This window comes from Bubalus kerabau, chromosome 3 (genome assembly GCF_029407905.1).
Source record: "Bubalus kerabau isolate K-KA32 ecotype Philippines breed swamp buffalo chromosome 3, PCC_UOA_SB_1v2, whole genome shotgun sequence".
Taxonomy (NCBI): Eukaryota; Metazoa; Chordata; class Mammalia; order Artiodactyla; family Bovidae; genus Bubalus; species Bubalus kerabau.
Genome location: NC_073626.1, coordinates 95,304,418 through 96,457,850, shown reverse-complemented (window position 1 = coordinate 96,457,850; position 1,153,433 = coordinate 95,304,418). Strand labels below are relative to the sequence as shown.

At 37.3% G+C, this 1,153,433-nt stretch overlaps 2 protein-coding genes, 1 long non-coding RNA gene and 1 pseudogene across 17 annotated transcripts; 2 read left to right on the top strand and 2 right to left on the bottom strand.

Annotated features, from left to right (window-relative positions):
• Positions 1–145,999: 145,999 nt before the first annotated feature.
• On the bottom strand, positions 146,000–147,202 carry RPRM (reprimo, TP53 dependent G2 arrest mediator homolog). The gene has a single exon (XM_055574747.1). It carries the CDS (start codon positions 146,911–146,913, stop codon positions 146,584–146,586), a length of 330 nt encoding a protein of 109 aa, XP_055430722.1. The 5' UTR covers positions 146,914–147,202; the 3' UTR covers positions 146,000–146,583.
• A 37,830-nt stretch (positions 147,203–185,032) lies between these two features.
• Positions 185,033–1,137,875, top strand: GALNT13 (polypeptide N-acetylgalactosaminyltransferase 13). 13 transcript variants are annotated; one of them, XM_055572531.1, is made up of 17 exons: positions 185,036–185,438; positions 296,748–296,811; positions 367,584–367,708; positions 422,455–422,520; positions 506,225–506,295; positions 547,047–547,292; positions 757,344–757,512; positions 890,112–890,278; positions 890,913–891,120; positions 894,193–894,363; positions 912,620–912,737; positions 938,547–938,727; positions 1,071,663–1,071,802; positions 1,086,931–1,087,029; positions 1,123,365–1,123,499; positions 1,132,870–1,133,066; positions 1,137,232–1,137,350. In XM_055572531.1, exons 6-16 carry the CDS (start codon positions 547,151–547,153, stop codon positions 1,133,056–1,133,058), a joined length of 1,719 nt encoding a protein of 572 aa, XP_055428506.1. In that variant the 5' UTR covers positions 185,036–185,438; positions 296,748–296,811; positions 367,584–367,708; positions 422,455–422,520; positions 506,225–506,295; positions 547,047–547,150; the 3' UTR covers positions 1,133,059–1,133,066; positions 1,137,232–1,137,350. The 13 variants fall into 13 exon arrangements, with proteins under 13 accessions (XP_055428507.1, XP_055428506.1, XP_055428505.1 ...); XM_055572530.1 differs by lacking the exon at positions 367,584–367,708 and having other exon boundaries at positions 185,060–185,438; XM_055572532.1 differs by lacking the exons at positions 296,748–296,811; positions 367,584–367,708 and having other exon boundaries at positions 185,033–185,438.
• LOC129646419 (uncharacterized) lies at positions 377,273–433,576 on the bottom strand. Of its 3 annotated transcripts, none has more exons than XR_008711911.1 (4): positions 433,486–433,576; positions 417,986–418,126; positions 397,763–397,956; positions 377,273–377,321 (listed from the first exon to the last, which is right to left on the bottom strand). It is a non-coding gene; the product is annotated as an uncharacterized LOC129646419 (long non-coding RNA). The 3 variants fall into 3 exon arrangements; XR_008711910.1 differs by lacking the exon at positions 433,486–433,576 and adding an exon at positions 427,651–428,000; XR_008711912.1 differs by lacking the exons at positions 377,273–377,321; positions 397,763–397,956; positions 433,486–433,576 and adding exons at positions 410,590–410,813; positions 427,651–428,000.
• On the top strand, positions 780,715–792,652 carry LOC129647991 (syndecan-3-like; annotated as a pseudogene).
• Positions 1,137,876–1,153,433: the final 15,558 nt, after the last annotated feature.

Below are 1,153,433 nucleotides of genomic sequence, written 5' to 3'. Positions count from 1 at the left end.
TCACCCCGCTTATTTAACTTACATGCAGAGTACATCATGAGAAATGCTGGACTGGAGGAAGCCCAAGCTGGAATCAAGATTGACGGGAGAAATATCAATAACCTCAGATATGCAGATGACACCACCCTTATGGCACAAGAAGAACTAAGGAGCCTCTTGATGAAAATGAAAGAGGAGAGTGAAAAAGTTGGCTTAAAGCTCAACATTCAGAAAACTCAGATAATGGCATCTGGTCCCATCATTTCATGGCAAATAGATGGGGAAACAGTGAAAACAATGACAGACTTTATTTTCTTGGGCTCCAAAATCACTGCAGATGGTGAATGCAGCCAAGAAATTAAAAGACACTTGCTCCTTGGCAGAAAAGTTATGACCAACCTAGCTAGACAGCATATTAAAAAGCAGAGACATTACTTAGCCAAAAAAAGTCCATGTAGTCAAAGCTATGGTTTTTCAGTAGCCATGTATGGATGTGAGAGTTGGACTATAAAGAAAGGTGAGCACGAAAGAACTGATGCTTTTGAACTGTGGTGTTGGAGAAGACTCTTGAGAGTCCCTTGGACAGCAAGGGTTCCAACCAGTCCATCCTAAAGGAAATCAGTCCTGAATATTCAGTGGAAGGACTGATGCTGAAGCTGAAGCTCCAATACTTTGGCCACCCGATGTGAGGAACTGACCCATTTGAAAAGACACTGATGCTGGGAAAGCTTGAGGCAGGAGGAGAAGGGGACGACAGAGGATGAGATGGTTGGATGGCATCACGGACTCAATGGACATGAGTTTGAATAAACTCTGGGAGCTGGCAATGGACAGTGAGGCCTGGCATGCTGCAGTCCATAGGGTCGCAAAGAGTCCAACATGAGTGAGCAACTGAACTGAACTGAACTGATTGAACATCTATACATCTTCTTGGAGAAATGTCCATTTATGTCTTTAACCCATTTTTGAATAGCATTGTTTGTTTTTGTGTTGTTGAATTGTATGTGCTGCTAGTATATTTTTGAAATTGAGCTCTTGTCTGTTGTATCATCTGGAGAAGGCAATGGCACCCCACTCCAGTACTCTTGCCTGGAAAATCCCATGGATGGAAGAGCCTGGGAGGCTGCAGTCCATGGGGTCACTAAGAGTCGGGCATGACTGAAGCGACTTAGCAGCAGCAGCAGCTGTTGTATCATCTGCAAATATTTTCTCCCATTCTATAGGTTGTATTTTTGTTTTGTTGATAGTTTCCTTTGCTTTGCAAAAAGCTTGTAATCTCGATTAGGTACTATTTGCTTTTTAGAATTTCTATTGCCTTGGGACTGTGAAAGTCATTGTTTATATAGTTGTTAAATTTTTGACAAAATCTGCTATACCCACCTTTTATTTTTGACCCTCTGACTGAAGATTCTCACTCTGTTTACTTGAAATAAAGTGTGTAGGATCATAACTAATTTAAAAAATATATTAGCTTTTATAGTCCCAGTTTCTCAACCAAATCCTCAGGAATGAGGCAAAGTGAGAAGAGAATGTAAATTAGTACTTGCATATGAAAATAAGGGGCTTTTTAGAGAAAGCGATGAAGTGTAAAAGATGGAGAAGTACAAAGGAGTTCTGTGATCCAAAGCATAGGCTAGCTACTGTCCTCAACTCTGGCTACACAATAGAATTATTGATGGATATTTTTTAAAATAATCATACTTGGAACTCACTCTGGATCAATGAAATTAGGTTTCATGATTGAAGCAACAGACATTTGACTTTAAAGCTCCACAGATGACTCCATTGTACAGGCAGGCTGCAAGGCCATTGGGATAAAAGAAAAAGTGGTGCTATTCATTCAATTTATATGATTGTAGTTATTTTTATGTTTCAATTTTAATCCACCTATTAATTCATCAGCTCACTAATTCCCGCATCCATCCATCCATCCATTCATTCATTTGTCCTTTCGTTTCTTTAGTTACTCATCTATGCACTCATTTGATCAGCTACCCATTTATTTGTTCTTTCATCTACTGGCTTAGAGTCAGTCAAGCATGTACTCAGTCCACTAATATTTATCAAGCTCCTAAACTCCGCTTCCAGAGATAAGTGAATACAATAAAATCAGTCAATGCCTTTCAAAACTGCCAGTTAGTTGTGGCAGTGCTCCTCACAGTGTGTGCTGAGAGGTTATTTCTCTGCCTTATTAAGAGGGATTATGAGAAACACTGGTTGAAGTTATGAAAACTCTTCTTTTAATGTCATTTACATGGATTGGTAATATCTCTGAATCTCTGACACACTTAAGGATACTGGAAGTTCTAATTTTAAATTTACTAAAGTGAAATGATGACTGAGGAAAATAAATAAATAATGTGCAATTGCCACTTCCCTCCCACCTCACACCAAAGAAAGTTTTGGTGTATTATCTTCAGCTGAAAAAAATGCAGATAATCACTATAATTAACTTTGGTTCAGTTCTTAGTCCATTTTCTATTTCCAAATATTTCTAATTCCTATAAAAGGCTCATTTATATATCTTTTAAACCATTCAATTAAAACTTCTCCAACCTCCCTCCTTATTGAATTGAGCCAAGTTTTGGGTTGATATGCTTTGTTTTAGTTGCTGCTTATTTATTTATACTTATTCACTCAACCTTAATATAGATCATGTTACAGAGTCTACGGTTACTGTTTATTTTTGAGTGAGAACAGGATGTAAGTACTACATGTTCTTGAACATCAATACCAATTTTATCTTTCTCACTTGCTAAATCCAAGTATTCTTAAAGAACTTGTACTCCTATGAGTATAATGTACATTTTACAGTCATTTTTGTATTTAACGAGAGAGAAGGATTTGTCAGACTCCTTCAAAAATCCATTGCTTCATACTACTGGTTTTATACATTCCTGAGTTTTTATAGCTCCCAGTTTTCATGTGCACTTTCTTTTAACAGGGCTTCTGAAATGAGTTGATAAAAATGCCTATTAGAAGTGCCTTGGCCTTAGTTCTTTAGAATTCTTTTGTTTACTTTGTTTAAAAAAAATCATTTTTTAAAATATAAGTATTTCCTAAATTATTTTTAGTGTGAGCATAATACAAACATGTCAATTTTCCCCAAAGATGCAAACTGTATGAAAAAGTGAAAATAAATCACCTTTGTTTTCTCGCTACCAATCCTACTCCATAGAAGTTAACCAGTCCTAATTATTTCTTAAGTACCTCTTCCTGAAATTTTATATATCGATAACATTGTAGCCTTGGTTCCCCCAAAGGGAGAAGGAAAAAATTTGCCTAACAGCCTCTATTTCCATTTTGTGAAAATTTGGCCCGATTGGCCCGACAACTGTCACTCTCTGAAACTTCCATGTTGAGCATGCTACATGCAGGGCAGTGCCTCCTGGGAAGGGCTCAGGGCAGGATGCAAGGGATGCTTTGTGTGAATAGGAGGTAAAATACTGTCAAATTAAGTCTCCTCCTTCATGAAAACTGGGTTTTTCCTCCTGACCAGCCATCACTGGAAAAAGAGACAGTGGAAGCTGAGAGAGTCTGAACTGGTGCATGAGAGTTGCTTAATATTCTTTGTATATTTTAGTGTGTGTGCATGTGTTCTTGATTTTATGTACTGAAAAATTATCAATATTTTAATTCATGGCTTATGAAGTGTTAAATGAAATGAAGATGTCATAACTGTTGGCAAATCAATATTTTTCACTTCACAAAAACTCCCAACTATCATCTGCATTAGTTGCCAGGAAAATTAAAATCAAGCTTAAGAAATTTACATGTGGCCAAATAATTTCAAAAGCAAAATTATAAAATTCTTTGAAATATATTTACCAAAAAAATCATATTTATTGTGACAAGTGAATATATTTTAATGTTTGTTCTACTTTGTGTGGTACCTCTGAAAGTAAGAAACTTGGGGTTAGTGAGGATCTTAAAGTGGCCTTGTGCTCAAAGGGTCATTTTCTAAATCCTAGAATCGATACAGGTTTTCTCTGACTCTTATCTATGTTTGAAAATTCTCCTTTTAGAGGACTTAGATATACTCTTAGAAGAAGAGACCTCTTGGCTAGAAGCAACCTCTTGGCTAGCACACGAGTGCGTGAGTTCTTTGTCATTTCAGTGTTATCTGACTTTGTGACCCTATGGACCGTAGCTTGCAGGCTTCTCTGTTCTTGGGATTCTCCAGGCAAGAATACTGGAGTGGGTTGCCATGCCTTCCTCCAGCAGATCTTTCCTGACTCAGGGATTGAAACTGCGTCTCTTAACCTCTCCTGCACTGACAGGTGAGGTCTTTACCACTAGCGCCACTTTGGAAACCTCTGGCTGGAAGTCAAGGGTATAGCTAATATGCATACACATGTACACACATACAAGCTTAGAGAATATGGCAGAAATTTGGAAGACCTGGTACACTCAAAACCTCAATGAAAGAAGAAATGAGAAAAATAGATTTTGGTGAAGCCAGGTAAACATACATGACTTGTGCAGTTAATAATCTTCATTGGATTGAATTGAAAGATGCATTGCGGGAAACATGGAGATGTCTGCAGTCTCAAATTAGAAAAGCCATATTTGATTGGTGTAGGTCATTATGTCAAAGATGAAGAGAACATTGTTCATCTAATGAGAATTTCTTTATTAGATGGATAATAAAAGTTGTGCTCCTAGTATAGACTTATATATACTACATCAAGATTCACTGTACTTGAACCAGTAGAGGTAGTTCCACAGAAACCTTCATAAATTCTCTCTGAAACTGATCGAAGTTAATTAAAGACTTTTACTTATCAATTAATTGATTTTACTCCAGCATTCTCCTTAACAGACAAAATTTCAGCTAAATTTTTTTTTTGGCAAAACAAGAGTGTCTGAACTGAAATGAAAATCTTAGATAAAGGCCAAAACTTTTGGTGTTTTATGACTTTATTTGCCTTCAAAATGAGAATCCTTTCTTTATGTCCCAGTGCTTTGAACTACAGATGAAATAACTTGACATGTTATAAAAATGTAATAGTCTATCTGAAATATTTTGATTAAATAGTTATCGGAAGGCTTCTTCTGTTTCTTTTTTCTTTAAATACAGAGTTCATTTTTCATGGCCTCCTACGCTTGAGGACTATTCTCTGAGTGATTAAGTTTGCTCTGTGCATGGCAAGTATAAGAAATATATGGATAGGACTACAAATCTGTGATTAACACAAGGTAGGTTTGTGTGAGATATAATTTGCCAACAGCCTGAGAAACAGAATTTCTTTAGGTTTACAGTTCACTTACAATCAGTGGGACTGTTAACCTCCACCACCTTCACCAGTGCTCACTGTACTCACTCTTTTCAAGCTGCCTATTTTGCTATACTTTAAAAAAATTTGCTTTGGGAAAATTGAGGATCTTTTTCTTTTACTAATGACTATAATCAATGTTTATTTCAAAGCAGAATAATCAGAAACAGGAAAATCAAGGGGAAAAGGTACAATCCACAGCACTCAGAAATTGTTAAATTCAGGATATTCAAGAGTTGACAACAATCCTCTTTTCACTCTCTTATTTTTAAGCACTTCTAGTGAATGTCAGCATTGTTTCTCAAATTTAGGGAGGGCAGTAAGATTTGAAAATATTTATTTGACTCTGATTATAATTAAGACATATTGTGTGCTCAGTTATGTCCGAATCTTTGTGACTCCATGGACTGTAGCTCACCATGCTCCTGTGTCCATGGGACTCTCCAGGCAAGAATACTGGAGTGGGTTGCCATTTCCTTCTCCAGGGGATCTTCCTGACCTAGGGATCAAACCTGCGTCTCCTGCATTGGCAGGTAGATTCTTTCAGCACCAAAATTTTTTACTTTTTAAAATTAAGGGTGGTGAATAACTGATTGCATTAATTGTTTGCTATCTTAGTATGTCTTCCCTCCCTGGTGGCTCATGGTCAAGAATCCACCTACCAATGCAGGAGCTGCAGGAGATACAGCTTCCATCCCTGGGTCGGAAAGATCCCCTAGAGGAGGTAATGGCAACCCACTCCAGTATTCTTGCCTGGAGAATTCCATGGGCAGAGGAGCCAGTGGGCTACAGTCTGTGGGGTCACAAAGAGTCAGACACTTCACTCACTTCACTGACACAGATTATCCAATACTGTAAAAACATCAATGTGCTCAATGAAGTCATTTTACCAATAATTACACAACAAATAAATAGTGAAGCTGAGGTTAAAATCTAAGTGTATAAAAATTCAAGGTCTATAGTTTACTTGCCATTTTGAAAATTTTAAGTCTGTAGAAATGTTGAGAGCAGAGTATAGTGAATTCACTGTCAATCAAATTTACTAATTGTTAAATTTTTGCAATATTTGTTCTCTTTCTCTCTTATTCTCTCTCTCTCTCACTCTCTCTCTATACATGCTATGCTATGCTATGTTAAGTCGCTTCAGTCATGCCCCACTCTGTGCGACCCCATAGTCGGCAGCCCACCGGGATCCCCCGTCCCTGGGATTCTCCAAGCAAGAACACTGGAGTGGGTTGCCATTTCCTTCTCCAGTGCATGAAAGTGAAGTCGCTCAGTCGTGTCCGACTCCTAGCAACCCCATGGACTGCAGCCCACCAGGCTCCTCCGTCCATGGGATTCTCCAGGCAAAAGTACTGGAGTGGGGTGCCATTGCTTTCTCTGCTCTCTCTATATATATCACCCCAAATATTTCTTTCAGCATGTATCACAAAGAATAAGAACATTCTTCTGCTTAAACACTTGCCATCATGCAGCTGGGCTTCCCAGGAGGCTCAGTGGTAAAGAATCCACCTGCCAAAGCAGGAGATGCAGGAGATGTGGGTTCGCTCTCTAAGTTGGGAAGATCCCCTGGAGTAGGAAATGGCAACCAACTCCAATATTCTTGCCCGGAAAATTCCATGACAGTAGAGCCTGGTGGGCTATGGCTCCATGAGGTTGCAAAGAATGAGTGACTGAGCACACAAACATCTTTGCAGGTACAACATTTAACATTAATTCAGAAATATCATCTAACATACCTTCTATGTTAATGGGCTTCCCTGGTGGCTCAGATGGTAAAGAATCCACCTGCAATGCAGGAGACCTGGGTTTGATCCCTGGGTTGGGAAGATCCTCTGGAGGAGGGCATGGCAAACCACTCCAGTATTCTTGCCAGGAGAATCCCCATGGACAGAGAAGCCCAGTGAGCTACAGTCCATGGGATCGCAGAGTTGGACATGACTGAGGGGCTTTCACTTCACTATTGTTAATAGTGCCTGCTTCCCCATTTTTTTAATGAAAAGATTCATACTTTCAATTTCTCTGCTATACTGATTTCTTTGCTTAACATTGTGCTTTTTACAATAGCAAACAAAGGGGGGATGATTAATAATATAAAAAGTTTAAAGAAATGATAGTGTAACCATATGATGCGATGTTATACCTCAAAAAATGAATTTTTTTTCCTTTTGCCAAGTCTTTCCCTTGGCATATGTGTATGTTAATTTGCATAGTTGTTAAAACACATAGTACAATTGACTCATGTTTAAAATATTTATAGTCTACGATATGGAATGGTGATGTGCAAGTTTGAGATGATGGAGTAACCTGGGGTGATTGTGGAATCAAAAATCCAAAGGCAAATTTAGCCCTTGAGCATAAGCCAGGGTCAACACAAAGATGAGGCATCTGTATTGCTGTCAACTTAGCAAATAAATCAGCTGATGCAGGGAGAAGGAGAAAGAAAATGAGAAACTTTAATTGATTTCCTCTTCAGTCACTTCTTTAACACCTGCAATGAGCCTGTTTCCTCCCCTGTATCATTGTAATTGTTTATTTGGTAAAGTCAAATGGCTCCTTTAAAGATAATTTAATTCCTTTTAATTAAGGAAGCCTATTTTAATAGCTAGCATTTTGATACATGTGGTGCTTATGGCTCCCAACATTTTGAACACCCTGCTCATTAGGAAAGTCTTTAAAAAGTCATTCAGTGCAGACAGTATCTTCCGCTTAGCAAATGTAAAACTATAATTTAAGTTCAACATAATTGCAATATTATTCACAAACTCAAAGATAAATATTATAAACATCCCAAAAGTAGAACTTATGTGTATAAAATTACTGGACACATGGGCCAGAATATAGCTTTTAAATGGTAATAGGTAATACTTGTGGTTTGAATCTTTCTTGCTTTTATTAGGAATGAATGTACTAGCAAAAACCTAGCATTATGGTAGAAACTAATAAGATGATGTTTCATTGCTTTTGCCCCTGCAAATGCCTTTAAATTTAAACATTTATTTTATTGAGGCAAACAAAAGTCTCAACTTGAGAAGTCTAAATTGAGTTGAATGACGTATTCTCTTTGCTGAGCCTTTGTCTTATCCAGACAGGCTAAAGTGCAAGGGGAATGATTTGATCTCATTACCTTGCTGCTGGTGGTGGTTATCACAGATGGTGAGGGTTTTCATCACAGAGCTGTGCAACCGGAGACACAGAACAAAGGGGCCGCCCAGCCTCCAGGTGGTCATTTCTGGTAATTAATGCCTTGGGGAAAGTTCAGCTCGGTAACAGTATAATAGCCTGGTGAGCCTGCCAAGGAAGTGGCCCTTTTCAAAACAATTCTTTTTTTTTTTTAACCTTTTCTCCTGTCAGTCAACTGACATATAGCTGTGCACAAGAGATTTATTTTCTAACAGAGGAGCCAATTAGAAGGGGAGGATTTAGTGTAATTTTTCCTGTTGCTCTTGCTGACAAAACCCAGGTATTCCTCATCCAGCGCATTCAGTTTTCCTTCTTGCTTACCACTGTCTGGATTTCTCTGGAAATGGGTTATCCACTTTCAGTGCCTAATGTGTGCCTTATACAAAGTCTAGGGCTTATCTCTGATACCCTGTGAAAAGGAGTATTTGGTTAGTACTTAAACAGACTAACAGTTTCTTTAGTTGCGAAAAGCTAATTGTATCAGGAACACTTTTTCCAAATATGAAAGATGATTCTGATCCTCAACTCAGAATGATATATTAGCTACTGAAAAGTCATAGAAGATATGAAGAAGTGGATTAGGTGTTTGTGAAGGGCTGTAAACTAGACCTTTCAGAATGAATCATCTTTTGGCAATGACTAACATTTATTGTAGCTCAGATGGTAAAGTGTCTGTCTGCAATGCAGGAGACCTGGGTTCGATCCCTGGGTCAGGAAGATGCCTTGGAGAAGGAAATGGCAACCAACTCCAGTATTCTTGCCTAGAGAATCCCATGGACAGAGGAGCCTGATGGGCTACAGTCCATGGGGTCACAAAGAGTCGGACACGACTGAGTGACTAAAACACACACACACACACCATTTATTGAGTGCTTATTATGTGTCAGGTTCCTAACATATATTATCATATATAGTCTTTATGGAAAGCCCATGGAAGAGAAATTATTATCCTTAATTTTGCAGAGAAGGAAATGGATACTTAAAGAGGCACAATAATTTGTACAAATTTATAAAACCAGGTATGGAGTGTGACTAAAACTCAAGTCACTTCACCATAATTTCTTATTCTACATGAGTCGTCCTTAAACTTTTGTGTTCATGAGGATTAAATGGAGGGCTTGTTAAGACAAAGATTTCTAAACCTAAATCCATAGCCAGTGGTCCAGTAGGTCTGGGCTGGGATGCAGGAATTTCCATTCCTAACTTGTCATACTTGGTTGATGCTCATGCTTGCTCATCTGAGGACCACACTTTGAGACTCAATGTTCTATACCATGCTGTCTCTTCTAAAAAGTAAATTGAATTCAGGAAAATGGGCTAATGGATATTAAAGTTTGAATAAAATTAAACTGCAAGAAAACTCTAATTATAATAAATAACAATATGGGAGCTATTTTTAATATTGTTAATAATGAAAGGTTTTTGCTTAGGAAATATTAGTTCAAGTATTCGAGCATTAATCTAAACTGTTCATGTATCAAATATCAAACTACAAGCAGATATGGGAGATACAATGATCAGTTAGAAATGATATTTGTCTTTCAAGAGCTTAAAAATCTCAAGAAAAGACATATGTATATAAGTTAGTAGGCAGAACAAAAAAGTATAACAGAGGTTAAAAATAGGATGTTTGAAAACACTGAACTGGGAGACATTAAATTCCAACAGGATATTAATTTTACCTTGGGGAAATGATTTCTGAATATTAGAGTCATGCTTCTGTTTTTCATATGTGTTTTATGGCATGCCTTTTCTGTTATATTTTTCTTGCTTTTATCACATTGTAGGTGAACAACAATCTTTTTTTATGAGTTTTATGTAGAAAGTGGGCATTATTTAACAGGTGATTTCATCTTCTGGCTATTATAGTCTAGCAATAGTAACCATAAATCTAAAAAGGGGTCATAGATTTCCTTCTCATGGGTTTGGTCACTGTAGCTGCCTATAGAGTGTCCTTAAAGGATCATTAGCCAGGAGGCAAGGAGGGCCCAGAGCTCCATGAACCAGAAAGTTGCCATGATTCTATTGCCGGATGATGCCCTGCCTAAGGGTCTGGTTCATACTGAATGGCTCTGAGGAGTTTAATGCGTTTCATGGAGAGGCAAGGGTTTTTTTGTTTGTTTGTTTGTGTTTTTCTTGATAAGAAATGACTCTCAGGATAAAATAGGGTACAAAGTGACTTCTGGAATTTTGTAGGGGGTATAGCCAGATAATCATGATGGTGTGATCACTGACCTAGAGCCAGACATCCTGGAATGTGAAGTCAAGTGGGCCTTAGAAAGCATCACTACGAAAAAAGCTAGTGGAGGTGATGGAATTCCAGTTGAGCTATTCCAAATCCTGAAAGATGATGCTGTGAAAGTGCTGCACTCAATATGCCAGCAAATTTGGAAAACTCAGCAGTGGCCACAGGACTGGAAAAGGTCAGTTTTCATTCCAATCCCAAAGAAAGGCAATGCCAAAGAATGCTCAAACTACTGCACAATTGCACTCATCTCATACGCTAATAAAGTAATGCTCAAAATTCTCCAAGCCAGGCTTCAGCAATATGTGAACCATGAACTTCCAGATGTTCAAGCTGGTTTTAGAAAATGTAGAGGAATCAGAGATCAAATTGCCAACATCCGCTGGATCATGGAAAAAGCAAGAGAGTTCCAGAAAAACATCTATTTCTGCTTTATTGACTATGCCAAAGCCTTTGACTGTGTGGATCACAATAAACTGTGGGAAATTCTGAAAGAGATGGGAATACCAGACCACCTGATCTGCCTCTTGAGAAATTTGTATGCAGGTCAGGAAGCAACAGTTAGAACTGGACATGGAACAACAGACTGGTTCCAAATAGGAAAAGGAGTTCGTCAAGGCTGTATATCGTCACCCTGCTTATTTAACGTCTATGCAGAGTACATCATGAGAAACGCTGGACTGGAAGAAACACAAGCTGGAATCAAGATTGCCGGGAGATATATCAATAACCTCAGATATGCAGATGACACCACCCTTATGGCAGAAAGTGAAGAGGAACTCAAAAGCCTCTTGATGAAAGTGAAAGAGGAGAGTGAAAAAGTTGGCTTAAAGCTCAACATTCAGAAAACGAAGATCATGGCATCCAGTCCCATCACTTCATGGGAAATAGATGGGGAAACAGTGGAAACAGACTCTATTTTTTGGGGCTCCAAAGTCACTGCAGATGGTGACTGCAGCCATGAAATTAAAAGACGCTTACTCCTTGGAAGGAGTTATGTTATGTTAGTTAAGTTATGACCAACCTAGATAGCATATTCAAAAGCAGAGACATTACTTTGCCAACAAAGGTCCACTAGTCAAGGGTATGGTTTTTCCTGTGGTCATGTATGGATGTGAGAGTTGGACTGTGAAGAAGGCTGAGCACTGAAGAATTGATGCTTTTGAACTGTGGTGTTGGAGAAGACTCTTGAGAGTCCCTTGGACTGCAAGGAGAGCCAACCAGTCCATTCTGAAGGAGACCAGCCCTGGGATTTCTTTGGAAGGAATGATGCTAAAGCTGAAACTCCAGTTCTTTGGCCACCTCATGCGAAGAGTTGACTCATTGGAAAAGACTCTGATGCTGGGAGGTATTGGGGGCAGGAGGAGAAGGGGACGACAGAAGATGAGATGGCTGGATGGCATCACTGACTCGATGGACATGAGTCTCAGTGAACTCCGGGAGTTGGTGATGGACAGGCAGGCCTGGCGTGCTGCGATTCATGGGGTCTCAAAGAGTCGGACACAACTGAGCGACTGATCTGATCTGATACTCACATGTAACACATTAAAAGTTTGCCCCCAACTTTATACAAAATGGACACTTTGCTTTCCAACATAGGAAATTCGCAAATTATTCTTATTCATTTTCTTAACTCTTTTCCTCACTGTCCGTTTCCTCTATGCAAATTGTTTTTAGAGATTAGGATGGAACGTTTTCCTTAAGAGTACTCTAAAAGTGGAAAATGAGGTGCTCATTGCCATTGAGGGCTGCACTGGCCATCCTTTGAGGCTAGAAACCCTAATTCTCAGGGTTTGTATCATACGTTCTTTCCATGTGGTCCCAGCCACAGTAGAGTGATGTTCTAGTAATTGTTTCTTAATAGGTTCATTTTCCTAATATTTCTAATTTATAAATTGATTTATTTTTTTAAATGAAAGAGGTATTGTTCTTTCAATTCCAAGCTATTCAGCAAGCCTGAAAAAAAATCCATTTTTATTTGATATGTTTGAACTTTAAGAAATTGTGTACCAAAACATTTTTAACATAGACTCTGTATTTTCTGAGATATCCTGAATTACAAGTTTGTCTTGTACTTACTATATTGTCCAAAAAATTATGTGAACTCAAAGCAAGTTTTTGTTTGTTTTGTAACTTTTGAAACTAATACCTAATGTTATTAATCCCCTAACAGTGCACCAGTTTCTATGTCAAGCCTTTTATATAAATTTAAAATATATTCAATCCTATTACATCTCTGTATTATAGGTGATGTTGTCATTACATTTTACTGATGGGGAAACAGGTTTATAAATATTACATGCTTTGCATATGATCATTCTAATAGGATGGCTAGCCATATAATTTCTGGGCCAAGTGAAAAATGAAAATGTAGGCCCCTTTTTCAAAAAGTAGGAAAAAATCTTTTCCTGTTCTTTTATATTCTCTGTCTCAAGTTGTCTCTGTTTTTTATTCTCTGTTGAATGTATCCTTGCTTGGGTATGAGGATACTCATGTGATACATATGAACTCTTTAACAGGTGCCTGGAGCCCCTCCCTGTAACTTGCTGCCCTGAGCTTGCATGCCTATCCTCACCCTCCCCTGCCCAGGCCCTGCCAGGGGCACAATACAGCATCATCGTGGCAGAGATGGGAGGGTAAGTCTGGAGTATGGCTTGGGTACCAGGAGAGAGGCAGCAGGTAGCTTAGAGCCCGTCCCAGGAAGGCAGAACATTGAGAGAGGCAGGGTGCTATTGTCCACCCTGACTTTGCTTGACAAATCACAAATTCAGAATAAATTTATGAAGAACTTCAAGACAACCACGGCGAAACATTAAAACCCGAACATGGGAGCCTCTTCTAACCCTTGCCTCCAGAGGAAGCATTCATAAAAAGAAGATTTAAGTTCGTAAAACTTTATAACCTTACCCTCCCATGAAGCTGGCATGGTTAGTACTAAGTTAGGAATCTAACCCAGTTATGTAGGATTCCAAACCTTCATGTCCTGGAAATCACGTCGTTCCATAGAGGCAACAGGAGTTCACAAAAACCACCCATTAAAGGCTTTTACTAAGATAAGAGGAATTGTCGTAGAAGTCTGATGTTGGGGAGGAATAACCCTCACCTTTTAGGCAATTATGTCATTGAAGGCTCTGACTCTTGATTGTCATCATGCTTTCAATCAAATGATTTGACCTGCATATCTCTATGAAAGCATACAATATGAGTCGTGTTCATGCATCACTTCCGTTGCTTAGAAACAGTTTTGCTATTATAGTGACCTGAACATTTTCCTCCTTAATCTGTTAATTCTCTCTTTTTGGAAGCAATGCTTCATGTTGGCCATGTGCTTCTCAGCCTCAGACAGTAGCCATCCTTGGATGTGATGGACAAAGTCCTCAAGAAGTTAGGCTGGAGTCCTCTGTTTGGAGATGAGGCTGACACCCAGCCCCAGCCCACGCTGCTGTTAGAATTTAATGACAAACTTCCCTTTTAAGTCTGTGTTCAAATTTCATCTCAGGAAAGAAAAGCAAATTCACTACCAGAGCCGCACGTTTCCCGTTACCCTTAATAAAATATATTCCATAGTGAGGAGTGACATTTTGAAAGAATAGACCTTTCAGCAGACTGTCTCTATGCCATTGTGCGTAACAGAAGCCTGGCAGGTCACAAAGGGAGATGCTGGGGAAGTGGATTAATATGTAAACCAACCTGGGCGACTTATAACGATGAATTCTAGGGCATACTTTGTGAAATTTCCTTCATTTTGTGAGCAATTGTGCTCAGAAATGAATTTGTATTCATTAGGCTCCCCGTTTTTCTCTTTTGAAAATGATAGGCTTTGTTTTTCTTGAAAAGTTTGTTTTTAACAATGTGACAAATTAATTCTGTGGAATAAATGTTTGTAACTAAAGCATGATGTAGAAAATTATGGATAGAAAATAAAACATACTTTCCAAAAGCATAGGGTAGCCCAGTTCTCCTGTGGTGCCTGACTTGAGAAAGCAATGGATACAGTCTGTTGTGTATTTTTGGGTTTTTAAGAAACATATTAAAATTCATATATGTAGGCTTATTTTAATATCATAGACATTAAAGCACCCTTAATTTCTAAATGAATTACTGCAGTTAAAAGCATTGGGATTTAATTGTGACCCTGTTCTGAGCACACAGCAGTCTTCTCCATCAGATAGGAGTCAGAAGAGCAGAGCTTAAGGGATTTGAGCTGGCCTCCTGAGAAGGCAATGGCACCCCACTCCAGTACTCTTGCCTGGAAAATCCCATGGGTGGAAGAGCCTGGTAGGCTCCAGTCCATGGGGTCGCTAGAGTCAGACAAGACTGAGCGACTTCACTTTCACTTTTCACTTTCATGCATTGGAGAAGGAAATGGCAACCCACTCCAGTGTTCTTGCCTGGAGAATCCCAGGGATGGGGGACCCTGGTGGGCTGCTGTCTATGGGGTCACACAGAGTCGGACACGACTGAAGTGACTTAGCCGTTAGCCTGAGATCAAGGATCTTCTGTATCTTGACATCCTCCTCTAAGTGTCTATTGTGTATCACTACTATCAACACAGTTTCTTTCCAGAGAGTGACAAAACATCTTAAAGCTATAAATACTCAGGCCACACTTCCCAACAATGAAATAATTATAATTAAGTATATCTCCAACTCCTAGGCCTTAGATTGCACCTAATGGACTGTCAGAAAGAAATATGGAGCTTGATGGGTCATGCATTTATCAGCTGGCACTCTGTTACAGCATCTTCAGAATATTGGTTTCAGAGAGGAGAGTTCATAAGAAAGACAAGCTCCATGAACCATGCATTTTTTTTTTTTAATGAATAATTATGCCTCTGACTCATCAGGGAGTGTAAAGGATGCATTGGATTATGTGATGGGCATACAAGCTTTGTTGGTGCAATGACTCAACTTTATGATTTCTCTATTTGATAGTCCCCAGTATTATTAAGACAATATTTCTACATACTTCAAAAGGATCCACAGACTACAAAAATTTGCATTGCTATGGTTTCAACAAAGAAAGCATTCAAAACAGTGCTTGGAATTGCTGCCATTTATCCTGCCTACACATAAGAGGAAGAGTAGCCAGAGGAAGGAAAGTCCTCAAGTGACAATTCTTAAAGAGTGCAGCAGAGTCCCAGGTATGATGTGAAGAGTTGAGGTGCATTTCTGAAAAGTGCTCAGAGCTCATTGTTCTTATGTACTGACAACGTAGAACCACTCCTAAATTTGCCGTAATCCATCTACTAGCTGAAGGAGATTTACCTGCCCCCATGCTCCTCACAATATATAAGCCAAATCACAGAAATATGCTGTGGATGCAGAATATGCTTCTCTTTGCCAACTTCTCTGGCTTGAATTCCACACAGGTCATCTCCCTTCAGCACTGGAAGGGAGTGATCATAGAGTTCAGTTAAACATAAAGAATTTTAAAACTCATGTGTATCTTTCCAAATAATAGGTGATTTGGACACAAGGTTTAACTGAAACTTAATGGTCTTCTCAAAAGTCTCAAAGCACCGATTATTTCACAGTGAAAAGTCACTTCACATACCTGCACCTCCCTTCCGCACGACTTGTACTGACTTTCTCTTCCCCATCTTGAATAGTGTACAGACGCTTCCCTAGGCATGGACCTTCTCCCTTCTCTGGTTTTTACCACATGCAGCCTGGGAGTGGCTGAATTATATGCAATTGGATTCTAACCTTTACCCACTTCTGTGCTGTCTAACTTTCATGTTATAGCCATACATTTTTTCATAGTCAGAAAAGTGTATTTTAAAATGAAATAATAAGCAAATTTAAGGGCTATATAAAGAAAACAGTTTCTGGACGCTTTCTTTGCTTAGACCAGAACTGCCAACCTCACATGTCTTTTCAGTAACAGTTTACTAAATAATTTTTGTAGCCTACATGTATTGCAGGATAATCAGTTGTTCATTTAAACATAATAGGGTTTTAATCTATATTGTCTCAATTATCACTAAGCTAGTTGAAGGGAGGAAGCATATGTAACTTGGAGGGTACAGCCGTCTTTTCCCCCAGAGAAATATTTGTCTCTTTCAAAAACTGAGGTATAGTTGATTTATAGTATATTAGTACAACATAGTGATCAAAATTTTTACAGATTACCCTCCATTTATAGTTGTTATAAAATACTGGCTATATCCCTGTGTTGTAGAATATACTTTTGTATCCTATTTATTTTATACACAGTAATTTTACCTCTTAATCCCCTATCTATTTTTTCCCTCTCCAGTTCCTTCTCCCCACTGATAACCACTAGTTTACTTTCTATATCTGTTTCTTATCTCTCTGAGTCTGTTTCTTTTTTGTAATATTCATTCAGATCAGATCAGATCAGTCGCTCAGTCATGTCCGACTCTTTGCGACCCCATGAATCACAGCACGCCAGGCCTGCCTGTCCATCACCAACTCCCGGAGTTCACTGAGACTCATGTCCATCGAGTCAGTGATGCCATCCAGCCATCTCATCCTCTGTCGTCCCCTTCTCCTCTTGCCCCCAATCCCTCCCAGCATCAGAGTCTTTTCCAATGAGTCAACTCTTCGCATGAGGTGGCCAAAGTACCAGAGTTTCAGCTTTAGCATCATTCCTTCCAAAGAAATCCCAGGGCTGGTCTCCTTCAGAATGGACTGGTTGGATCTCCTTGCAGTCTAAGGCACTCTCAAGAGTCTTTTCCAACACCACAGTTCAAAAGCATCAATTCTTCAGTGCTCAGCCTTCTTCACAGTCCAACTCTCACATCCATACATGACCACAGGAAAAACCATAGCCTTGACTAGATGAACCTTTGTTGGCAAAGTAATGTCTCTGCTTTTGAATATGCTATCTAGGTTGGTCATAACTTTCCTTCCAAGGAGTAAGCGTCTTTTAATTTCATGGCTTCAGTCACCATCTGCAGTGATTTTGCAGCCCAGAAAAATAAAGTCTGACACTGTTTCCACTGTTTCCCCATCTATTTCCCATGAAGTGGTGGGACCGGATGCCATGATCTTCGTTTTCTGAATGTTGAGCTTTAAGCCAACTTTTTCACTCTCCTCTTTCACTTTCATCAAGAGGCTTCTGAGTTCCTCTCCACTTTTTGCCATAAGGGTGGTGTCATCTGCATATCTGAGGTTATTGATATTTCTCCCGGCAATCTTGATTCCAGCTTGTGTTTCTTCCAGTCCAGCGTTTCTCATGATGTACTCTGCATAGAAGTTAAATAAGCAGGGTGACGATATACAGCCTTGACGAACTCCTTTTCCTATTTGGAACCAGTCTGTTGTTCCATGTCCAGTTCTAACTGTTGCTTCCTGACCTACATACAAATTTCTCTAGAGGCAGATCAGGTGTTCTGGTATTCCAATCTCTTTCAGACTTTTCCACAGTTTATTGTGATCCACACAGTCAAAGGCTTTGGCATAGTCAATAAAGCAGAAATAGGTTTTTCTGGAACTCTCTTGTTTTTTCCATGATCCAGCGGATGTTGGCAATTTGATCTCTGATTCCTCTGCCTTTTCTAAAACCAGCTTGAACATCTGGAAGTTCATGGTTCACATATTGCTGAAGCCTGGCTTGGAGAATTTTGAGCATTACTTTACTAGCATGTGAGATGAGTGCAATTGTGCGGTAGTTTGAGCATTCTTTGGCATTGCCTTTCTTTGGGATTGCAATGAAAACTGACCTTTTCCAGTCCTGTGGCCACTGCTGAGTTTTCCAAATTTGCTGGCATGTTGAGTGCAGCACTTTCACAGCATCATCTTTCAGGATTTGGAATAGCTCAACTGGAATTCCATCACCTCGACTAGCTTTGTTCATAGTGATGCTTTCTAAGGCCCACTTAACTTCACATTCCAGGATGTCTGGCTCTAGGTGAGTGATCACACCATCATGATTATCTGGGTCGTGAAGATCTTTTTTGTACAGTACTTCTGTGTATTCTTGCCATCTCTTCTTAATATCTTCTGCTTCTGTTAGGTCCATACCATTTCTGTTCTTTATCAAGCCCATCCTTGGTATCTCTGATTTTCTTGAAGAGATCCCTAGTCTTTCCCATTCTGTTGTTTTCCTCTATTTCTTTGCACTGATCGCTGAAGAAGGCTTTCTTATCTCTTCTTGCTATTCTTTGGAACTCTGCATTCAGATGTTATATCTTTCCTTTTCTCCTTTGCTTTTTGCTTCTCTTCTTTTCACAGCTATTTGTAAGGCCTCCCCAGACAGCCATTTTGCTTTTTTGCATTTCTTTTCCATGGGGATGGTCTTGATCCCTGTCTCCTGTACAATGTCATGAACCTCATTCATAGTTCATCAGGCACTCTATCTATCAGATCTAGGCCCTTAAATCTATTTCTCACTTCCACTGTATAATTATAAGGGATTTGATTTAGGTCATACCTGAATGGTCTAGTGGTTTTCCCTACTTTCTTCAATTTCAGTCTGAATTTGGCAATAAGGAGTTCATGATCTGAGCCACAGTCAGCTCCCAGTCTTGTTTTTGCTGACTGTATAGAGCTTCTCCATCTTTGGCTGCAAAGAATGTAATCAATCTTATTTTGGTGTTGACCATCTGGTGATGTCCATGTGTAGAGTCTTCTCTTGTGTTGTTGGAAGAAGTTGTTTGTTATGACCAGTGCATTTTCTTGGCAAAACTCTATTAGTCTTTGCCCTGCTTCATTCTGTACTCCAAGGCCAAATTTGCCTGTTACTCCATGTGTTTCTTGACTTCCTACTTTTGCATTCCAGTCCCCTATAATGAAAAAGACATCTTTTGGGGTGTTAGTTCTAAAAGGTCTTGTAGGTCTTCATAGAACTGTTCAACTTCAGCTTCTTCAGCGTTACTGGTTGGGGCATAGACTTGGATTACTGTGAAGGAAGAGGAAAGACTTAGCTTCTTTCCTGGCAACAGTTCAGCCAATAAAAAGCCAGGGACTCTGTTTGCTGTCGTCCTCCCAACTGCTTTTCCTCTCCATAAAAACATTCTCCTTCCCTTCCCACGGGACTTGTACATGGCTCACTATGGTTGCAGGCTTCCTCAGGTGGTGCTAGTGGTAAAGAACCCTCCTGCCAATGCAGGACACATAAGAGACTTGGGTTTGATCCCTGGGTCCAGAAGATCCCCTGGAGGAAGGCGTGACAGCCCACTCCAGTATTCTTGCCTGGAGAATCCCATGGACAGAAGAGCCTGGTGGACTGCAGTCCATGGGTATCAAACAGTCAGACATGACTGAAGCGACTTAGCATATACTGTGGTTGCAGACTCCAAATAGCAATTCTCTGCTGGGCCTGAATAACTTGTCTTTGCTGGAGAAATATCTGGCAGTCTACTTATCAAGTCAACAGTAATAATAAAGTTGCATAGATGCACACTGTGTTGCTAAGAGAAATAATTAAAACATACTTTGTTGCATGTCAAAGATATTCTCTCCCCTTGTTCAGGTGATTTTGTCTTTCTGGAAAGTCTTTGAATGGAATAGAAAGTTCACTTTTGTGGCAATGTTGTATTTAGAGCAGAGAGGCTGTCTGACAACTTTTTTTTATCTTCCTGTTTCCCTCAGTGAGAGATACATAACAGGAAATCAACACAGAACTGTTCACCGATAATTGATTAATTTCTGATTTATTACCCTGAGTTGCTGAAGTGAGACACTGCCCAATGATATGCCCAACCTTATAATGTTTAAAGTTCAGTGTAGTTTTCCTATCATAAAATACTTTAAAAATTAAAGTTTGAATCAATTTCCTAAATATAAATAGATTGCTTGCAAGCATGTTTTGGGAGTGCTTTATCACTCTGCAGGTTGGAAAGATGGAGGACAGAAAAGCTAGGTCTGTAGAAAATAGAGAGAAAACAGAGATCTGGTAATTTTCCAATTAATTTTATGATTCTAGATAATGGATATTTATCTCATTTTTCTTTGTAGGCATATTCCTGCTGTGCTGGAATGTAATGCATATAATAGGTGATAGTTTAATTGAGTACTTTCCATCTTACAAATACATCATCTTGATTCAGAATTGGGAATATATTTAACGGAAAAAATCATTCTGATTTAAGCACTATATACCTCAGCAAGCAATTTGTGTGAAACCTGATTACTGAAGGTGTTTATTTCAACTTGATAATTCTTTATTACATTGCATTACCAATTTATACAGATTAAAATGCTAATGTCCTATGCTATTAAGGGATTATAATTAAATTTTTTAATTTTCCCACATTAGTAAGAATGAAACATTTATGAGAAATTCATCTTGCCTGTGTACTAAATAATGGAATAAGAGATTGCAAAATAAGAAGAGCAGAAGCAATTTGGGGACATAAGCTGTTCTGATCATTTTTGTTTTCTTTGAGATATTTATAAAGTTTGCTTGCCTAAGAACTAATACGATATCACTTCTATAAATATTGAAATTTGAAAATGGAAGCAGAAACCTGAACTAGCTCAAGCCACTCCAAGCCTAATTCTCTATATTCACTTGCTTTGAGTCTGTTACATTAGCCCTTACTTGTGATAATAGTATCAAAATACTTTGTATATTTGTAAACCTATTTGCCAAATTGATGCATTTGAAAGTAGCATAAATTGGTTCTAATTATCTTACTATTATTTGTAGTGATTTTAATGAGAGTTAAGTCTTAGCTACAACACTAAATTTGTGTCATTTTTATACTGTCATGATAAATTCCTGTAATATGAAATCAATACATATCCTATCAAGACACATTTAGACTTACAGCCTATTTAAGACTGAATTGAATATCTGTGTATGCACATAAAGCTAGAGATGTTTAAGGGTTTAAACAAAACAAGAAATAAGGTTTACAGATGCACAAGGAATGTATACAGCTGCTTGTTGTTCTGTAGGCTACTGAAAAATGCTATGCAAGAGGCCTTCAAAAATAATTGTAGGCCCTGGTTCACCTTTACATTTTTATCTTACCCTGAAATGTACTGCTGTCTAAGCCTAGTGTTAGGTACATGCACTATGATGAGGTGTTTGAAGAAGAAGATAATTTAAATATGAATCTGATACAGATGTCTTTATCACTCTAAATCTCTCTGAATTGACCAGAGTGTAATAAAAACACAGCAGTTAAAATGCCTAAGTGCACCACTAGTAGAAAGTAATGTGGAACCAGAACCGTTACCCCACCACGTACAGAACCATTTCAGCCATTCACCGTGAACACATGGCAGTGAACTTCATAACATCCAAGGACTGTCGTCACCTCCTAGTTAAATCTGTACCTGGCGAGAAGTGAAGTGAAAGTCGCTCATTCATGTACAACTCTTTGCGACTCCATGGACTATGCAGTCCATGGAATTCTCCAGGCTAGAATACTGGAGTGGGTAGCTATTCCCTTCTCCAGGGGGTCTTCCCAACCTAGGGATCGAACCCAGGTCTCCCGCACTGCAGGCAAATTCTTTACCAGCTGAGCCACAAGGGAAGCCTGAGAATACTGAAGTGGGTAGCCTATCCCTTCTCCAGGGGATCTTCCCAACCCAGGAATCCAGCCGGGCTCTCCTGCATTGCAACTGGATTCTTACCAACTGAGCTATCAGGGAAGCACCTGGTGAGAGGTACACGCATTAATGATGATTTTTTTATACTAGTGAGATTAAAAATTTTTCTCTTTTAAGTCATAAACTGTTTGAAAAACAGTTGATATAAGCAGCTCTTATCTATGGTAGGTCCAAGCAATTAGAAATAAATTATCTCTTATTAGACTGGAATAATTCACATGGGAGCAATATAAATTGAATTTCTTTAGAAAAGTTTAATTATGAAATATTTCAAAAGTGCAGAAAAAGTATAGATGATGTCCACATGTTCATAACCCATATTTACCAGATGTTACCTGGTATCTGCTATGATGTGAATGTTTGTGTTGCCTCCAAATTCATATGTTGATGTCCTAAACCCCAAAGATGATGGCTTTAGAAGATGGTGGAACCCTAATGAATGGGATTAATGTTCTTAAGAAGGAGACTCTATAGAGTCCCTTTCCCTTTCTAACATGTAAGGATGCAGTGAAAAGGTAGTGGCTCTGGACCAGGAAGTTTGTCTCGGCCAGTACACAACCATGTTGGAGGTTTGACTTTGGACTTCCAGCCTCCCCAGCTGTAAGACATAAGTTTCTATTGCTTATAAGCTATACGGTTGTGGTATTTTGCAATGGACTAAGACAATATCCATTTACAAAAAAAAAAAAAAAAAAAAACACAGATGCATCTAAATCATCTCTCCTGTATTTCTCTTTCTTCATATTTTCCCACCAGAGATTATCTTTATATTGTGGCTACTGTGACTCACACTCAAACATGCCTTTATTATTTTAAAACACAGTTGTAGGGGACTTCCCTGGTGGTCCAGTGGCTAAGACTCTGAGCTCCCTATGGAGGGGACCCAGGTTCAAGCCCTGGTCGGGGAACTAGATCCCACATGCCACAACTAAGACATGGTGCAGCCAAATAAATTTTAAAAAACACAGTTGTAAAACTGTAAATGATGAAAGGAATTGTTTAGACATTTTCCCATTTTATATTAATAGTATACTATACATACTTTCCTTTGTTATCTGCTAATTTAACTGAACTTTATTTTTGAGATTTATCTGTTTTAGTGCATGTGGATTAGTTCATTCATTTTGATATGTAGAGTATTCTGTTGTATGAAAAACACACTTGATATCTCATTTGTTTTTTTTTAGTTTCTTACTGAAGGACATTATTAATGATTTCCATTTCATAAAATGCTGTGTTCTGTGCACACATATAAGTAATACTCTAGTATATTTATCCTAAGTTAGATGGCTGGATCAAAAGGTTTACAGTTTGCAATTTTAATAAATACTGCCAGCTGCCCTCCAGAGTGATTTTCCATACCATACTCTGATTTGCAGTGAAAAAAAATTCCTGCTGCTTCACAGAAAGCAGGTAGAGGCTTAATACTTATTAAGTATTTAATAAACAATACTTTTAAAACTTTTGTCAGTGTTATGAATATGAAATAATTGTTTTATACTTCATGAAAAAGTTTGTTAAATTAAAATGGTATCAATATATAATTGAAGAGAGTCAAACAATATGTCCAGTTCTGTCTCAGGATATAGAAAGCAGGAAGAAGCAATAATCTCACCACTTCAAGGAAAAAGATCCAGATTAATTTTAGTATTACAACTTAAAAAAAATTCATTGAATTCATGGCAAACAACTAGCCCAAGATATAAAGAGAGATAGTACCTATAGAGAAAGGGGAGATATGAGCACTCACTCACCTGGCTGGACATTCAAATTTTAACCAAAAATTATGAGACATATAAGAAGGTAGGAAGAACACAAAAAGGACAAAGCAATAATTAGGTCAAACTCATATGTGACACAGGTGCTGGAACTCACTGACAAAGAATTTTACATAACTATGATTAATATATTTAAAATGCTAATGGAAAACATGCAAAGTTAAATGGATAATTTCAGTGTGGAGACAAAATTATAAAATAAAAGCAAATTGAAATACAAGAAATGATAAACAGTAATAGAAGAATAAAAGATTCATGGGTAAATTTGGCACAGAGAAAGGATCAGTGAACTTGAAGATAGAGCAATAGAAATGATCCAAGCTGAAACACAAAGAGAAAAAACGAGAGAGAAAGAAACAGAACCAGAAATTTCAAAAGCTGTGGGATGATATTAAATATTCTAAAACTAGTATAATTGGGATCCCGAAATCCCAGAAGAATGAAAATGTGCAGAAGTATTTGAAGAAGTAACAAGCAAAAATTTCAAAAATTAATGACAGACACTAAATCATAGATCCAGAAATTCAGAGACCATCACAGTGTCATTTTTCACTACTCCAATGCAATGAGCTGAAAAGAAAAGAAATTAAAAACATAGAGATTAGAAAAGAAGAAATAAAACTATTTTCAGTAACATGATTGTTTAGCAAATATCAGAGAATCTACAAAAAACTCTCAGATTTAATAAATGAGCTATCCAGTTTACTAATGGAGCTTATCTAGGTTGCAGGATGCAAAGTGAACACACAAAAATCAATGGTGTTTCTATACCTTAAGTAAACAGTTATGATATGCAACTATAAAAACTGTATTGTGTCTGGTAGCACCAACCAATTTAACAGGTGGGTATAACTCGAAAGGAGAAATATTGTATCTATAAGGTGAAAACTATGAAGTATTACCAAAATATAGTAATTATATGATTAAAAACATATAAATGGAAAAATATTCATGTCTATGGATTAGAAGACTCATTATTGTTAAGATATCAGTTCTCCCTAACTTGATTGCTGAATCCAACTAAATCCCAGTCAAAATCCCAGCAGACTTTTCATAGATATTGACAAGCTGATTCTGAAATTTATCCTTTCTCCAAACATCTGATGATTTTCAGATAAATTTTAAAATGTGAGGACTAAACTCTAAAAGAGTCTCTGAAACCTCTGTGTGTTTGGGTGAGGCTTGTCCATTAGTGGCTTCACCTCTGGATGACAGCACAGTGGCTCTGCATTTTGTTGGGGACCTAAATGCTGGTATTTGCTGGATTTTTCTCTGGGATGTTCAATTTTTCTTGTAAAAAAAAAAAATCTGTTCCTGATTTAGTATTTGCTGATAAATGCCATGCTGGGCTGTCAAAAGTCTTTTTTTTTTTTTTTTTTTTTCGTTAAAAATCCTTCAGTAGCTCCCATTCTTTTTTTTTTTTTTAATTTTATTTTATTTTTAAACTTTACAAAATTGTATTAGTTTTGCCAAATATCAAAATGAATCCGCCACAGGTATACATGTGTTCCCCATCCTGAACCCTCCTCCCTCCTCCCTCCCCATACCATCCCTCTGGGTCATCCCAGTGCACTAGCCCCAAGCATCCAAAATTCTATTCTGCTGGAAAATAAGATTGGTTGGCATGGGGAATGTTACTTTTTAATGGGTAAAATTTATTTAATCTCTTATTTTTATTCCATTGCCTCACTGCCATTTTCAACTGACTATTTTCTCTGAACTTGTTGTTTCTATACTTTAATTTTTCCAGGACAATCTTCTGGTTTGTTCATAGAGAGGAAAATACACATGGTTGTAGGGAAACAGAGGAGAACTTGGTTTTATCTCCATTTTATGCTTTTCATTTGTCCCTGTGCTTTTATCCCCTCTTTCATATCCTTCAGAAATAAGTACTGCTTCTACCCTGAGCCTCATAATGGTTTTACTTGGTGAATTACTGTGTTCTGTATAGGCATCTCTATGACTATGCCAAAGCCTTTGGCTGTGTGGATCACAATAAACTATGGAAAATTCTTCAAGAGATGGGAATACCAGACCACCTGACCTGCCTCTTGAGAAACCTATATGCAGGTCAGGAAGCAACAGTTAGAACTGGACATGGAACAACAGACTGGTTCCAAATAGGAAAAGGAGTATGTCAAGGCTGTATATTGTCGCCCTGCTTATTTAACTTCTATGCAGAGTACATCATGAGAAATGCTGGGCTGGAAGAAGCACAAGCTAGAATCAGGATTGCCGGGAGAAATATCAATAACCTCAGATATGTAGATGACACCACCCCTATGGCAGAAAGGGAAGAGGAACTAAAAAGCCTCTTGATGAAAGTGAAAGAGGAGAGTGAAAATGTTGGCTTAAAGCTCAACATTCAGAAAACGAAGATCATGGCATCTGGTCCCATCACTTCATGGGAAATAGATGGGGAAACAGTGGAAACAGTATAGGACTTTATTTTGGGGGGCTCCAAAATCACTGCAGATGGTGACTGCAGCCATGAAATTAAAAGACACTCCTTGGAAGGAAAGTTATGACCAACCTAGATAGCATATTCAAAAGCAGAGACATTACTTTGCCAACAAAGGTCCGTCTAGTCAAGGCTATGGTTTTTCCTGTGGTCATGTATGGATGTGAGAATTGGACTGTGAAGAAAGCTGAGTGCCGAAGAATTGATGCTTTTGAACCGTGGCGTTGGAGAAGACTCTTGAGAGTCCCTTGGACTGCAAGGAGATCCAACCAGTCCATTCTAAAGGAGATCAGTCCTGGGTGTTCATTGGAAGGACTGATGCTAAAGCTGAAACTCCAAAACTTTGGCCACCTCATGTGACTAGTTGACTCATTGGAAAAGACTCTGATGCTGGGAGGGATTGGGGGCAGGAGGAGAAGGGGACGACAGAGGATGAGATGGCAGGATGGCATCACCGACTCGATGGACATGAGTTTCAGTAAACTCCGGGAGTTGGTAATGGACAGGGAAGTCTGGCGTGCTGTGATTCATCGGGTCACAAAGAGTCGGGCACGACTGAGCAACTGAACTGAACTGATACTAGTATTTAGACTTAAACTCTCTTTATTCAAGTTAATAACCATGGCTTTGTCCACTTTCTATCTTGTAATTATTTATATACATCTCTTATTGATAGGCTATTAATTTCTTTTCTGTTTATATCTGCATGGTGTCATTTTAGTAGAATTGCATAGGACAGCAGAGATAAATGAACATTTTAACTCAAGCCATTTAATTTTATATCAGGTTGATATGATTTTCTTATGATTATTTGTTTTTCTCTTGTGAACTGTCAGCTTTTGCCCATTTTTCATTAAGTTGTGTGAGCGTGTGCATATGTGTATATATTATCATTTGTAGATAGTCTTTACTTCCTGGGAGATACAAATAATTGGAACAAGAAAGAAAGTTGGGTCAACAATACAGACAAACATGAGGTCCCTTTCACTAAGAAAATAAAAATATCAATATACTAACCACAAAACTTTTTAATCATAAAAAGAGGGAATTCCCTGGTAGTGCAGTGGTTAGGACTTGGTGTTTTCATTGCGATGAGCCCAGGTTCAATTCCTGGTCTGAGAACTAAGATTCTGTAAACCACTCAGTATTTAAAAAAAAAAAAATAAAAAGATGTATAAAGCTTCTACTATATATTATACACTCTCTCAGGTGGAAATTGAAATACTGAGTTTTGTTTTTTTTTTTTCCCTCAAAGTACAAGGTTTAATTTCTGTACTCCCTTAGGTGCACTCAGCCTCATCTGCCCATATGACCTCAGTTTTTTGACTGCTTCTAACTTGAGCATCACTATATATGTATATGATTGGGATTGCATTGACTCTATAGACCAATTTGTGGGAATTTACTTCTTTACAAAACTGTATTTTTCATAACATTGAATATTTGCCCTTATAACCACTTTTAAGTGTACAGTTTAGTGGCATTAAATACATTCACATTTTCATGCAAGCATTCCTATCATCCATCTCCAGAACTCTTCATCTTCCCAATGGAAACTTTTATCTATTAAATACTAATTCTTCATTTCCCCCTGGCCCCTGCCCCTGGCAGTCATAATTCAATTTTCTGTCTCTATGAATGTGATTATATGTATTTTGTATAAGTGAAATCCTACAATACTAGCCCCTTTGTGACTGGCTTATTCCACTTAGGATAATGTCTTCAAGGTTAATATATTTGTGGCATAGATTATGTCAGAATTTCCTTCCTTTTTAAGTCTGAATAATATTAGGTTGTCTGTATTATTGTATACCATATTTTGTTTTTTCATTCGTCTGTCAGTGGCTGCTTGGGTTACTTTCTCCCTTTAGTTATTGTGAATAATGTTGCTATGAATATGAGTATAGAAATGTCTGTTTGAAGTTTTGCTTTCAATTGTTTTGGAAGTGGAATTGCTAGATCATATGGTAATTCTATTTTTAATTTTTTGAAAAACTACCATACTATTTTCCACAGCAGATGCATCATTTTAAATTCCCACTAGCAGTGCCCAGGGGCTCCAATATCTCCACATCTTATCTAACACTTGTTATTTTCTTTGTTTTTTATAATAGCCATCCTAACTATGAAATGTTATTTCATTGTGGTTTATTAATGGCATATTCCTAACGATTAGCAATGTGGGGCGGCTTTTCATGTGTTTTGTAACTATTTGTAGATCTTTGGAGAAACATCTGTTCAAGTCTTTTGCCCATTTTTAAATTGAGTCATGAGGTATTTTTTTTAATTGTTTTTGCTTTTGTTGAATTGTAGTACTTTATTCTGGATAATAACCCCTTATCACATATATGATTTTCAAGTCTTTACTCTCATTTTTTGAGTTAGCTTTGCATTCCCTTGATAGTGTCTTTTGATGTATAAAAGGTTTAAAATTCAATGTATTCCAATTTATCTATTTTTCTTTTTGTTCCTTATGATTTTCATATTATAGCCAGGAAATCATTATCAAATCTAATATTTTTCCCCTATGTTTGTAATGCTTTTCCCCATGTTTGCTTATAAGGATTTTATAGTTTTGGCTCTTACAGTTAGGTCTCTGATCCATTTTGAGTTAATTTTTGCCTATGATGCAAAGTTAGAGTTCACTGTCATTCTTTTGCATGAGAATATCATTTCCCTAATACCACTTGTTAAAACTTTCATCAATTTTTGAAAATTTGTTCAAATATTGTTTGAGCATATATTCAAATATTGCTTTTGTTACATACCTTCTTGGCCTATTTTTCTTTTAGAACATTTAACAGTATACACTACATCTCTTACTCTTTTATGATTTTCATTCCCGTTTTCTCTCCATGATTTAATCTGGTATTTTACACTGATTTAGGGTCTAGTTCCTAATTATCTGTGCTGTGTCCAGTCTAACAAACCCAGCTGTTAAACTCTTAATTTTTCTTACTGTATCTTTTAGTTTCAATGCCTTAAGAAAATGAACATTATGGCCCGATGGATGGATATCAGTTAAGTTTCATCAATCAGTGGTACTTAAACAAGAGATTAAAGAAAGAGGAAAGTGAAGACAGGTTATTTTTCACCTTGGTCGCCTCCTTCCATCCCTGAGGGTTATTTGCTTTCCTGCAGGATCAGGTTCTACCAGAAAGCGCTGTAACATGGATTTCTCTAACTTCAAAACTGTTATTCCTTCTTTTCTTCAGCCTTAAAGGAGACAATGTGCCCTGCTAGTACCAGTTCTGAGACAGTGCTCTAACTCTCGTGCTTTCCTGATATTCTACACTTAGCTTTGCAAATAGTGCTCTCATTCAACACTTCTCAAATCATTCAGTTGGGTGCATCATCTTTTTCTTGCTGGGACATTGACTATGGTGGATTTTACATATAGAATGTCTTGGTTTATCAATGTTTTGTTGACAGGTTTCTGGATTTTGTCATACTTCAAAGGTCATTTTCATACAAATATTGTCTAAATAAAGTATCCCATGGTTTGCTTTCATGGCTTCAAATTTTATATTCTAATCTATGATAAATTTTTGGTGTTTTATTGTAATACTAAAAATGAGATGACTCATTTTTTCCTACAATTTTTATGACTATTCTTGTTTATTTTATGTTTGACATTTAAAATCTGCTTATTAAATAAAAAATATGTTTCTGGTATTTCTATTAAACAAGTATAAAATTTATAGATTAATTTAGGGATAAATAAATCTTTAAGGGTCCAATTAATCATGAGTGTGGATACCACTATTCTATTTGTTCAAGTCTTCATTTGTATTTTCACTGGTTTCAGAGTTTTCTTTGCAAAGATTGTTTACAATTCTCGTTACTCTAGCTGTTTTATCAAAGTTGTTATTGTAAACGTTGTCTTCTTTCATTATAACTTGTTGTAGGTTTTTGTTTGTGCATATAAAGCCTAGTGATTCTTAGTGTGACTATTTTGGTTTTGAACCCAGCCACTTTACTGAGTTATCTTCATGGACCTAATAGTTATATGTTTTCTGTGTTTTTCTTTAACCAGTCTTGGATAATAGAAATATAGAAGTACTCAGCTTTTGTGTGTTGTACAAAGGTTTCCAGCAGGAGGTAGCCCTGCTTAGCTGAGTCCCCAGGTTCAAGTGGGATTTTTATAGCTGTGAGTGAAAGAGTCATTTCCTAGGCAGGTTGATAGGAAATCTAGGGGTCCCCAAGGAGAGAGGGGTCTGGAATTCTCAAGGAGGAAGAAAGGACAAACTTTTCAGTCTTTGTAGACCAGGACCTGGGGACTGGAGTCGATGAAAATGAGGGGATAACAGTCAGGAAGTCCAGGGTTCTCCAAATGGAGGAAATAGCCTGCAAGTGTCAGACATTTTTATCTCTCTTAAGCGGCAGGAGGAAACAAACTAGCAATATTTTTTTCCTTCTCTATACAAATTTAAAGGGAGGTTTCTCTCAAAATACTGTGTTGCCATAATGACACCTTGTTTCGCCTGAAGTTAGCTATTCTTGAGCCTAGAGATAACCAATGCCTTTTTCTTATGGAAATGTTTGTCTTAAGCTATGCTAATGTACTATGCCTTTACCCCAAACTCTGTCTCCAAGTCGGTTCTGCCTCTTGGCCCAGAACCTACTTGACAAACCAGTATGTTATACTCAGATATTGTTCCCCTAATCTATGTAAATGAAACTATTTGTATGGTGGTCTGCCCTTCTTCAAGATTCAAGTTAATCATTTTATGGCCCAGGATAAACCATTTGGTGCCAAGATTATCCCAAAATGCATCTTATGGGTGAGGGGCCTGGTGCCATTCTAAATTTTAAGACATTCCTTTCTTTCATTAACAGACTGCTAGTGACTATATAACATCCAGCTGAAGACTAGCAGGGGGGTACTCTTTTTGCCCCCTTCTGATGCCTATGTCAGAAGCTTTCTCTATCTCCTTTATACTTTAATAAAACTTTATTACACAAAAGCTCTGAGCGATCAAGCCTCGTCCCTGGCCCCGGATTGAATTCTTCTCCTCCGGGGGCCAAGAATCCCAGTGTATTTGCGTGATTCAACAACAACCTTTCATGAGTAAAGGTGAGAGGAATATATGAGGATGTTTATAGATTAAGGAAGGACCATACAATAACAGAAGAGACAAAGCATATCATTGACTTGAGGGCACTGTTCAGTTTCATGGAGCAATGGGCTATGAAGTAAAGAGTTGTGGACATGAGGAGGATAAGAAGAGATGAGTTCATTTAGGACCTTACAAGCATGGAGGCCAGGATTTATGCTGAGAACAAGAAACTGAAGGATTTTTAACATAAATGGAACTAGGAAGACACTGCCAATGTAGAGAATGGTTGGTTGTTTTTGGCTTAAGATGGCTGGTACAAGTGTGTTGCAATACAATTAGAGGTAAATTTTATGATATGAATAAAGAGGAATGTGTGAGTCAAAGTCATATTAATGAGATAAAATCTCCAAGAGTTGATGACTGACTGGCAGGGAGAGGAAAGGAAAGAGAAAGTTTAATGATGCTCTCTGGAGCGGTGATTGGAGAGGAAAGGATTGTGAGAGGAAGGGGACGAGTGTGATTTTGGTGAGGGTGCATTTGAGGAGCCTGTGGAACATTTACATATTCATTTACTAAATACATCTATGTGTTGCATGTGCAAGCTCAGTCATGTCCGACTCTTTGCGACCCCATGGACTGTAGCCTGCCAGGCTCCTCTATCCATGAGTTGGTCCAGGCAAGAATACTGCTGCTCCCTGCTCTGTTGTAACAACTAATTGAGAATAAGAAGTATGAAAATGTAATTTTATATCCAAACATTCTGTGTCTAAAAAGAAAGAAAAGTGGCTATCGTGGCTGAATTATACCCCCCACCAAATTCATATGTTGAAGTCCTCATCCCCAGTACCTCAGAATATAAGGATATATGAAGACCTTTTGAAATGTGATTAAGTTAAAATGAGGCTATTAGGGTAGATCTAATTGAGCATATCTAGGTTTCTTGTAACAAGAGGAAGAGTCATCAGGAATGCTCATGAACAGAGGGCCAGCTATGTGGTGAGGCAATGAAAGGGCAGCCATCTGGAAGCCAAGGAGAGAGGCCTCAGTAGAATCCAACCCTGCTGGCACATTGAGCTTGAATTCCATGCTCCTGTATGTGGGAGAAAGTAAATTTCTGTTATTTATGCCCTTCCATCTGTGTTATTTGGAAGAAGGCAATGGCACCCCACTCCACTACTCTTGCTAGGGAAATCCCATTGACGGAGAAGCCTGGTGGACTACAGTCCATGGGGTCGCTAATAGTTGAACATGACTGAGTGACTTCACTTTCACTTTTCACTTTCATGCATTGGAGAAGGAAATGGCAACCCACTCCAGTGTTCTTGCCTGGAGAATCCCAGGGACAGAGGAGCCTGGTGGGCTTCCGTCTATGGGGTCGCAGAGAGTTGGACATGACTGACGTGACTTAGCAGCAGCAGCAGCATCTGTGTTATTTTGTTATGGTAGCCCTAGCAAAGAAATAATGACTGATGATTACAACATATATTCACGTGCACACAAAGCAAATAAATTAATAAAACAGAGATCAAGAACCAGATAAAGAAGATGAATGTGGATTCTTTTCTCTAACTTTATTTTTAACTATATATATATATATATATATATATATATTTGAAATGTGCAACATGATGATTGACATACATATACATTTTGGAATGATTTTCAAAGTCAAGACAATTAGCACATCCATCACCTCACATACTTAACTTCTATATGTGTGTGTGGTAATAATACTTAAAATCTACTCTCAGGGCCTTTCAAGAATGCTATATTTGAAATAATGCAATACTATTTGAAATAATGCAAACTATAGTGATTTATTTTTCTTAAATACTTTCAGAGTAACTCAGTATTTAATATTTTTTCAGCAAAGATTATAATTTATTAATAGAACTTGGAAATGTTTGAATCACTTTTTTTAATTATCTTTGCCATTTTCTTTGGTGACAAATAAAGTTCATATTATTGTTTAGAAATTCAGAATAATTCAATCCAAGGATAAAGTATGCAAATAAAATGCTTCTTATTCTGTGACATGGTTATTAGATGTTATGCTTCAGTATGCTGATCTTTCATTTATAAGATAATTTTTGAAGCATGACTCTTAGTGTATTATACAGAAGTAATGTTTCCAGAAAGGTAAATAAAATAACTTGCTGTAGTTTTATTTTCTAGTAAATGCTAATTCTTCAGCCTTTAACAAATTATTAGTGGGAAATAAACTCATACTTAATTGTTCCTGGAAAACAGTTTGTGATATCAATATGAAAACAATAGCTGTGAAAAGAAAATGCATCTTTTGTGAGCATAATTTTCTCAGATTCTTTGGACTGAGAAAGCTGAATCAGTAGTAGTCAGCCAAGAGAAGTTTTTGTAGGCCACTTAAATTCAAGATACTTTATTTCCAATCATTGCCTCTCTGCTGGAGTGTACACAAGTTTGTCAACAGTGTCCACCTTTAAATGTTTCCAGATACCAAGATTTAAGCTATGTTTTTCACCACTCATGAATTTACTTTTTTAAGAAGTATCACTTAAATTATGTTTTAAAAGCATATGATTTCCCCTTTATAGTGCTTGAAAAATATGTAATTGAGATTACAGAGATGAACAGGTTTCTGTGACCCTGGGCCTCTGATTCAGGTAATTCATTAATTTGGAAGCCAAATCAGACTGGCTTAAACAATAGAATTTGCCAGTGCCCATACTGAAAAGTCCAGAGTATTGGCAGACTACAGGTACAGATTAATCAAGCTTCCATTCCATTTTTCCAGAACTCTTTTGGCAATCCTTTCTTGGCTTGTTTGGCCATATTCTCTCAGGGTCTCAGAAGAGTTACAGCACTCTTGACGTCACTACATGAATTGTGGCTATATAGGACTCAACCCAGAGCCTGGAGTGGTGATAATTCCTAGTAGTAGCCCAAAGAAAGGAGATACTAAAAAAGCCCCTCTATCTTTACATGCAATCATGCACCCACCTTTTTTTTGAAAAAAATCTAGAAATTTATTTTATACTTTTTAATTTAGTTTTTAATTGGAATATAATTGCTTTACAATGTTGTGTTAGTTGCTGCTGTACAACGGGTTTCAGCTATATGTATTCATATATCCCCTTCTTCCCGCTCCCCTCATCCCACTCCTCTAGGTCTTCACAGAGAGCCCAGTTAAGCTCCCTGTGCTATACAGCAGCTTCCCACTAGCTATCTATTTTACACACAGTACTGTATACACATCAATGCTACTTTCTTAATTCGTCCCACCATCTCCTTTCCCCACTGTGTCCACATGTCCATTCTCTATGTCTATATTCCTGCCTTTCGAATAAGTTCATCAGTACTATTTTTCTAGATTCCATATATATGAATTAAAATATGATATTTGTAAGATCCTTTTAAAGTAAAAATTAGCAGAATTTATTTCGAATGAGTCATTAGTCCATGAATTTGAACTCATCGACAGTAAAAAGTCTGCCTGAAATGCAGGAGACTCAGGTTCGATCCCTGGGTTGGGAAGATCCTCTGCAGAAGGAAATGGCAACCTACTCTAGTATTCCTGCCTGGAAAATCCCACGGACAGAAGAGCCTAGCAGGCTACAGCCCATGAGGTCGCAGAGTCAGGCACAACTGAGAGAGAGACTTCACAAGTTTGCTTTTAGATTAATACAAGTATAGTATATATCTGTCTACAATAAGCAACCAAATCTATGACATAAATAGTATTTTCATTTCTTGACAGCGCTACTACTATGCTTATTTTGAAAAGGGTAGGAGGCCATCTAAATGAGCCTAGGTTTTCTAAGTAGGAGCTGCTGGTTGATTTAATGTAGAGATGAGGAATTAAAAATCAGTACTTACAAGGCTCCTTTAGGGAAATACTTTTTATTAGGTGTTAATCTAGCTGATTAGGAAGCAATCAGGCTTCTTTGTATTCTAAATAAAGCAGTTAAGAAGACAATATTGTTTCATTTACTCTGATTAGGACTCTCAATTAGGGCATGAAAGGTATTTAAGATAAATGATGACAGGTGTAGAAAGAAGTTGGGCACATGATTTAGAGCTGATGTTTCCACATAAGAGCTAAAAGAGACATCATGTATATTCATGTCTTAATCTTTATCGTGTGCATGCGTACTAAGTCGCTTCAGTCACGTCTGACTCCTTGCGACCCTATGGACCGTAGCCGGCTAGATTCCTCTGTCCATGGGATTCTCCAGGGAAGAACACAGGAGTGGGTTCCATGTCTTCCTCCAGGGAATCTTCCCCTACCCAGGGATCAAACTTCCATCTCCTGCACTGGTAAGCATGTTCTTTATCACTTGCGCCACCTGGGAAGTCCAATATTTATCACATGAATACAATATTGTCTCTGTGGCACAGAGTTTCATAAAAATACTCATTGAAAATCACTTCCTGAATGTCTATTATGTGTATGGAACTTAAAGGTACAAAATTAAGAAAGATATTCCTTACAATCAAAGATCTTATGATTTGATGAAGGAGATAAATACATACAAAATGTAAGTCTAAGTACTGAAAAGAAATATAAATAAAATTCTGATAGAAGAAGGAAGAGAGAACAGTGTGAATACTCTGGGGGTGTATGAAATGTGTTCCCAAAGGAAGTGATTTTTCAGTTGGTGATTGAAAGATGAGGGCAACAGTGATAAGCAATGGTGAGATAGGACTCTGTTTACCCCAGGAAGTAGAAAGAGCGATGCTATAAAGGAGGAATATATGTGAATGTACATCACATGGTGGGAAATGATTATATAAATGTATATTACAACCACATTTACAATGAAGGATGCTGAGTCTCAAGTTAAAAAATTTAAACTCCATTTTATTGTTAATGCAGAGATCATTGAAGAATGTATAATGACAGAGTTAAGGATTAATAAAATAGTGATTATACAGAATAAGAACTCTTAAAGTTGCCTGAAGTATTATTCATTGAGAAGTTTTAAATTTCAAAGGAAAGTAGGAAGAAGATGGAGGAAAAGCAATCATCAAATGATTGTAATAGTCCAAGTGAAAACCATTTCTAGAATACCATTTGGGTGAATAACATAAATCAGAATTGAGGGGCCTTTAGAAAGAAATTGTATGATGTGAGGAATGAGGTAAATGTTAAAGTCAAGCATAACTGTGGCTGAGACTCATGATTACCTTTTGGTATTAATTCTCTCCTTTGTATTTAATAACATTGCCCAGAATTTTAGCTGAGCACATGGCCATTCAGCTAAAAGATTATACTTTAGGGATTTCATAGCTGAATGTGGCTGTGGGATTAAACTCGAACCTGAGGCATAAATGCAATTTATAGAAATTCTCATTAAAAGAGAAACGTTTCCTTCTCCCATTTCCTTTTTCCAAGTGCTGAGACGTGGATGGGATTGTTATAGCACCACCAACCATCACGTGTCCTGATGTGGAAGCTATGTGCTGCAGAGGATGCCCCTGCTGAGGAACAGCCAGAAAGCAGGAGCCCAAGTCACTGCTGATTGCTGGATAGCTCAAGGACGCTTGCTTGTGGACACTTTTCAACTGTCACAGAAACAAAGGTAATAGTATTCTGTCATTCGCATTTTAGTTTTTTGTGTATATACACCTATATTTATTCCTGATTAATGCAGTGACATGAGATTTCATATGTGAGAAGTTCTATAGCAGTCAGTGGACTAGTTACATTTTAATAACACTCCTCAAATTTCAATGGCTCAGAGAAACAAAGGGTTTTCTCTTACTATGTCACATGATCATGCCTAACTTTAAAAGACTGTAGAAGTGTCATCCTCTTGTATGCCGAGAAAAGTAAAGAAACAGAAATATTGGTAAATGTCATTAATAGTTACTGCAGAAATTTTCGAAAATGATGACATTTATCAGAAAGAGAAAGCAAGAAAGAAGGTGGTAGAGAAAATGAGTATCATGATAGATATCTTGTCTGTGGAATTCAGGTTTCTCTGTATGCAATATAAAACTTAAAATCTAAACCTGGACTTGATCTTAGCCAAAAGGCCGAGAAGCTACCCCATAGACTGCAGCATGCCAGGCTCCCTGTCCATCACCAACTCCCAGAGTTGCTCAAATTCATGGCCATTGAGTCAGTGATACCATCCAACCATCTCATCCTCTGTCATCCCCTTCTCCTGCCTTCAATCTTTCCCGGCATCAGGGTCTTTTCCAGTGAGTCGGTTCTTCTCATCAGGTGACCAAAGTATTAGAGTTTCAGCTTCAGCATCAGTCCTTCCAATGAATATTCAGGACTGATTTCCATTAGGATAGACTGATTGGATCTCCTTGCAGTCTAAGGAACTCTCAAGAGTCTTCTCCAACACCACAGTTCAAAAGCATCAACTCTTCAGTGCTCAGCCTTTTTTATAGTGCAACTCTCACATCCATACATGACCACTGGAAAAACCATAGCTTTGACTAGATGGACCTTTGTCTGTAAAGTGATGTCTCTGCTTTTTAATATGCTGTCTAGGTTCATCATAGCTTTTCTTCCAAGGAGCAAGCATGGAGCGTGTCATGTGGTAGGAGCCAATCTAGGGATGACAAGGTTCCCCAGGGCACCCACTCTGCTGAAGCTAAACCCAGCTACTGCTGACAGCACTGGGATGTTCACATGGGTGCATCCCCGTGGGCCAGGGCTCTCACTCCATCCTCCATCCTTGGTCTAAGAAAGTCAGAGAAGCTGGTCCTCCCTGCAGCCCTCAGCCTCCAGAACTGACCACCGGGCTCCCAGCACAGAAACCTTTTTCTGTTGTGAGCATAAGCCTGTTTGTCCATGAAAACACAGTTGCTTTCCTCAGTTTACCTGCTACTTGGCCAGGCTGAACCATGAGACCTGCCCACAAGGTTGCTACCAATGCCTCATCCATTACTGAGGTCCTCTGTGGGCCACCCAAGTGTGGACCATGAGAGCTCTCCCAGAAACCCAGAGAGATACAGTTGAGCTCTGGAGGCTCCAAGCCTAGCACAGAGGACCAAATTGTACATTTCTAGGTGAAAACCGAAGAACATCTAGACGTTCAGTGTTTCTCAACCAGTAGTTTCTGATTTCTTTTAAATTTGGGAACTTGTTTTTCCGGGTGTACATGTGACACACTCTCTTCTCCAGGGTTTTTGAGGTGGTAGAAATGTTGAGATTTAGTCATCGCTGCCTGCAATTTGCAAAGGTGCCTGACCTCTGTGCTGCAGCCAAAAACACAATAAATAAACAATTCACAGCCCCAGATGTGTGGAAACCAGGCTGGGAGGAACCAGGATGAGAACTCACAGCCGCCAGGTAACAATCCTATCTCATGCTTTTACCAAAGGGTGTTCTCCTTTGCAACCAGGATGCTTTACATTAGAAAACTGACTTTGCCAAAGCCTCGCAGATCTAATTATCCAATACTGGACATGCTATGGGGTGGGGCTGTCTAGGAACGAGACAAGGCAGAGGGTGATTATTTTAGAGTTCCACACAGGATTTCTGTAAGGGCTTCTGCCTATGGAGATACCTTCACAATTATTTCTTTCACCTGAGTGGATCAGAACTGAGTATTTTATTCATGATGGAATAAGTTATAAGTCAACAACAACAAAAAAATAAAATAAAATCTAAACCTGGGATTTGAATAACACTAGATGTAAGGCTGAAATTCATCCATATACATATAGAATTTGAGTCAGTGGGGAACAGTGAAACCACTGTGGGCCAAGAGAAGATATGTAGCAAAATCTTGAATTGCTACATTTAAGTGTGCCAACTGAGGAAAAGGACCTAGTGAGAGACTGTGAAGACTGGTCAGAGATGGAGCTGGAAAGCCAGGGCACAGTAGGGTCACAGAACCCAAAAAGGATTTTGCAGAGAATTCATGTCAAATTTTTTTAAAAAGTGATATGAAGTTGAGTAAGCAAGTTTCAGAGCACTGGTACCTGGGGAGGAAGCTTGCAATGAGTTATGATGCAATGGGGTGAGATAGAACATATGATCTGAAAGTAGCAGTGAGGTGTTTAGAGAATGATGGGAAGAAATTGATTAACTAGGACATAAAGGAGCTCCATAAGCCTTAAAAATGTCTAGGCAGATGATAATTTTAGGAATTAACATTTTATTGAACCACCATCTAAATTTTACAAGCACCCACTGGAAACCAATATTGAATATTGATCCAGCCAATCATCTTGTATTTACACTGTTATCTGTGAGAATTCTTTCCTGACAGAAACAACTGGTTCAAAAAGGACTTTCTACTATGGAGAAAAGTGTGGAAATTCCTTAAAAAACGAAATAGAACTGCCATCAGTTCAGTTCAGTTGCTCAGTTGTGTCCGACTCTATGCGACCCCATGAATTGCAGCTCACCAGGCCTCCCTGTCCATTACCAACTCCTGGAGTTTACTCAGACTCATGTCCATCCAGTCGGTGATGATATCCAGCCATCTCATCCTCTGTCATCCCCTTCTCCTCCTACCCCCAATCCCTCCCAGCATCAGTCTTTCCAATGAGTCAACTCTTCACATGAGGTGGCCAAAGTACCGGGTTTCAGCTTTAGCATCATTCCTTCCAAAGAAATCCCAGGGCTGATCTCCTTCAGAATGGACTGGTTGGATCTCCTTGCAGTCCAAGGGACTCTCAAAAGTCTTCTCCAATACCACAGCTCAAAAGCATCAATTCTTCGGCGCTCAGCTTTCTTCAGAGTCCAACTCTCACCTCCATACATGACCACTGGAAAAACCATAACCTTGACTAGACAGACCTTTGTTGGCAAAGTAATGTCTCTGCTTTTGAATATGCTATCTAGGTTGGTCATAACTTTCCTTCCAAGGAGTAAGCATCTTTTGATTTCATGGCTGCAGTCACCATCTGCAGTGATTTTGGAGCCCCCAAAATAAAATCTGACACTGTTTTAACTGTTTCCCCATCTATTTCCCATGAAGTGATGGGACCAGATGCCATGATCTTAGTTTTCTGAATGTTGAGCTTAGTTTTCTGAATGTTGAGCTGAATGAGAGAACTTTTACACTCTCTTCTTTCACTTTCATCAAGAGGCTTTTGAGTTCCTCTTCACTTTCTGCCATAAGGGTGGTGTCATCTGCATATCTGAGGTTATTGATATTTCTCCTGGCAATCTTGATTTCAGCTCGTGCTTCTTCCAGCCCAGCGTTTCTCATGATGTACTCTGCATAGAAGTTAAATAAGCAGGGTGACAATATACAGCCCTGACCTACTCCTTTTCCTATTTGGAACTGGTCTGTTGTTCCATGTCCAGTTCTAACTGTTGCTTCCTGACCTGCATATAGGTTTCTCAAGAGGCAGATCAGGTGGTCTGGTATTTCCATCTCTTTCAGAATTTTCCACAGTTTATTGTGATCCACACAGTCAAAGGCTTTGGCATAGTCAATAAAGCAGAAATAGATGTTTTTCTGGAACTCTCTTGCTCTTTTGATGATCCCGCGGATGTTGGCAATTTGATCTCTGGTTTCTCTGCCTTTTCTAAAACCAGCTTGAACATCAGGAAGTTCATGGTTCACATATTGCTGAAGGCTGGCTTGGAGAATTTTGAGCATTACTTTATTAGCGTGTGAGATGAGTGCAATTGTGCAGTAGTTTGAGCATTTTTTGGCATTACCTTTCTTTGGGATTGGAATGAAAACTGACCTTTTCTAGTCCTGTGGCCACTGCTGAGTTTTCGAAATTTGCTGGCATATTGAGTGCAGCACTTTCACAGCATCATTCTTCAGGATTTGAAATAGCTCAACTGGAATTCCATCACCTTCACTAGCTTTGTTCATAGTGATGCTTTCTAAGGCCCACTTAACTTCACATTCCAGGATATCTGGCTCTAGGTGAGTGATCACACCATCGTGATTATCTTGATCATGAAGATCTTTTTTTTTACAGTTCTTCTGTGTATTCTTGCCACCTCTTCTTAATATCTTCTGCTTCTGTTAGGTCCATACCATTTCTGTCCTTTATCGAGCCCATCTTTGCATGAATGTTCCCTTGGTGTCTCTAATTTTCTTGAAGAGATCTCTAGTCTTTCCCATTCTGTTGTTTTCCTCTATTTCTTTGCATTGATCACTGCGGAAGGCTTTCTTATCTCTCCTTGCTATTCTTTGGATCTCTTCATTCAGATGCTTATATCTTTCCTTTTCTCCTTTGCTTTTCACTTCTCTTCTTTTTACAGCTATTTGTAAGGCCTCCTCAGACAGCCATTTTGCTTTTTTGCATTTCTTTTCCATGGGGATGGTCTTGATCCCTGTCTCCTGTACAATGTCACAAACTTCCATTGAGAGTTCATCAGGCACTCTATTAGATCTAGCCTCTTAAATCTATTTCTCACTTCCACTGTATAATCATAAGGGATTTGATTTAGGTCATACCTGAATGGTCTAGTGGTTTTCCCTACTTTCTTCAGTTTCAGTCTGAATTTGGCAATAAGGAGTTCATGATCTGAGCCACAGTCAGCTCCCGGTCTTGTTTTTGCTTACTGTATAGACCTTCTCCATCTTTGGCTGCAAAGAATATAATCAATCTGATTTTGGTGTTGACCATCTATCTGGTGATGTCCATGTGTAGCATCTTCTCTTGTGTTGTTGGAACAGGGTGTTTGTTATGACCAGTATGTTCTCTTGGAAAAACTCCATTAGCCTTTGCTCTGCTTCATTCCGTATTCCAAGGCCAAATTTGCCTGTTACTCCAAGTGTTTCTTGATTTCCTACTTTTGCATTCCACTCCCCTATAATGAAAAGGACATCTTTTTTGGATGTTCTAAAAGGTCTTGTAGGTCTTCATAGAACCATTCAACTTCAGTTTCTTCAGCTTTACTGGTTGGGGCATAAACTTGGATTACTATGATATTGAATGGTTTGCCTTGGAAACGAACAGAGATCATTCTGTCATTTTTGAGTTTGCATCCAAGTACTGCATTTCAGACTCTTTTGTTGACTATGATGGCTACTCCATTTCTTCTAAGGGATTCCTGCCCGCAGTAGTAGATATAATGGTGATCTGAGTTAAATTCACCCATTCCATATGCCATATGACCCAGCAATCCCACTGTTGGGCATACACACTGAGGAAACCAGAATTGAAAGAGACATGTGTACCCCAATGTTCATCGCAGCACTGTTTATAATAGCCAGGACATGGAAGCAACCTAGATGTCCATCAGCAGATGAATGGATAAGAAAGCTGTGGTACATATACAAAATGGAATATTACTCAGCCATTAAAAAGAATACATTTAAATCAGTTTTAATGAGGTGGATGGAACTGGAGTCTATTATACAGAGTGAAGTAAGCCAGAAAGAAAAACACCAATACAGAATACTAACACATATATATGGAATTTAGAAAGATGGTGACAATAAACCTGTATGCAAGACAGAAAAGAGACACAGATGTATAGAACAGTCTTTTGGACTCTGTGGGAGAGGGAAAGGGTGGGATGATATGGGAGAATGTCATTGAAACATGTAAATTATCACATGTGAAATGAATTGCCAGTCCTTTTGATGCATGATACAGGGTGCCCGGGGCTGGTGCACTGGGATGACCCAGAACGATGGGATGGGGCGGGAGGTGGGGGGGGGTTTCAGGATGGGGAACACATGTACACCCATGGTGGATTCATGTCAATGTATGGCAAAACCAATACAATATTGTAAAGTAAAAAAAAAAAAAAAGGACTTTATAATCACTTTATCCCAGTGAAATTGTGGTCTGCAGGAAAATAATGCATAAACCCAATGACACAAAAGTAAAAACTCAATGTAATGCAGCAAGTATCTATGCCAATAGCCAAGACTATGCTTCTTCTAACAAATTGGAGTGATTCTCAGCCTGTCTAATAAAGAACTCAATCTGCTAGTGATGGTCTATTGATAGAATGAATTTTCTCCCTGGTCCTACCCTATTTTACCTACTTAAACACCTACTTCAGGACCAAACCATTTTTACCTAGCAACAGAATAAATATTCTTACTTCAGTATTTTTCAACTTTTTATTTTTTACTGGTGTGTAACTGAAGTGCAACATTGAGGTCTGAATAATAAATGCATAAATCAAGGACAAATCTGAAATAATAGACAATAAGTAAACTTTTATGTACGTTAAATGAAACTTTAATTTTACTGACTATATGATAAAATTGTGCATAATATGTATGTGGCAGAATGAAAAATTAACCAATGGGCAGTAAGTTAAAAATTGGAAGTGAAATGGATTATTAATAAAAAGCAATAGTTAAGATCTCAAGGTGAATAAGGGTGAATAGTCTATTTGAAATTATGAAAATTCTTGTTGAAAACACAAAAGTTGTCATAATACACATATGGTAATTATGCTGTTGTTGTTCAGCTGCTCAGTCTTGTCCAACTCATGACCCCATGGACTGCAGCATGCCAGGCTCCACTGTCCTCCATTATCTCCCAGAGTTTGGTCGAATTCATGTCCATTGAGTCAGTGATGCTATCTAGCCATTTCATCCTCTGTTGCCCTTTCTCCTTTTGCCTTCAATCTTTCCCAGCATCAGGGTCTTTTCCAATGAGTCAGCTTTCACATCAGGTAGCCAAAGTATTAGAGCTTCAGCTTCAGTCCTTCCAATGAATATTCAGGATTGATTTCTTTAGGATTGACTAGTTTGATCTCCTGGCTGTCCAAGGGACTCTTAAGAGTCTTCTCCAGCACCACAATTTGAAAGCATCAGTTTTTCGGTACTCAGCCTTCTTTATGGTCCAACTCTCACATCCGTACATGACTACTAGAAAAACCATAGATTTGAATATATGGACCTTGTTGGCAAAGCGATGTCTCTGCTTTTTTAATATGCTGCTGAGGCTTGTCAAAGCTTTCCTTCCAAAGAGCAAGTATCTTTTGATTTCATGGCTGCAACCACAGTCCATAGAGATTTTGGAGGACAAGAAAATAAAATTATCACTGCTTTTACTTTTTCCCCTTTTGTTTGACATAAAGTGATACTACCAGATGCCATGATCTTAGTTCTTTGAATGCTGAGTTTTAGCCAACTTTTTCATTCTCCTCTTCCACCATCATCAATAGGCTCTTTAATTCCTCTTCACTTTCTGCCATTAGAGTGGTATCATATGCATATCTGAGGTTATTGGTATTTCTCCTGGCAATCTTGATTCCAGCTTGTGATCCATCCAGCTCAATATTTTGCATGATGTACTCTGCATAGATGCTAAGTAAGCAGGGTGACAATATATAGCATTGTTGTACTCCTTTTCCCAATTTTGAACCAATCCATTGTTCCATGTCTGGTTCTAACTGTTGACCTGTATACAGGTTTCTCCAGAGATAGGTAAGGTGGTCTGGAATTTCTATCTCTTTAAAAATTTTCCAGTTTGCTGTGATCCACATAGTCAAAGGCATTAGTGTAGTCACTGAAGCAGAGGTAGATGTTTTTATGGAACTCTCTTGCTTTCTCCATGATCCAACAAATGCTGGCAATTTGTTCTCTGGTTCCTCTGCCTTTTCTAAATCCAGCTTGTACACCTGGAAGTTCTTGGTTCATGTGCTGCTGAAGCCTAGCTTGAACAATTTTTAGCATAACCTTGCTAGCATGAGAAATGAGCACAATTATGCAGTAGTTTGAACATTCTTTGGCATTGTCCTTCTTTGGGATTGGAATGAAAACTGACCTTTTCCAGTCCTGTAGCCACTGCTAAGTTTTCCAAATTTACTGATATATTGAGTACAGCACTTTAACAGCATCATCTTTTAGGATTTGAAATAGCTTACCTTCTTTAACTTTGTTCATAGTAATGCTTCCTAATGCCCACTTGAGTTCATACTCCTGAGAGAGTCATTTCCTAGGCAGGTTGATAGGGAGTCTAGGGGTCCCCAAGGAGAGAGGGGTCTGGAATTCTCAAGGAGGAAGAAAGGACAAACTTTTTTTCTTTCTCCACATTCCTTAGGATTATATAACAATAATGTATCCTGCCTAAGGATAGTCTTTGGATTCAACCTTCTGTTGTCTTAAAATTATGGGAGTAGACCTGGTCTTTACAAGGATGTATCTTGCCTGAGGACAGTGTTATCTTAAAATGTAAATTATGGGAGGAGGTCTGATGAGGTCTTTACACCCTCCAGACATTCTTTGGATTATATAACCTTATTGTTAACACTAGCAAGCGGGTACTCTTTTTGCCCCCTTCTGATGCCTATGTCAGAAGCTTTCTCTATCTCCTTTATACTTTAATAAAACTTTATTACACAAAAGCTCTGAGCGATCAAGCCTCGTCTCTGGCCCCGGATTGAATTCTTCTCCTCCGGGGGCCAAGAATCCCGGTGTATTCACATGATTCAACAACAACCTTTCACTCCAAGATGTCTATTGTGGTTATCAGGTCATTAAGACCTTTTTTTGTATATGTCTTCTGTGTATTCTTGCTACCTCTTCTTCAATCTCTTCTGCTTTTGTTAGGTCCTTATGTTTCTATCCTTTATCGTGCCCATCCTCGCATGAAATATTTCCTTGATATCTCCAATTTTCTTGACAAGATCTCTAGTATTTCCCATTCTATTCTTTTCCTCTCTTTCTTTGCATTGTTCCCTTAAGAAGGCTTTCTTATCTCTCATTGCTATTCTTTGGAACTTTACATTCAGTTCAGTATATATTTCCCTTTCTCTATTGCCTTTTGCTTCTCTTCTTTCCTTAGTTACTTGTAAAGCTTCCTCAGACAACCACTTTGCCCTTTTGCATTTATTTTTCTGTGGGATGGTTTTGGTCATGGCTTTCTGTACAATGTTATGAACCTTCATCCATAGTTCTACAAGCACTCTGTTTACCAGATCTAATCCTTTGAATCTATTTGTCACCTCCACTGTATATGTATAACGGATTTGATTTAAGTCATACCTGAATGGCCCAGTGGTTTTCCCTACTTCCTTCCATTTAAGCCTTAATTTTGCAATAAGGAGCTCATGATCTGAGCCACAGTCAGCTCCAGGTCTTTTTTTTTTTTTTTTTTTTTTTGCTGACTGTATAGAGCTCCTCCATCTTTGGCTGCAAACAACATAGTCAATCTGATTTTGTTTTTGACCATTTTGTGACGTCCATGTGTAGAGTAATCTGTTTGAAAAGGGTATTTGCTATGACCAGCATGTTCTCTTCAAAAAATTTTGTTAGCCTTTGCCCAAACTTGCCTATTATTCCAGGTATTTCCTGACTTCCTATTTTTGCATTATAATCCCCTATGATTAAAAGGACATCTTTTTTGGTGTTAATTGTAGAAGGTGTTGTAGGTCTTCATAGAAGCATTCAATTTCAGCTTCTTTAGAATTAGTGATTGGGGCATAAACTTTGATTAGTGTGATACTGAATGGTTTGTTTTGGAAATGAACCAAGATCATTGTCATTTTTGAGGCTGCACCAAAATACTGCATTTCAGACTCTTGTTGACTGTGAGGTCTACTCCATTTCTTTAAAGGGATTCTTGCCCACAGCAATAGGTATGATCATTTGAGTCTGCTATTTCCATCCAATTAGTTCACTGATTCCTAAGATGTGGATCTTCACTCTTGCCATCTCCTGTTTGACCACATTCAATTTGCCTTGATTCATGAACCTAACATTCCATAACATGCAATATTATCTTTAACTTATTCTTAACTTATTCCTAACATGCAATATTATTCTTTCCTGCAACAGACTTTACTTTCACCACCAGACACATTCACAACTGAATGTCATTTCTGCTTTGGCCCAGCTGCTTCATTCTATCTGGAGCTGTTCTTAATTGCTCTTTCCTTTTCCCAATTAGCATATTGGACACTTTCTTACCTGGGTTGGGGGGGCCTCATTTTCATATTTATTTTCCTTTTTATACTGTTCATGGGGTTCTCATGGCAAGAATACTGAAGTGGGTTATGATTTCCTACTCCAGTGGACCACATTTTGTCAGAACTCTTCACTGTGACCCATCCATCTTGGGTGTCCCTGCACAGCATGGCTCATAGCTTCATTGAGTTACTCATGCCCTTTCACCACAACCAAGGCTGTGATCCATGAAGGTAATGGAACTAATTTTGAAATTGACTTCTATAGCTATATTTTAATATATTTAATAAACTTGTTCAAATATCCATTTCTTTCAGTAGAAAATTCATAAATGAGACACTGCTCCTTACTTTGAAACAAATTTGAATTAATAAGGTCTCTGGGAAAAAATGTATAGTATGTAGTACAAAAAGGTAGAAGGAAATCCCACTGTCTTCCAAGTACTTAGTGACCACTGCCTAGGAAACCAGTTTCCCAGTATCCACATAGCATGGAGTTCACAATTCAGAGGACTTATCTGCTGAACTTATGTAATATGTAATGATCTCTCTCACACACACATATCCCTAAGAAGGTTATATAGAATCATATAAAATATTTCCATTTTGAAATATCCATACTTAATATTTAGTTGAATTCATTTCCTAAATGAACATTTTAATTTCATTGGTTTTGAGAGTATTTAAAAAATTTAGTCACAGATAATTATAGAAGCATAAGCTTGAATTAGAATGGGGGTTGTTTTATGCCACGAGTTAAATTGTGACCTGAAAACAACTTAACAGTATATTGGTAGGAAAGCAGTTTATTCTGGGGTTGAAGGAGGAAAAATATGGTGTGTTTCCAAGTTTCTCTTTGGCTTTCTGCATTGCCATCTTAAAGTTACTTAATTGATCTGTTTTAATTAATTCATATAAAGTATCATGATAACATATATACCTAAGAATAAATTTGCTCCCTGATTGATTTTTCAGTAAAGTCTCCAGTTTACAATTAAGATGCACTACAGTATCAATGGGAAGAAGGCATTACCAAATTACCATGTCCAGAGCTAATTTGAACCACTGATAAGTGGCAGATTGGAGAAGGCAATGGCACCCCACTCCAGTACTCTTGCCTGGAAAATCCCATGGACAGAGGAACCTGGTAGGCTGCAGTCCATGGGGTCACTAAGAGTCAGGCACGACTGAGCAACTTCACTTTGACTTTTCACTTTCATACATTGGAGAAGGAAATGGCAACCCACTCCAGTATTCTTGCCTGGAGAATCCCAGGGACGGGGGAGCCTGGTGGTTTGCCGTCTATGGGGTCGCACAGAGTCAGACACGACTGAAGTGACTTAGCAGCAGCAGCAGCAAGTGGCAGATAAATCAAATGAATTGTAATGCTTCATAAGACAGAAGAATATTCAGTCTCACTGAGAAGATACAGAATATATTTTGATGAGCTTTGGTATTTGAAGTAGTATGATGAATAAAGGGAGTGGAAATGGGTGAATATTAAAAAAAAAATACCAATAGGATAAGATATGGAACTGGGGACAGAAGTTTTGAATTCTCACCAGTAGAAATTTGAAGAGAAGTTCATTATGGGAAAATTTAAATAACAAACACCTGTTTCCTATTCCTTCATTTGTAAAAATACCAGGAACATTTTTGTGGATAAAAATATTTCAAATGTATGAGTTCTTTTCTTTTTTTCCTCCTCCCCACCCCAAAATAATGTTGATTTCCTGTGGTAATTCCCTATTTACAAGATCTTTGTTAGTTGTAGAAATGATTCTGTCTAGAAGAGGTAAATGATTAATTACTGTGACCAAATGAAATTTTAAGACATCCTATTTCTCTGCAAAGCTTCATCCTTACAGGCCCATTTTGAAGAAATATTGAAAGCAGTAGAGTTATTCTTGAAAGCAGGGATTCTTAATCAGACAGGTAACATAAATGAGTGAATCAGGCTGGTTAGAAGACAAGTAGGGAGTATGGAGGCAGTGAATTAAAGAGAACATCCTATTTAAAACAGACATTTACCACTCACTGCAGCTCATTGTTGCCATATTGATGTCCTATCTTGCCAGATCTTCCAGTTTTTAAAAGCAAGACAAAAATTTGAACCTTTATGTAAACATCTTTTGATTTTTAAAAGACACTCTTGCAAAAATCTAAAGAATAATATCTCAACCAAATAAAACACATCTGTGTACCTTGTCCAGTTATCTGACTTACTACCTTTTGTTTCAAAAAACACCCAAAAAACTCTTTATTCTAAAATCAATCCAGAAACTAGTTATTAGTGTGTCAGGGGCGTGTAATCTGCTCGGTTCTGTCTCGTCACAACAAAAATTTGAAGCGATGGACATGAAAGCCCTCGGCGAGTCACAGCTCTCAGATAGACCAGACAGTGTTATAGCTCTCAGACAGATCAGTGTTACAGCTCCATGTTACAGCTCAGTTTTATTTAGAAAATAAAAGGAAAATACATCCTCGAGGTGAGAGGGCATGCCGACCCAAAAGACAAGAAAAGAGAGAGCCCCAATCCTTTGGCTCCTCTTTTTATGTTTTTTTCCTCCCCCTGGGCCTGCCCTAAATAAATTGGGCTAGCCAGGAGTGCTCTTTGTTCTACATGAGGTCCTCACTCCGGTCCTCGTACCTTCCTTGGTTCTATTTTCACGGGCTTTTCCCTTCCTTGTCTTTTAGCCGCCACCATTCTGGACTCCTGTTTCCTATTCTAACTACCTAACAAGTGTAAATTTAAGCATGGCAATGTCCCAGGTATTGTGAGGGACACACACAAAAAATGAGTATGAGAGGACCACAGACTGAAAAACTTGAGAAAAGTAAGAATACATCAAACTAGAAGCATAAAATGGATCACCAGTGTTTATGTTGACCACTTTTCTATACACACACACACACACACACACACTTCAGTGGCAAATTAATCTATTTAAAATCTATTCTTGGTGGGGAAAAATAAAGACAGTAGTAACTTGTATTTTTTCATATAAAAACAAGTAGTGGCTTTCATACCATGATAAAATTTCTTGTTTCTGGGAATTTTTGCTTTCTAAAGAATCAATGTCAAACTCAAAATACCATCTGACCCCTTAAAGGGAAATTTTTATTTATTTATTTTTTTTGTACAGCGCTCTAAATTCAGTACTCAGTGGTCCACATATGTTAGATTTTTAGGAGATCTGAATAACTTCTAAGCATGAAGAGAAATTCTGTGTTGAACTGATGTGACAGCAAAGCAGTGAACCCTTATCTTAAATAAGCAGAAGAAAATTAATCTGAAAGTAGTTGGCTTGAACTAAGAGCAATTTTAATTGGGTGATTCATTTGTAAGTCTTTCTCTTTATAGTTGAGCAGAAAACTGCATTAAATGGAATGAAAAATTTTTAGGGGACCTGAAAAGCATTGATATTTTATTTAATAGCTTTGAAATGAACATTTCTCCAATCTACTGAAAGAGGCAGCATTTTCCTCCCCCCAAGTTCTCTAGTAGATTTATTTTTTCTTTCTCCAACAAGGGTAACCTTTCCATCTTCTGTTCCAAGAGTGAACAAGGATGATCAGAGCTCAGAGTGCCTTATAACTTGAGTATGTAACACACTCTCTCCCAATACAGCTAAGTATTTTTGCTCTCTCTTCTCTTTCCCTCTTGCCCACCAGCTAGGGAGGATTAACCTCCTGGAGCTCTGAACTAAGGAGCCTGTCAACTCTGGGTGTGTACCCCAGTCCTGCTTTGTGTGCTATGTCACTTCTGTCATGTCTGACTCTTTGTGACCCTCTGGACTGTAGCCCACCAGGCTCCTCTGTCAATGGGATTCTCCAGGCAAGAATACTGGAGTGAGTTGCCATGCCCTCCTCCAGGGTATCTTCCCGATGTAGGGATCAAACATTTGATTTAAAACTCTCTGAAACTCTACCTGTGAAGTAGAGATAAGAAATATATACATTGTAAGATTTTTTGTTAAGTGAAAGTGAAGTTGCTCAGTCGTGTCTGACTCTTTGCAATCCCATGGTCTATAACCTACCAGATTCCTCCATCCATGGGATTTTTCCAGGCAAGCATACTAGAGTGGGTTGCCATTTCCTTCCTCAGGGGATCTTCCCAACCCAGGGATTGAACCCGGGTCTCCTGCACTGTAGGCAGATGCTTTACTGTCTGAGCCACCAGGGAAGATTTTTTGTTAGAATGAAATTAAATAATGCCTAGTAGTTTGTGGGACTTGACTTTCTTCCCTTCTGTTCAACCCTACTGCTAACTTCAATTTTTCTTTTCTGTCTTGCTGTTTGGTTTCTCGGGAGTGCTCAGAGACATCTGGAGGCAAAGCTTTATCCCCAGTGGTGGTATAAAGTGTTGAAGAAGTTTTATGGTGTAAGACCCAGAAAGCCATCTATAATCATTCATACCTCAGAATATAAAATTTGAAGCATACTTAAGTTTTACTCCATCATTGTGATCTTTCTTAAAAAATCTATCAGATAGAAAGTTATAATTAATTGTTGAGTATTTAGTATGTGCTGAGTGTTGCTCAGAGTCTAGTTAAAGTATGATCTTTACTAGAATCACCTACCCAGAGAAGCAAAATGAGCTTTAAGAAAAAAAAAAGAGAGAGAGAGAGGGTGGGATGAATTGAGAAAGTAGCATTGACATTCATAGACTACCATGTGTAAAATATATAGCTAGTATAAGCTTATATGTAACATAGGGAGCCCAACCTGGCACACTGTAATGCCCTTGAGGAGTTGGGTGGGGGTGAGGGAGGCTCAAGAGGGAGGGGATATAAACATAGTTATGACTGATTCACGTTGTTGTACAGCAGAAACTAACACAATATTGTAAAGTAATTATCCTTTAGTTAAAAAATTAGAATAAAAAAGGAAAGACAAAGCAACAGAGAGAAATAAAAGAAAAATATAAGTTGGTAAAGTGCTAATGCACTCTTCTGGACTCTGTGAGCTCTAGAAATGAAGTATGAGTGGAACTGGACTAGACAAAGTTGGCTGGTGGTGATGTGGGACCTGATGTCTTTGAAGGAAGAAAAAGGGGAGAATATTCCAGGCAGTGAAAGCAACCAAAGGGGAAGTAGGAAAGAGTATTCCTTAGCCCATGTGTTCAAGCTTCCACTCGCAGCTTAGAAACTGTTAGATTCATCAGTGCTAACAAGGCCCAGGGCCTAGGTCCACATGCCCCTCCACATGTATTTAGTATAATTGATCTTCTCGTTGGACACAACACTTTATCTCCACATGTAATAGTGGCCAGGTCTCCAGAGATTATATTTAGATCCAGGCCTCCTAACACTTGTGCATTTGCTTATCCCCTGCATGTGCTCCAGGCCACAGTCTCCACCTGGGCCTGGAATGTGGTAGGTAAAAATAAAAATAATAATTTCAGCAAAGATCTCAGGTTTATAATGCGGAGCAAACTTAAAAAAATAAATAAATTTCTGTCCTTCTCTCTCCAGACATCTTATTGTTGACAATCCAGTCTCAGAAATTCTGATTTGGAGAATGAAAAAGAAAAATGATTGTATTCATCATTACCCATAGTATTTGGCCCTGGCACTTTATTCCAGAGACTAAAAAGTAAAGACATGCATTTGAAAGAGAAGGGATGAATGATATTCCCTGAAAGGAAGCCATTTTCCTTCTGAGACAAAGAGAAGGCAGAATGAAGTGTGATTCTATAAAAATCTCCAGTTACTTATTTTGGTTTCTGAGCAGATTTAAATGATGATATGTTTAAAAAATAAGAATAGGATTTTGCAGCACATATAATGCACATAAACACACACACATGTAACTAGATTGTGCAGGTATGCTTTTTAAAATTTGCTACCATCAGGTACTTTCATTTAAAATCTGCCCCCATATCGCACTCAGTGTCCTAGAAGTTGGACTTCTAATTATTGCTTTTCTGTTAGCTGCTTTGTTTGGATTTCATTGACTAAATTTGTTGTAAAGGAGTTTCATTTTCAGTGTTTAAGCTATTAGTGAATTTCCCTTCTCTTTAGAAGACTGGACATCAAACATTATGGGAAATTTATGCATTATTAGCAACCTATTGGATTTATTTGCTGTCTCTGAGATGTTCATAGCTGTTTAAGATGCAGGAAAAAATGTTTATTTTTACTTATTATTAAATCTGTGTAAAGATCAAGAAGCAACAGTTAGAACTGGACATGAAACAACAGATTGGTTCCAAATCAGGAAAGGAGTACGTCAAGGCTGTGTATTGTCATCCTGCTTATTTAACTTATATGCAGAGCTCATCATGAGAAATGCTGGACTGGATGAAGTACAACCTGGAATCAAGATTGCTGGGAGAAATATCAGTAACCTTAGATATTCAGATGACACCACCTTTATGGCAGAAAGCAAAGAAGAACTAAAGACCCTCTTGATGAAAGTGAAAGAGGAGAATGAAAAAGCTGGCTTAAAACTCAACATTCAGAAAACTCAGATCATGGCTTCTGGTCCCATCATTTTCATGGCAAATAGATAGGGAAACTGGAAACAGTGACATATTTTATTTTGGGGGGCTCCAAAATCACTGCAGATGGTGACTGCAGCCATGAAAATAAAAGACGCTTGCTCTTTGGAAGGAAAGTTATGACAAACCTAGATAGCATATTAAAAAGCAGACACATTACTTTGCCAACAAAGGTCCTGCTAGTCAAAGCTATGGTTTTTCCAGTAGCTATGTATGGACGTGAGAGTTGGACTGAGTGCCGAAGAACTGATGCTTTTGAACTGTGGTATTGAAGATGACTCTTGAGAGTTCCTTGGACAGCAAGGAGATACAACAATCCATCCTAAAGGAAATAAGTCCTGAATATTCATTGGAAGGAATGATGCTGAAGCTGAAACTGCAATACCTTGGCCACCTGATATGAAGAACTGACTCATTGGAAAAGACCCTGATACTGGGAAAGATCGAAGGTGGGAGGAGAAGGGGACAACAGAGGATGAGATGGTTGGATCGCATCACCAGCTCAATGGACATGAGTTTGAGTAAACTCCGGGAGTTGGCGATGGACAGGGAGGCTTGGAATACTGCATTCCATGGGGTCGCAAAGAGTTGGACACGACTGAGAGACTGAACTGATAAATAAAAATCACTTAGCATGACTTTTAAATAGTAGCTAAAACTAGTTTTTATACCTTCAAAGCTATAGATTTCAATTATTCCCATTATCCATGTGTACAAAGAGGTGAATTTTTGAAAGTGAGATGGTGTAATTAAAATTAGCTAAGGTAAAAATGCTTCATATTCTTCTGGTTTAAATATTGAGGACTTGATTGTAGTATCTAAATTAGTAAAGAAAACAAGGGTATGTTATAGTAGAATTCAAAGAGTCCTCAGGTAGCCTCTTGGAGGAAAGGAGTATTTATAGCACATAAAAATTCTTTCTAATCTACACGTAATATCATACAGTTACTTTGGGAACTATGGAATGAATGAAAAGAAGGGAAGTAGAAGGAAGAAAAGAGGGAAGGAGAGAGAAAGGAAGGAAAGGAAATATGGGTCATATTCTTTGCTTTGTTACTTTTTAGTTTTTTAAACTTCTTCCCTTGATGCCATTTTCCACATCTGTAAAATTAGGGCTGAAAAGTGACATGAACAGAGCAGCCAGCAGACTAAGTCCATAGGATCACAAAGACTGGACATGACTGAAGCGATTTAGCACGCACACAAGGGTACCTTAACTCCACATTCTATGATTGAGTCATTCATCTAAATAAATAACAGTAATATTTTTGCATGTGATTCTTCAAAGCTCTAGAGGTCTCAAAAGCCTGTTGTTTATAAGAGGCTTTGTGGTATGGGGCTTCCCTCAGTAGCTCAGATTGTAAAGGATCTGCCTGCAATGCAAGAGACCTGGGTTTGATCCCTGAGTTGGGAAGATCCCCTGGAGAAGAGAATGGCAACCCACTCCATTATTCTTGCCTGGAAAATTCCATGGATAGACCATGGGGTCGCAAAGATTTGGACATGACTGAGTAACTAACAATTTCACTTTCTTGTGGTGTGGAAGGAATAAGGACAGACACCTGCCCCAGAGTCAGACATCCCTTATGCAGATTTCTCCTGGGCCTGAACTTCCTCAGCAATATAGCACAGGTGTGCTGGCCTCACTGGCTTGAGGTGAGGACTGACAGCAAAGTATTTAGCTTGATGTCATGCATTTGGCTCGGTGTCATGCATTTGGCTCATGGGCAGGATTTCAGGCATATGGCACATTCTTGATACAGAGGAAATCTTCATTAGAACTTTTAGGCATCTATCAAGGAAGGATTAACTATTAATTCATTAGCCAGAGCATAGAGTAATTAGATTTTGAATTTTGAAGGGGTCTTGCTATCTTTCAGTCCAACACTCTCATCATTACTAATTAAGGAACAGAAATTCTAAGATTTGCTGACTTGCTAAGGTCATTCAGTGGTCTTGTTGCAAAGCCAGGAGTAAAATTCTGGCCTCCTATCTCCCAGTCCAGGGTATATTTCTTGAAATAACACAAGCCTAGAAATGCCAAAGGACTGAGTGTCATAATACAGGTTTCTCTGCTTTGATATCCAGACACCTTTCCACTACTATTCCTTGGGGGGTTTTCTTTTGAACAACTGAGGTCTACTTGGAGAGAATAAAAGTAGCCCCTCACATAGTGCTTCTGGGTATTTCCCCAGGGACCACAATGAAAAATCTTGACCATAAGAAGGTGCATGAGGTCTTCAATAGAATTAGACCCTTAGTAACATGACCTCACGTCAATAGAGTTCATCATATGCTCTGAGGGGGTGCTGCTCTACTCACTGCCTACATGTATGGAGTGGATAGTTTGCTAATACCTGCCTTAGAGTATTCATATAACACTAATCCAGACTACGTCATTTCTGTTACGAATATGTACAGTGTTTATTTGCAGCATAGCCAGCTTGACAGCCACAGTCCTTTGCAAATACTCTTCATTAGTGATAGTTTGTTCCAGTTTATCGTTCTTCTGTTGTTGTTTAGTTGCTATGTCCTGTTTGACTCTTTTGCGACCCCCGTGGACTGTAGCCCACCAGACTCCTCTGTCCATGGGATTTCCCAGGGAAGAATACTGGAGTGGTTACCATTCCCTTCTCCAGGATATCTTCCCGACCCACAGATTGAACTCATGTCTCCTGCATTAACAGGCAGATTTTTTACCACTGAGCCACCTGGGAAGACCTGTCTTTCTTTACCCAGGTGGAGATTTACGTACATGTAGCACAGGTACCAACAAAAGTCTGTCTAGTCAAGGCTATGGTTTTTCCAGTGGTCATGTATGGATGTGAGAGTTGGACTATAAAGAAAGCTGAGCACTGAAGAATTAATGCTTTTGGACTGTGGTGTTGGAGAAGACTCTTGAGGGTCCCTTGGACTGCAAGGAAATCCAACCAGTCCATTTTAAAGGAGATCAGTCCTGGGTGTTCATTAGAAGGATTGATGCTAAAGTTGAAACTCCAGTACTTTGGCCACCTCATGCAAGGAGTTGACTCACTGGAAAAGACTCTGATGCTGGGAGGGATTGGGGGCAGGAGGATAAGGGGACGCCAGAGGATGAGATGGCTGGATGGCATCACCAACTTGATGGACATGAGTTTGAGTGAACTCCTGGAGCTGGTGATGGACAGGGAGGCCTGGCGTGCTGCAATTCATGGGGTCGCAAAGAGTCAGACACGACTGAGCGACTGAACTGAACTGAACTGAACTGAGCACAGGTACCAGCAAGGAGATATAGCTGGGGAATAAATTGTCTGAACCAAAAAGTTATAAGAGGAAAGACTCACCTTGGCAGCCCCTAAGCCTACACTCACATCAACTAACTCCAGACTAGGGGTTCAGCTCCAAAGAGTCATAGGGTCTAAAGCCAATTACATTATTTACCAATCATGCTAAACCACCATTACACACATTTTCTATTGTGATGTCAACAGAATGAACTAAAACAATAGCATCAGGAAGTCTTAAAAGATGAAAGAAGGCCCTGAAGTTTCATTTGTAGATTTTAAAATACAGATGTGAAAGAGTTCTACAAAAATTGCCTTGAAGGTGGTGAAATAATTGTGAACCAACTCACATAAATAGGATTTTCCATGATACCTCTTGGGAGAGAGTCTGTTTGGAGAGGCCTCCAGACTGGGAGCAAAATACTGGGGTTTGTTTATCTTAGGTGACTTTCTTTAAAAAGCTCAGTTTCTGAGATGCAGCTTCTAATCCATTAAATGAAATAATAATTGTTACTTATTTCGCAAGTTAGAATAACAGTGTGTATAAAACACTTTAGAGATGATAAAGATCCAAACAAATATACTCTACCTCATAATAATATCAGTCATAGAAGACTTTTCACATTTCATATATAGGCACTGGTTCCACTACAATACAGATCAGAAAGCAGTGATTAATATTAGTATTATATTTCATGTATTAATATTCATGTTATATTAATATTTCTCCCTACCATAACTTCATGAAGCTCTGCCCATTCACTAGTTAATGCAGTCACATTTTTCATCCAAAGCATATTTTCAAGTTTCTGTTCTGTACCAGGTACTATTCTTGGCTGCTATAATAATTCAGAGGACAAACTGCCTTCATTGTGTTTACATTCTAGCAGAGAGCTGAAGATAGAGGGAAGATGATAAACATAATAAATAAGAAAATTGGGCTTCCCTTGTGGGTAGCTGGTAAATAATCCATTTGCAATGCAGGAGACCTGGGTTTGATCCCTAGGTTGGGAAGATCCCCCCCCAGGAGAAGAGAAAGGCTACCCTCTCCAGTATTCTGGCCTGGAGAATTCCACAGACTGAAGGTAGAGGGAAGATGATAAACTTAATAAAGAAGAAAATTATAAAGCATAATAAAAAAGAAAACTATGAAACATAATAAAGAAGAAAATTATAAAACATACTGCATGGTGATTAGTATTATATGTAAAAAAATTAATACACAGAAATCTCAGTTCAGTTCAGTTGCTCAGTCATGTCCAACTCTCTGTGACTCCATGGACTGCAGCATGACAGGCCTTCCTATCCATCACCAACTCCTGGAGCTTGCTCAAACTCATGTCCATTAAGTAGGTGATGCCATCCAACCATCTCATTCTCTGTCTTCCCCTTTTCCTCCTGCCTTCAATCTTTCTCAGTATCAGGGTCTTTTCAAATGAGTCAATTCTTCACATCAAGTCACCAAAGTAGTGGAGTTTCAGCTTCAGAGTCAGTCCTTCCAATGAAGAAGCAGGACTGATTTCCTTTAGGATTGACTGATTTTATCTTCTTGTAGTCCAAGGGACTCTCAAGAGTCTTCTCTAACTCCAGAGTTCAAAAGCATCAATTCTTTGGCTCTCAGCTTTCTTTATAGTCCAGCTGTGGCATCCATACATGACTACTGGAAAAACCATATCTTTGACTAGATGGACCTTTGTTGGCAAAGTAATGTCTCTGCTTTTAAATATGCTTTCTAGGTTGGTCATAGCTTTTCTTCCAAGGAGCAAGCGTCTTAATTTCATGCTGCAGTCACCATCTGCAGTGATTTTAGAACCCCCAAAAATAAAGTCTGTCACTGTTTCCATTGTTTCCCCATCTATTTTCATGAGGTGACAGGACTGGATGCCATGATCTTTGTTTTTTGAATATTGAATTTTAAGCTGGCTTTTTAACTCTCCTCTTTCACCTTCATCAAGTGGTTCTTTAGTTCTTCTTCACTTTCTGCCAAAAGGGTGGTGTCATCTGCATATCTGAGATTATTGATATTTCTCCTAGCAATCTTAATTCTAGCTTATGCTTCATCCAGCCCAGCATTTCGCATGATGGACTTTGTATATAAGTTAAATAAGCAGGGTGACCATATATAGTCTTGATGTACTCCGTTTCCGATTTTGAACCAGTCTGTTGTTCCACGTCCAGTTCTAACTGTTGATTCTTGTCCTGCAAACAGGTTTCTCAGGAGGCTGGTAAAGTGGTCTGGTATTCCCTTCTCGGGTTTTCCACAGCTTGTTGTGATCTACACAGTCAAAGGCTTTGGCATAGTCAATAAAGCAGAAGTAGATGTTTTTCTGGAACTCTCTTGCTTTCTTGCTTTTTCAATGGTCCAATGGATGTTGGCAATTTGATCTCTGGTTCCTCTGCCTTTTCTAAATCCAGCTTGAACACCTAAAAGTTCACAGTTCATGTACTGTTGAAGCCTGGCTTTGAGAATTTTGAGCATTACTTTGCTGGCGTGTGAGGTGAGTGCAGTTGTACAGTAGTTTGAACATTCATTGGTATTGCCTTTCTTTGGGATTGAAATGAAAACTATAGAATTGAGAGATCAGAAAGAAGAGCTCTCTTGCAGTGTGATGATAGCAGAGCCAAGAAGAAGAAAAACAACTCTTCTTTCTTGGGAATAACTAAGGTAATGAAAGTCATAGACTCTTTGATTACTCTCAACTTGTTTTCCTCTCTATAAAAACTTTCTCTCTCTCTTGCTGTGGGGGGACTTGCAGGTGACTCATCATGCTTGCAGACCTTAAATTGCAATTTTCAGCTGATCTTGACTGTCACTCTATCTTTCTCACCAACTCTAGAGTTTGAAGGTACCTCTTTCTCCTGGATCAGGGCTCATGCCACCTTTGCATTTGAAGCTCTCCAGACTTTTTTGGGGAATCTATTTAAATGTTTTATCGTTCTGGTTCAGGTTTTGTTCTATATTCAAGTACTTGCTTGGTATTTCTCAAGATCAGACTGTTTGGACCCAAGCTAGTGGCTGAAAATGCCTTTGACCCAGATCCATCAGGAAGGGGTGGCTTCTTTTAATCTGTGCTGGTTATTCAGCCTTTGTCACACTGCTTGGAAAGACTGTCCTCTGGAGTATGATTGAAAAAAATCTTTGGCCTGCCCCACTGGGACCAATCCGTCTTATAAGGATGGCTAGGATTAGTTTACAAGCTATTTGAATTAAGCCATTCATTTTGTAAGCTGTTTAAGCTATTTGAGTGATCCTTTACTCCAGGAGAAAAAAAAAATCTGAGAAATGAGATCCAAGTTATCTAAATATTTTGAGGGCATCTCCACCACAGAGACTTTAGCCAATTTTATGTCTAAAAACTGTAGTTCTTCCTCGTGTGCATTTCTAATTAAATGGACCAACCTGACTAAAGGTAATTTAGAATACCAATGGCCACTACTGGGAACTTTTGAAATCCTCAAACATAATTTCCTTAAGACCAAATTGGACTACATCATTAAAAAATTTCCAGAACTGTATGGAATGGTTAAGCTTACTTAATGGGTAAGTAAGCTTATTTACTTACTTCAATGGGTGTGTAATTCAGTGGGTAAGTAAGTAAGATTACTTACTTACTTCAGTGGGTATTTTGAGGCTTTCCAAAGTTATTGGGAGTCAAAAATTGCCTGTGTGCAAAATACATTTTTAAGATTAATTGAGGCAAATGAACAATTTTAAAAAGATAAAAGGGTCCCCAAAGCCTCAGATTTCTCTTGACTTCTTTATCTCGGGCTTTGCCTCTGGAGAAGGAAATGGCAACCCACTCCAGTATTCTTGCTTGGAGAATCCCATGGATGGAGGAGCCTGATGGGCTACAGTCTACGGGGTCGCAAAGAGTCGGACACAATTGAGCGACTTCACTTTGCCTCTGGAGTTATCTTCCTCATTCCTTTCTACATCACTTACTCCTCCTCTACACCCTCAATTCCCCTATACTAATTACCTCACCAGATTTTCCATTTCCTCTGAACTCTTTCCTCTCCCTTTTCTTCTGAACTTGTCAGAACCTCTCCCTCTAAGCCTTCTGAGGATCCAGAGGCTAAACCCTTAATTTCTTAAACTCGCAGGACTAAAGCTGAACTTTGAGTCACAAATATTTTCCCAAAGTAACTGAAGCTCTCCACAGATTTGCTAATAAATTTAATATAGCCAATCAAACCTATCACCTGGTTTGTCTGACTTATATCAGCTAGTCTCTATGCTTGTCAGCAAAGGCCAGGCACAGCATTGTATGAAAACCACCAATTGGAAAAATCCTGAAAAGTCTCTAGAATTATAACTGAGAGACTAGCTTGCTAACTTATTATACTATCAGGCATCAGTAGTTGATAGGTGACTTTATTGAGCAATTCTTGGAGCTTTTCAGTAGTCTGTTGATTAGAACAAAATACAAGTTTGTACACAGACATATGTTGAAACTGTTCATTATTTTTATAATTGATTTCAGATTGTTTCTAAAGAAAATTCTGGTCTTCCTTCAGATGTTGATTCCAACTGATAGCTTTTAATTCTACATTTATTAATGGACTGACCTGGGACCTTTCCCTTCTAGTAAAAAGGACCAGAATGGAATGAGAAACAATGTCCACTCCAGATTTAGTTAACCTGGCAAAGCAGCTCTCTGTTCCTCCAGATGTGTGTATGTGTGTGTGTCCAGCTCTTTGTGACCCCATGGACTACAGCCCAAACAGGTTCCTCTGTCCATCAGGATTCTCCAGGCAAGATTACTGGGATAGGTAGCCATGCCCTCCTCCAGGGTATCTTCCCAACCCAGGAATCCAACCGGGGTCTTCTGCATTGCAGGCAGATTCTCTACCATCTGAGCCACCAGGGAAGCCTTTTTTCCTCTAGATGAGTCACCTCCAAAGAAGACCATCAAAGTTCTTCATCTTCACCTCTAACAAATGAAGGCTCTGCTGGTAAAGAATCTGCCTGCCATGTGGGAGGCCTGAGTTCAATTCCTGGGTTGGGAAGATCCCCTGGAGAAGGGAAAGGCTACCCACTCCAGGATTCTGGCCTGGAGAATTACATGGACTGTATAGTCCATGGGGTTGCAAAGAGTCAGACACGACTGAATGACATTCACGTCAAACAAAATCAAAACCCTCTTGCAAAGACCCAGAACACTGGAAAAGAGATTGTTGCAAAGTACTCTGGGTGCCTTTCCTATGTCTTCCTAATTCTCTTTGAAAGGACTTTAAGGAACTACAGGATTTTTTCCAGTCCTCCTTCTTAATTGACTTAGTGAAGCATTTCTTCAGTTCTGAGGTGAATCTCCGCCAGTCTAATTAACATTGGAGCTACATCCTAAGTGCTCAATCACAGGACTGTAAAGCAGCTCTTCCACAGAGTACTAAAATATTTCAAATACTAGGAAATCTCTTATCAACCTCAAGAAGTTTGTCTCTGAACTTATAATTTCCTTCTATTTAGTCTCTTTAAAAGGTGCCCACTCTTTTTTCCTTAGCTCCTCCACCCCTTTCCATTCATTAGGCTGCTACTTCTTAGTATTATGCTGGAATTTCTTTCTCCCAGAAGGGAGAAATAATTCTAGAAATTGACAATAGTCATCAAAGCAACCCATCAGGTGAATTACATGACCTCTGATGTCTTTTATTTATTCCTTCTCTAACAGTACTAGAGCAGATTCTGGAAACACAGATCATTTGTCCCTGCTGAATCAGCTACCACCTTCCTATGGGCAAAATCTCCAACTGAAGTTGGCAAAATTCACAGCACACCGTCCATCAAAATTCAAATAGACCCTTCAAAACTTCTTTCCAGAATTAATCCATACCCTGTAGGAAAGAAGTCTTTCAAGGCATAAAGCCCATAACAGAAGATTACAAATTTCATTATCCTTTGTGCCAACTTTTTAACACTCCATAGAGGTTTCTCCATGACCTCTAAACAAAAAACAACATTATTATTCCTCAACACCCTGTTTTTACTAGGCCTTATATGTTATGAACATCCATTGCCAGCATAAGTAAATTCTTTATTGTAATTGATTTCACAGCACATTCTTTTTTTATTTATTTTTAATTGTAGGATAATTACAGTAATTATGTTGGTTTCTGACACACACCACTATAAATAAGTCATTGGTATACACATGTCCCCTCTATCTTGAACCTCTCTCCCACTTCCCACCCCATCCCACCCCATCCCACCTCTCTAAGTTGTCACAGAGCCCTGGTTTGAGTTCCCTGAATCATGCCACGAATTTTCATTGGCTATCTATTTTACATATGGTAGCGTATCTGTTTCCATGCTAATTTGCCATTCATTCCACCCTCTCCACCCCCTTCTATCTCCATTGCTGCCCTGCAAAATAGGTTCAACAGTACCATTTTTCTAGATTCATATATATGCATTAACATACAACATTTATTTTTCTCTTTTTGGCTTACTTCACTCCATATAATATGCTCTAGGATCATCCACCTCATTAGCACTGACTCAAATGTGTTCCTTTCTATGGCTGAGTAATATTCCATTGTGTGTTTGTACCTCATTGTATGGACCACCACAGCTTCTTTATCCATTCGTCTGTTGATGGACATCTAGGTTGTTTCCATGTCCTCACTAGTGTAAACAGTGCTGCAGTGAACACTGGGGTATATGTGTCTTTTTCAATTACAGTTTTCCCAGGGTTTATGCCTATTAGGGGGAAGGTTGGGTCATATGGTAGTGTTATTCGTAGTTTTTTAAGTACTCTCCATACTGTCTTCCGTAATGGCTGTATCAGTTTACATTCAAACCAGCAAGAAGGTTCCCTTTTCTCCACACCCTTTCCAGTATTTATTGTTTTTAGATATTTTGATGATGGCCATTTTGACCAGGGTGAGGTGATATCTCATTGTAAGTTTGATTTGCATTTCTCTGATGATGAGCAATATTAAGCATCTTTTTACATGTTTATTAGCCATCTGTACGTCTTCTTTGGAGAAATGTCTGTTTAGGTCTTCTGCCCACTTTTTGATTGGGTTGTTTGTTTTTCTGATATTGAGTTACATGAACTGCTTGTATATTTTGGAAATTAATCCTTTGTCAGCTGTTTCATTTGCTGTTATTTTCTCCCATTCTGAGAGTTGTCTTTTCACTTCATTTATAGTTTCCTTTTCTGTGCAAAATCTTTTAAATTTAATTAGGTCCTATTTGTTTATTTTTTGTTTTTATTTCCATTATTCTAGGACATGGGTCATAGGAGATCTTGCTGTGATTTATGTTATAGAGTTTTCTGCCTATGTTTTCCTTTAAGAGTTTCATAGTTTCTGGTCTTATATTTAGGTCTTTAATCCATTTTCAGTTTATCTTTGTGTATGGTGTTAGGAAATGTTCTAATTTCATTCTTTTACACCTAGCTATCCAGTTTTCCCAGTGCCATTTATTGAAAAGGCTGTCTTTTCCCCATTGTATATTCTTGCCCCCTTTGTTAAAGTTAAGGTGCCCATATGTGGGTGGATTTATCTCTGGGCTTTCTATCTTGTTCCATTGGTCATATTTCTGTTTTTGTGCCAGTACCATACTGTCTTGATGACTGTAGCTTTGTAGGATAGTCTGAGCAGACCACCTCCTAACTGCTTATAATGATCTAAAGGAAATCCACTGGGTACCCTTAACTTCTCATGGTTCACTGATGGTTCTTATTAAAAAGGTAACAATGGCAAATATGTGCTGGATATGCTATTATAACTCCTATTGAGGCTATTGAGGCAGCACCTTTACCTATGATTACTTTGGCCCAATAGGCTCTTATATAGGCTGGTACTTAAGCCAAGGACAAAACTGGCAAAATTTATCCTAATAGTGGATATACTTTTGGAGTAGGTCATAATTTTGGAAGGTTATGGAAGCAATGTGGCTTCCTTACTTCCAAAAGAAATAAAATTAGAAGTGGCTTATATGTTCAGGAATATTGAATACAAAAATTTACCCCTGCCTTAGCTATTATTAAGCCAATACATTCTAAACTTGACTCTCTAGAACCTAAGAGAAATCACTTTGATGATATTCCTTCAATGAATGCTGTCCTTAAAGGGACCAAGTACAGCCAAAGGACTCTGTCATGGACTCTGTCATGTCCAAAGGGACATTTCCCCAAACAATAATTTAGAAAAGGATTTTTTGTCTTTAGAGAAAAACACCCAATTCCTGGGTTTATTCTCTCTTTAGAGAGAAAGAATTGGCCTCAGAAAAAGAAAAACCAAACTATAAATTCAGCAATTGTTGGTTTGATAAAGAGAAAGATTTGCTTTGGAGCAAATGAGACTCTAAAATATTCACTCTTCATCACTGTATGTGCATTAAACCATTTGTTTACTGACAAAATGATAGCTGTCATGAATCAATATTGAAGGGGAAATATTAACAAGGCACAAAAAGTGCCTACTTCACTTTCCCACTCATCCAAAGCATAGCCTAGAAAACTCTGCTCCACCTGCTCTTAGACATTTTGAACTGTCTAATGGGCAGTTCTAGCAAATGAATTTCCCCAACTTCTTCCATCTAATGGATATACGTATGTTTTAGTCATGGTTTGTATGTTTTCAACACTTGACTGAAACCTTCCCTTGTAGAGCAGTTACTGCTGCTGTGGCTAAAGTCCTTTTGGAAAATGGAAAAGATTATCCTTACTTGGAAGAACTCTTGAACTCAATAGTGATCCCATTCTAATGGTGAGATGCTTCCACAACTATGCTGTTTGATCTATTTTACAACAATTACACTCTGCTTGCTACTCTCAATCTTCTGGTTTAGATGAATATTCTATCAACATTAAGACTCAGTTGGCAAGCTCTCCTACCATCTTGGCCAAAAGCATTGTTGTTGGTTTTTCTAAATCAGATTTATCCTTTTTTGAAACTCAAAAGCTCTTACTCTTTGATGTAGTGACAGGCGATCCAATGTACTTGGCTCCTTCTTTTTTTACCCACAACTGATAAAAAAAAAAATACTACAGTATTGCAAAGCTTTCCTTGCTTTTTATTTAAAAAATAACCATGACTTTGTATAGCAATCTTGATTGCACTCCCAGGAGATCAAGACCCTAAGCATCACACTTTGCAACCTGGAGATTTTGTCTATTAGAAAAGATGCTTCTGAATGAACTCTTTCAACTTTGCTGGAGAATCCCCTATTAGGTACTACTAATGAATTCTTCTGCCACTAACTCCAAGGAAGAGACTCTTGTATTCAAATAAAACACCTAAAGAAAATGTCAAACCCTGACTTGAACTAGACATCGTCTGGTGACCTGAAAGTGAAGATATCCCAGAACTGAAGCAGAGAACATCTAATGAGACAGCTTTCCCAAGGTAATACAAACCATGCCTGTTGGAAGATTTTGCCAAATGTTTGATGATGACATAATGCTTTAAATGATCTCACATGTGGTCTTGATAACATATGCATTTTAGATAAAAGTTCTTGAGAGTCCTCTCTCCTTCTTGTCATTATATGAATGTGACCTTGTTGTTCAGTTGCCAAGTCATGTCTGACTCTGTAGTGTTCTAGTCTGTGCACTTTTTCTCCAAAGTAAGACAATATACCCAGAAAATGTCATTCCTGACATTGACAGAAAAAAGTAGATGAAGCTATAAAAACTGACTCTTGATCAGTGATGTCTTCAGAGAAAGATTTTGATCAAAAGGGGAAAATGTAAAAAAAAAAAAAAAAAATTCCCTAGACGCCTCAATTAAATAGAGTTGCAAGACCAGAAGGGGAAATTCACACACTGCACCAATAGTAGAACCCAAGAGGGAAAAAAAAGACTCCTCTGCTTTCCTGGTCACAACTCAGTCAATGAAAGGTCATTGACCCTTTGTTTACTGTAGTCCTTCCAACTTCCTTTCCCCTCTATAAAATCCTTCTCTGTCTCTTGCCATGAGGGAATTTGTATATGGCTCTTCATGGTTGCAGACCCAGAATTGCAATTCTCTGCTGATCTTAAGAAAAAAACCCAGCTTTGCTAGAAATGTATCTGGCAGTCTACTTGTTTCATACCAATGCATAGAGAAAAGAAAAAATGGAACATGGTAAGGAAAAATCAAAATGTCATAATTAGGGGAAATTTTAAATAGGGTAATCAGAGTTGGCTTTATTGAGAAGATGCAAAGAACTCAAGTTGGTGAAGGAATTTGCCATTCCTATAACTGGGGAAGAGCATTCCAGGAGGAATGATTACTGAAGTTTTACAGTGTGAGATCATGAAAGGTCTTATATGTGGTTGCAACAACGTGACATTTTATTCTGAGGGAAATAAAGTCTTTGGGAAGGTGTGAACACAGGAGTGACATGGTCTACCTTATGTTTTGACATTATCACTCTGACTGCTCTCTTGAGAATTGGCTTCAGTGAGACAGAGGTGGCAGCAGTTATAGAAGTTAAGAGGTAACTGTAGGAGTCCAGGAGCAAAATGATGGTAGTTCATTCCACATCATAGAGGTGGATACACTCAAAGTAGAACTACGTTATAGCTTAGCTGACATACTGTTATTTTGGTAACAAGTGTATCATCTATTTAGGGTTCACTTATACTTAAAACTAGAAGCTGGGGAAGGGATTTTTAGGGTATATCCTGAAATAAGAGAGACTGTAGGACATTTCTACTGGCAATATTATGGGCATGTCTTTTATTAAGAATAGGAAGAATATATCTCTAATTTATCGTTTTAGACTTGAAACAAAAGATTTGTCATACGGGTCTTGAAATCAAGTCATTTTTACCACCCCCCTGATCTCCTCCATGAAAAGAATGAATTCTTTAAATTTATGGTAGAGTATGAGCCCACCAATAAGAAATTTGCAAGATTTTTTTTTCAGAGCTAAGATTTGCTTTTGTGCCTTTTCACTTGCATATTTTGTTACCTGAGTGTGCTAAGTCACGACCCTAAGATAATAGCCCAGCAGGCTCCCCTGTCTATGGGCTTTTCCAGGCAAGAAAGCTAGAGTGGGTTGCTATGTTCTCCTCCAAGGGATGGACCCAACCCAGGGATAGAACCCACATCTTTTACGTCTCCTGCATTGGCAGGTGGGTTCTTTACCACTTTGCTAAGGATATTTTTATTGGTTTTAGTACATCTGTATTGGTAATAATATAGATATTTACCTTAAAACAACTTTTCAATGGGAAGTCATCATTTCTAACCCCTATGTCTTCCAACTAAATGATTCTGAACCTAACTTTACCCTTTGGGATATATATATATTATATACACATATGAATAATATTTAATAACATTAGATAAGCAATATGTTTAATGTATATGTATAATATATAAATTATATTAAATATGTACCATATTTTATGTTTTAACATGAAATAAACATTACAGTACTTTTGTAAATTCCACAAATAACCTAATTTGTAAGCATTATACACATTTTTCTTTAAGCGTTTTAAGAACCATAAGATTTTTGAAGTGCTTTAATTTATTATCTTCAAAATTTTCACTATAAAAAAGAAATCAAACTATTAAAAAAAACTTTGCTAGTAAGAGGTCATTTGTTTGCATCTCAAAGCAGATTAACCTCCTTAGTTGAGGATCTTACATAGTTTCTTAGGGAAAGATGTTGGCAGTCACTGAATTTGTTGACAAGGTTTTACCAATTAGACTAGAGCTATTTAGGTTGTCAGATCCTTTGAATCTCTGAGTGTTAGTATTCCATAATCATGTGAATCCCAATTCGCTTAGCCTTACTCTCCCCAATTCAATTATCTTCTTGAGATCTTCAAACCTTGTCCCACTTAATCATTAAGTTCAGAGCCACAGCTGTCCTTGTGGTTTGCTATATAACTGTAAGCCAGAAACCTTTTCCAGCTTCTCATTAGACATTAAATCTTAATTTACTTTGTCATCTCAATAACCAGCTCAATAGTTGTTAATATTTTGTACTTCTTGGGGAAATAGATACATGGCAGACAGATCTCTCCAATTTCTTTGGCTGATTGCAGTTTGTTTTCATGGTGTTCACCAATGTTTTCAGCTCTCTGCCAACCAAACCTATGGTAGTATTGCACTTCCTTAGAATTTATGTCGGAGAAGGCAATGGCACCCCACTCCAGTACTTTTGCCTAGAAAATCCCATGGACGGAGGAGCTTGATAGGCTGCAATCCATGGGGTCGCTAGAGTCGGACACAACTGAGCGACTTCACTTTCACTTTTCACTTTCATGCATTGGAGAAGGAAATGGCAACCCACTCCAGTGTTCTTGCCTGGAGAATCCCAGGGATGGGGAAGCCTGGTGGGCTACCGTCTATGGGGTCGCACAGAGTCGGACATGACTGAAGCGACTTAGCAGCAGAATTTAGGTATGAACACACAAGGAATAATTTTATGTGTCAATTTGTTGGCCACAGTAGCCAAATATTTGGCCAGACACTATTTTTCTAGTTGTTTCTGTGAAAGCATGTTTCAGATGAGATTAACATTTAAATTAGCAGATAATGAACAGGGTAGATAACCCTCCATAATATGGTGCGTGTGTTAGTTGCCCAGTCATGTCTGACTCTTTGAGACCCCACGGATTGGGGCCTGCCAGACTCCTCCATCCATGGGATTTTCCATGCAAGAATACTAGAGTGAGTTGCCATTTCCTTCTCCAAGGGATCTTCTCAACCCAGTTTCCAGGTATCTCAGAGGTAATGAATCTGCTTGCCAATGCAGGAGGTGTAAAAGATGTGGGTTTGATCCCTGGATTGGGAAGATCTCCTGGAGTAGGAAATGGCAATCCACTCCAGTATTCTATCAGGAAAATTCCACGGACAGAGGAGCCTGGCAGGCTACAGTCATTGGGGTCATAAAAAGTCAAAACAACTGAGCATGCATGCCCTTTGGGGCTCAAGTTGCAATAATAGCTCTTACCTGGGTCTCCAGCCTAGCAGCCTGCTTTACTGATTGCGACCTTGCAAGCCTCTAGCATCATGTGAGCCAAGTTCTTAAAATAAAGACACACACACATTCTACTGGTTCTATTCTGTGGAGAACCCTGACTAATATAGGCCAACAAGACTTTTTTAGACAATGAAATGTGAAAAGAAATAATGCGTGTCTGTTTCAAGCATAAGATTTAAGATTCCATGCATGATTTGCCATATTCACATTTTCCTGCCTCAGAAAATGTGAAAGCAGAGAAATGGCACCATTAGAGCAAACCATGATGAACTTAAAGCTTGTACAAGAATTAAACTTTCATTTTTGCAAGCCTCTATGATTTGGAGACTGTTACCATGACATCACCTATATTTTCATAAGATACAAAAATCTCTAAATTTACACTTCAGGGTCAGAACTTTCTTCTCCTTCTAGATTTTACTATTTCACACAATTCTCTTTTTAGCTTTGGGACTTCAAGAATTTAAGTTGAGTTCATGCAGATATCTGAACCACTAGTCCAGTTGACTCTGAAGAAAATGTCTCCTCAGGAGTATGGAACCAACCAATCCAGGCTATGCAAATGATAATTTATCCTCCCTTCCCAGACTTATAAAACTATCTGACTACTCTGCACCTGCAGAGCCTGATCATGGACTTCTCTCTTAGTATATCCTAATCACAAGCTTCTGATACTTGACAACCTAGGGGCTGTATAGAAATGTTACAATTACAGTGATCAAAATATATGTATTGTCATTTCAAATCAATGTCTTTGTAACCCTAAGGAAAAATTTAAGTAATCCTCTTTTTGTTTCCAGTCACAGGGTATCTTAGTTTTCTATTGTTGTATAACTAATTACCACAGACTTAGAGGCTTAGGACAACATAAATTTCTGATCTTACAGAGAGCTGTGGTATTCCAGGCCATGCTAGGTGCTGTCCCATCTGGCAATACAGTGGCACAAATCTGCTTCTCAAAGTCACAGGCTCATGACAGAAGAAGCAGACGTCACAGTGGGGCTGATGATATTCCTGGAAAAGGCTGGTGAGCATGGTGTGGAGGGGTCAACCTCTTCTCCCACCTCAGTGACACTGGGTTTAGGCCTGGCCATGATGGCACACCCCCCCCAACTCTGGTTGCCATTGTCCTGATCCTCCCAGGGTCAGGATACTGACATATTTTGGCTGTATCTTCGTTTGAGGCTCTCACAAGGCTAAACTGAACTTGCTGGCCATCTATGTCCTTACCTGGAGGCTCTAGGGAAAGATAGACTGCCAAGCTCCTTCAGTTTGTTGGCAGAATAAATTTGCCTGAAGTTGCACTATTGGGGTTCACATTGTCAAATCTTAGAAGCCACTCCCAGGTCCTTGCCAAGAACCCTATCATACTTGCATCCCTCTGCAGTCTGTTATGAAGGATTCTTAAGGAGTTAAAAGTAATCACAAAAAGACTATCCCATCATCATTTGCCATATAGCATAATTTAGTCAAGAGACTATTATCCCATTATGTTCACAAGTTCCATCCACACTCAAGGGCTGGAAATTATACAAGACATGGACACAAGGTAATAATTATTTTGGTCATCTTAGAGACACAGGGTCACAGTTATACAGAATAGATAGGAGAAGTCGGGGTAACAGATCAGGTGACATTCCTAATTGAACAATTATGAGCCCTTTCACCACATGAATGCATAAGACCATGATGCAGAGACCTTCATAGATATTGAGGGATATTCCTTTTGGATACCCTTCCCACTGTTTCTTGTTTCTTATTTTCAGAAACTCTCTTGCAGCCTTTTCCTTTTTTAAATCCTTTCATTGTGCTAGGAGTAACAGCTCAAGTCTTTCTATTTAGAAAAATTGTATAATTACAAGATGGGTGGAGATGTATGTTTATGGCATGTATGAGAGTAGGCTTAGAGTTTCATTGTGAAAGGTTTTCTTTTTTGTTTTTCCATGAAGATTGAGAAAATGCCACATATTCACAGAAGAAGGGAGTCAGTTGATAACTATCTCAGGGAAGAAGGTAGGAAATTGACAAGATCATATTTGTATATAAGAATGATTTCTTTGGGACCCGTGAAGAGGGGCCTGGGGTGGGAGCGTATGTGTAGGAAGGGATGGAGTGGGTAGAAGATGACTATTATAGACTACTGCAACTAGCTAGGGGTTGTCAAACATTTTCTATAAAAAGCTAGATAGTAAATTTTTCAGGTTTTGTGGTCCAGACAGGATCTTTGCCAGAGTGATTCAAGTCTGCTGTTGTAGTGTGAAAGCAGCCATAAATCTTATGTGAACAGATGGGTGTGGCTCTGTTTCAACACAACTCTATTTACAAAACCAGGCAGCAGGCTGGATTTGGATCGCTGGTTGTGGTTTGCTGACACATAGAATAGACTATTACTGCTCTAATCAGTGACAGTAGAGGTGGACAAGAGATGGAATTGATTGACTTAGTTTTTTATGTGTGGAGCACTTATTTTGGGCTGGGTGTCCTTCTAGACGGCTTCCCTGATAGCTCAGCTGGTAAAGAATCCACCTATAATGCAGGAGATCCCAGTTCAATTCCTGAGTCAGGAAGATCTGCTGGAGAAGAAATAGGTTACCCACTCCAGTATTCTTGGGCTTCCCTGGTGGCTCAGCTGGTAACGAATTCACCTGCTGTGTGAGAGACCTAGGATTGATCCCTAGGTTGGGAAGATTCCCTGGAGAATGGAAAGGCTACCCACTCCAGTATTCTGGCCTGGAGAATTCCATGGACTGTATAGTCCATGGGGTTGCAAAGAGTCGGACACAAATGAGAGATTTTCATTTTCACAAGGAGATATGCAGTGAACCAACCAGACAAAAATGCCTTCTTAAATAGTTTTCATTCTGGGAAATCTTTAAATACAAACGTTCTATCTTGTAGATTACCTATTAGTAAAGAAATGAAGATACATAAGTTGGGGCATGTGGAAAATATCTACTTCATTTCACAAAAATCCACTGTGGCTGGTCTGGTATGGTGCAAAAGAACATGGTTTTAATTAAAGAAAACTTCCTCAGTTACACACTATCTCATTTTTCAAAATCCATAAACATATATTACAATATGTTTTCTGTTCAATGTAATGTGTAAAACATAATCAGCATACATAAGAAAATATTTCCATGTGAATGAAATGGAGCCTCGGCTAGAAAATTAAATTTGCACAAGGATGAATAATGTGACCAAACAATGAACTGTACAAGAACCACACAGCAAAGAGTAATAAAACAGATGCTCCTATGTACAACACTAAGCATGCAGCCATTCCTAGGAAATCAATCAGCAAATTTCATAGAAAGGCTGAATGATCTATTCCTCTTTTAAGGAAAATATGAATAGAACTTTGGTTTATTAGGAACATTGGATTCCCTGTTTTTTGTTGACCTTTGCCAACCCTTTGTGTTGTCTAGCTGCCCAGGTGAAAAAAGCTCCTCGTAGCTAAAAATGCAAGAAAAATTTGTTTCTCGCTATGGCGTATGTGTTGGGACTTCCCCTGTGGCTCAGTAGTAAAGAATCCACCTGCAGTGCAGGAGTTGCAGGTGACACAGATTCGGTCCCTGGGTCAGGAAGCTCCCCTGGAGGACAGCATGGCAACCCACTTCAGTATTCTTGCCTGGAGAATGCTGTGGACAGAGGAGCCTGGTGGGCTACAGTCCATAGGGTTGCAAAGAATTGGACTTGACTGAAGCAATTTAGCACGCACATACACGCTCATGACATATGTTGAGTGTGAATATGGCAAAGAATAATGATGCAAAATAATGAGAAACTATTATGGCATGGATAACAGGAGAGTAACTTGAGGTTAGTTTTGTCATATGCTTTCACCCTCTGAGTCATATTTAGAAAGTAACCACAGGCTTAATAATCGATTCTTCTCTAAGCTTATAGTTGGTTATATATAAAACTTCCAACCAGTGGCTCTATAATCAGCATCTGCTCTAATAAAAATGCCCTTAAAATTGTTAGTGTCAGAGAGTAAAAGGATGCTGTTCATTTCTATTGTGGGATCTTTATTTTTCCTGTGTCTCCTGGATGAATCTTCAAATCAATGCATTTTACATGAGATATATGCTCAAACTCGGGAGACTTTATATATTTTATCAATATTTTATTAACAACAAGGTGCAGGACTCTATGAGTTAATGCAGAGCATGGGAAGAATCAATACAAATCTGTAAAAACCTCTCCATTACAGGGTTGTATGTCACCAGGAGAACTGTCCTTCTGTACAAGCCAAATAGGTCAGAACTTATGTGCTGATATTTTTAGGGTGTAGAGAAGCCCAGAAAAAAAAAAAAAAAACAACCTCACCCAGTGATAACCCATGGCTGCAATATTTTCAATAGATGGTCCCAGCCTGGCACCCAGAATTGGAATTAGGTATATCTAATTCCATACCCTACAGTGGCATGGGAAGGAGGGCCTGTGGAAGCAGAGTGGGAAAGGCATCTCCAAGGGGGAGAAATTGACTACAGTACTACGAAGATGAAATCTGCTCATCTGTTTGTTACTTGTGATCGGTCTCCAGCATCTATTCTGTTTTCCTCCATCTTAAAAGAACTCCAGTCTATTACAGAATCTATATGTCCCCTATATGACTCAGAGAGCTGACTCTGTCTAATTCTAGTCATGGATTCTAATCCATCTGCATGATGATACATTTCCCTGATAATAAGACTCACATGAGATCTTTATTACGTATATTGATTACCAGATTCTTCCATTTAAATTCCACTCTGTAGGTCTTACCTGGGCTTCCCTGGTGGCTCAGTGGTAAAGAATCCACCTGCCAATACAGGAGATACGGGTTCAATCCCTGAGTTGGAAAGATCCCCTGGATAAGGAATTGGCAATTCCAGTATTCTTAACCTGGGAAATCCCATAGACAGAGGAGGCTGGTGGGCTATAGTCCATGGGATTACAAGAGTCAGACATGACTTAGCAACTAAGCAACAATAAGTCTCAGTTGGGGGGAGGGTGGGTCTCAGAAATCTGTTTTTTCTGAACATTGCAAGTATCTCCTGCCTTTAGGGAAGTTGTAATAAATGCTGATATAGGCCTATTGGTGCAAAACCCAGTGCAAAAACTGGCTGGAGATTCAAAGTGGTCCAACTTGACTGATAGGAAGGTTGTTAGTTTCAATGTTTTTGAGAGAATATTTTTTTCTGCTGTTTTATCCTGAACAAAGAGACGTGTTGCCCCAGTTGCTGCTGACAGCCATCTCACAAAAGTGAGGGTAATTAGCCATAGGATGAAACCAGTGTGTATTTGTTAGAGCAGAAGAAGAAAATGAACCAGAGATCTTAACAACAAAATGAGCCATCAATCAACTAATCCAGAAGGCCGCCCTGCCTCTGGACTTTTTGTTATGTGACAATCAGTATCCTTATTTTTTAAGTAAGTTGTATTTTCTGATCCTTGGAGGTAAAAGCTTTTAAATTGATACACCTAACTGTGATTCTATTCAGTTATATGTTCTTGCCATTAGAAAAAGGAGAATCTGGGAGTAGTGTTTCTCATTTTACTGCTATTACCATGTAAAACAATAATAAACTATTAGTTCTTATCATCTCTTTCTGATAATAAGTTTAGGACCTAGGGAAGAATGATACATTTTTTTTTTTTTACAATTATGCAATGAACACCACTTCAGGATCAATTTCTACAATTTCTGTGTATTTGGTATTAGTGACTATGAAAAAATAACTTACTATTTAATAAATACATGAACATGTATTTGAAAATAAATTAAGGAAACAAAACTGGTTAAATGCTAAAGTAGCAAACATTTCTAGTCCAGTTTTTAAGATGAAATTTAATTTTCCCATGAAACAGTGAAATGCAAAGTTTTACACAAATATTCACATGTGTGTGAAATGCTCATTTTAGCTGTGAGATAGGCTTTGGGTACGATCCCTGGGTTGGGAAAATCCTTCAGAGAAGGGAAAGGCTGCCCATTCCAGTATTCTTGCCTGAAGAATTCCATGGATTGTAGAGTCCATGGCATTGCAAAGAGTCCGACACGACTGAGTGACTTTCACTTTCAGGGTTCCAGGGCACAGCCTCTGTTTGTTGGCTCTGGATAAGGCAGGTGTCCCATTTCCTACAAGCATTTGCATTTGGTGATTGCATACTATAAGTGGACAGAGTTTGTGGTGTCCTTCCCCTCAAAAGCCTTTTATATCCAATAAGTTACACATGAGACTGATAAGTTTCCTTGCACGCACAAAAGGATTGGATCTCTGACCTCAGTCTCCTAAATTTTATATATTAATATAAAAATTCATCTGCTGGGTGGGTATACAGATTGCAAGAAGGACAACGGGATTTCTACGTAGGAATAAGAGGTCGGTGCCTGTGCGAAGGTTGAGAGACAGAGCTTAAGGATGGTAAGGGACTCATGCTTCACAACTCCACAGAAAGCTGAGACCGGGATCCACTTCAGTCAGTCTGACTTCACGGAGAGGGGCCCAAGGGCAGGGTGGGTGTGCGCATGTACACCTGTGTGAGTGCCTGTGCTGTTGTTGGTATACAGGACTGTGTACCTTGGCTAAAGGACCCTCCTTGTCTGACCACAGCACAGGGGAAGGAAGCATTCTTCCTCACTTTGACAGGGACTGCAGAGCTGTTCTCAGCAGTTAGCTGCTGTTGATCAGGTTCCCATGTAATTGTCACTGAGGATACTGGAGCTCAACTTTAAAGGATACCTACATTTCTGTTCTCCCACGGAGCACTGAGAGTAATTTGGAATGATTGATGACTATGAATTCTCAGAAATAGTTGAAAGTGGAAATGTTAAGAAAATATTGGAATTTTGGCAATCAAGCAGAGGATGGGGGAAACACAGGATTTTGAAAGACTAATATAAATATGATCTTATTGGTATTAAGCTGATGGAACCTGAGGAATACTAATTATGATTGCAGCACAGGATGGAGGTATGTAATATTAACTACCCTGCATAGGCCTTCCTTTGACATTTCAACTTTCAACTTTATTACACCTCAGACCTTATGATGCCCTGGGATCAAGTGCAAGGAAGCTAAGACTGACAGGTAACCTAAAATAGCAGAACTAGTATTCCCTCTCTGATCCTTGAACTAGAGAGGGGGGAAGTGCTAAAACAAAAATGTTAGAAGCAGCTATGAACAGGCATTCTAACATACCTCCTTCCCCAATCTCATAGTGTTGGAATAAAGGGGAGCATGAAACAATTCCCCATGCAGTTTGGGGGGTTTCAATGTATTTTTAACATTTTTGTTGGTTGCTTTTGTGTGCACAAACAAAATTATCCAGAGATGACTTCTTTTTTTTCAATTATTACTTGTGTCATTGAAATTTCAGATTAAATTCTAGCTCTTCCTTATACTTTGAAGTCCAAATTAAAAATCTTATAATTTTATTAATTCATATGCTTATTACTGCAACAAAATTTAACATCACTTTTAAGGGAGATTTTACAACCTAATTAAATTCTCTTAAGTACTTTAAGTTTACAAATTTAATATATTCAAATTTCTTTTTAAGTGCTTTGTGTAACAAGCAATCCTTCCTAAATACCAAAGCATATCTTGCAAATCTAATGAATGAAACATATATATATAGCTTAGTACTTATAACAAATAAAAAATCTCTTAAATATTCCAACACTGTTTTTATGCTTGGCCAAACACTATTTCACTTACAACCTAAAACTTAAATCACTAACTCAATTATGTACTTAAATTGGAAGCATAAGGGTGGTTTTAGGTTTTCTAATATTCTAAATTCTCTTAAAGATTAAAACAACTAAAACAATAAATGTACAGTGGCTACTCCCAAATCTAGCACAAAATATTGTTATAATTTTTATGACCATTTCCAGTTTTAGTTCTCAAATGCGGTCCCAATAAAAGAAGCATCAGCATCGTGTAGAAACTTGTTGTTTAGTCTCTGAGTTGTGTCTGACTCTTTTGCAACACCCATGGACTATAGCCCGCCAGACTGCTCTGTTTTTGGGATTTTCTAGGCAAGAATATTGGAGTGGGTTGCCCTTTCCTTCTCCAGGGGATCTTTCTGACTCATGGATCAAACCCATGTCTCCTGCCTGTCATGTGAATTCTTTACCCCTGAACCCCCTGGGAAGCCCAGGAGCTTGTTAGAAATCCAAATTCTCAGCCTCTACTCTAGACCTCAGAGAAGGCAATGGCACCCCACTCCAGTACTTCTGCCTGGAAAATCCCATGGACGGGGGAGCCTGGTAGGCCGCAGTCCATGGGGTGGCTAAGAGTCGGACATGACTGAGCAACTTCACTTTCACTTTTCACTTTTGTGCATTGGAGAAGGAAATGGCAACCCACTCCAGGGTTCTTGCCTTGAGAATCCCAGGGACAGGGGAGCCTGGTGGGCTGCCGTCTATGGGGTTGCATAGAGTCGGACACGACTGAAGCGACTTAGCAGCAGCAGCAGTAGCACTCTAGACCTGGGTTTCCCAGGTGGCTGAGACTTAAAGAATCCGCCTGCAATGAAAGAGACCAGGGTTCAATCCCTAGGTCAGGAAGAACCCCTGGAGAAAGAAATGGCAACCCACTCCAGTATTCTTGCCTGGAAAATCCCATGGGCAGAGGAGCCTGGTAGGCTACAGTCCAGGGGTTGCAAAAGAGTTGGACTTGACTTAGTGACTAAACAACAACTCCAGCCTTCCTGAATCTGAAACTGAGTCATGAGGTCCAACAATTTGTGTTTTAATTCTAAAGTCTGCACACTAAACCTGACAACTGCTATTTTTAATTTGAAAGCTCCTCAAGGGTAAGGCATTCACCATAAAAATAATTAAACTATCCTAAACATTTGGAGTTACCTTCTCAGATAAATCTGGGGTTAAATTAGCTGGTGGAAGCTACATTTTAATGAGAGAATTTTGAGGGGCCAGACAGGAAGTTTATCACCGGTGAGTTTTCTAATGACAATGGGTTACACGTTGGAGCTTCATGTAAACTAGGCCAGTATCCTCATAGTTACTGCATAGTCCCCACCTGTTGTACTCAAATCATGCACTAATTGGCTATCATATCTGAGTTAAGGCTGCAGCTCCTATCTTTCTGCCACTTTATTAGATTCAAATAATTTTTATCTTGCTTAGTCCTCTGGATTCTTTTCATGTATACTCTTCACTGGTAGGACTACAAGAGGTAGTCCTGTTAGGTAGTCCCTATAGGTATCTGAGTGATATCCACTTCTATTTTTAAGTGCTATCCACTTTGATTCTGCCTAACTCTAAAGTTTTTGTGTCTCTAGACTCAGCATTAAAATCTTGCTAGTAACAGAAAGTTTCAAGAAGAAGGAGGTGATTTAGTGTTGCTTTCATCTGAAATTTTGTAAAGAGGGCTCTGTAGAGGTACCCCAAACCAAAAGCATGGAAGGAGAAGTGGAACTGGTGTCATGTTTTCCAAAGGCCTTATTTATAGTAAAATAATAACTGAACTGAAAATAATAATAATATGGATATGGGAATTCCCTGGTTGGCCAGTAGTTTAGGATTCAGTGCTTTCACTGCTGGGGACCAAGTAAGATTCTTAAGCTCCTGAAACCTGTGTAGCATGGCTAAGAAAAAACTGTCAATGTTACCCTTCAGAACTGTGCAACAAAGCAGCCCTGTGTCTGAACAGGAGTGGGGAGGAGACCCTAAATTTCCCCTGGCTTCTCCTGTATCTCCAGTGGATGATATGATTAGCTAAGAGTACCCACAGGCCTGTCAGGAAAAGCATCACCAGGACAGTTGACCACGTTACAGAGGTGGAGGGCTAGACTATGCACTGTTTTGTTAGGAAGAGAATGTGGCTCATTTCAGAAGGAATTCCAGTCCAGGGAACTGATATCTGGTTGTTATTATCAGGAGGGGTGGTGTGGCAGGCACTGAATGACACCTGTACAAAAGAGCTAATAAGATGAGATACATCTAGAAAGAAAAATGATGAGCATATGATCAAGCTAGAACAATACAATAATAAAAGGAGGTAGAACAATAGAACAAGATAAAATATGCAAAAACCATGAAGAAATGAGGAAGGCAGGAAGAAAGGAATGATGAAGGGAAGGAAGAAGGCAGGAAAGAAGGAAAAAAATAAAGTGGTTAGGCCTTTAACCCTCCAACTTCAGTAAACTTTCCTTATTTGACAATCAAAAGGTTCCCGGTTCACTTGCTTGTTTCTACCATGTATTGTAAAGAGAGTCCATCTAACTGTGCTATCAGTTCAGTTCAGTTCAGTCACTCAGTCGTGTCTGACTTTTTGTGACCCCATGGACCTCACCATACCAGGCTTCCCTGTCCATCACCAATTCCCGGAGCTTGCTCAAATTCATGCCCATCAAGTCGGTGATGCAATCCAGTCATCTCAACCTCTGTTGTCGCCTTCTCCTCCTGCCCTCAACCTTTCCCAGCATCAGGGTCTTTTCCAATGTGTCAGTTCGTCACATCAGGTGGCCAAAGTATTGGAGCTTCAGCTTCAGAATCAGTCCTTCCAATGAATATTCAGGGTTGATTTCCTTTAGGATTGACTGGTTTGATCTCCTTGCTATCCAAGGGACTCTCAAGAGTCTTCACCAACATCACAGTTCAAAAGCATCAGTTCTTCGACACTCAACCTTTTTTATGGTCCAACTCTCACATCCATACATGACTACTGGAAAATCCATAGCTTTGACTAGAAGGACCTTTGTCGGCAAAGTAATGTCTATGCTTTTTAATATGCTGTCTAGGTTTGTCATAGCTTTTCTTTCAAGGAGCAATCGTCTTTTAATTTCATGGCTGCAGTCACCATCTGTAGTGATTTTGGAGCCCAAGAAAATAAAGTCTGTCACAGTTCCCATTGTTTCCACATCTATTTGCCATGAAGTGATGGGACTGGATGCCATGATCTTAGTTTTCTGAATGTTGAGCTTTAAGCCAACTTTTTCATTCTCCTCTTTCATTTTCATCAAGAGGCTCTTTAGTTCCTCTTCACTTTCTGCCGTAAGTATGGTGTCATCTGCATATATGAGGTTATTGATATTTCTCCCGGCAATTTTGATTCCAGCTTGTGCTTCATCCAGTCCAGCATTTCTCATAATGTACTCTGCATAGAAGTTAAATAAGCACGATGACAATATGCCCACTGTATTTACCCATACAGTCCAGAGCCTACCATTGGCCCTCTCAAGCTGGGGGCAGGCTTTTTGTGAAAATGTTATAGACAAATGGTGAGGAAACACATGCTACTGAGTTAAACCAGTCAGTTATTAATTGAGGCAGAAATACTAATCAGCAACTACGGATTTTAAAATATTTAGAAAAAACTAATATTCCAGAAGAGAATAAAACATAATAAACAAGTCATATAGCCACAATAAAAGCAAGGATACTCAAAAATAAAAGATAATTCTCAAAAATTAGTCAGTTAGAAGAAATTTAGGAGGATATTTTATTCATAAACACAAGAACTGACTACCATGAAGAACAAGTCACCAGAAACTACTAAGAAAGAATACAAAATAATAAAACACATATTAATTGCTAAAATAAATAAACACAATTACTAAAATAAAACAGAAGAAATGCAAAACAATGTAATGGACAGAGCTAAAGATTACCAGAGATGAGAAAGAAAAAGTTAAGGAAATTTCCCAGAGTATAGAATTAAAAAGAGCATTAAAAATGATTAAGAACAAAAAAAGAAGGAAATATATAATAAAACAAAAAATTTCTTAACTGAAAACACCCACACACACACACACACACCCCTTCAGACGTGAGCTCATGCAGTGTCTCAAGCATGCATAAAGTAAAATGTTCCAAACCTGGACACAATTTAGTAAAAGTTGTGAACTTCAAGGGGAAAGAAAAACAAATTCCTAAAAATATCTAGAGAGAAGTAATGGATTACTTACAAGAATGAGTATCAGAGTGGTTTTAGTCTCCTACGCAACTCGGGATACTGGGAGACAACACAGGGCAAAGTCTTCAAAGTTCTGAATGGATGCTTTCAAACCTAGAATTTGCTATCACACAAATAGTATTCAAAAGTGAGAGTACAGCAGAGACCTTTATACAAACAGGAAGAGCATTTTAGAAAAGTTCGTTTTATATGATGATGTCAACCGATTGATCAAAAAACTCATTCAGAAAAAGGGAAAGAAGATACAGAAGACAGAAAGCAGTGATGATATAACCTATAAAACTTATCAAGTTCAACACCTAGATTAAATACTATTTTGTGGGATGGTACTTTTGTTAAGAAAGTATTTCCAAAAATGTGCCAACACAGCATAAAACCATTAATAATACAATTGATCCTTGAATAACACAGGACTGAACTGCACGTGTCCACTTAAAGGTGGATTTTTTCCCAATAAACAGTCAGCCCTCCATTTCCTTGGGATCTGCATCTGTGGATTCAGAGGACTGACTATGAGACTTGAGCCTCTGTGGCAAGTCTTGAAACCAATCTCCTTTGGATGCTGAGGGACAATTGTAATCTCAATTAAAATTCCAGATAGTTTGAATAAAACATGGTTAAGAGATGGAGAAAAAGACATGCTAAAAATCTTGTATTGATTACATAGTTTTAGCACTAAGATATTTTAAATTCTAGAATTTGATTAAAAATATTTAAATGCATATATATTTAAGTGGAAGGGTAATACATTCAGGGATTAATGGGATTAATACAGTAAATTCATTCATTCATTCAATAAAGATTAGTTGAATACTTGTCCCTGCAAAGGCCTGGGTTCAGTACAGGGGATACAACAGGGACCTGTGGCCTTTCCCACAGGAGCCTGGGATATATTTCAGTGAATGAGAGATCTGACCTGAAATCTCATGATGCTCCAAGAGCACACAGTGGGGTACCTGACCCAGTCTTGGTGAGGGGTGGGAAGGGCAACTGATTTCTTGATGAAATGAATCCAATATGAGATTAGAAAAAGTTATCCAGGAAAGAAAGAAATGTACGTCTGAGGGTGTGACAATGAGAAAGTTTTTGGTGCTTTTAAAGAACTAGAACATTTTCAGGTTGGCTGGAATATAGATTTCAGTGGGATGAAGATGCATGAGATGAAGCTGGAAAGGCAATGGGCTGGATCATGTCAGTCTTTTAATAACAGCTATTGAAACATTTTAAGCAGAGGAGAGATTGACATGATAGATTTGCATATCAGTGAGTTAACTCAACTTCTGGTTAAACATAATACAAATATATTCTTTTGTGCCTCTAAATCCAATACAATTTTGTTGTAAATAACTTATTTAATGTACCTTGAGTTTGTAATTTGGGGTACAATTCTTAGCTCTGTCACTTACTAGCCATGTGATCTCAAATGTGTTATTTAACTTCTTTGAACCTCAATTTTTATCTTATGAAAGAAAATACTTATATCTTACTTGCAGGGCATTTTTTAAATCAAGAGCTGCAAATGAGAATTTAATATGAAAGCATTAAGCACAGTGCTGGCTGTATGCGGGATCTTTTGTTCCAAGAAACAGAAGCCCAATCTTAACTAGATGAAGTCAAAGGGAGGAAATTGTGAGAGCGCCTTGGCGAGTCTCCCAGAAGCCAAGGGTGAGAATGAGCTCACCTTTCCTGAAAACAAAAGATCCAGCACTTGTCGTCTACAGTTGCCTTTTGTTCTCATTCCCTAGGATCTGACATCTAATTGTACCCACCAAAAACTTGGGGTTGATGTTTCTCCTGTACAAGAGTAACAGTTTTACTTGCAATTTATTAATAATTTCATTTCCAACTTTCTTGGATGAAATTCTTCTTTGCTCATCTTTTTAAAATTCATTTTTATTGGAATATAGTTGCTTTACAATGTTGTGTTAGTTTCTGTTGTATAGTAAAGTGAATTAGCTATCTCTTTGCATATATCCCCTCTTTTTTGAATTTCCTTCCCAAAAAAGGAAGATCACCACAGAGCACTGAGTAGAGTTCCCTGTACTACATAGGGAACTATAGAGTAGGTTCCCATTGGTTATCTGTTTTATACATAATTGTGTATATATATCAATCCCCATCTCCCGATTCATCCTGCTAGCCCTCTTTCCCTCTTGGTATCCATACGTTTATTCTCTATGCATGTGTCCCTGTTTCTGCTTTGCAAATAAGAACAACTATGCCACTTTTTTTTTGGTTTTACATCTATCTGCTGAAATATAATATCTTTTTCTCTTTCTAACTTACTTTACTCTGAATGGCAGTCTCTGGATCCATCCACATCTCTGCAAATTACACAATTTCTTTCCTTTTTATGGCTAACTAATATTCCATTGTATATATGTTATTTGCTCATCATGGTCTTGTGTGTGTACCCAACAGACAGTGGCAGTGAGTGAGTTCATGTACTAATATGAGTGTGCAGATGGGGCTATCTCCCAGAAGAGGGGTAATTTTTTAAAAGGATATGTAACAGTCAGAATCTCATAAATTAGGATAATTCAGAAAATATTTCTAAAAAAAATGATTTCAGTTAACCCTTGAAAAATGCAGATTTGAACTGGACAGATCCAGTTATATGCAAGAGTATCTACAGATATAAAGGGCTTACTAGACTTACAGCTTCAGTTCAGTCGTTCTGTCATTTCTGACTCCTTGCAACCCCATGGACTCCAGCACACCAGGCTTCCCTGTTCATCACCAACTCCCAGAGCTTGCTCAAACTCATGTCCATCGAGTAGGTGATGTCATCCAACCATCTCATCCACTGTTGTCCACTTCTCCTCCTGTCCTCAACCTTTCCCAGCATCAGGGTATTTTCCAATGACTCAGTTATTTGCAGCAGGTGGCCAAAGTACTGGAGTTTCAGCTCCAGCATCAGTCCTTCCTATGAATATTCAGGGTTGATTTCATTTAGGATTTACTGGTTGGATCTCCTTGCAGTCCAAGGTACTCTCAAGAGTCTTCTCCAACACCACAGTTCAAAAATATCAGTTCTTCAGAACTCAGTCTTCTTTAGGGTCCAATTCTCACATACATGCATGACTATTGGAAAGTCCATATCTTCGACTAGACGGATCTTTGTCGGCAAAGTAATGTCTCTGCTTTTTAGATGCTGTCCAGGTTGGTCATAGCTTTTCTTTCAAGGAACAAGTGTCTTTTAATTTCATTGCTTCAGCCACCATCTGCAGTGATTTTGGAACCCAAGATAATAAAGTTTGTCAGAGTTTCCTTTTCCTCCTTGTCTATTTGCCATGAAGTGATGGGACCAGATGCCATGATCTTAGTTTTCTGAATGTTGAATTTTAAACCAGCTTTTTCATTCTCCTCTTTCACTTCATCAAGATGCTCTTCTTTCTCTTTGCTTTCTGCCGTAAGTGTGGTATCATCTGCATGTCTGAGGTTGTTGATATTTCTCCATGCAATCTTGATTCAAGCTTGTGCTTCATCCAGCCCAGCATTTCACATGATGAAATCTGCATATAAGTTAAATAAGCAGGGCAACAATATATAGCCTTGATGTACTCCTTTCCTTATTTGGAACCAATCCATTATTCCATGACCAGTTTTAACTATTGCTTCTTGACATACATACAGATTTCTCAGGAGGCAGGTCAGGTGATCTGATATTCCCATCTCTTAAAGAATTTTCCACAGTTTGTTGTGATCCACACAGTCAAAGGCTTTGATGTAGTCAACAAAGCAGAAGTAGATTTTTTTTGGAACTCTCTTCCTTTTTCTATGATCCAACAGATGTCAGCAATTTGATCTCTGGTTCCTCTGCCTTTTCTAAAACCAGTTTGAGCATCTGAAATTTCTTGGTTCACATACCGTTGAAGTCTAGCTTGAAGAATTTTGAGCATTACTTTGCTAGGATGTGAGATAAGTGCAACTGTGTGATACTTTGAACATTCTTTGGCATTGCCTTTTTTTGGGATTGGAATGAAAACTGACCTTTTCTAGTACTGTGGCCACTGATGAGTTTTCCAAATATTCTGGCATATTAAGTGTAGCACTTTAACAGGATCATCTTTTATGATTTTAAATAATTCTGCTGAAATTCCATCACCTCCACTAGCTTTGTTCATAGAGATACTTACTAAGGCCCACTTGACACACTCAAGGATGTCATGGTTATCTAGGTCTTTTATATCTTTTTTTAATAGTTCTTCTGTGTATTGTTGCCATCTCTTATTAATATCTTCTGCTTCTGTTAGGTCCATACTGTTTCTGTCCTCTATTGTGCCCATCTTTGCATGAAATGTTCCCTTTGTATCTCCAGTTTTCTTGAAGAGATCTCTAGTCTTTCCCATTCTATTGTTTTCCTCTATTTCTTTGCATTGATCAATTAGGAAGGCTTTCTTTTATCTCCTTTCTATTCTTTGGAAATCTTCATTCAAATAGGTATATCTTTACTTTTGTCCTTTGACTTTCATGTCTTTTCTTTTTTCAGCTATTGGAAGGCCTCCTCAGACAACCAGCTTGTCTTTTTACATTTCTTTTTCTTGGGGATGGTCTTGATCACTGCCTCCTGTACAATGTCTCGAACCTCCATCCATAGTTCTTCAGGCACTCTGTCTCTCAGATCTAATCCCTAATGGCTCTATTGTAGGGTTTATGGCAAACTCCTTCCAGTGCCCCTTTCTCTGTGGGGAGCCCCTGCTGACCCACGCCTCCAACACTAGCAGGTAATTTTGGTTCAGTCTCCTGTGGGGTCACTGCCCTCTGGGTCTTCTTCCTGTAAAATTTTGTGTGTGCCCTCCAAGACTGAAGTCTAAGTCTATTTCCCCCAGTCCTCTGGAAGTCCTGTAATCAAACCCCCCTGGCCCTTAAGGCCGGATTCCCTGGGGATTCCCAGTCCTCTTGTTGGATCCTCAGGCTGGGAAGCCTGACTTGGGGTTTAGAGCCTGCACAACAGTCAAGGACTTTGGTATTACTGTTCTCCAGGCTGTGGGTCACCCACCTGGTGGGTATGGGATTTGATTTTTTCACGATTGCTTCCCCTCTTACTGTCTCGCTGTGGCTTCTTCTTTGTTTTTGGACATGGGGTATCTTTTTTTGTTGGGTTCCAGTGTCCTCCTGTCTATGGTTGTTCAAAAGTTAATTGCAATTTTGGAGCTCTTGGAGGAGGTGATGAGCACATGTCCTTCTATTGTGCCGTCTTGAACCAAGCCCTTTTTAATGGATAAAAATAATAGGCATCTAAGTTAAGAATGCTAACAGGGTAGAAAGATTTTCTTTAAATGATCTTTACATCGGCCACAAAAATAAAAGGTGAAGTCATGACAAGAACCACTAAGTGAAATACATCCAAGTAATTCAGAAAGAAAAATCTTATCACTCTAATGACCCTTGGTTGGATTTGTATATAAACAAATGGAATTAGACATGCAACAATACTGGAATGAGACTTTAAGATTATGAAGCAAAAGATTCAGATTTAGCAATCTATTTATTCACTAGCTTTTACAGCTTAAAAAATACTCTCTTTTCCCCTACTCTACTCTGGGGGTCCTTCTTAACTCTAAAAATAAATTCCCACCTTCAACGTTTAAAGTTTATAAACTTTGAAAGGTTAAAATGTATGGGATTTTCCTCAGACCAACTGTTGATCTTTACAAATCAAACTATGTTTTAAAATATTTTAGGCCAACCAGGTTGCAGAGCCCTGGTAAGGAGAGGGCAGTGTTTTCCTTGGGAAGAAGGAGAGTGTTTTAAAGACATGGCCAATTATAATTGCTTTACTGCCCCAAGTAGTAGGCATTCCAGACTTTTCTGGAAAGCACTGACATAATATTATTTATGGTTTTGGTTTCTTAATATGTAAATTTGACCATTCTATAAAATTCAGTTTGGTTCAGTCGCTCAGTCGTGTCCAACTCTTTGCCACCCCATGAATTGCAGCACGCCAGGCCTCCCTGTCTATCACCAACTCCCGGAGCTCACTCAAACTCACATCCATCGAGTCAGTGATGCCATCCAGCTATCTCATCCTCTGGCATCCCCTTCTCCTCCTGCCACCAATCCCTCCCAGCATCAGAATCTTTTCCAATGAGTCAACTCTTCGCATGAGGTGGCCAAAGTACTGGAGTTTCAGCTTTAGCATCATTCCTTCCAAAGAACACCCAGGGCTGATCTCCTTTAGAATGAACTAGTTGATATAAGTGACTTACTAATTAAAAAAAAAAAAAAAAAAAAAACTTTAAAAAACAGAAAACATTGGAAAGGATATTGGCTTTTTATTATCTTCCAAGTGTTAGAAAATTCACACATAATCTTGCCCGTTCAGAAGAACCATCCAAAGCCACTGCCAAAATTGTGTGATTCCATCATTAAAAGGATGCCAATTAGTTGAGTTACAATATCTCACTGTTGGTGAGGCCAACTGATTCACAACCTTTGATAAGTAGTTGGTCAAGTCTGAATTGGAATTACCAAAGAGAGCAATGGGCTCATGTACTTTATGCAACCTGACTCTTTGTATTAAAGGCAAAACAATTTCATGAAAATGGCCCTTAGCTCTGGTTTCATTTAAGTGAAACTTTGATTCTAATTACTTACAGACTATTATGTTAAACGTTAATCAGTTCTATTTTGGTTTGCATAAAAATAGGGGTACATGACCAGTTTTATCATATTAATAAAATACAATGCATCTATAAAGTTAAAACAATGAGTTTTAAAATTTTGAACAACATATGATATGAGAAAATGTTCACAATACGAAATTGAATCACAAAATTGAGAAGCAAAATAATATTTAGAGTCAGATCCTAGCTTTGTTAAAATATAGTTTAAAATTTATTGTAAACTAAATTTACAAAAATAGAAACTGTTTATGTGGGTGAGAGTAGGAAAAACTTTCCTCTTCATATATGTATCTATACATTGTAATTTTCTTTACAATGAAGTAATAGAAATTATTTTAATAATCAGGAAAGAATTAACTAAATGTCTACAAAGCAAAAAGAAAAGAAAAAAGTTCTGCAATAGCGATACATGCAGCCCATTTAAAAATGTTTAATCATTCTAGGTAATTGTTAAAAGAACATTTGCTATAAATAAACAAGCCTAGCAACAATTCCACTGGAATTTGGGGCCTCTATTAGAAAACATATATTAATGTTGCTTATAACTAAAGACAGCAGTACAAAAGCAGCTCCCTGGTTTTGTGGCTTGTGATTCATAACCAATCATTTTCTTATTCAACATTAAAATTACTCCTAAAATTACTATTGTATTAAGAATAAGAAAATGTACTTGTGTGCTCTTTGAAAAAATGCAAAGACCACAGTAATGTGACTGCTTCTGTTTTGTGAGAGCAGTCCACAGTATCTTGGTTTGCTGCAGACATCCTGGAATATAGCCAACATAAGAATATTGATGAAGAATAAGTACTGAGCAAAATAATTTAATTATTACTTGTTGGTTTCTATCAAAATTACATGAATCCTTATTTCAAGGTCATAAAGGCATCATTTCATTAAAGCTGGCAAATAATTGCTTACATATTTTCCCATACTTAGATTTTGCCTTGTATATTGCATGAGTTTTTTTATTATTATTATTATTCGCTTGTTTTTTGTTTGCTTTTTTTAAATTTATTTTTATTGTGTATATGTTTTGTTTTTTATCTTAACTTTTATCTTTTATCTATCTAGTCATGGCAAATATTTTCCTATACTGCTGACTGCTATTTCATTCTGCTTTAACAATTTCTTTTAAAAAATATAGAGTTGTATCTGTTGGTTATATCCACAAATTTCTTTGTGATTCCTACTGATTTTAATAGCTGGTTCAAGAAATATCTATCATATACTGTAGGCCAGGTACTCCTCTATGTGCTATGGATGCAGCAGAATCCAAAATAACAAAAATCCCTGGCTTTATGGAACTCACACTCATAGAGGGAGACAGACAATAAACAAGTAAGGCAGATCCAAGCTTTGCAACACCTGAAGTTTATGTAATTTGGAAGCTGCCTTTAAGAGGAAGAATATGAAACAAGATACCAGGCCTTGGAAGGAACCCATGCAAATGAAGAGCACTAGAATGAGTTCTGTGGAGATGAATAAACTGGGGAGAAGGCTAGGAAGTACTCAGGCAGATGGGGAGATCCGAGTTTCCCATTGAATGGTCAGAGAAGGCCTCATTGAGAAGACCATTAAACAAAGACACCAAGGGAAGGGAGGGAGCATACCAAGATGTGTCTGGGAGACAGCATATCAGGAGAATAGAGAAGTACAGAATCCCCACAGGAAGAGTGTACCTATGGTGTTTAAGAAATGGAGAGAGGTTTGGTGGGGCAGAAACAGAGAGAGCCAAGGAGAAAGGAACAGAAGAGGAGTCACAGAGGAACAAAAGACAGGCTGTGGGAGAGGGTAGCAGATGATATAGGGCCTTGCAGGCCTCCATAAGCTTTCTTGACTTTTTTTCTCTGACTGAGGAGAAGTTACTAGAGGTGAAATGATTAGATGTATGATTTCACTCTCATTGCTGACTTAAGAATAAATTGAGGGAGAAAGGAGAGAAAAAGGGAGATGGATATAGAGACTATTACAGCAATCCTGCAAGAGGTCCTGGTGGCTTGGACTAGCTGCTAGTGGAGGTGAAGACATGTCATTTTTTTGTTTCAGAATGTGTCTTGAAGGTAGAACTAACTAGATTTTCTGGAATATTGTCTGTAAGTTGTGGAAAAAGGCAGACATCAGAAGAAGAACTACAGGTTTTATCCTAAATAAGCAAATATGAAATTTTAAATTAATAATGTGAAGAACTCTTTCAGAGAATATGCTTTTGGGTACAAGATAAATGAGAAATTCCATGTGAGGTAGGTATATTGAGTTTGCGATGCCCTTTGGAAATACAAGTGAAAATTGTCAAATATGCACTTGGAATTCAATAAGAAGTTCAGACTTATGATGTACGTTTGAACACCATCAGCATATATTTGGAATTTGTAAACCATATGATTATGAACTATATGAGCTACTAAATTTATAAACCATATGATATGTGAAGTAGATGAGCTACTATATCACTTAACCTAAGAAATAAGAATAGACACAACAGAAAAAAAGATCTGAGGATTGAGCCCTTGGAGCATGCCAAGTTTAGGCTGCTGCTGCTAAGTCGCTTCAGTCGTGTCCGACTCTGTGCGACCCCATAGACAGCAGCCCACCAGGCTTCCCCATCCCTGGGATTCTCCAGGCAAGAACACTGGAGTGGGTTAAACAGATGTAAAACAATTAGCAAGGAAAATATTGTGGGCAGAATAATGGCCTACCAAAGATACCTTGGTAGAGCACATGGTTAGTGTGCACAAGGTTGAGGGTTCAATTCCCAGCACTTCCAGGGCTTTAATCTCAGCCATAAAGTAAGACTCACAGCTTACTGCTGCCAAGTGACTTAGCAGGCTAAGTCAAAGATTTCATTTTGCTTCCCTGGTGGCTCATATGGTAAAGAATCTGCCTGCAATGCAGGAGACCTGGGTTCAATCCCTGGGTTGGGAAGATCCCCTGGAGAAGAGAACGGCAACCCACTCCAGTAATCTTGCCTGGAAAATTCCATGGACAGAGGACCCTGGCAGGCTACAGTCCATGGGATCACAAAGAGTCAGACATTACTAAGAGACTATCACTTTTCAATGATATTGGTCCTAATCCCCCCCAAATTGTGACTGTTTCCTTACAGGACAGAAGGGATTTTTCAAATATAAACTAACAATCTTGAGATGGGGAGACTTTTCCTGGATTGTCCAGATGAGACCAAAGTAATCACAAGAGTCCTTATAAGAGGGAGGCAGGAAGGTTATGATGAGAAAAAGAGGAGTGATGAAAGAAGCAGAGGTCTGAGTGTTATGATTGCTAGAAGGGGCCATGAGCAAAGGATTGAAAAACATCTTTAAAAGTAGGAAGGAAACAAGTTTTTCCCTAGAGCCTCCAGAAGGCTTTGGACCTTGATATTAGGTCCGTGACATCCATTTTGGACTTTTTGTCCTCAGGAGCTCCCGGATAGTAAATATGTGTTGCCTTAGACCACTATGTGCATGCTCAGACCACTAAGTTTGTGGTAATTTGTTTTAGTAACAATTGGAAACAAATACAGAGACTGAGAAAAGAGCAGTTAGTGAAATAAGTAGAGAAATGAGAGACTGTCATGTCTTGGAGCCAAATGAGAAAAGTGTTTTAAGAAGGAAGGAATGATCAAGTATGTTTAATGCTGCTCATAAGTTGGGTAAGATAAAACCCTAAAAATGATCATTTAGCAACATGGAGGTCATTGATAACCTTAACAATGGGAGATTTTGTAGAGATACTATAAGGAAAGACAGAAATGGCTTCAAGAAAGAATGGAGGGAAAGAATTGAGGACAACTGCTAGGAAATGATTACTGCTATGTGCATACTGGTGTTTTTTTTTTTTTTTTTTTTTTTTTCTCTTTTCGAATGAGAGGATCTGTGGTCCTTGTGCCATGGAACAAAAAGGAACTATTGGTACATGTAACAACTTGTATGGTTCTTAAGACAAGGATTATGTTGAGTGAAAAATTTGTCAATTGCAAAATTCTGTGTACTCTATGATTCCATTTATATACATTCTTGAGATAGCAAAATGATAGAGATGGAGAACAGATGAATGGTTTGCAGGAATTGGGAGAGAAGGGGGATAGAAGAAGAGGAATATGGGTGACAAGAGGAATCTGCAATGGGACTGTTCTCTGTTTGACTATGGTGGTAGTTACACAAATCAGCACATGTAATAAAACTACATAAACCTAAACACACACACATTTATATACTGGTAAAAATTGAATAAGGTTAATGGTTTGTATCATTGTCAGTTTCCTGGCTGTGATACTGTATTATAGCTATGTTAGATATTATCACTGGAAGAAACTGAGTGAAAGGTATATCTTATAACTTCACATCAATCTATGATGATCTCAAAATAAAGGTTAATGAATGCCTAAAAAGGTTAAAAACATTTTTTTGAAGTTAAAGAAACGATACAAATAAATCCAAAGTAATTTGACTAAAATTTCAAGTTAAATGACAAGAATTCTGATACTAAATCAAGAAATAATCCATCTTTCTGGCTTACTTCACTCTGTATAATAGGCTCCAGTTTCATCCACCTCATTAGAACAGATTCAAATGTATTCTTTTTAATGGCTGAGTAATACTCCATTGTGTATATGTACCACAGTTTTCTTATCCATTCATCTGCTGATGGGCATCTAGGTTGCTTCCATATCCTGGCTATTATAAACAGTGCGCCAGTCCAGGTTCGATGCACGATACAGGATGCTTGGGGCTAGTGCACTGGGACGACCCAGAGGGATGGTATGGGGAGGGAGGAGGGAGGAGGGTTCAGGGTGGGGAACACATGTATACCTGTGGCAGATTCATTTTGATATTTGGCAAAAGTAATACAATTATGTAAAGTTTAAAAATAAAATAAAATTTAAAAAAAATTTTAAAATTTAAAAAAATTAAAAAAAAAAGAAATAATCCATCTGCCTGTTTCATTTATAACAGATCTGCTTAAAATATAAAGACACAAAAATGTGAATGTAAAGGAATAGAAAATTATATTTGTGATAAATACTAAACAAAGTTGATGTCACTAATAACATCAAACAAAGTAAACTTTACAGCCAAAAGCAATTTTAAGGAAAAAGAAGATTGTAGCAAAATAGTAAGAGGAACAATTCATAATACATACTCAACGGTGTTGCCCCAAACACATAAAACAAAAATGGACTGATTTACAAAAAATAAAAATCTAATCGACAACCATCATAGTAGATTTCAACATACGTTTTTTTTGTGTAATGTTCAGATCTATTATACACATTACTTTGCCAACAAAGGTCCGTCTAGTCAAGGCTATGGTTTTTCCAGTGGTTGTGTATGGATGTGAGAGTTGGACAGAAAGCTGAGAGCCAAAGAATTGATGCTTTTTGCACTGTGATGTTAAAGAAGACTCTTTTGAGAGTCCCTTGGACTGCAAGGAGATCCAACTAGTCCATCCTAAAGATGATCAGTCTTGGGTGTTCATTAGAAGGACTGATGTTGAAGCTGAAACTCCAATACGTTGTCCACCTGATGAGAAGAGCTGACTCATTGGAAAAGACCCTGATGCTGGGAAAGATTGAGAGCAGGAGGAGAAGGGGATAACAGAAGATGAGGTGGTTGGATGGCATCACCGACTCAATGGACATGGGTTTGGGTGGACTCTGGGAGTTGGTGATGGACAGGGAAGCCTGGTGTGCTGCGGTACATGGGGTCGCAAACAGTCGGACACGACTGAGCGACTGAACTGAACTGACATATGTATATGCATATTACATATATGCATAATTATGCACATGTTATGGACTTCCGGTGGTGCTAGTGGTAAAGCACCTGCCTGCCAATGCACAAGATATAAAACACACGGGTTCAATCCCTGAGTCAGGAAGATCCCCTGGAGGAGGGCATGGCAACCCACTCCAGTATTCTTGCTTGGAGAATCCTATGGACAGAGGAACCTAGAGGGCTACAGTCCATAGAGTAGCAGAGTTGGACACAACTGAAGCAACTAAACATGCAGGCACATACTATATATGTATATTAGGTATATAGAAGAGGTGGGAAAAAGATACAAGGTTGACATTAACAGAAGCCAGTACCCAAGAATTAAAGTGTAAATTTCTTCAAATATATATGAAACCATTAACAAATGACAAAATATTTAGACATAAAGAATACAGTTTATGCATGTGCCTATAAAAAAACAGAAAAGTAGCAAGAAATCCCCATATATTTGAGGATCTAAAATATGTATAACTCCAGACTTTTAATAATTCATGGAACACTTTAAGAAGAAATAGTGATAAAAATTAGAAAATACTTAGACCTGTATGATAATTCAACACCATAAATCAAAATATGCAAGAAATAGCTGAAACCACAAATAGAAAGCAGAACCTTAACTGCACATATTAGAAAAGAAAAAAGACTAGAAATAAATCAACACAACTTTCAATTTAAACAGAAAAACAATAATGATATCATTCAAAGAAAGTAAAAGGAAGGGGAAAAGTAAGTAAACGAATAGAAATTTGAAAATAGAAAATAAAGAAGCAACAGAGAGGCAAAGGATACCCAAAGTTGCTTTCTTTAGAGAAACTAAACTAATGCTAATCTTTGTCAGAGTTAGCAAGAGAAAGAGAGAAACTATAATGAAAATTAGACCACAGTTACAAAAGAAGTTTGCCAATAATCTTGACAATGTAAATTACTTAGAAATATAAAGTTCACAGAATAGATTCAAGAAGAAATATAAAATTTGTTAAATCCTATTAAAATAAATTAATTTGAATCAGCAGTCAACAATTTAACCACTGGGAGAAGCAGCAACAACAAAAACCGTGATAACAAAATGAAAACAAGTCACCAAACAAACAAAGCAATATGATCCTATAATATATTTACAGGATTATTTTGAAGGAGGAAAGAGACAGAACAGGCTCCATCTTGAAAGCAGGACTCCATCTTCGGCCGGACTGTGGACTTTGAGCTATTTTTCCAGTATTTATGGAAACAACATACCAACTGGAAAACCAGGCCCCCAGAAAGAGGAGCCCCAGGGCTCGTACCTAGACTCCCCATCGCCTAAAATAATACCCTAATTATCTGTGTAACCCAATAGAATTATATATTCTGTTTATTGGGGTACGACCACAGGCCTATTTATAATTGTCTACTGTTAACTACCTAGGCCTAAGGCATATGAATCAGGGGTTAACTTTGATTGTATCTTTCTTTTCCTTTGTTCAGACTAGTTTCAGGGAATTTGGGGAGGTGAGTTTGGGCACGTACACTTAGGGTATACAGTTCAGTTCAGTTCAGTTCAGTTGCTCAGTCGGGTCTGACTCTTTGCGATCCCATGAATTGCAGCACGCCAGGCCTCCCTGCGGAGAAGGCACTGGCGACCCACTCCAGTACTCTTGCCTGGAGAATCCCATGGATGGAGGAGCCTGGTGGGCTGCAGTCCATGGGGTCGCAAAGAGTCGGACATGACTGAGCGACTTCACTTTCACTTTTCACTTTCACACATTGGAGAAGGAAAGGGCAACCCACTCCAGTGTTCTTGCCTGGAGAATCCCAGGGACAGGGGAGCCTGGTGGGCTGCCGTCTATGAGGTTGCACAGAGTCAGACAGGACTGAAGCGACTAAGCAGCAGCAGCAGCAGGCCTCCCTGTCCATCACCAACTCCTGGAGTTCACTCAGACTCACGTCCATCGACTCGGTGATGCCATCCAGCCATCTCATCCTCTATCGTTCCCTTCTCCTCCTGCCCCAAATCCCTCCCAGCATCAGAGTCTTTTCCAATGAGTCAACTCTTTGCATGAGGTGGCCAAAGTACTGGAGTTTCAGCTTTAGCATCATTCCTTCCAAAGAACACCCAGGGCTGATCTCCTTTAGAATGGACTGATTGGATCTCCTTGCAGTCCAAGGGACCTCAAGAGTCTTCTCCAACACCACAGTTCAAAAGCATCAAGTCTTCAGTGCTCAGCTTTCTTTATAGCCCAACTCTCACATCCATACATGACCACTGGAAAAACCATAGCCTTGACTAGATGGAACTTTGTTGGCAAAGTAATGTCTCTGCTTTTCAATATGCTATCTAGGTTGGTCATAACTTTTCTTACAAGGGAGTAAGCGTCTTTTAATCTCATGGCTGCAATCACCATCTGCAGTGATTTTGGAGCCCAAAAAAATAAAGTCTGACACTGTTTCCACTGTTTCCCCATCTATTTCCCATGAAGTGATGGGACTAAATGCCATGATCTTTGTTTTCTGAACATTGACCTTTCAGCCAACTTTTTCACTCTCCTCTTTCACTTTCATCAAGAGGCTTTTTAGTTCCTCTTCACTTTCTGCCATAAGGGTGGTGTCATCTGCATATCTGAGGTTATTGATATTTCTCCCAGAAATCTTGATTCCAGCTTGTGCTTCTTCAAGGTCTTCACAAAAACTTGTTGGGGTCCTTGGCTAAGAGGAGACTCTGACTTGGGCCTGCCGGGTGTAATAAACCGCACTCCACTATCTACATTGTCCTTCTGCGTGAGTTTGTTTCCCAGCACATGTGGCTACAACAATTTCACCAAAAATCAGAGGTTAGATAATCTGTATTTTATTCATACGGCTCAGAAGAAGAGAAAAAAATAATTTCCTCAACAATTTTGTTTTTATAAAGCAAATGGAACATTTTCTATAACCTTAATATAATTTGATAAGGATAATTACTAAAGTAGAATTTCAGACTTTATAACACAGGTGTAAAAATCCTAATTAAAATATTACTAAAACAAAGAAATATTAATATATGTATATATAAATTATGACAAAGGAAAATTTTTTCTAAAGGATATTGGTAAAACAATATTAAAACATTTATTAGTATGATTTATCACAATAATAGATTAAAAGTTTTTAAAACATATGATTATCCCAACAATTGAAGGAAAATCACTGGATAAAGTCAGGGCCCATTTGTGACAAAAACACTTGAAAAATAGAAATAGAGACCCTAATTTACTGTGTTTAAAATTTAGCCAGCAAACATTACCTACATGAAATAAGAACTTGATGATAAAATATTAAAACAATGTCTTTAAAGTCAGGAACAAGATTTAAGGCCTTGTATTATACATCATTGTAGTGGAGTCTCTGCTAAATCAATGAGGTATGCAGAATAAATAAATTCATAAGGACTAGAAAGAAAGAAGGCTGTTATCATTTGTAGATATTATGATTATGCAAATGAAAGTTCATGGAAGCTACAAAGAATGGTCAATATTTTTAAAAACTCAAAGAAATTATTGTATAAAACCTATAAACATTTTTAAAAAGTAATTTGAAAGTACATCAATCACCACAATTTAAAAGAAGAATATATAAACCACTGTGGCTTAAACATTCTGGTTCTATAGAATCACTGAGAACTGCATGTGAAAATCATACTTTGGGTTTCAGTGAATGTGGGCACCATTTTGATTTGGTGCCCATTGCTACATGAACTCAGGAAGGAATAAATACAATGGGCAGGAAATTGCTAAAGGTGGGCTTCCCTGGTGGCTCAGCTGGTAAAGAATCTGTCTGCAATGTGGGAGGCCTGTGTGTGATCCCCAGGTTGGAAAGATCCCCTGGAGAAGGGAAAGGCTACCCACTCCAGTATTCTGGCCTGGAGAATTCCATGGACTGTATAGTCCATCGGGTCACAAACAGTTGGATACGACTGAGCGACTTTCACTTCACTTATGATTCTCTTAGAAATAAATGGTAAAATCTTGGCTTGTGAAGTCTTCTTTTCCATTCGCTTACCTGCCACACCAAAGGAGAAACATTGATCTGAGATCACATATTAATGGGAAAATGAAACAGAGTACACATATGGCACTTTAATGGAAGTTTTCACAGTGCTACATGTGTATAGAGTGACATTATAGCTATACCTGAAAATAAGGACAGTTTATTTAGCCTAACAAACAGTGCCCTAAGCCATGGTCTAAAAATTTGTCATTTAAAATGTTAAAAGCATGGTGAGTAATTATAATCAATACTTATCCCATTACCTTCTATTTGAGTTTAGTAATACAAGATTGGCTTTTTCCTCTTCTGAGTCATTTTACTTTACTACCTCATCTTCCCTCAGAAGTAATTATTCTAATCAGTTATGGTATTGAAAACAAACAAAAAGCCCTCTGAGCTCATCTTGATGCCTTATATTTCCTTAGATGTTACCAATTTTGTTTATTAGGTAATATAAGGTCGAATTCTAAGTTAGTCGAATTTATGTTTGAATATTAATAGCAAGAGTAAAAATAAAATATGAATAATGACTTGACCATTACATTTTGCCTTTAAAATTGAAAGCTCTATAAACACAGCCATCTCACATTAGCTCCATCTAGGCTATCTTTGTTGCCATTAATCAGCACAGGAGATTTAGGGTTTTTAGATCATTGTTTTTTAAATTGATACTTGCTCAGTTTCATAGCCTCCATTGTCTTAAAAACACATAAAGATGAAATATTTAAAGTGTAAGACAACAGGGCACTGCATTTCTATCAAGCACAGAGTACTGATTTCCATATGTTTTAATTTTGCTACCAATGATTACTATGAACATAGACTCAGATTTTGTGCTCTTAACATGGGATTCTTCACTAATGACTCTCCCTGATCCTAGACCTATTTGTGTAAGAAATAGTGCTACAGATTAAAGCTAACATTGTAAGTCCTGGTTCTTCTTTACAGTCCTAAGAAGAGAACTATTAATAAAAGCATCCTAAGTGGAAATCATTTTATTTACACCATGTTCACACATTCACGTAGATTTCATCTATACTGCAATCTTCAAAGTTATGTTCATTACTAGACTTCTTGTAAACCCAATTCTAGTGTCAATTTATCTTTCCATCTTGCATGTTTAAACCTGCTTTGTTAACACACACACCTTGAGGTAAGTCTATGTCATCTTGAAAGTGAAAGTCACTCAGTCATGTCTGACATTTGTGACCCCATGGACTGTGGCCTGCCAGGCTCCTCTGTTCATAGGATTCTCCAGGCAGGACTATTGGAGTGGGTTGACATTCCTTTCTCCAGGGGATTTTCCAACCCAGGGACTGAACACTGGTCTCCCGCATTGCAGGCAGATTCTTTACCATCCGAGCCAACAGGGAAGCCATGTCATTTTAAGATATAGCTCTGTGTAAAGTTGGATGGTTTAGAACAATTATTCCTCCTGTTGTCTGACTGAGTCAACTCAGAATGTTTAAGTATATTAATAGTATCCTACATTGTGAAGGTATTTTTCTGTTTTAAGATAGTAAAAGTTAGCTAAGAAGACAAGATCAAGGAAAGATGAAGGAGAAAGGAAATTAACAGGTAGCAGATAAAGTTAGAGGTTATCCTTGGGGAAAGAATGAGTTCTCTATTCAGAGCAAGGAGAGAAGGAGAAGAAGATGGGCAAATGTTTGGGATATTTGGAACTTAGAAAATTATTTCATCCTTTATATTGATTGAAACATATAAAATTGCAGATATTAAACTATTTTTTCACTTAGAAAACATCAAATACATATGGCTCAACCTATTCTTATTTTTTCTCCACAGTTTTCATCACCAACTTAAATATTATATACTTGTTTATTGCCTCTCCCAGCTAGAAAATAATTTTACCAAAACAGGGATCTTTTCTAATTTGTTATTAATTGAAAAAATACTTGCACATAAAACAATGACTGGCACTTAAAGGACAATAAATATTTATAGAATAAATGACCCCAGAAGACTTTTTTCTCTTTCTTTCTCTTTTTTGTTTGTCTCATTCTTGTTTTCTAACTAAAGAGGGATTTGAAATTATATATATAAAAAAATGCGCATTCATTGCAGAATCAAAGATGATCAAAAGGATTATTTCCTCCAAAGAAACTCAGCAGTGAACAAGATCTCTGTATTTCTTGGATAATCTAAAGAAACATTTTATTATTAAATACTTTTATAAAATTCCAATGGTGGGCAAAAATTGAATTAGAGATGATAAATATGAAAAGGAATTGAGTAGTGTAGGGAATGGGCAAAGAGCACATAAACTTTTCTAATAGAGCAGAAGGTTATGAAAATGGTAGTATGGGTAATCCATTGACAATTGAACCTAATTAAAAAAAAAAAAAAACTGGTTCATCATTGGTAAAAGAGTATGACAAGGCTGTATATTGTCACCCTGCTTATTTAACTTATATGCAGAGTACATCATATGAAATGCCAGGCTGGATGAATCACAAGCTGATATCAAGATTGCAGGCAGAAATATAAACAACTTCAGATATGCAGATGCTGCTGCTGCTGCTAAGTCCAGTCAGTTGTGTCTGACTCTGTGCAATCCCATAGATGGCAGCCCACCAGGTTCCCCCGTCCCTGGGATTCTCCAGGGAAGAACACTGGAGTGGGTTGCCATTTCCTTCTCCAATGCATGAAAATGAAAAGTGAAAGAAGTCGATGCCGCTTCTAATAGCAGAAAGTGAAGAGAATTTAAAGAGCCTCTTGATGAGGATGAAAGAGGAGTGTGAAAAAAACTGGCTTAAAACTCAACATTCAGAAAACTAAGACCATGGCATCTAGCCCCACCACTTCATGCAAATAGAAGGGGAAAAAGTGGAAATAGTGACAGATTTTTATTTTGTTGGGCTCCAAAATCACTGCAGATGATGACTGTGGCCATTAAATTAAATGACACATGCTCCTTGGAGGAAAAGCTATGACCAACTTAGACAGCACACTAAAAAGCAAAGGCATCACTTTGTTAACAAAGATCCATCTATTCAAAGCTATAGTTTTTCCAGGAGTCATGTACAGTTGTGAGAGTTGGGCCATAAAAAAGGCTGAGCACCAAAGAATTGATGCTTTCAAATTGTGGTGCTGGAGAAGACTATTAAGAGCTCCCTTGGACAGCAAGGAGATCAAACCAGTCAATCCTAAAGGAAATCAACCCCAAATATTCACTGATAGGACAGATGCTAATGCTGAGGCTCCAATACTTTGGCCACCTGATGCGAAGAGTCAACTCATTGGAAAACACCCAGATGCTGGGACAGAGTGAAGGCAAAAGCAGAAGAGGGAGGCAGAGGATGAGAGGATTAGATAGCATCATTGATTCAGTGGACATGAGTTTGAGCAAACTCTGGGAGATAGCGAAGGAAAGAGAAGCTAGGTGTGTTGCGGTTCATGGAGTCACAAAGAGACAGTTAGGAAATAGTGACTGAACAACAACAACAAAAATAAAATAAAAAAGAAGCTTCAGTGGGTCTGGGGAAGTTGAAAATCATGTTTCAGAAAGGAAGAACTAAGTTTGATGAGGCATGGATGGTGATTGAGTTTGTAAGTTGACTCTAAAACAAGAAATGTAACAGGCATCTCCTTTACTGTGAGAGAACATTGCCTGTATTTTAAGAAGCTAAGCTCCATGGAAGTAGGTGATATTCTTTACCAGTCATCAAACATTTTCTTCTTCCTTTCTTTTCCCTATAGCTACTGTGGTTTAGGTATCTTCTTTTTTAGATTTAATAATCCTTTTCCTGCTGCACAACAGTGCCCAGATACATTATCTCATATGGTCAATAGAATAATAATGTTAAAAAAAACCCACAAACACACAGTGGTCATCAAATACTTTCTGGAGTCCACTCATCACGATTTAAAAGAGTAAATGAGTAAGTTTTTTTTGTTTTTGTTTTTTTAGTATTGCAAGGACTTAAGCCTGAAAAATGTTTAATTCATTACTATATTTTTTGTGTGTGAAAACATCAAACATATGCAAACAAAATTTTGTTGGCATAAAGTTCATTTTAGGAGGTCAGAGATGTCTATTTCTTTTGAATGTCCTGATTCTCCCAGCTTATTTGTTGGTATGTTACTTCCCTGGTGGCTCAGATGGTAAGGAATCTGCCTGCAGTGCAGGAGACCCAGGTTCAGTCCCTGGGTCGGGAAGATCATCTGGAGTAGGAAATGCAACCCACTCCAGTATTCTTGCCTGGAGAATCTTATGGACAGAGAAGCCTGGCAGGCTACAGTTCATGGGGTCACAAAGAGTAGCACACGACTGCACAACTAACACTTTCACTTTCACACTTTCATAACAGACATAACAAACGTATGTGGACCACTAGTGAATTGGAAAGCTTTTAATGTGATTGATCTTTTACAAAGACAAATATAATTAACTTTATAGAACTTTTATTTAACATAGGCTTTGAGTTAATTTGACAAAAATGATACGCATATATAAATATGTTGCTGCTACTGCTAAGTCGCTTCAGTTGTGTCCGACTCTATGCGACCCCATAGACGGCAGCCCACCAGGCTCCCCCGTCCCTGGGATTCTCCAGGCAAGAACACTGGAGTGGGTTGCCATTTCCTTCTCCAATATATAAAGTACCAGTAGCAAGTAAACAAAGAAAACTAATTTTTTTTCCATATTTGACGACCGAGATTAATCTTGCTCTAAGATTTTAACTCCATGCTGCTGCCTCTGTTTTGATAAGGTAGGTGATATTGTAAAATGGTATTGCCAAGATGATATAACTACCATCTACTAAATTAGGATAAAATTCACCATGTTCTCTTTTAAAGTTACATTTCTGATTATTTAACATATAAATCTTGGCAATACCACTTTACAATATCACCTACCTTATCAAAACAGAGGCAGCAGCATGGAGTTAAAATCTTAGAGCAAGATTAATCTCAGTCGTCAAATATGGAAAAAAAATTAGTTTTCTTTATTTACTTGCTATTGGTACTTTACTAAAGAAAATTAGAATTTTTTATGCCCCCTATTTCATGGAGTAACTTCATTTAATGTGCTACCTATTTCTCTCTGAAATTCAGCAATCTTATAACATCATAAAATATTTAATAAACTGAAGTTTAAAATTTCTCTATCTCATGTTATTGCTAATATATCTTGCATTTATAAAATACACTTGCCTTCTTCATCCAAATGCTTTGATGTGTATTACCTCACTTTGCCTTCACAATTATATATTTTTTCAAAAGGTTTTACCCATATTTCAGTATAAAAAGATAGCAATCACTAAAATCATCACAGCAAATGTAAACTGTGTCCTCAGGAAGAGAGTGAGATAGTAATAGGTACAGGAATGTATTCTGTGTACAAGGAATTTTATAGGAGTTTCTTTGCATGCATTCATATTGCAAGCGGGAACTAGAGTCACTGGAATTGTGTGAGTCATTACATTTTCACAGTATGGGAAGCCTTGTCTCTTCCTTGAGTGACAAGTTTTGGATTGGACCCATCAACGTATAATTTCTATAGACAGCCAGCAGTATAGATTATTGAAGTTTAAGAAAAAAATTATATACTTTAAATCCCAGAGCACATGACTTATAAGAAATAACTGGAGGCATGATTTTCAAAATGAGTAGCCAGTTTTAATCTGAATTTCTCTGTAGAGGAAAGTGATGTTTAAATATTATATTGAAAGCTTGCTAAACACTTATAGCTATTGCTTTAAGGAAAGAGTCTTTTAGTGATAGTGTTTATGATACTGTCTGCTGTTATAACATCATGATTAGACATTGAAATAAATAGCATTAATAACCAACTCTGTGATTCACAAGATGTTGCGGTAATTGTATTCTCTTGAGTTTCTCATGTGGAGAAGGAAATGGCAACCCACTCCGGTATTCTTGCCTGGAGAATCCTCATGAAAACTAGGGTCCTTTTCCCTCTAATAAATAGATGAAAGGTGGGTAGTTTGGTAGGTAGATATCTAGATACGTAGATAGATACTATATCTAGTTTATATTTCCAGGGAGTCATAGACCACTTGAGTCTTTAAGTTTCCACTGATCACATGTGACTTTGGCTTCATTATTATAACATGTCAATTAATTGCTTAGACCCTGGGTATAGAGAATTCATCTGAAGATAGTTATATTATCTTGATATGAAATCTCTGATTGATTTACTCACCACTTACTATTTCACAAATAAAATACATTTATTTGAATCTAAATTCTTACCAGTTACTCATATTTTTATACAGAAAAACCATTTAGAATTATGAAGAGGAACAATATTTAAAAGTCTTAATATACTTCAGAGCATTCTATTTTACTAGGACAGTTTTAAACTGATGTTATTAAACTAGGCAAACCTAGGATTTCCTAGTTTAAATGAATAACCTCCTTTCACCCTTTCTTGTCTTAGAGCTTAGACATTATTCCAGATCTTCTCTGTTGAGTTCCCTGTTATTTGGGTTTGAGATTTAACATGTCACAGACAAACATGAGGGATGTTGTATGTCAAAATCTTTCAAGTAATAAGTGGCAATCCTCAAACTGAGCCTGTAAATGGTGGTTATTCAGATAAGGGCACTGATTCAAATCACAACTGCACAGAAAGGTAAAGGAGATAGCAGTTGTTTTGTCCCTTGTTTCTTGAGGTATGTTTGATCCCATTAAAGAAGACTCTATGTGTGAGTCGTCTTCCCTTCTCTCTTGAGGCTTCTAGCCCCTCAGATCTTTGTTTCAGGTAGAGCTCTGCTGAACAGACAAGTAGCCATGGGACTAAAGCAGGTTGTTCTTGAGCTTTCTGCTTCTGCCAAAGTCATGGGAAAGAGTTACTTTTTAGTTCTTTTTTAAACGAGATATTTTAAGAGTCACCCACTTCTTTTAAACATCTAGTATATTCTACATGCAAGGGCTATGGAAAACTAACCAGTTATATGGGCATAAAACTATTGCTTTCTCAACAATTGCTGAAGACAGTTGGAAAATCAGCCAAAAGACAATCACATTATATTGAACAGCACTTGCATACTTCATTTATTTCCCCCTCAAGCACTGCAGCTGGAATAGCTGCTAGGAAGCAGAACATTTTAAACCTCCAGGAACACTCAGACTTCAAACTGCTTTTTCTTCTTGTATAACATCTTTAAATAATTAAGTATTTCTTTTGTTTCTTTTTTAGTCTTCTGGCTTGGGAAATATTAAGGTAACTGGAAATGAAAGAAAAAAATCACAGAGGAACTTATTCGTGATTTTTCAATTTCCATAAAATCAACAACCTTGCTCTTGAGACTGCTGGAGTGGATTCAGACCAAGGTCAAGAGTACACTTCTGTGTCAGTGACATTTGTTAGCACTCCTGTCTAAAAGCCGCAGGGCAGCATTCTGCAACCCATATGGGCAACGCCACAAGGGCTCCCCAGGATTCTCAGCTTCTGTTATCACCAGCGGTTGTTTTTTTTCAGAAGCATTTTTGAGAAATGGTTGTAAGCTAGCATCAAATGGTTTGGAACGAATCTGTTTTGTTGGAAGAAGGGGTTTAATTAACTTTTGAGCCACACAGATTCATCTGGACCTGAGTGAGGGCTGAAAACTGATTAAACTGTGAGCTCCTATTCAGAAAGTATTTGACCAGGAAATAAATTCATTTATTCAAGGTCAATGACCCTACAAGTTGATGGGTAGCTGAGATTAATGCGCCCTGGGTTTCCAGTTTCAACCATTGCTTGCTGGAGCTCTCCCCTCCCCCACACTGCTTGTCATCTACCTGGTCTTCTGTCACTTTTATTCTCTGGACCAACATTTTCTCACAGAAACTCTTAGCAGCATTTTGCCTTGTCTTATGAGTGGGGAGAGGGCTTGTTCATTAGGCATTGCAGTCAGTGCCTTCTAAAGTTTCATTTTATCCAAAGGTGTATCATAATATGCAATGATTAAAAATAAGATAAAGAATGGTCTTACCCAGATTAATTTTTTCTTCTGAAAAATATTAAATGGACAGCAAACAGAATGTGTTTATCAGTTTCATAAAATCTCACTTGATTAAATGGTCTGCCTATTTTTCAGCAGTAACTTTAATTTTTTTTCTTGAGTCTAAACATACACAACACACACATACACACACATACACACACACACATACACACACACAAGCATTTAGAAACTATCCTCTGTATATTATCTTGTAAGGCAAGCTGGGGAGTCAGGTGTTAACTGTAAGAGAATATTGAGATAATTAGGGAAATTTTTTTTAAGGAATGAGTTAAAAGATTCTCTGTTTATTCTAAGAGGAAAGGAAATAGCAAAAAAAAGTCTCATTGAGTTAAGAAGAGAATTTGAAACACAGTTCAACCTTGCTACCCTCTTTTGAAAAATAATAAATTGTGATCTTACAAAGTTCTCATCTACTACATTCTTGCATAGTTTACATGAAGTGACAATGGGGAGATTTAAGGTGTTTCTGCTTCCATTTGATTTAAAGTCTAGTATAATTTAGTGGACAGTTATGTACAATACATTTGATAATTAATTTTCCACACCAAATTAGGTTTGGCAACTCTTACCATTGTATAATTTTTCTTGTAGAATAATCTAAACTTTCTTTTTTTTCCACTTTCTATATAAATGTTTTAATTATTTTGAAATAAATATTAACTTTTCCACATAATTTGTAAGCAAAATCTTCATATTTAAATAATAAATTTGTTTATCATAGAGTGAAACATATTCTTTGTAAAAATGCTTAGCAATACCTTAGAATTCAGTCAAAATTTAGGAAAACAGAGCTTTTCTTTTGTAAATTAGACAGGTTAAATGGAAAAATTCCATGCCCTTTAACAACTTTTTGCTCTAAGGGAGAAGAGTTTTAATATTTGAAAAAAGCAGGAATATAGTCTTATCAGATTTTTATATTTATGATTTTTAAATAATTGGAAACATGCCTCTAAATAAATGAAAAAAATATAACTGTTTTTCAGAATAACTTCTGCTGTCAATAGTATCTCCAATACATGGCCCAAAGTGTGTCAAATTAAATGTTATTTTACTCCCTAATTTTTATTCCAAGTATATGACTTTTGTCCCCAATCAAATTGTAAGTTTAAATCACAGACATGGCATACTTCTTTGAATTTCCTATTGCATTAATATGATGCTCAGTGGATAACAGATTCTAAATACATGAATTTATTTGAAGATGCTGGAATAGCACTGAGAAGCAGTGAGCAGCTGGCCACACGTGTTGCTAAGCACTCATAGCTCTGACCTTCAAATCTACTGTGTCAAGTTAAGGAGACTGGAGAGATACCAAAGAAGATGAAAGGTGTGGGGTACTGGCAATGATCAATTTTTATCACCTTCTTTCCTGCTGAGAGTATTAAATGATCAATGTGAAAAATATATACCACAGATAAAAGCAGAAAAGGGGGGAAAGAATCCATAATCCCCAAACTCAAAGAAAACCACAATTAACATTTGTAACATTATAACCTTAATATTAACACTTGCTGTATTCCACCCTGTTTTTTCATATAACATTGCTCTAGTAGTGCTTGTGCAGCGGTATGTTATAAATTCCCCTTATAATTACTGTTTTTATCAATTATGTAACCATCCATTATTTCTCTGTATCATGGCTTCTTTCAACATTGTCTTACTGTCAAAAATGTTAGACTATTTCTAGTTTGCAATATTATGAATAATGACTTAATGAATACTTTTATGTGTAAAGCTTTTTCAGACTTTTTATGAAAGTCAGTGTAATAACTGGAAGTTAGGTTTATGCATTTGGATTTGGATTTTCTGTGACTTATCAGATTTAGGGTACTGATTTGGATAAAAGACCCCTTGTACAAACAATTATAATGGATTTTCTTGCTTATTGATCCTATTTAAGTGAGAAATAAATACTTTATTTTGGGGACTTCAAAAATCACTGCAGATGGTGACTGCAGCCATGAAATTAAAAGACGCTTACTCCTTGGAAGGAAAGTTATGACCAACCTAGACAGCATATTAAAAAGCATACACATTACTTTGCCAACAAAGGTTCATCTAGTCAAAGCTATGGTTTTTCCAGTAGTCATGTATGGATGTGAAAGTTGTACTATATAGAAAGCTGAGCACAGAAGAACTGATGCTTTTGAACTGTGGTGTTGGAGAAGACTCTTGAGAGTCCCTTGGACTGCAAGGAGATCCAACAATCCATCCTAAAGGAAATCAGTCCTGAATATTCATTGAAAGGACTGATGCTGAAACTGAGACTCCAATACTTTGGCCACCTGATGCAAAGAGCTGACTCATTTGAAAAGACCCTGATGCTGGGAAAGATTGAAGGCGGGAGGAGAAGGGAACAACAGAGGATAAGATGGTTGGATGGCATCACCAACTCAATGGACATGATTTTGAGTAAACTCCAGGAGTTGGTGATGGACAGGGAGGCCTGGCATGCTGCAGTCCATGGGGTCACAAAGAGTTGGATACAACTGAGTGACTGAACTGAAGTGAGAAATACTGCTTTTCTATATTTGTCAACAGCATCTCCAACCATATGAGTGGGTGGAGTGGGGAGATTAATAAGGAAATCTTGAAATTTATTCTTATGTGTTTTCTAGCTTTTTAGAGTAGAAGCTTATTTTTATTTTGTTCCTGTAATAGTTTATCTTTTTCATCAGACAGGCAAATCATCTTTGTTGTCTAGAAACAAAATTTCTACAATGCTTCAGTAATCATTAAGTTTCAAGTTTAGGGGAAATTATTTTTAGTGATAAATTAGCCATTTTCTATAGCCAAGATTTTGATTACAACTGTCAAATTTATGAGTATATACTGATCTTCCATTTATAGTAATTAAGGAACACATATTTCACCAAATTATATTACATCCATTCAATGTTATTATTTTTCTCCAGGTTCCATTAAAAATAAGATTAAAATAATTCTGATGGCAATTTTACAGGTTAACATCCTCAGGTCTATTCTGCCTCTCCCCTATTTCTATATCTCACAACATTTCCTGGGGTCCTTTGCCCTTTGACATTTCAGCCAGAAGCAGCATTATGGACTGTCTCCCCCAAATTCATATTCTGAAGCCCTGACCTCTAATAAGTTAACCATGGGCTTCCCTGGTGGCTCAGTGGTAAAGAATACGCCTGCAAATGAAGGAGACATAGGTTTGATCCCTGGGTTGGGAAGATCCCCCGGAGAAGGAAATGGCAACCCACTCTAGTATTCTTGCCTGAGAAATCCCATGTGGGCTACTGTCCATGGCGGGCAACAGTCTGTGGGGTCACAAAAGAGTTGGACATGATTTAGTGACTAAACACCAACAGCTGTATGTGGAGATGGAGTGTCTAAGAAAGTAACTGAGATTGTGAGGTCATAAGGGTGGGGCCCTGGTCTGATAGAATTAGTGTCCTTATAGTCAGACAGCATACAGAATGCTTCTCTTTCTGTCTCCTTGCCTATGCCTGAAGAAAGGCCATGCGGGGACACAGCAAGAAGGCAGTCTAATAAGCCAGGAAAAGCAATCTCACACAGAAATCTTGATCTTGTACTTCTAGCCTTCAGAACTGTGAGAAAATAAGTTTGTTTTTTTAAGCCACCCAGTCTATGGTATTTTATTAAGTCAGCCCAAGCCCACTTATACAGGAAGGCATTGGCTCAATATTAGAGGGCCTAAGGAGGAGAAAAGCCTAGCTGTTTCTGCCCCCATTCCTTCTGCTCCTGTGGTGTCTCTATGAGTTACTGCTTCTCCATAACTCCAATTCCCCTCCAGGAAGCCCTTCACTTTGAGGCTACAGTTACAGCCAAGACATTTCCATTCTGACTCTGGTTCCCAGGTGGGTTACACTGCCTGCCATGGTTCCTCCTGCTCTTGAGGTAGTAATGTCTTCCTGAGGTTGCCTTACTTGCTTCTGTTTGCTCCTCAACAATTCTATCATCTGTGAAGCAATTTTCTATATAAATATTTCTGGATTAAAGACCTAGGGTGGCTTCTACTTTCTTGGATAGAGTTTGACTAATATAAGGGCATTTTACTTAACAAGATTATTTTTTCAGGGGTTAGAATGAGGCTTCTAGGTAATGCATCTCTCAGGCAATAATTGTTGGAAGTTCCTCACAATCCACTTTGACTGGATGAGTTGGTAATGTGAAATCTGTTTCTCATTTTCTGCTTAAGTCTCTCTTTCTCATAAATCATATGCATTAAAAGAGCAAAACAGCAGCTTAAAAGCTTCCTCTGGCATATCATAAATTATGGTGTTCACTTTTTATTTTCTTTCATGCTCTTTCTCCTTCTTGCTTACTTATTTTTTGTTATAAATCTGTCAGTCTGAATTAAAAAATGATAGAACCAAAATGATCCATGATAAAATTTACTGCTAAGAGACTCAGAGAAATCATGAACTCAGACATACTCAGACATTGATTTTGTCATTGTGATTGCTTCTCTAAGCAGTGGTCCTTAAGCTGTTGTAGTAGGAGATGAGTTCTGATTCACATAGATAGTTTACTTATTTTTTTTTTTTTTTGTCTACACTTTACATTGTGCCTAGAAAATTCTCTGGATGGAATTTGTCTATAGATGCCTATTATATTCTGATGAACATATATCTGCTGAGTCATCCAAAGCATCTTCTATTAGAGTGAAGATAACTTTGTAATATAGCAGCACAAAGGCCATTGAAATGTCTCTCTTAGGTCATAGTAAACAGTTGCAATTGACTAGGAGAAACTTTGATGCAGCTCCACTGGAAATTTGTCTGAATATGTTTTTCACTTTGATTTCTTTCCTTAGGGCCTTGATTTTCTTTAGCATATTTCAAGTGAGGACTGCAAGAAAATGAGATACAAGATTTTAATTAAGACTTAACTGTCCAGCATCCCACAGGAAAGGATTTTCTATAGATTTTGATCATGAATACAAAGTGTTTATTGTACACAATTCATTATAATATTTCAATATTTTTTAATGCCCCCAGGAGATGTGATATGCTTTCTTCTCAATTGCTGTAATGTTTTGCTTCATTCAACTAAAAAAAGTATTGTTTAATTATATAAATGTTAATATACCAATATTTTAATTGAAATTATGACAGTAATCTAAGTTATAACCTCAAAAACATATTTTAATCTATAATTATCTGTATTTATAACAAATTCTATGCCCCTTTGTTCATCCAAACTTTCAACTAAGCAAATAGGACAGTTTTCTCAACTAGTATTGGGAATGTCATTAGCTTGCCCTCAAAAATCTCTTCCAACCCATGTGTAACTCCAATCATTGTCACAAAGACTCACTTAGCTAAATTACCAGAATTTTAAATTTACAGAACCCTTTTCTTCTCAAGCTTGGGAAGAGGGTACCGATTTCTCAGTATCTTCATCACCATTACCATTATCAAATAATACTTACTGGTCTCCCCCAGGTTCATGATGCTGGGCTGAAAACAACTAATTATGTTAACTGCCTCTGTCCCTTTTTTTGTAAGAGAAATCTGCCCGAGAGTTATGCAGTATAAAAAGAGAAAGTGAGAATTAACTATCAGATCCAGATCATGTGCTCCACTGCACAACCAGTATTTTACAGTAATTGAAGTATACTGTATGTTTTCTTCTGAGCTAAAACTGAGCTTGGGAGAAAATTTCACTTTCTACACTGTGAATTTGCTGTGCAAGAAATGGGAAGAAATGTCCCCAGTAGTGTCAAAATGACTGCTGCTTTCTCCTCTCTTGGCAATTAGAGAGTTGTGGCCCCAGGTGACGGGGTAGGTACAGACACAGGGCGTTCATTCTTGATTGACAGGCTCATGAAGCCTGCTGGGGGATTCCTAGGAGTAAGTGGAGAATTCCTTTGCCTTCAGGGCTGGTTTGGAATAAGCCCTAGATTCCTGACTAAACAAATACTTGGATTCTCCTTCAGATCAGTCAGAATTAGAGTTAAGAGTTGGAAAGCTTATAAGGGACAACCTCTTAAAAAGCATCTCTCATAAATCTTCTACAGTAGATACTGGTCCTGTCTCTGACTGACATGGTTCTATGAGAATTTTAACACTTTGGGTTTACAGTTTCAGTACTTGATTCTTTCTGCCTGCTCAGAGTTTCCCTCCAACTGGCACAGTGGACCAAACAACAAAACATATGGCAAAAGAATACGCTAATTTTCCTGAAATTAACATGTGGGCTTGTGACCAAATTGAAGAATTTAATTATACTCTTTCCATAATTTAAATATAAAAGAATATAACTATCAAATGATATGAATTTAGCCTTAATAAATGAAATGCATGCTTACAATATAGCAGTATGTCTTTTCAAGTTGAAAGTAGTCTTTTTTTGTCTTATAGGCATTACTATTCAAGTCATAATAGAATCACTTTCTTTCTTTCAGACTCATCTAGAGTCCCACTTGAATTCCTACATCAGGCTACTAATTTCTATCACTGTCCATTTTTAGTCTGCTACAGAAGAAACTTGGCAGCCACGACCTGTTTCTTGAATTTCAGGCAACTATATCTAATTACTTATTGGAAAGCTCAACTTGGATGCCCCATAGACTAACTGAAACTTAACCTGTAAAAAATTGAAGCCATGATTTCCGCCTATGAAAAACCTTTCTATGCTGGCATTCCTTAGTTCTGTGAGTGTCATCCCATATAATTATTTATCCAAGAAAGAAATCTGGAAATTGCCACTTCATATACTATCTTGCCATCTCCACTTCTCAGCAACTAAATTCAGGTCTCCAGCATGTCTTGAATGAAAAATATACCAATATGCATGAATATATATACACACACACACACACAGTAACATAATTTTAAAGTCCAACAACAGAGGATTTGTTACACAAATCATCTATACATATTTCATTCAATAGAATACAGTGCAGCCATTAAAATACTGATATGTATATATTTATATTTAAAGTTTTAAAGTATGGTATAATTCCATCTGTAATTTAAAAAAAATGCACACATCAGTTCAGTTCAGTTCAGTTCAGTTGCTCAGTCGTGTCTGACTCTTTGCGACTCCATGAATCACAGCATGCCAGGCCTCCCTGTCCATCACCAACTCCTGGAGTTCACTCAAACTCACGTCCATTGAGTCAGTGATGCCATCCAGCCATCTCATCCTCTGTCATCCCCTTCTCCTCCTGCCCCCAAGCCCTCCCAGCATCAGAGTCTTTTCCAATGAGTCAACTCTTCGCATGAGGTGGCCAAAGTACTGGAGTTTCAGCCCCAGCATCATTCCTTCCAAAGAAATCCCAGGGCTGATCTCCTTCAGAATGGACTGGTTGGATCTCCTTGCAGTCCAAGGGACTCTCAAGAGTCTTCTCCAATACCACAGTTCAAAAGCATCAATTCTTCGGCACTCAGCCTTCTTCACAGTCCAACTCTCAGATCCATACATGACCACTGGAAAAACCATAGCCTTGACTAGACAGACCTTTGTTGGCAAAGTAATGTCTCTGTTTTTCAATATGCTATCTATGTTGGTCATAACTTTTCTTCCAAGGAGTAAGCATCTTTTAATTTCATGGCTGCAGTCACCATCTGCAGTGATTTTGAGCAAACTTGATTTTTTTCTTTTTGTAAGAACATAACTTAAAACTGACAAAGTGGTTATGTTGAAGAAAGGAATAAAGGATTGGGTAAGGTAGGAAGATTTTCCATTTCTTTTCTTTGTTTTAGGTGGTGTTTAAATGTTTAAATACAGTTCTTCCATAAAGAATAATTTTAAAACTTCCAATGAACTCATGCATATGATGATAATTTATAAGGATTAGAAACGAAGGAACAAAGTTCAGTCTCAAGGAACCTAACTATAGGAGTAAAACACATTACAAGAGATGAATGCGTTAGGTGCATAGCTGGTAAGTATCAACATCTTCACAGAAACACTGAAATTGAATCAAAGTGCTGACCCCTTTTTCTAGAGTCACTAAAATGGGCCCTGTCTGGGCTTTCAAGGAGCCCAGATTTGGCTCATCCTCTGGAAGAAAAAACAGAAAGCATGAATTGCAAGTGCTGAAATCTAGATGTGCTGATAAGGTATAGATGAGTATTGGTAAACCATGGTTCAGAGAAGCTCCAGAATGTGAATGGTGTTAATTGGAGTGGCCTCCTGAGAACAGGTTGACCTCAAAAACATCCATTTGTACGTGCTTTCAGAACAGCTAAGAAAAACATCACTTACTTCCTCAGTACACAGCCATGAGCACTAATCTGTTGTCATGTACTGTTCTATAGTTGTTTTTAATCCACATGACAACTTTTAAATTAAGTATTAGTGTCCTTATGTTAGTTGCTCAGTTATGTCTGACTCTCTGTGACCCCATGGACTGTAACCCACCAGGCTCTTCTGTCCATGCAATTCTCCAGACAATAATACTGGAGTGGGTTGCCATTCCCTTCTCCAGGGGATCTTCCTGATGCAGGGATCAAACCCTGGTCTCCTGCACTGCAGGCAGATTCTTTACCGTCTGAGCCATCAGGGAAGCCCATGGTAGAGATGAAAAAGACACAGTTTAGAGAGGTTAAATAAAATTGCCTAAGGTCAGATAATAAGCACCAGAGTCAGAATTTAAACCAGTTATTAGGAAAAGAAAGTTTCGGTGATGCAGGTGGATAAATGCAGAGTCCTAGGCAGATAGTACAAGTGAACATGAAGAATCAGATGTAAGATATCAAACAGGAAGTGGTAGAAACAATGTGAACTAGACAGCCAAAAGCAGAAGCTGATTTTTTATACAAAGCCAGAACTCAGAATCGTTTCTTTAGAGTCAGTAGGTTCAAGCCTTAATTGCCTTATTTTGGATTAGTGCTTCCTTTCTTGGGTATTTTGACAGAGGATAACTAGGCAACTGGCTGTTTCTTCAGCATAAACCAATTTGCCACAGCCTGAAAATTTTCATGCCTCCTGAGTGCCTTATATTTGGGTATATCATCAAAATGACAACTGTGTTTTGTGTGGAGACAATTTGGGAAAGTTTCATTAAAAAGGGTCAATAATTTTTCAATCTCAGTCTCAAAATTTATGTTACTACAGCATGTGCTCAGAAAATGCCTGCTTGCCTGCTGGTCTAATACTCAGAGAACAGACTTAACAAATAAAAGTCTTTTGACTGGAGACAAATCATCTAATCTCCTTTCTTTTCCAAACATCTGAAATAGAGACAGTGATAAACAATGTATAAGGTTGGAGTTCAAATTGAAAATGGGACCTCATTTCTCTCTCCCTGTACTCTTAAAAAGAAGTTATTAAGCACTATTGAACTAGATGCTTCACCCATATTATTCTATTTAATTCTCACAAAGACCCTGTGAAAGCATAGAATTTTATACTGTTAATATGATAAAACCATGACTCTGAGAAGTAATTGTGTCAAAAAAGTCACCAACTAAGTGCTCATACACAATGTGGTTGTACATATTATTTCAGTTGCTTTTTTATACCTCCCTCCAACCCACTGAATTTTCATTTTTAATTTGGCCAACCTCCATTAGGTGTTGTCAGCGGCTGGCACACTGTATCGTTGTCATCACCTGCATCTTCACTCCTTTCTCAATAACCATGATCATGTCCTCAACAAACCTCATGATCTCTTCATGCTCCTACCCTCCCCATCCTGTTGAAGAGAACAGAAACCCTGGACTTCTTCCTTGATTCATCCATCTTTTCTCACTCCACATCCAATTCCATTTTAAAAACCCTCCTAATTGTCCCCCTACAAATTATTCATGAACTCCTTATTGCCAAATTCAGACTCAAATTGAAGAAAATAGGAAAAACCACTAGACCATTCAGGTATGACCTAAATCAAATCCCTTATGATTATACAGTGAAAATAACAAATAGATTCAAGGGATTAGATCTGATAGACAGAGTGCCTGAAGAACTATGGATGAAGGTTCAAGACATTGTACAGGAGGCAGTGATTAAGACCATCCCCAAGAAAAAGAAATACTAAAGGGCAAAATGGTTGTCTGAGGAGGCCTTACAAATAGCTATGAAAATAAGAGAAATGAAAGGCAAAGGAGAAAAGGAAAGATATACCAATTTGAAGGTAGAGTTCCAAAGAATAGCAAGGAGAGACAAGAAAGCCTTCTTCAGTGATCAATACAAAGAAATAGAGGAAAACAATAGAATGGGAAAGACTCTTCAAGAATATTAGAGATGACAAAGGAACTTTCATGCAAAGATGGGCACAATAAAAGACAGAAATTGTATGGACCTAACAGAACCATCACGACCTAACACCATCACGATGGTGTGATCACTCACCTAGAGCCAGACATCCTGGAATGCAAAGTCAAGTTGGCCTTAGGAAGCATCACTACGAACAAAGCTAGTGGAGGTGATGGAATTCCAGTTGAGCTATTTCAAATCCTAAAAGAGGATGCTTTGAAAGTGCTGCACTCAATATGCCAGCAAATTTGGAAAACTCAGCAGTGGCCACAGGACTGGAAAAGAACAGTTTTCATTCCAATCCCAAAGAAAGGCAATGCCAAACAGTGTTCAAACTACTAGACAATTGCACTCACCTCACACGCTAGCAAAGTAATGCTCAAAATTCTTCAAGCTAGGCTTCAACAGTACGTTAACCATGAAATTCCAGATGTTCAAACTGGATTTAGAAAAGGCAGAGGAATAAGAGATCAAATTGTCAACATCCATTGGATCACTGAAAAAGCAAAAGAGCTCAAGAAAAACATCTACTTCTGCTTTATTGACTATGCCAAAGCCTTTGACTGTGTAGATCACAACAAACTGTCAAAAATTCTTAAAGATATGGGAATACCAAACCACCTGACCTGCTTCCTGGGAAATCTGTATGTGAATCAAGAAGTAAGTTAGAACTGGACATGGAACAACAGATTGGTTCCAAACTGGGAAAGGAATACATCAAGGCTGTGTATTGTCACCCTGCTTATTTAACTTATATGCAGAGTGCATCATGAGAAATCCTGGACTGGATGAAACACAAGCTGAAATCAAGATTGCCAGGAGAAATATCAATAACCTCAGATATGCAGATGACATCACACTTATGGCAGAAAGTGAAGAACTAAAGATCCTCTTGATGAAAATGAAAAAGAAGAGTAAAAAAGTTGACTTAAAACTCAATATTCAGAAAACTAAGATCATGACATCCGGTCCCATCACTTCATGGCAAATAGATGGGGAAACAGTGGAAACAGTGTCAGACTTTATTTGTGGGGGCTCTGAAATCACTGCAGATGTTGACTGCAGCCATGAAATTAAAAGATGCTTGCTCCTTTGATGAAAAGTTATGAACAACATGGACAGCATATTAAAAAGCATAGACATTACTTTGCCAACAAAGGTCCATCTAGTCAAGGCTATGGTTTTTCCTGTGGTCATGTATGGATGTGAGAGTTGGACTATAAAGAAAACTGAGCGCTCAAGAACCGATGCTTTTGAACTGTAGTGTTGGAGAAGACTCTTGAGAGTCCCTTGAACAGCATGGAGATCCAACCAGTCCATCCTAAAGGAAATCAATCCTGAATATCCACTGGAGGGACTGATGTTGAAGCTGAAACTCCAATACTTTGGCCACCTGATGCAAAGAACTGACTCATTTGATAAGACCCTGATGGTGGGAAAGATTGAAGGTGGGAGGAGAAGGGGACGATAAAGGATGAGACGGTTTCATGGGATCACTGACTCAACAGACATGAGTTTGAGTAAACTCTGGGAGTTGGTGATGGACAGGGAGGCCTGGAGTGCTGCAATCCATGGGGTCACAAAGAGTTCGACATGACTGAGCAACTGAACTGAACTGAACAAATTATTCTTTCCATTTCAATGCTAGCATGCTAGACAAAACTACTGTGAGCTCTCAGTGGCACTTTTGCAGCAGCCCCTTCCCCTAAGACTTCTCTCTATGCCTCAAATCCATTCTCCATAGAGGAAGAGCCTGGAAGATCCATCCATCCAGCTACAGAGATCCTATTATGCAAATATTGATCAAGTCAATCATCCTTATTCTACCCTCAAATCCTTATTCTATTTAAATATTTCAGTGGTTTGCTGACCTAAAGATCAAAATCTTTAACCTGACCTAAAATGCCTATCTTATTGGCTCTAGTGTACTTCTCACTGCTTCCCAAGGCATCCAATTCCTTTCTCTTTTCATTCAAGCTTCAGGAGAGGTAGAAACTGCCAGATGCCACCTGCCTTGGAGTCTGAGACTACAATATTCCTCTGCTTCATAAATTCCCTCCCACCACTCTTTCTTTTGACCTCAGTTTAATATTTGTACTTTGGGAAAGCCTTTCCCAGCCTTCCTAACTAGATTTTCCCCCCTACCGATGATCCAGCACTTTGCTTCTTGGGTGAGTGAGTGATTGACAGTTGCTCAGTCGTGTCTGACTCTTTGCAACCCCATGGACTGGAGCCCACCAGGCTCCTCTGTCCATGGAATTCTCCAGGCAAGAATGCTGGAGAGGGTTGCCATTTCCTTCTCCAGCTTCTTGGTACAGAACTTAATTTTATAACTACTCAGATGATATAATCTCCTGATAGACTCTAAGCTTCATTTTATGGAGCCATTGTGGTACACTATTGAATTCCCAAGACCTATCTCAATTTTTGGAAAAAGTGGCTTCAGTCAGTGTCTGCTGAATGCAAATTTTTGTTTATGCTGTTCCTCTATAAAAAACCAAATTGGCCTTATTTCCATTCACTAATTTTAAAAGGTCCATGATGTTTGTTTTGACTGTTCCAATAAGCATTATCTTCTTTGAATATCACACAAATTATAAATTTCATACTATTGGCATTTACTTGTTTTTTATGTTTCTCTAGGTGATATGCCCCTTAAAACAAAGGGTCATCCTATACACTTTTGTTGATTACCTGCTCCACTGCATCCCTCCATATTATATTACACCTTTTCCCACAAACACTACTACTTTAGATTTGGTATTAAATAAATAATAATAGATGTGAGGTTTCATAAAACTCTTTAGGAAATGGAGGGAGGGAGTGTGAGAGAAACAACTCTGGCAAATTAACATGACTCTGTTTTTGAAATTCAGTGTGTACCTGACTTTGGAAGTTTAAAAAATAGTATTACAACATACAAAGATGTAATGAGAAGAGAAAAATGAAAACCAAATAACAGACAATTGTCAACAAACAAACTAAGAATAGAAATATGAAAGCTATACAGAATGAAACTTAAGGGGAAATTTATTTTTTAAATGAAAATAGTTTATATTGATTAAGAGCCAATCCATTAAGTACCTCTTGCATATAAACTCATATGCACTGAATATAAGATCATAAATGTAGGACAACTGACAAAAATACAAGGATAAACTGAAATAACAATTATTCTAGAAAGCTTTAACTTATCCTAGAAATGGTCATGTACACACACAGATATGAACACACATACATACACATGTGAACACACACATACTTACATATGACATTGAACCCAGTAAGTAGGGACCTCACATCATTTGCTAATGCCTTCATGGCACTTAAGGAAGTTTTTCATATGCAAGGGTCAAAGAAAATTCCCATAAATTGCTAAACCTAGATACTATTAAAGCTATGTTGTATAGAGATAGTGTAAATAACTGAATAGTATAGTGAAAAGTTATCTAATTACTTGGAAAAAGCACAGATTAATTTTTTAAATCTTAAAGATGAAATCACAAAGCTGAATGAGTGGACTATATAAGCAAATTATACTGAATACAAAAATGTGGTATTTAGAAGAAAATTTATTGTAGCACAAGGAGACTTTAAAATTAAAATAAATATATTTAAATGCATAAGATAAAATACACAGGTGGACTAATGTTGATACTTTATGACATTTTAGATATTTTTATTATAAATAAACAACTTCATATAAGGTTGATTGTTTCCCCAGTTTCCTCCAAGATCCATCACTGTCTATCACAAATTTGATGTACTAAAAAAACTTATTTATTATACTCTTAATATTTATTTACAGGATTAAAAAAACATAGTATTATTTTGCTTTTAATTACATATATGGTAGGTAACAAAATTCAACTTGTTTTTATGCTTAACATGTCTTTAGGATCAACACACATTGATAAATGAATATAGAGATCATATTCACTCATCCTATCTGTTTTTCAATATACCATTTAGTTTATTTAATCCATTTTTCTACTCTTAGTCTTATAGGTAGTTTTTAAATTTTTTGATTACAGACAACAGAGAAAATGATCATTGTACTGATTTCTTTGTTTATTTGTGAGATAATTTCACTATACCTAAAAGTAGATTTATACCTAAGAACTGGCATTAATTAGGTATACATTAAACTTAAAAAGTGATTTACATCCTGTAGTTACAGATGGTGGGTACACCTTCTTCCACTTTGCTAGATATTGTGAAATTGTTCCCTAAAATAGTTGCAATATTTATACTACAGTGTTCAGTTCCCATTTCATCAAATTCTTAAGTCAGTGTTTTTAATACATTTTTATTTTTGCCAATTTGATAGGTACATAGCTATTTCCTTGTCTTAATTTGCATTTTCCCTGTTTATTATGTTGAACTGATTTTCTTGTGCATTTGGTTCTTCAGGTTACTTCATATACATTCATCATTTTAAATCATGTGCTTTGCTTCATTGCTCAGCTGTGTCTGACTGTTTGCAACCCCATGGACTATTGCCTGCCAGGCTCCTCTGTCCATGGGGATTCTCCAAGTGAGAATACTGGAGTGGATTGCCATGCCCTCCTCCAGGGGATCTTCCCAACCCAGGGACTGAACCCAGGTCTCTTGCATTGTAGGCAGATTCTTTACCATCTGAGTCATCAGGGAAGCCCTTTTAAGTCATATAATTATTCATATTCTCATGAGATCATTAGCTACTATGGACTCTCATTTTTTGTTGTTGTGGAGACTGAAAACATTTTCTCCTAGTTGGCCATTTCTCTTTCACTTTGTATATTTTATTAAATATAAATCTCCATTTTAGTATAATAAATATGTTTACTACAAAATAAAAAGCCTGAAAATGCTAAGTGTTCAATTAGAGAAACTATTTTTTTAAGTTAAAAGGAAACGATAAGAATGATGATAAGAACAAAATCAGATGAGTTAATCAGAAATTACAGGCTTCCCTGGTGGCTCAGTGGTAAAGAATCCACCTGCAAATGCAGGAGACGTGGGTTCAATAGCTGGGTCAGGAAGATCCCCTGAAGAATGAAATGGCAACCCACTCTATTATTGTTTCCTGGAGAATCCCATGGACAGAGGAGCCTGGCAGGCTACAGTCTATGGGGTCACAAAGAGTCGACACAACTTAATGACTAAACAATGATAAAATTATACAGAGGACAAGAGCTGCCGCTTTGAGCCGCCAGAGAAATTGACAAACTTCTTGTCTTAGCAATGAAGAAGAGGGCAAATGCAAATGATGATAGAAGAAATTAAGATAATCATAAAAATAGAATTAACTGATAATGAAAGGAAAGCATATGCAATCTTTTACTAATGTTTTTAAACCTATGAACTAAAGGGACAGAATTTTTTTAAAAATATAAAGGATAAATTCAACTTAGAAGAGTGAGAAGATTCAAACTGATGAATAACCATAGAGGATATAGAAAAAAACAAAACGTAGCTATCCCTCCATCTCCAAAGGCACCTGACACCACCACTTGTATGCTGATATATCCCAGTCTTATGTATATATATATATCCCAGTTAATTATGTTATTTATGCTTCTCTCATTCCCAAAATTTATTCTATGACTTTAACCTGAAAAATTAATTCTACAGTTCAAATCTAAGAGGAAATACAGTTGACCCTTGAAAATGTTTTGAGTTAGAGGCACCCACCCCGGACATAGTCAAAAATCCATCTAATGTTTTATCTGACTTAGAAACAAAGGAACCAAAAAACCTAAGGGGAAGAAGCTGAAGCAGTTGAATTAGGACTCAAAACTTTGTTCTTTTGATTCCACATATTTTGATCTCTAATCAAAGAAAAACTTTTCCCTACACTTAATAATTTAAAATATGTAAAATAAAAACTCAAGTACTGTATTCATTGAAAAAAAAATTTACATATAAAAAGAGGACCTGTGAAGTTTAAATCTTTGTTGTTCAAGCGTCAACTGTACTCCAGAATTGCCAAGTATATTTGGAAAAAGTAATGAATTTTGACTTGGGTGGCACTTTTAGTAAAGAAACCCCCTGCCAATGCTGGAGACATAAGAGATGTGGATTCCATCCCTGGGTAGGGAAGATCCCCTGGAGTAGGAAATGGCAACCCACTCCAGTATCCTTACCTGGGAATTCCTTGAACAGAGGAGCCTGACAGGCTATAGTCCATAGGGTTGCAAGGAGTCAGACACAACTGAAACGACTTAGCACACACGTATGCAATGAATTCTGACTTGCCCCAGCACATAATCAAAGTATAAGAAATAGTTACAATAACTTAAGCAGTTTAGTATTTTTCTTAGACAAATATATTAACTTGGAAGAATATGCTAATTATTCAGTTCAGTTGTGAAAATAGTATAAGATTTGAAAAGCTATTGGGATAATTGGTGGAAAACATGTTAGCATTTATTTTACATCAAGTTAAATCATCTGCAAAAATTAAAAATCTAATTCAAGAACCAAATATTATAAATAATTTTAAAATGAAAGAATTTTAACACAGGAAATTTAACAGTTAAATAGGAAAAGATAAATAGATATGACCTAAGTTTTATATGAGGAAAACATGTAATTGATAGATGCAGAGACAATATTCCCACATATATAGGATTCCAAAAATCTCATATCACTAACAGAGAGCATCTATAAGTCAATAACAAAAGCCAAACAAATAGAATATAGAGGTAAATTTCAGAAAAAGTGTACCAGTGCTCAGAAAACACAGGCCCTGTCATACTTGAAATATGAGTAATAAAAATTAAAATAATAGCTAATATTCTTTACCTAAGAATTGGTGTACATTTTAAAAATTATAATATTTAGTGCTATCAAGGGTGTGGACAATGGAGTATACCCATTCTTTTGGTGTGTGAGAAACTGATTAAAAAGGTGGATGATTTTAAATGTGCATACACCTCAGTCCAATTATTCTACTTTCACATATAGTAGAGAAATACAATGGAACAGGAAAGGTTAGAGATTACCTCAAGAAATTGGAGATATCAGGGAATATTTCATGCAAGGATGGGTATGATGAAAGACAGAAATAGTAAGAACCTAACAGAAGCAGAAGATATTAAGAAGAGGTGGCAAGAATACACAGGAGAACTTTGCAAAAAAGATGTTTACAACCCATATAATCATGATGGTATGATCACTCACCTAGAGCCAGACATCCTGGAATGCAAAGTCAAGTTGGTCTTAGGAAGCATCACTACAAACAAAGCTAGTGGAGGTGATGGAATTCCAGTTGAGTTATTTCAAATCCTAAAAGAGGATGCTTTGAAAGTGCTGCACTCAATATGCCAGCAAATTTGGAAAACTCAGCAGTGGCCACAGGACTGGAAAAGAACAGTTTTCATTCCAATCCCAAAGAAAGGCAATGCCAAAGAATTCTCAAACTATCTACAATTATGTTCATTTCACACGCTAGCAAAATTATGCCAAAATCCTTCAAGTCAGACTTCAGCAGTATGGGAACGGAGAACTTCTAAGATTACAAGCTGGTTTTAGAGAAGGGAGAGGAACCAGAAATCAAATTGTAAAAATCTGTTGGATCATAAAGAAAGCAAGGGAATACCAGAAGAACATCTACTTTTGCTTCATTGACTATGCTAAAGCTTTTGACTGTGTGGATCACAACAAACCATGGAAAATTCTTAAAGAGATGGGAATACCCGATCACTTTACCTGCCTCTTGAGAAACCTGTATGCAGATCAAGAAGCAACGGTTAGAACTGAACATAGAACAACAGACTGGTTCCAAGCTGGGAAAGGAGTACAAGGCTGTATATTGTCACCCTGTTTATTCAACTTAAATGCAGAGTACATCATGTGACATGCCAGGCTGGATGAATCACAAGCTGGAATTAAGATTGTCAGGAGAAATACAAAAACCTCAGAAATACAGATTATATTACTTTTATGGCAGAAAGTGAAAAGGAACTAAAGAGCCTCTTGATGAAAGTGAAAGAGGAGAGTGAAAAAGTTGGCTTAAAACTCAACATTCAGATCACTAAGATCATGGGATTCAGTCCCATCACGTCATGGCAAACAGAAGGGGAAAAAGTGGAAGCAGTGACAGATTTTATTTTCCTTTGCTGCAAAGTTACTATGGACTGTAACTGCAGCCATGAAATTAAAAGACGCTTACTCCTTGGAAGGAAAGCTATGACAAACCTAGGCAGTATATTAAAAAGCAGAGACACCACTTTGCCGAAAATGGTCCATGTAGTCAAAGCTGTGGTTTTTCCAATAGTCATGAATGGATGTCAGAGCTGGACCATCAGGAAGGCCGATTGCCGCAGTATTGATGTTTTTGAATTGTGGTGCTGGACTAGACTGTTGAGAGTCCCCTGGACTGCAAAGAGATCAAACTAATCAATCCCAAAGGAAATCAACCCTGAATATTCAATGGAAGGGCTGATGCTGAAGCTCCAGTATTTAGGCCACCTGATGCAAAGAGCTGACTCACTGGAAAAGACTGCTGCTGAGAAAGATTGAAGAGAAAAGGAGACGGGAGGAGCAGAGGGTGAGATGGTTAGATAGTATTATCAACTCAACGGACATGAGTTTGAGCAAACTCCGGGAAATAGTGAAGGTTGAGAGAGCCTGGCTTCTCAGTCCATAGGGTAGCAAATAGTTGGACAGGACTTAACAACTAAAGAACAACAACAGAGAAATACTATGTTTATAGTGGAGAAATACTATGAAGATGCATGTTCCCAGCAGTATCGTTTAATAGCAAAAACCCAGGTGGTCCTAGTGGTAAAGAATCCACCTGCCACTGCAGAATAAGCAAGAGATGCTGGTTCCATCCCTGAGTTGGGAAGATCCTTTGGAGAAGGAAATGGCAACTCCTTCCAGAATTCTTGCCTGGGAAATTCCATGGACAGAGGAGCCTGGCAGGCTACAGTCCATGGAGCCACAGAGAGTCGACATGACTGAGCGACTAAGCACACAGAAACAACCTATCTCTATGGTTGAGTTAAGGTACTTCCATGGGTGATAGAAGAGCAAACAGTAATTGAAATAAACAACAGTGTAACACTAGTGTTAAATAAATACAATGATTAATCAGAGTAGACATGGACTCTGAATAATTGGCGCAAGAATACAACTGTTTACTCACTTGTTTTCAGTCACAGATGCATCATTTTAGATAGTTGCTTTAAAATTTAGGTCTGATTTGTGTGAATTACACTTGAAGATGTCCATAATATTAATATGCTATTTAAGGGAAATAGAGTAATTTGCATGCAGACTTCTATCTATACACTTTCAATGATTTCATTTTTTAGTGATAAATAAAAGAAACAAAAAAACTATTCTTTCATTTCTATGGCAGAGTGTGGTACACATATTTTGCAAAACATTTTGAAATATGTAATAATATTAATTAATAATTCATATTAATACTTTTATTTAAATCTCATCATATTTTCTTATATGTCTTAACACTTCCTCTAATCAGCTGGTCTCTTTTCCTTCCTGCCTCACAGAAGAAATGACCCAGCAGAGAGAAGGGAAAGTACTGAATTTTGAATTTTACAAGTTTAACATTCAGGAAGAAATGGAAATATTTCATAACTCAGGACATGGTGAAGAGATTTGGAAAAGACATGGTGAAGTCAGAAGGTACTACTCAGCTGACTTCTGTCATCAAAGAGGAAAGAGAAGAGTTAGAAGGTAAACAGTAAGATCTTGATCGAATTAGGTTTATGAGACAGAAACTCAGAATCCCATTCTTCAGCCATCCTCAAGCAAAGGCAGACCAGGGTGGGGCAACGACAGTCTGCAAACCCCTTCCAGAAAAGTGGCTGTGTAGAGTGTCTGGGCACATAGATCTGAGTCAATTTCGCAGTGTCAGGATACCCAGGATGGTGCAAGAGTGGGGGAAGTTCCTGTACTCCTGAGAGAAGATCACAGGGCTTCTTACCAGTCCAAGGAGAGCAGGAACTTAAAACTAGTATCCGCCTGACCTTTAGAGGCTCTGCAGGGAGGGACCTATATGAATCCACCACCCACCACCATACTAGACAAGAATCATCTCAATAGCGGAGAAGGCAATGGCACCCCACTCTGGTACTCTTGCCTGGAAAATCCCATGGACAGAGGAACCTGATAGGCTGTAGTCCATGGGGTCGCTGGGAGTAGGACACAACTGAGCGACTTCCCTTTCACTTTCACGCATTGGAGAAGGAAATGGCAACCCACTCCAGTGTTCTTGCGTGGGGAATCCCAGGGATGGGGGAGCCTGGTGGGCTTCTGGGTTTTGTAAGTCCACAACTGTGGGCCCAACTCTGAGGAAAAAGGTGGGGTGTGATTGAGGGGAAGAAATTATTCAGTAGTACAGAAGCTCCTACTCTAAGTGGTTGTAGAAAAAGAACATTACCATTTTCATATCATGGAGTTTGTAGAGTGAGACCTGTATCTGCCATCATCATGAATCTCTCTTTCTTCAAATGGCAATCTCTCACTGTAGTCGTATTCCCCCTGCCCCACCAAAATATTTTAGGGAGCAGATGGAGATTTTCACTTTTTACTTTATAAACTTGTTTCATGTTGAAATTCTTTCAGCAGTACACACTTCTCCTGTAATTAAAAATAATAAAGAAAACAATAACTGACATTCTCCCACTGCCATCCAAGTAAAACAGCAGGGTAAAATAAATCTCAAATGACTTGAAGGTTATATGTTTCCAAAATAAGCATCCCTTTAATTATTAGCTGCAGTAATCATTTGTATTTTCTGCATTTAAGTTTAAATTAATTAGCCAAACAAAATATATGAAGCTTTAAAAAAAAGAATACTGTGAAATGCTTTTGTTGGACCTGCTTCTTTTCATAGCCACAATTTTCACAGCAATTGAGGCCACGTTTAACTCTGTTTATGTCTGTTAATGACAGAATACAGTCTTTCAGAATTTTCTAAGACAGCAGGGCAGAATTAATGGCAGTTTCAGCTCTCTTAAAGATTGATGCAGCACTGCAGTGCTTAGCAAAACCATGTGATCTTTTAATCAATCACTGAAATAAATCTATGCAACTGGTGTCAGGAATAAAAGTCATTCTACACTCACCTTCCTGATTCCCTAAAGACAAAGGAAATGTAATCCAAATGAGACTCACCGAGCCACACTACTGAGCCTCCACTCCCAAAGGGATTTCAGATTTGTCACCATTCAAAAGACTCGTCTTGCCATGAAAAAAATGGAATTTGGCATATTTCTCTATAAATATGAAAGTGATGGAGCATTGCTTATGGTCCTGGCACATGAATAGGCTAAGTCAGAATATTACTGCATGAATCTCTAATTCCTAATGGCTGACATGTAAACTGTAGATGTATCTTTTCATAGGTTCCTAGAAACATTTTGCAGAAATCTTATGATTCATTCTTCTCACATAAGAGTTAATGAAATTTTTTCTACACAGATTATTTTATATCTGGAGGAAAGAAGTTCCTCTAAAGATATAATTTATAGCCTCACTCTGCTTCCTTCTAGGAATTTCTTCCCCATAAAATCAACTCTTGACTTAACCCAGTTAATGGAAAAAATGAGTGAACCAGTGAGTACAGAATGATAAATAATTCAAAAAGTAATTTAACCTTGCCCTGCAGTACAGTGGGACCATTACATAATGAAGAACAAAGTAATGGTATCTTAGTAATATTTTTAAGAGCTTTTATTATTACACAAAATTCAGGTGTGTATTAAAGGAGTGGCCATATTTAATGCTCATCAAATTCAGGATCAAAATAGCATCTTAAATTATCTTTTTGGCCTCTGTGAGCACATTGCTTTTCTCTGAACACTTTGTCACTTGCCTTGGATCTCACTGAATATGGAGGTAGAGAAAACAGTGTAAATGTACAGTTGATATGAGGAGATGTAGCTCTCAGCCTTATACCTCTCCTTTTTCTTTTGATTTATATCAGTCAGCATGCCATAGCATATGGACCCCAGGATGAAAAGCACACCAGGGTCTTTGCAGCAGATCAGGGGAATGGGAAAGGAATAGGGAATGAGTGAGCAAAGCTGGGAAGCTAACTCAACTGAAATGTTGGCGCCAGATGGAGCATTCAGCAGGTGTCCAAGTCCCCGTGTCCATAGAAATATGGTTAACTTGAGTTGATCCTGACAGTCATAAGTACCCCAGAGCATGTGCTGACACTGTGGAGACATAATAGACATAGTTTCAAAGGGACGTTATGCTCTATGTAAAGAGCATCACAATGCTAGATTGCCACAGCAACAGCTAGGATTACATCCAAGTTCCAGTTTCCTGAGAGAGAAAAATTCTGGCTGAATGTCAGGGCCACTGAAATTCTGCAGCAGAAGCCAGGACACTGGGAAAAAACCAGGTACATAGACCAGACAAACAAGTGGTCTTCAGGGAAAGAGCTGTGTTTCTCTGGACTAAAGATTGTCCAGGCATTACTTTGAGCACACCAGCTATTACAAGGTCCCATCACCTAGTTCCCTGGAAGCTACTATAATGTTCTCTAATTGGTCCAGAAACTGAGCAGAAATAAGTGTTTGGTGGAGGGCCTCTGGGCTGAGAAAGTTAAGAGCATCACTTATTAAAATGTTTCTATTAGCCAGATATTTGATATCCTCTCCCACCCAAACACTGTGCTTCCAGGTGCCTGAGAGATCTAGGATGTGGATAAACCACAAGATTCCTTCTAGGAAGCATTTCTCACCCCAGCAGAGCTTAACATCAAATCATCCCATATTTTTAAGTCTTGGTTTGAAGATGATTTATTGTCATTTCAAAGCATATGCAACTTTGTGGTTTATAAATGGAAACTGGGTGAGATATATCCTTTGAAAGACATTCTTTAAGGCTATGTTTAATTAAACTCTAGCAGTCAGAATGATGGTGTTCTTGGCAGAATTTCAAAATAAAGCCCACTCCGAGGACAGGACATGAAATTATATCACAGCAAGGGGCATTTAAGCAAGATCCTAAGATGGTAATGCTAATTACAGTGACTTTGGAATACAGGACAGAGAGTGCACACGAGGCTGTAAAATTAGGTCAGGACATTTTCAATAACAAGGTATGTTTAAGAGCAACGTCACCTAGAAACAGACAATTCAGGTCTTAGGATTCAATGATCTTTCTCACTTTACCATAAAATGTAAAACATAACATCGTTAAGAAGACATTTAACCAACGTTAAATGTATAACATTTTCTTCATTGAAATAAATGATAAAAAGCAGATGACATATGGAGACTATTATAAATTTTGCCAAAACTAGATATTTGCATACTGGAAAACTCATAACTAAGGCTTTTATGCCAGGAATCAGACAAGCAGCACAGTGACACAATTTCAACACGATTGATTTTGATTCAGGATGAATGAGTAGTCTCCTGCTCAGTGAAACTTATTACCTCCTCTCTAACACAATGAACAGAATCAATCTGTATTCAGAAAGGTGGTCTTCATGTCTCTACTGTGTCTGTGTCAACTAAGAATGTCTCTGTGATCCGGAAAGAGCTCTATCCTAAAACATTACTCTTGTTGGAAAAGTGTCTTTTAAAAAAATTTTAGGAGGCATGACAAACTATAGTATTGTGGAAAGGTGTTTTGGAATTTGATAGCACACTGGCAAAAACCACATACACATCCTTCAGAGGAGTAACTGTATTCTAAACACAGTGTTATAATTACAGGTTTGATTCTGTGCATGTTCTCAAGCCTTGAGACATAAAAATATTAAATTTTCTTCCCTAGAAACAATAAAGGGTTTCTTATATCTGATTATTTAGAGTGGCAGAGACCACATTTTGTGCTGAATTAGAAAGAATGATTTATCCATTAACACCTTTCACCCATATAATAAGGAAACGAAATCCTGTTAAATTCATGAGACTCTGTACCTCAGGTGTCCTTTTGTTTGGGATAAATAGGTGTCCCTAAGCCAGCTTAGTTTATCTTTAGAGGCAGGGAGCTTAATGTAAGAACTAGCCTTTGAACTTGAAGAAAGCTGAGAGGTATGTCAGCACCAGCCTCAGTAAAATGATATCAAAGCCATTTTGAGTGTAACTTCTAGATGAACCAATTAGGAGTGATCCTTTTAGAGCTGGGACCAGAAACTTATTTATATATGTGTGTGTGTGTGTGTGTGTGGCCAAGACATAATGAAAGATGGTTTTAGCACAACGGGGGAGTTATGAGAAAACGCAGTCAAGTGAGTGAGAAAGGAGGATTCAGCCTTTTTATTTGTACCTTAGGTCTGGCTACTTCTGATAAAATCCTGTAACACTGGCAGGCTTTCTCCAAAGTTCCTAAGGCTGCTGCTTGTTCAAACCAGTCAGCAGAGTCACCTTCCAGGTGCCCCCGTCCCCCAAGAAGAGTTGAGAATAATGAAGTCATAAGGTTGGAAGGTGTCACACGGTTCTAGTCCAAGGAACTCATTCTGGAGTATCCAGACATACGGAAACAAGACATTTATTCTTCCAAAGGCAGTTCACTTCATATTTGTGCAGCTCCAGCTATTAGAGAAATCTTGCTTGTTAAGAGTTGAATTCTCTTCGTCTGTAGCTTCCTCCTCCTCACTGTTGCCAGTATTACTACTTGAATTTATACTAAACAAAAGTAATGTCTGTGGCAGTTTCTCAAATGTTGAAGCCCAGCTATCTTGTTATCCCTGAAGCTTTATTTATTTATTTTTCTTCAGTGGAAAACACTGTTGTCTCTTTTGACCATTTTTCAAATCTAACATGATTTCAGAACCATTACCAGCATAATAGTTTTCTTTTAAATACACTGAATCCATTTATAACTTTAAAAAAATGGCATTAAGACCAGAATCATTCTAAAGCAGGAAAAATCTAGAAACAGGAAAGTTGGCCTCTTGCCTCCCCTTGCTTCCATTAATGCAGACTAAGTTCACACTATTCTTTTTTTAATTTGGCAATGTCAATATTTCATTGTCTAGAAATTCTTCTTGAACAAAACGCTATTAATACATTTTCTATATTTATGTTCTGATGGTAAATCAAATTTTACTCATTCTATACTTGCACAGTTGTTTTAGGCCCAAGCACGGGACTGTGTGTTTTTCTAGATTAAATTGTATCTTGCTAAAATCAGACTAGGTTGGTCATACCTTTCCTTCCAAGGAGTAAGCGTCTTAATTTCATGGCTGCAGTCACTATCTGTAGTGATTTTGGAGCCCAGAAAAATAAAGTCTGATACTGTTTCCACTGTTTCCCCATCTATTTCCCATGAAGTGGTGGGACCGGATGCCATGATCTTCGTTTTCTGATGTTGAGCTTTAAGCCAACTTTTTCACTCTCCACTTTCACTTTCATCAAGAGGCTTTTGAGTTCCTCTTCACTTTCTGCCATAAGGGTAGTGTCATCTGCATATCTGAGGTTATTGAAATTTCTCCCGGCAATCTTGATTCCAGCTTGTGTTTCTTCCAGTCCAGCGTTTCTCATGATGTACTCTGCATATAAGTTAAATAAACAGGGTGACAATATACAGCCTTGACGAACTCCTTTTCCTATTTGGAACCAGTCTGTTGTTCCATGTCCAGTTCTAACTGTTGCTTCCTGACCTGCATACAAATTTCTCAAGAGGCAGATCAGGTGGGCTGGTATTTCCATCTCTTGAAGAATTTTCCACAGTTTATTGTGATCCACACAGTCAAAGGCTTTGGCATAGTCAATAAAGCAGAAATAGATGTTTTTCTGGAACTCTCTTGCTTTTTCCATGATCCAGAGCATGTTGGCAATTTGATCTCTGGTACCTCTGCCTTTTCTAAAACCAGCTTGAACATCAGGAAGTTCACCATTCACATATTGCTGAAGCCTGGATTGGAGAATTTTGAGCATTACTTTACTAGTGTGTGAGATGAGTGCAATTGTGCGGTAGTTGGAGCATTCTTTGGCATTGCCTTTCTTTGGGATTGGAATGAAAACTGACCTTTTCCAGTCCTGTGGCTACTGCTGAGTTTTCCAAATTTGCTGACATATTGAGTGCAGCACTTTCACAGCATCATCTTTCAGGATTTGGAATAGCTCAACTGGAATTCCATCACCTCCACTAGCTTTGTTCGTAGTGATGCTTTCTAAGGCCCACTTGACTTCACATTCCAGGATGTCTGGCTCTAGGTCAGTGATCACACCATCATGATTATCTGGGTCATGAAGATCTTTTTTGTACAGTTCTTCTGTGTATTCTTGCCATCTTTTCTTAATATCTTCTGCTTCTGTTAGGTCAATACCATTTCTGTCCTTTATCGAGCTCATCTTTGCCATGAAATTAAAAGACGCTTACTCCTTGGAAGGAAAGTTATGACCAACCTAGATAGCATATTCAAAAGCAGAGACATTACTTTGCCAACAAAGGTCCGTCTAGTCAAGGCTATGGTTTTTCCTGTGGTCATGTATGGATGTGAGAGTTGGACTGTGAAGAAGGCTGAGCACTGAAGAATTGATGCTTTTGAACTGTGGTGTTGGAGAAGACTCTCGAGAGTCCCTTGGACTGCAAAGAGATCCAACCAGTCCATTCTAAAGGAGATCAGCCCTGGGTGTTCTTTGGAAGGAATGATGCTAAAGCTGAAACTCCAGGACTTTGGCCACCTCATGCGAAGAGTTGACTCATTGGAAAAGACTCTGATGCTGGGAGGGATTGGGGGCAGGAGGAGAAGGGGACGACAGAGGATGAGATGGCTGGATGGCATCACTGACTCGATGGACGTGAGTCTGAGTGAACTCCGGGAGTTGGTGATGGACAGGGAGGCCTGGCGTGCTGCGATTCATGGGGTTGCAATGAGTCGGACACGACTGAGCGACTGATCTGATCTGAAAATCAGACTATTACTGAAGTTTCTCAGAATCTTTTGGTACCTAGATTTAGTCAATCAATATATTCTCCTTCTACTCCTCAGTTTCCTCATAAATAAAGACAAACTGCTTCATGAAATGATTGTGAGGACTGTGATCCAACACAAGAAGAGTGCTTAGCATGGAGACAAATACTTAGTAAGTGCTCAATAAATTGTATTACTATCATTTTGTAAGCAAGCCTAGTCTAAAAAGAGTCTTTTAACCTTAAATTTGTTGACATCATATATATAAATCCCAACATTTTAGAATAAAGTATTTCAGTCAAAACTATATTGTCACCAGAGCTTGAGTAAAAAATTACTGGAGCAACATGAAATAAGTGAATCCTAGAGGCCTTTATAATTACAGAATTCAAAGAGAAAACAAATTAAATCTCTATGCATTTCCAAGTCAGAAGTCTACCTAATTGGACAAGCTGAGACTCATTTTGAATTGCCTCCTAGAGTCATCTGCTACTAGCAAACTCTAAATCTACCAAAATGATAAACTGCTTTGCATTTCCTCTATGTGAAATCATTACTCAAAGCTGTAGGGGTGAGTTGTTAATGACAAATCACCACGTGTGTGAGAAAGTTGACATTTTCCTTACTGTCAATTCATTACCAGAAGAATTAGCAGGATGACATATTGAAAATGCTCTTGGCTTGTGACAGTTTGAGATCTGGGTTCACATCATAGCACAAGATCATTTTAACTATGTGACCTCAGGAAAGTTATTAATCCTCAGTCTCCCCATTTCTCACTTATGGGAGTAGGGTAACAGTACCTTCTAGATTTGCAAAGAATTTGAAGTAACATGTGCAAAGTAGCAACTATGATTAATACTAGAGGTTATTATCAATCACTCATATGAATGGATGATGATGACAGTAATCAAGAATTTATGTGATGCCTTCCTAGTTTCCATGAGCAGAATTTGAAGCCATGCTAATAATACAGTCCAATGGAAAACCACAGTAAGAGAATATAGAAAATAGGGATATATTGTATTGTGTTCTCTGATAGCTCAGTTGGTAAAGAATCCGCCTGCAATGCAAGAAACCCTGGTTCAATTCCTGGGTTGAGATGATCTACTGGAGAAGGGATAGGCTACCCACTCCAGTATTCTGGCCTGGAGAATTCCTTGGACTATATAGTCCATGGGTCAGACATGACTAAGCAACTTTCTTTTTCTTTAACTGTTTTGGAATCAGTGTGAAAGTGAGATTCCCAAAGAATAACTTTTCTTAAATGAAAACATAGGATAGAAGAAAATCAGATGAGCTTATATAGAATGACCTAATATTCTGGTATGTAATTTCATTAAAACATGAAACTACTTTGGGTTGGCCAAAAAGTTTAATCAGGGTTTTCTGTAAGATCTTATAGAAAAACCCAAAAGAATGTTTTGGCCAACCCAATAAAATCTTGTGACTTCACTCAACCTTTCTTAGGTGACTGTTACATGCCAGGTAACCCACATTCTAAGAAGAAAATGCCCTTGGTGATCATAAAACCTTTCTCATAGCACTCATCCAAAGTCTAAAGCACTCTTTAAGAATCCATAGAATCGTAAATTGAAAATATTTTTATCTCAAAAATCACTGAATCATGGAACACTGTTAGCATTTTCTTTCTTTCAATACGTAGAACATTAAATGTGAATTGAAATTCAGTACCAATAGCAAAGGTTCATTCTTTGAATAGCTTTTCTTTATCTTAATAGTCAGTGAAGTCTTTGTTTACTTTGTAGAATGGAAATATGATACTGGGAAATTAGAATACATTTAACAAATGCAAAGAATTCAATAAAATTTTATTCAATCTCATACAAAAGGTGAATATGGATTTACTGCAATTTTTAAGTAGATGTTTGTCCAAAAGCTAAAGGAATATTTCAACAAATCCTTCTTTAAAATAGAAAAATTTCTGTTCAAGTCCTCTGCCCATTTTTTAATTGAGTTTTTTGTTTTTTTCACATTGAGTTGCATGTTTTTTGTGTGTGTAATTTGGATATTAATCCCCTTTAAGATATCATTTTCAAATAAATTCTCCCATTCAGTAAGCTGTCTTTTCATTTTGTTGATAGTTTCCTTAAGACATTTTCCCAAAGAAGACAAATATATGGTTAATAGTCACATGAAAAGATACTCAACATCAGCAATCATCAGAAATATACAAAGCCGCAAAGAAATACCACCTCACACCTGTCAGATCTGCTATCATAAAAAGAGAACAAATAACAAATATTGACAAAAATGTGGTCAAAAGAAAGCTCTTGTGCACTGTTGGTGGGATTGTAAATTGGTGCAGCCACTATGGAAAAAAGTATGGTGGTTCTTCAGAAAATTAAAAAAGAACTACCCATATAATCCAGAAATTTCACTCTAGGTCTTTATAAGAAGAAATAAAAGCACTAGTTTGAAAAGATATATGCACTCCAATGTTCACTGCAGCATTATTTACAACAGCCAAGATATGAAAGCAACCTAGGCGTCCACTGGTAGACAAATAGATAAGAAGATGTGATATATACATACACACACAAACACATACACACACATACATATATATACATACACACTTTGGAATGGAATATTCCACACACACTATGGAATATTATTGAACCATAAGAAATAGAATCTTGCATTTGTGACAACATGACAGATCTAGAGTATTATGCTAAGTGAAATAAGCCAGAGAAAGACAAATACCATATAATCACACTTCCATGTGGAATATAAAAAACAAACCAATCAAAATGAAAACAGACTCATGAATATTGAGAATAGTGGGATGTTACCAGAGTGGAATATTGGTTGGGCAAAACAGGTGAAGGGGATTCAGAGGTTCAAACCTCCAGTTATAAAATAGATAAGCAATTGGGATGTAACATGCATCAAAAGGAATATGGTTAATTATATGGTAATGACTTTGGGGACAGATGGTTACTAGACTCATCAAGTGACCATTTCATAGTGTATGCAAATGTCAAATCACTATGTAATACAAATGAAGTAAGAATAATATTATATATTAATTATATATCATTTAAAGAAACATTTATTATTTATTGAGAAAATATACAAACTTAGATGTTTAATTTTTTAAGAGAAATTCAAATAGACCTAGATCCAGATCTTTCTTCAAATAAACCAGGATAGTATATTATTTCCTATGTCCTAGTAAGAACAAGATTTTGTGAATCACTGTGATCCTCTGGAGGAGGAAATGGCAACCCACTGCAATACTCTTGCCTGAAAAATCCCATGGACAGAGGAGCCTGCAGGGCTACAGTCCCTGGGGTCTCAGAGTTGGACACGACTGAGTGCCAGAGCACACACACACACACACACGTGTAATGTATTGTGCTAAATTGGTACAAAAAGACTAGACACCAAAAAGCAACTTAGGAAATTAGAAATAAAAAATGGTTTAGAAAAACTACCACTGAGCAAAAACTGGGTAATCAAGCTATTGTATACATAGCAATCAATCAAAGTTTAACCTCAAACTGAATCATATTTGTAGCATAGTGACTTATATTATTAATTATTGAAATTTGCTTTTATTTTTAAAGTTACCATTTCCTGAAAAAAAGTCAAAAGGTAGGAAGGCCATCATGCCAAGGAAAAGGGTATACATTGCCAAAAGCAAGGAGTGCTCTTATATTTGAACAAATGTGCTTTTGAGGCCATTATGTATGTTGCAAATGCAGAGACCCTCTACTGTGAACATTGTGTTTCTCTGTGTTCAGATTCAGGCTTTCACAGTTGGAAGTCTGAAGATAAGATGAGCTTACCTGTTGTGATGAGCCATATGAGAAAACACTCCTAAACACCAGTCTGTATGGTTGATAGATTTCCTTTCTGAGCCACACCATCATCTCCTCTTTCCACAAGTGAATAAGAATGAAAAGGCCCACTTCTACAAGTCTCATGGCGGGGGGAAGATACTTGCAAAGCAGCTAGTTACAGTTAGCAAGGTAATTTCTCCAAGTTAGAAGTATGGATCAGGCAAAGCAGCTCAAACCACGGCCCCTGCCACCTTACCCCCACCCCCATCCCACTCCCACCCTACTCCCCCCCACCACCAAATGAACACTGATGGTTCAATGTCTATACAGACAAAAAAGTTAAGCCAACTCTCTGGATTAGGATGAATTTAGATGAGGGATAGTTTAGGTATAGAATAAGGATGGATTCAAAGAATGGTGATAAAATCATCACATGTTTCTATAGGGTGTCCCCAATTCCAAGGAAGATGGATCACAAGAGAAGTTCCAGGAAAGTGAGTTTGTTAGATCAATATGAAAGTGAAAGTGAAACTTGCTCAGTTGTGTCCAACTCTTTGCTACCCCATGGGCTATACAGTCCATGTAATTCTCCAGGCCAGAACACTGGAGTAGGTAGCTGTTCCCTTCTCCAGGGGATCTTCCCAACCCAGGGATCGAACCCAGGTCTCCCCACATTACAGGCAGATTCTTTACCAGCTGAGCCACAAGGGAAGCCAAGATCAATGTGGGAAATGCTAAATATTTTGTTTATCCCATGGAGAGTCATGGAGTCGAGAAGAGCTATCCTATAGCAAATGAATCTTCTTAATTTTGTCTAGTACTTTATTATATTAAAGCTTTTTTAACATAAAATTTACCATCTCATCTTGAAGATGTTTTTTGCCTTGCCAGGTCCAGGGAGGACAGATGATTTTATTCTCATAAACAGGATGTCAAACGATTGGTAGAAATTCATATCACCAGGTACAAGGTGGTAGCAATGCCTGGCCCCAAAATCCAGGCTGTTGTCCAGGCTCTTGGAATTACATCAGTTCAGACACAGAGACTCTTTAAAAAAAAAAAAAAAAAAACTTTTTATTTTATATGGGGGTATAGCTGATTAACAATGTGATAGTTTCAGGTGAACAGTGAAGGGACTCAGCCATACACGTACATGTATCCATTCTCACCCAAACTCTCCTCCGATCCAGTCTGCCACACAACATTGAGCTGAGTTCCACGTGCTATACAGACACAGAGACTTTTGAAAGAAATTATAAAAGGCTTCTGAGCCTTGCTGAAAAATAGTTGATAGAATTAACAGAGTAAATAATTCTAAAAAGAATGTAAGAGTCAGGAGATGCAGATCCCATTACTGACTTCACAACTAGCTAACTGTAGAACCCTGGGGAAAAGACTTACCTTCTCCAGTCTTTGGTTTCCTTAAACAAAATGGCAATCATTTTAGGCAGTCCAGCAGCATCCCTACTGCTTCTTCTAATAATAGAGTCGCTTTCTCTTGTAAGGACTCCTGGCCTTGGGGTTTGACTCCATGCGGAAGCTGAACTGACTCTACTTCCCCTTGCTTTTCCCCTATCAGCACACAGGTGATATTCACTGAGCCACCCTTCTTCTGGCACCTGCCTCAGTCACAGAGTTTTGTTCCGGGATGGATACATGACCCAAACAGACCAGAGTTTACCCAGGAAAAGACAATTTCTTTCTGCTGTGGTTGTTAAGCTGGTAAGATGTGAGTGTGAGCCTAAGAGAATCGCTTTTTTTCTTTTTCCTGACATGTTTGGAAACAGCTTTACTGAAAGATGGAGAGAGTGGAAGAATCTGATAATATCATATATCAGCTTTTCAGACAGCTCAAGCAACCTGTATCCTTGGATGTGGGAGTCACACAGGTCAGTAAATTTAGTTTGTTTGTTTTTAATTCGTTTGAATTGCATTCATGTTTGTTGTCACCCAAAGAGTCTTGATTAATCCAGCTCATTCTTGCTTGAACATTTCATGAATTTAGAGGATATTTAAGTTGCTTAAAACAAGGAGAAAACATTTTCTTAGAAAGTTCACCTATGGAAGTTGGGGAGGGAAATTCACACTTGATCCTTTTGTTTATCACTCATTGAACATTCGTGGTAGGGGCAGGAAATAAAACACTCATTCCTGACCTGAATTTGTAGAAAAATACAAGTAGACTCCAGAAATTCATTTGGAGTGTTTTCTTCAGTCCTTCCACATTCATGCTCATCTCGAGCTTGAGTATATAATGTACAGTGAACCCTGTGTGTGCTGCCTTAAAGAAAGGGAAAAGTCAAATTGAGTAGGTCACATCCTCCAAATCAATATAGAGAAGAATGGAGGGTACCTCATCCGTAAGAGGAAAAGTCACAAGTGTGCGTGGTTCACACAGCTGGGTCTCCAAGGATATATGAGCACAAATCAAGCAGAAGACAGGATGGAAACATATGAGAAGGCCCCTTTAAATCCCATGATACTTTGTACTCAGCTTTCAAGATCTAAGTTAGTACCTAGTGCAAAGTCAAGCCATAATGGATACTAAATAATACATATTTATTGATGATGAAGATAAGAAGATCTGGCAAGGCCTCTTTGACCTCTGGGTATAAGAAAATTGAGCTGGCTAACAGGATGCTTGCAATTAGTCCAAGACTTAGCAGAGAGAAATGGAGAAGGAATTAGCGTCTTCCACATTTTTGTTGCATTGCTGAGCTCAATAGTCTTTGATCCTTTTATTAAGTCCTCTAAATGTAAAATTTTCTAATCACTGTTTTGAGAATTCACACTCTTCTTGTCAATTTCTAGAGACTTGATAGGTTCTTTTCATTTTCATTGATCTTCTTCAAATTTAGGGTCTCATCTCATTTCTCTTAGCTTAGCTTTTAAAGATTTTCAAGCCTTCACAATACATAATCTTTGACTTTTCTGTCTCTTGAGGATTTAGCCTCTTTTTCTTTCCATTTCTTAGATGAAGATTGAACCATACATCTCAAGATATAGATGTATGGTAAGACTCCAGGCACCTCCTATAAATCTTTATTTACTGGACATTTTGGATGTATTTCTCTGCAACTTTTTCTGTGCATTGGTTTATAAATAGTGTTAAACAAAGAAGTGGAGAATATGTGATATTTCAATTTAGTCTGTAGTGAAATGGATGTGTTTTCATTGGTATACAATACAAGAAACACAGAGTATGTAAGTGTGCGCATGCATGCCTGCCTAATCAATACTATTTAGAATATGAACTACTTGATCCTGCTCAATTTATAGGAAAATAAAGCCAAAGAGACATTCTGGATCCCAGAGGGATTCTTTTCCAAAGCAATCAGACATCTGGAGTCTTGGGCTGATAAAAATCAATGACTTTCAAGGCAGTATATCTTTAGATGTGGGGGAGGGAAGAAGTACATAATGAGAGAGGAATTTGTGACAGTAGGAGGCAAACAAAAAAAACATGGGTAAGAAAAACTGTAACTCTGTCTCCCTGTAATTAACCATATCAGGGCACAGGCTATAGCATAATTAGGTATGTATATTTATATCACTATGACCTCAGAAATAGTAAACAGAAACAGTTTCTTTATTGTTTGACTCTTTGGGCAGATCATATGCCTTCCTTTATGTGTATTTATCTGTGCCTGTGCTTCATGGGTCAAATAAGCAGAAAACAGTTCATTTTTTTAGTAAGAAGTTGTAACGTACCACATACACATGGGTGCTTGACAAATGCTAATTGTTTGAATTATAAGCTCAGAAAATATTACTTTGTGATGGAAATCAGTTTTAAAATGGGGGCAGGGCAGAGTTTCGTTGCAACATTATCACAGATGGTTTGACCTTCTATATATTGATCACTCTGTGCCTGCATCTACCCACTCAGAAATATTTCAGCAACTGAGCACTTACATGTATTTAGAAAAGGAAACTATTTACTCATAACCCCTTCAAATTATATATAGTCAAATAAATGAAAATGTAACTTATTTACTCTCATTTACTATGTGTTGTTATTTGAGTTGGAAGTAAGCCACTTGTCTGCAATCTGAGGTGTATTTTTAAATGCATTTACTTACCCTTACAATAATAGTCCTTGTAGAAACTCTCCTCTGATATATTCTGAATTTCTCAAATACAAGTAATAATTTTAGACTATTCTGTTGTGATCACCAGATATGTTACATGACTTGCTGATAATATTACATACTTTGACTTTTTCCTGAATTTTCAAAATCTAAGCTAATGCTATAAAATTAATCCTGGACTCTTAAACAGTTTAAGCATTTAAAAAATACAAAAATATCTGGAAAGAAGGACAGAGTGATGTTGGCCAAGGAAGCAGTTAACATTGAGCCTTTAAGTTCAGACATTAGGAAACTACTACTGTTTGAGTGGACTTGAAAACATCCTATTTGAGCTATTGTGCACATATCTAAATGGGATGTGGCAGGTGGGTGAAAGATTTAAGGATTCCTGTTTGGGGTATTACTGTAGACTTACTGCTTCAGTGGGCTTTCAAAAGAGGTTTGAGTCTTCCAGAACAAACTGAACCCTGGAATCCTTTCCTGGCATTGTAACCCCCAAAGTGACAAGTCTAATAAGCCAGGGCTAAGGAAGGCTTTAAACTACATGCGGAACAGCTGTTGTGTGCTCTTGCAGAAGCTCACAGGGAAAAATGCTTTGAGGAGAAAAAGTGGCTGTTAATTAGTCTTTGAACACACGAAAGTTTCTGCAAACAAAAATGCACATTAGTCTAAGTGTATACAGAGTTAAAGGAACCACTTGCTAATCACATGCTCCCCAATTCACTGGACTTTCCTTTCATTGCTTTCTCCAGTGAGAACACAGAGATCTGGGATATTTAAGGCACTAGTTAGATTATGTGTAACCTGTCAGCATAGAAACTGCTCTCTACCTAGGCCTGGCTAGGTGTCTGAAATTTTGCTTTGGCTGTTGTAAATAACATCCCGTGTTGAGGAGCACTGGACTTTAGGGGGAGGGTGTCTCCTACCTAAAAGAACAAGATTGGAAACACAAAATAGATTTCTAAAATACCTATTGAAGTGAGCTGAGAAACACATTAAGAGACACGGGAATAGTAAGCAAATTAATTCAATAGAATCATAGAATAGGAATGTCCTTTTAGAACACATTTTCCTCATTTTAGGGCTGATGGCTCTCAGTTACTTAGAGACCAAAAGCAAAATTTCTTATATCATCGTCCAGTGTGCCTTTTCCTCCCTCACTCAGAATTAGTGTAAGAAGACATAACAGGACTGACTGAGGATCCCTTGAGAAGCCAGGGTGGCTTGAAAATCAGAAAACAGGCACAGGGATCATCCATCACCAACCACCATGTCTCAGACTTAACACAATAATGTGATGTTATGCTTAGACTTCCCTCAAGCAGGCCTAAAGTGGTTCAACACTCAAGTCCTTATACATTTTCAGAGAAAGTGGGAAGAGTCATAACAACAATCTTAAGAAAAATAACATTTATTAACAATTGGCTAAGCTACTTAGGTCGGAGAAGGCAATGGCACCCCACTCCAGTACTCTTGCCTGGAAAATCCCATGGACGGAGGAGCCTGGTGGGCTGCAGTCCATGGGGTCGCTAAGAGTCGGACACGACTGAGCGACTTCTCTTTCACTTTCCACTTTCATGCATTGGAGAAGGAAATGGCAACCCACTCCAGTGTTCTTGCCTGGAGAATCCCAGGGACGGGGGAGCCTGGTGGGCTGCCGTCTATGGGGTCGCACAGAGTCAGACACGACTGAAGCGACAGCAACAGCAGCAGCGAGCTACTTAAGTAGTGGCCACCCAGTTAGGCTCGGAGGCATCTGCAGCTGTCTGCACAGCCTGAGAGGGGTTACAACCCTGTTAATCCACTTGCTGTGTCTCACAAAATCCTCTCCCTCTTTCTGCTGTATTTCCAGAAGGGTTTCAGAAAGTATCAGATGCCTCCCCATGGACCATCTGCCAGAGCCAGCGAGTTTTTACAGGAAGCCATCTTTCTGCCTCTCTCTCTGGACTTCCCACTAATTATGACCACATGGTGGACCTAAGTGTGTGGGATGATAAAATCTGCCTGTGTGCATCTATCCCTCCCAATTCCCAGTCTCTTAAGTCCGACATTGTTTTCTTCTATGAAACTCAGAAAGTGACTTTTAAAACTTACTTTCCTTGCAGCACACCTGTAAGAAAGGATCAATGCCCCATAAACTCTAGGCAGGATTTAAAAGTTTCATTTAATGCATTTGTTAGGATCAAGATAAAAGACAATCAAAGGCAGAGTAAGACAGTGGTGTGGGGCCTGAGAAAGTGGTTGCCGTGTGGCCATCGGGGAATAGGGAGTGTAAAGAGCTTCTTGCACACATTGCCTCATCTATAAAAACCAGAATTACTTGGCATCTAAGTAACAAATGGATCTAAAGGCTGTAGAGAGGAGCTGTTGGCAGGAAATGGTCCCCAGGGCTATGATATTTTCAGATCATGTGCATTTACCTATAATGCATAGATCATGGATTACAGAACTCTGTTCACATAACTTTTCTATTAAAGGGCTAAATTTTGCAGGTTCTGATTTGTCGACTATCACAGTTTCTGGTGGTTAAGAGAATAAATCTGGATAGTAAAGGAAAAATGATAAATTTTGCCTTTGAGATGCAAGGAAGAGGAAAGTGCTGTGAAGAAGTATTAAGAGGAAAAAGGATGGAGAAGGATCATAATGATAGCAGAGATTTAAGAGCATTAGTAGAGGAGAGAATAGTAGGGGGCAGGGCAGCTTCCTCCCCTCCGACAATTTTCAGGAATTTGACTTTAAATAGAAAGAGCTCTTCAATACAAATGCAAATTGACCTGCAGGTTGAGACCTTTCTGTACCTGAAACTCACTATTAGCAAATAACTTGTACACAGCAGAGTACAGTGGAAGATTCCTACACACTTTCGATAGGAATCTTGGTAGGTTGGTTTTTGATCCCAAATCAGTTTCCACACTGAGTTTGATTTTAAATGTCTGGTTTGTCCCTAAGTGAACTGGTTGTTCTGCTTTCTTTGAAACATGGAGACAGCAGATTAACTTGGTGCCACAGAAACTAGCTACAGAATAGAAAGTCTCCATTTCCTATCTTACTCATTAACAAAGTAAAGTGCCCTCCATGACTCACTCTTGACTACATGTTGCCCTTGCTCCCCTGCCCAGACAGAAGAAAACAAGCAAATGCTTACCTGCCAAACATACAGGAACAATAGGTAAAACTTCAAAATCCTTTCTTTTTCAAGCCTAATATCTATTAGCATTCAAAAAAAAAAAACAAACAAAAAACAACATTCTATGTCATATCCTGACATAGACAAAGACTTACTTTGGGAGTGAAACAGATACCTGAGTGGACAGGATGTTAAGGGACACAAACATTTGATCCCAACTGTTCAGACACTTACACTGTTTGTACCAGTTGTGCCTCTTCTCAATTAAATTGGACACTTCATTTTTTTTTTTTAAATTTTAGTCCACCTTGTATCTGCTACAGTGAAGCCTTTAATTGCTATATCATAGTAGAGGATTCTTTATATTTTTGAAAATATTTAGGATCCTACCCCAGGTGTAAAAACAAACTGCTCAAAACCTGTTGTCAAGTTTCAGCTCGAAGCTATTGTATCCTTTGGGTTATTTTCACATTCACAGTTTTCCCGGGTTTTCTTTTCAAATCCCCTTCAATTTCTGAGCCCAAAGACCATCTGTAGCTCCTCTCTGGCCAACTTCCAAGTTTGGGTTACACACATCTCTGACGTTCAGAACCTCGGTTAACTCCTCTGAACCTTTTGGCTGGACCTGGGACTGATTACCTAGGTCGCGTTTATCTTTTACTTTCGCCCTTCAGATATAAAATGTAATATGACAAAGACAATACACGTCTTGTTTTTAGTAACAATGGTGTACCCCGGGGAGAATCAGCGTCACTCTGTCACTCTGTACTTTAGGAACTACATTTCCTCGTCTTTTTTTTTTTTTTTTTGATCAGGATCCTGACGCCTGCTTGCTGACGTTGGTCAGGAGAAGATGCCCTGCCTGAAGCCTAGCCAAGCCGTCTCTTCCTTTCATTAGCGGTGTAACCCTGTGTTCCCACCGGAGCCCTGCACCGAAGTGTAATCTTCCCGCGGGGGCCTCCCGTTTTCTCGCCTGGCTCGGAGCGCTGAGCCTAAATGAAATATAAAATACTAACTGAAAGGGAAAACAAAGGATGCTGCCTCCAGGACGGCTCCAGGGCCAGAGGCTTGGCCAGGGCACTCGTCCCTGGGCCTCTCTGTCTCGCTCCCCGCCTCGTGCCTGCGTAGGATCCACGAGTTGAATCGCAGCTCGCCAAAGCGAATTCCACCTCGGAATGGTAACCAGACCCCTCAGCGTCGCCCGTTCCCTTCTGCCCGGAGCGTAGAATGATCACCAGGAGGCCAGGAAAAAAAAACACTTAAACGTTGCATTTATTAAGGAAATTTTAAATAAGGAGAAAAAAAAGTCAAAACGGTGTCACCAATGTCAAGAGCACTTTTGTGGTGTAAACCGTGCAGTCACGAGCTAGGAGTTCTATCCCGGATCTTTGCCCCGGGGCCAGCTGGAGTGCCAGTCCCCACCCCCTTCCCACTCCCCCTCCCAAAGACCCAGTTGGAAATGCAATAAAAGAAACAACTCACCCCATTCACATTCGCAGGCTCCCCTTCCCCCCACCCCTTCCCCTAACACAAACTCTAACCCCCAGGCAGGGAAACAGGCCACTAGGGCGAAAAAAGACTTATCAAATACTTGTATTCAAGCAAACAAACACAAAATCCCTTAAAACGGCACGTTACAATCAATCAAAGGTATTTATCGCCTGTCCTGCCAGGGCTGCAAGGAGCGGGAGGGAATGGGCGCGAACCCGGACACGGTTTGCGTGTCTCCGTTAGTTCGGTTAAGTAGAATATATGCGGGTCACTTTTCCGGTCACCAGGCAATAGGTGCCGTTGGTCTCCGCCTGCCCGCCCTCTCCACCTGCCCCCCCGAGCTTGGTCACCTGCGGGTGGAAAGGGGCCTTGGCCTGGGTCGGTGTCCCCGCATTCTGCGCTAGCGGCAGCTTCCCAAGTTCTGCGCCCTAATCGCCTTCTCTTGCCACTTGCTGCTGAGTCCAGAGTCAGGGCTCTCTTCTACTGCCAGGCCTGGGGACTTTCAGAGGGCGAGCGATAAACGGGTTCGCTTCATCCCGAAAGGCAGAAGTCGAGAGAAAAAAACTGACTCCGACAGGTTTGCTTCGCCCAGTCTCGCATGGTGAGGGGGCGCGGCCGGGCTGGCGAAGTGGGGAGGCGAAGGGCGGCTGCCGCGGGGGCCGGGGGCCGGTCAGTAGGGCCCCACGACCACCGCCTCCACCTCCTTAGACGGTCTCCGGTCCTTCACCAGGAAATTGATCATGCCCTCGGACTTGATGAGAAGGTTGCAGCCCAGGAAGAAGATGCCGAAGACCACGGTGAGCGAGAGCACGCACATGACGGCGATCTGAACCACGCGCATGATATACAGGCTGCGCTCGTCTGGGCCGCCCTCCGCGAAGCCGTCGTCGGTCACCACGGACGCCTGGGTGCAGCAGCGCATGGCGCGCTCCAGCGCCTCGCTGCTGTTGGCCAGAAACAGGCCGGCCACGTCGGTCTGGTTGCCCAGTGCCGGATTCATCGCGGGAGCGGGCCGGCAACCCGGGAGGCGAGGGTCCGAGGGGTGGGAAGGCGGTGGCGCGGCAGAAACAGGTGAGCTAAGAGCTCACTTGTGGACTCGCGCGCGCGGGGACCGCTCGCTCGCTTGTTTCCAAAGTCCCTGGCTGGTGAGAGTTTCGCCGGAACCTTCCCGCCGCGCGCCTCAGTCTGGCTGGTCTGCGCCGTGTGCTTCTGCCCGGGCGGTGCTCGTTCCCGGCGCTCGCTCGACTAGGGGCTGTTGGAACTTGGCGGGGCTGGGCCAGCCCGGCCGTGGGAGGTGCGGACCGCGGTGGTAGGGCCGCTGCTATGAGCGCAGAGCGGCCCCTTCTGGCCGCACCGCTGCTCTGCGCCCGCCGCTGCTGGGTGGTGGGGGAAAGGAATAGGGCGAACCTCTTGTTTTTTCTTGCTTCGCCTCTTTTCCAACTCCAAGGATAGGCAGAGATCACTTTTCTGGCTTTTCTGGCTTGATGGATGATTGAAGAGTTTCGGGTGGGGGAAGGGTTGCGACCAACAAAGTTTCCTAAAAACTGGGTCACACAAGCTCTGCGTGTCCTTGGCCTCCCGCCCCTCTCACCTCCGGGAGGTGGAAAGTGGCGATGAATCGCAGGTGGCAGATGGTGTCAGCGAATACATGGGCCCGCCGCCTGTGCCTGACTTTGTCTCGCTTGCGACAAGCCGGGAGGGAAGGAAGGAGAGAAAGAAAACGAGGGAGAGAGAAAACGATTGGAAAACAGAGTAAGGCAGATTTTATAGAGACTCTTGGGCAAAAGAAAAGGGTTTAGGGAAGGAAGGGTTCTTCTGTGGCCTTTGTGGTTGCCAAGAACAGGGTCACCTCCTTGGTAAGGGAGGAGAAGGTGGACAGAATGGCTACCCTTGTAATCTCAATTGCTAATGAGTTTTTGGATGCGCTTCCAGTGTTTTTCTCTGCTGGCAGTAAATCAGTTGTTTAAGGGAATTGCTCATCAGCACCCATCACCTAGAACACTGGCCAACTCCTGGAAGATCTGCCCATTTTCCGTAAGCTGATGTATTTCACCCTAGTCATTTTAAACGAAGCTACAGATGTTTTAAGGGCCTGATAGAGACTTCAGTCCATTATGATTCTGCTTCTGGTTTCAGTGAAATGTTACAAACTTGTCAGATTGTTTCTTGAGCTCTAGAAGAATACTTCAGGTTTTTTTTTTTGTTTTTTTTTTTTAATCTTTTCTACTCTTTTTCTTCCTCTTCACTTCTTCCTCTCTCCCGTCCTTTTTCTTTCAACGGTAACAGCTGGAAACCAGTAACTTGAAGCCCAGTTCAAGCTTTTCATAGAATACATTTATTAAATTTCTATTAAAACAAAGTAGCTGTCCTGCCATTTTCAGCTCTATTCTCAATTCCATTATATTTGCTTGTTAAACCCTCTGATTTTTGGCTCCCCAAACATTATTTACTCCATGTTCAAAGCTTTCCTTAAATGTTTAGTGCTACTTTGTGACCACAATAGAATAGAGTGAACTGTATTTTAGTGAAGAGTTTTCAACTCTGGGATGTTGATTGTATACCAGCTTCAATAAGTTTAGATGCTTCTAAGTGGCTAATTTTATTTTGGAGGGATGTTTCACAGCTGAAGCCTTCTGGGCCTCATCCATAATTCATCTGGTTTATTGCTCTAATTTCCCATGGTTATAATTGCCCTGAAGAATGCTCCAGTCCCAATTATTTCTTCTTTGGACAAATTTATTATTTATTGATTGGAAAAAATTATTTAAATCTCACTATACATTCAGCCTGTCTTAGTTAATATGGGTGATACTTAAGAGTAAAACGTAATTCATATGTGAAAAATTATAGAAGAATTTAAGATAATATAAAGCAAATACTACAATGAATGATGGAGGCAAGTAGTTAGAATTTAGAAAAGCAAAAGGTGGAGAATAGAGGTCATTTACAGGGATATTGGGACTTCCCAGGTAGCACTAGTGGTAAAGAACCTGCCAGCCAATGCAGGAGCCATCGAGATGTGGATTTGATCCCTGGGTCGGGAAGATCCCCTGGAGGAGGGCATGGCAGCTCACTCCAGTATTCTTGCCTGGAGAATCCCATGGACAGAGGAGCCTGGCAGGCTACTGTCCAGTGGGTTGCAAAGAGTCAGACACAACTGAAGCAACTTCATACACACACACCCACAGAAGGATATTAACTTGCATAGGATTGTGTGTTTAGTAGAAGCTGGGTACAACTGATTATAGACCTTAGCCATCTCTTTATGTAACAAAAACAAAGAGATGATACATTTGTAAGGTCTGGTTACAAAAAGTTCCTAAAAGTGTTAATTGAATCATTTCAGAATTTGAGTATATTTGTTGATATTAACAATATTACTACTTTAGTCAGAAGTTATTATAAAAAATAATCAAATTTTGCCATCCAGTAGAGGTTTTGTATCATTAAACTTCTAGATTTGAGGGTTTCCCTAATGGCTCAGATGGTAAAGAATCTGTCTGCAAAATGCAGACCGGGATTTGCTCCCTGGGTCAGGGAGTATCCCCTGGAACAGGGAATGCCTACCCACTCCAGTATTCTTGCCTGGAGAATTCCATGGACAGAGAAGCCTGGTGGACTATAGTCCATGGGGTTGCAAAGAGTTGGACATTATGGAGTGACTAACACTTATTTCATTTTTCAAAGGTTTAAACTTGTAGATTTAAGGAGTACATTTTTAAAAGAAATAATGGAACACTCTGACATTATTTCCTTTCAGTTTTAATTACTTACAGCCACAAACTTGTGGATAAAATAATTGCTATTCCCATCAGCTAGTTCAGAACTCTGGGAATGTAGTTTTGTTTCCTTTATATCCCACCTGGCACTGCCACCAGTCTGATTTTGTTGGATAAAATTCATCAAAGTATTTACAGGGAAATTAGCTATAAACCAAGTAGTACAAAACTAACATTTATCACACACTTATTACTGGACTTAAAGGGATATGAATAGCTAGACGTTTTCTATAGAAATTGTTTATCTTTCCCTTTGGTATTTTGAGTGAAAAATGTTCTTTCAGCTTTACTCTTGTTTTTCACCTATTTCCTAGAAAAATCTTAAAGATGTGAAAAAATTCTTTAAGAAATGTTTATATAGAGAAACTTTGATTTCTGGAAAAGCAGATATTGATGTGAAATGGGGTAATGTGTTGGTACTGGTAATTCACTTCAAATAAAAGGATTTTGATACATACGACTCACTGTTATATTTATTTAACCAGTGACTTCTCCTACTTTATCGGACAGGATATTTGATTTCAAAAAGTTAAATGCTCATTATTTCACAATATACATATTATACAAGGAAAGAAACATGTATCTATTCTTTCCTGAAACTGTATCTATAGCATATTAAAAAATTCTATAAAGATATTCCAGGCTGATGTTGATGGACGTCTATGATCAGTGGTCATTAGATCTATAGTTTGAATAGTTTTGATGTAGGACAAGACAGTTACAATATCAAAAATCTTTTCCTTGAGCCTCTCTCTGTGTATATCATGAAAATAGTAAGTAGAGATTTTTAAAAAGAGAATATCAATGGCACCCCACTCCAGTACTGTTGCCCAGAAAATCCCATGGATGGAGGAGCCTGGTGGGCTGCAGTCCATGGGGTCGCTAAGAGTCGGACACGACTGAGCGACTTCACTTTCACTTTCCACTTTCATGCATTGGAGAAGGAAATGGCAACCCACGCCAGTGTTCTTGCCTGGAGAATCCAATGGATGGAGTAGCCTGGTGGGCTGCAGTCCATGGGGTCGCACAGAGTCGGACACGACTGAAGTGACTTGGCAGCATAGCAAAGGATATTTATTACTTTGGGGCAAACTTCAAAAAAATAATTTATACCAGATTACACAATTTAAGGGAAAAGGCAGTGGCACCCCACTCCAGTACTCTTGGCTGGAAAATCCCATGGATGGAGGAGCCTGGTGGGCTACCGTCTATGGGGTCGCACAGAGTCAGACACGACTGAAGTGACTTAGCAGCAGCAGCAGCAGTACATAATTTAAGTAGGAGTAAGAGCAGGCACTCATATTCATTCATAAAGCACCTGGAACACAAGAGGAAAGCCAGAAATAAGCCAAACAGACCATCAATCTACCAAAATAGTTATCATGAAAGACAAATACCTAAACTCATTCCTTTTTCTCCTGAGGTTGATCCCTCAAATTCTCTCAAATCTGTGCATTTTGACGTCTCATACAGTTTTAGCTCTCTCTTCTATCTCTTTTTTCTTGATTACAGATATCAGTATCAACACATGGGTTGCAGAGGAGAAAATGGCTGAAGGTAGTTGCTTTTACAACTATAAGGAATAACAGTAACAAGCAGAAGGAAAAACAGAATAAAACGTTAAACAACATGCACAAATTTTCGAAGAGTGTACAGTATTGATTTGGGGACATTAAATACAGAGACAAACATTCTTAGATGGTTAGGAGTCTAGCAAAATGTGTAAAGACATGGACTTTGAATCCTGATGTCCTCAATTACTAGCTGTGTGATCTTGAAAAATTCCTTTACTTCTTTTTTTTTAATTTAATTTAATTTTTTAACTTTACAATATTGTATTGGTTTTGCCATATATCAAAATGAATCAGCCACAGGTATACATGTGTTCCCCATCCTGAACCCTCCTCCCTCCTCCCTCCCCATACCATCCCTCTGGGTTGTCGCAGTGCACCAGCCCCAAGCATCCAGTATTGTGCATCGAACCTGGACTGGCAACTAGTTTCATATATGATATTCTACATGTTTCAATGCCATTCTCCCAAATCATCCCACCCTCTCCCTCTCCCACAGAGTCCAAAAGACTGTTCTATACATCAGTGTCTCTTTTGCTGTCTCGTATACAGGGTTATTGTTACCATCTTTCTAAATTCCATATATATGCATTAGTATACTGTATTGGTGTTTTTCTTTCTGGCTTACTTCACTCTGTATAATAGGCTCCAGTTTCATCCACCTCATTAGAACTGATTCAAATGTGTTCTTTTTAATGGCTGAGTAATATTCTATTGTGTATATGTACCACAGCTTTCTTATCCATTCCTCTGCTGATGGACATCTAGGTTGCTTCCATGTCCTGGCTATTATAAACAGTGCTGCGACGAACATTGGGGTACACGTGTCTCTTTTACTTCTTCATACCTTATTTACTTTTCTGTGAAATGGAGATGATATTTCACAGGAGGTTGAAAGGATTGATCTAATCCATGGAAATAGCTGAGAATAATTATTAAACAAAATAGTTATCAAACAAAATAGTTACTAGATAAAAATATATTGCAGTAGCTCCTGAGGAGGCATCAATTGTATAGTTCATTTAAAAAAAGGCTAAATTTTGTTCAGTATATTTTTTTTTTCAAGAAAGCTAGAAAGTGAGTGATACATTTTAGAAAAATTGCCATATGAAGCAGTTAACCTTGTTAAGGAAAAAATTGAAAGGATGTGGAGAAATTAGAACCCTTTTGAGTTGCTGATGGGAGTGTAAAATGGTAGAGCCTCTGTGGAAAAGAGTATGGTGGTTCCTCAAAAAATTAAACATAGAATTGCCATATGGTCCAGAAATTTGAATTTTAGGTATATTCCCCCAAAAGTTGAAAGCAAGTGCTGAAATAGAAATTTGTACATATTCATAGCAGCATTATTCACGGTAGCCAAAAAGTATAAACAATTCAAATGTCCATTAGCGAATGAGAGGATAAAGATGTGGTATATACATAAAATGGACTATTATGCAGCCTTAAGAAGCAATACAATTTGATACATGCCATAACATGGATAATTCTTGAAGGCATTGTGCTAAGTGAAATAAGCCAGACACAAAAGGACAAATACTGTATGATTCTATTTATATCAAGATAGTTAAATTCATAGAGACAGAAAGTAGAATAGTGGTTATCAGAGGCTAGAGTGAGGAGGTAATGGTAAAAAATTGCTTAACTGAGAAGAATGAAGTTTCATTTGGAGAAGATGAAGAAGTTCTGTAGATAAATGATAGTGATGCTTGCACAATATAAATGTACATAATGGCACTCAGTTGTACACTTGAAAATTGCTAAAATGGTAAATTTTATGTCATTTTAATTAGATCTAGCATAGATACTATACAAATTTCTGCAATTCATAGAAGTTGGAAAATAACCCCAAGACCTCACTATTCATCTCCCCATGGCTCAAAGATTAGTGCCCTCAGAAATGTAGAGTATTTTTCTTCCTGTCCTTTTGCCATGTTTTTTAACTTAGTCTTGATGTACTGTAAATACAATTTATATCTTGCTTTTTTCTTTAACCCTGTATTTTCTCATAACATTAAAAATTATTATATGCACATTATTAATGAGTGTGTAGTACTTCATTGTTGAAGATACTATTGTTTATAAATCATTACTCTTCATTTATGTTCCTCTCATATATTGTTATTGAATCAATTACAGAGAATATTTTTGCTCATTAATGTTTATAAACCATTACTCTGCAGTTATGATCCTTTCATATATTGTTATTGAATCAATTACAGAATATTTTTGCCCATTAATATTTGACAGGATAAATTTGCACAATTGCAATTTTCAGTGATAACAGTATTTTTTAAGAAAAAGCAGCACGTAGCCAAATTGTTTAAAAAAAGGTATCACCAATCTTCACTACCATTTGAAAAACATACAAATTTTAGATTTTTGTCATGTCCTCTAGAGTAGGTATTCTCAACTTCAACTACTGTTAGAAATACCTAAAGAGCTTTTAAAGTTTTTGATATCCAAATCTAACCCACAAGGATTAAATCAAAATTTCTGAGTGTAGGGCCTAAGTGTCTGTATTTCTTAAAATTTCCCAGGTGATTCAATACATGAGCTATGACTGACAACCACTGGTCAGAGCAGAGTTCTCAAACTTGTCCTGCCTTAAGATTGCCTAGTCTGGGCTGGGAAATGACTGATTCCCAGGTACTATTGCAAGCCAATTGAATTAGAATTTCCCTGACTTGCTTTCTGGGTTCATCCATTGGGATTCTGCTTTGATGGGCCTGGGATGGATCCCTTAGGAAATGCTGTTCTTGAACACCACATATGATTTTAAAAATTATTACTGCATGTTTGATAGGGGAAAAAAAAAACGGTACCTTGTTGAAGTTGTGTATTATCAATTGTAGCAGCCAATGTTTTTACATATGTATTTTAGAGCTGTATATCCTACTTTGTAATCTTTATATTAAGATTCAGATCCTTTGTCTATTTCTCATTTGATATTTTATTATTCATACTGGTTTATTGAGTTGTCATTGGAAAAGACCCTGATGCTGGGAGGGATTGGGGGCAGGAGGAGAAGGGGACGACAGAGGATGAGATGGCTGGATGGCATCACTGACTCGATGGACGTGAGTCTCAGTGAACTCCAGGAGTTGGTGTTGGACAGGGAGGCCTGGAGTGCTGCGATTCATGGGGTTGCAAAGAGTCGGACACGACTGAGCGACTGATCTGATCTGATCTGAACAAACCTATAGGGTTTCCCAGGTAGCTCAGTGGTATAGCAGCCACCTGCCAATGCAGGAGACATGGGTTCAACTCCTGGGTCAGGAAGATCCCATGGAGAAGGAAATGACTACCCACTCCAGTATTCTTGCCTGGAAAATTCCATGAACAGAGGAGCCTGGTGGGCTACAGTCCATGGGGTCACAAAGAGTCAGACACAACTGAATGAATGAGCACACATGTACACAACAAGCCTATCAAATATATTAACCTTAAGCATGATGAATTTATAATTTTTTTTCAGTTCCCTTTCCTTTTAAATTAGGCTATATACTTTTTGGGTACATGGAACTTTCTTATATATGTAAATACATTGACATTTCCATTTGTGATTTCTTTCATTGCCATTTCTTTCATTTTCTGTTAAAAGGGAAAGCACATATTCAAGTTTTTCCATGTAAGACCCATCTTTGGGACACAAGTTCAGACAAGTCTCTACCACATAAGCTTTTCTCAGCTGGCTCACTGGGGACATACACTTTGACCTGACTCACCTTTAATGGCCTTGCAGAATGCTCTAACATCTGCTAAGACATCAAGCCAGGATGTGAAAGTGTTGCAAAGTCATGTGTGGGTTTTCATCTTAAGAACAGTCTAGCATTGCTACCATAAAATTAACAGTTTCCCTAGTAGACATATCTGCGTTTTATATACAATGTCAGCCCATGCATAGCCAGCACTTTGAGTTTGCGTCCTCACTAGGTACAAGAAAGCTATTCTGAATCTTAGATTATATAAATTATCCACAGCCATCCACCAGAAGACATTTAGCAATAAGACACCCCAGGAGACCTTTCACATCCATCTTGTAAATTGCTTGGGTAATCTAGGAGAAGAATGGTGAGCAGTGAATGGTATAGGCAGATGGTCCATTCATACCAGCAAACACATCTATGCTCTTGTTCTCTTGGTTAGCCATAAAACTTTAGCATGGAGATGAAAATAAAATGATGTACAAAGTTAAGCTAACCCTAGTAATACATAAAGCTCACCTCAACAAAGGGAAATAAGCCCATCACAGAAAAAGAAATACTTTATGATTCCATTTACATGGAGTGTCTACAATAATAAAACTCATAGAAGCAGAGAAAACAGTAGTTGCCAGACACTGAGGAGTTAGTCAATGAGTATGAAGTTTTAGTTATGCCAAATGAGTAAGTCATACATATCTACTCTACAGCTATAGCCTATTGTCAGCAATAAGGTAATATGCACATCAAAATTCATTGAGAGTAGACTTACTTTAAGGGTCCTCACTACAAAACAAACAAAACACAAAACTAAGGGATACATAAAAACTCTGAGACGTGTTAGATATGTCTATTACCCTAACTGTGATAATGGTGTTATGGGTCTTTGCATATGTCCAAACTCATCAAATTGTACATATCAAATATATGCAGTTCTTTATATATGTTATACTATTCTTCTTTTTTTTTTAAGAATGAATTAGTTGTCTATGAAATAGAAGTGTTTCCCAGAATTCACTGAAAACAGACTGAGATAGGCACCTGAACCCATGCAAAAAAATTGTCTGGTGAATTGCTACCATAGTCAAAGCTAGTATGTGTTGTGTGTTCTGGTAGTTATGGGCTGATGGGGGATGTTTTTTATTGTTTCTAAACTTTAAAAGTTTACCCTCACTCATAATTTATTATTTATGTATTATTATTTTTATTTTGGGGGCTTCCCTGGTGGCTCAGACAGTAAAGAATCTGCCTGCAATGCAGGAGACCCAGGTTTGATCTCTGGGTTGGGAAGATCTCCTGGAGAAGGGAATACTGAATACACTTCAATATTCTTGCCTGGAGAATTTCATGGACAGAGAGGAGCCTGGTAGGCTATAGTCCATAGGTCTGGAAAGAGTCGGACACAACTGAGCAATTAACACTTACTTACTTATTTTTATTTTTAAAACAGGTTTTTTTTTTGAATTTGTATTGCTTATATTTAACAGAATGATCTATCTGGAAGTTGTTTTGGTATCAGTTTGCTCTTACCCTAAATGGGCCATAAAAGGTAAATAAAAATTTTAAAGTTTAGAATTTAAGGGATTTCAGGTATCAATTGCTTTACAATAAAATGTGTAAACTTTCATTTTTAATGAAAATTACAAACTTATACTTCTAAAGTATAGAGACTGCATTTGTCTGATTTATCTTTTGATTTTTTCATCTACTTTGTTAAAGTTAATTCCAAGGAAAATCTGTCAGCAAGTGAGGGAAACAATAAGTGTCTTTCCCTTCCTCTTGTGTTTAAATATACTCTCTGGACCTCTGACCTGAGGTCATCTGGTGACGATTGATTTCCTTCTCCGGGAGGAGTGAAGATTGTCCTTGGGCTCCACAGGTGACCTCTTTGAGTCAGAGTGTTCTTTCAGGGCTTGGGCACATGGAGTAATAAGGTAAGTAGCAGCCACAATGTTCTCATCAGTTAATACCTTTTTACTGCTGTTGAAATAAAGGGCCAAGAAAAGCATGCAATAACTCATGCCCAAGCTTGATTAAAAATCCCTGACCACTGAACATGCGGAGAAGTTCTCGGAATGATACATTGTAGCCTGCAGCATCCTATTTTTAGATTTGCAGAATAGGCAGTTTTTGCCTCCACAGATTTTTTTTTGTCATTATTTCATCCTGATAGTCTGACCAATGTTTAAAACCTGCATGATTTTAGACTTTCAAGTGAAAAAGCTGCTCAGAGCCTTGAGTGTCACTGGGTGCATCCCCTTCCCACATTAGAGAAATAGGGCCTGTACCAGATTCCAAATAGGGAGAAGCAGGTGGCTGCAAAGAGGCATGAAAGATGCAATCTGTCCAATTTCTCAGCTCCAACTCAATTAATATGAGGCAGGATTATATCTTTCATTCCCATAGGACAAGTGTGTACTGTTTTCCTTGAACATATAAAAATATGAAGGAGAAATCAGAATGGAAGCGAAGGAAAACAAAATCTTTCCCATAGCATGTTAAATTTAGACTTTTGCATTTGAACTTAGAAGATTTATGTCTTCTGCAAACGTGTACACACAGTGGAAGGAGACAATGAAAGTCACCTATTTCAGATAACAAGCAGGAGTGGTGTTGTTTCTGTATTCACACACTGATAATAGTGGCAAGAGGAGTCGTCCAACCTTACTGAACACACATCTGTGATTCTGCAGTAGAAAAACATATATCTTTAAAGACATTTTTAAAAGTCAGTGTCATAGATGTCACTGAGCAAGAAACTTACCAATATCACTGCTCAATTTCCTTATCTGGAATCCATTTTTCTTTACCCTCCCAAGATTTTTATGACAAATAATTAGTATATTGCTATGGACTATTTGCAATGGCACCCCACTCCAGTACTCTTGCCTGGAAAATCCCATGGACGGAGGAGCCTGGAAGGCTGCAGTCCATGGGGTTGCTGAGGGTTGGACAAGACTGAGCGACTTCACTTTCACTTTTCACTTTCATGCATTGGAGAAGGAAATGGAAACCGGCTCCATGTTCTTGCCTGGAGAATCCCAGGGACAGGGGAGCCTGGTGGGCTGCCGTCTATGGGGTCGCACTGAGTCAAACACGACTGAAGTGACTTAGCAGCATGGACTATTTAGGGGTAACAGAGAAGCCTGGTGGGCTGCAGTCCATGGGGTTGCTAAGAGTCAGACACAACTGAAGTGACTTAGCAGCAGCAGCAGCTACTATGGACTGAATGTGTCCCCCCAAAATTTATATGTTGAAATCCATCTTATGATGGATTTGGGGGTGATTAGGTCATGAGGGATCTGTCCTCATGAATAAGGTTCAGTTCAGTTCAGTTGCTTAGTCGTGTCCGACTCTTTGCGACCCCATGAATCGCAGCATGCCAGGCCTCCCTGTCCATCATCAACTCCTGGAGTTTACTCAAACTCATGTCCATCGAGTTGGTGATGCCATCCAGCCATCTCATCCTCTGTCGTCCCCTTCTCCTCCTGCCCCAAATCCCTCCCAGCATCACTTTTCCAATGAGTCAACTCTGCATGAGGTAGCCAAAGTATTGGAGTTTCAGCTTTAGCATCAGTCCTTCCAATGAACACCCAGACTTATCTCCTTTAGAATGGACTGATTGGATCTCCTTGCAGTCCAGGGGACTCTCGAGAGTCTTCTCCAACACCACAGTTTAAGAGCATCAATTCTTCGGCGCTCAGCCTTTTTCACAGTCCAACATTTCTCCAAAGAAGACATAGAGATGGCTAACAAACACATGAAAAGATGCTCAACATCACTCATTATCAGAGAAATGCAAATCAAAACCACTATGAGGTACCATTTCACACCAGTCAGAATGGCTGCGATCCAAAAGTCTACAAGTAATAAATGCTGGAGAGGGTGTGGAGAAAAGGGAACCCTCTTACACTGTTGGTGGGAATGCAAACTAGTACAGCCACTATGGAGAACAGTGTGGAGATTCCTTAAAAAACTGGAAATAGAACTGCCTTATGATCCAGCAATTCCACTGCTGGGCATACACACTGAGGAAACCAGAAGGGAAAGAGACACGTGTACCCCAATGTTCATCGCAGCACTGTTTATAATAGCCAGGACATGGAAGCAACCTAGATGTCCATCAGCAGATGAATGGATAAGAAAGCTGTGGTACATATACACAATGGAATATTACTCAGCCATTAAAAAGAATACATTTGAATCAGATCGAATGAGGTGGATGAAACTGGAGCCGATTATACAGAGTGAAGTAAGCCAGAAAGAAAAACACCAATACAGTATACTAACGCATATATATGGAATTTAGAAAGATGGTAACAATAACCCTGTGTACGAGACAGCAAAAGAGACACTGATATATAGAACAGTCTTATGGACTCTGTGGGAGAGGGAGAGGGTGGGAAGATTTAGGAGAATGGCATTGAAACATGTAGAATATCATATATGAAACGAGTTGCCAGTCCAGGTTCGATGCACAATACTGGATGCTTGGGGCTGGTGCACTGGGACGACCCAGAGGGATGGTATGGGGAGGGAGGAGGGAGGAGGGTTCAGGATGGGGAACACATGTATACCTGTGGCAGATTCATTTTGATATTTGGCAAAACTAATACAATTATGTAAAGTTTAAAAATAAAAAAAAAAAAAAAAAAAAGACTGTTGTTTAGTCGCTGAGTTTGTTTTTCTGGTTCCCTGTGGAGTGGCTACTTTGACCCACTCCTTCTATGTCAGAAAAGGCCCTTGCTTATATCAGTAAAAGTATGGGTGCTATCCATTACTTGTAGCTGAATATAATCCCTCTTTGTTTTCCATTTTGTTTGATTGTACAGAATTAAAAGTAAGTGCATTTTTCTGTGGAAAAAAGACCCCTTTCCACCATGTGAGGTTGTGTGGAGAATACACCCATCTCTGACCCAGGCAGAGGGCTTTTATTAGACACTAAACCTGTCATTAATTTGGTCTTGGACTCTCCAGCCTCCAGAACCATGAGAAATATATGTTTGCTGTTTTAAGTCACAGAGTCCATGATACTGTTGTTATAACATCCTGAAAGGACTCAGACAAGAACTAAGAGATGCAGTCTCTGAACCTCCAGTAATTGGGAAGGAAGACCAGTTCAGTTCTATTCAGTCTCTCAGTCGTGTCTGACTCTTTGTGACCCCATGGACTGCAGCATGCCAAGCCTCCCTGTCCATCACCAACTCCCAGAGTTCACTCAAACTCATGTCCAAACTCATGGCATCAGTGATGCCATCCAACCATCTCATGCTCTGTTGTCCCTTTCTCCTCCTGCCTTTTATCTTTCCCAGTATCAGGTTCTTTTCCAATGAGTCAGTTCTTTGCATCAGGTGGCCAAAATATTGGAGTTTCAGCTTCAACATCATTCCTTCCAATGAACATTCAAGACTGATTTTCTTTAGGATGAACTGGTTGGATCTCCTTGCAGTCCAAGAGTCTTTTCCAACACCACAGTTCAAAAGCATCAATTATTTGGCACTCAGCTTTCTTTATAGTCCAACTCTCTCATCCATAAATGACTACTGGAAAAAACCATAGCTTTGACTAGACGGACCTTTGTCAGCCAAGTGATGTCTCTGCTTTTTAACATGCTGTCTAGGTTGGTCATAACTTTCCTTCCAAGGAGTAAGTGTCTCTTAATTTTCATGGCTGTAGTCACAATCTGCAGTGATTTTGGAGCCCAAGAAAACAAAGTCTGACAACTTTTTCACTGTTTCTCCATTTGCCATGAAGTGATGGGATCAGATGCCATGATGTTAGTTTTCTGAATGTTGAGCTTTAAGCCAAATTTTATTCTCCTCTTTCACTTTCATTAAGAGGCTCTAGTTCTTCTTCACTTTCTGCCATAAGGGTGGTGTCATCTGCATATCTGAGGTTATTGATACTTCTCCCGGCAATCTTGATTCCAGCTTGTGCTTCTGCCAGCCCAGTGTTTCTCATGATGTACTCTGAATATAAGTTAAATAAGCAGGGTGACAATATGCAGCCTTGACATACTCCTTTTCCCATTTGGAACCTGTCTGTTGTTCCATGTCCAGTTCTAACTGGTGCTTCCTGACCTGCATACAGGTTTCTCAAGAGGCAGGTCAGGTGGTCTAGTATTCCCATCTCTTTCAGAATTTTCCACAGTTGATTGTGCTCCACACAGTCAAAGGCTTTGGCATAGTCAATAAAGCAGAAATAGATGTTTTTCTGGAACTCTCTTGCTTTTTCCATGATCCAGCGGATGTTGGCAATTTGATCTCTGGTTCCTCTGCCTTTTTCAAAAGCAGCTTGAACATCTGGAAGTTCACGCTTCACGTATTGTTGAAGCCTGGCTTGGAGAATTTTGAGCATTACTTTACTAGCGTGTGAGATGAGTGCAATTGTGCGGTAGTTTGAGCATTCTTTGGCATTGTCTTTCTTAGGGATTTGAATCAAAGCTGACCTTTTCCAGTCCTGTGGCCACTGCTGAGTTTTCCAAATTTGCTGACCAACATAGACAAATACTTTAGACCATAGTTATCCTGGAATGTGAAGTCAAGTGGGCCTTAGAAAGCATCACTACGAACAAAGCTAGTGGAGGTGATGGAATTCCAGTTGAGCTATTCCAAATCCTGAAAGATGATGCTGTGAAAGTGCTACACTAAATATGCCAGCAAATTTGGAAAACTCAGCAGTGGCCACAGGACTGGAAAAGGTCAGTTTTCATTCCAATCCCAAAGAAAGGCAATGCCAAAGAATGCTCAAACTACCGCACAATTGCACTCATCTCACACGCTAGTAAAGTAATGCTCAAAATTCTCCAAGCCAGACTTCAGCAATATGTGAACCGTGAACTTCCTGATGTTCAAGCTGGTTTTGGAAAACGCAGAGGAACCAGAGATCAAATTGCCAACATCCGCTGGATCATGGAAAAAGCAAGAGAGTTCTAGAAAAACATCTATTTCTGCTTTATTGACTATGCCAAAGCCTTTGTGCGGATCACAATAAACTGTGGAAAATTCTTCAAGAGATGGAAATACCAGCCCACCTGATCTGCCTCTTGAGAAATTTGTATGCAGGTCAGGAAGCAACAGTTAGAACTGGACATGGAACAACAGACTGGTTCCAAATAGGAAAAGGAGATCGTCAAGGCTGTTTATTGTCACCCTGTTTATTTAACTTATATGCAGAGCACATCATGAGAAACGCTGGACTGGAAGAAACACAAGCTGGAATCAAGATTGCCAGGAGAAATCTCAATAACCTCAGATATGCAGATGACACCACCCTTATGGCAGAAAGTGAAGAGGAACTCAAAAGCCTCTTGATGAAAGTGAAAGTGGAGAGTGAAAAAGTTGGCTTAAAGCTCAACATTCAGAAAACAAAGATCATGGCATCCGGTCCCACCACTTCATGGGAAATAGATGGGGAAACGGTGGAAACAGTGTCAGACTGTATTTTTTTGGGCTCCAAAATCACTGCAGATGGTGACTGCAGCCATGAAATTAGAAGACTCTTACTCCTTGGAAGGAAAGTTATGACCAACCTAGATAGCATATTCAAAAGCAGAGACATTACTTTGCCAACAAAGGTTCATCTAGTCAAGGCTATGGTTTTTCCTGTGGTCATGTATGGATGTGAGAGTTGGACTGTGAAGAAGGCTGAGCACCGAAGAATTGATACTTTTGAACTGTGGTGTTGGAGAAGACTCTTGAGAGTCCCTGGGACTGCAAGGAGATCCAACCAGTCCATTCTGAAGGAGATCGGCCCTGGGATTTCTTTGGAAGGAATGATGCTAAAGCTGAAACTCCAGTGCTTTGGCCACCTCATGCGAAGAGTTGACTCATTGGAAAAGACTCTGATGCTGGGAGGGATTGGGGGCAGGAGGAGAAGGGGACGACAGAGGATGAGATGGCTGGATGGCATCACTGACTCGATGGACGTGAGTCTGAGTGAACTCCGGGAGTTGGTGATGGACAGGGAGGCCTGGCGTGCTGCAGTTCATGGGGTCGCAGAGTCAGACATGACTGAGTGACTGATCTGATCTGATCTGATCTGTAGGAGAGATAGGAAGAACATCTAATTCTTACTGGACATTGGAAGAGTGGTGGAGAAGGATCAGTATCAGAGGGGTTAGCCAGGTGAAGAGTGCTGAACCCATCAAGGTGTGAGGAGGTGCATTATACTGTTGTGTATCTGCAGACAATTCTGTATTTTGGGGATGCTGACAACTACAAGATGTAGAATGATTAAAGAGTGCAGGAAGCCAGATCATAGAGGGCTTTCATGATGTATTATGGAATTTGGATTCCCACTTGTAAGCCAGAGGGGTACACTAAAGGGTTTTAAGTAGCAGAGAGAAAAAGTCATAATTTATAAAGAATCTCTTCAGGCAATTCTAAGGATTATTAAGGTATATGAGCCTCCATGAAGAGTATACAGTCCTGTGATATTAAATAAACCCCACCAGAGATGCCTTGTAGCCCAGTGACAGAGGTGGCTGCTCATTTCCAGAACTTCATTATGTAACTCACAGAAGACAGCATCCAGAAGATAAACATGCGCTTTTGGTTTTAGTTTCTTCCATGGTGCTGGACGCTTTTGTGAAAGAGGATTTGTCTCTAGAGTGAAGCTGACTGAAATGGCCAGAGAAGGCATTTACACGCTTTAAACATCAGCTCTTCCTGTCGTGACTGCTGCTCTAGCAGTCTGTCTGCATTCAGCACGTCACGCACGTTCACAGCGCGCAGTAACTCTGAGTCCTGCCTGCTGGGGTGTTCTTTTAGGCACTACGTGTCTCTCAGCAACCCAGAGCCGTAATACTCTGCTTCAAGTGGAGCATTTGCGATGCTTTCCAAATATCTCTCTCTCTCTCTCTCTTTTTTTTTTTTTTTGCAGGCTGCTGTATGACCCACTTTCACTTTGATAGTTATCAACCAGTTCCTTGTCCTTCTCAGCTAATGATGTCCTTGGTGGTTCATGAATCCATCTAGTAGTCTGACTGCATTCTGCAAAGCCTTTGCTGGAGGGCCTACCTTGTGTTTAACCCCTATGGTGCTCATGGAGTGGCATTACTGAACTTCATCCAAATTCTGGATGATATATCCATGATATATCCAAAGCTATTTTCAATATTGGAAGAGTTAGACAATTGAGAATCCCAAGGGAAAAAAAAAAATAACAGAGCCTCATCCCATCCCTCTTTCAAAATTGTTAATTCCTAAACGTTAAATCGGAGAAGGCAATGGCACCCCACTCCAGTACTCTTGCCTGGAAAATCACATGGATGGAGGAGCCTGGTGGACTACACTCCATGGGGTCGCTAAGAGTCAGACAGGACTGAGCAACTTCACTTTCACTTTTCACTTTCATGCATTGGAGAGGGAAATGGAAACCCACTTCAGTGTTCTTGCCTGGAGAATCCCAGAGCCGGCGGAGCCTGGTGGGCTGCCGTCTATGGGGTCGCACAGAGTTGGACACGACTGAATCGACTTAGCAGTAGCAGTAAATGTTAAATATCTCTTCTTGCCCCATATTATTATGTTCAAGGATTTTTTTTTTATAGCACTTAGGCATTTAGAGAAAAATTGGTGGTGTATGCTTGCTTTTTCTTAATCTTAGCTTATATTTTATTGTTTCAGGGTAGACTGTCAATAGTAATTACCACATACAAGTGAAATTGCCTCCAAACATATTTTTCCCCAGCTTTGTTGAAGTATAAATGACAAATAAAAATGGTATTATTTTTAAAGTTTACAACTGACCTGATGTTTGGATATATGTATACCTTGTGTAATGATTATCACAAGCTAATCAATAGGTCCAACTCCTCATATCATTACTGTGTTTTGGGGGAGGGTTGTGAGAATACTTGTGATCTACTCTTTTAGTAAATTTCAAGTATTCAATATATTATTATTATTAGCTGGTGGAGGCTGAGATGAGCTACCCTGCGCCCGAGGTCAGGGGTGGCAGCCAAGAGGAGCAACCCCACGTCCAAGAAGCAGCGGCTGCATGGGTGCAGGAGGGCTGAGAGGAGCTACTCCATGTTCAAGGTCAGGATGGGCAGCCGTGAGGAGATACCCCTCATCCAAGGTAAGGAGCAGCAGCTGTGCTTTGCTGGAGCAGCCATGAAGAGATATCCCATGCCTAAGGTAAGAGAAACCCAACTAAGATGGTAGGTGTTGCGAGAGGGCATCAGAGGGCAGACACACTGAAACCATAATCACAGAAAACTAGCCAATCTGATCACATGGACCACAACCTTGTCTACCTCAATGAAACTAAGCCATGCCGTGTGAGGCCACCCAAGATGGATGGGTCATGGTGGAGAGGTCTGACAGAATGTGGTCCACTGGAGAAGGGAATGGCAAACCACTTCAGTATTCTTGCCTTGAGAACCCCATGAACAGTATGAAAAGGCAAAATGATAGGATACTGAAAGAAGAACTCCCCAGGTCGGTAGGTGCACAATATGCTACTGGAGATCAGTGGAGAAATAACTCCAGAAAGAATGAAAGGATGGAGCCAAAGCAAAAACAATACCCAGCTGTGGATGTGACTGGTGATAGAAGCAAGGTTCGATGCTGTAAAGAGCAATATTGCATAGGAACCTGGAATGTTAGGTCCATGAATCAAGGCAAATTGGAAGTGGTCAAACAGGAGATGGCAAGAATAAATGTCAACATTCTGGGAATCAGTGAACTAAAATGGACTGGAATGGGTAAATTTAACTCAGATGACCATTATATCTACTACTGTGGGCAGGAATCCCTTAGAAGAAATGGAGTAGCCATCAGGTTCAACAAAAGAGTCCGAAATGCAGTACTTGGATGCAATCTCAAAAATGACAGAATGCTTTCTGTTCATTTCCAAGGCAAACCATTCAATATCACAGTAATCCAAGCCTATGCCCCAATCAGTAACGCTGAAGAAGCTGAAATTGAACGGTTCTATGAAGACCTACAAGACCTTTTAGAACTAACACCCAAAAAAGATGTCCTTTACATTATAGGGGACTGGAATGCAAAAGTAGGAAGTCAAGAAGCACCTGGAGTAACAGGCAAATTTGGCCTTGGAGTACGGAATGAAGCAAGGCAAAGGCAAATAGAGTTTTGCCAAGAGAACGGACTGGTCATAGCAAACACCCTCTTCCAACAACACAAGAGAAGACTCTACACATGGACATCACCAGATGGTCAACACCGAAATCAGATTGATTATATTATTTGCAGCCAGAGATGGAAAAGCTCTATACAGTCAGCAAAAACAAGACCGGGAACTAACTGTGGCTCATGAACTCCTTATTGCCAAATTCAGACTGAAATTGAAGAAAGTAGGGGAAACCACTAGACCATTCAGGTATGGCCTAAATCAAATCCCATATGATTATACAGTGGATGTGAGAAATAGATTTAAGGGACTAGATCTGATAGACAGAGTGCCTGATGAAGTATCAGTGGAAGTTTGTGACATTGTACAGGAGACAGGGATCAAGATCATCTCCATGGAAAAGAAATGCAAAAAAGCAAAATGGCTGTCTGAGGAGGCCTTACAAATAGCTGTGAAAAGAAGAGAAGTGAAAAGCAAAGGAAAAAAGGAAAGATATAAGCATCTGAATGCACAGTTCCAAAGAATAGCAAGGAAAGATAAGGAAAGCCTTCCTCAGCGATCATGCAAAGAAATAGAGGAAAACAACAGAATAGGAAAGACTAGAGATCTCTTCATGAAAATTAGAGATATCAAGGGAATATTTCATGTAAAGATGGGCTCAATAAAAGACAAACCGTATGAACCTAACAGAAGCAGAAGATATTAAGAAGAGGTGGCAAGAATACACAGAAGAACTGTACAATAAAGATCTTCACGACCCAGATAATCATGATGGTGTGATCACTCACCTAAAGCCAGACATCCTTGAATGTGAGGTCAAGTGGGTCTTAGAAAGCATCACTGCTAACAAAGCTAGTGGAGGTGATGGAATTCCAGTTGAGCTATTCCAAATCCTGAAAGATGATGCTGCGAAAGTGCTGCACTCAATATGCCAGCAAATTTGGAAAACTCAGCAGTGGTCACAGGACTGGAAAAGGTCAGTTTTCATTCCAATCCCAAAGAAAGGCAATGCCAAAGCATGCTCAAACTACCATACAATTGCACTCATCTCACATGCTAGTAAAGTAATGCTCAAAATTCTCCAAGCCAGACTTCAGCAATACGTGAACTGTGAACTTCCAGATGTTCAAGCTGAACTTAGAAAAGGCACAGGAACCATAGATCAAATTGCCAACATCCTCTGCATCATTGAAAGAGCAAGAGAGTTCCAGAAAAGCATCTATTTCTGCTTTATTGACTATGCCAAAGCCTTTGACTGTGTGGATCACAATAAACTGTGGGAAATTCTGAAAGAGATGGGATTACCAGACCACCTGACCTGCCTCTTGAGAAATTTGTATGCAGGTCAGGAAGCAACAGTTAGAACTGGACATGGAACAACAGACTGGTTCCAAATAGGAAAAGGAGTACGTCAAGGCTGTATATTGTCACCCTGCTTATTTAACTTATATTCAGAGTACATCATGAGAAACGCTGGGCTGGAAGAAGCACAAGCTGGAATCAAGATTGCCGGGAGAAATATCAATAACCTCAGATATGCAGATGACACCACCCTTATGGCAGAAAGTAAAGAGGAACTCAAAAGCCTCTTGATGAAAGTGAAAGAGGAGAGTGAAAATGTTGGCTTAAAACTCAACATTCAGAAAACTAAGATCATGGCATCTGGCCCCATCACTTCATGGGAAATAGATGGGGAAATAGTGCAAACAGTGTCAGACTTTATTTTCTTGGGCTCCAAAATCACTGCAGATGGTGACTGCAGCCATGAAATTAAAAGGCTCTTACTCCTTGGAAGGAAAGTTATGACCAACCTAGATGGCTTATTAAAAACCAGAGACATTACTTTGCCAACAAAGGTCCATCTAGTCAAGGCTATGGTTTTTCCAGTGGTCATGTATGGATGTGAGAGTTGGACTGTGAAGAAGGCTGAGCACCGAAGAATTGATGGTTCTGAACTGTGGTTTTGGAGAAGACTCTTGAGAGTCCCTGGGACTGCAAGGATATCCAACCAGTCCATTCTAAAAAAGATCAGTCCTGGGTGTTCATTGGAAGGACTGATACTAAAGCTGAAACTCCAGTACTTTGGCCACCCCATGCGAAGAACTGACTCATTGGAAAAGACCTTGATGCTGGGAGGGATTGGGGTAGGAGGAGAAGGGTATGACAGAGGATGAGATGGCTGGATGGCATCACTAACTCGATGGACATGAGTTTGAGTGAACTCCAGGAGTTGGTGATGGACAGGGAGACCTGGCGTGCTGCAATTCATGGGGTCACAAAGAGTTGGACACGACTGAGTGAGTGAACTGAACTGAACTGAATAGTCATCATGTTATACATTAGGTGTGTAGAATTTAATAATATGTATTTCATAACTGAGAAGGAAATGGCAACCCACTCTAGTATTCTTGCCTAGAGAATCCTGTGGCCAGAGGAGCCTGGTGGGCTGCCATATATGGGGTCGCACAGAGTTGGACACGACTGAAGCGACTTAGCAGCAGCAACAGCATCTTATAACTCAAAGTTTGTACCCTGGATGGGTTTTTCCTCATTTTTCCTAACCCACCAGCCCATAATGACCACTATTGTAATCTGTGTCACTGTGCTTTTTACCTTAAGATTGCATTATAAATGAGATCATGTAGTATTTATATTTTTCTGCCTGGCTTATTTTTGTTAACATAATATCCTCCAGGGTCATTCATTTTGCCGCAGATGGCAGGATTTGCTTCTTTTCTTAGGATTAATAATATTCAAATGTATGTATGTATATATTTGTGTTTATTTAAAAATTTATTTATTTATCCATGGATGGGCACTTTGGTTGTTTCCGTATCTTGGCTGTAGTGAATAATGCTGCAATTTACATGAAAATGCAGATATCTCTTCAAGAAAGTGATTTTATTTCCTTTCCTTTGTATATATATCCAGAAATAGGATTGCTGAATCCCACTTTTTTTGAGGAACTTTCTTTTTTTGAGGAACTTTCATACTGCTTTCCACAGTAGCTGTGCCAACTTATATTTCCACTAACAGCGCACAAGGGTTCCCTTTATGTTCTTGTCAATACTTGTTATCTTTTAGCTTTCTGCTAATAATCATCATAACAGGTGTGAGGTGCTAGCCCACTCTTGTTCTGATTTGCATGTCCCTGATGGTTAGTGATGTTCAGCATCTTTTCACATATCTGTCATCCATTCATATGTTTTTTGACAGTGTCTATTCAGGTCCTTTGCCCATTTTCTAAAAGATTATTTATTTATTTGCTACTGAGTTGTATGTGTTGTGCTAAGTCACTTCAATCATGTCCGAGTCTTTGTAACCCTATGGACTGTAGCCTGCCAGGTTTAGCAGTCCATGGAATTATCCAAGCAAGAATATTGCAATGGGTTGCCAGGATCCCTCCAGGGGATCATCCCGACCCAGTGTTTGAACCCACATCCCTTAGGTCTCCTGCATTGGCAGGCAGGTTCTTTACTACTAGTACCACCTGGGAAGCCCATTGAGTTATATGAGTTCCTTGTATATTTGAACATTAAAACCTAATCAGATACATGATTTGCAAACATTTTCTGCCATTCCACAAATTGCCTTTTCATTTTGTTGCATTTATTGTGCAGAAACTTTTTAGTTTGATGTAGTTCCACTTGTTTTTCATTTTGTTGCCTTTGCTTTTGGTATCAAATACAAGAAAAATCATTATCCAGACTAATGTCAAGGAGCTTAATACTTAAGTTTTCCTCTAGGAATTTAACAGTTTCAGGTCTTTGTTGAAGTCTTTAATACATTTTGAGTTGATTTTTGTGTACAGTGTAAGGACATTCTCATTCAGTATAGACCATATGTCTTCTGGTGTGCTTAACAATTTAAGTTAGAAAATAGAACTATTACAAATAAATCGGAGAGAAGGTGAGTTATAGAATAAATGGTGCTGTAATTTGTCTGGATTAAATTAAACCCAATTAGATTCCTATCCTATGTCATATATCAAAATAAAACCCATTCCATAAATGAATCATAATATCTAGACTCAAATACATACTTAAATCCCCTACATTCAAATGAGTTCTGTTCTGAGGACATATTCATAAGTCCAGCTTGTTTGTAAGTCCAGCAAAGTTAGCCTTGGTACCCAACTAACACAATCAGCTATATGGTACTGTATTATAATAGGTTTACAATACTTTTCACACAAATAACACATAAAAAACAAACAAAAATAAAGAAAACAATTTTAATGTTGTAGTGCTTGTAGTACTTGAAAATTATAGTAGTACAGTACAAGAGCTGGCATACAGGGGCTGACATCAAATGAATAGGCAAGAGTTACTGACTGGAGGAAGAAGAGGAGATGGGCGATTGTAGAGCTGAGGATCATCAGCAAGAGGAAAGGGAGGGCAAGCTGCATTTTCACTCTTCCCTGACAGAGATGGAATGTACGTTCATATCTCTGGAAGTTCACAACTTGAAGGTTTGTCTGTAAGGGACTTACTGTAAAGGGATTTCTAATAATAAAAGTAACAGAAAGTGAACAAATAGCATTTGACTACACTGAAACTACATACAAACAAATCCTCAGCACATTTTTTGACTACATTCAATGTAATTATTCTAAAAGTTAATTTAAAAGAATAATTTTACAATCACAGTGTGGAAATTGTAATGCCTCTCTAAATTAATCTGTGTCCTCATCCCTAGAACCTTTGAACATGTTACTTTACATGGCAAAGGGGATGGTTGCAGATGCAAGTAAGGTTTCTAGCCAGTTGACCATAAAATAGAGAGATTATTCTGGATTATCTGGGTAGGATTAATGCAATCACAATGGTCCTTAAATGGGGAAGAGAGAGGCAGAATAGGTCAGAGTGATATGAAATGAGAACTTTTATCACTATTGCTGGTTTTGAAGACGGAGAAAGAGGGCTATGAGCCTTTAGAAGCTGAAAAGGACAAGGGAATGGACTCTCCCCTTCAGCTTCTAGAAAGTAAAACAAGCCTGCCAACACCTTGATCTTAGGCCTGTGAAACCCATTTTGGACACCAAGGCCACATGATAACAAATTTATATTGTTTTAAACCATTAAGTTTGTTATTATTTGTTGCTTTGGTCATAGAAAATTATGATCTAGAGGTAATTTTCAAATTTATAAGAATATTGTCTACAGCTCTATGCAAATACAATTTAAAGGGTTGTTGATTTGTTATACAAATGTAAATTATCAAAATTGGCCCAAGAATTAAAAAAAAACTCGCAGGTTTAAACTCAGGTACTATACTTGAAAGGTAATCAAAATTTTGCATTCAGAAAAAATATATGATCATTTTTATACACTAACAATGGAAGAGCAGAAAGACAAAGTAAAGAAACAATCCCTTTTACCATCGCATCAAAAAGAATACAATACTTTAGGAATAAACCTACTTTAGGAGGCCAAAGGTCTATACTCTGAAAACTATAAGATGCTGATGAAGGAAACTGAAGATGATACAAACAGTGTGGTACTGACACAAAAACAGACAATATATCAATGGGACAGTATAGAAAGCCCAGAAATAAATCCACACATCCATGATCAATTAATCTATAACACAGAAGGCAAGGGTATACAATGGAGAAAAGGCAGTCTCTTCAATAAGTGATGCTGGAAAAACTAGACAGCTCCATTAAAAAAAAATTAAATTAGAATATGCTCTAACACCATATTCAAAAATAAACTCAAAATGTATTAAAGACCTAAATGAAACAGCAGATACTATAAAACTAGAGATAAATATAGGTATGACACTGTTTGACATAAATTGCAGCAGTATCTTTTTTGATTCATCTCCTAGAGTGGTGGAACAAAACCCAAAAATCAAACACTAGGATGTAATTAAAGTTAAAAGCCTTTGCACAGAAAAGGAAGCCATAAAAAAAGACAATCTACAGAATCGGATAAAATATTTACAAATGATATGACTGTTAAGGGATTGGTTTCCAAAATATACAAACAACTCATACAGCTCAATATTTAAAAAACAAACAAACAAACAGCCTAATTAAAAAGTGGCAGAAAATTGAAACAGATGCTTACCAAAGAAGACATCCAGATGGCCAACAGGTATATGAAAATATGCTCAACATTGCTTATTATTAAAGAATGCAAATCAAAACTACGATGAATACAACTTCACGTCAGTCAGGATGGCCATCATCAAAAAGGCTATAAATAATAGATGCTGGAAAAGGTGTGGAGAAATAGGTTCTTCCTACAGTGCTGGTGGGAATGTAAATTGGTGCAACCACTATGGAGACCAGTAAGAAACAAAGTGTGATCCAGTGATTCTACTCCTGGCCTATATCCAGGAAATACTATAGATCAAAAAGATACATGCACCCCAATGTTCATGGCCGTACTATTTAGAATAGCTAAGACATGGAAGCAAACCAAGTGTCCACTGACAGATGAATGGGCAAAAATGATGTGGTAGATATACACAATGAAATATTACTCAGCCATAAAAAAGAAGGAAATAATGCCATTTGCAGCAATGTGAATGGACCTACAGATTGTCATACTGAGTGAAGTAAGTCAGACAAAGACAAATATCAAATGATATTGATTATATGTGAAATCTAAAAATCTAAGCTAATGGTTACCAAAAGGGAAAGAGGGGATACATTAGGATTTTGGAATTAAAATATGCACACCACTATGTATGAAATAGATAAGCAACAAGGACCTACTGTATAGACACCTACTGTATAGACACATATCTTGTAATAACCTTTAATGGAAAAGAATCTGAAAAAATATATGTAACTGAATCATTTTCCTATATACATGAAACTATACATCATAAATCAACTGAATTTCAATAAAAATTTAAAAGCAACAGCAACAAATTTGAGGAATACTTGGAAGATGGCAAGAAAAGAAAGATACTGGCCCTCAACCATCTTACTCATGAATTAAATCAGGCTTCCAAGAAGCAAATCCTCTCGTGCTCTATAAACTGTACAGTTTCCTTATAGATTTTATAACTATGGCTTCACCATGATACTCTAAGCTTGGAAGAATAATATACCAAAAGTAAACCACATACTAACCTTACTTAAGAATAAATACAAAATTATAAAGAAAATATCTGTTAATTCAATTGTATAGTATAATTCTATTCTCCAACAAATTATTATATTAGAAATAAGTGAATTAATACTATAAAACATATTAATATATTATATATTAATTTGTTATATAATATATGAATATGATTTTTCTTGTTAGGGGGTTACATGAAAAATGTCAAATGATCAATATGCAATAATTTTCCTTTAACTCAGTGATAACTTATTATAATACATGGGAAATGAATCACTTCATGACAGCAACGAAACATACCATGCATAAAATAAACTTAAATGTGAAACTTTACAAAGAAGAACTTTAAAACTTTACTGGAAAACTTAAAAGAAAATTTGCATAAACAAATAATGTACCACATTCCTAGATCAGGTAGTTAATACGGTTAAAGACCTTGATTCTATCTAAATTCTTGTATAAGGTACAGGGTTATTTCAGTCAAATCCCAAAGGGACTTACTTTAATACTTATGAAAATATTTGAAATCATTCTGATAGTTATACTAATGAGCATAGACTTTCCCTGTAAGAACTGAACCAGTACGGTAGTAATTAAAAAAGGCCAGAAGAGCATATTAAGAAACTCAGAAACAGATCCAAAGCATACTATGTTTATTTCTATATTAATTAAGAATTTCACATAAAAATGTATTTTATTATATATGGACCCAGGGAAACTGATTGTTTGGGGAAACATAAAATTCCTATTCTGATTTAAAAATAAATTATAAAAAGTAACTAAAATGATAAATTACACATAAAGGGAGAAATATAAGTAATATGTTCAGAGGATTCTGGGAGGATGATGCTGATGTTAGTATAGTTTATGTATCTTTGCAAACCCCTCAATTAAAAGACACAGAACAACTTAGTGTATGAAAATCAAACCCTAGAGCTGTATTTACAACAAAATGAGGTGACAAAAATATCTCCATTAACCCTAAAATATAAGGCAAATCGCCGACAGCTATAAGATGCTATACATTATCAGCATCTGTGTAGGAAGAAATTGAGAAAAGCAACAGAATATCTGAAGGACATGAGAACACCAAATTAGCTCACAGGTACTCATCCAAAAGATCAGTGAAGCTGAGTGAAGCTAGTGCTTTAAGTGGTTGGCTTGCAAAATCCAATAATGAGTGAGTACAAGTGGTCCACAGAAAACATTTAAGGAGCTAACAGGAGAGTCAGAGATCATGACCTCTCAGATGAATCAGCCAAATCTCCCATCCATGTCAAAGCCCTATCCTATAGGGAATAGAAAACAAATTGAGCAGAACAGGAGCAGCAAAGAAAAATGGAAACAATGTTCATGTAAAAATGGAGATAGTTATAGAGCTCAATTCAGTTCAGTTCAGTTCAGTCGCTCAGTCATGTCTGACTCTTTGCAACCCCATGAATCGCAGCATGCCAGGCCTCCCTGTCCATCACCAACTCCCAGAGTTTACTCAAACTCATGTCCATCGAGTCGGTGATGCCATCCAGCCATCTCATCACCTGTTGTCCTCTTCTCCTCCTGCCCCAATCCCTCCCAGCATCAGGATCTTTTCCAATGAGTCAACTCTTTGCACGAGGTGGCCAAAATATTGGAGTTTCAGCCTCAGCATCAGTCCTTCCAATGAACACCCAGGACTGGTCTCCTTTAGGATGAACTGCTTGGATCTCCTTGCAGTCCAAGGGACTCGCAAGAGTCTTCTCCAGTACCATAGTTCAAAAGCATCAATTCTTCGGTACTCAGCTAGGAGAACTCAAAAAAATAAGCTGGAACTATTTTGACCAAACTGATGTTTATAGTGGCTCAGATGGTAAAGAGTCTTCCTGCAATGAGCTAGACCCACGTTTGATCCCTGAGTTGTGAAGATTCCCTGGAGCAGGGCATGGCAACCCATACCAGTATTCTTGCCTGGAGAATTCCATGAACAGAGAAGCCTGGAGGGTTACAGTCCATGGACTTATAGAGTTGGACATGACTGAGAGACTAGCACTTTCACTTCACTTCACTTCCCTTAATAACTATAGAATAGACTTTTCTTTAGGAGAAGGCAATGGCACCCCACTCTAGTACTCCTGCCTGGAAAATCCCATGGACGGAGGAGCCTGAAAAGCTGCAGTCCATGGGGTCGCTGAGGGTCGGACACGACTGAGCGACTTCACTTTCATGCACTGGAGAAGGAGATGGCAACCCACTCCAGTGTCCTTGCCTGGAGAATCCCAGGGACGGGGGAGCCTGGTGGGCTGCTGTCTACGGGGTCGCACGGAGTCGGACACGACTGAAGTGACTTAGCAGCAGACTTTTCTTTAGTATATGTGATACATTCACCAACCTAGACCATATGTTAGGCCTTAAACTAATCTCACTAAATTTAAATATATTAAAATATTATAGACCATAGTTTCTGATGGTAAAACAAATTAGAATTTAGTAATAATGAAACATGTGTGAAAACCCCAAATATTTGGAAAATTCAGCAACCCACTTTTAAACAATCCATGAATAAAAGGAAAAATACAAAGAAGGTAAAAATTTCAAACTTAATGATAACAAGAAAGCAATATATCAAAATATGTGAGATATAGCAAAAGCAGCATTTAGGGGGACACATAACTTTAAATATTGTTAGATAAGAAGGGCCCCAAATGAATAACCTGAAGTTCTACCAGAAGAAGCTAGAAAAATAAGAGCAAAATAATCCCCAAATAACTAGAAGGCAGAAAGTAATAAAGCTAAGAAAAGAAATCAATGAAATAGAAAAGCAAGTGAACAGTAGGGAAAATTAACACAGAAACCTGGTTCTTTGAGGATGTGAACAAAACTGATAAACTTCAAGCAAAAATGATCATTATTTTAGTTAGAGAGAAATAAAATCATAATATTAGAAATGAAGTATCCTAAAAATAATAAGCGGAAAATGAGAAAATGTTGTCAACAACTTTATTCCAAAAAATTTACAATTTAAATGAAATGGACAAACTCATTGACAAATACAACTTATTAAAATTGACATAATATGAAATGGAAAATCCTCCTAGGTCTGTAATTATTAAAGTGAATTTTTAAAATCAAAAGACCTTCTTATTTCAGGCAATTTCACTGTGGAATTTTGTCACAATTTAAAGAGGGGAGGAAAAAACAGTCCTAAAGAAAATCTTTCAGAAAATACAAAAGTAAAGAAAGAACACTTCCCAAGTCTTTTTATAAGGCCAGCATGATCCTAATACCAAAAGCTGACAAGACATTACAAAAATAAAAACATTACAGACTAATACTCCTTATGAACATAGATTCAAAAATCCTTAATAAAATATTAATAATTCGAAGCTAACAATATATGAACAGGAAAATATATTGGGTCAAGTAGAGTTTACTCACAGGAATGTAAGCTTGGTTTTGATATATTAAAAACATTAATCAATGTAGTTCACCATGTTAATAGAATAAGACAAAACAACATATTTTTGAGAGATGTGTATAAAGTATTTGATATCATAGTGTTCAATTACCAATTTCTAATAAAAACTCTCAGAAACTAGGAATAAGAAGATACTTTCTCAATCTAATACAAAGTATTTACAAAAAACTCACAAATACCATTCTGAACATTTTCTCTTTTATTGGGAACAAGAGGAGCATGTGCTCTTATTAATTTCTGTTCAAGATTTCACTGGCATTTTAACTCTCTGAAAGTTAACTTTAGCAAAACAGAGGTAAGCAACATAGTGGGAGAAAATATGCATACCCAAAATATATACCGGAGAAGGCGATGGCACCCCACTCCAGTACTCTTGCCTGGAAAATCCCATGGGCAGAGGAGCCTGGTAAGCTGCAGCCCATGGAGTCGCAAAGAGTTGGACACAACTGAGCGACTTCACTTTCACTTTTCACTTTCATGCATTGGAGAAGCAAATGGAAACCCACTCCAGTGTTCTTGCTTGGAGAATCCCAGGGACGGGAGCCTTGTGGGCTGCCGTCTATGGGGTCGCAGGGAGTCGGACACAACTGAAGCGACTTAGCAGCAGCAGCAAATATATACAGTACTCTTACAAGTCAACAGTGAGACTGGAAACCTAATATAGATGGACAGAAGATTTAAATAGACACTTCTCAAGAAAATGTATCAGCGACAAATAAGTACAATGGAAGAAGACATAAGTACAATGGAAGATTCTCAATATTTCAGCTGGGAAAATGCAATTAAAACCATAATGAGATGTAACTATACAGTCTAATCAACCAGGTGAAAAAATAGACACAACTTTACTTCATTTTCTTGATTATTTGGCTTTTCTTCTTCTTTTATTGTTATGGTTTAAATTTAAAAGGTGAAAATGCTAAATATTGGTGAAGATATGAATGCTCGTATATCATAAGAAGGACTGTACAATGGTACAGTTACTTTATAAATCTATAAAATGTTAGATATTCACCTACCATAGTATTAATCCAGTCAGTTCCTTGGAATTTACCCAAGAGAATACAATATTTGTCCGTGAAAAGACTTATCCAAGGGTAATGCTGCTGCTAAGTCACTTCAGTCGTATCTGACTCTATGTGACCCCATGGACTGCAGCCTACCAGGCTCCTCCATCCATGGGATTTTCCAGGCAAGAGTACTGGAGTGGGGTGCCATTGCCTTCTCTGATCCAAGGGTAATAATAGTAGCTTAAGTCATGGTAGCCCAAACCTGGAAACAACCCTACTTTCCATCAAGATATAAAATGGGTAAATAATTCTTTTCTATATATACAGCAGAATGTCTCAGAAAAACAAATAGCACAAAGAAACCTATTGATGCAAACAGAAAATTGGACAAATCTCAAAATGCTAAGTGAAAAAAACAATATATTTACAAAAGAATGCACAATGTTTGGTGTTGTTTATTTAACATTCTGGAGAATGCAAACTAATTCATAGTATCAAAAAACAGAACAGTGATTTCCTGCGGCCAGGAAGGAGTGATGGAAAGCAAAGAGGGCATCAGGAATTTTTTGTCTTGATTTTGTTTATGATGGCGGTTTTCTGTGTTTATATGTGTGTCCAAACTCACTGAAGGCTGACTTGATAGGAAGAATAACTTTCCACTGCGTGAAAAGTTTGCCTGAAGCAACCTTGCACAGAAGGAGCCAGGAGAATAAATATCCTGACCTCACTCGTCTTCTTCCTTTTGTCTCTTGCCAGACAAGGCTCCCATTGACTAATAGCTGACAGGAAACCGGAGGTTGTGGCAGCCCTGTTGATGTTGTCCATACAGATCTGTCTTCAGCAGCAGAAAGCAAGGTGGTGAAGGGAGGGGAGTAGAAATGAATGAGGCAAATGGAAACACCCAGCACTGATGTTTACCAATGTTCAGACAGGATTTTAGGGTTTGACTCTTCCCAAGCCTCATTAACAGACTGTTACAATCTATTTTTCATAACACTTCCCCAATCTCTGTAGCTCAGCAACTCCAGGTAAGCCATAGTTTCTCCTAAGACAATACTTTTAGATACTTTTCTTTTCAAGGAGCCCTAATGGCAAAAGAGAATCAATACTTACCTCTGGGAAATCTGTGCATATAGCTTAAAGAGTACAGTGCACATAGCTTAAAGAGTACAGTGCACATGAAACGTCTTCTGTTTCTTTTTGTTTCTTTCAGCTAAATAATTTATGTGGATTTTGAATCGTACTGCATAAAACATGCATTTGTTTTTACATCAAAACTGCTTACAAAAAGGAAAAAAATCAAAATTAAACATACCATAGATTTCTTATATAGTCTTTTCAGATCTGTTAATTTCTGATATTAAAAATTAAGATCATGTTTTTTCATAAATCTATAAAATATTAAAAGCTGTAAATATTAAACCTTCATATTCCAAGCATCCACTGCCATTTCTTCTACTGCTTTTCAATAGAACTCTGTTCAGTGCAAGACTGGTGCCCCTTAAGAGGGTATCATTTGTTAAATAAGACATAAGAAGCATTGCACTCCCATTTTAGAGATTTACAGCCCAAAATCACACGTTAAAAACTGAGAAATTCTAAAACTATGCTTCAACAAAAGCAACTTTTTAAATACTCAAAAATTTATCAATCTTATTCAACTATGTGATTCTTTTCTGCTGAACACCTATTAACATCTCATAGAGCACTAACAGTGCTTGATAAATTTTGCTATAAGCTAAGGAAGGACATAGATAGGGAAACAGTGTCAGACTTTATTTTTTGGGCTCCAAAATCACTGCAGATGGTGACTGCAGCCATGAAATTAAAAGACGCTTACTCCTTGGAAGGAAAGTTATGACCAACCTAGATAACATACTGAAAAGCAGAGACATTACTTTGCCAACAAAGGTCCGTCTAGTCAAGGCTATGGTTTTTCCAGTAGTCATGTATGGATGTGAGAGTTGGACTATGAAGAAAGCTGAGTGCTGAAGAATTGATGATTTTGAACTGTGGTGTTGGACAAGACTATTGAGAGCCCCTTGGACTGCAAGGAGATCCAACCAGTCCATTCTGAAGGAGATCAGCCCTGGGATTTCTTTGGAAGGAATGATGCTAAAGGTGAAACTCAAGTACTTTGGCCACCTCATGCGAAGAGTTGACTCATTGGAAAAGACTCTGATGCTGGGAGGAATTGGGGGCAGGAGGAGAAGGGGATGATATAGGATGAGATGGCTGGATGGCATCACCAATTCGATGGACGTGAGTCTGAGTGAACTCCAGGAGTTGGTGATGGACAGGGAGGCCTGGTGTGCTGCAATTCATGGGGTCTCAAAGAGTCAGACACAACTGAGTGGCTGAACTGAACTGAACTGAAGGAAGGACAAGTGATAAACCACCTCAAACATAGAAGGAACATATCTCAACATAATAAAAGCCATATATGATAAACCCACAGCAAACACTATCCTCAATGGTGAAAAATTGAAAGCATTTCCCCTGAAGTCAGGAACAAGACAAGGGTGCCCACTCTCACCACTACTATTCAACATAGTTTTGGAAGTTTTAGCCACAGCAATCAAAGAAGAAAAAGGAATAAAAGGTATCAAGATTGGAAAAGAAGAAGTAAAACTTTCACTGTTTGCAGATGACATGATCCTCTACATAGAAAACCCTAAACAGCACCAGAAAATTACTAGAACTAATCAATGGATATAGTAAAGTTGCAGGATATAAAATTAACACATGGAAATCCCTTTCATTCCTATACAGTAACAATGAGAAAACAGAAAGAGAAATTAAGGAAACAATTCCATTCACCATTGCAACAAAAAGAATAAAGTACTTAGGAATAAATCTACCTAAAGAAACTAAAGACCTATATATATAAAACTATAAAACACTGATGAAAGAAATCAAAGGGGACATAAATAGATGGAGAAATATACCATGTTCATGGATCGGAAGAATCAATAGAGTGGCAATCTATAGATTCAATGCAATCCCCATCAAGCTACCAATGTTATTTTTCACAGAACTAGAACATATAATTTTACAATTTATATGGAAATAGAAAAAATCTCAAATAGCCAAAGCAACCTTGAGAAAGAAGAATGAAACTGGAGGAATCAACCTGCCTGACTTCAGGCTATACTACAAAGCTACAGTCATCAAGACAGTATGGTATTGGCACAAAGACAGAAACAGATCAATGGAGCAAAATAGAAAGCCCAGAAATAAATCCATGCACCTATGGATACCTTACCTTTGACAAAGGAGGCAAAAATATACAATGGAGAAAAGACAATATCTTTAACAAGTGGTGCTGGGAAAACTGGTCAACCACTTGTAAAAGAATGAAACTAGAACACTTTCTAACACCATACTAAAAATAAACTCAAAATGGATTAAACATCTAAATGTAAGACCAGAAACTATAAAACTCCTAGAGGAAAACATAGGCAAAACACTCTCTGACATAAATCACAGCAGGATCCTGTATGACCCACCTCCCAGAGTAATGGAAATAAAAGCAAAAATAAACAAATGGGACCTAATTAAACTTAAAAGCTTTTGCACAAGGAAGGAAACTATAAGCAAGGTGAGAAGACAGCCTTCAGAATGGGAGAAAATAATAGCAAACGAAGCAACTGACAAAGAATCTCAAAAATATACAAAGAGTTCATGCAGCTCAATACCAGAAAAATAAACGGCCCAATCAAAACATGGGTCAAAGAACTAAATAGACATTTCTCCAAAGAAGACATACAGATGGCTAACAAACACATGAAAAGATGCTCAACATCATTCATTATCAGAGACATGCAAATCAAAACCACAATGAGGTACCATATCACGTGAGTCAGAATGGTTGCTATCAAAAAGTCTACAAACAATAAATGCTGGAGAGGATGTGGAGAAAAGGGAACCCTCTTACACTGTTGGTGGGAATGCAAACTAGTACAGCCACTATGGAGAACAGTGTGGAGACTCCTTACAAAACTGGAAATAGAACTGCCTTATGACCCAGCAATCCCACTGCTGGGCATACACACTGAGGAAACCAGAAGGGAAAGAGACACATGTACCCCAATGTTCATCGCAGCACTGTTTATAATAGCCAGGACATGGAAGCAACCTAGATGTCCATCAGCAGATGAATGGATAAGAAAGCTTTGGTACATATACACAATGGAGTATTACTCAGCCATTAAAAAGAATACATTTGAATCAGTTCTAATGAGGTGGATGAAACTGGAGCCTATTATACAGAGTGAAGTAAGTCAGAAAGAAAAACACCGATACAGTGTATTAACACATATATATGGAGTTTAGAAAGATGGTAACGATGACCCTATATGCGAGACAGCAAAAGAGACACAGATGTAAACAACAGACTTTTAGACTCTACGGGAGAAGGTGAGGGTGGGATGATGTGAGAGGATAGCACTGAAACATGTATTATTATTATATGTGAAATAGATCGCCAGTCCAGGTTCGATGCATGAGACAGGGCACTCAAAGCTGGTGCACTGGGATAACCCTGAGGGATGAGATGGGGAGAGAGGTGGGAGGTGGGTTCAGGATGGGGAACACATGTACACCCACGGCTGATTCATTTCAATGTACGGCAAAAGCCACTACAATATTGTAAAGTAATTAGCCTCCAATTAAAATAAATAAATTAAGTTACAAAAAAAAAAGATGAGTTTTTTAATGAAGATGAGCTATATTTCTTTGGTGCCTGATGTCCATGGTTTAAATCCCTTCTGAGCCTCTTCCTCTATGCTCCCACAGGTTTTGTGTATAACTCCATGTTTCAATCTCTTGCTGTCTATGATGTTTCACATATAGAAGGCACTCAATAACTATACGTTAAGTTAGCTAATTTTTAATTTCTTTAACTCTCTTCCACTCCCAGCATTTTGTAGAACTGGGACCATGTTTAGTCATCAAATCCAAACATTTCCATTCAATGTTAGAATTTGGGAAGGAGGGAGCTAATGATGAAAAGAAAAACTATAATGTTTTGTAGTTTAATGTATAAAATTGCTGAGGAAGTTGAAAAACTATTTTTATGGATGCAGCTGAACAAAATACCAGCGACAATGTCTGCTGTTTGGGAGAAACATCTTGAGATTATTTCATACCTGTGCTAATATTGCCTGTAACAGTGGAAAAAAAAAAAATCAAATTACAGCCAATATTTCAGGTCGTACAGTGACACCTAGTGTGTGTATGAGATAATATGCTAGATTCACATATCCACCTGACTCCCAAAAAGATAGAACTTTTTATTTTTTAACCTTAAAAGATTTTGTCCTAAAGTTATAAAGGTAATGATAAGTTCTGTTAATAATCTAGAGCTTGAAACTTTCTGTGTAATTAGAAAAATTTAATGTACAGGCAGTAATTAAAAAGCCTGGATAAAATATTTAAAGTTTAGCAAATAAGTTGAGTAGACGGAATTCATTAAAAGTATAGTTATAGATGGTCATTTAGTTGCCACCACTTAAATAGGAGGTGTCAAATTTCAGTATTCAACATTTAACCCTGTGTGTGTGTGTGTGATCTTAGTGTAGCCAAGGGAGAAGCTGACTCTAACGGTTACTAATTACAACTAGTTCCTTCCTTTCTCGGGGTTATTATATGCAAAGCTTTGGCCCCTAAGAGGCACACAGAATTGACTCGGGCAAAAGGCCTTTTCTTTTTTGGCTCACAGGATTATAAAGTTTTTCAGGAAGAAGTCCAACTTCATTTCATTAATTGCAGGGGATAGGGGAGCTGGAGTTCTTCTTGTAATTTAAATTTTTTAGTGCAGATAGAGGACTGAATTTGGGTTATCCAATATAATTTCATTTTTATCTTGTACTATGTTATTTGATTTTACTTATATGATGACTGTTTTGGTATCAGTATCAAGACTTATCTCTTAGAAGCTATGGTTCTTTAGGGTTTTAAAGAATTTAAAGAAAAAGAGAGGACTTAAATGCAAGCAGAAAATGTTCCAGCTCAAGCGTGACTCAGAGAATACAAATCTCACAGTGATTTATTTTAAGCCACAGTAATATTTTTTTTTAGTCTTGTCCCAGTTTCCCCACCCAAATCAAGGGAATAATCCTATTGAAAGGGGCAAGGGCAAAGATTTCTGAGGTATATTGTTTCCAAAAGTCATGTGTGGTCTTCTGGTGTTCCATGACCTACAATAGCACCATATAGATTATGGCTAGAATCCTTAGCTTGCCAGCTGGACTCATTTGTTCAAAGAGTGATCACTGAGGGTCTACGATATGCCAAGAATCATTCCAGGCTTAGATAAAATATCCTGCCCTTGAGGAGCTTGTATTTTATTTGGAAAGAGTGAAACACACATACAATACAAAGATGGATAATTGGAAGTGTAGTTTGAAGGGATTCTTTGTCATGGCTCACTGGTTAAAGAATCTGGCTTCAAGGCAGGAGACACAGCAGAAGTTGGTTTGATCCCTGGGTCAGAAAGATCCTCTGGAGAAAGAAATGGCAACCCACTCCAATAATCTTGCCTGGATAATCCCATGGACAGAGGAGCCCTGTGGGCTACAGTCTGTGTGGTTGCAATGAGACATGACTGAGTGATTAAGCAACAACAAGGGAAAACCTTGGTGATAAAATAGCATTCGAGTAAGTTGGGGAGATATTTGAGAGAAGGAGGTTCCAAGGGAGGTGGACGACCAAGGACAAAAGTAGTGGTGTACTGCCATGCTTTAGGAATATTACAATATTTAATGTGTTTGGAGTGGAAAGTATAAGAGTGTAAGGAGATGAGTTTGGAGTAGAAGCAGGGGCACACATTATAAAGGAGTTTAGGTGGTTGATGCCATTAGCCTTCCTAAGGGATGGCAGGACATGATCTAAATAACATTATAAAAAGACATAACCGTTGTCTTCGTGCAAGGGTAGAATCAAGAAGACCAGCTATAACTTATGACAACAGTGCAGTAAAGGAAGATAAGGCTAACATCAGAGTTTAACATGGAGACTGGTGGGAAAAGTAACCATATCTAGATTTATTTTGAAACAGAATTGGCTGACAATTTGGAGATAGAAGAGAGAGAGGCATAAATGATGACTCCAAGATAATAACATTTACCTCCGTGTGGGTCCAGGTAACTGGACAGATGGAATTGCTAGTTACTTAGACAGGGATGAGTGCAGGACACGTCACTTTGGGAAAAATATTTTACATCCACATGTAGATGGCAACAGGGAGTCATATACAGAATTCCAAGTTAGAGGAAAGGTTTGAGCTGCAGATATAAATTTAGAAGCCACCAGGCACTGATGGTATTTGAAGTCAGAAGGTTGGATGAGATCACCTAGGGAAGTATAGATGGAAAACAGTCAAGGTCTGAGATGGAGCCCTGGGGCACACCAGTATTTACAGCTGTAGTTCTCAGCCTGGCTACACATTGGAATCACCTGGGAAACCTTTAACAAAATTGCCTAAGCCGGTTACCTTGCCCTTTGAGATTCTGATTTAATTAGTCGTGATGAAGCCTGGGCATCAGCGTATTTTAAAAACTTACCAGGTGATTCTTATGTGCATTGAGAATAGAGAGGCACTGGTTTAGAAGCAAAAGAAGGTAGAGTGTATCAGCAAAGGAAACAAAGATAATGTGGTCAGTGAAGTAGCAAATGGGAGAGAGAGCTGCATTACAGGTTTTAGCCGAAGAAAATGTTTCAAGAAAGAGAGTATCTAGTTACTAGTCAGATACTGCCCAGAACAGAGCCTTGGCTGGTGTACGTTATATAGCAACGAGGAGGTCACTGCTGGACACACAGACTTGTTGGAAAGGTAAGAACGAAAAATCTCTCTCCTTTTCCCCTTCCTTGCTTTCTCTCTCTTTTGATAGGAGATATTAAAGTATGTTTGTATGTTCGTGGGAATGATCCCACAGAAAGGAAGAAACTACTGAGACAGAACAAAGGAGAAATTTCAAAAAGAACGTCTTTGCATATGGAAGAGGCGCTGGGATTTGGTACAAAAATAAAGGGAGTGACTGTAGCTTGGCGCCAAAGCAGGTCATCCATAGATCCTAGGAGAGAAGACAGAATGTATGAGTACAGATTCAGGGGGCTTTCGAGAAACAGTGGAACTTCTCTTCAGGTTATTTTTGTTTTGTCTTAATGAAATATTAATAGAAAGCCAGGGAGTGGAATGTGTCAGATGTCTGAGGCAAAAGAATAACATAACTCTAGGAGACAGGGAGTGAGAATGGACCAGGACTAGATGATATTAATGGCTATGAATTAAGTTTATGCTAGCTCGTATGGTTGTATATTTTTCACTAGTCACTGTCGTCTATATCAGTACAGGTGCAGAGTACATGAAGTAAGTGAATTTGTAAATGAAGTAAGTTGATTTTTACCAGGGTTGAGGGCTTGCCAAACACATAACAACAAAACAAGGTGGGAGCCCGAGTTTCCCGGGTGAATACAAAGCATTAATAATGATGAAGCATTTAATCTTACATTGGTAAGAGAGAAGCTAAAACAGGAAGGAGATGTAGGAGCAAGAATAGGCAGTCAGTCAAATAAATCAGGTCCCAGTGAAGATGAAGAGTAATTGGACTCTGGGTACTAAAATTAGTGTGTTGGAAAGCTAAGAGGCTGTGGTCAGAGAGCAGGTTGCTTGAATAGGAGATAATGGAGGAGGTACAGTTATGGTTAATTTATGCACGACCTACTGCATGAGCTAGGGTGAGAGGGGCTGAGGTATTGTGGGGACTGGGTGGTTGGAGGAATCAGGGCTAGCTGAACTGAGAGGCCAGGGAATTGGAGGGTTATCTGTGCAGACACTGAGAATGCTAAAACCCATCACCAGGGTAGTAGTCGTGAGAATGGCGTGACCCAGGTGCTCAGTGTTCAAGGAAGGGAGGAGGACCGAGTATGGGGTTGATTGCCACAAAGCAAAGTAGTTTATGGTAAAGACTGATGTTTTGAACTTAAAAGTGGGTTTTTCAGGAAGAAGGAGTGTCAGTTGTTTGGAAGCAACAATGAGGGGTATGAAGAATACCTGCACCTCTTTGAGGCATAATGAGCTAAGTCGGTGGAAGGATAAACAGTCGCCATTTGAGAGGGCTACAGATGAGAATAGAGCAACCTTTGTGAATTCATTGACAGCAGGGATGTGCATGAGCTCTGGAGACTAATTGTTTATATTCCAGTCACAGCTGCTTTACTTATTAGCTTTGTGATATTAATGCCTTAGTGCCTTGACTCCTTCATCTATAAAACTGGGAGAATAACAGTATCTGTCTCACAGGGTTACTGTGCAGAGTAAATGAGTTAATACACATTAGCAGACTTAGGCTAACACCTGGACCATGTTAAGAGCATGTGGTCGATAAACAGACGTGATGATTACTCATTTTTAATTTGCCTTTGAGGAGCAAAAGAGATTATTATTGCTATTATTATTATTACTCATTCTTAATTTGCCTTTGGGGAGAGAAAAACAGATGCCGAGCAAAGGAGAAGTGAAATAGTTTTCTGCCCAGCTGAGTTTACTCCAGTGTTGTTTGAACATTTGGTCTCCATATGATATATATTAGGCATCTGTAGCATCAGGCTCTGTAATATTAATTAATAAATCTCAACATATGTTATTTGTTAATTTAAAAAAAAAATCTAAAATCTTCCAAGGAAAGAAATCCCAAAGAAGTAGGCGATCTATTGGAAACTTGAACTTCAGACATAGTATTGAATTTTTTAAATAGCCACTGAATGCATACTGATAAAGATAAACAATTGAACATATATCCTACTCCCCCTTTTCTATTTTCAGTCTCTGTATTCTTTTGGGTTTAATATATTTGCTAAAGACAGTGCACTACTGTGGTCCTTTCCTCCTAATTTGAGAATTTCTAATCTCATTTAGTTACTTGTATAGATTTATATTTATTGAAATTCCTGCTTTCCTAAAACTTAGCTTTTCCATCCTATTGAGCGGATTTTATTTCCAATACTTTCTTTCTTTGAACAAATCAGATTCCTTTGCTTCTTACTAAATTTTTGGTCTAAGTTACTCAGATCAAAATTTTTGCTTGTTTTCCTTATTAATCTCTAAAGCTTATCAATATCTATGCCTAGTGAATAAGAAAGTAATCTGAACAAATTTTCACTTCCCTCAGAAAATTTCTACCCTTTAAAAAAAAACACTTTATTGAGGTATAACCAACACATTAAAATGCTGTTCATATTTAGTGTATATAATTCAATGAGTTTGGGAATAAGTATACACCTGTGAAACACCCTCACCACCAAGACCATAAATACATCACCACCCAATGTTTCCTCTTTCATTAACTGCACACTTCTTTTGTCAGTTGGGTACCTGAGTTTTGGATGTGTTTATTTTTCCTTTGACCATCACTCATCTAGAATATAAAACTTTTATTAATTCAGTTACTCCTGTACTTTCCAATGGAGAAGGAAATGGCAACCCACTGCAGTATTTGTTGCCTGGAGAATTCCATGGACAGAGGAGCCTGGCAGGCTACAGTCCATAGGGTTGCAAAGAGTCGGACACAACTGAGCGACTATCGCTTTTTACTTTCCAGATCTGTTTCTTCCTCCTGGACAACCCTTTATTTGTGCTAGAGAGCAACCTCTAAATGTGTTTTTGTTTCTCAGAAAGGAGTTACTTTGTAAATTGCCCAAAACCTAATATACCAGAGAATATCTTTGTTTTACTTATGAGTGAAATGTTAACTCTAAGATGTGAATTCAAAGTCTTCTTCCTTCCAAGATATGAAAAGAATACGTCATTAGCCTCTTTAATCTAGTTTTGTTAATGATAAATTTAGTGTCACTTTCCTTCTTAAGGGCTTCCCTGATAGTTCAGTTGGTAAAGAATCCACCTGCAATGCAGGAGACCCTGGTTTGATTCCTGGGTCAGGAAGATCCGCTGGAGAAGGGATAGGCTACCCACTCCAGTATTCTTGGGCTTCCCTTGTGGCTTAGCTGGTAAAGAATCCACCTGAAATGTGGTAGACCTGGGTTTGATCCCTGGGTTGGGAAGATCTCCTGGAGAAGGGAAACGCTTACCCACTCCAGTATTCTGGCCTGGAGAATTCCATGGCTGTATCGTCCATGGGGTCACAAAGAGTCGGACATAACTGAGAAATTTTCACTTTTTTCCTTCTTAAGTGAGCTTTATCTCTAAAAGCTTTTAGATTTGTCTTTGTGTGTGTGTGTGTGTGTGTATGTGTTTATGTTTGAATTTTATTTATTTATTTTCTTAAATTTAAATTTATTTATTTTAATTGGAGGCTAATTACTTTACAATATTGTATTGGTTTTGCCATACATCAACATGAATCCACCACGGGTGTACATGTGTTCCCCATCCTGAAGCCCCCTCCCACCTCCCTCCCCATACCATCCCTCTGGGTCATCCCAGTGCACCAGCCCCAAGCATCCTCTATCCTGTATCGAACGTAGACTGGCGATTCATTTCTTATATGATATTATACATGTTTCAATGCCATTCTCCCAAATCATCCCACCCTCTCCCTCTCCCACAGAGTCCAAAAGACTGTTCTATACATCTGTGTCTCTTTTGTTCTCTCCCATACAGGGTTATCATTACCGTCTTTCTAAATTCCATACATATGCGTTAGTATACTGTATTGGTGTTTTTCTTTCTGGCTTACTTCACTCTGTATAATAGTTTAGACTTTATAGTTGGAGCAATTTTAGATTCACAGCAAAATTTAGTGGAAGGTACAGAAAGTTCCCATATATTCTCTGACCACACACATGCATAGCCTCCCCCATTGTCACCATTCTCCATCAGAGTGATATGTTGGTTACAGCTGATTAAGCTACATTAAGAAAGAAAATGCAGTCGTTTAGTTGTGACTCTTTGTGACCCCATGGACTGTAGCCTACCAGCCTCCTCTGTCCGTGGGATTTTCCAGGCAGGAGTACTGGAGTGGATCCCCTTCTCCAGGGGATCTTTCCGACCCAGGGATTGAACCCGAGTCACCCTAAGTCCATGGCACCCCACTCCAGTACTCTTGCCTGGAAAATCCCATGGACGGAGGAGCCTGGTAGGCTGCAGTCCATGGGGTCGCTAGGAGTCGGACACGACTGAGCGACTTCTCTTTCACTTTCCACTTTCATGCATTGGAGAAGGAAATGGCAACCCACTCCAGTGTTCTTGCCTGGAGAATCCTAGGGACGGGGGAGCCTGGTGGGCTGCCGTCTATGGGGTCGCACAGAGTCGGACACACTGAAGCGACTTAGCAGCAGCAGCAGCACCACCCTAAGTCCATAGTTTACATTAGGGCTCACTCTTAGTGCTATGCATATAATTGAAATCATACAACAGTAGCCATTTTAGATTGGCTTTCACTTAGTAAGATGCATTTAACTATCCTCCATTTCTTTTCATGGCTTGAAAACTCACTTCTTTTTGCACTGAATAATTTTTCATTGTCTGGAAGGACCACAGTTTACTTATTCACTCACCTACTGAAGAACATCTTGATTGTTCACAAGTTCTGGCAATTATTATGGATAAAGCTGCTATATACATCTGTGTGGAGGCTTTTATGTATACATAAGTTTTCAGCTTCTTTGGGTAAACACCAAAGAATGCATTTTTGGCTGTTTCAAAAATAACTGTACTATTTTATTTGTTGGTGTTAATGCAGCAGAGAGTATGTCTTCTATCCATTTCTACCGGATCCAGTTTATGGATCTTCCCACAATTGCTTGGCCCCTCCTGTTCAGTTTTTGGCTACTTACCTAAGGAACATCCTGGACTCCACTAAGCATGATGGCTGTCTCAACCTTCCTGAACAAAGTCCAGAACTTCCATACAGCCTTGATTATGCCCACTGCTGTGGCTTTCTTGATCAGGGTTGACCTGATGGGACTCAGGGAGGCTATGAGCTTTCCCACTACTTATAATCTCAGAGGAAGTACAGAAGTGTAGGCAGCCTGGTTGGAGGGTAGGAGGGGTACATAACACAAGTCAGAAGTTCAGGGAAGTTTATGCCTTGTGAGGCAATGAAGTCAGAAAGCTGGAGGAGTTGGCAGATAAATCCTGTTCTCTGAGATGCTCACTTGTCTGGAATACAATATATATAACCGAGCACCAAGCTGTGATTTATTTTTGCAAAGCTGTGGTGAACTTGGAAAAACACCACCTTGTATCTGCTTTCCCTCCTTCTTCACTTCCATTTTTCACTCATTCTTGCCACCCTTGAATTGCAGTTTCCAAAAACTCTTTAGCCTGTGAGTGTTGCTTTAAGTTCTGTTTTCTAGAGGATATTTATAACCTTGCATTATTTTCAATCTAAGTTTTTTTTTATTTTTCTCTACTTTTAGGGAATTTTTTTTTCATTATCTTCAAATAATTCTGTTTATTCTTTCTCTGGAATTCTTTTAATATTGACATTTTTCACTTAATCCTCATCCATTTTATCGCCATACTTCCTCCCTCTATCTTTTGCTCATTTCATTTTCAAGAGTTCCTTGTCCTAATCTTCCATCTTAGGAAATCATCTTTAGGTCTATTAAATTACTAAATCTTTTTAAACACATCCATTGATTTCCTTACTTCAGTGACTGTATTTCCCAAGCTCACCATCACCAATTGTTTGTTTTCTTGCTTCATGTTCCTTCTTTATCCTGCCCATATCTTTCCCAGCTCTCTGAAAACAAATGGTTTTCCTATATGTTTACTTTTCTCTGTTTCATAGTTCTGCTACCTCTGTTTCAGACTTTTGTAATGACTGGACATCTTTTCAGCTACTTCTTGCTAATAAAGGTAACTTCAGGGGAAGAAAGTAAAAGCCTGGGCTTGGACTCTTTTCCTCCAGAAGAGTTGCAGGTTTGGGGGATGAGGGCCTTATAATGGATGAGCATTTCTAGAATTAGAATCTCATTTCAAACCATCCCATCTCTTCTCCTGATTCCTCACCTCCACTCACTCCCAGGGAACTTCTGCTCCAGTCCTTGCTGTGTTATCCAGGGACTATCACATCTGTGTAGTTTTCCATGATTTGTAAAAAGTCAGGGTCCAGGATGGTCAGATGCTTCTTTGTGCTGTTGACGTCTTTGTTCATCCTGTTAGAAGACTCTGATTCTGCTGCCTCTAGCAGGTGCTATGCTCAGAATGTTAATTTCCTACCCAGTAATTCTGGTCAATAATCAGTCTAGGGCAATGTTGGAAAAGAAATGTTCAGTTGACCCTTCATCAGTTTTGGAGTTAGCTGACCCTCCCCTCAGTGAAAAATCCATTGTATCTGCAGTTCTTCCAAATCCTCTGTTCCTCTGCATCAGCAGATGCTATCCACCATGGATCATGAAGTACTGTAGCGTCTACTATGGAACAAGACGCACGTATATGTGGACCTGCCCAGGTCAAACGTGTTGTTCAGGGGTCAATTATACATATACAATGTTTTTCCCATGGCTATCCACTCCTTGACCCACATCTTCCTAGTCTCATGTCTTTTGGCCTTCTCTTCAAAGTACAGATCTTTTATTACCCCACCCCAAGACCTAGGGGTTTCTAAATGTTATGGTTAAATGCCAGGTATCACCCTAAGATACACTGAGCTTTCAATCTTTCTGGTCCATTTCCAGGTTGGATTTTGAGAAAGGGATTGTAGCCCCAGCTTGTACACTATCTTTTCTTCATAAACAAAATCAGAGGGGTTTAAACCCTTCATGACTTTCCATAAGATTCACTCTAAAGTGTAAGCTGCTCAATAGATCTTTTTTTTCCTGGTCTATCTTCTTTACAGCTTAATGCCCCTACTTCTCTGGTCCAGCCCCCTCTGCTCCATTAGCAGGGAATCCTTTGTAGTTCCTTGAACATGACTTGCTATTTCAGGGTTTGGTGCTTTATACTTGCTAGCCCCTTATCTCTGTAAGTCTTCCTCCTTTATCCACATAATTCTTAGAAAATATTTACCCAACCATTCATAGCCAGCATAAAATGAACAACCCTGATCATCCATTCAGCTAGCAATATGTACCAAAAACTAAGATATAAGAAAACAATGGTGAGAAAGATGTTTCTTAGAATCTCATTGGATGAAAAAAGGTGGCTTTTCATCAATATAAAGTAACGAATATAAAGTTGTAATACCATGTGATGAATGTTAGGATCAATATGTGATTCTATGGGATCACTTAGTGCTGGTGCCCAGTGTAGTATAACTACAATGAGTTAAGGAACCTTTGCTGCTCCAAGTAACCTAAATATCAATTAGGAGTTAGCTGGACAAAAGGGATCCAGAGACAAAAAGAATATTAATTATGTTCAGGGATTCAATGGTAAGAGGAAAAATAAGTGTCTGAGAAATTAAAAGAGCTCATTTTTTGGTGAGAATGTATGCTGGAAGAGTGGAAAGAGATTAAATAGATATTCAAGTGCCAAGCCACTGTGAACCCTGGTAGGCACATTAAGGATCTCTGCCTGCATCTACAAAAGGCCCATGACAATTGCATGACTAAGTTTATTTCTGAGGAATCAGTCTGGTTACTACATACAGAAAGAACTGTGGTGTTGGGACGCCTAGAAGAAAAAGACTAATCATGAATCCATTGCATTCTAGTCCAAATAAATGATATGACTTGAATTAGGGTAGGAAGGGCAATATTCTCATTCCTTGATAATGCTTCTGACTAGAAATGTCCCATTATTATCATATTTAGAGCTTGGTGTCTTAAGTATCTGTTTACATATATGTCTTCAAAATTTATACTTGACCTGTTTAATGTAGCTATTATGCTTTTCTGGACCATGACTTCTCAGTACTTAAAATATAATAAATCCTCAGGAACTATCTTTAGAATGAGAGTGAATTACTTTACTGGATAATTAATTTGGTTGAATGAATTAGGGGGTGAAGGGTCTGAAGGCAGAGACCTTATCAATCAGGAGACAGAGAATTTACAGTAGTTGGGAGATGGAAAAGGATGAGTGTTAGCTTTTCATAGAAATAGAGATGCTTTACTCATAGTAATAAGGTGAAAAGAGAAGTATGAATATAGCTTTGGGTAGATTGCAAGTTAGGTGGTGGGCAGAGGAGGGATTTCCTGTCTAGTTGCTTCTGTTTTCTCAATGGAATATAAACAGGGAGCATCAGATGAATATGGGTGGACATATGATATTTGGGATAAGAGGAGAGATGTGAAATAGCCATTTTGGGAAGTGAGAACATACTAGAAAAATATGATAGAATTGCTATTCATTAAGTCCTTTTTATGTTTGAGAAATTGTTAAATAATCTAAATATTTAGACATGAATTCCATTCTTTATTCATATCCAGAGAAGAACATTAAAAGGGTCAACTTCAGGGCCCACAAAAATACTAATGGATTCCCTTGACTCTTCCAGTTCTTTTGTGCAAAGTATTTAGGGGGGGATCTTTTATTTTCTTCCCACAAATAAACAATTTGTCTTCTTATAAGGTTTAATTGTATCTTTTACCATTTTATTAATTCTTTATTTTTTAAAAATTTAGTAATTATTCTCCTAGATTCTTGGCATTTTTCTCTACAACTAGTCTTCTCTGCCAAGGTTTTAATTCTAGGTCAAAGGAGGGTGATAGCTGATCTGGATAAGAGACTGGGAGAGTCTAGGAAATGAGATTACTGGTTTGTTTTAGAGGATTGTCTAGAAGTAGACTAGTGGTAGTAGATGGATGTCTATAAAGATTTTCACCTTCATTTTTATCATGTTATAAAAATTGCAGACATTTCCCATGCCATTCAGGATCATGACTCTCAACCAGGAAAATGCACATGCTTACCTATGTAGCTGTTTAAAAATTCAGGTATCTAGGCTGCATCTTCCAGAGAAGGCAATGGCACTCCACTCCAGTACTCTTGCCTGGAAAATCCCATGGATGGAGGAGCCTGGTGGGCTGCAGTCCATGGGGTCTCTTAAGAGTCAGACACGATTGAGTGACTTCACTTTCACTTTTCACTTTCATGCATTGGAGAAGGAAATGGCAACCCACTCCAGTGTTCTTGCCTGGAGAATCCCAGGGACGGGGGATCCTGGTGGGCTGCCGTCTATGGGGTCGCACAGAGTCAGACATGACTGAAGCGACACAGCAGCAGCAGCAGCAGTAGCAGGCTGCATCTTCAGAAATTCAGATTCAATAGACCTTCTGTGGTTTCAAAGGCCCACAGGTGAATCTAATATGCACTGTGAGTTACGTATTACTTATATTGTCCAATAAAAGGAACCAAAGATTCTAAGCAAAGTGGTTGGTTTTAGGTCTAGAACAGTAAAAATATAAGCCTTGAAACCTTTGTGGATCCAGATAACAAGGAAATGCTCAAAAAGATAGAGATTTGTCAAAACAACACAAGGAGGCAAAACTGGGAGGTCTAGTGGCCAAAGAGGGAACAGTTTGATCAATAAAAAGCTGATGGCAGTATTGAATTTTAACTCCTAAAATAAATTTCCATGAATCCTTATTAATATAGATGATTGAGTAAGTGGGAGTTAAGAGCATTTCCTCGGAATAGAATTTCAATTAGTGAATGTAGGAAAAAAGAAAAATAGAAAATAACCATTAGGCAAGTACCACAGTAATAGATACTGCAGACAAGATCTGCCAATGGATGTTGAAATTAGTGGGCAAAGGTTGAAGACAAACGGGATTTGTATCATCTCCAAGTATCTCCATCAAGATAACTATCAACTACAGAAGGAAAGTAGTAAATGTGCATAGAAGTCAGCCCGCACACAGCAACTTAAGGATGTGATCAAGGTACACATCACTAGTAATGAAACAGATAGATAATCTGAAACATTTGATATGATATACTGAAAAGGATACAGCATTTTTTAGTAATTTTTGAAGAAAATGAGAATCTACAGTCATGAGAAAACATAATTCTGCAGTCATATATTTTTTGTTGTTGTTGAATGGATTTTCTCTGTTTCCAGATACCTTCCCAACACACATACTTTGTACTCTTGCTAAGATTGGTTCTCATTTTTCATTTCTGTTCTTCCACAATTTAGACATGTTCTTTGACTAACCAATATAAATATTTCCCTATTTTTTTTTTTTTATCGTAGTTCTTTCCTTGTAGTTCTTACGAGACTCACACTGTTTGTTTACTTAGTGTCTGCACTCTGTGCTCCTTGATGGAAAGGACCCCTTTTGTTTTGTTCATCAAGGTATCTAGAATATATTTTTCTGTGAAAAACGCCTTTGGAATTTTTAGAGAGATTGTTGTTCAGTCACTAAGTTGTGTCTTACTCCTTGTGACTCCACAGACTGCAACACACCAGGCTCCACTGCCCTCCACTATCTTCCGGAGTTTGCTCAAATTCATATCCACTGAGTCAGTGATGCTATCTAACCATCTCATTCCCTGCTGCCCTTTCTCCTTTTGCCTTCAATCTTTCCTGGCATCAGGGTTGTTTCCAGTGAGTTGGCTCTTCACATCAGGTGCCCTAATTACTGAAGTTTCAGTTTCAGTATCAGTCCTTCCAATGAATATTGAGGGTTGATTTCCTTTAGGATTAACTGGCTAGATCTCCTTGCAATCCAAGGGGCTCTCAAAAGTCTTCTCCAGCACCACAATTTGAGAGCATCAATTCTTTGGTGCTCAGCCTTCTTTATCATCCAGCTCTTCTATCCATACATGACCACTGGAAAAACCATAGTTTTGACTATATGGACCTTTGTTGGCAAAGTGGTGTCTCTGCTTTTTAATATGCTGTCTAGGTTTGCCATAGCTTTTCTTCCAAGGAGCAAGTATCTTTTAATTTCAAGGCTGCAGTCACTCACTGTCTGCAGTGATCTTGAAGCCCAAGAAAATAAAATTTGTCATTGCTTCCACTCTTTCCTTCTGTTTGCCTCAAAGTGATGGGACTACATGCCATGATCTTAGTATTTTAGTGTTGAGTTTCAAATCAGATTTTTCACTCTTATTTCACCCTCATCAAGATACTCTTTAGTTCATCTTCACTCTTTGTCATTAAAGTTGTATCATCTGTAGTTGTTGATATTTCTCCTGAAGCCTACAAGAGACTAACTTCAGCTTTTAAGGACACATGTGTACTTAAAGTGAAGTGATGGAAAAAGATATTCCATGCAAGTAGAAACCAAAAGAGAGCTGGAATAACTATACTTATATCAGACAAAATAGACTTTAAGTCAAAAACAAAAACAAAAGACCAAGTCAATATATAATGATAAAGTGGTCTATTCATTAAGCAGATATAATAATGAAAATATATATGCATCCAACACTGGAGCACCTGAATATATTAAGCAAATGCTAACATCTCTGAGGGGAGGAATACACAATATAATAAAAGTAATGAACTTCAGTCTCCTACTTTCATCAGTGGACAGATCATCCAGTCAGAAAACCAACAACAAAATATTAGAATTGAACTATATTTTAGACCAATAAACCTAATAGACATATACAGAACATTTTATCCAATAGCTGTACCTACATAGAGTAAATGCCTTATATGACAGGGTGAAAGTAGCTCAGAGTGTCCAACTCTTTGTGAATCCATGGACTACACAGTTTACGGAATTCTCCAGCCCAGAAAACTGGAGTGGGTAGCCATTCCCTTCTCCAGGGGATCTTCCCAAAACAGGGATCAAACCCAGATTCCCTGCATTGCAGGCATATTCTTTACCAACTGAGCTATCAGGGAAGCCCCTGATATATGACAGACCCTCAGCTAAGATCATAACTAATGGTGAAAAGGCTGAAAGCTTACCCTCTACGATAAGAGAGACAAATAAGAGTACTATCACTTCTTCTATACAACATAGTCATGGCAGTGCAAGTCAAGGCAGTTAGGAAGAAAAAGAAATAAAAGGCATTCAAATTGGAAAGAAAGACTTAAAGTTGCTTTGGTTTGCAAATGATATGATCTTGCATCAAGAAAATCCTAAAAACTCCACAATAGCTGTTAGAACTAATAAATTCAGTGAAGTTGCAAACATACAGAAATCAATTATGTTTCAATACACTAACAATGAAACATCTGAAAAATAAAATAATTCCATTCATAGTAGCATCAAAAATAACAAAAAATACTTAGGACTAACTTTAATCAAGGAGGTTAAAGATCTACACACTGAAAATTACCAGACTTTGATACCCGTGGCGGATTCATTTTGATATTTGGCAAAACTAATACAATTATGTAAAGTTTAAAAATAAAATTAAATTAAAAAAATTAAGAAGACATTTAAATGGAAAGGTTATTCCATATTCATGAACTGGAAGAACTAACATTATTAAAATGTGCTACATACAGTCCATTTGATTGCAAAGAATCAGACATGACTTAGTAACTGAACAACAACAATAAAAGGGTACATATAGTTGGGGCATGTTTTTTAATCCACTTGTCAACTATCTATGCCTTTTGATTGAAGAATTCAATCCATTTACATTTTCAGTAATTATTGATAGTTAGTGACTTACATGGGGCTTCCTGGTGGCACAGTGGTAAAGAATCTGCCTGCCAATGCAGGAGATGCAGGAGATGTGAGTTCAATCCCTGGGTCAAGAAGATCTTAGAGTAGGAAATGGCAACCCACTCCAGTATTCTTGCCTTAAAAATCTGTGGACAGAGGAGCCTGGTGGGCTAGAGTCCATGGGGTCACAGAGTTGGGCACTACTGAGTGACTGGGCATGAGGGACTTAAGCAATCTTTTATATTGTTTTCTAGCTCTTTTATAGTTTTCTTTTTATAGTTTCTTCCTCTGGGCCATTCCTTTGTGAATTTATATATTTTCATCGTGGTACACTTTGATTCCCTTCTTTCAATCTTTTTAAAAAATACTGTTTGTCTTTGATTTGTGGTTATAATGGACTTACATGAAACGTCTTAGAGATAGGAGAGTCTATTTTACACTAACAGTTTAACTTCAGTGTAATATAAAAATCTATCCTTATATTCCCTCCTTTTATGTTTTTGATATCACAATTTATATCTTTTCTTTTTTGTAGTCACAAATTATTGTAGCTATAGCTATTTTAATACCTTTGTCCTTTAACCTATAGATTTAGGTGATTAACACACCACCATATTACAGTGTTAGACTTCTGAATCTGACTCTGTTCTTACCTTTACCAGTCTGTTGTATATTTTCATGTTTTCAAGTTAGCATCCTTTTGTTTTTGCTTGAAGAACTTCTTTTAGGGTTTCTTATAAGTCAGTTCTAGTGGTGATAAACCCCTTCAGCTTTTGTTTATTTGGAAATGTCTTTATCTCACTTTCATTTCTGAAGGACAACTTTCCTGGGTAAAGTATGCTTGGTTGGCAGTTTCTTTTAGCGCCTTGAATATATCATCCTACTCTCTCCTGGCCTGCCAAGTTCTCTGCTGAGAAATCTGCTGATTGCTTTATGAGGGCTCTCTTGTATTAAAAAAAATTTTTTTTTTCTCTTGCTGCATTTAAAATTCTCTCTTTGTTTTTGATTTTAGACTGTTTTATAATAATGTCTCAGAGAAGGCCATTTTGAATTGAAATTTTGGGATAACCTGTTGACTTTGTGTACTTGGATGTCCAAGTCTTTTTTTAGGTTTGGTAAGCCGTCAGCCATTATTTGGCAACGCTCTCTAGTGTTCTTGCCTGGAGAATCCCAGGGACAGGGGAGCCTGGTGGGCTGCTGTCTATGGTGTTGTACAGAGTCAGACACAACTGAAGCGACTTAGCAGCAGCAGCCATTATTTCTTCAAATATGTGTTCTCTTCTTTTCTTCTGAGGCTAGAGACAATGGTGTGCACGTACTGAGCTGTGGGGTCCTGTGGCAGGTACTTGTGTATGTGAAGGACAGACATACATGTAGTGGTGGATGCCAGGGCAGATAGCATGGGCCAGGGCCAACCATGGACTCACTAGCACCTGCACAGGCCCTGGCTGTTGGCTTGCAGTCATGTGGCTTCTAGGATTCATTGAGGATGCATAGTATTGGAGGCTGGTGATTGGATTCAGGCTGAAGGTGTGCAGATACATAACTGGAGGGTTACTTGCAGGTGAACACAGTGATGCAAGCCAGTGACAGAAGACAGAGACTGATCTGGGCCCACGTGCAGCTGCACGGGTTCTGGCTGTTGGTGTGATCTCCCACGGCTGCCCGGTCTCTCCTTGGGCAATTGCATGCAGTGGAGGCCAGTGATAGGTGTCAGGACTGACGCATACAAGTTCATTCAAGGGCTAGCCACAAGTACACACACGGTGATAGGGGCAGCTGGAGAGGTCTAGGCTGGCATCTTGCAATCACATAGCCACAGAAGTCTGGACTAGCTGTCAGTTCAGCTCCTGGGCTCCAGAGGTAGTGGTGGGGGTGGGGAGGGACTCAGGTGGCTGTACTTAGTTAATGTGAATACCTGTGGGTCAAAGCTAGTGCAATCTGCAAGGGGTCCATGCAGGCTGCTGGTCATTGGTTTCTTCAGTGTTGAAAGCTGCTGGGTTTATCTGTAGAGCAGGTCACTGTGGACCAGGATTGTTTCTGCTGTGTGGCTGCTACTGGTAGCCCCTGCTTCTCTTCCTTGTTCATGTTTGTCTCTTTATGTCTTAGCTTTGCCAGTCCAGGTGGAAGCAGGATGTTTTGGGCAGCGCCCTAAAAGGCTATGGAAGCTCGTGACTCCTTTTGCTCTTCTTTTTCTGGTGAGAGGAACACTTCCTAGGTGGGAAGTTCGCTGATTGCACTGAGCAGTGCCAGATTAGATGATGCAGGCAAAATTAAGCTGATTTTCTTCTCTACCTGTGTGGTTATTCTCTGGCTTTTTCTTCCACCATGTTGCTAAAGTCTCTTACCTGGACTCCAGAGCTCTCCCAGAGCTGTTTTTGTTCTTGGCTAGCTGTTTCATTATTGATATTTGTCAGGAGATGAAGGTTTCTTACACTGCCATTTTGGTGATAGCACTCTGGGGCTTGTTTTTCATATCATTTCTAGAGATGACAAATTGATTTCGTCTGAAGGAAAAGCTGTATTGAAAAAAAACAAAAAAGGTTTGATTTGACTCAGAACAATTCAGTACTATAATTGGTTAGTGATTTCTGCCTTAGACACATAAGTGTGTATAATACTCATATGTTAACCAGATCATTTAGAGCCTTGGACTAAATGACTTATTTTGTTCCTTAATTTTATTAATTTTGTCATTCTATACATGTTAACAGAGAAGGAACTTGCATCCCACTCCAGTATTCTTGCCTGGCGAATCCCATGGACAGAGGAGCCTGGAGGGCTAGAGTCCATGGGGTCCCAGAGTCGGACACGACTGAGTGACTGGCATACACACACATACATGTTAAATTACTTATGTCTATAAGTGTCCCTTCGACATATACTTAGGAGTTAATAAGTGAGTCTATTGTGTCCAAGGCTCCTGTGATTTTTCTCTACCCATTTAGCTTAACGTTACATTAAAGTGCTGCCAGTTCATGCATTTTAACATCTAAATAGGACTCTTTTTATAAACTGTAAAATTGATATTTTCTAAGGTTTAAATGGCTTTGCCTAATAATCCACAGGACTGATAATATGTTTATTATAAAATATTGAGAGTTGATATTTTTAGCAGAGTTAATCGATCAGTTCCGGAGGTTTTACAGTTTCCTTTGAGTCCTTTGCTTATTAGGGAAAAAAACTGGGTACAGCATGACATAATGAACCACGATAAAAAGAGGAAAATTTCAAATAGAAAATTAGAGGTAAAGAGGTAAGTAAACTAGACAGCAAAAGTAGTTCATAAATTTCCAATGACTAACATTGGTGGATTCCAGCGCCACCTGCTGGTCAGAAGAAATGTCTCAGTACTGTTTCGTGAGTTTGTTGCCCCTTGGGTTGTTCCATGTACCATATCTAGGCGTGTAGAATTTATTCTCATAAAATTTATTTTTCAATTACTTGAAAAACCAAGCTGTTCCAGTGCCAGCTCATTCTTGTTATAAATTATACAGCAATAGGCTTGAATGGAAAATATTTCTGTAACAAAAATTCTAAAACACAATTTCCCCCCATGTTATATCACAAATAGAATGCTACACTCAGAAGCTAAAGTTGTGGGAGTTAGAAAATGAAATGACAAGGCACTGGCAGGATATATTACATCTGACTGCTCTGAGTTTGGTTGAGCACTTTTGTATTATTTCTTGGATAAATCTAGAATACCTAGAGTGTTCGGAATCTTTCATAAATGATGCTTAGCCTCCCAGCATCACGTAACATGCCTGAAGATCTTTGCTTTTTAGAGGATGTCTGCTTTCATGGCTATTAATGACGGCAGATGTCCATCTTTAACCTTTTTCCATGTTGGGATGGCTGCAGATGCCAAATTAAGTAAGTAAACATTGGATGATGTAAATATGAGCTGGACACCTACTTGTATTTCCATAAAAAAGAAAACCCATTTAAAAAATGATATGTAACTATGTATTTGAGCTATTATTTAGATTAATTATTTTTATAGGTATAGTGACTTTAGATTTCAGGCAGGAAGACAACTAACAACTGGATAATTATAGCATCTTTATCTCCAGAGATCATGAATAAGATGCACACTAAGACTGTGTCGATCATAACAAACTGGAAAATTCTTAAAGAGATGGACTATCAGACCACCTGACCTGCCTCCTGAGAAACCTATATGCAGGTTAAGAAGCAACAGTTAGAACTGGACCTGGAACAACAGACTGGTTCCAAATAGGAAAAGGAGTACATCAAGGCTATATATTGTCACCCTGCTTATTTAACTTATATATGCAGAGTATATCATGCAATATGCCAGGCTGGATGAAGCATAAGGTGGAATCAAGATTGCCGGGAGAAATATCAATAACCTCAGATATGCAGAGGACACCACCCTTATGGCAGGAAGTGAAGAAGAACTAAAGAGCCTCTTGATGAAAGTGAAATAGGAGAATGAAAAAGTTGGCTTAAAACTCAACATTCAGAAAACTAACATCATGGTATCCAGTCCCATCACTTCATGGCAAATAGATGGTGAAGCAATGGAAACAGTGAGAGACTTTATTTTGGGGGATTCCCAAATCACTGTAAATGGCGACTGCAGCCATGAAATTAAAAGGCGTTTGCTACTTGGAAGAAAAGCTATGACCAACCTAGACAGCATATTAAAAAGCAGAGACATTACCTTGTCAACAAAGGTCCATCTAGTCAAGGCTATGGTTTTTCTAGTAGTCATGTAAGGATGTGAGAGTTGGACTATAAACAAAGATGAGCACTGAAAAATTGATACTTTTGAACTGTGGTGTTGGAGAAGACTTGAGAGTCCCTTGGACTACAAGGAGATCCAACCAGTTCATCCTAAAGGAAATGAGTCCTGAATATTCATTGGAAGGACTGATGCTGATGCTGAAGCTCCACCTTTGCGAAAGGTGGCCAGTTAATGCAAAAAACGGACTCATTTGAAAAGATCCTGATGATGGGAAAGATTGAAGGCAGGAGGAGAAGGGGAGGACAGAGGATGAGATGGTTGGATGGCATCACTGGCTCAATGGACATGAGTTTGAGTAAACTCTGGGAGTTGGTGACAGACAGGGAAGTCTGGAGTGCTGCAGTCCATGAGGTCTCAAAGAGTCGGACACAACTTCATGACTGAGCTGAACTGAAGCAATTCAGGCAGGTTGAGTTGCTGATTTCTTAGGAGGATTAGTGGCTAAATTTAGTGACCTCAGGAGAGTCATTTGAAGTTCATAATTTTCCAAAATTTTCTGGTGACTTAAGAGTTAAGATCTTTTTTTCAAGCTTAATTTGGGTTCTCAAAAGCTTAGGGATTGTTAGCTTCATTGAGGATCTAAGGATTTATACAAAAATGCAATCAAAAGGAATCTGAACTCAGTCTGTCCTCAGTAATGCTTCTTTTTTTTTTTTCTTCTCTAAGAGGAGAACTCATTAGTTGTTCCAGGGATGGGTTTCATCCTGATGCTTGAGAAGAAACTTGTAAAATATCATGTATGAAACGAGTTGCCAGTCCAGGTTCGATGCACGATACTGGATGCTTGGGGCTGGTGCACTGGGACGACCCAGAGGGATGGAATGGGGAGGGAGGAGGGAGGAGGGTTCAGGATGGGGAACACATGTATACCTGTGGCAGATTCATTTTGATATTTGGCAAAACTAATACAATTATGTAAAGTTTAAAAATAAAATAAAATTAAAAAAATAAAAAAATAAAAAAAATTGTTTATACAAAAAAAAAAAATAAATACTGAAGGGCTGGCATAGTGGCTCTTCCCATTTCTTGATACTGCTACCCTACTGCTTTTCACTTTTCTTATTAAAAACTCATTTTAAAGACATTTTCTCTTCTATTTTGATAGTTTCCAAAACCAGTTTAAGAACCCTTTTAGTGGCACATTATTAGCATGATCGGAATCATTAGAATGTATTATCAGAGTAATTCCCTGGCCATTGACAAAAGTATATGGATAGAAGACACCATGAGATGTTAGTAAATCACAAATAGGTTATTTTATTGATAAATATGAGGTCATTGAGATAATTGAATAGAAATTGCTTCTAAACTGCACATTTTTATCAGTGGATTTTTATGTCATCCATTATAGCTTCAAAAATTTCCTTTTGATGCACAACAATTTAATTATAATCCCATTTTATACTCTTAAATGTGCTTATTTTCTCTTAAAGGAAGACATATACATTTAGAAAGTATATCTATTAATGAAAACCACCATACAGAGGATATTTATAAAGATTATTTGGTATAGATAGGTATCTCAGTGTATAGTGCTTCTTCTGATAGAACTCCAAGCATTTTTAAAAAGTCTAATTAATTTATGCAGGAACACTATGCAAAGCGGATGCTAAATGCTAGTAGATCATTTTTCTAATAGAAAAGTTACAACATAAAACTTAAGTTCTCTGCCTAAGTTTATATAGTCCAAGGGCATAAAGTATATCAGTTTTTAAGTTAAACCACATATTTGCTTCTTATTTTTGTTTTTCATGATGATAATCCTTCCCACTTTAGTTTGTCATTTATTTATTCAATTATACACTGAGCATCTAATCATATAGAACACTTCATTATGAAACAAGTGATAATTTCTACTGTTAAAGTATTTACATTTTGGTGGGAAGACAGACATTTTAACATAAACATTTTAACAGTGAGATAAAGGTTTCAGTCCAAAGATAATTAATTATAAAATTGTGAAAGTAAGACAATTATAAAAAATATAAAGTAAAAAAATAAAAGATAATTAATATAATCACCTATGAATAAATGCATACTTATGAAATGGTGTAATTAAGACTCTGACAGTATTTTGCCTCCAGTGCTATGTTCATTTAGTTGAAAACTAACTGCATGTGACTGGGGAATCACTACACAAACTTTTTTTCCAGCTTTGAGAGATAATTGGTAGAACATCGGAGGTGCATAGTGAGCTGCATTTTGAAGGAGAGTGGGATTTAGTGGGCACAGTAGGGGAAGAGCCAATCCAGTAAGAGAAACCTGTGTGTGTGAATGCCCAGAGGCGTGTGCTGTCTCCTGTGTTCAAGGAAGCACATCTATTTCTCTCTGGGTACATGAGAGGAAGACAGGAGCTGCAGGGGCTGAAAGGACATGAAGATGAACACTAAACTTGATTTGGGGGGAATCAGTGAAATATTTTTAGATCGTTCATGGCTGGGTTTTCCAAAGAGCACTCTGGACCCTGTTAAACACTGTCCCAACTGCAAGGTATAATAAGACTGTCAGAATGGGCAGCTGGCAGATCTGTTCACAGAACAAAAGCATTCACCTCTGCTTGTAGGATAGATTCTTTGGTAAGTGGGTGAATGTGGAGGAGGAGGGCATCCTTCATCTTGAGTGGCTGTTGAGTACCAGTGTCATCTGCCAAGTTGGGGAAGAGACTAAAAGGAATAGATTTGATGAGAAAGGTTATGATTTGTACCCACTGTTTGTTTGGAGAGGCAGCCAATATATTTTTTATTTTGCATATTTTTCACCTCACCAATAAAAATACATATCTAATACAATCCTGAGCTTGCATCCAACTTTATATATATTTATAATGATTTAAATACCTATAAATTTTGTGTGTAATGTGCATTTCATATAGAAATTGTAAAAGACTGAGGTTGAAAAATACCATAGATAGAAATTCTGATATTTTTTTCCAACATTCCACTGATGGCCTTGCAGTTTACAATTTGGAAACTGCTGCTTTAAAACAAGTCTGTAGATGAGGCCCCCCAAATAATTATTGAATGAAAAGGGTAGGGAGGGGAAGGTGGATGCTCAACAGTGCCCACACCTAAGAATTTAGTTAAGCATTGAACAGAAGGAAAGGAGACTGACTACAAAGGAGACTGAGATGGTGTGGTCAGAGGCTAAGCACAGTCTCACAGAAGCTGAAGAAAGACAATGATTACTGTTTATTGCACCAATCCACACTTTATTAATGAGTGCGAGTTCTGTGGCAGAAACATTCAGAGGGTGAAGGGCTGGAGACTCAGTGTAAAATGAGAAATTGTGCTTGCCTGAGAGTGGCAAGAAGTAAATCAATGATAATATTACAGGGTAATAAGTACTTTAATAAAAAACACATATTCTGCATTCTTAAAATGTATGTTAGGGAGGTGAGATGCTTGAGAGTTTCTTAGAAAAGGTAGTAGCCCAGGGGAGTTTTGTTGTTGTTGATGTTGCAGTTGTTGGGCAGGAGTTTGGCAGAGAAAGCTCCAAACATCTGTGACTTTGATCTCGGAGAACACAATTTTCAGTGCCATACAAGGAGCCATCTTCCTTGCTGTCTGTCATCATGAATACATGCAAGTCCTGGCTCATTTCTATTCCTAAAGAGTATTACATTCTTGCAAATTGTTACAGATAACAGTACTCACATTTAAATGAGAAGTTTTAAATACCTTTCTCTATTTATAGCAGAAGGGAAAGAAGTTTCCCCCTGTTCTGCTCCCTGGAGGCGTTCATTAGGGGAAGTTTAATGAAGCAGGCAAACAGGTGCTTTTTATGTGCTTCTTATAAAGGGTTGCAACAGTGTCTTTCCCATCCCTTCAGCTTCCAACTGGGAGCACACGTCATCCGCTGAGCTAATAGCTCACAGCAGGGCTCTTTCCTGTGTTCCACATAAATATTCAGAGTTTTATCAGCCTCTGCCTGGTGAGTGATCATAAGCACAGTAGAGAAAAATGAAAAAAACAAAACAAAAACAAAAAACAGAAATGTATGATTTCTGTGTCTTAAATCTAAAGAAGTTAGTTTTAGCACAGTATGATTTAAGAAATAGACATTGAATTTGGGGTTCATGCTTGAGTTAATAAAAATGCTGCTGATTAATATTAGAGTTTCCTAAATCCCCAATATCCAGGGAGAAATAATTTGTTTGTGGCCCTCTCTCTCTTCCATTGCTTTTAGATCTCTTCCTCTCACTAACAATTCATAAGTCTGTGGGCACTTACAACATTTACAACCATTCTTAACAGATCGGACATTATATTAACATTGCATAAACTCTATTGGTTTCACTTAAATCAGGAAATTAACACCTTAATCACTGGGATGGTTGAATATGTGTGGAAGGACTGCTTCTTTCTAACATCCAGGGTGGAGCATCACTTTAATTTGTTTCCCAGGTTCACTGAAGAAATAACTAGAATGAGGGAAATTAACAAAAATTATTGTCCAATTTAGACAGCAACCTATGATTCAAGTGAGATATTTTTTATTTACTTGTAATTGACTTGGAAAAATTTCCTGAACAAATTCTACTGGATTACAAAAATGAAGTGGTGTGTAGCTGAGAATGCAGTTTCTCAATAATAGGGGAGCCTGGGATATAGAGTTATTTCAGATGTCAGCTATTGCTGCCTCATTTCTGGAAAGGAATCGAATCTTAGTAAGAGCAATTACAATTCTGTTGAGTTCTGTAAGGGAAGATAAAGCTATGTTGTTCTTGTTGTTTAGTTGCTAAGTTGTGTCCAACTCTTTGCTACACTATGGACTAAAGGCCACCAGGCTCCTCTTTCCATGGATTTCTCCAGGCAAGAATACTGGAGGGGGTTTCCATTTCCTCCTCCAGGGGATCTTCTGGAGCCAAGCACCAAATCTGCATCTCCTGCATTGCAGGTGGATTCTTTACCACTGAGCCACCAGGGAAGCCCAAGATAAAGCAACGACAAAGTGCAAACACTGAAGAATATCCTTCTCAAATAGTTTAAAGGCAAACGTTGTTGAGGCAGGGATACTGAAGGAAGATAATGGATGTTCATCTTCCCAACAAGGGTCAGTGGTGAGCACACAGCATAAATATTAGGCTGTACTTTTTATGCTGTGCTTAGGAATACAGTTTGGCTGTGAAAAAGAGATCCAGAAAAGAAAGGATTAAGTGTTTAAGTTGGACATCTGTTTCTCTGTTTCCTTAAAATGAGGTAGGCAGTCTACTGGTGAGGTTACTCTGTGACATGAAATCCTAAGAAACTCCATTCCTTTGAGCTTCCTGTTCAGTCATCCCTGAAGTATGGCCCTTGCTCTTGAGGTTCAGAATGACATCTGCAGATGCAGATATCTGATCCGTTTTCCACATAGAAAAGACGAAGGATAGACACACACACTGATTCCATTCACACATCATTAGCCGTGACTTGGTCTCACTGTGTAATTAGTTGCAAGGCTGACTGAAAAATGCCTGATACATCCCAGGTGTCATTCTGTCCAGCTGAAAGTCCAGGGTTCTGTTCCTGTAGGAGAAGAGGAAAATGGCCACTGGAAGACAAACAGCAGTCCCTAGGCAGCTGCCTGTATGGAGAGGATGTGTTAGTAAGCAGAGCTGTGTCATGCTGTGGACCAGTGCAGTGCATAAGCCCTCAGGAATGGGTGCTAGGTTACTACTTCTCCACCCTCTGGAACCCGGCTCATCCAGCCTCCTCCTCTTTACCACCCCCCCCAGCCACTGCTGCCAGAGAGAGGGCCTGAGTGTGCGTGTGGGTGTGGCAAGGGTTGGGGTAATAACCTTGCATCACGGGAGCAGCCATCCCCTCCCTGGTGTGGCAGCATCGCAGCCACCTCTCACCACACGATCCAGGACTCAGGTACTCAACACTGACGTTGTGATGGGCTTGGCTGTGTTGGGTTGGACTGGCAGAGGCATATCTGGGGGAGAGTATGTGCCTGGTTCAACTTGCCCGCCCGGCCAAGGAGGAGCCTTTCAGTCTGGTCGCTGGCAGGAAGCAGACACCGGTTGTGGTCAGGTTCTAATATGTTAGCCCTGGGGTGTGAACTGAGGCTCTGGCAGCGGTGAGGGTCTGCACTTGTCCTCTGAGTGTTCACATTGACCTTGGGGAACACTATTTTCCTGACTCTGTCTTGAGTTTTTCTCTTCTAGTCAGTTCCAGACACTCTCAAGGGATAAGCCACAAAATTAATTTCAGTATTCCTAATATGATTTAAGTGCTCTGTTAATGGCATTTAAAACTGGCATTTCATCAAACTATTACATTTGGAATGGATAAACAACAATAGCACAGGGAACTATATCATCTCCTGGGATAAATCATAACAGAAAAAATATTTTTAAAATGTATATATGTGTATGGGCTTCCCAGGTGGCGCTACTGGTAAAGAACCCACCTGCCAAAGCAGGAGATATAAGAGATGTGGGTTCCATCCCTGGGTCAGGAAGATCCCCTGGAGAAGGGCATATCAATCCACTCCAATATTCTTGCCTGGAGAATCCCATAGACAGAGAAGCCTGGTGGGCTACAGTCCATAGAGTCTCAGAGTCAGACACTACTGAAGCAATTTAACACACACACGTATATAACTGAGTCACTTTGCTGTACAGCAGAAATTAGCACAGCACTATAAGTCAAATATACTTCAACAAAAAATAATATAAAATAAAAATCTTTCACACAAAAATGAAAAAATGTTAATATTGTTTACTTAGAATGAAATTAAGTAGAAAGTACAACATCATGACAAATTGGAAGAGGGACTGAAGGATAAGAAAAAAGACTTACATTTTAATGCCTTTACTGGAATTCTGTCCCCTACCTTGACCTCTGCTTTTTTGAATAGTAAACTCCTCATTTTAAATTTTCACTTGGCCCCACTCATGTGGTGAGTTTCCCTACTGAAATATAAGAAAATTTTGCTTTTGGAGTTTTGAAGGCAAGTTTGTAAAATTTCATGAAGAGATTAATTAGAACAGCTACCCTTTGGCTGTGCAGCTGTGCCCTTCTTAACAGGTGTCAAACAAGATTATATGCTCACCTTCATTTCATTACCTATTTAGCCATTCACCATCCATAGCCAGTTGAGATAGTCTCATTAATGCCAATAAGACTTATGTGCAGATCAATGTGATATTAGTGTTAGATGCAAAATAGCTTTGTCAATAAATCAGTGTATACTGCCTCAATAACCACAATGAAATTTTCAGTATGTCTGATATAGATTTATCTCTTTTTATTATATTAAAGAAATATTGAAGATCTTCTGTGTTTTCCTAAGTGGTTTTGAGTAATTGTACCATTTCCTACCTCTTTCTAATTCTGACAGTTCCCATACATATAAAAGGAAAAGACAATTTCTGCTCTAAAAGATGAGATTATATAAATGAATTTATTCTCTGGTTTTCCTTGGGCTATGGCCCACCTACTCAGTGTTCTATTTATAAAGCTAGCTTTGCATGTAATTTGGTTGCCTAATGAAATGGCAGTGAGTAACAAGTGATCCCACTGTAGAATAATCATGTGTAAGATGGATGAAATAGAATGTTTGGTTACAAGACTCCCTGCCCTATTGTCCCCTGGGTAATACATCTTAACTTCTCCTGAAGCATACTGTACCGCTGGCATGCTGCACATTTTTAGTTCCCGCAAAATACACCCACGTGCCAGTCCTAGGCTGGTGTTTACACATCGATGTTTCCTAAGGAAAGAACAACTGACAAGATACATTTTTAGCCACAATATAGCTCCTTGAAGGTTGCAATGTGTCAAAACGCCTTGTGATAAGATGGCATGGTGAGGCCACTGCCGATGTTTGACACTGTATTACTTCTATTTTCACTGAGGAGAAATGCCTCGGTGCCATAACAAACCAGCCATCCACATTCACACCACAGATAAAGTCAAAGGCTGAGCAGTTGGAAGAGATAAGTAAAGATTAAGTTTTGCTCACTTTAATAAGCTAGAGGTAAAGTTTTGGTGCACAAATTAGTTTCCTTATTCAGGAAGTCTGGCAAGGGCTTAATACATGTTAGGTTCTATTCTAAAGACTGGCAGTGACAAGGATAAAAATCCTACCCTCATGGAGCTTTAGTTCTCATGAATAGGTAAAAGCATATGTAACTAGTTAAGGAAGTTTAGAAATTGTACAGAATAGAACTTATTTCTTTTTCTTCCTTTTTTATGAATCAGACTCTGGGACTACTCTTTGCATAAATTACTAGGAAAGGTAGAGTAATGGCAAAGAATGTGAGCTCTAGGACAAAATGAGCTGAAGTTTGACTCCTGGCTTTTTCTCTTAAAAGCTGTGGTTTCTGGTAAGGAGCTTGAAGCCTCTGGGCCTTGATTCAGATATCTGTAGGACAGGGCAAAAGTAGTTGACTGCAATAGGATGGAATAACAAAAGGCCTGGAAAGCATGTGGCTAGTGCTTGAAGCACAGTTGATACCCAGTCATTATATATGTATATTATTTAATGTCTGTAATCTCCCTGATGCCGGGAAAGATTGAGGGCAGGAAGAGAAGGAGGCGACAGAAGATGAGATGACTGGATGGTATCATTGACACAATGGACATGAGTTTGAGCAAACTCTGGGAGATAGTGAAGGACAGAGAAGCCTGGCATGCTTCAGTTTATGGGGTGGCAAAGAATCAGACATGACTGAGCTATTGAACAACCAATTCACAAAAGACTTTGATCAGGAAGCTAGGCCTCTAGCTTTGTTCTGTAGGAGGTCAGTGAATTAAGATTGCTATATGGCATTGCTTCTCATACTTTAATACACGTGAAATTTCATGGGGATATTGTTCTGATGCAGGTTCCTATAAAGTAGATCTAGAGAGCCTGGCGTTTCTAAGAAGCTCAGAGGTAATACATGTGCTGTGGTTACTGCTCTGTGGATCATTCTTAGGTAGCAACATTATAAAGCACCTTAATTTGACAATGATAAGAGAAATAATAAGACCTGGCACTATGGGTTGATGTGAAGCACAGTGCATGCCTCCAAACAACAGGGGATGTCAGTGACCTCAGTTGTGAGGTATTAATAACACCAAAGGACAGTAAGAGAGACACCTTGTTTATTGTAATAAGTGTGTCCATGTGGGTGGTGGAGTATGTAGAGGATTCACAGTCACGGGAACAGATATCACTGTCCTCCGGCTTCTGCCTCTGGAGGATTGTCCTGAGCTTGGAGCACAGTAGTGAATTTGAACTTGCTGGGATAAGGGCTTTCAAGCTTTTCCATTTGGCTTGCCCTACTAGAAACAAATATAAAACTGAAATTTTATTATCATCTCAATATCTATAAGATATAGAAATGGAATTTTATTCTCATCTCAGTGTCTATAAGAATGTATAAAACACATCGGTATGTCTCAGTCAAGCATCCATATAGTAAAAAATACTGAATATAAATGCATATCAAGACCCAACAATCCCAATTCCCATGTATACCCCAGAGAATTCAAAACATACGTTCATACAAAAATTTGCAGACAAATGTCCATAACAGCATAATCATATTAGTCCCAGAGTGGAAGCAAGTCAAATGTCCATCAACTGGTGAAGGGATAAACAAAACCTGGTATATTCATACAATAGAATATTATTCAGCCAAATAAAGGAATTAAATACTGTATACCCTTACAATATGGATGAACTCTGAAAACACTGTGGTAATCTAGACACCAAAGGCCATGTATTATGTGATTTAATTTATATAAAATCTGAAAAAGACAAATCCATAGAGACAGAAAAAAGATTAATGGTTGGGAGGGGCTGTGAGAAGGGAGAATGTAGAATGACTGCTAATAGGCATGAGTTTCTCTTTTGAGGTGATAAAAATCTGGAATTAGATCATGATGATGGTTATGGAACTCTGTGAATATACTAATAATCACTGAATTTCACACCTTAAATGGTGAATTTTATGAAATGTTAATTATATATCAATAAAAAATGCCCAAAGTAAAAGAATATCAAATGCCAAATGCCTCAACAACTGGAGACCCACAAATAAAATACTTGGGACTTTACTCATATTCTCTAATTCTGATTTAAAGGACCCAGTTTCATTATATAGGTTAATGGTAGGTTGAAAACACAAACAAATACATTGTGATTCCTCAACTCAAGCAGTGTGAGGTCTGTTTCCCCACTTCTTGATGCTGGAAAGGTCTCTTGGCTTGGCATGCCGTGTCCAATAGAATGTGGCAGAGATTGATATGTAAGAGTTCCAAGCCAGGGCCTCAGGAGAAACTGTGCTTCCACTATTGTTTTCTTGGATAGCTACTGGCATGTGACCAAGCATGAGAAAGAGCGATAGGAGAAGAGTCTTAGTTTTCCCAACCATCCCAGCTGTCTTACCAAAATGGGATTGGCAGAGACAGACTTTCCATGCAAAACCCAGTTCAAACTGCCTGTCCATGGAATCTTGAGCAAATAAATGGTTGCTATGGTTGCTGTTTGAAAACGCTCAGTTCTGGGTCATTAGTAACAAAGCAAATTCCTATTTGATAGGATGACTATCATTTCTTAATAGGAGTTTGCTGTTGACCATACTGAAAAATAAGACAGACTAAAATGTCTGGTAGCATCTGATCAGACTTTTCTTTATATCTTCTTTATAGCCTCCTTTTTCTCTCCAACCTTGGTTTTGTAAGAGGTTTCTAGCTCCATCTTCTTCTGATTGAATAAAGGCCTGACCTCTAAAAAAGCACAGTGTTTTTAAGAGATTTCATGGGATAGGTCCAAATGGGCACTTGGCCTAATGCCAGAGAGAAGGATCTTGACTGAAAGACCTGGATGTCATTCCTTTTCTGCTCCCTGTTTACTAGAATTTCATTTGAGAGCCTGGCTCTATAAGATGCCAGCTAGCTAGTAACAAAGTGATTTATAAGTTTATTTTAGGCAGTTATTTCCATACATACTAATATTTGCAGGTTGACAATGTATAAAAGTAGTCTCGGTAACTTATTGGTCTCAACTTTTGATTTAGCCATTAAGGTCTGCAGAGCAGTATTCCCTGGTTCTTGGAGCATTCAGTAGGTACTACTATAATGCCCATCACTGTTGCCATTGCTAAAAGCAGGTATTTTCTGAGTGCTTGGTACTATAATGAACCTTATCTACATCCAACCTAGTCTGTAAATACATCTATCATTGGTAATGTTCAACTTCATGCAATGTATATAATTCCTTATCTTCAATGACAAATATATGAAATAATGATTCATATATAATTATATGTTATATAATTAATCTGAAAAATATTTATTGATTGACTACCAAGTTTGTCAATTTTCTAAATTTTCTAGACACAGTGGATACAGCAATGAATAAAAAGTTACTGCTTTTCTGAGGAATATACTCTAGTTGTGAGTGGAAGGGGATTACATATTAAATCTGTAGATTAGAAGATATGCCAGATAATAAATATTATGGAGAAAAATAAAACTGAGGTCTAGAGAGGGCTGTTGGTGTGGTACTATAGTTTTAAATGAAGAAAAAAAATTATGATGCAGGCTCACAAAAACCTTGACCAACCTAGTTGGAGTCTCTGGAGCAAATATAGTCCATCAGAGTTGTCCCACTTCAGGCCAAAGTGACCCTGCTTTGCTTAGTCATTGAATGCAGGTGAAGTTGAAGCAGATCCTGAGGCAGTGACAACTTGAAGCTGCCCACTGACCACACTATCTACATTTGGACCACACTTTCCTCATTAAATGGGACCCTGATAGTACATCTTCATGTTTATCCCACGAATCAGTAGTACATTTGGGCAAAAAGTAATGAAACATGACTGGTATCATAAAACAACACAATGGCTTTAGTGCTGTGAATAGACTGTAAGAAGGAGGCAAAGAAGCTGAGAGAAGGAGACAGGGTAGAACTATTTCATACAGGCAAGATGTGATTATGGTTTGTATCAGGGGAGTAGCAATGGTGGTGGTACAAGGTGTAAAGTTATCAGTTCAGTTCAGTTCAGTTGCTCAGTCATGTCTGACTCTTTGTGACCCCATGAACCACAGCACGCCAGGCCTCCCTGTCCATCACCAACTCCTGGAGTCCACCCAAACCCATGTCCATTGAGTCAGTGATGCCATCCAACCTTCTGTCATCTCCTTCTCCTCCCGCCCTCAATATGTCCCAGCATCAGGGTCTTTTCAAATGAGTCAGCTCTTTGCATCAGGTGGCCAAAGTATTGGAGTTTCAGCTTCAATATCAGTCCTTCCAATGAACACCCAGGACTGATCTCCTTTAGGATGGACTAATTGGATCTCCTTGCAGTCCAAGGGACTCTCAAGAATCTTATCCAGCACCACAGTTCAAAAGCATCAATTCTTTGGCATTCAGCTTTCTTTATAGTCCAACTGTCACATCTATACATGACATTGAAAAAACCGTAGCCTTGACTAGACAGACCTTTGTTGATAGAGTAATGTCTCGCTTTTTAATATGCTGTCTAGGTTGGTCATAATTTTCCTTCCAAGGAGTAAGTGTCTTTTAATTTCATGGCTGCAATCACCATCTGCAGTGATTTTGGAGCCCCCAAAATTAAAGTCAGCCACTGTTTCCCCATCTATTTGCCATGAAGTGATGGGACCAGATGCCATGATGTTAGTTTTATGAATGTTGAGCCTTAAACCAACTTTTTCACTCTCCTCTTTCACTTTCATCAGGAGGCTTTTTAGTTCCTCTTTACTTTCTGCCATAAGGGTGGTGTCATCTGCATATCTGAGGTTATTGATATTTCTCCCAACAATCTTGATTCCAGCTTGTGCTTCCTCCAGCCCAGTGTTTCTCATGATGTACTCTGCATATAAGTTAAATAAGCAGGGTGGCAATATACAGACTTGATGTACTCCTTTTCCTATTTGGAACCAGTCTACTGTTCCATGTCCAGTTCTAACTGTTGCTTCCTGACCTGCATACAGATTTCTCAAGAGGCAGGTCAGGTGGTCTGGTATTCCCATCTCTTTCAGAATTTTCCACAGTTTATTGTGATCCACACAGTCAAAGGCTTTGGCATAGTCAATAAAGCAGAAATAGATGTTTTTCTGGAAGTCTCTTGCTTTTTCAATGATCCAGTGGATGTAATGGATGCTAAATCTTGTGCTGACAGCATTCACTGACAAATGTCAGATATGAGAAAAGAAAGCAAACAAAAATAACTTAAACTTTGGAGTGCTGAACAAGTGAAAAATGCAGTTTCCTTTACTGAGATTAGCAAGTTTATGAGAGGGATATTGGAAATTCAGTTTGGGACACATTAAATTTGTGACTTCCACGCTATGTCACAGTACAAACCTTAAGTAAGTAGTTGGATATACAAATCTGCAGATCAGGGCATAACTGTATGCCGCAGATGTCAGTTTTGGAGTCGTTAGCATATAGATGATAATTAAAGGATGATTGACTGAATCAAGTTAGTGCAGATAGAAAAGAGAATACGAGGCTGGAGTCTGGGGTGAAGCACTACATAATGGTTTATGGAGATGAGGAAGAATTAGCAATGGAGCCTCAAAAGGAGGGTCCACGTTAGTAGTAAAATATCTAGGTCAGAGGAAGATCCTGAGAATCAAACAAAATGGTGTTTCAAAGAGAAATGGTCAGCTTTGTCAAATGTTACTTGTAGGTCAAATTCCAAAGTCATTTTCTATGTAAATAAAACAGTACTAAAATCTGTATGAAAGAACAAAACTGGAGACTTTTTATTTCCTGATTACAAAACTATAGTAATCAAAACAGCATTGTACTTGCATTAAAACAGACACACAGGATAATAGAACAGAATTGAGAGCCCAGAAATAAACCCATGCACAAATTGTTAACTAATATTTGACAAGAGAGCCAAGTACACTCAATGAAGAAAAGATGATCTCTTCATTAAATGGTACTGGGAAAACTGGGTATTTACATGCAAAAGAATTAAACTGGCTCCCTGTATTACAGCACTCACAAAAATAACTCAAAATGGATGAAAGGCATAAATGTAAAACCTGAAACTATAAAACTTCTAGAAGAAATCATAGGGGAAATCCCCTTGAAATTAGTCTAGTGACCTACTGCTTTTGGAGTATGACAAATACAAAAATAGACAAAAACAAACACCAAAATAAACATATAGGACTCCATCAAGCTAAGGGCTTCTGCATAGCAAAATAAACAATCAAAAAAATGAATAGGCACCCTTCCGAATGGGAGAAACATCTGCAAATCATGTATCTGATAAGGGGTTAATATTCAAAATATATGAGGAACACATAAACTCAATAGAAAAAAACAAATATCCTGATTAAAAAATGGGCAGAGAAATGGAACACATATTACAAATGGCCAACAGTTACATGACAAGGTGTTTAAGAATTGATGCTTTTGAACTGTGGTGTTGGAGAAGACTCTTGAGAGTCCCTTGGACTGCAAAGAGATCCAACCAGTCCATTCTAAAGGAGATCAGTCCTGGGTGTTCTTTGGAAGGACTGATGCTAAAGCTGAAACTCCAATACTTTGGCCACCTCATGTGAAGTGTTGACTCATTGGAAAAGACCCTGATGCTGGGAGGGATTGGGGGCAGGAGGAGAAGGGGATGACAGACGATGAGATGGCTGGATGGTATCACTGAGTCGATGGACGTGAGTCTGAGTGAACTCCAGGAGTTGGTGATGGACAGGGAGGCCTGGTGTGCTGCGATTCATGGGGTCGCAAAGAGTCGGACACGACTGAGCGACTGAAGTGAACTGAACTGAATCCTTGGGGAAATACAAATCAAGACCACAAGGAGATATCACTTCATGTATAGTAGGATGGCTGTTGTCAAAAAGGTAAGAGACAAGTAATGGGGGGTATAAGAGAAATAGGAATTCTTAGAGGCTATTAGTGGGAATGTAAATTGGTACAACCTCTATGAAAAACTATAAGGGTCTTCAAAAAATTAAAAATAGAACTACTATATGATCCAGCAATCTAGGTATATATCCAAAAGAAACAAAATCCCTACCTTGAAGAGATTTATGCACCCCTGTGTTTATTGCAACGTATTTACCATAGCCAAGATATGGAAACAACCTAAGTCTCTATGAATGAATAGATAAAGAAAGTTTGGTATATATATATAATGGAATATAGTCTGTCTCTGTTAGTTACTCAGTTGTGCCCGACTCTTTGCAACCCCATGGACTCCTCAGCCCACCGGGCTCCTCAGCCCATGGGATTTTCCAGGCAAGGATACTGGAGTGGTTTGCCATTTCCTTCTCCATAATGGAATATAATCCTGCCATGAAAAAGGAAATCCTGCCATTTGCAACAACATGGATAAACTTTGAGAGAACAATGCTAAGTGAAATAAATCAGAAAAAGACATAATGCATGATCTCCTAGAGATGAATTCTTAAAGAATGAACTAAAAAAAAAAACAAAAAAACAGATTGGTGAGTGCCAGAGGTGAGGATAGGGTGGTAAGGGAAATGGGTGAAGGTTGTTAAAGGGTACAAACTTCCAGTTATAAGGTGAATGAATTCTGGGGATCTACTCTATAACATGGTAACTATACAGCAGTTAAAAATACTGCATTGTTTATTTGAGAGTTGCTAAGAGGGATGGCAGAGTGGTGAAGAATCTGCCTGCTAAGCAAGAGACTCGGGTTGGATCCCTGGTTCAGGAAGAAATCCTGGAGAAATAAATGGCAATCCACTCTGATATTCTTGCCTGGGAAATCCCACGAATAGAGGAGCCTGGTGGCCTACCATCCATGGGGTTGCAAAGAGTTGACATGACTTGACAACTAAACAACAAGAGGGCTTAAAAGTTCTCAGCACACAAAAGGAGTAAGTATGTGAGGTTATGAGTTAATGGATATGGTAATTAATTTTGTAATCATTTTGCAATATATACGTAAATCAAATCCTCATGTGGTACACTGAGAATTTACAAAATGCAGTGTGTCAATTATATCTCAAAAAAGCTGGAAAAAGTGTTTCTTGCTAGGTCAGATGTAATGATCAAAAAATTTACCACTGGATTTAACAACATGGGTATTATTTGGAGACTCTGAAAAAGGTTTCAGTGGAGTGGTGGGACATAAACATCTGTTTAAATGGGTTCAAGAAAGAATGTAAGCAGAAGGCATTAACAGTATAACAGACTTCTCTGGGGGAAATTTATAAAGGATAGAAGAAAAAGAAGGCAACAGGTAAGGAAAATGTGGGTCAGAAACCATTTTTTTTTTTTTTTTTTTTTGCAGTGAGAGATATTTCAACACGTTTATATGTCATGGAATGACCAGGTAGAGAGGAACAAATTGAAGATGCAGAGGGACAAAGAACAATTCCAAAAGTGGTGTAGTTGAGCTGGGGGGTAGGGGTAGAGCTAGGACTGAACACACAGGGGAATAATCCTGATACAGAAACAGTGAGCACTACCAGTTCCCCTGTAATGTCAAGAAGGTGCTCAAGGTTTATAAACACAGATGCATACTGGTGAGCAGTGGTGCTAATGGGACTTTGTGAAGGTTTGCTAATTTATTGCCCTCATTTTCCTCCATGAAATTGGGTACTGTGTCACCAGTGAGGATGAGGATTATGGGAAGGAGATTTGGGAAGTTGAGAGAAGGAATGGTATAAAATTGTTTTCTAGGAAGTAAAGGAACTGTGGTTAAATAATTGTTGAATTAGGTGTTTTATAATGACTGACTAGAAAAACAAGGATATAGTGGCCAGTGAGTAAGAGGATGGAAACTAAGAAATAGAGGTTATGTTTACTGGTAATAACAAAATTTAGATTGCATCAAGTGTGTGAAACTGGATGTAAAGTCCATTGGAAGGGCACAAGTCAATTTATGACTAGGTCGTTTGCAGGATATTAAAATAACATCAAGAAATATGAGAATATTCTTGCATGTATGTGCATGCTCAGTCATGTCTGACTCTTTGCAACCCTATGGACTATAGCCCACCAGGCTCCTCGGTCCATGGATTCTCCGGCAAGAGTACTGGAGTGGGATGCCATTTTCTCTTCCTGGGGATCTCCCCAAACCCAGGAATCAAACCATGTCTCCTGCATTGGCAGTCAGGTTCTTTATTGCTTAGCCACCAGGAAAACACAAGAATATTTTTGGAAGGTATGAATGTGATTGTGGAGCTTGTCAAGGAATAAGGACAGGTCACCTTAATGGTAGAGTTTGAAAGGATAAAATTAAAACCATGGATTTTAGGGAAGAGAAAGTGCAAAGGTTTGAAAATGGATACAAGGAAATCGGGATGACAACTACCCAGTTCCTGGGGTGTGAAAGGAAGAAGCTTCATTTGAGAGGGCTCAGGTGAAGCAATGTCTTTAGGGGAGAGTCAGGTTTCAGACAAGGCAAGCAGGTAAGGGTTTTCCAAAGATGCTGCAGGTACAGGAGGCTTTGTCAAGAATGGACCTAATCTACTGAAGTTTCCCAAGTTGGGGAGTAGATGGTAGTCCTGGGAATGAGGGATGTCCTGAGCATTGCGGGTTTCTTTAGAAGTTTGGCATAAACAGAGGTACAGGGAATAATGAGGGTGAGCTGCTGGGTCTTCTGAGAACAAGCTTGAATATCAAAGTTTTCTGATACCCTCAAATTAAGAGGAAACAAAACTTGGTCTGCTGCCTCTAATGTGGAACTTTGTGCTACACAAATGAGAGAGCCAATCGTGACAGAATCCATTTAATGTATGTTATTCTCTCCTCAACTCGGTGTGTTTTTTGTAAATTTTCTGAGTTTTTCCAAAATATATTTGAAAGAAATGCTTGTAGAACTTAAACTAGTCCTTACATTATAAATCAAGCACTGGGTTAAACCAAATATCATTAATGTCTAATAAAAAGGGCTTTTACCAAAACCAGAGGCCTCGGGTGCTGTGTGCATGTACACATACCCTTGTTTGTCTTCACACACACACGGTGTAAACTATGGACTGTATTTTTGCCTAACTTATTCAGAATTGAAGTGATATTTTCATCCTGTGTTAATGCCTAACAGGAATCATGTCCTCCTAGTATATTCACATGATGCCCTATGTTTTCCTTTAATAATTTTCTTTCAAAATGTGAAATTATTGTTTGTGTGTGAATCTGAGAGAAAGAGACTCTGTGTGGGGCGTGAGGCAGGTAGAGGCGGGGTGTATTTAATGTCTGTCTCATCAGAATATGAACTGTGCTAGGGCAAGTAGAGATTGATCAGTATCCTTAGGCATAGCATATTGCCTAGCACATAGTAGATATCCAACAATATTTGGTTGACTAAGTGAAAAATGTTATTAAAATCTGCTGTGCCTTTCACAAAATGTCATTTTAGAGTGTTTCTGTAGCTTATATGGGTGGAATGAATGACATTGTTCTCCTGTCTTGATCTTTTGGAGTTACTATAACAAAATATCACAAAATAGGCAGCTTATAAGCAACAGAAATGAATTTCTCACAGTCTGGAAGCTGGGAAGTCCTCCAAGATAAGGCTCAGGGAGATTCAGTGCCAGATGAGGACCTGCTTTCTGCTGCATTTCTGCTGTGTCCTCATTTGGTGAAAGAGGAAAGGAGTTATCTCCAGTCCTTTTGTAAAGACCCTAATGCAGTTTATGAACTTGATCCTCATGACCCAATCACCTCCCAAAGATGCCACCTCAGAGAATCATCAATCAGAAATTAGATTTTCAACAAGTGAGTTTTCAGAGGTCATAAACATTCAATCAATAGCATCGCTCAGGTATATTTTGGTATGATCTTGCTTGTAATTTAATTAATGGGAAACAGAAGCTTTGACTTTAAATAACAAGAGAGGTAATCATAAAAGATAACAGGTGTTAATTATACCTAGATGTTATTCTGAGCATTTGTAGTGATTAACTTGATTCTTTGACAACCCCAAGAGGTAGTTACTGTTATTATCCCATTTTACATATGAGAAAACTGACACCTAAATATTAATATTTAAGCAGCTGGAAAATGACTGGACACTGGAACCCAGGCGGGTCTGGACCTTTATTGTGCCTGCTCTTAACTGCTTTGTTACAGTGCTTCTGAATGATAATTTTTAACATACTTAATTTTCTTCTGATTTATAATTCAAGCACTATTAAAAATAATGGAGAAAGATGACTATTACATAAGAAGATTATTATTAGCAGATAACTAATTTGAATACTCATTAATTCATTGCATTAAACATAGCATAATGCCTTTGCCTAAAGCTAAGGAAAATAAATTTGTTGTGAAAGGACAAATGCCACTGTAAATTATTACAAAGTTTGCAGATGGATGATGATTCTTTGTCATTCTAATAACTCTTTCTGTAATCACAGTAAAATAACTTTTTTCAGACAAGTGCTTCCACACATTTTTCAATATTTTTCATCTCGTATCTTTTCATAGATGGTGATGCTTGAAATTCTATAATGACTTTCTACTTTTTCATAATTAGACCATGAAGAAATGAAGAATTATATATGATATCCTAATGAAACAATTTCTATTATATTTAAAGTTTAGATTATTCTAATTAGAGAAAATGACAGTAAGATGCAGTTTAAATTAAAAAACTATATACATCATTTAAACATCTGCTCCCCCATTAGCCTATATATTTTGTATTCTTTGTTACATCAGAAAAAAATCATATATATTTATAATACATAAATGATAATTCAGATACTATCATATACATCTTTGAGTAAAAATATCATTTTCATAGTATAATTTTATAAATTTTTTCATGAAGATATTAATACTTCTAAAAAAAGGTTTCTTGGCTAACCCGTCCTACTTCAGCCATTTTCTCATTCTCCTTTGCAGGCTTCATATGTCTCTACTCAAATGTCCTATATAAATGAAATTCCTGAAGACTATCCTACATCCTCTTCTTTATCAAGCCATATTGTGAAAACTCAAATGCCTTCAAAATCAGCAGATATTGCAAATGTGTTAAAATGGCTGAAGTGAGGGAAAATTGTTGAATTGGAAAATTCATGCAATATCTAAATATTGATACTTTTAAATTCAGAAAAATTTAAAACATTTGGCTGGTAAAAATTGAACAATTTTTAAAAAAGGAATCCTCACCATTGGCTTGATTCAGCTCACTGAGGGCCCTGTTCTCGACTCCCTCCCCTTAGTACATCTCATTTATGCCTCAGTCTTATTTACCATCTGGCTAATGACTCTCAGATTTCTACACATTTTTCTATATTTTAATATCCACTTGCCTGTTTGACATTTCAAAGAAGGTATCCTGTATTTAACATATCTCAGACCTATTTGCAAATATAGTTTTCTCCACATGTTCCACAAATTGGCTCCCATTTATTAAGTTGCACAAACAAGACGTCATTAAAAAGTCTGCGAATAACAAATGTTGGTGAGGATGTGGCAGTTTCTCAAAAAAATAAAAACAGAGTTGCCATATGACCCTGAAATTCAACTCCTGGGTGTATATCCAGACAAACCTATAATCTAAAAATATATATGCACCCCTATGTTCATAGCAGCACTATTTACAATAACCAAGATGTGGAAAAAAACCTAAATGTCCATTGAGAGACAAATGGATAAAGAAGATGTGGTACATATATACAATGGAATGTTGGCCATAAAAAAGAATGAAATAATGCCATTTGCAGCAACATGGGTGGACCTAGAGAGTATCATATTAAGTCAAGTAAATCAGACAGAGTAAAATAAATACCATAGAACATCACTTATATGTGGACTCTAAAAAAAAAAAAAATGATACAAATGAACTTGTCTACAAGACAGAAACTGACTCATAGGCAGAGAGAACAGACTTGTGGTTGCCAAGGGTGGAAAGGGGTTGGGGAGGAATACATTGGGAGTTTGAGTTTAGTAAATGCAAACTATTATATGTAGAATGGATAAACAACAAATTCCTATTTTATAGCACAGGAAATATATTCAATATCCTGTGATAAACCATAATGGAAAAGAAAAAAGAAATCTAGGGGCTTCCCGATGACTCCCTCTGCCTTACTTCCCTTTGCTTCTTTCACCTTCCCCAATCTAATCTCTTACCGAGACCTGTCAGTTACACCTTCTTAACATGTCTTTTCAGCCTTCTCTTCACCCCCACTGCCACCAACTTTGCTTCATTTTCTATAATCTCTTGCTTGGACATTGGCAACACCCATTTACAACCTTTTCATCTTCAAGTTTTTCTACAATTCATTCTCCACACTGAAACTAATCTTTTTAAAATATAAATCTGATCTTATCACCCCACTGCTTAATATCATGAGATGACTTTCCATTGCTCTTAGAATTCAAACTCCTTAAGGTGGCTACAGTGTTCTGTAGAGTCAGCTTACCTCGTTCTCAAACTTCATCATTCTCCTCTTAGTTCTTTGCACCCTAGCCCATCTGGCCTCCTGGTGGCAGCAACTTGACTCCATCAGTCCTTTCTGCCTGAAAAGTTTCTGCTATGCTAACCCTGCCCAGAGCACACTTTTCTTTCAAGCCTCTGTTAAGTGTCATTCCCTAGGAAAACCTTTCTTGAAACCGTCCAGCTAGAAAAGGATTCCCTTGATTCATTCTCATGAAGAAATGTCTTTCCTTATAACAGTTTGTGACTATGTGCTCATCAGTGTGATAATTTGGTGAAAGCATGTCTCTCTCACTTAGCTGGAAGCTCCAGAGAGCAGAATTTTGCTTTTGCTCAGAGATTACATGCATCATAAGTATTTTGAGTGAACAGATGTTTAAATAAAGTGTAACCGCTCAGTGCAACCAGTACTTAGAAAGACTTTCAACCTAGAAAAACTGTAGGAACACCTATAAGCTGGCAAGCTCCTCAGGCACTTACTGTTTGGGGATGTGTTAGGGGATTCTGTTATTTTCCACTGCTCTGCTTGAGCCTAAGGCAATTGCATCTATCCTCTGTGGGTAGAGTTTGCAGTTAGACCTAACGGGCTCTCTGAGAACAGAGCCAGCAGTGGCAAAGGAAGAGTTGTTCTGTTATTTGCAATAGCTCCTCCAGCTATTGCAGCCCACTTAGAGATAGCATTGTAACCATCCACTGCTGACCTCTTTACTGTGATTTCCAACAATGGTTTGTACCTTAAGCAGCAAGTTGAGCTTTACTGTATTCCCCTTCCCAAGTTCTATTGTAGCTTGACATTTATAAGTCCTCACCCACTTCTATTGTTTTTAAAGAATAATCCTAAAACAGGTGTAGGAGAAATCAACTGCCTTCAGGCAATGGTCTCCTCCAAATGGGAAATAATTCTACAGAATTCCTGTATATGGATACCTTCTGTTAAATATATTTTAGTCATATATTTCTCAAAATATTGTGTTCTAGCCCCACTGAAAAATTGTAAACTCTTATAGGTCAACTGGTCATCAATTTCACTTTCATTTCTTTTCCAATAGACAAATGCAGTGTTTTAAACACAAACATATGCAATGTTTTGAACACAGTGGAAATTTCATAAATATAGATAACTGGAACATCAGGAACACTGGCCAATTATAGCAATAAGATATGATAGTCTGCCTGGGAAGCTGGCACATATTGTGGCATATAGGAATTTCATATAAACATTTTGATGGTGATAAAAATTAATATTAGCAACTCTGAAAACAAGGATGACTGTGTTTTCAGGTCTATATTAGGGCAAATCCCAAACATTATATTAATTCACCCTTTAATATATGAGTATCCATCTCTAGTGAGAAAAAGGCACTTATTTTTGTAATATAACCAGCATTATTACAGCTAACAAAATTAACAATAATTTCCTAATGCTATTTAGTACCAAATTTTTGTTGAAGTTTTCCTAATTGTCTTTAAAATGTCTTTTTTACAGTTGGTTCGAATATGGATCCAAGCAAGATACCATATTGCTTTTGATTTTTTATAACTCTTAAGTGTTTTCTGCTCTAGGAACCTTTTTTTCCTCCATGCCACAGTTTAGTTGGAGAAATTGAGTCTTTTATCTTGTACAATGTCCTACACCCTGACTTTGGCTGATTGTTTCCTTGAGATATCATTTACCTTGTCCTGGCATCCCCTGTATTTCTTATAAAATTGTAGTAATATATGGAGAAATAACTGAATTCAGATTCAGTTATGACATGATGTAGGTTGTGTTCTGTACTTCTTAATTCATCACCTTAGGAGGCTTCACTTTTAGTGATTTTTACAGTTAAGTAGTAAAAGCCTGATTCCTCTGATAAAGCATTCACACCAACTTTTTTCCTAGTAATTAAAATCCTCAATTATTACTCATATCCATTATTTAATTAGTTTGCAAAATGGTGATTTTTCTAACTTTATCATTTATCTGCATTTATTAACTATAGCTCTTCTCTAAAGAACTCATTTTATTTGGCTAGTATATTTTTAAATTTTTCTCTTAAAAGGTCAATTTTCAAGCTAATATCAATAAGTTGTATTATAGCAAGTTTTATTATATTTAATCAGTTAACATATTATTTCTGACTCAGAGGTTTTACTCTATCAAGTGTTTCAATACTTTGCAGTTTTTACATGTCTGATGTTCAATCTCAGGTGACTTAGATCAGTGCAATACCTCCAGGTTCACTCCTGTAACCTTTAGATCTGGTGCCCTGGGATCATTTTCTGTATTTCCCACCTGAGACCTGTCATCAGCCATTTCTCCTAAGAACACTCTTTCCTTTTAGTGAGAAACAATATTTAGAGACTACAGTCTGGGCCCTGAAGGTATCCTTTGCTCGTGAGTTGATATTGCTTTCAGGCTTTCTCAGTGGACAGAGCTAAACAATGTAAATATATTATGGGATTTTTTTTTTTTTTGAGTGCATGTGAGGTTTTAGCATCAGGTATAAAATTCTCTCACTGAGTACTTTTTCATGATTTTCTTTGCTGACTTTGGTCATTTATTCTTTTTATGAGCTTTATAATCAACTTGCCTTTTTCCCAAAGAACAATATCATGGTATTTGATGGGGCTTTGATTGTATTTACAAAACTATAATTGACACCTTTATAAAGTTGAAATTTCATATTTACAAATATGGTATACATTTCCATTTGGCCATATATCTTTCATTTCTTTGATGAGCATTTATTTTTTCTTCATGTCTTTTAATGCACTTTTGAAAGTTTATGCTTAAATACATCATCATCATCATTTTAATGTAAATAGAGCCTTCCTTTAAATTATGTATTGACAGTGGTTATTGCTAGAGTTTGGGAATGTTAATTTTATATTTTGACACTTTATAAACTCTCTTATGGTTTGTAATAGATTTTAATTGATTCTTGGGGTTTTAGTTGTAATATGATAACTTCTGCATGTAGTCCTCCAAATTCTTATGAGATAAACATACACATCCCAGGTGGGTTAAATAATATCTTCAATTTAATGTGAAACACAACTGAAGATGCTGGGTATTGCAGCATAGCTTTATTGTTGCAGACTTCATTGGTAATACTGCTAGAGTATTCCCATTAATTGTTAACTTCTGAATTGGAATAATAGAGATTTTATTATATTTAGGAAATTTCTTTTTAATTATGAATTTAATGAATAATGTTTTTCTTAGGTATACTTATATGTGTTATGTTAAATTTTCAAATTTTGATTCAAACATACATAATAATAATATTTTGGTTATTCATATTTATTGACATGGGTTTTCTGTTCTTTAGAGGGATGTTCCTGTGATGATGTGTGGATCAGGGTAACTTTATTTCTTGATAGCCCTCTTCCATCATAAAGCATTAAAAATATATCTTCCTTGTGTGACCATATCCACAGTTTTAAGAACTCCTTCCTGGGGTTCTTCTCCCATCTGCTACTCAGAATCTGAAAATTCATGCTCCTTTATTCCTAAGATTTTTTCCTCAGTCAGTTTTCCATCTATTCACAGAATTTTTGTTTGTTTTTTACCCCTTTAGATCTCTGGTCTTCCATAAGAGAGAGTTTTGTTCAATAATTCCAAACTCCTTCATAGGCAAACTTACCTAGTGCCTCCTGATATTTTCCTTTTTTTGGAACTAGTCTCAAATTGGAGCCAGTATATCTTTATCCAACTTTCAGGAGTATCCCTAATTTTGGATGGCTAAAGATTCCAGAAACAGAGTTCTTTGTTTTTGCATGTAATTTTTTTTGAGGGGTAACTTATTGTTTCTGAGCTCTTACTACCACTGGAGTCCCTTTCTCTATACTATTAAATATCTTCGTCCTGCACAGATCATGCTACCAGTGATGGTTTGACACCACTAACTTGTATTCTCAGAAGTTGAATACAAGGAATAGGAATATTTTGTCACTAGATTCTTTTCAGATGTTTATGGATTTTTTTTTCTTTTCCCTATTCTGGTTATTTGTTTTATGGAAAGATTGGGGAAATTTGAAAAATATACTAATAAATGTCATTTTTACACTCTGCACTCTCAATTCTTTATCCTGTCCACTTTCACAAATTTCTGCAAATATTAATGCTGTACTAAAATAACATTCATCTTGGCTTTTAAAAGAAATGGAAAAGTAGAAGTATATCTTCATTGTCATTACAGAGAATTACTTTTTGGTATAATTTTTAAGCAAAATGTGATATTCTCATGAGATCCATGCTGGTTTTTGACAGCATAAATATTTTATAAAGTGCTTGTCAATCAAACTCGTGAAAACAGTAGATGTAAATATTTAAATGACCCTGTGGAGATAAAGTTCAAGTGGGGTCAACATATTAGCATTAGTTTCTTTTTTGAAGTTAAAAACATTGCTTATGATTTAAATAAAAATCTCAGTGGACTCTGTTTTATGGCTGAAGGTCAGCAATGTAGGTTACTAGTGATCTTTGGAAAAGAGTTCTTAGCAAATTACTATCATACAGTGTAGCAGACACACCCTAAGTTGGTTCCCAATGAATCAAATCCTTGTGCCAAAGGTCGTTCCCTTCATTAGATTATATTATATTGCCAGGTATGGAAATGTTCCTCCTATGGTTTTGTTTATGTTGTGTAAGATGTTGTGTTAGCAGAGTGGACCCAGAGATTCTTCTGCTGGATTTGAAGAAATAAACAGATAAATTGTGAACTGTCTATGGAGAGGGCCACACAGCTAGGAGCTGTGGGAACCACTGGGCATGAGGGTGTCTCCCAACAGGCACAGTGAAATGCATTCTTCTAAGAGCTAATGGCTAGATGCACATTCTTACCTAGTTGAGCTCTCAGATGAGGACCTGTGGAAGGCTGAGCAGAACTCTCTTATGGAAGAACAGAGATCTTCCCAAAGTTGTTGTGCCTTGAATTCTGACCTATGGAAGTGGTGAGATAAAAGATGTGTGTTGTTTTAAAATACTAAGGTTTTGGTTGCTTCTTGTCCATCAGTAGAAAAGAAATATATACAGCATTACAAAGAGAAAAAGTGAAGGGAGGGGAAGAAGGAAGAGTGAGAGAATAAAGAAAATATACATTGATATGAGTGCTTTGAATATGTGATCTCAGTAAGTGCTGGAACCTCTGTAATCCAATGGCTATTCTCCAAATACAGTAGAAAGTGATAGTGAACTTTCAGAATTAAAATTAATATGAAGTAGATATATTTTCTTAGTGGTTTTGTGCAATATCTCTTTCCTTACAGATTATTTTTTGGAAAGTCTTAGAGCCAATGACTGAGCGACCTCACTTTCACTTTTCACTTTCATGCATTGAAGAAGGAAATGGCAACCCACTCCAGTGTTCTTGGCTGGAGAATCTCAGGGACGGGGGAGCCTTGTGGGCTGCCTTCTATGGGGTCGCACAGAGTCGGACATGACTGAAGCAACTTAGCACCAGCAGCAGAGCCTAAAAATTGTGTGTTTGTGTGTGTGTGTGTGTGTGTGTGTGTGTATAGATAAGAGCACCTATTTATATCTCAATTGTTGTTGTTGTTTAATCACTAAGTTGTGTCTGACTCTTTGTGACCCCATGAACTATAGCATGTCAGGCTTTCATGTCCTTCACGATCTCCCAGAGTTTGCTCAAACTCGTGTCCTTTGAGTCAGTGATGCCATCCAATCATCTCATCCTCTGTCACCCTCTTCTCCTCTTGCCCTCAATCTTTCCTACCATCAGGGGCTTTTCCAATGAGTTGGTTCTTCATATCAGGTGGCCAAAGTATTGGAGCTTCAGCTTCAGTTCTTTCAATGAATTTTCAGAGTTGATTTCCTTAAGGATTGACCCCTTTGATCTCTTTGCTGTCCAAGGGACTCTCAAGAGTCTTCTCCAACACCACAGTTGGAAGGCACCAGTTCTTTGATGCTCAGCCTTAAGGTCCAACTCTCACATCCATATATGAGTACTGAAAAAAAAAACACAGCATAGATTTGACCATGTGGGCCATATGGACCTTTGTTGGCAAAGTGATGTGTGTTCTTTTTAATATGCTGTCTAGATTTTTCATAGTTTTTCTTTCAAGGAGCAAGAGTCTTGTAATTTTGTGACTGCAGTCACCATCCATGATGATTTTGGAGCCCAAGAAAATAAAATCTGACATTGTGTTGACTTTTCTCCCATCTATTTGCCATGAAGTGATGGGACCAGATGCTATGATCTTCATTTTTTGAATGTTGAGTTTTAAGCCAGCTTTTTCACTTTCCTCTTTTACCCTCATCAAAAGTCACTTTGGTCCCTCTTCCTTTTCTGTCATTAAAGTGATATCATCTGCATATCTGAGGTTGTTGATGTTTCTCACAACAATCTTGATTCCAGCTTGTGAGCCATCCAGCTCAGCATTTCATATGATGTACTCTGCATATAAATTAAATAAGCAAGATTACAATATACAGCCTTGACATACTCCTTTCCCAATTTTGAGCCAGTCTTGTCTGGTTCTAACTGTTGCTTCTTATTCTGCATATAGGCTTCTCAGGAAACAAGTAAGATGGTCTGGTATTCTCATCTCTTTAAGGATTTTCCAGTTTGTTGTGATCCACAGAGTCAAAGGCTTTAGCATAGTCAATGGAACAGAAATAGATATTTTTCTAGAATTCCCTTGCTTTTTCTATGATCCAGTGGATGTTGGCAAGTTTATCTCATTTTCCTCTGCCTTTTCTAAATTCTGCTTATACATCTGGAAGTTCTCATTTCACGTACTATTGAAGCCTAGCTTGAAGAATGTTGAGCATAATCTTGCTAGCATGTGAAATAACCACAGTTGTGCTGTAGTTTGAACACTCTTTGGCATTGCCCTTCTTTGGGATTGGAGTGAAAACTGACCTTTTCCTGCCCTGTGGCCACTGCTGAGTTCTCTAAATTTGCTGGCATATTGAGTGCAACAAAACATCATTTTTTAGGATTTGAACTAGCTTAGCTCAAATTCCATCACCTCCACTAGCTTTGTTTGTAGGGATGCTTCCAGAGGCCCACTTGACTTCACACTCCAGGATGTCTGGCTCTAGGTGAGTGACCACACTATTGAAGTTATTCCAGTCATTAAGACCTTTTTTGTATAGTTCTTCTGTGTGTTCTTGCTACCTCTTCCTAATCTCTTCTGTTTCTATTTGGTCCTTGCCATCTTTGTCCTTTATTGTGTCCATCTTTGCATGAAATGTTCCCTTGGTATCTCTAATTTTCTTGAAGAGATCTCTGGCCATTCTCATTCTATTGTTTTCCTCTATTTCTTTGCATTGTTCACGTAGGAAGGCTTTCTTATCTCTCCTTGCTCTTCTCTGGAACTCTACATTCAGTTAGGAATATCTTTCCTTATCTCTATAAAAGATAATATATCTCTAATATATCTTGTGCACACCCAAGCGTGTACATACACATACATACATAATGAAAATTCTGTTCTACATGGTTTATTAATTATTTCATGCAAAAATAAATGAGAAGAAAGTACAAATTCAAAATAAAGATGGGAAGGTAATAAATGTATTGTGAAATACATGCAACTTTATTGTACTGATGCTTTTAGTATAGTTTTATCTGCCTTTTTATACTTTTTTATTTTATGGTTTCAAAGTTTATTCAGTACACATTTAATAATAAAATACTTCTTTTGCTATTTTAAACAAAATTATTTAGTAATTTTGACAGAAAGAAATGAATGATAATTATAAACTTTAAAATAGCATGCTAAATAACATTTTTAAACAGAATTCTTTATTTGTAAAATATGTTTATGATAACATAGGATCCTGGAGCTCTTATGACAAGTCTTGGTGCTGAACTACTTATGGTAAGTAGGATTCAGCCACTACTGAGCCCCACAAGTATTTAAAGACTTTTCCCAAAATAATAGGTAAGGTAAGTGTAGTATCTAGAATTGGAAGATACCTTAGACATTTTTATTTTAATCACATTTCCTAGAAAAGAAAGTGTCAGGTTAAGTCACTTATCCAAGGTACCACAGTAACAAGAAGCCAAAGTAGGATCTGAAACTGTGTCTTGATTTACTTTTGTGTCACTGTTCTTTCCATTATTCTGGGACTTTTCTAGTTAGACCAGAAGACCCCAAAGTAAATATGTGTGGTGGTAAATATTTATTGTGGGCCTTTTATGTTCTGAGTAATATCCTAATGGCTGCTACTGCTGCTAAGTCACTTCAGTCGTGTCCGACTCTGTGTGACCCCACAGACAGCAGCCCACCAGGCTCCCCCGTCCCTGGGACTCTCCAGGCAAGAACACTGGAGTGGGTTGCCATTTCCTTCTCCAATGCATGAAAGTGAAAAGTGAAAATGAAGCCGCTCAGTTGTGTCCGACTCTTCATAACCCCATGGACTGCAGCCTACCAGGCTCCTCTGTCCATAGGATTTTCCAGGCAAGAGTACTGGAGTGGGGTGCCATCGCCTTCTCCGGAGTCAACCCTAATATTATCTGCATTTCATAGGTGAGGAAACTGAGGCTGCTTGAATCTGTGTCTGATATCACATGATGAGTAAATGGGAAAGTAAGATTTCCAATATCTATCCAACTCTGGAATCCAGAGTCTTCACCATGGTTCTAGCAGCCAATTGTTTGTCCCTCATTTCCTTCTGACTAAGTCATGGACATACCCTAATTATTCTCCTGAACCTTATGACTTTAGTAAATAAATGAAATTTTACTCCCCTAAGTATAGAGAACTCCTGATCTAATTCAAGTAAACCAACTTAAAATAAGGAAACCAACATGGTTTAGTGATAATCTCCAAAGTCACATGGTAAGGTTTGAGAATAAGTCAATGTCTAGGACAGCGGTTACTCCTTGGAAGGAAAGTTATGACCAACCTAGATAGCATATTCAAAAGCAGAGACGTTACTTTGCCAACAAAGATCCATCTAGTCAAGGCTATGGTTTTTCCAGTGGTCATGTATGGATGTGAGAGTTAGACTGTGAAGAAAGCTGAGCGCCAAAGAATTGATGCTTTTGAACTGTGGTGCTGGAGAAGACTCTTGAGAGTCTCTTGGACTGCAAGGAGATCCAGCCAGTCCATTGTAAAGGAGATCGGTCCTGGGTGTTTGGAAGGACTGATGCTAAAGCTGAAACTCCAATACTTTAGCCACCTTATGTGAAGAGTTGACTCATTGGAAAAGACTCTGATGCTGGGAGGGATTGGGGGCAGGAGGAGAAGGGGATGACAGAGGATGAGCTGACTGGATGGCATCACCAACTCGATGAACATGAGTCTGAGTGAACTCCCGGAGTTGGTGATTGACAGGGAGGCCTGGCGTGCTGCGATTCATGGGGTCGCAAAGAGTCAGACACAACTGAGTGACTGAACTGAACTGAACCGAGGATAGCAAAAACCTGGCTTTTCATATCTTTTTTAAAGCAAAGATAAATGGATACACAGTGACTGATTAATCAGGGCAAAGCCAGAATAAGAAAATAGTGGAGAAAGTGGTTATAGCAGTAATATCTTCTACAAAGGTGACTTCTAAATAACAGCTGAATGGGAAGCAGCAGTGAAAAACTGCTGTGACATGTTCTTCCTTTTATCTCATACTCCTCTTTCTGTTTCTCACATTTTCTTTTGCTTTTCTCAGCTTTTCCTATCTTTTATTTCCATCTCAATGCCTTGATGCAAGCCCAGGTGGGTCAGGATTTGGAAAATATTGTCAACGATGGAGAATTCCAGGGTGTTTCTTGTCCTGTTGCATCCTTAGTATGGCTGAGTCAAAAATAAATGTACTGTGTTCTTCATTCCTGTCACCTTCTTGCTGAAGTTTTCAGAAAGGTCTGGTTGAGATGGTTGTGACCCAGAGTTGAGAAGGATCCAAGGGCTTGTCATTCCTCTCAAAAGTCAGCAGTATGAGGGATTCTAGAAGGTCAATGTATAATGCTTATCAGACTTTTGGCTGTCTTCGGATACCTTCTCATGTGAGGTGAGACAGTTGAAAAAGTTGGAAACTAGCGTTGGTAGAAGTCCATGCAGGGACTCAGAGGTCTGGTGAGGAGGAACAGGTGAATGTCCTGGTTTGCAGGCAAATCAGAGTTTCAGTCAAGTTTGGGAATAGGCAGTAGTAGTTCATTACCCAGGGCCACACTGGCTATCAGCACTAAGCAAATCCGGTCAGAACCACACAGACTGTGGGCCTCTGGAAAATGGAAAGGAGAGTGGATCATCTGCTCAGAAAATGCCGCGACAGGGAGGCAGCACATCAAGCAGGACACTCCTGGACAGATCACACCAAGCACAGCCAACGCGAGGGAACTGGGTTACCAGGGGAGAATTGTTTTACGAGGAGAAGGTAAGAGCTGCTTATAAAGACAGGTTGTATGTTAACAAAAGAAGAACAAGCTGTAAAAAACAAATAGTGCTGGCCTAGTGAAATATCAAGAACTACAGGACTGATATTATCAAACTGCTGAATTCCTGGATAGGACTCTTTAAAGATCTCCCTACATTTCGACTCTAAAGATCTCCCTACATTTGATTCCAGGATCTGTGGCAGGCCGAGCCCGTAGGTCACAGAGCTTAATTCGCATTTGGTTTGGGCAGGACAGAGAAGTGCTTCAGCGTCCTTAAGTCTTCTGCTGAATTGTTGTCTCTAGTTCTATCTAGGAGGTTTCTGTTATTTCTAACTGCACTGAAGGAAATTTTCAAATGTTAAATTGGGCCTGAAATTCAAACTTTGGATTTAGTCTCATGAAGGGGAGGTTTAACTTTTGATATGCTTCAAATCCTAAGCGTAGATTGTGTCAGGAGGCCAAAGTATCATTATTTGTTTCTTTGAATATGCTATTTTGCATATTAACATTTAAATATTTTATCAAGGCTTTTATTAACAAGATATGTCTCACAATAAAAAGCTAGCCCTTAATCTAATATTGTCTATTTTCTTACTAATAAATATATTCTTCGAGTCTAAACTTTTCTCAGTACCATTTGAATTTCATCCATAATATTGAAAGAAGCTTATAGTTCATTTATTCACATTGTTGTATAGTATTTCATTTGACAAATATGCCATTCATTCATTTATTTGGGTAAACATTTGAATAATTTCTTACTTAGGGCTATTGTTAATAGTGCTGCTATGAACATTTCAGTGTATGTTTTTTGGAAAACCTATAAATGTATTTCTGTTAAGTGGAGTGGAATTCTGGGTCATATATTATGATCTTGTTCAGTTTTAGAGGAAGCTTCCAGATAAGCATTGCTTGAGAGTGTGAGTTTCTCTATATCCTTGTCAATACTTATTTCCTGTTTTTATCATTTTGGCCATTCTGGAAACTGTTTACTGATGTTTGAGGTTTTAACTTTTATTTTTTTGATAACTGGTGAACTAAGCAGCTTTTTATATGTTTATTAAATAGTTGAATCTACTCCTTTTTAAGTTTGTCTGTTTTAGGTTTCTTTTGCATTTTTGTTTAGTTGCTTTTTATGATTTTGAGTTTTTGCAAAATTTTATATGCATCTCTGTTGAATATACAGGTATAAATGTCTTCTGATACTCTCTGAGGTTGCCTTTTCATACTTAGAGGTCTTTTTTGATAAGCAGAAGTAATTTTAACAGTTAAATTGTTCTATTTTTGGTCATTGTTGGTGTGTTTATATCCTATATAAGAAACCTTTGTTTACTGTAAGGTTCAAAAGATGTTCCCTGTTTTTCTCTAAATGTTTCATGGATTTGATTTCTACATTTACACATGAAAACCATTTTGTATTTACTTTTCATAAATGGTATGAGGTAGCGGGTCAAGATATTTTCACACACCTGATATGAATATTAATTGCCTCTGAACTATTTATTAAAGACACCATCTTTTCCCCACTGTATTGTACTGATATATTTTCTCATCTCATTTCTAGAGAAATGTTTAAAAGAAAGACATGTTCAAGGCACATGCCATTACCTTTCCCACTGATACTTAAAATTTTCTTTGACTTATCCTAAGTTTTATATTGCAATCAAAAAATAGTCTTGTAATGTGGCTTAAAATTTTAAGGCCATGGTGTCAATGAGTTGCTGGATTGTTTAGCCTTTAGAAGCCAAACATCCTTTCTTTCTTAGACAGTCTGTTTCCTTATTACTGATCTTCCAGTCAATTAATTAATTTTAGTTAATTTGCTTTTCTAACTCACAGAATAACTACTTCCTTTATCTGAAGCAGAAAAAAGTAAGCAATATATAAATATCCATATTTAGCCCTTAAAACAATTTTTAAAAAAGAAAACATGTTCTTTTTTTGTATTCCTTTCCTCAATTTTCCTTGGGTATTACAAACTCCCTCTCTCTCTTTATATATACACACACACACACACACACACACACACACGTATTTACAAAAGATGTTCTTGTTTTAATCATCAGGGAAGCTCTGTTTTAATCACAGTCTTGGACAAAATTGGACTGGTAGATTCAGGCCACTATTTCAAACACAACATTTCTTTCATAAAATACTGCATCCTTGTAATGAACAAAATATTTTTTGAAAAGTCAAAATGTCTTAAAGATAAATCTAAGATGTTGTGTAGCAATGTCTGAAAAATTTTACTTAAATACATTAAGTAAAGGCATATTGACTGAAATTTATTTTATACTTTAAAGATAGTGAAAATCCATCTCTATATATCTTTCTAATCATATATATTCACACATAAGTACATATAAAAGATTCTTTATTCAACAAAATTGTAACCAAAATGTATTTCTATGCATAAATTTACATACAATTTTATACCTATGTATATTATTTTCTTAAGTATTCATATGTCTTTAGAGTCTTTTAAAAATGTTTTAAACTCTAAATTCCTAAGGAAATCTGGCTTTAAAATAGTTCTCTTTGCACATTTATCACAACACCAATATATGTAATAAGTGATTTTATGTCAATTCTTGAGGTTAAGCCTCAAGGTTAGGTCTATAACTGAGTCAATAAAACATTTTTACTTTCATGCTAGATTGTTATAGTTTAATTTTATCTCAAGGAAAATAGTATATACAAAACTAACTTTAATCTTGAGCCTTATTCTAGTATATAACCTAAAATTGAAATTCATAAGCTATAATATCAACACTAAGAAAGCACATTTGGCATAGAGTGATTGTAATAGCAGCCAAGGAGATTTGATAGCATTAGACCATGAGGAAGTCAAATTACTCAGAGTAGAAAATGATGCATCACTTGTTAAGTCAAATCTCTTCTCCAGCTGAAAATTTACAAAGGAAGAATGAAGTGTATGAGGAAGACTGATTCGGAACAAGATTGACTGTAGACCTGTCAGAGTAGAAATAAAGACCTTATGATTCTGAAGGTACAAAGCTTTAGCTGTTTAAACCTAACCAGAAGACACAGGATGAAGACTAAATTTGACTGTTATTTCATCTTAAGAGATGAGAACCTTTTTGTTTGTGGCATTGCAGAGATCCAGGCTTCCCTGGTGGCTCAGATGGTAAAGAATTGACCGAAAATGCACAAGACTGGTTCTATCCCTGGGTGGAGAAGATCCCCTGGAGAAGGGAATGGCAACTCATTCCAGTATTCTTGCCTGGAGAATCCCATGAACAGGGGAGCCTGGCAGGCTACAGTCCAAGGATCGCAAAGAGTCAGACACGATTGAGCAACTGACACACACACTTACACACACACACGGGGACTATAAGTCAGCAGAGCATGATGAATGTTGTATGGTCTATTGTAGTGGTCAGTAAGTGATATTTTATAAACACACAATTGCTAACATTGGCCAGGTGTGTGTGAAACACATGGACATCACTCCTGGAATTATTAGCAGTTACCCACAATTAAAAATGGATTAAAGACCTAAATGTAAGACCAGGAACTATAGAGCTCTTAGAGGAAAACATAGGTCAAACACTTGATTAGATAAATCAAAGCAAGGTTCTCTATGACCCACTTCCTAGAATAATGGAAGTAAAAACAAAAATAAACAAGTGGAACCTAATTAAACTTAAAAGCTTTTGCACAGCAAAGGAAATTATAAACAAAGTGAAAAGACAACCCTCAGAATGGGAGAAAATAATAGCAAAGAAAACAACTGACAAAGGATTAAATTCCAGAATATACAACCAGCTCATACAACTCAATACCAGAAAGACAAACAACCCAATCAAAAAGTGGGAGACACTTTTAAACAGACATTTCTCCAAAGAAGAGATAAAAATGGCTAACAAACACATGGAAAGATGCTCAACATCGCTCATTATTATTAGAGAAATGAAAATCAAAACTACAATGAGATTTCACCTCATACCAGTCAGAATAGCCATCATCAAAAGGTCTACAATCAATCAATGATGGAGAGAGTGTGGAGAAAATGGAACCATCTTGCCCTGTTGGTGTGAATGTAAATTGTTACAGCCACTATGGAAGACAGTATAGAGATTCCTTAAAAAACTAGGAATAAAGCCACTATCTGACCTAGCAATCCCAATCCTAGGCATACACCCTGAGGAAACCAAAATTGAAAAAGACACATGTACACCAATGTGCATTGCAGCACTATGTACAATAGCTAGAACATGGAAGAACCTAGATGTCCACTGACAGATGAATGGATAAAGAAGCTGTGGTACATATATGCAATGGAATATTACTCAGACATAAAAAGGAATGCATTTGAGTCAGTTCCAATGAGGTGAATGAACCTAGAGCCTATTATACAGAGTGAAGTAAGTCAGAAGGAGAAAGATAAATATTGTATACTAAGGCAAGAATACACAGAACTGTACAAAAAAGAGCTTCATGACCCAGATAATCATGATGGTGTGATCACTCACCTAGAGCCAGACATCCTGGAACATGAAGTCAAGTGGGCCTTAGAAAGCATCACTATGAACAAAGCTAGTGGAGGTTATGGAATTCCAGTTGAGCTATTTCAAATCCTGAAAGATGATTCTGTGAAAGTGATGCACTCAATATGCCAGCAAATTTGGAAACTTCAGCAATAGCCCCAAGACTGGAAAAGGTCAGTTTTCATTCCAATCCCCAAAAAAGGCAATGCCAAAGAATGCTCAAACTACCACACAATTGCACTCATCTCACATGCTAGTAAAGTAGTGCTCAAAATCCTCCAAGCCAGGCTTCAGCAATACATGAACCATGAACTTCCAGATGTTCAAGCTGGTTTTAGAAAAGGCAGAGGAACCAGAGATCAAATTGCCAACATCCACTGGATCATGGAAAAAGCAAGAGAGTTCCAGAAAAACATCTATTTCTGCTTTATTGACTATGCCAAAGCCTTTGACTGTGTGGATCACAATAAACTGTGGAAAATTCTGAAAGAGATGGGAATACCAGACCACCTGACCTGCCTCTTGAGAAACCTATATGCAGGTCAGGAAACAACAGTTAGAACTGGACATGTAACAACAGACTGGTTCCAAATGGGAAAAGGAGTACTTCAAGGCTGTATATTGTCATCCTGCTTATTTAACTTATATGCAGAGTACATCATGAGAAATGGCTGGGCTGGAAGAAGCACAAGCTGGAATCAAGATTGCTGGAAGAAATATCAATAACCTTAGATATGCAGATGACACCAACTTTATGGCAGAAAGTGAAGAGAAAATGAAAAGCCTCTTGATGAAAGTGAAAGAGGAGAGTGAAAAAGTTGGCTTAAAGCTCAACATTCAGAAAGTGAAAATTATGGCATCTGGTCCCATCACATCATGGCAAATAGATGGGGAAACAGTGGAAACAGTGTCAGACTTTTATTTTTTGGGGCTCCAAAATCACTGCAGATGGTGATTGCAGCCATGAAATTAAAAGACACTTACTCCTTGGAAGCAAAGTTATGACCAACCTAGATAGCATATTCAAAAGCAGAGACATTACTTTGCCAACAAAGGTCTGTCTAGTCAAGGCTATGGCTTTTCCAGTGGTCACGTATGGATGTGAGAGTTGGACTGTGAAGAAGGCTGAGTGCCGAAGAATTGATGCTTTTGAACTGTGGTGTTGGAGAAGACTCTTGAGAGTCCCTTGGACTGCAAGGAGATCCAACTAGTCCATCCTAAAGGAGATCAGTCCTGGGTGTTCATTGGAAGGACTGATGCTAAAGCTGAAACTCCAATACTTTGGCCACCTCATGTGAAGAGTTGACTGACTGGAAAAGACTCTGATGCTGGGAGGGATTGGGGGCAGGAGGGGAAGGGGTCAACAGAGGGTGAGATTGCTGGATGGCATCACCGACTTGATGGACATGAGTTTGAGTGAACTCCCGGAGTTGGTGCTGGGCAGGGAGGCCTGGTGTGCTGTGATTTTTGGGGTCTCAAAGAGTCGGACACGACTGAGCAACTGAACTGAATTGAACTGAACACACACACACATATATATATATATATGGAATCTAGAAAGATGGTACTTATGAATTTATTTGCAGGGCAGCAATGGAGAAACAGACACAGAGAACAGACTTATGGACATGGGTTGGGGGAGGGAGACGAGAGAGAGAAATGTATGGTGAGAGTAACATGGAAACTTACATTACCATATGTAAAATAGATAGCCAATGGGAATTTGCTGTATGACCCAGAGAACTCAAACAGGGGCTCTGTAACAACCTAGAGGGATGGGATGGGGAGGGAGGTTCAAGAGGGAGGGGATATATGTATACCTATGGCTGATTCATTCTGATGTTTGACAGAAAACAACAAAATTATGTAAAGCAATTACCCTTCAATTAAAAAAATAGAATTATACGAGAAACCATAACACAGATGTAAATGCTACGAGCATTACATAATACAGTTTTCATTGGTAACATGTCAACTAAATCAGATAATTAATAAAATTTTTCTTGGCTGTGCTAGTTATTTGTTTTTTTTTTTCCCCATAGTGCAGGATTTCAAGTTCTTATTTGCCAATACAGGCTTCCAAGTCTTATGACTTTCTGTTTTAAATGAAGATGATTATGAAACATATTGTTAAGCCATTAATAGAAGTGAGGTTAATCAAATATAAAAAGTCATATGTCTTCTGAGGAACAACTTGGTGAGGGAATATGCTACCATTCTGATTACAATGCTATTTTGAATAATTTTTAATTTATAAAATAAACAAATGATCTGTAAGGCATAATGCAAGATGATGGAGTATAATTTGAGACAAGAAGTAGGATGGCACAGATGTTTTCCTGTTTATTCTTTACAGGATTTTTCATAATTTGTTGACTTAAATCTAGTGAATTATAACTTACTTCCATCTTTGTGATTTCTTGAGATAGGGAAACCATTGTATCTCGAGCACCCAAGGAAAACTCCCATGAATCTTAACTTGGCTCAGACACTCTTGGCTGTGCTATTTATCTGTCTAACAAATCCTAGTGAGTCTCAAGTAACAACTTTAACCTTAAGGTTATACTGACTTCCAGGGTCTCTTAGGCAAGTTGGTTTGTACTGAGTGGGAAGCAGGGCAATGGTGAATTTGATTTTTGGTCTTTTCTCATCTCTTCAGGGAAACAAAGTGTCATAGTCACATGAAACACAAAATGGGAGGTAAAATGAACCATTTAAGTGGATCCTAAGTTTTCTGCCAAGTAAGGCATCTTACAGAAGACCTGAGTCCTCTGTAAGTTAATTAATTTTGTAGAAAATTTCATAGTTGCAGAGAAATTTCTGAAATAGCCAACTTGAAAATGCTAACAACACATAAATTTATTTGTTCAAAAGAAGTGCCTCTAGAGATAAGCCACACCATCTTGTTTCTAGTTCTCATTGGAGAACTGAGTGAATCCATAGGCCCACCTGGAAACTTAACTCTAGCTGAGGGACTCCAAAACATCTGCTTATATACTTGGTAAGAGAACCAAAATAATGCAATATGGACAATCAACTTTCTGCTAGAAAAATCTAAACTTAAGTGGACAACTGATGCAGGAAGAGTGAGAGGGGACAGAAGGGACCATAAGTTTCAAAAGACAGTACAGAGAAGAAGGAAGTGAAAATTATTTTTTCTGGTTTTATTGAGATATAATTGACATATTTAAGTTTTATAATGTAATAATTATACATACATACATCAGATCAGATCAGATGAGTCGCTCAGTCATGTCCGACTCTTTGCGACCCCATGAATCGCAGCATGCCAGGCCTCCCTGTCCATCACCAACTCCCGGAGTTCACTCAGACTCTCGGCCATCGAGTCAGTGATGCCATCCAGCCATCTCATCCTCTATCGTCCCCTTCTCCTCTTGCCCCCAGTCCCTCCCAGCATCAGAGTCTTTTCCAATGAGTCAACTCTTCGCATGAGGTGGCCAAAGTACTGGAGTTTCAGCTTTAGCATCATTCCTTCCAAAGAAATCCCAGGGCTGATCTCCTTCAGAATGGACTGGTTGGATCTCCTTGCAGTCCAAGGGACTCTCAAGAGTCTTCTCCAACACCACAGTTCAAAAGCATCAATTCTTCGGTGCTCAGCCTTCTTCACAGTCCAACTCTCACATCCATACATGACCACAGGAAAAACCATAGCCTTGACTAGATGAACCTTTGTTGGCAAAGTAATGTCTCTGCTTTTGAATATGCTATCTAGGTTGGTCATAACTTAATGATTACTATATAAGTTTAATATCTTTCACCTTGGAGGCAAGTTTTTTTTTGTAATTAGAACTTTTAAGATCTAAACTTAGAAAAGTTCAAATATACAATATACCATTGTTAACTATGGTCAACATGCTATATGTTACACACTAGAATTTAATGGTCTTATAACTGGATTTTGTACTTCTTGAGTACCTTCACCCATTTCCCCCACCCACAACCTGCTTCTGGCAGCCATCAATTTGTTCACTTTTTATGAATTCAGTTTTTAATATTCCATAGGGAAGCCTGGCATACTGCAGTCCGTGGGGTCCCAGAGGGTCAGACACGACTGAATGACTGAACTGAACTGAACTGAACTGAGATCATACAGTATTTGTTTATCTCTTACATTTCATTTAGCATAAAACTATAAATGTCCATCCAGGTTGCAAATGGCAGAATTCTTTCCTTTTTATGGCTGAGGAATATTCCGTTTGTGTGTGTGTGTGTGTGTGTGTGTGTGTATCACAACATTTTAATCTATTCATGCATCAGTAAATAGTAGTTTCCATGTTGTGACTATTGTAAATAATACTGCAATGAACATGTGGGAACAGAAATCTCTTTGAGAGAGTAATTTTGTTTCCTTTGGCTATGTATCCAGAAGTGAGATTGCTAGATCATGTGGTATTTCTATTTTAAATATTTTGTGTAGCCTCCATACTGTTTTTCATACAGGCTGTGCTATTTTACATCCCCAACAATGGTGCACAGGGTTTCCCTTCCTCCACATCCTAACCAGCACTTGTTATCTATCTTTTTGACAACAGTTATTCTTGCAAGTGGAGAAGGCAATGGCACCCCACTCCAGTACTCTTGCCTGGAAAATCCGATGGACAGAGGAGCCTGGTAGGCTGCAGTCCATGAGGTCACTAAGAATCGGACACTACTGAGCGACTTCACTTTCACTTTTCACTTTCATGCATTGGAGAAGGAAATGGCAACCCACTCCAGTGCTCTTGCCTGGAGAATCCCAGGGACGGAGGAGCCTAGTGGGTTGCCGTCTATGGGGTCACAGAGAGTCAGACATGACTGAAGTGACTTAGCAGCATTCTTGTGAGTACAAGGTGATATCTCACTATGGTTTTGATTTGCATTCCAGAATAATTAGTGATGCTGAGCTCTTTCCATATACCTGTTGGCCATTTGTATGTCTTACTTGGAAAAATATTTATTCAAATCCTCTGCCTATGTTTTAAATAAGATTTTTTTTCTTTTTTTGGTATTGAGTTGTCTGAGTTTCTTGTATATGAATCATTGTCAGATGTAAAATTTGCAGATATTTCTCCCATTTCGTATGTTGCCCTTGCAGTCTGTTGATGGTTTCCTTTGTTGAGTAGAAGTTTTTTAGTTTGCCATCACCCTGCATGTTCATTTTTGCTTTTGTTGTCTCCACTTTTGTGTCTAATTCAAAAAAAGTCATTGCTAGGACTGACAACACAAAATTTACCTCAGTTTTCTTTTTGTAGTTCTATGGTTTCAGTTCTTATATTCAAGTCTTCAATCCATTGTAAGTTGATTTTGTGTATGGTATAAGATTAGAATCCAATATCATTCTTTGCCATGTTGACTGTCCAGTTTTCCCAACACTATTTATTGAAGAGATTATTTTTTCCAAGTTGTGTATCTTGACTACTCTGTTGAAAAGTCATTGACTATATATCTGTGGACTTATTTTTGGACTCTGTATTCTGTTCCATTGATCTGTGTGTCTGTCTGTTTAAATTCAAGTAGAGTTAATTACAATAGTATATTAGTTTCAGGTGTACAGCATAGTGAAATGATATTTTTATAAACTATACTTCGTATAAAGTTATAAAATACTGTTATATTCCCAGTGCTGCATATTATATCATTGTATCTTATTTTAGACCTAGTAATTTGCACCTCTTAATCCCCTTCCCCTATCTAGCCCCTTCCTCCACCCCTTTCCTGTTGTAAGCATGTTTGTTCTCTGTAACTATGAGTCTGTTTGTGTTTAGTCGTATTCATTCATTTTAATTTTTGATTCCACATATAAGTGAAAACACATGGTATTTGGCTTTCTCTGTATGACTTAGTTCACTAAGCATAACCCTCTAGGTCTGTTTATGTTGTTACAAATGGCAAAAATTTATTCTTTTTTATTGCTGAGTAGTACTCAAGGCAATGGCACCCCACTCCAGTACTCTTGCCTGGAGAATCCCATGGATGGAGGAGCCTGGTGGGCTGCAGTCCATGGGGTTGCTAAGAGTCGGACACAACTGAGTGACTTCACTTTCACTTTTCACTTACATGCATTGGAGAAGGAAATGGCAACCCACTCCAGGGTTCTTGCCTGGAGAATCCCAGGGACGGGGGAGCCTGGTGGGCTGCCGTCTATGGGGTCGCACAGAGTCGGACACAACTGAAGTGACTTAGCATAGCATAGCATTTCATTGTATGTGTGTATATGTGTGTGTTTATATATAATCTTTATGTATAATCTTTTGTATTTTGTATTGTTTTAATTTTTAATTGGAGTATAGTTGGTTTGCAAACCTTTCTCTCTTCAAGAAGAAGTTAGAGTTGGAAGTTGCCTCCTGACTGCATGTCACTGTGCTGGGGATAGGGTTTATGGCAAGTGTGTCTCAGCCTCTCCAACCGTTTTGATGTGGGTGTTTTCTTGTTGATCTGGTGCATATGAATCTTTCAGCCAGTTTCTAGATTTCTTTCAGAGGGAGTTGCTCCGTGTGCATGTGTAGATACAGTGAGCCAATAGGAGGAAGCAAGTACAGGAGCCTCCTTTGTCCCTATCTTGGACTGGAACTCAGAAAATTTATAAAAATCAAGGAAAGGGGTTTTGTTGGATCTTATTAGGGAAATAAAAGTGCACATATAACCTTTAAGTAAGTTTGGCTTTAAAATTACAGGCCTCTTTATACGTGTGGTGGATTCATTTTGATATTTGGCAAAACCAATACAATATTGTAAAGTTTAAAAATAAAATAAAATAAAATTAAAAATAAAATAAAATTACAGGCCTCTTTTTTAACAAATTCTCAAAAAGAAACAACTTTTGGAACAGAATTTCTAACAGAAGTACTAACAGTAAAATGAAAGCTTCCTGGGTGACTCAGCAGTAAAGAACCTGCCCATGTAGGAGACGTGGGTTCCATCCCTGGTGGAGAAGATCCCCTGGAGAAGAAAATGTCAACCCACTCCAGTATTCTTTCCTGAGAAATCCCATGAACAGAGGAGTTTGGCAGGCTACAATCCATCAGTCGCAAAGAGTTGGACATGACTTAGCAACTGAAAATGCACGGTTATTGTTCAGTCACTCAGTCATGTCCGACTCTTTGTGACTCCATGGACTGCAGCATGCCAGGCTTCCCTGCCCATCACCATCTCTTGGAGCTTGCTCAAACTCATGTCCATTGATTAATTGATTCCATCCAACCATCTCATCCTCTGCCAGCCCCTTCTCCTCCTGCCTTCGATCTTTCCCAGCATCAGGGTCTTTTCCAATGTCAGCTCTTCACGTTAGGTGGCCAAAGTATTGGAGTTTTAGCTTCAGCATCAGTCCTTCCAATGAATATTCAGGACTGATACCTTTAGGAATGACTGGCTTGATCTCCTTGCAGTCCAAGGGACTCTCAAGAGTCTTCAACACCACAGTTCAAAAGCATCAATTCTTTAGCACTCAGCTTTATTTTATTTATGGTCCAACTCTCACATCCATACATGATTACTGGAAAAACCATAGCTCTGACTATGTAAATTTTTGTTGGCAAAGTAATGTTTCTGCTCTTTAATATGCTGTTTATGTTTGTTGTAGCTTTTCTTCCAAAGGAGCAAGTGTCTTTTAATTTCATGGCTGCCATCACCATCTGCAGTGATTTTGGAGCCCAAGAAAATAACGTCTGTCACTGTTTCCATTGTTTCCCCATCTATTTGCCATGAAGTGATGGGACTGGATGCCATGATCTTTGTTTTTTGAATGTTGAGTTTTAAGCCAGCTTTTTCATTCTCCTCTTTCAGTGTTATCAACATGCATAGACAAGAGTAAAATGAATATTGTAGTAGTAATAGCAGTTCCAGCAGTAGAATATTCTCCAGTCTCTTCTGTTTAGGTATATATTTGGTTGCATATAAAGGAATTATTTTGGTTACCTTTTTTTTCTGAATTATTAAATATTGTCCAAATGAAACATTCCTACAATCATTCAAGGCCTAATTTCAAATGACATCTCTGCTCCTGACTTCACTGATCTAATCCAGATCCTTCCCACTTAGGAATCCTTATGCAGCCTCTATTTTAGTGCTCAAGCGTTCTTGTGTTACAAGTCTTTGTTACATGTCTTTGTCTTCTTCATATTTTATGTCATATTTATGACCTTTCTTAATGTCTTGTTTGTATTTTCATTATTTGGGCAGTGTATGGGACATTGAGTTGCCTAATAAATATTCATTAGGTTATCAAACCTATTGACAAAGGACTCTTCTCTAGACTGGCACCTAACTTTTTAATAATTCTCTTTTTGACTCAGAGTCATTTATTAGTGAATAAATATTGATTGAGTTCAGTTCAGTCAGTCAGTTGTGTCTGACTCTTTGTGACCCCATTGACTGCAGCCCGACAAACTTCCCTGTCTGTCACAAACATCCAGGGCTTACTCAAACTCATGTCCATCAAGTCGATGATGCCATCCAACCATCTCATCCTCTGTCATCCCCTTCTCCTCCCATCTTCAATCTTTCCCAGTGTCAGGGTCTTTTCCAAAGAGTCAGTTCTTTGCATCAGGTGGCCAAAGTATTGGGGTTTCAGCTTCAACATCAGTCCTTCCAATGAATATTCAGGACTGGTTTCATTTAGGCTTGACTGGTTGGATCTCCTTGCTATCCAAGGGACTCTCAGAGGCTTCTCCAATGCCATAGTTCAAAAGCATCAAATATTTGGTCCTCAGCTTTCTTTATACTCCAACTCTCACATCTGTACATGACTATTGCAAAAACCATAACTTTGACTAGATGAACCTTTGTTGGCAAAGTAGTGTCTCAGCTTTTTAATATGCTATCTAGGTTGGTCATAGCTTTTCTTGCAAAAAGTAAATGTCTTTTAATTTCATGGCCGCAGTCACCATCTGCAGTGATTTAGGAGCCCCCAAATGTAAAGTCTCTCACTCTTTCAATTGTTTCACCATCTATTTGCCACTCAGCAGTAGCCACAGACTGGAAAAGGTCAGTTTTAATTCCATTCCCAAAGAAAGGCAATACCAAAGAATGCCCAAACTACCATACAATTGCACTCATCTCACACACTAGCAAAGTAATGCACAAAATTCTCCAAGCCAGGCTTCAACAGTATATGAATGGTGAACTTCCAGATGTTCGAGCTGGATTTAGAAAAGGCAGAGGAACCAGAGATCAAATTGCCGACATCCATTGGATCATGGAAAAAGTAAGAGAGTTCCAGAAAATCATCTACTTCTGTTTTATTGACTACACCAAAGCCTTTGACTGTGAGGATCACAAAAAACTGGAAAATTCTCAAAGAGATGGGAATACCAGACCACCTGACCTGCCTCCTGTGAAATCTGTATACAGGTCAAAAACCAACAGTTAGAACTGGACATGGAACAACAGACTGGTTCCAAATAGGGAAAGGAGTAAGTCAAGGCTATATATTGTCACCCTGCTTATTTAACTTATATGCAGAGTACATCATGCGAAATGCTGTGCTGGATGTAGCCCAAACTGGAATCAAGATTGCTGGAAGAAATATCCATAACCTCAGATATGCAGATGACATCATACTTATGGCAGAAAGCGAAGAAGAACTAAATAGCCTCTTGATGAAAGTGAAAGAGGAGAGTGAAAAAGCTGGCTTAAAACTCAACATTCAGAAAACTATGATTATGACATCTGGGACATGACATTCATGGGAAATAGATGGGGAAACAGTGGCAGACTTTATTTTTGGGGTCTCCAAAATCACTGCAGATGGTGATGGCAGTCATGAAATTAAAAGACACTTGCTCTTTGGAAGAAAAGCTACAACAAACATAAACAGCATATTAAAGAGCAGAAACATTACTTTGCCAACAAAAATTTGCATAGTCAGAGCTATGGTTTTTCCATTTGTCTTGTATGGATGTGAGAGTTGGACTATGAAGGAAGTTGAGTGCCGAAGAATTGATGCTTTTGAACCGTGGTGTTGGAGAAGGCTCTTGAGAGTCCATTGGACATCAAGGAGATCCAACCAGTCTATCCTAAAGGAAATCAGTCCTGAATATTCATTGGAAGGACTGATGCTGAAGCTGAAGCTCCAATACTTTGGCCACCTGATGTGAAGAACTGACTCATTTGAAAAGACCCTGAAGCTGGGAAAGATTGAAGCAGGAGGAGAAGGGGACGAAAGAGGATGAAATGGTTAGATGGCATCACAGACCCAATGGACATGAGTTTGAGTAAGCTTTAGGAGTTGGTGATGGACAGGGAAGCCTGGTGTACTACAGTCCATGGGGTTGCAAAGAGTCGGACACAACTGAATAACTGAACTGAACTGAACTGATGTGACTGGATTCCATGATCTTAGTTTTCTGAATATTGAGCTTTAAGCCAACTTTTTCACTCTCCTCTTTCACTTTCATCAAGAGGCTCTTCTATGCTTTCTGCCATAAGTATGGTGTCATCTGCATATCTGAGGTTATTGATGTTTCTTCCATCAATCCTGATTCCAGCTTGGGCTTCATCCAGCCCAGCATTTCTCATGATGTACTCTGCATAGAAGTTAAATAAACAGGGTGACAATATACAGCCTTGATGTACTCCTTTCTTGATTTGGAACCAGTCTGTTGTTCCATGTCCAGTTCTAACTGTAGCTTCTTGACCTGCATACAGATTTCACAGGAGGCAGGTCTGGTGGTCTGGTATTCCCATCTCTTTAAGAATTTTCCAGTTTGTTGTGATCCACACAGTCAAAGGCTTTGGTGCAGTCAATAAAGCAGGAGTAGATGATTTTATGCAACTCTCTTCCTTTTTCCCTGATCAAACAGATGCTGTCAATTTGATCTCTGGTTCCTCTGCCTTTTATAAACCCAGTTTAAACATCTGGAAGTTCATGGTTCACATACTGTTGAAGCCTGACTTGGAGGATTTTGAGCATTACTTTGCTAGCATGTGAGATGAATGCAATTGTGTGGTAGTTTGGACATTCTTTGGCATTAACTTTCTTTAGGATTGGAATGAGATCTTACCTTTCCAGTTGTGTGGCCACTGCTGAGTTTTCCAAATTTACTGGCATATTGAGTGCAACACTTTCACAGCATCATCTTTTAGGATTTGAAATAGCTCAACAGAAATTCCATCACCTGTACTAGCATTGTTCATAGTGATGCTTCATAAGGCCCACTTGACTTTTCATTCAAGGTGAGTGATCACACCATTGTGGTTATCTGGGCCATGAAGGTCTTTCTTATATAGTTCTTCTGTGTATGTTGCTACCTCTTCTTAATATCTTCTGCTTCTCTTAAGTCCATACCATTTCTGTCCTTTATTGTACCCATCTTTGCATGAAATATTACCTTTCCATAACTAATTTTCTTGAAGAGATCTCTAGTCTTTCCCATTCTAATGTTTTCCTTTATTTCTTTTCATTGATATCTGGAGAAGGCCTTTCTATCTCTCCTTGCTATTCTTAGAACTCTGCATTCAAATGGGTATATCTTTCCTTTTCTCCTTTGCCTTTCCCTTCTCTTATTTTCATAGCTATGTGTAAGGCCTACTCAGACAACCAGTTTGCCTTTTTGCATTTCTTTTTCTTGGGAATGGTCTTGATCACTGCCTCCTGTATAATGTCACAAAGCTCCGTCCGTAGTTCTTCAGGCACTCTATCTATCAGATCTAATCCCTTGAATCTATATGTCACTTTCACTGTATAATCATAAGGGATTTGATTTAGGTTATACCTAAATATTGGTTAAGTGTCTAAAATTTCAGGCATGCTGCTACTCCAGTGTGTTCACAGTGAGTATCTTTGACGTTTTTCTGATCTCTTCTATTTAGTTTTCTTCCACAGTTCTTTTACTGGCAAATACTGAGCTGTTTATTTGTACTTTGTCTTAATTCATATTCTCTTTGTGGTGATGGTGGTTTAGTCACTAAATCATTTCTGATTCTTTTACGACGTCATGGAATGTAGCCCACCAGGCTCCTCTGTCCATGGGATTTCCCAGGCAAGACTACTGGAGTGGGTTGCCATTTTTTTCTCCAGGGGATCTTCTTGACCCACGGATTGAACTTGCGTCCCCTGCATTGCAGGTGGATTCTTTACTGACTGAGTCACCAGGGAAGCCTGTATTTTACTGTTAGTCCTTTTGTTATTAGTAATTCTGTATCCTCTTTACAAGTTGGCATAAAATAAGTGCCCCAAAAGGAAACTAAACGCTAATACTTTTCAAAAATAAGTATTAGAACATAAGACTTTCATCTTCTGTGTGTGCCTCTGTGTATCTCTGTGTATTTTACTGTTTTCTTTTGTAGTATCTATAAAGACTGAATCTATTATAATTAGAAGTACGAGTCTGAATATTCTTTAGATAAAAGTAAAAGGTTGGTATATAAGAAAAAAGTTGGACTGCCTTCACTTCATTCATTTAACAAAGATGGTGGCATGCAAATAGCCTAGGTTTTGTTCTCAGAGATCATTTGGTTCCCTTCCTATCTCTTCTGCAATAACGGGATATAGAATAATTTTGGTTCTATTTATTCATTTACTCACTGCTTTGGCCTTCACACATCTCTTCATAAATGGAAATATTTAGAATTTATTGTTTATAAAACTAAGTACTGGAAGAACGTTGAGTCTTCTCTTCAGCTGTCACTTATAAGGCAAAGCAGAGCCTCCAGTTCCTGTAAGGTGAGGGAAGTTTATTCTATGCACCTTTTAGTATCAGTATGTTTATTTGGTGGGAACCTCTAGAATATTTGGGAAAGTGCTCAAAGATTTCTGAATATTTGCCAAAGGATTTCCAGTTTCATTGCATGTTTACCATGCAATGCAGAATCAGTCAGCCATTTTTCAGCTTACTCAAGATATTATTTATAGTTCCTAAGCCATTAGTTGCATTCAATTTTCACTTGGCTTGTTTAATATTCTACATTGATGACTGTCTCAGGAGTAAATACACACTTGTCTTGTCTGGCACATAGTGATTTCTCAGGGATTTTATTTATACATGTAAATAATTATTCCATTATATGCTATTGAATTTTGAACCATTCAAATACCTGAGCAGAGTGTTTTTAAATTAGTCTATTAGAATTGATTATAACTGAGTAATAAGGAAAACTCAGGTAATACAGTAATTCAAAACCTTCAGTTTCCAAAAACCATTTAAAGTTTTGGCCAGAAGAAATATAGTTATCCTGTTTAAAATAAATCAGAAACTTATTTTAAGAAGTATTCTATTAGAAAAATTTCAGCACCACTTTCTACCATCTTAAACATATTTATAAGAATAGGGTTTAAAATTATTCATATGTCTCAAAATTGGGAAATTCGATGGACAGAAGAGACTGGCGGGCTACAGTCTATAGGATCACAAAGAGTTGGACAGGAATGAAGTGACTTAGCATGTAAAAATTATTTATGCCTTCAGAATTGCTATCTTTGACAGCAGGATCTATAAATAACTGTCTTTTAAATTCAAGTAACTACATCTCCTTGAAATAAAAAATAACAGAAAAATAAACATCCATTTTCCTATTACTAAGAAACTTGAATATACATGGTACTTTAAGCTTTTTCTTTATTATATTGTAGTTTGTGACTTTAATAGGTAAAAATTTTTAAGTGCAGAATACATTTATTGACTATAGAAAGAGTATTTTATTTTTTAAGATAATTCATTTCATGTATCTCACAATTATTTGACACATGCTACAGACCAGACGTAGTGCTGAAGATAAAACAATAAACAAACCAAACATCATTTCTGCTTTCATGTTTCTTTAAGTTTAATTGGCAAGTCAGGCATTTTTAAATAATCAGAAACATAATTTTAAAATTATAGCTGTTCTACCTGCAAAAGGAATGTGTTTGAGTATCCATAGTAGAGAGATTTAATTTATGGAGGTTGCTGAGTTCTGAGTGTTTGTGTTTCCTCAAAATTCATATGTTGAAACCTAATCTTTAACATGAAGATATTTTGAAGTGAGGACTTTAGGAACTTTTTAGGTCATAACATTGGAGCCCTCATAAATGGGATTAGTGCCCTTATAAATGAGGGTCCAGAGAGATCCCTGCCCTTCTGCCATGTGAGGACACAGAGAGTAGTCAAGAGTCAATGACGAAACAAGCTCTCACCAGACACTGAATCTGTCAGTCTCATGAATTTAGACTTCCCAGCTTACAGAACTGTGAGAAGTAAATGTCTGTTGTTTATAAGGTACCCCGGTTATGATATTTTTGTGATAGCAGTACAAATGGATTAAGATAGAGGTCAAGGAAGGCTTCTAAGATCAGATCAGTCGCTCAGTCATGTCCGACTCTTTGCGACCCCATGAATCTCAGCACGCCAGGCCTCCCTGTCCATCACCAACTCCCAGAGTTCACTGAGACTCACGTCCATCGAGTCAGTGATGCCATCCAGCCATCTCATCCTCTGTCGTCCTCTTCTCCTCTTGCCCCCAATCCCTCCCAGCATCAGAGTCTTTTCCAATGAGTCAATTCTTCCCATGAGGTGGCAAAGTACTGGAGTTTCAGCTTTAGCATCATTCCTTCCAAAGAAATCCCAGGGCTGATCTCCTTCAGAATGGACTGGTTGGAACTTCTTGCAGTCCAAGGCACTCTCAAGAGTCTTCTCCAACACCACAGTTCAAAAGCATCAATTCTTCAGCGCTCAGCCTTCTTCACAGTCCAACTCTCACATCCATATGTGACCACAGGAAAAACCGTAGCCTTGACTAGATGAACCTTTGTTGGCAAAGTAATGTCTCTGCTTTTGAATATGCTATCCAGGTTGGTCATAACTTTCCTTCCAAGGAGTAAGCGTCTTTTAATTTCATGGCTGCAGTCACCATCTGTAGTGATTTTGGGGCCCAGAAAAATAAAGTCTGACACTGTTTCCACTGTTTCCCCATCTATTTCCCATGAAGTGATGGGGCCGGATGCCATGATCTTCGTTTTCTGAATGTTGAGCTGTAAGCCAACTTGTTCACTCTCCACTTTCACTTTCATCAAGAGGCTCTTTAGTTCTTTTTCACTTTCTGCCATAAGAGTGGTGTCATCTGCATATCTGAGGTTGTTGATATTTCTCCCATCAATCTTGATTCCAGCTTGTGCTTCTTCCAGCCCAGCGTTTCTCATGATGTACTCTGCATAGAAGTTAAATAAACAGGGTGACAATATACAGCCTTGACACACTCCTTTTCCCTTTTGGAACCAGTCTGTTGTTCCATGTCCAGTTCTAACTGTTGCTTCCTGACCTGCATATAGGTTTCTCAAGAGGCAGGTTGGGTGTTCTGGTATTCTCATCTCTTTTAGAATTTTCCACAGTTTATTGTGATCCACACAGTCAAAGACTTTGGCATAGTCAATAAAGCAGAAATAGATGCTTTTCTGGAACTCTCTTGCTTTTTCCATGATCCAGCGGATGTTGGCAATTTGATCTCTGGTTCCTCTGCTTTTCTAAAACCAGCTTTAACATCAGGAAGTTCACGGTTCACATATTGCTGAAGCCTGGCTTGGAGAATTTTGAGCATTACTTTACTAGCGTGTGAGATGAGTGCAATTGTGTGGTAGTTTGAGCATTCTTTGGCATTGCCTTTCTTTGGGATTGGAATGAAAACGGACCTTTTCCAGTCCTGTGGCCACTGCTGATTTTTCCAAATTTGCTGGCATATTGAGTGCAGCACTATCACAGCATCATCTTTCAGGATTTGGAATAGCTCAACTGGAATTCCATCACCTCCACTAGCTTTGTTCATAGTGATGCTTTCTAAGGCCCACTTGACTTCACATTCCAGGATGTCTGGCTCTAGGTCAGTGATCACACCATTGTAATTATCTGGGTCGTGAAGATCTTTTTTGTACAGTTCTTCTGTGTATTCTTGCCACCTGTTCTTAATATCTTCTGCTTCTGTTAGGTCCATACCATTTCTGTCCTTTATCGAGCCCATCTTTGCATGAAATGTTCCTTTGGTATCTCTGATTTTCTTGAAGAGATCCCTAGTCTTTCCCATTCTGTTGTTTTCCTCTATTTCTTTGCATTGATCGCTGAAGAAGGCTTTCTTATCTCTTCTTGCTATTCTTTGGAACTCTGCATTCAGATGTTTATATCTTTCCTTTTCTCTTTTGCTTTTCACTTCTCTTCTTTTCACAGCTATTTGTAAGGCCTCCCCAGACAGCCATTTTGCTTTTTTGCATTTCTTTTCTATGGGGATGGTCTTGATCCCTGTCTCCTGTACAGTGTCACGAACCTCATTCCATAGTTCATCAGGCAATCTGTCAATCAGATCTAGGCCCTTAAATCTATTTCTCACTTCCACTGTATAATCATAAGGGATTTGATTGAGGTCATACCTGAATGGTCTAGTGGTTTTCCCTACTTTCTTCAATTTCAGTCTGAATTTGGCAATAAGGAGTTCATGGTCTGAGCCACAGTCAGCTCCTGGTCTTGTTTTTGCTGACTGTATAGAGCTTCTCCAACTTTGGCTGCAAAGAATATAATCAATCTGATTTCGGTGTTGACCATCTGGTGATGTCCATGTATAGAGTCTTCTCTTGTGTTGTTGGAAGAGGGTGTTTGTTATGACCAGTGCATTTTCTTGGCAAAACTCGATTAGTCTTTGCCCTGCTTCATTCTGTATTCCAAGGCCAAATTTGCCTGTTACTCCAGGTGTTTCTTGACTTCCTACTTTTGCATTCCAGTCCCCTATAATGAAAAGGACATCTTTTTTGGGTGTTAGTTCTAAAAGGTCTTGTAGGTCTTCATAGGCTTCTAAGAGGAGGTATCATTTACACTCAATCCAAGAATTAATAGACTCCATGGGAGCTGATAGCTCGATCTTTACATTCTTTCAATCTTATACTCCCTAATAAGGGAGACTTTCTCAATTAGAATTTAAATATGAGAGCTTTAAGTTCTGCTGCCTTAACAAATTCATTGTTTCAAGACAGTGGATGTATCACACATAAATAATTAATTTTCTTATGCAGCCTCTTAGATGGTAATAGTGAGGTACTATTTGGGAGAGAACTGAAAAAGTAGATATTGAAATAATTATCTGTGATATGGTTCAGGGAGGAATTCCAGCTGAGAAGGAGGGAATTCTAAAAGTATCCAGATCTAACTTAATTGTTTAAATTATTTCAGATAGTCCTCCATGATTCGATCATTATAGCCAGAAACGTGAAACATATAAACAAATTGACTAGACTTAATGCATCTGAACGTCATAGACTGGATGGCTTAAACTACAGAAATGTATTCCTCACAGTTTGTGAGGCTTAAGGTTCAAGATCTGGGTGCTAGCATGGTCAGGATCTTGGCTTGCAGATGGCTACCTTATCTCTCTGTCATCACATGGAACAGAGAGAGGGATGGTTCTCTCCCTTCCTCTTCTTATAAGGATGCTAATACCACTGGGGGAACTCCACCCTCACGACATCATCTAAACTAATTAGCTCTCTAATGTTCTACTCCCAGATAGTATCACACTGGTGGTTAGGGTGTCAACATACAGATTTTGAGAGCACACCAACATTCAGTTGGTAACAATCAGAAAAGAAGTCAAAACTAGCCAATCATAAACAGATTGTGAAAGGAGAAATAATGGCTTTGGGAAAGAAATACAAGACATTGCTAATTAGAGAATAGAAAAAGATGTTGAATGTTAAATAGAACAATAAATCTTTACCACACCATATTTAGATGTACTCAGTGTCTTCAAATTTACTTCTTTCTTAGGCTTTTTTATTCTGCCAATTTATAGTGCAGTTAGAAATTTCTCTCTAAATCAAGAACTATTTTAAGTGCTTTGCCCAGTGAAGAGTGTTTATGCCATAATTTCAATATTACATATTTCTGAAACAGAGCTTATATTAGTGATTATGGCAACATATTGTCTTCAGTGATTTGAGACTATACCATATGAAAAATATATATTATACTTAAATAAACTATAATAAAAATAGGTTGCAAAAGATGCTGACATTTTTAATTGCTAAGAAACTTGATATATATGCTTTTTGCTTGAGGAGAGAGCAAAAAAATGGCATTTTTTTCCTTTGACAAAATTTCACTGTTTTTCTTTTCTTTAACTTTTCTTTTGGTTTCAACACTCCCACATATTTCCTTTCACTTCATGTCAGATGCAATTTCTCAAGCTGAACAAGAGTAAACTCTATTCATTTCCACATTGTCACTCCTGTTCAGTTTGGTTATAAATGAAATGAAAGCATATTGTACAATAGACCCTTACATCTGCTGTAATGCCAGAAAATGATTTCAATGCACAGAAACAACTGTTAGATATACTTAGGCCTTATATTACTTTTTAGTATCACATGGGCATACACAAGATGTTCCTTACTCTAAAGAAAATTGCAAAAATGTCTCTACCAAATAATAGAAGACAGGTTGTAGATTGAAAGAGAATATATGTCAAATAATCTTAAGTATCTAGGCAAGGAAGAGCTGTAGAATGCTGCATTATTTCTATGTAATCAAGGGATTTAACCGTGGTGAATCACTTGATTCATTCAGCCATGTGTAACAGGTCAATTAAAATGCATAGGGATTCCTAGGTAGCACAGTGGTAAAGAACCCACCTGCCCAAGCAGGAGATACCAGAGACACAAGTTTGATCCCTGAGTCAAGAAGATCTGCTGGAGTAGGAAATGGCAATCCAGTCCAGTATTCTTGCCTGAAAAATTTCATGGACAGAGGAGTCTGGCAGGCAACTGTCCATGGAGTTGCAAAACACCCACTAAAATGCACACATTGGTAAATTGTCCAAAGAGCAAATATTTAGTCTGATATGGATCCATATCCAACTTATATGTTATTAACATATATATAAAATAAAATTAAGAAAAGGCAAAGAGCAAACTGAGGCAAATTATAAATTAGTACGTCTCCATTAGTTATGGATCTGACTTAGCAAACAGAAGGGTAGATATGAGGAGTTCACACAGGTCATGTTTTATGCTTTTTAAGCTAAGATATAAAACATGTTTTTAATAATTTTATGCATCTTCTATGTTATAAGTACTACTTTAGGCACTAAAGATGAGTAAAATCTTCACCCCCTCAATATCCTGCTTTCCTGGTACTTATTGCTAGTTTGAGAAAACAGAAAATAAACCAAATACATCTTATCAGTGGTAGTTGGTGAAATGGGCTTGCAAGAAAAACAAAGCAAGAAGGGGGAATTTAGATTATATGATGGGTGAAGGGCTAATTTTCAAATAGTTAACACCCTACCAGAAGGTGACACTGGAGAAAGACATGAACAGGGTAAGGGAGTTAACCATGCAAATATATGGGGCAAGAAGTTTTGAGGAAAGGAAACAGCAAGGCAAAATCACTGAAGTAAGGATATTCTTTCTGTGTATAAGGTATCAAAGTAAACAATTGTGGCTGACAGGAGTGAGCAAAACCAGAGAGAACTAGGGCATGAGAGGAAGCGATAATGGGCAACCTGATTTGATAAGCTTTGGAGATCATCAGTTCAGTTGCTCAGTCATGTCCGACTCTCTGTGACCCCATGAATCGCATCATGCCAGGCCTCCCTGTCCATCACCAACTCCCGGAGTTCACTTAGACTCACGTCCATCTAGTCAGTGATGCCATCCAGCCATCTCATCTTCTGTCGTCCCCTTCTCCTCCTGCCCCCAATCCCTCCCAGCATCAGAGTTTTTTCCAGTGAGTCAACTCTTCGCTTGAGGTGACCAAAGTACTGAAGTTTCAGCTTTAGCATCATTCCTTTCAAAGAAATCCCAGGGCTGATCTCCTTCAGAATGGACTGGTTGGATCTCCTTGCAGTCCAAGGGACCCTCAAGAGTCTTCTCAAATACCACAGCTCAAAAGCATCAATTCTTTGGCGCTCAGCCTTCTTCACAGTCCAACTCTCACATCCATATATGACCACAGGAAAAACCATAGCCTTGACTAGATGAACCTTTGTTGGCAAAGTAATGTCTCTACTTTTGAATATGGAGATCATAGTAGAGACTAATTTGCTGAGTAAAAAAAAGACGTTGAAAAGATTCCCTCATAGGACTGACATGATCTGATTATTAAAGATTGTTCTAGCTTCTGTGTGGAGATAGACCGAAGAACCCAAATAATTTGCTGTTGGATTAGATGTGGAAGTGATTAAAAAAAAAAAAAGAGGAGTGAATGATTACTTTTAAGATTTATTAGCCTGAGATGCTGAAAGATGGAGTTATCATTCATATAAACTAAAAAAGACGATAAAGAAGTCGTTTGCAATGAGGAGAGCCAAAGTCTTCAGTTGGGCATGATAAGTGTGAGACGCCCATTTGACATCCAATAAAAATATTGAGAAGGCAGTTGGATATACAGGTCTGGAATTTAGAGGTAGATCTACGTTGTGGATATACATTTTGGAGTCACTAGCAGATTGTCTGTAAAGTCATGAAACTGGACACTATCACCAAGCAAATGAGTACAGATAAAGATAAGCAAAGATCCAAGACATGAACTCTGGACCTTTCCAGTTTTTTGTGGTCATGGAGAAAATGTATAATTATCAAAGGAAAACCAAAACAAAAAAGTAAGAGACCAGTGAAGAAAAAGAATGACTAGGAGAGTATGGAGTCATGGAAAATAAGTGAAGAATATTTTTAGAGGGAAAAGTAATCAAATTTATTGAGCACTGCTGATAATAACATGCTGTGATAGAATTTGACATATATTACCCCTTTGAATATAATGGACTTCCTGATTCTCTGTTAGAAGACTATTGTCTAAAATTGTTAATTTTGTGGGTATACTAAATTTGAAATTCTGACTTGGTTTCCTTTGTGATTAAGGGGATGCATTTATGGGATAAATTTGGGGATATGTTTCATTTAAAAAATAGAACCAAAGAAACTCTATTATATTATATCTGAGCATCAGTTTTATTCAGTTCAATTCAGTCTCTCAGTCGTGTCTGACACTTTGTGACCCCATGGACTACAGCACGCCAGGCCTCCCTGTCCATCAGCAGCTCCCAGAGTTTACCCAAACTCATGTCCATTGAGTCAGTGATGCCATCCAACCACCTCATCCTCTGTTTTCCACTTCTCCTCCCAACCTCAATCTTTCCCAGCATCAGGGTCTTTTCAAGAGTCAGCTCTTCACATCAGGTGGCCATAGTATTGGAGTTTCATCTTCAACATCAGTCCTTCCAATGAACACCCAGGACTGATCTCCTTTAGGATGGACAGGTTGGATCTCCTTGCAGTCCAAGGGACTCTCAAGAGTCTTCTCCAACACCACAGTTCAAAAGCATCAATTTTTTGGCACTCAGCTTTCTTCACAGTCCAACTCTCACATCCATACATGACCACTGGAAAAGCCATAGCCTGTAGTAGACGGACCTTTGTTGGCAAAGTAATGTCTCTGCTTTTTAATATGCTGTCTAGGTTGGTCATAACTCTTCCAAGGAGTAAGCGTCTTTTAATTTCATGGCTGCAGTCACCATCTGCAGTGATTTTGGAGCCCCCCACAATAAAGTCTGCCACTGTTTCCACTGTTTCCCCACCTATTTGCCATGAAGTGATGGGACTACATGCCATGATCTTCGTTTTCTGAATGTTGAGCTTTAAGCCAACTTTTTCACTCTCCTCTTTCACTTTCATCAAGAGGCTCTTTAGTTCTTCTTCACTTTCTGCCATAAGGGTGGTGTCATCTGCATTTTTGAGGTTATTGATATTTCTCCCAGCAATCTTGATTCCAGCTTGTGCTTCATCCAGCCCAGCATTATTAATGTCATCTTTTAATCAAGGACCTAAAAAAATGGGTTCACATGTTAACAATTAAAAAATAGGCCTATATTTAATATGTCTTGATTGTCTTAACTATGCAGTTATTATACCTTGGGTAGTTTAATAACATATTTATGATTCATCACAAATATAAGAGTTGTGTTATAGTCTTCTAGCCTTCTCCCTTATTTCACATATTTACAGCATCATTGACCACTTACAGTAAAGACCATGATTCCTAGCTATACTTATTGTCAGGTGTAATCTTATAATTAAGTTCTGATCAATAGAACATAAGAAATACTATATGCATTTTCAAGGAAATATCTTCTAGGGAGGGAATATATCCTTTTCTTCCTTTCCATAAAGACATTATGGCTGGAGAAAAATAAGCTATTTTTTTTTTAGCATCAGCACTCATCTCACATGCTAGTAAAGTAAAGCTCAAAATTCTCCAAGCCAGGCTTCAGCAATATGTGAACCGTGAACTTTCTGATGTTCAAGCAGGTTTTAGAAAAGGCAGAGGAACCAGAGATCAAATTGCCAACATCCGGTTGATCATTGAAAAAGCAAGAGAGTTCCAGAAAAACATCTATTTCTGCTTTATTGACTATTGCAAAGCCTTTGACTATGTGGATCACAATCAACTGTGGGAAATTCTGAAAGAGATGGGAATACCAGACCACCTGACCTGCCTCTTGAGAAACCTGTATGCAGGTCAGGAAGCAACAGTTAGAACTGGACATGGAACAACAGACTGGTTCCAAATAGGAAAAGGAGTTCGTCAAGGCTGTATACTGTCACCCTGCTTATTTAACTTCTATGCAGAGTACATCATGAGAAACACTGGGCTGGAGGAAGCACAAGCTGGAATCAGGATTGCTGGGAGAAATATCTATAACCTCAGATATGCAGATGAAACCACACTTATGGCAGAAAGTGAAAAAGAACTAAAGAGCTTCTTGATGAAAGTGAAAGAGGAGAGTGGAAAAGTTGGCTTAAAACTCAACACTCAGAAAACTAAGATCATGGCATGTGGTCCCATCACTTCATGGCAAATAGATGGGGAAACAGTGGAAACAGTGGCTGACTCTATTTTCTTGGGCTCCAAAATCACTGCAGATGGTGACTGCAGCCATGAAATTAAAAGATGCTTATTCCTTGGAAGGAAAGTTATGACCAACCTAGACAGCATATTAAAAAGCAGAATTGTTACTTTGCCAACAAAGGTCCGTTTAGTCCATCTATGGTTTTTCCAGTAGTCATGTGTGGATGTGAGAGTTGGACTGTGAAGAAAGCTGAGTGCCAAAGAATGATGCTTTTGAACTGTGGTGTTGGAGAAGACTCTTGAGAGTCCCTTGGACTGCAAGGAGATCCAACCAGTCCATCCTAAAGGAGATCAGTCCTGGGTGTTCATTGGAAGGACTGATGCTAAAGTTGAAACTCCAATACTTTGGCTACCTCATGTGAAGAGTTGACTCATTTGAAAAGATCCTGATGCTGGGAGGGATTGGGGGCAGGAGGAGAAGGGGACAACAGAGGATGAGATTGCCGGATGGCATCAGCGACTCGATGGACATGAGTTTGAGTAAACTTTAGGAGTTGGTGATGGACAGGGAGGCCTGGCATGCTGCAGTTCATGGGTTCACAAAGAGTCGGACATGACTGAGCAACTGAACTGAACTGAACGGCACAGAAATGAAGAAAATAGCTGGAATCCTGATGAATTTATCAATCAAACCTGATATATATATGCATCAAGATTAATTCTAACTTTGATTCATTTTGGAATGGGTATCCAGATGTCACCATATGTTTGTGTGTGTAATCAGTTTTTAGAAAATAGTGATATGTCTCAAGGTAATAATCACCCTCATCTTTTTATTTTTGTATAGATGTGACCACAGGATTGTCTACAGACTAAAAATTTTCAAGACTTCATTTATTTTTGATTTTTGTTACCTTAGGCTTTGCTATGAAAGTAATTACCTCTCAACTTTTCCTGTTAGCCAAGAGAAAAGAATGTTCTCTGTTGCGTTATGTTGAATCTTGACTACCCAAGTTCTCCTTTAGGCTATTTTAATATTTTAAATTAAAAAAGCTTGAGGTGAGACTATACCTGATGTAGAAACAGTAAAGGAGCTTCACGCTGAGGTCTCAATAAAATCAGCAGGTGGTTGAGGGTCTTATTTCAACTTGTAGTCCCACATTTAAAATGCTGGCTAGAAGAACATTCAAAGAAAGTCCTTGAGTATTCTGTGTATTCATCATTATCTGTTGTATCTTTGTTAGGAGAATTTTCTTATCAACACAAATGACTTTTATATTTGTCTGTAATATCATTTCATTGGTAAAATGGTTGAATCACCTTCACTCTCAACCATCAAATGAGTTATTTGTAATGTAAGGGTAGCCAGAAGTCAGGATATCATTGGCTAAGAAGAAGATGTAGCATTTGCTGAGATTTCCCTCTTTCCTTCTGCAATTGTCTCCTCTTGCTAACTTACATTCTGACTGTCTTTGGGGCCATTACCATATATCCATAGCCTTTGGTTATACTATGTGTCACAAATGACTTAGCAACATACTCCATCTCTTTGAAAGGGGAATTAGTATAAACTGAAAATTTGTGAAAAATAAATAGCATGTCTATTATAGGCATGTGAAACTTTTATGAAAATATCATTTTTACTACTCCCCACCCCCATATCTGGGTGGGACCTACAGGGAAAAAAAATACTGTTAGACTTCAGTGCAACAGATGATTTGGCCTTATCTTTTGTTTATTTTGCTTTTGACTATTTTTTAATGTTAAAGTTTCAGCTGAAACAAATTTCACTTCCTGAGTAAGATGTCTACTTAAATTATATCCAGACAAATCTTCTGGAAAGCTATTCATCACACTTACTAGTTAGAGTCTATGTCAAAGTGCTATTTCAATTAAACTTAATATCTCAACTTATGTGTGGCTACTTCAGTTATGTAAATCTCAGTTGTCCAACTCTTTATGACCCCATAGACTGTAGCTCCCAGTTCTGTCCATGGAATTCCCCAGGCCAGGATACTGGAGTGGGTGGCCATTCCCGTCTCCAGGGGATCTTCCCAACCTAGTAATCAAACCAAGGTCTCCCACATTACATATGGATTGTTTGCCAGTTGAGCCACAAGGGAACCCAAGAATACTGGAGTGGGTGGACTATTCCTTCTCCAGTAGATCTTCCCAACCCAGGAGTCAAACTGGGGTCTCCTACATCAGGGGATTCTTTACCAACTGAGCTATCAGGGAAGCCCTAATTCAGTGTATCCTCTCAATTTATTTTAATAACTATCTTAATCTTTAGAATATATATGAATAAGCATGATGCTTTTCTCATATGAGAAATGTAACAAATAGTTTTTCTATTCACATAAGAAGTATTTATTGGATGCCTGTTGTTGCTGGGCCCCTTGCTAGTTACAGAAGCTAAAGAACAAACCTTGTCCTTATTTTCCTGAGGCTCATAGACTAGAGCTTAGAGACTATCTAATTCAATATTTTTTCATTTTTATGGTTGAGGAATACAAGGCTGAGGTAAGTTAAATGACATTCTTGAGATCATATAATTAGCCAGGACCAAAAGACAGGTCTTCTAACCACCTGTTTGCTCAGTGCAATTCTACTTCTACAGTATTTTGGCCCCCTCTGTCCAATCTGGGTGCTTTAAAGCAGGTATCCCCGACCTCTGGTATTCAATGCCTGCTGATCTGAGCTGGAGTTGATGTAATAATAAGAGAAGTAAAGTGCACAATAAATGTCATGCGCTTGAATCATCCAGAAACCAACCCCACCTCCCACCCATCCTTGGAAGAATTTTTTTACACAAAACTGTTTGCTGGTGCCAAAATGATTGGGGACCACAGCTTTAAAGCACAGGAAAGAAAAACTCTATATGCTCAGTCCATTTTCCTCCATTCCTGAAATTCCAAATAGCTTTTTGGCAGCTGTCTATTCTGCTCAGTCTAAATCCTTTTCTTTTTGCTATCAGGTAGCAAGTAATAGATAGGCTCTTTACACAGAACTGGTAATCACTTCTTGATTGACTCCAGACCAAAATTAAACTCTCTTGCTAAGCAAGCTCATCTGGCTTTATGGACAGAGACTTTTCAATTATCCAAGACCATCATACCTGCTCCTAAAATTGTCTTGTTTTCTCTATTGTTAAGAATTGCTTCGGCATGCAGCAGTGAATTATTAGCAATAAAAAATAGAAAGAAAAACTTTTAACTTCTTATATGTAAGGATCCTCTTTGAGAGACTATGACATATTTGGTGAAAGTTTTTTAGTAGATTTTTTTCCCTTGACTGGTTCAGATTCAAATAGTCTAAAACCAGTTCCTCTGGAGCCACTTGTCATTTCTTGTCTTCATTTTAGCAATGCGAGTGAGCGTGTGTCAGACTTTACTTTTACCAGAGCTAAAAAAAAAAAAAAATCAGTTATCAGTTCTTGGCCTTTCTTCCACTGCTGTATAAAAATAAACTGCTCTTTCCACACATTTAAGGAAAACTGTCTCCAAGAGACGTTTGGTCAGAGTTTTGAGGATATGGTAAGTAAATATATTTCTGTGTTTAGACAATTCAGGATATTTAAGCTGTTCTGAGTTAAACCAAAACCCCTTTGAAAGAAGCTCAGAGGAGAAGAGGGAGCCAAATTTGCATTCATGCTGAGATTTCATGCAGCATCCTTATAGATCATGTACTTGATGAATTCTGACAGTAGAGGGTCTGTGAGATGTTGTCAAGGCCCTCATCATTAGAACAATAGTGAGGATGAGGAAGAGGAAAAAGAGGAGGGAAAGAAGGCAACCAGAGGCCAGTTCTAAATCAGGCAATATTCAGTTTCTCATATTTATACTGTTACATCCATCTGTTGAGAGCAATAATAGTGAAGGAGTTTCATGCAAGAGCAATCAGTACCCATTAGACCCAAAGCAGGACATGCTCATTGTATGTAGAAGCCATCAATAAATACTACCCAATGATGAAGGAGTGAAGGAAAGGAGACACCCTTGAATTTACTCTAGGGAGGTTGCCTAACCTCTGATGTCACTCACCAGAGAGAATATATATTACACATGATATAAATTACATAATATGTACTACACATAATATATATTTATATTATATATACATATCAAATATGTGTATATGTGTTTTATATATATATATGTATATTATATATACTACTCTGCATATAGTCAAAGCCTTGGGGGTCTATTGAATATGTTGTTTCTGTAGGCTATTTCTGGTTATTGGAAACAGGCTTTTAAGAAAAGTCTGCTGCATCAGTCAATAAACCCTACTATAAGATGATATTTCGGAGACCAAGAAGATATGACTTTGAATTTTCAAGCCAAACTGAATGTGCCTAATGGATTTCCCATTGTGAACCCTAACCTAAACAATCTTCAAATTGGTGTGACTAACTAGTCACGTGGTCCAGACTTGAGTCCTCTCTTCCTCAAGTTGGAGATCTGGCTCCAGGTCACCTGTGTAGTCTCCCCTTTCACTTCTCTCCTCTTCACAGTCTGTTCTCCAGACTTATTGAACTACTTCAAGTACTCTAAACATTCTGTGTTATCTTTCTGCAAATATTTTTCATATACCAGTGAGTTCTGTCTCAATGCCCTGCATCAACCACTTCTGTTGTCTTTCTCATTCCACCTGAATAATACCTATGTGTGGTTCTAGTGGTGAAGAACCTGCCTGCCAATGTAGGAGATATAAGAGATGCAGTTTCTATCCCTGGGTCAAGAATATCCCCTGGAGGAGAGCATGGCAACCCACTCCAGTATTTTTGCCTGGAGAATCCCATGGACAGAGGAGCCTGGTGGGCTACAGTCCATTGCATAGCAGAGTTGGACTGAAGCAATCTAACACACACATGATTCAAATTTCAGTGTATGTATCCAATTCCTCTGATCTAGTGTGTGAGCCATCTCTCAGCATCCTTCCATAATGCTTAGCACAATCTCTGTATGTGCAGTTACTGAAGTTGCTTGTCAGATTTTTATCCACTAGGACCCTATGTTCCATGGCTTCTTTGTCATTAAAGTCTCAGAATTAACAAATTGTAGTCATCATTACTCACTTGCTGAATGACACTACAAGTTAGGCAAGTCCTTAGTGGCTCAATTCCTTCATCACTGATACTTATTGGTGTCTTGTATACACAAAGAATTATTCTAGGCACTGCATAAATGATGATGAATAAAAGATAACGTCAGACAGACAGTAAAGCAGACTCCCTTCATGATACGTATAGCCTTGTTTTCTAAATACAGAAAATCATCAGATAAAATCATATTAATGAACTATTCTGTGGTTTAAGAAATTTTTGCCTTGAGTAGTACACAGCAAAGGTTCAAGTATGACTAAAGCCAGAAAATATTCAATTAAGTAATTCTTATAATCACAACAGCACAGCCAAAAGATTAAGAAAACTATTGTTATTTTTCATTTCAACTGAAGTATTATAGTATTATCTAAAATTAAAAAAAAATTCCTAGAAAGTACAACATTGTGGACAAAGCCTAAGTTGAATATAAGTAGATATTTTCTTTGAAATGAACAAAACTCTGTTCCATTTGTTTTAATTTAATGAGCTCAGCTAGCAGGTATTTTTAGCAGGAAAAGGTAGTGATGTTTGATATTAAAAAAAAACTATCAAATGATTATTTGTAACTTTTGTAGTTATGATCTCTATAGCTCTTAGACATACCCCAATATGGGGGGAAATCTTCATGGATATTTCCATCATAATTTAAAAGAAAACTGTATTATGGTGTTGGCAACTAAACATATGAAACAAATGCCCCGTGAGGGGATTCCAGAAAAAGTTATGAACACTTATTGGAAAGGGAAATATGTAGAATTTGAAGTCATTATCTCATTTTGATCAGGCTAAAAAGATTTTTTTTTCAGCTCATACATATATGAGCTCTTGTTTAAATTTAAGGTGCTAAGAAGTAACAGATTTTATTTTCTTGGCTCCACAATCATTGCAGACAATGACTACAGCCATGAAATTAAAAGACACTTTCTCCTTGGAAGGAAAGCTATGACAAGACTAGAAAGTGTATTAAAAAGCAGAGACATTGCTTTGCCAACAAAGGTCATCTAGTCAAAGCTATGGTTTTTCTGGTAGTCAGGTATGGATGTAAGAGTTGGACTATAAAGAAGGCTGAGCCTTGAAGAATTGATGCTTTCAAATTTTGGTGATGGAGAAGACTCTTGAGAGTCATTTGGACTTCAAGGAGATCAAACCAGTTACCCTAAAGGGAATCAATCCTGAATATTCATTGGCAGGATTGTTGCTGAAGCCGAAGCTCCAATCCTTTGGCCACCTGATGCAAAGAGCTGACTTACTGGAAAAGACTCTGATGCTGGGAAAGATTGAAGGCAAAAGGAGAAGAGGATAGCAGAGGATGAGATGGTTAGATAGCATCATCAACTCAATAGACATGAACTGGAGCAAACTCCATGAGATAGTGGAGGACAGAGGGCCCTGGTGTGCTGCAGTCCATGGGGTTGCAAACAGTTGGACACAACTTTGTGATTGACCAACAACAAGGAGCTTAACTAGAGTAAATAGCTAGATGTGCTTTATAACATAGCTGTTATTTAAAGAAAAAGCCACACATATTTAACTAGACCCACTAAAGTTTTGTTTGTTTGTATCCAATACATAGTTTTCTTTTTAAAAAATGTTTTCCCTTAGCAGCCTACCAATGGCACCCCACTCCAGTACTCTTGCCTGGAAAATCCCATGGATGGAGGAACCTGGTAGGTTGCAGTCCATGGGGTCGCTGAGGGTCGGACAGGTCTAAGCGACTTCACTTTCACTTCTCACTTTCATGCATTGGAGAAGGAAATGGCAACCCACTCCAGTGTTCTTGCCTGGAGAATCCCAGGGATGAGGAGCCTGGTGGGCTGCCGTCTATGGGGTCACACAGAGTCGGACACGACTGAAGTGACTTAGCAGTAGCAGTAGCAGTAGCAGCCTACCATCAACTCTCTTTCTGTTGTTAAAGTGGAAATGCGGCTACTGGGAGGAACAAGGACTGTTCCGAACTAGCACCAGGGTCTTTAATCTGAAATGTTTATGGCAGATAGTCAGATTCTTAAAGCCTTCTAGATTGTTCCTTGTTCAGTGACAATATGCTGCAGAAGAGGTTAAGAGATTAATAGCAGATGAATCACATTTTAAATATCTTCTTACAAACTGTATTTAAGCTTCTGTCTGCTTCTATAACATATATAAAGGTGTTTCATTTCTCTGAAGGATTAATAAAAATAAAAGTGACAAGTGTTAATTTTTAAGTCCCACAACTTTTATCTCCTACATCCCAAAATGTACTGAAAATAGATTGAGAAAAAATAAGATTATGTGGCGATTTCAAAACAGGTCGAAAATTAAAAGGGAAATAATTTGTTTTTTTTTTAAACATATTCACACTCAGTGTTTGGTTTAGCTGCTTTTGAAATTCTAAAATGATACTAAGTACCCATCATGATGATAGTTCTTCTGATTTAGCAGCATTTGTGTAAAGGGTTTGAAGATAATTATTTTAGTGCTACCTTATTCATATACGTGTGTGTATATATGCATGTGTGTACATGTATATATATGTATATATGTGTGTATATACCTATATATATATGAGAATACATATTCATATTAATGTATTATTCATATATAGATATATGAATTTGAAAATCCCAGAGGTACATATATCTTCTTTGTGGCTCAGCTGGTAAATAATTTGCCTGCAATGTGGGAGACCTGGGTTCGATCCCTGGGTTGGGAAGATCTCCTGGAGAAGGCAATGTCAACCCACTCCAGTATTCTGACATGGAGAAGTCCGTGGACTGTATAGTCTATGGGGTTTCAAAGAGTCAGACATGACTGAGTGACTTAAAAATATATATATATATATATATATATATATTATTCATATGTAGATATATGTATCTGAGAATCCCAGAGGTTTACAAGCACAACAAAATATTCTTTAAGCCATACTAAGTTCTGGGTCTTGAATTACTTTCCTTTACTGAGGAAAGAGTGTTAGGGTAAACGGAGTGATGATTTTACTCATAACCAGATATATTACCTCTTCCTCCAAAGCTTTCCTGTGCTACAGTGTAGGAGTATAACCAAATTTTTGATCTGATGTCTATTGTTGACTGATGGGAGTGAGATGAAAGTCCCATGGAAGGTGCTCGTAATCTTATCATTCATAGTGAGGATTAGTTAATAAATACTATCAATGTTAATGAAAAATTAAGATTTTAAACCTACTATATAAAGCTAGCACTATAGCTAGTTGGAGAAGGCAATGGCACCCCACTCCAGTACTCTTGCCTGGAAAATCCCATGGATGGAGGAGCCTGGAGGGCTGCAGTCCATGGGGTCGCTGAGGGTCGGACACGACTGAGCAACTTCACTTTCACTTTTCACTTTCATGCATTGGAGAAGGAAATGGCAACCCACTCCAGGGTTCTTGCCTGGAGAATCCCAGGGATGGGGGAGCCTGGTGGGCTGCCATCTATGGGGTCGCACAGAGTCGGACACGACTGAAGTGACTTAGCATGTAGCATAGCATAGCTAGTAGAATTAAAAACAGATGAGAAAGTATCTAAAATATCATACTGTCTAAACAAATGCATACAAACACACACAGGAAACAAAACAAAACAAAAAACCCTTTATTTATTAAAGGAAAGAAAACAAAGGATTAGAAACAGAAAACTTGACATTAAAGAAAGTATTTCAATATGTATAAATAAACAGATGGGGTAAAAAAATCAAAGCCCAACTGTAAGCTTCATATAATAAATGTAGCTAAATAAAATGTTTCAGACACATATAAAGTAAAACATTAAAGTGAGAATAAAGACATACTAGGAAAATGTCAACAATAATGTGAATTGTATTGTTAATAGTAGAAAATGTCAGTGCCAAGATTAACTTTTTTCAATGACAGAATGAGGAAAAGAAACTTTGTAAGAAATTACCATCCACGTTGGGCCTCAATAAATTTTCTTGGACAAAAATGCATAGTATGAAAATAAATGAAAAACTATAGGAAATACAAGGAAATGAGACAAATAGAAAGCCCAGAAACACATAATTCAGATAAGGAATGCATTTATGATAAAGATCACATTTTAAATCAGCAGGAAAAGAATTATTATTTGACTTAAGTGGTTTGGGGACAATTGACTGATCATTTGAAAATAAAGAGTTATCCTCCTAAGTTGTATTCTGTACCAAATTAAATCCAAATGAATTGAAACTTTACCTGTAAAATATGTGATAAAAGTACTAGAAGAATAGTCAAGTATTGTGAGTTATAAGTAACTTGATATTAAGTCAAAATGAATTTAACTGTTCTAAATGACACGTAATATTTAGCTGACTGGGATTTGAACCTAGGCAAACTGGCTCCAGGGTCAATGCTTTTAAAGTATATTTTGGGTAAAAAAAAAAAAAAAGACCAAGAAACCATATGTAATTCTAGCATAGAAAGTGCATTTTAAGAGTTACATGGAAGATTGACTCTATAAGGAAAACTTGATGGATTTAACTCCATGAAAACTGCAATCCTTCTTATGTGAAAAAATACAGAACAAAATTGAAATTCAACTGAGAAAATAGTTACAATATGTATGAAAAAATGTTAATATCCTTAACACATTAGAGGTCTTTTGTTAATAGGAAACCTGAAGAAAAATAGGCAAAGTACATGCAAGAAAATATACAAATGGCTTAATAATTTTTGTAGTCACAAAATTGCCAGTCAGTAAGAATGACCTTGTGAGACTTCATTTCATGGCAAGATGAGCAACCTACTGTTAAAAGAAAAATGGCAGGCTATGGAAATAATAGGATAAATTTATGCATTAATATTATCCACGCTATATATACATATATGGCCTAGAAAAATTAATGTATAATTTTTTAACTTTATCTTTCCTTGTCTCCTTATAAAGGTTTTCATTTGCTTGTAGGATCTTTTGTAGGACCCCAGGTAGGAGTGGTGAATAGTGAGGTTTTTCAAGAATGAGAGAGAAGCTAGGTAGACAGGGAAGGTAATAGCTGCTAATGGTTTCTTACTTGAGTATGTTACTTCTTCTTTCTGAACAAATCAACATTTTGTCAGGTACTACATGGGCTCTTCGCCAACCTCGTGACTTGACCAGCTAATCATAGTTATTCCATTCCTCTTGTTGTTTCGTTGCTAAGTTGTGTCCAGTTCTTTTGTGACCCCATGGACTGTAGCTCCTCTGTCCATGGGATTTCCCTGGCAAGAATACAGGAATGTGTTGCCATTTCTTCCTCCAGGGGATCTTCGCAACCCAGGGATCAAACCCACACCTCCTGTGTCTCCTGCATTGGCAGGTGAATTATTTATCACTGAACCACCTGGGAAGCCCTCCATTCCTCCTTCCTGTGGTTAATTTATTCATGAGTACATGTCAAAATCCTAACTAATGAGACATTAGAATATTAGTGGATATTTCTGAGAAAATGTACTTTATTTTTAAAAAGGGTCATAAATAAGGGGCTTAGTCCTAGTCCTACCTTTAGATGTTTTGATATAAGAAGGTAATATTTGGAGTTGTTGCAACCATCTTATTGCCATTAAAAAAAAAAAAAAATTGCAGACCAACCAAACTGAAAGCCTCACATTGATGAGCTGTTAAATAACCACTGTGCCCTCACCTTGCCTCTACTCTTATGTATAAAGGTAAATTCCTCATTATTTAAGTGATTCTTGTCTAAAATTATATTTATTTACTTGCAGCTGAAAGCATGCTGATACAGAAAGGAAGATACTCATGCAAAAAATTAATTTGGAAGTTGAGAGGAAGGAGACATTGAAGAAGAAGGAAATAGAATTAGCACAGATTTGAGATTTTTCTAGAGCATTTTGAAGGCAAGAAAGCAAATAGATTTTTTTAACAGATAGCATGGGAATTTGACAGAGTACACCAACAGTGTATGGAAGTTTTAAATCAACTTTGTTGTATGTAAATTTAATATAATTACCCCTCTGCTATCGATTTTAGAAATTTAGTAAAGTCATGCATTACTTTCTGAATATTAAGTTTGGATTTATCTTTCTACTGGGTGTAACACTGCATAACAGAGTGGCACTCAATAATTCAGCCTTATTAGGGTTATTATCTCTTATGTGAGATGAGAAGGCATTTTCCTTTTAATAATAAACCTAAGACATTGTCTAGGAAGAAAGATTTCATAACCAAATTAGTTCAGGAAAATATATATACTACTAACTTCTTAGAACCTTAAAATGTTCATCTTTTAGAAAAAAAAATAAGAAGTCCTGACATAAGAAAAGCATAACCAAGAATTTGACAAATTTAAAAATGGTTATTACTGAAGAAATTCCAGGAACCATTATCTGAGTGATTCGTAAATGGGGATGAAGAATGAATGAAGGGGTGATTATTCTTTTACAGTGATTTGCAAATACTCATTGTCTAGGACCTCTACAGATGACCAGTGCCAAATCAATAATAGCATTAGAGTGAAGTCCCATCTCAGCTTTGAAGACATTATGCATAAAATGAAATTCAAACAATCCTTACTTTATAGGATTGTTGTGAGAGTTAAATTGAATTATTATGAAGATTACAGGAAATATTTCATTTAGGAAGTACTTACTACTACTACTAAGTCGCTTCAGTCATGTCCGACTCTGTGCAATCCCATAGACGGCAGCCCACCAGGCTCCCCCATCCCTGGGATTCTCCAGGCAAGAATACTGGAGTGGGTTGCCATTTCCTTCTCCAATGCATGAAAGTGAAAAGTGAAAGTGAAGTCGCTCAGTTGTGTCCGACTCTTAGTGACCCCATGGACTGCAGCCCACCAGGCTCTTCCATCCATGGGATTTTCCAGGCAAGAGTACTGGAGTGGGGTGCCATTGCCTTCTCCAGGAAGTACTTAGCCCATTATAAATAGAAATTGAAATTATTATTAATGATTACTACTATTATTATAATTATCATTTGTGAAGAAACTAGTAGAAGAATGTGGATTTCTCCAGAGTACTGGGGAAAGTGATTTAGCATCCTCTAGAAGATTGGAGTTGATGCCTTAAGTCAGAGGTCAGGGTTCTACCTTCAACTTGAGCATAGGCACAAGGACTTGTGTTCCAAGGACTTTTGGGATCTTTGTTTCTAATTTAATTTTATGCTAATTATATTGTTATTTTCTCAAAATGTTTTTGAATTTCTGTTTTGGAAATGCTATCAGTCCTTGAGTGCATTGGTCTTGGATGGTAATACAGAGTGAAACCTTAATTTTTGGAAACAGCTTAATTTTAATTAGAAGTTAGTCTGGTAAAATGTGAGTGATAGATTGGACATACCATTTTTTTAAAGTAAAGTATGACTATAAAGGATTCTTCCCTGATGGCTCAGTGGTAAAAAATTTGCCTGCAGTGCAGAAGACCCAGGAGACGCAGGTTCAATCCCTGGGTCAGGAAGATTCCCTGGAGAAGGAAATGGCAAGCCACTTCAATATTCTTTCCTGGGAAATCCCATGGAAGAGGAGCCTGGCAGCTACAGTCCATGAAGTCACAGAGTCAGATATGACTGAGCAACTAAACACACACATGAGTATAAAGGGAAACCCAAAACTAACGAGTATTTACCCTGATATGGCTAGTGTTTTGAAAAAGGTAACATCAGCAGAATTCACTTAAAGTGTTTAAGGTGACAACTTTTAAGAATAACATGGATATGTAAGTTCTAGCATATTAATTATAAATAAATATTACTACTTTTTAAGACTCCCCCCCACACACTAAGATTTTATTGTGATATTAGACAAAAAATGTGACTTAAATTTCAGAGATAAAAAGTCTTATTTACAAAGATTTTAAATGATTTTGACAGGTAAGTGAGTTATATTAATTTGTAACTAAGAGGTAAGAGTAAGGTCATATTTCAAGATATTCCTGAGACCTGCTAAGGTAGTTGCTTGAATCATGAAGCATTAAAATAGTCATGAAAGCACATTTTATGGCATTTCTTTAGAAATTGAGTGAGCATGCCCTCTCAAGGTTGAGGTGAGGCAAAGATGATTTGTGTATTTAATTTATGGTCTAGCCAGAGGGCCAAGGCACTATGACTGTTGGTGCCACAGACATACATAATAGATATGAAAATGGACATTCCATACATTTTCCTAGAAAGATCCAAATATCTCAGGAAAACCCAAGCACAATGTCCTTTATCAGCCTTCTGGTGACCATATTCATATTTATTATGCATGCCCAGAATTGTACACAAAATATAAAAGTTCTTATTAATAAAAGTTATATCTTTAATAGATAATGTTCAGCAGTCTGATTCTTCATAAATTTCCATAATGAGCTTATCTCTAAACTATATTTTGCTTTTATCTTTACCTTCAATGATAAAGTTGCATTATGTGGCAGATAAATAATAATAAGAATTTTCTTAACCTTATATGTGAAATTAACAGATGTACTTTGCCCTCGGAATGACTTCTTGGTAAATAAATGAATGATGTGGCCGTTTCTGTTGCAAATAGAAGAGCTTAGGGAAATCGTGAGTTCTATGATAATGTAAATTTTCTAGTTTTTATGTTTAATATGTGCATTGAAATGATGTGGGTACTGTGACTGTTCTCTATTAATCTTGATGCTCAGCTACTTAAATTTGTATTCCCCACTGAAATAGGTTCTTGTGACAGAGGCTATTTATTTCTGCAATAGAAACACTATAATATGAGTGAGTGGTTTATAATTTCTATTATTCTCTTTTTCTCTATAATCTATTAGGGCTCTATTCCAAGATCTACTTTGGACTTCTTTGACATTGGGCAAATTACTTTATACTCTTCCTCACCTTGCTATCCCTCATCTGTAGAATGAAAATACTTAGCTCTACTTATCTCAACAGGAAATGTGTTTTATTAAAGGCTTATTAACTTTTTGAAGTATAAAATTGTAGTTTCGGTGGAGTTTGCTTTACTATGGCACTTGGCATCAAATCTTCTTTTGAAATCTTTCTAAATGGCTCTCTCTGTACATGTACTTTCCAAGGACAAATGGAAAGTAGTTTGTTCTGCTACCAAAGTAGAAACTGCCTTTCTTCTAACAATGTCTGAACCTAAGCCAGTCCCTTCCAAATGATGGCAAACACCTTTTTAGGCCTTTAAATTAAAAGTGGAAAAACTTATATAGAGAGAATAGGATTAAATGTAACTGTTAGAGAAACACATCACCTGTATGATAAAGAATGATATGCTTTGGTTTATTAAAAATGCTGTTTAACTTGGAGATTTCATGTAAATAAGAAATATTTGAATTTCTAGGGAGAGGTATATGTAAGGGATGATTTAAAGATCAGAGACAATTTTTATATAGCCTTAAAAATGAATTTCCTTCTTGTTTTTTTACACCTTTACTAATATTCTTATTTAGGATCTAGTGAGGCAGGTACTTGTTTGATAGATGAGCAATTGTAGAAATTTCTTTAGGGATGGTACACTCCACAGAGTTCATACACAAATGGGCCTAATTATAACACCTTCTGCATATGTTATGTGGATGTCATTTAAGAAAGACAACTACAGGTCTTCAACTTTCTGTTTTAATCATGAAAATGCCTTTATCTCCTCTAGTGAAGATAGTGTAGAGAAGTCAGGTGAAGGAGATGATGTGGATAGCAGAAGAAGAAAATGAACTATTTAACTTACTTTAGATGCTATCTTGATTATTTGAGCACTTTATTCCTAAAGATTACAAAGGTAAATGAAAAACGGAAAGGCTTATTGTGATTCTTTCTATCCTATTTGAGAGCTTTTCTTATGATCCAGGGAGTAATTCATTCATGAAATGTACTTCTTACAAGGAGCTTCCTGCTACAAAGCATTTTTCTGAAACTATATTACATTGTATGGGGCTTCCCAGGTGGCTCAATGGTAAAGAATCCGCCTGCCAAGCAGGAGACATGGATGCCATCCCACGTCAGGAAGAGCCCTTGAAGGAGGAAATGGCAACCCACTCCAGTATTTTTGCTGGAGTAATCTCATGGACAGAGGAGCCTGGCAGGCTACAGTCCATGTAGTCGCACAGAGTTGGACACGACTTAGTGACTAAAGAGCAACAACAGTATTAAAATGTAGGGATTTCCCCCTCAGTCCAGTGGTTAAGACTTCACCTTCTAAAGCAAGGGGTGCAGGTTTGATCCCTGGTTGGGGAGATAAAAGACCACATGCCCCACAGACAAGAAACCAAAACATAAAACAGAAGCAGTATTGTAACAAATTCAATATAGTCCATATCAAAAAAATTTTTAAAAAGGTGTATTCACTCCCTCTCTTTACCTCTCCACCACCTATTGCCCTGTGACCAGGTGCCTCCCTCTGGTGGGACATACTTCCCTGTCCTTTTACGGTGATGGATATGAACAACTATGACATAGGTTTTGAAAAAGCTTTCACGGTTCATTTTAACCTCTTGCTTTGGCCTGCTGCCATAAAAGCATGTCCCAGGCAGGGAAGATATCTCCACAGTGAGTCCAGAAATGAGAGGGCCCACAGCAGAATCAAGCAGAGTTAAACACTGACACAGCAGCCATAGCCCAACCATAGTCTGCATGTAACATGAGAAAAACAAAATGCTTCTGAGGCAATCCATTGAGCTGTGGGGGTTATCTGTTACAGCAGCAGAAGTGTTCAGTTGAGCAAAATAGCTGCTAAACCTTGTGGGCTGCTGTAACAAAAATGCCTAATGTATGTGATAAAGCTTTTTTTCTGGATGCTGGAGGAAGAGAAACTATTATTGGAAACTGGAAAATTGTTATACAGTGCCAAAATGTTTTGTAACATTTTTGTTTGAGATTGTTTGGAAGGCAGCTGATATACAGTAAAGGGCTGTGGCTTTGGGGAAAAAGGTTTCAAAACAGTACATTACTAGCATGAATTGGTTGTTATTAGGTGCATTTGAGAAAGCACTGCAAGAAAGCTGAGGTTGGAAAAGAACTGATGTTTGAAGGTAGGGATGAAAGGAGATACAGATCCCAGCATTTCGGGAACTTGCAGAATTGGAAAATGGAATGTTTCTTCAATTCCCATCAGTAAAACATAAAAGTTAGGAAATCTCTTGAACTACAGTCTAAATACCAATCATGTCCTTGTTATGCACCATGTTAAGATTTTTGAGTAGATTAAGGTGGTCTTTCTGTTGGACTCTGAAAATTGCTCTGCTAAAAAGGACATAATTCCACCATAATCTGATAGTCTCAAAGTATGGAAATTAAGTTAGGAGAAGGAACTATGTTGAAAAGAAATTGTAGAGGAGTGGTTATGGAGCTGCCTGTAATAAAATAGATTTTTTTTTTTTTTTTTTTTTTTAGAAAGACCCTGTTTTTGAAAACCTTGTATTGTCAAAAGAAAAGAAAGAGCCTGGAACAAAGACCCTGTGACAGTTCATGATATTAGTAAACCTTTGATCCTCCAACTTTTATCTTTATTATATCATCATCATCCTTGGCCACATCTAAAGAGCATAATGGAGAATCTCTAAATATGATTTCTCGATTCAGCTTGGTCTTCTCTTTTGTCCTCTACCATAAAATCAAAACGTCCCAGATAAGGGCTTTTGCTTCAGTCTGTATTCCAGAATGAAATGATGGTTGAATAGCTGATCAGTCCCAACACAGGCATAGTCTACCTTCAGTGTACATGTCACATAGGTGGAAAAAATGATCATGTAAACCACCCCTGAAATCCTGGGGTTGCTTCTTGTCCAAAACTGATTAAGGCATCACATCTCTTTTGGACCTCCCTGGTGGCTCAGAAGGTAAAGCATCTGCCTGCAATGCAGGAGACTAAGGTTCGATCCCTGGGTCGGGAAGATCCTCTGGAGAAGGAAATTGCAACCCACTGCAGTACTCTTGTCTGGAAAATCCCATGAATGGAGGAGCATGGTAGGCTACAGTCCATGGGGTCACTAAGAGTCGGACATGATTGAGCCATTTCACTCATTGATCTCTTTTATTCATAAATTAACTTACATATATGTACTCTTTCAACTTTGTGAATTGGAAACTTGTTCTACAGTGAAACTACAATCTTTCAAGGGTATGATATATGCTCCTTCATGAGAGATGTGGACCATAGAGATGCCACCCTAACTGTTCCACCAAGATCACAAGCTCTATAATGCCACATAAGGAATTGGTTCCTGAATGCATATACAAAGATTGTCCCAACTTGCTCAAAGAAGAAATATAAACTTACTCATGGAGCACATTGAAGGTGAACAGTCAAAAGAAGAACCCAACAGAAAGAAAAAGTGTTATCATCATAGAAACACATAATTTTTTTTTTTTATTTAGAGAATACTTTATTAGTTTCTGTAATCAAACCCATGTAGATAAGACCTTACATATTTAATACAGTGTGTTACCCCTGTACAAATGGAAAAAATTATGTTTAACGTTTCTAGACCAATATGGCTGTTAATTTCTGAACAATGCCAACCCAATACGGTACAACTGGGATACTTTTTCCAAAGTTGACAGCACAGCTAAAGTTTCCAAAAATTCAAATTATATATATATATGTATATATATATAGATTTATTTATTTATATAAAAAGACCAATAGCAGTATGTTATGCATCAATAGCAGCAACAGCTTTTCCAAGTTCTGCAGTCATCTGAACAAAATTATAGAGACATCCAGCACACTCCATTAAAAAAAAAAAAAGTAAAAAAAACAAAACCTCAGAAAACAGCAAAGTTCTGTTACTGTTGTGGTACCTGGCACCATTTTTTTTTTTTTAAATTACGTTTCTCAATCGTCATCTGGAAAGAAAACATTCTAGAATAACGTCATTAAAAACAGATCTGATAAAGCACGGTCACTACTACATATCATAAAGCAGGTACAAGATATTTTACATTCACAGAGGCATGATACAGTACTGTCCTACATCTATAATACTAGAGGATATAATTAAAAAGGCATTATTTGAGACTTGATTCTACTTTTCCAGCAGAGGGCCCAAAGGATGGTTATGACACAGGTCTGGTACAGAAATGCACCTTCTTAGATAGGATTTCCTTTCTTTATTGGCATAGTTCTAGGTACTCACTGCTCTTCATGAACATCAGCTAAAAACCGTTTAAAAAAATAAACAAAAACCAACCATTGGATTCATACAAAGATGACTGAGGAGAGGCAAGCAGGACTCAACCTAAGTAGTATTTGACCAACTCCGTCATGTCTGAATGGTTAAGAGCTTCATGGAAGAAAGGAGATGCCAAGTAGCACTTCAAAGCTTTGGGCCACAACCAAAACACAGCATCATTTCAAACAGAAGCAGCAGCCAAACACTGCCCACTTGGATATGTTCAAGGATGTTGATGTCAGTATTTCATCATCTGCTCACTCAATTATTCACACAGCCTTGGACATGAAGATAATCAAGGAATGCATGCTATGCAGAGCTAAATAAGGAACATTCTTCTGAATATGAGCTTTAAAACAAGATTTCTGGGTGCTACTTCTCTTTTATAAGGAAGCTCTGAAATCTAAAGATTCACTGTACTCAGTGATTTCCTGTAATTATATAATTACTTTCTCAGTGCAGTACTTCTTGTCAGAATAAGAACCTGGCTCTCTTATGCATAATTGCAGTCTCCATGCCTGGCACATAGAAAATGCTCAATGATTATTTGTTGAACTGAATTATGTTCATGATAAAAACATAAAACATAGTATAGTTTATCATCATTATTTTTGAAAGCCAGTTTTTGCTCAGCCTTAAACCTATGAGTCTTTTTTACATTTTTAAGGAGTTGTAAAGAAAAATAAAACACAAGAATATGCAATAGAGACTGTATATGACCTGCAGAACCTAATATGATTGCTGTCCTCCCCTCTACAGAAAATGTTTGCTGACTTTTGGTCTAAATTCAAAGAATATTTGCTGGACTTAGTCCCAGACATAGGGAACCTATGCAATGACATATATGTTTTATTTCAGATGATGAGACAATGTTGCAAATACAAGAAGATGCATAAAGAGGAAAATGCTGAAAAGTTACTCTCAGGCTTAAGATGGGACAAAGTGCAGTCTTTCTCTTTTATTATTGTGTGGGGATATAATGCTTGAGGGTACTTGTAACCATCTTGAGACCATGAGAAGACAAGCCTATTGATAAAAGCCAACACATTGAGGATTGTAGAATGGAGAAAATGAAGAAAACCTGGGTCCTTAATAGTGTCATTAAACCTCAGAATTCACCAAACCTAGAAGAATCATAAGTATATATCTTGCTATGACTAGTAATTTCTCCCTATTGTTTGTTAGTCCATTCATATTTTGTGTTCCTTGCATCTCAAAGTATTCTGAATAATAACTCTGATTAAAATCTGGTTGTAAAGTAGAAGTCAGACATTCTTTGAAATAGCCATTTGAGGTTTGTAAGCTACTTAGATAATATCGGATGGCTCCTCAGGAAAGCACCTCAGGTATTTTAGCTTATCAAGGAAGACGTGGTGTGATTTATTTAATTGTTGTCATGTTCTTATAATGAGTAAGTGAAAAACAGGCTTAATAATATCTAAGCCATGATTATCCAAATTAAAATGAATGATCAGAAAATATAGACCATTCTTGGCAAGTCCACTCTATAGCCGTTTTGGAAGACAGAGACAAAACTTTTCCATGACCACAAAAATGACTTGAACATCCCCTCTTTTGACTAACATAAGTGACTACTGCTTCTTTGCCAGTGATATCTATAGACTAGCTTTAATGTTTCAGCTTTTGGAGTAAAAATTATTCATATGCTTGTTGTTCCTACCTCTGACAGCATTCAAGCCCAAACTGACCATGGCTTCCCTTGTTCCTCTTTAAAATTAACAAGCTCAGTTTTATAACAAGCTATTCCCAAGACCCTAAAGTTTCTCTGGTTTATGTTTTCTTGCTATAAAAAGTGAATTCTAAAGTTTTTTTTTCCTTTATTTTTTTTACTACAAATCTTTTCCTGGTGGCCTTTTCTTTATTTTTTAATTAATAGACTCTATTTTTAGAGTATTTTTAGGTTTACAGGAAAATAAAGCAGAAAATACAAAGAATTTCTATATACTCTTCCTCACCTGTCTTAGGTTCCCTCCATTGCTAGCATCTTGTGTTGGTGTGATATGTGTGCTACAAATAATGAACCAATATTGACATTGTTAACTAAAGTCCATAGTTACATGAGGGTTAACTTTTGTTGCACGATTTGATAGATTTTGCCAAATTCATAAGGTCATGTGGTCACAATTACATTATCCTACAGAATAGGTTCACTGCCCTAAAAGTCCCTGTGTTCTACCTATTCATCCCCCACCACTACCACATACCCTGGAAACCACTGATATTTTTTAGTTTCTGCAGTTTTGCCTTTTCAAAAGTTCACACAATTGGAATTATATGGCATGTAGCCTTTTCAGAATGGCTTGTTTCACTTAGCAATATGCAAGTAGGGTTCATCCGCCTTCTCATGACTTGGTAACTCATTTCTTTTTATCACTGAATAGCATTCAATTTTCTGAATGTACCCTCTTTTATCCATTTATCTACCAAAAGACATCCTGGTTGATTCATGTTTTGGCAATCATGAATAAAGTGACTGTTGTAAATATTCTCATGTAGATTTTTGTGTGAATATAAGTTTTCAAACTAGTTGGATATACACCAAGATATATGATTGCTGAATCATATGGTAAGACTGTGTTTAGCTTTGTGAAACCTGTCAAAATGTTTTCCAAGGTGGCTGTAGTATTTTGCATTCTGTTTTGCGGTCCCTGTAGCAATGAGTAAGAAATTTTGTTGTTCCATACCCTCACCAACATTTGGTGTTGTGTTTGCTGGAATTTAGTCATTCCAGAAAATATGAAGTAGTTTATTATTGTTTTAATTCACAATTCCCTAATACCATAGGATACTAAATATCTTTTCATATGCTTATTTGCCCTCAGTACATTATTTTGGTGAGGTTATCTGTTTAGAAATTTTGTTCACTTTTTAATTGGGTTGTTTGTTTTCTTGAAAAGTGAAAGTTGCTCAGTCATGTCTGACTCTTTGAGACCCCATGGGACTATATAGTCCATGGAATTCTCTAGCCCAGAATACTGGAATGTGTAGCCTTTCCCTTCTCCAGAGGAATCTTCCCAACCCAGGGATTAAAACCAGGTCTTCCGCATTCCAGGCAGATTCTTTACCAGCTGAGCCAACAGGGAAGCCCAAGAATACTGGAGAGGGTAGTCTATCCCTTCTCCATTGGATCTTCCCAACCCAGGAATCAAACCAGGGTCTCTTGGATTGCAGGCGGATCCTAGTTTTCTTACTGTTGAGTTTTTAAAGTTCTTTTTATATTTTGGATGCAAGTCCTTTATCAAATATGTGCTTTGCACTTGGTGGTCTTTTTGAGTTGGGCTTTTAACAGCAGAGAGACTTACTTTCTGAACAAGCAGATGCAGCCAAAATGGAGAAATTGTTTAAAAAGGACTAGAATTGGAGGTGAAGAACAAAGGATGTTTTCAAACATTATATCATCACAGAAACAAATCTAAAAATATCTCTCTTCATTATTCCTATATTTCTAATGGAGATCTGCTTGAGTTCTTCCCGGGTGATAGTTTCTTGCTTAATGAAACTTCTTATGAGGTTTTTGATTCTATTATTAATAACACTCTCCCTTTCTGTCTATTCTAGAATTGTAAGAAAATCAGCAGGGTACAAAATAGCTGTGTTGATTTGAAAGAGTGGTCATGCCTTTTGCTTCTCATCAAGCCATGTAACTGAAATTCAAGGAAATTGCTAAGTATAGTTTTAATTTCCAACATATATAAAATAGGAAATATAAGCTTTGTCATCCCCCACAAGGTTGAAATTGTGTACAGTTCAATTCATATTTGTAAATTGCACAGCTGAGAACATAAAATATTTTTGGAAGAAATAAATGTGTTTAAGCTAGAGGAAAAAAGGCATTGTCTCACCAAGTGGTCTTTTTTTTCTCATTCAATTTATTTCCTTTCATCATCGCAGATGATAATAAACGAGTAAATATTAGTCTTTTTCCCTTGAAGTTTTTAAGACTGTTCCAATTACAGAGAGACTAGAAATATATTTGGACTTTCTTTTATTTTTAGACACTCTAAAACCATAGCTTCCAAAAAATGTCTTCTTTTTGTTTGCCTATTACAATATCACACCACCCTCAATGCTACCAGTGACATTTATCACTTGGTGAGTAACCTACTGCAGTTTCTTAAGAAATTGGTCCTCTTTACCATGTTTCTGAAGAGTGATTAAGTAATGGGTCCAGTGGGTAATCTGTTTGTAAGTATAGTGCTCATTGCTTATTTGCAGAATACACCAATTTTTTGAATTCTGTTACTGGAGATTTATGAAAGGCTTTAACATTTCCTTGGCATCCTATATAAAAGCCCCTGAAGTCTCCAAAGCAAAATATTTAGAGTACTTTTTTCCCTACTGTGTGGGCTTATAAATATCTTGTTGTAATCAATAAAGTCTGTAGACAGAACTGTCAATCTCTTTTCTTTTAATAATTCCCAGTGTCTGACTTTTAAATTCTATAGAGCCTAAAGATTTGAAAATCTAATTAGCTATCGTTTGAGTGCTGTTGACATAAAGATCATGATTTTCCATCGTTTCACTGAAAGATGTCACATGCAATGTAGAATAATTTCTATAACTTTGTGTGGTATATTGACAAATTGTCAGAAAAACAAACAGAAGTTATATAGGGGCTTAGTAGTCCAGAACCACTGGGGAAATTAAGTAAAAGTCATATTTAATTGTAATTTTTATGATTTTCCCCAGGAGAAACACATGTTGAGCACAATTAAGTAATTAAGTATAAATAATTAACCGCACTAGAATTTTTACCTTGTATGTTACCTACAATTATATATCCAGAAGGGCATTTTTGTTGAAAGTAGCATGAGTGTTCAAAGCAATAGAACGTTGCAGCTGTCCATTCAACTCTAACTGTTCTCTGATAATAAATATACTGTTGGCACATTTTTATTAGTGTTCTTTATGGTACCCACTCCAAGAGGTAAATACATAAAATCTCTGTAAGACTCTCTTCTTCATCCATATATCCTTGAGAAAAATCCTACATTATGTCACTAACTTGTGAATATGATTTAAGGATTAGAAAGCAAAAATAAAGTTCCTTACTGAGCATAGATTATATACTAAGCACTGTGATAAATTTCTCACATACATTGTCTTGTCTTGGTGTTATCTTACCTCTGGGAGGCAGGCATCTTTAGCTCCCATTTGGAAGTGTGAACATTGAAGCTGAGAGATATTAGGTGCTAAAATAGAGTGATTTTTGAAAAGCAGATTTTCTAGGAAGCATGAGACTCACAGTTACTTTGGAGGAGAGCGGATATTGAAAGAGAAGAAAAAATAATTTCTGAGAAAGGGAATGGAGGTGAGACTCTTGAAACAAAACATATGCTTTATTATTTTCCTTTGTCTAGTCCTTTGAGACACCCAGGTCTGGGTGTCTACCCAGCTGAAAATCATTTTTTATGAGAACTTTCAACACTCCTCAAGTGGTGGTCATTGAGCACAAACAGAAAAATAACAATATTTTTCTTTTGCTTTGAGTAGCTTGAAGTGAGTTCCTGGTATTTTAACCAAAGAACTTTATACAGATTTTTTTTTTCCTATAACCTTCTACCCATAGCATTGCAAAAAAATTTTTATTTTCATTTTACTTTTTCAGCCTTCAAAAGCCAACAAAACTATTATTTTGGATGACTAAGCTAGGGCAAGAAGTTGGAAATGGAGATGTTTAAAAATTTATTCCAAGATATTTAGGCTAAGGATGAAGTTTGAAGAGATAAAGATGTACCTCTCACTCTCTTAGGAGTCATTCATAATCTTTGCCATGGAAAGGTCTGGTGGTTCTGTTGCAGGAAGGGGGACCCCTTCCAGGGCCTGAAACTGGGCTGTTGTCTAACACTCAGAAGTGACTTGTCCAAGGAGACATATGTGCTGACAAAGCAAGAGATTTTATTGGGAAAGGGCACCTGGGTGAAGAGCAGTAGGGTAAGGGAACCCAGGAGAACAGCTCTGCCACAGTCTTGGGTTTTATGGTGATGGGATTAGTTTCTGGGTTGTCTTTAGCCAATCATTCTGACTCAGAGTCTTTCCTGGTGGTGTATGCCTTGTTCAGCCAAGATGGATGCCAGAGAGAAAGATTCTGGGAGGTAGGCAGACATGTGGTGTCTCCTTTTGACCTTTCCTGAACTCTTCCAGTTGGTGGTGGCTTATTAGTTCCCTGTTCCTTACCAGGACCTCTTGCTGTAAAACAACTCATGCAAATGGTTACTATGGTGCCTGGCCAGGGTGCGGTTTCAGTCAGTGTGCTTCCCCTAACAGTTCTGTTCATTGCCTGCTCTGCCCAAGGCTCTACTAATTTTATGCTACTGACTAGAGATCTGTGAATTATGTGCTTTTACAGTTTCCATATCGTGTAGGTCAATGAACTTCAGTGGACTCAAAGGACTCAGATTATTTGCGGGGGTGGGTGGGGGGACGGGGGTGTCTAATTTGTTTCTAGTATTTATATCGTGCGTGTTTTAGAAAATGAGTTTTTTAAATATCAAATGCCTTGAGACAGGGAGAAAAAGAAACAAGAGGAATACTTCATTTGAATAACATATTAAACAGAAACTAAGTGTGTAAACACGAGAGGGGTGTGTGTGTGATGAGAGGATTGTAAAGAGGAAACTCCAGACTCTGTGCATTTCTATATCACATTTGGTGATTACATTTTTAGCATGCTGGGAAGAAAATCATCCACAAAATACCCATTACATAAGGAGATTTTTTTTCTTTCTAATTCCCCTGCACCCTGCTGAATACATACCCATTTATGTTTAATTCCACACAATTGAAATGTAGTCACATCTTGTTGGGAAAACAGTTTAAACAAAGACAAGCAGTTAACTAGTTATCTTTTTATTTTGTTCTCTCCTCCCTATTACTGTCTTTAATGAAGAAGTGAAGAGCATAATACACATTTAAAAAAATTAAATATGTCTTAGTAAATAAGTTCAAAGACTCACATTTTATATGATAATTTGCAACTCTCCCCAAAACAGAAAATTAGTATTCAGATATTAGTGTGTAAAAAATCCTCCTGTGGCTTTTATTTAATTGGCACAATTTCCCTTTAGTCTATGTTTAGCAGGAAATACAACAATATATAGTTACAAAATGCTTTATATTTCAAGAAGCATTTTCCTACTCCAAAGTCTCCATTAGATAAAATGGGATGTTTCTCTGGTTTTTAAAACTTGTAAAAGTTAAGACTCAGGGAGGTAAGTGCTTTGCCCAAGGCAACTCTAATGAATAATTGAAATTGTACTACAATCCAGGCCTTTCATCCCTTAGGTCAGGGCTCTTACTACTTCTCATTGTGCATGATTTAGACCCTCTGAAATGATGTGTCCAGTTATGTGTTCCTAACTATCTAGAAATTTAAGAAAGAAAAAACAGAATTTAAGGAAATTATTATGAAAGAAAGTAAAATTTGTGAAGGAAAGATGGAGCAGTTGAGATCATTTAGCCTGGAGAAGAGAAAGTTGAAAGATGACTTGATATGTATGTGTCTTTAAGTAAAATGCTCCTGTGGAGAGGTGGTTTATATCTCTGTCAAGGAGATGGTATAAATTACAGTGATGAACTACTGGGTCACATGTAAGATAACATCTATGGACAAGGGGTGAATTAAATTCAAGAATAGGCAAGAAAAAGAGTGACACTTCCTTTTATATTGAGGTAAAGAAAATATACTCTTAGAATCCTTTTTACCTGACTATATTACAACACTGTGGTTCTTCAAGCTTGCCATATTATTTCTGTGGGCATATGCCAAATTACTGAATTTCTAAAATGCTTAAATCTTATGTATACAGATATCTATATGGTGTGTTAATTCATTTTGAAGTCCACATGGCCTCATCCCAGTTGAATGAATATTCCAACTAGAAGGAAGCTCAAGATACTGCAATCTATTGCATGGTGTTTAGTTAACCAGCAGTACCTCAGAGTAAGTCCAAAAGATCTGCACATGCAGTAGGAATTCCAATTCTGATTTCCCTTCTTCTGCCTGTTTTCTCTTGTTGCTTCAGTTGTTCTTCTTCCACATTTCATCACTGATAAGCTCCTCTCTGGATGATAGGATAGAACACAGTAGAACTGAGAATTCAGGATTTCTTAATGAGATTACTTCTTAATTGCCTTTGCTTTAAAAAATTGCAGGAAGAAGAGAGGGAAACAAATATCACAGACAATTTGTAGCATTTTCTTGGTGCTTTTAGATCCATGCCATCAATGAGTATTTTAACCCCTATACAAGATTTTATGAGCTTCTATCAGTAATTGAGCAGTAATTAAAGTACTGTGGCAAATATAAATCTAAAATATGGTCTCCATGCATGAGAAGTTCTTAGTAGTAACTATTGATAAAAAAATAACCTTATAATTAAATGCTGACATGATACATACATGATACAGACTTTGTTATAGATGCTTGTAAGAGAACAGGATTGATTGCATCATGCAATAACATTTGAGCACACACTGTACCTATTCATTCACACATTCAATAAACTTTTATAGAGTGCCTACTAAGTGTCATGTATAAAGGACAGAGCTATGACTTCTTATCAGGAAGCTATAATTTTAATAAAAGTTTAAGTGATACATGTGTTCCCCATCCTGTATCACTTAAACTTTTATTACCTGTGGCGGATTCATTTTGATATTTGGCAAAACTAATACAGTTATGTAAAGTTTAAAAATAAAATAAAATTTAAAAACAAAAACAAAAACAAACAAACAAAAAAAGTTTAAGTGATAAAACATATAATAAGGGCTTCCCTCAGAGCTATTAGTAAAGAATCCTCCTGCAATGCAGGAGACCCCGGTTTGATTCCTGGGTCGGGAAGATCTGCTGGAGAAGGGATAGGCTTACCCATTCCAGTATTTGGGCTTCCCTGGTAGCTCAGCTGGTAAAGAATCTATCTGCAATGTGGGAGACCTGGGTTTGATCCCTGGGTTGGGAAGACCCCCTGGAGAAGGGAAAGGCTACCCATTCCAGTATTCTGGCCTGGAGAAATCCATGGACTTCTTATCAGGAAGCTATAGTTTTAATAAAAACTGAAGTGATAAAATATATAATAAACATGCAAATAAATAATCAGATATTGGTGAGTGTTATAAAGGAAACTAAAGTAAATTAAGAAAACTGGGGAGTATTATGGGATATGAAAGAAGGTCACCATTTTATGTAGAAGCTAAAGGAACAAGTCTTTTAGATAGGTTGACAGGGTCATTCCAGAAAGAAGGAAGTTAAAGGCTTAGAGACATTGGAGGTGATTAGAATAGAGTGAATTTGGATCAGAGTAGAAGAGGAGATGTGAGGATTACTGATGGGCAGCTCATCTGAGTCCTTGTAGATCACTGTAAAGACATGGCTTGATTTCTGTGTTGGGAAATCATTGGAGGAATTTAAGTAGATAAGTAAGATCATCTGACTTATTTGTAATACAGTAATTCTGCGTGTTCTATTGAGAATGGGCATTGGGAACGTGAGTGGGGAAAGGAAGCAAGGAGACACATGAGTTTACTGCAATAACCAGGCTGAACAAACTGATTACCTGGACATTAACAGTAGCATTGGCAATGGTTAAAAATGGTTACATTATTGCTTTATTTTAAAGTTAGGCCTTCCCTGGTGGCTCTAGATGGTAAAGAGTCTGACTGCAATATGGGAGATGTGGGTTTGATATAGGTTGTGAAGTAGGAGAAAAACAATGAAATAAAAAATAAACCTCAAAATTTTTCATGTAGTTAAATAAAAATATGACATTTCAATTTTTTGTGTTTGGGATAGTGGTATGAGGATCAGATTGTGGCTGGTGGAAAATCAGAAATTTGATTTTTTGAAATGTTTAGATTATGATACCTACTAGCCATCCAAGGAAGGATATTGAAAAAATATTTGTACATACAAGTTTTGAGTGAAGAGGGAGATATAGGCTGGAAATATAACTTTGAAAGCCATCAGCTTAAAAATAGCTTGTCAAACATAAAACTAAAAAATAAAACTACACGATTTTATTAATATAAGAGAAGAGGTATATAGACTGATAAGTGTGGACAGAAAAGACCCCACTGAGGTAGGATGAAAACCAAGCGTGTGGCACAGAAGGGGAGAAAATATTTTGGTGAAGATAATTTATTAAGTCCAATGTTGCTGTTAAGTATATAGGATGAAGACTGATCATTGAATTTAACACTATTAAGTTCATTGTTTACCTTGAAAATATGTATATATATTTTTTGTGAATCAGTAAAGCATACATTTTGAGGTTTGAAAGAGAATAAGGATAGAGGAATTTGAAACATTAAAACCCAAACAAACATTTTTGACCAACCCAATATAAATGCTTGAGAAAGTTTGATGAAAGGGGGAACAGAGAAATGAAGTGGTACCCAGAGAAGAGCTTAAATTATATTTTTGGTCAATGGGAATAATCACTAAAGAATGAACAACAAATGAAATAAGGACCAGAAAGAATTTCTGAAAGAGTAGATCTTTGCATAGGTGAGAGAAGATGAAATCTAGTCACAAGGTGGGGGTTGGTTATGAGTAGGGAAATGAGCAGTTCCTCCATACTAAGAACAAAGGTAAGAGTACAGTTTGTAACCATAATTTTAACCTTAAACCTCATTTATGTGACTACAATGATTGAGAGGTGGTTAGGTATACTGATGGGACCTGTAGATTTTCTTTTCTATTGTCTCTGCCTTCTCAGTGGAGTAGGAATAAATGTAATTCCCTAAGGTAAAGTTTGGCTAAAGATCCTAGTGATTTGAAGAAAATGCAAAATGTGCATTTTTCCTTAAAGAGAATGAGAGAGTAAATGTACTACTATAGTGAGGCAGGATTGTTGAGCAACATTAAGAGTAACTTGAAATTTTGGTCATGAAATGAATGTAAACTAGAGAATACATTTATCTGCTTTTCTCCAGTCATATTTAATTGCATATGTCTAGATAAAGAGTCAGAGAAGGCGAGGGCACCCCACTCTGGTACTCTTGCCTGGAAAATCCCATGGATGGAGAAGCCTGGTGGGCTGCAGTCCATGGGGTCGCTAAGAGTCAGACAGGACTGAGCGACTTCACTTTCACTTTTCACTTTCATGCATTGGAGAAGGAAATGGCAACCCACTCCAGTGTTCTTGCCTGGAGAATCCCAGGGACGGTGGAGCCTGGTGGGCTGCCGTCTATGAGGTCGCACAGAGTCAGACACGACTGAAGTGACTTAGCAGCAGCAGCAGCAGATAAAGAGTGCTTAGAGAATTAGATTTAATCAGAATTGTATTTATGTCAGGGACTATTGTAAAGAGAGGAATGCTGAAGGCAGCAATAAATAAAAGTGGGTGATTGTAATTATGGTACATGGTTTTTAATGAGTGAAAAGGAAGGACATGAGGGTGACTAGGGCCAATGAAAAGGAGCTTAGGATCAATAGGTCTGTATCTGGGTCTAATTAAACACTTACTGGAATTGAACAACAAAACTGAGTTAGCTTGAAGGCAATGAAGTGACAGGTAGATGAATCAAAATGCAATAAATTATCATTTTGGAGGGAATATAGTAATATAGATAAACGCCAAGATTTGTAAGAATAGGATTGTGAATGTCTGATCCAGGGTGAACAACTAAATTTTTGGAAGAGAAAAAGTCAGGGACCTGGATGGCCAAGAATTTAAATGACCGCATGCATGAACATTGAAATCACCAAGAATAAAACAGGGGTGTTGTTGGAAAGAGTGACAGCAATATACAAGGGACTTAAATTATCAAGAAGTGAGAGGAAGTGACCCTGACAGCTCTGCCAGGACATTCAAAGCTAAGATGGTATAGAGTTGGAGAAGAATGCTCTGGAAGTGGCAATGAGGAAGAATCCATTCCACCTGCAACACTGGAGACAGGAAAGGTGAGGGTATATTTTCCCTTCTTAAACTGATTTTGGTTAAATAAGAAATGGAAGGAAACCTTCAGAAGGGTTGGAGGATGTGGGAGATTCTGCTGATGACTGCCCACCAGTTAAGAGGATCCAGTTGTGAAAGTGTTTCAGGAGGTGGATGGGTTTAGAGGATGGAGGCAGAAGAGTTGATGGCAATACAAGGCAATCTGAGGATTAGTTTTGAGGATGAGGGATGACCTGGGAATTCTTAGCTTCTGGTGATGAGGATACATTCAGGGATAAGGGGCAAAATGGGATTGTCCTCATGATCTCAAGGCAGGCACTGATGGAGAGGCTTGAGAGCTGATAGGAGGGCAGCTGAGGCAGTTTCAAATTATACTGTGTTCCAGGGGCCTGACTTCATCTAGTAATGGTGACATGGAGATTGAGAGAATTGATCTTAAAGGTGCATCAAAAGCTCTGTGGCTCCCTCTTGTCTCTAGCTCTGGAAGATGAGGAAGCTGGAGAAAGGCAGTCTGTAGCAAAGCTCAAAGGGCACCAATATTCCTTCTTGGCTCCTTCCAATGGAGACCAGGTGGCCACAGTAGGGTTACTATATCTTTAGCTCATGGACCACTCTAAAGTACAGGCAGGGATAAAAGGTGGTATGGGAAATAGCCAAGAAAGATTAGTGCTCCACCCTGATTTTGAGAAAGTGTTCTTTAGAAATTATTCAACTAAAAAAAAAAGAAGAAGAAGAAGTTATTCAACTGAGCTAATATATATATTGACTATTTGGGGATATAAAAATTCAGTATAATTCAATGAGAAGACATTAATTAAAGGTATTGTGGGAATATGAGAAGTTGTCAGATGCAAGATGGTCTTTGCTTCAATGGAAGACATTTATTGCCAAATTGTGGAGAATGATGTTGGCTTAAGAACTTTCTGGACTTCCCTGGTGGTCCAGTGGCTAAGACTCCAAGTTCCCAATGCAGGGGTCCCGGTTCAATCCCTGATCAGGGTTAGATCCCACATGCCACAACTAAGACCTGCACAGCCAAATAAATAAATATTTAAGGAAAAAAGAAGTGGCAGTGTTCATATTAATCTTGAAAGATTACAATATGTAGAGAGAACAAAATAGCATTATTTCTTTCCAGCTCTTTCTTGTCATGACAGGAGACAAAAGATTGTAGGAACTCTCTTTGGTGTAGTCTGAATTGTATACCTTTGTGTATATCTAGTACAAGAAGAAAAGTGAAGTGTGTGAGATGGCAGTGCTTCAGATATTCTCTCTCAAATAATCTTTTCTTGTATCTAACCTTGTATTTGAGTAATCATTCCTTACAAACTTAGTAAGCACTTCAAATATTATCTACTTTAAATCTTAATGCTCTGAGTTATTGTACAGTTTGGAAAAGTAAGGGTCTACCCTAATATAAATGTCATAAGAGCTGAAACTCTTATTTATACCATATCTTGTGTCTGATAGTGTCTCACAACTGGAAAGTTCCTTATAGATATTTGTTAAATGAATAAAATTTATTCAAATTTATCCAAACTGACACACAGAAAATAAAAGAGCATACAACTTTCCATGGATCATTATTGATATTTTTATGATCTATTAAAAAATATCACTATCCTGATAACTTTGTCTATTTCATCTCTTCCTAATTCTCACTCATTCTCTCCACCCTATTTGTAATTGCCCCAAATAGGAAAGAAGAGTTACAATTTTTTTTAGTTGAATGTAATGTCAATACTTGCTCTGTATGTACTTGTGATAGGGGCTATTGTATGTTAAAAGATTACGCTTATGGGTTTAGCTCTGAGAGAGATGGTGAAGGACAGGGAAACCTGGTGTGCTGCAGCCCTTGGGGTCACAAAGAGTTGGACACACTAAGTAACTGAAAACAATAGCTCTCAGAGCAACTCTGATAATTTTTACAGTTTCCTTTTTATACATGTCATCTTCTAGTTACATCATTTTCTTAATGGTTACTTAGATACTCTTCACAAATCTAAAATCTATTTGGGAATATAGACTGAGAAAAAGTACAAATAAAGTTGTATATTTCTTTTTAATTCATTAAACAGTTATTCCTGTTATACATTCCAGCTATCATTTATATTATTCTTTATATAAAATTTATATCACAGTTATTCTACTTAATAACATTTCTGGAGAACTAATATTTTCTTCAATCATATAGATATTTACGGGTTTTGGGATAGAGTTTTTGTTTTCTTAAATTGGCTAGGTTGTTTATTCTGGTGGGAGTATTAAGGTATTTAAATTATTTTGTCTTCATACTACACTTTAAAGTCTGTGTTTTCAAACCCTCAATTATTATTATTTTCTCAAAATGTCTTAGCTATTCTAGCTGACTAATTCCTGGGCTTTTAATAATTTTTAATAAATCTTTAATGTTTTTCAAGTTTATTCTTATTAAATTGAGGTAGCCTTATTTTGTGTTTTTATGTGTATATTCCCTGATGGCTCAGTAAGTAAAGAATTTGCCTGCAGTATAGGAGCCACAGGAGACACAGTTTTGATCCCTGTGTCAGGAAGATCCCTTGGAGAAAGAAATGGCAACCTTCTCTGTAATTTGCCTGGGAAATCCCATGGACAGAGGAACCTGGAGTCCAGGGGGTTGCAAAAAGTCAGGCAAGACTGAGCATGACCACATGTTAATTGTGATAAAACTCATTTTACTCTAATTCTATATGTTGTTTATAAGAGACATTGACTATACAAGAATGTGGAAACATTTAAATAAAAGAGTGAAAATAGATACTGCAGGAAAATACTATCCAAATAGCAAGTGCCGGTTTTAATCAGATTAAATGCTGACAAAGTCATTCCTATAAAACAAAACTCAATTCACTACAAAATGATGAAAGTTTTTAATTCTCTAGAAAGATACAGCAATTCTGAAATTGTATGTACCAAATAGTGTATCTTCAAAAGCATATACAGCAGAACTTCATAAGACTACAGTGAAGAAAACACAAAAATACCATATAGGAAGAGATTTCCCCAACTTTCTGTCAATTATTGAAATAACAAGCATTCAATAATTATTGAGTAACATAGTAACAATTTTGCCTTAAAGCTAAAATTAAAACATATATGATTTTATTATATAACTGAAGCCTTTACAAAAGTTTCTCATAAAGTAGGTAATAAAGAGATTTTCAACAAAATTCAAATATAGATATAATCACACCTGTTCTCCAATCAAAAGCATTTGTATTAGAACTAGATAAAACATATATAAAACCATATATATTTGTTAAGAAACACATCTAAATAATAGACCAAGAAATGTAATATAAATTTTTTAAAGTATTAGAATTTACTAGTAATTTAAATACTGCCCATTGTAACTTGCAGAGTAAAGCAGTCCTAAAATTAAAATGAAGATAGAAAAATGTAGTGACATAAGCCCAAAGAAATTAGAAGTAAAGATATGTAAAATTTAACAGCAGAAATAGTAAAATAGAAAATAAAGAAAAAATCAAGTAGATCTACAAAAAAAAAAAAAATCTCTGTAAAGACTGGTACAATAGACAAAACTCAAGTAGGATTGATTTGGAAAAGATGGAAGAAGCATAAATAAAAAATTCATTATGATTTTTAAAGGGACCATATCTATAAATATATCAGCAATTAAAGAGTCAATCAGATTAGATCAGTCGCTCAGTTGTGTCCGACTCTTTGTGACCCCATGAATCGCAGCACGCCAGGCCTCCCTGTCCATCACCAACTCCCAGAGTTCATTGAGACTCATGTCCATCAAGTCAGTGATGCCATCCAGCCATCTCATCCTCTGTCGTCCCCTTCTCCTCCTGCCCCCAATCCCTCCCAGCATCAGAGTCTTTTCCAATGAGTCAACTCTTCACATGAGGTGGCCAAAGTACTGGAGTTTCAGCTTTAGCATCATTCCTTCCAAGGAAATCCCAGGGCTGATCTCCTTCAGAATGGACTGGTTGGATCTCCTTGCAGTCCAAGAGACTCTCAAGAGTCTTCTCCAACACCACAGTTCAAAAGCATCAATTCTTCGGCGCTCAGCCTTCTTCACAGTCGAACTCTCACATCCATACATGACCACAGGAAAAACCATAGCCTTGACTAAATGAACCTTTGTTGGCAAAGTAATGTCTCTGCTTTTAGCTATATATCAATGATACTAAAACAGAATAACTGGAAACATTCTTTAAAGCTATAATTTAGCAGGAGTGACTCTTGGTGAAAAAGAATGTGTATATAATTTTATAAAAATTAAATAAAATGAATTTGCATTTAAAATCTTAGCCCAAAGAAACTACCAGACCCATATTCTATCAAATTTTCAAAGAACAAGTAACTCTGATCTTATACAAAATTTCTACATTATAGAAGAGTAAAGTTCTTGAAATTACTCTAAGATATTAACATTCCCTAATAATGGCTAGAAAAATAAAAGAGGATGGAAATTTTAGTCTAATTTCACTCAGAAATAGAATTAAAACACTTAGAAATATTAGCAAACTGTGTCTAGGGTATTTCAAAAGATAAATACATCAGAATCAATTTTGGTTTATCCTAACACTGAAATGGTAGTTTGATATTACACTGAATTTATTGTATTAGCATGTCATCGCAGTAAATGCAAAAAAAGTTTGATAAAATTCAGTGGTCACCCACTATAAAATATTTTGGCTAATTGACAGTAGAAGAAAATAGTTTTAAACTTCATCAAAATATCTAACAAAAACCTAGAACAATTATTCTTAATAGTTTTCTGTATTGTTCTCTTCAATATCAGGAAGAAGGCAGAAACGTCTATTGTCAACATTTCTGCTCACTGTTTTGGAGGAGATCTTAGTAAGGTAAGTCCTTAAAAGAAATGAAAACTATGAGCGTTGGAAATGAGGGAGAGACACTCAGTATTTGTAGATTATGTGATTGTTTAACTAGAAAGCTAAGGTAGCAACAAAAAATTATTAAAACCAATGAAAAACTTCAGTAAGCTACTGAATATAAAAAAATATATATAAGGTATATTTCATTTTTCCTACATAATTAATACAAATACTACGTTAAAGCAGAGAGCATCCTATCTAATATATGCAAAATACAGGAAATAAACATATTCTAAATAATGGTTCTTTAACTTTTCCCTCCTGAACAATGAGAACACATTTTTTTTTTTTTTTGGCCCTTTCACTGTTTAATTTGATTTTATTAAAATCTTTTCCTCTTCTCTGAAGCTTAAAGCCTGGTTAATTTTAAGACCAGTTCAGTTATCTCTCAGACTGAGGTAAGTGGAGAGAAAACTGGAAATGTGAGCTGTACTAGTAGGATTTCCAGAATTTTGGTGTCCATCTGCCTCTCTTAACCCTCTCTATGACTGTTACCTAGGCTCCAGGGCCATTATATACGAGTCTATTAGTCCAGGGCTTCCTTAATAGCTCAGTTGGTAAAGAATTTGCCTGCAGTGTGGAGACATGGGTTTGATCCCTGGGTTGGGAAGATCCCCTGGAGAACGGAAAGGCTACCCACTCCAGGATTCTGGCCTAGAGAATCCATGGACTGTATAGTTCATGGGGTTGCAGAGTCAGAGATGACTGAGTTTCACTTTCACTTTCCACTCTAGAAGTGAGGTGTAAAACTATCTGACTTCCCTTCTTCCAATCTTGGCAAACCTGAGTCTACCACTTGACTTGCTGATTGTATTTTCAGTCTTTCTGGTCCTGTAGAGTTTTCTGACGTTAGATTCCAATATTGTATTTAACTATATTTTCAAGATCAGGCAAAGTGTATGAAAATTCTACATTCAGCCAATGATAGCACCAATCTGTCACTATGAAGATTCACTTCCTGGGCTTTTAATACTCTTTCTGTCCACTTTGCTTCATGTACAAATGTATCCATGGGGCAAAATCTGTTGGCATGATATTCTATATGTGCCTTTGCTGTGCTCACATTCCCATTTTTACTATTTCAACACTATTGTGAAGTGTTTGTCAGTGTGCTTCTTTTAAAATTCACGTCAGAGAAAAAACTCTATCTGCATGTGGTAAGTGCCCAGATCCTTACTCTTGTGAAACATTTTCCCTAATTAAAAACATTCATAAAAATTAACTCTAAAGAGTTAGAGGCAAGGTTACTTCAGATTATATCCTATAAAAATATGAAGAAAAATTGTGCTTCATGGTATAATGCTCTCTGCTGAGCAAGAGGCTAGATGTGGCTTTGCTCAAAGCTTGAGTTATATACTTAATTTTGCACATTAAAATTTAATGATATTTTAAATGTAATAAGCCTTTCCCAAACAGAATTTCTTTCTTTTCTAATAGCCTAAATAGTATTGTAGGAATAATATTTTGGAGCATAGTTGAAAGTTTTTTCCCTAGTATAATATTAATATTTTTCACTGATTTTAAAAAAGCCTTTTCTTTAATAGCACTGCAATTTCTTCCAGTTCTGACAAAACTCTGAAACAAAATGGTTTAAAGCAGAATATTATGCCTCTTTTGGGTAGGAAAAAATTTTAGATTATGCAAGTACACTACTTTTCATTGACTCATTAAATCTATCATCATATGTACATACAGAGTTATTTTCATTCATCAAAATTTATGGGTTTTGTATTACTGAAAGCTTATTTGAAAAAAGTTCCTCCAGAAAACTTCAGGGACAACTATCAATAGATAAGGAAATGTATTTTAATAGGCGGTGGGAGGAAAGCTTATCTCACAATAGCAAACTTATTTCCAAATGTTCCTTAGCAAGACTTTCATGGGCTCTTAATTTTACATTTCTTTCTCCCGTGCACTTTTTCATTTCCCACCCAACAAATGAGGTCGTGAAAAAAGGTTATAGAGCAGCAGGGAGACCTGTTGTTGCACTAAGTATCTGGGCAACGAACACCCATCTAGTGTTTCACACAATGTGCTACTAAAATCTTGAATTTGTGGACAGTGCTTTACACTTCACAAGGTGGGTTCACATAGGCATGCTCTCACTTGACCCCTGCCTTGTGAGGTATGAAGGAAAAATACTATCTTGTTTCTATTTAGTAGTTAATATTGCAAATATAGAGTAGATTGAGGCTGTTTCAGATATTATAATGAAGATAAGATTTGTCCTAGGAATCCCGATTCCATATTCGTTCTTCCTCTCCCTCACTGCATGCAGTCAACTTTCAAATAGTTGTTGGCTGATTGATTGAATAAAAATAGACTACTTTCTTACAGCTTAAAATCATACACATTTTAAGAAAATTTTAGTGGCCACTGAAAAATATTATTCACTAGAAGATTATAATCTAAAGATTTTGGAAGTATTTGTATTTCCAATGAAAGTATTATTTACTCTAATAATAAAGAAAAATGTTCAGCAACTAAAAGAAAAAAATCTACAAAATGAGATAAGGTAGAACTCTGGATGAATATTAAGGTCACAAGTTTTCTTAACTGAGGAACCATGTTTAAACTATTTTGAACAAAGTGCTTATCCCACTCAGTTTTAAGTATTATAAGATTAAATCTTGGGTGTGGTGTGCATTATTTCCCATGGTCAAATCTGTACTATTGAGACTGGCTTGACCAATATCCAGAGTGAAAGTATTAATCTGACTTAAGTGAGATAACAAAGTATTCATGCGAATAAAGAAAGAGAGAGAAGAAATGCTGGGGTATAAAAGAAGAGTCTGGAGAATTGCTAGGAACCGGAGGGGAGAATCAAATTTATAGGAAAGTGTCTGTTTCCAGTTTAAGAATAAAGATTTAATTAATGTAAGGACAAATTGGAAGAAAGAAACCAGGGATAGTGCTTGATTATGTGTAGTAACTTTTGGCCCTTGAAACAGGGCTATTGTAACTGAATGAAAACATCCTTCAATGCTCAGGGCAGAATAGACAATACTTTACCTGGCATTCCCCCAGTATCCTAGATGGCATTCTCTTTCCATGGTAAAGGTTATCTTGACTCCACCTGCATACAACTCTTAAATATTTTTTTTTAATTTTTCTTAAATTGTCAATTCTCTTGAAATGGAAAGCATCTATTAGGTGGGAAGGATAATCTTCACCATTGGAGTGAGCATTGGAGCCGACTGTGGTACTGGTGAAATAGACTGTTCCTAATACTGCATTCTTTTTCCTTGTAACAGATTTTAGCAAGGGTTGAGAAATGGTGTGTGAGGAAAGTAGGCTTCTCTGATGAGCAGAATAGACAAATGCCACTAGGTTGATAGCATCCATTACTGAAAATTTATTAGGTGGTGGTCTTACACTTTTATCAAGGGAGAAGATGTAATATCAGTATATCCTTTATTTGTATATTCACTTCTGGTTACCAACACCAATATAACTTTTGCATAACTTTTTTCAGGATGAGTTGGTGTCTTCCTGAGCAAATGACCCATAAGCTTTCCAGTATTATCTAGATGATGGGGTTGCAAGTTGTGAAAAAAAAGTGACTATTATAACCAAAGACAGAGGCAGCAAGAGTCATCATTTCAAAAATTTTTTCTATCTCTTTCAGTCTAGTCTATAATAAATGACATTTTTGCTGTATGTGTCACATAGGTCTTGTACAAAGCTTGACATGCTAAGCTTTTCATTTTGGTGATACCTTGAGACTCTAAGCAAATACACTTTGTAATAAATCTATACATTCAAATAACTAAATCCACTGTAAAATTCGCAAAAGTATTTTACAATGAAGTTGAATTTGATAATTTATGAAAAAGACACATAAATTTACAGGCAAAAACCCAGTGACTATGACTGATCTGCGTTCCTTTGCACTCTTGCCATTAGTTTAAACATAAAATGCAAAATGATACCAGTTCTTCTAAATGTAATTAGTCCAATATGCATTTTGAAATTCCTTCAAGTTTCTTTACCACCTGAAGCTGAAATTCTGATATTCTAAAATAGGAAAAACCTATATTCTGATTAATATTATGTTATCAAGGAATTCATGATGAGGCAGTAGAAAATTCCTAGAAAGGATTAAAATATTCACGTTATTTTTCTTTTAAAAAAAATCTTGGGTGTAGCTATTGGTAATAAAAATAAGGTAGTCTGAGCTTTACATACATTTATATGGATTTATAGACTAGCAGTGCATGAACAACAATGCATACAGTAGGTAGAACATAATTTTGAGAGATTATTCTTGCAATTGGATCAGATAGTCAAGCAGTTTGAGGGTCAAAGTCATGGAGTATTTGTGCCATAGTTTGGTTCCCTGAAAGCAGATGCTGAAATAGCAATTGGGATGAAATATGTTTATTAAGGATCAATACATGTGAAAGGAAGGAGAAGCCTGACTGGACAGAGGAAAAAAATGAAAAATTGATTCATGTTCAACAAACTCTCCATTAACCCAAAGGGAGACTGTGAAGACAAAATTGCCCTTTAGAGAATCCCACAATGAGACAAAGTGGCTGAACCTTTATAAACTTTTCTCATTTCTGTCATCAGATGTGAGGAATTATTGTGAAATTATTTGGTTCTAAATATTGTGCTTTTGTTTGAAAAAGAGTCCTTATTTTTAAGAGATACTAAGATATTTATGAATATAATAGCATGTTGTGTGACATTAAAATAAAGTTGAGAAATTAGAGAAAGATCAACTTTAAGTGTTTTCCAAGGACCAAAGAGGAGACTATTTGAGCATGCCACCCTGCCCACAAAAGACCACAAAGTATCAACATACCTACTTATATATTTTTTCATAATAATATTTTAAAAACACATCATATTGAGAGGTTGCTTGGTTGCACCTACTCATTATTTTGAAAATAAATAAAGGAAACAACCTAGCACTTTTTCTGCCTCTCTTGTACAGATATATCTCAGAGTAACCAAACATTTGAGAAAAAAAAAAAGATATTTTCAGGTAATTTCTTAAGGAGGAATGATCAAATCGGAAAAAAATTATCATTTAGCAACACAATAAAATAGTGGATTTAGGAAATGCTCACCAAGGAATGCTCAAACATTAGGAGAAACATTGATAGAGAAGCTAATTGATGAAACAACTGAACCAGCTACTCAATCTTACCCAGATGGACAAATATATTCTTCCTGGCAAAATGCATTAAGACACACATGGCACCTCCTATGGAGTAGCTCTACCAATAATTAATCCTGTATCTGATTAAGTCTTTAATTGTGCTTATAGGAAATATGGGGGATAGAGAAGCCATACAGATAACAGCCAAATCCTAAAGCAAGAAGGTAGAAAATATTATAAGACAGTTTTTTTTTCAATAAGTAATTGATATGAAAAAATGGAAAGAATTGTTATAAATTTAAAAGACTTTTAAAACATATAATCCAGATGCAATTGTGCAAATCTTGTTTGGATCTGACTTGAACAAATCAACTATATAGACATTTTATCATGGAATAAGTATTAGATGGTATTAACAAAATATTGTGAATTTCAGAAATATGATAATGTCAAGAATAGCATTGAAACATGTATCATATCATATATGAAATGAGTCACCAGTCCAGGTTCGATGAACGATACTGGATGCTTGGGGCTGGTGCACTGGGACAACCCAGAGGGATGGTACGGGGAGGGAGGAGGGAGGTGGGAGGAGGGTTCAGGATGGGGAACATGTGTATACCTGTGGCAGATTCATGTTGATATATGGCAAAACCAATACAATATTGTAAAGTTAAAAAAAAAGTCTTGCTTATTATAAATGTACACTGAGTTATTTTTTCTAGCTTTATTGCAATATTATACACTAAGTTATTTAGGTGCAAAGATATAAATTGGTGGTGAGGAGGGGAATAAATAAAACAACATTGGCAAAAGTTGAAATTTGTTGGAATTGACTTACAGATGACAAGCACATTAGAATTATTGTAACATTCACTTTTCTACATGGTGGAGAATTTATTTAACTGTTCAACTATTAAGCTATTTGCATTAACATATAGCAGACATTTCTTATGAAAATAATACACCAAAAAATGTCATAAATGACAGAAACTATGTTGAATGACAAATCTGGTTCAAAGGAATCTTGGCAATCATCACTGTAAGCTAAATCCCACAAAATAAAATTCAACATGAATAAATGCATTGCAAATTTTCGGGATGAAGGTAAGTAACTTAACTGGAATTTGTGAAAAAGAGCAAGCCCACATTATTTGAAATGGATTACATCATGTCTCACATTGAAGATTTTTTAAGTCAATGTGAAGAAGTAACTTTTATTTTGTTCTTACATTGTAATGAGATTGCTTAGTTCTGCAATTTTAGTTGGTATGATTAATGAGCTTGAAAATTCTTATATTTGCTTTCTTATCTCTTAAATAGCATATATTGGGCAAAGTTTATATACTGTCTTGATGTCTAACATCATCATGGCTCATTAATGTACTTACTGAATATGTGACAATCCCTTTGGACACTGAGTTGGGTAGAAAAATTTGCTTTACTGTAGCTAGTTCTGTTACTCTTACTGCCTCCTTGGCTCATATCTAAGTTCTCACTACTTAGTCAGCTCCTTGGGTTCAGGTCATACTCCCTCCCCAAATGCCCAAATATTTGATAATGGAGTAATCCAGCTCTGCTTTTCCAACTCAAAGTTTAGTTTGAGTATAGTTCTCTTTCACAAGAGTAAGTAAACTAGGTATTCTTTGGGAAGGTTCTATTTTTTTCAGTCTCCCTTTTTCCTCTGAAAAAATTTTATCCAGCTAGCTGGAGTTGAGACAAGCAAACACCTCACTTGAACACAAAAAAACAAGGGGTTGTGACTAAATGTGGGCTTCCCAGGTGACTCAGTGGTAAAGAATCCACCAGCAATGCAGGAGACCAGATTCAATCCCTGCGTTGGGAAGATCCCCTGGAGAAGGAAATGGCTACCCACTCCAGTATTCTTGCCTGGAGAATCCCTTGGACAGAGGAGCCTAGTGGGCTACAGTCCATGGGGTCACAAGAGTTGGAGATGACTTAACAACAGAGCAGTGACATTATTGAACATAGTAATTATTTGCACTGTAATACTTTTTTTTTTTCCCTATTGGATTTAAGTCTCTGGAAATTCAGTCCTTGGCTTAGAAAATCCAAGGGTTAAGAGCAATATTTGATACTTGCCAGTCAAGATTTCCCAAACTTGAGTCATTAGTATAAAATTCTTCACAAATTTTTGATAGATAGATACAAGTATATATAAAATATACTTTATGATATTAAATCCATTTATAACATAAATTTATTTAAATGGAGAAATGATTATCAGCACCATGATTTTGACCTTTTTTTTTCCTTGCATTAACAAAGTATTTTGAGATATTTACAATGAGAAAAAAAATTCAACTGTATGCTACCTAAAATTATCTTTTTACTGCAGCTAGTAAAACTTTAGTAGATTCATGTGATACCTGGATTTTTGCCACCACCATATTACATATAAATTTCTGCTGCTAGAGATATTTTACTCTAGTTCTCAATAACCTTAGCCTGCTATTTAGATTACATTAGGACTCAGTACGGAGAAGGAGATGGCAACCCACTCCAGTGTTCTTGCCTGGAGAATCCCAGGGATGGAGGAGCCTGTTGGGCTGCCGTCTATGGGGTCGCACAGGGTCAGACACGACTGATGCGACTTAACAGCAGCAGCAGGACTCAGTAAATGCTTATTAAATGTTTATTGAATGAATAAATGTACATAACTGAGGATATCATAATTTGAAAATCCATGTTATTACCAACTTTGATAAACTTTCAGTTTGAGGAGTGGCATTATTGAAATAATTGTCTTCTACATCCTTTCTCACCAAATTCCTGGATTATTCTATTGGCAAACATTGCTCTGTGTTCCCTTGAGAAATAACACAGATTTAGACTGTAAAGTTAACATCTTCATCACATATGATTCATCTCCCCCAAAACACTTGACATATTAAACATTTTTGTATGTGTTACTAGAGAGAACGTAACAGTTGCAGAAAGCAGATAATTTCCTCACTACTGAAAATATTCAGTAGACTTTATGATCCCACAAGTATATTTTTTCCTGTAAAAGTTATGTTTTTAAATTTTGGTTTCCTCTGACAGCAAATTTTGACCCTTTGATTTAAGAGATTTACAGTTTTTGGCCATTAAATAATATTGAAATAGTCATAAAAAGGAGATTTTTATGACTACCAATAAGTAGATCCAAATTATGAATTCATATTCATAATAATTATAGATAGCTATGGATTTGGAAACTACCACCCTAAATATCAGGAAATATGGCCCAAGTGAAGGAAGAACAGGGCATGTAAAGTTATTTAGAATTATTGGTGCTTTGAAGATCTGGGAATAGACTATTTGTGTCTTTATGTCCAAGAGGAAATTAAAAAATCATTATAGAAGCTGAGAGCTTTTAAATCCTATTTTATATAAGAAAAAATTTCACTCTTATTAATAGAATATTTGATAAGTATTCATTTTCTTGTAGTATTAAGTCTGATTGATGGATGGAGAAGGGTGACTGAAATTCAAGAGGTGAGATTAAGGTAGATGCCACAAATTTGAGCAAAATTATATCCAAGGAGTATGTAATATAATTTGAGATATTTTAAAGTAAATCCTTTAATAGGTGCAGTGATTTCATATATAAAAATTTTCTATCAGTATTTCATTTAATCTTTATCATTGGAAGAATTTGCTTACTGTATTGAACAAAATATAAAGAGTAAATTTTAACAATTGAATATTTTAATTAGATTATGAATTCAATTTAAATGTCTTAGTAGTAAAGAGCTAATTTTTAAATTCTACCAACAGTTTGATTAATTCTGCATGTATTTATTTAGCAGCTAATTTACAGGGATGCTCTGCCCAGATGATATAGAAAATAAGATGAATAAGACAACTAGACAATGTGCATGCAGGTTGACCACAGTGACTGTCACAGTGCCTTGTGATTGCTTTTTTGCGTGTTTGACCACCTTTGCTTCTTCCGTTATGTGTGTGCATGTGTGTATGTGGTTATAATGTAAGAAAGTATTCTACCTTGGCAGTAATTAAAATTACGTTTGAAAAATATTGAACTTAACTGAGCTGCCTCAGAACAGAGAACTGTGGGCTGTGAGAAGAGAAACTTTCCTCTGTTTCTAGCACAACCCACAATTAAGCTGGAGCTTTATAGACCCTCAGTGTTTGCTGAATCGTAGGCAAGAGGAAAAAGGGGACACTGCTTTTGGAACAATGATAAACTTCCTTTAACCATCAAACCTCAAGACAAATGACGCCATAAAAATAAATTTAGATTATTTTTGTTATAAATACCAGCTAGGTAATTTTAAGGCTTCTATATAGGGGAACGAAATGTCAGGGAGAAAATTCCATCATAATTGTTGTTGTTCAGTCACTCAGTCATGTCTGATTCTTTGCAACCTTATGGACTGCAGCACGCCAGGCTTCCCTTTCCTTTGCTATCTCCCAGAGTTTGCTCAAACTCGTGTTTATTGAGTTGATAATGCCATCCAACCATCTCATCCTCTGTTGTCCCCTTCTCCTCCTGCCCTTGGTCATTCCCAGCATCAGGGTCTTTTCCAGTGAGTCAGTTCTTCACATTAGGTGGCCAAAGTATTGGAGTTTCAGCTTCAGCATCAGTCCTTCCAGTGAATATTCAGGACTGATTTCCTTTAGGATTGATTGATTTGATCTTCTTGCTGTCCAAGGGACTCTCAAGTCTTCTCCAACATCACAGTTGGAAAGCATCAGTTCTTCGGTGCTCAGCCTTCTTTACAGTTCAACTCTCACATCTGTATATGACTACTGGAAAAACCATAGCTTTGACTAGACAGACATGTGTTGGCAAAATGATGCCTCTTCTTTTGAATGTGCTGTCTAGGTTGATCATAGATTTTCTTCCAAGGAGCTAGTGTCTTTTAATTTCATGGCTGCAGTCACCTTCCACAGTGATTTTGGAGCACTAGAAAATAAATTCTGTACTGTTTCCATTGTTTCCCCATCTATTTGCCATGAAGTGACTGGATGCCATAATAATCATTTTTTGAATGTTGAATTTTAAGCCAGCTTTTTCACTCTCCTCTTTCATCTTCATCAAGAGGCTCTTTACTTCCTCTTCACTTTCTGCCATTAGGGTGGTGTTATCTGCATATCTGAGGTTATTGATATGATGGAGAATTTTTTTGGAATGGATTGAAATTTATTGAGGAAGTGGGCAACAGTTGGACCTTGGGATGAAGGTTAAGTGAGATTAGAACCCTGGGATACAGGTGGACCAGGATGTGCAGCTCCTGGGCTCAGTGGCCAGATGATGAGATTAAAAAAAATTTTAAGAAAAAATGGATGAGGGGTGAATGAATTTTGTAGTGGGGTTCAAGTAGTAGTGATCCTTCAGATGAATCTCCATGAAGTTATTGGCTTTGAATAGCCAACACAGAGCCTATTGAGAAAAATTTAAGATGTGTCAAGTTAGGTTCAATGAGGATGTTCTAGAAAAATGTACACCAAAGGCAGGTCTCAGGAAGTCTAAGGTAAGGAATGGATGAAGTTATTACTAGACATTGGGGGAGTTATTAATTTTTTTGAAAAAAGATTTAAGATCAGAAGTGTACATTATGACAGTGTCTAGAATGAACAGAAGAGAGAAGAGAATTAAGATTGGAGTGGTAGGGAACTGTTGCAATAGTAGAAATTATAACCTTTGCTATGTGACAGGCAGAGTACTAAACACTTTATGTGTATGACTCTCATTTGATCTCACAATAATCTTATGAGGTAGATAATAATTTTAACCTTCATATTATAGTTGAGAAACGTGAAGCACAGAGAACCTATGTGATACACAAAGCCGAGAAGCCAGTCACTCCTATGTGATGCACAGTCCTAGAAGATGAGAGAGTACAGTTAGGAAGCAGTGTCTCTTTGAGTATTAAGACTGAGCTCTTAATTACAAGCCACATTACCTCCATGGAGAGCATTCTACCTCCAGAGTTATATTCATTATGCATTTTAGAACTAAATAGCTCTGTGAATCAAGTTTTTCACAGTTTAACTTATTTTTTAATCTCTAGTTAAGCTCTTATAGCATACACCCATTAGGCATATGTTTGAGACCAATTTGGCAGATTTCATGATAGTGTAACAAGCCTGGGCTCTTATTATCCCTTTCATGCATGTCCTTTAGAGCCTTAGACACAGCCTCTGGCTGACTTTGGATATTGATTCCATTATGCTGCCAACATCCTTCAACTGATGTAGAGGATCCAGGCTGATCTATTAATATACCCAAGTCTACCTTCTGCAGCACAGACTTGAAGTTAATTTTTAAAGAATGTGCTTTCAGGCAGCTGTATTCTAGACCTTTCAAACATAGGATCATCCACAACTTATTGTCCAAAAATACAGCACCAGTCTTATTCAAGAACCCTCCAGAATTTTATCTTATAAAACTCCTCTAACTACATCTACTGTTATTTTATATCATTTTTACATTCTATCATTTGACCTGCTGCTGCTGCTGCTGCTAAGTCGCTTCAGTCATGTCCTACTCTGTGCGACCCCATAGACGGCAGCCCATCAGGCTCCCCCGTCCCTGGGATTCTCCAGGCAAGAACACTGGAGTGAGTTGCCATTTCCTTCTCCAATGCATGAAAGTGAAGAGTGAAAGTGAAGTCACTCAGTTGTGTCCGACTCCTAGTGACCCCATGGACTGCAGCCCATCAGGCTCCCCCGTCCATGGGATTTTCCAGGCAAGAGTACTGGAGTGGGGTGCCATCGCCTTCTCCATCATCTGACCTAACCACCCTCTATTCTTTAAAATGCTTGAATACTATGTATCCTTTTTACTATATTCATGGTATATCTGAATCCCACTCACTCCTTCAAAATCACCATCACATCCCACCTCTGTTGGTGACCAACTACCTAGGATCTGGTGTTACCTCTCTATACGCACAGCACTGATTAGAAGTAGCATTTATCAGTTATTTCATCTTTGATTCCCTTATATCTGTTTTAGTTCAGTAGATTATAGGCAACTAGAACAGAGTCTTGCCTTTAACATACATTTGTATTTTTGAATACTCTGCTGCTGCTGCTGCTAAGTCGCTTCAGTCGTGTCCGACTCTGTGCGACCCCAGAGACGGCAGCCCACCAGGCTCCCCCATCCCTGGGATTCTCCAGGCAAGAGCACTGGAGTGGGTTGCCATTTCCTTTTCCAGTGCGTGAAAGTGAAAAGTGAAAGTGAAGTCGCTTTGTCGTGTCCGACTCCTAGAAACCCCATGGACTGCAGCCCACCAGGCTCCTCCATCCATGGGATTTGCCAGGCAAGAGCACTGGAGTGGGGTGCCATTGCCTTCTCCTTTGAATACTCTACAACACAATAATTGTCCCATAGACCTCCAATAAGTGTTTTTATTTTATTGACATCTTTAAAAGTCATCAATTTAATATATTTTATTATTAAATAGCAGCATAAATTGTATACATATTGTTGAAATCCTAGACTCAAAGACAAGATAGATAAGAGTTTAGCAAGTCATTTGGGAATTACATATCTTACCTAAGATGGAAAAGAGTACCTTATAGGGCAGACTATTCTAACATCAGATCAGATCAGATCAGTTGCTCAGTCGTGTCCGACTCTTTGTGACCCCATGAATCGCAGCACGCCAGGCCTCCCTGTCCATCACCAACTCCCAGAGTTCACTCAGACTCACATCCATAGAGTCAGTGATGCCATCCAGCCATCTCATGGCTGTCGTCTGTCATCCCCTTCTCCTCTTGCCCCCAATCCCTCCCAGCATCAGAGTCTTTTCCAATGAGTCAACTCTTTGCATGAGGTGGCCAAAGTACTGGAGTTTCAGCTTTAGCATCATTCCTTCCAAAGAAATCCCAGAGCTGATCTCCTTCAGAATGGACTGGTTGGATCTCCTTGCAGTCCAAGGGACTCTCAAGAGTCTTCTCCAACACCACAGTTCAAAAGCATCAATTCTTCGGCGCTCAGCCTTCTTCACAGTCCAACTCTCACATCCATACATGACCACAGGAAAAACCATAGCCTTGACTAGACGAACCTTTGTTGGCAAAGTAATGTCTCTGCTTTTGAATATGCTATCTAGGTTGGTCATAACTTTCCTTCCAAGGAGTAAGCATCTTTTAATTTCATGGAGTACATATTCAGTGTTACAAGATGTTTATTTTTCAAAACAATCCAGAAATCCATACTTTTATGATACATTTTTTCAATGAATATTTGCTGAAATAAGTTTTAAATATCATGCAAGGCAAAATAAGCATATCTTTTGGTCCATCTATTAGCCCACACGTTTGTGCCTTCTAATATGTGTATATGAAATTTCAATATCATATTTAGAACTCTGTACTCACAAGCATAACCATTATAATTTAATGCATTAATATATGCTATTTATTCCTACAAACTAGAATGTACTCTAAAATAAAGCAGCAGTATTTAAAAAGTCCATCCCATGCAAATATTTCAACAAGATTTGAGGAATAATTTCCTATCTCATTGAAACTCAGAAGTGATGGGAAATGCAACCATCAGTTCTAGCATGAATTACTATACAATTTATAGAAGAATTATTAATACAGATATTTGTCAGGCCCTAATAGCCGTTGCCAGATTCTATATCTACAACAATCAAACATCTTTTTGCGAAAACCTAAGAAAGTATATTTATTGCTCTTTTTTATTTTTTTCTGAGTTTAGATTTCAGTTCAATTCAACTAATATATATTGAATGTCAGCTTTGAGTGAGACCTCATAGCAGGTGCTGTACAGAACATAACAATGAGTGAAATGATTTGCCTTCTGTGCACCTTTGTTCTCATCTTTTTGGCCTATCTAAATTCTGCCTACTTCCTCAAAACCCGGATCTAATCCAATATTTCTTGGGTCTAGTTAAGGGGCAAGACCAATACTCAAATAACTATGCAAAAGACACTATGACAAGTTCTTTAAAGGAGATAACAAAAGTTATCTGTGTCTCTAAACATTTTAGTATATGAAAATAAGATAATGTGCTAGAAAGTAGCAAGAACTGAAAGCAACATTATTTAGCTTGGTCATACAAACTCTCTTTATGGAGAAGGTATTTGGGCAGAATTCTAGTAATAAGGGGTTAACCAGATCTGTTATCAGGAAACCAGGCATAGGACACAAGCTTCACAAATTCTATGAACAGAAAGAAGACAAGTGGGACAAGAATCAGGGTCAGCAAGAAGGAGACTGGTAGGAAATAAAGGTAAATCACATGCGGTCTTATTGATGAGCAGAAAGACTTTGGAAGTCCTCTGAAGTGTAACGGGCAGCCATTGATGGGTTTTAGGCAAGGAACCAATATGATATAATTTGCATATTTAAAAGTCCCCTTGGCTTAAGTGGGCTGAGTAGATGGCATTCATTTATTGAGATAGAAAACATTGACTCTATAGCAACAGCTATAGAGTGTATTAATTTTTCTGTGATAACAAACCCCAAAATGTCTGTGGTTTACCAAACCATTTCTCAACCACATTGTCTGTCAGTTGCTGCTGTTCTGTTGTATGGATCTGCTCTTGGTGCCTTTTTATCACTTGGTCAAGTTGAAGGAGCAACCTATTTGGGACATGTTAGTCTCAAAACAGAGAACAGAGAACAAGAGGTGGAGCCTAATTTTGAAATTGCCCTTAAAGTTTCTGCCCAGATGTGGTATAAACACATTCACTTCTGTTGGTCACAGCAAGTCACATGGCCAGGCATGGCCACAGGCTCACTATCTTCTTCTCTAGGGAGGCAGGTGCTGCAGGTCAAACAGCAAAACATAAGCTTATATTACAAGAGAAGGGAATAAATATTTGGATATACATGGTAGTAACAATCCTTTACAACAGGTAAAGGGAATAGGTTTAAGTGGGAAACTAAAAAGGTGTTCATGGGAATACAGATGAGTACAAATGTCCATGTAACAGGAGGAAGAGTTACCTGGGATCTAACCTTGCTAACAAATTTGTGACCCTGAGCAAGTCATTTAACCTACTTGCTCACTTTAACCTTGCTAACTAGCAAACTTGTGACCTTGAACAATTCATTTAACCTACCTGGGCCTTATTTTCTTCATATGTAAAATAATAAAGTTATATTAGATTTAGGGAAGAATAACTTGACTTTTGAGAGGCTCATCTCCCCTAATATTGTCATATATAGATAGTTATCTTTTTATGATACTATCTGACTATTTACATGTTCTGTGAAAAGAATGTTCAGGTAATCAAAACACTGGAACCTGAAGAAGGGTATAAACAACCAGGGGGAAATGACTTTTAATATTTACAGTCAACTTTTAAAACATTACTTACATACCTGATGAGACACATAGGATCCCCAAGGTTAATGAATCTTTTTTTTCCCATTTCCATCTTTTTTTTTTCAATTAAAGCATGTTGAAATAACAAGAAAACCAATACAAAGAAACAATTAATAGTGTCTTAACAACCAGTAAATAATTGATATTTACTCTCTGATATGAATCTTTCTGGGTTTCCCTGGTGGTTCAGACAGTCAAGAATCCGCCTGCAATGCAGGAGACCCATGTTCAATCCCTAAGTCTGAAAGATCCTCTGGAGAAGGGAATGGCCATTCCAGTGTTCTTGCCTGAAAAATTCCATGGACAGAGGAGCCTGGCTGACTATATACAGTCCATGGGATTGCTAAGAGTCAGACACGACTGCACGACTAACACTTACTTATGAATCCTTCCATGTTATTTTCCATGAATGTGGAAGCATATATAGCCACTTTTATAATGCATAATTTAAAGTGTGCTTACTTCTTACAAAACAGATAATGCAAATAAATTTAAACCAAACATTTCCCACAACTTTCTTCCTACTATGTAACACTGTGAAGATCCTTTTAGAGTAGAATATATTAGATACTAATTTATCTTCACTAGCTTTATAATTATTCATGGTGTGAATGCACTGTAATGCATTTGACTATCCACCTATTTAAGCACATTAAGATTTTCTTCATAAAATTTTTATTATAAAAGCATTAATATAAATATCTCTACATATAGTTCTTTACATGTTACTGCCTCTATGTTTTTATGATAGATCCTCCCAAGGATTGCCGTGCCAATGGTTTGCGCACTCTCACTTGTGGCAGTAGTGAGTGTCATGATTCATTGCACAGGTCTCCCCTCTAGGACTATGGCATTCATTTCTCAGCAACTGGGAATGCTGGTGGCTAACTTCTCTCAGGTGAGTTCCTCTCTGGATGAAGAGAGTTGAATAACCCCAAAATTATTGGAGTATGACCCCAAAGTTATTCAGTTTTGACAGGTCAATCCCCTATCAAGAGTGCATTTCACATCTAATGACTGGTTGATACAGAGATATAAATGTCTAGTCTTCTTGCCCCAAACCAGAATAAGTTTAAGGGGCAATCCCAGCTCTAGATCTCCCAGTATGACTGACTGGGTCTTTGCTGTAATTGCAACAAAGTTCAACTATTCCTTCTGCCTAATTTGGCTTCCTTCATTCCCTCCCAGGTACCTATACTGTGAGTATTCTTCAATAGATTGCTGCATGTTAATCCCACTAATCTGTATCTCTGCTCCCCAGGGAACCCAGCCTGTGACAGTGGCAGACTGGTCTGAACAATGACTACTTATGTCTTTCTGACAATCAGGAAGTCAAGACTATAACATTGCTCTGTTGACTTACTAACAAAGTATAGTTACCATAGGAGGGCGCATCCTGTCGCTTGACTTCCTCAGCAGATATTTGTCTACTGATTTTACTGTCTTCTCTAATGAAAACCCACTGCCACAAATTATTTGTTCACTTTGTTCAAATAACAATCATCTTCTGTAATCAAAGTGCCTAGTTATAGGATTTTTATGTAAATCATTTGTTTTATATCAGTTGTCAGAAAAATAAGGGTTTACTGCTTACAATAAATGAGGCAAATGTTTACAAAGTATTTGCAAACCAGAATTTATATTTATTAAGTATACAGATCCAAAAGACAAAGTTTTTATATTTACCTTCATTTTTCTATGCACAGCTAGATTTCAACCATTTTGTTTCAAACCTCAATACTATTTCCCAGAGCCAGATTGTTAAGTAGGAACTTGCATGCCACCCATTCCCATAGCAACCATTTCGAGGTGTCCCCAGCTCTCCTTTCAGTGATACGTACAGACCTGCACAGGGAGACTTGTGGAAGGAAGACGGAAGGAAAACAGCAGGGTGGGAACTCTTCAAAGCAACAATAAACTCTGGGATTGCTTTCTCTGTGAGACTGAATATCTAGCAGTAATTTTGTCAAAATATTTGACATTTCAACAGATATACCTGATTTGAGAAGTTTCTATAACTATTAAGTTTTACCTTTCAAAGTATAAAGATAATATAAAAAAAGTGTATCCAGAAGCATATGAAATGTGCCCAGTAAAATCAGCAGAAGAGTATGGTAAATATAATAACTAAAATGTTGTAAAGCTAGGCATTTCAAGATTTCCTTTAAGTGGGTAAGAGAGGGCTGATGTGGAAAGACTATACTTTAAGTTTATAAGCTTCCTTGCAATGTATTGACAATAAATCACTATTTAATTTTGGCCATGTCAGAAAAAAGTGAAAAGAAAATGTTTACTGAGCTTTAAGCTATTCCATGTACTGCACAGAAATACAGTAGATCGATTTCATTACCTGAAAGTAAATGATTGACATTTTGAGGGTCAGTTTGAAATATGACTGCAACAAGTATCATTCAATTAAAGAATTCCCCCCCTGCAAAGAACAATCTTCTGTAGCTCTATACTGAAGGGCAGCATTGTGCTTATGATAATAACCTAAATGGCAGCAGCTGAGAGTAGAGTGTTCCACCCTTACTGTTGACATCCTGCCCTGCTAATGAGCTCAACTTCACTCTGGGAGAGCTGTCTGTTTGGGGCAGGGAAGTTACTCTTTCTCATTGCCAGCTTGCTTCTAATTCCTTCCTGAAAAGAAGTGCCAGTCATGCTTAATTGCATTAAATTAGGTGTGATAGTTTAAAACAGCACCAAGTCTTTTTAAGGCTCGACAAAATCACTCAAGTTCTCACTTCTTTCTGAAGTCCCAGGTTGGTATTTTAAGTCATGTCTCAGAAGTATCGCTGGGAATTAAACAGCATATGCGTCCAAGGTCACCTAACTTATTTTCTGACCACATGTCATAAGCATTGTCACGAGGAATTAAATAACACCATGTGTACGGAGCTCTCCAAGGAGCAAGCAGAGCAACAGAGGCCTTGACATGGCTCCTTCAAAGAATTCTAAACCAGACAATATGGTCGATCACACACAAGTGTAGCGATGAATAAAATGTCTTTATTAATTTAAATTTGATTCCTTTGGAATGACTAATCATTCATACCACAAATTTTATCTCATCTTTAAAGACAGAATTGCTAAGGAAAGTAACAACACAAAGATTTCTCAGAGCAAGCTTACCTACATAAAGAAACATGCCTGTATTCGTTTTTGCATTCATTTATGTGTGAATTCATTCATACAAACTTAGTTCTAAGTATTTATAGAATGCCTTCAGTGGTCACATAGGGATGGTAAAGGATCTGAAATGATACGCAGTAAGGTATGGTGAAACAACTATAGCTTTTGAGAAGCTGGTCATTTAGTTAGAATTTACAGATATTTGTTGCTAATAAAACTGACTTGAACTAATAGAACATATCCTTTCAAAATTTTTCATATGTTTACATTTGAGTTTAAAGTTTAGTTTTGCAGAATAAAGCGTGTTTTTTTTTTTTTAACCTGAGATGCTTCATTCCAGCTGATATTCACAATTAATTCCAAGAGAAGTATTATTACAATGTTATCTAAAATTGACAGACACAGTTAGCAGATTCTGAGATAAACGACATTCACAAAAACTAAATATGCATTATATACCCATCCAAAAATAGGTATGCATAGATTCTAAGAGCATTTATCATAGTACCAGGCACAAACTATGCATTCAATATGTTAATTTACCCAATAAAATTTTGAAAGAAAAAATTATTTCAGTATTGCAGTCAACTAGCTCAGCTTGACTTATAGAATTCTTCTAGACTTTGAACTTTCTCAGAATTCTCATTTCATTTTATAGCCCAGGCTCCCTGTACCATCTGGTATACACCTGAAAGAGACATGAGTGTTAGAAAGGGGGTCATTGCAGCATGTAACTTCTATATTGTTGGTAAAGATATTCTATATAAGTGAGGCTTTATACTACAGTAGAAAAAGTAAGGCCACTTTTGAACTTAATCCATTTCTGCACAATTAAGGCATTAAAGGATGATCTTAATATTTACTGTGATAAATTAAAATGAAGTCATTATATTCCTCTATTAGTTCAGCCAGCTATCAGCTACCTATTTGTCCACCTGTCCTGCCGACAGCCATCCAATCATCTAGCTATCTATGCCACTAATAACTTCTGTTCAGTAAAATGTCATAAATTTAGGGGTATAAATACAAGATATATTCACTGCATTAAAAACATATACAACAAGTACAAGAAAAATAACATGAATCAGACTTGCTATAATTTAAGATAGTAGATAGAGAGGACAATTTAAGGTTAATGAATAGCTTGATGACTCAAGAAAGGGAAAAATTCACCTTAGGAAAAGGCATTTGAATATGCTTTTTGAAATCTGAAGCACCTTAATATTTGTTGAATGAATGAAAAAATAAAGGAATGAATTAGAATTAAATCAAAATCTAAAAATAGAAAAATCTTGGTAGGAAAAAACACAGGCTTAAGATGTTATTGGAAGACAAAGCACAATAAGTACTACTGCTCATACTTGAAAAAAAACACAGTTATTGGAAAATTGTGACTAGTCTAAATGAACAGGAGTTTATAGAATGTGAAAGGAATAAAAATCCATTATCATAGTTTTTTAAAAATATGATCCCAGGTTCTTCAACATTCTTCCATCAGAAGTTAGGGTCAGGATGGGGAACACGTGTAACCCGTGGCGGATTCATGTTGATGTATGGCAAAACCAATACAATATTGTAAAGTAATTAACCTCCAATTAAAATAAATACATTTAAATTAAAATAAATAAATAAAAAATAAGTTAGGGTCAACACACCCTTTTCTTGAAACAAGTCAAGCCTGTGTCTGCTTTGACCAGTAAAGTGGAATTAATGATATTTAACTTCTGAAGCCAAGTTGAAAAAGACCATGTAGCTTCTTCCTAGTTTTATTAGGATATTCACTCTGGTGGATGCTAGCCACCATGTAAAAAAATATGATCACCTAAGACTGCTGAGCAGAGGGTGGATAGGCACTGGAGTTAGCCCATCTGAATTCCAGTGTCAACTTCCAGTCGTGTAAGTAAGCCATTCTTTATAATCATTGCTCCAGGCAGCCCACTGCCACCTGTGCCAACAGCTGACTACAACCTAATGAGAATTTCCCAAGTGGGCCCTTTCCAACTTATGGTGACCAAAATAAAATAAATAGTTATTATTTTATACTACAAGGCTGTGCACTTTTATAGGCAGCAATAGTAACTACAGTAAGATTTGATACCTACAATTGGATTCAGATTCACACAAGTATTGACTACCTGGCCAGTTTGAGCTTCTCATACCAGTCTATCAATAGGCAAGGAAGAGGGATGTTGGATGGGTTGACTGATCCTGACATTTAAGGAAAAACCAGGATGCCTCACATACTGGAATTAGGGAGGAGAATGTTTAGAATAAATATCCTCTAAAGTCTCTGCCCTTGGTTGTTGTTGTTGTTCGGTCACTCAGTTGTGTCTGACTCTTTGTGACCCTGCAGACTGCAGCACTCCAGGCTTCCCTGTCCTTCACCATCTCCTGGAGTTTGTTCAAACTCATGTACATTGATTCAGTGGTGCTATGCAACCATCTCATCCTCTGTTGCCCCCCATCTCCTCCAGCCCTCAGTATTTCCCAGAGTCAGAGTCTTTTCCAATGAGTCGGCTCTTCACATCAAGTGGCTAAAGTATTGGAGCATCCACTTCAGCATCAGTCCTTCCAATGAATATTCAGGACCGATTTCCTTTAGGACTGACCAGTTTGATCTCCTTGCTGTCCAAGGGACTCTCAAGAGTCTTCCCCAGCACCACAGTTCAAAAGCATTCATTCTTCCACGCTCAACCTTCTGTATGGTCCAACTCTCACATCTGTACATGACTATTGGAAAAACCATAGCTTTGACTGTGTGGATCTTTGTCGGCAAAATGATGTGTCTGCTTTTTAATATGCTGTCTAGGTTTGTCAGAGCCTTTCTTCCAAGAAGCAAGTATCTTTTAATCTCGTGGCTGCAATCATCATCTTCAGTGATTTTGGAGCCCAAGAAAATAAAGTCTGTAACCATTTCCACTTTCTCCACAACTATTTGCCATGAAGTGATGGGACTGGATGCCATCATTTTCATTTTTTGAAGGTTGAGTTTTAAGCCAGCTTATTCACTCTCCTCTTTTGTCAAGAGGCTTCTTAGTTCCTCTTTGCTTTCTGCTATTAGGATAGTGTCATCTGTATCTGAAGTTATTGATATTTTTCCCAGAAAGCTTGATTCCAGCTTAAGCTTCATCCAGCCCAACATTTAAAATAATGTACTCTGCCTAGAAGTTAAATAAGCAGGGTGACAATACACCATCTTGATGTACTACTCTTTCAATTTTGAATTAGCCAGCTGTTCCACGTCCAGTTCTAACTATTGCTACTTGTCCTACATATAAATTTCTCAGAAGGCAGATAAGATAGTCTGGTATTCCCATCTCTTTAAGAATTTTCCACAGTTTGTTGTGAACCACAGTCAAAGACTATAACATAATCAATGAAGCAGAAGTAAATGTTTTTTTTTCTAGAATTATCTTGCTTTTTCTATGATCCAGTGGATATTGGCAATTTGATCTCTGGTTCCTCTGCTTTTTATAAATCCATCTTATACATCTAGAAGTTCTCAGTTCATGTACTCTTGAGGGCCAGTTTGAAGGATATTGAGCATTACCTTGCTAGCATGTGTGAAATGAGAACAATTGTGCAGTAGTTTGAACATTCTTTGGCATTGCCCTTCTTTGGGATTGGAATGAAAACTGACTTTTTCCCAGACCTGTGACCACTGCTGGGTTTTCCAAATTTGCTGGCATATTGAGTGCAGCACTTTCACAGCATCATCTTTCAAGATTTGAAATAGTACAGCTAGAATTCCATCACCTCCACTAGCTTTGTTCGTAGTGATGCTTTCTAAGGCCCACTTGACTTCACATTCCAAGATGTCTGTCTCCCTGGTGGCTCAGATGGTAAACAATATGCCTGCAATGTGGGATATCTGGGTTTGATCCCTGGGTTGGGAAGATCCCCTGGAGAAGAGTATGGCAACCCACTCCAGTATTCTTGCCTGGAGAATTCCATGGGCAGAGGAGCCTGGTGGGCTACAGTCCCTGCAGTCTCAAAGAGTCAGACACGACTGGATGACTAACACTTTCACTTTCACTTTCCCTTGTACCTCTTCATCTCCTTCACCTATTTTGCCTAACCTCTCACTCCCCACTCCCAACTCCTCTGGCAACCGTCAGTTTGTTACCTGTATTTGTCAGTCAGTTTCTATTCTATTTTGTTTGCTTATTTCTGTTTTTTAAGATTTCATGTATAAATGAAATCATATGGTATTTGTCTTCTTTTGACTTATTTTACTCAACATAATACCTTCAATGTCTGTTTGTGTTGTCACAAATGTCATGATTTCACTCTTTTTAATAGTGGAGTAATACATCACTGTGTGTGTGTGTATGTGCTTCACATCTTCCTTGTCAATTCTTCTATTAATGGAAACTTAAGTTGCATCCATATCATGGCTATTGTGAATAGCATTTCATACAACCTGAGAGTGCAGCTATTTCTCCTGGTCTGTGATGTTTCTGTGGAAAACTGACTGATAGTCTATTGTTCAGTCACTCAGTTGTGTCCAACTCTTTGCGACTCCTTGTGTCACAAGGACAAAAAGATGTCCTTGACCATCTCCCAGACCTTGCTCAAACTCATGTCCATTGAGTCAGTAATGCCATCCAACCATCTTGTCCTCTGTTATCCCCTTCTCCTCCTGCCTTCAATCTTTCTCAGCATCAGAGTCTTTTCCAAAGTGTTGGCTCTTCGAATCAGCTGGCCAAAGTATTGGAGCTTCAGCTTCAGCTTCAGTCCTACCAATAAATATTCAGGATTGATGTCCTTTAGGATTGACTAGTTTGATCTGCTTGCAGTCCAAGGGACTCTCAAGAGTCTTCTCCAGTACCACAGTTCGAAAGCATCAATAGTCTTATGGGGGTTCCCTTATATATAACAAGCTATTTTTCTTTTGCTGCTTTTAAGGTTCTCCCTTTATCTCTAATTTTTGATGTTTTAATTGTAATATGCCTTGATGTACATCTTTTTGGGTTCATCTTGTTTGGGATTCTCTGCATTCTCTGGACTTGGGTGTTTGCTCGGCTGGGTTAAGGAATTTTTCAGCTGTTATTTCTTCGGGTAGGTTTTCTTTACTTTTCTCTCTCTTCTCCTTCTGAGATATCTATAATGTGAATGTTAGCACACTTGATGTTTTCCCAAGGTCCCATACAGCATCCCTTTTTTTTTTTATAAAAAATACTTTTTAATATTCTAATTAGGTAATTTCCACTACCATGTCTTCCAGATCACTGATGATTCTTCTACATTCTCTAATCTCCTATTGATTCACTGTGGTGCATTTTTATATCAGTTATTGTGTTATTCAGTTCCAGTTTTTTTTTTTTTCTGAAACTTTATTGAAGTTCTCACTGAGTACATCCATTCTTCTCCTGAATTGAGTGAGCATCTGGATGACCATTACTTTGAACTCTTTATCTGGTAAATCACTTATCTCCATTTTATTTCACTCTTTACCTGAGGTTTTATCTTATTCTTTCCATTGGAAGATAATCCCTTGTCTCCTCATTTTGCATAATTCTCTATATTTGTTTCTATATATTAGGTACATGATCCCTACCCCTCCTGTCTATGAGTTGCTGTTGTTTAGTTGTTAAGTTGTGTCCGACTCTTTTGTGATCCCATAAACTGCAGCCTGCAGGGCTCCTCTGTCCGTGGGATTTCCCAGGCAAGAATACTGGAGTTGATTGCCATTTCCTTCTCTAAGGGATCTTCCCCACCAAGAGACTGAAACTGCATCTCCTGAAATGGCAGGCAGATTCTTTACCACTGAGCCACCAGGGCCATCATACAGCTCGTCTATGAGGCCTGGATCCAAATGGTACAAGTGCATTCTGTAATGCAGGGTTGGCTCTTTTTACAGCTGGCTGTGACTTTGTAGGGTTGCCTTCTGGGTAGGACAGGGTGGTAGCCAATTTGGAAGGGCAAGTCCTCAGGGGAGTGCTGAGAAGGGGTGGGTGCATGGTATTAACTAGGATGATGAAGAATGAAAGAAATGGCTCCCACCAGTACTTGGGTCAGCTAGGTGAAAGGAGATTTAAAAAAATTTTTAAATGACACTGGTCTCAGTCTATTCCCAGAGCAAATTCTATGAGTTCCCTGCCCTTCCAGAAAATACCCTTAAACTCTTCAACAAGTCTTCTCATGTGGCCCAAGTACTTTTCAAGCTGTTGCCTTTATGCTGGGACTTGGAGTTAAGTGAGTTTTGTTCACAAGCCTTATAAGAGTAGAGTCTTGATTTCCCACAGCCCTCTGGCTTTCCTTGGCATTCTCTCCATTGGTTTTCAAAGCTAGATATTATGGAAGATCATCTTCCTGGTGCAGGATATGGAGCTTGCCAAGCATCTGGACCCCTTGCTCCTGAAGGGGACCTCTGCAGTCTGTGATATTTCTCCCACTTGTGGTCACTGCACTAGAAGTGCCTAGACCCTATCCCTGCCACTCCTATCCATATTGCTTTGACCTTTCTTTATGTCCTCAGCTGTAGGAAATCTGTCCTGCTAGTCTTCAGGTCATTCTCAGGACACAGGTGTTTTATGTGTAGTTGTAGTTTTGTGTATCTGTAGGAGGGGGTGACGGAGAAGACAATGGCACCCCACTCCAGTACTCTTGCCAGGAAAATCCTATGGATGGAAGAGCCTGGTAGGCTGCAGTCCATGGGGTTGCTAAGAGTCAGACACAACTGAGTGACTTCACTTTCACTTTTCACTTTCATGCATTGGAGAAGGAAATGGCAACCCACTCCAGTGTTCTTGCCTGGAGACTCCCAACTATGGCAGAGCCTGGTGGGCTGCCATCTATGGGGTCGCACAGAGTCAGACACCACTGAAGCGAGTTAGCAGCAGCAGCAGCAGGAGAGGGTGAGCTCAGGATCTTCCTACTCTGCCATCTAGACCTGTACTTCAGCCTTTTGCTAAAGCTGTTAATAGTATTGTTGTTTTACTAGTAGTCCAGACTTCAGCAGATCATTTTAATTCTTTACATCATTATAAGTTTCGTTCTACAAATCCTTTGAATTTTGGATATGATATGACTGCTTCTCATGTATTCTTTCCCACTTATCTTGTATCCCCACACTCAGTTCTTCAATATCAGTCTAAATTCAGTTCCTTTAAAGAATTTTGCTTAAACTTTCTCAAGATATACCCTTGCCTGCAAAACAATTCCACTCTAATGAAATCCTTCATTATTCTTAGCTTTATGATAGTTTTTCTCACGTAGAATTTATCGTCTCACCAAGATTTTATTGTTTCATATATTTATCTCTTGTCCTCCTACCACCATCCCCAAAGGCTATGCATAGAGACCATGTTTCATCTTTAAGAAAGCACTAAATAGATAATTTTTATTAAACAAATGATTGAATAAATGAGTAAATGAGGAAAAGATATGGAAAAAGAAAAGTTTAAAAACAAAATAAGTGGAGTACATTATGAAGTGGGTAAATGTTGTATCATGGCATGTGATAAATGAGAAACAGAGTTATAAAAAAGATAGCAGCTGTTTTATCTCTTGTCCTGTAGGGAGAGAAAATAAATGTGCTTATTTCTACTATCCCAAAGGAAATTAATAAAAGGATTTACCCCCTACCTGGAGAAAAAATGATTAGAATTTTTTTAAATGGAATACAATAAACAGCAGGAAATGTGTGTGTGTGTGCATGTGTGTGTTTGCGTGTGTGTGTGTGTGTATATATATATATAATGAGAATTTGAATAATAGTGGAAATACACTCAATGTGTAAATGTGTAAGTGGTAAAAATACAGAAATTGTGGATTCCTCTCTCCATGTAATGCATAACCAATTTCAAAGAATAATAGAATGCCTATTGAATGTCTTAAACTTGATCATCTCTGATTTAAAAATGAATAAAATCTTTTTTCCCTAGTAGCTCAGCTGGTAAAGAATCTGTCTGTAATGCAGGAGACCCCAGTTCAATTCCTTGGTCAGGAAGATCCCCTGGAGGAGGGCATGGCAAACCACTCCAGCATTCTTTCCTGGAGAATCCCCATAGACAGAGGAGCCTGGCAGGCTACAGTCCATGACGTCTCAAAGAGAAATGACTGAGTGACTAAGCACAGCACAGCATCTTCAGACTGCTGTTTACAAATTTAGTAAGAGTGACCATGAAAAGTCTAATTGCCTTTATGGGGTTTTCTTTTTTTAACCTCTCTGCCCATGTGACCCATATTCTGTATTCCTAGGCCAGCCACTTTCTTTCATTTAAGACTCTGTTCAATATTGTGTGTTGGCTGGGATGGGAGAGAAGTTTGGGGGAGAATGGATACATGTGTATGTATGGCTGGGTCCCCTGCTGTTTATCTGAAACTATCACAGCATTGTTTGTTAATCAGCTATACAAAATACAAAATAAATAAAAAAGTTACAAAGATTATAACATTTGTCCATCCTGTGGGAGGGCAACTGTGTATGGATATCTTATCACATTGCTCTTTTCACTATAAGTCCACACCATTAAAACAACATAAAAGCCAAATACAATTAGCATTAGTTTGCCAGAAATGGCCTTTAGTGAAGCTAGATTTTTTTTTCCTAGCATCTTTTTTTAACCTCCCAGGCCTTTAACCAAAACCCAACCTCTGACCCTGTGAAGATAAAGTTGTAAAGATAAGTCCTCCTACAAATTTGGTGATGTAATATCACCAAATTTCCTGGGGACATTGACTGCAGGAACTAAAATTTAGTTCCAAGGAACTAAAATAACCTCTTAATGAAAGTGAAAGAGGAGAGTTTAAAAGTTGGTTTAAAGCTCAATGTTCAGAAAACTAAGATCATGGCATCTGGTCCCATCACTTCATGGGAAATAGATGGGGAAACAGTGGAAACAGTGTCAGATTTTATTTTGGGGGGCTCCAAAATCACTGCAGATGGTGATTGCAGCCATGAAATTAAAAGACGCTTACTCCTTGGAAGGAAAGTTATGACCAAACTAGAGAGCATATTAAAAAGCAGAGACATTACTTTGCCAACAAAGGTCTGTGTAGTCAAGGCTATGGTTTTTCCAGTGGTCATGTATGGATGTGAGAGTTGGACTGTGAAGAAAGCTGAGTGCCAAAAAATTGATGCTTTTGAACTATGGTGTTGGAGAAGACTCTTGAGAGTCCCTTGGACTGCAAGGAGCTCCAACTAGGCCATCATAAAGGAGATCAGTCCTGGGTCTTCATTGGAAGGACTGATGCTAAAGCTGAAACTCCAGTACTTTGGCCACCTCATGAGAAGAATTGACTCATTGGAAAAGACTCTGATGCTGGGAGGGATTGCGGGCAGGAGGAGAAGGGGACGGCAGAGGAAGAGATGGCTGGATGGCATCACTGACTCGATGGACATGAGTTTGAGTAAACTCTGGGAGTTGGTGATGGACAGGGAGGCCTGGCGTGCTGCGATTCATGGGGTTGCAAAGAGTCGGACACGACTGAGCGACTGAACTGAATTGACTGAAAGCTGGAAGAAAGCTCCATCCTGTCTATCATAGATAGAGACATTTTGTATAGGGGGAAATGAGAACAAATTCTGCGTCCTGCAGGGATTACACTTGATATAAATAGGGAAAATTTTCCTGATAGTGATACCTTTAAGAGTTACAGGTTATCTTCTATAACTAAGTAGATAGAGGATTCTGTGCTGAAAAGAACTGAATGTGACCTTGGATTATGCCATGGTGTTATGAGTCTTAGAGATCTCTGCAGTTTGTTGTCATTATTGTAATCTTCTATGGAATACTATTCTATTATCACTTCCTCTCTTCAATACTTTCCTCTTCAGTACTAAGGACATCCCTTCAATCTATAGATAAGTTCATCCCCTCACTCCTCATCATTAAAAAAGAGAGAGAGAGACAACCAAATTTTCCTCTTCATGTACTGCCACCATTCTCAATTCCCCTTCAGTGTCCTCCTCAGAATAATCTTCATTCACTGTCTCTGTTTCCTCATTCTGCTCCTCTATCACCCTCCTTTTGACACTTTGCAACTTGTTCTCTTTTGTCAACATTCTAAAAATGCTCTTTTTATCAATCACATTGTGATATCCTGTGAAACCTGGTGGCAGTTCACATTTAAGTGATGTATACCAAAGGCATGATGTCAGATTTTCCTTCATAAGACAAAACGGTCTAGCCTTAGAATGCCACAGGGCATAAAGTGCTTATACACATATGCACAAGTAAGTTACTAGCATGGAAACCTCAGTTTCAGGAGATAATCCTTGATTCTATCTTTAAGCTATTCCTCCTATGCACCAGAGTTGGATGACGTGGACCACTTTCTGTGGAATAAGGGTTTTAGGCATTCTTGCCTAGCATCTAAGCATCATCTCGAATGTTCAGTGTTATAGTTTAGACACTGGTATGTATCCTATGCTGTTTCTCTTTAGATAATTATATTGAGATCATCAGAGTGTATTTTTGGAGACTTGTCTATAGATGCTCCATAAACTCTTCTTTATCCCTGTTTTGCTTTTTGCCGTATTTGTGACATTTGCTTAACAGTGGAAAGTATACTATTCCCTTCTTTTAGTCTCCATTTTCTCTTCTTTAAACTTCTCTTGTTACATATGATCACCTAGATTTCTATAATATCCAAGTAACATTTACCTGTTATTTTATCCTCATATCCTTGACTATTTTGTAATTCAGCCATCACCCTTATGCAGATTTCTAGCTAAGTCAGTATCTTACAAATGTCTTCCCTCTTGAACTCCAGCTTAGATTTCCAACTGCTTGCTTGAATTACCCACATACATATACTACTATTCGTGCAAACTATGTACACTTTTCTATCTTCCAAAGGCAATGAGAAAACCTAACCTCACATAAGCACATGTAAAACAAATTAACAAGATAGTTCCTTAGAAATGTATATTCAACATTTTCATCAGTAATTGAGTAATTGAGTAAATGACTTTCTTACAAAATCTACAGATGGCAGATAATGTACTATTGTTATGCATATTAAGTTTTGTCTTGAGATATTTAGCAGGTTGAAATCATTTATGTGTATAATCATATAAAATGTAATTGGGAAAAAGTTTAAATCTTACTCTTGGTTCTGAAATATACACATGCACACACACAACAGAATGTGTTGTCATTTTTGAACAGCATGGTTTGGTGTTCTAAAGTAACAGGATTCCTGTCCAACTTAATTAGAAATGAAGTGACCAGAAGGGAGAGCATGACTTTCCCTATGCCGGATCAGTTAGAACACATCTATATTATTATTATTCAGTTATAGTGCCTACACTTAAAGATTGTGCACAAATGGAAAGAAGAATTTTGTGAAAGACAGGTAAATTATTAGAGAAAAAAGAAAAACAAAGCTGAGTATACTTTGCTTGAAGGAGCATCACAAAGGCTCCATTAACTGATTTCAAATATTTAAAGGGTCTTGGTATAGATCAGAGAGACATATAGCATACTAAATAAAGCTGAAGTTCTGATAGCAAGCAAATTTGGATTCAGATCTTGGCTGTAGCTTCCAAATTTGTATAAAATTTGAGCAGTTCATTTAAATCTCCAACATTTAGCTCCTACATCTTCATTAAGTGATTGGTGGTTTGATGGTTTAGTTGCTAAGCTGTGATCCCATGAACCGTAGCCTGCTCGGCTCCTCTGTCCATGGGATTCCCCACACAAGAATACTGAAATGGGTTGCCGTTCCCTCTCCAGGGGATCTTCTCGACCCAGGGATCAAACCTGTGTCTCCTGCATTGCAGGTGGATTCTTTACCAGTTGAGCCACCAGGAAAGTGGTTAGAAGAATTAAAATGAAAAATACAAGTGAAGTGCTAGGCATAATGCTTGACACATATTAAGTGGTCAATAATTATTTTCAGGTGAGTGAAAACTAGAAAACCAATTTTAGCTTTAAAAACTTTTCATAAAAATGTCTAGTTTGTATGTACATAATTGGAAAGTTTAACTTCAAGAAATTTCTCTTGATAAAGTTCAAGGTTATCTTCATCTCAACACTTAGTGCTTTTAAGGGGATTAATGAATTGTACTGTATAATGTCTAATGTCTGTTATAATCCTAATCCATTATGATTCTCCATTGTTAGTTATCTGCTATGATACTTTTTTTGGGAGGAAAGCGTAGATAAATATAATAACAAACCCAGTGAGAGAAGTGCTCTTTTGATGCCTATTAAATTGTATCACTGCTCCAAGGAGGCTGCCACTGCCTTCAGGTACAATCTGCTGACATAGGCCTTGAACTAAATGGTAAAAATATCTTTTGTCTGTTTTCATCTTTTTTAATCTTTTGAGAATAACTGCTTTTTCTAGGATCTCTATATCTTCAATGGTAAATGTTTTGACATCTCCTAGGAGCTTTTGTTTTTTCACTTCAAATCAGTGATGTTAGAAAGAAGCAAATAAATGGATAAAAGTATATTAAAAGAAAATATTACCCCTCACATTCAACTAGCGTTGTCTTTCAGAAGCTGGAAATCAGAATTTAAAAAATCACCTGGTAGGAGTTTTTGGTGAAATCATCAACTCTTACTGAAATATCAATATTTCCTCTTTATGATAAGAATACATATATATCACAGGGTAGTAAAATAGTCAAAGTATTTATTAAGTTTTACATTTTACAGATAGCCAGTGGGAAATTAAAATTTGATATAGATAGCACAGAAAAATAAGTGAGATAGTGGGAGCAATGGAATGAAATTTATTATGATAATTATTATTGTGAATTTATATGTATGTTCTTTTCATGTTGTTTTCACACTGTTCATTGTTCCTGGTCTATTTCCATAACAGTTGTCCGGGGTATTGTGTCTGTTTTATGCCTCTTCTGACTATCATTATTCATGAACTGCTCCTTGCTTCATAAGGGAAAGTGGGCCATTTTATCCCAACTAAATGCTACAAAAGAGATAATTAACCTCTTTTTTTTTTCCTGCTGGAGAATCAACTCAAATTACATATGAAATTATTTGACTTGGGTATCAGAAATCTCCATTAGGCATTCAACCATGAGGAATAGTGACAAGTGGTGTGAAACATCATTATAACATGCATTTATTATGGCCTCAATAATTCTCTCAAATTATTTGCTTGTTCTTGATTGATTTCATTGTTGATAGTGTAAGAAGAAGAAATATTCACCTCTTCTTCAGAATTCTACGTTAATTTTTTTTTTCTTATTATGGAGCCTGGCACTCACTCATGAGTATACTGTTTTCATCTGCATAATAATTCATAGTAATTTACTAAATCCTGATGTAGCTTTAATAATTCTGTAGTGCAGTAACTTGGAGCCAAGTAAGAATACCAACCCTATAAAAATCAAATGATTTAGTATATATAGAAGAATCTCTCTGTGATCTTCCAAATATAAGTATCTTAGGAAATATCCCCAAAGCACAGACTGTCTTTAAAAGTTACAAAAAATGGGGCTGGTGCACTGGAACGACCCAGAGGGATGGAATGGGGAGGGAGGAGGGAGGAGGGTTCAGGATGGGGAACACATGTATACCTGTGGCAGATTCATTTTGATACTTGGCAAAACTAATACAGTTATGTAAAGTTTAAAAATAAAATAAAATTTAAAAATAAATAAATAAATAAAATATGAGAAGAGATGAAAAAAAAAGAAACATCAAAAAAAGACAATTTGGGGTATATTTTTTACATATCCTTTCACATTCTGGTTTATGAAAATTAACAGCTGCTTTTCAAGATCTCATGTTTACAAAAAATCATAGGAGACACTAAGGTAAATATTGATTTGTTGTTGTTAGTGTCCAAGTCATGTCTGACTGTGACCCCATGGACTGCAGCATGCCAGACTTCCCTGTCCTTCACTATCTCCCAGAGTTTGCTCAAATAATGTCCATTGAGTTAGTAATGCTATCTAACCATCTCATCTTCTGCATTCCTTTCTCATTTTGCCTTCAGTCTTTCCCAGCATCTGGATCTTTTCCAATGAGTTGGCTCTGCATCAGGTAGCCAGAGTTGGAGCTTCAGCAATAGTTCTTTCAATGAATATTCAGGGTTGATTTTCTTTAAGGTTGATTGCTTTGATCTTCATGCAGTCCAATAGACTTGCAAAACTCTTCTCCAGTACCAAAATTAGATAGCATCAATCCATTGATGCTCAGTCTTCTTTGTGGTTCAGTGCCTACATCCACAAATGACTATCGGAAAACCATAGCTTTGTCTATATAGACCTTTGTCCACAAAGTGACAAAGGTCTTTGCTTTTTAATATGCTCTATAAGTTTGTCATAGCTTTCCTTTCAAGGAGCAAGTGCCTTTTAATTTCATGGCTGCAGTCAGTATCCACAGTAATTTTGGAGCCCATGAAAATGTTAAAATCTGTCATTCTGTCGACTTTTTCCCTTTCTATTTGCCATGATGTGATGGGACCAAATGCTATGATCTTAGTTTTTTGAATGTTGAGTTTTAAGTAAGCTTTCTCACTCTCCACTTTCACTTTCATCAAGAGTCTCTTTAGTTCCTCTTCACTTTCTGACATTAGTGTGGTATTATCTGCATATCTGAGGTTGTTGATATTACTCCCAGCAATCTGGACTCCAGCTTGTGATTCATCCAGCATTTTCCATGAAGTACTCTAAATAGAAGTTAAATAAACAAGATGACAATATACAAGCCTTGATATACTCCTTTCCCAATTTTGAACCAGTCCAATTCTAACTGTTCCTTCTTGACCTGCATTCAGGCTTCTCAGGAGGTGGGTCAGGTGGCTTGCTATTCCCATTTCTTTAATAATTTTCTCCTGTTTGTTGTGATCCAAACAGTCAATGGCTTTAGCATAGTCAATGAAGCAGAAGTAGTTTTCCTGGAATTCCCTTGCTTTCTCCATGATTCAGTGAATATTGGCAATTTGATTTCTGGCTCCTCCTCCTCTTTGAAACCCAGCTTGTACATCTCTAAGTTTTCAGTTCATGTACTGCTGAAGCCTAACTTGAAGGATTTTGAACATAACCTTGCTAGTAAGTGGAATGAGCCCAATGGTATGATACTCTGAACTTTCTTTGTCATTTCTCTTGTGTGGGATTGGAATGAAAATGGACTTTTTCCAGTCCTGCGGCCACTGCTGAGTTTTCCCAATTTGCTTACATATTCAGTGTAGCACGTTTTAACAGCATCATCTTTTAGGATTTGAAATAGCTCTGTTGAAATTCTATTATCTCCACCAACTTTGTTTGTAGTAATGGTTCCTAAGGCATAGTTGACTTCCTACTCCAGAATGTCCAGGTCTAGGTGAGTGACCACATCATTGTGGTTATTTGGGTCACTAAAACCTTTTTTTATATAGTTCTTCTTTGCCTTTTTGACACCTCTTCTTAATCTCTTCTGCTTCTCTTAGGTCCTTAACATTCTGCCCTTTATCATGCCAATTCTTGCATGAAATATTCCATTGATATAGTTATTACTCCCAAATGTTAAAAATATGCCAAAGTAATCACACAGTTGTTTTGTTGCTTTTAATTGCAGTAAAATTCAAATTCTTTTCAGGATGTTTCTTCCTGAGAGTAGAAGGTCAGCAAATCATGACCTGCCACCTGTTCTTGTAAGCAAAGTTCTTTGGAACATAGCCTCATCCATTCATTCACATATTATATATGGCTCTTATCCTGCTGTGATACAGAGTTCAATAGTTGCAAGCGACTGCATGACCTTCAAAGCCTCAAATATTTACCATCTGGTTCTTTATAGGAAAAGGTTTGCTGATCTTGTCTGGAAACCTGTGATGGAAGAAAATGTTCCTAGAATATGAATAACTTGAGGGACCACCATGTTCTCTAACTTTAACAGGATAGTAGAGTCTCAATATTAGTAAATAATTTTTCTCTATCTTAAATTTTTTAAATGAGATTTTTTTAGTGAAATTTCTATTGAAACACACACAACAAAAGGGCTGAAAATGAACATGGTAGCAATGATAGAGAATAAGTGTTGGTGAGGACATGGAACAGCTAGAAATCTCATATGCTGCTAGTGGTTATGAAAATTAGCACAACCACTTTGGGAAAAAAAATGTTTGGCAATATTTAGTAAATCTGAGCATATTCATGCTCAATGAGCCAGAAATTGTGTTCCTAGTTATATACTCAACAGTATACTGATATTCTCCAAAGATATGTCTTAGAATGTTCATAGAAGTGCAATTTGAATTTGCCAAAATTAGGAATGATCCAAATGCCCACTAATAGTAGATTGTAAAATAACACATAATATATTTTCATAATGTAATACTGCTACTGCTAAGTCACTTCAGTCATGTCTGACTCTGTGTGACCTCATAAATGGCAGCCCACCAGGCTCCCCCATCCCTGGGATTCTCCAGGCAAGAACACTGGAGTGGGTTGCCATTTCCTTCTCCAATACATGAAAGTGAAAAGTGAAAGGGAAATTGCTCAGTCGTGTCCGACCCTCAGCGACCCCATGGACTGCAGCCCACCAGGCTCCTCTGCCCATGGGATTTTCCAGGCAAGAGTACTGGAATGGGGTGCCATTGCCTTCTCTGAATGTAATATTACACAACAATAAAAATTAAAGAACTACAACTCCACATAAAAGTGTGAATAAATCTCCCAAGTCAAATATAGGGTGAAAGAAGCAAGGTACAATAGAGTACATTATATATTATTCCTTTTATATAAATTACATAAACAGGTAGAACTAACCTATTTTGTTAGAGTGAGGATGGTGGTTACCTTTGGGGTTGGTAGTGACTGAAAAGGAGCACAAAGGAGGTTTCTGAGATGCTAGTACTGTTCTGTTATCTGACAATCTGGCAGCTGGTTATATGGTGTTCTTGTTCTTTAAAATTTATCAAGATGTATACTTATGTATAATTTTTTAAATGAAAAAATAGTGTATCTCTAGAAATATCATAGATTGGTGCCATCTTCAAAGACTTAAAAACAGTATATATGATGATTCTTTTTGGCCAGTACAGGAGAAAAATAGGTTCTTGGAGAGTGACAGTTTATTATCATAATAAACTAGATCAAGTCTTGCTACTATTTCAGATATTGTTTCTTTAGGTGGACTAAATCAACTTGGGCTCTGGTTCCTGGTCTGCAGCTATTGATCTGGCAAAAGCTATTTTCTCTGTATTGATTAGCAGAGACCACCAGAAGCAATTTGCCTTCACCTGGCAGGCAGAAACACACCCTCGTTGTATCACCTTTGCCTCTTTGTATTAATCTAGTACTCAGTGACCATGATCAAACTGCCATCCTACATGTACTGGGAACATATATTTGTTGTCTTACCTCTGGATCTTTGTTTTAATCTAGTATTCAGCAACCTTAATCAACTTGCCATTCCACATCTACTGGGGACATATGTGTGGTCTACTATATTGACATTTTACTGTTTGAAAATGATCAAGTTTCCTGGGTGCAAGAGGGTAGAGATGATTATGCCTCATGAAGACTCTTGCATTGCTTCCTTAGGAAGTTTCTAGAGCTCCAATGGTGAGGTTTATGTTACAATATCACCTCCAAGGGAAAACAATGTTGCACCCTGTACCCTTTCTCAACACTGAAAGTTTGGTGGACTCTTTTTAATATTAAAGGCGATATGAAGGATGTCTGAATGTGCTCCACAGTTCGCTTAATATTTAATTCAGTTTTGAGAGGATGCAAGAGCAAGAAAATGCTCTGAAGCTGGTTCTACACTGGAATTTTCTGACCCAGCATATCCAATGGTACTTGAAATTGTTATGGTAGTTAGAAATGCCTACTAGAATAGTAGAATTGTAACACAGACCCTTTGGATTTGGTGTGGGGAAAGTCATGCCTTCTTCAAATAACTGTTCTATTTTTGTGAAGGAGATTAAGCTTTACTCCTGAGCCCTCGTTCTAGGAATCTCATCATCAGTGGGTATTGTCCTTCTCATTATTCCATAAAATTGGCAGGTATAGCAGCCTGAGATCAAATACATCTTAAATTGTGCTAAGCAGCTCCTCAAGGTACAAAGAAGTTGCAAGTGTGGGTAAGTCTAGGATCCCAGGTACCTTTGTGTTTTGCTTTGTCTGTTCTTAAACTCCATATATGACCTCAGAAGAATTGCCTAAGATCTGTTGACAGAAATTTAAAAACTAGTACTACATATAATAACATATGTCAATCATACAGATACAATGAATAAAAGAAGCCAGATACAAAATGCTATATACTATATGATTTCATTTGCAAACTTTTAAGAACAGACACAACCATTCAATGAAGTTAGAAGTCAGAACCGTGTTTAACTTTGGGAAAGTATTGATAAGGTAGTACACAGGAAATCCTCTGGGGTGTTAGAAATATTTGTTGTCTTGATTTGTGTGGGTTACATGTATATCGTAAAACTCACTGAGTTAAACACTTAAAATTTGATTTGTTCTGGTAAAAAAAAAAGCATAATAATGAAAGATGAGAGAATTTTCACAAATATGCTCTTTGTTTCAATGTAAGGGGACTATGTAAGATGCTATGATTGGATAACAAATTTTAAAACATGGTTTTTAAAAATAATAAAATGTCACAGTCATTTGCTTAGAAGACATACATAACACAGTACAAGGTACTATTCATAAATATTTATTGCAGCAGAAAGGATACAAGGAAAAGTAATAAAGAGAAAAGACACATGGAATAAAGTCCAGAGGAAACCAGGCACAAGTTCCAGGAGTCTAGTCCCTTTGATGGAGAAGGAAATGGCAACCCAGTCCAGTGTTCTTGCCTGGAGAATCCCGGGGACAGCGGAGCCTGGTGAGCTGCCGTCTGTGGGGTCTCAGAGTCGGACACGACTGAAGTGACTTAGCAGCAGCAGCAGCTGTCCCTTTGAAGTCATACAAGATGCACTTAATTATTCCAGGAAAATATTGTCTACCAGGGAAGCTCAACAAAGACTCAGTTTCCACAGTTTTTATTGGGGGCTATCACTTATGCATCTACTAGATACGCAGCAAATTTGCAGACTCAAAGAAAAAAAAAAAAGCAGATGTTCAAGATAAACCACATTGTTTGAACAGTTTAGGTATAGTGAGCTGAGCTTTTCTTATCAGGTAATGATGGGAGCCCTTCCCCAAATCCAAGTTCTCAGATACTAGACAACTCACCTTGCTATCAGGCATTTCAAAGGATAGCAGTCTCAGACCTGAAGAGTTAACTCTTGTCTACATAGCAACAGCATATGGGCAGGTCCACTATAGTCCCTATACTTCAAGAATGGAGATTTGATTTAGTCTACTAAGGAAGAATCATGACCAGCTGAGCTGATGGATGAAGGGTAAGGATACCCAAAGCATGTGGTAGAAAACAAGATAAAATATCAGTTATGGCCTCATGATCAATTTCAATTTCAGGAAGGAGGAAATTCATAGTTGTGGATGTTCTTTTCCTGCCACTATAATAAAGTTATTGTTGACTTAATCCATAGGTAAATTGTATTTTTATGAATGTGAGTTGTAACTAAATTGGAAGAAACAATCATCACACAGAGGATGAGTCTTGGGGTCTCAGTTTGGAGTCAGCACATTTTTATCTTACAAGAGTTGACTGCATGATGATAGTTAGAGAAAGCTCTTCTACATCTTTTTTGTTTACAAGGATAATGTGGTTAGAATATAGATGCTAACTAACCAAAGCAAGGAATTGTGCTACTTCTTTCTCAGCAAAATTATCCCTTTATAGATCTTCCTTCTTTCTAATAGGCTAAAAATGTAGGACCTACATTTCTGAGACTTTCTTGTCTCTAAGGATCTGAATTCTGCCATACTTTGCCAAGGAGATGTACTCTCATAAGAACTGACAGGGGAACAGGGGTCAGAAGCCATTTTCTGAAAGTAATGGCATAGATTTATGGGCTCTTGCAACTGTGAGGATTTGTAGAAGGCTTTATGTGTTTCCTTGAAGGTAACCTGCTCTGTTCCAAGGGTATCTGATTGCAGGGGTAGCTCCCACAATTCTAACTAGCATAAGAACAGCGATTTCTTTCTTCTAGGCATCACAGTGATGGTGGTAAATTGCAAAGGTAGCAGTGGTCTCTTCTGTCCATTTCTCCTCTAGCACTTAACATTGGTTTTGTAAAAACCTAGTCCCCTACATTGGGCCTTCCCTGGTGGCTCAGATAGTAAAGAATCTGCAGAGAATGCGGGAGACCTTGGTTCGATCCCTGGGTTGGGAAGATTCCCTGGAGGCAGAAATAGCAACCTACTCCAGTATTCTTGCATCCATGGACAGAGGGAAATTGCAACCCACTCCAGTATTCTTGCTTCCATGGACAGAGGAGCTTGGTGGGCTCCAGTCCATGAGGTCGCAAAGAGTCGGACACAACTGAGCAACTAAACACGATGCCCTACATTAAATTTTTTCTGCTTATAAAGCCAAATGTGGGTCTGCTTTACTTGATTTTCTGTCTATGCTTCTTTTTTTTGATTATACATTTTGAAATCTTGTGCCTGCTCCAAATCAGCACATTGTTCTGTATTTACCACAACAAGAGAAAAGAAAGATAAGAATGTCATATAGGGCTTGACTCAGAAATGGCATTACTTTCACTTACATTCAATTGCTTATAAATAGTCACATGCTACCCCTTGCCCCTCAGACAACAGGAGCCCAATGAGGTGTAAACTTCAGTATGCTCAGAGAAGAATGGAGAACTAGATGTTTATGAATATGACATGTGAATATGTGAGGAGAAAAATATTCCAGATAAAGTAAAGTAAATTATTCGGAACTTGAGACAGGAAAATAATGAGTGTATTCAAGAAGCAGTGAGGATGCCAGTGTGGTTAGAGTAGCAGTAGATAAAGTCAGGGGTAATGATGTGTCAGATCACAAAGTAATTCAAAGATCTTAATGAAGATTTAGACTTTGAATCTGAATAACTTGCAAATGTACTGGAGAGTTTTAAACTAGGAATGGCATAATCTAACTTCTATTTTTAAATTGATTTGCATATGTCACTCTGGAAGGAGACAAGTTGTTTGGCGTTGACTGGCATAATCCCAGTGAAAGATAATGGCTTATACCAGGGTGGTAGCAGTAGTGAGAAGTGGTGTGCTTCTGTATATATTTTGAGTTATGTAGTTAACAGGATTTAATTGATAGACTGGATGTGGTGTATGAGAGAAAGGAATGAATTAAGGGTAACTTCAAGTTTTAGGCCTGAACAAAAGCAGGAATAGAGTACCTATTAAATTGGATGGTATAGTCTTCAGAGGAAGCAATTTAGAGGGATATTAGGAGCTTGGTTTTAGATGTGTAAAGTTTGAAATTAAAATTCCAAACAAGACAGTTAATACGTGAGTCTTATGTGCAGGACTAAGATCCATTTTAGATGAGGCTGTACCAGCAAAGATACTGAGAAGCAGAGGCTGGTGAAAGAGAAAAGCAAGGCAAGTAGAGTATCCTGGAAACCAAGTGAGGGAGATGTTTTGATGGGGAGAATGAATAGATAAGTAAAATGATGCTGCTAGTGAAGTAACAGGAAGCTTGAGAATTGACTTTTAGCTTCAGTGATGTGAGCATCTTGATAATAGCGATTTCAAAGAAATGGTGTGAGTTAAAAACACGATAACAGTTTTCCATACAGTTTTGTGATTTCCAAATATCTTACCATGATTCTTTTTCCACTTCATTAAAGAAGTCATCTTAGTTTCTTCTTCTAGGTGACTGCCTGTGCTCCTACAGTATCTCATTTATTATTTCTTAATGGTGTCATTTTTGTCTTAAATTTTCTTTATTCTTTTATTCTTGCTTCATATTCTTTATGTTCTTTTCCATTCCTAAAGGAATGGAATTGGCATGAATTTTTCTTCTATTTCCTGAAGGTCTGTATTTTTTCCAGAACATACTCTTTACCTTTCCTTTCTTCCTTCTTCCTTTTTGCTGTTATTCTGCCTGCCTGCCTTTCTTATTGCTTTTGAAGAGTTGCTTTTTGTAGTACTTAGCTTGTTCATGAACATATCTAGTAGAATTTTTATTTGCCTGAATGTAGGGTGGTTAGATGGTACTTAAAATCTGTTTCCTCTTTTTCCATCTTGTCTGGGCCTTACTTATGTTTATCTTCATCAATCTAAGATGAAAGTAAAGTCAAGTCAATTTCGTCTTACACTTCCTTTTATAGCAGCTATTGGAAAAATAGCTCACAGACACCAGTATACACTCTGCTTAGTTAGCAACTGTCAAATAATGGAAATAGCATGAGTGATACTACCGTGGAGGAGCACTCAAGTCACACGAATCGCTGTGGCACAGCTTTTCCCAAGTGAAATAAGGTATTAGACTCAATCACTTTTAAAGCCGCTCCAGATGAAAATTTCTGTCTCTAATTACTTAAACATATTCCTTGACATAGAATGGAATTTTTAATTTTTTAATTTCACAAATGTTTTATTACATTTTCAATATATTAAATCTTAAAGACACCAGTGTACTTTGTTCTGGTTAAAAACTTACTTTGAAGAGATATTAATATAATAAGAATTAGAGAAGATAGCTGACTTTTATATATAAGGCACTATAACACCCCAAGCTTTCTTTTCTTTCATCACCAAAGCATTTAAGCAGGAATAACATTCAACAGCTTAACTCATAGAGGTCAATTTTTTAGTTCAATTACAGAACTTTCTGATTAAATGCTAAAGCATTTATAGATGCATTAAGTGGGTTAATTTTTTTTTTTACTTAAAAAAATTATAATTAAGGAAATAAGCCATCCACTTGACTGACACTAAAGCACAACTGTATGTATTGAGCATTATATTAACTTTTCCTTAATACCGTCAAAAACTACCACTGATTTTATTCTAATTCTCAGGGCACAGTGAGTGGCATGAGTGTAATTTTCTCATTGAAAACATAATGTATTTTCCTCTCAGTGTACAAATGCACCTCAGTTTTCAATACAGCAGAGTAAAACTTCTCTTCCCAAAGCTTTGGAGTTTATTGCAATTATAATGAAATAGGTAAAGTGGTTTATGTTTGAGTGCACATGTGAAAAGTTCTTTGGAGAACTGCTTTGGAATGAATAATATTTTCATTTTTCTGCTTCTCAACAGTAGCTACCTTCTTTCTGGGATATAAATGCCACTTGAACTTTATGATTTATTTCCAAACAGATAGCAATGTAGCCTGAATTTCTTGCAGCTAGGTTAATAGAAAGAAACCCAAATATTTTCATCAGATTACCAACACAGGGGTTTATTGCAGCATGAGAACAGAGCATTTATTCTTTCCAATATTTATTTTTAAATATAATAAGCAGATCCAGGTGACTGCCACCAAATTAGCCCTTGGATCCATTCACTAGTCCTATAATAAACACTAAAGTAAAGCTAGAATTGTGAGGAAATTCAGTAATCTCATTTATACTGATTGAGTTAATTTTGGAATGATCATGTCAGCCACTGGACATTGCATGCCTCAGCGTTCTTTAGAGTATCCAAGTATGTTAGATGTACTAAATGTTTTGCCATATGTGCAGAGTTCGCAGAAGATGTTGATTTACTGCAGAAATGTGTTTTTGTACCATGTACCTAACACAAATACTGACAAATAGTAGGCTTTTGAGGAGAGCACTGAATTGGGAGTCTAAAGTTGGTTTTGAATTTTTATTTCTCCACTGACTAGTCTTGGGAGAGTCACTTGACTTTCCTCAGTCTCTGTGTCCTCCCCATAAAATATAGATTATAATACTATCTGTCCTAACTAACCCTTAAGGTGTATTGATGAGAGCCACAACAGCACTTCCAGGAGAGTTTATGAAGAAAAGTCTAATCTTTGATGGATGTATCACGTTAAACAAAGAGATGAAACTATTACCACTGATACCATAGCCTACATTAAATGACATTAAAATGCCAGACATTCTTTGATATAATGGAGAGAAAGGAATCTGCATATACAGGGAGAAAGATAGTAGTAGATTGGAGTAAATTCAATATGATGAAAGAGTTCTTTGCACCCCGCTTTTTCCCGCTCATAGAGGGAAATCTGGTTTACTTGTACATTTTCAATTCTGTATTCTGTATAAGGCACTCCTTGGACAATCTTTATTTTGAAATGGAAAAAAAATAAAGTAATTTCCATTAAAAGAGAGGTGTAGACTAGAGGACAGAGGGCCTCCTGCAGCAGCTGGTGTTATGTTTGCTCTCCGTAGAAAAGAGAAAACGCATGGGTAACAGCAAGGTATGAGTCCCACAGTCTTCTCAGGGATCTAAAAGCTGCTTTCTTCTGCCAGATAATCTTACTCTTGTGGAGAGTGTGTGTATGTGTGTGTGTGTGTGTGTGTGTGTGTGTGTGTGACTGAGTATAAAATGAAATTATTATCTATTCTCACCTGTTATACAGTACAGTGACAATTAAGCATTTGATTATGTGTGTACCAATTAGTTTCATTTTATGTACAAGCAACTCAAAATCTATCATGTCATTCAGCCTTCCAATTTCATGACTTGAAAGAATATCTGCTAATAACCTTTAAAAATGGAAGGTCTGTTAGATTTAATGTAAATCAATGGTTCTCAGGATAGCTTTACTTACCTCACCTAAATTTTTTGAGGACTCAAAGAGGTTTTGTTTATACAGTTTTGTCTATTCATATTTATCAATTAGAAATTAAAACAGAATTTTTTAAACCACAGAAATACAAACATGTACATTCCATTTGCTATCACAAAGATGGTATTATCATGTATCATATAGCCTCTAGAAATTCCATATATACTTGGAAAGAAAGAGAAAAAGGAAAATATCTTGATGTTATTATGAAAATATTTTTGACCTTGTGGATCCTTTAAAAGATCTCAGTGACCCCTAGGAATTCTTGAACCACACTTTAAGAACAATTTGTGTAAATCATCCTCTTTATCATCTGAACTGCACACATTAACCTTAAAAGGGGAAGGAATATATATTTTGATTTCTCAATTAGATTATAGCTCCTGGAGGAACTATTTTTGCTTTATGCTTTTTCTCTACTGCACAATATTAAGCATCTAACCATCCAACAATCTTGGTCCATTTACTCTGCATGCACTTCTTGAATGCTGCTATCAATTTGTCAATAAGATGATTATCATAGACACTAGAAACTATTTAAGTGACCTTGATGATAAATGAATATATCTGTTATGATAACAAGTTCATTCACTTCCTTTCTTATTGCCATTGTGAATTTGATTACTTTTAAGAATCAAGTGGTCTCCAAGAGTACAAATTTCCAAAAGCAGCACCATCGTATGCTAGTCACTATTTTCCACTCTATTTGTATTCTTAATCTGTTTCTTTTAATAATAAATGTCTTGGAAATTGGACTTGATGTCAATCAAAAATAAACAAGAAGCATTTGTACTATGAGTGAAAAGACCTGCCCTTAAAGCAATATTTTAAGGTCCTTTTTTCCTGAGCTTTTCCATGGGAAGTTTGTTGTACAATTACTCAGCTCTAAACACTGCTCTCTCAACCATTTTCAGTCACTACCAAAGCCAAGTTTTTGAAGGAACCATTTATCAAAATTACTAAGCTCAGGATGCTGAAATGGATTCATAAAAATTGCTATTATAATTTGGCCTAAATCTGTAGCTTTATAACATTCATAGTGTGCGTGGGGTTACATTAGTGGAAACATTAACTAAAAACCTGGCCTCAAGTTAGAACTTGATGTCATCATAAGTAACCTGAAATAGCTTAAGCTACAGTTTTCTCTAGAAGGTAATTATAATAAAAGCTGCCATATATTGTGTAGCTTAATAAAACACACTAGCAACTGTATTCAGTTCTTTATATGTCTCCATTGTAATTGATGCAGCCACCTTGGGATGTAGCTATCATTGTACATATTTCATAGATGATGAAATGCAAGTTCAGAAAAGTTGAGAATCATAGCAATAATACCCAGGTAAAAGGGCAGAATCAGATTTGAACTCCTATTTGTTTGACCTTAAAGTTGTTTTCTTATAAATGCCCAGGTGCGAAGAAGTTAAGTAATTATACTGAGCGGGAGACTTCAGTTAGTAGTTACAAATAAACCCAAATTTATAGTGTCTGCAAAGCAACTGAAGTTGCTCATGCTACATATCTCTCATGGGGCAGCTCTGGTCTCTTCTCCTTGTTGTTCTTACTCAGAAATGCAAGTTCACAAGGTTCTACCCTTTGGATTATCAGTGTTTGCTGTGCCAGGGTAAAAGGACATGGAAAATTGTGAACTCACTGTTAATTTTATGTGCCAGGGCAAATGCCACACCTAACTTTAAAAGCCTCTTGATGAAAGTGAAAGTGGAGAGTGAAAAAGTTGGCTTAAAGCTCAACATTCAGAAAACGAAGATCATGGCATCCGGTCCCATCACTTCATGGGAAATAGATGGAGAAACAGTGGAAACAGTGGCTGACTTTATTTTTCTGGGCTCCAAAATCACTGCAGATGGTGACTGCAGCCATGAAATTAAAAGACGCTTACTCCTTGGAAGGAAAGTTATGACCAACCTAGATACCATATTTAAAAGCAGAGACATTACTTTGCCAACAAAGGTTCGTCTAGTCAAGGCTATAGTTTTTCCTGTGGTCATGTATGGATGTGAGAGTTAGACTGTGAAGAAGGCTGAGCACCGAAGAATTGATGCTTTTGAACTGTGGTGTTGGAGAAGACTCTTGAGAGTCCCTTGGCCTGCAAGGAGATCCAACCAGTCCATTCTGAAGGAGATCAGCCCTGGGATTTCTTTGGAAGGAATGATGCTAAAGCTGAAACTCCAGTACTTTGGCCACCTCATGCGAAGAGTTGACTCATTGGAAAAGACTCTGATGCTGGGAGGGATTGGGGGCAGGAGGAGAAGGGGACGACAGAGGATGAGATGGCTGGATGGCATCACTGACTTGATGGACGTGAGTTTGAGTGAACTCCGGGAGTTGGTAATGGACAGGGAGGCCTGGCGTGCTGCGATTCATGGGGTCGTGAAGAGTCGGACACGACTGAGCGACTGAACTGAACTGAACTTTAAGGAGTTAGGCAGGAATATGCCTCCTGTATACTGGGAAGAAGGAAAACCATAAACACAGTACTCATTCAGAATTTTTGAGTAAAATGCATGACTTCTCCAAATGTCACTTCTTTTGATACCAGTAGAAATAAAGCAGAAAGCTGTCTGCTGGTTTGTGATTATTTTTGATGTGATAGACTGTTATACTTAAAATTGTTATTTTTCCCCCTTCTTTAGAAACTTCATGAATAAAGTATCTATTAATATAAAATATCATAGAATATCCAGAGAAATAATTAGTAATACTTATACCTCCAATTTTTATTAACAAGTTTGGAAGTACAGTGTTTATATTATTTCAATATGATAATTACATTATTGCACATGACATTCTTAGAAATCATGGCTTGCCTTTTGAAAGAAGCTACCACTTTCTTAGTCCTTCAAAGAAAAATAGGCTCATTGTGATTTAATAAATCCATTTCTTTATGTTTCCTTTCTCAGCCCTTAACTAATATAACTTCAGTCTCTATCCAGTCTACCCCTCAGTTCTTATCAAAGCTCACAAATCACTGTAACAGTAAGTGTTTCATCTCCAAAAAAAGGAATCTCATTATATCCTTGAAGTTGTAACTGCACTCATTTATTGTAATTAGAGAATAAGTTATTGGGTTGAAGAGAATGGATAGAATGTGGTGCTAGCATGGTAAAGTCTCGGGCTTTTTGCCTGGTGATTTGTGTTAAAACTTGTTCTTCTTGCACTCAGAGAGGTGAGGGGGGAACAGAGGCCTGCCACCCCAACACCTGATTATTTCTGCATGTATTCACAGGCAACTTTGAGGTACACTATATGGAAATGATCTTTTTTAAGTGTCACAAAGACTGCTTTCAAGCATGGCCATCTCCTCTACCATCACTTTTGAAAACGATCATCAGTGACAGATAGTTTGTATCTAATCATTGGAGCTAACTTTTGAGAGTCAGTCCAGGCAGAGCCATGTCGGCCTACCATTTTGAAAAGGCTGTCCCATTCTGCCCCACAGGGGAATTGAAACAAATAGATTCACTTCAGCCTTCTTGTAAAAGGATGTGTGGAGGCCAGCACAATAAACAATTTGTACTGTGGAAACTTGTTTTCCAAATGTGTAGAAGTTCCTACCAAGGCTGACACAGAGATGAGCCCATCCAGGTATTTTGTTAATGGCATGAACTGAGATTTATGATGGATAGAGAATTCAAATTGTAGAGATATATAAGTTAAAGATTAGTTGATAAAATAGCAGCATTTCTGAAACCAGAATAAGTACTACAACCAATTTTTTTTTTCAGATAAAATATAAAAATATGTGTTACCATTCAACATTATATGAAATAGATGCTACTCTGATTTAGAACCTCTGGACAGATGGGCTTGAGAGCACAGAACTTGATCAGCCATGTCTGGGCTATTGATGCCCCACCATCTACTCAGGAACATCACTGCTGCTGCTGCTGCTGCTGCTAAGTCGCTTCAGTCATGTCCGACTCTGTGCAACCCCAGAGACAGCAGCCCACCAGGCTCCCCCGTCCCCGGGATTCTCCAGGCAAGAACACTGGAGTGGGTTGCCATTTCCTTCTCCAGTGCATGAAAGTGAAAAGTAAAAGTGAAGTCGCTCAGTCGTGTCTGACTCTTAGTGACCCCACGGACTGCAGCCTACCAGGCTCCTCTGTCCTTGAGTCCAGGCAAAAGTACTGGAGTGGGGTGCCATTGCTTTCTCCACAGGAACATCCCTAGAGCTACAAATACCCTGATTCCTGGGTTTCCTCCCTGTTGGTATCTCAGTGTCTCTCACACTGTTATTTGGCTGAAGTCAGTTCTTTTCTACCAGTCACTGTCTGTCTCTCATGGCTCTGTGATTTATTCTACCACAGCTTAGACCTCCAACTTCCCTTCTTGCCAAAATAGTCTCATTTACTGCCTCTTCCATTTCCTGACTAAGGTCATCTCTGAAGTTCTTAAGAAGAGACCTACCTCTTCTCCAGCAATCGATACTGCCCTAAATAACTTGTTCTCTCTCCTCCAAGTGACCAAACTTTAAGACCCCATCCCCAAATCTGAGGAAAGTTTCTGGGGGCTAGGAATAAGGCATTGAATGACACCACTGTTGTATTGGAACATCAATCCCCCTGTAATTCCTATATCCTAAACAAATCCCTTAAATCTACCCTACATCATGATGCGTTCTTGCTAACCTGGGACCCTCCTCCAGAGATTTAGACACATAGGTTGCTTTTTTACTTATGTTGATACTTCCACTGAAACAGAAGATATCGTTTCAAAATCCCCATGACTTTTTCACCTGGGAGAGCCTTCACATGCAAAAGAAAAATATGGAGGTGTGTTCTTTATCACTGAATTTTTACAGTAAGTTTTGATTAATCAAATATAACACTGTATAGGCATGTATACAGCTATCATTTTTAAAATAATGAATGAAGTCCTGCTTTTACTAAACCAACTATTTCACCATAAACTTACAAAATTTTCCCACTATTTTGCAGTATTCAAGAGGTCACATTCTAATGTACACCCCTGGGCTCTGAAGCTATGTTTCCCACTATTCTAAAAGTAACAAATATATCATAGCCATAGACCTTTTTTTTTTTTTTTAAACACTGGAACTGTTAAGCTTAAACAATTCAGCATGTTATATAAGGAAGTAGAAAATAGGCAGTGATCAAGTACTGTATAAAAAATGCTTAATGTGTCTATCCAGTCTTTCCAAGAGCCCCCACCAGTCTAGATGAAGCAAGGCAAAGTGAAAATGGCAAAAGCTAAAATCATGGGCCTCCACACTTTGAGTTCTAAGGCTTGTCTATTTCATTTTACTATATAGTCTAAATATTAATTGTCAAGGAAAAAAAAAAACTGGGAATGCTACTTTAAACTCAGCCCTTGTCTCCCTCATTATACCTTTTCTTAAAAGCCAGTAGTAGAGAATATTGCCATAAGCTGTTAATTGAGAGCTAATTAAAATTTCAAGTGCCAATAGGAAGTTTCACATTCCTTATTTCTTTAGTTTGTCCATGAATATAAAATACACGTCTGAAGTAGTTCATTTTCTCTGTCATCATCTAACTTCTGTCATTCTATTCTGCCATGGCTCTAGGGGGCAACACTTTTAGTGAAGGACCAGCTTTCAAGGAATAGGAGGGCTCAAGATTTCACACTGGTTTCACTCAAAATACCTCAGTTGTAAACGTCACTGGGATGTGTGCAGTTTATTATTTTAACTGATATATAAGGGCTAATTGTAATCAAGGGTATTTTCATGTGCCCACTAAGTGTTAATTGCCACCAGTGGCTCTAGTGGTGATTGAATCCAGAAATAAAGTCTAGAACAGTCAGTCTTTGGAAGCATAGAGGCTCAGAGGCAGTAGCTGATTGCTCTGCAGCCCTTCAGACGCCTTAGCTCCCGTGGGTTTCCGCTGGCTATGGTCCTTCTACAGTGTATTGGCAGCTCTCTCAACTGTGACTGGTGCACTGCCTTTTTAACAGCTTTAAAGGGTAGATGCTAATGACTTTGCAGTCTTGCAGTTCTCCCAGCAGGTTTTGGCGCCTTGTATTATTTTAAACACAATGTACTTTGAAAACATACATAAATTAAGTCTATAATTCCATCTCCAGGCTTTGGCATGTTTTACTTGTCAACTTTTCAAAACACAAATGACTGATGTAAGGCAGCAGACTGGGGTCGGAGTATTTCCTCCCTCTACTTCCCATCTATGTCCTGGACTTTCTATCTCTAACCCATCTATTGCTCATTTCTTACCCTATGTTTACACCCTCAGCTCAAAATTCAGTCTTTTTGTTTGTTTCTTTACCTTTTAACTACACCTTTTCTTTCTCTTTGTTTTGTCTGATTCATGGCTTGGTTCTCAGAGCTGAAAGCGGCCACAGTTTCACACTGGTGTTTTCCCGTTTTACACACATATAAGGAAAGGGGTCAGGAGATGGTTTCCTGGGCAAAGGACTTTGGGATAGATTATTCTTTTTATTCTAGTAACATAGAAAAAGCAGCAATAAGTGTTTCATTTGTAACAGAGTTTTGAGAATTAAGAAGTGATAGGGAAGGTGCAAAGAAAACCCTTGCTCTGTTGAGTATCAGTTGGGCTGGATACTTTCTCATCTGTGGCAGTACATACCACCATTAGGTAAAGGAGTGAGTGGAGACCAGAGAGAAAATGAGATGGAACTTAACTATAGGGAGGAACTTTGGGCATCCTGGATATCTCAGATCCTTTAGAGTTTCTCAATGGGGAATGGTAATTTCCAGTCAGCCAAGGTAGCCAGTCATGACATTTAATTCTGAAGTTCAGAAATAATGGTTTTTATTAAACCTCTCTGTGCAGGAAATATTCTGTATTGAATACAGTTCATATTAAAAATTTTAAGTAAAGTATTGCATTATTGTGCATCACTCTCCATTGAAGACCTAGGTTGCATAATGACTGAATCTAGGGAACATTACAGTGACAACCAGAGACCTTTTAATGGCTCACTAATGATTTATAAATTTTGAATGCCGTACCAACACTACAAAAGAACTGCTATGTCTAATAAACAGGACTATGAGTAGTAAAATTACCCCAGCTCTATTGGAAAAAGATCTGTAAAATAAACAGCATCAAGCTTTTCTGTTCCTAAACCAACCAAACAGGAATGCCTCCTACTCAAAACATATAGTAGAGGGTAGTATTTTTGTGTTCTTCATAAAGAGACTGTTCTTTTCAAGATGATTCCTAACCACTGACTCCAAAACAATGATTTGCCATCTCATCTACCATTCTCTGAGCCACACCCTTGTCACTTTATCTATAAGAGTGAAGATTAAGGGATAAAAAGTGTTTTAATAACTTTGCTTAATAATACCAGGGAACCTTGGAAGCCATGAAGCTTCCTTTTCTGGGTGGCAGTGTTTATTCCCCTGATATAAAAGCATTCCCTGATGAACCTCTCAAAATAATAAATGTTCTTCTTTGCCTTTTTCTGCCCCTGCTCTTGGCTGTTTGTTGTTTCTAATTGCTATCAATGTTTCCACTTACAGGAAATAAAAGTGCATGTTAGTAAGTTCTGCTTCCATTCTGTAGGAATTCCATTTCACTTCAGCATTCTTTCAGAAAACAAGTGAAGCAGACTTTCTGCTATTACCATAGCATTTTTAGTAGAGATTTAAGCATCTACAAATGAGATAACTTCTAAATTATTCTACAACATCAATTTATGCATTTTAGGTAGGATTTACCCATTTTAGGTTTGCCTCTTAAATAATTTGTTTTTTTGTTTGTTTGTTTTTTATTGGTTTTTTTTTTTTTTTTTTTTTTTGGTGGACACTTGAACATGATGTTATGCAGAGAAAGAACACAAGGAATAATAACTTAAAAAATCATGACAACATTATCATTTACATAAGATAACAATAGTGCCTGCATTTAATCTTTACAGTTAATTCTTAAATTTTTACATGTAAATTTTAAACCTTTGTGCTCTAGTGGAAAATTTCATAGCAAAAAAGAAAAAAATGAAGAAGGAGCTCAAATGTTTAATATTTCAATAACATTTGAATTTTTAAAGATGGAGGCTTTTGTAATGACTGTTAAGCTAATCTAATGCCAGTCTCTTAACTGGCTTACTCTGAATAAGAATTGAACAAATTGTATAGCAAGAAGCCAGAAGTCACATTTAATCATCAAGTCAAAACTTTCTCAACATTCATCACTGGGTCATCAATTATTTACAGTTAGATTTACTTACAAAATTCTCAAACCTAGAAGAGGCAAGAGAAAAAATACCTAAAAATTAGTAATTTTTTTTACTCAAGGCCACAGAAGGTCTATACAGTCTTCTTCTGGTGTTTCTCTGGAATCATTTGACATTATGAGAATACTGCTCACCTCAACTTTTCCCTTAACTACATCAATAAGACTCAGTTTTTTTTTTTTTAACTTACTGAAAAATTATGTGATTTTCAAAAAATACTTTTGAAAATAAATGCAATTTAATTATTATTACTGTCACATTTCAAATCTAACATAAATGCTTACAAAATAAGCTAAGAGATCATATGAGAGGTGAAGAGATGAAAATGATTGCAAAAGCAAAACAGTCAAATGCTGAAAAAAATAAAAATCAGAACTGAGACCGATCAAAAGCTAGGACCAGGACACAAAGTAAGATAAAAACATTTGTTTTGGTTGTCCTTCAGTGTCTCCCAATCCTGTGGAAGTTCTGTAATCAAATCCCACTGGCCTTCAAAGTCAAATTCCCTGGGGGTTCTCAGTCCCTTTGCCTGATCCCCAGGTTGGGAAATCTATTGTGGGCCCTAGAACTTTCGCAACAGTGTGAGAACTTCTTTGGTATAATTGATCTCCAATTTGTGGGTTACCTGCTTGGCAGCTCTATAGTGCAGCTAGTGGCAACCTCTTCCAAGAGGACTTATACCACATGCCACATCTCCTAGGACTTCCGCTGCCAGAGGCCCTCTCCTTGCAACAGGCCACTGCTGACCCGTGCCTCCTCAGGAGACATTCAAATGTTCACAGGCAGATCTGGCTCAGTCTTTGTGGGGGTCACTACTCCTTTTCCTCGGTCGTGTTGCACCCAAGGATTTGTTTGCACCCTCCGAGAGTCTCTGGCCGGTATGAGGTTGGATTTTAAAAGAGATTGTGACACTAATACAATCTTGTTGCAGCTTCTCATTAGCCCTTGGACTTGGGGTATCTTTTTTTGGTGGCATCCAATATTCTCCTTTTTCATACTGTTCATACTGTTCATGGGGTTCTCAAGGCAAGAATACTGAAGTAATTTGCCATTCCCTTCTCCAATGATAGGATACTGAAAGAGGACCTCCCCAGTCAGTAGGTGCCCAAAATGCTACTGGAGATCAGTGGAGAAATAACTCCAGAAAGAATGAAGGGATGGAGCCAAGGCAAAAACAATACCCAGTTGTGGATGTGACTGGTGATAGAAGCATGTTCCGATGCTGTAAAGAGCAATAGTGCATAGGAACCTGGAATGTTAGGTCCATGAATCAAGGCAAATTGGAAGTGGTCAAACAGGTGATGGCAAGAGTGAACATCTAGGACATTCTAGGAATCAGCGAACTAAAATGGACTGGAATGGGTGAATTTAACTCAGATGACCATTATATCTACTACTGTGGGCAAGAATCCCTTAGAATAAATGGAGTATCCATCATGGTCAACAAAAGAGTCCAAAATGCAGTACTTGGATGCAATCTCAAAAATTACAGCATGATCTCTGTTCGTTTCCAAGGCAAACCAACCAGTAATACTGAAGAAGCTGAAGTTGAACGGTTCTATGAAGACCTACAAGACCTTTTAGAACTAACACCCCAAAAAGAAGTCCTTTTCATTATAGGGGACTGGAATGCAAAAGTAGGAAGTCAAGGAACACCTGGGGTAATAGGCAAATTTGGTCTTGGAATACAGAATGAAGCAGGACAAAGGCTAATAGAGTTTTCCCAAGAGAACACACTGGTCATAGCAAACACCCTCTTCCAACAACACAAGAGAAGACTCTACATATGGACATCATCAGATGATCAACACCGAAATCAGATTGATTCTATTCTTTGCAGCCAAAGATGGAGAAGCTCTATACAGTCAGCAAAAACAACACTGGGAGATGACTGTGGCTCAGATCATGAACTCCTTATTGCCAAATTCGAACTTAAATTGAAGAAAGTAGGGAACACCTCTAGACCATTCAGGTATGACCTAAATCAAATCCCTTGTTATTATACAGTAGAAGTGAGAAATAGATTTAAGAGCCTAGATCTGATAGATACAGTGTCTGATGAACTGTGGAATGAGGTTTGTGACATCGTACAGGAGACAGGGATCAAGACCATCCCCATGGAAAAGAAACACAAAAAAGCAAAATGGCTGTTTGGGAAGGCCTTACAAATAGCTGTGAAAAGAAGAGAAGCGAAAAGCAAAGGAGAAAAGAAAGATATACCATCTGAATACAGAGTTCCAAAGAATAGCAAGAAGAGATAAGAAAGCTTTCCTCAGCAATCAATGCAAAGAAATAGAGGAAAACAACAGAATGGGAAAGACTAGAGATCTCTTCAAGAAAATTAGAGATACCAAGGGAACATTTCATGCAAAGATGGGCTTGATAAAGAACAGAAATGGTATGGACCTAACAGAAGCAGAAGATATTAGAAGAGGTGGCAAGAATACACAGAAGAACTGTACAAAAAAGATCTTCACGACCAAGATAATCATGATAATGTGATCACTCACCTAGAGCCAGACATCCTGGAATGTGAAGTCAAGTGGGCTTAGGGAGCATCACTATGAACAAAACTAGTGGAGGTGATGGAATTCCAGTTGAGCTATTCCAAATCCTGAAAGATGATGCTGTGAAAGTGCTACACTCAATATGCCAACAAATTTGGAAAACTCAGCAGTGGCCACAGGACTGGAAAAGGTCAGTTGTCATTCCAATCCCAAAGAAAGGCAATGCCAAAGAATGTACAAACTACTGCACAATTGCACTCATCTCACACGCTAGTAAAGTAATGCTCACAATTCTCCAAGCCAGGCTTCAGCAATACATGAACCATGAACTTCCTGATGTTCAAGCTGGTTTTAGAAAAGGCAGAGGAACCAGAGATCAAATTGCCAACACCCGCTGGATCATTGAAAAAGCAAAAGAGTTCAGAAAAACATCTATTTCTGCTTTATTGACTAAGCCAAAGCCTTTGACTGTATGATTGGGGCTGGTGCTCTGGGACGACCCAGAGGGATGGAATGGGGAGGGAGGAGGGAGGAGGGTTCAGGATGGGGAACACATGTATACCTGTGGCGGATTCATTTTGATATTTGGCAAAACTAATACAATTATGTAAAGTTTAAAAATAAAATAAAATTAAAAAAAATAAATTTCATTAAATTAAAAAAAAAAGAAAAGACCTTTGACTGTATAGATCACAATAAACTGTGGAAATTTCTGAAAGAGATGGGAATACCAGACCACCTGACCTGCCTCTTGAGAAACCTATATGCAGGTCAGGAAGCAACAGTTAGAACTGGACATGGAACAACAGACTGGTTCCAAATAGGAAAAGGAGTTCGTCAAGGCTGTATACTGTCACGCTGCTTATTTAACTTCTAAGCAGAGTACATCATGAGAAATGCTGGACTGGAAGAAGCACAAGCTGGAATCAAGATTGCCAGGAGAAATATCAATAACCTCAGATATGCAGATGCCACCACCCTTATGGCAGAAAGTGAAGAGGAACTAAAAAGCCTCTTGATGAAAGTGAAAGTGGAGAGTGAAAAAGTTGGCTTAAAGGCTCAACATTCAGAAAACTAAGATCATGGCATCTCGTCCCATCACTTCATGGCAAATAGATGGGGAAACAGTGGAAACAGTGTCAGACTTTATTTTGGGGGGCTCCAAAATCACTGCAGATGGTGCAGCCATGAAATTAAAAGATGCTTACTCCCCTTGGAAGAAAAGTTATGACCAACCTAGGTAACATATTGAAAAGCGGAGACATTATTTTGCCAACAAAGGTCTGTCTAGTCAAGGCTATGGTTTTTCCAGTGGTCATGTATGGATGTGAGAGTTGGACTGTGAAGAAAGCTGAGCGCCAAAGAATTGATGCCTTTGAGCTTTGGTGTTGGAGAAGACTCTTGAGAGTCCCTTGGACTGCAAGGAAATCCAACCAGTCCATTCTAAAGGAGATCAGCCCTGGGTGTTCTTTGGAAGGACTGATGCTGAAGCTGAAACTCCAGTACTTTGGCCACCTCATGTGAAGAGTTGACTCATTGGAAAAGACTCTGATGCTGGGAGGGATTGGGGGCAGGAGGAGAAGGGGACGACAGAGGATGAGATGGCTGGATGGCATCACCGACTCAATGGACGTGAGTTTGAGTGAACTCCAGGAGTTGGTGAAGGACATGGAAGCCTGGTGTGCTGCGATTCATGGGGTCACAAAGAGTTGGACACGACTGACACGACTGAACCTAACTGAACATTCTCCTGTCAATGGTTGTTCAGCAGCTAGTTGCAGTTTTGGTGTTCTGCAGGAGAAGATGAGCGCACCTCCTTCTACACCACCATCTCTGCCTATCTTCAGTATCCTTGCCTTGAGAACCCCATGAACAGTATGAAAAGGAAAAAAGATATGACACTGAAAGATGAACTCTCCAGGTCGGTAAGTGCCGCAATATGCTACTGGAGAAGAGTGGAGAAATAGCTCAAGAAAGAATGAAGAGATGGTGCCAAAGCAAAAATGGCGCCCAGTTGTGGATGTGTCTTGTTGTGAAAGTAAATTCCAATGCTGTAAAGAACAATATTGCATAGGAAAAACAGAATGTTAGGTCCATGAATCAAGGTAAATTGGAAGTGATCAAACAGATGGCAAGAATAAACATTGACATTTTATTAATCAGTGAACTAAAATGGACAGGTATGGATGAATTTAATTCAAATGACTATTATATCTACTACTATGGGCAAGAATCCCTTAGAAGAAATGTAGTAGCCCTCATAGTCAACAAAAGAATCTGAATTGCAGTACTTGGGCACAATCTCAAAAATGACAGAATGATCATGGTTTGTTTCAAAGGTGAGCTATTCAAAATCACAATAATCCAATTCTGTGCCCCAAACACTAAGGCTGAAGAAGCTGAATTTGAATAGTTTTATGAAGACCTACAAAACCTTCTAGAACTGAACCAAAAAAAGTTGTCTTTTTCATCACAGGGGACTGGAATATAAAAGTAGAAAGTCAGAGATACCTGGAATAACAGGCAGATTTGGCCTTGGAGTACAAAATGAACCAAGGCAAAGGCTAGCAGAGTTTTGCCAAGAGAATGCACTAGTCATACCAAACACGCTCTTTCAACAACACAAAAGACAACTCTACACATGGATGCCACCAGATGGTCAGTACCAAATCAGATTGATTACATTCCTTGAAGTCGAAGATGGAAAAGGTCTGTACAGTCAGTAAAAAGAAGACCAGGAGCTGACTGTGGCTCAGATCATGAACTCCTTATTGCCAAATTCAGACTGAAATTGATGAAAGTAGGGAAAACCACCAGACCATTCAGGTATGACCTAAATCAAATCCCTTATGATTATACAGTGGAAGTGACAAATAGTTTCAAGGGATTAGACCTGATAGACAGAGTGCCTGAAAAACTATGAATGGAGGTTGGTAACATTGTATAAGAGGCAGTGATCAAAACTATCCCCAAAATAAGAAATGCAAAAAGGCAAAATGGTTGTCTGAGGGGGCTTTACAATAGCTGAGAAAAGAAGAGAAGCTAAAGGCAAAGAAAAAAAGGAAAGATATACCCATCTGAATGCAGAGTTCCAAAGAACAGCAAGGAGATAAAAGAAAGCCTTCCCAAGTGAACAATGCAAATAATAATATAATGGGAAAGACTAGAGATCTCTTCAAGAAAATTAGAGATACCAAGGAAACATTTCATGCAAATATGAGCACAATAAGGGACGGAAACCATATGGACCTAACAGAAGAAGATATTAAGAAGAGGTGGCAAGAATACACAGAGGAACTTTACAAAAAAGATCTTAATAACCCAGATAGCCATGATGGTCTGATCACTCACCTAGAGTCAGACATCCTGGAATATGAAGTCAAGTGGGCCTTAGGAAGCATTGCTATGAACAAATTTAGTGGAGGTGTGGGAATTCCAGCTAAGCTATTTCAAATCCTAAACTATGATGCTATTAAAGTGCTGCACTCAATATGCCAAAAAATTAGGAAAACTTGGCAGTGCCAAAGGACTGGAAGAGGTCAGTTTTCACTCCAATCTCAAAGAAAGGCAATGCCAAAGAATGTTCAAATTACCACACAGATGCACTCATTTCATGTGCTAGCAAAGTGATGCTCAAAATTCTCCAAGCTAAGCTTCAACAGTATGTAAAATGAGAACTTTCAGATGTACAAGCTGGATTTAGAAAAGGCAGAGAGCCAAAGATCAACTTGCCAACATCTGTTGGATCATAGAAAAACCAATACACAGAGGAGAATTCCAGAAAAGCATCTAGCTCTGTTTCATTGACTATGCTAAAGCCTTTAACTGTGTGGATCACAGCTATGGAAAATTCTTAAAAAGATGGGAATATCAGGCAACAATACCTCCCTCCTGAGAAACCTGTATGCAAGTCAAGAAGCAACACTTTGAACCAGACATGGAACAAGGGATTGGTTCAAATTGTGAAAGAATTACATAAAGGATGTATATTGTGACACTGAATATTTAACTTACATGCATTACACATCATATGAAATGCCAGGCTGGATGAAGCACAAACTGTAATCAAGATATCTGGGAGAAATATCAGTAACCTCAGATATGCATATGCCACCACCCTTTTGGTAGAAAGTGAAGGGGAACTGAAGAGCCTATTTTTGAAGGTGAAAGAGAAGAGTGAAAATGCTGACTTAAAACTCAGCATTCAAAATCTAAGATCATTGCATCTGGTCCCATCACTTCATGGCAAATAGATGGGGAAACAATGGAAACAGTGACAGACTTTATTTTCTTGGGTTCCAAAATCACTGAAAACAGTGACTGCAACCATGAAATTAAAAGATGCTTGCTCCTTGAAAGAAAAGCTAGTTCAAACCTAGACAGCATATTAAAAAGCAGAGGCATTATATTGCTGACAAAGGTCTATCTAGTCAAAGTTATGGTTTTTCCAGCAGTCATGTGTGGATGTGAGAGTTGGACCATAAAGAATGCTGAGCACTGAAGAACTGATACCTTCCAAGTGTGGTGCTGGAGAAGACTCTTCAGAGTCCTTTGGACAGCAAAGAGATCAAAGTCAGTCAACCCTAAAGGAAATCAACCCTGAATATTCACTGGAAGGACTGATGCTGAAGCTGAAGCTCCAATACTATGGCCACCTGGTATGAAGAGCCAACTCATTGGAAAAGACCCTGATGCTGGGCAAGATTGAACTCAGGAGGAGAAGGGGGAGATAGAAGATAAGATGGTTGGATGGCATCACCGACTCAATGGATATGAGTTTGAGCAAACTCCAGGAGAGAGTGAATAACATGGAAGCCTGGCTTGCTGCAGTCCATGGTGTCACAAAGAATGGAACTGACTGAACGACTGAACAACAGTGTCTCCCATTAACTGTCTTTCTGCTAAAAGGTGTTCTGGTATAAGCATAAAATTTTTGTTTTGTCTGATTTAACAAGTTATTCCTAAGAAGTTGGAAATCTTTTAAATTCCCTAAGAATGAGTCCCTGTTCTGGAGTTTGAGGCTAACAAAGGTAATGGAGTTGCTATCTGCAACTATGAGTCTTCTAGCTTTCCTCCAAAGCACATTCCATAGACCCTCTGCACATTCATTTACCTCCATGAGATGAAAAAGCAATGAAATGTGGTCAGGATGAGTATGAGAAGGGACCCTGGGTGGAGGATTTGTTTTCATTCCTCACCAGCTGTGAGAACTTCTAGTGTCTACCTCTATGAACCCTGTGTAGTGGTTTAGTGGCTAATTACCCACTCTTGCAACCCCATGGACTGTAGCCTGCCAGGCTCCTCTGTCCATGGGATTTCCCATACTGATGTGGGTTGCCATTTCCTTCTCCAGGGGATCTTCCTGACCCAGGAATTGAATCCAGGTCTCCTAAATTGTAGGTGGATTCTTTACTGACTGAGTTATGAGGGAAGCTGCCCTGTGCCCCCTAGCTTTCTCATCTATATGTTGTCAAGGATAATAACATCTATTCTGCTGACCTTGCAGAACTGTGAGGATCAGTATTAGAATGTATTTTGAAAAGCAAATGGCTGTACCACACTGTAAATGTACTTTATGACAAAGAACTGTACATATTAAAATGATTAAAATGGTAAATTTTATGTTTTATATACATATTTTACCACAATAAAAAATTTCAATGCATATAAAAAAAATAAAAAAAAATAAAAATCTTTAAAAAAAAAAGGCACTATATACACATAATGTGCTGCTATTGAACAGGACATTTAAATTCTGTATCTAAACCATGTCTTTATACTCAATGTCTCATTAAGTTCTAGCATTCCATCTTTATGAAAGAAGAAATGCCAATGGAGATTTCCCTTGAGTTCCAGGGAAGTATTGTCTATTGATTGTAATTAGCTAAACCAGGTTAACTCCCACTGGGACCCCTTCTCTGTTTTTATTCTACTGAATGTCTGATAAAGATGGCAGGGAGCTTGAGCCTTAGTTTTCTGTCTTTATATTTGGTGCTGATACTATTAGGGTGATTGCAACCATCTGATCAGTAGTGGTTTAAAAAAACTGAGACTGTTTAGCTTGGAAAAGGGAAGACCAGGATGATATGTTGAGATAGAAATTATGTTTTGGTGTTATGTTATTCAAGGTTCTCCAGATAAATAGAACCAATAGTATATATAGAGACACAGATATGTGTGTGTGTGTGTGTGTGTGTGTGTGTGTGTGACAGAGAGAGATTTATTGGAGGAATTGGTTCACAAGGTTATGGAGGCTGAGAGGTCCCACAGTCTGCTGTCTGCAAACTGGAAATTCAGGAAAGTGGTATAGTTCAGTTGAGTAAGGCTTGAGAACAGGGTAGTGAGGTTGGGAAGGGGGCACAGAGATGGGTCTTCGTCTAAGTCCCAGAGACCAGCAGACTAAGAACTGGGGACTCTGATATCAGAGGGCAGGTGAGGATGTTCCAGCTCAAGGAGAGAGAGAGAATTATCCCTTCTTAAGCCTTTTTGTTCCATTTGGACCCTCAAAAGATTAGATGATGCTTGTACACATGGATAAAAGGGGACTTTATTCAGCCTACTGATCCAAATGCTAACACCTAATCTTTTCCAGAAGCATTCTCAGAGACACTCCCAGAAATAATGTTTTACTAGCTCTTTGGACATCCCTTAATCCAGTCAGGTTGATACATAAAATTAACCATTGCAGATGTTATCAAATGTTTGAATTCCTGTCACATGAAAAGAGATTGGATTTATCTTCCATCCCCTCCAACTCATTAGATTCTGCATTTAAGTGGCTAGCTTGCAAAAGTCCTTTTTTTGAGGGCTTAATTGACATTGACTGAAAGGTACCTCTTTAATGTGTAATTGATGATGTGGAGGTATTTGCTTCTGTGTTTGTCCAAAACCCCTTTGAAAATAATATGACTAAGATGCAGTTTCTCTGCCTTTAAATTCCAAGATAATATAAAGTCATGGAAAATTTTCAAAAATGCATGGTTAAAGGTAGGCCAAGAAAGTTCAAGGAGACTTTTTGGGGGGCGGGTAAAACGTAAAGCTTATGATATTCTACCCCATAGTATCCAAAAATCTGGTCCCATGCTGCCAGCTTCACAGATGTTACTTTTGAGGAAGATGGATGCCACTGGCAGTTGGTTCAAAAAAATGTAATTTGGAACTTTAATTGGCATTCCTAATGTGCTACACAGTTTAATCAAATGAAAAAGGGGTATTTTTTTTTTTTTTAATTTCCACTCTACAGAGTGTTAACTTTATGCTGAATATTTAAAAGGTCCTTTTTTCCCTTTTGTTTGGAGTAAATTATAAAACATTCTTTGTACTATCTTTTGTGTGCAAATGTGGTAATCTTAATTAGCAATAATTTTTTAGGGTACTGTGTTAATAGGAAATGCTCAGAGCCTCTATATTTTCTTTAGCAATCTCTTTTGTATTGATATGGAGTTTGTTATTCTGTTGAGGAGGATATTAATCCCAACATAATAAATCTAAAAATGTTTTCTAAGGAAAATATTAACATATTTCATGTCTATTTAAAATGGCTTTTATAGAAACTCTCAAACACACATACTACAAACATACATGGAGAAACTATCCAAGTGTGGTATTTATCTTCATGTACATGGTCACCATATGTTAGTTATTCTAAATCATAACCTGAGCCATTTGTGAAGGTTCAATTAATGTGACTGATTGGAATGACAAGTCAATGCTATGTTTAGTTACTCTCACAGACATAACTTGTGTAGGTTTTAAAAATGGCAATTTTTTTTCCATGAGGAATCAATACTTTAGGTTAATTTTCTTTAGACAACCTTTGATGCAATCACAATTTGTGTGAATGAAATATGGCTTAGAGAGCCATATTGCATAAAATTCCTGTGAAAAGTACATTTGATAAGGGATACTCCAAGCTAGGTGTTAATAGGCCAAATAAAACCCATTCATACAATGAAGGCCCAAGTTTCTGCCTCTTCTCTTTTCCACATCAGAAATTTATTTTAAAGTTACATACAACCAAAGCACAGCATTTAGCTCACATACTTCCCCCACCTTTTTTTCCGTTAAAGAAATGCACATTAAATAGCTTGTTTCTTTTTTTTTAATTAATTTATTTATTTTGCTGTGCTGCTGCTAAGTCACTTCAGTCATGTCCGATTCTGTGAGACCCCATAGACGGCAACCCACCAGGCTCCCCCATCCCTGGGATTCTCCAGGCAAGAACACTGGAGTGGGTTGCTATTTCCTTCTCCAATGCATGAAGGTGAAAAGTGAAAGTGAAGTCGCTCAGTCATTTCTGACTCTTAGAGACCCCATTGACTGTAGCCCACCAGGCTCCTCTGTCCATGGGATTTTCCAGGCAAGAGTATTGGAGTGGGGTGCCATTGCCTTCTCTGAATTTATTTAATTGAAGGCTAATTATTTTACAATATTGTAGTGGTTTTTGCCATATATCGACATGAATCAGCCATGGGCACACAGGTGTTCCCTATCCCATCCCTCTGGCTCATCCTAGTGCACCAGCCCCGAGCACCCTGTCTCAGTCCATCGAACCGGGACTGGTGATCCGCTTCACATATGATAATAAACACTTTTCAGTGCTACCCTCTCAAATCATCCCACCCTTGCCTTCTCCCACAGAGTCTAAAAGACTGTTCTTTACACCTGTGTCTCTTTTGCTGTCTCACGTATAGGGTCATCATTACCATCTTTCTAAATTCCATATATGTGCGTTAGTATACTGTATTGCGAAGAAGGCAATGGCACCCCACTCCAGTACTCTTGCCTGGAAAATCCCATGGATGGAGGAGCCAGTAGGCTGCAGTCCACGGGGTCGCTAAGAGTCGGACCCGACTGAGCCGCTTCACTTTCACTTTTCACTTTCATGCATTGAAGAAGCAAATGGCAACCCACTCCAGTGTTCTTGCCTGGAGAATCCCAAGGATGGGGGAGCCTGGTGGGCTTCCGTCTATGGGGTCGCACAGAGTCGGACACGACTGAAGCGACTAAGCAGCAGCAGCAGCAGCAGCATACTGTATTGGTGTTTTTCTTTCTGACTTACTTCATTCTGTATAATAGGCTCCAGTTTCATCCACCTCATTAGAATTGATTCAAATGCATTCTTTTTAATGGCTGAGTAATATTCCATTGTGTATATGTACCACAACTTTCTTATCCATTCATCTGGTGATGGGCAATCTCTTTAACAAAGTGGTGCTGGGAAAACTGGTCAACCACATGTAAAAGAATGAAACTAGAACACTTTCTAATACCATGCACAAAAATAAACTCAATATGGATTAAAAAGCTAAACATAAGACCAGAAACTATAAAACTCCTAGAGGAAAACATGGGCAAAACATTCTCTGACATAAATCACAGCAAGATCCTCTATGACCCACCTCCCAGAGTAATGGAAATAAAAGCAAAAATAAACAAATGGGACCTCATTAAACTCAAAAACTTTGGCCCAACGAAGGAAACCATAAGCAAGGTGAAAAGACAGCCTTAAGAATGGGAGAAAATACTAGCAAGTGAAGCAACTGACAAAGAATTAATCTCAAAGATATACAAGGAGCTCCTGCAGCTCAATTCCAGAATTGGAACATTGGAAAATAAACAACCCAATCAAGAAAAATGGGCCAAAGAACTAAACAGATATTTCTCCAAAAAAGGCATACAGATGGGTAACAAACACATGAAAAGATGCTCAACATCACTCATTATCAGAGAAATGCAAATCAAAACCACAATGAGGTACTACTCACACCAGTTAGAATGGCTGCTATCAAAAAGTCTACAAACAGTAAATGCTGGAGAGGGTGTGGAGAAAAGGGAACCCTCTTACACTGTTGGTGGGAAGGCAAACTAGTACAGCCACTATGGAGAACAGTGTGGAGATTCCTTAAATAGCTTGTTTCTTGTTCAAAAAATAGTAGCAACTCATGGGGCCCCTGCTGCTGACCTAAAATCATATAATTAGGGCTTCTTAACCATAATATTGCAGAGAAGGCAATGGCAACCCACTCCAGTACTCTTGCCTGGAAAATCCCATGGACAGAGGAGCCTGATGGGCTACAGTCCACGGGGTCGCTAAGAGTCAGACAGGACTGAGCGACTTCACTTAGCAGCAGCAGCAACCATAATATTGAGCTCTGTGTAACATTACTATTATCATATGATTTTCAGTTATTGGATAGATTCTAAAGCTTACTTTTCACAGAAAACTGTGATTAAAAAAATCACACCTAAGGTTATTTTGGATTCATTTATTTATTTTGCACTTTCATAAATCCTTCTCCATTGCCAATATTAACTTGGTCATGGGTAAACAGTACTGATTTCTAATAGAAGACATTTTTTTTTCCTCTATAGAAGCTTTGCACAATAGAATTTCAAGCTTATTGTTTCTGGATTCTTTTGGTAAAAAAATAAGTTTATGATATTTACCATTGTTTTGTGCATAGTTTTACATTATTCATTCTAATTTTTGTAAATTATTTCACTTTTTTGTGAATAGGTTCTGTTGGTAGATACCTGGTAGTTTTTGTGTTTTTTTTTGTTTTTTTTTTACTCCCTTTGACTATTGTAGATAGAGCTACTATGAACATTTGATATTCATTTCTGTTATGACTGAGTGGAATGGGGTTGCTGGATAATAGTGTATTCATATTCAGTTTTAAAAATACTGTTACAAAGTCTTATAAAACAGCTTCACCAGTTTCCACTTGTACCAGCAGTTTATGAGTCTGAGTTCCTCAACAGCTTGACAGTATTTTCTGTATTTTTCATTTTTGCCAGTCTATTAGGTGTGTATTAGTATCTCATTTTAGTTTCAACTTGTATTTTCTTGTTTCACATTGTATTTTATAATGACTAATGTAAGTTGAGCACTTTTTCTGTGCAGTAAGCATACAGTAGGGTCATTTGGATATTTTCTTGTAGTGAGTATCTATAAAAACCTTTTGCCACTTTCTTAATTGGATATTCTCACCATTTCTTACTAATTTGTAAAAATTAAGATATTTCAGATATGAATATTTTGTCAGATATATGTATTATTATGAATATCTTTTTCCTTTTATGAATTGACTTCACTCTCAATATTACCTATAAGAACATAAGTTCTTAATTTTAATATAATCATTTGTAATTGTATAGTTACTGTTTGTTGGGTCCTGTTCCAGAAATATTTCCCTATTTCACTACAAAGTTATGTTTGTAACTTAAAGCTTTATGGTGTTATCCTTTATATTTAGATCTGCAGACCTCTGGAGTCAACTTTTATATAAGGGTGGGGAGTGGATTAACTTTTTTCCAGTGAATTACTGCTAACCCAACACCATGCATTAAGATTAACCTTCCTCCAGTGTACTGCAGTATATCTTATTCACAAATTAGATGTATATATTAACATCATGTGTTAAATACATAGGGCTTCCCTCAAAGCTCAGTGAGTGAAGAATCTGCCTGCAATGCCGGACACCCAGGTTTGATTCCTGGGCCAGGAAGATCCCCTGGAGAAGGAAATGGCAACCCACTCCAGTATTCTTGCCTGGAAAATCCCATGGACAGAGGAGCCTGGTAGGCTACAGTCTATGGGGTCACAAAAGTCGGACATGACTTAGTAACTAAACCACCATTAAATACATATGTGTTGATACATGTATCATATACATATATATATGTTATACATCATTTTAAAAATTATAGATTGTATTTTCTTTTTCTGGTCAGTTATCTATGCCAATAAGATACTATCTTAACCATCATATTTTATAAACATTTTTGTTCTCTGGTAGAGAAATAACCCAGGTTTGTTCTTCAAATTTCCCTTGACTGTTCTTTTTTTTTTCTTGACTTCTGCTCTTCCATGAAGGTTTTAGAATCAGATTTTAAAATTCTACAAAAAATTCTTTCAAGGTTGTACTTTTATGTATTGAATCCAAAGAGCAGTTAATTGATTTAAGACTTCCAATCTATGAATATGATTCATTTTCATTATTTGTTTTCTTTAATTTTTCTCATTTATAATTTTCAGTATAAAAATTTGGTTAACTTTGAACCATGTGTCCAATGCATATAAGATCTCTCAAGTAATTAGCCCTGGTGAATTGAATTTTGAGTTAAAACAACAACAAAAACAAACTGACCTAGGTACAAGAATTGGGTTTTGGTTTTAGATTTGCTCCCAAATTGCAAGGAAGTCATAAATAGTCCTCTTCAACTACAAAACTAGGTCAAATCTGAAATCTTGTCCAGCTATATGATTTTAAATATATAAATTCAGAATATTTATATGAAGCTGGGAAGGTATATGGATGCTGTTTTATTAAGTATGAAAATACTGGAAATATTTCTTATTTAATAAGAAATTCATTCCATATCATCCAGATTGCCCTATTCATGTCTAAACATGGTAGAATCAGATTGGGGACTGAGTTTAATATCAGAAAAACATGTGATTTCAGTGGTATCATTAACTTACCCATTTCCCAGGCCCACGCATGACGGACAGTTATTCATGGCATTGCTGAACTGTGTTGTATAAATATAAAGTGACATAAATATAGATTCAAATTTTACTGTGGAGGAAGCTAAGTCTATTTTTATTGGTTAAATCTATTTTTAAAATAATTTTTAATTGTTACTGTGAAACTAAGATTTCAAGCTAAGGACTGAGATTAGGAAATGATATACACTTGTCAGTTTCAAATTTGGCATCATTTTGTCTGCAGTGTGGAGCTATTCTAAACCACTGTGAGAAAGATACCCTCTAAATAAACTGGAGATTTGATTTCTTGATTGGTGAAGAGACTAAATGCACATAACTATTTGGCATTGTTTAGTTTTGTTGTAAGCAATGTGCTTTACTGAGATATTTATCTGCCACTACTGACATTCCCAGTGCTAATAAATAGTGATAGAGTCATGAACTGCTCTTTGAAATGAATAGAATACCTTTTTTTCTCATTTTAGAAATAAGAAATATATCAAGTCCTTGAATTATCTGTTACTCTATAGACGCAACACAATGAGTTGCCTAATAACATCTCAGGAAAATTTATCTTTTTTTTAAAAAAATTATTTTTTAATGGAAGGATAATTGCTTTACAGAGTTCTGTTGTTTTCTATCAAATCTCAATGTGAATCAGCCATAGGTGTATATATATATCCCCTCCTTTTTAAACCTCCCTCCCATCTCCCTTCCCATCCCACTGCTCTAGGTTGATACAGAGCCCCTGTTTGAGTTTCCTGAGATACACAGCAAATTCCCATTGGCTGTCTATTTTACATACAGTAATGTAAGTTTCCATGTTACTCTTTCCATACATCTCACCCTCTCCTCACTCTCCCCATGTCCATAAGTCTATCCTCTATGTCTGTTTCTCCATTGCTGCCCTACACATAAATTCTTCAGTATCATTTTTCTACATTTTGTATACATGCATTAGTATATGATATTTATCTTTCTCTTTCTGATTTACTTCACTCTGTATAATAGGCTCTAGGTTTATCCACCTCATTAGAACTGACTCAAAGGTGTTCCTTTTTTGGCTGAGTAATATTCCATTGTGTATACGTACCACAACTTCTTTATTCATTTATCTGTTGATGGACATATAGGTTGCTTCCGTGTTCTACCTATTGTAAATAGTGCTGCAATGAACAATGGGATACATGTGTTTTTTCAATTTTGGTTTCCTCAGGGTATATGCCTAGGAGTGGGATTTCTGGGCCATATGGTGGTTTTATTCCTAGTTTTTAAAGGAATCTCCATATCATCTTCCATAGTGGCTGTATCAATTTACATTCCCACCAACAGTGTAAGAGCATTTCCTTTTCTCTGTACCCCCTCCAGCATTTATTGTTTGTAGACTTTTTGATGATGGCCATTCTGACTGGTGTGAGGTGATATCTCAATGTAGTTGAAAATTTATCTTTGTAAAGGTTTTTCTGGACTAAAAATATCACTGGATGGTGTAGGAATTTAGATAAATTTATATATGCTAAATTGTTAGGTGGGATTCAAGGATACATCCCTAAGTTTTTGAGACAACATTATAAACAGAGCCAAGAACATCCTTTTGTTCCGTCATCTTCTGATTTCATGTTTGGTAGTTTTGAATCCTAGCTCATGTGAGCATATGAATGTGTGCATTAATTCTACTGAAAGAAAATGAATAGAGAATTGCACATTATAACTGAGTTTGGGAATGTTGTCACAGTTGGTTATCATAAAGGTTAATGAGGCAGAAGGTGTGGGTTTAATTTTTGGATAGACCAGTTTTTGTGTTGTATTATAACCATGAAATCCACCCTAGCACCTTTCAGACTTGAAAATAAGTACAGTAGCTGAATCAAGGTCCATGTAAGAAGGTACAAATTTATTTTCTATATGGATAGAATAATTAAAACTGCATATTTTTCTATGAGTAAATGAATGGGGACATATTTGTATAAGAGAAACACATACCACTTAAAGTCTGCAAATGGGTATTAAACATACAAAATCTATGGTTGCTTATCTAAGTAATCCCTCCTCCTGCAATAAACAAACCCTGATTATTTCTTTAGTTATGTGTGTGGAGGACTGAATTTCAAGAAAGGTGGATTTAGTTGCCATACTGGGGATAGGTTTTTGACCTAATCTAGCCAATAAAATATAAAAGAAAAACTGTCAGCTGGAAATTCTGGTATATTTTTTTCCTTAGTGAAACCATATTGACAGAAAAGTTCTTTCTCAGTTGTGGCCATTTTCCTACCCTTTTTATTCTCAGGTGTTGTGTTACTTGGAGTTCTAATAGCCATGTTGTAACCATGAGGCAACAAGCCTAAGGATAAAAAGTCAACATTTAGAAATGGCAAAGTAGAAGAATAGAAAGATGTTGGGATCTTGAATCATTGAGGAGATGAACCAATGTTAATTGCTACTTACTTTCATATCTCTTGTAATGCAAGGGAAATTGAATCCTTGTTTAAGTAATGAGTTACTATGGGTGAAAGCATTCCTACCAAACAAAATATAACCATTATTGTGTTGCTGTTGTGTTAGTCACTTAGTCATGTCTGACTCTTTGCGACCCCATGGCCTGTAGCCCACCAGGCTCCTCTGTCCATGGGATTCTCCAGGCAAGAAAGAATACTAGAATGGATTTCCATTTCCTTCTCCAGGAGATCTTCCTGACCCAGGGATCGAACCTAGGTCTCCTGCACTGCAGGCAGATTCTTTATCATCTGAGCTATCAGTTCAGTCGCTCAGTTGTGTCCGACTCTTTGCGACCCCATGAATCGCAGCACACCAGGCCTCCCTGTCCATCACCAACTCCTGGAGTTCACCCAGACTCATGTCCATCAAGTCAGTGATGCCATCCAGCCATCTCATCCTCTGTCATCCCCTTCTCCTCCTGCCCCCAATCCCTCCCAGCATCAGAGTCTTTTTCAATGAGTCAACTCTTCGCATGAGGTGGCCAAAGGACTGGAGTTTCAGCTTTAGCATCATGCCTTCCAAAGAAATCCCAGGGCTGATCTCCTTCAGAATGGACTGGTTGGATCTCCTTGCAGTCCAAGGGACTCTTAAGAGTCTTCTCCAACACCACAGTTCAAAAGCATCGATTCTTCGGCGCTCAGCCTTCTTCACAGTCCAACTCTCACATCACATACATGACCACAGGAAAAACCGTAGCCTTGACTAGATGAACCTTTGTTGGCAAAGTAATGTCTCTGCTTTTGAATATGCTGTCTAGGTTGGTCATAACTTTCCTTCCAAGGAGTAAACGTCTTTTAATTTCATGGCTGCAGTCACCATCTGCAGTGATTTTGGAGCCCAAAAAAATAAAGTCTGACACTGTTTCCACTGTTTCCCCATCTATTTCCCATGAAGTGATGGGACCAGATGCCATGATCTTCGTTTTCTGAATGTTGAGCTTTAAGCCCACTTTTTCACTCTCCACTTTCACTTTCATCAAGAGCCTTTTTAGTTCCTCTTCACTTTCTGCCATATGGTTGGTGTCATCTGCATATCTGAGGTTATTGATATTTCTCCTGGCAATCTTGATTCCAGCTTGTGCTTCTTCCAGTCCAGCATTTCTCATGATGTACTCTGGAAGTCCCATAACCATTATCTGGTTGCAGATAATCTATCCTCTCTATCCATCTTGCGTTCATTGATGTAGAACAGACTATGCAAGAAATTGAGCTAGTGAAGTTAACCTGCCTTTCATGTTGCTCTGTAAACTTCAAGAAGGCAGGACCTGTGTTTGTTTATTCATATTCAGTTCCTGATAAAGTTCCTTACAGATAAAAACATTTTAATAACTATTTGTAGAATGGTTTTCTTTAAGGCACAGTGATCTGTTAGGTGCAGCTCCTCTTTTTCCTAATTATCCCCTTTCATATTCGGTACTCATATGCATACATATTTGCACCTTCATGCTGCCATGTTTCTTTCCTGTATAAAAGGGCTTATTTCAGCAAACTTGGAATTCAGCTCTTTTCAGTGAAGACTTTTAGAATGAATATTAATAAATCTCACAAGTAGTTTCCTCTCTGTGTAAGGCATTTGCAGCTGCTACTGAGCAAATGGTTATTGGCAATATCATGGGGGTCTAAAGTAGAAGCCACTGCAGGCATGTAGTGGTAAAGTGTTCATTTCATAGCAGGTAAACTGGTGGAATAAAGCTTAATGTACGTTAAAGCATTGTGAGTAATGCAAGAGTATGAACTCAGGGCCTTCAGTGGATTTTCTAGCAGACTGTCCATTTAAAACATATAAATCCCTTCCCTTCTGTAACAGTGTTCTCTTAGATTGCTGAATTCATCGTAGGGCCATTTCTTTTCATTTCTTCAACGTCTATACTTTCTTCCTTTTCAGGAAGGTCATAGGTTGTTTGATTGTCTCAGACACTCTGGCATAACACAGGATCCTGTTGGATGTCTATTTGATTGCTTTGAAGGATGCTGCTTCAGTCACAAAGGCTTGTGACTGCCTTAAACTATGTAAGCCAGAAACCATGTTTTAAGTACCTCAATTAAGTTTACTGGACTCTCTTTGCCTCCATGTGCACCCCAAAAATGTGCTTGTTTTTTGTTCTGTATGTAGAGGCTTTTTCCATAGCTCTATAAAACATTTACCAGAAAGAGGTTTTAAATTTTCAGTTTCATAATGTGTTGTAATTAACATAAACAATTGTTGTCCCTTTTCTCTCATGTGTGAGTTCCTTGTGATACCCTCCACTAGAAAAATTATAGCTGCTACTGAGAGAACAAAAAGACAATCATGAATTGTTTGACTTACTGACTTACCAAAACACAACTTTGCAAGTCTTGTCTCCTGAATTTACTGTAGAAAAATAAAATTGAAGTGCAATCTAAAGGGATGTAAGCAAGGGGTCAGGGATAGGTTTGCACACAAGAGCAGCTTGCTTAAACTGCAGGCTGTTAATAGATGTGCATAGTCAATTTCAGGCACATCTATTAACATCCTAGAGACTGACGAGTTGCTTTTTCTATTTTATTTTTTAATGTAAACATTTGTATTTTATATTGGGGTAGAGAAATTAAAAATATTGTAGGTTTCAGGTGAACACAGAAGGGACTCAGCCACGCATATACATATATCCATTCTCTCCCAAACTCCCCTCCTGTTCAGGCTGCTAAAGAACATCGAGCAGATTTCCATGTGCTAGGCAGTAAGCTAACTGTTTTAAATACACCAATGTGTATTGTATTGTTGGCTATCTGTTTTAAATACACCAGTGTGTACATGCCCATCCCAAACTCCCTAACTGTCCTTTTCCCCCATATTTCCCTCTGGTAACCATAAGGCCTTTCTCCAAGTCTGTGAGTCTCTTTCCATTTTGAATCATCTGTATCATTTCTTTTTAGAATCCACGTATAAGGGATGGCATATGATATTTCTCCTTCTCTGTCTGACTTACTTCACTCAGTATGACAATCTCTAGGTCCTTCCATATTGCTGCAAATGGTATTATTTTATTATTTGTTAATGGCTGAGTAATACTTCATTGTATATATGTACCAAATCTTCTTTATTCAAACCCTCTGTCCAGTGCTGCAATGAACATTGAGGTGCATCTATCCTTTCAGACCATTTTTCTCTGGATATATGCTCAGGAGTGGAATTTCAGGGTTGCATGGTGGCTCTATTTTTAGTTTTTAGGGGACCTCCATACTGCTTTCCAGAGGACTTTACCAATTTACATTCCCACTAACAGTATGGGAGGGTTCCCTTCTCTCCACACCCTTTCCAGAATTTATTGTTGTGGACTTTTTGATGAGAGCCATTCTGGCTGGTGTGAGGTGACATCTCATGGTAGTTTTAATTTGCATTTCTCTTAATTAGCCATGTTGAGCCTCTTTTCATGTATCTATTGGTCATTTGTATGTCTTTTTTAGAGAAATGTCTATTTAGGTCTTCTGCCCATTTGTTGATTGGGTTGTTTGTTGGTTACAGAAGGGATGGAGCCTAACCAGTGACTAGGGCTACTTCTTTTTTAGCAGCAACCATGGGGCTTACATCTACATAACATTCATTTCTCTCTAGGCTATAGCTTTAGATACAGTTGTATTCTGTGCTGATTTTGAGGTCAGAAACTATACTCAGATGAAACTAATATACTTTGGCCTAAGTCAGAGTTAAATATTTCTGGGACATTTGTTTCTTTGTTTAAAATGTTCCATACACAATTTGTTAATGTGGTGTATTACACTGATTGATTTGTGGATATTGAAGAATCCTTGCATCCCTGGGATAAAGCCCACTTGGTCATAGTGTAGGATCTTTTTAATGTGTTGTTGGATTCTGATTGCTAGAATTTTCTTAAGGATTTTTGCATCTATGGTCATCAGTGATATTGGCCTGTAGTTTTCTTTTTTTGTGGGATCTTTGTCAGGTTTTGGTATTAGGGTGATGGTGGCCTCATAGAATGAGTTTGCAAGTTTACCCTCCTCTGCAATTGAATTGAATTTTTAACAGTAGCTTTTGAATTTTGGATGATAGTTTATTAAAGGTCCACAGTCAAGACCTATATTTTGCTTTTCATGTGCACCTCCCTGAGTATCTGGGGAAGTAACCTTGAACCAAGAATCTCCATCAGTCTCTGAAGCTCCTTGGCTATCCAGAGGTGACGGAAGCACTTTCTGATATTACCTGAGGACAAAAGACGAGTGCCACAGCTGCAAGGCTTCTTTACAGTGTGTTCTGTGTCATGTTCAGAAATGCGTTTCTGAATTTTTACTTTCAGAGAATTTAATTGATATCCATAGGCATGCCCTACCTGCTTTTATTTCTGAAAGCAATTCTGCTTAATGGAATTTTTTAAATAAAAGAACTTTGAATTTGGTCTCAAGGGCTTATTATTATTATTATTTTAAATGGTTTTACATTGTTGTTCTACCAAGAGAATAGACTTTCCCCCCAAGCTCCCATGTATCAAAAGCATTAAGTTGTCAAGTTGCCAGATACATAGATTTTCTGAGTGACACACAAAATAAGCTGCCTTTTTAAGAAATTGCAATTTAAAAATAGGTAAAATTGATGTTTCGGGAAAGAAAATCTAAATATATATTTTTTCATATTGTGATAGTGCCTGTAGGCCATCTCAATGATGACGGGCATTGAATTTGCCTTTAGTAATAACTTTGATCCAATCCAGGTTGAAGTGCTCTGTTTTGTTGTCATGTCTCTTTAGTCTCCCTCAGTCTAGAAGAATCTCTCAGGGCCCCATTTGGAACAAGTTTAGATCACAGGGTAATAATTTTGCAGAATATCCCTCAACCTGAATTGTCTGATGTTTCTGTATGATTAGATTCAGACCATGCATTTTTGGCAGAGATACAACAGAAGTGATGCTCTGATCACTGTGCTGCTTTTTTAGCAGGTAATGCATGAATTTGATTTGTCCCATTGCTGGTGATATTACCTTTGATCACTCAACTTCAGTTGATGATTGTCAAGTTACTCCATTGTAGTGTTTTTATATTTGAAATTAATAAGCATTTTATAGGGAAGTACTTTGAGATTATCTACACATTCCATTCATTATCAGACTTTCACCTGCTAGTAAAAGTATCCATTACTTTTTGTTTCTTGGTTACCAAAGATGATTTTCCATTTTTACTATTATTTCTCTTGTACTTATTGTTTGGTACTCCATCACAAGCAAGAGCTTTGTCTTCTCATTCATTTATTTATCCATTCATTTCAATCAGGATTAACTCATGGGTTCTCATTCTACTCATTGGGTTTTAATCTCTTGCTATGATTAGTTCTTTTGATGTCCAAATTATCTCAGATTTGGTCAACAGGAGCCACTTTAACAGAGCTCCTGTGTCCTTTTGACATAAAATTCTGAAAGAGATGGGAATACCAGACCACCTGATCTGCCTCTTGAGAAATTTGTATGCAGGTCAGGAAGCAACAGTTAGAACTGGACGTGGAACAACAGACTGGTTCCAAATAGGAAAAGGAGTACATCAAGGCTGTATATTGTCACCCTGCTTATTTAACTTCTATGCAGAGTACATTATGAGAAATGCTGGGCTGGAATAAGCACAAGCTGGAATCAAGATTGCCGGGAGAAATATCAATAACCTCAGATATGCAGATGACCCCACCCTTATGGCAGAAAGTGAAGAGGAACTAAAAAGCCTCTTGATGAAAGTGAAAGTGGAGAGTGAAAAAGTGGGCTTAAAGGCTCAACATTCAGAAAACAAAGATCATGGCATCTGGTCCCATCACTTCATGGGAAATAGATGGGGAAACAGTGGAAACAGTGTTAGACTGTATTTTTTGGGCTCCAAAATCACTGCAGATGGTGACTGCAGCCATGAAATTAAAAGACGTTTACTCCTTGGAAGGAAAGTTATGACCAACCTAGATAGCATATTCAAAAGCAGAGACATTACTTTGCCAACAAAGGTCTGTCTAGTCAAGGCTATGGTTTTTCCAGTGGTCATGTATGGATGTGAGAGTTGGACTGTGAAGAAGGCTGAGCACCGAAGAATTGATGCTTTTGAACTGTGGTGTTGGAGAAGACTCTTAAGAGTCCCTTGGCCTGCAAGGAGATCCAACCAGTCCATTCTGAAGGAGATCAGCCCTGGTATTTCTTTGGAAGGCATGATGCTAAAGCTGAAACTCCAGTCCTTTGGCCACCTCATGCGAAGAGTTGACTCATTGGAAAAGACTCTGATGCTGGGAGGGACTGGGGGCAAGAGGAGAAGGGGACGACAGAGGATGAGATGGCTGGATGGCATCACTGACTCGGTGGACGTGAGTCTGGGTGAACTCCGGGAGTTGGTGATGGACATGGAGGCGTGGCGTGCTGTGATTCATGGGATCGCAAAGAGTCGGACACAACTGAGCGACTGAACTGAACTGAACTGAACCAGTCTGTTACAAGTTCAATCTGTTGGCTTCCCTTCTCCAACTGTGGAATCAAATATTTCTCTCCTAAGAATCTTAGTTCCTCTTAATGTTGAATTGCATTTGAAAACCAAGATCTAGGAACTAGATGTGTTTATTGCTATTAGGATATTGCTGTTTATATGTCCTGTCAGTAGACAAAATTTTGGACCATGTATATAGGTTTATATACTCAAAATAAAACACCAACATTCTTATGCCTCTCTCTGTCTCTGTCACACAGATACACATATACACACACACACACACACACACACCTCTTTAGAACTTTAGTTTGATACTTATATATCCAACTGTAACCCACCTCCATAGGATTCATTTTACACTTCATCTTTCCAGCTACTCACATATTTTCCTCATTTCTCTGACAGTGACAAATCTGTTACATTGTTTTGTATCTCTCTGAATGGAAGTCTGGGCCCATTACTGCTGTCATTGATGCCATGTGCTGCCATGTAGATGCCCCTGTCTTCACATGTAGCCTAGCTCTGGGCCTGCTGTCATTACTGTGTCCCTCTCTATGTGGATTCCTCTTCACTCCCATAACCTCTGACATCCTATCCTGGGCTTCTGTTATAGTTTCATTATTGCCCTATCAATATTGTAGGCAGATTCTTTACCCACTGAGCTTTCCCAGTGGTTCAGTGGGTAAAGAATCTGCCTGCAATGCAGGAGACACAGGTGATGTAGGTTCAATCCTTGGGTTGGGATGATCCCCTGGAGGAGGAAATGGCAATCCACTCCAGTTTTCTTGCCTGAGAAATCCCACGGACAGAGGAGCCTGGCCAGCTACAGTCCAAAGGGTTAGAGTCAGACATAAGTAAGCACGTACCAGGCACTCATTGCCCTCCCAGTGGGAAAGTCCTCCTTCAATCCACTCAGTATTCAATATCTCTTGCTGGGCTATTGTAATTTCTGCCATCCTCTTCATCCTAGTCAGGCTCTAAAATCCCACACAGAGCTAGGTCTTCCTTCCAGGCATGTACTCTTACAGCTGTGGATTAATTTATTCAGGGAGGCAGGAAGGAAGGCATACAGGAAGGAAGGGAGACAGGGTGACAGAAAGAGAAGAATTTTAAAACATTAGGAAAGTTGGGACCCAAGAAATCTTTACAAAAGTATTTTTACATTTTTAATGGCTTGTTTAGGGGGAGTTCCAATTTTTATTTTTCTACTCTTAATAACTATGTTCAAATGTGTTGTTTTTCAGGCTTTCTATATATTCATTGGAATGTATTGGGTCTTTTCATTTTAGGTGGTCTAACGTATTTTCAGTGTTTTGGACATTCCTCATTAGAGTTTGAAAATAAAACACATTTTCTGTTTTCATTGTATAAAATTGATAAATATCTATGAGGTTTTATTTATTCCTTAGGATTTTCAGATTTTCTTCTTCCTTGCTTATCTACTATCAACTCTATTTAAGACTTTAAAAAAGTATCAAAGTCTTACATGGCATTTCTATTTCAATTTCTCTTTTATATTCAAACAGTTTTGTTTCTGTATTACTCGGTTCAGTTCAGTTACTCAGTCGTGTCTACCTCTTTGCAACCCCATGTACTGCAGCACACCAGGCTTCCCTGTCCATCACCAGCTCTCGGAGCTTGCTCAAACTCATGTCCATTGGGTTGGTGATGCCATCCAACCATCTCATGTTTCTGTATTATGAAACAATATTATTTAGCATGTGAAGATCTAAGAAAATGTCCCACATTGATTAAGAGCACAGAGTCGAAGTCACATTTAACCACTGTATTACTTAAGCTCTACAGTTTCCTCATTTGTAAAAATCAGAATAATACTGGGTTGGCCAAAATGTTCATTCAGTTTTTTCCATAAGATTGCTTTAGTAACGCTTAGTTGTCTAAATTCATTTGAAACGATTTTGTCGGATTATATCGACAGCTGTGATATCAGCATCCATTAAAAAAAATTAAGTTGTTGAATTTTTGTATAGCCATTTTAATATTGAAGATGAAAGGAGAAAAAGCAATGTTTTCAGTATATTATGCTTTATTGCTTCATGAAAGGGAAAAACACAGCTGAAATAAAAAGATTTGTGCTGTGTATGAAGAAGGTGCATGACTGATTGAATGTATCAGAAGTGGTTTACAAAGCTTTGCGCTGAAGATTTCTCACCAGATGATGAGATGGTGGGGTAGACCAGTTGAAGTTGATGGCAATCAAATCGAGACTAATTGAGAACAATCAACATTATACTATGTGGGAGAGAGCTGACATACTCAGAATATCCAAATAAAGTGTTGAAAGTTATTTTCACCAGCTTGGTTATGTTAATCACTTTGGTATTTGAGTTCCACATAAGTTAAGTGAAAAAAGCCTTCTTAACCATATTTCTGTATGCGATTCTCTCCTTAAACATAATGAAAATGTTCCATTTTTAAAGTGGATTCTGTACAATAATATGGAATGGAAAGCGATCATGGGGCAAGCAAACTGAACACCACTAGCCACACCAAAGGCCAGTCTTCATCTGGGCAGGGAAGCACATATTTCCTAAAACGCTTAGCAATTCTCATCACACTATCAGATTTCCTTAAAGAAACCTCTAGCCTTTTCTATTCTATTGGTTTCCTCTATTTCTTTGCATTGTTCACCAAAGAAGGCTTTCTTATCTCTCCTTGCTATTCTTTGGAACTCTGCGTTCAGATGCATATATCTTTCCTTTTCTCCTTTGCCTTTTGCTTCCCTTCTTTTCTCAACTATTTGTGAGGTCTCCTCAAACAACCACTTTGTCTTCCTGCATTTCTGTTTCTATTTGTAAACTCAATGAGCTATATTATTCAAATTAAAATAGAAAATGGCTGGTTTTGATATCCAATGATATAATACAGACAGGTTTGATTTTATACAAGTGTTTAATGGATAAAAGTTACAAGGAGCTGGATGACTGAAAAAAAAAAGTACCTGAAAAATATAAAAGGACAATAGAAATAAAGTGTAGGGCACTGGGCACATATTTTGAATTTTTGCTGAGAAAGGCCTACCTGTGGTCCCTGAAGAAATGAAACATAGGTCTGACAACTTTGACTAAACATTGTAAAAACATTGATCTAGAATAGAAGACTTAGTCAATGGTGAGTTCTAAACTATTTAGCTGGAAAATAGAAAAGGACGTTGAAATACAGATAAAATGTTCTTCTTAGGAAAATACATGCCCAACATTACTGAAATAAAAGGAAGGTATTTGAAGAATGTTTTGTTTCTTTCTATTGTAGTGTTTTCTGGGTTTTTTTGTTTGTTTGTTTGTTTGTTTTTAAGGAAAATCTTCAAGTGTGATTTAAAAACAAGCTCAAGTTTAAATAAATTAAGCTGATAAAATGTGAGTTACTGGTCTTGTTAAGTTTTACTTCAAGGAGACTAAAGTAAATTGAAATGCGTTTAACTTTATTAAACAATTATTGCCACAAAACGTGTCACCTTGAAATTGATTCATTTAACAAAGCAAAGCATAGCATATAAAGACTTAAATTAGCATATTTATTGACATGGCTTATAAATATGCTTTCTTTGTCACCAAATTATTTTTCCCTTTTTGGTCAAAACAAGGCAAAAATATTTATTTTGATAATCACCTTTTCTACAAAAAACATTCAATTGATCTTAGTAAATGATTTATGGATGTGATCTTATTTACACAGTTGCCCTCCAAGGATAATGCTTTGTACTATTAAATGCTATTTAGTTCTCAATCAACTTTAAGAACTTAAGGAATATAAAATGTATATTTATCAGACTTCTCCAATTTTACTGTATAATCTTTTAACTTAATTTTTTTGCTTGTTAGATTAAAGGTTTTTGTAGGAGCATACTTTTCCAACAACCTGCTTAAAGATCATTCTCTGTTGGAAATGTGGTAGAGAATAACAGGAAGCAACTTCTTGCAAAATCAATATGATACAAACATTAATCAGGAATAATCACTTAAGGCCACAGGAAGTGCCCATTACTTTATCCTCTGGAGAAGCGGGTAAGTGGAAGATGATGATTTGGGCACTTATTGTAAGATATTTTAAAAATAACCAACCACAATAAATGTAGTCCAGTTAAATAAAGAAATAAAATTTGAATATTCATCAAACCTAAATTGCTAACTATGCTCTAGGGAAAACTGACAAACCCTATTTCTGGAGAAAATTATGATATAGGTGCAAAGTCATAATTTCCCTTTATAAAAGAGCTTGAAATAAAGATAGGAAAATAAAATACAACAGTAACACTGAAATCAAGCAATGGTTCTATATTGACATTATAAAGTGGAAGAAACATTAGCTGGCTATACATATTGAATTCTTTACTCAACAAGAAGAATATATTAAGCATTGACCATGTTAATTGAATATTAGGGGGTAAGAAAGACTGAGAAAAGAAGATAACCATAGATGTTCTGCAAAACCAGAATACAAAAGATGGATTTTAAAGTCTAGGAATCAGAATAAAATTATATAAATAATTATATATAACAACTGTTTCATATAAAATTATATACAAATATTATTAAAAATAACAATTTTTAACAAAGGTCCATATAGTCAAAGCTATGATTTTTCCAGTAGTCATGTACAGATGTGAGAGTTGAACCATAAAGAATTGATGCTTTTGAATTTCAGTGCTAGAGAAAACTCTCGAGAGTCCCTTGAACAGCAAGGAGATCAAACCAGTCAATCCTAAAGGAAACCAACCCTGAATATTCATTGGAAGGACAAATATTGAAGCTCCAATCCTTTGGTCATCTGATGTGAAAAGCTAACTCTTTGGAAAAGACCCTGGTGTTGAGAAAGATTGAGGGCAAGAGAAGAAGGGAGTGACAGAGGATGAGATGGTTTGTTGGCATCATTGACCCAATGAACATGTGTTTGGGCAAGCTCTGGAAGATAGTGAAGGACAGGGAAGCCTGGCTTGTTGCATCCATGGGGTCCCAAATAATAGTCAGACATGACTTAGGGACTGAAAAACAAAAATAATACTTCAATGAGTTTTAAAAAATATTTAATATTAAAGTTCTGTGGTATAGAATATAAGTTCCCCTTATGGAAGTAATTTCAACTTTCATGAAGAAATCTCTCTGATTTCTCTTCTTTTTCTTCTTTTCTTCTTACTTACTCTTTACTTTGCATTTCAAGAGAAGAACGGCACTTACAGCATCTATAAGGTCATGAAATGCAAGTGGCTGCCTCAATATTTAAAATTTTCAGATAATTGAAAAATCAAGTAAATTAAATATAGGACAATATTTTCATTTAATCTTTTCCAAGACAGTATTGCTACTTTCAAAGTTTAGTTAGAATATCTAATCAAATTTGTGGAGAGTATTGCAACTTAATAGGCTGCTGAAGAAATGTAGAGTGTTTGGAGAAGACATCAAGCCACACTTTACTCTGTTTGACAACTATTATTTATGGTCTGTCACTTTCCACTAATCTTAACCCTTACCTTATTCCGAAACTTAATATGAACTCACACCCACAAACTTTTGGGGAACAATTCTGGGCCATAAAACTTAAATCTAAAATAATCTAAAAGCAATTTTAATACCAAACTATGCTGTGCTCTCTGCTGTGCTTAGTCACTGAGTCATGTCTGACTCATTGTGATCCCATGGACTGTAGTCCGTCAGGCTCCTCTGTCTGTGGGGATTCTCCAGGCAAGAATACTGGAGTGAGTTACCGTGCCCTCCTCCGGGAGACCTTCTCAATCCAGAGATAGAACCCAGGTTTCCCACATTGCAGGCAGATTCTTTACCATCTGAGCCACCAGGGAAGCCCTACCAAACCATATACAACCTTAATTTTTAATTTGACCCTAATGTTAATTATTTTATAGACCCAACTCTAACTCTACTAATAAGTACTAATATTAATGCATACTTAAATCCAGAAGTAATTTAGAATACCCAGAGCCAGGAACACCAAATGTATGTGTAATTATTCCCTTATTTATGCTTATTGATACTAGTTAATATAATTGATGATAAATAATAGATTATTAATTTTTAATTAATTACATGTTGCCACTGGGATATATATTATTTTTAAGCAACATTCCTGGAAAAGTAATTGAAATACATAGTATTGACTATTATGTTAAAGTATATATATTAACATATACTTACAACATTTAAATTATATATATATATAAATAATTTTAAATAATAGGGAAACTAATCATAACCTATCTAATATATCATAAATAGGTATGAATAAATCATGATGAATGTTATCTTGAAGAAAATGAAAAAAAAATCTGAAATATGACAAATTTGTTTAGTGGGCAGCACTGAATACTGGGCTTATAAGTGATGTTTCTTTTTTCCTCTCTTTCTATTTTTTCTTTTCTCCAAATTTTCTCTAATATGTATAAATTAATTTCATAATCAAAACATATTTAATAAATGATGCTACTATAATTATAAAAAAAATAGAAGGTAAGTTATAAATTTAGTTATACCTAACATAACAGAAGTTCTAAATGCTTTTTAGGTGAATATAGAGTTTATTTTGGAGAAGACAATGGCACCCCACTCCAGTACTCTTGCCTGGGAAATCCCATGGGCGGAGGAGCCTGGTAGGCTGCAGTCCATGGGGTCGCTAAGAGTCAGATACAACTGAACAACTTCACTTTCACTTTTTACTTTCATGCATTGGAGAAGGAAATGGCAACCCACCCCAGTGTTCTTGCCTGGAGAATCCCAGGGACAGGGGAGCCTGGTGGTCTGCCGTCTATGGGGTCGCACAGAGTCGGACGCGACTGAAGCGACTTAGCAGCAGCAGCAGCAGAGTTTATTTGATTCAGCAAAAATTTATGAAAATATAAAATCCAGATTTATACTTTTCCATGATCTCTTTGACAGGAAAGTTCCTTTGGTGAGAACTTACCCATGTTAAAACTTACTGAAGAAATAAAATAAATTATCATAATTACTTCTGATCAAATTCTGCAAATGTGCAAGCATTTTTTCTGGAAGTAGAAAGCATCTAAATTGTGTGTAATTTTTACAGAGATATAATTAATTAACCCAAAGAATTTTTACAAAAAGGAATATTGGTTTAATGAATCAAATAATATATAATGTTATTTTTAAAAATAAATAAGTGCAGGAAAGTTTCTCTTCTGTTTAGGACACCTTATGCATTACTAAACTAACATGATGTAGAGTTTCAAAAATAGGTCACAATGCTTTCATTGCTTAAAACTTATTAGGACATCAATTTGGATGCAATACATTGATAGAAACAAAGTCAAATATTGATACAGAACATAATATTACTGAATAAATATTGATTGATTTACTATGGAAAATTTGAAACTTAGTTTTTAAAAGTATTGTCAAAATCAATAGGAAGGGTACATAGTAGCCCACGCTGCCTCATTCAGTTGTTGACATAGTCTACTGACTTTTCAAATTTCTATCAAAGGAAAGATTCACAGTTATTAGATGCAAAGCACTCATATTGTCATGTGAACTATTCACTTACTAATAATACCTCATCTCTTCCTTGTAAACTTTCTTCATTCTTTTCCCAAATGTGAACCTATTCTGGACCAAAATATATTATTTCCAAGAAAGGTTAAGAACAATAACATCTTTTTTCTTCAGCATGTACTCTGTATCATACTACTTATATTTAATTTCATCCTGTTTTAAAAATATTCCAAAATGGTACATTTATCTAAGACCAAGAATCATTATTTTTCCTCAAACAACATGAAGTGTACTGAATTATACTGAATGACTAAGTCCTGTCCAATTGCCAGAAATTGTCCATACTAAATATACCTCTCTACTATTTCTTTGAGGTTTTTCTTCTTTCCTTTTTTAATCTACTCTTTGCTTGTACCTTTAGTAAAATCTAAGATTATTCATTAGAAAATATATTCATAATATAAATTATGAAATCACCTTTCAAATGAAGTGATGACCTCCTAACTGAAAATGCACATGATTGCATAGGAAACAGGAGAAGAAAAATCTTATTATAGATACTAGCATTAACATAAGGAAAAATCTATTCTGCCCATTCAAGCACTTTGTCTTTAATACAGAACTTCTACATAGGTGTGATTATTATTGTGGAAACCAAGCAAAAGAAAAAGATATATAAAATCCACCATTTCCTTTCAAGTGTGCTTTAATCTGAGAAAGTAGTTAAGGACAGAATACTTTTAAAGTTTGTATCTAAACATTGTTAAAAATCAAGGTGGAAGAAGGGGAAGCTGTTTGTGTTTTACTTCTCACAACAGGTTGTATGCACTTATTCTAAGATGATCTATCCTTTTAAAAGCTATAAAAATTCTCTTAAAATACATTCTGTAAAGCTAAAGAGCACCAAGACTTTGGGTCCCCCCATGGCCCATTTTATCCTCCCCATAACAATCTTTTAGGCTTCTCTGGTGGCTCAGTGGTAAAGAATCCATCTGCCAATGCAGGAGAGGCAGATTCAATGCCTGGGTCAGAAAGATTCCTTGAGAAAGAAATGGCAACCCACTCCAGTATTCTTGCCCGGACAAGAATCCCATGGACAGAGGAGCCTGGCAGGCTACAGTCCATGGGGTCACAAAGGAGTCAGACAAAACTTAGCGACTAAAAACTACAAGCAGTCTGTTAGTTTTGTCCAAGGACAAAACATACTCAGTGCTTCACTGAAGCTATTAAATAACTTTTTGAGACTCCAAAATGTCAATTCCACCAAAGCATTAACATCTAAAAGAAACTTCTTTCAATTGCTACTGCCTTTTATTCCTGATGCTGTCTATCCCAAAGATTCCTGGACTAACTACCTCTAACATTACACATTTACTGAAAACAGTTGTAAAGAGAATGCAAAAAAAAAAAAAAAAAGGCCTGTCACCCTCCATAAGCATCTTTGTAGCTTCCCTTTGCTGTGCAGCCCTGACATTTCAGTAATTGCTTTAACCTTAGTGCAGCCGGGCTTTGTGCCTTCCCTAGATGAAACATTTCCTAGACTACTTATTTTAGAAGTTCTCTGCTTTGATTACTAAGGCACTAACTTTCTCCTCTGCCCTGGCCAAGGCTGCTTTTAGCCTGTCAACATGTCTTAATCAAGTTTTGTTTTGTTTTGGTTTTTTTTTCAGTGAAAATGGAGTACCCATGGTGAAAAGTGGTTTCATCATTTCCTGTCTTCTTTTAAAGCTCAGTCTGGTAGACTAAATTTACTTTACGAAGCTGATTGGCATTTTTCAGTAACTGCAAATTTAGTGGGAAATGATGTTTATAACAAGTACCTCTGAAAAAGTTAGTAGCTTCTTTATAAGGTTTGTTGGCAATCAAGATGGTTTCAAATTGAAATAAACCATGTAAGGTATTATAAACACTTTAAAAAGTTATCCCTATTATCTTTGTTTCAGGGCACCAAACACTTTTCAGTGTTTCTGAGTGTTACCTGTTCTCTTGAGAGGTGGTGGCACATGGAGGGGAGTGGAGAGGACTTAGATCATATACATTTTAAAGAGTAGTAGTTTTTCTAGAGCAATCTAATGCAATCCTCAAATAAGTTTAAAAGTAATAAAAGATGAGATCAAGATACTAGTTAAGCAACTAGTTACTTGGTTAAGGGCATGGTTGCAAAACCTCTAATAGTGATAGTAATTTTAAAAATTTAAAACTTTGAAATCCTTTGAATATTTTTTCATATTACTTCTTTGTTGGGAAATGGCCCATAATGTTGCTGATGGTGTTAAATGGGACAGTATTGTAATTAATACTCCCGTGTATTTTCTCTTATATTTTATTTTTATTCATGACTATTTTCACATGCAATCAAGTAAGCGCTTCTGCACCAGGTTTCAGGGAAGGGATCATGCTATAAAAGAAAGAAGAAACAAGAACAGAGATCATTCTTGGGTTTTGAATTTGACAATCTAGGGTACAGACAAATAGAAATATCCAAGCTATAAGCAATAGATTTCAGGTGCCATAAAGAACACTGGCAAAGCTCCCCTGGCATGAACTCTACTTCTTATTCTTAGTCTATACTAGGTAGTATTCTTGATTATAAGGGGAAATAGATTGAGAGCTAGTAAGGATGGAGAACCTTACTTACAACCCACTCCAGTATTTTTGCCTGGAGAATCCCCCTGGACAGAGGAGCTTGGTGGGCTACAGTCCATGGGTTTGCAAAGAGTCGGACACGACTGAGCAACCAAGTACACACACACATACACACACACACACACACACACACACACACACACAGATGGAAAAAAGAGGTAAAATGCTAAATTTAATGATTCAACTTATGTTCTAAGCTTGTGTACTAAGGTGTGAGCCCAGAAATTACCACATGGTATTTCCAAGCAAAAGGGGCTTGAGACAGCCTCTCAGAATTCCTCCATACCCTGGCATTGCCCAGGATCAGTAGGTCTATTCTTGTTCCTTTAAAGGTGGCAAGTTAATAGTGCAGTAATCCCTGCCCTCTTCTGTTATACTTGTGAAGAACTGAAGTATAGGATAGAAAAAGGTTAGACTCCAAGATGGCTTAAGATCCAAACTAGGGACCACCCAGCTTGTACTTTGTGAGTTTCATTGGTCACCAGTGAAGATACAAAGATAAACCAGGTATGCCGACCCAAATTTTGTGCTACCTAGCCCACCTCTTCACCTAAAACCCTAGGATTTAAAGATGAGTAAATGGTCAAGTGAGGCAATTTTAAAGTGGTTTGATTAAGAATCCTCAATCCAGTGAAAGTTGAAGTGAGAACTCATACTAAAAATTAAGAAGTATTATCAGAAAATAAAGTTATATTTTCTTCTCTGAGTTAGTGAACTAAAACTACATCATCATTTGTTTATAGAGTGGCAAGCAAAATTCCTTGGCATGTGTGTAATATGTAACCATTATTACATATTGTATTTAAAGCCAAAACAGAGAGACTATTCTAAGAATAAGCTTAATATGAGAAGATAAAAGAAAAAAAATTTATATAATTTTCAGAAGCATGGAGTTAATATATTAGATTCACAGCTAGTCCTAGTCTAACCAAAGAAAAGATGATAGCTTTTTTTTTTTTTAATTTGGCAAGCATTTGAGTTCACAATAGATAAAGGAGTCAGAAATGCTCTCCTCTTGTACTAAATCTCCTATTCTTCTTTCCAACTCTATTTAGCTGTGGAAAACTGCAGCAATAAAGTGTAATAGTCATGGTTTTCTATTTCCTCCTTATTACTGCTTTCTTCTCTTCCTTAGTTGTTTTTATTTCTCTTGCATTTTCTATGCATAATCTTTATCTTACTTCCTGCTCATTCAGTTTCTGCACTTCTCTCTTCTCCCTCCTGTCTTCTCATAAATCAAGATAAATGTAAAAATATAACATAGAGCAAAATGAGTTTAGATACAAGACCATTTATTTATTTTTTTATAAGCTAAATAAACCTTCTCCACTTACATTAATTACTTTAAATAAATGATAAGAAATTATGAGCAAATTGTAAATAAAATTTTAAATGAAAACAATCTTATTCATAATTTAAGGAAAAAAATCAGTGAAAGATACAAATTTTCACATACCGGATTTGCAAAATTTTAATTGGTGAAATTATATAGGTAAAGTAATTTAAAATTTTATTTATCAACATATCTGTCTCAATAAAACTGAAAAAAAATTGGCAAAACCTAGTTCAGGTTAAGTAAGGGATGGAGAAATAGCTATACACACATGCTTTGGTAGAAGAGTAAATGGATGCAATGTTTTTTGGCAATATCTATCCAAATAATGAAAAATGCAGAAAATCTTAAATTCAGCAACTCCAGGTGTAAGAATTTAACCTGAAAGACACATTTTCAAATTAATGACAAGGTATATGAAAAAGGGTATATTATAATATTGTTTTGTATTGCAAAACTAAAAACTCCAATATCCTCTGGTAAAGCACTGGTTGAATAATGTGCTTGGTGACTTTCTAAAGGTGAGATAAGTGCTGATATGGAAACTTTTCAGAGTTATTATTAAGAGAATAATAATTGAGGTATTATATTTGTATGATATCATACCTTTTAAGTACAAATAATATGTATGCTAAATACTTCAGTTGCGATGCCCTCCTCCAGGGGATCTTCCTGACCCAGGGGTTGAACCCGATTCTCTCACATCTCCTACGCTGGCAAACAGGTTCTTTACCACTAGCACCACCTCGACTATCAAGAATATATCTAGCTTTCCAAAACTACATGTAGAATCATTCTACTATTCATGTAGAATAGTAGAATAAATATTTACTGTTGTAGTCTGCTATTTTCATTTAGTATTATACTGAGAGTGGTTTTCCATATCAATAAATATTTTCTTTTTATATTTACAAAAAAAAGAATATATCTATATGTATATATAGGATTGTGTAATATAAACTTAAAGGAAGATAGACACAGAGTTAGAATGTTAAATGACAATAATTTCTCAAAAAGATATATAAGAATTGATTTCTGTGTGTGTGTATGTTGCTCAGTCGTGTCAGACTCTTTGCGACCCCAAGGACTGTAGCTCACCAGGCTCCTCTGTCCATGGAATTCTCCATGGTAATATACATGTTTCAATAATGTTCTCTCAAATCATCCCACCCTCACCCTTTTATCCACACCTTCTCCAGCACTTATTGTTTGTAGACTTTTGATTAACTGTTTAAACATTGGGACATGTGTATTTGTCTCTTTTTCCTAACAAAAGGTGTTTTCTGGGCTGAGACATTAATACATGTTCATATTCATTTTATGCTTTTCTGTACTAAACAAAACCACATAAATGTTATTTTTTAAATGGAAAAATAACCAGTTTCTACCTCACATCTCTTATGTACTTTAAAGTATAAGGTTTTAAACAATAGAATCTTTAGTACAATCTCATTTGGGGCCCTGCACTGAAATTAACTTTAGGGTTTTCAACACTCTTCTTTTTATCATTCCTTTAGATTCTTTAAATATTAACCATTTTTTAGATTCTTCCTGCCCTCATTCAGACCTGGAGTTGCTCAGACACTTATACCACATGCCTGCCTAGTATTTACATGAAATTACTGTTAGCTAGAAGTATTTGATTACACTAAATTGTCAGTAATTGATCATTTTTTATAACATCCTTACAAAAGTATTTGTACTTTAAAGACAAAAATGGTTAATAGAACATTTTGTCTTTTATGGTAGAATATTAGATATGATTTACATGTTAAAAAGATATTCTTTAGAAAGAATTCCTATTTTCCCTGAAATAGGGGCATATAAGAATGGCAGTCAGTTTAGGGTTAACAGGGTTTGTATAGGTCAGAATGGGGTAAGGTTTTGCTAAGGTAATAAAATGTAAAAATGTCACTGGCTTAATACAATAAAGCATGTCAAATAAGTTCCCTTGACAGTAATGGCAAAAGAATGGACTGGAGAATTGAGCCAAAATAATTCCGTGTATCTATAGACAAAACTGACCCATTTCTATCCACTTCACATTTCACTGGCTAACACAATCACATGGCTTACCTAAGTCTAAAAGGTATGGAAGTGCAATTTTCCCTCCATAATGAAAAGAGAACAGGATATTGGAAACAGTAGAATTGTTCCTAAAGTGGGCTTTTATTTAGCCTATCAAACTCTATTTCCAAGTATTTGAAAACTACTAGTAGAAGAAACAGCACAAAATTATTATATTAAAATAATTTTCACTTTGCTAAATAATTCCAGCACTTCTCAATCTCTGTTGTTGTTGTTGTTTAGTCACTAAGTCATGTCCAACTCTTTGTGTCCCCATGGACTGCAGGGCAACAGGCTCCTCTGTCTTTCACTGTCTCCAAGAGTTTGCTCAAATTCACATCCATTGAGTTGGTGATGCTATCTAACTGTCTCACCCTCTTCCTCCTCACTTCTCCTTTTGCCTTCGATCTTTCCAGCATGAGTGTATTTTCCAAAGAGTCATTCTTTGCATCAGATGGCCACAGCATTGGAGCTTCAGCTTTAACATCAGTTTTTCCAAATGAATATTCAGGGTTGATTTCCTGTAGGATTGACTGGTTTGATTTCTTTGCAGTTCAAGGAACTCGCAAGGACCTTCTCCAATACCACAGTTCAAAAGCATCAGTTCTTCAGTGGTCAGCCTTCTTTAGATCAATTATCATATCCCTACATGACTACTGGAAAAACCATAGCTTTGAAAATACAGACTTGTTGGCAAAGTGATCAGATCAGATCAGTCACTCAGTCGTGTCCGACCCTTTGCGACCCCATGAATCGCAGCACGCCAGGCCTCCCTGTCCATCACCAACTCCTGGAGTTCACTCAGACTCACGTCCATCGAGTCAGTGATGCCATTCAGCCATCTCATCCTCTGTCGTCCCCTTCTCCTCCTGCCCCCAATCCCTCCCAGCATCAGAGTCTTTTCCAATGAGTTAACTCTTCGCATGAGGTGGCCAAAGTACTGGAGTTTCAGCTTTAGCATCATGCCTTCCAAAGAAATCCCAGGGCTGATCTCCTTCAGAATGGACTGGTTGGATCTCCTTGCAAAGTGATGTCTCTGCTTAATACACTGTCTGTGTTTGTCATAACTTTCCTTCCTAGGAGAATGTCTTTTAATTTCAAGGCAGCAGTCACCAACTGCAGTGATTTCTAAGCCCAAGAAAATAAAATCCGTCACTGTTTCCACTTTTTTACCTTCTATTTTCCATGCAAGGATGGAAGTGGATGTCATGATCTTAGTTTTTTAAATGTTGAGTTTTAAGGCAGCTTTTTCACTCTCATAAAGAGGCTCTTTAGTTCCTCTTTACTTTCTGCCATTAGATTGGTATCATCTGCATATATGAAGTTGTTGATATTTCTCCCAACCATCTTGCTTCCAGCTTGTGCTTCATCCAGCCTGTCACTTTGCATGATGTATTCTGCATAAAAGCTAAATATTAGGGTGACAATATACAGCCTTTTCATACTCTTTTCCCTATTTGGAACCAAACAGTTGTTTCATGTCCAGTTCTAACTGTTGCTTCTTGACCCACATATAGATTTCTCAGGAGACTGGTAAGGTGGGCTGGTATTCCCATCTATTTAAGTATTTTCCACTGTGTTTTTTTTGTTGTTGTTTTTGTTTTTATCCACACAAAGTCTTTAGCATAGTCAACGAAGCAGATGTAGACTTTTTCTAGAATTCTCTTGCTTTTTACACAATCCAACAAATAGTGTCAGTTTAATCTCTGGTTCCTCTGCCTCTTCGAAACCCAGCTTGTACATCTGGAAGTTCTCAGTTCATGTATTGCTGAAGCCTAACTTGAAGGATTTTGAGCATAATCTTGCTAGCATGTGGAAAAAGTGCAATTGTATGGTAATTTGAACATTCTTTGACATTGCCCTTTTTTGGGACTGAAATGAAAATTGCCCTTTTCCAGTCCTGTGGGCATTGCTGAGTTTTCCAAATTTGCTGGCATATCGAGTGCAGCACTTCAGAGCATCAACTTTTAGAATGTTAAAGAGTGCAGCCAGAATTCTGTCACCTGCACTATCTGTGTTTGTAATAATGCTTCCCAAGGCCTGCTTGACCAACAGATTAGGATGTCCAACTCTAGGTTATTGACCACACCATCATGGTTATTTGGGTCATTAAGACATTTTTTTCTATAGTTCTTCTGTGAATTCTTGCCGCCTCTTCTTAATGTCTTCTGCTTCTGTTAGGTTCTTACTGATTCTGTCCTTTATTGTGCCTATCCTTGCATGATGTGTTCACTTGGTATATCCAGCTTTCTTGAAGAAATATCTAGTATTTCCCATTCTATGGTTTTCCTCTCTTTATTTGTATTGTTCTTTTAAGAAGGCCTTCTTATCTCTCCTTGCCATTCTCTCAAACTCTGCATTCAGTTGAGTATATCTCTCCCTTTCTCCCTTGTCTTTGACTTCTCTTCTTTCCTCAGGTATTTGTCTCTGACAACCACTTTGCCTTCTTGCATTTCTTTCCCTTTGAGATCGTTTTGGTCACCACCTCCTGTACAATGTTACAAACCTCAGTCCATAGTCCTTCAGGCAGACTTCCACCAGATCTAATCCATTGAATCTGTTCTTCACCTCCACTGTATGAGCATAAGGGATTTGATTTAAATCATACCTCAATGGCCTAATGGTTTTCCCTACTTCAATGTATGCCTGAATTTTGCAGTAAGGAGCTCATGATCTGAGCCACAGTCAGCTCCAGGTCTTATTTTGGCTGCCTGGATAAAGCTTCTCCAACAAAATCAATCTGATTTTAGCATTGGCCATCCAGTGATATCCAGCTGTGGAGTCATCTCTTGCGTTGTTGGAAGACGGTGTTTGCCATGACTAGTGAATTCTCTTGACAAAACTATATTAGCCTTTCCCTGCTTCATTTTGTACTCCAAGGCCAAACTTGCCTGTTATTCTGGATATCTCTTGACTTCCTGCTTTTGCATTCCAATCCCCTATGATAAAAAGGACACCTTTTTGGAGTTAGTTATAGAAGGTGTTATAGATCTTCATAGAACTAGTCAACTTCAGTTTCTTTGACATCAGTAGTTGGGACATAGACTTGGATTACTGTGATGTTGAATGATTTGCCTAGGAAATAAACTGAGATCATTGTTTTTTGGTTTTTTTTTTTTTGAGGTTTCACCTAAGTACTGCATTTTGAACTCTTTCATTGACTATGAAGGCTACTCCATTTCTTCTAAGGGATTCTTGCCCGCAGTAGTAGATATAATGGTTATCTGAATCAAATTTACCCCTTCCCTTCGATTTTAGTTCACTGATTCCTAAGATGCTGATATTCATTCTTGCCATATCCTGCTTGACCATATCCAATATACTTTAAATCATGGACTTAACATTCCAGGTTCCTCTGTAATATTATTCTTTACAAGACCAGCTTTTACTTTTACTACTTGACCTATCCACAACTGAAAGTCATTCCTGCTTTGGCCCAGCCACTTCATTCTTTCTGGGTCTATAGTAATGCCCTCCTCTCTTCTCCAGAAACATATCGGATACCGCCACACCTGGGGCCTCGTTTTCTAGTGTCATGTCTTTTTGCCTTTGCATATTGTTTATGGGGTTCTTGAGGCAAGAATACTGGAGTGGGTTGCCATTTCTTCCTCCAGCAGGCCATGTTTTGTCAGAACTCTCCAGTATGACCTGTCCGTTTTGGGTGGCCCTGCATGGCATGGCTCAGCTCGTAGCTTCATTGAGTTATGCAAGCCCTTTTGCCACGACAAGGCTGTGACCCATGAAGGGGTCAATCTTTATTACAAAGTCTATTTCTCAACTTTTAATTAATTTTCCTTCATATCTTTCTGAACTTCTTTTTGAAAGCTAGAAGTTAATCCATAGAGCAAAGCAAGAACATAGAAAAGTAGTAGGAAACCAAGTAGTCAATACAGAGCTAGACTCAAATCTCAGCTCTAAAATTTACTAGCTGTGTGGTCTTCGACCCATTAATTAATCTTGGAACTTGACTTTATCAGCTAAGTTTTGGAATGACCTATTATTAGGGTTTTACAAAGGCCAGCTAATGTTTATGTGTTAACTCATTGCCCAGTACGTAGGAAGTACTCATTAAATGAATTAACTTCAGAAAGGGGCACGTATATAAGGCAAAGACATTTTCCTCTTGTTTTCTCTGTAAATAATTCTATGCAAAGAGAGAAAGAATGCAAATGCATTTATGCTGTTCATTGAAAATTTAACCTGAGTCTGTGAAGAGATGCTACTCAGCTGTTAAAGTGTTAGAAGTGTGTTATCTTTCTATTAAAAACTGAACCAATGGCACTAACACAATACTGATGTTATAATTTTGATACAGTTGCTGCAATGACACCAATTCAGATTCTCAGGTGTCTCTTTTTAAACATTCACTGTTGCAATTCAATTCTTAAAGTGCACATGCCATGTTATTAGTAATTGGATTTAAAACTTTAGTAAAATGGAATATAAAATGCAACTCAAATAAAGTATCCTTTAACTTCATCTCCCATGATATAGAAGAAAGATTTTTTAATAGTACCTTTATTATTTCAGTATATTCTTATGAGCACGGCTTTCAATGTTAGTCCCAAATGCATCACTGTGTTCCATTTTTATATCATAAGATAATATAGAAGGCCAAGCTGATCTGTATATCTCCAGACTCACAGTAAAATGAGGAGGTGTAATTTCTCATGAGTGATGATTTTACTAGAGACTGCAGTTTTCATAAAACATCTGGATTACTATAGCAAAACTGGTTTTGATTTTTCTTAGATGTAAATATAATATCCATATGTAGCATAACAAGATTTTCCGCTTTTCTCTCTTTTGGTCAGCCCCTGTAGTTGTTGAATAAATCAAGAACTGTTTACATTTTGTTCAGTATTCAGCTTCATTTCCATCTAGTGTAACATGTGTGGTGAATGTAATGTATTCATTTTTCAAGAAAATTTTCTATTCTTCTGACACCATGCATGATTCAGCAAGACACCATCAAAGTCAATGATAGCTTTGCTGAACTGTCCTTCTATCACAATCTGAATACCATAATAGTCCTATAAAGTAGCTAACATTTTTTCTCTTCCATGCCAGTAATCCATTATGTAATGTTTCCATACAGCTCATATCTTAAATCATGCCTTCTTTACTAGCATAATCTTCTTTTGGACAGACTTTTAACATTTATACCTGTGAAGCTATCTTCCTGCACATCTGATCTTAATCTAATTCCTCTTAAACCTCACTTTAACCTATTTGTCAAATAACCAAAGTCATTTAAACTATCAGTGTGGGTTACTACTGATCCGTCAGTGCTGAAAATTGTAATCACACTGGGCAGTCCTTGCTTATACCTAACCTCTTATTGCTACAAATCTTACCCAACTTCAAACTTTTGGTTCTGTGTTCCCAATTTTAATCATATTTCTGGTTCTTGGGATTTAGTTCTTTGTTTTTACTAACCAACTCATATAAAAGAATCTCTTGTTCTCTCTACATATAATATCTTCTTGATGCTTACAGAGCCAAAGCCTAACACCAACCATTAGATAATACCTTATTAGTTAGAGAAATAGCTCTGTGTGGGAGGGCTATAGGACATGCAATCAGTGTTAATTTAGGGGATATTTCCTTTTTTAATGATATGCCCCAAATATTGACCACTTTTCACCCAAATTTGAGAGCAATGAAAATACTGCCTGCGTATTTGTTGCAATAGTTTGAGGTCCTGTCATGTGCCAGGCAGTGAACTAGGTGCCCGGGATACAGTGATCACTAACAGAGACGTGATTTCTGCCTCCTAATTCAGTTTATTTGGAGAGATGGATAATTAAGTGTGAGATTACAATATGGTATGATAAAACCTGGGCTCCCCTTGGTGGCTCAGTGGTAAATAATCCGCCTGCCAATGTAGGAGACATGGGTTTGATCCCTTGGTTGGAAAGAATCCCTGGAGAAGGAAATGGCAACCCACTCCAGTATTCTTGCGTGGGAAATCCTGAACAAAGGAACCAGGTGGGCTATGGTCCATGGGGTCACAACGAGTTGTACATGACTGAGTGACTAAACAGAAGCAACAGTGATAAAACTTACTTGGTGACAACATGGAACACTCAGACGAATGTTCCTAAAGTACAAAGGTAAGCTCTGAGAGATAATTAGGTATTAGCTCAGTGAAGCAGCAGTGGTATGAGCATTTCTGAGAGAGGAACCATCATGTGCAAAGGGGCTGAGGATTTTTCTTCACTTGCTTTTGCTTTCTACAAATTGAAGTCTTGTTGCATAAAACACTAGAATCATCCCATAGCCTTGATATTACATTTTTTCCACTTTGGAGGGCAGCCTATTGGATTGAAAGCAATCACAGTGCCAGAAACTATAAAGTTGTCACATTAGTTCTGTCATTAGGCAGGTTCAGGAGTGTGGCATGACTTTCTATGGCCTCATTTTCCTCATCCTCACCCTGCCATCTTGTACTGTTACAAGAAAATGCACTTACAGACTTCTCGGTGTCACAGAATTAGAATGAACACATCTGTAGAGAATTGATTAGTTTTCTTTCTAGTTGAGATGTACAACATGCACTGGATGATGAAGCTTTGGTGTGCATGCCAGGCAAGAATAAATAGGCAGGTACCACCCAGGGCATGGATTCCTCTTGGTGGCTAGGAAAACTGCCATTTGAAAAGGAGGCTTTCATTTAGCCAACATATGAAGCTAGATATTCTTGATTTTCACAGATCTCAGAAAGAATACTAAAAATGGGGCACTTTTTTTTTTTTGCTAGAAAAACCGCCTTCAAATTTTAAAAAAAGCCAAAAAGCCTAAATCTAAATGGAACAGGGTATCAGATCTGACATTTTCCGTTGTCCCAGAATTAGTCAACAGGAGTCAAAGCTGAGACATGGGGTGGCAGTTACTACAAATTCTACAGAGAATTACAAACAATTGGGATTAGACACCACTTCTTATGAATAAAATATGCTGAAAGTGACAGGGTGTCACACCCCAAGTTTTGACTGCAAGAAGACTCTGGCTTCTGTTTTACTTACTCTCTCAATTTTTATCTTGCTCTCTATGAGGGAAGCTAGCTACCTAGTTGCAAGCTGCCCACAGACAGGCCCTCAAGACAAGGATCTGAAATCTGCAGTCAACAGCCAGTGAGAACTTGAGTCCTGAATTGTGTCCCCTCCCCAAACTCATATGTTAAAGAGCTAACTCCCAGAACCTCAGATATGACTGCATTTAGAAGCAGAGTCTTTTCAGAGAAAATTAAGTGAGGTCAGTAGCACGGGCCTAATACAGTGTGAACCGAGTCCTTATAAAAAGAGGAAATTTGAATACAGGTACAGAGGGAAAAGGATGTGAAAACAATGGTAGAAGACCAAGGGCTGATACAGAGCCTCCTCTCACAGACCTGGGCAGGAACCAACTCTGCCAACACCTGGTCCTCAGACTTTTGGCCTCTAGAACTGTGAAAAAGTAAAAGCTTTTGTTTAAACTACCAAGGCTGTTGTACCAAAGAAACTAACACACCTGCCAACAACCATGTGTGTGTGCTTGTCAGTAGATCTTTTGTGGCCTGTCAAAAGTCAGAAGACTGAATTTGGAAGAAGGTCCCCCCTCAGACTGAGACTTGGGAAATTGTTACAGATGTACTGGAAATAGGAAAGTCAGGAAAGGGAATCTAGTGTGTGGTGAAAATGATGGATGTATTAGGTGTGGTATAAAGATGGAAGTGATTTCATCCAAAGGCATCATGGATATTTGAGACTGGACTTTAAGAGTGAGGTCCCTTCACAAGGATAGAAACATCTCTACCTTGAGAATATATTACATATTTGATATAGAAAATATATAGCTGATAATATCAATGTGGAAAGAATAAAACTTTGGAAAATAGCATAAAAATGGAAGAGAGGATCTTCCTCTCTTTAATGATACAGGAAAATCACTTTAATGACCAAGGAAGAAAAGTGAAGAAAGGAAAAGTCCTACAAGTGAGATAGCTACAAATGTGTCTTGAAACCAAAGGGAGATGACCAAATTTGAAGCTAACAGAAAAAGCTGAAAATAGATTTCTGTTTCTTTCTGTAGTTGGGTATATATACCAGAATATTCTCCACTTCCCTTCTTTCATTAGTAATCTTTGAAGGTTCCTCCTTATTACTTTGAGGGTGCATTTTAACCTCAACCAGAATTTCTACCCGTCCTACCAGTTGGCCAAAGCCAAGTCCCATATCTGCTGTGTGTATGTCATCTCTCTGCTCTGTCTCATTATATCTCCTTATTACCTCTTCTTACATACAGTTTGTGCATGTGTGCTTACTTGCTCAGTCGTGTCTGACTCTTTGCAACCCTATGGACTGTATCCCACCAGGCTCCTCTGTTCATGTGACTTCCCAAACAAGAATAATGGAGTAGGGTGCCATTCCCTCCTCCAGAGGATCTTCCTGATACAGGAATTAAGCCTGCATCTCCTGCATTGTAGGTGGATTCTTTACCATCTGAGCCACCAGGGAAGCCTATATATAGTTTACTAGTTCTAATTCCATGGGCTTCCCTCATAGCTCAATCAGTAAAGAATCTGCCTGCAATGCAGGAGACCCAGGTTCGATTCCTGGTTCAGGAAAATTCCCTGGAGAAGGAAATGGTAATCCACTCCAGTATTCTTGCCTAGAAAATCCCATGGACAGAGGAGCCTGGTGGGCTACAGTCCATGGGATTGCAAGAGTTGGACACGACTTAGTGACTAAAACACCTAAACCACCACCATTTCTAATTCCATGCCTCAAAAAAGTAATATATGCTAAATTTGAGTGTGTGCCATTTGTATAATTTTCTGTACATTTCTGTGTTTGAAATATTTTATAATTTATAAACTCAACCAATGGAAAAAGTATTTGGGGGCCATGGGAAATAATGATTTTTTTTTAATAAAAAAGGAATTGTTCAAATTCTACTATCTGTTGGGAACCACCATAAAATGTTGGCAAATATCTTTTCAGCCTTTTTCTATATATGTCTACATGTAATTATTTTATTGAGTGTTTATAATATTTATGTTGGGATTATCCTTTATAGTGTAGTACAACCTACTTTTCTCATGTAAAATTCATAGTGAAACATTATATTTTTTATAAATATTTTGATGAATATTTTCTGAGCATGGTCTTTGAAGGCTACATGTTAAATCTTTGCATGCCCAAGTTTATATATTGAGTCTGCTACTATTGGTCAGTCTGCAAGGAGATCAAACAGTCTGTCCTAAAGGAAATCCGTCCTGAATATTCATTGGAAGGACTGATGCTGAAGCTGAAACTCTAATACTTGGACCACCTGATGCGAAGAACTGACTCATTGGAAAAGACCCTGATGCTTGGAAAGATTGAAGGCAGGAAGAGAAGGGGGACAACAGAGGATGAGATGGTTGGATGGCATCACAGACTCGATGGACATGAGTTTGAGCAAGCTCCGGGAGTTGGTGATGGACAGGGAAGCCTGGTGTGTTGCAGTCCATAGGGTCTCAAAGAATCAGATACAACTGAGTCACTGAACTGAACTAAACTGACTATTGGTCATGAAAGTAATCTTCCTGTGTCATAGAAATGTTTATTTGTATCACACTCTGTCTTTAAGATAAATAACTAGAAGAGGATAAAAATTTTTGTAAGAAATTTATTTGTCAGATAGTTCTCCAGAAAAGTTGTATAATCAATTTGGGAAGAACTGGTATATTAACAATATTCATGCTTCCTGGCAGAAACATGGTAGATTTCTCCAATTTTTTTTATTTGACTTTGGTGTTCTGAGGTATTATTTTATAGATTTTTATACATGTTTTATACAGTTTTTTCTGTGCATTTTTAATATTCCTCTTCAAGATAGAATTGTCCTTGCATTTTCTCTCTACAATCAAAACCCAAGACATTCTTCAGAAAATGAACACAATGTTCTACAATAGATAACTTAGCCTATTAACCCTTTAATTATAGAATGTTTCTCAACTATATTTCCTTGAATGACAAGCTATACTACTTCCTACTGCTTTTTCTCTCTGCTTTCTCACTTCTGGAGTCAAAGCTGTAAGACTGTATAAAAACTGTGAAAGAATATTTTGAAAATACTCTTCAAACATTGGACAATGGTGTTAGTTTTCTTTATTCTTTTCTTTATTCTTTGCCTTCCTGTTTGACATGTTATATATTGAAGGAAATGTCACATCTTTGGATTTAAGGATGAACAATCTAAGCCAGAAGTAAAATCAAAAAAGAGCATTTCCTTATATTTTATCCCAACAGTATTTCATGCATCTCCAAAAAAAGCTAAAATACAAGCAAAATAGAAACACTAGTTAAGCAGATGAATGAATACTCTAGAAATTTAGTAGTTACAGGATGTAATTTCCCACAGCATACATGGATTTTGTCTTATAAGGAAATTGATTCTATTAATGCCTTACATATTGCAGAACCTCTTAGCAGATTACTTTGAATTTTCAAAAGGTGAAAGAAATGTCCTTTTTACTTCAAAATGTCTGTTTTAGCAGTCAGTATCAAACTGTTGAGCTCCATTTCAAACTTAAAGACAGGAAACAAAGATCCATAGCTTCAATCTTGAAATTTAAAATTACTCATCAAAAAGGACTTTCATTTCACTGTCTTATGATCTAAGTTATTATAATAAGCTTTCAAATTAAATCTCATCTAAAATTCAAAAGAATTTTTTAAAAGATCTTAAAATATTAGTTGTAATTTAGTGTCTTACAAACATTTTTAATTTAGAGAATTTCAATGGAAGTTTTTTAAAATGTCTCTCCTTTAAAATTTTTTCTCTTTTAGAATTATTAAGTTATTCAGAAAGATCTCTAGCACCATAAAAAGTAATTTAATATAGCAACCTGCAGCTAAAGATAACCATGCTTAATTTTTTTTAAACCAATACATATTAGTTTAGTTTCTAATCATATAATCTTTTAAGTATATTAGGAAAATTTTACATTAAAACAATATATCAGAAATTTTTCAAAGCATAAATAAGATGAATTTAGGCAATGACAAACATAGTAAAAAGATTTGTTATTTCTATTTCTGGTAAAGAGTTCTTTCACTTATCAGCAAAACAATGCTTCAGCGTAGTTTCTTCCATTTTGTTCTTACCATAGTTTCAAAATACAAGTGACATGAAAAGGAAGGTAAGAAAAGACTAAAGAAACCCAGCAAGTATGGCTTTTATCTAAGGGCACTGGTGAGTGGCCTGAATTGTGTGTTGGAAACTTTCCTCCCTGTGTTAGTTTGTATTCATTTCTCTTTTAAATAATTGCATTGCTAATACCTAGTGATTGATTGACAATCTCTTATAGTACTATAATTTATGGACAAAATAATGCTCCTGCATTATTTAAACTCTTTAGTTTGGTTGGGAAAATAGCCAAAAATTGAATCCACCTGGAGGAAATTATAGCCCAGGGGCTAATTTTGCAGAAACCTTACCTACAAAGGTAGTAGGAAATGCACTTCCTGTTTACTGCCATCAAAGCTGAAGCGATTATTCTCAGTGGAAAAAACAGTGACCTGAATGGCCTGACTTGGGACCTGCTGCACACCTGCCAGTGATCGTGGGCCCTACCTGATGAACTCCTGAATCCAAAACAAGAAATACATTCAGAAAAACAGGTCTAGTTAGGCATCTTTTTGTCCCATTCATAAAAACAAATCTTTGGGAACTTCCTTTATGGCTTCATAAAAAATACATATAATTTCTTCTTGGATTCCATCCAGTTTAAGGTTTTAATTGTTTCCTCAAAAAAAGCCAGTTGTGGATATTCACTAATGGGCAAGATTGTTCGATGTTTTTGTTACCAGGTTTGTTTGCTTTATTACAGTTGGTTTAAGGTTACTCTCAGTGTCATAAGCTTCTTAGATTCACCTGCTATGTCCAAGATGAAAAGGATGCCACAGGCAGTCAATTCACAATTATTTCCTTAAAATAAACCACTGGTGGCGCTTTTATACCCAGTATAGAGCATGGAGGTTGAAGTGCTCTCTCCCAAGCATGATTGCTTTCCTCCACTCTTGACTGAGTGCAAGAAAAAAGAGAGGTCTTTCTTACATACCATTGATCAGAGAGTACAAAACTCACCTCGACTCCTTTCTTGCACACATGCAACTTTAGTAATGAGAGCACTTCTGTGCAGATGAGGAGTTTATGTAGATGATGTGTTTCACGCAGGAAAGGACTCATTACAATGCACAGCATCAGTGTTGTCCATTCAACCAATGACTCATGGTCAGGCAGATTTTGAGATGTAGCAGATTGGGAGCATATGAGACTAGCTGTTGTGGAACAGAGGAGAGAAGGGAGGGCAGAGTAGAAAACATTTTCTCCCTAATATAATGTGAATCTAAAAAAAAAACAAAAGTACAATTACCTGTACTGTGGTCTGCACTATGCATTATTTAATAAGACAATCTATCATAATTTAACAAACTCCAGTGTTTATATTCTACAAGCAATCTAGTGACACTCAAGGTGCTCATATGGAGTAACTAATTTGAAGCTCTGGCTTATCAATTGCCATGGCAAATGATCTTTTACAACAATGATGATCAGTTAAGCATACCAGAGTTATATCATGAATTTAGTACACTGAAATTTAAAGAAAATACCTTTGGCTCTATAAAATGTTTGAAATTGAATGTGTGTTTCCAAGTAAACATAGAAAACATTGCTATAAAAAACTTTTTTTGGTCAAAATGTTGTGTTTCCAATGTAATGATGTATCTACTTATAGAATTTATTATAGTATCTCATGAAGGTGAACGTGACCTTGTTGTCTCTCAGTATTTTCTTTGGTGCCATGATTTTTTAAAAAAAATTATTGTCTGGCCTTCCTCTCTTGCCTATTTGATTACTCGGCCCTTTCATTGTAAACAAAAAATATATTTTATATTTTCAGCAAATAAATGTAAATCACTAAAGGGAGTAAATTTATCTTGCCTTACCTGTTTGATGCAATGAATTAAAAGGTTTATTTTTTATTTTTACCATTATTTCATTTTAGTCACATTTTTTGACAAATGGAAAGAGATGTTTTAAGCTTTACTTTTGTATAATCTGTATTATCAAATGGAATAGTTAATAATGCATTTGATGAGCATTAACATGAAAGCCAGCACACTGTCCACAATTAAAGCTTACCTCGTCAGCAGACACGAAAGAGAGGTGAATAGCAGAGAGTCTAATGGCAAGTCTGTTAAGTGTGTTGCGGACAGAAGGCTTTTAAATTTTTTTTAAAACAGTAAAAGCATCTGGTACCCAGTCTGAGAGAGAAAAATGTCGAAAAGCATTGCCATTAGGCTATAAATCACTCTTGGAAAGAGTTAAGCTGTGTTTCCATAAGTGGTTTTAAAAAATGACTTGGGTGATGCTCTTGGCCTTTTAAAAAGTGTTAGGTTATCTTCTGACCAAAGGTCCTTTTTGAAACACTCTCTGAACTGACAAAATAGTATCCACTCTACACAGTTTTCAGACGATGAACTCTCCTAAGAATTAATCACATTGGCTGGCATGTTAAAGCTCACGGGATCCCTGTAAGACGTTTCCCATGAGTCTGCTTCCTTTTTCACCTCCAGTCAGCAGGTGTAGAAGTGAGAGGCTTACTATGTTTCCCTGAAGAGCCCACCAGTTGCATTCTTTTTGGTCACTGCTGCTGCTAAATCGCTTCAGTCGTGTCCGACTCTGTGCGACCCCATAGATGGTGGCCCACTAGGCTCCCCCGTCCCTGGGATTCTCCAGGCAAGAACACTGGAGTGGGTTGCCATTTCCTTCTCCAGTGCATGAAAGGGAAAAGTGAAAGTGAAGTCGCTCAGTCGTGTCCAACTCTTTGCGACCCCCATGGTCTGCAGCCTACCAGGCTCCACCGTCCATGGGATTTTCCAGGCAAGAGTACTGGAGTGGTCACTAGTAAGTGCTTTAAAATCTTCCCCTTGCAGTCACAGGTAGGACTCCTATGGGATTCAGTTATACCTTCAGTCAAGAATCTTTGAAATAAAGTAAAGATAAAATTACAACAAAGACAAGTATGCAAAGGACTGCTGTTTGACCTTACTGAGACCTGTATCCCATTGCTATTGTTGGCCTAGGTTTATTGAAGTATTCTTGTAAATAGATTAGAAACACAGATATTTGGCTTCAAGCTGGTGGAAGTAGGTGGTGTTGAGTATCAGAATTCTGGAGTAATTCTGACGTAAGTTCTAGCTTCATCTAGGACCTGGTTACTGGTGAACCACAACGTTGGAATTATATGGTATCTTGTAAGAAATGAAGACTCTCAGGCCCTTCCCAGACCTATCCAACCAGGACATGTATTCTAAAAATAATAATAATATCCCCCAGATATTTAAGTGCACAATGAAATTTTAGAAACCTTACTCTGTATTGTCCCTACTTGATTTAAATGAACACATAACTTCCTCTATGGTAGCCAAAAGCTTCTTTTAATATTACAATTCAGAATTCCCTGTGCCTTTTCTCCTATTGCTTTTTAATTTTCACTGAATGCATAGAAGGATTTCCCTGATAGCTCAGTTGGTAAAAGTTACTTAAACAATTTTTTTTCAATTAAATTTTGGGGACTTCCCTGGGGGTCCACCTTTATGGCAGAAAGTGAAGAGGAACTAAAAAGCCTCTTGATGAAGGTGAAAGAGAAGAGTGAAAAAGTTGGCTTAAAACTCAACATTCAGAAAACGAAAATCATGGCATCTGGTCCCATCACTTCATGGGAAATAGATGGAGAAACAGTGGAAACAGTGTCAGACTTTATTTTTTGGGGCTCCAAAATCACTGCAGATGGTGACTGCAGCCATGAAATTAAAAGACGCTTACTCCTTGAAAGGAAAGTTATGACCAACCTAGATAGCATATTCAAAAGCAGAGACATTACTTTGCCAACAAAGGTCTTTCTAGTCAACGCTATGGTTTTTCCAGTGGTAACGTATGGATGTGAGAGTTGGACTGTGAAAAAAGCTGAGTGCCGAAGAATTGATGCTTTTGAACTGTGGTGTTGGAGAAGACTCTTGAGAGTCCCTTGGACTGCAAGGAGATCCAACCAGTCCATTCTGAAGGAGATCAGCCCTGGGATTTCTTTGGAAGGAATGATGCTAAGGCTGAAACTCCAGTACTTTGGCCACCTCATGCGAAGAGTTGACTTATTGGATAAGACTCTGATGCTAGAAGGGATTGGGGGCAGGAGGAGAAGGGGACGACAGAGGATGAGATGGCTGGATGGCATCACCGACTCGATGGACGTGAGTTTGAGTGAACTCTGGGAGATGGTGATGGACAGGGAGGCCTGGCATGCTGCAATTCATGGGGTCACAAAGAGTCGGACACGACTGAGCGACTGAACTGAACTGGGGTTCCAGTGGTTAAGTGGACCTGGGGGTCCATGCTTTCACTGTAAGGGACACAGGTTCAATCCCTGGTTGAGGAAAAATAATTAAAAAAATAAATTTTGAACAAATTTTACTGTCTTATAATGATCTGTATAACAAAATTAGAGTAGAATAATTAGAGATAAAGCAGAACATATAGGTGAAATATATTTTCTGAGTTATTTCTGAGAGTGTGTGTGTGTCACTGTTTAATCCTGTATGTTTTGTGTGCACTTATCTCCTAAGATAGTTGCCGTGTTTACTGATGATGATGCAGTAGTAGTAAATTGGATTACAAAATCTTCAGAACTAAACTAGGACTTTAGCTAAGAAATATAAACATGTCTTGTTAGATTTCATAGAAGTATATTTGTAATCAGTTAGCTCCTGTTTCTTAGGGGATAGAGAATAATTAAATTTAAATAGAGAATAAATTAAATTAAAAAAAAAAAGACTCCTTGAAGAACCAGTTTTAAGGGGAAAAGTTCCCCATAGTATTGTTGTGTAGGGAAAGATTCTTCTACCTAAGTTGTTATAACAGTTGTATTTATCTTCAAGTTGGACTCAAGAAAAACTAGTGTTTGGTGTCTTTCCATGGTATCATTAAATTAATAGTTATTTAGATTTTACTATATTTTACTTAAAAATAGTTAAACTTATTTTTCCACATTTCTATATGTATAGCGTTGAGTGTATTACTGCTGAGGTTTTGAAGTGGATATTATAAATGTTTGTGAATAAGCATGTATGTACATCTGAGAAGTACTTGTAGATTATTTTCACACAATATAGACACCAATTCTATATTTTTTAACTGTTCCTAATAGGTTTTAGTTTTCCAGAAGGCAAAATGCCAACTCATAAGTCCACCTCATCTACTGGGTTGACTTAATAAGGTGAGAAATGAGGATAACGGAGAAAAACAAGGATAATGAACCCAATAAGAAGAGCCAAAATCATTTATAAATAAAGTAAAATACCATGGATATTTTCTGCTAAAAGTCATATATATTTTGTCAAGTTGAATGTTGTTCTTGTTAAATTTAAAGCATTAGTCTTGCTCCATTTCCTGAAAGGATGAAAAGGGCAGCTGCATAAACCAGAGCTACTTGGGGCTTCTTAATACCTTATTTAGTTGGCTCCAGACTCTGTTTACCTCCCCTAGCCTCCCTGACCAGAAAGGCACCTAGATTTGCTAGAAATTTTATTATTTTCTCCATACTCAAAGCCTGAAAGCATTTGTATGTGCTAATAAAATGGAGTGATACAAAGGAACTAGACAGATACCCAGGAGTCTCAACGATCACCAAGTCAAACCTCCTCCAGAATCAAGAATTGTCAAGTACATATCCATTGTTTCCTATTCTATTGCTCTGCCATAAAAGGTAACTGTCCTCAATTATCAGTTATATTATTGCTCCAAATTACTTATAGTCTATTCCTGTGGGGGGAAAAAACAAGAAAGAAAACTTGTATTTTCCTGCCACGTATCCCTATATCAGCCTTGATTATATGATTTAGTTTGGCCAATGAAATGTGAGCAAAAGATGACAAATGCTATTTCCAAACTCTCTCTCTTTAGAGGATACAAATGCTCTCTCTCTGTTTTCTTGGCCATGAGAGTGTACCTGAGTCCTAGAATGAAGAAATGGAACAAAGCTACAGCTAAAGTATTAATTACGTTGTACATAATGTGAAGGAGAAATAGGTAAATTTTTTGTTAGACATTGAAAATTTGGATTGTTTGTTATGGTAGAATGATCTTGCCTACTCAGACTGATAAGGGCAGCTATTCTCTATCACTGTCAACTAATTTCTCTTCCCTTTAGTGCTCTTCTCACTCTTGCTCTCATGTGTTCTTTCTTTCTTTTATAAATATGTAACATTTTCAGTTCAGTTTAGTAGCTCAGTTGTGCCTGACTCTTTGCAACCCCATGGATTGCAGCATGCCAAGCTTCCCTGTCCATTGCCAACTCCCAGAGCTTGCTCAAACTCATGGCCATTGAGTTGGTGATGCCATTCAGCCGTCTGATCCTTTGTTGTCCCCTTCTCCTCCTGCCTTCAATCTTTCCCAGCATCAGAGTTCATATCCTACATGATCTGTCTGCTCCATAAGAGCTGTCTTCAATGAAAGCACTACTATGTGTCAACAGGCAGTGTCCTAACATGCCCTGCATTGCAGAGACAGTGTGTAACAGTGCAGTGCAAGATAGATGTGGAAGGAAAAGAGACTCCTTTGGTTACATATTTGCCAATTTCGATTGTAAATCAAATTTTCAATTCAGTTCAGTTGCTCAGTCATGTCCGACTCTGCCACTCCACGGACGGCAGCAAGCCAGGCTTCCCTGTCACCAACTCCCGGAATTACTCAAACTCATGTCCATCAGTCGGTGATGCCATCCAGCCATCTCATCCTCTGTTGGCGCTATCTCCTCCCACCTTCAATCTTTCCCAGCAGGGTCTTTTCAATGAGTCAGTTCTTCACATCAGGTGGCCAAAGTATTGGAGTTTCAGCTTCAACATCAGTCCTTCCAATGAATATTCAGGACTGATTTCCTTTCAGAAGGACTGGTTGGATCTCCTAGCAGTCCAAGGGTCTCTCAAGAGTCTCTTCCAACACCACAGTTCAAAAGCATCAATTCTTCGGCGCTCAGCTTTCTTTATACTTCAACTCTCACATTCATACATGACTACTGGGAAAACCATAGCCTTGACTGGATGGACCTTTGTTGGCAAAGACATGTCTCTGCTTTTTAATATGCTGTCTAGGTTGGTCATAACTTTTCTTCTAAGGAGCAAGTGTCTCTTAATAGCACGGCTGCAGTCACCATCAACAGTGATTTTTGAGCCCCCCAAAATAAAGTCTATCACTGTTTTTACTGTTTCCCCATCTATTTCCCATGAAGTGATGGGATCAGATGGGATCATGCAGGATGCCATGATCCTTGTTTTCTCAATGTTGAGCTTTAAGCCAACTTTTTCACTCTCTTTCACTTTCATCAAGAGGCTATTTAGTTCTTCTTCACTTTTTGCCCTAAGGGTGGTGTTAGCTGCATGTCTGAGGTTATTGATATTTCTCCTGGCAATCTTGATTCCAGCTTGTCCTTCCTCCAGCCCAGCATTTCTCATGATGTACTCTGCATATAAGTTAAATAAGCAGGGTGACAATATACAGCCTTGACATACTCCTTTCCCGATTTGGAACCAGTCCATTGTTCCATGTCCAGTTGTAACTGTTGCTTCCTGATCTGCATACAGATTTCTCAAGAGGCAGGTCAAGTGTTCTGGTATTTCTATATCTTTAAGAATTTTCCAGAGTTTGTTGTGGTCCACACAGTCAAAGGCTTTGGCATAGTCAATAAAGCAGAAGTAGATGTTTTTCTGGAACACTCTTGCTTTTTTGATGATCCAACGGATGCTGGCAATTTGATCTCTGGTTCCTCTCCCTTTTCTAAATCTAACTTGAACATCTGGAAGTTCACAGTTCATGTCCTGTTGAAGCCTAGCTTGGAGAATTTTGAGCATTATTTTACAAACGTGTGAGATGGGTGCAATTGTGCAGTAGTTTGAGCATTCTTTGGCAATCCCTTTCTTTGGGATGTAACATTTTACATACGCATATATTTTTATTTGCCACCTGACAAAGAGCTGACTCATTGGAAAAGACCCTGATGCTAGGAAAGATTGAAGGCAGGAGGAGAAGAGGGAATCAGAGGATGAGAAAGTTGGATAGTATCATTGATTCAATGGACATGAGTTTGAGCAAATTCCAGGAGATAGCGAAGAACAGAGGATCCTGGTGTGCTGCAGTCCATGGGGTCACAAAGAGTTGAACAGAACTTAGCCACTGAACAGCAACATTATTTTTATTGTTTCTGCTTATGTATATAATGTTATGACTTCTATTGAGATTTCAGTTTTGTTTTTGTTTTTTGTTTTGTCTCCTATGTCTTTTCACTTCTAACAACTACTACCAGTCCTCTGAGTCTCATTAAAATTCCCAAGAGTATATCATTTTATTATCCTTATTGAATGGAATTCTCATGCCCAGCCAGTTAATTGGCTACTAGTCAGCCTTTGTATTGGTATATATGAGAAATCTGTGGCATGCCATTTACTATGTGGATAATATTTTGGTAGCAACTTCCATGATTGAAAAAAATGTTGCATACCTTTAACTGTTCTTAGAAATAATTAATATTATTATTTCTCTGTCTTGAAGGCTTTTCCAAAACATTAGTATCTATTAATGGAGTAATTGTACTATAGTACCATGGAATTTATTAAGGAAATCCAAAAGTAATCAGAAACTATAATAAAATTGCTATGTTATGAGTCCATCTAATCCTTAAAACCACCTTTTAGGTTTACAATTCTTAAAACTTCAGTAGATATGGATGCCAATTTCATGAAACATCCCTGAGAATAATACATCCTGAGTTATTTTTGTAACTTAGAGTATTCATCCTGCAGAGGAAAAAATAGCTTCAGTGTTCTTTCATTTCTGTTCAATTTTCACAAATTAATATTCCTTTGCAGGCCTGTTTCATTTAGTTTCAGCATTACAGAAACCAAAGACTCAAAATACTTCTAAGAAAAACTCTCAGAAAAACTGTGAAGTTTATAATGGCAGCAAAGGGAGTAGGTGTATGATCTTCACTTCTCTGAATTTCAGTGCTCAAAACCATAACACAAATTAGATTCTGTACTCAGTACAGCTGACTCTTATTTTGATGACATCCTGCTACTGCTGCTGCTAAGTCGCTTCAGTCGTGTCCGACTCTGTGTGACCCCAAAGATGGCAGCCCACCAGGCTTCCCCGTCCATGGGATTCTCCAGGCAAGAATACTGGAGTGGGCTGCCATTTCCTTCTCCAATGCATGAAAGTGAAAAGTGAAAGTGAAGTTGCTCAGTCGTGTCTGACTCTTAGCGACCCCATGGACTGCAGCCTACCAGGCTCCTCTGTCCATGGGATTCTCCAGGCAAGAGTACTGGAGTGGGGTGCCATTGCCTTCTCTGTGATGACATCCTATATTCCCCTAATTCAATGTCTACAGTTACAGGCTAACTCTGTAAACTTAGTCTTCCTCAGGAGCAATTTTAGTCTATTAGACTGAACAGTGTCTTATACTTTTCATCTTAAACTCATCATTCCCTTGTCCCAAATATAGATTGATATTTTCATTTTCATATTTGTTGTTGCTCAGTTGCTCAGTCTTGTCTGACTCTTTGTGACCACATGGACCCTAATCTGCCAGGCTTGTCTGTCCATGGGGTTTTCCAGGCAAGAATACTGGAGTGGGTTGCCATTCACTTCTCCAGAGGATCTTCCCAACCCAGCAAATGAATCTGCGTCTTTTGCATCTCCTGGATTGGCAGGTGGATTCTTTACCACTGAACCACCTGGGAAGCCCATGTCATTCCCAACAAAACCATTACCCAACTAAATGCAATCCAATCTTAGTAAATCCTGATCATGCATAGTTTACTCACTTTAGTACTTTTTCATTTCTCATACTGAAATGAGAAATGTCTTCTTTTACTGAAAACACATCCTACTTTCCTTAAAAATTTTTTCACATTAAGTTACTTTTTTTGTTGACAAATTAGTAACAGAATAAGGTCTTATTTTATGTCTAGTAAACCTAGGTACAACAGAAGTATACTTAACACAATGGTTCTAAGGACATGTCTATATTAATTAGATTAACAGATAAATATTAATACCAGGTATTAATTTAATATGTCATACTTAAGGAATGAGTTTATTTCATTGTGCTAATGCTATGGACTGAACTGTATTCCCATTATTTCATATGTTGAAGCCCTAACTCCCAATATGACAGTATTTGGATATAGGGCATTATGGAGATAATCATAGTTAAATGAAGTCATAAGAATAGAGTCATAATCGATAAAATTGGTGGTCTTATAAGAAAAGGAGGAAAGAGAGATTTCTGCATCACCAAACACACAAAGAGGTCTTTTGAGCACATAGCAAACGGGTAACCACCTACAAGCCAAAAAAAATGAGGCCTCAGAATTAAACCTACTTTATTGTCATATTGATCTTTTGAATTTCCCAGGCTCCAGAACTATAAGAAATAAGTCCCTATTGAAGCTACTTAATCTATGGTAATAATAATTTGCTTCCCAGGTGGCTCACTGGTCAAGAATCCACCTGCCAAAGTAGGAGATGCAGGAGACATGGGTTCGATCCCTTGGTCAGGAAGATCTACTGGAGGAAGAAATGGGCACCCCACTCCAGTGTTCTTGCCTGGGAAATCCAATGGATAAAGGAACCTGGTGAGCTTCAGTCCATGGATCCTAAAGAGTCAAACATAACTGAGCACACACTCACAAGGCAGCTTGAACTGATTTAAATAATTAATCACTACTCTACCTTTCATCCCCCTTATACACAACCAGCTAGAGTGAATGCATTTGCTTTGGTGGTGGTGGTGGTGTAGTTGCTAAGTCATATCTGACTCTTGCGACCCGTGGACTGTAGCCTGCCAGGCTCCTTTGTCCATGGGATTCTCCAGGTAAGAATACTGAAGTGGGTTGCCATTTCCTTCTCCAAGGGTCTTCCCAACCTAGGAATTGAACCCAGGTCTCCTGCATTGAAGGCAGGTTCCTCACCAACCAAGCTATGAGGGATGCCCCAAAAGTCTCTTTGCTGCTGCTAAGTCACTTCAGTCATGTCCGACTCTGTGCGACCCCATAGACTGCAGCCCACCAGGCTCCCCTGTCCCTGGGATTCTCCAGGCAAGAACACTGGAGTGGGTTGCCATTTCCTTCTCCAATGCATGAAAGTGAAAAGTGAAAGTGAAGTCGCTCAGTCATGTCAGACTCTTAGCGACCCCATGGACTGCAGCCTACCAGGCTCCTCCATCCATGGGATTTTCCAGGCAAGAGTACTGGAGTGGGGTGCCATTGCCTTCTCCGAAAAGTCTCTTTAGACATTCTTAAACCAATGACATGCCAAAAATAGAACGTCTTGGAACATGTAGCAGAATACAAATTCATGTTAATATAGAAACAATAAAGGAGCAGATATAAGATTCTGCCAACAAGAGGTATGTGTTACTAGTGACAAGATTTATGTGAAAAACCCTCAATCTGATGATTCTCCTGTTCTCCTTCCTTGGTTTTCAAAAAAAAACTAGTGACTAGTTAGAATGGAAAAGGAAGAGTATATTTCTTTCTTAATTTTTTAAAGAAAATGTTTGATATTTTCCCTCTAGTCTGATGCAGTTCTGGGTAGATGATATAGAAATAATTAGAAGAAAATGTAATTATTTCATGTTAAAATGAATGACAGAAAAGTATAATGTCAAAACCCACACATTTTTCATAATATAAAATATGGATCAGAATGACATCTACAGAGAATAAAGTGAACCAGAAAGATATATTCATATGAATATGAAAAGTTTTACATTTTATCTTTTAATGAGTGGAAAGAAATAAAAAATATTATAAAATAAAAGAAATAACTTTAATAAGAATTAGAAAAACTTGCAAAATGAGTGACAGGATTTAAGAAAAAAAGCATACAAAAGAAATTAGTATTTAGAAACTAGATTAAAACACAAGAACAGATGAACATAAATTTGGAATATAAGTATATATATATATAATTATGTGATATGTATAATATAGCATTGAAATATAATGAATAATGTGTGTGAATTAAAAAGTAAAATATTAAAAGGAGAAAAATCAAAAAAGAATGGAAAGGGATGAGAGGATTAAATTAGGAAATAACAGCTATTAATAAGTACAGAGAAGCAAATATATGGATAATAGAAATGGCCCCCCAAAAAAGCAAGGGTATAAAATAAATACTAAAATATAGCAAGTATACTGAAAAGAAAAAAAAAGTATATCGTCATTAAACTTTTCCATTCCAGTGATTTATATCAAGAGAAGATTGAGCTGTGTAGTAAGATACTCAACAAATGAAAAACATGAGCACAAATTTTACAGCTAGCACACTTACTTTTTCACATAAGGCAACAGACTTACTGCTGTTGACACATTTAAACTTGGAAATTTTTCCCTTTTCAGAGAAATCTGTTAGAGGACAATCATCTAATAGAAAACCAAAATGACTGCATTGACATAAGAACTCATAATGAACAGTACACATAGCTATTTGTAGAATTAATTTTAAGTGAGACTTAAAAGGGAGAGCCTATGATATATTCAGACTGTCTAGTTATACTAAAAATGAGCAGAGAATATGTGAATAATATATGCAAAAATATTTTTTGAGATTTATCAGTGGAAATGATGATTTTAATAGTGCTATTATAAAACTTTAGTATATGTAATGTGTGGGGGAAAATGGTGTAATTGTTTTTTTTTATTTCTATAATAATTTTTTATTTCTATAATTCCCTGTGTTCTTTAAATCAGAATTCTAATCCATGCTGAGGAAGAAAATATATTTGGATTAGTGTCAATGACACCCCACTCCAGTACTCTTGCCTGGAAAATCCCATGGACGGAGGAGCCTGGTAGGCTCCAGTCCATGGGGTCGCTAAGAGTCTGGCCCGACTGAGCGACTTCACTTTCACTTTTCACTTTCACTAATTGGAGAAGGAAATGGCAACCCACTCCAGTGTTCTTGCCTGGAGAATCCCAGGGAAAAGGGAGCCTGGTGAGCTGCTGTCTATGAGGTCGCACAGAGTCAGACACGACTGAAGCGACTTAACAGCAGCAGTACAAATGATTAATTTTAAAATCTTATAGTACTAAATTTGAAGTGGAAGTATGAAATTAAGAGTATTTATTCTGATACACATTATATGTATATATGTAATATTTATGCAAGATATATATATAATGTAATATGTACATACATACTTATAGTATGTCTATGTGTATATATATACACATACATACATATAAATATAAATGAATTATGACTTTACCACCAAAAAGCCTAGAAACAATGACCAACTCAGAAGTAATTAGAAGCTTTACCACCTAGCATGTAGGTTGTAGTCTTGAAATACCACTTACTCTCAAAGTACTAGGGGTGCTTGGAAAAATATCTGAGGGTAGTCTGGAACATATGTCCCAGCTAAACCTAGAACACTTTATTACAATGGCTGGTAATGAAGCATCAGAAATTACCAAGTTAGTGTATAACACTAGGATTACATCAATTTGAAGACGCTCCCACTGACTAAAGACAGGCTAATTTATACTTCAATAAGGATAATAAGTTTGACTTAAATTTATTGATAAAATATTTTTTAAACAGTTAAACAAGGAGAAAGTATATATCTTGTACCACTGAGTAACTAAATAATAGATGAAGAGTATCTCTTTTAATAATATTTCAACTAAAAATAAGCAATAAATGATGGAATTGAAATATTACTAATTTGGCAGCTTTTCGATGGCTATATGGTGTTTCTTAGTATGATAATACAATTATTTACTTAATTATTTTATCAAATACTGTGTATTTACAAGGGAGAAGGAACGGGCAACCCATTCCAGTATACTTGCCTAGAGAATTCCGTGGATGGAGGAGCCTGGTGGGCTGCTGTCCATGGGGTCACACAGAGTTGGACATGACTGAAATGACTTAGCATGCATGCATGCATTGGAGAAGGAAATAGCAACCCACTCCAGTATTCTTGCCTGGAGAATCCCAGGGACAGAGGAGCCTGGCAGGCTGCTGTCTAGGAGGTCACACAGAGTCAGACACGACTGAAGCAACTTAGCAGCAGCAGTAGCTGTGTATTTAAAAACATAAAAATATGAAAGGTACAACAAAGACTTGTGTTCTATCCCCAAGTTTAAGAAATATGTCAATAACTTTGAAATTCTCTATATGTCAGATGTCCCATTCTTTCTCATGGGTCATTTCATAGGTAAACTTGGCTGTTCTCAAAGTTTCTTGTTCTGTGCTATCTCCAAGATTTTATCTGATTTCTTTACGTATATTATATATAGTTCTTTTAAACTCTGTGTCTGAAAATTTCAATATCCAGTCTTGAGACCTTGACATTATATTTGTAGTATTTCCATTGGACCATGAGATCTTCTTGTAGATTTTGTCATTTTTTTTCTCCCATGAGTCCAACATTTTTCTATCTTTATTTATGAAAATGCAGTTTGAAGCTTAGTTTAAAGGTGAGTCTTTTCCTAAAGAAAATGTACCTATGCTTGGAAAGATATCTGGCTAAACTATTAACCTGGAATAATTTTCAAATGAATTATCAGCTTGAGATTTTTAAGGCTACACCACAAAGGTGAATTTTCTTATCACTGGCTCTTCAATGTCTACTTAAGAGTACATGGAACAAAGGAAAAATCAATACAAACAGCCAAAAGAGCTATGTTGAATACTGTGGTTGGCACTTTAAAATGTGAGTTACAGGGATATGACTATGTTTTCTTGCCCTATAATACTGACAGCCTTCTTGTGCTTTATATGTTATCTCATTTTATCCTCAAACTACTCTAGACAGTCAACATCAGCGACATCTATTCTGAAAAACTAAAGTTCATAGAATTTAGCTAATTTTCCCCACAGCATTCTCAGTCTGTGCCTGGTTTTTCTGTCACTTCCCATTACTATAGGACTTGGAGGTGGTGTGGTTTCTCCTTAATTCTCATTACCATTTTCAGCAGATTTCTCCTTTCTGCTTGCATTTTTTTTTTTTTTTTTTTAAGACAGTCCTTCAGAGTGCCTGATTTCAGACTAGATCTCCTATTAGTTCTCCATTTTAAAACTTTTCAAGGTTCTTTTCTTGGTTAGTAAATATCTTAGTCCCTAGTCCATTCCCTTTTCAACTTTTTGCCTGTCATTTCCCCATGACTTTACCCTCCATTTTATTGATATGTTCAGTATTTAGCTTCTCAAAAACGTTATATATAAGCACCCTCCTCTGGCCACTTCCATGCTCTCTTTCCAATTCACTTTAGCTTCTTCTCTCCAATAATTATTTTGCCTCCGTTGAAACATCCTATCTCTTGACCCAAACTATTCTTCACTGTCATCTGCCTTATCTTCCTCTCAATTTTCTCTTTAACCATGCTAGCTTCCATGATTAATCACTCCCTTGTAGAAGCCCTCTACTCCGTTGCCTTTCTCTAGTGCTTTTAGAATTTGCCTGGCCAAAAGCCAAACCTGATTAAGCTCATAATTCTGCTTACTCTGTGCATGCACCTGAATATTTGAACATGCCTGGAGAGAAAACAGAACCACGCTGACTTTTTCACACTTTAAATTTATAGTCACTAATCTTCAGTGCACACTCAAAAGTGCTAAGCAATCCTATAATTCCCCAGTAAATTTACTTGTCTACTCATCAAGATGATTCTTTCTTATTTCCCTCCTCTCAAACATCTTAAACCCTCTCATTTTCCTCGTGGACAATCAGTAACATCAATTCTTGCTTTGCTGATGACACAGAAGCCACTAGGAGACAATTCCTTTGGCTTTTTATCATCAAATCTTTCAGACTACATTCACATGCACCCAATGCTCATTGAACCTCTTAGGATGCTTTGCCAGCAAGCAGCAAAGCACTAAAATGTTAAGATAGGGTTTTTAACATTTCATTAAAGAAAACCAGAGATATGTGATTTCAGGAATGGTTAATTAAAAGTCAACCCACCCATTTACCTGCTGAATCCCATCTCCTTTTGTTTATTCAAGGATCTTTATCTGTCAAATAATCCCTGTTTCCTTTGCATCAGCAATTTCCACCTTTCTAATTAATTATTTCCCTTAACATACAAGTATGCTATAATATTACTTAGTTGAACAATTCTTCCTTTTGACATGAAGATCCCCATCAATTACACCAAAGAAATAAAAATTTTGGAAAGTGTTGTGTATGGTCACTGTCTTCACTTTCTCTTTATTCCCTTTAATCAGATTAAGTTATTACTGACAATCTACATCTTAAGAACTTTTATCTAATTAAAATTATTATATTATTGTGGTTTACTCTCATCAAAAGTGTTACAAATGTGTTTACTAAGTTCCATTGACTTTCTCTTCTTACTTGCATCTTTGTTATTTTACAATAGCATCCATTATTTCAATTAATACCAAATGGAATAAAAGAGGGCTAGGGAAGAGAATTAAAGAATAAGGAGAGGATAAAAGAGTTTTTGGAAAAGATCAGCAAGATCCTTGGAAAGGTATAGGAAAAGATGGGTGAAGGGAAGACATCTTTATATGAGGGCCTGTCATGGCCATGAGCTTCAGAGTCATTACCTTTTATTAACAGGACACAGAATACTGTTTACATCTTTGTGGACTCAAGTTTGTCCAGTAAAATGCCTTGTTTATAAATAGCTACAAAGTAGTTACTTTTCCATTTAAAGTTTTCAAATTGCATTTTCAGAAAGATTAACCAAACATCATATGTGATTTGCACAATCTCTTGGTGAGGTTGGGGCTTCCCTGGTGGCTCAGTAGTAAAGAATCTGCCTGCAATGCAGGAGTCATGGGTTCAACCCTTGGGTTGAGAAGATCTCCTGGAGGAGAGCATGACAACCCACTCTGGTATTCTTGCCTGGAGACCCCATGGACAGAGGAGCCTGGCGGGCTACAGTCCATAGGGTTGCAAAGAGTGGACATGACTGATGTGACTGAGCATGCACCCATGTTGGTGAGGTAGACTAAAAAAAAAAATAGTTATTTTTGTTTTACTACATGTGTGATTTGAGGCCAATTATTCACCTCTCTGCACTCTAATTTTATCATCAGTAAAATGAGTAAAATGTTGCTACCAACATGGTAGCATTAGTGAGGATTGAATTAATTTAGTACCCAGCACATAGCAAGGGTATTTATGTTATCTTTTAAGATGATTGTCATTATTATTTTAAAGAAAGGAAAACTGATATCCATAAAGATTAGAATTACCCAACTAGAGAAGAGAATGATGAGTTCTTGATCAAAATCCATGTATTTTAATTTTTCAATGATCTACTTTACCTATTGTTGAATTCAGAGGATATCACTTAGCATGGGTTTAAACATAAATTCAATTTCAAGCAAACTTTTATTTCCTTTAGGAGACTGATATTTGTCTTTCCTGACAATGAGAATTAAAAAACTGATTAGCTTTACCTCTGTTCACTGGCTGCTGAGAAGCTGAATCAAATTTAAAGTGTAATCATAGCAATTATCTGTCTTTATTGCCTTTATCTTCATTGCTTTTATCCATGTCTTATTTGTATTCTGCTTTTCCCTGGTAATTACTTTTTATATATGTATTTTTTTATTAGCTGTCCTTCTGAATTTCTTAGAAGAATTACTTACCATTGTTGAACAAATAAATCTCTGCTACTATTGTTGGAAGTTGTGATGAAGAGTTGCCCACATGAGAAGTAGATAAATTGCAAGCCAAAGCCTACAATTTGAAGCTTCCACCCTTGTGGCTCTTTATTTAGAGCTCATAATTGAAGCCACTATTTGTTTTCTCAGTCTGTGATGTCTTAATATATGCAGAATAGTTCTTCCAATTGTCAGTTACACAAGCCTTTTTTGTTTCTCGGGCTCAGCTGCTCTGGGGCACAACAGTCTTTCTTTTGAAGTGCTCACACCAGGGTTCTCCGAAATTAACACATTTGCCACAGAACTTCTACCTTTTTTCAATCCTCTGTCTCTTTCTAAATTGAGATACAATATACAGGGTAAAGTGTATAAAGTATATTACTCAATTATGCAGTTTAAGAATTATTTGCATGTTTACATCCTTTTAACCACCACTCAGATCAAGATATAAAATATTTCCAGCACTCCATAAGATTCCTTTGTGCCTGTCTTGTCTACACCACTGCCCCCAAGAAGTAACCACTATTCTGAGTTCTATCATCATCAATTAATTTTGCCTGTTCTTGAACTTTCTGTAAGTGAAGTCATGCATAGACTATAGACATTTTTGTGCATCTAGCTTCCCCCCCCCACTTCACCTATCTGTGAGATTCATTCCTGGTTTTGTTCTGTTTTTTTGTGCCTGTGTTTGGCAGGTGTTATTTGTTTGCTTGCTCGCTACACCTAAATAGTTCTATTCAGCTCATACAGCAGATTATTTTATTGTTATGTCTTAACCCATTGTATGAATATACCTCAATGTATATTTCCATTCTCCTTTTGATAGGCATCTGGCTTGTCTCCAGTGTGGGATTATTATGAATAAAGCCACTCTGAATACTGTATATTGGCTACAAATCCACCTGGGCACTTAGATGATGTAGAAGAGGTAAAATTATAGAAGCATCCATCCTTTCCATCTCTCCCGAGTGTTTGTTATGAAACTTCTCAGTTCTTTGTCAAGCTATGATAAAGAGACAAGTCTTACAAAAGAGGAAGAGAGGACCTAAAATATCAGTTAGAAGGATAGAATAGGAAAATTTCACTTGCTATGAAAAATATATCTCCACAATTCCTTTATAATCACAAAACTAATGGGCATTTTAGTGTTCTTTACACCCTGTTTTGCTTTGTACCCACAACATAATAGAGGAAAGAAAATGTTTATTTAGCAGTGGCCATCTCTTATAGATTATTTTCCTCCCCAGTCCTAATTTATATTCCTTTCTCTTTAACATTGACCCTTACTCCTCTGCTTATCTGAGGCAGAGGCAGAGGATACCCAGTGGTTTTCCTAATCTGATCTTATCTGGGGCGCACTGGTAATTTCTCTACTGTTTGTACTGTATTCTCTATGCACAGAAGTTGTTCCCCTTCTTATCTTATGTAAACAGTGACATCTTACAGGAATGTGACTTTAAAAAATCCTACAGGTTTTCTTCATCCTTACAAATTTATCTGAACCATTTTACATACATATTGTTATTTTGTTATTCACTGATACTGCTGATAGATTAAAATACATTAAAAAGAATTCAAAATGGTTTTCCCCTTTCATCTTACCTTTTCTCTTTTTATCTAGACATATCATTTCTTATCAACTTTTTACAGAGATCTGATTTCTTATTGGGTTCATCATCACAATATAATTCTTTACTTACTTTATTTTATATATGAGTTTTGAATTCTTATCTATTTTTTTTACAGGGATTCAGAATCTAGTATATAGTTCTCTGTTACAAACCAGTGGAAGAATATTACAAAGTGGAGGTAGAGAGGTGTGAACTTATGTAACACTGTTTTTCAGGATCTGGGAAAACTGAAGCAATTATATGTTGATAAACTTATTATGATGTAACATAGTTGCATTGCTACTTACAATATATTTTAAATATGTATTGGCTATCAAGAGAGTTAGATAAGTATCCTCAGTTCTCCTAAGTCTTATACCTAAGCAACTCTGAGTAAATGCTGGAATTAGAAAGAAGCAGATTACCCAGACCAGTTCCCTTGCCTTAGTTAGCTCAGGCTGCTGTAACAAACTACCAAAGTCTGGGTGTCTTAAACAGCAGAAATTTATTTCTCACTGTTCTGGAGAATGAGAAATCCAAGATCAAGGTACCAGTCAGTCAATATGGTTCCTGGGTGAGAGCTTTCTTCTTGGCTTGTAGACAGCTGACTTCTGGCTATGTTTTTACTATGTTCTGACTGGCTATGTTCTTACACATCATCAGAAAAAAAGAAAGAGACAGAGAGACAGATGGAGGTTAAAAAAAAAAAAAAAAAAAGAGACAAATTTCTTTCTCTTCTTATAAAACTACAAATCTCATTTTGAAAACTCCACAGATTAGAGTTGTTGCTCTAAGTGAATATTGTCATAGGGGTCATTCACTCAGCTGCATTGATGGGCAGCCTGGCTGTGCCTGAAGCCCCACAGAGGCAATTTGGTGCTCCCCCACATCATCTCTCTTTCTTTGCAGTGTCTCATCCTTTAGGAGTGTCTACATGGCTCTCACTCCAGCAGACTAATCTGTAGCTCCTTGTAGCATGGCAGCCACCTTCCAGAAGAGAAGACAGAGCCACCAGGCACCTTCATCCAGATACAGAATAGGCATGTCATCACTCCTTCCACATTCTGTTTATTGAAACAAGTCACTAGCCATCTAAATCAAGGGGTGGGAAGGGGATAATAGAAACAGACTCCATTTCTGGATGAGAGGAGCCACAGAATTTCATCGCCAAATGTGGCAAGACAGAACATCATTGCAGCCACCTTTGGAAATGCTCTGCTACATCCAGAATGTAATAAAGTCAGCCAGGACCACCTCTTCTCCCTTACAATCTGCCAATCAATGTTCCGGATTGTTTTCATTACAATCTTTTCCTACCCAGTTGCAATGACCTTAAGACTCAGGCCTTATGAGATTATGAATGAAGTCTAATCTTGATTTTTAATTCTGGCCCCAATGAATTTTTAATAATGTATTATTAAACTTTATTTTTTAGAGCAGTTTTAGGTTCATCTCAAAATTGAGTGGAAGGTACAGTGATTTTTCTTGCTCCCACCCATGCATACCCTTCCCCATTAACAGCAGCACCACCAGAGTGACACATTTGTTACAGCTGATGAAGCTACCCTGACATATCACTATGTTTGAACCCCAAAGCCATAGTTTACATTAGGGTTCACTCTTGGTGTTGTACATTCATTGAGTTTGGACAAATTTATAATGATGTGTGTCTGCCGTTATAATATCACCTGGCCCAAATGAACTTGGTAAACATTTGTATTTTTCTGAAGTACAGTTTTGCTCATTCTTTTAACTGCCTGAGGTTGAAAATCCCACCTCACTGAGAGGAAGTAGGGAAGAACTGAACAGTGTCGTCAAAAACATTCTGCACAGAGTGACTACAGTTCAACTCTCTGTAAATATTGCTAATTGTTCTCAGTGCTATATGTAAGCTTCGTTTAAGAACTAAAGACCGTTAGCATGCTCCCATCTAAACTTTTACTTGCTCTTTGCTAAACATCCTCGCCAGTCTTCATTAGCATGACCATTCTCTTACCTGTGGACTTCATTTAGCTGATATATCTCTTAATGGGTGTACAGTTCATTTGAACGGCGGGGCAGTGCAAAATAGATGCTGTCATCAATGCCCTCGTTCTGGACGCTATAAGTCTATTGATATTCCTGTCTTTGTTTAAGCCTGTGAACAAACAAAAATTCTTAGGCTTTGTTCACAATTTCTGTTCAGTTATCTCTCCCTCATCCTAGAGATAATATATCCATTTTGTTGTGTATAAACTTAAGTAAAGTGTCTATGGACATTTGAAGAACAATTGAAAATTTACTTTCACCTCACTCTGTTCAGGTAGAGAACCAAAAAAAATTAAAAGTATATAGATTTTCTAATAAAACTTATAAATGAGAAACTCATAATTTTAAATACTGCTAAGATTTACTCCTTCAGACTCATTACTCTCCAAATATACAAATCTTGAACACTCTTAGGTAATAGCTATACGCTACTTCATAATAGGGGCAGTACAGATCTGGTTGTTAAATAAGGTCATTAACTCTGCATGTCTTAAAATAAGAATGGTTCCATTCTTAATAAGTTTTTGCTAAACATAATGGAGCATTTAGAAAAGTGTTCTCAAATAGTTACTTGTCATAAAACCCTGAGGTAAGATTTGGTTATAGGTCTCAGCTCCTATTATTGTGTTCCATTAAAATGTGCTGATGGTTTATTCTTTTGTATTAAGAAAAGTCTTCATACCTGGGATTCTTTATTCTGATACCCACCCAAGTTTTTAATCATACCCCCTAAGATACACTTATTTATTCAGTTAAAATGTCAGTTTCTTCTTTGTATAAAATGACTACCCATGATCATACCTCTATTTTCTTCATTGTCTCATTCAGCACCTGTGCTAGATGGAAGGCATATACCAGTGACCTGGGCAGGCATATTCCATGATTCTGTGGAACTTACATTCTTATGGGGAAAAACTAGATAAAAAGGTGCAGTATGCCACTGGACTGCCAGGATTTTGAAGGCCATCAAATGATGTAAATAGATGAGGAGATGTTGTAAACCACTCACTTAAATCTAAGACATTAAGAAGCTGGCAACCAAACCCACAGGCCTTGAGAATTTGACTCTCCATGAATTACATGTATTCAAATCATCCAAGTATATTTTGGAAGACTTTTTAGAAAACTCAAGAGATTCCTGGAAGCATGGAAAGCAGGGCAGTGTTATTTCTTCCAAGTTGTTTTAGTAAAACTCTATTAAAATAAATGTACATGAATTGACCAGAAGAATGTATATTATAATTTTAGATACAAGTTCTATAAAGAAATGAAAAGGAATCAGAAAGCAATGCAAAGCAAGGAGAGGTGAAAGAAAGGAATAAAACCTACAGGGCAGTGGAACAAGGGCTCTCTGAATCTGTGGTGGTGGCATTTGAACAGAGACCTGACTCCTGAGGAGACAGCCTGACGAGATGTGCAGTCATTCGGGTCAGAGGCACAGAATACGAGAAGGCCAGAAGGTGGGTCAAATTTTGTAAGAAAAGGGAGAGTGGTAGGAGCCGAGGTTGGGGAAGTGAGGAAGGACAGGTCATCAAGTGATTTGCATGCCATGAACATGTTGCTCAGCTCTTAGTTTTGAATACAATGGAAGTTAGAGCAAAATGGCTGGTGCTACACTTGGGAGTATTCTAAGGCTGCCTAAGTATTCCTACTCAAAAGGCTGTCTTTTTGAGCAGGATCTGCAACAAGAAGCAATTCTGTGACAAATTCAGATTGTGGTACAAGCAGTTTTGCCAATTGATGCATAAGATATGGCAAATTCCAGAGTTCTTTAAGCATCTGTGGTAAATAATAGCAACATATTGAATCTTGGGGAACACCCAGGAAGAGATTTCAAAACAAAATCTTTAGGTTCTGAAGCAAGATTGGACAGTATGCAGAAGAGAAGCCTACACTGTTCAAAAATCATCTCCTGCCATGGTATTGGACCCTGGTGGAGAAAGTGCCTGACCGTAGCATATCAAAAGTCTATGCAACCAGAGTTTTCATCATAAATTAGTTATTTTCACTCATCAAGTTATAAGGTCTGGCAGGAATAGCAACAATCTACTATACAAGAAAAGGTCTACATTTGGGATCATTCCTGAACAGACAGCTCAGAACCCAATGACATTCCTTGCACCAGTGACTCTGAGTATAATTAAACATAGGATTTAATAAGGTATTTATTAAGTTTCTGTCTGATAGAGAAGGAAAAACCTGGCCAGGTTCAAAGGTTTATCAAGCCACACAAAAATTTGTATACATCAATGTTCATAGCAATATTATTTATAGAAGCCAAAAAGTGGAAACAATCAAAATGTTATCAACTGATAAATAAAGAAAAACGTGTGATATATTCATAAATGGATATTATTCAACCATATAAAGTACTAGTACATGATACAACATCGGTAACTCTTAAAAATATTGTGTTAAGTGAAAGAAGTCAGTTACAAAGAACCACATACTATATGATTCCACTTATGCAAAATGTCCAGATTAAGCAAATTCACAGAGACAGGAAGCAAATTAGTGATTGCCCATTGCTGGGTGTAGAAGGTTTGGAGGATGATGGTTAGGAGGGAGGGTCATTAAAATGTGCTAAAATGAGTTGTGTGATGAATGCACAATTTTGTGAAAATATGAAAAGCCATTACATTGTATAATTTAAATGGGTGGGGCAATTGTATGGTGCATGCTTTATATTTCAATAAAGCTGTTTTAAAAGAACATGGCTTGTTAGCATGTCAAATGCTTAAAATTGGTTACTAATACATTACAGCTCTACATAGCAATGCTCATGAAAGACAGCAATGAGGGGGAAATCCTTTCAATTGTCAGAACTTCAAGCAGGTCTCCTAGGCATCAATTTAGAGGGGAGAGAGAAAAGGTTGAAATTAAGAATATATACTGATTCTTCATCAGTGGCAAATAGTTTGGTTGTTTGGTCAGGGACCTGGGAGGAACAAGTCTTAAAGCTACAATGCAGTAAGTTCTGAGAAAGGAATATATGGATAAATCTACAGGAATGAACACACAATGTGTGGATCTTTTTATCCCACATTAATGATTACCAGGAACATCCACCATACTTAAAATCAGTGGATAGAATGATCATCCCACAGAGCTTCACCAAATGCTACCCTCACCCACTTCATTGCTTGCACAACAGGCCCAAAATGGAGAGGCCCTGGGAGCAAGGACGGAAAATATGTGTAGGTCCCTGACTGAACTAGCTACTGTCGTTACTGAAAGTCAGACCAGCCTTGGGAAAAACTCTGAGATCCCCATTAATCCAGGAGATTAATAAGTAACTTGGAAAACGTTGATCACATCAGACCTACCTCTTCCATCTTTGGAGGGGCATCAGTTCATCATTATTTAGATGATACAGATTATGAATATGGGTTTATCTTTCATGCCAATAATGCCTCAGCTAGCATCACTATTAAAGGGTTCTGAATATTTATCAGATAGGATCCAGTGTAACACAGCTTTGGACCAAGGAATCCACTCTTTTTGAAGGAAGTGTAATGATGGGCATATGACCTTGGATCCTGTTGTTTCTGCCTTACACCATATCGTGGTGAAGCTAAAGATTGATAGAAATTTGGAACTGTTTGATAGTCACAATTTTAAGATTTGTCCCCAAAAGTTTGATCCCCTGGTATATACATATCTTTTCCCAGTTATTCAAACCCTAATCTAGTTTTTCAGTAGAGGGATTTACTTATGAAATTAATATTCCAAATCAGGTGATCTTAAGATTGGGTGACTATCTGGATCAATCTATCACATGAGCCCTTAAACGTAGACAATTTACTCTGGCTAGTGACAAAACGGGAAATTAAGAGATTCAAAGCAATGGCATGATGTGGTGTACTGTTGCTGATTTGAAGATGGAAGGGGACACTTGGCAAAAGAATTCAATCACCTTTGATGAGCTGAATGATCACCCTAATGATATCTAGCAAGGACTTCACAGGGGACTTTAGTCCTAAAACCACAAGGAACTGAATTTTGCCAACAACCTGAATGAGCTTAGGAGTAGATTTTTTTTTTTTTTTTTTTGTCCCTGAGCCTCCAGATGAGAACTAACCCAACCAACTCTGATTTCAGCCTTGTGATACCCTGAATTTAGTCAAGCTGTGCTGAACTTCTGACCTATAGGAAGTGAGTTAATAAATGGGAGTGGTATTCACTCACTAAGTTTGTGGTAATTTGTTACTCAGCTATAGAAAACTAATACAGGTGGCCTCTGAACAGTACACCTAGAAGGCCAGGCTTATGGACTTGGAGCATTTTCTTTCAAGCTGAAGTATATATTTTGAATTATCAACTATTATATGATGTTATGTCCCACCAGGTAGAATAATTAGGTCTGGGAACAGAGAGGTGGAAGTCAGGGTGGACTATCTCATTGTCACTTTGTACTTTTCCTCTCCACAACTTTAGGCTCATTTGGACTAGAGATCCTGGTTCCAGCCATGATGTGATGGGGCCTTCCACCAGGAGATGCAGGTAAGGTTCCCCTAAACCTAAGGCTATGATGGCCACCTGGTCATTTATTGATCCTCATACCAGTAACTACAGGTAAAAAATGAAGTTGTTTTACTGACATGAAGAAATAAGCCTTATTTTCATGAAGAAATAGTGATGCTATGGAGTGAAGACAGACATGATTATGCTTGGAACTCAGGAAGTCCCACAGGGCTGTTCTTGGTTTGGGTATTTTTCACCCCCAGTAATAGCCATGAGTAGGCAATTAATCAAAAGCCATGATTAGGCACTTAATCAAAAGCAATAGCTTAAGCCTGTCAGATTTAGCCTGACAAGCATATACTAATGAGATGTTCAGACCCCAAGAGTTCAAGGTAATGATGATCCAATAGGCTATTCACCTAGTGATTTTCAGCTTGGAGAAGGAGTAGATTCCCCCCCTCCCCTCCCCGGGGTACATTCGGCAATATCTAGAGACGTTTATAATCACAATTTGGGGGAAGAAGGCTATGGTTTTTCCAGTGGTCATGTATGGATGTGAGAGTTGGACTATAAAGAAAGCTGAGTGCAGAAGAATTGATGCTTTTGAACTGTGGTATTGGAGAAGACTCTTGAGAGTCCCTTGGACTGCAAGGAGATCCAACCAGTCCATCCTAAAGGAGATCAGTCCTGGGTGTTCATTGGAAGGACTGATGTTGAAGCTGAAACTCCAATACTTTGGCCACCTCATGTGAAGAGCTGACTCATTTGAAAAGACCCTGATGCTGAGAAAGATTGAGAGCAGGAGAAGGGGATGACAGAGGATGAGATGGTTGGATGGTATCACCAACTCAATGGACATGGATTTGTGTGGACTTCGGGAGTTGGTGATGGACAGGGAGGCCTGGTGTGCTGCGGTTCATGGGGTCACAAACAGTCGGACATGACTGAGCGATTGAACTGAACTGTACTACTGGTGTCTGTGAGTTGAAGTCAGGGATGGTACCTAACATCCTCCAAGGCATCTCCCATAACAAAGAATCATTTGTCCCAAAATGTTAATGGTGCTGAGGTTGAAGCACTCTAACTTAATTCAACAGAAATACTGACCAAAGTTAAATGGAATGTAGAAATATTGATAGAGATAGATGATAAATATTTGGGGAGTGTTGAAGAGGAAAAGAATAGCTGTATTGCTTTGCCAGGCAAAGGGGGCCACCGTGGGCTAATGCTCTCAAAACTGTGTCCCCAAGGAAAATGATAAATATTTATCTCCACCTTGAGATCAATTTCAGGAATGGACTTATATTGTACCATCTGAGCCACCAGGGAACTCCATTGTATTCTATATGTATATAACTGCCACTGCTAAGTCACTTCAGTCGTGTTCGACTCTGTGCAACCCCATAGACGGCAGCCCACCAGGCTCCCCCATCCCTGGGATTCTCCAGGCAAGAACACCGGAGTGGGTTGCCATTTCCTTCTCCAATGCATGAAAGGAAAAGTGAAAGTAAAGTTGCTCAGTCGTGTCCGACTCTTCGCGACCCCATGGACTGCAGCCTACCAGGCTCCTCCATCCATGGGATTTGCCAGGCAAGAGTACTGGAGTGGGGTGCCATTGCCTTCTCCCATATGTACATAAAGAATATAACAATTCACTTTCCTGAGATTAAGTAAGTTGTGCATGAGTCAGAGTGGTACAAAAGGTGCACGGTCATTTAGCTCTCAGGGTTCTATCCTTGATGGACCTTAACTTTCCTAGGCCCTCAGACCTGCCTTCCAATTTCCAGTGTCTTTTACTTTGGGCTTGGGTGCACTGTCTCTGCCTCTTGGTCCACTGGAGACTGTTACACATGAATGAGTAGCAGGCCAGAAATGGTGAGGAATTAATGCCTGTGGTCCCCACCTGCCATCCCTTGTAGGAACAACCTCAGCAAATGTCTAAGAGGAACTGACTTCTTTGTTCATCTAAGCGGGATTCTTTGAGGCACATGCTATAAGCTGACTTCTAGAATTCCCTATGGGATTCACTTGCTCATAGTGGCAGTTTGCTTGATAACATATTGTTTATGACTTCTTCCCTTTCTCTGTGTTATGTCCCATCTGACTGATGTTCCTTGGGATCAGCTGTCAAATAAACTCTTTATACCTCAATCCACACCATGGTGTGATTCTGGGGAAACCTAAATTAAAACAGAAACTTTAGGAGATGTTTAAGTCAGAGAATGACATCATCTAATTGATATTTTTAAATAGCTCCTGTAGCTGTTTTATAACAAATGTGTAGTTGAGAGGGCGAGCAGTATTGAGAAATGCTGAGGGCTTGAACAGATAGGAGCATAGGTTTGGATTACAACTGGGTATATTAACAATAGAACTGCAGATAGAGAAAAATGTGAAAATTTGGCCTGAATAATTAGATGTGTCCTTGAGAACATGTGGAAAAGAAAGCTGCTGATACAGGGGTGCTGAGGATATAGAACAGGGCAGAGGGAATAAAAATTTATTTCTTTGCATATAGTCATTTGGTGAACTCTGACTTCTAAGGTTAGGTGTTAGGTAACAGTTAAATGTGTAAATCTGGAGGTCTGAGAATTCAGAAAATTAAGTTGGAAGTAATAAATATATGAATGGCATTTCTCCTGTTATATAACAGAGAAAAGTAGAATTTTATGATTAACATTTGACAAGTGCTAGAAAAAATGCTTGTACATTATTGAACTTTAAAGAACTGGAATTTGATATTTAGAGAAGTCTGAATTATTTTATTTTACTATTATAGAAGAAGTCTCAAGTCACTCCAGTTATAGTTTGGGGGGATAATAAGAAAATCTATTGGCTCTGAGAATGATGTCCAAGCTCTGAGTAAATATTTCCTTGTTATATGAAAAAACCAATTACACTTCAGCAGTCAGATTTTATAAATGGCAACTTTTAAAACATATTTTAAGAAGTAAAATGACCACAAATCATGTTACCATAATGAAAAAATGAGTATTCATTTTTGTACAATATCTATTAATATCATAACCAAAACATTATTTTGTTTTTAATTTTTACTTTGCATGTCTTGAAAGATTTCTGAGTTTATCAAATGTTTATTTTTAGAACATGATTTTCAATCACTACAACTCATTTCATCATATGGTTTTAAGACAATTTGCTTATAGTTAGACATTGAGTTTATTTACAATATTCTGTTATTATAATATAGTACACACTTACGAAGCCTTTGACTACAGCTCTGATCATTTTCTTTGGTTACATACCTAGAAATGAGAGTTATTTAAGGTTGCATGGCATATATTGTTATCATGTATTCTAAGTAGGTTGTGCCAATTTAATACCTGCTGTGCCAATTTAATACCTGTGCTTATTATTTGCCAGCATTAAGGATTGCCTTTGGCCAATCTGATATATATATATATATATATATATATATATATATATATATATATATATATATATATTATCAAATATATATTTGTGTGTGTATATACAATGGCACCCCACTCCAGTACTCTTGCCTGGAAAATCCCATAGACAGAGGAGCCTGGTAGGCTGCAGTCCATGGGGTCGCAAAGAGTCAGACATGACTGAGCAACTTCACTTTCACTTTTCACTTTCATGCATTGGAGAAGGAAATGGCAACCCACTCCAGTATTCTTGCCTGGAGAATCCCAGGAATGGGGGAGCCTGGTGGGCTGCCATATTTGGGGTCTCACAGAGTCGGATATGACTGAAGCAACTTAGCAGCAGTAGCAGCGGCATATGTACATATATACATATAAAGTTTTTATTTTATCTGCATTTCTCGAATTACTAAAGAGTAATAACTTTTTGTATATTTTTGCCATTTTTATTTCTTCTTTCTCATTACATATTCAGATAGTTTGCCCACTTTCCTAAGGAGAAATTTTTATGTCTATCATTTACTTGTAAAAATTTGCTTGATAAGAACTGTATCTCTTTTTTTCTACAAATTCACAAAATTGTCCCTATGTACCATCACTCTTTCATTTTTGCATACAATGACATTGTTTACAAAAATTACATATTATATATAGTCAGTGGAACTCTTCCTTTGATGTTTTCCTTTCTTTGTATGCCTGTGTTTTATTTCCATACTCTGAACAAGTAAACAGTAAACATTATTTTCTTTTTTTTAGTGTCCTCATTTTATCTATTGATACTTGAAATTTTAATCCAACTGAAAATAAATTTGGTTTCAAGTAGGATACATAAATGATATCTAAGATTTCTTTTTAATGCCATATATTGATTAATCATTACAAATTTGAAGAAATAATAATCGATTTCTCAACAGTTTATTTTATTTAATTAATTTCACTATTTATATTTTGGAATGTTATTTGGACTAGTGCTTATCATGAATTTTCATTTTCATAATATAAAATCACTTTTATTATGTTTGTTGATTATCTTTGCCAGTTTTTTAAAAATTTCTATTAAACTTGAAAATATTTTAAGTCACCGTCATTCTGCTACCTGAGCCACTTATCTATAAATGTACTTGGTGAAAGTGGACATCTGTTGTGAATTTACAATGCTGTGTTACACCCTGCCTTGTGATGCTGGAGCTCAAGCTCCACAAGCCACACTTCCTCTTTGTGTCAGGTTCCTGGAGGGACTCTATAGGCAGAAGCAGATCAAGGAACTAGCTCCTTCTTATCTGCTTCCTGTGGACTCGGGTAAATTTCTATTCCTGTGAGCATCTCCCTAGGAATACTTCTCCACTTTGGTAGTAGCAATTTCTTCCTATAAAAGCAACTGTATTCATTTTACAGATTTTCCAGCCTTCACACAATCAGCCTAATCATGTCCTCTCAGAGACTCCAGAACCAATTGCCTGTGTTCCCTTCTCAAAGTTCTTTCAGTTCTATGAGACCTCTACACACTTCAAAGTATTAATGAATCCAACTTTTTCCCTTTGTTTCCTCATCCCTAGGAGTGGTAACTGCTTTTGAAATTGCTATCTTTGTGAGTTACAGAGTTCTCTTTTTACTTAAGTCATCTAGTTAAGAGCTTTATACCTTTCTCTTTTAATTGGGTTATTTTTCTCACTGGACTCTTAATAACTGGAAAAATGTATTTCTCCCTGTATTAGTCAGGGTTTTCTAGAGAAACAGCACCAACAGGATATATACTTACATGATTATATACAGTGATGAGATGGGCAAGTGCCAAGATCTTCAGGGTGAGTCAGCAAGCTGAAGACCTAGAAGAGTTGCTAAACTCACACCGGTTTAGTTCCTGTGTGCAGTCTGGCAAGCTTGAGACTTAGGAACAGCCAGTGTTCAGTTCAAGTCAGTCAACTTTTCTGTTCATCTCTTCACTGATAAGAGGAGCCACACCCACACTGAGGGTCAATTTGCTTTACTTTGTTACTCGAAAGCAAAAGGGCTTCCCCAGTGGCTCAATGGTAAAGAATCTGCCTGCAATGCAAGAGATGTAGATTAAATCTCTGGATCAGGAACATCCCCAGAAGAGGGCATGGCAACCCACTCCAGGATTCTTGCCTGGAAAATCCCATGGAAAGCGGAGCCTGACAGGCTACAGTCCATGAGGTCACAGAGTCGGACACAGCTGAAGTGACTAAGGACTCATTCATTCACTGATGCAAAACCACCCTCACAAAAACACCCAGAATAAGGTTTGACCAACTATCTGGGCCAGAGAAGGCCATGGCACCCCACTCCACTACTCTTGCCTGGAAAATTCCATGGATGGAGGAGCCTGGTAGGCTGCAGTTCATGGGGTCACTAAGAGTCGGACATGACTGACTGACTTCACTTTCACTTTTCACTTTCATGCATTGGAGAAGGAAATGGCAACCCACTCCAGTGTTCTTGCCTGGAGAATCCCAGGGACAGGGGAGCCTGATGGGCTGCCGTCTATGGGGTCGCAAAGAGTTGGACACGTCTGAAGTGACTTAGCAGCAGCAGCAGCAGCAACTATCCAGGCAACATGGTGCCTAGTGAAGTTGATACATAAAATTAACCATCACGTCCACATTTATTGACTTCTTTTAAGAAGAGTTGACTCATTGGAAAAGACTCTGATGCTGGGAGGGATTGGGGGCAGGAGGAGAAGGGGACGACAGAGGATGAGATGGCTGGATGGCATCACTGACTCAATGGACATTAGTTTGAGTGAACTCCAGGAGATGGTGATGGACAGGGAGTCCTGGCATGCTGCGATTCATGGGGTCACAAAGAGTCGGACACGACTGAGTGACTGAACTGAGCTGAATTGAAGTCTTTCAACAGAATGTCATAGTTATATCTATATGTTCTATATTACACATTCAGAGTTAATTATGATATATTTTCAATTCAGTTCGGTCTCTTAGTCATGTCTGACTCTTTGTGACCCCATGAACTGCAGCACACCAGGCCTCCCTGTCCATCACCAACTCCCAGAGTTCACCCAAACTCATGTCCATCGAGTTGGTGAGATATTTTATACCTTGTTATTTGTGTGCAGGGAGTAGCTTTTCAATATACTTTCTAGCTGATTATTGCTGAGATAAAGGAAAATTTTATTTCCATTTTCATATTAAGTGTTTTCTTCTTCTGAAGTTAAAGAAAGAAAAGAAGTATATATTGAAAGGATAATTATGTTTCTAACAGTACATATTAAAAGCTTATGCAAGCATAAATTGAAACTATCTGAAACTTTCATTTGAAATTGAGACTTTCAAGTTGAAACTTTTCAAATTGAAACTTTTGCCAACCCTTGAGCAACCTGACTGTCTAGGTGAAGGTCTATATCCTAATACATATCCACCAGCAAACAATGGGGAAGGCATAGTGGAGACTACAGGAAAGATAGGAGTCATAGGAGGCATTGCTAAAACTGGCAATTGTTTCCAAAAGAAATTCTATTTATAGGTAGATACAAATCTTATTGTAGATGGATGTGATCTGTGAAGGCATAAAATAAAATTTCACTTTTTCAGTATGAGATTCTTGATTGGTCAATTTTGCTGTGATCAAAACAAGTTTAAAAATAAATGGCGTTATTATGGGATGTTAAGTTGTTCAGAGAATTATGTATAGAGATGTGAAAGATCTTTATTTTGACCCAAATGCTTATCCAGATGAGTGTGATTAACATAATATAAAATTTGGGGGTCTTAGTTACAGAATGGCAGAGTTGGTTGTTTGCTAACAGATTTCAATGTGAATAAATTACATTGGTGATAGTGTTGTTCTTCATTTCAACCAAAGTGCAAATGAGGGGATTAAACTGAGCCAGAATTTAGATGAGAGAAGAGAACTTGAATTAGAATGGCCATTTTGTGATATATTTATATAACATATTAATATTTGTAATGCATTTATTTAGTATGTCTTTCATTAGAATTGGGATAGACAAGCTTTCTCTGTGGAAGTGTCTGAAGTAAACATTTTAGGCTCTGGGGACTAGTCTTTGTCACAGTTACTCCACTCTGATGTGTTAAAGCAGCCACAGACAATAATAAACAAATAGACAATGCTGTGTTCCAACAAAACTTTGTTTACAAAAACAGGCCAGACTTGGGCCCTGGGCTGTAATGGGCCAATCCTAGCTTTAGAAGATTAAAAGCAGAGAATGTACAATTGACTTGCCAGGGAGAAATGTTTGAGGTTTTCTCTATTAAAATATGGTGAGAGTTCAGAGCTTTGTACCACCAAGTTTTCTAGTCCATGTGATCCCCTTTCAAGGCTTCTACTAGGTAGCTGCACCCTACAGTCTTCTGACATACTGGCCTGTAAAAGGTTGTATGATTTCTAAGTCATGTTACTGAGAAATGTTGTTGAATCTTCCTCCAACAGAATTTTTCTTTTGTTATATAAACATGTGCATGCAGGTGTTCTAAGCCGCTTCAGTCATGTCCAACTCTTTGTGACTCTATAGACTGTAGCCCACTAGGCTCCTCTGTCCATGGGACTCTCCAGGTAAGAATATGGGGGTGGGTTGGCATTTCCTCCTCCAAGGGATCTTCCTGACCTAGGGACTCAACCTATGTTCTTATATTTCCTCCATTGGTAGGCGGGTTCATTAAAACTAGTGCCACCTGGGAAGTCCTCAGTTCAGTTCAGTTGCTCAGTCGTGTCCGACTCTTTGCGACCCCATGAACCGCAGCACGCCAGGCCTCCCTGTCCATCACCAACTCCTGGAGTTCACTCAAACTCATGTCCATCGAGTCGGTGATGCCATCCAGCCATCTCATCCTCTGTCGTCCCCTTCTCCTCTTGCCCCCAATCCCTCCCATCATCAGAGTCTTTTCCAATGAGTCAACTCTTCACATGAGGTGGCCAAAGTACTGGAGTTCAGCTTCAGCATCATTCCTTCTAAAGAACACCCAGGACTGATATCCTTTAGGATGGACTGGTTGGATCTCCTTGCAGTCCAAGGGACTCTCAAGAGTCTTCTCCAACACCACACTTCAAAAGCATCAATTCTTCAGTGCTCAGCCTTCTTCACAGTCCAACTCTCACATCCATACATGACCACAGGAAAAACCATAGCCTTGACTAGACGGACCTTTGTTGGCAAAATAATGTCTCTGCTTTTGAATATGCCGTCTAGGTTGGTCATAACTTTCCTTCCAAGGAGTAAGCGTCTTTTAATTTCATGGCTGCAGTCACCATCTGCAGTGATTTTGGAGCCCAAAAAAATAAGTCTGACACTGTTTCCACTGTTTCTCCATCTATTTCCCATGAAGTGATGGGACCAGATGCCATGATCTTCGTTTTCTGAATGTTGAGCTTTAAGCCCACTTTTCACTCTCCTCTTTCACTTTAATCAAGAGGCTTTTGAGTTCCTCTTCACTTTCTGCCATAAGGGTGGTGTCATCTGCATATCTGAGGTTATTGATATTTCTCCTGGCAATCTTGATTCCAGCTTGTGCTTCTTCCAGCGCAACATTTCTCGTGATGTACTCTGCATATAAGTTCAATAAGCAAGGTGACAATATATGCCTTGACGTACTCCTTTCCCTATTTGGAACCAGTCTGTTGTTCCATGTCCAGTTCTAATTGTTGCCTCCTGACCTGCATATAGGTTTCTCAAGAGGCAGGTCAGGTGGTCTGGTATTCCCATCTCTTTCAGAATTTTCCACAGTTTATTGTGATCCACACTGTCAAAGTTGAATGTGATCAAATTTGTTTTCATTATGATGTTAATATACTGATCTGCCTATCCTTACCCTCTTGCAAGGGAAATTCTATCATCTGTGCCTGTGTGTGTGTTAGTCACTTAGTTGTGTTCAACTCTTTATGATCCCACAGTCTGTAGCCCACCAGGCTCCTCTGTTTATGGAATTCTCCAGGCAAGAATAATGGAGTGTGTTGCTGTGCCCTTCTCTAGGGGATCTTCCTGACCCAAGGATTGAACCCAGGTCTCCTGCATTGCAGTCAAATTCTTTACCATCTGAGCCAGCCTTCTGTTAATAAGGTAGATATATTACCTGTTCTAAAGTTACCCTCACTTTCAGGATCAGGAGAGTATGGTTTATTTTACAGAAGCTCAGTCACAGAATGGTTGCTGTGTTGTGATGTACCTTGTGTGCCAAGATGAGATAAACCAGGAGATGCAAACTGGAAAGCTCCCAGAGGCCAGGCAGATAATGTAAAAGACTGAAGGAAGCCAGGGTAATCAGCAGTTCACTTCCTGCTGCTTAGAAGCTCTCCTCTAAAACAGGTCAGCGAGTAAAGGCAAAGGTAAAGGACAAAAGAATTTCAGCTTAGCATGGGTCACAACTGGGAGAGCTGGGAACCTCTATCTAGGGTGCTATAGCTAATCAGCCCCAAGTCATTCTTACAGTGAAAAAAAAAAAAAAATGTCTAGTGTTGCTGGAATGTCTTCCCCTTCAACCCCACCCACCCAAAGGATAGTAGAAATTATTATGATTATTGATAGAAGTTTTCAATTTCTACATGTTGGGATTTAATTCAACTGTTTTAAACCCTTTGATGGGGTCAACAATATTTGAGTTTAAAACAAAACAGATCAAGATGGTTTAAAATAAACCTCGAGTTATAATTTACAACTTCTATAGCAAAGAGTAATTTTCTTTTTGGAGAATTTAAATTTGCAAACATAAAGAGAGATAATAGGCTTCTATAAGACTCATAATATGAAGAAAGAAACTGACAGAAAATAAGACAGAGTTGAGGCCAGAGCAAAATGAAATCATCTGTACCTAGAATACAGGCAGTGCCTAGTAAATATTTGCTTTTCAAATTGAATACATTGAATAAACAAATCTTCAAGTTAAATATTTGAGCTACCATAAAGTATGAGTAAGCAGAGTAAGTCAATTGGCAGTAAGTCAACTGAGAGAAGATCAGAGAAGAAATGCAAAGAAAAATAGAAACTCAAAAGGAGATCATTTGCTGTATGAGAGAAAAAGAGAGTCGAGTCACTGGAGTTACTTCTTTTCGTGATGCTTTTTCATTCTAGTTCTGGACCTTTACCATAGGTAAGTTTACATAAAGTCTTCTTACCGTGGGCTAAATTCAGTTGATTTCTTTGTAACTTAAACAATCTTAACCAAGCATATAACATTATTGAGTATCTCTGCTGCTGCTGCTGCTAAGTCGCTTCAGTCGTGTCCAACTCTGTGCGACCCCATAGATGGCAGCCCACCAGGCCCCACCGTCCCTGGGATTCTCCAGGCAAGAACACTGGAGTGGGTTGCCATTTGCTTGTTCAATGCATGAAAGTGAAAAGTGAAAGTGAAGTTGCTCAGTCGTGTTTGACTCTTAGCGACCCCATGGACCTCCGTCCATGGCAGGAGGAGCATTTTCATTTCCTCTGTCCGTTTTCTAGGCAAGAGTACTGGAGTGGGTTGCCATTGCCTTCTCCATTGAGTATCTCTAGTTGCTGTAAAATCCATGAATATAGGATCATGGTGGTTAATATCCATAGGATCCAAAGACAGTAGATAGGCAAAATATAATGTATATGTAACTCCTAAACATAAGAATTGCTTACCATCCAATGATGTACACTGCTGTCAGTTCATTTAAGATTCACTTTAGTTCAGGTCACTAAGTCATGTCCAGCTCTTTGTGACCCCATGGACTGCAACATGCCAGGCTTCCTTGTCCATTACCAACTCCCAGTGCTTGCTCAAACTCATGTCCATTGAGATTGTGATGCCATCCAATCATCTCATCCTCCTTTGTCCCCTTCTCCTCCCGCCTTTTATCTTTCCCAGCCTCAGGGTCGTTTCCAGTGAGTCAGTTCTTCGCATCAGGTAGCCAAAGTACTGGAGTTTCAGCTTCAGCATGAGTCCTTCCAATGAATATTCAGGACTGATTTCATTTAAGATTGATTGGATTGATCTCTTTGCAGTCCAAGGGACTCTCAAGAGTATTCTCCAAACCCACAGTTTAAAAGCATCAATTCTTCAGCACTCAGCTTTTTTTATAGTCCAACTCTCACATCCATACATGACTACTGGAAAACCATAGCTTTGACTAGACAGACCTTTGTTGGCAAAGTAATGTCTCTGCTTTTTAATATGTGGTCTAGGTTGGTCACAGCTTTTCTTCCAAGGAGCAAGTGTCTTTTAATTTCATGGCTGCAGTTACCATCTGCAATGATTATAAAGCCCAAGAAAATAAAGTGTGTCACTGTTTCCATTGTTTCCCCATTTATTTGCCATGGAATGATGGGACTGGATGCCATGATCTTAGTTTTTTGAATGTTGAGTTTTAAGCCAGCTTTTCACTCTCCTCTTTCACTTTCATCAAGATGGTCTTTAGTTCCTCTTCACTTTCTGCCATAAGGGTGGTGTCATCTGCTTATCTGAGGTTATTGATATTTCTCCCAGCAATCTTGATTCCAGCTTGTGCTACATCCAGCCCAGCATTTCACATAATGTACTCTGCATATTGTTGTAGCCACATGTTCTGGGAAACAAACTCACTCAGAAGGACAATGCAGATAGTGAAGTGCAGTTTATTACACCGGCAGGCCCAAGGCAGAGTCTCCTCTTAGCCAAGGACCTCGACCAGTTTTTGTGAAAACCTTATATATCCTAAGTGTATTTGCTCAAACCCACCTCCCCAAATTCCTTGAAACTAGTCTGGACAAGGTGAAAGAGAGATATGATCAAAGTTAATCGATGATACATGTGTCACAAGACTAGATAAACAGTGGACATTTATCAATAGGACTGTGGTCATATCCTGATAAACATAATGGGATTTACAACTTTGTTCTGTTACAAAGATAATTAACATTTTTTTTAGGTAACAGAGAGTCCAAGTACAAGTCCTGAGGCTCTTTTATCCAGGGAGTCTGGTTTCCCATTGGTATGCTGCTTCTATAGACACCAGGCACGAAGTTCAGAGTCCATTGGGAGGGTGACCATGCATGTAGCCTAATGTTCGCAGCCTGGCCTAAGATGGAGTCCAGCTCTGTCTGTTTCCTCCTTCAATATTAGTTAAATAAGCAGGGTGACATTATACATCCTTGATGTACTCCTTTCCCAATTTGGAACCAGTCAGTTGCTCCATGTCCAATTCTAACTCTTATTTCTTGACCTGAATACAGATTTCTCAGGAGGCAGGTAAGGTAATCTGTTATTCCCATCTCTTTAAGAATTTTCCAATTTGTTGTGATCTATACAAAGGCTTTGACGTAGTCAATAAAACAGAAGTAGATGTTTTTCTGGAATGATCTTGCTTTTTCTGTGATCCAACAGATGTTGGCAATTCGATCTCTGGTTCCTCTGCCTTTTCTAAATCCAACTTGAACATCTGGAAGTTCATGGTTCACGTACTTTTGAAGCCTGGCTTGGAGAATTGTAAGCATTACTTTGCTAGCATGTGAGATGAGTGCAATTGTGCAGTAGTTTGAACATTCTTTGGCATTGCCCTTCTTTGAGATGGGAATTAAAACTGATCTTTTCCAGTTCTGTGGCTACTGCTGACTTTTCTGAATTTTCTGGGATCTTGAGTCCAGCACTTTCACAGTATCATCTTTTAGGATTCGAAATAACTCAGCTGGAATTCCATCACCTCCACTAGTTTTGTTCGTGGTGATGCTTCCTAAGGCCCACTTGACTTCTCATTCCAGGATGTCTGGCTCTAGGTGAGTGATCACACCACTGTGGTTACCTGGGTCATGAAGATATTTTTGTATAGTCCTTCTGTGTATTCTTGCCACCTCTTTTTAATATCTTATGCTTCTTTAGGTCCATACTGTTTCTTTCCTTTATTGTGCCCATCTTTGCATGAAATGTTCCCTTGGTATCTCTGATTTTCTTGAAGCAATCTCTAGTCTTTTCCATTCTATTGTTTTCCTCTATTTCTTTGCATTGATCAGTGAGGAAGGCTTTCTTATCTCTCCTTGCTATTCTTTGGAACACTACATTCAAATGGGCATATCTTTCCTTTTCTCCTTTGCCTTTTGCTTCTCTTCTTTTCTCAGCTATTTTTAAGGCCTCCTCAGACCACCATTTTGCCTTTTCCATTTCTTTTTCTTGTGGATGTTTTTGATCACTGCCTCCTGTACAATGTTATGAACTTCTGTCCATAGTTCTTCAGGCACTCTATCAGAAATATGAAACTTACACTGTATAATCATTTAAGATTATTAATGTCATTACCTGTCATTCAGACTCTGATGCAATCTTTGGTGCAAGTGAAACTTTTAATAATTAGAAAATAATCCATAGAAAGAAACAAGTTCTGGGAAAAAAAATAATGAAAGAGATTTTGGTTACCCACTTAAAGAATATATTTTAAATATCATAATTTCTGGCAAACTGAAATCTTCAATTTTTTTTTCATTTTAAAGAGATTATATTTACTTTAAATTGAAATTCATTAATTTGAATCTTGATTTCAAAGAATATAAATTCTTTATTATCCAATAAGTCTATACTTTATGATAGAAAAGAGAATATTCAGCAATCACATATATTTATATCATTATTTTAGCACTATTATTTCATGTCATATTAAAATATATTAAATATACATTTCAAGAACAGATTTTAAATTTATGGACGTTAGTGCCAAAAACTCAGCCGCTGTGCACTGGTGCCAAACCGAATCTAAGTTACAGAATGTTTGATGAAGTAGAAAAAAATAACTTTGTTGTTTTGCCAGAAAAAGGGGGACCAAGTGAACTTTTGCCCTTGAAAACTGTGTGTCCCCACCTAGGAGGACTTGGTAAGGAGTTGTATAGCTGTAGTTCAAGGGCAGTCCTGCTAATGAGATTAGGGTGTGCCCAGGGTTTGCACCCTTTAATCTGGCCTCAGGTGATCTTTTGATGAGCTTCTCTGGTCCCTTTAATCTGGCTTCAATTGGTCTTCTCTGGAGTGAAGAATGTTACATCTTTCATGGGGTGGATGTGGTGGGGGCAGGTTGTTCTATAAAAAGGCTTCCCTGGTGGCTCAGATGGTAAAAAATCTGCCTGCAATGTGGGAGACCTGGGTTCCATTTCTGGATCAGAAAGATCCCCTGGAGAAGGAAATGGCAACCCACTCCAGTATTCTTGCCTGGAGAAGCCCATGCACTGAGGAGCCTGGAGGGCTACAATCCATTGTTTTATGTATTCCTTGAAATGGAACCAGGACCCTGCCCAAGATTGCCCTATTGTTTCTGGCTGCTCCTCCCTTGTCTCTGTATTCCCTCCCTTTCCTGATTAGCAACTGTTTGAATCTGCCCTTTGGAACTCAAGGAAGTTGTCCCTGGTGGGAACTGGAGACTACTCCCTACAAGAAACATGGGACACAGGGAAGAACCAACACAATATTGTAAAGCAATTATCCAACAATTTAAAAAATATGTATATTTTTTAAAGAAAGTAGAGAACACTTCCAGACTCCCCTGCCCAGGAATACCACAAGGTCCTTCTCAGTTTCAAAACTAACAGATTAAATCAGATTTTGGTGGGTAATGAGGCTACTTGTTCCACATTAACTATAGTATTAAATATTAGTTGCTCAGTTGTACCCAACTCTTTGCGACCCCATGGACTGCAGCCCACCAGGCTCCACTGTCCATGAGATTTTCCAGGCAAGGATACAGGAGTGGGTTGCCATTTCCTTCTCCAAGGGACCTTCCCAGCCCAGGGTTCAAACCCTGGTCTCCTACACTGCAGGCAGATTCTTTAATGACTGAGCTACAAGGGAAGCCCCAATGACTTGAGGCAATTTGGCTACTCTAAGGTTGAATATGGGATTAGTCTACCTTCAATCTATTTTAGTCATGCCACTTTTTGGAATAGTGAATTTAGCAAGAGCATTGAATTTGCTTTAATGTGGGAACCAGAATAAAGCAATATAGATTGATCTTTTATACCAGTCCTTGTTTAAGATAACATAATCTTAAAGACTTTAATTTTAGACTTTCACTTCCAGTTGGAAAATTATCAAAAAATATCTGGAGAAAACATGCAGTTTTAGCTATGGCTTCAAAATCTGAATGCAATGAAGGTGAGATAACATAAGAAGAATTTATTGATGTACTAAGATAAGGCCTTCCCTGGTGACTCAGACGGTAAAGCGTCTGCCTACAATGTGGGAGACCCGGATTCAATCCCTGGGTGGGGAAGATCCCCTGGAGAAGGAAATGTCAACCCACTCCAGTATTCTTGCCTGGAAAATCCCATGGACAGAGGAGATTTGCTGGCTACTATCCATGGGGTCTCAAAGAGTAGGACATGACTGAGCGATTTCACTATCTAAGATAAGAATGGGTATATCTGAAGGAAAGTTACAGGGCTCAAAATATCCTGGAGTTAAAATGCCCCTCCAGGTCCTCTCCACCATTCTATGCAAAACAAAGAACTCTCTCACCCGAAGAAGAAAAAAATTAAAAAATGGACATTAGGTTGAGAGCTCACAGCTGGTCCAGCCTCTAGCGGATCTCCAAAATTCCTTGCCCCAGCCATCTAAGAGATAACTACTCCTAACAACCTTGGCTGTATATTGTCACCCTGCTTATTGAACTTCTATGCAGAGTACATCATGAGAAACGCTGGGCTGGAAGAAGCACAAGCTGGAATCCAGGTTGCCAGGAGAAATATCAATAACCTCAGATATGCAGATGACACCACCCTTATGGCAGAAAGTAAAGAGGAACTAAAAAGCCTCTTGATGAAAGTGAAAGGGGAGAGTGAAAAAGTGGGCTTAAAGCTCAACATTCAGAAAACGAAGATCATGGCATCTGGTCCCATCACTTCATGGGAAATAGATGGGGAAACAGTGGAAACAGTGTCAGACTTTATTTTTTGGGGCTCCAAAATCATTGCAGATGGTGATTGCAGCCATGAAATTAAAAGACACTTACTCCTTGGAAGGAAAGTGATGACCAACCTAGATAGCATATTGAAAAGCAGAGACATTACTTTGCCAACAAAGGTCCATCTAGTCCGACTATGATTTTTCCAATAGTCATGTATGGCTGTGAGAGTTGGACTGTGAAGAAAGCTGAGTGCCGAAGAATTGATGCTTTTGAACTGTGGTGTTGGAGAAGACTCTTGAGAGTCCCTTGGACTGCAAGAGATCCAACCAGTCCATTCTAAAGGATATCAGTCCTGGGTGTTCTTTGGAAGGACTGATGCTAAAGCTAAAACTCCAGTTTTTGGCCACCTCATGTGAAGAGTTGACTCATTGGAAAAGACTCTGATGCTGGGAGGGATTGGGAGCAGGAGGAGAAGGGGACGACAGAGGATGAGATGGCTGGATGGCATCACTGACTCGATGGAAGTGAGTTTGAGTGAACTCCGGGAGTTGGTGATGGACAGGGAGGCCTGGGGTGCTGCGATTCATGGGGTTACAAAGAGTTGGACACGACTGAGCAACTGAACTGAGCTGAACTGAACAAGACAACCTCGAAGAAGAACAGGCCCCCTTAAGACAGTAGCTTTCCACATACATACCTATATATACTAACTCTTTTCTTGGGTAAGGGCAGCAGCTCACTCATCTGACTACTGCCCCTTCTCACCTCATTAAAGGTGATCTGTTCCTGTAAAGTGCTGGTCTCGTTCTTATTCTGAACCTCGCCTTCTCTAACTCTGTACCCTACAATATCTTTCCTTTTCTCCTTTGCCGTTAGTTTCTCTCCTTTTCTCAGCTATTTGTAAAGCCTCCTCAGACAACCATTTTGCATTTTTGCATTTCTTTTTCTTGGGGATGGTCTTGATCACAACCTCCATCCGGAGTTCTTCAGGCACTCTGTCTATCAGATCTAATCGCTTGAATCTATTTGTCACTTCCACTGTATAAGGGATTTGATTTAGGTCATACCTGAATGGTGTAGTGTTTTTCCTTAATTTCTTCAATTTAAGTCTGAATTTGGTAATAAGGAGTTCATGATATGAGCCACAGTTAGCTCCCAGTCTTGTTTGTGCTGACTGTATAGAGCTTCTCCATCTTTGACTGCAAAGAATATAATCAATCTGATTTCGATATTGATCATCTGGTGATGTCAATGTGTAGAGTCTTCTCTTGTATTGTTGGAAGAGGGTGTTTGCTATGACCAGTGTCTTCTCTTAGCAAACCCTCTTAGCATTTGACCTGCTTCATTTTATATTCCAAGGCCAAATTTGCCTGTTACTCCAGGTTACTCTTGACTTCCTATTTTTGTGTTCCAGTCCCCTAAAATGAAAAGGACATCTATTGGGGGGTGTTAGTTCTAGAAGGTATTGTAGGTCTTCATAGAACCATTCAACTTCAGCTTCTTCAGCATTACTAGTCAGGGCATAGACTTGGATTACTGTGATATTGAATGGTTTGCCTTGGAAACGAACAGAGATTATTCTATTATTTTTGAGATTGCATCCAAGTACTGAATTTCTGACTCTTTTATTGACTATGATGGCTACTCCATTTCTTCTAAGGGATTCTTTCCCACAGTAGTAGATATAACAGTCATCTGAGTTAAATTCACCCATTCCAGTCCATTTTAGTTCACTAATTCCTAAAATGTCAATGTTCACTCTTGCCATCTCCTGTTTGACCACTTCCAAGTTGCCTTGATTCATGGACCTAACATTCCAGGTTCCTATGCAATATTGCTCTTTATAGCATCAGACTTTACTTGCATCACCAGTAACATCTACAATTGGATGTTGTTTTTACTTTGGCTCTATCTCTTCATTGTTTCTGGAGTTATTTCTCCACTGATCTCCAGAAGCATATTGGCCACCCACCAACCTGGGGAGTTCATCTTTCAGTGTCTTATCTTTTTGCCTTTTCATACGGTTCATGGGGTTCTCAAGGCAGGAATACTGAAGCGTTTTGCCATTCCCTTCTCCAGTGGACCACATTTTGTCAAAACTCTCCGCCATGACTCGTCCATCTTGGGTGGCCCAACATAGCATGACTCATAGTTTCATTGAGTTAGACAAGACTGTGGTCCATATGATCAGTTTGTTTAGTTTTCTGTGATTGGTCTTTTCATTTTGTCTATCCTCTGATGTATAAGGATAAGAGGCTTGTGGAAGCTTCCTGATGGGAGAGACTGACTGAGGGGGAAACTGAGTCTTGTTCTGATGTGTGGGGCCATGCTCAGTAAATCTTTAATCCAATTATCTGTTGGTGGGCAAGGCTGTGTTCCCTCTCTGTTGTTTGACCTGAGGCCAAACTATGTTTGGAGGTAATGAAGATAATGGCAACCTCCTTCAAAAGGTCCCATGCATGCACTGCTGCACTCAGTTCCCCCGACCCTGTAGCAGGCTACCGCTGACCCACACCTCCACCAGAGACCCCTGGACACTTGGGCAAGTCTGGGTCAGTCTCTTGTGGGGTCACTGCTCCTTTCTCCTGGGTCCTGGTGCACACAAGTTTTTTTGTGTGTGCTCTCCAAGAGTCTGTTTCCCCAGTCCTGTGTAAGTTCCGGCAGCTCTATGGTGGGGATAATGGCAATCTCCTCCAAGAGGGCTTATTCTGGAGAAGGCAATGGCACCCCACTCCAGTACTCTTGCTTGGAAAATCCAATGGATGGAGGAGCTGGGTAGGCTGCAGTCCATGGGGTCGCTAAGAGTCAGACACGACTGAGCAACTTCACTTTCACTTTTCACTTTCATGCATTGGAGAAGGAAATGGCAACCCACTCCAGTGTTCTTGCTTGGAGAATCCCAGGGATGGGGGAGCCTGGTGGGCTGCCGTCTATGGGGTTTCACAGAGTCGGACACGACTGAAGTGACTTAGCATAGCATAGGTCTGCTGCACCCAGAGCCCCTGCCCCTGTGGCAGGCCACTGCTGACCCATAGCTCCACAGTAGACACTCAGACACAGTTTTGGCTCAGTCTCTGTGGGGGTCTCTGGGTTGTAGTGTGCACAGGTTTGTTTGAGCCCTCTGAACATCTCTGGCATGTATGGGGTTTGATTCTAAATGTGATTTAGCCCCTCCTACCATCTTGCTGGAGCTTCTCCTTTGTTCATGGATGTGGGGTATCTTTTTTTGGTGGGATCAACATTCTCCTGTCAATGGTTTTTCAGCAGTGAGTTGTAATTTTGAAATTCTTGCAGGAGAAGATGAGCACAAACCCTTCTACTCAGCCAGTTGACCTACAAATGTCTCTCTAGTCAAAGCTATGGTTTTTCCAGTAGTCATGTATGGATGTGAGAGTTGGACTATAAAGAATGCTGAGTGCCAAAGAAGTGATGCTTTTGAACTGTGGTGTTGGTGAAGACTCTTGAGAGTCCCTTGGACTGCAAGGAGATCTAACCAGTCCATGCTAAATGAAATAAGTCCTGAATATTCATTGAAAGGACTGGTGCTGAAGCTGAAACTCCAGTACTTTGGCCACCTGATATGAAGAACTGACTAATTGGAAAATACCCTGATATTGGGAAAGGTTGAAGGCAGGAGGAGAAGGGGACAACAGAGGATGAGATGGTTGGATGCCATCACCGACTTGATGGACATGAGTTTAAGCAAGCTCCAGGAGTTGGTGATGGACAAGGAAGCCTGGTGTGCTGCAGTTCATCGGTTTGCAAAGAATCAGACATGACCGAGTGACTGAAGTGAACTAAGAGAAGAAAAAACTGTTATAAGTTTATAGTTATGAAATCATCTTGCAATATTTTTGAACTTTAAATCCATGTATCTAACAAATTACTCATAACTTGTAGCTTTATTCTATGGTGAACTTTTCCTGAACTATATTGAAATGTACATTTTTAATATTTTTGAAATTAATGATAAAATTAGAAACTGGAAAATATGGACGTATATTAGATGTACTTTCTCTTCAAGATCACTATGGAGTCTTCTAATGTTTATGAACTAAAAGACTCATGACTTCAAGACAAGGAGTAAGGAGTAGATAAAACACAATTTTAAAGTTAGTAAATGTACTGAAACAGTCATGAAAATATGGCTCTATAAAGAGTCTAAATTTGCCACTTGAGGATCTCTTTAGAATGAAAATAACATAAAGTAAGTTTTTTGTTTTTTGTTTTTTGTTTTTCAAAAAGTGGCTACTCCATTTCTTCTAAGGGATTTTTGCCCACAGTAGTAGATATAATAGTCATCTGAGTTAAATTCACCCATGAGGGGAAGGTACTCTTGGTATGACTATGCTTATTTTTCTCTACTGACAATTAATGTGGTTGGCACATATAGCTATTGTTCATTTACTTGCATTTTTTCTGTGTAAATTTGCCCCACTGTATTGAAGCACTTTAATTACAAACAAAAATAATATACAAATAAAGTAAAAAATGATATAAATCTATTGGCAATAGTATTTTGTTGAATCGTTTTGAACACATTGTTTTACTCTGGGTTTTCAAAATGTTTGTCATTATGCAATTTTTATCCTAAAATATCTGTTTACATAAATTTAGTTTCACAATTAAAACTACATGTTAAGAAACAAAATTAGGAATAGGTGACATTATACAAGAATGATTGAATTTATGAATATACTTGAGAAGTAGATCATTCTATGTAATCTGTGTAGTAATTTTCAGCAAGATTGTTATCTGATCATATTGAGGACAAAAATTGTTGAGTAGAGAACCACAAAACTCTAAGCTTTCAGTTGTGTGTAAACAGAAAATAGATGAAGCTTGCAACTGGATAATTAAAAAAATATAAAAAAGCTTAGTAAAAGGAAGAACAGAGGTAAACCACAGGTATAGTGTGGCACCCTAAGGCTTATAACAGCAGCTGTTAACAGCTATGTGGTGAGGACATCCTGGCATAAAATATAACCTTAAGGAAACAATGGACTGAGCCCAGAGTGACCATGAAGGGAGCTGATACAAAGATTATATTCCTTGACCTAACTTTCCTGCCCTCCTCTAGCTCCTGATAATGTTGCCCTTTGGGTAAAGTCAACTAGAAGCCTTTCAGACCACAGTGCAAGACACAGAAGGAAGGAGGGTGCAACTGAAGAAGTAGATCAAAAGTATTCAACACAGATTCTAATCTTTTATACTTCGGCCTTTGTATGTGTGTAACCTTCAAAACTTACTTAACCTTTCTATGTCTGATAATTCTTATCTTTTAAATACCATCCCTTACATTTCTAAACTATCATGATTCTCTGAATATAACTTCAGAATCAGTTGTTTTAATTTGCAAGGATTTATACTAAAAATTTATTTTAAAAATATATTTTAAAAATCTCATTACAACTTAAAGGTTAGTAGTTGCTTTCAACTACTTCTAATTATTATATGCTTTATAACCCTGTTACTTACTCTTGGCAATTAACCTAACCTTTAAGCACAAAGGCTTTCCAATAAGAAATTTAGCTATTTAATATTTTTCCTTCCTATAAAGGAATTCTTTTGAACCTTAAATCATCTCTCTTTTATACCACCTTTAAATATTTGTTTAGGTTTACCTTAAAATAATCTATTCCCTTATCATTTTAAAACCCAGAATTCCAGCATAATTATAATTTATTCCTAGATACTTTTACTTAGCATGAAAAATTATTTCCAAAGAATATGAATAAGTGACTAATATTTGTTGAGCAGTTTGAGTCAAGCAAATTTTATTATACATATTATACCTATTGTTTCATTTAAACTTATAAAATCCTTATTTTACTATGTATTAAAGGCTGATTTGGGATTCCCAGGTGGTGCTAATGGTAAAGAACCTGCCTGCCAATGCAGGAAACACAAGAGACATGGGTTCAGTCCCTGGGTCAGGAGGATCCTTGCCGGAGTCCAGCTCCAGCAACCAGGGAATCAGCCTGAAGGGGTGAGCCGTGTTGGCGGACGATGATGTAGTCTCTGACTCATAGTACAGAACTACCTGTTTATTTCAAGCTTCTCTTCTATACTTTGACAAAAGCATTAGGTCAGAGGTTTGATGTTTTTAGTTTCCCCCACCCAGATTTACTGTACTTAACTTGTGATTACATTGTAACACATGCTACATTCTTCAGTTTATTTCTTATCTTTCTAAATTCTGTTTGCCCCTAGTATCTTAAGATCACTATCTCCTAAAAAGGCTTCTAGCTATTCTTAACTCTTCCTAAACCCTAAACTCAGCAATCTTCTTTTGCCATAAATATTTCCCTCACAAACAGGTCTCAGATAACAATCCTTCCCATGACCTCAAGCTGCAGCCTAGGTGCTCAATCTGGGATATTCTTTGTAAAAATCCTTGAACAAATGTCAATGGTTTACAGATTATTTTCTGGCACAACTGCAGAAGGCTTTGTGCTTTTTCATGCTTCCCTCAACCACCTTAACATTCTTTCCAGCCAACTCAACTGAAGAAAGGAAAGAACAAATCAGAATCACAAGGCCTAACTCCTTCATCCTGGGACCATGCCTGCAAGATGAGGAGAGGGGGTTGGGGCCGTGCCTCCATTTTGTCAGTAATGCCTAACGCGGCTCCTGACAGATCCTCTAGGGTGGGGTTGGCGGGGCATGGAAACCCACTCCAGTATTTTTGCCTGGAGAACCCCATGGACAGAGGAGCCTGGTGGGAGATAGCCCATAGCATCACAGAGTTGGATATGACTGAAGCAACTTAGCCTGCACAAACACTGGTTTAACAGAAAAGGAAACTGAGGAATAAAGATATTAAATCCTTGGGCACATAGGTAATAAGTAATCAGGCAGGATTTGAGTATATATCCATCTCATCCCAGAGCTGAAACACTTCCTGAAATATTCAGCATAGTATTTATACTTTTCCCCAACTTTCTCTAATAATTTTTATTATAAAAGACGTGTCTATGGTTTGAGAAAATCTCATGAGCATCTGTGTTATGGTTAGATGTAAAGTTCAAAGCAGAACATCTGTAAGTACAGAATTATAATGAGGTCCTTGTTTAGTAAGCAGTCTGTGTCTATAACAATGTATTTTTGAGATCTAAAGAGTTCAGTCAACACTAAAAACAAAGTACACAAAAGGTGATGTTTACATTTTTAAATTTTCATTGTTGATGTAGTTCAGCTTTAAGATTTAAGCTTGTTGATCTAAGGGAAAACAAATGAGGCAAGTACAAAAATCTTAGGGGATGTGTTTTCCTATACAAAAGGAAGTACAGTGGGTATGGAGGTGGAGGGTAGAAGTTTAGAGAGATTACATTTCCAATAATAGTAAAAGAGCTTGTTGAGGGAACATCTTTGCCACTGAGAACAGCTAGAAAAGATGAGAAAACAAAAACAAAAATCTGACCCACATCAGAGAACTAGCAAGGTAGCCAGAAGGTGGAGAAAGGGAAATAAATTGAAATAAGCCTGACATTTAATCCCATTTTTTTAAAAAATCTTTGCTAATTCATATCCTACAGAGCTGAGAGACCAAGAGGTTTTAGAGAAAAAGGCACCTGATAGGTGAGAAACTCCCTAGATTTTCAGACGTCTGATAAATTAATGAGACAAATGTTGCAGAACAGAGACTATCGAAGAGAAGAGGTCCTGGAGGGTACATTTGGGAACCTGAAAGTGTCACAACCTGGCAGCAAGGGTGACCTGCAAACACAGCAGCTTTCACAAAGGACTGAAAAAATCTTAAAACTAGCTCAGTCTCCAACTGGATGAAGGTCTATTCCAGGAAGATGTAGACTTCTAGGCACTTCAACCTCTCCAAAAATCAAGGTAGCTTATGTATTCCAAAGGGAATCCTTTGAGGATGGTCTCAACGGCAAGCCAGAAACTGGGAGATTCAAAGGTATTTCAGAGAATATATGTACCATAGAGGAGGGATTTAAGCTGCTCTGCTCTTATGAATCTTCATGGATGATGTAGTTTCAGTATCCTGAATTCTCTGAGAAAGATAGCTATACGCTGTCAGCAACAAAGAAGGTGGAAAGTAGAAGATGGTAATATAGCACTGGTAAAATGAATACGAGATGATTTGCGCGAGACATCAATGGTATCCACCAGTTACACTTAGGCTGAAAGTTAATCTCTAAGATTCCGTCTCAAGTAGTCAGAAAAGTATAAGGAAATTAGATGTAAATGCTGTAGATAGACAAAAATAGTAAATATAAAAATACAAATTAATGACTAGAAAGCAAATATGAAATAGAGAAAACCAACTAGGCCAAATATGGCTTCTTAGAAAATGCTAGTGAAATTAAAATCTGGAAATATCAAGAAATTTGAAGAAATAAAAATTACCAGTATCAGGAATTTTAGAAGAGGTGAATATAATTTTAGATATTATAGGTAATAAAAACATAAGAAAATAATGAAAAAAGAACTGTACCATAAAAATAAAAATTTAGAGAAACATAAAAATTCTCGTAGCTCAGCTGGTAAAGAATTCATCTGCAATTCAGGAGACCCTGGTTAGATTCCTGGGTTGGGAAGTTCCCCTGGAGAAGGGATAGGCTACCCACTCCAGTATTCTTGGGCTTCCCTGGTAGCTCAGATGGTAAAGAATCTACCTGCAATGTGGGAGACTTCAGTTCAGCCCCTGGGTTGGGAATATCCCTTGGAGGAGGGTATAGTCACCCACTCCAGTATTCTTGCTTGGAGAATCTCCATGGACAGAGGAGCCTAGTGGGCCACAGTCCATGGGGTCACAGAGTCAAACATGACTGAGCAACTAAGCACAGCACAGCCTAAAAGTAAAGAGACCCCAAATGGAAACAATATGAAACAATCTGAAGTAAAGTAATCAGATCTACATTTTAAAACCTTCCCAAAGAAATTACTGGCTCAGATGGTTTTATTGGTGAATTTGACAATATATGTAAGAAAGATACTGTACTATTCTGAAAACTCTTTCAGAGAATAGAAAAAATTTGTTTTCCAAAGCCAGCAAAATCTTGATCTCAAAACCTGACAAGGACATTAGAGGAAAGGAAAATTACAAGTTATTCTCTCTTATTTATTTTGCTATAAAATTATTTAAATACAATATCAGCAATCAAAACCAATGAAATATGGGAAAAATAACTATATCAAGATGAAGTTGGATATATTCCAGGAGTGTAAGATTGTTTTAATATTCAATAGTCAATGTAATTCACCACACTAACAGAATAAGAAAGTAAAAATTATATTGTCATTGCTATTGCAGCATTCTATTGCTGCAATAGAAGCAGCAAAAGCACTTGAAAAGTTAAAACTTTCAAGATAAAACCAGGAGTAGAAAAAAGTACCTTTAACTAAAAGAAGAACATCACAAAATTCTGCAACAAAAGTCATACTAAATAGTAAACTATCTGGAGCTTTCCCTTAGAGGATAGGAATAAGACAATAATGTCTACTCTTTAGCCTCTTATGTCAATAATGAACTGAATCCAGTATTGCATTCTTGCTTAGCAGTAAAATGAGGCAGGAAGGGGAATAAAAATAAAAGGGTTAGAATTATGTTTCCAGCAAAATGTATAAAAAAACAGTTTTCAGACAATGATGATTGAGCAATGGAAGATACTGATCACTGAGAAAGCAGGAAACAACAGGGTGAGTTCTATAATTACCCTAGATTGTGACCTTGAAAACCAAAGCTATGGTTTTTCCAGTAGTCATATATGGTTGTGAGAGCTGGACTATAACAAAGCTGAGTGCAGAAGAATTGATGCTTTTAAACTGTGGTGTTGGAGAAGACTCTTGAGAGTCCCTTGGACTGCAAGGAGATCCAACCAGCCCATCCTAAAGGAAATCAGTCCTGGTTGTTCATTGGAAGGACTGATGTTGAAGCTGAAACTCCAATACTTTGGCCACCTAATGTGAAGAGCTGACTCATTTGAAAAGACCCTGATGCTGAGACAGACTGAAGGCAGGATGAGAAGGAGGTGACAGAGGATGATGGTTGGATGGCATCACTGACTTGACGGACATGAGTCTGAGCAAGCTCCAGAAGTCGGTGATGGACACGAAAGTCTGGCAAGCTGCAGTCCATGGGGTCACAAAGAGTCAGACATGACTGAGCGACTGAACTGAGCTGTGACCTTGAAAATGTAGGGAGGGGAAACCAAGGTAGATCTCAGTGGTCTCCTTGAGTTGAGGGGACAGAACTAGGAGTCCAGGGAGATAGGGAGGCCAGGGTGGTAGTGTTTGCAAGGCAAAAATGTGGAGAGCTGCATAGAGAACCATAGAAATATGTGCAGGGCTCTTTAAATATTCAGCTGATACCAATAGCACATATGCATAGACACTACCTGGGACTGCAAAAGCAGAGAGAAATCCTTGAAGTTCACACAGGCCTGGGAATAGATCGGTTCCTTTTAGTAGGACACAGGATCAAGTCATCAGAATGATTTCATCTGTGTAATGGGGAAAAAAACCTAGCATAAAAGCTCTTCTAGTACAGCCTAACAAAACTCAACATTTAGCTTCCAACTATCACCAGAAAAATTAGCTGTGATAGAACAAAGTCAAAGTAAATGTGCATGCATGCTAAGTTGCTTCAGTTGTGTCCAACTCTCTGCAACCCTATGGACCGTAGGGTCCTCTGCTCGTGGGATTCTCCAGGCAAGAATACTGGAGGTGGTTGCCATGCTCTCCTAGGAAGCCCTCCAAGGAAATGTATAGAAATTCTAAAATTTCCAGCATTCAGTGTCTGTCAACCAAGGAAAAATTGCCAAGATAGAAGCTAGAAAATATAAATCATAATGTGAAAAATCCATCAGTAGAAACAGACACAAAGGAGAAATTTATGATAAATAATAGACATGGACATTAAAACAATTTTTATAACTATATTCCACTTATTTAGATGATAGGGAAAGATTGGGCATGATTGGGAAATGCAAATATATAAAAAATTAACCAAATCAAACATCTAGAGGTGAAAAATAAAATTTCTGAGATGAGAAATGCACAGAATAACATTAACTGCAGATAAGACATTGTAGAAAAAATTTAGAATAGTAACAGAAACTAAAAATAATGATACAGGAGATGAAAGACTTAAAAAACTTGAAGAAGCTTTAGTATCTATGAGACATCTTTGAGTATCCTTTGTGTGAGTAGAGATCCCAGATGAGAGTGGAGGGAGGTGATAGAGAAAATGTTAAGAAATGTTGACAGTTTGCCACATTGGATGGAAACTACAAACTCATAGTTCTAAGAATCTCAATAAGAAAAAAGAAGAAAACTACATTCTGGCTTATCATAATCCATTTGCTTAAAATAAATAATAAAATCTCAGAAGTCCAAGAGAAAAAAAAAAAACATACTACATTTAGAGCGACAAAAATAAAAATGACAATGTAATTCTTATTGGAAACAATTCAAACCTAAGGGAGTGAATGTCACTGAAATGCTGGGGAGAAAAAAAAAAAGCAAAAAAGCCCACAAGCAATCTTGAATTCTTTATCCTTATCATATATAAGGGAAAATATCTTTTTAAAATGTAGCTAAAATAGGGCTTGTAGAGACAAAAAAGCTGACAGAATTAGTTGCCAGGAGACTGCCAGTATAGCAAATTTTAATGAAAGCTCTTTAGGCAGAAGAAAAGTGATGTCATATAAAAATCGGTATCTATACAAATGAGTGAAGAGCATAAAATATGTAAATATGGTAAGTAAATATAAAAGACCTTTTTTCTTGATTTTAATATCTTTTTAAAGATAATAAACTATTTAAAGCAAAAGTAATAACAATGTGTGATAAAATTTACAACCTATAAGGAAATAAGACATATAACAATAGCACAAGGGCTAGACGAGGAGAAATACAGTATACTCTTGTAAGGTTTACTCTATATGCAACATGAATATATTATTACTGAAAGCATACTATGGTAAATTAAAGATACATGTTGTTAATATTAAATTATTTGTCAAAAATAACAGAGTAACAGCTAATAATGAAAAAGGGGCTATAATGGAGTTATAGAATTACTCAGTCTAAAAAGAATCAGAATAGAAGAAAAAGGAAGCAAGTAATAAATACATAGAATAAATAGAAAACAAAGTGCAACATGATAGATTTAAATCCAACCATATTAACAGTCACATTAAATGTAAATGGTCTAAACACAAAAATTAAATGGCAAAAGATACCAGACTGGATAAATTGTTTTTCAAAAAGACTCAAATATACACTGTCTACAAGAAAGACACTTTAAATATGTACATGCAAACATTCAGGCTTCAGTGGTTGTGGTAAAACTACATGAAGTAGATTACCTAGTCAATAAGATTTTCAGAGTTTCAAAATATATAAAGCAAACTGCAAAGAACTGAAAGGAGAAATAGACAAATTTACAAATATTTAAGGAAGAGTATAAATCATAGCACATATAGAATACTATACTGCTTTGTTAATTAATGATCTACTTGCAACAGATGGATACATTTCATAAACACAAAAATAGAAAGAAACCATATATGAAACAGTGTATATGATTACTTTTTATTAAGGTTAAAATATAGATGTTAGAAGTCAGATCATCTTTGGGAAAGGAAAATAGTGATTTGAGGGAGAAACATGATAGGGTTTCTTGGGTTTTAGTGATATGTTGCAATTGCCTTGCATCCACTTGCAGGAACTGATTGTTAAATTTTTGAATTTTGCAAGCTGGTTGGCATCAAGTTGGTAGCTTCAAACAGGCCATGTTGGAAGTAGTCACATTATGGAAGTTATATTTTTTCAATGTGTTTTTGTTTTTTGCTTTGCTTTATTTTGAGGTGGAGGGACTGGTTGTTATATATTTAATAGCATAATCTTGGTCCAGGATGTGTTCCCTTTGTGAAATCCAGTTATGCACATGTGAGTTGTGAACTTTATGTTCTACTTCAAAAGATAATTCATATTTCAAGTGAGAAAAAATGGAAGTCCTTATAATTTAAAACAAATATCTTTAGTATAGATTAATCCCAAGAGTTTGGGTGAACTCCGGGAGTTGGTGATGTATAGGGAGGCCTGGCGTGCTGCAATTCATGGGGTCGCAAAGAGTTGGACACAATTGAGCAACTGAACTGAACTGAATTGAACTGAATCCCAATTAAGAAGAGGTGGAACAGGAGAGCTAGGTAGACAGCTGAGGGAAATGAAGGGGCCAAAGCATTGATACAATCATTGATTTATCCTTTTTCATCACTTAGGTCAAGGGTCATGGCCTTCTATTTTCAAAGGTCAGACAGGTAATATAAAAGAATGAAGATAGAGTCTGAGTATTTATTCACATAGGAATATTCTGCACCTCCACAGATAAATGTCTCCTTCTATTTTCCTTGAAAATCACATACCTCTTCTTGATATATTTGTAACCTGATTACTATGATATTGAGCCCCTATATCACACTAACAAGGTTTGAATATAGCCTTTTTGTCTTTAAGATTTGTGATCTTGGACGGATTATATCACTCTAGCTTCTAGTTCTGTCATTAGCAAAGTGGTGAAAATAATCATACCCCATCACTTAATTCATTCAAAGAAATAGGGCTATGTGCCAGATATGATTCTTAGAGAATGAGATATAGCAAAAGTAATATAGTATTGGGTTGGCTGAAAAGTTTGTTCATATCTTTCTGTAACATCTCATGGAAAAATCCAAATGAACTTTCTGGTCAACCTGCAAAGATTCTTTATCTAAAGTTGTTTCTATTATAAGATGGACACAAAATAAATAAGATACCTAAGTAATATTTGTATGTGGTGATAGCCATGAAGGGAAGTCAACTGGGGAGGGAAAATGGGGTGTCAGTGACGTAATATTCAATTATGTGGTTGGTTTCCACAGAGAAGATGACATTTAAGTCAAAACTTAAGTTACAACTGTTTGGGGGAAGGGCATTATAGGCCGAAGGGTAAATGCACAATCATGCCTGAATTATTTGAGAAATATCAAGGTGGCCAATATGACTGGAGTAGAGTGAGAAAGTATCAGAGAAGTGGGCAACCATGAGAATTCTGAGATGTGAGAGTGTGCAGAGTTTTCAGCAGAATATTGATGTATCCCAATGTGGGTTTAATGGGATCAGTTCAGCTGCTTTGTTAATAGGTTCAAGGAAGGCAAAAATGAAAAAAGACAGTTATAATATCCACATGGAAAATAACAGCTTTTTGGTCTAAAGAAGTAGCTCCATTTTGTATTTAGCAAAGTAGGTTCAATTTTCCTAGATCTTCTAATTTTTAAGATAAGCCACATATCAAAGTTTTTAGTGAAAAATATCCTAATTTTCTAATATTGAAATAATTTTTTTTTGTTTTAATACATGAAGACACATATACAAAAACGCTTACCTACAGATGTTTTACTGGAATCATCGTGTCAATGGAATACTGCTACTAAACCTCATGGCTGCTCTTTGTAGCTGCTGCTGCTTGCTAAGTTGCTTCAGTCGTGTCCAACTCTGTGCGACCCTATAGACGGCAGTCCACTAGGCTCCTCTGTCCCTGGGATTCTCCAGGCAAGAACACTGGAGTGGGTTGCCATTTCCTTCTCCAATGCATGAAAGTGAAAAGTGAAAGTGAAGTCACTCAGTTGTGCCCGACTCTTAGCAACCCCATGGACTGGAGCCTACCAGGCTCCTCCGTCCATGGGATTTTCCAGGCAAAAGTACTGGAGTGGGGTGCCATTGCCTTCTCTGCTTTGTAGCTAGGTCTTTGCTATATAAACGTGATTTTCAGATCAGATTCTGGCTCGATGTTTCTCTTTATTTATTGCATACTATTGGGTATTGGTTTTCAGATCCTGTACTTAATCTTTTTTTAAATTTTCTTTTTGCTTTGGCTGCGCTGGGTCTTTGTTGCTGTGTGCAGGCTTTTCTCTAGCTGTAGTGGTTTCTCATTGTGGTGGCCTCTCATTGCAGAGCATGTTATAGGGCACGCAGGCTTCAGTAGTGGCTGCACATGGGCTTAGTTGTCTGGTGACATGTGGGAATTTTATTTGCTGGACCAGGAATTGAACCCATGTCCCCTATGTTGTCAGGTGGATTCTTAACTACTGGGCCACAAGGGAAGTCCCCTGTATTGAATCTTGAAATATGACACATTATTAGAGAAATGTATCCCTTACTAGTAGAAACAAGAAACTGACTAGTATCCTTTTTGCCCTAGGGAGTTTTTTTTGGCAGTATTTTTCTGTGCTATTTATCTCAAAATATGAGAGGTTAAAAATTGACAAAGTAAGTAGATGACTAAAACACTATCCAAATACTAATATTGAAAGAAAAAAAAAAGCAACAACATAGATTGGCTCTGAACCTTAGATATTTATTATAAAATGCAAATTGGGGAATACTTCCTAATGTTATTGACATATCATCCAAATTTCTATTTAAAAGTGAATATCTATTTTTAAATCTAAAAATCATCATTTCAGAACTTTATAATGGAAGACTTTGCAAAACTTCATGGTAAATACTGCAATATTATTCAGTATTTATAGAATAATTGGCTTAGAATCCAGTTCAAATAGCTCTGTAGCACATAGTTTCTCACAGGGAAGTTCATAATTAGTATGTATAAAATCAGCTCCTCTTTCCATTGGCACTGAGCAAAAAACTCAATAGTTAAAAGGAGGGTTAAAAAAGAAGGAAAAAGAAGCCCTAGATAATCCACTTCTCAACAATGGGTAAATAAATTGCATTCAAATACATGAATTTGTTCAGTGATTTTATACTTTCTTCTGAAACTTTGGAAACTGGGCTGTCAAAAGGTAAACTATTGTGCTAAAATGAAAGTTATCTTTCATAATTCTTTGCAAAGAAAATTTCTGAATTTGCAAAATGTTGGAGTTATTATTATCAAAGTACCTTGGGTCCTGGAAAACAGATCCTGTCTCTGTTCTTGTTTCTTCTTAAAAGCTTCCTACACTTTCACACTAGCCAGTTTTGGACATCTTTGTACTTGCTACAGTTAACTATGCAAGTTCAGTTCAGTTCAGTAGCTTAGTCATGTCTGACTCTTTGTGAACCCATGGACTGCAGTATGCCAGGTCTCCCTGTCCATCACCATCTCCTGGAGCTCGCTCAAACTCATGTCCATTGAGTTGATGATGCCATCAAACCATCTCATCCTCTGTCGTCCCCTTCTCCTCCTGCCTTCAATCTTTCCCAGCATCAGGGTCTTTTCTAATGAGTCAGTTTTTCACATCAGGTACCAAATTATTGGAGCTTCAGCTTCAGCATAGGTCCTTCCAATGAATATTCAGGACTGATTTCCTTTAGGATTGAGTGGTTGGATCTCTTTGCAGTCCAAGGGACTCTCAAGAGTCTTCTCCAGCACCTAAATTCAAAAGCATCAATTATTCAGTGCTCAGCTTTGCTTATAGTCCAACTCTCACATCCATACATGAATACTGGAAAGAACATACCTTTGACTAGATGGACCTTTGTTGGCAAAGTAATGTCTCTATTTTTTAACATGCTGTCTAGGTTGGTCATAACTTTTCTTCCAAGGAGCAAATGTGTTTTAACTATGCAAACTTCAGGCCAAACTAGGAATATGAGATAGAGTTACCTGCTTATTTCAGTTCAGTTCAGTTGCTCAGTTGTGTCCGACTCTCTGCGACCCCGTGGACTGCAGCACTTCAGGCCTCCCTGCTGCTGCTGCTGCTAAGTCACTTCAGTCGTGTCCGCCTTTGTGCGACCCCATAGACGGCCACCCACCAGGCTCCGCCGTCCCTGGGATTCTCTAGGCAAGAACACTGTAGTGGGTTGCCATTTCCTTCTCCAATGCATGAAAGTGAAAAGTGAAAGTGAAGTCGCTCAGTTGTGTCTGACTCTTTGCGACCCCATGGACTGCAGCCTAAGAGGCTCCTCCGTCCATGGGATTTTCCAGGCAAGAGTACTGGAGTGGGTTGCCAATGCCTTCTCTGCCAGCCCTCCCTGTCCATCACCAAATCCCGGAGTTTACTCAAACTCATGTTCATCACATTGGCAATGCCATCCAACCATCTCATCCTCTGTTGTCCCCCTCTCCTCCTGCCCTCAATCTTTCCCAGCATCAGGGTCTTTTCCAATGAGTTAGTTCTTTGCATCAGGTGGCCAAAGTATTGAAGTTTCAGCTTCAGCATCAGTCCTTCCAATGAATATTCAGGACTGACTTCCTTTAGGATGGACTGGTTGGATCTCCTTGAAGTCCAAGGGACTCTCAAGAGTCTTCTCCAACACCACAGTTCAAAAGCATCGATTCTTTGCTGCTCAGCTTGTTTTATACATCTGTGTACAAATATGACCTTAATCCTTGTACAGGGATAACCCACCCTGTGAGAGAGGTAGAGAGAGGGGAGCAGGTCCTTTTAAAACATCTGCATTTGAGGGTTAACAGAGACAGGCCGTGAGCCACAGGAGGGCAGAGGGCACACTGTGGCCTCTCAAAGACCAGAGGGAATGATTCAAGTAGGAGGAGGTGGTCAGTGGGATGGAGTGCTTGGGAGAAGCCCAAGCTTGGGCTAGACCAGGTTTTGGGGCACCCCTGGCTGCAGTCTTAAGGATGCAACAGAATGCAGGTGCAAGAGGTTCAGAAGAGAGGGGTTGATGGGCAAGAAGAGGTGTCTCTCTCCTGAATTTTGGCCTTTAGAAGAAAAAGAAAGCTGGAGAGAGGTCAGCAGAAGCAAGGGATGTTTTCTTTTTTTTTGAGGGGGGGGGTTTCCTTTTGTTTGGTTTAGAATGAAGAGGCTGTGTATACCTGTAGGCAGGGGGAGGAATAGGTTGAGAAAGAGAAAAGAAAGAACAGAGAGGACCTTTTCCCACAGAAGGTAATGCCCTTGGACATACTGTATATTTATTTATATACCTGCTTATTAGTCCTAAATTGGTTGGATTAGATCTTCTTTTATGTGCAAAGTTGTGAAGAATTCAGCAGCTGGTTGTGGGCAAGATGATCTTCAGAGAGGAGCTTTGCTGTTGTTTAGTTGCTTAGTCATGTCCGGCTCTTTTATGATCCCATGGACTGTAGCCCACCAGGTTTCTCTGTCCATAGAATTTTCTAGGCAAGAATATTGGAGTGAGTTGCCATTTCCTACTTCAGGGGATCTTCCTGACCCAGAGACTGAACCCATGTCTCCTACATCTCCTGCATTGGCAAGCAGATTCTTTACTAATGAGCCACTTGGGAAGCCCAAGTGTAAAGATGGCATGTGCTTAAGCAGAAGAATGTTCTTTTTCTTTGTAATACATGCTGAAAGAAATATTTGGAGGATATATATAGTGAGAGAGTGAGAGGACAGAAAACAAATGTCGCAAAAATTTAACAATTGGTAAATCTGGTTGAGTTGGTGAATGATTCACTACATTCTACTCTCAACACTTCCATAGACTTAAAATTTTAAAAATGTGAAGAAAACTGTAGACCTTGAATTTCTACGAACCTAGGTTTTAATCCCAGTTTCACCATTTATTAGTTGTATCTGATCAGATCAGTCACTCAGTCCTGTCCGACTCTTTGCGACCCCATGAATTGCAGCACACCAGGCCTCCCTGTCCATCACCAACTCCCGGAGTTCACTCAAACTCACGTCCATCGAGTCAGTGATGCCATCCAGCCATCTCATCCTCTGTCATCCCCTTCTCCTCCTGCCCCCAATCCTTCCCAACATCAGAGTCTTTTCCAATGAGTCAACTCTTTGCATGAGGTGGCCAAAGTACTGGAGTTTCAGCTTTAGCATCATTCCTTCCAAAGAAATCCTAGCGCTGATCTCCTTCAGAATGGACTGGTTGGATCTCCTTGCAGTCAAAGGGACTCTCAAGCCTAACTGAGCCCGTTTTCTATTCTATTGTTAGTTACTTTTGTTAACCTCTTACTAATGTTGTGTTGTTGTTTAGTTGCTAGGTCGTGTCTGACTCTCTTGTGACACCATGTAGCCCACCAGGCTCCTCTGTCCATGGGATATCCCAGGCAAGAATATTAGAGTGGGAGGCCATTTCCTTCTCCAGGGGATCTTCCAGACCCAGGGATAGAACCCATATCTCTTGCATTGACAGACGAATTCTTTACCATTGAGCCACCTGGGAAGCCCCCTATATGTGATACATGCTATTTGGCCCTTATTAAGTGGCAGGCACTCAATTCTGTCCACTGGAACATTTCTATGACAATGAAGACAAAGTCCATGGAGCTTACATTTAAAAGTGGGAATCTGTATGCATATGTGTGTTGAAATATGGTTGTGTGTGTGATGCTTGCACATGAGCACTTGTGCAAATGATGGGGTATTAATTAATTCTTATCAATTATTCATAGTATGAATGTTTATTCTGATTCTAGGTTCAGTTCAGTTCAGTCGCTCAGTCGTGTTCGGCTCTTTGTGACCCCATGAATCGCAGCACGCCAGGCCTTCCTGTCCATCACCAACTCCCGGAGTTCACTCAGACTCACTTCCATTGACTCTGTGATGCCATCCAGCCATCTCATCCTCTGTCGTCCCCTTTTCCTCCTGCGCCCAATCCCTCCCAGTATCAGAGTCTTTTCCAATGAGTCAAGTCTTTGCATGAGGTGGCCAAAGTACTGGAGTTTCAGCTTTAGCATCATTCCTTCCAAAGAACATCCAGGGCTGATCCCCTTTAGAATGGACTGGTTGGATCTCCTTGCAGTCCAGGGGACTCGCAAGAGTCTTCTACAACACCACGGTTCAAAAGCATTAATTATTCGGTGCTCAGCTTTCTTCACAGTCCAACTCTCACATCCATACATGACCACTGGAAAAACCATAGCCTTGACTAGACGGACCTTTGTTGGCAAAGTAATGTCTCTGCTTTTCAATATGCTATCTAGGTTGGTCATAACTTTCTTTCCAAGGAGTAAGTGTCTGTTAGTTTCATTAGTGCAATCACCATCTGCAGTGATTTTGGAGCCCAGAAAAATAAAGTCTGACACTGTTTCCACTGTTTCCCCATCTATTTCCCATGAAGTGATGGGACCAGATGCCATGATCTTCGTTTTCTGAATGTTGAGCTTTAAGCCAACTTTTTCACTCTCCTCTTTCACTTTCATCAAGAGGCTTTTGAGTTCCTCTTCACTTTCTGCCATAAGGGTGGTGTCATCTGCATATCTGAGGTTATTGATATTTCTCCCAGCAATCTTGATTCCAGCTTGTGCTTCTTCCAGCCCAGCATTTCTCATGATGTACTCTGCATTTAAGTTAAATAATCAAGGTGACAGTATGCAGCCTTGACGTCCTCCTTTTCCTATTTGGAAGCAGTCTGTTGTTCCATGTCCAGTTCTAACTGTTGCCTCCTGACCTGCATATAGGTTTCTCAAGAGGCAGGTCAGGTTGTCTGGTATTCCCATCTCTTTCAGAATTTTCCACAGTTTATTGTGATTCACACAGTCCAAAGCTTTGGCATAGTCAATAAAGCAGAAATAGATGTTTTTCTGGAACTCTCTTAGAATGGTTCAATTTAGAGATTTGAGGAGGGGGAAAGCAGTGAGAGAATTTCTGAAATGTACTTAAATGGTGTTGATCATCTTAGTTCCTGCCCCAGCATTGTTCCCAAATCAGGGAGCATGAAATATTCTAGGATTTACCTTAAGCCCCCATTATATTTGAAAATTGAAAACAATAGCATTTAAAATACAGAAAACTTAGAAATAGTATTTATTGAGTACCTAGTGTGAGCCACGTATATATACTGCATCATTCAATTCTTAAAACATCTGCTTTGATATATAGTGCATACTCATTTTACCAAAAATGACTAAAACTTCTCAGAAAGATATGTGTTCAAGGTCACATTGCTACCATCAGAAAATTTATTCCATGTCTTTTTTTCTTTAAAGTCTGCAAACTGACTGTGGCTCCATGAGCTTGAGAAGTAAGATGACATATAGATGAAAACACACACACACACACAATTTTGTATAGGCTGATGAGTATATACACGTAATTTTTTCATTTACTAATTTCTATGGTTTATTTATGATGAAAATGGAAGCAGAAGCACCACATTTGAAAAGTTGATTCTAATACAGTTAATTTTTGGTATGCTTTTGTTTCTTCAGTGGATTTTTAGAGGACGTGACACTAGGTTTTATATCAGTTTTTTAAAATCTAGCTACTGGGAGACCTGGGTTTGACCCCTGGGTTGGGAAGATCCCCTGGAGAAGAGCATGGCAACCTACTCCAGTATTCTTGCCTGTAGTATCCCCATGAACAGAGGAGCCTGGTGGGATACAGTCCATGGAGTTGCAAATAGTTGGACATGACTGAGCAACTAAGCATAGCACAGGCAACTCACATAGCTTATAAATTTGTGAGGAAGGAAGTATTAATTTCAGTTTTTCACTATGAAAATTTTCATCATTGGGTATTGAAGTATCCTTAAAAGTCAAAATAACACCTATATGCCACATGGTGCACTTAGTCCCATTGTGTGTTTAACAGGAAGTAGCTCTAAAAGCTGATTTTCACATTCAGGAACCTTAGAGGAATTGCACACTTAAGAAGATGACTCTGGGCATTAATGTTATAAAACTTAATTTATAGATTCATGCAGACAGATAATACATGTATACATATACATACGTACATACATACACAATTCAATATAATGAGGTGTTGTTCAGAGAAGTAGCAAAGTTGTGTCAAATTGATATAACTAAAAATATGGAGATATTTTGAGAACAGTTTTGTATATTCTTGGAGTAAAGATACATTTAAATATGTAAAACTCAAGTTTCTTTATAACGTGAGAAATTAACATCTTAGAATGTAAATCATAAGAGGTCAACGCTCATGTTTATGAAATTCTTCTTGGAGTCTATCAATATTCTTTTTACTGCTAATAAAATTAGTTGTTTTTATATTATAGCAATGATTTTTCCAAGACAAAAGTACCTTAAAACATCACTGCATACTCGACCCTTGCATGTCTTCTTTCAGTTCAGTTCAGTTGCTCAGTCATGTCTGACTCTTTGTGATTCCATGGACTGCAGCACACAAGGCTTCCCTGTCCATCACCAACTCCTGGAGCTTGCTCAAACTCATGGCCATTGAGTCGGTGATGCCGGTCAGACATCTCATCCTTTGTTGTCCCCTTCTCTTCCTGCCTTCAATCTTTACCAGCATCAGGGTGTTTTCAAATGAAGCCGTTCTTTGCATCAAGTGGCCAAAGTATTAGAGTTTCAGCTTTGGCATCAATCCTTTCAATGATTATTCAGGACTGATTTCTTTAGGATTCACTGGTTGAATCTCCTTGCAGTCCAAGGGACTCTCAAGAATCTTCTCCAACACCTCAGTTCAAAAGCATCAATTCTTTGGTGCTCAGCCTTCTTTATAATCCAACTCTCACAGACGTGCATGACTACTGGAAAAACCATAGCTTTGACTATATGGACCTTTGTCAGCAAAGTAATGTCTCTGCTATTTAATATGCTGTCTGGGTTGATCATAGCTTTTCTTCTAAGGAGCAAGTGCCTTTTAATTTCATGGCTGCACTCACAATCCGCAGTAATTTTGTTTCCCCATTTATTTTCCATGAAGTGATGGGACTGGATGCCATGATCTTCATTTTTTACATGTTGAGTTTTAAACCAGCTTTTTCACTCTCGTCTTTCACTTTCAAGAGGCTCTTTAATTCCTCTTCGCTCTCTGCCATAAGGGTGGTGTCATCTGCGTATCTGAGGTTATTGATATTTCTCCTGGCATCTCATGTCTTCCTTTATATTGTCTATTAAATTTAAAATTATGGAACCTATTCTTTAAATGTTCCATAATTTTTCTTATTCTTCATCTACTAAGTTTTAATTCTATGCTTGTTCTTGCAGTATCTTACATTTGTAAAATGCCTTACAGTTTTCAAGTATATATATATATATATACTTGAAAATATATAAAGATTTAATATATATATCCTTGAAAATATATAAATATAAATATATATATATATATATATATATATATTCCTCTTTCTATATCATAACTATTACATATTTCTGACTTAATGGGTTACTAGGCCACCCAAGATGGGCGGGTCATGGTGGAGAGGTCTGACAGAATGTGGTCCACTGGAGAAGGGAATGGAAAACCACTTAGTAGTCTTGCCTTGAGAACCCCATGAACAGTATGAAAAGGCAAAATGATAGGATACTGAAAGAGGAACTCCCCAGGTCAGTGCCCAATATGCTACTGGAGATCAGTGGAGAAATAACTCCAGAAAGAATGAAGGGATGGAGCCAAAGCAAAAACAATACCCAGTTGTGGATGTGACTGGTAATAGAAGTAAGGTCCGATGCTGTAAAGAGCAATATTGCATAGGAACCTGGAATGTCAAGTCAATGAATCAAGGCAAATTGGAAGTGGTCACACAAGAGATGGCAAGAGTGAACATCGACTTTCTAGGAATCAGCAAAATAAAATGGACTGGAATGGGTGAATTTAACTCAGATGACCATTATATCTACTACTGCAGGCAGGAATCCCTCAGAAGAAATAGAGTAGCCATCATGGTCAACAAAAGAGTCCTAAATGCAGTACTTGGATGCAATCTCAAAAACGACAGAATGATCTTTGTTCATTTCCAAGGCGAACCATTCAATATCACAGTAATCCAAGTCTATGCCCCAACCAGTAATGCTGAAGAAGCTGAAGTTGAACGGTTCTATGAAGACCTACAGGACCTTTTAGAACTAACACCCAAAAAAGATGTCCTTTTCATTATAGGGGACTGGAATGCAAAAGTAGGAAGTTAAGAAACACCTGGAGTAACAGGCAAATTTGGCCTTGGAATATGGAATGAAGCAGGGCAAAGACTAATAGAGTTTTGCTAAGAGAGAGCACTGGTCATAGCAAATACCCTCTTCCAACAACACAAGAGAAGACACTACACATGGACATCACCAGATGGTCAACACCAAAATCAGATTGATTATATTCTTTGCAGCCAAAGATGGAGAAGCTCTATACAGTCAACATAAACAAGACCAGGAGCTGACTGTGGCTCAGATCATGAACTCCTTATTGCTAAATTCAGACTGAAATTGAAGAAAGTAGGGAAAACCACTAGACCATTCAGGTATGACCTAAATCAAATCCCTTAGATTGTACAGTGGAAGTGAGAAATAGATTTAAGAGACTAGATCTGATAGATAGAGTGCCTCATGAACTATGGACTGAGATTCGTGACATTGTACAGGAGACAGGGATCAAGACCATCCCCATGGAAAAGCAATGCAAAAAAGCAAAATGGCTGTCTGGGGAGGCCTTACAAATAGCTGTGAAAAGAAGAGAGAAGTGAAAAGCAAAGGAGAAAAGGAAAGATATAAGCATCTGAATGCAGAGTTCCAAAGAATAGCAAGGAGAGATAAGAAAGCCTTCCTCAGTGATCAATGCAAAGAAATAGAGGAAAACAATAGAATGGGAAAGACTAGAGATCTCTTCAAGAAAATTAGAGATACCAAGGGAACATTTTGTGCAAAATGGGCTTGATAAAAAACAGAAATGGTATGGACCTAACTGAAGCAGAAGATATTAAGAAGAGATGGCAAAAATACATAGAAGAACTGTACAAAAAAAGATGTTCACGACCAAGATAATAACGATGGTGTAATCACTCACCTAGAGCCAGACATCCTGGAATGGGAAGTCAAGTGGGCCTTAGAAAGCATCACTACGAACAAAGCTAGTGGAGGTGATGGAATTCCAGTTGAGCTATTCCAAATCCTGAAAGATGATGCTGTGATAGTGCTACACTCAATACGCCAACACATTTGGAAAACTCAGCAGTGGCCACAGGACTGGAAAAGGTCAGTTTTCATTCCAATCCCAAAGAAAGGCAATGCCAAAGAATGCTCAAACTACCACACAATTGCACTCATCTCACACGTTAGTAAAGTGATGCTCAAAATTCTCCAAGCCAGGCTTCAGCAATACATGAACCGTGAACTTCCTGATGTTCAAGCTGGTTTTAGAAAAGGCAGAGGAACCAGAGATCAAATTGCCAACATCTGCTGGATCATGGAAATAGCAAGAGAGTTCCAGAAAAGCATCTATTTCTGCTTTATTGACTATGCCAAAGCGTTTGACTGTGTGGATCACAAGAAACTGTGGAAAATTCTGAAAGAGATGGGAATACCAGAACACCTGATCTGCCTCTTGAGAAACCTGTATGCAGGTCAGGAAGCAACAGTTAGAACTGGACGTGGAACAACAGACCGGTTCCAAATAGGAAAAGGAATATGTCAAGGCTGTATATTGTCACCCTGCTTATTTAACTTCTATGCAGAGTACATCATGAGAAATGCTGGACTGGAAGAAGCACAAGCTGGAATCAAGATTGCCGGGAGAAATATCAATAACCTCAGATATGCAGATGACACCACCCTTATGGCAGAAAGTGAAGAGGAACTCAAAAGCCTCTTGATGAAAGTGAAAGTGGAGAGTGAAAAAGTGGGCTTAAAGGGCAACATTCAGAAAATGAAGATCATGGCATCCGGTCCCATCACTTCATTGGAAATAGATGGGGAAACATGGAAACAGTGTCAGACTTTACTTTTTGGGGCTCCAAAATCACTGCAGATGGTGATTGCAGCCATGAAATTCAAAGACACTTACTCCTTGGAAGGAAAGTTATGACCAACCTAGATAGCATATTCAAAAGCAGAGACATCACTTTGCCAACAAAGGTCTGTCTAGTCAATGCTACGGTTTTTCCTGTGGTCATGTATGGATGTGAGAGTTGGACTGTGAAGAAAGCTGAGCACCGAAGAACTCATGCTTTTGAATTGTGGTGTTGGAGAAGATTCTTGTGAGTCCTTTGGTCTGCAAGGAGATCCAACCAGTCCATTCTGAAGGAGATCAGCCCTGGGATTTCTTTGGAAGGAATGATGCTAAAGCTGAAACTCCAGTACTTTGGCCACCTCATGCAAAGAGTTGACTCATTGGAAAAGACTCTGATGCTGGGAGGGATTAGGGGCAGGAGGAGAAGAGGACAACAGAGGATGAGATGGCTGGATGGCATCACTGACTCGATGGATGTGAGTCTGAGTGAACTCCAGGAGATGGTGATGGACAGGGAGGCCTGGCGTGCTGTGATTCATGGGGTTGCAAATAATCAGACATGACTGAGCGACTGAACTAACTAACTATGCATTTCCGGCTCATTAATGAAAAATCATAATACATGTTCTCATTTTACATTTATATTTAATATAAGTGTAACATGGACCACTACTCTTTCAAAATAAAGTGAAGTATGTTTTTATTTAAGCTTCATAAATTCCTCACCATTAATTGTAGTCACCTTTCTTACTAAATGGTAGTCATTCTTCTGTTATTTAATGTTGAAACAGCTGCCTCTAGATAAATTTGGCAACACAGATGGATTTAAAGTGAAACAGATTCTCTCCTTTTTATCCAGTCTCTAACAAGCTATTTAGATAGAATTCAAGACAAAAATTTGTGACACTTTACTTAGTACTTTCTACTTCCTCTTCCCTATTACACCTTAAAAAATTATGAACTTGACTATTTTATTGTCCAATATACATAAGTTTTTTTGCACATTGTGTAGCAACATAAATAGTTTTCTTTGAATAGGATAGCCAAAGAAAAATAAGGCCAAGAAAGAAAACCTAATGTGATTCTGGGAATTGCTTATTAAAATGTTTAAAAATAGTGTCTCCAATACTTTTCCTTGTCCCTTATATCTGACTTTAATTCTGTAAGACAATAGTTTTTAAATCTGTGCATTGATGAAATAAAGAGCTATGGTAGCTGCTTGTTGACTGAAAGATTCTGTGGTTGTTACATTAATGTTATATTAATGTTACTCATATTGGACTTATGAGTAAAGCATCAAATAACTAATTAAAGCACACTCGAAAAGTTCATTGCAAGAGGGTAATGTTTTAAAATATGACTTTAAAATATGAAAATCAACAAAGTTCACCTGCTATATAGTTTTTTTTTAATAATCAGTGTTCATATTCAAAATTTAAAGAGACTATTAGATTCTTAGATGTGAAAATAATTTTGTCAATATAATGGATTTTTCCTGACCTTTAATTAGCAAGTGAAATATTATTGACAAGATAATGTAACTTAGTACATGTATTTAATGAATATGTGCTAATGCTTGTTATGTGCCAGGCATTGTACTCAATCCTGGGAAGCAGTGATACAATCCTGGCTTTTCAGTAATTTATCTTCTAAGAAGTGTTATGGTATATGGTATATGGAGGTGAAAAACTCTTGAGGTTATGGATGTGTAATTGTTTCATACTTTATGATGGTACTTAACATTTTACTTTATATTTGCCTTTGGATTTAACAGAGATACAGAGAGGTTAAATGATAGCAAACCTATATTCCCTTAAGTGAATGTCAGTGCTTTTCCACATTGTTCTGCTTTTCATCTATTTATTTATCTCTTTTTAGGAATTCTTAATAGTGGCTTAGTTAGTCTTTGCCACATGTCCTACTTACTATCTATTTATGTATTCTTGTCAATTTATGTTAAATAATAGCATAGTCAGACTACTGCTAAGTCACTTCAGTCATGTCCAACTCTGTGCGACTCCAGAGACGGCAGCCCACCAGGCTCCCCCGTCCCTGGGATTCTCCAGGCAAGAACACTGGAGTGGGTTGCCATTTCCTTCTCCAATGCATGAAAGTGAAAAGTGAAAGTGAAGTCGCTCAGTTGTGTCTGACCCTCAGCGACCCCATGGACTGCAGCCTTCCAGGCTCCTCTGTCCATGGGATTTTCCAGGCAAGAGTACTGGAGTGGGGTGCCATTGCCTTCTCCATAGTCAGACTAGAGTGACCACAAAATTGATTGTGAGAGACTCATTTGCCGCTCTCCATGGTGCTGAAAGATTTTCGTGGGCTAAAAATTTCTTCTAATTTTTCCCCTAATGTTTTGGCACTAATGGTTACTGCCCAATCAAGAATTCAAAACAAGGAGGGAAACAGTAGTGAGGAAAGGGAAGATAAAAAAGAGAAAAGTTTATAGAAAAGGCATAGTTGTTGATTAAGAGGTGGGTGGATTGATCTATTCATTAACAGAAAAAGTTTTCTGTACAACAGGCACCTCACTTGGAGTGAAGTTACAATAACTCCCCCCACCCCCACTGCCACCTTATAAACTTAAACTTTGTGCTGGTGTATCCCACTTTATATTGGAGAAAACAGGCATTAATCACACAAATATGGAAAACTGTAAGTTTGCAACCGTTAGGTGCTAAGAAGGACACAGGGCTTTATGAATCATGAGATAAATAGAGCAAATATTAGTGTATTAATATGGAGCTTGGCCAAAAGTTGATTGAATTTTATTCACACTATTAAATTATTATATAAAAATAATATGTGAAAAAAGGTAAGACTTACCAGATTGTTTCTTTCCAATAAAATCTTCAAAAATATTTTAATGAGATATTGCTTCCATGAACTCACCTTTATATTAATTGATTCTATACTTGAAATAGGTATAAAATTTCCTGATCATGACATTTTCAATGATGATATAATAATTGGGTCAACACCAAAGGTGAGAAAACTTGTTTGCATAAGTAGGTGAAAATATTTTAAACATTTACTTTTATGACTAAACATTTATATCAGTTAAATTGCTATTTTAAAAGCATCAGCACTACTTTTCTTTCATTAAGGTTGTGATTTTAAATTTTTATGTATATAAATGGATTTCAAATATATTCAAAATATTTATCAGAAAAAATAAAAATTATAAAGCTGGAATTTGAGGAATGCCCAAGTATTATTAGAATAGCCAATCTGCAGCTGACATAGCTACCACAAAAATAGCAAATTAGCAGCATACAGAATAGGATTATCTGATATTTATGCTGCAGCTTTGGGTCATTAGCTGGAACTTTAGATCATTAATTGGAAATATGCTCACAAGTTCCTGCCAACCTCCTTGCATCCCATCTACAATGGCGAATGTGATGTTCCTTCATCATATGATATTCTTTTGCTCCTGAAAAAAAAAAATCTTCAAACTATTCCATGAGCCCTTGTCAGTTGTCTGCAACTGAATGTTATAGCAGATGTCCAAAAGTAGACACCTGTTTATGTATGCCACAGGAAGAATTGGACACACACTCACATAACACTTGCTTAGGCCATTCTCCATAGAGGCCTGAACAAGTCTCTTATGATCAGAGGCTGCCTAGCTATGGACTCTGGCAATCTGAGGCCACTGTACTTGGCCATTCCTGATGGGTAAGGTGATCAATATATTATGTGACATGTATAAATGATTTGTGGCAAACTAGTTTGAAAGCTCAGCTCTTAGCCTGTTTCAGTTTTCTTCTTAGAATTTGTTACCTCCTGACAGAATTACATACTTATTTGTTTAGAATATAGCACAACAAAATGTGGCATTCGTGAAAGCAGTCATTGTCTTTTTGCTCACTGTTGTAAATCACATTGCACGATGTAAGTATTCTACACATATTCACTGGGTGGAGGATTAGACTCTAAGTTCAATGAGGCTGTCTTTATTCTTTATCTTCAGTGCCTACCCCAGTGTTTAGCTCATTGTAGGTAATAAGGAGATAACTAGGGACCAGGTTATAAATGTCTTGTAGGTCATGTTAGGAATTTTAGACTATTTACTAAAAACAGTAAGAAGCCACTGAAGTATTATAACTAAAAAGATGTATTATTAGATTTTCACTTTAAAAAATAAAATTCTTACTTTCTGTTTCTCTTAACAGAGAAACTATTGGGCATCACCTTTCTCCTACTCATCCAATCTTAACTCTCTAAATTATATAATACATTTCCCCCTCTTCTTCCCTGCTAATAATTTGTCCAAACCTGACAATTTATTAATTTAATTTAATTTAATACATTTGTCTGTTCAGTCACTCAGTCCTGACTCTTTGCAGCCCTATGGACTGTTGCCTGTCAGGCTTCTCAGTCCATGGAATTTTCCAGGCAAGGATAGTGGAGTGGGTTGTCACTTCCTACTCCAGAGGATCTTCCTGACCCAGGGATTGAACCTGAGTCTTTTGTGTCTTCTGCATTGGCAGACAGATTCTTTGCTAGTGCCACCTGGGAAGCCCACTTTTATCTATCTATCTATCTATATTATAAATATATATATGTCTTTTTTTGTAACTACAGGATGGGCAATTATACCTGATAAACTCATATTCATGTCTTTTATTATATTCTCCATCTAGTCACTCTATGCCTTATAACTAATTAATTGTGCAGTGTTGATCATCCCATTTATCTAAATAAATACTTGCAATAATTCTGGATTAATTATGCTTCTAGTTTATTATTTGAAAAAAGTACAGTATAATTTTTACTATATTTAATACTCATTCACATTAATTGTTGTATCTAACCTTTTTGTTTTTCCTTCCATTTGAAAGAAAAGAAAAAGAAAGGAAGAAAAAGAGAAGGGAAAGAGGAAGGAAAAGGAAAAGAAAACAGCAAATGTTGGCAAGGATGTGGAGAAATCAAAATCCTTGTGTACTGTTGGGAATGTGAAATGGTGCAGCTGCTGTGGAAAATGGAACGAAAGAGTAAAAACAGACTAACCATAAAAACTAAAAAGTAGAATTTCCTTATATTCTTTCACCAAATTTAACTGTTAAAATAATTTTTTTTTCTGTAAGTGTTTCTGAATCATTCTGAACAAATTGCAGCCACTACGCCCTTTTTACTCCAGACTAGTTCATGATAGCAATCACAGCAAAATTATCAAAACCAAGATGTTTAATGTTGATATAAAATCAGTTGTAATTAAACATAGATAAAAACCTAGAGATGAGATATTTTAGAGTTTATTCATATTTTAACTATTGTCCCAATGTCCTTATAGTTATGTATTTTTTTCCAGTTGTGTTTTCACTTCACATTGTGGTATATGTTGCATTTAGTCATTGTGTCTCTTTAATATCCTTTAGTCTGGACCAGTTCTTAAGTCTTTTTTTTTTTTTTGACTTTCATCACAGTGATATATTTGAAAAGTACACGTATTTTGTGAAGTTTCCCTCAGTGTAGGTTTGTCTTTTGCTTCCTTTTGATTATACTTGATTATGCTTTTATTTTTTTGGTCTGGAATACTATTAATAGTAAGTTCTATTGGGTACTTCTTAGTTCATCACAGCATGAAGCACATGATGTCACCTGATCTCATTATTGGTGATGTTAATCTTGATCACTTGGTTAAGATGATAACTATCAGATTTATTCACTGTAAGGACTTTTAAAATTCCCTTGTCATTAAGAAGAATCTGAGGATTACAAAAATGGCCTTACGTGTTTCTTCCCCCTTGAGTGTGCATTCTTCTTTGCAATACGGTTTTGTAGTGTCTCCCATCAAGAACATGGAGTATATTATTTCATCCTTTGAATCTGGGCATGGCCATGTAGCTTCCTTCCATATCTTAGCAGAACTTTGGAAAGTACTCTACATTGGAGTCTACACTCCATTGTTGCTTTTCAGAATCCAGCAACCACCGGTACTCAAGGATACAGGACTAGCCTGTTGAAGGATGACAGACAAACAAAGATAGACAAACATCTTAAACAAAGATGATCCATCCCAGCTGAGTCCTGCCTCCAATCAGCTTGCCAACCAGCAGACAAGTGAGCGAGGCCATCATTGACCAGCCAGTCCAAATTGAGCCTGCCAGAGCAGAAACCACCCTGACAACTCACATAACCTTGAGAGTTTATAGATGTTTATTGTTTTAAACTGCTAAGTTTGAGGATGATGTGATAAACATCAAAACATAATTCTCAGGGAGATATTTTGAGAGTACATACATAACTGAATACATGTATAACTTTTACCTACTAGTTTTATGATTCTCGTCCTGGTTAAATATTACTACAAAGGTTGCAAAATGGTATTACTACCTTTTTTAGAGACGAAGAATGTAAGAACTGGGACTTATGTGTTTTGCAAGCACATATGACAAATAAGTGGCTGTGTCAGCCTTAGAAGCTTAACCTTTTACCTGGTGGTCCATAACTTTTCTCAATATGCCATGGATATGTGAATGACGTGATAACAAAACTGACAAAAGCAAGCAATAGAGAAAAAGACCAGTGTCCTTGGTGTTAAGAGTGGCACCCTGTGTCCTCACACAGGACAGAAACAATAATTGATGAGAGTGGAAGGGCTGCCCAGGGTGGATAGTGTAGGAGGGAAAATTAAATATAGTTATTATCATACCAATTTAGGTAATCATTGATTCATGAAAAGATATAAAGATAATGCCTCTAAAAATTGCCTTTCGTGGATATAATCAAGAATGTCATTGACACCCTAGATTATAATTAATAATAGACATTTATGCAACATGACTCAATATTTTTGGAGTAACTCTCATATCCTCCTCTAGTTTTCCCATATAAGCTAAGAAGAGGGAGCTAAGATAACATGAGGTGACCTACGTTATCCCTCTTAAAATTAAGAAAACTGAAACGGTATTAAGAACCCAAACTAACTAGGGGTCAACAGTGAATAAATGTCAAAACATAAACCTGAACTCAGCAATCCCAATTTCCTAGAAGAGTCCATCCCACATGGCAGAGGGGGTTAGGTCCCAAGTCTTCAGATGCTAATACTATCTGAGTCTTAAGTTCGTGCCTCTTTCCATGCACTATTCTAAAACCCTTACAGATAATTTAATTCACTCAGTCTCATGGACTTTCTACGACACTACACATTAGCTTTACACAGAAATGCAGACATTCAGGTGCTTCAGTGTATGTGTTTTTGCTGTTAGAGACCCTATCTTCTTGACTAAGAAAGGAATTCAGAGCCTTGCTTTTTTCTTTACCGCTCCCTTAAAAATTTAAGAGCACAAGGAAGCCTTTTGCATTTCCAGGTCTCTTACAATGATTTCGGTGGCAGCAGCTGTCGCTAGCCAGAACACCAGGATCCTGCCAGGGTAAACGAACTGTAATGGACAAGAGGCCAAACTCTTGTCTGTCCTTTCTAATTCAGGAAGCCTAAACCTCAAGTTCCCTGCAGCTTATCTCCAATGGAGAGCCGACAGCTGGGGTGGGGTTGCTGGAGCTTTCCCGAGGGCAGTCTGCACCCCAGCACCCCTCTAGGAGGTTATCCGGTGCTCTGGGCTAACACGGTGTACACAGCCTGTTTTCGCACAGTGGGACCCCAGGCCGGCCAGGGATCGCGGGGCGCTCTGGGGGAAAAGGACCCGACCCCTCGGTTGCTCTTGGGGGCCGTGACTGCCAAGTATCGCGGGACTTGTGCACATAGCAGGAGCGGCAGCTCCAGGAGCAGCTGGAGCGCGCTCTGTGCGCACCGCCCCAGCCCGGGGAGGAGCGGGAGCCGGGAGGGAGGAGGGTTCGGGGTGCTGGTTACGTAAATTATACTAGCCCAGTGAGAGGCCTCCAGGCTGGGGCTACGGGAGGAGGAGGAGGGCCCGCGCAAGGAGGAGGGGCTGAGAGGGAGCGGGCCGGGGTGGGAGGGGGGCGGGGGCCGGGGGCGAAGTGACCAGGCGGTGGCGGCGGCTGTGCCGAGGTGACAATGTGTTAGGAGCCCTCGCTCTGTCTCTTGCGCCTCCTTGGCCTTGGCGCCCGCTCTCGAGGAGCCCTCCAGCCCGCCGCTGCGCTATGAGGGCGCCTCTCCGGGGCTGGCCGAGGCGGAGCCGGCTCGCTCTTCTCCCGGGGAAGTGTGAGCAGAGAGGCGCGGGCGGGAAGCGGGACTGCGCGCGGCGCTCGCGGGCCGGCGCGGGTTCCAGGAGAGCACGGGCTCGGTGTGCCCCACACTCCTCGCAGCCGGCCGGCACCTGCCGGGTTGGGTCGGAGGCTGAATTCCGTGCGTGGACCGCCGTTCCCTCTTCGCGGGATCCCTGGCCACGACAGCAGGTCTCCGTCTCTCTCTCTCTTGCTTCCCCTCTGATTGTCTGGGAACAGTCCTCTTTGGGTGGCCCGAGTGCCTGGGTGGGCGCCTCAAAGTCCCGCAGCGGGTGGCAGCGCACGGAGCCGAGAGCTCCGAACCAGTCCCAGGAAAGGGGCGCCGGCAAACCCGGTACACCGGCCTCTCGGGCTCTCGAAGCGCGCTTGCTCGCTGCTGCAAGTGCGGAGGAAAGACCGCCAGGCGCGGAACTTTCTACCGCTGCCCGCCCCCTACCCTGCTCTCTCTGCTCCCCGGCCAAGCTGGGGGGGGGGCCGGCCACCCTCTGCGCTCCACTGGCGCTCAGCCCCGGGGGGACATGGCCTTCCAGCCCCAGCAACTTTCTCCCACCAGCTGCGGGCGGTGTGGCGCTGCGGTGCTCTGACGCTTCTACACCGGGCTTTCAACACCGGGGACGCGCTGGGTCTCGGGTGTCGTCCTCGACGGTTGCCTTCCTCTATATTTCTGCCTTCCTTTGCGTCTTAGTCTCTACTTGTCCGTGTCTTAGTCAGTTTCTTTCTCTAATTCTTGATCTGGCTTACCGCATCCGCTCCGGGTTTGTCTCTCTCTCATTCTCTTTCCCCCTGTTTTTCTTGGGATGTTCCCGCGTCTCCGTTACTTTTATCTTTTCCGCTTTCTCTCCGTCTTACCTTATTTTTTTATGTTTTTTTCCTCTCTCTGCCTCTCTCCTCTCATCTCTCCTGCCTGGTCCCCCCGAACACCACCAGCTCCCATATTCCGAGACTCCTTGTCCAGGGGAGAACACCCCGGCCCTCCTGGGCACCTCCAGGTACAGAGACCTCCTTTCTCAGAGCCGGAGGAGACTTGGGGATGGAAGCAGAGTGCTCTTGTCTGGGCTGTCGGGAGGGGGCTGAACGAGAGTCGCAAGGGCCGCCTCCCCGCCCCGGGTCCGAGGGCTCTGCGCTGCTGCGAACCCGGGCTCACGAAGGCTGCTGTTTGGACAGCGTTAGCTGCGGGTGCCCCTCCTCTTACTCCGTTCTTTGCCTAGAATCAGTTGAATTTCCAGGTGGAGAGTCTACATCTCCAGTCTTTACAGGCAGCCACAGGAGGAGACAGTGGGCAGATAAATACAGAAGCTTCGGGATCCAGGGAAATCTAACCTGGAAAGGGTGGAAGCTTTCCTGAGGCAAAGGTGTTGCTGTCTGAGGAGCACTGGGGACTGCCTGCCTTCAACTGTTATAACACTCAATCCTTGAGCGGTTTCTTTGGGAGAGAGAGCGGTCACTCTTCCCTGAAATACATCATAGAGATTTTATTTGCAGGGTTTAAAGACACTGACTGCCCCAGCTCCTTGAAATTTTGAGTATCCTCGGGGCCCCGGATCTTCAGCTTTATATGAAGACTGTTTTTGCTCAAGGTTGCTCCCCTCCCCGCCTTAGTGTGTGTGTGTGTGTGTGCGCGCGTGTGTGTGCGTGTGTGTGTGTGTTTGCGTTCGTGCCCTCTAGTGTTAGAGAAACCTGCTGGTTTGAGAATATTGAAAAGTAAGGTGAACCTATTGGTGACTTACTTTTGATCTCTCCCCTTCTCAGGTCGTTCTCCTTGCCCTCACCCATCCTTTCCTTTTCTTCATCTTGACTTTTTTGTTGCAGTACTAATCTTTCCTTTGCCCTGATCTCAACAAACTCCTCCTCTCCTGCAGAATTAGAACCTCAATATTGAAACATCATTTGAGTCCTTAAGAGGTGGATAGATTTGGAGAATTTTCATAGCCTAAAGCAGGCTTTCAACATAAGAAAACATGCCATTTTTCTGCATCATTCAGTGCAGACCAGGATTTCACATCTCTTCCTTATGCCCCTGCCCACCTTCAACTCCACTGAGAATTTTCCCTGGCTTCTCCTCCTTGTTTAAATAAATGCTTTTCATTCACCATTTCTGTGATGCTCATCCCATTCTAGGGCTTAAGCTGATTGCTTAAGTAGAGGCACTAAGCAGTTTTGGGAAGAAGAAAAGAAAGGTTTTCCAAAGGAAACAAAGTGCTTCTGGTATAGATTAATTCTGGATCCCAGTGTCCAGAGTGGGGCCAGGTGCTGTCTCAGATATTCGGACCCTAGCACAGTGTAGGAAAACTATTAAAGGCTTCCCAGAAACTTACTGGTTGATTGATTAGCATGGAGCTAATCATAGGCTTTGAAGTCACCTAGCTATGCAAATGTCTACATACAAGAAGTTGAATTCTACCTCTTGTTTGTTTGTTTCATTTAGTCTTTTATGAATGGGAATTGAGGACTAGCAGAAGGTGAAACATGAGTCCTCTGTGTCCTTAACCCATTCGCTGCTTGAATTTGACCTTCTGTGCAAGTCTTTAACTTGGCTGATGTTCTTTAATAGTCAGTACAGAATTGAAGAAATGAGTTTAGAGGCTCTGATGGGTGGCATCTCGCAGCCTTCTTACCTAAAAGTAAACTAGGGCATGACATTTGTGAGTGAATACTTTCCGGTGGTTTTCACACGTGAAAAGTTCTCTTTTTTTAATGTAAAGAACAGATGTATCAGCTTAAAATATTTGGGGCCTATAAATTAATCTGCAAACTGAATCACTGTAAATAATTTATAGGTTCCTTTATTGCTTGAAATGTATGTGAGAGGTGTGATACTACATGTGTATGAGAATTTGCAAAGTACCTGGAAATGTAATGCCTCCTGATACAAGTTTCTAGTAGGAATCCCTGTGCTGCAGTATTGTTTTCATGATGCTATGACAGTCACCTCTTAAAATAGTTGAGCATTTACCATGAATATTGTTCTGGAGCATGTTCAAGGCAATTTTGCTTTTAAAATATTACTTATAAATCAGCTCCTACTCTATCCAGTTTTTCATATTTAAAAATAGCAAAGACATAGTGAAGATGGAAATTCTAATATTGGTTGAGATACATTCTGATCTCTTAATAAGAATATTGAGACATATTTAACTTTTTAAAGCTGTACATTACTTTCAGGTTTAAGTTATGTAAGAGTGAAATACAATGTTTCCATTTTGCCAACTTGATTCTAAGAAGTTGTAGTTGTACAAGAACATTTCCATGTAATAGAGATTTTGTAACTTTTTAAAAACTTTGGCATTTTAGGAAGAGGGTGCGAGAACAAGGAATAAATGGATACTTTTATTCTTTCTGGTTAGGAAAATGAAGAAGATATTGATATTTCTGAATAAAAAGAAAATTATAGAAGATGATTGAGAGTAAAGTATGAATAAAGTCCTGCCATGTGAAATAAATAACAATGCTACATGTCTCTGATAAGTGTTTTTGTGCTTTATGAAAATGAGGAGATCCTATAGTTTTGTCCTTTAATTTGCTTTATTAAGCATCCTATTTTCAAGATGCAGCTCCTGCAATAAGCAACAAATTCTTGATTGTGACTTTTAATACATTGCCTCTTGGGGCTTGTGTTGATATCGGTAGGAAAAACATGTAGCCCTCTTAAATCTAATGAGATCTAGCAGGATCACTACTTTGGAGTCTGAGTGACCATATGCCTAATTATCCAAGAATTTTAACTGGCCTTTGTTTTTTTAATCCTTCCTGTCATCAGAGTAAACACATGTGGAACATCAAATCAAGACTTATATATATATATATACACATATATATGCATATATATATGTATATATATATGTATATGCTGCTGCTGCTAAGTTGCTTCAGTCGTGTCCGACTCTGTGCAACCCCAAAGACGGCAGCTCACCAGGCTCCCCTGTCCCTGGGATTCTCCAGGCAAGAACACTGGAGTGGGTTGCTATTTCCTTCTCCAATGCACGAAAGTGAAAAGTGAAAGTGAAGTCGCTCAGTTGTGCCTGACTCTTAGCGACCCCATGGACTGCAGCCCACCAGGCTCCTCCATCCATGGGATTTCCCAGGCAAGAGTACTGGAGTGGGGTGCCATTGCCTTCTCCATATATATATATATATATATATACACATATATATATAAGAAGTGGTACAACTACCACTTCTTAAACTCAAGTTGGAAAAATAGACACATTGTATTCCACTCAGATATAACTAACCTGAAAGTAATGTACGTTGTTAAAAAGTTAAATGTGTCTCAATATTCTTATCATTAGAGATCAGAATGTATCTCAACCAATATCAGAATTTACACCTTCACTATGACTTTGCTATTTTTAAATTATATATATATATCGGAGAAGGCAATGACACCCCTCTCCAGTACTCTTGCCTGGAAAATCCCATGGACGGAGGAGTCTGGTAGGCTGCAGTCCATGGGGTCGCTAAGAGTCGGACACGACTGAGCGACTTCACTTTCTCTTTTCACTTTCCTGCATTGGAGAAGGAAATGGCAACCCACTCCAGTGTTCTTGCCTGGAGAATCCCAGGGACGGGGGAGCCTGGTGAGCTGCGGTCTGTGGGGTCGCACAGAGTCGGACATGACTGAATCGACTTAGCATAATATATATATATATATATATATATATATATATGTATATATATATGTATATACTGAGTCTGACAGTCTACTTGATGATATTTCATAATATTTCCTATGTCCCACTACAGACACACTAAGCATATATCTGAATACATAAATCACATTTAAAGATCCTATACTGTCTGCTTTGATAAACCATTTTAACATTTTAAGTCATTTTAACATTTTAGACTAATATTTACAATTTATATATTAAAGCACATTGTTTGGTTAAATTTTTCTGCCATTCAGTTACAGACATACATATTTTTGAAGAGTCCAGCTTCCCATTGTGAAATTTAGTACTTAGAAAATTCATAGAAATTTGTGAAAATGAATGTACACATGAATTTACTAGTAGTTGGTCATCATTTGGGGCATTATAAGCAATTGGGAACAAAGTATAATAAAATAGATTTTATTTATTTGATATTTATTTCTTTTTGATTAAGATTTAGACCTATGTGTATGTTCTCAAGGTAGTATATTTACAATAATATGTTTAATTGGTCTGAGATAGTTATCAAGAAATTATTACAAATGGCTAAAGACATTTATGTGATTAATATGTGTTCTAATGTCCCTTTTAGATACAAGCTAAAATTCATTTTTAGCTATTAGTTTTCCAATTTTATTTATCTTTAATATATTTAGGGCCTATTTAAGCTGAAATTCTTAATTTTTAAAAATTATTGCTACAGGTTATTAAGAGATTGCTGTCATCTAACTTTCCTCTGAGAACCCAACTTCATTCAAATATCCAAATAATTATAAATCTCATAAACTATCAGGTTCTCTTTTAATGTTTGTTATTATTGTCCTCCACAATTGACCTGAAACAAGATGCAAAATATTGGTTGTTAAACATTGTTCCATCTTAATAGTTAACCCTCCCAACATGGCTTGAGACGGATGTAGGACAAGTGGTGATTGTTACCATCATCGCATGAACATATTTGTGATCCGCTCTTAGGTGAGAAAATGTAAAACACCGTCCAGATAAATACTCACGCTTCTTTTTTTTTTCTTCCAGAAGTACTTACTATTAAGATAGATGGGAACTCTCCAAGATATTCCAGGGTTTCTACCATGATGTAGAATTAATTGGGACTCTATTTAGTACATTAAACTACATTGAATTGTCACTTAAATCTTGTTTAAGATCTTGTAGAACATTATAAGAAGAGTGTGATTAAACTGTTGTTGGTACTCTGGTGAACAATACATGCGCTGAGTAGCCACTGTAAACAGGAGAATTTCAGACAGAGCTTGCACATTCAAAATCATCTAAATTATACCTCAGAGACTGTAGCAAATGTCAACTTAGTCTCTTGCCTAATATTAATTGCTTTGCTATTATAAGCTCAGTGCCATTTTTTTTGTTGTTATAAATGAATTTTGACATATGAGGAGGATTATCTTCTTGTAGACCAGAGCATAACGATTTAATTTCCTTTTGAGATTTTTATTATTAGTTTCAGATGGAGAGGATGGGATTTATATGACTATCAAGACCCCTGTGCAGTACCACCATTAGGCTAATGAAAACAAAATTGGTAACAAATACTTGGAAACAAATATATGTAAAGGTTGTAGCCATTTTGATTTATTGATGAGGGAGTTAAAATGATGAAGAGTTACAAAGTGATAAAATAACTAAAATTTATTGGATACATACTTTGACTTGTATTGTGAGTAAGTAAACATCTAACAGCTCGTACTATAGTTTATCCTCGAAATCCTATGAATTATATGTAGTATTACTATCCGCATTGATAAATGAGGAAGCATATATGCAATATCACACAGCTGATCTGTATTAATATTAGGGGCAAGGATCACATCAGTTATATCTATCTCTGAAGCCAGTGCTCTAAGAGTTCTCAAACTGACATTTTCACTAGTAAATTTTTTTTTTTTAAATGAGTGTCAACTTCCATGTGGACATTTTCTTTTTGCACAATGAGAATAATTTTTAAGTCTATTTATATCACTGTCATTTTATAAAAGAATGGACATTGTAACAACAATAAGATGGCAGAACTAAATTGCAAAATATAGTCCTTAAAATAGAATAAATTTAGCTTCCTGTACTTTCTACATTGCATTTATTTTTCTAATTTAACAAAGGCTGAAGAAAATTCATCACAGTCTGGTAATTTATTTCACCACATTCTGTAGCCTGCGATTGGAACACTCCTTAGTCTGAACCACTCAAATATACTGCTACCCAGTGGATCCCAGGCACCCATGCAACACAGGCCAGCATGGGTGTGATATCTGTGACTTTGTCCTTATAGTTATTCCTTTCTCTTTCTAGTTGCAAGTCTGGGCAATACGATTTGTATCTAGGAAGGATGGTAACAGTTACCCTAAGCCTCAGTTTACTTCTTCAATTTTTTTTTGAAAAAATTAGAGAATTGGAGGCAATTTGATCTTTTGTGGTAGTTAACTACAAATCATTATTACTAAGACAGTGCCAATCTGTGTCCTTGGATAAAGAATGAACACTGGGTGAAAACAAAAGGAGCACGTCTCAAGAACTTATTCTATCCTCTTTAACCAGTATGTGCCAGTCTTTAGGGATCAGTTTGATCCCTTTTTTTTGCATGTTTATTTTCCTTGATGAGGACAAAGCAGTTTTGCTTTAGGTAAGAAAGACAATTCCAAAGCTAAACTTCTAACTGCTTTTGTAAAACTGACTGATGCTATTAAATCCCAAGTTGCTTTGGATAGTGACTATTGTGGCCATGGAAGGGGAAGTGAACACTGGTGGATTGCCTGTGATGTAATTAAATTGACTTGAGACATTGTTTAATGTCATTGCCAACAAACCAGTTTGGAAACTGAAATTATCTCAAGAGGTTTTTGTTTGTTTTAATATAGGTTGTCAGATTCCACTGATACATATTCTCATTTGCCTGGGATAGATACATAGGGATCTATCTTTATAAACATTTTTCTAGATAAGTTTGATGTACAAGGTTTCAAGCAACTGAACTACTTCTAGAACACATTTCAGATTTAATAATTTTTAGTCAATTAAACAAATATAGAAGTTACTATGTCCTGGACATTATTCAGAGTACTTAACAGATATTAATTAATTCATTTAATCATAACAACCCCTGAAAGTAGGTTTTATTAGTATCTCCATTTGTAGACAAGGAAATTGAGACACAGAAAGGTTAAGTGAGTTGCCCAGGGGAAGTTGCTGAATGGTGGAGCATGGACTATGCTATTATGATGAAACAGTTAATGGTCTGCTTTAAGTCACAAAGCTTGAAGCAATAGAAATGAAAATGGAACCCAGATTTCTGTGTTTTGTTTCCTATTTGAATAATTTTTGCCTTTAAAAGTAAAGGAAGAAAATCTGATGAACGAAGTCAAAAACAAAACATGATTACCCTTTAGAAGTCATAGTACCAGATTAATAAAGAAATTTAATTATGAAAGATAATAAATGTGGAAAAACAGTAATTTTCTTCAAGTAGATTCATTCTTGACTTTTCTTTGGTGCAGACCCACCCACCCTCTCCCCACCATCCCTAGCAAAAAAGAAAATGAAAAAGAGCAAGAAGTTAACACAGCAATGTAGACAAAAGGAAAAAACCTGTAAGTGGGATTTCTATATAGAGATTTCAATCTATAACTAAGATCTACCTTAGTTAAAATAAAAAATACCTTATTGTCCTGCAATTACTGTTCATAAATCATTTATATTACACTAGGAAATATTAATATTTAAAAAGGATTGGATAAATCCTGCTGAAAAATCTTTTTTTTTTTGCAGTTCTTTATTTTTTTTTAATTTTATTTTATTTTTAAACTTTACAATATTGTATTAGTTTTGCCAAATATCGAAATGAATCCGCCATAGGTATACATGTGTTCCCCATCCTGAACCCTCCTCCCTCCTCCCTCCCCATACCATCCCTCTGGTTCTTAAATAAGTTTTGTGAAAGCTTTATATAATATAGAGTATCTATACTCACTTGTAATCACTGTTAATTTATAGAGAATTGATGTATTTATCTTTGAGGAGGTGCTCCTTACTTCTGATATTTGGTTGATTTTTAGCAACTTTCTATTATCTATTCTTGTTTAAAGAACTCATGTAGTATTTAATGAGCTTTCTTCAGTTTTAAAAATATTATTTTAAATGGGTACTTGATTAGATTGTTATAAATTGATTAAATTAGATACCCCAGTAATGAGTCATTCTACCTGCCTGGTTTTTTAAAACGTAAAAATCTACACTTAAAAACAATTCTGTTTTCAGATTCTATAAGTGAAGTGAGAGGTATGAGATTACTGACTGAATTTTAAAACTCACTTCTACAGTCTTCTCTCTTTCTCTCATGGTAAATTCCACCTCTTTTCCTAAATCCTCAAAGCTCATATTTCTTTGATTCTCTTGATAGTTCAGTCTCAAATGGGACTATACATCACTTGTCCTGAAAAATATTAGAAACCAGCCTATGCCTAATCATGGTTCAGATTTCACTCATATCCTGTAGATTTTCAGGGGAGCTCTGTCTTTCTTTCTGAAATAAATACTGTTTCATAATTTCTCAATATGCTTTTTCTTCTGTATTTTTTCCTGGCTCCTCTCTTCCTTCCTCATGATGCTCTTGACTTTAAATTGTCCTTCTGTGGCTTAATACATCCTCATAGAGCAGGGCTGGACTTATCTATTAGCTTTTTTGTTTGTTTGTTTGTTTTGTTTTGTTTTCCTTTTTTGATTCTATAAAAATGTAAATAAAAAAACTTCTGTTCATTTCATCATCTAGTCCCTGAGTAGGTAAGAGACAGACGCTCTAGCTCTTGCATCTGGGTCATTTAGCAGGAGGCTTGGGATGCTAAATTTGCATCTCATTACCTTTGTCTACTTTTAGAATGGTGTGCCTGGGCCCTGTGGTCAGTTGGCAGTATGCAGGCCCTGGCTCCAAGGGAATGCTGTGTTACTTGAGGGGATGCCAATTTCAGTTGCCATCCAGTTCTCACATTCCTTGGTCCGATTTTCCTTATAAGATTTCCAATATATGTTTTATTATTAACTCTAGACTATTGACTTCATGTCAGAAATTCATTGTGATATTAATCTATAGGTTATGATGAACAACTTTTATAATTTATATTCCATGGCTTCTATTCTCTGACTTCGGGATAATGTTTTTCCTATTAGGTAAACCTAGAGCAGGCATTTTGTCACAGATTTTTTAAGAGTTTTATTGTTGTGTCCTATGTTGAGATGAATTGTAGGTAATTGGATGGTGCAGCTGAATTAACACATTGAATTGCTGGTTATGAGACACTTCATTTGCTGTTGCAGACAACAATGGCCCATTTTGCTTCTACAATGCACAAATTCTTATTATCTGTATAAAATTCTAATTCTAGCAGAATAACATGCATGCATCATTTCCATTCCTTTTGTGAGGAAAAATAACTTCCATAAATGTAAGATATTTGCCACTATTTCATTAAATAATTTTGAATTTCAGTACACTTTTTGTTTGAGAATGTTAATCAGTTGCCCACAAAAATGACCCCTCAGAACATGAAATCAGGAGTCCCACTTTTACCCTGCATACCCTAAAATGTGTGGAGGTGTGCAGTTGGCATTGATTTTTGTGGAGAGCCTCACTTGAATGATTCTGAACAGCATTGCTGCCGTCAGGAGTATGGTGATATGCAACAGTGTAGTTTTTAGGCTTCTTACAAGCATAACAAGAATTATGCTTGTTCTTGGGTTTTTCTTCATTTTAGGTGTTTTAGGGGCAACTTCTCTAGGGAGGATGGAGACATTTCTTTATGTAAACTTTCTCCTGAAAACTCATTAACTTAAGCATTAAATTAAGGAGTTAAAAAGATATCAAACTGTTACAAAGTGTATGAAGTAAAGCCAGGCAGAGGAAACTGCTGAAGATGTGGGGAAGAGGGTGCTGCTTTGTTCTAAGTAAGCCCCAAAAGGCTTAAGTGAGATAGTAGGGCTGAAACAAAGTAATCAACATGTACAGATGGGATGCGGGCATGCGTGCTAAGTCACATCAGTTGTGTCCGACTCTCTGCAACCCCATGGACTGCAGCCTGCCAGGCTCCTCTGTCCATGGGATTCTCCAGGCAAGAATACTGAAGCAGGTTGCCATGCCCTCCTCCAGGGGATCTTCCCGACTCAGGGATTGAACCTGTGTCTTATGTCTCCTGCATTGGCAGGCAGGTTCTTTACCACTAGTGCCACCTGGGAAATCCTAGTGTTAGTGGCTCAGTTGTGTCCAGCTCTTTGTGACCCCATGAACTGTAGCCCATCAGGTGCCTCTGTCCATGGAATTCTTCAGGCAAGAATACTAGAGTAGGTAGCCATTCCCTTTTCCACTGGATCTTCCTGACCCAGGGATTTAACTCAGGTCTTCTGCATCAAAGGCAAATGCATTACTGTCTGATGGGATAGCTGGCCTTTTCTTCACTAATTCTGCTTCCTATGCAAATATCCTTGTAGCAAGTTTTTGTTTTTTTTTTCACTTTCTCTCCTAACTATCCTGCTTTACATAGGCTAATGGAATTATATGAGCTGCTAAGAGACAAGAGGGGCAACTCAGGATAAAGCATTTTACAACTGTGGAATAAATTCCCTTTTATTTTGACACTTGGGATCTTTAAGCCTAATAATCAAATCCTTGCTTACCCAAAAGCAAAGTCTTCTAAACAGCAAGACCCACTTAAGTACAGAAGGTTCAGCCATTTCTGTTCCTTTATTCTTAAATAGAAAGCATCAACCAAGTATCACCAGACATTTAAGAGGTATTTTATGAAAAATATTAGTAAAAAACTGCAACACAAATGAGACCAAGAAAACTGAAAACCAATGACAATGAAATGACCTTGCATGGACCAGATAATTAAAAAATCATAAAGGAGACCAAAAAGTAAAATTTTTGAAGCGATTCTAGAAACTATTACATTCATAAAACAAGAAGATGATAGGGAAGAGACACAATAAATGAACAAGAAAAACTATTGGAAATTAAAGATTTTCAGATCAATAGTTTAAGGGAACATTTTTCATTCAAATACACAAAAAACCTCAGCAATGCAAAGGAAAAGAACAAAAACGTAAAAAGAATCACTATAAATCTCCTTGAAGCATGACTTCCTGCTAATTGGAGTTCTGATTATAAGAAAACAAAATATATAGTTAGAACTATTTTAAAAATTAATAGAATCATTCTCAAGTTTATGAAGGAAGATGATTTGCAACTCAAAATTCCATGTCTGATATCCATTCAAAATATCAATCAAGTGCAAGGGTAGAATTAATACATTTTTGGGCATCTAATGATTAAATACACTTTCCTCAAATATAATCTTTCTTATAAAATTACTTGAGGTTGAACCCCATCAAAGTATAATTAAGAGAAAGAGAAAGATATAGCATAAAAGCTATGAAGTAATCCTATAAGGCAAATTATTCATATTACTTTAATCTGATATAGAGTTAATGTAAAAGAAGTAGAAAGCTTTGTCTGGTGGGAGGCTCTAGGATAAAGGGGGATATTATGCAACCTTTAAAGTCTAAGAAATATTTGAGAAGACAAAGAAAAATAGTGTAAAAATGAAAAAAAGAAGTGTAAACTCCATCCAAGAAGAACCAAAGTATATGCTAGAAAGGAAAGTAACCATAGAACTCTAGTTGGCACTGAAATGAATAATATTTTTATATTACTTAAATATGTTTTTTTCAACTGTTTTTTTTTTTACTGACTTTCAATTTTCAGTATCAATCTTTAGCTAAAAAGTGGAAGAGAATCATAATTATAGATAGAATGCAAATATTAGCAATGGCATTGCCACAGTAAACGTACAGATGGGAGAGGCTGGGAAGTAGGTATGATGCTTGGAGAAAACAGAAGGAAAGGACAGAAATTGGAAGATTAGCGTATTACAAAATAGGGGTCAAGAGTTGGTACCTACAGTTGATGCAAGTTAGAGGTGTTGATACATTCCTTAAAATTCAAAAAAAAACTAAGAGAAGGAATAATAATAATATTAATAAGAAGAATATAGAGAAACGTGGAGTGTAGTATGTAAGACAATTTAGATAATGTCTAAAATACTTTGGGTCCATTTGTTTGGTCAAAATATGCTTTCATTTAATTTTTTTTTAATGTGGATGCTTTCAGTGTGTCTCTACTCTCCAGATTTTCACAGATACCAATCACTCTCTGTTAAATCACCTTGATCTGTAAAGACATTTGAATTTAACCATTTTGTTTTAGAACTAATACATAATTAAAGGTGATTCCCTCTGGGGAGAGGAATAGTTTGGAGTTAAGGGAGGGGACTCCTAGCTATAAGGAAGTATAAATACTTGGAAATTTTATTATTAAACACAGTATCAGTCATCCCTTACAGTATTATAAAAATTATGGGAGTAAGAAGAGAGAATTGGATTCTGGTCATGGTAAAACCCTTAATAAATTCTGTAGCATGTCATTTTAAATTCTTTGGATCTCAGTTTTCTCATCCTTGAAATGATGCAACTGGTAATACAAAAACAAAAAGCATGATATGACTGTATTCTAGTGTTTATTTTCCAAATGTAGGCATATCATTTTCTTTGAAAATGAAAAGAACTATATGTTTTCTAGGTCTTATTTTCTTATAATTAAAAACAAACATTTTTTGTGATGTAAAAATGCAAAGCATTACCAAATGATTCTCCAGAAAAATCCTATTTCCATTCCACCTCTGTTTTCCTAAACATTTAATAGCTAGCACTCAACAATAATTTTAAACAACATTTTGTAGTGGTTTCCAGATAGAGACTGTAAATTTTATAGTCCTCTGTGTTATTAAATTGTACCAGTTACTCTGATTACCTGATGTGTCTGCAGATTCACAGAGGAATTGAGAGATGAAGGATGGCTGTTTCAACATTACACAGATGTGAGAATATTGCCATCTTAGATCGGCAGCTGCTCTGGAAGTTCTCATTGCTTCTTCTTATTTGGGCTAACACTTTAATTTTGTAGCTAATCAGAAATAGTTGCTTTAAAGATGCTAGCTATTCCTAATGAATGTGAGGACACAGATGGGTCCCATAAGAAATGTCTAACCTGCTGATTGTTCGAAGATTTCTCTGTGTGTGTGCTTTAGCATCTTTTAACTGTGAACATTTATTCAACAAACTAAAAGAAAATTGTAATAACTTTCTATAGATAGATAGAAATAAAGACATTGGCAGAAAGAGAGATAGAGACCAGAGGCAGACAGAGAGAGAAGAGAAATAAGGAGTAATGAGGTTTCTGGTCTCTCCACATGCCTGCACTTGGCAGTGTGGGCCTTGTATAACGTAAAAAGTAGTGAAAACTGAGAACACAAATTACATATTAATTAATATGTTACAATCTAGTATTTTTATGATATGGAAGGCTAGGAGATTCTGAAGTGAGAAAAAACAGGTCAACAGTGAGGCATTCTTTAAAGCTGTGGGGGTCTGGTTTCTGTTGACAGGTTGTAATTATAACCCCTTGGGTCACCTCCTTTTACCGTTTTCTGAGTGATCTGGCTTTTGGACAGTGACTGGGGGAAGTGAAGAGGATGCTTTGTCCCTTTATCTCACCTGGTTTGATGAATCGAAGGTCTATTAAATTTCCTTTTAAAGGTGGAGTTCTTGACAATGAGTTTGAGCAAGCTCCAGGAGTTGGTGATGGACAGGGAAGCCTGGCATGCTGCAGTTCACGGGATAACAAAGAGTCAGACACGACTGGGCAACTAAACTGAACCGAACCCTTGGCAATTAATTATAACCTTTAGCTTATGAATCATACCTTAATTCTAAGTAAAAAAAAAAAATGCCGAGATTCAAGTTTGCAAGAGGCAGTGGAACGTGTTTGTGTTGAAGCTACAAGTTTAAGACTGTGGTGCCTGCATAAATGTAGTTCAGAAATTTTGAACTATCCAGTTGCTTAAGCAGTTGACAAAGCACAGTTAGATAGCTTCTGTGGGATTTAAGTATTTCATCTTTAAAGTGCAAGTGACAGCGATCGTGGCTAACACTAATACAACCCAGGTTTGTAATTGGTTATAAGGATTTCTTTTAGGGGCTTTATGTAATATTGGCACTTTCAGTTCTCACAATTCTAAGAACCAGATGTTTATTTTCATCTTCCTAATAATTATAACTGCTTTCATGGGTTGAGGTGATTATGCATGTAATGTACTGATTACTGTCCCTGGCACTTAGGAAGTGCTTAACAAATGCTAGCTGCTATTAGTGTATCTCCCCTTCTAGGGTCCTCCACTGGCATGTAGTATGTCAGGTGCCTAGAAATCTGATCTGCTTAACCGATTTCCAAGATAAAATTCTCAGACCTGCAAGAGTTATTGTGCAGAGTAACTGTAAAATCAGATCCCAGGAGGCAATAAATAAATAGCAGTTAAAGATAGGATTGAAGCCAAGCAAAATAGAAACCCAGTAAAACTGTTTTAGTGAAATATTTAGAAATCTTATTTAAGAGAGAATTGAAGGTAAATGAAGGTAGGAAAAGAAATATCATATCATGATGAATTGATCATAATATTGTACAAATTGTATCCAGTACTAAACCCTGAAATGCTGCTTTGCAGAAAGTGTATCTAGCTTAGAAAAAGGGTGGTAAGCTTCTATTTCTTTTAACTTTATTTGGAAAATTTTAGCTTCACTGCTGATTTTTGTGAGATGTTCATGTCTAAGTTGAGCAGTCATCTTCCATTTTCTGCTTAGTTTTTTGATCAGCTTTGACTGTATTATTTTGTCTTGGCTGATTCTTAGAGTAATTGAAAGATGAGTGCTTTTTCTCTGTGTGAATATGAAAAATAGTAAGCATTTTAAAACATATTACTATTCTAACCTTAGTCCTTTGAGTGAAAAAGATGAAACTTTATTGTTATATTTTTGTTCTTTAGTGACACAGACTTCATTTTAAGTATGTGATGTCTTATTTTAATGATTTTTTCTAAGTGCTTAATCGAAGATTCTCCATTTTTTTATGTAGAAAGACACATAATTTGAGATAACAAATTGTAACTGATTTCTCATTTAGAAATATTTGAGTTCCAATTCTCTTGTCTTATCATATGAGAATAATATGTTGCTTTCAACACTGAGTTTGTCAATTCCTTCACAATAATTTGTACAAATGATAATTATACATAAATTAATAAACTGCTGGTGGTAATCTAATGATGCATCATGCTGTTTCTGATTTATTTCTGAATCATTTGTGGTCTATTGAAATGTACCAGGACTAATTATTTAATGTAACCTGTAACTTCCTCAACTCCAAAAATATGTTCAGTAAGATAGAATATTTATTTTTAAAAAACGATGAAGGAAAAGCTTATGTTATGTTTAGTAAGAGTTTATTATATAAGAAATGGTTATATAGGTTGCTGCTGCTGCTGCTAAGCCACTTCAGTTGTGTCCAACTCTGTGCGACTCCATAGATGGCAGCCCACCAGGCTCCCCCGTCCCTGGGATTCTCCAGGCAAGAACAGTGGAGTGGGTTGTCGTTTCCTTCTCCAATGCATAAAAGTGAAAAGCAAAAGTGAAGTCGCTCAGTTGTGTCCGACTCTTAGCGACCCCATGGACTGCAGCCTTCCAGGCTCCTCTGTCCATGGGATTTTCCAGGCAAGAGTGATGGAGAGGTTACTAAATAGCAAATGTGTTTTATTTGTGTTTGAAAATCATTTTCATACTAAAAATAATGAAATTACTTAAATGAGCTTTTACTGCTTTTCTTATTGTGATCCAAACAATTTTCTAGAGCTGCCTAAAATAATGTGGGATCATTAGTTTACATTTGCTTAGTCTTCCTGTTGCCTTCTATCCTGAAGTTTTGTGTTTGAATATATTTCACAAGTAATTAAAAAGAAAAGTTTAGCTGAAATTTCAACAACCTTGTAAGGAATTTCTCTGTGAGAAATAATTAAAATCAAGTAATAATTCCTGCTGTGTCTGGGAATCATGCATGAGATTAACTCTTTTCAGCCAAGGTTGCATTAAGTCACAGACAATTGATTTTCTTGTATTGTTGCATCTGTTTGCCAAAATATTATACCACTTGTATAGTATGATAGTCCATTGATAACTAACCTTGTAAATTCACTTTGTGACTAGTTTTCATTTTATTTAACAATGATTTGGGAGTTAGTACTCACAGAAAATAGTCACTGTAATTATAAATATAAAAACAAGATACAGAAATATTTAAAAATATGATTGATTTTGCAGTACATTTTTTGTAGTTCTTTTTTTTAATTAGAGGATGATTACTTTACAATATTGTGATTGTTTTTGCCATATATCAACATGAATTGGTATTAGGTATACATATGTCCCCTCCCTCTTGAACCCTCCTCCCACCTCCCTCCCCACTGACTAATACTAAATCAAAGATATACTGTTTCCTTTCAGAGGACAGGACTGATGCCCACCAAATATGTGTATACATGTGTGTGTACGTGCACATGTTCCCCAAAGGGTTTCTACTGAAAGCTGAGTTTTTATTTTTATGTGTTTCTTAGGTATTTATCTATTTTTTAATGGGAGAAGACTCTTGAGAGTCCATCCCTTGGACTGCAAGGAGATCCAACCTGTCAATCCTAAAGGAAATCAGTCCTGAATATTCATTGGAAGGACTGATGCTGAAGCTGAAACTCCAATACTTTGGTTACCTGATGCGAAAAACTGACTCATTAGAAAAGACCCTGATGCTGGGAAAGATCGAAGTTGGGAGGAGAAGGGGCCAACAGAGGATGAGATGGATGGCATCACTGATGCAATGGACATGAGTTTGAGTAGGCTCCAGGAGTTGGTGATGGACAGAGAAGCTTGGCGTGCTACAGTCCATGGGGTCACAAAGAGTCAGACATGACTAAGTGACTGAACTGATGGTTGATTTAGTGGCTTCCCAGGTGGTGCTAGTGGTAAAGAACCTGATTGCCAATACAGGTAGATGTAAGAGACGGAGGTTCAATCCCTGGGTCTGGAAGATCCCCTGGAGGAGTGCAGACATACAGATATGTACAGCAGCCCACTCCAGTATTCTTGCATGGAGAATCCTCATGGTCAGAGGAGCCTGGTGGGCTACAGTCCTGTGGGTCACACAGAGTAGGACATGACTGAACAACCATGTCCTACTCATGACTAAGCACTGGAGTACTACCATGGTTGATTTATAGAATTGTGTTAGTTTCAAGTGTTACAGCAAAGTGACTTAGCTATACTTACATATATATGTCTACACATACATATTATTTTTCGGGTTCTTTTCCATTGTAGGTTATTATATGATATTGAATATAATTTTTTGTGCTATACAGTAAGTCATTGCTTACTATGCAGTAGTGTGTATCTGTTATATAGTAGTGTATATCTGTTAATCCCAAACTCCTAATTCACCCCTCTGCACTCTTCCCTGGGCTTCTCTGGTGGCTCAGCTGGTAAAGGGTCCTCCTGCAGTGTGGGAGACCTGGGTTCGATCCCTGGGTTGGGAAGTTCCCCTGGAGAAGAGAAAGGCTACCCACTCCAGTATTCTGGCCTGGAGAATTCTATGGACTGTATCGTCCATGGGGTTGCAAAGAGTCAGACACGACTGAGCAACTTTCACTCACACCCTTCCCCTCTGGTAATGATAAGTTTGCTTTCTATGTCTGAGGTTCTGTTTGTTTTGTAAATAAGTTCATTTGTATCACTTTTTTATATTCCACATAAATATAAGTGATATCATATAATACTTGTTTTTCTCTGTAAGACTGACTTTACTTAGTATGATAATCTCTGAATCCATCTATGCTGCTGCAAATGGCAATATTCCATTCCTTTTTTATGCCCGAGTAATATTCCAGTGTGTATATCTACCATGTTATCTTTATTTATTCCTTTCCTAATGGACACTTAGGTTGCTTGTATGTCTTGGCTATTTTATAAACAGTGCTGCTATGCACACTGGGGTATATATATCTTTTCCAATTAAAGTTTTCATATTTTCTGGATATATACCCTAGAGTGGGAATGCTGGATCATATGGTAACTCTATTTTTGTTTTTTTAAGGAAACTCCATACTGTTTTCCACAGTGACTGCACCAGTTAACATTGCCATCAACAGTATTGGGGGATTCCCTTTTCTCCACACCTTCTCCAGCATTTACCATTTGTAGACTCTTTGATGATGGCCATCCTGACAAGTGTGAAGTGGTACCTCATTGTAGTTTTTTTTGCATTTCTCTAACACCTAGTGATGTTGAACATCTTTTCATGTGCCTCTTGGCCATCTGTATGTTTTCTTTGGAGAAATGACTTATTTAGTCTCCTGCCCATTTTTTGATTGGTTTGTTTGTTTGCTATTGAGCTATATGAATAGTTTATTTATTTTGGAAATTAAGCTATCATCAGTAGCACCATTTGCAAATATTTTCTCCAATTCCATAGGTTGTCTTTTCACTTTGTTTATGATTTCCTTTGCTATACAAAAGGTTATAAGTTTGATTAGGTTCCATTTGTTTATTTTTGTTTTTATTTCTTTTGCCTTGGTAGAATGATCTAAGAAAATAGTGTTGTGATTTATGTCAGAGAATAGTTTGCCTATGTTCTATCTAGGATGTGTATGTTGTCATGTATTATGTTTAAGTCTTCAAGCCATTTCGAGTTTATTTTTGCATATTGTGTGAAGGAGTGCTCTAACTTCTTTGATTTACATGATTTAAATTGATTTAAATATGATTTACATGTTGCTGTCCAGTTTTCTTCAGGGTATTTTTTTTATATATATATAACATTCTTTTTTTTAATTTAATTTAATTTTTTAACTTTACAATAAAAGTGTGAATCTTCACAATCTCTTGGGTATTGCTCAGATTACTTCTTTTATGATAATGCAGATTTATTCTTGACTTTGAGTTGTTTTATTAACTTTTGAGTCATTTTGACCATTTTTTGGACCATATAAAGTTTTGGTTCAGCTTTTTTTTATGTCCCTATCTAAAACCTTATCTTCAGTATAACTTTCTTTTCAGTCGTAATTTAATGGTTTTGAGTTTTTAGCCAACCTTCAATTTAGAAATTTTATGAATTCCTGTCTTTTTGCTGATACCCATAGATAGAGCTCCCTTTGCAGAGCCAAGTAAGTTTATCAAAATGGCCTGACACCAACACCATCAACTCTTCCCTTTTACTGTTCTTGCTCCTCTTCACAGTAATACCCCTAAAACTCCATCATTTAGTCATTTTTAGCTGATTTATTTTTTTGTCCTCTATTTTAATAGTATATGTATTTGCTGCTTGCCAAAGAAAAAAATATGTGATTTTAGTCATTTTACACATCTGTGTTTTATTTAAGTGAAGATGAAAGTCCCTAAGTCATGTCCAACTCTTTGCAAGCCCATGGACTATACAGTCCGTGGAATTCTCCAGGCCAGAATACTTGAGTGGGTAGCCATTCCTTCTCCAGGGGATCTTCCCAACTCAGAGATTGAACCCAGGTCTCCTGCATTGAAAACAAATTCTCTACCAGTTGAGCCAGCAGGGAAGCCCAAGAATACTGGAGTGGGTAGCCTATCTCTTCTATACCGGATCTTCCCAACTAAGCAATTGAACCAGTGTCTCCTGCATTGCAGGCAGATTCTTTACCAGCTGAAGTACCAGGGAAGCCCTTCTAAATAGCCATGTGCTTTTAATTTGCCAAAGGACTACATCTCACAATAACTTGATGTATAAAGTTGTGGGCCAGCAAAATATGACCACATTTTAATACAGAAGCATACTTCCTTGGTGCGTGAAGTGATTCCTACTTAAGTAGTCAATATATATAATCAGTTAATAAATAGGGCTAGTGGTTTGGGGATCTACTTGGTTTAGGGCACTATGTAAATGCAAGATCAGCGACATGTACACGTTGGTATATTTAAAATGGAAAACCAACAGGGACCTACTGTATAACACAGGAAAGTCTGCTCAATGTTATGTAGCAACCTGGATGGAAGGGGAGTTGGGGGAGAATTGATACATGTAAATGTATGGTTGCATTGCTCTGTTGTGAACCTGAAACTATCACAATACTGTTAATTGGCTATACTTTAGTATAAAATAAAAAGATAAGACAAAAAAACCCCAAAATAAATGAATACAAGATCAAGTGCTTCCAAAGTCTCATTAACAGACACATACTTACAAATGAGTTTTTAGCAATGGGTTCTTGTGAAACCCTGGGGGTCCATGTGGTGAGAGCCCTTTTTCTTTTGTCTGCCCTACTGCTTTCTTTCTGTCATGTCTCTTCCTTACTGAAGTCTCATACTGTTAAAGAGAGGATTTTTCTCATTCCTGCTTCTGGGGATTATACCTCATTCAAAATGAACAACATCTGCAAACTAGAGCTACATATTTTCATAAGGCTAAGCCATTCTGTCAAAAAAAAGGGCCTCTTATGCCATGAAAAATATAAATGTCATCTTTCTATATGAACAATATTACAAATTTATGAATAAGAAGCACATTTCTACATGTTATCCTGTAGAGTTTTTACTTTTTATTCTCTGTGTCTTTCAGCAAATTCATCCACACTGTGTTATCTGTGGCTGTATTTTACAGGAAAATGTGTGCCTTTACCACTGCGCAGGGGCTTCAAGGACAGTGGGTTTCTTCAGTGTCTAAAGCTCTTATCTGATGATATGCTTGGCTGATTGCCATCAAGCAAGCCGTTCAGAGGACTTAAGAATTCAGATTTCACGCAGCGTGCGTCAGTCTCAGGGATAAAATTGAAACTTCTTCACATGTTACTCTCTCAGTACAGGTTCACGCCTTCAAGTCATAAGAAATTTCATGAATGCCTACCTTTTTGAAAGGTAGATCCACATATAGGTCCATGCATATATAGATCTCTCTAGTCAGGGCCATGTGGCCCAGTACCAACACCAACAACAGCACAAGGGAAGGAAGGAAAGAAAAGGAACTTGTGTCTTTAGATTGGTGCAGTGTTGTGGTTGACCTCTTTCTCCCTTCAAGCAGCTGCAGTTCTGTGGCTTTTTGTGCCTCAGACTTCTTGTGTGACCTTGGCTTACAGTGATGTCCAGTCTGAACAGGGTAAAAATTTCCATTTTCCTCCCAGCCGGTTTCAGGTGTGAGATCATGTCACTGAAATTTATCCTCTGACATTCGGCTCCATTTCCCCTTGAAATGGAACTGATCAAGGAGTTGTCCCACTCATTATTGATACTCATGAAGCATTTAATATAAGTACCTACATTTTTGTCAGTTTCTGCAGTTTAATAAATCCTTTCTTTTATCTTCCCAAATTGTAGATGTATATCTACATCCATCTGTCTTTAAAAGATTATAAAATCCACGAAGGCAGTCCAACATGGTTTTTTTTTATGCTGTACCTAGCAAAATGTCCTACACAATTATGTCTTTCCTACACACATTAATTAGATTGCACATGTACAGATAGGTCCCCTAGGCCTTCCAAAGCCAGAGATGCTACTTTGGAAAATGATGCAGGCCAAAAAGGATTTAGGTCAGTCAAATTTTTATCTGGCTCTCCCAGAAGGATAGTTGAAAATGCCTTTCTGCTGTGCTCTATTAATCTCTTCCTTGTGATTTTTTTCCTTCTCACATTCCATTGTCAGCTCATCAGAGACTGTGGATTTCCTGTACTTCTTATCAAGCTCATTGGGTGTTTGAAATGGCAACATCTTTGTGATATTCACCAGAGTGGCCCAAGAGTTCTTCCACATATGTCATTAAAAAAAAAAAATTATCTGCAATGTGTTCCCTTTGCAAGAGGCATAAGTCACAGAGTTTAAGATGGAATGGGATCTTGAAGGGTGATCCTGTCAGCCCACCCTCCCTCAGCCGAGGCTATGCCTAATCTAAACCCAAAGCTGACATGTTTCTTTAAAATAAATTTACTCCACATTGTATAGTCCATTACCTACTCCACATCGTCGGTAGAGGGATCTCACTAAAAATAGTTCTGGGCATGTAACTCCTGGGTATAAAAACCTTTGAAAGCCCTACTGGTTAAATTTCAAAATTTTCAGCATGTCATTCAAGACTCTATAGAAATCTATCCCAGTGAGCTCACTTCTCATTTATTACCCTCTCCTGATCTATTTTAAGAATTCACTGTATTACTTTGTTACCTAGGCATGGTATAGATATCTATGACTATTTCTTTGCTTTTACTGTTCTGTAGCCTTGAAATACTTATCTTTTCATTTCAAGGATCAGCTTAAATTCTACCTCTTTTTAAAGGATTTTCCCAAATTTCCAAGGCAGAAGCTTTATATTGCTTTTTCCAGTTTCCATAGTGCTTTGTTTCTTTTTTTTTTTTTTTAACTCTTTTTTTTAAATTTTATTTTATTTTTAAACTTTACATAACTGTATTAGTTTTGCCAAATATCAAAATGAATCCACCACAGGTGTACATGTGTTCCCCATCCTGAACCCTCCTCCCTCCTCCCTCCCCATTCCATCCCTCTGGGTCGTCCCAGTGGCATTGAAACATGTAAAATATCTTGTATGAAACGAGTTGCCAGTCCAGGTTCGATGCACGATACTGGATGCTTGGGGCTGGTGCACTGGGACGACCCAGAGTGCTTTGTTTCTATTGCTGTTGCTAACTTACACCATGTTGTCTTAGTTGTATCCTCCTCTGTCTCCCACTTTAAATTATAATCTTTTTCACAGTGGAGGCATCACATTCCTCATTGTTCCCTGGAGGCCTACCAAAGTCCATAATATAGCTAGTTATTCAATAAATGTCTTGAAAAATTGTTAAATATTGATTCAGTAGGAGAAAGGGCTGTGAATTTAATGATACTCTATTGAATGAATCTTTGTGACACTTCTCATGTCTGTTTCTAGAATATGATAAGGATATAAAATATTAGCTAGTCCAAATATATTTATATAATATAATCTAGTCCAAAGTTAATCACTGCAAATTTATCAAAAGTGTGGGTTTAAAAGGGTATTTAAAAAACTTTTAATTCCAGCAACCAGTAGAACTTGAAGTCCCTTTCAGCGTTTCTGGAGAATGAACCTTCAACTTCTTCTTTCACTCTTCATTTGACCCTTTTTTGGGAAGCCCATTCTATTTTGTCATTCTTTGCAATAAGGCATTTTCCTTATTCTGAGCTTAAATTTGATTCCTTGTGATTTTTCTCATTGGTCTTACTGATCTTCCTTCTCCTTTGGGGGAGCACAGACAGCAAATTTAAACTGTTTTCCACATTGTCAGTTCTTCACATAGGAACAGCATTCAGATTTATGTTGTATGTTCAGTTTTACAGGTTGAGTGGCCCTAAATCACACTGTGTGTGTGTATGTGCATATAAATACATATACATATATACACATGTTTCATATATGTAATTAACTCCTGTGTTAGTGCACAACCAGCCAGAAAACAGTTGAAAGTCATTTTAACTGGATATAAGATAACTTGCATAGATAGATGTAGAGATAGAGACAGAAAAGTAGATTACCGTATAAACAATTCACATTCTGGTCAATGTGTATTTATATATATATAATTTTAGATTTTACATAGATAAAAGGTGCTAGATATTACATTATACTTCTAGATTTTGAATTCCAAGATAATCATATTTTTTGGTTATTTTATTGCCATGCAAGAAATTATCCATAAATTTAGTGGCTTAAACAAAGCCACCGTAATCTCTCATAGTTCTGTGGGTTAATGGGGCTCAGCTGGGAGATCCTCACTTGGGAGCTCTCCTGTAGCTGCCATCAAGTGGTGTCTGGGACTGGAGTCATCTAAAAGCTGAATGAACGGGATGCCACATGTGAGTATCCTTTACTCACATGTCCTATGCCTTGTGCTTCTCAGCATGTCTGGCCTCTCCAGCAGAGTGACCTGAAATTTTTCCATGGCAACTGAGCGTGCCAGGAGGCAGAAGACAGAAGAGGCTAGGCCAGTTAAGAGTTACTCCTGGACTGGAACCCTGTTGCTTCCAACATAGCCTCTTGGTCAAAGAAGTCCTAGCCTCTGCTCAGATTCCAGGAGGGAAAGAAATAACTTCGTCTTTTGATGGGTAAATGTCAAGGTCATGTTACAGAAGTCCATGCAGGATGGTCATCTTTGGAAGATCCAACCTGCCACACCCTATGTTTGGAAGATATAGTGAAGATAAAGATGCAATTTCAATCAGTTTTTATTGTCAGAAGAAGTAAATACAAATGTGGTACATTTAAACAATGGTATAAAACATGAAGAAAGCACCAAAATTGACCATAAAACAATAGAAAGCTAACTCACATCTTCTACCTGAAGTTCATCACATATGTACACCACATTTCTAATTGAATCTCATGATTTGAAAGATCTCAGTTTTAAATTTAGGCTCAAAAGAATCTTCACTTAAAAAAAGAGAAATAACTAGTATCAGATAACTAGACTATTTAATCTTTAGTTTCTGGAAATTCATCTCTGGTGTATAATATAATCTCTTCTGCTACTGTTAAAACAAATTTTTTACTTGGAATCTAACTCTAAAAATAATCCTTCATACAATTAAACAAAACTAAACTACTAGATATTTCCTTTTATGAAATATAGATTTTTCTATTTGAGCCATTTTAAATATTTTTAATTTCCTGAATGTTAATTTTTTCTATTTCTCTCCTCTGAATTCCTTTGAATTTTTCTTCATTTTAATTTTTGCTTGACATATAAACCCTAATATCTGCTATTAATAATTTATCCTGGTCAAATAATCATTAAACCCATGACAGAGAAACAAGCCATATTTACAATAGAAAATGTACAAGGCATTGGCTTAGGGCTCTTAAGGGCCAATGAAAATGGGGAGACAGAGAGAACACATTAGAGAAGACTTTAGAAGTTATAGATCAATCAGCTTGCTTTGATATCTAGGAAAATAGGGGAATAAATCAAAGAGACATTTGATTTTTCATACACCTCAAAGAGGAGAACAAATGTGGGTAACAACCAACATTGCTCTGAAAGTATTAAATCACTGAGTTCATCTAATTTTATTCTCTGACATCATGACAGGACTTAAATATGAAGGGAAACAAAAGAATTCATATATCTTCACTTCAGCAAGGTTTAATTTTTATCTCATATGATGTTCTCATCAGCCAGTTAAGAAAATGTAGTCTTGAGTAAAGGAAGGCATGGTTTGTTTTGTCATTGAATCAGTGACCTGCCAGTGCAGACCAGTTGAAACTCTCGAAGGGATTGATTGGATATTTATAATGAATAATATTTGTATTAATCTCCAGAATTTAATAATATAAAATATGAAGCCTATGGATTAGGAAAGTTAAATCTATATGAATTTGCAAGAATACAAAGTATAGATAGGAAAAAAAGTGGCTGAAGTATCTTGAAGTTTGATGAAAACCTCCAATTAAAGTGGCACTTAACATGCTAATATCTAATGTAGTAAAAATGTAAATGGTAATATCTAGGCATACTGACACAATGTTGCTATAAATTAAAAATGAGACTTGGTAGAGGGCTTGGATTATCCAAAGCCGTCTGTAGCATTTCCTGTCTGCTTGCATCACTTGTCATGTAGTAATCAATACTCTGGTATGTTTTCAGTTACAAGACTGTAACACATTTTCATCTATTTTCTTCTTTAGGTCCTGTAAAACATTTAACTCTTTGCAAGAAAATAGGAAGTGTTAATTTCTCAAAAAAAAAAAAATAGCTCTTTTACTAAAGTTGTTCTGTTTCCATGCTTTTCCATTTAAACAGTTTTATTTCAATGTCATATTTTTGGATAACCTCTTTGAAGATATTTTAAAAGGTAAACTCAACATTGGTGACAACAAGAATGCATAAAACTCAATTCAGGACATGACAATATGAAGACCTAAGGGCCAAATCAGGCAGCAAACACTATGTCATGGCTGCAAATGGATGCAGTGACTGTAAAAATATAAACTGGTTGTGGGGTTGCTCAAATATGAAAATTGTGTGCATCTGTGTTAATAAGATACAGTTAGGCAAATTTTAAAAACCTCATGCTATTTGATCCAGGAATTTCCTACTGGATATTTTATCCTGAGGAAACAATCTTGCTGTGGCAGAAGATATATTCAGAAGGAATTTCACAGTGGTTTTTATTTTTTGGTAGCTGATATTTGATAACAAGTTATAGATCTTTAAATGATGGCATGTATGGGATGCCAATCAGTAAAATTATTTTGCATTATAACAATAAACATAATATTGAAGAAATGAAGGAAAAAATAACCTAATTATGAAAGAATTTATATTGTACAATTCTTTAAATAATGGTTTGGAAATAAAAATAGTAAATATATTGTTTGAAATTAAATATGTTGTTTTAGGAATTAAGGGAGATTTTTATTTATGTTTTATTTTTTGGAATTTTAAAAATGGAAGTTGATAATTCTGATTAAGGAAAAATAGCTATATAAGGAGAAAAACCACTGATGAACTTTAAGGACTGTTTGATAATCTTTTCTTAATTGCTGATAAATTTTATTTGTGAATGTCACTTCATTATTTAACTTTACATTGCTGTATTCACAGACTATAGTATTATTTGTATGGTTTATTTAAAAGTCCAAAGCTACGTTCCATATTTACTTTCATTCTCCTTTATTTTATGGATTTAATATGCTTATATAAATATGTTATTAAAATATAATATCTTTGATTTAAATATATGCATCAGATCAGATCAGATCAGTCGCTCAGTCGTGTCCGACTCTTTGCGACCCCATGAATCGCAGCACGCCAGGCCTCCCTGTCCATCACCAACTCCTGGAGTTCACCCAGACTCATGTCCATCGAGTCAGTGATGCCATCCAGCCATCTCATCCTCTGTCGTCCCCTTCTCCTCCTGCCCTCAATCCCTCCCAGCATCAGAGTCTTTTCCAATGAGTCAACTCATCGCATGAGGTGGCCAAAGTACTGGAGTTTCAGCTTTAGCATCATTCCTTCCAAAGAATTCCCAGGGCTGATCTCCTTCAGAATGGACTGGTTGGATCTCCTTGCAGTCCAAGGGACTGTCAAGAGTCTTCTCCAACACCACAGTTCAAAAGCATCAATTCTTCGGCGCTCAGCCTTCTTCACAGTCCAACTCTCACATCCATACATGACCACAGGAAAAACCATAGCCTTGACTACACGAACCTTTGTTGGCAAAGTAATGTCTCTGCTTTTGAATATGCTATCTAGGTTGGTCATAATTTTCCTTCCAAGGAGTAAGCGTCTTTTAATTTCATGGCTGCAGTCACTATCTGCAGTGATTTTGGAGTCCAGAAAAATAAAGTCTGACACTGTTTCCACTGTTTCACCATCTATTTCCCATGAAGTGGTGAGACTGGATGCCATGATCTTCGTTTTCTGAATGTTGAGCTTCAAGCCAACTTTTTAACTCTCCACTTTCACTTTCATCAGGAGGCTTTTGAGTTCCTCTTCACTTTCTGCCATAAGGGTGGTGTTATCTGCATATCTGAGGTTATTGATATTTCTCCCAGCAATCTTGATTCCAGCTTGTGTTTCTTCCAGTCCAGGGTTTCTCATGATGTACTCTGCATATAAGTTAAATAAACAGGGTGACAATATACAGCCTTGACGTGCTCCTTTTCCTATTTGGAACCAGTCTGTTGTTCCATGTCCAGTTCTAACTGTTGCTACCTGACCTGCATACAAATTTCTCAAGAGGCAGATCAGGTGGTCTGGTATTCCCATCTCTTGAAGAATTTTCCACAGTTTATTGTGATTCACACAGTCAAAGGCTTTGACATAGTCAATAAAGCAGAAATAAATGTTTTTCTGGAACTCTCTTGCTTTTTCTATGATCCAGCAGATGTTGGCAATTTGATCTCTGGTTCCTCTGCCTTTTCTAAAACCAGCTTGAACATCAGGAAGTTCACGGTTCATATATTGCTCCAGTCTGGCTTGGAGAATTTGAGAATTACTTTACTAGCGTGTGAAATGAGTGCAATTGTGTGGTAGTTTGAGCATTCTTTGGCATTGCCTTTCTTTGGGATTGGAATGAAAACTGACCTTTTCCAGTCCTGTGGCCACTTCTGAGTTTTCCAAATTTGCTGGCATATTGACTGCAGCACTTTCACAGCTGTATAAATTATACTTACACCTATATAAAATAGAGAAGACTGTATTTATATACTATATATATCAGTTCACTTCAGTTCAGGTGCTCAGTCGTGTCCGACTTTTTGCAACCCCATGGACTGCATGCCAGGCTTCCCTGTCCATCACCAACTCCCTGAGCTTGCTCAAACACATGTCCATCACATCGGTGATACCATCCAACCATCTCATCTCATATATATATGGAGTTTTGTTATTTTAGTTGTCCAAGAACATTGAACAATGATGCTGATTTGTTTTTTAACTTCTTAATGTTTTTCTTGATTTGAAACACTTCACAGATTATCTCTTTGGCTATTTTTCTGTGATTCCAAAATATCTCAATGAAAGCAAGACATTTATTTATTTCTACCTATTTTCCCTAATTTACAATTTTGGTATAGCTTCAAACACACAGAGAATTTGTAATTATTATACTTAAGAACCCTGATTATTCTCTGTCCAGATTTGTTATTTACATTCTACCCCTGTGATTTATTATTTCTGCCTGTTCTTTCTCTCTCCATATATGTTTATATATATATACACACACACACACCTGTGTATGCATTCTATAATTGAATAATTATATATGCATATGTATGCGTACATATAGAAAATATTGCCCTGAATCTTTTGAGAATAAGTTATAGACATCATGCTTCTTTTTTATTTTTATTCATTTATTTTTAAAATTAATTTATTTTAATTGGAGGATAATTACTTTACACTATTGTGATGGTTTTGCCATAAAGCAACATGAATCAGATCCAGGTATACATGTGTCCTCCGTATCCTGACCCCCACCCACCTCCCTCTCCACCCTGTCTCTCTGGGTTGTCCCAGAGTGCCTGCTTTGCATGCTTCTTTACTTGAAGTACTTTAGTGTGTATTTCCTAAGAATAAGTACATTTCCCTATATAACTATAGTACAATTTTAACCATTAAGAATATCATTTTAGCAAAATGCTGTCACGTATTAATAACTCACAGAACCTCTAGGATCACACGTGTATTTGGTTGTTATGTCTTTTTTAAACTTCAGTTTTTAATGACTTTGATGAGTTCAGGTCAGATATTTTTAGACTTTCGTCAGTTTGCATTGGCCTGATATTTCCTAATGATTGATTCAGTTTGCACATTTTTGGCAGACATACCACAGAAATCACGTTGTGTCCTTCTCAAGTGCATCATACTTGAAGACTTGTTTTGTGGGTTTGTTCCATTTTGATGATTTTTCCTTGATCATTTATTTAAGGTGGTCTTGTTTCTCCATTGAAGGTTACTGTTTTCTCTATTGTAATTAATAAGTGATTTGGGGGAAGATACTTTAAGACTATGGAAATATCCTGTTTGTCAACACCCTTTCACCTACAAGTGCTAATCCAGAGATATTTTCCTGACTTAATCAGTTAATTATAATAATATTAATAATATGTGTTTAATGTTGATTTTCTAACTCTAAGGTGTATTCTGTGCAAGGAAAGAGTTTTCCAATTCTCCCTTATATACTTTATTCATGTATTTTATTTATAATTTATATTCTATAATGAAGTTTAATTCTTTATGATAATTATTTATTCTGGTTTTCCAACTTCCCAGATTTGACTTGTGAGAATTTCTTTAAGCTGAGGCTAGGGTCCTTTTGAAATAGCCCTATCATTTATTTTTTTCTATTTTTTTGGCTGCTCTGCACATGGCATGTGGGATTTTAGTTCCCTCACCAGTGATCAAATGCATGCCCCCTGCAGTGGAAGCGTGGTGTATTAGTGACTGGACCGCCAGGAAAATCCCAGCCCCACCATTTCAAAATGCCTTAATCCTCCCTGAGGAAAAAACAAACAAAAATAGGCATCACCTTGAATTCTGTATCTTTTTAAATATTCTCCCTATCTTTGTGTTCTAATATGTCAGGATAGTTTTTCAACACTATCAGAGTTTCAGTGGACTTTCAGCTGGTGAATTTTATGTCACTCTTAGGACCTTTGTTTTCTTTGCCTCTCTCCCTCAGTTTCTAGACCCTTTAGATCACTGTAATGCAGCTTGAAAGATACTTCTGTTAGAAATTGGTGTTTAATTTTGTTTACTGGTAATCTGACATTTTTATTGTCCTCCAACTTCTAGTTATGCTGAAGGCCTAGAATTTGTGTGTTTTTACTTGTTTTTGTTGGCTATATATTTTACAGTATGTGTGGAAAGTTTCAGATTTAGGTGGCTATTATTACCACAACTACCTCAAATTCCAGGCCCATATTTTTTAAGCATTCCACAAAACATATTGGTATTTTAAGTTATTTGCCATATGCCATGATGTAACCAGACTTTGTGGACTGCATTGCTTTACCTTTAGCGGTCATCGTTCTCTTAACCTAGATTATTTAAATTGAAGGCTTTTTTCTTTATTATTATAATTATTTTATTGAATAGCACACCTCTCAACCCAGGAGTTGTCTCTCTGAAAAATGTGTCCACTGTAAACAAAAAAATTATGATTTGAGATGATTGAAACTTATGATTATGTACCAGCCAATTGTATTTTAAAAATTTCTCCTTTAGATTTAAGAATTATCAGCTATGTATTTAAATACCTGACTTTTAAAAATGTATATGTAGGTAGAAATAAGGTATCTAATCAATAACATCTGATTATGATAATATCGTGAAATGTAGTTAGAAACAGTCACTTAAACTAATGAAATATGCTCTTGGAACATACTTAATGTCATTCTTTCAGTTTCACTGCAAAGAGATCTGATCATAGTTGGTAGGTAAGGGGGGTTTGGATCAGGAGTAAAACATTCTGATGCTTGAAAATTGCAGAGTAGGAGAGAGTTTGCAAATTAGGAATTAGATGAGTGCAGGAGGCATGTCTCATGCGAGAACAGCAATCATTTTTCTGCTCTCTGGAAGCTGTGAACCCAGACTTAAGATATATTTGCTCTTTCAAAAAAAATATAGAAATTAGGACTCATGAGAAATTGCTTGCTTTTGAACATTTTTTAATATTTTAAAATCATGGTGTAGAAATTTTAAAAAAATTGCGGTACACCAGTTTTGGTTGTTATGCCCCAGTTTGCAGCTTCTGCCCTGCATGAGGTGTAGGGACTAGTAGGTGTTGTAGTGAGAAGAAATTGAGGTTGAAAGTGGCTGGCTCTACGCCCAGGATCACTGCTTCTTAGCTGTGTCAAATTGGGCAAGTCATGGGATTAAGGTTAGTTTGAATTTTCTTGCCTAGGAGGATGACTATGCTACAGCATGAAGGAATACACAAATCTGCCAGTTGTTATAACTTTGTAATTCTATTGAAACAATATGTCAATGGGAGTTTGTATTAGTCTCTTCTATTTAAACTCTGAGTTTTAAACTTAGAAAAATGAAATTTATAAATATACAGGGTTTCATAAAATTTCTTGATTTACTTTTGACATTTACCTATGAACTCAGTAACTATCTCTCAGTTCAGTTCAGTTCAGTTCAGTCACTCAGTTATGTCTGACTCTTTGCGACCCCATGAATCACAGCACACCAGGCTCCCTGTCCATCACCAACTGAGACTCATGTCCATTGAGTCAGTGATGCCATCCAGCCATCTCATCCTCTGCCGTCCCCTTCTCCTCCTGCCCCCAATCCCTCCCAGCAGCAGAGTCTTTTCCAATGAGTCAACTCTTCGCATGAGGTGGCCAAAGTACTGGCGTTTCAGCTTTAGCATCATTCCTTCCAAAGAAATCCCAGGGCTGATCTCCTTCAGAATGGACTGGTTGGATCTCCTTGCAGTCCAAGGGACTCTCAAGAGTCTTCTCCAACACCACAGTTCAAAAGCATCTTTTGAACTATCTCTAGTTTCATCTTATTTGAGAAGCTCCCTGTTGAGCATTAGTACAATCATTCGTTCCTGTGCAAGGCAGAGGCCAGTGCCATCCTCTTGTCTTTCACACACTAGAAGATCGATTAATTAGATGTTCTACTTATAATGCCTGTTCTGCTTGTTGAACTGTTGATTTGCTAAGCCAGTGTTTCTGCTTCCTCCTACAAAGCACCAAATCTCTGGGCAGAAATTCTACTAGCTGCTAAGAACTAATGTCTCTCTAAAGATGCTTGCTACTTAATTTTTATTTGTATTGTCTATAATGTGTTTGAACTGTCGGAAACAACACATTGTACTTTGAAGGGTTACTTTAATTATCATTAAGTTGTGTTTTGTTTTATTTCATTTGCACAGTTCTTTTATAAAACAAAACAGCATACCCAGAAGCATAAAATTCACTTAAGTTTTGAAATATTTTGTACTTCGAAATTACTGTGTTTTCCCATACATCTTTCGTTAAACAAACACGTTAATTAATAAAATCTGATTAAATAACTTTCTCCTTATAATTGGCTTTCTGAAAAAAAAAAGAAATAAATGTTTGTTTATTTTTGTGAGGTGTGCAAGTGGCATGTCTGTGCTTTTCTCAGTACATAGTTTTCAATTAGAATTGAAGCATATTTACAAAGTGAATCAGTGTGATTCTCGGAATAAATCAAGCAAAATTCTCCTCTGACTCAGGGATTTTCATGTATTAGACAGAAATACATTTTCAAAAGTTGAATTATGTAACAACCACCTAAAAACTCCAACTAAATTCGCTTACAAATATCTCATATTTTTGAATTGCTCTTACGTTATTCTGCCTCATTCTGGGGGCCTGTGTTTCTTACACGGATTTTGACAGTCCACATGCAGATTCATCTCAAAAGTGTCCTACTTGACTGATGTGTAGGAAGAGTTGCATATAGTTGGGAACATTTCTGTTCATCAGCCTACTATAATATGCTAGATGTATAATCTATAGTTTGCAAAACCTTATTTCAGTATGTTAAAATATGTGATGTCTGAATGAGTGTCGGTCTGGATTAGAGTTTCTGTGACCTTGGCAAATTGCTTACTGTTCTGTATTTCTTTCTTTTCACAGATGCATTTTGTAGGAGTATTCTGAGGATGAATGTTTGCAAATCATTCTGAAATTGCCAAGTGCCACATACAGTAAGTAATATGTATTTTTATTTTTCCACTCAATTGCAGTCATGCTGAATAAATTTGGCACACAGTCATAAAAGAATACATTTCTATTTACAGTTCTTGATATTTGTGAATACTGAGGAAAAATGTATGTAAAAGAGAAAAATTTGAGCTATTTGCTAGTCTCAATTAAGTTGCATAATTTCATGATTTCTGATGATTGATTTTACTTTTGTTCTATGTACATAACTGGTACATAATTTTTATCACTTATTATTTAAGTGATTCTTTTTCCTTTTAATCATAAGTTGAGAAGCATGTAGAAAAAAATTAGTGTTATTAGCCAGTGTTGCTATGGAAATTGCAATTGCTGTTGCATTAAATATTTGGATTTTCTGAGGATTAAGGTTGGCTTGTATCAGGCAGTTTATGTATTTTGTCTTAATTCTTCCCCAAATATTTAAAGATCACTATTCTTATTCCCATTTTATAAATGAGAAAATTGAGATCCAAGATGTTTTAATACCTGCCCAGTATCTATTCAAAGTGAAGTCATTGGCTTTGATGAAAACACAGGCTTTTCAAAAAATATTACCTTCACCAATAACTTAGAAAAAGTAAAATTAATTTTAGTTAAGAGTCTGAATATTTAAGAATACAAATATTTTCTAATTATTTCTTTGGATTTTTGTTTTGTGTAAGCAATATCACAGAAGTGTTACAGATTTTTATTTTCTTTATTATCTATCATGTCATTACTTCCATTCCAAATAATGCTTCCAATTCCTGACTTAGATTCCTTTAACTAGTAGGAAATAAGTGAAAATAACTTGATTCTGAAAGGAAGTTTATAAATCATTTAAATTATTCTTTGATGAAAAGTGTTCAGAATTAGACTTCTGAAGCTCTCTGAAAGTCCTATTTCATATACTGAGAAAAAAACACGAGTGCTCTTATATTATTATTTTAGAGTTGAAAAGAAGCATAAGATCATAGAGTCCTAGCCTCTGTGAGCTCAAATTCCTTGTTTGATGAACTGGGATAATCTGGCGTACGATTCAAAATAAAATTTCGAAAAAATGGAGAGACAATAATGGCCACATGGATATATATATGTTGTTTTGCAGTATAACTACTTTTTCAAAAAGGTGGCATAGTGTAGTGTTTTAAGAATTTTGACTTTGGATTCAGACCACCTGGGTTTAAATTCTGGGTTTATCACTTATTCAGTGTTTCAGCTGTGTGACTTTGAATAAATTACTTAATGTATCTTTAAAATGGGTAAAAATTCAGTTCAGTTCAGTTCAGATGCTTAGGCGTGTCCGACTCTGTGACCCTATGATTTGCAGCTCGCCAGGCCTCTCTGTCCATCACCAGCTCCCGGAGTTCACTCAAACATATGTGCATTGAGTCAGTGATGCCATCCAGGCATCTCATCCTCTGTCATCCCCTTCTCCTCATGCCCTCAATCCCTCCCAGCATCAGGGTCTTTTCCAATGAGTCAACTCTTCACATGAGGTGGCCAAACTATTGGAATTTCAGCTTTAGCATCAGTCCTTCCAATGAACATCCAGGGCTGATCTCCTTTAGGATAGACTGGTTGGATCTCCTTGCAGTCCAAGGGACTCTCAAGAGTCTTCTCCAACACCACAGTTCAAAAGCATCAATTCTTCAGCACCCAGCTTTCTTCACAGTCCAACTCTCACAACCATACATGACCACAGGAAAACCCATAGCCTTGACTAGACGGACCTTTGTTGCAAAGTAATGTCTCTGCTTTTGAATATGCTATCTAGGTTGGTCATAACTTTCCTTCCAAGGAGTAAGTGTCTGTTAATTTCATTAGTGCAATCACCATCTGCAGTGATTTTGGAGCCCCAAAAAATAAAGTCTGACACTGTTTCCACTGTTTCCCCATATTTCCCATTAAGTGATGGGATCAGATGCCATGATCTTAGTTTTCTGAATGTTGAGCTTTAAGCCAACTTCTTCACTCTCCTCTTTCATTTTCATCAAGAGGCTTTTTAGTTCCTCTTCACTTTCTGCCATAAGAGTGGTGTCATCTGCATATCTGAGGTTATTGATATTTCTCCCAGCAATCTTGATTCATTTTCATCAAGAGGCTTTTTAGTTCCTCTTCACTTTCTGCCATAAGAGTGGTGTCATCTGCATATCTGAGGTTATTGATATTTCTCCCGGCAATCTTGATTCCAGCTTGTGCTTCCTCCAGCCCAGTGTTTCTCTAGATGTACTCTGTGTATAAGTTAAATAAGCAGAGTGACAATATACAGCCTTGATGTACTCCTTTTCCTATTTGGAACCAGTCTGTTGTTCCATGTCCAGTTCTAACTGTTGCTTCCTGGCCTGTGTATAGGTTTCTCAAGAGGCAGGTCAGGTGGTCTGGTATGCCCATCTCTTTCAGAATTTTCCACAGTTTATTGTGATCCACATAGTCAAAGGCTTTGGCATAATCAATAAAGCAGAAATAGATGTTTTTCTGGAACTCTCTTGCTTTTTTGATGATCCAGCGGATGTTGGCAATTTGATCTCTGGTAAAAATTAGGAACTACCTAATTTATGGTGAGTTTATACATGTAAACTATAGCACAGTTCCTACTGCATAGTTAATGATCAATAAATGTACATGGTTATTACATTTGGACTGATTCATTTGGATATTTCAAGTATGTATGTTAATAAGCATCTTAACTTCATGATTATGTCATATAAAATATAGAACAAATTTACTCAGTGAATACTGTCAGTTGACGTGCTCAGAAGGAAACGAAACTTTAGCCTTCTTCATACACAAATCAAGATGCTTTTAGTAGCTACTTTTCCTCCTTTGAACTTTTAGTGAAGAAGCAAACTATTTAGTCAAACAGAATGTATGGCCTATTCTGTGATGGTTGCAAATCTAGGCCCAAAGTGTGTTTGTGCACTCTTTGAATATGAGAGGTGGGGAGTTTTGTGTTTATGGAATCTTAAATGCTTGTTTTGAAGGAGGCCAGGCAAACTTATAGATACAGATAAAGAAAATTGTTAAAACGATTGTCAAATAATTGGGAAAATTTTCATCCAATGTTTTTTTAAAAAAATTCATGGAAATTGAAGAGCTATGGGCAAGAAAAAAAATCCATATTAAGTATCGATTCTATCCCTTGTACCTTACATTCAATATCTCAGTTAATCTAAGCAATAATATAATGAGGTAGGTATGTTATTACCTCCATTCTTCATACAAGGGAAATGCAGCACAGAAAGTTTAAATCTATCATTCATGGGAGCAAAGCTTGAGGTTGATCTAATTTTGTAATATAAATTTATTTATTTATTCGTATTGGCTGTGTTGGGTCGACAAAAAGCAAGGGCTTTTCTCTGGTTGCGGTAGCAGGGGCTGCTCTTTAGTTGCAGTGAGCAGGCTTCTCACTGCAGTGGCTTCTCTTGCTGCAGAGTGGGGACTCTAAGATGCACAGACTTCAGTAGTTGTGACCCGCAGGCTCAGTAGTTGTAGCTCCTGGGCTCTAGAGCACAGGGTCTGGAGTTGTGGTCCTGTGACATGTAGGATCTTCCCAGACCAGATATTGAACCCATGTCTCTTGCATTGGCAGGTGGATTCTTACCACTGATCCACTAGGGTAGCCCTGATCTAGTTTGTTTTATGGAAGCATAATTGGCATAAACATTGTATCTGTTTCAGGTGTACAATATGATTCAATATTTGTATATATTGCAAAAGATCACCACAGTAAGTTTAGTTAACTTCTATCGCTATATATCCTTATAAATTTTTTTTTCCTGTGATAAGGACTTTTAAGATTTATTCTCTTAGCAAGTTTCAAATATGCTATAATTTTGTTAATTACAGTCACCATGCTGTACATCACATTCCCATGACGTTTTCATTTTAGAGCTGGATGTTTATACTTTTGATCCTTATCACCTGTTTCTCCCACCCCTCATCTTCTCTTCTGGCAATCACCAATTGGTTCTCAGTATCTATGAACTTGGGTTGTTTGTTTTAAAATCACACATGTAAATGAAATGATATGGTATTTATCTTTCTCTGCCTGACTTATTTCACTTAGCATAATACCCTCAAGGTCTGTTCATGCTATTGCATATATTTCATTCTTTTTCATGGCCAAATAGTATTCCACATATATGGCATGTATATATACATATACACATATGCATCACATATACACCACATCTTCTCTATCCATTCACTCATTAGTGGATACTTGTGTTGTTTTCATATCTTGACCATTGTAAATAAAGCTGCAGTGATTGTGGGGCTGCATATATCTTTTTAAGTTAGAAGTTTCTTTGATAAATACCCTGAAATGGAATTGCTGGAGCATGTGGTATTACTGTTTGTAATTTTTTAATAATCTTCCATGCTATTTTCCACAGTGGCTGCACGAATCTACATTTTCACCAACAGTGTATGTGGGTTTCCTTTTTTCCAAATTCTTGCCGGCATTTATTATTTCTTGTCTTTTTGATAGTAGCCATTCTAATATGTGTGAGATGATACCTCATTGTTGTTTTGACTAGTATTTTCCTGATGATTAGTGATGTTGAGCATCCATTCATGTGTTTCTTTACCATCTCTATGTCTTCTTTGAAAAAATGTCTATTTGAATCTTCTGTTTTTTTTAAGAGGTTGATCTAATGCTATAGCTTTTTTTCTTTATCCTCTTAATCCAATATTAAGCACTAAAATTCAGTGACTGGTCTTTCTTTATTTGCATAAAAACCTTACTCTTCAACCTCAGATCATAGATATTAATTCTTTAGTAAATAAGTAGCTGATGATTGAATTTCAACTAAACAAATAACAATTGCCTTATACTAAATGTTGGTAGGACCACTCAGCAACCCAAAGCTGCCTTGAAAAAATGCTGTTTGAGTAAAGAAATCTTGGGGGGAAAAAAAGTTTCTTCCCTAAGGCTATAGACCTATTTTATGCTTCTGTTAATCTTACTTCTTAGAATTGAAGTTACTGGCCACACCCTTTTCTTGCAGTTCTTCAGCCACTTCATACAATGCAGAGAGGTTCAAATTGGAAAGTCCATCTTGACTTAATCCTCCTCGCTATTTATCATTTTCAGGTGTGTCTGAGCTCAGGCACATCCTTTACAACACACCAGCCACACTGATTCCCTTTCACTCATTAGTGATCTTCATCTTTTGCCATTTTAGTCATCTACCAATCTCAGTGCCTTTAACACATCACCTCTTGAAATGAACCATTAGCAGTGTTTTACCTGAGGGATATTTTCAAGCTTCTTAGTATACAAAATATTTGTACTCTAAAAATGATTGAGTCAGGTCTTTGGTTGTTCTCATACTCATCTTGGTTTTGAGCAAAGGATTGAGAGAATATGTCTACTTTTGTTTTCCAGAATTGGTCTCTGAAAGACAAAGCTAGTGTTCACATTTAGTATTTTTATTTCATTTAATTCAATAAATACTTGTCACATGCTACTATAATATGAGAGGCACTGTGTTGGTTACAAGAGTAGGTGCTTGTTGAGTATCAGTTTAGTCATTCAGTCGTATCTGACTCTTTGCAACCCCATGGACTGCAGCAGGCCAGGCTTCCCAGTCCATCACCAACTCCTGGAGCTTACTCAAACTCATGTCCATCGAGTTGATGATGCGATCCAACCATCTCATCCTTTAGTCATCCCCATCTCCTCCTGCCTTCAATCTTTCCCATCATCAGGGTCTTTTCAAATGAGTCAGTTCTTCACATCAGGTGGCCAAAGTATTGGAGTTTTAGTATCAGTCCTTCCAATGAATATTCAGGACTGATTTCCTTTTGGATTGAGTGGTTTGATCTCCTTGCAGTCCAAGGGACTCTCAAGAGTCTTCTCCAACTCCACAGTTCAAAAGTATCAATTCTTTAGTGCTCAGTTTTCTTTATGGTCCAACTCTCACATCCATACATGACTAATGGAAAAACCATAGCTTTGAGTAGACAGACCTTTGTTGGCAAAGTAATGTCTCTGCTTTATAATATGCTGTTTAGGTTGGTCATAGCTTTTCTTTCAAGGAGCAAGCATCTTTTAATTTCGTGCCTTCAAGGAGGAGACAAAAAATGACTTTCAAGAAAATTCTGTTTGTAATTTGAGGAAATAAGATATACCCAGGCATAAAGAAAGCAAAGGATGTGGTATTAAGATACAATATCATCAAAATAGTCTAAATTAGTCAAATTAATAAAGTCATTTCAAATAATTTGAGGAATAATCAGAAAGGTTATATAAACATATATATATATATATATATATATATATTTAAAATGAAGGAGATTTAAGAAAGGAGATACAATTCTAAACTGCACTGGTTCAAGATTTCACCCTGGAGATTGTTATAGATATTTATGCAGGTGGACAATACTAACAGAGAAGTCAAGGCAGTAGTATATCCAGGATTGGGTGTGAAAAGGCATGTTTCACATTCATTGAATGGCTAATTAATTAGTTTGACAACAGAATAATTTTTTTGTCTTGAACTGAAAACAGATAACATTGGAAAAAGAGGCTGAAGCACATTGGTAGGAAATACTGATCATTGGAATTAGAAAGTTGAGTCTAATTAGTAGGCAATTGACAAAACAAAGAGACTATTTCATAAGGCCAATCATGTGAATAAAAGTTTCTTATTTGAATATTAATCTGGTGTTCTCTTCAAGATGGATTCCAGTTGTAGTCGGAAGAACAATTTGCAGAAATATGTAGCACTATAAGAAGAACAAGATGAGGGTGAGACCAAGGTTGTAGCAGTGGGAATGGAGAGAAAGGAATAGATGTGGGTGAGGTTTTAAAGGACATAGGGTCAGGGAGTAATAATAGTAGTTAACACTTGAATAGCATTTGCTGTGTACTAGTCTCTATTTTGGGCTTCCCCAATGACTCAATGGTTAAAAAACAACAACAACAACAACAAAAAAAACCCACCTGCCAATGCAGGAAACGTGGTTTTATCCCTGAGTCGGGACCATCCACTGGAGAAGGAAATGGCAACACAATCCAATATTCTTGCCTGGGAAATCCCATGGACAGAGGAGCCTAGTGAGCTACAGTCTATAGAGTTGAAAAAAATCAGCCATGACTACAGCAACTGAGCATGTACGTAGGCAGGCTTTGTTTTGAATGATGTATTTATTATTTAACTTAAACTTCAAACAACTGTGAATGAGAGACACTAATGTCTTCCCCATTTGCACAGTAGAAACTAAGGCAGAATCTAAGTAAATTGTCCCAGGTCAGATAATTAGAAAATAGCAAGGCTGGCACTTGAGCCTACCCAGTCAAACTCCAGAGGATCTGCAGTTAACCACTCTACATCATTCCTCTAAAAAATAACCGAGATTTCCAGATTGAATTGGAAAGTGACATTACCAACAGTCAAAGAAACAGATTTTTTTTTTTTAAGAGTTTACCTTTTGTTTAGTTAAGTCTTTGGTAGGGAGAAAAATATTCTGACCTTTGGGGAAGAATTTCCCTATGGAGAGTGATGAATCTTATGTACATTTTCACTTCTATGCTGGGCAACAAGAACAGTGTAATTTATGATATTGTTCAATTATAAATTAGAATAGTAAATATGTCATCTTAATGTGATTTGTCTTCCTTCCTTAACAGAGCTTGAAATGAAACAAGGATCAAGTGCTGAATTAAAGATTTAGTATCTTGAGCCCATCAAATCAGTATTTCAGACTTAGTTTACCAATCATACTAAACAATAATTTTGACAAGAGGAAAAACTAACACCCAGTATAGGGAGTATCTCTCTTTTTCTGTATTGGAGAAGTGGCATAATGCACTACTTAAGAGCATATGGACTCCAGAACCATACCAGTGCACGGGTTCAGATCTTAAAATGAGGCCTTGAACTGTGTGACTCGTGTAAACTACATAAGCTCTCTCTGCCTCAGTCTTTGCACCCCTGAAATGTGGCACTAATGCCTTCGGAATATGTAAAGATTAATAAGATAAGGTACTTACAGTGGCTCCTACCAGAGTAAATTCTCAGTAGACGTTAGTTATGTTCATTGAACTTTATCTCATATACAGTTGACCCTTGAACACCATGCAAGGGAAGTTAGATGTGTCCATTCCCATGGAGTTGCAAATCTGCCTTAAAAATAAAGGACTTGATAAATGATTCAACCAAAGGCAGGAACTTTAAACAGTTTGTATTAACAATCAGGACTCAAACACTGATTCTTTTAATTTTATGTACTATGATTTCTGATGGAATACAAACTGTTTTCCATACTTAGTTAATTTAAAAATCTATGAAATGAAAATACAAGTACTATATTTATTTTTAAAAGTCTATGTAATTTATATATAGTTCAAACCCATTTTGATCAAGGCTCAATTGTATATTTTCAATTTATAAACTTTAATTACAGAATTATTGCTACTTTAAAATTTTTTTGCTGTGAATTTTTATATATTAAGCATAGAAAACAATAGCTTTTATAAGCAAAGACCCATGCTTCCATCATACAGATCAAGAGATAAGACATTTTCTGCATTCCAGAAACTGCTTTTTCTGCTCCTGAACATTAACCTGTTTTCCATCAATTGCCTGACAAATAACAGTTTTGTAACTTTTGCAGTAATTATTTCCTTGCTTTGCATGATAGTTTTAACCTTTCATTGTTGTTATTGTTTAGTCACTAAGTCCCATCCACCTCTTTTGCAACTCCACAGACTATAGCCTGCCAGACTCCTCTGTCTTTGGAATTCTCCAGGCAAGACTACTGGTGGGAGTTGCCATTTCCTTCTCCAAGTGATCTTCCCAACCCAGGGATTATTATTATTTTTTTTTTAATTTTATTTTATTTTTAAACTTTACATAACTGTATTAGTTTTGCCAGATATCAAAATGAATCCGCCACAACAACCCACGGATTAAATCCATGTTTCTTTCATTGGCAGGTGGATTCTTTACCACTGAGCCACCAGTGAAGCCAACCTTTCATTATGGTCCCTAATAAAGAATTTTAATTTAGCATGAGTTATGTACCTACATCGGAGAAGGCAATGACACCCCACTCCAGTACTCTTGTCTGGAAAATCCCATGGATGGAGGAGCCTGGTAGGCTGCAGTACATGGGGTCACAAAGAGTCAGACACGGCTGAGCGACTTCACTTTCACTTTTCACTTTCATGCATTGGAGAAGGAAATGGCAACCCACTCCAATGGTCTTGCCTGGAGAATCCCAGGGATGGGGGAGTCTGGTGGGCTGCCGTCTATGGGGTCACACAGAGTCGGACACGACTGAAGTGACAGCATGTACCTACATACAATATGTAGTCTTTTGTGTTTGGTTTCCTTTCCTGAACATGTATTTCTAAGTTTTATTACTATTTGTTATGGTTCATCAATTCTCATTGCTACCTCATATTTCATTGTATAAAAATACTCAGAATATAAAAATATTCAGAATATGCTGTTGATGCACATTTGAGCTGTTTCTAGGTTTGGGGAATTATGAATAATGCTGCTGTGAACATTCTTTTAAATTTTTATTGCTGCATATTTACATGCATTTATATTGGATATATATTCTCCAGTGAAATTGCTATTATATTTTATGCAATTTTTTAAAATTTTAAATTTATTTATTTTAATTGGAGGCTAATTACTTTACAATATTGTTTTGGTTTTGCCATATATCAACATGAATCCACCACGGGTGTACACGTGTTCCCCATCCTGAACCCCCTTTCCACCTCCCTCCCCCAATTTTTAATTTTAGTAGATATTGCTAGTTTTCCAAAGTAGTTATACTAGCTATACTCCATGCAGTAGTATATGAGAATTCTGTTTCATCCTTACCAATACGTGATTTAATCAGTCCTTTTAATTTTAGCCATTCTGATGAAAGTATAGTTTACATTTCCTTCTTGAAAAAGGCAGTCATGTTATATGGTTTAATTGCCATATGGTTATAATTGCCTATAAATTGTCTGTCCAGATGCTTTTGCTTATTTTTCTGCTGGTTTCATTTTTTAAAAAAATAGTTATTATGCAGAAATTAGTTATATTTGAATTAAGAACACTGTATAAATTAAATAACTTTTTCTTCTCTGTGACTTGCTTTTTCAATTTCTTAATGGAGTTTTTGATGAGGAAAAGTTTTAAATTTTAATATTGATTATATTGTTACCTCTTTACATTTATATTTTTCCAGTTCAGTTGATTTTCATTAATGGTTTAAGGTAGAAGTGAAATCCTATTTTCCTTACAAACAGATATCTAGTTGTTACGAATCATACTGAAAATTCTCTCCTTTGCCTACTACTCTTCATTGCCAATATCATAGATTAAGTATACACATATCTGTGTTTTAGGGAAATTATTCTTTTTAATTGCTCTATTAGTCTCATCTTACTACTTATGACAGCATTTTAACTATGGCTACTTTTTAATTATTCCTGTTATCTATTAAAACACATTCCCTGGCTGATTTACTTGGCATAAAACCCTAAAGGTTCATTGATGTTGCTGAAATATATGTGGAATATAAGAAAAATGAATACACACCAAATCAAAACCAAACACATAGATATAGAGAATAGAGTAGTGGCTACCAGAGGGGAAGGGAGGCTTTAGGGGAAGGTGGTATGTGTGAAGGGGCTCAGGAGTATGTAACTTATGGGACTAGACGTTTTAGGTGCTGAGCACACTGTTGTGTGTACAGTGTGTACAGAGTCGAAATACAATATTGTACACATGAAGCATAATTTACATATCAATTAAAAATATCATCCCATCATATTTTTATTCAAGGAATCTTGACTTTGCCATATTTCATATGAATTTTATAATTATTATGTAAAATATGACCAAAAAGTTAGGGTTTTGGTTGGGATTGTATTCAGTCTATTATTAAATGAATTCCTGAAGATTCAGCATGATTACAATATGACTTGACTCCTTTAATCTATGAATATATATATAAAGTACTGCTGCTAAGTTGCTGCTAAGTCGCTTCAGTTGTGTCCAACTCTGTGCAACCCCACAGATGGCAGCCCACCAGGCTCCCCCGTCCCTGGGATTCTCCAGGCAAGAACACTGGAGTGGGTTGCCATTTCCTTCTCCAATGCATGAATGTGAAAAGTGAAAGTGAAGTCACTCAGTCGTGTCCGACTCTTTGCGACCCCATGGACTGCAGCCTACCAGGCTCCTCTGTCCATGGGAGTTTCCAGGCAAGAATACTGGAGTGGGGTGCCATTGCCTTCTCCGATATAAAGTACATGCTTTATTTACTTAGATCTTTTTGGTTTTCCTTGATCATATTTTCTGGCTTTTCTGCATAGAAGTCTTACTCATTGTGGTTAATTTGTTCCCAGAAGTTTTATACAGCTTAATATTATTATGTATTACTTATTTTTTAAAACTTAATTTTCTTTCTGCTTTTTATATAAAGAAATGTAATTTTTGTACTGACCTCGCATACAACAAATAGTAAACTCAGTTATTAATTCCAATATTTTTTTAACAGATTCTTTTGGATTTTCTACATAAAGAATTACACCGTGGTCAAAGATAACAGTATTTAATAGTTGTCAAGTTTTATACTTTTTTCACATCTTATTGAATTGAGTAGAATGTTTAGAACAATGCTGAATAAGAATGGAAAGAAAAATTGTTGTTATTCTCAAAGGGAAAACTTTCACCATTTTACTATTAAGAATGATCCTTATTATAGTGTCTTTTGTAAATATCATACACCGGGTTAAGAAATTTATTTTAATTCTGATTTTGCTGGGATTATAAATAACAACTGAATTTTTCATTTCATCAAATGCTTCCTCTGTATCTGCTGAGATTATCAAATGATTTTTCTTGTTTTGTTTGTTCATCTAACTGCTTACAATGAAGGATTTTTTTTTTAAGACTTCCAATTCCAGCAGTAGTACTATTGCTTCCTTGTGCTTCGTGTGGGCCTAGAGGGCCAGAGAATTTTTCTCAGCATTTGTTCTCTGCCCTCCTAATCCTTGCAAAGCAGTTGTTTTCATTCAATCACTCAGTCATGTCCGACTCTTTTCAACCCTATGGACTGCAGCACGCCAGGCTTCCCTGTCCTTTACCATCTCCCAAAGTTTAAGCCTCTTGATGAAAGTGAAAGTGAAGAGTGAAAAAGTTGGCTTAAAGCTCAACATTCAGAAAACAAAGATCATGGCATCTGGTCCCATCACTTCATGGGAAATAGATGGGGTAACAGTGGAAACAGTGTCAGACTTTATTTTTTTGGGTTCCAAAATCACTGCAGATGGTGACTGCAGCCATGAAATTAAAAGACACTTACTCCTTGGAATAAAAATTATGACCAACCTAGATAGCATATTGAAAAGCAGAGACATTACTTTGCCAACAAAGGTCTGTCTAGTCAAGGCTATGGTTTTTCCAGTGGTCATGTATGGATGTGAGAGTTGGACAGTGAAGAAAGCTGAGCGCAGCTGAGTGCCGAAGAATTGATGCTTTTGAACTGTGGTGTTGGAGAAGACTCTTGAGAGTCCCTTGGACTGCAAGGAGATCCAATCAATCCATCCTGAAGGAGATCAGCCCTGGGATTTCTTTGGAAGGAATGATGCTGAAGCTGAAACTCCAGTACTTTGGCTACCTCATGCGAAGAGTTGACTCATTGGAAAAGACTCTGCTGCTGGAAGGGATTGGGGGCAGGAGGAGAAGGGGATGACAGAGGATGAGATGGCTGGATGGCATCACCGACTTGATGGACGTGAGTCTGAGTGAACTCCAGGAGTTGGTAATGGACAGGGAGGCCTAGCGTGCTGCAATTCATGGGATTGCAAAGAGTCGGACATGACTGAGCGACTGAACTGAACTGACTGAACTGAAAAGCTTGCTTAAGCTCATGTCCATTGAGTCGGTGATGCCATCCAACCATCTTGTCCTCTTTTGTCCACTTCTCCTCCTGCTTTCTGTCTTTCCTAGCATCAGGGTCTTTTCCAATGAGTTGGCTATTCTCATCAGGTGGTCAAAGCCTCAGCTTTAGCATCAGTCCTTCCAGTGAACATTCAGGATTGACTTTCTTTAGGATTGACTGGTTTGATCTCCTTGCAGTCCAAGGGACTCTCAAGAGTCTTTCTCCAACACCACAGTTCAAAAAAGCATCATTGTCCAACTCTCACAGTCATACATGACTACCGGAAAAACCATAGCTTTGACTATACAGCCCTTTGTTGGCAAAGTGATGCTTCTGATTTTTAATACACTGTTTAGGTAGAAAGCCTCTTGTCCCATCTTGTCCCTCCCCCAGGGATAGACTGCTGGCTTGTTACTTGGTGCCATACTCCTGGTGGGGATGGGAAGGTTCAAGGATACTTTATTCCAGTGTTAAGCTTACAATGTTCTGTGCATCTGGGCCTTAGCCATGTAGCTTTTTCAGTATCCCTCCCCATTCCCCTCATGATGTTCAAACTCTTACTTGACTCTGGAGTTCTTTGGTGGGGACACGTGTCCTGCTCTTTCCCCAGTGGGAGCAGATCTCTGCTTTGTGTCAGTGTGAGATTCTGGGCCTGAGAGAGTGACTATCCCTCCCCTGGGCCCTGAGGACTTTTGCTTCTACCTGTCTCCCAGATACTGTGCATCTTTTCCAGGGCCCTCAGGAGTACGAGGGTTTTCTGTCCTAAAAGGTGTTGTATTAGACAATGGAGTGGACAAGCAGAACTGGTTTTGTGCCTTTGTGATACCAACGTGCTCTCTCTGGCTTCCTGCCCTAACCTTAATCTTTCTGCTGAGCTGCCAGGAAATGCCTTAAAAAGAAAAAAGCGCTTATGAATGAATGTATTGTGTCTGGGGGATCCCCGGGTGTCTGTACTGTTCTGTCAGCGCCTTCTGGCTGACAGAAGAATTTGTTACCATTTTAGCTGTTTTCTTCTTACCCACTTCCAAAATGAGCACATGTCCCTCTCATGAACTGTCAGAGGTGAAATGGTCCCTATGTCCTATCTCTCCTCAGAATGGCTGTTACCGTTTGAGATTTAGTTAATTTCTTTGCCTTGTGACCCCAGGTCTCTGATAAGCTCAGGAAAAGTTATTATTTTATAGCTTATCTGACCTTTTCTCATTGTTAGGATAAGTGTGATATTCTGTTCTGGCCTTTGACCTAAGTGGTAGCAAAACTGCAAATTTTAAAAAATACACACACACACACACACACGCACACACACACACACACACATATATATTTGTCCCAGCTTTTTAAGTTTCCCAAAGAAAGATGAGTTGATTTTTTTTTTCTCTTCATGCATTACCTAGTCTGCACTTGTTAGAGCTAGAACACTTGAGTCAGTATTATTTTTAGTAGTCTTTACAAACAAAATTAATTGTTGCTCTAACATTTTTGTGAGCAATTGAGGCTCAATGGATTTTATATAACATAATTTCATTGCTTTCAACAAGGTAGAGGTCAAGTTTTCTTCTGCATAAAGAAGTCTGGTAACTGGCATGTGGGGCTGGAATTGTACTTTGATCATCAGGGAATTGTTTCTTTAGCTCTGTTCCAACACTTTAGCAGTATGACTTCATCCTCAAGGATTTTCCAACAGCTAAGCTGATGCCTGGAGCCCAGCCATCTTATTTGTGTTCTGTGCAGCAATAGCGAACAAACAAAATGCAATGGCAAAGGTCACGCTACCAGCAGGTTTGTTGTTGCTGTTCAGTCGCTAAGTCATGTTTGACTCTTTGCGATCCCATGGACTGCAGCATGCCAAGCTTCCCTGTCCTCCACTATCTCCTGGAGTTTGCTCAAATTCATGTCCATTTAGTTGGTGATGCTATCTATCCATCTTATTCTCTGTTGCCCCCTTCTCCTTTTGCCTTCAGGTTTTCTCAGCATTAGGGTCTTTTTAAATGAGTTGGCTCTTTGCATCAGGTGGCCAAAGGATTGGAGCTTCAGCTTCAGCAACAGTCCTTCCAATGAATATTCAGGGTTGATTTCCTTTAGGTTTGACTGGTTTGACCTCCTTGCAGTCCAAGGGACTCGCAAGTGTTCTCCAACACCACAATTTGAAAGCATTGATTCCGTGCTCAACCTTCTTTATGGTCCAGCTCTCACATCCATACATGACTACTGGAAAAAACATAGCTTTGACTATACAGACCTTTGTCAGCAAAGTAATGTCTCTGGTTTTTAATATGTTGTCTAGGTTTGTTATAGCTTTCCTTCCAAAGAGCAAGCGTCTTTTAATTTCATGGCTGCAGTCACCATCTGCAGTAATTTTGGAGCCCAAGACAATAAAATCTGTCACTGTTTCCGCTTTTTCCCCATCTATTTGCCATGAAGTGATGGGACCACATGCCATGATCTTAGTTTTTTTTTTTTTTTTTAATTTTATTTTATTTTTAAACTTTACATAACTGTATTAGATTTGCCAAATATCAAAATGAATCCGCCACAGGTTTACATGTGTTCCCCATCCTGAACCCTCCTCCCTCCTCCCTCCCCATTCCATCCCTCTGGGTCGTCCCAGTGTACCAGCCCCAAGCATCCAGTATCGTGCATCGAACCTGGCGGCAACTCATTTCATACATGATATTTTACATGTTTCAATGCCATTCTCCCAAATCTTCCCACCCTCACCCTCTCCCACAGAGTCCATAAGACTGTTCTATACATCAGTGTCTCTTTTGCTGTCTCGTACACAGGGTTATTGTTACCATCTTTCTAAATTCCATATATATGCGTTAGTATACTGTATTGGTGTTTTTCTTTCTGGCTTACTTCACTCTGTATAATAGGCTCCAGTTTCATCCACCTCATTAGAACTGATTCAAATGTATTCTTTTTAATGGCTGAATAATACTCCATTGTGTATATGTACCACAGCTTTCTTATCCATTCATCTGCTGATGGACATCTAGGTTGCTTCCATGTCCTGGCTATTATAAACAGTGCTGCAATGAACATTGGGGTACTCGTGTCTCTTTCCCTTCTGGTTTTCTCAGTGTGTATGCCCAGCAGTGGGATTGCTGGATCATAAGGCATGTCTATTTCCAGTTTTTTAAGGAATCTCCACACTGTTCTCCATAGTGGCTGTACTAGTTTGCATTCCCACCAACAGTGTAAGAGGGTTCCCTTTTCTCCACACCCTCTCCAGCATTTATTACTTGTAGACTTTTGGATTGCAGCCATTCTGACTGGTGTGAAATGGTACCTCATAGTGGTTTTGATTTGCATTTCTCTGATAATGAGTGATGTTGAGCATCTTTTCATGTGTTTGTTAGCCATCTGTATGTCTTCTTTGGAGAAATGTCTATTTAGTTCTTTGGCCCATTTTTTGATTGGGTCATTTATTTTTCTGGAGTTGAGCTGTAGGAGTTGCTTGTATATTCTCGAGATTAGTTGTTTGTCAGTTGCTTCATTTGCTATTATCTTCTCCCATTCTGAAGGCTGCCTTTTCACCTTGCTAATAGTTTCCTTTGATGTGCAGAAGCTTTTAAGGTTAATTAGGTCCCATTTGTTTATTTTTGCTTTTATTTCCAATATTCTGGGAGGTGGGTCATAGAGGATCCTGCTGTGATGTATGTCAGAGAGTGTTTTGCCTATGTTCTCCTCTAGGAGTTTTATAGTTTCTGGTCTTACGTTTAGATCTTAGTTTTTTGAATGTTGAGTTTCAATCCGCTTTTTCACTGTCCTCAAGAGTTGCTTTCATTTTCTTTGCTTTCTACCATTAGAGTGGTATCATCTGCATATCTGAGGTTGTTGATATTTTTCCCGGCAATCTTGATTCCAGCTTATGCTTCATCCAGCCTGACATTTCGCATAATGTACTCTGCATATAAGTTAAATAAGCAGGGTGACAATATACAGACTTGACGTACTTCTTTCCAAATTTTGTCCAGTCATTTGTTCCATGTCCAGTTCTGTTACTTCTTGACCTGCATGAACTAGCTGGTTTAACCCCCCTCAAAAATGTTCTCCAGAAACTATCCAATATTTTCTTCCTGAGTACCATTTGTTTGTTTGTTGCAAACAAAGCTGTTATGCATAGTGTTTCTGTTGCACACATAAATCCTCGGAATGTGTCACTAGTAGGGAAGGGGAAGGTTAGTATTGGGTAGGCTCTTAGCTGACCCAATAGAAAAGACCCTAATGGGAAAGACTGAAGCCAGGAGAAGGGGACAACAGAGGATGAGATAGTTGGATAGCATCACTGACTTAATGGACATGAGTTTGAGCAAGCTCCAGGAGATGGTGAAGGACAAGGAAGCCTGGAGCACTGCAGTCCATGGGGTCACAAAGAGTTGGACACAGCTGAGAGACCGAGCAACAATAGGCTCTTAGCAGTCTCAGTCACAATTAGAGGATGGGGACTACATTTAAGTAATCAGATTTCTAAGGCAGGATGGTGTGGGTTAACATACACAGGATCTATCATGAAACAGAGCTGGGTTCTGATTCAGCTCTACAAATTACTAGCTATGTGACCTTGAGCAAGGTCCTTATCCTAACTGGTCCTACTTTCTCAGCTGTAAAAGGACATGAAATTAATAGTGACTTTTTGAAATATTTTTTGTGAGGATATATGCAAAGGGTCTATCACATAGGAGAAGATTAATAAATGATATGTTTTATTTCACCCACCTATATTAATATAAATTCAGTTATTTAAGGGAGGGCAGAGTCTATTCATGCCTAGTACTGATTGAGAGGGTAGAAAGGCAGTTTGTCTTATTTCTCCTGTGTAAAGCTTTTTCTCTTAGAGGGGATGGACAGTCTCAATTTCTACCCTTAAATAGATCAATTTTATCCTTTGAACTATACTGAAATATTGCTCAAAATTTAGGCTTAGGATAACACTTTATATAATATCAAAGCACGAAACAGATAAAAGGAGTTCTAGTTTGAATTTTACCACTGGAAGTTATGAAACTTGGGAAAGTCATCAGAACCTACTGGATCTCAGTGTTGTCAGCTGATAGATAGGTGGTCAACCTTAACCACCTATTGTGTCTTAAACCACCACAATTCTATGTAGTTTTATTTGCCCTAGACAAATAGTTCTTGTCAAAAGAAATATCCCAAAGTTAGAAAATACGTGATAAATCTTTATTTATTTTAAACAAAGTTGAATTTTTATAGCCTTTGTGTAGAGGCTTTGACAAGTCCTGAAATGAAACAATAGTTTTCATTAAACCACATGGTGTTGTGTGTTGGAAAACTGGCTTCACATTCTGGTTGGGAAGATTTCTGGCTTAGACGAGCGTGTGTCATTTGGGGCAAGTCACTTAAACTCTCTGAGCCTTAGATTGGACAATATATTTTAAAGCCATGATGAGCAGCAAATGAAAGTTTAGTGCTAAGCTCTTTAGAAGGTCCAGCAGATAAAGTATAAAAAGTATCCTTATTCTTTGGTATGGAGATTGTATGGTTTTATAAATAAAACACAGTAAAATAAAATACAATAAAATAAAGTAAATAAGTAAAATAAAATAAAGTACAATAAAGTACATCAGATAAAGTACAATACAATAAAATACATTTTATAAATAAAATGCAGTAAAAATAAAGCTACTAAAGACCATTGCTTTAAAGTTTGTGTTAGATTTCCCAGTCAATTTTTCTGTCTATGTTATGTTGTAGGAAGTGGTGGGTCTAGTGTAGCCCACAGAGGCCAGAACAGTGTATACTTCATGACTCTGTATATAAAGTCTGTCTTTGAGGTGAATTTGAGATGTGATCTTTCTCTGCATCCAAAGCATTCTGCTTGCAATCCAGTGAGGCTGAAACAAATAGCAAATCATCTGCAATGCGTGGCTATTAGGGCTGTCTGCTCTCCTCAATGTGCTCAGCTGAATTGACAGTTAAGCCTCCTTCTCTATAAAAAGCAAGTTATTAGTAAAAGCATGGTTGCCATATGACAAAATCGTCTCTATTGTTAAACTGATTAAATGTAACTACAATGCCTGGTCTTTAAGAAGATGTTATGTTCTTTAATGAAAAGCTAGAGATCATTTTGGCTTTCAAACATACATCAAGGTTATATAGCCCCTATTTCTATGTGTGTATGTTTATTTACCTTGTCAGCACCTTTTAAAACTAGAAGCATGCCACATGTATGTTAAATTGTGCCCTAATATAAGTATACAGATTGATGGATTTTTACATAGTTATGCACTGTGTTATTACTACCTGGATCAAGATACAGAGCATTTCCAATCCCCAACAAGTTCCCCTTTGTATCTTCTCCCCATCAATAACCTTTTGGTTTATCATATTCTTTAAAATTTTGGCTTTATGATAATGAGCATCTGAAAAGGTAGGAAGTTTTCTGAAGGGCAATCCAATCTCTTGAAAAATTTGGGAAATATTGATAATTGTTTCAAAAAATAAAAGGCTCTGAACAATGATGAATAGTGCAATGAACTATATTAATAATATTGAAGGCAATCAACTATACACTTACTGGAAACAGAATTGCAATGTGGAAACCTCATGATATTCTATCCAAATCTCCCACCTGCTAACCAAAAAATAGAGCCACCACGCAGCCTGGTGAGTGTTCCATCAGTCATGTTGCCTGGCAACCTCAGCTAGTATGAGAGACACCCAATTGAGCAGCAGAGAGTCAAACTGGAAGGTATCTTGGAAACAGTAGGGTCCAGCTGAAAAAGAGGGAGAGAGGATGATAAGAGAGAGAGAGAGAGGGGAATAAAAAAGGAGTAACTTGACCATTGATCCATGTTAGTCATGACCATGAACAGTTGTTTTTTTTTTTTTTTTTTTTTCCTTTTCTTTCTAGTACATGCAACTAGCTTAGAGCAAAATCCTTTGGGTTTCTTCTTCCTTCACTGTGCTTTCCTCCTCTGCCACGTCTGCCGGTATGAGTGCAAAGGTTTGGCAAGATATATCATTATTAATTTTTTAGGAGGGAAGAACGTTAATAGTCATTTTCAGCACATTCAAACCATGTTAACTAAGAGTTCACTGAGATTTGCATCATGCAGTATTCTGTTTGCTTCAGTCATACTTAATCTGGTTTTTAAATTAATATACTTTTGCTAAAAAATGAAAAGTAAAGGAGATCAAAGCAGTCAGTTCTAAAGGAAATCAACCCTGAATATTCATTGGAAAGACTGGTGCTAAAGCTCCAATACTTTGGCCCCGTGATGTGAAGAGCAGACTCATTGGAAAAGACTGATGCTGGGAAAGATTGAAGGCAAAATAAGATGAGGGTGGCAGAGAATGAGATCGTTAGATAGCATCACCAACTCAGTGGACATGAATTTGAGCAAACTCCAGGAGATTTGGTGATGGAGAAGGACAGGGCAGCCTGGAAGCTGCAGTCCATGGGGTCGCAAAGAATTGGACACAACTTAACAATTGAGCAACAGCATCAATAAAATAAAATACCTTCCACCTAGAGTAAACCCCTGTCATGGAAGGCATGAAGGAATAGTGAGGGAGACATGCCTCAGTCCCTCTAGGGGGACATCAGAAATGATATACACCAGGCACACAGGGTGAGAATCTGAGTTGACAACTTTAGCTGAGGCCTCTACTTTGAGATACAACTTTTATGTATTTTTCTATGTATATCTTCCATCCTCCATAATTTGGTATAAAACCTTTGCTGCTGTCCTGTGCTCTAACCCCACATTACTCTCCTTCCTTCCTTCTTAAAAGATGACATGCAGAGAAAATAGCATCTGTGGATTACAAGTTTCCTGCTAATTTACCTCTGTCCATAAATTCTTTCATTTTTTCCCTCCCAGTGCGTCTTCCTCCATTAGGCAGTGCCATCACACATGCTCCTGACCTTATACCTATATGTGTCCCAAGAGTCCTGACTCAAATGGATATTTTCTTCCTCTTCTGTATCTTCAGTTTTCTCCCTGTCTCCAAGTTTCCTTCATTGGCATTAAAGATGTCAAAAATATTTTTCTGCTTAAAAGCAAAAGAGTATCTATTCACAAATCCTCCCTTCATTCCAAGTCCACCTTTAGCTGCATGTTACCTCTTATCTCTACTCAGAGTTAAATGTTTCTAAGAATTGTGTATATTCTTTGTTTTAAACCTGAATCCTCCATTCACACCTCAACACACTGAGGCTTGCTTTCTCAGCTTGTCTGAAACTGTTCTTCCTTAGGTCACTGAAATTAGTCCTGGAACTATGTATAGTCTACAATTCTTTGATCTCTTAGCATGATTTTTTACCATTAATCATGCTCTCTATTTTTCAGTATTATTTTTATTGGAATTATAACACTATACTCTCATTATTTTCTCTTCTCTTGATAGCCCTTGCCCAATTGAACTTGTGGGCTTATCTTTCTTTAAATTGGACTCTATAGGATTCTTTGTGGAAATTTCCATGGCTTTAATTAACATTGGTTTGCAAACCCCCTCATCTTTTACCTCTCCTAAAATTCAACTTCTATATTCACCTGCCTCTGGGAGTCCCAGTTTATGTCCCATGAGTGTATGCATGCAAAGTCACTTAACTGTGTCCGACTCTTTGCAACCCTATGGACAGGTGCCTGCCAGGCTCTGCTGTCCATGGGATTCTCCAGGCAACCATACTGAAGTGGGCTGCCGTGCCCTCCTCCAGGGGGTCTTCCCAACCCAGGGATCGAACCTGTGTCTCTTAATCTAACCTGTATTGGTAGGTGGGTTCTTTACCACTAGTGACACTTGGGAAGCTCTTTATGTCTAATAGGTGCCTCAAAATCATCAAAGTCTACTGACAAATTTATGAATGCTAATTTTTCTATAAAAGACTTATTTAAGATATATAAAAAGATGGAATGCATAAAGAACAAAATAAAAATAATAAAATTGATACTCTTATCAGTGGATCTGCTCTTAACAGGTCTTTGATTTTATCTGGAAACATTGGGTGGCCCCAACATTTTTGTGGATACAGAAAAACCCAAGCAATGTTTTGGCCAACCAATATTATATTAAAAGCTCTGGGAGGTAAAATGCCCCAAGCATCTAGCAGAGGGTTGAAAGCCTTTAGGTACTTAAATTTGCCAGATAAATGAAGTAAATAGCTTATATTTGAATGAATCTTAAACACTTTTCTCTTTCTGAGTTGTATGAACAATTTTGCTCATTGTAATACTGATCATGACAGTAGCAATGGCTAAAATGTACTGGTTAGTTGTATGTGCCGATTCCTCTGATTCTCATTTTATGGGCATACTCTTTACCATGACTTTTCAAGTAGGGAGAGCTCTTATTGTTATTTTGTAAACCTGAGAGCAACCGGGCTTAACTGGCAAATTAACCTTTCCAGTCAGTCAGTTCAGTCGCTCAGTCGTGTCCAACTCTTTGCGACCCCATGAATCACAGCATGCCAGGCCTCCCTGTCCATCACCAACTCCCAGAGTTCACCCAGACTCACGTCCATCCAGTCAGTGATGCCATCCAGCCATCTCATCCTCTGTCGTCCCCTTCTCCTCCTGCCCCCAATCCCTCCCAGCATCAGAGTCTTTTCCAATGAGTCAACTCTTTGCATGAGGTGGCCAAAGTACTGGAGTTTCAGCTTCAGCATCATTCCTTCCAAAGAAATCCCAGGGCTGATCTCCTTCAGAATGGACTGGTTGGATCTCCTTGCAGTCCAAGGGACTCTCAAGAGTCTTCTCCAACACCACAGTTCAAAAGCATCAATTCTTTGGTGCTCAGCTTTCTTCACAGTCCAACTCTCACATCCATACATGACCACTGGAAAAACCATAACCTTAACTAGACGGACCTTAGTATCTCCAAATTAAAGTATGGCAGAGATGGGACTTGAATTAAAGTCTATCTAATACTCCAACCATGCTACTAATGCTTAATTTTAAGAAAAAGCAACAGCTTATGTATTTCTGGCTCTTTCACACAAATGTTCATTGTTCTGATATTTTTGCTGTTATTTGGCATCTTCAGTGTCTTAGTAGTGGCACATGATTACAAGTACTGTCTTTCTTACGTATCATCAATTGTAATTTTGGTTTTGATTGAAATAAAGAAAGAACTTAGAATATGTATTCAGATGCTGAGTAAGAAATGGAACTTCTGTAAAATGGCAAGTAGAGATTATGGAGAAATATTGGGATGGTCAAGAGAGAGTGATGGTGTTTTCTGCATAGAAGAGGAAGAAACTACAGGAAAGCTGGAAAAGAATAGGAAAAATAATTGACATGTGGAAAAAATGACTGACAAATATATCCTACAAAGCCAATTGTAAATTGAAATGAAAAATCCTGGTTAGATGACTTTTCTAATTAGAAAAGGAGGAGACTATGGGGAGAAAATGAGATGAATGAAAAAGGAATATAAGAAATATGATGAAGAGTACTATGATTAAATCTGATCAAAGATATATAATTTAATAAAGTGAGAGAGTGTGAATAACCAGGAATTAAAATTGACATAAAGAAAAAAAATTCCATGCTTTAGTTAATGGGTTTCATTGACTCAGATTGCTGCCTTTATACCTGTCTGCTAGAAATGTAAAGCAAAAAGAAAAATAAAGCATTGATTGCTGTTCTGCTGGGGTGGTGCTGAATAGATGTAGGAAATCTGAGAATTTTCATACTGATTATGGTTTTTTGCAAGAGAAGAATCATACCAGTATTTTCTTTCTCAGGTTGAACACTGTTTCATTCCACAGAAATTAACAGATAAGAGATTTTGGAGCAGAGGACACCTACTGATTTGTTCAGATGTCAATCACTAGTTGGAATTATTTATTCTGCTTATCAAAATCAAAAGAAAATATTATAGCTATTCAGCTACATAAACAGTGGAGCTTTTCCTTGGACTAACAGATGTTATTGATCTTGATGCTTTATATTTTTGCTGTTTGAGCTATGAAACTATAAAGCCTTTGCAAAAAATTTATGAGTAGTTTGCTTTCAGAATTTGAAACTTAAAAATAAGCTATAATAAGAAAAACTGTCTATTTACAACATTGTTTCTCACTGCTATGATATAAACTATAAAAATACCATTTATAGAAAGGAATCTAACCATTGAGGTTAATATGAATAGGGTGATAATCACTTTTCTTGCGCCCCTTTCTACTCCCCAGTCCCCTACCATATTCCCATTGCTAATATCTGGTGAATACCATGGAAAGAAAAATTGTTTCCAGAAGTTGATTTAATTGCCAACAACAGGAACAATATGATACGTGAATATATATTATTTTGGTGTCCCAGAGACATAATGTTATATAATTATTGCCTTAAAATGATAATTAGTGTAACTTACGATAGTATTTTTGGATTGGACATTTGAAAACTGTAGTATAGATTATATTAGTTGTATACTACATCTGTTATTTTTCTTGTGGTCTCTGAAAAAAGAAATATGCTGGGGTGCTTGCTTTTAACAAGGAGGTTTTCTTGCTCGTGGTAATTTGATTTTCAATCTAACCATTTTTGGTTAGATTATTATCTTAATAATGATTTTTTAAAAATTAAAATATACTTTTAATATTGATACGAAACTGCTTTTCTATAGCAGTAATCACTGCACTTCTCAGGTACTTCAATTAGCATGCTATTTTAATCTAAATCATGTATAAGGGAAGAGCATTTTAGGATATGAGTAGGTATGTCTTCAAAATATTACAATTTCTTTACATAAGTGAAATACAAAATCCATTTGTGTTGTCTCTTTTGTAAAAATATAGTTGGATTTGATGAAATACAGGCTGCGACAATGAGAGTGATTAGAAGTGAATAGTCTTCCCCACTTTGTGCATGAGTGCGTGCTCAGTCACTTCAGTCTGTCTGACTCTTTGTGACCCCATGGACTGTAGTCCACCAGGCTCCTCTGTCCATGGGATTTTCCAGGCAAGAATACTGGAGTGGGTGGTCCTGTCCTCCTCCAGGGATCTTTCAGACCCAGGGATTGAACCCAGGTCTCCTGCATCTCCTGCACTGCAGGCGGATTCTTTACCGTTGAATTGCTTTTAAATATTGGTCCTGATGATTTTGAGTGTATTTATTTGGAAGAAGGTCTACAAATACAAAGAAACAAGCAAAAATAGTTCCTGAATCTTGGGTGAGACCCCAGGTTTGAAAAGTTAGCCACTTTTAAAAAAGGAATGTGGAGTTTTAATAGAATATGGCATGTAGGGTGAACTTTTATCTTGCACATAATTCTGTAATACTGTAGACTAGCTGAAGAGAAAAATTCTGAAACAGAATCCTTAAGTCAAGCTTTATTTTTAATGAAAGATTCTGCCCTCCTTTTCTTCTTTATTCCATTTTGTGAATAACTTTTGACAATCCTTTGGGTCTATTTGTTGTATTTTATCATAACTCTGCATTCCTGTATACCCTATTTATAAATTATGCTGCCATAATTGTGCGTAAACCTTTTCTTTAGTATGGGGTTTTTTAACAAGGGAGTTTTGCAGTGGAGAAATCACTAGTTCAAAGTACAGGATTTTTTAAGAAAGCAGGTCAAAGGTCATTTTTAATAAATCACATTTCTTTCTAAAAAAAATTTTGCCAATTTACATTTCTACCTGTAAGGACCCATTTTATCCCATTTTTAAAATAATTTTCTCAAAAACAGTATTTAATTTTAATTTATAGTTCTTTAAGTGGTACAATCCCTAATTAAAGGAATTTTCATATTTTCCCCGGATAATAGGGAAAATGTAGCCTTGTTTTCCACTTGCCTTAATATGTGCTTCTTAGATATAATGGTAATCTCTGCTCAACTTTAGAATCTTGTAAAGAGGCATGTTTTTCTCTTTCTCATGTGTTTTTGGCAAATAACTTTACAATATTTCCATGTTTTCTATTATCAGATTATATAGTTCATTATATTAGATTGTTTTATATTGATTAACAAGTTACAGTTTTTAACAATTTCAGATAACAAGGTTACTTTGCTAATAAGAAGATGAATTTTAATGCTTTAGGGATTTAATAATTTCACTTTACTTTAAATTAGTTGGGGGCTAATTATTCAGTATTCTGATTTTTAATTCTTTATCTACTTCTTCCTTCTGATTGTCTACCTTTTGAGGCACTTAATATATGATTAAAAACTTCACCAGGAAGGGTGCAGGAAAAAAAAAAAACACCCGAAAACTGAAGCTGCAAATCAAACTATTATGTAGGGATACTGTAGTTTTAATAAAGTGTTTGTTTGTTTGTTTTCGAGTGGAAGAAGTTGAATATTTCACTTGTTAATATTTTTAAAATCTTAAAGGTATGTCTTTCTCTCATGTATTAACTATGGTAAAACTTTTACTAAACGGAGATGACAAATAAAATTTTATTTATATTTGTGTAATTTTAGGATAGAATTTTAGAAAGCAGCTTTAGTTGGTTTTACTTGTGGAACTTCCTGTAACCAAGTCCTTCTGTATCCTCTCCTTTGTGCTGTTGGAGTCCTTTTGTGCCCTAGAGTTCTGGGGTTTTGCTTCATCATACTTCACTTTCTTTTCATCTCCCACTAATTGCCTGCTGGAGCAGACTGACTCTGATGTACTTTTACAAGCTAATATGATATTATTCTTCTTTATTTTCTACAAATAAACATTTGGAAGAATGTCTAGACAAGAAATAGCCATACTACCATGCATATTTCAAAGGAGGAACACTTGTAATTCATTCCTTAATCTTTTGTCATGAAAAAATCAGAATCCTTAAGACCAGTTAAGAAGTAGGAAGCTGAGGTTAAGATTTTCTAATGGTTTACTGTCTCAGTGGCATTATTTATTTTCTTTGTAATCATGTTATTTATGGCAGAAGATGGCTAGCTTGCTGGTAAATGTCAATTGGGAACTGTCTAAATCCCCTACTGCTGTCTTAAATCTCTGGGTTTTACATCCAGATGAGCATTTTGGATTCCTGTTTTCCTCTCATCAACTATTAATGAACAAGCTTAATCCACTGGTATATCATGTTATAAAATGAATACTGTGAGTGCTCAGTCGCTTCAGTGTGACTGCCTCTTTGCGACCTTATGGACTGTAGCTCACCAGGCTCCACTGTCCGTGTGATTCTCCAGGCAAGAATATTGGAGAGGGTTGCCATGCCCTCCTCCACGGGGTCTGTCTGACCCAGGGATCAAACCTGCATCTCATGTGTCTACTGTACTACAGATAGATTCTTTACCTACTGAGCAACCTGAGATGCCCAGAATGAATACTGAGCAGGTATTAAATACCTAAAACAAAGAAAAGGTGAGCATTTTTTAGGTGGATGAATATAGTTTTTAAAACTTAATTTCATTACTTTTTGAGGGCCCTATATTGCTTTTTGTGAGATTTTTCTGGAGGACTTAATTTCAAGGAGATCAAACCAGTCAATCCTAAAGTAAATCAATCCTGAATATTCATTGGAAGGACTGATGCTGAAGCTGAAGCTCCAATACTTCGGTCACCTGATGCAAAGAGCGGACTCATTGGAAAAACTCTGATGCCGGGAAAGACGGAAGGCAGGAAGAGAAGGGGATGACAGAGGATGAGATGGTTGGTTGAAACACCAACTCAATGGACATGAATTTGAGCAAAGTCCAGGAGATGGTGAAGGACAGGGAAGCCTGGTGTGCTGCAGTCCATGGGGTTGCAGAGTTGGACACGACTAATCAACTGAACAGTGACAAGGTGGCACTAGTGGTAAAGAATCCATTTGCCAGTGCAGCAGACTCAGGTTCAGTCCCTGGATGGAGAATATCCCCTGTAGGAGGGAAAGGCAACCCACTCCAGTATTCTTGCCTGGGAAATCTTGTAGACAGAGGAGCCTGGTGGGCTACAGTCCATGGGGTCGCAAAAGAGTCAGACATGACTGAGTGTCTGAGTGACTTAACACACATTGCTTGTAGAGTCTCATTAACATATATTTCAGACTTTAATATTCACAATATCATCATAGAATGCTTATTCATATACCCAAGAGTGACTTAGAAGACCAATATGTAACAAACTGCCTTGAAAAATAATGTCTATCTTATACACATTCTCTGTAAAGCTTCATCTTTCTTTCAACCTCTATGCACAATTATTCTATTGCTGTATTCTCTTAACATTAATAGTTACAGATTATAATTATATGTTGAAAAGAGTTCCACATCTTGGAATCACTCCAAATATTTCACTTGCATCTTTTCTTATCCCTACTCTGATGCTCTTGTCTGTCTCCCCTCCTGGATCCTAAATAAGAAGGAAGAGATGGTATCTTTTTATCTGTTTTATCTTTAGTACCTAGCATAGGTGTTGGCATCTGTATCAATAATCAATTTTATCTGTAGGCTAAATGAAGGGTGTACATTATTTTTTATAATTAAAGTGATAGTTTTATTCTGAAAGTAATACATGCTGTTATTAAAAATTCAGTACTACAGAAGACTATAAATCAGTTCTACTCCTCAGAGATTATCAAATTTAGCCAGTGTATCCTTTTAGAAAAATTTCTATATGTATAAAAATGCACACATACAGACTTGATTTTTTCTTTGTGCAATGATTTCAGGTCTATGAAGAGCCTCAATTTGATTGTACTTAATGAAAAACTGTGCTTCCCTGGTGGCTCAGATGGTAAAGAATCGGCTAATAAATTAGCTTGTTACTGGTTCACAGAGGTTGGCAGAATAGACTCCTATGTCAGAGAAAAGGGCATTTTTAGTCATGGCACGGCAGGTTCTTAAGTTTCAACATGTTTGTATCAGCTCCCCTTACCTACCAGATCCCCTGGAGGTAATGTGGACTGCCCCACTGCATACTGACAATATGATCAGGTTGAATTTCAGGAAAAGAACAAAAACCATAGCGAATCCACCATTTTATATAAAGCAGTAAAAGGCTGCTCTTGGTCCCAGGGAAAAATCTCATCTCATTCTTTACATTGCTCACCATAAACACAGCCCTGAGAAATGGCCTGGGTGAAGAGTGATGGGGACCTGAATCTAGGCGAGTGCGAGCCATCCTAAGGAGGAAGGTCTTCCAATGATAGCTACCCTGGGCCTCCCGTCATTTTGGCTTCTGGTGAAATTTCACATGAGTATGCCATTCCATTCAATGCCTTGATTAATCTGACATAGGCTGAGGATAATTTTCTTCAATTTTTCTCATACCATATTTACTTGAGGTTATTATAAATAGGACATAAAGCAGCAGGATTAGGTGAACCTGCAGTATTGCCTTTAATCAGGTCTCCCAGATCATGGACTCAATCATTGTAAATAAGTCTCAGAGGATTTCAGTATGTCTTATTTTTATACAGGCCAGATGTAGTCTAGGCCACCTTATTATCCATGTGACTAGTGCCAGGGAATTTAGCCTGATGTGCTGATCCTTGGTTTTCATTGCAAAAGACAATCAAGTACCTCAGTACCAATGGCAAGATAGTCCATGGGCCAACCTGCTCCAGCTACAAACAAAGTCTAAAGGGGCATGGTTCACTCCAGTTCAATGTTTTTGGTTAAACTTGATTTGGATCACCACTACACTGATGTGGCTAAGCATGTGCCATATCACTGAAGATTTCTAGCCTGGATTGCCATATGGAGCATAACCCAAAGCTGCTCAGAGAAGTGGAGAAGGAATCCCTTTTTGGAAACTTCCATTGAAAATCAGGCACATCAGAGTAGTTAAGGACTGGTCTATATAACTTTTCTGTTTTATAGCACATGGATAAGGTGGGAAAGAAACAGTAGGTCAGATTGCCAGCTGCAGAAGCTGCTTCACTGAGGTAGGCCATGTGATTATCCTGCCAGGCTCTAATGTCGGGGTGACCAAGAGAACAACATGAATTAGTCTCCCACTCCTTCCTTACACCTCTTCAGACACGATTTGCTTCCTCCTCAGATGTCAAGGTTGCCAAGTTCCCTCCATAGCCATGACATTTGTGTGTCCCAGTCTAATAAATATAACATCACCTCTTTTTTCAATCATCTTTTACTCAGACCCAGATCTTTCATAGAGGAGAGTTAAATATGAATGGGACAAGGGCATTTTTACAAAACATTACAAATATCTTCTAGGTTGACCCACATGGAATATTGTAGTGGGATTTGATTAACAATGTACACAACCAAGCACTTCTTATCCTCATGGTCTAGGACCATGTCAATTCAATAGAAGAGTCCAGGTGGTGGGGTCAGAATTAACTTTTAATACTCTAGGCCTCCTTTTGGCTTCACTGTCAGCTAGAGGCATGCCATCTGGGCTGGCTCGAGATTGTTGTTGGGGAAAGAAAAGTCCACCATGTTCAGAAATGGACAGGGTGGAATCTGTGTTTTAAAATTAATTTTATAAAATTCCCTACCAATTTTATCCTGATCATTAGTCAGCAGGTAGCCAAGAGAAGATGAACTTTCTTTTGGGAAGGCCAAATTCAATAAACCAATTCTCTTGCTTAGATGGGTGTACCAGGAGGTGATTAGAAGTTTGGTCATATATCTTTTTCAGTTTTTAAAGAGATCGTTCCAATATTCAACAAAAACTTTGAACAGTAGAAAGTATGGGAAATCTAATTGTTATTGTTCAGTCTCTGAGTTATGTCTGACTCTTTGCGACCCATAGACCGCAGTACACCAGGCCTCCCTGTCCTTCACTATCTCCTGGAGTTTGCCCAAGTTCATGTCCATTGAATCTGTGATGCTATCCAACCATCTCCAAGGAAACCATATCCAACCAAGGAAAATCTAATACCTTGATTGTCATTCCATTGTTGAATGGCCTTTGTGACAAAAGACGCACAATTGTCAGAATGTAGGTGGTCTGGAAATCAGAAAACATGACTCAGGTTAGTTCCATGGATCACATATTGGAGGTAGTTTATTGGACTAGAACAGCAACAGTGTAACCTGAGACTGGGTAGTATGATGACTTGAGTGCCTGTAACAAACAGAGCTGTACTCACACAGAGCTGTAGGATATATATGAACTTCAGTCTGATCTGTTAACAGGCTACTTCAGCTTCACTCTTAATTATGTTTTTGTCTTAAAGCAGTTGAGGTTTGGGTAGAGGAGACCAGAAGTATCAGAGGGCATGGAACAAGAGAACAGCTTTATGTAGTGAACAATTATTTTCAGTTTAGAGCACCATTCACCCACAGCTCGAACAAATGAATGTTTAATACAGTGTTTTCAGTTTTCATTATTATTATTACCAGGGTTTGTATAATTTTCTCTGCGTTTTTACCAGACCTTTTACTTCTCAGTCCTTCTTGCATTGATTCATTCAACAGATGTTGATCGAGCACCGATTTTGTGCCAAAAAATGTTTTTGGTATCTTAAGGATATCACAGAGAATAATAGATGCAATTCCATGGTGAGAATCAGGCAGTAAATAAATAAACAAGTACTAGTGATACGTATTCTGAATCAACCACATAAGTATATTGCATAGATGGTGGAAGGGCATTATCTTAGATAAGTTGGTCCAGAAAAGAACTCCCTGGGGATACTTGAGCAGTGATCTGAATAGAGAAAGGGTGAAAGATTGTTTCATTACTTAGGAGAACAGTGTTCTAGAGAGTACTTCAGGCATGAAGATTCTGGAGTGCATTAAGTAAAGGAAAGAGTTAGAAGATGAAATCTGAAAGGCAGTCAAGGTCCATATTTTGTTGTTTTATAGGCAAAATTAGGGAGTTGGAATTTATTTTATTGATATATGTAATAAAAAGCCATTGGTCAATAATGATCAGAACTTAGAAAAGATCTGATTAAAATTTAAGTTTAACATGACCAAATTTCCTTCTGTGTGGAGAATAGGTTTTATGGGAATGTATTTAAGAAAATTGATCCCACTCTTACGTATATACTCAAGAAACACATATGTCCATAAACACATATGTCCATATATCAAAATTTGTACATGAATGTTCATCACCAAATTATTCATGGTAGCCAAAAAGTGGAATTAACCCAAATGTGGATCAACTGATAAATAAAACCTGATATATTCATGCAATGGATATTATTTGTCGAGAAAAAGAAGTAAAATACTGGGATGTACCACAGCACGGATAAAATCTTGAAAACATTATACTAACTGAAGAAGACAGTAACAGAGGACAGCATATTATATGACTTTATTTATGTGGAGTGTTCATAATAGGCAAACCTATAGAGATAGATACTCAGTTAGTGGTAACCTAGACCTAGGGGCAATGGGAGGATTGGAGGGTTACAGTAAAGAGGAGTTGTTTTCTCTCGAGGAAATGGAAGTGTTCTAAAGTTGATTGTGGCAATGGATGCACAACTCTGTGACTATACTACAAGCCATTGCACTGTACATTTTGAATGTGTGGATTGGACTGAATAGTATGTGAATTCTATGCCAATAAAGCAGTTTTTTTTTTTTTTTTAAGTTAAAGCAGTATATCAAGTTGGTGATTGTGTAGGTTAAATCTATAGGTAGAAAGTGAAAGTGTTAGTGGCTCAGTCATGTGTCCAACTCTTTGCAACCCCTGTCTGTGGAATTCTTCAGGTAAGAATACTGGAGTGTAGATAGAGCCAACAGAATTTGCTGCAAGGTCAAATAGGGGTGTGAAAAAAAGAGCTGTCAGAAAATAGTACAAAGTATTTTGGCTAAGTTATGTCAAAACCTGCTTAGGACTTACGTAAGATAATGACTGAGAACTGACCATTGGATGGCCATGACTGTCTCAGATAAGTCTTCCACATAATGGTGGGAGCTAAAGACTGTTGGGTTTAAAATAGAATGGAAGGACAAAGATATGGGGTGTATAGGCAATGATTATACATAGTTCTTTTCAGGAGTTTTGCATTCAAGATGAGCAGAGAACTGGAAGCATAGATGAAAAGAGATGTGGGGTCAAATTAGTTTAAGATGATTATTCACATAGCATCTTTGTATTGATAGAAATGACTTATTCAAGGAGGAAAAACTGAGGCAGAAGAGACAAGTGTATCAGTAAAGCCCATGAATGTATGGGATCAGAGGATGTTATACTCCTTAAAAGATAGTTCATACATCATCACACTCAGACTTGCAGATTTAGGGGTGGCAGTCATAGGAACTAGCAAGTTAATGCACTCAACGTGGCATTAAGCAAAATCCTCTTCTGATTGTTTGTATCTTCTTGCTAAATGTACACATGTAATGATGAGCTGAGAGGAAATAGAGTGGAGATGGCAGTCTAAAGGCAAACAAGGGGCAAAGTTATCTGAGGAATGGAGATTGATTTGACTAGAGCTTTTGCAGGGTGCCTCTGAGGCACTGCAAGTCCAGTATGAGTTCATAGATTTAAAATGAGAACAGGCAGCATATTTTTGGGGTTTCTTTCTAGTCATGTTCATCTGTTTGCATGTAGGAGTGGTGTAGGGGAAAGTTAAATTTAACCAGTGTATTGGTATGCTAAGGCTGCCATAACAAAGTATGACAGACTGGGTGACTTAAACAACAGAAATTTATTTTCCAACAGATTTCAGAAGTCCAAATCAGTGTGTCAGTAGAGTTAGTTTCATTATGAAGCCTCTCTCTGTGGTGTGCAGATGGTTGCCTTCTCTGTCTTCACATGGCCTTTTTCTGTGTTTGTGTCCTAATAACGTCTTCTCATATGGATACCAGTCATATTGGATGAGGGCTCCTTTGTATGACCTTATTTTAACTTAATTACCTTTCCAAAGGATCTATCCTCCAATATAGTCACATTCTAAAATACTGGGGGTTAAGACTTCACATATGAATCTTCTTGAGGAGGGAGGCACACAATTCCACACATAACAACAATGCTGGAGTTTTAAAATTTAAATATATTTTTGAGGTGAGAGAGGGCATATGTAAAATGTGTAATCTGGTTTTCATAGAGTTAATTATTTAAGAAAAAGAGACAAATGATAAACAAACATTTTCAAAAATACATTTAAAAAATATGTTAGGAGAGTATTAATAGGTACCAAGAGTAAAATCAAGTGAGCTAAGGAAATATGGAGTGATTAAATTGTGTGCTCTTTATGGGTTGATAGGAAAGCTCTCCGTGATTTGACTAGAAAGTAAGATTTGAAGGAAGTTAGAGCAGGAAGCCACGACTGTATCAGTGGATAGAGAACACAGCATATGCACAGCCCCGGGGCAAGATAGTCATTGGTATGTGTGAGGAATAAGCCATGAGACCCAAGTGACTGGTATGGAGAACAACGGTAGGAAATGAGATCAGAAAGGTAGTATCTGATGCAGTTGGACTATAATTTCTTTACTTAATAAAATTTTGAGTAAATCAAGGAATCATGCAATAGGGACATAAACATTTTGGTTTCACATTTAAAAAATGAAATATAATTTACATAGAGAGATGCACAGATCCTAAGTGTACAGTTCAATGAGTTTTAACAACTGTAAAATCCTGTGTAACTCATATTCCATCAGCAACTACATCTGTTAAATATATGTCTAATAAGTAAATATAAAATATATTTCAGTTCAGTTCAGTCGCTCAGTCGTGTCCGACTCTTCACGAACCCATGAATCACAGCACACCAGGCCTCCCTGTCCATCACCAACTCCTGGAGTTCACTCAGATTCACGTCCATCGAGTCAGTGATGCCATCCAGCCATCTCATCCTCTGTCGTCCCCTTCTCCTTCTGCCCCCAATCCCTCCCAGCATCAGAGTCTTTTCCAATGAGTCAACTCTTCACATGAGGTGGCCAAAGTACTAGAGTTTCAGCTTTAGCATCATTCCCTCCAAAGAAATCCCAGGGCTGATCTCCTTCAGAATGGACTGGTTGGATCTCCTTGCAGCCCAAGGGACTCTCAAGAGTCTTCTCCAACACCACAGTTCAAAAGCATCAATTCTTCGGCGCTCAGTTCTTAAATATATTTCAATATAATATAAATATTAATATATTTGTAAATACTGAACATATCTGTGCTACTCATCCTGACTCCTGACCTCCTGAACACACACATACTGAATGTACACTGCTTCTCTAAGGATTAGGGAAGAGAATGCTCATTCATTTTTTATTGTTCTTTCAATGCTATTCATGATGACAGTAACTATTACTGTTCAGTTCAGTTCAGTCGCTCAGTCATGTCCAACCCATCGCAACCCCATGAATCACAGCACGCTAGGCCTCCCTGTCCATCACCAACTCCCAGAGTTCACCCAAACTCATGTCCATTGAGTCCGTGATGCCATCCAACCATCTCATCCTCCATAGTCCCTGTCTCCTCCTGCCCTCAATCTTTCCCAGCATCAGGGTCTTTTCAAATGAGTCAGCTCTTCGCATCAGGTGGCTGAAGGATTAGAGTTTCAGCTTCAACATCAGTCCTTCCAGTGAACACCCAGGACTGATCTCCTTTAGGATGGACTGGTTGGATCTCCTTGCAGTCCAAGGGACTCTCAAGAGTCTTCTCCAACCCCACAGGTCAAAAGCATCAATTCTTCAGTGCTCAGCTTTCTTTACAGTCCAACTCTCACATCCATACATGACTACCGGAAAAACCATAGCCTTGACTAGATGGACCTTTGTTAGCAAAGTAATGTCTCTGCTTTTCAATATGATGTCTAGGTTGGTCATAACTTTCCTTCCAAGGAATAAACGTCTTTTAATTTCATGGCTGCAATCACCATCTGCAGTGATTTTGGAGCTCCCCAAAATAAAGTCTGACACTGTTTCCACTGTTTCCCCATCTATTTGCCATGAAGTGATGGGACCAGATGACATGATCTTCATTTTCTGAATGTTGAGCTTTAAGTCAACTTTATCACTCTCCACTTTCACTTTCATCAAGAGGCTCTTTAGTTCTTTTTCACTTTCTGCCATAAGAGTGGTGTCATCTGCATATCTGAGGTTGTTGATATTTCTCCCATCAATCTTGATTCCAGCTTGTGCTTCTTCCAGCCCAGCGTTTCTCATAATGTACTCTGCATATAAGTTAAATAAGCAGGGTAACAATGTACAGCCTTGATGTACTCCTTTTCCTATTTGGAACCAGTCTGTTGTTCCATGTACAGTTCTAACTGTTGCTTCCTGGCCTGCATACAGGTTTCTCAAGAGGCACTATTGTGCCTCAAGTACTGTTATTACTATTAACAATTGCTATTACTACTATATATTGAACTCCTCCTATGTGTCAGGTACCATTATAAGAACTTTGTATGTAGTAACTAATTAGATACTCAGAGCCTTATGAGGTAGCTATAAGAAATATACATTTGGTTATTCAGATGACCATAATACATTTCTCAGCTATATTTTGGGGCTTCCCCAGTGGCTCAGTGGTAAAGAATCTGCCTGCATTGCAAGAGATGTGGGTTTGATCCCTAGGTTGGGAAGATCCCTGTAGAAGGAAATGGCAACCCACTCCAGCACTCTTGCCTGGGAAATCCCATGGACAGAGGAGTCTGGAATGCAGTCCATGGGGTCTATGAAAAGTAAGATATGACTGAGTAAACAACTACTGTTCATATTTAGTGAATATAAAAAGGCATAGAACATTTAGGTAACTTGAATTAAGCTATACAATAAGTGAGTGTGGAACTCAGATTCAGATTATGGCATCATAACTCAGCAGGTCTTATGCTTGGTTTCCTACTAATAGTCAAATTTTATGTTATGAATATGTGAAGTTTCTTTAAAGGCAAGTGAGGGCATTTTTCTCATTTTTTCCCCACTATTTTTCCATATAAGGCATTCATTTAACATTATCATTGGCTGTTTCTTTGTCTCTTACTGTATCTTTCCTTGTGGCATGGTTTTTATGGTTTACAGTGTTTTTTTTTACAGTGCACTGTTTGATTTAGGCTATAGGTAGGTTCCCCTAGTCCACCTGAATTTTAGATTTTCATTTATGTGAAGACCAGTCTTTTTGTCAATAAGAACTGCAATTAATTCAGGGTAATTTTTTCAAAGCTTACTCACTATAATTTTTAGTCATTAAACCAAAATGCATAATTGTCCAGTCATCAGCTCCCAGAAGTTCCTGCCTAACTACTTAAAACATTTAAAGTGTGTTGGTAGTCAGAATGTTCTGGAAGCACTGCCAAAAGTTTTCCATGAGCTTCATTCATCCTTTGGGAACCTCATAAGATAGATTGAATATATTTGCAGCAATTATGTAGTTTTCTACAAAAGAAAACATTTGACTAGAGATAAAAATGTATCTAACAGCAACTGAAGTAGACACCCACCCCAACCCAGGTAAGTGATAACCTTATAAAAAAAAAAAAAAAAAGTCTTTCTTATTTTAAAAACATACTTACCAAACTTCTAAGCATTACTTAGATCTTATTTTTTTTTATATTTGAAATCCTTTTTTATAGAATAGTAAAATTGGTGTATGTTTTCAAATAAAAATTCTGTAATATCTCAAAGTCTATGGCTAATACGATTATTTAGTGGACAAGAAAAAAAAAAGAAAAAACAATATGATTAGCAAGATGATACTTGATAGCTGTCTAACTCCTGATTTTTTTCCTATCTAGAGAAATATTTTAAAGAGGGGAATACTGTGTTCAAAACTTTGAAACAATTAGAAAAGGATAGAAGAGCCTGTAGTTGATGCAATGTTAGCCATGTTCCACATTGATTTGGCAAGCCAGAACTTGGATTTGGCTTGAGAAACAGAGTAGTGTTTGTAAATAAATAGGGTCTTACTGGAATAGAACTGTAATACAGATGCTGATTCTCTTAGATAAACTTGGGACACCAATTGTGCTTATGTTGGTTAGTGTTAGCCCAAGCTGGAATCAAGATTGCCGGGAGAAATATGAATAACCTCAGATATGCAGATGACACCACCCTTATGGCAGAAAGTGTAGAGGAACTAAGAAGCCTCTTGATGAAAGTGAAAAAGAGTGAAAAATTTGGCTTAAAACTCAACATTCAGAAAACAAAGATCATGGCATCTGGTCCCATCACTTCATGGGATATAGATGGGGAAACAGTGGAAACAGTGTCAGACTTTATTTTTTGGGGGCTCCAAAATCACTGCAGATGGTGACTGCAGCCATGAAATTAAAAGACGCTTACTCCTTGGAAGGAAAGTTATGACCAACCTAGATAGCATATTCCAAAGCAGAGACATTACTTTGCCAACAAAGGTTTGTCTAGTCAAGGCTATGGTTTTTCCTGTGGTCATGTATGGATATGAGAGTTGGACTGTGAAGAAGGCTGAGTGCCAAAGAATTGATGCTTTTGACCTGTGGTGTTGGAGAAGACTCTTGAGAGCCCCTTGGACTGCAAGGAGATCCAACCAGTCCATTCTGAAGGCGATCAGCCCTGGGATTTCTTTGGAAGGAATGATGCTAAAGCTGAAACTCTAGTACTTTGGCCACCTCATGTGAAGAGTTGACTCATTGGAAAAGACTCTGATGCTGGGAGGGATTGGGGGCAGGAGGAGAAGGGGACGACAGAGGATGAGATGGCTGGATGGCATCACCGACTCGATGGACGTGAGTCTGGGTGAACTCTGGGAGTTGGTGATGGACAGGCAGGCCAGGCGTGCTGCGATTCATGGGGTCGCAAAGAGTCGGACATGACTGAGCGAATGATCTGATCTGATCTGTTCTGATCTGATATATAAGGAAACATTGTTTCATAAATTAAAATATTTAAAGAGCAACTTAGTTTTATCACATAATATAGTAAAGTTAGAGTTTTCTCAGTGTTAATATCTTGATATATAGACCTAGCATGTATGAAATTACAATAATTTGAATAATGCTTGAAGTGATAATAAGATGTGATTTTCACTTTCTATTATGGTTAAAGTTTAAATTAAATTCTCAATAACCTCAACTATTAGGCTCTTAGTAGGAAATGACTTATCTTAGACATTTTAATATTTAATATTAAGTGATTTCACATTTTGTATTATAATATTCTTTATATTTCTTTAAAAAAAAGTTCTCATACTTTATCTTGCTTAAGTATCACAATTTTGTGAGGTAGATGGGGAAGGAAATATAAGTAAAGAAAATGAAGCACAGAGAGGCAAAATGTTTACTTAAATTCATAATTCCATTTTATGATAGCCAGTCATGGTTCTTTTTATGTCTTTTATTATAGATCTTTATATAAAAGATCTTATAATACATAGATCTTATATAACATATAGAGTTTTGTAGTATGGGATGTTTTATTTTAAGGTTTTCCTTCTAATTCTGGGAATGGGCATTTAGCTACCATCAGTGTAATATATACTTTTACACAGGGCTCTTTACAATAAACTAAAGGAACCTGCTCCATCTTATGTCCAAAGAAAGACAGAAAATTAAATAGGTTGAATTGTTTCAAATCTCATATTCAGTGACATATACATAAAGTAACAGGAAATATATATGTGGGAATCCTTTCCTTGTTGTCAGGTTTAGAGGCTGAGTTCCAATGTTTACTTGTAATTTTTACAGAAAAATGAAGTTAAAATGAAACAAAATAATTAACATGCTGTTTTTCAAGAAAAACAACCAGTGTCAAATATCATGCATTCCTTAGGTTTGTATATGTTCTATTTTTAAAAAATATTTGTTGAATAAATGTAAATTTTATATAGATGTTGAAAGTAGGCTCTGTTATACTAATTTTTTAAATTGTAACCTTATGTAAGCTTTGAATTGTTCCTACTCTGATCAGATTGTGATGGACAATAGCATTTGTGTTGCTTTATGATGCAAGGTCAGCTGCCATTAATTTAAACAACTTCTACCTCAGCAAATTGTACTTTGATGTTTTTATTTTGAGACAAGCATTTCTGAGATAGTCCAAGTATCTTTGTATTTAATAGCTGTTCTCCTCAAATATCTGTCAAAATTGTTACTTATCTTATTCACATAAATAAATTTATGTTTCAGTTTCTATTATTTTAATGTGGCCAATGATATGAGACTATTTTTGTGTTGATATAATTATTCTATAGATAGAAATAACAAGGTAGTTATTATTGTTCTATATAGTATAAATAAAACAAATAAGTATATGTTATTAATTCCACACTTATTTTAAGTATCTCTTAATAATTGCACACATGTCTTTGTTATGCCTTTAGAATTCTTGCTCTGGTTATTTTCTTTTAAATCACTTTACATTTAATGTATTATTCACTGATAATTTTATGAATGTGTGCTAACCATTCTCAAATGCAAATCTGTAGTGGTTATTTTCTATGCAGATCAGATGGGTTTTTAAGGATAAATAACTGATGACATTTCAATTAATTGCCTTTTTGTCAAATATTTTTTAAGATGTCTTAATACTAATGACTGTATTCTGCAATAAGGTTTACAAGCATTATAATTTTTGGTCCTCATAGCAAATCTTTATTTTTGACACTGTTAGTTTCATTTTATAGATGAGAAAACTGAGGTTTACAAAGTCTCCCCTATGTAGGAAGTGAATAAGTCCAGGTCTATCTGTGTAAAGACCAGCTCTTAGCCATTGCAATATATAATAACTAAGGATGATTCTAGTTCAGCAAAATTGGCTCCTTACAAGTGCTGATTCATGGTAAATTCAGAGCTGCACTATTTTATAACCTAGTGCTTTGCAGAATATGGTGATAGAACTTTAAGCAAAAGGCAATACAACATGAAGAAAGCAAGTGGTTCCCAGGGGCCCAGCAAAATAGTGGCAGATCTAGGATTAATTGTTTCAATTTAAGCCCCTTGGCTTGCTTACAACTCTCATTTATTTGGACTTTTAATTCTGAACTTGAAGGCCAAATGCTGATATATATGAAAGCATTAAATAGTCATATGTTTCGTGTTATATCACATTTATGCAAAATAAACTGTGAGACAATTATTTTTTCTTCTTCCTTTTTTTTCCCCAAATACAGTGGGATGCATCCTGCTTTTATCCGGGAGTTCACCTCTGTGGCTTGGATTTGTCACAGCCGTGTCTGTCTTTGATCTCTGTGTTAACTAGAAATCAAGGGAAGACATGAGGAGGTTTGTGTACTGCAAGGTGGTTCTAGCCACTTCACTGATGTGGGTTCTCGTTGATGTCTTCTTACTCCTGTACTTCAGTGAATGTAACAAATGTGATGACAAGAAGGAGAGGTCCCTGCTACCTGCACTCAGGGGTAAGTACTTATGAAGCAGACGTTTCTTTTATGCAGATAAGAATGGTGGTGACTCATGATAAAACATGACATTTCAAAATAAGAGTTCAGTTTATTGACTTATTTGGCAGGACTGTTGATGTACATTTAGCCATGGGAAAGCTACCATGGGAAAGCTACTTTACTTTTCTTGGCCTCAAGTGTTTTGTTGGAAGAAATGAGGAATTACCTCACCTCTAAAGTACTTCCAATTCTAATAATTCCAACATTTTGTGACTGTAGTGAGCATTAAAATTGGACAGAATTTTAAATTTAGGCTTTCAGAAGCATAAGCCTTTAGAGATCGAGAACATAATGTAAAAAAGGAAAACTACTGAAGTGAGATGGTGAGGAAAGTAGCAAAATGAGACTACATTACAGCCCTCAAAACTTCCAAAAGCAATAAAAGAAGGACACTTTTTAAAAAGCAAAACATGTTGGTGGCTAGATTTAACTTGTGGGCTATCAGCTTGCCACCCTATCTTAAAGGCAAAAGATAATTTTAAGTGTATTAAAAACTCATTTTCACTCAATATTCCCTCTTAAGGAACCAGTGTCAGTGACTAGATAAGCATGAATGCTCAAGAAACATAATAATGTATATAAATGGTGGTTTATTAAATATAGTGATTCATTTCCTAAAGATATTTCTTGTAATTTTTCTATGTTTTCTTTTGGCTTAAATGTCATTAATTTATTTCTGAAATATTCCTAGTGAATGAGTGCTTCTAAAGTACTTGAGCATGCTTGAAATTAGTTTTAGTTATTGTTTTATTCAGTTGCTAAGTCATGTTTGACTCTTTACAACCCCATGAACTGCAGCATACCAAGCTTCCCTGTCCTTCACTATCCCCCTGAGTTTGCTCAAACTCATGTTCATTGAGTAAGTGAAGCCATCCAACCATCTCATCCTCTGTTGCCCCTTTCTCCTCTTGCCCTACGTCTTTTGCAACATCAGGCTCTTTTCCAATGAGTTGGCTCTTCCTATCAGTTGGCCAAAGTTTTGGAGCCTCAGCTTCAACATCAGTTCTTCCAATGAATATTCAGGGTTGATTTTCTTTAGGACTGACACCTTTGATCTCCTTGCTGTCCAAGGGACTCTCAAGAATTTCCTCCAGTACCACAGTTCAAAAGCATCAATTCTTGGACACTCAGCCTTCTTTATGGTTCAACTCTTACATCCGTATATGACTACTAGAAAAACCATAGCTTTGACTCTACAGACCTTTATTGGCAAAGTGATGTCTCTGCTTTTTAATACACTGTCTAGGTTTGTCATAGAATTTCCTCCAAGGAGCAAGCATCTTTTCATTTCCTGGCTGTAGTCACCGTCTACAGTGATTTTGGAGCCCACAAAAATAAAATCTGCCACTGTTTCCAATTTTCCCCCATCTTTTAGCCATGAAGTAATAGGACTGGTTGCCATAATCTTCATTTTTTGAATATTGAGTTTTAAGCCAGCTTTATCACTCTATTTCACCTTCATTAAGAGGCTTTTTAGTTCCTCTTCACTTTCTGCCATTAAGGTGGTGTCATCTGCATATCTGAGATTGTAGATATTCTTCCATCTTGATTCCAGCTTGTGAGTCATCTGTGCTGGCATATTACATGATGTGAAAATTGTGAAAATGAAATTGTTAGTCATTTAGTCGAGTCCAGCACTTTGCGATCCCATGGACTATAGCCTGCCAGGCTCCTTTGTCCATGGGATTCTCCAGGCAAGAGTAATGGAGTGGATTACCTTTTCCTTCTTTGGAGGATATTCCCAATCCAGGGATCAAGTCCAGATCTCCTGCATTGCGGGCAGATTCTTTACCATCTGAACCATTAGGGAAGTAAGAGTACTATAAGAAAAAAGTTGCAAGACTGGAATGGGTTGCCGTTTCCTTCTCCAGGGGATCTTCCCAAACTGGTGATTGGACCTACAACTCCTGCATTGGCAGGTGGATTCTTTACCACTGAGCCACCTGGGAAACCCCTTCACATGATGTACTCTGTATTTAGGTTAAATTGTCAGGGTAAAAATATACAGCTTTGATGTACTCCTTTCCCAGTTTTGAACCACTCCATTGTTCCATGTCCAGTTTTAATTGTTGCTTCTTGACCTGCATATAGGTTTCTCAGGAGACAGATAAAGTGGTCTGGTTTTCCTGCCTCCTTAATTTTCCAGTTTGTTATGCACATAGTCAAAGCCCTTAGTGTAGTCAATGAAGCAGAAGTAGATAATTTTATTCTCCTTTAATTTTTTTCTTAACATTTTTTAACACTTTTTTCTTAAAATCTAGTTTATATTAATTCCTTACTTAGCAAAAGTTTTCTTTATAAGCATGACAAAAGGTAAACTTTGAAGCCCAGTTGATATATTTGTACCTTTTGGAAAAGTGAATCAAATTTACTGACTTGAGGTTTCCATTCATTTAATGAATGTATTCTGCTTCTAATATATAGATATTTTTGAGGTTATTCATTAATCAAAATATTCTAAGAAAGAGAATTTCACTGATAATATCTGACTGTATAAGTAGGAAAATTCAGAAAAGCATTTCTAAAAATTAATTTTTTGTTGAGTGATTTTGTTGGACATCTTTAGTTTACTTTGTAATTATACTCTGGTCCAGCTGGAGAAATTATGATTATCTTCTTTTCAAAATGAGTCTAATTCTTTCAGTAGAGTTTCTGACTAGCACAAAAATTGAGAGAAAGTAATATGAAAGTGACTGAGCCTAGACCCATTTAGTTTATATACATTTTTTATGCTCTTTTATTAGAATTATTCAAAGAGGAAAACTTTATGAGTCCATCAGTTTTTGATAAATGAGCATGGGGATTGATTTGCTGATCTTTGGTTAAAATCACAGAATAAATCAGCCTTCTCTGCTTCTTCGTTAGAACTGGTTGAGCTGCTGCTTGGCTGAAAGTGGAAATGTGATTTGATGGATCACATCAGTTTAGTATGATCACTTGGTCATTTGTTGAATGGAGACATCTAGATTGGTCACAAAAAATTTTATGATCTGATTCAGCAAAACTATGACAGCCTTTTCTGGAAGTACCTAAAGAGCAGTTTTGCTGATTTAAGTTCTTAATGTTCAGTTTCAAATCTCAAAATGTAAAATTTGATGATGCAAGGCAGAAATAGTAATTTTTCCTTGTACTTAAAATGTAAAATTAAACTATATTCTCTTTACTTTTAATACTTCTTTAATGTTATACATTAATATTTGTCTTGAAAATGTGAAAATTAGGCTTTATAGTTTTAATTTCATCTTCTATTGTTACTCATTATTTCAGAATATTACTTTATTTGGGAACTCATATGTGTATTTAAAATATTTTATTTACATGTAGATGATATTGTACAAAGTGCACTTGGCTGGAATTTTCAGGTTCTAGATATGTTAAAAACAGGATTTTTTGACCAAAAATGTTGATATTTCTGGACGTTTTTGTCTGCATTATTAAAATAAAGGCTTTGGACTAGGTAGTTTCTAAGATGTCTTCTAGTTCTAAATTTTAAACCACTTGTAAATACCCAATATTAGCAAACACTCTGAATTAATTTTTGAGATACGTTCATTCATTTACCAAATCATTAATTATTTAAGTGCTTCTCAAGTTAAGTGTTGTACATGTTAAACTTACACAAAGTTGTGTGTCAATTATATCTCAGTTATAAAAAAGAAGAACATAGTCTGGTAATGGGCAAAAAACAAGAAGCAATCCCGAGTATCAGCACCTCAGACTTCATAGGGGGCATAACAAGATAGATCACCCCATGGTTAAAAACCCAGCTTTATTGATTAACCTGGTCCTCAAGTCCTCCCCTGTGAATTATTAATAGCTGTGTGACTTTTAGCAAATTCCTTAACAAAATCTTGGTGTTCCATTTAAGATGAGAACCGTAAAGTCAATAAATCTTATTTCACAGAGCTGCCTTGAGAATTAAACATGATGATGTGCTAAGCCTCTCAGTGGAGTGGTAGCTCATGCTGACCCTTTATCAGTGTCTGCTAAACATTGTGAAAGTCATTAAAGGTCTGAATGAGACTCCACCAGACTCTGCTGTCCAGGCTGAGTCAGGTCCACAGCACGGGGCAGTTATTCTGGGTATAGCCCCCCAAAAGGAAGTAACTCTTCAAGAAAAATTATGGACTATGAGCTAAGACCTGGAGGTACAAGGGAAACAAGGTCACTGTTATCATGCAGCTTATTTGTTGTTGTTGTTGTTGTAGTTCCGTCACTAAGTCATGTCTGACTCTTTGTGACCTCATGGACTGTAGCATGCCAGACTCCTCTGTCCTCCTCTATCCCCCAGAGTTTGCTCAAATTTATGTCCATTGAGTCAGTGATGCTATCTAACCATCTCATCCTCTGCTGCCCTCATCTTCTTTGCCTTCAGTCTTTCCCAGCATCAGGGTCTTTTCCAACAAGTTGGCTCTTTGCATCAGGTGGCCAAAGTATTAAAACTTCAGCATCAGTCCTTCCAATGAGTATTCAGGGTTGATTTCCTTTAGGATCGACTGGCTTGATTTCCTTGCCCTCCATGGACCCTCAAGAGTCTTCTCCAGCACATAGTTAATACTAAAAATTTCTTTCTCTCTCTGTCTTTTTCAGTAAAAATGTAATTTAGAAATGATTACAAAGCACAGAGAGTATTAGGATGAGGAAGAACAATGCTCTGAGTAGAGCATCTAAGGTATTAGAAATGGATCTCGGCTACTAGCTAAAACTTCTTAAAAGACTGTGGTGCTTAAACTGAGGTCTAAAAGATAAAAGTAGAAAGTAAATAGTTAAAGAAGAAAACACTAATTTTTATGGAATTATAAAGATAATGGAATACCCAAGATACTTCTGAAGGGAAAAAATACAGAGATCTTACAAAATTTGAGTAATCAGGACTGTAGTATTTGCACAAAGGGTGGCCCAATGCCTGGAGGAACAGAATAGAGACCCTAGAAGTACACTCACATGTTTGGAACATTCAATATGTGACAGAGGAAGCACTGCAAATCAGTAGGGGAGAGAAGAGCTCTTCAGTAAATACAGTGAAAATCGTGGTAATATGCATGGAAAATAGATGAAACTGGATGCTTCACTCATGTCATAAACCAAGATACACTTTGGAAGTATTAGTGGCACAAGAAGACTTTACTTTTAGAAGAAAATAAAATAGGCATTTTTAGGACTCTGAATTAAGGAACAATTCTGAAATACTATACAACATCATTGACCATAAAAGATACTATTGATAAATTTGACTATATTAAAATTCAGGAAGTTGGTTCACTTGCATATATCTTAAAGAAAGTAAAAAGAGATTACAAACTGTAGAAGATGTTCAAAGAACATGTAGCTGAAAGATTATTGTCAAATATATATAAATAACTCCTATTAATAGTAAGGAAAGACCACATAGTCCAACAGGAAAAAAATGGGCAGGAAATAAGCATAAATACACATTTCTAGGAAAAAAAGAAACACATATAACAAAAAATAAAGTTATGATAAAATACTGAACATTGATTGTGAGAGGGAAATGCAGATCAAGACTACAATGATACATACATTCAACTGGCAAAAATTAAAAAGGCTGCTAATACCAATTGTTAGAGGTGATGTATCTTCACATCTTTTAATAGTAACTTCAGATAATGGTTTGACATTGCTGCCAATATCTGAAAATTCATGAATGAACCAGAATCCATAGTCATATACTTATAAAAATCTTTCGACATAAGCAAATATCTTACAGTGCTACTGTTCATAACAATAAAAGTTGAAAATAATCTATAGGCCAGTTAATGCAAAATCTGATGAATGAATAGATGTATGGAATGTAAGAGAATAATATATTTTAGTCAAAATGAATGAACTATAGCAATTTGCACCAATATGAATTAATCATGATAATACAATAGTAAATTAAGTATAGAAGTTATATCTTTCAGAGATGATATACAGCATGGTACAGTTTGATAAGTTAAAATCAACTTAGTTTTCCAGATGCATACTTAGAACTGTATAGAGATGCATCAAGACTTCATATAAAGCAAGTAAAGTTAACTGTGATCAGAAGATTGTCGGATGTTGATTGTCATGTGTCGGGGCAACAGGTGCATGAGGTGGGAGTATTTTGACTGTATATGGGGCATTCCTAGGGTCCGAGGTGTGTTTTGGATGTGGGTTTGATGTGTCTGTAATATAGACAACTAAAGTGAGTGAATAAAAACCATTGAATGGATTTGAAAGAAAGGGGAAGCCACTGACTGAGCTTAGAATACTGCAGACATGATTAGCTCTGTGTTGTGGAAAGTTCATGTGTGGACTAGACCAGGGAATAGACAACTGTACAGGGAGGTGGGGTAGGCAGTGGTGGTGGCCTTCCGTGAGTTCTGTGTGGGAAGTAAGGCCTGCTTAGAGCACAGTAGTGCCAGGGAGATGTGACAGAAGTGGGTGAAATAAAGAGGTATTTGAGATACAGGATTAAGAGACCTGGGTGCTTGACAGACTCCGGTGGGTGGAGGAGATGGAAATGTCAAGGACACATTTCAAGTTTCTTGCAGGACATTATTTGATCCAGTTTCTTGATAGGTGAGATGTAGGAGGAGTTGAGGTAGCTACTGAGTCTATTTTGTATGTGCTGAGGTTGAGACATGTGTCAGGCAACTGAATGGAATTGTTCAGTAGGAAGTTGACTACATTAATAAACTCTAAATACCAGACTTAAAACCATCATTTTTTTTTCCTAAGGTGGATTACATTCTTTTTCTTCCTTATTAAATGGAGTATATGGAATAGAATTCAATCTTTGCTTCTGAGTCAGCACTGTCATTTTATATATCAAATATTGAGTGATGCTATAAAAATGATTATTTTGAGGGACTTCCTGGGAGCACAAAGACTTGTTCTAATTTTAGCTACAGGGCCATGAATCCTTTTCCTATTTTCTAAAGGAGTACCTTTGGGTGACATAATTTCTTGTTAGGGAAGTATAACTCTTTTATGCCACTCTGGGGCTACCTAGAGCTAAAATGCACTGAAGGATATTTCTGACTCCTAACTGGTGTGGAATACTAAGTGATGCTGCTCCAGAGTTGGAAGAGTTAGAATAGCTATTTGAGAGAGTAGATATTTAAAAGACCAATGTTGCTGCAGTACACCTACAAATGCTTTGGGAAAATTTGAGGTTACGTGGCCAGTCTGCATGGTCTCTGTCTTCTAGCTCCTTCACTAAGAGCCCATGTCCTTAGGCAAGTTAATTTGTCTCTCTGGGCCTCAGTCACCAGGTGTAAAATAAAATGAATATGAATCATGGTTTTCATTCACGAAAACATGTTCTTCAGTTGTATCTGACTCTCTGTGACCCCGTGGAGCCTGCCAGGCTCCTCTGTCCATGGGATTCTCCAGGCAAGAATACTGGAGTGGGTTGCCATTTCCTTTTCCAGAAGATCTTCCCGACCCAGAGATTGAACCTGGGTCTCCTGCTTTGCAGGCAGATTCTTTACCATCTGAGCCACCGGGGAAGCCCTGGTTTACATGCTCATTTCCAAATGAAAGATTATGTTTCTAGCTATTTTTTCTCAATAAAAGTATGGAAAATGAACTATTTTGTTCAGTCCATGGAAAATGTATTGTCTGCTAGAAGAAGTGGTGATGTGGAAGTGACATGGGGAGAGAGCCGCTTAGCAACCCCAGGACAGCCTTCTCATCACAGAGGACAAAGGGATATAAAATTATGATATTCAAGAAAGGAAGGAACCTCCTATTCTTTACCTGATCCTGAATATTGAACATATTACACATACTTAGGAAATGAAATAAAACTTACCTTCAAAAAAAGGGAGATGAAAGAATATTTAAGAAAGACTTGTTGCTGGTATATAAACAAAGGTAAGTATATTAGCCAACAATAATAAAAATAAGTCTAAACTATGATTATTCTAAATTATGCATATGTGTTAGCTTAATTATCACACAAAAAATGTGGCGACATTTTTCTTCTTTTACGAGGCAGAGTGAGTGTATAAGGAAATCACTTCCATGTTTTTCTTTTACTCATGTGCACAATATTTCTAACACCAGACGTGTTGACTTTTCCCCAAACAATTCTCTGCAACACCGACTTGGTGTTCTACAAGTCTGACACTGTCTACCTTGACTGAGCATCAGACCCCACAAGTTAAGGACTCAGTCCCACAAGGCTGCCACCACTTCAGACACCAATTTAAGATCCCATCTCGTCCTCAGTACTTCTCACCAACCAGCTATAAATTGGTACATCCATTGAGTTTGATAATTTGCTAGAATGCCTCCCAGAACTTAGGGAAACGCTTATTTACATTCACCAGCTTATTATAAAAGTTATAATAAAGCCAGATGAAGACTTTTGCAGGTCGAGGTCCAGAAAGGCACCAAGTGCAGGAGCTTCTGTGTCCTTGGAATTGGGATATGTGACCTTCCTGTCATGAAGATGTGTTGAACATCGTAGGAACTCTCTGAATCCCATACTTCTCAGATTCTTATGGAGGTTCCATCATATAGATATGTTCAGTATCAGCTCAGTCTCCAGCCTGTCTCTCCTTCTTGGAAAATGGGAGGTGGAACTGAATGTTTCAAGTGTCTAATCATGCCTTGGTCTTTCTGATGACAAGCCCCATCTCAGAGCTATCCAGGAGCCCAAACTGAATCATCTCATTTGAACAAAAGATGCTCCTATTACCCGGGAAATTCCAAGAGATCTAGGGGCTTCATATCAGGAACCAGGATCAAAGACCAAATATCAGATGCTTCTAGTGTATAACTTAGGAAATTATAAGGGTTAGAGTAACTCTGAGCCAGGAATTGGTGGTAGAGACCAATGCCTGTATCTTCTATTGTTTCACAGTGTGGTCAAGAGGAAGTGCCAGAATTTTAACAACCAATAGAACAGAATTTGGTTATTGTAGTATAAGTTCAGTAAAGGACTTTGTTATCACTTAATGCCAGTTTTCATTGGAATTCAAGTGCCATGCTTTCACTCAGATACCAATATGGAGCACAGAGTCTGAAAATTTGAGTTGAGGGTTTTGTCTTCGCTCTCAGAGGCATCCTAGACTTGACCAAATCTCCCTGGCTAGTAGTATATATAAATCACAGTCAGGAAAATATTTCCTAGGTACCCTTCTTGTTTCAGATCATTTATGAAACAATATTGCCATATCTGGCATTTTAAGGTTTTGCAAAGTTACTTTCATGCCCTTGTGTCCCCCAAGACCTCCTTGCTGCTGCTCTGAATTGGGGAGAATCAAGAAAATTAATGGAATTGTTGACTGCAATCTTAATTCCATCCCTCCATGTTTCCCTTTAGCTCTACCTGGGAGACTCCCTGGTCTCTTCTCATAAATCTGGGGATACAGGTAGCCTTGCAGGATCTTAGTTGTTGGACCAGGAATGGAACCCCAGCCCTGGCAATGAAAGCACCTAATTCTAATCACTGGACCACCAGGGAATTCCCTCTTTTGTTTCTTTCTAAGTGATCTCTTCATAACACTAACATCTTGCCTTGTACTCATTTACTAAATGGAAAATGCTTGTTGACCTTGTTTGATTAATCTTTAGTGCTTTAAGGGAGAATTCTCTGTGTAGGTGTGAGAGGAAACTGAAAAGTAGTGAATTAAAGTGTTAAAACTAACATCACTTTTTTCTTGTTTTTTAAAAACATGGCTTCACCTTTAATGGGGGAGGGTAGAAGAGTGTAAGTGATTACAATGTATTGGAATTGTCCTGAATAAATTTTGATGACTACTGGGACTTTCAGGTGATAATATTTATAGTATACAAAAGGTAGGACATACAGGCTCAGTCAACTTGGAATAGGACATATATATGTCCCAGGTAATTTTCAATTGAGTTTATAAATAGTATTCAAAAATTAATAGACTTTATAAAATTTTGACCTTTGATGTTTGCTTTTGCCTTCCATGGTTTTATTCACAATTCACTCTGATCCCTTCTATAATCCAGACAGACACATCAGTGTCAAGAAGAAAAATACATTGTAATAATGAACAATTGTGAGGTTTACTGTGGCAGCTACTTTGCATATACTGTTTCATTTAGTTCTCACAGGTGCACTGAGTGTAAATATGATTGTTGCTCTCATTTATATATAAGCCTGAGATATGAAAGGGTTAATTAATTTCCCCAAGGTCACAAAACTGACAAGTAGGAAGAAAGGGCTCTCAGCCTACTTTGTCAGACTTTTGAGCTCAGATTTTAAACCACAATGTTATGCTGTGTCCCTGACTCAAGTGCCTAGACCTCTTTAAGGCAAAATAATCATATCATTTACATACTATTTATAAAGTAATTACAAATATTGGAATATTTCTGGAGGACAAAGAAGGAGGTGGCCACTGACCTTGGGTAATAATATGTCTTATTTAATTATAACTTAGGAGAATAGTATGCTGGCAAACTTACCTGTCTGAAAGGTAGGCTTTCAGACTTTAGCAATTTTGCATTTGTTGAGTTGTTACAGTATACTTATTAATTTAGGTTGCAGTTTTCCTTAGCAGTTTCCTTTGGAGCCAAGCCTCTTAGGTCTTACAAAGAACGATTAAAAGTTGTGAACAGTAGTGAAGCACTATTTTTTCTCAAAATTTTAACAAGAATGATTGAGATAATCTTTCATCCATTTATTTGTTAAAAGTACTGGTGTAGGAACTATGAAATATACAAAGCTTAATCAAATAGAACATCTGTCTTGAAGAATCACACAGTCTACTGGAGACATGGCATGTACATAAATAACTACATTACAAAGTAGGAAATGGTAACTGCTATAAGAGAGATACCAAGTAAATTGCTGTGAGAGGCCCCAAAGTATATTAATTATGTGGACATGTGTAAATTGGGAGGGAGTGGGTATCAGGGGAAATAAATTATCAGGAGAAGGCTATTGGCTTCCTCAAAATGAGGATATAAGAAATCAGTGAGTTGGTTGATTGGGGAAGAATCAGACATAAAGAGGATTTACAGATTTTAGGTTGAAAGTTAAGATAAAGAGAGATTTTAAAGGACTTTAAGTGCTGGGGAAATGAATTTTAATTCTCTTCTCTAGGAAATGGGAAACTGTTGAAGGTTTCTGGAGAAGGAAAGATGTGTTTAGCATGAGATGGAGTTCAGAAGGAGAATGCAGTGTTGCTTACTACATGTGCAAGATAACACTAAGATGTTTTCGGCCACTAAAGTTTTATTCATTAATTAAAACCATTTAAATTAGATGGCAATTAAAACCAATTGAATATTAAGTCATTTAAATTCTTCATTCTGAAAATTAATTGGTAAAAACAATAAAGTTTTCTGTTTTGTAAAGTCAAGTTCAAAACAGTTTGAAGAAGTAAATACTCATATCTTATTAGTGTGAAATAAGATGAGCCAATTCACTCAACACACAATTTGAAGGCTTGATTTGTGTCCGAGCTGGAGATAGGAAGGTAAGAATCACTCTTATTTTAGAATGAAATCTCAGCATATAAATACTGTGCTATCAGGAGGAGATAAAATATACAAAGTAAAGAGAAATACCTCAGTAAGACAATACTTATCTTTTGAGGGCAAGCTCTAATTTTCAATTTCATAAAGATTAGAGTTGATTGAATAGAAAATGAAGGACAAGGCTTATTACCAAATAGTCCATCAATAAAATGGAAATGGACACATTTTTATCTCTACCCATTGGAAATCATGGGCACTAAAGGGCTGTGTTGAGGCAAAGACAGCTGCACATTGTATATGCTCAATTAATAACTGTTGAATGAATAAAACAATTAATACATGATCAGTGTGGCAGATTCTGTTTTCATAATAGACTATCCAGTATAGGTAGATGATTAAGAATCTTGAAACAACTGTATTATCATGGCAAACATATTTTTATTGTTACTCCTTCCACATAGAGTCCAAACTTTGTCTTTTATCTTTCATTTTCTCATAAAATTTGATCTCAAACACTAGCAAAGTAATGCTCAAAATTCTCCAAGTCAGGCTTCAACAGTACATGAACCATGAACTTTTAAATGTTTAAGCTGGCTTTACAAAAGGCAGAGGAACCAGAGATCAGATTGACAACATCTGTTAGATCATCAAAAAAGCAAGAGAGTTCCAGAAAAACATCTATGTCTGCTTTATTGACTATGCCAAAGCTGTTAATTGTGTTCAGTTTAGTTCAGTTGCTCAGCCGTGTCCGACTGTTTGTGACCCCATGAACCACAGCACGCCAGGCCTCCCTGTTCATCACCAACTCCCGGATTTTAGACAAACCCATGTCCATTGAGTCACTGATGCCATCCAGCCATCTCATTCTCCATAGTCCCCGTCTCCTGCCTTCAATCTTTCCCAACATCAGAGTCTTTTCACATGAGTCAGCTCTTAGCATCAGGTGGCCAAAATATTGGACTTTCAGCTTCAGCATCATTCCTTCCAAAGAAATCCCAGGGCTGATCTCCTTCAGGATGGATTGATTGGATCTCCTTGCAGTCCAAGGGACTCTCAAGAGTCTTCTCCAACACCACAGTTCAAAAGCATCAGTTCTTCGATGCTCAGCTTTCTTTATACTCCAACTCTTACATCCATACATGACTACTGGAAAAACCATAGCCTTTACTAGATGGACCTTTGTTGACAGTATAAGGTCTCTGCTTTTTAATATGCTGTCTTGGTTGGTCATAACTTTCCTTCCAAGCAGTATGAGTTTTTTAATTTCATGGCTGCAGTCACCATCTGCAGTTATTTTGGAGCCCCAAAAAATAAAGTCTGACACTGTTTCCCCATCTAGTTCCCATGAAGTGATGGGACCAGATGCCATGATCTTCGTTTTCTGAATGTTGAGCTTTAAGCCAACTTTTTCACTCTCCACTTTCACTTTCATCAAGAGGCTTTTTAGTTCCTCTTCACTTTCTGCCATAAGGGTGGTGTCACCTGCCTATCTGAGGCTACTGATATTTCTCCCAGCAATCTTGATTCCAGCTTGTGCTTCTTCCAGCCCAGTGTTTCTCATGATGTACTCTGCACAGAAGTTAAATAAGCAGGGTGACAATATACAGCCTTGATGTACTCCTTTTCCTATTTGGAACCAGTCTGTTGTTCCATGTCCAGTTCTAATTGTTGCTTCCTGACCTGCATATAGGTTTCTCAAGAGGCAGGTCGGGTGGTCTGGTGTTCCTATCTCTTTCAAAATTTTCCACAGTTTATTGTGATCCACACAGTCAAAGGCTTTGGCATAGTCAATAAAGCAGAAATAGATGTTTTTCTGGAACTCTCTTGCTTTTTCCATGATCCAGCAGATGTTGGGATTTTGATCTCTGGTTCCTCTGCCTTTTCTAAAACCAGCTTGAACATCTGGAAGTTCACGGTTCATGTATTGCTGAAGCCTGGCTTGGAGAATTTTGAGTATTACTTTCCTAGCGTGTGAGATGAGTGCAATTGTGCGGTAGTTTGAGCATGCTTTGGCATTGCTTTTCTTTGAGATTTTGAACTGACCTTTTCCAGTTTTGTGGCCACTGCTGAGTTTTGCAAATTTGCTGGCATATTGAGTGCAGCACTTTCACAGCATCATCTTTCAGGATTTGAAATAGCTCAACTAGAATTCCATCAGCTCAACTAGCTTTGTTCGTAGCAATGCTTCCTAAGGCCCACTTGACTTCACATTCCACGATGTCTGGCTCTAGGTGAGTGATCACACCATCATGATTATATGGGTCATGAAGATCTTTTTTGTATTGTTCTTCTGTGTATTCTTGCCACCTCTTCTTAATATCTTCTTCTTCTGTTAGGTCCATACCATTTCTGTCCTTTATTGAGCCCATCTTTGTATGAAATATTGTTTGACTGTGTGGATCACCACAAACTGTGGAAAATTCTTCAAGTGATGGGAATACCAGACCACCTGACCTACCTCCTGAGAAATCTGTATGTAGGTCATGAAGCAACGGTTAGAACTGAACATGGAACAACAGACTGCTTCCAAATTGGGAAATGAGTACGTCAAGGCTGTATATTGTCACCCTGCTTATTTAACTTATATGCACAGTGCATCGTGAGAAATGCTAGGCTGGATGAAGCACAAACTACAATCAAGATTGCCAGGAGAAATTTAAGATATGCATATAATACCACACTTATGGCAGAAAGCAAAGAAGAACTAAAGAGTCTCTTGATGAAAGTGAAAGAGGAGAATGAAAATTTGGCTTAAAACTCAACATTCAGAAAACTAACATCATGGCATCTCGTCCCATCACTTCATGGCAAATAGGTGGGGAAACAATGGAAACAGTGTCAGACTTTATTTTCTTGGGCCAAAAATCACTGCAGATGGTGACTGCAGCCATGAAATTAAAGATGCTTGCTCCTTGGAAGGAAAGTTATGACCAACCTATACAGCATATTAAAAAGCAGAGACATTACTTTGCTAACAAAGGTCCATCTAATCAAAGCTATGGTTTTTCCAGTAGTCATGTATGGATGTGAGATTTGAACTTTACAGAAAGCTGAGCACCGAAGAATTGATGCTTTTGAACAGTGGTGTTGGAGAAGACTTTTGAGAGTCCCTTGAACTGCAAGGAGATCCAACCTAAAGGAAATGAGTGCTGAATATTCATTGGAGGACTGATGCTGAGGACTGCAACTCCAATACTTGGGCCACCTGATGTGAAGAGAGACTCATTTGAAAAGACCCTGATGCTGGGAAAGATTTGAGGTGGGAAGAGAAAAGCCCAACAGAGGATGAGATGGTTGGATGGCATCACTGACTCAATGGGCATCAGTTTGAGTAAACTCCGGGAGTTGGTGATGGACAGAGAAGCTTGGGCTGCTGCAGTCCATGGGGTTGTAGAGTTGGACATGACTGAGCGATTGATCTGAAAATTTTATTTACAATTCAAATTGGCAAATACGTAACCAAAGGACTCTTTCCCTTCTGAATCTGTCTTCCATTGCACTGTTACACACTGTCTCTGCAATATAGGGCATGTTAGGACACTGCCTGTTGACACGTAGTAATGCTGTCATTTAATTGAGCTCTTATGGAGCAGACAGATCATTAGGATATGAACAAATACAAGGAGGACCCAAAGGAACATTTATGAAGTTAGACTGAAGAATATTGAAAAAGATGCAAGTGTGTTGTAGATTTTATTCGTCTATGAAAGAAGATAGGGAAGATGATAATGATGGAAAATTAATAAAAGAAAGTCATGCTGAACAGTTTTAAAAGTGAAATAATCTAATAAAAAAAGAAAATTACCAAGAATAAAGTGATGGAGTTGTAGAAGAGGACCCATGGTTAGTCAGTAAGTTAGGCTCTATATAAATATATCTTTGGGAATGACTGAGGATATTAGTTAGATAATTTAATGAATGTTATTTCTCAATAAATTTTGTTGAGTTGTAACATTAATGTTCCCTTTTAACTGTGCAATTTTGCTGAGTTTGACAAATGAATCTCAGGGTTCAACCTCACAAGGATGATCCCCTCTAAAATATCCGGTATCCCCCCAGGCAGTCCAATCCCTCTAATCTAGCCCCAGGCAACTACTGATTGATGTTTTGTGACTGTTGATTTTGCCTATTGCAGAAAATGTGATGGATGGCTATGCGTTCTTGTGTGTCTGGTTACTTTTGCTCAGCATATGGGTATTGAAATTAATCCATGCTCTTGACTGTATCAGAGGTTTTATTGCTGAGCAGTATTCTGTTGTATGTATTTACTACAGTTTATCTTTTCACCTGTTGATGGATATTTGCATTCTTTCCAGGGTGGTTGTGAGTAACGTTGCTACATTTGTACATAAGTCTTTGTTTACATATGTGGACATATGTTTTTACAACTCTTGGGCAAACATCAAGAAGTGGTAGTGCTCAGTCATATACTAAGTGTGTTTTAATTTTGTAAGATCCTGCCAAAATGTTTTCCCAAGTTGCTAGACTATTTGGTATTCCCATCAGTAACATAGGAGAGATTTAGTTACTCACATCCTGGACCACACTTTCTAGTCAGTGTAATTTTAGCCATTTTCATAAGTTTGTAATGATTTCTGATGATGGTTTTAATTTGCATGTCATGGTAACCAATGATAGTGAGTATTTTTTCATAGTTGTTGTTTTTTTTTTTTTTTTTTGCCATCCTTCTTTTATAAAGTATTAGTCATATTCTTTTGGCTATTTTGTAATATAGTTGTTTATGGCTTGCCTTTTATTTATTTATTTGTATAAACATAAGTTTTAAATTCTATTCTGGGAAATACCACAGAATTAAAATGCTGGGTTGGATGGTAGGTATATATTTTTGTTGTTGTTGTAGTTTTTTTTTGTAGGTATATTTTTAACAAGAGACTACTAAACCATCTTCATAAGTAACTGCACCATTTTTTGCTTGCACTAACAATGTATTATAGTTCCAGTTGCTACTTTTATTTTTAGCACTTCCTATTTTCAGTTTTTTAATGTGACATGTTGTTTAATAGATGCAGCTAATTGCTTATCAAAGATATTTACACATGCATATGCATAGGCTTCCCAGGTGGCTCAGTGGTAAACAATCTGCCTGCTAGTGCAGGAGATGCAGGAGACATGGGTTTGATCCCTGGATCGAGAAGATCCCCTAAAGGAGGAAATGGCAACCCCCTCCAATATTCTTGCCTGGAAAACCCCATGGACAGAGGAGCCTGATGGACTACAGTCTAGGGGTTGTAAATAATTGGCTGCAACTGAGCACACATATGTGTCCTGGAAAGAAATTAAGTATTAATTCCCCTCTCCAAGATTGTTATGGCTTTATATTTGTTTAGTTAATATAGTATTATCTAGTTATTTATTTTTAATTTTATTGGAATATATTTGCTTTACAATTTTAAATGGTATCCTTCAAAGAACAGAGATTTTTTATTTTGATGAAGTCCAGTGTATCTTTTCTTCTTCTATTGTTCTTTTGGTATCCTACTTAAGAAATCTCTGCCTATGCCAAGGCCACTCTATATTTTCTCTAGAAGATTTATGGTTGCAGTTTATAAGAGTTGAGTTAATTTCTGTGTATGAGCTAAGGAGAGTCAAGGTTACATTTTCCAAAATAAAAATCCTGCCATTCCAGAAACGTTTGTTTCTTGAAGGTAAAAAAGGAGAGGGTTTTAGAAATAAGAACAATGCTTTAATATAATATTTCTTAGTATGAATCTGTAAGTTTTTCTATTGTTTACATGTATGATTTAGTTATAAATATTTGAGTTTACTTTCTAAAATTCATTGCATATTATATTGAATTGGTATAAAATTTGTTATGTAGCTTGAAAAGTATCCAAATGTTACTAAGCAAATCTTCTTTAGATATTTTGACTTAAAAGGCAAATGAAAATCTAATTTACAACATTAACATGAAAAACTTTTTTTCTGATAATAATAAATACCTATTGTAGTAACATATAAAATACAAATAAAAATAAAGAAGAAAAATAACTTGAGATGCCACCCAGAAATTTCCATATACTTATATAAAATTTACTATTTAAACTGTTATGACCAGTACATCATGAGCACTTTCTCCTGCATGAGATATTCTTTCAAAACATAGTTTTAAAGGCTGAGTAATATTTTATTTTGTGTATTTATCATAATTTCCATAATTAGCTACTTTTCATTAGTTTTCATCTATATTGCTGCTAAGTTTTTTTTTTACCACTTAATAATGTTATGAACATTTTTAGGAAGTTATTTTTAAACATGTTGCTGATTATATGCTTAGGCTAGATTCTTGGTTATGGAATTTAGTTTTTAAAGGTGTACATATTTTTAAAAGGCTCTTGATAGACATTTCTAATGACTTTCTGGAAAGCTCATTAGTCCTTATATTTCATCACTGATATATGAGGATACTTATCTTTCCATGTTAGTTATAATTTCATTTAAAACACATTTGATAATTAGAGTACTTTCTAATCACACATTTTAAAGCATTTTTATGTTTTATTATTCTTACATTAAAATTTTACTATTAAATACCAAGCATAAATATATACTGGCTTCATGTTCAGAGTTTTGAATGTAAAGATAAATGGATGATGGCTTAAAGGATGTGATGTATTAAACATTGTATAATATATTAAGCAATTACAGAATTTGGGTGTTGGTAAAATTCTAAGTATATCACATTTATTGGTACCAGTAAACTCTGTAGGGACAGGAAGATAAATATGAAACTTTTGGCTGTAATTTAGGGGAAAAACCTTCAGGACTGAACTGAGAGGTACTTGTCTTCACAAATTCTTTGAGGTTTTCTGTTGTTAATTTTTTTCACATTGAATTATTTGATCTATATGTAGTTTATTTTTTGTAATAATGAGGATTATATTTTCAGTAATTACTTGTGACACATCTTTCCTGTCATTGCTGATTTATAATATTAAAATTGCCAGTCTAGGTTCAATGCAGGATACAGGATGCTTGGGGCTGGCGTACTGGGAAGACCCAGAGGGATGGTACCGGGAGGGAGGAGGGAGGGGTGTTCAGGATGGGGAACACGTGTATACCTGTGGCGGATTCATGTTGATGTATGGCAAAACCAATACAATATTGTAAAGTAATTAGCCTCCAATTAAAATAAATAAGTTTAAATTAAAAAAAAATTGCTGTTTTTGTTCCTCAGTTGTGTCTGTCCAACTGTTTGTACCTCCATGGGCTGCAGCAAGCCAGGTTCCTCTGTCCATGGGAATTTTCGAGGCAAGAATACTGGAAGATGTTGCCATTTCCTTCTCCAGGGGAACTTCCTGACCCAGGGATTGAACCCACATCTCTGATGTCTCTTGCATTGTCAGGCAAATTCTTCACCACTGATACACCAGGGAAGCCCAGTGTTAAAATTAACATGTAGAAAATCTTTATATCTACCAGGGTCTTTATATGGTCTATTTATTTGATTCTTTTGGTTCCTTTCCATATGATTAAAAATGTTATGATTTTCAATTGTATTCGAGTTATTTTAATTATTTAACTTTATGTTAAGTGACAAATAACTTGACAAGTTGCAAACTGCTCTAGTCTGGAAAATGAGTACACTATAGTTCTAATCTTGGCTCTGCTACTTTTAGTGTGTCTCCTTGTATCACTCTGCCTTATTCTATAAAATGAGAGGCTTGGAGTAGACCTACTCTTCTGTATCTAAATTTCATGATTTTTTTCATGATAAATGAATGTAAAGTACTGTTATCATTGAATCTTGCCATATTTCTAAATAGAATCAGGCTGTGGAATGTGCCAGAATATTCATCTTAAAACTATATTTGGCATTACTAGAACCATTATTCTTTATCTTTTTTCTTTCTTGCTTATTGGTAGTACTTTCAAGTGAGTTTTCTTATAGATCTGCTACCCTGATTCTATGAGTTGGTATAATGAGTGGGAAGTGGGAATATTGGATATAAAATAGTATAGTGGCAAGAGCACCAGTGCTATATTTGGAAGATCTGGACTTTATCATGACTCTGACCTTAACTAGACATCTGATCTAAACAGAATCTCACTTTCTCTGCCTTTTGAGGATTAAGTAGATGTAAGAGAAAAATAGGTATCACAACAAAACTATACAAAAAGAAATTAATACAGCCTCCCCCCTGAAGTTAATGGTTCTCAAAATCTTATTCCTTTAAATAAAAACACTTTAAAAATACAGTTATTATTAAAAATTTCTTAAATATAATACATGCTTCCTTCTTTGGAAGATTAATTCTTCTTTCAAGTTATGGTAACACACAGTCTTTATTTAAAAAAACATTCTTTCAGTGTAGAAAAATATAAGAAAGGATATAAAAGAACCTAGAAGGCAACCATATATAAGTTATTATAATTAAAGTTTTGGTTTATTTCTTTATATCTCTAATAGGGATCCTATTTTATTTCATTTTTATATTATGCTTAGTCTTTGAATTTATACTTTGGATATTTTCTTGCATCAAATATTCCTTAAGACAGTTTTACTGGCTGTACATTATTCTATGTAATACATCATAATTTTTTCCCTCTAACTTTTAAAATGAGGATAAAGGAGTATAAAAAAATCTTCGTAACTGTTTTCATTATTTGCCACTGTGTAGTATGTCTCTATTGTAGTTTTCTCTTTTTCTTTAGAGTAATTGATAAGTTATAATTTATTTCATTATTAATGTACCTATTTCGGGTATGTCTCATTCTGCTTATTGTTTATTACACAGGAGATAGACTGCATCTCAAAAGATAGATTCCTGGATGTGAGAAATTGTTGTTGAGGAGACTGACACTCCTATAGAATTACAAGTTTTGTGTGTATTGTTAACGACATCTTTATCATCATTAGAGCTACTACTAATTGTGTAATGTATGCTAAGCCTCCACTCTACCATGTGCTGTATCTTTCAGTCTTCAGAAATCTCTATGAAGAAGTTAAGAGGAAATCATCCTGATAGAGTTTTCTGAACTCAGTTTTCAATTAAACTACTCCAATCAGTTTCCTTCCACTATGACTTCACCAAAAAGACTTTTTATGAAGACTGCTTACATCCTCCATGTTAGTAAATCCAATAGCCAATTCTCAGCTTTTATATTACTGACTATGAATAACATCTGAAATACCTTAATCATTCCTATCACCCTGCAATACATTAGTGAATTGTCTTAGAGGGTAACACACTGTCCTGAATTTCTACCTCACTGATGACTACTTCTCAATCATCTCTTCAGGTTTCCTTTCTTCATGTCACCTTTTAATATTGAGGAAGCTCAGGAATTGGGATTGGATTTATCTGTTCTTTCTCTATGCATATGTGCATACTGAGTCACTTCAGTCCTGTCCAACTCTTTGTGACCCTATTGACTGTAACCCACCAGGCTCCTCTGTCCATGGGATTTTCCAGGCAAGAATACTGGAATGGGTTGCCATTTCCTACTGCAGGGGATCTTCCCGACCCAGGGATCGAACCCAAATCTCTTACGTCTCCTGCATTGGCAGCCAAGTTCTTTACCACTATTGCTACCTAGCAAGCCCATTTTAATCTATGTTAACTACTTTAGTGATCTCATCTGATCTAATCTCATTGCTTTATATGCCATCTCATAATTTTACAACTTGCAAATTTTATGTATCCATCTTACACTTTTATCTTAAATTTTGGACATGTGCAATCGAGGCTTACTGTATATGTTCTTTTAGATTCTTAGACAGCTCAGACAGTGTTTTCAAAACTGAATTTGAAATCTTCCACCAAAGACTTCTCAACTTGCAGTCTTCTCTGCCTCAGTTTTAGCAGCTCTGGCATTGCAGTTGCTTAAGCCAAAAATCTTAGTCATTCTTAAATTTTCTCCTTCTCTTCCATTTTAGACTAGCAGATACCATTTTTCTTCCTTTAAATATATTCAGAATTCCAGCATTTCTTACCAATTCATTGGCCTCCCTGTTTCTACCCTTGCTCACCTATAATCTGTTCTCAATAGTTCAGCCAGAGTGATTCTTTAAAACTTATGTCAGATCATGGCTTTCCTCTGCTTAAGCCACATCATTGGCTGTCACTCACTCAGCTGGAAGCAAGATTATTTTCTCTTTTCATACAACTTTATAATATTAATAAAAATTTGCACATTGATATATATGCTAATTTTATATGAATCGGTAGAATATTTCACAACCACTTTAATAGGCTGAATAATGTCTGAAAAAAATTCAGGTTCTCCTGGAACCTTAGAATGCCACCTTTTTTGGAAATAAGATCGTTGTAGATATAATTATTTAAGATGAGATCATATTGCCTTAGGGTGGACCCTAAAGACCATGAATGATGTCCTTCAAAAAGAAAGAGTAGATAGAGAAACAGAGGAAGGAGAAAACCAAGTGAAAATGCAGGCAGAGACTGGAGTTATGCTGCCAAAGACAAGGCATGCATTCCAGAAGCTGGAAGAGGCAAAGAAGGACTCTAGAACTTTTGAAAGGATTGTGGCCCTGCTGACAACCTGATTTTGAACTTCTAGCTTCTAGAACTGTAAAAGAATACATCTCTGTTGGTTTCAAGGCCACCAAGTGTGTGGTAATTTGTTATGGCAATGCTAGGAAATGAATACAACCGCTAAGAACCATTCTTAAAATGTTCCCTAGTCATGAAAGCATGGAAAGAGTGAAGCATGACTTGTCCCAAATCACATACTAGCTCAGTTGGGATTCTGTTGGTGATATTAAGAAGTCTCTATCAGTAATTCAAGGCTCTATCTCAAATGCACTTCTCCATCTTTCGAACTTTAATATCAAGGTTAAAAATATTTTAGGGTACTGTGGGAATACATATTTCAGAAAGTCACCTCTGTTAGAAAAGAGTTAAGAAAAATTAAGACTATATACACATTTACCAGCTTATATAAACAGGCTACTGGAGTGGTTGTTTTTTTTATTTCATAGTTTGAAGTTCTCATTTCTCATGACAAAGAGAGTTGGAAATGAGTTGGAAGCTATGTCATGATACGTGCATGCAACCCTTTAGCTACACAGAGTAAAACTTTCTAGTATGGATTACTCAGTGTAGTCCACACAATGACCTTGTTGATAGAATTTATATCAATATAACATTTTAGAATTGATACCCATATGGCAAAAAGCATGTGAGAAAGGGTTACTGGTCAATAGGCTTTTTTTTTTTTTTTCCAAACAAGAAATGAATATCCAGGGAGATTATATTAATTATCAAACTTAAAAGAATAGTAGAGGCCAATATAAACCTACTGAGAACCTGATGATTTTAACCTAGAGCCATGTTTAAAAATTAGAGTGACCATGAAAAGGCCTGTACAATTTTCAACCTTGCTGTTGGCCTCCTGGGTTTTATAATGTTCCTTCCAGAAATGCATCACTATTGTTATATCTGCTGTACCTAGTACCATTAAAATTTAATTTTGTTTACCAAGAATCAAACACAAAATCCATTAATCCGTTATTCTGGATGCACTTTGGTGTAGTATATTTTATCCTCAGTTACTAGCAATTCACTGAAGATTTCTACAGTCTCAAATATAAGGAAATCCTTTGGTCCTCTTAATTCACATAGTACTTTATCTAAATGTCTTTCATTATAGTCTCTTTGTTTTCAGACTCTTTATGTGCATTTTGTTTTTGTTATTATTGTTCTTACTAAGGGCACTTTGTATTCAAAGTTAAGATGCATTTGTGACTCAGTAAATAATCCACCAATGTGTTTTTCATAAGTCAAGTATGGAATCAATATTTGATAATGAATAAGCTTTGATCTAGTCTGGATAGCCTTTTCTGCTTTCACTTTTATTTTTACTGTGGTTCTTTGAAGATCTTTCAGTTTACCTGTGCTATTCACATGCCCACCAAGTGGAATGAAATGGGCATGACCATGTATAGATGATCTTGTCTTATTACTCGACATAAAATGTTTGATAGACCATGTTGATGACTGTTGTGTGCCCTCAATAAATATTTGTTGAATGAGCATTTACAACTGGTCTGCATTTTGAAGGTGAAGAATAATTTGCTGTTACCAGTGATGTATAGACTTTATTTTGACTAGTTCCTGAAATTATCTGGACGCTGTACTTTTTTCTTTGAACTATCTTGCTGCCTTGATATTCTTCTCCTTCCCATCTGTTCTCTACAATGATAGCAGATAAATCTTTTTGAAACACTACTTTGATGCTGTTACTTGCCTGCTCAGTGTCCTTCAATAACTTCCAACTAATGGCAGCTCAAAGTCATAACTCCTTGCTCTGGCACTGGAGGCTGTCTACAGTCTGATCACAGCAGAAACATCTAGTCTCAGCTTCAAATGCTATACTGAAAATTAGTGTGTAGTGTTTAGCACACACAGACTTTAGGGTGAAAAAATAAGCATTTTAGTCCTAAACTTGTTATTGCCTAAAGATATGTCCTTGTACACTTCATTTACCATTTTGAACCTTAGTTTCTTCATCTGAAAAACAGGAATAATGACTACACCTACTTTCATTTCATTCTTCCATAAGTATTCATTTATTAAAGTTCCAACTACGTGCTAGGCACTTTTCCAAATGTTGGGATAAATCAGTAAACAAATTAGACTAAAAATATTGTGGAGCTTACATGCTAATGGGGAGGATAGTCAAAGAATAGAATAAATGAATACATAGCTTAAATTAAACATAAGAAACCTTATTTCAGAAGGCATTTCAGCTTTGAAAAAATGTTGGTAAGGAATTTTAAGAATTGAGAGGAGGTGACAATGAAGAGAAAGGACTGAAATCAGTCGTGGAAGTACTGAGGTATTTTTCCCATCTTACTCTTCAGAAATAATGGAGCTACCAGAAGAATTCAGATTTTGGAGATAAAACTGATTCAAGCTTCCTATTACTTGTTTGGCCAGAAGGTCCAAGGAAATTGGAGTTATGTGTCAGGAAAAGAAGTTGGTTTTGACAGTTTAATCTTCTGGGGACTTTGTAACATAAAATAGTCTAGATGAAGAAAAAGTGATTTTTTTCTTATGTGGTGAGAAACTTTCAGAATTCTTGACTAATATGTTAATATGGGCATCACTATTAGAAAGAACAAAATATTTTATAACATTCTCTGCTTGGCATATGACCATCTTTGTTTTTTCTGTGTTTGAGTATAAATATACAAATTAGGTAGAATGAAAAACACATGGTGAATCTGGGCAAAGTATTTATTCTGAATCTTAATTCAAGACTATATACATCTTCATGTCATTATTGATTTCCCTCTAATAACTCCATCATGGCATTTCTTGGTGATAGGCTAAAACCAAAACTCTTATTGTGCCTTCAAGTATGTGGATCATCAGTTCTTAATCTGGAGGGCTTGAAAACAAACACTTTTTGTATACCACTTCTCCCACCCTCTGCTGCTGAGGCTTCGCATAGACACTGGTGCTTTGTACAGTTCCTCAAATGACTTCATGTGCAGTCTGACCTGAGAACAGCTCATTAAACTGATCTAGGTTCTGCCTCTCTTCAATCTCATCTCATACTATTCTACTATTCTCTCCATAGTTTACCTTTCTCTGGACAGAGGCCTTTTTTTTCATCTCCCCAAACTGCAAGTTACACTCATCTCAGGGTCTTTGTATTTTCTACTTTACTGAAAATGCTTTCCCACAGATGTGTTCATTTAACATTTCAACAAATATTTATTGATCACTTTCTCTTCCTCCTGTGGATAAAACTGAAAAAGAATCCCTCCTAGCTTGTCTGCCTCTTTCTCATTATTGAATAATTCAATTTAAATATCAGATCCTGATACACCTTCCCTAGCCAGTTCTGAATTATTCTATATTTCTCACCCTTTTAAATTTATGGCTCTTATCTTATGAGTTCCAGGTTTGTCTTACCTATTCACATACTATTGTGTCTCTCATCCTCTGCCATCCCCTTCTCCTCCAGCCTTCAATCTTTCCCAGCCTCAGGGTCTTTTCCAATGAGTCAGTTCTATGCATCTTACTGACCATGAAGCTATTTAAGTATAAGCTTTAGGGTCCATATGATCAGGAATCATTTTCAATTTTATATTCTTTATAAAGGGTTCCTCCAAAATCAATTTGTTTCAAGCCTTGTAAACCTTGATGTCACTTACATCTCAACTTAATTTTCTTCCAAACTAATCAGGTATTAATTTATTAGAGCAATATTTGTATTACCTTAATTACAAAATTAAAATAATTCTCCTGTAAAGAACAGACTGTGTTTGTGTCATATGAGGTGAGTGAATAAAGATTTGGAACCAGAAATAAATGTTTGAGGCAATAGCTTGCTTTGGAAAATAAGAATTCATTTTAGCTTTTATTTCAGAAACAAGTTTTTCTGTCAGTCTTCTATGCTGGGCTATTTACAATAACTTACTTAGTTAATATATTTAATTTCATACTGTTAATTAATTGCGGCAGAGCATTTGATATTTGCATATTAGATAGTTTTGGTAAAAATAAATTACATGGAAATAGATGAATTTGCAGTCTTCAATGCCTGATTGAAAGTGATATGGTACTTATATGAATGTTAAACTTGTAGAAGTAAGGTCCAATTTTTAAAATTGTAAGTGTTTTTCAAGATCACATTCACACCTGTACCTATTGAAGTCTTTCCTGAATCCTCTAGAGCAATGTAGTATCTCTAACTTAGGAATTATTATAATTTTTTAAAAATATATTTTTTAAGCCTTTAACTCCTATTATTTGTATAGAGATTTCTTTCTTGAGGATGATATTAATGCCTAAATCATTCCCTAGCAAAGGGGTTTCATAGATTTACTAAAAGTGTTCTGTCAGTAACATCTATGCTTCCCAGAGCATTGCAAATGGACTACTGAATTTAATGCAAAATAAATTTCTCTGAGGTAAGAAGACAGAGCATTACCAATAAACTCCATAAGCTATTGATTAATCACTGGCATTGCTGGTTCTGAGTGGGAGACTTCATCTTTTCCCTCCTTGACTAAGATGGTAGTGGAGGAAAGCAAGGCTGAAGAAGCTCCCTGTATTTTCATTATGGTTAAGGCTCTATAGAGTTATACTTAGATGATTATCTCTACTTGCAATGAGGTACCCTGGGTGTGAATTTTTCCTCCGTGTGACTTTTGGCACGTGTATTAGTTTTATGAGTCTTAGCTTCCTCATCTATTATATAGACTTAATAACAGTACAGTAATATACTACTTCATAAGGTACTTCATAGAGTTATTATCAAGATTAATTTATGTAATATCTGCAAAAAATTTGCATAGTCCTTAGAACATTTTGAAATAACTATTGTTATTTTAGTTGTAGTGGTAGTATTTTATTATTTTAAATCCAGGTTACTTTAGTGTAGCTATCTAGGGAAAACTCTTAAAATTAATTTTTATTCACCTTTAATAAAATTACTCAAAATCAATGGTTTTGAACTTTAAATATGGATGATTTCATCAATCTTATCAGTAATTCAGCTAGCCACACATTTAAATAATTGCCAGGTTGCTGAGGGGCAGAGGATCAAAAATTAATGTAGTAATAAAGGCTTCTTTGCTTTTGAACAGATCAATATCTGTAAGTGAACTAGAGGCACTTACAACTAAATATCCAGGAATTAATTAAAAATAGATTCACTGTTATTGAATGGAGCTAGGGATCCAAGATTATGGTCTCTGCCAAATCTTAGTGGCCTGAATACATATTTCTCTGCTACCATCTCCCTTTCTGTAATTCTTATTAATTTCAATACTGTTGATATGCTTGGATGTTTAAAATTATATTAAAGAGTCAAGTTCCTTAATCAGCAATAGCTTTGATAATGCAAATGCAAATCACAATCATTCTGTAGTAGAGTCTTTGTACATACAATCATACGCATAAATAAAACATCTGTATGTATGATTCTGGGCTTCCCTTTTAGCTCAGCTGGTAAAGAATCTGCTTGCAATGCGGTAGACCTGGGTTCAGTCTCTGGGTTGGGAAGATCTCCTGGAGAAAGGAAAGGCTACCCATGCCAGTATTCTGGCCTGGAGAATTCCATGAACTGTATAGTCCATGGGGTTTCAAAGAGTTGGACACACTGTATGATTCTAGAGATTCTTCAACTTCATTGAGTATATAAGATAGTGGAAATAGAAAAGAGCAATTTCAGATTCTAAAATTAGGCTTTTTTTTGAAAAGAGCCTAAGAGGATTTAAAACTTTAACTCTTATCAAAAGTCTATAAAAATAAAATTAAAGATCAGTTGTACTCTTTTCCAGATCTCAGATTATCACTTACTAATTCAACTGATAGAGACTCATGAAGCTCTACTCTGTGCAAGACAATAATGCCACGTGCTGGGATATAAGTGTAAGCCAGATAGTCCAGCCAATATGGAACATAAACTTTAAAAACAGAACTGTATGTTGATTTGTAGTCGTGATGAATGCTTCTAATCCAAAGTGATATGACAGCATTTAAATAAATGACCAGATCTTATCTGTATGAAGGCCCAGCGGCAAGGAGGAACTGACAGATTTGCAAGACTGTGAAAACACTAGCTAATATTGCTGGAGGACCGAACCCAAGGAAGCTCGTAGTGTGACCAAGTCATTCTAGGTTATATTAAGATGTTTGCTTTTAATTTTAAAAGCAGTAGGACACCTCTGAAGGATTTTAAACAGGGAAGACCTAAGGTCATAATTAACTGCTATGTAAAAAGATAGATTAAAGATCTTGAAAAATGGCTGGGAAGGAAGACCTATTGGGAAGTACTGAAGGAGACATAATGGTAGTTTGAATAATTTTAGTGGCACTAGAGATGGAGAGTGAGAGAAATAGATAGACTTGAGAAAGAAGGATTTAAGAATAGAAATGTGCCTAGCTTTGAGATAATTAGAAATTGAGGATGAGCAAGAGGGAGAGTGATGAGAATGATAACCAGGTTTCCTTCTTGAGCTAGTACCTGAGTGATTGTGATCTTTGCTGAGAAAGTGAGTTTAGTCTTGGATTTGTTGCACTTGAGAAGCCCTGGAAGGAGTCATCGGAAGTGTTGAGCAGGCAGTTGGATATATGTTTCTGAGGCTTAAAGAACTAAGAGGCAACTTTAAAATTTGAAAATTATCATTTTAAGGCAAATAAAAGAAATACCTCTATACTCATCATATAAATGTAGGAAGCCTATCATTTTACTTTTCTTGAAATGTGAGTAGGAAATAGGAGTAGGTTTCCAAAGGATTCAGATGCATGTAATGGTTTGCAGGTTTTTTTCTTTTCCCCCTCAGAACCATAAAGTACTATGCAGGAGCCTCAGAGCGTCTTGTGTACTAAGGTGGTATCTAGGCATAGAAAACTAGGCTCTTGAGCTCCTTTTCAAGGCAGTGAGTTTTGCTCTTATTTAAAATGTGAGTTGCAATTTCAAATAATACTATATTTTAAAAGGACTAATTTTTTAACTTAAAAAAATACCTACATTCCGGATTGGAAATGCTCTGATATGTTATTAAAGATAAGTGAGGATTCCCAATTCACAATCCTAACACATGAGGATGAAGTCTTGAAGGACAACTACTTATACTTATCTCCCAAATTATTTTTTTGGACACTAAATATTAGATTGGAAAGACTGTTCTTTTAGCCTCATTCAAACTTCTTTTCATATTTCTGATATTTATAAAAGATTATTTCCAGAAACAATAAGGTGAGAGTTGCATCAATTTTCAGTTTCATATTGTGAGTTTTACCTTATCACCTGAGATAAACAATTGGGTGAACCAGACTATCTCCTTTCATCTGACAGATTTTTTTCTAGTTGCATGGCTTATAGACTGGTGGTCCAATCCAGTATTCCTCTTAATGAGATGGAATGGCCTGGGATATATCTTGTTTAGTACAGTTATTTTTTCTATACTCTTATTATTAATTTAATATACATTTTATCATGTCTATTACTGTAATGTCATTTGCAGGGTTAGTGAGTAGTCATGCCCATTTTCTGGCTACAAAGGACACTTAACACGCAAAGAATGCCCCTTTACTATGGGAACTGTAATGGTGTAATGTCAGCTTTCTGATGTCCTTTCAAACTGACACTCAACTCTAACAAATCTATGCTGGCAGAAATTAGCATTTCTTTTTCTCTCATATTTCACTATAACCTGCAAGAACAAACAGAGTTTCAACAACTGATCATTTTAGGTCACTGAAATGTTAGAAATCAAAGTGACAGGCTCAGAGAGAAATTATGTTGTGGAATTAAACTTTATGATCCATTTGCATGGATGAAATGTATGTGGCTCATTTTAGTAAGTAAATACTGTGAAATTTATTTAAATATTGATCTGTTTTCAGTGGATGGATTAAATGAATTTCCAAAATGGGGAGGTTATAAATATATGCAAAACATTTTCGACTGTGATACAAATTCTGTGCTGTTTCCCTTTACAAGTCTGTAAATAGATTGCTGATAACTGCAAATTCTGTTGTGAGTTACAACCATTATCTATTACCAAGTGTCCATGTCAAAGTCAGTGTTTCTAAGAAAAAAGGGTGACGGACAGATTAGTTTCTTCATAGCATCTGTCAGTGTAGATAGCTAACTCATTTTATAAGTGAAAAGCTTAACTATCTTTAGCAGGTAATATAGGACTGACTCTAAGATTCACTCTCTATTTCCTTTAACAAGTTGCATGATAAAGCTATAACTTCTAACTTGACTTTCAGACATATGTTGAATTATCTTAACCAAACCTTGTGTTTCATTTTTCAGGGCAGTTTGTAGGGTTTTTCCAGTAGTCACGTGTAGATGTGAAAGTTGGACTATAAAGAAAGCTAGGCGCTGAAGAATTGGTGCTTTGAACTGTGGTGTTGGAGAAGACTCCTGAGAGTCCCTTGGACTGCAAGGAGATCCAACCAGTCCATCCTAAAGGAGATCAGTCCTGAATATTCATTGGAAGGACTGATGCTGAGGCTGAAACTCCAATACTTTGGCCACCTGATTTGAACTGACTCATTGAAAAAGACCCCGATGCTGGGAAAGATTGAAGGCCAGAGGAGAAGGGGACAACAGAGGATGAGATGGTTGGATGGCATCACCGACGCTATGGACATGATTTTGAGTAGGCTCTGGGAGTTGGTGATGGACAGGGATGCTTAGCATGCTGCAATCAATGGGGTTGCAAAGAGTCGGACATGACTGAGTGACTGAACTAGTGTAACTTTATACAAAAACAGAATAAAACAAACACCACACAGACAACAATAGCTACAACAAAAGCCCCAAAACAGATAAAAATAGTTTTTAATCTGCCTAGAGGAAAAAATAAAAAGTTTTAGTTTTTTCTGTATCAGGGTGTTGAGTGTATTTAAGGTACTAGGTATATTTAAGATGCTGAGAATTTTTGTTAGCACTTAGAAAGGAAACAAGATTAAATTTACTTAATTTATTAAAAGGAGAGTTATTTCTATTTAGAAATGATTTAGGCAATAATAAGATACACTTTCTAGAGTTAATTTTTTGATATGTCTATTTTAATCTATAAACTGTCTAATTTTCTCAGTTATGTGCAGAATGAAATTTGGTATCAAGTTTGATTTAGTGAAATTTACTACAGTTTTCTGCATTTTTACTGTTTTTAAAGCAAATACACATGTTACTTTAATCTTTACCAATTCTGAGCTTTGAAATATTATCTCCAAATTATATAATTTTAAGTGAAAAAAGGATTTCCTATCAAATATATATCTTAGTTATTTATATCTAAAAAATTAGATATGTTAATCAGGCTACTATAGATATTTATTTACAAACTTTGTAAATATGAGAAACTACAACTTAGATTATAAATTTTGTTGTTGTTATTTTTCAGTCTCCATGTCGAGTCTGACTGTCTGCAACCCCATGAACTACAGTACACCAGGCTTCTCTGTCCTTCACTTTCTCCCTGAGCAAACTCAGAAAATTCATTTGGGTCAATGATGCAATCCAACCATCTTATCCTCTGTTGCCTCCTTCTCCTCTTGCCCTAAATCTTTCCCAGCATCAGGACCTTTTCCAATGAATTGGCTCTTTGCATCAGGTGGCCAAAGTATTGGAGCTTCAGCTTCAACATCAGGCCTTCCAATGAGTATTCAGGGTTGATTTCCTGTAGGATTGACTCATTTGATTTCCAGCTGTCCAAGGGACTTTCAAAAGTCTTCTCCAGCACCATAGTTCAAAAGCATCAGTTTCCTAGCACTCAGCTTTCTTTATACTCCACCTCTCACATCCATACATGACCATTGGAAAAACCATAGCTTTGACTAGACAGACTTTTGTGGCTAAAGTGATGTCTTTGTTTTTTAATATGCTGTCTAGGTTTGTCACAGCTTTTCTTCCAAGGAGCAAATGTCTTTTAATTTCATGACTGTAGTCACTGTCCACAGTGATTTTGGAGCCCAAGAAAATGTCTCAGTGTTTCCACTTTTTCCCATCTATTTGCATGAAGTGATGGGATCAGATGCCATGATCCTAGTTTTTTGAATGTTGAGATAAGCCAGCTTTTTCACTCTCCTCTTTCACCTTTATCAAGAGGCTCTTTAGTTCCTCTTTGCTTTCTGCCATTAAAGTAGTATCATCTGCATATCTGAGGTGGTTGATATTTCTCCTGGCAATTTTGATTCTGGCTTTTGCTTCATCCAGCCTGGCATTTTGCATTATGTACTCTGCATATAAGTTAAATAAATACAGCTTTGACATTCTCCTTTCCCAATTTTGAACCAGTATGTTTTTACATACCCACTACTAACTGTTGCTTCTTGACCTGCATACAGGTTTCTCAGGAGGCAGGTAAGAATTGATCGGGTATTCTCATCTCTTTAAGAATTTTCCTGGAGTTGAGCTGTAGGACTTGCTTGTATATTCTCGAGATTAGTTGTTTGTCAGTTGCTTCATTTGCTATTATCTTCTCCCATTCTGAAGGCTGTCTTTTCACCTTGCTAATAGTTTACTTTGATGTGCAGAAGCTTTTAAGGTTAATTGGGTCCCATTTGTTTATTTTTGCTTTTATTTCCAATATTCTGGGAGGTGGGTCATAGAGGATCCTGCTGTGATGTATGTCACTGCTGGGCATACACACTGAGGAAACCAGAAGGGAAAGAGACACGTGTACCCCAATGTTCATCGCAGCACTGTTTATAATAGCCAGGACATGGAAACAACCTAGATGTCCATCAGCAGATGAATGGATAAGAAAGCAGTGGTACATATACACAATGGAGTATTACTCAGCCATTAAAAAGAATACATTTGAATCAGTTCCAATGAGGTGGATGAAACTGGAGCCTATCATACAGAGTGAAGTAAGCCAGAAAGAAAAACACCAATACAGTATACTAACGCATATATATGGAATTTAGAAAGATGGTAACAATAACCCTGTATACGAGACAGCAAAAGAGACACTGATGTATAGAACAGTGTTATGGACTCTGTGGGAGAGGGAGAGGGTGGGAAGATTTTAGAGAATGGCATTGAAACATGTAAAATATCATGTATGAAACGAGTTGCCAGTCCAGGTTCAATGCACGATACTGGATGCTTGGGGCTGGTGCACTGGGACGACCCAGAGGGATGGAATGGGGAGGGAGGAGGGAGGAGGGTTCAGGATGGGGAACACATGTATACCTGTGGCAGATTCATTTTGATATTTGGCAAATCTAATACAATTATGTAAAGTTTAAAAAATAAAATAAAAAAAAAAAAGAATTTTCCACAGTTTGTTGTGATTCACACAGTCAAAGGCTTTGGCATAGACAATAAAGCAGAAGTAGATGTTTTTCATGAACTCTTTTGCTTTTTCAATGATCCAATGGACACTGGCAATTTTATCTTGTTCCTCTGCCTTTTCTAAATGTAGCTTGTCCAACTGGAAATTTTCAGTTCCACATTATTCCTAGCTTGAAGGATTTTGAGCATAATCTTATTCGCATGTGAAATAAGTGCAATTGTATGGTGACTTGAACATTCTTTGGCATTGTCTTTCTTTGGGATTGGAATAAAAGCTGATCTCTTCCAGTCCTGTGTCCACTGCTGAGTGTTCCAGTTTTGGTGGCATATTGAGTGCAGCACTTTAACAGCATAGTCTTTTCAGATTTGAAATACTTCAACTGGAATTCCATCAACTCCACTAGCTTTGTTTGTAGAAAATACTTCCTAAGATCCACTTGACTTCACATTCCAGGATGTCTGGCTCTAGGTGAGTGATCACACTATCATGGTTATCTAGGTCTTAAGACCTTTTTTCTACAGTTCTTCTATGTATTCTTGTCTCCTCTTCTTCATCTCTTCTGCTTCTGTTAGGTCCTTGCCTTGGGCCCATCTTTGCATGAAATGTTCCCTTGTTATCTCTAGATTTCTTGAAGAGATCTCTAGTCTTTCCCATTCTATTTGTTTTCTTTATTTCTTTGCATTGTTAACTTAAAAGGCTTCTTATCTCTCCTTGCTATTTTCTGGAACTCTGCATTCACTTGGATAAATCTTTCCCTTTCTTGTTTGCCTTTTGCTTCTTTTCTTTTCACAGCTATTTGTAAGCCCTCCTCAGACAACCACAATGCCTTCATCCATTTCTTTTTTCTTGGGGATGGTTTTGGTCACCACTTACTGCACAGTGTTACAAACCTTCATCCATAGTTCTTCAGGCATTCTGCCTACATCTAATCCCTTGAATCTATTCATCACCTCCACTGTTTAATCATAAGGGATTCGATTTAGGTCATACCTGAATGGCCTAGTGGTTTTCCCTACTTTCTTCAATTTGAACCTCAGTTTTGCAATAGGGAGCTAATGATCTGAGCTACAGTCAGATCCAGGCCTTGTTTTTGCTGACTGTATAAAGCTTTTCTATATTTGGCTGCAAAGAATATAATCAGTCTGATTTTGCTATTGACCATCTGGTGACGTTCGTGTGTAGAGTTGTCTCTTGTGTTGTTGGAAGAGGGTGTTTGCTATGACCAGTGCATTCTCTTGGCAAAACTCTGTTAGCCTTTGCCCTGTTTCATTTTGTACTCCAAAGTCAAACTTGCCTGTTATTCCTGGTATCTCCTGACTTCCTATTTTTGCATTCCAGTCCCCTATGATGAAAAGGACGTCTTTTTTGATGTTATTTCTAGAAGGTCTTCAGGTCTACATAGAATCTTTCAACTTCAGCTTCTTAGCATTAGTGGATGGGCATATACTTTGATTACTGTGATATTGAATGGTTTGCCTTGGAAATGAACCAAGATCATTCTGTCATTTTTGAGACTGCACCCAAATACTGCATTTTGGACTCTTTTGTTGATGATGAGGGCTATTCTGTTCCTTCTAAGGGATTCTTGCCCACTGTAGTCAATATAATGGTCATTTGAATTAAATTTGCCCATTCCTATCCATTTTAGTTCACTGATTCCTAAAATGTTGAGGTCACTCTTGCCATCTCCTGTTTGACCATGTCCAATTTACCTTGATTCATGCATCTAACATGGCAGGTTCCTGTGCAGGATTGTTCTTTACAGTATCGGACTTTACTTTCACTCCCAGACATATCCACAACTGGGCGTCATTATTGCTTTGGCTCAGCCTCTTCATTCTTTCTGGACACCTACTGACTTGGGGGGATCATCTTTCAGTGCCATATTTTTTGTATTTTCACACTGTTCATGGGGTTCTCAAGGCAAAAATACTGACGTGCTTTGCCATTCCCTTCTCCAGTGGACCATGTTTTGTCACACCCTGCCTATCAGGAACATGTCCTTCATGCCTTTCAGCTGCTGCATGTGGCCAGAGGTCATTCCTGGTGCCCTGGTTGTCCCACTTGGGTGTGTAAACCTGCATCAGTCACTGGGTGTTGATCCACGTGCTGCCTGGGGCTTCGGCAGGGGCCCTGGTGGAGTTTTTGGAGCTGATCAATGTTGGAGGATGCTCAGGAGTAGAGGATTCCTGGCCTGTCTGCTGCTGCTGGCTGTCCTAAATTAATTACATAATGTAATTTAGTTCCCTTCACCCTCTTTTCTTCATTTAAGTTTTGTGTTGGGTTAGATTATATGATAAATTTGGTCTGTGATAATTTACTGAAGTGTCCATTGGATGGTTTAAGTTGGCATTAATGAAAGATTTAGGCTTTAAATATTCTCCCAAACTGATTTCCAAATATGACAAAATAAAATGAAGTATCATTTACATAAGGAAATAATAAGAAAGGTTTTGATTGAGATTTATTTCATTGCAACCCTTGATGTCCTTGACAGTCTGTTTTAACTTTTAATGCCCATTTAACATGTGCCATTATGGATGGTCTCAAGGAAATAAACACATTTGTAGCCTGATATACTGGCCATTTAAAGAAAGGTGGTGTCACGTACCTTGTTTCCTTTAGAGAAAATATTGCTACCTCCTAAAGGAAAGGATATTCGTAAGGACAGAAATGGTATGGCCCTAACAGAAGCAGAACATATTAAGAAGAGGTGGCAAGAATACACAGAAGAACTATAAAAAAGATCTTCATGACCCAGATAATCACAATGGTGTGATCACTCACCTAGAGCCAGACATTCTGGAATATGAAGTCAAGTGGGCCTTAGGAAGCATCACTACAAACAAAGACAGTGGAAGTCATGGAATTCCAGTTGAGCTATTTCAAATCCTAAAAGATGATGCTTTGAAAGTGCTGCATTCAATATGCCAGCAAATTTGAAAAACTCAGCAGTGGCCACAGGACTGGAAAAGGTCAGTTTTCATTCCAATCCCAAAGAAAGGCATTGCCAAAGAATGCTCAAACTACCACACAATTGCACTCATCTCACATGCTAGTAAAGTAATGCTCAAAATTCTACAAGCCAGGCTTCAATAGTATGTGAACTGTGAACTTTTAGTTGTTCAAGCTGGATTTACAAAAGGCAGAGGAACCAGAGATCAAATTGCCAACATCTGTTGGACCATCAAAAAAGCCAGAGAGTTCCAGAAAAACATCTACTTCTGCTTTATTGACTATGCCAAAGCCTTTGACTGTGTGGATCAGAACATACTGTGGAAAATTCTCAAGCAGTTGGGAATACCAGACCACCCGACCTGCCTCCTGATAAAACTGCATGCAGGTCAAGAAGCAACGTTTGGAATTGGACGTGGAATAACAGACTGATTCCAAATCGGGAAAGGAGTACATCAAGGCTGCATATTGTCACCCTGATTATTTAACTTATGTGCAGAGTACATCATGAGAAATTCTGGACTGGATGAAGCACAAGCTGGAATCAAGATTGCTGGGAGAAATATCAATAACCTCAGATATGCAGATAATGAAGAAGAACTGAGAGTCTCTTGATGAAAGTCAAAGAGGAGAGTTAAAAAGTTGGCTTAAAGCTCAATATTCATAAAACTAACATCATGGCATCAGGTCCCATCACTTTATGGCAAATAGATGGGGAAACAGTGGAAACAGCGACTGACTTTATTTTTTTGGTCTCCAAAATCACTGCAGATGGTGACTGCTGCCATGAAATTAAAAAACGCTTAGTCCTTGGAAGGAAAGTTATGACCAACCTAGACAGCATATTAAAAAGTAGAGACATCATTTTGCCAACAAAGGTCCATCTAGTCAAAGCTATGGTTTTTCCAGTAGTCATGTATGAATGTGAGAGTTGGACTAAGAGCTTAAGAAAATAAAGCTGAGCACCAAAGAATTGATGCTTTTGAAGTGTGGTGTTGGAGAAGACTCTTGAGAGTGCTTTGGACTGCAAGGAGATCCATCCAGTCCATCCTAAAAGAAATCAATCCTGAATATTCGTTGGAAGGACTGATGCTGAAGTTGAAACTCCAATACTTTAGCCATCTGATCAGAATAACTGACTCATTTGAAAAGACTCTGATGCTGGCGAATTGAAGGAGGGAGGAGAATGGGACAACAGAGGATGAGATGGTTGGATGGCATCGCCAACTCAATGGACATGAGTTTGAGTAAACTCCGGGAGTTGGTGATGGACAGGGAGGCCTGGCATTCTGCAGCCCATGGGGTCCCAAAGAGTCAGACACGACTGAGCTACTGAACTGAACTGAACTGAGCTGAAAGGAAAGGAAAGATAACATGAGACTAGAAATAGGGACTCGATGGACATTAGTTTGAGTGAACTCCAGGAGTTGGTGATGGACAGGGAGGCCTGGTGTACTGTGATTCATGGGGTCGTAAAGAGTCAGATACGACTGAGTGACTGAACTGAACTGAACTGAGAAATAGGTAACTCTTTAATCATGTCACAGAATTGCAAGATTGCAGTTTGGCTTAAGAAAAGCTCTATCATATTTGATTATATCTGTTATCTTTAATTTTAGTTTTAGTTTTTATAGTAAAATGATTCTTAAAGGAAATTCATTGAATGCTAATTTTGTATTTATAGGAACTACATTTTAAAAGTTTAATGATATATCTAAATTGTAAACTGTAATGTGGTCAGAGGTGATTTCTAATAACATACTGCTTTATTTGTGTCCTTATGCCTTAGGATTTTTGTGGAATTTGAAATTTTAAAAAATCAAGGCCAGATTTATGGAAACCTTAAATTATTTTTGTAATTTAATACTTAGATCACCAGCAATAGTTCTGATATAGAACACAATCAGTGTGTTTCATCCCAGATACTTGAATGTGTATTTGGAGGCTTGTATAATAAAAGGTAATATACTAGTTCCAGAAGCCTTTGATATACTGACTGCACCTAGAGGTTACATTCACCTAGATATATACTTAAAGAGAAATTTAAGCAACAATTACCTTTAATATAACCTAAATATTGCTAGTAATATTATAAATATTAACATTAATACTAGTCATGTTGTAGTAATATTAGTTAATATTACTATTAAATTTAATAATGAAGTGAAGTGTAGTGAAGTCACTCAGTCATATCCAGCTCTATGCGATCTCATGGACTATAGCCTGCCAGGCTCCTCTGTCCATGGAATTCTCCAGGCCAGAATACTGGTGTGGGTAGCTGTTACCTTCTCCAGGGGATCTTCCCAACCGAGGTATCAAACTCAGATCTGTTGCATTGCAGGTGGATTCTTTACTGTCTGAACCACCAGGAAGCCCACCTTTAATAATATAGAACTCATTATGTAAATTACATAAATTTCAACTTTTAATTTCCATGAGTTGTATCACAGTCTTTTTTTAAGTCAAATGGTGAGTTACTGTCTTCTGTTGTTTTTTTTTTTCTTTAATCAGCTTACTAAAGTATACTTTATAAACAGATATATTCATCAGCTTAAAGGGTGCAGCATGGTGAGTTTCAACAAACATATACAGTTGTGCAGTCACCAACACTGTCTTTCCCCTCACCCTGCCCCCTGGAAATCACTGACCTGGTTTTGTTAAGTACAGTTTATTGTCTAACATATCACTGCTGCTTCTGTTTTCTTCTTAAGGTGTTTTCTTTTTCTCTATTTGTTTCATTTTGGACAATTTGAATCACTATTAGTTTCACTGTTATCTTCTGTAATATTGAAACTCTTCTTGATTCTACCCAGTTTATTATTTGTATTATTGTATTTTCCAACTCAATAAGGACTTCAGGAATAAAATATGCATATTTTTTTCAAACGACTATGTGGCATCAAATGCTATCTCTGATGTTTGACCTTAGGATATTTCTTTTTTTTTTTTTTTTTAAGATTTATTTATTGTGTTTTTTGACTGTGGTGGGTCTTCATTGCTGCTTGCAGGCTTTCTCTAGTTGTGGTAAGCAGGGGCTGCTCTTTGTTGCCCTTTTCAGGCTTCTCATTGTGGTGGCTTCTCTTGTTGCAGAGCACAGGCTCTAGGCACGGGGGCTTAGAAGTTGTGGCTTGAGGGCTTCGTTGATCAGCAGAATTGAGATCTTCCTGGACAGGGATCAAACTGGTGTTCCTTGCATTGCAAGGCAGATTTTTAATGACTAGACCACCAGGGAAGCCTGGGGTCTTTCATTTCTAAAATGAAATATATATATATATATATATATATATATATATGCTTAATAATAAATGCAATTACTTATGTAGAGCTCTGAACAGTAAATAGGAAACTTTCCAGGGTATTCTCCATGTTATTTTTTACCAATATTTAGTATTCATGACTAATACTACTTGGAGAAGGAAATGGCAACCCACTCCAGTGTTCTTGCCTGGAGAATCCCAGGGATGGGGGAGCCTGGTGGGCTGCCGTCTATGGGGTCGCACAGAGTCGGACACGACTGAAGCAACTTAGCACAGATTCATGACTTACTAAATACCAATTCTTAGATAACTAAATATGTTCATTATTTCTAGTTGTCAGCTAAGAATATCACTTTCTAAGAAAAGGCCCCTTGCTTCCTAGTTAACTCCTCTTCTTTCCAAAGTATAAATGTTAATTTCTGTTGAAGTTCAAAAGTTAATTTCTTAACAGCATTTTGCACAGACTACTCTCCTCACTTTCATACATACAGTATACCTTCCCTGCTGGTGCTTGGTGGCAAAGTAATGTCTCTGCTTTTTAATATGCTGTCTAGGTTGCTCATAGCTTTTCTTCCAAGAAGCAAGTGTCTTTTAATTTCATGGCTGCAGTCACCCTCTGCAGTGATTTTGGAGCCCCCCAAAATAAAGTCTCTCACTGTTTGCATTGTTTCCCCATCCATTTGCCATGAAGTGATGGGACCATATCCCATGATCTTAGTTTTCTGAATGTTGAGCTTTAAGCCAACTTTTCACTCTCCTCTTTCACTTTCATCAAGAGGCTCTTTAGTTCTTCTTCGTTTCCTGCCATAAGCATGGTGTCATCTGTGTATCTGCAGAGAAGGCACTGGCGACCCACTCCAGTACTCTTGCCTGGAAAATCCCATGGATGGAGAAGCCTGGTAGGCTGCAGTTCATGGGGTCGCTATAAGTTGGACATGACTGAGGGACTTCATTTTCACTTTTCACTTTCATGCATTGGAGAGGGAGATGGCAACCCACTCCAGTGTTCTTGCCTGGAGAATCCCAAGGACAGAGGAGCCTGGTGGGCTGCTGTCTATGGAATTGCAAAAAGTCTGGACATGACTGATGTCACTTAGCAGCAGCAGCAGCAGCAGCAGCAGCATCATCTGCATATCTGAGGTTATTGATATTTCTCCCGACAATCTTGATTCCACTTGTGCTTCATCCAGTCCAGCATTTCACATGATGTACTCTGCATGTAAGTTAAATAAGCAGGGTGACAATATATAGCTTTAACATATTCCTTTCCCTAATTGGAACCAGTCTGTTGTTCCATGTCTAGTTCTAATTGTTGCTTCTTGACTTGCATACAGATTTCTCAGGAAGCAGGTCAGGTGGTCTTCCCATTTCTTGAAGAATTTTCCATTTTGTTGTGATCCACACAGTCAAAGGCTTTGGCATTGTCAATTAAGCAAAAGTAGATCTTTTTCTGGATCTCTCATTACTTTGCCAACAGAGGTCCATCTAGTCAAAGCTATGGTTTTTCCAGTAGTCATGTTTGGATGTGTGAGTCATGTTTGGAGGCTCGGTTTCTATAAAGAAAGCTGACTGCTGAAGAATTGATGTTTTTGAACTGTGGTGTTGGAGAAGCCTCTTGAGAGTCCCTTGGACTGCAAGGAGATTCAACCCATCAATCCTAAAGCAAATCAGTCCTGAATATTCATTGGAAGGACTGATGCTGAAGCTGAAACTCCAATACTTTGGCCACCTGATGTAAAGAACTGACTCATTGGAACAGACCCTGATGCAGGGAAAGATTGAAGGTGGGAGAAGGGGACGACAGAGGATGAGATGGTTGGATGGCATCACTGACCCAATGGACATGAGTTTGAGTAAGCTCCGAGAGTTGGTGATGGACAGGAAAGCCTGGCGTGCTGCAGTTCATGGGGTCACAAAGAGTTGGGCACGACTGAGCAACTGAACTGACTCACTGACTAACTGGTGCTTGAGTTTTGTGAAGAAATCCATTCCTTTTCACTAGGTATTCTTTTTTATATCAATTTTTATACTAAATGTGGATTTTTTTATGAATTCCTCTCCTTCGGACTGGGAACTCCTGGAGAAGTTGGTTTTCACCTTACTTGTATTTTCAGTATAAAACATAATATCAAGCATAATAGTTATATAATAATGAAGGGAAATATGTAAAATAATAAAATTCTGGAAAAAATTAATGTTCACTTGTGTCATTTTCATTTAGGTAGTTTTGTTGGACTATATCAACTTCACATGTCAATGGCCTTCCTTCTTACCTATTATGAAAAATTATAGAATATGAAGAATTTCCCCTAGTAGCTCCTTAATAATACTTGAAAGCATGTCCTCACCAGATGTCTCAGGAAGCATTCCAGGCCTGTTTGTCCAATGCATTTCTCTTTATCAAAATGATGAGGAAAATCAACTTTTTCTTTTGGAGACTTTTAACAGTTTTTCTTTGTTTCTAAGTCCTGTCATTCATTTCAGTTGCTCAGTCATGTCCGACTCTTTGTGACCCCATGGACTGCAGCGGCATGCAGTACTTCTCTATCTCCTGGAGTTTGCTCAAACTCAAGTCCATCAAGTCAGTGTTGCCATCCTACCATCTCATCCTCTGTTGCCCTCTCCTCCTGCCTTCAATATTTCCCAGCATCAGGGTCTTTTCCAATGAGTCCTCTCTTCACATCAGGTGGCCACAGTTTTGGAGCTTCAGCTTTAGCATCAGTACTTCCAATGGGATACTGTTTCTTTACTTATTAAAAAGCTATTCAAGAGGCCAAATTTGGCGATAGTTTGCAATGCTGTATTTATTGGAAATCTTTGGTTTTATTTAATTTCTTTGGTGTAAGTTGTTATGTGATCTCAGCACAGATTAGACCACTTCCTTAGGCAATGGCACCCCACTCCAGTACTCTTGCCTGGAAACTCCCATGGAGGGAGGAGCCTGGTAGGCTGAAGTCCATGGAGTCGTGAAGAGTTGGACACGACTGAGCGACTTCACTTTCACTTTTCACTTTCATGCATTGGAGAAGGAAATGGCAGCCCACTCCAGTGTTCTTGCCTGGAGAATCCCAGGGACGGGGGAGCCTGGTGGGCTGCCATCTATGGGGTCGCACAGAGTCGGACACGACTGAAGCAACTTAGCAGCAGCAGCAGCTACTGTGTTAGCTGTGAAATTGGCCCTCAGCCAGCTTATTGAGCATTGTATGCAAGTAATATGAAGTTGCTGGATAGCATTTCCAATGATGATGTATTGATACACTGAGCAGGTGCCCCTGGGAGCTAGCTTTCTCCTACTCTTTGATTCTGGCAATGAAAAAACAACAAAGTATCTGTGACTTTGCCTCTTTTCCAAATCATTAACTTACATTTGCTTTTTATAGTAAATAGTTGGCTTCCAAATATCAAATGCCACAAGCATTGGTATGGAGGGTGGTTTATTCTGGAAGAGTGTCACTTAGTGATTATAATATTTTCTTTTTGACTTTCAGCTTTTAAATCAGAGGAAAAACAAAACTAAATTTACTTAATTTATTGACAGGAGATCTATTTCTATCTGGAAATAATTTAGGTAAAAAATAAGATACATTTTCTAGAGTTAATTTTTCAGAAACATAAAAAGAAGTTTTATGTTTAAGCAGATAAGGATCTATTTTATCTATAAACTGTCTAATTTTCTCTATTTGTTTATACATGTTTAATAAGATATGTATATATCATATTAAAACAAAAGAATATTGTTACTGTTCCAAATTATATATTTCAGCTTTAATTGTGTTCAGTCTCTTATTAGTTTCCAACATTTTGTGACCCCATGGACTGTAGCACAGCAGCCTTCCCTCTCCTTCACTGTCTCCTGGAGTTTGCTCAAATTCATATCCATTGAGTCAGTGATGCTGTCTAGTCATCTTATACTCTGCTGACCCCTTCTCCTTTTGCCTCAGTCTTTCTCAACATCAGGGTCTTTTCCAATGAGCTGGTCCTTCACATCAGGTGGCCAGTTTTAATTAGTGATAATTAATGAGTACTAGATTACAATAGGAGAAGGCAATGGCACCCCACTCCAGTACTCTTGCCTGGAAACTCCCATGGATGGAGGAGCCTGGTAGGCTGCAGTCCACGGGGTCGCTAGGAGTTGGACACGACTGAGCGACTTCACTTTGACTTTTCACTTTCATGCATTGGAGGAGGAAATGGCAACCCACTCCAGTGATCTTGCCTGGAGAATCCCATGGACAGAGGAGCCTGGTGGGCTGCCATCTATGGGGTCGCACAGAGTCGGACACGACTGAAGTGACTTAGCAGCAGCAGCAGCAGATTACAATAATATATTTGATCATAAAACAAACATCAACCATATAAATGCAAGGATTGGGCTTCCCTGGTGGCCCAGATGGTAAATAATCTACCTGCAATCTGCGAGACCTGAGTTGGATACCTGGGTTGGGAAGATCCTCTGGAGAAGAGAATGGCGACCCATTCCAGTATTCTGTATAACTGTATATGCTTATTGAAACCCATAATGGTGCACCCTTAAAACTGATGAATATATTTGTTTATAAAGTATATGTCAGTAAACTGATTAAAGAAAAAAAATACAGAAGAAGGTAAAAACACCATTTGGCTTAAAAAAAGACAGATACAACTCATGGAAATTAAAAGTTGGAATTTATGTAATTTAAATAATAAAATTATATCTCATTAAAGGGGTTCCCTGGTAGCTCAGTTGGTAAAGAATCTGCCTGCAATGCAGGAGACACGGTTCAATTCCTGGGTTGGGAATATCCCCGGGAGAAGGGAAAGGCTACCCACTCCAGTATTCTGGCCTGGAGAATTCCATGGACAGAGGAGCCTGGAGGGCTACAGTGCAAAGGGTAACAGAGTCAGACACGTCTGAGCAACTGAGCACACACTCATGGAGGGAAGCAAGAGTAGAAACATGAGGACAAATAACTAGACCATTACAGCAATCCAAGGGAAGAAAAGATGGTTTGAACTTCAGAGGAGGAAATGGAGATGGAGAGAAATCGGTGAAATTGAGATTCATTTATACACAAATGTGTGTTGATAATATATTGGATCTGAAAGATGAATGAGTGGGAAGAATCAGGATGAGGTTCACATCTCTGGCATAAACAATATATAAATGCTGAAGTCATTGAAATATAAATTGGACAGTTTTATTTGTGGGAAGAAAAATTGATTGAGAGTACAAGGAATGAGGGTGTTGTGAAAGCCTGGTTTGGTGTTGGCTATTGGATTTGAAAGTCTCATAATCCATTCATGTGCAGTTGTTAGGTAAGGGGTAGAAAAATTAGTCTGGGATTCGGTAAGGATACTTTGCTGCTGCTACTTAGGAAACAAATACTTCACAAGAATAAAATGACCTATCCAGACATGAAAGGGGATAAATATTATTAGACTTTCTCTGTGTTTAAAGATCTTATATTTTAATTGGAGAGATCCAATATACATATATGTTTAAATAGTCCCAGGATAGAGCCTATTCTTGTGCTTATTGTGAGGAATTTGGGCATTTTAGCTCATGCCAGAGCAAGACATAGGGATTATATAAGTGTAAAATTTCTTTGAAGAAATTACACTACAAAACCAGGTGCTGAAGGTGAAAGGACAGCCTTTAGAATGGGAGAAAATAATAGCAAAAATGCAACTGACAAAGAATTAATCTCAAAAATATATAAGCAGCTCATGAGCTCAATGCCAGAAAAATAAATGACCCAATCAAAAAATGGGCCAAAGAACTGAACAGACATTTCTCCAGACTTACAGATGGCTAAGAAATGCATGAAAAGATGCTCAACATCACTCATTATCAGAGACATGCAATGAAAACCACAGTGAGGTACCATCTCGTGTCGGTCAGAATGGCTGCTATCAAAAAGTCTACAAACAATAAATGCTGGAGAGGGTGCGGAGAAAACAGAACCCTCTTACACTGTTGATGGGAATGCAAACTAGTACAATCACTATGGAGAACAGTGTGGAGATTCCTTACAAAACTGGAAATAGAGCTGCCATACAATAGAACAGCAACCCCATTGCTGGGCATACACACCGAAAACCAGAATTGAAAGAGACATGTGTACCCCAATGTTCATCACAGCACCATTTACAATAGCTAGGACATGGAAGCAACCTAGATGTTCATTGGCAGATGAATGGATAAGAAAGCTGTGGTACATATACACAATGGAATATTACTCAGCTACTAAAAGCAATTCATTTGAATCAGTTCTAATGAGGTGTATGAAACTGGAGCCTATTATACAGAGTGAAGTAAGTTAGAAAGAAAACACCAATGCAGTATATTAACGCATATATATGGAATTTAGAAAGATGCTAATGATGACCCTATATGAGAGACAGCAAAAGAGACACAGAGATAAAGAACAGACTTTTGGATTCTGTGGGAGAAGGCAAGGGTGAGATGATTTGAGAGAATAGCATTGAAACATGTATATTGCCATATGTGAAATAGATCACCAGTCCAGGTTTGATTCATGAGACAGGGTACTCAGGGCTGGTGCACTGGGATGACCCTGAGGGATGGGATGGGGAGGGAGGCGGGAGGGCGGTTCAGGATGAGGGACACATGTACACCCATGGCTGATTCATGTCAATGTATGGCAAAAACCACTACAATGCTGTAAAGTAATTAGCCTCCAATTAAAATAAATTAATTAATTTTTTTAAAAAACTCAGCTGCTGAAAGATAACCTCCAAGACTTGGCTGCATAGAAAATCATAGAAATAGGATTTATCCCTTAATTTCCTGGGCATTCCAGTTGGAATGGAACTCACCTTGAGTTTGGGGATAATGACTTTAAGCCAATGGAGATTTTTTTTTTTTTTTCCAGAAAACATTGTTATGGAATCATTCACTTGTTTTTCTGACCAACTCTATCACCCTTCTGCAATAGAATTAAATGGAAAAGATTTTGTCAAATAAAAGTTTTGTAATACCAACGGCTCTTTGGCAATCCATAAAGTATGACTAAGCTCTTTAAAGGAGACGGACATGGCAACACACTCCAATATTCTTGCCTAGAGAATCCCGTGGACAGAGGAGCCTGGTGGGCTGCTGTCCATGGGGTTGCACAGACTTGGACACGACTGAAGCGACTTAGCGTGCATGCATGCATTGGAGAAGGAAATGGTGACCCACTCCAGTATTCTTGCCTGGAGAATCCCAAGGACAGAGGAGCCTGGTAGGCTGCTGTCTATGGGGTCACAAAGAGTCGGACAGGACTGAAGCAACTTAGCAGCAGTAGCAGCAGCAAGCTCCTTAAAAACATTATAGGAAGGAGCATTATGAAGCAGGAATTAAATATATGGGCAATGTTGGGAAGAAGCATTAGCAGTGATGACTGAGTCGCTGACGTCACATGGTTGTGAGCAGCGTGGACATTGGTGGCACTCTGAGTAGTATGTGTCTATCCTTACACTTGAGAAAAATTGTAAAATTTGAGAGGGCAAATTCAGGCTGAGGACCTAAAGCCTTAATATGTAGTGAAAGCTATATGTATGTATATATATATACACACACACATATATACTTTTAAATCATTGAATTACTTATTTATTAACTTTTTTTTTTTTTTACTGAATCCAGGTGACTAGTTGAAGTGGATAATGTGGTTTATGCAAAAACCAGGAAACATATTGTATCTATAAAAGAGTAAATGCTAGAAATGGTAGTGATAATAGAATGATACTCTCTCCCTGAGAAAGTTATCGTGTTGGATTTAAACTGAACCATGGAAGATGGGATAATTTACATTAAATTTGATTAATTCTGGCCATGGTATATGCTTGCAATGATAGATAGAGGTACAGTTATGGAGTAATTATTTGATGTTATTGGTAAAATAGCTTTACCATTGTATCTGAAATTCTCGAATCTTCTCTAAATCAGTTTCCCAGAAATTTTGTTAGGAATTAATGCATAATAATTCAAACCCAGGCAAAGCAATGCTTTATGAAGATAGGTTTGGTTCTGTTGAAAACTCTATAATCTTATTTATGGCCTCAGTATTCTATACTCAGAGTACAATGATAGGTCTGCAGTGTGTATTTTAAGCTCTAAGTATAAACCTAAGTTTCAAATAATACTTCTCTATTGCTTGAAAAGGCCACATCCTTTAGGGCTAGAAGTTAAGAAGCAGAAAGTGGAGAGTGCTTAGTCTTTGCTGATTATTTATATGCCTTCCTCTGAGCCATCAGTTATTAAATATATGTGGCCCAATTATGATGATAGAAGTCAACTCATTAATTTTTCTCCTGTGGTGTGGTGTGCAAGGAAGCATGGATATAAAGTGATGAGGACACTCTTCTCTTTGAAGCAAACTGATGGGTAAATTTTGGATAGCTGTAAAGTTTTAGAAGATCTTTGCTAGGTAGATTGTGTGAGGAAATGTGTACGAATGTGGAAAGTCCAGGACAGTTTCTGGGAGAGAGTGAATATCACAGAGAACTCTTTTTTGATCATTTTACATATCTGTTAACACTATAAAACACTGTAGCAGTGAAATGATGCACACCCTTTTCCTGCTCTTACACGCCTCAGGAAAAGTCTAGAGGCAAATAAACTTGTCAGAAGACAATGGAATTAGTTCCATTATGAGAAGCATGGTATCTGTACAGAGAAAATTAAACCAAAAGATCAACAGTGTATCAAAATATGCTCATTGAAATGGAGCAACACATGAGAGTTTAATCTTTCTTGATCTAGAGGAAGTATACTATTGTTAGCAAAATAAGTGGCATTATTTAAGGCTTCTAATGGACAGTTCTATATAGAATGAGCATTATTTTCTCTAGCTATAGGTTGGTGCTTCACTTCTTCCCTATTTTTTAGATATATAAAAAAATTAAGTCACACAGAAGTTAAACTTGCACAGATCATACAATTAGTGGTAGAGCTGGCATTCTGAAGGAGTCAGCTATCATTTAAGAAAAGATGAAAAGGAAAAAGATATAAAAATGTGGCATGCTATCACAAGAACAGGAGAGAAGATCTATTTAACAATTGTTCTTCATATCATAATTTGTACTTAGACTTTCCACACTTAATTATATGGATTGCCAATGTGCCTTGGTGGCTCAGATGGTAAATAATCTGCCTGCAATGCAGGAGACCTGGGTTTGATCCCTGGGTCAGGAAGGTCCCCTGGAGAAGGGAATGAGAATCCACTCCAGTATTCTTGCCTGGAGAATTCCACGGACAGAAGAGCTTGGCGGGCTACAATCCATGGGGTCACACAGAGTCGGACACGAATGAGTGACTAACATTCTCTCTCTCTCTCCAGTGTTAGAATCCTAAATCTCTGTGTTATATGGCATACTCAGAATAAATAAATGAGTAACTAATATGCACTTTTGGTTTCTGATAATAAAGTTTTTCCACATTTAATGTAGAAATGAAAATGAGTCACTGGAGGATGATAAATTTTAGAGATCTTTCTTACAAGGGAATTAGGTTCAGTTAATCATATTATAAAATATGTTTCAGAGTCTAGTATGACATTCATTACATAGAGTGGTGCTCTGTTACTTTGGAAAGTAATAACAATAGAGTGGGCTTGAGAATATGGAATGAAAAATATCCCAGAGCTGTGCTAAAAAGCAGTTTAAATGAATAATCAGATGTGTACTTTTCTAGCCATACAGCTTACAAAGCAGAACTTAGAGCTTTCTTCTGAAACTTTGAGGTGGTTCAGACTAACATTTTAGAAAATTGGTATACAAATGGCGATAGCTATTGTCTCAATATTTGATGAACAGACAGAAACATAAAATCGGATATTAGCCTAAAGCTTAAATAATTTTTAGGAAGGGGAAAACTAATTGAAACTAACCAATTGCCTTCCATTTGAGATGGGTGCCCTGGGTTCTGATTAAACTCCTTTGTGATAACTTTGAGACATATGTTCAACTGACCTTTAGGAAATGGAGAAAAGAGAGGCAGGACAGATTTATATAAAACCACCCTCAGAGTTTTACTCAGCAAAACTTTCTCCAGGATAGTGAACCAGAACAAATCAGCACATACATTTCATAGAAACTGAAGCCTAACTCAGAGAAGGACAGAAGCATTCTTCCATAATGTTGGGAATGGTGTGCAACTCATTCCAATAAGCCATCCACTGGGTCTGAACTGTGGTGGGACAAAGATTGTGAGAAGGAGCTGATTCCTGGCTGAATGGAAAGGCTGGGAGTGGAGAGGACTGAGGGTGAGCCTGAATAGGTTAGTAGAGAGAGACCAAGAGTACAGAGGATCAATCCAAATCAGATACGTTATGAGACCTGAGACCCGCTGGAGCACGTGGGCAAGATTCAGAAGACAAAGGGTGAACTTTGTCCCAAGGTCCAAGTCAGGGAGGAATCAATGGGCAGGGAAGTGTAAAGCCGAGGTCCCCAACCTCAAGGATCTAATGCTTGATGATCTGAGGTGCAACTGTGATAATAGTAATAGAAATAAAGGTCACAGTAAATGTAATGTGCTCAAGTCATCCCAAAACCATCTCCCACGCCCCAGGACATGGAAAAATTGTCATCCCCAAAACCCATCCCTGTGCCAAAAAGGTTGGGGACCTCTGGTGTAAAGAGCATTTCTCCCTCAGAGGCTGCTCTTCACTCTTCAAAGAATAAGCTATGATTAAAGAACTGTTGGGTTAAGCTGTAAGAAAAGAATGGATCTGGTGTAGTTCATGCTGTTGAAGCCAGTGGTGAATATAGATCTATAAAAGTAGAATTACCGTATAAAGCATTAAACAAAGACATTATGATATAGTGGTCAAGGAAATAGTTTTGATCTTTCGTTTGATTCTTATTTCTGCCACTCCTGGCCAAGTTAATCTTGAGTGATTATTTATTTTTTAAACTTCTATTTCTACATCTTTAAAAGGGGTTAATAGCATTACTGATGTTGTTGGGCTGATGTTGTGGATCAGTATGTTGAAGTTATCAAACTCTTCTAATTCACTAGGAAAAAGATTAGACTTAATGCTAAAGATAAAAGTAAATAGTGTGGAAGACTGATGGCATCAATAATGTTTGAAATAATGTGAGAGTGAAATTACACTATTGAAACATTAATTTGATAATTGTTACTCTCCTTTGGAAAATGAAACCTTTTAGAGAAATGATAATGTCTGGTTATTTTTTCCTAAAATTTGATGAGTGAATTATTATCATTGCTAAATTTTTATGCTGTGCTTTCAATCCATGAGTTCTTCTAAATGATGACAGGAAGTATCAACCCTTTTGTTTATTTAAATATTTGAGTATCGTGAGGTGAAAGAACTCAAAAATGAAGTGATGATTAATACTGATAATTAATTTTAATATCTAATATGTATGCTTGCATTTAGTGTGCTAAGATAACATGTACTTGTTCATTTGACTGATTTCTAAAAGAAAAGTTCCAGCACAAACCATGCTTTGATGAAAATAACAGTGAATGTCAGTAATATTTAAAGCTACTCAGAATGCATATTACAACCTACCTCAGTCTGTAAAAACATAAATGGAATTAAAATAGAGTAGGACCCAGTAATTTAATACTAAATTATTCATTTCATATATAATTCATTGAAAAATACATGTATGGGCAAAGTTGGATTCAACCTGGACACTGAATGACTTGACTGTACAACTTGGTTTTGGGTTCCTAGGGTTACAGAACAGGTTTCCTAGTAATAAGGGTGATTCTGGAATAAGTGTATCTGTTTCTCGTAACTCTCCTAAAAATCAAAATGCATTTGTAATATGTTGTCCTGGATTATCATTTGAGTTTGGGAAAACATAATAGTACTCATAATTGTTTTCTAAACATTTTAGAAAATAAAGATGGAATAAAAACACAGAAAACTCCTGGCAGCACTAAAAGCAAACCAATGTGCTGCAACTGCTGCTTCGTCACTCATCCCTATTAGGCAAGTTAATTTTTCTCCTTGTGGCCCATAGAAGTAAACTCATTTTCATGATTGTGTTTCTTGCACATTTTATATCTTTTCCTAATTCTCAATTTTCTCATTTCATTAAAACTTTAAAGCCTTACAAATTTCTACTTTATAAAAAAAAATACTGTGAAATCAGACATGATATATAGTCTGGGCAAGTATTTACTTGATTAGGAAATGTCAGTCCAATCTTCTCTTTACAGAGTAATTTTGAGAAAATCAGAAGGTGCTATCTTAGGACTAATATATTCTATAGTCTTACCAAAGGCAAAAAGTCAAGTTTTAGACACTCACCAAGAAGTTTAGACAATTCAAACACCAGAGTGTTGAAACAATTAAATATTTTAATTTGCTATATTTAGCAGTAGATTTTGCAATAAATTAAATATCTAGTTCATGCTAAATAGATGGACAAAATTTTTAAATGGCTATAAATTTACTAAATAGAACAGATTAAAATATTGATATATTTAATATACTGAATTTGATAATAGCTATACTAGAAAAAAAATGAGTTTATTCCAACATTCACAGTAGAAGCCAATATAATTAATATGGTCATATTTTATTAGCATTTTAGAAGAAATGCTGCAAAAATGCAAACATTTTGTGGTAATGATTTTTGTGCTTTTGATTTTCAAAAAATGTGTGTAAGCCCATTGTGTATCCATTACCATATTTTAATTACTTAGAATAAAAGAATATAATTTCTTATTATTTAACTCATGTTTTTTCAAAAAAACATTTACTAGTATAAAATATCAAATCATTTAAAAATGTTGAGGTCTTGTGGAATGAACCCATATGTATCCAAGATAAAGAGTATTGTCAAGGATACCTCTTAGGTTAGGATGCTTTTGAATTATTGTGCATTCAAAAATTATATATCAACTTTAAAATAGATGAGTTATAAACGCTTGCTTATCTATTTGAATGTTTTCATTTTTTAAAGTTCATTTATATATTTTACAATTTTAAGACACATACATTGATAACTTATGTAAAATATGTAAATCAACTCATGAATTGCTTATGTGGTTAAAAAAAAAACTTTAAAGAACTTTCAACTCATTTTAACTAAAATACATTTCATTTTACTTTACTCTTCCAAACTTACTTCTGTGTCAGCTATGTAAATAAACAACTGCATACTAATGTTGGAATCAGTGAGGGTTTTTCAATAAATTAATAAGCCATTACTGTTCCGTTAAACTAACTTACAATCAACTTAGACATATTTTCAGTCGTTCCATAACTAACATTTTAATTTTGTTTTAATCATGTTGAACACAAAGTCTTGTTATCTACCTTTGATTTGTTTTTCCACAGGAAAATTATTATTCCTAATTGTTACTAGTTTTATTTGTAATTGCTACTAGTTTACTATAGAGTCTCCAGATACTTTATTCAGTTTCCATGAAATTCTAAACAATTTACTATGGACATAACTTGCTATAATGGAGTTAAATATAGTACATTGAAAATGAGATTAGTTTCTGACAGAACATGGCCCTTAAAATAAATATGGGTCAGCTTTTCTTAGTGTTAATATGTAATGGGTCAACTTTTCTTATAATATAGTGTAAATTGATCTTTCCAAAGTGTTTTTATTTGCTGCTACTGTCTCAGTGGGTCTGTAGATTAGTAGTTATCTTTAATGGTATCCATGCAGCAAAAATTGATCTGCTTTTGCTCAATTAGCTCATAGATGGCATAGGGTGAGCAGGTATTGCAACTGTTTCATTGATGTGGAGAATACTTTTAGCATAATAATCTTTCAAATGTATATTCTTGATTTTGAAGATAATAAATCTTTACAAATGCTAATTAGCAAATAAATATACCAGGTGGATAGTGGCTCTGGGTTTTCTGTATTATTTTATTGCTTGTAGTTTCAGGAAAACATTTAATCACTGAAGAGTTATATTTCAGGTTAGAGGAGAATGGAATGGCAAATTTAGTAATTTTAAATGCAGGAGTTAAGAATTATATTTCAAGTTAGAAAAAAATGGAATGGCAAATTTAGTAATTTTAAATACAGAATTTACATAATATGTAGCTTTAGAATTTAGTCACTATGAGGGAAGATGATCATAATCTGTGCATATTTCATTTTTGAACTTTACTGTTTTAATTTTGGTGAATACTATGTATTTTTGAATTTTGTCGTTTTAGGTCATTAAAAATATAAATCTTAAATTTCTATCATGGTTTTAGATAAAATGATTTAAATTGTTGTTTGATGAAATGGCTAATTCATGTTAATATTGATATAAAGCAGTAATTTTCTTACCTTTTAGAGGAATTTTAAGAAAGATACTGCTATATCATAGTTTGGAATCTTGATTACTTATTTTTTTTTATTGGTTGCAAATTTTATGTTCAGGGTTATGCTTTTATTCTCTGAGATTGTTGGTGTGTTAGAACCTGGTGCCCACTGTTATATATTTTTTTTAATCTACTTTAAACTCCTCACTACATAATCTCCAGGGCTGAAGTGCTAATATCTCTGAATTATTGTTCACTTGTTTGCAGTATGACAGAATTTACAGCCCCAAACCATCATGTGAAAGTGAGAAATAACATCTGAATCTACATTCAGTCTGGGGCCCTTTGCCTTGTGTCCCAGAGGTTTATCCAAGCCTGGGGTGGATTTATTATCCTCTTCCTTCTTGATGGGGCAGCTTATGGACTCATACAAAGATGGGCACACACCTAAAGGGGAAATTCCACGCACATGCTTTGATCTCTTTGTTTTGTGGTTGTTAAAAATTCCCACATCTGTCAAGATGAGCTAGATATATGCTTCTCAAACTATAGCGTGCCTCAGAATCACATGGAGAGACTGGTAAGACACAGATAATTTAGCTCTAACCCCAAGAGATTCTAATTCAGTAGGTGTAGGGTTAAGTTTCTTAAGCTCAAAGGGATTGCTGATGTTGCCTGTTCATAGACCACTTTGAGTAGCATTGATGTGGATAATGTTAACCAAGCAGAGATATCAACCAAATGTATAAAACTTTGAAGAAAATGAGTACATTTATTAATTAGGCACACAGATGCATCTTCCACATGTTTGAATGATAACAATTAGCAGAACTTTAAGGGTCCAAATTTGGTGGTAATTATGCTGAATGTCTATTTTGTTTCATAAAAATTTTACATTAAAATAATCCTGTGAGAGTCTTAATTCCCAAAGCTCACTGGATTAGTTTAAGCATCAAAATGAAAGCTGCTTCTTTGATCACTTATCAAAGAAAAATAATAACATGCAAGTTATTATTTTTAAAATATTTTTAAAAATTATTTTTGATGCATACATTGAAAATTTTGGTTAATGTCCTTGGTGGTGTGAAGTATTATCAATAAAATTTACATTTAAGTAAATGTTTAACATTAAGAGATGATTTTTAAAATTATTTTCTAATTAATTTATCATGGATGTTACTGATAAAAAAGAGGTTAGCTTTATGTCAGCCTTTACCACTTGCTAGCTTATTATTGGTGTGCTTCATCTTATAAATTCCATTTGCAAATAAAATCTTACAAGATACTCGAATAATCAATTTTGGGTTCCAGTGATGGTGAGCCATCTCGTTGCAGGTTGTCAGCATTAACAAGAAGGAGCAGAAAGCATGGATGCTATTTTAATAAATAAATTCAGTTAACATGCATTTGAAAATCAAGCCAAACAGGGAGCACTCATGGGGCCCAGAGTCCTGCAAAGAAGGGAAGCTGAGATGGGAGTCCAGCATTCAGAGTTATTTTCCAGGTAATTGCTAATTTGTAAGTGATAGTTACTAGACTAGAAAACAAAAGCAGAGCTTCTGATCTTCCAGGGCTATGGTATGTACCAAGCATCCCAAGGAGGAGCTGTGATAAATACCCAAAGTTTCCACTTGAAGCACTGAAGGGCCCACATTGGATATAGGGGGTGTGCTAGGCAGAGTTTTAAGAAGGCTCCATGACTCAGCAAAATTCTAAGGTAGCCTGAATGGTGCACATCCTTGGATCAACCCCCTTGTCTTGAGGGTTAGAGGAGGTCCGAATAGGAGCTATCATCCAGTGATAAGATTTACCTGTGATTAATTAGAAAAAGGTGAAGAGAATTTGCAGCTGATTTTGAGTTAATCACGTGGAAACTTTAGGCCCTTCCTAGTCAGAGACATTCTTCTACAGGCCTTGAGGTTCAAAGCAGCCATGTTTTGAGGGCTCCTTGGCCTCTAGAAATTAAGAACCACAGTCAAGAAAGCTGGGAATTTATTTCTTGTAGCTGCAAAAAACTCAGTTTTGTCTACCAGCGTGTGAGCTTAGAGAAGGATCTTAAATTCCAGAAAGGAACATGGCCTGACTAGCAAACTTAATTTCAGCCTTATGAGGCCCTGAGCAGTTGGCATAGTTCTACATTTCCCTGGACCACTGAGCCGCTGGAAACTGAGAATCTTCAAAGGTAAGATGAAAGGTTTTGTTTAAGTAATTTATATCAGAGCTTTTCATTTCTAAACGTTGTGTTCCCCAATTGTGTTAATGTTATATCCTGAATTGAGGTTTTTAGAATGGACTCTGCGTGAAGAGATTTGTACTTTGTTTCTTTGAAAAGGATTTTGTTTACCTAGGAAAAGCTCTATGAAAAAAAATTTGCCAAATTCTTAACATTTGATGTTATAGTGCCTATATTAGGTGTAGGATTAGCAAGTGCTGGATGGATGGGAAAAAGCAAAGAAAACTCTAGCATTTTCTTTATGCTCTTTTATACTTTTTTTTGTTTCAGGCTTGTTTACTCTTCAGTTTCTTGCACCCTGATATCTGATATTCACATTAGAGCCAAAAATTACTTCCATATGCAGTCCTGAGGAAGTCCATTACTAACTATAGCCTCACCTAGACTTAATGATGGTGGGGAATTCATTCTGTGTTCAGTGAAAGAGCCTTCATGTTACCTCTTCCGCCATATGCACCTCTTCTTCAGAGTTTCCAGATTCAAATCAGTTTCATCAAATTTTGGTCTCCTGATGTCCAACCTCAGCTTGTAATTTACTTCATTATTCTTTATTAGAATTTTATATTTGGTGGAGTATAATCCAGAATCTTTCTCTCGGATTAGTTTTGATGTTTGGCAAAACTAACACAGTGTTTCAGGTTTAAAAATAAAATAAAATTAAAAAAAAAAAGGAAAGGAAAAAAAAGAGAGAATGAAGTCTACTCATTTTATTCCCCTTTAGGGAAATTAGGTTTACTCATTATCTTGCAACAGAAATGCCATATTATCTTTCTATCCGACCTTAGTATATTATTACTTGTGCTGAAAATTTATCCCTATTTGGGGTCAATTTTCTAGTTGTTTTTTTCTGAAACTTTTTATCCAACAGTTACCTGTTATCTACCTGACTAAATATACCTATTAAAAAATATGTAATTTCCCTCTATTGGCACATGTATGAAATAGAAAAACAACATGCACATACTATGTACAGAAAAATATTTATCCAATCTTTATTTATACCAGGAAACAAGTGTTCATGTATGTCAGCACAGAAAATTTAAAAAGGAAGATAATAGGTACTGCTTTTCTAACACCAGGGTTTGAGTGCTTCAATTTTTACAGTACTTTAAGATTTGCTGTACTAACTTAAAATATAAATTATGCCATCAAAAGAAATCTAACAGTAGATTTAAGCATTTTATTTTCAAGTTATGAGTGGAGAATGAGGGAAAAAAAAATAAGATTACTTACTTCCTGATACTAGATAAGATCCAAGGCATGTCATGACTGATTAATTTTTTAAGAAATTTCTTTGCTGAAGTAGGGGTTTGCAGTTAATAAATGGGATTCTGCTATTTATAAAAGTATGAGGTATCTGTAAACTGTGGCTGTTGACATTACTATCTCCCCTTTTAACAATATCTCAGTGGTTTCTCAATATTCCTCTAAAAGAAAGCACAACTCTCAGTGAACAGCTTTCCTTATTCTGGATTTTAAAAACTAATTTTTTAAACATTTCTACTTGGAAACATTTTGCTTACTATATTAGTCACTCTGAGGCTTAAAGGAAATGAATAAAAGCTTAAATTTTAAAAAGATAATGTCTACAGAGAGGATTTTACTCAGATATTCTGAATTTTCCTCAGTACAATCAGGCTTTTGTACTCTACTCCCTGAGAAATAAATCCAATGTTGTTTATTTAAACTTTTAGATCTTTGTAGTCTCCCCAACAACTCACATAACAAAAAGCAAGTACCTGTTACTATGTAAATTCTGATGTGAAAAATGTGAAAATTTTAGATACAGCCAGAAGTGCCAACCAAAATGAAGCTAATCAGTATCTATTTTAGGCAGTTAGCATTGGCAGATGTAGCAAATTAGATTATTGTTTGGCTTAATATACATTGTTGGCCTCAAGTAAATAGAAAATTTACTGTCAGGTATTTCTCCAGCATAGATGAGTTTATTTGGGATAAGCAGAGAATTGTAGTTCAGAATCTGCAACTAAGAAGTCATGAACAAGTCCCCTCACTGTAAGGGAGGGAGAATCCTTTTATAGAGAAAAGAAAAAGGAAATCGGGAGGGCCGTAGTAAACAGAGTTCAAAATTACATGGTCGCACTCTGGAGAAATGCCTGACAGACAGACATGAATCCCTTGAGAAACCTATGCCTTTGAAGTAGAAATTTGAATATTATAACTATAAATTAGCGTACTACATTCTAAATAATTGTAGATGTCTCTCTCTCAATTTTCCATGAATAATTGTTCTTCGTTGCCAAGATTGGAAGCTGGGACAAAGTGAATGAAACAGAAATTCAGTTGTATGTAGGATTATAGTATTGGGTATACAATAATGTAATATTGGATTATTCATTCATAAACACAGAGACAATATTTACAAATTTAGTTTTTGAAATTTAAGTTTTTAGTGTTAGCCTCCTCAGAAGAGATTGGGCAGATTATCATTCTGCCAGATCCTTAAATCAACAATCAAGACAACCAGATAATTTGAATGACTTATATGAGACAATGAGAAAATTGAATAACAGTAATAATTTCTACTTTTAAATGAGATGATAAATCAATAACTGAATGCTAAAGAAAGGAAGTGAAAGTGAAGTTGCTCAGTCGTGTCCTACTCTTGACAACCCGATGGACTGTAGACTACCAGGCTCCTCCGTCCATGGGATTTTCCAGGCAAGAATGCTGGAGCGGGTTGCCATTTCCTTCTCCAGGAGATCTTCCTGACCCAGGGATTGAACCCTGGTCTCCCATATTGTAGGCAGACGCTTTATCATTTGAGCCACCAGGGAAGTCATGAATGCTAAAGGGTGTGATGTAAATGATCATTATTGAAAGGAAAAAGTCGTAAGTGAAGAGGAGGTTTTTCTTAAGGTGCTAGAGTTTAAAGGATGAAGAAAATGTAGTTAATAAGAATTTTCTAAGAGTGTAGGAAAGTACAAACAGAGACTTGGAGGAATTGTATAATGTACTCATATCTGGCAGGATTATCACACATATAATAGAAGACCGATGTGATACCCATGGTCTTGGGAAGAACAAAGAACAGTATATACATAGGCAGAATGGTATCCCATAAAAAGCACTACTAGGGATTCAGAGACCTCCTTTTTTATTCATAGTGGGAATTGTTGATTCTGTTTAATAAAATTTTGTGAGTGCACTTTTAAAATTGTAAGTTATATGAATGTTATTATTGTGGCTTCCCTGGTGGCTCAGATGGTAAAGAATCCACCTGCAATGTGGGAGACCTGGGTTCGATCCCTGGGTGGGGAAGATCCACTGGAGGGGAGGGCATGGCAACCCCCTCCAGTATTCTTGCCGGGAGAATCCCATGGACAGAGGAGCCTGGTAGGCTACAATCCGTGGTGTTGCAGAGAGTTGGACATGGTTAAGCATAGCACATAATAGCTATTAAATGTGTATTGACTGTAAGCTGAAATTATATCCACATGTACTTTTAACTTACCTTTATAAGTAGAAATGAGAAATGCGGAAGTACTAGTTTGGAATCTTACTGTGCTTTTTAAAAAACCATCAAAACTATTCTCTTCTTAAATAAATCGTTGATTGCTATGATAATACTGTGTAAACTGAAGAACACTATCTGAGGAAATAACAAACATACTATTCTAATTCTTATTCAAAGCTTTGTTATTTATAAATACTAAGGTGTTATTTGTGATAGTAGCATTCAGAAATCTACATAGTTTAAAAGTAATTTGGTAAGGATATAATGAGTAGTATTTTACTCCCTAGATGCACAAAACTCAACATGATATATATGACAAAAGTATTTAGAATTTCCTGCCAAGCATGAGCAAAACCAACACTTTTCTGAAATAATAGGATTAACTTTTTTCTCTAAATAACCATTTTTAATATTTTTGAATCTTACTCTGATTGTATCTTGCCACTGCAAATTGACATGTACAATGTGGACTTTGATTCTTCATATGGAGGATTATAACTGCCTTCTGAAGTGCCAGAATGAGCTTTACTTAGGTTACATACTGTCTTCATATGCTAACTTGTATTTTTAGTAACTACAAGTGAAAATGAGGCTATTTGTTGACACTTGTCATTGTGTATTGCTCACATTTATGGCCCTGAAGTTTTTTTTTTTTTTTTTTTATCAGTGTACCTTTATCCTACTTTAGTTTTAATAGCAATACAAAGATATAATCATGCCATATTTCATTCTTTCCCTCTTGCAATTGAGGAAACTGCTGGTTAGAGAAATTATTGGGTTTTATAATTGCCACATATATTTTAAATGGGAAAACTGAAATTAGACTCAGGTTCTGATGTCATGCCTGGTGGTTTTTACTATGTATCTCTCTAATTTGTCATTAATATAATGAAATTGGAATGATTTTAGAGAATTAGATAACTGTGTAGTCAAGTGGAAGACCAAATAATGTATACTGATAAACCACTTTATGTTTGCAATATTTGTTCTATTGTTTCTGCATTTTTTAAAGTGAAGTATAATTGACTTACATTGTTAGTTTCTGGTATACTGCAAAGTGATTATATATACATATATATACACACACACATATATGCTTTTCCACTAAGGGTTATTACAAGATATTAAATGTAGTTCCCTGTGCTATATAGTAGGACCTTGTTGTTTATCTATATTACACAGTAGTGTGTGTCTGTAAGTCCCATTTCCTAATATATTATTCGCCCATCCTTTCTCTCTGGTAACATTAGTTTGTTTTCTGTCTAAGGAGTCCATTGTGAATAAGTTCATTTGTAACATTTTTTTTTAGTTTCCACACACAAGTGATATGACATTTTTCCTTTTCTGACTTAATTCACTTACTGTGATAATCTCTAAGTCTATCTATATTGCTGCAAATGTCATTATTTTGTTTTCCTTTATGGTCAAGTAATAATCTGTTGTGTGTGTGTGTATGTGTCTGTGTATTTGGTGTGTTTGTGTATACATGTAAATACGTATTGGGCAGATTCTCATTGTGCCAGAAACTTACATATGTATACATGTATTGTTGTTATTCAATGGCCCAGTCATATCCAACTCTTTGCAACCCCATGGACTGCAACATGTCAGGCCTCTCTGTCCTTCACATCTCCTGAAATTTGCCCAAGTTCATGTCCATTGCATTGGTGATGCCATCCAGCCATCTCATCCTCTGATGTCCTCTTCTCTTTCTGGCCTCATCTTTCCCAGCATCAGACACTTTTCCAGTGAGTCAACTGTTCGCATCTCTTGACAAAAATACTGGAGTTTCAGCTTCAGCATCAGTCCTTCCAATGAGTATTCAGGGTTGATTTCTCTTAATCTTGACTGCTTTGATCTTCTTGCTGTCTGAGGGGCTCTCAGGAGTCTTCACCAGCACCAGAGTTCAAAGGCATAAATTCTTCAGCACTCCACCGTCATTACAGTCCAGCTCTCAAAACCATGTGTGACCACTGGGAAGACCATAGCCTTGACTTTTGTTGTCACCTTTGTTGGCAGAGTAATGTGTCTGCTTTTCAACATACTGTCTAGGTTTGTCATAGCTTTCTGCCATAAAGCAAGTGTCTTCTGATTTCATGGCTGCAGTCACCATCCACAGTGATTTTAGAGCCCAAGAAGAGGAAATCTGTCACTACTTCCACCTTTCCCCCCTCTATTTGCCATGAAGTAATGGGGCCGGATGCCATGATCTTAGTTTTTTAATATTTAGTTTCAAGCCAGCTCTTTCATTGTCTTGCTTCAGCCTCATCAAGTGGCTTTTCAGTTTCACTTCTCTTTCTGTCACTTAGAGTAGTAAAATCTGCATATCTGAGGTTGTTAATATTTCTACCGGCTATCTTGATTCCAGCATGTAACTCATCCAACTCGGCATTTCTCTTGATGTACTCAGTGTATAGATTAAACAAACAGGGTGACAGCAGACAGCCCTGTCATATTCTTTTTTCAATCTTGAACCAATCAATTGTTCCATACATGGTTCTAACTGTTGCTTTTTGACCCGCATACAGGTTTCTCAGTAGACAGATAAGATGGTCTGGTATCCCCAGCTCTTTAAGAGCTTTCTACAGTTTATCCACACAGTCAAAGGTTTTGGCACACTTGATGAAACAGAGGTAGATTTTTTTCTGGAATTCCATAGCTTTCCCTTTGATCCAGCAAATGTTGGCAATTTGATCTCTGGCTCCTCTTCCTTTTCTAAACCCAGCTTGGACATCTGGAAGTTCTTGGTTCACATAATGCTGAAGCCTAGTGTGCAAGATTTTAAGCATGACCATACTATCCTGGCAGATATATGCAATTGTCCGGTGGTTATCACATTCTTTGGTACTACCCTTTTTGGGAATTGGGATGAGGATTGACTTTTTCCAGTCCTGTGGCCGCTTCTGGGTTCCAGATTTTCTGACTTATTGAATACAACACCTTGATGACACCATCCTTTAGGGTTTTGAATAGTTTTGCTGAAATTCCACGCATCCACTGGCTTTATTAATAGCAATGTTTCCTAAGGCCCACTTGACTTTGCTCTCCAGAGTGTCTGGCTCTAAGAGGTTGACCCCACCATCATAGTAATCTGGTTCATTTGGATCTTTGTACAGTTCTTCCTTGTAATCTTTCCATCTTGATCTCTTCAGCATCTACTAGATTTCTACTGTTTATGTCCTTTGTTGTGCCCATCTTTTGGCAAAATGTTCCCTTGATATCTCCAGTTTTCCTGAAGAGATCTCTAGTCTTTCCTCTTCTTTTGTTTCCCCTTAGTTTTATATACTGTTTATTGAAGAAGGCCTTCTTGTCTTTCTGTGCTGTTCTTTGGAAATCTGTGTTTAGTTGGACATACCTTTTGCTTTCTTACTTGCTTTTTACTTCTTTCTTTAGCTATTTGTAAGGCCTCATCAGATAACCACTTTGTCTTCTTGCTTTTCCTTTTCTTTGGGATGGTTTTGTTCACTGCCTTCCATACAATATTATTGACCTCTGTCCATAGTTCTTTAGGCGCACTGTTTACAAGTTCTAGTCCCTTGAATCTATTTGTTACCTCCACTGCATATTCATAGGGGCTCTAGGTTGTGCCTGCCTTGCCTAGTGGTTTCCTGTACTTTGTTTAGTTTAAGCCTGAATTTTGCTATGAGAAGCTGCTGATCTGAGCCACAATAAGCTCCAGGTCTTGTGTTTGCTGACTGTAGACAGCTTCTCCATCTTTGGCTAAAAAGAATGTAATCAATTTGATTTTGGTATTGGACATCAGTAATCAAATTGATTACATACTTTACACGTCATCATCTCTTGTGTTGTTGAAAAAACGGTATTTGCTATGAGTAATGCATTCTTTTGGCAGAATTCAGTTAGCCTTTGTCCTGCTTCATTTTATTCTCCAAGGCCAAACTTGCCTGTTACTCCAGGTATCTCTTGACTTCCTACTTTTGCATTCCAATCCCCAGTGATGAATAGAACATCTTTTTTTTTTTTTTTGGTATTAGTTCTAGGAGGTCTTCTAGGTATTCATAGAACTGATCAACTTCAGCTTCTTTGGCATAGGTGGCAGGGGCATAGACTTGGATTACTGTGATGTTGAACGGCTTGCCTTGGAAACAAACCAAGATCATTCTGTCATTTTTGATGTTGCACTCAAGTACTATATTTCAGACTCTTGTTGATTATGAGGGCTACTCCATTACTTGTATGGGATTCTTGCCCACAGTAATAGATATAATGGTCATCTGAATTAAATTTGCCTTTCCATCCATTTTACTTCACTGATTTCTAAGATGTTGATGTACTCTTGAGAGTTCCTTGGACAACAAGGAGATCCAACCAGTCCATCCTAAAGGAAATCAGTCCTGAATATTCATTGGAAGGGCTGATGTTGAAGCTGAAGCTCCAATATTTTGGCCACCTGATGTGAAGAACTGACTCACGGGAAAAGACCCTGATGCTGGGAACAATCAAGGGCAGGAGGAGAAGGGGACGACAGAGGGTGAAATGGTTGGATGGCATCACTGACTCGATGGACATGAGTTTGAGCAAGCTCTGGGAGTTGGTGATGGACAGGGAGGCCTGGTGTCACGACTGAGTGACTGAACTGATGTTTATTCTTACCATCTCCTGCTTGACCATATCCAATTTACCTTGATTGACGGACCTAATAGTCCAGGTTCCTATGCAATACTGTTCTTTATAACATCAGATTTTGCTTTCATGACCAGACACATCCACAACGGACAACAAATCTCTTCATTCATCTGTTGATGTATACTTCAGTTACTTCCATGTCTTGGCCATTGTAAATAGTGCTTCTGTGAACATTGGGGTGCATTTGTATGGAGTTTTCATCTTATCTGGACATGTGCCCAGGAGATGGATTGTGGGGTCATATGGTAACTCTGTTTTTAGTTTTTAAAGGAACTTCCATACTGTTCTCCATAGTGGTTGCTCTTATATTCCTATCAATAATGTAGGAGAGTTCCCTTTTCTCCACATCCTCAAGTGTCTTCTAATTTCATGGCAGCAGTCACCATCTGTAGTGATTTGTAGCCTAAGAATAATAGAGGCTGTCACTGCTTCCATTTTCTCCCCATCTATTTGCCATGAAGTGATAGGACCAGATGCCATGATCTTTGTTTTTTAAATGTTGAGTTTTAAGCCAGCTGTTTTACTCTCCTCTTTCACGTTCATCAAGAGGCTCTTTGGTTCCTCTTCACTGGACTTCCTCTTTCCTGGACTGCCAGGGAAGCCTCTTATTTGTACACTTTTTGAGGATGGTCGTCCTGACTGCTGTGAAGTAGTGCCTCATTGAGTTTTGACTTGCATTCCTCTAATAGTTGGTGATGCTGAGCATCTTTTCACATGCCTGTTGAAGATCTGGATTTTTCTTCAGAGAAATATCTACTTAGGTCTTCTGCCTGTTTTTTGATTGGGTTGTTTTTTTCTTGTTATTGAGATGTTTGAGCTGTTTGTATGTTTTGGAACTTGCACCCTATTTATCACATTGTTGGCAAAAATTTCCTCCCATTCTGTAAGTTATCTTTTTCTATTTTTATATATAAGTATCCAAAGGTGATAGCAACCTGAGCACTGTCCTTTTGGAGATCTCTGGTATAGTTCCAGTTATAAATTCATAATCCTGGGAAATATATGAGTGAAAGTTTTTTTTTACATTTTCATTTGTTTTGCATTTATTGTTTAGAATTTATTCTCTCCTATAAACCTGCTCACAACTATAAGGGGAAAAAAATGGATTTGTAAAATCTGTTAGCCCTTCCCCAGCAACCTAGCCATAGCTGATTTGCCACACATTATCCAAACTGGGCCGGTCAGATTTCTTTCAGAAATTTAGAATTGCGATTCTCTGATGTTAATCTCTATAGTCACTCAAACTAAAGTAATATAAGCTCATAATGGAAAGGTTCAGCTTTGCTTGGCCTGTGTGTATAAAAAAGCAGAGAAATTCAACCCAGAGAGGGAGTGAGGAGAGGGGGAAATTCCAGGACAAAACCAAACAAACGAAAAAACCCAAAACAGATATATGGAGAATAGCATGATTAAGAGATTAAATATCCTCAGAAAAATAAATGTCCAGGTTGCAAACATCTTTTCCCCCCCCCGACTCTAGTTTCCAGGATCTTGGCTGACCTTCTGCTCTTGCCTCCCTGTGTTGCACCTGTATTGTCTGTTCATTTATTTTGCTTCTTTCTTACAACACTCAGGACCTTGTGTGTGTGTGTTAGTGTCTCAGTCGTGTCCATCTCTTTGTGACCCCACAGGCTTCTCTGTCCGTGGGATTCTCCAGGCCAGAATACTGGAGTGGATTGCTGTTCCCTTTTCCAGAGGATCTTCCCGACCAGGGATCAAACCCTGGTCTCTGGCATTGCAGGCAGATTCTTTACCATTTAGGCTACAAAATAGGCTACAGGTTACTGTTAAGACCTCAAGAACTTTTACTAAGACACGAATCAAAGATTTTGTGCCTTATGACCCAGCAATCCCACTGCTGGGCATACACACCAAGGAAACCAGAATTGAAAGAGACACGTGTACCCCAATGTTCATCACAGCACTGTTTATAATAGCCAGGACATGGAAGCAACCTAGATGCCCATCAGCAGATGAATGGATAAGAAAGCTGTGGTACATACACAATGGAGTATTACTCAGCCATTAAAAAGAATACATTTGAATCAGTTCTAATGAGGTGGATGAAACTGGAGCCTATTATACAGAGTGAAGTAAGCCAGAAAGAAAAACACCAATACAGTATACTAACGCATATATATGGAATTTAGAAAGATGGTAATGATAACCCTGTATGTGAGACAGCAAAAGAGACACAGATGTATAGAACAGTCTTTTGGACTCTGTGGGAGAGGGAGACGGTGGGATGATTTGGGAGAATGGCATTGAAACATGTATAATATCATATGTGAAACAAATCACCAGTCCAGGTTCGATGCAGGATACAGGATTCTTGGGGCTGGTGCACTGGAATGACCCAGAGGGATGGTACGAGGAGGGAGGTGGGGGGGGGGTTCAGGATGGGGAACACGTGTATACCCGTGGTGGATTCATGTTGATGTATGGCAAAACCAATATAATATTTTTAAGTAATTAGCCTCCAATTAAAATAAATAAATTTAAATTTAAGAAAAAAAAGATTTAAAGATTAAGATTACCAGTCTCATATTTTAAAAAGCAAATAGACTTAAATATTTTTAAAAAATTTTTAAAAGATTTTGTCTTTTAAAAATTTTTTAAAAATATTTAAGTCTATTTGCTTTTTAAAATATGAGACTGGTAAATCTTTGAAGAACCTTGACTAAGACATAAATCAAAGATTTACCAGTCTCATATTTTAAAAAGCAAATAGACTTTTAAATATTTTAATCCTGTTTAATATTTTACTTTGCTGTAGAAATAAATCTATTTTCATATTTGAAAATACATTTTTAATAAAAAAATTGCTTGTAACCCCACCATCTGGAAGTAGCTTCTGGTAATGTTTGATATATTTCATTGTAATCTGTATATGCCAGCATGTACTTGAGCACACACACATATACACACTGAATCATAATCAACAGCAAGCATAGTTTTGGTTTGCTATTTTTATTTAACAAAATGATTTTTGGAGATGGTTTTTATTTACTATAACACCATTTAATGAACCATATCCTGTTTACGATCATTCTGTTTTTTAATTTAAAAATATTAATTGTAGTCTCTTTGGTTCTTTGATTTTTTTTTTTTTATTCAGCAAATCTATATTAAGTGTCCACCATATATCAAATATCTTTGATACAATTAGCTCATAAGATATGTTTCCTTACCTTAAGGAAATTAGAGCCTTAATGTAAAAGAGCAATATATTCATCAAATTTAGATCAGTCAGTTCTTTGAGGGAAAAGAGGTTAAGTGCTTGTTAGTGGGAAATTGGATTTTGGACTGAATATTGACATATGAATAAATATCTAGAGAAAAGGGTACATGTGAAGCAGCAAGAGTTAAATTAGAAAAGTAAGCAGGGCACAGATCATGGTGAAGGGAGACTTACTTGCCATTATATAAGAAATGGATAAAACTGATAGTTTCAAGGAGGAGGGGTAGCTTGGGAGATTTGCATTTTCAATTGATTATATGGCAGCAGAAGATGGATTGCTCAGGTGTAAAACTTGATGTGAGGAAGCTACTGGAAGTGAGAAATCTACTGAAATAATCTATGTAGAAAATGAGATCCAATATCACTATATTAGGAATGGAGAGAGATTAAGTTATAGATATATTGAAAAGATAATTTATGGTATTTGATGACTGGTAGGCTGTCAAAAAGTGAAGAGTGAGGAGAATCCCAGATTATTCTGTCTTCTGGCTTGTTATGATTATTTGTTACATAGAATACAAGAGAAGGGGCAGGTTAGCAAAAGATTATGAGTATTAATTTAGATTATATTGGTCTTGAATTTCGTATTGGACATCTAAGTAGAGATCATCAGTAGTCAGCTACTGTGCTAGTCAGTTCAGGCTGACTATGAAACATACTATAGATTTGTGGTTTAAACAATAGAAATGTATTTCTCATAGTTCTAGGGGCTGAAAGTCCAAGATCATGATGCCATCATGGTCAGGTTCTGGTGACAGCTCTCCTCCTGGCCTGCAATGGTCCCTTTCTCGCCTCACATGGTGGAGAGAGAGAAGGCAAACTCTTTCACTCCCTCTTCGTCTAAGGCCACAGTCCTCTCTGATTAGAGCCCAGCCTTTATTACCTCATTTTACCATAATTTATCTCCTAAAGATCCTATCTCCAGATACTGTCATCTTGGGGCTTACGGCTTTAGCATATTAATTTGGGTGTGACACAATGTAGTGCTTAGAAGCTAGAAATAAACCTGAAATTTAACTTTTTGTAAGTGGAGAGGTAGTTGAGTATGCCTCATGAGAATAGATCAGAGAAGGCAATGGCAACCCACTCCAGTACTCTTGCCTGGAAAATCCCATGGATGGAGGGGCCTGGTAGGCTGCAGTCCATGGGGTCATTAGGAGTCGGACACGACTGAGTGACTTCACTTTATTTTTTCACTTTCATGCATTGGAGAAGGAAATGGCAACCCACTCCAATGTTCTTGCCTGCAGAATCCCAGGGACGGGGGAGCCTGGTGGGCTGCCGTCTGTGGGGTCGCACAGAGTCAGACACGACTGAAACGACGCAGCAGCAGCAGCAGCAGCATGAGAATAGATGAGTCTGCCCAGATTGGGCATTCAGAATAAGAAAGGAAATGGATCAAGAACTCAAAGATTCATGAATCTTGCTTTCTATGATTTTGTTACATGGTCTGTAATGAACAATGTTATCAGCACAGCATTAAACTTGCCTACTTGTAGAATGTTGTTGATGTCTACTCTTCCATAATCAGTATATAACAAATGTAATGTTAGATCTTTAAAAAAAGATCCTTGATTAAAATTTGCATGGGATTAGTAGAGGCTGATTGTTAAGTAGACAGACTTATATCTAAGTGAAGAAAATCTATCACAGATAAGTCCCCCTGCAGATACTAAACCATGATGGTTCTCTATTTGTAGTCATTCAAATGATACATGAGATCTATAACTCATGAGCTTAGAACTGTTCAGCATGAACTTTCCAGAAAGAAGTAAATATTTTAAAAAAGAATTGCTGTTTTCAGAAGGAAAGATATTGAGAATGTTGACAGCTTAACGTTTTTAGTATTAAGAAAAAATTTTAGGAAAAGATTTATAAAAGAAATTCTGTATAATATTAGAAATATAATGAGGGAATATATACATAGGAATTGGGAATCTGTCCCAGATATTCCACAGAACAGTTTGACAACAGCATTTCCATAAACTTAAATTGAACATTATTTTGAATTAAAAAAATAAGAAACAGTAGTTTTTGCAAAATTGCATCTCATGTTATTAGGTATTATATATCAAAAGTTTATATAAATGGCATGGATCTTCTTTTTTTGTAATCTTTGCCTATAAAATTTTGGTTTTTGCCATCAAACATGAGCCTTGGTCATCACATGTTAATAACCATATCTCTAGAGCATTGTGTCCAAAGTATGACAAACTTTTAGGTAATGCTGAACCTCTAGCCTGTGAGGGCATCTGGGGTGCTAACAGTGGTATGAACTGAAAGGAATACTGACTTTGTCCTATATATTATTTTCTGGATTTTTAAGAATGCTGAGGGAAAATCAGAAGCTATACAAAGTCACAATATATTGCAACTTATTATATTGTCTGTGCTAGTTTGCGGGGGAAATAAATTTGATTAGTTTAATTTATTCTTCCCAAGGGCATGATGATTTTTTTAATTCAATAGCCTGTAATTTTATTAATAGCTTGCAAACTGATTTTTTGTTTAGTATACAGTATATTTTCATAAATATACAAATGGAGAAGGCAATGGCACCCCACTCCAGTACTCTTGCCTGGAAAATCCATGGACAGAGGAGCCAGGTAGGCTGCAGTCCCTGGGGTCGCTAAGAATCAGACACGACTGAGAGACTTCACCTTCACTTTTTACTTTCATGCATTGGAGAAGGAAATGGCAACCCACTCCAGTGTTCTTGCCTGGAGAATCCCAGGGACGGGGGAGCCTGGTGAGCTGCCGTCTATGGGGTCGCACAGAGATGGACACGACTGAAGCAACTTAGCAGCAGCAACTGTATGTATTATACAGTAAAAAACCAGTATATTTTACCAGTATACTGTAAAAAACCAGTATATTTTCAAGCATGAAACTTTACATTAAGATCCCTATCAACTGGGGTATTATGCTTTCATTTACTTCTTTCTACATAAACAGATGGCTTTAAGAAATGTAACATTGCCCATTTCCAATCTTCTAACATCTTAATGATATTCCATGCATTCTAATAAATAATAGGTTAACTGTTCTGTGATTGTATTTACCACTTCTTTCAGGTAATTAGAGCTTTGCCCAGAGTACATAAACTTCATTTATACTTTAACCTGATATGTCTTTATGAGAATTTTCTTATACTTTAGTTATTGCTTTTAATTCTGATGCATTTTAAGGGACATGATGATTATGCCTTTATAAAGACATATAATACAGTGTATGGGTTAATAAGTAAATAAGAAACTTAGAGTTTCTGCTTGGGATGTAACGCTCTGGAAGGGGCATTACTGTCACCTTTAAAACAGCAGTAACAACTGGAGCATCTGCAAATCCAAAATTTTTCTTAAACACATCAGGGAGCTGAGGTGATAGGGCAACCAACTAACTCAACTTTTAACACAGGGCAGGATCACTTTTTTGGCTGGGGCAGATCCCATCAGCCATCAGTAATGTATGATACCACTTGTATGTGGAATTTAACTCAAAATAAGAGAGTAAAATGGTGCTTACCAGAGGCTGCAGGCTTAGAGGAAAGGGAGAGATGTTTAAGTGTATGAATTTGCATCATGTAGAAAGTAAGTCCTAGAGATCTAGTGCTCAGTCTAGTGAATAGAGACAGTTGTAATGTAATCATCAGACATTCTAAGAGCCTAAACTTAATGATTCTAAGCACTAAGAAGAGACAGTCATTATTTGTGATAGAGGTGCTAATTATTGCTGTAATAGCAATTAAATTGCAAATATAAATGCCTCACATTAATGCTATACACCTTACATTTACACAGTTATGTCAAATATATCTCAATAAATTTAAAAATGAATTTAAACTTTATTAATAAAGGCAGTGCAGGTTAGAAAGAGAATTTAGTGTCTCGAGGTTGCAGATATAAAACAGGCATTTTTGTTCACTTGTGTACTTTTCTATATGGATCTCATGGGATGCTCATGGAGAAAAATAAAGATTAGCTAGAGTCCTCAGAAAGCAGCTCTTCTAGCACAGACTTAGTATAGAGTACGGCAGCCACTCTGGGAAAGGCAGGAGATGCCATCTGGATTTTTCCATTCCTCCTGAAAAGTTTTAAACTGCTAGGGGAAGGATGAACTGTGACTCTTAGGGTCCTATCTGAAAACCCACTGAAGCAAGGGAAAGACAGCAGAAAACACCCCTCTTTCATTTAAAAGGCAATGCGAATACCTCCTCATCTCAGATCTGTAGCTGGAGGAAGATTGACGTGCTAAAAGGACCCAGAGCTACAGAATCTAGTTAAGACTGAGAGTCAATCAAAACAAAAGAGAATGAATATCCATCATCCTGGTCTGCCACCAGCCAGGCTAACCAGCTTCAAATAAAAATAACAGTGGAGCACTACGAGGTGAGTAAAATAACATGCAGAGAGGCTTTCTCAGAAGCACAGAGCAAAGGAAAGACTAAAGTTGAGGTAGAGAAGCTTGAGAAAAATCCCTCAATCCAACTAGTCCCAACCCTAAACGTAAGATAATACAAGAAGAATATGATTCCTGAATTACAGACAATAACTTTGGTAATAGCAAATCTCAAACCTAGCTCAAATCCTGAGTAAATTGATTCAAACCCTGGCACTAACAGAAGGATAGTCACTCTCATTTAAAAACATAAGAACCATTTGCTCAGTCTCTACTGTCCAGCTTTAAGCAAAATTTATGAGGCCTACAAAATGGCACAGTAAAATGGACAGACTGCCAAGACAATTCAACCGACTAGACATATGACCCAGATAATAGAACTATCAGACACATTTTAAATAACTATTATTAATATTTTATAGACCCTAATGTAAAAGGTGGATACTATGCATATCACATAGGTAATTTTAGCAGAGCTGGAAACCATAAGAAAGAATCAAACAGAAGTGTTACCAATGAAAACCATGGTAATGGAGTTGACGAATGCCTTTAATGGGCTCTTCAATATGCATGGTACAGCTGAGCAAAGAATTACTGTACTTGAATGTAGGTCCACAGAAATTACTCAGAATGAAAAACCAAGACAAGTTTAAAACATAGAAAAATCAAAAAAAATAAGAGTTATGTTACAGTATCAACTAATGTAATTGTAATACCAGAAGTAATTTTACATATGTGTAATTATAATCCAATATGGAAAAGACAGAATGCAACCAAATAAAATTTGAAGAAATGATGGCAAGTATTTTTTTTTTAATTAATAAGGAAAACATTGAGAATTTAATGAGAAAAATCAATGGGAAACACCAAAGCATGGATTGAAGTAGCTCAAAGAACAAATTGCAATCAAATGATAAATTAAGACAAACAGAAAATCTTAAAGACATCCAGGAAAAAATGCATATTATACACAGCTGACTTCTCATCAGAAATAATCCAGAAGACAAGAGTTGAAAGTCAAACACCAGGATTTAGTATAGTCTACAACTTTAAATTGTCCCAGAACTAGGTTATTTCACCTACACTGGTTAATGTCATGCGACTTGTTTCTCTATCACTGAACTGTATATAGTAAGAACATTAGCAGATGTCTAGCATGCTGTGATCAAACAAATTTTAAAGTAGGAAAACTATTTCAAAGGGAAGTGGTTTAAACTACTAATTGATTTTTTTTAAAACAGTATTTTGATCCATGAAGGCAGATATTTTGATCACTATTATTTATTAATACCTGCACCAGTGATTGGAATATAGTAGATATCTGATGCTTATTTGTCAAAAAATCTGTTGAATAAATTAATCTGTAATGAGAACACATCATAACTAAATATAACAAAACCGTTTTTCTAAAGCATGCTTTAGGAAAATCTAGAATCTATCTATCTATAAAACACACACACACCTAGAACATGTTTTAGGATTTTAGCATTATTGTGTTACAAATGTTAATTGAATATTAGTCAAAGTTGGAATGAGGAGTGAAAAATTTGCTTTGAGACAAAGACCTCCTTCCATCCCCAATAATTTTTGCTGCTGATAGACTTAAAAACTTGGCTTTCTATTATGCACTGATTTCATTTTTATTTTTTCTGGTATTTCTAATTTGCCCTTAGTAAGAGTTGAATGGCTATTTCTCCTTAAAATCTGTGCACACACACACATACACATATATATTAGAAGAATTATTAAGACACATTTTTCCCATTTATCGATGCACTTTGCCACCTCTTAGTGTCCAACTTAAAAACTGTTACACAGCAGCAGTGACTTCTCTAGAGATCTTCCATCTTAAAGTGAGAATAGTTAACATTATAGTTCCTTTGTTTAAATTTATCAATACTGAAAATAGCAGAATTGATCCCTTGATATATACTAATTGCCTAGAATGTGACCACAAATTCTGCATTGCAGGTACCATCATGGTAAATGCTGTTTAACTTATGCAAAATTTATAGAATGATGACAAAAAAAAAGCTTCTGAGAGAATAATTGTTTCCCCACAAGGTGAAACATCTTAGACTCCATTCCTAAAGTGGAAATCAGCCTTGACTTATCTATTGACTCATTTGATGCACACAAGTAATGGCAAGATAATATACAGTATTAAGATATATTCTCTCCTTCATGGCCCGGGTGTATGTATGTGTGTGTAGGTATGTCTGTGAGTGTGCATGTATGTATATATGTATGTACTTATTTTCATATACTTTCTTTTAACTAACTATTTCATTTTCCTTTACATCATCATGTGTTGTTGCTTTAAACTTTACAACCTGAGTCTGCCCTCTAATTCAATAAGGGAAGAAAGAAAACACTGCAAGAGTCTACAAAAATTCAGAAGGATAGTCCACAAAATTGGCCGCTTGTTGAAAACACTTGTAGATTTCTAAAGAAATATTGATGTCTTGGTTACAGCCCCAGAGATTCTAATTTAAAATTTATGGTGTGTAAATGGGATATTAGGATTTTAAAAAAAATCAGCTCCCCAGATGTGCCTTATATGCAATAAAGTTTGAAAACCACTGCTCTAGAAAATGTAGTTTATATAAGTATGTTTATATAAGTACCTAATAAGCAAAGATTCATGTGTAAATTAAGTAACCATTTTATTAACCTTTTATGATTTTAAAAATCATAAAAGTGTGCTGAGGTTATTTTTATTGAGACAAAGTGATTTGGTGTACTATATCAATCTTCAAGAAGGGGTGTGTTCTTTTTGTGGAGTGTATAGAATTACCCTCATTAAAAGTCAGAAAACATGGGTTTAAGTGGTGATTCTATCGCTTCCTAAGTATACTGCCTTGAGTGGACTTCTTATGAAACTTCCTTATGTATCAAGTGCAGATAGTATTTTATTCCTTATGGTATTTTGCAAATTCAGTGGAGTATGTGAAGGAAATTCTTAATAAACACAGTGCAGATTTTGAATATAATTACCCACTGTTGTTTCTAGCCTTTTTGTATATAGTGTATGTTTTTGAGATCATTTTACTGAATAACACATTTACTATTAACTCATTCACATATGTGTTCATTAAGTAATCCTTTATTCAAATGCCTACTATGTTTTTCGGACACTTGCTAGTACTGCAGATACAGAGCCACACCTAGTTCCTGTCTTTCAAATGAATCACTAATACAGAAGAAATGCACACACACATTTGTATTTTTTTTTAATTTTATTTTATTTTTAAACTTTACATAACTGTATTAGTTTTGCCAAATATCAAAATGAATCCGCCACAGGTATACATGTGTTCCCCATCCTGAACCCTCCTCCCTCCTCCCTCCCCATTCCATCCCTCTGGGTCGTCCCAGTGCACCAGCCCCAAGCATCCAGTATCATGCATCGAACCTGGACTGGCAACTTTTTTCATACATGATATTTTACATGTTTCAATGCCATTCTCCCAAATCTTCCCACCCTCTCCCTCTCCCACAGAGTCCATAAGACTGTTCTATACATCAGTGTCTCTTTTGCTGTCTCGTACACAGGGTTATTGTTACCATCTTTCTAAATTCCATATATATGCGTTAGTATACTGTATTGGTATTTTTCTTTCTGGCTTACTTCGCTCTGTATAATAGGCTCCAGTTTCATCCACCTCATTAGAACTGGTTCAAATGTATTCTTTTTAATGGCTGAATAATACTCCATTGTGTGTATGTACCACAGCTTTCTTATCCATTCATCTGCTGATGGGCATCTAGGTTGCTTCCATGTCCTGGCTATTATAAACAGTGCTGCGAGGAAGCTAGAATTCCAGGATATGCTTCAGTAAAACATAAATGCCACATCAAGGCCATTTTATAATTTTTTAAAGTCCAAACAAAATGCATTCATGTATAAGACATTTTTCTAATACCTCTTGGGCATTGACATTTGGAGCATTGAGTGGAATACATTGTTATTTAAAAATGTGTTTATTGGGAGGTAGTATAAACTATTAATGGATAAAGGTGTAAGCTCTGAAATCATATTGTCTTGGTTTAAATCTTTGCTTTACTGAAAGTCAGCTGCACAACCTTGGGCAGATTTTTAAATTCTGTGTTTCACTGTCCTCATCTGCAAAATAAGATAGCAGTGCTTACCTCTAGGAATTGTGAAAATCAATGAGATAGCACCTTTGATGTGTGGCACATGGGGAATGTGCATTATTCACAATTTATTGTAAAATCGCTCTGATATTGCTTAGTCAGGGAGAATATCCTTTTTGTTTTTTTACACATCAAAATGTTTAAGTGGAACTATATTGTACTTAAGGTATGTGCTAGGCATTACAGAACTAGAGAAAATGTGATTTCATTAGCCAGATAAAGGAAAAAGTTGGCAAACATGAAATATTTTATGTTAAATCAACATATCAATATTTTCTTTTTCTGCTTTCTGGCTTAAGCCTATTATTATTCATCAGACACTCATATCCTTTATTATGCCTTGTAGTAATTTTAAAGAGAACATCTGTTTTTGTAGAAAGTCTGCTACGAAACTACATCAGTAGAAAAAGTAGTAAACCTAATATAAAAAGTTGAGGACTGCTGCTAAGGCATGGGAGTATATTGATTTACTTTGTCTTCTGTTATGTGTAGGACACAATTATAAACTAACCATACATTTCAGATGAGTTGGTATTGTAAATTCAGTGGTTATTTTGTTCTTTGATAAAAATCTATAGATTTTAAGGTTTGTGAATGGTCTTATGAAATGTGGCTTCTTCCATGGCTGTATTGTGTCATAGAAATTACTCAAGCTAACTTAAATGGGGAACTCTCTGGATATTTTTTAGTCTGTGATACTTTGCTTGTTTTTCCCAATAAGTACACTGTGACTTTTAGGCATTAAACCTTTGCTTTGCTTCTTTTATATATATACACATATATATCTATATACATGAGTATATCTATATATATTTATGTTTGCATATATGTAATGGATATATTTTTTTCATATATATATGTGTGTGTATACATACATATATTTAAGAGGGAGTCTCTTGATTCAGATAATGCAAATTTTTCATTGCCTATTAAGTATTATTTTTATCTTAGAAAATGCTATGGTTTTCTTTCTGGGTTGATATTATGACAGAATGGGTCAAAATCAATGTAAACACAGTATTAACTTTATGAGAAAAGAAGTACACCAATATATAAATTGAAGTATATAAAAAGTATGTAAATTGATGATTAATTTATATAGATCATCAAGATAGCCATAAAACCTATTCACAAAAGAGAAGTTCAGAATTCCTGCAGCCTGGCTTATCCTGTTAAGAGAACATATATTTTTAAACAGACATAAGAATTTATATACAGGGTCCAGAGGGAAGCCCTTCTGTTACAGTATAAAATATACTTTGTATACAGTTACTGCTGATATAGGAAGCTTCTAACATCTTCCCCAAATCATCATGATGTTGGAGATGAGCTTTATAACATATCTAACTCGGATATAGATTTTATTGCTTTTTTCCTTTGTTTCTAAACAATGTGATATACTGACCAAAGATAGAACTGAACCAAGGTTGGATTTTTTTCCTGATTGCAAGGCTATGTCTAAGACTTAATATTGGTGGTGGTGGTTTATTTGCTCAGTCGTATCTGACTCTTGCGACCCCATGGACTGTAGCCCACCAGGCTCCTCTGTCCATGGAATTCTCCAGGCAAGAATACTGGAGTGGGTTGCCATAATCACCATAATTTTGTGTACAGCCACAGATCAGCTATTGATTTTATTTTTTTTTCCTGAATTTTACAAATAAAGACAGAGGGAAAAAATCAGAATAGGTGAAACAACTTTATCAATTTCATAAGAAACACCTAGCTTACTCAATTAAACAGTATATTGGTTCTTTTCCCTTGCATTATAAGCTTCAATAAGCCTTTTCAGGCTAAAGCTTGTGTGTGTTCTTTGTTCTGTACTTGAGCAGCCCTTTGAACTTTTGAATGCTGCTTCTCCTGTGTTCATCAAACTTCATTCCTTAGATTGTTGTTTATAGTTAGTTTTTCTCATATTTGTCTCCTAGACTAGTTTTTCTCATATTTGTCTTTCAGACTAGTTTGTAAACCTCATGACAATAAAATATTTCTTTCCATGGCATTGTATCAAGTAGGTGTTTGGTGAATGCATTGAATAGATTTAAACCTAACATTTAAACCTCGAATGTTTTATAATTGATTTAAACAAATTACAATGCAAGTGATACTCTTTCTATATAATAACTATCCTCATCTATAATAAGTAAAATAACTATGTGACTTGATACAGAAGACTTGTTGGCTATATATCATAGCTCTTAAAAGAAGGAGCAAGATCAAGATTTTGATGGGTGAAAGACTAGAGAAGGAACTCAAGTAGAACTTGGGTTCTGCTCAGAATATCCATTATGATTTAACTTCTCTGGATCTCTTACCTTGCACTTAAGTTGAAAATGATCACATTTGCACCATTAATCACATAGTTGTTCCCCTCCCCCCCAACCACTTTAGAAATACATACTGAGCACTATTATATGCTTCCCATGATTCTAAGTACTGTGGATTTAATCCCTACTTTCAAAGAATGATCTTACACTCAGTGGGGTAGACAAACTAGCAGACTCTTTTACTACAGGGTTACATGTTACAGGGCTTCTCTAGTGGCTCAGATGGTAAAGAATCTGCCTTCAATTCAGCAGACTCGTGTTAGATCCCTTTGTTGGGAAGATCCCCTGGAGAAGAACATGGTAACCCATTCCAGTCTTCATGCCTGGAGAATCCCATGGACAGAGGAGCCTGGCGGGCTACAGTCCATGGAGTCACAAAGAGTTGGACACGACAGCGCAACTAACATTTATATGTTACAACATTATTATTTGAGTCTTATTGTTTGGTGACAGCTTAAATGGCACATCTTCAAAGAGGAGATACCTGACTTACCCACCCTAATGTTTATCCCCAACAGTATCATGATCATTTTTAAAGTGAACAACACTCTCTAAATCTTCTTTCATAACAGTCTATTTTGTTTCTCCCAAATGAAATGTCAATCCTGTGACAACAGATGCCATTTTATTCACTTCCCCCCTCCCAGTTTTAGTGAAAAATAATTGACTACATCAGTGCATAAGTTTGAGTTGTACAGCATAATGGTTTGATTAACATACATTGTGAAATGCTTACCATAATAGGTTCAGCTGACATCCATCTTCTCATATATTATAGGTACAATAAAAAGAAAAATGGAAAAAACTCTTCTTATTATGATGAGAAAACTTAGTATTTACTCTCCTAACTTTTCTATATGTCATACAGCAGTGTTTGCTACAGTTATCAGGTTGTACTTTATATTCTAGTACTTACTTATCTTATAATTGCAAATTTGTATCTTTTGACATCTTTCCTGTATTTTTCCCTCCCTCATCCTTCCCTTCTGGTAACCACAAGACTAATTTTTCTCTGAGTTTGGTTTTTATCTTAAGTGAAATCATACAGTATTAGTCTTTATCTGACTTATTTCACTTAGCATAATGTCTTCAAGGTCCACTCATGTTGTCACAAATGGTAGTGTTTTCTTATTTTTAATGGCAATAATATTCCCATGAATATTTATACAACAACTTCTTTATCCATTTATACATTGATGGAAACCTAGGTTGTTTTGGTGTCTCGCCTATTGTAAATAATGCTGCTATGACCGTGGGAGTGCAGATATTTTTTCCAGTTAGCATTTTTGTCTCCTTTGGATGTAATCCCAGAAATGTAATTGTTTAATTATCTGGTGGCTCTATTTTTAATTTTTTTGAGGAACTTTCATGCTGTGTTGCATAGTGACTCTACCAATTGACAAACTCATCAGGAGTGCACAACGATTCCCTTTTCTCCACATCCATACCAGTGTTTTTATCTCTCGTCTTTTTGATGATGGCTTTTTTTTTTTTTTAACAGATTTGAGTTGATATTTCATTGTGGTTTTAATTTGCATTTCCCTAATGACTAGTGATGTTGAGCATCTTTTCATGTACCTGATGACTTTTTGCATATCTTTTTAGAGAAATGTCTATTCATGTCCTTTGCACTTTTTTAAGTTGGGTTATTTTTTGCTATAAGTTGTTTGAGTTCTTTATATATTGTGGGTATTAGCCCCTTATCAGATAAATAGTTTGCAAATATTTTTCTATTCCATAGGCTGTCTTTCACTTTGCTAATGGGTTCTTTTGCTGTGCAGAAGCTTTTTAGTTGCATGTAGTCCCACTTGTTCATTGTCTATTTTGTTGCTTATGTTTTACATGTCATATCCAAAAAATCATTACCAAGGCCCATATCAAGAAGATTATTTTTGTATTTTCTTCTACGATTCATTTCATCTATGTTCATTGTTTTGGATCTTACAATTAAGTCTTTAATCCATTGCAAGTTAATTTTTGTGAGTGATGCAAAATACATAAGTTCAATTTCATTCTTTAAATGTGGATCCAATTCTTCTGCCATCACTTATTGAGGGTGCTTGCTCCATTGAGTATTCTTGACTTGCTTGTGAAATATTAATGAACTGCATATGCTTGGGTTTATTTCCAGGCCTTCAATTCTGTTGTGTGGGTTTATCTGACTATTTTAATGCCGGTACCACTATGTTTTTATGACTACTCTTCTATAGTATAGCATGAAATCAGGAGAGTTCTTCCTGCTTTGTTCTTGTTTTTCAGGGTTTCTTTGGCTCTTATGTGATTCTATATAAATTTTAAGAGCGTTTTTCCTACTCTGTAAAAAAAAAAAAATGCCATTGGAATCATGATAGAGATTTCACTGAATCAATAGATGACTTTCATTAATATTTACATTTTAAAAATATTCTTCCAATCCATGAACATGGAATACTTTTTCATTTCTATGTGTCTTCATTTTTCATCAATATGTAGTTTTTAGCATAGAGATCTTTTATGTCCTTAAATTTATTCCTAAGTATTTTATTGCTTTTGATGCTATTGTAAATGATTTCAGATAACTATTGTTAGTGTATAGAAATACTACTGGTTTTTGCAAGTTAATTTTTTATTCTGTGACCTTATAGAATTTATTGATCAGATCTGACAGCTTTTTGGTTTAGTCTTTAAAATTTTCTATATATAAAATCATGTCACTTGCAAAGATACAATTTTACTTCTTCCTTTCTGGTTCTGATTACTTTTATTTTCCTTGCCTGACCTGATTGTTCTAGCTAGGACATCCAGTACTTTGTTGAATAGGACTGGTGAGAGTTGGCACTTTTATCTTATTCCTGATCTTAGAAGAAAAGCTTTCAACTTTTAACCATGAAGTATGATGTTAGCTTGGGCCTTTATTATGTTGAGATATGTTCCTTCAGGCCTACTTTGTTGAGAGTTTTTATCATGATTGGAGATTGTTTTGTCAATGTTTTTCTGCATCTATTGAGATGATCACCTGATTCTTTTCTTTCATTCTATTAATGTAATGTTTCACATGGATAATTGTATGGTGACTTTCTTTGTCTCTTTTTACCAGTTATAATTTAAAGTGTATTTTGTCTGATATAAGGATAGCTATTTTTTTTTTTTGGTTTATCATTTGTTTGAAATGTCTTTTCCCATAACTTCAGTCTCAGTCTGAATCACACACATGAATCTCTTATAGGCAGCATATTGCTGGATCTTGTTTTTTCAACAATTTAAGCCATTCTGTGTATTTTGCTTGAATATTTTCATTCATTAAAAATTAAAGCAATTCTTAATAGGTGAAGACTTACCGTTGCCCTTTTGTCAAATGTTCCTGGTTGTTTTGTACATCTGCTATTCCTTGTTTCTTATCCAGCTCTTTTTTTGTGTGTTTTGATATCTTTTGGTATCAGTATGTTTTGACTCCTTATCAAGTTCTTTATATAATCAGTACAGGATTTTTTCCACGGTTACCATTAAGCTTACATAAATATCTTAAACAAATGAAGATTTTAAACTGATAACAAATTAACTTCATTACAATGTTACACTTTTCCTTCTGCTTCCCTTCACATTTTAGGTATTGCTGTTACATTTTTTATATTATATAGCTAATAACAAATTATTGGAATTGTGGTCACTTTTACTACTTAGAAACCTTTTAAACTAGAGTTTTGACTTATTAATTACTTTTAGCATCACTTTGGCGTTTCCTGTAAGGCAAGTCTGGTGTTAATTAACTCCCTCAGTTTTTGATTGTTTGGGATGTCTTTATCCCTCCATTGTTTCTGAATGACAGCTTCACTGAATATAGAATTTTTGGTTGACATTTATTTTGTTTCAATATTTTGAATATGTCATCCCATTTTCTGGTCTGAAGAGTTTCTGTTGAAAAATCTGCCACCAATCTTATGGAGTTTCCCTTGTATGTAGCTTTTCTCTTTTCTCCTGATGCTCTTAAATTTTTTTCTTAGACACTTGATAATTATAATGGATCTTGGTGTAGCTCTATTTAGGTTCTGCCTACATGAAGTATTTATGGATCTGAGTGTCCATTTTTCTCCTCAGGATTGATAAGTTTTTGCCATATTGCTTTAAATATACTTTCTGTCCCTGTCTCTTTCTCTTCTCCTTCTAGACATTCCATAATGTGATTTTTTTCATTGTGTTTCATAATTTCCATAGGATTTCATCATTCTTTTTTATTCTTTTTGCTCCTCTGACTGGGTGGCTTCTAATGTCATATATTCTAGGTCACTAATTCTTTCTTCTGATTAAATCTACTTTTTTGATACTCTATTGGATTCTTCAGTTCAGTTATTGTATTTTTCAACTTTAAGGTCTTTGTTTTTGTTTCATATTTGACTGTTGAACTCATGCATTGTTTTCCTAATTTTGTTTAGTTGTCTATTCTTGTAATTCACTAAAACTCCTTTGCCTGATAGTTCATAGATACCCATTTCTTTAGGGCCATTTTTGGAGCTTTCTTAGTTTCTGTTCATGTCATATTTATATGACTTTTCATGATCCTTGATTTCTTATCTTGATATCTGCCCATTTGAGTAATGGGGCTCCTTTTCCAAACTTGACCAGTTTGCTTTAGGAGAGACCGTTCTTCACCACATCAGCTCAATTTAGGTTTCTGGGTTTGTCTGCCTAAGGATAGGAGAGCTTTGCTAGTATGGTCTATTTTGGGACAAGGGAACCTTTTGAATTCTGCAGATAGAGATGGAAGGTGTGGCCTTGACTAAGAATGTTAGATAGGACTACTGTCCTGGTTCCCTACCAAGTGAGACTGCAGGATATGTTCTGTGGTTGCCTGGATTCTCTAGTTAGACTGACTTGATGGTCAGGACTAGATACTATATTCAGTAGTAGATGGGACTGTGAGTAACTTCTCTGCTCTGGCAGGGCAACAGGCCAGGACTTAGGACCTGTACAGATCATTGTTTGGGAACCTGAGTCAGGCCTGAGTGTATACTGAATTCCCTGATCAGGTAAGGCTATGAATTTTATTCTGCAGATGGGTCAAGCTACCTGCCGTTCTCTCTGTTCAAGTCACTGTATGTAGGGCTGTTGAATGGGCTTTGCAACTTCCCATGTGATCTGTTAACGTTGCCTCAACAGACACATTATAAACTGTATTTAGCAATGAGTAAGGATATGGATACAGTAAGAGATATGGATACAATATTCTGCCTGGATACAGTAAGAGAAGCAGCTCTAAAACCAGAGCTCTAAAACCAGCAAAGCACTTTGTTGTCTTAACTCAAACTGACCTGCACTCCAAATTTCTGGATGAACAGGGGTACTGGCTTTGCTCTGCAAATCTACTGAGTCTGCCTGCCTTTTTCTCAGCTTGAGCTCTGCTGGGCCTCATTTATTTCAAGTATATTTGCAAATAGATAAAGACACATAAGGCAACTTTATTCATTTGATGGAAATTTATTATGTGTTGGCTATGTCTCAGGGTTACCCTGGTAGATCAGTCAATAAAGAATCTGCCTGCCGTGCAGGAGACCATCTGCAGTGCAGAATGTGGGTTTGAACCCTGGGTCCAGAAGGTCTCTTCGAGAAGGAAATGGCAACCCACTCCAGTATTATTGCCTGGAAAATAGTCCAGAGCGGCATACAACCGTATAACAAAATACCTAACCTGAGAGATCAGAGCCTTTTGAGAAAGTTTCATTTGGGCTAAAACTTGAATGATTTGTTTGTACCACCATGCAAAGGTGGTAAGGCTTTCATATGCAGAGGCACTGTGGTGGTGACAAGTGAGGTGTTTTAAGAAAGTGAAAGAGTTATGGATGAATGCTTCACAGTACATGGTACAGTAGGAGTGATGTGACTAAGATGCTGAACCCAGAATGTGTAAAGCATTTAGTTCCATATTAATAGTTAATATCAAAAAGCAAAACGTATATGGAGGAAAGAACATAAGAAAAGGAAAAGACAAAAGAAGAGCAATACATAGAGGCCTCATCCTGAGCTATAAGTAGATTACTTTGAAAATCAACATTTTCAAAAATCTCTTCTACTTTATTGTAAGCATTTTAAAAGTGTTACACGTATACCCATTGCACATAGAAATAAGAAATCTATGAAACAGTTGTCAACATTTTTTTTGCTAGTCACTTGTTTTGAAATGGATAAATCTTTAAGTAAAAAGCTATCTGTCCAACTGAAGTAAAGTGAATTGTAAAACATGTCTAAAATAAAAAAGAATAGAAAATTGAAAATGAATTTATCAGTATCAGTTCAGTTGGTCAGTAGTGTCCGACTCTTTGCAACCCCATGAATCGCAGCATGCCAGGCCTCCCTGTACATCACCAACCCCCGGAGTTTACCCAGACTCATGTCCATTGAGTCGGTGATGCCATCTAACCATCTCATCCCCTTTAGTCCCCTTCTCCTCCTGCCCTCAATCATTCCCAACATCAGGGTCTTTTGAAATGAGTCAGCACTTCACATCAAATGGCCAAAGTATTGGAGTTTCATCTTCAACATCAATCCTTCCGATGAACACAGAGGACTGATTTCGTTTAGGATGGACTGGTTGGATCTCCTTATAGTCAACGGACTCTCAAGAGTCTTCTCCAACACCACAGTTCAAAAGCATCAATTCAAAAAAAAAAAAAAAAAAAGCATCCATTCTTCTGTGCTCAACTTTCTTTATAGTCTAACTCTCACATCCATACACGACCACTGGAAAAAACATAGCCTTGACTAGACAGACCTTTGTGGACAAAGTAATGTCTCTGCTTTTTAATATGCTATCTAGGTTGGTCATAACTTTCCTTCCAAGGAGTAAGCGTCTTTTAATTTCATGGTTGCAATCACCATCTGCAGTGATTTTGGAGCCCAGAAAAATAAAGTCGGACATGTTTCCACTATTTCCCCATCTATTTGCCATGAAGTGATGGGACCAGATGCCATGATCTTAGTTTTCTGAACATTGAGCTTTAAGCCAAATTTTTCACTCTCCTCTTTCACCTTCATCAAGAGGCTTTTTAGTTCTTCTTCACTTTCTGCCATAAGGGTGGTGTCATCTGCATATCTGAGGTTATTGATATTTCTCCCGGCAATCCTGATTCCAGCTTGTGCTTCTTCCAGCCCAGCGTTTCTCATGATGTACTCTGCATAAAACTTAAATAAGCAGGATGACAATATATAGCCTTGACATACTCCTTTTCCTATTTGGAACCAGTCTGTTGTTCCATGTCCAGTTCTAACTATTGCTTCCTGACCTGCATATAGGTTTCTCAAGAGGTGGGTCAGGTGGTCTGGTATTCCCATCTCTTTCAGAATTTTCCACAGTTTCTTGTGATCCACACAGTCAAAGGCATTGGCATAGTCAATACAGCAGAAATAGATGTTTTCCTGGAACTCTTGCTTTTTCCATGATCCAGTGGATGTTGGCAATTTGATCTCTGGTTCCTCTGCCTTTTCTAAAATCAGCTTGAACATCTGGAAGTTCACGGTTCACATATTGCTGAAGCCTGGCTTGGAGAATTTTGAGCATTACTTTACTAGTGTGTGAGATGAGTGCAATTGTGTGGTACTTTGAGCATTCTTTGGCATTGCCTTTCTTTGGGATTGCAATGAAAACTGACCTTTTCCAGTCATGTGGCCAGTGCTGAGTTTTCCAAATTTGCTGGCATATTGAGTCAGCACTTTCACAGCATCATCTTTCAGGATTTGAAATAGCTCAACTGGAATTCCATCACCTCCACTAGCTTTGTTCATAGTGATACTTCCTAAAGCCCACTTGACTTCACATTCCAGGATGTCTGGCTCTAGGTGAGTGATCACAGCATCATGATTATCTGGGCTGTGAAGATCTCTTTTGTATAGTTCTTCTATGTATTCTTGCCACCTATTCTTAATATCTTCTGCTTCTGTTAGGTTCATACCATTTCTGTCCTTTATTGAGCCCATCTTTGCATGAAATGTTTCCTTGGTATCCCTAATTTTCTTGAAGAATTCTCTAATTTTTCCCATTCAGTTGTTTTCCTCTATTTCTTTGCGTTGATCGCTGAGGAAGGCTTTTTTATCTCTCCTTGCTATTCTTTGGAACTCGGCATTCAAATGGTATATCTTTCCTTTTCTCTTCTCTTCTTTTCACAGCTATTTCTAAGGCCTCCTCAGACATCCATTGTACTTCTTTGCATTTCTTTTTTTGGGGATGGTCTTGATCCCTGTCTCATTTACAATGTCACAAACCTCCGTCCATAGTTCATCAGGCAGTCTATCAGATCTAGTCACTTAAATCTATTTCTCACTTCCACTGTATAATCATAAGGGATTTCATTTAGGTCATACCTTAATGGTCTAGTGGTTTTCCCTACTTTCTGCAATTTCAGTCTGAATTTGGCCATAAGGAGTTCATGATCTGAGCCACAGTCAGCTCCTGGTCTTGTTTTTGCTGACTGTACAGAGCTTCTCTATCTTTGGCTGCAAAAAAAAAAATGATCTGTCTGTATTTGATGTTGACCATCTGCTGATGTCCATGTGTAGAGTCTTCTCTTGTGCTGTTGGAAGAGGGTGTTTGCTATGACCAGTGCATTCCTTTGGGAAAACTCTATTAGCCTTTGTCCTGCTTCATTCTGTACTCAAGGCCAAATTTGCCTATTACTCCAGGTATTTCTTGAGTTCCCACTTTGCATTCCAGTCCCCTATAATGAAAAGGACATTTTTTTTTGGGGGGGGGGGGTGTTTGTTCTAAAAGGTCTTGTAGGTCTTCATAGAACCTTTCAACTTCAGCTTCTTCAGAGTTACTGGTTGGGTCATAGACTTGGATTTCCGTAATATTGAATGGTTTGCCTTGGAAACAAACAGAGATCATTCCTTCGTTTTGAGATTGCATCCAAGTACTGCATTTTGGACTCTTTTGTTGACTGTGATGGCTACTCCATTTCTTCTAAGGGATCCCTGCCCACAGAGGTAGATATAATGGTCATCTGAGTAAAATTCACCCATTCCAGTCCATTTTAGTTCGCTGATTCCTAGAATGTCGATGTTTACTCTTGCCGTCTCCTGTTTGACCACTTCCAATTTGCCTTGATTCATGGACCTAACATTCCAGGTTCCTATGCGATATTGCTCTTTACAGCATCAGACCTTGCTTATATCACCAGTCCCATCCACAACTGGGTATTGTTTTGCTTTGGCTCCATCCCTTCATTCTTTCTGGAGTTATTTCTCCACTGATCTCCAGTAGCATATTGAGCACCTACCGACCTGGGAGTTCATCTTTCAGTGTCCTATATTTTTGCCTTTTCATACTGTTCATGGGGTTCTCAAGGCAAGAATACTGAAGTGGTTTGCCATTCCCTTCTCCAGTGGACAGCATTATGAATTTATAAATAAGTCCAAATATATATTGATATCTACTTGGAATGTGTGCTGTGTGCTTAGTCAGTCATGTCCGACTCTCACAGCCCCATGGACTGTAACCTGCCAGGCTCCTCTGTCCATGAGGGTTCTCCAGGCAAGAATACTGGAGTAGGTTGCCATGCCCTCCTTCAGGGATCTTCCAAACCCAAGGGATCACACCCAGGTCTCTCACATTGCAGGCAGATTCTTTACCATCTGAGCCACCAGGGAAACCCTACTTTTCACAGAAGGAGATAAAACACCTAGTTCTACTTTCAAAAAATCCACTAAGAGTTAAAACTCAAGTACGTGAAAAGTATCTTAACAAACACAAGGCTAATGCATAATTTAAAAGGGAGGAGATGAGTGAGATCTGGTAGTTAAGTATTTAAAGCTTTGCAGGGGATTAGATTTGGATTCAATTTTGAAGAAAATGTATATTAATGAATAAGTGGGGAGAATGGGGAAAATGTTAATAACAAAGGCACAAGATCCAATTCATAAAAATAAGAATTAGCAGAATACGTAAAGTTTATACATAGATTGATCTTTTTTTTATGAAATAGACAAGTTAATTTTATTTTTCTTTTAAAAAGTATTATATGTATAGAACAGTCTTTTGGACTCTGTGGGAGAGGGAGAGGGTGGGATGATTTGGGAGAATGGCATTGAAATATGTATAATATCATATATGAAACATGTCACCAGTCCAGGTTCGATGCACGATACTGGATGCTTCGGGCTGGAGCACTGGGACGACCCAGAGGGATGGTATGGGGAGGGAGGAGGGAGAAGGGTTCAGAATGGGGTACACATGTATACCTGTGGCAGATTCATTTTGATATATGGCAAAACCAATACAATATTGTAAAGTTAAAATAAAATTAAAAAAAGAATTAATAAAATCACCTATTCTAACAAGAAAAAAAAAAAAAACGTATTATATGTACATGGTTATATATAAAAAAAAGAAAACAACCTAAGTTGTAATTTGGCCCAACATTCTGAGGATTCCTGATTCCCTTATCTTGTTTTCAAAGTAATAAGTTTATATTGAAAATCCTTTAAGTATCTATTTTTGACATTTTCTTTTATTTTCTATTATGAAAAATGAATATTTAATGAAAAAACTAAGTTCAGGAGTATAAAAACCAAAAACCCTAATAGAAAGCTACCTTGCCAAAATATTGTAATGAAGTAGATTTTGCACTATGAATTACCAAGGGAAAATAATTCAGCATTATTAAAATTCTAGAAAAAGTTGCTTAAAAGGCTTTCTAAAGCATAATATTACCATTTATGTATTAATTACAACTATGAGTTATCTTTATATATAATATAAATTGATCTCCCTTAAAAATATTGCCTTCAAAATAATTTTCCTGTTTTGAGATAAACACCTTTCTTTTTTCATGGAATTGCTTCTTACTTAACATCCTAAGTTTTTATTTTCAAAATTATTGAGCATAATTTTTTCTAAAACATATACACAGGTTTCATCATAAGGCTTTCAAAACAACAAAATATTGCTTTTGTTTTGAATTTGTTACAAGCTAGTTATTCACTGATGTAATGGGTATTGGTTTGCTACTAATTTTATATCTCATGTAACTAAGATCATGGCATCTGGTCCCATTACTTCATGGCAAATAGATGGGGAAACAAAGGAAACAGTGAGAGACTTTATTTTGGGGCGCTCCAAAATCACTGCAGATGTTGGCTTCAGCTATGAAATTAAAAGACACTTGCTCCTTGGAAGAAAAGCTATTACCAACCTAGACAGCATATTAAAAAGCAGAGACATTACTTTGCCAACAAAGATCCGTCTAGTCAAGGCTATGTTTTTTCCAGTGGTCATGTATGGGTGTGAGAGCTGGACTATAAAGAAAGCTGAGTGCCAAAGAATTGATACTTTTGAACTGTGGTATTGGAGAAGTCTCTTGAGAGTCGCTTGTGCTGCAAGGAGATCCAACCTGTTAATGAATCCTAAAGGAATATTCATTGGAAGGGCTGATGCTGAAGCTGAAACTCCAGTACTCTGGCCACCTGATGTGAAGAACCAACTCATTGGAAAAGACCCTAATACTGGGAAAGATTGAAGGTGGGAGGAGAAGGGGACAACAGAGGATGAGATGGTTGGATGGCATCACCAACACGCTGGACATGAGCTTGAGTAGGCCCCAGGGTTTGGAAATGGACAGGGAAGCCTGGTGTGCTGAAGTCCACAGGGTCGCAAAAAGTCGGACATGACTAAGCAACTGAACTAAAAGGTAAAATAGTTTCTTCTAGGATTTCCATGGGATATTTCGTAAGACATCATGTCACATGTAGTAACTCATAGTTTTTGTTTAAAATATTGCTAGAGTATTATACTTCTATACTTTTTAACATAAATCATAAGATACCAAGTCTTACCCTTTTCTTAAGGCTTAGAAATTAAGTAATGCTTTAGGTTTTTGAGCAAAAAATCGGGATTACTTACACCTATACAAGTAGTTTTGGAGAAGGCAATGGCACCCTACTCCAGTACTCTTGCCTGGAAAATCCCATGGATGGAGGAGCCTGGTAGGCTGCAGTCCATGGGGTTGCTAAGAGTCGGACACGACTGAGCGACTTCACTTTCACTTTTCACTTTCATGCACTGGAGAAGGAAATGGCAACCCACTCCAGTGTTCTTGCCTGGAGAATCCCAGGGACGGGGGAGCCTGATGGGTGGCCGTCTATGGGGGTCGCACAAAGTCGGACACGACTGAAGCGACTTAGCAGCAGCAGCATACAAGTAGTTTGTGGGTTTTTTTTTTTAAAAATTCTTCCAATCCATATGGTTTCCTCTTATAATAGTTCAAGCAGTAATGTAGGGGAATAAAAGTGAGTGTTGAGAGCTGTGATGTGGGAAAGAGGAAAGGGAGATGTAGGAGTGTGTATAGGTTGATACTGGAACTGGAGAAGTTGCAAAAAAAAAAGGAAGGATGGTAGAAGGGTGACAGCCATGTTCCCAAAATAGGCAGCTCATGATGGTGGGAGTGGGGCTTGAGTTGACCAGAATTTGGAGTCAGTATGTGAGGCAATTTTTTTCCCTCTTAATTTTTCTAAACATGTTTAAGGCCATCCCCCAAATTGTTGGATGTCACTTGTCTCTACCCCCATCCCCAGAAAAAATGTCAACTGAAGTTGATGTTTAATTGAAACTCTGTGAATTTTAACTTAGGTAAAGCCTGTCTTTCGTTAAATAACTTTTGTTGAGTACGTTTTTTTAAGAGATTGGAGCTTGTGAAAATGACTATGGATTCAAAGGTGACAATTTTATACTGACCTTTGCAAAGTGTTCACACAGTTTTGCTTGGGAATTGGGCTTTTGGTGTATCCAATCATTGCAATAGTATTTGTTGCTTATTCTTAACAACTTTGTTTTATAAACTGTGTTTGGTAGCAGATCTTAGAAATTATTAAATTTCTACAGACACTAAAATACCCAAGTACTGGGTAGAAATATACTGAGAAAATTCAAGGAGAAATATATCTTATATGATTTGAGTTTTGCTTGAGTAAAACTTAGAAAACCAATAAACTTTATTTTCTTTTTCTTCTCATTTATTATTGTCATAGAAGTGATCTATGAGAGCTAATGAGCTTCAGTGATCAGAGGATATTAACAAAAGTCATAATGTCCTCACTTGGATTTTTTTCTTTAGACATGACACAATGCTAATTTCCATAGACCTGTAATTTTGTAAACTATACAGTGTATTACCTATGTTACATATTAATTATATGAAGAATATACATTTTATTTCATCTTTTCCTGAACCAGTGTCCAAGACAGTTTACAGGAAATTACTTGATCAGAAATATCAATGAAAGTATGTTGTAGGACTTCTTAAAAAATCTGCCATTTCATATGAAAATTCAATGTCAATTTAAGTACAAGTCTTTTGATTTTTTTAAAATTATTTATTTACTTTTTGGCTGTGCTGTGCCCTTGGAAGTGAAAGAATGAGGTCCTAACCACTAGACCTCAAAGGAATCTGAGTCTTCTGATTCTTAAATTATATGTGATATACACTGTTGTACAAATTTCTGTTATTAATACTCTGATAACCATTGTAATTTTACATTAAAAAACAATATGAATAAATATTTCTTTTCTTTTTTTTAATTTTATTTTATTTTTAAACTTTACAAAATTGTATTAGTTTTGCCTAATATCAAAATGAATCCGCCACAGGTATACATGTGTTCCCCATCCTGAACCCTCCTCCCTCCTCCCTCCCCATTCCATCCCTCTGGGTCATCCCAGTGCACCAGCCCCAAGCATCCAGTATCGTGCATCGAACCTGGACTGGCAACTCGTTTCATACATGATATTTTACATGTTTCAATGCCATTCTCCCAAATCTTCCCACCCTCTCCCTCTCCCACAGAGTCCATAAGACTGTTCTATACATCAGTGTCTCTTTTGCTGTCTTGTACACAGGGTTATTGTTACCATCTTTCTAAATTCCATATATATGCGTTAGTATACTGTATTGGTGTTTTTCTTTCTGGCTTACTTCACTCTGTATAATAGGCTCCAGTTTCATCCACCTCATTAGAACTGATTCAAATGTGTTCTTTTTAATGGCTGAGTAATACTCTATTGTGTATATGTACCACAGCTTTCTTATCCACTCATCTGCTGACGGACATCTAGGTTGCTTCCATGTCCTGGCTATTATAAACAGTGCTGCGATGAACATTGGGGTACACATGTCTCTTTCCCTTCTGGTTTCCTCGGTGTGTATGCCCAGCAGTGGGATTGCTGAATCATAAGGCAGTTCTATTTCCAGTTTTTTAAGGAATCTCCACACTGTTCTCCATAGTGGCTGTACTAGTTTGCATTCCCACCAACAGTGTAAGAGGGTTCCCTTTTCTCCACACCCTCTCCAGCATTTATTGCTTGTAGACTTTTGGATCGCAGCCATTCTGACTGGTGTGAAATGATACCTCATAGTGGTTTTGATTTGCATTTCTCTGATAATGAGTGATGTTGAGCATCTTTTCATGTGTTTGTTAGCCATCTGTATGTCTTCTCTGGAGGAATGTCTGTTTAGTTCTTTGGCCCATTTTTTGATTGGGTCATTTATTTTTCTGGAGTTGAGCTGTAGAGTTGCTTGTATATTCTGGAGATTAGTTGTTTGTCAGTTGCTTCATTTGCTATTATCCTCTCCCATTCTGAAGGCTGTCTTTTCACCTTGCTAATAGCTTCCTTTGATGTGCAGAAGCTTTTAAGGTTAATTAGGTCCCATTTGTTTATTTTATTTTATTTTTTAATTTTTTTTTAAATTTTATTTTATTTTTAACCTTTACATAATTGTATTAGTTTTGCCAAACATCAAAATGAATCTGCCACAGGTATACATGTGTTCCCCATCCTGAACCCTCCTCCCTATTTTTGCTTTTATTTCCAATATTCTGGGAGGTGGGTCATAGAGGATCCTGCTGTGATGTATGTCAGAGAGTGTTTTGCCTATGTTCTCCTCTAGGAGTTTTATAGTTTCTGGTCTTATGTTGAGATCTTTAATCCATTTTGAGTTTATTTTTGTGTATGGTGTTAGAAAGTGTTCTAGTTTCATTCTTTTACAAGTGGTTGACCAGATTTCCCAACACCACTTGTTAAAGAGATTGTCTTTAATCCATTGTATATTCTTGCCTCCATTGTCAAAGATAAGGTGTCCATATATGCGTGGATTTATCTCTGGGCTTTCTATTTTGTTCCATTGATCTATATTTCTGTCTTTGTGCCAGTACCATACTGTCTTGATAACTGTGGCTTTGTAGTAGAGTCTGAAGTCAGGCAGGTTGATTCCTCCAGTTCCATTCTTCTTTCTCAAGATAGCTTTGGCTATTCGAGGTTTTTTTGTATTTCCATACAAATTGTGAAATTATTTGTTCTAGCTCTGTGAAGAATACTGTTGGTAGCTTGATAGGGATTGCATTGAATCTATAAATTGCTTTGGGTAGTATACTCATTTTCACTATATTGATTCTTCCAATCCATGAACATGGTATATTTCTCCATCTGTTAGTGTCCTCTTTGATTTCTTTCACCAGTGTTTTATAGTTTTCTATATATAGGTCTTTAGTTTCTTTAGGTAGATATATTCCTAAGTATTTTATTCTTTCCGTTGCAATGGTGAATGGAATTGTTTCCTTAATTTCTCTTTCTGTTTTCTCATTATTAGTGTATAGGAATGCAAGGGATTTCTGTGTGTTGATTTTATATCCTGCATCTTTACTATAGTCATTGATTAGTTCTAGTAATTTTCTGGTGGAGTCTTTAGGATTTTCTATGTAGAGGATCATGTCATCTGCAAATAGTGAGAGCTTTACTTCTTTTCCAATTTGGATTCCTTTTATTTCTTTTTCTGCTCTGATTGCTGTGGCCAAATCTTCCAAAACTATGTTGAACAGTAATGGTGAAAGTGGGCACCCTTGTCTTGTTCCTGACTTTAGAGGAAATGCTTTCAATTTTTCACCATTGAGGATAATGTTTGCTGTGGGTTTGTCATATATAGCTTTTATTATGTTGAGGTATGTTCCTTCTATTCCTGCTTTCTGGAGAGTTTTTATCATAAATGGATGTTGAATTTTGTCAAAGGCTTTCTCTGCATCTATTGAGATAATCATATGGTTTTTATTTTTCAATTTGTTAATGTGGTGTATTACGTTGATTGATTTGCGGATATTGAAGAATCCTTGCATCCCTGGGATAAAGCCCACTTGGTCATGGTGTATGATCTTTTTAATGTGTTGTTGGATTCTGATTGCTAGAATTTTGTTAAGGATTTTTGCATCTATGTTCATCAGTGATATTGGCCTGTAGTTTTCTTTTTTTGTGGGATCTTTGTCAGGTTTTGGTATTAGGGTGATGGTGGCCTCATAGAATGAGTTTGGAAGTTTACCATCCTCTGCAAATTTCTGGAAGAGTTTGAGCAGGATAGGTGTTAGCTCTTCTCTAAATTTTTGGTAGAATTCAGCTGTGAAGCCGTCTGGACCTGGGCTTTTGTTTGCTGGAAGATTTTTGATTACAGTTTCAATTTCCGTGCTTGTGATGGGTCTGTTAAGATTTTCTATTTCTTCCTGGTTGAGTTTTGGAAAGTTGTACTTTTCTAAGAATTTGTCCATTTCTTCCACGTTGTCCATTTTATTGGCCTATAATTGTTGATAGTACTCTCTTATGATCCTTTGTGTTTCTGTGTTTTCTGTTGTGATCTCTCAATTTTCGTTTCTAATTTTATTGATTTTTCTCCCTTTGTTTCTTGATGAGTCTGGCTAATGGTTTGTCAATTTTATTTATCCTTTCAAAAAACCAGCTTTTGGTTTTGTTGATTTTTGCTATGATCTCTTTTGTTTCTTTTGCATTTATTTCTGCTCTAAGTTTTAAGATTTCTTTCCTTCTACTAACCCTGGGGTTCTTCATTTCTTCCTTTTCTAGTTGCTTTAGGTGTAGAGTTAGGTTATTTATTTGACTTTTTTCTTGTTTCTTGAGGTGTGCCTGTATTGCTATGAACTTTCCCCTTAGGACTGCTTTTACCGTGTCCCACAGGTTTTGGGTTGTTGTGTTTTCATTTTCATTCGTTTCTATGCAAATTCTGATTTCTTTTTTGATTTCTTCTGTGATTTGTTGGTTATTCAGCAGCGTGTTGTTCAGCCTCCATATGTTGGAATTTTTAATAGTTTTTCTCCTGTAATTGAGATCTAATCTTACTGCATTGTGGTCAGAAAAGATGCTTGGAATGATTTCTATTTTTTTTAATTTACCAGGGCTAGCTTTATGGCCCAGGATGTGATCTATCCTGGAGAAGGTTCCATGTGCGCCTGAGAAAAAGGTGAAATTCATTGTATTGGGATGAAATGTCCTATAGATATCAATTAGGTCTAACTGGTCTATTGTATTGTTTAAAGTTTGTGTTTCCTTGTTAATTTTCTGTTTAGTTGATCTATCCATAGGTGTGTGTGGGGTATTAAAGTCTCCCACTATTATTGTGTTATTGTTAATTTCTCCTTTCATACTTGTTAGCATTTGTCTTACATACTGCGTTGCTCCCATGTTGGGTGCATATATATTTATAATTGTTATATCTTCTTCTTGGATTGATCCTTTGATCATTATATAGTGACCATCTTTGTCTCTTTTCACAGCCTTTGTTTTAAAGTCTATTTTATCTGATATGAGTATTGCTACCCCTGCTTGCTTTTGGTCCCTATTTGCATGGAAAATCTTTTTCCAGCCCTTCACTTTCAGTCTGTATGTGTCCCCTGTTTTGAGGTGGGTCTCTTGTAGACAACATATGTAGGGGTCTTGTTTTTGTATCCATTCAGCCAGTCTTTGTCTTTTAGTTGGGGCATTCAACCCATTTACGTTTAAGGTAATTACTGATAAGTATGATCCCGTTGCCATTTACATTATTGTTTTGGGTTCAAATTTATACACCGTTTTTGTGTTTCCTGTCTAGAGAATATCCTTTAGTATTTGTTGGAGAGCTGGTTTGGTGGTACAGAATTCTCTCAGCTTTTGCTTGTCTGAAAAGCTTTTGATTTCTCCTTCATACTTGCATGAGATCCTTGCTGGGTACAATAATCTTGGCTGTAGGTTATTTTCTTTCATCATTTTAAGTATGTCTTGCCATTCCCTCCTGGCTTGAAGAGTTTCTATTGAAAGATCAGCTGTTACCCTTATGGGTATTCCCTTGTGTGTTATTTGTTGTTTTTCCCTTGCTGCTTTTAGTATTTGTTCTTTGTGTTTGATCTTTGTTAATTTGATTAATATGTGTCTTGGGGCGTTTCGCCTTGGGTTTATCCTGTTTGGGACTCTCTGGGTTTCTTGGACTTGGGTGATTATTTCCTTCCCCATTTTAGTGAAGTTTTCAACTATTATCTCCTCAAGTATTTTCTCATGGTCTTTCTTTTTGTCTTCTTCTTCTGGGACCCCTATGATTCGAATGTTGTAGTGTTTAATATTGTCCTGGAGGTCTCTGAGATTGTCCTCATTTCTTTTAATTCGTTTTCCTTTTATCCTCTCTGATTCATTTATTTCTACCATTCTACCTCTAATTCACTAATCCTATCTTCTGCCTCTGTTATTCTACTATTTGTTGCCTCCAGAGTGTTTTTAATTTCACTTATTGCATTATTCATTATATATTGACTCTTTTTTATTTCTTCTAAGTCCTTGTTAAATCTTTCTTGCATCTTCTCAATCCATGGCTCCAGGCTATTTATCTGTGATTCAATTTTAATTTCAAGATTTTGGATCAATTTCACTATCATTATTCGGAATTCTTTATCAGGTAGATTCCCTATCTCTTCCTCTTTTGTTTGGTTTGGTGGGCATTTATCCTGTTCCTTTATCTGCTGGGTATTCCTCTGTCTCTTCATCTTATTTAAATTGCTGAGTTTGGGGTGTCCTTTCTGTATTCTGGCAGTTTGTGGAGTTCTCTTTATTGTGGCGTTTCCTCGCTGTGTGTGGGTTTGTACAGGTGGCTTGTCAAGGTTTCCTGGTTAGGGAAGCTTGTGTCGATGTTCTGGTGGATGGAGCTGTATGATTAAATATTTCTAAAGGTGTCAAGTCTTGACTTCTAAAACCATGCAGTATGGATTCTGCTGTTTCATTTGAACTTGCCTTTCTCACATTTTTGCTTTTTCTTTTCATCTGTTATTTCTCACGTAGCTAATTTTTTTATAGTCAGAATTGAGTTGAGTAACTTTCCCTGAGGATACTGTCAAACTATTCAATTAGTATTATTTTGGAACTCCAGAGTACATATGTTACAGTCAGTAATTAAACATTTTTTGAGTGATAGTGATTTCATCCATTTGAAACAGCAGAGCTCTGGGGCTCAGAATAATTGTAACCACATATAATAAGCCTGTGAGTTTTATTCAGGAACTACTTACTGGAATAAAACACATTTTTCAACCCCAGTAGAGTTTATGTGATTTTTTTTTTTTTTTAAGCCCACAGATTACAAGATTGCAAGATTGGCCATTAGAGTTAGGCACACTGACAACTTAAGTGTCATCTTATTTCAAGGCTATTGAAGAAGCTCTATTAAGTATGTGAAACTTTTAAAGGCAGTGTCATTACATGGAGACATACAGTCCTATAATTATTAACTTCTGAGGGAATCACAATGTTGTAGATCAGGATAGCATGGGTCTGTCACAGTGATGATGTTAATCAGGAATAAATTTTACTCTATGTACTGTGTTTTAGGAATTGAATTAAGAAATTGATATCTTTTAAGGAGATTTTTATGAATTGTTTAGTCGCTAAGTCATGTCCAACACTTTGCAACACCATGAAGCACTCCAGGCTTCCCTGTCCTTCACTGTCTCCCTGAGTTTGCTCAAACTCACATCCATTGAGTCAGTGGTACCATCCAACTGTATCATCCTCTGTCATCCACTTCTCCTCTTGCCCTCAGTCTTTACTAGCATCAAGATCTTTTCCAATGAGTCAGCTCTTTGCATCAAGTGGCCAAGGTATTGTAGCTTCAGCTTCAGCATCTGTCCTTCCAATGACTATTCAGGGTTTATTTCCTTACTGGTTTGATCTCCTTGCTGTCCAAGGGACTCTCAAGAGTCTTCTTCAGGACCACAGTTCAAAAGCATCAAACTTAAGAGTAAATGTTTTCAAAGCTTTGTTAATAAATTTCAGTTTTCTAGAAAATTCACTTAAGAGAACTCCTCTGATATCAGGAAAATGGTGCTGCTGTGTATGGACTTTGTCTTATTTTACTGCTTTTATCTTCTTATTTAATATTTCAAGAGGTTACTTCCCACATAAGAGTCTATTACATTTAATATTTGATAATAGTAGTAATTAAACAATTGTCTAAAGACTAGCACATTTGTTGATGAAGGAATTTTCAGAGCAGATAATTAGAATTTGTAACTGACCTTTCTCTATGAATCAGGTGTATAGTTTTGAATCCTGATGGTAATAGTGAGGCTCCATTCTTAGCGCAGCTGAATGTCCTGAGGTGAGAAGTGTTTATTTCTGTTTTAGATTTTCTCTGTGGCTTTGCTTACCTTCTCAGCCTCTTTTAGGCTTCCCTGGTAGCTCAGTTGGTAAATAATCTGCCTGCAGTGCAGGAGACCTGGGTTCAATCCCTGGGTCAGGGAAGATCCCCTGGAGAAGGCAAGAAAACCACCACAGTATTCTTGCCTAGAAAATCCCACGGACAGAGGATCCTGATGGGCTACAGACCATGGGATCACAAGAAGCAGACACAACTTGGTGACTAAACCACCACCACCATAAATGTATTAGGTGACTAGTAGTTATCAGGCATCTGTTTGATATCTTCTGTGGAATAATTTCCTGATATATTCTGGGAATATATACATGAAAAAACTGCATTACTCCCAACCTTGCCCACTAGCTACTTGCTAGAATAATGTACAAGGAATATATGAAAAGATTACCAATGTCAAAACAGAGTTTGTACAAAATAGAATTTTGGAGATGACATGACCAGGTCTGCCCATGAAGTCAGGGAAGACTTCCTCAAGCTTTAAACTGCTTGAAACATGTTTAAGAATTTGTGTGAAAGATAATGAAAGAAAGCCATTTTAGATTGTGGCCCTCCCTGTACAAAAACTTAGAGACATTCACCATTAGTCATGGGCCAGGAAGATATTGCTGGCTTGGGGATGTCATAGTGGTGGAAGCTGACCACTACTCCAGAGTCTAGATCGAGATGGGCTTTGGTTCCCATGCTACAGAGCTATAGTTTGGTGAATTAAAATAGGATGAAGTGACACAGAAGAGGGTTAGGAAACTAACACCCTGGGCTAGGTGAGAGATGATGAATAATGTGATAAAGAACACAGAGAGACAGTACTAGATATGAAAGAATTTTAAAGAGATATTTCAGTCAGGTTTAATGAATGACTGGATGCAGGGGAGAGTAAAGGGGAGGGACAGTGAAGGTTGATTCTTAGGTCTCTCTTGGCTGAGTATATAAAAGAAACTCTGGGGGCAGGAACAGTTATTTTTGGAGGCAAAAATGAATTAAATGTTATGTTTAATCTGAGATAATTTTGAGAGATACAAGTTAAGATATTCAGAAGGTATATGGATTGTTAGCTTCAGCTCTGGTGTTATCCTCTCGGAAGCCATAAGTTGGAAATGGACTATGGACTGGCTACTAGCTGGGTTTCAGCAGATGAGGTGTTGGGACTTCCCTAAAGGCCTAGTGGTTAAGACTCTGTGCTTCCACTGCAGGAGATGTGGGTTTGATCCCAGGTCAAGGAGAAGACAATGGCAACCCACTCTAGTACTCTTGCCTGGAAAATCCCATGGACGGAGGAGCCTGGTAGGCTGTATTCCATGGGGTCGTGAAGAGTCGGACACGACTGAGCAACTTTCACTTTCACTTTTCACTTTCATGCATTGCAGAAGGAAATGGCAACCCACTCCAGTGTTCTTGCCTGGAGAATCCCAGGGACGGGGGAGCCTGGTGGGCTGCCGTCTATGGGGTCACACAGAGTCAGACACGACTGAAGTGACTTAGCAGCAGCAGCAGCAGCAAGGAGGTAAGATCCCACATGATGCAGTGCCCCCACCCCCTTCCAAAAAAAAGAGGAAAAGAAAAACTAAATCAGAAGATAATGTGTCTATGGTCAGTGCAAGGGGAAAGGGAAGATATTTTAGGCTGACTAGTGACAGGATCTTAGAATAATGAGACTGGCATTACTTAACTCAGTGTGTGCTGAAGTAATGAATAATAAGGATGGATCATGAATCTGCAGGGTGAGGCCAAATTGTGGAGAAAAGTAACAGTAATTAAGAGTTTATGTCCTTTTTAATTGAAGAGACTTAGAAAAGGGGAATGAAATCACATGGTGAAAGTGCTGTTTAAGCATAAGTAATCAAGTTGAGGTTGAACGGGGAGAATTTATTACAGTCAAACCCATGTGAGTTTTGGTTCCTGCGGTTAGACGAGATAGCAGAAGACCATTTTAGATGTGATATAGGAGACTAAGAACAGGAATGAAATGGCAAATTACATTAGAATGACAGTAGATTGATAATTGTATTACTGATTTGCTTATTCTTAACAAATATTCTTTAGTTATCATGCTTCTTATCTTGTTCCAATTAGCCATTTTTCTCAGAGAACACTCCTCTGTGATGCTTGCTTCAGTCATGTCTCCATTTGGTCTTTATCTTCTATCCTGCTTGACTCTCATATTCTCCTCTTTGTTTTTACTGTCCTGCTGAGTAGACAGACAGCTTTGGAGGCAAGTTGTGTTGCTTCAAGTACTAGGGAGAAAAACATGTCCTGCAGCCATGATCTTGCTTTCTTGACAGGCACAGAGAAACAGGCTTTAAAATCTAGTGAAAAACACTGCCTTAGACTCAAGGCAGCACTTCTGATGTTCCTGTGGGTTTACAGGGGGAAAAAAAATGCAGGAAGAAACAAACAAAAAAGAAACCTAACTAAAAGCAGAGGGGCTCCAGATTGCACTTAACTCTTCCTCACCTACACTAAGATCCAGTATAGTTTGACTATCAATGCATTTTGGCTATTGCAATCTTTCATGTATTTATTTTTCTGTGTAGTAAATGTAGGGAAAATGTTAAAGGGCTGTTGATGAGACCATGACTGTCATGTATATACACAAGCAGATTTCAATATGGGTCTGGGAAAAGTTGAATCTTGGTCATCCCCTTTAGGTTTTAACACCTTGAACTGACACAGTGCCATCTTATTTTTATAAGTCTTTTATAGATTTTCCCTAATATCTGACAAACTGTTTGTTTAGTCCTCCATGAGAATTCTAGGCAGGCCCTATGTCTTTTTAGTAATTGTTCTTCTCATATATTTAGCAGAATTATGTACCAGTAAAATCTAGTGTTGAGGTCCTAACCTCCAGTATCTTAGAATGTTATCTTATTTGGAAATAAGGTCTTTAAATAGGTAAAAATGAGGCTGTTAGTTTGAAGCCCTAATCCAATCTGATTGGTGTCCTTTTAAGAAGAGAAAGTGAAACAAAGGTTGTGAACACAAAGGAAAGGCCATGGGAAGGCACAGCAAGAAGACTGCCATCTGCAAATTAAGGCGAGAAGCCTTAGGAGAAACCGAACCTGCCAACACCTTAACTTGGACTTCTAGCCTCTAGAACTGTGAGAAATAAACGTGTTGTTTAATCCACCAAGTATTTTGTTCTGGCACTCCTAGAAAATGAATACACCATACGTTCCAATTAGTAAGTTTGTATTATTCCTGAGAGGATTTTTGGTAGCTGTAATTCTCTCTGCTATACTGAAAATGTGAGACCTCCTGATGATTTGATGAGCCTTTCTCTTATTTTAACTTGCTTTTACACTTGTAATATTATTCCAGAGCTAAGTAGTTTCTGTTCTCATATTCTTGTTAGTGTGATGTGTTTCACTTAATTGCATTTTTCATTCTTCTTGACATTTTGAATACATTTACTAAAGCTGAAATGAGAATCTCGATAAATGAATAAATAATGATTTACTGACATCTGCAGTGTCTTAAACTTTTATTGATCTTCAAAAATGAGGTTTTCTAATACAGAATAATACATCAGAGGTTTCTATAGATTTTATTAAATGTGATGCATTTTAAAAAACCTATATCAGAAAGCATGTTCTCAACACAAAGACAGTAGGGTTGACCCTTGAACAATGGGGAACAGAGGTGCTAACCCTCTGTGAAGTAAAGAATCTGAGTTCAACTTTACAGTGGGTCCTCTATATCCACAATTCTGCAACTTCAGATTCAACAACTTCAGATTGTAGTTTCTAGTATATATTTAGGAAAAACAAAATCCATGTGTAAGTGGACCTGTGCATTTCAAGCCAAAGTTGTTCAAGAGTCAATTGTATAGTGATGTAGTCAAGAGTATATGATTTAGAGTTAACAGGCTATGGTTGATATCTTCTCTCAACCTCTTGGAAGATAGGTAACACTCAGCAATAAAATTACATTAAAGTTTCGTTTTGTCATCTGTAGAATAAAGTTTCTAAATAGTGATGCCTAACGCATAGGACTGTGGTCAGCACAGATAAGTGAATTAATAAGACAGCACCCGGTTCATGGCTAATATGCCCTACATTTGAGCTATTATTTTCCTGAATCTTATTGCTTGCTGGTCTGAAAAATCATCTTGTATTAATTTTGTTCTTATTAGAACCTTATTATGATATTAATTTTAGGCAGAGTTTCTCATCCTTGGTTCTGTTGACATTTAAACCTGGATAATTCTTTACTGTGAGGGCTATCCTGTGCATGCAGAGTGTTTAGTAGCATTCATGGGCTCTATTAGATTCCCTTAGTCAATGGTCCCTAGTTCTGACAACTAAAAACATTGCCTTGACACTGTCAGATGTTCTTGAGACAAAATTGTCTCCTGTTGAGAATCACTGGGAAATATTTGACTAAGAAAAAAAACTTGATTTGGAAAATATTATACCTATTGCCTGTTGTTTAAGTAAGCTAATATGACGCTTGGTTTATTCTAAAGTGTTAGGATTTTGTAAGATAATTTTTCTTTTAAAATACGATTAAACTATGCTAGCTGAAATGTAACACACTTTCTTTTATTGTGGCATAAGGTTAAAATATCTTGTTATGTCTTTTTTCTAAAATAATGTATAGTAATGGAAAAGTATAATGGACTTAAAAATTGATCACATACATTGTCATGAAGACCTCTAATTCAGATAAAGCAAGTTATACCTACATATTATCAGAGTAAGCTCAAATATTATCAATAATGGAAGTAACTACTGTCTGATGTTTCTCATGTACTGTAGAACACTTTGATTAAAGTAGCATTGAGTGTAGGAGAGAGAAATTTAAATATTTATCAAAGTGTGCTACCATGTTTCATGGTCAAAAGTGTAGAAAGATGAAGTATGTGGGGAATTTTAAAAAGTATAGATGTATTATTGTGTTAGAGACATAAAATACATGGTGGTTATATGGATATGAATAATTACCACCCTATCACATTACAGTATTAGTGTATGTTCTTGTGTTTTAAACAGTAGAACCCGTAAAACAATGGAAAGCTTTTTTTTTTTAAGTTCAGTGCATTTGTGTAAATCTGTCTGTATAATAAATGTATCAAATCTTGTCTGACATTTATTTGAGATCAATCAAATGATTAACACCTGTCAATTACCATTCCTTACTCCTTTGCTCCTTGCAAGATGGGATGTATCATTACTGATAAACTGTTCCATAAAATAGTATATTCCACGTATTATATATTATAAATACAAGTATCCTATAGTTTTTATCATTATCAGAATTTTATATTTACTTCTTCGTTTTCATTTTCTTGGGTATCTTTTCTTTCGGATCAACTTCAGGAAGTCTTTCCAAAATAAGACTATAGCTCAGTCTAAACATATCTTCATTCCTTGGTTATCTTAAATGTTTATTACTGGTTTTTTCCTCAATGGGTTATTCTAATTGTGCCACCAAAAAATTAGATGCAAAGTTTTTCAATCCTACTTCTTTTCTCTTTTCTTCCTTTTGTCTTACAAAGTCAATGTTGCAATCAATAATAGAAAAATTAAAGATTTTAAATGTAATAATTAACAGTTTGTATAATTTTGCCATACATGGCAAAATTAAAAAAAAAATTCATAGTAGTGCAGTGATGCAGATGTAATTATTTGTGGCGGAAAAACTTGAGCCTGTGGGTGGAACAAGGCTTAGCAGGTGTAAGCAGTAAGACGCAGAACTTGATTTCTCTGACACCATAGCCAGTGCTCTTTTGTTCCATCACAGGGTTTGCTGGATAAACTTCTCTCACACTTGTTGCTGAGAAAATAAACTTGATTTCCTTATTGTAATGTGTAATTCCTCTTGGTAGAGCCTTTGAAAGACCAATAAAGAGAACCACAAACTTTTGGAATATGATGAAGTACTGTTCCCCATCTCCCTTTTAACTTCACTTTACAAAGCCTTTAGGATCTCTCCTTTGCTGAAAGACACAGCATCCAGTTTACAAGGGAAATAATATTGAAATATAAATATGCATTTTAACAGTTAAATATCAGATATGGTGGCATGCTCAAAGCAGCAGCAATAAATTGCTGCTTTCTTTTCAAGGTTTAAGAGCATTACGAAATATACATGTAAAAAAAAAATATATATATATATATATATATATATGCTGCTGCTGCTGCTAAGTCACTTCAGTCATGTCCACCTCTGTGCAACCCCATAGACAGCAGCCCACTAGGCTCCCCCATCCCTGGGATTCTCCAGGCAAGAACACTGGAGTGGGTTGCTATTTCCTTCTCCAATGCATGAAGGTGAAAAATGAAAGTGAAGTCGCTCAGTCGTGTCTGACTGTTTGTGACCCCATGGACTGCAGCTTACCAGGCTCCTCCATCCATGGGATTCTCCAGGCAAGAGTACTGGAGTGGGGTGCCATTGCCTTCTCCATATCCAACCAGTCCATCCTAAAGGAGATCAGTCCTGAGTGTTCATTGGAAGGACTGATGTTGAAGCTGAAACTCCAATACTTTGGCCACCTGATGCAAAGAACTGACTCATTTGAAAAGACCCTGATGCTGGGAAAGATTGAGGGCAGGAGGAGCAGGGGACAACAGAGGATGAGATGGTTGGATGGCATCACTGACTCGATGGACACGGGTTTGGGTAAACTCCAGGAGTTGGTGATGGACAGGGAGGCCTGGCGTGCTGCGGTCAATGGGGTCGGACATGACTGAGCAACTGAACTAAACTGAACACATTATATCATCTGATATGTATATATGATATAATGTGTATATATACACATTTTTGATATGTATATATGATATAATGTGTATATATACACATTTTTGATATGTATATATGATATAATGTGTATATATACACATTTCTGATATGTATATATGATATAATGTGTTCAGTTTAGTTCAGTTGCTCAGTCATGTCCGACCCCATTGACCGCAGCATGCCAGGCCTCCCTGTCCATCACCAACTCCCGGAGTTTACCCAAACCCGTGTCCATCGAGTCAGTGATGCCATCCAACTATCTCATCCTCTGTTGTCCCCTTCTCCTCCTGCCCTCAATCTTTCCCAGCATCAGGGTCTTTTCAAATGAGTCAGTTCTTTGCATCAGGTGGTCAAAGTATTGGAGTTTCAGTTTCAGCTTCAACATCAGTCCTTCCAATGAACACGCAGGACTGATCTTCAGAATGGACTGGTTGGATCTCCTTGCAGTCCAAGGGACTCTTAAGAGTCTTATATGATATATAGATATATATAATTTATATTCCACATATAGTAGAAAACTGAGTTGTTTTACTTCATGGGATCTACTATAGTGAAATATTTTAATGCTTAATATTTTTGTCATTGCATTTTCCTACACACTCATCATCTTCAAAATCAATTAATCATCATTTCAGAAATACTGTGCCCTTATATTGAAATATACTGGAAAATCTCTGAATATGTCTTAAAGTTTAAATGAAATCACATGTCATTTGTTTCAGTAACCAAAGCTGAATATTTCCTGTCCGTTTGGTAGCACAGACGCAATATTTGACCCCCACTGTGAGGACAGAGGACATTATAACCTCCAGAACAGAATGTCTGTCGGAAACTTTGGGAGCATTGTGTCAGACTGAGGGGAGGTGCTCAGATAAGAGCCAGTAGTAGGTCTAACTGTTAGTAACAATATCTGTCCTATCGTCTCATGAATCGGACATTGTCTGAGTGGAAATCAGAAGATATTGCCAAGGAGACATCAAATGTGCAGAATGTTCTGTTCTGTGTAGTGCAACTTGTTTAATTTCACTCTTGCTTATATCTCAATTACTGAAAAAAGCAGGTGGGGGAAAAAATCTCATTCCTTCTTGAAGTTGAAGCTCTTAACAATTACTTATTAGTTGGGGTTTGAATTTAGTTAAAAGAATCTAATTTGGTTTCTTTAAATGGTACATATTCACTGCTGCTGCTGCTGCTAAGTCGCTTCAGTCGTGTCCGACTCTGTGCGACCCCACAGACGGGAGCCCACCAGGCTCCCCTGTCCCTAGGATTCTCCAGGCAAGAACACTGGAGTGGGTTGCCATTGCCTTCTCCAATGCATGAAAGTGAGAAGTGAAAGGGAAGTCGTTCAGTCGTGTCCGACTCTTAGCGACCCCATGGACTGCAGCCTACCAGGCTCCTCCATCCATGGGATTTTCCAGGCAAGAGTACTGGGGTGGGGTGCCATTGCCTTCTAGGAGAAGTATTTTTAGATGAATGGATATCAGTAAGATGTACAGATACAGGATACTCTCCTATTTTAGATAAACATAGTTTAAATTCCACTCCACCAAATGAACTTTATGATCTACATGTAAACCATGTGCTTCACCTATTTAGCAAAACATTTGATTCAGTATACTGTCCCATCCAAATGCTAAACTTCAAAAGTCTATTTAGAAATGAATTTCATTTACAAAACATTATATGTTTCTCATTGTTCACAATTTTTAGCCAAATCAAAGGATGCAAGACAAAATACTTTGATTTTTTTTTTCACTTGTTTTCCTCGTTATATTCCTCTACCATCCCACCTCCCCAAACTAGCCTGACTGCTTGAAAATCTTCAAAAACAACCATTGCTTTGAGTAAAGTCCAATTCCTAAGCCTCTGTACTCTACCTCCATGAGGGCAGTCACTTTGTGTGTCTTATTTGGGGCTAATATTGTCAGTACTTGCTGTCACACTTGTCTTTTCATAGGTACTCAGGAAGTATTTGTCATAGCAAGAATTAATGTCATAGAAAGTGAAGTGAGTGTAAGTCGCTCAGTTGCAATCATTACTGCCCTAAATAACTTGTTCTCTGTCCTACAAGTGACCAAACTTTAAGGCCCCATCCCCAAATCTGAGGAGAGTTTCTAGGGACTAGGAGTAAGGCGTTGAATGACACCAAAGTTGCATTGGAACATCATTCCTCCCTGTAATCCTGTATCATAAACAAATTCCTGAAATCTACCCTACTTTATGGTGTGAAAGTGAAGTGAAAGTTGCTCAGTTCAGTTCAGTCGCTCAGTCGTGTCCGACTCTTTGCGACCCCATGAATTGCAGCACGCCAGGCCTCCCTGTCCATCACCAACTCCCGGAGTTCACTCAGACTCAACGTCTATCCAGTCAGTGATGCCATCCAGCCATCTCATCCTCTGTCGTCCCCTTCTCCTCCTGCCCCCAAATCCCTCCCAGCATCAGAGTCTTTTCCAATGAGTCAACTCTTCGCATGAAGTGGCCAAAGTACTGGAGTTTCAGCTTTAGCATCATTCCTTCCAAAGAAATCCCAGGGCTGATCTCCTTCGGAATGGACTGGTTGGATCTCCTTGCAGTCCAAGGGACTCTCAAGAGTCTTCTCCAACACCACAGTTCAAAAGCATCAATTCTTCGGCGCTCAGCCTTCTTCACAGTCCAACTCTCACATCCATACATGACCACTGGAAAACCATAGCCTTGACTAGATGGACCTTTGTTGGCAAAGTAATGTCTCTGCTTTTGAATATGCTATCTAGGTTAGTCATAATTTTTCTCCCAAGGAGTAAGCGTCTTTTAATTTCATGGCTGCAGTCACCATCTGCAGTGATTTTGGAGCCCCCAAAAATAAAGTCTGATACTGTTTCCACTGTTTCCCCATCTATTTGCCATGATGTGATGGGACCAGATGCCATGATTTTCATTTTCTGAATGTTGAGTTTTAAGCCAACTCTCTCACTCTCCTCTTTTACTTTCATCAAGAGGCTTTTTAATTCCTCTTCACTTTCTGCCATAAGGGTGGTATCATCTGCATATCTGAGGTTATTGATATTTCACCCGGCAATCTTGATTCCAGCTTGTGTTTCTTCCAGCCCAGCGTTTCTCATGATGTACTCTGCATAGAAGTTAAATAAGCAGGGTGATAATATACAGCCTTGACGTACTCCTTTTCCTATTTGGAACCAGTCTGTTGTTCCATGTCCAGTTCTAGCTGTTGCTTCCTGACCTGCATACAGATTTCTCAAGAGGCAGGTCAGGTGGTCTGGTATTCCCATCTCTTTCAGAATTTTCCACAGTTGATTGTGATCCACACAGTCAAAGGCTTTGGCATAGTCAATAAAGCAGAAATAGATGTTTTTCTGGAACTCTCTTGCTCTTTCAATGATCCAGAGGATGTTGGCAATTTGCTCTCTGGTTCCTCTGCCTTTTCTAAAACCAGCTTGAACATCTGGAAATTCACAGTTCATGTAGTGCTGAAGCCTGGCTTGGAGAATTTTGAGCATAGTCGTGTCCAACTCTTTGCGAGCCCATAGACTATACAGTTCGTGGAATTCTCCAGGCCAGAATTCTGGAGTGGGTAGCCGTTCCCTTCTCCAGGGGACCTTCCCAACCCAGGGATCGAATTGCAGGTGGATTCCTTACAAGCTGAGCCACGAGGGAAGCCCAAGGGAAGTCATAGCAAGGCACTGCATTATTTGTCCTCAGTCTACTTTTCCAAGGTTATCTTCCATCACTTATCTCCACATATTCTATGTTTTAACTCAGTGAGTTTATTTTCCCTGTTCCCTGAATATACACCACTTTCTCCATGTATTTTAAGTGTTTCTTCTCCTTAACATGGCATGTTATCATATCTGCTTCTTGTTCTAAGAGCAGCCAGCTCAAGTGTAGTCTGTTCCTATGGTTTCTCTGATCTTATCTAGATTATTTTTGTGTTCTTAAAACTTCTTTAGTATATTGCTTGCATTTCTTTTATTATTTTTCTTTTCCCTTTCAAATCACAGTTATTGGATATATCTTTTCTTTCCTCCCTGAGGTACTTGAGTGTAAGAGATAAGAGTATGTCTTAAACTCCTTTTTCTTCAGTGGTACCCAGCATAGACCCTTCGATGTGCTGATGCTCAGTGAATGGTTGTTGATTGAATGGACACATGGCTTCATTCTCCATACTTCACTAAAAAACTGATTAATCTTTTAGTTGTTGTTTTTTCCCTAGATATCTTAAAAACCTCCCACAGATCATGTGATTAATTAGGAATTCAATAGAACTTGGCTCTTAGAAATAGCTGAATAACTTTTGACTTGGATTGAACATTGAACTGGGAGGAAGTATCTTGACTTCTGTGATTGGCTTCTCTATAAACTGATTGTATAAACTGGTATCAGAATCAATGATTAAAAATAACTAATATCACATGCAAAAACACCTAAAGTATATTTGATAATAATATGTAATAATAGGTGGTCAATAAATGTTCATTTTTTTCATATTCTATTATTCTTTTCCTTCACTTTCCTATTTTCTTCTGTCATCATATTTAAAAATAGTAATTCTCTTAAAGTTTAACCCTTTTAAACTTCTGTTTGAAAACTTTTATTATCTGGGTTTTATATCAATTCATTAGTGCCTTTGATTTCCCATATGTAAAAACTGGAAAAAAAATCAATTTGCTATGTATTTATTATATAATGCAGAAGACTAATGAGACTATAGTACTCCTAGGATGAAGTATTTGAATACAGCTATTTTAAAAAACATTATTTGTGGGCAATATCTAGATATATTACTAGCATCTACCCTCTAAGTCTCCTTCAGAATGAGTTTGTTTAAATAGAGAGGTCAGATGTAGACTCACATATATATGGTCAATTGATTTTCAAAAAAGGTGCAAAGGCAATTTACCCAAGGAAGTAAAATCTTAGTTTTACCTGAATGCCTGTATGCAAATGTGTGTGTGTTTGGTGTGTGTGTGTGTGTCTCTGTGTGTGTGTGCTCAGTCATGTCTGACTCTTTGCAACCCCATATACTGTAAGCCTGTCAAACTCCTCTGTCCATGGGATTCTCCAGGCAAGATTACTGGAGTGGGTTGCCACTTCCTCCTCCAGTGGCTCTTCCCAACCCAGGGGATCGAACCCATGTCTCTTGCATCTTCTGCACTGGCAGGCAGATTCTTTACCACTGAGCCCATGGCATTTGGTCCCATCCCTTTATGGCAAGTAGATGGGAAAACAAAGGAAACAGTGATAGACTTTATTTGGGGAGGGGCTCCAAAATCACTGCAGATGGTGATTGCAGCCATGAAATTAAAAGATGCTTGCTCCTTGGAAGAAAAGCTATGACCAACCTAGATAGCATATTAAAAAGCAGAGACATTACTTTGCCAACAAAGGTCCGTCTAGTCAAGGCTATGTATTTTCCTGTGGTCATGTATGGATGTAAGAGTTGGACTGTGAAGAAAGCTGAGCACCAAATAATTGATGCTTTTGAACTGTGGTGTTGGAGAAGACTCTGAAGAGTCCCTTGGACTGTAAGGAGATCCAATCACTCAATCCTAAAGGAATTTGGTCCTGAACACTCATTGGAAGCACTGATGCTGAAACTGTAGTTCCAATACTTTGGTCACCTAATATGAAGAATTGACTCATTGGCAAAGACCCTGATGTTGGGAAATATAGAAGGCAGGAGGAGAAGGGGATGACAGAGAATGAATGGTTGGATAACATCACTGACTGGATGGATATGAGTTTGAGCAAGCTCTGGAGATTGGTGATGGACACAGAAGCCTGGTGTGCTATAGCCCATGGGTCGCAGAGAGTTGGACACAACTGAGTGACTGAACTGAACTGAGCTGACTGGGAAGCCCATATGCAGATAGAGCAACTCTGTTCCCAATCACTTGCCAAACACCCAAGTGTCCTTCAACTACTGACTGGATAAATTAACTGTAGTACATCCATATAGTACTATACTTCTCAGCCACTGATCAGGAAGATCCCTTGGGGAAGGAAAAGTCAATCCACTTTAGTATTCTTGCCTGGGACTTACCATGGACAGAAGAGCCTGGCTGGCTACAGTCCATGGGGTTGCTAGAGTCAGACATGAGGTAGTCACTAAATCACCACCACTGATAAATGAAACAAAAAGCTTTCACATTCATTATGCTGAGTGAGAAAACCGGAATCAAAAGACTCTAAGCTCTATGATTATTTTTATATGATATTCTGGGGAAAAAAAATATAGAGATAGGAAACAGATCTTTCAGTGCCAGTGGAAGGGAGTAGAGAGTGAAATTTTCTACACAAGGGCACGAGAGAGTCTTGTGGGGTGATGAAACTGTTTTATGTCTTGTGATAGTAAGAAACAAGATGGTAAGAAGCACAGTTTGAAAACAAACTGTGTTTGTTTACCAGAACAGATAGAACTATATACCAAAAAGAGTGAATTTGGGGCTGGTGGAACTACTATTTTATATATCTGTTTTGGTGGTGATTACATGGCTGTAACTCATAGAACTATACATAAAAAATGGTAGGTTTTGCTGAATGTAAATTATGCTTCAGTTAAATACAAAATTCTTTCTTAATCATTGGGAGAAAATTCACTTTTGGATACCTTGGGACCCAAATTACATTAGTCAATGCTAGGTGAATTCGGTTTAAATAAATCATTAGAGGGCAGGGACCAGTGTTAGCTTAACTGATGCCATTTCTGGGCCTTATTTTGGATACTTCTACCTGTGCTAAGATATCCAAGAGGTTAAGAGTTATTGAGGGTGGTGAGTGTTTTTATTTGATGCAAAGATTGAATAGGCAAAGAATACTGACTGGAAGAGCTTGCAGGAGGTATGCTGGCCTTGGCCGATCAAAATGAAACTTTCTCGCTATGCGGGTTCCTTAGTGAATGGACAGAGTCAAGTCTTGCATGGCTTCCTTTTTATATTTGTGAATTCAAGAAGAGAAATGTTCTATCCTCAGAGACAAGTACATGTGAATAAACATGAAGTAGAAAAAAGAAAGCATATTTTTTATTTTATATCATCATATTGACTCATAGGATGACTTACTCAGTGATGCTACTTAATTCAAATTGATTTTGTTTGAAAACAAGATACTTTAGCTATTGTGGAAAATGTAAAGTAATTTTTAAAATAAAGGGAAATTGAGGCATAGCAGAAAGGCTGAATAATTACCTGTGGTCGCATTGCTAATTAGTTGCCAGGTCAGCCCTTTGACATAGGATGATTCAAGAGTAAAACTCAGCCTTATGAGTTTGCCCACATCAGGTTTACATTCTTCTTACCTCCTCCAACCTATAGGACTTAAATACCTTGGGCAGATTCCTTAACTTTTTGTACCACAGTTTCTTGAAATAATTATAACAGACACTCTTACCTCTTAGGATCATTATGAAATAATGCTTGTAAATAATGGTGTTAGACAAATTATTAAGTAAGATTTCTTCTTTTTAACTAAAAAAGTTCTCTTTATACAGGACTATCTTGCATCCCTGCCTGAGACAGCTATCATATCTAACATCAAGTTCTTTTTCTATTAGAGTACTTAGATCTTATGTCAAAGGGTTATGGTGGTTCAGTTGCTCATCATGTCCGACTCTTTACTATTCCATGGACTGCAGCACACCAGGCTTCCCTGTCCTTCACCATTTCCCAGAGTTTGCTCAAACTCATGTCCTTTGAATAGGTGATGCCATCCAACCATCTCATCTTCTGTTGTCCCCTTCTCCTCCTGCCTTCAATCTTCCTCATCATCAAAGTCTTTTCAGTTAAGCAGCTCTTTATATCAGGTGGCCAAAGTATTGGACCTTCAGCATCAGTCCTTCTAAAGAATATTCAGGGCTTATTTCCTTTAGTATTGACTGGTTTGATCTCCTTGCAGACCAAGAAACTCTCAAGAGTCTTCTCTGACACCACAGTTCAAAAGCATTAGTTCTTCCATGCTCAGTCTTCTTTATGGTCCAACTCTTATATCTATACATGACTACTGGAAAAACCATAGCTTTAACTATATAGACCTTTGTTGGCAAAGTGTTGTCTCTGCTTTTTAATATGCTGTGTATGTTTTTTATAGCTTTTCTTCCAAGGAGCAAGTGTCTTTTAATTTCGTAGCTGCAGTCACCATCAGCAGTGATTTTGGAGCCCAAGAGAATAAAGGCTGTCACTGTTTCCATTGTTTGCTAATCTATTTGCCATGAAGTGATGGGACTGGATACCATGATCTTTGTTTTTTGAATGTTGAGTTTTAAGCCAGCTCTTTGACTCTCTTCTTTCAACTTTGTGAAGAGGCTCTTTAGTTGCTCTTCGCTTTCTGCCTTAAGGGTTGTGTCATCTGCATATCTGAGGTTATTGATATTTCTTTGGGTAGTCTTGATTCTCAGTTCAGTTCAGTCATTCAGTCGTGTCTGACTCTTCACAACCCCATGAATCACAGCATGCCAGGCCTCCCTGTCCATCACCAACTCCCGAGTTCACTCAGACTCAACGTCTATCCAGTCAGTGATGCCATCCCGCCATCTCATCCTCTGTCGTCCCCTTCTCCTCCTGCTCCCAATCCCTCCAAGCAACAGAGTCTTTTCCAATGAGTCAACTCTTTGCATGAGGTGGCCAAAGTACTGGAGTTTCAGCTTCAGCATCATTCCATCCAAATAAATCCCAGGGCTGATCTCCTTCAGAATGGACTGGTTGGATCTCCTTGCAGTCCAAGGGACTCTCAAGAGCCTTCTCCAACACCACAGTTCAAAAGCATCAATTCTTCGGCACTCAGCCTTCTTCACAGTCCAACTCTCACATCCATACATGACCACAGGAAAAACCATAGCCTTGACTAGACGAACCTTTGTTGGCAAAGTAATGTCTCTGCTTTTGAATATGCTATCTAGGTTGGTCATAACTTTCCTTCCAAGGAGTAAGCGTCTTTTAATTTCATGGCTGCAGTCACCATCTGCAGTGATTTGGGGCCCCCAAAAATAAAGTCTGACACTGTTTCAATTGTTTCCCCATCTATTTCTCATGCAGTGATGGGACCAGATGCCATGATCTTAGTTTTCCGAATGTTGAGCTTTAAGCCAACTTTTTCACTCTCCTCTTTCACTTTCATCAAGAGGCTTTTTAGTTCCTCTTTACTTTCTGCCATAAGGGTGGTGTCATCTGCCTATCTGAGGTTATTGATATTTCTCCCAGCAACCTTTATTCTAGCTTGTGTTTCTTCCAGCCCAGCATTTCTCATGATGTACTTTGCATAGAAGTTAAATAAGCAGGGTGATAATATACAGCCTTGACATCCTCCTTTTCCTATTTGGAACCAGTCTGTTGTTCCATGTCCAGTTCTAGCTGTTGCTTCCTGACCTGCATACAGATTTCTCAAGAGGCAGGTCAGATGGTCTGGTATTCCCATCTCTTGAAGAATTTCCCACAGTTTCTTGTGATCCACACAGTCAAAGGCTTTGGCATAGTCAATAAAGCAGAAATAAATGTTTTTCTGGAACTCTCTTGCTTTTTCCATGATCCAGCGGATGTTGGCAATTTGATTTCTGGTTCCTCCGCCTTTTCTAAAACCACCTTGAACATCAGGATGTTCATGGTTCACGTATTGCTAAAGCCTGGCTTGGAGAATTTTGAGCATTACTTTACTAGCATGTGAGATGAGTGCAATTGTGCGGTAGTTTGAGCATTCTTTGGCATTGCCTTTCTTTGGGTTTGTAATGAAAACTGACCTTTTCCAGTCCTGTGGCCAGTGCTGAGTTTTCCAAATTTGCTGGCATATTGAGTGCAGCACTTTCACAGCATCATCTTTCAGGATTTGAAATAGCTCCACTGGAATTCCATCACCTCCACTAGCTTTGTTCGTAGTGATGCTTTCTAAGGCCCACTTGACTTCACATTCCAGGATGTCTGGCTCTAGGTCAGTGATCACATCATCGTGATTATCTGGGTCGTGAAAATCTTTTTTGTACAGTTCTTCTGTGTATTCTTGCCACCTCTTCTTAATATCTTCTGCTTCTGTTAGGTCCATACCATTTCTGTCCTTTATCGAGCCCATCTTTGCATGAAATGTCCCCTTGGTATCTCTAATTTTCTTGAAGAGATCTCTAGTCTTTCCCATTCTGTTGTTTTCCTCTATTTCTTTGCATTGATCACTGAGGAAGGCTTTCTTATCTCTTCTTGCTATTCTTTGCAACTCTGCATTCAGATGCTTGTATCTTTGCTTTTCTCCTTTGCTTTTCGCTTCTCTTCTTTTCACAGCTATTTATAAGGCCTCCCCAAACAGCCATTTTGCTTTTTTGCGTTTCTTTTCCATGGGGATGGTCTTGATCCCTGTCTCCTGTACAATGTCATGAATCTCATTCCACAGTTCATCAGGCTCTCTGTCTATCAGATCTAGGCCCTTAAATCCATTTCTCACTTCCACTGTATAATCATAAGGGATTTGATTTAGGTCATACCTGAATGATCTAGTGGTTTTCCCTACTTTCTTCAATATAAGTCTGAATTTGGCAATAAGGAGTTCATGATCTGAGCCACAGTCAGCTCCTGGTCTTCTTTTTGTTGACTGTATAGAGTTTCTCCATCTTTGGCTGCAAAGAATATAATCAATCTGATTTCGGTGTTGACCATCTGGTGATGTCCATGTGTAGAGTCTTCTCTTGTGTTGTTGGAAGAGGGTGTTTGCTATATCCCGTGCATTTTCTTGGCAAAACTCTATTAGTCTTTGCCCTGCTTCATTCCATATTCCAAGGCCAAATTAGCCTTTTACTCCAGGTGTTTCTTGACTTCCTACTTTTGCATTCCAGTCCCCTACAATGAAAAGGACATCTTTTTTGGGTGTTAGTTCTAAAAGGTCTTGTAGGTCTTCATAGAACCGTTCAACTTCAGCTTCTTCAGCGTTACTGGTTGGGGCATAGACTTGGATTACTGTGATATTGAATAGTTTGCTTTGGAAACGAACAGAGATCATTCTGTCGTTTTTGAGATTGCATCCAAGTACTGCATTTAGGATTCTTTTGTTGACCATGATGGCTCCTCCATTTCTTCTGAGGGATTCCTGCCCGCAGTAGTAGATATAATGGTCATCTGAATTAAATTCACCCATTCCAGTCCATTTCAGTTTGCTGATTATTAGAATGTCGACATTCACTCTTGCCATCTCTTGTTTGACCACTTCCAATTTGCCTTGACTCATGGACCTGACATTCCAGGTTCCTATGGAATGTTGCTCTTTACAGCATTGGACCTTGCTTCTATCACCAGTCACATCCACAGCTGGGTATCGTTTTTGCTTTGACTTCATCCCTTCATTCTTTCTGCAGTTATTTCTCCACTGATCTCCAGTAGCATATTGGGCCCCTCTTGACCTGGGGAGTTCCTCTTTCAGTATCCTATCATTTTGCCTTTTCATACTGTTCATGGAGTTCTCAAGGCAAGAATACTGAAGTGGTTTGCCATTCCCTTCTCCAGTGGACCGCATTCTGTCAGATCTCTCCACCATGACCCACCCATCTTGGGTTGCCCCACGGGCCTGTCTTAGTTTCACCAAGTTAGACAAGGCTGTGGTCCTAGTGTGATTAGATTGACTAGTTTTCTGTGAGTATGGTTTCAGTGTGTTTGCCCTCTGATGCCCTCTTGCATCTTACTTGGGTTTCTCTTACCTTGGGCGTGGGGTATCTCTTCACAGCCGCTCCAGCAAAGCACAGCCGCTGTTCCTTACCTTGGACGAAGGGTATTTTCTCACTGCCGCCCTTCCTGACCTTCAACGTGGGATAGCTCCTCTAGGCCCTTCTGCGCCCATGCAGCCACTGCTCCTTGGACCTAAGGTTGGTCCTCCTGGCCGCTGCCCCTGGCCTCGGGCGTGGGGTTGGTCCTCCTGGCCGCCGCCCCTGGCCTTGGGCATAGAGTAGCTCCTCCCAGCCACTGCCCCTGACCTCGGATGCGGGGTAGCTCCTCTTGTGCTTCAGCTGAGCATTTTGCATGATGTACTCTGCATATAAGTTAAATAAGCAGAGTGACAATATGCAGCTTTAATGTACTCCTTTCCCAATTTGGAACCAGTCCATTGTCCCATGTCAGTTCTAAATGTTGCTTCTTGAACTGCATACAGATTTCTCAGGAGGCAGATAAGGTGCTTTGATATTCCCATCTCTTTAAGCATTTTCCAGTTTGTTGTGATCCACACAATCAAAGGCTTTAATCAATGATGCAGAAGTAGATCTTTTCCTGAAATTCTTTTGCTTTTTCTGTGGTGCAACAGTGTTGGTAATTTGATGTCTGATTCCTCTGCCTTTTCTAAAACCAGCTTGTACATCTGCAAGTTTTTGGGTCACATGCTATTGAAGCCTAGCTTGAAGGATTTTGAGCATCACCTTGCTAGCACGTGAAATGAGCACAATTGTACAGTAGTTTGAACATTCTTTGGCATTGCCCTCTTTGAGACTGAAATGAAAACTGACCCTTTCCAGTCCTGTGACCACTGCTGTGCTTTCCAAATTTTCTGGCATATTGAGTGCAGCACTTTCACAACATCATCTTTTAGGATTTGAAATAGTTCAGCTGGAATTCCATCACCTCCACTGTCTTTATAGTAATGCTTCCTAAGGCCCATGACTTCACACTCCAGGATGTCTGGCTCTAAGTGAGTGATCACACCATCATGCTTATCTGGGTCATAAAGCTCTTTTTTGTATAGTTCTTCTGTGTATTCTTATCACTTCTTCTTAATAACTTCTGCTTCTGTTAGGTCCCTACCATTTCTGTCCTTTATTGTGCCCATCTTTGCAGGAAAAGTTCCTTTGGTATCTCAGATTTTCTTGAAGAGATCTCTAAAGTCTTTCCCATTCTATTATTTTCCTCTGCTGCTTTGCATTGATCAATGAGGAAGGCTTTCTTACTTCTCCTTACTAGTCTTTGGAATTCTGCATTCAGATGGGTATATCTTTCCTTTTCTCCTTTGCCTTTTGCTTCTCTTCTTTTCACAGCTATTTGTAAGGCCTCCTCAGACAACCATTTTGCCTTTCTTTTTCTTTGAGATGGTTTTGATCACCACCTCCTATAGAATGTCATGAAACTCCGTCTGTAGTTCTTCAGGCTTCTATCAAATCTAATCCCTTGAATCTATTTGTCTTTTCCACTGTATAATTGTAAGGCATTTGATTTAGGTCATACCTGAATGGTCTAGTGGTTTTTCCTACTTTCTTCAATTTAAGTCTGAATTTTGCAATAAGGTTCATGATCTGAGCCACAGTCAGCTCCAGGTCTTGCTTTCACTGACTCTATAGAGCTTTTCCATCTTTGACTGCAAAGAATATAATCAATCTGATTTCAGTATTGACCATCTGGTGATGTCCGTGTATAGAGTCTTCTCTTGTGTTGTTGGAAGAGGGTATTTGCTATGACCAGTGCATTATCTTGGCAAAACTCTGTTAGCCTCTGCCCTACTTCATTTTGTACTTCAAGGCCAAACTTGCCTATTATTCCAAGCATCTCTTGGAGTGTCAAGGGAATAGATGTTTTTAGATATTAGAGTATTGGTTGAGTCCTTTAGAAAATTTGTGGTTTCGATTCTAAAGAAATAGAATTTAAAGAGAAGAAACTTGTAGTTTGAATCTGGGCTGAGAATGGATCAAAGACCAACATTGGGAGTCACTTTGAAGTAAATGCTCTTTTTTGTTTTCTTTTTCTGACTTTTCTTTTCTTATAAAATCTGAGAGTATATGTGTTCTATGTTTTAGGTGATGATAACATTTAACAGAATGGATAGATTTTCCTATTAGTGTACCTACAGGGAAACACCAGGTTCTTGACACTTCACTTTCTCCTTTTATCACTTTCTTTCATAATCACAGTATTTTTCTTTGCTCTTATTCTCTTTGCATGAATATAGTGCATCATTTTTGCATGGAACATTTTTAATATTCACTTTTAATATTTTGTCATTTGAATTTCTTTTACACTGATGGGAAATTTTCTATGTATGATTATTTCCTTTTTATAGTGTAGATTCAGTGTCTATATATATTACATTTATATTCATATTTATATAAAAGTTTCAGGTATACAGCATAGTAGTATAATTTGGCATCTCTATGCACTGCAAAGTGATAAGCACAAATGTAGTTACCATTCATCATCATAAATCTGACCTCTGTCACCCATTTTTCACACCCTCCAACCGCTTTCCCCTCTGGAAACCACAAATCTGTTCTCTGTATCTTTAAGTTTTTTTTTTTTTTTTAATTACACATATGAGTGAAATCCTATGGTATTTGTCTTTCTCTACAAAGCTAGTGAAGGTGATGGAATTCCAGTTGAGCTATTTCAAATCCTGAAAGATGATGCTGTGAAAGTGCTGCACTCAATATGCCAGCAAATTTGGAAAACTCAGCAGTGGCCACAGGAGTAGAAAAGGTCAGTTTTCATTCCAATCCCAAAGAAAGGCAATGCCAAAGAATGCTCAAACTACCACACAATTGCACTCATCTTACACACTAGTAAAGTAATGCTCAAAATTCTCCAAGCCAGGCTTCAGCAATATGTGAACCATAAACTTACTGATGTTCAAGCTGGTTTTAGAAAAGGCAGAGGAACCAGAGATCAAATAGCTGACATCCGCTGGATCATGGAAAAGGCAAGAGAGTTCCAGAAAACATCTATTTCTGCTTTATTGACTATGCCAAAGCCTTTGACTGTGTGGATCACAAGAAACTGTGGGAAATTCTTCAAGAGATGGGAATACCAGACCACCTGACCTGCCTCTTGAGAAATCTGTATGCAGGTCAGGAAGCATACATGGAACAACAGACTGGTTTCAAATAGGAAAAGGAGTACATTAAGGCTGTATATTATCACCCTGCTTATTTAACTTCTATGCAGAGTACATCATGAGAAATGCTGGACTGGAAGAAGCACAAGCTGGAATCAAGATTGCCGGGAGAAATATCAATAACCTCAGATATGCAGATGACACCAACCTTATGGCAGAAAGTGAAGAGGAACTAAAAAGCCTCTTAATGACAGTGAAAGAGGAGAGTAAAAAGTTGGCTTAAAGCTCAACATTCAGAAAACAAAGATCATGGCATCTGGTCCCATCACTTCATGGGAAATAGATGAGGAAACAGTGGAAACAGTGTCAGACTTTATTTTGGGGGGCTCCAAAATCACTGCAGATGTTGATTGCAGCCATGAAATTAAAAGACGCTTACTCCTTGGAAGGAAAGTTATGTCCAACCTAGATAGCGTATTGAAAAGCAGAGACATTACTTTGCCAACAAAGGTCTGTCTAGTCAAGGCTATGGTTTTTCCAGTGGTCATGTATGGATGTGAGAGTTGGACTGTCAAGAAGGCTGAGTGCCGAAGAATTGATGCTTTTGAACTGTGGTGTTGGAGAAGGCTCTTGAAAGTCCCTTGGACTGCAAGGAGATCCAACCAGTCCATTCTGAAGGAGATCAGCCCTGGGATTTCTTTGGAAGGAATGATACTAAAGCTGAAACTCCAGAACTTTGGCCACTTCATGCAAAGAGTTGACTCATTGGAAAAGACTCTGATGCTGAGAGGGATTGGGAGCAGGAGGAGAAGGGGATGACAGAGGATGAGATGGCTGGACGGCATTACTGACTCGATGGATGTGAGTCTGAGTGAACTCCGGGAGTTGGTGATGCACAGGGAGGCCTGGCATGCTGCGATGCATGGGGTTGCAAAGACTCGGACATGACTGAGCAACTGAACTGAACTGAACTGAAGTTATTTTACTTGTTATATACTTCAGGGTCCATCCAGGTTGTTGCAAGTGACAGAATTTCATCTGTTTGATGGCTAAGTAATATAAATATTCAGACATTCTTTATCCATTCATTGTTCCATGGGCACTTAGGTTGCTTCCACATCTTTATTGTAAATAATGTTGCAATAAATACTGAATATAGAGGTGCATATGTCTATTCAAATTAGTGTTTTTGTGTTCATTAGATAAATACAGAAAACTTGAATAGCTGGATCATATGGCTGGATGGCATCACTGACTCAATGGACATGAGTCTCAGTGAACTCCGGGAGTTGGTGATGGACAGGGAGGCCTGGCGTGCTGCGATTCATGGGGTCGCAAAGAGTCAGACAAGACTGAGCGACTGATCTGATCTGATCTGATGGTAGATCTATTCCATAGTTTTTTTTTGAAGACTATCCATAGTGTTTTCAATATTTGCTACATCATTTTACAGCCCTCACCAATTGTGCATGAGGTTTTTTTTTTCTTCCACATCCTCTAATGCTTGTTTATTTTTTATAATAACCTTTCTAACAGGTGTGAGGAGATCTAATTGTGGTTTTTATTTTCATTTTCTTAATAAGTAGTAATGTTGAAAAGTTTTTAACGCGTGTGTTGGCCATCTGTATGTCTTCTTTGGAAAAATGTTTATTCAAATCCTCTGACCATTTTTGACTTGTTTGTTTTTGTCATTGAATTGTATGAGATGTTTATATATTTTCATTTTTAGCCCCTTATCTGATATGGTTTCCAAATATCTTCCCCCATTCAGTAATTTGCCTTTTCTTTTTCATCCTTCTCTGCAGAAGCTTTCTGGTTTCATGTAGTCCCCTTTGTTTATGTTTGTTTTCCCTTGCCTTTAGATTCAGATCCATAGAATCATTGGTAATTCGAATATCAATAAAGTTACTGCCTGTGTTTTCGTCTAGGAATTTTTTGGTTTCAGGTACTACACTGGAGTCTTTAATCCATTTTGAGTTAATTGTTTTGTATGATATGGGATAGTGGTCCAGTTTCATTCTTTTGTATGTGGTTATTCAGTTTTCCTAGCACTGTTTATTGAAGAGACTGTCCTTTCTTCATTGTGTGTTCTCTTACCCTTGTTGTAAATTTATTGTCCATATATATGTGGGTTTATTTCTGAGCTCTGAGTTCTGTTTCATTGTTTTGTATGTCTCTCTTTTGTTCCAGTGCCATACTGTTTTGATTATGGTAGATTTGTAGTATAGCTTGAAATTATGGAGCATGATACATTCAGCTTAGTTATTTCTCAATGTGGTTTTGGGTAGTCAACATTTTTTTTCTGGGTTTTCTGTTTGGTTCTCCCCCTTTCCCTGTGAATATTTTCTGTGCTTTTTTCCGTACTTTTTTTCCAGAATGCTTTCTGAAAAAGCATGTCATGAATTTCAAGTAATATACTTTTATGCTCTGAGGTGACATTCTATGTCTCTACTATTGTCCATATGAGAAAAAAAAAAATAAGATGAAGAGTAATAAAATAAACTCCACTATCAAAGTTACTGCCAGTTGATTACTTATCTAGTGTTTGAGATTTATTCATGAAATATTTTGTATTTCACTTCAGAAACCCATGTTATATTGGAAAAATGCATATATTCATTTTAAATTTTAAGGTATAAATCGTGTGCAGGCATATGCATAATTTCTCAAATTGTGTTTGTGTACAAATATTCACAAGAATGATTTCCCCTTTCTTTGACTCCCTTCTTTGCAGACAGGAACCTAAATGCTTTGTGTGTGTTAGTCACTCAGTCATGTCATACTCCTTGTGACCCACAGACTATAGCCCACCAGGCTTCTCTGTCCATGGGATTCTCCAGGCAAGAACACTGGAGTGGCTTGCCATTCCCTTCTTCAGAGGATCTTCCTAACCCAGGGATCAAACCCTCATCTCCTGCATTGCAGGCAGATTCTTTACCATTTGAATAAATGCCTCATTCTTCCTTTTATAACATCCTTTGAGGAATGTATGTTGGTACCCAAGACAGCAACATCTTTGTAAGAGGAAAAACCAGTCAGGCTGATCAAATTCACAAGAAATTTTTGGTAGAATTTTCTTTACAGGAAGCTTTATGAACTGAAAACTATATCCATAATAAAATAAGTAATTAGAAATTATAAGGTCATCTTAAAATGGTCTTAAAGTGTCCTGTATATTTCAGTGGGCTGTATGACATATTCAGTGTCTAATTATATTGGTAAAATGTCATGTGGAACAAATTTTGTTAAAAGGAAAAGAATTTCTATTATAACTCTTTGCAGATGTATGCCAAATTACTGTGCTTAGGCAAAGTTAAGTGGAGGCTTGATCAAGGATCTAGACTCTGGGTTACTAAATCCCACATAAATCTTCTTCTAATTACATGATTTCTCTTATAAGTAGGAATTTTTGCCATATAACATTTTCTTTTGCTGCTTATGTAAATACAGCTATTTCTCTGAAGTAGTAGTTCTCCATATAAGAAGGCAAGATAGTATCTTTGATAAGTTGATCCACAGCAGGAGTCCTTCTTGAGCCACATTTTCTAGCCTGTAGCTCTTTGTTTCCTTTATTTGTTTAAGCCAGTGTTGTTCATGGAAATACAAACTGAAATAAATATAATGCCTTTTTTATGGGAGTGAGTGTGGTCAGTCCCTTAGTCATCTAGTATTTATTTTCTGACCACAGCATTCACAGTAGTTTAAACATATTCCTTCCTCTGCAACTTGTACATTTTCAGGGATAAAACAAATGTTTAATTATTAAAATGGGGATAAGCACACAATTCAAGATTGCACTGAGTTTTGGCTATAAGAAGGGGTATAAGAAGGGGAGTAACTATTTGGAGGAAGCATCCTACATGCAATTTTACAGAAGAAAGTGCTCTAGATAGGAGGAAGAATTCTGTTCTGTAGAATTAAGACAGTCGGAGTAGAGGTGGTTTGCTTTGAAAAATAAGAAGGTAGGGCCTTCCCAGTGGTCCAGTGGTTAAGACTCTGCTTCTAAGCAGGGGACGTGGCTTCAATCTCTAGTCTGAGAACTAAGATCTCATACGCTGCAGAGATGCCAAATATAAAAACAAACAAGAAAAGGAGCTAACTACAAAGACAGCACAAAGGCAACTACAAAGATACAAGAGTGTCTGTCTTCATAAACATATGCTTGTTAAATTTCCATAGTTTCAGATTCATTCTCATTAAGAATATTGCCTTTCAAATAGGCTTTTAGAGGCTTGTGACCTCACCAGAACAAAAGCAATAGGGTATGATCTAATGGTCATTCTCCAAATTTAATTGATAATATATCTTTATACTGGATCAAGCATTCTCTATTCCCTCAGGCAAAGGAAATTAACTGAAATATAAATTTGGTTGTTAAATAAACGAATAGGTTTTATCTTTTTAGTTATTATACAATTCTGTGATAGACTTTTCTTCATGATAGAATTACTGATTCCCCATAAAGATAAAAGCTTAGGTAAGAAAAATGTGTTAAACTGATTTTCTCACTATTTTTTTTTATAACTGTGCATCTTTTTCTAGTTGAAAAGAAAAAAAAAAGCTATTTTTCTGGATAAAATAATTGAAAAACATGTTGGCTAAAAGTCAATACGACCCTTAGTTTGTTCTCCAAAAATGCCCTCCAGTTAAAAAAAAAAAAAAAAAAAAAAAAAAAAATCCCAGGTTGATGGTACACTGTGTTTGCCTATAATGATTTAAGTGTTACTAGAGACTCAGGTTTATTGTATTCATCACAGCAATATCTTAGTAGCATCCTTACATTTTTTAATCTAAGGCAAAATATTGATCAGCCTATCCTAGGATGTAGTTAATACATTAGCTGATCAATTTAACTGTCCTGATAGCTTCAGATTCATAGATCAAGTGCTTTTTATAGTACTTAGAAAACCTTGAATTCTTGATATTTATGCTCAGATTAATTTTCAGCCTTTCTTCTTACAGTACTTAAAGTTATTGTTGGTAGAGCCATCATTAAATGGGAATTTGAAATCAAGCCCACAGCTGACACCGATGATAAGAATTGCTCAAATTTTAGTTAAGCTCTTAAACATGTCTTTGCTTAGAGCTCCATGACCCAGGTTCCCTGAATTTGTTATAAACTCATATTTTTTTTATGGTACTCTAGGGATTATCGGAGAAGGCGATGGCACCCCACTCCAGTATTCTTGCCTGGAAAATCCCATGGATGGAGGAGCCTGGTAGGCTGCAGTCCATGGGGTAGCTAAGAGTCGGACACGACTGGGCGACTTCCCTTTCACTTTTCACTTTCATGCACTGGGGAAGGAAATGGCAACCCACTCCAGTGTTCTTGCCTGGAGAATCCCAGGTATGGGGGAGCCTGGTGGGCTGCCATCTATGGGTTCACACAGAGTCGGACACAACTGAAGTGACTTAGCAGCAGTAGCAGGGATTATAGAGTGTCATAATAATAAAAGTGTTAGCATATTTATGTAATGTTTTGAAAATAGTTAATTACCTATGTGTAGTAAAGCTAAAGCATTAGAAAAATTAATTCATTTTAGTCTTAGGTTGAGTTTTCATTCTTTTTTTTTAGGATTTTATATACTAAGTCTTTGACTACTTACAACTGAAGAAAACTTTATGAAAAAGGCAAGAAGGAAACTTATTTTTCTCAATTTTAAAACATTTATATATTGACAGGTTGCACAAAAATGTGCAGTGAGGTCTGTGTGCTTTCTTACTCTTTTTCTTTTTATTTATTATACATTTATACAGTAGTGCCTTTAAGTGTTAGGAAAACTAAGGTGAATGCAATAGACATAGCCCTGGAAAACTTCATAATTGACTGTGGAATATAGACATGTTAAGAGATAACCTCAATCAAATATATTAAATGTCATGCTGGAATAAAGAGAAATAGAACCATGTAATTCAGCTTTGGAGCCAAGATGGAATTAGTGAGCAAATATGATGAGATAAATCTATATATTCTTGTTTGTTTGAAGCAAATGTATAGAAATATTTGAGTAGAATTACTCAAATTAGAAAATCTTTTTTATGGTAAAATTTTAGTATATTATGATTTCAATACCATGTGGATATTCAATATCAATAACCTACAGAATAAGTGTTTATTAGAAAAAAATACTTTTAAGGTATCTAACAGTTTTGAAAAGAAACACTTAATATATTTCTTTTGCATGTATTAATGCATCAATTCATTCACCAAATATTTATTAAATATTTGCTTAATTCAGTCATTTCATTTGATTTATAGGAGGCCATAAATAATATATGGAATACATAAATGATATGTGAAGTTTTAAGACAGTAATTCTTGTGGCACAAAGAAAAAAAGAGTGGGTGATAGGGAGTGGTTGGATGAGGGACATCTTACAAATGCTAAGTAGAGGTCTGGGTAGACCCCTTGAAATGGTAACAATTAAGAAAATATATATAAAGTTTGTTTTGCAGTCTTTTAAAGTTGAATATTCCAGGCAGTGAGCATAGCCAGTGTAAAAGTGGCATCATGCCTGCTGCATTTGTGGGGTGCCAAGGAAACCAGTTTGGCTAGAGTAGAGAGAACATGTTGAAAATTGATAGGCAGTGAGTTTTGAGAGATAATGGGGAAAAAAGTCACATAGGGCCTTTTAAGCAAGTGTAGATTTTGGTTTCACTCAAAGTAAAACACGTTGCATAGTTTTGAGAAGTGTAACATAGTCGGCCTTACTTTTAAAGGGATTGCTCTGGCTAGTGTGTTAAGAGGTATTAAGTGACCAGACAGAACCAATAGTGCCATTTGGAAGGCTATTATAGTAATCTAGGTGAGAGGAGAAGGTAGTTCAGATGAAGATGGAGCAGTGGAGGAGGTGACAAGTAGTCAGATAAATTTGAAGTCAGAAGCAGTAATTTTTTGCTGATAAATAGGATTTGAGGTGTGAGACAGAGATAGACTTTAGGATGACTCTGAGATTTTGAGACTCACAAAGAGTTGGACATGACTGAGCAACTGAACTGAACTGAACTAGAAGATGGAGTTAACATAAACCAAATTAAAGAAAATGTCCCCTTTTGCCTAATCCACCAATATTAATATTCAGTGGTTGAATTCAGGTAGATTTTGTTAAAGAATATAAACAAAATAATTTGAGGAAAATGGAGGTAAGATAAAAATTAGGGAAAATAGCAATGTTTTGTATTTAAATTGCTTTTAGATACTTTGACCCTTTCTTTCCCTTGCATGATCTTTAGGATCTTAACCATGGCTGAAAGGAAAGTGATAAAGTTTGAGTGATATGCTTTAAAATACAAATGATCAGAAATAGTGTAGGCTTTGTTTTGGTCTTAAGATATTGCTTCTGACATCTATATATAAATATTTAATCCCTACCTAACTATATATGCACTGATACATCATGCTACCCTAGAGAAATCTTTCGAGAAAACATACAATGCTATCTTCACACAGTAAAATTAGTTTCATTCATTTTTTGTCTGTGAAACTGCCCATGTAGATATTTCAAAATGATTAATGTTTCATACTGCTTGAAACTGACTGGAGCTGATTTTTGGCTCAGATCATCAGCTTCTCATAGCAAAATTCAGGCTTAAACTAAAGAAAACTGGGAAAAACAATAGGCCAGCCAGGTATGACTTAAATCCCATATGAATTTTCAGTGGAGGTAAAAAATAGATTCAAGGGACTAGATCTAGTGAACAGTGTGCCTAAAGAACTATGGACAGAGGTCATAATATTGTATCAAGTCAGATCAGATCAGTCGCTCAGTCGTGTCCGATTCTTTGCGACTCCATGAATCGCAGCACGCCAGGCCTCCCTGTCCATCACCAACTCCTGGAGTTCACTCAGACTCACGTCCATTGAGTCAGTGATGCCATCCAGCCATCTAGGAGATGGCAAATAAAACCATCCCAAAGAAAAACAAAAGGAAGGAGGAGACCTTTATCTGAGGAGGCCCTTACAAATAGTGGAAGAATAAAGAGAAGTGAAAAGCAAGGCAGAGAGGGAAAGGTACATCCAATTAAATGCAGAATTCCAAAAATACCTGGAAGAGACAAGAAGGCCTTCTTCAATAAACAATGCGTAATAATAGAAGAAAACAACAAAAGTTGAGAGGCTAGAGAGCTCTTCAGGACAACTGGAAACATCAAAGGAGCATTCCGCCCAAAGATGGGCACAATAGAGGATAAAAATGGTAGAGACTAGAAGACACTAAAGAGATCAGGATGGAAATAATTCATGGAAGAACTATATAATAAAGTTCTTAATGAACTGGATTACTATGATGGTGTGGTTAGTCACCCAGAGCCAGATATTCTGGAGTGAGTAGTCAAGTGGATCATAAGAAGCACTGCTGTTAATAAAGCTAGTGGATGGGATGAAATTCCAGCAGAACTATTCAGATCACTAAAGGAGTTTGCCATCAAGGTTTTGCATTCATTATGTCAGCAAATCTGGAAGATCCGGCAGTGGCCACAGGAGTGGAAAGGTCAGTCCTCATCCCAGTTCCCAAGAAGGGTAATACCAAGAATGTGCTAATTGTCGGACAATTGTACTCATCTCCCATGCTAGTAAGGTCATGCTTAAAATCTTGCATGCTAGACTTCAACATGATGTGAACCAAGAACTTGCAGATGTCCAAGCTGGGTATAGAAAAGGAAGAGGAACTAGAGATCAAATTGCCAACATTTGCTGGACTATAGAGAGAGCAAGGGAACTTCAGGAAAAAACATCTACCTCTGTTTCATTGACTATGCTAAAACCTTTGACTGTGTGGATCATGACAAACTGTGGGAAGCTCTTGGAGAGATGTGAACACCAAAACATCTCACCTGTCTCCTGAGAAACCTGTATGCGGGTCAAGAAGCAACAGTTAGAACTCTGTATGGAACAACAAATTGGTTCAAGACCAAGAAAGGAGTAGGACAGGGCTGTGTGCGTCACCCTGTTTGTTTAACCTGTAAGCTGAGCACATCATGAAAAATGCCGAGCTGGATGAGTTACAAGCTGGATTCAAGACAAGTCGGAGAAATATCAACAACTTCAGATATGCAAATGATACCACTCTAATGGCAGAAAGCAAAGAGTAACTAAAGAGCCTCTTGATGAGAGTGAAGGAGGAGAGTGAAAGAGCTGCCTTAAGACTAAATATTAAAAGAAACTAAGATCATGGCATCCAGCCCCATTACTGCATGGCAAATAGAGGGGGGAAATGTGGAAGTATGACAGATTTCCTCTTCTTGTGCTTTAAAATCACTGTGAATGGTGACCACAGCCATGAAATCAGAAGACAGTTGCTCCTTGGCAGGAAAGCAATGACAAATCTAGACAGTGTGTTGAAAAGCAGACATTACTCTGCTGACAAACGTCTGTATAATCAAGGCTATGGTATTCCCTCAGATTTCCCTGGTGGCTCAGATGGTAAAGAATCTGCTTTCAATATGAGAGACCTGTGAGAGCTGGACTGTAAAAAAAGCAGAGCACTTAAGATTTGATGCCTTTTAACTGTTATACTGGAGAAGACACCTGAAAGTCCCTTGGACAGCAAGGAGATCAAAACAGTCAATCTTAAGAGAGATCAACCCTGAATATTCCCTGGAAGGACTGATGCTGAAGCAATAGCTCCAGTATTTTGGCCAACTGATGCAAACAGAAGACTCATTGGAAAAGTCCCTGATGCTGGGCAAGATCGAGGGCAGAAGGAGAAGAGGATGTCAGACGATGAGATGGCTGGACAGCATCACCAATGCAATGAACATGAACTTGGGCAAACTCTGGGAGAGGGTAAGGGACAGAAGGCCTGGTGTGCTGCAGTCAGTGGAGTTGCAAAGAGTTGGACACGACTTGGCAACTGAACAACAATGATGCTTTCTTAACATAAATTAATTTCATCCATTTTTCATCTGTGAAACAGTCCATGTAGATATTTTAAAATGATTAATGTTCCATACTACTTCACTGCTTCTATTAATAATTGTGTTTTTATAATATATATTTTTCAAAATATTTTCAGTATATAAATACATTCCATTTTTTTGTAGATTTTTTGTTTTATGTTAGCATTATGTACCAGGCAGGATCCCTGCAAGAAAGATATAACACACTCAAAAAAAAAGAATGACTAGGGAAAGCTTAAAAAAGGGACTGTTTATAAAGGTGTATGCAAGGTTATTTTTTGGGCTCCCAAATCACTGCAGATGGTGACTGCAGCCATAAAATTAAAAGACACTTACTCCTTGGAAGGAAAGTTATGACCAACCTAGAGAGCATATTCAAAAGCAGAGACATTACTTTGCCAACAAAGGTTCGTCTAGTCAAGGCTATGGTTTTTCCTGTGGTCATGTATGGATGTGAGAGTTGGACTGTGAAGAAGGCTGAGCACTGAAGAATTGATGCTTTTGAACTGTGGTGTTGGAGAAGACTCTTGAGAGTCCCTTGGACTGCAAGGAGATCCAACCAGTCCATCCTGAAGAGGTCAGCCCTGGGATTTCTTTGGAAAGAATGATGCTAAAGCTGAAACTCCAGTACTTTGGCCACCTCATGCGAAGAGTTGACTCATTGGAAAAGACTCTGATGCTGGGAGGGATTGGGGGCAGGAGGAGAAGGGGACGACAGAGGATGAGATGGCTGGATGGCATCACTGACTTGATGACCGTGAGTCTGGGTGAAGTCCGGGAGTTGGTGATGGACAGGGAGGCCTGGCGTGCTGCGATTCATGGGGTCGAAAAGAGTCGGACACGACTGAGTGACTGAACTGAACTGATGCAAGGTTAGAAGAAACCAGCTGGGATAGTGAAGCTTGGGCAGTAGGCTCACAAGACTAAGGTTGCTGTTACCTACCTGAAGCAAGGGACAGGAACATTTTTGCAGGTTCCTAAAGATTGAGTTGTAGCTTTAAGTACAGTCATATCTGTTCAGGTGTGCATATATGGTAAGTCATGTCTGACTCTTTGTGACCCCAGGGACTGTAGCCCACCAGTCTCCTCTGTCCATGGGATTTTTCAGGCAAAAATATTGGAATAAGTTGCCATTTCCTCCTCCAGAGGATCTTCCTGACCCAGGGATTGAACCTGTGTCTCCTGAATTGCAGTTGGATTTTTTACTGGTGAGCCACCAGGGAAACCCCTAATCTGTTCAAGGAGACCACTTTAAAGACATAGTAGACTTAGCATCCGTGTGTGCCAAGTCACTTCAGCCATGCCTGAATCTTTGCGACCCTAAGGACTGTAGCCCGCCAAGCTCTTCTGTCCACAGAATTTCTCAGACAAGAATACTGGAGTGGGTTGTTATGCCCACCTCCAGCGGATCTTCCCAATCCAAGGATCGAATCTGCATCTCTTACGGCTCCTGCATTGGCAGGCAAGTGCTTTACCACTCGAGCCACAGACAGTAGACTTGAGTAGAGGAAAAAAGCCTGGAACAAAGCAAGTTTGACCTGAAATTTCACACATGATGATCCTCCTTGCATTCTCATTGGCTAAACACAAGAGAATACTTAAAGAAAAGGGAGACCATTTGTACAATCATAAAGGTCAGTCCCCAGAGAAACATAGTGACTGTGGAGAGCCAGAGACTAGATTTGGAGAAACAGAGAAATTTAGTGAACATGAAATTATGTTTTGTAAGGGAGGAATTGGTTTATATTGAGAGCCACAAAAATATCAAATATTATGATCCACATCATGCTCCCCAATAAATACCCTTTGCAAATAATACTGCTTTCTTAGTTTATACATATTTTTGAATTTTTCTTAGAAAATGTTTTCAAACTTACAGAAAAGTTGCAAAAATAAGAGTATTACAAAGAACATCTGTATATCCTTTAACTAAATTTCTTCTTTGTAAGCATCTTACTACTTTTGTTTTACCATATGCTCTGTTCCTCTTTCTCTAATAAATTTTGTTATTCTATCCTAAGAATGTGGCCAGTCAGTAAGACCTGTGTCCGTGACCTACAGCTTCCCCAAAGACTGCTGTGCACTGGCATGTACCAAGTCTGGTGTGGGCAGCCTTCTGCCACGAGGTCCTGAAAGATCACACACCAGAATTTGGCCAGACTCTTCAGTACTTTGTCACAAATTATAATTTCACAAATGTTACTTTTCTACCTGTGAGTCCACCTTTGTTTTAGTCATAATTCCAAACATAAATGTATGGAATGCTCACCATCAGTCCCTGTGCAAGTTTTTTCAGTTCTTTATTGGTTGGATGAAGCTCATGCCCAAGTAGACTCTTCAGGAAGTGTACATGTGTACAGTACTCCCTGAGTCCTTGCAGATTTAAATCTGTTTTTCAATATTCTTGATAGTTTAAGGTTTAGACTAAATAATATCTTTGGCTCACACTTCTTTAATTTTCTTGAAAATATTACTTGCTTTGTGTTTGTTTTTGAGAAGTCTGTTAAGGATCTAATTCTGTTGAATTTGCATCTCTTTGCTGAAAGGTTCTGAGGACTTTGTCTTTAAACTTTAATAGCTTTGATAGATATGTACCAGAGTTTAGTGTGCCAATTGATTGAAACTGTTTGCTATTTCAGTATGTGGAGTTCAGGTATTCTTATTTTCTGATCATCATGGTAAATATTGAAATGTTAATTTCCTTTCATTCTTGTGATTTTCCTTTCCATAAACTAATTGTATGTGCTTTGGACTATTGTTGATTATCTTCCAATTCAAACACTTGCTCTCTGACCGTTTTTATTTATTTTTATTCTCCTGGTGATTTTACTTCTTTTATACAATGGCCTTTATTAAATTTTCATTGGAACTTCTTTTCCTATCAAAATCTTTTCCTTTAGAGCTTATTTCTAATATGTTATTCTTTTTCTTCTGTTTCTTTAGTGAGTTCATTCAGTTCTCTTGCCTTTTCTTCTTATTTGTCCATTTCTGGTATTAGTTTTTGTACATATAATTCAAGGTGGGGTTTTTTTTTTTATGACCCCAAATACATGTTTTAGGATATTTGGTTCAATTTGGAATGCTTTTGTTATTTCTCTTAGCTTCATGTTTGTTTTTTAGGACATAGTTTTCACCAATAGAATTGCTTTAGTCACAATTTAAAACTTTAACAACCATTTCATATTGATATTATCTGTTTTTTCTGTTATTTATTCTTTGAATAGGATTCCTAACTTAAAGTAGAGTTTGTAATTTTTTGCTCTTTTCTGCTCTGTTTTTAAAAGAATAGTGTTGTTGATGGTGGGAGAGAGAGGAAGAGTTGGTGTTTTGTCACACCTTTTCCTGCAAGAAATATGATTTTCCCTGTTATTTTCTCATTTTTCCTTCATGCCTCATTCTAGCCTCTCTGTTTCTCTTCAATAAGCAGTACTTCTTCAGGCTGTCACTGACAATCCTGCTTATTGCCAAGTCCTCTATAGCTAATGCTATAATCAACCACAGTTCACTTGAATTTATTATTTTGAAATACAATGCTGCAGTTTGGAGAAGGCGGTGGCACCCCACTCCAGTACTCTTTTGCCTGGAAAATTCCATGGACGGAGGAGCCTGGCAGGCTGCAGTCCATGGGGTCGCTAAGAGTCCAACACGACTGAGCGACTTCACTTTCACCTTTCACTCTCATGCATTGGAGAAGGAAATGGCAACCCACTCCAGTGCTCTTGCCTGAAGAATCCCAGGGACAGGGGGAGCCTGGTGGGCTGCCGTCTATGGGGTTGCACAGAGTCAGACACGACTGAAGCAACTTAGCAGCAGCAGCTGCTGCAGTTTTGTTTGAGGGAATGATTTGGTCTGTTTCATCTATGTCCTCTGTTTCCTTCACAGTTTTTCTTGGGGGTCTCATGCCTTTTCCATCTTACTTTTCATACCCACAGGCACAGCATCAGGTGACTGGTGAAAACTCTGCTGGAATTTTCTTTGCACTCTCTCTCTTTTTTAAGATTGTTGTGTTTTGTCTCTTAGTGATGTTGAAGTCCTGGGTTAGTTTTGGATTTACTTGCCATTAATGTTATTTTTATGATTTGTTTGGAAGATGTGTGTGGAGGTACAGTGTCAGTTGGCCATCTTTGTTCTCCAAACCTAGCAATTCTAGTTTATTTTTATTGTAAATAACACAATCAGCAGCAGTAGACTTCAAAAAATTTTGGTTATTTTTTTAAAATAATCATGTAAAGTATTACTATTAAATTGCTGACTTTGAAATGAGACAGTTCAGTTCAGTTCAGTCGCTCAGTCATGTCTGACTCTTTGTGGCCTGTGAACTGCAGCACGCCAGGCCTCCCTGTCCATCACCAACTCCCAGAGTTTACTCAAACTCATATCCATCGAGTCGGTGATGCCATCCAGCCATCTCATCCTCTGTCATCCTCTTCTCCTCCTGCCCCCAATCCCTCCTAGCATCAGAGTCTTTTCCAATGAGTCAACTCTTCGCACAAGGTGGCCAAAGTACTGGAGTTTCAGCTTTAGCATCATTCCTTCCAAAGAAATCCCAGGGCTGATCTCCTTCAGAATGGACTGGTTGGATCTCCTTGCAGTCCAAGGGACTCTCTGGTTTCAAAAGCAAGGGATTTTTTTTGGGAGGGCAGATATATGTATTCTATAAAAAAGCAGTATAAAAAGTCTCCCTTTAGCACTGAGAAGTGACCAAAGGCATCCTTCTTTAGAATTTTATTCTAATGACATTAAAATATATGTGACACAAAGCTAATCTGCTTAGTTGTGATATAATTAATCATAAATAACATTAAGGATAGATGTTAGGTATCTAGAACTTATTTGCAAAGTTCCTGAAAAAATGTTAAGTATTCTAATTTATCTCTTATTTTTTTCTGAAACAGTTGACATATTTACTGTTTTGACTACATTGACAGGGCATTTAGTCTTTCTACCAGTTTGATAGACATTTTAATGTAATTAGCCACTTTGAATAACATTATTATAACATAGAATATTTAGAAGTCAGTACGATCTAACTTTAATGACTGTCAAAAACTGAATATCAATTTAGGTAGATTGTTCCCACCTTGAAAAAAAATGAGATAACTTTTAAATAAATTTCCCGTTTGGTAAAATGAATTTGATGGTGGCATGCCATTGTTGTCACTGAGAAAAGTTGGGAGAAAAATGACAGTTATATTACAGATTCCTCCTTTTAAAAGTCAGCAGAAAGCTATGAAAGCAAACAGTAGTTGGATTAAAGTTTCAAAGAGTTTTTCTCAGGTGTTTTGAAACTACTGTTGTTGGCTTTTCTTCTCATTCACTTTCTCTCTCTCTCTTCCTCCTGCCCACGCTGGATACAGGGTGAGTTTAGGCTAGACAGAGTAAGTCTAGTGGAGAAAATGAAATATCAGAGGAGCTGTTCCTGTTTTGTTATGTCACATGTTGAAAAGTAGAGGATAGCCAAATGGCCACTCTACCTCTTCCCTCCCTCATGAGCATGTGCTGAGTTCTGGTAACATAAAGAAAAGTAGGTTCTTGGTTAGGAAAGTCAGCATGACTTCCCTTGTTATAATGGTGCTTGGGAAACAAAGTCCCACTAGAAAGAGGAGCCTGAAATAACCACAATACAGATCTTATCCTTCAGATGACTGAATATAGAGTAGGTTGCTGCTACTGCTGCTAAGTCACTTCAGTCGTGTCTGACTCTGTGCGACCCCATAGATGGCAGCCCACCAGGCTCCCCCGTCCCTGGGATCCTCCAGGCAAGAACAGTGGAGTGGGTTGCCATTTCCTTCTCCAATCCATGAAAGTGAAAAGTGAAAGTGAAGACACTCCGTCGTTTCTGACCCTCAGCGACCCCATGGACTGCAGCATACCAGGCTCCTCTGTCCATGGGATTTTCCAGGCAAGAGTACTGGAGTGGGGTGCCATTACCTTCTCCATAGAGTGGGCTAAGTGTAAATAAAGTTCTAACGCAGCTTCCACTCAGCTTCTAAGCTACCTGCCTAATAGAACAAATACAACCCACTTAGGGAATCATTGTAGGAATTTTCTCTCAAACTTTTTTGTTGTTTTTGTTTCTGTTGTTGTCCAGTCGCTCACACTTGTCCTGCTCTTCATGACCTCATGGACTGCAGCACACCAGGCTTCCATATCCATCACCAACTCCTGGAGCTTGCTCAAACTTATGTCCATTGAGTGGGTGATACCATCCAATCATCTTGTCCTCTGTCATCTCCTTCTCCTTATGCCTTCAATCCTCATTGTGCTTTCCCAGCATCAGGGTCTTTTCCAATGAGTCGGATCTTCGCATTGGGTAGCCAAAGTATTTTAGCTTTGGCGTCAGTCCTTCCAGTGAATATTCAGGATTGATTTCCTTTAGGAAGGACTGATTTGATCTCCTTGCAGTTCAAGGGACTCTCAAGAGTCCTCTCCGACACCACAATTCAAAAGCATCAATTCCTCAGTGTTCAGCCTTTTTTATGGTCTGACTCTCACATCCATACATAACTACTGGAAAAAAACCACACGGACCTTTGTCAGTAAAGCACTGTGTAGCTTGGGCATATCTTTTCTTCTAAGGAGCAAAACAGAAGTCTGTCTGTTTCCATTGTTTCCACACCTATTTGCCATGAAGTGATGGCACCTGATGCCATGATCTTAGGTTTTTGAATGTTGAGTTTTAAGCCAGCTTTTTCACTCTCCTCTTTCACTTTCATCAAGAGGCTTTTTAATTCCTTTTCCCTTTCTGCCATAAGGGTAGTGTCATCTGCATATCTGAGGGTTTGGTATTTTACCCGGCAATCTTGATTCTAGCTTGTGCTTCAGCCAGCCAGGTATTTCGCATGATATACTTCACATATAAGTTAAATAAGCAGGGTGAAAATGTGTTGTCTTGACACATTCCTTTCCTGATTTGGACCCAGTCCATTATTCCATGTCCAGTTCTAACTGTTGCTTCTTAACCTGCATACAGATTTCTCAGGAGGCAGGTAAGGTGGTCTAGTATTCATATCTCTTTAAGAATTTTCCAGTTTGTTGTGATCTACACAGTAAAAGGCTTTAGTGTAGTCAAGGAAGCAAAAGTCTTTCTGAAATTCACTTGCTTTTTCTATAATCCAGTGGATGCTGGCAATTTGATCTCTGATTCCTCTGCCTTTTCTAAATCCAGCTTGAACATCTGGAAGTTACTGGTTCACATACTGTGGAAGCCTCGATAGGAAGATTTTGATCATTACTTTGCTAGCATGTGATATGAATGCAGTTGTAAGGTAGTTTGAACATTTTTTGGCATTGCCCTTCTTTGAAATTGAAATGAAAACTGAACTTTTCTAGTCCTGCAGCCACTGCTGAGTTTTCCAAGTTTGTTGGCATATTGATTGCAGCACTTTCACAGTGTCATCTTTTAGGATTTGAAATAGTTCAGCTGGAATTCCATCACCTCCATTAGCTTTGTTTGTAGTGATGTTTCCTAAGGCCCACTTGACTTCACATTCCAGGATGTCTGGCTCTAGGTGAGTGATCACACCATCATGGTTATCTGGGTCATTAAGATCTTTTATGTACATTTCTTCTGTGCATGTGCGTTCTTGCCACCTCTTCTTAATATCTTCTGCTTTGTTAGGTCCGTAATGTTTCTGTCCTTTAATGTACCCATCTTTGCATGACATGTTCCCTTGGTATCTCTTATTTTCTTGAAGAGATCTCTAGCCTTTCCCATTATATTGTTTTCCTCTATGTCTTTATATTGTTCACTTAGGAAGGCTTATCTATCCTTGCTATTCCTTGGAACTCTGCATCCAGATGGATATAACTTTCCTTTTCTCCTTTGCCTTTTGCTTCTCTTCTTTTCTCAGCTGTTTGTAAGACCTCCTCAGACAACCATTTTGTCTTTTGCTTTTCTTTCTCTTGGGGATGGTTTTGATCACCACCTCCTGTACAATGTTACAAAGCTCTGTCCATAGTTCTTCAGGCACTCTGACTACCAGATCTAATCCCTTGAAAATATTTGTAACTTCCACTGTATAATTATAAAGCATTTGATTTAGGTCATACCTGAATGGTCTAGTGGTTTTCCCTACTTTCTTCAATTTAAGTCTGAATTTTGCAATGAGAAGTTCATGATCTGAGCCATAGTCAGCTCCCAGTCTTGTTTTCCTTGACAGTATAGAGCTTCTTTGGCTATAGAGAATATAATCAATCTGATTTCAGTAGTAACCATTTGGTGATGTCCATGTGTACAGTCGTCTCCTGTGTCATTGGAAGAGGACATTTGTGTGTGTATATGTATATGTGTGTGTGTGTGTGTGTGTGTATATATATATATATAAAGTAGATGTTATAGAACTGAAAAATACAATATATGAAATTAAAGATTTATTGAATTAGGATTAAGTGCAATCTTGACAGAATTTTGAATCAAGTCAGGCCAATGGAAAACATGCAAACTGAAGCCAAAGTGGAAAACTGAAGAAAAAGGAAATATACAATTGGAGAGATTTATTGTGCCATAAAAAGGGAAAAAATACAAATGGCTTAAATCTCATAGAAGAGAGAGTCAGAATGAGACAAAGCAATATTGGAAAATAATACCTGGGATACTTCTGAATCTACAGCTTTAAGAAATTTGTTGTTCAGTTGCTAAGTCATTTCTGACTCTTTGAGTGACCCCTTCGACTACAGAACATCAGACTTCCCTGTCCTTCGCTGTCTCCTGGAATTTTCTCAAACTCATATTCATTGATTTGGTGGTGCTATCAAACCATCTCATCCTATGTCACCCTCTTCTCTTGCCCTCAATCTTTCTTAGCATCAGGATCTTTTCCAATGAGTCAGTTCATCACATCAGGTAGCCAAAGTATTAGAGCTTCAGCATCAGTCCTTCCAATGAATGTTCAGGGTTGATTTCCTTTAGGATTGACTGATTTGATCTCCTTGCTGTCCAAGGTCTCCCAAGAGTTTTCTCCAACACACTAGTTCAAAAGCATCATATCTTTGGTGCTCAGCCTTCTTTATATTCCAGATGTGTCATCCGTGCATGACTACTGGAAATTTAGCAATCCCTAAATGGTTCAGATATTAAGAAAACACTGCCATGGCATAGCAGAGCCAAATATTTGGTACCAAAAGTTGAAAGAAAATCTTGAAAATAGAGTTAAAATTTTTTCTTATAAGAGCAGCAATAAGACTGAAAGCTGATTTTTTCAATTTACAATGGGAAAACATGATATTTTAAACATCTAAAAGAAGGGGAAAAGTTAACAGAGTTATATACTCAACTGAAATATTCCTCAAAAATGTATGCAAAATAAATTCTTTTTAAACAAAACAATGTGTCTATAGTAACTTTTACTACAAGAAATAATAAGGAAATTTATTTGACTTGAAGGAAAATAACTCCAAATGAAAGCACACAACTACAGAAATAGTAAAATAGCTCTGGAGTGGTCAATTATAGATACAGGTCAACATATAAAACTCGCTTCTACTTTTATATACTAGTAACAAATAATTGCAAAAATGAAATTAAGAATGCTATCTGTGACACTATAATAATAAAAGCACAAAATACCCAGGAGTGAACTTCATAGATGTGTGAGACCTCTATATTGAAAGTCTTAACCATATTTAATGAAAAGTTAAATGAGAATGTAATTCATCTGTAGACTTATTACTATATATCTAGGTTTAATTTTTCATTTTGGTGGGTATTAGCTAGATAATTTTAATGTTTGTGTGGAAATTCAAGTTTGAAGCATAGCTTGAATAATGTTTAAGAATAATACATGCTATGAGATTTCATAACTCATCATAAAGTTTGAGAAGTTTAGAGTAAAGGATTACTGCAGGGTTCAACAGGTTAACCAGTAGGATAGCCTGTAGTATAAAAATAGACTAACACATATGCATTTGGGAAAGGATAATCTTTTAATGAAAATTGTGGTTCTTTCTTACATAAAATTAACAAGAATAGCAATTGACAGAAATATACAGTATCATTCATATTCTATCCCAGGTGACTCACACAGTTCAAGATGCATATTAGATATTGAATAAATAGTTGATAAATTAGTAGCACAACATAAACATCATTAAATTTTATTAGAAGTCTTAGCATCAGCAATCTGACTGACCTAGGGTTTAGGATCCTGGAACCTTCCTTATTGAGGGTTGGAGGAATAAAAATGAGGGCTGTTCCTACAGGTGTTTGATGTATGACCTCAGGTTTAACTTAAAGTAATTCATAATTGAACTGTCATCCAAGGATTTATAGTTTTGCATTAAATGAACCTATCACTAAGCAGAGTTCTTTACTTGCTGTTGAAGTAGATGGAACAAAGGAAAAATGGAAGATGGTCTTTGGCATCGCTTCTGTCACTCAATAAGAGAAACTTCTTCATATAAGATTATTTCTTAAAGTTGTGAGACTTCACATGATATTATCATGCAGTTACACATACTGATAACTCCACACAAATTAGTTGACTGCAGATGATTTAATCTAAATTAGCATGAAACCAGATAAGGAAAATTAATATGGATGAAATAACTTGGGACTGGTATCCTTTAATGAAGGTTATGAGAGGACTTTACGTACTGTTCATGGTGTTCTCAAGGCAAGACTACTGAAGTGATTTGCCATTCCTTTCTACAGCTGAATTGGTTCCAAATTGGGAAAGGAGTATGTCAAGGTTGTATATTGTCACTCTGCTTATTTAACTTATATGCAGAGTACATCATGTGAAATGCTGGGCTGGAAGAAGCAAAAGCTGGAATCAAGATTCCCAGGAGAAATACCAACAACCTCAGATATGCAGATGACACCATCCTTATGGCAGAAAACAAAGAGGAACTAAAGAACCTCTTGATGAAGGTGAAAGAGCACAGTGAAAAAGCTGGCTTAAAACAACATTCAAGCAATGAAGATTATGGCATCCGGTTCTATCACTTCATGGCAAATAGATGGGGAAACAATGGAAATAGTGACAGACTATTTTCTTGGGCTCCAAAATCACTGCAGATGATTACTGCAGCCATGAAATTAAAAGACACTTGGTCCTTGGAAGAAGAGCTATGATAGACTTAGACAGCATATTAAAAAGCAGAGACGAAAAAAAAAAATAAATAAAAAGCAGAGACATTACATTGCAGACAGAGGTCCATTTAGTCAAAGCAATGGTTTTTCCAGTAGTCATGTTTAGATGTAAGAGTTGGTCTATAAAGAAAGCTGAGCGCTGAAGAATTAATCCTTTTGATCTGTGGTGTTGGAGAAGACTCTTGAGAGTCCCTTGGACAGTGAGAAGATCAAACCAGTCCATCATAAAGGAAATCAGTCCTGAATATTCATTGAAAGGACTGATGCTGAAACTGAAACTCCAGTACTTTGGCCACCTGATAGGAAGAGCCAATTCATTGCAAAAGACACTGATGCTGGGAAAGATTGAAGGCAGGAAGAGAACAGGACAACAGAGGATGAGATGGTTGGATGGCATCATTGACTCAATGGACATGAGTTTGAGGATCTCTGGGAGTTGGTGATGGACAGGAAAGCCTGGCTTGCTGCAGTCCATCGGGTACAAAGATTTGGACATGACTGAGCAACTGAACTGAAAGAGAAGACTTAGAAATAAAGAAAAACTTAAAAGTCTCCCCCAAAAAAGTTATTTTTCCTCTTCATTTTGATAAAGCAAGATTCAAGTGTGAGATAAGAAAAGTAGTGGCATTTAGATATTATTAAGGGATCTTTAAATACTATGGATGATTTAAAATGGATAAAATGAAATTTTTCTATAAATGGTTTCTTCATTTGATTGCCTTTTCTAAAACTTCTGGAATTAATCATGGTCAGGGAAATGCTAATTTTCCAAAAATGAATTTTCAAAGTAAAATTGAATGCTTCAGAAATATTTTCTGATTTATGACTTTTTTATTCAATTTGGCATTTTTCTTTATTAATTCAAGCATCATAGCTTTTATACCAATATTTTATTCTATACTAAAAACTGAAAAATAAAAGTGTGAAATTGTTAGTTGCTCAGTTGTTTCCAACTCTTTGTGACCCCATGGACTGTAGTTTACCAGGCTCCTCTGTCCATGGGATTCTCCAGGCAAGGATACTGGAGTGGGTTGCCATTTCCTTCTCCAAGGGTTCTTCCCAACTCAAAAACTGAACCCGGGTCTCCTCTCTTTGTAGACAGATTCTTCACCATCTGAGCTACTAGGGAAGCCCACTAAAAACTGCACTGTTAATAACTGAAATTTATTTTTTTATTGGATTTATATCAGGCGTTGATACATTTGGATGAGAGTCTGTAATTAAAACTGTCCAGAATTTCTTGGTTTTTAATGTTACATCATAAGTAACAAGATATTTTAATATTGTTAATTGTAATATAGTGTTAAATATCTCTAAACATTAGAAATTTATAGGAATTTAAGAAATTCCTCATTTCTTAAAGGAAAAACAATATACTTGCAGTTTCATCTTTATATTCTTAATTATATCATTTTCATAATTCCAAATACCCTTGAACTTTACATGCTGTATAAGTATAGTCAACTCTCATTATTTGTGGATTTTATATTTGTGAATTTGCCTACTTACTAAAATGTACTTGTAACCACAAAAATTAGAACTGATGGAAATTTTATATTTATTCTTGCACATATTCAGAGCAGCAAAAATTTTAGTTGCCCAATATACACATTCCTAGCTGAGAAGGTAATGACCTGCCTTCTTTTTTTTAGTTCTTACGCTTTAAAAATTCATCCTTTTAGCAGTCTTTCTAGTCATATTTTTTGCTGTTCCCCTCCCCCCACTGGGGGTTTTCTGTTGAAAATAGCCCTCAAACATAGTGCTAAAATGCTAGTGTTCCTATGTGCAAAGAGGTGTGATATGCCTTATGGAGAAAACATATATGCTAAATAAGCTTTGTTCCCATGAATTGTAGTACTGTTGGCTCTGAGTTTAATGTTAATGAATCAACAATATAGTCCATCCAGAAAAAGAGAAAATTCACTGATCTCTGCATGGTCTCAGCCACTTTACAAAATGGTAAACTAATGCGTAGTACATGATGAAGCTATGGGAAAGACTGGAGAGTGCTATACCTGTGTGTTCATGAGGTGATGGCCAATAGAAAGCATATTGAATAACATTGTTGTGAGGCTGATCGCCAAAAAAACTTACAATCGTGTTACCCAGTGTCAGGAAAATGCTAAACACTTCTCGGGTACTGCTGGTGGGTTTGCTCATTTCAAACGGTGATACAGAAAGATGTTGTTAAAGGTCCAGGTGTGGCAGGTTCTGCAGATAGTAGGCTGGAGAACAATTTTTAAAAACCTGATGAATATTATACAGGATAAGGCTTATGTAGAAGAGTGAATTTTCAAGGCAGATGTGTCTACCTTATTTATAAGGAATTTAGCAAACAAGTCTATATGACCAGATAGTGTTTTGAATGTCAAAAATGTTGTGATCACAGGCTTGCAGGAACCCAACTCTATTTCCTCTGAGAGGAATACTTTGGTATTAATTTAATATTCACAGAAACTCTGTAGAACATAACTACTGCAAATAACGGGGAGCAACTGTACTTTATCTACATATGTGTGTAGTCATCATGTTTGAGCACGAGACTTCTGTAGGAGCATCAGGCTTCTGTATGAGCATCAAGCTTTTGCTGTTCATATCGAGGGTGGAAAAATTTGGCATATAGCTTACAGTCTATTATTCACTTTCAAAGAGACTGAATCTAGTTGCAACTATTTTTGTTTTCGTTTCTGTGTTTTCAGGATGACAAAAATTACAATCTAGCCCTAATAGTTCATAACCGTTAGTAATTTATCAGAGCCCACGTCTATACTTCCATGTTTAATGTTCCCTCATCTACAGTGTTTCACCCAAGGGATTATGTAATGCCTTAACAGACTCCGTTGAGCATTGTTGCCTTTTCATAAGTACAAAAGACTGAGCTACCCATCTGTCTACCCCTGTAATCCTTACAGCAGGTGGAGGTGGGTGTGCAGCTTCAGAATGTAAAGTTGATGTGGTGAGATTGCAATGTGCTAACACATTTTTTATTGGAAAATTATTCACTGGCCATTAGGAAAACAAAGAGTTAAATGAATACAGGAGAAATTTATTTTAGAAGATTAAAGCAAAGTGTAACAAATTCCGTTCAAACCTGGAACAGTAAGAATATGATAAAATTTGCATGACTCTAGGACTAGACTATGTTCTATGTTGGTGATTTTCAACTTGTGGTCTGTGGACCTCTGGAGATCCCTGAGATCCTTTCAGAGGATCCATGAGGTCAGCATTTTTTTAAAATAATAATATTAAGATATTCTTTGCTCTTTTCATTTTGTTGAATTTGTTCTTATGGAGATAATGCATGGTGAGTAAAAGTGGTGATACATTCACAAGAATGAGTTCAGTGTCTATATAAATTAATGATAAAATGGAAAGTAAACATAAAGCACATTTTTTCTATAACTCATACTGTCTATATAGTGGCTATCTAGAGTAAAATCTCTGTGCAGTTCTTTGAATAGTAAGCTGAATTAACTATTCTTTTCATAGCATCATTTTTAAATGGAAGGATGACAGAGAAGCTATGAGTGTTCAAAGTTAGGTACTGGGCAGACATTTTTCCTTGAAAGATAAAGTGAACCATTTACCTTAGGGAATACAAATAGCAGTATTTATTGCCAGTGATAAAATTTGAGATTTCAAGTGAAAATTAGAATTTTGGAAAACTTGTATTTCTTCACTGTGTACTTGATAGTTCCCTAATATTTAAAGGCTTTTCAGAGGAGATCAGTGATGATATAAGCAAATGTGATATGTACATGAAATATCCCACATTTGGAAGATATGAATAAATCAATAAGCCAATATTCCCCATGCATAATGTTACAGTGCATAATGTTATTATATTATTCATAGATAAAAAACAATTCAAAGTTCAAAGTAGACCAATAAATTTAATCTACTCTAGTGTGAAATATTCATTTATTATGGCTTCAATTTCTTCATTGCAAGTAATCTTTAAGAAACTATTACTTGTTGAGTTTTGATGTAGTATCCAGGCAGGGTATCCACAATTATTGCAGAAAAGCTATAAAAATACTTCTGTTTTCTGAATATACATGTGAAGCAAAAAACGTATAACCAAAACAATATATTGCAACAAATTGCCTTCAAAGACGATATGAGGCTTCAGCTGGCTTTTTTAAAAGACAGACGTTACAGATTTTTTTTTAATATATGACATATCACTCATAGTTTCTGGAAAATATAATGATTTTACATTATAATATTATGTGTTAACATGTTTACCAGGTTTATTATTTTTACACTCAAAAATAATTTTTCAAATGGGTAGTATTAATTTGTAATACAGTCAGTGTTGATAGCTATGACACAAAAATATGCTCTTTGAGTCTTTAATCATTTCTCAAAGTAAAGGAGTACTAAAAGCAAAATATTTAAGAGCTGCTACACTTTGTATTGGAGATATCTCTTTCTATATATAATTTTTCATATATACACACAGATACACACACAGAGATATATATATACACACACATACATATGACCAAATGAATCAAATAGTTAAAGCTATCATAGTGAGATGTATCAGAGAAGGCAATGGCACCCCACTCCAGTACTCTTGCCTGGAAAATCCCATGGACGGTGGAGCCTGGTAGGCTGCAGTCCATGGGGTCGCTGAGAGTCTGACACGACTGAGCAACTTCACTTTCATGCATTGGAGAAGGAAATGGCAACCCACTCCAGTGTTCTTGCCTGAAGAATCCCAGGGACGAGGGGGAGCCTGGTGGGCTGTCGTCTATGGGATCACACAGAGCCGGACACAACTGAAGCAACTTAGCAGCAGCAGCAGCTGCAGTTTAGGTTTGGGGAATGATTTGGTCTGTTTCATCTATGTCCTCTGTTTCCATCACAGTTTTTCTTGGGGGTCTCACGCCTTTTCCATCTTACTCTTCATACCCACAAGCATAGCATCAGGTGACTGGTGAAAACTCTGCTGGAATTTTCTTTTCTCTTTCTCTCTCTTTTAAGATTGTTGTGTTTTGTCTCTTAGTGATGTTGAAGTCCTGGGTTAGTTTTGGATTTACTTGCCATTAATGTTATTTTTATGATTTGTTTGGAAGATGTGTGTGGAGGTACAGTGTCAGTTGGCCATCTTTGTTCTCCAACCCTAGCAATTCTAATTTATTTTTATTGTAAATAACACGATCAGCAGCAATAGACTTCAAAAAAGGGGTCACACAGAGCAGGACGCGACTGAAGTGACTTAGCAGCAGCAGCAGCAGCAGTGAGATGTATAATCCTTTCGTAAGGAGGGCAACACAATCACAGTCATACTTTCAATGACTGACTGAAAGTTGCTCAGTTGTGTCTGACTCTTTGCGACCCTATGGACTATACAGTGCACGGAATTCTCTAGGCCAGAATACTGGAGTGGGTAGCCTTTCCCTTCTCCAGTGGATCGTCCATCCAGGGATTGAACCCCGGTCTCCCATGTTTACAGGTGGATTCTTCAGCTGAGCCACAAGGAAAGCCCAGTGGGGAAACAGCTTTCAATGGGGAAGGAAAAATATTACCTTTTTCATAAGGAGGGGTGGCAAATATTTGGGAACAAAAATATGATCTGTCACATTAGATACCATGATTTTCCACATTTTTATGGATGAGAAAAACAGTTCTAATTATTCTAATATTGAAAAACAGCATGTTTAAGTAACTTGTCCTTACTCAGAGATTTAGTGAATGATGGATCTAGGATGCAAGCTGAAGCACTCTGACTTTAGAGACTATGCTCTGGGTCCAATAGTACACAATAAATTACATCCAGTAAAAATTACCTAGCACCTCATAATATTTTATAAATATGGCAAATCTGTAATTTATTGTTCAAACCTGGGCACATTTTTTGATAAATGCTTAGCTGAATGGTATGCATATACCAGTTTTAACCTAAAGCTGTCCCAAGGAAAGAAAGATGAGTGGTTATACTGGAAACAATTTTTATAAAACATTGTAATACTATTTGGCAGTAATGAAGGGCTTTGGCACATTAGATAAGGAACACTAATCCTATAAACAACAGAGATTGTGAAATACATAAAGTAATAGCATTCAAGACATAGTAAATGTCTAAGTTGCCTTTGCTTCTTTGATGTACACTGTAAGTGAAACTTACTAATTTTTGTAGGCACTAATCTTTTCTAAGATAGGCACTAAAATTGGTTCTATTTCAGCTCATTTTAACTACTCTCTGAAGTAATAAATATCCCTAAAGGATGCCAAATAATAGTTCTAAAGTTTTAATAGCTAGAATAGAATGAATAATAAAACTTAAGCTAAGAATTGATTAGTGTAACAATGAAAAGGACCTGAGATTCTGTGCGTATTACTTTGTGTGCTTGGTGAAGGGATTTATAAATGCAGCTGAGTATACAAACTGCAAAAGCTTATTAATTTTAACATTGCTTATTCATGTACTAGAAACCTTTAGGGGAGTTTTGCTTTGCAAGCTTTTATAAGCTAACCAGACTCATTAATTGTACTGGTATAACTTTTATTTATAAGATTCCTGTTGACATATATAACATTTGAGATTTGAAAATTTTAAAGTAAAATATAAATCCCACATAGAGAACTGATCTTAGTACCTGAAGTAAGCAGATTACTCCTAGAAGAAATAGTAAACAAACAAATATGTTTTATATCACTTGTGCATTATTTATGAATACTCCTTTAAGTTAAAATGAAGACACTATTTTCATCTACCAAGTGGGCAAAGATTAAAAAATATAACGTTCAGTGTTGGTGAGGCTGTGGTCACATGATCATTCTCATATACTGCCATTGAGAGTTTAAATTGACACACCTTTGTGGAAAAAAAAGTCTGAAATACTAGTAGAGCAAACTTTTATAAATATTTCTGGACATTGACAGCAAGGAATTTATCCTTTGCACATACTCATAAATTTAAAAACATATTTACCGCCATTATTTATAATATTAAAAATCTGGAAATAGTAATGGAAGGTAAAGCGAATCATGGTTTTAGGAAGTTTCAGTCATAATTTTATCAAATATACTTTTGATCCTATTCTCTCTGTCTTCTCCTTCTGGGGCCTTGCCCCCTGCACCCCAAAGCAAAAATCAGTATGCTTGTTGTTCCAGTGGTTCCTTAAGCTATTCTCATTTTAAAATTAGTTTTCCTCTTTGCTGTTCCGATAGAATGGCTTCCATCATTTTGTCTTCCAGGTCTCCTATGCCTTCTGTGTCACCTAAGCTGCTCTTCATTTCTTCCAGTGTGTTTTTCATCCCACTTATTGTATTTAGCAGCTCTGATTGGATCTTTTTTTTATTACCTAGTTCCTTGTTAAAATACTCAGTTAACAGTCTTATTACTGATGCTTTGAACCCTTTATCTGGTTAATTATTTATCTCTGTTTCATTAGTTTTTTTTTCTTAAGTTTTTTCTTATTTTTCACTTGAAACACATCTCCTTGTCTTCTCATTTTGTTTAAATTTCTCTGTCTCTGTGAAATTCTATGAAAAAGTTACCTATCCTGGTCTGGAAGGGGTGTCCTGGTATGGGAGCATCCCTATGCAGTCTGTGTGTGTCCAGTGGCTTTGGTGGGAGAGTTAGATATGAAGTGAGCACTGGTTGGGTCTTCCCCAATGGTGTGCTGGCAGTTAGTACCTTGGTGGGATGTGGGGCTGGACATGAAGGGGCTAGAGTCAGGGTCAGGTGTTAGCTGAGGCTTCTTTTATATCCAGTGGATATCACCACCATATCAGAAGTGTGGGTGTGTCCCATAGTGCTGAAGCAGAAACCATGAAAGTGGGGTCTCAGCTGGCGCCACTGTTCCTCTAAGTGTGCACTCTTCCTCTCCCAGCAATGGCACTTTTACCCCAGAGGGAAGCAGAGATGAAGCAGGAGGGGCTTGAAGGAACTCCTGATGCAGGCTAGGTCATGCACTGGGTCAGTCCCTACATACCAGCCAGAGTTCTAGACAGCTCCAGATCCACTGCCTCTCTGAGTACTGTAATCGCCACCCTTACCCTGTTCAAAAAGCACTGCTAAATCCAAGCTGGCCCCGTCCCTCCCAAGTGTGCACTGTCCTGGGAAAAGCAACTTTTAACCTAGTGGGAGCTATGCTGGAGTCAGAGGGCCAGAGCCCTGGGCAGTGTCAACTGCTTCCTCCACGATGTTTGTAGGAGTAAACAAGCATGTCTGTGCTCTTCACAAGATGAGCCTCGGTTTCTTATAGCCCTCTTATAAGTCCCAGTGATTCCCAAAGCAGCTAAGGGAACTCATCTTCCTGGTGTCTTCCTTGGACTTGGGTCTTCACTATGTGGTTAACACCCCTCACTCCCCAGGAAGGATCTGCAAGCTGGTGATATCCTTCTCTTCTGTGACTCCTCCCAGGAGGGCGAGTTCTTACTGACTGCTTTGCTCCCTTCCTACCTGACTGTGTGTGAACTTTCCTTTACAGTCTTGGTTGTGGAAGAGCCATTTACCAGTCTCTAGTCTGTTTTCAGAGAGAGAGCATCTACATGCTCTACATGTAGATGTATTTTTTACTTGCTCATGAGGGGAGGTGAGCACAGTGTCCTCCTACTCCTCCATCTTTTCCCCTCCCTTTTTGTATCTTTTCCAACTACCAAATACATTGCACATGTGAGATAAATGATTGAGAATAAATTACTAACATGTGTTTGCATTCATGCGGCCAGGCAATATGTAGTGGTTTAAAGAGCAGACTCTGGATCCAGCTCTTTTGTGTTTGAATCCCAGCATGTATTACTATGTGACCTAAGGAAAAGTACTTAACTTCTCTGCCTCAGTTATCTTGAGTACACTGATATGGAGAAAAGAATGCTAGCCTTCTTCAGAATTGAGAGACCTGCATGAGTTAATGCTTACAAACACTAAGAATATTTCCTGGCACATAGCATGCTTAGTTATTATAATTTCCTTTCTCAATGACTAAAGTGACTGCAGTACAAACATAAATGTATTCAAATCTTGGAATAATTTGTTGGGAACTCTACTGTTTTATGTAGGGATATTGAAGATAGTCAATATGTAGGCTGGTCATCAAGAGATTTTTGGATATAGAGAAATGTGTGATAACCTGAATATTTATTGATTCATTTATAATTATATAAAAATTATGAATGTTATGGGATGTTATTACAGAGATTTTACAGGAGGAAAATCTTACAGCATGTTGATAAGTATTGGTGAATCAGGATGAAAACAATATTGATAGACATGCAAATAGTTTTCCTTAATTGAAATTTTCTTTTTTTAAACTTAGATAATTGAAAAAAGAATACTTTGAAATACAGAAAATAACCTTTTAAGTCATTTACAAATGTAAGATGTTACAACTTACTAATAACTATCATTATAAAATATAAAAAATGAAAGCAAAATTAAATAACTTTGATCCCTCTTTAACAACACAAAATACTGAGAAGAAATATTGAGCTGAATGAACATTACATAGTACTCTTTTGTTTATGGTTTTTTTTTTAGGTAATCAGTATTATGGACGTGAGAATATTTAAATATAATGTGTCTCCAAAATACTTTGGACCCTTCTATACTTCTATTTTCTTAACAACCTTTAGTTAATAGAATTGATGATCTCTGCAAGCATCATTTCAACAAAGGGTGCTAGGAAGAATTATACTTTGGAAATCTTTAACTAGACATCTTGGCTACTTTACTTGGCATTATTAATTTATTCCATAAAAATTCACTGGATATGAACTAGAATGGGCTTTCTAGGTGGTTCAGTGGCAAAAATCTGCCTGCCAACACAGGAGACACAGGTTCAATCCCTGGGTTGTTCCCTGGAGATGGAAATGGCAACCCACACCAGCATTCTTGCCTGGGAAATCCCATGGATAGAGGAGTCTGGCAGACTACAATTCATGGGGTCTCGAAGAGGCAGACACGACTGAGCTACTAAACAGCAACAACAAATGGATTAGAATACAGGCAACTCTCATCCAGTCATAATTGAATGAAACTAAGTGGGGAAAAAAAAATAATTAGGGATCATCTTGATGACCAAGGTATTGGAAAGCTTGCTTTAGAACTTAAGAGAACAGATAGTTAAATAGCAATAAGGAAAAGTTAAAATTCCATCTGGGTTAGGATGTCAATCTGTAAATATAATGAAATTCTAGAATCAACGATCAATAGAAGGAAATTTTAAGATTTTTTTTTAGGGTTCTTTAAAAACATGATTTTTATATAAGGAGGTGGAAAGGGGAGGAGTATTTACTTGATTTCTAACTTGGCACCCTCTTTAGCATCTCCTGACATATTACATTGGCAAATTCCTGCATATCCAGAGTTCAAAGCACCTTTCCATACTTTAGAGGCACCTCTATATTCACTTTCTCCATAATCCTTCGACTATTCTAATGATGTTATCAAAGCATGATGATTTCAGCTCTTTGTGAGTTGGGACCCTTGGTTAGCAAAAGTATATCTGTCATCACACTAATTTTTAGAAATTTTGCAGTTCCTCAGGTAAATTCAGAGATTATGATCTCTAAGCAGAACATTATATTTATTCTCTGAGAAAGAAGATTAAAAATGTTGGATTTTGAAGAGTTTATTTTTTAATGCTTTTCATGGTGTCTAATATATCACCATGTTATGTAATCACTTTGAAGCATTTGGTAGTATATTTTATGTTGCTGTGCATATAGGATTCCCTAATATTTCTCATACATACTGAGTTTTATGCTCTTGCTGCCTGGATGTACTTGGGGAACCCCTGTAATCCAGTTGATTTTAATATAAACTCCACAAAGAAGGTATAAAGCCTGCAGAGTCCTCCTCTATCTAAATCTCTTTCATTTCTGGATATTGATCTCTACCTCTTGACTTTTTCATTTTTAATTTCCTTCTACAGTCTTTTCATATTTTATACCATCTCAATATTAGCATGCAGACCTCTTTTTGAAACAGAAACAGGCATTATTTTAGGCTTCTTTGTCTGCTCTCTGTTCCATGGCTGCCTCTGTTCAGGACTCACCTTCTTCTATTGACTCGCGTCAGTTTTAGTTAAGCAGTGTCCTTGCGTCATCTTACCAGAAATCCACATCACTGCCCCTGAGTTCCTTTTATGTGGCAGTACCAGCAAGTCTGTTTTAGTCCTTGCTGTGAGTGAAAGATCATACAAAAATGCACTCTGATGGACCAAGCACATTCCTACCCAAAACTGAGGTCATAGATAAGTGAACACACTCTGAAATACTTGCTACTGCTATTCTACCCCCAAATTATACCTCTGTAGCCCACATTGCAATGGTTTTTCTATTACTACTGAGCAACTTCCCATGAATATGAATGCTATCAGAAACCAAATGCAGTTCGCTCTGAAGGTAGACCATTGTCAAGTGACCATTGATTTATCTTATTCATGCTTGAATAATATGTCTGGTGTTTAACAATATTAAGTAGCCTCAAACTTAAATGGACACTTGTGGTTGAACCACAATAAAGCAGTGTGCTTGAGTCTTGGGTTCTCTTAGTCTCTGGGCTCTAATTCAAGCAATTTCCTGTCTATACAACAAAAAAGATTCTTGAAACATTTTGTGCATGTGACAGATTGCTTCTAAAATAACATAAGTAATTAGTACCTCGTTCCTGAATAAAATCCAGAAACCAGTTTACTATTCCCTGTTCAAATAGATTCCCTGGGTATAAGACTGTTAACCACTAGGAGTCTCTCATATCCATGAGTGTAAAGAAAAGAACATAATCATGGTTTTTTTGAGTGACATTTGTTCAAGTATTGTGTCTTCAAAGCTAGAAATTTCTTCTACTTTAGGTTACAGAGCAGTTGAAGTTTCTATATGGCATTAAAAATATTTGTATTTATTTCATGAACTTTGAAGATTAATTTGACTCTTGATTATATTAATGTCCTTTATCTTTGTTTCCTCACTTCTTATTTAAGGTTGTTGAACACTTTAATGTTCTCACTTTCTGCATTAGCAGGGAAGTTTGTGGGTTGAATATACCTTATATTGATCTGTTGTTGTTTAACCACTCAGTTGTGTCTGACTCTTTGTGACTCCATGAATAGCAGCATTCCAGGTTTCCCTGTCCTTCACTATCTCCTGAAGTTTTCTCAAACTCATTCTCCATTCCTCTCCAGGAAGAGAAGGGGGCAACAGAGGATGAGATGGTTAGATGGCATCACTGCCTCAATGGACATGAGTTTGAGCAAGCTCCAGGAGATGGTGAAAGACATGGAAGCCTGGTGTGCTGCAGTCCATAGGCTCGCGAAGGGTCAGATATGACTGAGCAACTGAACAACAACAACAGTGTGTCTACTGAGTCGATGATGCCATCCAACCATCTCATCCTCTGTTGTCCCCTTCTCTTCCTGCCCTCAATCTTTCCCAGCATCAGGGTCTTTTCCAATGAGTCAGCTCTTCACATCAGGAGGCCAAAGTATTGGAGCTTTGGCACCAGTCCTTCTAATGAGTTTTCAGGATTGATTTCCTTTAGGATTAACTGGTTTGATCTCCTTGCAGTCCAAGGGACTCTCAAGGGTCTTATCAAGCACTACAGTTCAAAAACATCAATTCTTCAGTGCTCAGCCTTCTTTATGGTCCTACTCTCATATCTGTACATGACCACTGGAAAAACCATACCTTTGACTAGATGGACCTTTGTTGGCAAAGTGATGTCTCTGTATTTTAATATGCTGTCTAAGTTTGTCATGGCTTTTCTTCCTAGGAGCAAGCATCTTCTAATTTCATGACTGTAGTCACCGTCCACAGTGATTTTGGAGCCCAAGACTGTAAAGTCTGTCACTTTTTCCATTTATTCCCCATCTATTTGCCATGAAGTGATGGAACAGGATGCCATGATCTTTGTTTCTTGCATGTTGAGTTTCAATCCAGCTTTTTCTCTCTCCTCTTTCACCTTCATCAAGAGGCTTTTTAGTTTCTCTTTGTTTTCTGCCATAAGGGTCGTGTCATCCATACATCTGAGGTTATTGATATCTCTCCCAGAAATTTTGATTCAAGCTTGTGAATCATCCAGCCTGGCATTTTCCATGATGTACTCTGTGTGTACATTAAATAAACAGGGTGACAGTATACTGCCTTGATGTACTCCTTTCCCAGTTTTGAACCAGTTCATTTGTCCATGTCTGCTTTTAACTATTGCTTCTTGACCTGCATGCAGGTTTCTCAGGAGACAGGTAAGGTGGTCTGGTTTTCCCCTTTCTTTAAGAATTTTCCAGTTTGTTGTCATCCACCCAGTCAAAGGCTTTAGCATAGTCAGTGAAGCAGGAGTAGTTTTTTTTTTTTAATTCCTTTGCTTTTTCTGTGATTCAACATATGTTGGCAATTTGAACTCTGATTACTCTGCATTTTCTAAATCCAACTTGTACATCAGAAAGTTCTTAGTTCACATACTGTTGAAGCCTAGCTTAAAGGATTTTGAGGATAATCCTCCTAACATGTGAAATGCTAACAACTGTACGGTAGTTTGAACATTTTTAGCATTACCTTTTTTGGGGGGGATTGGATTGAAAATAAATCTTTTCCAATACTTTGATCACTATTGACTTTTCCAAATATGCTGGCATATTGAGTGCAACACTTTAACAGCATCATCTTTTAGGATTTGAAATATCTTAGCTAGAATTCTTGGAGAAGGCAATGGCACCCCACTCCAGTACTCTTGCCTGGAAAATCCCATGGATGGAGGAGCCTGGTGGGCTACAGTCCATGGGGTCGCTAAGAGTCAGACACGACTGAGTGACTTCACTTTCACTTTTCACTTTACTGCATTGGAGAAGGAAATGGCAACCCACTCCAGTGTTCTTGCCTGGAGAATCCCAGGGATGGGGGAGCCTGGTAGGCTGCCGTCTATGGGGTTGCATAGAGTCGGACACGACTGAGGCGACTTAGCAGCAGCAGCAGCAGCTAGAATTCTATCACCTTCACTAGCTTTGTTCATTAGTAATGCTTCCTAAGGCCCACTTGATTTTACATTCCAGGATATCTGGCTATAGGTGAGTGACAACAACACTATCCTGGTTATCTGGGTCATTAAGATGTTCTATTTTATAGTTCTGTATATTATTGTCACTTCTTCTCAATGTCTTCTGCTTCCATTAGGTCCTTGCTATTTTTGTCCTTTATTGTGACCATCTTTGCATGAAATGTTCCCTTGGTATCTGTAATTTTCTTGACGAGATCTCTATTCTTTCCCATTCTATTTTTTCCCTTCTATTTCTTTGTATTGATCACTTAAGAAGGCTTTCTTATCTCTCCTTACTGTTCTCTGGAACTCTTCATTCAGTTGAGTGTATCTTTCCCTTTCTCCTTTGCCTTTCACTTCTCTTCTTTTCTCACCTATTTGTAAGACTTCTTCGGACAACCACTTTGCTTTCTAGCATTTCTTTTTCTTGGGTATGGTTTTGATCACCACTTCTTGTATAATGTTATAAACCTCCGTCCATAGTTCTTCAGGCGCTCTGAGTACCGGATCTAATCCCCTGAATCTATTCATCACCTCCACTCTGTAATCATTAGAGATTTGATTTAGATCATACCTGAATGACCTAGTGGATTTCCCTACTTTCCTCAATTTAGGCCTGAGTTTTGCAGTAAGGGGCTGATGATCTGAGCCAGTCAATTCCCAGTCTTGTTTTTGCATACTATATAGAGCTTCTCCATCTCCATCTGTAAAGAGTGTTCCATGTATCTCTTAGCTTCCTACTTTTGCATTCCAGTCCCATATGATGACAAGGACATCTGTTTTGGGTGTTGTTTCTAGAAGGTCTTGTAGATCTTCCTGGAGCCATTTGACTTAAACTTCTTTGGCATGAGTGGTTGGGGCGTATTATGTTACTGTGATATTGAATGGTTTACCTTGTAAACAAACTGAGATCATTTTGTTGTTTTTGAGATTTCACCCAAGTACTGCATTTGGACATGGAACAACAGACTGGTTCCAAATAGGAAAAGGAGGACGTCAAGGCTGTATATTGTCACCCTGCTTATTTAACTTATATGCAGAGTACATCATGAGAAACTCTGGGCTGGAAGAAGCACAAGCTGGAATCAAGATTGCCAGGAGAAATATCAATAACCTCAGATATGCAGATGACACCACCCTTATGGCAGAAAGTGAAGAGGAACTAAAAAGCCTCTTGATGAAAGTGAAAGTGGAGAGTGAAAAAGTTGGCTTAAAGCTCAACATTCAGAAAATGAAGATCATGGCATCTGGTCCCATCACTTTATGGGAAATAGATGGGGAAACAGTGTCAGACTTTATTTTTTTGGGCTCCAAAATCACTGCAGATGGTGACTACAGCCATGAAATTAAAAGATGCTTACTCCTTGGAAAAAAAGTTATGACCAACCTAGATAGCATATTGAAAAGCAGAGGCATTACTTTGCCAACAAAGGTCCATCTAGTCAAGGCTATGGTTTTTCCAGTGGTCATGTATGGATGTGAGAGTTGGACTGTGAAGGAAGCTGAGAGCTGAAGAATTGATGCTTTTGAATTGTGGTGTTGGAGAAGACTTTTGAGAGTCCCTTGGGCTGAAAGGAGATCCACCAGTCCATTCTGAAGGAGATCAGCCCTGGGATTTCTTTGGAAGGAATGATGCTAAAGCTGAAACTCCAGTACTTTGGCCACCTGATGCGAAGAGTTGACTCATTGGCAAAGACTCTGATGCTGGGAGGGATTGGGGGCAGGAGGAGAAGGGGACAACAGAGGATGAGATGGCTGGATGACATCACTGACTCAATGGATATGAGTCTGAGTGAACTCCAGGAGTTGGTGATGGACAGGGAGGCCTGGCCTGCTGCTATTCATGGGATCACAAAGAGTCGGACACGACTGAGCGACTGAACTGAATTGAACTGCATTTTGGATTTCCTTTGACTATGAGGGCTATTTCATTTCTTCTAAGGGATTCTTGTGCACAGTAGTAGATATAATGATCATCTGAATTAAGTTCACCAATTCCAGCCAGGAATTCACTAATTCCAAAAATGTTGATATTTACTCTTTCATCTCCTGCTTGACTACATCTATCTTGATTCATGGATCTAACCTTCCAGGTTTCTATGCAGTATTGTTCTTTACAACATTGGACTTTACTTTCACCACCAGACACATACATAGCTGAACATTTCTGCTTTGGCTCAGCCTCTTCTTTCTGGAGCTATTTCTATGCTCTTCCCCCGAAGCATATTGGACACCTACTGACCTGGGAGGCTCATGTTCCTGTGTCATATTTTTTTTTTTGCCTTTTCATTCTGTTCATGGGGTTCTCGAGGCAAGAATACGGAAGTGTTTTGCCATTCTCTTCTCCAGGGGACCACATTTTGTCAGAACTCTGCACCATGATCTGTCCATCTTGCATGGCCCTGCATGGCATGGCTCATGGCTTCTTTAAGTTACATAAGGCTATGATCCACGTGATCCTTTTGTTTGGAGAGAATTACTCTGTATGTAAATAGATTGCCTCTGGAATACTATAAATATATATCTTTCTGTTTTTGCAATGGAAGAGATTTAAATGCTATCTATTGGTAGCTATTTTTAGAGTCCCAATCAGTAATGGTTCAAAAGTAATACTGAAATTGTAAATGTCACTTTTTATTGTAATAGATTAAAGCATAATACAAAATCATTTTTATTAAGTTCCTTATATCTGTGTGCTTAGGAATTCATTCTATAATCTAATTATGAATTTATAATGGGAAATTTGTTGCTGAACTGGTTAACAAAATTCTTGGTTTATGTAGTTTCTACTATACAAATAATACTTGGGTTTTACAAAAAAAAAAAAAAAAGATTGGGTGATATATTTGAGTATGAAAAGGACTGTTTAAAACTAAGTTCAATGCATAAAATAGTTACAATAGTACCTCTAAGGTAATCTCACTGCTTCATGAAATTAAATATGGCATCCCTAAATCATTTGAATATTCTTAGAAAGGTCACATTGTGTTTAAATCTATGATAATACTAATGCTTTCAATTGCCTCTATCATAAATGCTGAAAATCCATATATTAAAACAAATTAGTCTTTTATGCCAACTATAACAAAGGTGTTTATTTTACCTAAAATAATAACAAACCTTGCTCTTAATGTTCAGAGAAGACTTCATATACTGCCAGTATGAAGATAACTTCATGTATTACAAAGAATTCCTTCTTCATTCGTTTCATAAAAGAATGCTGTTCATTTTTTTACTCCTTGACATAGATCAATTATTAGTCTCTTTGTATTTAAAATTGTTTAGAAATCTTTTATACTTTGAGTAATTTACCACAAGCATCAATTTTGAACATTCACATCAAATTTTGAGGTTAAAAAGAAATTCCTATATTCTCTGTCACTGTTTTTTTTTTTCTTTTGCTCACTAATGCAGTTTAATTGCTTTCAAGTAATTTCAAGGTCATGCTTAATTATTGATCCTGTGCCTGTTCCTACAGAAGATTTTCTATAATGAAAATGCCAGAGAACCCAGTTCCACACAATTGATTTATATTTATATTCCTGCTGAGCTCTGTTAGTCTCCCTTCACCCACCCCTCCACTTGCTCAGGAAATAGAAATATTTGGCAGGACTAATTCTCAGAAGATAAAGACACTCTAATGGAAGAAAGATACCAATTTAGATAATTTGTTTGAATAAAAATAACATTCCTTATTTCCTTGCTTAGGTTTGGAATAGTGGCAACTGAAAACTGCATTGGTACTAATTGTTAAGATAGTGAACAGTCATGATTTGAATATAAGCTGAATGCCTAGTATGTGAATAACTTTCTTTGTTTCTGTAAACCTTTGTTGTTTTCAGGAGCAGCATAGCCTCACAAAAGCTAGTTGCAGAAATAACTAGATCCAGATGAACAAATTGGGGAAAATGCACTTAGAGGCTTCATTCAGAATTCACTGACTTTATGAGAGACAGGGTAGTGTGAAAGAGTCTGCCCTAACTGAGTGCAAAGGAGGCACTAAAGCCTGGACAGATCCAGTGTCTTGGGTTTGATTTCTGCTTCCATCATTTAATTGAAGTAAACATAAGACAAATTACCTAAATTGTGAGCCTCACTTTCTCATTGATCATATAACCGAGTTTCTATGAGGATTACATGTAATATATTTCAAGCTTTAGGCATAAATAAGGTGCATCCCCCACCTTCTGATTTTGTTCAATGAAGATTCATTCATGAAAATTTTATCAAGTCCTTTGTAATTTCGTTAGTTTAATTTTATAGTGCCATGATTAGTCTACATTGAAAGTTATTATACTGTGGTTGTTACTTGTTTTCAGTAGACAGACTTTCAGCAAGCTGTAGTGTGGAACTGACCCTTCTTCCCTTTTTTTCAGTGAAATATGTTTTTCTTTGCACAGAAAAATCTTTTTATATTTACTATTATGAGTTTATTTCAACTAAAGATATGAGTATTTATGAATTTATAAATGTAATCAGTATTCTACACACTCATCTACGTAAACTTTTGATTGTATGAATTTTTATTCAAAACACTGATTTTAATAAATATAACTGTCCACAGAGGATTTACCTTTGAATTTGGTTTTGGTGAATACTTTAAACTTGGAAATTATTTACTAAAGGTAAAGGTATCAGTTCAGTTCAGTTGCTCAGTTGTGTCCGACTCTTTGCGATCCCATGAATCGCAGCATGCCAGGCCTCCCTGTCCATCACCAACTCCCGGAGTTCACCAAACTCATGTGCATCGAGTCGGTGATGCCATCCAACCATCTCATCCTCTGTCGTCCCCTTCTCCTCGTGCCCTCAATCCCTATCAGCATCAGGGTCTTTTCCAATGAGTCAGCTCTTCGCATGAGGTGGCCAAAGTATTGGAGTTTCAGCTTTAGCATCAGTCCTTCCAATGAAAACCCAGGACTGGTCTCCTTTAGGATGGACTGGTTGGATCTCCTTGCAGTCCAAGGGACTTGCAAGAGTCTTCTCCAGCACCACAGTTCAAAAGCATCAGTTCTTCGGCTTCAGCTTCCTTCACAGTCCAACTCTCACATCCATACATGACCATGGGAAAAACCATAGCCTTGACTAGACAGACCTTTGTTGGCAAAGTAATATCTCTGTTTTTTAATATGCTGTCTAGGTTGGTCATAACTTTCCTTCCAAGGAGTAAGCATCTTTTAATTTCATGGCTGCAATCACCATCTGCAGTACCCATGTATATTTCTAAATTTTATCAACATAATATAGTGGAACCCAACAGATTTATAACCTCAAGAAAGTAACAATATTCCTTAAAGAAGATGGAAGTAATTTATAGGTATACTATTAAACATAATTGAAATAGCTTTCTAGATAGAAAATAACAAATCTAGTTTGTGATGAAATAGGTGGCATTGGTTCACCATATGTACCCTATCATCATCATTTGTTTTTCATGAGAGAATTTAGTTATTTATATAGAAACCTTAACTCTTCATCCACATAAATGCTCTTCTAACAGTACTACCTATACCTTTTGCTCAATTGGCTAATTTTTCAGAAATTGTACAAATTTGTGGAGTCTTAAACACTATGATACATGATTAAAAAAAAAAAAAAAACTCCTCTAGGAGTTTTATAGTTTCTGGTCTTACGTTTAGATCTTTAATCCATTTTGAGTTTATTTTTATGTATGGTGTTAAAAAGTGCTCTAGTTTCATTCTTTTACAAGTGGTTGACCAGTTTTCCCAGCACCACTTGTTAAAGAGATTGTCTTTAATCCATTGTATATTCTTGCCTCCGTTGTCAAAGATAAGGTGTCCGTATGTGTGTGGATTTATCTCTGGGCTTTCTATTTTGTTCCATTGATCTATATTTCTGTCTTTGTGCCAGTACCATACTGTCTTGATGACTGTGACTTTGTAGTAGAGCCTGAAGTCAGGCAGGTTGATTCTTCCAGTTCCATTCTTCTTTCTCAAGATCGCTTTGGCTATTCGAGGTTTTTTGTATTTCCATACAAATTGTGAAATTATTTGTTCTAGCTCTGTGAAGAATACCGTTGGTAACTTGATAGGGATTGCATTGAATCGGTAAATTGCTTTGTGTAGTATACTCATTTTCACTATGTTGATTCTTCCAATCCATGAACATGGTATATTTCTCCATCTATTAGTGTCCTCTTTGATTTCTTTCACCAGTGTTTTATAGTTTTCTATATATAGGTCTTTAGTTTCTTTATGTAGATATATTCCTAAGTATTTTATTCTTTTTGTTGCAATGGTGAATGGAATTGTTTCCTTAATTTCTCTTGCTATTTTCTCATTATTAGTGTATAGGAATGCAAGGGATTTCTGTGTGTTGACTTAATATCCTGCAACTTTACTATAATCATTGATTAGTTCTAGTAATTTTCTGGTGGAGTCTTTAGGATTTTCTATGTAGAGGATCATGTCATCTGCAAACCGAGAGAGTTTTACTTCTTCTTTTCCAATTTGGATTCCTTTTATTTCTTTTTCTGCTCTGATTGCTGTGGCCAAAACTTCCAAAACTATGTTGAATAGTAATGGTGAAAGTGGGCATCCTTGTCTTGTTCCTGACTTTAGGGGAAATGCTTTCAATTTTTCACCAGGAGAACATAGGCAAAACACTCTCTGACATCCATCACAGCAGGATCCTCTATGACCCACCTCCCAGAATATTGGAAATAAAAGCAAAAATAAACAAATGGGACCTAATTAAACTTAAAAGCTTCTGCACAACAAGGGAAACTATAAGCAAGGTGAAAAGACAGCCTTCAGAATGGGAGAAAATAATAGCAAATGAAGCAACAGACAAACAACTAATCTCAAAAATATACAAGCAACTCCTACAGCTCAATTCAAGAAAAATAAATGACCCAATCAAAAAATGGGCCAAAGAACTAAAGAGACATTTCTCCAAAGAAGACATACAGATGGCTAACAAACACATGAAAAGATGCTCAACATCACTCATTATCAGAGAAATGCAAATCAAAACCACTATGAGGTACCATTTCACACCAGTCAGAATGGCTGCGATCCAAAAGTCTACAAGCAATAAATGCTGGAGAGGGTGTGGAGAAAAGGGAACCCTCTTCCACTGTTGGTGGGAATGCAAACTAGTACAGCCACTATGGAGAACAGTGTGGAGATTCCTTAAAAAACTGGAAATAGACCTGCCTTATGATCCAGCAATCCCACTGCTGGGTATACACGCTGAGGAAACCAGAAGGGAAAGAGACACATGTACCCCAATGTTCATCGCAGCACTGTTTATAATAGCCAGGACATGGAAGCAACCTAGATGTCCATCAGCAGATGAATGGATAAGAAAGCAGTGGTACATATACACAATGGAGTATTACTCAGCCATTAAAAAGAATACATTTGAATCAGTTCTAATGAGGTGGATGAAACTGGAGCCTATTATACAGAGTGAAGTAAGCCAGAAAGAAAAATACCAATACAGTATACTAACGCATATATATGAAATTTAGAAAGATGGTAACAATAACCCTGTATATGAGACAGCAAAAGAGACACTGATGTATAGAACAGTCTTTTGGACTCTGTGTGAGAGGGAGAGGGTGGGATGATTTGGGAGAATGGCATTGAAATATGTATAATATCATATATGAAACGAGTCGCCAGTCCAGGTTTGATGCACGATACTGGATGCTTGGGGCTGGTGCACTGGGACGACCCAGAAGGATGGTGTGGGGAGGGAGGAGGGAGGAGGGTTCAAGATGGGGAACACATGTATACCTGTGGCAGATTCATTTTGATATATGGCAAAACCAATACAATATTGTAAAGTTAAATAAAATAAAATAAAATAAAAAACAACTCTTTGAATCATGCAAGTCAAAATACACTGCATATTAACTGAAGGCACATTGTATGTGGAATTCATAGCGCTTGTATTCTGATTGTAAAGAGACTTTGTTTTTTAAAACCTGGTTCTTTTTTCTTTGACATTTATAAGTCTACCTTGGAGTTTCTTCAGTTCTTTTTCTTTTGATGAGACTGAATTGATCTGCTCTCATAATCTATTGCAAGTTTACTTGCCTGGATCCTGCTGTCATTTTGTCTCCACCACTTCTTAAATCTTTATTCTTCTAAAATGTGATTATATTTGACTGGTAATCTTCAAATATATTTATTCATGTGCCCCAAAAAAATAACTGAAAAATTTTGTAAATTTGATAATATTTTCAGCTTCATCAATTCAATGTAGGATGCTACTTTACTTATGGAGCATTTTCCCATCAGTATACAACATCCGCAGAACAAGGACTTGGAGATGTTACTTTCAGACCTCAGTGCTGGAAAAGACTGACCTTCAGAGCAGCAGTATAATTTTGGGGGCCTAAACTGTGTAACTAAAGCTAAAAACATGAATATGTTTTTCTCTTTTTTGTCAAAAAAGAGTCAGAACTAAATCTGTATCTTGACTTCACAGTCAAGATATTTTGAATATATTATTTGAAACTTATTTTTAAAGAATTATTCATGGCTACTGATTTTCACTTTCCGTTAATGCTTTTGTTTCAGAGCATATTCAAAGTGTTTCTGTAAATTGCCTTGTATCCTTTTTGAATGAAGTAGATTATAAGTAAATAATTGTAGACATATAATTATAATACAGTGTGAAAAGTTTTACCATTTGATGAAAATGTATTTACAGAAGCGGTCACAGGTTTTGCCCCATATACTATAACTTTTTACAATGGCCTGGAGTCTCTAATTTTGTAACAGTAACCATGGCTTTCATCTTTTATGTTATAACCTATATATTCTTTTTCTTGTTTCATCTTTGGTAGATATGAAGAAGAAACTATTCTGTTGTTTAATTGAACTAGATTCAGACCATATTTTACTTTGCCCATTAATCCGATTTTAGTCTTCCATATTCTATATATGTTAAAAATTGGTACACATTTTCTAGAAAAATGCTCTATATACAGTTAGTTATTTCTGTATTCAGTTTACAAGTAGAGGGTAGAGGTAACAATATTTGTTTTAAAATAAATATCAGGACAATTTGGGGAAGCATTTTTACACAGAAATACCAATGCTCTTTATGCTCTTCAGCATCAATTGCCAACTGATTACTCTATTGTTTTCTAAAATATGTGGGAGTATAAATTGCTCCAGAGACTGTCCAATTAAACTCTTCGCAGAGGTAATGTCAGAGACTAGTCTCCGAGATATGTTCTGAGCCCAGGAGGGCTCTTGTCTGTTTCTTTTTCTGGATACCAGCCCCCTCCAGTTCTCACTTCCACACACCCCATTGTTAGAGAATGCCTTTAGGCTTGATTTTCTTTGTACTTTTTCCCAAACAAAATTGCTTCCTTTGGAAAGAACTTTGGAGCTCTCTCTTTCTATGTAAGCCAGCCCTGGCCAGAATCTCTGTGCCTCTGGGCTCCAAAGCTGAGGGTGGGACAGAGGTCTACTTTTCTTAGGGATGATACTCCTTCTTCACAAGAAAGATACTGATGGAGGTGGTAGCTTTTGATCTTCTTTGTTTGCCTCTCTTAGCATAGATCTTTTGGCCTATGAGTGTGTGGTGAGGCAAATGTGATCAGAACCCCAGTATTCTTGGTCACTCAGATGGTTTTTTCTCCCTGCCGTACCTAGGTATGACATGACCAGGGCTCTCAGCCCTTGTTGTCTAGAATAGACTTGCTGCAGCACAGACCTGGGGGCGGGAAGATAAGAATGTTGTTTGTCTGCAGTTTAAAATTTATTTCATCAATGCAAGCCCCATATATAAGCTCATTAAAAATAGCAAACTCGATTTAACCATTCTATCCTTTTTGAAAATCCAGATTTCCTATTTTACAAAGTGTACCTTCAGCACTTTTCCCAGTCTATTTTAAAATAACCTCCGTGGTTGAGCTTATTCCACAGTCTCAGGAAGCTGTTCCATTATTCATTTATTGTTCGTAGCCAGGAAGTTGCTCTGGATATGAAACTCAAATTCCCTTTACTGTTATAAGAATAAGTTTTCTCAATTAGAAAGCTTTATATTTATTCTACTCACTTATATGCCTCTATTTCTTTCCTCATTTTGCACAAACATTTATATTATAATTATCCAAAAGAAATATCTATATCAGCACTATTTAAAGTTTTAAAAATTTAAAATGCAACATTAAAGAATGTAATGTACCTTATAGGATAAGATCTCTTTGCTGTAGGAAGAAAACAACAAATATTCTCTTTATAATCTTTTGCATAATGATTTGGGTTCTTAATTTGATGAGCCAGACTAAATATTAAATATACAGTTATCAATATTATTATCAGGGATGAAAGGGATAATTCAGTAAGAACCAACTGTTGTCATAAAAATTGCTTAAAATGATTTAACTATATAAATACACTATAACATTGTAATGATATGCAATAATCCTTTTCCTCTTTTATAGCTAAGGCTATATTTGAAGTCTAGTGCTCAGAATATTTCATGAAGCCTCTCATAATATTCTTGCTGAGAAGTTCTTCACTTTAGAATAGAGACAATGAAATATATCCTGAATGATATGTTTATGTAGGTTTATTTACCTATGCTTACATAGGTTTAACTTGTTTACCTGTGATAGTTTTATTTTTAATATTTATATAGTTTTGTATACTTTTATAGATGTATAAATAAATTTTATTTGTATTCAGTTTTTATTCTTCTCTTATCACTGATTAGAATGATGATAAAAGGGAATGCTTATCACATGTATATAAGACGGTCAACTTGGGGAAGAGTTGGTTATAATGGCACAAAAGCTCAAGACTCAAAATAATCTTCACAAGCTGAAGAAAATGGTCATATCTATATACACATACAGTTTGTGTTAAACATTAAAACTAAGTAAAAGGGATGATGTTACCTTTTACCATTTTTATAGCATATATCATATTTTCTGATTATATGTTAACATTAAACTTGCTTTCAACAGTTTTAAATGAAGACTTGAAGATCATTAATCAAAATCTGTTATTTTCAGCATCATTTGTAATAGGGAATTAAACCATTTGAAATAATCTAATTTATATAGAAAAATATTCATAAGTCCTTTCCTCAGAATTACAAGCATTTCTGTCAATGACATATAATGCTAAACTGAAAAGTTTTATTTTTCACTCTATTGAGGTGATTATGCATATTTATTGAGATATTAATTAATGGCTTAATGAGACGAGTGACCAGTGAAGTTTCTATAGTCAATAACTAAATGAATCAGTTAGATTACAGAACTGCTTTGAACTAATCAGATATTTAATGGTACCCTGAGAGTTTATTATCAAAATTTAGATAGGCAGAAGTCATGCCTGGCAAAGCTGTTATCACAAGCTAAGTATAGAGGGTCTTGCTGCCAGTGGATGCATTTCATGCTTCATGTCTGTAAAAAATGCTGTAATTCAGTTGTGTATGGTTGTTCTGATGGTTTTAAGTTGGTGCTTTGACTGTCTAAATTCCAGCTGCTTAGGCCTGTGAGTCCTCCTGTGAAAAGTTATAAACTCTCAGCCAAATTAACTGCAGTAATTTTTGATAGATTTCATTTATATTAGTAGGGATTACTCTACACTGCTCTCTTTAAAACTAATTTGTTTCTAAAATGAGAGCCAATTAAAATTATTAAGAAGAAAATTGAGGCAACATTTGACGTTTTGTATGCATTAGAAGGCCCTGTCTTTTCTGTGAAGGTGTTTTGCTAGCTAAATGAGAGATGCAAAATGTCTCCTCTAATATGCATCTTTTGGAGTTTAAAAGCAACAACCCAATTTGAAATGCAGGCTCCATGTAGGCTATATCTCCTGGAATGCTGAAATACCTTCTCTAATTAACTTAATTAACTGAAAATAACGGAAAACTGTCACTGTTGGAACTGTACTGGCATAGTCGAGTACTTAAAATGTACAGTTATTCTTGCTAGAATCAGAAGTTGCTTTAAGAGGACCTAGGAATGTACTTAGTATCAAGACTAAGAAATTTATGGTTGTACAGAAACATCGTTTATTCCATAATCAGTGTTAACAATGGTAACTGAGTGTGGTTATGTTAGCACTTGATTTTCAATGAGAAAATAAATTGTGTGTATTTGATAAATCACAAGCATGAAATAAGAGTACAGGGAACATTGTAGGATGTAGGCAGCTAAAGGTACGTCTTAGGTTTAAAGAACTCCTGGTAAATAAAAATGATTAATTTCTGTGCTGTACCCAAGCAAATATCTGGATTGTGTTCCACTGCTTGTTCAAAAAATATAGAATATTCAACACATCTACTTTTATAGCACTAAGCAGAAAAATTTTAAATATAAATTCAAATACTTAAAGGCTCAAAAGATTTCATGTCTCATTAAATGAAAATAATCCCACTTATGTCTCAATAGAATCTCAACTGCAGAAGAAATAAAATAGTATGAATAAAGAAAATGATATGTGAAATAGCTTGTAAATGCTGAATATTTCTTTTAAACTGTATTTTTATAAACTATTCACAGGTAGATAATTCTTTTTTTTTTTGGTGCCTTTTAAAAGTGATATTTATAACCAAAATATTAGTGATTGTGGAGATTAAGAGAGACCGAAAATATAGTTAATGCTATCTGAAGAAGAATACCCTTAAGCATTAAAAAAAATTAATTTTAGTTTAATGCAATTCATCAGTATTTGTTTAGCATCTCTGATATACTATGCAGTACAAAAATGAATAGTACACAGTTGCTGTGGTTTAGTGAGGAAGATGAATTAGTTATTCATTTGCACTAGCTACAAAAAGAACATCCAAACTGGGGAGACTTGTTGGAAGAGTTGCCACAGTAAAGGTAAAATAATTAAATAAAAATGAATACAGAAAACCATTTATGAAATATTTAAATTATGTTTCCACATTGCTTGAATCTCATGGAGATTCCAGACATTTCACAGGTTAGTTATTTGACTCATTTTGCAAATGAGAAAATTTCTTGTAATAGGATGACTATCCTTGCCCAATATCCATGTACTTCGGTATACTATTAGTATATCAGAAAGATTAACTCCAGCCCAGGAAATCTTGTTCTACATACTTCCTCGACCTCTGCTCCAAACTACGTGAAGCTGTTTGTTATACTGAATAAAAATAGTATATCTATACAGCTACATGAGGAAATAAGCACAACTGCCTGTTGACATGTTTTAAAAGCAAGGTCCCTTGATGTGATGATTTTGTAGACATTCACTACATGTAGAATCTGTCACTGTTTAGAGTTTGGCATTCAATTTTCCCAAGATGTGGCATATGGACTTCCCTGGTGGCTCAGACGGTAAAGCGTCTGTCTACAATGCGGGAGACCTGGGTTCCATCCCTGGGTCGGGAAGATCCACTGGAGAAGGAAATGGCAATCCACTCCAGTACTATTGCCTGGAAAATCCCATGTACAGAGGAGCCTGGCATACAGAGTTATCTCATGGTTCATAAATGTAACGTGTCTTTAAAACTGGGCTCATGTCCGAGGTAGAGAAGTTATTATTATTGTTTTTCTCAAGCTTGTCTATTCTGTATAAAATTCATTGCTGATGAGCATCCACTTAAAGCCAGCTGGACAGATTCCTATAAAACTAGGCCATAGTTTCCAGGGTTGAAAAGTGTAGTGGCTTCCCAATGAGAAGAGCAAAATGTCTAGTCACGGAAAGAAATATTTGGGCAATGAGGTTCCCTTCTGTGAGTTTGTTGGCTGGGCTCAGAGCCTTGATTTAATGCTGTATACCTTCAGATTGTATATTCTGATCATCCTTTATTACCCTGAAAAGTGAAAGTCATTCAGTTGTGTCCGACTCTTTGTAACTCCACGGAGTGTATAGTCCATGGAAATCTCCAGGCCAGAATACTGGAGTGGGTAGCCTTTTCCTTCTCCAGGGGATCTTCCCAACCCAGGGATCGAACCCAAGTCTTCTGCATTGTGGGTGGATTCTTTACCAGCTGAGCCACCAGCGAAGTCCAAGAATACTGGAGTGGGTAGTCTATCCCTTCCCCAGGGAATCTTACCAACCCAGGAATCGAAACGGGGTCTCCTGCGTTGCAGGCAGATTCTTAACCAACTGAGCTACAAGGGAAGCCCTAGATGCCTATGATTAATAAGGCATTGATTTTAAGGCACAATAGGATAACAAAGTACACAATTATTTGCCAGCAGTAATCAGAGAAGGCAATGGCACCCCACTCCAGTACTCCTGCCTGGAAAATCCCATGGACATAGGAGCCTGGTGGGCTACAGTCCATGGAATCGCTGAGGGTCGGACACGACTCAGTGACTTCACTTTCACTTTTCACTTTCGTGCATTGGAGAAGGAAACGGCAACCCACTCCAGTGTTCTTGCCTGGAGAATCCCAGGGATGGGGAGCCTGGTGGGCTGCCGTCTATGGGGTTACATAGAGTCGGACACGACTGAAGTGACTTAGCAGCAGCAGCAATCCTTGTCTTAAAATTGCCACTTAAACTCTGAAGACATATTTTGTTGAAGCAAAAATATATCTTTTCAAATAAAAATTAAGATAATTGATTTTAATTTTTACATATAATCTTGTAATCAATTTTTCTTTCTCTGTCTCTCCCCCCTTTTCTCCCTCTTTCCCTTTTTCTCTCTTTCTTTATCCCCAAATACATTCCAGTATTTAACTTGGAACTCAGTAGTTATGTACAGTAGTTAATTGTCAGACTGGCATCACTTTTGAAGGAAAATATTACTCATTTAACATATTCTCTTGGTTTACTTGTTAACTATTTCTCTGCCAGTTAATTATCTTGCTTGCCTTCATCTTCAATATTTCTGTTTTCAGAGCTTTCAGTCTTACATAACCTATATCCATAAAACTAATTTATTTGTTGTATTAAGGAGAAAGTTGAATAAAATAATTTTATGTTTAAAATAATACAATGAATATTATTATTTTTTGTCACCATTCAATGCTTTCTATTAGTTAATTACCCAATACCTATACCAATTTCACTGAATCTTGGTCCATTTTAAAAAGCTGAACATTTTTGAAGAATATGAGAAAGAATATATATATATATATATATATGTGTGTGTGTGTGTGTGTGTGTATATATATATATGTATGTAATGTGTGTGTGTGACTCAGTTATATATATATATCAGATCAGATCAGATCAGTCGCTCAGTCGTGTCTGACTCTTTGCGACCCCATGAATTGCAGCATGCCAGGCCTCCCTGTATATCACCAACTCCCGGAGTTCACTCAGACTCGCATTCATCGAGTCAGTGATGCCATCCAGCCATCTCATCCTCTGTCGTCCCCTTCTCCTCTTGCCCCCAATCCCTCCCAGCATCACAGTCTTTTCCAATGAGTCAACTCTTCACATGAGGTGGCCAAAGTACTGGAGTTTCAGCTTTAGCATCACTCTTTGAAATCACCAGAAACTGACACAACATTATAAATCGCGTATTTTCAGTTTTTTTTAAAAAAGCTGGACATTCTTTTGGTCAATAGAAAAGAAATATTTATGGAAGATGAATGTCTATCAGCATTACCTGATGCACAATTGTCTGTGAGTAATGTTTTTTGAAGTGAAAATTCCTATTGCACATGTCTAATACTTAATAAATCTAACATGTATTGTTCATATATAGCTAATGTAAAGTCATAGCAACAGTTTTAGTGGTTAGAACATTTTTGCAGTTCTTTCAGCTCTTTGCTTCTTATCCAGATGTTCTGATATCTTTATGTATCATTTAGTCTCATCTCTACTTCAGAATAGGAGAAGGCAATGGCACCCCACTCCAGTACTCTTGCCTGGAAAATCCCATGGACAGATAAGCCTGGTAGGCTGCAGTCCATGGGGCCACGAAGAGTCGGACACAACTGCAGCAACTTAGCATGCATGCATGCGTTGGGGAAGGAAATGGCAACCCACTCCAGGGTTCTTGCCTAGAGAATCCCAGGGACGGCGGAGCCTGGTGGGCGGGCTGCTATCTATGGGGTTGCACAGAGTCGGACACGACTGAAGCACCTTAGCAGCAGCAGCAGCTACTTCAGAATTATTGAAGACAGTAGATTTGCTACGTGGTCATGATATATGATGAGTTATCAGAGAAGAATTTATGTTTGCTATATCACAAATTTGGTTTTTAAATATTTTACTATTGTTTTATTATACCCTTATATTTTATTTTATATATTTAAAACATTAATCTGCAAAGAACTATAAGAACTTCACTGGAATGCCAAATTGCTATATGGAACAAATGAAGGATGATTACCCCTATTTTTAAAGGTTTAATGTAATATTTACTTTCAAATCATTGAAAAAAAAAGACTGATTATTTGCACTCCACTTCCAACTCATTCTATCCTCAAATTTCTTTCTTTATTCATAATGCATATGGTCTCTCTATAACAAGAGAGAAGGAAAATAATAGCCTTTCCTTAATAGCTGAATAGAAAGTAATTCTATTTATTTAGTTCTATTTTTCATGGGCCATATCAAAAAATGTTCTATTTATTAAACTTAGAAGTGAATAGCAAGGATTACTTATGAGATTATTTAGAATTTGCATATTTTTATTAAATTTTGGCAAATCTAATACAGTTATGTAAAGTTTAAAAATAAAATAAAATTTAAAAAAAAAAAAAAAAAAAAATAAATTTTAGAAAAATAAATATATTTTAAAGGGTACTGGTTTTAAAATTTATAATATTGATTGTAATAGTTTTGATTTTGTAAATTATGAAATGTTTCAGTATTAATCATGAATCCCTATAAGTCAAACATTGTCTTTTTCAAAGTATGCCTATCAACTCCTACAAATCATAAAATATGTAGATTCAATAATTAATTTATTCTCTCCAGATACCACATCTATAAAACATAGATGATAATGTTTATCTTCTTGGTAGCGAGGTGCTAGACATGGGAATGATTTGAAGTTTCTCTCAGATACGAGAACAGGTATTTTATTCCTTATGAAAAAAAAAAAAGTGAAAGTGTTAGTCATTCAGTCATGACCAACTCTTTGGAACCCCATGAACTGTAGGCTACTAGTCTCTCCATCCATGGAAATCTCCTGGCCAGAATACTGAAGTGGGTAGCCTTTCCCTTCTCCTGGGGATCTTCCCAACCCAGGTCTCCCACATTGCAGGCTGATTCTTTGCCAGCTGAGCCACAAGGGAAGCCTAGGAATACTGGAGTGGGTAGCCATTCCCCTTCTCCAGGGGATCTTCCTGACCCAGGAATCAAACCCAGGTCTCCCGCATTGCTGGCAGATTCTTTACCATCTGAGATACCAGGGAAGCCCATACTATTAGTTAATGTATAGTAAGGAAAAATTAGTCCCTTGGACTTCAAGGAGATCCAACCAGTCCACTCTGAAGGAGATCAGCCCTGGGATTTCTTTGGAAGGAATGATGCTAAAGCTGAAACTCCAGTACTTTGGCCACCTCATGCAAAGAGTTGACTCATTGGAAAAGACTCTGATGCTGGGAGGAATTGGGGGCAGGAGGAGAAGGGGACGACAGAGGATGAGATGGCTGGATGGCATCACTGACTCGATGGACGTGAGTCCCAATGAACTCTGGGAGTTGGTAATGGACAGGTAGGCCTGGCGTGCTGCAATTCATGGGGACGCAAAGAGTCGGACACGACTGAGCGACTGAACTGAAGGAAAAAGTATATTTATCCTTAAGATATCATTTTATTAACATTTTTATTAAAATGCATAATTTTAGACAAGCAAACTGAAACAGAATTTAAAGTTTTTCAACAGAATTTATGTTGTGTATTAAAAGAAAATAAAATCACAAAATAGTGTTTTTCATCCCCATTCCTTATACCATTCTTGGCATTAGGTATATACCCACTTTTCTTCTGTCTTTAGAACATAGAATGGATAAAAGAGACAAATAATTTTGTTATGAATCATGAATTCATAAGAGACATGCCATCTTTCCAAATGGCTGTGGGCAATGACATTGAAATGGCTATAGTAATCTCAAACTGATCTAAAAATAACAAATATGTCTCAACACTGAAATGTTTCTCAAGCCTCCTCATCTCATATATGCAGTGACTCAGACTTGAATATGCAGAGATGATTATCACTGCTTACAATATTTTCTCAAATGATATTCTTCTCATTTATATCATAAACTACCATTTCTTTTAGTAACACTGATAAGGTATAAAATACATTTACATCATGTAGTTCAAATACTGTTAATAACTTCTTACTGCCTCTAGGATAAATCCAAAATTAGTAGCATAGTATCAAGTTCTTGTGGGCAGTGCCTGTGGGGAGATCAATAAATAGTGACCCTCTTCCCCTGCATGGATTCTAAAAAATTGAAAAAATATTTTAAAAATGTTAATAGTTGCAGGCTTGTGAAAACAGGACTTCTATTAATGATAAAGATTAAATTGTAAGACATCACTTAGTATGAGAGCTAAATGGTTCTATTAAATGAATCAGAGAATCAAACAGACCTTTGCAATATGACCCAGGGTACTTTGGGAGTACCTATTTTATGCCATTAAATTAATGAATAAGAAAACAAATCTTTTTTAAAGCCTTAAAACACATAGCAAGTCACATCCTGAGTTTCTTATGATTGTCAGTATTTTAACAGGAAATTTGCCATACATTTACACATTTTTATTCTATCAAATGAGTATTAGATTATTTCATTAAAATTTTACTAAGTGCTTACTCTGTTGAAAGCATTATACTAGGTTTAATTGGGAAAAAGAGACTAGGAAAGTCTCTGTCCTACCATAGTTCTTAAACTAGTGAGCAAGGTGGATGAATAAATAAAAACAATAACACAAAACCTCTGGGATGACAGCAAATATAGGAAATCCTATAATATGTGAGTGATGTGCTATGACAATAGGAAGGAAAAAAGTTAAATTTCTGTTCACGAACAGATCCTACTTAAAAGAAAAATGTTCTAAATAAATCTGAATTAAGAAAAGGCTTGATTCTATATTTATCTTGATAAACTTAACATGGAAGATAATACACCCTATTCATTACAATAATCAACTTTTTGGAGCATCTCCAGAAACATTTGGAAATTTGAAACTATAGTAACTATACCATTATGACCCTTCATCAAATACTGTGGACTAATATACAGTATTTGTTAGATATGCCTATTATATTAACTGTTAGGTTGTGAAAAGTCCTTCAAAGGTAGATTTAGCTTAGAAAAAAATGTAAGAAGCTTAAGAAAATCTTATTATATATATATATATATATTTATGAAGAACTTGGACAGGATTTTAAAAGTTTCATTGTACAATCTAGAGAATCTAGACAGTGCTATCCCATAGAACTCTCTGCAGTGACAAAAATAGATATATTTTAACATTCTCACTGTCCACTAAGCACCTCCTAGCCCCATGGAATCTTGAGTACTTGATATGTGATTGCTGCAACTGAATGACTGAATTTTTATTTTATTTCAATTAATTTAAATTAAAGTAGCCACACATGGCTATTGGCTACTATGTTGCACAGAACAGGTTTAGAGTGTATTTATGAAAACTAGCTGGGGTGCTCTTGAGTAACTGATGAGGAAAGGAAGCCATAATGACAAACCAAGGTAAAAACCAGTGAAGTCTACCTATTCTCTGAAGCCTTTTCAGTCCTCACTCTCCTCTTCCAGTGCAAAACTCATGTAGTAGGCCTCCCACTTGATATGCTGCTACTGCTAAGTTGCTTCAGTCGCGTCCGACACTGTGCGACCCCAGAGATGGCAGCCCACCAGACTCCTCCATCCATGGGATTCTCCAGGCAAGAACACTGGAGTGGGTTGCCATTTCCTTCTCAATGCAGGAAAGTGAAAAGTGAAAGTGAAGTCACTCAGTCGTACACGACTCTTAGCGACCCCATGGACTGCAGCCTACGAGGCTCCTCCGTCCGTGGATTTTCCAGGCAAGAGTACTGGAGTGGGTTGCCATTGCCTTCACTGCCACTTGATATGAAGAATAAGTAAAGGAACAAGTGATTCAGAAAATTGGAATCATGAAAAATCATGCATCTAATAGGTGGCAAAGTGAAGCCACTTGAACCAGGAAGTCTACAGCTAATGAATTTCATAGTTTTCTTACCTAAGTACATGTCCATAAAGGGGTAAATAAATGAGAAAGATTGCAAGTAGAATGAATAGCATTTGGCAATTAATTAAAAGAAGCAGCTTTGCAGAGATTGGTTCAAAATTGACCACAGAGGAAAATTGGGTACCATTTACAGAATACCTAGGGAAAGAAATTGGCTTGAAGGACAAGATGATACCATTGTACTCTTGGATTTACTTGAAGGGCATAATTATGTTGGTCTACTTTGGTAATGTTTCAGTCAGTCATTTCAGTTCAGTCACTCAGTTCAGTTCAGTTCAGTTCAGTTGCTCAGTCGTGTCCGACTCTTTGCGTCCCCATGAATTGCAGCACGCCAGGCCTCCCTGTCCATCACCAACTCCCGGAGTTCACTCAGACTCACGTCCATCGAGTCAGTGATGTCATCCAGCCATCTCATCCTCTGTTGTCCCCTTCTCCTCCTGCCCCCAATCCCTCCCAGCATCAGAGTCTTTTCCAATGAGTCAACTCTTGGCATGAGGTGGCCAAAGTACTGGAGTTTCAGCTTTAGCATCATTCCCTCCAAAGAAATCCCAGGGCTGATCTCCTTCAGAATGGACTGGTTGGATCTCCTTGCAGTCCAAGGGACTCTCAAGAGTCTTCTCCAACACCACAGTTCAAAAGCATCAATTCTTTGGCGCTCAGCCTTCTTCATGGTCCAACTCTCACATCCATACATGACCACAGGAAAAACCATAGCCTTGACTAGATGGACCTTTGTTGGCAAAGTAATGTCTCTGCTTTTCAATATGCTATCTAGGTTGGACATATCTTTCCTTCCAAGGAGTAAGCATCTTTTAATTTCATGGCTGCAGTCACCATCTGCAGTGATTTTGGAGCCCAAAAAAATAAAGTCAGCCACTGTTTCCACTGTTTCCCCATCTATTTCCCAAGAAGTGATGGGACCATATGCCATGACCTTCGTTTTCTGAATGATGAGTTTTAAGCCAACTTTTTCACTCTCCACTTTCACTTTCATCAAGAGGCTCTTTAGTTCCTCCTCACTTTCTGCCATAAAGGTGGTGTCATCTGCATATCTGAGGTTATTGATATTTCTCCCGACAATCTTGATTCCAGCTTGTGTTTCTTCCAGTCCAGCGTTTCTCATGATGTACTCTGCATAGAAGTTAAATAAGCAAGGAGACAATATACAGCCTTGACGAACTCCTTTTCCTATTTGGAACCAGTCTGTTGTTCCATGTCCAGTTCTAACTGTTGCTTCCTGACCTGCCTACAGATTTCTCAAGAGGCAGGTCAGGTGGTCTGGTATTCCCATCTCTTTCAGAATTTCCCACAGGTTTTTGTGATCCACACAGTCAAAGGCTTTGACATAGTCAAGAAAGCAGAAATAGAAGTTTTTCTGGAACTCTCTTGCTTTTTCAATGATCCAGCAGATGTTGGCAATTTGATCTCTGGTTCCTCTGCCTTTTCTAAAACCAGCTTGAACATCAGGAAGTTCACGGTTCACATATTGCTCGTCTGGTTTGGAGAATTTTGAGCATTATTTTACTAGCATGTGAGATGAGTGCAATTGTGCAGTAGTTTGAGCATTCTTTGGCATTGATATGTCCAACTCTTTGAGGCCCCATGGACATCGTACACGACTACTAAAAAAACCATATCTTTGACTAAATGGACCTTTGTTGGCAAAATAATGTCTCTGCTTTTTAATATGCTATCTAGGTACATCATAGCTTTTCTTCCAAGGAGCAAGGGTCTTTTAATTTCATGGCTGCAATCACCATCTGCAGTGATTTTGGAGTGCAGAAAAACAGTCAGCCACTGTTTCCACTGTTTCCCCGTCTATTTGCCATGAAGTGATGGGACCAGATGCCATGATCTTAGTTTTCTGAATGGTGAGCTTCAAGCCAACATTTTAACTCTCCTTTTTCACTTTCATCAAGAGGCTCATTAGTTCTCCTTCGGTTTCTGCCATAAGGGTGGTGTCATCTGCATATCTGAGGTTATTGATATTTCTCCCAGCAGTATTGATCCCAGGTTGTGCTTCTTCCAGCCCAGCATTTCTCATGATGTACTCTGCATAGAAGTTAAATAAGCAAGTTGACAATATACAGCCTTGACGTACTCCTTTTCCTATTTGGAATCAGTCTGTTGTTCCATGTCCAGTTCTAACTGTTGCTTCTTGACCTGCATGCAGATTTCTCAGGAGGCAGGTCAGGTGGTATGGTAAACCCATTTTTTTTTAAAGAATTTCCCACAATTTGTTGTGATCCACATAGTCAAAGGCTTTGATGTAGTCAATAAAGCAGTAGTAGTTGTTTTTTTGGAACACTCTTGCCTTTTCGATGATCCAACAGATGTTGGCAATTTGATCTCTGGTTCCTCTGTCTTTTCTAAATCCAGCTTGAACATCTGGATGTTATTGGATCATGTACTGTTGAAGCTTGACTTGGAGAATTTTCGGCATTACTTTGTTAGCATGTGAGATGAGTGCAATTGTGTGGTAGTTTGAGTATCTTTGGCATTACCTTTCTTTGGAATTGGAACAAAAACTTACTTTTTCCAGTCCTGTTACTACTTCTGAGTTTTCCAAATTTGCTGGCATATTGAGTGCAACACTTTCACAGCACCATCTTTTGGGATTTGAAGTGGCTCAACTAGAATTCCATCACCTCCACTAGCTTTGTTTGTAGGGATGCTTCCTATGGCCCTCTTGACTTCACCTTCCAGGATGAAGGTGCGTGATCACACCATCATCATTATCTGGGTCATGAAAATATTTTTTCTATAGTTCTTCTGTGTATTCTTGCCACCTCTTCTTAATATCTTCTGCTTCTGTAAAGTCCATACCATTTCTGTCCTTTATTGAGCCCGTCTTTGCATGAAATGTTCCCTTGACATCTCTGTTTTTCTTGAAGCGATCTCTAGTCTTTCCCATTCTGTTGTTTTCCTCTATTTCTTTGCACTAATCACTGAGGAAGGCTTTCTTGTCTCTCCCTGCTGCTCTTGGAAGACTTCATTGGAAGTCTGCCTTCACATGAGTGTATCTTCCCTTTTCTCCTTTGCCTTTAGCATCTCTTCTTTTCTCAGCTATTTGTAAGGCCTCTTTAGACACCATTTTGCCTTTTTGCATATCTTTTTCTTGGGGATGGTCTTGATTACTAACCCCTGTACAATATCATGAATGTCCGTTCATAGTTTTCAGACACTCTGTCTATAAGATCTAATCCCTTGAATCTATTTGTCAGTTCCACTGTATAATTGTAAGGGGCTTGATTTGGGTCATACCTGAATGGTCTAGTGGTTTTCCCTACTTTCTTCAATTTAAGTCTGAATTTGGCAATAAGGAGTTCATGATCTGAGCCACAGTCAGCTCCTGGTCTTGTTTTTTGCTGACTGTATAGAGCTTCTCCATTTTGGCTACAATGAATATAATCAATCTGATTTATACACTGACCATCTAGTGATGCCCCTGTGTAGAATCTTCTCTTGTGCTGTTGGAAGAGGTTGTTTGTTATGACCAGTGCATTCTCTTAGCAAAATTCTGTTAGTCTTTGACCTGCTTCATTTTGTACTCCAAGGTCAAATTTGTAGCACTTTAGGATTACCATTGTTGTGTTTTATTTCACAATTATGAGGTACACAAGGTGAGATAAATACATTAGTTTTCATAGGCAGAACAATAGCGGAAATGAAAGTATTCGTGGCTCAGTTGTTTCCAACTCTTTGTGACCACATGGATTCTAGCCCAACAGCTTCCTTTGTCCATGGGAATCTCCAGGCAAGAATACTGGAGTTAGTTGCCATTTCCTTCTCCAGGGGATCTTCCTGACCCAGGGATCTAACTCATTTTTCCCACATTGCAGACAGATTCTTTACCATCTGATTCATCAGAGAAACCTGATAATACCATAAACATTAAAATGAGAACTTTTATTGTTTAAAGGAATCATCAGAAATCAATTATGTACATTAATGGGCTGATAGAGCATTCAAGAACTCTTCCCAAATATATATGTGTGTTATGTATATGTGCATATATATGTATGTGTGTGTATATATATATATATTAATTATACACAGCCTGTATATAGGAACCTCTCAATATCTTTTTTTTTTATATCTGACATCATATATTTCATTTATTTATAGAGAATGTAGGAGTGTAAATCTTTTCCCTTCTTCATGGCTCTTTGGCTGATTTAATGATTATATTGGTATAAAACAGATTAACAAGAAAAATTTAATTTTGTATGTATGGAATCCTCATAGAAAATATGAGACTTAAAGAAGCGACTGAGGTATGCAACCTTTATATGTTTTAAACAAAGAAACAATACATTTGTGAAGAACTTACAAGACAAAGTAGTTTGGGTGTGGGGTAATAAATTAGTGAGGATGTAGCAGGGTTTATTTATGTAGCCTCCTTCCCCCTAAATTCCCTATCTCTCATGATAAGGATGTCTCTCTTCTTTCTGTTACAGGAGGATATCTTTTACATGGGAAATTTATTTTCTCCTTTCAGGGGAATAAAGAAAGTTCAGAGTGTCCTTCTTGCACTGACTGTTTCTCAAACGACTTTAATTCAAAATAATTCATATGCTAAAGTGGTAACTTTGTGGGTGCCATATTTAGCTTACCTTGAAAAAAAAAGGATGACAACTTTTCATGGAAACAATATGTAAAACAATGCATGTTAAGCTATCTTTAGTAATATATCTTAAGCTTCGTAAAATGATTTTGTATTGTTAGCAATCTCATTTTGGCTCAGTGGAATTAATAGATATATTGAAGTAGACTTGAAAAGGATGTTTGAGAGAATGTTATATATATTTATTTCTGTTAAGTTTCTGTGAAATTTTGATTGAATCAAATCGAGGCTTTTTGATGGTGCTTTGGTCAGAGGTTATGTTGTTTATTTCATTGTTACCAAGGGATAAACTCTGGGTCAAGGCAATGTTCAGAATTGAATTATTTAGCACTTCACATAATAAGCTCAAGCTGTTTATATTGCAGTAGAAGTACTATGAGAAATGAAAAATGTATGGGTAGAAACAAATACACAAAATTATCAGAAACTAAAGTCTGTTTCTCCAGCTGAATTTGTCTTTGGCAAAATAACTAGAATCAGTAAAATGCTAAAATAATATGAATTACTACTATAAAAATAAATAGTGTAATGTAATTACAAAAATGTTGCTCATGAATTTTGGTGACTATAACAAAATCTGTAAACATTCACACATGGGTTTTTATGTGAACAAAGCTAGTGGAGGTCATGGAATTCCAGTTGAGCTATTTCAAATCCTGAAAGATGATGCTGTGAAAGTGTTCCACTCAGTATGCCAGCAAATTTGGAAAACTCAGCAGTGGCCACATGACTGGAAAAGGTCAGTTTTCATTCCAATCCCAAAGAAAGGCAATGCCAAAGAATCCTCAGATACAGCACAATTGCACTCCTCTCACATGTTAGTAAAGTAATGATCAAAATTCTCCAAGCCAGGCTTCAGCAATGTGTGAACCATGAACTTCCAGACGTTCAAGCTGGTTTTAGAAAAGGCAGAGGAACCAGAGATCAAATTGCCAACATCTGCTGGATCATCAAAAAAGCAAGAGAGTTCCAGAAAAACATCTATTTCTGCTTTATTGACTATGCCAAAGCCTTTGACTGTGTGGATCACAATCAACTGTGGAAAATTCTGAAAGAGATGTGAACACCAGGCCACCCGACCTGCCTCTTGAGAAACCTATATGCAGGTCAGGAAACAACAGTTAGAACTGGATATGGAACAACAGACTGGTTGCAAATAGGAAAAGGAGTATGTCAAGGCTGTATATTGTCACCCTGCTTATTGAATGTATATGCAGAGTACATCATGAGAAACGCTGGACTGGAAGAAACACAAGCTGGAATCAAGATTGCCAGGAGAAATATCAATAACCTCAGATATGCACATGACACCACCTTTATGGCAGAAAGTGAAGAGGCACTCAAAAGCCTCTTGATGAAGGTGAAAGTGGAGAGAGAAAAAGTTGGCTTCAAGCTCAACATTCAGAAAATGAAGATCATGGCGTCCGGTCCCATCACTTCATGGGAAATAGATGGGGAAACAGTGTCAGACTTGATTTTTGGGGGCTCCAAAATCACTGTAGATGTTGATTGCAGCCATGAAATTAAAAGATGCTTACTCCTTGGAAGCAAAGTTATGACCAACCTAGATAGCATATTGAAAAGCAGAGACATTACTTTGCCAACAAAGGTCCGTCTAGTCAAGGCTATGGTTTTTCCAGTGGTCACGTATGGATGTGAAAGTTGGACTGTGAAGAAAGCTGAGTGCCGAAGAATTGATGCTTTTGAACTGTGGTGTTGGAGAAGACTCCTGCAAGTCCCTTGGACTGCAAGGAGATCCAACCAGTCCATTCTAAAGATCAGCCCTAGGTGTTCTTTGGAAGGACTGATGCTAAAGCTGAAACTCCAGTACTTTGGCCACCTCATGCAAAGAGCTGACTCATTGGAAAAGACTCTGATGCTGGGAGGGATTGGGGGCAGGAGGAGAAGGGGACGACAGAGGATGAGATGGCTGGATGGCATCACCGACTCGATGGACCTGAGTTTGAGTGAACTCTGGGAGTTGGTGAGGACAGGGAGGCCTGGTGTGCTGCAATTCATGGGGTCGCAAAGAGTCGGACACTACTGAGCGACTGAACTAAACTGAAAGTTCTTAAATTGGTAGCTAGATGCTCATGAGTGTGATTGCTTATTTTAAACATGATGTTTAGTTTTTTAAGGACTGTCTTACAGTCACTTTGGAAAGCAAACTGTGTTCCAAAGTGACTATACCAATCTGACATGTAAGTTTACGAAGAATGTGCATTCTATTTTTAGATTTTTCTATGGATATAAATTAGATCAGATTGATTCACAGGGCTGTTCAGGTCATCTATATCCTTACTAATTGTCTGCCTACCAGATCTATCACTTACTGAAAGAGGAGTGTTGATATTTTAAATCATATATTGGATTTATCTATTTCTCCATAAATGTCTATCAGATTTTGACAAATTTATTTTGATGTTCCTTTGTTAGTTGCGTGTATATTGAGGTTTATTATCTCTTTTCTAATATTTGGCTACTTTTCATATGTAGCATCACTTTAGTCCCCAGTAATTTTCCTTGTTCTGAAGCCCACTTTGAAAGTAACATAGCTGATTCAGCATTCTGTTGTCTTGTGGTTGCATAGTCTGTTTTTCTTTATCCTTTTACTTTTAACCTAGTCTTTATATTAAAAGTAGTTTCTTGTAGACAACAGAGATGTGAGTCCATTTACTAATCTACTTCAGCAATTTAATTTAGTTGGTGTATTTAGATTCACATTTAAAATGGTTGTTTGTAGTGTTGGATTAGTATCTGCCAGGTGTGTAACTTTTATTTATTGCAGTTGAGACTTGCATCTTTTTTTCTCTACTTTTTCTACATTCTCTTAATTGAGATTTTATATGATTATATTTTATTTTCCTACTGCATAACTTATATTTTTAAAAGAATTGATGCTTTTGAACTGTGGTGTTGGAGAAGACTCTTGAGGGTCCCTTGGACTGCAAGGAGATCCATGCAGTCCATTCTAAAGATTAGTCCTGGGTGTTCTTTGGAAGGACTGATGCTAAAGCTGAAACTCCAATATGTTGGCCACCTGAAGCGAAGAGCTGACTCATTTGAAAAGACCCTGATTCTGGGAAAGATTGAGGGCAAGAGGAGAAGGGGATGACAGAGGATGAGATGGTTGGATGGCATACCAACTCAGTGGACATGAGTTTGGGCAGATTCCGGCAGTTGGTGATGGACAGGGAGGCCTGGAGTGCTGCTGTTCATGGGGTTGCAAAAAGTTGGACACGACTGAGCAACTGAACTGAACTTATTACCCTAGAATTTACAATACATTTAAACTAATCTACATATATTCTCAAATGATGCTGTTCCACTTCATGAATAGTACAGGGTTTTTGTTTTTGTTTTTTTAATATGAGTTTTAATAGGAAGTTAAAACTCAACTACAATAGCTGGTTTTAATTAAGTACTTACTATGTTCTAAGATGTTTATAGTATAGGTAATTTTTAACACATCCTATGCCTTATGACATTTCTTTAATCACTGCACTTATCTGTGTGCTTTATCAGTACCATATTACTGATTTTACTTTAGACGAACAATTATTGGTTATTTTATTTTAAACAGTCTTGGTAAGGTGATTCAAAGGACATAAGACAGTCTTTCCAACAAGTGGTGTTAAAACAATTGTCTATCCACATCTCAGGTATAAAACTGCAATAGAAAACTGCACCTTAAACTAAACACTTATCTTTTAAAAATTCATTTGCAATGGAGTATAGAGCTATGTGTAATAGATGTAACTATAAAATTTGTAGGAGAAAATCCAGTGACTTAAGATTGCTAAAAAATTTCTAGCAGGACACATATAAGCAAACAATAAAGGAAAAAGACATTGATAAATTGGACTTGATAAAAATTTTAAATTCTGTTTTTCAAAAGATACTGTTAAGGAAGAAAATATCACAAAGTGGCAGAAAATATTTGCAAAACAGTATCTTAAAATGGGCTTTATCCAGAGTAGATAAAGAGCCCCTATAATTTTATGAGATGACAGAATACCCAAGTGAAACAAATGGACAAAAATTCTGACCAGACACTTAACAAGAGAAGATCATTTAATGGCACATAAACAGATAAGCACATAAATAGATGCTCAGTGTAATACCATTAGGGAGATCCAAGTTTTATTCAAAATAAAAACATACATGTACTAAAGTGGCAGAGTCAAAAGACTAAAAATACCAAGTTCTGACTAGAATGCAGCGCAACTAGATATTTCATTATTTGCTGGGGAAGATGGAAAAAAGACTCATTTTGGAATTTCTGGCAAATTTAACCATGTACTTACTGTATTTTCTACCAATCCGGTTCTTTAATATTTTATCAGGAGGTTGTGTCCACACAAATACCCATATGCATATGTCTATATCTGCTTTATTTTTAACACCTAACAATTGAAAATGATCAAATGTCCACTAACTGGTGAATGTATTAAATTTTGATATGTACTTAGAAATACTACTTAATAAATAAATGCACAGAGAAACATGGATAAATATCAAAAACATCATGTAAGATAAAGGCAGACACACAGAAATAGAAAACTGAATAGTGTGCAATTCTATTTTATATGAAATTCTAGAATAGTAAAAATATAGGAACACAAAGCAATTATAGTGGTTGTTGGGCTGGAAGTGAGAAGCAGATTTTCTGCAAATGAGCACTTATGAAACTAATTGAAATCCAGGCTTCAGAGTAGTCTATATTTTGATTTTGGTGGTGATTATATCTGTATGTTGTTGTGGTTGTTCATTCGCTCAGTCGTGTCTGACTCTTTGCAACCCAATGGACTGCAGTACAACAGGCTTCCCTGTCTTTCACCATCTCACAGAACTTGCTCAAACTCATGTCTATTGAGTTGGTTGTGCCATCCAACCATGTCCATGTCATCCTCTGTTGTCCCCTTCTCCTCCTGCCTTTAATATTTCCAAGCATCTTGGTCTTTTCCAATGAGTTCATTCTTCGTATCATGTAGTCAAACCTTTGGAGCTTCAGTTTTAGCATCAGTCCTCCCAGTGAATATTCAGGGTTGATTTCCTTTAGGATTCATTGGGTTGATCTCCTTGCAGTCCAAGATACTTTCAAGAGTCTTCTCCAACACCACAGTTCAATAGCATCAATTCTTCAGCACTCAGCCTTCTTTATTGTCCAACTCTCACATTCATACTTGACTACTGGAAAAACAATAGCTTTGACTATAGGGACCTTTGTCTGCAAAGTAATGTCTCTGCTTTTGAATATGCTGTCTAGCTTTGTCAATGCTTTTCTTCCAAGGAGGTAATGTCTTTTAATTTCATGGCTGCAGTCACCATCTGCAGTGATTTGGAGCCTCCAAATATAAAGTCTGTCACTGTTTCCACTGTTTCCCCATCTATTTGCCATGAAGTGATGGGATCAGATGCCACGATCTTCATTTTTTGTATGTTGAGTTTTAAGCCAGCTTTTTCACTCTCCTCTTTCACTACCATCAAGAGGCTCTTTAGTTCCTCTTCATTTTCTGCCATAGGATGGTTTCATCTATATATCTGAGGTTATTGATATATCTCCCGGCAATCTTGATTCCAGCTTGTGCTTCATCCAGCCTGGCATTTTGCATGTTGTATTCTGCATATACTTAAATAAGCAAGACGACAATAGGCAGCCTTGATGTACTCTTTTCCTAATTAGGAACCAGTCCGTTGTTTCATTTCAGTTGTAACTGTTGCTTCTTGATCTGCATACAGGTTTCTCAGGAGGCAGGTCAGGTGGTCTGGTATTCCTATCTCTAAGAATTTTTCACAGTTTGTTGTGATCCACACAGTCAAAGGCTTTAGCATGGTCAATGAAACAGAATTAGATTTTTTTTTTCTGGAATATCCATATACATTTGTCAAAACTAATCTTAATAAGGATGAATTTTATCATGTATAAATTATATTAATATATCTGATTAAAAAATCTTTAATAGGATAGACGGAATAAGCATCAAACAATCCAATTCTTGACCAAATTATCATAACTTCTCATAGTAAAGCCCTATTTAGTTCAGTATTTATTACCCTCTACAAGATTGCCAAGAGAAATATCAACAATCTCAGATATGCAGATGATACCACCTTAATGGCAGAAAACAAAGACAAACTAAAGAGCCTATAGGTGAGAGCTTAAAGCTCAGCAATCAAAAATCTAAAATCATGGCATCCAGTCCCATCACTTCATAGCATAATAGAAGGGGAAAAAGTGGAAGCAGTGACAGATTTTATTTTCTTGGGCTCCAAAACATCACTGTGGATGGTGACTACTTGTTTGTTGGAAGAAAATCGATGACAAACATAGAGAAAGACATCACTTTGCTGACAAAGGTCTGAATAGTCAAAACTATGGTTTTTCCAGTAGTCATGTATGGATGTGAGAGTTGGACCATAAAGAAGACTGAGTGCCAAAGAATTGATGCCTTTGAACTGTAGTGCTGAAGAAGATCCTTGAGGGTTCATTGGACAGTGATCAGATCAAACCAGTCAAACCTATAGGAAATCAGTCGTTCATATTTACTAGATGGACTGATGCTGAAGCTCCAATAGTTTGGCCACCTGATGTGAAGAGATGACTCATTGGAAAAGACCCTGATGCTTGAAAAGGTTAAGGGCAGGAAGAGAAGGGGGTGACACAGGATGAAATATTGGATGGCATCACTGACTTGGACATGAGAGTGAACAAACTCTGGGAGATGGTGAAGGAAAGACAGGGAAGCCTGGTATGTTACAGTCCTTGGGGTTTCAAAGAATCAGACCCAACTTAGCTACTGAACAACAAGTTTGCCTTTCAGCAAAAATTTGTAAATCATGTCAAAAGGCAAGATAAAACACAGTCTGAACCAGTTTCGTCATTAGAATCAGACTGAGATATTTATGATATTGTATCATACACCTTAATGGAAAAAGGTAGATAGCATGCAATATCTCTTTGATAATGACAGCATATAAAAACTGTGAGTCACCAGTCCAGGTTCGATGCACAATACTGGATGCTTGGGGCTGGTGCACTGGGACGACCCAGAGGGAAGGTATGGGGAGGGAGGAGGGAGGAGGGTTCAGGATGGGGAGCACGGGTATACCTGTGGAGGATTCATTTCAATGTTTGGCAAAACTAATACAATATCGTAAAGTTTAAAAATAAAATAAAATTAAAAAGAAAAAAAATTTTAAAGGAGATATTATAAATTAAAAACACAGTAAAAGAAGAGTGTATTTAATGTGCTCCTAGCAGACTTAACAAAAGAAACAAAGAATAACCTTGAAAATAGGACAATAAAAGTTACTCAAACTGAAATGCAAAGAAAAAAGTTAGGATAAGCTTAAACAAAAAAAGAGAAACTGTGATGGCCAAGACTGTAAGACCAAGTAAAAAGTGCAATACTTGTGTAATTGGAATAACAGAAGGCAAAGGAAAGGAAGACAAACAGTTAAAATATTTAAATTTTTTTCCATAAACCACTGATACCACACGCTTAGAGAACACAAATAGGATAAAGAACAAAAAATACATACCTAGGCATTTTATATTAAAATTGCAGAAAACCAAAGAGAAACAGAAAATTTTGAAGGCAGCAATAGAGGGGGAAATACATAATAAAGGATTAAGAATTACAGCAAACTGCTCATCAGAAACCACATAAATAAGAATAGAGTGCAGTGAAATCATTAGTGTTGGAAAAAAGTAGAAAAAACAAAGTAGACTTCTGTATCTAATGAAATTATCTTCCAATAATGAAAGTGAAATAAACATTTTCTCAAAAATGGTGGAAATTGATTGCTTACAGACTTGGACTGTAAGAAATTTGAAAAAAGTTCTTGTAAAGAAGTAAAATAACATGGCAGAAAGTTGCTTCTACATAAAGGAAATGTGTCAGAAAAGAAATAAATGAATATCAGTATATTGATAGTGTTCTACAAGCAAAAGATCTATTTTTATAAATGAAGACCATGAGAGAGAGAGGTGCTTTCTATAGGAACATCTGTGATTTAAAGAAAAAAATCAGTTGGAAATGGGACCATGATTAAGTGACTCATGGAGATACATAGGTCAGCTTGGATGATGTCAACTTATAGAAAGCAATTTTTGTCATGTGAACATAAAACGTATTTCCATAATGTCCTCTATTGAACTGTGTAGGGGACTGAAGGTAATTGTTTCCTTGTTGATGCCCCTACAAAACCTCAGTGTAAGCTTACCTCTTTGCCAGATAGAGCTCAAAATAACAAATATAACATTCATAATATTTGACTAAATATTTGTAGTTTATAAATCAATATTGAATTCTCAAATGAAATATATTTTACCCTTAGAACTTCCTTGTACCTCAGATTATAAAGAATCTGCATTGCAGGAGACCCGGGTTCGATCCCTGGGTTGGCAAAATCCTCTGGAGGAGGGAATGGTAATCTGCTCCAGTATTCTTGCCTGGAGAATCCAATGGACTGAGGACACTGGTGGGCTACAGTCCATGGAGTTATAAAGAGTCGGATATACCTGCACAACTAACACTATTATTACTACTACTTAGAATAAACAGTACAATGAGATACATAATACCCATTTTTAGGGCCAAATCAAAAAGGATAAAACATCTAGTAGTGGTGAAGATATGGGACAACTGGAACTCTCATACTCTGCTGGTAGGGATAAGATTTGAGGAAAGGTTTGCAATTTCTTATCAATTTGAAAATACTCTTAGCATACAATCCAGCAGTTTTATTCCTAGGTATTTACTAGAGAGATGACTACTGATACACTCAACAATACAGATGTATCTTAAAGATCTGCTGAGAGAGAGAGGTCAGACACAAAAAGGCTACATACTGTATAATTTTATTTGTACAGATGCTACAAAAACAAATCTGAACTCTAGTAACAGAAGACATATGACAAGTCTGAGCATCTGTGACTGGAAGGAGCACATGGCAACTTTGAGAATGATGGATATTCTGTGTTTTGACTGGAAGAATGGTTAAATAGGTATATACATTTGTTATAATTCAATGAACTGTACACACAATGAGTATATTTTATTGATTTAAGTAATATTTCAATAAGATTAGTTTTGAAAAATATATCTTAACTATGGGGGGGAGCAAGAATTAACCTTAAAACTAGTGGCATTTCTGGATTTTCTTTTTTTCCCCCTTTTAACCTAAATATCGGCATAATTAGAATCTAATTCATTAGCTTAAGAGATATTTATCATCTAAAGGAGGGCAATCTCATTTATACAGGTGATAGGGAAGCTAGCTATATCTGTATATAATAAGTATATGGATGTGATTTAAAAAAAAGAGATACAACATTCCAGGTTTCTAGTCAGGAGGAATATGCTCACGGGATTGGATCAAAAGATTGAGCATAAAATTCAGGTACATTTGTCATTATGTACTAAACTGATTTACCTACTCTGATGCACTAAGGTCTGCTTTTTTATATTTTGTTATAGGTCTGTGCCCAATTAGCAATATGCAAATTAAGCCACTGTGTAAAGGGACTTTATGTTTCCTGCAGAAGTCATTACATAATTATTAGAATCATTTGTAAGGATGAAATATTTGGACATATTAACTGCCTGTGCTTTGTCACAAGCCAGAAAATTCATGGCATTTGGGAGTAGTCAAATATATACACTATTCTGTTAATACAATATATCTCTCACTTGTAGAGAAAATTTATTTTATATAGATATGAATTTTCTGATTTAACATGAAGAATGATCAGTTCAGTATGAAAGAGGGACATTTTAAATCAGTGACCATGAGATTAAACTGATTAAGAAAGGGAGAAATACTGTGCTCTCAGAATCATTCAGTAGAATTTGATACCTTTAGATTGATTTTAAATATGCAGCATGTGTGCTGTGTTTAGTTGCTCAGTCATGTCCAGCTCTTCGTGACCCCATGGACTGTAGATCTCCATGCTCCTCTGTCCATGGGGATTCTCTAGGCAAGGAATACTGGAGTGGGTTGCCATGCTGTCCTCCAGGGGATCTTCCCAACCCAGAGCTTGAACTCAGAACTCCCACACTGCAGGCAGATTCTTTACCATGTGAGCCACCAAGGAAGCCCAACATACAGGTAATTTCAGCCAAATGTGAGATTCTGATTAAATTTTGGATTGCTCTGGTTTCAAACAAATAATTAAAGTAACCACATTAAAAAGAATGTCATGTAAACTTTTCTGGAAGATTTTGGGCTGATAAGCTATGTGTGTGTGTGTGTGTATGTGTATGTATAAATAGCACAGTCTCTGAGGTTAAGCTGCCTGGTTTGGATCAGGACTTATGAACTGGTCAAACTTTGACATTATTTAAGCTTTCTGTATGACTTCTTCCATGAAATTGGAATGGTGATAACTAGTGTACATTTTATTAACTTGTTATGCAGATTAAGTGAGTTAATGTATATAATAGGCTAATAACAGTGCCTAGCACATGAACACAGCTTATGTTAGGTGAAAGCACAGAATGCTTTCACTTAGTGATACCACATTCTTATAAGGAAGAAAATGTACCATCTTCACCATTGCAAGGCCTGGTTTGTTCTTGTTTATATTAAACAGTAACACAACTTTCCGATGAAAATGTTCTAGCGGTACTGGTAAGAAAGATATAATAGAGGAAAGTGAAAACTCTTGGTGGGTGAAGCAGAACTGTGGAATATATAAGATTAAAGAAACACTAGGGTAGAATGTTTTTCTCTATTCTTCATTGACATATGCCAGGCATCTCAAATAGAACCTGACATATTAAAGTCAGTAAATGTTTGTTGAATTAAATTGAAATGAATATGAGGAGATGGGTTTGTCATATTTTGCACTTAAAAGATTTAAACATTCAACTATATCAGAACAATTATAACTCAACATGCAAGACACATAAAATAGAAATTGTTTAATAAAATACCATCCTACATTTAAAAAAGGAAATCTGTATGAACCATACAATTTGTAGGTAGAAAGAAAGACTACAAAATGTCTTGATAAGTCTTTGGGAATCTCACAAGACAAAGAGAAATTAACGGTAATTCACATTACATGAGAAAAAATGGGGGAAAAGGAAAAAACTCTAGGGAGAAAATTTTTATTGATCTATGAAGTTCCCAGTGTACTCTATGGGAAATATATCCTGAACCTTGCACAGTTAAACTTAACAAAATTTGGTTCCGTATACCCTGCTTCCTTTTTATTTCTAATCTGCATAGTTTAAAATGATCAATACAAATAGAGATTACTATTAACTAATTAAATAATTAGTTAATAGTAATCTCTATTAGTTAAATAGAGATTAGTTAATAGTAATCTCTATTAATTAAATAGTTAATAAGTATAGCTCTGCCTTGCACTTCTACTTAAGCTTGCTTTAAATTCATGGAAACATCTTTTAATAAGATCAGAATGCTTTCACCTAATGATGCTATATTCTTTCTTATAAGGAAGATAATGTACCATCTTCACCATCTCAAGCTGTGGACCCTACCTAAGTAGTCTTCAATGACTGAATAAATTCTGTCAGTTAATGCAAGGCAATAATAAGTTGCTGCTATCACATGATTCTGCTTTGTTGGATGTGATATTAAATATGTGAAGGAATTTTATTGCATTACTTTACCTGCTCTATTTTCTCATCAATCTATTTTTCTTTTTCTTGAGACACTTTTTAAGTTATCATAGTATCATAAAATATCAATAAGATCATAAAGGTGAACTTGCAAAACATTTGCAAGCTAAACTCTGTTTTGAAACTTGAATAAGTGAGGTAAAGAAAATACTCTGGCTCTAAAGAATTCTCTGTTGAAAACACTCTTGTGCATTCAAATTTCTAATCTTGAGCTATTGTGAGTCTTAATTTTATAATATATGTAAGTGTCTGGAATGAATGCAAGTCAATATGGCAAAACAGATGATACATATAAGCTATCCAGATTAACTTTTTTCATCCAATTGGTCTCCCATTTGAGACTGTTTGAATTAGTGCAATATAGGGGAAAAAAATAAAAAATAAAACAGAGGCCAGAATGAAGAAACAGAGCTGGAAGGAACAATATCTAAAGGATAGTGAAATGATTTTTGCTGTGCTGCTATGGAAGATGAACTAAAATTTGATCAATAAGCAATCTCAAAGTCCACTTATTAAAAAACTCATAGCTGCACTTAAAAAAAGGAAGCAAAAAACCCCACTTCATTTCAAAATCACTAGGGTAATTTACTTCTTTGAACTATAAAATAAGAACGGTAATAATTCAAATCAGTTCATTCATGCAGAGGAATAAATATAAAATAACTGAAAATAAAACAACATAATGATACATATGAAAATAATTGCCCCTTCCCAGTAGAAGGAATAAAAACCTATTAACCAAAAATCGCAATGGAATTGCCTATTGGATGACATTAACTTAAAATAAACAAATTTTAAAGTTTTTTCCTAAAATGACTGCTATTACTTATTCCTGCAGAAAACTGGATCTATTACAAATGTTGAAGGCAGCAATGCCAGAGTAAACTTCTTTTCCTTCAGGTTAAAATCATTTCATGGGAAAAATTACTCAAGATTCATAGTTACCTCAAAACTCAAGTCCTAGTGCAAAATCTCCATAAATAAATTCTAACCTCAGTAGGTTTGTAAATAGTAGAGGATTAAACTAGAAATGTGTATGTAATGAAAATTAAACTCCTTGATAGGTAGTCATGAAAAGGAGATAATGAAATTAAATATGAAAGAAAAAAGTGTTATCAGTAAAGATATTTTTTAAATGACCATTCCCCCAAATCTGTATATATTTTTATGGATATGCATGCTGCTAAGTCACTTCAGTTGTGTCCAACTCTGTGCTACCCCATAGATGGCAGCCCACCAGGCTCCTCCATCCCTGGGCCTCTCCAGGCAAGAACACTGGAGTGGGTTGCCATTTCCTTCTCCAGTGCATGAAAGTGAAAAGTTAAAGTGAAGTCGCTCAGTCACGCAGACTCTTAGCGGCCCCATGGAGTGTCCGTGGGATTTTCCAGGCAAGAGTACTGGAGTGGGTTGCCATTTCTTTCTCCATTGGGTATGCATATGTTTGCAAAAATATATACATATATGTGTGTAAATGCATACATATATATACTATATATATATATATATATATATATAGTATATATAGTCAGGTAGAATGTTAAGGATTTTAAGAGTAAACTATAAAGAAATAAGAAGGAAGGGGGTCATTATTGTTTCTCAGGCTCAGATCACTGTCATTTTTTTATTGGGTCACTCTTTTAATCTGTAGCTCATTCAGGGGACTAAACATCCACAATTTGCCCAGGACATTATGATGTGACCAAAATTTCCTTTAACTAAAAGTTTAGATAATAAAAGCCAGGGTATATTTGGCAATATTTCATATAGATCTGATGAGTTTTAAGAAAGAAAGTGTTCATTTAAACATGTACCTTACTGGTGGTTGAACATTAGGTTGATTTTTATAATAGCCTTTAATTTTAAAATTACCGTATATCTTTGGCACATACAGTAAGTGCTTATTAAATGAGTGTTGATTTAGTCCTTGTGTATTTTGAATGGTGAGTTCCTGTAATATGTGGATACTTTAAAATATTTGCAGTGTATGATAGATTTCTGAAACTTTGATGTGAAATGAAGTGAAAGTCGCTCAGTCGTGTCCAGCTCTTTGCAACCCCAAGGACTATACAGTCCATGGAATTTTCCAGGCAATGATACTGGAGTGGGTTGCCATGCCCTCCTCCAGGGGATCTTCCCAACCCAGCAATTGAATGCAGGTCTCCCACATTGCAGACAGATTCTTTACCAGCTGAGCCACAAGAGAAGCCCAGAAATACTGGAGAAGGTAGCCTATCCCTTCTCCAGTGGATCTTCCTGAGCCAGGAATCAAACTGGGGTCTCCCGCATTGCAGGCAGATTCTTCACCAACTGATCTATCAGGGAAATGTTGATAACATATTTGCATTATTAAACCATATTGCATTATTAAATATATGAAACAATATATTCAATTTAATTATATTTACTATTAAATAAGTCACCCTTTATTAAAGTATATTGTTAGTGTTTTGGTTGTTGTTTGTTATTATTAACTAACAGAAAATGCCTGGAGACAATGAAAAACTCACAACTTAGAAAATTAATGCTAAGCAATAAGATTTATAATATCTGCAAATAAATGCAAAGATCAGCAGCTGGTTTATACAGATGGCCAATAAAATGCTGTAATGCCCAAAACATAAGCAGTGGAGGCACGAGGCAGGTAGTGATTAGCTGTGTGATCAGTGAGGTTAGCTTTTAGTTTGGGTAGAATATTGGACTTCTTTTTTCTTCTACCAGAAATTGTCTCCATAAAAAATAATTATCAAAATATTACATTTCACATCATGGTGCCTCTTGCAGCAAATTTACATCAGTTTATTTTGATGGCCTGAAATTATTGCTGGAGCTTCTGAAAAAAAAGATCTGCTTTAAAAATCAAGTAACCATTTAGGTAATAGGAAATTTGAGTTCATTACTTAACAGCTAAATTAAAGAACTGATATAATTTCATTTTTCTGAATTTACTGATAAAAATGTGAGCTTCCTCTCAGGGTAACATCTGATCATTCTTATATGCAAACCTTACAAGCCTTCAATTTATCCCCATGATATTTTTAGTGTCATAGAAATTGGCACTATTTCCTACTTCAAGGAATACATTTTGATTAATACTTTAAATGAATGAAACAAGAAATTTTACTTTCATGATTTGAGTGTATGTGCCCCACCATTCTAATCTTCCTTTTTTGGTTTTTCTCCTCCCCCTACTCAAGCCCACTTACCATTCCACATCAGAATGCACACATATATACACTATGTTAGCACACCTTATTCCAATAAATGTGACTGTGGTTTTCAGCAAAGGCAGCAGAGCACGTCTGTCATTTGAACTTAATCCATATATTTGCCCTAAGAAACCCTATCCAGTAATTTTATATTTTTCTTGATAGTATACTATTAAGGCTAATCAGTAAGAAGGTCAACCCCATGCCTAGTATCAAGATGTGAGTACCAAAAATGAAGTAGAACTTGCATAACAACCATCCAGTGATGACAACAGACAAACTTTTTTGACATCAAAATGTCTTGAGACCAGAAGAAATGCCTGTTACCACCACTGCATCTACAGTAATTTCCAAAATGTGTTGTACATACCCTATGTTACTTCATTGGAGTAAGAGAAGAAAATATTAGAATTTTTCTTTATTTTTTGTGTTACTGCTAATGTTTTATATTTGGTTTACTATAATATCTGTGTCAATCATCAACAAAAAATATAATTTATTGCAAATATATACTCATGCATTTTTTAAATTGATTGGAGAACATGATTGAAAAAATGTTGAAGACTGTTAAGAAAGTATATTATAGAGTTAAAGTGAAATTCAATCCAGAGAAAATGATAGGTTGAACCATAAACTTTGTCACATAAGTGGGGAATTCACTACATCTCCCACATACCTTTTTAAACTTTAATCAGCAGGAAACAGATGACACTTTCAAGCAAGCCACCAAGGAGAGTATAATACAAAAGTTGTTTTCAAAAGAATCAACAGTTTGGAGAACACAACCAAAGATGGTTGTATATGGCGGCTCTTATCAGGGGTTAAGTCACTACCACTTTGGACTTTAAGTGGAGGGGAGGAAGCCATTATATGAACTGATTAAAAAGTACATCTTTAGTTTGAGTACAGAGTCATTTGTACCTGTGACACAAGGGAGAAGCGAAGGAGTAAATGACTTAATTTTATTTTTGTCTTACTGTTCATCTTCTTATTGCTTACTTTCATTGGCCAAATTCAATCTGAGGCCAGAGAATTCCACAGACCTAGTCCATTCAAATCACCCTCCTGGGGCAGAGTTGGAGAAAGGTTAAGAATTGAGTGTGGATCTGGAAGAACACATGGAAAAGTTACTGCATTCCATTTCTTCTTTTTTTTCCCCCAGCATATGGGCTTTTTTAGATGAAAAATATATGTCCCAAGTATAAGGGACATGTAAATACCATCAACTACCATATTCTTATGAATTGATGTTCTATCATTTTCCCCAAAAAAATCTAATATGTAAGTAAACCTCAGTGCTCCTTGTAAGAGGTAATCTAGAAAAAAAAAAAAAAAAGTAGGGAAATGAATTAACATAAAATACAGCTGTTATAGTCTTAATGATATTTAGCTGCTCATGAGATCTTAGATGATAATTATATATCCTTTTAGCTACAATTTTTCTATGTGTATCCTAAGCTGTGTCAATAACTAGTCTGTACAGTATTCTATAACTGATGGTATGATCCTGTGTGATAAGCCTTGTTGATTTGCCTTTATTGTGTGCTCAGTTGCTCAGTCATGTCCTGACTCTCTGCAGCCCCATGGACTGTAGTCTGCCAGACTCCTTTGTCCATGAAATTTTCCAGGCAATAATAGTGGAGGGCATCGCCGTTTCCTATTCTAGGGTATCTTCCCAACCCAGGAGCCAAACCCACGTCTCTTGTGTCTCCTGCATTAGCAGGCGGATTCTTTACCATTAGCTCCACATGGGAAGCCTCTACCTTTATTGTGTTGCTCCATTATTCTATTACCCAGCCTATCAGAGAAACGAGACACTCCAGAGTAACCTCTAGGTTCAGAAATTGTTCTCTTACCCACCCCTTATGTGGTGGCAATCTCATTTTCTATTGGTGAATAACATGAATCACTTCAATCATGATGTGTTTCCTTTCACTGCAGAGAAGGTTCAACAGCTTAAGGAGCTCATAAAGAGGGCAGACTCAATTTCAAATTTTGCAGAGCCTTGATTATGTTCTCTAGTGGAAGCATTTTTTCCCCCATGGAAACTAGTATCCTTCTCCCCATAAAATCTGGATTGTAGTGATAGAAATATTGCATCAGCGACTTTGCTGAAAGAGGCCATTTTTGCATCCTCCTTTGGTTCCTGGACCTGTGCATTCTGTTTTAGGAGATATGACATCATGCATTGAATAGTGCTTTAAGGCACATGACATCCTGAAGGATGCCATCCCCAATCCACAAGATTTTGTCTCACCAAAGTTGCTGTCATAGTCTTTAGTAGATTATTCCATTCTATCAAGTCCATTGAGAGCTTGGGAGCAGTCAGTTGTTTTTTTTTTTTTTTTTTGCTGGACCCATCAGATCAGATCAGTCACTCAGTCGTGTCCGACTCTTTGCGACCCCATGAATCACAGCATGCCAGGCCTCCCTGTCCATCACCAACTCCCAGAGTTCACTGAGACTCACCTCCATCAAGTTAGCAATGCCATCCAGCCATCTCATCCTCTGTCGTCCCCTTCTCCTTCTGCCCCCAATCCCTCCCAGCATCAGAGTCCTTTCCAATGAGTCAACTCTTCACATGAGGTGGCCAAAGTACTGGAGTTTCAGCTTTAGCATCATTCCTTCCAAAGAAATCCCAGTGCTGATCTCCTTCAGAATGGACTGGTTGGATCTCCTTGCAGTCCAAGGGACTCTCACGAGTCTTCTCCAACACCACAGTTCAAAAGCATCAATTCTTCAGCGTTCAGCCTTCTTCACAGTCCAACTCTCACATCCATACATGACCACAGGAAAAACCATAGCCTTGACTAGATGGACCTTTGTTGGCAAAGTAATGTCTCTGCTTTTGAATATGCTATCTAGGTTAGTTATAACTTTCCTTCCAAGGAGTAAGCGTCTTTTAATTTCTTGGCTGCAGTCACCATCTGTAGTGATTTTGGAGCCTAGAAAAATAAAGTCTGACACTGTTTCCACTGTTTCCCCATCTATTTCCCATGAAGTGGTAGGACTGGATGCCATGATCTTCGTTTTCTGAATGTTGAGCTTTAAGCCAACTTTTTCACTCTCCACTTTCACTTTCATCAAGAGGCTTTTGAGTTCCTCTTCACTCTCTGCCATAAGGGTGGTGTCAACTGCATATCTGAGGTTATTGATATTTCTCCCGGCAATCTTGATTACAGCTTGTGTTTCTTCCAGTCCAGCATTTCTCGTGATGTACTCTGCATAGAAGTTAAATAAACAGGGTGACAATATACAGCCTTGACATACTCCTGTTCCTATTTGGAACCAGTCTGTTGTTCCATGTCCAGTTCTAACTGTTGCTTCCTGACCTGAATACAAATTTCTCAAGAGGCAGATCAGGTGGTCTGGTATTCCCATCTCTTGAAGAATTTCCCACAGTTTCTTGTGATCCACACAGTCAAAGGCTTTGGTATTGTCAATAAAGCAGAAGTAGATGTTTTTCTGGAACTCTCTTGCTTTCTTGATGATCCAGCAGATGTTGGCAATTTGATCTCTGGTTCCTCTGCCTTTTCTAAAACCAGCTTGAACATCCGGAAGTTCATGGTTCACATATGGCTGAAGCCTGGCTTGGAGAATTTTGAGCATTACTTTACTAGCGTGTGAGATGAGTGTAATTGTGCGGTAGTTTGAGCATTCTTTGGCATTGCCTTTCTTTGGGATTGGAATGAAAACTGACCTTTTCCATAGTCATGTTTTATTTTCCCCCCATAAATTATTTTCCCGCAGTCTATGGTAAGATTATGTCAAAACCCAAGGAAAATAAAGATTTTGAAAGTCTACAAATGGTGGCACTGACAATATCATGACTGGAGAAGGCAGATCCCAGATATCTGTTTCTCCCTTTGAGAAGACATTTTTTTTTTTTTCCCCACAGTGATGAAAGGGGTCTGATAGAATTGACCTCATATAAGTGGGGTCTTCCCAGGTGGTGCTAGTGGTAAAGAATCCTCCTGCCAATGGAAAAGACCTAAGAGATGGATTTGATCTCTGGATTGGGAAGATCCCCTGGAGGAGGACATGGCAACCCACTCCAGTATTCTTGCCTGGAGAGTCCCTTGGACAGAGGAGGCTGGCGGGCTATAGTCCATAGAGTTGCACAGAGTCTGACACGACTGAAGCGACTTAGCATACATGCATACAAGTTGGTCAACAATGGTGCCATATAAATGGCTTCTATTATTGGCAAGTTGGGTGGTCATACCATATCAACTGTGTTGAGAAGTTCGTGTTATCAAACCAGTGTGCAGTCTTCATAAGTGTCATCGTGACCTGTTAGTACCTCTCCCATTGAGCAAGCACTGGATTAACTGGGGGGAAAAAACGTGACAGCTATAGGAAGGATAATTCTGTCCATGTGATTATTGAGAGGCTCCTCTGCCATGGAGGATTCTCTGGAGGATTCCATGGGACCTGAATCTTCATCTCATTTGCACATTTCAAGGGAACCACTCATATACTCCTCCATCAAACCTCTTTGCCATTGATTTTCCAGTCTTGGTGTTTTTAGTCCCCTACAAATTGTCCAACTTGTTAGCCACAATTCATAAATGAGTGTAGATTCCTAACTCAAACCATCTCTCTGTCACACAGTATTCAGCCAAATTTCCTCTCTGACTTTTTGCCTGATAGGGGTTTTCCTTTAAGTGAAGGTCGCTCAGTCATGGCCTACTGTTTGTGACCCCCTGGGATATAGAGTCCATGGAATTCTCCAGTATAGAATACTGGAATGGGTATCCTTTCCATTCTTCCCAACCCAGGGATCAAACCCAGGTCTCCCACAGAACTGACCCTGAGTAGATGTGAGGTAACAGCTTTTAGCAAGTACCAGTAGATTCTTAGTTAATCTAGGCTTGTACCAATTTTTCCTTTATTAACTGGTCATAGGGCACTCCCCATGAAGTAAATTATTGTTGAGAATGAGAGAACCAACTATCAGCAATCCCACAGAAAGGAAACCAGGGAAATAAATATCCCCGACTCATCCATCTCCTAATCCCTAATATCCCTCCATCTCCTATTCCCTAATGTCTATCCATTTCCTATTCTATAATATCCTTCAGTGCCTTCCCTACCAGAAATCAAAGGACAAGGGAACTTGGATGATGTGAGGGGTTAGCCACCCTTGGCACATCAGGCTGGAGTTGGTGCAGAGGAAGGCCGGTATGTATATATGTGCTCAGTTGTGTCTGACTCTTTGAGCCCCATGGACTTTAGCCCACCTTGCTCCTCTGTCACGGAACTTCCCTTGTAAGAATTTCAAGGCATTGACTTTTCCAGGAAAATTCTAGGCAACAGTACTGGGGTGGGTTGCCATTTCCTAGTCCAGGAGATGTTCCCAACCAAAAGATCAAACCTGCGTCTCTTGCATCTCCTGAATTGGCAAGTGGGTTCTTTACCACCAGCACCACCTGGGAAGCACAGAGGGAGGCCTCGTGGGCCAAATAAAGACACTCAACAAAATTGCAATTAAAAAAAAAAACCCACAATCCAGCAGTTGATTTAATTTTATGACTTAAAATACTTTAGGGTATTTGAGATAATCCATTTTTCTGCTCACAGTATTTTATAACTTTTAATTGCAGACCTCTATGAAGGATTTTTTTTGCTTCTAACATATGCAATCATAAGAACCTATCAAGTAATATTTGCCTCACATTTTCTGTGACTAATAGTAGCTAATAAATTTTGAGCATAATTGGACATGTTATACAGCTTCATAATAATTAAAATGTTACATTCAAAAATTATTTTAAGGATATGTCTTTACTGCCTCAATTAGATGCACAGTCAATGAATGCAGTGCTCTTTCATTTTTTGGCCAAAGTGGGTATATTTTTGTGCACTTGATGAATCACATGTGTGATGATATATCACATGCTAAGAGTTTATTATTGTGGAATAATTTGTAATGTTCAGTAACCCAGGGGGCTTCTTTAAAATGGTCATTGGTCCACTGCAGTTTCACCTTACAAAGGATGGTTTAAAGCCAAAACTGGTGCTTTTGTTTCCAAAGATTTTTATTTATTTATTGTTTTTGCCATGTAGAGAGAGGTGGGAGGATGGGGAAATTTCCTATTTAAAGCTGAAAGTTAGGCTATTACTAGAGCCATTGCAAGCTGAGGACAATTTAAATACTGTGAATGAGGAAGCTCATTTTTAATGCAGGAGAAAATAGTTTCATGTTTCAGCATTATTTTATCACTTTAGTGAACATTTTAAAAGTTGGATCCATTGCTTCCAGGAAACATTTATGACTAACATATGCCTAACAACCTCTTAGCTGTACATAAGATTAGACATGTTGAGTGTTTTTTAAGGATGACTGTGAAAAGAAAGAGGAAAATATTGATACTAATATAAAAATTTGTGTCTTCCTAAAAAGGAACCAAGAATTTTGCTATTTGTCCCTATATGTATGTGTGTATGCTCTGTTGTGTCTGTTTGCAACCCCATGTAACTGGCAACTGTAGCCTGCCAGTATCCTCTGTCCGTGGAATTTTCCAGGCAAAAATACTGGAGTGGGTTGCTATTTCCTTCTTCAGAGGTCTTCCTGGCCCAGGGATCCAACCCAGTGTCTCCTGAATTGGCAGGTAGATTTTTTACCACTGAGACATTTAGGAAGCCTTTTAATTTTATTTTTTGTTCCTGCTCAGCTGCTCAGTGTTTCCCTTAATTCCTTAACTGTAAATTGTAGTGAAGCTCCTATGAGGAGCTTTTCTGCTAAAACAACCATCATTCTTTGATACTCTTCTACCTGCTTGTCATCTTATGTATATTAAGTAGCTTTCCTCCCTTCAGAAACTCCACTCAACACTGATCCCTTCTTTTTCATGCCCCTAATATCTACTAACAATTTCAGTATCTGTCACTGTAAAAGCCATGTTATATCAATCATCATTGAAACCAGAGTTTTGGTTAATGCATGGCTGCAATCACCTTATTAGGTACAGTTGAACTGATTTAAAAAATAAAGATGATACTAAAGAAAAAATGTAAAAGGACTTCTCATGAACTACTGTTAGTCTCCCTTGACATATGTTTATATGTCACATAGTTTCTTTTATATAGAAATTGGCTTATTTTGTAACATTATTTCATGACCCCTTTCTTAAGTATAATATGAATACCTTTTACATTATTAAGTGTTCTATAGCATAATTTTAATTACTTTTTGTTTTCTGAATGTGACTATAACAGTGTATTTTGTATTTAAAATATATATATTATTTAGCATAGTCTATATGTAGTACACACAGTATTTAACACAGTCTATCTATATGGAGAGAGAGAATTTGTACATTTTCTCCAGCATGTAAAAACACAAGATATTACTTTAATCATCTATACCAGTAAAACTTTGTACATCTTTATTTCCTTAGAATGTATTCTTATAAAAGAATTCAGAGTCATAGTTTATAAGCTATGTTTCATTGTCTTTTACAGGATACTACACGAATGAATGATATGGGTATCTACTATAGTACATATAGGCATTGGCATATAAATTCCATGTATACAACACTAAGGTTATTTAAATATTTTATTTGTAGTTGCTCAGTTATGTCTGATTCTTTTCAACCTCATGGACTGCAGCACCCCAGAATTTCCTGTCTTTCACTATCTCCTGGAGCTTGCTCAAATCATGTCCACTGACTTGGCAATGCTATCTAATCATCTTATCCTCTGTCACTCCCTTCTGCTCCTGTCTTCAATCTTTCCCAGCATCAGGGTCTTATCCACTGAGTCAGTTCTTCACATCAAGTGGTCAAAGTATTGAGACTTCAGCATCAATCCTTCCAATGAATATTCAGGACTGATTTCCTTTAGGATTGACTGGTTGGATCTCCTTGCTGTCCAAGGGACTCTCAAGAGTCTTCTCCAGCACCACAATTCAAAAGCATCAATTCTTTGGTGCTCAGCCTTCTTTATGGTGCAGTTCTCACATCTGTACATGACTACCGTAAAAACCATAGCTTTGATTATACAGATCTTTGTGAGCAAAGTGGTATCTCTGCTTTTTAATACACACTGTGTAGGTTTGTCATACATTTTCTTCAAAGGATCAAGCGTCTTTTAATTTTGTGGCTACAATCACTGTCCTCAGTGATTTTGGAGCCCAAGAAAATAAAATCTGTCAGTGCTTCCACTTTTTTTCACATCTATTTGCCATGAAGTGATGACTGGATGCCATGATCTTAGTTGTTTGAATGTTAACATTCAACATTCAAATATTTATAGGAGAAGAATTATGGATAAGAAAGACAGATGCATGATTATAAGACTAATAGCTGCATATATTTAAGCAGTCATGCTTTGTATTAAGTTACTATCTAGAACCATTTGTAATAGTTAAACAAACTGCTCTTTTTATTAAAAGTTACAATTGGGATTTGAAATAGATTAGTTGCATACTCTGCTTTATTTAAATGGTTTCCTTAACAGTCTGCTTAGGATCTAATTTGTGATCTAATGAAACACTCTTCAGGCCATATTCTTTGCACATTTTAATTGTGGTACCACTATCAGTAGAAATTTCTGAGCTTGTGTTAATGTATCTAAATTTATTTATAATGCATAAATATAATATTCTCAACCTAAATATTAAATGGCAGTGAGGACTAATTTTTAATACAAAAGTAGATATGAAGTAGAGATTTTACATTTTGCAGTACCACATGGATAATTTTATACACCAGAGTCCTCTGTCCGTGGTATTCCCCAGGCAAGAATACTGGAGTGAGCTGCCATTTCCTTCTCCAGGAAATCTTAACCCAAGGATAGAATCCATTTCTCCTGCATTAGCAGGCAGATTCTTTTACCACTGAGCCACCAGGGAAGCCTGATCTCTCACTTAGCTGGTGGAAAATGCTACCTTATTAATATCTAACAGGAGGCACTATCCTGTTGGGAAACAGTAGCTAATATCTGCTGGACTTGACCCCATTTAAGCTTGCTATTTGCAACATTTTTACTGCATAAAAATCTAGTTACTGAAATTTAATTGGCAAAAACCAGAACACCACATATGGCCAAGGTAAAAATTAAAAAAAATAATATTGGCTGATGAATCAGATTTTTAGAAATGCATTGATTTTGCCAAAGGTGTAATAAATGAATTACTATCTATTTCCACATTAAATAATATATATATATATTAAGCTCTGTATTATAATATTGATACTATTATATTGATATTTGAAGTCTATTATGGCTTTCCTGGTAGCTCAGACTGTAAAGAATCCTCCTGCAATTCAGAAGAATTGGGTTTGATCCCCGGGTCAGGAAGATCCCCTGGAGGAGGAAATTGAAAACCACTCCAGTATTCTTGCCTAGAGAACCCCATGGACATAGGAACCTGGCTGGCTACAATCCATGGGATCACAAAAAGTCGGACATGACTGAGCAACTAACACACAATAGAAATGGGCCAAAGCAAAGATATACTGAGTTCCTTTAATTTAACAAGAATTATCCTTGATAAACTCAGTATCTGTGGCTTGACAAAAGAGCATGGGCCAGATAACACTGAATGGAAGGCAAAATGGTTTGGATAGCGAGACAGTGTCCCCAGTGCTAGCGTGATTTCCTCATCTTCTGACTCTGCTACAAACACATTTATGATTGACAAGATGAAAAGTATTGTCTTAAGGAAATGATTTATTAGCAATGAAGTATGAATATTCAAAGATGAGAGAAATTAAAAGTCAAGATATTACATTTATTTCAGTTGACTATTTCAAACTGATAAAAACTAGAGAAGAGCTGGAGTGTATACAGAAATTAACAACTGAGTAGATCTGCAGATGGAAATACAATTTGAAAAAATTTGTTGGAAAGTATGCTATTCAGGATGACATTTAGATTTTGGTCCAATGTCATGCTTTTACCAGTATACATCATATATTACTATGTTCTTTAACATAATAAGTTTAAAAATGACCTAAATTTTTTTACTCAAGTTTTTTCTTTTCCCCCTAAATACAAGAATCTCTTTTTATTCTTTTCAAATAGACAGTGCTTGTTGTTAATTGGACATTTCTTTAACTGAAAAAGTGTTCATAATGCAATGTACATAAGCAAATATTGCAGTTAATATGTTCCTTTTGGTAGACTGATCAGTTGGTTGATTTATATTTTGGGGTTTATCATTTTTATCAATGCAAATTCTATGATAAAATAAATCAAATTTAATCTATACAGTATGCACTATGTTAAAGAAAATGAAAAATATGTTATATATATATGTGCATATATAATGATTCTGCTTTTATATTTCAACCAGTTTTGTAGTGTCATTTTGGGTCAAGCTATCATTTAAGTGATTTAATCTTATAATTAGAAAGGATATAACTTCTAGCATAGTACTTAAAAAAATTTAATTGGAGGATAATTGCTTTACAATATTGTGTTGACTTCTGCTATTCAACAAGATGAATCAGCCATAAGTACATATATGTCCCTTCCTTCCTGAACCTCCCGCCTCGACCCCATCCCTCTTGCACTTCTGGTGGAAATGTAAATTGGTAACAGCTACTATGGAGAACAGTATGGAGGTTACTTAAAAAACTAGGACAAAAACTACCATATCACCCACCAGTCTCACTACTGGGCATTTACTCTGTGAAAATAATAATTGAAAAAGACACATGTACCCCAGTTTTCATAGCAGCACTATTTACAATAGCTAGGACATGACAACATAGTATATTAATCCGTTTATACAGTCCAAACCAGGTTTGGAATTGGGCTATTTCCAATCATATTTAAGTGAAGTCAAGATATAATGTAGATTTAGTTGCCTTCTCTATTATATTTGCCTACCAAGACTTGAATAGTAACACCAATACTTCAGTGACAGTTCTTTTTGTTTTTCATTTTGACTGTGGAGGAGCATGGTATTTGGTGAGTGTGTGGGTGAATATTTTTTTTTTCTTTAAACTATGTAGAGGAGAAAAATAAACAGGTGAGAAAAAAAAATGAGGTTGTTATTTAAAGGTACTGGAGATACCTCATACTAAATTGCAGTCTTTTCTATTTTTTGTTTATATTATTTGAGGAAGAAAAAAAAAACTGTTTATTCTAGAAAGATGTATTCTGCCAGGTAAGAGCAGGAAAAGAAAAAGGCTTCTTCCACAGTATAATCACTTAGCATTTTTTTCTTGAGCAAGGTGAAAAACACCAATAAGTCTGCTCATGCATAAAAAAAAATTTTGTAAAATGTCAAATATGCATTCATTAGAGGCTATTATAGAAAAATATATTTAACTTTGGGGAGGAGACACTTAACCTGATACACATTAAGTTGTCATCTACATTTCACTAAGAAGCTGAGAATAATTAAGGAGAATGTTAATATGTGCTTGCAAACTAGTTCTAGGAATAAGGATCCTGTTTGTGATGATTTTATTTTTATTGATTGCACTGCAAGATTATACACTTACTCTGTCACTGACAAAACTATAATTTTCCTAATACTCAGCAAGGACATGGTCACAGCTTTGAATATATTACAAAAAATAAGTACTTCTATGTGCTGTAACTTGATCTTCATGCTCCACAATGATGTAGTTGAGCTCCATGATTTTCTACATAGACTAGAAGTCAATCCTATCTGTTTCATAGTCTTGGTAGCATTGCATTGATGCTATTTTCTGCAATGTAATATATTTTTGTTGGAATTTATAGAGGAATTTTAAAGACCTATGAATGGTGAATGAATTACTTTCTTAACTTCTAAAAATTATAATTTTTTAAATCTCAAATTCTTTAAACTCTTTAATGTAACAAAAATCAAACATCCTTTTTTCCAGAAAAAAACATTGACCCTATATTTTCTGGCATTTAAGGTTATAGACCAGAATATGTAAAATATCTATCTCTACCAAACTAGATTGAGAATCTATCTTCTTATAGATACATATAGTTATAGATACAGATAGACACATACATTAAATATCTGTTATCAATAGGTGTTATCATATAGCTTGATTAAATCCTTTGCTTCAGAATTAGATTCCTAAGGAAACTATAGAAATTCCTAACAATTTCTATGCAATCAAAACTTAAAAAAAATAAATGAGAGAAATGAAAAGTACTTGGAGACCTAAGTCCACAGTCTAATCAGCAACACAACTTCACCCAAAGCCAACTCCAACAACTCCATCTGATTTTAGCTACAATAAACTTACTAACTCCCGAGGAAACATATTAAAGTTACAATTTTAATTGAACATGATATACTTTTTCATAAAATTCCTGTCTTCATATCTACTTTTGCTTGTTAAAGTGAATGGAGTCTTCATTAGCTATAAGGTAATTTGTTTAATAGTTTGAAGTTGCATACAGATATCTTTTTCATTTTAAAATTTCCCAGTCCTTACCATTTTTCTACATATAAGAGGATTTACAGGCTAATCACCTTCCTGATACCCATACCTGAAGTTCCCCAGAGTGCCTAATCTCTTTTATAGTTTGGCTCATGGCATTACAAAGTCAGAGTAACCTTTCACAGAAAGTAATTGACTTGAAAATGTATTGTATATTAGCACCAGTAATATTAGCCTTGATGTTTTATAACTATGGTCAAATCAGAAAAAATTCTCCTTGTTGTGTTCTACCCTAGTTTTCACTGTATTTCATTATTTTATAACATTTTATAAAATGCTATAATTTATGGATTATTTCCGCATACTTTGTATTCTTTAATTTTTTTATTAAAATATAATTGATTTACAATATTGTGTTAATTTTAGCTGTCCAGCATAGGGATTCAGTTTTTTTTTTTTTCAGATTATATTCCATTTTAGGTTATTATAACGTATTGGGTATAATGCCCTATACTCTACAGTAATCATTGTTGCTTACCTGTTTTATGCATCAGTTCAGTTCAATTTAGTCTCTCAGTCGTGTCCGACTCTTTGCAACCCCATGAATCGCAGCACACCAGGCCTCCCTGTCCATCACCAACTCCCGGAGTTTATTCAAATTCATGTCCATCGAGCCGGTGATGCCATCCAGCCATCTCATCCTCTGTCATCCCCTTCTCCTCCTGCCCCCAATCCCTCCCAGCATCAGGGTCTTTTCCAATGAGTCAACTGCATAGTAGTTTGTTAATCCCATAATCCTAACTTGTTCCTCTCCTCCTCTGTTGCCTTTTTAGTAACCCTAAATTTGTTTTCTATGTCTATGAGTATGTTTCTGTTTTGCATGTACAAGTTATGACCAACCTATATAGCATATTGAAAAGCAGAGACATTATTTTGCCAACAAAGGTCCGTCTAGTCAAGGCTATGGTTTTTTCAGTGGTCATGTATGGATGTGAGAGTTGGACTGTGAAGAAAGCTGAGCACCGAAGAATTGATGCTTTTGAACTGTGGGTTTGGAGAAGACTCGTGAGAGTCCCTTGGACTGCAAGGAGATCCAACCAGTCCATTCTGAAGGAGATCAGCCCTGGGTGTTCTTTGGAAGGAATGATGCTAAAGCTGAAACTCCAGTACTTTGGCCACCTCATGCGAAGAGTTGACTCATTGGAAAAGACTCTGATGCTGGGAGGGATTGGGGGCAGGAGGAGAAGGGGACGACAGAGGATGAGATGGCTGGATGGCATCACTGACTCGATGGACGTGAGTCTGAGTGAACTCTGGGAGTTGGTGATGGACAGGGAGGCCTGGCATGCTGCGATTCATGGGGTTGCAAAGAGTTGGACACGACTGAGCAACTGAACTGAGCAATTGTATTATTTTTTAGATCCAAGATGTGATTAATATCATAAGATATTCATCTTTTTCTGTCTTATTTCATTAAGCATAGTATTTTCTAGGTCTATCTGTAATTTGGCAAATGGCAATATTTCATTCTTTTTATGGTTTAGCTATATTCTATTATATATACATATATATACGCATATATATGTATGCACATCTTCTTAATCCAGTCATGTATAGATGAGTACTTGGGTTGCTTCGGTCCTTTGGCTCATATAAATAGCACTGCTAGAACATAGGGGTGCATGAATCATTTCAAATTGGTATTTTAGTTTTTTCAGGATAAATACCCAGGAGTGGAACTGTTGGATCACATGGTATTTCAATTTAAAATATATTTTAAAGTAATCTGGGACCATATCTTTGCCTTTTAAAATATATGAAAATTAAACTCAGTAAGATTATATTGTAATATAGCAAAATATAATAATATTTTATAGATAAAAATGCAAATTTAAATTATTATATAAATTAAAAATTTTAAAATTTTAATTTATATAAAATTTAATTATATTAATATAAAATAATATAGAAAATGTTATATATTATGTATATATAATATATTTGCTATAATATAGCAAAAGGATGGAAGAGTCAGAACCACAGCTACATTTCTTCACAGTACCTGGTTTAATATCATTGTGAAAAGTAAATCAAGGGTAGATTAGGTTAACTAGAACCTTGTCTTCTTATTATATGTTAACATACATACAGATATATGTATGCACAGGCCTATACATACACACACTGAGTCATGTATTTTATAGCTAGAAGGGACATTAGTGTGGTGATAACTTGGAGGAAATGCAAGAACATTAGCCTGTGTATAGAATCCTTAGTGGTCTTAATAAAAACAGCCCAGCCCAGAATACTTCTGTGAAATTCCAGTTATGAAACACGTAGCCTCCAAATCCAACTTGACATTTAAAATTATATGTCACTGCTATGAAAGTTCTTTCTACTTATTTGAAAATGATTTGACAAAGGAATAAAAGTCTGATGGGGATAAAACATTCTCAATCTTACTTGCTTTCATAAAGATATAATGGCAATAGATATTTGAAATAACAAAAATTTTAAGTGGATGTGAAAATAAACTAATCTTGGTATATATTCAAAATTTCTCTTTCATTATTTTGCACAACGTAGTATGCCCAGAGTTCAACTTCATCCTCTCTAATAAATGTATTAAAAAAACATGAGAGAGAAGTATGAAGTTTTGGTATTTTGTGTTGCTTATTTATTAAGTCTTAATGATTAGTTAGATCATATAATATGTGATAGATTTGAAGGACAACATGCAGCATTTAGTTAATGAATTAAAATAATTAAAATAAGTTGTTTCTTTAGTGTATGGCTTGTAAGTAGCAATAGAGACTTGACAATTGTATTATTAAGCCAGTTTATAAATAATACACTTTAGAATCTGATCCAACACGAGTTTGTATATTCAGTTCATTATCTGTATGTGTGTATGTATATGTGTACTTGTGTGTGTCTTACAGCTGTTATTTCAAGAAACCAAGAAGGGCCAGGAGAAATGGGAAAGGCTGTGCTGATTCCTAAAGATGACCAGGAGAAAATGAAAGAATTGTTTAAAATCAATCAGTTTAACCTTATGGCCAGTGATTTGATTGCCCTTAACAGAAGTCTGCCGGATGTAAGATTAGAAGGGTGAGTTTACATTTGTTGTATAATCTAATATATTAGCAATCTCCAAAGTTTAGAATATCTTGAAAGTTCAGTTAACTCAGATTACTTGAATCTAGAGGTATATGGTTCTGAATACCTATGCCACTGCAGGAATTAACTGTGTGTGCATATGGTGAGAGATATGAACTGTGTCCTTCTCTGGGAGAGAAAATATCTTACTTGCAATGGCATTGCAGAATATACAACCTAACAGGACTTTTTTGCCTTCATTAAATATCTTTTTATTTTGTTTTGCTTTATCTTGCCAAAAGCAGAGCAAATGTGATCTGTGATAAAGTGTTTTCTTGTCTATGTAGAAAGCTCTTACATTTGCTTTTAAAAAATATATGTTTTGCTATCTCAGCATAAAAATAACCTATTGCCTGTGTGATTATTGACACTTTAAAATGATTTGTTGAGGATTCTTTAGCACTTTATGATGTTATTTATAATTGGAATGCTCAGTTATCAGCCATGGAGGATATATACTCATTTAGAAATAATACTGTATGAAAAATTATGTTGAAGATTCCAACACTTATGTGATTAATTGTAAGCCATGCTTTATGTAGTTGAACATATTTTAAATGGATGTAGTAAAAATCAGATTTAGTGACTGTATTGTCATGCTTATATATAGTCCTAACAAAGTAAGCTATTGGCACTTAGAAAAGGTATGTCCTCAGGTTTTAGAAAATCTCCAAGTTTACAAATATCCTCCAGAACACACTTCTGTTTATAAAGAAGTTGTTCTTTAGACATGTAATGACTTTGTCTATATGCAATAAAATCATAATTAATGCACATTTTGCTACATTTAATGAGTTATGTTACATTAGGGCTATGGTGACATTAATATATTTACTAAGTATGATAATTTTTTCCCTTTCTGAATTATTTCAAGTAAGTTCAAAATAAAGTAACCCAAGTCTTACTGATACACTAGCCTAAGTTTTCAGAAGATTCATTTGATAGCCAAGTATTAGTAACTGGTTTTGTATACCCTTGTATGCTTTTGAAATGTCTCTCTCAGCAAACCACAAATAACTACTTATTATGGATGTTTTGGATTCCTAGCAAATTGCTAAAATGTCAAATTTAACACTTGTGCATTCCAGAGGATTTTTACAGTTAGTTCTGTCCATATTTGTAATGTGTTTGTATATGTGTAGATATATTTGAATTTTTAAAGATATACAATGAGCATATACTTTTAAATAATTTTAAGTATTTTATATGCTGAGTTCATGTTTTAATGTTGCATTTATTACCTTGTTTTATTTTGATAAAATTGGTAAATGTAATACTTAAAACCATGTATTCAGGAAAACCATGTACACACTATTTCACATTTTTTTAAATCAATTTAAAGATTTAATATAATATATAAGTGTAAATTACATATCAGATCTGGAATGATTATGGTAAGAACTATTTTAATACAGAACTATCACTTAAAAAATCATTACTGAGCATCTATTTAAAATATTTGTGGCCAGTGTTTTTTACTTCTTTTAAGAATTACTTAGCATAATAAGTACTAGAAGAATTAAATCTTAAACTTATATACAGTCTGTGGAACAATTCTTCATTTAAAACAACTGTTTGATTCAAGTTGCTCAGTATAAAAACTGTAAAAGATGACATACCTACTGTAGATATTTTTGCTTGAATTTTCAAATTTTGCAAATAATAGTAGTGAAGTAAATCATTTTATGTTTTATTTTTGTGACATCACAGTGTATGCAATAAGTAAAGTAAAAATAAATACTATCCACAATTCCTAGGCAAATCATAAAGTGTATATGAAGTTCACTGGGGACATTTGCAAGTCATTTTGAATGACTCAATTTTGTGACTGCCTGGGAATAACTACTTTTTAGAAACACACTATGAGTCAACTATCCAAACATTTTTAAAAATGAAAAAAGCTGTTAATACTCATTTGATGTAGAAAACCATTTTCCGGTTTTGGTATTACAGTTCAGTTTTTGAATAGTTATATCTCAAGACATATGACACATTAAGCTAGTTTCAGTGATGATTGATATACCAAGATATTAAAAATGCAATTTATAATTTACAAAGATCTTTATTTTAGTGAAAAATTGAGTTGATATTTATTTAGAACGGGTTTGAACTGCCAAACAGTGGATTCATTAAAATATCTCAGACTATTTTACTAGAATATATCCTTAAACTAGCTTGACTAAATTCAGAAAATTGTCCAAAAAGTTTAATGTTGTGTTTGACCTTAATATCTGTCTACAAATATTTGAAGATATATTCAGCGTTGGCCTGAAACAAATAGACCGCCAGATATTTCTCCAGCAAAGATGGGTTTATTTAGTATCAACAGAGAATTGCAATTCAGTGTCAGCTACCCTGGCAAGCCACAGGCAAGTCCCCACATAGCAAGAGAAGAACACTTTTATAGACTGAACGAGGAAGTCAGGAGTCAATCCTAACTTCAATCCCAGTCTCCCACTTCATCTTCCCACCTACATTCACACATCCATTCTCTATGTCCGCATCTCTATTCAATTCAGTTGCTCGGTTGTGTCCAACATTTTTGTGACCCAATGGACTGCAGCACACCAGCTTCCCTGTCCATCACCAACTCCTGGAGCTTGCTCAAACTCATGTCCATCGAGTCAGTGATGCCATCCAACCATTTCATCCTCTGTTGTCCCCTTCTCCTCCTGCCTTCAATCTTTCCCAGCATCAGGGTCTTTTCCAGTGAGTCAGAAAGCCTGATTCTTTGCATCAGGTGGCCAAAGTATTGGAGCTTCAGCTTCAGCCTCAGTCCTTCCAATGAATATTCAAGACTGATTTCCTTTAGGTCTGACTGGTTTAATCTCCTTGAAGTCCAAGGGACTCTCAAGAGTCTTCTCCAACACCACAGTTCAAAAGCATCAAAATGTGACAAAACGTGGTCCATTGGAGAAGGGAATGGCAAACCACTTCAGTATTCTTGCCTTGAGAACCTCATGAACAGTATGAAAAGGCATCCCTATTGCTGCCCTGCAAATTAAGTTCATCTGTACAGTTTTTCTTGATGGTACACACGTACATTAACGTATGATGTTTGTTTTCTTGACTTCACACAGTGTGACAGATTCTAGGTTCATGCACATCTCTACAAACGATGTATAATGTTGTTCTTTTTATGGCTGAGTTATAGCCCATTATGTATATGTACCACATCTTATTTATTCATTCCTCATTTGATGGACATTTAGGTTGCTTCTATGTACCGACTATTATAAATGGTGCTGCAATGAACACGGGTTCATGTGTCTTTTTTTTTTTTAATTTTATTTTATTTTTAAACTTTACATAATTGTATTAGTTTTGCCAAATATAAAAATGAATCCACCACAGGTATACATGTGTTCTTGAACCCTCCTCCCTCCTCCCTCGCCATTCCCTCCCTCTGGGTCGTCCCAGTGCACCAGTCCCAAGCATCCAGTATCGTGCATCGAACCTGGACTGGCAACTCGTTTCATACATGATCTTTTACATGTTTCAATGCCATTCTCCCAAATCTTCCCACCCTCTCCCTCTCCCACAGAGTCCAAAAGACTGTTCTATACATCAGTGTCTCTTTTGCTGTCTCGTACACAGGGTTATTGTTACCATCTTTCTAAATTCCATATATATGCGTTAGTATACTGTATTGGTGTTTTTCTTTCTGGCTTACTTCACTCTGTATAATAGGCTCCAGTTTCATCCACCTCATTAGAACTGATTCAAATGTATTCTTTTTAATGGCTGAGTAATACTCCATTGTGTATATGTACCACTGCTTTCTTATCCATTCATCTGCTGATGGACATCTAGGTTGCTTCCATGTCCTGGCTATTATAAACAGTGCTGCGATGAACATTGGGGTACACGTGTCTCTTTCCCTCCTGGTTTCCTCAGTGTGTATGTCCAGCAGTGGGATTGCTGGATCATAAGGCAGTTCTATTTCCAGTTTTTTAAGGAATCTCCACACTGTTCTCATGTGTCTTTTTAAATTATGATTTTCTCAGGGTGTATGCCCAGTAGTTGGATTTCTGGGTCATAGTGTAGTTCTATTTTTAGTTTTTTAATAATGATTTTTAATAGAAACAAATAGACCTTTGAAATATTGGAGTATCTCTGCTTTTAGCAGTTGTGACTCTAAAGAAGCAGAAGTCAAGTGCATTGAGCATCCTTTCACTATCTCAAAAGGTGACGATGGCAAATACTGTGCTGAGTATGCTATCATCATTTGTTTTGATGATGCTGAGGCAGCGTCTTTAATCTGTGGCTACTTCAGCTCAACGGGATTTAGTTTTCCTTTTTGCAAATGAAAAGTGGTGAATCTGGGATATAGAAGAACCAACACAGTGCTTTTGGACAAGATATTTGGAGGGCCTCTACAAATTTTGTCAATTGAGTCTTAATGATGGAATTAGATTGCTCATCTTAACCAGAAAATTGGTGCAACAATCCACACCAGTGTGAATGTCATAAAACCAGCCAAACAGCAAAGACTTGTCAAAGTACCTAGCCAATAAAATAGATTACTCAAATACCATGAAGTTCAAGAAGAGATCTACTAGGAAGGAATCATCTTTCCTAACTTTAGTCACAGAAAAGACAGTAACCAGTCTACAGGAGAACATTTCAGTCCAGTGTGGACTGTGACTGAAACATTTATATTTATTAGATGAAATTGTATGAAGTCCAGTTGCCAAACTTCATATAGACCATTTGCAAAATACCTGAGAGCAGTAGGTATTTGAATACCTGAGAGTAGTAGAAATAGACTTCCCTGGCTTGTATTTGGACAAATGGGACAAGTGAGGTAGGCTCTGCTTGTGGTCTTATTAATGTTTCCCTACCATATTGATTCATGAAACTTTTTTGGTCAGTAGACCCATGGTTTAATGCACGTACAGTGGCGAGGAGTGGGTATGTTAGAGTCTCAGGTAGGACTGGGTTCTTATTGGTCCAAACTAGAGCTTTCTCTTTTTATCAAACCAATAGTTGGTGCATTTCCAATCTTATTTTTTGCTTTTCAGAGGCCAGTTGCTGGACTCTCTAACCAGTTTTACTAAATTATAATTTGGATAATTTGGAAATACCTTTTGAACCATGACAGATGCTTGGCTGTTGTTGGTCCTTTTAAGGACAACATTCTTTGCAGAAGTATCAGCAAGATCATTCCTCTTAGCTTCAAGAAATTTGTTTAGAATATACCAAACTGTTAATAATAGCTAAAGTGGCAGGTAAGATGTTTACATGCAATAATTCCTGACCATCAGGTCCATTATAAATTTTATTTCCACTGGAAATAAGGAGGCCATGTTGCTTCCACAACCTTCCAAAGTTGTGAGCTACTTCAAAAGAGTTTCTACTGTTAGTATAAGTATTGGCAGTTTTGTCCTTGGCTTAGGTTCAAGCTCATGTTAAGAGCATGTAGTTCATCCTGTTGAGCTGAAGTAGGCACAAATTAAAGATGCTGCCTCAGCAACATCAAAACAAATTATGACAGCATACTCAGCACACTATTTGCCATCATCACCTTTAAAATAAAAACCATTGGTGAACCTTGAAAAGTCAACATTATCCAATGGAATTTACTGTAGATCATTATGAGGGGACAGGAGGTGGTGCACCAGTGTTAAGCAGTCATGAGGAGCCTTGTGGGTGATGGAGGGGGAAAAGAGTAGCCAGGTTAAGGTTATTATAACAGAAAAGAGTTCTGTGAAGGGCAGTTAAGAAAAGGGCTTCATAGAAGGTAAGATGAATGCATTCAGGAGAGGATTCAGGAGAGCTTCTACTGTATCAGATACAAAAATGTTTAAACGGATCACACAAACATTTTATTGGTGGCCTTAACCGAATGGACAGTAGTCTGTACAGCATTAAGGCAAGGCAGTATCCTAGTGTCCATGGTCTTGTTGCTAGCTTTAATACTTTACAAGTCGATGATTGGGGTCTGTGTTTTGGGTGAGTAATCCAAAGGTGTTCCCTTCCTTTTCATTTGCAAAAAGGAAAACTAAATCTGATCATTCTCATGCCCAAGGGTCTGTGACTTCATCCAACTCTCCTTTAGGACCTGAAAACTGTGTCTTCCAGTCCATCTCCTAAATTGGATTAAATTGAGTTGGGATTATTTAATTTATTTTTTTACTGTGTATAGTTGCTTTACAATGTTGTGTCAGTTTCTGCTATACAGCAAAATGAATCAATTCTGTGTATACATATGTTCTCTCTTTTATGGATTTCCTTCCCATTTAGGTCACCACAGAGCATTAAGTAGAGTTCCCTGTGCTATACATCAGGTTCTCATTAGTTATCTGTTTTAGACATAGTGTATATATGTCAATATATGTATGACAGTACCAATCTCCCAATTCATCCCAGCTTCCCTTTTCCCCCTTAGTGTTCATCCATTTGTTCTGTATGTCTGTGTCTCTATTTCTGCCTTGCAAACAGGTTCACTTGTACCATTTTACAGATTCCACATGTGTGTATTAACATATGATATTTGTTTCTCTCTTTCTGACTTACTTTACTCTGTATGACAAGACTCGAGGCCCATCCACATCCCTACAAATGACCCAGTTTCATTCCTTTTTTATGGCCAAGTAATATTCCATTGTAAGTACCACATCTTCTTTATCCATTCATCTGTGATGGACATTTAGGTTGCTTCCATGACCTGGCTATTATAAATAGTGCTGCAATGAACATTAGGTCCATGTGTTTGTTTTTGTTTGTTTATCTTTTCTCAGGTCACCTGCCCAGTAGAGGGATTACTGGATCATGTAGTAAATCTATTTTTAGTTTTCTAAGGAAGCTCCATACTGTTTTGCATAGTGACTGTATCAATTTACATTCCCACTGACAGTGCTAGAGGGTTCCATTTTCTCTACACCCTTTCCAATGTTTATTGTTTGTAGATTTTTTTATGGTGACCATTTTCACTGGTGTGAGGTGATATCTCATTTTAGTTTTGAATTGCATTTGTCTAATATTCTCTAATAATTACTGATGTTGAGTGTCATTTCATATGCCTCATGCCTTTTTCATAATCATTTACTGGTCTTAATCTTAAAATCATATTTTGCAGAGAGGCAATTTTAGGCTTCTTATAACATTGGAAAGCCTCATAATACCAATAAAAATAAGTATTCCAATCACTTCTGGAAATTTTTAAACCAGTTCAATTTTAAGGAAATGAAGTTTGGGGATTTCAAAAGTTCCCCATCCTTGCCATTGAGATTCTATTTAAATTGCCTTTGGTCAGCTCTGTCTATTTATTTAGAAATGTACATGAGGAAGGACCCTTGTTTTTAAACATAAAATCAACCAGAGACCCTGTAAATAAAGCACTCTCAAAATATTAATAGTTAAGTGACTGGGATCCCATTTCCTGAGGATTTTCCTCTAGAGCAAAGAAAGTTTTCAAACAATTTAAACAGTTTGAAACACAAATGGTTTAATTCAAAAAGCTTACAAATCAGGCCTTAGACGATAGCTTGGTCCTGACAGAGCTAGACTGAAGGCTTTGGTTTTTTTAGCCAGTCTTCAGAGGACAGCCCCCAAAGGAATAGGCCAAAAGTTGAAAAACCAGAAGTTTCATCTGAAGCAGTCCCGTCCTGAAAGAATTGATCCAAAGGCCATTTTCAGCCAGCTTCAGTTGAAATAGTCTGATCTCAAAATCAGACCAAAGTGTCAAAGGAGTAGTCATATACAGAACAAAACATTAACCAGAAAGACAAAACCTTTAAATGGATCCTGGAGAAAGCTTGCAGGGCGTCAGACGCTAAAGGATGTGAGCTCGAATCCAGGGGAAAGATACACATTCAAACTCCAGGGTTGGCGAGAAATGCAGTGAATGGCAATGGGCTTAATTGTGGGTACCAAGCTTATTTGTTCACCAGCCCTGGAGCCATAGGGAGTCTCCTCTGGTTTCTGAAAGAACCACCAGAATTTTGACCTGAAAGAAATAGACTGGCAGTTATTTCTCTAACAGAGATGGGTTTATTCAGGATTAACAGAGAATTGCAATTCAGTCTACAACCATGACCAGCCACAGGCAAGTCCCTGCACGGAAAGGAAGGGGTACACTTTTATAGAGAGAAAAAAGAAGCTGGGAAGGCGGGGACAAAAAGTCCATGGCTTTTCATTGGCTGAGTTGTTGCCATGAAAGAGAGTCAAAAAAAAAAAAAAAAGTAAAACTTAATTTTATTGTGGAGTTTAGCCTGTTAACAATGTTGTGATAGTTTCAGGTGGATAACAAAGAGACTCAGTCATACACAGACATGTATCCATTCTCCAGAATGGGAATCTTTCATCTTCCTGTTGGTCTCTGCTGTCAGTGTAGGGTGTGAGAGCTCTCCCTTTTGCTGTCTGACTCTGCTTAATCGAGGTTTCTTTTTATTAATTTTTTTACAAGAGGAATAAATCTAAATATCTCATGTTTCCAAAGAGAAGAAACTAAATATAAAATGTGTTTTATTGAAGGCAATTGTGATGAAAGATCAGGACAATTTGGAATTAAGTTTGAGAATGTCCATCTCTGGAGATGTTGAAATTTTTATATCAATTTGTTTATTTACTTAATATATTTAACTTATTAAATTGTATAATACATTTATATATTATATTTATTTATGGCCATAAATAATAGAATCACAAATGATCATGGTATTTGATATTTAAGTACAATCAATGCTGAATGAAGCAATAATAATGAAAGTCACTCAGTCATGTCCGACTCTTTGCGACTCCATGGAATTCTCTAGGCCAGAATACTGAAGTGGGTAGCCTTTCACTTCTCCAGGGGATCTTCCCAACCCAGGGATGGAACCCAAATCTCCCACATTGCAGATGATTCTTTACTAGCTGAGCCACAAGCAGTAACCAAATTTATTACATTTTTTTTAAGGCTCTCAGGTTCTGCGATTCTTATGTTTGAATTGATATAAGTATAAATAAAATTCCAGACAGCTGTAACCAACCCTCTCTCTCCTTTGCCCATCCTCCATAAATTAAAAAATAGTGCAGTGTCATAAAATTATATTCAGAACTTTGAGAAAAATGACTAGCAACTTGTGTTGATGGATCAGCATTAGGGATTTGTTAGCCTGTTTCTCAGCTGTTATGGGTCTAATACTTTGTAAATTGATATAGTTTGAATTTGAGAAATGAGGCCTACATATTTCTGCTTCAGAAAGCAAGTAAATAGGTGTCATTTTGTTTGGTTTTCTATCTAAAGGTTTAAAAATAATATTTAACTAAGAGAAAAAGGGAGAGGGACAGAGAGTCTTTATAACCAAACTAAGGAACCCATTAAGTGATATTAAACACATTACGTTAGCAATTAACATACTTATGTATGCCAAATGCTGTTCTATGTGCTCAGGATATAGCAGTAAACAAAACTAAGCCTCTGCTTCATGAAACTTAGAACAAATAAAAGAATTAAGAATGGTAAGACTAAAGAAAGATTAATAGAGAAATCCTTTTTACGAAACTTGTACTTGAGTGACTTAAGTGGACCTTAAGCACCTAAATGTTATAATTTCATTTTCCTAATACACAGAGCTGTAACATATTTTCTAGAATCTTGAAACAGACAGTGTCAGAAATATAGCAGGCATATGGCTATATAAAACTCCATGAAGATACAAAAGCAAATGCATAGATGTATGTTTGCCTGTGTGCATGTGTGTGTAATTGTATCATTGTTTGAAAAGTGTTCAAACTGTATTTCCATGAAATCCAGCAAAAATCACAACCTGGTTTGCAAAAGTCAACAGTAGTCAATGCTATTCTCTAGCTCTAGGCTTTCCTGAAGTAGAGAACACAATACGATCATGATTAATCAGGTATTGACTCTATTCCATTATATGCAAAACAAATAGGAGGAACAAAAACCCAACTTTGGGGACATTTTTCAAGTAATAAGGGGGAAAATCTCTAGGTATGGAGCCAAGAACATAGGTTTAAGATCTGACTCTGGCTTCTTATTGGATCTTGGGTTTAAGCCATTAATTTTCTAAGCCTCAATTTCCATTTACTGATTAACTCAGGTTGTGGTTGTTCTGTCGTTCAGTCATGTCTGACTCTTTGCAACTCCATGGACTGCAGCACGCCAGGCTTAACAGTCCTTCACTATTTCCCAGAGTTTGCTCAAACTCATGTCTGTTGAGTCGATGATGCCATCCAACTATCCCACCTTCTGTCACCCCCTTCTCCTCCTGCCCTCAATCTTTTCCAGCTGCAGGCTCTTGGCATCAGGTGGCCAAAGTATTGGAGGTTCAACTTCAGCAACAGTCCTTCCAATGAATATGCAGGTTTGATTTCCTTTAGGATTGACTGGATTCATCTCCTTGCTGTTCAAGGGACTCTTTAAGAATCTTCTTCAGCACCACAGTTAAAAAACATCAATTGCTAAGTGCTCAGCCTTCTTTACAGTCCAAATCTCACATCAATGCATGACTACTGGAAAAACCATATCTTTGACTATATGGACCTTTGTCAGCAAAGTGATGTCTCTGCGTTTTAATATGTAAGTATGCCATAACTTTTCTTCCAAGGAACAAGCATCTTTTAATTTTATGGCTGAAGTGACCTTGGTCAGTGATTTTGGAGCCCAAGAAAATAAAGTCTGTCACTGTTTCCATTTTTCCCCCCATCTATTTACCATGGAGTAGCAGTGGCCACAGGACTGGAAAAGGTCAGTTTTCATTCCAATCCCAAAGAAAGGCAATGCCAAAGAATGCTCAAACTACCGCACAATTGCACTCATCTCACACGCTAGTAAAATAATGCTCAAAATTCTCCAAGCCAGGCTTCAGCAATATGTGAACTGTGAAATTCCTGATGTTCAAGCTGGCTTTAGAAAAGGCAGAGGAACCAGAGATCAAATTGCCAACATCCGCTGGATCATCGAAAAAGCAAGAGACTTCCAGAAAAACATCTATTTCTGCTTTATTGACTATGCCAAAGCCTTTGACTATGTGGATCACAATAAACTGTGGAAAATTCTGAAAGACATGGGCATACCAGACCACCTGATCTGCCTCTTGAGAAATCTGTGTGCAGGTCAGGAAGCAACAGTCAGAACTGGACATGGAACAATAGACTGGTTCCAAATAGGAAAAGGAGTATGTCAAGGCTGTATATTGTCACCCTGTTTATTTAACTTATATGCAGAGTACATCATGACAAACGCTGGACTGGAAGAAACACAAACTGGAATCAAGATTGCCGGGAGAAATATCAGTAACCTCAGATATGCAGATGACACCACCCTTTTGGCAGAAAGTGAAGAGGAACTACAAAGCCTCTTGATGAAAGTGAAAGTGGAGAGTGAAAAAGTTGGCTTAAAGCTCAACATTCAGAAAATGAAGATCATGGCATCCGGTCCCACCACTTCATGGGAAATAGATGGGGAAACAGTGTCAGACTTTATTTTTCTGGGCTCCAAAATCACTGCAGATGGTGACTGCAGCCATGAAATTAAAAGATGCTTACTCCTTGGAGGGAAAGTTATGACCAACCTAGATAGCATATTCAAAAGCAGAGACATTACTTTGCCAACAAAGGTCCATCTAGTCAAGGCTATGGTTTTTCCTGTGGTCATGTATGGATGTGAGAGTTGGACTGTGAAGAAGGCTGAGCACCGAAGAATTGATGCTTTTGAATTGTGGTGTTGGAGAAAACTCTTGAGAGTCCCTGGGACTGCAAGGAGATCCAACCAGTCCATTCTGAAGGAGATCAGCCCTGGGATTTCTTTGGAAGGAATGATGCTAAAGCTGAAACTCCAGTACTTTGGCCACCTCATGCGAAGAGTTGACTCATTGGAAAAGACTCTGATGCTGGGAGGGATTGGGGGCAGGTGGAGAAGGGGACAACAGAGGATGAGATGGCTGGATGGAATCACTGACTCAATGGACGTGGGTCTCAATGAACTCCGGGAATTGGTGATGGACAGGGAGGCCTGGCGTGCTGCGATTCATGGGGTCGCAAAGAGTCGGACACGACTGAGCGACTAATCTGATCTGATCTGCATGGAGGTGATGGAATTCCAGTTGAGCTATTTCAAATTCTGAAAGATGATGCTGTGAAAGTGCTGCACTCAATATGCCACCAAATTTGGAAAACTCAACAGTGGCCACAGGACTGGAAAAAGTCAGCTTTCATTACAATCCCAAAGAAAGGCAGTGCCAAAGAATGCTCAGACTACTGCACAATTGCACTCATCTCACACGCTAGTAAAGTGATGCTCAAAATTCTCCAAGCCAGGCTTCAGCAGTACGTGAACTGTGAACTTCCAGATGTTCAAGCTGGTTTTAGAAAAGGCAGAGAAACCAGAGATCAAATTGCCAACATCTGCTGGATCATGGAATAAGCAAGAGAGTTCCAGAAAAACATCTATATCTGCTTTATTGACTATGCCAAAGCCTTTGACTATGTGGATCACAATAAACTGGAAAATTCTTCAAGAGATGGGCATACCAGACCACCTGACCTGCCTCTTGAGAAACCAGTATGCAGGTCAGGAAGCAACAGTTAGAACTGGACATGGAACAACAGACTGGTTCCAAATAGGAAAAGGAGGACGTCAAGGCTGTATATTGTCACCCTGCTTATTTAACTTATATGCAGAGTACATCATGAGAAATGCTGGGCTGGAAGAAGCACAAGCTGGAATCAAGATTGCCGGGAGAAATATCAATAACCTCAGATATGCACCCTTAGGGCAGAAGGTGAAGAGGAACTAAAAAGCCTCTTGATGAAAGTGAAAGTGGAGAGTGAAAAAGTTGACTTAAAGCTCAACGTTCAGAAAACGAAGATCATGACATCTGGTTCCATCACATCATGGGAAATAGATGGGGAAACAGTGGAAACAGTATCAGACTTTATTTTTCTGGGCTCCAAAATCACTGTAGATGGTGATTGCAGCCATGAAATTAAAAGACGCTTACTCCTTGGAAGGAAAGTTATGACCAACCTAGATAGCATGTTCAAAAGCAGAGATATACTTTGCCAACAAAGGTCCATCTAGTCAATGCTATGGTTTTTCCTGTGGTCATGTATGGATGTGAGAGTTGGACTGTAAAGAAAGTTGGGTGTCGAAGAATTGATGCTTTTGAACTGTGGTGTTAGAGAAGACTCTTGAGAGTCCCTTTGTGCAAGGAGGTTCCACCAATCCATCTTAAAGGAGATCAATCCTGGGTGTTCATTAGAAGGACTGATGCTAAAGCTGAAACTGCAGTACTGTGGCCACCTCATGTGAAGAGTTGACTCATTGGAAAAGACTCTGATGCTGGGAGGGATTGGAGGCAGGAGGAGAAGGGGATGACAGAGGATGAGATGGCTGGATGGCATCACCAACTCGATGGACATCACTTTGAGTGAACTCCGGGTGTTGGTGATGGACAGAGAGTCCTGGTGTGCTTCAGTTCATGGGGTCGCAAAGAGTTGGACACGACTGAGCAACTGAACTGAACTGAATGGGACCACATACCATGATCTTCGTTTCTTGAATGTTGAATTTTAATCCAGGCAGCTTTTTCACTGTCCTCTTTCACCTTTTTCAAGAGGCTCAAGTAATCAAGTAATTAACCCACCAATCCCTGTCATTTAGCTAATATAGGCTTAGCCTTGAGAACAAGAAAATGGATATAATATCACTAACTATAAGAAGTAAAAAGAATATATTTACATAAACAATAAATTATAATATTGTATGGAAACATCAAAAATTATGAAGGATAAAATTGTGCTGAGTTCCTAGTGTAATTTTTATATTCATTATCATTCTATAGAATTCTTTCATACCCTGGCCTTGTTTTTTTTTTACTAAGCAAGGAAACTTTTTAAGCTACTGGCTTCTCTCTTTACTCTGCCACTCTTTTTGAATAAGAAATTAACAGTAATTATTGGGTGAATATTTATAAAATAGCTGTAGGCAATTAAAACAAAATGTTATGGTTCTTTAGCATTTACTTGTATTCAGACATTTAATAGCACTTCAAGTTCTGATATTGAGTTATTTGAAGGTTATAATGCAGCTGACATTTAAATATATTTCATCAGGGGAAAAATGAGAAAATAGGAAATTTATTTCAGCTATTTATATCTCAGACCGAATAGCTGCTTCTTATGTATGCGTACTTGCTGATAAACAGAAAAAGAGTCTGGCACACTTGCATTATTAGTGCAAAGAAGCTGTAGCATACAAATTTTGAATAAGATTCTTTCAAAGAACAAAGACTTTATTTACTTTATCACACAGAAGTAAACCATAGTATATATATATTTTTATGTGGTCAATCTCGTAAGTATACCTGTCCATTTATATGGATTGCCTTTCCCATGAATTAAAATACAATAAATGTAGCATTGATTGCACAAGGAGACATAGAAATGAGAATATTAATTGGATTTCTGATCTCTGTTCCATATCTTTTCAATTTGAGAATTGCTACAACTTTCATATGCCGGCAAAAATTTTGCCTGTGAAGATAATAATAATAATTTCTCTAATACTTTGATTTATGTAATGTGTTCATGTGTAGAATTAATTTCACTTCCCCAGTTAGAAGTAGTGTGTAAGTACTCTGTGTGTTTGTATATGCATGTAAATATGTGTACATATATTTGTATATTAGAAGAAGTTAGAGATAACAAGTACTGTTACTTTCCTTTCAAATAAGAAATAACTTTTCTTTCAAGTAAGAAAATTGAGTAAAACATATCTAGGTATGTTTCCAGGGACACATTCGTATACTACTGTAGGCAAAAAGCATGCTGCATAATTCCATTTACACCTGAACTACCCCTTAACAGTTTCCTTATTTAATTTTCTAACACACTTTGAATCTTTAAAAATTATAGTAAAATATATAAAACATAAAGTTGACCATCTTAACTATTTTTAAATATATAGTTCAATAGTATTAATTATGAAGGCAGTCAGATGTGTCATATTTAAATATACCACTTTGGCATGAAGATTATTTTGAGCTAAAGGCAATTGAGGATAAAGAGACACAGGAAAAGCTCTCTTCTCTCCCTCATCTGCCCCAAAGAAAAGCAGGTTTCCCTTTTGACCGTGTGGTGCCCCTGTCTCTTGAGCAAGAAAGGGAACACCAGCTTTTATCACTCATGATGGAGATGGCACTGAGATGACTCTGCATAAACTCAACCTTATTAAATAACCCTCATCTTCCATTAGTTCCCCCCATGTATTTGTCTTCCCACATTTCATCATCCCTTCAAGCTCAAATACTTCTTCCTTTGTCTTTTTTCCCTTTGTTAAAATGACATCTTAGGTCTCTGAGTCTAACCACTTCTTTTCAGTGGTCTTCTTTATTTCTAAAAGACCTCCATATACATAAAAACTAAAACATTAACATCAAAATAAAACTTAGATGCCTTTTCCCAAGTTATTCTTTTGTTGGTTTAATTTACAGTCCTGGTTTATTAACCCAAGAGGAATAATCCAAAATTTTTCACTAGCCTACAAATATATTCACATTGTTGTGGGGCCAATCTCCAGAACTTTTTGTCATGCAGAATTGAAGCTCTGTACCCATTAAACAGCTCCATATTCTCCACTATCTCTGGACACTGACAATCATCATTCTAATCTCTGTCTCTCTGAATTTGGGTATGCTTTATATATAGTTGAAATCATACATCATTTGTCCTTTGACTGACTGACTTAGCATAATGTCCTCAAGGTTCATCCATATAGCAGCTGCTGCTGCTATTGCTAAGTCGCTTCAATCGTGTCCGACCCTGTGCGACCCCATAGACGGCAACCCACCAGGCTCCCCCGTCCCTGGGATTCTCCAGGCAAGAACACTGGAGTGGGGTGCCATTTCCTTTTCCAATGCATGAAAGTGAAAAGTGAAAGTGAAGTCGCTCAGTCGTGTCCCTGTCCGACTCTTAGCGACCCCATGGACTGCAGCTTACCAGGCTCCTCCATCCATGGGAGTTTCCAGACAAGAGTACTAGAGTGGGTTGCCATTGCCTTCTCCCACCATATAGCAGCATATGTCAGAAATTCCTAACTTTTTTTAAGGTAAATAATATTCCACTATTATGTATATACCACTTTTGTTTATCCAATAATCTGTTGAAGACACTTGGTTTGCTTCTGCCTTTTGGCTACTGTGAATTATCCTACTATGAGGATAGCCAGCTGTGCAAATATCTCTTTGAAATACTGTTTTCAATTCTTTTGAATATACTCTGAATAGAAATGCTGGTTCATATTCCAATTCTGTGTTTTGAGGATGTACCACACTGTTTCCTATAGAAGTTGTACCATTTTGTCTTGTTTTTATTAAATTTTGTTGACATGAAAAAAGTCCATGACTTATTTTTAAAAGAGAAAAACAAATTGCAAGGCAGTTAAAAAGCAAAAAAACAAGTGAGGAAAGTAAAATTATTGATCACGTCTAGCTTAGAAACAGAGGCCAACCTTGTCTCATCACCTCTGTAATATTTATTTAACTCCTACTTCCAATTGGACCTCTATACTGAATTTTTTGTTACAGTGAAGCAAATATCTCATTATAGGTATGTGGAAAAAGTTCTCCAGAAGTAGCTGAGGTAGCTTGGTTGTGAAAGCCTTAGTCCAAAGACCTAAAGATCCTGGTTTGCTCCCAGGTTTTGGTAGTTGTTTTATTATTTTTATTTATTTATTTTTTATTGAAACATAGTTTACAATGTCATATTAGTTTCTGTTACACAGCATAGTGATTCAGTATTTTTATAGGTTATGTTCCACTGAAAATTATTACAAGATAATGACCATAATTCCCCATGCTATATAGTATAGCCTTGCTGCTTATATGTTTTATACACAGTAGTTGTCTTTATCTCATACCTCTAATGGGCCCCTTCTCTCTTCCTTCTCCTCACTAGTAACAACTAGTTTGGGTTTCTAATCTATTTCTATTTTCTATATACATTCATTTCTGTTATTTTTTAGATTCCACATATAAGTAATAGCAGGGCTTCCCTTGTGGCTCAGCTGGTAAAGAATCCACCTGCAATGCTGGATTCAATCCCTGGGTTGGAAGATCCCCTGGAGAAGGGAAAGGCTACCCATTCCAGTATTCTGGCCTAGAGAATTCCATGGATTATATAATCCATGGGGTCGCAAAGAGTCAGACACTACTGAGCGACTTGTACTTTCACTGTAAGTGATAATACAGTATTTGTGTTTCTCTGACTTTTTTCACTAAGCATAATATTCTCCAGGTCCATTCATGTTGCTGTAAATGGCAGAATTTCATGTATATATTTATATACATATATATAGAGAATATTTATATTATTTTTTTCCTATATTTTGTCTGTTGTGAACAGTACTGCTATGAACATTGGGATACATATATCTTTTCAAATTTATGCTTTTCCTTTTTCAAGCTATATATCCAAGAGTAGAATTTTGATAGTTCTATTTTTCTTTTTCTGAGGAACCTCCATATTGTTTTTCATAGTAGCTGCACAAATTTATATTTCCACCAAAAAGGTTAAAGGGTTTCCTATACTCCGCATCCTCTTCAGCATTTGTTATTTGTAGATTTTTTGATGATGGTCACTCTGACAGGTGTGAGACAATACCTTATTCTTGTTTCAATTAGCATTTCACTAATGGTTAGTGATGTTGAACATATTTTTCATGTGCTGTTAGTCATCTGTATGTCTTCTTTAGAAAACCATCTGTTCAGGTCTTCTGCCCGTTTTTGATTGGGTTGTTTATTTCTTGATTTTGAGTCCTATGAGCTGTTTCTATCTTTTGAATATTAGCATTTCATGTATTTTCTCCCATTCAGTAGGTTGCTGTTCATTTTGTTAACAGTTCTTTATGCTGTGCAAAAGTTTTGAAGTTTAATTTGATCCCATTTGTTTATTTTTGTTATGTCTCCTTTGCTTAGGAGAAAATGGTGTGATTTAATTCAAAAGATGTTCTGTGTTATCTTCTAGGAGTTTTATGGTTTCAGGTCTCATATTTAGGTCTTTAATCTATTTTTAGCTTATTTTTGTATATGGTATGAGTAAATGTTCTGATCTCATTGTTTTATATGTAGCTGTCTAGTTTTCCCAGCACTATTTATTGAAGAAACTGTCTTTTCTCCATTGTATCAATGTATTCTGGACTCCTTTGTCAGATTAATTGCCCATATGTGTGTGAGTCTATTTCTGGGACCTCTTTTTGGTTCCATTGATCTATATGTCTGTTTTTACGCCAGTACTATGCCATTTTGAATCCTGTAGCTTTTGTATAGACTGAAGTCAGGGAGTATGATATCTCCAGCTTTGTTCTTTTTTCTCAAGCTTGTTTTAGCAGTTTGGAATCTTTTGCAATTACATATGAATTTTAGGATTATTTGTTCCCGTTCTGTGAAAAATTTCATGGATATTTTGATAAGGATTGTTATAGATTACTTTGTGTACTATGGCCATTTTTAATAGTAGCACAAGACATCTTCCCATTTTTCTGTATTTTTATATTCAATTTCAAAATTGTATGTGTTTTCAGAATATAGGTCTTTCACCTCCTTGGTTAAGTTTATTCGTAAGTATTTTTAAATGTGATTTTATATGAGATATCTTTTTACTTTCTCTTTTTGATAGTTTATTATAAATACACAGAAAAACAACAGAAATTCTATATATTAATCTTGTATCATAGAACTTTGCTGAATTCATTTATTAAGTCTAATAGTTTTCAACTTGTATTCTTTGAGTATGGTATTAGTAGAATTTGTCATAAATAGACTTCATTATGTTGTTAATCCCTGCATGTTTGTTCTTGACCATTTTTCTTTTTGTAATTGGTTTTTAGTTTCATATTATTGTAATTAGAAAAATGCTTCATATAGTTTCTTTTCTCTTAAATTTGTTGGGACTTGTTTTGTGGCTAACATATGATATATTGTGGAGAATGTTCCACATGTACTTAAAAAGAATGTATATTCTGTTTTTGAATGTAATTTCTGCAGGTATCTATTAAATCCAAAAATTTTTATTTTGTCACTTAAAGCTATTGTTGCCTTATTGATTTTCTGTCTGAATGATCTGTTCATTGATGTACATGGAGTGTTAAAGCCCCCTACTATTATTTTAGTATTTTCATTTTTTCCTTTTATTCCCACTATTTGCTTTATATATTTAGTGTTCCAATATTATGTATTAACCAATGTAATAGCCTCTTCTTGTATTGATTCCTGTATCATTATAGAATACCCTTCTCTGTCTTTTGTTATAGTCTTTGTTTTAAAGTCTACTAATATTTTGTCTGAAAATGAGGATTGCTACCCTTGCTTTCCTGTTGTTTCCATTTGCATCAGATATTTTTCCATCCTCTCACTTTCAGTCTGCCTTTAGCTCCAAAGTGAATCTTTTGTAGGCAGCATATAAAAAGATCATATTTTTTTTTATCCAGTCAACTACCTTTACCCTATGTCTTTTGATTGAAGAATTTAGCCCATTGGCATTCAAAATATTAATTGATAGGTATGTACTTATTGCCATTTTATAAATTTTTCCAGTTGTTTATGTACTTTTCTGTTCATTTATTCTTTTTTCTTCTTTTGTGGTGTGATTTTCTTTGATAGCATGCTTGTGCTCCTTTCTTTTAAGTTTCTGTGTGTCTATTATAGATTTTCAATTTATGATTACCATGGGGTTCATATTTGTTGACTCATAACTATATCTACTTGTTTCAAACTGGTAGTCATTTAATCTTGCTTGGTAGAATATTCTATGCCACAGGTTTTTCCCTTTCAGCATTTTGAGTATATTATGCTACTGCCATCTGTCCTGCAAAGATTTTGCAGAGAAATCAGGCAACAGCCTTAGGGAGGTTCCCAGGTATATAATCCTTTGCTTTTTTCTTGCTGCCTTTAGAATTCTCTCTCTAACTTTTGCCATTTTAATTATGGTGTATCTTGGTGTGTGTTTGTTTGGGTTCATCTTGTTTGGAGCCCTCTGTGTTTTCTGTATCTGGATATGTTTTTTCCTTTTTTCTTTCCCCTTTTTTCCTTCAGGTTTGACATTTTCAGCCATAGTTTCCTCAAGTGCATTTTTGATCCATTTTTTTGTCTCTCTTCTGGAACCCTTGTAATGTGAATGTTGCTACACTTAATATTTGAGTTCTTCTAAATTGTTTTCGCAAGGAGATCCAAGTAGTCCATTCTGAAGGAGATCAGCCCTGGGATTTCTTTGGAAGGAATGATGCTAAAGCTGAAACTCCAGTTCTTTGGCCACCTCATACGAAGAGTTGACTCATTGGAAAAGACTCTGATACTGGGAGGGATTGGGGGCAAGAGGAGAAGGGGACGACAGAGAATAAGATGGCTGGATGGCATCACTGAATCGATGGACATGAGTCTGAGTGAACTCCGGGAGTTGGTGATGGACAGGGAGGCCTGGCATGCTGGGATTCATGGGGTCGCAAAGAGTCGGACACTACTGAGCGACTGATCTGAAATTGTTTTCAACTTCTTAGAGATCTCTTAAATTGTTTTCAATTTTTATAAATCTATTTTTCTTTTGGCTGTTCTGATTAAGTGAATTCTGTATTTTTGTCTCCCAGATCACTTATGTGCTCTTCTATATCATTTAGTCTGCTATTCATTCCTTCTAGTTCCTTGTAAAAGTGCTCACTGTATGCATCATTTTCCTCCTAATCTTATAACATTTTTATTAGCAATGTTTTGAATTTTCATCTGGTAAATTATTTATGTTTCATTATTTTTTCAAAGTTTTTCTCTTATTTTTTCAATTGACAGTAGTTCCTTTACCTTTTCATTTTGCTTAACTTTCCCTGCCTCTTTAAACTTAGATTAAACATTTAGTAATTGTGATCTTGATGATGAGCTCTTGTGTGAGAGCATCCCTATGCAATCTGCATATGCCAAATGCCTCTGATATGAGAGCTGGATTTGATGTGGGCCTGGAGATAGGTGGGCTAGAGCTGGCACTGGGTGTGAGCTGGGACTTCTTTGCTCAGTGGCCATCACCACTCTATAAAGGGTGAGGTCTGATCTCAAGTTGCTAGAGCAGAACCCCTGAGGGATGAGTCTCCTTTAAGTATGTATTTTCCCCTTTCCCTGTACTGGTTCCTTGCCTCAGAGAGTGAGGGTACAGAAACAAGTAGAGCTCATGTAGACGCTGAGCTTGGTTTGGCTGCAGATAAAGTTCTGCTTCACTACTTGTACAGGTGACCATGGCTCTGCTCAGATGCAGCCTTGGATCCAAGTTCCTCTTGTCCTTTACAACTGCCCTCAGCCTCCACTGTTGCCACCCTTTTATAGAACTGTTCTGCAGGGTGAGTGTGGCCTTGTGGACTCTCAATGTGCATGGGGCAGGTGATCTGCAGTTTAGTGGCTGCCATCAGAGATCTGGGCTGCTTTTATTGCACTGTTTGAGTAGTCTTCAACAGCAATGGTACTGCCTCCCCATTGATGCTAAGCCCTGGGACCGAGTCACATCTGTGCCACAGTCAAATCTTCTCCCTCTTCATGGCTGCCCCAGATCCAGTCCTGCTCTGTGATGTGGAGTGGGGCCAAAACTTTTGTCCATCTTGGGCTGAAGTGTGCTGTGGGGAAGTCTCAAGAAACTCAACAGCTTTTAGAGAAGACCTCTCTCCTCCCTGCCTCAGGGGTAAATCAATGTGTGTACTCCCTATGAGTAGGGTCTGGGATCCCCACAGTCCTTCTGTTAGTCCCAAGTCCTCCAATCAGCCAAGGAGGCTTGTCTCTTCCACACTGGACCCCAAGACTGGGGTGTCCAGGATGCGGTTTGAACTGCTCGCTCCTCAGGGTGGCTGTCCCCACTCTCTTGTAATCTGTTTTCCTCTGAGTCCCGTTCCAGGGGCACAGTTCCCAAACTGATTGCTTTTATTCCCTTCATCTTTCTTAAAACCTTCGTTGTACAGGAGTTCATCTGGCAGTCTTCAGTTAGTTTTCAGTGAGAACCGTTCCACATATAGATGCATTTTTGATATGTTCAAAGTGGGAGATGAACTTCATGTCCTCTTACTCCATCATCTTGATCAGAACCTTGGGACTGTAACATGTGACATCCCAGTGCACAAGGGTTCCACTTTCTCCATATATTTGCCAACATTTAAAAAAAAAAATATATATATATATATATATACACTATGCTAATAGGTGTGAAATGGTATCTTGTTGTAGATTTGATTTGTGTGACTAGTGATGTTAAACTTCTTATGTGGTTTTTGGCCATTTGTGTATCTTCTTTAGAGACATGTCTATTCAAGTTCTTTCTCCATGTTTTAATTGAGATTTTGTTGTTGTTGTTGTCCTTGAGTTGTATGAATTCTTTATATATTTTGGATATTAACCCTTATCAGATATATAATTTGTTCATATTTTCCCCATCTATAGTTCTTCACTCTGTTGATTTTATCATCTGATTAAAAACAAAAGTTATTTTTAAATAGTCCAGTTTATTTTTATATTTTATCTGTACCTTTGAGGTCATATATAAAAAGTATTGCCAAATCTAATGTCATGAATCTTTTCCACTATGCTTTGTTCGAAGAATTTTAGATCCTATGATTAGGTCTTTGATCTACTTGAGTTAAGTTTTTGTATGTGATATAAGGTAAGGGTCCAACTTCATTTTTTCAGCATGTATATATACAGTTTTACTGAGAGTTCATCAAGAGTTCTGTCCCCTTTGTGTAGTTTTGGTACTCTTATCAAAAACCATTTGACTATATCTGTAAGGGGTTACTTCTGGGCCCTCTTTTTATATTCTCTTGGGCTATGTGTCCGTTGTTATGCCAGTGCTAGATTTTTTTGATTAGTAGCTTTGTAATAAGTTTTGAAATCCAGAAGTGTAAGACTTCCAACTCTGATCTTTGAACATTTTTTTTAAAGATAGATGCTTTCTTCCCGGAATTTGCAGTTAGAATTTTCAGCTTTCATTCACAGCCTCATCTTTGTATACATCAAATTAGTAAAATTATTTTATATATTTGCACTTATAAAGATCTAATTGTGTGACCATGAAAATGAAATGATACAGTTCTCCATTAGATAATGTTATACATACATGCTAGAAAATGTACTAAAAGGGCAGTATTGGGTTGGCCAAAAATTTCATTTGGATTTTCCATAAAATACCCAAATGAACTTTTTAGCCAACCCAATTCATGGAATTATGAGTTTTAAAGAACCATTGTGTGGAGGTGAGGTAAAGGAAAGCTTTGTAAGAGGGTATATTTGGAATCAGGCTGTACAGGGTAGATGTGTGAGGAACTGCATTAGATAGAAAGTAGATAACTTTGGGAAGGAAGAAAAGCATATTGAGGATAAAGCCAGTTCTGATAAGAACAAAGATGTGAAACTACTTATTAAAAATAAAGATTATAAGCAAGCTTAGCTTTATATCTGGATATTATGTCATTTTTACTCTTAAGAGTTTATGTACTGAAGCTGGCCAAATACAGTTGTTTTTCTTTTGTTTTATAAATTCTGACTGAGAAAGCAGAGAAATTAATAATTATATTCTAAATCTAGCATGGTAATTGTATTTTTATTTACATATTTTTCATGTAATTTAGTACTAAAAGGGTTTTTATACTTACCTACTTTTATGGCTGTTGATGTTTTCTTATGTGTGTGTATATATACACACATACATATATTTGTATAGTTTTCTACATATGGATTTTCCATGATTTGGGGCAAAATGTGTATTTTTTAAACTTCATTATAAATTAAAGCTCATATCAAAAAAATGAGATAGTTTTTGTTTTGAAAAAAACTAAAATTTTAAAAGGAAATGAGGAAAGAAATTTTTTAAATGCAGAAATTTTGGATGATTAAATGGAAGAAGGTGATATAGTCTAGACTGAAATATATGAGGCTTTGTTAGGCTTTGTAAAACTAGAATGGAAGTTGTAACCAGCCATTCTGCATTATAGGCCTAGAGGAGATGACAAAGAATCTTAAAAATATAGCCTCTGCTTTTTAGACATGTCATAGTAGGCAATTTGGAGGTGTTGGAAAAGAAATATGCCATGAATAAAACAATACTTTAGGAAGAGGCATATCTGAAGTTTTATATAGCAGACATTATAGATAGGAGAAGCTTGAATTTAGCAAAGAATTCCTTGTTGGCTATTATATTCACATAGATATGATGAGATAGGACATTGATGATAGCAGTTATCTTAGAAACATTAATGAGGAAGACCAAATTCAGGATAGCTTCAGGAGACATGAACATGTAATTAAAGTTTTAGTCTATGTGTGTGGATGTATTTTAAACCTGAAGTAGATAAGGAGGAGGGACAGAAACTATAAGTAGAGATGATCCCAAGTATATTCTGAAGTGATATTTCCAAACTGGTGACTGACTGAATATAAGGCAAAAGAAAACAGAAGCCAAGGATGACTCTATTGTTTCAAATCTTAGTGACCAGGAGATGGATGGTACAGCTGATTTCATACACACACATAATCCCATACACACATACACTCTTTCACACATATGGAGGCATACATAACACTTTTAATATAGGTAGTGAAATTAACATGTACATATTATATGAAACCAGGTGTTGCAGAAACTTACCTTTAGAGGCAGAGTTTCTGCCAGCATCTGAAATCTGTAGTAATTCTTAAATTAAAAGGAAAAGATATGTAACTAAGATTAGAAATCCAATTAGTATTCTCACTTTATATTTATATTATATTTATATATATAAATATATTTATATTTATAATATATTTATAATATTTATATTATATTATATTTATATTCTTTGTGAAATCATTGCTACATTTTATCTGTACAATGTTAGCAAAATTGAGTAAAATATAAATTAAGAAAATTTTTAGATTCTAATATTTCTAAAATTGCAAGTCAATAGAGGGCGATGGCACCCCACTCCAGTACTCTTGCCTGGAAAACCCCATGGACTGAGGAGCCTGTTAGGCTGCAGTCCATGGGATCGCTAAGAGTCGGACGCGACTAAGCGACTTCACTTTCACTTTTCACTTTCATGCATTGGAGAAGGAAATGGCAACCCACTCCAGTGTTCTTACCTGGAGAATCCCAGGGACGGGGGAGCCTGGTGGGCTGCCGTCTGTGGGGTCGCACAGAGTCGGACACGACTGAGGCGACTTAGCATTTCTCATTAAAATGTGTAGTTTTTTCTTACTACATGAAAAGAATGTGATTTAAAAAGAAAAGATAGTTTCTTAAGAAACACTTGCATATTGATTCAACTTAAGGAAGTACAAAAAAAAAAGAAAGTATGTAGTTATAGTTCTGCTATTGCTAGAAAAATCCTATGCAAAATGAATAATGACTTATGTTTTAAAATATTCCTATTTTTCCATGGACAGATATTTTCTGTACATATATTAGTGCCTTGAAAGGAGGCTAAATTGTTCTAATGCCAACTTACAATATGATTTTGCTGAGGAAGAATTTGATTTCATAGTTAATATAATTTAACCATGAAAGTGAGAGAGTTTCATTGACATGGAGATGTTAACAGGTCTAAAATCCACATAATAAATTGTAATTGATATTTTCATGACCTTGAAAAGTCTCCTATAGAAATAAATCCATTTTCTGCATGACAGTTGCCATATAAATAAGACAATTTGTGTTTGGTCTTTGAATTTAAATGCTTAATATCTTAATTTCTATATAACTTTGTTGTATTAAAACATATTGAAAACAGTCTCAAAAATAGATGTCATTATGTACACTCCAAGTTCAACTTGAACTATATGGAACATATGTAATGATTATAATTTTAAGATAAGGAAAGATATGTATACAAATACATTTCCCATATACCTTTATTTATTGCATTTAATGCCTCTTGCTCTATTTTTCCCTTGAGGAAAGGCATTTTTCGTTTTTTGTCTTTTTCTTTCTTGGTAGTAAAAAAGTATAGACAGAGTCATTGTCACTAAAATGTCATAGGAAGTTATTTGATTCTGCTTAATGAGATAACTTTCTAAGATTGTATTCTAAGAAGTTCAAATGGAAGGATCCAGTATAAAGTAATTATTTTATCATTGTACTAAGTAAGATAAAGTTAAAATTTGCAATATAAGTTAGTAAGTAAAATTCAGCTTCATAAACACCTATCCAGAACCTCCTTTCTGATCAGTATTTTGTGAGAAATTATATAAGCAAATATAGCTCTCCATCTCTATCCTTATGAGCTTATTAACATATTGGTTAGGGAAAGATATTTTCATCCATGAATTAATTAATATACATGAATTAATAAATTCTGTAATGATAGTGAATATAATTAGTAGTCAATATTTGTTTAATTTTTATTACCTTGCAAACATTATATTAAGTAGTTTAACTGCATTCTCTCATAGAATTCTCAGTAAAAGTTCCATGAAATATATTGTATGTTTTATCGTGTTTGTCTTCTGGATTTAGAAACATACCCAAGAGGTGAAGGAACATCTCCAAGGTCATGCAGCTGACATCTGAATTGAGGCAGTAGAACTACTATTATGTGCTCTCAACCACCAGAGAACACGCATGAATGTCCCATGGAAAAGACATGATAGGTACCTTACAAAAAGCTTCACAGAAAACATGAGCCATGGGTTAGCCCTTGAATAATTATGTACAGATATGTACAGACAATTTCATACAGATATGAAGGAAAACAGAAAAACTCCAAGGGAGGAAGGGGAGATGGACAAAATAGAATGACTATAATATGTGCTGAAGCAAATGATCTAATACAATAGTGAGATCTTCTAAGGATTACACGGATAATCATGCTGACTACACTTAAGGAGGCCCCTGATGCTGTCCATCAATTATATAAAACTTCCCGTGTCTATTTTCTCTTCCACTTTGTGATTTATTATTTCATTATTTCAGCACTTCTTTCAAACCTTCAGTAACTCTTCTTCAATCCTCATTATCAGTTTATGATATCACTTTCTTTTTAATTGAGAAAACAGAAGGAAATAGAAGAAAGTCTCCTCTAGTCCCCCCATTGCATCCACTCCCTTACTTGCATTTGCAGCCCTGTTCTGTCTTCTCTCCTGTTACTGTGAGTTAATGACAGTCAGCACATCCACTGCACTCTACATGCCCTCCCCTCTTATTTACTCAAGAGCACCCCTTCAATCATCAATCCTTTTTTCTCTCTTGGGTTATTCCTAGCACGTGAACAAACTATTTATTCTTCCTTAAAAATAAAACATACAAACAAAATACCTCTTGAGACAACACTTCTCCTTGTAGATATGTCCACTTCCCTTCTTGTTGAAGGGATTGTGTATGTCTTGAAAGAAATTGTCTGTGCTCACTGTTTTAAACCTCTCCTCATCTCCATTTTGTTCTAAACCCACTTGAGTTAACGTTATTCTTCATAATAGCAGCACTACTGTTCTTGCCAGAGTCAAACCCAGGTCTCCCACATTACAGGCAGATTCTTTACCATCTGAGCCACCAGCGAAGCCCTTTTAAGACATTATGCTGTCCTAATTTTCTCTTACCTCTGTGGTTAGTCTTTCTCATTGTTATTTACTAGTGCTTGTTTTTTCCTCCCTAACCTCTACACGTAGGAATGTCCTGAAGACATGTCGTTGGAGATGGCCTATTTTCTCTCACTCACTCCCCTGGCAGTTTCCTTAGTCTCTTCATATTAAATATCCTCTCACCCTCCAATCTAGACTTCTCCTCTGACATCCAGAACTGAACATCTAATAGTGATATCTTCAGTCGAATATGTAACACTCATCTAAAACCAAACATGTCCCAAACTCAGCACCTGATAATTGCCAAAAAGCCGCCTCCTTTCATGAAGTCTATCATCTTAGGAAATGATGTTAAACCTTGGAGTCTCATTTGAGCAAAATGCAACCCATGTCTGACACATCAGCAGTTTCCAAACATTAGCTCTTCTCATCATTTACATTACTGCCATCTTAGTCAAAGTTACCAATATTTTCACCTGAATTATTGTAATAATCTACTAAGTGCTTTTTGTTTGTTTTGCTTTGTTTTGATTTTTACATCTCCTTTGGTTTACCCTATAGTCTCTAATTAAATATAATGGTCAAAGTGATCCTATTAAAATTTAAGCTACTTTTTGCTGCTACTTTGTTTAAATCTCTTCAATGCCTTGCATCTCCTTCAGTGAAAAAACCAAAGTCCTCTCAATGTCCTATCAAGCTCCATGTGATCTATCTTCCCATTACTTCTCCCACATCCTGTGTTAGTATTTATGTACCTTCTCAGTTGCAGGTACAGTGAACACTGGAACACATGACTAATACTCCGACTTCAGGGCTTTAGAACTTTGTATTCCCTCTGTCTGAAATGTTTGTTCCCTGAATATGCTTATGGTTTGTTTCCTTAACCTTCAGGTCTTTACTCAAATGTCACTTTCTCTCTGGGATCTTCCCGGGCCACATTATATAAAATTATACACCTATGACACCATCTATCTTCTTTCTCTGCTTTATTTTTTTAATATACTACTGGCTACTTAATATAGAGCATGTTTTGCTTATTTATTTTCTTTATTATTTGCTTCAAACACTGGAGGATAAGTTCATTGAGTGCAGAGATCTTTTTATATTTTATTCACAGCTGTATCCCCAGTTCTGAGAAGAGATTTTGCTGTATGGTGGGTAGTCAATAAATACTTGTTGAGCATATTTATAAATTAAATGATATATATTCTGGTGGTATATAGAGGATGTGACGGGGGAAAGCTTGACCTTGATTTTGATATCATGAAGAGACCTGTTACAGTTTTCAGAGGGAAGCTGACATGATGACAGAGGTATGGATCTGCAGTGAGCTAAGCTGGCATTTTTGTAATCTTTTCTTCAAGCAGAACAGTTAACCTGGAGCAGAATAAGAAAAAATGAAAATTAGAAATAGCTCCATGTTGAGAATACTATAATGTGCTCTATAAAAAAGATCAGAAAAAACTGAAGTAGCTGGAATTTAGTGGTAGCTAAGAGAGAGCAGACATTGTTAAATTTGAAGTGTCCTCCTTTTTTTTTTTTTTTTGGCTTCAATTTATTGAGAAACTATTGGGTACATTTGACTATACTCGGTGCTTATAAGCTCTCAGCTTTTAGTCCTCCTTTCCAGTTCTCCAATTAGGCTGTAAAAGTAAGTAAGTGGCACTATTCCCATTTTAGAATTAAGGAAACTCAGGGGAGAAGATACATTTGTTCGGACTAAACTACTGGAAATGGCTTTCTTCCATAATTTCCTCTAACCTTGCTGCCAGATTTCTCTTCCCAGTCTTTGGATGATTGGTTTATCTGCATCTTCTGGGTATTTTCAACTAGTACAAAGGTCACATTTCCAAGTAGTAATGGTGTAACCTAGTTTCGGGGTAAAAGTAGGTGGTCATCATATTTGCCAGTGTGGTAGACATCCATGTTTCCATTTTTAGTGAGAGGCATTTTTGGAAACTTTGTCACTGAACAGTTTCCAGCATGGACCAAGGACTAGCTGACATCTTTCTGTCTCCCTCCCCAGTGTAGGATTCTGCTTCAGACAATAAAACACCCAAAGACTTGCTTCTGGAGCTTCCTGCCTCAGCAGACAGCCCCACAGGGTAGAACCTAATTGAGAGGACTTGAACCCAGCTACCTTTTACTCTATCCACTTGGAAGCTGAGGCTCCTTGCCACAAGAAGGAACTTCTTCACCCACTGATACTTCTCTCCACCCAGTCCTTTACAGACTCTTCTAGGATACTTCCTACCTTGTATATTTCTAATCATCAAGGAAATCAAGTCACAGTTCCCCAAGTAACTTTCATATTTTTAAATTAACTTATTTTTTATTGAAGGATAATTGCTTTACAGAATTTTGCTGTTTTCTGTCAAACCTCAGCATGCATTATTTCAGGTTACAGATTCACAGTCAATAAATATTTATATAAAAGTGAGGTACTGATCTCTAAAAAGCAGTCACAACCTCTGAAAAGAAATCTCTTGGGATCCCTGTAATTTGGCTTGATAAGTGCAAAATATCTTTCTCCCTTAACCTAGAAGTAGGCAATCCCACCACATACCTAGTGACTTTTAATTCCCTTACTTCATTGACTCTTATTCGACTTTCTAATCTCCTCTTATAGAGGCAGGAGGTAGATGATAGAGATTTAGAGTCACAGTATCAGCTCTGATATCTTTCCAGCAGCTTTTTTTTTTTTTTTTGAATCATCTATCACTTGCTGGCTTTAGAGACTTGCTGAAATTCCAGAAGTTATTTTTCTTATCCTATTATCATTTATCTGTTACCAGTAGTGTATACATTGCAAAGTCAGAATCTGTACAAGGATCTCTGACACCATAGTGGTGTCCTTCCTGATATTCCTTACTTGTGTTCCTTGAGAGGGCAGAGGACAATGAAATATGTGTAGAGAAGTGAGGGGGCAATGGTAAGAAGATTGAGATTCTAAGGACAAGCATACATATGCAAGGCTGTGGTGTACCTTGTTCAATGAATGTAAACTTGAGGACCAATTAATGTGTACTGTGCTATTGATGAGTAGTCAGCTAGACTGGGTATGTCTGCATTTAAGGCACCTAGAAGTTCATGCCAAATGCATCTCAAGACCAGATGATTTAAGTGGACTCTGGAATAGAAAGGAAAATGAATGTGAGTCCTACAGTGGTATGATTTTAAGGAACCCAAAATTGATATGCATTGTGGTGGGAGTGGGGACAAGTGAAGAAAGGAATGATTAAGTGGGTGTCTGAGACAGATGGTGTGGACTTCAAATAAACCCACAGGGTGGTAGATAAATAATGATGAGAGCAGCACTGGGGAGTAAGGAAAAATTGGACAACCCCATCCCAAGAATTCGGGAGGTGTAGGATGAAATAAGACCTTTAAATGTTTTCTACCTTTGAAAATAAAAAAAATTGCGCAAGATCAAATAACACTTGGAAAAACATTTTTTTAGTGTTTTGTTATAACCTCTCATTATAGTCAAGAAGATCAGATAAGAAAAGATAAGACTGAGCAACATATCAGAATCAAGTATTTTTTTTAGAAAAAATTGTTTTTCCATCCTAACATAAATACTCAATCAGAAACAATAAACAAAAAAAGCTGAATTTGAATGAGAAGCTGTCATATACCTGGAATTTAAGTAATAAATAAAATTTTATTGGTAGAAGAATTACCAATTTGGATATGTGGGGAAATGTTCATTTTACAGTAAAATTTTTGTCATGTACAATTCCAAAATAACATACTAACTTTAAAAAGAAAAGACATTTAGTGCCCTTCATAAACAGTTTCAGTCATCTGAGAGTCAGTTCAGCTGTGAGTGATTTTAACAAGTAAATTGTTTCAACTGTGTGTTTAATAGACTGTGTCACAAAACTGCAGCCCAAAAACAGGAGGCTGGGAGACAGGCGGTAAACATGAGATGTGTATGTTACAGCCGTAGCCTGGCCATAGCACATACTTTTTGGGAGAACCTGACTGGGGTACAAATCTACCATATTTTCATATTTATTCTTGACAATAGGGGTGATAGACATAGATAGGGTCTACCTAGTAAAGCATATTCATTTTTTATATATGCAAGAAATATTTGTGTCTTACAAAGAACATTATTAGAGAAAGAAAGTTAAGTAACACAAGGTACCTATTTTCACTATGCTTAAAAATGGCAACCTAAACTACTGGTAGATTATTCTTTTTACCTTTATTAAATTATAATGATGAAAGTTTTAGTTTGGTGCCACTTTAAACACGTGAATAGACTTCACACTGCCCATATTGTATTTATAGTCACCCTTTTGTACAATTATTGTGATCATTATTGTGACTTCTATTTCCCACTCACATGTTTTATTATACTCAGTATACAAACTGTCAGATGACTGAGTTCATCACTTTTAGTGGCTATCTGAGTTTCCCAAGGCTGTTCATGAAAAAGGTCCATACTGGGTCACAACCACAGCCTTTGAATAAAGCAGTGTTCCACTTTTCATCTCACTGCTGTTGTCCGTTTGACACCCAGACTGTGGCAACCATGTGATCACTGGGGCAGTTTTCCTTTGGACATTGAGTACCTGGAGTGGTTGTGCATTGTTTGGGACAGAACACACCAAACTAATTCAATTAACCACTAAATACATATTAGAGCCGACCACATGCCAGGAACCAGTGCCAGATCCTATGATTGCAAATGAGTTAGACATATTCCCTGCCACTGGATTTTACTTTCTAGTTGAGGAAAGCAGAATCATACTCAAGAAACACCTTGTATGTTAGAAAATGTAGCATGATCAATGGATCTGCTTCTCTAACGCACACATATAGCATTTTTAAAAGCTGTATTTTTTAAGGGCTGATAGAGGAATTCTTGTACTAAGGGAGCTTTTGATGATTAAGCAGCTTTGAGGAATTAGTTTAAATGTCTGAAAGTTTCAAAAGAAGAGGCAAGTTTTGAATGAGCTTTTGGGAGTGGTCAAAATGACAGCATTCAAAGTAAAACAAAGGCTTTTTTTTTTTTTTTCCTTTCTCCTTTCCTGTTCATTCCTTTCTCTTCCTGAACATTTGGTCCAAAAGTCATTAGGTACAGCTGAACATAGGAGGAGAACTGTGGTCAGACAGTCAGAAGCCATGCAAGATGAGAAGGGGGTCCTAGTAAGCACTGGGTATCAGAACCTGTAGGGTACAGGACAAGCAACCACATGAGCAGCAGAGCCCAAACAGGGTGAGAAGAAAGGCATCATGGCAAAGAGCACTTGTATGGGATATCAAGAGCTGTGTAAGTCTAGATGGCAATCCCAGGGAAGGTGGCCTGGAATAGCATCTCAGAATGTGAACAGCACTAAGAAAACATCATCCCCATAGGAGAGCTATCAAGAATGGATAGTGCCTGAGTGAGGGGAAGGGTGCTTTCACATGGGGGACAGCCTGTTTAGGTTTCATAGCCAAGTCAAATCTTCAGGATATCAATGTATGAGGAGAGTCCAAGTGGGATGAGTAGGTTTCTATGCAGAAGCTGGCTTAGGGCAGGATGTTGGATCCTCAGTAAGTTGAGGGGGCCACAGGACTGGAAAAGGTCAGGTTTCCAAAGAAATCCCAAAGAAAGGCAATGCCAAAGAATGCTCAAACTACCAATTGCACTCATCTCACACACCGCAAACTAATGCTCAAAATTCTCCAAGCCAGGCTTCAATAGTATGTGAACCGTGAACTTCTACATGTTCAAGCTGGATTTAGAAAAAGCAGAGGAACCAGAGATCAAATTGCCAACATGTGGTGGATCATCAAGAAAGCAAGAGAGTTCCAGAAAAACATCTACTTCTGCTTTATTGACAATACCAAAGCCTTTGACTGTGTGGATCACAACAAACTGTGGAAAATTCTTAAAAAGATGGGAATACTAGACCACCTGACCTGCCTCTTGAGAAATCTCAGGAAGCAATGGTTAGAACTGGACATGGAACAACAGACTGGTTCCAAATAGAGAAAGGAGTACGTCAAGGCTGTACATTGTCACCCTGCTTATTTAACTTATATTCAGACTCTATTATGAGAAATGCTGGGCTGAATGGAGCACAAGCTGGAATCAAGATTTCCGGGAAAAATATAAATAACCTCAGATAGGCAGATGACACCACCCTTATGGCAGAAAGCAAAGAAGAACTAAAGAGCCTCTTGGTGAATGTAAAAGAGGAGAGAAGAGTGAAGTGAAAAAGCTCTGAGCCAAGCCCCGACCGAGAGTGTGCCGGACCGCATGCCGCCTCCACCTCCGCCAAGAAGCCAGGACCGCCGCCGGGGCCGCCCACCCGGCTGGCGCCCGGGGCTTGCGGGTTGCTCCTGCTCCGCTCCTGCTGCTGCTGGTGAGGCGCGCCGCAGGGGCCCAGTGCTGGCACAGTGAGAATTTCGAGAGGCCCGTGGACCTTGAGAACTCTGGGGATGATGACTCCTTCCCTGATGATGAGCTGGACGACCTCTACTCCAGGTCTGGCTCTGGCTACTTTAAGCAGCAGTCAGGCATTGAGGCAGCCATGCGGTTCAGCCCAGATGTTGCCCTGGCAATGTCCACCACACCCGCTGTGCTGCCCACCATGGACATCCAGCCTGTGGGCACCCAGTTTGATGAGCTCCCTCTGAGCACCCCACCCCGAAGCCAGCCACCAGCACCCCACTGGTGACAGAGGTGCCAGAGCCCAGCTAGAGAGCCACCACCATCTCCACTCCTACAGCTACCACCACTGACACACCACAGGGGCCCCAACAGTGGCCACAGTGCCCGCCACAGTGGCCACTGCCATCCCCAGCATCTCTGCGGCGCCCCCGTCATGGCCACCACCTCTGTCATAAGGACCATGGGTGTAAGTAGGCTTCTGCCTCTTCCACTGACCACAGCGGCCACAGCCTATGGGCCACCACCCCAGCGGTGCCCTCACCTCCCACCATAGTGGCTGTCTTGGACACAGAGGCCCCCAACTCCCAGGCTGGTCAGCACAGCTACCTCCAGGCCAAGGGCCCTTCCTAGACCGGCTACCACCCAGAAGCCTGACATCACTGAGAAGAGCACCCTGCCCCTGGGGACCACCGCCCGTGGACCCATGGAGGTGGCTCAGACCCCAACTCCAGAGTCCTTCCCGACCACCATCCAGGATGAGCCAGAGATGCCAGTGAGTGGGGGACCCAGTGGGGACTTTGAGCTGTCAGAGCAAGAGACCACACAGCCACACACAGCCAATGAAGTGGTGGCTGTGGGTGGGGCCACAGCCAAGCCATCACCTCTACCCGGGAGTGCCCACCCTCTGCCCAAGGGTGCCCACCCAGGCCCTGGCCTCCTGGACAGTGCTGTCGACTCAGGCAGCTCGGGGGCTCAGCTTTCCCAGAAGAGCATCCTGGAGTGGAAGAAGGTGCTCGTAGCTGTGATCGTGGGCGGGGTTGTAAGCGCCCTCTTTGCCACTTTCCTGGTCATACTGCTCATCTATGGCGTGAAGAAGAAGGACGAGGGCACCTACACGTTGGAGGAGCCCAATCAGGTAAGCATCACATACCAGAAGCCTGACGAGCAAGAGGAGTTCTACGCCTAGTGGAGCCAGAGTTCCTCCCTATAGCCTCAGGGCCACCCCTACATCCAGTCCCTGGCCTAGCACCACCAGCCCTGGCCTGGGACTGGGCCTAGGGGACATCCTGGCCCCACTTCATCTCTGCCACCCTCCCAAGGTCTGCCCAGACTGCCAGCCTCACACAGCTCTTCTCCAAGGGACAGGAGGCACTGCCATCTGCTCCAGACTGTGCCCTTAGGAGCTCATCACTTGTTCCACATACTTGTCCCCCAGCCACCAGCTTGGGGCTTTAGGACCTCACATCAGATGGACAGGAGGAAGGGAACTCCTGATTTGCTGGTGGATGAAGGGGTGGAACTTCAGCCCCAACCTGGTCCAACAAGGCTGGCTGAGGTTTCCTTTTTGAGGCAGAGAGGCACTCCGACTGGTTTCCAGGACAAGCATTTGGCAAGCTCAGCCCTTGAAATCACTGGGACACTGCACCCTGATGCTCCTGTCCCAGGCTCACTCTCTGCCTGGGTGAGACAGCACCCCTCACCCACCAGCCTGTTTTGTCCTGGCCTTTCTGGAGTTGTGGGGTCATTTTTTCTCACCTGTGCTCAATGCATATGCACCCACAGACTTCAGTTCCTTCCTGGTCTACCCCAGCTTCCTGAGAGTGGCTCTGGCAGCCACTTGTGAGGAGGGGCTTGCACCTCCTTCTTCCTAGTGGACTCTGCACAGACACCTTCTCTCATATGGTTACACGTATTGTCACGCACAAAGAGAAAAGCATGCAATAATAAAATCACATGCAATCTTGACCACCTAGCTAATCCAGATATGTCACAGACACATTCTTCCAAAGATGTTTATTCTCATATATTTATTATGTGCCCCCTACAGATGCTTATGGCAATGCAAGTCATTAATCATCATAACCTAATGGTTAAAAAAAAGAACAAAAAACTTAACATTTAGAAACTAAGATCATGGCATCTGGTCCCATCACTTCATGGCAAATAGATGGGAAAACAGGGGAAACAGTGACAGATTTTATTTTGGGGGGCTCCAAAATCACTGCAGCCATGAAATTAAAAGACACTTGCTCCTTGGAAGAAAAGTTGTGACCAAGCTAGACAGCATATTAAAAGCAGAAACATTGCTTTGCCAACAAAGGTCCATCCAGTCAAAGCTATGTTTTTTCCAGTAGTCATGTATGGATGTGAGAGTTGGACTATAAAGAAGGCTGAGTGCCGAAGAATTGATGCTTTTGAACTGTGGTGTTGGAGAAGACTCTTGAGCATCCCTTGGACTACAAGGAGATCCAACCAGTCCATCATAATGGAAATCAATCCTGAATATTCATTGGAAGGACTGATGCTGAAGCTGAAATTCTAATACTTTGGCCACCTGATGTGAAGAACTGACTCATTTGAAAAGACCCTGATGCTGGGAAAGATTGAAGGCAGGAGGAGAAGGGGATAACAGAGGGTGAGATAGTTGGATGGCATCACCGGCTCAATGGACATGAGTGTGAGTAAACTCTGGGAGTTGGTGATGGACAAGGAGGCCTGGTATGCTGCAGTCCACGGGGTAGCAAAGAGTCAGACATGACTGAGTGACTGAACTGAACTGAAGGTGATGGGGGGCTTCTGGGTGGCAGGGTAGTCCAGAACCGCAGGCCAGAGCAGGATAGGATGACAGGAAGCTGGCCACATAGGGTTGGGGAGGCACCCTATGCTGAGTTTCAGAAATCATGTGTAGTGGGGAGAAGATGGCAGAGGGGATGGAAGATTGGTTTCATACAGTGGGATTGATTGAGCAAATCAGGATACTTGCTGTCAAAAAGGAAGATAAAACATGGAAAGGAAATTTTAGAACGAACCCTGTGGAATTAAAATGGAGCTGGGAATATCAATATTGACTTCTAGGTTCTATTATAGAAAGAATAACAGATTAAAAACATTTTTAAAATAGTGTATCCATGCATTATATATGTTTGAGTATGTGTACACACACATACCACACACACGGATATTCCTATACTTCTATCCACTGAGAGGGCTTGGAAACAATAACATCCCAATAACAGTGAACATTCCTGCACCTATATCTTGAATTTCTTAATAAATCTACTGGAATCAGATCCTTAGAGAAATGCCTGATTGCTATCTTGGGTCAGTGAACATATGAATGACTTTAGAACATCTTGTACCTGAGAGCATAATGAATGATGGAGGATATAGAAGCCAAGGTACAGGGGCTCCAACAAACCAAATTTGGGACAAATTGAGCATCAAAATAAATAATGATGTGGATGAATTACAGACTAATGAAAAAATAAGATTCCATTAGTCTATATTGCTATGAATAAATGAATGAGAAACATTTTGGTGAGCAATGGGACATCTAAACAGCTTTAACAGTCTTCTGAACAAAGACAGTTAATTACAAAGCTAAAATAGAGGCCACTGTCTTAAGTGATAAAAGTGAACATGTCCAATACAATGAGTAAAATCTTGCCCCACCTGATAGTATGTAGCATCTTATTCGATATTCCTGCCAGAGATGCATAATTTGAATCTAATCATGAGAGACATTAAACATATCTGCACTGAAGGACATTCAGCAACAACATCAACAACAAAAACTGGTCGGTAAACTTGCAAATGTCAAGGTCATGGAAGTCAAGGACTGGCAGAGTTTGAAGAGCCTAATGAGACATGACAGTCACATGCAACTCATGCATTTGAACTTGAGCCTTTTGCTGTAAAGGTATTACTAGAACAATTGGTGAAATCTGACTAGTCTGAGGATTAAATGGTAGAAATGGATCAATTCTAATTTATTTATTTTAATTGTTACATTGTAGTTTTATAAACTACATATCCTTCTTTCCAGAAAGTTCTTAAGTATTGAGGTTGATGGCTCATTATGTTAGTGACTGAATTTCTTTTGTGCTATTGTGTTATTTTTAATTCTATTTTATTGGAGTACAGTTGCTTTACAATGTTAGTTTCTGCTGTACAGCTAAGTGAACCAGCTATAAGTGTACATATATCTGCCCCTCCCCATTTGCATTTCTTTTCCATTAAGGTCACCATAGAGCATTGAGTATTATTCAGTAGGTTCTCATTGGTTACTTCTAGAGTTTTTGAGAATGTAATTTTTTGAAGTCTGAATTGAAGATGGGTTGTTTTTACAGCAGGTTTATTAGTGAGTATTCTTGGGATTAGTATCTTTGGGCAGGAAGAGAAATAAGCAGGATTGTGCAGATGGAAAATCCCAGTAGTTTGCTGATAAACGTTTAATATATGGTTCTCTGAAATAATAATGATATTTTTAAAGTCCTGATTTATATTGTTTGTTCTTTCCCATAGTGAAAATACTCTTATTGTGGCAGATTTTAAGGTACATACTTGGCATCACTGAATGTGATGCACAGATCAGCTCTAATGTGCTGGTACCAACCAGCTCCAGTACATCATTGAGTTGAGCTGTGATGTCTGAAGCTTCAGGCAATCCTATGGGGGAGAGTTTGAAGATAGAATGCGCTTTTAAAATGGTCCCAGATTGGCACAAGTGGGCCAGATCACTGACCCATGGATTGACCCACCACTGAATACAGGTACCTTAGGAAGAAGGCACGCCACTGAGAAAATTATCTCTCTTCCCTCAACACAGTCTTGAAAGCCAGCCTGGCAATTGAGGTGTTTTCTGGCAGCATTCAAGTGGTTTAGATGTTTGTTTATTTGCTTCCTCCCCTGGTTGAAGAATCTAGGGAGCACATCATAGCACCCATTATGTTCAGTGATGAAACCTCATACCTGGTTTTTAACCAAATTCAACCAACCTCATATTTGGTTCTTAACCAAATTCATAAGAAATTGCTTCCTAGGTGAGGCAGTGGTAAAGAATCCACCTGGAGACACAGGAGATGCAGCTTCCATTCAATCTCCTAAAATAGGAAATGGCAACCCACTCCAGTATTCTTGCCTGGAAAACTCCATGGACAGAGAAGTCTGGCAGTCCATGGGGTCATAAAGAGACAGAGACAACTGAGCACACACACACGTGTGTGTGTGTATCTTTAAAAATCTCATTCTCAACTCTGTATCTGCTCACACCATATCAGGCATTCCAATAAATTTTATTTAAAACTCTTAACTTTAGTCATTAAATGAAGTTTAAAACAAAACAATTATGAAAGATAAGTGTTAACTTCTGATGAATCTTTATAAATATAATGGATAATCTGGAATTTATAGATAAAACAATTTTGTTTCTGTTTGGAAGTAGCTTTTTCCAATGATCTTTATGTCCATAGTGTTTCATTAAGTTACCACCTTTAGTAGGCGGAATGGTGTTATTCCCCTGTCTGTCTGTATGTATGTCTACATCCAAATCCCCAGAACCTGTGAATATCATCTTGTATAGCAAAAAGGACTTTGTGGATGTAATTAAATGTATATTGAGATGGGGAGATTATCCTGGATTATGTGTGTGGTCCCAGGGTAAGAGGGTGCAGGAAGAGTCAGTGTGAGAGAGAAGGCCATGTGATAATGGAAGCAGAGACTAGAGGGATGCAGGTTGACAGTGGAGGGAGGTTTACAAGTCAAAGACTGCAAGAGCCTTTCCAGGCTAGAAAAGGCAAAGAGGTGGGTTCTCCCCACAGAGTCTGCAGAAGAAGCCAGCACTGCTGACACCTTGACTTCAGCCTAATAAAACTTAATTTCAGATTTCCAGCTTCCAGAACTCGAAAAGGATACATTTGTGCTGTTTTAAGCCACTACATTCGTGTGATTTGTTACAGTAGCCAAAAGACAATGAAAATACCAACCTACCCTAGTTCAATTCAGTTCAGTTCAGTCGCTCAGTCGTGTCCGACTCTTTGCGACCCCATGAATCGCAGCACGCCAGGCCTCCCTGTCCATCACCAACTCCCAGAGTTCACTCAAACTCACGTCCATGGAGTCGGTGATGCCATGAGTCCCAAAGGTGTTCTTCTAGGTTTGCAAAATCTGTTTAAGGTTTACAAGGACTTGAGATGCTGATTGTAGCTGATACACAACTTTCATGGTATAGAAGCAGTCCTCCAGGTTGACCTTTGTACCAAGTTTTCTTTGGTTTCAAGGATGAGAAGCCATTTATAACTGAAACAAATGGTAAATATATTTATAGTATATGAGGTAATGCACTCCATGGGAAGAGGAAGAAGTGAATGTCTGAATGTGTAGGAACCCAGGTGTATCTAGAGATCTGCGGAGCAGAAGCAAAACTTCTAGAATGAATGAAGTCACCTAACTCTTAGGCAATCCAAGATTCAGATTCCAGAAACCGTTTTTTGTATTGTCTGACTTGAGTCACAGAAAAGCTGTAGTTTTATTTGCTTATTTTTTTAATTAACTTTTATTGGAGTATAGTTGCTTTACAATGTTGTGTTACTTTCTACTGTACAGAAAATGAATCAGCCACGTAAGTACATATATCTCCCCCTCTTTTGGACTTCCTTCCCATTCAAGTTGTGACAGTTCATTAAGTAGAGTCCCCTGTGCTATACAGTATGTTTTCATTAGCTACCTATTTTATACATATTATGAATAGTGTATATAGCCAAGACATGGAAGCAACATAGATGTCTATCACAGAGGAATAGGTAAAGAAGATGTGGTATGTACACAATGGAATATTACTCAGCCATAAAGAAGAACAAAATTGGGTCATTTATAGAGATGTGGATTAACATAGAGAGTGTCATACAGAGTGAAGTAAGTCAGAAGGAAAAAGATGTATTTTTAACTGATAGGTCCCCAAGAATATGATCAATGAGAATGTATAGGATATTCTGGATAGCTATCCACTTGGTTAATGGTGGCCAAATATTTGATTGACTCAAGTCTATACCTACTGCCTGGAATAATTATTAACAGCCCAGTATGGACAATAAATCTCATAGTTATTATAATTCTACTGCCCCTGCCAGAGAGGCAGCATAGCATAGTGGCTAATGACACAGATTTTTTCTCTCATCTGTAATATGAAAATAATAATAATGCCTATATTTTAAGATTGTGAGGAGATTTGAATGAGCCGAATATGCAAAAATAAATATGCTAAGGTACTGAAACAGTATCTGGGTATTATTACATTTTCCTTGTGATGTCATTTTATATTTTATAAAAACATGGAGAAGGAAATGGCAACCCAATCCAGTATTCTTGCCTGGAAAATCCCATGGATGGAGAGGCCTGGTAGGCTACAGTCCATGGTGTCGTAAAGAATTGGACATGACTGAGCGACTTCATTTTCACTTCACTTTCTGCTTTATTGATTGCACCAAAGCCTTTGACTGTATAGATCACAACAAACTGTGGAAAATTCTTAATGAGATGGGAATACAAGAACACCTTGCCTGCCTCCTGAGAAATGTGTATGCAGGTCAAGGAGCAACAGTTACTTCTGTTGCTTGGACGTAACATGGACATGGAACAACAGACTGGTTCCACTGGGAAAGGAATATGTCAAGGCTGTATATTGTCACCCTGCTTATGTAACTTATATGCAGATTACATAATGTGAAATGCAAGGTTGAATGAAGCACAAACTGGAATCAAGATTGCCGGGAGAAATATCAATAACCTCAGATATGTAGATGACACCACACTTATAGCAGAAAGTGAAGAGGAACTGAAGAGCCTCTTGATGAAAGTGAAAGAGGAGAGTGAAAAAGCTGGCTTAAAACTCAACATTCTAAAAACTATATCATGGCATCCAGTCCTATCAGTTCATGGCAAATAGGTCGGGAAACAATGGAAACAGTGACAGACTTTATTTTCTTGGGCTCCAAAATCACTGCAGATGGTGACTGCAGCCATGAAATTAAAAGATGCTTGCTCCTTGAAAGAAAAGCTATGACCAATCTAGATAGCATATTAAAAAGCAGAGACTTACTTTGTTGACAAAGGACCGTCTAGTCAAAACTATGGTTTTTCCAGTAGTCACGTATGGATGTCAGAGTCGGACTATAAACAAAGCTGAACGCGGAAAAATTGATACTTTTGAACTGTGGTGTTGGAGAAGACTCTTGAGAGTCCCTTGGACTGCAAGGAGATCCAACCAGTCCATCCTAAAGGAAACCAGTCCTGAATATTCATTGGAAGGACTGATGTTGAAACTGAAACTCCAATACTTTGGCCACCTGATGTGAAGAGCTGACTCATTTGAAAAGACCCTGATGCTGGGAAAGATTGAAGGCAGGAGGAGATGTGGACAACAGAGGATGAGATGGTTGGATGGCACCATCAACTCGATGGACATAAGTTTGAACAAGCTCCGGGAGTTGGTGATGTACAGGGAAGCCTGGCATGCTGCAGTCCATGGGGTCATGAAGTGTCAGACACAGCTGAGGGACTGAATTGAACTGATTATTACATTTTCCTTGTGATGTCATTCTATATTACCCCTAAATGATTAAATAATAAAATCACCTTGTAATAAATTCCGACATAAAAATATCCAGCACAGAAGGTTAAAAGGAAGAAAAATTTGATTTAATAGATGACAGTTGCAGAACAATTTGTGTAGTTTTGTTGGAAAATCTTTGGATTCAAAGGCTTTATTCAACTCCAAAATGGAACAAGCAGTAGTTGCACCTTGGGTATTTTACTTCAACTTTCTTAGCCTCTCTTTTCTCAATTGTTCAGTTGTTGATCAAAAATAATACTTTAAATCATATAGTATCTGGTTGGCCTTCTTAGACACTCAGCCATTGTTAATTTCCTTCTCCTGGCTGAAAGAAGTGACTACTAAGGTTAGAAATTCTTTGCACAATGAACAACTACATACAGGGCTTGGAAGGAGTCTTCTAAACATTCCTTCCCATGCAGAGGAACTCCAACCACTCCTTAAAAAATTCTCAATCACAGAGTAGGATGAGAAGAGTTAATACTATACCTGCTATTCTAGGAACTTGTCCTCAATCCCACTTGCCTCCTACCATTTCTCTATAACTTGAAATATACTAATGTATAATATCTACTTTGTCATTTTCATGCTTTCAGTCTATAAAATGGTTCCACAAGCTATATTTCAAAGGAATTTCAAAACAGCACACCAGTTCCCAAGTCAGATAGCAATCCCATTTCACAGATGGGAGAAGCAAAATTCAAAGAGGTTAATTGACTTTACAGATAATATAGTGTATAACTGGAAGATATGGGCAGGCTATGAAGCTATTTTCTTGACTCCAAAGTGTCTGTCCATTTTGAACACTCTGAGGTCCTTGACTTTGAAATAGAAGCTTATGTATTATTAAGGCAAGCACCAGTGAAGTAGGAACACATAAGTGCTAAACTGTTTCTCAGCTTCACAGCTTGTTTTATCAGCTATTTCGAGATTATTCCACTTGACAGTTTACTTCTGGCCTGCTGTGAATCACTAATTATATAATCCATTTGTGGAAATGATAGTAAATTGTGGGTGATGATAACTTTGCTAGAAGTTTCTTATTAATTAGTTGCCCTCACTTTCCATCTGTGACTTCATTGTTTTAGTAGACATTATATTTGTGTTTAATATACCATGAAATACACAAATGCATACATATACATAGAATGTTAAGCAAATGAGTTTTTACTTTACTTAACCTCCAGTTTGAGTATCAACTGTGAATCTGGATTCCTAAAAGCTGCATTTTATATAACTTAAAAGAATTGTTTGGGTCAGTTTCAAATGACCATTCCCAATAAAAATCTTCTTTGAACTTAAATTAGATAGGCCTAATTGGTACAAGTTCACAGTGTATGATTTTCTTAGCTTGTCATATTCAGGAAGGGAATTTAAGATACCTTGAAACTGTGCAGACTCAGTATCTTCACTGATAGATTGAATGATTGAAGGGTAGCTAGATGATACCTCAGTATCTGCAAAACTTTTATCACATACTAGTGTCCATGTTAAGGGATGTGGAGTGGGGCAGTTACAATCAATGTCTGAGCTAGGATGCACAGCCCAAGCCTAGAGCACAACATCTGTGGGGCCACACAGAAAGCACATACCAATCTGTAGTGTGAAGAAGGCTGAGAAATAAGGGAAATATGGGGTGTAGGGAGTACTATTAAGTAAGAAATTCAGAGAAATAAATCTTAGGATTGTCTAAGCTTTCACACAGTTCTGTGAGCATGTTGGAAAGGATTTAATGGAGTAGACACACATAAAACTTGAAAACTTGTCTAAAATAATCCTTTCCAGTCAAAGGATGTTTTTAACCAAAACCAGTAAAAATGTTTGGCTCTTATTAGATTTCCTCGATGGCATAACTTACATATTTTATCCTCTATGTAAGGTGACTTTTCCGATACAAACATTTTAGATTTGAGATTGAGAATAAAGCTGAAACTTTTGGGAAATTCTAAGCACTTGTGAAAATGGGATTTTATTTTGTTCTTTTTACCTCTCATTTTTTATTATTGATTATAATATATCATCACCATACTTTTCTGGCTGCATATCTATTATCATAAGGAAATGTTTTTAGTCTTGGGGAAATAAGATTCTTCTTGTCATATTACTTCCGATACACTTGAATAAAAAGTCTCTACTTATTAAAAAGATATTTATCATGAGTTCTTATGAAAACTTGAGCTGATATTATTTGATTTTAATTTGGTTGTAATAATGATTATCTTTTTCCTAAGCAAATAGTATTAATATTTCCTATCATTTTGTTAGTTTGACTAGAGAAGTTGTAAATTCAGTATTTGAAAAGAACTCGTGAGCCAAACTTCTGCATATTCATACAAAAAAAATCTCTGACATCATTAGGAATTTAATAATTTGAAATTTTTTACTTTTAACTTCTCACTTTTGGGGAAATTTGTTTTATGTAGTAAATATATCTGGGTGTGGAATAGCTAACCTGTTAATATTAGTTATTCTCCTGATCAGTACTCTGGTGAAATCAATTTATAGGGACTCACATTGTTGATATGGCATGACACCTTGACATATGGAGATTCATTCAGAAAGACCTGGGTCTATTGTCTGAATAGTCATATGTCTAAAATACACACCAAATGTAAAAGTAATCAAACGGCAGGAATGAGAACTATTCTAGATGGAATACTTCAAGACAGTGGACCCTTTGGGCTAACTTGGAACAGGAAAAATATTTTTACCAAGTTCTTCAGGCTTTCTTAAACTTGCGGTGTCAAGGATTCCTTTGGATATCTGGTTAAACACATGGCTCCTTTCTCAGAATGTACAAAATATAAAGAGGAAAAAGAAGGCAGTTAGATAGAAAAATACTCACGAAACTATTTTAAAATAAATTTTGTAATAGGATAATATGTGCTGCCATATTACTACTGTCTGAAGATACTTTTAACAACTACCATAATTTCAAAATAGTGCTAAGTATAGATAATCCCAGATACCTGCAATTATGATAAGCTTATGAAAGTATTTGTGAGTACTATTAGTGTCAAAGTCACAGGTACTATAATATGTTCATAGTTTGTTACTTATATTTATGATTAGTAAATGCTGGGTCTCATTTGGAAATGTGCATATCCAAGTTTATGAAACTCTGATTTATATCCATAGACTCCTTTTGGAGTAATAGAAACCCACAATAGGAAACTTTGTGTAAGTTATTCCTCTGAGAGGTGGTTCAGTCACTCAGTCATGTCTGACTCTTTCCAGCCCCATGGACTGTAGCATACCAGGCTTCCCTGTCCTCCACTGTCTCCTGGAGTTTGCTGTAACTCATATCCATTGAATTGGTGATGCTATCCAACCATCTCATCCTCTGCCATCCCCTTTTCCTCCTGTCTTCAATTTTTCCAGCATCAGGGTCTTTTCCAATGAATCAGTTCTTTACATCAGGTAGCCAAAGTACTGGAGCTTCAGCTTCAGCATCAGTCCTTTCAATGAATATTCAGGGTTGATCTCCTTTAGGATTGACTGGTTTGATCTCCTTGCAGTCCAAGGGACTCTCAATAGTCTTCTCCAGCACATTTCAAAAGCATCAGTTTTTTGGCGCTCAACCCTCTTTATGGTCCAGCTCTCACATCTGTATATGAATACTGGAAAAACCATAGCTTTGACTAGATGGACCTTTGTCAGCAAAGTGATGTCTCTGCTTTTTAATACGCTGTCTATATTTGTCATAGCTTTTCTTCCAAAGAGCAACTCTCTTTTAATTTCATGCCTGCAGTCACCATCTGCAGTGATTTTGGAGCCCAAGAAAATAAAGTCTGTCACTGTTTCCCCCTTTTCCCCATCTATTTGCCATAAAGTGATGGGACTGGATGCCACAATCTTAGTTTTTTGAATGTTGAGTTTTAAGCCAGCCTTTCACTCTCCCCTTATATCCTCATCAAGAAGCTCTTTAGTTTCTCTTCACTTTCTATCATAAGGGTTGTGTCATCTGCATTATCTAAGGTTATTGATATTTCTCCCGGCAATCTTGATTCCACCTTGTGGTTCATCCAGCCCAGCGTTTCTCATAATGTACTCTGCATATAAGATAAATAAGCAGGGTGACAACATACAGCCTTGATGTACTCCTTTCCCAATTTTGAACCTGCTCATTGTTCTATTTCCAATTCTAAGTGTTGCTTCTTGACCTACATACAGTTTCTTGGGCGACAGGTAAGGTGGTCTGATATCCCTATCTCTTTAAGAATTTTCCAAAGAGATATTTTCCAAATTATCTCTTTAAGAAAATTCCAAAGAATTTTCCAAACAAAGAAGTTTGTTGTGATCTACACAATAAAAGGCTTTAGTGTAGTCAATGAAGAAGTTTTTCTGAAACTCCCTTGCTCTCTCCATGATCCAAGTTGATCTCTAGTTCTTCTACCTTTTCTAAAACCAGCTTCTGCATCTGGAAGTTCTTGGTTCACTTACTGATGAAGCCTAGCTTGAAGGATTTTGAGCATAACTTTGCCAGCATGTGAAATGCCAGCATGTGAACATTGCCATTTTGGGGGATTAAAATGAAAACTGACCTTTTCCAGCTGAAGTTTCCAAATTTGCTGACAGATGGAGTGCAGCACTTTAACATCATCACCTTTCAGGATGTGAAATAGCTCAGCTGGAATTCCATGACCTCTGGTAGCTTTGTTCCTAGTAATTCTTCCTAAGTCCCACTTGACTTCACACCCTAGGATGTCTGGCTCTAGGTGAGTTACCACAGCATTGTAGTTATCTTGGTCATTAGGACATTTTTATATAATTCTTCTGTGTATTCTTGACACCTCTTCTTAATCTCTTCTATTTCTGTTAGATCCTTACCATTTATGTCCTTTGTCATGCCCATCCGTTGTGAAATTTTCCCTTAATATCTGCAGTTTTCTCAAAGCGTCCTCTAGTTTTCCCAGTTCTATTATTTTTCTCTATTTCTTTGCATTGTTCATTAAAAAGGCCTTCTCATCTCTCTTGCTGTTCTCTGGAACTTTGCATTCAGTTGGGTATATCTTTCCCTTTCTCCCTTGGTTTTCACTTCCTTTCTTTCCTGCTAAAATCTCTTTTGAAACCACTTGGCCTTCTTGCCAAGCCCCTTTGCTACACCAAGGCTGTGATCCATGAAGGGCAATTGTGTGAATGGTTTTGTATAAAATGGAATAGGGGAAATGATTCTGGTGATGTTTCTTTATTCTGTAGTGCTTCTATTACAGTTACTGTTGTATTCATATTCCCCTAAAATAAAGTGGATGTTGTAAAGTAGTGTCCATTATGTCTCATTTAACATATCAGCTAAAGCTAAGGAAAAACCCTTCATGAAAATACTGTCAGTGAGTTAATGTTATCTAAAAATTTTTCATAGGCTGTGTTTATGGTTTGGATAATCTAGACCAATGTTAGTCAAATTGTGGGCCAGGGACAGCAGCACGTGCACCGACTGGACAAGCGTCAGATAGGTACGTTCGTGAGCTGCCTTATGATCTACTGAGTCATAACTTGGGGGAGTATGACCAAGGACTCAGTGTTTTAATAGGCACAGAAAATGGCAAACAACAGTAACAGCAATTAGTTAACAGTATTTAACCAATAAAAAATCTTCACATTATAATTATCTAGAATTTTCGTCTTTTGAAAAAAGACCAATTCTCTGTGTTAAATCCAGGCAACAGAGTATTATTCAGTGATAAAAAAGAATGAGCCCTCAAGCTACAAAAGAACATGGAGGAATCTTAAATGCATAATGTTAAATCGAAGAAAGCAGTCTAAAAAGGATACGTATTATATTATTCCAAGTACTTGACATTCTGGAAAAGGCAGAACTATGGAGACAGTAAATATTCAGTGGTAGCCTGGGATTAGGGGATAGGATCGAAGGGATGAATAGATGTAACATCAGGCTTTAGGGCCATGAAACTCTTCTACATGATTCTGTAATGGTGGATACATTTCATTGTACATTTGTTAATAATGATGTCTATAAATTGGTTCAGCAGTTATAGCAAATGTACCACACTGATACTTTGGCCACCTGATGCGAAGAGCTGACTCATTTGAAAATACCCTGATGCTGGGAAAGATTGAAGGCAGGAGGAGAAGGGGACGACAGAGGATGAGATGGTTGGATGGCATCACCAACTCAATGGACATGAGTTTGAGTAAACTCCGGGAATTGATGTTGGACAGGGAGGCCTGGCGTGTGTAGTCCATGGAGTCGCAAAGAGTCGGACATGACTGAGTCACTGAACTGAACTGTACTGGTGCAAAGGGTTAATGATAGAAGACACCACGAGTGAGTGTGTGGAGAGTGTTGGGGCTGCAGAGGGAACTCTCTATTTTCCGCTCATTTTTTTCCTGCAAGCTTAAATCTAATTTAAAAAGTAAAATTTGCTAAATATATTTGTAGACACTAGACCAAAAATCGATCTGGCAACACTGGGCTAGATTTTTATGTTGATATCATCATACCCTGTATCTCAGTAATATCCATTCTCTTCTGAAGAGTCCAGAGACATCAGTTTGCCTCAATGCCCAACTTTTAGGAATTTGTTGTGTATACTCCCAGCCCTCACATCATAATCATTCACATATTTCAAAAGTAAGTTTTAAGAGTATAATGTTCATTAAGGTCATTCCATAATTGACACCCGGTGCTCTTGAGAACTCTCAGTTAAATGACTTGCCACCATATCTGTTACTCCTCCACCTAGATATGGTTGGTCATTCCTTGGATGGACCAGGAAAATGCCTTGCTTGTTCAAGGCTGTTTACTACTCTTGGGTTAACCTCTATGAGTTAGGTGCTAAAAGATGAAACTGAATTCCTTGAGGTCATAGGAGCACTAAAAGGAAGTGGTAGTAGCAGCTGTCTACCTGCCTACCAATACACAAAGCCAGTGCTCAGTATCACCAGCCTTGACCAAAATGTCCCTGAAAATTTCTGGATTTGACAGGGTTGATAAGGATCTTTTCAAATAGGAAGTAGACTACAAAATGAGGAAATAATGTCTAAAACATGGGAACTGGTAAGTGAGAAATAACTCAGAATTTTGCATGTCTTCCCTATCAGTCACCCTAAATATTGATAGTCAGATCAGTCAGTCAGTTCAGTTGCTCAGTCGTGTCTGAATCTTTGCTACCCCATGGACTGCAGCACGCCAGGCCTTGCTGTCAATCACCAACTCCCAGAGTTTACTCAAACTCATGTCCATTGATTGGGTGATGCCATCCAACCATGCATCCTCTGTTGTTCCCTTCTCCCACCTTCAGTCTTTCCCAGTATCAGGGTCTTTTCAAATGAGTCACCTCTTAGCATCAGGTGGCCAAAGTATTGGAGTTTCAGCTTCAACATCAGTCCTTCCAATGGATATTCAGGACTGATTTCCTTTAGGATGGACTGGTTGAATCTCCTTGCAGTCCTTTCTTCTCCAACACCATAGTTCAAAACATCAATTTTTTGGCACCTAACTTTCTTTATAGTACAACTGACACATCCATACATGACTACTGAAAAAACCATAGCCTTGACTAGATGGACCTTTGTTGGCAAAATAAGTCTCTGCTTTTAATATGCTGTCTGTATTGGTCTTAACTTTTCTTCCAAGGAGTAAGCGTCTTAAATTTCATGGCTACAGTCACTATCTGCAGTGATTTCAGAGCCCCCCAAAATAAAGTCTGCCACTATTTACCCATCTATTTCCCATAAGTGATGGGACTGGATGCTATGATCTTAGTGTTCTGAATGTTGAGCTTTAAGCAAACTTTTTCACTCTCCTCTTTCACTTTCATCAAAAGGCTCTTTAGTTCATCTTCACTTTCTGCCATAGGGTGGTGTCATCTGCATATCTGAGGTTATTGATATTTTTCCTGGCAATATTGATTTCAGCTTGTGCTTCATCCAGCCCAGATTTCCCATGATGTATTCTCCATATAAGTTAAATAAGCAGGGGTGACAATATACAGACTTGTACTCCTTTTCCTATTTGGAACCAGTCTGTTGTTCCATGTCTAGTCCTAAATTTTGCTTCCTGACCTGCATACAGATTTCTCAGAGACAGGTCAGGTATTCCCATCTCTTGTACAGGAAATTTCCCACAGTTTGTTGTGATCCACACAGTCAAAAGTTTTGGCATGGTCAATAAAGCAGAAATAGATGTTTTTCTGGAACTCTCTAGCTTTTTCCATGAACCAGCAGATGTTGGCAATTTGATATGTTTCCTCTACCTTTTCTAAAACCAGCTTGAACACCTGAAAGCTCACGGTTCATGTGTTTTTGAAGCCTGGCGTGGAGAATTTTAAGCATTACTTTACTAGCGTGTGAGATAAGTGCAATTGTGCGGTAGTTTGAGCATTCTTTGTCATTGCCTTTCTTTGGGATTGGAATGAAAATTGACATTTTCCAGTTGTGTGGCCACTGCTGAGTTTTCCAAATTTGCTGGCATATTGAGTGTAGCACTTTCACAGCATCATCTTTCAGGATTTGAAATAACTGGAATTCCATCACCTCCACTAGCTTTGTTCGTGGTGATCATTCCTAAGGCCCACTTGACTTCACATTCCAGGATGTCTGGCTCTAGGTGAGTGATCACACCATTGTGATTTTCTGGGTCATGAAGATCTTTCTCTGTACAGGTCTTCTATGTATTCTTGAGACCTCTTCTTAATATCTTCTGCTTCTGTTAAGTCCATACCATTTCTGTCTTTTAATGAGCCCATGGTTGCATGAAATGTTCCTTTGGTATCTCTAATTTTCTTGAAGAGATATCTAGTCTTTCCCTTTCCTTTGTTTTCCTCTATTTCTTTGCACTGATCACTTAGGAAGGCTTTCTTATCTCTTCTTGCTATTCTTTGGAACTCTGCATTCAGATGGGTATATCTGTCCTTTTCTCCTTTGCTTTTCACTTCTCTTCATTTCACAGATATTTGTAAGACCTCCTCAGACAACCATTGGGCTTTTTTGCATTTCTTTTTCTAGGGGATGGTCTTGATCCCTGTCTCCTGTGCAATGTCAGGAACCTCTGAGCATAGTTCATCAGGCACTCTGTCTATCAGATCTAGTCCCTTAAATCTGTTTCCTCACTTCCAGTGTATAATTGTAAGGGATTTGATTTAGGTCATACCTGAATGGTCTAGTGGTTTTCCCTACTTTCTTCAATTTCAGTCTGAATTTGGCAATAAGGAGCTCATGATCTGAGCCACAGTCATCTCCTGGTCTTGTTTTTGCTGACTGTATAGAGCTTCTCCATCTTTGGCTGCAAAGAATATAATCAATCTGATTTCAGTGTTGACCATCTGGTGATGTCCATGTATAGAGTCTTCTCTTGTGTTGTTGGAAGAAGGTTTTTGGTATGATTCATGTGTTCTCTTGGCAAAACTCTGTTAGCCTTCATCATGCTTCATTCTGTACTCCAAGGCCAAATTTGTCTGTTACTCCAGGTGTTTCTTGACTTCCTACTTTTGCATTCCAGTGCCCTATAATGAAAAGGACATCTCTTTTGTTTTTTAGTTCTCAAGGTCTTGTAGGTCTTAATAGAACCGTTCAACTTCAGCTTCTTCAGCATTACTGGTTGGGGCATAGACTTGGATTACCATGATATTGAATGGTTTGCCTTGGATATGAACAGAGATCATTCTGTCATTTTTGAGATTGCATCCAAGTACTGCATTTCGGACTCTCTTGTTGACTATGATGGCTACTCCATTTCTTCTAAGGGATTCTTGCCCACAATAGTAGATATAATCATCCTTTGAGTTAAATTTCCCCATTCCAGTCCATCTTAGTTAGCTGATTGCTAGAATGTCTATGTTCACTCTTGCCATCTCCTGTTTGACCACTTCCAATTTGCCTTGATTCATGGACCTGACATTCCAGGTTCCTATGCAATTTTGCTCTTTACAGCATTGAACCTTGCTTCTGTCACCAGTCCTATCCACAACTGGGTGTTGTTTTTGCTTTGGCTCCATCCCTTCATTCTTTCTGAAGTTATTTCTCCACTGATCTCCAGTAGCATATTGGGCACCTACCGACCTGGGGGGGTTCATCTTTCAGTGTCCTATCTTTTTGCCTTTTCATACTGTTCATGGGGTTCTCTAGGCAAGAATACTGAAATGGTTTGCCATTCCCTTCTCCAGTGGACTACCTTTTGTCAGAACTCTACACCGTGACCCATGTCTTGGGTGGCCCTAAACAGCATGGCTTATAGTTTCATTGAGTTAGACAAGGCTGTGGTCCACATGGTTAGATTGGTTTGTTTTCTGTGATTGTGGTTTTCAGTCTGTCTTCCCTCTGATGGCAAAGGATAAGAGGCTTATGGAAGCTTCCTGTTTTGATAGACTGACTGTGGGGAAAACTGGGTCTTGTTCTGATGGGCAGGGCCATGTTCAGTAAATTTTAATCCAATTTTCTGTTGATGGGTGGAGCTGTGTTCCCTCCCTCTATTTCCCTGGGGCCAAACTATGGTGGAGGTAATGAAGATAATGGTGACCTCCTTCAAAAGATCCCATGCTTGTACTACTACACTCAGTGTCCCCAACCCTGCAGCAGGCCACCATGGACCCATGCCTCTGCTGGAGACTCCTGGACATTCACAGGCAATCTAGGTCAGTCTCTTATGGGATCACTGTTCCTTCTCCTGGGTCCTGGCGCACAAGGTTCAGTTTGTGCCTTCCAAAAGTCTATTTCCCAGTCCTGTGTAAGTTCTGGTGGCTCTCTGGTGGGGTTAATGGTGACCTCCTCCAAGAGGGCTTATACCTTACCCACGTCTGCTGCACCCAGTGCCCCTGCCCCTGTGGCAGGCCACTGCTGACCTGTACCTCCACAGGTGATGCTCAGATGTCCTTAATTCTATCAATGACATAGTCCTCAAGTTTCTCTCTACTTTTCCAGTTGCACTGCCCTCATCATTTGCTGCCTGAGGGTTTGCAGTAGCTTCTTAATTTATCTCCCTGTTGTCAGCTTTGTGGTCAACTCTCTTCCCCATTCAGCCAGCTCCAATTTCTTTCACAAATCTGGTAGAATTATCTTCTAAATGCAAATATGATCATATGGCTCCCTACCTAACATCTTTCAGTGACATCCTAGACGAAATGCCTTGGCATAATTTGAAACTCCTTCAGACAGCCTTTCTAAGTTCATCTGCAGCCACCGCGCCAAAGTTGCCTTATGATCCAGACATACAGGACACACTTGGAGTTTTTAAACAACTCAAGTTTCCTCTTACTAACATAACCCTTTCACTGTGTTGTTCTCTTTTCTAGAATGTCCTTTCTCACCAAATCTGCCTGATAACCTCTCACCCATCCTTTACCACCCAACAGTCATCTCCTTCCTCTGAAACTTTTTCTAATTCCTTCTACCCCCTAATTCACCACTTACATCTTTTTAATAGCACTTATTATGCTATTAAATCATAGGTCATTATTATGTAATATAGCAACAGTTCATTATGATTTTTTTACATGTCTGTTTTCCCACACTGTAGTTCAAATCAGGGACTATGTTTTCTTCATTTCTCTTTTCCTAAATATTTACTACATGTTAGGAAAATAGACATAATAATGACCTATGATTTAATAGCATAATAAGTGCTATTTAAAAGATGTAACTGTAGTAAATATTTCAGAGAAGGTGATGGCACCCTACTCCAGTACTCTTGCCTGGAAAATCCCATGGATGGAGGAACCTGGTTGGCTGCAGTCCATGGGGTTGCGAAGAGTCGGACATGACTGAAAGATTTCACTTTGACTTTTCACTTTCATGCATTGGAGAAGGAAATGGCAACCCACTCATGTTCTTGCCTGGAGAATCCCAGGGACGGGGGAGCCTGGTGGGCTGCCATCTATGGGGTCACACAGAGTCGGACACGACTAAAGTGAGTTAGCAGCAGCAGTAAATATTTATTAACTGTTCAGCCAACAGATACATGAATACATGGATGAATTAATCTGTATGTGAAATATGTAATGTTATTTTTTAAGCCTGATTTCATTACAATTAATTTACAAAAAGGGAAATTTTGTGGCAGATTGCACATATGATTTAACTTCTTGTAGATTTTCTGATAGTCATTTTAAAATTAGAAGTGTGCATAAGGTTTTCCAAAGTGACAGAGGATAAGGAGAAATTATATAAAATGTGGAAGATAATCCCTTGAAACAGAGTGATTTTTCCAGGATTGTAAATTTGAGTGTCAAATGACTTGACTAACACACTTGTACTTTTTTTTTTTACCCTGAAATAAGCCATGAAGGCATACTCAATGTTAATTTTTAAGGGTTGTTCCTTTCATCTGACATTTATAACTTAAAGAGGCTTCAGCAATACTTTCATATCCAGGCAAAGCAGCTTTTCAAGAAAAACATTTAACTGTCAGTGTTGTTGGGTTTGCAGCTCTCTTTCATGATGAAAATTTTGAAGAGTGTTTCAGCTAACTCTGACATAATTCTATTTGTTACTTGACTGCATATCCAATTAGATACTTTGGGAGGCAGATGTTTTTGGACACACATTTCTCTATAGCTGACTTAGAGTGAATTTTATTATGTGCTTGATTTGAAAACAAATTTCACAGCAGAATTTACAGAAATACGCTGCTTAGTTTGTAGTGCAATTCACATACTCAGCATGAATACTCAATTTATGAAGGTGTCATCAAGCTGTTTAAAGCAACCCAAACACACATAATACAGATGGCACTGAAGGCATCAGTGCCTGAAAAATAATTTGTGACATCTGTAGCTTTCTCACAGTCATTTCAGGTTTTTGTGCTTTTTGTTCAGTGACTATTTTAAGCTATCTCAGATACATAGACACTCATAGCAACATGGAAATTGTTTTCCTGAGCATTAAAAATTAAAAAAAGAAAACTATATCATTATTGTTCTTTAATCTTCTATTACTTTCACTACTGTATAAAATGTGCTTTGCTGGTTCATTTTCTTTCCTTGTTTTCTGTGTGTGTGTGTGTATTTGTGTGTGGTTTTATTTCTCATCAGCTCAGCAAACCAGTTGTGTTAAAAAATCAGTGTAAATATTGCTTTTAAATATCTACAGCTATAATTTCTTAATGAAAGATGCACATTTCTATTACTATGTATTTTTTGAAGCAAATGGATTTAATTGATTTCTGCTTATAATTATAATAAGGCATTTTTCCAGAAAATTATAACCACATATTAAAAAATCTAAACATTACCACCCAAAATAAGCATAAACATTTGCTATTCATGATTCCAATTTTCTTTCTCTAAACTAATATCCTTATATAGCTATCTCTATCTGTATATATGACTAGGCAATTTATCTATGTATTACTTAAGCAGATTTTATAAGTATATTTTAAAATTTGCTCTGTACATTTAATTTCCTGGCTATCTTTCAATATCCACTGTAAATCTTCATAAGTATGATAATAATAAAACAAGTATTCAACAGACACACTATTTAATCTTATATTGTTGTATATTGGGAAATTTTATGTTTTTATAGACCATATTGACAATAAAGGATTTAATAGCAGAATAGATTTTAGAACTAAGATCAGAAAGCAGGAGCATATTAACAAAATGAGAGTTTAGTCTTTAAAAATTATCTTTCCTTTGATGAAAAAACATTTTTGGACTTAACTACCAGTAAAGCATTTGTTTGATGCTAATATTTATAGCATTTCTTCTGTTTACATGAACATTTTCCTTTCTGGTAGGTACTTTAGTGAAATAATTTTAGGTTTTATTACTTTATTTAAATTTAATATGTGCTTTTCCCAAAAAAGATAATTAAAACTTGAAAATGAAGCAGTGCCATTTTGCTTTTTTAAAGCCAGTAATTTTGATAACTTTTACAACATGTGATATAGCCTTCAAAGTTTTAGCTACAAAACACTTTTTCAGGTCACTATTGACAGCTACTGGATTTCATAAGTAAAATATAAATCATTTATTTTCCTATGATCCAGGATTGCTGCAAGTTACATTTACATATCTCTTGGAGATTGTCAATAACTTTTGTCACTTTTAAAAAGCCTTTACAGGGAAATGCTTAACATTAACAGTATTTCACCATTTTGGTCATCCCTTTAATATCTAAGCTAGTATTTTGAATCTCAAAGTCCACTAATCAGTGTGTTCTTTAAGAACATTTTCAGATGTCTTTTTTTACTCTTATGTTATATTAGTATCTCTCCCCTCCCAGAAAGTCTTTAAATCTGGAAACCTAATAAGAGTAGCAATAATAGTGATAACATAACAAATACAATTTAGAGGATTCTTACCGTGAGGTGTTATGCTTAATATTTTATATGCATTGTCTATTATATCTTCTTAGAGCTCTTGAGGTTGGTACTCTTTGCTTATAAAGAAGCAGACATATTATGTAGAGGTTAAATGAGTGGACCAGACTGACAGAGCTAGTAAATTGAGAAATAGTTTGAAACTCAAGCTGTCTGACTTCCCAAGTTGTGCCAGTCATTTGACTATCAACTCATTCTGTGACAGTGTTTTATTTCCTCCATGCATATCTATTTACGTAAATGGCAAAAGCACAGAGTACTGCAATTGTTTTATGAGTATGGCAGCAGAAGTTGTAGATGTTTAAAATCTTTCAGCCTGTTCTACATACCGTGATCAGAACTAGTCTGAGCTTCAAGGGCTGCTCTTGTTTACAGTGATGTTGGGTCTATTCTAGAGTCATTAAGGATCCTTCTTTCCCAATATCAATGTGAGGAATAAATGAATCCCAAACTTTAATCTTAACAATTGTTACAGAATCCTCAAATTGTTTATACAGAAAGAGTATTACAAACAATATTTATTGTAATAATAAAGTAGAAAATTTTAAATATATATTTGATTCATTTAAAATAACAATAAACCCATTATTTGTTGAACAAATATTTTTATGAAAAATTTTTTATTTTGCAAATTTAGAAACTGAGTAGTATTAATCTCTTTAATGTCTGTCTTAGAAAACTGTGGAAGTCTTATATCTGCTTGTGCATTCAATCTGTTAGAAATGTTGGTTTGGTTTAGGCATATGACGAATATTAGAGCTCACAGAGATGTATAGTTGGAAAGGAAGATATATTTTAATAGTCCTTGAAGATAAAAAGTATGGCTATTTGAAATTTGATACTTTACCCAAACTCAAAGATACTGTACCAAAACTTTAAGAAAAATTGTTTCTTAAAGATCACTTGCAGTACAGCATCTGAAACAGTATCCGTGAACTTTCTATACTCTGCTATATTTAAGTCTGTTACTCATGCAACACCTGGTAACATTATTTATTGTTTATTGGGGAAATATCTGTTCACTGAATTATGTTTGTTTTCCAAATTGAACCCCTTGTCTATTATACAGTTAGACAGTTTTACAATAGCAAAAAAAATTTAATTGGTTAATATCACAGCTGGCCATATCAGATAACTTACATAGCTGTTAAGTTCTTTATGAAATTCTCAAGTTCCAAGTGAAGGATCTAAGTTCTCTAAAATTGTAATTTTTGCCATCTCTTGACTTTTTATCACAGACAAAAATCTACTAGTCTCAATTGTCTTCCTTAATAAAAATGTAATCATTTTTGTTAATTTTCAAGAAAACATCATGCAAAAGCTCAAAATGGTAGGTTCTTAGTTGTTCCTTCAGATAACAATAGCATTCCAAGAACCAAGCAGCTAGTTAATTTGCAATTCGGATGATCTCAAAATTGCTTTTCTTTAGACAACCATTAAATGTTGGGATGTTGCAGGAGTGCTTAAGGCATTTTAGTCCTGGTTTGAGGCATTTAGGCATTTAGTCCTGGTTCTCCAGAGAAATGGAACCCAGAGAAGGTATGTGTGTGTGTGTGTAGAGAGAGAGAGAGAGAGAGAGGGAGGGAAATATTTATTATAGGAACTGACCTAATCAAATATAGAAGCTGAGAAGTCCCACTGTCTGCTGTGCCAAGCTAGAGAACCAGGAATGTGGGTGGTATAATTAACTCTGACTAAAATTTCAGAATGGGTGCTGGGCAGAGAGGTGGGGGAATGGATAGTGAGTAATGGAGGCATATGGTGTAAATTCCTATCTGAGTCCAAAAGCGCAAAAGGACCCACGACTCTCTTGCCCAAGGGCAGGATATCTTAGCACAGTTCAGTTCAGTTCAGTTCATTCGCTCAGTCATGTCTGACTCGTTGCGACCCCATGAATTGCACTACTCCAGACCTCCCTGTCCATCACCAACTCCCGGAGTCTACCCAAATCCCTGTCCATTGAGTCGGTGATGCCATCTGACCATCTCAACCTCTGTCATCCCTGTCTCCTCCTGCCCTCAATATTTCAATATTTCCCAGATTTGGGTCTTTTCAAATGAGTCAGCTCTTCGCATCAGGTGGCCAAAGTATTGGAGTTTCAGCTTTAACATCAGTCCTTACAATGAACACCCATGACTGATCTCCTTTAGGATGGACTGGTTGGATATCCTGGTTGGATATTCCAAGGAACTCTCAAGAGTCTTGTCCAACACCACAGTTCAAAAGCATCAATTCTTCGGCACTCAGCTTTCTTTATAGTCCAACTCTCACATCCATACATGACTACTAGAAAAACCATAGCCTTGACTAGACGGACCTTTGTTAGCAAAGTAATGTCTCTGCTTTTTAATATGCAGACTAGGGGTCATAACTTTCCTTCCAAGGAGTAAGCATCTTTTAATTTCATCTGCAGTCAACATCTGCAGTAATTTTGGAGTCCAGAAAAATAAAGTCAGCCACTATTTCCACTGTTATTCATCTATTTGCCATGAAGTAATGGGACCAGATGCCATGATCTTTGTTTTCTGAATGTCGAGGTTTAAGTAAACATTTTCACTCTCCTCTCTCACTTCCATCAAGAGGCTCTTTAGTTCTTCACTTTCCGCCATAAGGGTGGTGTCATCTGCGTATCTGAGGTTATTGATATTTCTCCTGGCAATCTTGATTCCGGGTTGTGCTTCCTCCAGCCCAGCATTTCTCATGATGTACTCTGCATAGAAGTTAAATAAACAGGGTGACAATATACAGCCTTGACGAACTCCTTTTCTTATTTGGAACCAGTCTGTTGTTCCACGTCCAGTTCTAACTGTTGCTTCCTGACCTGCATACAAATTTCTCAAGAAGCAGATCAGGTGGTCTGGTATTCCCATCTCTTTCAGAATTTTCCACAGTTTATTGTGATCCACACAGTCAAAGGCTTTGGCATAGTCAAGAAAGCAGAAATAGATGTTTTCCTGGAACTCTCTTGCTTTTTCCATGATCTAGCGGATGTTGGCAATTTAATCTGTGGTTCCTCTGCCTTTTCTAAACCAGCTTGAATATCTGGAAGTTCACGGTCCATATACTGCTGAAGCCTGGCTTGAAGAATTTTGAGCATTACTTTACTAGCATGTGCTATCCTATGCTATGCTAAGTCACTTCAGTTGTGTCTGACTCTGTGCGACCCCATAGATGGCAGCCCACCAGGCTTCCCCATCCCTGGGATTCTCCAGGCAAGAACACTGGAGTGGGTTGCCATTTCCTCCAATGCATTAAAGTGAAAATGAAGTCGCTCAGTCGTATCCGGCCCTCAGCAACCCCATGGACTGCAGCCTTCCAGGCTCCTCCATCCATGGGATTTTCCAGGCAAGAGTACTGGAGTGGGGTGCCATTGCCCTCTCCATACTAGCATGTGAGATGAGTGCAATTGTGCGGTAGTTTGAGCATTCTTTGGAATTGCCTTTCTTTGGGATTGGAATGAAAACTGACCTTTTCCAGTCCTGTGGCCACTGCTGAGTTTTCCAAATTTGCTGGCATATTGAGTGGAACACTTTCACAGCATCATCTTTCAGGATTTGAAATAGCTCAACTGGAATTCCATCACCTCCATTAGCTTTGAAGTGATGCTTCCTAAGGCCCATTTGACTTCACATTCCAGGATGTCTGACTCTAGGTGAATGATCACACCATCATGATTATCTGGATCGTGAAGATCTTTTTTGTATAGTTCTTTTGTGTATTCTTGCCACCTCTTTTTAATATCTTCTGCTTCTGTTAGGTCCCTACCATTTCTGTCCTTTACTGAGCCCATCTTTGCATGAAATGTTCCCTTGGTATCTCTAATTTTCTTGAAGAGATCTCTAGTCTTTCCCATTCTGTTGTTTTCGTCTATTTCTTTGCCCTGATCACTGAGGAAGGCTTTCTTATCTCTCCTTGCTATTCTTTGGAACTCTGAATTCAAATGGGTACATATTTGCTTTTGTCCTTTGTTTTTTGCTTCCCTTCTTTTCACAGCTATTTGTAAGGCCTCCTCAGACAGCCATTTTGCTTTTTTGCTTTTCTTTTTCTTGGGGATAATCTTCATTTCTGTCTCCTCTACAATGTTACAATCCTCCATCCCTAGTTCTTCAGGCACTCTGTCTATCAGATCTAGTCCCTTAAATTTGTTTCTCACTTCCATTGTATAGTCATAAAGGATTTGATTTAGGTCATACCTGAATGGTCTAGTAATTTTCACCAGTTTCTTCAATTTCAGTCTGAATTTGGCAATAAGGAGTTCATGATCTGAGCCTCAGTCATCTCTTGGTCTTGTTTTTGCTGACTGTATAGAGCTTCTCCATCTTTGGCTGCAAAGAACATAATCAACCTGATTTCAGTGTCGACTATCTGGTGATGTCCATGTGTAGAGTCTTCTCTTGTGTTGTTGGAAGAAGGTGTTTGCTGTGACCAGTGTGTTCTCTTGGCAGAAATCTATTAGCCTTTGCCCTGCTTCATTCTATACTCCAAGGTCAAATTTTCCTGTTACTCCAGGTGTTTCTTGACTTCCTACTTTTGCATTCCAGTCCCCTATAGTGAAAAGAACATCTTTTTTGTGTGTGTTAGTTCTAGAAGGTCTTGTTGGTCTTCATAGAACTGTTTAGCTTCAGCTTCTTCAGCATTACTGGTCGGGGCATAGACTTGGATTACTGTGATATTGAATGGTTTGCCTTGGAAATGAACAGAGATCATTATTTTGTTTTTGAGATTGCATCCAAGTACTGCATTTCGGACTGTTTTGTTGACCATGATGGCTACTCCATTTCTTCTAATGGATTCCTGCCCACAGTGGTAGATATAATGGTCATCTGAGTTAAATTCACCCATTCCAGTCCTTTTTAGTTCGCTGATTCCTAGAATGTCGATGTTCACTCTTGCCATCTCTTGTTTGACCACTTCCAATTTGCCTTGATTCATGGACTTAACATTCCAGGTTCCTATGCAGTATTGCTCTTTACAGCATCGAACCTTGCTTCTGTCACCAGTCCTATCCACAACTGGGTGTTGTTTTTGCTTTGGCTCCATCCCTTCATTCTTTTTTTAGTTATTTCTCCACTGATCTCCAGTAGCATATTGGGCACCTACTGACCTGGGGGGTTCATCTTTCAGTGTCCTATCTTTTTGCCTTTTCATACTGTTCATGGGGTTCTCAAGGCAAGAATACTGAAGTGGTTTGCCATTCCCTTCTCCAGTGGACCATCCTGTCAGACCTCTCCACCATGGCCCATTCATCTTGGGTGGCCCCACACACCATGGCTTAGTTTCATTGAGTTAGGCAAGGCTGTGGTCCATGTGATCACTTTTGCTAGTTGTCCGTGATTGTGGTTTCAGTGTCTGCCCTCTGTTGGTGCCTACCGTCTTACTTGGATTTCTCTTACCTTGGACGTGGGGTATCTCTTCACTGCTGCTCGAGGAAAGCACAGCCGCTGCTCCTTACCTTGGATGTGGGGTAGCTCCTCTCGGCCACACTTGTGCGCTGTTGCAGCCGCCACACTTAGCACAGAGAGAGGGCAAATTATTCCTTCTTCTGTTTTTTTTTTTTTTTTTTTTTTGTTGTTGTTGTTCTACTCAGGATCTCAGGAGATTAGATGATGCTCACCCATGTTAGGTAGGGCCATCTGCTTTACTCAGTTCAACAATTAAAATACTAATCACTCCAGGAAGCATTCCTATAAACCCAGAAATAAACATTATACCAGCTATCTGGATATCCCTTCACCCAGTCAAATTGATACATGAAATTAACTATCATAGGCGTACTTTCCATCTCATCACATGGAATATTTAAAAGGTATTTGTCACTGTTGGTGTTGCTTGTTTGCTGGGAGGTGTGTTTCTGTGCTTTTCACTGGGAAGTGTATTGAAGAATTTAATGATTCTTATGCAGTTTGGTGCTGAAGGAGCCAGTAGTTGATTTTACACAATCAGTGCAAATGTCAGCTCTGAAATAAAGGCAAATAATATCTTAGTTTTGTTATGAAATTATTTGAGAAGCACTGCAACAATCCATCCACCTTTATTGATTCTCCTTGAAATTAGCTATGGATATTGGTGAGCTAAAAATGTAAAATTGTTTTTCCATTTTAAGAAGATTTGCAGTTTAAACCTATGACTTTAATCCTGAATGCACAGGACAACTAATTTAGAATAATGGATTTCATGATTTGTGGTCCCTCTTTTTGTCTTTTAACTTAACCTAAGCCATATAGGAAGACAGATGTCAAGAAAGTGTTCCAAGATCTCTTCACAGTTTATGTATTATGAACTATTTATTAGGAAAGTGCTTTCCTCACTAACCACTGTATTATCCTGAGTAGATGTAAGATGCATGATAAAATAACAGGACCAAAAGACACTTAGTCTACTATGAAAATGAAATTGTACCTAAGTAGTATTGCAATATTTCTAGCTTTATACATTTTATAACACCACGGCCTCCCTAGTGGCTTACTTGTTAAAGAATCTGCAATGCAGGAGACACAGGTTTGAGCCCTGGGTCAGGAATGTCCCTTGGAGGAGGAAATGGAAACTCACAGCAGTGTTCTTTTTTTTTTTTTAAGTAATTAATTTATTGTAATTTAATGATACTTACTTTACAATATTGTGATTTTTTTTGCCACACAATGACATGAATGAGTCACAGGTTCACATGTGTTCCCCCATCCTGAACCCCACTCCCTCATCCCTCCCCACCCCATCCTTCTAGGTTGTCCCAGAGCGCCAGCTTTGTGTGCCCTGCTTCATGCATTGAACTTGCACTGATTATCTATTTTACATATGGTAATATTCATGTTTCAATGCTTGTCTATCAAATCATCCCACCCTTGCCTTCTCACACATAGTTCAAAAGTCTGTTCTTTACATCTATGTCTCTTTTGCTGCCTTGCATATAAGATCATTGTTACTGTCTTTCTAAGTTGCATATAAATGCGTTAATATATTGTATTGGTGTTTCCCTTTCTGACTTACTTCACTCTGTATAATAGGCTCCTGTTTCATCTACCTCATTAGAACTGACTCAAATGCATTCCTTTTTATGGCTGAGTAATATTCTATTGTGTATAGATGGGGAAACAGTGGAAACAGTATCACTATTTTTCTGGGCTCCAAAATCACTACAGATGGTGACTGCAGCCATGAAATTAAAAGATGCTTACTCCTTGGAAGGAAGGTTATGACCAACCTAGATAGCATATTGAAAAGCAGAGACATTACTTTGCCAACAAAGGTTCATCTAATCAAGGCTATGGTTTTTCCTGTGGTCACGTATGGATGTGAGAGTTGGACTGTGAAGAAGGCTGAGCGCCGAAGAATTGATGCTTTTGAACTGTGATGTTGGAGAAGACTCTTGAGAGTCCCTGGACTGCAAGGAGATCCAACCAGTCCATTCCGAAGGAGATCAGCCCTGGGATTTCTTTGGAAGGAATGATGCTAAAGTTGAAACTCCAGTACTTTGGCCACCACATGTGAAGAGTTGACTCATTGGAAAAGACTCTGATGCTGGGAGGGATTGGGGACAGGAGGAGAAGGGGACGACAGAGGATGAGATGGCTGGATGGCATCACTGACTCGATGGACTGAGTCTCAGTGAACTCCGGGAGTTGGTGATGGACAGGGAGGCCTGGCATGCTGCGATTCATGGGGTCGCAAAGAGTCGGACACGACTGAGTGACTGATCTGATCTGATACATTCCACAATTTCCTTATCCATTTGACTGCTGATGAACATCTAGGTTCCTTCCATGTCCCAGATGTTGTAAACAGTGCTGCAATGAACATTGGGGTACATGTGTCTCTTTCAATTATAGTTTCCTTGGTGTTTATGCCCAGCTGTAGTATTTCTGGGTCATATGGCAGTTCTATTTCTAGTTTTTTAGGGAATCTCCACACTGTTCTCCATAGTTGCTGTACCAGTTTGCATTCCCACCAAGGGTAAGTGGGTTCTCTTTCCTCCACACCCTCTCCAGCATTTATTGTTTGTAGACATTTTCGTGGCAGCCATTCTGATCTGCATGAGTTGGTACCTCACTGTGATTTTGATTTGCATTTCTCTAATAATAAGTAATGTTGAGCATCATTTCATGTGTTTATTAGCCATCTGTATGTCTTCTTTGTAGAAATTTCTGTTTAATTCTTTGGCCCACTTTTTGATCGGGTTGTTCATTTTTCTGGTATTGAGCTGTATGGGCTGTTTGTACATTTTGGAGATGCTTTGTCAGTCATTTCATTTGATATTTTTTTCTGCCATTCTGAAGGCTGCCTTTTAATCTTGCCTATAGTTTTCTTCATTGTGCAAAAGCTTTTAAGTTTAATTAGGTCCCATTTTTTTATTTTTGTTCTTATTTCCATTACTCTGGGAGGTGGGTCATAGAGGATCTTGCTATCATTTATGTCAGATTCTGCCTATGTTTCCCTCTAAGAGTTTTATAGTTTCTGGTCTTATATTCAGATCTTTAATCCATTTTGAATTTATTTTTGTGTATGGTGTTAGTAAGTGTTCTAGTTTCATTCTTTTACACATGGTTAACCAGTTTTCCCAGCAGTACTTGTTAAAGAGATTATCTTTACTCCATTATATATTTTGCCTTTTTGTCAAAGATGAGGTGTCCATATGTGTGGACTCATCTCTGGACTTTCTATTTTGTTCCATTGATCTGTGTTTCTGTGTTTGTGCCAGTCTTGATGACTGTAGCTTTGTAGTATATTCTGAAGTCAGGAAGGTTGATTCCTCCAATTCTATTCTTTTTTTCAAGATTGCTTTGGCTATTTGGGGATTTATGTGTTTCCATGCAAATTGTGAAATTACTTGTTCTAGTTCTGTGGAAAATACCATTGGTAGACTGATAGGGATTACATTGAGTCTATAGATTGCTTTGGTTAGTATACTAATTTTCACTATATTGATTTTTCCAATCCATGAACATGTTATATTTTCCATCTATTTGTGTCATCTTTGATTTCTTTCATCAGTGTTTTATAGTTTTCTATATATATATGTCATTTGTTTATTTAGGTAAATTTATTCCTAAGTATTTTATTCTTTTCATTGCAATGTTGAATGGGATTGTTTACTTAATTTCTCTGTCTGCTTTTTCATTGTTAGCCCATACCACTATTCTTGCCTAGAGAATTCCATGGTCAGAGGAGCCTGGTGGGCTACAGTCCAGGGGCTCACAAAGAGTCGGACAGGATTAGGTGACTAACACTTTCACTTCACATTTTAAACAACAATCTAAATAAGTGAATTTACTGTGTAACAGAAAACTGTCATGTTTTATGAAGAAGAGCAGATTCTGGACTACCAGTCTATGTTGCTTGCTCGAGACATTTGTTGTTATTTTTCACTCATTAAGTCATGTTCCAACTATGCAACCTCATGGGAATGCAGCACATCAGGCTTCACTATCTCCTGGAGTTTGTTCAAACTCACATCAGTTGAGTTGGTGATGCAATCCAACCATCTCATCCTCTGTCACCCGCTTCTCCTCCTGCAAGTGTCAAAGTCTTTTCCAATGACTCGGCATTTTGCATCCAGTGGCCAAAGTATTTAAGCTTCAGCATCAGCAACAGTCCTTCCAATATTCATTCAGGGTTGATTTCTTTAGGATTGAATGGTTTGACCTCCTTGCTATCCACGGGACTCTCAAGAGTCTTCTCTAGCACTACAATTCAAAAGCATCAATTCTTCAGCACTTAGCCTTCTTTATGGTCCAAATCTCACAGCCATACATGACTACTGGAAATACCATAGCTTTGACTATATGGACCTTGGTTAGCAAAGTGATGTCTCTACTTTTTAATATGCTGTCTAGGTTTATCATAGCTTTCCTTCCAAGGAGCAAGTGTCTTTTAATTTCATGGCTGCAGTCAACATCCACAGTGATTTTGGAACTCAGTAAAATAAAATCTGCCACAGTTTCCATTTATTCCCTAGGCATATGCCATGAAGTGATGGAACCAGATATCATGATCTTATTTTTTTGATTGTGGAGTTTTAAGCCAGCTTTTTCACTCTCCTCTTTCAACTTTATCAAGAGGCTCTTTAGTTCCTCTTCACTTTCTGCTGTTAGAGTGGTATCATCTGCATATCAGAGATTGTTCATTTCAGCTTGTGATTCATCTAGCCCATCATTTCACATGGTGTAATCTGCATATGTTAATTAAGCACGATGACAAATACAGCCTTGGTGTACTCCTTTCCCAATTTTGAACCAGTCCATTGTTCCATGTCCTGTTCTTCTTGACCTATATACAGGTTTCTCAGGAGACATGTAAGTTGGTCAGGTATTCTCATCTCTATAAGAATTTTCCACAGTTTGTTGTGATCCACACAGTCAAAGGCTTTAGTGTAGTCAATGAAGCAGATGTTTTTCTGTAATTATATTGCTTTTTCTATTGTAACAGATGCTGACAGTTTGATTTCTGGTTCCTCTGTCTTTTCTAAAGCCAACTTGTACATCTTGAAGTTTTCAATTCACATAATGTTGAAGCCTTGCTTGAAGGATTTTGAGCATTACCTTGCTAGCATGTGAAATGAGTGCAAATGTATGGTATTTGGACATTCTTCTTTTGGATTGAAATGAAACTGATCCTTTCTTGATGCTTTGTGTCAAATATTTCTCCTGGGAAATCTATATGCAGGTCAAGAAGCAACAGTTAGAACTGGACATGGAACACCAGACTGGTTCCAAATCGGTAAAGGATTACATCAAGGCTGTATGTGGTCACCCTGCTTATTTACCTTATATGCAGAGTACATCATGCAAAATGCCAGGCTGGATGAAGCACAAGCTGGAATCAAGATTGCCGGGAGAAATATCAATAACTTCAGATATGAAGATGACACCACCCTTATGGCAGAAAGTGAAGAACTAAAGAGCCTCTTGATGAAAGTGAAAGAGGAAAGTTAAAAAGCTGGCTTAAAATTCAACATTCAGAAAACTAAGGTCATGGCACCTAGTCCCATCATTTCATGTCAAATAGATGGGGAAGCAATGGAAAGAGTGAGAGACTTTATTTTCTTGGGTTCCAAAATCACTGCAGATGGTGACTACAGCCATGAAATTAAAAGACACTTGGTTCTTGGAAGGAAAGCTATGGCCAACCTAGACAGTACATTAAAAAGCAGAGACATTACTGCCAAAAAACGTGTGTCTAGTCAATGCTATGGTTTTTCCAGTAGTCATGTATGGATGTGAGAGTTGGCATATAAAGAAAGCTGAGCACCGAAGAATTGATGCTTTTGAACTGTGGTGTTGGAGAAGACTCTTGAGAGTCCCTTGGACTGCCAGGAGATCCAACCAGTGCATCCTAAAGGAAATCAGTCCTGAATATTCATTGGAAGGACTGATGCTGAAGCTGAACCATCAATATTTTGGCCACCTGATGCGAATAACTGACTCATTTGAAAAGACCCTGATGCTGGGAAAGATTGAAGTCAGGAGGAGAAGGGGATGGCAGAAGATGAGATGGTTGGATGGCATCACTGACTCAATGGACATGAGTTTGAGGAAGCTCTGGGAGTTGGTGAAGGACAGGGAAGCCTGGCCTGCTGAGGTCCATGGGGTCTCAAAGTATCAGACATGACTGAGTGACTGAACTGAATATATATCTGGTTTCAATTATTTGAACATAATTTTAATAACTTTTTTGTTTAATCATTCTTAGAAACTTCTTAAATAGATGAGTAAATGAATAAGGATGAGATAGAAGGAAAAAAAATCTTGAAACATGTGTAACTCTCTGGAGGAATCAAATTTGAGGGCTCTGAGCCAGACCAAGCACGTAATATGTCAGTGCTCACTTCTTGGTGATTCTGGATATCTCCCTCTTTTTGAAAATGCAGATTTAGGCTAGTAAGCCCAGAGGAGCATTCATAAATGTATAAGTGTATCCTTTATAATTACTATAGTACATAACTCAATAATCATACAAAAACTTAGTTACATAGCTTAGTAATCATACTAAAAATTCCAGTTGTCTCTAGAGATGAGTTATATGAGTTCAAAACTGGTTGAAGACTTGAACAGCAGCCTGAGATGACAGTTAGAAATTAAAACCTTAGAGTGGGGAAAGAAGTACCAGTAATTTGAAGTATGAATTCAATATATCAAATATGGAATTTTGTTTATATTACAATTAAAAGTAGTAAAAATCTTTTCCTATTTCATTTTTTTAACTTCTTTTAAGTAACAGAAACATAACTCATACTATTTCAGCACAATGAGGTAAATAATGTACATTGTTGTTCTCTATTAGTGTTAATGAGAAGAATGTATTTATTTTACAGAATAATTAAGCCAAAGAAAGAGCAGTGATACAGTTGAGAATCGGACATCTTTCTCTGTTTCTCATTTCTGCTCTTTTCTCTGCATTAACCTCATATGTTCACACTGTTGTGAAAGGTCACCAAATGGTGGAAAATATGGCTTTCCAAAATCCACCTTAAAGTCACTTGACTCCTCTGGACAGATGCCCAAAAATGAACAGGGAAGGGACTCACTGGACCACTTTTTGTCTGAGGAATACTCTAGATATTATAAATAAATGGAGTATAGGATGATGACAGCCCCCAGTTAAATGACAGTATTGTCCCTGGAGAACTGAGTAACTACTAGGCAGAAAAAATACAGGTGTGCACTGCAGAGATTCATTGTAACAAGGTTTTTTAAGTTTGTCTGTATGTACCTAGTCACTCAATAGTGTCCGACTCTTTGCGACCTCATGGACTGCCAGGCTCCTCTGTCCATGAGGATTCTCCAGGCAAGAATACTGGAGTAGGTTGCCATGCCGTCCTCCAGGGGACCTTCCAAACCCAAGGATGTAACCCAGATCTCCCACATTGCAGGTGGATTCTTTACCATCTGAGCCACCAGGGAAGCCCAGTCTATTAAAAGTTATTATAAATTAAAGTATAAAATATAACAATATTGAATAAAAATAAAATCCACTACTAGGCTGATTACCAGCTGGGGAAAACAAAAAGCAACCAAAAAAAAAAAAATGTGATTATTAGCCCAGCTGAAGCTTTCCATGTAAGTTAATTAGTACTTATTAATGTTAAAGCAGGAAGGATAAGCATATTAATCTCCTAACAGCAAAGAATGTTTGATAAACAGCAGGCTATTTCTAAATTAGGTTGGTGAATATTTCATTTGTACTTACATATAACAAATGGAGTAAGATGTAAGTATTATTATTTTTGTTTACTTTTGTGTTGGAAACAAAAAATCATCATGGGAAAAAAAATTCATTCTTAAAAGTACAAAATGTTATCTCACACACAAGATATGGCTTTTCATTTTTCTGAATGTTGTTCCAAATTAAAATTATTTTAAGTCTCTTTCTCTACTTACTAACTATAATTGTATTGAAGCAATTATTTACATGATTTGCATGTAGTGTGCCTCAGTTTGCTGATATAAAAAACAGATCTAATAATCCTATATCATAGGGCTTCCCCAGTAGGTAGCTCAGTGGTAAAGAATCTCCCCTGCCAGTGCAGGAGACATAAGAGAAGCAGGTTCAATCCCTGGGTTGGGAAGATCCCTTGGAGGAGGGCATGCCACCCCACTCCAGTGTGCTTCCCTGAAAAATCCTATGGACTGAGGAGCCTGGTGGACTGTGGTCCATGGAGTTGCAAGCAGTCGGACATGACTGAAGCAACTGAGCATGCAATCCTAGATCATAAAAGTTTTTTTTTTTTTTTTAATCAGATGATGTAAAGGAAACATTTTGAACTGGGATAATTAAAATGTTTTTTTCCATACATAAATCTTCTGACCTCTTTTTTTTCCTAACATTTTTCCTGGACCTATATATAGAGAAAATGGAAACATTCTAAATCATAAATAAGATGTATAAAACTAGAAAGTGGGATAAGAATTAGTTGATTTAGAAAAATATTGAGTTGAAATTCATATGATAAGAGTGATGCAAACTTACATCTTACCACCCACATCACCTACTCTTACTGAGGTGGAGTGTAGGGAGAATGCTTGGTGGTAAGTAAAGCTGTTTTACCAATATTAGCAAAAATATATTTATTTTTAATATTTTTACCAACATTAGAAAAACAATATATATATTTCCTCATCTTGGAGGGAAAAAAAAGAGAAAGATACTATGTTTATAACTGCATCCATTCTGCTTAAATTTTTCTATCATTATTTTTAACTTGAAAAATGCAAGTGGTTATCAAAACTATAAAAATAAAAGTCAAATAAGCCAAAGTGTCCAATCATAAAAGAAACCATATTTGCTGTTCTTCTTGTGTGTTTTTCTTTTCAGTGTCTTGTTCTCAGTGAAATTCCCTCAAATGTTCCTTAGAGGCAGCGTGCTTGCAGCAGGTTTCATGATGCGAGAGGACTGTAACTCAATTTTCTAATTTAATAGTGCAGGGCTATTCAAGCATGAAATTACCTCCTTCATGTAGAGCAATCCCCTTTGCCTGACAAGTCAAGGCTCAAAAACTTGATGTCTACTGTGATTACAGCTGTTGACCCAACCAATTGTTGCTGAAATCAGAGTTAAGCTTTTCTGTATACTGTACTGAAGAAAATACGCCTCTTCAGGCAGTTAAAAGGTGAAAATAGATATGGGGCTTTTATTAGAATCTAAGCACTATGTGATTAAAATGTTGGTTTAAAAAGAACCAGATTTGATTATAGCATGGATGGAAACGGTTGTATTTTTTAAATTGACTAGAAAATGCTTTCATGAGATATACATATTCCTTTAATAAAAATTCTAACAGGTTTAAAAATTATGAAGGAGGAAAAGTCTAGCTCAGCTTTATCTCTGACCATCTGCTATTCAGTAAACAATCAATTTGTTTTTTCCTCATTAACTTAATTGAACACCCTAAGTGCTATTTTTTTCCCCCTACTGAGGCCTCTGAAATCTAAACATGGTAATAGTGTACAGAGCTGTTTAGTACTAATCTAACTTTAACCACAAATGTGAGATGTATATGCACTTTTATTTTTCTAGGCAGTCACTTTTTAAAAGTGAAAAGAAACAAGTGAAACTAATTTCAATATTATATATTTCAATTTATCCAATGTATCAAGTATATGAACATTTCAGCGCAATCACTAACAACATTTAATGAGAGATTTTAGATTCTTTTTATGTACCAAGTCTGGTTATAGTTTATACCTATTGCACATCTCGATGTGGAGTAGCCATGTTTCAAATACTCAGTAGCTTCATGATTCTGTTATTGGGTAGTGTAGGTCCATCGTCCTTAAAATTTTGAAGCAATCTGGACTCAAGGGTAATTGGAACACTGCAGTAAGTGGCAGAACTGGAGATGTGGAGTGGTTGAGAGGATTGACAATGATAATTATAGTTGGGGCTTTTTCAATATAATAAGGCTATAAAGGATGTTTCATTGAGTAGGACAAGGCTGTGGTCCATGTGCTCAAATTGGCTAGTTTTCTGTGATTGTGGTTTCAGTCTGTCTGCCCTCTGATGCCCTCTCTTAGCACCTACCATCTTACTTGGGTTTCTATTACCTTGGATATAGGTTATCTTTTCACTGCTCCATCAAAGCAGAGCCGCTACTCCTTACCTTGGATGTGGGGTACCTCCTCTTGGCCATGGCTACACCGCATAGCTGCTGCTCCTGTGCCATGGATGAAACTAAGCCATGCAGGGTGGAGCCACCCAAGACTGCTGGGTCATGGTGGAGAGGTCTGACAGAATGTGGTCCACTGGAGAAGGGAATGGCAAACCACTTCAGTATTCTTGCCTTGAGAACCCCATGAACAGTATGAAAAGGCAAAAAGATAGGACACAGAAAGATGAACTCGCCATGTCAGTAGGTGCCCAATAGTGAAGTCGATAGTGAAGTCGCTCAGTTGTGTCCAATTCTTTGTGACCCCAAGGACAGTAGCCAACCAATCTCCTCCGTCCATGGGATTTTCCAGGCAAGAATACTGGAGTGGGTTGCCATTTCCTTCTCCAGAGGATCTTCTCGACCCAGGGATCGAACCTGGGTCTCCCGCATTGTAGGCAGACGCTTTACCATCTGAGCCACCAGGTAAGGCTGGAGATCAGTGGAGAAATAGCTGAAGAAAGAATGAAGGGATGGAGCAAAAGCAAAAACAATACCCAGTTGTGGATGTGACTGGTGATAGAAGCAATGTCTGATGCTGTAAAGAGCAATATTGCATAGGAACCTGGAATGTCAGGTCCATGAATCAAGGCAAATTAGAAGTGGTCAAACAGTGGATGGCAAGAGTGAACGTCCACATTTTAGGAATCAGTGAACTAAAATGGACTGGAATGGGTTAATTTTACTCAGTTGACCATTATATCTGCTACTGGGAGCAGGAATCCCTTAGAAGAAATGGAGTAGCCATCATGGTCAACAAGAGTCTGAAATGCAGTATTTGGACGAAATCTCAAAAATGACAGAATGCTCTCTATTCATTTCCAAGGCAAACCATTCAATATCACAGTAATCCAAGTCTGTGCCCCAAGTAATGCTGAAGAAGCTGAAGTTAAACGGTTCTGTGAAGACCTACAAGACCTTTTAGAACTAACACCCAAAAAAGATGTCCTTTTCATTATAGGGGACTGGAATGCAAAAGTAGGAAGTCAAGAAACACCTGAAGTAACAGGCAGATTTGGTCTTGGAATACGAAATGAAGCAGGGCAAACACTAATAGAGTTTTGCCAAGAAAATGCACTGGTCATAGCAAACACCCTCTTCCAACAACACAAGAGAAAACTCTACACTTGGACATCACCAGATGGCCAACACCGAAAATAGATTGATTATATTCTTTGCAGCCAAAGATGGAGAAGCTCTATACAGTCAGCAAAAAGAAGACAGGGAGCTGACTGTGGCTCAGATCATGAACTCCTTATTGCCAAATTCAGACTGAAATTGAAGAAAATAGGGAAAACCACTAGACCATTCAGGTATGACCTAAATCAAATCCCTTACAATTATACACTGGAAGTGAGAAACAGATTTAAGGAACTAGATCTGATAGACTGAGTGCCTGATGAACTATGCTCAGAGGTTCCTGACATTGCACAGGAGACAGGGATCAAGACCATCCCCTAGAAAAAGAAATGCAAAAAAGCAAAATGGCTGTCTGAGGAGGCCTTACAAATAGCTGTGAAATGAAGAGAAGCGCAAAGCAAAGGAGAAAAGGAAATATATACCCATTTGAATGCAGAGTTTCAAAGAATAGCAAGGAGAGATAAGAAAGCCTTCCTCAGTGATCAGTGCAAAGAAATAGAGGAAGACAAAGGAAAGGGAAAGACTAGATATCTCTTCAAGAAAATTAGAGATACCAAGGGAACATTTCGTGCAAAGATGGGCTTGATAAAGGACAGAAATGGTAGGGACCTAACAGAAGCAGAAGATATTAAGAAGAGGTGGCAAGAATACACAGAAGAACTATACAAAAATGATCTTCACGACCCAGAGAATTACAATGGTATGATCTCTCACCTAGAGCCAGACATCCTGAAATATGAAGTCAAGTGTGCCTTAGGAAGCATCACTATGAACAAAGCTAATGGAGGTGATAGAATTCCAGTTGAGCTATTCCAAATCCTGGAAGATGATGCTGTGAAAGTGCTGCACTCAATATGCCAGCAAATTTGGAAAACTCAGCAGTGGCCACAGGACTGGAAAAGGTCAATTTTCATTTCAATCCCAAGGAAAGGCAACGCCAAAGAATGCTCAAAATACCACACAATTGCACTCATCTCACACTCTAGTAAAGTGATGCTCAAAATTCTCCAAGCCAGGCTTCAGCAGTATGTGAACCGTGAACTTCCAGATGTTCAAGCTGGTTTTAGAAAAGGCAGAGGAACCAGAGATCCAATTGCCAACATCTGCTGGATCATGGAAAAAGCAAGAGAATTCCAGAAAAACATCTATTTCTGATTTATTGACTATGCCAAAGCCTTTGACTGTGTGGATCACAATCACCTGTGGTAAATTCTGAAAGAGATGGGAATACCAGACCACCTGACCTGCCTCTTGAGAAATCTGTATGCAGGTCAGGAAGCAACAGTTAGAACTGGACATGGAACAACAGACTGGTTCCAAATAGGAAAAGGAGTATGTCAAGGCTATATATTGTCACCCTACTTATTTAACTTATATGCAGAGTACAGCATGAGAAATGCTGGACTGGAAGAAGCACAAGCTGAAATCAAGATTGCTAGGAGAAATATCAATAACTTCAGTTATGCAGATGACACAATCCTTATGGCAGAATGTGAAGAGGAACTAAAAAGCCTCTTGATGAAAGTGAAAGAGGGGAGTGAAAAAGTTGGCTTAAAGCTCCTCTTTCAGAAAACTATGATCATGGCATCTGGTCCCATCACTTTATGGGAAATAGATGTGGAAACAGTGTCAGACTTTATTTTTGTGGGCTCCAAAATCACTGCAGATGGTGATTGCAGCCATGAAATTAAAAGACACTTACTTCTTGGAAGGAAGGTTATGACCAACTTAGATAGCATATTAAAAAGCAGAGACATTACTTTGTCAACAAAGGGCCATCTAGTCAAGGCTATCATTTTTCCAGTGGTCATGTATGGATGTGAGAGTTGGACTATAAAGAAAGCTGAGTGCCAAAAGATTGATACTTTTGAACTGTGGTGTTGGAGAAGACTCTTGAGAGTCCCTTGGACTGCAAGGAGATCCAACCAGTCCATTCTAAATGATATCAGTGTTGGGTGTTCATTGTAAGGACTGATGTTGAAGCTGAAACTCCAATACTTTGGCCACCTGATGTGAAGAGCTGACTCACTTGAAAAGACCCTGATGCTGGGAAAGATTGAGGTCAGGAAAAGAAGGGGATGCAGAGGATGAGATGGTTGGATGGCACCACTGATTCAATGGATATGGGTTGGGTGGACTCTGGGAGTTGGTGATGGACAGGGAGGCCTGGCGTGCTGCAGTTCATGGGGTTGCAAAGATTCGGATGTGACTGAGTGACTGAATCAAACTGGTAAAGGAAGTTTCCTTGCACGTGCCATGGAAACAATAGCAAGCATTCACAGGCACACACACACACATACATACACATACACACAGAGTGCTTATTTCCGTGACTCACTGGCTTTTTTTGTCTTTAGCAAGAAAAGAAGCTTTTCTTGGATTAAGAAGCTTTTTTTAGGGTTTAAAGGTTAGAAAACTATTGTTTCAGAATAAAAGACAGATGGAAAGGCTACAGTGGGAAGCAAGAAAAGTATCATTTTGGATGAGGTTTAGTAAGATGGATCAGAGATGTTGAAGGAAGAGAGAATTTCCTTGTGAAGTAGGAATGCAATCCCTCTGGGTTATTCATTCCATTGCCTCTGGTAAAGATTTAAATCACTTTTCAGTTTCATGAGATGTTGAATTAATGATTTTAGAATTTGACTTGATACTCAGGTAGACTATGAAGCTGGCTAGGTGTATTTGAGTTACATTTATACTCACAGAGGTTAAGTGACCAGTGGTTTGTGTGCATGCTAAGTGGCTTCAGTCGTGTCCAACTCTGTGTGACTCTATGGACTGTAGCCTACCAGGCTGTTCTGTCCATGGGATACTCCAAGCAAGAATAGTGGTATGGGTTGCCATGCCCTCCTCCAGGGTATCTTCCCAACCAAGGGATCAAACCCACATGTCCTGTGACTCCTGAGCCACCAGGGGGGGTTAAGTGACCAATGGAATAAGTTTATTTTTAAAAAATGTTTAGTCTGCCTATCACCAGTTAAGTAGTGTATAAACTTTATAGAATAGTATAATTATTAAATCATGTCTGACTCTTACAACCTTATGGACTGTAGCCCACCAGGCTTCTCTGTCAGGATTTTCCAGGAAAGAATATTGGAGTGGGTTGCCATTTCCTTCCCTAGGGGATCTTCCTGACCCGGGATTGAAACCATGTCTCAAACCCGTGTCTCCTGCATTGCAAGCAGATTCTTTAACTCTGAATCACCAGGGAAGCCCTAAACTGTTTATACTTGACAGCAATATGAATTAAAATTATGTGTTTTACCTTTTTGTCATTGTGAATGAACTTGACACAACACTTCACATTTCTCTCTATAAAATTTGCTTTTTCATTATCTGTCTTGGCCAGAAATTAGGCTATTTTTCATAGAGTTTTCTAATAAACAGTTTTCATTTGTTTATGTCAAATATATGAAATTTTCACAAATACTTTTTAAACTTTTTAAAGACCGTACTTGGAAGCCTAGAAATTTTTAAGTAAATTCTATTAAGTTGTAAGTTTGTTGTTTTGTGATTTACTTTAGACTTATGTATAGCTTGAATAAAATGTTAAAATATTTTTGTTGTCAAGGGTTAATTTCAGTATTTTAGAAACAAAGTACTTAAAAGTTGCATTAATAATTCTGATTAATAACTCACATTCACAAGAGTTGAAATGCAAAAGTTGAAATTTGTCAAGTTCTTTAAATTGGCTCTAAGTTCCATTTCTTGAATAGAAGAGCTATTGACAAACATTAATTAAAATAGAGTAAATATCACACATGTACTAAAACATTTTGACAAAATATTTTTGTGTGCATGTATGTGTTTCTGAAGAACAACAAAAAAATAAGCATGAAAGTGTTTTGCTTCAGCTCACAATAATAAATCATATCTCTATTTCTGAACAATGTTGACAGATAATTTTATTTGAAAATACCTATAAAGAATCTATAATCCTTACTCACAGAATTAAATGAGCGTAGGTATGTGTATATATGATTCACCCCATCTTCTCTCCAACTACTTAGATGGTACTGATATCTCTAACTGGTTGTTTTCCCTTTATCAGTAAGTAGAATTCATGGACTCAGGCTGGGAGGCATCCAAGTTTGTGTTGTTCAATTGTTATCTCCAGAGTTAGGGCAGCCATCTTCCTGGGAGAGTTGCTGGCCTTCCTCGGGGCTGACCACTGTGCTCTAGACAGTTCCTGAGGAACCATGGCCATGACTAAATATCACTTGAATGTTGGAAGTGTTCTTCCTTCTACACCTTTCCTCAGGGGACGTGATTTCCTCCAGATATCTGTTTCTTAATCAGTCACAATCCTGATCTTGACAAGGTCTGACAGAAACCTGTTGCTCTATGCCAAGAAGCCCCCACTGTAGTGCTGTATAAAATTCCCCTTTGACAGAAAGATAATAACTAATGATAATTTTCCTCACCTAATTTACCTCCACTAATTCCTTGAGGGTGAATGCCAGAAGTTTGATTTGCTTTCTAATATTTCCAGGAAATAAGTGGCCTCTGGAGTCAGACTTCATGATTTTCAGTCTCAGCTCCACTTCTTATTAACCATGCTGCTAGTAACCTTTCTTTGCCTCAGTCCCCTCATTATGAAATGGAATAATAATAGCAACTGGCCTTTTAGGATAATTGTGAGGATAAGATTAGTTGAGGGTGTGTTAATTCACATAAACCACACTGAATAGTGCCTGGCACTTAATAAATGGCCAGTAGGTCATTACTATCATTATAGGATAGTGATATGTTCTCAGAGCAGTGACTTTAGATTGCACAACAGAACTACTCAATTAAAAAAAATTCACAGAAAAAAAAAAATTCACAGTATTTTAGCCTCAATCTAGACTTACTGAATTAACATCTTGAGAAGTAACCCCCCTCCATGTTTTCTTTTAAAAAATCCAACCTAGATGTCCATCAGCAGATGAATGGATAAGAAAGCTATGGTACATATACACAATGGAGTATTACTCAGCCATTAAAAAGAATACATTTGAATCAGTTCTAATGAGGTGGATGAAACTGGAGCCTATTGTACAGAGTGAAGTAAGCCAGAAAGAAAAACACCAATACAGTATACTAATGCATATATATGGAATTTAGAAAGATGGTAACAATAACCCTGTGTACAAGACAGCAAAAGAGACACTGATGTATAGAACAGTCTTATGGACTCTGTTGGAGAGGGAGAGGATGGGAAGATTTGGGAGAATGGCATTGAAACATGTATAATATCATGTATGAAACGAGTTGCCAGTCCAGGTTCGATGCACGATACTGGATGCTTGGGGCTGGTGCACTGGGATGACCCAGAGGGATGGTATGGGGAGGGAGGAGGGAGGAGGGTTCAGGATGGGGAACACATGTATACCTGTGGCGGATTCATTTCGATATTTGGCAAAACTAATACAATATTGTAAAGTTTAAAAATAAAAAAATTAAAAAATCCACAAGTGTTTCTGATATGGAACTATGTAACTGACTACTTTATGGAAACATTATCATTCTAATGAGTGTTCAGGTTTGAGTAGTTATAAGCCAGTCATGTACTAACAGTGACCGTGCTGCATTCTGTTGTGGAGAGCTCATGTGTAAGGGTGAGATGAATGTTATCTATGCCATACATGTGCCATGAAAACAGTGGGATTGGAAAAAGGAACAGAAGGGGTCAGTCAGTGTTTATCCATAAAAGAAAATGTAGACAGAGAAATCCAAATTTCTGTTAAGCTCCTTGGAATAAACCATTATTTCCTGGGGGATTGGTGGTAAACTGGCTGGGTCTATTTGAACCAGATGGTGCATCTGAGACTGTCTTTGTTTTCACCAAGATGTCCCATAGTCCCTTCCAGATCACAATTGCATTCTATTCAGGATAAACGTCTCAAGTTACCTCCATTATTACTATTACATAAGATTTACTAAAGGCAGTCAAGCACTATTTTTGTTGTTGCTATTTAGTTGCTCAGTCATGTCTTATGCTTTGCAACCCCATGGACTGCAGCATGCCAGGCTTCCTTGTCCTTCACCATCTCCTGGAGCTTCCTCAAACCCATGGCCATTGAGTCAGTGATGCCATCCAATCATCTTGTCCTCTGTTGTCCCTTTCTCCTCCTACATTCAATCTTCCCCAGCATCAGGATCTTTTCTAATGAGTCAGCTCTTCACATCAGGTGGCCAAAGTATTGGAGCTTCAGCTTCAGCATCAGTCCTTCTAATGAATATTCAGGATTGATTTCCTTGAGTATTGACTGGTTTGATCTCCTTGCAGTCCAAAGGACTCAAGAGTCTTCTCCAACACCACAGTTCAAAAGCATGAATTTTTCGGAGCTCAGCCTTCTTTATGGTCCAACTCTCACATGTATACATGACCACTGGAAAAGCCATAGCTTTGATGATATGGACCTTTGTTGGCTAAGTAATGTCTCTGGTTTTTAATATGCTGTCTATGTCTTTCATAGCTTTTGTTTCGAGTTGCAAGCATCTTTTAATTTCATGGCTGCAGTCACCATCTGCAGTGATTTTGGAGCCTGAGAAAATAAAGTCTGTCCATGTTTCCACTGTTTCCCCATCTATTTACCATGAAGTGATGGGACCAGATGCCATGATATTCGTTTTTTGAATGTTGAGTTTTAAGCCAGCTTCTTCAGTCTCCTCTTTCATTCTCATCAAGAGGCTCTTTAGTTTCTCTTTGCTTTGTGTCATAAGGGTGGTGTCATCTGCATATGTGAGGTTATTGATATATCTCCCAAACACTATTGGGAGTCAAACATTGTCCTCTTGGCTTTGTATGATTTTATCACAACAGTGCAATGAACAGGGAACTGCTAATATCACCCTTTTACCTATAAGGGACCTGTGATCAAAGAGATAAGCAGCTTACCCAAAGGCACACAATTTATAAGTGATACAGCCAGGATATTAAACATTTTAACCTTAAAGAGTCAACCCGAGAGACACATTTATAACCACTGCTCTGTGCTATTGCTCCCTCAACTTCACCTCTTCAGCAAGATCCTTTGAAATAAATACATCCTTTTATATAAACAACTGTTTCAAGAAATAAAAATATTCTTACCTGGGAATTTCTTTCTCTCTTCTGACTTATGTCTTCAGCTCCTAGATTTAGATACTACCAAGCCTTTGACTGTGTGGATCACAATAAACTGTGGAAAATTCTGAAAGAGATGGGCATACCAGACCACCTGACCTGCCTCTTGAGAAACCTGTATGCAGGTCAGGAAGCAACAGTTATCGTGCATTGAACCTGGACTGGCGACTCGTTCCATATATGATATTTTACGTATTTCAATGCCATTCTCCCAAATCATCCTGGATGCTTGGGGCTGGTGCACTGGTACAACCCAGAGGGATGGTATGGGGAGGGAGGAGGGAGGAGGGTTCAGGATGGGGAACACATGTATACCTGTGGTGGATTCATTTCGATATTTGGCAAAACCAATACAATATTGTAAAGTTTAAAAATAAAATAAAATAAAAAAAAATAAGGAAGCAACAGTTAGAACTGGACATGGAACAACAGACTGGTTCCAAATAGGAAAGGGAGTATGTCAAGGCTGTATATTGTCACCCTGCTTATTTAACTTTATGCAGAGTACATCATGAGAAATGCTGGGCTGGAAGAAGCACAAGCTGGAATCAAGATTTCCAGGAGAAATATCAATAACCTCAGATATGCAGATGACACCACCCTTATGGCGAAAGTGAAGAAAAACTAGAGAGCCTCTTGATGAAAGTAAAAGAGAAGAATGACAAAGTTGGTTTAAAGCTCAACATTCAGAAAACTAAGATCATGACATCTGGTCCCATCACTTTATGGCAGATAGATGGGGAAACAGTGTCTGACTTTTTCTGGGCTCCAAAATCACTGCAGATGGTGATTGCAGCCATGAAATTAAAAGACATCTACTCCTTGGAAGGAAAGTTATGATCAACCTAGACAACATATTAAAAAGCAGAGACATTATTTTGCCAACAAAGGTCCATCTTGTCAAGGCTATGGTTTTTCCAGTGGTTATGTATGGATGTGAGAGTTGGACTATAAAGAAAGCTGAGTGTCGAAGAATTGATGCTTTTGAACTGTGATGTTGGAGAAGACTCTTGAGAGTCCTTTGGACTGCAAGGAGATCCAACTAGTCCATCCTAATGGAGATCAGTCCTGGGTGTTCATTGGAAGGACTGATGCTGAAGCTGAAAAACTCCAATACTTTGGCCACCTGATGCGAAGAGACGACTCATTTGAAAAGACCCTGATGCTGGGAAAGATGGAGGGCAGGAAGAGAAGGGGACGACAGAGCATGAGATGGTTGGATGGCATCATTGACTCGATGGACATGGGTTTGGGTGGACTCCGGAAGTTGGTGATGGACAGGGAGGCCTGGCGTGCTGTGGTTTATGGGGTCGCAAAGAGTCGGACACGACTGAGTGACTGAACTGAACTGATACCTCCTTAAGCTGAGATTGTCGTGCTTAGCATTTTGAGTTAAAATATTACTGAGAACTGTGTTCCATTTTCTTCCAAAAACTTACCGTGGGAAAAAGACAGCCATTTTTCCTTCAGGGTTCTTTCCTCTAGACATGATTAAATAATCTATATGAATAAATGTACTGAGCCAGGTGAATCAGAGAATTCCTAAGACACCATAATTCTCAAAAGTTTTAAGGCTGCTTCTCGCTTCAGTTTGTTCAGATAAAATATTTCACCTTAAATTCAACTTTGATCATATCTTTCTAATATTCTCTGCCCTTAGCACTTTTCAGATTTTCAGCACTTTGGTCTGACAAAGCATGTTTTATATATGTTTCTTTGTTTAGTGCTCAAGGCATTCCAACAGATGGGGAATACAGTACATAGCTGCTGCTTAGCCATAATTAAACATGAACTTCAAATTTTGAAAAAGCCACAGCTATTGGACTTAAATGAATTATTCTTTGCAACTTTTAGACTAGTGGATAATTATATGTGCAAACAAACCCTGCACAACTGAGCTCTTATAGGGAAATGATTTTGCTTCTGGCAAGCATTCTTCTTGCTGCCCATCCACTTCATGGTACTAGAACCCCTATTTCACTCTGAAGGACTGTACTATTTCTAGTCACAGATCTGTGTTTTAGGTAATACTGACCCAACCAGTCTAGGAGCTGAATTTGTAAAATCTGTTCTCCTACTCACATTCATTTTATCAGACCTGGGCCTGTGAATGAGTCAATTTGAAGCAATAGGACATCACAAATATCTGCTGGTGTCCACCCAGGTGGCGCTAGTGGTAAAGAACCCACTTGCCAGTGTATTAGATGTGGATTCCATCCTTGGGTTAGGAAGATCCCTTGGAGGAGGGCATGGCAACCCACTCCAGTATTCTTGCCTGGAGAATCCCACGGACAGAGGAGCCTAGCAGGCTCCAGTCCATGCGGTTGCACAGTGTTGAACATGACTGAAGCGACTTCATGTGCGAAGCTTACTCTTTCCTCTGAGAGCTATGGGGAAATATGGATTCTTTTCTTTTGGACATTAGGATATAAGATTTTAAAACCTGGGACTTTTGCAGCTATTTCCTATAGAAAGAGTAAAGTCATTCTTAGAAAGAATAAGATATTCAGGGAAAACAACAAAAAAAAAATCTCTAAAGGCACTGGAAGATTTCAGATCAAACATATGGGAAGTCAGAGAATTCTGAACCGCTCATTCTTACAGGTGTGTTGTCTGGGATTTGGCTTACAACATAAAAAGTCCTAATGATAATTCAATAAAGAAGAGTTCATTCTTGAATTATGGTCTTTACAATAGTTCTTTTGTTTTTATTTATTTTTTCAATCTACTAGTGTTGGTGGCTCAGATGGTAAAGCATGTGCCTACAGTGCCGGACCTGGCTTCAGTCCCTAGGGTCATGAAGACCCCCTGGAGAAGGAAACGGCACCCCACTGCAGTACTCGTGCCTGGAAAATCCCATGGACGGAGGAGCCTGGTAGGCTGCAGTCCATGGGGTCCCAAAGAGTCAGACACAACTGAGCGACTTCACTTTAGTGTTAGTCTAACAAAAGACAAAGGGCAGTGAATTTCTTATCCTATCATAGAGTCAGAGGCAACATCAAGACAGAAATGTATGAGTCAGTTCAGTTCAGTCACTCAGTCATATCCAACTCTTTGCAACCCCATGAATCCCAGCACGCCAGGCCTCCCTGTCCATCACCATCTCCCGGAGTTCACTCAAACTCACATCTGTCGAGTCGGTGATGCCATCCAGCCATCTCATCCTCTGTCGTCCCCTTCTCCTCCTGCCCCCAATCCCTCCCAGCATCAGAGTCTTTCCCAATGAGTCAACTCTTCGCATGAGGTGGCCAAAATACTGGAGTTTCAGCTTTAGCATCTTTCCTTCCAAAGAATACCCAGGGCTGATCTCCTTTAGAATGGACTGGTTGGATCTCCTTGCAGTCCAAGGGACTCTCAAGAGTCTTCTCCAACACCACAGTTCAAAACCATCAATTCTTTGGTGCTCAGGTTTCTTCACAGTCCAACTCTCGCATCCATACATGACCACTGGAAAAACCATAGCCTTGACTAAACAGACCTTTGTTGGCAAAGTAATGTCTCTGCTTTTCAATATGCTATCTAGGTTGGTCATAACCTTTTTTCCAAGGGGTAAGAGTCTTTTAATTTCATGGCTGCAGTCACCATCTGCAGTGATTTTGGAGCCCCAAAAGATAAAGTCTGACACTGTCTCCACTGATTACCCATCTATTTCCCATGAAGTGATGGGACCGGATGCCATGATCTTAGTTTTCTGAAAGAGGAGCTTTAAGCCAACTTTCTCACTCTCCTCTTTCACTTTCATCAAGAGGCTTTGTAGTTCCTCTTCACTTTCTGCCATAAGGGTGGTGTCATCTGCATATCTGAGGTTATTGTTATTTCTCCCAGCAATCTTGATTCCAGCTTGTGCTTCTTCCAGTCCAGCGTTTCTCATGATGTACTCTGCATAGAAGTTAAATAAGCTGGGTGACAATATACAGCCTTGACATATACCTTTTCCTATTTGGAACCAGTCTGTTGTTTCATGTCCAGCTCTAACTGTTGCTTCCTGACCTGCATACAGGTTTCTCAAGAAGCAGGTCAGGTGGTCTGGTATGCCCATCCCTTTCAGAATTTTCCACAGTTGATTGTGATCCACACAGTCAAAGACTTTGGCATAGTCAATAAAGCAGAAATAGATGTTTTTCTGGAACTCTCTTGCTTTTTCGATCATCCAGCGGATGTTGGCAATTTGATCTCTGGTTCCTCTGCCTTTTCTAAACCCAGCTTGAACATCTGGAAGTTCACGGTTCACATACTGCTAAAGCCTGGCTTGGAGAATTTTGAGCATTACTTTACTAGCGTGTGAGATGAGTGCAATTGTGTGGTAGTTTGAGCATTCTTTGGCATTGCCTTTCTTTGGGATTGGAATGAAAACTGACCTTTTCCAGTCCTGTGGCCACTGCTGAGTTTTCCAAATATGCTGGTATATTGAGTGCAGCACTTTCACAGCATAATCTTTCAGGATTTGAAATAGCTCAACTGGAATTCCATCACCTCCACTAGCTTTGTTTGTAGTGATGCTTTCTAAGGCCCACTTGACTTCACATTCCAGGATGTCTGGCTCTAGGTGAGTGATCACACCATCGTGATTATCTGGGTCATGAAGATCTTTTTTGTACAGTTCTTCTATGTATTCTTGCCATCTCTTCTTACTATCTTCTGCTTCTGTTAGGTCCATACCGTTTCTGTCCTTTATCAAGCCCATCTTTGCATGAAGTGTTCCCTTTGTGTCTCTAATTTTTTGACGAGATCTCTAGTCTTTCCCATTCTGTTGTTTTCCTCTAAATGTATAATGTAACTCAATTCCTGTTTAGTTTAAGGGCTTTGATTAAATCAACATAATGATCAGTGTGTATATGAAAACAATGATGAAACTCAGAGGAAACTGCTGCTGGTCATTTTTGGTAATTTTACTTTTAATTATATCAACTTTGTGATAATTACAAATAAAACCATGTTTGAATAGTCACATTGTCATTTTAAATGTGACTTCCTAAAAATAAGGTTATTGTTTTTTCATGGTTTTGACTTCTGATTTAAAATAATTAAATTCTCTTAAAACTATCATTTCACGAGCTTTCTATTGAATACCTTTGGCAATGTAATTTCAAGGGGGTCATCATGCTATGTTTAAGTCCCATGAGTTCTAATTTTGATTACTTCTGTTTTTCTCCTGCTTTCTACATCAAAACATGAATTATTATATTGCTATCCCATTCCCTTGTTGCCCAATAGAAATTCTATTTACACATGAAAGCCTTTTAGCAATTTAAAGATATCTTTCCTAACTGTCTTTTCCCCAAATTTATAACATCTTCTTCAAGATAAATTCCCTCAACATCCTCCAGTTTTTTTTTTTTAATTTTTTCAATGTGTTATAAGTATAACAAGGTGTTTTCCCACAATCATTTGACTACCATCTTGGAACAGGAAATTGGGATGGAGACGGTACCTGAAAGTGATTTTAACTTCCTCCTCTTTTATGGAATGAGATTTACAGGTTTAAGGGATACTTCTGGTCATGGAGCCTTTCTCGGGATTACAGAAAAGAATAAAAATGTTATTAACCTCAACAAAATAAACAGTAAAAATGACAGCAATGGGAAGACAGAGTGGGGTAGAGTTCAAGGGTTGAGGAGTTAATATGCTCATCTTAAAAACTGAAAAATCAACATATACCCTTTTTGGTTGATAGAGCAAGAAATAGAAATTTAGATATGGTATTTATAAATATACAAGTACCACTAAGAGTAATTAAAACTGTATTGTTAAGAGGAGCATGATATAAATCAACCAAATATTAACCTATTATAGCTGAATTTCAATAGTTAATGTTAAATAATCCAATACAATTGAGCATATATATTCATTTTAAAAAATAATAGTTTATTGTTTACAGTTATGGAGTGATAACAATAGAAAGGGCCTCCAAGTGTACACATCTGAGAACGCTGACATAGAGTTGGAAGTCTAATCAGGAAATTGCAACTTTTAATTATAAGTTCCTCTGTAATTTCTTTAACCATTTTCATATATTAATTTTATTAATAAAATCATTTTGTTAAGTTTAGAACAGTGATTTTGTTCTGCCACTTATGACTCTCTTAAATATGTGTTATATCTAAATTTTAATATTTTTATTAATGGAACAATGTACCTATTATAGGATTATTGTATGGAATATAAGGGAAAAGGGGGTGTGTTTTCACTCTAAGAAGTAGGATAAAATACATTATAAAAAATGTTTTTAGGTTTAGTATATTTGAAATAGATTCCACCTAGCATTTAGGAACTGAGAAGGCAATGGCACCCCACTCCAGTACTCTTGCCTGGAAAATCCCATGGACGGAGGAGCCTGGTAGGCTTCAGTCCATGGGGTCGCTAGGAGTTGGACACGACTGAGAGACTTCACTTTCACTTTTCACTTTCATGCATTGGAGAAGCAAATGGCAACCCACTCCAGTGTTCTTGCCTGGAGAATCCCAGGGATGGGGGATCCTGGTGGGCTTCCGTCTCTGGGGTCACACAGAGTCGGACACGACTGAAGTGACTTAGCAGCAGCAGCAGCATGCTTCCTTCATAATCAAACACAGGCACAGAGTGTGTATGTTAAACTTCAGGAAGCTTCAGATTTAGTCATTTTTCTTAACATTTTTTCTAATATCACAACAGTTTACTTAATTTGATTTTTAACCTTTATGTAATTTAAGACAAAGTAGTTAGACAATTTTACAATTGTTTAACAGTAGAAGCTAAACAAGGTATATCTGAGTGAAGTAAGTTTTGCTTATTTATTTATTAGTGTAAAAATAATAAAATAATCAGCCTTATAATTTTGCCATAAAATTTGATAAGGAACATAAAACCGAGATTGTAATACTGTGAATTTGGAGACTGCAATTTTTTTTTTAAATCACATTTTAGAATGTGTCTCTTTTGGATTCCAAACAAGATATTTTGACCCTAGGTAAGAAATCTTTCATCTGAGCTCTGTCTTGAATTTTCTAAGATTTGTCATAATCAAGACTTGGACTGAAAGCATAAAACATTATTCAGATATGCATTATGTCCTTAATCTTGTAATTGAAGAGCAAGAATCCTAGAGAAGTGCAGAATTGCTGTATTCCACATAGACTCCTCAGAAATCATATCTTCAATATATGTAAAATTTTTCCTACTAGCAAGACAATTTTGGCCAAAGGTGGTAGAGGGATCAACTCCAAAAAACTTAAATATTTAGGCATTAAAATTTCTATAAATCATTATCCTTAAAACTTTTCTTTTAGAAATCAGTATGCTATCAGTGAGCATCGAATTAATATGACCTTGCATACTGAAGTCATTTCTCTAGATATTATTAAACTTATGCATGAAAAAGATTTTTTCTTACCTCCTTTACTTCTTTAAAAAATTTTTTTTTTCCCCCGCTATGCTGGATTATAGTTGTGACATGCAGGATATTTGGTTGCAGCCTGCAAACTCTTAGTGATATGTGACATGTAGTTCCCTGACCAGGAATCAAGCCCAGGCCATATGGCGTGGTATATGTGTAAATAATATGTGTTGTATTAGTTCTTGAGAGCTATTATCAAGTTCAGCTGCCTAACTGAAGAAAACATGGTCAGCTTATGAGGAGTTGTCATAGGTATTAATAATTTAAGCTGATTGACTGTTCAGTGATGAAATTATAATAACAGTAATTAATAAAGACAATAGAAAGTCTTGCATAAATGTATATTGATGGCAGTGTGGGAAAATAATTCTCTCTAGTGCACTTTGAAACCCTGGCATGTCATATAAACTTTGTCTGCTTTGTTAATATTGCTTCCATGACAGAAATTCAATTTAGGAAGGAAGTTCTAAGACCAATGCATCTGTTACCTGCTTTGTGAAGCATGGCATTGAAAACTCTCATACCTATTAGCCATCATGATGAGAAGACAGTCCCGATGATAGCACACATGTATATCATCAGCCTCTGACTTCATTTGGAGTGACATGGGATTGATCCCCTCAAATAACTGTCCCAAATGAGCTTAGATAATTTTTCCACTTAAACATAGAGATAATCAAAGCCATAAGTCATAAAATGTTGCTCTTTAGATCACATTTTTTTAAGCATCCTTCATTACCTGCTCCTTTTATAGATTTCTTTTCTCTTTGTTTCTGTTCTGATAACAGTAAGAGTCAATACTAAATGGCTTTTTGCCATAAGCATATGTACTTGAGAATTCTTTGCTTTTCACTTACAGAACTGGCTTCTAGTTGAGCAGATATACGCAAAAAGATTGATTTGTCTGGCAGTGCTTTCCCTTTACCTGAGTTGCTGTTCAGTTGGATTGACTCTTAAAGATGGATACTGGTACTCTCCGTGATTTGCCCTTAACATCTCCAAGACTCTGAAGGATTCATCTAACTTTATTATTGCTGTTTACAGTTTATCTCTTGACAATCACATTTTCACAACTAAGCTGCATTGAGGAAAGTAACCTTCCGGCATTTATACTGCTGACTTCTTTCCCTGAGCTTTAATTCAATCTAGAATGCTTTTATGAAACACCTACTATACATCCGGCTGCAAGAAAAGCTGTTTTGTGTCTAGCAGGGAAGACAGATTGATAACTACATGACAGAAAAAAAAAAAAAGCAGAAATGTATAAAGTTTTAATGGAGTATCTATAGTGGAGAAAATGAAAACTTGACTTTTTCAGTGGAAGAGGCTCAATTAGGGTAGTCAAAGAAACCCTAGTAAGGTAATATTTGAACTAGACTTTGAAACATGCATGTATTTTATCTGTATATAGTAAGTATTGCATGTTGCCTGATTAAAGATCTTTATTTCCAGGGAACATGACATCTCTGAATGTCCTTGAAAGTACAATTCTGTTTTTGGATTAACATAGTGAATGGAAGCAGCGATTTTTAAATACAGATACTACAGGTGAACTCTTCACAGATTAGGATGAGGGCTAACAGGATCATCTCTCTTTAACCAGGGTCTAGGAAACCCAGAGTAACTTAAAACCATATGATTAAGTAATAGATTATTCACCTGAGAGAATTTAGGAGTTTTATTGGCTTTCTGATATCCAATAACAAGGTCCAAGCCTCCGTCACTGAAATATTTACTAATCTCATATTTGTATCCATCTTTCCCCACCATGACATTATAAATAAAGAGTTTCTTTCTGTTTAGAGTCTAGACTCTTGATATTCCAAATAGGCTAAAACCATATTCCTTAATACTTCAGAATAATATATTAATAATCCCAGTTGACCACTGTGAGTGATTTCAGCCTCACCAGGCATCAGGTTTATCCACAGAATTTTTTTTTTTTTTAATTCAGAACCTTGAGCCTAACATTGAATATTTTGCTGTAGTAGATCTGGGGAAGAAAAATAATGCAAGGAGTTTGAATCACCTAAATTACATATTCAGGTTGGCAGCCTGGAAACCATTGATTTAGATTTTGTATACTAGTGGGTGAAATATTCCTTTCTTACATTTTCTAGTCTGTGCTTTTGTTTTCAGGGGCTATGATTAGCTCCCAAACAAAAATATCTCAGAACTTAAAAAACTTACTGCATCCCAGTTAAGGGTGAGGAGATACTTTATAATGAAATTCTTCATGAGTACTCAGAACCAGTCAGCCATTTGTGCCTTGAGCAGCCCTGGCAGAAGTTGATGGAGGAGTAAATGTGAATGTTTTGTATTCCTCCTTGTTCACTTCCAATTCTATTTTCCTGTTAACATCTGGATGATTAATACCTTATTAATATTCTGCCATAGGAAGTTCTTAATTTATCGAGCTTGCTATCAAACTATAGCAACACCTATAGTTTGATAACACCTTGCTATCAAACTATCAGGATTGGCATCCCCAGTTGTAACTGAACTGTCTTTTCTGTGATATGTCTCATGTCACATTTCTATATTTTTAATATCAGTTTTCTTTTGCTTCAGAACCACCTCCAAGTCATGTAATTCCTTTCAAACTCATTTACACTAGAAACCTGAGGCTTACCCTAATTCCTGAATCCTAGAGGACCTGCTTCGTTTTTTATCCTCCAGTCTTCCCTATGTGAGTGAGTGACAACACCTTCAACCCAGTGCTTTGGGAAAAATTCCAGGAGTTGTTCTGGAGATTTCCCTTTCAGTTCTAGCCCACCCTCATTTTCAGCTCTCTGAAACTCTTATTCATCCGACTCTGAAATTCATCCTGAGTCAATCCTCTTGTCTCTGACTCCTCGACATTGCTGTATTATCTCCATTCCTCTATCCACAGAGTAGCAAGAGGGGACTTCATAAAAAATATGTAAACTAATGGCACTACTCAGTAACAATTTCCCAGTAGATTCTAATTGCATTAATTGAAACAAAAAATCATTACCTAGTAGGTAATCAACAGTATGACTTCTGCCCACCTCTTTTACCATATGTACCACATTCCCACAAGCTCACTAAGATCAGGCATACAGGTCATAATACTGTTCTTGGACACTGAAGTTCATACCCTCTGGACCACTGACCTTTTATCCTCTGAGGTACTTAACTCCTGACTAACTCCTTGTTAATCAAGTCTAAGTTCACAGAGCAACCGCCACAGTCAGATAGCGTCACTAATCAGCCTAACTAATACATTCTGTCTCAATACTTTATCCCATCTAATTGATTCATGGAACTTATTTTTTTTTATTGTATATTTAATCAAAATTCTTTCCCAGGGAAATGTAAGATTTTGTCTATCCCATTATTACCATATCTCTCACCCTGGAAAAGTGTCATATATGTTGTAAATACATAATAAATATTACTTGAATGCATGAATAAATACATTTCAATGAATGATAACTTTAATCCTAGACTTTTTTCCCCCATTCTATAATCTCCTGAATTATGAGAGGACTTTGGTATATTTTCTTTTTTAAGCATCCAGTTATTAATATTCTACAATTCTCCTTTCCCCAGTTTTGTTGTTGTTGTTCAGTTGCTCAGCCACGGCCAAGTCTTTGGACCCCGTGAACTGCAGCACACCTGGCTTCCCTGTCCTTCAACATCTCCTGGAGTTTGCTCAAACTAATGTCCACTGAGTCAGTGATGCCATCTAATCATCTTATCCTCTGTTGCCCCCTTCTCCTCCTGCCTTCAATCTTTCCCAGCATCTTGGTCTTTTCCAATGAGTTGGCTTTTCACATCTGGTGGCTAAAGTATTGGGGCTTCAGTATCAGTCCTTCCAATGAATATTCAGGATTAATTTCATTTAGGATTGACTGGTTTGATCTCCTTGCATTACAAGGGACTCTCAAGAGTCTTCTCCAGCAACACAGTTCAAAAGCATCAATTCTTCAGCACTCAGCCTTCTTTATGGTCCAACTCTCACATCCAAATGGTTACTGGAAAAGCCATAGCTTTGACTAGATGGAACTTGTTGGCAAAGTAATGTCTCTGCTTTTTAATACGCTATCTAGGTTGGTCATAGCTTGTCTTCCAAGGAGCAAGCGTCTTAATTTCATGGCAGCAGTCACTGTCCACAGTGATTTTGGAGCCCAAGAAAAAAATCTGTCACTGTTTCCATTGTTTCCCCATCTATTTGCCATGGAGTAGTGGAACCACCTGCCATGATCTTCATTTTTTGAATGTTGAGTTTTAAGCAAGCTTTTTCAGTCTCCTCTTTCATCTTCATCACGAGGCTCTTTAGTTCTTATTTGCTTTCTGCCATGGTATCATCTGCATATCTGATGTTACTGATGCTTCTCCTGGCAATCTTGATTCCAGCTTGTGCTTAATGTAGCTCGGCATTTCTCATTATGCACTCTGCGTGTAAGTTAAATAAGCAGGGTGACAATATATAGCCTTGATGTACTTCTTTCCCAGTTCTGAACCATTTATTGTTCCATGTCCAGTTCTAACTGTTGCTTCTTGGCATGCATTCAGCTTTCTCAGGAGGCAGGTAAGGTGGTCTGATAGTCCCATATCTTTAAGTTTTCCACAATTGGTTGTGATCCACATAGTCAAAGTGGAGAAGGGAATGGCAACCCACTCCAGTATTCTTGCCTGGAGAATCCCATGGACAGAGGAGCCCAGCAGGCTAAAGTCCATGGGCTCGCAAAGAGTCAGACACGACTAAAGCAACTTAGCACACATGCACGTACATAGTCAAAGGCCTATTTTGATTACTCTGCAATTCATCTTACACAAAATTGCCAAAGTTAAATTTCTAAACCAGTAAGATGATAAACTTTTACAGTTCCCCAAATCCATAGGATCAGAGAAGGCAATGGCACCCCACTCCAGTACTCTTGCCTGGAAAATCCTATGGACGGAGGAGCCTGGTAGGCTGCATGCAGTCCATGGGGTCGCTAAGAGTCGGACACAACTGAGCGACTTAACTTTGACTTTTCACTTTCATGATTGGAGAAGGAAATAGCAACCACTCCAGTATTCTTGCCTAGTGAATCCCAGGAATGGGGGAGCCTGGTGGGCTGCCCCCCAGGGGTCACACAAAGTCAGACACAACTGAAGCAACTTAGCAGCAGCAGCACTCATCTGATTTAACTATTTAATACTGAAATATCCTAAATCCATAGGATAAAGTCAAAAGTTCTGATCAGGATCTAAAAGCATTTTATATATTTCTACCTTCATTTTCAACTACTTCCTCCTTGTGAACTCTACTATCCAATCTCATAAAACTATGTATAGTCTCAGATATTCCATAGTATTTTTCTACGCATGATTTTGCCCATGTGAGTATATTATTTCTATGAAGGTTCACCTCATGTCAGTTCTCCCCTCTTCATGGGCAGTTAGTAATTGTACAAGTCTCTATCTTAGCATTTATTGTGCCATATGGTAATTAACTCTTTATGTGCTGTTCTAGTCCTGGAAAGTAACATAGTGATCAGCATATATTCCAAATGTGGAAATTGAGTGAGGGATGGATGGATGGATGGATTGATGGATGGATGGATGATTGGAAGGAAGATAGCTTCCCACTAATCCAAAAGCATCATGTGGACAGAATTCTTTTTAAAATCATCTGAATTTTGCCCTGACACAGCCCTTTGTGCCAAGCTCTTTTTGTGCTAAGGGCTTAACACTATTTATCAAACTTTGTGGTACTCCCAGGTGGCTCAGTAGGTAAAGAACCCATTTACAATGCAGGAGACACTGGAGATACGGGTTCAGTTCCTGGGTTGAGAAGATCCCCTGGAGGAAGGCAAGGCAAACCACACAGAGAATAGCCGAGAGAATCCCACGGAAAGAGGAGGCCGGTGGGCTACAGTCTATAGGCTGCAAAGAGTCGGACACGACTGAAATGACTGAGCACAGCACACAGCACCGTTTGATAAGAGGGATTAATCAGAAGAACTATTTCCTTAGTTCAGATGTCACATATCATAATAAACACTGCAAAACTGGAAAACCTTTTACTTTGTTCTAGAAATGAAACAACAAAACTGAGAGTATTTGCTTCTAGGTTATTAACTTAATAATATTAAATGAGAAAAGTCTTTTAGGTTTCTTAAGAATAGTCTAAGCTGGATTGCCTTTTATGTTGTCAATCAGTTTTACAAGCACATGGTGCTCTGCTTTAGATTTATCCCATATGCTATCATTTGATACTGGATTTATGTAACCTTTTTACTGCACAGTATTGAATTGATATCCTTTGCAAAGGTAACAGTAATTGAACTGTAATTACACATCGAAATGTTAATAATTTGGACATATTGAGTTGCATAAGGTATATAATTAAAATCAGTTCATCTATTTTTTTCTTTGATTTGACAACTAGAAAATTTAGAATTACATGTGTGATTTGTATTTTATTACAACTGTAGTTCTTTTTTCCAAAATGTCTGTTATTTGTTAACAGCTGTCATTTCTGACTCACACAATGTTTATCCTCATGATGCTTCTCTGTTTCTGGGAGTTCCTCCTTTCATCATATTTTCTTTTGTCAGTATTAAATAGTTAAATCAGATGAGTGTCTCTATTTATCATTAACTCTCCCAAGTCATAATAATTAAGTGACTCAGTTTCATTTTTACCTCCACCTCCTGAAAAATCTAGAGATTATTTTTTTCCAAAATTTTGGATTATGCTCCACATTAGTATCAGAAAAAATATAGCTTTAGTTTTTTTATTTAAATTTCATTCAGCTTTATTTGTAAATATTTGACTTTGCATTATGTTCTATGTATAAGATCAGCCTTACACAGTTTGAGACATTAATGATTTTTATGTTTACTGTTTGTTTATAGAAAGGGAACATTTTTATGTTTTTTTTTTTTATTCAGCTGAATGAAATTTATGTTTCTAAATAGGTCTGCTTATTCAGGCACAAACATATACCTATAAAACATCCTAATAATAGGATCACATTTATCTCGACATATGATAGGAGGTGGGCTTTGGTGTTAAGGAGTAAGCATAGGTCAAGAGGAAAGAGACTACATCGTCAGGTAGAATCAGTCACTGGGTTGTATGTATCAAATTTGTTTGTCTTCCTCACCTCTGATACCGTGTCTTATCTTAGGACTTTCTTGTCTCTACTTGGATGACAAAAAAAATCTAACCACTATCCTTTCCTCCAATACTTGCTCCATCAAATTTTATAATTCCACACAGTATAAGAGAGGTGATTAAATATTTATAATCTTAAAATACCACTTTTATAAGTAAGAGCCCCTGTTAATCTTTAACGATGAGCTCATTAAGTGCAGAGACGAAGTCTAAACCCTTTGATAGGACACTCGTGGCTTCCGTGTGGTTGCATTTGTGGCTGCTTCTCCAACCTTGTGTCTTGCTGGCTACTTTTTGTGCTGTGCTAAGTTGTTTCAGTCATGTCCAACTCTGCGATCCCATGGACCATAACCTCCAGCCTCCTCTGTCCATGGGACTCTCCAGGTAAGAATACTGGAGTGGGTTGCCATGCCTTCCTCCACGGGATATTCCTGACCTAGGGATTGAACCCACATCTCCTGTGGCTCCTGCATTGCAGGTGAATGCTTTACCACTGAGCCACAGGGGAAGCTCACTCTCTACTTCCTGGCATATTTTCTAGTGGCATCAATTGCGTCTTCCTCTTTCTCATCTCCATACTCGGGTCCTCTGTTTGCCATTGCTCAATTCTTTGGTAGTTCTCTCCTTAATAATGTGTTACTTTACTTATCATTTTCAAACCAATTTTATTATGAATCTGTTTATTATAAATCACCCAACTTGAGTGTTCTAGGGCTGAGATCTTGCCATATTTTTTATGGCTAATTTTCTTCATCAGAAAAACAAAGGGACTTCCCTGGTGGTCCAGTGATTAAGAGCCTGTGCTACCATGAAGGGGGCATGGGTTCAATCCCTGGTCGTTGAACTAAGATTCCCCATGACACATGGTATGGCACCCCTCCCCCCAAAAAAGAAAAATAAGGGTGACACATTACTTTGTAGGAGGATTGAATGAGTTAATGTATGTACCTGATGGATAGTCAATGTTCCCTACGTTAGTTACGTTGAGCTTTTTATTGTCATCATTATAATTATCAATAACAGTGGTAGTTTGTTATTGTCACATCATTGTCACACATTAGGCACTCAGTAAAGTGTGTAGACTGAATAAAATCAGGTAATCAACTTGATTGAGGAATGCAGGAATAAAGGACAGGAGGAGAACTGATGGAATTAAGAAAGACAGAATGGTATAAAGAAAGATTGAGGCCAGAAAACTTCAGCTAAAACTAGTCATGCCTGCATCCTTGTCTGAACCTCAATCATTCAATTTGACTGTCCCCTAAGGAGTCATTTTTCACATAGTCATTATAAGTTCCCTCAGAGACCATAGTAAGTATTAGGTGATGTTGGATAGGACTAAAGGAACATATGTAGTGCTGAAATGAGACTTTTCAATGTACCCTCTATAGGAATATCCTGATTTACTTCCTACAGTTCAGTACTGCTAATTTGACTCTTTTCTGCTTGAAAAGTGAAAGTGAAAGTCACTCAGCCATGTCTGCCTTTTTGCATGTCCAACACTATGCAGTCCATGGAATTCTCCAGGCCAGAATACTGGAGAGGGTAGTTGTTCCCTTCACCAGGGGGTCTTCCCAACCCAGGAATCAAACCCAGGTCTCCCACATTGTGGGCAGAGTTTTTACAAGCTGAGCCACAAAAGAAGCCCAAGAATACTGGAGTGGGTAGCCTATCCCTTCTCCAGGGGATCTTCCCAACTCAGGAATCAAACCAAGGTCTCCTGCATTGCAGGTGGATTCTTTACCAACTGAGCTATCAGGGAAGTCCCTATCCTACTTAAACAATAAATAAGATAAATAAGGTAATTTTTAAAACAACCAATAAAGGTGTTGGCAATTTTTACTAAATTTTCAATTAGATGAAAGAGAGTCTATATTATTAGTTCAGTTCCGTTCAGTCGCTCAGTTGTGTCTGACTCTTTGTGACCCCATGGACCTCAGCACGCCAGGCCTCCCTGTCCATCACCAACTCCCAGAGTTTACTCAAACCCATGTCCATTGGGTTGGTGATGCCATCCAACCATCTCATCCTCTGTCGTCCCCTTCTCCTCCTGCCCTCAATCTTTCCCAGCATCAGGGTCTTTTCAAATGAGTCAGTTCTTTACATGAGGTGGCCAAAGTATTGGAGTTTCAGCATCAACATCAGTCCTTCCAATGAATCCAGACTGATTTCTTTTAGGATGGACTTATTTGATCTCCTTGCAGTCCAAGGGATTCTCAAGAGTCTTCTCCAACATCACAGTTCAAAAGCATCAGTTATTCAGCACTCAGCTTTCTTTATAGTCCAACTCTCACATCCATACATGACTACTGGAAAAACCATAGCCTTGACTAGACAGACCTTTGTTGGCAGAGTAATGTCTCTGCTTTTAATATGCTGCCTAGGTTGGTCATAACTTTTCTGCCAAGGAGCAAGCGTCTTTTAATTTCATGGCTGCAGCTGCCATCTGCAGTGATTTTGCAGCCCCCAAAAATAAAGTCTTTCACTGTTTCCATTGTTTCCCCATCTATTTGCCATGAAGCGATGGGACCGGATACCATGATCTTAGTTTTCTGAATGTTGAGCTTTAAGCCAACTTTTTCTCTCCCCTCTTTGTTTTTCATCAAGAGGCTCTTTAGTTCTTCTTTGCCTTCTGCCATAGTCTATGTTATGTTGTTTCTAAACACAGCATTAATAACCAAAAGGTCATTTCATAAAAAGTTGTAAAACAAAAAATGAGTGCTGTGTGTGCTCATACATGTGTGTGTGCTAAGTCACCTCAGTCATGTCCTACTCTTTGCAACCCTGTGGACTGTCGCCTGCCAGGTTCCTGTGTCCATGAGTTCTCCAGGCAAGAATACTGGAGTGGATTGCCATGCTCTCTACCAGGGGATCCTCCTGACCCAGGTATCGAACCCACATCTCTTATATCTCCTGCATTGGCAGGTGGGTTCTTTACCACTAGCATCATCTGGAAAGCCTGCTATATGTGCTTGATCCTGTCCAACTCTTTGTGACCCCGTGGACTGCAGCCTGCCAGGCTCCTCTGTCCATGGAATTTCCCAGGCAAGAACACTGGAGTGGGTTATCATGCCCTTCTCCAAAAAATATTCCCCACCCAGGAATTGAATCCTTCATCTCCTGCATTAGCAGGCAGATTCTTTACCATTTGAGCCACTTGGGAAGCCCAAAATGAATTATTCCATATTAATTAATAACTAGTTCTTTGTACCTGGCACTCATGATATTATGCCATAAGCATGACTTATAGGATGGACCTAGTTCCTGGGCTTTTGAGTATGTATTAGTATCTTCCCTGTTGCTTGGATGGTAAAGAATCTGCTTGCAGTGCAGGAGACCGGGGTTCAATTCCTGGGTCAGGAAGATCCTCTGGAGAAAGGAATGGCAATCCACTCCAGTATTCCTGCCTGGAGAATCCCATGGACAGAGAAGCCTGGAGGGCTACAGTCCATGGGGTCAAAAGAGTCAGACACAACTGAGTAACTAACACTACTACTATGAGAAAAATAGAACTTAGTCTGAAAAATTAGTCTGTGTATTTATTGCTGTTGTTTAATCGCTAAATCATATCTGAGTCTTGAGAAGCCATGGACTGTATAGCCTGCCAGAATCCTCTGTCCATGGGATTTCCCAGGCAAGAATACTGAAATGGTTTGCTAGTTCCTCCTCCAGAGGGTGTTCCCATCCCAGGGATCAAACTTTTGTCTCCTCCATTGGCAGGCAGATTCTTTACCACTGAGCCAACAGGGAAGCCCAATCTGTGTATTCCTTTTATGTAAAAATAAAGATAGCAGTATTGAATATATATTATTATAAATGTAAAGTACTCTTGCTTGGAAAATCCCATGGATGGAGGAGCCTGGTAGGCTGCAGCCCATGGGGTTGCTAAGTCGGACACGACTGAGAGACTTCACTTTCACTTTTCGCTTTCATGCATTGGAGAAGGAGACGGCAACCCACTCCAGTGTTCTTGCCTGGAGGATCCCAGGGACGGGAGAGCCTGGTGGGCTGCCATCTATGGGGTCACACAGAGTCAGACACGACTGAAGTGACTTAGCAACAACAACGTTTAAAAGAGTGTGTGAAATCTAATAATAGTAGATAATTTTATTGATCATTTATTATGTTTTCGTATTTAATATTTGCAATAATATGGGCCTAAGATTAAGTATGTTATCTGGAGACATGAAGTCATAGAAGCACAAGGTTCAACTTAGATCTGTTTGACCCTGGAGTCTGATATTTGAAGCACTTCACTCTGTCTTAGTCACTTATGTGTGTGCATGTATGTATATGTAGCTTATTGAATATTCATGTCTAGAAGAGTGCTAGTCATACTTTAGATGAACATCATATATTTTTATTATGTCAAATGCCCTCGTGTCCACTTCATAATGCCCTCTTAATAATCACTTATCATAATTTGTCTCATGATCCCTTTGAATCTATGTATATTTTTATATCCCATCTAAATACTGTTTATAATAAGATCCGTGATATATTCTATGCATTGAAATACAAAGTAGAAATTCTTTTTATTTCATTTAACTTGGCCTTTGTTGTGGTACAAAGGGTACCCATAATGATAGTACTTAAGAATTTGATGAGTACAGCCATATATCCCCTTTATATTTTTTGTATGACTTTAAAAATGCTGGTTAAGTCCATTCTAACCTGTCCTAATACCAGATCAAGGTGTCAGAATCTTGGGGAGTTTAGGTATTAAAACAAAGACAGGAAGAATTATGATTTTCTGAAGGAAAAAAAAGAAAACTTTTATGAAAGTTCAGGGAAAAATTAATAAATGGTAATAAATGGGGTTTCTGGATAAAATGAGAATACCCAAATCCTTCATAAAAGGCAATTTAATTAAATCTCAGGATACATAGGGGCTCTACTGTTATGGTTTTTGTTGACCTATTTTTTGGTCACAAACCTCAAAGGAGGATTTAATGAAAGCTCAGATTCTTTTCTTCCAGGCAAAATTTATGTTTGCAAGTAAGTACAATATTTTTCATATAATATCTGGGGATAGGACCGGAAGGATGGACCTTAGGTTAATAACTTCTGGCTAAACTTATAAATTAGGATTCACTTTATAGAAGTGTACTCAGCATCCACTCTTTCCTGCTAATGACTTTTTTCCTCCTAAGCCATAACCTTTTTTTATTTTTGTTTACTGATTTAGCACTCATCTCCTCCCATCATTTATTAATATATAATGCTGATGCTAATTTCTCCAACTCTGCTAGAAAGTGTGTTTCTAGGGAAAAAGTACAAAAAATATCCAACCTTTCAAATATTGTCCTGCATGCCCAGGACAGTATTTGTAAATTTGCTGAGTAATCATTGCAAGTTTCTTCAATACCAGTTGTATTTCTGTATATCACTCATGACAAAATCAGTAAATTTAAACTTGTTGAAGGATATTATGTCAACTTTCTATCCTAGTTTTTACATTAGAGTGATATGCAGTCTTTCTGTATTTTAATTTTCTGATATGTTTGTATAAAAATTATAGATCATTGAATTCCTTGAATATATGGACTGTATATCTTAACAATAGTGTTTATAGTTTTTTTTTCCCTGTTTTTGGTATTTTTCTCATATTTTATAAATATTTAGTTACTGGAAAATGCTCACAACATTGGATGATAAGTACATTTTAACTAGTAACATTGTACTAATTTATAAGCTTACAGAATATATGTGCCTGGGAATTTGCCAGATACTTGGAATACAGTATGATTGATGCAAAATAGACTGTGTCCCAGTGAGGTCTATAATTTAGAAGAAGATAGCTTGTAAATCATTAAGCCACTAAAGGGACCTGTAATTATATAGTTGTTTATAATAACTGAAAATGAGAGAATGACAGAGTTTTATGAGGTAAGATAATATATGAAGGGACTTATTTCACAAGCATATTTTTGGGGTAATATATATTTATAACATTGGGGGAATTTATATATTTAAGCTGAGGATAGTAGAATGACTAGCTTCTGGCCAGGTGAAAAATGGAGAATAAAATTTGCATTAAAGAGAAAAACCTGACTTGAAGCTGGAACAATCTTGGCACATTTAAGGAAGTAAATGAAGGCTAATATGCATATATATATAAATTATTGGGAGAATGTCAGACAGTGTGATTTGAGATATAGGCCTGATCTGTATTATGCAAGGTCTTGAGGGCCATATTAAAAAGTTTGTATTTCATTATGTGTAATGAGGGCCACTTAATGGTTTCACACTGGTGAATTATATGATCATTATTCCGTTTTAAAAACATTGGGTGAATGGTTTATGAAAAGTGGGTTGGAATTGGGCAAATACGGTGGCAGGTGTTGACTAAAACAATGCACAACATGAGAATTGTGAGTTAAGTTTTATTTGAGGCAAAGTGAGGAAAAGGGGACGACAGAGGATGAGATGGCTGGATGGCATCACTGACTCCATGGACGTGAGTCTGAGTGAATTCCGGGAGATGGTGATGGACAGGGAGGCCTGGCGTGCTGCTATTCATGGGGTTGCAAAGAGTTGGACACAACAGCCCAGAAGACAGTACTTCAGATAGCACTAAGAGACTGCTCCAAAGAGGCAGTGGGAAGGTCAATATGTAGATTTTCGTGAAGAGTTATGCAATCAAGCACTTAATTTACAGAAGGTTTTCTGCTAGTCATGAGGAGCTGATATCACCATGAAGGGATTTAGTGCTTTTCTAGATAAGAGGAGATACAAGGATTGGGAGCATGAAATCAGTTTCTGAAAAATATCAAACTATCTAAAGATCTGCTCTGCCAGTTTCCCTGGAGCATGAGCACCTCACTCTCCTCCCTGAACTGCCTTCAGGTTGTGTTGAAGGTCAACAGATGCAGCAGCATAGGGTTCAGTCTCCACAGAGGCAGATGGCAAATGCACCTGGCAAGTGCCAGTTTGTAGCTGACACAGGGAAAGTGTTTAGGAGGCTATTTTTCTAGTACTGTTAAGTGAATTATGGTGCTTTGAACTAAGATGCATGGTGATGATAAGAGTAGATGGATTCAAGATATATTTAGGAAATATAGTTAACATACTGAAGGCAAGTAGAGGCAGTATTAGAAATGACTTCTGGAAGTATTGCTGAGCTGAGTACTGTATATATGTCAAAAGTTTCTTGTGGCTAATGCTGCAGCCACATGTGGAGAGAGAAATCAACAAAGAGAAAAATTGAACCCAGATGGAGGAGAGAGAAGGCTGCAACTTTTAGCCCCATTCTCTGACCTCCATGGATTTAGAGAGGCTAGTGATTGAGCTCAGTCACCACTGGTCAATAATTTAACAAATCATACCTATGGAAAATTCTGAAAGAGATGGGAATACCAGACCACCTGACCTGCCTCTTGAGCAACCTATATGCAGGTCAGGAAGCAACAGTTAGAACTGGACATGGAACAACAGACTGGTTCCAAATAGGAAAAGGAGTATGTCAAGGCTGTATATTGTCACCCTGCTTATTTAACTTCTCTGCAGAGTATATCATGAGAAATGCTGGGCTGGAAGAAGCACAAGCTGGAATCAAGATTGCTGGGAGAAATATCAGTAACCTCAGATATGCAGATGATACCACCCTTATGGGAGAAAGTGAAGAGGAACTAAAAAGCCTCTTGATGAATGTGAAAGAGGAAAGTGAAAAAGTTGGCTTAAAACTCAACATTCAGAAAACTATGATCATGGCATCTGGTCCCATCACTTCATGGCAAATAGATGGGGAAACAGTGGAAACAGTGTCAGACTTTATTTTTTTGGGCTCCAAAATCACTGCAGGTGGTGATTGCAGCCATGAAAATAAAAGACGCTTACTCCTTGGAAGGAAAGTTATGACCAACCTAGATAGCATATTGAAAAGCAGAGACATTACTTTGCCAACAGAGGTCTGTCTCTAGTCGAGGCTGTGGTTTTTCCAGTGGTCATGTATGGATGTGAGAGTTGGACTGTGAAGAAAGCTGAGCGCCGAATTGATGCTTTTGAACTGTGGTGTTGGAGAAGACTCTTGAGAGTCCCTTGGACTGCAAGGAGATCCAACCAGTCCATTCTAAAGGAGATCAGTCCTGGGTGTTCTTTGAAGGAATGATGCTAAAGCTGAAACTCCAGTACTTTGGCCACCTCATGCGAAGAGTTGACTCATTGGAAAAGACTCTGATGCTGGGAGGGATTGGGGTCAGGAGGAGAAGGGGACGGCAGAGGATGAGATAGCTGGATGGCATCACCAACTCGATGGGTGAACTCTGGGAGTTGGTGATGGACAGGGAGGCCTGGCGTGCTGCAATTCATGGGGTCACAAAGAGTTGGACACTACTGAACGACTGAACTGAACTGAGGGACTAAACTGAGCTGAGCTCATCCAGCCTGGCATTTCACATGATGTAGTCTGAATAGAATTTAAATAAGCAGAGTGAAAATATACAGCCTTGAGAGATTCCGTTTCTAATTTTGAACCAGTTGTCTGGTTCTAAGTGGTGCTTCTTTACCTGCATACAGTTTTCTCACAAGGCAGGTCAGATGGTCTGGTATTCCCATCTCTTTAAGAATTTTCCCCAGTTTGTTGTGATCTACACAGTCAAAGACTTTAGCATAGTTAATGAAGCAAAATTGATGTTTTTCTGGAATTCTCTTGCTTTTTCCATGATTCAACTGATGTTGTCAATTTGCTGGTTTCTCTGCCTTTTCTAAATGCATCTTATACATCGGAAATGTCTCAGTTCATGTACTGTTGAAGGCTAGCTTGAAGGAGTTTGAGAACTCTTACCTTACTAGCATGTGAAATAAGCATAACCATGTGGTAGTTTGAACATGCTTTGGCATTGCCCTTCTTTGGGGTTGGAATGAAAACTGACCTTTTCCAGTCCTGTGGCCACTGCTGAGTTTTCCAAATTTGCTGGCAAATTGATTGCAGCACTCTAATAGCATTATCTTTTAGTATTTTGAGTAGCTGAGGTGGAAATCCATCACCTCCACTAACTTTGTTCATAGTAATGTTTCCTAAGGCCCACTTGACTTCACACTCTAGAAGTCTGACTCTAGGTGAGTTATCACACCATCATGGTTATCCAAATCATTAAGACCTTTTTTGTACAGTTCTTTGTATGCTTCCACCTCTTCTGAATTTCTTCTGCTTCTTGTAGGTCCATACCATTTCTGTCCTTTATTGTGTCCATCTTTGCATGAAATGTTCCCTTGTTATCTTTAATATTCTTGAAGAGATCTCTTGTCTTTCCCATTCTATTGTTTTTCTCTATTTCTTTGCATTGTTCATTTAAGAAAGCTTTTTCTATTTCTCCTTGCTATTCTTTTGAACTCAGTATTCAGTTGGGTGTATCTTTCCCTTTTACTTTGCCTTTTGTTCTCTTCTTTTCTCAGCTATTTTTAAGGTCTTCTCAATCATTTTGCCTTGTTCCGTTTCTTTTTCTTTGGATGGTTTTAATCACTGTCTCCTGTACAGTGTTACAAACCTTTGCCCATAGTTCTTCAGGCACTCTGTCTATCAGATCTTATCCCAAGAATCTGTTTGTCACTTCCACTCTATAATCATAAGAGATTTAATTTAGGTCATACTTGCCTGGCTTAGTGTTCTTCCCTACCTTCTTCAATTTATTTCTGAATTTGGTTCAGATACTAGATTCTGGGAAATAAAAATAATAGAAATTTGGTGAAGCAGCTAGTCCATAGCAGGTCTAATATATAGATCAGTGAACCCAGAAAGAGAATGCTCTGACCATGGAGTTTCAGTCATCATCCTGGGACACTGGCATTCAGCAGAATTATATTTACTCAAGTTACTCAGAAACTGTGAAGAGATAATACTATACATTCTTGTATCAGCCATAGATAGAAACATGTAAGTAAACACATTTCTGTCCTCATTCTTTGAAGCCTCTTTCCTACTGACTCTTTCCTCAGCCTACAACCACTCTGACCTCACTTCTGTCATATAAACAACTGGGTAAGTAAGCCCACACAGAAGAAATATGTCTTCACTTAACCCCCAATCTTCCATATTTTGCACTAGTTCTCACTTTTTCTCAACAGTCAAAATTTTAGATAAAGTAGTCTTCATTGACTGCCTACTTACTTACCTTCAGATTATTACTCTAGCCAGTGTAATCTTTCTGTCACCCAGGATACTGTATTGAAATACATCTTACATCTTATAAGGGTTACAAAGGGTCTGTGGGTTGGGACATCCAGCAGGGACTTCTCAGTCTTTCTCTTACAATGTGCTACTGACTATGCCCTCTATGAAATCTCTTCCTCTTGAATCTTATCTAAATTCTCTGAGTTCTTTGCAAGGCTCCTCCATGATTTATTTTGTCTCTCACATCATAAGCATTAGAATTCATTCTTGACACATTTTTTTTCATACATAGTCTGTTGATAATTTCCCATTATCTGGCTCAACATTTGACTAACTCCAGAGCTTCAAAGTCAAATATTTCATTCTTTGCTTTTCATATTTCCTTGCTTCCTTCAAAGTCAACATATGACCTAAAATGGTACATGATCTCTCCCTTTGCCTCTCCCATACCTCCATACCTCTTAAGGTATTGCTTATGTCCATTTGTGATACTTGAAAATCTGAAGTCATCTCAAACTCCTCCATACCACACATCAAAATTAATCTCCAAGACCCAAGTATCTATTAAGCATATCTTCAATTTTTATCTGCTTTCTAGCCTATTTTAATCATCATCATCACCATCATAGCAAACATTTACTAAGTTCTCACAATGATTCAGTCACTATGCCAAGTGCTTTAGATATTTCAGTTCACTTGATCCAACATCTTTATGAGATAAATGTTGTAATTCCATTTCTAAAATGAAAAAAATATGAAAGATGATAAGGTCACTGTACCAATTTGCTCTCCCAAGTAAATGATGTGGTCAAAGTTTGAGTCCAGTTGTTTGTCTTTTTTAATGAATTTATTTATGGCTGTGCTGGGTCTTCATTGCTGTGTGTGAGCTTTCTCTAACTGCAGTGAGCAGGGCTACTCTTCATTGCAGTGTGTAGGCTTCTCATTGCCGTGGCATCTCTTGTAGCAGAGCGTGGGCTCTAGATCGTGGGCGTAGTAGTTGTGGTGTGAGGGCTTATGCTCTGGGACATGTGGAATCTCCCCAGACCAGGGATCGAACCCATGTCCCCTGCATTGGCAGATGGATTCTTAACCATTGGATCAACAAGGAAGTCTTTAGGTCAAAGTTTGAGTCTAGGCATTCTGATTCCAAAGCATACCTCCTAATCTCCTTACCTGTCTGTATCTTTCCAACATTACCACTTCCCAAACTTTAATCTAAATTCATATTTAAATTTTGCTATGCATATTTTAAGGCAATACTAGTTGGAGATCCACAATAATAGTGTGTTTTGCACCAAGGCAATGGCAACCCACTCCAGTACTCTTGCCTGGAAACTCCCATGGTCGGAGGAGCCTGGTAGGCTGCAGTCCATGGGGTCATGAAGAGTCAGACATGACTGAGCGACTTCACTTTCACTTTTCACTTTCATGCATTGGAAAAGGAAATGGCAATCCACTCCAGCATTCTTGCCTGGAGAATCCCAAGGACGGAGGAGCCTGGTAGGCTGCCATCTATGGGGTCGCACAGAGTCGGACACGACTGAAGCGACCTAGCAGCAGCAGCATGCCCCAAGTTTGGTTTCATCTTTTCAAAAGACTCTTATAAATAAACCACTTCAGCTTCTACTTACGATAAAGCCACATCTCACCAACCCAATCCTGCTCCCAGTTGAGCTGTTTGGAGGTGGCCTTGGCCTTGGGAGCTCTTTGGGACTCCCAAAGAGCTAGTTAAAACTAACAAAGTTTTAACTCTCCTTTATAGTCTCTGGCCCAGAATGTGCCATAGTCATACCCTATTCCATGCTGACATGGAAGAATGCCACTCTGTACCTGAGAAGTGATGGTTTTTGGCAGAGTTTGTATTTTCCTGAAATATTTAGTGCTTAAATTTCAGTGTGTGGGCACATATGACCTCTAGATGCCTGATACACTAAGACAAAATTGTGCTCAGCAAGCAGTAAGCTAATTTTCAATAAGTGAGGGATGATAGAACATCTCATATTCTTCATACTCAGCTTCCAGAGCAGATATGTGTTTGAATAAAAACTTGGGGACTGAAAAAAACAAAACAAAACAAAACAAAAAAACTATTTTGAGGTCTTCTTTAAGAGAAAAATAGTAAAAAATGAAATTATAGAATTTGATAGTGTGCTGAATAGGCTGTGTAGTGGATTCTGATGCTTGATATTTAGCTTTATGGTATGTCTGCCTCAATGCACTTCATTAAGTACCAGAATCTTGTTGACTCAGCAGTTTTCTCCATGAACAAATGTTCCATATGTTCCCAGGGATAAATTTTATCCTTGAACCATAAATGAAAGATCTTAGATACTTTAGGTGTTAGATACTAACTCTACTCTCTACTCTTGAAGCCTTTCTTATGATATGGAGACATTCTGTTTTGAAATGCAGAGATTGATATTAACACAATTTTGTTCTTGTCCTGGCTGAAAACATGTCCTGTTTCTCTTGCTATAGCAAGCCATGTGTTTTACTTTTTATGAGTTTGAAGTGGAGCACAAAGTGGCCTTTCAGTTTTTCAAAGAGGCTACAGTACTGTAGTCCTCCAAGAAATGGAATCACCCCAACATTTCTCTGAAATAGCTTGTAGTTCCTCCATAGTTGTCTCAGTTCAAGCCTTGTTTGTTATAGTGGGAAAAAATTTAAATGCAAGATGTAAGTGCCTTTTTACTAACATTTCAGGAACATTTTTATCCTTGCTCTTCACCATTTGTTTTCTATATACATTTATGTTATTCTTGCCTGCTTTTTTTATCTTCTCATCATTTATTCTCTATATAAGATTATTCTATCCCTGCCTGCTCCCTTTGTACAATTCACAGGTTGATCTCACTCTCCATAGAGAAGAAAGCCCTGAGTACTCAGTCTATATGTCCTACATAGGAAATCTTATTGCACTCAAGTATTTAATCTAGATGAAAATTAAATTCCCAAAGGATTCTATAATAAATTTTTCAATGAATTAAAAAAAAAAGATCAATGAGGAAATCTTTTGAAAAGTTTCACTGCTCTTCCTAATCACTACTATGTCATTTCAATGAGAACATATATCTTAAACAGCCAATATTATGAGAGATAAAGTTTAATAGTAAGAAAACCAGATAAGGACAGAATATACAAAAATGAAAGAAAAGTATATTATAGTAATCCCTAGAATTATTTTTGATAAACCACTGAATGAACTTTCACCTGTTTTTAATCTGTTATATATTTCAAAGGAGGTGTAACATGCAAAGCACTTGCTACTGACATTTCATGGGGGATTTCCCCCAGTAGCTACTAAACACACTGAATAAGCAAGGTCACTGTTCAGGGAGTTCAAAGACCTAAATTCTGGTCACAGCACAGCCACCAACCAAGTATCTGATAGATTTTGTCAGGCTGTTTTATTTGTCTGTGATGCAGTTTCCCCTCCCTAACATTAAAGTTATTAGATACTCTGTAAGGCACCTTCCTTGTCTATGATTCTGCGGATACTATTGCAAATATAAGTGAAACTGAAGTCGCTCAGTCGTGTCTGACCCTCAGCGACCCCATGAACTGCAGTCCACCAGGCTCCTCCATCCGTGGGATTTTCCAGGCAAGAGTACTGGAGTGGGGTGCCATTGCCTTCTCCAATGTAAAACAAGGGAACAGGAAATATACACTCATGAATAACTCTGCTCATGTAGCAAGAAGCATGATTTCTTAAGTGTTTTGGTTGCTTAGCAAGACCCAGTCTTGATATCAGTCATTTCCCCTCCTCTTTTGCTAGCTTCCACCTTGGCTCCCTACATCATGGGGCTGAATGTCTCCATGGATGTAATTCTTCAGAAAGGAAATTGGGTTAACTGTCCCAAGGAGTAAATTCCAATGCTGGTTCCAGGAGTCTAAGCCATCAGGAAACTAAATGAAACAGGGGTTGCAATAGAAGCTAAATCTCCCAATGTGATTATCTTCAGGAAGAGAAATTAGGGGAAAAAAAAGAGTCAGTGCATACATGTTGTCCCTTCAAGTAGGGACTGATTGAGCAAATGTGAGTGCATGGAGTAGGTTTATGAGGAGAGCAAAATTGGCAGGGTAGGAGCTACAGATGTGAACCAAAGAGAGGGAAACAGTTTTTCCTTCCCTCCCCCCTTAGTTTGTTCGGAAAGCATTTAAGAACAAAGCAAAGGAGCACGTTTATTCAGTGATCATGTGCTGTGCTCAACACTTCATTCATGACCAGCTCTTTGCCACCCCATGGACTATAGCCTGCCAGGCTCCTCTGTCCATGGGATTTTCCAGGCAAGAACACTGGTTGGGGTGCCATTTCCTTCCCCAGGGCATATTCCTGACCCAGGGATTGAACTGGCATCTCCTGTATCACTAGCATTGGTCAACAGATTCTTAACCACTGTGTCACCTAGAAAGCCCTTGAATGAATCATCAGTTCAGTTCAGTTCAGTTGCTCAGTCATATCCGACTCTTTGTGACCCCATGAATCGCAGCATGCCAGGCATCCCTGTCCATCACCATCTCCCAGAGTTCACTCAAACTCATGTCCATCGAGTCGGTGATGCCATCCAGCCATCTCATCCTCTGTCATCCCTTCTCCTCCTGCCCCCAATCCCTCCCAGCATCAGGGTCTTTTCCAATGAGTCAACTCTTCGCATGAGGTGGCCAAAACATTGGAGCATCACCTCCAGCATCAGTCCTTCCAATGAACACCCAGGACTGATCTCCTTTAGAATGGACTAGTTGGATGTCCTTGTAGTCCAAAGGACTCTCAAGAGTCTTCTCCAACACCACAGTTCAAAAGCATCAATTCTTCAGTGCTCAGCTTTCTTCACAGTCCAACTCTCACATCCATACATGACCACTGGAAAAACCATAGCCTTGACTAGACGTACCTTTGTTGGCAAAGTAATGTCTCTGCTTTTGAATATGCTGTCTAGATTGGTCATAACTTTCTTTCCAAGCAGTAAGCATCTTTTAATTTCATGGCTGCAGTCACCATCTACAGTGATTTTGGAGCCCTAAAATATAAAGTCTGCCACTGTTTCCCCATCTATTTGCCATGAAGTGATGGGACCAGATACCATGATCTTAGTTTTCTGAATGTTGAGCTTTAAGCCAAATTTTTCACTCTCCACTTTCACTTTCATCGAGAGGCTTTTAGTTCCTCTTCACTTTCTGCCCTAAGGGTGGTGTCATTTGCATATCTGAAGTTAGGTTATTGATATTTCTCCCAGCAATCTTGATTCCAGCTTGTGGTTCTGCCAGCCCAGCGTTTCTCATGATGTACTCTGCTCATAAGTTAAATAAGCAGAGTGACAATATACAGCCTTGACGTACTCCTTTTCCCATTTGGAACCAGTCTGTTGTTCCATGTCCAGTTCTAATTGTTGCTTCCTGACCTGCATACAGATTTCTCAAGTGGCATGTCAGGTGGTCTGGTATTTCCATCTCTTTCAGAATTTTCCACAGTTGATTGTGATCCACACAGTCAAAGGCTTTGGCATAGTCAATAAAGCAGAAATAGATGTTTTTCTGGAACTCTCTTGCTTTTTCCATGATCCAGAAGATGTTGGCAATTTGACCTCTGGTTCCTCTGCCTTTTCTAAAACCAGCTTGAACATCTGGAAGTTCATGGTTCACATATTGCTGAAGCCTGGCTTGGAGAATTTTGAGCATGACTTTACTAGCGTGTGAGATGAGTGCAATTGTGCAGTAGTTTGAGCATTCTTTGGCATTGCCTTTCTTTGGGATTGGAATGAAAACACATTTTCAGTCCTGTGGCCACTGCTGAGTTTTCCAAACTTGCTGGCATATTGAGTGCAGCACTTACACAGCATCATCTTTTAGGATTTGAAATAGCTCAACTGGAATTCCATCACCTCCATTAGCTTTGTTCATAGTGATGCTTTCTTAGGCCCACTTGATTTCACATTCCAGGATATCTGGCTGTAGGTGAGTGATCACACCATCATGATTATCTGGGTCGTGAAGCTCTTTTTTGTACAGTTCTTCTATGTATTCTTGCCACCTCTTCTTAATATCTTCTGCTTTTATTAGGTCCATACCATTTCTGTCCTTTATCGAGTCCATCTTTGCATGAAGTGTTCCCTTGGTGTCTCTAATATTCTTGAAGTGATCTCTAGTCTTTCACATTCTGTGTTTTCCTCTATTTGTTTGCATTGATCGCTGAGGAAGGCCTTCTTATCTCTCCTGAACTCTGCATTCAGATGCTTATATCTTTCCTTTTCTTCTTTGCTTTTCACTTCTCTTCTTTTCACAGCTATTTGTAAGACCTCCCCAGACAGCCATTTTGCTGTTTTGCATTTCTTTTCCATGGGGATGGTCTTGATCCCTGTCTCCTATACAGTGTCACAAACCTCATTCCATAGTTCATCAGGCACTCTATCAGATCTAGTCCCTTAAATCTATTTCTCATTTCCACTGTATAATCATAAGGGATTTGATTGAGGTCATACCTGAATGGTCTAGTGGTTTTCCCTCCTTTCTTCAATTTCAGTCTGAATTTGGCAATAAGCAGTTCATGATCTGAGCCACAGTCAGCTCCTGGTCTTGTTTTGCTGACTGTATAGAGCTTCTCCATATTTGGCTGCAAAGAACATAATCAATCTGATTTTGGTGTTGGCCGTCTGGTGATGTCCATGTGTAGAGTCTTCTCTTGTGTTGTTGGAAGAGGGTGTTTGCTATGACCAGTGTGTTCTCTTGGCAAAACTCGATTAGCCTTTGCCCTGCTTCATTCAGTACTCCAAGGCCAAATTTGCCTGTTACTCCAGGTGTTTCTTGACTTCCTACTTTTGCATTCCAGTCCCCTATAATAAAAGGATATCTTTTTTGGGTGTTAGTTCTAAAAGGTCTTGTAGGTCTTTATAGAACTATTCAACTTCAGCTTCTTCAGCGTTACTGGTTGGGGCATAGGGTTGGATTACCATGATATTGAATGGTTTGCCTTGGAAACGAACAGAGATCATTCTGTTGTTTTTGAGATTGCATCCAAGTACTGCATTTTGGACTCTTTTGTTGACCATGATGGCTACTCCATTTCTTCTAAGAGATTCCTGCCCACAGTAGTAGATATAATGGTCATCTGAGTTAAATTCACCCATTCCAGTCCATCTTAGTTTGCTGATTTCTAGAATGTTGACGTTCACTCTTGCCATCTCCTGTTTGACCACTTCCAATTTGCCTTGATTCACGGACCTGACATTCCAGGTTCCTGTGCAATATTGCTCTTTATAGTGTCAGAACTTGCTTCTATCACGTCACATACACAACTGGGTATTGTTTTTGCTTTGTCTTCATCCCTTCATTCTTTCTGCAGTTATTTCTCCACTGATCTCCAGTAGCATATTGGGCACCTACTGACCTGGAGAGTTCCTCTTTCAGTATCCTATCATTTTGCCTTTGTATACTGCTCATGGGGTTCTCAAGGCAAGAATACTGAAGCGCTTTGCCATTCCCTTCTCCAGTGGACCACATTCTGTCAGACCTCTCCACCATGACCTGCCCATCCTGGGTGTCCCCACAGGGCATGGCTTAGTTTCATTGAGTTAGACAAGGCTGTGGTCTGTGTGATCAGATTGGCTAGTTTTCTGTGATTATGGTTTTAGTGTGTCTGCCCTCTGATGCCCTCTCGCAACACCTACCGTTTTAGTTGGGTTTTTCTTACTTTGGGCGTGGGATATCTCTTCACGGCTGCTGCAGCAAAATGCAGCCCCTGCTCCTTACCTTGGATGAGGGGTATCTCATCATGGCTGCCCCTCCTGACCTTGAACATGGAGTAGCTCCTCTCAGCCCTCCTCCAGTGTAGCCACCACTCCTTGGATGTGGGGTTGCTCCTCTCAGCAGCCTCCCCTGACCTCAGGCGTGTGGTAGCTCATCTCAGCCATGGCCATAAATCATAAAGAAGTCTAAATTATGAAAAATTTATGGGTCTAATCCAGAGATTGTTTGTGGTAGAGGAGAAATGCTTATTTTTTAAAATGCTTTTTAAAATATAAAATTGTTATCTCCTTGTTGGTTTATTTGAGGATAATATCTATAATTTCTTTAGCATATAAAAGTATAAATGTATTCACCATAAAGTATTGAATTAGGTGATATTAAATCTTGCATATGATTTAAAAGAAAAACACATTATACTTATATTCAATTTGTTTTTTAGTCCTTTCATAATAGATTACAGATCTGAGTTCTTTTAATAAAGAAAGTAATGAACATGTACCATGTTTTAGATACCTTAATAAAATAGATATCAACAACATGCAATGGCTACTGGACAGATACTGAACCTATTTGATAGTAATTATAGTCACTATTTCTCTTCACTAAGTGATTGTAGATGAATAGTGATCTACTTTGCTTGAATTGATTACTTCATTTTTAATAAATCATTTGGAAATTATCTTATTATGGTAAAGTATTTATCATCCAGGATTCTCATTCTTTAATAGTAATAGCTGCTCTTAACTAGCATTATATTGAAATTTAGAATAGATATATGTGACATTTTGATATTGCTTGCAGTCACTGAAGCATGATATTTTATGTTACATTTAGTAATAACAATTGAGGCTCTGGGCATTTATGAGATGTTAATGATGAGAAGGGAGGAATTGATATATGGAGATTGCTTTGACTTTAGGTATTCTTTGCAATTCAGAAGATGCTTGGTAATAAGGTTGTTCTTCAGATATTTTAGATAAAACAAGAAGTTTAATTTTTTTTTTTTTTACTGTGTGAGCATATGTGTGAAGAGAGAGACTGAGAGAGAATATAATGTGTTATACAGAAGAGCACATGCAATTTATATACTTCATAGTATTTACATTTTTCTAAATGTAAATTTTCTACTAAAAGAAAAAACTAAGAAAAACAATTAAAAATCAAACTCTAGTTAATAATCATACTTCAAAATTTAATGGGAAGTATACTGATATTTTGAAATGCATTAACATAAGATGGATAGAGAGCCTCACACAGAGAATAAACATACCAGGATAACAATGCCAAAAATAAAGCTGTAAGAGAGAACTAGGCTTACTATTCAATGAAACATAGTATAAAGCTCTATAATTAAAAGACTGCAATAGTGGATCATGCATAAACAGACAAGGAAATGAAATAGGATGTATAGAGATAAATAACAAGAATAAATGGATGTTTGAGATAACAACGTGACATCTTAAAATCACTGTCCTGGTCATAATAATAATAATTGCTTAGTCATTTGGAAAAATATATAATTGGATCCATTCCTCAATCCATACTAAAGCATAAGTACCATGTCAATCAGCAATCTAAATTAAAAAAAAAAAACAACAAAAAAACACTGAATTCCTTTATAACCTTGGCAGACAGAAATGATCTAATTTTCATTATAATTCATATGCATGAAAGAATATAGCAATACATTTGAACACATATAATAAAAAGCCTTTCACATAGAAAAATATAAGTAAAATAAAAATACAAGTATCAAACTGATAGAAAATATCAGCAGGTATATCATAGATAAAAGAATCATTATTTCTATAATTAAAGATTTCTGAAAATTCCAGGGACACAGAAGAAAACAAAGAAGCAAAGAAAGAACACGCCTTCAAAGCAAAAATGGACAAAAAACTAGAACAGATATTCATTCATACACACACACACACACACAGAAAGTTGACTTTTAAACATACTAAACACATTGAAGAATGTTTGACTTCATTCCTAGTTAGAGAAATGCATGTTAAAGTGACTGAGATATTTTTACCCACCCATCAGATGGGTAAAAATTTTTAAGTTTGGTACCACATTCTGTTTGCAAAACTACAGGAAAACAAAACTGTCAAGCATTGAGATGAGAAAGCAAATTGGTACAACTTTTATAGTCCAGAGATTTGTCAATATGTTATAAAATTGTGTCTGCATTTACCTTTAAATCAGCTATGTTACGCCTAGAAATTTACTGAGACCACTATGCATGTATATTATAGGCTTGGCTGATATAATTAGGAGTTAAATTTTGATAAAGATAAAACATTTTACAAAATCTCAAGTAGTCTCCTCACAAGATACTTATTGTTACAATAGGAAAGCACAGTACATTAGGGAAACCTGGCAGACTCCACCCTATTCAAGTGGTCAACATTATATTAGTAGTAACATAAATCAGCATCATGAGCCTCCTGTTATGATGCACTATGAATTACAAAGCATTTCTTCAGTTGTACTCTTGCCCCCAAATGTTGACCTGAGTCTAAAGATGTGGAAAAATCAGACAAAATTCTCTTTTCCCAAAATGATGTGCATATTGTTGCCATTGATAGAAATTGATGTACTTAATGAGAAATAATACAGAGAGAAAAGGAAGTATTTCTCATTTTAAAATGGGTGGGAGAAATAGAAAAGAAATTCATGATGTGTGTAGTCTTTTAACTGATACTTAATTTGGTAATGATTAAGCCTTGCCATTGCTATATGATATTTTTTAATATTATCTTAATAGATAATGAAGCTTGGTTTCTGTGATTTCTTCACTTGTTTCACACATGAGACTTTGATCTTAATTTTGTTCTCATTCGTGGATTTAAAATATTTTTGTAAAAATATATAACATGGTGTTTAAGTTCTGTGATAGGGAACAACTTATAATTGTTCCCTGAAGCATTTCTTTAGTGTTAGAAATCTATGCTATTTAATTTCATGGAGTATTATTGACTATAACATGTATTTTATAAGTAAATATAGATGGATATATAGATATAAAGTGCCTAATAGTAAAGAAAGCTAAAAATAAATGAAGACACTGTCTAAGCCAAAGTGAAAAAAATAAATTCTCACAAAGCCCCCAGACTTTACTTCATATAGATAGGCTCTCCACATTGACCCCATTCAAATAAAGTACAATTACCTGTCTGATTTTCTGCCCCACTATTCATTCTATCCCCAGTTCTAAAGATACAACTGTGCTTCTGAAAATAGAACTAATCATCTCTGTAAATCTGGATATGTGAAATGTTTCAAGGCTTAGGGCACGCCTGTAGGGTGGTCCGCTGTGTGCACGGCACAGTCACCCCCCTGAAGGAGTGAGTGGTGTGGTCTTCTAACGATGTTGTGCACCTTGGTGAGGTCTGTGTCTCACTGGAAGAAAGAGGGCCTATTTCTGGGTACAAAAGCCTAATTTGCTTTTAAGTTTGTGGTGGCACGATTCCACTGTCCAGGACTCACACATTCTTCTAACCACACAAAGCATAAACTAGTTGTGGCCCTAATTCTAGTTGAAAACTCTGTTTTACATTTTGCCTGATCCTGTGTATCACTTTTAATTACCACTTTGATCCTAAGATCTAATGCGTATATTATCCTCTAATCCATAAACTGAGCACATTTCTTGTACTTGTGTATTAATATGTTTGGCGCAATAAAGCAGAAAACTTATTTTTTTTTTTTAATGAGTGAGTTCTTTACTTTCTCTAAGCTTTCAGATATTGAGTTCTTCCAAATCTGAATTCATCCCCTAGATTTGATCCTTGTTCCTTGATACTAGGTCCCATAAATATTACCAATTTTCTGTTAGTATCTGTCTTCTGCTTGTTGCTGGGTGCCCCATGGCAATGCTTTCTCCCCTTGCCAGCACTTCACCTCTTGACACAGAGTTTTGCCTGAAACACTATCCATCTTGATTCATTCTGCATATAGAGCCCCACTTCACCAACTGAACTTTCTTTTATTATCTATAACTCTATCTTTCCTCAAGAATGTTTTATAATATGTGTCTGTGTGTGTGTATTTGATAAGCAAGTGAATATTTTAGATTCAGAGAATTATTTAGCTAGAAAGTCTCTTTAGAAGAATACTGAGAAGAAAGGAATCTTTTCTGGGAACATTTCAAACTTTTTCTTAAAATAGTAGCTACAGTACCATAGAGAGTTTTCCACACACTTCAGAAAGACTCCATTCTTGATATGAAAAAAATGTTATAGAGGGAAGGGAGATAAATGTATAAAATGTTCTGGGAGTTTAGGTGAGTGAGCAGTTGGATGTCCTGGGAGGAAATATGGTTTCATTGAGGAAGTGTGATTGAGCCCTGTGGTGAATAACGTGTGTGAGCACTTCAGGGAAGACAGCAATCCAAATACAAGGAATTCTAGAGACTGAAAAAGATGAAGGCATGAGAGAGCTATGTTTCCTGAAGGAACTTTAAGATGTTCGATATTGCTGAGGAGTTAAAGGCCATCATGAGAAGAGAAGGTAATATATGTGACACTAAGCCAGGAAGAATTTTTATAGAATTTAACATTAGACAATTAAGAGCCATCAAAATATTTGAATAAATAAATGCTTAGATTTGCATTCTGGTCTGCTATGAGAGGGATACACTTTAAGAGTCAAAATGCCCCCTAAATGCACCATATTGATTCCATGCAATAACTGAGAGAAAGGGTGATGATCATCTATGTAGACATAGTAGCAGCGAAGAATAAGAAAGATGCTGAAGGAGGACTCATCGGGATTGATGACTCATGATGTCAACATCATCATCATCATGTCAAAATCAGAGTCCCTGTCTGCCAACCTGTGTGGTGGTTTTATTATCTCAGAGAAGTGAAAACCACAAGGCTCAGAGTGGTCAGTTGACTTGAATGAGGCCGTAAATGAGGGTGGAGGTAAAGCTTGTTCCTGATTCCATGCACATTGAAATCAGTGTTATTTTACTAGCAAATGTGAAAGTTTAAGCTTATAAAAGACAACACTGAGTGATTTTGTTGCAAAGTCACTTTAATTATAGTTACTGCATTCGAGAAACACATTTTAGACAACTCATTGTTAAGTACTTTCAGTAACATGAAAGAATTATATTCAGAGCTCGCAGAAAGAGAACAAGCTTCTAAATTCATGTGTCAAAACAACAAAGGCCATAAGACCTACTTGAATGGTATTCTTTTGCTTTTAGATACAGAGTTGAATTATAGTTCATTTCCAAAATTAAAGAGAATTCTACACAATAGAAAGAATATAAAACTTTCTTGTACAATACTTATTTTTATGTACTGGAAAAAAAGAGATTGTTTAGCAACTATTAACATTCAAGTAACACTGGTAGGAGTATATGGTTGCCCCTTATTTGGTAGAAAGAGATCTAAAATAAGTTTTATTTTTTTAATATAAATCAGATATCAACTTAGTGTACCCAATCTGTTAAAGTCAAGATAAGTTAGCTTCAACCCTAAAGAACAGTCTTTCCAAGATTGATTCAGTTCCCTGGGGGACTTACTCTTTTGTGACTGCTTTTTCTTTCTCACAATCCAATCCAGATACTATACCTGTCTTCTTTCTTAAATGAGAGACAAACTTATGTAATCACCAACACAGTGCATTTATGAGTAGGACAGATTTAATGGATGATAGAGGGGAAGTGGGGTTGCATTATAACACTGTAGTCAAATGTAGACATAGTGTTAGTTGCTCAGTCAAGTATAATTCTTTGCAACCCCATGGACTGCAACCCACCAGGATCCTCTGTCCATGGGATTTTCCAGTCAAGAATCCTGGAGTGGGTAAGCTATTTCCTTCTCCAGGGGATCCTCCTAACCCAAGGATCAAACTCAGGTCTCCTGCATTGCAGGTGGATTCTTTTCCACCTGAGTCACTAGGGAAGCCCTACTTTAGACATAAAGTGAAAAGTGAAAGTGAAGTCGCTCAGTCGTGTCCAATTCTTTGCGACCCTATGGACTGTAGCCTACCAGGCTTCTCCGTCCATGGGATTTTCCAGGCAAGAATAATGGAGTGGGTTGCCATTTCCTTCTCCAGGAGATCTTCCTGTCCCAGGGATTGAACCCGGGTCTCCCGCATTGTAGGCAGACACTTTCACCATCTGAACCTCATCTTTAAAATCTCTTACAGTTATCACATCCTGAGGAAAGTCTACAGGTCACTTTTGCCTCTCATCATTTTACTTGCTCATTTCCTCTCCCCAGTTCCTGTTTCCTCTTTGCTTTAATCTTTCCCACTTCAAGTGCCCACCTTCCTGGAGCAAAGTAAAGTTTTCCCTTGTCTCATTCAAAGCAGTTACTGTTTTCCTGGAAGGCACACCTTCAGGCTCCTTGTCTGCTTCTACAAGTACCTTGTCTAAGAATTCTACCTAACTGAAGGTAGTTTCTTCCCTAAATGAGAAAGGGCCTTATCTTATCAAGAAAGAGGTACAATAGCAGATTTTTTGGGAATATAATCTCTTTACAATCTTGTATTTAACTCTGCATATCCCCTGGCAGAGGGCACTACAAATGGCTCTGGAATTCTTGCCTGAAGAAGCCCATGAGCAGAGAAGCTTGGCAGGTCGTGGTCCATAAGGTCACGAAGAATAGAACACAACTGAAGCAATTTAGCATGCACACATGCACTCTGAATATATGTTAAATAAGCAGGGTGACCTTATACAGCCTTGAGGTATTCCTTTCCCAGTTTTGAACCAGTCTGTTCTAGTTCTAACTGCTGCCTCTTGTCCTGCATACAGATTTCTCAGGAGATGGGTAATATGGTCTGGTATTCCCATCTCTTTAAAAATTTTCCACACATTGTTGTGATCCACACAGTCAAGGCTTTAGCGTAGTCAATGAAGCAGGAATAGATAGTTTTTTGGAATTCTCTTGCTGCAGTCCATGGGGCTGCAAAGAGTCGGACACAACTTAAGGACTGAACAAACAAAGTGACAACCACAAAGGCATTTGCCATCTACCTATGCTGCTGCAGTTGCTGGCTTTTGACACTCCTTGAGGGGGATTTAGAATAGAAAGTGAGGCACTCAGTGTTCCAGAAAACTATTGAAACAGGTCTTTAGATAGTTAGGTATTTTCAGTACCTGATTTCATGATCCCAATCCTTGTATCTCCTCACATCTAAAAAAGCATTAATTGCCTTCATGGTGACATCAGCTCCTCATGAGGAGCAGAAAACTTTCTGTAAAATAAGTGCTTGATTTCACTGAACTCCTCCTTCACAATATATTACATATTGACCTTCCTCCACTACCTCTATGGAGCAGCCTTTCAGAGCTATCTGAGGTGCTGTCTCCAAGGCTTCCGTCCTCCTTTTGCCCCAATAAAACTTAACTTGCAACTCTCAGGTTGTGCATGTTTTTAGCTGAGAGTTGTTGTCATTCAGTTGCTCAGTCATGTCCAACTCTTTACAACCCTGTGAACTGCAGCATGCCAGGCTTCCCTGTCATTCACCATCCCCTGGAGCGTGCTTAAACTCAAAACCATTGAGTCAGTGATTCCGTTGCTCCTTCTGCCTTCAACCTTTCCCAGCATCAGTGTCTTTTCAAATGAGTCAGCTCTTTGCATCAGGTGGCCAAAGTATTGGAACTTTAGCTTCAGCATCAGTGCCTCCAAAGAATATTCAGGATTGATTTCCTTCAGAATTGACTGGTTTGATCCTCTTGCAGTCCAAGGGACCCTCAAGAGTCTTCTCCAACACCACAGTTCAAAAGCATCAAGTCTTTGGCACTCAGCCTTCTTTATGGTCCATCTCTCACATCCATACATGACTAATGGAAAAACCATAGCTTTGACTATACAGACCATTGTCGGTAAAGGGATGTCTCTGTTTTTTAATATGCTCTCTAGTTTTGTCATAGCTTTTCTTCCAAGGAGCAAGCATCTTTTAATTTCATGGCTGCAGTCACCATATGTAGTGATTTTGGAGCCCCCAAAAATAGTCTGTCACTGTTACCATTGTTTCCACACCTATTTGCCATGAAGTGATGGAACCAGATGCTATGATCTTAGTTTTTTGAATGTTGAGTTTTAAGCCAGCCTTTTCATTCTCCTCTTTCACTTTCATAAAGAAGCTCTTTAGTTCCTCTCTACTTTCTGCCATAAGAATGGTGTCATCTGCATATCTGAGGTTATTGATATTTCTCCCGGCAATCTTGATTCCAGCTTGTGCTTGATCCAGCCTAGCATTTCTCATGATGTACTCTGCATAGAAGTTAAATAAGCAGGGTGACAATATACAGCCTTGATGTACTCCTTTCCTAATTTGGAAGCAGTCTGTTGTTCCGTGTCCTGTTCTCACTGTTGTTTCTTGACCTGCATATACTTTCCTCAGGAGGCAGGTCAGGTGGTGTGGTATTCCCATTTCTTGAAGAATTTTCCCCAGTTTGTTGTGATCTATACAATCAGAGGCTTTAGCATAGTCATTGAAGCAGAAGTAGATGTTTTTCTGTATTTCTCTTGCTTTTTCTATGATCCAGTGGATCAACAGCAATTTGATCTCTGGTTCCTCTAACTTTTCTAAATCCAGATTGTAGATATGGAATTTCTCAGTTCAGGTACTATGAATCCTAACTTGAAGGATTTTGAGCATTATTACCTTGCTAACATGTAGCCAACATCAGTGTTGCCAAAATCTTGGCTCTATTTGCATTTGTGCCAAACAGAAATATGGAAATAGAGTCTTGGAGGAGAAGGAAAGAGTGGCTTTATTACTTTGCTAGGTGAAGGCACAGTATGCTCGTGCCTCAAGAACTGTGTCCCTTCCTAGGTGAGTAAGGTGAGGTTATATAGTCAGGCAGGGATATGTGATAATGTTCAAGGGAGTAGCATTCTCTCATGCTTTTTTTCTTCTGGAAATTTTCCAAACTGAGGTTCTGTGCGGGGTTTTAGGGGTTAGGTCTTCTAATCGTGATGAGCCTCTCTGATCCACTTAATCTAGCCTCAGGTGGTTTTGTAGTTGCTCCTCCTTTGACTAGTAACTGTTCTGCCCTTTGGAAGTCACTGAAGGTCATGGAGACTGAAGTCTTGCCTATGAGATGGTGAACAAAAAGGCATCCAAACTCAAGAGACCCAGAGCAGTAGTGTGTACATATAGCAATACTACTCCTCAATTCTTCCCCTATCTTCTTCCCTGCATCTTCTTCCTCCTCTGTGTCCATTATTCTGTTCTCTATATCTGTATTTGTATTCCTGCCATAAAAATAGGTTCATCAGTACCATTTTTCTAGGATCCATGTATATGCATTAATATATGATATTTGTTTTTGTCTAACTTAATGTAACTTAAATTATGTAACTTAATATCAGATTTCCAGGGTTTGAAACCCATGTCTGTCACTTAAAGCAAGTTACTTAACTGATGTTCAGATTGTCATTATCAAATGGGAGTAATTTGGAATCTTATAAGGATTATAGTTATAATTATTTTAAGAATAATTATATGATTATTATATAACATATAATTCTTAATTATTTTTATAGGAGTATTATGAAGAGTCCGTAGAAGATCACCAGAATATCCACCACCTTAACAGACAGTTCTAGAAGTTGAGGAAAAGGAAGCAAATATAGATATTTATAGAGATTGGGAGTCTGGGTTTAAGTGGATTAAGACAGGTCTTTTAATGCAGGAATCTTATTGAGACTGGTTAGTGGCAACTAAAAAGATGCACAAGTTGAGAGTTAAGTTTGATTTGGGACAAAATGATGACGGAAGCCTGGGAGACAGCATCTCAGATAGCTCCGAGAATGGAAGGTCAATATATAAAGTTTTAGTGAAGGGGGAGTTCAATACCATTAAGCACTTATTTTGCAAAAGGTTTTTTGTTGGTCATGAGGATCTGATGTCACCATGAAGCGATTTAGTGCTTCTCTAGATATGAGGAGATGCAAGGATTGAGATCATAAAATCTGTTCCTAAAAACATCCAACACTCTAAAGACCTGTCCCATCAGATTCCCTGGAGCACAGAGTGCCTCACTCCACCCTGATCCCTCAGGGGTTGTTGAAGGTCAATAGCTGTAGCAGCACGGGGTTCAATCTCCACAGAGGCAGATGGCAAACGCCATTGTTGTTCAGTCATTGGCAATGCTCTTGGTAAGTGCCAATGTGTAGTTGACATCAGTGTGTGATGTGGTAGTTTAATACTGGTGGGTATATTGAGGGGAAAGTTTTGAGGTCAACTGATAAGCAAGCAGTCTCTCTATATATTGTTCTGAGAAGACAACCAAACAACCTAGTCTCCCTAATAAGTGAATTTTTTTGAGCAATTAATTGTTTGAATAGTTTTATTTTCTGGAATTTTTTTGAAGCATGAAACCATTTATAAGTTCATAGCCTTCTCTTAGTTCTGATATTTAACCTGTGTCATTGCAGATTTCAGTTCGTTGGCAAGGTCAAATGAGATGATCCATAGAAAACATGTAGCACAATGTCTGCTATGTAATTAAGTGTTCAATAAATGTTTAATGCTTAGTACTTCTTTCTTATGATGCTTTTTCATTTTTTAAATCAGGGTTTGACGACAGGAGGAGATGGCCTAACCCTAGATGAGGAATGCAAGTTTTGATAATCAGATTCACTATAGGGTGGAGGAAGTTGTGGGGAGCTTTTACAGCTTTGGTAATAGGACAGAACACAAGTTAACAGAATTAACTCATGGATATTGAAGAGCAGGCAACAAGCAGAGATCTCAGCAGAAATTCACCTTTAGAGATCTTCTAGCAGAAAATATTAAGCAGAGATTAAGGTAAGGGAGCAGGAAGATTTAATAGCAGACAGCCACAGCCAGCCACAGAAATTTCTGATTACAACAATAAATGACTTTAAAGAACTAAAAGGGAAAAAGGTAGGACCTTGACTCCACACTGCTACACTGGACAAAGAAGTAAAGCAGTTTTCAAGCCAGGATGGTCTAGGCACCAAACCTATTGAAACTGCATTGAAAATGAAGAATAAAACAGATGCTTGGCACAGAAACTAAGAATAAAAGGCGAGTTAACATGGCTGTGATCAGAATCCTATCAGCAGTAAGGCTGAGCCAAGTAATTATAAGACCTTACCTATAATATCTTATATATGTGTGTGTTCATCACTCAGTCATATCCAATTCTTTGTGATTCCATGGACTGTAGCCTGACAGGCTCCTCTATCCTTGGAATTCTCCAGGCAAGAATACTGGAGTGGGTTGCCATTACATTCTCCAAGGGATCTTCCTGACCTAGGGATCAAACCTGGGTCTCCTGCACTGCAGGCAGATTTTTTACTATCTGAGCCACCAGGGAAGCCCATCTCATATATAGTGCTTTATAATATAAGAATATAATAAAAATTACATTCATATAATTCCTTAATGATTTTATTCATTTCTTCCAAAACCCCAGAATATAGATATAGCAAGCAGTTTTACTCCAATTTAGGTGATGACAAAACTGTAACTTCAAGAGTTTGCTCACAGATCCTGAATGGCAAAATGAAGATGTAAACATAGAATTTCCAGACACAGAGCCTTCTCAAATATATCAAAATAGAATGATGCCACTTATGTTCAAGAGGAATGTGTTATAATAGAATGACTTGTAGACCAATTTTCTTACATTCTTTCCCTTCCCTAACCCTTACTCATTTATTTGTCCTGGCTCTACAAGCTTAAAAACCAAAACCAACTGAAAATATAAAAAAGATGTAGAAAACTTGGCATTTCTACACCTCTAGTACAGATTATAATAGTATAGAATTATGATTGGGACATCGATCTGCTGATTAATACAATAGCCTGCCTTGTCAAGTTTTCATTCATCAACATCTTATAAAATATATTATGTGACTTGCAGAATACTACCTTCCGAAGAGAGAGACAAATAAAATTAACCTCCTCTTATTAAAAAATCTCCTAGTCTATTGTATTAGTTGTATTTATTGTGAAAGTGTATAATGAGGAAAATGATTGAGTCATATATGAAGTGCAGGACTGCAGAAGGGGGCTGAGTAGTCTTCTCTGGGATTAGGGAAGTAGAGAGAAAGAAGCTCCCTGTTCCTCCTTTTTCCTGCATAGCACTCCCTACCCAGGGTCCTCATGGCATGTTTCATATAGAAACCGACAAGCAGAAGAGTCCTGGGAAAAAGTCCTGCTCAGTAACCCTCCTGTTATGCCCACCCCAATACATCAAAGAAAACAGGATCAAGGAATGGATATGACAGCAAATAGGCCAAGGATGAATACAAGGTCTGTTCATGCTGTGTGCTAAGTCACTTCAGTCCTGTCCGATTCTTTGCGACCCTATGGACTGTAGCCCTCCAGGCACCTCTGTCCAGGGGATTCTCCAGGCAAGAACACTGAAGTGGTTTGCCATACCCTCCTTCAAGGGACCTTCCGAACCCTGGGGTCAAACCAGTGTCTCTTATGCCTCTTGCATCAGCAGGCAGGTTCTTTACCACTAGCACCACCTGGGGAGCCCAAGTCTACCTGAATTTAAAACAAAGGTGTTTGTGGCAAGTGTTTATCAACTTCCTTGGTGGTTCATATGGTAAAGAATCTGCCTGCAATGCTGGAGACCTGAGTTTGATCCCTAGTTTGGAAAGATCCCCTGGAGAAGGGAATGGCTACCCACTCCAATATTCTGCCTGGAGAATTCCATGGACAGAGGAGTCTAGCTGGCTACATTCCACAGGATAAGGAAGAGCCAGATACACTTGAGTGACTAACACTTTGTAAAAAAAAATTTTTTTTAACCAGTCAAGTAATTATGACTTATAGGAACTTAACTTTTGGAAGGTTTAACACAATGTATATACAAAGAAACATATAGGATACCTTGCAAAATTAAGTGCTTCATTTTACTTGAGGCTCCAAGCTTTCAGTTATGAAAGAATCACTTTCCTGTTGCCCAGGCTTTTGTTGCCTGGATGCATTAGAAAATGATGAAATTTCTTTCTGTGAATATAAATGTTAAGGAATTGGGAAACATTGAAACCACCCATAATTCTGAAAGGTTCAATACAATTCCTACAGCTCTTAAAAATAAGAAGTATAGAGAGGACTTGTATTGTAAGTCTTCATTTTAAATTACTGTTATTAATCTTTGTTTGAGCCAGTTAAAAGTAGCCACTGACTCACTGAGCCGCATTTCAACAAGTCATGCAAACTACAATGTTGACAGCCTTTGTTTGGAGTCCTAAATGGATTGTGTCTAACTAAACCACTGTGTAATTATGGATCCTTTGTGATTTCACATTCTCATCTTATAGTCAATTTTTCTTTCTTTGATGTGGTGTGTTGTGTTCAGTAGCTTATATGAAAACATCAATATAGCTTTGAAAAGGATAAAATCAAATTGTAACAATCTATGTTTCTCTAATGTGGACATAGCCAAGGGGAAAGATGGTAAATAGGAACACTATCTCACTGTATTTCCATGTTCCACAGGGAGGAAATGTGATTCTATCACCATATTCTCTCCAAAGAAGAGCAGTTGCATTTATTTCTCCTACATTTATAAGTCAACAGCTGATGCACAGAAAACTGGATAAGCATTAGTATATATCCAGATGACAGAGGAGATTGTAAATGAAGTAGAGAAGACTTTCTGACTCCAGTATTTATAGTGAAAGGAAATAGTGACTTATTTTAGTTCATACATAGAAAAAAATACTAACCTTATATATCCTATTTTAAAATGTTGATGTAAGCAAAATGTTGATGTATATCTGTATGTCATATCAGTGGTTCTGTTAAATAAATTTGGGTAACTGATCTCAGTTTTGGCTGCACATTTGAATGCCCAGGAGAGATTTCTTTTTAATCTTATTATCCATAGCCACACCCCAGACACCTAAATCAGAATCTCTGTGGATAAAACCTACATACCAGTTTGTTTGTTTTTTTTTTTCATTCTTATGGGATGATTCTGATGTGCAGCCAGGATTTAGAGTGACAGATAATTATGGAATTAAAAGGAAATAAACTTTGATTTTCTTTCAAGTATTATAGATTTAGAATGTCAAAATATAATGCAAATATGAAATTCTGCTAGGATAAAGCTTATGATCTTGTTGGAATACCAGATTTCAGGAGCTCAATTTGAGTATTGGGTATCAAATATCTTTCAAATTGATTAAAATTGCTATTGCAGTCTGACACATTTACTCTCAAAGTTAACTACATATACATTGTGCTCTCACAATTATGTCAAAATTTCCAATTCTATTTAGATATTTACATAAAAGATAAATAATGTCTTCAAAAGACAGATTGCTAAGAGTATTTGATCCATATATACATAATTTCAGTGATAGCTGACTTTCTATACTTAGTTTTAATTAAATGATCCTAGGGAGAAGGAAAAGGCAACCCACTCCAGTATTCTTGCCTGGAGAATCCCAGGGATGGGGGAGCCTGGTAGGCTGCCATCTATGGGGTCGCACAGAGTCGAACACGACTGAAGCAACTTAGCAGCAGCAGCAGGGAATCTACTTCTCTTTTTATAAATATATATATTTATAAATATATAACTTATTTTTTTAAGTGCATAAAATTTTTTTTTTAATTTTCAGACACCTACAATATCATTTAAGACATTTGATCTAGTATATATTATGGAGCAGAAATCATTATCTTTACTAATATTATTAAATCATAAATTATTTTATTAGCAATATCATTTATTGCTTTATTATGCAGGATATTGAAGTAGCTCTGTGACTTGAGATTTGTATCCTGTGAAATAAATATTTGAATTAGTCAACTTTGAAAAGTGAAAGTGAAAGTGTTAGTTGCTCTGGTATGTCTGACTGACTGTGACCCCATGGACTGTAGCCTGCCAGGCTTCTCGGTCCAGTCAACTTTGAAAGTCCTTTCCAATTTCACCTTTTGGAGATTCTGAGCTTTACTCTGTTGTGAGGCATGCATGCTAAGTCATGTCTGACTCTTTGCAGTCCCAAGGACTGTAGCACACCAGGTTCCTCTGTCCTTGGAATTCTCCAGGCAAGAGTACTGAAGTGGATTGCCATTTCCTCCTGCAGGGGGTCTTCCCTACCCGGGAACTGAACTGATGCTTCCTGTGGCTCCTGCATTGGCAGGCAGATTCTTTACCACTGGCACTACCTGGGAAGCCCACTCTGCTGTGTAGATCAAGCAATGTCTACCACACATTTCAGAGTACATCTTTCAGTTGCCCAGTCACATCCTACTATTTGTGACCACATGGACTGCAGCACAACATTTTAATCTGATTATGCGAGAAAGATAAAAGCTGAAGTGGTAAAATTCTTCCTGTTGTTTATTCACTCAGTTGTGTCTGACTCTTTGCCACCCCATGGACTGCAGCACATCAGACTTCCCTGTCCTTCACCATCTCCAGTAGCTTGCTCAAATTCGTGTCCAATAAGTCAGTGATGCCATCTAAGCATCCAAGCATCTCACCCTCTATTGTCCTCTTCTTCTGCCTTCAATCTTTCCCAGCCTCAGGAGCTTAAGGAATATTGCCTACATGACACCTGTAACTAACCATCAACTATGAAACTCATCCTGAGTAAGACACATGAAAGGTAAAAAGCATACACTTAAAAGATCATTAGAGAAGTCAAAACTACAGAATTATTTTCAGTACCTCCCCCTAATCCCATTATATAGGACTTCCCTTTGACTCAGATGGTAAAGCATCTGTCTACAATGCGGGAAACCCGGGTTCGATCCCTGGGTTGGGAAGATCCCCTGAAGAAGGAAATGGCAATCCACTCCAGTACTATTGCCTGGAAAATCCAGTCCATGGGGTCACAAAGAGTTGGACACGACTGAGCGACTTCACTTTCAGAGAAGTCAAAACTACAGAATTATTTTAAGTACTCCCCCCAATCCCATTATATAGGTTCCCTGTTTTATTTTCCTTGTTTTTAATTTTTTTTCTGGAAAAATCACTGACTTAAAAACTCATCCAGCTTTGATACTAAAAGCATTTTTAAAAAAACTAAAATAATCGAACAACACTTTAAGTACTTTTCTATGGCTAAAGAAAAAATTACTGTATTTACCTGTTTTAAGTATACACTTTCTACCTTTCATGTGTCTCACTCCAGATGTTTTATAGTTGATGGTTAGTTACAGTTGTTGTGTAGGCAATGTTCCCTAAGCCTGTGTGAATGTGGTAACGCTATTCATATAATCAAGCCTCAACTAAGTTATATGCACTATTTATTTTCTGTGTGTGAAGTTTGTCATTCAATATTTCTTTAGAAAGATTGCAATATGATTCTTTATTGAAACAAAATGTTACAGTATGAAAAGAAAGGAAGGAAACAGTGGCAAAAATTGAATTTCATAAGATGTAGCCAATGTTTAGCATTGGAGCAATGACTACAGTTTCTCTTGCTTACCAACAGCTGACTGATAGCCTTATTATCAATTATTTATTATGTCAACTCAGGGCTAGCAGTGTCCATATTGCCAGGAGTCTTACTAGAAATTCACAGCCTTATTCCCATACCAGATCTACAGAATCAGAATCTGAATTTTGTCAAGATTTCCTTTGCCGCTAAAAGTTTGCAAGCACAGTTTTATAGTACCAAGGAGGATACTCACAAGATGAAATTGTTTTGTATTAATATTTTGTTACTGAGATATATGCTAAATGTATGTCTCTCATTTGTTAAGCAATACAACCCAAAACTAGAGAAATCCCTTTAGAATAGATGAAAGAAATTTCAAAGCAACATGAAATTAGTGTGACTGATGTATAAGCAAGCTTAAAATATTGATGGGAGTCTATGTCCAAATAAATTGGAGAGCTTTTGCTATAGGCTTAGGTATTGAATAGATCCTATTCAAGATAACAAAGCATTTTATTATGGTTTGACAACATTTTTCTTTCCTAGTGGTGCACAAAATAATGATGTATGTTACCCTAGGTGACAAGAGGTTTGAAGAATTATAGGCAATAATTCTAGTTCAATGTATCATAAATCTGTTAAAGATTATAAAAATAAAAAAAAGCCTTGCTCATATATATTTGTATGCTTCAGTAACTGGATCAACAGACATAGAAAATGATTAATTTGTATAATAAGAATTATCCTATAAACTATTTTATTATACAAAGTTTCTTTTGCAAAATAACTTTATATAGGAGAAAGGATGAATTAATAAAATATTAACCACATTTTATTTTATGCTACATTAAATAATGACATAGTGGAAATTTTCTCTAAGTAGCAAAATATTATAGCTGCATTATTAGTAAATTAGTTCATTATAATGTTATCACATATAATGAATATAAAATTAACATTTGTGAGTGGATTTTTCTAACCACAAAAATAAGGCATGATGGAAATAAGTTGAGAAGCTGGATCTAAGTATCTGCTTTTATTTTTATATTATAAATGATTTATTTTACTAAATATCTTGTTCACTTTTCTTTATTAGCATTTAGCATAACATGCAAGAGGTTTAATTTAAAAGCAATGATTTATATACAAATGATAATAAGTAGCCTTCATAGACTATTATCCTTGGGTTAAACCAGTAGTTGCTGACTGTTGGACTGATTTCAGCCTGCTTTTTCAGTTTTGCTTCTTTATTGATGATGACAATCATCTTTATGACTCATTTTGTTCAGCATGCTGAAAGTAAGGGGGTGTTTTGATGAGGCAGAAGATTGGAGGTTTGAGGAGAATCTCGGCAAGGACCTTTCTGACTTACCAAGACAGCTTTCTAAGTTTGTTTAATGATAAACTGCCTGGAAGACCAAGTCAAATGATGATGAGACATATATTAGTAGAAACCACTTTAATCTTGCTACCAGAATGGGAAAAGATGACTATGAATCAACCTACCTTTTCTACCCTCCATTTGAACTTTTTTTATATACACAATGTCTTACATAGTGTGGATGCTTAATGAATGTTATTCAAATAAATATATACTGAAAAAATGGTTAGACATATGTACATTCTTTCCTGGCTATATTACAGAGAACTTCACTGAGGAGGTGTTATTTTAGACTGCTTTAAAAAATGATTCGAGTCTCTGCAGGCATACAGTTGATATTTATTTTATTACATGCCTTTGATGCCCACACTATATTGGATTTTTTTCACTCACCTGTGAAGGGGACTAATTTTAATGATGCTAATTTTGTGTCGAGGATTAGGTCATTTATTGGTGGCAGGGTATATCTGGTTCATTTTACTTTATGGAAAGATTTTAATTTTCTTGCTCTTCAGCATATTTTACCAAGAAAAATACCATAAGGTGAATAAACTTCTATTCCTGTCTGGATACCCAGTGACATTTTTTCAAAATATTCTATAATCACAATGATTTAACAATATGTGACAAAAATGTCTAAAAGTTGACAAGTGGATATGGCTGAGAGCCACCTGCACATTAAAATTGCAGTGACCACCGAGAACATCTGCATGATGATGGTTTAGTCGCCAAGTTGTATCCAACTGTGTGTGACCCCATGGACTGTGTAGACCACCAGGCTCCTCTGTCCACAGGATTCTCCATGCAGGAACTGTGGAGTGGGTTGCCATTTCCTTCTCTGAACATCTGCATATTATTTATCAAAAATGTACTTTACAAGTTTGATGGCTTGAAAAGCAAAATCCGGACTTCTTTTAATTTATCAGCAAAATTAAGTTTTTTTTTTTTTCTCCAAAATATCAGGTTCTAAAATTAATAACAATTATGATGCAGCCTTTTACTTAACCGTGTGTTCCAGGAATCAACAGCATCTGAATCACCTGGAAACATTTTAAAACCTGTATATTCTCAGGCTGCACCCTAGATCTGCTAAACCAGAAACTGCATGTTACCCAATCCCCAGGTGATTCCTCTGTACATTCAAGAGATGTTCTGGAAGCCTATACCCTTTCGTCATCTCTGATTTTTTTTTTTTTTTTTTTTTGAGAATCTTTGAAATGTATCTTGACCCCAACATCTTTCCCTCAAAGTAGACATGAATTATGGCATTCTTCAACAGAATGAAAAATGTACATGACTAGATTTTAGAAGAAGAGTAATCTCAGTTTTATAAGCTTCAAAGCCCTGTGAACATTTGTCTATTTATGTTCTCAGGAATTTTTGAGTTATACAATAATTCTTTTTTCTAAACAAAGGCAATTATATCTACTAAATGAATTCCTTTAGTACCTGGTCTTCTATTGATAGTCTCATAATGTTACTTTAGCTTTCTTAGACTTGTGTCCAAATCATGTCCTTTTGTTCCCTAGAGTTAATGTAAAATTAAAAAAAAATAGTTCAAATAATACTAGTATTCATATTTAATTTTCAAAGTGCCAAGTGAATACCCACAACATATATAAAAAGGAAAATAATTTTAGATAACCATAAAGTGTTGTTGTAATAAGGGACTTTTGAGTCTAATTTTGTGTCATAGTGGATTTTTTATTACAATGATCAGAAGGAAAAGTGAACTTATTAGTTTGTCCTTCTTCTTTCCTTTCTTCCAGATGCAAGACAAAGGTCTACCCTGATGAACTTCCAAACACAAGTGTAGTCATTGTATTTCATAACGAAGCTTGGAGCACTCTCCTCAGAACTGTTTACAGTGTTATAAATCGGTCCCCACACTATCTGCTCTCTGAGGTCATCTTGGTAGATGATGCCAGTGAAAGAGGTAAAATTATTTTTCTTGTATATATATTTTTAAATTATAGAGCTTTATTGTGTTCAAAAAGATAACAGGGTAATGATCCATATTTTCCTTGTAGTTATACTAACCCTGAAACTACCTATCAATTTTTCTTAGTATATCTAGTCAGTGCCACTCCAGAAACAAGTAACTAATTCTTTCAATTTACTTCATGATTCCATTTGGTTCTTACTAACCTAAGAAATCAGCCAAAATGACTTTCCAAAGTATTTCTCTTTTTTCCCAACTCAATTGATCATATGACTGAACATTTATATGACACAGTGGGTATTTGGCTCTTTTTTTATTGTAGGTAAAAGAAAAATAACTTATATTTAAGAAGACTGCAGTTGCCAGTGTGGCCCAGTTTATGAATTACAGTCTAGTATATTAACTTCCTAGTGTAGCTTATCCTTGTCAGCCAAGTGATAGCGTCATAATGAACTATACACTGATAGTGATGAAATCTCTGTATCATTTTTTTTTTAACCTAATGCAAAGCATGTTGATAGGAGTTGACCATCGCTTCTGTGTGTTGAATTTCCACCTAGATAGTAGTTTCCCTTCTCTGTCTTAAAAGAGTTTCAAAACTTTATAAATTCTTAATTGCACATTACAGATTTTCTCAAGTTAACATTAGAGAATTACGTGAAAAATTTAGAAGTGCCAGTAAAAATTATTAGAATGGAAGAGCGCTCTGGGTTAATACGAGCCCGCCTTCGAGGAGCAGCTGCTTCAAAAGGACAAGTCATAACTTTCCTGGATGCACACTGCGAATGCACATTAGGATGGCTAGAGCCCTTGCTGGCAAGAATAAAGGAGGACAGGTAAGAATTCATATGCTCTGTCTGTCTGGATTTTGACTGAACTTGTTAGGACCGTTACAGCTATCCCTCAAAACTTTTCCTCCCAAGCTGCTATTTTCAGAATGTTTATTTCCTAGCTTTTAAAAAAGAAATCCCCTTACTCCTTATTTAATTAAGATCTTGGTTTATTTATGCCCACCTGAATATTTGATTAAGAAATTCAAACAGTAAAGATGCTGAATATTCATTTTATAGGTGAAGGAAATCAGTCCAATCAGAAATAGTAGTATATTTTACAAAATATATTTTCAAAGCAGCTTTGTCTTCACAACCACTCTGTGAGGTAGATAATAAAGATACGCTTCTCTGTATCTGATGATAGGGAGGAACAGATGAGTTAAATAGCTTGTCCTAGAAATTGTAAATGATGAGGACAACAATTTAGTTCTCCCCACTTCCAGAACAATCTTCTCTCTACCTAGTCACTGTTCTTAATCAAAGTCGAGTACAAAGCCACCTTGAAGATCTTTAAAAACTCATATACACTCATGCACCCCACTAAAATGAAATCATGATTTAAAGAAAAGCGCAGCTGTAAGAATGCTTATTTAAATAGTATTGCTATTCTGTACAGACATATCATGAAATCTGAAAAGTTCAGGAATGCCTTATAGAAATTAGAAACCCTCATAGATACCTACAATTCTTTCCCATGTGATACTATGAAGTTTAAATGGATTTCTTGCAATTATTCATAACTATTGATGATAAATGAGTATCATTCCTAAGCACCTAATGAAGACAATTATGCCGACTGCTGTCTGAAATAATAGCAAAACACTGCATAGCACCTTGCTTGCATAGTCATTTCACCTACAGTAGAAAGGCCTACTTAGAATTGAAGTTTTTAATTAAGGCTCCAAGACAGGGGCTGCTTTGTGTGAGCTAGTGCAGCTCTATCACATAAACGGCATGATTTGGTATTTGCCAGGAAGATGGATGGAGGTTGTCAGTAAAATGAACCATAGCAGTTGAAGAAAGCAGTGGGAACCTTTTAGTCTACTGAGTGTAATATATGGGTAATAACATTTTTCCATTCTGTGTATTGTACAGGAGGCTAAGGCTGGCAAAGTAAAATGAACTTGGAACATCTTAAATGCATTTCCTGGCAGCTTTTCATACATTATGCTGCTTTTTAAAGCATGTGTTTCATATTCAACTTAGTGAGATTATAATATTGCTTCACTATGATCATGAATAGATCATTTATTTTTTAATCTAACAACATATTTAGATTGTATTGGCATATAATGAACTCTAATGTCTTATCTTGCTTATATGTTCTAAAGTTGCCATAACTAGATAATAAAGTTCTATTGAAAGTTATTAGATCTAATGTCATCTCCCTATAATTTAAATGATTACATTTAATGAAGAAAGAAAGATATTGTTTTTATAAGGACCAGAGTTACCAAGAAGCTTTTCCAAGGCTAGGTGAAACCTTTTAAGTTCTTTTTTTTTTTTAAGATTCATTTGTTTATTTTTACGGCTGTACTGGATCTTTGCTGCTGTGCATGGGCTTTCTCGAGTTGTGGCAAGCAGAGGCTACTCTCTAGTTGCTGTGTGTAGGCCTCTCATTTCAGTGGTTTCTCTTGTTGCGGAGCACAGGCTCTAGGCATGTGGGGCTCAGTAGTCACAGTGTGTGGGCTTCAATAGTTGTGGCTCCAGGGCTCTAAGTGCTGACTCAGTAGCTGTGGTACACAGGCTTAGTTGGCCCACGGCATCTGGGATCCTCCCAGACCTGGAATCAAACCTGTGTCCATGGCATTGGAAGGTGAATTCTTCACCACTGAGTCACCAGGAAAGTTTGAAACCTTTTAATTTCAGAGGACTCTAGACATTGGTCAATAGTGTGGCATATAAGACCTATTAGAAATTGATCGTTGGTGATACAGGTGTTGCAAAACTAGAATAAATAATGGGCAACATTTCCTTGTTTTCCATATCTGTGGGTGATTCTAGAGCATATTTGTGTATTTACTTTCTATCTTATGTGAAAAACAGGCTCTACTTTTTGGAATTAGCTATAAACAAGGCCCAGTTGTTTAAACATTTACTTTGGAGATGACAGATGGTTGACACCATAATAAAACATACAGGCTTGGAATAGAGGTAGACTAGATAAAGTGCAACGTGGATTAAAAGAATCCCTAATGACCTCCTATGGTGCAAAGTTCCTTATCCTAAAAAGCTAACCATCAAGAATATCAAATCTATGTGTGTATAACTTAATCACTTTGCTATACAAGGTGATATATATAGTATAAATTAGCAACACTTTAAATCAACTTTATTTCAATAAAATAAATTAAAAAAGAAAAGAATACCAAATCTCCTGGCTCTTCCTCTTACTTTAAGAAAACAATAGATCATAAAACTCCAGAGACTAAAGTTGCTTATCTTTTCCTATTTTAAAACATGTAGATTGTTTATGTAAACTGCTAAGATGATTCACTCAGAAATTGTCATGAACCTAATATCTTTCATAGGAAATATTTACTTATACTCATGATCATGATTTTTATTGTTGCTTCTCTTTGTGGGTTTTCATTTGTTTGTTTTTCCATGAACATTTTCTCTGAGCTATCTCTTTAAACTATCGCCTTTGAGAGTCAAGCTACCAGATTGAATTTGCTATTATTCATCCTTCACTCCCTGCACAGTTGCTTTTCAGTGGGCTATAGCTGAAAGCTGCATAATATCAAAGCAGTCTACAAATCATGCTGTGGGGAGAGGTTTAATGAAAAATAGGCCATGTTCATCCTGCTGAGTTAGTACTTAGAATGCATTTGGAAATTAGCTTGAGGATCAATTAGTATATTTGATTAGATTATACATGATAGAATAAAAGTAGACTGAAGTCAGATGTAGTAAAAGGAAGTAATTCCATGGGGAAAAAGGGTAACATGACAATAAAGGCAAATTAAAGTCACAAAATAATTGTTTCAATGTATCAGCTATATGATGTTTAAAAAAGCTAATGAAACATTTAAACTATAATTTTTACATCAGCTGATTTTAATTTTTCTGCAGGAAGACAGTTGTATGCCCCATCATTGATGTGATTAGTGATGACACCTTTGAATACATGGCTGGGTCAGACATGACTTATGGGGGTTTTAACTGGAAACTGAATTTCCGTTGGTATCCTGTTCCCCAAAGAGAAATGGATAGAAGGAAAGGAGACAGAACATTACCTGTCAGGTATGTGGAGCATATCTTCCAAAGCATAGCATGTGTATTCATATAACAATTAAGGAATATTATATATCTATGTATTCATTCTTTAGGCTTTCAAAGACATCTGCTTTTTATTCAAATAATATATGTATTATCATGAGCATGATCATCCTAGAATCAATGGAAATATTAATTCTAGTTTAAGTCAGCACAGACAAATTTAAGTATTTGCAGAGTACCAATTCTTTTTTGAAACTTTGTGTATTCTTATATTCAAAGTATATGTATTGTTAATTTTCTATGTGACAAACATGTATTAGCTTTGATACTTCAGGTGTAGATACATACCTACCTAAATGTAGCTTATGACTGGGTATGCTCAAAATTGAACTAACCAAAAAATGTTTTGGTAAATGTTTTAAATTTTCCACCCTTAAAGAACTACTTTCCCTATAGATACAATAAAAGATTCATTTGGACAATTTTAATATATTAACAATTGTGAAACATTTTTCCAAATTATTTAAAAAATCTGCTTAACTTGAAATAATTACACATAAAATATGTATGTCCTTAACTGAGAATATACACATATACATCTATAGGTATACATGTATACCTATCATATACATCTTCAGTTTTCTAGACAAGCATTATCACCTTCTTATTTTAATATATTGTTGTGTACCTCTTACCTGCAACTAAAAAATGATTCTCTGAACAATACTTGGGGAGGAAGTTCACTAGTTTAGCTCTTTAAGATGAATTTGGCAAATCATCATTTGATTGGAAAGATAGGCTTTTCCAGTGGTTCAGTGGTAAAGAATTTGCCTACAGTGCAGGAGATATAGAGGCGTGGGTTCAATCCCTGGGTGGGGAACATCCTCTGGAGGAAGAAAATGGCAACCCACTCCAGTATTCTTGTTTGGAAAATTCCATGGTAGAGGGTCCTGGAGGGCTACAGCAGAGGGTTGCAAAGAGTCAGACACAACTGAGCACATACACACAGATGACCAAAGAGAGAGAGAGAATAAATACCCTAATGTTTTAAAACAATATATATATATAAAACCCATTATCTAAACAAGAATGTCTCCTAACCTACTGAGAGAATGGCTTATCCATTGTTAAGACTAATTATATAATGAATTAATTGAAGCTAGGTCAAAAAAAAAAAAGCTAATAGAAGAGAAGAGCTCTAACTGCTTCATATTGAACAATTAAATATTGGGATTGTTAACCCTCTTGAGATATTAATTACATCAAAGTAAAAAGTATTTCTAAACAGTTGCGTAAGGATGTGAAATTATTATGTCAATATGTAGAGTATAATTTAGTAGTCCTTAAGGCTTGCTGTCATCTTCACATTCACCATGTCTTATTGATCCTTGGCTTTAACAACTTCAAGGAATACAATGGCTCATATTACCATTGTTTATTTAGAAATACTATTTCCCTAGATCATAGCTTTATTTATTGTTAGATACTTTCTCAGCTTCAGATCCCGAGTGGAAATTATCAAAGTACTTGACCAGTACACTCCAATAGAGATAGTGTGTTTATTTATTTGAAAATGAAGTTTAGAAGAATGCATGTGAGTACTTATTTTTTAACATGTTGGCAAAAGTTCTGCTTTATTTATTTTCTCCCAAATTCAGAACATACATAATTAAGAGGTAGCCATTATTCATACTAAGAAACTGCCAGTCTTATTCATAAAATTAAAGATCTATGGCAAAATCAACCATTATTTCTCATCTTTAACTGAAAGAGGAAACATCTAAATTGCTGTTTTATTTATTTATTTATTTTTGCATTTTATATTTTATTTTTTCTTTTTTTTTTTAAATTTTATTTTATTTTTAAAATTTACAATATTGTATTGGTTTTGCCAAACACCGAAATGAATCCGCCACAGGTATACACGTGTTCCCCATCCTGAACCCCTCTCCCTCCTCCCTCCCCATACCATCCCTCTGGGTCATCCCAGTGCACCAGCCCCAAGCATCCAGCATCGTGCATTGAACCTGGACTGGCGACTCGTTTCATACACGATAGTATACATGTTTCAATGCCATTCTCCCAAATGTTTTAATCACAACTTATGTGATTTTATTATAATAACATGGAGCAATGATGGAATCTGAGTATGTTTATTTGTTTGCCTCAGTAATTGCACAGTATTTTCACTGCGAAGGGAAAGTATTTCAGTGCTGAGGAAGCTAAACCCAGAGAAACAGAAAACTCAGTCTTTGCTGAAGTTTCTAGATTTCTATGGCAAAAGGTTAATTAATTCACAGGCTGTGTTGTAACAGCCTGCAGGTAATTTTCATCAGCATAGCTGTAATGTGAACTTTCTCTGTACTTGTAATCTATTACTTGAAGGTGTGATCATTTTTCTCACATTCATACAAACAGATAAATCATTGTAAGTGTTAAAGACACTTTTTTTTCTACTTGATTAACAGAATTCTGCATAGCTAAAGTGATTAAAATGAGGTTGAAATTTTGGTTTTCTTAGCAGAATGCTTCATTTAAAATGTCAGTTATGACAGAACTTTCTAGGGACTATAATTGGCTAGTTAGTCATCATTTAGAAATACAATCACACATCTGCATACACAGAGAAACAACTTGAACTTGTAACCTAACCTTAGTTATACTGCATTTAAAGTAAAGTTTATGATGGTTATATTTATTATTCTATTGTCAACCTCTGGTCTTTGATATTTTCTTTTTGATAATAAATGGAGTTGATGAAATGCTTGGCATTTGTGAAGTTATGAGTGTGGAATAATAGCATACATAATCCAGCTTTGTTCTTTCTATTTAGTTTTCTGTAATCAGTAAACTGTCCTTGACATTTTAGTCATCAAATTATATGACTTTTCAGAAATATCTCAACTATATGTACAACAATATAGTAATCAAATTATTAAACCAGAAGTCATTAACCGGAGCTTATGTGTCAAATATGCTCTATAGATGTGTTTTCTTTGGCCTATATAATGTTTGGCATTTATTAAAATTACCAGTGTTTTTAAAATGAGATATTTAAAATAAAAATCTAAATTTCAAGCTATTCTTTAGAAATAAGAAGATTTTGCTACAATGGTCCAGTATTCGTACTTGGCATAATCAGGAGGAATTGAGTAAAACATACCCATGTAGAAATAGCATGAAACTTTAGCCCAATCCCCCAGTTCCTTTTTTAATGTGTGTCTCCCTGATTCTGAGGCTGAGGATCAACTGTCATTTTTCATTCTTACACTTGGAGAATGTTTCTCTGGATCTGTGTCCCAATCACAGGTGAGAGAAGTATGCTTATTGCAACTAATTGACTTCACATATTTTTATTTGCATGGCTATAATCTTTTAAAGGGCTTTTCCTTGATGGCTCAGACAGTAAAGAATTCGCCTACAATGTGGGATCCATCCCTAGGTTGGGAAGATCCCCTGGAGGAGGGCATGGCAACCCACTCTAGTATTTTAGCCTGGAGAATCCCCATGGACAGAGGAGCCTGGCAGACTACAGTCCATGGGGTCACCGAGTCGGACATGACTGAGCAACTAAGCGCAGCACAATCTTTTAAATCATTTATAGTCTTTGATTTAGAGGCTACTGCCTGAAAAATGGCTGAGTTTGAAAGTCATCGAACACACAAGCCCTGCTCAGTGTCTGGCATCAGCCATAAGTCTACTGGATAAGGAAAAGGCCAGCACAAGTGGAAAGAGTGGAGGTACAGGATTTAAACAAAGTCAGCTGATAGAGAGGTGTGTGCTTCTGAAAAAGAACCTGACTCTTAAATCGTATTGATTGTGTTTATCTCTTAAGTATGCCCTGCAAGTAACCCTAAATAGTTATAAAGATATTAGTTTCTACTTTAATTTCTCACTGATTAAAATAGATTACTTAATTAAAAGTCTACAGGGTTATTTATCAAGTCTATTTATCTTTCCCCTTTGTGTCTTACTTAATGGACTTTTTTTTTCACATTTTGTCATTATTAATATTCTTAGTAAAACTCCATTCTTACTTTGAGTACCATGTTCAATATTTTTCTCAAGCAAAACAAGAGTTCTAGATTGTCTTCTAATCCATGCTAGCATAATATTGAATGAATGAAGCATAAATGCCATTATGAGTTTTTTATTTCTGACACATTTTACTTTGTCCATTTTTGTTAACATTTGTCTAATCTCATACATCTATTTTTCTCTCAATTGAAATTATGAATTTATAAAGAAAATCAAATAAACTAAACAATAGTATTAATAACAACTTGGGTTACAATTATTATTAATAACTCATAGTGTTCATGTATATTATTTCCTGTGTCCTTCTAATATGATATGACAGAAGGAGCATTGAAGTTGGCTTTGGAGGATCTGAGTTATATTTCAAGCTCCTCCTATTGCGAATTTACCAATTCTTCTTAACACTGAAATGGAAAATTATCCTCCTTGCCTTGCTTTTAACTGGTGAAGTGCTATAAAACATTACATGAAATTTGAGACTATTTTAAAGGTAATTTTAACTTTATTTCTGATAATATAAGTAGAAGATACATGGATTGAAAAATAAATGTGAAAAATATCTGTATTTTTAAACAGAACACCAGTGAGCCAGTTCTTTAGTATTTTGTTATATTTACTTCCAGCATATTTCTTTCCAAATACATTTCTCCACACTTTAAAAGTTGGTATATCAACTAAGTATCTTTCTAGGCCATTAAACATTTTCACAGATAAAAATTTTAATGGTTGGTAATATCTAAATTATGTACCAAGCTCTTTTTCAATTTTTGATAATCAAAGTCAACCTGAGAGTTTTACACTTTATTTTTTTGCCATTTGCATCTGTGATCTACAGTTTTTGCATATAATATAGTCTCTTTAGAATTATGCATTCAAGCAATATGAAATTTGTTTTAATATCCTGATACCTTTTGCCAGTTTGATTTCCCACTCACCCCAAATAATCACTGACTCCAATTTATCAGGAAGTATAATAAGTGAAATACACTTATTCTGTAAAATCTGAGACAATATTTGTTATTATATACTAGCAACTTGTGATATATTTCTTAGTTTTTAGCTATCAGACTTTATTTTCCTCAGTCCAGTGAAAATTGCACTTTTAAATTGGATAAAAGAAGCAGAGATAATGCCTGTGAGACACCTCTTTAAAATAAGAAATGCTAAAGAAACAGCACAGAGAAAGTGAAGTTTGTGCATAGAGTAAATCTCAAAAGAGTTGAACTTAAGAATGTTCAACAGTTCAACATTCATACCTACTTGTATTGAAATCTAATATATGTTGATTTTGAGAAAAAAATATTCTACCCCAGGTGGAATCTTTATATTCTTTGGAGAAAATAGCACCTTTATAGTATATTACTTCCTAATGGTTTAGGGGATAATTTGCAAGAGTTTCCTAGCAATCTGTTGAAATGAGATGGAAACAAGACTAGTACAGAAAGTTTACATGGTGATAAATAAACTATCATATTTATATATGGAATAATTAATTAACAAAAACATTTTAAAACATCTGGCCCCATTTTTTCTTTTGACCCATCTAAAGCATTAAATGAAAAAAAAATAAAATTTGCACTATTTACTGTATATCCTCTTTGGAAGTTTAGAGTTTTATCAAGTGCTGAGGATTATGAAAAAGGATTTAGGAAAAAGAAAAAAAAAAACTGTTCCTTCTTTGGGACTATAGGTCCTTAAGCACAGATTAATGTATTTGATTCTAGTACTTCTTGATAAATGGATTCTTTGGCAGAAAAACAAGCCATTTGTCCCTATTGGGCAGAACTTTAATTTTTTTCTTATCCTTTAAATATAGCTTTGAAATTATTTGTGTTCCATAGACTCTGCAGGATATGAACAAGCTTCCTGCTCAGAGCCTAAGTTGGCATAACTCTTAAAGTAACAATTTCTTCTGTACCAAAAGCTGCATCTTCTTACTCAAACATATGTTCAAATCAGTGTTGTGATGTGCAATATTCCACTAAACTTCCTGCTTTTTTCTATCCAAAAACCTTTAATTACATTCAATATGCAATTATTCATTATTTACTCTAGTAAAAGAATAGTTTATGCCTTTGCTTCCTTTCTTTCTTTTCTTCTTTTTTTATATTAAGTATAGTTGACAGAATATAGAAGGAAGGAGAGAAACTCAGTGTCTAAATTTCCTTTAGTTTCTAAACATTCACAGTGGTTAACCAATTGAAGTCATTATTTTTTTATGACTTGAACAAAATCAAACTTATGGAACTATTTCAGCTATTTGCCTCACATTTGTATAAATAATAAAATATTTATGCTTTTCATTTCTCTTTATCATGGTTTATAATATGTGAGAAATATTATTAATGCAGAGCTAAAACTGATTGTCTAGACACTGTGTAATTTGACCACTGCAAATAACAGCCGAAAGCTGAGCTATAGTCTCACAAATCTTCTTCAGACTTTTCTCCAGAGACCCTGGTTATTTGCCAAGTAAGATTAAATAGAATCCTAGTATATCAAAGGATTAGTGAGAAGAAGTGATGTTTCAATAACTTTAAAAGAAATTGCTTTGAAGAGCAGTACTAACATTCACAGAAAAACATGGTACATAAATTTGGAGCTTGAAATCAGGAAAAGACTTTCAAATTAGCTATATCAAATATTTTGTTGTGTGAGTTATATGGATAACTGGAAGCTGGTTAGATGGAGAGATAGATGATTGATATATAGAAGGAATTTTTTTCTCAACTGGACCATCAACTACTTAGGGGTCCCTGAACAAGATATTTAAATACACTGCAGTTAAATTTGGTTGATCAAATATGTAGGGATTTTAAAGCCCTAAAATATTACACTTCTAATAAAAATTGGTTAGAGTCTGAAAATAAGATAAAGCTGATTATTATCTTGACAAACAGATGTTTTCCTCTTCTTCACTAAAACTAAAATTTAAGTGTGCAGTACTTGCTTAGTGCTGATACTATTCTAAGAGTATCACATACATTAACACATATCCCCAGCTTATAGATGATCAAATTAAAGAACGGAAAAGGGACTTGCTGAAGGTCACATTGTGGAATTGAGCTTCAAATCTAGTCAGTCCAGATACAAAGTCCATACTCCTAAAACTAACTAGCTTCATCTTGGAGTCTCTTTACTGTGTACCTTCTTTTCATACACATGGTGGTTATACCATCCCAGTGTAAAATACAGGATATATCGTCTTATTGGTGAAAATGTATCGTTCCACTTTAGCATTACTGAATAAGCAAATGTATTCTATCACAGTTTCTTTTGCCTTATGAAGTTCTGATGAAAATTGTCAGTATTTTTCCTTGTCAAATCCTTACTTTTCAAGTTCTTCACTATTCTGTGTTGTTGTAAAGCTTTATATCTTTATTTCTTAAAATACTATCAAACTCAATTCCCAAAATTCTTACTAGATGATAAGGTCTTTAAATACCCTGGAATTTGTGAAGCCATCTTTATTATCAATTTAGCAGATGTAAGCAAATAATTTTTTTTTTCACAGTTTCAGAAATACAGTTGCAGGTAACTTTGACTAACAATATGGACACGGGGATACATATTCTTTCTTGTTTATTTCACTTATTCAATAAATGTCTATTACTATTAAACCAGTATATTAACTGTACTTATAGAAATAAGAAGTGACAATTGCCTCAAGAGAAACAGTGCTATAGTACAAGGAAGAAGGGAAGGATAACAACCAGATTGGAGGGAAGAGGTTTGTACCAAAGCCAGACTGTATCGACTACATAAATTTTACATTGACCTGGAGCAGGTTTAAACATTTAAGGGGAGTTTACAAAGGAAGATTTAAGTGGCAAATGGATGAACAGGTGTACTAAGGTTTGAAAGTGTGAAGCATTTACTGCAAACAACTAAACTTTTTGCATGTGTACATGCTTAATTGTTTCAGTCATGTCTGACTCTTTGTGACCTCATGGACTGTATCCCCTAGGTTCCCTTGTCCCTGGGATTTTCCAGGCAAGGATACTGGAATGGGATGCATGCTCTCCTCCAGGAGATCTTCCTGATCCAGGGATCAATTGAACCCATGTCTCCTGTATCTCTTGCTTTGGCAGGCAGGTTCTTTACTACTAGCGCCACCTGAGAAGCCCACCAAACACTTTAAATACATAAAGATAGTTAAATGAAGGAGCTCATTGGGTAGCTCTAGATCACTGATGGCAAAATAATATAAAAATCTGAAATTTTCAAAATATAGATTTTGGAACATCTGGTTAATGTTTTAAGAGGAACTTTTATTTAGAGAAATTAATCAGGCTATGGTTTGTAGAATACATTTTGGAAGTTGCAGACTGCAGAAGCAAGAACATTCCATAACAAATAGTTAGAAATAAGGACGAAAATTGGGTAACAGAGATGTGTCAAAAAATACTTAAAAAGGAGGAAGTATGTGGGAAATGACTGAATGAGGCAAAATGATAAAGGTGCTGAATGGTGGTTTGATGAAATAAAATCTGATGAATAAAGTCTTAGGACTTTAGAAGGAAATAGAGGTCTTTGAAAGAGAAGCAGACATGGTAGCACTTTCTCTGTTATATACACTGAGCAGAGTCAGGAGGAGTTTTTTTAAGAAAGCATCTAGTGAGTTATTGAAAGAGCATAACCAATGCAGAGGAGAGAAGAGATTACCTAGATTAAGAGTCAACCTCATAGAGAGACGCTAAAGGCATAAGACCAAGTAGAGTTTAGAAAGAGAAAAGGTCCTCTGAGAGACCCTTGAGAAGACTACGTTTTGAGATCTGACATCCAGCAATGGAAAGGAAGGGGCATCAATAAGTATCATACAATATTCAAATTGGTAGAAGGAGAAAACTCTCTAGAACAATGCAGTGGGAGTCGGAGGTGAAAAGAATTTCAAGCAAAGAGACTGATAGATTGTGTTAAATGCTTTCAAAGGAAAAGCTATTGAAGTTCATAATAAATAGTCTCTTCCAGAAAGAAGTTATTGCAGAGATGGGAGCAAGATCCAGATTCTAGTTAGAAGGTCAAGAGGAGTTGAGGGAGTATGTAAAAAGCATCCTTTCAATAAGGTCATCAGTGAAAGATATAGAAAATATATGTCCCTGGTTTAAATGAGCAATAGAATGGAGTGAAGATGTATTGTAGTTTAGGACAGAACTTAATTGAGCAGTTTTGTAAGCTCAAAGGGACAATCTAAAAATCAAAGGCATGACATACAGATGTAATAGTCAATGAACAGAGACTTCCCTGATGGCTCAGCCAGTGAAGAATCTGCCTGCAATGCAGAAGACCTGAGCTTGATCCCTGGGTTGGGAAGACCCCTTGGGGAAGGAAATGGCAACCCACTCCAGTATTCTTGCTTAGAGAATCCTATGGACAGAGAATCCCATGGATAGAGGAAGCTGGCGGGCTGCAGTTCATGGGGTCACAAAGAGTCAGACATGACGGAGCAACTCATTTTCAATAGTCAATGAACAGGTAGCTGAAAGGTTGCAGGTATACCTTGGAGGTTGTGGGTTTGGCTCCAGGCTGCTGCAATAAAGTGAATATTGGGTCAAAGTGAGGAAGGCATTTTCTGGTTTCCTGGTGCACTTAAAAGTTACGTTTATATCATGCTGTAGTCTATTAAGTACGCAAGAGCATTGCATCTAAAACAATGTATATACCTTAGCTAAAAAATACTTGCTAAAACATTCTAACCATTATCTGAGCCTATAGGGCTGAAGGGTCTTGCCTGGATGTTGCTGTTGATGCCTGCACAAATCAGGGTGGGCTTACTAGAAAGTCGGTGTGATTGTAGAAATTTCTTAAGGCAGTAAAGCTTACCACATCAATGGACTCTTCCTTTCACAAACTATTTCTCTGTAGCATGTAATGTTATTAGATAACATTTTATTTACAAAAATCCTTTCAAAACGAGTCAGTCCTCTCAAATCCTGTCACTGCTTTATCAACTAAGTTTATGTAGTTTCTAAATCCTTTGTTGTCATTCCCCAGTTTTCACAGACTCTTTACCAGGAATAGATTCCATCTCCATAAACTTTCTCTGCTCATTAATAAGAAGCAATTCCACATCTGATGAAGTTTTCTTATGAGTTTGAAGCAGTTCAGGCACATCTTTAGGCTCCATCTCTAATTCTAGTTCTCTTGCTATTTCTACCACATCTGCAGTTGTATCCTGCACTGGAGTCTTGAACCCTTCAAAGTCATTCTTGAGGACTGCAATTAACTTGTTCCAAATTCCTAGTAATATTGATATTATGACCTCTTCCCATGAAGTGTGAATGTTCTTAATGGCATCTAGACGGGTGAATCTTTTCCAGAAAGTTTTCAATTGATTTTTCCCAGATCCATCAGAGGAATCACTACCAATGACAACTACAACCTAATGAAGTGTATTTCTTAAGGATTAAGACGTGAAAATCAAAAGTACTGCTTGATCCATGGGCTGCAGAATGGATGTTGTGTTAGCAGGCATGAGAACAATATTAATGTTGTTGTACATCTCCATTGGAGCTCTACGGTGACCAGATGAATTATCAATGAACAACAATATTTTGAAAGAAATATTTTATTCTGAGCAGTAGGTCTCAATAGTGAGCTTAAAATATTCACTAAACCGTGTTGTAAACAGATGTGCTGTCATCCAGGCTTTGTTGCTCCCTTTAGAGGTAACAGATAGAGTAGATACAGCACAATTCTCAAGGGCTTTAGGGTTTTCAGAATGGTAAAGTAGCATTGGCTTCAACTTAAAGTCACCAGGTTCACTAGCCCCTGATAAGACAATCTATCCACTGAAGCTTTGAAACCCAAGCATTGACTTCTCCTCTCTAGCTGTAGATGCTAAGATGGCATTTTCAGCCAATATAAGGCTGTTTAATCTACCTGGAAAATCTGCTGTTAGTGTAGTGACCTTCCTTAATTATCTCAGCTAGAGTGCCACATAATTTGAAGCTTCTACATCAGCACTTGCCTCTTCCCTTTGATTTTTATGTTATAGAGACAGCTCCTTTCCTTAAACTTTATAAAGCAACCTCTTCTAGCTTCTAAACTTTCTTCTTTCTGGCTTGATAAAAGTGAAGAGAGTTAGGGCCTTGCTCTAGATTAAGTTTTGATTAGGAAATGTAGCTGATTTGATTTTCTATGCAGACCACTCAATTTTTCTCTGTATCAGCAAGAAGACTGTCTTGCTTTCTTATTATTCATGGTTTACTGGAGTAGCACTTTTAATTTCCTTCAAGAAGTTTTTCTTTGCATTCACAACCTATTTATTTGGTACAAGAGACCTATCTTTAGGCCTTTCTTGACTTTTATCACACCTTTCTCACTAAGCTGACTCATTTCTAGTTGTTTATTTGAAGTGAGATATGTGTGACTTTTTCTTTCACTTGAACACTTAGAAATCATTGTAGGGATACCAGTTGGTCTCAGGGAATAGGGAGGCCCAAGGAGAAGAAGAGAAATAGGGGAAAAGTTGGATGGTATTGAAGTCAGGACACTAAAAGCATTGATTGATTCTTGTTTAGTCGCTCAGTCATGTCCAGCTCTTTGCAACCCAAGGACTGCAGCACACCAGTCTTCCCTGTTCTTCACCATCTCCCACAACTGCAGCATGCCAGGCTTCCCTGTCCTTCACCATCTGTCAGAGTTTACTCAAACTCATGTCCATTGAGTTGGTGATGGCATCCATCCATCTCGTCCTCTGTCACCCCCTTCTTCTCCTACCTTCAATCTTTCCCAGCACTAGGGCCTTTTCTTATGATTTGGCTCTTCACATCAGGTGGCAAAAGTATTTGGAGCTTCAGCATCAGTTCTTCCAATGAATATTCAGGGTTGAATTCCTTTAGGATTGATTGATTTGATCTCCTTTCAGTGCAAGGGAATTTCAAGAGTTTTCTCCAACGCCACAGTTCAAAAGCATCAATTCTTCAGTGCTCAGCCTTCTTTATAGTCCATGAATAGTGGACTATAGTCTACATGAATATTGGAAACACCATAGCTTTGACTATGTGTTACTTGTGGGAAAGTCTTTGCTTTTTAATATGCTGTCTAGGTTGCCCATAGCTTTTCTTCCAAGGAACAAGTGACTTTTAATTTCATGCCTGCAATAATCATCTGCAGTGCTTTGGAGCCTGAGAAAATAAAGTCTGTCACTGTTTCCATTGTTTCCCCACCTATTTGCCATGAAGTGATAGGACCAGATGCCATGATCTTCATTTTTTGAATGTTGACTTTTAAGCCAGCTTTTTCACATTCTTCTTTCACCTTCATCAAGAGGCTCTTTAGTTCCTCTTTGCTTTCTGTCATAATGGTGGTGTCATCTGCATATCTGAGGTTATTGGTATTTTCCCTGGCTTTGTTGATTCCAGCTTCTGTTTCATCCAGCCCAGCATTTCACATGATGTACTCTGCATAGAAGTTAAATAAGCAGGGTGCAATACACAGCCTTGATGTATTCCTTTCCCAATTTGGAACCAGTCCATTTTTCCATGTCCTGTTCTAGCTGTTGCTCCTTGACCTGCACACAGGTTTCTCAGGAGGCACGTAAGGTGTTCTGGTATTCCCATCTCTTTAAGAATTTTCCACAGTTTGTTTTGATCCACAGAGTCAAAAGCTTTGGCATAGTTAATGACCCAGAAGTAGATGTTTTTCTGGAATTCTTTTGCTTTTTCTATGATCCAAAGGGTGTTGGCAATTTGATTTGTGGTTCCTCTGCCTTTTCTAAATCCAGCTTGAATTCACTGGAAGTTTTTGGTTCATGAACTTTTGAAGCCTATCTTGGAGAATTTTGAGCATTACCTTGCTAGTGTGCAAAATGAGTGCAATTGTGTGGTAGTTTGAACATTCTTTGGCATTGCTTTTCTTTGAGATTGGAATGAAAACACTTTTTCCATTCCTGTGGTCACTGCTGAATTTTCCAAATTTGCTGGCATATTGAGTGTGGCACTTTAACAGCATCATCTTTCAGGATTTGAAATAGCTCAGCTGGAATTCCATCATCTCTACTAGATTTATTCGTAGTGGTGCTTCCTAAGGCCACTTGACATAACACTTCAGGATGTCAGGCTCTAGGTGAGTGATCACATCATCATGGTTATCTGGGTCATTAAGATCTTTTTTGTATAGTTCTGTGTATTCTTGCCACCTCTTCTTAATATTTTCTGTTTCTGTTAGGTCCATAACGTTTCTGTCCTTTATTGTGTCCCTCTTTGCATGAAATCTTGCTTTGAAGGTATCTCTAATTTTCTTAAGCGATCTCTAGTCTTTCCATTCTATTGTTTTCCTCTATTTGTTTGCATTGTTCACTGAGGAAGTCTTTCTTATCTCTCCTTTCTATTCTTTGGAACTCTGCATTCAGATGGGTTTATCTTTCCTTTTCTCCTTTGCCTTTTGCTTCTCTTCTTTTCACAGCTATTTGTAAGGCCTCCTCAGACAACCTTTTGCAATTTTGCATTTCTTTTTCTTGGGGATGGTTTTGATCACTACCTCCTGTACAATGTCAGAGCCTCTGTCCATAGTTCTTCAGGCACTCTGTCTATAGATCTATCCTTTGAATCTATTTGTCACTTCCACTGTATAATTGTAAGGGATCTGATTTAGGTCATACCTGAATGGTCTAGTGGTTTTCCCTACTTTCTTCAATTTAAGTCTGAATTTGGCAATAAGGCGTTCATGACCCGAGCCACAGTCAGCTGCCAGTCTTGTTTTTGCTGATTGTATAGAGTGTCTCCATCTTCGGCTGTAAGGATTATAATCAATCTGATTTCGGTATTGACCATCTGGTGATGTCCATGTGTAGAGTTGTCTCTTGTGGGCCAAATTTGCCTGTTAATCCAGGTGTTTCTTGAATTCCTACTTTTGAATTTCAGTCCTTAATGATGAAAAGGACATCTTTTTTTGGTGTTAGTTCTAGAAGGTCTTGTAGGTCTTCATTGATTGATTAAGTTGCCAGTTTTATAAGGGCGTGGTTCATGGTGCCCAAACTACAATAGTAATGTCAAAGATAGCTGATTACAGATCAGCGTCGCTAATATAATAATAATTTAAATGTTTGAAATACTATGAATTTACCAAAATTGACACAGAGACATGGTGTAGGCAAATGCTCTTGGAAAAATGACACCAGTAAGGGCTTCCCTTATGGTTCAGTCGGTAAAGAATCCACCTGCAATATATTGACCTGGTTGGGAAGATCCCCTGGAGAAGGACATGGAAGCCCACTCCAGTATTCTTTCCTGGAGAATCCCCATGCACATAAGAGCCTGGTGGGCTACAGTCCACTGGGTCACAAAGCGTCAGACACAACTAAGCAACTAAGCACAGACTTGACTCAGAGTTGCCATAAGCCTTCCATTTGTAAAATACACAATATTGTTGAAGCTCAATCAATGTGTGATTTAAAAAAAAAAAAAAGAAAAGAAAAAGTGTGCTTATAGTCAGAAAAGAGCTGACTGAGGCAAAAGAATGAATACTATTCCATATTCAGAGGAGAGGAGACATTACCCCCCCTCCACCCCCTACCCCCCACCGAGACAAGAAGAAGGAAGAGGCCCTGAGAAACACACAATTTTAACATAGAGATTGAGAGAGGTTAGATTTCATGACTGAGAGAGTTTAGATTTTATGCGTTTCTTTAATCTTCAGTTTTTTGAGAAGAGTCTGAAACTTTTGGGGAAGATTCATATAAGATGAGACAAGGTAAACAAGTAAACAGATAAAAGGATTGTTAGCTGTTCATGGCCTGAGCAGAGAGTCAATAACATGGACTTTTATCATGACCAGATGACCTCAGCTTATTGTTATTTCCCTGATTCTCGAGGTTTTAGGAACAGAAGTGGATGAGGAATGGTAAATTTACCCAAGAACTAATATTTCCTGTTTTTGTTTGGGCGCTCAGTCCTGAATACTCTTTTTGACCCCATGAACTGCAGCAGGCCAGATTTCCCTGTCCTTCAACATCTCCCGGAGTTTGCTTAAACTCATGTCCATTGAGTCGGTGATGCCATCCAACCATCTCGTCCTCTGTCGTCCCCTTCTCCTCCTGCCTTCTATCTTTCCCAGCATCAGGGTCTTTTCCAGTCAGCTCTTCACATCAGGTGGCCAAAGTATTGGAGCTTCAGCTTCAGCATCAGTCCTTCCAATGAATATTCAGGACTGCTTTCCTTTAGGATTGACTGGTTTGATCTCCTTGCAGTCCAAGGGACTCTCAAGAGTCTTCACCAACATCATAATTCAAAAACGTCAGTTCTTTGGTGCTCAGCCTTCTTTATGGTCCAACTCTCACATCCATAGATGACTACTGGAAAAACCATAGCTTTGACTATACAGAGCTTTGTCTGTATAATATTAATATTTATATAAAGAATGTAGTCAGGCAAGGACAGAGAACCTAATGTGCTCAGCCAGGTGTTTACTGACATAGTAGGGTCTTGGAGAGTGGGTAGGAGGAGGGAAGTAAATGATTTGTAAAGGGAGATCATCTGTGAGAATATGGAGTAGCTAAAGAAACATATCATCAAAAGGACTTCCAAAGGATTTAAATAGGAAGGGTTAAAAAATTGAAGCTTTTATTCAGTGAAGCAGATTTCAAAGTTCAGCATCTTGGATCTGAAGTGTTTTTAGATGATTTTGCAATCCAAAATGAGAGCATTATAGGGAGCCAAAATTAATTGGACACTTAAGACTTTTGTTTGAATGATTAACATTAGCAACTATAAAGATTTATTACCAAGCCTTATTAACTATTTATAATGTGCCATACACTATGCTAAGTACTTTAGTTCTATTTCCTCAGTTCATCTTCACCTATTTGCTGTGTGGTAGGTAATATTCACGGCCATTTGGCTGATTACTTCCCCCCGCCCCCCATGTAATTGATTGAATTGGTTGGTGTGACATTGTAGAGATGCTTAAAAAGATCATCTTAGCTAACTCAACTATAATCAAGGTTTTATATTTTCTAAATACTCTGAACACTTAAGGTCTGCACAGGTGTATGTAAACAGTTCATGGGTGACACTACAGAGCAGTTAACTTAGAATAGAACACGCCACACAGCACTGGCTACGGCTGTAGATATTATTTAATGCAGAATAATATCTCTGCACTGTTTGAGAGAGCTAACTGCCATTTCAAATACAAAAAAAAAAAAAAAGTCCTAGTAGCATCCATCTTCAGAAAATACAGGATTTTTTTTTTTTTTGAGCAATTGCAAATTTTTGAAAGATTTTGTTACTTTTCAAGTAAAAATGAAACTTATTTGAGTCATTCTTATGGTTAACATGTAATTTATTGTTGCCATTTATTATATATTTCTCACTTATTTGTAGGAATCATCACCAACTATAAGATGAAACTCAATACATGTATTTAAGTTAAATGCATTTGTTATTTACTAGTAAATACACAAGTGAATGGGCACTCTGAACTGATCATTAAAAATGCATCATTTAACATTCTTAAGCACTTTGTTACATTATAATAGGATAATTGTAGCAATTTCTGTTCCTCATTTCATTAGAGTATTCAGCAGTGTGGTACCTTACATAGTTATTTCCATGGACTTCCAAAACCCCAGTCATGTGAGGGTCATGGCTACGTCATAATTAGCATCTGCTTAGCTTTATTACTGTTTCTCATTACAACTCAGTAGGTCAATGATACTGTCCATGATAGGAATCCAGCAAGACTAGAAGTAATAAAACAGCTCAGACCAAGTGAGGCTCTGCTGCTCCAACTAATGCACAGTTAATTGCCTGAGTGTAGAACAGTGATAGCACCAGGAGAAATAGAGAACTCTGTGATATGGTAGGTATCCAAGGACAATATTATATTGAGGTTTTTCAATGAAATACACTGTTCAGTTAGAGGACACGAGCACATCCTGTGGCAGAAGAGGACATAATTTTGAGAAAAAACATTGAGTTTTCTAACAATCTCAAACTACCATTGAATAACACAGGGGTTAATCTGGGTATACTTTATACCAGGCCCTTGGTATCCAAGGTTCCTCCACATCAGATGACTCACCCAACACTGGATTGTTCTGTGGCATTTACTATTTAAAATATTTGCATATAAATGGACCCAAGCAGTTCAAACCCACGTTGTTCAAGGGTCAAGTGTACCTAAATGAACATCCTAAATCTAAGTTACTAGATCAGTGTTTCCGATCTAGTAAATTTAGCAGCACAGTAGAATCACTTAGGACCTTTACACAGTATCAAAGATCTGGCCCCATTCCCGGCCAATTAAATCTAAACCTGAGAGAATTACCCAAACACAGAAGTGTAAGGGTGTGTCAGGGGCTGCTAATGTGCTATGAAGCTTGAAAATCTCTATTCAGAAATAATCATTGGTTGTATAGATAGATTCATTTGTGAACTAGAATTTTCTTTTTCAGTTTCACTGTATACTGCTTTTACAGAAAGACTTTGTATAGGTCACATATTAACTACTGATTTAATTAATCTTTTAAGATAAATAATTATTCCTTGTGAAAGTTAGCACCTGATTTCTTAGTTTCTACAGAGAAAGTTTGAATGTGACAACCAAAATCATTTATTCCTAGTAAAAAGTTTTGGATCTGTGCCAAATGTCCTAAACCCGTGAATAGTATACAGGATTTATGTTTGTCTATAGAGTTATATGATTCATTTTATCATTGTAATTAGGTAAAACAATTAGCTGTAGACAATTAGATGTAAAGCTATTATGATACTTATGTAACTATTATTAGATATTTATTACCTATAAATATTTCACAGCACTTATTTTTTCCTATTCAAATAGATTGTAGATCTTTTCATAGAGAAACCATTTCCATAGGTTTCTAGAGTTCATGTTAAAATAATTTATAATTAGGTGACAGGATCACAACTAGAAGTTTCATGACTAGTTCAGCTCTTTAAGGACAGTGATAAGAACACAGATTTCTCTTCACTACGCCTTTCACACAGGATGTATATGCCCCTGTCTTAAATGGCCAGTGTTCCTTATATCTATTTGATCACCCATAAGAAAAACTATAGACTAATATAAGTTTAGTTTTACAGAAAATGTGAAATAAAATGCTATTTATTAATTTTAAAACCTCTTATAATTTGGCTTTATGTTTTCAGTTTGAAATTTTTAACTATACTGCTTTTTATTTAAAATGTTTCAGAAATATTTGCTATAGTCTCATTAAACTCCACACATTGTTTTCAAAAGATATTCTTTTGTTTTTGTTTTTTTTTTCAACTAGGACCCCAACTATGGCTGGTGGCCTATTTTCTATTGACAGAAACTACTTTGAAGAGATAGGAACTTACGATGCAGGAATGGATATCTGGGGTGGAGAGAATCTTGAAATGTCTTTTAGGGTAATTTCATTTTACTTTATTTTTTGACTCTGAAGATACTATGCCGTAGCATGCATGTGTAGACTCAGTAATTTACTGTCAGATCTTTTTTGTGAAATGATACAAATTACTGATCAGTTGGTCATTTTAATACTTGTTTAGAAGCTAGAGTCTTTTTGCATGCAATATTTACCATTAAATGGGAAATTAGAGGCATTTTTAAAATTTTCAAAATAATTCTTGTATACATAGTTCAAAGGTATTAGGGCTTTTAGTTTTTTAAATAAAGAAGGGCTTTATTTTTGAAATAAAGCATAACCCTAAAAATCACTTGGTGTTTTTGAACTGAAACTTGAAAGTGTTATGATATCTATATTTAAAAGTGCTGCTTGAGGTTATTCTCAAATGCCTTTAAGAATAACCTGTGTTCAAAGGCATTCTGGATAATTCAAGTAGCATGACTGTTTTCACAATCATAGACATTATTGTTTGATGAATGAGTTTTAATAATGCAAATGCACTTTTTAAATGGCCTTCCAAGTAAACAAAATTTAAGAATTAATCCATCATATATCTGATACTAGGAAGTATATTAATAATTTTAATGTTGCATTTGAAAATTTTAAATATGAACACATAAATGTTCCTTCTTACTAAGAAATCATGAGGCATAACATACTGTTTTTTTCTTCAAACCACATTCAATATCATTTAAAAATTAGTTGTTAGTAATACTGTTGTTTCTCTTTCTATAATTTGACATGTTATTTGAAACACTGTTGTTTTGCTGCATTATTTGTACAACAAAATTATTACAGTTTAGATATATTTATCTATGAAGTTTAAGAGTTATGCCTTTTAATTTCTCATTTAGAAAGTAAGCTTTATTGTTCACAAATATAAATATATTTGATGTTGTGTAAGCAAATGTCAAAATCTGAGAATAAGAATTCCTTTGAGTTTATATAATGTGAAATTTAATGGATCTTGGATAATATGGATTATTTTAGAAGCACTAGGATGTCTTTGTTATACAACTTTTTGCCTATAAATCATCCTTACAGTCCAGTGTCTGAGATCATTAGTTAATGGAATTTTATTCTTTCTATATTTGTTTATATACTTATAGTCCAATGGAACTTGCCCCACAAAGCTTAGTAGCATACTGAGGAATTTCTTCTTCCTGTCAAGTACGTGATTCATCTTTGCACAATCTTTGGAACGTTTGGAGACCCAAATTTTTTACTCAGTGTGGTTCTCAAAGTACAGAATATAAAAGCTAACAGTTAAAAAAGGAAGAAGAAAAGAGATGGAAGGAAGGGAGTTAGGAAGGAAAGAAAGTATATTCAAAAGATTAAAAACAGTTTTCTCATATGCTTAGACTTAATGAAAAGAGTATTTATACATTAGTTAACCAATATTCCTTGAATGCTGTGGTTGAAATTCATAAGGAAAAAAAAAACCAATGTAGCAACATTAGTAATATCTAGTGACCCTGTTGATCATCTTTTTCCCCCTTCTTTTCTAACAGTCTTATTCACCTTTTTTCTGCTCACCTGTTAAGCTTGATTCTCTGTCAATAGACTACCCTTATCTTCATCACAGAGCTCTCAGATTGGATGGGTGATCTTCACCTAACTGATTGAAAGATGTGTTAGGGAAGAATTTAGTTAGGAAAGAATATAGTGGAATAATATGATACATCTTCTTTGTAAGAAATGAAGTACTAATAAGCAAATGGTCTTTGAATGTTTAAAACATTGATTGTCTTTAGTTTCCATATATTATCAGTAGAAACAAAGTGTGTATTTTTCTCTTTATTAGTCTCTTGATTTAGTGTTTTACTTTTCTTTGTGTGACATGCATATGTGTTTATTTAATAGTTGGTACCCTGGCTGAGGAAGATGTTGAATAAGAGAAAATATTAGAACAATATATTAGCAAAGGGATGACACTCTCCTTTAGATTAATTTCATAAAAAGATATGTGACTTAATGATATGAGAATATGTTAGGGATTCATAATCAGAAGATCTGTGTCTAATATCCAGCTTAATTATTATACAGCACACATATATGGAACATGTAGTATATTTGCTGCACTTTACAGATACTGAGGCTGCAAAAATGAATAGGGCCTGGTGCTTTTACTTAATACGCCTTTCCAGATGACGGTGGTGGTAAAGAACCCACCTCAGTGCAGGAGACATGAGACTCAGGTTCTGTCCCTATGTCAGGAAGATCCCCTGGAGAAGAGCATGGACACCCACTCCAGTATTCTTGCCTGGAGAATTCCATGGACAGAGGAACCTGGCAGGCTATAGTCCATGGGGCTGCAAAGAGTCAGACTCAACTGAAGCAACCTAACATACTTTTACTCTCAAAGAAGCAATACATAGGCATTATTGTCAGTAAAATTCAATAGTATTTTTTTTATACATGAGGTTTTCTTGTCACTGTCATGTTAGTATAGGAAAATTTTTATTGTGTAGTCACTTAGTCATGTCTAAATCTTTGCAACCCCATGGACTGGAGTCCACCAGACTCCTCTGTCCATGGGATTTCCCAGACAGGAATACTGGAGTTGTCATTTCCTTCTCCAGGGGATCTTCCTGACCCAGGGATCCAACTCCTTTCTCCTGCATTGCAGGCAGGTTCTTTACCATTAAACCACCTGTGGAGGCCATATATAGGCAAATTACTTAACCTCAACTGTGAGACAGTGATTATAATAGTAGTAAAGATGGCAGAAAGTGAAGAAGAACCAAAGAGCATCTTGATGAAATTGAAAGAAGAGAGTGAAAAAGTTGGCTTAAAGCTCAACATTCAGAAAACTAAGATCATGGCACCTGGTCCCATCACTTCATGGGAAATAGATGGGGAAACTGGCTTACTCTATTTTGGGGGGCTCCAAAATCACTACAGATGGTGATTGCAGCCATGAAATTAAAGGACGCTTACTCCTTGGAAGGGAAGTTATAACCAGCCTAGACAGCCTATTAAAAAGCAGAGACATTACTTTGTCAACAAAGGTCCATCTAGTCAAGGCTATGGTTTTTCCAGTAATCATGTGTGGATGTGAGAATTGGACTATAAAGAAAGCTGAGTGCTGAAGAATTGATGCTTCTGAACTGTGGTGTTGGAGAAGACTCTTGAGAGTCCCTTGGATTGCAAGGAGATCCATCCAATCCATCCTAAAGGAGATCAGTCTTGGGTGTTCATTGGAAGGACTGATATTGAAGGTGAAACTCCAATACTTTGACCACCTGATGTGAAGTGCTGACTCATTTGAAAAGACCCTGCAGCTGAGAAAGATTGAGGGCAGGAGGAGAAGAGGACGACAGAGGATGAGATGGTTGGATGGCATCACCGACTCAATGGACATGAGTCTGGGTAAACTCTGGGAGTTGGTGATGGACAGGGAGTCCTGGCGTGCTGTGATTCATGGGGTCACAAAGAGTTGGACATGACTGAGCGACTGAACTGAACTGAACTGAAAGATATAGTTGTCTTGTAGCTCTGGTCTATGTAGACTTGAGGATGAAAAACTGAGAAATATTAAATGCCTGCAAAATATTATTATTATGGCTGGTTTATAGATATTTAAGTCAATCCAAAGGTATATCCTTTAGGGGATTTATTTATAACAGTATCACTTGATCTTTGATGCCCAAAGTATTGTAAATACTGACAGACTTTGAACATCTGATCCAAATGATAGACCTTCCAAGAAAGAAGCATCTAGTCTCCTATACACCATAGGTTTAAATACAGTTTCAAAGCACTGAAAAAACACTTGAAGTCTCTGGATAAAAGTTCTTGGCATAAAATAATAGTGACTTCTAATATGTATAGAACTAGTAAGTAGAACAGTTGAAAATTGAACCCCAGCATTCTGAGACCAGTGACTGTGCTGCTGATTTCTATACCACTACTGCCCCTAATCAGATTCATCCCTCCATGACATGACAACCCCCAAATAGTGGTATTATCAGGAGAAAGAGGAGAAGTTAATATATAAATGCAATCTTCTTCCAGAATACTGAGAATGTGGTCTCATCTAGGTATTTAATCTTTTTCTAATAGACTGTAGCCTCCTATGCATAATGCATGTCCAGTGAAAATACATACAAGTAGATCCAAGTGCTCTTGAAAAATTAGTCTCAGATACTGTTTTCTACTTCATTACACAACAATCATTGAAATAACATAAGTCCTAAGATATAAATGTTAATTTTTAACCGATATTTATTTCCTGCTCAATAGGTGCAGGGCATAGAGTTGTGAACAAAATAGACAAAACTTTGTGTCCTATGGAACTTATATTTTAGTGAAGGATACAGACAGTGAATAAGAGAAATAAAATATGTTACTATGTTAGTGATAGTGTTTAAGAGAAAAAAACTAAGGAAGGGAAGAGGAATATAAAGCAGCAGATGTGGGAAATTCTTAGTGGTTGAAATTCTAGATAGGAGGAACTCAGAAATGAATATCCATATAAAATAGTTTATGACAAAATTAACCCAGTATAATATGACTTTATCGTCAAAGGTGTCATGTATTTTTAAATAATATCCCTGATGGCAGCATCAGTACCATCCAAAAAGCATCACCACCAAAAGTCCTTGCCTTGCATGAGCCAGTAGCACAAGGGCAGTATTTCTAAAACCACACAATATATGAGATAATCTGCATTGTAGAACCAACTGAGTCATAAAAAGTCAGAAGGCAGAAAAGGACTCAGAAGAGTGTCCCCCTGCCCTGAAATGTGGTGGTTGTGGTTTAGTCACTAAGTCGTGTCTGACTCTTATGACCCCATGGACTGTAGCCTGCCAGGCTTCTCTGTCCATGGGATTTTTCTAGGCAAGAATAGTGGAGTGGATTGCCATTTCCTTCTCCAGGGGATCTTCTCAAGCTTGGAATTGAACTCAGGTCTCCTGCATTGCAGGCAGATTCTTTACCAACTGAGCTACAAGGGAAGGTTACAAGTATGGTCTGGAAGGGAGGCATCGTGGGTTCAAGACCAAGGCTCTAGCACCTATTATCTGTGTGAGGGTAAGGCATCAGGTCTCCTAAGCTCTAGTTTGTCCATATACGTAAGAAAGATTGCATCACTTTTTTGACTTGTACTAGGGGACTATTAAGGAGAAGGCAATGGCACCCCACTCCAGTACTCTTGCCTGGAAAAATCCCATGGATGGAGGAGCCTGGTAGGCTACAGTCCATGGGGTCTTGAAGAGTCGGACATGACTGAGGAACTTTACTTTCACTTTTCACTTTCATGCCTTGGAGAAGGAAATGGCAACCCACTCCGGTGGTCTTGCCTGGAGAATCCCAGGGACGGGGGAGCCTGGGGGGCTGCCCTCTATGGGGTCACACAGAGTCTGACACGACTGAAGCGACTTAGCAGCAGCAGGGGACTATTAAATGAGATGATGTACATAGTGCTGATCACCCCCATTTGTCACACATAAATTGTGTCATAGGCGGCAGGTGTTATTGTTTTAGTGGTCTAAGCTGTGCGGTTTTGAACAAGTCATGACACTAGTCAGCATCACTTACTCTGTCAACTTAAAAATATGCACAACATGAGAGTTGTGAGTTAAGTTTTATTTGGGACAAAATAAGGACTGAGCCTGGGAGACAGCACCTCAGATAGCTTTGAGAAACAGTTCCAAAGAGGCAGGGGGAAAGGTCAGTCAGTATATATGTGCTTTTGGTAAAGGGGGAATACATGGAATCAAGCACATATTTTTCCAGAAAGTTTCTACTGATCTTGTGAAGCTTCTCCTAGTCACAAGAAACAGCCATTACCATTAAGGATAGTTCTTTTCTAGATATGAGGAGATACAAAAATGGGCATATAAAATCAACCTAAAAATACATATCTGAAGACCTGCCCTGCTAGTTTTCCTGGAGCACAGAGTGTCTCATTTCTGCTCTCCACCCTGAACTCCTTCAGGGGATGTTGGAGGTCGGCAATTGCAGCAGCACATAATTTAATCCTTGTAGAGGAAGATGGCAAGTGCCCATGTGTGTGCTAAGTCGCTTCAGTCATGTCCAACTCTTATAGCCACATGGCACTGTAGCTCACCAGGCTCCTCTGTCCATGGGATTCTCCCAGTAAGAATACTGGAGTGGGTTGCCATTTCCTACTCCAAGGGATCTTCCCGACCTAGGGATTGAACCTGCATCTCTTACGTTTCCTGCATTGACAAGCGGGTAAGTTTGTCAATGGCAAGTTCCATTTTGTAGTTGGCAAGTCCAGTGTACGTTAACTATACTTCAGTAAAGTTGATAAGTATTAAAGCATGCGCATGTACACACACACACACACACACACAGAAAAAGAGAAACATATTCCAAAGAGAAACAAATGAAGAAAAAATATAACTGATGATATCCAGTCAGCTATAGACTTCTACAGTCTAGCTGAGGTTCTCATTGTATCTTAGCCTAGTTTCTTTTTAAATACCCTCAGTATGATTCTAACCATCTACCTCTCAGGACAACTATGTAGGTTAAATAAGACAATATTTATTGAATTTTTATGAACTGTACCATACTATGGAAATTTTCATTTTATTATCACTACCCTTAAAAAATAAGCTCTTTTGACAACAATCAGTAGTTTAATTAACAGAATGGGATTTACTTCAAATGCTCCAATTTTTTGTCCTTCTAGATCACTATAAAAGTAGCAATTTATTTATCTGAAGAACATGTTTCATGATGTGAAGTCCATTTATACTGAAATTTCACAAGCAATGAAGTAGAAAAGAAATTTGAGTTGACATAATACATAATGTAAAAATGAAAGGCAGAGGTTCTTATTGAACAGAATAGCATGGTAAATGAGGCAAAAATTTGTAGACTTTTTGGGGATTGTATTACTAAGGTTTGTGAAATTATTGAAAGTAATGAATTTTCTGAAAAAAATTCAAGCAATTATAATTTTTACAACTGAATATGTCAATCATAATAATTTATTAAATAGAAATAAATTTTGACAAAAGTCTAGTTGAGTTATATCTGTTAGAACTGTTTGCTTTATTTAAATTTAGTTCATGTAAATTTGAGCATATTCATTGTCTGTCAGTACGTAAAACTTGACTGTATTTGTTTTATTTGGCTAGTCATAGAAACTAGACTATAATAGAAATCTTTTAACTAAATTAATCAAGTTCATGTGTTATCCCCAATTTTGGTGAAGATGGTTTTGTAGAACACTTTTATTTAAATATTATAAAGTACTGACTTAATATTAACATAGAAACTTCTTAGCCTCTTTCCCTACTCCAGATATATTGGCAAAAATTGTATCTATTTGAGTTTTACATCATGATGCTATACATATGTTATGTGGGAAATGATTATCACAATCAAGCTAATTAACATATTCATCACCTCACATAGTTAAGATCTACTTTTAACAAATTTCAGGTATATAACACAGAATTATTAACTATAGCCACCAAACTGTACATTAGATGTTAGAACTTATAACTGAAAGTCTGTATCTTATTAGCCTCTTTTAAGGAGAAGGAAATGGCAACCCACTCCAGTGTTCTTGCCTGGAGAATCCTATGGACGGAGAAGCCTCGTAGGCTGCAGTCCATGGGGTCGCACAGAATCGGACACGACTGAAGCGACTTAGCAGCAGCAGCCTCTTTTAAAGTCTAAGAGGTTATAAACAGACCTAAAAGTCTAAAAGATTTTGTTCATGTATACCTCCATAAAGAATATAAACCACTAGCAATTATTTAATCCAGAAAACTACTCTAAAGTTATCTACCTAGTGCAGGATAAACCTTAAACATGCTGCAGATGGCTTAAAATTTTTACTTCTGTGCTTACAATGAGATTTTCTGGCATTTGGGCCACCACTCTAACTTAAACAGTTGTTTGAACATATCTCTTCAGTCTCTTTATTCTTCTTTTAATTGAAATCATAGAATAAAATACTTTTAGATAAGGGGTAGCTAAGACATTGTTTCTAGAGACTGTGTTAAATCTATTATATATTTCAGAACATTGGGTCAATAGGATCGTATAATATTTAATTTAGATATATAAACAAAACTCTATTTTCTAAAATAAATGTTTTAGAATTTTATTTTGAATGTTAACCATAATGCATACTTGATTTCCTTGCTCCTTTAGAAAACACAAGTGAACAACAGGAAAATTATATATTAATCAAACTTTAGGATAATGTTAGAAAATGTTAGCAGAACTTGTTTTGTTTTTAAAGTTATAATACCCTAAGGCTTAGTCATTTTGATAACTATACTTCTTCATTTGAACTTTCTAGTTCACAAAAGCAAAATATGAGAATAGATATTATGTTGGATAGTCATCCATGTGATGTTTAACCTCATAAACATATGCTACATTGAGATGTACTTTGTTTTAGAAATATAAATCATTGTAGGGGACTTAGGTACACTAGAACTTGATATTAATCTCTGGTTCTCTTTTATAGGGCTTCCCTTGTGGCTCAGCTGGTAAAGAACCTACCTGCAATGCAGGAGACTTTGGTTCAATCCATGGATTGGGAAGATCCCCTGGAGAATGGAAAGGCTACCCACTCCAGTATCCTGGTCTGGAGAATTCCATGAACTGTATAGTCCATGGGGTCGCAAAGAGTTGGACATGACTGAGCGACTTTGATTGACTTTTCCCTTTTATAGTCAGTTTATTCAGTGGCACCCCACTCCAGTACTCTTGCCTGGAAAATCCCATGGACGGAGGAGCCTGGTAGGCTGCAGCCCATGGGGTGACGAAGAGTCAGACATGACTGAGCGACTTCACTTTCACTTTTCACTTTCATGCATTGGAGAAGGAAATGGCAACCCACTCCAGTGTTCTTGACTGGAGAATCCCAGGGATGGGGGAGCCTGGTGGGCTGCCGTTTATGGGGTCACACAGAGTCGGACATGACTGAAGCGACTTAGCAGCAGCAGCAGCAGCAGTTATCTCTAAAAGTGATTTTTTTATAAAAAATATTTTTTGGAAGTAATAGTATAGCTCACAGTTTAGTGCCTTCTTGAACTGATGACATTCACTGCTTCTTTTTTGTGACCTGAATTCTTATCATGAGAGTGTTTCTCTGATAATGTAAATGTACACTATATTTGTCAGCCTGCATATATAAGCATCTGAAATTCAACTTATTCTGTTTGTTCTGTTTATTTTATTTTATCCATCTATCTATCAATCATCTATCTACCTGTATAAATTTATGTGTATGTGAGTCTGAGTGCAAATAGTTAAATATTCATGAAGACCCAGATATAAGTTAATTGTAGTTAATATAAAGTATATAGTATAATAATAAATATATTTATTTTTAAAAGTTTACAATATAATATCTATTGCAAATGAGTGTTGAGAGGTATGCTTATCAGGTGGCTCAGATGGTAAAGAATCTGCCTACAGTGCAGAAGACTCACCAGACATCCAGAAGGTGTTAGATAATTAAGAAAATTCAGGAATTATGAAAGTTTGAAGATGGATATGTATGAAATGCATAAAATGGGGAAAATGGAGTTAAGATTATATGAAAATAGTAATCTGTAAAATCTGCATTTTATTTCCATTAATATATAAACCAGAGTTGAATAATTCTTTATGGGGTTTATTCAGAAATACTCACTGGGATAAATTTTAAGATTAAATTTTGGCACTGTTTTCTTGAATTAAACCATTAAATGGAAGCAAAAATACAGAAAAGAGAATCTATGATTTCTAAAACTTGATAAAAACATTTTGGACAATGTTTTTCTTTAATAAATGCAGGTATCTTTCAAAGATGCTATGCAGAATTTCCTTGTAGGAGGCAATAGCAATAAACCAGATTCACTTAGCTTTTTACTGAATTTTAGCGCATTAAGAAACCAACAAACTTTATTAGGGACAAATATCTGAAATGTCTCTTTTGTAAAACACACTAATTCTGACTGTTTTTTTGATTCTTCTCTGCTAATGTGTAGGGAAGAAATATTAACTATATTCACATTAACTATAATGTGTATTCACATTAACTATAAAAATCCATATGATTCTAAATATGAAGAACCTCAGTTTAACTATTTGAATTTATGGCAATAAAAAGAACTTTCTGAAGAGTTTAATGTGCTCAGAATTATTGCATGGAAAAGTTTGACACTTCCTGTCATGGCCATATTTTACTAAAGCTTCCCATTAAGTGTACTTAATCATACGAAATGGCACTGATAATTAAGTCAATTATGCTGCTGATTTACATTTAAAGTGCACCTAAGATATTTTGATAATGAAATGTTTAATATCCTTTTTGTATCTAAATATGTGCTCAGTGAATTGACTTTGAACTATTTATTTTATAAATTAAGGTCCCATTTTTTTTCTTTTCCCCTTAATGGACGGGGAGAGTTAAATAACTTCCACAACTATTTCGAGTTTTGAAATTTTAAGGATCATTTAAATTATATATCCTGGGTTTGAGGAAATGAAATAAACCTGCCATTAAATTCAAGTGAAGTTTATAAGTAAATTTACTTTGGAGAATTTTATTATTTAATTTATAAATATTTCTTAGTAATTGGACATACAGACCTGTAGAAGATTAGTCCATAGTCTCATAGAACTTGTGCCAGAGGGAGATACATGATAAATGAATAAACAGCAAAAAAAAATAAAAAGCAGTCTGTTAATTTCAAATAAAGGTGAGTGCTTTGAAGAAAATCCAGTGAGAGGTGGAGCATTGCATTATTTTGGAGTGGTCAAGGAAGCGCATTCTAAGGAAGCATTTTAGCTGAGACCAAACTGACAGGAAGGATCCAGCTTTTCAAGGATTTGCAAAGAGAACGTTCACTGTGGAACATAATGCAAGAGTATCACATCTCTCATGCCAAGTCTGTAAGAACATAAATATCCTAATGCTTTGGGTAAAGGAAAGCTTTCCTATTTTAAAATTAGGAACAGCTTATTCTCTCAGAATAATAGGTCCTCAAATGAACAAAACTCCTCTAGGAGTTTATTTTTTGGTGAGGCTTTACATTTGAATAGTGCCTTATAGAATTATTTTACATGTATTATCGTAATGGATCTCAAAAGGTTCTTTCTCCCATGTGTTTGGTTTTAATTTTAATGCATCAATAATGTTTGCATTATACTTTAGATTACCTTTATATGCTTATGTATCAATCTACTCCCATTTTACCCATCAATCAGTATAAATAATTATATACCTAGACCTGCACTAGACACTGTGAATGGTGTATCTGTAGATAGATCACCCCTAAATTTATTGAAGGTTTGGAGAGTATAATATAGTTTAGGATCATTTCAAGGTGCAAATATAAAGCTCATTAAATTCAAAGGAAAAATTTCTATGATCTAAGATAACCAGGGAAGAATTTATAAATTAAAATTTCAAGTCTTGTAGACAGGAGGGCAGGAGAGGATCAGGGACCTGAAATCAGTAAAATCTCAGAACTTTGCTACTGTGTTCATTCCTTCTTTGTGCTTGAACCACACCTAAGTTTAGGCTAGAATATCTGGTTCCCCTACCTTTTGTTTTTCCTCTTGAGAATTACTTTAATAAGATATCACTAAACGAGGGATTGGGGGCAGGAGGAAAAGGGAACGACAGAGGATGAGATGGCATCACCAACTCAATGGACGTGAGTTGGAGTGAACTCCGGGAGTTGGTGATGGACAGGGAGGCCTGGCGTGCTGCAATTCATGGGGTCGCAAAGAGTCAGACACGACTGAGAGACTGAACTGAACTGAACTGAAACCATTAAATATATATATATATATATATATATATATATATATATATATATACCAAACTAGGCTTCACATGATGAAGTAATGAAGTACCCATTAAAAACTCCAGGAACTGAATATATTATTATTTTTTTAAAATATACCTATGTTTGATCCCTTAAAGATTTCTGGGACAAAATTCCAAAATTGTTGTGCCGATATATGTGCATTCAACTAGGAAAGCTGGTGCACCTTGCTAACCAAAATGAATGCATTCAAAATGAAATTCATGTACTTTGTATTAAAGAGCCAAATTTAAGTCTCTATGGTAACTACTGCAGTAAATGTGCAACGTCTTAAGCTATGATTATACTGTCACTGTTGGTGATGTCTGTCTTAAGTGCATGACTACCGATCATTTCACTGTTGTTCTAGTCAACCAGAAATGTAGTTTAAAAAGGAAACCAATTATGAGATTTATTTAAATAAGGCTGAATGATTTCAGCAATAACTGGTTCTAGATACTAGCAATGATTCTTTTGAGGGTATGAAATAATATTGAGGGAAGATTGATACAACTGTTCAGAATTTGAATATTAATTATCAGTAAGATTGAGTTTTAAGTGCCATTGAAAAGGTAGTTGGAGATTTTTAATAGATTTTTAAATTACCTGTAAAAATATATTCATCTTAATAGATTTCATTATATCTGCAGGAATTCGAACTTGATTGATTACAAATTCTTAAAATATTTTATTATCAAACTAGCCACTGATTTATACTAGAAATATGCAAAAATTGAAATAAATATTGTGGTGTAGCATTTCTCTGTTGCCACCATGATGTGCCTGGATACTAAAACATGTTTCTACATGAGTTCCTCCATTGTCAAAGATTTGATTACACTTTTCTATTCGTTTTGTTTTTTCATAGTTCAGCAATATGCAGTCTTGGTCTTATATATTTTCCCCATTTTATTTGGTCAACCAACATTTTATTTGTTTTTTAATTTTATTTTTTATTGAAGTATAGTTGATTTCCAATGTTATATCAATCTCTGTTGTACAGCATAGTGACTCAGTTATACACATTAGACATTCATTTTTTATATGTTTTTACATCATGGTTTATTATAGGATATTGAATATAGTTCCCTATGCTGGACTGTAGGACCTTACAGTTTTACTTATGATTTTACATTCTGCACCTTAATTGGTAAAACAACTTTATATTCTATTTTTTTATTTGGGTTTGAGAAATTATCTTAACTTTTGTAATTTCTTTGTAATTTCTGAATTAGATAGGAATATAGAAATTAACTGTTTAAGGGTAAAATGTCCCACTCTAACACTGGAATGATGAGTGATAATTAGACCTGATGAAAATCTAGTGCTCCTTGAGCATTTCTCTGACATTGCAAGAGAAGGCCCCAGGACCTACATGCTTTCTTTTCAGTTTTGAGGAACAGAATGGAAACTCTTGACTCTTTAAGGTCATAGAAAGTTAAAGGTATATCTGAGGAAATTGAAAATGTGCTGCAGAGTGGAGGCAAATTATTGTGTAAGAAAGGTGACATATTTGAAAGTTAGGTTTACAGAACTTATAATTAAATAAGTATTTGAGCATGGATATTTGCCAGGAAAGAGAATACAGAGGGCAGAATAGCAAAGCATGTCCTTAGGTAGCACATACATTTAAAGGTGGGAGAAAAAAAGAGAAAGTGAATGCAAAATCAAAGCTGTCAGGAAAGAAGAAAAATATATCAGAAGAACTTAGAATGTAATGGTGATTGTCAGCAGTGTCAAATGCTGCAGAGAAGTGATAAAGAATTATGAAAGCTCATAAAAAGCTTCATGTGAAAATTTAGATGATAGGATCAAGAAAAATACTAGAATATAAGATGTCAAGAAAATCAAATTATAAAGATCATAGAGAAAAGAAAAACTTTTTAAAGAAGATTCACAGTAATTAGGGAAGAAAATGCATAGTAACTTAAAGGGTAAATATGATCAAAGTAATTAGTTTATATTTGCTATTCTTATTTTATCATAGATAAAGTAAGATGTAAGCTGATAGAAAGGATTTAAAAATCTAGGATATAGTGAAGAAGAAAGAGGAAGGAACAACTGATCAGATTAATGCCTATAGATATTGGAAGAATATTCTAAAGATATGGAAAAGTACCACTTTTTAGTTTGCAACACAGTTTTATGCTTATTGTTTCACTGTGTTCTTATCAAAGCACTGTGAATGAGTATTGTTGTCTTTTTCTATAATTAAAGGTTTTGAGTTGCAAAGAAACTAAGTCATGCAGCTAGAAGTTGTCAGGGCTGAGCTTCAAACCCACACCTTTTGCTCCCAGTCTAGTGTTCCTCTATTTGAGTTCAAGGCCTTAAGGGCAGAATTTAGCTTTAGAGAGTTGACTCTCCCTCCTAAAATAGAAAGAAACAACTAAGCCTGTATGAGATATTTCAAGGTAGAAATAAATAGAAACTTGGGTCAGCTTCTGTGATCTCAAGAAGAGTGGAAAGCAAAAGATTATCTACAGAGAGGATGGGGTTGATATTGGAAGCTTGGTAAGAGGAGAAAATTTTGGATTAAATACAGCTTCTTCAGCAAGCACCTGAATGAGCATTGATGTTCTCTATGAAACAATCTTTAAATGTCACAAGAATGACATGTTGCAATTTTAATGATGAGGAAATTATCTTCACTGTGCTTTTAGCATCAGATCTGGAGAAATAAACCATGTGCCATCTTCTTCTGGTTTGTGACTTAGTCACAAACCAGTAAGCCAAGTAAGTCCACAAGCCAGTAAGTCCAGTAAGCCAAGCAATAGTCTAAGGGTTGCTATTTCATGTTTCCTTCTTAATTCATCTTCTAAAGTGTAATGTAACCTATGTTGACCACTACCAATTTATTTTTAAAAAATCAAAAACTGTCAAAGTAGAGTATGACTTCCCATCACAGTGGGTTTTGTGAGTATTTGTAATGAGTGCTTCATATCAATATGGATATTTTTATATGTTTCACATTTATCTGACTAAAAGTTTTACAACATATAAGAAGATATCTGTAAGGTGATTTATGTAAGAGAATCATAGTTTTCCATTCATGGCATTAGAGTTTTATAGGTGTTCCCTAGGAAAAGGGACATATTCTGTTTCTTTATATGAAGCAGAACTTATAATTTTGTTTGAAAATGTCTCAGGTCCTTAATATGAAACAGAATGTCTCCAGATGATTGAAGACCAGGAAAAGAAAATGCTGTCCATGAAGGGATTATGGTTAGAGTGAGTCCCTCTTAAGACAGTCCTTTTCTTGTTGGCATGGGAGACTGCTCTTCAACTGTCAAATGCAAGCTGATGACTGGACCTTAATATGCCTGGTTCTTACACTCACAAAACTAGACTGGCTTGTGAACTACTTGAAGATGGAGAACCATGTTTTATTATTCTTTCTCCATGCCCCAGAGTCCAGCATGGTGCTTGACACAAAGTCAATGGCTAGTAAATATTTGCTCTGTAGATGCCAGCCAAGTCCCGAGAGAAACTGCTTGAGACTTGAGAGGTCATTCCCTTGCCTCATACTGATCACAGGCCTTCCATTTGAAAAGGCTTGACCACTTTGCAAGTTATATAGGAGGTTCATTTAAACTAAACTGCAGTCAGGGGAGGTGGATGGTTTACGATGGAGAAATTCAGTAACTGAGGGATGACTCTTTTTGGAGGTACCAGGTTTTCTTTGCCTTCCGCATCCAAGTTCTTTTTCTGTATCTTTGGCATTAATGAAAGAGCAGGAGATGTTGTTACACACTGTAGCTGGATGCCCAGGTGGTCTACTGATATTCAGAGGTGACTGTTCTGGCATGAATTCTAGGGCAGGATCACACAGCTGTCATGAGCTGCTCTGTGACCGCTAGCAGCAGATGTTACTGATAACTGACAGGCAGTCAGATCATCAGACATGGGAGGACAGCAATGTAAAATGTAGAATATATGACCCAAACCTCATTTAATAATCACAGACCTTTCCATCTAGTTCTCAAAAATCTCATCTATATGCAGTTTTTCACAGTTGAAATTTATTTGTAGGATTAATTATACCATGAGAAAAGCATAAATTCCAATAATTCTAGATTTTTCTTAGTAGTCCCCTTCAAAGCACTAAATATTAGAAAACCTCCAGTATTATAAAACTTTAAGATTATTATTTGATAGATGAAAAAGTATCACTGTATCACATATCTCTTGTGCTCTTTTTTTTCATGAATTATCTGCTTGCAACCATCTATGCTAATAGAAAAGCAATACTTTTTTTGTAAATATGAAAAGTTTGGTACTAATTTTCTTAAGCAAAACCACCTTATATTACATAGGATTTTCAATATCTGGTAGGCTACTTGATGTTCTTCATTTCTTGCCTGCTATATTCACAAGTCATTTGAGCATCAATTGGAATACTTGCTATAACATAATCAAGACAGTGTGTTGCTCTGTTGATATAAAGGAGAATTGAGAATTTCTATAATATCAGAAATCCCAATAAGATATGGAATAATGACAAGTAACAGTTCTCCTAATGCCAGAAATTTCAGCGGCCATGATGTGTAATTCTGAAGGTCAGAATGCTCTGAGGTGAAGAAAGTTGTTGAGAGACAAAAAGTAATAGTAGAATTTATGTTATAAAATGTTGGCATGTGTGCTTTAAAGCTATTGTCACTCTTCATGTTAACTGCTGCGAATGGGTGCTTGTGTTTGTGAAGAATGGGAGACAAGGTTAAAAGGACTCCATCTATGACCACAGCTACCTCATTATACTTGTGATACACAGTGGTTCATACATAGACTGCCTAGTTCCTTTTCAGAACAGTTCCTCCACTTCTAGTCACACCCAGGAGAAGCACACCTTTTCAAGCTTCTGCTCTATTTTTCTTCTCTCCCTTCCTTGTGGCTCATCCCCTGCCCCTTAGCCCCCAAGGGTCACTTGCTAAGTCTTTGGCAAAGGAAAAAGATAAAGTAGTTTGGGAGATTTCCCTTTAGGAAAGTCATTTCAGGATTAATGTGTTATGTCCTGTATGAAGTGAGTAGGTATAAGAGGTCCATTTTGAATTTGGGACTTTCAGGAAGTTCAGTTCTAATTTAAGATACAGAGTATTTTATAAAGGAAAGTAGTTGATAAATAGATTGTTTTAGAACCAATATGAAATAGTATGCTGCTGCTGCTGCTAAGTCGCTTAGTCACCTCTTTAGGGTGAGTTTACTTTACCTAAGCTGTCTTAGGAGGAAAATGTTGAGAGTTTTATCATTCCCATCTAAAAATCTGGTCTCTAAAAGTGTCATTTGCTCCATAGAAGGAGATTGGTCTGAATCCTAGAACTCCAAGGGAAACTTAGTCATTATCAACCTCTCTTCCTCTTCTTTTACATGTGAATTTTCCAAGGACTATCAAGATTGACTTGTTTCACATTCTACAATCAGTTTTTGTTTATTTCAAGTTCAGAGTCTGGCTTACAGTTTTAAATCTGACGCTTTCTTTTTTCATAAAAATGATTCTATTAAAATTTAAATTATCTATTACTGGATAGATGCATTAGACATGTTGAATCTGATTTCTGGCAATTCAAGTGAGTACCTTAAAGGCCACAGCAGCTTGATATACAAGAGTCTTCATCTTGAGATATGATGATAATATCACGATGTGACTTGAGCTCTGGAAACCTCTTCCAGACCATACACTGTGAACTGAAAACTAGGTTAAGAGACATACCAATCAATTAAATGAGACATTTATCCAAATCAAAATGACTATGACGAAAAGCTTACAAGTTTCTTGTCACGAATGAAATAGAAAATGCCTACAGAGACCCTTCTGTCTGCCCCTTTTGAATAATGACTTCCATACCTCTTGTGTTTATGCCGACTTATCAAGGGTCACAGTGCCTTCAGGATCTCACTGCAAGCTCTTTTAGACTTTGCTTCAATTATAAAAATGAAAGGATTTGTCATCAGTCTACTTGAATATGTATAAACAAAGTAGAGAGTTGAAGTGCTGACAGGGATTATTTGATACAAACAATGACTATAAGTGATAGGTGAAAACTGAGTCATAGTATCTTGTTTCAGTTGTCCTTTTGCCAGAAGTAAGAAAATAAGAACTTGTGTTCCTAAATCCACTTTATGATAGACACACATTTGTGTATATTGTGTAATTTTCCAGATTTCCCTATATCAATATTAATAGATCAGTTAATATATATCTAGAACCAATATTTTAAGCATTTTTAAACTTTGTAAAACACTGATATAGCAGTATATAAGTTGTGATTATTTTCACCGTGTGAATTATACCATTTACATAAAGTGAAGTATGTGATGATGATACTCAATTTCATAAAATAACTTTCATGTGATGCTGAAGTTCAGTTTCATTAAGTGAAATGTGTGATTTTTTTCTCAAAGAGATAATTATGTGGTTGGGGAGATAAGGTTAATATATATATTTTGTATATATACATGTAAATATATATATTTTGCTTAGTCGCTCAGTCGTGTCTGACTCTTTGTGACCCCATGGACTATAGCCCACCGCCAGGCTCCTCTGTCCATGGGGATTCTCCAGGCAGGAATACTGGAGTGGGTTGCCATGACCTTCTCCATAGGATCTCCCCAATCCAGGGATCGAACCTAGGTCTCCTGCATTGCAGGCTGATTCTTTCCCATCTGAGCCACAAAAGAAGCTTTTATATATATATATATATATATATATATCAGTGAATATATATATTGAGAACCAATATTTTAAGCATTTTAAACTCTGCAAAACACCGATATAGCAGTATATGTAAGTTGTGATTTTTTTTCACCATGTGAATTATACCATTTACATAAAGTGAAACATGTGATGATGATACTCAGTTTCTTTTTTTAATTTAAATTTATTTATTTTAATTGGAAGCTAATTACTTTACAATATTGTATTGGTTCTGCCACACATCAACATGAATCCACCACGGGCACACACATGTTCCCCATGCTGAAGCCCCTCCCACCTCCCTCCCAGTACTCTCCCTCCTGGTCATCCCAGTGCATCAGCCTCAAGGATCCTGTATTGAACCTGGACTGGCAATTCATTTTTTATATGATATTATACATGTTTCCATGACATTCCCCCAAATATCCCACCCTCTCCCTCTCTCACAGAGTCCAAAAGACTGTTCTATACATCTGTGTCTCTTTTGCTGTCTCGCATACAGGGTTATCATTACCATCTTTCTAAATTCCATATATATGTGTTAGTATACTGTATTGGTGTTTTTCTTTCTGGCTTACTTCACTGTTTCATAAAGGGCTTTCATGTGATGCTGAAGTTCAGTTTCATAAAATGAAATGTGTGATTTTTTTTTTCTCAAAGAGATAATTATATGGTTGGGAGATAAGATTAATTTATATATAATATATTTATATATATGTTTATGTGTGTGTGTTTATGTATATGCCATGCTTAGTCTCTCAGTCATATTCAACTCTTTGTGACCCCATGGCTTATAACCCACCAGGCTCCTCTGTCCATGGGAATTCTACAGAAAGGAACACTGGAGTGGGTTGCCATGCCCTCCTCCAGGGGATCTTCCCAATCCAGAAATCGAACCTAGGTCTCCTGTATTACAGGCAGATTCTTTCCCATCTGAGCCACAAGGAAAGCTATATATATTTCATATATATATATATATGAAAGTGAAAGTTTCTCAGTTGTATCTGACCTTTTGTGACCCCATGGACTATGATACCTTCCATGGAATTCTCCAGGCCAGAATACTGGTGTGGGTAGCCATTCCCTTCTCCAGGGGATCTTACCAAGCCAGGGATCGAACCTAGGTCTCCCACATTGCAGGTGGACTCTTTACCAGCTGAGTCACCAGGGAAGCCCAAGAAAACTGGAGTGAGTAGCCTACCCTTTCTCTAGCAGATCTTCCCAATCCCAACCTAGGAATCAAACTGGGGTCTCCTGCATTGCAGGCAGATTCTTTACCAGCTGAGCCACCATGTATGTGTGTGTGTGTGTGTGTGTGTGTGTATATATAATGTATTTATATCAATATACATACACTTAAATATACATACGCACACATACACAAATATTTATCAAGATGGAAAAGTATACAGAAGAGCTAAATGAGGCAGGTGGGATGATATAAGTAGTAAATGTTATGACTCAGTGAAAATGGAGATCAATGAAAGATAGCATAGTTAAGTACTGTTTACTGGAAGAAAATATATATGAAATAAGTTTATTAGAGAGGACATGATACATAAGGGAAAGCACATACATTAATTCTTAATTTTAATCCCCCAAATTATGTCAGATTATTGAATTTCTCTGTTTCCCTTGCCATCATCACTCTGGTCCAAGTCATTCTCATCTCTTTTCTAGATGATAATAACAATCCCTTTATAAATCTCCCCTATTTGCTTTATTCAAATTCATTTTCACATAAAAGTTTAGTATTGTTATGTGTGCTGCTTCCCTTGCTCCTCACAATATGCTCTGGGGTAGATTCTTCAAGTCTCATCTTACTACTTGAAATTAAAGCACAAAAAGATGACTTCACCCAGCTAGTGGATGTCAGAGCTAAGATACAATACTGGGAACTAGAGCCTACACACTCATAGCCATTGTGCTGTGTGTCCTTCATGTATGTTGTGGTGGTTGTTATTAAGTCCATATTAAACAATGACTTTGTACCAGTGATAGATAGTATGTGTGTGGGTTGAGGGGTAGGTGGGATAAAGATTGTATAAAAACAAGCAGCTGCATGAATTTGGCACAACAGCCTGTAAAATTAGAAACAATAGGAGCACTAGAACTGAGATTGCTAAATTGGAGTTTATGAAGTTTATGAACCTTAATTAAAATGTCACTGATGTAGGTGCCAAAAAACATGAAAAGAGTAATGTATGTTAGTTAATTGTCTTCTATCTAGGGGAAGAAAATCAAGCACATTATCAAATGAGCAATGGGTATTTTACGTTTTGATTAATAACCTTCTCCATCATCAGAATCTCATAAAAATATTTGGAAACAAAGGTAAGTAACCAGCTAGCTTCAATCCTCTGTGCATAAATGGACAGTTTGTGTTTTACACATGGTCAAATTTCTTTGAGATAGGTAATATACAAATATTAATCTTTTGGAAGCCAAGGAAATAACAATCAGATATGTTCAGTGGTACAAAACAATTCATGCATCACATATTCATGTGGATGATACATCATGTTTTATTTAATTTAAATTGTTTGTTTAGATGTAAATAATTTCAGAGAACAAAATTCAGTATTCTAATTGGAAACTAATTGGCTATTCTTTTAAACTCCTCACCTAAACCCCTAAACATTGATAGTACAGTTCTAAAAAGAGGCAAAATTCACCAAAGTTTAATTTTTTTAAGAAGAAAGAATCAGCTAATAATCTACAAATTTTGGGTTTCCTTGATAGCAAAAACAATGAAAGTTACTGCTGCTACTGCTAAGTCACTTCAGTCGTGTCCGACTCTGTGCGACCCCACAGATGGCAGCCCACCAGGCTCCCCCGTCCCTGGGATTCTCCAGGCAAGAACAGTGGAGTGGGTTGCCATTTCCTTCTCCAATGCATGAAAATGAAAAGTCAAAGTGAAGTCGCCCAATCGTGTCCAACTCTTAGCGATCCCATGGACTGCAGCCCACCAGGCTCCTCCATCCATGGGATTTTCCAGGCAAGAGTACTGGAGTGGGGTGCCATTGCCTTCTCCAATGAAAGTTAAGTAGTATAAAAATAACATTTTATTTCTTTCCATATGAAGTGTCAGGCATAGTGCTTAATAAGCACAATCTCATTGAAGTCTTAGGAAGTAGTTATTATTATCCCTATTTTCTAATGGAAACACTAGTCTTGAAGACATAAATAATTTTCAAAAGTGTACTAGATAGTAAGAGAGCCGCTAGAAAATTATTTTTGCTTATTTCTAAGCCCAAGTTCTTAATGACTGTGTCACACTCTTTTTTTATTTTTTCTTCTTTCTTTTGTTTCTTCCATCCTTCCCAAATATTTATTGAAGATGCACTAAGGGAAATTATCATAGTCATTAGGACTCCACTCAGTTGGAATTTTCTCCATTTTAATATTTAATCATATAGTTTTCTGGAAACTATTTATTTTTTAATCATTTCACATTACCCAAATGTCTACTAAGTACTTGGTAACTTTCTGGTCAGTTAAATATTTTGTTTTTATGTAAACTAACTGGGGATTATCATGGTCAGATATCAGCTTAACTAATGTATAATGTTATGCTTTTCTACCTTGATCTTTTTATTTTCATGCAAGTATGGGGGGAGATGCTTTACTTAGGAATTGCAATATTAATATTTATTTACACATTGTTTGAGCACAGATGGCAATGGGAAAAGTATACACTTTATTCCAGGAGTCAGTAGTATATGACTCACAAGCAAAACAGGCCAATATTCACTGAGTATGGAACAGTTACTTCTACTTCTCTTGTCTCTCTTAAATATACTACAGAAAGCTGCCTCCATCTGTGAGAATCCACATCAGGGACAGGTTTTCCTTCTGTCTTATAAATCAACAGTCATTACTGCATTTAGTTCAGTTCAGTGGCTCAGTCGTGTCTGACTCTTTGTGACCTCGTGGACTGCAGCGTGCCAGGCCTCCCTCTCCTGGAGTTTACTCAAACTCATGTTACTCAAACCATTGAGTTGATGATGCCATCCAACCATCTCATTCTCTGTCTTCCCCTTCTCCTCCCACCTTCAACCTTTCCCAGCATCAGGGTCTTTTCCAATGAGTCAGCTCTTCGCATCAGGTGGCCAAAGGATTGGAGTTTCAGCTTCAGCATTACTGCATTATGCCTATACATGGACACACAAAGTCTTATTGCAAGTTAGAGGACCACCTACGATCAGCTCTTTCATGTTACGAGTGAGAACACTGGAAATCTACTTTTAAAGGATTTCAGACTAGATATTTTCCCTTTCTGTGTGCATGCTCAGGGCATAGAAACCATAATCCTACAGAACCAGGGTAAGACCAAGAAGTGGCAGAGTAGAAATAAGTGCCCTCACACAACCACAATGCTAATCCAATATTTGCAAAAAGAAAAATTGGGAACCCTGAGGACAGCTGTAAATCACTGGTTTGTTTGCAACAGAGTTTACTGCATAGTCTGAATTTTAGTGAGTATACAAACTTAAAATGTTATTTTTTCTCCAATTGTTGCATCATGCTCTGAAGAATATTCCTGTCTAATCTGACATCATTTAGAACAGATTCTATGTATTTCTGGTCTCTTTCAGTTATTAAAAATACTAGTAATGTTCAGCTTAAAGCTTTAATTCACAGTGCAATGAGAAACCATTGAAGGATTAAAGCAGGGGAATAAAATGACAAGATTAAAATTTTTAAAGACTACTCTGATTTCTCAGCACAAAGCAAATTATGGAACAGCAATAGTGAAAGTGGAAAGACAAGCGTCTATTACAGTTGACTGACAAGACTTGTTGATGATCAGGATAAGCATGATCGCAGTAGAGGCAGAGATGAATATCTTGAGAATTATTTTATAGATAACACCACCAGGATTTGTTAATGGATGAAACATAAGTGATGAAAGAAAAAAAGAAATCCGTGATGACTTCTAGGGATATTTTGGGGGGTGGGGAGAGAAGAGAAGGGGAGTTATGTTGTCTTTTTTGTTTGTTTGTTTTTCAACTGAATACCTGGTGAATAGTGGCTCCATTTATTGATGATTTAAAGAAACAAAAAAACTGAAAGAAAATAAGACCTGGTTGACAAGTGGAGATATATCAACAATTCTACTTCAGATAGATTTAATTGGATGCCTCCGAGTCTTGCAAGAGGAGGTAACAAGTAGATGTTTGGATACACAAGTCTGGATCCCACAAGAGAAGTTTGGGCTAAGATGTTACTGTTCGGGTTTTTGAGTATTCAGAACATACATAAAGTAATAACAAATAAGACCACTGAGATAGCAAGTAAAGAGTAATGCCAACATTTAAACAGAAATTCAGAGTGAAAATGTATAAATAGTGACGTAGTAGGATGGAAAGCAAGAGAATCCAAGAAAGGAGTCTGCTAAGTATTCATCAAAGGAAAAAATTGTGATTGTCATTATGGCAATTTTGTGGAACTATAGAAATAAACAGCATTTCACAAATAAGTAGGAAAATGGATGAAAATCGAGGAAAGGATATAATATATATCTATAAAATTTTTATATTAATTACAGTGAAGGGAAACAAAAAATGTTGGATGGGAATATAAAGGGGTGAATTTTTGTTGTGTTTTATAATTTTTAGTTTGTTTATCTCTTTTAAATCTGCTTGAAAGATAGGTGTTAGAAGATACTACACAAAGATAGGCATAATCTAATAATGAGGAAAGTAATTGATGTTTCAGGAGAAAATCAAAGGGAGGACTAAACCAGTAGTTAAGGCAGACTTAAAGGATATGCCCTAGACTGACATACAAGTATTGATTTGTCTTTGATAGGAGAGGAATCAACTTTTTCCATTTTAGTAGAAAGGAAGAATATAAAGAGGTGTGTGTAATTAAAAGAAAGTATATAGACTTTTTGTTAGAAAGATGAGAAGGATTCTGATCAGTTAAGTAATTTGATTATTTAAGAAAGAACTATCCTGTCTTTCTAAGAGAATGGTGAACTCCATTCCTCTTTTTTATTCTCCATCATTTCAGTGTTGGGTTGGAACATATTTTCTATTAGCAAGACACTGCTTAAACAATTTAAAAATGAAAAAGAATAGATTGTGCATGTAATGTGCAACTATTGATGAGTATAATTTAATTATCATATTTTTTCTAGAAAAATTAAATGTCTCCTACTGCTACCTAAGACCAATAGCCGCCCTCTTCTAAGATGAATATTACTTGAGAGATCTATAGGAAAAAACTTTTTCTTTCAAAGTAAGGATAATGTTATTTACAGCATAAAATCAATTCTTTCCAATTAAAAATAGCAATAATTATGAGTTTTATTTATTGTGATGAATAAATGAGTATATGTGCATATATATCTATATATTTATATGAATATATGTAATGAACACACACTATTGTAACCTATGGCTATATAATTTTGTAGGAATAAATGTTTTTTAATTTTAAATTAAACAAATATGAATTTTTTAATGATAAAAGGTACAATTTACAAAAAAGATAAACATCATAAACCATTAGACACTTTAATAACAAAGAAAGAATGGTTTTATGTATACTTAATACCTAGCCCCAACTGAAGAGTAAATCCAGGATACCAAGAAATATATGGCATATGTCTTTCAAGAGTTTATAGTTTTAATGAAGCAATAGTGAAGTAAACAGTTGTTTAAAATACATTATAATACATTCTTAATACAAGTGTGTTTAAATTACAATAGTCACACAATACTAAGTATCCCCACAGAGCTTCCTAAAAGAAATGATCTTAGGAGTGGGCTTTAAAGGTTTCAAACATGTTGAACAGATATAAAGGATACTTATCATGTTTTAACAAAAACATAGTCAAAGGCCTAAGATACAGGGGATATGGACAGCTGAAAATAAATAGTTATTTAGAAATCCAGGTGGTTGGGTACAATAAATTGATTTTCTCCAAATCCAATTCAGTTACTGAGCATGGCATTCATCATGTACAAATTCAGTTATTAGAAAATTTTGAGTAACAAATATGTATTAAATAGAAATTAGGTTAACTCTAATACCAAACTAAAAATTTGGTAGTCTAATAAAGGCATGTAAAAATAATTCCATCTTACTTCCCCAATTCCAATATTACAATATTTAAATATATCAAATCTTCCAGATTAGAAGCCTTTGCCAAACCCAAGTGTACTAGTTCTACATCTTATGTCCATGTGATGTTTGTTTGAACCACATAAGATCTGAAGATTTGGCCTTAACTGAGTTAGTCTCAGTTGCTTCTCAGATGGTATTACTGCATTATCTACAATGATTATTATGCAATTGCTCTCTTTTCTAGATTTGGCAGTGTGGAGGCTCATTGGAGATTGTGACTTGTTCCCACGTTGGTCACGTTTTTCGGAAGGCAACTCCCTACACATTCCCTGGTGGCACTGGTCATGTCATCAACAAGAACAACAGGAGACTGGCAGAAGTTTGGATGGATGAATTTAAAGATTTCTTCTATATCATATCCCCAGGTAAGCCATTCTGACATCTTTCTTCTTCTGCATGGGAAAACCAAGTTTTAAGAATGCTGATTATATGTTACATTATTGCTGTTATTCCACTCCTTTAAATAAGGTATTTTTATCACTGTAATATTGTAGAAGATTGTGTTTGAAAAGTTGTCCTGGGAGGTGAATTTTGACCTAAACTGAGAGAGACTATTCTTGTCGCAAATGCCTGAACATTCTTTTCTGGTTTGTTTCTTTATGAGTACAAGTATTATGCTAAAAAATAAAAAAATGAAGCAAGCAATATACAGGGAGATCCAAATTTAATTAACAATTATCAGTTCAATTTAAGAAAAAAATTTTAAGAGAAGTCTTTATTTCTATGTTTCACACATAATGCTGACTGGGTTGGTTTTTATGTTTTTAATGTTTTTGTTTGTTTGTTTTTAATGTTGTTACAGAGATTTTTTTCTGCATTATTTTCTTAAATACCTGAGTAGGGAGAGAGTGAGTGATTTCCCACAGGAACAAGATGGAAAATTATGCAGATATAAAAACTACTTTAAATAATATTTAATAACAGTAAATTACTCATCTATATATGTGAAAAAGCAATAATATATGACAATAATATAGCATCCTACTTTAGTTACAGAGTAGGATAGATATGGAAATAGAAGTAAATGTAGGATATCACTGGGTGGTGAGGTTATGAGTAATTTCATTAGTTCTTTTATTATTATTATATTAATTATAACATTATATTATTTATCAATTTCTATATATTATAAATTTTATTTATAATGCATAATATTTATTTTTCAAAATTGATTGAAAACAAATTTTAAAAGAAAACAAATAATTAAAATATTGAGAGAAAAATTGTAAACCTGTTAAAAGAAAAAATAAATCATTGTGAGAAAATTCCATTACTGGAGGATGTTATTATGAGTGATTTCATTCTTTAAAATTTTCTAGAATACCTCCAACAGCCATATTTCGTAAAAAAAACTCTGAGATATCACATTGTTTTTAAGTAAATAAATGAAACTTTATGAGAAGATACAAATAAGAGGAAGACAGGGTTGCCTTTAAGATCTCCAATCTAGACAAAGAAAGCAAATCATAAATTATATAATAGGAATTCAGCTGTATTGGTAAAATAATTTGTTGTGTTCTATTTTTGATAGTTTATGATAGGACTTAGGTCATCAATGCCATTATTATGTAGCCTGCAAGAACAGCAACAAAAACCCATGCCCACAACCTCTTTTCTACATTATCATCTATCATAAGTTTAGAAAAGTCAGTGTGGGTTCTAATTGACATGCTCAGGTTCTGAAAGTAGATATGAAACCGTGAAAATCCTTCTTTTATAGATGAAGAAGAGAATGAGCAGTATGAGCTTTCTTGTTAAGATCCAGCATTACTCTGTAGAAAAGAAAAATTGGGGCAGTGCATGTGTAAATGTGTGATGAGGAGAAGGACTTTCTTCACACGTTTTTAATCCTCCCCTGTGTCAAGAAGCTATTGCCAGGAACACTATTTCTCATATAGATGTATTTCTTGTTAATAATAGAAACCCAGTCCAGATGTTCACAAAGTTGAGCTCTCTCACAAAGAGAGAGCATGCAAATTTGCAGCAAAGCAGTGACATTTATATAACCTTTCATTTTCTTTTGATGATACTTTTTGAATTCAAATCATTACTTGAGAGATGCATAAGCTCAAACATGAAAAAAGAAGTAATGGAAGAAAGAAATGTGTTATGTGTGATTATATACAGTATGCATTCAGGAATATAAGTAATTGTGAATAATTGTAACTATGTGTATTATATTTACTCATGAATATTATTTGTGAAGCCAGGTGTTAGTCTTTTGTATAATTTCACATTGAATGAAAAAGGCAGATAAATGGTAGAACCATTTCTCATAATGTAGTGAAATGGCAAGCTTCAGAGTTTAAAGGTGAGAAAGAATGCCTACTATCTGGAACTAATGGCGTGCTGCTCAACAGGGACTGTTTGTATATTCTGGAAAATGTAGTTTTTTCATTACAATAAATATCATTTGGAAGGTTTATTCTTATAAAATTGGCTCATTTAAGCCCAGAAAGGTACTTTGGAAAGCAATAAAAGGACTTCTGAGTTATATGCTGAAAAATATCTGGGAATTTCCTTAGGGGCATTTATGCTTTTGTATGTCTCAGAGACAGCATTGCTGAGTGTGGAACCTGCCTGCTCTATATGGGCAAAGAGAGAAAATCACAAATCTGAAACAATACATTGCTTCTCAGTGGAAAAGGAAGATGGGAAGTAAGCTGGAAACTAGAGTTGGATGCCTATAAACAATTCTAGCCCTAGGCAGGTTTCAGATCATGCAAAAACAGATAAAATAGGTTGTATTGAGGAAGTCAGGAATCTATCATTTGTATGATGGAAAGCCTTCTTTGAGTGGGTAACTATTTTTGTCATTACTGACAGTTTCTGTGACTCTTCAAATCATAAATTTCTTTGCTATCATCTAAAATCATGGGGTTTTTGTTTTTCACTTAAGTTTGTATGAAGAGAAGTTGGTGTGGGGGTAGATCGGAGGGATACATGCATGTGCATTTACACTTAGAATTACATCCTTTTCTATAGTGTACATAAACACACACACACACACACACACAAATACAGGTTTATGAAAAATCTAAAAAGTTTATAGTAAATTTTAAGTCTCCAGAAACTCCATAAAAATCTGGTTAAGGAAAATGTTACAGTTCTTTCTAGAATTACCTCTGTGTATCTATTCATTTTTCCAAAATATTTTATAAGGAGACTCCCATTTTTTATACCAGGGCTTCTAGTACAAAATCTTAGTCTCCACTTATGTAGTTGTTCAAATGTGATCTTTAAGTACTGAGTCTTTGTGATTGAATGTTGACAATTTTGCTTCCTTCCAATATGCTCTATAAAATACTACCTTTCTACTTTATTGATTGGTTTAAGGATGCTTCAGTTCTGTCTTGAACTAAATGGGTACTCTTTCTCTCTCAAAAGTGTATTTCTTGCAGTTTTGATACAATGGCCAATCAGTTTTTATGTGTGCTATATTGTTTTATTTTTATTACCTATCTCTATAGCCAAAGTAGTTCAGAGACTTGTGTTACAGTGCTTAGAAACCTTCCTGTCACTTTACAGTCCTTGAAAAATATATGTGTTGAATAATTAGAACAATAAGTGAATGGCTGAATGAATGAGTGAATTTTTAAAGGGGGGTCCGTTTTGTTTCTTCTTTTCTATGGAATTCTCTATGGATGTCTGCTCTGTATCAAGGAATCCCTTCATCATAATCGCAGCAAATCAGAACACTTTGTCCCAGCTCTGTATTCCAACCCTTGATAGCAGATCCACTGATAAAAGAGTGGTGAAACATACTTTTCATATACCTGCATTCTCATTCCTCTGACTCTGCCACCAGAAAAGAAGGTTCCATCGGCTTACCTGTGTGCTTTATGTTATATGATTCTACCATAATTATTGGCACACACAGTCATATGTTTGTATCTTCCAGGACTAATATAAACGTCTAATAGGCACAATTTAGGAGGACAATAACATTTTCTAATAAAGCAGCATAAGAGCTCATAAACTTAAAATGATTACTTTTACACATGTCGATTTATGTTTTCTCATGACCCCCAATAATTTAATGTTAAAAGGAGACATATAAATAGATACATGTGTGAATTACTTTTACTTGCTTTTTTCAAAATATTTACTGTATGTCCTGTCTTCTGTATGCCCATTACCCTTTGGCAATATTGATAGAGTTGCAATGTCTAATTATGTCCCCTAAATGGATATATGAATGAAGAGAAGCAATACTTTGAAATAGTGTTGAGGCATGCATTTTCAGCATTTGTTTAGTTTGCTTTTCGGCTGTCTTTTTAAGGATGCAAATACTATAGCATCATCGATTTTTAAAGCCCTGTAGGCTTTTAAAGCCTGAGGCGGTTCTTACTAGTAATTGGGCTGTTTCAGCTTGAGCCAATCTGATTGTCCTAGCAAATCCTTTGAAGTGATGTGATGTAAGCAGAAACCACTCTACACAGAACATCCCATTATAAATGGCAACATTTTTTTTTTTCCTATTGGTCACAGGTAAAAAGCTTAAGAACTTTAATAGAGTGGAGTCACAGCACTGACTGTATATTTGACATGCTGGCTGTTCTATAAATATTGATTTTCTTTCTTTGGAGAGGTAGATTTCTAACTGTGTATCAATTGACATGATGATTAGAAGCAGCTGTCCTTATATAACCTCCAGTTGTTCTTCTTCCTTTTCTTAATAGGCTGCTGTGCTCTTGTTTTGAGCACAAATTGAAAATAAAATGGTAAAGACTCCCAAACAAAGGTATTTATATGTAACTGGGAAAACAACTTATTTTCCTTGACATTATTATCATATTTTCATCTGTATTCCATGTAAACAGAAGCCACATATTTAAAGAAGGTTTGTTGAACTTATTTTGAAACTTAACTCTCCAGTGCTAACCTTTTAAAAATACTTTAGAAAAATTAGCTCAGCAAAGGTAATCTTTGCTAATAGCATCTTCAGATCTTTTATTAATGTTTAAGGTCCACGTTAATTTTTATTGAAATTTGTATCTGAAAATACAAATGTTTTCAGCATGCTGAATTGTTTAAAAGATAACAATATTTAATAACCAGCCCTTTGAGTGTAGGGCCTAATTTCTTTCATAAGTCATAAAAATGTAGTTTCTGGCTGATATCATAAGCACAGGTTTTGATGTTTCCAGCAAAATGTGCAGCATGCAGGTTTTTTTTTAATAATCCGTGTTTATCAGTTTTGGGTTGAGTTAACATGAATACATCTGAAAAGAGTATGGCACTTCTGAAAACACATTTGTACCTATGAATTTTGAATTTTTGTTACTTAATAAGTGCTTTTTCATCAGTATCAACCATGGTATCACTGAGTGAATATGATATTAGGAGGAAATTCTCAATCATTTTGATATGCTTTATTGTAACAACACATAATTTATATGCCTCTGCGATCCCTTGAAATGCAAAATGTTGAAGTAAATGATGACACTTTATTCAATATTGTTGGTGTAGTGGACAGACAACTGCTTTTCCTCACTGTGGCCAATCATTGGTCAGTTTTTATTGTTGGTTTTGTTACTAGTATTTCATGTGTATTTATTTGTAGTTTTATAATAATAAACCTGCTTTGCTTCTGTCTTCATCTGATGAGAATTATTAAGTTCTTGATTTGCACTGTGCCAGGAAAAGGGACACAGCATGGAAAAAATATTGTCTTTGCCTTTAAACAGTGAACTTCCTAGATTATCACAGTTAATTAGTTTAAATGGAAAATATTATTAAGTACTTAGTACATGAGGAACATAGAGACGAGAATTGAAGGGGATACTTATATAAACTGTTTACATTTTCCTAGTTTCCTACTCCTCAGTCAGAAACTTCAAAGTCAAATGAATCTTCAAGTTCTTTCTATTCTATTACTGAGTTCTCTCTGCTGCTAAGCTGCTAAGTCACTTCAGTCATGTCCGACTCTGTGCAACCCCATAGATGCCAGCCCACCAGGTCCCCCCTTCCCTGGGATTCTCCAGGCAAGAACACTGGAGTGGGTTGCCATTTCCTTCTCCAATGCATGGAAGTGAAAAGGGAAAGTGAAGTCGCTCAGTCATGTCCAACTCTTAGTGACCCCATGGACTGCAGCCCACCAGGCTCCTCCGTCCATAGGATTTTCCAGGCAAGAGTACTGGAGTGGGGTGCCACTGCCTTCTCTAGTCCATCAGTTATCTTCATTTTCACACGCATCCTGCATCTTGATAACTTCTTGATTGTCCTGATGGATGGTTCTCCCTGCCTCAAAGCTTGCCCACATTGCACTCACTCTTACAGTGCTGCTAGAGAACCTTCATAAACTTTGATATCTCACTCACCTTAACGCAGTCAAAAGTTTAGAACATGGCCAACAAGGCCCTATGTGATTTACTTAACTTTTCACCCTGTACTTTCAACCCTAGCAGTCCACATACCAACCATGTAGAACCATATTCAGACCCAAAGCTCAACACGCTACCTGCCACTTTTAGGTTTTTGCATATGTCTAAAACAGTATTTAATGAATGAGTGAATGCTGCCACCTCTGCCTAAAATACCATCATCATCCATAAATCAAGTTTGATATGATTTCCCCCCAGGAGCTCCAATGGTTCCATGTACTTCCCCTGTTGTAGCATTTACCCATTTTTAAAGTACTTTTTTTTCCCTCCACTAAGCTATAAAGGAACTGTATCTGTTATTTTTTTAATGTGTTTGTTTGGTTCCATTTTTATGTAGCGTTCATTGAGCTCATATTTTTAAAACCCTTATTACATATATCAGATGCAAATAAAATGCTTTCATCACCACCCCCGTCAGCCTTCCTTCAAATCCTCTTCCTATGCATTTGCATGAATATACATATATATACACACATATATACGTAAATAAGATCATACAATGAGTACTATTTTCATTTCTTTTTAACTGAATATGTTCTTCAGTATTTTATGTTTAATTCACAAAAGACTGTATCATTTGACTCTGCAGCTAAATTGTATTATAATATATAGATGTATCAAAGCTTATCTAATCATAGCAATATACAGCATTACCAATAGTTTGCTGTTATAAAAAATTCCAAGAACATTATTAAAATAACATTTTGATGAACTTGGGAGGTTAAATCTGAAAAATGTAGCAGCATTAGGAAAGAGAGTCCTGGAGGCAGACTGCTTGGGTTGGTTCAAATCTTGGTTCCATGTAACCCCACTGTATTTACTTAAGCTCTTTGTACTTACTTTCCTTACTGTCAAAAGAGATTTATAATAATATGGCCATCCTCAGAGATTTTTGAAACTAAATGAAAAAAGATATAGAAATCACTTAGAACAGTGGCTGGCAACTAGTGTTAGATATCATTTAGTGTTAGATATTTCTGTTATTATTGACTAGATATATTCATAGAAGTAGATTTATTGGATCAATGGATATGTACATTTATATTTTGGTAGATATTTTCAAAACTTCCATCCAAAAAGACTGAAGCCATTATCACTTTCACCAACAGTGCTTGAGCACTTATACTATACTATCAACATTCCAGATCTTCAATCCTTCCTTTTTTCATGTATATTTATCTGAGTCTACATATATACCTACATTTATTTACATTTGGATATATATTTTCATATATATGCAATTTCTCTTCCCACACTTTTACAAGGAATGAAAGTCTATTGCCATTTTTCGTTATTTAGATTTCCTCTTTCCATTCTATACCTCTTGTTCATTTTACTTTTGGGGACATCTAGTGAAGAGGAACTCAAAAGCCTCTTGAAGAAAGTGAAAGTGGAGAGTGAAAAAGTTGGCTTAAAGCTCAACATTCAGAAAACGAAGATCATGGCATCCGGTCCCACCACTTCATGGGAAATAGATGGGGAAACAGTGTCAGACTTTATTTTTCTGGGCTCCAAAATCACTACAGATGTTGACTGCAGCCATGAAATTAAAAGACGTTTACTCCTAGGAAGGAAAGTTATGACCAACCTAGATAGCATATTCAAAAGCAGAGACATTACTTTGCCAACAAAGGTCCGTCTAGTCAAGGCTATGGTTTTTCCTGTGGTCATGTATGGATGTGAGAGTTGGACTGTGAAGAAGGCTGAGTGCTGAAGAATTGATGCTTTTGAACTGTGGTGTTGGAGAAGACTCTTGAGAGTCCCTTGGACTGCAAGGAGATCCAACCAGTCCATCCTGAAGGAGATCAGCCCTGGGATTTCTTTGGAAGGAATGATGCTAAAGCTGAAACTCCAGTACTTTGGCCACCTCATGAGAAGAGTTGACTCATGGGAAAAGACTCTGATGCTGGGAGGGATTGGGGGCAGGAGGAGAAGGGGACTACAGAGGATGAGATGGCTGGATGGCATCACTGACTTGATGGACATGAGTCTGAGTGAACTCCGGGAGTTGGTGATGGACAGGGAGGCCTGGTGTGCTGCAGTTCATGGGGTCGCAAAGAGTTGGACACGACTGAGTGACTAATCTGATCTGATCTGATGGTTCTTTTTATATGTATTCTGGTAATTAATCTTCTGTCTGTTGTATACATAGCAAGGGTTTTCTCCCAAACTACTACATATGCTATAATTCAATTGATATACAAAAAGATATTTTAAAAAAAATTTAAAAAGAATTTGTTTATGTAAATTCTGTTTATCATAGTCTTTATGGCATTTATGGTTTGTGTGTGTGTGTGTGTGTGTGTGTGTGTGTGAAAACAGTCTCTCCCAAGCCTAATACATTTTAGGTGCCCCATTAATATTTGTTGAATGATTTAGGTTTGAGTTGAGTAAAATGCATGGTTTTTTTTAAGTGGTCAGTGATCTTTCTGGGCAATAAACATGAGCAGAAATGCCAGATGAGATAACTCTCATTATGTAAAATATTATCATCTTTATCCATGGGGTATAAATAAAAGCATCAACCATAAAATTTCTGATTTTAAAGCTATTAATATGATTATATCAGTTCCCAATACAGTAATTCTTGTCAAGTGTCTTGAATTATATTCATGGTTCATAAAATTAATAAACAGGTAATATAAATAATGTTTATTGAATCTTTCCAAAATATTGAATTTGAACAGTAAGGGTGGATCATTGTATTTCAGAATCTTTGATTAGCAATTCACAACTATTTCAGATAACTAACCCCTTAAATAATTTTATTATTATCAAATCTGGGCAAGTTCAAAGTATTCCTAGAGTGAATAAATGTAGCAAGTTCTAGTGAAGATCTGTTCACAGAATAATCACTACCTTCTAGGGTTTAGATACCAAAATTATTCAGGCATTAGGTTTTTCTCCCTGTTTCAACTAAGTGTCATATAGCCTTTGTCTAATGGGTGTGTGTTTGTATACAACCAACTCATTATTCTGAAGTTTCCAATTAGAAAATTCGACCCCAGCTGGATTGGATGGATCATGATTAATATTCATATCCTTATGACTTGTTCCAACAGTCAAAGTAAAAAAGTTCAGTGTTTTTAAATTGGTACAAATGGTCAAGAACCCTTGTGTAAGACGTGTGGGCTTTTACTGTCAGGAGTTGGCTGAGAGTTTTTGTTTGATGTAAAAACATTAAATATGAATCAAACATGATTCAGGTGCATACAGGGGTTTTATCATACCTACTTTCATCTTGTCATCTTCAGAGTTCCCTAACTTCATTATTTAACTTTAAAGTACTTAAAACTGAACACCTTAAAGATTTTATATTCAGTTACATCTAATTTCAATTCCAATTCTTAACTGAATTGAAGGAATCACTCTGACAGTCAGCAAATGTCATAAATAGATTGGTTGTCACATGGTTACATATTGCAGATTTCTTTTTTTCAATACTCTCAGGCTAAGGCCCCTTGATTAAGTGTTCTGTAGGGTCATCTTTGCCTAATTCCTATGTTATCATCATCTTTTTCTATTTTACATAAAATATGAGTTTAATTCTTGAGTTTCATGCCTAGTTAAATATAATCTTTTGAAAGTAAGAAGTCAAGGATAATTTTTAGAGAATTAGAAAGGAAACACAGTCTTTCCTAGATCCAATAATGATCTATCATGTAGTTTAAACTTTCCAGATGTGCTCAATTGGGGGTCTTCGAATAGTTCCTTGCAAAAATAAAACAAAAAACAACAAAGCAAAATCATAGGGGAACATGTGTATACCTATGGCGGATTCATGTTGATATATGGCAAAACCAATACAATATTGTAAAGTTAAAAAATAAAAATAAAATAAAATAAAATCTCAAAAAAAATAGTGAGAGAAAAAAAGGGGGAAAAAATCATAGCCACATACTTGCCTATCAAATATTCAACTCTAATGTCAGATTACCTTAGCATCCTAATAATTTATAATCCAATGCCCTTGAAAGTAGATCTTCTTTAGTATAGCAACACAAATTTTCTAGAAAATAAGAGTTTTACTTTTAGCAATTGTTTTTATCCAGTGTGCTTCATTTTCAAGGCAAACCATTCAATATCACAGTATCCAAGAATATGCTCCTACCATAATGCTGAAGAAGCTTGTTGAACAGTTCTATGAAGACCTACAAGACCTTCTAGAACTAACACCCCCCAAAAAATGTCCTTTTCCTTATAGCGGACTGGAATGTAAAAGTAGAAAGTCAAGAAACACCTGGAGTAACAGGCAAATTTGGCCTGGGAGTACAGAATGAAGCAGGACAAAGACTAGTAGAGTTTTGTCAAGAGAACACACTGGTCATAGCAAACACCCTCCTCCAACAACATAAGAGAAGACTCCACACATGGACATCACCAGATGGTCAATACTGAAATCAGATTGATTATATTCTTTGCAGCCAAAGATAGAAACACTCTGTACAGTCAGTCAGCAGAAACAAGACCAGGAGCTGACTGTGGCTCAGATCATTATTATTATTGCCAATTCATTATTATTACTGCCAATTATTATTGCAAATTATTGCCAAATTCAGACTTAAAGTAAGAAAGTAGAGGAAGCCACTAGACTTTTCAGGTATGACCTAAATCAAATCCCTCATGATGATACAGTGGAAGTCATAATAGATTAAAGGGATTAGATCTGATAGAGTTCCTGAAGAACTAAGAACTATGGACAGAGGTTGTTGACATTGTACAGGTAGCAATATCAAGACCATCCCCAAGAAAAGGAAATGCAAAAAGGCAAAATGGTTGTCTGAGGAGGCCTTACAAATAGCTGTGAAAAGAAGAGAAGTGAAAGGCAAAGGAGAAAAGAAAAGATATACCCATTTGAATGCAGAGTTCCAAAGACTAGCAAGGAGAGATAGGAAAGGCTTCTTCAGTAATCAATGCAAAGAAATACAGGAAAACAACAGAATGGGAAGACTAGAGATCTCTTCAAGAAAATTAGAGATACCAAGGGAACATTTCATGCAAAGATGGGCTCTTTAAAGGATAGAAATGGTATGGACCTAACAGAAGCAGAAGATACTAAGAATAAGTGGCAAGAATACACAGAAAAACTGTACAAAAAAGATCTTCATGACCCTAATAACCACAATGGTGTGATCACTCATCTAGAGCCAGACATACTGGAATGTGAAGTCAAGTGGACCTTAGGGAGCATCACTATGAACAAAGCTAGTGGAGGTGATGGAATTCCAGTTGAGCTATTTCAAATCCTTAAAGATGTCGCTGTGAAAGTGCTGTACTCAATATGCCAGCAAATTTGGAAAACTCAGCAGTGGCCACAGGACTGGAAAAGATCAGTTTTCATTCCAATCCCAAAGAAAGGCAATGCCAAAGAATGCTCAAACTACCGCTCAATTGCACTCATCTCACACGCTAGTAAAGTAATGCTCAAAATTCTCCAAGCCAGGCTTCAACAGTACATGAACTGTGAACTTCCAGATGTTCAAGCTTGTTTTAGAAAAGGCAGAGGACCAGAGACCAAATTGCCAACAACTGTTGAATCATCAAAAAAGCACAAGAGTTCCACAAAAACATCTACTTCTGCTTTATTGACTATGCCAAAGCCTTTGACTGCGTGGATCACAACAAATTGTGCAAAATTCTTAAAGAGATGGGAATACCAGACCACCTGACCTGCCTCCTGAGAAATCTGAGAAATGCAGGTCAAAAAGCAACAGTTAGAACTGGATATAGAACAACAGACTGGTTCCAAATAGGAAAAGGAGTATGTCAAGGCTGTATATTGTCACCCTGTTTATTTAACTTACATGCAGAGTTCATCATGTGAAATGCCAGGCTGGATGAAGCACAAGCTGGAATCAAGATTGCTGGGAGGAATATCAATAATTCAGATATGCATATGACACCACACATATGGCAGAAAGTGAAGAAAACTAAAGAGCCTCTTGATGAAGGTGAAAAAGGAAAGTGAAGAAGTTGTCTTAAAATTCAACTATCAGAAAATTAATATCATGGCATCTGTTCCCATCACTTCATGGCAAATAGATGTGGAAACAGTGGAAATAGTGACAGACTATTTTTGTGGGGCTCCAAAATCACTGGGTATGGTGACTGCTGCCATGAAATTTAAAGATATTTGCTCTTTGGAAGGAGAGCTATGACCAACTAGATAGCATATGAAAAAGCAGAGACATTACTTTCCCAAGAAAGGTCCGTCTAGTCAAAGCTATGATTTTTCCAGTGGTCATGCATGGATGTGAGAGTTGGACTATAAAGAAAACTGAGTGCCAAAAAATTGGTACTTTTGAACTGTGGTTTTGGACAAGACTCTTGAGAGTCCCTTCGACGGCAAGGAGATCGAACTAGTCCATCCTAATGGAAATCAGTCCTGAATATTCATTGGAAGGACTGAAGCTAAAACTCCAGTACTTTGGCCACCTGATGCAAAGAACTGACTCATTTGAAAAGACCCTGATGCTGGGAAAGATTAAAGGCGGGAGGAGAAGGGGAAGACAGAAGATGAGATGACTGGATGGCATCACTGAGTCAATGGACATGATTTTAAGTAAACCCCGGGAGTTGGTGCTGGACAGGAAAGCCTGGCATGCTGCGCTCCATGGGGTCATAAAGAGTCATACATGACTGAGTGACTGAACTGAATTGAATTGTGGTTATGAGTGAAGAGAGCTTTGCATCAATTTGTTGAAAGGAGTGCATGCTGAACAATGGATACCGGTCAGAATGAAAAGGAGACATGGCGAGGGCTTTCCAAAGGAAAGGGGAAACGATTTCTGAAAAGGCAGGATACCCATTTAACAAATAGGCTTTTTGCATAATTTTATCAGAAGTAGAATTACTATGGAGCAGTAGTAGTAGTAGTTGTTTAGCCACTAAGTCATGTCCAGTTATTTTGCAACCCCATGGACCTTAGCTCACCAGGCTCCTCTGCTCATGGGATTTCCCAGGCAAGAATACTGGAGTATTCCTGGAATAGGTTGCCATTTCCTTCTCCAGGGGATCTTCCTGACCCAAGAATTGAACCCGTGTCTCCTGCATTGGCAGGCATATTTTGTACATCCAAGCCACCAGGAAAGCCCTTATGTGGTGTAGTCACTGTTGATGTGGATTGTCAATGCCTAAGAGAAAGTGGTTGCCATATTGATAACTGACTGGTTCAGAATCACTTCATGGAAAGCTCTACTCTAGCATCTACTCGGCTCTGTTTTCTTTCATTTGACTTTCTCATGTTTAGAATCACTGTATTTTATTAACAAAGCAGTGAACAAGAAGGAAAGCAGTGAGGGATGGGCTTCTTGGCAGGCTTCCAACTGCTTGTACCATAGGGACGTTGTCCATAAATATTTGTGTCAGATGCCATAATGTGCTCACAGAAGTCTTTTTCATCATGAATGTCAGTAAAGAGCAATAGAGAAGGTTGGTGGGTATGTGGGAAAAACTAAAAACGCATGGTCTAATACAAGTCATACCATAAAAACTATATTTTATTTGTAAAAATACTAGTGTTCCCAATGGTAAACCTTCTTCACTCTATCTCCACAGCTTTCTTTTCTTTCAGCAGCCAGTCTAGACTGTCCTAGGCATAGACCAGAGAGGTTGAAGAAGGCTTTTTCTTTACTTATACTTCCAGATTATATCTCACTCTGGTACTAAAACCCAGATATTTCTCTGCACAATCCTGTGTCATCCAAGATTCTATATTTGATTGCTAGCTTCATCCCAAATCAGACTCCTCGGAGCATTAACATTGAAAGGATGGTTTTTACCTGTAGAATATTTTCCAGTAAGAGTCACTTGATGTTTTGGTTTCCCATTTTCTTCTGGTATTTATTGATCTCTTTCAGGAAAATCCTTATTATGTAGGTGGGAAAGACAGTAAGAGGAGAACCATCTTAAGGAAAAAGTATTAGCCACTAGCTTCATAAATGTATTTTGCTTAAGATTTGCCCAGGTAAAGTAAGATGAGAGGGAGTGCTGGGGTCTAAAGTAGGTGATTTTAGGCCAGGGAGGAGTGGAAATGGAAGAGAAGAACGATACCCTAGGGTTGTAACTCAGGAGGCAGCTTGGCTACATCATGATGACCGGCACCAAATATGGATAAGACAGACTTGAAACAATAGTAGCTGTTTCCCACTGGTGGAACTTAGGTGATGTTTTCCATTGTCAGTCTTTCTTCCTTTCTCCTAATCCATGATCCTTGCCAAGTGACCCCTATTTTCCCATACTTGCTTCCAGCTTCTTTTATTCTATGATCTTTTAATATTTTTTAGTTACATATAACCATTAAATTCTATTTCTTCTCATTCTTTCAATTTTTCTATAAATTAAAACATTAATAGAGAAAATATTTCAATATTTTTGATCAAACAATGCAAACAGGTATACAGAAGTAAGTCATATTCCAGAAGTAGCTATGTAAGCTTATACAACTTGTAACTTTACTAGTCATATAATCTCTTTATCCCTCAGCTTCTGCATCTATAAAGTGGGAATTTTATAATATTTACCACACAGAATCTCATTTTGACATGTCATTTATCTCACATATTCCATTTTTGTGAGCAATAATGAGATAAATTATATATAGATATTGAACTGTATCTGAAGCATACTAAGGACTTAACAAATTATAAATAATAAATATCTGAAGAAAATAATAAAAGGATGCACTGGCCAAGGATTTTATATATAAATATGTGTGTATTATATTATTTATTAAAAGGTTATTACTTAAAATATTGTTGATAAATAACATATATGTTGATAAATAACATACATGTGACAAAATATTTATAAAATAAAATGACTTTCCTTTATATAAGATACATTTCTGAACAGAGATCACAGACTGCTTTGAGAATTTGTGAAGTCTATAAAACTGTTCCTCCCAGTTGGATACAAAAATATACAACTTTTTTCATACAGGTTTGGAATTCATGGAAGCTTTGAGTCCTACGTATGGATTTCAAGGGCATGTAGGATTCTAGGACCTCAGGTCTAGGACTCTGGCTTTAAAGGCAAATTAGAAACCTTGAATTTGAATTTAATATCTAAACATGTAGATTTGTTTATTATGTTGGGAAAGTGACAGTTTCTCAGGTATTGAATATTTTTATTTAAATTAGTAGCTGAAAATGATAATCTCTAAGTTCCATTCTAACTCTCTATATTCTTCTGAAACAATGAGCTTTCCTACTTCTTTTGAAATATGAGACCATTTTCTGCTCCCTGATTATGTTGATATAAACAGGATGATTCGGAAGCACTCACTAAGGAGGGATACATTCCACTGACTCAGGTCTTTTAAATTAGGGTAAGAATCGGGGGCAAGAGCCAAAAATAAAGAGGATCAGAACCTTGCTTTCAGACCAGGAAAAAATTAAGTAGGCATGTCACTGGATATTGTGGCAGCCTTACTTTGAAAGAGCTCTGACTCAGGGTAGGAAGCAGTTTCAGAATTTTTAATAGTATTTTGTTTATCTTTGTCTTTCAGCCTTCATAATTTTATTCTTGAGACCTAGACTTTAATTGGTGGTGTGCATGTGTACTCAGCCATGTCCAACCTTTTGCGACCCCATGGAATGTAGCCCACCAGGCTCCTCTGTCCATAGGATTTTCCAGCCAAGAATACTGAGTTGCCATTTTCTACTCCAGGAGGTCTTCCCAACCCAGGGATTGAACTCACATCTCCTGTGTCTCCTGCATTGGCAGGCAGATTCTTTAGCACTGCACTACTTGGGTAGCCAAAACTGGTAGTCAGTTTTTATTATCAGTTTGTGCTGATTCTTGCTTTCTATTACTGCATTGCAAATTATCCAAAAACTTTATAGCTTAAAACAGAATATTTTATTATATCTCATGATTCTGTGGATCAGAAGTTCAGGCAGCGCTCAACAGGGTAACTCCTCTGCTCCATGTGGCATTGACTGAAGTTACTCAGTAGAATTCAACCGTAATGCAGGCTGGTCTGGGGAGTCCACGATGGCTTTTCTTGCATATCTGGCACCTTGCTATGATGGCTAAAAGGCTGGTCTGAGTCGGATGGTCAACTGAGGTGCTTGTTGTTGTTCAGTCGCTCAATCATGCCCAACATTTTTGAAACCCCATGGACTGCACGCACCCTGTCCTTAACCATCTTCCAGAGTTTGCTCAAATTCGTGTCTATTGAGCCAATGATGCCATCCAACCATCTCATCCTCTGTTGCCCCCCTTTTATCCTTCCCTCAGTCTTTTCCAGCATCAGGGTCTTTTCCAACGAGTCTCCCTTCACATCAAGGGGCCAAAGTATTAGAGCTTCAGCTGAAGTGCTTATCAGTGGCCTTTCCAGTATAATGGTCTAAAGGTACTCAGATAACTGTCAAAGAAGCTGACTTCCCTTTGAGTAAATGTTTCAAGGGGCCTGGGCAGAGGTGCAAGGATTCTGATGAGAGGCTTGAGAATCCCAGAATGTCCCTTCAGCTACATTCTGTTAGTTTAGGAAGTCATTAAAGCAAACAGAATCAAGGAGAAAGAGTTTAGACTTTGTATCTATATCAAAGGAAGGAATAGCCAAGTATCTGTGACCATCTTTAATCTATCAGATTTTCCCCCTAAACTCTGAATAAAGAGGAATCAGTTAATCATACTTTTTGATTCATGGCTATGATTTGCTTTCTTTTTTCTTTCTTTTCTTTCCTCCCTTCCTTTGTTCTTGTTCCTCCCTCCCTTTCCCCCTCCTCTTCCTCTTTTTTCTTCATTATTTTTCTTTCACCCTCATTATAGATAACATTTAATATGTATATATTTTTCTTTATAATTATACTTTTGAGAGTTTTTATGTGAATATTTTCTAAAAAACTGTATTGTTTGTGGTTAATTTATTTGTAATTAGTATAAATGGCTTTTAATTATATTTCATTATTTTTCTTTTCTTTATACCACAAATATTATCATTTTAACACCCATTCTAGGTTTTTAAGCATACATCTATATGCTACAAAGCACTCAGTCATGGAAATCCACTGCATTTTAACTATTTATCCTCTTAATGATGGTTGGAATCTTCCCTGGTGGTTCCACAGTAAAGAATGCACCTGTCAATGCAGGAGACATGGGTTCAATCCCTGGGTCAGGAAGATACCCTGGAGAAGGAAATAGTAACCTACTCCAGTATTTTTGCCTGGAAAATCCCAGGGACAGAGGATCCTGGCAGGCTGCAGTCCAAGGCGTCGCAGAGTCAGACATGACTTAGTGACTAAAGAAGAACAAAATGATGGTTAATCAAAGTAGTTCCAGTTCCCTGCCACCATTAATTTTACTTTCTTTACCAAATAATATCAAATAATATTAACTGTGTGACATGTCTAAGTACTAACAACATACATGTTTTATGAATTTGTATAAGAATGGGAAAGGGGATTTATGCCTAGGAGTAAAATCTGTGAGTCATAGAATTTTGTCAGATGTTTTTTATAATTCTAGCATGTATCTCATTGCAGGTTTCCATTAACTTTGTCCATGCTTTTTTCATTAAGCAAGATTTTTTTTCAATTTTTAAATGTTTCAGTTCTAATGAGGTAAATGAAACTGGAGCCTATTATACAGAGTGAAGTAAGCCAGAAAGAAAAACACCAATACAGTATACTAACACATATATATGGAATTTAGAAAGATGGTAACAATAACCCTGTATACGAGACAGCAAAAGAGACACTGATGTATAGAACAGTCTTTTGGACTCTGTGGGAGAGGGAGAGGGTGGGATGATTAGGGAGAATGGCATTGAAATATGTATAATATCATATGTGAAACGAGTCGCCAGTCCAGGTTCGATGCATGATACTGGATGCTTGGGGCTGGTGCACTGGGACAACCCAGAGGGATGGTATGGGGAGGAAGGAGGGAGGAGGGTTCAGGATGGGGAACACATGTATACCTGTGGCAGATTCATTTTGATATATGGATTTTAAATTGTTCTTAATAAAAAGATATAAAAATGTTTATTCTATTTTGAATATGTAATAAATTCACATAGTTCAAAAATGAAAATAATATAAAGCAAGTTAATGTGGAGAAAATCTTGATCCAACTCATTTCCACCCATCCCATTCCTCTTCCTTGCTTTATCTTAATTACTTTTGCATCATTCCAATGAGAGATCCTTGATTTTGATGTAACCTAGATTTATTGTGTTTCCTTCTTGCCTTTTGGTTTATGCTCTTGAAGATTTTTAGAAAACATTTTCTCCTGTTTTTTAAAATTCTTTTAACATTTTCGTTCTTTATCATCTTATTAGTATGAGATATTCCATCTTAAATATTCCCAATTATGTCTTGATCTTACTAACTTTAGAATTATGTGCAAAGGGTACAATTTTACTTTACTAATTTTTTCATCCATTGAATCTGATCTTTGTCCTCTGGAGGTTATTGAGCAGCACAATGCATAAAGATTTTTATTTTTATATTGTGCTATATTTAAATGACACATTTGCAAATAACTTGGCAAATGCTACATCAGCATCTGTTTTTCTAGCTCTGGGCTGTAGAGATAAGGCAGATTGATTTGCCTGAGGGGCCCATGGTTTTCCTAAAGGGCAGGAACCAATCCTTTTTCAAGTTCCACATTTAAGGGGTTAAACTAGGGTGGCCACAAGAACGAAAGTAAATTGCAGAGAAAGTAGGGAGGACCAGTGGGCTTCCCTGACTGTGAATCAGAAATGTGGGAGAGGGCACAATGGCTCTGGTGCACAAAATAGAGATGAGGCCGCTCGCTGTAACTGAGAGCTCCTGGGGCAGGTGCCCTCAGCAGTCGTGTGATCATCTGGGACTGGCAAATGGGAATAGTAGGTGGGATTATTCAGCCCCACCACAATGCCCTGGACATGGCCTCCAGAAGCAGTAGGTGATTTCCAATGAAGAGACTCTGCACTATTTGTGAGATGTTTCACCCTGGTGAAAGTGTTTGCATCACTTTCCTTTCTGTCTCTTTATGGGAGACCCAGCAAGCATTCCTCCCTGAGGTCTTGAACCTGCTGGCACTGGCCCACTGTGGTTGGAATTTCCACCACCTCATCTCTACAAGGCTAACCCCTGGGGTATCTTAGCGCCTCATAGAAATGGTTGGGTGAGGAAATCAAAGGTACTTCCCACTAGAGAGCCTGGCCAGTTCGAATAGGAACATCCTCATCCCTGAACCTGAAAAATGATCCCTGCCAACTTATCAGGAGAGCAGGGTTACCACTACCACCTCGGAACTCCTGGCCTTCTCAGAACAGAAAGCTTTGCTCCTGCCCCCAGTGTGAGATGCAGTTTTTCAAAACAGCACTTTATTAGATATTTTAAAGATCTTCAGTGATTCTTGTTCATGTTAAAGTTTGAGAGAAGCATTTGGTCTTATTTTTATCTCCTCTGGTTGGCTCTCTTGTCCTCCCCTGGCCCCTCTAATAGATGCACAAGTCCTCGGCAACATTTAGCCTCTTAAAGCTAAGACCAAATAACTAAACTTTTTATATGATTTCTCCATTTATGAAGGGATTCCAGTCCCCTACCCCCCAACATAAGACTCCATGTTAAATTTGAATGTCAGTCCAACAACAAATAATATTTTAATGTCCTGAGCAATACTTGATTCTTGGATCATATTTATGCCAAGTAACTAATTGTTGATAATATGAAATGCAAATTTAACTGGAAAACCTGTATTTTTATTTTCTACATCTGGAAACTCTATCTACAGTAACAAAATTACCCCTTGTATAGTTAGTAATTTCTGCCAGCATCAATATGAATATTTGATAAAGCAGCTATATCTTTTTATATAAGGTTTTCACTTCCTTTTTGAAGAGACAGAAGTTGAAATCCTAGTCTCTGCCCTCTACCAATCCAGCATCGATATGTTTTTGTATACCTACAGAAGATGTCATTGAAAAGAGACATATTATCTTAAACAGGAACTGGCTCTGAGATACAAAACACTCTACTTTCTAACACTTGTCAGAAGAAAGCACTCAAAATTAATTGTGGAAAGAAAAGAAAAAATCTGTTTTGAAAATATCCCCTAACATAAAGTATCAATATTAACTAACTCTGCAGTAGATTAAATCAAGTGCCAAGGGTACATTATACAACTGAGTCATATTGGGTTGCCTGTCAGGAATGCTTCTTGCTTTAAATGTGATACTCTCTCTGCTGGATAACTGCTAAAGTTTCCTCTAGTCTTGGAGGACAGCTGGTAACACCTGCTTTGAGTGGGTTTTTGTTTAGGTCAAAATTGCCTCTGCTATAATCTGTGTTGAGAATTTGCAGTTGAATACAGGACTGGTCCTGGGGGCTGGTAACTAAGATACTTTTTTGAGGAAATCTTTTACTGGCTGACCTTTGTTGGGCCAAACTCTATGCGAAGATAAAGTGCACTTTTATTTCCATGAGAGTACCGGATGAGAGCACTCTTTAATTTCAATAATGCAAAGTCTGTCCCTGCTCGCCAGATTTCCAGAACTTAGATAAATGACCTTAATCAGCAATATTATTACTGCAATTTAAACTCTGACTACAGGAGTACTATTGATGTATAATTTGTAGTTTCTACCCAAGTCTCATAGAAGATAATTTAAGGAATATGCTGCTAACAATGCACTTCTCTGTATGTTTAAGGTCTATTTATGGATCAAATTAGAACATGAGAGTGCTGTAAATGTAATCATATCACTGGCAGAATGACCTCTTCTGAATTCTCTTTTTAGGTTTTGCCTTCAAATTTTATCAACTGTTGTTTCAGATATAGTTCTGTGCATTTAATTTTTAATTTTATTTATTTATTTTTGACTGTGCTAGGTCTTGTCTTTGTTGCTGTGAGGATTTTTCACTAGTTGCAGCAAGCAGGGGCTACTCTTTAGCTCTGGTGCATGGGCTTCTCATTGCCCATTGCCATGGCTTTCTCTTGTTGCAGAGCACAGCCTCTAGGCACGCAGGGTTCAGCAGTTCCAGCTCCTGAGCTCTAGAACACAGGCTCAGTAGTTGTGCCATACAGGCTTAGTTGCTCGATACCGGCATGTGGGATCTTCCCAGATCAGGGATCGGACCTGTGTCTCCTGCATTGGCAGGCAGATTCTTTATCACTAAGCTACCAGAGTAGTCCAGTCCCATGTATTTTGAAATTTTCACTTTTTAGCTTCTTGTTAACCTCATTTCCCCCCTTTCTATTACATTTACATAATATTTTCATTAATTTATGTGTGTGTGCTTAGTTGCTCAGTCATGAACCTGCCAGGCTCCTTTGTCCATTGGGATTCTCCAGGCAAGAATACTGGAGTGGGTTGCCATGTCCTCCTCTAGCAGATCTCCCCAACCCAGGGACAGAACCCAGGTCTCCCGCATTGCAGTCAGATTCTTTACTGACTGAGCCACCAGGGAAACCCTATGTTAATTTATATTATCTTTATTTTAGGGACATAGTGTAGAAGATTTTGTGTGTTTTTATGATGAAAATGGGCATTCATGTAATAAAGTTGAAAGAATACTATCAAAGTAAACATCTTTGTACACAAATCCTGGATGTGAGAGTTGGACCATAAAGAAAGATGAGTACCGAAGAATTGTTGCTTTCGAACTGTGGTGTTGCATAAGATTCTTGAGAGTCCCTTGGACAGCAAGGGGATCCAACCAGTCCATCCTAAAGGAAATCAGTCCCAAATATTCATTGGAAGGACTGATGCTGAAGCTGAAACTCCAATACTTTGGCCACCTGATGCAAAGAACTGACTCATTTGAAAAGACCCTGATGCTGGGAAAGATTGAAGGCAGGAGGAGAAGGGGATGACAGAGGATGAGACAGTTGGATGGCATCACCGACTCGAGGGATGAGCAGGCTCTGGGTTGGAGTTGGACATGGAAGCCTGGCATGCTGCAGTCCATGGGGTCACAAAGAATCGGACTAGACTGAGCAACTGAACTGAACTAATAGCAATTGATGTTTACATATCAATCTTCTATGCAGTCATTTTGTTAATGAGGTTGAACTTTAATTATTTGTTGGCCATCAATATTTCTCTTAAAAGCTTGTTCATAATTTTGTTCATTTATTCATGTTACCATTCCCTTATTGATATTATAGTATTCTTATGTATTCTGTACACTCTTCTTTTGTTGCTTAATAAATGTTGAAAGTATTTTCACCCAGTTTGGGCCTTGTGATTTTAATTTCTTTGTGAGGTTGATAATTAACTGAAGTTCTTATTTTTAATAATAATGATCAATTTTTATAATGGTAGTCAGGGTGTTTATCAGTGTGTACATGCAGGCTTGTGTCTGTGCTTCTGTGCTTTGCCAGTTTAGTTCCTCTGGGTATCTAATTCTTTACATTTTTGAAAAGATAAGACATAGTGAAGTTCCCATACCCTAATTCACCCCCTTTATATCATAACTTGTGAGTTCCAGGTGGTAAAATTGTACAGAGAGGGAAAAAAATAGCCAGATGGGAAACGAATATTACATCATAGCCAGACAGATGATATGCATCCATACTCAAACTGAGATTCCAGAGCAAACACAGTCTTACTAGGACCCCAGTTACAGGAAATTAACACATACACACACTTTAAACATAGAGAGATTGACCAGCATGTCTTCACTGACCACAAGGAAACAAGAACTTCCCGGAGACTAGAGCTCCTATCTCTGCTCTGGGGTCTAAGAAACCTATCCATTATATATATGTTCAGTGAATGTTTGTATATAGCTGAGCCCAATAAAATTAGCAATGCCTATCTGGTAGCTCAGTCAGTAAAAAATCTGTCTGCAATAAAAGAGACCCGGGTTTGATCCCTGGATCAGGCAGATGCCCTGGAGAAGGAAATGGCAACCCACTCCAGTATTCTTGCCTGGAAAATCTCATGGACAGAAGAGCCTGGCAGGCTACAGTTGTTCCCTGGCAGGCAACAAGAGCAATTGAATGAATATAAAATCATCACTTGTTGGACAAAGCTACTGTGGTAAAATGCGGGAGACAGTAATCACCTCATTCCCCTAATATATATACCTCTGTCTTCTTTTATCTTTACTAAGCCATTGAACTCTGGTCAATTGAGAGAGAAGCTAATCTGATTCCCAGCTTCATAATGCTGCTTCTCTTGCATCCAGGAATCAACAGTTTTGGGTATTTATGTCTTCGTTCCAGAAATCTCTGTAAAATGGAGATTTTTTTGTAAAATCTCCATAAAAATGGATCTCAATAAGGCATCAGTTTTTACTCTAACCACAGCATACCATGGATCAAAAATTCACATCTTATTCTAACTCCTATTTTACATTAGATTCAGTTGTGTTGGCCAGTATACTCACATGAAAAGGTATGGGTTCAAGTAACAAAATAAAATATGACCTAAATTTAAACAATATAATCTTGTCCTTCCCATTAGTTAGTTCCTATTGAGTACTTTTAAATCCCAGTCCTTTTGTAATAATGTATATTTAAAGGTATTACACTACAAATATTTTTTTCTCACAATTTATTTTTTCCCTTGTCTCAGCCAGAAGTGTGAGAAGGACGAAAGATCACATGCCAAGAGCTGAGTTAGGGTAATTCGTATGCCTAGACACTTGGTATTTCATCATTATAAGAATTATGAAAACTTAAAGAAAAAGGTCATCATAAATATTCTCTTTATAACACTATTTCTTTTCCTTATTAAAATGTAATATACAATAAAACTTTAATCAAGGCATTGGCTATACATGAAAAAAAATAATGCAAGCTTTTGAAAATGGGGAGACATGTATGTGGCAACAGTTTGATAAGATTGTCTCTTAAACTATCATTAAAAAATCTATTAAGTAACCACATTTTCTTGCTTATAAATTTCCCTGTGTGTCTACTGAGAAATACTCTTTTCATACAAATAAAAGTTCCTCTAGAATTTTAATGAAAATACATTTCTAGGAAGTTAGTTCAGAGAAAAGTGACAATTAAATCTAATTTTGACAAAGTAACGTATATGTACTGTTTTATATACTCTGAAAGATGTCAGGCTTTATCAACAACCAAGAAATCTTAATATATGGGCTGTCTCAGAGTGGTGAAAAAGACAAAGTTCTGGAGGCAAAAGCCCAAGGCAATCTTCATTAAGAAAGAAATTCATTTGACTAGTTTGAACAATTTAAACAGACGATACCTGCTGTCATTACTGTTATCTGTTTTAGGCTTGAATGCAGTTCTGGGTTATATAATTTACTTTATCTTATGGAAAATATTTGATGTTACAACCTCTTGGAATTAGCATTAAAATACCATGCTTTTCCCACCTGGTGAGCAATCCACACACTTAACCTCTGTATCTTTAGACACCCTCTTATTTCATTCCAGAATGCCCTTATCCTTTAGTCATCAGAAAAATGCCCTTAAGATCCTATTTACTGCTTGTCTTTTTGCTTAGTCTTAACCCATGGCACTTTATCTGGATTCCTAAAATTGCATTTATAAAAACATAATATTTTTATTTATATCTTTAACTCACATGGCAGCTCCTCAAGTGTATGGACTTTGATTTATTCATGTGTCTCTGCCCAGTATCTGGAGCAAATTCTCTCCTATAGGAGAATACATAGGAGAATGAGCAAGTGGTAAATGAATGAACAAATGAACAACAGTTGTATTTATGTTTTCAAACATATTTGAACATGATGTATTTATAATTTGTCTAATTACCCAATATTGTCCAGTATGCAAGTTGCTTCAAACATTATGAACTATAGAAGGGTTTGATGGTATTAAAGACAGAAGAATTGAGGCTGTCATTGTGTGAGAATATGAATGTTGTATATGTATATGAATATGAATGCTGTGTAAGAGAAAGAGATACTGTTTTCTGTGTGCTGTGCTTAGTCACTCAGTCATGTCCAACTCTTTGCAATCCCATGGACTGTAGCCTGCCAGGCTCTTCTCTGTCCATGGGGATTATCCAGGCAAGAATACTGGAGTGGGTTGCCATTTCCTCCTTTAAGGGATCTTCCCAACCTAGGGATGGAACCCAGGTCTCCCGCATTGCAGGAGGATTCTTCACCGTCTGAGCCACCAGGGAAGCCTACATCAGCCAAATCTAGAAATAAGGAACATAAACTCTGACTTTGTAGCCAGATGATTCAAGGCTTGGTTTTGCAAAACTTGTCTAGTTACAATAAATCCTTGAATCTTAATGGGTCTCAGCAACTCATCTCGACAGTGGGAATAATAAATTCTGTCCTAGCTACCTCACAAAGAAACTCTGAGTATCTAACCAAGGGAGATTTTTAAAGGAAATGGTAAGTGGCCTATAAAGTTCTGTTTCATGGTTTGCAAGGGAAATATCTCTATCTGTCTCTCTCTTTTTTTTTTTTTATTTATTTATTTTTTAATTTAATTTTATTTTTTAAACTTTACATAATTGTATTAGTTTTGCCAAATATCAAAATGAATCCACCACAGGTATACATGTGTTCCCCATCCTGAATCCTCCTCCCTCCTCCCTCCCCACACCATCCCTCTGGGTCGTCCCAGTGCACCAGCCCCAAGCATCCAGTATCGTGCATCGAACCTGGACTGGCAACTTGTTTCATACATGATATTTTACATGTTTCAATGCCATTCTCCCAAAGGGAGAGGGTGGGAAGATTTTGGAGAATGGCATTGAAACATGTCTCTCTCTTTTTTTAAGTAAGATTCTTTGCTGGGCCCAATATTCTGGATGCTGAGAGTTCAGACAAACAAGTGGAGGAGTCTCTTTACAGTAACACACCTACCTCTCCTGGTTGCTCGCCCAGTCATAGAAGTATCACCAGAAGGTGAACAGGTCTTCCTGTGGCAGAGTGGGCAGGGCTCCCTGTGCTCAGTCTTGAAGTAGCTGCAACCTATGCTTCTCTCTTCCCAGAGCCAGATGACTGGGAAGGTTCTAATGGAGATCCAGCAAATTTATGAAATTATATTCAAGCCTAAAGTCAAATGAAGAAAATTCATTTGTTTTCTTATCTGACTGTAAAAGAAAATGAATGGAATATAAATCTATTTATTCATATATGTTTTCTGATATTGACATATTTTGTTGAAGGAAAATTTAAAAAACAAAAAACACAGAGGTGTGTGCTCCCTCCTCTTGAAAGCTTTTCTGAATCTCATATCTCCTTTTCCTAATTCTTTCCGAGCAGAATTAGTCACTTCATTACCAGTGCTTCTGTAGAAATGCTCAAACCTTAGATTTGAGACATCACACTGGTTTGAAATGATCTGTTTATGAGTCTGCCTCTTCCACCAACAGGGAAGTTGTTTAGAAAGTCTGTCTTTTTCTTTTTGTAAGACCAGAGCCCACCTAGCTCTGCACCTGGGAATCAGGAAGGCCTCGAGAAACACTGACTCTTGAAAAATAATGGACATTTTTAATCTTTTCCTTCAGGCCTTTTAGTATTAAGCATGTTCTAAAAAAGGCAAGGATAGAAGAGAGCTTGAATGCATGGTAGAAAATGAAGAGGTTTGGGGAAAGAAGAATCACATGACTTTATTTTCCAAAAACCTTGATAATAAGAGAAGACTGTGTAGCTGCTTCATGCCAAGGTCCAGCCCCAGCTGATCCAGGGTATTTGAAGGAGAGACGGCGTCAGCGACTATTTAAATATTAATTAGAGATATAAAGCGTAAGAGAATGAGGATAGCTCAGTAGGAAAATTCAGCGGAGAAAAGAGGCTGAGTAGCTTGGTTTACGTGGAAAATCAATATAACCTGTGACACCAGGTTAGCTCTGACCACGGAGGCTGCAGGCGCCCTCTCAAATAGCAGAAGGTGCCCCACCTTAGACACCTTCTCGAGTGGGTCTTAGAAGCCCAGGCAAATAAATGGTCGCAGAGGACCTCTGTGCTCCAGATGGAGACTCAGCTGGAAATTGAGGAAAAGAATGACATGGGGAGACCAAGCTTTGGTGAGCAAGGCCTGTAGCTTTATTTTCAACAGGGGTTTTTATACCCTAAGTTACACATAGAGGATAATAGGGGATGCAAAGTCAGCAGTCTTTGATCCTTATCAAAAACCAGGGTTTCTTTCCTGCAAATTTATCGTATACAAATGGTTTAGGTGATTTATATCATCTTCTGGCCAGAAGGCCTATTAACATTTTACGACTCTTGACAAAGGTTTGTCAACCGTAAGACTTATTTTCTCTAAGAGTGATTATTTTAAGGTTTGGCGCCATCTTCCGAAAGTGTTAGATAAAATTACATTCCTATAGGACAGATGTGTAATGGGTTTACAACAAAGAAAAGAATTTATTACCTTAAGGGTCTAAAGTTGCTAACACCAAGGCCACTACTTATTTTTTCTACATACCAACTATATTAATTAATACACATTCAAGGATACAATACAGGGGATGTGGGAACTTGGCAGCAAGCATTGGCTCATCAATGAAATCTTTTACTAGTTTTATTCTGACAGTTTCTAACTCTCTGAGAGGCTCTAAGCTATTTGAATATCTTAAGCTTCCCGTGCCTCTCGAGGTTGGGAGACTGTAAACAATCTATGCATAGCTGTAGGAGTCCGGGTAAACTTGTCAGGCGAGTTAGAGAGCTATCTGAGGGGTTTAGATTTAAACACTCCTAATGACCAGGAACTTTATTAACTGGAGCTGTAAGTTAACTCTTTGTCAGAGAGAGCGAGATGGTAGTGGGGGACAGCCCCCAGTAAAGTCAGAGGTGACAGCACAAAGCAATAAAGTAGGCAGACTCTGGTTTTGGGGGTAGATGCTCGAGAATATCCAGGGGGACTCCTGAGGCTCGATCCCACCTTTGCGTATGCCGAGCCTCCTTCCTCATGACCTTTGTCATGAGTGGAGTGCCTCTCGCCGGCTCCCAGCAGCTTCAAATTAGTCAGAGCAAATAAAGTTTTTCACTTGTTGAAGCTATGCTCTCTATTCACATGGATGCACTTATGGAAGGGGCATAGGAAAGAAAGAGCCACTGCAACAAAGACGATTACAGAGAAAGGTCCTAGGAGTCTGTTATTAAGCTTAATAGCCTCATTGTTCTGGCACTATAGGGATTCAGCTGTAGAACAAACAGGAAACATGCCAATGAGAAAAATGGATTTTATTTCTACAGAAAGCAGAAGAGTCCCCAGCCTTTGAAAGGAGAGAGGGGAAAGAAAAAAAAAAAAAAAAACTTTGGAAAAGTATAAAAGAAGAATAATGCCTTTGGAATGATATTATTTTAGACGCTTAGGACAGAGCTAAGGAATTCCAAGCCCTAAGTTGGAAGAAAATTAGGTAGTTCTATTTATTTGGCAACAAATTTGAGTTGTAATGAAACATATATGAATAATTTTTGCTTTGACATCTTGAGTCCATTTTTTTTTTCTTGAAGAAACGTTGAATTAAAAATCCCCATTCTTTTTTTTTAATTTTAATTTTAATTTGTTTTGTCTCTGATTTTATTATTTTTATTATTTATTTATTTTTAAATTTTATTTTATTTTTAAACTTTACATAATTGTATTAGTTTTGCCAAACATCAAAATGAATCCACCACAGGTATACATGTGTTCCCCATCCTGAACCCTCCTCCCTCCTCCCTCCCCATACCATCCCTCTGGGTCGTCCCAGTGCACCAGCCCCAAGCATCCAGTATCGTGCATCGAACCTGGACTGGCAACTCGTTTCATACATGATATTTTACATGTTTCAATGCCATTCTCCCAAATCTTCCCACCCTCTCCCTCTCCCACAGAGTCCATAAGACTGTTCTATACACCCCATTCTTATTAGTGTTACCACATGGAGGTGAATGAAGACAAGTAAATAAGGAGTTAAGATGCAGTTTTTAAAGTAGGATGGGAGATGGAGAAATGCACAACAGAATGTTTAGAAAGTCTTCTAAAAATAGCTTTAGGAGGCCAGAGCAGTCTTTCTGAGTGAAGCCATTTCTAAGCCAAAGCATAAATGATATGCAGAAGTTAACCAGGGATAAGGACACAGTGGGAAAAATGGATTTTTCCTGACAAAAGAATCAGAATTTATCACTTCAGAGAATTAAGAGAGCATGATGCTTTCCAGGAACCAAAAATGAGAAATTTAATACGATTGAAAGAGTTAAGTAACAGCATGAAATTTATTTCAAAGGGACAAGGGTGTCATTGAAACACGTAAGTGGAAAATGAATTATTTTGAGAGATCACTCTTGACTGTTATATGGCAAAGGAATTGGAGTGGGATAAGACTGAAGGTTAAAGGATGTATTCTAAACCAAGTGTAAAATGTTGACAGCCTAAATTTGTATAGTAGTGAGAATGGAGAGTTGTACAGAAAGTTCAAAAATACTGTGAAATAGAAGAAACAAAATGTAGTGAATGCTTGAAATTTTTAAGAGAGAGAGAAGTCAAAGATGGTGGCAGGTTTTCTGAAGTAGATAACCAGATGGATAGTTACTGCCTTTGTTTGAATGGGGACCCCAGGATAAAGTTCTGTGGTAGTGGCTATAGGGTTTGGATGACAAGGACTGACAATCCACATCAGTGACTCAACATTTTTTTATTATGTCATATTTACAGTTCTAATTTCTCAAGTGCTTAGAATACTTCTAGTTCTTATTCAGTTTAAATATTGATTATTGATTTCTTAGACATCAATGAGTTATCTTGGCAGAAGTTAAAGGAATCCATATTGAACTTAGAGTGTATTGGATGCTATGATATCCTATAGTGTTTCAAAGTGCAGGCAGAAAAAAAAATCTCAATAGGGAATTTTATTATTTAATTTGAGATTAGCTTGAAGAATCATATCTTGAACAGTATTGGAATGAATAAATGTCTTAGTTTTCTTGGCAAAGAAAATCTGATGTGGATCTTCTAGAGTGTCATTTGTAAGGAGACAGAATGGAATGTTTAAACATCTTATGAAAGAGATGAAAAAAGAAATGTCCATGAGGAAACATGACAATGAGAGTTCAAAAGCTGTATAAATGACTGGCTATGTGATTGGCAGCTCCAACATAATGAACTCAGCTGTCTATGAAGCTTTGTAAGTTACTACAATTGTAGATAAAGGCTTTATGATATTATCCTCCATGATTAGCATCCAAGCAAATACACTAGATGAGTTTCATTTGTTAAAACAAAAGCCTAGTTTCAAACAAAGCATCAGATGCCATTTTCAGATTCAGTTGGAGAACCACTTTTTCTTTAACAGGAAGAAATGTTCATCATTTTAATTTGTCGAGAAGGGATAAGCTGCTAATTGCCTTTGCAATAGCAAGAACTATTCATTTATAAGTTAGTCATTGTTCAACACTGATATTTTGAAACATTTTTTTGCATTGCTTTTGTAAATCAGGGATATAAAGAATTCATTGCTATTTTAAATGAATTCAAAATTAATATTATAATATGAAATATCAGAGGAAAATAAGGCAGTGTTACAGGAAATAATTGTCTGCACAATTAAAGATTTGCAAAATTATTTGCTTCTTTCAATGACTTTATTCAACAAATAGCAAATGCTAAACATTATTATTTTGAACCCAATAATACAATTGTATTTCTTAATTCAAAGAATAAAACATTTTAGATAAAGCCTTTTCTTTAATGTATTACTGGAGCAACTAAAGAATCACTTTAATCATCAAACCATTTAATTTAATCATTGTTAAGAATTCATATTTCTGTTACAAGAAGAATATGTCTGTACAAGAAAAGTAGAAATAAAAATATATTGTTTAAAGGCAATGATAACTATAAATCTAATACCAGTGATAGTCACTGTGAAAATTTTTGTATATATTCTTGTAATATCCAGACAGAAAACAAGAAACAAAAGCAAGTAATTTACATATCTGGAACATCTTCACATTCAGAAATTATATTTACACTTCATCATGACTGTATTATTTTAAATTATATGGCTTAATAAAAATTATTCACTCAAACCCTAATTACCAGGACTCTTGGTCATTTAAAATAAGTTATAAACTGTATAGCAGTCAACATTTTTTAGATTTAAATCTTTACCTAACCTTAGTATAAATTATTAGAAATTAAAATTTTGGGATAATTAGTAAAATATTCAAATTTCCTCATGATCTGATAGCTTTATCTGTCTCATCTGCTTTAAGTCTATATTTATGTCTTTTTGTATCTATTCATTAAGTATCCACTTGGTACTTTGATAGGAAACCTTAGGAATTCTAAGATGAGTAATGTATAGATAATGGCTATAAAGGCAAGGAAGCCTGGTATGCTGTAGTCCATGAGGTCACAAAGAGTTGGACACAACTTAGCCACTGAACAACAACAACAACAACAATGGTTATAAAGAAGCAAATGTCTATCAGGATGAATGACAAACACACAATAAAACCAAAGGGCAGAATAGCGTGAATAGTGGGTCAGAGAAAGAGTTGAGTGCCACCTGCATATAGAACTACCAAAGTGAAAAAGCACACCTAGAATTCTGATTCAGTGAGCTCCTGCTATGTTTAGGATTAAAAGAACAGACTGTGAGGCACAACTGGGATGCTTAGTGGTAGGATTATTTTAAATTAGAGGTACAGTTTGCATAGTCAATAGTCATAGACTTTTGATTTTCTTTCGAAAGTGGCCTTCACCTTCCAAAGACCATCAGGGATACCAGAAAGCTTTGCCAACCTAGGCAATTAGACAATGTGCACATGGATAACTCCTGCACTCTAATCAAGGATATTCTTGGCTCCCAGCTCATTTGTGAGACCACAGGGGTCAATTTAAATTTCAGATCTTCAGTTGAGGTTATTTCATTTGTAGAACCTTTCCTGTTAAGCACTAAAGGAGTACAAAGTAATTCTTTAGCCAGAACATTTGATTTGAAGTGTGATTATACTTAAATGGTGCTTTTAGAACTCAATTTAGAACGCAGAAATCATGGACAATTTCTTTTGTCTAAGCAAACTAATAAAACCACGATCATTTAAATATAATTATAACATTAGTTTGAAAATGGTCAAATTCTTTTTCTGATTAAAAGCCCTTGGTTGTAATTTTAACTTGGCATCTAGTTTAGAATTTTAATGTCCCAATATTTATTAATAAGGAATGCTATGGTGAAATTAACTATTTCTCTGCAGTGGGATTTCCTACTACAAGAAACTTTTGATCTACCTTACTGTGTAAATCCCTGGTGCAAGAGTTTTAATTAATTCAGGATATTAAAGTTCTTTTATGGGAATATGACCACAATGGCAGAGTAGGAAGACCCTGAGCTCACCTCCTCCCAAGGGCACACCCAAATTACAACTATTTATAGACAACTATTTATAAGAACAACCTAGAGACTAAAAGAAAAGATTTTCCACATCTAAAGATAAAAGGTAGGAGGGGCAGAGTTATAAGATGGCTAAGACTCACGCCCCCAGGTAGATGACCCACAAACAGGAGGATAATCACAATTTCTAAGGTTCTCTCCAAAATTATTGAAACAACTGGAGAGTTTATCCATACATAAATGGATACAGATAATGTGGTATATAAACAATAGAATAGTACTCAGCTGTTGAAAATGAACTCTTGTCATTTGTTACAACTCTTGTCATTGCCATAATATTCTTTGGATAGATCCAGAGAATATTATGGTAATTAAAATAAATTGGAGATAATTGGAATACCACATTATCTCATTTACATGTGGAATCTCAAAAAGTAAAACAAAGTAAAAGCAGACTCATTGATATAGAAAACAAGAGTGATTGCCAGAATGGAGCAGGTGGAGAGGTAAATGAAATGGATGAAGAGGATTAAGAATTTAAAATTCCAATTATATTCTAAATAAGTCACTGGGGTATAATATACAGCATTATGAATATGATTTATATTATAATAACTTTGTGAACATATGGTTATTAGACTTGTGCTCATTTCACAATATGTGCAAATGTCAAATCATTATATAGTACACCTGAGACTAACATAATATTGTATGTCCACTATATTTTGGTACATAAATAAATCAATGTTCTTTTCTGCTTTCATGCTCTAAACATTATCTAAGCAAAAATAGTTGTAATCAGTAACTTTGCAAATATACTATATCTAATTATTAATAAATGAACATAAATCTTAAATGGTTAAATATTTCATTGTAATGGCTTATGTATACATTTCCATCAAAGAATCCTTGATATGCCTGGTAGCCTCTGGTGGAATTTCACATCCCATATGTTAAGCATTCCACATTAGGGCTAAGGTTTAAGTGGAAATGCTACCATTTAAAATATGAAGTAATGAGGCAAATTAGCATCAATTCAGTATGATGAACATCAATTCATTAAAATGCCACACCAGGTATATTCAATATGGTTTTCTTAATTACAAAGTAATATACACCAAAGACATTTTTTAATATAAATGGATGATAATGGCATTATAGGTAAATTATGGGGAGGAAAGAAAAGGAACAAGGGGGCTTTTAGCTGTATTTGTAATGTTTTATTTTTTAAAAAGATATCGGAAGCTAACATGGTGAGCCTAGATTGTGGGCAAATAGTTTAATTTATCTATTTTTAATATTAAAATTAAAAACCTAAAAAAAGACATTTTAAAACACCCATAAACTCACCGCATAGTGATATTCACTCAGTGTTTTAGTGTTTAGCCTTCCAGCCTTTGATGTAGGAATAACCAAATACACATTTTGTTGTAAATGTGGACTGTAGTTTTTAATATCTTTGTTTGAACATTGTATTATATTAATGCTTCTATGTAAGATATATTACATATCATATATGGACATATATCTAAATAGATAAAATTTATATCACTTTATTCCATTAGGCATTTTAGGTTTTTTTTTTTTTTTCCTATCACAAATTGAGTTAATTGTTGCAGTATTGATTTAAGTACTTGCAAAATGTCTTTTGGGCTTCGCTGATGGCTCAGATAGTAAAGAATCCACCTATAATGCTAGATACCTGGGTTCAATCCCTGGGTCTTAGGACATTTGCACAAAACTGTCCTCAGAATGGAGCCTCTCTTGTGGCTCAGTGGTAAAGAATCAGCTTGCCAAGGTAGCAAATGCAGGTTTGATCCCTGGGTTGGGAAGATCCCCTGGAGGAGGAAATGGCAACCCACTCTAGTATTCTTGCCTGGAAAATCTCATGGACAGAGAAGACTGGCGGGCTATAGTCCATGGGGTCGCAAAAGAGTCAGACACGACTGAACAACTCAACAACAACAATACTCAGAATGATAAGTTAAAAAACTTTTGCCAATTTCATATGTGAAAAATCTCTCATTGCTTTCATATGAAATCAATTTTTCCCCAAATATGGAGTTTGCTTCATTTGCCCAAAGTTTCAATGAAAATACTGTCCCACAGAAACTGTATTTTAAGGGTACCAGTGTTTATTTTAATCAGGTATGATAAAACATGTGGACATGGAAACGACTGTCATGAGAGAAGTTTGTTATACTCACAGATCCCTAGAAACAGGAGGCCTGGCATGCCATACAAGGAGCAACTTGGAAAAGTGACAGAATCAGTCAGAATTACTCAGGAAGCAGAGGAAGAGAGAAAAACGTGGACAGGATCTTCCCAACCCAGGGATCAAACCTCACCTGTGATTTCCACAGGAAGGCAGGGTGAGCTGGTTTAGGATTAGCTAATGAATATTCTGCAAGAGATGGGAATACCAGACCACCTGACCTGCCTCTTGAGCAACCTATATGCAGGTCAGGAAGCAACAGTTAGAACTGGACATGGAACAACAGACTAGTTCCAAATAGGAACAGGAGTACGTCAAGGCTGTATATTGTCACCCTGTTTATTTAGCTTATATGCAGAGTACATCATGAGAAACACTGGACTGGAAGAAGCACAAGCTGGAATCAAGATTGCCGGGAGAAATATCAATAACCTCAGATATGCAGATGATACCACCCTTATGGCAGAAAGTGAAGAGGAACTAAAAAGCCTCTTGATGAAAGTGCAAGAGGAGAGTGAAAAAGTTGGTTTAAAGCTCAACATTCAGAAAACTAAGATCATGGCATCTGGTCCTGTCACTTGATGGCAAATAGATGGGGAAACAGTGTCAGACTTTATTTTTGGGGGCTCCAAATTCATTGCAGATGGTGATTGCAACCATGAAATTAAAAGATGCTTACTCCTTGGAAGGAAAGTTATGACCAACCTAGATAGCATATTAAAAAGCAGAGACATTACTTTGCCAACAAAGGTCCATCTAGTCAAGGCTATGGTTTTTCCAGTGGTCATGTATGGATGTGAGAGTTGGACTAGAAAGAAAGCTGAGCGCCAAAGAATTGATGGTTTTGAACTGTGGTGTTGGAGAAGACTGTTCAGAGTCCCTTGGACTGCAAGGAAATCCAACCAGTCCATCCTAAAGGAGATCAGTCCTGGGTGTTCATTGGAAGGACTGATGTTGAAGCTGAATTTCCAATACTTTGGCCACCTGATGCAAAGAACTGACTCATTTGAAAAGACCCTGCTGCTGGGAAAGATTGAGGGCAGGAGAAGAGGACAAAATGGTTGGATGGCATCACAAACTTAATGGACATGAGTTTGGGTAAACTCCAGCAGTTGGTGATGGACAGGGAGGCCTGGCATGCTGCTATTCATGGGGTCGCATAGAGTCAGACACGACTGAAGTGACTTAGCAGTAGCAAAGAGTCGGACATGACTGAGCAACTGAACTGAACTGAACTGAATGAATATTCTCATTAGGCTCTAATATTATAAGGGCTTCCCTGGTGGCTGAAGGGTTAAGAATCCACCTGCAATGCAGAAATATACTGATTCAGTCTCTGGGTTGCAAGATACCCTGAATAAGGAAACAGCAATCCACTCCAGTATCCTTGCCTGGGAAACACATGGACAGAGAAGCCTGGTAGGCTACAGTTCATGGGGTCCCAAAAGAGTTGGACACAACTTAGTGACTAAACAACATGACAAGAAAATCAATATATATGGACTTCCCCTTGTTGTCTGGTACCTGAATGTGGAATGACTGGAGCAAGCGATGGTGACCCTGGAGTGTGAGAGCCCTGTAGAGGCGGCGGTTGGGGTGTGGACTCTGTACTGGTTGGTTTGCATTGGACAGACACACTGCCTGAGCCTGCTAGGTTGTGTATCTATAGAAATTGACTAAAAATGGAAAGGACAGTCCATCCAGGATCAGCAAGGTCTCAGATGTCAACGTATCAAATACAGAAAATAAGAAAGCATGGTTAATACAAATTAGTATTAAATGCAGTGCTTTTGAAGAATGAGCAGGCATGCATAATGCATTGGGGAATAAGAGAACAAGACCAGAGATAAGATGGTTGTGAAAAATATTTATTCATGTATTAAGCAGTTATTTTATATATTGAGCATTCAGTCATGGGCAAAACCAGAAGCAGGCTCTCCTTTCATTCAACTTATACTCTAAACTTCATTTTCAAATACATTGTACTGGAGTAGTTTTTTCATAGATTATACTAATAGAGGATGTTTCAAAACCAAGAGTAAGTAACATGCAGTTAGTACATCTACTGTTGTCTTCTATATCCTCTGTATATGACAGTTTTTTTCAGGTTTGCTTACTCTTTAATGGAGATAATGCTATTTATAATCTATTGATTAAAATTTGGAGGAATTGTAGATAATTTCAAGCTTATTTTTCAATGACTCCATAAACTACTAAACATATTTTAGGCTAGTATTCCATTATACTTGGAATGAAACTACAGATATTTTCCTCCTAATATAGATGTTCTTACACAGACATATTTGACTGGAAATAATGAACATAAGGGTTAACATGTGCTTTGCGCTTTTAGGGAGAGTTTTAGTTTTGAATTGTATTCAATTCACATGCAGAAATTGATATCCATTTTAATGATGTTGGGTATTAAATGATTAGGTTTTGCCAATTACTGATATAAATTTTATTTCCCTAGGAATGATTTGGACCCTATTTGGTAGTGAAAATTCTATTTTGATCATTAGTTTTCATACCCAAGCCTTCTCTCTCTGTGTATACAACAGTTTTTTGGATTGATGGCTTATTTCCCAATTACTAGAAGGGATTTTTATGTTTAATCTACTAGAAGTTTATTGTTAGATAAAATACACTTTCAGTTATAATACGTGTTTTATAAACATATTTCATGTTTGTTTACCACAGGAGTATTTTGCATGTAAATTAGGTGATATTATATGAACTGATTTTAAAAGCAGCCCTATTTCTTTTTTTAATTAATTAAATTTATTTTATTTTTAATATAAATTTATTTAATTGGAGACTAATTACTTTACAATATTGTATTGGTTTTGCCATATATCAACATGAATCCGCCACAGGTGTACACGTGCTCCCCATCCTGAACCCCCTCTCCCACCTCCCTCCCCGTACCACCCCTCTGGGTCATCCCAGGGCACCAGCCCTGAGCATTCTGTATCATGCATCAGCCTGGACTGGCGATTCATTTCACATATGTTATTATACATGTTTCAATGACATTCTCCCAAATAATCCTACCCTCACCCTCTCCCACAGAGTCCAAAAGACTGTTTTATACATCTGTGTCTCTTTTGCTGTCTCTCATACAGGGTTATTGTTACCATCTTTCTAAATCCATATATATGCGTTAGTATACTGTATTGGTGTTTTTCTTTCTGGCTTGCTTCACCCTGTGTAATAGGCTCCAGTTTCATCTCCCTCATTAGAACTGATTCAAATGTATTCTTTTTAATGGCTGAGTAATACTATTTCTGTTTTTAAATAATAGACAGTAGAAGAATTGAATGTTGTATGTGACTTTGAAAATAGTAGAACATGTTGACACTATCCAAGCCAGCCAGCATAGAATTGTGTTATTCCCATTGCCTGGCTAATAGCAGATCTCTATTGCCCCAACTTTCTAACTTGATTAGGAGGCCACGGTTCCTTCTAAGCAGAAGGTGGGGAATGAAGGAACCATGGCCTCCTAATGTCCTTGACCCATTGTCCTTGAACCTAATGTCCTTGAACCATTTTATCCCATCTCATCCTGCCCCATCTGAATAGTACACATATATTCTTCAATGCAGTACATGAAAAGAATTTGACTTAATGCCACTGGACACCATTTTCTTTGTTGTTGTTTAGTCACTCAGTCATGTCCAACTCTCTGCAAACCCATGAACTGCAGCACACCAGGATTCCCTGTCCTTCACATTCTCCCTGAGCTTGCTTAAACTCATGTCCATTAAGTTTGTGATGCCATCCAACCATCTCGTCCTCTGTTATCCCCTTCTCCTGCCCTCAATCTTTCCCAGCAGCAGGGTCTTTTCAAATGAGTCAGTTCTTTGCATCAGGTGGCCAAAGTATTGGAATTTCAGCTTCAACATCAGTCCTTCCAATGAACACCCAGGACTGATCTCCTTTAGGATGGACTGGTTGGATCTCCTTGAAGTCCAAGGGACTCTCAACAGTCTTCTCCAACACCACAGTTAAAAGCATCAACTCTTGGGCGCTCGGCTTTCTTTATATTCCAACTCTCACATCCATACATGACTACTGGAAAAACCATAGCTTTGACTAGATGGACCTTTGTTGGCAAAGTAATGTCTCTGCTTTTTAATATATTGTCTAGGTTAGTCATGGCTTTTCTTCCAAGGAGCAAATGTCTTTTAATGCGTGGCTGCAGTCATCATCTGCAGTGATTTTGGAGCTCAAGAAAATGAAGTCTGTCACTGTTTCCTCATCTATTTGCCATGAAGTGATGGAACCAGAAGCCATGATCATATACAGCCTTGACATATTCCTTTCCTATTTGGAACCAGTCTGTTGTTCCATGTCCGGTTCTAACCATTGCTTCTTGACCTACATACAGTTTTCTCAGGAGGCAGGTAAGGTGGTCTGTTATTCCCATCTCTTCAAGAATTTTCCACAAATTATGTAATTCACACAGTCAAAATTTTAACATAGTCAATAAAGCAAACGTAGATGTTTTTCTGGAATTCTCTTGCCTTTTTTTTTTTTTTTTAATTGTAATGGATGTTGGCAATTTGATCTCTGGTTCCTCTGCCTTTTCTAAATCCAGCTTGTATATACGGAAGTTCTCAGTTCACATACAGTTGAAGCCTAGCTTGGAGAATTCTGAGCATTACTTTGCTAACATGTAAAATGAGGGCAAATTGTATGGTAGTTTGAACGTTCTTTGGCATTGCCTTTCTTTAGGATTGGAATGAAAACAGACCTTTTCCAGTCCTGTGGCCACTGCTGAGTTTTCCATATTTGCTGGCATATTGAGCGCAACACTTTAACACCATCATCTTTTAGGATTTGAAATAGCTCAGCTGGAATTCCTTCACCTCCACTAGCTTTGTTCATAGTGAGGACCAATTGATTTTGCACTCCAAGATATCTGGTTATAGGTGAGTGATCACACCATCACCATCGTGGTTATCTGGGTCATGAAGACCTTTTGTGTATAGTTCTTCTGTGTATTCTTGCCACCTCTTCTTAATATCTTCTGCTTCTGTTAGGTCCATACCATTTCTGTCCTTTATTGTGCCCATCTTTGCATGAAATGGTCCCTTGGTATCTCTAATTTTCTTGAAGAGATCTCTAGTTTTCCCCATTCTATTGTTTCCCTCTATTTCTTTGCATTGTTCTCTTAGAAAGGCTTTCTTATTTCTCCTTGCTTTTCTTTGGAACTCTGCATTTAGATGAGTATATTTTTCTTTTTCTCCTTTGCTTTTGCTTCTCTTCTTTTCTCAACTGTTTCCTTAATGATTTCATTTAATTTTTTATTAATTTTATTGGAGTATAGTTGGTTTAAAATGTCAAGTTAGTTTCAGGTGAACAGCAGAGTGAATCAGTTATACATATACATATATAGCCACTCTTCTTTTTATATTCTTTCCCCATATAGGCCATTACAGAATATTGAGTTGAGTTCCATGTGCTCTACAGCAAGTCTTTATGAGTTTTCTACTTTATATATAATGGTGTATGTATGTCAATCTCAGTCTTCCAATTTATCCTGATCCCCACCCTTAACCCTTGGCAGTCATGAGTTTGTTTTCTACATCTGTAATTCTATTTCTGTTTTGTAGATACGTTCACTTGTACTTTTTTTAAGATTCCATATATAAGCAATATCATAGGATACTTGTCTTTCTCTGACTGACTTCACTCAGTATGACAATCTCTAATCCATTTGTGTTGCTACAACAATGTTATTTTATTCTTTTTTTAATGGCTAAGTAATATCCATTGAATATATATGCCACATCTTCATATTCCACTCCTTTGTTGATGGGCGTTTAAACTGTTTCCATGTCCCAGTTATTGTAAATAGTACTTCAATGAACAATGCAGTGCATGTATCTTTTTGAATTATCATTTTCTCTGAATATATGTCCAGCAGTGGGGTTACTGGATCATAAGGTAGCTCTACTTTTAGTTTTTTAAGAAACCTCTATCAGATCAGATCAGATCAGATCAGTCGCTCAGTCGTGTCCGACTCTTTGCGACCCCATGAATCGCAGCACACCAGGCCTCCCTGTCCATCACCAACTCCCAGAGTTCACTGAGACTCACGTCCATCGAGTCAGTGATGCCATCCAGCCATCTCATCGTCTGTCGTCCTCTTCTCCTCCTGCCCCCAATCCCTCCCAGCATCAGTCTTTTCCAATGAGTCAACTCTTTGCATGAGGTGGCCAAAGTACTGGAGTTTCAGCTTTAGCATCATTCCTTCCAAAGAAATCCCAGGGCTATTCTCCTTCAGAATGGACTGGTTGGATCTCCTTGCAGTCCAAGGGACTCTCAAGAGTCTTCTCCAACACCACAGTTCAAAAGCATCAATTCTTCGGCACTCAGCCTTCTTCACAGTCCAACTCTCACATCCATACAGGACCACAGGAAAAACCATAGCCTTGACTAGACGGACCTTTGTTGGCAAAGTAATGTCTCTGCTTTTGAATATGCTATCTAGGTTGGTCATAACTTTCCTTCCAAGGAGTAAGCATCTTTTAATTTCATGGCTGCAGTCACCCTCTGTAGTGATTTTGGAGCCCAGAAAAATAAAGTCTGACACTGTTTCCACTGTTTCCCCATCTATTTCCCATGAAGTGGTGGGACCGGATGCCATGATCTTCATTTTGTGAATGTTGAGCTTTAAGCCAACTTTTTCACTCTCCTCTTTCACTTTCATCAAGAGGCTTTTTAGTTCCTCTTCACTTTCTGCCATAAGGGTGGTGTCATCTGCATATCTGAGGTTATTGATATTTCTCCTGGCAATCTTGATTCCAGCTTGTGTTTCTTCCAGTCCAGTGTTTTTCATGATGTACTCTGTATATAAGTTAAATAAGCAGGGTGATAATATACAGCCTTGACGAACTCCTTTTCCTATTTGGAACCAGTCTGTTGTTCCATGTCCAGTTCTAACTGTTGCTTCCTGACCTGCATACAAATTTCTCAAGAGGCAGATCAGGTGGTCTGGTATTCCCATCTCTTGAAGAATTTTCCACAGTTTATTGTGATCCATACAGTCAAAGGCTTTGGCATAGTCAATAAAGCAGAAATAGATGTTTTTCTGGAACTCTCTTGCTTTTTCCATGATCCAGCGGATGTTGGCAATTTGATCTCTGGTTCCTCTGCCTTTTCTAAAACCAGCTTGAACATCAGGAAGTTCACAGTTCACATATTGCTGAAGCCTGGCTTGGAGAATTTTGAGCATTACTTTACTAGTGTGAGATGAGTGCAATTGTGTGGTAGTTTGAGCATTCTTTGGCATTGCCTTTCTTTGGGATTGGAATGAAACTGACCTTTTCCAGTCGTTGGCCACTGCTGAGTTTTCCAAATTTGCTGGCATATTGAATGCAGCACTTTCACAGCATCATCTTTCAAGATTTGGAATAGCTCAACTGGAATTCCATCACCTCCACTAGCTTTGTTCGTGTGATGCTTTCTAAGGCCCACTTGACTTCACATTCCAGGGTGTCTGGCTCTAGGTCAGTGATCACACCATCGTGATTATCTGGGTCATGAAGATCTTTTTTGTACAGTTCTTCTGTGTATTCTTGCCATCTCTTCTTAATATCTTCTGCTTCTGTTAGGTCCATACCATTTCTGTCCTTTATCGAGCTCATCTTTGCATGAAATGTTCCTTTGGTATCTCTGATTTTCTTGTCAAGATACCTAGTCTTTCCCATTTTGTTGTTTTCCTCTATTTCTTTGCATTGGTCGCTGAAGAAGGCTTTCTTATCTCTTCTTGCTATTCTTTCGAACTCTGCATTCAAATGCTTATATCTTTCCTTTTCTCCTTTGCTTTTCTCTTCTCTTCTTTTCACAGCTATTTGTAAGTCCTCCCCAGACAGCCATTTTGCTTGTTTGCATTTCTTTTCTATGGGAATGGTTTTGATCCCTGTCTCCTGTACAATGTCATGAACCTCATTCCATAGTTCATCAGGCACTCTGTCTATAAGATCTAGGCCCTTAAATCTATTTCTCACTTCCATTGTATAATCATAAGGAATTTGATTTAGGTCATACCTGAATGGTCTAGTGGTTTTCCCTACTTTCTTCCTGTTCTCTATAGTGGCTGTACCAGTTTACATTCCCACCAACAGTACATAAGGGTTCCCTTTTCTTCACACCCACTTCAGCATTTATTGTTTCTAGATTTTTTGATGGTGGCCATTCTGACTAGCGTGAGGTGATATCTTATTGTAGTTTTGATTTGCAAAATAATTAGTGACGTTGAGCATCTTTTTATGTGCTTTCCAATCATATGTATATCTTCTTTGGAGGATGTCTATTTAGGTCTTCTACCCATTTTTGATTGGGTTGTTTGTTTTTTTACTTTATTTTTTTTTAATTTTATTTTATTTTTAAACTTTACATAATTGTATTAGTTTTGCCATACACCTGTGCCCTGTGTCACCTGATGTACTGTGATGTTGATGGTGAAATTGAATTTTTCAAAATTCTTCTTCCTTTGCTTCTTCCATATCTGAAGAAAAATCACTATACCATCACCTTGAATTTATATATAAAACTAGTCCTTCATTTAATTCAGATTACAGAGACCATAAGACAGGAAGATATATGTGAATGTAATTGAGTCAGATATTTATCATAAAATGATTAGTAGAAAAATATATAGTAACCTCTCTTTACGTTGTTCCCATGTTGAACAGCTTTTATAGCTTATAAAATATTTTTAAATCATGTTGTATTTTATCATGAGAGTAATATGTTAGGCAGTTAAAGAATATCCTTTAATTTTATTGTATAAATGTATATATGTGTATGTATGTATACAGATGTGTGTATATATAAGTATATATCTGTAATTATAACAGATAACTTTTAGTCATACAAATAAAATCTTAAGCTATATACTTTTGAACTTACTGAAATGCACACAGATGTAAAGTGACATATTCAAGACTAGAGCCCAATACATGTGTCTCTTGATCTAAAAATCTGCCCTACTTTTTTTTCTTTTTAGTAAGATATATAGGTATGCACAAAGAAAAGATACCAAGATTGCCCACAATCCCATCATGAAAAAATGTTCAATTATTCAGCAAATACATTTTGAATTCTTACTATGCTAGGTACTGTTCTGCTGTACTAGGGAGAACTACAGTAAAAGAAGCAAATAAAAATTTGTGCTGTCAGGAAGGTTACATGCTAGTAGGGTGATTTAAGTAGGTAAAAGATGGAGTATTTTTCAAATGGTGAGAATGTCATGGAGAGAAATAGGAAAGCAGGAAGGTGTTGTTGGCATTGGAGATACAGTGTGTTGTGTGAAATCAATCACTAATCAAGAAATGCCTCATTGATAAATTAGCATTTGAGCAGAAACCTGTTTCCAAACATTAGATACAGTATTCCAGATAAATGTGTGGCTGTCATGCTGTAGCACAGTGAGCAGCAGCAGGAACTGAGGAAGATGAAGTCAGACAGGTTGGAGGAGGGGGAGCAGAGGTCATGAGGATTGTAAGTAAATTATATAGGACACAGCAAGGATTCTGGCATTTTCTCAGAATGAAATACATCCATTGGGACATTTTGAATACATGAGTGACACAATCTAGCTTAGATTATAACAGATCACTCTGAATCTTATACTGAGAATAGATTGTAGCTGACTGAAGGGTGGGGGTGGGGATATAGTGGCTCCAATTAGGAGCCTATTGCAATAATTCAAGTTGGAAATGGTGATATAGTAACAGTAGAGATGACATGAAATGATTATGTTCCAGATATACTCTGAAGTTATAACCAAGAGTATTTGCAGGTGGAAGGATGTGTGCTATAAAAACAATAAAATAAGAGACTCAAGGATAGACTCAGGTTTTGGCCTTAAGAAACAGAAGGCTTACCAAAAATTGGCATAATACAACTGTGAGAGAAACAAGTTTAGGGGAAAGATGATGAGTTTAGCCTTGGCCATGTTAAGTTTGAGATGAACTTAAGATTTCTCTATGGAGATGTTAAGTAGGGTTTTCAAACTATGAGTATAGGTTTTAGAAAGAAAAGTTCAGGTATATATAAATTAGGGCACCATCAACTTGTAGATGATTTTCAGGTTAGAACCCTGGATGAGTTCACCAAGAGTAGGTGTAGAGAAAATAATATCTAGTAAGAGATGAGTACTAAGGCAATTCAAAGACACTAATTATAAAAGAGTTAATTCATGTCTCAAAAGGTGACTGAGTTATTAAGTCATCATATAAGGAATAAAAAGTGTATAGTAAACATTAATCTTAAAAATTCCCTTTATCACCCACCAATTTCAGTATACATAGCTTGGTTTATGCCAGAGATTGGCAAACTATGGCCATGGGACACATTCAGTCTATTTTTTTTTTAATGAAAGCTAAGAGTCAGAAATGACTGAGCGACTGAACTGAAGAATGTTTTTTACATTTCTAAATGGGAAAAATCAAAATAATAGTATTTTATGACACATGAAAATTCTATACAATTCATATTTCAGTGTCCATAAATAGCATTTTGTCATAGTATAGCTATGCTCATTTTTATGCATTATTTAGGCCTGCTTTAATACCTCAAGAGCAGAGCTGAATAGCTGCAACAGAGACTATATGTCTCACAAAACCTGAAATATTTGCTTTTGACTCTTTACAGAATAAGACCTGGCTTATACAATTCTATACATTTGTATGTATGTATGTTCAGTAAAATTCATTATATAATTAAAAGTATATACTAATATATTATATGCAAAATATGTCTTCAGTGTTTTTAAAGAGATTAAAATATTTTTCTTTATGATGAACATACATGTAATTCAGAAGCTACCTGCCCTTATGGTCATGTCTTGAGCATCTGGTATATGCCAAGTACTCCTTTAAGTTATCTCCTTTAGCATGAATTTGCTATATATTTCACAGAAAGAAAGTTGAGGATTGGAGAGGTTGAATAAGTTATCAGAATACAAATCCAGGCTTATATGGGCTTTAAGGCTAGGATCTCTTTTGCCCTACCACAACCCTGCCATGTGGCATGCTAAGTTGCTTCAGTCATGTCTGACTCTTTGAGACCCCATGGACTATAGCCCACCAGGGTTCTTTATACATGAGATTCTCCACATGAGAATACTGGAGTGTGTTGCCATGCCCTCCTCCAGGGGCTCTTCCTGACCCAGGGATCAAACCCAGGTCTCCTGTATCTCCTACATTGCAAGCAGATTCTTCACTTCTGAGCCACGGGGAAAGCTCCACTGCCATGTAGAGCTAAGTACATGGGGTGTCAGCACCTGATATACTGTATGCAGGTCCAGGTACTCACAAAGGAAATCCAGAGATTTGGAGAATATTCAGAAACTTGGAGAAAAGTGAGAGACATGTTTTTAACATGTTGATATTAACAAGTTGTTACCTGACTCAGAAGATTGAGAACTATATGTTTTGAGTGATATCAGTAAATACATACATTTACTCATTCTTAAGTTCATTCCTAGACAATGTATTAAAAAGCAGAGATATCACTTTGCTGACAAATGTCTATCTAGTCAAAGCCATGTAGTCATGTATGGATGTGAGAGTTGGACCATAAAGAAGACTGAGTGCCAAAGAATTGATGCTTTCAAATTGTGATGCTGGAGAAGACTTGAGATTCCCGTGGGCAGCAATGAGATCAAACCAGATCAATGAGATCAAACCTTCATTGGAGGAAAATCTTCCAATGAATACTCATTGGAAGAACTGTTGCTGAAGCTGAACCTCCAGTACTTTGGCCACCTTATGCATAGTTGACTCACTGGAAAAGATTCTGATGCTGGGAAAGATTGAGGGCAGGAGGAGAAGGGGACGACAGAGGATGAGATGGTTGGATGGCATCACTGACTCAATGGACATGGGTTTGAGCAAACTCTGGGAGATAGTGAAGGACAGGGAATCCTGACGTGCTACAGTCCAAGGGGTCACAAAGAGTTGGATATGACTGAGCGGCTGAACAACAATGACAAAGTTCATTCATTTTAAGAAAGGGGTTTTAATATATTGTACTAGTCAGTTTCCTGGAATCTAAAGATAAAAAGGTAAGTGATATGTTCCTTGACTCCAAGAAATTTTCAAACCAATAAACTGAGAAGCAGGCTTATTATGAATAAGGAACAAATAATTAGTGATCTCATAGGCCTGATGCATTAAAATGTTAGACATTTCAGTTTTTTTTAAGTATATTTAGATATTCATCCCTAACCCTTGAAATGTACAAGAATTCAATCAACAAACTATAGCCATACCCTTTCCATCATGCCTTTTGTGGCATCTATGAAATGGCATTCTGTCTTGAATGAACCTTAAATATGATAGTGTCCTGAAGTTCTAGGTAATCTTGAATGTGCTATTCTAAATTGTGGCTACAATATCATGCTCAGTAGAAATGCACTTATTATTATTGGTATAATTAGAGACAGAAGTCCGCCTACAGGTTTTTGGTCATTTGAAATGAGATAGTAGATTATGAAAATATTTTTTAAAAATATTTTATGAGCTATTGAAGCTCAGGAAGGTGGCTATACTTACTGATGTTACTGCACCTAATTGAACCCCTGAGAAGAACACTTTTCATTTTGAGAAGATATGTGATTCTGCCACTTGTCTGTTTATAGAAAGAATATATTTCAGCATTTTGAGTGGCACCTTAGTGGCTTGGAAATATAAATACTGCTCCAAATATCCACTATTTCATCTTCCTTTTGAGAGCCTGATGACCCTTTATGTGATAGAATATGTTTCTAAAGAAGAGGTTTTATGCATCCTGTCTCTATAATCTTTACAAATACTTTACTAGGCAGTGACATTAACCTCACATCTAAAACTGTCTGCTTTTAAGATACAAAGACTTTGTTTCTGAACTGTGTAATTACATGATGTAAATATATACAATTTAAAATAAATTAGCTCATACTACACAGCTGCAAATAGAAGAGGTTCTTGCTTGTTGACTGGCCTGACAAAGACTTTTAACATGCCATTATGTTGCTGTTGTTGTCATCCTTTCATCTTCAAGCTAACAAATAGCATTCAGACAGTGTTAAAGGACATCTGATTTTTTTCTGCAAAAAACAACCCTGAGCTGACATCAGTGCTTTCACAAAAGCATAAAACAAAAACTGGCAAAGATACTAGCTTGACATCATGCGGAAAGATTGTTAGAATGGATTATATCCAAATCCATTATCCCATTTAATCTTCACAAAAACCATGTGTTATAGGTATTATCATTTCCATTTTTCACACGAAGAATGCAACTCAAGATAGTTAAATACTATGCCTGAGGCTCTGTAATTAAAAGATCATGGAGGGACAACCAAACTCAGATTTTCTTACTCCTTTTTTGCAATGGTATGCTGCTAAGTCGTTTCAGTCGTGTCCGACTCTGTGCAACCCCATAGATGGCAGCCCACCAGGCTCCCCCATCCCTGGGATTCTCCAGGCAAGAACGCTGGAGTGGGTTGCCATTTCCTTCTCCAATGCATGAAAGTGAAAAGTGAAAGTGAAGTCTCTCAGTCATGTCCGACTCCTAGCAACCCCATGGACAGCAGCCTACCAGGCCCCTCTGTCCATGGATTTTCCAGGCAAGAGTACTGGAGTGGGGTGCCATTGCCTTCTCTGTGCAATGGTATAGTCTTGGGGAATTTCCTGGCAGTCTAAGGCTTCATGCTTTCACCAAAGGGGGCCCAAATTCGATCTCTGCTTAGGAAACTAAAAAAAAGAAAAATTATAGAGTCTTGGAATACTACTGCCCACATCAGAAAATCCAAGTACTTTTGTTTCTAGAGTGTTATCATTATGCCATTGCCATTAATCTTTAAGTAGTTGGACTATAAAGAAAGCTGAGCACCGAAGAATTGATGCTTTTGAGCTGTGGTGTTGGAGAAGACTCTTGAGAGTCCCTTGGACTGCAAGGAGATCCAACCAGTCCATCCTAAAGGAAATCATTCCTGGGTGTTCATTGGATGGACTGATGTTGAAGCTGAAACTCCAGTACTTTGGCCACCTGATGCGAAGAGCTGACTCATTTGAAAAGACCCTGATGCTGGGAAAGATTGAGGGCAGGAGGAGAAGGGGATGACAGAGGATGAGATGGTTGGATAGCATCACCGACACAATGGACATAGGTTTGGGTGGACTTCGGGAGTTGGACATGGACAGGGTAGCCTGGCGTGCTGCAGTTCATGGGGTCACAAAGAGTCAGACACAACTGAGCGACTGACCTAAACTGAACTGAATACAGACAAGAAGTATTTAATGAAATTAGCTGGCGAGAACAGAAATCTAGAAAAATATATACTGATGGCAGTGGAGGCATAGAAGAGGCAGGATAAGTTTGAAGCTTGGGAAGGTTCACTTGGATCAGTGATGGGCTTTAGGACCATGAGGGGATATTTTATGGGCTCCAAGCATACTACTTTTAATGTTGTCAAAACAGCAAAAGCTTAAGAAAACTTCATTTATAGCTGTTCACTTTCCCTTGATTTATCCCCATCCTCTTTCCAAAATCTCTATGATAGTCTGCAGTAACACTTTGTTCTTTATCACTGAAATTCATATATCAATACTTTTTATATCCAAGTCAACAGAGTGGGAAGCAGAAGACCTTCAACTGGGAGACTTAGGTGGAAGCCCTAGCTAGCTGTAGTCCTACAACTTCTGAGCTTGGGGTAGGGAATTATTTAACCTCTTTCATACTCAAAACCCTTGTCTGTATCACTGAAACTGTGTATGTGTGTGTGTGTGTGTGAGAGAGAGAGAAACAGTAAAGAGATTAAATGAGAGAAATATATATGGTAGTGTTTTCCAAAAAATAAACAGAATACTAGGAAAATCTCAAACATTACAATTACTTTGTCAGTAATCTACTTTCTCACAGACTTCCCCCTTCTTTAGATCCCTTATATCTTATATGCACAGCACACGTTATTTTTTAATGTATTTTAAAATATAATACCATGCATTTACTGCTTAATGCATGGATTCTCTCTTAGACTCTGATCAAATATCTGTGCAATGTAGTTTTCAGAAATATTCTCAAAATGCAACATAATCATTGTACACAGCACCCAGCTGTGCATTCCATGGTCTCATTTTGGCATGGTAATTGCCCACTGCTCCAAATCTGTTTACCTATTATCCAATTATTTATTATAAAAGTTAAAGTTAAGAATAGTATAACCTCATTCAGAAAATTTGAAAGGGGAAATTCAGTGTTAGAAAGTTTTATTAGGCATCATCACCAGCAGTAATTATTAAATTTTAAATAACAGGTGATTAATCCTATCTCAATATTTTCATTTGTATCCTTTGATTAATAAAAATTCTGAATATTTTGCTTTATGTTTTTAATAGTTATATTTCCTCTTTTGTAGTCTCTCCTTTTGCCTATTTATCAGGGTCTTAGTGTATTATCATTTATATGAGCACATAATATATAAAAGATCTCTTTGATCTATCATGTTTGTTGTAAATTTTTTTTTTTTACTCAAAATGCCTTTTTTGTTCGTACTTTGGTAACAGATATTTTGAAGATCTGATGTTTAAAATTTGTATGTACTCAAACCTGTAATTATTCTTCTCTGTATTTTTTATTTCTGTTCTTCTCAATTTTATAAATCATTCATCCTTCAGTGGTTTAACCATTTATTATTAAATCCTAGTCTCTCCAAATCAGTCACCACATATTTTGTTTGTTCTTAACTTTGTTTTTGCCACTAATATTAAAGCTAGTAGAATTAAGAGCTGTTACTGTCAGACAAGAGTCATGGAAGAATATCCAGTCTTATCAGTTCTGCCCAACTGAAATGAAGGACAAAGATTATAGCAACAGATTTTCAACGAAGGCAAAAGGGACCAGCCAGGTACAAGGTACTTGGCATGTGTGACCTCATTTCATATTCACCACAGCTCTCAAAAGTAGGTATTATTTTTTACAGAGGAAACAACTGAGGCTATGAGAGGCTAAGCATAGCGGTGAAATCATATAGCCAGAAATCAGTGGACCTGGTTCCCTAATCCAGATCCAGTTGGCCCAAAGTCAGTATTATCTTCACCATGCTGGCATTTGTTTCTAAGGTATCTCTTTGCCAGGACTTTCTCTTTATCTAATACCTGCATGTTAATAATAATGATTAAGAAGTAGCTAATAATTATTGACGTTCCTAGGAAGCAGGTATTCTGCTTAAGCCTTGGCATGCTTTATCTTATTTGATATTGACCACAGTAATATAGAGTGCTATTATATGTTTATTTTTAAAATTAGGAAATGGATACTGAAGGTTATAGAGTTATGAAATATTAGAGGCTTATTATCATGGTCTTGTTCCTAACTTCTGGCCCTTAACCATTGAACATTCTTGCTTTGTACCAATTCTGTACTTGATTCTTATCTCATACTTTAAATAACTTTGAGAGTAGAAATACCTACTCTTATGAATAGTTGCCCAAATAATTTTTTTTAGCACATTCGTTTGATTAGGCACTCTGAATATATATATTCACTGCCAGATTAATTGTGTAAGTAGTGCTTAATAGTTTCACAGTGTTAAAATGTGCTTTCTTTGCCTTTTTTTTTTTTTTTTTTTTTAAGCATTTTTTACCAATGGAATTGTCAGTCAGAAGGGAACAACACCCACACAAGTGTTAGGTTTCCTAGCATGTCCTGGAGCTCCTTTGAAAAACAGTATGCATTCCCTCCTCACAGGAGTGCTGACCCTGAAGCCTGTCATATTCGTAACAAAGCCATGGCATCTGTTTCATGTTTGGTCCTGGCCTGTCTCTGATGTGCTATGAGTTGCCCCCCAACTGTGTGTCTCTGTAGGGGAATCTATTTGAGGAAGTCCCAATACTATTTTATCCTAGACAGTAGCAAAACGTTCACAAAGCAATCCCTGACACCTTTATTCTGCAAGGTCTTGGAAATGCACTTAAATATCTGGCTCTCTGGAGTCCGCACGTTATTCAGAGGTGAGCATTAAGGATGAAAGAGCATAGTCGGAATCAAACAGAGCCTTTCTAGAACTTTTTAAGGGGTCATGGAAATGAAAAGACTAGTGGATTCATTCTAATAATTCTGCTTTTCTCTATCTTCCACTAAATTTCTAGAAATAAATACTGCAATTTCAAAGTTGACCACTGTTGGGCATTCACTAAAATACTTTAGATACCAAGTTATTTAAAAGTATCATAATATTTTAAAATATCATAACAAATTAAACTTGCTCTATCAAATGCCATTCTGGAAAATACCAAGAATGTCCCAAAGAATGTTCATGTGAACAATTATCAATAAACTGATTTGTATAATCCAAGGAAAGAGCCATAAAGCAGGAATCAAAGTATCTCCACTTAATTATCATCAAAATTAAACACATAAATGAGGGAATACTTCACTGGTTTATACTGTTGTAATTTCCTATCTATAAAATGTGGACAAAATAAAAACATCTTCTCTTGCTTACAGAAATATTGCAAGGATCATGTAAAGTACCATGTAAAATAATTTAAAGCACTTTTAACAAAAGGGACTCACTTCTAGGTTTTTCTCCTCCTTGGACAAAACACAGATGAACATGATAAAAAGTTTTTAACTGTAAATATTTCCCTTAAAAGATGGAAGAAATCAAAATGGTCTTTGCATAAAGTATAATTATTCACAACACTGTGTTAGATCCAACATTAAAACTGTTACAAGTCACATTTTAGGGTGTAGCTGATCATGGCTCAATTTACTGTGAAATCATTCAGATTGGTAAGGACCTGAGAACTGATATCAGTCCAAACCCTAAGATGACACAGGTGCAGAAAAAGAAGCCAGGAGGGAAGGAGATGGACATACCCAGAAACTAATGCTCGAGGTGTCCAATCTAGCAAACAGATTTAATGTCCTAAATCTGTGGACACTAATAATAAGTGGCCATGCATGCGTGCATGCTCAGTCATAAAGTTATGTCCAACTTCCTTCAACCCCATGGACTATAGCCCATCAGACTCCTCTGTCCATGGGATTATCTAGGCAATAATACTGGAGTGGGTTGCCATTTCCTCCTTCGGGGGATGTTCCCAACTGAGAGATTGAAGGTACATCTCCTGAGTATCCTGCATTGGCAGGCATATTCTTTACCACTGAGCTGCCTGGGAAACCCCAATAGGTGGCCATCCAGGCCCAAAGGCAACATAAAATGGATCCAGTGTTAAGTCAACTTTAAGTCTTCCACATGATTGCAGAACATAATGAGGCTGGATGAAAAGTAGGAGGAGGACCATGCCACTCGAGTCTTCTTGAAGCATCAGAGCTCTGCTCATTAGACTGTGTGCATTTCAGAAAGACATGACAATACTCTTTGTTGTTACTAAGAGCAAGGGAGAGCCTCAATAACCTCGAGCATAGGAGATTCAATGACAAAAGAACAAAAACAACTCTATTAAAAATAGACAATTAATTCAAAGTTAGAATAGCAGTAAGGAGAAGACTCTTGAGAGTCCCTTGGACTGCAAGGAGATCCAACCAGTCCATTCTAAAGGAGATCAGCCCTGGGATTTCTTTGGAAGAAATGATGCTAAAGCTGAAACTCCAGTACTTTGGCCACCTCATGCGAAGAGTTGACTCACTGGAAAAGACTGATGCTGGGAGGGATTGGGGGCAAGAGGAAAAGGGGACGACAGAGGATGAGATGGCTGGATGGCATCACCAACTCGATGGACGTGAGTTTGCGTGAACTCCAGGAGATGGTGATGGACAGGGAGGCCTGGCGTGCTGCGATTCATGGGGTCACAGAGAGTCAGACACAACTGAGCGACTGAACTGAACTGAACTGAAGGATGAGATTTATTTATTCATTTGTTCATTCAACAATATTCATGAATTCCCTACTATGGACAAATGAAAATACTGGTTTCAGGAATGTAGAAATATACGGCTCAATAGTTCTTATATGCTCATATTCTAATTAGGAGGCATATGGGCAAACAGGCCGGAAGGAGCATTGTGTGGCAGGCGGCACAGAGCATGTGGGATTGAGGCAATGGCTTCACAGAAAATGTCACACTTGCATCATGTTTCAAGAAAGAGGAAGTGTGTGTGTGTGTGTGTGTGTGTGTGTGTGTGTGTAAAAGCTTGAAATAAAAGTAAAAAGTGTTAGTCTCTCAGTCATGTCTGACTCTTTGGGATCTCATGGACTATAGCCCATGAGGCTCCTCTGTCCATGGAATTTCCAAGGCAAGAATACTGGAGTGGGTTGCCATTCCCATCTTCAGGGAATCTTCCTGACCCGGGGATTGAACCTGGGTCTACCACGTTGCAGGTAGAATCTTTACTGTCTGAGCCACCAGGGAAGCTTGCTTTGTAGTAAATACTTCACTATTACTAAAGATTAAGATGTGTGTATGTGAAGTGGGGTTCAGACTGCAGTTAGGGATGCAAAGTTTGAAGCTGAAGAGAAAGGAAGCTTACAGTTTTGTGAAGATCCATGTATGCCACGTGGAGAGCTCTAATTTCTATCATGAAGAACATAGGGAGGCACTGAAGGACTTTTAAGTGCAGAAATGCCTTAGCACAGTTTTCATTCTGATTCAGTCTAAGCATTAAAGGCAAAGTCATGCAATATCTTTTGGAAATGATGTAAACATGACATTACTTTTTTGGAAAGATCTCAGATTTAATAAAGCTGGACAAATTTCACTTGGAAACATGAGTTAGCATTGTAATATTTTTTGCATCTTGTAGAAGTTTGCAATTATGAGCTTTAGAGCTGAGTTGGAAAAAAAATCCAAATCCAATAAAGACCAGAGTTCTACCTTATAAGATCACTCAGTCCTTAGTATACAAATAAATCTCTTATAAGATCATATTGATCCATGCATCTTTATCACAAGGAAAATATAGATTCTAAACACTTTGATCAATAAAACAAGTAGTTTTATATAAGCATATAAAAAGGAAAATAAAATACATGTATTAGTCAACCATAGAAACCATAAAAACTATCATAATGTTTATTTTTCCTTGAAACAAACTAAGTGTACCCTCTTTCAAGAAGTCTATTTCATGTGAAATTTTTCTACATTCTAGTTCCATGAGGATAATTTAATACTTTTTTCTGTGGTGTCTGCCAATAATAAACAAAGCTAGATCACATTTTTAAGTACATTTATACAATTTTATTTGGTTTTAAGTCTTATGCTATGAAATAAATATCACTACCTGTTTTAATAAAGGAGTGAACTGAGGCTGCTGGAGGAACAGAGACTCACTCTATCACTTGCTATGCCTATCTCAACTCAGTTGACACTCCCTGTGCTCTAATAGCCAATAATGTGAACCGTGGATGTATCATTGTAACTGCCCAGCTGCAGCTGTACCCAACCTGCTCCTCTTTTGGGCCACTGGCTATCTAACTCATTGCAAACTTTGGTTTCCCTAAAACTTGGCTCTGATTCTCAGGTAAATGAAACAGGTATTTACCTTTGCACATTGTCTGAAAAGTAAACTGGCACCTTTAATCAACAAATGCTGCTATTTATTAAGTGCTTGTTAACAGTTTTGGACATAGTTCTAAGCACTGTCCATGTGTTATTTCATTTAAGGCTGATAACCCATGAGGTAGACCCTCTTATTTTTCTCACTTTACAAATGAGAAATTGGAGTATCAAAAGAGGTGGAAGATTTCTAGCCATCTGCCACTTAGGACTTTGTACTGCAAAGCCTGAAGTGAAGTCAAGTGAAGTGAAGTGAAGTCAAGTCAAGTGAAGTCGCTCAGTCGTGTCCGACTTTTTGTGACCCCATGGACTGTAGCCTAGAAGGCTCCTCCATCCATGGGATTTTCCAGGCAAGAATACTGGAGTGGGTTGCCATTTCCTTCTCCAGGGGAACTTCCCAACCCTGAGACTGAACCCGGGTCTCCTGCATTGTAGGCAGACGCTTTACCATCTGAGCCACAAGGGAAGCCCCCCAAATCAGTCTGACTCCCAGGTTCTTGTCCATGGCCACCGATATGAGAAATAATTCTCAGCCCCCCTCCTTATGTGCCTTCTTGCAGCCACTAGTGTAGCAATCTTCAGTATCCCTCCTTCTCAATGTCTCCATTTGCTCTTCTACAGTCTCTTCAACTGACACAATCCTCCTTCTACTTTTCATGCAGCCTCATTGTGCTCTGCAATCATGTGTAAAACTCAAAGTTAACTTAACGTTGGATCCATTTTATGTTGCATTTTGGGCCTGAATGGCCACCTATTATCACTGTCTGTACATTTAGGATCAGTTCAGTTCAGTTCAGTTCAGTCGTTCAGCTGTGTCCGACTCTTTGTGACCCAATGAATCGTAGCACGCCAGGCCTCCCTGTCCATCACCAACTCCCAGAGTTCACTCAGACTCATGTCCGTTGAGTCGGTGATGCCATCCAGCCATCTTATCCTCTGTCGTCCCCTTCTCCTCCTGCCCCCAATCCCTCCCAGCATCAGAGTCTTTTCCAATGAGTCAACTCTTCACATGAGGTGGCCAAAGTACTGGAGTTTCAGCTTTAGCATCATTCCTTCCAAAGAAATCCCAGGGCTGATCTCCTTCAGAATGGACTGGTTGGATCTCCTTGCAGTCCAAGGGACTCTCAAGAGTCTTCTCCAACACCACAGCTCAAAAGCATCAATTCTTTGGCATTCAGCTTTCTTTAGTCCAACTCTCACTTCCATACATGACCACTGGAAAAACCATAGCCTTGACTAGACGGACCTTTGTTGGCAAAGTAATGTCTCTGCTTTTCAATATGCTATCTAGGTTAGGATATAAGCTATTTATTTAGCCTCCTCAGGCACTCTGAGGACTTAAAAGTGCAGTACAGAATCTAACTGGGTGCATCTTTCCTGGGTGGCACCCAGTTAGTCTTACTGGTGGTATCTTTACTTATCTGTTGCTGTGGTTTTCTAGCAACTAGATACTAACTTTCAATGACAGCTACTTAGGAGTGAGTGCTGGCCTTTTTCTCTGGTGAACAGGTAAATTTCTTGTATTATGGAAAGATCATGAGTTTTGAATTACAAAGACCCAGTTTCAAACATCAACTCAGCCTTTTAGTAGTTGTGCAACTTATTTGGCAAAACTAATAAATTATGTAAAGTTTAAAAATAAAATAAAATTAAAAGAAAAAGAATTTAAACTCTTGAGCTTAATTTTACCAGCTGTGTAATAGATATTGTAATACATATGATATCAGGCTTACTGTCAATTCAAATTAAATAATGGATATAAATGACATTAGCAAAGTCCCTCCTATATAGTTAGCCTTCAATAAGCCCTTCTTGTTATCAAATTTCTTAACCCTAGATCCTTACCAGTTCTCTCCTTTCTACTCCAGCTCTGTCATGCCTGGGTTCCTCTACTTGAATAATAGTGTTTCTATGCCTGGGACATTCCCTTTGTTTCTGTGATACCAATTGGATCTCTGCTATAATCCTTCCCAGACTAAAATTATAGTTGGAATCTAATAATAATCATATAATTCCTAACATCTGGGAACTGATTTGAATTTACAAACAACTTTTAATCTTTAGTCCCTACTCACCTGCCAGTAAAATAATGTACCCCAGGCTTGCACCCATACTGAGCCCCATGTCTTGCCTCTTCCAAGCTGAGGCTATATTGCCTATAGATATATTTATACTGTACTGAGTCCTTTTGGATTCACCATGTCATTTGATTCTTTCAGTAAGTCACTTGAGGATGTGTAGTGGGTCAAAGGAAGAAATAGAGACTTGCATTTTTAAAACAATATTTCATAAAACCATATGAAATTGCTGATATGTGGACATTTTTGACCTACACAAACAATTTCTTATGACTTAATCTTGTTTCTCAGTTGCTATGTCCAACTCTTTGCGACCCCATGGACTGGAGCATGCCAAGCTCCTCTGTCCTCCAATATCTCCGGGAGTTTGCTCACATTCATGTCCATTGAGTTGGTGATGCTATCTAACCATCTCATCCTCTGCCAACCCCTTATCCTTTTGCCATCAATCTTTTCTAGCATCAGGGTCTTTTCCAGTGAATCGGCTCTTTACATCAAATGGTCAAAGTTCTGGAGCTTTAGCATAAGTCCTTACAATTAATATTCAAGGTTGATTTCCTTTAGGATTGACTGGTTTGATCTTCATGCAGTCCAAGGGACTCTCAAGAGTCTTCTCCAGAACCACAATTTAGGAAGAATCAATTATTCACCTATCAGTCTTCTGTAAGGTGCAAATCTCATATCTATACATGACTACTGCTAAAACAATAGCTTTGTCTAGACAGATGTTTCTCAGCAAAGTAACGTCTATACTTTTTAATACACTGTCTAGGTTTGTCATAGCTTTCCTTCCAAGCAGCAAGGGTCAAAAAACTCTTTAGATATTCTTCACTTTCTGCCATTAAGGAGGTATCATTTGCATATCTGAGGTTGTTGATATTTCTCCCAGCAAACTTAATTCCAGCTTGTGATTTATCCAGTCTGCATTTCACATGATGTACTCTGTATACAAAAAGCAGAGACAGGATTTTGCTGACAGAGATCCATATAGTGAAAGCTATGGTTTTTGCAGTAGTCATGTGTGGATGTGAGACTTGGACCATAAAGAAGGCTGAGCACTGAATAACTGATGTTTTTAAAATGTGGTGTTGGAGAAGAGTCTTGAGAGTCCCTTGGACAGTAAGGAGATCCAATGTGTCAATCCTAAAAGAAATCAACTGTAAATATTTATTGGAAGGACTGATGCTGAAGCTGAAGCTCTAATACTTTGGTCACCTGATGCACAGCACTGATTCATTAGAAAAGACCCTGATGCTGGGAAAGATTGAAGGTAGGAGAAGAAGGGGACAACAGAGGACGAGATGGTTGGATGACATCACTGACTCAATGGACGTGAGTCTGAGCCAACTCCAGGAGATGGTGAATGACAGTGATACCTGTTGTGCTGCAGTCGATGGGGTCACAAAGAGTCAGACACAACTGAGCAACTGAACAACAACAGTAACTCTTAATATAAGTTAAATAAGCAGAGTGACAATAAACAGCCTTGACATGCTCCTTTCCTAATTTTGAGCCAGTCATTTGTCCATGTCCAGTTCTAATTGTGGCTTCTTGACTCACATACAGTTTTCTCAGGAGACAGGTAAGGGGGTCTGGTATTCCCATAACTTGAAGAATTTTCTGCACTTTGTTGTGATCCACAGTCAAAGACTTTCTTATAGTCAATGAAGCAGAAGTAGATGTTTTAATGGATCTCCCTGCTTTCTCCATGATCCAACAAATGTTGGCATTTTGATCTCTGGTTTCTGTGTGTCTTCACAACCCAATTTTTACATCTGGAAGTTCTTGGTTCACATACTGCTGAAGCCTAGCTGAAGGATGTTGAGCATAACCTTGCTAGCATGTAAAATGAGCACAATGGTACAGTAATTTGAACATTGCCCTTCTTTGGGATTGAAATGAAATCTGACTTTTCCAATCCTGTAGCCATTGCTGAGGTTTCCAAATTTGCTGACGTAATGAGGGCAGCACTTTAGCAGCAGCCTCTTTTAGGATTTTAAGTAGCTCCATTAGAATTCTGTCAACTCCACTAGCTTTGTTCATAATAATGCTTCCTAAGGCCCACTTGACTTCACACCCCTATATGTCTGGCTCTACGTGAGTGACCATGCCAGTGTGATTATTCAGGTCAATAAGACCTTTTGTGTATAGTTCTGTGTATTTTTGCCACCTCTTCTTATTTTTTTATCTTTTAATTTTTTTATTGAAGGATAATTGCTTTACAGAATTTTGTTGTTTTCTGTAAAACCTCAACATGAATCAGCCACAGGGATATATATATCCCCTCCCTTTTGAAACTCCGTCCCATCTCGCTCCCCATCCCACCCCTCTAGGCTGACACAGAGCCCCTGTTTGAGTTTCCTGAGCCATTCAGCAAATTCCTGTTGACTATCTATTTTACATATGGTATTATAAGTTTCCATGTTACTGTTTCTATACATCACAACCTCTCCTGCCCACTCCCAATGTCCAGAAGTTCATTTTCTATGTCTGTTTCTCCACTGCTGTCCTGTAAATAAGTTCTTCATTACATTTCTTCTAGATTCCATATATATGCATTAGAACATGATATTTCTCTTTCTCTTTCTGACTCACTTCACTGTATACAATAGGTTCTGGATTCATTCACTTTTTATGGCTCAGTAATATTCCATTGTGTATATGTACACTACTTCTTTATCCAATCATCTGTTGATGGACATATAGGTTGCTTCCATGTTCTAGCAATTGTAAATAGTTTTGCAATGAACAGTGGGATCAGTTCAATTCAGTCACTAAGTCATGTCCGACTCTTTGCAACTCCATGGACCGCAGCATGCCAGGCCTCCCTGTCCATCACCAACTCCCAGAGGTCAGCCAAATTCATATCTATTGAGTTGTTGATGCCATCCAACCATCTCATCCTCTGTCATCCCCTTCTACTCCTACCTCCAATCTTTCCCAGCATAATAGTCTTTTCAAATGAGTCAGCTCTTCGCATAGGTGACCAAAGTAATGGAGTTTCAGCTTCAACATAAGTGCTTCCAATGAACAATCAGGACTGATCTACATTAGGATGGACTGGTTGGATATCCTTGCTGTCCAAGGGACTCTCAAGAGTCTTCTCTAACACCACAGTTAAAAGCATCAACTCTTCAGCACTCAGTTTTCTTTATAGTCTATGTCTCACCTCCATACATGATTACTGGAAAAATCATAGTTTTGACTAGACGGACTTTGTTGGCAATGTAATATTTCTGCTTTTTAATATGCTGCCTAGGTTGGTCATAACTTTCCTTCCAAACAGTAAGCATCTTTTAATTTCATGGCTGCAATCACCATCTGAGGTGATTTTGGAGCCCCAAAAAATAAAGTCAGCCACTGTTTACACTGTTTCCCCATCTATATGCATGAAGTGATGGGACCGGATGCCATGATCTTTGTTTTCTGAATGTTGAGCTTTAAGCCAACTTTTTCACTCTCCTCTTTCACTTTCATCAAGAGGCTCTTTAGTTCTTCTTCACTTTCTGCCATAAGGGTGGTGTCATCTGCATGTTTCTCCCAGCAATCTTGATTCCAGCTTGGGCTTCTTCCAGCCCAGCGTTTCTCATGATGTACTCTGCATATAAGTTAAATAAGCAGGGTGACAATATACAACCTTGATATATTCCTTTTCCAATTTGGAACCAGTCTGTTGTTCCATGTCCAGTTCTAACTGTTGCTTCCTGACCTGCATACACATTTCACAAGAGGCAGGTCAGGTGGCCTAGTATTCCCACCTCTTGAAGAATTTTCCTCAGTTTATTGTGATCCACACATTCAAAGGCTATGGCATCTTCAATAAAGCAGAATTAGATGTTTTTATGGAACTCTCTTGCTTTTTTGATGATCCAGCAGATGTTGGCAATTTGATTTCTGGTTCCTCTGCCTTTTCTAAAACCAATTTGAACATCTGGAAGTTCATGGTTCACATATTGCTGAAGCCTGGCTTGGAGAATTTTGAGCATTACTTTACTAGTATGTGAGATGAGTGTAACTGTGTGGTAGTTTGAACACTCTGGCATGGCCTTTCTTTGGGTTTGGAATGAACACTGACCTTTTCCAGTCCCATGGCCACTGCTGAGTTTTCCAAATTTGTTGGCATATTGAGTGCAGCACTTTTACAGCATCATCTTTCAGGATCTGAAATAGCTCAACTGGCGTTCCATCACCTCCATTAGCTTTGTTCGTAGTGATGCTTCCTAAGGCCCACCTGACTTCACATTCCAGGATGTCTGGCTCTAGATGAATGGCCACACCATTGTTGTTATCTGCGTCACTAAGATTTTTTTTTGTATAATTCTTCTGTGTATTCTTGCCACATTTAATTAATATATTATGCTTCTGTTAGGTCCATACCATTTCTGTCCTTTATTGAGCCCATCTTTACATGAAATGTTCCCTTGGTATCTCTAATTTTCTTGAAGCATTCTCTAATTTTTCCCATTCTATTTCTTTCCTCTATTTCTTTGCAATGATCACAATGGGGTATGTGTATCTTCTTCAATTTTGGTTTTCTCAGGGTGTATGTCTAGGAGTGGGATTGCTGCGTCATATGGTGGTTTTATTCCTATTTTCTAAGGAATCTCCATACCACCTTCTGTAGTGGCTGTAGCAATTTACATTCTCAGCAATACTGCAAGAGTGTTCCCTTTTTTCCACACCCTCTCCAGCATTTATTGTTTGTAGATTTTGATGATGGCCATTCTGACCAGTGTGAGGTGATATCTCATTGTAGTTTTCATTTGCATTTCTCTAATAATGAGTGATGTTGAGCATCTTTTCAGTGTTTGCTAGCCATCTGTATGTCTTCTTTGGAGAAAAGTCTGTTTAGGTCTTTTTCTACTTTTTGATTGTTTTGTGTGTGTGTTGTTTTTCTGGTATTGAGTTGTATGAGCTGCTTCTGTGTTTTGGAAATTAATCCTTTGTCAGTTGTTCATTTGCTATTATTGTCTCTCATTCTGAGGGTTGTCCTTTCCACTTGCTTATAGTTTCCTTTGCTGTGCCAAGGCTTTTAAGTTTAATCAGATCCCACTTGTTTACTTTTGTTTTTATTTGGATTACTCTAGGAGGTGGGTCATAGAGGATCTTGTTTTGATTTATGCTATCATGTGTTCTGCCTATGTTTTCCTCTAAGAGTTTTATAGTTTCTGGTCTTATATTTAGGTCTTTAATCCATTTTGAGTTTATCTTTGTGTATGGTGTTGGGAAGTGTTCTAATTTCATCCTTTTAAATGTAGCTGTCCATTTTCCCCAGCACCATTTATTGAAAGAAGCTATCTTTGCCCTATTGTATGTTCTTGCCTTATTTGTCAAAAATAATGTACCCATAGGTGCATGGGCTTTTTCCTGGGCTTTTAATCTTATCTCATTGGTCTATATTTCTTTTTTTGTGCCTGTACCATACTGTCTTGATGACTGTAGCTTTGTAGTATAATCTAAAGTCAGGAAGGTTGATTCCTCCAGCCCCATTCTTCTTTCTTAAGACTGATTTTTCTATTCAGGGTCTTTTGTGTTTCTATATGAATTGTGAAATTTTTTGTTCTAATTCTGTGAAAAATGCCATTGGTAATTTGATAAGGATTGCATTGAATCTGTAGATTGCTTTTTAATGGTATAGTCATTTTCACAATATTGATTCTTCCTATCCAGGAATGTGGAATATCTCTCCATCTGTTTATGTCATCTTTGATTTCTTTCATTAGTGTCTTATAATTTTATGTGTATAGTTCTTTTGTCTCCTTAGGTAAGTTGATTCCAAGATATTTAATTCTTTTTGTTGCAATGGTGAATGGGATTGATTCCTTCTTTTCTCTTTCTGATTTTTCATTGATAGTATATAGAAATGCAAGTAATTTCTGTGTACTGATTTTGTATCCTGCAACTTTGCTAAATTCACTGCTTAGCTCTAGTAATTTTCTGATACTATCTTTAGGGTTTTCTATGTATACTATCATATAATCTACAAAAAGTGAGAGGTTTGCTTCTTCTTTTCTGATCCAGATTCCCTTTATTATTTTTCTTCTCTGATGGCTATAGCTAGGACTTCCAAAATTATGTTGATTAGCAGTGGTGAAAGAGGACACCTTTTTCTTGTTCCTTATCTTAGGGGGAGTGCTTTCAGTTTTTCACCATTAAGAATAAAGTTTACTGTAAGCTTATCACATATGGCCTTTACTATGTTGGTGTAGGTTATTCTGTGCCCAGTTTTTGAAGGGTTTTCATCATAAGTGGGCCTTTTCTGCATCTATTATTATCATATGGTTTTTATTTTTCAATTTGTTAATATGTATCACATTGATTGATTTGCATATGTTGAAGAATCCTTGCATTGCTAGAATAAACCCAACTTGATTATGGTGTGTGAGCCTTTTGATGTATTGCTGAATTCTGTTTGCTAAAATTTTATTGAGGACTTTTGCATCTATGTTCATCAGTGATAATGGCCTATAGTTTTCTTTTTGTGTGTTATCTTTGTCTGGTTTTGGTTTCAGGGTGATGGTGGCCTCATAGAATGAGTTTGGAAGTATTACTTCTTCTGCAGTTTTTTGAAAGAGTTTTAGAAGGATAGGTATTAGCTCACCTCGAAATGTTTGATAGAATTCTCCTGTGAAGCCATCTGGTCCTGGGCTTTTGTTTTTTGGGAGATTTTGATCACAGCTTCAATTTCAGTGCTTGTAATTGGGATGTTCATAATTTCTATTTCTTCCTGGTTTAGTTTTGGAAGATTGAACTGTTCTAAGAATCTGTCCATTTCTTCCAGAGTACCCATTTTATTGCCATATAGTTGTTAATAATAGTATCTTATAATTATTTGTGTTTTTGCATTGTCTTTTGTAACCTATCCTTTTTCAGTTCTAGTTTTGTTAATTTGATTCTTCTCTTTTTTTCTTGATGAGTCTTGCTAAAGGTTTGTCAATTTTGTTTATCTTTTCAAAGTAACAACTTTAGTTTCATTAATCTTTACTATTGTTTCTTTCATTTCTTTTTCACTTATTTTTGCTCAGACCTTTTGGACTTCTTTCCTTCTTCTAATTTTGGGGTTTTTTTGTTCTTCTTTTTTGAGTTGTTTTAGGTGTAAAGTTAGGTAGTCTATTTGATGTTTCTCATGCTTCTTTAGGTAGGATTGTATTTCTATAAACTTCCCTCTTACAACTGCTTTTGCTGCATCCCATAGGTTTGAGTTGTTGTGTTTTGACATTTGTGTCTAGAAATCTTTTGATTTCCCTTTTGGTTTCTTAAATAATCTGTTGGTTATTTAGAAATGTATTGTTTAAGCTCCATGTGTTTTTGTTTCTTACAGTTTTTTTTTTTCCTTGTAATTGATATCTAGTCTCATACCATTGTGGTCAGAGAAGATGCTTAATACAATTTTAATTTTCTTAAATTTACTGAGGTTTGATTTGATTTGACCCAAGATGTGGTCTGTCCTTGAGAATATTCCATGTGCACTTGAGAAGAAGGTATATTCTTCTGCATTTGGATGCAATGTCCTGAAGATATCAATGAGCTCCATCTCATCTAATGTATCATTTAAGACTTGTGTTTCCTTATTAATTTTCTGTTTTGATGATCTATCCATTGGTGTGAGTGGGATGTTAAAGTCTCCTACTATTATTGTGTTACTGTCAATTTCTCCTTTTATCTGTTAGTGTTTGTCCGATTATTGAGGTGCTCCCATGTTCCGTGCATAGATACTTACAATTGTTATCTCTTCCTCTTCGGTTGATTCCTTGATCATTATGTAGTGTCCTTCCTTATCTCCTATAATCTTCTTTAAGGTCTATTTTGTCTGATATGTGGATTGCTACTCCAGCTTTCTTTTGCTTCCCATTTGCATGGAATATATTTTTCTATACTCTCACTTTCCGACTATATGTGTCTTGAGGTCTGAAGTGGGTTTCTTGTAGACAGCATATGTATGGGTCTTATTTTTGTATCCATTCAGCCAGTCTCTGTCTTTTGGTTGGAGCATTTAATCCTTTAACATTTAAAGTAATTATCAATATATATGTTCCTATTTCCATTTTATTAATTATTTGGGGTTGATTTTGTAGATTTTGTTTTCTTCTCTTGTATTTCTTGACTATATAAGTCCCTTTAACATTTGTTGTAAAGCTGGTTTGGTGGTACTGAATCCTCTTAACTTTTGCTTATCTGAAAAGCTTTTTATTTCTCCATCAATTTTGAATGAGATCCTTGCAGGGTACAGCAATCTTGGTTGTAGATTTGTCTCTTTACATACATTAAATATATCCTGTCATTCCCTTCTGGCCTGCAGAGTTTCTGCTGAAAGATCAGCTGTTAAGCATATGGGGTTTCCCTTGTATGTTACTTACTTGTTGCTTCCCCCTGGCTGCTTTTCATATTCTTTCTTTTTGTTTAGTCTTTGTTAGTTTGATTAGTGTGTGTCTTGGCTTGTTTCACCTTGAGTTTTTCTTGTATGGGACTCTTTGTGCCTCTTGGACTTGATTGACTGTTTCCTTTTCCATGTTGGGGGCATTTTCAACTATAATTTCTTCAAATATTTTCTTATACCCTTTCTTTTTCTCTTCTTCTGAAAGTGAAAATGAAGTCGTACAGTCATGTCCGACTCTTTGCAATACCATGGCTCCTCCATCCATGGGATTTTCAAGGCTAGAATACTGGAGTGAGCTTCCATTTCCTTCTCCAGGAGATCTTCCAAACCCAGGGATCCAACCTGGGTCTCCTGCACTGCAGACAGACACTTTACCTTCTGAGCCACCAGGGAAGTCCCAATAACTTAAATGTTGGTGGGTTTGATATGGTTCCAGAGGTCTCTGAGAGTATCCTCAGCTCTTTTCATTCTTTTTACTTTATTCTGCTCTTCAGAACTTATTTCCACCATTTTGTGTTGCACTCACTGATTCGTTCTGCTTCAGATATTCTGCTATTGATTCCTTCAAGAGTATTTTTAATTTCAGTAATTGTGTTGTTTTTCTCTGTATGTTTATTCTTTTATTCTTCTAGGTCTTTGTTAATTAATTCTTGCATTGTCTCCATTTTGTTTTCAAGGTTTTTGATCATCTTCGCTATCATTATTCTGAATTATTTTTCAGATAGTGTGCCTCTTTCCTCTTCATTTATTTGGACTTCTGTGTTTCTATTCTTTCCTTCATTTGTGTAGTATTTCCCTGCCATTTCATTATTATTTTTTTTAACTTACTGTATTTGAAGTCACCTTTGCCCAGGTTTTAAGGTCTAATTCTTTCTTCCTTTTGGTTTCCGCCCTCCTAAGTTTTGTCCATCCGTTTGTGTAAGCTTCATATAGGGTGAGATTTGTGTGAGTCTTTGTTTGTTTGTTTTTCCTCTGATGGGCAAGGTTGAGTGAGGTGGTAATCCTATCTGCTGATGATTTATGTTTTGTTTGTTGTTTAGATGAGGCATCCTGCACAGGGTGCTACTGGTGGTTGGGTGATGCGAGGTCTTGTATTCAAGTGGTTTCCTTTGTGTGAGTTCTCCCTATTTGATACTCCCTAGTGTTAGTTCTCTGGTAGTATATGGTCTTGGAGTCAGTGCTCACACTCCAAAGGCTCAGGGCTTGATCTCTAGTCAGGAATGAAGATTCTACAAGTGGTTTGTTATGGCATTAAGGGAGATTAAAACAAATATCCAAAAACGAGAAACCAAAGATGAACACCAGATAAATGGCAGTTTCAAAATCAGGCAATTAATAATAAAAATAATGGAATATACACAATACCCATGTGCAAAGTGAAAACAGTCCAACAAAAATAAGGTACAGTAGACTGACCCAATGAACAAAGGAAATAAAAAATTATACTTACCAGTTAAGAACAAAACTAACTAAAGCACAAACTGGAAAACAAAAATACACACCGAGGAAACCAGAATTGAAAGAGACATGTGTACCCCAATGTTCATCGCAGTACTGTTTATAATAGCCAGGACATGGAAGCAACCTAGATGTCCATCAGCAGATGAATGGATAAGAAAGCTGTGGTACATATACACAATGTAGTATTACTCAGCCATTAAAAAGAATACATTTGAATCAGTTCTAATGCGGTGGATAAAACTGGAGCCTATTATACAGAGTGAAGTAAGCCAGAAAGAAAAATACCAATACAGAATACTAACACATATATATGGAATTTAGAAAGATGGTAACGATGACCCTGTATGTGAGACAGCAAAAGAGACACAGATGTATAGAACAGTCTTTTGGACTCTGTGGGAGAGGGAGAGGGTGGGATGATTTGGGAGAATGGCATTGAAACATGTATAATATCATAAGAAATGAATTGCCAGTCCAGGTTTGACGCAGGATACAGGATGCTTGGGGCTGGTGCACTGGGATGACCCAGAGGGATGGTACAGGGAGGGAGGTGGGAGCGGAGTTCAGGATGGGGAATATGTGTACACCTGTGGCGGATTCATGTTGATGTATGACAAAACCAATATAATATTTTAAAGTAATTAGCCTCCAATTAAAATAAATAAATTTAAATTTAAAAAAAATTAAAAAATAAAGCAAGGTGCCAAGTAGGAAATAAAGCAATGAAAACAAAACTAAGAAATATGTTGAGAGGAAAGGAAAGAAAGAAGAGAGAAAGAATAGACATGCAAAGTTAAATAGAGGTAGATGAAGATTTATATACATTAAAGATTAACTGCAAGGGGAAAAGAACAGTAGGAAAGGCAAACAAAGGAATAAATGTAGATAAAATATAATAGGTTTAAAAAATTAAAATTATAAAAAAGAGAAAAGAATTAAAAAGTAATGCAAGAAGAATGAAAAAAGAAAAAAAAAAAACCTCCATAGAACTACAAAAGCCCAATGTAGAGGCAGAGGTTTATAACAACAACAAAAAGTGTGACTGAATATACACACATACATATACACCCATAAGCAAAATCAAAACAGTCCAACAACAACAACAACAAAAAACAATAAATTGACCCAGCAAACAAAGGAAACCAAAAATTATACCTACCAAAACAAAACTAACTAAAGCACAAACTGGAAAACAAAGGTGCCAATTGGTGAATAAAGCAATGAAAACAAAACTAACAAATATGTTGAGAAGGAAGGAAAGAAACAAAAGAAAGAAATAATAGATATGCAAAGTTAAATAGCAGTAGATGAAGATTTATATACATTAAAGATTAATTGCAAGGGGAAAAGAACAGTAGGAAAAGCAAACAAAGGAATACATGTAGAAAAAATAATAGGTTTAAAAAATTAAAAAATACAAAAAGAGAAAAGAAAAAAGAATTAAAAGAAAAGCTCCACAGAACTGCAAAAGCCAAATGTAGAGGCAGAGGTTTATAACAACAATAAAAAATGTGACTGAGGGAAAAAAAGCTCAAAAGCTTAATTAGATTTCATAGTGCCAATAAAATTGACAACAATGGTGGGGGGATAAAAGGGAAAAAAAATCCAGAAGTATCTACAGAACAAGTCAAAACACAAGAATAATAAATGTTTTTCTTGAGTCATTGCTATCCTTTCCCTTGTCACAGTCCACCTCATCTCCCTAGGATGCCCTCCAACACTTGTCTGATCTCTGGACCTGCTGTGGGGGCAGCTCAGATTCTAACCTGGTCCTACTCCTGTATGTTCCTGCCTCCAATTTGACAGCTATCAGAACTACTGAGTTTTCTTTTGTGGGAGCTCTCAATGACCTTTTATATATTCTATAAACACACAGTCTGCCTAGTTGATCATGTAGATTTAATCTGCAGCTTGTAAAGCTGGTGGGAAGGTTTTGGTTCTTCTTCCTTAGCCACACTGTCCCTGGGTTTCAATTGTGGTTTTATTCCCACTTCTGTATGTGGGTCATCCACTGGGGTTTGCTCCTGAGGCTGCCCTAGAGGGCCTGGGTTTGCCCTGTGAGGGCCAGGTGTGGAAGTAGTGTAAGTGATTGGGTCACAGAGATTCTGGCAGCACCAGGTACTCCGGGGGTTGGCAGCTAGGGCAGCAGGAAATATAGTGCTCTAGAAAGAGAAGGCAATGGCACCCCACTCCAGTACTCTTACCTGGAAAATCCCATGGACAGAGGAGCCTGGTGGGCTTCAGTCCATGGGGTCGCTGAGTTGGACACGACTGAGCGACTTTACTTTCACTTTTCACTTTCATGCATTGGAGAAGGAAATGGCAACCCACTCCAGTGTTCTTGCCTGGAGAATCCCAGGGACAGGGGTGCCTGGTGGGCTGCCGTCTATGGGGTTGCACAGAGTCAGACACGACTGACGTGACTTAACACCAGCAGAAGGGTATGGCAATCAGTATTGGGCAATACACTCCAGTATTCTTACCTGGAGAACCCCCCTCCCTGACAGAGAAACCTGACAGGCCACAGTCTACAGAGTCGCAAAGAGTTGGACATAACTTTAAGTGACCCTGCATACATAGACACAAGACTTTTTTTTTTTGCCTGTGGGAGCTCTGCCTCAGTGAGAGTTGAACATGAAGGTGGCACAGCTGCTTGGCTTGCAGGGACCCTGGCAGTGCCAAGTGTGCAGGGACATGGACTCTCTCTGCTGCAGGAGTTATGGCCCTATCAGAGTCTTTTTTCGAGCCTCTTGTAGCTGGTGATCAGAAGGCCTCTTTGACCAGTCTTTCTCTGAAGCTCCACCCCCACTCAGGTACTTAGAGGGGTCCCTTGCCCAGGGTCTTTCTCTGTTCCACATGTCAGGCACATAGATGGCTCCCCTGGCTGGGTCCTATTCTGTACATCTGTGCATCAGGTACTTAAAGGGGCACCCTGAGTGTGGTCCTACTCTGTAGTTCAGTGCCTCAGTCATTTGATGGGCCAGCCTGTCTGTTGTTCAGCTGCTGATGCTGGCCTGTGGGGAAAGAGAGGCTATGGTGATGGCTCCACCCCTATGCATGACTCAGCAGTATCGCCTTGCTTCCATGGCTGCCCAGCTTTCCTCCGCAGGCATTTCCCACCACAATCTCCTCCCTCATGTCCCCTCCATCCGTCTCTCCACAGTCAATAGCAGCCCTTGCCCTGGGATTGCTCCACAATCCCTAAACTCCAGCTCCCAGCCACTGTGCCTTCCAGGGGACCTGCATCCCTGTCTGAGGTATGTATGGCTGTAGCAAGGACTGTCTGATTCTCATTCCATTTAGGCTGCCACAGATCAGCTGTTTCACTCTCAGCTTTAAATGTTTCTCCTCTGACTCAAACAAGTGCTCCACTGTGGGGATCGGACCCCTGCTTCAGTTCCCCCACTGGCTGAGGACAGGTCCAGTCCTACTAACACTCCTGTTTTTCCCCCTAGTTCCTTTGTACTACCGAGTTTTGCATGGTTCTATATATTCTTTCCCACTGGTCAGGTACTCCTGTCCGCTCTCAGCTGGTGTTCTGCATGCATTTCTATGTCTGAAGGTGTATTCCGGATGTATCCATGGAGAGAGAAGTTCTCCATATCTATCTACTCCTCTGCCATCTTGTTCTCTGCCACCTCTTCTTAATCTCTTCTATTAGATCCTTTCTGATTCTGTCCTTTATTATGCCCATCTTTGCATGAAATATTCCCTTGATACCTCCAATTTTCTTGATGAAATCTCTAGTCTTAAGCTTTTTATTGTTTTCCTTTATTTCTTTGCATTGTTCATTTAATGAGGACTTCTTATCTCTCCTGGCTATTTTCTGAAATGAATTGAGTTGGGTTTATCTTTCTCTTTCCCTTTCTCCTTTGCATTTCACTTCACTTCTTTCCTCAGCCATTTGTAAAGGCTCCTCAGAGAACCACTTTCCCTTCTTGTATAGGATTTGATTAGGTCATATCTGAATGGCCTAGTGGTTTTCTCTGCTGTCTTTAATTTAAGCCTAAATTTTGCAGTAAGGAGCTCATGATCTGAGCCACAGTCAACTCCAGGTCTTATTTTTACTGACCATATAGAGCTTCTCCATTTTTGGCTGCAAAGAACATAAACAATCTGAATTTTGTATTGACCATATGGTGATGTCCATATGTAGAGTCATCTCTTGTGTTTTCAGAAAAGTGTGTTTGCTATAACCAGTGTGTTCTCTTGAAAAAATTCTGGTCACCTTTGCCCTGCTTCATTTTGTACTCTCTGGCCAAACTTGCCTGTTATTCCAGATATCTCATGATTTAACTACCTTTACTTTCCTATCTCCTATGATGAGAAAGGCTTTTTTTTTTTTTTTTTTTTTGCATTAGTTCTAAAAGGTGTTATAGATCTTCACTGAACCAGTCAGCTTCAGCTTCTTTGGCATCAGTGGTTGGGGCATAGACTTGGATTACTATGATGTTGAATCATTTGCCTTAGAAACAAACTGAGATAATTCTGTCATTTTTGAGACTGCACCCAAGTACTGCATTTTCAACTCTCATTGACTATGAGGGCTACTCCATTTCTTCAAAGGGATTCTTGCTCATAGTAGTAGATACAATGGTCATCTGAATTAAATTTGTCCATTCCCATCCATCTTATTTCACTGATTCCTCAGATGTCAGTGTTCACTCTTGCCATCTCCTGATTGACCATGTCCTATTTACCTTGACTCGTGGGCCTAATATTCCATATTCCTATGCAACAATGTTCTTCACAGCATGAGACTTTACTTTCCCCACCAGACACATCCACAACTGAGCATCATTTCTGCTTTGGTCCAAGTGCTTAATTATTTCTCAAATTATTAGTAATTGCCCTCTTCTCTTCCCCAGTAGGATATTGGACACCTTCCAACTGTAAGGGGAAGTGCTCATCTTCTGGTGTCATATCATTTTGCCTTTTCATACTGTTCATGGGATTCTTGAGGCAAGAATACTGGAGTAGGTTGCTGTTTCCTCCTCCAGTAGACCACATTTTGTCAGAACTCTTCACTATGACCCGTCCATCTTGGGTGGCTCTGCACAGCCTGGCTCATAGCATCATTGAGTTATGCAAGTCCCTTTCCCATGAGAAGATTGTGATCCATGAAGGGGATGTTTCAGTCTAATACATTCCTAAACATGCAGAATGTGAGTTCTTTTTCTAGATGCAGAAGTGCTCAGCATAGGTACATGTAAATGTCACACTCCATTCTTATGGCATTTGCCACACTGAAATGAGAGAAGCCATCATTAATTTTCTTTGGCACAAAACATGAGATTCCAAGGGACAGAACCATGTTAATGTCTTCCATCGGCATAATATGAAATCCTCTTCAGCTTATCACTTCTCTTATAGAATTCAGGAAGCTAAATTCCTGGTCATACTTCGAAGGTTGTCTAGATGTTCTTCACTAGACATATCCTTTAATGGTTCTCTGTTAAGTGTTTAATATGAGAAGAATGGGTAACCTTTGTGTAAACCTATAAAACATAGTATTAATCAATATATCCTTCTTAGCACAGTTAACTGACATGTTGTAACTGCTAAATAAATCTTTGTGAATGAATTGATAAACAGATTACATAAAATAACTTAATCAGGTAAACTTAATGAGTACTATAAGTACATTAAATGTTTATTATGTAAAATAGTTTCATATCTATTCTGTGGTTAAAAATAGAACTTCAAAGTAAATGATTTGTGAAATATATTTGTTCTGAGATATCCTCTTGTATATATTAGCTAAATCATGTTACCAAAACATTAATTTTCTCAAGGTAGAGAAACATACGTCATGTATGTATGATGATAACATACATCAATTCAACACTGTGCCTTAAGCACTTTACTTAAAAGCATTTGTGTTTTTATTTATTTATTTTATAAGTACTTCTTAGCACTACTGAACAATATTCTTGAGGGTCTCATAGGTTTTTTTTCTAAATGCAAATAATAATTATGTTTCAGTTCAGTTCATTCCAGTCTCTCAGTAATGTCCGACTCTTTGCGACCCCATGAATTGCAGCATGCCAGGCTTCCCTGTTCATCACCAACTCCCAGAGTTCACTCAAACTCACGTTCATTGAGTCGGTGATGCCATCCAGCCATCTCATCCTCTGTCGTCCTCTTCTCCTCATGCTCCCAATCCCTTTCAGCATCAGAGTCTTTTCCAATGAGTCAACTCTTCGCATGAGGTGGCCAAAGTACTGGAGTTTCAGCTTTAGCATCATTCCTTCCAAAGAACACCCAGGACTGATCTCCTTTAGAATGGACTGGTTGGATCTCCTTGCAGTCCAAGGGACTCTCAAGAGTCTTCTCCAACACCACAGTTCAAAAGCATCAATTCTTTGGCACTTAGCTTTCTTCACAATCCAACTTTCACATCCATACATGACCACTGGAAATCCATAGCTTGACTAGATGGACCTTTGTTGGCAAAGTAACGTCTCTGCTTTTGAATATGCTATCTAGGTTGGTTATAACTTTCCTTCCAAGGAGTAAGCGTCTTTTAATTTCATGGCTGCAGTCACCATCTGCAGTGATTTTGTAGCCCCAAAAAATAAAGTCTGACACTGTTTCCACTGTTTCCCCATCTATTTCCATGAAGTAATGGGACCGGATGCTATGATCTTCGTTTTCTGAATGTTGAGCTTTAAGCCAACTTTTTCACTCTCCACTTTCACTTTCATCAAGAGGCTTTTGAGTTCCTCTTCACTTTCTGCCATAAGGGTGGTGTCATCTGCATATCTGAGGTTATTGATATTTCTCCCGGCAATCTTTATTCCAGCTTGGGCTTCTTCCAGCCCAGCGTTTCTCATGATGTACTCTGCATACAAGTTAAATAAGCAGGATGACAATATACAGCCTTGACGTACTCCTTTTCCTATTTGGAACCTGTCTATTTTTGCATGTCCAGTTCTAACTGTGCTTCCTGACCTGATACAGGTTTCTCAAGAGGCAGGTCAGGTGGTCTGGTATTCCCATCTCTTGAAGAATTTTCCACAGTTTATTGTGATCCACACAGTCAAAGGCTTTGGCATAGTCAATAGAGCAGAAATAGAAGTTTTTCTGGAACTCTCTTGCTTTTTCCATGATCCAGTGGATGTTGGCAATTTGATCTCTGGTTCCTCTGCCTTTTCTAAAACCAACTTGAACATCTGGAAGTTCATGGTTCACGTATTGTTCAAGCCTGGCTTGGAGAATTTTGAGCATTACTTTACTAGCATGTGAGATGAGTGCAGTTGGGCGGTAGTTTGAGCATTCTTTGGCATTGCCTTTCTTTGGGATTGGAATGAAAACTGACCTTTGCCAGTCCTGTGGCCACTGCTGACTTTTCCAAACTTGCTGGCATATTGAGTGCAGCACTTTCACAGCATCATCTTTCAGGATTTGAGATAGCTCAACTGGAATGCCATCACCTCCACTAGCTTTGTTCATAGTGATGCTTTCTAAGGCCCACTTGTCTTCACATTCCAGGATGTCTGGCTCTAGGTGAGTGATCACACCATCGTGATTATCTTGCCATCATGGTCAACAAGAGAGTCCGAAATGCAATACTTGGATGCAATATCAAAAACGACAGAATGATCTCTGTTTGTTTCCAAGGCAAACCATTCAATATCGCAGTAATCCAAGTCTATGCCCCCAAGCAGTAATGCTGTAGCAGCTGAAGTTGAATGGTTCTATGAAGACCTACAAGACCTTTTAGAACTAACACCCCCAAAAGATGTCCCTTTCATTATAGGGGACTGGAATGCAAAAGTAGGAAGTCAAGAAACACCTCGAGTAACAGGCAAATTTGGCCTTAGAATACGGAATGAAGCAGGGCAAAGGCTAATAGAGTTTTGCTAAGAGAATGCACTGGTCATAGCAAACACCCTCTTCCAACAACACGAGACAACTCTACCCATGGATATCACCAGATGGTCAACACCAAAATCAGATTGATTATATTCTTTGCAGCCAAAGATGGAGAAGCTCTATACAGTCAGCAGAAACAAGTCCGGGGGCTGACTGTGGCTCAGACCATGAACTCCTTATTCCCAAATTCAGACTTAAATTGAAGAAAGTACGGAAAACCACTAGACCATTCAGGTATGACCTAAATCAATAATTATGATTATATTCTAATTAAATTCAAAGCTTGCATTTAAAATCAAAAGCAAAGGCAGTTTTCATATGAACACCCTTTCACTGAAGTTGTGATGAAAGATGCATAGACAAGTAATACAAAAATACTGTTCATGCTTTAGTTTATAAATGGCACTGAGTGCCTCCTACCTTCCCTTGAAGATGTTATTACAGAATTTAAATGATTTCTATAATTTAAAAAAGAAAGAAAGAAAAAGAAGTAAAATCTTATTGGTGAGTGTGGTGTTTAATGAGGAAAACAGAAGTTTTCAGTATGTTATTATCAAGCCAAATTTAATGAATATTATCACTGTCCGTATATTCTCCATATTGAAGTTCAGTTCAGTTCAGTCACTCAGTCGTGTCCTACTCTTTACGACCCCATGAACTGGTGCACGCCAGGCCTCCCTGTCCATCACCAACTCCCAGAGTTCACTCAAACTCATGTCCATCGAGTCGGTAATGCCATCCAGCCATCCCATCCTCTGTTGTCCCCTTCTCTTCCTGCCCCAATCCCTCCCAGCATCAGAGTCTTTTCCAATGAGTCAACTCTTCGCATGAGGTGGCCAAAGTACTGGAGTGTCAGCTTTAGCATCATTCCTTCCAAAGAATATCCAGGACTGATCTCCTTTAGAATGGACTGGTTGGATCTCCTTGCAGTCCAACGGACTCTCAAGAGTCTTCTCCAACTCCACAGTTCAAAAGCATCAATTCTTTGGCGCTCAGCTTTCTTCTCAGTCCAACTCTCACATCCATACATGACTACTGGAAAAACCATAGCCTTGACTAGATGGACCTTTGTTAGCAAAGTAATGCCTCTGCTTTTCAATATGCTATCTAGGTTGGTCATGACGTTCCTTTCAAGGAGTAAGCGTCTTTTAATTTCATGGCTGCAGTCACCATATTGAAGTAGAGCACCATAAATTGTGTTTTGTGGTCATATGTTATCCAGTATATTTTTAAGTGGCCTAGCAGTGCTTTTACCTGTTTACTATTCTATTGTAGATAAAATAGTATATTTTTTCCTCAAAATTTTTTGAAAATTTTCAAACACACAGCTAAGTTGACAGAACTTTGCAGAGAACAATGGTATATTCAACCAGTGATAATCTGCTATTAACATTTTACTGATTATTTCCCTTATCACACAGCCATCTACCTGCAACTGCTGCTAAGTCACTTCCATTGTGTCCGACTCTGTGCGACCCCTTAGACGGTAGCCCACCAGGCTCCCCCATCCCTGGGATTCTCCAGGCAAGAACCCTGGAGTGGGTTGCCATTTCCTTCTCCAGTGCATGGAAGTGAAAAAATAAAGTGAAGTCGCTCAGTCATGTCCGACTCCTAGCCACCCCATGGACTGCAGCCCACCAGGCCCCTCCGTCCATGGGATTTTCCAGGCAAGAGTACTGGAGTGGGTTGCCATTGCCTTCTCCAGCCATCTACCTAGGTTTCTTTAATAATCTCTCCTGTTTTTAATCAACTTCAAAGTAAATCGAAGACATCAATACACTGCCCTAAATACTTAAATTTAACACTTTATGTATATACTAAATATTTAAGATTAAACACTTAAATACTTTAAAATCACTAAATACTTAAATAGCATCTACTAAAGTCAATATTTGTCTAGAGGTTTTTTTGAGGTGAAATTTATATACAGTAGAATATAAATATCTTAAGTGCATATATCTGAGTCTTGAAAATATACAATTGTATAAACAAAACTCTATTCATATTATAGTACATTAACATCATGCAGAAAATTCTCCTGGGCCCTTTACTTGTCAGTCCATCTTCCCAGGCAGCCACGACTCTGATGTTTTTGTGCCATGGATTAGTTTTACCTGGTCTAGAATGTCATATAAATGAAATCATATAGTAAAGCCTCTTTTTTTAAGAAAAATTTTGGCCATGCCATAAGGCATGTGGGATCATAGTTCCCCGACCAGAAATTGAACTCATAACCCCTGCATTGCAAGCACAGAGTCTTAATCACTGGACAGCCAGGAAAGTCCCTGAAAGCCTCTTTTATTGTGCATTTTTTTAGACATATCTATGATACTGCATGTCTCAGTGGTCTCTTTCTATTGCTGAGTCAAATGCCATTACTAGAGTTTGTTTATCCATTCTCTTTTTAATGAATGTCTGGGCAGTTTCCCATTCTGTTTTGTTTTGTTTTGCATTATGAATCAAAATGCTATGAATATTTATTAACAAGAAGTGCCAAGGCAGCAATCAGGTAGCTGATGACACTTAAGTTATTTCTGTTTCACCATTCTGGGGTATGTATGGTGGTATCTCTTTGTGATTTTAATTTTAATTGCCTGGTACCTAATGATGTTGAGTACTTGTGTATTTATTGGCCATCTGAGTGCCTTTATTTGAAATATCTCTGTTTAGATATTTTCTAGTTTTAATAGAGCTGTCTTTTTATATTTCTGATTTATAGGAGGGCCTTATCTTGTATATCAATCCTTTATCAGATATGTTTCAGAAGTATTTTCTGTTTGGGTTTTTTAATCTATTTTTTAAGTGTCTTTTGATGAGCAGAATTTTTTAAGTGTTGGCAAAACCTAATTTATCAAAGTTATCTGGTGATATGTAAGAAACTTTTTCCCTATAACCATGTCACAAAGTTATTTTCCAATGCTTACTTCTAAAAACTGTATGGGCCTAGCTTTTATATTTAAATTTGTAACCAATCTTATTTTTTTAAACTGCAGTATAAGGTAATATTTGAGTATTTTGCTTCATTTTGTCTGTACAGTTAGTTATTTAAGCACCATTTTTGAAAATTTATTTTTTCATCTTGTTGGTTTGGCACGTTTGTTGAAAATTGAACAGCTGTTTAAATATATGACTACTTCTAGACTCCTCAGTGTTTCACACACCTGTGTGTCTTTGATTTTGCTTATACCACACTACTTTGATTACTATAGCTTTACAAGTCTTGAAATCAGGTAGTTAAAAATCTTCAAAACTGCTTCTTTTTTTAAGATTATGTTGGGTACAGTATGTCCTGTCATTTTAGTAGTCCATTTAAAAATAATAATTTGGAGAAGGAAATGGCAACCCACTCCAGTATTCTTGCCTGGAGAGTCCCATGGACACAAGTGTCTGATGGGCTATAGCCCATGGGGTCGCAAAGAGTTGAAAATGACTGAAGTGACTTAGCATGCACAAAAATAATAATTAGCCTTTTACACTGTTTGGAGGTATAGCAGGTACTGACAAAGAATATTCACTTTATATGAATACTTTCTGATTTTTGTTTTTAAGTGTCTGTATCTAAAGGGCTTCCCAGGTGGCACTAATGGTAAAGAACCCTCCTGCCAATGCAGGAGACAGACTCAGTTTTGTCCCTGGGTTGGGATGATCCCCTGGAGGAGGGCAATGGCAGCCCACTCCAGTATTCTTGCCTGGAGAATCCCATGGACTGAGGAGCCTGGCAGGCTACAGTCCATGGGGTTTCAATAAGTTGGACACTACTGAAGCAACTTAGCACCCATGCACATGTATCTAAAAATTTAGAGTTTTCTCATTAACGGATTCAGAGAAGACGATGGCATCCCACACCAATACTCTTGACTAGAAAATCCCATGGACGGAGGAGCCTGGTAGGCTGCAGTCCAAGGGTCGCGAAGAGTCGGACACAACTGAGCAACTTTCAGTTTTCACTTTCATGCATTGGAGAAGGAAATGGCAACCCACTCCAGTGTTCTTGCCTGGAGAATTCCAGGGATGGGGGAGCCTGATGGGCTGCCGTCTATGGGGTCACACAGAGTCGGACACGACTGAAGTGACTTAGCAGCAGCAGCAGCATTAATGGATTAGTCATCTTAGAAAAATGTAATGTTTCAAATATTTCCCTAGAAAGTAGGGATTTTTTTTAAAGCCTCTAATAAGATACCATTCAATTATTTAAACACAATTTAAAGTAATAAAACATGAAAAGCTTCTCAAAGTTTGAAAAGTAACATGATTTTGGTATAGGAATGAATACAAGAGACTTCTGATTATGTAAATATAATGTCAGTTCTTGAAATGTTTATGTATTTTGGCTATTTCTTATTCATCTCTGTACTACTGCAACTCCTAAGATAACTAGCAGTTGTTCACAGACCTAATTTATTGGCCTTATAAATTATTTTCACTATTGAGTCTAAAATAAAATGCCATGTATTCTTAATGAAATTGATGGGAAAACCCAAAGTTTTGCATGAGACATATTCTTTCTAGGAACCTAACAGGTATTTGGGATGTATTCAAGGTACTACTGATGAAAGCATCAAATTCCTTGAACCTTCATCACTACTGCAGATATTTCCAGATAGATTTCTCACTATTTTAGATGATGTGGTTATTGTCTCTTTAGGCAAGTGTAGTTTTCCTTAAGGCATGTGAGCTAAATTGCAACTCTGGTTGGCACTGTTTTAAATTTGTCTTTAGAAAATATATTTCAGATTTTGATGGATGAAAGCTCAGAATACATGTTACATATTACAGTGCAGTCTGCCTTTAAAAATCATCTCTGAAATCATGTATATGAAACATAAACATAAAACATATGTACAATATCATAAAAGTTTATTATAGAACAGTGAAACATAAGCTGTTCATTTTCATAATTGCTGATATGCTTCATGATAAATAAACTCTGATAATCCCAGAGTTTATTTATAAATATAATGATAAAATCTCACAGCATCCACAGGACAGCTTTATTTTGAGAGACTGCATGAAAAGAGTACTTTCCTCAAGCAAAATTATCTACTTCATAATTTTCTAGTATGTTAGACACTATGTTCTGAGGCTAAATTGTTTTTGATAATGGACTGTGAGGTCACATTTTCTTTTTGCTACCAGCAGATCAAGGAGAGGATTTAAAATTTTGCTGGTTAGAGTCTCAGCATTCCGCCTTTCTGCTGGCCAGTTTGTTTAGTCTCCAGTTGAACAGAATTTCTTGTTTGTCACCACATTCCCCTTGAAATTAAGGAATTTCTGTCTAAGTTTACATAAGACAGTTTAAATAAGACAGTTTTCCTATAATATTCAAAAGTTTGTTTTTAATAATTTCAAAGATTGTTGATTTGTAGAATGTTGAGAATATAAATTCTTATTATAGGAAACTACATTTTTTACAATGTTGGCCCTAGAGAATTGTCTTTGTTCACATAAAACTGTAAACCATGAAAAATAAATAAATAAATAAATAAAATGGTTCCAAGCATCTCTATTGGACTTCACTTAGGCCTGATATTGTTCACTAAATCTCTACTAAACACAATTTCTAATGATTTCTCTTTGATCACCACTCTATTATTATTTGTGAGCGAAGTCTGTGAGTGTTGGTTTAAAACCAGTTTGCTTTATATTTGACAAAGTTATATACAGATTTTCCCATTAGCTTTCTGCTGTTAAGTGAGTAAATTTAAATCTAACTGCTATTAAGTAGATTTTTCTTAACACTTCCTGAAAAAAAAATTTGAAGAAGTGTGACTCTGATGTATTATTCTGATTTTCTAAACTCAGACCCTAAAATCCTGTTTTCATTTAAGAGCCTGCGAATTGCCAGTTTTCAGTGTGTTCAGATTAGATTTTAGTTGTAAGAAATCTAGACCCAAGGAAAAAGTGCTTTTTAATCAGTTTTTGAAATCAATAATGCAATAAAGCAATATATGAGATACAAACCATTTTGAAGAAAATATATAGGGTAGATATCATGGAGTATCCTAGCTCATTTCATATTTAAGTAAGTTATTTTGTTACTTATGCTAAATTATTTTATTTAGGAAACTGGTCACCAGTACAACTTCTGCTAAATAATTACTCTTCTCAATTATATATGCCCAATATATTCTATTTTAGATCAGTATTCCCTCAAATTATCCCTTTATGTCATTACTTTTGCCACTTATTGTTCATTCAGGAAGTCGTGTCCAACTCTTTGCAACCCTATGGGCTGCAGCATGCCTAGCTTCCCTGTTCTTTACTTTCTCCCACAGTTTGCTCAGATTTATGCCCACTGAGCCAGTGATGCTATCTAACCATCTCATCCTCTACCGCCCTCTTCTCTTTTTGCCTTCAACCTTTCCCATCATCTGGGTCTTTTCCAATGAGTCAGCTCTTCACATCAGGGGGCCAAATTATTGGAGCTTCAGCATCAGTCCTTCCAATAAATATTCAGTGCCAATTTCCTTTAGGATTGACTAGCTTGATCTCTTTGCAATCCAAGGAATTCTCAGTCTTCTCCAGCACAATAATTTGAAACCATCAATTTTTTAGTGCTCAGTCTTCTTTATGGTTCAGTTCTCACGTTTGTACATTACTACTGGAAAAACCATGGAGTTCCCTGGTGGCTCAGATGGTAAAGCATCTGTCTGCAATGCAGGAGACGTGGGTTCAATCCCTGGGTCGGGAAGAATCCCTGGAGAAGGAAATGACAACCCACTCCAGGACTCTTGCCTAGAAAATCCCATGGACGGAGGAGCCTGGTGTCCATGGGGTCGCAAAGAGTCGGACACGACTGAGCAACTTCACTTTCACTTTCACTGGAAAAACCATAGCTTTGACTAGTAAAGCTAGTTACTAGCTTTGTTAGTAAAGTGATATCTTTGCTTTTTAATATGCTGTCTAGATTTGCCATAGCTTTCCTTCAGGGAGCAAGCGTCTTTTAATTTCATGGCTGCAGTCACAATCTGCAGTGATTTTGGAGGCCAAGAAAATAAAATCTGTCACTGTTTCTACTTTCTCCCCCTCTATTTGCCTTGAAGTGTTGGGACTTCAAGGATGCCATGATCTTAGTTTTTTGAATGTTAAGTTTTAAGCCAGCTTTTTCATTCTCCTCTTTCACCCTTATCAAGATGCTCTTTAGTTCCTCTTCACTTTCTGCCATTGGAGTGGTATCATCTGCATATCTGAGATTGTTGCTATTTCTCCTGGCAGTCTTGATTCCATCTTGTGATTCATCCAGCCTGGCATTTCACATGATATACCCTGCATATCAGTTAAATAAGCAGGGTGACAATATATAGCCTCATTGTACTCCTTTCCCAATTTTGAACCAGTCAGCTGTTCCATGTAACGTTCTTTTTTTTTTTTTAATTTTAATCATTAAACTTTATTTTTTTTAATTTTATTTTATTTTTAAACTTTACAATATTGTATTGGTTTTGCCAAATATCAAAATGAGTCCGCCACAGGTATACACGTACTTCTTGACACACATACAGTTTTCTCAAGAGACAGGTAAGGTGGTGTGGTATTCCCCATCTCTTAAAGAATTTTTGACATATCGTAATATATATTTGCTTTTAACACAAATTGATTTTAAATATCCTCACCATTTAACTGAGCCTTAAACTATGAAAATGTAGGTTGATACATATTAAGTAAATACTTAACTATCAGGATATAAAATGATATCCATATACTACCTAAAAGTCATCCTTTTTTCCACTAGTGGTGCAGGTATCTCTATTTAAGAAGAGCTTATAGTTGCGTTATGTGCTCTATGTAAATTCATATATTTGACAGTACGTGGTTGTATTAACCTGATGATTGATTGAAAATAAAGATGTGGATACTCAGGCAGTATGTTTAACATAATATTATATTGGAAATTAGATAAATTAGATCTACCTTCTAATTGCCTCTGTATCTCTTTTTTGTAATATGATTTTGAGTACATATTTTTTCTGAGGCCAGATGAGTTGTTGCATCTCTACATTAAAAGTAGAGATTAACTAAGAGACTCTAAGATCCTTTCTAGCTTTTAACCTTCTAGGAGAGTCAAAAATGCTTTATGGCACTCTTGAAAAATGAGTGCTTTTTTTTGGCAATGCATTTTTTAAGTTGCATTACTATTACTATTTTTTTATAGTACTGATAAGAGTAATACAAAAAAAAAAGTACTCTTTAATAATCCATCTGAGTTCTTATAACCTCATTAGAGTTCACTGTCTACCTTGGGATCACAAGTCTATTCTTGGTTTCTCATTTGGCTACATGTTTGGCGTAGATCATAGGGTGCTTCTGATATTTAAAGAATGCAAACTCTTTAGTTAGCTGATTTGAGTCACTCCAGGAGGCACTGATGAGGCACTGTGCTTTGGCAGAAAACAGTTGGAGAAAGACTTGACTTAGATATTCTTTGTAACATTGGGTAAGCTACTCAAGTACTCCAGTGTTCCATATTCTCACATGTAACAAAGCTTCATTTATTAAAACTGCCATGAGAGTGTCAGTCAAGGAATAGCGGTTCAGTAGGGGTGATCAGGACACTCTCTTAACACCACAATGTCACTTATATTTGCGTTCACATGGAGTGATGGCTGTGGTAGGTAGACATCATTGGTCTTTAGGTGTGTGCCATATAAATGACAAAGAATGACAATGTGCACCTGTGTTGTGTTCAAATGGGCCTTATAAATGGGCCTGCTAATTAAATGACTAAGATAAGTTAAAAATATTTTATATTTTAACTTCTTTTTTTATTTAAATTTATTCACTTTTCTTTGGCCCTCTGTAGTGAGGTTCCAGCTTACTCACATCAGTAAATTTTTAGTATATCTGAGTTTTAAGTAGACATGCCCTTGCAAACTGTAAACATTTCTGTAGAGTGTGAGTATTTTTACATATTGCTTAAGGAATACCTGACTTTTGAAAATCATCCTCTGATTTGCTTTGCCCTGACACAAGTTACATGGTGCTCTAAACATACATATTAAAAGCAAGAATGCTGCTTTTCCAAACAGCAAGTTTTGTTACCATAGAAGAGTGATCCAGTTATCTTTGATATTATTTTTCTTCCCTCTTATTTATTTGAAAAATATTTCAGAAAAATCTGTCATTGTTTTCATAAGGTGATTTATTACAGGTGAATTGTGGTATTTCAAAAAAGTTGTTTTTTCTACTTTTCATTATAGGAACTCAGAGCTGATTCTTTTTTTAATTAATTTTAATTTTTTTTAATTGAAGGATAATTCTTTACAGAATTTTGTTGATTTCTGTCAAACACCAATATCAATCAGCCATAGGTATACATATATCCCCTGCCTCTTGAGTCTCCCTCCCACCTTCCTCCCCATCCTCACCCCAGGTTGTTATAGATCCCTGGTTTGAGTTCCCTGAGGCATACAGCATAGTCCCATTGGCTGTCTACTTTACATATGGTAATGTGAGTTTCCATGTTTCTCTCTCCATACACCCCACCCTCTCCTTAATTAATTAATTAATTTTAATTGGAGGATATTTATGATAATGTGATGGTTTTTGTCATACATCACCATGAATCAGCCATATGCAAACATGTGCCCCCTCACTCCCAAACCCCCCTCCACCTCCCTCCCCACTCCACCCCTCCCTCCAGGTTGTTGCAGAGCACTGGCTTTGGGTTCTCTGTGTCATACAGCAAATTCCCACTGGCTATCTATTTTACATATGGTAATGTACATTTCAATGCTATCTTTTCAAATCATCCCTCCCTCTCCTACCACTGAGAATTGTTTCTTTTACAAAATGCCTCAGTTACAGATCAGCAAACTGAGAGATCACTTATAATACTAAGATGTTTCTGTAAGCATCCATAGGACTATCTTCATTATTATGTAAAATTTTACATTAAAAATGTCTAGTTTCAAAATCACTTAATTTGGTATTTCCATGCAATATAAGAACTTATTGTAAAAATTGGGAAAAGGTTACACAAGACTAAAAGAGTAAGAACCTTAACTGGTGCTGTTTTGATTTTATTTGTTACTTATTTCCTTTTTATTTCTTTTTAGAATTAAATGAATCTTACCGTTTTTCAAAATAGTTCCTCATTTGCTGATTTGATTCACAAATGTGTATGATCTTTTCACAAAGGACCTGCTCATTTTCTTTACATGGTTCCAATTTTTATACATCTAACTATAGTACTTAGATACTTGCCAAGTGCAGTCTTCAGCATTTTTAAGTCTACGAGAAGCTACAATGAAAAAAATTCATGGGCTGCATTCATGGTACTATGAATTTTTTTTTCTAGCTCAATGAAATTCACTAAAAACAGAACCTATTTTTAGCCATTCCTTATTTCAATCTGCATTCCTTGCCTGAGTAACTGTAATAAAATAGGACAAAACAAATTTTGGTGGGCAATTTCATCTCAGCCCATCTGTTCGGTTATGCTGTGAGGGAGAAACCTGGGCTTATCTGTTCTGCTGCTTGTAGGACTGCCTTACTAAAGTGCAGAGAATCAGAACAACAACATAGTTCATTTATTTCCACTCCTATCGCTGTTGGTTGACTCCCCTTTCCCTCCCTTCACAGCAGCACGAAGGCAGGTTGCTGGTGATACTGGAGATGAGAGTTCAAATGGAGTGGAACTAAACCAGGTATCCTGTTCAAGATGGTCCTGACCAAAGATCATTAGTGGGATGGATCCAACTCTAATCCACTAGGGACAATTGAGATTCAAGCACTAGAGAGACCAACTATATACTCCAAATAAGGGCTGAGAGCCAAGAGTGAGCAGGTGGGCAGAGACCAGATCAGCCCTGAAGCTGGTCTTAATGCAGCAAAGAGGATTGCTGCCTGGATCCATGGTAGCTAGAACTACTATTTTCCAACTGGAGGGTTCCTAGGATTAAAAGATCATGTTGTCATGAAACTGTTGACAACTGCCTCAGTACTTGAGGACTAAAACTAGGCGAAAGTGAGACAGGACTTTCCCCTGACTTTTCTGATAAAATTCTTCAGCTATTCTGCTTCATTTGACAGACTAAAGGAAGACAATCTGCTTGTGATTCATGGGTCACTTGTTCTTTCTCCAAATTGGCCTTGCACATTTTATTATATTTTATTTGAATGTAAACACAATTACTGAGCAGTGAATAATGATTTTCCCTACCCATTGATTACTGAGTGCATGTTGATGGTACAGATGCATTGATTTGTACAAGCCCAACTTAAAATGGAGCAGGTGGGTATGTAAAGGTTTACTCAAAATCAATGTGAATTAGATTGCTGCTCCCCAGTAAAATAGATTATAAGTTAGGATGGCTATTTTCTTAAACATAATGTGATAGAATGCTGTCTAAGGCAATCTGTTAAGGTGGACTGACTCAAAATGTAGCCCTTGATCTTAAGAGTCAGCACTGCAGAAGAAACATGTGATTTAATGAGCAGAGATATACATTATCTGATGAAAGGACCATATTGTGTCTCTGAAAGTGTAGTTAATGAATTTCAGCAGATCTCAGGGAAAAAAAATGCTTGGCAATAAATCTTGTACAAAAGAAAGATGATCATGTTCTATTACATTGTATGGTATTACATCAACTGTTTTTCTTCCTAGATTGGGTATTTGCAAATATTCACATATACATATGTTACAGTAATTTAATCATTGTACTGTTCTGAATGCAGAAGTGCTGACTGGATGGCTTTATTAAAGGAAAACCATTAATGTTTATGTCCTTGTTTACTGCTATTGCTTACAATGTAAAGAAAATGATAATCTGTGTACAGTCCATTGGCTCACTATTCAGGCGACTTCTTTCCTTTCACATGAAAAAGGTCTAGCTATTGATATTAAGGGAATATACTATTCTCTGTCCAAGTCTTTTTCTAAATAAATCTTCAGTTCAGTTCAGTCGCTCAGTCATGTCGGACTCTTTGCAACCCCACGAATCGCAGCACGCCAGGCCTCCCTGTCCATCACCAACTCCCAGAGTTCACTCAGACTCACGTCCATTGAGTCAGTGATGCCATCCAGCCATCTCATCCTCTATCGTCCCCTTCGCCTCTTGCCCCCAATCCCTCCCAGCATCAGAGTCTTTTCCAATGAGTCAACTCTTCCCATCAGGTGGCCAAAGTACTGGAGTTTCAGCTTTAGCATCATTCCTTCCAAAGAAATCCCAGGGCTGATCTCCTTCAGAATGGACTGGTTGGATCTCCTTGCAGTCCAAGGGACTCTCAAGAGTCTTCTCCAACACCACAGTTCAAAAGCATCAATTCTTCGGCGCTCAGCCTTCTTCACACTCCAACTCTCACATCCATACATGACCACAGGAAAAACCAAAGCCTTGACTAGATGAACCTTTGTTGGCAAAGTAATTTCTCTGCTTTTGAATATGCTATCTAGGTTGGTCATAGCTTTCCTTCCAAGGAGTAAGTGTCTTTTAATTTCATGGCTGCAGTAACCATCTGCAGTGATTTTGGAGCCCAAAAAAATAAAGACTGACACTGTTTCCACTGGTTCCCCATCTATTTCCCATGAAGTGATGGGACCGGATGCCATGATCTTCGTTTTCTGAATGTTGAGCTTTAAGCCAACTTTTTCACTCTCCTCTTTCACTTTCATCAAGAGGCTTTTGAGTTCCTCTTCACTTTCTGCCATAAAGGTGGTGTCATCTGCATATCTGAGGGTATTGATATTTCTCCCAGCAATCTTGATTCCAGCTTGGGCTTCTTCCAGCCCAGCATTTCTCCTGATGTACTTTGCATATAAGTTAAATAAGCAGGGTGACAATATACAGCCTTGACGTACTCCTTTTCCTATTTGGAACCAGTCTGTTATTCAATGTTCAATTCTAACTGTTGCTTCCTGACCTGCATACAAATTTCTCAAGAGGCAGATCAGGTGGTCTGGTATTCCCATCTCTTTCAGAATTTTCCACAGTTTATTGTGATCCATACAGTCAAAGGCTTTGGCATAGTCAATAAAGCAGAAATAGATGTTTTTCTGGAACTCTCTTGCTTTTTCCATGATCCAGCAGATATTGGCAATTTAATCTCTGGTTCCTCTGCCTTTTCTAAAACCAGCTTGAACATCAGGAAGTTCATGGTTCACATATTGCTGAAGCCTGGCTTGGAGAATTTTGAGCATTACTTACCAGCGTGTGAGATGAGTGCAATTGTGTGGTAGTTTGAGCATTCTTTGGCATTGCCTTTCTTTGGGATTGGAATGAAAACTGACCTTTTCCAGTCCTGTGGCCACTGCTGAGTTTTCCAAATTTGCTGGCATATTGAGTGCAGCACTTTCACAGCATCATCTTTCAGGCTTTGAAATAGCTCAACTGGAATTCCATCACCTCCATTAGCTTTGTTCATAGTGATGCTTTCTAAGGCCCACTTGACTTCACATTCCAGGATGTCTGGCTCTAGGTCAGTGATCGCACCATCATGATTATCTGAGTGGTGAAGATCTTTTTTGTACAGTTCTTCTGCATATTCTTGCCATCTCTTCTTAATATCTTCTGCTTCTGTTAGGTCCATACCATTTCTGTCCTTTATCAAGCCCATGTTTGCATGAAATGTTCCCTTGGTATCTCTAATTTTCTTGAAGAGATCTCTAGTCTTTCCCATTCTGTTGTTTTCCTCTATTTCTTTGCATTGATCGCTGAAGAAGGCTTTCTTATCTCTTCTTGCTATTCTTTGGAACTCTGCATTCAGATGCTGATATCTTTCCTTTTCTCCTTTGCTTTTCGCTTCTCTTCTTTTCACAGCTATTTGTAAGGCCTCCGCAGACAGCCATTTTGCTTTTTTGTGTTTCTTTTCCATGGGGATGGTCTTGATCCCTGTCTCCTGTACAATGTCATGAACCTCATTCCATAGTTCATCAGGCACTCTATCTATCAGATCTAGGCCCTTAAATCTATTTCTCACTTCCACTGTATAATCATAAGGGATTTGATTTGGAGGTTTGGAAAAGATATGCAGGGGAGGAAGGTGTTAAATGGTGTGCAGTAGACAGGGTTTATAGCCCAGTATAGTGGACTGCTTTGAAACAAAAGCAAAATACATTCTAAAATGATTGTGAGCTTTTGGTTTTCTACCTGATGTGCTCATCAGATGAGCTGTGCTTATGAGCCCATATCCATTTGAAAATGATTTGGAACAGTGTACCTATGTGTGGAAAGATGTCCCCTGCCAAAGTCCATGTTCATAAATGAGACTACTAAGTAAGTATATAGTTTGTATGCTCAATAAAACACACTACTTGGTACAAAATATATACTTAAAAAATACATGTAGTATGCTGCACATCCGGGATTTAAAGAAACAATAAGCAGAGCTCCTGCTTTCAAGGAACCCACACTTTCGTGTGGGGTCATACCAATTAGGCCATATAAACTCTTTGTAAGATGTATGAATACAATTTCCCAAGAACTCAGAGAAGGTGTGATATTATTCCAGCCAAGGAGGGTCACAGCATTTAAGCTGGGTCATAAAGATGAATCATACTTTGGAGGACTGGTATAGCAGGGTGAAGATGAGATTGGTGAAAAGCTAGGGAATTCAAAAAGTATATAATGCAAAATTCGGAAGGGTGGGTTATATAAGTAATTAGAATGTGGAATGATTCATGGGAAAAGAAGGCTAGAGGATTCCTGAATAGATAACCTGTTTCCCTGTGTATTTTTCAGACTTAAAGGAAAGTTATTTATATATCTCTGATTAGTTAATTTTGAGAAATATTTTATTGAGCAGAATATGATCAACACTTCCAAGTATGACAAAGAGTAAGCATATTTGTAGATCCATAGACTTAATATATTTATATACAGTTTACATATATTTATGGTATAAACATTCCTTCCCAGGTTGATGTGTGTATAAGCTTAATTAGATTATACTTCCATATCTGACACTGGTCAAGTAAGTAATTTTGGCTTAAGTTGTTTACCCCTTTGAAATGTAACTGCTGTTGTTCAGTTGTTCAGTCATGTTCAACTCTTTGCAACCCCACGGACTGCAGCTTGCCAGGCTTCCCTGTCCTTTCCTATCTACTGGAGTTTGCTCAAACTCATGTCCATTGAGGCGATGACGCTGTCCAACCATCTCATCCTCTGTTGCCCTCTTCTCTTCCTGCCTTCAATCTTTCCCAGCATCAGGTGGCCAAAGTATTGGAGCTTCAGCTTCTGTATCAGTCCTTCCAATGAATATTCAGGGTTAATTTCCTTTAGGATCGACTGGCTTGATCTCCTTGTTGTCCAGGGGACTCTCAAGAGTTTTCTCTAGCACCACAGTTTGAAAGCATAAATTCTTCAGTGCTCAGCTTTTTTTATGGTCCAATTCTCACATCTGTACACGACTACTGGAAAAACCATAGCTTTGACTATATGGACCTTTGTTGGCAAAGTAATGTCTCTGCTTTTTAATTCACTGTCTAGGTTTGTCATAGCCTTTCTTCCAAGGAGCATGGTACTGCATACTCACTCAGTTGAGTCCAACTCTCTGTGACACCATGCACTGCAGCCCTCCAGACTCCTCTGTCTTGGGATTTCCCAGGCAAGAATACTGAAGTGGGTACCCATTTCTTTCTCCTTGGGATCAAACCATTGTCTCCTGCATTATATGTGGATTCTTTACCACTAAGCCACTAGGCTTACTTGGCTAGATTCATCATAGCTTTTCTTCCAAGGAGCAAGCGTCTTTTAATTGCATGGCTGCAGTCACCATCTGCAGTGATTTTGGAGCCCAGAAAAATAAAGTCTGACACTGTTTCCATTGTTTCCCCATCTATTTGCCATGAAGCGATGGGTCCAGATGCCATGATCTTCGTTTTTGAATGCTGTCTTTTAAGTCAGCTTTTTCACTCTCCTCTTTCACCTTCATCAATAAGCTCTTTAGTTTCTCTTTGCTCTGCCATTAAGGTGGTGTCATCTGCGTATCTGAGGTTATTGATATTTATCCCAGCAATCTTGATTCCAGCTTGTGAGTTGTCCAGCTGCAATGTAATTAGATGGTCTCTAATATTTATTTCGAAAATGTGGCTCAGAACAGAATACTTGAAGTCAGACTGTCTTGGGTTCAAATCCTAGCTCTGATGCTTACCAGCTATGTTAATGTTTTTATTTTGCTACAGTATCAGGCACTCTAATTCTCAAATTTCTCTTGTATAAAATAGGATTTGAAAAGTGCCTACATGTTGAATTTAGAAAAATGGTAACTGTGATCCTAAATGCAAGGCAGCAAAAGAGACACAGATGTAAAGAGAAGCCTTTTGGACTATGTGGGAGAAGGGGAGGGTGGGATGATTTGAGAGAATAGCATTGGAACATGTATATTACCATATTTAAAACAGGTCACCCGGTGCAAGTTTGATGCATGAAGCAGGGCACTCAAAGCTGGTCCTCTGGGACAACTAGGGGGAGGGAATGGGAAGGGAGGTGGGAGGGTGGTTCAGTATGGGGAGACATATGTGCACCTGAGGGTGATTCATGTAGATGTATGGCAAAAACCACCACAATATTGTAAAGAAATTATCCTCCAATTAAAATAAATTGACTAATTAAAAAAAAAATTTTTTTAAAGTGCCTCCTTACAAGATTGCCTTCAGAATGAATATAAAGTGATTGGATTACTTTCTGCCACAGAGTGACTGCTTAACAAATGCACTTTATTATTATTATGATACTGTATTGATTAGTAAAATAACAACATCCACTTAATTTCTTAGCCTGAAACCTGACTCTTTATCAACATTACTCACCTCAGCCTTGGGTAGTGACACCTCAGGCCTGAGTTTGGTTCTCACTTTCCTAGGACTTCACAGTTTAGCTTTTGGTACTCCCCCTAAGGCTCCATTTATTTTTGGAAAACTAATTAGATCCATTTCTTATGGTTACTTTTCCTTAACTGCCAAATTCCATGTAGTTATTTGCGGTTCAAGGTAAAAGCCCTGTCACGTGGAATTGACACTGACTAGGCTATCACTTCAGAAACGGGAAAGAAGCAGTAAAGTAGGTAGTGAGGATGGGTAAACAACTGGGTGACCACAGAGAAACCTGACACATTATTTTCACAGAAACAAAAGATTGGCGTGGTCCTTAGAAGTTTCTACTCTGACATACATTGTGAGAGATGGAAAAAAAAATGACCATAAATTCTTCCCTTCCCATCAAAAGTGAATCTAATTTTCCACCTCTTGAATCTAGACTGGTCTTATAACTTTGCCTTTGTGGCATAAGTGACATAGAGTAAGTTGTGAACTTAGAATTAAGGAGAACTGAATACTTCCTCTCTCCCTCCAGAAAAAGAGATGGCTTGCCATGCAAGGAGGAGCCAGTTCTAGCCCACTGGATTCTCTGAAAGACACATGGAGAGATGCCTTATTATCCCCCCTGCCTCCACAGTCAAAATCATCATCAGCCAGCAGCCCCCACCAACCTAGCAGCTCCTCACAAATACAAGAGGGAACGTGAACCTGAAAAGAAAGGAAGGGGAAAAGCCCAGCTAAACCCAGCGAGATTACTTACTGTCTCACAGTTGTGAGCCAAGCAATCGGTTACTGGTTTAGGCACTAATTCCAGGATGCTTTGTGCTGGAGCAAAAACTGCTACACTTAGCAATGCATGAATCACCTCTCAGACATCCTCCACCAGCAGCCAACTAGCTTTTGCATTCTAAAAGAGATCCCATTCCTGTCCCCATATTCATTTTCATGACTGAGGAGACTTTATTGGCTCAATAATTAGCTTTGGTCAACCTTTAAAGTCCTTAAAAAATGTTAAATGCATTAATTGAGGTTTCCCTGTAACAGATTTTTCCCCATAGGAGATTGCTGGCTAGATGGCAACAGTTGTGTTTTGGCCCAGTCTGGGAGTATCGAGCTGGGAGATCACTGAGCTAGCAGGATTTAACCTCCACTGCCCGCTGTGGGTTTTGTGCTATTTTCCTGACAGTCTCCTCCCTCCACCCCTGTTGTATTCCATCTCCAACCTCTAAATAAGAACTTTATTGTCCTTCCTTGTACCACCTGTAAGGTTGGGTGGTAGAAGCACAGTAACATATGTAAATCACAAAATTTGTGTGTGTTTTATGGGGTACCAAATTCCATTATGCAGCTTTTAAAGTGTCATTGTCCAGTATTCATTTTGATGTCTGACTTAACTTTAACCCTGTTTTTTAGCCTTAACTGAATTCAAAGCTTGTTTCTCTGTTGTATTTGTTTGCTTTCTCGCCAAGTATTATGGATCTGTTTTCTGAATCCAATTTTTCTTTTTCTGACACTCTCTAGCTGTGTCATACTTTTGTGTCAAAAACCCAGTAGTCTTACTAAGCCAGATGTGTGCTTGTCCAACCTGTTGAGCCCATTTTGAGTCACTACTATTTCCTCATCCCTGTCTTCCCGTTATGCTTTAGATGTTCTCAAACGTTGCCTTGCCTCCAGCTTTTTTGGAGCGGCACTCTGAATTATGTCTATGGCATTTGTTTTATCTTTTGTGGGGGGTAAATGATCATTTATTCTATGGATTTCTGTGATGGACCTAGTGAGGATTCTGCCAGCCACAGTTCTCTCTATCCATCCATCAGCTAATTGTACAACCTTTTCTTAAAAATGCAATTTCACTGCCATCACTGTTCTGTACACTCTGACCCATTAAAATAATGAAAGAAAATTAAGCTGCACTCTGAAATATGAAAAAAAAAACAAAACCTAAGAGCAGCATGATGAAATGAAATGGTTATGTCTATAGCCTGAAATTTAAATGTTGGGCAAATTCTTTGTCTGTAGGGAGTTTTTATGTGAAACTCTTATAGAATAAATATAAAAGATAAAGACTACAGTTAAATATAAGTGTTGAACTGACTCTGCAGACCTGTGCCTTACACATCATGTTTATGCAATTGTGTTTTTAAGTCAATGTCTTTATTCATCTGAAAATATCACCCAGATGCTTTATCCCATCTACAAAGGAATCACATTTGAGCACTGCTCAGTGGGTTGCTATAAAAGTTTCAATCCCTTTATAACCATCAGAGAAAACTAACTGGGGGTCTAAAAAGTGAAATACTCTCAATCATTTACCTTTCAATAATTATTTTTTGATGTGAAAAGCATTTAAAATTCACTATCCTTGAGCTGCAAATAGCATAAGCTAAAAATCACACAGGTTATGTATTGAATGGAGTACAATGAAAAGTACATTGAGCAAATAGAGGTGTGAAACTGTTTCCTATCTTTACAGAGTTCAAATGATAACAGAACATCTATTTGTAAGCAAGCAATATTCCATTGAGAGACAAAGAAATAATTTGTAACTCATAATTATAGAAAGGTAATTTAAAATTTTTATCTCATTGAGTAAAATATAAATTTTCAATTAACCTCAGTTCTGAGAGCATTAATAATACAATCTCTTTGTTAGCAAGAAGACATTTAACCTGACTGTATAATTCATTAACATATTGTTCAATATCACTTCTCCTGTGGGAAATCAGCAAAATGTGATGATTATGGAGAAGTGGCCTTAAAGGTTCAAGGGATAACATAACATTTCCAGTAATTCCACTAAGGCTATGTGAATAGTGTGATAGCAATTAGAAAGTACAGCAAAGTAATATCCTAGAAAGACTACCTTGGGCCCAATGAAATCAGGTCTCACCTAAAATGTTTTCTCATGATGTGTTTTAGAAATTAACTTTTAATCCATTTTCCTCTGACTATTAAGTATTATTATCTTACCTTTTTTATGTACATTTGCATTTTTATATTTTCTGCAAAAATATAAGCGGAAATTTTGTAGCTCCTAGATTATTTAATTCAATGCCCCTTATTTTACATATAAGAAATAGAATCCCATTCAGCTGGGGTGATTTTCCTAGTCTACTGCTTTCTTCTTCTTGAGTGGGTAAAATCAGTAAATTAATCGAAGCTCTATTTATCTATTTACTCCATTCACTAAATGCCTTTGTCAAGTTTGTTATTATATTAGGTTCTGGAAATACAAGAATGGGCATGTTCTTTACATAATCTGATCAATTGTTGGATATAAACAAATAGTTTTCATATAATCATTTCCTCTATAACCTTCAATTTAAACAAACCAAAAAACACAACTATACATTATTTAAAAATAGAAAAAAAAATTGTTCTCTGTATAAGCTTAAAATACTTAGAAAAGAGAACAAAAAAATGTCGAACTTATATTAGAAAGCACTATGTGTATCACACCAAGTCCCTTCGGGCTCATTTGTGCACTATAAAGACTCTCATACCAAATAACTTGAAAGGATAAGTTTTCCTAATAAAGTTAAGGTTGAGGTTACAAAAATCAGTTTCATAAAGTGATGTGGACTACTGTGACAAGATCATCCTGTAAATGGACCAAGACTTGATGTTCTCATTGGTTTTACTCAGAACAGGTAGGAATAGCCATAGACCTAGGATTCCATCACCTATGTTCTTTCCTGTTAGTCAATATGTGTAATTAGATTGATTGGCTGGCAAAACAGTCTCATTTACTGCACTGAGGGAACTATCGCTATAAAAAGGAACCCCTTTTGTACCCAAATCTTCTGAAGGAAGTCTTCAATGAAAAGAATGAGTATTTTTCTCTAGAGAAAACTGATCTAGTATAGTCTTGGTGAAAAGATCTAGACCCCTGTCCATTATTGTAAAGTCAGTGCTACAGACAGTCATCAAATGCTTTTATCCTTTCTACTAGAGTACTTAAGAAATAACATCAATATGAACTAAAGTCTGTTGATGTGTTCCTGTGATTAATCTTAATTAATAATACATGCAATATTTCCTGATTGTGTGCACATACATCATTTAACATTAATTTATGCCAAAGCCATTAGGAAGAATTTTGCAGCATATCACAGCCAAGGTTAGTCCTTTCTTTATTTTTTTTCTTCCCTACCCATCAAAAAGTGTCCCAGTTACCAAGAATGAACTAATGATATTTATTTTTTGAAAGTATGGCTCCTGCCTTCTTCAAAAAAAAAAAAAAAAAAGATTTCAAAAATTGTGTCTTTGTCTAAATACATAGTTTAGAAAGTACTGCATAATAATTTGTATATATGTGTGTGTGCCTGTCTCTCTCTATATAAATATATATACAAATTTTATATATATATAACAGAATTCAATCATGAACCCCATGCCTGTCATACATGCATAGCTTCAGACAAAAGTCATACTAGGTTCATATACTAAAAACAGGAATATGATTCTGACTACCAGAACCTTGTAGGAAGACTGGGTAAACCAACTGACATCTCTTCTTTTTGGCTAATAGGATGACCAGTACAATGAATTAAGCTGTTAAAGCAAATTCAAATCTGCTCCAAATCAATACTAATTTTCAAAATTTGTTATATAATATCAAGACTTCTGAGCAGGGTTAATCAAGTGAAAATTATCAGGGGCAAATCACAGGGAGATGGAAACATAGGACATAGCAAACAAGGGCAGATGGAAAGAGACTGGGGTGAACAGTGACCAATGTGTGAAAGGAAGTTACCAGGGAGGAAAGAAGGAGAGAATAGTTACACAAGAAAAGGAAGGCCAAACTGAGGTCAAACAGTCATACATGAGTCACTTCCTAGATGTCACTAAAGGTGCAGGAACCCTAAACTGGGTCAAATATTGAAAGTAAGCATGTGGGGACTGATTAGTTTGGATTATGGGTGATGTAAATAAAGAAATTGTGTGGAGTACTCTTTCCCTGATGTCTTGTTGGAAACTGAGAATAATGAATTTCATTGCCTCTATCTTTTAGCTTCAATTATCGAGGTACCACAGGTACTGTGGTATCTTTCTTAAATTCTGGGTATCCATAACCAAATTACATAATAGAATCCAAAGTTGATTTGGTCTGCAAATAGAATTTATGACTATATTTTTGGAGGACTCATAATAAAGTAGTGAAGAGTACAGGTCAGGAACATCTACCTTTAGAATCAGACTCCAATCAGTTATTATATTACTTTCAGAAGGAAATATTGCCTTTTCATATTCAGCTTTTCTATATATAAAATGAAGAAAATTTTATCACAAAGATTTGAAAAGATTAAATGAACCAGTATGTGTGTGTGTGTGTGTGTGTGTGTGTGTGTGTGTATATATATATATGGTGATTTCACCACAAAGGTTGGAACGTAGAAAAATCTCAATAAACGATTGCTGTTGTTATTTATTAGTGGTGTAACCTCTAGTTTTAGAGATTACCATTAAAAATACACATTAAGAAAATTAAAGACAGAAAGATAGAATCCTAAAAGAATGGAAGGCAACATGTTGCAATTCAAAGAGAAACATATCAATCAATTAAAGAAAGTGTTTGAAGGCAATTAAAATGAAGAAATGAACTTTGTTTTTTAATTGAAATTTCCATAATGGGGTAGAAATAGAATTTGCTTTATATAGTTTGGAAAGTTCCTGGTTTTGAAACAAGGAAGGTTTAAATGAATGAAGAGATAAAACACCAGTGATGCAAATCTAAGTAAGAGCATTCTGCTTACTGGCAGGCAACAAAGGAGTTCAAGACTTTAAGAACCTTCATAGATGCAAAGAAATGGAAATTAACCATATCAAACCTCTCCACCCAGAATCTGAATGTGGTTCCTGGAAATAGAGAAATAGAAAAATAGCAGAAATTCCCTGGTGGTCCAGTAGTTAGGACTCTGCTCACTGCTAAAGGCTCAGGTTCAATATCTGGCTGAGGAACTAATATCCCACAAGCTGCACACCAAAAAAAAAAAGAAAGAAAGAAAGAAAATCTTAATAAGTTAAAAGAAAGTTAAGGAAAGGAATGGATAACGTAGACAAAAGGTCCAGAAATGAATCATAGAACAGAAAGCATGAATCTGTTAGCCACTAGTTACATACAGCCGGTTCCTTGTGTCCTCAACCAAGTAGTTAGTAAGCTTTCCTGATAACACTAGCTGGCTACCAGCAGATTGTGAAGAAGGTTTACTCTTTGAACCCAAAGGTCAGCATTGTTTTTTTTAACCTGATATGCAATTCCATTATTTATAATTTTAAGAGTAAAAAAAATAACAGCGAAATTGACTGTTTTTCCAACCTGCATAGTTTGAAAAATAAAGTTTTCTGATTTCTATTGCAAATATGAATAATGCCAGTCCTGACTGCAAAACAATCCAGAGGCTATAACTTCTATTTTAATGAAAAAATAAGGCTGAGTTTTTAGGACCTTGTCATTTTCTCTATTGATAAAGAAAGCAAGAGCAGAAAGGGTAGAGATGATCCGGAAGCATTTTTAAATGACAAGTATGGATAAAAAATTGCTCAAAGTAGAATAATTATGGAACAAAAGCATTTAAGGATGAAAACATCTGTCATGGGAAATGGAAATACTGGGGGATAAAAAGAAAGTTCAATAGTAAAGCATGAAAATGTATGATAATAGAGTTTCTCATAATATTTTCTGAAATGTGGTTGAATAAAAAATGAGAAATAGTAGCTTGTAGTAGTAAAAAGGCCAGTAATACAGATAGGGAAGACTGAGTTTGGGGAAAGAATGAATTTTGAAATGTGGATGTTTGGGATTTTTTCCTCCTAGAATGAACTATTTGTGTCTGTCTCTTATGAATTCACTTTGATTACAAGAAAATTCAATGGGTAATAAGTTGTATAACACATGTGACAAAATATTTCTGGCTCTGATGAAAAATCTCACACATTTGCTACCACAGCATATTATTACTTCTTGATAAGAAGCCTACATGAATTTTTTGTCTGGTATTTTTAATAAGAGCTTGTTTCTATAGGAGATTAGATGATAAAAAAAGCCAGTTTGCTCAGAAAAGCTGGTCACAACATAGAAATCCCTGCCAATACTGAGAAACTAGCACAGCCCTCCCTGGGTGAGTGGTTAACCAGTACAGACCTATCTTTCTCTTAAGGAATCATGGGTCCTGTTCATGTGCAGTGAAAAAAATTCTTCTGTGAAGGACATTCAGTCAGATATTTCCCTGACATTACAATACTTCATGTTTTCATTGTGGAGTAAAAACTTACTGAGTTTTAACTTTGCAGTATTTTGCTAATCAGAGTCAAGGAGATGGATTGAGTTGGCCTAAAGTGGAGGCTACAGGAGCCAGAACTCTGATGTCAGATTTGTCATCTTGATTCCTGTTTCCCTCATTCCTTTGTTGTTGGATGGTTCACAGTTAGTTGATTTCTCTGAACCTGTTTTCTCATTACTAAAATAGAGGTAACACATGATGCACTTATAGGAACAGGGCTTGGGACAGAAGAAATGCTCAATAAATGTTGCCTATTTTCATTATAACTTCAGTGTAACATCCAGGAAATTCCCCACAACTTTCTGGAAGCTAGTAAGAGATGAGGACAACAAGATGCTACAGGGCTACCATTTTCTTGCACTTCCATTTAAGGGCAGATCTTGCTGTTTGGAATCAGTACTCAACTGATCAGGTGAATGTCCCATTGTGTTCTAGAATTGTAGAATATCTGGTGAAGACTTTAAAAGGCCACCAAGTTTACTTTCTTGAGAGTTGTATTTAATTTATCCAAGGCCAATGTTTCCTTGGGGAACCCTAAATGCTTGAGACTGAGTTTCTTTCAGATAATATTGTGTCTAGTTGTATCAAAAAGGGACTTTGAGAGAGGTGACCTGGCACTGTTCAGAGAGCACACACTTATTAAACAGACAACGCTAAATCCTCCTTCCTTACTAGTAACTTAGGTTAAGGTTCACTGATAAGAGTTTCAGTTTCCTTAAGTGAAAGGAATTCATAATACATATATGCCTGCAATTTGTGAAAACTATTTAAAAAGCAGGTATATAAGGACTATACAAAATTTGTATCCAGTCAGTGCCAGCTCTCAGGAAAGAAAGTCAATGGCCTCTGTGTAATTATTACACGTTTGCCAACACTGTATCAATACCTCAGATAGCTCTTTCAGATCACTTGAATATTTTCCAGATCATGGAATTTGTCTCCTTTTTAACAAGGCCTTTTGGCTTTATTAATTTTTGGTTTGTGCTCCAGATATTTACTCATCCAACAATTATCTATTAAACTACTACTATATACTAGACTTTGTTTTAAATGCTAGTGATGCATTTAGTGAACAGGCTAGACACAGTTTCAGCTTTCATAGAGTTCAAATTTACTGGAGTAGATGAATAATTTACAAGTAAGAAAAGAAATAGGACAGTTTCAAAGACAAAGTGCTGTTGAGAAAATAATGTTAAGAGCAATTAGAGGAGATAGCTGCTTTTGGTTGAATGGTTCAAGACGACTTCTCAGTGAAAGTGTTTAACTAATGAATAGGTGCCACCGTACAGCAGTCTGGGAGAGAATGTTTATGGCAGGAGACAAAGTGCAAAACCCTTAGATAAGGATGAGTTTGACATTTCTGAGGAAAAATAATAGAATTTGTCTTAGTTTTCTCAGTCTGCCATAACAGAAAACTATAGACTGGGTGGTTTAAACACCAGAAATTTATTTTCTCACAGTTCTAGAGGCTGAGTGCGCTAAGATAAAGGTGTCAGCAAGATAGCTCCCATGCTGAGGCCTTTTCTCTCGGCTGGTGGCAGCGGCCATCTTGCCGTGTGCTCTAAACCTCTTTGTGGGTGCGTGGTGAGCTCTCCCCCTCTGTCTCTCTCTTTCTCTTCTTATAAAATCTGTAAGATTATAATCCCTATTGGATTAGGACTCCACATTAATGACCTGCCTAACATTAATGACATTCTAAAGGCTGTATCTTCAGAACAGGCTTCCCTGGTACCTCAGTTGGTAAAGAATCTGCTTGCAATGCAAAAGACCCAGGTTGATCCCTCGGTCAAAAATATCCCCTGGAGAAGGGAATGGCAGCCCACTTCAGGACTCTGGCCTGGAAAATTCTATGGACAGAGTAACCTGGCAAGCTACAGTCCATGGGGTCACAATGAGTCGGATATGACTGAGTGACTAACACAGACATCTTTAGGATAGTCATATTTGAGGTTAGAGTGTGAACTTATGAATTGGGGAGTCATCAGCCTGTAGCAGCTAGTGATGCATAATTAGTGAGGGAGGGATTGATATAACATACAGGTGGAGAGGTAGAAAGGGACTTGGTCATGTAGGGCCTTCTAGATCATTCTAAGAAGTTTGCTTTTATCCTAAGTGATGGGAACTCATTGGAGGATTTGTAAAGCATATTAAAGTCTGACTGGCATTTTTGAAAAATTACTGTGGTGGCTCTGTAGAATACTGAAAGTAAAGGGGAAAGAGAATAACCGAGAACATCAGTGTGAAGGCTACTTTCATATTCAAAAGAAGAACTGATGTTAGCTTCAACTGGCACAGTAAGAAGAAGGAGGGTGTAAGTGATCTGAATTAATATATGTCACAGGGGTAGTCAACAGGGTTTGCTAACTGGATGGAGAGGAGCAGTAGGAAAAACAGAAGTAAAGTTTTCTATATTAATTTAGTTATTATCTACTGGGTGGTTGGAGGTCATTTGCTAAGAAGGAGAGATTGGAAGAAGATCAGTTTCAGGTTCGGGAGGCTGAATCTGGAGTTTTGTCTTGGACTTGTTGAGGTCCCTCCTAGGTATTCAAGTGTTAGTGTCAAATAGACAGTTGGACTCAATTCTTGCATTATTAAGATTAATGTTAACACTTTGAGTATCGCCTGCATATGTATAGCATTTAAACCCATTGCACTCAATGAGATTACTTATGAGAAAGTTTAGATTAAAACAGAGTCTCAGAATTTAATCTCAGGACATAGCAATGCGTTGAAGGCAAGCCTAAGAAGAGGCACCAAAGAGAATCTAGGGTTGTTGTTGAGATAGAAACAAGGCCAGAAAAGTGTGGTTTGTAGACTCTAAGAAAAGATCAGCTGGCAGAAAGAGAATAATCACTTGCCTGGAATGCTGCTGAGATCATAAAGTGAGGACAAATAGCGACTATTATATTTGGTAGTGGGCAGATGGGCAACTAACCTTGCTTACTTTCAGTGGAGTGCTGCTGTAGGAAGTCTTCTCAGAAGACTGAAGACGGAATGGGAAGTGTGGGATTGCAAACAGAATCTAGACCCATTTTTCAAACCGAGTCACCCTAGAATCACCTGTTGAACTCCAGAAATTTCCAGTACCTGATCTCAGACCAGACTAATCTCAAATCAATCATAAAAGAGCCTCTGGGAAGGAGGTGGAGGACCTGGGAAGTATTTTTAGGAGCTGTGAGTATTTTTAAAGAATTCCCAGATAATTCTAATACGCTGCCAGCACTGTGAATTACCTTTATCAAAAAATGTTTTTGGAGTTGTTCTTTTGTGTGTGAGAGAGAGCAGAAAGTTGACAGTGTGGCAAGAAAGTATTTGTTTTTGTTATTATTGTAGTTTTGACTATTTTTTTAATCAGAAATACTGGAGGATATTAAAGTATTCATGAGAAGATCTAGTAAAGAGGGACAAATTGATGATTCAGGGTAAAGATAAATAATAGCAAGAGGAAAGTCCTTGAGGAGGCCAGAGGGGACAGGAATTGTATAATTTCAAGCATCTTATCTTCTCTTAGCAGGAGTAGTTATTTTTATTCCTATCACTGGAGGAATACATTTACCCGATTTGTAGCTCTAGTCTGATCCCGAATGGGGAAAAGGCATGAAACAAGTCCTTCATTTAAAAAACAAACTGCTTTCTCAAAAGCAATTTTAAAAGCTGTCTCAAATTTTAATATCTTTTAAAAAATAATTTTAAAAGATAGCTTTCATACATATTAGTTCTTTGGATAAATACTAATTTACCATAGAAACATTAATCTTTTGGGGGCTTTATTATGATCAAGAGCCTGGGTATAAAACAGAAACATTCATCTATCCCATACTTAGCTAAAAAGGACTGAACAATTTATTCAGTACAAAGTTTTTCAGAGTTTAAGAGCATATGCTTGAGCTTCTACTTCACCCAGACAAACACATAAAACAAGAATGAAAATCCATTTGCTAAAATCAAATTTGATAAATTAGAAAAGAGGTGCTTTCATCAAAATTGGCAGATACAATAGGCTACTTTTTGGTCCAGACATCTTTGTAAAGATTCTAAAGATTAATGGCTTTATAAAAAACAAATAAGCCTTTTTTCAGTTTATAAAAAAATTACTTGGATTTATATAAACTGGATGGTTTGATTCAAAATTTCCAAGAGTCATCAAATTGAGTGAGGCTTTATTGTCACAATAACTTTGTTTGTTTAGGGAGGAGAATAGAATTTGCTCAAACTAATAATCTTGAAATTTCATCTCAAGATCTTAGGGTATGGAAAAATTCACCATCTCCTCTGAAGCCCTATTAAGAAGAGGTTATTGCAAAATTCATGCAAATATCTATTCACAAATGTATTTTTCACAGTGTCATTTGTAATAATGTCCAAGATAAGATCTGACAACAGTAGGGATCTGAGTATCTAAATGATGTTATATTTGATAGATTATCATGCAGACATTGAAATATTTAGTGTATTTTATTAGGAAATTTCCTTGGCATCAAAATAAAATAAAATCCAAAATGCAAAATACCCTAGATTTTCAGCTAGATGAAAAGCATATAGATGATAAATACTAAAAATAAATATGATAAAATATTTCTCATTTTGTTCACTTTGGGTAGTGGAATTCTTGATTATTATGAATTCATTCTTTCTTTTCTGTATATTTTCTTTATATCCTTTCTTTCCATAGATTCCACTAAAACTTGGCACAATGAATATACATTTCTCCATGTTAAAAAAAGGTAATGACTTTTATAAGTGGAATCAAATCATAAAAATGTTATGAATCAAATCATAAAAATGTTATAAAGAGTCACGTTTTATTCCTTTTCAATATGTTAAAATAAAAGATTCTATCTTTCATATAAATATTAATATATGTCTAAAAATATCTTAGAGCTTTTTTAAAGAATACTATTTCTAGGAACTAAGATAAACTAAAATTGAATTTTAGTTTTAAAAAGTCAAAACATTTAGTTTTAAAAAGTATTTTAATGCCAAAATCAATTATTGTCATGAAAACATTATGAAAAATGAATACTGTGCAAAAAGAATTCCTCAGTTTATGATAGAGCTTCACCAGTTATAATTTATTACCAGATGCTAGTGCTGAGACTAAGACATCTGGCATAATACATGAGAAAACATACTAATTAAAAAGGGAAAAAATCATTGAATTAGCTATTTTAGTAGTCAAACTAAACACAGGAATGACATGACAAAATTGAAGTTGTATTATATGTAAGTCCTCACAATTTAAATTGAGACTCGAATCTGAATAACACCAGAATATTTCTGCCCCTTTCTTTGATTCTATCTACATCTGTATAATTCAAAGCCTAAATGGTATTATAAAAATCATTTAATCCAGTTCCCTCCTCCCAATTTACTAAAAAATCATGTCCCAAAAGTCATATTCCTTGTTGAAGACCACAAAGATAATAAGAGATAGAACAGAGGTCCCTCATTAGATTTATTTTTCTTCAAAATCTTACATAAAAACAATACCTATTTTGTATTTTATTTATTGAAGTACAGTTGACTTACAATATTATGTTAGTTTCAGGTATACAATGTAGTGATTTGATATTTTTATAGAAAACACACCATACAAAGTTATTATAAAATATTGACTGTATCCCCTGTATGGTATATTACATCCTATTGCTTATTTATAACTGGTATTCTGTACCTCTTAATCCTTTTCATTTATTTTGTGCTTCTTCCCACCTCTTTTTCCTCTGATAACTATTAGTTTGTTCTCTGTATCTGAGTCTCTTTCTGTTTTATTATATTTTTTGTTTTGTTTTTTATTTTCCATATGTAAGTGAAAATACACGGTATTTTCCTTTCTATGTCTGACTTATTTCACTAGGCATGATATCCTTCAGTTCTTTCCATGTTGTCACAAATGGCAAGATTTCATTCTTTTTTATGGCTGAGTAGTAGTATGTTGTATATATGTGTGTGCGTGTGTGTGTATACACACACCACATCTTCTTTATATATTCATCTGTCAGTGGGCACTTAGGTTTCTTCCATATTACGGCTGTTGTAAATAATGCTGCAGTGAACACGGGGGTACATATTTTTTTGTGTAAGTGTTTTCATTTTCTTCAGATAAATATCCAGAGGTAGAATTCCTGGATCATGTGATAGTTCTAGTTTTAATTTTTTGAGGGTCCTTCGTACTGATTTCCATAGTGTCTGCACAATTTACATTCCCAGCAACAGTGTACTACGGTTCAAGTTACAGTAATCAAAAAAGTGTTATATAGGGATGAAAGCAGACACATAGATCGATGGAACAAAACAGGGAGTCCAGAAATAAACCTACATATGTGGTTGATTAGTCTATGACAAAGGATTCAATAATATATAATGGGGAAAAGACAGTCTCTTCAATGATTAGTGTTGCGGAAACTGGACAGCTACATGTAAAAGAATGAAACTAGAACATTTTCTTATACTGTATACATGCATAAAATCAAAATGTATTAAAGACTTAAGTGTAAGAAACCGTAAAACACCTAGAAGAAAACATAAACAGTATGCTGTTTGACATCTGTCTTAGCAATAATTTTATAGTCTGTATCCTCAAGGAGGGGCAGCAAAAGGAAAAATAAATAAACGGGACCTAATTAAACTTAGAAGTTTTTGCACAGCAATGGAAACGGTAAACAAAAATACAGTCTACAGACTGGGAGAAAATATTTACAAATAGTGTGACCAACAAAAGCTTAACTTCTAAAACATACAAGTAGCTCATACAGCTTAATATCAAAAAGTAAATAACCCCATCAAAATATGAGCAGAAGACCTAGATAGACATTTCCCCAGAGAAGACATACAGATATGGCCAACAGGCACATGAAAAGATTCAACTAATCATCAGGGAAATACAAATCAAGATCACAATGAGATATTGTCTCACACCTGTCAGAAAGACTGCCATCAAAAAGACAAGAAATACCTGCTTTTAAAATAAACAAGCATCCTATGTTTAAATTTTTCAATTTAATTTTTTAAAGCTTGCTTTTTCTTAAAAAATAGCTGAGTCAAAGACACAAAATTAGTTTTGAACACAAGAGTGGTAACATCAAATGCTTTTCCATCTTAGGTATAAATCTCACTTTGGCCTTATAGTAGTGGTTTACAAGTGTGGTAGGAGCATTGCTTTGATGACTTTTAAGGATTTATAAATGGAGTGTGAGAACAAAGATATTCAGAGCCCTGTGTAATTTATGTATCAGTTGTTCTGTTTAAGTCAGATTTCATACACCCGAATGCCATTTTTGGTCTCTTAAGTAGTGGGGTTATAGCAGTGTCCACTTAAGCTGTTGCTGCTGCTGCTGCTGCTAAGTCGCTTCGGTCGTGTCCGACTCTGTGCGACCCCAGAGACGGCAGCTCACCAGGCTCTGCCATCCCTGGGATTCTCCAGGCAAGAACACTGGAGTGGGTTGCCATTTCCAGCTCCTCAAAACTTTTTGTGAGTTGCTCCTCCCAACTTGTCGGCTGAGACAGTTCACCAATTATATCAGAGTATTATCTTCATTTCTGGCCTCCTCCCCACTTTTCCTCTTTCCTTCTAAATTAGTTCTTGTGCAGTACAGAAATTTAGGCTCTGCTAGATGAAATCCTCCATTTTGTAAATTGGAATATTATTTAACTGTATTGTCATGAACCATCTAGATACATGGTGAAGCCCCCGTATTGGGCAAACAACAACCAAATAGTTTACCCAGATGTCTTCCTGCTAAAGAAAGAACACTTACATACTATTAACACAGGGAAGTTGTTATAGTTGTTGCTTTTCAAGTCTTAATTCAGTATATTTATTGCCTTTCTGTCCTTAAATGTATATAGGAGATGGTTAAATCAGTTTTCAGTAAGACATGAACTGATGACTCTTGCTTATTAGTACAAGGAAAAGTGATGAGCAGTTAAAGCTGTTAGAAGCCATTGCCAAAGATAAGGCACTAAATTAAAGCTTAACTGTAAATGTCAAAACTGAGTTAACAAACACAAGTGGAGGACCCAGTACTTAACTGTAATGCAATTCAGTGAACAGAGGGTGCTGTTGATGTCAATATCCTGGCTGCCCTGCCTTTGCACAGATTGCCACAGTTTCATTGCTTCAATTTATAAAAATGAGAACACCATCCCATTGCATCTTTTAGAATTAAAGAAAATTGTGTTTTTTTATGCCAAAGTGTAAATTCCATATTGAGATTTGAACTGTAAAAAAATACTCAGACTGTAAATGGGAATGCCCTAAACCCATATTTTTTAAACTACCCTAGCTTTTATTCTCTTTCAAAGAGCGGATGTGCATGCTCAGTCACATCTGAGTCTTTGAAACCCCATGGACTGTAGCCTGCCAGGGTCTCCTGTCCATGGGATTATTGGCAAGAATACTGGAGTGGGTTGCCATTTCCTCCTCCAGGGGACTTACCTACCCAGGGATCAAACCCCCATCTCCTGTGGCTCCTGCATAGGCAGGCAGATTCTTTTACCACTAAGCCACCTGGGAAGCCCACCTTTCAAAGAGACAGAGAACTGAATAACCAATCTAATAGACTAATCTTGATTTAATTCACCTAATGATTAAATCTGATCAGTTCTTTAGAATACAATCATTCATTCCCTGGACAGTCAAGTGTAAGGATAATCTATGGATGTTCTCAGAGATAATGCTCAGGAATCTGGAAAGAAGGCAGAGGTGACCGTTTAAGAGGCAGAAAAGTGAAAGTGTTAGTCACTCAGTCATGTCCGGTTCTTTGTGACCCCATGAACTGTAGCCCATCAGGTTCCTCTGTCCATGGGATTTTCCAGGCAGGAATACTGGAGTGGGTAGCCATTCCCTTCATGGGATCTTCCCAACCCAGGAACTGAACCCAGGTCTCCTGCACAGCAGGCAGATTCTTTACCATCTGAAACACAAGGGAAAGAAAGAGGCCATAAAGAGGGCAGCCATGCACGTGAGCCTCTCCCTTCAGGAGAATCCTTTGCTCATTCCTGAAAGCCTAATTCAGAATGTCTTTTCCTGCTTATCTGAAGATTGTTCCAAAGAACTCTAATGTAAGGAAACAGATGTAACCACTAGCCTAAGGAATGTGTCACTGAGAAAGGGCAACAAGAATGTGGACAGTAATGCAGGAAGACAGACAAAATTGCAACCACCGAGAGCCTGGCTTCAGGGGTCAACAATTTATTTATTCTTTCCTTTCTCGTTCACCTCATAGGGGTCAAAACAACTTGACTTTGATAATGCAATTTTCAAACCACTTACAAAACAGGTAAATTGTGGTCTTTTTGATATGCTCTCAGGAGAGCAAGTGTTTTTTTTTTTTTTTTTTTCCCAGCTATTTTCCAGCTACTCTTTCAGCAGGAATGGCAAATCCAAACTGCATGCTCTGGAAGCAGCTTGAGTTTTAAAAGGGAAAGGCTTCCATCTACTGGATTCTTTGAGTAATAGTTGGAGAGTTCACAGTAGATTTTCATTTGTTGTTGGTAATGCATAACCTGACATGTCTACTTAGAGGTTTCATAATTCTTTTAAATGGCATTTTATTTCAAGAATCTATTGGTTAATGAACACATTCAGATTTTACAAAACATAAACCCCACTTTTATGTCCCACAAAGCAATCAAAAGGAATATATAACTTGCCTTGCTTTTCATTTGGAAAAAGTGATACAGAGCAGTAGTATATTCAACAAAAGTTTTATTTACTGAGAAAATACATTATAAAATAACTTTTCCTGCAATGTCAAGATGATTATAAAAAATGAGGTGTATTTTTATACAGATGGTCACTTCACTTTTTTTCATTTCTAAAAATCTTTTCATGAGGAAATCTCATCTTCATTCAAGTGCCCCTACTCTGAAAAGGAAATGGCGACCCACTCCAGTATTCTTGCCTGAAGAACCCCATGGACAGAGGAGCTTGGTAGGCTACAGTCCACGGGGTCACAAAGAGTCGGACATGACTGAGTGACTTCACTTTCACTCTGAGTTCAGCTAATGCTACTTAATGACATATCATCTTGCTCATATGTTGCATTACCCAGTTAGACAATAGCAGGGTTCTTTTGGGGGCCTATTTTGAAGCACACTAGAGGATATATATACAGTTTAAGATAATTTATGTACTACTTCTTTTCTGTAGTCTTTCACTGAGTCAGTACAAAGAGGTCATTTTTTTCCTCAGTAGAGTTGGATTCTTAAAAAGAATGTAAGTGTTTAAAGCTTTTATTTAAAACAAATTAATAGAATGCAGATGTGGGTGCAGCATAACTCTGGGGTGTCTGGTCTTATGTCACAATCATACTGAAGATCTTTTACAATGAATGAAAGTGAGCAAGAGTCGGCAGGTGAATATCTGTATATAACTATGGCCATTATGTGTAAAATAAAATTTTAAAATCATGATAATTTTTTTACTTCAAACTCATAGATATCTAAGACAGATCTGTGGGTTTTTTATGATTGCATGAGGCTAGATTGAGGAAATAAAGCAGAAAAATCTTAAGTTGTGTCTCCTAAGCTACAACAAATGTCTTAAGAATTCCCAGATGGATTCTCTATGGTTTTAACTAACTCCTTCCTGTCTAAATTAGTGAATATAATTTCACACCTAGAAAAGAATATATTTTGGTAAAGTAGAATTCTGTTAGGGTTGTGATAGACTTCATTTTGAAAACTCTTAGCACCACAATCTGGACTATACTAGAATGTGAGGACCTAACCAATGAAGATATGAAGTTATTAAGTGCACCTGCAAGATTTCCTAAAGTAGGACTTTTGATGGCAGTGCAATGATTTGCTGGGAATAGCAGGTGATGTAAACAGTTATGTTTACATACATGTTAGCTTGTTAAGTGTATGTAACAGATATTAAATTATAAAATGATGTGATAATAGTTCCTCTTTAGTAAGGATCTGTTTTACCTTTGTGTATTTTCCTCATTTTGAGTTTTCTGGGTTCTGTTCATTATCTCTTTCTGTGACCAACCTTTTCATATATCTGTCACTCAAATGTTGATTGATTTTGGGAATTTTTTTATTTTTTAAAGTAGAAGATTTCTTGGCATTTGATTGAGAGGTCATTTCTTTGCAGTTAGTCCACTAAAAAATCAAGTCCAGACCCTCTAAATTTAACAATAAAGGAAGAATCACTCTACAACCTTAGTCTGTACATTAACCTTAAATTATTTAAAGGAAATCTTACAAAGAAAATAAAAAGTCATATAGAAGTAGTTCATCTGATTTAAAAGTAATAGTTCATTCACACATTCACATAACATTCATTATTTAATATACACCAGGCTTTCTTCTAGGTCCTGGGGATGTCGGTGCACATGAAACAGACAAAAATCTTATTTTTATGAGCTTACCTTGTAGCCTGAAGACAAACAATAAATGAGATACATAAGTAGTATGTGTGATTATGATAGCAGCTAAAGGTATCAGTAGATAATGAAAGGGAACTAGGTGGAATGGTGATGCTATTTTAGATAGGGTAGTCAAGACAGGCCTCACAGAGAAACTGTAGTGATATGAGCATCCTGGCACAGTGGCCTCTTGCTGGAACAAAGCTCAGGGGTCTCTGAGGACATGTCAGCCTTTCAACATCCCTTTTTAGCTGACCTACCTCCTTGTGACCAGGTGCACATGAACCCCATAATCTGGGAGTACCCTGGAACCCAAGCAGACTACTCAAATTTCAGATCCAATGACCATCTCACGTCCAGTTTCCTGTCCAGGGAACTGATACAGGGAGTACCAATTCTCTGTAAGAGAATCCTATTCTTTGTTATCCAAAAGGCTGACAAAGATCAAAACAGGTTTCTCTGCTACACCTGCTCAATGTTCAGATTAAAATTATTTGTTCCAAATGATACTGTACTCTTCTGGGGCTATATTATGAATGATCTGAAATATGTCTTCTCTTGAGATAATCTAGAAGTGTGTATATAACTAATATTTTATGTTACAGAGAATGGCTTCTTCATGAACTTCCTTCTAATAAGAGAGTCTGACACTAACTCAAACCTCTACTTTGTAGACAATATCTCATTTTTTCACAATAATTCTATGAATTAGTTACAATTATTATTTGCACTGAAACTTACACAAGTAGTTTATTCAAGCTCATATGGCTAGTATGTGAAGGACTGGAATTCATACTCAGGTGGACCATTAACATATTCAGTACTTCAAAATTATCATTCAGCTTCTCTTTTGTAGGTTCCTAATCTAATATAGTTGACACATGCATGAAAATTGTATTTCCTTTTTTATGTTAAACAGTGCAAGGGGCAGGTTGGTTGCAATGATTTCTTGTATTAGAAAGGTATTATTTAAAGTTATGTATTACAAAATCAGAATTTTTCTCTGATTAACCATTGATATGTACCATTCTTTCATATCTTTACATTGTCTTACATAATTAAGAATCTTCTTTCTGCACTTAAAATTTGATAAATTTTGATTTTTAAAAGAATGATAAATGCCCAGTTTTATGAAGATTTATTATGCTATGTAAAATGGGACTATAATAGCAGCAGTAATTTCACAGAGCATGTAATATGTGGCTGGAAATATATAATGTATATTTAATAGATGATACCTAGCTCTTTTAAAGCAGAAAACAAAACTAAATCAGCAACATTTTTCTTTTGAAAACCACCTAAATTTTAGTCATTTGCCCATCTCGGTAGGACAGTTGGAAAAATCTGTATTTATGCGTGATAATAAAACATATGTTGTATTGGCTAAGGACTAACAGAATGTCCTAATAAAATAAACCCACCATGCAAAATTCCATGTAGCTTTTCCTCCTTTTTAAAAAAGCTTTAAATTGGATTTTTATTAACAAGGTTTGAGAACATGTTCTTAATTTTTTGTTGATGTTACTATTAACCATCTTTAAGGGTAGAAACATGAGTTATGAAGCTATGAGTGAAGTTAAAACATTGCTTTAGTGCAAATACTTTTAAAGTAATTCATCTTTGGTCTATTAACATTGCCAATATTCTCCCACTTTTCAGTTCCTTAGAAGGCTGTTGGATTCTCATATTTCTGAAAGAAACTTGAAATAGATATTAAATGTAAAAGCATACTGATGTGTTAATAATTACTAAATAGTATTTAATTACCTACTATTACTCAAGTCCTGTAGTGTCTTTATTCTGTAAATGTTGGAAACAGCTTGGTTTATTGTCAAACAGAAGTCTATAATTATACCATTTAATAACCATACAATTTTAATATTCTTAAAAATTTGTGAATTTGGTAATACTGCCTTGCAGAGTACTTCTTAACTCAGTAAAACTAGGTAAGAAGGAAAAAATACAAGATTGAGGACTACATAAAAAAGATTAAATGGGTTAAGACTGGTGAGCCCTGTGAAACTATTAATAAAACAGTCCTAATGACTGTTATCTGAAGTAGCAAATATCTTAATCCATGACTCAAATTACTAAAAATTGCTCTAAATTTTTTTCAAGCCAGCAGAAAGATGTAATTATATTTTAAAATATTTCTCACTCTTATCTAAAATTTCAAAAAGTGAAATGAGACTGTAATCTGTTATTAGATTATAAAATACTTGACTGCAGAGTTTATATAAATGAACAAAAGGCATTTATAATTCTTTGACAATAGTTAAAATATTTGAACTCTCACTTTGTGCCAGTGTACTTTGCATACAATACCTCATTTTTTTTCACAATAATTTAGTGAAGTTACAATTATTATTTCCACTGAACCTTACACAAGTAAAGTAGTTTATTCAAGTTCATATGGCTAGTATGTGATAGACTGGAATTCATACTCAGGTGGATCATTAATACATTCAATACTGAAATTAGTAATTTAAATCTCTATTGGTCTAGTTTTCAACCTAATACTTTTTAGACTGCAGTATGACATTACAGAAAAATAATGGTAGAATATCTTCCTTTATATAATTCCTAAATGGATCATGTATTGATACTTCCAAATTTTCAACTTTAAAAGACTTTTTGACAGTATATATTAAGAAGTAAATGATGATCTAAATAATTTCAAAATATTTAATCTTCTAGGAAATTTTTATAAAATGTTAGAGGACTTAATGCCATATCAAAAAGAAGATACTTCAAACAGTCTGAAACAACTCAAAAGGGCAATACACTAGTTATCTATTGATGTGTAAAAAATTACCACAAGCCTAGTGGCTTAAAACCATACATATTTTATTATCTCACATGTCCTGTGGGTCAACAGTCTGGGTAAGGCCTAATGGGGTTCCCTACTCATGGCTACAGTCAACAAATCAGGGTTCTGTCTCATCTCAAGGCCCAAGCAGGGAAGGATCTGCCTCCAAGTTCACACGATTGTCAGAATTTAACTCCTGGCAGATGGTCAGAGAGAGAGGTGTAGTTCCTTGCTGGTTTTGCCAGCAGTTTCATGCCATGTGGTCTTCTCCATCTAGAGAGTGCATGTTGTAGCTTACAAGGCAGCTTAATTTACCAAAGCCAATAGGGGGAGAGACAATAGGAAATATGCTAGCAAGATATTAAGTTACAGTCTTAATGCAACACCGTCACCTTAGTGAAATTCCTTCACCTTTGTCTATTCTCTTGGTTAGAAGCAAGTCACAGATTCTTCCCACGCTCAAGGAAGAGGGACCACACAGGCCCCTTCCTGAATTACAGGAAGTATGGACAGTCAGGGCCATCTCAGAGTATGTTTGTCCCAGAAAATAATTATGAAATAAAGAAATGACTCACCCTTGGTAGTAGCCAAAGAAAAACAATTTTTCCCCCCAAGTGTTCCTAAAAAATAAAACCGGATTGCATTTTGTGTAACACCAACCCAACTCACTGTCTCATCTCATCCATAATTCATTAACATTTTAGCTCAATGCTCTCTTCCTTGGAGAAGCCTCCTTACCTCTCCTCTCTTCTTTACACCAGTGGATCAGCTGCCTATTCTGTGTTTTTATACCTTGACCATCTCTGAGAAACATTTGTAGTTTACATTTGGTAATTTTCATTTGTGTAGGTTACTTGATTAACTACTAAGTTATGAGGGAAGAAACTGTGATATAGTTTTTGTTCAACACTTTATTTCTATCACAGAGCACAGTATATAACATAGAGAGAGAAACAATGAAAACACACTGGATGAAGAAAAAACAAAACAAAACAAAACACTGAACTGGAAGAGACATAGGTTTCAATGAGAGCTCTTTCATTTATCAGCTGTGCTACTTCATGTGAGTCCAGTTAGCTTTCTGGAAAGGTCAATGAAAGGTCAATTCTACCTCAGTTATAATTTTGATGCAAACCTGTGGTTTTATGGGCTTCCCTTCTGGCTCAGCTGGCAAAGAATCTGCCTGCAATGCGGGAGACGTAGGTTCGATCCCTGGGTTGGGAAGATCCCCTGGAGAAGGGAAAGGCTACCCAGTCCAGGATTCTGGCCTGGAGAATTCCATGGATCATATAGACCATGGGGTTGCAAAGAGTTGGACATGACTGAGCGACTTTCAGTCATAGTTTGTGGTTTTATACAATCGTAAATCAGTAAGTTTTTGCTGCATATCCCCCCCCTTCCCAGAGTTTTCAGGAACTACCACTTTTATTTTTTGATCAATGATTTTTGACGTTTTAACCTTTCCGCAACAATCAAAGGCAGAAGACAGGAGAAATAATGTGAGATACTTAAATCAACATTTGCAAGTTGATTTATAACTTACGAAACACTCCTGATATTCTTCAGTTTGTATATTTGAATACCATAGCTATGGTATGATTCAAAATGCTTTTCTTTCCCCTAGAAAAATCAAACCCTCACCAGGAAATAACTACATTAAACACATGCTATTCCTTTCAAGATGCTGGCATTCTTCCTTCTCCTTGAGCTGCCCAATTGGTCCCATTATGGTCCCAGAGGGTTTGTTGAATTAAATGGTAGTATAGACTCAGATCGATGACATCCTAAGAAAAATACAAAACTCTGAAAAAGAGAGGCATGTTAGAGTTCTCTGTGTTACAGAGTACTAGACTATAATGTAGAAGAATATTTTAAAATCACAATAGCACAGCTGACACACTTGGCCTGTTTTCACCATTACTGAATGTGGCCCTTCCTCATAACTGCTGAGAGATTCTCCTATTAAGCAGTGTTGTCTGGTTTGTGAACTGTATCCTATGTATGCAATAAACTTTGGTTTGCTTTCACTGTCAAGTCTTTGACACGGCTGGTGCTAGAAGATAAATACTGCGTGGGAAATCCAAGAGCAATATGTTACTCTACCTTTCACCCGAATCTTAAGTCAAACTCATGCTTATTGAAATTTTTGTCTTGGGTTGCTCCACAGTAAGAGTGCACAGTGTCCCAGAGGTAACTAATGATTCTCCTGTAGCCTTTTCAGCTCACTCATTTATAGTAGTTCAAAACAGAAGAGGGAAATTTGTTGACAGTGGAAATTGAGAATATTTTTATAATTTTTATTTCAAAACAAAAATAGACATCTTCTTTTAGAACAATTTTTCTTCTTTTAATCTGAATTTCTACTGTTATTATTAGTGTATCTTCTTAAGTGAAAAACCGTAATTATGGAATTTGTGGTATTTCTTGTATGACATGTGTCAAAATCACCATAATGCAAAAACCTGAGAGGAAAATGTAAAGTGCAGAGATGTGTGGAGCTTCAACTTCATTTTCCTAGTTTACTTTGGGGTTAGAAAAATGTTGGATAGAGGTCTTAAATGATACCTGCAGGAGTACTATTCTGAGAAGACTTAGAAGTGATGTATGCTATGCTTCTCACTGAAAGGGCATCAGATCAGATCAGTCACTCAGTCGTGTCTGACTCTTTGCAACCCCATGAATCCCAGCACACCAGGCCTCCCTGTCCATCACCAACTCCCAGAGTTCACTCAGACTCACGTCCATCAAGTCAGTGATGCCATCCAGCCATCTCATCCTCTGTCGTCCCCTTCTCCTCCTGCCCCCAATCCCTCCCAGCATCACAGTCTTTTCCAATGAGTCAACTCTTCGCATGAGGTGCCCAAAGTACTGGAGTTTCAGCTTTAGCATCATACCTTCCAAAGAAATCCCAGGGCTATTCTCCTTCAGAATGGACTGGTTGGATCTCCTTGCAGTCCAAGGGACTCTCAAGAGTCTTCTCCAACACCACAGTTCAAAAGCATCAATTCTTCGGCGCTCAGCTTTCTTCACAGTCCAACTCTCACATCCATACATGACCACAGGAAAAACCATAGTCTTGACTAGACGAAACTTTGTTGACAAAGTAATGTCTCTGCTTTTGAATATGCTATCTAGGTTGGTCATAACTTTCCTTCCAAGGAGTAAGCATCTTTTAATTTCATGGCTGCAGTCACCATCTGTAGTGATTTTGGAGCCCAGAAAAATAAAGCCTGACACTGTTTCCACTGTTTCCCCATGTATTTGCCATGAAGTGATGGGACCAGATGCCATGATCTTTGTTTTCTGAATGTTGAGCTTTAAACCAACTTTTTCACTCTCCTCTTTCACTTTCATCAAGAGGCTTTTTAGTTCCTCTTCACTTTCTGCCATAAGGGTGGTGTCATCTGCATATCTGAGGTTACTGATATTTCTCCCAGCAATCCTGATTCCAGCTTGGGCTTCTTCCAGTCCAGCATTTCTCATGATGTACCCTGCATATAAGTTGAATAAGCAGGGTGACAATATACAGCCTTGACTTACTCCTTTTCCTATTTGGAACCAGTCTGTTTTTCCATGTCCAGTTCTAACTGTTGCTTCCTGACCTGCATACAGGTTTCTCAAGAGGCAGGTCAGGTGGTCTGGTATGCCAATGTCTTTCAGAATTTTCCACAGTTGATTGTGATCCACACAGTCAAAGGCTTTGGCATAGTCAATAAAGCAGAAATAGATGTTTTTCTGGAACTCTCTTGCTTTTTCCATGATCCAGAGGATGTTGGCAATTTGATCTCTGGTTCCACTGCCTTTTCTAAAACCAGCTTGAACATCAGGAAGTTCATGGTTCACATATTGCTGAAGCCTGGCTTGGAAAATATTGAGCATTACTTTACTAGTGTGTGAGATGAGTGCAACTGTGCGGTAGTTTGAGCATTCTTTGGCATTGCCTTTCTTTGGGATTGGAATGACAACTGACCTTTTCCAGTCCTGTGGCCACTGCTGAGTTTTCCAATTTGCTGGCATATTGAGTGCAGCACTTTCACAGCATCATCTTTGAGGATTTGGAATAGCTCAATTGGAATTCTATCACCTCCACTAGCTTAGTTTGTAGTGATGCTTTCTAAGGCCCACTTGACTTCACATTCCAGGATGTCTGGCTCTAGGTGAGTGATCACACCATCGTGATTATCTGGGTCATGAAGATCTGTTTTGTACAGTTCTTCTGTGTATTCTTGCCGTCTCTTCTTAATATCTTCTGCTTCTGTTAGGTCCATACCATTTCTGTCCTTTATTGAGCCCATCTTTGCATGAAATGTTCCTTTGGTATCTCTGATTTTCTTGAAGAGATCTCTAGTCTTTCCCATTCTGCTGTTTTCTTCTATTTCTTTGCATTGATCGCTGAAGAAGGCTTTCTTATCTCTTCTTGCTATCCTTTGGAACTCTGCATTCAGATGTTTATATCTTTCCTTTTCTCCTTTGCTTTTCGCTTCTCTTCTTTTCACAGCTGTTTGTAAGGCCTCCCCAGACAGCCATTTTGCTTTTTTGCATTTCTTTTCCATGGGGATGGTCTTGATCCCTGTCTCCTGTACAATGTCACGAACCTCATTCCACAGTTCATCAGGTACTCTACCTATCAGATCTAGGCCCTTAAATCTATTTCTCACTCCCACTGTATAATCATAAGGAATTTGATTTAGGTCATACCTGAATAGTCTAGTGGTTTTCCCTACTTTCTTCAATTTAAGTCTGAATTTGGCAATAAGGAGTTCATGGTCTGAGCCACAGTCAGCTCCTGGTCTTGTTTTTGCTGACTGTATAGAGCTTCTCCATCTTTGGCTGCAAAGAATATAATCAATCTGATCTCGGTGTTGACCATCTGGTGATGTCCATGTATACAGTCTTCTCTTGTGTTGTTGGAAGAGGGTGTTTGTTATGACCAGTGTGTTCTCTTGGGAAAACTCTGTTAGCCTTTGCCCTGCTTCATTCTGTATTCCAAGGCCAAATTTGCCTGTTACTCCAAGTGTTTCTTGACTTCCTACTTTTGCATTCTAGTCCCCTATAATGAAAAGAACATGTTTTTTTGGTGTTAGTTCTAAAAGGTCTTGTAGGTCTTCATAGAACTGTTCAACTTCAGCTTCCTCAGCATTACTGGTTGGGGCATAGACTTGGATTACTGTGATATTGAATGATTCGCCTTGGAAGCAAACAAAGATCATTCAATCTCTGTTTGAGATTGCATCTAAGTACTGCATTTCGGACTCTCTTGTTGACCATGATGGCTCCTCCATTTCTTCTGAAGGATTCCTGCCCACAGTAGTAGATATAATGGTCATCTGAGTTAAATTCACCCATTCCAGTCCATTTTAGTTCGCTGATTCCTAGAATGTCGACATTCACTCTTGCCATCTCTTGTTTGACCACTTCTAATTTGCCTTGATTCATGGACCTGACATTCCAGGTTCCTATGCAGTATTGCTCTTTACAGCATCGGACCTTGCTTCTATCACCAGTCACATCCACAGCTGGGTATTCTTTTTGCTTTGGCTCCATCCCTTCATTCTTTCTGGAGTTATTTCTCCACTGATCTCCAGTAGCATATTGGGCACCTACTAAGCTGGGAAGTTTGTCTTTCAGTATCCTATTATTTTGCCTTTTCATACTGTTCATGTGGTTCTCAAGGCAAGAATACTGAAGGGGTTTGCCATTCCCTTCTCCAGTGGACCACATTTTGTCAGATCTCTCCACCATGAGGGCCATAGTTAAGTTGTTGATTTCCCACACCATTCATCTAATATACAATAGAAGTGCACAGGCTCAGACAATAACTAGCCTGGTCTTCTATGTGGGGGTGATGTACCACTTGAGGTCAGATCCACAGTAAAACAACTGCAAACATAATAGGTAACACTTGTGAAACACTATGTATCATGAACTATTTAAGTGTTTTACATGTTAGCTCATTTAATAATCACATTAACACTCTGAGGAAGATGGGCATAATGCCCATCAAATAAAGGAAAAAACTAGGCCTAAGAGGTTACATATATAGGTCAATATCACATATCTAGTATACTGCAGAGCAGAATTCAAACCCAGGAAGTGAGAATTAGTCTCTAAGTAAATCATTGTGCTCTTAATCTCCTTTAATCATATTTCTATATAGTTAGAATTATATTCCTTTGCTGAATAAATATTTAAAAGGTATAGAAGTCATATATATATATACACATACAAATATATACCCACCCTTATGGCTGAAAGTGAAGAGGAACTAAAAAGCCTCTTGATGAAAGTGAAAGAGGAGAGAGAGAGAGAGAGTTGCCTTAAAGCTCAACATTCAGAAAACGAAGATCATGGCATCTGGTCCCATCACTTCATGGCAAATACATGGGGAAACAGTGGAAACAGTGTCAGGCTTTATTTTTGGGGGCTCCAAAATCACTACAGATGGTGACTGCAGCCATGAAATTAAAAGATGCTTACTCCTTGGAAGGAAAGTTATGACCAACCTAGATAGCATATTCAAAAGTAGAGACATGACTTTGCCAACAAAGGTTCGTCTAGTCAAGACTATGGTTTTTCCTGTGGTCATGTATGGATGTGAGAGTTGGACTGTGAAGAAAGCTGAGCGCCGAAGAATTGATGCTTTTGAACTGTGGTGTTGGAGAAGACTCTTGAGAGTCCCTTGGACTGCAAGGAGATCCAACCAGTCCATTCTGAAGGAGAATAGCCCTGGGATTTCTTTGGAAGGTATGATGCTAAAGCTGAAACTCCAGTACTTTGGGCACCTCATGCGAATTGACTCATTGGAAAAGACTGTGATGCTGGGAGGGATTGGGGGCAGGAGGAGAAGGGGACGACAGAGGATGAGATGGCTGGATGGCATCACTGACTCGATGGATGTGAGTCTGAGTGAACTCCGGGAGTTGGTGATGGACAGGGAGGCCTGCCGTGCTGTGATTCATGGGTCGCGAAGAGTCGGACATGACTGAGTGACTGAACTGACTGACTGACTGACATATATATACATATATATACACATAGTAGGGTTATGTTTTGTTAGGCTAAATAATCAAGAATTGACTCTGAATACTTAATATTTGTTTGAAATGTGCTTAACAATGTAATCTCAGTTATTGCTTTAGTTTATAAAATGTACTAAGCAATTCACACTAGTCTTCCTGAGCCATGTTAGTAAAATTTTGCTTTTTTTCCCTCAATAACTCACAATCCAAAAACATAATTACATTTCCAGTTGGCTTTGCAGACAAGGCTGACAAAATACAGACTAGGAAAATGCACCTAAATATTTAAAATTGTTAATGATATTCTTTGTTAATGAAACATTCTGGAGCCAAATATTACATACAATTATTTCTTTTTCTGTCTCTTTCTGTCTCAATTCTTTTAGTAAGTATTATGTAGTAATTTTTAAAAACTTTTATTTATTTATTTTTGGCTGTGCTAGGTCTTTGGTGCTCACAGGCTTTTTTCTAGTTGCAGTGAGCAGGGGCTACTGTTCCTAGTGGTGCATGGGCTTCTCATTGCAGTGGCTTTGGAGGCTTCTCTTGCTGCAGAGCGCAGGCTCTAGGGCACACAGGCTTCAGGAGTTGTGGTACACAGGCTCAGTAGTTGCAGCTGTGGGAGATAAAGCTCACCAGCCCAAACTCAAGGAATGGACTTGGAGACATGAGGTGCACCAAGAAGCAAGGCTTTAATGACAGTTTTGCAAAATTGGGTGTCTGGTGGGAAGGCACACCAGAGTTGTTTCAATGGGGTTCTTAGCCTATCGGCATGCAAGTCCCTCCCAGTTCCTCACTGGCTGAGTACTATGAGGTTAACAATCTTTCAGAGGAAGTCACCTGGATTTATTACTCTCCCTTTGTCTGGATTTTCCGGCACAAGTATCTTAAGAGCTGTAACATCAGCAGGCCATCACTCTAGGCTAGTTGTCCTTGAAAATGGACAGCTTTAAGTTTCTATTTCTTAAATACCTCTCGTGATCTAGAGCATAGGCTCAACAGTTGTGGTGCACGGGCTTAGCTGCTCCACGTCATGTGGGATCTTCCTGGACCAGAGATGGAACCTGTGTCTCCAGCATTGTCAGGCAGATTCTTTACCACTGAGCCATCAGGGAAGCCTCTGTAAAGCAGTAATTTTAAGTCATGAAAGTAAATAGAGATGTACTACTTACTATTTACTTCTTAAATAGAGAAGTACTTCTTTTTAAAATTTTTATTGGAGTATAGTTAATTCACAATGTTGTGTTAGTTTCAGGTGTATAGCAAAGTGAATCAGTTAAAGATATACATGTATCTACTCTGTTTTGTTTTGTTTTTTTTAGGTTATTTTCCCAATAGGCCATTAAAAAGTCAATGGCACCCCACTCCAGTACTCCTGCCTGGAAAATCCCATGGACGGAGGAGCCTGGAAGGCTGCAGTCCATGGGGTTGCTGAGGGTCGGACCCAACTGAGCGACTTCACTTTCACTTTTCACTTTCATGCATTGGAGAGGGAAATGGCAACCCACTCCAGTGTTATTGCCTGGAGAGTCCCAGGGACGGTGGAGCCTGGTGGGCTGCCGTCTGTGGGGTCGCACAGAGTCGGACACGACTGAAGTGACTTAGCAGCAGAGTTTCTAGTACTATAAAGCAGGTTCCTATTAGTTATCTGTTTTATATATAGTAGTGTGTATATGTCAATCTGAATCTCCCAATTTATCCCTCCACCCCTTACCCCCTGGTAACCATAAGTTTGTTTCTATATCTATGACTCGACTTCTCTTCTATAAATAAGTTCATTTGTACCTTTGTCTTTTGCTGTTGGACTTAGGTCACTATGACAACCTCTAGGTCCATCCATGTTGCTGCAAATGACAATATTTTGTTCTTTTTGCTGAGTAATATTCCATTGTACATATGTACCACATCTTCTTTATCCATTCCTCTGTTAATGGACATTTAGGTTGCTTTCATGTCCTGGCTATTGTAAATAGTGCTCAATGAGCATTAGGATGCCTGTATCTTTTCAAATCATGGTTTTCTCTGGTAATATGCCCAGAAGTGGGATTGCTGGGTCATGTGGGGCTTCTATTTTTAGTTTAAGGAAACTCCATACTGTTCTCCATAATGTCTGAATCAATTTACATTCCCACCAGCAGTGTAGGAGAGTTCCCACAATATACTTCCTACACAGGAGACAGTGAGAGAGAATGATAGGGAATGAACATGAGAGAAGAGACAGCATATGTCAGAGATCAGTATAATTGATATTTAAAGATTGACTATTGGCACTAGGTACTGTTCTAGGAACTGAACATAAATACACCCATCAACAAATACATGTATTGTACTGACTACCACTGTCTTGGTTTAATTACAAACTTGCAATGGAAACTTGCTAATGAAAAAAATTGAAAAGCATATAGTATTTCCCCCCATGAAAGTTTTTTCTAAGAGGATCAATCTATGTCCTGTGAATGACTAGTATTTTTGTTTATAGGGAAATACAATATAGTCATATTTCTCAAAATGTTCTCCACAGAGTATTCTTATCACAAAATCTGGGGGAAAGGACAGTTAAATTTGGGAAATATCATTTTAGATTTCCAAAATGCACTGTAACACAGTAAAGGTTATGAGAAGTCTTGTAGTAGATACTTGTTTGACTTTTAACTCATTGTTTCTATTAAAACATGACAAGCTAACAAATGTTTAATATGTGCTACGTCACTTCAGTCGTGTCCAACTCTGTGCGACCCTATGCACTGTAGCCCTCCAGGCTCCTCTGTCCATGGGATTCTCCAGGCAAGAATACTGGATCAGATCAGTCGCTCAGTTGTGTCCGACTCTTTGCGACCCCATGAATCGCAGCACGCCAGGCCTTTCTCCTCCAAATGTTTAATATACTTCATCTAATTTAAGCTCTCATCATTTAAAGATCATTTTCTTACATGCCACTAAGATAAAGTCTCCACTTTATAATGTATCACTTCCTTTTCACTTAAAATTATTTTGTCCCTATTACAGGAATTCTTTCAGACATAAACTGTTCAGATAGCTTTTTGATCATGTCATTCTTGTACTACACAAAATTTGTTTTAAATAAGCAAAATTGGTCAAGCAAGTTTCTCACATTTGGAATCTGACTCTTTAGAATCACTTTCCAATGCTTGCCATCCACTATCATTCTCAGTACCATGAAGATGACTGATAATGTGAGTTTCTTAAAACATTATTATTCCTGGGATTTTCCTTGAAGTCCCTAAAATCATTCACTAAATTTTCATCTTAGTACTTTCTTGATCTTACCAGAAGTATTAAAGTTTTTAGACAATAATCAGGATGTATTTAAATGCTTATTGATTTAAAATTTACATTAATTACTAAACCTGTAATTGGCTACAATGAGAAAAACAAGTTTGTACATGTTCAAGTAGTGTCAGCTGCACTGACGCTGATACAGTGGCTTCTCCCCTCAAGCAATTGTAAGATCCCATTTACTATATATATATATATATATAAAAACTCACTACTTCAGAGAAGGTAATAATAATAGTATTATATGTGTCATGAAACTGAAGAAATAATTATATCCAGCATCCTGCAGAATGAGGGACTGATAGTATAAAATTTGGGTAGCATTTTATGGAAATATTTTAGTTGATCATTAAATTGCACACTGAAACCTTCTGGCTTGTACTTAATTCTCAAGTCAATAAAATAACTCTCAATTATGTCATTACGGATCATTTATTTCTATGAATTCAAGTTCATCCTGCATCTTGGATCATGTTGATCTGTTAGGACTGGAAAAGTTTGCCAAGTGGAATCTATCCTTCAAGGAATGATAATTACCATGTTGTGTTCCACCATCCACGGAAAGATATCTCTATACAGGTTTCAAAATTTCTCCAGTTTTCTTCTTCTTTTTTTTTTTTTAATCTAGTAGAATGGGCAAGGGCTTGGACTATGATATTAGATGGATGTGAATGCCTTCTAATCCTCTCCTGATATTTTCTAAGCAAGCTTGAGCATATTTAATCTTTTAAAGCTCCAATTCTTTCATCCTTAAACAAACAAACAAAAACAATAATAGATAGGGGTATGACAGAGATTTAATGAGAAAATGTATATGAGTGTCTATAGTCGAGTTTGGGCTTCCCTGGTGGCTCAGCAGTAGAGAATCTGCCCTGCAATGCAGGAGCTGCAGGATACATGGGTTCGATCCATGGGTTGGGAAGATCCCCTGGAAGAGGGCATGGCAACCCATTCCAGTATTCTTGCCTGAAGAATCCACAGATAGAGGAGCCTGACAGGCTGCAATCCATAAGAGTCACAAAGAGTCAGACATGACTTAGCACACACACATGCATAGTATAATTTTAAAAGAAAAACATGAAGTGAATATATTTAAGCATGAAATAAAATACACCTGGACATATATATATATATATCTTGGTATCTCTAAGCATAATATGAAGGGTAGAAAATATAAAGGAAAAGATTTTTACTATGTGTCTCTAAATTTGAAGTTAGTCTCTTATAGGCAGCATATATAGATCTTTTTTTGTTTTTGTTTTTAGTCCTCTGCTACAGTCTTTTCATTGGAATATTTAGTCCATTTAACATTTAAAGTAATTACTGATAGGTATGTACATACTGACATTTTGTTCATTGATTTCTGGTAGTTGTTTTTGTAGTTCTTTTTGCTTCCTTTCTTTTGTGATTTGATGACTATGTCTAGTGTAATGTTTGAATTCCTTTGTTTTGGGTGTGCATGTATTCTAGGTTTTTGGTTTGTGGCTAGTATGAAGTTCATATATAATAGGCTATATATATATAAATATTTTAAGTTAATGATCTCTTAAGTTTTAATGCATTTTAACAATGCTATATTTTTACTCCCCCTTCCTGTTTAATGTTAGTAACATATTTTACACTTTTTTGTTTTAAATATCCCTTACTTATTGTATACATAGGTGTTTTACTACGTTTATCTTTACTACTTTAACCTTCCTACTACATTTAGACGGAGAAGGCAATGGCACCCCACTCCAATACGCTTGCCTGGAAAATCCCATGGACGGAGGAGCCTGGTAGGCTGCAGTCCATGGGGTCGTGAAGAGTCAGACACAACTGAGCGACTTCACTTTCACTTTTCACTTTCATGCATTGGAGAAGGAAATGGCAACCCACTCCAGGGTTCTTGCCTGGAGAATCCCAGGGAAGGGGGAGCCTGGTGGGCTGCCGTCTCTGGGGTCGCACAGAGTCGGACACGACTGAAGTGACTTACCTTACCTTACCTTACTACATTTAGAAGTGGTTGATTTACTCTGTGGTTGCCTTCACCAATGAGATTTTTCCTTTTGTAATTTTTATGTTTCTAGTTCTGGTCTTTTCTGCTTATAGAAGTCTCTTCACCATTTCTTACAAAGCCATTATAATGGTGCTGAACTAGTTTAGCTTTTGCTTCTCTATAAAACTCTCTCTCTCTCCTTCAAGTCTGAATGGTAGCCTTTCTAAGTAGAATATTCTTTATTATAGTTGTTTTCCTTTCATCACTTTGGGTACAGCATGCCACACCCTTCTGCCCTGCAATGTTTCTGCCAAAGTCAGCTGATAGCCTTTATGGGAGTTTCCTTTAAAAATGTAAATACCTGTTTTTCTCTTGCTGTTAAGGTCTGCTCTTTTATTTTTTGCCATTTTAATTATAAATTGTTTTGGTGTGGATCTTTTTGAGTTCATCTTGTTTGGCACACTCTGTGCTTACTACATCTAGATGTGTGTTTCCCAGATTTTGGAAGTTTTCATCTATTATTTCTTCAGGTAAGTTCCCTTACCTTTTCTCCTCTTAGGACTCCTAGTATGCAAATATTAGTATACTTGCTGTTTTCACAAAAGTGTCACAAACCATCAGCGTATTTTCTTTTTTCTGTTCAGCTTCATTGATTTCTACTACTCTGTCCACTGATGTTTATCCTCTGTATCATCTGATCTACTGTTGATTCCTTCAAGTATATATTTTATTTCAGTGAGTGCAATCTCAGCTCATTTTGAATCTTTATATTTTCTCTTTATTAAAATTTGCACTATATTCAATCATTATTTTCCCAAGTTTGTTGAACATCTTTATGATTATTACCTTGGCATCTCTGTCAGGGAGGTTACTTATCTTCACTTTTCTATGATTTTGTCTCATTCCTTCATTTGGACCATATTCCTCTCTTGCCTCATCTTACTTAATTTTCTGTGTTTATTTCTAGATATTAAAGAGGTTATGTCTTAGTCTTTGAAATGTGGCCTCATTTAGGTGAATTCCCCTGGGGCCCAGAGCACACACTCCTCTGTTCACTAGAGCTTTGTGCTCTTTATGCTCTAGCATGTTTCCTTCTGTTTTGACAGCCAGTGGCTGTTTGCTTGCTCTTAGGCAGGGCTGGTTCCTGGCCATGTTAACTGCCAGGCCTTGCTTAGTGTGGTGGCTATTGGCCCACTAGTGGACAGGTTGTGGAAAGCTACAGAGCCCAGTGGGGTGCAGGGCTGGTTCCTGCCTGCTGGTGGGCAGTGCCAGGTGTTGAAGGGACTGGCTGATGCCCAAGGATGCCAGGCTTGGAGCTAGCCCAGTGATGGTCCAGGCCAGGTGCCAACATGGCTGACTGTGTGGCCTGAGGGGTCATGGGACTAGTGCTGGCCTGCTGGTTTGCATGGCCCAGTCCCCGCTCAGATATCTGCATGCCATGGGAAATCAGGGCTGGTGCTGGTCCACTGGTGGGCAGGTAAGTCCCTGGCACTTTAAGGGTGGAGGTAGGATTTCAAAATGTCACTTGCCAGCAATTGTAATACAGCAGTAAAATGAGCTCTCGAAAATAGCTGCCTCCAGTGGCTGTGTCCTCCTTCATCCCCAGAAAGCTCTCCAGGATTAGCAAATGGGTCTGACTCAAGCACCTTTCAAACTACTGCTTCTATGCTGATTCAGATTGTGTGAGATATTGCACAAACCCTTTAACAGAAAAGTCTGTTTCCTATAGACCTCCCACTTCCTGAACATAAGCCCTGCTGGTTTTCAAAGCCAGACATTCTAGGGGCTCATGTTCCTGGTGCAAGATCCCTGGGCTAGGTAGCTCAACATGAGGCTCAGACCCCTCACTCCTTGCAGAAAACTTCTATCATTGTGATATCCCTCCCATTTGTGGGTTACCAACCCTGAAAATCTGGGTCCTAACTATACTGTCTCCACCATTCCTACTAATCTTATTGTGGTTTCTTATTTTTAAATTTTTATTGTATATTGGAGCACAGCTGATTAACAATATTGTGCTTCAGGTGTACAGCAAAGTGATTAGGTATACATATACATGTATCTATTCTTTTTCAAATTATTTTCCTATCTAGGTTATTACAGGATATTGAGTAGAGAGTTCCCTGTGCTATACAGTAGGTCCTTGTTGCTTATCCATTTTAAGTATTAATATAACTGTGTGTACATGTTAACCCCAAACTCCCAACGTATTCCTCTTCCCCACTCAGTTAACTATATTTTTTTTCCTCTAAGTCTGTGAGTCATAGTATTTAGTTCCTTCTTTATGTCTTTAGTTGGAATAAATATTTTTTGCTAGTCTTCTGGTCCTTCCCATAGATAGTTGTTATGTAAATAGTTGTAATTTTGGCTTGTCTCTGGGAGATGAGTTTAGGGTCCTCTTACTCCACCATCTATGTCACCTTCTGACCTGCCCAGATTTTTGATGATAAAGATCAGATTGATATAAATAGAGAAGTTTTCTGATATTCACTTCTTCTATGCGATACTGTACTCAACAGAAGCTATGATCTTTGTACAATTCATTATATCATTTTTATTCCATTAAAATAAAACTGAAGTAATAATAGTAAATGATAAGTTCAACAGATAATCACTGTGTATTATTAGCTGGCATGGGTCATCAGCTGCTTAATATAGTTCTAACCATTGACTTCCTAATGAGCAGTTATGAGCCTGGGTAATTTCTGTGCATATTAAGAATGACTAAAAATTAAAATGGCAGGATAAGAGTAGTTTTAAATTAAAAAAAATTCCAACTAATCTGTTAAACTTCTTACACATATAGTACTTAGATACTCTAGAATGCAGTAACCCCTGGTTGGCCTAAAAATTATCTTTTTATTATACTTGAGAAGAAATGCAGATTCTTATTCAAATAACCCTTGATGACAATTTTTTAAGTAAGTAACAAAGATAATTTTCTCTTTAAGAGGAATTTTGAAAATATAAAAAATTTTTAGCTAAAACTATACTCATTTAATATGCAAGCATATTGTTAATATCTAATTGTATATGGAAAACTGATTAGTTTCACAGTTTTAATTTTTATACTTAAGGATAAAATAGATTTTTAAAGGTTTTTTTCTTTCTCTTCTTTTAGTAGCAAAGGGAATGCACTGCTTTTATATTTCAGTTATTTTTGTTCCACACATTTACTCAGTTACAATGATAGTGTAAAAAATTATTTATATTTTATTTCCATTTCCCATATTTTATAGACATTTCAATACAGCAATCATATTTTGTCAATTAGGTATACCATTGATTTACTTAAAAATTCCCTTATTGACGGAAATTATTTCCTCTTTTTACCACTTTAAGCTATGCTACAATATGTATTTTTATGCACAAAACTCAAGAGCTTTAGTCTAAAAGCAGGTATTCTCTCATCAGGTACCTTGATTATAGGTAATCAAAACTGTTAGGCTTATTAGGTATTTACTTGGGAGGAACTTATTTGAGATTATGATGATCTTCTATTTAAAGAATTAAAACACAATTCTTCTACATATCTAGATTATCTAGATGAATACTACCATGAAATAGATTTTAACATGAATAAAAGGTTATTAAATAAAGTAACTGCCCATAAATGTTATAATTTACCTATTAATCAAACCTGCAAATTTAGAGTTAGAGTACTTTTTTATTCTAATTATTCTAATTCATCATGAAACTCTAAATGTCAGAGCTTCTCTAGCATTTGTTCAACTTCCATTGAAAGATTTACATTAAAAACCTGTAACTCCTGTAAGCTGCTTTTGGAAAAAAAAACCATAATGCATTAAGATTCCTTCTATTGCAAACTTCTTCCCTCACCCTATTTTTGTCATAGCATGTATCACCTTCTAATGTATTACTGTTTACTTACCTCTCCTTCCCCTACAAGGTAAATTCCATTGAGGAAGATACATTTTTTTGTTCACTGACATATCCCAAGTGCTTAGAAAACATGCTTTGTGTAAAGGCTGGAACACGATAAATATCTGCTGATTTAAATGTTGGCTTGGCTTATGCTATCTTTGTCTCTTTCCATTTGTTTATCTTATTCCTGTGTTTGCTTCACTATCTTAGAAGGCATTCTCTATATGGTAGCCTCAGAAGCTCCAGGCTTTAGTCATCTTTACAGCTAGCAATTCCAAAGGAAAGAGAATTTCTACTTTCTAATAGTCCTAGAAAGTTGTCTGAGTATACTTTTATTTATTTATACTTTTATCACATGCCCAGTCCTAAGCCAGTCATTATGATAGGTTGTAAGTAACAATGAGAAATGGGTTGCTTTGATTGTCTTGGGGGTTACTCAGAATTTGACCTGAGGAACAGCAGCATCCCCTGGGAGCTTGATAAGTATGTAGACTCTCAGGCCTCAGTATAGACCACCTGAATCAGAATGTGAATTTTAACAGGATTCACTAGTGATATGCCTTTATTTTGTGATGCTAGTTGGAGCTGGAAAGACAGGAAGGGATATGAGGTCAGTAAGTCACACAAAGTGAAGGTGTGACGGTTGCCCAAAGAAAACTTGAATGCTGTTACCAGTATGCAAAATGGATGCCAGGCAGTCAAAAGCAGCAGGTATCCATTACAATATGCAATATGTATTCAGCAGGCCATCCTAAAAGAGATCAGTCCTGGGTGTTCGTTGGAAGGACTGATGCTGAAGCTGAAACTCCAATACTTGGGCCACATCATGAGAAGAGTTGACTCCCTGGAAAAGACTCTGATGCTGGGAGGGATTGGGGGCAGGAGGAGAAGGGGACAACAGAGGATGAGATGGCTGGATGGCATCACTGACTCGATGGACGTGAATCTGAGTGAACTCCGGGAGTTGGAGATGGACAAGGGAGGCCTGGCATGCTGCGATTCATGGGGTCGCAAAGAGTCAGACACGACTGAGTGACTGAACTGAACTGAATTATTATATACCACACACAAGATACCTTAGGAATCAAGAGATTAAATTATTTGTCCAAAGCTCTTCCTGGGGAGGCAAAGAGAATTAACCTGTATAGGATATCAAGTACTAACAAGTATGCTGGAGAATAAAGAATAATGGAAGGATAGAGCATTACCAAGATGATGGGAAGGGTGATCAGTTTAGAGAGGAAAGTCAGGGTGAGCATGAAGAAATAAATTTTGATTAGAGATTTGGAGAAAGAGAAAAAAAGCAAGAAAGGGTGGGGAAGCCAGTTTTGCTACAATGAAGTGAATACAGGTGATTAATTCAGAGATAACCAAGGGTCATTTCATAAAGAAACTCTGGCAATGATTATTGATATTGTCAATTATTTCTAGAACAATGGAAAATTGTTGGAAGCTTTGCAGCAAGCGAACACATGATTTTATATTTCAAATATACTGTCTAGAGAGCAGGCAATAGTAAATAAAGGATAAATGGAGAAATACAAGATGTCAGGGAGACTAGTTAGGAGGTGATGGCATGCTTAGGCATGCTTAGTCTTAGGCAAGAGATGAGAGAGAGTGAGACCAGGATGGTAATGGGGATGATAGAGGGGCTCGGAATCTATAGACAGTCCTTGACTCATGATGATTTGACTAAAGTTTTCAACTTTATTATGGTGTGAAAGCAATAAGTATTCAATAAAAACTGTACTTGTGAAACTTTAGAATTTGATATTTTTCCAGGCTAGCAACATACAGCATAATACTCTCTTTAGAAGATGGGCTACCCCAGCACCCAGTCAGCTATGTGATCAGGAGGGTGAAAACAACCGATACACTTAAAACGATTCTCTATACATTTGGTCACCCTGTTTTCCGCTTTCAGTATAATATTCAATAAAGTATGTGAGATATTCAATTTTTATAAAATTGGATTAACATTAGATGATTTTTCCTAGTTGTAGGCTAATGCAAGTGTGCTGAGCACATTTGATGTAGGCTTGGCTCAGCTGCAACGTTTGGTAGGTTAGGTCTATTGAATGCATTTTTTTTTAACTTAAGATGGGTTTCTCAGGATGTAACCCCTCTGTATGTAGAAAGACCCATATTGTGGATTGTTAATGAATTGAATATGTGTGTGAGATAAAAGAAATACTCCTATGATTTTGCCTTGAGAAAATGGGTGGACACTATTGCTAGTTACTGGAGAATCTTAAAGATGGGTCATGTGGAAAATCAAGAGAACCTTTTTGTAATGTTAAATTTAAGATGCAGAACTGCTGAATTAAATCCTTTGAAGCCACATTGCCTTTTTTTCCGGGTCCAAAAGAATTTTAAAATTTTAAAAGCCACCTATTTGTGTACCACTAAACAAAAAGAATTTCTTTTAGTAATCTATTTTGTAAGTGTTATTGAACCTCTTTTGAAGGCTACATCCAGATTGGAGGTTCTGGATACAATTACTTTGAAAGGAAGTATTTGTCTACAAAGCCCAAATATCTTTTTATTTTCGTCCAAACACTAGCTAGAAAAATCAATATTTTATTGTAGAAGGAAATGGTTTGGCTGCTTAAGCATTTGGGGAAAAAACAAAATTCTGAAAAAAACCAAACGGGTGGTGAGGAGTGGGAAGGACTGGCAGGTGATAAGCCTCAAGAGTGCGGCCTCATTTGAAAATAGTAACCTAAATAATGGTATTAGTTACAGACATTTAGACTGTCTAAACAATTGTTCCTTTATTACACATGACTAATAGACTTTGCCGCTTGGTTGGGATAGCATATCAAGACCGGGCCACTTTTTTCCTGCGCCAAAGTGTGGTTGCTTACTGCTCTTAAACACGTTAAACAGAGATCTTTTCAAAATCTAAGAATTAATTGTCATCTTATAACAGTTATTTAGCCACTTCAATTAAATGTTATTTTAATATTAGTAATGAGCAATTCATGTCACTAAAATTAGTGGTGTTATTTTTATTTCTCAACTAAAAATCATTCTATTATGATCCTCAATGGAAAATTCATTTTAAATTCATATATTCTACTATTAAATGAAGTACAGTTAAGCAATTTTAATAATACACATGTGAGTATATTTCATTTGCTTGTGGTTTCTTTATGCTTATTTATTTACTAACTTACTCAAGGATTTGAAGTGGTTTACACTAACTTATAAAACAGGGAAAACTTAGTAAAGAAAAAGTTAGGTCCTAAACCTAGATAAAATAAAAATTCAAGAAGGAAAACTTAGAACACAAATGTGTCATCCATTGTGAGGGTCATTTTATGTATATTTCTCATGAAATGCACAAGTAGTGAATTAATGACACTAAAGGAAAAATATGAGGAATAAAAATAGTGAAGCCACTGAAACTTTCATTAAAAAGAAACCACATTATCACACAGCTCAATTAAGCTTTCATTATGAGATGCTAAATTAATACCAACTTATACTTACTTGATTAATTATTCAATTTAAGAAGTACATGTACTTGGTGATAAATATTTACATTTTAAGTCATAACCAATGGAAAAACTTTTTAATGTACTAATTGGATGTTAGCAAGAAATCAGTATAGTAGCAGCTGCACATGCAATTCAATTTGATGAAATTTTAATTATAGAGAAAAAACTGATAGCAAAGCAGAGTGAAACAGTGCTAAAATGAAAATAGCATAAACAGATTTCAATGTTTCTCTGAAAAATTCCAGGTGTTGTCAAAGTGGATTACGGAGATGTGTCAGTCAGAAAAACACTAAGAGAAAATCTGAAGTGTAAGCCCTTTTCTTGGTACCTTGAAAACATCTATCCGGACTCCCAGATCCCAAGACGTTATTACTCACTTGGAGAGGTATGAATTATTTATTTTGGTTAAGTTATAAATATATTTTGCAAAAAGAGCAACTTCTAAGGAGATCAATATTTTTTATATTATGAATACAATGCTTTAAGGGTTTTTAAACAGACCTATTATAAAAGACTTCTCGTAAATTACAAGCACCATAAAGGTCTATATCACTGGGATTTATAAAAAATAAAAACACAGTTTAAGGTGGAATAAATAGTATTTTCTTGTTTCTTTATAAATAGCTCTTAAACTTTTTAATCATATGGAATTTAAAGTCTTTGAGGTTTACAGCAAATTTTGAGTTTTTCTTTATGTGGGCTATAAGTGTTAATATTTACTGTGGGATAAGAAACTGGAAACTTTATTAATTTACTAATATAAGTAACATATTTTTGGAAAAGTAAACTTTATAAAGCAAAATAAAATAGTATGAAGATTAGGTTAATCTACATTTTTTTATAAATTGCATTAAGAACTGGCCAAAAAGAGGTAGCTGGATTCTTGTATCTGCTTTGATATTCAGTCTATTATAATATAGCACACCAGGTAACCAATTGAAGATTCTCTATACATTCATGAGAAGTAAGGGTGAAAGATATTATCATAGTACTATTATCAAAATCATACTGACTTTGTACACACATGGAGAACCCCTGATCTGTTCCATACTTTTTCAAAATATTATCTTTTTTAATAAATATTTTCACTTCTTAGAAAGTTTTCACTCTCACTCATCCAGAATCTACTTTTTCTAATAACCATATACAACTCAGAGGACAAACCTGCCCTAACTTTATTGTATTCAGAAGAAAACAATGCATTTTTGTTTTTATTTTCTCCTCTGTGACTTTTTAAATTTTTATTGGAGTATAGCTCATGTATAATGTGTTAGTGTCAGATGTACTACAAAGTGATTCATTTATACATATACATATCTCTATTTCTTAGATTCTTTTCCCATATAGGCTACTACAGGGCATTGAGTAGAGTTCCCTGTGCTATATACAGCAGGTCCTTTTTAGTTATCTATTTTATATTGTGTATATATCAATCCCAATCTGCCAATTTATACTCCCCTTCCCACCACCCTGGTAACCACAAGTTTGTTTTTACATCAAATATACTTCTGTATTGTAAATAAGTTCATTTGTACTTTATTTTTTGGATTCCACATAAAAGCACTATTTTTCTTTCTTGCTTCACTCAATACAACAATTTCTAGGTCCATTCATGTTGCTGCAAATGGAATTATTTCATTCTCCTTTATGGCTGAGTCATATTTCATTATACATATGTACCACATCTTCTTTATCCATTACTCTGTAGATGAACATTTAAGTTGCTTCCATGTCCTGGCTACTGTAAGGATTGCTTCGTTAAGCACTGGGGTGCATGTATCTTTTTATATCAAGAGTTTTCTCTAGATAACATGCCCAGGAGTACGATTGCTGCTGCTAAGTCACTTCAGTCGTGTCCGACTCTGTGCGACCCCATAGACAGCAGCCCACCAGGCCCTGCCGTCCCTGGGATTCTCCAGGCAAGAACACTGCAGTGGGTTGCCATTTCCTCCTCCAATGCAAAGTGAAAAGTTAAAGTGAACTCGCTCAGTCGTGTCCGACTCTCAGCGACCCCATGGACTGCAGCCTACCAGGCTCCTCCTTCCATGGGATTTTCCAGGCAAGAGTACTGGAGTGGGGTGCCATTGCCTTCTCCATAGGATTGCTGGATAATATGAAAGCTCTATTTGTAGTTTTTCTTAGGGAATCTCCATACTGTTGTCCATAGTGGCTGCACCAATTTATATTCCCACCAACAGTGTAGGAGGATTCCCTTTTCTCCAGCATTTATTGCTTGTAGATTTTTTTATGATGACCATTCTGACCAGTATAAGATGTATCTCATTATATGTTTGATTTGCATTTCTCCAATAATTAGTGATGTTGAGCATCTTTTCATGTGCTTTTTGGCCATTTGTATGTCTTCTTTAGAGAAACGTACATTTAGATCTGCCCATTTTTTGATTGTGTTGTTTGGTTTTTGGATATTGAGCTGCATAAACTGTATATTTTAGAGATTAACTCCTTTCAGTCACTTCATTTGTAAATATTTTCTCCCATGCTCTGGTTGTCTTCATTTTGTTTATGGTTTCCTTTGCTGTGCAAAAGCTTTTAAATTTAATTAGACCCCATTTGGTGTTTTGTTTTAATTTTCATTACTCTAGGAAGTGGAGTTTATTTTTGTGTATCTTGTTAGGGAGTGTTCTTTCATTTTTTTGTTGTCGTTTTTTTTTTTTTTTTTTTACACTTAGCTGTCCAGTTTTCCCAGCATCACTTATTCCGTTTTATCCATTGTATATTCCTGCCTCCTTTGTTGTAGATTAGGGGACCGCAGGTGTGTGGGTTTGTCTCAGGGATTTCTATCTTGTTCCATTGGTCTATATTTCTGTTTTTGTACCAATACCATACTGTCTTGATGACTGTAGCTTTCTACTCTAGTCTGAAATCAGGAAGTTTGATTCATCCAGCTCCATTTTTGCTTTCTCAAGATTGCTTCAGCTATTCAGGGTCTTTTGTGTTTCCATACAAATTATAAAATTATTTGCTCTGTTAAAAATTACCATTGGTAATTTCATAGCAATTGCTTGAATCTGTAGATTACTTTGGGTATCATATATTTAGAGATTAAAAAGTTGGCTTCATCATAACTGTACAAGCATATGGTCATAATACATATTTAATTGATCAAAATAAGAGATATCCCTTTACGAATTATATGCTTCATATTGGTAATTTCCCACTTAATAGGAATTACATTTGAGAAAACTGATTTAGTATTTGTTATATTTAAAACATTTTAACAGCAATAATACAATGCATTTGGAAATTATTATTTGAATCTGCCATTTTTATAGGTCATAACAGCAGACTATCTGAAAATTCAGTCTAGTATTTTTTGGTTCATTTGTCAAGATATCTATGAATTTAACTATAAACATTCCTTGTGATTCACTAAAAAATAAAGAAAAACATACAATTCATTTCCAGCTGAATTGTTTCTAAAGACTTGTGTGTGTGTGTGTGTGTGTGTGCCTTATCCATACACTGTCAAATTTCCACTCACTCATCAGCCAGGTAAATATCTCTCTACAGAATTTTCAGTTTATATCTATTTAACATTAATCTGAATTCTGTAGTGCAAAGGTTCATGTGTAATAACATTGAATATTACCACTTTCTAGGTATAACTTTAGTCCTGTGCCTCGGGCTTTTTTTTTTTTAATTATTTGTTTTCATTGGGATGGGAGTGTCATTGCTACTGTTTTTAAATATTCAGTATTCCCATGTTAGCACTAAGTCACACGATTTATTTATATTTAATACATAAAATAGAAGAGTGTTTTTTAAACTAAAGCTATATGTGCATGCTAGTTATTATAATCTAGTTCTACTAAAGATCTCCAATAAAGTATCTAACACTCATTTCCTTTATGGAAAATTTTGTTGGGCCAATTGTGAATTTGTACCTTTAGAAGAGGGAGTTTTTCTATTCTTGTAGTAGGGTATTCCTCCCATGGTAGTCAATGGACCCAGGTAGTGAGTAAATGCTGATCACTTTTTCTAAAAGAAGGTATGACCAAGACCTGTTAACAAGACAGATATGAGTCAAGCAGAGTTTTTGGAAATTATCTAAGGCCATCAGGGTGACTCCTGAGACAGACTCAGGACTCTGAAATAGAACCTAGATGTCTACTTCCATTTTAAAAATTCAGTTGCATACTCTCCTGCACTACACATTGAGAAATCTAATTAATTGACTTTCTGAAAAATTGAAAATTAAGTGTGAGAAAATTCCTTTATACAACCTACTGATTTTAAAGGAGCTATATTTTAATTTATAGAAATAATTTGAAAAACTTTTGAAGACAGAAATATACCTTTAGGGTTTTTGAAACATATCCGGGAGAGGCAACGTGGTGTACTGAAAGAATCCCAGACTTTGGAATCAAGCAGAGGAGGGTTTAAATCCTGACCTCCCATTTTAGGACTCAAGTAGCACTAGGTCTGTCTCTGGTACCTAGCAGTAGAAGGAAGGTAATCATCCAGGTTACAGTGATGACTGAGGATACAGACCATCTATAACACCACCTAGCAGAGTAGCAGCAGCACCAGTAGTTACAGTTATTGTAATTATTAGAGCTACTATTGTTTTATTCCTATGTCAAACATTATGCTAGATGCTTAAAAATTGTACTTTTTTAAAAAAATCAAAATTTCTTGGCAGGTTTTGTTATTATCCCCAATTAAATATGGAAACCTATATGCAGAAAATTCACACAATTGACCTAATGGTCATAGAGCTAGTTAAATACTGAAGTCAGGATTCAAATATATTTTAGTCTGACAATAATGTTCACTTTTCCTTATAACTAGAAGGAGAAAATGGATATCACTATATGTTATTCATTCAAAATACTTTTATTAATTAAGAGCTTAAGCTGTAACCTGTGCTATATGCTAAGGATGAAAAGTCAACAAGAAAGACCTGTACTCTTGAGCCATTCTACTGAAATGGGGGTGAAGGAAAAGGCAAGAGATAATCAAACAGCTAAGAAATTCAGTTGAATTAAAACTGTCCTATGAGGTATTTAAAAAATTAAATAAATTTAAAAATCTATGAGATATATCTGGTTTTGAACTTTCTGGGATATTAATGTACTACAGTTTTCCATTTTAAAACCACCCTTCAAGAATGCAGTCCTGCAACAGTTTCCTTGAAAACAAGAAGGACAAATTCACCAAGCACTGTGTTCCAATTCAATTTTGCATAGTCATGTGTAGTCAGAGACGCTTTGATATGAGTTAGAGATAAACTATTAATGGACTATATTGGATGACAGTCATTTAAATCTTTTTCTTTCTTACTGTCATTATGTATGAAGGCACTGTTTCTCAGACAGTCTCAAAGTGGAACCAGGTGTCCAAAGCTACTTATCTAGGGCACAAAGTTATTTCTTTGAAGTAATTCATATGTACTTAATTTCAAATGAAATTGTTAGGATCCAACAATTTACAAGTTTTTTAAGTTTCAATGTTTTTCAAAGCCCAGATATTTAATATTGCAGTGCACTGGTGAATATAAATATCTTCACATCAGTTTCTCTTTATAGCTTTCCTTGTTATATTACAAGATAGAAGTAAACATGATATTCAGTTTCTATCATTATATATTGTCACCAAAACAATCATCAGTATTGATATCAGACAACTGTTGTAATTTCTTACATTTGAATTTTATGCAGGTAATTGAAATATTACTTCACCCAGCCCATGAATTACATGCAATTTCCAATGGGAAGTTAAAAGCTGAATTGCTTTGAACTAAAACCTTTAAGTAGCTTAATGAAGCATATGCCTTTTAGACTTAGTAAGCAGATCATAATGGAATAAGGAAGAGGAGCTTTCTGCAGCATGAAATTCTCTCTTAACTAACACTAGCTTATGTATATTTAGCTTCTCAGCTCCTGATCTTATAAATATAAAAGCTAATTCAACTACAAGATTGAAAATTGGCTTTCTAAAGTAGTAATGCTTTACCCTAAATTTTTGGCCTTGGACAGGCCAGCATCTTGGGGAAAAAATGTTTTGTAAGCTATGTGGAACACAAGAGAGCAGAGGGTAAGAGGGAAGAGAAGAGGAATTCTGGAGCCAATTGACTTAACTCTAAGGGCTTAATATCTGCATTTGCATGCTACTTGGAAGACATTTTGACAGTCTCTGAATTTTTTACTGCCTACTTGACTCCTTAGCACTTCCTTTTTCTCTTGTATTCTTTAACCTTATCAACTAGTTAAGATCCTTGCACACACTGACACTGTATTCCTTAAACACTATTAAAGAACAAATTTCAGTAACTAAAAATAGACATCTATTGAAGCTGCTAGGCTGAAGGGATTAAGGATAAAATCAGTTACTGCCAAATCCAGAGGCTAAAACCCTCAGAGTGTTACATGTCTGTTGGTAATGCGATCTATTTATAAATTCACCATCTTCTTGATCTTTTAATAGGATAACCAGTAATAAAGAAAAAAAAAGCCTCATATTTTAAAACATGCACAAATGGGGCATTCTCTCTGCCCATGATCATATTCGCAAAACTCTTTGGGACCCAGTAACTGATTTTTATCCCAGTGTAACTAATACACAGGCAAAATATATTACTCTCCATCACATGTTAACCCTAAAGAATGTTGACCTGGGTATCCCACCTATGGACGAAATGAGTGAGTTTACTACTGGAAAGTTTTTTTTTTTTTTTTCTTCTGGCTTTACCCTACTGATAAATACATTAGAACAAATTCTGATTTTATTATTTAAATATGTATTGGCATAAACAACTACAACAAACTATATTCCAGTTAGAGCATTTATGAATTCTCCTAGGATTGATTTTGTTATCCACCAAAATATGTGAAATTGTCCAGTATTCAGTATTTACTGTTTTGTTGAAGGAGGTTAAGATATCACATACTCAGTATTGTTAAATCTCACAGTCAGGTCATTGGAAACCCAGGTTTACATAAGAGAAGTCAGCTTGGATTTGTTAATTATACAGATTTTGCAAATCTATATAAAACCATCCTTCTGATTTATTCACAATTTGGTAAAGAGAAATACATATTCACTACAGCAATTATAATATGGAAATATTAACATTAATCTTGAATTCACTGCAAATGTATTTCCTTTACAAAGTAAAGAGAAACCAAATGAGGTTGACATATTTAAAACAATGATAATGAGTAACATAATATACAGTTAAAGGATAAGCATTATTGGAGTAACTAAAGCCAAAAAAAAAAAAGCTAAGTTTAGTCTGATTTTAGAATTCATTTTACGTATTAGTTTTGAAATTCAAAGGTGGTGGGGGTGAGAGTTTATGCCTCTCTTTTAGAATTGGAGTTCCCACTTTTGCTTGCTGTTACAATCCAGCAGAGGGAGCAAAAGCTAATGAATAAACCGAGTAAGTGGTAACATTACCCATGATCCTGCCACGGAGTACAAACTTTTAGAAAAAAACTTGCTGATTTCTAATATCAAGACACAAGTGGGAAAAATACTTCCAAGTTTATGTCATTGTTCCTCAGGCAATAAAAGATTATGTGTAAACAAAGAAATGTCAAAATAGACAACAAAGTTAAAACTCTGTTGGTCCTACACCACATACTCAAAGCTATAAAATAACATAAGGGATGAATCACAAGACTTTCCCAGAATGCAGAACTACCCATATGCTCTACTTATGTTGATTCAGGTTGGATTCTGTAAGGAGTTTCTGTAGATGAAGTTCCTCCATGTTTGCCTGCCTAGAATTTTCTTAGGATTAATGAATGGCATGATCAAGCAATTGGTGTTGTCAGGTAATATAATACCAGTGACAAGCTCAGGATCTTTCCTGATATTTCATTTTGTTGCTTACATAGCATTCTTTGGGAATATATATATATTTTCCTGTATGCCAGTATCTTCTATTATACATTAAGATTAGATCGTTGAGGACTGTCAGAAAACACTGTCAGAAAACAACCATTTTTATGTTTGAAGAAAATATTATATTTCCAGTGTTAGACTCATTTACTTGAGAATACCTTGATGCACACCATGCTGCCTTCTAGGTGTTCATACATTAAAAAAAAAAATCTAGATATCATAGGACTACTGCAAAAACCTCTCAGACATTGTTTCTATCCAGACGGTAGGCTCTTCTCAATTTTTTAAAGTGGATATTGAGAGCCCTGTTCCCTGATACTTCATCCTCTATCATATTTATATCCAGTGTCATCTTGACAATAGCCAGAAATAATTTTCATGACCTGGACCCAACAGTTTGGCACTCAGCATGGAAACCACTTTGCTTCTAAACTTTTTGACCTGGTTCTCAGGTCTGATCCTAGACCACTTCCGTGTTCCATGTGTCTTTGCCATTGTCTGGATGACCTGCCATTTACCTTCGCCTTTATTCAAATGGAACTTAATCCTCCCTTGCTCTTTTCACCCCCTTTCTGAAAAATACTGCCTACCTGTCTAGATGTCAGGACTAGGCAATTTCCAACCTCAATGTAACTTTCAACTACTTATTTGAGCAAACTACTTAGCCTCTTTGTATCTTAATGTTTTCATATATAAAATTAGGGTAATAGGTTGGTTTTAAATTAGTTATTACACACAACTGCTTGGAACATACAACTTCAATTTTATTGTGGTGGTTGTCTTCCCTGTCTCATTCTGACAGCTTTCCTAAGCCACTGACTCCTATGTTTCCAGTCTCCCAGAACTCATGTCCAGTTAGCCTCACCAGATTTGACTTGAGTTCCTATACTATATCGTCTTCTAAGGGACAATTAATATTACATGTCTAGAAACTGTCAAACCAATTTTCAGGAAGGTTAGAACATGTCATGAATAGAACAAACTCCTTTCCATGCACTCCCCAAAATGAATGTATTTAGTAATTCTGAAAAAATAGCAGCAGCAGTGACATAGTTTCAATCTTTCTGAATTCCTCAATTGAAGCAGAAAGAGCATCCAAGTTAGCAAAAACAAAAACTGATGGACAAATTTAACAATAAAATTAGACAAGGTATTCTCACCAATCCTAAAATATGACTTGTAAACTTTATGACCATATGATAATACAATCATTACAGTAGAAAAAAAGGGAAGAAATGGGGTGTCTGATGGAAATGAGACCACACTAACACCTCAGTTACCAATAGATACTCATGAGAAATTGTTTCATGCTAACTTAGTAGTTGAAACTGGGAAAAGTGTTTTCATAAAATCCAGTTTGCAAGTCAGTGAAGTCTCCTCTTTTAATGTCTGAAGGATCTGAGAATTCTACAACCTGAGAACTTTTATAGTTCAATAGCTGAGGCTCTTTCTCAGGAGAAAATTCAAGGAATGAAGCCCTACTTAAGCAGGCAGGTACAACAACAACAAAGGAAACAAAGTCCAGATAAAAACAGGAGAGGGAAATAGGAGGGATGGGTTAAGCGGCAAGGTGGAGACAAAATGGCAGAGTAAAAGGACTTGAACTGACCTCCTCTCACAAATACACCAAAATCACAACTAAGTGCTGAACAATAATTGACAAAAAAGACTGGAATGTACCAAAACAGATTCTACATCCAAAGACAAAGCCACAGCGAGGCAGGAGGAGGAGTGCGTTCATTAAACAATCAAATTCCATACCGATTTGGTGGGTGACCCACAAACTGGAAAATGATTATATCGCAGAGGTTCTCCCACAGAATAAAAAGACGTGACATATATATACACACACATACACCCAGTGGAATATTACTCATCCACAAAAAGAAAAATATTTTCATACTTTCAAAGATAAATATTGTATGATATCCCTTACATGTAGAATCTAATTATATAAACAAACTTACAAAACAGAAACAGTATCTCAGGCTTTGAAAACAAGCTTATGGTTACCAAAGTGGAAAAGTGGAGGGCATAAATTATGAGTTTGCTCAAACATATACACTGCTATATATAAAATAGATAATCAACAAAGACCTACACAGTCAATTCTCTGTAATATCTTATATGGGAAAATAATCTGAAAAATTCTGTATTATTTTTCTGTAAACTTGAACCACAACATTGTAAATCAACTCTACACCAATAAAAAATTGGAAGGAAAAAAAAAATGTGGAGAGCTAAACAGAACCAGGAATTCTCAAAAAAAAAAAAAAAATGGATTAAAGATCTAAATGTAAGACCAGAAACTATAAAACTCCTAGAGGAGAACATAGGCAAAACACTCTCTGACATACATCACAGCAGGATCCTCTATGACCCACCTCCCAGAATATTGGAAATAAAAGCAAAAATAAACAAATGGGACCTAATTAACCTTAAAAGCTTCTGCACATCAAAGGAAACTATTAGCAAGGTGAAAAGACAGCCTTCAGAATGGGAGAAGATAATAGCAAATGAAGCAACTGACAAACAACTAATCTCGAGAATATACAAGCAACTCCTCCAGCTCAACTCCAGAAAAATAAATGACCCAATCAAAAAATGGGCCAAAGAACTAAATAGACATTTCTCCAAAGAAGACATACAGATGGCTAACAAACACATGAAAAGATGCTCAACATCACTCATTATCAGAGAAATGCAAATCAAAACCACTATGAGATACCATTTCACACCAGTCAGAATGGCTGCGATCCAAAAGTCTACAAGTAATAAATGCTGGAGAGGGTGTGGAGAAAAGGGAACCCTCTTACACTGTTGGTGGGAATGCAAACTAATACAGCCACTATGGAGAACAGTGTGGAGATTCCTTAAAAAACTGGAAATAGACATGCCTTATGATCCAGCAATCCCACTGCTGGGCATACACACTGAGAAAACCAGAAGGGAAAGAGACACGAGTACCCCAATGTTCATCTCAGCACTGTTTATAATAGCCAGGACATGGAAGCAACCTAGATGCCCATCAGCAGATGAATGGATAAGAAAGCTATGGTACATATACACAATGGAGTATTACTCAGCCATTAAAAAGAATACATTTGAATCAGTTCTAATGAGGTGGATGAAACTGGAGCCTATTATCCAGAGTGAAGTAAGCCAGAAAGAAAAACACCAATACAGTATACTAACGCATATATATGGAATTTAGAAAGATGGTAACAATAACCCTGTGTACGAGACAGCAAAAGAGACACCGATGTATAGAACAGTCTTATGGACTCTGTGGGAGAGGGAGAGGGTGGGAAGATTTGGGAGAATGGCATTGAAACATGTAAAATATCATGTATGAAATGAGTTGCCAGTCCAGGTTCGATGCACGATACTGGATGCTTGGGGCTGGTGCACTGGGACGACCCAGAGGGATGGAATGGGGAGGGAGGAGGGAGGAGGGTTCAGGATGGGGAACACATGTATACCTGTGGCGGATTCATTTTGATATTTGGCAAATCTAATACAGTTATGTTAAGTTTAAAAATAAAATAAAATTTAAAAAAAAAAGAAAAAAAAAAAAAAAGAAAAAAAATGTAAAAGCCATAAAAAAAAAAAAAAAAACAAAGGATTTTTTTTCCAACTGTCCAAAAAATTACAGGAACAGATCTATCCTTGTGAAGTTAGAAATGGTCTCCAGTGTAAACACGTCCTGTCAGGTACAGCTGGAAATATTTATTCTTAAACATTTCACTTGGTAGTGGCAAAATCAGCTTTGCTATGAAAATGTCCTTTACTTTCCACCAGCACCCAGAGTTCTCAAAATGATTCACAAAATAATCAGGCTTCCAGCTAGGAACTACTTCATTGTGTTCTCCTGATACAAGGAGTTTCAGTCCTGATTATATTGAATTATCTGGGGGATTTTTTAACCGTATTCTGGTCCTACTCCAGACCATTTGAATCAGAATCTGTGAAGCAGAAGCAAAACAGAAGTATATTCTAAAAGCTTTCCAGGTGAGTCTATGCGGCAGCCCAGGTGGAAACCACTGAAAAAGAAGTTACTCAAAAAAGGAAGAGCAACTGTACTGTCACCATTAAATATCAAAATATGTCATACCTTCCTCGAGAATCAATTCACTTCAGTTCAGTCGCTCAGTCGTGTCCGACTCTTAGCAACCCGATGAATCACAGCATGCCAGGCCTCCCTGTCCATCACCAACTCCTGGAGTTCACTCAAACTCACATCCGTAGAGTCAGTGATGCCATCCAGCCATCTTATCCTCTGTCGTCCCCTTCTCCTCCTGCCCCCAATCCCTCCCAGCATCAGAGTCTTTTCCCATGAGTCAACTCTTTGCATGAGGTGGCCAAAGTACTGGAGTTTCAGCTTTAGCATCATTCCTTCCAAAGAACACCCAGGACTGATCTCCTTTAGAATGGACTGGTTGGATCTCCTTGCAGTCCAAGGGACTCTCAAGAGTCTTCTCCAACATCACAGTTCAAAGGCATCAATTCTTCGGCACTTAGCTTTCTTCACAGTCCAACTCTCAAATCCATACATGACCACTGGAAAAATCATAGCCTTGACTAGACGGACCTTTGTTGGCAAAGTAATGTCTCTGCTTTTTAATATGCTATCTAGGTTGGTCATAACTCTTCTTCCAAGGAGTAAGCTTCTTTTAATTTCATGGCTGCAATCACCATCTGCAGTGATTTTGGAGCCCAGAAAAATAAAGTCTGACACTGTTTCCACTGTTTCCCCATGTATTTGCCATGAAGTGATGGGACCAGATGCCATGATCTTCATTTTCTGAATGTTGAGCTTTAAGCCAACTTTTTCACTCTCGTCTCTCACTTTCATCAAGAGGCTCTTCAGTTCCTTTTCACTTTCTGCCATAAGGGTGGTGTCATCTGCATATCTGAGGTTATTGATATTTCTCCCGGCAATCTTGATTCCAGCTTGGGCTTCTTCCAGCCCAGCGTTTCTCATGATGTACTCTGCATAGAAGTTAAATAAGCAGGGTGACAATATACAGCCTTGACGTACTCCTTTTCCTATTTGGAACCAGTCTATTGCTCCATGTCCAGTTCTAACTGTTGCTTCGTGACCTGCATATAGGTTTCTCAAGAGGCTGGTCAGGTGGTCTGGTATTCCCATCTCTTTCAGAATTTTCCACAGTTTATTGTGATCCACACAGAATGGTGGTTGCCAAACTTTGCATATTAGAATCACCTGCAGAGATTTTAAAGAACCTGATGGACACTATGTCCCCTACTCCAATTAAACAAGAATAGTCTGGGCATCAGAATAGTTTAAAGATGACAAATCATTACCCCCGTCGGGAAGCAAAGAAAAGAAAAAATGAAAGGAAGAGAGAGGGAGGGAGGGAGCAAAATTATTTCCTGATCAAATTCTTCCTCTTAACAAATCAAGAGAATTTTTTTCCAAAAAGAAAGGAAAAGGATCACTACCATAAGAATAAAGATAATCAAGAGTAAAATGATATCTCTATGAAAAATGAAACTAAAAACCTTAGGCTCATAAGACAGGAAAACTGTCAACTAATATTTCAAAACAAGATAAATTAAAAAAAATATCTGAAATGAGGGCCTGAACTGGAGGAAAGAATTAGAAATTAAGGAATGAATCATTTCAGACATGGATAAATTTGAAAGAGCAGAGGATTCAACAATCCCTGAAGAAAATGCCATAAGAGTTTTAAAGTGAGGGAAGGAGGAAATTTTTTAAAGATAGTTTTGTCTTTCTTTTCTATTGAATAGAAAATGACATATATAAGAGATATATAAAAGATACAAAATACAGAATAGACTTTCCTGATAGAAAACAAAGTAACAAAAAATGAACACTAATAATTCAATTATCTATAGTTCACTATTATTCAATATTTACTGCTTGAAAATAAATTTGGAACTACATATTGAAACAGACCACCACCTATCTGGGCAATCTACTGGACTTATTTTGGCATTCAGGCAAAAATATATTTGTAAGACTAAGGGAAAGAAAACAGATTTTCTTCAGCCTTTTCAAAAGCAACTATTTATACTGGAAGTGAACAGAGTAACATCTTAAATATACTCAAGGAAATACATTGTGAGTCAAGGATTTCAGATCCAGCAAATTGATTTTGAAGTATAAAAGCCACAGATACAGTTATCAACGTGTAAGAACTCAGAATATTGCTCGCAATAAATGGAAACATCATCTACTGATCTGCTCAAACCAAAATCTTGTAATGCTTCTTGATGCCTTTGTTTTCCTCTCCTGGCTCATTTCCACTTCAATTGTAAGTCCTACTGGCTCTATCTTAAAAACATACTAAACTTGACCGCCCCACATCCACTGTTGTCCTTTTATGCCAAATAACCATATCTAATTGGCATGACTCAATAGTCCCCTTATTTATTTCTGTTTCCACCCTTGCCTCCCTCTGATCACTGGGACAGGGCTTGACCTCACTGCCCATCTCTGCCCAACCCCTTACCAAGTATGAATTTCAATTGCTGACTGGGGCTTTACTGCAAATCACACCATTTTTCCCAACTCAGGCAACCATTACCTGACCATGGGGTTCTGTACCATACAAAAAAGTTGATTTGTAGAAACCTAATCCAGCCTCTGCAGAAGTTTCTAATCATACTCATTTGCCAAGAGGGAGAAACAGGCACTTGAAGCATAGATAACTAAATATATCCAGGTAATGAGTTAGTAAACAGTAAAATATGTGTCCTAACAAGAGAGAAAAGAACTTTTTGGAAGCAGAGTGGACAAGTGTAAAGCATACTACTTTGGGTTGAGACTAAAGGAAAAAAAATCTAAAACATTTCATCTATTAGAAAAGGTTTTCTTCTTTTTTACATTCACTTGTGCTTGACTTAGTAATTTGGGCTTTAAACTCAATAAATGGCTTTCATAAAATTACATTTGGCACAAATGTATATTAACATGTTAATTATGGGACTAATGCAGTGTCTGAGTGTAAACCATGAATCTGATGTTTGCAGTTGGCAATTTAATCTTGGTTTTGAAAAATTTTTTCCTGTGAAATCACCATTTAGCCTTGAAATAGTTTTTCTTAGGGTCAACTGCTTTCCACTGTTTGGTATTAGGAATGCAAAAAGATGCATGTTTTAGTTAAAAAATTATCAGTGTAATTAATCTTTATAAATGTTCAGAATGGAGCATCTAGTAATGAAGCAACGAAAAATACATAAATTTGCATATCTGACCAGTTTGTTTCTATTACTTTGCATATGGCACTGTAGGACTTAAGGACTTCACAAATATACTATGATTATTTGGGTGCCATTTCGAGACTGTCCTAATTTTCAGAAGATTTGGGGAAGAACTCCTAATTTGTAGTGTGTGGATGTTTTCTTCTTCTCTGATACTACACTATAAACAAAGAGTGCCTCTTGACTGGATGCTAATGACAATGCCAGCGCTATTCAAGTTTACTTGAATGGGAGTTTAGACTGTTATACAGATATCAGAATAGATATAGAAACATAAATATTTCAAGCTTTGTCTTTTCCTTGGAGAAATTTCCTTACGAAAATATTTTGCTATCAACAAGGAATTTGAAAATACCAAAGATTTTCTGACTTACATTTTTGTGTTTCCTTTAGATAAGAAATGTTGAAACAAATCAATGTTTAGACAACATGGGCCGCAAGGAAAATGAAAAAGTGGGTATATTCAACTGTCACGGTATGGGAGGAAATCAGGTAAAGTCTGTTTTTTATCAGCTTCATATTTGGGGGGGAAGATATTGTGTAAACTATCTAGGTAGATTATGGCTCACTGCCAGTAACAATGTCTTAGTAAACTGACAGGCATTCTAATCAAGACTTAATTTATGTCTTTAACATATAATAACTATGTTATTATTCTAAGTATTATAAGAAAACACTGAAGAATTTAATAAGTAGGGCAACATCTTTAATTAGCCTAGAGTGAATGAGGGCAGCCAGATGTTTCAGACCTACTTCCTATTACCATGTATGAGAAAATGAGGACTGCATTTTATTGTTGACTCAATCATATAAAATAATCACTCAGCAATTATGGTTCCTAATGGTGCTTACCCTGAATTTCTTCTTCAAATGTTTCTTGTCTATCATGTTTTCTATGACTTTTGGTGGTTTAATAAAATTTTAAGCACATAGATAAGCATGTTTGTTAACAACTTTACTTTGGCTATCTGAAGATGCCCTTCAGATCAGGTAAAAATGTATTATTTAAACAAGATTTATACTTAATCAAAATTTTAGGACACCTGTTTTGTGTATGATGGTCCAATTAATTATCAGAAACTTACCAGACTATAACAAGGATTCTTGTGTTTTCTGTAAGCAACGAAAAGCAGCACTGCAAGGTGGAAAAAGTAAAGGCTGCTTGGCTTGAGTCTTGGTGCCACAGCCACTTTCAGAGGTTTAATTTGAAGTTCATGAGAACTTATAACAAAGCACAGTTAAGAGACAGCTGCTTCTTGGTAGACAAGTTGTCTCAAAGGGTCAAGGTGAAGCATATGAGAGCTGTTTATCTAGCGTTTTACAGTGAACTGAGGAAGCAAAAATGATTCTGTTCAGCACAACATGATGGTGATTATTTGTAATAGCTGAATGTTTCAAGAATCCATAGAAAGATCTTCAGGATCAAGATGTCTGCTCACCTACTCCCACAAATACATCAGAAATACATCTATAACTGTAACAATTCACACAGAATATCTACTGAACACTGGCAAAAGACCTCAGACTTCTGAAAGGGCAAGAACCCCTCCCATAACTGGATAGGACAAAAGAATAAAGGAAAAATAAAGTAGTCAAAATGGGAACTGCACCCCAGGGAGGAAGCTATGAAGGAGGAAAGCTTCTGTACTCAGGAAAGGCCCTTCTACAGTAGGAAGATCAGCTGGGGTGGAGAGGAAGCTTTGGAGCCAGGGAGGAGAGGGCACCAACCAGCCTGAGTAAGGCAAGATGAAGAGTAACCTGCACAGACATATCAGTAAGACTGCCTTGTACTCCCCAGCTTGAGATGCTTGTCTGTCAGTATGGACAGGGGCTGGGTGCTGAAGCTTGGGCTACAGAGGTCAGACTCAGGTTAAGGACAGGAATCGGCTGTGCAGAGACACCCTGCCAGAGTGGCAACCAAGGACGTACTTGGAAGAAGCCTGGGAGTGCAAGACAGGCAAGGTGCCAATGTTTGGGAAATACAGGAGGAGAGGGGTGGGACCGCCATAGGAGCTTCTTTCCCTGTGCACACTCATAGGTAACAAGACACCACCTATAAGAGCTCCAGTGATGGGCATAAGCGACCACTGCCACTAGGTCACCCACAAGCAGTCACCAATGACTCCCCTGCTACCCTGGGAGTGCTCTGGCTGCCACTGCTGTTAGGAAACCCAGGAGCAGGTGCGAGCATTCTTCAATATCTGCCAATCAAACAGTATGATATACCACATCAACAAACTGAAGAATAAAAACTAAATGAGCATCTCAATAGACACAGAAAGAGGTTTTAACAAAAATCAACACCAATTTATGATGAAAACTCCCCACAAAGTCATCATAGAGGGATGCTTCCTCAGCATAATAAAGGCTGTATATGACAAACCCAGAGCTACCATCACTCTCAACTGTGAAAAACTGAAAGCATTTCCCCTAAGATCAGGAACAAGACAAGGATGTCCACTCTTATTCAACATAGTTTTGGAAGATGATCAACATCACAAATTAAGAGAGAAATGCAAATCAGAACTACAAAGAGGTTTAACCTCATACTGGGCAACTGGCAGAACACCCATCATCAAAGTCTATAATCACTAAATGCTGGAGAAGGTGTGGAGAAAAGGGAACCCTCCTACACTGTTGGTAGGAACGTAAGTGGCTACAGCCACTATGGCAGACAATATGGGGGTTTCTTTAAAAACTAAAAATAGTTCTATTTTAGTTAAGAAAACCCCATATTGTTCACCATAGTGACTGCACCCACTTACATGATCCAGCAATCCCACTCTTGGGCATATATCTGGAGAGAATCTTATTCAAACGATGCATGCATCCATGTTCACTGCAGCACTGTTTACAGAAGCCAAAGCATGGAAGCAACCAGAATGTCCATCGATAGAGGAATGGATAAAGAAGAATATACAATGAAGCCATAAGAGAGAATGAACTAATGTCATTTCCAGCAATGTGGATGGACCTAGAGATTATCATAAATGAAGAAAAGTCAGAGAAAGACAAATATCATATACTATTGCTTAATGTGGAATATAAAAGATGATACAAATGAACTTATATATAATACAGAAACAGACTCATAACAAACTTCTAGTTACCCAAGGGAAAATGTGGGGTAGAGGGATAAATTAGGAGTTTGGGACTAACATAAACACACTACTATACATAAAACAAATAATCAATAGAGACATACTGTATAGCACAGAGTACTCTACACAATATTCTGCAATAACCTATATGGGAGAAGAATCTGAAAAAGAATAAACATATGTATAAGTAAATCACTGATGTATACCTGAAACTAACAAAACATGTAACTCAACTATAACATAAGATTTAAAGAAAAAAAAGGATCCATAGAGGAAAAGCCAGAATGAAATGGCCCTGTTGAGTTCTGGCACCATACTTCAAATCAGACTTTTGTACAATTCAATGGAAGACACTAAAATAATGCTTCTCCCTAGTGGCTGTACTAGTTTGCATTCCTACCAACAGTGGAAGAGGGTTCAGTGTGGAGATTCCTTAAAAAACTGGAAATAGAACTGCCTTATGATCCAGCAATCCCACTGCTGGGCATACACACTGAGGAAACCAGAAGGGAAAGAGACACGTGTACCCCAATGTTCATCGCAGCACTGTTTCTAATAGCCAGGACATGGAAGCAACCTAGATGTCCATCAGCAGATGAATGGATAAGAAAGCTGTGGTACATATACACAATGGAGTATTACTCAGCCAATAAAAAGAATACATTTGAATCAGTTCTAATGAGGTGGATGAAACTGGAGCCTATTATACAGAGTGAAGTAAGCCAGAAAGAAAAACACCAATACAGTATACTAACGCATATATATGGAATTTAGAAAGATGGTAACAATAACCCTGTGTACGAGACAGCAAAAGAGACACTGATGTATAGAACAGTCTTTTGGACTCTGTGGGAGAGGGAGAGGGTGGGAAGATTTGGGAGAATGGCATTGAAACATGTAAAAGATCATGTATGAAACGAGTTGCCAGTCCAGGTTCGATGCACGATTCTGGATGCTTGGGGCTGGTGCACTGGGACGACCCAGAGGGATGGTATGGGAAGGGAGGAGGGAAGAGGGTTCAGGATGGGGAACACATGTATACCTGTGGCAGATTCATTTTGATATTTGGCAAAACTAATACAATTATGTGAAGTTTAAAAATAAAATTAAATTAAAAAAATAAATAAATAAATAAAAATAATGCTTCTCCCTACAACTAAAGACAACTTAATTATTAAAATCCTAATTAGTACCTCACAGTTTAAATTTAAACAAGAAAGTATATGAGTCAAACTTTCTAAATTACAGCATGGGGAAATGACTATATGAAAGATGATGGAAACAACAACATAGTCAGAACAACAACAGAGCATTCAAAAAGGGTCCATCTTATTATACTGATTCATGGTGAGTGTCAGAGTTTTCTATTACCAAAGTCACGATGAATTCAGCCCCAAGTGGCAAAAGCTATCACGGGACTAAATACACAAGGGTTTACTTTTTTCACCTAGTATGAAATCTGCCAAGCAGTCAGTTGTTAATTTGTTCAGGTCCTCAATAATTCCACCAAGAAACCAGATACTTTCTATCTTTCCATTCTTATAGTTAAGTTTTAGCATCAGCTGGTCACAAGAGGTCTGCTAAAACTCCAGACATCATGTCTACATTCAAAGCAGGAAGAAGTGGGACTAGAAAAGAGTTGAAACAGCCATACCTGTCCTTCTATTAAGTAAAGCAGATGCCTTTCTAGAGACTCAAAACACCTCTGTGTATGACTCTTTGGCCACAAGTGTGTGATTTTGACACCTCATGGCACAAATACACTAAATACATCATCTCACACTCACACATAGCTTTTCCTCATAGTTTATTTACCATGGAATTGAGTAGACATTTAGAAGTGTCTCCCATAATGAGTTTCAACAGCTTATGAAAAAAGCTACTCATCATTTGCACCATGATGACATGCAGAATTCTAAAAGAAAACATTATTTATGAGATCACTCTGATTCAAATATAGATGAAAATGAGGGAGGAAGACCCGTCAGGTGAATTATCCTCATGGATTCATTAAGATGCCATCAGATCAGATCAGATCAGATCAGTCACTCAGTCGTGTCCGACTCTTTGAGACCCCATGAATCGCAGCACGCCAGGCCTCCCTGTCCATCACCAACTCCCGGAGTTCACTCAAACTCATGTCCATCAAGTTGGTGATGCCATCCAGCCATCTCATCCTCTGTCGTCCCCTTCTCCTCCTGCCCCCAATCCCTCCCAGCATCAGAGTCCAATGAGTCAACTCTTTGCATGAGGTGGCCCAAGTACTGGAGTTTCAGCTTTAGCACCATTCCTTCCAAAGAATACCCAGGGCTGATCTCCTTTAGAACAGACTGGTTGGATCTCCTTGCAGTCCAAGGGACTCTCAAGAGTCTTCTCCAACACCACAGTTCAAAACCATCAATTCTTCGGTGCTCAGCTTTCTTCACAGTCCAACTCTCGCATCCATACATGACCACAGGGAAAACCATAGCCTTGACTAGACGGACCTTTGTTGGCCAAGTATGTCTCTGCTTTTCAATATGCTATCTAGGTTGGTCATAACTTTTCTTCCAAGGAATAAGCATCTTTTAATTTCATTGCTTCAGTCACTCAGTCACGTCCAACTCTTTGCAACCCCATGACTGCAGCATGCCAGCCCTCCCTGTCCATCACCAACTCCCAGAGTTTACCCAAACTCATGTCCATTGAGTCGGTGATGCCGTCCAACCATCTCATGCTCTGCCATCCCCTTCTCCTTGTGCCTTCAAACTTTCCCAGCATCAGAGTCTTTTCCAATGAGTCGACTCTTCGCATGAGTGGCCAAAGTACTGGAGTTTCAGCTTCAGCACTTTCCTTCCAAAGAACACCCAGGACTGATCTCCTTTAGGATGGACTGGTTGGATCTCCTTGCAGTCCAAGGGACTCTCAAGAGTCTTCTCCAACACCACAGTTCAAAAGCATCAATTCTTCAGCACTCAGCTTTCTTTATGGCCCAACTCTCACATCATACATGACCACTGGAAAAACCATAGCCTTGACTAGACGGACCTTTGTTGACAAAGTAATGTCTCTGCTTTTTAATATGCTGTCTAGGTTGGTCATAACTTTCCTTCCAAGGAGTAAGCATCTTTTAATTTCATGGCTGCAATCAACATCTGCAGTGATTTTGGAGCCCCAAAAATAAAGTCAGCCACTGTTTCCATTGTTTCCTCATCTATTTGACATGAAGTGATGGGACCAGATGCCATGATCTTAGTTTTCTAAATGTTGAGCTTTAAGCCAACTTTTTCACTCTCCTCTTTCACTTTCATCAAGGGGCTCTTTAGTTCTTCTTCTGCCCTAAGGGTGGTGTCATCTGCATATCTGAGGTTATTGATATTTCTCCCGGCAATCTTGATTCCAGCTTGTGCTTCCTCCAGCCCAGCATTTCTCATGATGTACTCTGCATATAAGTTGAATAAGCTGGGTGACAATATACAGCCTTGACATACTCCTTTTCCTAATTGGAACCAGTCTGCTGTTCCTTGTCCAGGTCTAACTGTTGCTATGGTTACTGTTCAAAAGGATATCCAGTCATATACTTAAATTTGTCTAAATGACACAAAACACTAGATCATAAATGCTTAAAATATTTTAAAAAATATTTAAATGTTTTCATATGTCCAGAAGTAAACTATGCCACTCTACTGTAGACTTCCTATTGGCAGGGCCAGTCCATTCTAAAGGAGATCAGTCCTGGGTGTTCTTTGGAAATACTGATGCTAAAGCTGAAACTCCAATACTTTGGCCACCTTATGCGAAGAGTTGACTCATTGGAAAAGACCCTGATGCTGGGAGGGATTGGGGGCAGGAGGAAAAGGGGATGACAGAGGATGAGATGGCTGGATGGCATCACCGACTCGATGGACGTGAGTTTGAGTGAACTCTGGGAGTTGGTGATGGACAGGGAGGCCTGGCGTGCTGCAATTCATGGGGTCGCAAAGAGTCGAACACGACTGAGTGACTGAACTGAACTGAACTGATATCCTACTCCACTCTTCATCCCCAGTACCTGGTACTTAGAATATGGTAGGCACTTAGTGCATTTAATAAATACTAGTCAAGTAAATAGATGAAAGAATTCAGGGTAAGAATAATGGGTTTATACCCTAGTACTATATAGACACTGCCAAAAATGTTCTTATTGTCATAGTAACCAAAATTATAGAAAGATACTAATCTCAGGGATTCAGAAATAAAGGGGACAAATAAAAAGTAAAAAAACCCACACCTACACATTTTCTAATGTCTCTACAGTATCTAGTTAATTACAAGATACACTTTAAAACCAATATTTTTCATCTATATAAAGTTATTCATGTCTACAAATATGAGAATGCTTACTGGAGCCCATTTTGTCATAACACAAATAATGGAAACAAATATTTACCAAGAGGAGAATGTTTAAATAAATCATAGTGTATCCACAGTAGAGATTACTACTTAGCCACCAAAATGACTGAGAGGTCTAAATGTATTGTCATCAAGGGAAAAATAACAGAGTACAACTTACTTTGAATTTGAATGACCTCATTTGTGGAAAATGTCTGTGAACATTTTTCTCTATTAATAGTATCTGTAATAGCCATATATAAATGCTATGCAACTTATTAGAAATATATAGATATCTATTTGGAATATAAATTACCACTGGAGAGAGGAATAGGAGAGGAATAGGAGAGAATAAGCTGTAATAGGAAATTTTTCTTTTTATCCCACATTTTCCTGTGTGTGTATATACGTGTGTGTGTGTGTGTGTATATATATATATATATATATATATAATAATTAAACAAATAAAAATGGAGAAATTGAACTGCTGAAATAAAGGAACATCATTTTATAACAGTATTCTGATCTGATAAATTGCATACCTTGTACATTACTTAATATTTTTGAGCTTCAGTGTTTTACCCATAAAATGCATACAAATTTTCCCTCAATTTCTCTAAAGATTAGTAAACTATAAAACAAATAACTAGCATAGCATATACTAGACAGCACATTTTGCTCCACTGCTATTAATTATTCTCCTTATTATTTCCATTTGTGTTCTCCATTATCTCAGTCTTTACTTCTAAAAGTAAAAATATTTATTCAGTGCCTAATGCCAGAGGTAATTTAAAAGCACAAGACACTTTATGGTATTGTTAAAGTCAATTAAAAGAACTGCCTCTCCTGTTATTCTAACAAGTATTATGAAAAATATTAAAGCATCACATAAATGCTATTCTGGTATCCTTTTTTATGGAATTCACTGTTTCTAGCAGTATTAATACTAGCATGATTTAAAATTTTGACTGACTTTTAAAAAGAACAGATCTCAGGATTTTATTCTCAGAGCTACCTCCCTGTTTTTACTGCTATTCTTTTGTGTTACCATGGAAACAGCATTTATTTTTATGGTTATTTAGCTTTGAATTTTTAAAAGTAGCCCCAACCCCTAAAAATATTCAAATTTATTTCTCCTGCTTTTTACATAAAAGTCAAAACAAATGTTGTTTTTTCTTTTTTTAGGTTTTTTTTTTTTTTTTTTTTTTTTTGCTCATTTACTTTTCTAAATCAAGGGACTTTATATTTCAGGACAGTAATACCTTTCACCATTTCTCCTTGCATGGATGTTTTGGTAGTTTGGTTTTTGTTAAATTTTGGAGATATCACAAAGAAACTTACTTTTCAGTAGTTCTTGGAAGTATCCAGCATACTCTTTCTCTCATCATTCCTAGCACTGGGCACAGTGCTTGGGATATTGTAGGCACCTAATAAAAATTAGTCAAGTAAATAGATGAAATAATGCGTGGATGTTTTTGTATCAGGAATACTGTGAAACAGGGTAGCAAGTGAAGAATTATTATTAAAATCAGCAGTTGATCATCTTGAGGTTTTCTCTTTAAAACTTTAGTAATCCAAGTCTTCTAGCTCTAATAACAAAATTTGATACTCTATTAATTCCTTTCTGTTCTTGAAATGCTTTCTTTACATTAGCAAACCATATCAAAATGATCATTACTTCAAAAGAATGAAAATAAATAAGAATATGATTAAAACTTGAATATAACATTTTACAAGTGAAAGAAAGAACTTACAATTTACTGGTAGAAAATATGTTACTAGAAGTTATGGAATTATCTTCTTTGTGTTTTTGAAAAGATGATGTGGATTCCTAGAACTAGTTTCATGTTACTGATGACTCAGATTTATATCTTCACCCTCAGACTCTCTCCTGAGCTCTGGAATCTGTTGCTAATTAATAACTAGAATTCTTTACCGGCATCTCAAAATTGAAGCTTTCCAAACTGTACTCATTCTCTTCCCCTTCATGCTATGCTATGCTAAGTCACTTCAGTCGTGTCTGACTCTGTGCGACCCCATAGGTGGCAGCCCACCAGGCTCCCCCGGTCCCTGGGATCTCCAGGCAAGAACACTGGAGTGGGTTGCCATTTCCTTCTCCAATGTCTGAAAGTGCAAAGTGAAAGTGAATCGCTCAGTCATGTCCGACTCCTAGCAACCCCATGGACTGCAGCCTACCAGGCTCCTCCGTCCATGGGATTTTCCAAGCAAGAGCACTGGAGTGGGGTGCCATTGCCTTCTCCCTTCCCCTTCATACAACCATACAAAATCAAAATCTGACATAGACACTCCTGAAATTTCATCGGTCCCCAAAGCCCCTATTTCTATGAAAATAATACCCCTTGACTCCTACCTGTAAGTCCTTTTAAAACCAGGATTTCTGTCTTTGTCCTGGCCTACATCTTCTTTCACCTGTGTGGTCAAAAAACAACAACTCATTATTTCCATATACCATAGGGAATTCCATAAATACATCCCATACATGTTACTTAGAATTAAATCAGATTAAACACTCCAGCAGTTCCTTACTGTCCAAAAATAAAGTAAAAATTCCCTAGTTATGACATTCAAAGCACCTCAAAATTTCATCCCCATATTGCTTTTCAGCAGTGTCCCTTGATGTTCTAATAGGTCCTTGTGCTCTAGACATGTTTGGTATGTCTTTATTCCCTGCATACTGTGTATTCTTATGTTTCTGCACTGTTCTAATTGCCCTATTGGCCAAATATGGCTCCACTCATAAGCTTAAGACATACTCACTGTTTAAAAGCCAAATAATTTAGCTTCTTTTCTGCTGCTGCTAAGTTGCTTCAGTCGTGTCCGACTCTGTGCGACCCCATAGACGGCAGCCCACCAGGCTCCCCCATCCCTGGGATTCTCCAAGCAAGAACACTGGAGTGGGTTGCCATTTCCTTCAGGACATATTTTAATGGATAAACTATAATTTAGATTCAATCAAACCTTTACTGTTTAAGACACAATGTTATTTATAACTTTTCACTGTTATAGTCCAGGCTCATTGGTACTCTTGTAGTTAAAACCTGGTGAGCTTCCATCTATATTTATTTCTTTAGAAATGTCTAGAAGTTAAGTTTGCTAGATCAAAAGTTATATATCATTATAAGGCTTTTAGTATAAAGTGAAAAATTGTCCTCTTTAATATTTCACCAATAGGACAAACAGCTAAAATAGGAAGAGGCACTGTGATAGATACTTAACATTCATTATTCTTTTTGATTTTTACAATAATCTATGAAGTGCCTGCTGCTACTGCTGCTAAGTCACTTCAGTCGTGTCTGACTCTTAGCGACCCCATGGACTACAGCCTACTAGGCTCCTCCATCCATGGGATTTTCCAGGCAAGAGTACTGGAGTGGGGTGCCATTGCCTTCTCCAATGAAGTGCCTAATGTTATTCTAATTTTTAAACTCCTCATGAGTTTAATGGAAACCTTGAGATTGATAATATGATTGAGGTGGTAAAGCCAGTTTGAACCAAAATCTGGCTGACTCCACATCAGTTTTATATTCACTGCATCTGCACTGATTCCCAACCACACTCTCCCAACACTGTGATCACAGTGGCCAACTCTAACAGGTGTTGTATTTTTCTTGTTTTTCACATTTGCCAATATAGTTTGGGAGAATCATTTTATCTTACTTTAAATCATATATCTAACAAAATCAATGCATGTAAGCATTTTTAAAGTTAGCTTTAGTACTTTATGAATTTCATAACCATGCTTTTGCTTATGTTTTCATTGGAGTTTGAGATGGCTCTTTGTTTCACTACTTATAAAAACACTTTATTATCTTCTGTTATACACATTAAATATATATTTCTGACTTGACAGTTTGTTTACATTGTATTTTCATATACAGACTTTTAAATAGTTTATCCCAATCAATATTTGCCTTTATGTTTTCTCTTTTTGATGTCAAAATACCGTGCTTTTTTACTGAGGTGCTTTTACATGATATTTAAGATTAAATAGGTCTTAGCCTCACTGGATATATACTAGATCTACTCAAAGATTAACACTAATTTTTAGTGACAATTTTAAGTAAAATTTATATAAACTTATATAAGTGAGTCAAAGTAGATTAATATAATATTTATAAACTAGCCATTTTACTTTGTTAAAATATCAATATAAAATTTTTGAAAATATATCTTTAAATCAAAGACAGGGAGAAAAGCAGCCTTTGTAAACACTGTACTTATTCCTTTTAAATACAAGGAACATAAAGTGATGGAAAAACACTCACATTTTAGCAAATGCATATATAATGTTTCTCTTTCTCCCTAGAGCCACTCATTTGGAGAGACCTAGAAAGCACATGGAAACAGTCTGTGTAATTTATTGCAGTACTTGATTCAGTCATTTTTCAAGGTAGCAAGTCTAGAGAAGCTTATGCTAGCCATTTATTAAAACCATATTGTCTGCCAAGATAAAGAGATCATTAGGTATTATCCATACTTTCATACAAATGTCTCCTCTTCCTCTAAAATTGTTATTTATACTTAAGAAGAATCCAACATTATGACAGGTGCATTACAAATTTTGATAGTAAACAAATACATCATTCTCTTCTTATTACAGACCCTCTCCTAGAGAAACTTAATTATTTTAGTAATGCTTTCTAATGTACTCATGGATTGTAATGGATACAGTCATTCAAGAGATATGTATTCATTTTAAATATTAGATTTTTATAAGTAAAGTTTACATCTTATAATTACTTATAAGCCATTTCTATAATAATTTGGTCCCCTTTTAGTAAACTGAATACTAGAATTAAAACTCACCAGGGATTTCACAAAGTAAAATCCCACAATGGCCATTAAATGTTAAAATAAGTTGGACACATGTGAGCCAGAAGAGGGCAGAGTTATTATAATTTCTGTAGAACTAGGGATTATTCCAAGAGCCTTTCAATCTCATTAATGCTTGGCTGGGAGAACTTGTCTTGTGTCTGGTAGGCTCAGTCTCCTATCAGGGGACTAAAAGATACTGAGGATGGAATGGCAAATTGACTCAAGCACTCATTGACAAACACCCAACAAAGGTGGTTGTGCCAGTCTGTACAGATACTCTAGATGAGGTTAGTATATGATGTTAGTAGGAGAAAATATATACAAACATCTCACACTGACCTCGTTTTTCAGTGGGTCATGCAGGATCTATACTGTTCATCAAGTCCATCAATACAAGAGTTAGTTTCCTTTCAAGTAAGTCTCAGCAGGGCCTTCTATCATGGGATCAGTTTTGTATCCAAAAAAAAAAAAACAAAAAACTTTGGGATACATAACAAGTCAGTGAGACCATTATTTCTATGCTACTCTGGTTATTCTTGATTCTTTTCATTCTATTTTCCCAGGAAATTAATCTTCTTAGATTTACCTTTATGGAAGCTCCAAAGTCATACCAATTCCTAAAAGCTTACACCCACTGCTTAAAACTGATTGATGCACATTTCTACTTAAATGACCAATTGTAACCTCAAACTCAGTATGTCTATGATTAACTCACCTTTCATCCAAAGCCCTTTTTCTTCAGTCTTTGTATTCATCTGTCTTTTACATTTTCTTCTTTTTTCTTTTCATATCCTGCTCTTCTCAAACTAAGCACTAAGCCTTATGAATGCTCTCTACTTGTCCTTCTTACCTATTCTTTTATTAATAATTCTACTTTCCAAATCTGGGCCTTTACTGCCTCATATTTGATTTATTACAATAGTTTTAGCAAAGCTCCAGCTTTTTCTCATATTTACTCGATCTCATTCGCTAATGAAGTGAGACTCCTTCAAAAATATCATTGCCAAATGGGAAAACAAAAATCTTTAATATCTCCAGTTATTACAACGTAAAATTAATTCTTTACCAAAGCTCTATAGTCTGATCCCTTCTTACCTTTGAAATTTTTATCTCCTGTTGCTCACCCATATAGACTCTTAACTTTATCATCTCTATTGAGTATAGCCAGAACAGACATTTTAAAAAATTGTTACCATTATCCATTTTTTAAAATCATATCTTTGCCTTTTCTTTTACCCACCTGACATCACCTTTCTCCATTTTTTCTAACTAAATTCTAGTTTACATAATTTCCTAGTTTATATCATTCATCTAGTCCCACTTCACCATCCTCCATGTAGTAATTCATTTTTTTCTGATTTTCAATACATACTGGTATTTCCTTTCTCTGAACTCACAATATTTTAAACTTTTTCTCAGTTTTAATTATTCATATATCATATCTCAATGTTTCTCTTACTTTGAGCTCTTATATTTTCATTCAATTATGTATGTTTGTTCTTACCTTCAAAAGCAAATGGTAAATTCTTCTTGAAGCAAGTATTAGTTGATTTCCTTTTCTTAATCCTTCTATAGTAATAAGTGCTTACTGAAAGAATGAATGGGTAAACAAATTCATACAAAAATTTAAAAGTTACTCAAAGACCTGCTATTAACATAGAAATAACTTCAAATTTTGGAAGAACCACATAAAGGAAAGTCTTCCTGGCAGATGAAACTGCTCTTACGAAAATGCCTAGATCTGAAGCTGTAGTAGGCTGAAAAATGACTTCCAAAGGGATCCACATCCTAAGCCTTGGAACCTGTGAATGTTATATGGCAGAAGACCCTGCAGATGTGATTAAGTTAAGCATCATGATATAGGGAGATTGTCTCAATTATGTGGTTGGCACTCAGTGCAACCACATGTATGCATATGAGAGGAAAGCAGAGGGGAATTTGACACACAGATGAGGAGAAAGAAATGTGACCAAGGAGGCAGAGATAGGAGTGATGTAGCCACAAGCAAGAAAAGCTAGGCTGTTGCCAGAAACGACAAGAGGCAAAGTACAGACGCTCCCCTAGCGCCACCAGAGAAAGCACTGCCTTGCTGGTACCATAACACAACGAAGTGAAATTGATTTCAAATGCCTGACCTCCAGAACTGTGAGGGAATAAATTACCATTGTTTTAGGTCATCATGTTTGTGGTAATTTGTTTCAGTAGCCACAGGAAAATAACGTTCAGTTCAGTTCAGTTGCTCAGTCATGTCCAACTCTTTGCGACCACATGAAACGCAGAACGCCAGGCCTCCCTGTACATCACGAACTCTCGGAGTTTACTCAAACTCATGTCCCTTGAGTCGGTGGTGCCATCCAACCATCTCATCCTCTGTTGTCACCTTCTCCTCCTGCCCCCAATCTCTCCCAGATTAGGGTCTTTTCCAATGAGTCAACTCTTCGCATGAGGTGGCCAAAGTATTGGAGTTTCAGCTTTAGCATCAGTCCTTCCAGTGAACACTCAGGACTGATCTCCTTCAGAATGGACTGGTTGGAACTCCTTGCAGTCCAAGGGACTCTCAAGAGTCTTCTCCAACACCACAGTTCAAAAGCATTAATTCTTCAGCACTCACCTTTCTTCACAGTCCAACTCTCACATCCATACATGACCACGGGAAAAACCATAGCCTTGACTAGACGGACCTTTGTTGATAAAATAACATCTCTGCTTTTTCATATGCTATCTAGGTTGGTCACAACTTTCCTTCCAAGGAGTAAGCTGCTTTTAATTTCATGGCTGCAGTCACCATCTGGACTGATTTTGGAGCCCAAAAAAATAAAGTCTGACACTGTTTCCACTGTTTCCCCATCTATTTCCCATGAAGTGATGGGACCAGATGCCATGATCTTCGTTTTCTGAATGTTGAGCTTTAAGCCAAATTTTTAACTCTCCTCTTTCACTTTCATCAAGAGGCTTTTTAGTTCCTCTTCACTTTCTGCCATAAGGGTGGTGTCATCTGCATATCTGAGGTTATTGATATTTATTGATATAATATTATTGATATAATATGTTGATATTATATATTGATATATTGATATTAAATATCAATATATTGATAACATTACATATCAATATATTAATATTAAATATTAAATATATTGATATTATATATCAATATTATTGATATATTATATCAAGATATATTGATAATCTTGATTCTAGCTTGTGCTTCTTCCAACCCAGTGTTTCTCATGATGTACTCTGCACATAAGTTAAATAAGCAGGGTGACAATATACAGCCTTGACGTACTCTTTTTCCTATTTGGAACCAGTCTGTTGTTCCATGTCCAGTTCTAACTGTTGCTTCTTGACCTGCATATAGGTTTCTCAAGAGGCAGGTCAGGTGGTCTGGTACTCCCATCTCTTTCAGAATTTTCCACAGTTTATTGCGATCCACACAGTCAAAGGCTTTGGCATAGTCAATAAAGCAGAAATACATGTTTTTCTGGAATTCTCGCTTTTTCGATGATCCAGCGGATGTTGGCAATTTGATCTCTGGTTCCTCTGCCTTTTCTAAAACCAGCTCGAACATATGGACGTTCACAGTTCATGTATTGCTGAAGCCTGGCTTGGAGAATTTTGAGCATCACTTTACTATCCTGCGAGATGAGTGCAATTGTGTCGTAGTTTGAACATTCTTTGGCATTGCCTTTCTTTGGGATTGGAATGAAAACTGACGTTTTCCAGTCCTGTGGCCACTGCTGAGTTTTCCAAATTTGCTGGCATATTGAGTGCAGCACTTTCACAGCATCATTCTTTAGGATTTAAAAGAGCTCACCTGGAATTTCATCACCTCCACCAGCTTTGTCAATAGTGATGCTTTCTAAGGCCCACTTGACTTCACATTCCAGGATGTCTGGCTCTAGGTGAGTAATCACACCATCATGATTATCTGGGTCATGAAGATCTTTTTTGTATAGTTCTTCTGTGTATTCTTGCCACCTCTTAATACCCTCTGCTTCTGTTAGGTCCATTTCTGTCCTTTATCGAGCCCATCTTTGCATGAAATGTTCCCTTGGTATCTCTAATTTTCTTGAAGAGACCTCTAGTCTTTCCCATTCTGTTCTTTTCCTCTATTTCTTTGCATAGATCACTGAGGAAGGCTTTCTTATCTCTCCTTGCTATTCTCTGGAACTCTGCCTTCAAATGGGAATATCTTTCCTTTTCTCCTTCGCTTTTTGCTTCTCTTCTTTTCACAGCTATTTGTAAGGCCTCCTCAGACAACCATTTTGCTTTTTTGCATTTATTTTCCATGGGGATGATCTTGATCCCTGTCTCCCGTACAATGTCATGAACCTCCATCCATAGTTCATCAGGCACTCTGTCTATCAGATCTAGTCCCTTAAATCTATTTGTCACTTCCACTGTATAATCATAAGGCATTTGATTTAGGTCATACCTGGATGGTCTAGTGGTTTTCACCACTGTCTTCAATTTCAGTCTGAATTTGCCAATAAGGAGTTCATGGTCTGAGCCACAGTAAGCTCCCAGTCTTGTTTTTGCTAACTGTATAGAGCTTCTCCATCTTTGGCTGCAAAGAATATAATCAATCTGATTTTGGTGTTGACCATCTGGTGATGTCCATGTGTAGTCTCCTCTTGTGTTTTGAAAGAGGGTGTTTGCTATGACCAGTACATTCTCTTGGCAAAATTCTATTAGCCTTTGCCCTGCTTCATTCCATACTCCAAGGCCAAATTTGCCTGTTACTCCAGGTGTTTCTTGACTTCCTACTTTTGCATTCCAGTCTCCTAAAACGAAAAGGACATCTTTTTTGGCTGTTAGTTCTAAAAGGTCTTGTAGGTCTTCATAGAATCATTCAACTTCAGCTTCTTCAGTGTTACTGGTTGGGGCATAGGCTTGGATTACTGTGATATTGAATGGTTTGCCTTGGAAACGAACAGAGATCATTCTGTTGTTTTTGAGATTGCATCCAAGTACTGCATTTCTTACTCTTTTTTGACTATGATGGCTGCTCCATTTCTTCTAAGGGATTCTTGCCCACAGTAGTAGATATAATGGTCATCTGTGTTAAATTCACCCATTCCAGTCCATTTTAGTTCACGGATTCCTAGAATGTCAACGTTCACTCTTGCCATCTCCTGTTTGACCACTTCCAATTTGCCTTGATTTGTGGACCTAATATTCCAGGTTCCTATGCAATATTGCTCTTTACAGCATTGGATCTTGCTTCTATCACCAGTCACATCCACAGCTGGGTATTGTTTTTGCTTTGGCTCCATCCCTTCATTTTTTCTGGAGTTGTTTCTCCACCAATCTCCAGTAGCATATTGGGCCCCTACCGACCTGGGGAAATAACGTGGGTCCTCACAAACACAACTTCAAGAACTCTCAAGCTCAGTGTTCTTAAGCAATCCATTCCTTCAGAGAAGAGATTTAAGATAAGAAACCTTCCTCAAAGTTATAGACATATACTACTCTATATTGCTGCTTCAAGAAATCAAGTGGTAGGTACAAAGAATGGCTCTAAATTACAATTTTAGAATATTTTAAATATACAAAATTTGGTTTTGGATATTCCATTTTAACCTCAGTTTGTATCTGTTCTATTTTAGTGCAATTGTAGTAATAAATAAAATTGTCAATAGCTCTATATTAATAAAGTTTTTCAAATATAAAAAAGTGAATACATATTGAATTATATCCTTTTCCATTAATAGTTAATAAATTATGCATAAGTCTTAAAACTGTTTTTTTTCAAATCTTAATTCAAGAACCGAGCAATCAAAAAGTAACATTTTCTTAATCCAAAAAATTATATTTATTTTTGTATTAATATTAAAGAAACATCTAGTAAGCTTGGAGTTAATTAAAACTTAGAGGAACTTAAACTTATCATCTTATTTTACCTAGTTCTGCCTATTCAGAGTGTTTCCTGGCACAGAAATAAATGTAAAATCTGTTGTGTTCAATCCTTTTCTTCCCCGGTGGAGTTACTCAAAGATTGTGAGACTGTTTTATTAATATTCTCAAAAAAATGAGCACTAATATTATCTATTTCTTAGATAAAGCTTTTCCTCTAAGTGTTGTACAGTCTAATTTTATGTATTTCTACTTAATGATAGATAATAACATCTATCACATATGACACTTTTTTAAAAGCTATCTAAAAATTGGCAATGCAAGTCAATGTAGAAAGCACTTTTACTGTCTTACTGTAATGTGCTTAAAATTAATACCTGAAATCCTTCATTCCTTTAAATAAGCAACAACTTTGGCTCCAAGCTTTCTAGCTGTAAGTACAACAGTGGTTATATGAGTCATTGGGTCAATAATATAAAAACAAATCAGCATCCAAAAGATTCAATTATTTCTGGTGTTGAGACGATAAAACTGTCTACCCTGATTCTGGAGAGACAGTGGACTAAACTTGGAGGAGACAACAATCTTTAGGAAGGCATATAAGGAAATGACGATGGATGACAAAGTATGTCTGTGCACACAGAAGGACAAAGAAATAATCTATTAATCAATTAAAGTGTATCAATATCAGCTCATGCTTTAAGGTGCTTAAAATTAAATTCTATAAAATTTAAATATTAAAGTGCTTTAAGATCTTTGGGAGAATTCACATAAATTTGTATCTATTTTATTAATGACATTTACAGAATATTTTGCAAAGTGTCCTTCAAAATGTGAACTATCACACATTTTCATAAAGTAAAAAATTTAATACTACTATAATCTTACAAAATGAACACATACAAAAAAAATACACACACACACATGCATATATACTTCTCCTATTGCATATCACCAATAGAGCTTTTCTTACTGACAAGGGTATACTGTTAGTTGAAATACCTACTGAAAGAAAAATATTTTGCTACTAGCAGTATCAGTCTGCTCCCTCAGTCCACTATGCATTTTTTCTGAAGCTCCTGTTACTTAGAGATGGACTACAGACTTGCTGCTAACTTCACAAGACTACAGACTTTCTGCTAGGTCTGTCTCCATTAAACAATTTAGTTCTAGCAGAACCTTTCTCCTCTGTACTTTTTTCCAATCTTCTGAACCTCATCCCTTTATCTATTTTGTCTTCAAATGTTTTTTTATCCTGTCTTATGCCTAATTCTTGATTTAGCACCCTTGCCTTAATCATTAACCTGAGCTTTCTTGTTCAAGTCATTTTCCTGCCAAAATTTTAGTTTGTTTATTAAAAAATGCAATGGATTAAATGCACAAATCTACTATATATGAAGAATATTAAGGTTCTTTGAATGATACCCTCTTCTCCCTCAAAGAGTGTACATGCATAAGTTTTACTGAAGATAAAAGTAATTATTTTAAATTACCACTTGAAGCAATCTGTAATAGCTAAAATAATTTTATCTTGGCTTACTATAGTAGAAAAGGCCACTTTATTAGTTTCTAAGTAAGGTAAATAATGTCTGTAGTTTCTAAATTAACAGTGTTGGCCAGTTTCATATTCACCAGAAGAATCTATACTCAAGATTATTTGCTTTCTTATACCTAAGATATTCTTTATCTTACTGTATTTCCCAATTATATCCTAGTTAATAAAATCTTACAGTATTCAAACAAAGTAATGGGTAAGGGTATTCCCAGGGTTATTTTTTTTCTTTCAAATATGAAAACTTGTGTTTTGGGGAAAGAAAAGATAACACAAGTAAGCTTAGATAACATAAAACTGGATGAGAAATTTATGTTCAAATATCTGACTAATCAATGCAAGGAAGAGAAAGTTCAGGAAAAGGGAAAAAAGTAGACAAATGTGCAAGTCAAATAAAATATCCAGTAATATATTATCAAGTATAATAGCACCAAGATTTTCAAGGCATTCTTTGCTTAATACTCACCAATATTTAAAGGCATTTTTTGCTGAATATTCATGAATTTTTAAAAGAAGTCATCATATATAAGATTTTATTGCATACAACTCAGAGAGGCTAATCAAATGCAAGCTTATAAACTTATAGGGCTGAAAAGAAAATGTTTTAAATATTTCATTTGTTCATGATTAACTATATATCCCATATATATTTTGCCTTGTTGTTAGAAATGCAGATATAACAATAGTGACAGGATAGCAACAAAATATCTTCCACATTTTAATGGCACTAATTATTGGCCTAAATAATATAATGGTCCCAATATATATTATTTGTTTAAATAAAAAGCAGTTACATCTGAGATATCATGGCATTGTCATCACTTTTCTGTATAAATTATGAAGAACAAATATTTCTAATTTTTATTAGGTATTTCTCCTAGTTAACAATCTAATCTCATCTTTAGAAACTATTGGTTTTACATCTATGGAAGTATACCTTTGCATGAAATAATTTTTTTCTTTATTTTTCTAGGATTAACTGCATCCTACACTAAATTGAAGTATATATCATCAGTACAAGTTGGTTTAGTTATTAGTATTATTTAAGCTCTTCATGAGGATTCCCAGGTGGTGCTAGTGGTAAAGAACTTGCCTGCCAATGCAGGAGATTTGAGACTTGGGTTCAATCCTTGGGTTGGGAATATCCCCAGGAGCAGAACATGGCAACCCATTCCAGTATTCTTGCCTGGAGAATTCCATGGACAGAGGAGACTGGCAGGCTACAGTCCCTAGGGTCGCACGGAGTCAGACATGACTGAAGCAATTTAGCATGCAGGATGGAACTTGAGCAAGAACTTTCATTGTTAAAAGCATCTGAAATTTGTGCTTTTTCATAGTAGTAAAATCTGAGGAATGCAGTCTAATAAAAGAGAGAAAAATAAACTGTTAAAGAGGTAACAATTACACCAATTAAAATACTATGTAGTTATACTGTATTTGGTTTCTTTGTTTAATCTGATTTACAAGAAAATGTTCAAGAATCAACAGAAAATAATGTGACTACATCGAGGCTTCATAACAATAGCTATTCAATATATAACTAGGTAATAACTGTCCTCTGTTTGGCCGTGCCACCTGTACTTTCAAAGCAGAAGCTGGACTTTAAACTTTTTTAGAAAAAATGTGATATCTGTATTTTTATTTTTTATTTTTTTGTTTTAGCTATTTCAGCTTTATTTGGATTGTGATAAGAACGTGAGCTCTGGAATGAGATAAATTTGAGTTCTGACACTTACTAGCTGTTTGAATTTATGTAAGTCATTCAGTTCAGTTCAGTCACTCAGTCATGTCTGACTCTTTGCAACCCCATGAATCGCAGCATGCCAGGCCTCCCTGTCCATCACCAACTCCCAGAGTTCACTCAAACTCACGTCCATCGAGTCGGTGATGCCATCCAGCCATTTCATCCTCTGTCATCCCCTTTTAAATTATATTTATATTTTTATGTAGGTGGACTGTTGTCTCTTACCTCTCTCTATATATTAATATGCATGTGTATATATATGTATGTAAAATTCTGTTTAAATCTACTTCCACTTTTCAATGAGATTAAATATAAATAAGTAAATAGGCAGAGAATCCCAACCCTCAATACCAATGGGAATACAAAAAAATGATTCTTGAAACAAAGAAGATTTGTACTGTTATACAGAAGGCATTCAGAGAAAAAAAGATCTGATAAGGACAGGGGTGAGTCTAAAAGGCTTCACAAAGCTGTCAGGGAGCACAGAAAATGGAGTGTGTGCAAGGACAGCAAGGATACTGGCCTTAATGGAGTCGAAGGCCTGGACAAGGCAGAGTGGAAAATTAAGCTTTATTAGTAGTAGAGCTCAGCTCCTAAGAGAATGTAAATGTCAAGCAAGGAAATTTTGACTCGAGGGGACAAAAAGAGCAATAATCTTTCAGACTGCAAAGGTTGCCAAAGGATAGCTTGTAACCTATTTCTAATACAACCTCATGAAATACTTGCAATGTACTTTTGTTATTAAAAATGGCATGGTGAATGTGGCCAAAATGAAAAGGGCTTTTTTTCTTGTTATTTAGTACCAAGAATAATTTCACCACAAGCAGAGCCACACTGTAGAACTTTTTGTCAGTTCATTTATTTTATTCTGTTGTAAAAGGACTTGATCCAATACTGAGCAGGAAGCTACATGTGGTATGCAGAGAAACGATACCTTTTCATTAAAGGATAAAAGGCTTTGGTAGGTTACCATGGAAACAACCTAGAGTCTACTCCAATTTCTAGTAAAGAATCCTAGTCTTCTAATGAAAACCTACCAGATATATTTCTACTCTCTCTCTCTAGTTGCTAACTTTCTAAATAGATTTTGAGTTGTTTTTTTTAATTACTATTTAAAAGAAGTAAAATGTGTTTATCTGGCTGCTGCTGCTAAGTCGCTTCAGTCGTGTCCGACTCTGTGCGACCCCATAGACGGCAGCCCACCAGGCTCCCCTCTCCTTGGGATTCTCCAGGCAAGAACACTGGAGTGGGTTGCCATTTCCTTCTCCAATGCATGAAAGTGAAAAGTGAAAGTGAAGTTGCTCAGTTGTGTCCTACTCTTAGCGACCCCATGGACTGCAGCCCACCAGGCTCCTCGGTCCATGGGATTCTCCATGCAAGAGTACTGGAGTGGGGTGCCATTGCCTTCTCCATTATCTGGCTGAGCTATGCAGAAATTGTTTGAAAGACACTTCCCTCTGCCTCCTCCAAAAACAGAGCAGCCTGCCAATTCAGAGGTGCATTGCCTGGCTGTTGTAACACCAAAGAAGGATTAAAGTGGTATCTGGAGGTCACAAGGACCAATGTTCAATTCACATCTTACATGCTGATGACACCAAGTGCCATTTCTAAGTGGTGAAAATTATCACATTACAATTTGCCACTACAGAGATCTTCTGTTCATTCAGTGAGTGAAACAAGGAGCCTATAAGCTGGATATATTTTTTACTATAAGAATCTTAATGCATTACATATAAATCTAATTTAAAGACATGGCCCTGGTTTTAGACTGAGGTTTTTAGAGACATGTTAATATTGATCTCTAAGATCTACTATAAAGAGTTCCAAATAGTTTATGGAGACAATCCCTGCTCTAGAATATGGGATTTATCTCTCCTCCCCAGTTGTGTGTGCATTGTGCTTAATGACTTGCTTTTAAAGAGTAGAATACAGAAGGGCTTGGTACTGACTTTCCAGTGGAGAAACCTGCCAAATGCTATCTTAGGTTAGTATTCAAGGTTCTATGCTGTGAGTCATGTTAATACCAAGAACCCTTGATAAAAACTGAGGAGAATGGTATTTCACTTTTGTGATCTTCCCCAAAAAACCTATAACCCCAATCAAATCATGAGGTGAACATTAGACAAACCCAAACTGAGGTGCACTCCACAAAATACCTAACTAGTGCTCCTCATAACTGTCAGTCATCAAATAGGTTAAAGTCTCAGCAGCCGTCAGAGCTGACTAAGGAGATATGATGGCAACGTGTAATGTGGTATCCTGGATTGGGTGCTGGAAAAGCGAGCATAGGATCATATGGGAACTTTAAGGAAAACCCTGTGAAAGCTGAATAAAGATTGGAGTTTAATTTTTAAAATATCCCAGAAGCAAAATATTAACTATGTGGAAAGAACATGGGATATATGAGGTCTGACAGACCACAGTTCAAAGACATATTCTCCCACTTGCAAAATGAATGACTTGGAATTTACCTAACCTTTTCAAACCTCATATTCCTTATTTTAAAAAGTAAAATTATAATACTAACCCTGAAAAGTTATTAAAGAAACATATAATTTATAATATGTGCTGTATCATATTTATGTGTCTTTATGCTTAGTCGCTCAGTCATGTCAGACTCTTTGCTATCCCATGGACTGTAGCCCACCAGGCTCCTCTGTTCATGGAATTTTCCAGGCAAAAATAATGGAGTGGGTTGCCATTTCCTACTCCACAGGATCTTCCTGACCAGGGATCAAGTCTGCGTCTTCCGCACTGGAAGGCAGATTCTTTACCAGTGCGCCAGGTAGAAGCCCACATCATACTTAATATCCTAATATTTAATATGACTGCTATCTTGCCACATACATGGCAGGTTATCCTGAAATGTCTGCTTTCTCTCCTTCCACCTGCTTCTAGGCTGACATTCAAAAGACCAGAATCTGTCGCCTTGCCTGATAGTTTTCTCTGCCAGAGGCTATTCTGCCCACCTTGTCACACCTGGGGAATTAATCAACTCTACTCCCTGGAAGTACACCTCAGGCAAAAGTGGAGGGCAGGTGGTATAATTATCTCAGCTTCTTCACTCTTCCAGGGAACTGAATCTGAAGCTTGTTTTATCTGGTTGCCCGAGTTTCCCAACAGGATTAAGTTCCAGCTACCTATAGTGTAAATAATTTGTAATGTACCCTTTATTGGCTGCTATGCCTTCCCTGCATTCCAACCCATATTTCTTGGGATCATCTACATAGTAAATTACTTGCACTTGAATCCTTGTTCAACATCAGCTTCTGGAGGAAGCCAAACTACATCTTAATTTAGCCAAACTGATCTTAGTTGGTAGCAATGATGAACTGTCATAAGTAGGATTTCTTTAAGCTTAAAATCACCTAGAAAAATTCAGTATTATTTGATTCAGTGCAAATGTTTTGGTAATAATATGAAGGTGAATTTTTTTTTAATTATGTCTAATTTAAACTAAAGGTAGTTTTACCTGTGTGGGTAAGAAGCAGTTATAGCAGATACCCAATAAAACTATCTTTGTGCTATCTTAAGGATATTATAATTTGCCTTTTGAGACATTTTAATATACTTAATCATTTTTCTCTAATTATGTGCCACATACCAGAGTTATAGCAAGTATCTAAATAACACAATGTATGTGAAAAGGCCTTGAAATTATATTAAATATCAGTAAAAATGTATTCATAGATGATATCACAAAATCCCTTATGATTAATTTGGGGCTAATAAAACAAATACTAAAATGAATATATAATCTATATATACATATGTGTGTGTGCATGTTTGTCATGTGAATGACATTATTGCTGCTATGTTTATTTACATTCACAGACATAAATGAGTAAGAACCTTAAAGACTAGCTATCTTGATTCTCCACCATTCCAAGTAGTGATACAGTCATAAAGGCAAAGTGAAGTGAAAGTTGCTCAGTTGTGTCCAACTCTTTGTGACCCCATGGACTAAACAGTCCATGGAATTCTCTAGGCCAGAGTACTGGAGTGGGTAGCCTTTCCCTTCTCCAGAGTGCCGGGGTCCAGCCCCGGTGGATCCAGGGAATTCGAAGCGGGGACGGCGTCGGCGAGGATCAGGAAACAACTGCTTAATTAAACGTTAATTAAGGATATAAAGAGTAATAGAATAAGGATAGCTCAGTAGGAAAATTCAGTGAAGAAAAGAGGCTGAAATAAGGATAGCTCAGTGAGGAAATTCAGTGGAGAAAAGAGGCTGAATAATTCAACCAGAAGGTGAGAGAAAGAACGACATGGGGAGACCAAGTTTCGGTGAACAAGGCCCGCACTTTATTTTCCAAAGTAGTTTTTATACCTTAAGTTATGCATAGAGGATAATGGGGGAAGGGGTAGAGTCATGCAGCAAGCCAGGCCTTCTTCCTGCAAACTTATACGCAAAAGCTTAGGTGATTTGCATCATCTTCTGGCCCAGAGGCCTATTAACATTTTAAGACCCTTTCTTCAGAAAACTTATTTTTCTCTAAAGGTGATTGGTCAGGAGCCACCCTCCAAAAGCATTAGATAAAGTTGCATTCCTACAGACCAAAGGTGTGGTGGGCTATAACAAGAAAAAGAATTAACTCAAGGGTCCCAGGTTACAAACATTAAAGCTACTATTTACACCAATTATATTAATCAATACACTGCCAGGGACACAGCAGGTAAGGGATATGGAAACTCAGCAGCAAACATTGGCCCAACAAGTGAAAATCCCTTCACCAATACAATTTCTAATCAATCTTTTAACTGCTCAAAGGAATCTGTATTTAGACAGTTTAAAACATCTCATGCCTCTCACAGTTGGGAGGCTCTGAGCAATCACATGTGGCCGCAAAAACCTATTCAGGCAGGCTAGAGGATTTCCAAAGGAGTTTGTAGGTTGAAACACTGTCACACCCAGGAATTATTAACTGGAGCTGTAAGTTAACTCTTTTTTTCAGAGAGAGGTAGTGGGGGACAGCCCCCCTTAAAGTCAGAGGTGTAGGTGAGAGCACAAAGCAGAAAGTAGGCAGACTCTGGTTTTGGGGGTAGATGCTCGAGAATTTCCAGGGGGACTCCTGAGGCTCGATCCCGCCTTTGCCTATGCCGAGCCTCCTTCCTCATGACCTTTGTCATGGGTGGAGCTATGGGTGGAGCTCCTCACGCTGGCTCACGGCAGTGATAGAATTCCAGTTGAGCTATTCCAGATCCTGAAAGATGATGCTGTGGAAAGTGCTGCACTCAATATGCAATATGCACTCAATATGCAATATGCCGGCTCCCGGCACCAGAGGATCTTTCCAACCCAGGGATCGAACCCAGGTCTCCCACATTGCAGGCAGATTCTTTACCAGCTGAGCCACAAGGGAAGCCCAAGAATACTGGACTGGGTAGCCTATCCCTTCTCCAGCAGATCTTCCCAACCCAGGAATCAAACTGGGGTCTCCTGCATTGCGGGTGGATTCTTTCACCATCTGAGCTATGAGGGAAGCCCTCATAAAGACAAAGTATGTATTAAACCACTCCAGTACTCTTGCCTGGAAAATCCCATGGTTGGAGGAGCCTGGTAGGCTGCAGTCCATGGGGTCGCTGAGAGTCGGACACAACTGAGCGACTTCACTTTCACTTTTCACTTTCATGCACTGGAGAAGGAAATGGCAACCCACTCCAGTGTTCTTGCCTGGAGAATCCCAGGGACAGGGGAGCCTGGTGGGCTGCCAGACGTCTATGGGGTCGCACAGAGTCGGACACGACTGAAGCGACTTAGCAGCAGCAGCAGCCCATAACTGAAGACAATCCCATCCAAGAATTCACACAGCCAATTTGTTACAGAAAATACAATGAGGACACCAAGAACAGAGTTCAAGTAGGTAGGAAGAGTGAAGGAAACTCTTAAAGAAATCTTGGCTCTCACTTGTATGTCTGTGTATCAAATTCAAAGTTTCATGAAGGGCCTGTATAATTCGGATAAAGCCTGAAACCTTTAACATTCTCAAAAGTATTAGTTGACTAAATAGATGGATTAATTACTGAATGAATAAATAATACAGACGTAGCACAGGAGAAAAGTGTTCCTCATGGTGATAGGAATTTAGTTTTTTCATGTATCTCGTTTACCTTGATGGTCACTCTCTTCATATTCTATTGTTGCGTAACAAATTACTACAAATTAAGTGGATTACAACAACACAAAAGTATTACCTCACAGTGCCACAGGGCAGAAATTCAGGTGCAGCATGGCTGGGTTCTCTGCTGAGAGTCTCATAGGACTGAACTAAAGGTGTTGGCCACAGCAGTGATCTTACTGAAGGCTCCAGTTCCTCTTCCAAGATTCCTGATAACTGGCAGATTTCAGTTCCTTGAAGTTAGAGGTCTGAGATCTCATCTTTGTCAGACTGCAAAGACAAAGTCTAATGTAATTATGAAGTGACTTTCTTATCATAAACACAGTCTCACTGACATTTAAGTCAGTGTTATAAATGTAAATATATAGAGGGTGTTATACAGGGCATGTATACCATGGGACAAGAATCTACCACAGTCACACAGAAAACAGTCTCTGCACTTCAAGTATTATCTATTGTATCTTTTGGAAGGATTCCTCTTAGGCTTAAATTTGCAATTTATATTCAATATTACAATAATAGAATATGAGTAAATATTTGGATAATATTTGAGTATAGAATCCTGATTGTAGATGTCCTTTAAAACCCTTCAAGGCAGAGTAAGTATTAAACATACATAAACTTTAACACCAGGAAACAATGAAGTAGAAAGAAAAGAGAAACATCAGTCACATTTTCTTATTGTATTAGTGCATTCTGCTTATTATATTACCTTAATCTCTTGCTCTGTTTTCCACAGAGTGGACTAGAGAACTCTAAAGACAAACTGCTTTCATTTATTCAGCAAGTAATTACTGGACACATACTCTTCTCTTAGAATTGTTTCCACAGGTATTCAAAATATATCTCTAGTATTACTATTGGGAAAGCAAGGTTTAAAAAATAAAGATGAGACAAATGTAATCAAATGTAAATAATATGCCTGGATTTTGCACAGATAATAACTAATACTGAGATATCACCTGGGTTTAGTACTGTATTTAGATTTTAGATGAATTACTTCACTCAACCGTTGAAAAAGCCCAAGAAATATCCCTTTTTTATCCCTTTTTCCAGATAAGGAAGCTAAGATTTTGTCAAAGTTTCACAGTAATTCTTTGTTGTTGTTGTTCAGCTGCTCAGTCCTGTCCAATTCTTTGCTACCCCATGGTCTGCAGAACACCAATCCTCCCTGCTGTTCACCATATCCTGGAGTTTGCTCAAAATCATGTCCATTTAGTTGATGATGCCATCCAACCATCTTGTACTCTGTTGTCCCCTTCTCCTCCAGCCTTCGATCTTTCCCAGCATCAGGGTCTTTGCTGATGAGTCAGTTCTTCGCATCAGGTGGCCAAAGTGTTGGAGCTTCAGCTTCAGCATCGGTCCTTCCAATAAATATTCAGGGTTGATTTCTCTAGGACTGACTGATTTGATCTTGCAGTCCAAGGGATTCTCAAGAGTATTCTCCAACACCACAATTCAAAAGCATCAATTCTTCAGTCCTTAGCTTTCTTAATGGTCCAACTCACATCTGTGACTACTGGAAAGACCATAGCTTTGCCTATATGGACCTTTGTCAGCAAAGCAACAATGTTTCTGCTTTTTAATATGCTGTCTAGTTTTGTCATAGCTTTTCTTCCAAGGAACAAGCATTTTTTTTATTTCATGGCTGCAGTCACCATCCACAGTGATTTTGAAGCCCAAGAAAATAAAGTCTGTCACTGTTTCCATATTTTCCTCATCTATTTGCCATAAAGTGATGGGACCAGATGCCATGATCTAAGTTTTTTGAATGTTGAGTTTTGAGCCAGATTTATTACTCTCCTCTTTCACCTTCATCAAGAGACTCTTTCACTTGATGTGAAAAGTTCCTTTTCACTTTCTGCCATAAGGGTGGTGTCATCTGCATATCTGAGGTTATTGATATTTCTCCTGGTGATCAGGAATCCAGTTTGTGATTCATCCAGCTCAGCATTTTGCATGATGTACACTGCATGTAAGTTAAATAAGTCAGTTGACAATATACAGCCTTGATGTACTCCTTTCTCAATTTGGAACCAGTCTGTTGTTCCATGTCTGGTTCTAACTGTTGCTTCTTGACCAGCATACAGGTTTATCAGGAGGCAGCTAAGGTGGTCTGGTATTCCCATCTCTTTAAGAATTTTCCACAGTTTGTTGTGATACACTCAAAGTCAATAGAGTAGTCAGTGAAACAGATGTAGGTATTTTTCTGCAATTCTCTTGCTTTTTCTATGATCCAATGGATGTTGGCAATTTGATCTCTGGTTCCTCTGCCTTATCTAAATCCATCTTATAAATCTGAAAGTTTTTGGTTCACATACTGTTGATATGTAGCTTGAAGGATTTTGAGCATTATTTTTCCGTCATGTGAAATGAGTACAACTGTGCGGTAGTTTGAACATTCTTTGGCATTGCCCTTCTTTGCATTGGAATGAAAACTGACCTTTTCTAGTCCTGTGGCCACTGCTGAGTTTTGCAAATTTGCTGGTACACTGAGTGCAGCACTTTAATAGCACCATCTTTTAGGGTCTGAAATAGCTCAGCTGGAATCCCTCACCTCCACTAGCTTTGTCTGTAGTAATGCTTTCTAAATCCACTTGACTGCACTCCTGGATGTCTAGCTCTACATGAGTGACCACACCATTTTAGTTATCTGGGTCATTAAGATATTTTTTGTATAATTCTTCTGTCCATTCTTGCCACCTCTTCTTAATATCATCTGCTTCTATTCAGTTCATACTGTCTCTGTCCTTTATTGTGTCCATCTTTGCATGAAATATTCCCTTGGTATGTCTAATTTTCTTGAAGAATATGGAGGAAGGTCAAACTCAGGTCTTTGTCATTTTCTAAAGACCACAGTGTTATGCTGTTCTGCTATATTAAGAAAGTGAAGAATGTACTAAGATTTTAAGGGGGTGGTCTTTTCCTGGAAAAGTGGAATGGATAGTCTAATAATACAATCAGCATACACCAGGTCAGGAATGCAAGAATGAGGTGACTTGCTGAGCACAAATAAGCAACTACCAAATTGTTATATACAGTTATATTGAAGTCAAAGAGGAAAGAGTTAAGACTTCAGAAGTGATATTGAGGAGAGACTGGTAATACTGAACTTGAGATACACACCCAGCTCATGTTTTTAACAGCAGTCTTTTACAGCATTAAAACTGTAAAAGACCATAGATATCATGTAGGCATGTAAGATAAGAGTACACAGCTAGAAGCTACCTACATCTCCTTAACCTCCTCTGCACAAATCATTGAGCTAAAAGGCTATAAATAGAGTCTGAAATTAAGACAGAAAAAATCTTTCATCTGAAAGCAAAAGCCTCTGTGCTTGGCATCTCCATTGATAAATTCAATTCCACCCATGCATTCTCCATGCTAGTATCAGGAAGATGTGACATACAGTAAGAGAGAACATGTTAAAAAAATAAACCACGCTGCTAGGGACTTCCCAGGTAGTCCAGCGCTTTGCCTTACACTGCAGGGGATGTGATTCGATCCTGGTTGGCAAGCCAAGATCCTACAGGCCTCACAGCCAAAAAAAAAAAAAAAAAAAAAAAAACACATAGAACAACAGAACCAATAATGTAGCAAATTCAATAAAGACTTTAAAATGGATCACACCAAAAAACACACACACATTGTTAAATGTCGAATTTTTATTGCTAAACAATTTTCTTTTGTTATTTCCTGGGCTACATTTTTACAGAATGAGGAGGGAAAAAAAACCTATGTTTACTTTCTTATAATTTGCCCTTCTGGATGGCTTAACAGATTCCTTGAATTGTCTGTATTTCAAACACCTAAATAGATTCCCAGAGGCCCCAAAGCTCTAAAATTGGTATGTAAAGGGCAGTATAGTCAAGTAAAAGAATAGCAGCAATAAGCCTGGGGTCCGGAGAGACCTCTGTCACTAAGAAGCTTTGGAAAATTGTGCAAACCCTGTAACTTTATTGACTTCCTCTGTGTGTGTGTGTGTGTGTGTGTGTGTGTGTGTGTGTGCAGTCACTCAGTTGTGTTCAACTCTTTGCAACCCCATGAACTGTAGCCTGCCAGGCTCCTCTGTCCATGGGGATTCTCCAGGCAAGAATACTGGAGTCGGTTGCCATGCCCTCCTCCAGGGGATCTTCCCAACCCAGGGATCAAACTTAGGTCTCCTGCATTGCAGGCAGATTCTTTACTGACTGAACCACCAGAGAAGTCCAAGAATACAGGAATCGGTAGCCTATGCTTTCTCCAGGTGATCTTCCTGACCCAGGAATCGAGCCATGATCTCCTGCATTGCAGATGGATTCTTTACCAGCCGAGCTACCAGGGAAGCTCCTTATTGGACCTCAGTTTCTTCATATAGAAAGTGAAGCAGTTACCATAATGTGACAGAGTCTCTTTAAACTGAACTTTTACAGTAAATGTTGTCCTGAGGAACTCATCTGGAAAAGTATTTTATAAATTCAAAACTAAATATAGAAAAATCACAACCAATATATTTAATAAATCTGAATCAAATACACATGTGAGCCTTTTGATAAACACATATTTTTTGGCCAAATGTTTCTTTAAGGATTAAGGGAAAGAAACCCTATCCCAAGATAAAGCCAGCAGAGGGCGTTTAGTCCCCAAATCTCTTGCCGAAGAAGTGGTCCAGGTCCCAGTAACACAGAACACAGTGTCCTTGGTTTGCAACTTGGACTGTTCCACAACATTTTGTGAAAGGCTACTTGTGCTATTTACAGTCTTTCAAAGGGATAAAGAAATGAGTTGTTTGTAGGAAGTAGCTATACAACATTAGGGTTTCAGGCAAGATATAATTTATAATATATATATATATAGAGAGAGAGAGAGAGACAGACATTCTTTCCATTGTGTGAACTAAAACTAATTTATTGTAGACTATTTTAGGCAATTATTACACAATCCTTAAAAAAATGTTTAAATGTTGTTATAATTTTAGATATTTGAAGAATCATAAAATGCCTTTGATCATACTTTCCAAAAAGAACAATCCAGAACAAACTGCATGCAAGTGTGATATAATGAAAAAGTTTACCTTTTCTGGAAAAATATTAAGATTAAAAGGAACTGAGAATGGACTTTGCTATCATCTTTTATATGTTGGGAGTTATTTCTAAACTCATTTGAGTGTGTCAATTCAAAGACAGAAATCAATCTAACCTCAATAAAGTATACATAAAAGCAAGAAAATCATCTAGTCACAGTAAAGAATTTTACAAAGATAATATTTAAGTAGAAAAATGATTATGAAAATACGCTCATGCTTTTTGAAAGTATAACTGGATATTACAATTTTAAGCCTAGAAATCAAGATACAATAGATGTGAAACCTAAAGTCTAACTTTCATATCCAAAATCTGCAAGGACAATTTTGAAAACTAATCACATTACTTTTAAAAACTTCCACCAGCATTAGGAATTAGGAAGTGTATCAGTTTCCTCAAACTGCTATAGCAAACCATCACAAACTTAGATGGCTTAAACAACAAAAATTCATTGATTCAGTGTTCAGGTGGGAATCTGAAATCAAGGTGTCAGAAGGAGCATATTCTTTCAGAAACCTTCAAGGGAGAATCACTGCTTGCTGTTTCTAACTTGCAGTGTTTGCCAGCAATTGCAGTGGCTTGTACATGCATCAGTTAATTTTTTTTTTCAATTGCAAATCCAAAGAAAGATACATTTATCATACAGGGTCGGATAGTATTCTATAGATATATTTCTTAATTGCAATGTAAATTACATATCTATTAATTGACCAAAATGAATCAAAATTAGAATTGAGGAACAAAGACAGTTTTGCAGATTTCTCTCTAGAACTTTCAATAAAATTTCCAAACTATCATGAGAGACCCAAGGAGAATTGTTCCTCAGGCTGTGATTATGCTCATTATGCAAAATTCATGGTGAATATGGATGCTTTGGTGTTTCCATTTATATTACCATCTGTATACAACTAAAATAAAGCAGCTTCAAAGTGGAAAATTACCCTTTGCATTGAAATAATCCTGTAGTGGGCAAAAGATATTTCTCTAAAAATTACTCTCTAGAAATGTATACTACCAGACTCATTTATTTAATATGTTTGTAACTATAGTAAAAATACTAATCATATTTGGGAAAATACTTCTCCCATGTGTGTTTCATTTGTTCTTTTAGTTGCTTATTTTCCCATGAAAAGGATAAACTTTAAAAAGTATACACATATACATGACACTTCAAAGACAGGAAATTTTTTTCTGAATTTAATACATAAAATCTATAATATAACTTATATTGTTCAAGTAAATGAACTGTATATATGGCCCAAGTTTTTATATTGTTAAACAGAATGTATAAGCTTTGTGAAAATTTTCCTTTTAAGATGTTGGCTTATTTAATAGGGTACTCGGATTCCATCACTGACTTTACATCTTCCTCTTATCAGTACCTGTGACTTTCCTGGAAGCCCTGAGTAGCAGTTCTGTAGAGGTAACCATTTCAAGACTAACTTAGTCAATTTACAGACTAGGACTCAGTTTATAAGTGATCTGTAGAGCTGACTTCCTTAGATTTCATCACATTGCTTTGGGAAATGAAAAGACCTTGAAATGAACTTCCTCCTCATACTCCCTCTTTGCCAAAAAAAATAAATAAATACCTACAGAATACTGAAGCATGCTTATCATAACAGAAGAAAACTTTTATAATTATGTACTTAATAAACCTCATGAAACTTTAATAATCAATGTTATAATAGTTCACACTAGGAACAAAATAATATACATTATTATAATATCATTTTCAATTAGTTAACAATGAGTCTACCATCTGCCTTGACATTTCTTAGGTATTTTGAGAAGAATTATAGTCAAGCCCAGCCAAAACCACATGAAAAACATAAACATAGACCCTGCCTTTACAGAAATCTCTAGAGCTAATTCTACAACCTTCAGAAATCCACTGACAATACTTAATAAAATGTATGTGATATACAGGGAAATGTATGTAATGTGAAGTCCGCGGGGTCATATAGAGTTGGACACGACTTGGTGACTAAACACATACATATATGTGATGTACTTGCGTTATGGAAAGGAAATTGATGAAAAAACATCATTGTCTCTAGACTTCGGGAATTGGTCATATGGTAGTGGGAACAAGGACTGTCCTTTATGGAGCTCCATGTAGTTTACAAACTTTACTTTACTGAGCCTGTTGTATAAGCTTTATAAGGCAAATACAGTGCAGGAAAACAAATACAAACAAATAATAAGGTATAGTTAACATTGTCTAACACCACACACAAAATTAAACTCAAAATGGATTAAACACCGAAATGTAAAACTGGGTACTATAAAACTTTAGAGGAAAATGTAGGCAGAGCACATAAATCATAGCAATACCTTTCTGAATCCATAAACAAATGGGACGTAGTTAAACTTAAAAACTTTTGCACATCAAAGGAAATCATAAAACAAAAAGACAACCTATAGAATGGGAGAAAATATTTGCATACAATGAGACCAACAAGAGATTAATTCCTAAAATATGTAAACAGTTCTTATAGCTCAATATCAAAAAAAGAAACAGTCCAATCAAAAAATGGGAGGAAGATCTAAATAGATATTTCTCCAAAGAAGACATTCACATGGCCAAAGGGCACATGCTGCTGCTGCTAAGTCACTTCAGTCATGTCCACCTCTGTGCGATCCCACAGACAGCAGCCCACCAGGCTCCCCCATCCCTGGGATTCTCCAGGCAAGAACACTGGAGTGGGTTGCCATTTCCTTCTCCAATGCATGAAAGTGAAAAGTGAAAGTGAAGTCGCTCAGTCGTGTCCAACTCTTAGCGACCCCATGGACTGCAGCCTGCCAGGCTCCTCCACCCATGGGATTTTCCAGGCAAGAGTACTGGAGTGGGGTGCCATTGCCTTCTCCGAGAGGGCACATGAAAAGATGCATAATCATGAGATAAATGCAAATTAAAACTACAACGAGGTATATCATCTTACACTAGTCAGGATGGCCATCATCAAAAACTTGAAAAGTTTTTGAAAAGTGCGGGCTGGACAGAAGGTGGAGAAAAAGGAACCCTCATACACTGTTGATGGGAATGTAAATGGATACTACCACTATGGAGAACAGTATGGAAGCGCCTTTAAAACCTAAAAGTAGAGCTATCACATGATCCAGCAGTCCCACTCCTGGACACATACCCAGAAAAGATGAAAACTCTACTGGAAAAGATACATGCACCCCAATGTTCACTGCAGCACTATTTACAACAGCCAAGACTTGGAAGCAGCCTAAATGTCCACTGACAGAGGAATGGGTAAAAAGGATGCAGTATATGAATATATACAGAGGAATATTACTCGGTCATAAAAAAAAGAATGAAATAATGTCATTTGCAGCAACATGGATGGACCCAGAGATCATCATACTAAGTGAAGTACATCAGACAAAAATGAAAGTCGCTCAGTCGTGTCTGACTCTTTGTGACCCCATGGACTATACACAGTCCATGAATTCTCCAGGCCAGAATACTGGAGTGGGTAGCCTTTCCTTCCTCCAGGGGATCTTCCCAACACAGGAATCGAATTTAGGTCTCCTGCATTGCAGGCAGATTCTTACCAGCTGAGCCACAAAGGAAGCCAGACAAACAATTAACATACATCACTTATAACGTGGAATCTAAAACATGATACAAATGACCAAACCAAAACAGACTCACAGACATAGAAAACAAACTTCTGTTAACAAAGACGAAAGAGATGGGGTGGGAAAGAGGGATAAATTAGGAGTCTGGGTTAACATATACACTACTATATACAAAAGAGATAATCAAGACAGACCTACTAGGGAATAATACTCAATATGTCACAACCTATAATGGGAAAGAATACACACACACACACACACACACCACTGTGCTGCACACCTGAAACTAACACAACATTGTAAATCAACTATTCAATTTTACAAACATAAAAGGGAAAAAATAAAACAAGTCAGAATTACAAAAATAACAATAATAATTTAGTTTGTTAAACTGAGAGTTCATAAAAACCTTAAAACACACATGACATGGTACGTATTTTGTATTTGAGGAAAAGAACACAGAGAGATGAACTAGCTTTCTCAAGATCACATAGCAGAGATCATTTGAAAGCACAAGTTTATATGATATGAAAGCTTCCACAGATAATATCTCTTTTAAAAAATGTTGCAGTATAGCAGATTTATTTTATTAGCTGCCTTTTATATTTGCAGGTATTTTCTTATACTGCTGACAAAGAAATCCGAACCGATGACTTGTGCTTAGATGTTTCTAGACTCAATGGACCTGTAATCATGTTAAAATGCCACCATATGAGAGGAAATCAGTTATGGGAGTATGATGCTGAGGTACAGTATTTTCTTAACTTCTTATTTAATGCTAGACTCAGTCATGTATTTCAAATAGTGATCCTTCAAGCTAACTTTCTCGGCATTGAAAGAACTGCACTTTCAAGCACTCATGCTCACAGCTGAAAACGTTAGGATGGTATATCATACAAACAGGTTTTTACAGAACTACGCCATTAGTATAAAATATGAATGAGGAAAATAGCCATTTTTATGTGCTTAAAATTTGTTATCACCACAAACATGCTCAACATAAATTAGGTAATGGATGGGCCATGCCCCTCTAAGAGGTTTGCATGTCCTCTATGAAGATGTGCATACAGGACAATATCAATAATATTTTCAAATGTTAGCTTTTACACTAATGTAATCTGTGATATTTATGCTTCTCAACTTAAAAGAAAAAGAAAAAAGCTACAAGATTAGCATGAATATTCTTTATATTAATAAATATTTGCAGAATTCAATAAATTAATTATGTACATTCTCAGCTAAGGAGTATCTTTACAATATAGCACATTTTCATAATAGAAGAGAGGGACAGAAAACAATAAAATTACTGTTGGGAATTTATAGCCAGGCAGTGTGTAAAAACCAGATCAACCATCAGATGGAGCTAATAAAAAAGAAATATTTTCCTCTGCATAAGGAAGCTGGAATGGAAACAGCTGCATTTCTTTCAGTTCTCTTTGCTTAGCAAAATTAACTGGTTACCTCTGCTACATTTCTCACATCATTAAATGGTTGGTGACTTATTTAAAGATAAGTAAATTTTATTCTTACAAGATAAATAATACAACAGAGGTGAATGAATTTCACAAATGCAGTGTTCTATGCAAGCCTGTACTGCTCTGCAGGAGTAACATTTTAAAAAGCAAACTACAGATTGTTGGTATTGTTGATATTTTAACAAGGTCTTCTTTTTAAACACTTTTTGAATGACAATTTAATTTGTAAGATGTAGTTTCTTAAGTGGAATATCAGGAAAACAATGAATTCTGATGTGATTTGAAACTAGTTATGTAGATTTGATATTAGGCTCTAAAATTTATACAAAATTATCAAGCTCCTTACACATCAAATATTTTTCTTCTGGAACATTATTAAAGACAGACACCTTGAATCCTTCCTATATCTCACCAGTGTGTTCCACTTGGATTCTTTTGTCTTCCTAATATGTTATTCATCTTCTCTGTCTGACCACCAAGTTTTTCTCTTCAACTGTTACCATCTATCACCAACCTTCAAGATTGGGTGGGGATTGATGGTATGTACTCCAATAATGCACGTGGATAATTCTGGACTCTGAGCCTCTAACCTCTTCAACAAGAAAAAATACAGATTAAAAGTACAAATAAAGGAGAAATGCTGCAAGTTTTAAAATAAAAGCTTTTGTTGTTCCTTAGTTTTCACTAGGAAACTAGGATTTTATGGGGTTTGTGCTAAAAAACCAACTTCTAGCATATATTAAGGGGGAAATGAATATATATATTTTTTGTAAGATGAATGAGTATAGAATTTCACAATACCACATCAAATCTTTAAACTTTCTATAATTTTTGGGTAACAAGGCTTCTAAAGTCATAATTCAAATTCCTTCATATTTATTATTTATAATTGTGTATACTTGTTTACATTTTTATCAGCCAGTAGCAAGATTATTGAGGCACTTAGGGATTTTGAAGGAAAGGTTAAAAAAAAAATTAGGTAGCTTCAGCTAAGATATAGTTTTCTTGTAAATTTACTATTTTGAATAACTAGTAGTTATTCTACTGTAGTATTTTTAGAGCACTGTAATATGAAAGACACATGATAAAGCTTATAATATGCCATAAGTACTGTGAAATGTAATTCATTCATCTTAATTATATTCATAGCTTAATTTACTCTATGTTAGTTTTCAAAATTATGATGTTCAACTTCTCTAACTGTAAAATTTTAAATAATACAAATTCTTTTGCCAAATTAAAAAATGTAGAAAACATAATGTAGAGGAGACACATGAAAATAGAATAATTATAGAAATAATGTGGTCCACTGGAGAAGGCAATGGCAAACCACTTCAGTATTCTTGCCTAGAGAACCCCATGAACAGTATGAAAAGGCAGAAAGATAGGACACTGAAAGATGAACACCCCAGGTCGGTCAGTGCCCAATATGCTACTGGAAATCAGTGGAGAAATAACTCCAGAAAGAATGAAGGGATGGAGCCAAAGCACAAACAACACCCAGCTGTGGATGGGACTGGTGAAAGAAGCAAGGTCCGATGCTATAAAGAGCAATATTGCACAGCAATGGAATGTCAGGTCCATGAGTCAAGGCAAATTGGAAGTGGTCAAACAGGAGATGGCAAGAGTGAACATCAACATTCTAGGAATCAGGGAACCAAAATGGACTGGAATGGGTGAATTTAAATCAGATGACCATTATATCTACTACTGTGGGCAGGAATCCCTTAGAAGAAATGGAGTAGCCAACATGGTCAACAAGAGAGTCCAAAATGCAGTACTTGGATGCAATCTCAAGAACAAGAGAATGATCTCTGTTTCCAGGGCAAACCATTCAATATCACGGTAACCCAAGCCTATGCCCCAAGCAGTAATGCTGAAGAAGCTGAAGTTGAATGATTCTATGAAGACATCCAAGATCTAGAACTAACACCCCAAAGAGATATCCATTTCATTATAGGAGACTGGAGTGCAAAAGTAGGAAGGTAAGAAACACCTGGAGTAACAGGCAAATTAGGCCTTGGAGTATGGAATGAAGCAGGGCAAAGGCTAATAGACTTCTGCCAAGAGAATGCACTGGTCATACCAAATACCGTCTTCCAACAGCACAAGAGAAGACTCTACACATGGATATCACCAGATGGTCAACACCAAAATCAGAATGATTATATTCTTTGCAGCAAAAGATGGAGATGCTCTACACAGTCAGCAAAAATAAGACCGGGAGCTGACTGTGGCTTAGATCATGAACTCCTTATTGCCAAATTCAGACTTAAATTGAAGAAAGTGAGGAAAACCACTAGACCATTCAGGTATGACCTAAATCAAATCCCCTAGGATTATACAGTGGAAGTGAGAAATAGATTTAAGGGACTAGATCTGATAGAGTGCCTGATGAACTATTGACGGAGGTTCATGACATTGTACAGGAGACAGGAATCAAGATCATCCCCAAGAAAAAGAAATGCAAAAAAAGCAAAATGGCTGTCTGAGGAGGCCTTACAAATAGCTGTGAAAAGAAAAAAAGCAAAAAGCAAAGGAAAAAAGGAAAGATATACCCATTTGAAAGCAGAACTCCAAAGAATAGCAAGGAGAGATAAGAAAGCCTTCCTCAGCTATCACTGCAAAGAAATAGAGGAAAACAATAGAATGGAAAAGACTAGAGATCTCTAAGATACCAAGGGAACATTTCATACAAAGATGGGCTAAATAAAGGACAGAAATGGTATGGACCTAACAGAAGCAGAAAATATTAAGAAGAGGTGGCAAGAATACACAGAAGAACTATACAAAAAAGATCTTCATGACCCAAAAAATCACAATGGCGTGATCACTCACACTCACCTATGGCCAGACATCCTGGAATGTGAAGTCAAGTGGGCCTTAAAAAGCATCATTACGAACAAAGCTGGTGGCAGTGATGGAAATCCAGTTGAGCTATTTCAAATCCTGAAAGATGATGCTGTGAAAAGTGCTGCACTCAAGATGCCAGCAAATTTGGAAAACTCAGCAGTGGCCACAGGACTGGAAAAGAACAGTTTTCTTTCCAATCCCAAAGAAAGGCAATGCCAAAGAATGTTCAAACTACCGCCCAACTGCACTCATCTCATATGCTAGTAAAGTAATGCTCAAAATTCTCCAAGCCAGGCTTGAGCAGTATGTGAACCATGAATTCCAGATTGAACCAGGCTTCAAGCTGGTTTTAGAAAAGGCAAAGGAACCAGAGATCAATTGCCAACATCCTCTGGATCATCAAAAAAGCAAGAGAGTTCCAGAAAAACATCTGCTTTACTGACTATGCCAAAGCCTTTGACTGTGTGGATCACAATAAACTGTGGAAAATTCTGAAAGAGATGGGAATACCAGACCACTGGACCTGCCTCTTGAGAAACCTGTATGCAGGTCAGGAAGCAACAGTCAGAACTGGACATGGAACAACAGACTGTTTTTAAATAGGAAAAGAAGTACGTCAAGGCTGTATATGTCACCCTGCTTATGTAACTTCAAAGCAGAGTACATCATGAGAAATGCTGGGCTGGAAGAAGCACAAGCTGGAATCAAGATTGCGGGGAGAAATATCAATAACCTCAGATATGCAGATGATACCACCCTTATGGCAGAAAGTGAAGAGGAACTAAAAAGCCTCCTGATGAAAGTGAAAGAGGAGAGTGAAAAAGTTGGCTTAAAGCTCAGCATTCAGAAAATGAAGATCATGGCATCTGGTCCCATCACTTCATGGGAAATAGATGGGGAAACAGTGGAAACAGTGTCAGACTGTATTTTTCGGGTCTCCAAAATCACTGCAGATGGTGACTGCAGCCATGAAATCAAAAGATGCTTAGTCCTTGGAAGAAAAGTTATGACCAACCTAGACAGCATATTGAAAAGCAGAGACATTACTTTGCCAACAAAGGTTCATCTAGTCATGGCTATGGTTTTTCCAGTGGTCATGTATGGATGCGAGATTTGGACTGTGAAGAAGGCTGAGCGCCGAAGAATTGATGCTTTTGAACTGTGGTGTTGGAGAAGACTCTTGAGAGTCCCTTGGACTGCAAGGAGATCCAACCAGTCCATTCTGAAGGAGATCAGTCCTGGGATTTCTTTGGAAGGAATGGTGCTAAAGCTGAAACTCCAGTACTTTGGCCACCTGATGCGAAGAGTTGACTTATTGGAAAAGACTCTGATGCTGGGAGGGATTGGGGGCAGGAGGATAAGGGGACAACAGAGGATGAGATGGCTGGATGGCATCACCGACTTGATGGACGTGAGTCTGAATGAACTCCGGGAGTTGGTGATGGACAGGGTGTCCTGCGCTGCGATTCATGGGGTCTCAAAGAGTCAGACACGTTTGAGCGACTGAACCGAACTGAACTGAATTTTATCTATTGTCTCATGCAATTCTTACAATAGTCCTAAAAGATAATATTATTATTATTTGTATTTTTCACATCAATAAAACAAAGCTTAGTGTGGTTTAAATTCCTTACCTAAATGTGTACAGCGCAAGTTTCTGGCACTAAATTCAGCCATCTTTCCACTACACTCCACTGCTTCCTGACTGATGTTCTTGACACAGGCTGGGACCTGAGACCCTTTGCTACAGTGGTGTAATAATGCTTGCACCTAGACAAATGTCTCCACCAGCTACAAATTACAAAGAAACTGTAAGGGACTACAAACAACTGCACGCATTCATAGCTGGGGCAAATTATGGACCACAAACCCAACGGCCACCTCTGAACAGCCTGGAACAAAAGCACACCCCTACCCTTATCCCATGTAAGGAAAAATCTCACCTCTATCCCCCAGGAGGTCACGGAAGAGAGTGAAAACAAGTAACTGTTTTCCTTTCTTGCTCTCTGGTGGGGGGATCTTTGTATGAGATGAAGATAGGGATGTGTCCAAGGGTCAGGCTAGAGGGGTGGCTTAAGTGTCTTGCCTGTCCCTTTGGTGGTATTATGCAGGGGGCACTGGTAGTATCCTGCTTTTGCTCCCTGTTTTTTGTTCTTTTTGTATCTTTTCATTCATTATTTACCCCAACTGTGCATGTATGCAGTTCTATTTTTAGTTCCTTAATCTGTAGCTCTGGAAAATCCCATGGACGGAGGAGCCTGGTAGGCTTCAGTCCATGGGGTCGCTGAGTCGGACACGACTGAGCGCCTTCACTTTCACTTTTCACTTGCATGCATTGGAGAAGGAAATGGCAATCCACTCCAGTGTTCTTGCTTGGAGAATCCCAGGGACTGCGGAGCCTGGCGGACTGCCGTCTATGGTGTCGCACAGAGTTGGGCACGACTGACACGATTCGCAGCAGCAGAAGCAATCTGTAGCTCGAAGAAATGTCTGTCCAGGTGCAAGCACTGCAGCAAAGGGTCCCAAGTCCCAGCATGTCTGGATCTGATAAGCTAACTGTACAGTATTACAAATGAAAGAAATGGTTAAATATTATCAATTATTTTGGTACCAAATTGTATTCACACAGAATTCCTTCTTTCCTAAATAATGAGAAAGATGTACTGCAGTAAATATTGTCTGTTTAGATAAATGGTATTTCGTAAGACTATTTTGTCAATATGGTCTGACTGTTTACAAATTTTAGCCATACATATTCATAATATAATTAATATCGAATTGTTTCACCTTTTATTTGAGTGAAACTAAAGCACATGTTGGTAATAAATACATATCTTTGGCCAACTTTGATTTGAAATACAGAGTTTCCCACTTTCTTAACTAAATATTTCTTAAACAGCACAACCATGAAATTAATTCAGTACCACTTTATACCTGGCCAGATGTGTTCATTTTGGGGGCAACCAAAGCATCATCAGCACACCTGAAAGATCCCCACCTGGTCCAGAACTCTTGAATAAATTACTTTAACTCTTTGGTGTAATAAAAGCCCACCGCCACAAAGTTAAAAGAAAAAAGACTAAATTTCATCTCCTTGAAATATTTTAAAGATTACTGTTATAAAGGTCTGTCATCCATTCATTCTCTAATTCAGGTTTTCTTATATTATCCTATTTTGTTGCAATTGTGTTCCAATCCATTTGAAATTTACATTTTACTGCAATGAGTGCAAATAGTAACATTTCTTTTTGAACATCCAGGCTGCTACATACAGTGTGAGAATCTAATTTTAGAACAGAACACTTGTGTTCCACAAACACTGTGCAACAAAGAAAAAAAGGAAACAAAATATGAAGCTAAAAATAAGTCTCCTGTTTCATGTGACTGAGCAAATTAACTGAGAAAATACTTGTTATGAATTTGATATCCATCTGTATCAAATGTTTCTCAGAGTCACAATATCAGGAATTTTCTTTAGTAGGTTAAATATGTGGGATTATATTTACTGAAATTACAGAAGCTTATATTTAGATTTTTAACAACTCCTCTTTTATTTACCTTTATCAGAAAGCAGGTAAATGGGAATATAATTTCAAGGTAAGTCATCTATAGTTGCCAACCCAGCCAATTCCCTGAGTAGCATTCCTAATAAAAATAGTGGCTTGATTTACTTTTTGAAAGCTGTGTATATCAGACATATATTTCCATAGTTCTACTGACCCATAGCTGTGATTTACGTATTATTAGAAACAATTAGTGAATAGGAATTTCAGTACTTTAGTATTTAGTTCTTGCTTGTTAAATACTCTTACAGACTTAATACTCATATTCTAACAAGTGCACAGATCACCTTATTGGGAGATCATACTTAATATTTTGAATAAGAACTTTATTAATATTTAAATAATCTGTATTCTGTACTTGATCAATAGGGGAAATCCTATTGCTTTTGCTATTAAATTAAATATCTATAATAGTCCAAGTTTATTCTTACTTTATCATTATATATAGCAATAATTATTTTCATTTCAAACTTTTAGTATGGCATCTTTTAAACTGACACCTGTATGGTTGGTTTTCAATCAACCATGCAGTCACTTCTATTTGTGCATTAAAATATCAAATTTTTTACTAGGTGCTTTTTAATCCAAAGGTACAAAGGTATTACCTAATTTTATGATTCATATTTTGTCACCAAAATTGTTTCCCTAGCCTGATTCCAATTGGCTTTCAGCTCTAATTGTATCTTTACAATCTTTAAAGGGGTAAAGTTGAAAATACTCCATGACACAGCTTGTCGTAAATAGCAAAATTATGTTTAAAGACAGGAATTAATACTTTTCTTATGTATCTTAAAATAGTATGACTGAAATTTTGTGAATTTTAGGAAATAATTTTCCATACTTCAGTAAAGAATAATTAAGTAATACTATATTATAAACAAAAACCAATATTCTTAGGGTTCATATTTCCCCGTTCTAGTGAATATTTTAAATAATGCCATGCAAAATGATATTTGGCAGTATGCTGCTTGTCAGCCTGTATGTCATATTGCCTTCAAAACTGAGTTAATATGACAGTTTCCTAAAGTTGTCAGAGGCATTTGTAATAAATATGACAAGGGCTGGTATGCTTAAAAGGAGTATTTAAAAGAAAAAATGTATACCCAATATAAAAATATCTGCAGTCCTCTATAAAGAGCATAGGAAAAATAAAAATTAACCAATGAAAATGAAAAAGAAATTATTTTAAATAAATATGAAAAACCATTAAATAACTGTAAAAAGTCATTTCATATGTGGTCTTTTATCCATATCATTCTTTATCCTGGCCATATGTCAAGAAATGTTTATAGTGGCAACACAGTACTGATGCAGATGCAGTTAAACCAATACAAATACAGTATTCTGACATATAGTAAGCACAATAAAGCTGCTGCTATTATTACAAAATAATTATTATAGATGTTTAATAGAATTTTAATTTTGCTAATACATATTAAAATGTTCGTATCTTTTGATCTTGGGATTTCACTTTTAAGAATCATCTCTAAAGACATGAGATACACGTGGAGAGAGATGTTCAGATATGTTTATCCCGGCATTCCTCCTAGTAGCTCCAAAGTGCATATCCCCAATGGAGAGTTAAATGATTTTTGGCAAGATCCTTTGTAGAAATTATTTTTTAGGTTTTTAGAATATTAAATTTTAAAAATGATGCCCAGAATATAAAGTGAGGCTTATTTAACTAGATGAGCTCAATTACATAAAAGTGATTAAAATTACTAGAAAAAAATATTAACAATTGGTACCTCTTCTATACAGAATACTAAGAAAAAAAAAATACTTGTTTTTTCAAACAAATGAAGGCACTAAATGTTTTATGTGTTTTTTTAAAATGAAAAATAACTTATCTCAAAAGGATTATTTCAGATTTCAAATTTCCTCTGGTTAACGTTTTGTCTGAAGTACCTAGAGAAAAATAATTCACTTAATGCTAGGAGCATTTTATTGCTGGGATGAATGCTAAGCATATAATATTTTCTATCCAAAATAAACTGTTTTCTCAAATGTTTCACCATTTGATCTCAGGCTTTTCTCCATATTCTCAGTCTTATCTTCAGTTACTCCTACTGAAGGGATGTAGCTCAACGTTCCATGAATGCAATTAGTGTGATGTGTGCTTTCCGTGTTTACCCAGTAGAAATTATATATTGCTGAGAATGACTGATTTATTACTGCCTTTGTACTTGATTTTTGTCATTATTCATTATTTTCTTTGTCAAACAGACCCACACTCTTCTTCACATAATCACCCAGTCCTGTCTCTCAGTAAGCAAAGTAGCTGATGGCTCCCAACAGCCCGCTGTGGAAATATGTAATGATAGCCCTTTGCAAAAATGGCTTCTAAGAAACTATACAAGAATGGAAATTTTTAGAAATATTTTTAAGAATTCTACTGATTACTTTCTCAAATAATTTTGGAGGTTTGTATTGCAGACTTTATAAAATTTTAGTGTTTGTGTTATGCTCTGTATTGAATCTAAACTTACTTCTTTAAAATGTGTTTTAAACATTTTTATGTGGTATTTCTCCATGGAGCTATTTTTCATCTTTAGGTGCTCATTACTTTGGAGGCTGCATATATTAAGTGGTATTTGCTTATTATCAATAGGTATTTTCCAGTTTTTTCCATATTTCAAATATATATAAGCATAAGTGATGGAATTACATTGTGGCATATAAGCTCTTTTTAGGCTAACTATACCCATGTCTATATGACAAGACATTTTGTATTACAGCTGGGGGGAAAAAACAATAAAAAAACTAACATAGCCAAACATTGTTTTTAGAAGGCTGAAATTATTAAATTTTGTTAATCTTTATTGAGATACGTTGTGTGAAAATATAACATATCCTTTCTAAAATTTACTATTATACAGAGTGAAGTAAGCCAGAAAGAAAAACACCAATACAGTATACTAACGCATATATATGGAATTTAGAAAGATGGTAACAATAACCCTGTGTACGAGACAGCAAAAGAGACACTGATGTATAGAACAGTCTTATGGACTCTGTGGGAGAGGGAGAGGGTGGGAAGATTTGGGAGAATGGCATTGAAACATGTAAAATATCATGTATGAAATGAGTTGCCAGTCCAGGTTCGATGCACGATACTGGATGCTTGGGATTGGTGCACTGGGATGACCCAGAGGGATGGAATGGGGAGGGAGGAGGGTTCAGGATGGGGAACACATGTATACCTGTGGCGGATTCATTTTGATATTTGGCAAAACTAATACAGTTATGTAAAGTTTAAAAATAAAATAAAATTTAAAAAAAATAATAAAAAAAATAAAATTTACTATTTTAACTGGAAACTTAAATGCATTGTTGAAGACTAATTTTCAAAAACTTTATGAAGTAAATTATTTCTAAGCACTTGCTGTGGTTACTTAAGTGATGTAATAATAAAACCTTTTAAGAACTGTACTTCCATTTCTGACTTGTGTGATTGTGAATATCTTCACAGTAGGCAATAATATAAACCATTATTCAGTTTAAGTCAAAGAACTGGTATGGCATTCTTGTAAAGAGTACAAATATGTATCTGTCCTGGTTCTTGATTTTAAGGGGATTATTGTACTGTAAAAAAAAAAACCTATCATAATGTCCAATTCTTCCCTATGAGAACATATAGGAAGTCAGGGAGTTGGTCTGGTTCAGATTAATAATAAAAGGTTGATAGTAGAAGACACAACTGAGCTTGGAATATTTGTGACAAGATTGGAAATGAAGCATGGAGAGGAAAGGAGGAGAAAGAAGGGGTGTTGTTTAGATTAGGCTTACACTTGAGACAAGGGCATTCCAAACATGCATTGGAAAGCTGGAAAAGTCGGAGAACTTTTATACAAGGCAATTTGCATTATCTTCATTTGTTTTGAAAGGAACAATGGAAAGTGCAATAATGCCCATCAAGTGGTCGTCTCAGATTTAACTATTTAGTCTCACAAGTCAACTTAAAGAATGCAAGGGCACAAACCACACATTGGTTCTCAGACTCTGCAAAAGTTCCACAGCAGTTTATATACTCTTATGAGAGCAAGCTTCTCCACAGGTGATAGTCCTGAGCAAGGGCATGAGAGTCACATCAAGCAGTTGTGGAAAACTACCCTGGTGTAATAGCCTATGCCTCCAAGGAGACAATATCTCTAACAGCTGCCTGAAACGCAAGGGAATATGCAAAAGTACACTTTGCACTTAGAAAAATCCGCTACTTGGCTTCCTGTCAGGTATTATAATGCAGTTTATCAGATGAAGATGCAGTAAATCAATCAAAGGTCATGTTTACCATAACTATGCCTTTAAACATATTATAGTTAACAATTTTACCCTTATCGGGTTGGCAGGAGATCACAGATAGTTGACTAAAGGTCAGATTTTTTAAGCAGTAGGGAAAACAGCATTTTTATTTATATATATATATATATATATATATATAGTAAGTATAACTAAGCATCTGAAGGAATCTAAGTCTTCAGAATGATTTAGTAGCTTGCCCAAATCTTCATAGCTAGTAACTTGGGGAGCAGAAATTCACATTTATGGCTATCTACCCCCAAAATGACTGATCTTTCTACCCCACTACACCGAAAAGGAGAATACTTTCCTTGGTTGGTTGTTATCTTAACAGCAGTGGCTTCTGACTACTAACGAATTCCTTCAAATTTTTTTTTAAAGAATACTGTTTTAAAAATTATTATATGTGTAGTTGACAATACATATTCAATCTAATCCTTAAAGTCATATACATGTTTTTTAAAAGATCTAATAGAAGCATACAAGGGTAAGTGGCTTTTTTGGAAAAGGACATACATACACAAAGGACCTCAGGTATGTAACAAAAATGAAAAATATTTTGTTGATTTTTAACTAGAATTTTCTAAAAACAATGCTTTTGTTTTATATCTTTTTTCAATCTGGCTATTGGTTCATAAACCAACAACATAATTTCTGGCACTATAAGCATAAATCAGCTATCTTCTTACCTATCTTTGGCCATTTCTTCTTTTGTCTGTTTTTCAGTATAAATGGCCTTCATGTACTGAAAAGAGCAACAAGAAAGGCCAAAGTTTTCAAATCTTCTTCACATCTAATAGCCTTGCTCTTTTAATTTCCTGCTTGTTGTCTATAGCATCCTTTACCACAAGCTTATTTTCCATTCTATCTTTTCTCAGGACAGTGCAGTCCAGGGTGTTTGTAGTCCTAATCCAAAACAAATAGTAAATGTCTAGGCAGTGTTTCTCTCCCACTTTTGTGTGTGTGTGTGTGTGCGCGCGCGCATGCCCCCTGCATTTTTTATCTTCCAACTTTCAATATAATATCAAGAGCCCATACTAAGTTGCTCCAGTCGTGTCTGACTATGTGACCCTATGGACTGTAGCCTACCAGGCTCCTCTGTCCATGGGATTCTCGGGGCAAGAATACTGGAGTGGGCTGCCATGCCCTTTTCATGAAAAGAAAGGGGATCTTCCTGACCCAGGGATTGAACCCACATCTCTTATGTCTCCTGCATTGACACTTTACCAGTTTACCACTAGCACCACTGGGAAGCCCATCAAGAGTCCACCCCCCCGAAAAAAAGTATTTGTCTCCCTTTAATTTCGGTAATTTGCAACAGAAGTATTCGGCATGTTATTTTCAAGATATATTTGCAAATCACCTTCCATATTCAAACATACCTCTTCTGGCTGGGGAGGTTTTCATATAGTATGGTTCTAGACCAACTGAGCAGAAAAGTATATGATATTGTATATAATTAGTGCATAAATTATTATGTATGTAAAGCCCTGTGTACTTAAAATGTTTATCTTAAAAGTTCAAAACTATGACGTAAAAATGTAAATATGAACTCAAACGAGATGTAATGACTGGTTAACATGATGAAATTATTGGAATTACATTTTAGCATTTGGGTACTGAGAAGATGCTTATTAATAGATATTATTATGAAAATATATAGATATAATATTTTAAAATATATGTCCATCACATTTTTATTTGATGTTGGTATTTGAGATCCCTAAAAAGGCAAACTAAATATGATGATCACACTATCAAGTAAGACAGATCTTTGTTGCCATGATAATTACTCTCCTATAATCAATGTCTCACAATCACAGATACTATGGCTTATACAGTATTTTGAAATGGGAACATTTCTTGAAGTTTTGAGTCCCAGCAGTGACATCTCTTTGCATGTTTGCCAAATGGTTACTAAATAACACGTGCCTAAGAAAACTAAGATTCTGTAAAAGATTGTTAATATTTGCACTCTTCAATTGGACTCTGAACTCACAAATAGGTTCTTTGCAAAGGAGTCTGAATTCTTGGCAGTGCAGGATAAATATCAGCCAATTTCTTTAACCATCTGCAAATAAAGGTGTATTAGACAATGATGAAATCGTAACAATGAAAGTTGTATAATAATTAACTCAGAGCCACCTGTGCACAGTTCCTTTTACAAACATCAGCACAATGCTTATACCAAAAAATCATAAAGGATATTTTAGAGAGTAGATTTAATCTGATGAGCTAGTGCAGTTTAACATAAAACATGTTGCACTGATTATTGGTTATCTTTTACAGAGACTCACCTTGAGACATGTTAACAGTAATCAATGTCTAGATGAACCTTCTGAAGAAGACAAAATGGTGCCTACCATGCAGGACTGTAGTGGAACCAGATCTCAACAATGGCTGCTAAGGAACATGACTCTGGGGGCCTGAAGACCATCTCCCCTAAGCCATGAAAGTGTCTACACTTATGTTTTTCCATTATTTCAGTTAGGGAAAAATATTAACTTTGTTAAATTGAAAGTTTTAAAATCCTTTTAGTATTCTAAAACAGTTGTTTATAATTCATTTTTAGGAATGTTTGCTTACTTCCCTACTAAAATTTGTATCTGATTAAAAAGCACATAAAAAGAATAAATAACAGCAAACTGTTATTAAACATCAGAACAATGTGAAAAACAAACTGTGTTTGCTTTAAAAAAAAAAGGCCATGATGTCACAGAATTAGTTTGGGGGTGGGGTTACTTTTATTTTTTTCTTGTCATAATGTGGCGAGAGAGACAATGTAAATGCCTTATAAAGTAAATTCATTATGAAATTTTATAAACTCTGTTTCTACTGGACCTTCACGAAAACATGCTGAATTTCTGTCAACATCAAGTACATACATTGAATTATTTCTGAGCAATGAAAATTCACTGTACAAAAATCAGTTCTAAATTTTGTACCAGGAAAAAAAATTAAGATATTGACATCTCATAAGGTCTTATTAAAACATCACATTTAAACAAAAAAGAGGAGAATATGAAAATTCAATTTAAAGTACATGAAATCAGAAGAAACCAGCTAGGCATTGAGGGGAGCAAAATGAAGTTAAAAGGCAATAGCTGAAACATTTGAAAAGATACTCTGTTGGGTTGCAATCACTTCTAAGGCAGGCTAAGTGTAATAATCAGCTTGGTCCCAGAACTGATGTGGGAAACTCAATCTTTAACCACTCTATTTCATAAACTGTATATAGTTCTTTTTCTCTTCAGACACTGTGACTTGTCACCTAGGCTACACAGAATTGTAGGTGAAGGGTAGAATATTAACCTTAATATTTAATTCTTAGGCATTTAGGATTTTAGTTAAGTTACTAAAATCAATTTATTTTATATTAAAAAATAATGCATTAATATCAGAATTTCATTGCTGTGCCAGAATATCTAAAGTTTTAATCACTGGGAGAATGAACTCAATATATACCAATTAAACTTTTAATTGAAATGCCATAAATTATGTCTCAAGGAACACAATCATAATTAAGCTACCTTCACATGTTATTTTTCCATCTTAAAACACTTTGTGTTCAAAATACATAAGTAGAAGATAAGAAAAAGTAGAAAAATCCATGACACCATTTGATACAACTTAAAACACCTATAAAGTTGCTCTACATATGTATTTTATTTACTGTAAATGTACTCAGCAGCTAAGAGAAATTTGGGGTAGGGGTTTGTAGGGGAAATGGAAGAAGTGACCTCCAGAGTAGAGGATGTCACGTCTTTGACTCTCATCACTTCTTAAAAGGCTCTAATAGAAAATATTAATCAGTTTGATCAGGTTGACTACAGGTTGACTCCCCCCACCCGCCACCCCCCGCCCACCACCCCACTCACAAACACACAAACAAGCACTGCTTTATAATGACAAGGAGTACAGTTTCTAAAGGCTAGTAAAATCATGTATGATTTTCTTAGCCAACATTTCTAATCTTTTGGCTTTAAACTGCTAAAATTCTAAGAATTTTACCAAGAGCACTTCAGGTTTACTCTTTAAAGTATAGACAGCCCTTATCTGGAAGTCTCTGGGAATATCTAAATTTTTGCCCATCTTTAAGACCCTTTGTGTTCAAAATACATAATAAGATACTAAAAGGAAGAAAAATCCATGAAATTTGTGCTAAGTTTTCCATTTATTTTTTAAATTTATTTATTTTTAATTGAAGGACAATTGCTTTACAGTATTGGTTCTACCAAACTTTAAATTTATTTAATTATAAATTATAAGTAAAATTTTAATGTTGGGGCATTTTTTTTCTGGTGAGTGAATCGACTGCTTACAGCAAACTTCTAAGGAAGTTGGGACTCCTAAGAGCTAGCGAAACACTGACTTAAATTGATATGATAGTGACCTCACAAGTCAACTGAGATCTGACTTAACAATCACATTTTCCATTTTAACTTCTCTTGTTTTCCTCTTGCCCTGACTAAAATATGATAAAATGTCCCTGCACAGCATTCCTACTTAAACTTAAAAAGCTTAAACACTCAAGGACTCTTATACAATTTGTTTCCCTTATTATGGATTTGTCAATCAAAAAGCATATGTTATCTATTAAAGAGTCAATGACAAGTTTTCAAAAATACAGTTATGTCACTGAAACTGAATTTGACATACTTCAGAAGCATTTGAAGTATTTGAAAGTTCATTATGGTCTTAGCAAAAATACAGGAAATACGAAAACTGCCTGAGCTTGAATGCCAAAGAAGAAATTTCAAAGAATTCTCAGATGGTTTCAGCACATGCTACTTGAATATCCAACAAACAAACAAAAAAATAATATAAAATATCACAAACAACCAAAAACCAATGACTAATTAAATTTTCTTTTCAAAAGTATTTATTGTATTAAATACAGAAAAATCAGGAGTGGATTCACAGTGCATTAATCTAATATACTCTTTGTCTATGCTGCTGCTGCTGCTAAGTCACTTCAGTCATGTCCGACTCTGTGCGACCGACCCCAGAGACGGCAGCCCACCAGGCTCCCCCATCTCTGGGATTCTCCAGGCAAGAATACTGGAGTGGGTTGCCATTTCCTTCTCCAATGCATGAAAGTGAAAAGTGAAAGTGAAGTTGCTCAGTCATGTCTGACTCTTCGTGACCCCATGGACTGCAGCCCTCCAGGCTCCTCCATCCACGGGATTTTCCAGGCAAGAGCACTGGAGTGGGGTTATGGAACTAGACTAATATATATTTCAAATTATTTTAATTTTCCTCATCTGAGGTCTTGTGCATTGAAGATAATGTCAACTCCAGGATTCCAGTGGACAGAGAAGCCTGGCAGGCTACTGTCCATGGAGTCATACAGAGTCAGTCACAACTAAACAAAACTAACATTTTCACTTCACTTTTCAGGCTTCCAGATATTCAGATCAAAAACCTAGAGTCACTTTTGACTCCTCTATTTCTCTCTCAACTTTGATTCAGCAAATTTCCTTGACTTTGTACTTGAAACATAACCAATGAATGGCTACCATATCCACTGTATCACTAACTCTAACCTTCAAAATTGCAGTATGTGTATAATTTTGTTCCTGAATTTCCCAGTCCTTGTCCCAATAGTCTTTTTTCAATACAACATTCAGAGTGAAGTGAAAGTCGTTCAGTTGTGCCTGACTCTTTCCGACCTCATGGACTATACAGTTCATGGAATTCTCCAGGCCAGAATACTGGACTGGGTAGTCCTTCCCTCCTCGAGGGGATCTTCACAACCCAGAGATCCCAGGGATAGAACTCAGGGATTGAACTTCACTGCAGGTGGATTCTTTACCAGCTGAGCCACCAGGGAAGTCCATGACAGCCATAGTCATTCTGTTAAACATAAATTTGATTGTTTCACTTCTCTGCTCACAACCCCACTATGACTTCATGTTTCTTCAACCAAACTTCTTACAGTGGCCCTTAGGGTCCTTCATGGATGATATCCCTCTTCACTGTGATATCCTGGGTAGAGTTCTTGGCACATAGTAAATATTCTTTAAACATTTACTGAATTAATGAATTGAAGAATCTGTGTTAATGTTGCTAAGTGCTACTGTATCATATTTTTTGCACATTATTTTAAGTATTAAAGTCTAGTAATATATTTAGACAGGATTTCTATAACTGTCTCTAAATATAATTTTCATCCTAACATTCTTCATATTCATGTATGGACTATATTTTGTTCTCTATGAACAAATGCCCTGCCTTATGGAAATGAAATATGACATTTTATAAACATACTGCTATAAGTTGCTCTATTAAGATAAAATAATTTTTATTTTTTAATTGTGTTCAATGGCCATTTGAAAGCATAGGCTTTTATTTATAGAGGGAAGACATAATTCTCATAAGAACCTCTCATAATTCTCATAATTCTCTTAAGAAATATGTATTTTCATGATTTCACAGGAGCAATTATTTTCTATGGGCAAGTCTATGAACAAAATACAGCTACAGAAACTTTCAAAGGACTCTATAGATTACCTATTCTTAGTTTACCGTTGACAGATAATAAGCCTGAGACACAGATGTGAAATGTGGTTTGTCTGAAGATTATATAGCTATAAGCAGCATTGCAGGACTCATCATTGTTAACATAACCTAGAATACTGTCTTCAATTTAAAAGCACTCAAAAAAAGAAGGTACAATAATGAAAAAAATGTCTTTCTTAAACATTATGTGATAAGTATACTGATTCTTTAGATACATAAATACTACCTTTCATACATATATAAGATTAGTTCTATAAAATACTGCTGCAAACAATAAATAAAGGCCACATATAGGCGTGCAGGAAAAATAAAGAGATTAACAGGAAACAGCATTATTACAGAACATTCTAGTATTATTGGACAATAACACCTCAAAAAAGAATCCTCCCCCCTCACTTCTATTTTCCTTATAATTATATTCAAGGTGAAAGTAAGATTGGCCTACAGCTTACATAGAATTGTAAGAAGTAGAAAGTAAGACTGGCCTACAGCTTTCATCTATTAGAGGGACCACTGGAGTAAGTTGTAGGTTACACAGCTTGAAAGACTGCAGTGTAATCACCAGAAACTTATAAGCATCCCAGTAGGAGCTCTGTGGACTGTAGTAAACACAACCCACAATTTCAATTTTGCCATGGTGCTTAGAAATAACCTAATACTAAATAAAGGGGAAAAGTAAAGAGAGAAAGAATACAACAAAAAAACAACAGGAAAGATTTCATCTTTTTTTTTTTTTTTAATCTTTTGGTGGGAGGCTAAGAACATAGTACAGATTGGTTCCAAAAAAACTAAAAATTTTGGCTATCCCCTACACTGTTTTCATGACTTGTGAAATGATGATCTGATCACAACCATTTTATTTGCAACTTATTTACAAATGCTAAATCTAGCCTCAGAGGAGGCAAAATTTGTATGCATTCCTAATATATAAAGCATGCTGATTTAATAAATATGAGGAATTTAGGAAATTCAAGATCTTAATGGATGGATCATCATCCGCAATCTGTCATTATGCATAGCTGATATCTACAAATCTTGAATAAATTTCCAATCAGTTGGGCAGCAGAAATTCAGTTAAAACTATGTTTCAGGATTCAGCCACTCCCCACCATTTTTTCCCATTTTCCCTCAATATTTCAAAATATGGAATCGATAAACTCAGCTACTAAGGGGACGACAGAGGATGAGATGGCTGGATGGCATCACTGACTCGATGGACGTTGAGTCTGGGTGAACTCCGGAAGTTGGTGATGGACAGGGAGGCCTGGCATGCTGCAATTCATGGGGTTGCAAAGAGTCGGACACAACTGAGTGACTGAACTGAACTGATTCTGTAAAGCACACAAACACATCTGGTGTGACACACACTATGTTCAAGCTATTACTAGGTATAAGGTATGAATTTAAGCTACTGAATGAACACCAGCAATGTGTTTTAAATAGTTTGTCTAAATTTGTGTCCAACTTTTACTTTATATTATTCAATAAATTCTAAAGGCAATTTTAATTGTATTTGTTTTATAAAAAATCCTTCTGAAATACTAGTGATGCAGGACAGCTTCTCTGTTAACTATCTTTTAAGATAAAGACAACTTCCATGATATTTATTTCATCATTATATAAAGTTACCATTTTGCTTTTGTTTTTGGCTAGGTAGAATGAATCACTTAATATTAGGTTTTTAATGAGTATGAAAAAGGATGGGAAATTAGATGACTAAGGCTGTATCTATAATGGTTAAAAAATGAGATGTTCCTCATGCTTTTAATTTGGGGTAAAAATGAATGTAAGCTTTGTTTCAGTTGTACTTTCAGCTAAAAATAGCACAAGTAGGAAAAAAGGACTTGATTTTTTTGGAGCTTTTGCTTTTTCAGTAGGTGTAGCCAGAGCTAAGAAGAAATAATTTCAAAACTGTTTTAGATATATGGTTGCCACACAGTTCTTTTACATTTATAAAAGTAGGTTGTGCATCAAGAATTGTACATTTCAATAATACACGAAAGAAATACCCATTTCAAATACTGTAAGCATTAATAAAAGGTATACTTGTTCCTTTTCTATAACTTTCAACATTCATACATTTTTGTAGAATTAAAATATACCAATTTAGTTTTCCTTTGCTATATAGTCTTTTTTTTAAAAAAGTTTTGTTAGCATTTAAACTAGACAAATAATCTCAGTATTTTACGCTTATGTTCCATTTTGTAGATTATTTAAATAAATAGCACATGCTTAATATGGATATCTCTTGGCAGTAATAAAATATTGTGGTCCCAAAACAATTCTGATACCAAATATATATAAAATAGAAACATTAAAATTTGCATGATTTTTTAATTTATAATTTTATTTAAAACTAGTTCTCTTTGTTTTATAAAAATGATTTGAAGCAGAAAAGTTAAAATGTTTGATATCATGAAAATGATTTTTTCAGTATGAGTTCCAGAAAAACATCTATTTCTGCTTTATTGACTATGCCAAAGCCTTTGACTGTGTGGATCACAATAAACTGGAAAATTCTGAAAGAGATGGGAATACCAGACCACCTGACCAGCCTCTTGAGAAACCTGTATGAAGGTCAGGAAGAAACAGTCAGAACTGGACATGGAACAACAGACTGGTTCCAAATAGGAAAAGGAGTATGTCAAGGCTGTATATTGTCACCCTGCTTATTTAACTTATATGCAGAGTACATCATGAGAAATGCTGGGCTGGAGGAAGCACAAGCTGGAATCAAGATTGCCGGGACAAATATCAATAACCTCAGACATGCAGATGATACCACCTTTACGGCAGAGAGTGAAGAAGAACTAAAGAGCCTCTTGATGAAAGAGAAAGAGGAGAGTGAAAAAGTTGGCTCAAAGCTCAACATTCAGAAAACGAAGATCATAGCATCTGGTCCCATCACTTCATGACAAATAGATGGGAAAACAGTGGAAACAGTGGCTGACATTTTTTTTTTTTTTTTTGCTCCAAAATCACTGCAGATGGTGACTGCAGCCAGGAAATTAAAAGACACTTTCTCCTTGGAAGAAAAGTTATGACCAACCTAGACAGCATATTAAAAAGCAGAGACATTATTTTACCAACAGAGATCCGTCTAGTCAAGGCTATGGTTTTTCCAGTAGTCATGTATGGATGTGAGAGTTGGACTATAAAGAAAGCTGAGCACAGAATTGATGCTTTTGAACTGTGGTGTTGGAGAAGACTCTTGAGAGTCCCTTGGACTGCAAGGAGATCCAACCAGTCCATCCTAAAGGAGATCAGTCCTGGTTGTTCAGTGGAAGGAATGATGCTGAAGCTGAAACTCCAATACTTTGGCCACCTGAGGCAAAGAACTGACTCATTTGAAAAGACCCTGATGCTGGGAAATATTGAGGGTAGGAGAAGGGGACAACAGAGGATAGATGGTTGGATGGCATCACCAACTCAATGGACATGAATTCGGGTAGGTTCCGGGAGTTGGTGGTGGACAGGGAGGCCTGGAGTGCTGCAGTTCATGGGGTCGAAAAGAATTGGACATGACTCAGCGACTGAACTGAACTGATACATCATACCCAATTCCTTGACTCCTGTGCTGGAGTCCTGAAAGACAGTCAGAGTTTATAGGGGAGGATTGAGGCTACCCACACAACAGTGAAGTGTGATTTCCCAGGACCAACCCTACATTCCTAGCCATACACAGTTCAAGGGAGAAATAACAAAGTACCATTTCCTAAGGTAAAAGAAAGAAGCAAGGAAAGGAGAGAGAAAGGACTCTAATATTATCTATTTTTATAACTTTATTCTGAAAAAAAAAAAAAACCCACCTAAAATACTGTATTTCCATGAATTCCGAAGTTCAGTACTTTTTCTACAACTGTCAATAAGTGTAAATATAGCCTAGATTTTATATATTAAATCCAAAAAGGCCCTTCTTGGCTTTCTGTAATCTGATGGTATTCCACATTATATCTATCTTCTATCTGCTACGTTACTTGTTGTTACTCTTGTCTAAGAGAAAAACCTCATCTTTCAAGTACAAACCATGTTAACCTTAGGTTTCAGTAGTTGTATAACTCACCATGTTTTGCTTTTCTTTAGCACCTGGCAGAAACAGAATGAAACTGCAAGCTCAACAATGGCACTCTGCTGCCTCCTCCTCAGTAATTACTCCTCAGACACTATTCATATCTCTAATATCTCACTCTTTCTAACACAATGGTGATTTTTTTCTACATGTCAGAGGATATTAATTACCAATCTCAGCTTCTACTCTCAGAAAGTCGGCAGTTGGCAGATAGTTGATTGAATTTCTGCTGACAAATCTCAACAGCAGTGAAAACCTTGATAAACATGCAAGAATCTGTTTCACAGTTTTCTGTCACTGAGACACATTAACTTAGCGCAGCAAGCCATACTCATCTACCATGTGATAACTTACATAAATAGAACCTCAGGTATCAACGGAGAAGGCAATGGCACCCCACTCCAGTACTCTTGCCTGGAAAATCCCATGGATGGAGGAGCCCGGTGGGCTGCAGTCCATGGGATCACGAAGAGTCAGACACGACTGAGCAACTTCGCTTTCACTTTTCGTTTTCATGCATTGGAGAAGGAAATGGCAACCCACTCCAGTGTTCTTGCCTGGAGAATCCCAGGGACGGGGGAGCCTGGTGGGCTGCCGTCTCTGGGGTCGCACAGAGTCGGACATGACTGAAGTGACTTAGCAGCAGCAGCAGCAGCAGCAGGTATCAACACCGCCTAGATGACTGAGGTCAGAACTGAAAACAGCCCTCACAAAGATGAATGACACCTGTGCTACCACCCTGGTACAAGTCATCACCTGAATTATTGCAGTAGTCTTGTAATTGGTTACAACCTTGCCTCTTCCACATCTATTCTCTCAAGGAACCAGAATAAGGATATAGAATATAACCTAGATATGTCCGTCCTCTTTTCAAAACCCTCCAGTGGCTTCTTATTTTGTACAGAGTAAAAGCCTAAAAGGATCTGCATGATCTGCCGCTGCTGCTAAGTCACTTCAGTCGTGTCTGACTCTGTGCGACCCCAGAGACGGCAGCCCACCAGGTTCCCCCATCCCTGGGATTCTCCAGGCAAGAACACTGGAGTGGGTTGCCTTCTCCAGTGCATGAAAGTGAAAAGTGAAAGTGAAGTCACTCAGTTGTGTCCGATTCTTAGCGACCCCATGGACTGCAGCCTATCAGGCTCCTCCGTCCATGAGATTTTCCAGGCGAGAGTACTGGAGTGGGGTGCCATTGCCTTCTCCCTGCATGATCTACTCCCTGTTAAATCCCTAACCTCCTTTCATATAACATTTCCCCTTGTTCAGTTCATCCTAATCACTCTCCTTGCCATTTCTTTGAACAAGTTAGGTGTGCTCTTGATTTAAAATCTCTGCCTGGAATACTTGTTTCTAGATATCCACATGCCAACTCCCTCACCTTGAAGTGAAGTGAAAGTCACTCAGTTGTGTCCAACTCTTCTTGACTCCACGGACTATACAGTCAAAGGAATTCTCCAGGCCAGAATACTGGAGTGGGTAGCCATTCCCTTTCTACAGGGGAGATTCCCAACCAGGGATTTAACCCAGGTCTCCTGCACTGCAGGACGATTCTTTATCAGCTGAGCCATAGCTTATATTCTCAATTGGATTTCCCAGGCACCATTTTAAACACGACAGCCTACCTTTCATCTCTCGTCAAGATATGCCAATCCATAACCCTGCTTCAGTTTCTTCATCCCATAGCCCTTATCACCTGTTAATGTAGTATAAAATTTATTTATTTATGGTTTCCTTTACTGTGCAAATGCATTTAAGTTTAATCAGGTCCCGTTTATTTTTGTTTTTATTTTCATTACTCCAGGAGGAGGACTTAAAAAAATCTTGCTGCAATTTATGTCAGAGTGTTCTGCCTTTATTTTCCTCCAAGAGTTTTATAATATCTAGCCTTAAATTTAGGTCTCCAATCCATTTTTTAGCTTGTTTTTGTGCATGGTGTAAGGGAGTACTCTAATTCATTCTTTTACATGTAGCTGTGTAGTTTTCCCAGCACCACTTATTAAACAAGCTGTCTTTCCTCCAACATATATTCTTGAATACTTTGTCATACATGAGATGACCATAGGTAAGTGTCATTATTTCTGGACTTTTACCCTGTTCCATTGATATATATTTCTGTTTTTGTGGCAGTACCATACAGTTTGGATGACTGTAGCTTTGTAGTCAAGCCTGAAGGCAAGGAGCCCGATTCCTCCAGCTCCATTTTTCTTTTTCAAGACTGCTTTGGCTATTTGTGGTCTTATGTGTTCCCACACAAATTGTAAAATTTTTGTTCTAATTCTGTGGGAAAAAAAAATGCCACTGGTAATCTGATAGAGCTTGCATTGAATCTGTAGACTGCGTTGGGTAGTACAGTTATCTTGATTATATTGATTCTTCCAATCCAAGAACATGATATATCTCTCCATCTGTTTGTATCATCTTTGATTTCTTTCCTATTTTAGAGTTTTCTGAGTACAGGTATGTTGCCTCCTTAGGAAGGTTTATTCCAAGGTGTTTTATAATTTTTGATATGATGGTAAATGAGACTGTTTCCTTGATTTCTCATTCTGATCTTTTATTGTTAGTGTATAGGAATACAAGAGATTTGTGACCTAATTAAACTTAAAAACACTATGCATCAAAAGGAAACCATAAGAAAAATTAAAAGATAACTCTCAGAAAGGGAGAAAATGTTGTCAGTTGCAAACAAAGCAACCAACATATTCATCACCAAAATACACAAACAGCTCATGCAACTCAATTTAAAAAATCAACCCAATCAAAAAATGGGCAGAAGATTCTAACAGACATTTCTCCAATGAAAATATGCAAATGGCCAAAAAGCACATGAAAGATGCTCATCACTAATTATTAGAGAAATGAATACTAAAACTACAATGGGTTATCACCTCACATCAATCAGAATGGCCATAATCAAAAACTCTACAAACAATAAATGCTGAAGAGGATGTGAAGGAAAGGGAACCCTCTTGAAGTGTTGGTGGGAATGTAAACAGGTACAGCCACTATGGAGAACAATATGAAAGTTCATTTAAAAACTAAAAACACAACTACCATACGATCTAGCAATCCCACTCTCATGTGTGTATCTGGAGAAAACCATACTTTGAAAAGATACATGTACCCCAATGTTAACTGAAGCACCATTCACAACGGCCAAGACACGGAAGCAACAAAAATGTCTATCAATAGAGGAATGGATAAAGAGATATAGCACACATGCACACACACACCCTTTGAAAGAGGAAATGGCAACACACACACACACACACACACACACACACACACAAAATACCCCCTTGAAGGAGGAAATGGCAACCCACTCAAGTATTCTTGCCTGGAAAATTCCTTGGAGAGAGAAGCCTGGAGGGCTACATTCCACAGGGTCACAAAGAGTCAGACATGACTGAACATGCATGCGCACACACACAGAAACATACACACACACACACACACACAGTGGAATATTACTCAGCCACAAATAAGAATAAAATAATGCCATTTGCAGGAACACAGATGGACCTAGAGATCATCATACTAAGTGAAGGCAGATGGAAAAATATCATATGATAGTGCTCATATGTGAACTCTAAAAAATGGGGGGAGAGAACAAATGAACTTATCTACAAAACAGAAACAGAGTTACAGAGGCAGAAAACAAATTTATGGTTACCAGAGGGTTAGGGAGGGTAGGGATAAATTGGAAGATTGAGATATACACACTACCATATATAAAAGAGATAACTAGTAAGAATCTACTGTATAGTAAAGGGAATGCTACTCAACACTCTTTAAAGTCCTGTATGGTATCCCCAGGTGGCACTAGTGGTAAAGCAGGAGATGTAAGAGACATGAGTTCGATCCCTGGGTTCAGAAGATCCCCTGGAGGAGGCATGGCAACCCACTCCAGTATTCTTGCCTGCAGAATCCCATGGGCAGATAGCCTGGGAGGCTATGCTTCATAGGGTCACAAAAAAAAAAAAAAAAAAAAAAAAAACAGACAGACACAACTGAAGCAATTAAGCACACACACACACACAGGAAAAGAATCTACAAAATAGTGTTTAAAAAAAAAAAATATATATATATATATACACACACACTGCTGCCACTACTGCTAAGTCACTTCAGTCATGTCCGACTCTGTGCAACCCCATAGACGGCAGCCCACCAGGCTCCCCCGTCCCTGGGATTCTCCAGGCAAGAACACTGGAGTGGGTTGCCATTTCCTTCCCCAATGCATGGAAGTGAAAAGTGAGAGTGAAGTCGCTCAGTTGTGTCCGACCCTCAGCGACCCCACGGACTGCAGCCCACCAAGCTCCTCTGTCCATGGGATTTTCCAGGCAAGAGTACTGGAGTGGGGTGCCATTGCCTTCTCATATATATACACATATACACATATAATAACTGATTTACTTTGCTGTGTACCAGAAACGAACACAACATTATAAATCTCCTGTACTCCAATGAATTTTTTTAGAAAAATATAAAATTTACTTATTCTTTAAAAAGAATAAGTAAAATGTACTTATTTATTGCCTGTAATATTCATGTCCTTATTGCCTCCTCCTCTCCACCCTCCAGTCCCATCAAGCACCCACCACTTGAATCCTGATCCCTTGCATTAAGGGCAGATTCTTTACCAACTGAGACACCAGAGAAGCCCAAAGGGAATCTACCCCAACAAAATAAAGGCCATGAAGGTGGCACTAGTGATAAAGAACCTGTCTGCCAACACAGCAGACATAAGAGATGCAGGTTCAATCTCTAGGTTGGGAAGATCCCTGGAGGGGGCAAGAATATCCACTCCAGTATTCTTGCGTGGAAAGTCTCATGGACAGAGGAGGCTGGCAGGCTCCAGTCCATAGCATCACAGAGTCAAACACAACTGAAACAACTTAGCACACACACATGATAAACCTACAGCTAACATCATTCTAAACTGTGATAATCTGAAAGCATTAACGATAAGACTAGAAACAAGACAAGGATGTCCATTCTTGTCATTGTTATTCAACATAGTTTTGGAAGTCCTAGCCATAGCAATCAGAGAAGAAGAAAAAAATAAAAGGAATACAAATCAAAAAAGAAGTAAACCTGTCACTGTTTATAGGTGACATGATACTATACATAGAAAATTCTAATGATGCTACCAGAAAACTACTAGAGCTCAAAGAATTCAGTAAAAGTTGCAGGTACCAAATTAATACATAGAGGAGATCAGGTTTCACCTTTAGGTGTTTGGAACTGATTGGGAGAGTGAGTTCCTGCAGTGGATGCTGGTCCGCCCTGGGGTGAGGGGAGACAAAGGGATCCACACTCAAGCTGCCACTTTGCCGCTTTGAGTCTCAGTGCCCCGTCGTCTTGCAGCCCTCATGCCAGTGGCCTTGCTCATGTCAGGTGTCTGGAGACAGGTTCTGAGGATCAATGTCCTGATGACTGATGGAGCTTCTACTCCAGGTTCAAGGGCAGTGGTCCTCAGGAGGCCCCAACACTTCACATCTTCAGTTGGATATAACACCTGACTCAAAGATCAAGCCCAGAGCCTTTGGAGTGGGAGCACTTGACTCCAAGACCCTAGACTATCAGAGAACTAACCCTAGGGAGTATCAAATAGTGAGAACTCACACAAAGGAAACCACTTGAATACAAGACCCAGCATCACCCAACCACCAGTAGCACTCTATGCAGAATGCCTCATCTAAACAAACAACACAAAAATACAAACTCAATCATCAGCAGACAGGATTACCACCTCACTCAGCCTTGCCCATCAGAGCAAAAACAAAAACTCAGCACAAATCTCACCCTATACAAAGGTCACACAAAGGACTGGACCAACCTTAGGAGGCTGGAAATCAAAAGGAAGAAAGAATTCAACCTTTTTCAAGGGAAGAATTCAACTTTCCTTGAAGCCTAGGAAAAGGAGACTTCAAACACAGTAAGTTTAAAAATAATAATGAAAAGGCAGAGAAATACTGTGTAAATGAAGAAATAAACTAGAAATATAGAAGTCCAAATAAATGAAGAGGAAATAGGCAAACTACCTGAAAAAGAATTCAGAGTAATGACAGTAAAGATGACCAAAATCCTTGAAGACAAAATGAAGAAAATGCAAGAATCAATTAACAAAGATCTAGAAAGATTAAAGAATGAACATACAGAGACAAATAACACAATTACTGAAATTAAAAATACTCTAGAAGGAATCAACAGCAGAATATCTGAAGCAGAGGAATGAATCAGTGAGCTGGAAGTTAAAATGGTGGAAATAATTTCTGAAGAGCAGAATAAAGTAAAAAGAATGAAAAGAACTGAGGAAAGCCTCCAAGACATCTGGGACCATATCAAACACACCAACATTCAAATTATTGGGGTCCCAGTAAAAGAAGAGGAAAAAAAAGGGCATGAGAAAAATTTTGAAGAGATTATAGTTCAAAATTTCCCCAACATGGAAAAAGAAATACACAACCAAGTCTAAGAGGCACAAGAGTTCCATACAAGATAAACCCAAAGAGAAACACACCAAGACATATACTAATCAAACTAACAAAGACTAAACACAAAGAAAGAATATTAAATGCAGCAAGGGAGAAGCAACAAGTAATATACAAGGGTAACCCCATACACTGAACGGCTGATCTTTCAGCAGAAACTCTGCAGGCCAGAAGGGAAATGCAGGATATATTTAAAGTACTGAAAGGGAAAAATCTACAAGTTTACTGTACCTGGAAAGGATGTCATTCAAAATTGATGGAGGAATAAAAAGCTTTTCAGACAAGCAATAGTTAAAAGAATTCAATACCACCAAACAAGCTTTACAACAAATGTTAAATGGATTTATATAGTCAAGAAATACAAGAGAAGAAAAAAGTCTACAAAATCAACCCCAAACAATTAAGAAAATGGCAAAGGAACATATATATCAATAATAACTTTAAATATAAATGGATTAAATGCTCCAACCAAAAGACACAGACTGGCTGAATGAATACAAAAACAAGACCCATAAATATGCTGTCTACAAGAAACCCACCTCAGACCTCAAGACACATAGACTGAAAGTGAGAGGGTGTAAAAATATATTCTATGCAAATGGGAAGGAAAAGAAAGTTGGAGTAGCCATCCTCATATGAGAAAAAAAATAGGCCTTAAAATAAAGAAGATTACAAGACATAAGGAAGGACACTAAACAATGATCAAGGAGTCAATCCAAGAGGAAGACATAACAATTGTAAGCATCTATGGAGAAACAGTGGAAACAGTGTCAGACTATTTTTTTGGGCTCCAGAATCACTGCAGATGGTGACTGCAGCCATGAAATTAAAAGACGCTTACTCCTTGGAAGGAAAGTTATGACCAACCTAGATAGCATGTTCAAAAGCAGAGACATTACTTTGCCAACAAAGGTCCATCTAGTCAAGGCTATGGTTTTTCCTGTGGTCATGTATGGATGTGAGAGTTGGACTGTGAAGAAAGCTGAGTGCTGATAAATTGATGCTTTTGAACTGTGGTGTTGGAGAAGACTCTTGAGAGTCCTTTGGACTGCAAGGAGATCCAACCAGTCCATTCTGAAGATCAGCCCTGGGATTTCTTTGGAAGGAATGATGCTAAAGCTGAAACTCCAGTACTTTGGGCACCTCATGCGAAGAGTTGACTCATTGGAAAAGACTCTGATGCTGGGAGGGATTGGGGGCAGGAAGAGAAGGGGACGACAGAGGATGAGATGGCTGGATGGCATCACTGACTCGATGGACGTGAGTCTGAGAGAACTCCGGGAGTTGGTGATGGACAGGGAGGCCTGGCATGCTGCGATTCATGGGGTCACAAAGAGTCGGACATGACTGAGTGACTGAACTGAACTGAACTGATGCACCCAACATAGAAGCACCTCAATACATAA

Bases quoted from the DNA above. Each gene is read 5' to 3' on its own strand.
- GALNT13 (XM_055572532.1), top strand. From the start codon at position 547,151: ATGAGGAGGTTTGTGTACTGCAAGGTGGTTCTAGCCACTTCACTGATG. The intron at 938,728-1,071,662 runs GTAAGCCATTCT...GAAAAATTCCAG, and splicing joins CTTCTATATCATATCCCCAG to GTGTTGTCAAAGTGGATTAC. The intron at 1,071,803-1,086,930 runs GTATGAATTATT...TGTTTCCTTTAG, and splicing joins GTTATTACTCACTTGGAGAG to ATAAGAAATGTTGAAACAAA.
- RPRM (XM_055574747.1), bottom strand. From the start codon at position 146,913: ATGAATCCGGCACTGGGCAACCAGACCGACGTGGCCGGCCTGTTTCTG.